Genomic DNA, 987,894 nt, shown 5'->3' on the forward strand with positions numbered 1-987,894 from the left:
AGGAGATAACATGAATAAAGCAGTCCAGTCTCATCCCTTTGAGCTCTGTGGGCCCCATTGCACCACACAATTGCTCCAATATTCTCAACTCTCATTTCCTATTTTCCCTCCTCCAGTGGCATAATTGAGGAGGCAACCAGGGCAGCAGCCCTGGGCACCACCTTTTGCCACACTGGCAGCTGACCACCCTGCCACAATCAGCATACTAGCAGCTGGCACAGTCCCTGCATGGCAGAGGTTTTCTGGGTGTGGGGCTGCACTGCTGTGCCTTTGCCCTCCTCCCTTGAGATCCTCCTGCATAATTCCCTTCTATGTCCCATCTCCCTGGGGTTCCCCAGGTTCTACCCTCCTTGGCCTTCACCAGCCCAATCTTTCTTCTTGGGCTAACAAGAAACATCTTCCATTTCATTGCCTAGGTTTCATCCCCATCACACCCACTAAGTAGTGTTCTCCTGGACCTCTCCAAGCTCAACCATCCCTATCTTCCTAGAGCTTCCTCAGAGCATGTTCGAGATCCTTGGACCAGAACATGCACAAAAGTCCCATCCTCCCTGTGCAGAGCCAGTAAATAAATGCTGATTGGTCAGGCAGCGGATGGAGTTTTACTCTGTGTCTGGGAGGGAATGCAGCTTGAACTGGAGCCAAGCTGTGCCTAACAGTAAGGGGGGAAAAGGGAGTGGGGGCAGGCAGAAGCTGCAGAGGACAAGCAGGAGACATGAGGCTTCTGGGGGTCTGACTCTGGCCCTGACCCAGGGTAAGGGTCAGAGTCAGAGTCATAGCAGCCACCTGACACTTGCCTTTGTATCTAAATCTAAGATGAGGGGCTTCCCCACTGTGCCGATTGGGTGGGGAAACCTCATTTCTTATTTGAATAAATATGGTACTATGGCATATACTAATCCTCTGCAGCCTGATAGTCTCCAGGTCTTCCTGGCAGTCTCACACCATATTGCTTTCCTCAGATTTGTCCCATGCTGATGCCAAGGTGGCACTTTTCATATTATTTCATATTCAGAGAGGAGGCGAAGTAAATCCTTACCCCCTTGAGTGTGGTATAGACTGGCACCGTGACATTTCTATAAATGAGGCAGATGAATGGCCCAGAAGCTGAATGCGATGTAAAACTTGAATCTGTGAAATTCAAAAGGAGAGAAAGAGCATGAATAATAGACACTTGTAAGAAGCAGCAGGTTCTAATGGGGTATATATCTAAGAAAGTATGCATTTGGCAATGGGGAAATCTTAATGAGAATGAACGAATGAGAAGGGGAGTCCTCTGGGATTTGCAAAGATTGTAGGGTGGGTCACTGATGTAGTAGTAGAATTCTATTAACTGCAGAATACAGTTGTACGAGGCAGCTGCAGGGCTTCCCCTGGTCAGACAGTGGAACATGTCATCAGCTCCTCCTACTTGTCTCCCATTGTGATGGCAGCAAGGCAGTGGGAACCACTCAAAGGCAATATCTTTAGCCTTCTGGTGGGAAAGTGCATAATGAACCACAACTTAACTAGGCTAGGGTGTGAATATTTGGCCATCTTATGCATTAACTAACCAAGAAGAACTGGACAAAGAGCTTGCCTTTGATCTCTTCAATTGCTGTGGCAACATAGGTTCCGTTCACCTAGGTTCAGGTATACCTCAAGTGGCTAGCCAATGCAGCATGCTCAAGGATATCAGTGTCAGAGGACCTTGATGGATTTGGACCTTGATAACTCATTTCTTTAACAGGCCTTCCCTACCTTCATTTCAGAGGGGTTCATGCCTGTGCCACCAGAGCAGGTCACAGGCATGCAGATGGCAGGATGGGTATGCAAAAGTAGTGTCCTTTCACAGATGTGGAAGGAGAAAAGGGAGTGAATTCTCTACAGATGTAGGGGCCAAAAGAAAAGGCCATACATGGGCCCTAGTATCTTCCTCTGTATCCTGTCTGATGGGCAAGTAAAGCAAAGAACCTGAACAACCAGAGGTTAAGGTCTTGAAGCTTCTACCTAAGCCCCCTCTCAGGATGGATTTAGTCATGAACTTACTGCAGCTGGAAGAGTCACACCCAAAAGCCACTTCAGACAGCCTCATGCCAGACTTGGCCACTGCATAGATCCGGCTCTCCTGGAATAACACCAACACACAGGGCATAAAATGCCAGGAAATAAACATTACACTGTAAATCAATTGGACTGCTTTCACTTGCTTATATCTAATGATTTTCCAGGTCGTTCTGTCCCAAATGGAAGTACTTTTCATGCAGGGAGAAATACTGGGTAAGAAGGAAAGGATCTTTAAGGAAAAATGGTGCATCCCATTGCATGGTGGTTTCTAATGGCAGGTTAGCCAGTTCATCTTCCTTATCACTGCTTCAGTGTACAGAGATCACATTTACAAACTGAGACACTGGCAGTCAATCATCCATTTACTTTTAAAATAATTTTGAACTACTGGTTTTGTTGCTATGAGCAATCCATTAAAAAGTATCAAGAAAGGTCTGTAATAATAACTATATAGAATTGGCATGTGTGAAGAATTCCCATTTTCCGATAAGGGAATGGAAGCAATGGCTGGAATTGTCTGAATAAGCTTCAGCCTGACTTACAATAACATATGGCCTTTTATCTTCAAGGATCTCTTGAGTGTTTCAAAAATGTCATACAAATTCCATGGAAAAAATGTGGCACTAATGCAACAGAACATTGACAAATCAACCAGTTAGTGTGCAAATCCAAAGTTAAGGTTGGTGGATAATCATCATTCTTATCATGCTTATTCTTTAAAATATGCCATCTCAACATAATTACATTAACATTGTGAGTGTGAAAAGAAGCACTCAACGTTAAATGCCATAATTAGCATGGTCTTTAACTAAGTTCTTATACCTTATTTTTCTGTAGAACACCAGCCTCATTTGGTGCCCAGAATAGAGAGTACTCAGTTAATAGGCATCTAATCAAAATTGTGTTTTCATTTCATTGCTTATTGTGACCCCAGGCCTTATTTAAATGCATGCAATTTAAACCCAGCTCAGAAAACTGAATAATTAACCCCCTCGGGGCTCTTATATGTTGCTCATCATTAAGGTATCTGAGTGCTTCACAAGTATTAATTCATAATCACAACATTAATTCATAGTCACAAAACCGTATGGATGAATAAATGGATAAAATTATGCCTGTTTTACAATTGAGGCACTGAGGAGTTATGCTCAAAAATGTTCACCGATATTGGGTTTGTGATCCAAGTTGCATAGGGCCTGCTTTTTTTTTTCAAATCATTTAATATTATATGACACCAGTAGTAAGGCAGGGTGACCAGGACAGCAGCCCCAGGTGATGACTTAGTGGAGAGAGCCACAGAAATATAACAGTCACTACTCACTTGGGAGCTGGTGCCCCAGTTGCTGAGCTCTCCTGTTATCCCTCTGTGGACATGTCTACACATGCAATTAATGTGAATGAATAAACTCCGGAGCTTATTGTTCTGGAGTTTATTGCTCTTAGGCATCCCATTTGAATGTGCGTTCGGGAGCAATAAGCCCCAAAGTTTATTAATGTGTGGCCCATCTAGCTGGGGCTGCTCCCCCCAGCTCAACGTGCTGCAGAGGGGCTGGCTGGGGCACAAGGGTGCTTTAGCATGGGGCTAGCTGGCAGGCAGCCCCCATGCTGAAGCAACCTCATGCTCCAGGCATCTGGGGCAACATCTACATGTGCACTGCTGCAGAGTTAGTTTACTGTGGCCTAATAGGGCTAATTAGTTAGCTGAACAGTAAATGTCTTGTATAGACATGCTCTGTGTAACACTATTTGTTTAAAACATAGATCCCACTGACTTCAGCTGTGAGGGTTCAGCACTCCTTTAAATCAGACCCAAGTATCTCAGGCAAGGGATGCAGAATACAAAGAAAATGGAATGAATGCCTACCTGTGAAATGCTTGGTTTATGTGGTTTTACTAGCATCAAACAGAATGCTAGGACAGAGGTATAAAATGCCATTCCCCAATTGTTTGAATCAAAAGTTTGTTTTCTCTCTGCAAACTTTAAAGTTCTTACCTTTGCAGCTTTAATATGGCTATTCCAATAGTTTCTGCATGTTATTTTCTAGATTTTTGTAAAGCAAACCAACCCCCTCCCTGAAATTCCTTTATGTGACTTCATTTTGACACCCATTTGGTTTGCTGACAGAGTTGGAACCTTAAGTCTACCGCATGTATCTCAGCCATTTGAAATAATGAACAGCTGGCAGTAATGGTAGTAGGCTATTATCCTCCATGGAAGATAAGCAATAGAAAGAAATGAAACACATGGTATGTCTACACTACAACATGTAGGTCTGATTGTAGCATATGCTAGAATGCCTGTGCTAGTTTAATTTAGTTAATTCTAATATAATAAAAACCTTAATCTGTCTGTCTGTAACGCTTCACGCCAACTGCACATGTGCTGCTGAGAGGGCGTGTGCTGATTGGCTGTGAGGGCCTGGAACATTACAGACAGAGGGAGTGAGGGAGAAATGGCCCACCCTGCCCCGCCCCACCCAAAAGCCAGCAGGGAGGGGGGTGTGGCAAGGAACGGGAATGGGGGGGCGCTCACTCCCCCCTGCTGCTGCTGCCGCCGCCGCCACCCAGCCCTGACAACAGCTGGCAGAGAGGGGGAGGCAGGATGAAGTGCGGGGGGCATGTTGCATGCTGTTGAGTGTCATCGGCTGCCACCGCATGCAAACTCCCCTGCCCCACGCATTCCTGGGAGCTGGCAGTGGCATGGGGTGGAGCAGCCGGAGGGGGGCGGGGGGCACACAGGGTGCAGGGGACACATGGGGCCGGGGGCAGAGAAGCAGCACAACAGGGCATTGGGTCCTCCCCCCAACCCCCATCTTTCATGATGGGCAATTTGCTAGTAAGTGTAATAATAGCATTGAGGATGCAGCTGTAAGAACTTTAGTACATACTAACAACAAAAGTACAAACCCTTCAGAGACTTCTAGTTATGTACTCTGGTTACTAGCACATGCTGTGTCTTCACTGCTATGCTAACTAGGCTAACCTAATGCAGATATGCTAGCACATGCTGTTTTCATTTGTCTGTGTATACATGCCCCTAAGCTTTGGTGGCTTTCACAGGTTCTGACTGATGGCAAGTGAATACTGGGCTCCAATCCAGGTTCTAAAAGGGACTATACCTAAGGAGTAGGGACCCTTCTGGCTTGTTTTATCCCTGTCCCAAGTCCTTAATGGCAGTGTCCCCTTCATGTCTTACCCATGATGGGAATCTGTGCAGTGGTGGAGTGGGAGGTTTGCATCCTGGATCTAGTACTAGACTTCCAGAACTTTCAGCTTTTTTTTGGCCTGAAGCAGGAAGCTGCTTGCTCCCATCACTCTTTCCAATCTTTTCGCCCACTGGACACCCTTCTGTCTCCATCTTCTCTGGCAGCTCAGCATCAATGTCTGTCTCTTGCACTTCTACACGGCAACGTGATGAGCCTGTTACGGGCTGGAAGGCGCTGATCTCTATGCTCATCGTACGATGAAAGTGATTAGTCCCTGGTTGGGGCTGGCTGTAATGTCTCTTGGCCAGTTGGATACTGTCTCTTGGATTGCTGGGAGTCCGTATTTTTGGGAGAGTCATACTACTAACTAGGCAACCATCCCTCCCCAGAAGACTTGGCTGTGTAGGATTGATGGATGATGGCAAATCCAGTGTTGGTTCTGCAGCCAAGAGACAGCCATCAGGGGCACCCAGTATCTCTCCTGAAGATGAGGAGTCCAGCCTGTGGGAGCGAAATTTGTCACTTAGCTCATCTGAGGGGTTGTCCAGCTGTGCTCCCATCTGATTTAATATGTTAACAGGGCCCTCCAGGGATGACTGCAAAGTCAGGGCTTCATGGACCCCTGTGGTCTCATCGGGTGGGTCCAGGAGTGTGGCACCAGGGCACTCTGAACTGGTGTCAGAATTTACAGCAGGGAATCTGTCCTGGTCTACAGAGGGCTTCCAGTTTGGGTCCGGGATGAGCCTCAGCACATTCTGGGAAAGCACCAACTTATCAGCTTCATCTTCAATGTCAGCTTCATCCACAAAGACTATATTTGCCGTAGAAGGAATACTGGCAGGTGCACCCTGACACAGCTGCTTGATACCCTGCCCCAGCAGCATGGAATTCTGGCCTGGCTTTTCCAGCAAAGGTGACAGTGATGCTCTGGTCACCAAAGGGTTGCAGCTCCAAAGAGATTCAATGGGAGGGATGGTTGTCAGATCTGCAAGAGGAAGAGGGAAAAAATGGTTAAAACATTTTAATATTTCAACCCACACCCTCTTTAATCCAAATCATCCCTCATATCAGTTGTTAGGGCAGTGTTCATGTCACTTGTATTTCAGTAGGAGCCATACTGCAGGAGACCTATGGCTCATCTGTAACAGTGTGCCTTCTCTTAAAGTGGCCAGCATTCAACAGATTGGAGGCAAAGGGAAAGCACTGATAGGTGCATGACTGGGAAGTAACACTATATTAGAGAAGAGATAATGAGCCAGAGCTTCAGGTGATGTGTATCATCATAACCCCATTTATTTCATTCAGCTATAGTGAATTGAAACAGCAGAAAATCCGTCTTAGTTTTCTCCTGTCCTCAGCTCAGTGATGGGTGGATGCCATGCAGAATGAAAACGGAGAGCTTTTATGACTACTGAACCAGGTCTTTCACATACAATGTCTAATGCCACTTAAAAAGTTTCCAAGCCATTTTCCCCATGTCACAGCTTGTGGCAATAGGTTTCACAAGCTAATTGTATATTTTGTTCCTAAAAATCTCCTTCTTTGTCTTGATAGTGATGTTGTAGCTGTGATCGTCCAAAAATTATATGGGAGTCAAGGATTTCTAACTCTATTAACTAAATTTCTTACTTCTAACTCAAATACACAATTGGTCCAATAAAAGAGATCACCCTAAGAAATCCTTCCCTCTCACACTTCTTTGTCTTTTCTTTTTCATTTTTCCATTTCATCTGTTGTATTAGAAAATTGAATAAACAGGAGTGCCTGACTGGCCCTCCCTATACTTATGCTCTGTTAACTCTTACTTTTTTTTTGGTTTCCACACTGACTATAGACAACCTGAGTCCTACAGATTCCTTTCAGTGGGGGTCCTGAGATCTGGAGAAGTAAGGCTAAACCCTGATGAATTGGCAGGAGAGCTATTCCCAGACCTCCTCCTTCTTCCACTACCTCAGGAGAACCCTGGGAGAGGCACTGAGGAGGCCTCCACCCGCTGTGGGCACATCTAGGTTGTGTTCCCCAGGGCTCTCTAGCAGTCACCAACCCTACCTCTTCCCTCAGGGAGATGGGGGATGCATTTTGGACTCTGAAGGGGAGTAGGTGAGTAGGCTGAACAATAATACTTTGTGTTTATAGGGTGTTTGGCCAAATGAATAATCCAAAAAATGCTTTTCGAAGGTGAGGAAATGGAAACGGAAACAACGTGTCCCAAGGTAACATAACGAGTCACTGCTGGAAATGGGACTTTCTGCTTCTGTTTTTCAATTCTAATCTAAGGCCGTTAGACCACAGCAAATATTAATGGCAGTACCAGCATTAACTCCTTATGAGGTGCATCTACATGTGCAATAAATTTGAAGTAGGCTTACTGTGTAGTAAGTCTATGGGGGAGTACATCTACATGGTGGCAGATTGCTCCCTGACCCCAGGAGCTGCCTGCAAACAACTCCCCAGGAAAGGGAGCAATCTCCCAGCCTTGGCTGTGATCATGGAGTCAGGGCTGAGAGCTCTCTGCTGCCAGGGTAGGGGGACATTGTCCCAGCCTGGGGTTAGCCATTATATCCTGCCCCAGCAGCAGGCAGCTCCCAGGGGCAGGGAGCAATCCCCCACCACCAGTTCTGATCGTGGAGTGAGGAGCTCCCCGCTGCCGGGGCAAGGGGATATTGTCGCAGCCTAGGCTTTGCCATCAGATCCTGCCCTGGCAGCAGACAGCTCTCAGGGGTAGGGAGCAATCTCCTACCCCCTGTTGTGATCACAGAGCCAGCAGCTCCCTGCTGCCAGGGTAGGGGGACATTGTCCCAGCTTGGGCTCTGCCATTGGAGCCCACCCTGGCAGCAGGCAGCTCCCGGAGGCAGGGAGCAATTGCAGGTAGCACATTCACCTCAGACCAGACCAATTTACTGCACAGTAAGCATCTGCACATGTAGACAGTGATGCTTACTGCACAGTAAATTGGTCTGCTGCACAGTAAGCATCTGCACATGTAGACGGTGATGCTTACTGCACAGTAAATTGGTCTGCTGCACAATAAAGTGTCTTGTGTAAACGTGTCTGTGGTCTACCTGTGGAGTGGCCTCAAAGAACCACTAGGTCTCCACAGTGCATCCAGGCCAGAGTCTCTGCAAGGCTTGAAAGGAGGTGGGGACACAGTGCTCCAGGAGCCTTGCAGACCAGGTCTACTAGGGTTGTATCTTTTCAATCAATGATGACCAAAGAAATTATCTACACCCTTTTCATGTTAGCCTTGTCTTGCACAGATACCCCGTCCTACCTTGACAAGCTTCATATTGTGTGTAAAATCTGCAACAGGATGGGAAATTATATGGATCAGTTCAGGATTTCTAGTCATTTTTAAACAGTGTCTTCTACTTAAAAGAACCAGACTCCAAGATGCCACAGAAACTCTTTGGGAATATGAATAATCAGGCATCATAACGCATCACTGATAATGCTCATTCTGTTGCCAGTAGGGCTGACAAAGAGGTCAATACAAATTGAAGAAGCATAATGATGGAAGGAAGGAGAAGCAGCAGCTGTATTGTGAAGAGAATAAAACCTACTTTTCTGTGATATTAGAAAGGCAGCTGAAGAAAACAGGAAGGAACAAAGACTATCCAGGTTTGACCCTCTTCTCACAAGGATTTGATTGTGAGACCAACATAGTCTATCCAATAATCTCTGCATAACAAATTCCACTGTCTCCAAAATGGAGAATCAGTGTAACTATGTAATAAGGTTACTTATTTTAAATATTACTGGCATGTTGGCAGCTCCCTAGGCAGGATGGGTGATGGCAGCAGAGGAAGCTGTTAATACCAGCTCTGAATTTAGCCTGAATTTAGTGAGACTCTGTAGTTCACTGGGGGGTGGGTGGGCAGTGCTAAGCTGTTTACTATTCAGTGGGTTGGGATCCAGAGAACACTTAATACCAGATTATTAACGCAGCTTACCAGCCATTCTCTATCTGTAAACCGTCAGAGCCAGAAAGGATGAGAAAAAAGCTTGCTCGCAAAGCATTTGATTGGAAATATACTGGGATTTGGAGGGAACTTTGCACTCTTCCATTGTGGTAGAGAGGTGGGAGCAGAGGCATGAAAGATGCCAAAATGAGAGCTTAGTAGGAGAGAAATGGCCCCTGCCTGCTCAGATCAAGTTCCAGTCATTGCTTGGGTTCAACCGAGCTCATTAAAAACATTTTGGACACGAGAGGATTTCTTCCTTTTAAAAAAAGAGTAAATCATGTTCTGAAAATAAAAAGATGTTAGACTCTCAACACTGGGGAACAAAGTCCTGCATTTAACTACAGAAAAACTACAACAAAGGCACAGGCAGCACAATCTTCTTCTATCCTAATCTGCTAATATGCTTCAGTCCTGTGCCAGAGGGATCTAATTCTATAAAAGCAAGAAAAAGAGTTCAGTCTCCCTTGGCTCATCCTGATCTTGACTTCTTTCTTGCGATGACTGCCAACAGCAAGTCAAAATAGTTCCATTTTTGTGAGTGGCTTTTAAAGGATGGGGCTACCTTCTTCCTGAAAAGGAAGTGAAATGACATCCATCAAGCAATTGATCTAGTAGCCCTGAAGTGACTGGAGGTTTTGCCATTGACTGCAGTTAAGACTCTTAACATCTTGAGTCCACTGGCTGCGTAAGTTTGGAGGCAGTAACAAATTTCTAACTCAGAGGCTTGGAGCTAAGTCTCTACTGCCCAATCAAGAGCATCTTTACAACACCATTTGGTCTTTCTCTAGAGTGTTCTCTCCAGCTGATTTTGCAAACATCAATTTAATAAAGCCTATTAGCAGCCCTTTCAGGGCTTTGTTATTCCCATGTTAAAATGGACAAACTGAGGAACAGGGCTATTATTCTAGTTGCCTAACACCACACAATCTGTGGCAGCCAAAAACTGAACCCAAGATTCTTGATTTCCACTCCTCTGCTGGTTACTAGGCTACGGTCCCAGGTGAACACATTTACCTTGCAATGTGTCCTGAAGGGCTTCAATTTGCTCCGACAGCTGCTGATTACAGTCTCTCAGGTGGTAATTTTCTAGCTCAAGCTATGAAACAACGGCGATAATAAAAACAGAAAAATAATTTTAAACTTTTTTTCCCTTCACTCAGGCTGCATTAAGAGCTCTGCCTTCAATAATGTCTAAAGACCAGAATAAGAAAAAGCACAGACTGATTTAAGTTTAAGTCCAGAAGCCACTCCCCACTGAAGCTACTACTGTCTGGAAAAGCCCTCCTGCACTTTACCACCTATTCTCAAATATCCTGCTAAAGCATCTCTCTTACCCTCCATAACAGCCTCTTAATTTCTCTTTTCTCTTATTTTTTTTTTTTTATAATTTATCACTGACATTTTAGGAAAAGAATCTGAAAGAGACAGCTTGGGAGTGGCTGCTTTCCTTTACCCTTTGTGCCTTGTAACACATCCCCTTTTAGCATGATAGGCTAAGGAGAAAGACAAAAATTGCTTCACTCAAATCTATTCCTGAGAGAGGAAAATAGAATAACATAGTCAATTATTGAAGCAGTCCTAAAGAGTCTCACTCAAATGCATGGGAGGAACAAAGAGACCCTTTTCTTTATCTTTAGGTGCAATGACTCCCTTCCTGGAATAAATACGCTCAAGGCATGGACAGAGATAACAGTTATATTAGAATTAAATTAGAAAGTTATAAGCAGTTTTTTATGTAACTGTTATATCTTCTCTTGTAAGTGGAGTGAAACTATTGCAGCTTTAACACTATTTCTTTCAAGGTTGAGGTTACAGCAATTTACTCACTCATATCACTGTAGAAGTTGGACAATGTTAGATTGTAACAGCTGATGAACACTGCTGAGCAGCAAGTTCCCTTCCCCTTTAAAAATGGTTCAAAATTATTCTGAGATAAGGGTGAAGGACAGATATGAGAGAATGCCATGGTGGAGGAAAACAATAATGGTCAGAGTTGGAGCAATAGGTGAAGAAGCTGGGCCCTTTTGGAAAGCTGCCCCATTGGAAAAAAATGCTAGGAACAGCATTTGGAGAGCTGAAGGAAAAGGAGTGAAACATTTTGTGCCTTCTAGTGGGAGAACGGTTTTTGTCAGAGACTGGATCTTGGAGCCCATGATCCTGTCATGACAACTTAGCATTAATTTACTGAGGTAGACGGCGTCACTAATAGTATAAACAGAACTGTTACAGCTGCATGTTCCTGTAGTGATGGAAGTGTAGCTCCACTGCAACCTTAATGTTATACCATAACAGCTGATTTGTGCTCATAGAATAACAGAGAAGAAGGGTGGAAGGGACCTTGAGAAGTCAGCTAGTCCAACCCCCTGCCTGAGGATCATCCCTGTGCAAACCATCCTATTCAAATACATTGTCTAACTGCTTAGCAAGACTACACCATCAACTTTTGACACAAAACCCAGGATGTAACACCATAACCTGCCTTAGGTAAAGCAAGGGGACGACAGTGGCCAATGTTGCTGCAAAAGTTTTTTATATATGCTCAAGAGACCCCAGGGAAGAGGACCACATTCCCCACTAGAGGAAAGCAAAACTCCCCACTGTCCATACCAATCTGAGCATGGGGTAAAATTTCTTCCTGATGCCAAATATGGCAATTGGTCTGACTCTGCGTGGAGGGACATGACCCTTTAGCCAGGAACTTCTGGGTTTACGCTCCCCCTGTGGCAGCTTCTCTTCCCATTTTAAAACAGGTAAAAGTTATGTTTGTTCATAGCCCGAGACAGTGCATCAGCCCCTGCACCATGAGTTGCGTGCAGTGTCAAAAATGAAGGACCATTTTGTGCAAGAGTGAATACCATTCCCCCAGAGAGTGCTCCATCTACAACTCTTGCAACCAACAGCACCACCTGCCCCAATTACATCGCAGACACTGACAGCAGGCTGGGGACTCACCTCTCTTAGCTTAAAAGTTACCCACTCCTTGATCTTGGCAGCTTTTTCTTGGACAATTGTAGCTTCCTGAGCTCTCAACTGCTTCTGTGGCAAAAGAGAGGGTTAGTTTCATTAGGACAGCAGAATCACATTCACAATCAGTTATTGTATCAGGAGTGACTTATCCAATGGATCTTCAGTTCAGAGGAAAGGTCTCAGGGCTGAAGAGTATTAAGATATTACTATTCACCTGACCTCTATAAGCCTAGCCCCTTCAAAATGCCTCAACTAGGTACTTAAGTTACTGGTCATGTTTAACAATTTCAGTTAATGATCTCCTAGCACATATTTCAGAAGCATGTTGTACCCTGATATAATTCTAGTCTAGGCAGTTATATCTTGTCTTCCACAGTTCATTTGTCCATAGTCTTCCTATCCTAAACTGTTGTGTAATGTTGCCATGAGTTATTATCGTGCTGTAGTCGTCAACCCCATTGTTGGCAGTACTTCACTGAAGAATGAAGCAATTCCTCCGTGTAATATATAATACACTTTGCAATCCTTCAGAATGAAAAGGGCTCTCTAAAAGTCCCTTTGTTGCAACTAGAGTTTAAAGGGCAGGAATTGGAGACCGAAGGTTTAGGCAGGGTGATTGTTTCAAAAGCCTGATATTTCTGCCATAAATCCCTGCAATAAATAGTTCATGCTCTCATTGAGAAATGACATGTAAACTAGTCAAGGTTAATAGAACTGGGGGCTTCCTGGCCAGAATGCAGGCACCTGGGTTCAGGAGCAAAGACACCTCCCCTTGTGGGGTGTGCTCCACATTGGAGAGTCTCTAGGGTGCCAGATAGGGAGCTCCAGGCTGCGGTGCAGAGGCTGCATGCCATCAGGGATGGCAAAGAGGAGATTGATGCCTACTGCCAGGCTTTTCTCCTGAGGAATGAGGATGGAAAAACAAGGAAGGCTAGCAAGATGAGGGCGGACAAGAGGAGCCCCCATGAAGTCCAGTTAGGGGGTCGCTTGGACAAAGATCTTCTCTGGTCCCAAGGCACCTTGCACCAGGGTCACCACCCTCCTGGAACTCCACAACAGATATGAACCCCTCGCAGCAGCAGAGCCAGCAAAGTCACCAACTCCAGCACTGGAGGAAGGAAGGCAACCAGCATCCACACCAAAGAAGAAACACAGGGTGGTTGTTGCAAGAGATTCCCTCTTGATGGGGACAGAGGGTGCGATTTGCCACCCCATCGTCTTAAGCTATGAGGTCTGCTGCCTCCCAGGATGCAGCCGAGAGGATCCTGAAATGTATCCGGCCTTCTGACCACTACCCCATGGTCCTCATCCATGTGGGCACAAATGACATGACTTGGAGCAATCCTGGCTGGATCACGAGTGACTACAAGGCTCTGGGAGCTGGGCTCAGAGGTTTGGAGGCACAGGTGATTTTCTCCTCCATCCTCCAGGTTACGGGTCACAGGCACCAGAGGAAGAGATGTATTGAAGAGGTTAACAGAAGATTGAGGGATTGGTGCCACCGTGAAGGCAATCACTGTGCTTCTTCAATCACAGTCCGCACCTCAGGGAGAGAGGCAGCAGTCTGCTGGGAAGAGATGGCCTCCACCTCACCCCAATGAGAAAGAAGCTTTTTTCAACCAGTTTGGCTGACCTGCTTGACAGAGTTTTAAACTAAGCTCACTGGGGGTTGGGCAGACAGCCATCAGAACAAGCCCAGGAAGAGATAAGCACATAATCAACAGGTCAGGAAATACAACCAAACTTACTTCTACCCCTGCCCATGGATGGGACTCTCCTAAGTGTACAAAGAAGCCTAGAGCTTCCAATGGCGGGCTTAGCTGCCTGTACACTAATGCCAGGAGCATGGGGAACAAATAGGAGGAACTGGCCCTCCTGCTAAGCAACAACAAATATGACCTCACAGGGATAACAGAGACCTGGTGGGACTCTACCTATGGCTGGACTACAGGTATACATGGCTATACCTTGTATAGGAGGGATTGTGCTGGGAGGAAGGGCGGGGGTGTAGCTTTCTATGTCAAGGAACAGCACACTTCGCTACTAGCTGACATTGGCACCCAAGGAGGGCAACGTGAAACCCTCTGGGTTAGAATACAGGGAGAACGTGGTGTAGGGGATATAACTGTAGGAATCTATTACAGACCTTCTAACCAGGGGGCAGAGCTAGACCACCAGTTCTCTAGGGAACTAACCGAGGCTGCACACTCTCAGTGCATGGTTGTCACGGGTGATTTCAACCACCCTGACATCTCATGGAAGGAGCACTCAGCCAAATCTGATCAGTTGTGTAGCTTCCTCACCTGCACTGACAAGCTCAATCTGGCTGAAGAAGTACACAGGCTGACAAGAGGTGAGGCGCCAAAGGGGATGATCTAGTGAGCAACCTCAGGATTGAAATGAAGCTCGGTAACAGTGATCATGAATTGATCACCTTCCTTATCTATTGCAAAGCTGGCAAATATGTCAGCAATGCAGAAATTCTTGAATTCAGAAGGCTGACTTTCATGAGCTCAGAAGGTTGGTTGTCAAGGCCCTGAAAGATCACGATCTGACAGGGAAGGGAGTGCAAAATGAGTGGTCAATCCTTAAAGACACGATCCTAAAAGTTTAAGAGAAATCTGTTCCGGCCTTCAGGAAAGGTAATAAAAGGGCTGGGAACCTCCCTTGGCTAAAAAGGGAACTCATGGACCTCTTTAAGCTTAAAAGAGAAGCCTATAAGGGTTGGAAGACGGGAAATACCTCTAAGGAGGATTATGCATCACTGGCTCACACCTGTAGGGAGTGGACCAGAAAAAACAAGGCTGAAACCGAGCTTTAGCCGGCTAAAGGAATCAAGGACAATAAAAAGTCCTTCTTCAGATATTTTTCTTAGAAAAATAAGGGCAACGTTGGACCCCTGCTGAATTGTATGGGGCAGCTGACAACCAACACCCAGGAAAAAGCTAATCTTTTCTATAATTACTTTGTGTCGCGTTTTCACCAGTCCAAGGGGATCACCCTGCCTGACAGGACACAGAATTACGAGGGTATGGGTGATTATATGCCTACATTTGGAGAAGATCTTGTGAGGGAACACCTTGAGAAGCTGGACACCCATTAGTCAGCGGTCCCTGATGAAATTCACCCAAGAGTGCTAAAAGAGTTGGTTGACATCTTAACTTGGCCATTGGTGCAGATATTTGAGAACTCATGGTGCTTGGGAGAAGCTCCCACAGACTGGAAGAGAGCCAATGTGGTGCCTATCTTCAAGAAAGGAAGGAAGGAAGATCGAGGGAACTACAGGCCAGTAAGTTTGACCTCAATCCCTGGAAAGATATTGGAGAAAATTATCAAGAATCCATCAATCACAAGCTGACAGAAGACACCATTCTGAGAGACAGCCAGCACTGCTTCGTTATGGGTAGGTCATGCCTGATCAACCTCATTTCCTTCTATGACCAGGTATTGTGTCACCTGGACAGGGCAGGGAGAGGTTAATGTCATTTACTTGGATTTCAGAAAAGCCTTTGACTTGGTCTCCCGTGATGTCCTCATGGCAAAATTGGGGAACTGCAGATTTGACAACCACATGGTCCAGTGACTGGGGAACTGGCTTCGTGGTCACACTCAGAGAGTGATAGGTGATGGAACCAAGTCAAGATGGCACGTGGTGACCAGTGGCATCCCCCAGCGTTCTGTACTTGGCTCAGTACTCTTTTATATATTCATTAACAATCTGGATTCAGGTGTCAGAAGCAGACTGGCTAAATCTGCTTCCCCACCAAACTGACACCAAACTGTGGGGAAGCGGGGTTACACTGGAGGATAGGCTGAGAATTCAGGCCAACTTGGACAGGCTCGTAAGGTGGGCGAATATAAACCTGATGACCTTCAATATAGAGAAATGCAAGGTGTTCCACCTCAGGACCCACACCATACCTCTAGGCTTGGCAGTGCTTCATTCATTCACTAACACTATGTCCGAAAGAGATTTGGAGGTCATGATTGGGGTACATCAGGATCTGGGAGAATGTCTGTTCAGCCAGGCTCCCCTAGGGAAGACAAGGCCTAACGGCCACAAACTGCTGGAACGCCATTTTAGACTGAACATAAGGAAAAACTTCTTTATTGTCCTAGTCTCCAGAGTCTGGAATAGACTCCCCCCAGAAGTGATGCAAGCACCTACTTTGGACACATTTAAGTTGCATTTGGATGCTTATCTTGCTGGGGTCATCTGACCCCAGGTCACTTCCTGCCCTTTGGGCAGAGGGCTGGACCCAATGATCTTGCAAGGTCCCTTCTAGCCCTGTTGTCTATGAAATCTATGAAGCCAGGGACTAAAGGACAAAATTCTGAGCTGGGAACACCACAGGAATTGACAGTAGGCCAGCAGATGAGGTATGTTGTTCTGTGTTTGTCTGGGGTCTATCACAATGAAGTCATACTCCACCACCAGGACTCATGGAGGCTCTGGTAATTCAAATAAAAAATAATAGTTGTGAAATCAAATATTCTTCCCTGGTAATTTTACCAAAACATCAATTTTGTACATCAAAACATCAAAGTGGTATGTACAGCGTTGGAGAAGCAGATGGGGCTGTTTCTCAGGTGTGCTCTTGGGATTGCCACACAAGCTACACAGACATGTTATCAGACATGTTAAATAGAGAAACCACCTCTAAGAGCAAAAGGGGGAAGTTTAGCTTAGTTTATTGTCTCCTGAGGCAGACAATAGTGATAGCGGATTTTTTGTGCCAAATCTGGTAGTGGATTTTGTAATGTAGCATCTGTTTTACTGAGATCTGGGAATACTGAAAAATTATCCATGCCCTCCTTTTTAGAAGAGGTTCATTCAGTTAACAGCACATAAGAGGAAATCCTACACTTCTTCACATCAATCTTCACTCATCTGTGCAGTTCACTATCTCAGCAGCACAGTTTATTCAAATACCGTGATGATTTTAAAATAGACCTAAGTAATTTTATAACCAATAATAACATTTGGAATTAAACATGTTAAGATAAAAGTAATCAAATCTCATGCCTTCTGTGGGGGGAATCAGGATTTTCTCTCACATACAGCATTATAACATTTGTTATGTGCATTACTTTAGCTTTCCTCTGAGTCATCGTGTACCAGCCTCTGCTCGAGTCAGGATTTCAGACTTGACAGACTCCTGCTCCGATATGATCTGGCAAATCCTATGCAGTGTATTTAACAGGCCTCTGAACAGCCATGAAATGGAAATGTCCTTGAATCCTTAATGACCCGGGCCTGATTCAGATCACAGACCAAGTGATAAATTGCTAAGCATTCTTTTACCAATGCCCAGAACTACCCAGATTCCACGCTTGATTATTAAATCAAATAAATGACCTGGGTGATAGATGGCAGTCTTTCCATTTCACTAAGACTCCAACTCTCCCAGTCTACTCTGAATTTGAACCATGGATCCCCAAAATAAAAGGCTTCATATCTCATGATGAATCCAAATCAGCCCAGCTTCAGTCTGGGGCAGATTGGACCTTGGTAATCTAGCTGTTTTAATGGGCCTTGGTAAACTTTCCCAACAGATTACAGAATTAGCTGCCAATGAAAAATGAGAGACTCTTCTTAAAACAGAGGAGCCCAGCAGCACAAACAGCAATTAAAGAAGGAAGCCCTGTACATACTACAAAGGGGTAGTTATAGGGGAGGCGGGGGAGGGGCAGTTACCTTGGCTTGCCTTTTGTTTGGGAGGACCAAAGATCCCATGAGGCACACCCACTGTAAGGAAGGCATCTCAAGATTTTGCCTGACATCTATAAAATCTTATCTACACTGCTGGGAGAAGGCTTGTTTGAAGAATATCTGGGGAACTTCAAACCTTCATTTCAGACAGTCAGAATTTATGATATTATGTCTACTCAGATTCAAATGGCACCCATCCTGGGCAGCTGCAATCCTAAAGTTGTATTTCTGGTTCCATTCTCTGCAGGAGTAGCTACTTTTATTATTAACATCTTTGTGTGAGATGCCGTACAAACACAGAACAAAAGATGGCCCTTGCCCCAAAGAACATTCTAACTAAGTATTAGACCAGAGAGAAAAGATGGATACAAAGAGATGGGTAGCTAAGTAAAAAAGAATGAGACATATTGGCCAGCTTGATATTCAGTGCTGTTTTTGCTCCAGCAGCCCAACCATTGTCAAGCTTTTTGTGAGTATCAAAGCAAACCAATTTAAAGGAGGTATCTGAAGGATACAGAGGTAGGTTTTTGGAAGTTCAAGTGTGAGGGACAATGTGAACAAGCACATAAAAGTGCTTATTTGAAAATTTACCAGTGGGCAATGCAAGCTGGTATTGTGGGACAATTCAATGCAGGAGCTAAGCTTGAATGTTATTTAACTTAATTCCATTGGTTCTTAGTTTGCCAGCTCAAAAAGGACTCCCTAGAGGCCAGAACTGGGTCCACTTTAGTCATTTGGTGTCTCCTAAGAGCAGAGTTGGTGGTGTGTGTGAATAGTTGGGGTAGAGAGAAGACTGCAGTCATGAGCAGTGTCCTGGTTCCACAGCTGGTAGGATGCCAGGCCCAGGAGTAGTGAGGGCTATGAATGTGGTTAGGGGAGAGGAAAAGGAAAGACATGTTCCCTTATCGGGGGAACACAGTAAAACTACAGAGCAAAAGGATGATTTTTAAGGGAGGAAGAGGCCATTTATTTGTAAGTTTGTAAAATGAGATGTAAAAAGACATCTTGTCCTCTCTGCCATTAACTACGTTACAAGGTGAAAAGGGTTTAAGGAGTTCAGATTTTAACTCTGGCCTGTGCCTTGTCCCCAGTTCTCATCACAAGACAGTGCAGGTGACTGAGAACCAGACTTACTAGGAAATATAAGAAGCAGCCTGCCCTCAGCAGGGGAGGAGGCTGGCAAGAGCACTGTGCTGGGAGGCTTGCCAAAGACTGGGGAAAGTGCTCCCTGCTGAGAGCAGCTTGGCAGAGCTAGAGATGAACCACAGAATGACCTTGTACAGGGGAGCCAAAGAGGTTCTGTCCAGGAGTGGCAGGGCTGTTTTGGGTTTACCTAAGACCCTTCTCACAATTTAGGTTTCCAGGGTTGACTCCTGTAATAGGAGGACAGCATCTGGTGCTCCATAGAGTGCAGGTATGGACACCTCTCACTGAAGGGAAAGGACTACTGAGTTTGGTAAGGGCTGCAGAGAGACTGTTTGGTCTTTGGTTGAACTCTTATGTTTCTTTTTGGAAGGAGAGGAATCTAGCCTTGGTCAGAAAGCTATCCTACCAAGCTAATACAGACAGACAGGTGACTTGTGAGGAGAAAAGTGAGGCATGAATACGTATGAATGATGTAGACATAAACCACACCTGACATTACTGGTGGAACAGTAACATGGATGGGTCACAGAGACTGAAGGAAATATATGGTAGAGAGTGGCTTTACCTGTTTCTCCAGCTGTGTCTCCAGTCTGTTGATCAGATCATCCTTTCCTTGCACTGTGCCTACCAGCTCCTGGTATTTCCTGTACAGAGTGCTCTCAGATTCACTTGTCTTCATATTAGCCAGTTTTGCCTCCTCTTCCATAACTCTGACCTGAAAGATCACACTTTGATTGTAATGACAATGGGAAGGGAGGAGGGGTAAGGAAAGTGGAATGTGATGGTATGAGCTAATTATGCAGTGGTAAGGGCCTCACTGGGAACTTTTCTGTGTTTAATATTTGCGACAGAAGGAACAAAACAGAAAAAAGAAAAAAAATTAAAAAGTAGCTTTGAAATTAGTTTATTTTCAAGTGTTGTCTGGGTCTAGTGCCAACATTGTCTGTGGCATCACTGGTGTAATAAGGGGAGTAGGATGATTTGTGATCAGAAGCAAGAGTTGATAAATACATATGACTGTGAGGAACCCAGATACTATGAGTATGGGAGCCATAAAAGTATCATACAGACAGTGCACCCTAGATTGGCTTCCCATCCAGAGCACATTCAGTTGTTTACCCTTGCTCAATATCATGGTCAGTACTTCAAGATCCTGGTCATCTTCTTTAAAGCTTTCTGGTCATAAGTATCCTATAAAAACTTCCCACTGGTAGGATACCTAGTTTAGGCCATTGTCAGCTTCTGGTGTTCCTACACACATTTGGCTTAGACCTACTAATTAATAAACAAAATTGAAAATGCTGGAAACCACTGAAGCTGTATCTCTTTTTGAACTCTCAACAGTTCTCAAAAAGAGGGCACCTTAGCAGGAATTCGTTGGTATTGTGAAAAAGGTTTCAGTACCCTAAGATCCAGCTACCACTAAAGCTTCTCTGAGAAATTTACTCATCTGAAAACTTCTTCTCTTTGTCCAGAGCTTATGCCTCTTATGCTCTCCCTCCATTTGCTAACTGCAAAGTATCAGGGTCCAGTCTATATGGAAGATTCAACAAAGTCCTCAGCTGTGGGAGAAAGCAAAAGTTCCCTTTTAATGGCAAAGTGACTTTGTCCAGCTGAACCCTCCTAGCTAATTACAATACTATAAGAGACAAATACCAGGTCCTGGTGAGACACAAATTCAAATAATTTCAGAACCAGGCCCCCAAATGTCATATTGATTTGGCATAAGCTGGAGGCCAGCAAGGCAAAGCAGTGGTAATGACCAGGTCAACCCAGAGAATCTAAGAGAGAGAGCAGCTTACACTCCATTAAGCAGCCCTTCTCTCATGCTCATAGAAGCTGTGTTTTGTCCTCCTGTCTGTCCGAATTAGACAAAAAGAGGCAAATTGTCTCTTCCTGATCCTGGATCAGAAAAGCAGGCGCCCAGCATCCCAGCCAGAAAGCTAAGCCTGCTGAGTCGGATGTGTTTTCATTAGCAGTCAGGGTGATTACAGCAAAACTAAATGGCCCCTCCTGTCTGTCTGATGCCTGAGCTCTGACTCTGTGCTGGAGGCTCAGAGTGGGGACTGCAAACACGTGGTTTCGTTAATTAAGGTTGGCAGCTGTGGGGAGTCCATTGGCTTGGCAGTGCCAACTGTCAGATACATGGGGCAAAAGAAAACAAGGGTTTTTTAATTCTGTGGAGGCCTTTCATATACCAAACACTTATCATTCATGCCAAACCTGCCTGCCTGTGAGAGGGCAGCCCCACTCTTTACACTGCTGCTTCCTTAGGCTCTGGGACATAACTAAAGTATTTCCAATGAAATGCTGTTTCTTTCTCCATATTACAGGAGATGAAGCAGCAGCCCTTTAAGCCCAGGGGCTTGAATCATTTCCCCAGGTTCTGTTAGCATCTGGAAGTCAAACCTGAGCTAGAGGCTGCCCACTGGCTCAAAATGCTGCAAGGGCAAGGTAGGTCAGAGAGCCACAAGTTACTACCAACTTCCATTCTGCCCTGGTATCCAGAACTTACTGGTTTGGTCCAAAAAAAAGGAAAGGGCAGCTGGGAAGGAGAGCCTGCCTCCATTTTGGGGTTTTCTGCTGAACTTTGGCTGTAACTCAAAATGGCACTGCCCTGGCAGAAACCCTGGTGTAGTGATGCTCAGAGTACAGTAGAAATCCCTGCATCTCTGAGGCAGACTTTTCATAAAGTCAGCAGGTGTCCTAATGGCCTCAAAAATAGCCACAGAGACAGTCTGGGAGCCTTCTGCACCCAGTGACCTTTGTTACACTCTCGCTACTGTTCCCAAGGCAGCAAACAGCATAAAAGAGAAGAAGAGGTTGAAGGAGGAACCTCTGATATCATTATGCCTCCAAACTCTAGAAACCAGCTACTGATACAGCAGATAATTCTATAGTTAAGCAGGGGGTTACAGTATTCCTAGCTGTGAGGGTGGTTATTCATATTTCATGATGCATTTTCTGCCATGTCAGAACAGCTGCAATATGGCCAGAGATTTCTTCATCAGGGCCAGGGCCAGATTAACTCTTTAGTGGGCCCTAGGCAAACAAAATTGTGGACCCTGGACTGGTCGAGACCTCCTCCCCACCCCGGCGCTGCTGCCCATACAAGAGGGGCTCAGAGCTGCCACTAGGAAGCAGCCACCACGGCAGGAAGGCTGGCAGGAAGGATAGGGAGGTAAACAGGGCCATTTGTACTGCTGCCGCAGAGGGAAGGACCAGGGGCCATCCACAGCTCAGGGTCCTAGGCATGTGCCTAGTTTGCCTATGCATTAATTTGGCCCTGATCAGGGCTCATAAACCTGGACAGTATGCTAATTTGCTACACCTTGAGAGTAAATATAAGGGCCCTGGAAGTAAGAGGATGACACTCCTGGAGCCCTGTTGACTTTCTTCTTACACTTAACATCAGGACACTATCATCGTCACCTTCTAGCATCACCTGTTATTTCACATCTAGACCTCTAGAATGGGAACAGACCTCTAGACTAGGAACAGTATGTGTCAGAGGTATAATCTTCTGCATTCCTGACTAACGATGTGGGCCAGAGAGCAGGTTAGAGATCTTCTTCTTACTACTTGTCTACAATGGGGCATATCCCAAAAAGCAATTGCTAAATAGTTATTCCATATTCACTCCCCATGTGGAGACTCTTCGATGCTAAGAGTGCCTTTGGCAGTTTAGAACACATACTGCTGTGCTGGCTCAGACCAGGGGTCCATCCAGCCCAGGAGCCCATCTCCAACAATGGCAAACAGTAGATGCTGTAGAGAGGAAAAGTATAAGAAACAGGGCTTGTGTAGATTGTTCCGTCTCTTATTGTACCCTCCCAGTCACCTACAGTCATACATTTAGGGACATCCTGAGATTATGTGCTGTATTTCAATTAGATTAAGTTTAGATTAATCCCTTTCTGAAATTAACTGGGTTAAACCACAAAAAAGCAATCTTGATGTAGAATAAGAGAATCCATGCAGGACAATTTGGTTCTTGTGCTTTACTTTCACATTTTTCTTGCTGTGTGGTCACTTGGCTATACAGACAAGCCCTTACTAGCAATCCTATGTATCTTGCTGTTTTTTACAGTCTCCAAGATCTCCAGGAGAAGAATCTATGAATCATTGCACTTCAGTCTCATCTGCAACCTCCCCCTGCTATTCCATAGTCATTCCATGGGCCATATTGGGCCATATTGTGAGACAGCTTATCCCTCCATTGGCTTATCAATCTGCATGTCACAGATGATTAGGTAAAGGCAGAGCTTTCCCTCAGGGTTCTCCCAGGGGGAGCCAGACCTTTGTTTGTAAAACTCTTCCAGCTTTCACCTATGGTTTAACTCCATTAGGGCCATCTCAAAATTTGTGAGGTCAAACCAGAAAATTAGTCCACTGGTCTATAATGAATATCACACTAGGAAAGTTTCATGGTGCACATTGCCGTCTGAATAGGGGGCTGGAGAGCAAGGAGGAATACTTGCTGGGCTTTTAACAGAGCAAGTGTCAGAGAGCATCCTACCTGTTTCTCTGCATTCTCAGCCCGCTGTTCTGCTTCAATCACTCTTTGCTCCAGCTCCTGCATCTTCAGAACCAAGGAAAAGAAAGAAATTAAGGCAAATGAAATCATAACTGTTTAGGCTACAAGTGCATCTGGGTTCTTCAACAGGAACTTGGATCTTTGGCATTCTTAGGGTTAACTTGACAGCTCTGACCATGAAACAAAAGCCTTTGACCTCCTCCAGTCTATCCCTCTGTCCCACTCTGGATTTTCCGGAAATGTTTTCTCATTAGTGAGCTTTATCATTCATTCATTACACGGGTCAGAGGAACATCCCCAGTGCCCTGACCTTTCTCTGAGATTTACACTTAGTGGGTTGTCACAGTGAATAGCCAGTCTGCAACCCACCCTTTTTTACTGTGGTTACTCCAACTAGGGACTCATTACTGTGGGCACATAAAACTTAATACATCTCTGAATGGCTCCCAGTAAGTTCCACATTAGACCAGACTAGCTGCTATTCCATAGTATACTAGATCATATAGCTACTGCAGCCTAGCAAAAAACAAACAAAATAAACTAGTTCCTAATTTCACCTAACCTACAAAAAAATAATGCTTTTAGTGTTCCAGCGGTAATTTTCATTCCAAGAGTTTTGCAAACATCGTGCCAAATGCTATAGCCCTTAATTGGAGAAAGGCTCCTATCAAAGACAATGGGCATTTTGGTTACATTTAGAGCGTGGAATTTCATCCTAATCATAAAGAGATCATACTGGGTGAAATGCAGCCCTATCTGGGGTGGAACCAAGAAATGTAACCTGTTTATGCACAACATTACACAATAGCATAAGATAGCATGAAATCATCTGTATCCATTTTAAACTGGAGGGGGCACTTAGGGAAGCAGAATGCAATTACCCAAACTGGAGTTTGGCATAGGGCCTGTTCTTGCCAAAAATGGTATAGGCTCTTCAATAATTGCAAGTGATGAGAGTTTAATAACTCAGCCGAATTGTGACATTCTGCAGCAAATTCATCTACCATCTGTCACTATAGGCACTATTTATAGCACAAAAGGTATGTTTCTCATTCTGTTCTTTCAAACTATCATAGAAACAAGTGCCTGTCCCAGGGGATACCCCCCAGATAGATTAGACACAAGATGCATCTCTCACTTTTGGTCCTGTGGCAGTACAGGGACGAATCTACCTCATAATCTCTTACTCAGTCTTTCTTCCTGGCTCCAATACTGTAGAGAACAGGGGTGACCAAGATACTGCCCATCCATGGGGCTCTCCATGGGACTAGACATTTAGCAGTGTGGGCAGCACTGGCAGTATTGATTGCTGCAGGGAGCTGCCCTTGGGGCTGAAAATTTGGCAGCAGGAGGAGTGGTGGCTTGCACAGCTCTGGGAGCCACAGCAATGAATACTACCATTGCCAAATTCTAGCTCTGCAGGCCGGTTCACATGGCTCTCTGCTCTGGATCCAACCTGTGGACCACCCCTGTGCTTTCAATCCAACTCATGGACCAGCCCCGTGTCACTCATCCAGTCCTCTGGGCCAACTTGTTGCTCTAGAACAAAGCCGTAGCATCCATGGTTTCAGGTATGCAAAAAAGGGGATGTTTACATCTCTCTCTGCCCGAAGTTGTGGGTTTTGGAATATCAGGAATATCTTTATTTAGATTTGGTTCTGTAATTCCTCATGTCTTTCAGTAAAACCCAAGCTTTGCACTTAAATTGTTTTAACATTGTCCAGAAAGATCAGCAGTCGTGTTTCTTCCTAAAATCTCTCATCTTCAGGTCCCTGCTCCTTTTTCTATGGCAACTCAAAGCCTCTTTCAACACCATCAAGGACTCTTTCCTCAAGCACCTACCCTGCTTTGGCTAGTTCTTCACAACTTTTCTCCCCACTACACTCTCCTGACACAGTAATACTTATATACCTGGTCCTCCCAGTACTCCTGGAAAAGGGCTCAGAGCTGTAGGCTTGTATCCCAAAGAGTCTCTGTGGTTGTGTTTGAGATCCCCTCTTCTTTCACTGCCCATTCTCAGACTTTCTGAGAGAGTTGACACCATTCCAGAGAAACAAACCTGACCTAGGTGCCAGGGAAAGCACCCAGGATACACATAGACCTTCCCTTTCCTCTTATTTCCCTACAGTAATGGCATTGGGAGATGCTGTTGCAGGACTGCCTACAATTTGAATTGCATGTTCCACATCCCCCTTCAAAGTGTATTATACATCAAGGTAGGTGAATTATGAATTTAGGGCAGCTAGGATCTGGAACCAACTTCCAAGAGAAGAGGTGCTGGCTCCTACCCTGGGGGTCTTTAAGAGGAGGCTGGATGAACACCTTGCCGGGGTCATTTGACCCCAGTACTCTTTCCTGCCATGGCAGGGGGTCAGACTTGATGATCTGCTCAGGTCCCTTCTGACCTTACCAACTATAAAACTATGAAACCTCTACGAAGTGCGATTGCATTCCCCAAACCCTTAGGTTTCTACAGAGTTAAATATAGCCCTAATCACTGGAATATAGTCAAATACCAGAGGGAGCTTAGACACAACAATTAGCAGGAGAAAGTAGGTGGTGTTGCATAGGTTTACTATTGGTTAGGTGCCTCAGTGAGAGGAAAACCAAGAATTCAGCAGCAGAAGACAAACAAAAAAAATCTACCAGAAGTAGCAGATGAGTGATAGGAGCTCTCTGCTCTCAGATTTGTCTTGGTTTCAGGGTGGTGATAAAGGTGGCTTTTTAGTGGTCATGAGTCTTACTGTTAACCCCTGCTTCTGCAAACACATGGGAAAAACCTCAAAAGAACAGATTATTTTGCAAAGTTTGCAGTATTTCATGGTGTCTTATTGGATAAAGAATAAGGCAGAAGCAGGTTGCAGGAGACTACTAATGAAGTTATGGTTTAGAAAAAGAAGCAAGGGTGATGAGACCTAGGCTCTGTTTTTTCTCTGATGTATTGTGTGACTATGGACAAATCCCTGAAGCCAAAGTGTTAAAGTCAATGGAAGGTGCAGGACAGTTCCTCTGAAAATTGAGGCTGCAGGTAAGCTGATAAGTAGTTCCCACTTTTTAAGAAAATATGGGCCTTTAACATATCTGTGCCTCAGTATCCCAAGCTGAAAGCTGGCAACTATGGTGCTCCTTGTCTGCAAGGTAATTGTGTGCCTTGGTTCTGTTATTATAGAGCATGCTGAGATCTGTGGATGGAAGGTATCAGGAGGATGGATGTGAGGCTCAATGATCAAACAACAAATGTATAAAATAGTGTGTGCTATAATTTAGAAATATTTGCCAGGGATAGCAAAACATACCCCTCTACAAAATTCCCCTCACTGTCAGTCTTCTCTGCAAAGAGGACAAAGAGTTAGTAGTCCATAGAGATCAACTCTCCTCCAACTTGTAGGGAAAATTTCTCCAGATGTTGCGAACATTTTAGTAGGGAAGTATTGTGGAAGTTTGCATAACCACTGCCAATGCTATACCTGTTCTTGCTCCATGGCCTAATCAGGTCTTGGTAATCTGGGCAAAGCGGCCAAAACAGAGGTCAGTTAAAGTCAGCTGTAGTGCTCTGTACTGCGGATATGAACACATATCCACTAGGAAAGAAGATTTACCCATGCGTTTCTCATACAATACCCTGTAATCAGTGGGCATCCCAGGGCCAGTCAAATCATTGGCTTGCCCACCTGTCTTAGGGCTAACCGACCACCTATTTCACCCACTACACCTTTGATGATACAATTGCATGATGACAACAAGGCAGGAGGCTGCCCATTTACTTGCCCTGACGCCAAGAGATTATATACATGGCTCCAACTTTCCCTATACTGCTTCCCATGCCTTGCAGATGGCATCCATGGCCTAACACCCATCCTATAATTTGTCTGGCCTAACACCTGGCCACTCAATCAATCTGGGCTCCCAGACCTTCCCTGTTCCTTGGGCTCCCAGCCTGGCTTCACTCAGGGCTTCCAGCCCAGCTCAGGATTCTCATGATCCCCTTACACCCCACACTGGACCTCAATCCCCATATGCCCTGCACTGGGCTTCAACAATTCCTTTATCCCCTTGCCTGAGGAGCCTCACATCTAGCTCCCTTTGTTTAGGGCCCCACCTCACTGAAGTCTTACATCCGACTCCTTAATGAGACTCAGTACTCACAGTGAGCCTGGACGCTGCCTCAGGTCCCTTCCTGACCTGGGCCCTGCCTCAGCACTCACTGTGAGCCTGGGTTCCTGCTTTGTTCTTCAGGGTGTGCTCCCCTAGTCTTTCCCTTCCATGGGGTCTCCCGCAAGGCAGCAGAGGCTGAGGCTTTCTGGCACTCCATACCCTTCACTGGAGAGGTACAGAAGTGGCACTTCCTGGATACTGCCCTGCCACATGCAGTCCCATCACACCATCCAACCCCAGCAGGATGCAGATTTAGGTCATGCCCCAGGACCAGGAGCCTCCAGCCATCCCCATAGCTCCTTCCTTGTACCGCCAAGATGGTATAAGCAGTAGTTCCAGCCAGGTGGTGTTCTTCTCCTGGTTCCTAGCAGCAAACTGCTGACTATACTGCTCATGGCCCTGCTTTTGTAATGAACAGTTGGGCTCTCTTTCCAATCAGGTAATTGGGCCTGATTAGAAGAGCTTCCACCTGCAGGCTGCTTGCTCATGCCTCTTTCAGCACACCCATAGCCATCATCACATGGTAATAGCTTCTCATTGGGTGCATCTACACATGTATTAAGGCACTTTTTCTTAGTACCTCCAGTGTGAGGTACTAAAGAAATGCACCTTAGGCTGCCTAACAGTAACAAATGTGCATGCTTTTTAAGTGATGCTTAATATGCAGTAGCCTATTTTATGGCACATTAGCATAATCACATTTTTTTTACATGATGCTTTAATGTGCAGTAGAACTAACTACTGCACATTAAAGTGCAGATGTAGATCCACCCACTACTAACAACATAGGCTAGTTGCACTGCTTTGGATCAAATGGAAGAGAAATTGCTATTTGGAGCTTTTATGATTTTTTTTTTCTTTTTCTAAAATTAAGAAGCTCAGCAAACACCCCATTTTACTGTTCAACTGCTTAAGGGGTTTAGGACTCAAAATATACACCTGCATTTGCATGGGTAAACATGGAATTGATACTAGAATCTTTCTCATCCTGGGCTCAGGCCTCTCAGTGCTTTTAAATGTCTTAGGTCTGGAGTTGTGTCAATACCTACAGCCCTGCTAGGATTTTATCATCTCAGATCAAGTTTGGCTCACAGCAGGGCTTGAATGAGAGGTCCCCAAGGAACATCTATGATCTTTCAAGAAGCAGCAATTGCTTTTTTCTCTGAGGCTGCATTGAGCCAATAGGCCTTCATTATAACCATTTGCTTTCTACTACTCTAAATGCTGACTTTTGAATGAGATAGGAAATTTAGGTCATGACCATTTGCAGTTGTTAAAGATTCTAGAAAGAACAGGGTGAGCTGGCTACATTTTAGGCAAGTTAATTAAATTCTACTAACCTCCTTTCTCCTGCAGCTTAAAGTGCATTGCATTCTTCTTCTTCACTGCTTGTGCTGAAGTGCTGTGTAGCCCTGCTATGCAGGCTGAAACACTATGTTTCACATGCAAGGATTACATCATCCATCTCTGGGATCAGCTGTCCTTCTCAGGACGTGTTGAGATTTAATACACTGGTGTGTATACGGATGTCTGGATTCCTTGATGAATTAACAGTGATATTTTTGCAGGGTTTCTTACAAAGCATTTCAAAATGCTTCATAATTCAATGAACAGTGGGTGCGTTTACATGAGATTGTGCAGTAGCTGAATAATTCTGTGCAGTAGTGTGTCACAGGACTGACGGTGCTAATATGCTACTGCACAGTATTATTAGGCTACTGTGCAATAGTGTCATTTAAAAGACGTTCGCTGATGTCGCTGTGCAGTAACTCTGGTTACTGCGTATTTATTTAGTACTTGTATAAGCAAGTATACAAGTGCTTATACAAGTACTAAATAAATCCACAGTAACCACTACACAAAAGCACCTTGTGTAGATGTGCCCTGTGATGCTGAGTCAGTGATTGAATGACTTGTTCCAGGTCAAATAAATCAATGGGAGAGCTCGAACTAGCAGACATCTCTCCCTCCTTCATTCCTGTGCTCTGACCATCAGCCTATGCTGCTTCTTGGACATCCAAGAGAAGGGAAAATTCCCAGCAGTCAGGGTGCATCCAACCATGGCAGCAGAGAGGCCCAGGCACAGCACAGGGGAAATATACCCTGCCCACCTACTCCCGCTAGAGGGTGGTGAGGATGCCCCGAGGAGGCTCCTGCAGCACCACACACAAGACCTGGATTTCAGGCACGGGGCATCTCTGGGGCATCCTGACCACTTCGTTTCCACGGTTGTCGCACATGGAGCGGGAGTGGTAGCAGGGCTTTTCTCAGCCGTGCAAGGTGGCACTAAGCGCCACAGCAGCGTGACTGAACGCACTGGCCCTGTGGTGCAGACAGACTCTCAGTAATGAGGATGCAAGCAAGGCAGCATGGCCACCCTTAATATAAGACTATACATGGCATTTCCAAAGATTAAAGTGGCGCATATATATATATATATATATATATATATATATATATATATATATATATAAAAAAAGTAGAAAAACATTCGCTGGCTTCTCCTAGGGCTGTAGAGGAACCTGTTGCCAGACCTCCATACAGACCTCCACTCCTCCATTCAGCTAGGCATTCAAAATAAAAATCAACGTTGGGGGAAAAAAAAAGAATTTGTTGCTCAGCTTCATTTTCTTTCTTTCCTTTTTCTGAGGGGCCCACAGCTCACTTCTAACCAGGTCATCATGCTGCCACGGCAACGGTCTGCCATGTCACTCACCAACAGATTATTATCCCCCTTTCTTTCTCTCTGTGTGTGAGAAAGGCAGGGACTGGAAATAAAATGCCTGTTACCAAAGAGACACAATCCCTGCTGATGCTCACACACTCCTAGGGCCCGGCGGCCTCATACATCCATGGTGGTCTGAAGAGAATGCAGAGCTTTGTCATACAGATGTGGTATTTGATATCTTGGACATGCCTATCAAGAGCCCAATTCTGCAAACACCTACACATTAGTAACTATTCATGTGCTTTAGTGCTTCTGGGGTCAGGCTGTCAATATGTAACCCCACCAGCACCTCTCCACTTCCCCGCCCCGAAACCATGAGAAAGAGCTCGGGGTTAAATCACTCTGTTGTGCAAATTCCTTTGTTGTAAACAGCCCTGTAGATTATTTCATCTAAGAGGTTTTTAGAAATCTAGAGTATTTAAAATTTGACCACGTGCAGAATTGCCAACTTAGGCATTCAAAAATCATTAGCCATGCCCCCAACATTTATGAGCTTATCTTACAAATCATGAGATTAATAAAAAACAACAACCCCAAAACAAAAACAGATCCTTTTTGTTTTCTGGTTTCTAAGCCTCAAGGTTATGTTTCATTCATGTTTGCAAGCTTTTCTTCTGAAATATGAAAAGTAGAACACTTTTTTTTAAGGTGAGGATTTCTTTATTTCAGTAGCTGGACTTCAAAAATATATATATATCAAGCATTATAAAATTTGTTATAAAATTCACTAAAATTGGCAACGTGACGTATAATTTGATCATTTTCCCACCTAATTTAGGTTAAGCAATTCAATTAGACTAGGTGCCTTAATTTTTGGTTTCCAGGTAATTCCAGTTAATGGTGCTACGCTATTTGGGTTGAAAGTGCTGTCAGTGAATGTTTAAAAAGCTGTTTCTCTTGAAATAAAAATAGGGTAATAACTTATGCAATAGCTTTTTTTAATACAAAAAAGCAGTGTTTTGTTTAAATTTAACTTAAAAATTTTAAAGAAAACCTGCTCTTGGGACCAGGTCCTCCTGGGTTGAGACAGGACTCTACTTGCCTCAGCATCCTTCCCCTCCTGACTGGGAGTATATTCAGGGTCTGTAACTTGCTAGCTCTTTGACCTTCCAGCAAACCATATCACAGAGCTCTACAGCTGGTTACAGAGTAACCTGATCATTCAACCAAACTGTGCCCTTATCTCAACAAGGGCTTATGGTGGGTCCATGCTGTGGAGGGAAATTTAACAGAGCTTCATTTATTTGGGAAAGACTTAAACTAAGAATTTCCAAAGAAGAGAATAACGCTGGCATATGGTCAGACATGGCATAAGAAAGAGGCTTACATTTCCCAGGTATCAGTAAAGCAGGTCTGGTTGTCTTGAGCCAGGCCTACACTTGCGGCTCTAAATAATTTTTAGTCACCGTTAGTTGACTGAGCTTCTGAAAATTTTCATGAGGCAGGCAAGCCCTAGAAGAACCTGCCTCAAAAAGATGCATGCTGAAAATTGCACCGTTTTTCAGGACTGTATAAAGACTGATCAGGATTTGCATGTGTTGTAGTAAGAGAACATAAGTGCAGTTAGAGGGAAAATGTGGATGACAATCATTGCAGAGGGTTCAAATTGCTGTGATTTCCTAAGAAACATACAAAGAGAGGTTTCCTAATGTACAGTGGAGCCAAAGCAGGTATACATCACAGTTATCATCAGGTATGCATTAAAAGTGTTAGGATGCCAGTAGTAAATAACAAAATTACCTACCTGCCATTAGTTAACTGGCCAAAGGAAACCAATTCTACTTTACAAAGAATTATAATTGATTGGTGGAACAATCTTAAATTAGATTGGATTATTGTGAACCACATGTTGTAACCAGTGAGGTACTCACAAGGAAAGCATTCAATACAAGCAAGGGTTTAGTGAAAGGGGACCCAGCAAAGCTGAAAGGATGGCTCCTAAATTCTGAAGGTTTGCCCTGTCTATTGTGCTTTGTGGAAACCTGTCGAAAGACAGTTAATAGAGTTACAATAGCAGGAAATAATTTCACCTGAAGACCTCAGTGAGTGAGCTTTGATTTGCAGCTTCATGGAGAACATAAATAGAGCTGACACAGGCAGAAGATTTCAGTCTCATTCTCCTTACAGAGGACATTTTCCTCTTCAAAACATCAGTGTATTAATTCAAATGGAACGTAATCCCATTTGCAAGATACAATAATGGGGAGACAGAATAAACAGGAAAAAAAGAAAAAGAGCAAAACCAGCCCCACCCCTCCCCAAACCTACCTCTTCCTTCCTCCCAAACCTTGTTTTTCATTTTTGCAAATGAATTCAGTGTGCAGAAAAGGGAGAGACAGATACAAGTTGCTTTTGAAGCCATCACTTTAAGTTCACCGTAGTCCACCTAAATAGATTGTTTCTTGCTCATTGATTTCACCCCAGAGACAAATCAGAGGGGGCATGTAGCACTGGCCTCACCTTGTCAGCTAGCAGCTCTCGGATCTTACTAGCTTGCAGGCGGAATTTGAAGAGCTGGGTCTCCAACGCAAGGCACCGTTTCTGCCAGTCCATGCAACTGCCATTCATCTCTGTAAGCTCTGCCATGGTGAAACCCTTTGTCCCCTTGAGCAGGTTTTCCAAGATGCTGTAGAGGACACTGAGAAGAAAATAAAGACCCAAATGTTAGATTTGGTCCAGGGCAGAATTCTTTAACCTGGTATCCACTCAAAAAAGTCTGAGCAAGATGCCTCCTCTCAGAGTTCCTAAATCCAGCCTGCTGTACAGGTAACAGAACGGTACCCATTTCTTCCATGTTGTTATGGTGTCTCCCATTCAAGCCACCCTACCTGTAATCCAGGAAGTACAGCACAATTGTTAGGACTGGTTGCCAACAAGGGGCTCTATTATTGTCAGACACAACTTAATGTCAAGTTTGTTAATATGTTAGCAAGAAACACCGGAATCGAACATACCACAACATTTAAACATATGGAAGTGAGGAGTTTATGGATGATAGATAAATATTCAAATGAACTTTGAGCTCTACATTCTCTGTGTAAATAATTTGCTAGTAAATCACATTGTACGTTCGTTGGACAACCGTAACTCCATCCCCACATCCCTTTTAGCTTTAGACTCCCGACTACAGTAGAAACATTCTTCTGCCCAGCCATTCTGTATCCTGTACAGCCAATATGGCTAATCTCAACTACTTGCTATAGTTAGTAGACAACAACGTATTATATTTTATTTTTACCTACAGTCCAGAAAGTTTTCACCCACCCTTTATTCCACCATGAGTCAGAATTCCCAATCTACTCATCTTTTATTGACTGGAAATTTTACTACGTCATGCCTATCCCCCATCTTATCATGAATCAGAAATTCCACTCTTCAGCTGCAACTCATATACACCCTTCATCCAAACCACTCTACACATCCAGAAGCAGACCTCTAGAGCATATATGCTGGCTGGAACTGGTGCCGGAGGACAGCCACACTCTTCCAGTAGGACTTCTGGGAGGACTTGTTCTTCTGGAGATAGCTTTAGTTCAGGCCCATATCTAAGAACCTACTGCTACTGGGCAAAGTTCTTTCAACACATTTGAATAAATACATTAAATCCAAAGAAATAAAAAAAGTTAAACAAGCAAGCTGTCTGATTTCTATCACGTTAGGAGCTTCCAAGTCCTAGCAATAGACAGGCCCAGCATTTCTAGGCATCACTTTAAACCCTTAGAACAACACTCTCAAAGCTCTGTGGAGTCTACACGGTAGAGGAAATCTCTTCCAGCGCAGCAGCACAGACCACCAGGCCGTATTTAAACCCTAACCCTGTGCAGCAGGGCTGTCCAGGAAGCCTGCTGGTGTGTACCTGGCATGAAAACCTGCTGCTATGTGAGGGAAGCAGAGACAGGGGTGAAATAGATTTGTCCCTTGGCTAATATTTAAAATTCACATAGTCAGAAAGTTCCTTTCATCAAGAGTACATAAGCTAATTGAAATGGGCAGCACACAGTGGGTAAGTGTCCTCCTACATGGTCCATCAGCTTTTGTAAGGAGGTATTCACATGTTGCAGAGAATAGGGGAGAGAATGTCTCATTCATTTGGCTTCTAGAGGAACTGGCACAATTAACTGGACTGGAGCATGTTTTCATACTATCATGTCCCCATTTTCTCAGGATCATATGCTTAATGCAGAGTCTGATAAATTAGGGATGAGTAAGATCTGTTGGAAGACCTGGGCAAAAAACACTCTACAAAAGTAGTGCTCAACATTATGGCCCTGCAGGCTGGATGAATGGGGTGGGGCCAGTCGTGGGCCAGATCCCCTGTGTGGGGTCAGTCTGCAGGCTTGATCAGGGTTGGCATGTCAGTCGATTCATGAGTGGGACCAGGCATGCTGGTTTGTCTTTTACATTGAAGCCAGTTGGATGTGCCAGCCTGACATCACATGCAGCCCAACCACGTGTTGGATCCAGCCACATGCTGACTTCACACTACAATCTCCCTATGCTGGCGTGATCTAGAGTGCAGGGCCACATCATCCAGCTCTCTGGGGTCCCCACAAGTCTGGAAATTTGCCAGCAGGGGAGCTGCAGTTGATGCTGCCATCACTCCCTTGCAGCCAGATCTGGTAGGATACAAAGAGCCTAGACACACAACACGTTAGCAAAAAAGAAGCAGATGTACAACGTATTACTTACCTACTAGAATCTAGTATAACTTTACTTGGAGAAAAATCAGGAGTAAAACTCCATTAGTGTAAGTTATGTTAATATAGGTATTGTGTGTCTGCTTAAGTAGCCATTTGCTCAGTGAAAATAAGCTATTAGTGGTCCCCTGTCACCAAATACCATATTTACTCTATTCTAAAATTAGGTCCCTCCCTATGTAACATGGAGAAAAAAGCTTCTCATCTTAGAATTGAGTACAAGGGTGTTGGGGAGGGGAGAGGAGGAAGAGGTGGCTGCTGTGGCCCAGACGCTAGCCCCTACCTGGTGTTGGGGCCATAGCTGCAGCAGCTGACTGCTCCCTGCTCCATCTCCCTCCACCACGGTAACACAACCTCTGCTCCCCCTGCCTGCCCCTCTCCCTCCCCTTCCCCAGCCCTCGTTCCATCCTGGCAGGCTCCATCCATGCTGTCTGGGCCCAGCCTGGCCCTGCAGCTAGCACAGCTGCTATGGGGCCCAGCTGGGGGCTGTGTTCAGTGCCCCGGGCTAGGACAAGGACAGAGCCTGCCAGCACAGAGCAAAGATAAGATGGAGGAGCAGAGGCTGGGGAGAAGTGGGAGGCCAGGGGGAGGTGGGAAGCAGAGGCTGAAGGAAGAGGGGGCAAGTGGGGAAGCAGAGGCAGAGGGAAAAAGGGAGCCCAAGGCTGCAGGGGAGGGCAGGCACGGGGCAAGCTGCTTGACTCCTCACACCTCCTACAGCCCACTGCCTGCCCTGCTGCAGCAGTGGAGGGAATGAACTAAAGATACCCTGCAATAATTAGATTCTATACATAAAAATTGTAATATTTATAATTTTTCCATGTATAGAATCTAATTATTAGGGGGTTGTCTTAGATTCAGAGTTATCTTAGATTTGAGTAAATATGGCAGTGAAGTATTATAATAGTACTGAGTACAGCAACTACACTAGGGGAGGGCTAGTTGCCTGTCTACTCCGGACTCTGTTAGAAATTACATCAGTGCACAAACCTGATGTAAACTACACTGGCATAAACATGTCACACTTGCAGTGTGTGCCGAATTGGCACTGCTGCCACCCATGTAGAACCTGCCCCATACATTCTGTAGCCCGATGCTGTTCATAACACACAAAGGTGTGAATGTGGCACCTTTCAATCAGAATGAAGTGTTTCCCTGTATATGTGTATGGGAGCACATGTGGACACACACAAAGCTGTGGCGGTTTGGGTGATTACTATGGAATAGTCTAGGGCAGTGGTCTCCAAAGTGGGGTGCGCGCACCCCAGGGGGTGCGCAAGATGATCCATTGGGGTGCGGGAAGAAAATATTAGAACTTTTATTTCTATTTATATAAATATATGTATATTGGGGGTGCGTGCTCAAAATTTTTTTACTGATAGTGGGTGCGTGATCAAAAAAGTTTGGAGACCACTGGTCTAGGGTGATGCCGGCAGGGGTGAGTGATACAACAATCCTGCTACAATCCCCACCAAGCTTTCACTTTAATTTTCATTGGAGTTTAAACGTTTGAAAGTTTGGCCCCCAGTTTCCCCAGGTAGCAGATTTCAGGAGCACATTTCAGGGAGTACCTGGTGCTTTATTTTAGTACTGCAACTATGAAGCAATTACACAGACAATCCTGCTATTGTAATTACACAGAGATTCGTCTGTCTAGTTTGGGAACGAAGTAGAACTGAAAGACAAAACACACCATCCTATCTGAGGACTTGTTCACATCTTGAAAGATAATAGACTTGTATAAAGGTCATAACTGTTGTTCCCAAGCCCACATTTGACCTGTTTCTCCCCACCCCCCAATTTATAACAGTTTGCAAAGTTCAGATAATTATTTACATTCATTTTCAGATTAGAGATATAAGGGGACTTCCATATCAAGTACATTGTAATCTGGTACCCACAGGCAACTTTACAATAGCCAACCAGAGCGGGCAGTCTGGGATCCAGCAGTAACCCTAGAATAGCAGACTTATGGATGGCAAAACCGTTCCATCCCTTCCCATCCTCCGTTGCTGAAATCAGCAGTGAGGGGAATGGAGGGGAAGGGTAAACAGCAGCACTGTCCACTTCCTGGGCTCCTGAGCCAACAAAAGTAAGAGCTCTAGCCAGACCTCATCCTGGCCAGCTGGTGAGCTCAGTGCTCATAAGGAGCTCTGGCAGGAGCCTGCACTGACCAGGCAGTGAGCTCAGAGCTCACTGCACACGTAGCAAACAGCCATGGGGGGGGAGGAAGCTTCCTTGCCCCATTCCTGATCCACTGCTGCTTGCCCATGTTTTCAGTGATCTATGAATTACAGTTGCATTTCAGACTACACATTCAGGTATTATAAGGGAATAGCAGGACTCAGGCCCTGTATGGAAAATCCCCTGTGACAGACTCATACCTGTTCACAGAACAACAGTCTATAGGCCCCACGTCTAAAATTGCACAGAAATACAGAACCTGACCTTGACATCTATTCTACACACAAGATACATAGGTCTAATCTTTGTCCCACAACATACAGTTACAAAACGTTTGACGTAGGTCCCACACTACTGCAGTGTATTCAGCAGGTACTAGAGACATAGATAGCATTTACGCTTAAGCCAGTGAAAATGCAAAAGTCACAAACTGTCCCACAACACTGTTTAACCTAGATGCCTCATCAATAAAATTATGGCTAACTGTTTGGATGCTGTTGTTTGGGCAGAGAGCACAAGTGAAATTATTCTCTCACCATATATGGTGCTAAACAGATTCTAGTCTCAAATCATTATTCATACATTCAGGCCAAAAGGACTGTGATTATCTAATCTTCTGCACATCTTGAGCTACAGAATTTCACTTACTACTTTTTGTCTGTAGCTCACGGCCTCTACTGATAATGTTCTTTAGAAATACACCAGTTTTGATTTAAGAGTAGCAGACTGGAAGGACCCTCTAAGGTCAACAAATCCAATACCCTGTCACATGCAACTGTGTTGTTTAACTCCTTTCATAAGCTGATCAAGCTCCATTTCAAAACTAGTCAGGTTTTTGGCTTCCATTTCTTTCTGACTTGGAGGCTGCTGTAGAAACTCACTGCTTGAATTGAGAAACCACCTTCTAATTTCTAGCCTGCTCATGGCCAGTTTATACTCGTTCTTGTGCCACTATTGTCCTTTTGCCTAAATAGCTCTTCTTCTCCCTGTTGTTTTATTTTCAGTTATATTTATAGACAGCAATCACTACCCCGGTAGCCTTCATTTTGCAAAGTTAAATAAACTAAGTTGTTTTAGTCTACTCTTATAAAACAGACTCTTCATTCTCCTTGTTGTTCTTCACTGTACTTGTTTCATTTTGAATTCATCTTTACTGGATATGCATGATGATAAATGTACACAGTGTTTCAGATAAAGTGTGAATAAAACCTTGTAAAATGACATGAATACTTCCCTATCTGTACTAGAAATACCTCACTTGATACATTTAAGGCTCTCATTTGCCTTCCTCACAGCCACCTCATATTGCTAGCTCATAGTCAGTCCGTGATCGACAAATACACCCAGCTCTTCCTCTTCAGTTATTTGCAACTGATTCTCCTAGATTGTAGCACAAGTTATTGTAATTAATCCCTTAGTATATGACTGCACACTGTACAATTACAGGCAGAAGGTGGAGCAGGGTAGCACCTCAGAGACTACCTGGTTCAGAGAAGCATGAGCTTTTAAAAGCAGCAACCTACTTTGTCATCTGAAATCGTCTGAGAAAGTAGGTTGTTGCTTACAAAAGCTCATTCCTCTCTACAGTGCCACTTTACCCTACCTTCTGCCTGACTTCATACTAACACAGTTAGCTACTTTTCTATACAGTTAGATTTCATCCCACTGAATAACCATTTAAAGTTATCCAGCTCTTCCTGCAAAATCTCCCAGTCTTCCTCTCTATTGATAATGCCTCCATACTTTGTATCACCAGCAAGTTTCAGTAGCACACTCAGGGGTTTTGTGCCAAGGTCACTAATTAAAACATTAAATAAGATTGGTCCCAAGACTGATCTTTGAGGAGGTCAACTTGTAACCTCCCTCCCACCCAGCAGTTCCCTTCATCATCTCTCCTTCAGCCAGTTTCTTAACCACCTTACAATTTTACTCCTTATCTCCATCTTTCCAAATTGAACCCCGTGTCACCATGTCAGATACTTTACTAAGTCTATATAGATTAGATCAACTGCATTTCCTTTGTCTAGAAAACCAGTTATCTTATCAAAGAAAGATATAAGGTTAGTCTGTCATGCTCTTCTTTAGCAGGCCTATATTGCATTTTTCTGTTTTTCCAGTCCATTCACAGTTTTAACTATTCTTTCCTTCAAAATTTGTTCTGAAGCCTTGTCTACTCTTGAGGTCAGACTAATGGATCTGTAATTGCTCGGATAACCTTTTTCCCCTTCTTAAATATTGGTACCACATTTACTATGCTCTGGTCACATGGTACCACTTCTAACTTGACAAACGTATAAAAATTCCTTGCAGCTAGACTTGTAGACTTGCAATTTCATGAACCAGTTTTTTGAGAATTCTGGGACTGACATGATCTACTTCTGTCGTCCTCCCCCCCATACTTCTTACCCCAACTTGAGCACATTTTGCGTTTTGCTTTTGCCTTGGATTGAGTCATTCCCACCTAAAATGAGAAAGAATCCCTACAAGACAATTCTTTGGAGGAACTATTCATTTTTCTAACTTGATTTTTTTTCTACCAACCATGAAGTATTTGGAAGCAGGTATCTTCCTGTGGCTCATTTTGGGTTTAGAAATTTGGAAAGAATAATTAACCCTGGTCCTTGTATGAGGGAAAAGAAATAATAGAGAAATTAATTAAAAGTACAACTTTAACAGTAGTCTCAATACAACTTAAATAGGAAGCAACTTCTTTATCCAGCAGAACTAAGAAGTTCCATTTGAAGTCCATGGGAGCTGCTAGATGCTCAGCACCTTCTTCAGGTGTTGAACAGGCATTTAGGAAGTCAGATTTAGACATCTAAGTTTGAAAATCTTAGTGGCATCTATAAAGTTTGATTAACAGCAAACATATGCCTGACCCCAAACCTCAGGGTCAAAATATAGGCAATTCAGGTCCAGTTCCAACTTAGAGAAAACTAAGATCTAGATGAGAACTTTGTGGCTAATTCCTGTCTTTACAGTGAAACTAGCCAATGTTCCATATCCAGCCATCCCCAGGCTGTTTGAAAATTTAACTGGGATCCAAAGAGCTTGCATATGTCTCCATTAAAGCCTTCTGATAATGCTAAAACGAATGATTGAACAAGATGATCGTAAGTGCTGTAAGGTACAGATACTCATACATGCAAAGGATTAAGAGAAACTGATCTAATTTACTGTGACTTTTGATTATTAAAAGCAAAAAATAAGAAAAGTGAGACAATATTTACACATCACTGCTACAGTATCTGATTAAACTGTCAAGTGTTGCTGATGTTAGAATGAGCCAAAAGCACATAGGTACAGTTCCGGGAACTATCAGAACAGCGCCCCAGACTCCCCTCTATACAAGTCCTGTGCAATTCAACTGTTTCTAACTCACGGTCACAGAATTAATGGCTGAGAGGAGGGAAGTTTCTTTCTTGTTCACCTGTTGCTTCTTCAGTCTCTCATTCTCTACCAGAGGAAATAAGAATTGAGCACTAGAAGTCCGTACTCACTACACTCTTGTTCCCAATCACCCTGTTTTCCTCTTCACAAAATAATTCTGTCCCTCAGTTTTTATTTTGTTGGATGTGCTAGAATCATCCAGCCACACACAGATTTATTAGGCTTTTGCCCATATGATTTCCATCTTGAACTCAAGGTGGAGATACCCTGGGCAGAGAAAAAAGCTATAGGAAAGGTGCTGGTCCATGATCCAAAGGACAGGTTGGGCATTAATTGGGAAAAGGCCAAGGGAAAACTATTGCCCTCTTTCCTGGCATGCCTTCTGGATTAACAAGAAAGATGCTGAAAAGGGAAGAAGAGCAATCACAAGTTGGTTGCTTAACTTCTAAGGACTTTCCCCACTCTTGCACACTTAACAGGGAGACAGGAGTCCTCACCACATCTCTTGAACTGTATACTTCTCCCTGCTCTCCAGATATCTGAATAGACCAAATCCTCAGCTATGAAGGTGACCCTTATTACCTTACCTAGCAAACTCCTCTTAACAAAGATCACACAGTCCTCACCTGCACAGCTCTGGCTTTTCCCATTATTGCTTTAAAAAAAGGTGAGAACAATAACTAAACCAACTAAGTCTGGGAAACCACCACCCCATTTGATGTAGTAAATGAGCTCTGCCCGATGGCTTGCTTTGCAAGCTGGTATCTGGGCTGCAAGTGAAAGCACCCTCCAATCCCTTCTCTCCCTTCCCCACTGTCTTCACCAGACTGTCCCTGAGCCAGAGCCGAGGAGCTCTGAGTCCAAGAAATGACTGAAGGACTGTTAAAAGGTTTCTGCAGCTGACCTTGTATTGTTCTTGGGGGACCGTGCTCATGAGCAGAGTGGTGCCATTCTCCTGGTGCTCTTCTCCAGCAGGCGATTCAGGGGAGTTACCCTGGGAAAGCTCACAAAGACACGCACAGCTTGTTTCTGTCCCATTCAGCACTTTCCCATTCTCTCTCTCTCTCTCTCTCTGTGTTTTCCTTAAAGCGGGAGAGCTTGGCTCAAATATCAGAGCCAGCCTTCCAAAGAAGCACAGGAACTGACATCATCAGCTCCATGCTTTTAACCCTTTATCTGTCACTGCAGTGAGGCAGATGTGGTAGAAAGATGGTCGGATTGAATGGCAGAGATGGCAGCGGTTACACCTGCATCTGGATTGCATCCAACTCCTCTTCCTCCTGGCTTCCATGAACGGTTGGCTGCTGTATAGGAAATGATATTGAATATATAGAATATATATAAGGGAAACAGACTAAGTGCTTGAAGTGTATCCCACTAATTAGGATTTATTTAATCAAGTTCTAGATATTTTGTCCACTGATTGCTTGGACAAGGTCTCTTCATTCATCTCCAATTCCATGCAGTTTCATCTGTGTCAAATGCCCTGATTTTAGGTACATCTGTTACAGCCTCGGAAATCACCCAGAGGTCTCAGCTTCATAGCAAGTGCTGGAGGAAGACAGATTCTCACTCCCTGCATCTGTGTAATGGAGATGTCAATGCCATGTTGATGACAACCTCATAAAGTTCCTGACTGCACAGAGAATCTCCTCTGAATTCATCAGCACAAAGTGGCTTACCCCAAAAAGCATCAGTTCCCAAACTAGCCCCAGAATTGGGAGTACATTATAGCACCCACCTATCCAATCCCTCTGACTTCATGATGAGCTCTGCACTGGACCCCAGACTATTGCTACTGCACTGGGCTCCTCCAAACCTCCATGCAGCACTGCAGGTTGCTGCACCCACAGGTGCCAGTGTGGTGGGTAGGTGCACCACACTGGGGTTCATCAGCAGAATTGTAGCAAGATTTTAGGCAGTATTTGGATAGAGGTGGCTAGATTCAGGGAAAAAGAACAAGAACCAGAAGGTGGTTTCTGGCTCATAGTTTCATATCTGGTTAACAAGACAGTAGAGGAAACTACTCTTGCCCATGTAGTCAGGCGATCAATAAAGCCCAATGGCACAAACAGACATAAAGTTGGGAGCTCATGACTTCCAGATTTTTAGGGGTGTCTGTGTTAGCACGGTAGATGTTTTACTTGGGGAGATGGATTTTAGCTGCCACTCCTACATGCGTGCTGCATATAATTAAACACATACTTGTTAAATACTAAGGGAAACTGCAGTATTTAAGCAAAACTAGAAGTCTAACTGTCAAGGGAAGGAAGAGCCAGTGGCTTATTCTGTGTGTGCATGCATGTGTATTAACAACTCACTTGCCCCCTCTACATGTCCAGGCAAAGGTACAATTGGATCTAATTCATGATCCTCACTATTGTGCCTCCTGCCATACCACATGTGCATGGCAAGAGGCGCGATTGTGGGATCGTGCATTAGATCCGATCACACCTTACTGTTGGTGTAAGGGGAGTCCCTGCATCAGCAAGAGGCAGGCTTCCATGGCTGGGAGCCCCCTTTACTGAGGGAGCTCCCAGCCACAGGGGCCACATGCAGCTGTATCTAGAGTCTTGCCCCTAACGGGACTCTCAGTCTCAGCTGTGCCACAGGCAGCCAGGGCCAAGAATCTTGCACCTGATGGGGCTCTCAGTCCCAACTGTGCATGTGGACCCTGGGGGTTTTACACCACGGGGATCCCCCAGGGCCTGGCAGTTTCATGCTGCGCACAGTGCACCTGTGCAGCTGGGAGCCCTGTCAATTAATGGGGATCCCAGCTGCAGGGAAACCCTGTTACACCTGCAAATTAATAGCAGGTTCAATTAATTTTCAAATTAATTGCTCAGTAGCAACCAGCTATACAGTTAAAACATGTTTTTTAGGTCTAATTTTATAAGCTGGTTGGATCCTTTTATAGTGTGATAGCTACTTTGCACAGGTAGAGGGTCTTAAGGTAATTGGGCAATTAACCAGTTAACTGTGCAATATCTGCAACATGTAGAGGGAGCTTCCGTGTTGTATGCTGTTGCCCTATGCTGCAGGGTCCTGCTTCCTTAGGTGCTTATAGTGGCTGAGTTTGCAGAGCGCTTCCTTTAGCTCTTAGGATGATCTGATGTTTATTGGAGAGAGATGGGCCTAAACCAAACCAAAACTAAACAGCTTCTGGCTTTGTGGTTAAGGCCCGTCTCTGCTAGTGACAAAAGGCTGTGAATGCAACACTCTTGCAGCTGCCCATTCCATCAGTAAGTAATTATACCTGCGCAACAATTTTCCCACATCTCTCTCTTCAGTAGACATGCCCAGGCGTCAGCCAACCATGGTTTTCACATCAGGGAGTACACTATTTTGGGGGTCTCCAAGCAGGTGTGGTTTGGTACAAAGCAGGTGTGGTTTGCTGAGTGGGCTACAAAGAGTTAATAGTTACGTGGGATTGTAATGACAGTTCCTGAAGAGCTCTGAAACCTGTGCTTACATTGTTGGTGAGATCATTCGCCCACAACAAGAGGCAAAATACTAGGATGGCATGAAATGAAAAGGGGTTAGACAATGGAAACTGATCTGGGGAAGAACGGAGATGAAGAAAGGAGTCAAATTAAATCTGATTACTCTAAACAACATCAGACATTAAAAATACTTCAGCAGCACCCAGTTGGCTCAATGGTTGCAGAGCCCTACTAAAAGGCTGAGCCTGCAAGGAAGCTGGTATTAAAATGCAACTGAAAATATTAGGGCAAGATCTTAAAATTTAAGTGACTGAACTTGGACTCCTAAATCTATAGTTCGGGATTTTAAGAGATGCCGAGCACCCTTTTGCTCCCATGTGGCTGCTTTAGCATTAGCTTTCCCACCTGTCCTGGATATCGTGGGACACTTTTTGTGGCACCTAGAGCACGACAAGGGGAATGACATTTATATGCTCGGGTTTTGTGCTGCCTTAAAAAATGTTAAGGCAGCACAAGGGTGACGTCTGCAGCCTGAGTGTTTTGGCTGGCTGAATCAGGTTCCTCTATACCTGAAAGGCAGACAGTGCACTAGACAAGAAAGGGGATGGGGAAGGGGAGGGAGCAGGAGCTGAGCTGAGCTGAGGGCAGGGCAGGACTGGGTTCGAAACCAGGCAGAGATAGGTAGAATACTGGAACGCTTCTGTCAGATGGTAATGGTAGAGGTGGGCAAGAAGCTGCTTCCAAATAGCCAGAAATCTGAGCAGTGGAAATCAAGAGAATGGGCCAAGATAGATCTGGTAATAGAGACATTATGATTTTCCACCCAAAAAGATTTCCACAGTGATTTCCAGATCTGCTGTCAGCAGAACCCGGAAGAAGGGGACCCCAGTTGCTTGCCAGTTGTTTTCATGTTAATCATTATTCCTGGTAGTTAAGAAATTATAGTAAATAAGCAGTGCCTTTGTGCCTTTAGGCAACCTCAAGGGCCTTCTGCAAGGAAGAATGGAGTGTCTGTTTTGCTGCAGAGCATTTTTGAGGTGACCCTAAACCAGACTCACAAATCAAGGATTATCTAGGAGGATAGAAAGGATCTATTTCCTGAGGGTTCCCCCATCCTCTTTCTCACTTTTAGTCAGAGCATGCAGCAACCTGTGTAGTTTAATCCAAATGTTCATATACATAGGCTTCAGAGAATCAAGAGCCTACTGTAATTTTACTCTCTCTTTAAAGTTCCAAATTCTTCCTTATTTGCACCAGTGAAGCCAATAGGATTATGCCAGTGCAAATGAAATAAGAAATTGACCCATTTTTTTCCCAGGCAATGAAGCTTGACAGCTAGGACATTCCTCAGGCACTGAACTTTATACGAAGCAACTCCCCTATGCACTGCCTGCACACACCTAGCCTTGGTACCTTTAACCCCCTGGGTGCCTGAACCTCCAGAACTCATCCCACGGATTCCAGGTGAGGTAGGAAATAATAATGAAAAGGAAGAAGAAGAATGACAATGACTTTTTTCAGAACAGAGAAGAGTTCAAAATGCACAATGGTTTACAATTCACAAGTGGCTTGCTTTAGCAGTTCTTTTTGAGACATCATTTTGAGCACACAGTGTCAAGCCTTTAAATTTGTGAACAAGTATTATAGCAGAAAATAAAATTCATCATAAACAGCAAACAGCTTAATGAAAAAAATAAAAGCCCTGGCAGATACAGTGAATCCATACTAAGCCCTATTAGGATATCACAATGCAACTCGTAGGGTTTTGCTCCACTTCAAAGGGACACGAACCAAAGGACCAAACATTTTGAGCCATTATCTCTCTAACAAGGTTCTTGAGCCAAAGGGTATTGACCGTACTATAGTTACAGAACAGCTGTTAGCCAGGAAACTAGAGCAGGAGTAATACTATGACTAATATATCGAGCTGTGCCACCCTTAACTGCAAATTGGAGAGAATGCTGAATTTCTGTCACTGGCAACCTGTGCCAAAGTCAGATGTCAGGCCCATAACAGAAATAATAGAGCTATTGTTCCACCTCTTCCCACTTACTGACACTGAGGAACACAAGGACCCGGTACAGATATTACACTTTTGTGGTATAAATGATCGGAAACGAGTCTATATCTGTAACAGAACAGAAGTCCGTCACACAAAACTGGTCTATACCTATAACAGGACAGAAGTCCGGCACACATACACTGGTTTAAAAATGTCAGAACCCAGTCTAAGATTTGCCTCCACCACCAAAGGGTGAATGTGTGTTCTGTTCGATACCGATGCAAACTATGCTGTTTACAGAAAACCACTTAACTTAGATCGATTCTGCCTCAGGTTCTTTGAATGTCTATACCTATCCCAGAAGTAGCAAACAGACTCCCAATGGTAGATCCACCTCACCAGGAGGAAATGATGTGAGGACAAGAAGTAGCCACATAAGCAAAAGGCAGAGGAGTCTTGCACATACTATAGTAGTCCATTTGTGGTTACTCCTTTTGGTTGGTATTTTGCTTTATTTTCATTTGATTTTTTTTTAAAGAGTAGTCCCTTGGAGTTACCATCCCAGAGGAGCATACCTTTGTCACCCTGACCCAGACTCAAGGGTTTTAAGGCCAGGAGAAACCATTATGACTATCTTGTCTGACCTGCCTCACACAAGCCATACAACCTCATTCAGTAATTTGTCTCAGGGTGTTATTTTATGTATGAGCTACAGCAGCCCTTTCAGTAAACCATCCAGTCTTGACTTAAAAGACATTAAGGATGGAGACTTCACTATGGTCCTACAGAAATTGTTCCAGTGGTTTATGAGGCTTGATGAAATAACCAAATTGAACCTTATTGCTAATCTGAATTTGTCTAGTTTCAGTTTCCAACCATTAGCTTTGTTATGCTTTTTTTTAGTTATATTAAAAAGTAATAAATGCCCTATACTTCTAGACTGTGATCAATTCTTATCTTTCTTTATATAAATAAATAGATCCTTAAGCCACTCGCTATCAGGCATATATTCCAGATCTCATATAATTCTTGTTAATTATACAGATCATTGATCATGAGAGTGAGAGAGGAATAAAAATGGGAAAGGTCAGTTTCTTATCAGTAGTCCTGGGTGTGCCTGACCCATCCTGTAAATGGGTAATGCTGTGGGGGATGTGGGAATAGAAGGGCAGTAGAGGAGGAGAATGGTGCTTAGTAGCACATGCGGTTTGAACAATCAGCGTGTGGCTGGTATTGACTGGTATGCAGCACGTTATGTTCTTACATACCACAGTACCACAGTGTTCCTTGCACCTTTCCCTGAGTTCACAGACTACAGAGGTAAATGCTGTGAGAGTGATGTCACGCACTGTATATCACATGGGAAAACTCTAATCAAACCCAGCTGCTGTGGGCATGGAAGGTGTGTGCAGCCAACCAGGGAACAAAACCACTCAACTAGGGGATAAGGCTAAACTCAATTGAAGAGGGGGAAGCAAAAAAGGGCTCTGACTTTGTCTAGGGGACTAAGAATATCATATTAAAATTTTCTTTTTTAGAGCATCAGTTCATATTCAGTCCAGTCAAAAGAAAATAAAAATGTATGACCACCTGATGGTAGCAGGCTGATGTGGAAAAGGTGGGTTGTCACAACCTATTCCTACTCACCAGAGGTCCATGCCACAGGACCCATAAATGTAGTTTATACTGTTGGCAGTTTCAGCAGAAAGACGGCCTGAATAGGGGCTGAATTCTCCACTGGATGGAGGAACGTGTGTAATTCTTCCATGCAGGGGGGCTGAGCTGTAGGACTTCATTTCCAGGGATGTTCAGCCAACACTTAAAAAAATGTAAAAAAGAAAGATGGTCTTGTGCTCCCTGTCTCATCTGTCATGACCTGTTTTTTCAGACAGCCTGCAGCAGCTGAGTGCTCAAAGCAGAATGAGAGCTGAAGTGGAATACTCTTCTCTGATTTTTTATCCTTATTTACAAAATGCTTTCACCAGAACCAGGAGGTGGGGAGTTGTGGTGGGAGAAGGGGAGAGAAGAGAAGGACAGGAGAGGAGGCTAAGTTCATTGGAAGGGTTTTTGGCAGCCTTCCTGATCTCCCATTGGAGTCAGGCACATGCAGCCAGATGTTTGGATTCCCTGTTCTGGTATCTTTCAGACCTGTCAAAGAAATGTGTGATGGGAAAGAATTATCTCATTCCTAGCAGGGGGGCAGTGAGCAGAGAGCCCCTGCTGAGCTCTTCTCTGCCTGAAACACCCAAGAGAGGTCACCCACTGCTTTGTGTAAACAAAGCAGGAGACTGCACCAGCCAGAACATTGCCCCAGACAACATCCCAAAGTAAAATGCTGATAAAGCGGCAATTCTTTGGACTCCCCTGGCATGAGATACTCCTTTCTCATTAGTTTCCACAGTAACTTACAAAGCAAGGAGAAAACACAATCAATGAGCTTCCTGGAAAGAAAATTAACAAATGAGGTTGTCATGTCTGGCAGTTTCTCTGTCAGGCCTGTAAGGTCTGCGCTTCTTATTCTGGCCAGGAGAGCTCTAAGCCCTATGCCATGGCAGGGATATTGGCAGGTAAAGGCAACAAGTTAGTGTTGGCAGGTGGCCTTACATGGCAGTGCTAGGTTCACACAAAACTGCCAGGTGGCTGTAATAGGTGACACTTGCAAAAATGATGTCAGAATGTTAGCAGGTAGTGCCAATATAGGTGATTACATGATTGCACCCCTTGAGTGTGGCATTAGTTAGTAGGGTTGTGCAAAAGCTTCGGTAGTCAATTCAATTCAGAGGAGATTCAGCAGCCTAATCTCCGAATCTGAATTGAATTAGAGGAACAATTAAAAGTTCCAAATTGAATTGGAAGCCTCCAAATTGATTCAGAAAAGATTTGGCTGACTCAGAGATTCGGCCAGCGACTAAACAGGCAGTAGTCCTCACCACGCTGGACACAGCTGTCTCCAGCTGGCAAGTCTGTTGTGGTGGACAGAGGGAGGAGGGAAGGGGCATGGGAGGGATTGGGACTGGGACAAGCGGCCCAGCCGGGGTGGGGGGTGTGGGACACAGGGAGGGGGCGGGACAGTGTGGGGTGTGCGTGCAGCAGTGCTTGGAGTGGGGGCTATGCCCTGCTGCCACTTGCCCAGCTGGGGTGTGGGAGGGGTGTGGGATGCATACGCGGGAGCGCTCAGAGTGGGAGCTATGGCCTGCTTCTGCTTGCCCAGCCAGGGCAGGGTGGGGGCAGGATGCAGGCATGGCTTGCTCTGGGTAGAAGGGGACAAGCGGCAGTAGGGCATAACCTTATCTCTCAGTGGTGCCATGCCTGCATCCCATGGGCAAGCGGTGGCAGAATCCGTCCCCCCCACTCCCTTGTGCTGGCTGGACAAGCGGCAGCAAGACAGAGCCCCCACACCCAGTGCTGATGCGGGTATGGCAGCACTAGGAGCAGGGGCTATGCCCTGCTGCCGCTTGCCCAGCCAAGATGGGGCGCAATGCAGGCACAGCTCGCTTGGGTGAAAGGGGGCAAGCGGCAGCAGGGCATAGCCCCTGCTCACAGCACTGCTGCAACTGCCTCACTGCTGGGAACGGGGGCTCTGCCCTGCCATCGCTTGCCCAGCCAGCGCAGGTGGCAGCGGGGGGTGGGTGGGTGCTGCTGCCGCTTGCCCAGCTGGCACAGGGGGGACACAGGGGGGCACAGGGGTGCGCAGGGGTGCTGCCTCTTGCCCAGCCGGGGCAGGGGGCATGGGATGCAGGTGCAGCACTGCTGGGAGCGGGGGCTATGCCCTGCTGCCGCTTGTCCCCTTCCGCCCAGAGTGAGCTGCGCCTGCATCCTGCCTCCCCTCCCCCTCCCCCTGCCCCGGCTGGGCAAGTGGCAGCAGGGCATAACCTCTGCTCCAAGTGCTGCTGCTCCCTCTTCCTGCACCCCCCACCTCCATCCCCAAGTCCTGCTGCCCCTGCCCTGGTTGGGCAGGTTGTCCCAGCCCCAATCCCTCCCTCCCCTAAGCCCCTTCCCTTACCCCTCCACTCACTACAACAAACTTACCAGCTGGAAGCAGCTGCGTCCAGCATGGTGAGGACTGATGCCTGTTTAGTCTCTGGCCGAATCTCTGAACTGGTGCCGAATCTTCAGATCTGATTTGGCCGAATTGAATCGGGACAGTGATTCAAATCTCCAAATCGAATCACTGTCCCTCTGAATCAACTGAATCCAAAGCAAATACTTGCTGCTTTGCACAGGCCTATTAGCTAGCACTGTCAGGGGCAGAGAAGGTGGCATTACCATGTAGCTTTGATAGATGACATTATGATGTGTGTACACACATATCCTGTATAAACAGAATATGCACTCTGCTAGGCTTTCTGATTTATCTGTGAGGCTTATGATGTGAGCAAAATCTCTGAAGTTTCATCTTGAGGGTGGATAAAAATACGGCTTTGTATATTGTACCAATCAGCACAACATCCACTTCATTGGGTCCCAGTATCCTTCACTCACAGACATGTAAGATCCTTTTGACCTCCTCTTTGACTGCAAAAGCAGCAGGTATGGTTCATGGTCCAGTCAGGTAGTTGCTGCCTTTAACTCATTGGTCTCTAGAGTGCAGCAATTTGAAATTACAGATGCTGATCAGGCCTCCACATGAAAGGGCATGGAGATGGTGGGTGTATGGTAACTTCTGATCTGCATCAGTTTTGTTTGCAATTTATGATTTCCAAGAGAATTCCAGGCAAAGAAGAGGAACAGAAGCTGTTAAAAGGCACCTCTGAAAATTGGATCCACATCAGATCCAGGGGACAGTCTATTATGACAGCATCCAGTCAGGGGTGACTTAAAAAATTTGGCCAAATATTTAACCATGTAATTTCATATTGGTGAGTACCCTATGGTATTCAGGACTTGCTTTGATATGAATTCAGGACTTGCTCTCTCACTCTATGGAGTAACAGGTTAGGAATCTCTACCTCAGTGCAGCTTTGCCATCGTCTTTAGAAGACTAAGATTCAGTCTTGTTGCCTGGCACCCTACAGGAGACTCAGTCCTCTCAGATCTCAGTCCTCTCTTCTCATTTCTCTGGTCAGGGCTGATTTGAGAATATCTGGCGAAAGCCAACTTACTTGATGCTCTCTTTCTGTGCCAGTAGTTGCCTCCTCTGTCCTATCCTACATAGTATTAAAATGCTTTATGCTTGATGCATCTACATGAGACGCTGACTGTGCAGTAGCTGAAAAAATAGTGCACAGTAGTGCATCATAGCATGAGCAATGCTAATATGCCACTGCGCAGTATTATTAGGCTATTGCACAGTAGCATCATCTAAAAGTCATTCTCCAATGCTAATGAGCAATAACTCCTGTTACTACTGTACATTTATTTAGTACTTGCTCATACAAGTACTAAATAAATACATAGCAACGACTGCACAGTAGTGTCTCATGTAGACGCACTCTGTATGTGCAAAATACAACAGCTGTTTGCAATGTAATCACCCACATAGTCCATCACACATTGGCCATGGGATATTATTCCAGCACTGGGTGTGCAAAGGCCTTGGGGTGTGGACAGGATGACCTTTGAGGTCCCTTCCAACCTTATAATTTATTTCTGGAGAGAATAATTTTGTCAAGAAAAAGAGGCAGGCAGTTCTAAATGTGAGAATAAACTGGGATCTTTTTATGAATGGTGTCATAGATTTATACTATGTGGTAAGAGGTCAGTATATTAGAGTCCAAAAAGGAAATGCACAGAATGCTAGAAGATATGGGTGGGACCCCAGTGCCCATGCCATATAAAGGACAAGGGTGAAAATAATTAATTTCCTTTGAATTCTCCAGATTAAAGAAAGTCTGGTCTAAAAACAAAATGGTGACTCAAGGCAAGAAGAACCGCTAAAGGGTGCCATCTTGAACTGTCCTTCAAAGCATGGTGGTTTACACTAAAGTGTTTTTGAATGGCTCTTTTTATGCCCTAACTATAATATCACCTCATTTCTATAAACTGTTTTCCATATTATTTTCTATTTTTTGTGATTCTCTGGTGCTTTTTTTTTTTGGCTGAACAACTGAAAAGCTAGCGTTTTAAAAAATAATTTCATTGTCAAAACGGTCACGATCTTGTGTGGGGGAAAAATCTAGTTCCTATCCAACTCTAATGATAAACACATTGCTTTTTCATTCTGAGTAAATTCCTATCTTCCTCTGACTAATTAAATGTAGGCTTAAAAAAAAATTAATAAGTTTGGGGGTACTTGGAGCTCTGTGGATTCTTCCGCTGTCTTAGCTGAGGATTCAGAAGCAAGACCTTCCCCAAGCAGTTCATTCAGCACTAACCTCATTCACCATCCCATATTGGACAGAAAGGATATTCCATTACTATGAAATTGTCTCTTGGTGCCATCTAGTGTCTGAAAATATTTATGATTTCTCCAGAGCGAATCTGTTTTCCTCAACACGTAGAATGGAGTATTAGGGAATAGCACATAGACGACTGAGAAATTTTCTATTTTATAATAATGAATTTAATAAAAGCTCTGTACTTTACTGCTCTAAAGACAGAGTTCCTCTCCAGAAGCAATATACGTAGGGATTAAATTAGAGAGCTAAGGAATCAGGAAGCCTGGATGCCTGGTAAGTACATCATGGCCAACTTTGTGTAAGTGTCCTCTACTTCTGGTGCTTCAGTGAGCAGATATATAACAGAGAGCCTGGGACACTTGTTTCTTAAGAGGGGAAGGCAGCATTAGAGGGCTGCAATCAGGTAGGCAGCTAACGTACAAATAGCTGAAGACAAGTAAGCAGCCAGAGGAAGCTAAAGATAGGAGCCGTGGGAGATGCTTCAGAACTAATTGTATGGCCACAGGAAGAAGGGCCTCCCAGCAGGAGAGTCTCCCAATGCCTGAAGAAGGGTGTTTGTGCCTGAAATCTTGCAAAGAACAGACACATGAACCTTGAGGAGACAGACCGTGTTCAAATGTTTCTGAGTGAACTCCAGTCCTACTACAAGAAATTGGTGGAAGAGGATGGAGAAAATGCAGGCAATTCCACCTGGCAAAGAGGCACTTGGCACACGCTCTTCAAAGACCCCCCTAAGAGGGAGGCTGGACGGATATAATAAAGAGGACAACGAGACACCCAAACCTGGAGACAGCGAAGGTGACAGGAGTAGTAATAGCAGTAATGGAAGCAACAGTAACAGTGACAGTGACAATGACAGTGAATGAATTGAGAGAATAAACCCTAAAATCAGGGCTAGGAATAAGGGAGAGTGTGATTGGGCTAGGGAAAGGACTGCAGATAGGTGCGCAGGAGCACTGGGCTGCAGGTGCATTTTTTTGTAATGGGTGCAGGGGTTGTGAATGTGGGTTAAGGTGTGTGAAGAAAAGTTTTTGCTAAATGGTGTGTGTGTTTGTGTGTGTGTGTGTGTGTGTTTATATTTATTTATTTTAAAAAAATTCAGTTGGTCTAATAAAAGATATCACATCTACCCAAAGAAGCTTGCCTGTCCAGGCAGGAAAGGGTGATGATTGCAGCTCAGTTGCTTAAACTGCAGCACCTGGGAACAAGTTGCAGTAGATCAGAGAAAGCTGAGTACTGGGCTAAGCAGAAAACCCTGGCTGAGGTGGAAGCCATGTGATCCGAAGGGCTGGAGTCCTTGCCTGTTAGAAGCCTGGCCCTCAGTCTGACCCTGATTTCTGTTGAGGGCAGAACTCCTTCCAGCTTGGACTGCTTGATAGGGGAACCTAGGCCACACAGATACCCACAGACGTTGCAGAGAGACAGCAGATAGAAGATAGGAGTTTTCTGGGACATGGAGAGACCCAGGAGGGATTTGTGGTGGATTATTAGCTGGTACGGTACCAAAGGTTTGGGCTGTGGCTACAGGGGCTGTGGAGAGAATGGGTAAAGTGCCTGGGAGACACTCCATGCTATAGGAGGTCTAAAGCCAGTACAGAGCATGAAAGGTTAAGGACAGACATTACACATAAACTGGTTTACGTGATCAGAAACTGGTTTAAACCTGTAACAGAACAGATGTTCAGTGCACATAAACCAGTTTGAAAATGACTAAAACCAGTTTGAGATAAACTTGACTGAATGTAGTATCAGACTTAACTGATTTGGGTCAAACCGATTTATGCAACGTCAGTCCCAGACCCCTTGTTGGTTTAAGTTAAACCAGACACCGCTAACATCCTGGCATGCTCTCTGGGCTGGGTGGAGCTTTCTGCTCCACAGCAAAGCTGGCCCCTCTCCTCTGCTCCCTGGCTGGAGCTCTGGCAGAGATTGCAGACTGCTTTCCCCACCGCCATCCCCCTCACCATTCCCTGCTAAGCAGGAGTTCCCCCTTCCCTCTGCCTTGCTGAGAGGTGACTGTGTATTAGCTAGCAGACCACATTCTGGCTACCATCCATGACAAAGGCAAAATCAACAGGTAACTGGTAATGTGCCTCTATTGTTTTCTTAATGAGGTGATAAACACTGAGTTAGGGGTGATAAACACTGTTATTAGTTCCTGACTGGGCTAATCAGAGCCTGGCCACTCCCCTATCCCAGTTCAGTTCTGGAGAAGGGAAGGGAAGGCTGCTCTAGCGCCCCCCCCCCAGCCTCTGGCCTGACCAACTGCAGGCATGTGCCTACATGTCTGGGATGTCTGTTCAGTTACAAACTGATTTATCCTACCCAGGTTAGACTAACTTGTAAGGATTGAATCAATTCAGACTCAGGCTTTTTGAATGTCTGTCCCTAGCCCAAGAGTCTAGCACCTGGTGGGTCATAGAGGCTGAAAGTGAGACAAGGCCAGGGGCCTAGTGTGAGAGAAGAGTGGTTCAGCCAGGGTCAGGAAACAAGTGGGCTGGCGCATTAGACCAGAGGGCCAGGTGCATAAGAGGACAGAATAATACCTGCGAGGCATAGGCATGCCTATGAGGGCAACTGGAGGCCATGGTTATTGCCTTAAAGGGGATTAGGGCCTGTAGAACCATGATTACAGCCAGTGGGGCCCTGCGCAAGAGACTGTGTTTGAAAGGGGCTGAGCCCTGGTGAGAGATGGTATTTGGAGGCGATAGATCCCTGGAGGCAAATGCATTACATTTTGCCAGAACTAAGGGAAAGAGGAGGAGTGCTGCTCAGGGCAGAGAGTTGAGCCCAGTGAAGAGCAGACCAGGACCAAGACTGTCACAGGGTCACACAGGTCCCCTGTTCCTAGGAAGGAATAAGGGCAGCTGCCCATCACAAGCGCAGCTCAGGTGATGATTGCTGGGGCAACCGTGCTGGTCAGGTGATGAGAAGGGGGCAGGGCCAGGCCTTTATAAACAGCCCAGGCCGGAGCCTAGTGAGCAGTTCTCGTCTGGCAGCCTGAGGTGCAGGAGCTCTGCAGGAGATCTGAGCAGAGCGGAGACGAGTGGTGCGGCCTGAGCACACAAGGGGCTGCACCATGGTAAGGGTGGAGAGAACCCTGACTGGGAGGCCATTGCTAGACAGCCAAGTGAGCTTAGATCCCATGTTATAGCCAGAAGGCTTGTTGTTGTGTTACAGCCGTTTGGCTTATGGTTCTGTTTCGTTACTGTTACACCGGAGGACCAGGTGAGGCTATAAGGGGACGGAGGAGGCCTCATTTAGGAGTGCCCCAGTAGAGTGGGGGTGCTCCCAGCACTGGAGTGTGGTGCTACATTGCGGGGTGTACTACCCCAGCCCTGGGGAGGGGCACAGTGCCGGTGAGGGCACTGTGGTTGGGGGTACAAGACCCCAGCCCTGAGAAGGGCAAAGAGGATTTTGGGGCCAGGCACGGCTAAAGCCACCTGAGCCCCACTTGCAAGGAGCACCAGTGAGAAGCCCGAGGGGCTCGTGTTAGGCCCAAGGGGGGCACACACGAAGAGAAGCCCAGGGTGGGTGCTACTAGAGAGACGAGCCCGGAGAGGGCGAGTCCGTGATTACAGAGAGCCCAGAGAGGGCAGAGAGAAGCCCCAGGAGCGGGTGCGTACTTGAGGGAAGCTCCATGAGAGGGCGGGTACAGAGAGAAGCCCCGGTGAGGGCAAGTATTGAGCGAAGCCCCAGGAGGGGGCATATACTATTGATAGAAACCCCAGGAGGGGTGCGGACTGAGAAGGATCCCAGAGGGGCTCCACAGTGGTGGGGACTCCGAAAGGTCAAAGGGGCCAGGTAAGGCTTAGGCTGCCTGAACCCAGCTGGGAAGAGTACTGTCAGTAAGCCCGAGAGGGCTAACGGATAGAGGGGCGGCGGTTGCATGACAAGCCCAGGGGCGCCAGAGAAGGGGTGCCGGTTGCGTGACAAGCCCAGGGGTGCCAGGCAGGGCGCAGAAAAAAGGACCTGATAACGTCCGGAAGAGCTGCGAGGCTTGGGATGTGCTAAAGGGGAGGTAGGAGGCACACATCGCCCATAAGGCTGGGGTGCACCGAGTCGCCCGCCCCATACGGAACGGGGGTTAGTTTCAGCATAACACTGTGTACAAGGGGATCAAAGGCAGCCTCCCATAGAAACTTATATATACCAACAAGACGTGGCGGGCGAGAAAAGAGGGTGCTGGATCATCTACTTGACGTGGTAGGGGGCGCTAGAGGGATCACGGCTGCTCCTAGGCCCCACTCGTGACAAAGACCAGGACCAGGAGAAGCACTCAAAGCTCAGTGGCTTCTGATGGCAGTCTCCCCAGTTGTACCATTTCACCATCAGGGTGTGGCTGGTGAGACAGCAGGGTGATACTCTGAGAGGTCAGAGGGTGCAAGCAGGATGAGTGGGTCAGCTAGGGGGTGCTACAAATGGCCTCAAAGGCTGGCTCCTGTCACTTTGAAACATCTTGTATGTCTGAATCTAAATACCTAAAATGAAGGTTCCCAAGGTCAATGGCACACTCCCCTTGTGTATAAAAGGGTATAATGACTACAGTTAGCAGTATGTATTCTGGAGCATCTTCACTGAAGTGACATTCCCAAAGTCACAGGCTGGTTGTTGCTCACTAACTCTTATCTACCTTTGTAAAAGCCTAAAACTTTTGAATGAAATGCACAAAGGCAGCACTAAAGAAGAACAAAGTATGCTATATTTTGCTAATTTGTGCTCTACTAAACTGTACATCAAATACTCTGTAAACATAAGACTTGTTCTCCTTACATCTCAGAAAAGACTTTACAGCACAGAGCTGCAAGGCGGGCTCACATTAAAAAGGCAGTTTTCCACAAATCATTTAATAGAATATTATGAAATATCATAACAAATTAAAACTAAATGCCTCTTGTCAATCCAATGAACAAAATGTTTTGTGCTACACTGTTCTTCTTTTTCACTGTGTTCATTTACTAACCTACAGCATTCAGTCACTCTTAGTCTTGTAATGAACTTGCTAATGCGAATGTCTTCCAGTGCCTCCTAGTGGTTGGAATCAGAACTGCAAACAAGTCTCCTACCCAGCTACATCCCCAAAAGCTCCTTGGTGTGCAGCACAAGATAGTAACAGTTGTGAATGGCTATGAATGACCATCAGTTGATTACATAGTGGCTATTATTACTATAGAGATTTTAGGACTGTTGCCCAATGTGTCTTGGAATCCTGATGATATCCTGTAATCCCTGAATGCACAACCTAAGTCTTAGGCAGAAAAGGTACTTTGGGTAAATCTGATATCTTTTATTAGACCACCTCAAGTAGTTGGAAAAATTCTTCTTTGCAAGCTTTTGGGTATGAATACTCTTTGTCGGGCTGAGGAAGCATCTACAGTTGGGGTGTCTGTGCTCTTCCTGATTTCTTTGCAATTCATCCCATCCAGAAAGAGCACAGCCGCCCCAACTGTAGATGCTTCCTCAGCCCGACAAAGAGTATTTATACCCAAAAGCTTGCAACGAAGAATTTTTCCAACTATTTGAGGTGGTCTTATGAAAGATACCAGATTTACCCAAAGAACCTTGTCTGCCTGTGTCCTTAGACCAACACAGCTACAACCTACACCCCTGTAACCTAAGTCTTTACATTCTCAAGTTATGTGTTATAACTTCAGTTATACTTTAACACCTTAAAGCAAGGTGCATATTGTATTTCTCTACAATATATATATTATAGGTTGTGAACAAACCTAGAAAGTAGAGCTCCTGGAACCAAACAGAGCTTTGGTATAAGTGAGTATAGTTCCACTGATTTGAAAGCTGCTACACCTGCTTATTTTGCAATTGAATTTGATCTCTGCTTTATACATTCAGCTAAGCTATTATTTTAAGGGACCAGTTTCATCCCTGATATAACTTCACTGAAGTCCTTAAGCATCGTTCCTAATTATGCTAAGACTGCATTTGACCCAAAAGAGTTTAAGCAGGCCAAATTTAATTCCGGTGTAAGACCCTGGGCAAGATACTTACCTCCTTACTCTGCTTCACTGTTAAAATAAATATAATAATGGTCACCTGTCTCCCAGGAGGGCTGGACCCTTCATTATAGTATTATTAAGTGTCCTTGAACTCCTCAGCTGAAAGACATTATACAAGTAAAAACCGTTAAGAACTGTGGAGTGGCACAGGACCTCAAGAGCCATCTAGTCCAACCGCCTTGTGCAAATACAGTCTGCACTATTCTTATTCAATCCCAGACAGGTGGCTCCAGTGAAAGGGTTTCCATGACTTCCTTGAGCAACTTTTTCCACTCTCCTGCTGTTCTGACAGTAGCTGAGCTTTTTCTGCTATTTAATCTAACTTTGCTTTGCTGCAGTTTAAATGCTTTGCTTCATAGCCTGACCTCCATGGCAAAGGAAAACAGTTTTCCCTCATCTTTATGGCAGCCTTTCAAATATTTGGAAACTAGTGTCATGTCCTACCTTAAAGTCCTTTCTGCCAAACTAAACATCCTAATTCTCTCAAGCTTTTCTCATACAGCTTGTGTTTCAACCCTTTAGCTTGCTTCTAGATCATTTCCAGTTTCTCCACATACTTCTTAAATTGTGGAGTCCAGCACTGGACACAGTACTAGAGGCCTAACCAGCATACAGTAAAGTCATTCTATTACCTGCTGGGTCTTACCTCCTATACTTCTGCTATTGCAGCCACAATTTGTTCTGCTTTTTTGCAACTGAAGATCACTGTTGGACCATGTTGAGTCTGTGATACACCAGAAAGCCTGAATCCTTCTTAGGACATTACTGTCTGGTTCATCATTTCCCAGTCTGTGTTTGTGCATTTGTTTTTTCTTCCCTAGGTGTAGCATCTGGCATTTGTCCTTGCTGAATTTAATTCTTTTGTTTAGTACTTAGTTCTCCAATTCGCTAAGATCCTTTCGAAGACTAATTTTACTCTTCTAAGTATTTGCAAGTACTTCTTGTTTTCTGCAAACTTGATCAGGAAGCTTGTCATCCTTTCTTCAATATAATTAATAAAAACATTAAACAACATCAGGCCCAACATAGACCCCTGTAGAACCCCATTTGAAATCTCCTGTCATTTCAACATTAATCCATATATAATTATTCTCTGCTTGCAGTTATTCAGCCAGTTATACATCCACCTAACAGTAATCCAGGACTTCAGTAAGACTTCTGATGCAGTCCCACATTTCTCTAATTTACTTACAAGACTGTGTATCAAATGCCTTACTAACAAACAAGTGTATGATGTCCACTGCATTTCCTTTCTCCAACAAACTAGTTGCTGTCAAAGTGGTAACTTCCCAGGTACTGAAGTCAGGCTGACAGGTCTAAAATTCCCTAGGTCCTCCTATTCTCCCTTTCTGAAAATGGGCACTGTGTTAGCCCCTCTCCAGTCCTCTGGGACCTCACTTATATTTGTGACTTTGCAAATATTGTTGTCAGTGGGTCTGAGCTTTCTTCAGTCACATCCTTCAGCTCCCTGAAATGAATGTCCTCAGGGTCTGTTGACAGTAATTCATTCCAGTTTGTCAAGAGCTCTTATGTGCTGTTAACTTTATCCTGATCTGTAGACCTTCTCCTTCTTTGCTTGTATTAATTTTGTTGGTTTTTTGGTCTCAGTTTGTCTTTGCTGTGAAGGCTGAGGCAAAGTAGTCATTGAATAGCTCTACCTTCATGTCTTCCCATCAATAGAGAGCCTTAACTGTTCAGGAGTGAACCCACAATTTCCTTGGTCTTTCTTTTCTTATGCATTTATGGAACCTCTTATTGTCTTTAACATTGCTTGCTAATTATAGCTCGTTTTCCCCCCCTCTGCTTCCCTGATTTTGTCCCTAGGAGTTCTTGCTGTTCATTGGAATAGTTCCTTAGTGACTCACCCTTCTTCCCATTGCCTGTGTGTTTCTGTCTTGATATTGAGCACCTCCTTCCTATTACCAGCTTTGAACAGGTAAGAACATATACAAAAATAACCCTCTGCCAGAGTTAGTATGACCCCAACAAGTAATAATAATATATCCATTTAATTTCCAGTAAAAAGGTTTGTATTTTCTTTTAAGACTGGGAAATTTAGACCCCAGAGTGCAAACACGTCCTAGTACAAATTATTTCCTTGTTCTCTGTTCAAAGCCTTCTGCCAGCATACTGGCTGTGACTGCACAAACAGGAACTTGCATTCCCCTGGGACAATTAGCAGCAGGTATATTTTTGCCACTACTAGCTGCCCCTGCATGTGTGCTCTGCTGCGTGGCAAGTTGCCCTGAGTGGGGTAGGGGATGTTGGGGCCAGCACTGTGCTGGCCCCAGCAGCCTCACCTAGGGTTCTGGGGGCCTCCCAGGGCTCCAGCGGTGGTGATCTGGGTGCCCAGAGCCCAGTGAACAGCCAGAGCATGGCTCTGACCAGCTAGGCTTTAGTTTTGCGTAGCACAGGGGTTTTTTGACACCAGGATCTCTCAGTGTCAAAAAACCGACAGTGCTGTAAATTAGCCATGTGGTGAATGCCTGCATGTGTGGCACATGCATTTTGGGGTGCTGCACATGCATGTTCATCTGGATGTGCTCACAGTGCCCTACAGCATCCTAAATCCAGATTCATAGATTCATAGATTCATAGATACTAGGGTCGGAAGGGACCTCAATAGATCATCGAGTCCGACCCCCTGCATAAGCAGGGAAGAGTGCTGGGCCTACATTACCCCAGCTAGATACACATCCAACCTTCGCTTGAAGACCCCCAGGGTAGGGGAGAGCACCACCTCCCTTGGGGGATGTTTGTGACTTGCTGATAACTATTCACAGTTGGGCCCATCTCTACTAGATTTATTATATCTAGGGTGTCTCTATTGTCATAAAAGTGACTTCACAAACAGCATGTTTAGCTCTCACTATGATATATAGGTTCCCTTTTTGGCAGATTTTGTTCCTTGCACTGTGTAGGTGCCTGAGAAGGAGAAAGGCAGACAAGGTTCTTTGGGTGAATCTGATCTCTTTTATTAGACCAACTTAAATAGTTGGAAAAAAAATTTTAGCAAGCTTTCGGGTTTAAAAACCCTTTGTCAGGCTGAGGAAGCATCTGCAGTTAGTGTGTGCTCTTCATGGATAGAATGAATAGAAAAGAAGCCAGAGGCTGGTGTGCATGCAAGACAGGCAGTCAGTGAAGATGTAAATTGAGGAGTCGGTGGGTGAGAGAGAGTCTGGGGGAGTGAGGGGAAGAATGGGGATGAATTAGCAGTTAAATAGCAGAGAGGTACCTGGGGAGTCAGATGTCAGGCAAGTTTTAATGTAAGGGGAAGGGGAAAGGCTTTCTCCCCATCTGTCTGCACCAGTCAGGCATGATGCCAGGCCTTGTGCTCAAGAAGTGTTCTCACTGTGCCAGGCTCAAGTCAGTTGTGGCGTCAAAGTGGTGCTCAGGGGTGGGATGAGGGTTGGGTCATGGCCTTCTCTCTCTGTGGCGTACAGCGCAGGCCTCATGCAGAAAAAAAACATTTCAAAGGGTCTGTGCTCCCTTCCCAGAGCAGAATGGATTGATTTAAATCACAATGCTTTAAATTGGTAACTTGAATCAGCTTCTCTGTTTGTACTTCAGTTAGTTTGTAAAGAAAGGTGCACTCTCAGTGCCTGATAAAACTATTAAAGCATGTAGATTACAGCTACATAGAGTCTTCACACTCCATTTGGTGCATCTTTTTGCTACTTAGAAGGGTACAGTGTAACTATGTATATTTATTCAGCAATCATGTAGCTTAGTATTTTCAGATTTATATTAATTTTATATTGTTAGTACAAAATGGTGAATGACACACTGCTTATTTACTAAATCATTAACTTTGTGTTTATGAAGGGTGTCAAGTAGCTGAATTAGGATGATAATCGGAATTTAATTGAACATGAAACAGCACCTAACATCGAACATATAAAATCACAGCACAGGGAGAGCCTATAAAATAGGGACATGAAACCACCCATGTTGGCTCACGGTTGATCCTAACAAGATATATGAGAGTGTCTCCTGGTGTCAGAGTCCAGGTCTCAATCCTTGTGGTGATTTTTGCCAGTCACTTGCAGTTAGTAGCACAGTCCCTGGGCCTCAAGCTCTTAATACACTGCATGGCCTGTTGCATCATGTTTATACAGCTTGATCTCAGAAATTAGATGGGTTTCCCCCTGATTTTTTCACTATATAGAAGAGCATATAACCTCTCAGTCAGTGGTTCTCAACTTTTTTTGACTCCAGACACCCCTCATCGGCCTCGAGGCACTCCTCCATAACTTCTGTGAATTGAGTGGCATCCAATTTCAAAAACTAATTTATGTATTACAGTGTTTACTTTCTTACAGAAGGGCCAGGCAGTGGGGGTAGGGGATTGGTCAGGCAGGGACAAGTCTGCTTATCTACTTAGGCTATCTGCTCATCTCCTCATAACTTGGGGCACCCTTCAAAGGATCTGGCAACATCCCAGAGTGCTACAGTACCCATCAGCACTCTAAATCAAAGGTTTTGATAGAGGCTCATGGATTCAGAATACGTGCTTGTTAATGACTTAAATTTTGAGAGATTAAGTTTAATTTAGACCTAAACATATTTTCCATTAGAATGGAAATATCATTTTAAACAGGTTTATTTTTAAACTGTAAAACTTACTGTATTTTAAAAAACAAAATAAATCCTGATTTTAAATTTTAACAACCATTTTTAAATCTATGTTCATCCACCCTGTTCATGAGTCGTCCCTTGCTGAGGCATGAAGTCCAGGAGCTACTAAGACAACACTGTTCTGCATCACCACTACAGACAGCTCTTCTTTACAAAAGTAACTTAGCCCTTAGAGCGTTCCAGCAACATCTGATGATTTCTTAGTCACAAAAGGACCTGCTCTTCCTTCTATTAGCCCTGAAGGAGCCACTGCAGCTATAAGAGGATGGGCTGGATTCTGTTCTGCCCTATAAATACACAGTTCAGTGATTCTGCCCAGGCCCTTTTTGTTTCCTCCGTTATCACAAGACTGATCACAGATGAAGCCTCTGACCATGGCAGGAAACATAATCTATTTACTCATAAATTGAGTATATTTGACCTGGAATCATTGGGGAAAAAACTCGAGGCGCCCATCATGTCAAGGACACAAAGACTTTGTTTCTGACTAAAACTGAAAGTTTGAGACAGTTTGAACATTCTTCTTTATATAGAAAACGTCAGTCTTAAATAGTTTCACTTTGCCCTTGCTGTTTGGCTCTCTTGCATACCAAAGTCTTAGCTCTTAGCAACATGAAATCCCATCCTAATTAGCCTTCATTTAACAATACCACTTTGTGCCATTCCCAGAATGGTGAGATCTTTTTATTCTGGGGGTACAAGAAGGGGAGCTTTTTATCTAGAGCTCTTGTGCAATGTTTCAAGGCTCTTTATGTGAAGTGAATTACATTGCTGCTGTACTTTGTATCTAGCAAGCAGTCTGAAAACTAAGAGCAGTACTTCAGATAAAAGGCTATGAGCCCAGCACAGCCACATGTAACCAGGCAAAATTGTCATAAACATACTCAGACTATATTCAGTTGTGTTGCAAAAGCTGGTATAATTGACACAGAAAGTGTGTCTCTGTCATGAAACCGTAGTGAAATGAAGGCAGTGCAACTTGCTCCCACTTGTCATTCAGGTGGATGGCAAAATGAGTAATTTTACGCACTAATTTTACACCAGGCATGGGCAAAATGCATCCCACAGGCCAGGTGTGGCCTACCAGGCCACTCTATCTGGCCCACAGGGCCTCTAAAAATTTAGCAAATTAATATTTATCTGCCCCTTGCTGCCTGTCATACAGCCCTCGATGGCTTGCTAAAACTCAGTAAGCATCCCTCTGCCCGAAATAATTGCCCACCCCTGTTTTACACACTCTTCCTGTCCTCTTTATCTGCCTTTTCACACATGTGCACAACCACTGTCTCTTCTTGCACTTATATTTGCACAATTTTCAATCTTTCAGACCCAGAATGAATCCTCGTTTTAAGATGGTACAAAGCTTGTAAGCCTCGGCACTGGTTGAGCCTACTGCTGTTTGAGGCCTCCTAAGGAATATTGAATCAGTAATTACATTACATCAGACATGATATATCTGATTTGTATCTTCCACTATCACTTATATGACTGCTAAATTTTGCCCAGTGCTGAGAAACAAATGTGTGCGCATGTCCATCTGTACATGTACACACAAGTGTGGAAAAGAACTAAGAAACCTTTTCTACTGAGTTGAATATCCTGGTATAACAGCAGAAACACCTGCATGTGTAGGGTGTTTTTTAAACAGTACATGCAAGATTCATGCACAATATATGCCTATCGGGATGGAAAATTACATGTGTAAATTTAGCCACTGTAGGTGCCAATGGCTAATAATGATTTTTTGCATATGCAGTTGGTCAGGTGGTTTGTCTTTTCATTACGTGTGAAGTATTCCCTTCACCATCAAGAAAGTTCTGCATTCTGCATTCTTTTGGACTTGTGCAGAATTTTTTGGTTAGAAGGAATTTCCTGTTCTTTTTTCTAACCACAGTGTGTCTGATGTGTAATTTCCACCATCATTTATGTGACTATTACACTTGACTCAATGCTGAGAAACATACACATGAGTAAGAAAACTAAGAAATTTCTTTTTACTGGCTACCATATCTTGCTGCATTGAAAACCCTGGCATAACAGCAGAAACATTTGCATGTGTAGGCCATCATTTTTCAAAACTTTTGCATGTAACAGCACATGCAAAATTTGTGCACAGTATGTGCCTGGCAGGATGGAAAATTTCCGTGATTACACTTGTAAATCTAGCCATTGTAGACGCCAGTGGCTAATTATGATCATTTCCATGTGCAGCTCCCAGCTGGTTTGTCTTTATGTTACTGTAAATTATTCCCTTCACTTTCCAGGAAGGTCTCTGTTCTACAGTCATCTGAACTCATGCAGAATTTCATAGTTAGAGAAATTTCTCTTTTTTTTTTTAGCCATAATGTGTCTGATGGGTAACTTCCACCATCACTTTTGTGACTACTAAATTTAACCCAGTGGTAGGAAACATACTTGTGTGCATGTGCACACTTGTGGAAAATAACTAAGAAACTTTATCTGCTGAATGTCTGAAAACCCTGGTAAAACAGCAGGAACATCTGCATGTGTAAGTTCTGTTTTTTCACAACTCATGCATGTAATAGCACATGCAAAATGAATGCACAGTATGTGCCTAATAGGATGGAAAATTTCCATGATTACGTATGTAAATCTAGCTGTTGTAGATGCCAACAGCTAATTGTGATAATTTGCATTTGCAGTTGCCCAACTGGCTAGTCTTCACATTACTCGCTTCATTTTCCAGGAAGGTCTCCAATCTGCATTCATCTGAACTCATGCAGAATTTCATGGTTAGAGGCATTTCCCATTTTTGTCCCTTTGGGAATCTTTTACAACCTATTTTATTCACCTGTCTCTGCACCTTTGATTTAGCTTCTTTTGCCCAGACTTCCTTCCCCAGTTTACTCGGTCCATGATAGTGAATAAAGCATGCTCTTCTCCAGAGCAAATGCATCAGCATTTTCATCAAGTGTTTTAGTGGTTCCTCTTCACACATGCTCACCCATCTTCCTTTAACATCTCACTTTCCTCATGATGTTATGCAAACAGCATACTTACAGATACTAAAGGAGGGCTTAATGTCTCTCATATTTAACTAGGAGAGACCTGTCTTGGCATGGGTATGTCTGCTTTTAAAGGGAAGCTCTAGTGGTCTATAACAGTATGGCAGGGCACTGTTGGTGCCTGGCAATTTAAGGGCTGGGTCAGGCATCCAGCAGATGCCTGATGGTGGCAGCCATTTTGAGAACCTAGTACATAAATATATATGTACATAGATACATATGTATATAAAGGTTGCAGTCTGCTGCTGCCAGCCCAGACAGAAACATCGCCTAGCTGAGCTGCAGCAGGAACAACCCAGGAGGTAAGGCAAGAGCTGATGGGGATGGCTAGGAGGCTCTTGGTCCTGGGCACAACCTAAAACTGCACCCTACTGGGGATGGGTGGCCTGGTGAGGCTGCTAGTGGCATGGGAGCCCCCAGAAAATGCCAGACAAGTTACCACTCTGGTGAAAGGTGGGTCGGGGTGCATTAATAACCCCAGGTCCCACAACTGGGTGGGTAACACCATAGTAGGGCCGAGAAGGTGGATCCTTGTGAGAGAGTGGGGTAGATGCTCAAGAAGCCTGACTTGAGGCACCCTCAACTGGTCAATCCTGGGGCCAGGACCAGAAGGGTCAAAAGGTCCAAAGGCCCACTGCAAGGGATGCCCAGAGCCAAGGGCCTGGGGTTCAGATTGGCCTTGGAGGTGAGGCCAGGGCTTGTGTGGCCAAAGGTCCCTGCAGGTGGGGCACACCTAAGAGGGGGAAGAGTACAGGAAGCTAGGTAGCCAAGAATGAGGACAGACTAGGCAACCTGATGGGAGGGATCCATTTGGGGTCGAGACTGGAGAATTATGGGGCCCAGTGTGAGGCTGGGGATGCTAAGAAATGTGATGCCATCTGCAAGGCGTGGGCTGACGTGTAGGGCAGGTCAGAGCTGCAGATAGCAGCCCCTGGCATCAGGGCAGTAATGGGCAGTCTCCTGCACTATACCAACAGTTTATGGAACAGCAAAGTTGTGGCAGGGACTGGGGAGATTGCCTCATAGAGACAGGTGGGCAGGCCGGCAAGAGATCCAGCCCTAAGAGCTGCCCCCATCACAAAAAGGACTTCTTGTTATTGCAATGAATCATGTGTATGTAAAAGGAGTAGCCATAAGTTACTTCATACTTGGGGTCTCAGCCCAGTTCCTATTTTAACCTCTGTTTTGTAACTTTTGCTGAAACAAATACAGGTCTTGGGGACAACAAACCGATAAAGTACCTCCTGTGAGGAGAGAATTTTATCACGACGTTTCACATGAGTCAAACAGAGGGTTCTGGAAAGTCAGATTCCCCCAATTCTGTTTAACCTTTGCATTTGAGAGATTCTTAAAAAGCTCTGTCAGTAATTCATAGTTCGCAAGGTGTATAAAATGCAGCTATGAAGCATACCCTCCTGGAATCCTTCACATGCCTTCTGTACGTGGGTGACACCCACCTCTCTCCATCTGATAAACTGGGTTCAGATGGTACAATATAAAGATCATGTGCCTAGCTAAGAGGTTTTTTCAAGATAAGACTGAAATCTTGAGTGCTGGGAGAGGCAAATCAAAGACATGGTAGAAATTATATTAGCTTCTTTGAGTGAGGGTAACAAATACATAGGTAACAAATACATAGGTTTGTAAACTATTGGTCTTGTCAGATCTTGTATTGCTTCCCAGATGACAGCAGTGGCCAAGGACTTCAAAAGGTGGCTGGTAAAAGCTCCTCATGCAGATTATTTTCTCTCCATCTGTCCTGCTGCAGGAAGGGGAAGATCAGTATAGGCCATGGGGTACAGAGCCACCAAAACACGCTGTCTCAAAGAGGTCACCTAATGGGCTTGTGCAACAAGCTAACTCTTGAGGAACTTGGCTTTACCCCAGTTTTCTCGGACAATCCTGATTTTAGTGGTCTCCCTCCTTCACCCTGAGGGTTGAGTTCACAGGACAGTCTCTGGACAGCACTATTTGTACTTTTTCACTGGATGGATGTGGCGGCATTGCATGGATTAAGGCTAAAAGCTCTCACTCTGCACAGGATGCGAAAGTGGTGTGATCTAATCCATACTAGAAAAACTTCTTAGTTTGGGCATTTAACTACATCACAGCTGGCCCTATCATGGGTCTGAGCTAATTCTAGCACATAGTTAAAGCCAAGTGTCAAATTCATCCTGCTTCCCCCAGGCTGGATTTGGCCCATGAGCAGGGTGGGTAGTGGGATGAGTAGTGACAGTATCCATAAAGGGTAATGCAGCTCCCCTGCTTCTGATACATGTCACCAACAGGGCTCTGTGCATGGGTGACTGGTGCTTCCCGAGTCTGGGGGTGCACCTGCAAGCACTGGCATCAGCGGTGGGGCCAGAGCTGGTCAGCTCCTGCAGGACCTGATTTGGCTTGTAGTCCCTAAGTTTGACAACTCTGATCAAGGCCATGTTGACAAGTAAAACTATGTTGTAGAGAAGACAAGTGTGGGGTAATGGGAAGCCCTGACTAAGCTGAATTTGTGGTGTCATATGGCATTATGGGGGTATAGTTCTTAAAGGAGACCAAAAGGCACTGGAGATGTAGCTGACTCCAACAGTGTTTCAGCTGCTGAGATCATTTTTGCAACGTTAAGCTTTGACAGAATATTTCTTCCAACTTTTTTGCAATAACAAGCGCAGTATTACATGAAATATGTAAAAAGGCTTTCAATTAAACAACAAAGTATTTTTCTGAAGAAGCATGAGGAAAACTCAGTATTTATCTCGCATTTGTACAATTTACTCCTCCATTCCCGATAGCATTAGCATGCAACATTTACCTAGGAAAGATAAAAGAGGTCATTTAATGCATATGCAATGATAGGGAAAAGATATCCATGTACTCAGATGCCCCAGTGGAAAAATCATTTAAGGCAATTGGGTCACATAGGTCTCACTAAAGCCACAATTTGAAATTAGGAAGGTAATAAAGCCCAATTTGGAGGTCATTCAGACACTCCCATAAGTAATTTCCAGTCTCTCTTATCCCCCTGGTTAAGATGGCTATGGTAAAAAGAAACCACTGAACTCTGAGGGTGCAGGCTCAGTTTCATGGGTTGGCAGTTCCAACAAGCCCATGTTTCTTGTAAGCAGAGCACACTTAAAACAGAATTGATTACAAAATAAATGTATGAGCAGCTGTAAGAAATGGTGGTGAATGTATTTGGTTATTTGTACCTTTGGGAGCTGGAGTGTTTTGTAACGCACCTTTCAAAAGTTTTCAGCTAGATCACACATGCAGCTGAGGTGGGCTGCATGGTGAGTTGGTCACATTGGGCTCATTAGATCATGTTACTTTTGTACTTTTTGGTGTTTATTTCTTGTTACCCACTTAGAGCCATTTTAGTTGTTGCTGATGTTTCAGCTGAGTTATCAGGTGTCAGGAGGACATGGGACCTCACAATGCCACAGTTAGTTACTTTTCAGAGTAGAAATGCCTTTTAAAGAAATTGTCCTTTACCTGGCTGGGCAGACATTTATATTCAGTATGAAAAAATCTGATGATTTTGTCATTTAAAACATGACAGAAATGACATTTTAATATTCTTAGATAAAATGTGATGAATTATTCATTCCCTAATGCTGTACATTAAAGTAATCTGTTTTTCACAAGTAGAAGAGATGGGGACTGTTTCGTAACAAAAGAACTTTGATTCTATGGAAAACTTCATGGCCCACAAAAAAAAAAATGTTGCTACTCACCATAGGGTTATGCCCAGTGATATAGGTCTTTTATATAGGAGGGAATACAAAATTTGGTGAAGCCATTATTTCTTTATTATATCCACAGGAGATAGCTCTCTTTCTGGACTCACCAATCCTTAGAGATTGGGGTTCCTACATCTCTCAACCAAAAGATTCTGAGAACAGTCTGAAATTGAAACCCAGAAGAAGAATATAATTGGGTCTGCATTATACAGCTGAAAAATATCACTTTGATATGGATTTGATTCTTGTTTGTTTACTTAAGAGACAAATGATTAGGATAGATGACTGGGAGTCAGGACTCCTAAGTTTTATTCTCAGCTCTTGACAGTGTGATTATAGCTTTCTCTTTGCTTCACTTTACCTCTCTAATAAGTATATTAATATGTTCTTGCCTTGTAAGGGCATGGCGAGAATTAACTAGTGTTTGTAAAATGTTCTGAAACAATGGACAATTCAGCAAAGAAAACAAGGACAATAGGACAGTTTGCTGCCTCCCTGGAGTAAAAAAAAAGATGCAACTGCAAAATTGGATGGGATTAGAAAATCATCTGACAAATCTCCATTGGAGTTATACACACTGGAACCAAAGTCATAGCACCAGATTGCAGAAGACTTCAAGGATCTTAAAAGGGACCTGAAGATGGGGAGAGCCTAATCTCCTCCGACATCCTTCCAGTTTCCTGAATGAGAGAAAATATTGTAGTAGGTGAACCACTGGCTGCATATCTTGCAGGCAGGAGTGTAGTCTGAACTGGCAATTAGCTGGAATAGCAAGGAGGGCATTAAACTAACAGTGCAAGAGGAAGTTGCTATGGAGGCATATGTAGTACAAACTCAGGCTATCATAAACAAATTGAAGCAATATGATAAAGAATGTGAAGAGAAGGAATTTTTCAGTTGTTCATATATCAATGCCTGGAGTCTGCTTAACAAGTGAAAGGAAATAGACATTCTTATTGATGAGAAGAAAATTGATGCAACTAGCAGTATCAAAACCTAACAGGATGATTCACATGATTAGAATGATAAAATCTTTGGTTATAATTTGTTCAGAAAGGATAAAGTGAAGTATGTGGGGGGTGAGGCATTGTCCACATGGAAGACACTGGGTGCATCTACACATGCATGAATGCACTTTTTCTAATGTGCATTAAATTTAGTATCTCCATTGTGAGGTACTAAATAAATGTGCATCAGGCTGCCCTAATGCGTAGTACTGAATGCACGTTTTAAAAGTGATCCTTAATGTGCAGTAGACTATTTTATTGTGCATTAGCATAATTGCATGGCTTTTTGTGATGCTTTAATGTGCAGTAAAATAGGCTACTGCACATTAAAGTGTATGTGTAGATGCACCCACTGTTACCTCTTTTAGAGCCATTAGTAACTCATAACCACAGGCTCTAAAGCGTTGGCTGAGGCGATGTCTATTCTACTGATATCAATCTTTGATAAATTGTGGAATACTGGGAAATTCCAGAGGAATAGAAGTGTGCATATATTGAAAAGATTAAGAATTGACTGACTGACTCTCATTGTCACTAGGGAATCCCTTGTCACTAGGGAATGCTCATTGAATGGGAGTTTCTCTGTGTACAATGTATGGATTCTGATTAAGGGTTTAAATTTCTGTATCACTGCAGATTCAGCCTTATGCTCTCAGGACTGTGTCATATATCTCTCAAACCAGGGGAGATAGAGAGTTTAAACTGTGATAGCTTCCATTCAGCTAGAACACCTTAGGACACTGAGATGGCTGAAGCCTTAGGAAACAAGTCCAGCCAGGTTTATGTGCAGGAAGGGGTTCTGAAGCTGTGAAATTTCCCAAGAAGCAAAACAAAAAGATCATGTAACATTAAGGTGTCAAAACTGCAGATCCAGAGGTGGGGGAGAGATGGATGGGGGAAAGGGAGAGTTAGAGGAATTCACAGCTACCAGAAACTTGGGTAAGCAAAAAGAAGAAAAGAACATGGTTTCAAAGCAGAAAGGCCAGTTTAACTGCAGGTCTTGTTGAGAGAGAGGGAAACTGGTTGCACAGGCAAAAGGGAGTATGTGTATGTGAGAGATCTCTGTAGGCACGCTTTATTTTGTCTAGATCTGTATACTTCCAGTGTTAGCTGAAGTAAATAGTGATTGGTTTTTGGAACCCTTACAATACTGCATGTCCAATGGCTTTAATTATCATAAGTCCCTGAAAAGACCATCTGTAAACTCAGCATGCCGTCAAAGCTAAAGCTCTGGGAAATTATGAGCTTACTTGAAGAGTTAGGGGTGGGAGGCGCTGGTACATGGAGCTAAGGCAGACTCAGCTGAGGCTACATTTCTGCAGAGGGGAAACAAATAGTCTATGCTTGGAAGGAGAGACTAGAAAGAGAGACAGGGATGCAGTCTAGTCAGACAAATATCAGCTTAAGAACATGAAGGGTCCAGTGTGCAATATGTGAGGCCCAACCATGGCAACCACACAAGCTCATCTGGATGAACCCTACCAGGGCTGTCGGCCAGGGTGTTTCTGCAGGGAACAGTACCAGGCCTGATCATATTCAGCATTTTCACTAGTGAGCTGGAAGTACATCATGGCTAAGAAAGTTTGCAGAGGACCTAAAAATTGGTTAGGTGATAAATAATGAGGACATAGTAATTGTATAAAACAATCTGGACTGTTTGGCAGGTTGGGTCTACCCAAACAAAATGTGCTTCAATACAGCCAAACATAAAGTTATGCTCTTGGAGAAGGAATGCAGGTCAGACCTACAGAAAGGGAGACTATTTTGGAAAGCAGTATATCCGAAAATGATATAGGTAGATGTATTCTTCTTAACAGTAGAAAAGCAACTTAATTTAACCATATGTTGAAGCAAAAAGGGCTAATTGGATTCTCAGTGTATAAACAAAGGAGCAATGAGTAGGAGTCGGACTGATATTGGATACTGCATATGGTTCTGATGTCTACACATTTTTAAAGGGTATTGAAAAGAGTCACAAAAATAATTCAGAAGTAGTGGAAGATGCCTTACAGTGAGTGTCTAAGACAGTTCAATCTATTTAGTCTATTAAAATGAAGACTGAGAGAAAAGGGAAAAATTCCAAGTACTAAATGGCTCTTGGTAGAAAAAGATGTAACAAGAATCAAAAGCTGGAAGTTGAAGTCACAAATTCAAACTAGAAATAAGACACACAGTTTTAACAGTGAAGATGCCTAATTACTGGAACAAATTACCAATAGAAGTGGTGGATTGTCCTTTTGCTGGTGGTTTCAAATAGGGTTAAGTACAGACATTCTAAAAATCTGAGCCTGAATTGATTCAATCTTTGCAGGTTAGTTTAACCTGTGTAGATTGAATTGGCAAGCAAGAAAGAGACATTCACTTTTGATTCTGGAAATGCAGGCACATGCCTACAGGAGCTCAAGCCAGCTGGGGGACGCTACAGCAAGCCCTCCCTTTCCTTCTGCACTGGCTGGGAAGCTGAGCTGATGGGAACATGGCCAGGCCCTGGCAGGCCTGAGTATGATTGGGGAGGGATTTAAATCTTCACTCCGGCCTGCAGGGACACCAGCCAGGGTGTGCCTGGAGGGGTAGGGGGAAACAGCCCTTGCCAGGATTTGGGTGGCTAGGGGAGAGAGTGTGGCCAGATGGTGGCCTGGCATGGCCCTCTTTGAAGGGGGCAGGGAGGGGTTTATTCCCCCATCCCTCCGCTCTCCCACCAGAGGACTGCAGCTGAGGTCTGCCAACCCTGGCCACCACCTTTACCGCTGGCCCAAGGCCAGGCAGATTCTGGCTGGGATTCCCCAGGGGGAGAGGGGAGGTTGGGAGAAATAAACCCCCTCCCTGTCCTCCTTTGCCTCAGGCCATGCCAGCCAGCATCTGGCCATGCCCTTGCCCCTGCTGCTGGAGCAGGGTGGAGGGGACCCTGTCATGGTGTCCCAGCGAGTGCAGCCTTTAGATATATAGGGAACAGGAGGAAAACAAATGGAAGCATGGGGCCATTGTTTAATAACACAGGACAGCTGGTTACCAACACTCAGGAGAAAACTAAACTCCTGAATGAGTACTTTGCTTCAGTATTTCACCAGACTAAGGGGAAAAATCATACTAGATAAGGTTCACAATGAGCATAGTGGGAATCACCACCTTCCTCCTGTTGATGTTGAGCTGGTACACAATCAGTTAGAAAAGTTAGACGTTTATAAGTCAACAAGACTAGATGAACTTCATCTGAAAGTGCTGAAGGAGCTGGTTGAAGTTGTTGTGGGACCTCTGGCGAAACTCTTCCAAAACTCATGGCGCTTGGGGGAGGTCTCTGAAGACTGGAAGAGGGCCAATGTTGTGCCCATCTTCAAGAAGGGGAGGAGTGTGGACCCAGGCAACTATAGGGCAATTGGCCTAACTTCTATCCCAGGGAAAATCCTGGAAAAATTCATCAAGGAGTCAATGTGCAATATGCTTGCAGAAGGTAGGATTTTGAACAACAGCCAGCATGGCTTCATTGCAGGCAGGTCTTATCTTACCAATCTCATCTCCTTCTATGACCAGGTAACTCATCACCCCGATAAGAGAGAGGAGGTTGACTTTGTATACCTAGATTTCTAAAAGGCCTTTGATCTGGTATCCCATGATGTTCTCACAGGAAAATGGGAGGATTGTGGACTAAACTGCTCAACAGTTAGGTGAGAGGAAGCTGGCTGCGGGGTAGGACCCAGACAGTCCTAATGAATGGATCGGTGTCGTCCTGGTGAGAAGTGGCCAGTGAGGTCCCTCAGGGGGTCTGTGCTTGGGCCAGTGCTTTTCAACATCTTTATCAATTATTTGGATGTAGGGGTGAAGGGCTCACTGGCCAAGTTTGTGGACGACACCAAAGTATGGGGGAGCATGGTCACGTTTGAAAATATGCTGCATATACAGGCAGACCTAGACAGGCTAGCAAGTTGGGTGGATCAGAACCAAATGAAGTTCAACATTGAGAAGTATAAAATGCTCCTTCTGGGGACAAACAATCCCCAACATACTTACAGGCTCAGTGGTACCATACCATACCAACTAGCACCACGACTGAAAGGGACCTAGGGGTAATAATAGAGCATAGTATGAACATGAGCCATCCATGCGATGCCGTAGCCAGCAGGGCAAACAATACTCTGGTGTGCATCAACTGATACATCTCAAGCAAAACCAAGGACGTGATTCTTACACTTTACTCAGCATTGGTGAGACCACAGCTGCAGTACTGCATCCAGTTCTGGGTGCTGCACTTCAACAAGGACATGGGAAAGCTTGAGAGAGTCCAGAGAACCTGTATGATCAGACTTGCAAGACAAGCCATACAAGGAGAGGCTGAGGGACTTGGGCCTTGTCAGCCTAACAAAGAGAAGGCTGAGCAGGGACTTGGTAGCAGTTTACCAGTATGTCAGGGGAATACATCAAGGGCTCAGCGAACAACTATTCACCAGGTCACCCTTGGGGAAAACCAGGAGCAATGGCCACAAACTCCTGGAAAACCATTTCAGGCTTAACACTAGGAAAAACTTCTTCACATTTACGGTGTCCAGACTGTGAAATAAGCTTCCTCCAGAGATGGTACAATCACCTATCCTGGAAATCGTCGAGGAGACTGGGGAGTTGCCTTGCCAGAGTCACCTGACCCCAGTTGTCTTTTCTGCCTAGTGCAGGGGGTCTGGACCCAATAATCTTGTGAGGTCCCTTCCAGCCCCTTACAGTCTATGAAGTGGGCAGGCTGGGGGCAACCGGCAGAGGTGGTAGCTGCGGCTGGCAGAGGGGAGGGGGTAGAGGGAAGGGAGGGGGGAAATAAACCCCATCCCTGCCCCCTCCCCTTAGGGGGCCATCCCAGGTTGGGGGAGGGTGTGGGGCTAATTTGTGGCACATCTGCCAAAAAAGTTGGCCCCCACCATTATATAAGAACAAAGTACTATTTATTATTAGTCAATGAGTTGTAGCTAAATATGAAACTTTCCTTGCATTCCCTCTAAGAGACATTTACTGATCATTAAATGAATTAAACCTGCCAAGATTGAGAGACTAAAGTCAGGAAGAGTGAAAAAGTCCCCGGAGTCATATTCTGTCTTTATTTAGACACCTCAGCAGATGGTCACCTCACTGGATCATTACAGGAGACTTTGAAATATCAGGGACATCATCACACTTTCTCAGAACTGTTCTTCATTTAACTGCTCCTCTTCTCTTCTTCTCTCCCTTATTCCTCCTCTTTGGCCATAGTATATGCATGGAGTAATCTGATGTTATCTTCATATGGAGAAAACATGATATACACATTAGACCAAGAGACAACTTGCAAAGTTATTGTTAGAAACGTGAATAGAAGAGGAGAGTCTGGCTAGGAATAGAAAATATGTCAGAAAGACAGAGATTTTTAAAGATATTCAGCTGCCTAGATGCAAATAGAAAGCAGTGGGACTTTAAAAGTGCCACAGTATCCTCCTGCCATTAATAGCCAGGCACTGAGGTATTTTCCTCAGTGGAAAATGGGTAGAATAGAGAGAGCAGAATAGATGATGTATTGCAAAATCCATTCAAAAGAATAACTTCTTGGGCTGCTTTAGAATTGCTTGGCCTGCTTCTATTTGTCTCAAGTTCATTCTTCAAATGTTTCTTAGTCTGTGGTTTACTTTTGACCAGTTCATTCTGAGTATTCAGCACATTAAATTCAAACGTTGAGCTGGGATTCTTAGCTTTGAGCCGTTTTCATGTGCATTACATTACCCCTTACATTTCTACCTCATTTTAAATCTCATCTGAAAAGATATTCTGCCTTTTAGTTATTTACTTACTTATTTTCTACTTAATTTCTCATAGCCTCTTCTCATTTATCTTGTTTTTGCTGTAACCCTTGTTCTCATTCTTCCTTCTTTCATCACCAAACTCACTCATACCTATGGCTTATTCCAGTGATTCTTAATCAGGGTCCCTCCACACTCTGGGGTGTCCTGAGATCGTTTCAGATGTGCCTCAGGATGTCACACATTGTTAGGTGCACAAACATGATTCAGAAAAAAACCAGAGATTTCCAGTAGGAGTCCAGAGTGTCAAAACCATTCTAACCTAATGTAGTCCTTCTGAGTTCTTTGCAACAGAAGAATTGCTGTATTATTTGTCTGTAGAAAGAAAAAAACAAGTGAAAAGAAAAAGCTAGCATTTTCTGAGGGCTGCCTCAGAACACTGTAACAGATAGTGCTATTTAAATAAATATATCTATGGAAATATTCACTCCCCCTCCTCCTCGTTCGTGCTCCTCCTTTCTAGTCAACTATGAGTTGATGGGCTTTATAGAAAATCCTCAAAAAATACCTAATTCTTATATAGTGTTTCTATCCATAAATCTCAATCACTTTACAAAACAGGAAAGTATCATTAACCCCACTTTACAGATGGGGGAGGATTCACAGAAAGGTATAATTTAAGTCACATAGAAAGCCAAAACATATCTCTGAATACAACTGAAGTCTTCTTAGTTCCAATTGGGTACCAATTTTACTGGTACATACTGCCATTCAAAATAGAAAAATGTATTGGATTGGACTGTGCATTTCCAATGTTGTAGAGTGATTGTTTCAGTAACTGTAGCTCTCACTTCCAAAGCAGCATTTGGATTTTGTTGAATCTGGCAAAAACAGCAGAAAAAAGAGCTGTGTTCAATACCTGCAGCACCTGTGGTTTCCACATATGGCATTTGCTTTTTTTCCCCTCAGCAGTGAATCCTGAAGAGAGACTACAAGGGATTCTTTTATTTTCTTTAAAAGTTAAAACAAATGCAGAGACTTATTTCACCAGCCCAGAGAGAGAGGAAAATGCAATATTCTACTTTAGACAGATGCAGCAATAAAGTATCCAATTTCATTGCTGAACTGCTCCTAGTCTTGGTCTTGTCTTTAACACATCTTTGCCCAAGTGTTTCTGAAGATGTCCTGTCCTGTCCTGAATGTCCCAGTGCTCAACCCAGGTGAAGAAAAAGATGGTGTAGGTGACTGAGGTATATCAGCATGATGGGAGGGAACTGTGCAATATGGTCTTGGTCTAAAGAGATGATCCTTAAACAGTGTCCTAGAGGAAAGTAAGAAGTCCTTCTGGTCTTTGTTGGTGTAACAGTGAAAATTTCCTTTCTGTCCCTGTCTTGATTGAATTGTTACTTTTGTGTAAATGAGAAAATCAATGTAGCTGAAAGTCTGGAACTATTTGATGTGAGGACATTTTTGGAGCAGACTATCACAGCAGTGAGGAATTCTTTGCTGCAGTGAAGGCACTTTAAGGGTTTCTTCTAGCAGAAGCTTCTTTTGCATTCTTCTAAGATTAAAAACCTCAGGTTACTTAGACTGTAAGATATATCACTTGTCTATAATGGAATACATGTCTCAAGGGAGACTTGGGCACATGACCGGAGGTTACAGCTAATGAGAATTATTATTAAATCATCAACTATATCTTGAGTATAAGTCTTTATAATGAAAGAAAATAACACATTTTGTGTGGAAAATTCTTTTTTCTACATTCCTGAAGGCTGGGGCCAGAATTTCAGTGATCCCTGATTTGGTGGGGGGGTCTAAAGTTTCAGGTGCCCAGCTTTAAGCACAACAGGTATGGACAGACATGTATTTGAAGTGCCCCAAATTCCAGAATGCTCCAGATTTGTCTACTTCCCCCAGAACTTCAGAATGGCTAGGGAGCTAGAAAGCGGGTATCCCTGCACGCCTCTTGTTCTTTGATGTCTGGAAGTTCCAGAGAGGTTGGCTGAGTGCATGCAAGAGCAGCTGCTGGCTGTCCACCCAACTTACCTCCCCATGGTGGAGAGGTAGAGAGCAGAGCACTGTGGGATGCTGAAGGACTACTGGAGGGTACAGACATTTGAGGTAGTGGTTCTAAATGAACCACTTCAAAGATGTTTATCTTTCTCTGGGGGGTCACTCTGGATTACTTTTGGCCATTTTTAAGTGCTTCTTTGGCCATGAAAGCATTCACTGTTTGGAGTGCTTAAAAGCACTTGAATTGCTTCAAACAGGATGTCTGTCCATGGCAAGTGAGGCTGATTCACAGACACAGCAATTTAGAGGTACAAAGCACTTGTGGACTTTAGGGACCTGCTGAGTTAAGCAGTAGCTGAGTGGGAGATTTGAGGATCTAGATTTTGGACTCAGGTTCCTAAAGTGGCAGTCCTTGCTAAGTCTCTTTGTGAATCTAGCCCTTACCTTAGAAGAGGTGGTGGATTGTGCAGTAGTGTCTAAGAAGAAAGACAAGCAAGCTGTGTTTTCAGAAGGAAGGAAGGTCCATATCACATGAAAGGAAAATAGCAGAACTCATCATACAATCAGGAAAACTTCGTTCTTCCTTCATGGACCTGCATTTCTTGGCTGAGCACAACACTTGATGGTTCTTCAATACACAGACAGGAAAGAACAGTAATAACTGAGGACATGTGGCATGTGCTTGTCCTGTACACAGTGCAGAAAAAAAGACTGGAGAAACAAAGCTGTTATTTTCACCCACAAGCATGAAGCACTGCCCCAAGGATGGGAATACAGAAACCAGCATGAGATGCCTAGTAAAGTCGTCATTTAATTTCCTAGTAGCCTTCTGGATTCTTTTTCTCTCTTGCCTTTTCTGGTAGACAAGTCTCTCTGGGATATACATGGATATATGTGTGTGCACACATGCGTGTGTGTGTCTGTGCATCTGTGTAGGAGGCAGAAGGGTGGTATTTTAAGCTCTTATTCTCTCCCTGAGCCTCAATTCCCAGTCTATAAAATGGGGATAATACTACCCATTATTTCATAGGGCTTTTTTAAATAGAAATTACTTAAGACTTGTGAAACATTCAAATAATACAGTGTTAGTGACAAGTTCTATGGAAAAGACCCTGAAGAAATAAACAGTTATATCTTCAGAGTAGGAATTCTTACAGTAAATCAGGTATTGAAAAGTGAAAAAATAAGAATAGCTGCTCATTTAATGAGCACCGTATGTCCTATGCACAAAAAAGGAAGGTGTCATATGGAAAATAATACGGAGCCATGTAACTAAGGACTTTGTCCTTAATGCAAACATACAAGGAGGCTGAAGGTTGTCCAGACAACATTAACTCTAGCTTTCTTAACTTTTTAGCTCTCCTAACTTTTGAGTGTTTGACTTTGCAATCGTTATAATATTTTTCTTAAATATTGGGCTCCTTTTCGATTGTTTTTGTCTATAAATTTCTGAATGTAAATAGAGGCTTAGATTTTCTGAAATCTACATGTTTACAGTTCTGAGTACTTTATTAGCATAAAATTATCAGCTAGACACACATCTATTTGTATACGCAAAACACACGTGTACTTTTGGTGAATTTTTTCCTAACAATTTGCCTCACAAAATGGCATGGACAACGGAAATAGTTATGAAGGGGCAGTATAACAAGGGCAGGTACGGGAGACATCTACCAACATGCTGCACTCTGGGTGATTGTTCTTTTGAGACTGAGAGTGTGTCCACAGGGGCAAAAATGAGTTTCATTTTTTTTTTCTTGGAGTTTTCTCTTAAGTATTCATGAGCATGAGGAAGGCTAAAAGGTATTATAAGACATTGTTTTCTACTTATTCTTTTTGAAATGTATGTCTTCCTCTCTTAAAAGATTTGTAAGCAATTTGAGAGAACTAGGATAATTAAGATATGGGTAACAATGGTGTGAACCTCTTGTAGCTGCATTAGTTCAACTGCAGATTCTTAACTCTTAACCACACTTTTCCACGCAGCTCTGCTGGGAACAGTACTACAGTAAGAACAACCAGACCCCTGGCTGTTACCCTTTCCCTTCCTACAAACTTGCAGACCACTTAGAGCTCTGACCCCATAACTGCTCAGAGTGGGACTGAAACAGGATGGGGGCAGTAGTATCCCTTCCTCTTCGTAGTCTATCTTTCTGCCATTCTCCCCTCCTCATGGCCCTCACCATGCATCCCACTTCCCTGTCTCCCTCTACCAACTCCTTCCATTCTCTCAGTCTGATAGTGCCCTCTCTTACCTGGTTCCCCTCACTTATCCATGTTCACCCTCTTTTCCCTCATTTGTGCCCCCTCCCTATATTTTCTTCTCACTTTAAAAGCCACCCATTCTTTTCCCTTTACTTACTTCCTCTGTCTGCTTGCTGTGACCAGATGGAATCACATCAATTTGCAAGTTTGTCTCTCTCTTTCATTCCATCTCTGTGTGTTGATTTCCCCTTCCTGCTTGTAGGTAAAAGTCTCTTCTTAACTCAGGTTAAGAAGAGTACTCTGCTCTTCCTTTCTCTGATCTTTCCCTTGATCCTTTTAAGGCATTCTTTCCTACATTATTGAAATATCCTTGCTTTCTCACACTGTGAAATGTCCCCCCTCTCCACCTGTCTCTCTCGTGTGTTTCTAATATGCTCTTTGATATGCTCTGAGATGCTACTTCACAACAAATTGTATTGTACAGTATCTTTTATCCTCCGGATGCCCTTTATCAGTCTGATCTATCGTGTATTGTATTGTTAAGCTGCTTCTTACTGTGATACATAAGCATTCTCCTTTGCAGCCCAGTTGAAATATATACACAATGATTGCTTCTTATCAACCACCATAACCCAAATGTAACAGCTGGTAAAGCTAGACCTCTGAGTTGGAATTACCCCTGTGTTACATTCTGTTTCCCCTGTAAAATACTCCATCTTTCTGATTCTCCAGTTCTTACAGAGAGCTTGGTGTGGTCAGGTGACTCTGTGACAGGCTGGTTTGCTGCATTGTGGCATATTCAGAGGAGTCACGCTGATGTGTATATAAACCTACCTGAGTGAACAGTACCCAGGAATGAGGACCTAGAAAACCAAGCATGCTTCTGCAATGCAAATGTGGGATCATTAGCCCTGCCACCTGCCTGGTGCTGAACAGTTGCTGGCTCTGCTGTTTCTATTTGATTCCTGGCACTTCCGTGCAGAGGGACCTGACTCTGAAAGAGGCCATTGTGGTGAGGCCTCTCAATGGATCCTCAGTGTACAGGGCATCCCTTAATTGCCTGTGTCTTGCACAAACCTGTCTTGTGTCATTACTGTGGCTACTTATTATTGATACTGGAATTGCTGAGTCATAACATCAAAGTTATGAAAATGTTCTTGGTCTGACAGACAATTTAGTTCGGTGCTTCCAGTATTATTAGTCATAGTAGCCAGGAGAGAGATCTGAGGACTGGGAAAAAGCAAATATGGAATCTGTTATTTAGGCAGTTAGAAAGAATAAGGAAGGGCCACAAAGGAAGTGGCTGATTAGAAAAGGAAGATAGTAGTGGGAATGTGGGTTTCAGGACATAAGTGTCTTACATTCTGTTCCCTGTTCTTACTTTCTTATCACCTAAGTTTTGTCATTTTACCTGGCTGCACCTTAGTTTCCTTCTCAGTCAGATAATAATTGATCTTTTATCTGGGGCACCTCAACGCACTTTAGAGATATTTAATAGTGAATCCTTATATCAAAGCCCTTGTCTGAGGCAGACAGGTATTGTTCTTCCATTTTACCGGTGGCAAAACTGAGGTACAGGAAAGGTTAAGTGTTTCACTTGAGATCGCTCAGGAATTCTACAGCAAGATATAAATCTCTTAGTTTTTTTTAATCAGTGGTTTAGAGATTCCTCTGCCCTGCAAACAACATGCAGTGTTGCAAAACAGTTAAACGCAATGAAAAAGGGATTTTCTTTCTCCTTTTGTTTGGACAATTTAGTCAGGGAATAACCTGAGGAGACCTTCCTGGGTAGAAAAACTATTTCTGTCAAAAGATTTAAGTGTCAGGGTGTGGCAGTGAAGCTTTCAAAAACACTTCCATTGCTAGCTGTGTTTGATTTCACACTCTGCAGGGGTGTCCTGTTAGTCTCAAGGTTAATAAAAATGACAAATGACACTTAGATTTATGTGAGGGTTGGAGTGCTGTAGCTGTGATGGTCCAAGAAATGTATGAGAGGTTAGTCTGGGGAACTGACCTGCCGAAGGGCATTTGATGCCCAAAACTTGTCCAGCAGCTCTCCCAACTATACAGTTGGTCCAGTAAAATAGATCACTAAAAGTGCCTTGCCATACAGATTATGTTTATCTTTTTCTCTTATGGCTTTCTTAATAAAAATCATCTGAAGAACCTGTATGGCATTTATGCCAACCACAAACTTGTGCAATAATTTACAGCATCTTGCACCCACTCTCAGCAAACATCTCAGGCATTTTATAAGCACTGATTGTAATAACAGTGAACAGTAATTTCCTCAGAAAAACTGTACTGAGAGTAATTACGAGCTGTCCAGAGATGTGCAAATGAAAGTTTGCTAAGCCTTTAGAGCAAGGGGTTCTCAATCTTTTTAGACAAAGGCACCCCTGAATAAACTTGAGGCACCCCCAGGAAAATGCCAACTCTTACTTTCCTGTAGTCAAAAAAACAAGTGAAAACTAAAAGAGCCATTCTTCTGTTGTAAAGACCCCCAACAGGAAGAATGTTTTATAATGCTACAGATTCCTAACTGAAATGACTGGGTTTATCATGTGAATGTTGGCACACCTAATAGTGCGAAAATTGGCGTCATGGGCAACTTGTGCCTCCCAAGTCTGGGGGGACACCAGCAGCCGATCCCTGAGCCAGCAACGTACACTTCCGGTTTTGCGGCTTGCACTTCCAGGGGTGCATGGCCAATCTCAGGGGGTGCATGTATACCTGCCAATGACTGGCATGGCACCCTGTAGTGCCCTCAGCCTTGAGAGGATCTCAACGCACCCCAGGGTGCCATGGCTCCCTAGTAGAGAATCACTGATTTAGAGATTATCCAATGGACATACAACAGAAGGCCAATGTACACTTATACAACCTGAGATCCACACTAGGCAAAATACCTCAGCATCAGTAAATCATATTGAGAAGAGAGTGACATTGTATGGAGTCCTGCAATGACTGGACAACCATGAGGACCTCTTGCTTAGCTTCTGTTTTCATGTCTTTTGGAGCTATGGGCTCCTTACTTTTGGCCTTTCCAAGCAATGAGGTTTACCATGACTAGAATACAGATTATCCCCTGCTCAGGGTCAGACTGACTGTGGAAGCTTGGCTGGACCTCCACATAAAATCTAAATGACCAAATTAAAATAACAGTGCATCTTGCACAAGAATGCAAGATTGTGGCTGGGACCATGCAAAATAAATTGATTTCAATTGATTTCATCTACTGTGCTAGTTGTAAATGTACCCATGTTTTATTGTGCCAAAGCATCATAGTCTTTGTAATCTTCTGAAAGCTTTAATAGCTAGGAAAGGAGCCCTTCTGGCAAAAGACAGTGGCTGGGGAAAAACTGGGTTGTGGTGACAAGATTGCCACAGAGAAGATCAGTCTCCACGAATGGTTGCAACCCATTAGGCATAGAGAAAGCGGAGCTTGTAGCACCCAATACCAGACCTATGCCATAAAATGATAACAGTCCATATTGAATACTGGGGCAAGAGTAGATGAAGATGGTGAGAGCACTTTCAAGAAGAACAAACAGTTGCTCCGCTAGTGGTTGCCATCCAGTAGGTGCTGTGTTAGCTAGGCCTCAACCTTTTACCACAACCGAGCCTAAAAATAAAAGCAATGGTTCCTCTAAAAAGAAAACTGTTGGCAGAAACCTGGCACGCTCATCACATATATATATAGCAAAGCTAAGAGAGCAAGAGAGAAGCCAGACAGCCTGAGCTGGTATAACTAGAGAAAGTAGGAAACCACATATATGTTTCAATTGAACTAGTATAACTAAAGAAAACAAAGGATTAAATATATATTTCAAAGCAGAACCTGTAAGAAGTGAAAGACTGAAATGCACTGAATACAAGGCCTGAGGAATATAAGCATGCTATGTGTGACTGTAAATATATCCTGGTTAACACATTTCCCCTGGATTAAGGCATATTTATCAAAGCAGGCATTCAAATGTCTGTCTGGGGTTTTGTAAATGTTGCCATATATCATCACTGGTGCAGACTATTGCAGATTCTGCTCCGCTGTTGAACAAATACCCAAAGACAGTATCCCTATGACCAATGCCCCAAGATATCTCATTCACTCAATCCCGACCCATCATGTTTGATTGACTTGTAACTCCAGACCGATCAGAAACTTGCAAAAGCAAGTTTCACACTTGGACATCCAAAACAGGATCCGAGCAGTTGGCAACTGTAATGTGATGGTCCCTTCCTCCCTGCTTTGTTGGGAGTTTAATTGACTATCAAGGAGAAATGCTTTGAAGCTATACAATTGAATGCTATAAGTGCAAAACAGACTTGTCAGCAAGGTGTGTGCTCCAGGCAAAAGAGAGAAATTACTACAACATTGCACCTGGCTCCTCATGGCAAAGGATCCTGCTCTGTGAAAGCTGTAAGGAAACTGCTTCCTGGCCTGTCCTGGTGAGAAAACACTCTTGCAGCTAAAAATACACTCGGACTTTGGTGATAGCTCATTTATTGCATGTTGAAAAGGAGTCTTTTTCTGTCATTTAGTTTTATAGCTTGCTTGTGGTATTGTTTTTAAAGCCTTTCTGATATTAATTGACTGAGGTGTCATGTCAGTCCTTAACTACACTAGGTTTAAATCCTGCTTTAACTGCAACTCAGACCAGTTGCCATAGTTGGGGTCATAGTTTTACCCCATGGTCAGATTGATATGGACCCTGGGGGTTTTCACTTCCATCTGTAGTGGGGGGCATGGCCTTCTACCCTAGATCTCTTGAGCATATATTGACAACATTTCAATGTTGTATTTACCTACGGCAGGTGAGCGTGTTAGGTCTGTGTTGTGTCAGGGTTGAGGGTAGTCATAGGTAGGGTTAGGATTACAGTTGGGTGGGATGGTTTGGACAGGGAAGATCCTGCCTCAGGGCAGGAGACTGGACTTGGTGACCTCAAAAAATTGGGTCAAAACTTGTAAGTGTTCCTTTCCATGGAAATCTTTAGTAAAAGGCGAAAGATTTGTACACTTTGAATTGACCAGTGCTCCCTTCCAGCCCGACTTGTCTCTGATTCTATGGAAGCAATGGAACAGCCTGTGCTGTCAGCGCCAGGAACCTTGTGCTGTATGCCTCTGAGAAGCAGGTGGCCTGAAGTCAGTCAGGAGGCTGGGTGGAGGTGCACCTTTATAGCAGAAGCAAGTTTTACCTATAAGGAAGGGGAAATCAACACAGAGGAGGAATAGAGAGATGAACATGCAAATTGATGTGCTTCCATCTGGTCACAGCAAGCAGGGAGAGGAAGGAAGGAAGTAAAGGGAAAGGTAGTGAGGGGGCAGAAATGAGGGAGGAGCGGCTGAGGGGAACCAGGTAAGAGAGGGCAGGATCAGACTGAGAGAGTGGGAGGAGGAGTTGGTAGGGGGAGGCAGGGAGGTGGGATACATGGAGAGCACCATAAGGAGGGAGAAATGGCAGACTATGAAGAGGAAGGGAACCACTTATCTGTGGTTCAGTGATTCTTCCTGCCTAACCCCTTGTGGCCTCCCTGGGGACCTGAAACACTATGTATCTGGGTCCAAGAAGGCAGTTTTCCTTAAGCATTCCCAGGGATAACTGCTCTCCTGGCGTGGTTGAGTACCTGCTGAGGTGTTGGGCCTTAAAGCCCACTTCATGGAAGTGGGAGGCTCCTCCCTAGCTTCTTTCTGCGGCCATATGGCTGAGGGCAGGTGAAACTTGGGGGCATCCGAACCCCAAGCCTCCAGGCTTGGGCCTGCACGTGGGATGCCCGCCAAAAGATGTTGGAAATATGTGCAGCCCCTGGCAGGGGTGGAGGATGTTTGCTGGCTGTAGGGCCACTTCTGGTTCTAGACTTGCTCACGGATTTGGACTTGATTCCGCTTGGAACACAAAAAAATCCTTTAAAAAAGGCAGATTCAAGGGGACGGAGGATGGTACACGTCGCCGCCTCGCCTGGACCCATAGCATAAGAGGTGGAGGTTAAAAAAAGCCCAGGGTCTCACCCTCCTCTCGGAATGAAGCAACCCCCTCCTACGCCTATGTGCCAGGTAACTGCTGGACAGCTGCAGCACGGAGCTCGGGCCTGGGCCAGCCCTGGGCAAGCCGGGCTGGCGGGGGCCCGGGGGGAGGCTGCCTGCTGCCCCGCCTGCGCGCCCGCTCGTCCGCCTGCGCGCGGGCGGGGCAGCAGCGAAGGAGTTAAGGGGTGGCGATGGGGAAGGCCGGCTGTCAGGAGCGAGCATGTGCAGACTGCAACCGCATCTATGCTACGGGCGAGCGGCACTGGCACATTGCATCTCCAGCCGCCGCCAGCCATCACGGCATTCATGGAGGCAGAGCCCGCCGGGCGCTGCTGAGAGCAGGAGGAAGCCGGAGGTGGGAGGGGAGGAGCCGGCAGCACCTGGCCCGGTCCGGCCGGCCCGGCCCGCCGCCCCGCCGGGGTAGGTGCCCGGGGTGCGGGGCGGGGTTGCGGCCCCGGCGCCTCCACTTCCTGCAACAAAGGGGCCTCCGGGATGCTGGAGCCGGGCCCGGGCCGCGACCCGGCGGGAGGCGGGCGGGCGGGCGGGCGGCGCGCCAGGCCGGGGGTGCGGGGTCGCGGGCCCCGGGGTGCAGGGAACGATGCTGTCCGGGTCCGCATCGCAGCACGTTTCGTTTGGGGGCAGAGGGGCCCACAAAGAAGGGCTGGAGACCCCTAGAGCAGAGGGCAAAGGGCGCCTGGGGCTTGAGGCTCTTCCAGAGCAACAGGAATCCACCAGGGGAAACTCGGGGAGGTCAGACCAGGAACTCACTTGGTAATACCTCCGGATGGCTTTTAATGGATGGTTCAGAAGGGTTGTTTGGGTTTCGTTTTTTTTCCCTACTTCTGCCCCTGTTTGGAAGGGGAGTGCAGCCAGTGGCGCTGCCTGTCCCGCAGACGGGTTCCCTTCGACTGGGTCCCTGGCGCCCGGATTTCACAAGCTGCCCACGGACGTTTGGAAGAGTTGGATCCGGGGAAGGTTGTATCCCACGGCCTGGTCTGACCTGGCATGTCAGAGCAAGGGAGTCCTTGGCAGGGGTTGACATTTTTCCTTCCTTGGCTGGGTTTGGCCCATCAGACCTGGTTTATGTGGGAGGTAAGGGATGGTGATTGTTTTCCTAGGTGCATCTGTGGCGCATAGATTGAATCTAGATGGTGAAATCACCTAAACTAATCCAGGTCAACCCTGGTCAAGCACCGACAAAACCATACGGGTGCCCAGATGCATTTTTTATCAAACTAGACTTCATAGGTCTCATGGACGTTCGGGGCTGGAAGGGGCCTTGTGCAATCATCTAGTCCAGGGCCCCTGCACGAGGCAGGAAGTCAGCTGTGGTCAAATGATCCCAGCAAGATAAACATCCAGATGCTGTTTGAATGAGTCCGGAGCAGGTGCTTGCACCACCTCTGGGGGGAGTCTGTTCCAGACCTTGGACACGCAGACTGTAAAGAAGTTTTTTCTTGCGTCCAGTCTAAATCGCCCTTCCAGGAATTTGTGGCCATTAGACCTTGTTATCCCTTGGGGAGCTCTGGTGAGCAACTGTTCTCCTAGGTCCTGATGCATCCCCTTTATATACTTGTAGGTGGGTGCAAACTGAGTGCTGTTGACAGTGGTGTTAGATCTCAGCTTGCAAAGACTGCTGAGGATTCTGAGATCAACCATGTAAGGTCCTTGACCCTGGTCAGAGCTTGGATGAACAGTAACTCTGCCTAAATCCTCATTCTACTAGGCATCCACAGACTGCATCTAATGTCACATGCAGACAGCTGCATTCAGTTTAGTGCAGAGCATAGTACCCACAGTGATACGGCTCCCAAAAAGAGGGTGGTTGCAGTGATGGTCCCAGCCACCTTTTGCAGAATAGCCCTTGGAGCCATTGGATCCAGCCTGTGGAGTTGGGGTCCTTTGGTGACAAAGGACTTTGCCTGTGCAGCAGTTGGGCACCAGGGGAATTTGACTGTGCCCTGCTAGGGAGAAGCAGCAGTGGTGACAGCAGCAACAGCAGCAGGTCTTAAGTGCCAGCCTGCCTTCAATCTGGGCTGGGTTGTTTCAGCCCAACCATTTGAAAAAGTTGCAGACCTCTGGATTAGATTGTTCTCCCTGGTAAACTAATGAGGAACACCTTCTGCCCTTCCTTTTGAAATGGGCCAAGAATGCCATTTTCAAGACATCAGAAGGAGAACAAGTGAAGAGAGCATGACTCTGTAGCTTAGCAATGAGGACACTCCCCTGGGGTGGGGAGAGTCTGGACTTCACCCCGTTCCCAATACTGTTAGTGTTTTACCTTAGAGAGGCTTTGGTTAAAAAACAGCAATTACCCTGGCAGCAGGATTCTCAGGTTCATTTGGATTGTATTAGGTGTGACCTGTGTAGCAATAACTGGTTGGGGCACCGTGCCCAAATTTTAGATATGACAGTGCCTATGAGAACAAGCTGGGTCTGGGCCTGTGACTCAGAATTGGGACCTGCTTTTCTTCCGAGCAGAGGCAGTGAAGCTTTGTCAAATTAAGTATTGCATTTCATTCTCTAGTGTTGTTTAATGACAGGATCGTCCTATTTCCCTCTTAACTCCTAGAAAAGATAGTCCCTCCAGGAGCTGAAATTATTCATGGCCAGGATGGTAAAACTGTTCTGTGACTACCTGAGCCAATGGCATAACTAGGGCGGAGTGATAGGGACAAACCACCCTGGGCTCCAATTTGAGGGGTGGCAGCTAAAAAAAAAAACCCAATTGTCACTGGCAGCTTCACAATTGTGGCAACAGCAGCCAGAAGTCACCACTACCCCTGTGCCCTGGGCACCTGGCCTCATAGCTCGGCTGCTGATCTGAACTGCATTTGTCAAGAATCCATGCAGAAAAATAAAGCCCTCAGAAGGCATTGTCCTTTCATGTCCAGGCATGCAAGCACATTAATACCCCTGCTATTCTTTGCTAAATAGTAGATCTTATAGGAGAATATTTCACAAAATCATGAGCGAACAGAAAATCAGAAGTTAAAATGATACAGTTGACAGCAGCCGCCCCTCTAAGCCCACTGGGCCCCTGCTGAGGAAAGCCCTTTAGCATGTACTTAACATTAAGCTTGTGCTTAAGTCCCTTTGATGTAAATGGCACATAAGCAGTATGTGTGTAAGTGCTCCCTTGACTCGGGGTCATAGTCAGCAGTCCAACATAGTCTACTCCGAGATGGCAGTAGCTTGCATTTCCTTGCTTGCAATAATGTTCTTCGTTATAGCTGTAAAATATATCAATGTACACTTTAAATTAGGAGCAGAAACCTTCTTGCACAAAGTATGTCCTGCGCTGTAGAGGTTACTCCCATTTGGAGTTATTTTTCATATTTTGTAGAAGGGCCAACTGAGACCCAGATAGATGATGCTTCAGTAATGTACCTAGGAATATAGCATAGGCATTGACTCCTACACTCTTGGTTTAATAGTTATGCTACCTCTCTTAAGAAAGGATATGAGGGTCCACTTAATGCATAAGAAATACTTTGAGGTCTCCTGATTACAGGCACGTAGAAGAATGATCATCTTGTGTAAGGAAAGATAGTGTGTAAAATAAGGTTCTGAACATCATGCTTTGGCAACTACAGAAGATCTTTTTGCTGATGATGGTACAATGCATCTGCAAGGTTGGTCAATGATATTGTGCCAATTCTAAACCAAGGCAAGCAGAAAGCAAGGGTGCAGACAGACGTGACAACTGAAATGTATCCAAAGCAAAAATGCTTCAAAAAAGAAACATTTCACCCAGGGGCTGCATGCATGCCCTTGTGCCATTCTTGGCTGAAATGTTTCAGAATGCTGCAGCTTTCTTCACTGCCTGCCGGGGGATGCTAAAGCAGGCTGCAGTAACCTGCCTCTTCACTCTCAGCTTCCCCCTCCTCACAGGGACAGAAGGCAGAGGGGAGAGCTGGCAAGAGCTGGAAGGCAGAGGGGAAACCAGGGAGGGGGCAGGGGTTGATGATGTGGCTTATTTGTGTGTTCAGGTGGGCCTTTTATGTTTTAATTTTTATATTTGTCTCCACTACAAGTGGTCCCAAGGTCACATGATAGGCTAGTGAAAGAGCTAGAAAGAAAATCTAGGAATCCTGACTTTTAGGTGCCAGGTCCTGTCTCGCCTTTTCAATTCCCTGTCATTTCAGGTATTGGTGGCATCTATGTTTTTTCTGCTTCTGGCATGCAACTGTTTATTCCCAGGGGACTGAAATGCTTTAGTTTAATCCAGGTTAGGGGACACGGAGTGCATCTACACAAGATGCTAAATGCGCAGTAGCCTAATAATACTGCACAGTAGCGTGTCATAGGAGAAACAATGCTAATGTGCTACTGTGCAATATTATTAGGCTACTGCACAGTAGCATCACTAAAAAGGTGTCCCAGTGCTGTTATGCAGTGATGCTGGTTGCTGCGCGTTGATTTAGTACTTGATTATACAAGTACTAAACTTAATACACAGTAACTATAGCGCATTAATGAATGTGTAAACATGGTCACAGTGTAGGAATAACTGGGTGAAATTTAATCATAAGATGTTCAGGAGGTCAGACTAGGTGTAACCTTCTCTTTTTGATCTGCAAGCTATATGTATCTTAGTTGTCCTCCCCCGACCATATAGTATTATGCTTATGCATACATATAATGTGTACATAAAAACATATGGACCTTATGGTGTATATAGCATACACTGCCATTGTAGAGCTGGCAAGAATGAGGCCTAGTCATGACCAAAAGTGTAGGTTAAATCGGAGAATAGATGAATAATAATAATTTTATATAATAAAAATTATTTGCTGCGCCAACAGTTCTGCCAGTGGGGTTCATATCTTGGCACTGGCAGGGACCTGCAGGGTACTGTTGTAAAATAGTTGTGGAAGGTTACAAAAATAACCCAGGGCCTGGAAATTAAGATTTGTGGTATGTGGTTTAAGGACCTTTTACTCTCTTAATGACAAGAGGGTGAGAGACACCTTGATCACTGTTGTACAGGTACTTAAACATGGCACTGATATTTGATAGTGAAGGCTTGTCAGTCTAGCTGACAAAAGCATAACAAGATCTAATGTCTGGAATTGGAAGTTAGATAAATTCAGCCTTGAAGTAAGAGGCAGGTTCCTAGCTGTGAGGTTAATTTATGTATTAGAGCAGCTCATGGGGTGAGATGGTAGACATAGCCTTGTTCAGAGTCTGTTAAATGGGATTAGTTATCTTTCTAAAAGATATGCTTTAGTCCAACATGTAAGAGATTCTGTGACTTGTCTGTGTGCAGAGGGTCAGGCTGGGTAGTTGCAGTGGTCCCTTCTGTTTTGGGTGCCTTGGAGCTAATGAATCCCCTTTTTCATTCTCTAACTTCATGGCCATGTGGAAGGAACTGGCAGCTAAACTGATTTCTTTGTGCTTTCCAGTCTGTATTAGGACCATGGCAATTATCATATCTCCTGCTTCAAGGTTTCAGCTGGTCTTCTGCAGAGTTTGGATTGAGTATTTCATTTATTGCATAACTGGCCAAAACTAGAGACAGGACACCAGGCAGGTTGGGACATGGCTCTGAAGTGGTACAGACAATCATCTTTCTTAAATGCCTGCCTGGTGTGCCTGCATGCTCGCAAACTATTTGTCAGATATGAGGTCAGGCAGGAATTTTACTCCAGGTCAGATAGTCAGAAACCTTGTAGCTTTTTCTTTACCTTCCTCTGTAGCATGGATCTGGAGCTTCTGCTATATCTGGGATTCTTTCCCTTCATCAGTTCCCTACTGGAGCAGGGGCCATAAGTGTTGGAGGCACATTGGTCTCTCCTGTTTTTTGCCTATGTTCAGTCTCCTGAGGACTGAAACACTTTAGCCTGTCTCAAGTTATGGGGCTCAGTACAGGGCAAAACCGGCTGAGCCCCATAATTTTAGACTGTCTCAAGTTATGGGGCTTTGCCAGGGTACAGGCTCTCTCAGCACTATGTGCTGTGCTGTCCTGCAGCAGAGAAAGGAGGGGGTGCCAGAGCTACAGCAGATGGAGCGATGGGGTGAGTGGTAGTTGGGTGGGAGCTTAGCTGAGCTGTATGTTAACCCCTCAGTGGCTGCATGCAGTCCACAGCCTGTTAGATGGGCAGCCCCAGTCTAAAGATCTCTTTTGGCCTTACACAGTCTGAAAATGGGAAACGAAAACATTTTCCCATGGAAAGTGAAAAGGAAGGGTCCTGAAAGCCTGGTTACAAAACAGTGAAGAGTGGGTAAAGCTGAATATCTTTGAGGAGGTTAGAGTCACAGTGGCATGTGAAGAGGATGTTTGTTCTGGCACTGGAGCCATGCAAGGAGTAGATTAATGAGATTTCTGCTGATGCTTTGTCACCTCTGGGTTTTGTTTGTTTCTGAATTTCTTTTAATAAATGTCATGTGTAAATAAAGTGAAAGGGCTGCCACATACGGCTTTTAAGTGCCAGGCTATCTGTCAGCAACTGGCAAGGTACACTAGAAAGGGGTACTGTCATGGCTAAAAAGTACTAATATTCCTTCACCCTTGTGTTAATCAGACTGGGAAAATTAAGTGCAACGCACAAAGAAAGCCTGTTGTTTACTAGCAGGAGTCAGGACAATTTTCTCTGCCATTTCCCATGTTCCTGTTGTAGGAAGTATTGCACATTTACATACATTATGGGGCATTGCATCTTTCTCGGATGCATGAGATATTGGCCAAAGGTGGACACAGTGAATCTGACTAAAAAGGATACCAGATTGTTTTGTCAGTTTCTACATGGGCTGAGAGTGAAGGAAAAGCCTGCCACAGTAGTTGACTTGGATCTAAACTGAAGTAAATGGAGCTGCACCAAGAACAAATTTGAAGCATCTAGCACCTGGACTTCTGTCTTTTAAAGAAAAACCTCCTTGTTGCAAATTGTCAAACATGGCTATTTTTTGTTTATTTTTCAGAGGAGGTTCACCACAAATTGAGATAAGTATTTTTTTAAGCAAAGGCAGTACCTGTATTAGTCTTAACAAAGAAGGAATTATAGATGAGCAGTTAGCCCACAGCAGTTAGCCCACCTTTTCTCAGATCTTTCCATTACACATTTCACTGAGGTCCTCAGATTGTATTGCCACAGAAATGTTACCTCCTGTTAGTGCTGTAGACCCAATACAGATGTTGGGAAGGCAGTAGGAGTTTGATTTGCCTTGTACATCATCGGAAGTACTGTCTGTTGGAGTTTCTGCTCTATCCCGTATCAGTGGCAAGACAGGAGGTAGAAATACCTAGGTGGTTTGTCAGCTTCTACATGAAGGTGGCTGTATGGGGAGCCCAAAAAGTTTGTTCTTTTGAAAATGGAGCCAACTGGATTTGGAAGTCGTGGAGAGGGGAAAATGCAGGAATCCACTTGATTGTCTTGCAGCGGGACTCTTCTGCCCATCTCTGCACTTTAAGGTATAAATGCCATCTGTGCTGGCTGCCTGTGAAATAAAGCAGTTGAGGAGGCCTGGAGGATAATTCTGTCTGGTAGTACAGAGGAACAAAATCCAAACTGGGCTGGTACTCTGGCTCTGTTGCAACAGATACGGTCTCTGCCAGTTTAGAAAAACGTGCCCCTTCCTGGTTGGTCAGATCCCTGCATTCCTGCCTTGCTTCTTTGTAAGATGTGCCCATTGAAGCCTGTTAAAAGATGGGTTTTCTTGACAACTCCATGGCACCTAACAATTATGCCAAAACAAATGCAGAAAATTGTGTTCATTTCCATATTTGCATGTGTGCAGCTCCATAGCTGGGTTTTGATGCATTAGTATGCTACAAGGAGGCTTCAGAAATTTCTGCTAGGGACTGTAGCTGCACAACTGGGGATATGTATATCAGTTGTCAGGAAACCAATATATCGTTATCAGTCAGCAAGGGAGAACGTAAGGATTTACATTGTCTTCTGCTTTGTGGGTTACCATTGACCTCAGCTAATCAAATCTAACACAGTAAATTGAAGCAACCCTTTTTCAAAACCTCCTCCATACTCTTCTTTTCAAGCTCTTTTAGAAGATGGATTAGAATATAAAGAGGATCTTGTTCAAAAAGCCTTTGCTGTCCTGTGTCAGCCCTTTCTTCATTGCGTAGGGCCAGAGAATTAGTGCTCATTAAATTAGCATTGCTAGTATAAAGAGTTAGTTAGCCGTGTTAGTCTGAAGTCAGGCAGAAGGCGGAGTACAGTTGCACCTTACAGGGTGCATGTACACCTGTGTTTTACTGCGGAGTTGACTTAACTAGCTATGGTCTGCATGTATGTTGATTAGAGTGCAGTAAATTAATTAACTCTGCTATAGGATAGTATTGTCCCTGCCAGTACTATCCTACTTTGGAGTAATTTACTCTGCCAAAACTCAGTGTAGATGGTGACCAGGGCTGGCTGGGGCATGAAGGTGGTAAAGTGTTGGGGGCCTGCCTGCTGCCTAGCCTTGCACTGTAGTACCCTGGTGCCCCTCTGCCACCTGCTGCTGCCACCCAGAGCCTGGGGCTGACCCCCCAGGTCCCATGCCAGCCCGGGGCTGCTTCACCATGACTCAGAATGCTATGGTCCTGGGTACACGTGCCAACGCTGTGCCCGGAAGCCATTTTCTCTGGTGCTCTTGGCTCTATTTGCACGTGTAGATGTACCCACAGAGTAACGAAATCAGAGCTGTGTAAGCTTCTGAAAGCAGCAGCTTACTTCATGAGATATGATGAAGGGACTCCTGATGAAGTTGTAGCTTATGAAAGCTTATGCAGCTCAGATTTAGTTAACCTGTCACGATAAACAGACATCTCATTTTACCTGTGATTGATCTTCCTGGGAGGTGACATGAATCAAAACAGGTGCAGCACATTCCTGTGCATGCATTGCTTTTCCAAGCTACATCGCTGTTCCTCCACCAGCAGACAGCCAGTGAGAGTACCTAGCCTGACAGGCTTGTCCCTAGAATGAACTGCAGTAACCATACAGGTGTACAACAGAATATCCCAGGAAAATGCATTAGTGCATTTAATCCAGCATGTTTCAGAGGTACTTGAAGTGGGACAATGAACACCTACATCTGTAATCCCAGAAGAAAAGGTTTTCTCCCAGGGTAACCGCAATGTCTGTTTTTACCCTATAAAGAGCATATCTACCCTGTTTTAGTATGACCTAGCAAGATTTAAATTATCAGGACCAATTAATGCATAGGCAAACCAGGCACATGCCTAAGGCCCTGAGCTGCGGGGGGCCCTGGTCCTTCCCTCTGTGGCACCAATGGCCCCATCTGCCTCCCTTCCCTTTCCTTTCCCTCCCCTCTGCTGGTCTCACCACTGCCATGGCTGCTTCCTAGCGGCAGCTCTGAGCCCCACTCTCCATGGGTGGCAACACTGGGGTGGAGAGGGGGATCTTGACTGGCTCATTGTTGGCCAAAGAGTTTGTTTGTCTAGGGCCCACCTACCAGAGGGTTAATCCAGCCCCATGAGCTATCATTTTATTTATTGCTGGATCTTCCCTTTCAGGCCAGCATGTTCGCTGAATCAGTGCAGCATTTAACACTACCGCCTCTTGTGAAGGAGCTCTCAAAAAATCCTTCTTTCCTGTGCTTCTGTTTCAGCACTGCTGGTGGAGAAAGGGACTCTAAAATAGTCCAGGTGTGTCCAGTACTCCCTTCTGGCCTAGTGTTGTGATGCATGGCTAATTGTTGTTCCACCTCAGTGATGGCTGCGCTTCTGTGGTGGTTGTAATTTCTGTGTCCTGGATGTAAAATTAAAAAAGGCAAACTGTCTCAGGGTCGTGGTCCTCCACACTCACTCAAGAGAACTAGAGGGCACAGGGAGGACAACAGTAAAGGTTGGACAGCTGCTGCAGGAGGAGCTAGATTATGCCTGCATTTTTTCTCGCTCTCTTTCCTCCCTCACACTACACTCAGCCCGTGTAAACTGCCACAGTTTTATAGTATTGCACAGGGTATTGATTTTAATCAGTCAAGTCCTGCAGGGTGTGAATTCCTGGCTACTTCCTAGATTGTTCATTTCCTAACAACTGCATCTTTTGTTTGTGGGCCCTAGGTGTGCCTTTCTCGTGGAAAGAGGATTTTGGTGGAGGATGCTCAATTCTGGAATTCACTGCCCTCACTAATACATGAGGCCAGCGGACTTTCAGGGTCCTCATCTAGAACCAGGTCTCTTCTCAGGCTTCTGCATCAGTAGTTGGTTGCAGGGGGATTTGGGGAGGGACATCCCAGGTAAATTCTTAGATAGGGAGAAGTTTCTATCTTTGCTTTGGGTTTCTTTTTCAATGTTCTGAAACTGTGCGTGTTGGTTTATAGTAGTCTGATGGATTCAATGTAATCGGGTCAAAATGAAAATAGAGTCTACGGTCCTTTCAAAAGCAAATCCCCGGATGAAGCCTTTAACTGGAGATTTGCTTGCACAACAACTTCAGGATCTGCTGTATAGTTTGTAAAATGCTTTGAAATCCACCCAGAGGAGAGGAGCTCTTTATAAATGTAAGGTCCAGTAACAGTTGCATAGCAATGTGGGACTTTGAAGCCACCGTTCTGAGTTCTCCATGGCTGCTCAAAACTTCCTTATGACAATAGGGCTGGAACGTGGATTCTCACAATCCAAATACACAACCATCTGTCATTTAAGCTAACAGTGAATAACATGGGGAGTATGACACATAGTGGAACAAAGTCTGGTTCCATCTGATAGACACAGATAAAATAGGCAATTCATTACATTATGACAGGGCTGTCCAACGGGTGGCCCACAGGCCTGATTCAGCTGTGAGGGGCTAATGTGCAGCCTACAAGCTGCTGTCTGGTCATCGTACCCCTTGCTGCTTTTAGTGCAGCGGTGGCTAGGGCCTCCGAGCTCCCTTGCACCATGGCTTCCACTTTCTGCCCCTGCCCTTAGGGGAGGAGGCTGGGGAACCCGTATTGCGCATGCAGTGGGGGAAGGGGCTAGGCTACTTGCACTGTACATATGGCGGGGGTGGAGGGGAACTGGGATGCACGAGCTGTGTGCAGCAGCAGAGGAGGGAGCTGCCTGCATGCCTGGTTGGGAGTGAGGTGCCAGGAGTAGGGTGAGGCTGCACATGCACCAGAGGAGAGTTGGGCTGTCCATGGAGAAGCAGGAGCTGGTCACCTACACAGCAAGTGGCCAGTGTGTCCCTCAGTCTGTGGCCCATGCAGTGTGCAGGCCCTGGCCACCAGTAAATTGGACAGCTCTGTGTTATGATCACATAGAGTTTGGAGACTGACCTTTTGTACATTACAGGTTCAAAGTCCTCCTGAGAGCTAATTTTATGCTTCTGGAAGTACAGTCTCAGATTCGATGTTGGTGCTGCGAGGTCTGAGTCATCCCCACCAATGTAATAAAAGACCTAATTAATTAGAATTTGATCATTTTTCAAAGACAAATTCAATAACTAGAAGACATTCCTTTCTAAGAATAACCATGTACATGCTGAATTACACATGCTTTTAAGGTCGTGGAGGCTCCAGGGGTTGTTAAGATTCTTATTGCACCAAGGTTCAAATATGTGTATGTTAGTCCCATTTTCTGGCTATGGTCCCGGGGTGAGGATGGGAGATGATCTCACATTTTGACAAGAGTACTCTTTGTAATTTGAGATACCAGTGGGGGAAATGGTGTGAAAAAGGTGGTTCACACAGTGGAATGACAATAGGCAGCATTTGCTGCTGACTGGACAAGGGGTGAAAAATACTGAGAGTACAACAAGGTAGTAAGTGAAAATTCCAGGGAGTTTTGTGGGGGGTTTTCTGCTTCATGAAATTTCACTGTATTTCTAAGGCAGGAATTATTTGATCTTTTTTGCTGATAGATATATTGAAAAAAGATAAACAGGTTTTGCCAAGACTAGAGGTACACCAATACATTGGTCCCGTATCAGACTGACACCGATATAAGGAAAATTGACGGTATCAGAAATCAGCTTTTTTTTGCCTGATGTGGCCAATACTGTGGCCAATAAATGTTCCATGCATGTGGTCAGCTGCAGCATGCACACGGCTAGGAGCGCAGCCCAGTGGCTTGGAGAGTGACATTAGCTGGTAAGTCTGTTGTCGGGGGAGGGAAGGGGCATGCGGGGTGGCAGATAGAGGCCCCCATGGTGAGGGAGGGAGTGGGGCAGGGGCAGGTGCTGATCAGCCAGGGTGGGGCAGGCACAGAATGGAGCCTCAACCAGCTCATCTGTGGGAGCACAAGGGGGGTTTTGTCTCCAGATCTGCACGTGGGGCGGAGCGGGACAGGGCAGGGTGGGCTGGGCTGTCAGTGCAGGCTGGGGCTGAGGGCTGTGCCAGGCTCTTCTTGGCAGGGGTGTTGGGCCAGGGTGGCACTGGACTTTTCCTGGTAGAGGGGGGCTAGGCTGAGCTGTGCTTGGGATGGGCAGCAGTGGCACTGGGAGGGGGGGCTATGGTGAATTTTGGGGTAGCTTTAGCCCTCCCAACCCCCGCCCCCAGCACCATCACCACCCACCCTGAGTGCAGCCCAGCCAAGCCTCCATCGGGAAGAGCTCGGCGTTGCCCTGGCCCCAGCCTGCAGCAGCAGCCCATCCCACCCCGCGCGCAGATGTGGGGGCACACCACCCCATGCCCTCCCGGGTTGTGTGCAGTGGTGGAAACTGCCCATCCTCCCTGGATGAGCCACTTACGGTTGCATCCTGTGCCTGCCCTGCCCCAGCTGAACAGCGCCTGCCCCAACCCCGCTCCCTCCCTCACTGTGGGGGCCTCAATCTTTTTCCCCTCATGCTCCTTCCCTTCCCCCACACCAGACTTACCAATGCTGGTCTCCGAGCTGCCTGGCTGCATATCAGAATCGGATCAGTATTGGCCGATATCGTTCCTTAAAAATTAGACATTAGTATCAGCCCAAAAATTCCCTGTTGGTGCACCCCAATCAAGACACACACAAGCCAATGGAAAATCCAAGGATCCTTATGCTCAGACCTGTGCTCTAACCAGCGCATGTACTTTATAATAAGTAAAAAGACTATTGTGGTAGTAATGTTTTCTGATTGGTGGAAGGGGCATAAAAGGAGAAAAGATTGGGATATTGATATCTTAAAGTGTGTGTGGCCCTGTACCAGTCTGCCAGATCAAGGAGCCTAGGGGTAGTCAGCAGGCATGCAAGGGTACAGCCCAGCCAGAGACAGTAAAGGGTGATTGCAGGCTGCCTAGGCAATGGGGCCAGCTGAGAGAGATAATTAGCTGGCAGGAAGCTAAAAGGAAGGGGAGTCAGACTTCCTAGGAGGGGAAGGTATTAGAGGGGTGTGAGAGTTAGGCTTCTAGGGAGAGGAGCCTAAGACAGGCTGATAGATGAAGTAGGCAGGCGGGTAGCCAGCCAGCCAGCAAGCCAGCAAGCAAGCAAAGGGCTGAGAGATTGAGAGCCTGAGAACTAGAAGCCAAGAGCCAGAGGCTGAGAGACTGGGTCCCTGAAAAGCTGACAGCTGAGAGGGAGAGAGCCAGCAGGTTAGCACAGTGGAGCCCAAGGATCCTGGCCGAGTACCTTCTTCTGGGAGTTGGCCAGAGACTGTGTGTGTATCAGCAACTGTGTATATAGCTAGAGCGAACTGAGAGAAGAAGAGAGTGCAGGCTGCCAGTGGCGGACCCAAATCGAGGCATTCTCCGTGGTCCCGGGAGAGACCTGGTGTTGTGTTTGCACAGTGATAAGTGCTTATGCTGATTGACTCCTGCAGGGAGGGCGCTTGTCCTGGGAGAGTACAGAAGATAAATAGAGACTGAGTCTGTAAAGGGACAGTGAGGAACTGTGTGGTAAGCAAATTGACCCTCAACCCGCTACGGGCTCTTTGAAAAACGTTAATCAGATAAATTGTTAGGCAACAGTGCCCTGCCCTCTGTTACCAACCAGCCAGTGAGAGTGTTTTTTGATGATATAACCTTTGTTGCTTAGTCCTTGATAAAGCGCATGTATTTCATGCAGGTGGGTGGGGTTCTGTGAGAATTGATCTTTTTTTGCATAGAGAACTCCCCAGCTCTTCTGGTGCTAAATTGGAAGTGTCAAGTTGAAACTGATCTCTGCTTCAGATCTGGTAAATATAAGCTTTTACAAAACCTGCAGCTAACCAAAATGTTTCTTGCAGCTAATCAAAATGTTTCTTTAAAAAAAAATAATCAAATGGAACCTTTTTGCAAAGAGGAAACCATTCTTTCCTGTAGTGTTTGCAATCCAAACATTGCAACATTAGGCTCATGAATGAGAGTCTGAGTGTAAGACTAACTGGTGCATTTTCATCGTTTAAACAAAAAACAACCAAAAAAAGTGAAAAGTATAAATATCAACAAGCGAATAAGAGTTCTAGTAACACAGGTCTATACTTTCATTTTAAATATTGTTTTAACTTGATTGTCCCATTTATGGAAGCAGTTATACTCTTTATACTTCTTTTAGACTTTAAACTGTAACCCCACACAGAGGAGAAACCTACTTCTGCTACTGGCAGCAGGCTAAGGAAAATTTTTTAAACTACTCAAGCTCTAGGGTGGTACAAGCATCTGCCCAAAGTTTGTGAGATGCTGGGTGGCTAAGACGCTGTTAAGGAGAGATTGTATCTTAAAAGACTATGCCTGCAATTCCTAAGGCTTTGCTAGATTTTTTTGCTAATACTATAGGACCTAGTAAGATCTAGGAGAAAAAGTGTCTCATCTAGGCTAAGTAAAGACGTTCAAAAAGCCTGAGCTGGAATCAATTCAATATTTGCAGTTAGTCTAACCTGCGTAGATTGAACTAACAAGCAAGCGAATAGACATTCACTTTTGATTTGGGAAATGTAGCCACATACCTACAGTGGCACAGGCCAGAAGCTGGGGGGCTGGGGGTGCTAGAGCAGCCCTCCATGGCTTCCCACAGTGACCAGAAGGCTGGAGGGAACCTGAGCTGGAGGGGTGTAGCCAGGCCCTGGCAGGCTGAGTATGATTGGGGAGGGCTTTAAAACCTCACCCTGGCCTCCAAGGACCCCAGCTGGGATGTGTATGGAGGGGGAGGAGGAAGCACCTCTTCCCAGGCATTTTTTTTATGTTTATTTTTTTGGGAGGGGGAAAGTATGGCCAGGCCCCAGCCCCTAGCTGGCACTGAAGGCTGGCCAGGGCTTGGGCAGGGGCTGGGCTAGACAGTAGAGGACACGTGGAGGTCCCTGCCAGCCCCACTTACCTGTGATTCTCCTTTTCCTCCCTACCTTCACCTCAGGCCTGGGGTCAGGGGTCTGGCCATGCCCCTGCTCATGCAGCTTTAGTGGTGGGGGCATGGAGAAGCCAGGCAGACCCTGTCTGGGGTCCCCTGCAGGAGGGAGGGGAGATTAAACCCCACTTCCCTTCAAGCTACCTGCTTCTGGCCATGTCCCCCACTTCTGCTGCTGGAGCAGCAGGGCGAGGGGGGTGCAGCAGGACTCTAGAGCAGGGTTTCCTGGCCCCAACCCTTGTCAGCCAGTTGGAGCAGTGCTAGTGCTCTGTGCACTGGCTAGGCAGGAGAGGAATGGGGCCAATCCTGCTCTGCTGGAGCAGACAGCCCAGCCAAGTCCAGTCAAGGGCTACAAAGCATCCTGGGGGCTGAGTTAACTTAAAACATAAAGGGGTCTGGGACAGAAGATCCATCAACTGGTTTGACATAAATCAGTTAAATCTAATACTACATTCAAACAGGTTTATCGTAAACCAGTTTTGGCCATTTTGAAAGTGGTTTATATGCACTGAATTTCTGTTCTGTTACAGGTTTAAACCAGTTTCTGATCACTTAAGCCAGTTCATATGTAATGTCTGTCCCTAGCCATAGAGTTTTGGAGATTGTTGTTGTCCTCTGGCAGCTGGAAGTTGTTGTCACTGTACAGACTTGATATTTTTTCAGTGGAGCAGTTGTACAACCTACCTGTTAATGAACATACGGTAGCAGCATGCTGGAGGTAACTTCTGTTCTAATTCACTGCTTTCATAAGGAAACTGAGCTGTGAACATGCGCTTCTGGTTTGCTTACCAGTCCAGCAATTGGTTTAGACCAGTCAGTGTGAAGTTTAGAACACCTTTTTCAGAAGGCAGCAGGGGTGGGCATGAGAGGAACAGTTTAATAAATTGTGGCACAGCAGTCTCAGCTTTAGTCTCATGCGGGTGGGATGACTTTCTGAATACGAGACTGGCATCCAGGAATTTCTGGGTTATGTTTCCAGCCTTGCCACTGTCTCACTGAGAAATCTCAAGCAAGTCAGCTAACAGCTCTGCCTCAGGCTTCCTATCTGTAAAGTGGAGTTAAGATTTATATCTGGGTTGACGTAGAACTCTAATTTTTTAGACTATTTTGAAGATAAGTGCAAATTGTTGTTATACGAACTATAGTTTGAAAAGTGAAAACATGCTTTCCACTTGAGCATTTCCTCTTCCTTCTTCTCATTTCCTGAAGGCATTCTTATTTGGTAAACATTTCAAGCAGTTCTTCCTACTAATGAACAACTTAAGTCTTGTTAAGGTTGGGAAAGATAATACCCACACTTAGGCTTGGCAGGATTTGATTTTTATCAGTAAATGGTGATAAATGTTGATTTCACCTCTCACTCGCAGACCAATGAAAACGTATTTTCTTCAATAATAGTTGAAATTTAGAAAGGGGACATAAGAAAAATGATGACTGATGGAGTGTATGACAACAAGGGGAGTAGGCTGATAGAACTGTCCTGATTGTGGTTTGGACTGCAACTCCCAGAAATCCTAGGGGACTGGGAACAAAGGAAGAGGAAGTGACAGAGTGGACAAGAATGCTATGGGTGAGTGGAGCTGGGACTGGCAGCTCTGCTGCTCAGCTGGCAGCAGTCTTACAGTAGTTACATTTGTCATGAATAAACTGTCTGTCCCCCAAGCCCCTAATTTTGCACAATCCTGAAAAGTGAAATGGATAAAGATTGAAATAAATGCTTAAAAATAAACATTAATATTGTCCATTGAAATTATTTAAAAAAAAAAGTTGAATTCTGGATCTGTGCCAGTGGTGGCAACAGTGAAAGCTCTCAGATAAACTGAATTCTGGATAGGCTTTGATGACACTGGGGGGGGAGGGAAATGCCTGAGAACGAATCTGCATGACAGAGTCTTGCTTGCAGAACTGGAATGTTTCCAGAACAGCGGTGAGTGGGTTCCCGTCCAGCCCTTCTCTTCTGGGAGAGTTACTCCTCTGCCAAGTGGAGCTAGGGATCTCTTCTGGTGTGGCAGAAGGTGTGCGTAGGCTGCCATGGGCCATTCAGCTGCTGGTGCTTTCCCAGTATGCCTTCCCTTCACGCTCTGGCAGTGCATGGCTGAGTGGAGTTGTGTGGAGCTCCCAGCAGCATGCAAGTGAACATGCTGCACTCTGGGCAGCCACCACACTGGGTAACTGCTGACATAGACCAGTGGCAGGCAATTATTTTGGGTGAAGGGCCACTTAACAAGGTTTGGTGAGCTGTTGAGGGCCTCATGGGTAGTCCCACCCCTTGACAGTTGCCCTGCCCCCTTGTCACCATCTTGGACCAGAAGTCCCACCTCTAACTCATGAACTTTGCCACTGGAAGCCCCTCTCCTTGCCCTCCCCCACCGCCCAGACATACTCCTTTCGGGAGGAGGGGTTGCCATCCTAGAACCAGAAAAAAGACAAATCATATACTAACAGTCATAATAACTCAAAAATAAATTCTTAGTCTTGTGTGGGTGTGGGGGTGCATATGTGGTAGGATGAGGGGGCTTGTGAGGGGGTATGGCTGTGTGGGGGGGCAGCATAGGGTATGCTGGGGGGTTGTGGGGTCAGGGTGTGGGTTTGTGGGGTGTGAGGGTGTGTGGGGAGACCATCCTGCACTTCCCCCAAGGCATAACAGCAGCAGGCAGGATGCTCAGGGAGCAGGGGCCTGGTGGGGCACAGCTCCGGCCAGTGCTGCACATCACAGCAAGGAGCGCAGCCTGAGCCATCCCTATCGTCAGTGCTCCCTGCCACTCATGTGCAGGCCCTGCACTTGCCAGGCATGGGAGGGAAGTCGCACATGCTGGAGCCAGCTGCCTTCCCCGCCGGGACTGTGCAGCGAGGGGATGGGGGGAGGCAGCCATCTTCAGTGCACAGGGCTATTCTCTGGTACTGCGCAGCCCTGGCAGGGAAGGCAGCCAGCTCCAGCATGTGGGGCTTCCCTTCGGTGCTGTGCAAGTGGGGACTGTGCGTGAGTGGCGGGGAGAGCTGGTGATGCAGACTGCCCAGGGTAGGCTGTGCCCCTCATTGCTATGTGCAGCGCTGGCCAGAGCCGTGCCCTGCCAGGCACCTGCACCTTTAGCACCCTGCCTGCTGCTGCTACTGCTGCTATTACCACTGTCTGCCAGGGCTGCAGACCATGGTGGGAGTGTGGGGGCAGTCCACAGCCTCCCCACCCTCTGCCACATCCATACCCTGCCCTCCCAAGCTCCATGCTGCCGCTGTCTCCCCAGACATGGTCTCTGCGCTGCCACCAGCCCCAGCCCCACACCCCTGCCCAGGCTGCAGCCCTGCTCCCACTACTTCCCTACCTGCTGCCTGGAGCCACCAGAGGACCGGGGAGGTGGAGCAGGTCCCTGGGGGCTGCAGTAGCAGCCCAGTGCAGAAGCTGTCTCCAGGCCAGGCTGGGTCCTTCCGCCCGTGAGGGTGGGAGCAAGGCAACAGGGTATGTTTGGGGTTGTCTCTACACATGGTTGCCTTGCTTCCACCCTTGTGGGCAGAAAGACTGAGCGTGGCACAATTTGTTGGTGGGCTTCATGGGCTGGATGAAAGTTCCTGGTGGGCCATATCTAGCCTGTGGGCTGTATTTTGCCTGCTCCAACATAGACTGGATCTCGCCTACACTTACAGTTTTTAGCTCTTTCTAGGTACACACTTAAATGGACTCATCCTTCTTATTCAGAAGGTCCAAATACAAGTATTTGATCTTTTAAAACATCTGTATTTCAAAGCTGTGTACCTTGCCCCTGCCAAAACAACACCAAAATTAGAGTTTGTTATTTTAATGTAGCTTTAAAAACTCAAAGCTTAAGGTTGAACGTACATCCTTCCTTTTTCCTTTTTGGTAGTATGTATTGCAATATAGCTTTTCCTAATGTAAAAATGTAGTGTTTCACCAAATAATATATTTTAATTAAAATGCAGATGCATATGTCTCTAAACACACATAGCCTGGGAATTACAGTAATACATCTACATTTCTTACTAAGAAAAATCTTTAACACCACTGTATGTCCATCATTTTATTGGGGCCATATTTTTTATTGGACCAACTATGTAGCTGGGATAGAGTTAGACAAGCTTTCAAATGCAAAACATTTTTTACCATGTCTGCATCACAGCTACAACATCTCTCTTACATTACCATCATTTTATTTATTCAGTTATATTTGAGGTACTGGATATTGTCAAAAATCAGTCATCTCACAATGGATTTATATCTTCTGGTCAATAAAATGAGGTTAGCAGATAATGGGAGAGGGGCATGACTTATTAGGAGAGAGTTTCCTGCTTACTGCCTGATGGTCTTTTTTTAAACTAATTTCTAAAATCAAGGGTATATTATTGTTTGAATTATAAGAGTGTAATCAGTATTGGGACCTCTTTGTGCTAGGTGCTATAAAAACCGTTAGTAAAAGTCCCTATTCCAGAGAATTTACTGTGAAGGAGAGTCAGCTGACCTGTTATAAATGGTGGACATTGTATGTGACCTGATTAGTGGGATAATTGCTGTTTGTATGCAGTGCATTATTGGATTATTTACCGTATATTAGTTTAGCTTCACAGAAAGTGATCAGGAAAAAGGCAGGAAGGCTGGACAATAGCTATAGATAAAAAGCCTCCTGATTAAACTCTTAAAGGGCTTAAAAGACTGGCTGAGCTTTTAACTTTGAAAAACTGTTGGTTTCTGCTTTTCTTGTTCTTTTTGGTTCCTGCTGAGTTGCATAGGTCATTTGCCAGAAGACCAAAAGGGCAATAAAGATGGTCTCTGATCAAGGATGAAACAGTTTTCAGGAAACTATGAATGGGAAACAAGTGGGCCCAAACACCCGCTTGTGGTTCTGAAGGAATTAGGTCTTCCAAAGTTTCCAGAGAGGTGGTCACTGTTTGATACGGTAGGGAGCAATATAGCCTTTCTATGGATTTAAAACCTTTTCCTCCAATGGTATGTTTGGTTCCTGTTGTTAAGATTAAACAGTATTTTGGCTTTGGAAAGGTTTGGTCACTGTGTTAGCCTCTGATCACATCTCTTTAACCCAGCTCAAGTAAGAGCAGTTGATTGATGGGGGCTGTAGCGCAGCATACAGTTCAAGGTTGGGAGAATCACAGGGTTCCACCCCAGAAAGGAAAAGGCATGAAAGCTGTCATTAGGAGGACCAAAGACCAGTTAGTACTGAAGATCTAAATAGGGGAGATGGACAAAGGGCAGGAAGAAAAAGAGGCAGAGAGGTGATGTGCTTAGCATTAGGTCATGTTACAGCTTGATGCTGGCATCTGTAGTGGGCACTGAAGGGTAAATGCAATAATCCAAAGATCCTGCAGTTCTTGCAGAGTGTTTTGTGTAGATGCAGCATGCTGTGCAGATGCTCCGAGTTGCAGCTTGCAGCAGCTGAAGCACATCGCTGGTTCAAGCTGCAATAGGGCAGTTCTGTATTCTCAACAAGGACTGGTAGGTGGCTTGGAGAACTGTTGCTTTGTCTTTAATCTAAACTCTGTCTCTACAACTAAGCAACTACCCTAGTATTTAGGTGCTGTGTATGTATATTTCCATTGACTTAACTCTCCAGCCCTCCCTTGATTTCTTCTCTGTCGCAGGTGGGTTCATTCTTCTCAGTTGGCTCCAAGGAGAGCTTTAGCTATGACACCTTTCAGGACCTCTGTGCGGGGAAGTTTTGCTGAAAAACAGATTGTGCCATGCCTCTATCTCCTGAACAACCTTTTTCCAACCCCATGGTTGTTTGTCCTGCAGTTAACAATTCCCACTTTATATTGTATATTTGGACTCTGTCGCCTAGCTGAATTTGTAGTTTCAAAAGGCAGAGCCGAGTGTCTAGATTCCCACCAGATTGGGGCACCAAATGATTAACCTGGATCCTATTCAGCAGGTTTGGGGAGAGCTAGTGTTGGTTAGATGTTCTGGCATCATGGATAAGCAAGGTGGGCTGCTGCCTAGGGCTTCAAATGAAATTTCGCTGCCACTTGTATAGTTGAAAGTGGAGTCTTGGTAGAAAACTTATTTGCCGCCCTGTAAAGTTCAGGCCAGCATTGCTGCAAGGTAATGATAAACTCAGGGTCAGCGGGGTGCCTAGGAAATCTGCTGCTGGCCTGAGATCTTGGAATGAATCCAGCTGTCGTGTCAGTGCTGCAGCTACTAGCAGCTATTAAGAAAGCTATGTTTGGCTAGCTCTCTGGTGTATGGTACTATCACTATGAGCAGAGCAAATGCTATTTATCGCTTGCCCTCAAGAACCATCAAAGGAAGCGCAGACGTCTCCCGTTACTGTTAAAACAAAAACTGAGCACCGTATGGGCACAAGAAAACATAGATATATTGGCAGCTAAACAAGGCTATGAATAATTCATCCATCAAATGCCTCCTGCGAGTTCCATCCATTTAGGCTGCTCAGAGCTGTAGCTGCTGCAGATGCAGACAGATCTACTTCCAAAGCCACGGGGATGAAACCTTCCAGCCTGTGATTGCGCTTCTGTCAGCTTGTCTTCCAGGAAACTGCATCTGTTGCAGTGTCATCGTGACATTTTCCAGGCCTTTGATCATCCTGCAAGTAGGGCTGGCAGGGAAGCATTGTCCCTCTGAAAAAATCAGAGTGATTTCCCAAAAACCCAGCCAGGCTGGTAACTGGGACTGGCTGCTGGTGAGTAAATGAATTAGGAGTAAGATGGGAAGTGCTGGTCTGACCTGTTCTGCCGGGAAGTGGGTGGTGTGCTAGTTCAGTGGTAGCTGTTTGCTGTGGGATTTTTTACTGTGGAGTGTTACCTTACGTGCCACGTAGCCTTTCTTGAGACCACGCTGGAAAGCAGCTCAGGGGTCCTCTGCCAAACATTCTTTGGGGACAAGCCTGTTGTTTGTGTTTTGTATCCCCCTCAACCCAAAGAGGCTCAGTGGAAAAGAGGATATTAAATGACTGTTCAGCAGCCGCTGTGAAACAAATTGTTTTTTCTTTGCTCATTTCCTAATGGGCAACTGTCCACAGTTGGTGACCTGGTTGGAAGCCCATGCAGGGAAGCTAAGGACTTGCTGGGTTACAGGGGCTATAATTTATTTCACTTCCTCACAAAAGGTCCCTTCAGGTCAGGAGTGCAGTGCATTGAAAGGTCAGTGGGGGGAGAAGGCTGCATTGAGAGCAAAAGGTGTCGTTCTCCAGAGCAGTCAGTCAGACACCTGTTCCTCGGTACATACTACCTACATTTGGCTGCAGAGCCCATTTCCTTCCTTTTAGCCTTCCCTGCTGCTGAGCCCTTCCGGTGGCCCTAGTCACAGTGCACTGCCAATTAGATTCCTCAACATTTCTCATTTCCCTTCCCCATCTCCCAGAACTCCTGTTTACCCATCAGGCTCTTCCCTGGCTTGCAGCAGGGTAGGCTCTCAGTTGCTTTTCCCTTACTATTATTAGAGCAGCACCTGCAAAAGTGACTGGCAAATTCATGCAAGGAGTGAAATTCTTGCTTTTTGGAGTAAGTGGTATCTCCATAAACCCATCTCTAGGTTTTTTCAACTCACTTTGCCTTATGGAGTTCCCTTGAAAAGGTTAGGGGAAAGAGGTAGGATGGTAAAGAGAAGACAGAATACTTTAGACTTTTTTGAGCCTAGGGCATTTATACTCATACTTTTTTGTCCTGCAATGCGCTGGACAGTGGCTGCTTCGGAGCAGACTCGATTTAATCAAGTCTGCTTCACACGTGAGCTGAGGTGAATTGTGCTGCACCACGTGCAGTTGTATAAACGGCAAGATGCACATCAGTGCACAGAAAATAGTGGAGGTGCACTTTTGAACTAAAGCACCTCCAATGAGTTTTAGTTCAAAAGCACGCTGATACCATTTTCTCCATGCTGACGTGCATTTCACCACTTATACAACTGCATGTATCGCAGCACCAGGTACTTTTCAAAGTGCCCGGCACTGCGGTGCTTATGTATGTAAAAATGCCTGCGTATTCTGGAGTGAACTACACATTGGAGGCATCCTGCTCCACAGGCTGATGGAGGTGACACATTACTTGTCTGGACATTGCAAGCCCCTTGGCTTGTCTGAATGAATACAGATAGGACTCCTGGGGATGGACATCTGGAGGGCGCTGGGACAGAGTTGATTGCTGCACAATGGGACACAGCTGGGTAGATTAATGATGAAGGCTATGGAGCATGGGCCAGGCTCTAGACTGAAGGGTCATGTGTTTGTGGGTGCTCAAATGGTTTGGAAAAGAGGTAGGGATAGCATGGAAGAATATATCACTTATTAGGAAAAGAAATAGACAGGTCAGACTGGATTTTTAGTTTCCATAGTGATGTAACTGTAGCCCTTTGGTGGGTCTTTAGCCTCACTGCAGTGCACTTCATGGATTATAAGCACCCACTTTTCAAACCAAGTGAAATATGCGGATACATCAGGCTCGGAAACAGGATGAAAATCCTGAGAGGCCACTGTGTACTCATACTTATTATATTTGCCATGTTACCTTAGCAAATTGTGCAAACACAAGGGTGGGGGAAGCTTGGCTCTCACAGCTCATCTCTTCCTACTCCGTGATCCTTCACTAAATCAACACATGGATTTTTGCTGCAGCAAATACGTGCAAGGTTATAATGACTTATATCCCTTGCTGTGCTTCACCCTGATCCATTCACACTAACGCATATCACGTTCAGTATACACCCACACCCACACACACACGAGTGCCAACCTCAAGCTACTTAAAGTACACCCTTTCAGTGGGTGCATCTACATGAGATGCTTACTGCATGGTAGCCTAATAACACTGCAAACTAGTGTGCTGGTCAAAAACCATGCTAATAAGCTACTGCGCAGTGAAAAAACTGTGCTGGCCTACGGCACAGAAACTGTAGCTACTGCAGATTTAGTTAGTAGTTCATTAAGCAAGTACTAAACAAAATGCACAGTAATTACCACACATTATTGAACATGTAGACATGCCCAGTATGTACTAATTGATCACAAAGAGAATCGTAGAATACGTGGATTTACGTGCTTCTGTCAGCGATACAGTTATCGCTCCACTTGTCCATGTGAGCCATAATGGCAGGAATAAGACTAAGGCTACATTTGCAACATGAAATTATGGATTCTGTTTAGTTCATGAGGAAGGACATATTTTTCATGACCATAATTTCTTACATTAGGGGATTTCTGCGCAGGGCAAAGTAGATGTGACAGTAAGCAACTGAATTGGATAATATTTAACCTGGGCTTTCACAATAGTCCAAGAGGGTAGGATTTCTCATAATTACAGCAAGTTGTTTGTTGCTAAGTCATGAAAGTGCCAGGGAGGGCATACCTGCGCATAGGAGACTAGGTGCCCACATTGCCCAGTCACTCATACCAGTTTTATCTCCCTATTTGCACAGATTGATATTTGTGACTCAGAGGGATCAATGCCTGTGTTGAATTCAAGTTGGATGAAAGCCTCCTCTCCAAATAGCTCTTTTTTTCCCTCTCTCTTCTGGGTTTGGACCACTAGCATTCCTACTGGACATTTCTCTTTCCATCTGCCTGAACAGAAGTCACTCATCTTGGGCATTTATTTGCTGCAGTGATGGGTGTAAGGGGTCCGCTGTTCTCTTTATGGAAAGGAATGTTAATTATTTTCAGCAGACTAATTACATTGCTAATGAGAGGGTGTACTCCAGTAATATTTCCTTTAATTACTTGTTCTTAAGTGCTGCACAGAGCAGTTGTTGAGCATGCTATTAAATACAAACGGTGGCATCTAGCTCAGTGATGCACCTTTGGGCTTCCCAGAAGCAATGCTTTGCTAAGTTTAGTAGTCCATGCGACACAGGCCATTAAGCAAATGAAGTTAGTGCCAAGAGCCACCTAGTCAAAGGGCCCTGTGGTTCTATGAATTCAGTGCTCAGGGCTGTTTTTTGTATTTCTGCGGTGCCTAGAGGAATCTGCTAAGATCAGGGCCCTGGTATAGTTGGTTCTATAGGAATACCTTGTTAGAAACGGTCCCTGTTCCACAATTTCACTAAGCAAGCCTGACAAAGGGTAGGATGGAAAACAAAAGCACAGACAGATTAAATGACTTGCTCAAGATGATACAGCAAATCAGTGGCAGAGCTGGGAATAAAATCTAGGTTTCCTGAGTGTTAGGCCAGAGCTGTGTCCACCGAAACACACAGCCTCTAAATTCATATCTAGAGGCAGCAGACAAAACTGAATGCTGACAGAAAATATAAGCTCCTTGCAGTGAGTTCCTGACTTAAGCTTGTCCCTGTGCGTCTCTTCCTGAATCTTGTCTACCCCTTATGCTTACCAAAGATTTATTTGCATGTTTAATCTGTTCTGTGTGAGTTGCCATACCTTAGTTGGTATTCAAGTCCTGGTATTTCCATTCCAGTGTTCTCCATTCCAGAAAAGGGACTGTCTAGTTCATCTCATGGCTACAATATAAAACTTCATATGTAGTTACAGGAACTCAAGTCAGGGTCCACTTGCCTCCTTCCAAAAGGAGGCAAGTGAACCCTGAGAAAAAGAAAGCTCTACCCAGAAGTATGTTGTGTGCCAAGACTCAGCTCTACAGTTTTGAGCAGCCCAGAGTGTCTTCAGGAATAGATGCTGAAGTCTGGTACAAAGAGAGCCCACACCTTTTAATTCTGTACTATGTTCTTCATCACAATGGTGGCTCTCCTGAGCTGGATATCTAGCAGTGACCAGAGGCAAACTGGGCTGATCTCCTGCCTAGACAGCTCTCACATGCATCTGACTTTTCAGAGATGTGTTTTCAGAAGTCCTGTTCTCATTTCTCAGTCTGACAGGAGAACCCTTCCCTTCTCCTAGCAGGCACTGCTCCTGTCACTGTTATTCTCTTTGGAGAGAAGAGGTCACAGTGCCTAAGGGAGTTGAATGGCCAGGTGATGAGTTTGAGCCAGTCTCAGAGGGGTTAACAGTCCTCTTTCTTTGGAGGGAGCTCTTGAGAACAAAACCAGGATTGTTTTGTTTTTGTAGCTCTCACTTTCTTTACTGTGTCCTATCCCCTGACCAGTAGCTGTTGCTCAGCTGCTTTAAGTGCTTTGCAGCAATTTCACAAGTTCCCAAACTTGGCTTTCGAGATACAAATTGCCTGCAGTGCAGTATGCCTGTGTAACTAGTGGTATGTATGCACTGTCTGTAAAGGTGCCCCGGTGCAGGAGTGAGCTTCTCTGATGGTGCAGAGGTCTAGCCATTACTGCTACTGCTGCTGGCATAAAAGGGAAAAGAGGATTCTTGCCTGCCATCCTAATAATTTATCTTTTATGCTTTGTCTACACTACAGTGTTTTGCCAGCATACCTAGAGATCACCACCCCATTGCCAACGTGACTGTCAGCAAACCTCAGCTGGACATATCTGTGCTGACAGAAGAGGGTTTCTGCCATCTTAGCTTCTATCATCTGGGGAGGTGGAAGAACTCGAGACCCTTCTGCTATAATGTGCCACATTTCCACTAAGGGGTTCTGCTACCACAGCTATGCTTGTAGACATGCCCTTAGAATTGGCAGCATAACACAATATCTAATGTACAATACCTGTTAACTTTTCATGTAATTCCCATATAAAGTACATGTGTTTACCATTTAGAGAAGAACGGGCAAATTTCCCAGTGCCTTTTATTCCAGGGCTCTCAGCATGCTGTTTGAGATGCTTGGCCCTGAGGACTCAAGGATTCATGTAGATCTTGTGCATGTTGCAGAAACTGGGGCAACATATGCTGAATCTCTTGTTCCATTTGCTCTGGGTCAGCAGATCTCATCGGCAGTTAAACCAATTTAGTTTAAATAGTTTGGCTGACTAGTGTGAATAGGATCAACCAGTTTTTAACTGAAGTACAGCTGTAGCATTCTAGTCGAGAGATCTCTCTAGGGTTTTCTCAGCAATCACTCTTCAGCTCTGCAACTCCCTTGACTCTTGAGGCCTGCCAGACCCCAAGCCTGAATGTTTTTTCAGAAGTGCTGTAAGACCTTCCTATTCGGGCCAGTCCTTATCAGACAGAGCTTGGCTGGGATATTGTTTGTAGCCGGGGTGGGGGAGGTTGTTTCTGTTGATATTCTGGTTGTCTTTTGAGTTGTTTAGTTATCTTGTTCATTCTGTTGTATTATAAGTTTTCTGTTCTCTTATTGTAAGCTACCCCGAGCCTTTGTTGGGAAGGGCAGCATATAAATTAAATGAACAAATAAATATCAGTCTCATGTGGCCATTACTATAACAGATCTGGATTCAAGCATCTCCATGGTTGAAGTCTCCTGCCCAAAAGATATTTGGTGGTATCCAGCAGAAAAAAAAGGTCAAGGAACAGTCTGAATGGACCGTAGCTATTTTGGGGGGAAGTGGAGGTTCATATAGACTTCATATATCAGTTAAAATATAGAAAATTAAAACTGGATTAATTTGGATCGTGCCAAGGTTTAATGCAGGTGCAGTGTCAGAAGGACTGAGCGATTAGAGAGACGAGACTTGAGAACAAAGTAATTATGTTGCATGCTAAATAAAGCCCAGGAAAAGCTCCCAGAAATTAAGGATGCCATAACTAATCAGAATATAGATGGCAAATTCCAGAGCAGAAAGCAAAGAGATCTTTTCTTACTACACAGTTAAAACATGTAGCATTGTCGGTAGTACCGGACACATGGCTAATGCCATTTTGCTGCTGTAGAATACCTGTTAATGACATGGCAACTGGGAAAGTTTTCATGGACTCTTTGAACAGAAGAGGTACCTTAAGGATCATCTAGTCCTACATCCTCCACTGACGCAGGCTGCAATATTCCTATTCCAATTAGATGCCTTTCTAGCCAATTCCTTCACATCTCTCATGAAGGCGATTCCAAACTTCCCTAGGCAGCTTGTTCCAATGTTTTACTGTTCCAACAGTTAGGACTTTTCCTGAGATTTGATTTAAATGTGTTTTACAGTTTAAACCCGTTGCCATGTGTCCTGTCCTCTGTGGTAAAGGAGAACAATAATTTTCTGTCTTCTTTATGGCAGCCTTACAAATACGTGAAAACTGCTGTCATGTTCCCCCTTAGTTTTCATTCTCCAAACTAAACATCCCTAGTTTCTTTAGCTTTTCCTCATGCAACTTGTATCCCAATCCTTTTAGCATTTTGTTACTAACCTCTGGATCTTTTCCTGTTTCTCTACATCCTTTTTAAAATGCAATACTTCAAGCACACGCAATATTCCATCTGAGGTCTCCAGGGGGCCAAATAGTGATATTATCACTTCTTATATTTTGCATACAATACTTAACATAACCCAAAAGTGCATTTGCTGTTTTTGAGGCAGCATCACTGACTCCTGACTCGTATCAAGTTTCTGATCTAGCATTACCATAGCTCCTTCTCAGCGCTACTACTGCGAAGCCAGTTATCTCCTATTCTGTATTTATGCAGTTAAATCTTCTTCTGTGTGACATCTTATATTTGTCCATGTTTAATTTCATTTTGTTGTCTATAGCCCAATTTATGGAGATTCCTGGGAGATTTACTCTTAACTTCCAAAGTATAAGCCCCCCTCACCCCCCAGCTCTGTTGTTAGCAAATTTGATTAGTATATCCTCTCAGTGGTTCTCAAGCTTTTTAGGCTCAAGGTACCCCAGACAGACTTGAGGCACCCCTCAGAAAATGTCTTAGCTCTTAGTTTTCATTCTTTTTTTGACTACAGAAAAATAATAGAGCAGTTTCTTTGTTGCAAAGACCTCAGAAAGACCACAACTTTGCACTTCTATTTAAAATCTCTGGGATTATCTTTTAAATCATGTTTTCAAATGTAACAGCGCTAATGTTGTGTGGTACCCATTGGCACTGTTAAAAGAATCTGAAGGCACTGCTCTATCCCTTGTATTCAGATCATTGATAAAAATGTTAAACAACACTAGACATAAAATAGACCCTGTGGAGCCCTGTTTGAAACCTCTTGCCAGTCTCGCATCAATCTATTAATACCTACATTTTGTTTATGAAATTATTCAACCAATATGTATTCGATTAATGAGAATTTTTTAAGCCCATTTTTCTCCAAATTAGTATGAGAATTGCAAGAACGTCATGTTGGATTGTATAAAGCCTTACTAAAATTCATGTTGCTGGGTTTTTGGTTGTAGTCGTGTTGGTCTAAGGACATAGTCAGGCAAGATTTTTTGGGTAGATGTGATGTCTTTTGTCTAATGACAGTATGCCCGAATTTTTGTAAGGCAGGGTTCTTTGGTTAGATGTGCTATCTTTTCATAGTTTCATCATAGCTAGGGTCAGGAGGGACCTGATCAGATCATGTAGCATGACCCCCTGCCACAGGCAGGAATGAATGCTGGGTTCACAAGACCCCAGTCAAGTGATCATCCAAACTCCTCTTGAATTTGCCCAAGGTAGGGGCAAGGACCACTTCCCTGGGAAGTTGGTTCCAGATTCTGGAGGCCCTGACTGTAAAATATTGCCTCCTGATCTCTTACCTAAACCTATTCTCCATCAGCTTATTACCATTGTTTCTTGTCACCCCAAGTGGTGCTGGGAAGAAGAGGGCTCTTCCTATTTGCTGATGATCTCCCTGATGAGTCTGTAGGCAGCCACCAGGTCCCACCTCAGCCTCCTCTTGCCAAGGCTGAATAGGTTCAAGGCCCTCAGTCTCTCCTCATAGGGCCTATCCTGCTGCCCACTCACCAAATGGGTGGCCCGCCTCTAAACCCTCTAGTCTGGCCACATCCTTTTTAAAGTGCAGTGCCCAGTACTGGATGCAGTACTTCAGTTGCGGCCTGACCAGTGTTGCATAGAGGGGGAGTATCACCTCTCTGGACCGGCTTGAGATGCACCTTTGGATGCATGACAAGGCATGGCTGGCCTTGCTGGCTATGGTCTGGCATTGGCGGCTCATGTTCATCTTGGAGTCAATAATGACTTCAAGATCCCTCTCCGTTTCTGTGCTTTCAAGAGGGGAACTCCCCAGCCTGTATGTATGCTGTGGATTCCTTCTCCCAAGGTGCAGCACCCTGCATTTATCACACTGAACCCCATCCTATTCTCATCTGCCCACTTTTGTAGTCTGTCTAAATCTAGTTGCCGCCTCTCTCTCCCTTCAAGTGTGTCCACCTCGCCTTACATCTTAGTGTCATCAGCAGACTTGGACAACTTGCTTTCAACCTCCTTGTCCAAGTCACTGATGAAGATGTTAAACAGTGTGGGCCTTGTCTAATAAAAGATATCACATCTACCCGGAGAACCTTGCCTTACAATATTCAGGCATATTGTCTTCACCATGTTCATTTAATTTCATTAGTACCTTTGAGCAAATCCTTTCAGGCGCTGCTCAAATTCATTCAGATTTGTCCGAAGCTCAGTGATGCACTTACAAAATATGCACACGCTGTTTAATGTTACAGTTCAATAGAGGTCAGCTGATAGGGCTGCTCTGTTAACTCCCTGCTGAACTCTAGAGCTGCTGTGCTAGAGGCCCCCCGCTGTGTCCCTTACACTGCAAGGTGTGGTATAAACCACAGATGTTCCCGTTGCAGGCTGTAATGGCCTGACCCTGCACGGGGCTGGATACTGCCTGCAAGATAATCAGTACCCTCTTCGGTAACCAAAATCAATAGATGTTAGGGGTGCTCGGCACCTGACACTAATCTAGACACTTAAGTTGCTTGTGTGGTCTTAAGTAAGAAAACTGCCGCTGCCCCAGGACCTTGCAGGCAGGAAGTGGCCTTCACACCACTTCCTCACGGAAATGTCTGTCTAGTGCAAGCTATTATTATGTAGCAGAAATGCAGGCAAAACAAGGCTCTGTAATTCACGACCAGTTGGGAGCTGGTTTGGTTTGGGACTTAGCCTCCAATGTGCGAGGAGATGTTCAGAGAATTGAGTCCATTCAAGGAAACAAGTAAGGTATCTTGTGTCTCCCTATTCCCTGGGACATGATTGCTGCCTGGTAGCAATGTGTCAGGATTAAATAAGCAGAGTATCATCAGCTACTTCTCCTTCTCCTTTCATCAACATCTAATGAAGTAAGCTTGGGCTCATGAAAGCTTGTTACACACCTCTGATTTAGTTAGTCTATAAGATGCAAATCTACCCCACCTTCTGCCTGACTTCTGACTAACATGACTTAACTACCTGTCTCTGCTTCCCCTTGTGTACATATTGTGAGGGTCCCTGAGTGGCCATCATTAACAGTTTTGTAAAGTGAATTAAATGCTGGCTTTACAGCCCTGGAGGTTGATGTTCTCTGTTTGTACAAAAGAAGGCAAAGTGAAAGTGAATGCACTACAGGTTTTTCTTATAGTGTAGTCTGCCAGTGTGTCTTGACATCCTGCCCTGGAGAGCTCTACCTCTAGGGGCAAGGAGAAGAATTAAATTTCTGTAATCAATTGGAGTTTTGGCCTCTGCTGAGAGGGTGAGCAGCGAGAGCCAAATTTTGTCAACCTTGGCAGTAGTTAAATATAGGAATATGGTGGTGTATATCCTAACATTCAGACACATAAAAGATGCGTTTTGTGGTGGAGAAAGAGTCTTACAGGACACAAACCACTTTGTTCAGCCTAAGTAAAGAAGCAAATATGTTCCTAGTTTCCAAAATGCCTTTTCTAAAAGGAATCTAGGACCAGGGATTAAGAAACTTGAATTGGTATAGCAGGCTTGTTAAGGCAGGGACTGCTACTCCATGTTTGCTTGTACAGTGCTTAGTACAGTCGGGCTCCCGAACTGGCTTGAATGTCTATGATACAAGGAGGCTCCTGCCTTGCTCTGAAATGTCTGGCTCTAGACGCAGCTGATCAGACAACATTATAGACTATTGTTTGTTTTGCTGTACTTAAGTTTTGCAAACCCCTATTTTGGCAAGGTCTTTATTTTAAGTTCATCTATAATGTTTGCATTCAGTCAAGCCAGAGAAACACAATGGCAACAGCTGTGTTTGTGTGAGCAAATCTGGTCTCTGCTGACTGATAGGGCTTAGACCAAGATTCAAGAGAATCATTTTTTTAAAAACTGTCTAGCCTTAGGAACCCTTGCCAGAAGTTATTTTAATCAAGCAATGCCCCATCCACACAGAGGGGATTGGTAACGTTGGAATTTAAAAAGCCATATCCCAGTATAGTCAATTTTGTAGGGTAGGAGAGATGGTATGGGTGATGCAATCCTACAGCCACTTTCACACCCAGCACTCCTCCCCATTAGAAAGAAGGGATAGGAATAGTTCAGTCAAGAAACACTTGCCTGAGAAGCTGTACAGAACTTAATTTCAGTCAAACTGAAGCAGTGCCTTGTGCCAGAAGGAGGTACTGGCTCCTTAACATCCAGGTTGAGGCTGTCTGTTCTGTACAGTCCTCGTCTCAATTTTGATTTGTCCCAAGTCCTCTTTCAGATTGGGTTTCTTTGCTGCCCAAGAGTTTACATGATCCAGAGAAGAATCCTCCAGCCCTCTCCTTGTACCACACAAGCCCTTGTTCCTCACTACTGCTTTCTTGCTCCCATCCACTTTTTTTCCACCCTGAGTGGTGCTGCTCTTGTGCCAAGCAGAAGGCACAATGGGCTGCCCTGCCAAGGGTCCGGTTTGGAACCACATCTCCCGGGTTTCCCAGGGAACAGAGCATTGAGATTTGCAGATTCTAAACATTCTTCTGGGTGCCAGGAAGTTCGATTCTTTAGAGAACTAGTCCTGGTGCAGGGTTCTAGGCCTTGGGCAGAACAGTTTTACCACCATCAAAGAGTCCTGAGAAATCACCAACCAGCAGGAGGTCTCCAACAGAAGCTGAAGGAAGCACTGGTTGTATTTGTGGCAGGTACTCTAGATGTCAATAGGCTGCCTCCTGTATCAAGCTTTCAAGTGAAAACCACCTGGTGTGAACAAAGGAGCATGCCCAAGAGAAACTTTAGAAAGCACTCTTAGCAGGGAATGTAAAGTAATTGATGTCAGCACCGTAAGACAAAAGCATGGCGAATTACAGGGAGGAGTGGAAATGGCTAGTATCTGTCCTGCAGCCCAGTGCTGGTGTGGGAGGGGATCAAGGCAAATGTTTCCAGGATATAACCATGTTCTAATCCGAGGGAGACTAAACTGCTTAAGCACATCTCCCAAATGTTCTTTGGTCACATAGTGACTTTCAATTTCTCCTACCCTTCTCCTTTAAACAGATGCCTTGTTGATACCTGAGTTCTGCTTGTTCTTGGTGATCCATTAGTAGCTCAACAATAACAGGAAAATTACCTTTCCTTTGCAGGCCAGCAAGGGTTCTCAGGGAGGTAAGTCTGAAGGGGCTCACTAAAATGGAAATGGTGTACCATTCTGTCCTGGCCCCTGTAATAGCCACAGCGAAGCATGCACCTTCATTACCACCTACTCAGAAGGGATGGCCAGAGATTACTATCAAGGCTAATGGTCAAGAAGCAATGAGCTTGCCTCCCAGATACCCCACTCCAGCAAGGCCTCTGCTGCCTCATTTCATCCTGTGCTTTCCTTCTTGCTCCCCCACTGCAAATGTCTGTCCCACCTCCATTTAATCTCCTTGCTATAGGTCTGTCACCTGCTGTTATCCTGCAGTCTTTCCCAAACTGAGGTCTTAGCAGCTTCACACTCCCAATTTCACACTTTCTCCTATATCTTCATCCTTTTGAGTCCTTGAGAAACCAACATACGTAAAGCTCATAGGTAGTCATTTGGAGGCAGTCAAGCCATTCCTTCGTTCAAGTGTGGGGATTCAGGCAACAATCTCCCTTTCCTACTTCCTCTTTTCCTTTATCTCTACAGCATCAGCTTCTTTCAGCTGAGGGCAGGAATTGGCTCCAGTTTGGAGCTCTGTTGTGTAGGACGGGAGATGAGAGTTCAGCATGAGAAAGTGTTTCCTCCCTGCTGTGCATGGGTTTTGAATTAATAGGCTGTAAGAATTTGCCTTCTAACATGAATTTATTGGGTGCGGACAGAAGTAACATTTGCCACGTTTCAAATGCCTTTGAAACACTTGGAAGGGTCACCTGTACCAACACACCTGGCCTTTAAAATGCATTAAAGTGGCAGCAGCACTTAAAAATATTCCCTCATTTCAAGAGGGACTACTTAGAAGTGCTTTATTTTTTACTATGCATGAAGAGAGGGAACACATATGTCCTCCAGAATCCCATAGTACTCCACTCTCTCAGGACCCTGTTAGGACAGTGCACCACCACTGCAGATCCTTGTGCCCCCTGCCATCCCTGAGTCACTGCCAGTGCTGGGCTCTTCAGCCCCTCAGTCCCCTCTACCTCTTCACTTTGGAGATTCTGAATTCCAGCGGTGGAGGGCCAGTGAGCCCTTGCCTCTGCCACAGACCCCCACAGCCTCCTGCTGCCACTGTTTCTGCTGGTGCTGGGTCTCCAGCCCCCAAATTCCCTCTACCACTCCACTGTAGTGAGAGAAATCCTCTACTCTACTTTGTCTTTGGGGTTTGGTGGATCAGTAGCACTGACAGTCCAGTCTGCTTCCCTGCCCTGGGGGCAAAAAGTGGGGGGCAAGCAGAGCTGCAGATCCCTACAGCTTGCTGTTGTGTCTCCAAGCTGGAGAGCCACCGCAGTTTTCAAGCCATCCAAGTGAGGGGCACCACAAAGGCTGTGCCTAAGGCTGAAACACTGCCTGGCTGAAATATTTCTGAACCCATTATGCTTGCAAATATTTCAAATGTTACTTTGGTCCACACCCATTGTCAGCATTTCGGAGAGGATGTGTTGCAACTTTTCTGATATTGTCATGATGCCATTAAATTGCACCACAGCTGAAGATATTTCAGGGCTATTTCCATTCTCCAGGCTGGATGCTCCCTTATACACTGGGTTAGGTAGCAAATGTAAGTAGGAACTCCACAAATGACACTGCTGTTATGCCACAAAGCTGGCTGAAATTGCTGTTTTTTCATTTCAACCATGTGATATCATAGCAGGAGTGGGAAATTAAAATCCCTTATCTTCCTAGACACCTTTCGTACATCTTACTAAAAACTTCCAGTTGGATTTAATACTAGTTTTAGAGTGCTGTTCTGTTTGGAAAGTGTTTACGTAGTCACTTCTGCTGATTTTACTGGCGCAAGCAAAGGATTCCCTTGACTAACCTGTTAGCCAGTAGAGTTCCAGAAGACAAGCGACTCAGAGTCTACCTTGTCTCCCAACATCAGCCACAGAGTTGCCAGTTAGGTTTCAGTTTCAGAATTCGTATTTCTGGAAAGAATGCAAAGGGGCGGGGAGGGAGACACGGCTGGGGTCTTCAAAGCAGGGGGAGTCTTGTGGCATCAGGAGCTAGAAAAATGATCCTTAGATTCACAGCCAGAACATGCTGAATTTAGAAACCACTGAGAGAAAATCATTGCTGGATCTAGACTCTGGAACCAAACCCTTGACCAAAGACCAAGAGCATGATTGGGGGCAGCAGGGCAGGCCCTACAAGGAGAGGCTACGGGACCTGAACCTGTTCAGCCTCCACAAGAGAAGGCTGAGGGGGTGGGGATCTAGGGGCCTGTTACAAACTAGTCGGGGGGGACCAGCAGGCATTGGGGGAGTCCCTGTTTCCCCGAGCACTACGAGGAGTGACTAGAAATAACGCTGGCAGAGGGTAGATTCAGGCTAGATATCAGGAGGCGCTACTTCACTGTCGGGGCGGCTAGGATCTGGAACCAGCTTCCAAGAGAAGTGGTGCAGGCTCCTACCCTGGGGGTCTTTAAAAGGAGGCTGGATGAACCCCAGTAGTCTTTCCTGCCATGGCAGGGGGTTGGACTTGATCTGCTCAGGTCCCTTCTGACCCTACCTACTATGAAACACGGTACAGGCAGAAGTGCTGCTCCTCCTGCAAAGCATTCTCATTACAGGAAGTGATCGGAGTTGCATGGATCTCCTGGAACCAACAGAAGTTCACTGTTTTGTGGGGAGGGGACTCTAGCTGCTGGCTGGGAGCCTACAGGTTGTTTCTCCTAGAGACAGCCCCACCTCCCTGTGAGGCTGCAAAGTTTGCAGAAGGTGGGGAGGGAAGGGAGCAAAGGGAGCTCATTTTGGGGATTCCCTAGCCTGTGCCAGAGGGTGAGATAGGTGAACTGGAGACCTCCTACATCCAGGGGACTCCAGTTCACCTGCCACATCCTCTAGTGGACGCTGAAACCCCCCCCCATAACGAACTCCCTCCAATCCCTTTCCCCCCACATCCAATTCTGAAAACAGCAACAGGTTGGCAGGCAGTGCAGACAGAAGTTACAGAAGAAGCTGTGTTCTGAAACATCTTCATCTAATTCCTCATGCAATAAGCATTCAGATTTTCACCTAAGCAGCCATTTTTAAGCTGGCTGCAGCCATTCACTTGTGTTTGGTATCAACTATAAACTTTTTGTGGCCAGATCAGGCAAATATTGTTGCTTCTGGCTGCATTTAAAGAGTTCATGCAGGGAGATGGCAGCACATATTCATGCATGTTGTCTTAAACCTCAGTACTGTGGTACAGCTCTGTTTGGCAGCCCATCCATGCACACTTACAGGAGCATGAGAGGTCCACTGAGTTACACAAAGCTGCTGTGGTCCAGGTAAACAAAAATATATAGGAAGGTCAATCTGGAACAGATGCAGGGGTATTGGCCATGTCTTCTTTCCCCTGTGGCAGTAGCAGCAGGAAGGAAGAGGGGTGGCCGAACTCTTGCAGAGACTCTTTGCCACCAAATTATTTCCTGTGCATTAGGGCAGTTCTACTGGGCTAGTTAAGTCAGCTTAGACAGCTACCTTCATAGATTTCATAGACATTAGGGCTGGAAGGGACCTCGGGAGATCATCGAGTCCAGCCCCCTGCCCAAAGGGCAGGGAGTCAGCTGGGGTCATAGGATCCCAGCAAGATAAGCATCCAATTTACTCTTGAAGGTGTTCAATGTAGGTGCTTGAACCACCTCCGCTGGCAGGCTGTTCCAGACCTTGGGGGCTCGGACAGTAAAGAAATTCTTCCTTACTAGCATTACTGTGCAATTCTCCCTTTACTGGAGAATCTGTCCTCTGTCTATAAATTTCTGACTGTCTGGTCCTTTATGGCCAGGTTTCCTACTCCCCTGCTCCTTGTTGGCATTTCCTTCTGTGCAAACTTAAGACATTGCTGGGGCATCTATTCTGTGGAGAATTTCTATAATGTTTTTATGAAAAATGTGTGCAACTCTGTTTACTCACTCACCTTGTATTGTGGGCTCTGAGGAGTTGATGTCTCCTCTGGCACAGGGCAATAAGGATTGGGTAATGATCAGGGTGGCAAGTCTAGCTTGGTACAAATGAATCAGTCAGAATAGTCAACATCTGAATCATACTTCATTGAAGAGATTATGGCAGACCAATGATTCAACATTATGTTGTAATGACTGCCCTCCAGGGAAGCAGATCATGTGAAATCAGTGCAAGTGGACCTTGGAAACCAAGAACTCGTGCATGAGCAACTTGTTTTAGGAATCAGGCTTCCCAGTGTGGTGTGAAAGACAAAATTCTGGACTGTTTTAGCAGAGAGGCCAGCAGTGCTGCCAGTGTGGACACATGCATAAGCTTTGATTTCACATTCTGTCCTATCCTAGAGATCCTAAACTACTTTATTCTGATTTGACTAATAAATGCTGATTTGTTTTGAAAAGACTGTCTGGTGTCACTGCCAAACATCTGCTGGTCATATGCTTCCCAAGATAAGACTCCAACAGCAGTTTTAACCTCTTTTGGAGATGTTGGGATAGTCGCAGCAAGGAACTGGAGGTGATTACATCAGACACAAAATCTCATAGTGGTGGAATGGCCTAGGGACAAACACTGAAGAGTCCATATCCAGAGGGGCTGAATGAAGGTTGGGGGCATAGAGTGCCCTGGGGAACTGTGACAGCAGTTCAGAGGGATGAGGGATGAGATGCAGAATGGAAACCCAGTGTTGTGCAAGAAGTGACCATGGCAGTAAAAATAAGTTTCTCAAAGGAAACTATTGTTTATGTTGTTCTGAATGTTAAAACAGCAAGGATAAGGAATAAGTTGTGTAATCAGCCTGTTAGTAAGAGACATTATATAGTGTTATAGAGAGGGAAGGAGGGAAGGTTAAATGCTCAAGGCTTACCCCAGGAACAACTACTTGACCTGGTCAGTAAAGATGGTTGAGCAAAGACTTATGGTTCAGAACCAGTTGAGGTTTTGGGAATGTGACCCAAGTTGCCAGCACCTAATAGGAAAAATGTAGATGCAGTTGCATGGGAGTCACAGGAGGATGTCTGCAGTAACTAGAGCAGTAGCAGATCCACTTCCACAACTTGAGCTCAAGTGGCAGAAACTTGCTGGGAGCAAAGCTTCAGGTGGAGGAACAAAGCTAGAACTGGGGCTTCGCAAGCTGGCTGATATCTCATTATCCCTTCAGTTTAAGGAAGGGGCAAGTATTGTTGCCTACCTTGTCAGCTTTGAGAAGGTTGATGATTTAAATCATGTTTCTTCCATGGATAAGCTCTGTTGGGGCCCAAAGCTATACACACCTGTAATTAAATAGGTTGAACAGATTCAGAGAACTAGGAATAAAAAAACCCAAACCCAACCATTTGGCTAAAGTTTGAGTGGATACCTGAGGATATTAGAAAATATTTCACAGGTTTGCAAAGGAAAAAAGTTGTGACATTTTGGTGCATCTTTTGGTGAAGGGTGATGTCTAAAGTTTGGAGGCATTATGTCCCTAGTATAACCGTAACAGTTGCATTCTTTTAGCACTTTTTGGAAAGGTATAAATGACAACCCAGTGCTCAGAAGAGTGTTTAGGAGCTAGTTGGATGGGTTTCCAACAAGATGAGTCTAAATCCCCTTGTCTTCCTTATCCTTTAGATCAGGGGTAAGTAACCCCTGGCACGGGTGCCAGAGTGTAGCATATGAAGGCATTTTGCGTGGCACACACACCTCAGAGTGCATGGCAAGGAAGAGGCCAGGGCTGCACTGCCACAACAAGAATAGGGCCCCTTGCAGCTCTCCTACCATCTGCTCCTGGCAGCCAATGTCTTACAAGCTGAGTTTGTGAGTGTTTTTGGCACTCTGTCCAAAAACGTTGCTGACCCCAGTGTTAGATAGAGGAGCATGGACTGTTCTGGGGGGCCAGACATGTCTGGGCAATAGTAGCTGTAAGTTACTTACTGTTCTCTCTTTTCAACTGTCTGCTGAGATGGTGAGTAATAGAGAACAAAACTTGCCACTGGTTCCTCTGACTGTACAATATGTTTCCATTGCTAATTGCGTATTTTGTGAGCTATTGGATATAGTGAATTAATCCCTGGGGTAAGCTAATTGCTGGAAGTCAGCAGGAGAGTGGCTTACTCTCAGGGATACTGCTTAAGGGACCTACCTTTCCCAGCTGTAAACACAGTAGCTCGCTTTGGAAACCCATCTGAATAGTCGCATTCACCAATGGAAAAGCACCAGAGAACCAATGTTTATGGTCCATATTTGTTTATTTTATTGTACAGATCATGACCATGTTTCTTTCATTAGGGAGAAGGGACCTGTATGATGTAGCCAAAGCATAAAAGGAAGAAGGATAGACTTCTTCCAGTATAAAAGGAAGAAGAACATTTTAGGTGTTGGGGGGGCTGGGCGTTGGAGTGGGGAAGGCAGGAATTACAGTAATGTGAAAGGACTCGTTCCATTGAAAGCTCCATAAATGTCTGTGATGTATCATTTCCTATATTCCCTTCACTACCTCAGAAGCTATAGGCTATTTGTATCATTTAAGACCCATGGGAGGTAGGACCTAAGAGAATAGCATAATCTACTGTCTTTGAGACTCCTAAGAGACACACATAAGAAAGGGACACTTAAGGTCAAATCCCTTTTCTATTTATTAGACACCTTGATTGAATTAGGCTTATAAGTGTGATTGTACTCTACCCTGCTCAAGTCCTTGAAAAATCATTACTGACTATGTGTTTGTAACAGACTGGCATCTTACCCTTAAGACCAAGTAAAGAGGTACTGAAGAGAAGAAAGAGGTTCCACATGCTTCTTACCTTTATGGTTTTCCAAGGACCTGAGCAGGATGGAATAGGAATGCACTTAAGCACTTATGTCAAGTTCGGTACTTAAGTGGAATAAAAGCTGTCCTGTAATGCTTTTTGAGGGATGTGAGGTGGAACCTTAGGGGTTTTACACTAAGAAAGGGCGGTTGTTATTAGCCAGGTTTCTGAAAGAATCTGATTCTATCACATCTCAATGGTGATCTGACACACACATTATATATTATTAGAGGACAAAAAGCCACAGAATTGCTATCAAGGGACCTGCAAAAGGGAGCAGAGACATTGTGTCTCGAGAGCTTTAGTTTTCCTCTGTTCAGCATTTCTACATGTCCTATGCCCTAATCTAGAAAGGCCCTTCAAAGATAATTACGCTGGAAAAAAAGCTGCAGGATAAGAAAAATTCATTTCATATCAGGAAGGATTTTTTTTTAAATGTTTATATTTTGCATTTGGTATTCATAAAGCTTCATGCCCTAAAGAGCATCAGTACAGGATAGGTAGGAGATATATTATCCTCACAATTGGAACTTTACTGTGCAAGGGTTTCTAAGCTGTCATTTTGTTCTCCACTAAGCGATAGATAGACCCTGAGGCAGGCTAACAGGGATTGTCACGGATGTATCTTGCAGCATCTCAGAAAGTAATCTTGTACTCTCTGCACTAGCAGAAAACAATAAAACAATAATTAGTATTTGATTTTCCCTTAACAGTATTTATTATTTCAAAATTCTGTACAGATGTTAATGAAGTAAGTCTTGCAGTACTCTTGTTAGAAAGGGAAGTCTTTTTACCCTGTTAGTGTGAAGATGGTCATAGAGAATTTAAAGATGTAGATGATGATTTCATTGCACAGTAGAAGTGGAGTGGGCATGCACTAAACAGCCCTAATACATAGCAAATCGCTCAAATCCAGGGAAAGTTGCTCCTTGAAAATGGTATAATAACTATCCTATATGAGAGTTATTGTTTGGGATGCGCCATATGTCTGTTCCCATATTAAGTTCATCCCAGGATGGCCATTTGCTCAGTTCAAACTGGTTCCTCCACCGTCTAGTGATCAGACTAGAAGCAACAATGCCTGTGTAGCAGGAGGCTTGGTGCTCCTGCTACTTGAAAAGCAGGCAGGCGGCAGAAGGAGTAGGCAGCAGTTGTGGCTGGAAATAATCAGGAGCCACGTGACTCAGAAAGTGGCTGGCCTTAGAAAGGATGTAAGCCTAGGTCCTGAGCTGAGCAGGCAAGATGGTCCAGAGGCTGCTAAGGGAACATCACCTAAGCAATATGGTTGCAGATCCTGAATGCTAGCATGAAGACCATAACCTGCAGTAGTCTGGAGGTCTTGGGAAAGGGACTAAAGCACGGGTAGGCAGTTATTTCGGATGGAGGGCCACTTACTGAGTTTTGGCGAGCTGTAGCCTTGCCCCTTGACAGGTGCCCCGCCCCCTGGTTACCATCTTGTTTCCAAAAATCCTGTCCCTTAACCCCTGACATCTGCTACCAGAAGTCCTTCTCCTTCCCCCAGAAGTACTCCTTTCAGCAAGGGGTTTTGCCATCTTGGAACCAGAAAAACACCAAATTATATTCTAAAAATTGAACATCTACAACATTCATTAATTTGATTTTTAAAAATATTTTTGTCCTGATTGACGTGCGTTTGTGTAGTGTACTTAGAGGTGATTGCACAATAGCTTAAAATGAAGTCTTATTCTTGTATATTGTGTGGGGGGGTGGATATAGGTTTGTGGGAGGCTGTGGGTATGTGGGGTGTGGGGGAGGGTGTGGGTGTGTGGGAGGGTTTGTATGGGGGATAGATGTGGGTGTGGGGTGAGGGAGCATATGGGTATATGTGTGGATACATGGGGTGTGGGTGGGTATGGGGCTTGTGGGGCCTGTGTGGGGGGGAGGGTGGCTAGGGTGTGGGTGTGGGGGTTTGCATGTATGGCAGTGCGAGGGGGTGTGGGGGTCTGCATGTGTATAGTGGGGGAGGGGGGGACTCACCCTCCATCCCTGGACATACACACGCAGGATCTCCTGTGGTTCTTCCCTGCCTGCCCCACACCTCTGTTCTTATCTGAGTTTCTTTCTCTGGCAGAGGGAGACAGAAACAGTCCCATGGTCCCAGGCCAGAAGCCTGCTAGACAGGAGTTTCTCATTGGGTGGGGGGTGGCAGGGCTGGGTTGGCTTTGCTGCAGCTGCTGGATCCTGCCACTGGCTTCCCTACTGCCCCTGGATTCTGACATCTTTGACAGGCAGCCAGGAGCAGATAAATATTTATTTTCTAAATTTTTTAGGAGCTCTGCAGGCCAGATAGAATGGCCTGGCAAGCTGAGTCCAGCCCATGGGCTGTATTTTGCCCACTCCTGGACTAAAGGGTAGAGAAGGTCTCTAGAGGCCCAGAGATGAGCTGAGAGTGGGACCAGAGGGTTCAGGAGCCCAGAGAGGGGCTAAATGGAATTGGAGGGTCTGAGAGGCTGCAAGATGCAGAAGTAGGGACCGGGGCCAGAAGACCAAGAGGGGTACAGTGTTTGACTCCAGGTAGGAAGACTGTGTTTGGGAATAGCTGAAAGAAGCAAAGTGCCTGTGAGGAACAGACTACCCTGAAAGTTTAGTCAACATCAGTGAGTAATGCTACGTGTGAGTCATGGGGCATGGTGTAGGGATGGATGGAGCCACGCAATTAGCCCTTAAGACGATGACCATGGATACCTGGTTGTGAGAAGGAGGTTAGATTTGTGAACCTCTGGTTTGGGAGGTCAGGTTTGCAAAGCTCCCTTATGTAAAAGCTAGATACATCAAGGCTTGTCAGGAAAATTAAGGGGTAACTTCCCAAAGAGAGCAGAGTGGTTAAGGGCTGAGGGGGGTCCAGGGGCATTACAGCCACCCCTGGAGTTGAATTCTGCTGTAGCCTGCTATGGGCACCTAGCTTGAAAGGCCCAGGTGTATGTCTCTTTTTAACTACAAAATGAATTCTAGGGTAAATTATTCCTTAGTAATCATGTTGTGTTTCTGCATCTGAATTAACAATAGGGTACATGCCTGTGAGTATATGCATGCACATGGGTACCTGCAGATGCATGTGAGTTTTTGCATGGAGGTACATAATGCCTGTGTGCATATAATAGCCACAGCAAGCATGCCTCATCATAACATAAACACGGAGTCTCATTTTTCCCTCCGTATTACCGTTCCTGCCTACCGTGTCTAGATACATTTTACATTCTTTGCCTGACTTCCTGCAGCATGTAGATCAGGGAAATAGGGGGAGGGGGAAAATCCCCAGTTTTATTTCCACTTACTACCAGTAGGATGACTCCATATTACTTATCTATTCATATTTTCCTTTATTCTCTGGGTAACCCTCCAGTGAAATGCTTTGCTGCTTTCTTTTCCATGAAGGTTGCCTTGTGGAGGGTTTGAACAGAGGAGTATTACCACTGAGGGCATGTCCAGATGGGCACGGGCATTTGTTTTCCTGTGGACAGGTTGTCCCTGGAGGATGCCTGTGCCACACACACTTTGGAGTGTGGCATGTTATCCCAGATGGCGGGTTATCTCCAGCCAGTAAGGCTCTGGTTTTGGGCAGTGTGTGCAGCCGCCATGTGCACCATCCCCATCTTTTTTCAGAATGGGTTTTTTTGATCCTAGGAGATCCCAGCATCAACATCGCCCCGCCTCCCCGCCATTCCCTGGCAGGGCTGGACACAGGCATGGGTGAACCAGGCCGCCACCCAGGGCCTGGACAGAAAGGGGGCCCAAAAATGGTAATCTTTATAATTATTATTTTCACTATCTCTGGCGAAGAGGCTAAATACTAAAAGTTCTCCCAGGACCACAAGGAGTCTAGGTACGGTACTGCCCCCTGCACTGCAAAGTAGCAGTGCGGGGAATGCCTGCATGTACTGTGTGTGACACCATAGGCAGGTCTGCGGGTCATTACTGCCTGTGTCTTTGATTTAATTTAGCAATTGGTTATTGTATCCAAAATCTCTCCAGAGCAGGTTTGAGAGTCAAGCAGGAATCAACTGCTTCTAGGAGGTACAGCTCATACGGACCAAGAGACCAGAAGTTGTTAGGAAGATCTGAGCCCTGGAAGGGGAAATATATGGACATAGATGAAAATGGTGGGAACAACACAAGCTAAAAATGGATGAGTACTCTTTTGCATTGTTCTACTCCCAGTATATAACCTGGAGGGAGGGACAGCCTGACTGACCCAGAATCCAGAGTGAGAGTCCATAATAAAACTAGAACTGACCAAAACCCAGAGCTGGAAGCCTACTTTGGTATTACCAAGAATAGGGATGGATGTTGCGTCTGTATTCAGCAACATGCATCTTTAGCACTTTTTTAGCAAGTCTGCAAGAAGGGTTGATTAATCTATTTGCTGGAACTGTTCCAGGTATCAGTACAGTCAAACCTCCATTATCTGAGCCATTATTAAGTAAAGCTCAGTTACCTGAGGTTGGCTATTTTCTCAGAGGTATGATTCATGTAAGTATTTATGTGCTGATAGGACTTTAGTAAGTAAATCTTTAAATACTAATGATCTAATATCTTGAAGCCCAATTCAGCCCCTGTGTTTTCTAAATATTTCATATTTATACTTGTTCATGGTTTTCTCTTAACATTTTACAGCCAGACTTGCAAAAGATTAACTATTGCATTTGATTGTTTTGACATGTTATTTTGTGTTGACTCTCAAAGGAATTGAAAAATGGAAGCAGGAGTGGTACATTTGGCAAGTTTTTGCCCAGAAGTGAAGCTTAGATTCGGAAAATGGTATATACCTGAATCATCTCTGGCATATGAGTGCAGGGATATATCCCTGGCAATGACCCCAAAAGTATTGTATCATCTCTTTTTGTAAACTTTCGTAGCCTATAAATGCTGTTTTGCATTTGGACAAGGTATAGGGAAAGTGCTTTGTACAGGAACAAGTGTTAAGATGAGAGTGGAGTGTACCACCTGTGTAATACAAACTATGTTGTCCTAAACTTATGGTCTTGTAACATTTAAATAAAGCATAAATATGCTGAATTCATAAGTCTCTATCGAGAACTTTCATCAAAGGGATTTGTCACTTGGGATGACCTGAGAAGTATCACAGCATTTTTGCTTTTGCAAATCTCAGTTATTTTTTTCAAAGCAAGCAATAATAACGTCATTAGGGATCTGGGTCTTGTGTGTACCATGGAGAACTGTATTCTTACAATCATGAATATATGCCATCCTATTATATAATCTCATTTATTTTGGTAGGAATTCCTTGAAGTGTAAACTCCATGTTAATGCTATTTTTTAATGGCCTTTCAGCGTGTCAAATAGGAATATGGAACCAATTTTAAGCCTTGTTAATATTCACCTGAGTGTAAAAAGTACACAGTCAGAAAGCTGTGGGAACTTACAGCCTCCAGATCTCAGTTAGTCTGAAAAAATGTTCCATGAATATTACTATTTTTAAAATACTTGGAGCTCTTTGAGTTTAAGGTATATTGTCAGGGGTTCATCACAAGCATTTAAAATTTATGAGGACATGGACAGACCAAACGGATATACCAAGTTAAAGTGGGATTGCTTACTGCACATCAGATTGATCTGTCATAACTGTTTGCTCTATCCCACAGTAAATGGAAGGTAAACTATGGTAATTTAGCAGCTACTTCATTAAAGATCAAACTGCTCTGGTTTAGCTTATTGTGGGATAGAGCAAACACATGAAACACTTACAGCTGGTCAGCTGACTCTCAGTAAGTTTCTTTTATTGAGAGTTAATGGAAATGAAACATTTAAAAAAAACGTAAATCAGCTTTTTATTTTATTTTGCTATTTCAATTGTATATGTTTTCTTGTAACAAATAAACCAATTTAACATTTAATCTGGATTTAATAAAAAACGCCATGATCTAAACTTTTATCTTTAAAAACATTTCAATTCAGTGTAAGTATACAGAATTCGCAAGCCTGTACCCAAACATTTGTGGTGCAGCTTGCTTGCTTTTCCATACAAAGAAATAAATAGGGAAAAACATCTAACTTGGGAGACTAAGTTGTATACATATGAAACAACAGGTCATATAGTGTGTTAAGACCTTGATCCTGGGAAGGGGCGGCTGGACTGCTAGGTGCAAGGGATTTGCCAGTCATCACAGGCTCTTGGACCCAGCCTCTGAATCCGAAAGAAACCATCATGCACCTCACTGGGATCCCCTATGAGCTAACAGGGGTGGTCTCCCATTGGTGTTTTACAGCTTCTTGTCTAGCCTGTGATTTTATGTGATAAGAGCCGAGGCTGCTCTGGGCATGCAGCAGTGGTGCTGGGGGGGAGCTGCAGTGAAATTTAGGGTGGCTGTATCCCCCTCCATAGCTGCTGCTCCAAGCCCAGCCCCCAGCAAGAAGAGCCTGGCTCCAGCCTGCAGCTGCAGCCCACCTGCTTGCCCTGGGCAGATTTGAGGGGCACATGCCCCCCACTACCCCCCACCCTCCCAGGGTACAAGCAGCAGTGGGAACCCCCCCCCATGAGCCCCACCCCAGCTGGACAGTGCTTGCCCCTGCCCCCTCCCTCATTGCGGGGGGTGTTGATCTGCCCCCCTCCCCTTCTACCACAACAGACTTACCAGCTGGAGGTAGCTCTGTATCCTGTATTGGAAAATGGATTGGTATCAGCTGATATGCCTCCTTAAAAATCAGATATTGGTATTGGCCCCATAAATCTCCATTGTTTCATAGTGTCATCATAACTAGGGTCAGGAGGGACCTGATCAGATCATCTAGCCTGACCCCCTGCCACGGGCAAGAATGAATGCTGGGTTCACAGGACTCAGACAGGTGATCATCTAACCTCTTTTTAAATTTGCCCAAGGTAGAGGTAAGGACCGCTTCCGTGGAAAGTTGGTTGCAGATTCTGGACACCCTGACTAAAATACTGCCTTCTGATCTCTAACCTAAACCTATTCTCCATCAGCTTATTACCATTGTTCCTTGTCACCCCAGGTGGTGCTGGGAAGAAGAGGGCTTTTCCTATTTGCTGGTGATCTCCCCTGATGAGTTTGTAGGCAGCCACCAGGTCTCACCTCAGCCTCCTCTTGCTGAGGCTGAATAGGCTCAGGTCCCTCAGTCTCTCCTCATAGGGCCTGTCCTGCTGCCCTCTCACCAAGCAAGTTTGCCCTCCTCTGAACCCTCTCCAAGCTGGCCACATCCTTTTTAAAGTGTGGTGCCCAGTACTGGATGCAGTACTTCAGTTGCAGCCTGACCAATGTTGCATAGAGGGGGAGTATAACCTCTCTGGACCGGCTCGAGATGCATCTTTGGATGCATGACAAGGTATGGCTGGCCTTGCTGGCTGCAGTCTGGTGTTGGCAGCTCATGTTCATCTTGGAGTCAATAATGACTCCAAGATCCCTTTCTGCCTCTGTGCTTTCAAGAGGGGAACTCCCCAGCCTGTATGTATGCTGTGGATTCCTTCTCCCAAGGTGCAGCACCCTGCATTTATCACACTGAACCCCATCCTATTCTCATCTGCCCACTTTTGTAGTCTGTCTAAATCTAGTTGCTGCCTCTGTCTCCCTTCAAGTGTGTCCACCTCGCCCCACATCTTAGTGTCATCAGCACATTTGGACAATGTGCTTTCTACTCCTCACCCAAATCTCTGATGAAGATGTTAAACAGTCTGGGCCCAAGGACTGATCCCTGGGGGACCCCACTGCTCATATCTCACCAGGTTGAGTACAACCCGTCCACCACTACTCTCTGGGTGCACCCCATCAGCCAATTTTTTACCCAACCAACTGTGTAGGCATCAGTGCCACAGTCACCTAATTTATTGATGAGAATGGGGTGAGAGACAGTGTCAAAGGCCTTCTTAAAGTCTAGAAAGACTAGGTCCATGGCGACACCATCATCCAAGGATTTAGATAGTTGGTCATAAAAGGCAATCAGGTTGGTCAGGCAGGACCACCCTTTGATGAACCCATGCTGGTTGCCCCTGAGCATGATCTCCCCTGCTGGCCCACCACAGATGTGAGTGCACCCCTAGTAATTTTCAAGAAAAGTAAAGCAAGTTTAAGTAAAAATTTGGACTTTGGGAGGGAGCTTTAGGGTGAGAGGCCTGATGATTCAGTCTATTTGAATTTTTTTTCTCCACTTCATCTGATCTGCTTGACCCAGAGCATCAGTCTCTCCACCCCAGCCCAGTAGTGATAGGTGGTATCCAAATCTCAGTTGGAATTCTGGAGTTTGAAGTCATAATCTTAATGCCATAACAGCATCCCTCTTGTGGCCTGGGCCAGAGAATCTGTCTCTGACTCCTAAAACCAGGTTTCTCTGCAGTTACACAGCCCTTTGCACTGCCAGTCTGTCAGAAATCTGCTTTGAAAGTGCCTTTGTCAACTGTGCCTGTGTCTAAAGGTTCTTACCTTCCATCTTGTCAGCATCATTAACTTCATAGGTGGTGCCAGAAAAGAAGGGGAGTTCCAGTACTGTATGTTCCTAGGTAGTCAGCAGGAGAGGACAAAATTTCAAAACTTTTTCTCCATCTTTTTTTTTTCTTTTCTCCTCTTATTCTGTCAGCAGGTTGAAAAGGCAACTTCCGAAAGGGGGAAAAGGGAGCACTTCTGCCATAGTATAGCTCCATTCTTGCAGAATTTGCAATGTTTTGAGGGATCTTAAACTTTAAATATTTGAAATGTAAAGTGCATGGTGCCAGTTTCACTATTGTGTGTGACTGAGGTCTTTGTTTTCCACAGGACAGTACAGCATGAGCAGGAGCAGTTCAAGCATTGCCTATGCTGCCTTCTGCCAGTGTGACTTAAGGGACCACCACCACTAGGTGCTGGAGGGGAGCTCATTCTCTGTGACCCATTCGCTCTCTGCTGAGGCAGTCCAAGTCACTGGTGCTGGCTTTGGTAAGGAAATATCTGTCTCACTAGGAATCAAATTGATATACCTCAGTTATTTCCCACAGGTGATGGAATAACTACCAAATGGAAGAGCTTTTAGATCACCATTGCTGCTGTTCCATTAGAAATCCTGAATCTTGTGACACATGCTTCTCCTTGTAATATGTAATGCAAGCACCTGATAAACAACTGGACAATTATTACTGGCTTTTTCACATTAAACATGCCCCACCTTGTTTTTGAAAGGTAGAATGAAGAAAAAGATATTTTTCCTTGTAAGTAACTAAGTAGCCACAGCAAAGGAGATGAGCCTAATCATTGTTCTGCTCCCTCTAGATCATGTGCAGAGTTACTTTTGCTTTTGCCTAGAAGAAGCTTAAGCAGCAAAAACTACTCTTACCATGTGTCCTCACTTACAGTGCATACTTCCATTTCAAGCAGCTGGTTTCTGGGGGGAAAAGGTATGCATTTGTGTGTGAGAAAATATGGTAACTTGAATATCTCTAATTAACCCTCAGCAGCTACATACCTACATAGTGACTGGCTACTCCAACTCCCTCCAGTTCCCCATTTCCATTATGGTGTTTTTTAATCTATTTAGCTTAGCTCCTATCACTTCTTCATACTCTGATATTTTTTTAGCACTTCAAAGGTATAATCATGATCCACTCTGTCTTATGCTTTTTCTCTGTCTAAAGCGTGCTATAACTATGGATTCCTTTTTTGGATGCAAGTATCTCTGATCACTCTGATTGCTTCAGAGATCTTTCTACCTGGTATTGCACATACTTGGTCTTCATGTACTATCTTTAGGAAGTTTTTCCTCATCCTCAAAGCCAGCATCTTGGCCATTAATTTATAGTCCATATTAATGAATGTAATTGGTCTCCAGTTTTTCAAGAGTTCTTTCTCCCCTTTCTTGAGGAGTAAGTTATCAACACCTCCTCTAAAATCTTTTCTTGCCTCTCTTGTTTCTGCTATTTCCTTGAACACTTCCACTATATCCTTCCCTACTCATGCCCCAAACTTCCCATATAATTTCATAGGCAGTCCATTTGCTCCTGATGACTTCACTCTTTTAAAGGTTTTTTAAACACTCCTCTACTTTCTTGAAGCTTATCTGTTCTTCTGTCTTGTTTGCTTCCTCCTCTACTTTCTCTTCAGTCTCTTCCAAGAAATCCTTCATCTTCTTCCTGTCTGTTTTCTTCTGGTACAGCTCTTCATAAAATCTTTGTGTCACCTCCAACACTTTCTCCTGTTTTTCCACTTGGTGACCACCTTCTTCCTGTACTCCTTTTGCCACCTTCACTCTGGCTGAAATGTATTGAGACCACTCTTTGTTTTTTTCCACCCAGGAAGCTTGTACTAAGAACATGTTCTATCTCATCTTTCTTTTACACTAGTTTTCTAACTCTTGGCTTGTTTTTTCTAGCTCTTTTCATATCTGTCTTCTTTCTGTGGCTTCCTTTAGCAGCTCCTGCATCTTTCTTTGCAGCTCTCTTAACTCTTTCATTCTTTTCACAGAGCAACTTTGGCCTTCCTTCTTGAAAAATTCTCTTGTCCTCCTCTTCACCATCATCCACCGTTCTTTGGTACTCCCAAAATATTTTTTCAGCCCTCATACTATCTTGTCTATCTCTTCATCTTGTAACAGCCACACATTTAACTTCTACAGTCCCTTCTCTCGTGGAGCTCTTACCAAGACTTTTTTCTACCTTCAGCATCTGATGATTACCAAAAGCCACATGTATGGCTTCTTTCTTCCTTATCCCTTCCTTTTGATGCAAACACAAAGTTGATTCTTGATTGGTTCTTTCCACTGGGGTCTGTTCTAGTGAAAACTTTCTCCCCTGCCCAAACATCTCTTAGCAACTCTTCTTTTATTATATATATTAACAGTCTGGATGAGCTGTCTAAAGCTCCATTTTCTCCTTCCCCATTTTTGTCACCCACTTTGATTATACAGTTGAAATTTCCCGCTATTATGTGCAGTCTCCCTCCAACCACACAAACCAATAGCTTCCTGAGCAGTGCATTCCTTCCCTCCCTCTCTGGTGGTGCATATACTTCGAAAATTTCTAATTCTGTTCCCCTGACGGGTAGTATCTTCCCTTGCAACTTGCTGCTGGTGACTTCTTCTACCTGTTTTGCTCTCAGCTCTGGGTTCTTGAATAATATTGCTACCCCTGCCACTTTGTTCTCATTTGTTCCTGACCACCAGGATAGTTCCCATCTCCACCTTTTCTCAAAGTGTTTATAATCCCTCTCCCCTGGTATACCACATTTGTGTAGGCAGATTGTCTGCCTTTCCTTGGTTCAACACTTGTTCTCATCCTTTCTTCCTTAAGATACTCCAGACATTAAGTGAAACTGTTGTCAATGCCATTTCTGCTTGTTTTAAAACAGGTGCACCTGTCCCTTTAAGATTTGTCTGTGCTTGCTTTGGGCTGAGTGTGCATGTACTTTTAAGGCTTACCTGTGCTACTGCTTGGGTCAGTAGACTCCTCCCCTTCCTCACTTGCATTCCTGTAGCATTTGCAAGCTGCTGGATTGTTTTCACATTTAAGAACATGAATGACATGTGCCCCCAGAGGCTGGGGGGGAACAGTGACCGCCTGCAGGCAGCGGTGGCAGTGTTGGCAGCAGGGGCATGGTGGCAGCGAGTGGGGAGCTCCCGCAGGCAGCTGCAGAGGTGTTGATGGCGGGGGGAGGGGGCAGGTGGCAAGTAGCAACTGCCTGCAGGTGCTGCCAGCAGTGTTGGCAGTGGCTAATTGCAAGGGGTGCACCACCAGTCTCAGGGGCTACACATGCACCCATGTGGACCCCTATGAATCGCCAGTGTTTAGGAAGGCTTGCATATTCTTGCATCCCCACCGCTGCCCGCCTTCTGGTCACCACTCCAGGCTGGAAACCAGAAGTATTAGCAGCAGGAAACTGCTCTCTGGCTCTTCCTCTGACTCACCTCTCTTGTTATCAGGCTTCTTCTTCCTGGTCTTAAGCTCCTTTGTTTTCTTTTTATCCCTGTTAGTGTGAAGATGGTCATAGATAATTTAAAGATGTAGACACATTGATTTCATCGCATAGTAGAAGTGGAGTGGGCATGCACTAAACAGCCTTAATACATAGCAAATCACTCAAATCCAGGGAACATTGCTCCTTGAAAAAGCTATAATAACTATCCTATATGAGAGTTATTATTTGGGATGCGCCATATGTCTGCTCCCATATTAAGCTCATCCTAGGGTGGCCATTTTCTCACACAGGCCCCCATACCCACCCACACCCCACATATCCACACATACACTTACATCCTCCCTCACCCCACACACACCCACACCCTGCCCCATACCCACACACCCACATCCCCCCACAAATCTATATCCACACCCCCATAACTCCCACCCCCCACAATATACAAGAGTAAGACTTCATTTTAAGCTATTGTGCAATCGCCTATGTGTACCGTACACAAATACATGTAAACCAGGACGAAAATATTTTTTAAATAAAAGAAATTGTTATCCTTTGCTATCAGGCTTTTTCTTCCTGGTCTTCAGCTCCTTTGTCTTTCTTTTTCTGGCCTGTCTCTGGTTCTTTCTCTCCCTCCATCTCCATTTCTGTTATCTGAAAGGTGTCTTCTTTCTTCCCCACCCCTACCTCCTTGTCTGAGCTGTTTGCTGTTCCTGCTTTTTCTTTCCATTCTGTGTGCTGTCTCCTCCTGCACTGCCTGCAGGGTTTCTTAGAATCACAGAATCATAGAAAATTAGGGTTGGAAAGGACCTCAGGAGGTCACCTAGTCCAGTGGTTCTCAACCTTTTTTGTACCAGGACCCATTTGTAAACATCAAAGGCCAGTGCCCCTCACTCCTGACCTGCTGCCCCCCACCCCCAAGCCCCAGCCCCCTAGTATGTGGGCCAGGGGGTGGGTGTGTGGGGCAGGGGGGCCCCAAGCAGCCCCTTGCAGGCTGCAACTGTGCCAGCCTGCAAGGGAAAAGCCACAGTTTCCCACTTTTTTTTTTTAAAGGAGAATCCATTTTTAAAGTTTGTTCGCAACCCTTTTATATATTCTTGCAACTCACTTTTGGGTTGCAACCCATGGGTTGAGAAACACTGATCTAGTCTAATTCCCTCCTCAAAACAGGACCAGCCCCAACTAGATTATTCTTCCATCATTTCTATCTTGTTGTCCAACCCCTCCTCTACTCCGCTTTCCTCCTGTGGGTTTTGCTGTTCCTCAGGTGGTCTAATTATAGTTGCAAAGGCTTTGGGAAGCCTACAATACAAGTGTACAAATAGTGCATTTTAGGGACTCCTGGCACTCCACTGCTCAGTGCCCCATCCCTTCACATCTGTAGCATTTTGTGAGAGGGGGGCAGTGTGCAGGCAGGTGCCCCACCTTTCTGCATTTGTTGCACTGCTTTGGTTGCCCATGGTACATTATAAAACCCCGGTGTGCCCCTAGCCTGGATCACTGATAGGAAGTGCAGCACCCCACCTAAGCTCCACTCATCTGCTTGTAACATTACTTCTGCCCTCCAAGACCCTGTCCAGATACCATATTTATCCCTTACTTTCTCTACCAACATGACCCTTTGGACGTACTCTTCCATCCATCTTTCTGTCTCTAGTAAATCTATGTACATTCAAACTCTAATTGGTCTTTCTCTTGAATTTTCCACTGGTATGAATGTTATCCCTCTTAATTCCTCCCTCCCACATTGCTCTGCATATTTTTTCCAAAAGTTCTCATACCCTTCTCCATCCCAGTAAGTCGATTTCCAAGTCTTTTGGCTTAATAAAGCAATCAAGCTGGTGAGATGGTCCATCTGCACTTCCGAAATCTCAAACAATTCCTTTTCCAGGAAATTATATCTGTCCATCGTCAATCCCATCTGCCTCCCATCACCGGTTAATGTTGCTTTTATCCATAGCCTCCGCTTCTTTCTAGCTTTTCTTGATGCCTTTTCCATGTTTTCCCACTGTGCTAAGCCTGGTGAGCCAGCCTGCTGTTGTGCTCCTGACATCCTCTGCTTCTCTTCCAACATATCTTCGCCTGCTACTTTCCTGCTGTTCCCACTGTCTCCCGCTCTCCTCTGCTCCTGTCTTCCTTTTGGTGTCATCACTCTCATCATTGCTGCCTCAGCCATTGCTCCTGCTGTCACCTTCTTTATTCCTTTCTTTTCCACCTTCACGCACTCTCCATCTGTTTCCAGATCTTCATTTTGGCTCTTCAACTCTTTTTCCACCTCATGCTTACTTGCCACCACTGCCATTGCCTTGAGCTTCAGGTCCTTGTCCTCCACCCCTTACACCCCATTGCTCTGTTGATCCCTCTCTCTGCCTTTTAAGACATAGATCAGGCTTTCAATCAGTGCAGCCCATCTAAATAGGACATATGATAGTTTCCATTAGGACTGTGTGAAACGGCTGTGTTTCCATTCGGTTTTGGATTCGGCCATTTTGGAGGACAGTGATTTGTTTTGGTGTTTCAGATCACTGTCCTGTTTCATTTTAGCTAAAACTGTTTCAAACAGGCTGCAAGTTTCGCACAGCCCTACTGTCCAGCCGGGTGGGGTTTGTGGTCAGGAGTTGTAGGGTGCCAATAGGGAGCAGGATGGGGCCATGGGTGGCTCATGCAGGGGAGGGGGAGGGCCGCTGCCCTCCATGCAGGCAAGGAGAACCCTGCACAGATCTTTGAACCCTGTCACGCTGGGTCATGGGTCAGGGAAGTAGCGCAGAGTGGCGAGCAAACCTGCTGGTCCCTGCTGTGTGACTCAGCTCCACAGGGAGCAGAATCCGTGCTGGGGGTCCCCTCGCTGCTGTTGTCTGCCCCATGCTGCCCTGGTGATGTGAGGCTGCACGGGGTGGGCAGCAGTGGTAAGGAGACCTTTGTGCAAATCTCTGTTCCCTACAGAGCCAGGTCATGCAGCAGGGACCAGCACTGCCCTGCTGTGCGACCTGGCTTTGCAGGGAGCAGAGATCCATGCCAGGGGTCTCCTCACCACCCCCAGCAACATGGGGCTGTAGAGGGCAGGCAGCAGCGGTGAGGAGACCCTGAAACATTTCCAAAACATTTTGGATGTCTTGTTTCATTTGTGTTCCAGAGCCTTCTGTTTCAATTTGAATTCACTGTTTCAGGTGCTGAAACAACTTGAAACACCTCCAAAACAAAATGGCTGCTGAAATTTTGCGTGGCCCTAGTGTCCATTGCTTGCAGCCCCTCTCAGCAGTAACTCTTTCTCAAATCATAGTGAGCCACTATATTGCACACATTTTACTTCCTCTTCATTCCTGCAGCTGAGCTGTGCCTGCTTTTCCCATTTCCAATGGTTCCTATTTCTTCACCAGCCTTAAATATCTGGCAAATATCACCAAATTGGGCCCCAAACAGTTCATCCAGAATCTCTGTTGGCCCCTCTCTCAGTCTGTTGCATATGATTAGTATGACCCTGCCCTCCATGGGCACATCCAGATGAGTGCGCATGTGCCTTTTGCAGTGTCTCAAACCCCTTTGAGACACTGCAAGCTGCATGTGAAGGAACAAAAAAACATTCCCCGCACTGCAAATTTGCAGTGCAGGAGCAAAATTAGACCCCTGCGAAACTGTGGGGCAAGGAATGGTCCCAGACCATGCCTTGAGGCCACCGGATGCTCAGTTCTCCACAGAGACGCTCTCATAGGCTCTGCCCAGCCCCCACTTCCTGATTTTGTTCCCCTGCACAGCCCCCGCTTCTTGATTGCTCCTCTGCTTCCTGCTTGCTCCCCTGCCCGCCCCGCCCTCCACACAGCCCATACTCCCCAGCAGTAGCAGCAGCGGTTGGGGCCACTTGGGGCCTCATGGCAGAATCCCACCTCGCATGGTGCGTGACAGTGGGGAGTGGCCCCAGCTGCCTGGAACTTGTGCTGCCGCTGCCGCATGACTTGGGTGCAGCCTGGCTCAGCAGGGCACTGCACCGGGTGCTGTCTGGCAGCTCCAGCCGTACCCTGGAGCCCAGCACTGCTCAGCCCAAGTGGCCACAAGCTGCCAGACAACCTGAGGCACCTTGTGGCACCCTGCCAGCCAGACTGCACCCTGGTGATGCAGCAGTGGCAGCGCGGGTTCCAGGCAGCCAGGGCTGATCCCCTCTGCCCCCCACTGTGCCAATGGCCGTGGCTACAGCCAGAGAGTGTGGGGATGCTGTTGCTGGGCAGGGCAACTGGGGGTGCACCTGTGTGGGGGTGCAGCCTATGAGCACCTGTTAGGGGTGCAGCCTGTGAGCTGTGGGGGGGGGAGGGCTATGCCCAGCAGGGGCAGGGGACCATCCTGAGCAGCCCCCCCACACCCACAGTCCCCCCACCATCCACCCACAAGCCCCCCAACAGACCTCTCACCCATATATCTGGCCCTGTGGGTCAGGAGTGAGGGGACTGGGGTCAGGGGCAGGCTGATCGGATTGTGAGTGTGGGGCAAGGGCAGGGACATGGCACTGGCATATCAGTGCTACTCAGTGCTGTCCATCCTGGTGAGTGAAGGGGGTAGGGGCAGCTCTGATTTTTCTGTGACAAAGAAGCCAATAGTAAATGCCAAACTGTGTAGATATTTATAATTTACTTTATTATGATGATAGAGGCACTGGTAGGCTACAAATTGCTTTAAAATGGTAAATATATCAATAAAACTTTGCCCAACTGATTTGATCTGTGTCGTGTGTGTGTGTGTGTGTACACATATAACACGCACACATGTGTGTGTCTAGTGGTCTTTTGTTTTACTCATGAAAGAACATGGATTTTGGGATATTTTAAAGAGTGACTTTGGTATTTTTTTATCAGGGATTTTGCAGTTTTTTTTAAACAGGTAACATCAGAATTCCTGCTAGTAGGCAAATGGCAGGACCGAGGCAGAGGAGCCTGCTCAGACCTGGCACCTAGGACCCAGCTGAAGGTGGCTGACCTCATGACCACATGCGGCCAGGAGGACACGCTTTGACAGTTCAAAGCAGGCCACCACACTGAGAAAATCTTCTGAGCCATAGGTGCCCAGATATCCAGGTGGGGGCACACATGGCAGTAGTGCTGCACAAAGGCCAACTGTGCAGCCATAGCCTACTGGCAGCTGGCCCAGAGGTGCAGATGCCTCTGCTGTGGCCATGCAGTCCCCATCCGTGTCTAGCAGGTGCGCAGCCTTAGGGCCACATGCTGTTGCAGGTGGCAACAGGTCACAGCCAAGCAGCAGCCCCCACTGCCAGACTGCTGCAGTGTGTAGAAGGTGCAGGGAACTCTCAGGGGTGGTTCAGCAGTCCAGCTGGCACGTGGGGTAGTGTCCCCAGGTACCAATTGGCTGGGCCCCAGAAACTCCTAAGAGTGAGTAGCCCTGACCTACTTGACAGAGTAGCTTTTTGTACTGCTATTTTGGCTGCAGATCCCAGGGGAGCCAGGTAGGGTTACTTTGCCCCAAGGGGGACAATTTACTCCATACCAAAGTGCATGTCCAGGCATGTGTGCTGAGGCAAAAAGCCCTGGCTCAAATTTTTGCCACTTCTATTTGAGCTGCTTCAAGCACAGGTGCCTCCATGTGTGGGCATTCCCCATGAGGTGAAGCCAAACCAGGTTCCTCATCTGCATATAAATATTTGGAGGATCCCAGGACTCATGACAAAAACACTGGGTTCCAGTCATGAGGACATGCTAATTAGCACATGGATCCTTTGTTGTGGGGTAGCTGGCATACACACCCAGACTGAGCTGTGCAGTCACCGTGGCTTGAAAAGCTGTTGAATTTGCTGAGGTATTTACTGTACCGTAAATTATGAGCCTTTTGACTTTACACTAATATCATGCATAGTTTACATTATATAAAAGTAGGTGCTAAAGTGCTATTTAAAAGTGTCCTTATGGACCCCCTTTTGGTGTTAAAATTTGCAGCAGTTTCAAAAAAGATAAAATGCATCAATTCTGGATTAACAAAATCTATAAATATTATATGGAAATTACTACAGCTATGTTTATTTTCAGGTCATTTTTTCAACTTTTCTCATCACTTCCATGTGCTTAGAACAGGACCTGTCAGTAAGGAGAGAGGGAAGAAGCTGCAGATGGACAAAGTCGGGGTACAGAGGGCAAAGGGGTTACCTGACCCCTAGATTTATTTTCCCTGCTGTAGCTGTGAGAATGGGAAAAATTCAAGGTGAACCTCCAATAATTAGATTCTGTGCCTGGAAAAGTATAATAAATTTATCATTTTTCCATATATAGGATCTAATTATTGGCAGGGGTTGTCATATAATTAGGGTTGTTTATATTTGAGTCAATATGGTTATTTATGCAACATGGACAAAACTTGCTTGGGCATTACCACCACCCAGCTAATTGAAACTTCAAGCCCTAGTTAGAGACACTTACCATAACACAGCTAATTGATACTTCAGGCCCTAATTGTGCATGGTTTAACCCATAAGGAACTTCAGTAATCATTAATGTATCTACTTTTATGACATACTACCATTTTTGCTTGAAGTTTAAAGCACAAAAAGCAGTGAAGAGGAAAAGGACCCATCTTCTTCTGTAGTAATATTTTATTTAGGGAGTTGGTCATGGCAGATAAGGATCACATTTAGGCAAGTTGCATCATTAAGGTGCCCATTAGGTGAAATAGTATCAGGTGCAGAGTCTCTCCATACAGTCTTCTGAGAGTACTAGGGTGCTTGGCTGTGCCTGGGAAACCACTGGCAATGTATCGGCACTATTACCCAGGGACTTGCACTCCCAGGGAACAGCAAGAGTAAGAAAACAGGAGAGAGCAAACAAAGCAAGAGAAAAAAAGAACAGGTTTTCCTTTCTGGGAGGTGTGTGAATTTGGTCTGCTTTTTGGTGGTGGTGATCTTGTGCTCTGAGTGAGGAATTGTCTTAAGCTAGTAGTTTTCAACCTGTGGTCCTTGGATCCATGGGTTGTCCATAGACTATGTCAGTTCAAAGGGGTTTGCACCTCCATGTAAGATTTTTTTAAGGGGTCCACAAATGAAAGATGTTGAAAACCAGTGTCTTGAGCCAGGTGGTCAAACCATGTGCTCAGAGGACAAAGGCAGGCATAACATTTGAAATGTTTCATGTGGCTAGCATGCAGATCTATAGGTGTGATAAAACACTTGGAAGCCTGACACTGTAGTACCTGGCGTTAGCAAGTGTATCTCTGCCTCACGTTTTACGGTTCTGATTATGGGGGCAGGTATGCAAGGTCTCCAGTGTGGATCACTGGAGTCTTCTGGTTCCAGTGTGGATCACTCTGAGTGACAGGAAGAGCACTCACTAACATTGGCTCTGCTGTCCCCCTGCCCCTGCACCGCTGCATGCTGCCACTGTAGTTTTGAGCTGTTTCAGGCAGGGGGCACAATGGGGGCTGTATGCTGTCCAGTGGCTGAAATGCTGCATTTTTAAAAAACATTTTCATGCCCATTCCTAGCATCATAACTAGAGCGGGGTAATTGGGATACCTGTCCCAGGTGCTGATTTGGGACAGGGGGTTGAAACATAATAGCAGCTGTCAGAACCACACAGTTGCACAAAAGGCACATTGGCACCCAGAAGTTGTGGCTACTCCCATTCATGTGGGCCCCTGGCACTGTGCTGCCTTGTTATGCCTCTGCCCATTGCTCAAGGAGACATTTTGAATATTATGTTTGTCTTTACCCTTGGTGTTAGCTGAGTGTCTTCTGGATGTTTACTGAGTGTCTTTTAGGTATTTACTGAGTGGCTTCTGGACGAGGAGTTGCTGCCTGGGCCTAAAACATTGGCAGAGCTAACTGAGACCAGAAGACCATAAAAGGCAGCTCCTTTGGGGAGTGTGGGCAAGTGAATGGGAGAGACCAAAAGGACAGTTTGTAAGGAAGCTTGTTTCATAATAAGTGTCTCCCTAGAACAGACCAAATTAAGCAGGTGAGGTGAGTTTGTGGTTGGAAATGCTAGCATTTGGAACCAGGTGAGGGCTGTATTTCATAACATGACTGTAATTTTAACTAATATATTGCCCGCATGTGTTGTAGTTAAAACTTAGCTTTTGCTTTGAATTCAGCCTTGTCTAGTAGAACTCAGGCCGTAGTGATAAATATTTTTAAATAAAAATTGAGTTCTTGGGATTTAACATCTTTAAGCCCCACCTAAGTAGTCTTGTTAAGTCTATATTTAGATTCCCAAGCTCTTGCTCTGTTACTTCTATTTAGTTCAGCCTTGCTCTAAAGAAATCATTTGGTAGTGTTGGAGTGACTTTGTAGCCACAATGGTCCAGGAAATATATGAGAAGAAAGGTTTTTTGTGGGGGGAGATATTTTACCAGGCTAGCTGCTTGGTCAGGATAGATTTAGGCAAGCTTTTGAATGCAGTGCATTTGAAGAAGAATGTGCCACATTTGAAAGCTTGTCCAAGTCTCTGCCAACTGTACAGTTAATCCAATAAAAGATCCCACCCATACAGGTCCTTGCCTCTCTAAAAAGATGAATAAGATATAGCTAAATAGGACATAACATTAAGAAACAACCAACCACACTCCCCTTCCCAAAACCAAAAAACCCAAACCTGGAAAGCAACTTGTTCAAGTGTAGATCCTGCGGACTAGAATAGCTGAACTGGCGCAGCTGAAAGAGCTAGAGAAATATTTAGATGAGACCTAGAAGTCCATAATAGAGCAGCCCCATCTCCATTCTGGCAACCCCAGTATTTCTGAGGAAAATGAAGATCTTGGGATAAGAGCACAGCATACTGGAGAGGAGGAAAAGCACCCTGTGGCTTGCATCTGCTGTCCAGCTGAAGTCCTTCAGAGGAGTCCAGTTGACAGGTTTTATTAAGGGACTCCATTATCAGGAGTACAGAAAGTTTGGTGTGTGATACATAAAAGGACTGTATGGTGACCTCCTTGCCTAGTTAAATCTGCCTGGCAGACCCCACCAGAGACACACTGGCTAGCTTGTTGGGAGTGCTGGAGAGGAACTGGTGGTCATGGTCCATGTTGGCACCAGTGACATAGGAAGGTGCAGAAGAGAGGTCCTGGAAGCTAAATTAAGGCTGTTAGGGAGAACATTAAAGTTCAGCACCTTCATGGTAGCATTTTCTGAAATGCCTGTTTCCAGTGTTTGGTACCTGAAACAAACTGCAGAATTTCAATGCATGGGTGAGGAGATGGTGTGGAGAGGAGGGTTTTTGGTTTATTAGGAACCAGGAAATCTATCAGGAGGAACCTGTGCGGGAGGGATGGCCTCCACTTGAACCAGAGTGGTAGCAGACTGCTGTTACATAATATTAAAAAGGTGTTAGAGCAGCCTTTAAACTGAAAACTGGGGAAAGCTGACAAGTGCGGAAATGCTCACTATTCAGACCGACACATCCTTTAGGGGTGAATTCCTAACAATTTAGGTCTTTCCAAAGAAGATAAGAAATAGGTTGAGAAGTCTCAAGTAAAATATAGGGAAGAGCAGCAAAAACAGACAGTTCCGAATTAAACAGGACACTAGTAGGCAACTAGGCAATAACAAAAAGTAGAAGGGCTTTTATACTAATGCCAGAAGTGTAGTATCCAAGGTGGGTGAACTAGAATGCTTGGCATTCATTGACTATAATGACATAGATCTTTCAGAAATGTGGTGGACTGAGAAAAAACAGTAAGATACTGTAAAACCAGAGTACAATTTTATAGGAATGATAGAGTAGGTTGTACTAATGGGGAAGTGGCATTCTATGTGCATCAAGTCAAATAGGGAAGATCTTTTAACCATTAAAAAAGAAGAAAAAAGTACCATAAAATCTGTGGGGGTAAAAATTCAGTCTCTAAGGAAGAGTATATTCCTAGGGATATACTATTGACCACTGGTCCAGGATGGCTTCAGTGAGCTAAAATTGCTAAGGGAGTTGACAGAGGCTGCAAAAACAATAATAATGGGTAACTTCAGTTGTCCTCAGGTAGACTTGATATATCTCACCCCAGAGGGATGCAGAGTCTAAATTTCTAGACACCATAAATAAATTATTTCAGAAGGCAGTTGCCCTGGAATCAACAAGAGGAACAGCTATTTTTAATTTAATCCTAAATCATATACACAGAATTTGATACAAGAGGTAATTATTGAGACCCCCTATAATGATGATCACAATATATGGGATTTGACATCCTTGTAGGAGGAGACAAAAAACAAAACAATTCACCATGGTAGCTTTTAACTTTAAAAAAGGGAACCTATGCAAACATGCAGATGCTAGTTAGAAGGAAATTATAAAGGTTACCAAAGAAGGTTTAAAACTTGCAAGCAGCTTGAGAACTGCTTAAGAACACCATATGGGAGATGCAGAGTAAAAGCATGCTTAAAATCAAAGGGAAAAAAAAGAAGAACTAGAAAGCAGACTAAAAAGGAGCTAGCATAGTTAAATGGCAGAGCAAAAGAAACTTTGTAAGGAAGAAAAGACTGTATTTAAAAAGTGGAAGTTAAGTACCAATGAGGAAGATAAAAAACAGTATAAACTCTGGCATGTCGAATGTGAAACTGTAAATAAGGCAAGCTAAAAGAGAATCTGAGAAGAAACTTGCTAGAGACCTAAAACTTAATAATAGACATTTCTTTAAGTATACCAGAAGCAGGAAGCCTGCCAGGGAGTTGGCTAGACTGTTTGATCATTGGGGGCACATCTACACATGCATATTAATACACATGAATAAATTCCAGTGCTTCTTGCGCTGGAGATTATTGCTCCTAGGCGTACATTTACACATGTGCCTGGGACCTCAGCATGTCAAGCCAGATCAGAGCAGCCCTGGCTGGCAGTGGGCCCTTGGTGGTCAGCCTGGCAGCCCAGGGCTGCTCCCCGCCAGCTTGGCATGCTGCAGAGGGGCTGGCTGGGGCAAGCGAGTGCTTCAGTGCAGGGCTAGTTGGCAGGCAGCCCCCACACTGAAGCACCTTTGTGCCCCAGCCAGCTGGGTCAGTGTCTACACATGTGTTGCTGCACACAAAAAAGCTCCCACAGCAGGATAGTCGCTTGTATTTACATGTACTAACCTGTTGTGCAGTTTATTAGTTGCCTGTGGCCTAATAGCGCCACACATGTAGACACCAAGATGTTTACTGCAGAGCTAACTGGGTACCTCCACAACTAACATCTTGTGAAGATGCACTCAGGGTGTAAAAAGAGTCCTAGAGGAGCATAAGGTCATTAGCGGGGTCAGTGTCTTGTGGAAGAGAGCCAGGATGTGAAATAGCTAGAAGCAGGGGTGTGATAGTAGCCTCCTGTCTGGGTTTCTCTCATGGACAAAGAACATGGGGAGCAGCATGTGATACACCTAGGAAAGGGTTGCAGAGTATGTTGTAGAGCAGTGGTCTCCAACCTTTTTAAGTTGGAGATCACCTTGGCATTTAAAAGCAACCCAAGATCTACCATGCGCCATTGCCACCCCCCGCCACTGCCACCCCCCACCCCTGCCACCCAGCAGGTAAGTCTATAGGAAAGGAAAGGGGGCAGGGGGTGGAGTGCAGATTGAGGCAGAGGGAGAAAAAAATATTTGGGGGTGCACCTCCTAAGCAGGTAAGTCCCACCCAGCCAGGGCCCCATTCAACTTACCCCATTCCTGCCTCTGCGGCACTGTCCCTCACCACAGGGGACTCGATCTAGCTCCCACCCCTTCCCTCCCCCACAGACTGACCTGCTGAGCTGGGGCACACACGTACATGCACACAGGCACTCAGCCCCCCACCCCAGCCTTGGATCAACTCCAAGAGACTCCAAGATCTACTGGTGTATCGAGAGCCACTGGTTGTACTGGTGGATCGAGATCCACTGGTTGGTGACCACTGGTATAGAGAAACAAGGCCTTGGGGATGCAAGGCCTCCTGCCCCAGAGTCCTGCTTCTTCCCCCTCCCATTCCTCCCTCAAGACTCCTACCGCACTCCCTGGCCCACTGTCCTACTCGCAGTCACTCTCAGGCTTCCCTCTCAGCTTTCCCCCCGTGTGTGGCTAGGTTCATCCTCTTCTCACTCCCTGCCTGCCTCCCCAGTTTGTCCCTAGTTTTTCCCCCTAAGTGTGTCTTTAGTCCTAAATCTAGCTGCTGATCTCCTGCCCCAGCCCCTAAGTTAGCCTGAGTACCCTAAACCTAACTAGCTAATCTCCCTGGGGTTCCTTCAGTCACCTCTTTGGTGTCTGGCTCAGCTATACCTACCTGACCTGGCCATGGCCCTACCTTTCTTTTTATTAGCCCCAGGTGCAGGGAGGCTACTGAGGCCAAATTCCTCCTGTGTGCAACTCTGTTGACTTCAGTAGAGTTGTGCCTGCAATGAACTTGGGCCTGTGTGTAGACTTGGTAAACAACAATTAAGACAAGTGAAATGCCAACAAATATTTGTTGGGTGTCAGCGGTAATTGTTTAGAATGACCCCAGATTAAGTTGTTACCCCAAAGTTTTTTTCTGTACCTTTGAAGTTAGGGCACAGAAAAACAGTTCTTGTTCTGACCTCCTGTGATCCACTCCCCCTCTCTCTTCTCAGCTGTTTCCTTTTATTCTCACCCTTTGTGCTTCCCTGTTCTGAAGCCAAATTTGAATGCATTACAGTAGTTCTCTTGTGCCTTTTTTGATAGTAAATCTGGCAGCTTCAAATGTTTCCCCAAAACTCAGCTATACTATGTCTGCCAATTTCTTAATAGACAATAACAGTTCTGTTGAATTGGGGAAGGTACAGTATCTGAGACTATTCCTCTGGTGTTTCCTTTCAAAGCCATTAAAAAGCACACCCTCAAATCCCCATTTTGCTCAATTGAGCTTCCTGGGGACAGGGACTATGGGGAACCCATTAGGCATCTAAGACAATTCGAGTGCTCTGCTTACCTCATCTACCCCATAATGGGCCTGGCTATTTCCAGAAAAGACTAAAGGATATCTCTTACTCCTTGGTGATTCCTCTGTTTGTTTCATAATACTTAGTTCCCTGCCTCCAATAAGCTGATTTACAGTTGCAGAACTTGAAAGTCTTTGTAGCTTTTATCTTCCTCATTACCACTAAGTACCCTCTTGATCCAAGTTTGTTGGCAGAGCAGCATGCACTGCCATTGCCTGATCTGTGATTAAGAGGCTAGCACTCTGTCACCTTCCCGCAACACTAAAATTCACTCTAGGAAAATTTAAACAACCTAAAGTGTTTTGTATCTTCACTTTATCTGCTCATCAAAAAGGAAATGTCACGTTTCAGAACATCCACAAAACACAGAGTTGACAATTTATGCATGTTGCTCCCAATGAGATGCGATATCATCATTTACTATCTCCCTGTCTTTGTTAATTTCAGAGTTCCTGCTGAGATTGTGTGGAAGGATGGCTGCTGCAGAGCCCCTTACTGCTTTCTCTCGATGGTACCTTTATGCCATTCATGGTTATTTCTGTGAGGTGATGTTCACAGCTGCCTGGGAGTTTGTGGTCAATTTTAACTGGAAGTTCCCAGGCGTTACCAGTGTATGGGCACTCTTCATCTATGGCACCTCCATCCTCATTGTTGAGAAGATGTACCTGTATCTGAAGGACAAATGTAACATTATAGTGCGCTGCCTCATTTATACCCTTTGGACTTATTTCTGGGAATTCACCACTGGCTTCATCCTGCGCCAGTTCAATGCCTGCCCATGGGACTACTCACAGTTTGATTTTGACTTCATGGGCCTCATCACTCTTGAGTACGCCATCCCATGGTTCTGTGCTGCTTTCATCATGGAGCAGCTGGTTATCAGGAACACACTGCGCTTGCGGTTTGATGAGAATGCTGAGCCAGGGGCTCCCACTGCCACTGTCACCTTGGCTAATGGCCATGTCAAAACTGATTGAATGATGACTGAGAACCACACTTACAAACTAGGAGAACCCACCCCTATGCCAGAAACTGTCATCTCTGGCTTCAGAGACTACTATTTCCTGTATGATAGCTACATAAACTCCTTTATAATGCGGTGTGCATGGGAATATACCAGAATAAAAGCGGAACCAATAGATTTTCTATGGATTTTACTCTTTTGGCCACAAGGACCAGTGTCAGCTACTTATTAGGTAGTTTCTGATTTTAACTTATTATGGACAAAACAGTCTTATTACTTACATTTTACATTATGTGGAGAAATAAGAAAAATGCTACAGTTGTAAGTGTATACAAAAAAACCCACTAGTGGATGGGCATGGATGCGCCAGCTAAATTAGTGATTGGCTTATTCCATTAGGCAATATTCAGGTGCTTGCTTGCAACCAATACCTCCCATGGGACCTGAGATGCTGCAGGGCCAAGGAAAATTCATCTGCTGTTGAGGACAACTTAGCAGTGGCACTCTACTGGGGAGGTTGACTGTTTCCTTTCTTGTGGTCCCCCTGGCCTTCCCCGGGGGCTCTTTATTGCACCACAATACATTATGGTGCTGGACATCGTATGGAATTTATATAAAATTTACACTTTTTGAATTCTCAATCCTGATGCTCAGTAAAGAGCTCTTTCTTTTTCTTTCTTTTTTTCCCTTAATATAAGGCCCTTTTTGCTAAGTGAATTCTACCATAATCTGTGCAATCTAAATCTTGGCAAAGGGGCCAAAAAGAGAGAGAAAAATAGCTGAAGTCTTCCCATCTCTTCTTTCCTGTCCCAGAAGAACTCTCAGAAGGGCTGATCTGGGTTCCAGCTTCCATTCCAACCATGCAAACCCAATGGAGACTGTAGACATCACCACAGTTTTCTGCCTTCCTTCCCAGGAATGTCTCTCTTACCAACAACACTGATGGCTTAATGTTGACTGCAGCCCTTTGCACTGACTGAAGTCAAGGCCCTCATGTGACTATGACATCAACCAGGAGTCATATAGAGTCCTCTGGGATTGACTACATTACCTTCCATTTTCAATGTTTCAATTTTGTCCAGTGTTCTCCAACTGCTGAAAGCAGTATTTTTTTTTTCCTGTCCCACACACTATTTTAACTTAGTAAAGCAAACCCTCTCCATAAAGCTTATCTTGGGCAGGGGGGGCAGGGAGAGGGGGGATATACTGTATGACCTGATTTTGAGGGATATGTAGAAAAATAATTGTTATTTTTCACCTGTTTTTCACCTTCCTTCGGATGTGGGTGCAGTGGCGGGGGGGGCAGCAGAGAATTAAAGTCTGCAAGTGCTGTACGTTCATTAAAGAGCTAGCTGTGCTATGGATAGTTTGAAATTCAGCCAATGAGGAATGACCTCTTAGGCTTTGAGAGATGGGCAGCATGAAATATATATAGCTCTAGCAGCCAGGGATTAATTTTTTGCTTTGAGGATTCTTCTTGCCTGTTGTAATTAGCAAGAAGGACGGAGTTTCCAAAACAGCAGATGTTTCTTGCTTAAGAGCTTTATGGGGAGAGTGTGCTGGAATTAGACATGTGGGGTCAGTTTAACTTCGGGTGTTATTCCACTAAAGTCTAAGGAGTGGCACCAGTGATGAACTTGGCTCATGCTATGAAGCTGTTCGGGCAGTTGTACAGTCTGTCTCGTCTCTTGTGTTGGGAACACTTGGATTATCTTGGACTGTTCTGTCCTGCTTGTGCTCAGCCCATAAACTTACTCATTGCCATGTGGTATCCCGTTCCAGAGGGAGAAGAAACTCTGTTGCTGGGAGTGGAATGGTTTGTTGGTTGTGCTCTTTTTTATGACCGAGAATCAATTCATGCAATGTTAATCTTTTCTGTATCACAGAGAGTATGATTATTTTTTTCCTGTCTAGGCCCCTCCTCACATGACATCCATTGCCGGCAATGGACATGTGAAAGCTCTGGAGTCCAGGTGTCAATCAGATTGGCTCTGTGGTATGCAATGCTACCCGACTTACCCAGATAGGTATCAGTGTTCACATTTTACAGTTCATTAAACTACAAGGCGAAAAAAGAAAAACTGAACAGAAACATGTTTTTCATGCTCTGATGATGATACTGTGAAATCAGAGAAATAATAGAATTGGTTTATCCACCATGTAAATGATGGTTTCAAGGATTTAGAACCACGCAAAAATAGTCATCGGGAGTGAATGAGAGGGATGTGTAATTTGTACACGGGGTAATTCACTGGGAGCAGAACTGTGGTTCTTCGAGTCAAATTTGTGGGGGCATGGTAGATGAAGTACAGAGGGAGGTGGGACATGTCCATCCACTTTGGCAGTTGCATTCATGAAACAATGGTGTCAGGGGAACTAGAAGCAGCGTCTAAATTCAGATAGCCCTCTTACTGCTCTGTTTGATTCTGGTGTAGCACTGCCTTCCACACACTGTCTGCATTAGCTCAGACCATTAGCCTTATAGCAGATTGCACTGAAATACTGTGTCTCCAGAGCTGGCAACAAATATTTAAAGAATGTCAGTATGAGTTGGCAGTAGACATGGTTAAGACTTTATAGTGGAGGCAGCTATCCATAGCAGCACCAATGTGTCCTTTGGTTTTAGAAATCCCCACAAAGTGACATCATTTTTGCATACCTGCATAACAATCTGCTGTTCACACTAAGGAAAGTCCAAGAAGCCTTTGATGTGTGTATATATTATGCCACTTGGGTCCTGTTGCCCCAGGTGCACCACTGTGGCATCTGTGGAAGCTTATTTTACACCAGTGATGCTGACAAATACCTTTCAGATACTGTACTCTCATGGGAGTCTGATTTATACACAGAAGCACACCTTACCTGCAGGTTGTACACCAGGAACTGGCCCACCAGGCCCAATACATTCTTTAATCGCCTTAAAATGTCCACTACATGACTCATGCTATCACTAGGACTTCTTTAATGCCATTACACCCCTGGCAACTTTAATAGGCCAGAATATCAAAAGTGCTCAGCTCCTTGCACCTCCTGTTGCTATTAATGGCACCTGTTGGATACTAAACATTTTTGAAAATCTGGTTATGTATTCACCGTGCTATGCAGGTCTGACTCATGTTTACAAAGAACACTTTCTTGTCGTCAGAGGCTTACCCATTCTACTTCATCTCCCTTTTACTACACATAAGTAGTCCTGATAACATCTCACAACAATGGCATCCAAAATGCATTATACCAAGGGCCATGGTGGCAACCGAGTAGGAGCCTGGGAGTGGGGCCTAATTTGCAGAGACATTTACATACAACAATGATCAAAAAACGCACAAAAACCTAATATTTGCTTGTACGTGTATCTTCCTCGATAGATTAAAATTGCCTGTTTGAGTTCACCAGCAATAAAAATTTGTGACTTATCAATTTTGTCCTCACTCCTCGGCTACTGGGAGTGGGTGGCCCAAGGCTGTGTTTTTGGATTGAAGGGCAAGTCTTCAGACGCCCCTGTTACGTATTTCTATAACACCTGTCATCCTAAGGGAGCATAAAGCATTTCATAATTTATGCTGGTGCCCATGCATAAGCAGATCAGATGCCATAGATTGTTCATGTTCCAGTGATCTTGCCAGATGAGAATGGTTGCTATTAAAGCAGTTAGCTACACTTTTTTAAAATTCCTTTTAGCATCATGATCCGGATACATGTGTTTGTATGTACCAGGATCTGGTAAGCCTTCACATTGCCTTTGGTCTTAGTCCACCCTGTAATCAAAATCCCCTTGGGCAGAGATAATTCGGTCAAGGCTTTGCTTCAGTAGTCATGTGAAAATAAAAGTAGGTGAAGAAAGCCTGAAAAGTTTAACAGACTTGGAATTATAAGTGGGTAACATGAGCCTTCCCAGGTCAGCAGTATTGTTCCTCCGTGATGCTTCTGCCAAAACCTATGCTGAGGGAGAAGGGACTCTTATTCAATTTGAACTTTTGCCCTTTCTGTATTATGAATGCAGCTCACAGGTTTCTAGTACACTGTGCATTTAAAAAGTGCTCTGTTTTTAGCTTATTCTGGCCTCTGAAGGGATGCAACATAGAGTGCGTTCAAGAGGAGATTTTGGAAACTGTTGCTCTCTCTGCTTTCAATTCCTCCAGGTTTCTATCCATGTTCCTCAGCTCACAAATAAAATATTCCCTCCTGCCCTGACCCTTAACAGAAGGATCTCATTGTGATCTCTGCTTTTTGACTCACATCTCTTATATTAAATGAAAGTGTCTCTTCTGCCATACAATCCCCTCCAAAGCCAACAGTTTCTCCCACTATGCAACAGCTTTGACCCAGTTCCAGTATGTAGCCTAGAAGAGAAAATTATGGAGCCAATAGGAACAAGAGCTTTTGTTCAACTTCGTGGCAAATAGCGCTCGACACGTCTATGTTTTACAGGCCCCAAATAAGCTTTTTATAATCTGACGTTATTGGAAGTTTTTTCCCATTCTCCTTGGGAAATCCATATACCGGCAACCCCTACTTAATGTTCTTAATTGGTTCCCCCAAAAAACGAGTGTTAAGTGGAACAGTGTTAAGCAAAATGCATTTTCCCATAGCAATTGATGTAGATAAATATAATTCGTTACCAGGGTGCCCAGCAGCAGCGATGGGAGCACCTGGTAGTTCAGGGCCAGCTTGGCCAGCGCCGTACCGTTGCTGCCCACCTGGGCCCGGGCCAAGGAGGTGGTGCTGTTGGTCCCTTCCATGCGGGGTGGGGGCGGTCACAGTTACTCCGGGTGGCAGGAGCAGGGTTTGGCATCCAGGGCTCCCCCAGCATGAGTCATAGCATTAGTCATAGCCCTGCTGCGCCTGGCCTGGGTGTGGGTGGGCCAAATTGTACAACGAGGCTGCGCACCACCAATGCACTGTGGTACTAAGGTACACTACCTGCTTGATCCCCAGGAGAGTTCATAGATTCATAGATGTTAGGGTCGGAAGGGACCTCAACAGATTGTCGAGTCCAACCCCCTTCCTAGGCAGAAAGAGGGCTGGGGTCAGATGACCCCAGCCAGACGCCTATCCAGCCTTCTCTTAAAGACCCCCAGTGTTATAACAAAACTTGCTGAATGCTAAGTGGAATCAGTTATGAAAGCAAAATGAGCGTTATAGCAAAATAGAGCTAAGTGAAAGAGTGTAAACAGGGGTTGCCCGTATTACCTTCTAGGGGCTAAAGGCCTTTAAGCAAACAGAACTGGGTCTTTTAGCTCAGGCAACAGTTGATGCTTTTAGATCCAGGATTCTGAGACTCCAAGCAGTTCACCCTGACGTAACGTGTTACATTCACATCAGCTGGGGGTTATTTCACCTAGGGTCTGCCCACTTGTCACAGTCCCCTATGACCTTCCAAGTGGAAAGAGGCTACACTGGCACAAGACGCATGCAGTCCCTGCTCTTCTGGCAGCATCCACTTGGCTGGTGGCTCTCAAAGTAGCCAGGGCTTACTTTGGAAGGGCTATGGCAATGGATAGGGTAAAGTGGCCCTATCCTGCCTATGTTGTGAATGTAACACTGCCTACTGTTTTCCAGGAGAGAGGCCCTCCTGGAGTGCAGCTGCCTGCCCTCGCTCATGGGAAGAGATATGTTAAATGTCTTGCCTGCAAAACGCTGTGTTCTTTGGGGTCCTAATAAGAGTCTAAATCTTCTAGAGACCAAACGTTAAAAGAGGGAAGGCAAGTGAGATGCTCCAGCTACAACCTTTCTTAGTCATTATGGTCTCATGTAGGTTGCTCTGATTCGTGGCTGAAACGGCCTTGCTAAGATTACAGAGACCAGCTGTGGATGAGGTTAACGCAACTCATCCTAACTTCCTGTCAGGCCTCTGAGTGCTGAGGCTGCAAGTTACACTGGCTAGAGTGCTGTGCTGGTGTGTGGTCAAGCTGGTATGTGGCCAAATTGCACCTGTGGACCACCCCCACACTGGACCTGGCTTGCAGACTTACCCCATGCCACTCATCTGGCTCACGGGTCTGGAGGGTTGGGCACCACTGCATAACACTAACAGGAAATGCAGTTTTTAAACAAGAGCTTCCAGTGTCTTGTTTTGATCTGTATTTATGCTTTAATTCAGGTGTTTTAGGTATTCACTATCTAGTAAAGTTTTTTACTGTGTGCTTGTCACTGTAGCTGAGCAACTGATACTGTAGCAAGGGAGCAGAAGCAGAACATAAAAATAACCTACTTATCAAAAAAGCTGTGCCATGCAAATGAGCTGTTGAATATTCATCAACACTGCAAGTTGAGGTGTTGCATCATTTGCATATCTCTGCAGCTTTCTGGGCCTTTAGCCATAACAGGCTAATGTTACTACTTGGGATGGATTTTTCTTTCTGTAATGGCTGCCTGGCTCCCAATTCATTCCGTGCCACCAGTCTGAAATGGTGGGGTTTTTCTGGATGTTTTGTTTAACAACAGGCCTTGTCCTTCAGTAGTATCTTCCACGCAAGGATCTCAGTGCTTCATGCAAATTGATAAAACAAGCCTCATGTCAGCCTTGTGAAGATTGGTTGGGAGTCTCTCTGGTTGACTGGTGGTGGGCTTAAGGTACAGAGAGGTTGAGATAACAACTACGGCTTTGGAGCTGGTATTCTTCAGAACGATAGAAAATCTTCCGAGTACTTGAAAAATGGGCTTAGCAGTCTACTCTTGCTAGAAAATGTCCAGATTTGCAAATGATCCCTCGTGAGGTTTCCTGGCTTTAAACAAATAGAGCTGAGGTAGGAACAATATGCAGGCCACTCAGTTTTTCTCCCAGCTGGTCCTGGCTGCCTGGGTTGGGACTCTCTGTTGCTCCCTGAGTGCCCTCAGCTGCCCCTGTTAATGTGGTATAACTAACAGCCCTGGCTTCTGTGTATAACTAACAGCCCTCACAATGCTTTGTGGGTTCTTAACCAGGAAGTGTTTCTTTTCCCTCTGTTTGGTCCTAGTGCTCTTGCTTCCTGACACTGGACATGTCTACATGAGATGCTATGTAGCCATAGCAATGACTGTGTAGCAGCTTGGTCCTACAATAGCAAGGTTATGCTATTGTACTTTCAGGGAAAGGGACCCTAATGACAAAGGACATGGCAGGGATATAGAGCAGATGCTTGTTTGTTTTTACTGCACAGTAGCTTGGGAAAAAACCTTTGCAGTGTCAGGACTGCACAGTAATGTCAGTTACTGCGCAGTCATTTAGTACTTGCTAAGCAACTGAACAGTCCAGCGTACATGTAGACACCTCCTCTGAGCGTCCTAGGTTTGTTCCTGATCCTTGGCTCCCGTTGACCCTCTTCCTAGCCTGAACCTGTGCCCTGTTCCAACCTGAATTCGTACCTAGCTCTTGCATACACCTCTCCCTGCTCTCATCCTTGCACCTGCCTGCTTCTGTCCTGGATTTCTCTGTTCCTGCCTTGCTGGTTTCTGGTTGTTCCTGTTCCTATTCCTGGCTTGGACCTCCCAGATTGACTAATGGCTTGCCTCAGCCATGAGCCTATCTTGATCCCTGGCTTGGTTCCTTGGACTCTGACTGATACTTGGTTTGTGACCTTCAGCTTTGGCTCTTGGACTGCTGGTATTGCGGCCTCTTTGTCTTGTGACCTTCCTTGGATCTTGGACTCCTGGTTTGTCGACCTGTGGCTTCAGATCTCAGATTCCTGGTATGGTGACCCTCAGCTCTGGTCTCCTAAGCCTGTGCTCTTAACAGAACCCCAACCTCTACAAGGCCAAATCAGCCCATGACTGTGATATTGACCTTATGGTTGCAGGTCATTTCTGATGTGCCCCCAAGCGTCCTCAACACTGTTCCAGATCAGAAGAATCTAATTCTTCAGGGCAGGGGTCCAGCAAGATGAAGGTTCAGCATGCCTTTGTATCTGTCTCCTGTGACCCTGGAGCAGTGCAGTTTGAGAGTTGCAGAATTCCTTTCCTTGAAGCAGTGTGGGTTGGAAAGCAAAGACCTGAGGGATGTCAGAGGATTGGCCAACTCCCTAACTTCCTGTCTGAGCCAAAATGCTGTATTCTGCTCACATGTTCTAAATTGTCCTTTTTATATTTTCCAATTATGTCCGATTGTTGTCCCATTAACTATTTCCACTTGTTGTCATTTAATCTTCATCTTGTGGTAGCATGCAGATCCAGTCAGGGTCAAGGACCCATTCTATTGGGCATTTTGTAGGTATATTTGGAGGCACACATATCTATTTTGGGGTAGTATTACCAGTATTATCACCAGAGTGAGGTTTACATGCCCGAGGTGCTAGATTCAGGCCAAGGTTATGCTATTGTACTTTCAGGGAAAGGGACCCTAATGACAGAAAGGACACAGCAGGGGTATAGAGCAGGTGGCTATTTTAAACCCAACTCAAGACTTTTGATAAGTTCCTGGAAGGACACCTGGTAACCTGGAATGAAGAGTTTTGTCTTCTATAAAACACACTTCTATGAGAGTTTTTGCAAGTTCTTTGCAGCAGTGGGAGACTGAATGGCAGACTGGCTATAATGGCCCACAGGCTGCCCGGTGGACCGTTTTGGTCTACACTGTGCATATTTAGATGTCTAGAACAGCATCAGATAGGTAGGTGGTTACTCCAAGGCCCTACAGCAGTGGTTCTCAACCTTTTTTGTACCGAGACCCATTTGTAAATATCGATGGTCAGTACCGGGCCAGTGCCCCTCATTCCCGACCCGCTGCCCATCCCACACACCAGCCTCCTGCTGTGTGGGACGGGTAGGGGTGTGGGCATGGGGGCCCCAAGCAGCCCCTTGCAGGCTGGAACTCTGCCAGCCAGCAAGGGAAAAGCTGCAGTTTCCCACATTCTTCTCCTTTAAAGAAGAATCCATTTTTTAAAGTTGTTTGATCCATTTTTAAAGTTTGTTTGCAACCCTTTCATATATTCTTATGGCGTACTTTTGGGTCACAACCCACGAGTTGAGAACTACAACTTTACAGTGATCAAAGCTTATAGATTAGAACACAGGCACCCAAAATCTGCATGAGGGAGGCCTGTGTAGACAGCAAACTGCACATTATTTGTAGGTAAGCACAACTGAGAGCCAATTTGCACCTATATCCGATTAAAAACTTGATAGGTAGTGCTCACAAGATCTGTTCATGCTGCCCCAGCTTTACCAGTGGAACAGTTCCAAGTGAAAATTTTGGCCTATGGGCAGCCAGATACATTAGAAGCTATATCATGGAGCCCATCTCTTGCATCAATTCATACTGAACTTCTGTATGTTGGGGTTTCTGTTGCTGGATTGCTGATCTGCTGTAGTTGTTGCTATTTTTTGTGTTTCCCCAACGGTCACTTTCGCAGTCTGTGTCCATACCTTGCATCTACTAAGAGCCTGTTTTTCAGCCATGGGAATGTAAATTTGTCTGGCAAATCCTGCTTTATGCAGCTTAATAAAAATGGGGCAGTTTTCTGATTAGCTGTAGCTCCCATCAACTGCAGGTGCCCATGATTTCTGAAGATTAGATCATAAGACATGGCTATTTAAGTGCCTCACGCTAGGTAACTAATTTTGCCTAATGCCTTTCATATAGTAGCAAGGTTGCAATTGTCATCCAGAACTACTGTTACATAGGACTTGGAAAAGCTCTCTGGGACCATTAAATCCAGTCACCTGTGTTGCAGTTGCCTATTTGCCCCAAAAGTCTACAAGAGTGTCCACTCTGACCTTTCTCACACATCACAGCCACCTGTAAAAATATCTTACAATATGACACAGGAAAGAAAAGAGCACTAAACAGGGAATTTGTTAGGTTATTTTCTAATCAGATGTTTCTAGGAAGTGGACAATACCCTGCACTACAGAGGAAGGCCAAAAGACCAAACCTTTGGCCTTTCTCCACTGTGCCCATTCCAACTGGGGTGCACTCATAGGAAAGGCTGCAGGTACCACTGGCATGGTGTACTCCTAGGAGCTGCAGCAGTTACTGCTAGTGTCAAAGCAGCATGACTCTTAGTGCTGCCCTTTGGGCAGGCCTCTGCCGTGTCCCTCATAAAGGTGAGCCAGTGGCTTCCCACCCTTAGCAGATGCTGCTTTTAAGCCACCCAGGCAACAGTAGTCCTGCCAGAAGTCCTGCCCCCCAAACCAACCTATACCACCAGCAGTCTGTCCTTTTGCACTCACAGAAGTACTCCTTTTGGGAGGCAGGGGGTTGCTATCTTAGAGCCAGAAAAAAATCAAATCATATACTAAAAGTCAAACAACTACTATATTTTAATTTTATTTTTAAAGTTTTTTTTCCCTGATTTGTGTGTGGTGTGTGATTGCATAATGTATAGAAAGGTGATTGCATAATAGCTCAAAAATAAAATCTTACTCTTGTATATTATATGTGGGGGGGAGTGTGTGGGGTGTGGTTGGGGGGGTGAGTATGTGTGTATGGCGGGGTGTGGATGCATGTGGGGTTTGTGAGGGGGTGTGGCTGTGTGGAGGGGTTGTAGGGTATGGGGGGTGGGTGTGTGTATATGTGGGAAGGTTATGGGAGGGTGTGGATGTGTGTAGGGTGTGGGATGTGAAGGAGGGTGGGGGTATGGGGACCTCCCCACACACACATTTCCTCATGATGCATACCCCCTGCCACTAGTGGTGGCGGCAGCAGCACGTGATGGGCCCCTAGGGTGCTGATGGCTTGTGCAGGTACGGTCACCAGGCAGCATGCAGGTCCAGCCACTTCTAGGAGCTCCATGTGGCAGCAAGGAGCGGAGCCAGGCTGGCCTGCCTCTGTCATGCAGGCTCACATGCAGCTCCCAGGACTTGAGCACCACCGGGGGAAGCCCTGTACAATGAAGCCAGCCGCCTTCCCCATTCCCTGCTGCCACATACAGCTCGTGGGACTCCAGTGGAAGTGGCAGAGAGCCCTACTCCCCAGCAGAGTCCTGTGAGCAGCATGTGGTGCAGGGAAAGGGACCAGGCTGCCAGCTCCATCACACAGGGCTTGCCCCTGTGGCATGCAAGTCCTTGGAACTACATGTGAGCTGTGGGGAGCCCTGCACAATATAGGTGGGCAAACCTGGATCTACCCCTTCCTGCCACATGCAGATCCCAGAACTGGCTGTCCAGTGGCTACACCTGCCCAGGTCACAAGCACCCCAAGGGCCCACCACTTGCTGCTGTTGCCGCTGGTGGTGGCTGGGGCTGTGCACCATGGGGAGGCTGTGGTGGGGGTCCCACACACCCCACCTTCCCATCCAAACTCTGTGCTCCCACTGTCCCACTGGGGGCAGGTCCTGGGCTCCACACTCCCACCAGCCCCAGCCCCAGCCCCATGCTCTGTGCTCCCACCTACCTGCGGCTTCCCTACCTGCTGATCAGTGTGAGCGCTGCAGCAGGGATGTGAAGAGGAGCCATTGGAGGCTGGGGAAGCCAAGCAGGTGCCCTGGCAGTTGTGTGTGCTAGCTGGGCCAGGACCCTCCCAAGTAGGAGGGTGGGAGCGAAGCATGTGGGCTGGTAGGGTACAGTTAACTGGTGGGTGCCTGCGGGCTGGATGAAATTGCCTGGTGGGCTGGATTTGTTCCGTGGGCCGTATTTTGCTGGCCCCTGTTCTAGATGAATGTTAGCACCTCTGCTACATCCTCATCTTCCTTGACTTCTCTACTGCTTTTGAGATGGTTGATCCTCCTAACTGCCTGAGAGTTTGCCCTGCCATGGTTCTTGCCATCCTTGGGGACCACCTGACAGTCTCTTTTCCTGCCTCTCTGGCTGTTCCTTTAGTAGGGAGATGTAGTTAGCCATGTTAGTCTGAAATCAAGTAGAAGGCAGGGTAGATTTGTCCCTTAAAGACTAACCAAAGTAGATGGGTATATATACCACAAGCTACAGTATATATTGCCTTTTGTATTCTAATTTCGCTCTCCTTCTTTTACTCTGCTTTCTGCATGTCCTTTCACAGCATCTGATGAAAGGAGCTTGTGTTTAGAGATTATATATATAAAGAGGGAAAGAGGAAACCAAACAAAAATGGCAGTAAGGCAACAGTAGAAAGCAGGGTAAGTTCAGTTTTACCCATCTTATTTATAAATGAAAGGTAAAACAGCTGGGAGCAGATTCTGGAGGAACAGGTCATGGTGGTAGGATGCAGCAGATGAAAGCAGGTTAGGAATAGAGAGGTAGATTTATGAACCAGCAAAAGAGACAATATTTGAAACCACAAGCAAATAAGCTCACATAGAGAAGAACCTAGAACAGCCCCCCAGGGACTCGCACCAAGAGGGAAAGAGGAAACCAAACAAAAATGGCAGTAAGGCAACAGTAGAAGCAGGGTAGATTTGCCCCTTATAGACTAATCAAAATAGAGATCTATGTCTATACTTTGGTTAGTCTATAAGGGGCAAATCTACCCTGCTTTCTACTATTCCCTTACTGCCATTTTTTGTTTGGTTTCCTCTTTCCCTCTTGGTGCGAGTCCCTGGGGGTCTGTTCTAGGTTCTTCTCTATGTGAGCTTATTTGCTTGTGGTTTCAAATATTGTCTCTTTTGCTGGTTCATAAATCTACCTCTCTATTCCTAACCTGCTTTCATCTGCTGCATCCTACCACCATGACCTGTTCCTCCAGAATCTGCTCCCAGCTGTTTTACCTTTCATTTATAATTAAGATGGGTAAAACTGAACCCCTTATCTTCATCTGCTCTCTCCCTTCTCGTTCATCATCCGCATTCTTTCTGGCACTGGTATTTTCCACAATGGGGGTCATCATCCTTTCTATCTCCTTTGTTACACATACCTAGGGTGTTGTCTTGGAGAAAAGGTGTGGTTTCAAATTAGCCACTTTAGATACCTACAAACAAGCGCACATGTGTGTTTCCCCAAGGACAAATAGTAGCAGCACAAGTTGTATTGCTGCTACTTGTCTCTGAGAAATGTCCGTGCACATGTGCAATTGTGCACAGCAAGTTGCTCCAGGTGAGGAGCACCTGGACTGGCCCAAGCAGCCTTATTTGGGGTCCTGGGGACTCTAGAGGCTGAGCTGACATGGTGAGCTGGCAGCTGGAGTGTGGCTGCCCCACTTTTTTTAAGGTGCAGGTTTTTTGACACCAAGATCTCCTGGTGTTATAAACCCTCTGTGCACTGCAAATCAGCAGCATGGGGAATGAGCTGTACATGAGCGCTCATCTGGAGGTGCCCCTTGAGGTAACTGACTTGAATCCTAATGAAGACCAAGGAGTTGATGACTTTCACATAAGCCACTGTATCAGTGGGGGAGGCTAGGCTTTAACATGAACTGGCAACTTATGTAAATATTACAAATTGCCTGTTTTCACTAGGATTTATCTCTAGTTAACTTGAGTTAGCCAGCTCAAGTTAAGAATGCACTTTTTTTTCTCAACAGTGAAGACAAAATCTAAGCTGTTTTTAATTATTGCTCCTTCTTCCTTCACAGCATTTCATCAGTTATGTTTTTGTTGGTGAGTTAACACAAGTCGTTTATAGTGAAGTTATTCCCCTTACAGGATAACTCAAGTTAGAAATAACCATCAGCTTGCTGTGTCTGCACTGGTACTATCCTTCTCCGTGTGTGACTAGATTTCTGGAAACACCTTCCACAGTTCTTAGTGCTTCATTAACTCTATTTGTTCTAATTATTTCAAAGTTTCACTTCTTTATCTTTTCTGGACACATGTTGGGGCAGGGCGTGGAAATGTAGGAAGGCACTGGAGGACTTGAACTACAGTAGCCTGTGTCCACATTAGAAAGTGGCAGTGTGAGCAATTGGTAAGCTTTGCTTACTTGATGTTAGCCTGTACCTCCTGAAGATCCAGGCAACTTGAGTCAAAAAGCACCATCACACCAGAATGAAGCACTTGTACATGGACAGGTCTCAAGCTAGGGACTGCACTTGAGTTATAACTTGACTTCACAGTGCAGCCAGATTTGCTCTTTTTGCTGCAGCCTCCACAAGCACCAAGTCAGAATTTCCTTTCTCAGTCATTACAGGATCCTCCTCTTTCCCCTAAGAACCACATTGCTCCATTCCAGTCCATACAAGACATAGTGAGGGCAGATCTAGTGAGTGTGCAGTTTAATGCCCCTTTGATTCCCGGTCCACTCAAAGGTTAAAATCTCCTGCCTGTCAGACAGCAGCATTTCTATTCAGGCAGTGGTGAGTGATTCACTTGACTTCATGGCTTATTATCATCTACCTGATTCATTTTAAACCCCTAATTCCACAGGTCTTAATGGCCCTCTCTCCTTTTTTTTAATGGTCTTGAAATTCCATTAATCTTCTGTAATTCTGCTGTCTATTAAACTGCTCTTGGTAATGTAGCACCTATTCCACTGCCCCAATGACTAGTTTTAACCCTAGCTCAAAGCATTAACTCAGGTGTCAAAATTTTAACTCAAGTTGAACATTAACTCAGATGTGGAAAAACTTTCAGTGAAGCATTGACTACGCTGTCAAGATGCTCACAAAGGCTGGATTTTGTTTTTATGAATTTGAAAGAGATGACCATTTAATTCTAATGACTACAGGACTGAAGGAAAAGCATCTTTTGATTATTTTTGCCGAGTTTGTTATGGGATTTTTTTTATACATATGATCCAACAAATTAATGCATGTTCTAATAAAGTAATATTTGTCTTTGCTTCAATTTAAAACAATAATATAGCCCTTGGCCCTTAGCAGATTAGTAAATCTTCTAGTTTCTCTTTAACTGGAGAAAAATGTGTTTTGTGTTACATGTGACAAGGCACTGCACCATCTGCAGCCCTATTTAAAATTGTAGATCTGCACGCGGACAGAGCTACTCAGTACAATCTCCTCAATGACTGTGCATACTAGGTCTCTCATTACCCGTTTAAAGAGTTAAATTGTGGTTCCCTCTCCCCCATGGCAAGTTCCAGCTTCCTTTGATAACCTTCAAGACCACATAGAATGCCCCTATTTTTCGACTTTTGCATTATAGTGCCTTGCCCTCATCCCCTCTGATCTCTCAATAAAGCCAAAACTCTGCCTGCCTGCTTTCCCTTTAACTGACCTTTACACGTAGAATGCTGTCCTGAGTTGGCCCACAAAGATCTTTCCTTATTCAGATCCCCCCTGAAGATACCACAACAAACTGGCTAATTGAATCATCTACTTCTCTGTTACACTTGTTTATCCTATGAGTGATCTGTGCATTTCTGCATGGTGAAGAGGTTACATGTTGCATGGGAGTGAAATGAGGACAGTAGCATTAAAACTAGGAATGGGTGTAGTAGGGCCAGAGGAGGTTCTGGATGGTGAACGTGGTATAGGAAGGGGAGTTTACTGTGCATAAAAGAAATGCAGACAACTGAAACAACTGTTAATGTATAATTGACAATCCGAATTCATCTTCTCACCCTGCTCACTGTATTCACAAGCTGTAGCTCTTTCCTCCCCTTGCATCTGTTTTCCTGTGGTTAGGGTGGGCTCTGGGCCTCCTCTGTGTTGGAAGGTGTATAGTATATTTTGAGCACTGCTGCAACAGAAGTAAGTACTGCACCCTTCCTATGTCCTCAGACTTCCCCTTCCCCCTGTGCTGTGAAAGCTGAGCTCCTCAGACTGATAACGTTGCAAAGACAGATCCTATATGCCTCTTCTATGAATGTCCCAGCTGCCCCTTTGCAGCAATATGACTCCATAAACGCAACCCTCGGTCTCATCTGTTGTATGCTACTACTTTCACAAATGAGTAAGATCTCTGCCAGGTGCCATTGAAACTTCTCAGGTCACCACACACCATAGATAGAAGAACTTTACTTGAGGCAACAGTAGGAGTTTGTTTTTTTGTGAGACAGCTCCTTTCAGACCAGGTTATTTTTTTGCCTGACATCCCTAGCAATCCAGTATAGAAATTTGCAGCAAGTAACATTGGGAATGGATGGCTGAGGTCCAGTTATATATTAACAGAACACATGCAGCAGATTCTGCAAAAAGATTGCATTTCTTTATGTACACTGGGCATCTAGGGAGACTACAGAGACACAGTCAGCATGGCAGAGGACATAGGTGGAAGTCTCTGGGGCCCAAGAGAAATGAGTGTTTTGTTACAGTGAAAAAAAATCCATAAAGGTGTTCCTGGCAGCATTTGGCAAACCTGCTCTAGTGATTTGTCAGGACACTCTGATCTTGAGAGGGAGTTCATCATAGAGTACCACCTCAGTTGAACAGGTCTTCACATACCTATGAAGAGGTCTTGTTACTCAAACATCCCAAGTTTGGGGCCCGATCCTGGCTATCCTTTCTCTAGGGACCTACCAAATTCACGAAGTAGGGTGCACAGCAGCTCCTTTAATCTTTCATGTTCCCCTGTGTGCCTCTCCCCCCACTGCCACTGACTGGCAGAGGGGCCCCACCCAACACGGAAGCAAAAACCACAGTTATAAACGTGGCATGGTTTTTGCCTTCCTGCCGATTAGCAACAAGCATCTGGGCTGCTGGAGGCCTTCAGCCAAATCAGCAGCAGGAGGCAAAGACGGTGGCGTATTTAAAACTGCAGTTTTTGCCTCCCTACTGCTCAGGAGTGAGCTACAAGCACAGCCCCTCCACCAGTCAGTGGTGGAGGGGCATGCAGGGGAACCTGCAAGATTAAAGGAGATGCCACGCACCCCATTTCCGCTGGGAATTTGGTAGGTCTCTACCTTTCTCAGATGAGCAACTCCTCACTGTATTTCAGTGGGATTATCTGTGTTGACTAAGGAGTTCTTGGCTTTGTAAAATTTGTACGGGCAAATTCTTTCTGGTTACAATACTACCAGAGATGGTTGGGGTGGGGGGGGAATAGCACCCCTACTTTGATTCCTGTTCTACCCAAACTTTAAAAGCAATTGCTGGGAGGGGCAGCTGCATATCTGTTCAAGCAGGGCTGAGAGAGTTAATTGACTTTATGGCTCATTATCATTTCCTTCTTCATCTTAATCGCTAAAGTCTCCACAAGTGTTCATCATTGGCAGTTCCTCACAGCTGGGGATGATTGTCTTCCATGGTTGCCTTATCTGTGTGTCTGAAGATGTTTGATGAGGTCACAAGCATCAACAGCCCTCTGTCCTTTTGAATGGTTTTGATGTTGTACTAGTCAAATTATCCTTTCTTCTACAATTATGCTGCCTGTGAGCTATTCCTGGTAATGTCTGTCTTCAAAGCTGTGAAATAGAAGGCTGTTTTTAGCTCTAGCTAAAAAACTTAACTCAGGTATGGTAATATTAACTAAGGTGTAGAAATGACTGATAGTGAAGTATTGGAGGCACTGTCAAGATGCTCAAGAAGGCTAGCTTTTGTTTTATGAATTTGAATAAGAAATGTACATATATGTATAATGATTACAGGATTAGTAATGTAAACTATTTTGACTTTTTTTTTTGCCTAGTTGGTTGTGGGGTTTTTTTTTTAAGCTTTATATATAATCTAGAAAATTAGTGCACATTCCAATAGCTATATATGTTTTTGCTTTGATCTTAAACTGAATAAAATAGTGCTGGTCCCTTACCATATTAGTAAAGCATCCCATTTCTCTTTAACTGGAGAAAATGTGTTGTGTTATAGGTGATGTACCCCACTTTTCAGAATCCTAGAGCCTCTCATACTCTTCCAATACTACCATGATATTGGAGTGCAGCTACCCGATGCAGAAGTCATCACCTGGCCAGCATGCAACAGCCTGCACCAGTACAAGGAAGGGAAGAAATTCTGTTTAAGGATAGTGTAGCAAATGCCTGTTATCACAAGATGTGCCATAGGATCTTGACTGAACACACACACAGGCCAGAAAGAATCTCAGGGTGCCTGTACACATGCAGGACACCTGCTCCGATACCTTCTACTTGGAATGTGTCAGAACAGACTCCATTAATTTGCTAATTAGAATGTTCCAGCAGCCACACTGTAATGTGTGTCCTGGGGACAGCAAGAGAAGGGAGCTGGAAGCCACGCCTGTGGGACATGGCAGGAAGGGGAACACAAAAAGAAATAAAAAATGAAACAATCACTTACCTGCAGGAGAGGCAATACCGGAGGAGCAAAGGGTAGACCCTGCGCGGTTTACAAGCCATGCCTTTATAAGATTAAAGCCGGTGGGTGATGTCACAGGGAATCACCAGCTGGCAGGAATAAAGGTGGGCACCAGCAAAGAGGCGGGGAGAGCGAGAGAGGTGGCGGAGGTTCTCCATGCCAGTAGCAGGCTGCGCCGGTGTGAGCAAGGACAACCCGGACAGGGAGTGGCAGCAGAGGATGCTGGGGCTCCCTTCACCAGTGGTACCAAATCCAAACCCTGGAGAGGGAGGAGCGCTTGGGGTGACACACCCTGAACATCGCCGGGGGAGTGTGGCGTTGGAGGCGATAATTGGCAGTGTGAAGAAGATGACGACCACCCGGTGAAGGAGGCCACAACCGACCCCCAGGAAACAGAGGTCCACCTGCCCGGTCGCTTCCAGGTATTGGGCTGTGGAGACAGGCTGGGGACGGAGAGGCAAGGGAGACTCCGAGGGAATGGCGTCGGGGGGAACGTTGCCAAGTACAGGCAGGAGACCTGAGAGGATCGGCCAATAGGACCCTGTTTCCTTTTTCTTCTTTTTTTCTCTTCCCTTTGTTGGTGCGAGGGAGCCCGTGCAGGCCTCAGGTGTGGAGCCTATCAGTCTCAGGGGACTCCAGACACAGTGGCTGAGCTAACCTGCCATCCCTCACTCTGAAAGTGAGGGGATAGAGTACAGTGCCTCGAAGAGGAAGCAAAATCAAGAAACAACAAACCTTGAGGATTGGCCATTTCAAGACCTGGTGTCCCGCCGGAGGTTGGTGTAAGGTTGGGGCGTAGGGGGGGTGGAGCCCCACAAACATCCGGCCAGCAGAGTGGCCACTCCTGAGGGATCTTCAGAGGATACCCCCTCCACTGGTGTTACATTCAAAGTTGTGGCAGGCGAGTTTGGAGGTGGTCTCCAAGGCAAATGATGCCCACCTCAGGGGTTACACAAAGCTATCGAACACATGCCCTTTACAGCTCGGGCCAAGGCAGCATGTGAGTGGGCGTTCAAAGCCAGGTGGGTGCAATGTGTATTCAATGTTCCCACATTTCAAAATGGCAGCAGAGGTGCCTTAACTAAAACTCCCCCACCACCATTTTGAAGTGTAGGACACTGAATACACAAGATCCTGCAGGCATTTTAATTAGAGCAGCTCCCAAGAGCCACTCTAATTAAAAAGCTTCCCCCACCCTGTAGCATGTATACAGACACCCCCCATTTTTAAGATGTTTTCCAAAAGATCCCTTCTCAGTGTTGTATTCTGTGGCAGGGCACTGTTGGTGCCTGCAACTTTAAGGGCTAAGCCAGGGAGAGGACAGGTGCCTGATGAGGGTGTCCATTTATTGCCCAGCTCTCTGTGCTGAAGGAGAGCAGTTTGTGACCTAGGAGGTAAGGACAAGAGCTTATGGGGATGGCTAGGAGGCTTTTGGTCCTGACCCTGACTTGAGGCACCCACAACTGGTCAACGCTGGGGCCAGGACCAGAAGGGTCAAAAGGGCCAGGGGCCCATTGCAAGGAATGCCCAAAGCCGAGGGCCTGGGGTTCCAATTGGCTTTGGAGGTGAGGCCAGGGCCTGTCTGGCCAAAGGTCCGGGGGGCAGGGGGGCACAGCCGAGAGTGGGAAGAGTGCAGGGAGCTAAGCAACCCATAATGAGGGCGGAGTAGGCTGCCTGATAGGAGGGATCCAGTTAGGGCCCAGACTGGAGAGTTATGTGACCCAGTGTGGGGTTGGAGATGTCAAGAACTTAGATGCCATCTGAGAGGCATGGGCTGCAGTGTAGGGGAGGTTCAGAGCCACAGATAATGCCCCCTGGCATCAGGGCAGGAAATGGACAGCCTCCCACCTGGGTAATATCTTAATCATTTTCCATCAAGGCATGGCAGAGGAGAGAGGCAGGCGATTAGCCCAGAAACAGGCAGGCAGGCCAACTTCTGACCAGCCCCGGGAAGACCCCCTGTTACACATTCATTTTATCTGCTTCAGTTACTAAAGGATTAAGACTATGTAAATCCAGTTAGGATATAAATGTCTGGTTCCACAAACCGTCCATGGTCCAAGCCTGAGTATATTCTAGAAAACTACCCACAGACTATTATGCCTGATAACAAGGGACACCAAGCCTAAATGTCAGAGAAAATTATGTATATAAAAGGGACCCCCGCCTAATACCTTGGCAATAAAGGAACTGAAGAAAAAATGTTGAAATACAAAGGACTGAATTTTCCACTGTCCCATACTTTGTGGTCATTTATGCTGGTGAAGATTAGGTGTGAAATACCACTGTGACAAAGGGGCCTACTTGTGGCCAGTCACCATACTGCCTGCCCCTCTATCTATGGCAGTCTGTTCTGTCTCACCTGCCACAACTTACTGTTGTATACCTGATGAACAATATGGGAGGCTGCTTATTTAATGCCCCAATGCCTAGGGCTCCAACCTTCCTATACTATACCCCATTCTTTGCAGATGGCATCAGAAGTGCTTAATGGCTCCAGCCCCACCCTGGGCTCCATAACATTCCAGTCTGGCCCCCAACTAGATCCCTCCTAATCAGGCAGTCTACTCCCTGAACCCTTCTCCCTCTCAGAAGTGGCCCCCTCTCTGGGACTTCTGGCCACACAGGCCCTGGTCCCACCTCTAGGCCACTCAGAACCCCATGCCCCCTGGCTCTAGGCATCCCTCGTGGTGGGAACTCTGGCCCTTTTGACCCTTCTGATCTTGGCCCCAGCATTGACCAGTTGAGGGTCCCTCTGGTCAGGTCTCTGAGCAGCTAGCCCACTCCCTCTGAAACAGGTCCATCTTCTTGGGCCCCTTCCAAACACAGATCTTATGCCCCCTCGCTGGACCAACACTCTGCCCCATGCTGGGGCCTTGGGGTCTTATACCCCACAGGCTCAGGTGTCCAGAAACATGCCTAACACCACTGCCTGTCTTACTAACCACTAAGTTGTGGGGCCTGGGGTTATAAAGTTCCCCTACCTGCCTTTCACTGGCAAGACAACTGGCTGGCTTGGCATTTCTGGGGAACTACCCCACCATGGGCAGTCCCACCAAGCTATCTTTCCCCAGCAGGGTACAGTTTCAAATCATACTCAGGACCGGGAGCCTCCTGCCATCCCCATAGCTCCTGCCCTTACCTCCAAGATGTTGTGGGCAGTAGCTCTAGCCAGGTGGTGTTCCTCTGGCTGTCACCAGCAGACTGCTGCCTCAGTCCTGAGGGCCTGAATCTAAAATGGAGGCTGATCAGCCCTCTCTTCCAATCACATGGCCCTCCTGTGTTCACACGACTGCCTCACCAGGGCTGGCCTGCACCTGCTGGCTGCCCTGCTGCTACTCTAGGCCCTTAAAGTGGCAGGCACCAAAGGTGCTGTGCCATGACCACAAAAGCAAAAAGGTGCTTTTGATGACCTACATTTGGACAGCATTGATGTAACTTAGTGGAGAACTGTATCCTGAAGAAGCACTTTAAGATTTCTTCTGCAGTGACAAGTCATTTCAGTTGTCACCTAGTCCCAATTCAGGCAAAGCTGCTTCTGACATCAGAGAATTTTACCTGAGTAAGGGTGGAGCAAAAGTTAAGTAAGGACTTCAGGATTTCACTCAAAGTACAGAAAATGGAGCCACAGAAAGGAGCTGGTTTCTGCAGATGCATCTCAAAGCTTGCAAAATTCTTTCCAGGAATCAGTTTTCAAGTGCTAAACCATTTTGTGATGTAGCTGACTCGCACATAAAATGCCCCATCATCTTTTTGCCATTTGCAGAGTTTACTAGCTTACCATTCAAGGGTAAATGTCAGAGAGGATTACTGTTTGGGAATGTAATATCTGTGGTTAGAGTCTTATGGTGACTGTAAGGGTTCCTTCCTCTCTCACTCTCTCTCTGTCTCTCTCTCTGACACACACACACACACGTCCAAAGAACACACACACACACACACACACGTCCAAAGAGCACCAAAACATTATACCCCAAAAGTAATCCCTTTATTCTTCATCCTTCAGTAGCAGCCAAGTCTAACAGTCCCTATACACTGCAGGAGGGTAAAGTTAATTAGCAGAGGATTGCATGTCTGTCAGTGAAAATGTGCTTTCTTGGCATCAGCCCCCTTGTTTGCTCTTAGTAGCACTGCAGTATTCCACAGAGCTGTATCAGGAGTCATGGCTGGGTAGCCAGGAGGACACTGCAATGCATCTTCTATAGGAAGGATGGGTCTGCAGTAATTCACAGAGACCTCCCAGTCAGCCGCTTTAACAGGAAAACAACATATGACCCAATGTTTACGGTTAAACTATCTCTGGGCAAGACAGCAAAGGATGCAGAAGATGAGAGGGACCTACACTGCAATTTGGTTCTGGATCTCAACTTACTCAAACTTCTGAAGTGTGTGAGTCTAGGGCTTTCATGTGGAAGAAATGTTACTCAAAATCAGTCTACTAATAGTCTGTCTGTCTTTAGGCACAGTTCTAAAAGGCTATGAACAGTGTTGTCCTTCAATGGTAAAAGTGTTAGGGCAGTAACAACATTATTTTTTTCCTTTGTTTTAAATGTGAAGAAGGAAAGGGTAAGCGTGGCTGGATTCTTTGGAAGATGCAGGAGGGGATGAAGAAATTTGCTGTCACCCCAAGTGTTTCTCCTGTTTCTTCTAAGAGCATGTTGCATTTAAGTTTGTAATGAGTTAGATTTTTGCTCAAATATATTTAAGGGGGGGGCATTTCTTTCTCTAGGTACTTTTGGCAGATACTGAGGAAAATAATCCAGTGGAGATCAGCAACTAATCCACTACAAATCTCAACCCCCACCAAAAGCTCATTCCCTGCATTGTCCTGCAAAAACTCCTGCTGCTGTTTCAGTGCTTCATATCTCAGCTGATAGCCATCAATCTGAAACTGCAAAGCATTCATCAGCAGCAGTCCCTCACAGGCGAGGATGATTGTCTTCCATGATTGCCTTATCTGTGGGTCTGAAGATTGCTGACGAGGCTGATCCAGCATCAACAGGTTTTATTGTGACTTGGGCACATGTTTCCACGCAGGGTGGGTGGCTCTGGATTCTTGGTTTGATTTGTGATGTGCTATTTCTGCCGCTCCACCTTTTCCATCTTCTTTCGTCATCATGAGGTTTCAAAGTACTGAGATCCTTGCAGTAGACTCTTCCTCCATTTGGGGCGATCTTGGGTGACAGTCTCCCACAAGTTGACGTTAATGCTGCATTTTTTCAAGCTGAGCTTGAGGACATGCTTGAAACTCTTTCTCTTCCCTCCTCTTGAGCATATACCTTGACTGAGCTGGGAAAATAAAACTTGCTTTGGGAATCAGGAGTTAGACATCCAGATAATATGACCAGCCCAGTGAGGTTGATGCCGGATGATCGTCACCTCAATGCTCATAGTGTTTGCTTGTGAGAGGACACTAATGTTGGTGAGTCTGTCTTCCCACTGGATTTGAAAGATCTTCTTCCATCAGTGTTGATAGTACTTCTCTAGCAGCTTAAGGTGTCTCCTGTATGTTGTCCACATCTCAGCTCCATACAGCAAGGTTGGGGTCATGACTGCTTGATAAACCATGAACTCGGTTTTGGATCTGATGTTGTGATCTTTGAACACTTGTTTCTTCAGGTGTCTGAAGACTACACTTACACATTTGAGGTGACGTTGGATTTTTTCATTGATGTCAGCCTTTGGCAAAGCCTTACCCATTATTGAAGGAACAGGATAACAGCTTTTTCAAAGCATCTTCATTCTGACTCGTAGCACCTTCTATTATTTCAGTCCTTTTTTTATAAAGAAGAAGCTTCAGATATATTTCTTATCTGATATTCACTCATCCTTCCAGTCTCCCTTTTCCTATCAATTCATAAAATTAAAAAAGAAGCAGCATCAGCAAAACACAGAGCTACTAATTCAAAGGAGGTGGGCGTAATCCCTGTGAGTCCTTAGATAGTCTGACTAGGGCAAGAGTGAATCATTTAAACTGGTAGAGTGGTCATTTTGTAAGTTCCAGACCCATTTTCTACAGTTCATTTTCAATTTTACAAGAGAAGACTGAATAGGGATGTGGTAACTAGTTTCTGATACAAAGAGGGTTGTATAGTATAAAAAAGACAGCAATTGATTGTGCTTTGGGTCCACATGGAAAAGGGCAAAACGTAATGGGTTTAGATTACAACAAGGGAAACATAGGTTAGACATCAGAAAAAAACTTTCTAGCTATGAGTGTGGTATACTGGGACTGTCTAGAGAAACTTGTGGAGTATCAATTGTTGGAAGACGTTAAATGCAGGTTAGACAAACCTTTGTCTGGGATGTTTAGACAGACAATCCTGCTCTAAGCTGAGGGTTGTATGAAGTGGCCTCCTGAGGTCCATTCCAGCCCTATTTCTGTGTGGTGCTATAATACTAAAACCTCAGAGGCATAGTTCTGTTTTCACTTACACTAGCTTTACTTCTGTATAACTTGATTCTCCATTCTGGACCTACTCACCTACAATAATGGAAGAAAAAAATCAGGCTGCATTCTTTGATGTTTATTCTTTTTTAAAGTTGAGTTGCAAGAGTCTCACTTTTACCTTTTCATCTCTTAACCTCAGTGATTTATACAGTAGCATAATTAAGATGGGGTAGGAGGGTAGGGGGACAATTATGGCTATAGCCCCAGTGTTGAAATGTTGCAGGGATGGGGGGAAGGGAGATCTTAAGCTTCTCTGTTTATGAAACTTTAGACTTGCAAAAGTGGCCCTGATTGTGAGTGCCTCTGTTTTAGACACTCCCCCACCCCAGTTTGGGAAACCTTAATCCTGATTTTAGAAGTGCTGAGCAGCAGCCACTAAAAGCAAAGGCCATAGCAGCTGGACTCAATGATTCTCAACTTAGGAACACAAACAACTGGGGTATCACAAAATTAGTGTCCCCTTTGGGCCCTCCTCTGATGCTGAGTTCCTTCCCAATTAAAACAACATTAAATACAGCTGAGGCCTTCTATAGCTGCTACTTCATCATTGCTGAGTCACATAGCCAGGGCAGACCTGTCACTACAAAGAGCCATGGGAGGAGGAGGAAGAACTACCACAGAGAGCCATCATTAAGTCAGGGTGTCTACTTCCTTTCTTGGCCTACAGATGCTTTTTCTGTGGAGTGGAGTGATTGTAGGGTCCTGGCCCTCAACACCTACTAAAGAGGCCTAGAAGGATGTAGTAGAGAAGGGGCCAACAACCTTTTTCAAGCTATGGGCTGGAACAACTTGGTTCTGATACAGGCTGATTAGCTTTGACAGGGCATCACTGGTGGTGGGGGTGAGGGGGCTTTTCCTATGGCCCTGCCAGAGCCACACAACTGGGAACTGGCCTGTGTGTCACTGTTTCTTCCAGGTTTCCACTCTCCAGGTACAGTGTGAGCACATTCTCCAGCTGGAGTGGTGCTGCACCAGGTCCAAGCTGGGTAGAGAAGGGAGCCCGGGCAGGGATCAACAGAAATCAGCATGGAAGAAGTTTCCAGCTCCTCAGTCTGGCTCAGCTCCATTCCAGGTGAAAGCTGCATTCACACTGCAGCTGGGGCATGGGGCCTGGGAAAAAACATCAGCAGCACAGAGCTGTGCTGGGCCTGGAGATCTGGAAGCTGCTTCCACACTGCTCCTGCTTCTCCCCACCTCCACCCACTTTCTCTACCCAGCTCCAGCACAGCTTCATTCCAGCTGGAAAGTACATTCTTGCCAAAGCTGGGGAAGAGAGGGAAGGAGAAGGAAGGGAAGGGTGGGAAGAAGAAGCAGTCGTGTTGGGCACAGCTTCCAGCTCCCAACCCCGGAGCAGCTCCTTCCTGCTCAACTCCAGTGCAGGCATGGGTACAAGCAAAGCTCTGTGGACTGGATCTAGTGGCTCTGTGGGCTGAATCTGGCTCATGGGCTGTATGGGTGCAGACAGAAGTGCAGCTCCCCATTGTAACTGAGAACGCTTTGCAGGAAATGATCTGAGTTACAATGATTGCCTGGACCAAACAGAAGTTCACTGTTGGTTCCAAGAGGGAGGGGAATCTAGCTGCTGACTGCAGCCTGCAACCAGTTGCCCCTGTGAAGCTGCGAAGTTTTCGGAATGAGAGAGGGAAAAGGGAGCAGAGAGAAATTGTTTTAGGTGTTCCCCAGCCAGTGCTGGTGGGTGAACCTGGGAGGTGGGAGGCTTGAATACACTTGCCCACCATCCAGTGAAGGCTGAAAACCCCCCAGACTGAACCCCCTCTGCTCCATTTCCCCACTCTCATTCTGGGGTTGACAATGGGAGATCCCTGTGTCAAAAAAACCGATGCCTTAAAAGAAGTGGGGCAGCACACATGGCAGCAGCATACACCGCTAGAAACTGGAGCCTAGCTGTCTGGAGCCAGACTCCAGCTGCTGCCCAGGGTCCGTGCTGCTGGATTGCTACAGCTGCAGCCCCCAGAGGCCCTCAGAACCCCAGATAAGGCTGCTTAGGTCAGCCTGGGTGCTGGCCCCAGCCTCCCCTACCCCACCCAGGGTAACGTGCTGTGCAGGCATGCATGAGCGTTTCCCAGGGACAAGCACCAGCGGCACATATTGTAGCGCTGCCCTTTGTGCCCAGGGAAGTGCATGTTCCTGCTCGTGGGGACGTGCCCCAGGAAGGCACAATTGTAAGAAAGTCCCACTTGGCCTCTTCAGCCCTTAGGTGAGGCATGCTCAATGCAGATGGGATCCTAGGCAAATTTGGCTTTTAAACAATATAACTCTGTAAACAGACCCTTGTACTGGAAAGTTCTGGGACCCATAACTCTATCTATCTTCCCTTATAACAATATATTACAGATAATTGTTTGGGAAAGAAAGTAGTGCAGATAGAATTTCAGACATATGTGGTGTTTGAATTCTAAGATCAAAGCCCCTTGGAAACAAACACAGAAACAAATTACACTATTAAATGTAATTTACTAATGGCTCCGACAATGCTGGTGTTGAGACTACTAGTGAAAAAATCGGCATTGTATAAAATGTAATGAATGAATATTCCTGTGGCTTTGATGTTCTCTTGCAAGTCAACAGGAGAAAAATGATCCTTCCACAATAGCATCTTGTTTCAAAGAAACCTAATGAATATTTGTAATGGAAAATTCTCATCTATCCAAAAATAACTGATTAAAATTAAAATGTATTTTGTAACGTGTTTGCCTTTTACTGAATACATGGAAAATAAAAACTCCCCAGTGACCAGGCCCACACATTTACTGTGGGTTTTTTTGTGAAAAAAATTGCAATTATTATGTCTTGTTTAGCCATAATTTTCCTCTTTTGCTGCTTTCCTTTTCTGTAGTTTTCCTTTATGCCTTTGTTATTTCCTTTTGAGTTTCTGCAGTTTTACAGATTATTATTTATGAGACTCAGTACAATAATACTCTGAAGTAATACAATCACGTTGTGACCCCGATTTCTTGCTGAGTGCTACCAAAAATTCATGCAATTGTCAGCACTGAGTCAGAAACATACTCTGGAAGCAGTCCTGTTAAACGCTTATTTGTGAAGTAAGGTATCACGCACAGAGAATAATCTTTTTATATGTTTAACCCACCCTACCCCGTTCCAACGTGCTTGAGGCATTACAGAAACACTTCAAAAGCAGTTAGAAATGACGTACATTAGTTAACCTGAAACAAAACCACATATTCTGATGTCAAAATGGAGAGAGCCTTGCACAGAGGTGAACTGGGCTTCAAAATGAAAGTCTTAGGGGAAAAACAATATTTTCGGGGGGGGGTTTATAAATTGAAAGGACTAGGCCAAAGTGCACACTGTAGTTGGATGAACTTCTATATTTTAGGGACAGCTGCAGGAAAAGCTTAATCACCCAAACTCAGTAAAGCACCTAAGTGTATGCACTTAATTTTACATACACACACAGCTGTCCCATTTAAGTGTATGCTTAAGTCATTTGCTGCATTGTTGCCTTGGGGCTTAAAAAAGTCTATCTTAAAATCCATCTGCCATCCCATGGGCAAAGTGGGAGCAATATGGTTGTTGGTACTGCCTTCTGCACAAGCGGTTTGTGGCAGAGACATCCACTTGGAAGTTCAAGGCCTTCCTAGTCAAAAGGCATTTACTGTCTTTGTAAAGTCATCCTAGTACAATGGATAAAAACTCTCATACATCAGGGTAAATGCTAACCATCAACTGTCTGCAGTTAGGGAGCTATTTCCTCCATTGTTATTGTGTTTCTTGTTATTACTAAGAATCATATCCCATCCAATCTACAATGACTCAGAGCAGCTTATAATAAATAATAAACAATGCACGGATACAAAACAACAGTAGACTATACAGACAACACCCTAAGACAGCAGGCGGCTAACCTGTAGCAGGAGTGCCAACAGTGGCAAGGGCAGCCTTGTGTGTGACATGTGGGAGGTCAGGGAGGAGACAGGCAGCAGTGGCAGATAGGGCAGCAAGTAAAAGAAAGCAGCACAACAGGGCAGGGAGCACAACGGGTGGGGCTGGGGGAGGCTTGGGGGCTATAGCCACCCCAAAATTCACCTTAGCACCACCCCTGCCAGCCCCTATCCAAGCCCCCCACCTCTCCCCTGAGCTGCTGCTGCCACCCACCCTGCACTGGCACCCACTCAGCTCCTGTCCACAGCCCGTAGATTCACGGCACCTAAAGTGGGTATTGTTAAAAAATGAATAGGTATGTTTGGCCAGAAGATGTATAGCACAGCCCTGCAATTTTCTGTCTAGCCCAGCTCAGCCCCCACAAGGGGAAGAGGCTGGTGCCATCTCTGGAGCACAGGAAAAGAAACAGAGCAGCGGAGCAGGCAGGGATCAGAAAGCAGAGCAGCAGATGGAGCAGAGAAGGGGATCAAAATGGCACTTGGGGCAGGTATGGGGCTAATTTGTGGCATGCCTGGCAAAAAAGTTAGCCCCCCTACTGCCCTAAAACTTGAAAACTCAGTCCCTGGCTCCCAGTTTTGCTTCCCTGTCACCCATAAAAGGAAACCCTCCAGCTAATTCCAACAGTGCATGTCTGGGCAGATTATATTTTAATTGTCCATTATACGGCTGTCTTGAACCTTCCTCTGCAGCATCTGTTTCTCAGCACTGTTAGAAAGAGGATACTGGACCCCTGTTTTGATCTTGTTTGGTTCCTCCTGGTTCCTATGTGGCTATAACACAGAATGCCTTCCCCCTGTACTTGGATGAAGTAAGAACAGGGTGGCAGAAAATAGGCTACCAGAAAAGAGCTGAAGAACCCCAGTTATGATGGCAGAGCAAAGGCAGCCTGCAAGGATACCAACTGCAAAGGGGCAGCAGGTGCAGGTACCATAGGTAAGTGGGCTCCAGGACTCAGCCTGCAGATCACAGGCAATACAACACTGGGTTGCTGAATAGGGGAATTAGAGGCACCTAGGTCTTACTAACAGCAAGCCAGGTAAAGTGACCAGAAGAGGGAGGAGAAGGGCCATAAAAGCTGGTGGCCAGGGCCCAACACTTGGATTCTCATGACCGAAGGAGCTCTGTGGGGTTGTATAAAGGAAAAACAGTCATGTGTTTGGTTTTGGTTGCTGTATAGAGTTTGTATTGCACTATATGACTCAGGGTTGCTTAAAGTGGGGGAAGGGGAGGCCATGAAGGGGTTCCTGAGAGAAGGGGCTATTACAGAGGATGCCAGAGAAGTACCCCACAGCTTGGGGGCTATATTCCAAAGATCTAGCACAGGGTTGGGGAGCCACCATAGAAAGAGAAGGTGGTGGAAGCATGCTGGTGTCTTCATCTGTTGGCTTAAAGCTTAACATATGCAGCCTGGACTGTGGTGTGGGGCATTGAGAAAGAGACTAGAACACAGAAGAGGGCCTGGAGGGATAATTTCCCCATGAGGTGGTCCAACCAGGACCTGGAGGGGTAGGTGCTGAGAGAGACAGTGAATGCCCTGCTCTAAGTAGGAGGTGGGATGGACTTACTGGCAGGCTAGTGATTAATTGGATGGGGTAAGACACCCAAAGCTAAATTCTGGTTCTCTGAAGGTAGCCTCCCAAAAAGATTAAGTTCAACATAAAGGCAAGGCAGGAAAGGGAGTGAGGTTGGATTTGGGAAACTATAGAAAGAGAATAGGCATAGGGTGGCCTGTAGGGGGTGCTGCAACTTGCCCTTGGAGGCAGAGCCTGTTACAGTAGGTAAGTAGCAGAATATGTAATTATTAGGGGCCTAACTAAATTGTGGCAGAAGTGCATTGCATGGAGGCTCCTCTAATCTTGCTTTCTTTGCTACTTCCCCCAGCCCCATTCCCCCCTGCCGGCCATGTCACTGATTGGCTGAGGGCCCCGGTGGCCCTGCTGCCTGTTGCTGATTGGCCAGGAGGCAAAAACCAGAGTTTAAAATATGCTGCAGTTTTTGTCTCCTGTCTGATCAGCAGCAGCCAAGTGGTTGGGCTGCTGGGGCTTCTTGGCCAATCAGTGGCATGAGGCAAAAACTGCAGCATATTTAAAAGTGCAGTTTTTACCTCCCAGGCTAGGGACAGACATTCAGAAAGCCTGAGCCTGAATTGATTCAATCTGTGCAGGTTAGTCTAACCTGGCTAGACTAAACAGGTTTGAAACCACACAGACATCCCCTCTGTACTAAAGAAATGCAGGCACATGCCTGCAGTGGCTGAGGCTAGAAGCTGGCAGGTGCTAGAGCAGCCCTCCCTTCTTTTTCACAGTGCTGAGCTGAGAGGGTGGTCAGGCCCCCGCAAGATGCTCTGATTAGGTAGGAGATCTCTCCCCTTCCCTGCTCCTGACAACCCCAGCAGGGAGTTTATAATACAGTGTTTATCACCCCTAACTCAGTGTTTATCAGCCCATCAAGAAAACAAAAGCCTTTCTCCATTAGTTCAAGCTCTTAAACAACTTTTTCCAAGGAAGGGATGGAGGAACACTACAAGCTACCTGTTGATTAGCTCCAAAAAGCCCTAAGCCAACACTGTCCTGTCCGCCTTTGTCCTGTCTCTTATAGCATAGACTGTAGCCAGCATGTGGTCTGCTAGCTAATGCTGAGAGGTGGCTATATAAGGCAGAGGGGAGGGGGAGATCCCTTCTTGAGCAGGGAGGGGAGTGGGGAGAAGCAGGAGGAAGCCAGGCAGACCCTGCTGTACATGCAGTCTCTGCCAGAGCTGCAGCCAGGGAGCCGAGGCGGGGGGGGCCCAGGCCTGCTGGGCTGTACCAGAGAGCAGAGTCCTGCCCAGAGTTGCAAAGCAGCTGGGATGCTGGAGGACTTTGATTTAACTTAAACCAGGAAGGGGTCTGGGACAGACATTGCATAAACTGGTTTGGCCAAAATCACTTAAGACTGTTACTATGTTTAACCAGGTTTACCTCAAACCAGTTTCAGCCATTTTCAAACTGGTTTATGTGCACTGAACATCTGTTCTGTTACAGGTGTAAACCAGTTTCTGATCACTTAACCCAGTTTATGTGTAACTTTTGTCCCTAGCCTAATACATTAAAACATGCAGAATGCAAAGTATGTGGAGCCAAAGGCCATCACATTGAAAAAGTATCTGGAATAAAATGTTCTTCTACCTGATTTTTTGTGTGTTTGTTTGTTTTGTTTTCAAATGAGAACCACAGGACTTGGTTCAGCCTCTGTGTTCCCAGAATTGATTACTGTGGCCTTCACAGCATAATGAAGTGGGTCTTTCTTTACCAGTAGCAAGGCAATTCATCACTCTTGCTGGTTTTGAATGTTCTTGTCAAGGCATGGGTTGAAAACAAGCACCCATGTGTAGACTTTTTTTTTATGTGCTGCGTCAATGATGCAGTTTCCTTTTTCAAGGACACTTCCAGCATTCTGCTCCCCTGGGGAGATAAGAGCATGGAGTTTACGCTGTTTTGCTCTTGCTGTCCAGGCAGAAATCACTACTTGTTGCCTCTGCCCCATTTCTTCTCTATAGAAGCTTGTGTAGCTGTTGTCTGACACCCTGAGGGCTGTGGTTGGAAGGGGGGAAAAAATTGTGGCCTCTGAAAAGAGGCATCCAGGATTGGCTCCTTGGGCCATTATTGGATATTCTACAAGAAGAACAAACAGTGGGTATCTTTTGCCAGTTCAATTTAGAAAAGCTTGGCTCATTTTAGCCTAATTACTACCTCTGGACTGGGGAGGCCCTACTCTCCCTCAGACATAATGAATTGTAGAATATACTTGTAACCATGGAATATGACCAAAAGGGTGGGAAATCATTGGCTCCAATGACTGGCCACTGTAAAACAAGCCTGCTTCATGTTGCAATGGTTTAAATCTAGCTCATGATCTTTGCTAATGAGACACTGTGGGTTTTAATGTGTTAGCATGTAAAAATAGAATAATAGGGGAAGAACAGGGTTCACCTCAGTCAGCTACAAACTACCTTATCCTGTGTTGGAAGAGGCCTATCAGCTGTGTTGCTACAATCAATTTGCCAACAGTGCTCCATTGCAACATCCCAGGAGAGACTGTATGAGAGCTTGGGGTGAAGGTGGCAAGCAGTGACAAATCCATCATCTCTTCACAGTATCAGCCTATAACTTGATACAGGACAGACATGGCCTCCCAAAGTTAATCACTGTCTTTCCCTCTCCTGGTGTCCTAGTAGATTAGTGATTTGAATCTCCAGCAGAAGACTCAAATGGAGTTTTAGGCCTGGTGTCTCCTTTGCTACTGACTTCAGGTTTTTCATAGTATCCATTAGTTAGTTAAAACTTTCTCTGGTTAATCAGACCTATACAGTGAAGTTGTTATCAACTGTATGGACTCCTCTACTCTACTCCATTTCCTGGTTATGGTTACAGTCCTAGTCGTGATTCAGCAAAGTATTCAACCATGCGCTCTGAAGGGAGTCCATAATAGACAGGGGAACTTAACAGCATTCTGTTCATCTTGATGCTACAGCTTAAAGTCAACGGAGCATCTCTTTCCTCACTAGGACATCAGATAAAAGGTTCATCACTACTACAGTCTAGGGATACAAAATCAAAACTTTGCATTGAATACATGTGATTAAATTTAGGGCTGTAAGAACATGGCTGAAGTTCCCACACAGAACTAACTGGAATTGTTTTCAATTGTACGTTTTCATCTGCAGCTGCTGGATATGTTGCAATCCTTTCCCAGAGTGGAGTATATTGGTCACTATTAGTGGCTTTCCTTCCAAGTTTTGTCTGAGATTCCTTATGAATCAGCTAGAATAAGGTGAGAGAGTGTGTGGAGATGGGTTGCATTTTAAATATGTATTCTAGTCACAATTTAAGGGATGGTCAAGTGACTCCTCAAGAGTCAGGACCACTGGATTCTATGTCCAGTTCTGCTATGTCTGGACCCCCGGACTGCCAAGATTCTTCCCACTGTGTTGCCCTCCCAGCAAGCCTCAGTTTCAATACTTTACACCGGGCCCTGCAGCTGCAGTAAGGTATCTAATCTCTGCTGGCTCTAGGTTGTTACAGATTTGAACCTGTTTTCAATCAGGTATACTGGTTTATATGTGATTTCTGTCCCCAGCGTAGGTGGTCCCCACTTCGGGTTATAGAAGAATTTAAAGGTCCTGCTCTCCATAGAGAGAGTCAGCCTGGAATGCCCAGAGGTCACCTCTTCCACAGGCAACCAGTAAGGAGAGAAACAACAGAAGGATTTGTTAGAAAAACAGAACAATAAGCGAATGAGAGCAGAACAAGAAATCAGTAACCATGTGTTCAGACAGAGAGAGATAAGAGTGAACAATCAGAAGAAAATATCAGAACATTGATCGCTTCTTATCCTGTATCTTAACTCCAGAGTTGTAGTCCTTAGTCAGCTTCCCAAGACCGAGAGCAATCTCTGCTTCTGGCCTCATGCCAGAGCCTTTTAAATCTGTCAACTTGATTTTCCTAGCCTCCTCAGTTGGGGACCTCACCCCTTCCCCCTTTTACCCAGGAAGACTGATGGCAAAACCATCCTTTCAAGACAGGCTTTAAGTACCTTTTAAGTCTGGCTATTTACATTTGTCAGCCCTTCATTTTTAGGGGTGCTTATGCTATGCATAACTTCCTGGCCCCCAAAGGTGGCTGTTTACAGGACCACAAACTTGCATCCCTTTTAGACCTGTAGGCTTCTTTATCCCATATACTTTCTCTCCTCTATGATCCTTTGACTAGCTAGGTGTCAAGCTGCTTACTCTTTTTAAAAAATGTAAATTTATCATTATCACGCCAGATCCATGCTTCCTATGCCTCATAGCAGTCAGAATGGAGGCACATGGTCAAACCCTTGCCAAATGCTAATTCTCAGCCATTCTCTCTTCTAAGTGTAAATAAGTGATGGCCTTTTAAGTTAATCACTGCCTTACTGACCCAACCTTGGATGATATATAATGATGCATCAAATTTTCATTTATATCAAATACTATAAAAGAACAATAAAACTGAATGCAGCTTTACATTAGCTACAGTTGGCTAAAATAAGCACCACGGGAGTAAATCTAATCTGGTAAAATATCCATGAATGCTACATGAACTCCCAAAAGTAACTTTATCTTGGGGTGATTCTGTGCTACTACTGACTCACTCACCATGTCGGAGAGCAGATGGGTCACTTCTCTGTGTACCATGCTCCCTTTACTGAAATGAAGACAATGCACAGGGCAATCAAAACATTTTGAGATCCTTGGTTAGAAGGCGATATAGAAGGACCAAACATTATTTAAAGTCCAGGTTCTTATTTCCTCATTGCTTTTCATCTTCAAACCTAAAGCTCTGTGATGTGGTACAGAGACATTAACTAATCCCCAGTAGAGGAGAGGTTAATTCCATCTTTCCCTGCCTCTTTCTTTGCACAGGTGCTCAAGAAGAAAGGCTATTACAAGGGCTGCTGGGGAGGAAGGCTGTGAGGGAGCAAGCGTTTTGTGGTACAAGGAAGGGCTGCTTGCTTTATATAAGGTAATTCAGTCTTAATGCATACTGGTAAAGATTTGCTTCTTCTTATAAGCAATCCTTGTTGATTACTGTGCTGTCATCCTGCCAGTTTACAGCCTTTTAATCTAACAATAATTTAATGCAAAGTCCCCAGACATAAATAAAGACTGCTGTTATCTCTTTAACCAGAAAAAAACCCTAAATGAGAAGGAAGATGATCTGGTGGGCAGTCTGGTTAGAGGAGAAAGGAATAATCCCAGAGGCTTCTTATTCAGCATATTGGGCTGTGGACAAAAAGCAAACACAGCTCGCCCTCTGACAGCAGCTTGCTGCGCAAAGCTGTTACATGCAGGTTGGGTGGTCATCACATGTCTGACGGGCACCTGGTTCTCCTTTTTCAATAACAGATGTTCTGGTTTGCTTTGGCAAAGAAGCTGGAAATACACAAGTTCTTTTAAAAATTAAATGACTTATTTTGGGGGTTACAATATAATAGCAAAACATGAAACAGCAGAGCCCACACTTCCAAGCATCTGTAAACAGAGGTGGATGGTGCCTTTGTACTGTCCTGTCAGCTAGAATGTGTTTCCTGGCTGGATGTAAGGACATGGGGCTAGAACATGTCTCCATTAGCTGTATGCGCTGGGGATTCTTGGCATCAAAGGGAAGTCATCTCTTCTTTGGTCAGACCAAATGGAGAGTTCTCCTTTCTCCAGAGGCCATAAACAGGGAGAATATGAGAGAGAGGCAAGAGCAGGGGGAGAGCTGGACGGAGATGCATCATTTACCCTCCACACACTGTTCCTGAGACCAGGAAGAGCCTGGGTTTGCATTTTATTCTTTGCAGGTCCATGTGGAGAGACTGTCTTTTGTTTTGAGAAGAAATGGGATCCCACTTTGGTAGGTACTATGCAGAGACAGAACAAAAGATGATTCTTATAGGAGTGGTTGCAGCCAGGACAGACACTGTGGGAGAAGTGCTTCCTTAAAATGGTACCGATAGGGAGTGGAGGTTAGGACCCTGGGCTTTGTAGCTGGTGTGCAGGTATACCTCCCTACCCTTTACTTTGGTTTCTTGTAGATCCTCTGAAATCGATGCAGGTCCAGGGAATTCTTTGGGGATTAAACCTGCATCTTATTTTGGAGCTGGTAGTGACAGCGAATACGGCCCTTCCACGGAACAACGGGGATTCCTATGTGGAGTCCTACTCTCACTTAGGCAACCTATTGTGAGTTTAATCCTGGGAAAGTATGATTCAGGCCCTAATCATTTCCCAGCCCCAGAAGAATGTATTTTATCCTTGATAGGAATGTACTAGACATCAGTCAAACAGACATATCCAAAGAGGTAGAGTATTTCTAAACAGCAGGAATGAGCTGGGGTCACTCTGTGCATTTTGTGATTGAACTGATTTTGGACTGCCCACACAGGGCCTGCTCCTGCATTGATATGAGAGCACTGGCTCCTGCCAATGGGACCACTCCCACAAGTCAGCGTGATTCAGAGACAATACACAAAAGCTTGAAGATGTTGTTGCACAAAAGCAGTTCGTTTCTCTGGAGGCCCGCAAAGATCACAGACACACAAACATCAGCCGGCACAAAAGGATGTATTTGTTTGCAAACAAGGTCAGAGTGGGGCATTGATGCCCAAATCAGCTTCTGACAAACTAACTGTGTTTGCAAGCAGAATTTATCTTCTCTCTCCTGAGCACGTGTGCAGACACCGGAACTCTTACAGCTACTTCCGTTTCATACATGTAGTTACATCATTACATACATCGCATGTATAGTATAATTAGCTACTTAAGTATGCGGGGCGGAGAGATGAATATGCAACAGTTCATTAAGCATGCCCAGAAACTACAACAGTTCGCCAAAAGTTCATACCCCAAGGCCACAGTCAATTGAATTCCAGCTTCTGTAATCAGCATGAGAAAGGCTAAGGTGGGACCGGGGGAGAAAGGAGCCTTGGGCAGTATTTCTTTCTTATCAGGTGCAAGATGCAAGCTGTGCATTTCTAACAATATTCCCCCCTCAAGATGCTTTCTGCTCCCCATTCTTAACTAGTACTCTTAACATCTGCCTTACTACTCACTAGCCACTTTGGGGCCAAAGGAAAAGCTCTCCAAAGCCACCGGCCTCCAGCCTCTTGGAGTCCCCCACAGGCCCAGCAGTTGGTGAGATTGAAGGTACCTGCAATTCTTTCCATCATGTCAACATACAAATTTGCTTCTGGGGGAGCAATTGGGGGAAACGGGGATATAGGGTGGCGGCTAGGGCTGCTCAATCCTGCTTCTCTTACTACATAGATAACAACAAGGCATATTAAGACTCCCACCATATCCTCCCTCTCTTGAGATCAAATACAGCCTAAACTTTTTCTTTGTTACTTCCTTATCTAATTTTCTGAACTTTGATTAAGCCGTCTCAGGCGCACTTGGAGATCACCAGTAGGTTCACAGCTCTACCTGCTGGCTTCTTGTTCTGAGGATGGCTCAGCTTCTGGAGTGAGCTCGTCCTGGGAGCTGATGTCCTCTGACGCTCGTGGATGTCGTTTCACATGGGTATGGTGTATCCAACGGTCATGGCCAGCAATCTTTACAGCGGTGTGGGTTGTTAGAAGCACCTGGAAAGGGCCACTCCACCTCTCAGTCAAAGGTTCCTTTTTCCACCGCTGCACCAAGACCCAGTCTCCCGGGCAGAAGTCATGTACTGGGATGTCTAAAGGCAGACGTTGAAAGGAGGCTGCATATCTGTGAAGAGAAGACAAGACAGACTGCAAAGCAATAATGTACATATGAAGCTCACTATTACCTAATTCAAAAGTTACATTTTCTCGCATCCCGGGGGTAAGACTCGAGGAGGCTTGCCAAACATAATTTCATATGGGGCTAATTTAATGCCCCGTCGGGGAGTGTTTCGAATGCAAGTAAGAGCTAGCGGCAATGCTTGAGGCCACTTAAGGTGTGTTTGAATACAGATCTTGGTGAGTAGAGTCTTTAAGGTCCTATTCATGCGTTCCACTTGTCCTGAACTCTGTGGTCTCCATCGTGTGTGTAGTTTCCAAGTGATCTTGAGGGCTTGTGCGACCTCTTGAACTACTTTTCCCACAAAGTGTTGTCTTTGATCTGACTCGATGGATTCGGGCAGAGAATACCGGGGAATGATTTCCCGCAACAGATACTTCACTACTGTAACTGCAGTGGCAGTCCTGGTGGGCCATGCCTCCACCCAACTGGAGAGCTGGTCTACCATGACAAGTAAAAACTTATGATGTCCGGACCATGGGAGCTCGGCAAAATCAATCTGCCATGCTTGTCCAGGGTACGCTGCCCAGGGTCTACCTCCCATTGGCATAGGGGGTTTCGTTCGAGGGTTTACTTTCTGACATGTGATGCACCTGGTAGCAATGCGCTGAGCTTCTACATATAGCCCTGGGGCTACTGCTTGGTGGATCATTAGATCACCCATAGCCAAGCCTCCCATATAGGTACTTGCATGGAGCTGATGCTGCACCTCCCGAAGCAATGGCCTAGGTATCATGACTTTCCCTCCTGGTACTATCCACCACCCATGGGAGTTCTTTTCTGCGCAAGCCTCCTGTGCAAATTTATCTTCTTCAGGGGAATACTGCGGGACTAGATCCCCGACGTGTGGCCATAAGGCATGGGACAAGGCCTGCCTGGATACTTCCTCCACCTCTCCACCAATAAATGCGGCTTCTTTTGCTGCCGCACCAGCCCTTGCGTTTCCAAGCTTATACTTTTCCTCAGCAGCCTTCCCATGAGCTCACACATGAATGACTGCTACCTCTTTAGGCTGGTGGAGTGCATCTAGCAGCTTGATAATCTGAGGATCGTTAGCAATTCTATTCCCAGAAGCCGTAATGAAACCCCTTTCTTTCCACAATAGTCCATGCGCATGAACCATAGAAAAAGCATAGCGAGAATCAGTATATACGTTAACCTGCCGGCCTGTCCCCAGCTGTAATGCTCGGGTGAGCGCAGTGAGTTCCGCAGCCTGTGCTGACCATGAGCTCGGCAATGATTCCCTCCATACTACCTTATCCAAGGTTACCACTGCACATCCTGTTCGTCTTTTTCCATCGATGACAGAGCTGGAACCGTCTATGAAATATTCAGCATCTGGGTTTTCAGTTGGGTCCTCAGCAAGATCAGGTTGCACCTGTGTGGTTTGATTCAGGACCTCAAGGCAGTCATGCGTTGGTCTCCCTGGTTCCGGCAGCAAGGTTGCAGGGTTCAAGGCTGTAGTATGTTTGAAAGTAAGTCCTGGATTAGAGAGCAAAAATATCTCATACCGTGATTGTCTGGAAGGGTTGAGAAACTTTCCTCCCTCAGTCCCTAGAATCTGGGGAACTCCATGTGGGGTGTGTACTTCCTTGTCCGCACCCATGACTATCTTCTGGGCTTCTTTGACAACCACTGCTGTGGCCGCCACAGCCCGAAGACAGGCTGGCCACCCGAGCGCAACCGGATCTAGAACCTTTGAGTAATATCCCACGGGTCTCCAAGTTGGGCCTGATGGCTGCATCAGCACCCCTGATGCAACCCCTCGATTCTCATGAACATACAGTCGATATGGCTTTTTATTATTTGGAATGGCCAGGGCAGGGGGCTGGGTTAATGCTGCCTTAAGCAAATCAAAGGCGTGCTGCATTTCTTTAGTCCATTTCCATTCAGTGAGACTCTCCTTAGTCAGGGAGTCATACAGTGGTCTAGCCTTTCCACCATAATCTGGTATCCATAGTTGACAGAACCCAGTTAGCCCTAGGAATGCCCGCAGCTCCTTGGGTGACTTAGGTGAGGCTAGACCTTGGATTGCCTGTATGCGATCCGCACTCAGGGCTCTGACTCCTTTTGAGAGCTTATATCCCAAAAATGTAACTTGAGGCTGACATATTTGGGCTTTCTCTCTAGAGACCTTATATCCTTTTTCCCCTAGGGTATTTAGCAGTGATCTGGTGGCTTCCTCACAGAGTTGCAAATTTGGACTTGCAACTAGCAGGTCATCCACATACTGGAGGAGAGTCATTGCGGGGTGTGATCCCTTCCACTCCTCCAACTCCTTCTGAAGGGCAAGTCCAAAAATATGGGGGGCTGCTATGAATCCTTGTGGGAGAACTGTCCACATGAGCTGGGTTTTATGGAAAGTATCTGGGTCCTCCCATTCAAAAGCAAACAATTTTTGACTCTCTCGGTGAAGGGGAATGGAGAAGAAAGCATCTTTCAAATCTAGCACTGAAAATATTCCAGTTTCCCCTGGTACTTGTGTCAAAATCATGTGTGGGTTCGGGGCTACAGGGTGGTCTGAAAGGACCTTCTTATTTACTGCTCGCAGGTTTGGACCAGTCTGTATGAGACCCCATCTGCCTTCGGCACTCCAAGAATCGGGGTATTATATGGTGAGGACCCTTCCACTAGCCATCTGTACTTCTTGTATTTCTCTATTAACGGCTTGACTCCAACTCTGGCCGCTCAGCTGAGTGGATACTTCTTTACCCGAACGGGCCCCTCCCCATCCTTGAGTATGATCCTTACCGGGGAGACCGACTTAGCTCGCGCAGGGGTTCCATCAGCCCATACCGAAGGGTCTACTCCAGTCATGTGATCTTCAGAACTTACTACAGGGCGTCAGTCCTCCAGGAGAGCCATCTGATAGTTCGAGCTCTGCTTGACAGGTAACTGGACTACCATCTGATCGTCTCTGAAAAATATCTCAGCTTGCAGTTTTGTGAGTAGGTCTCGCCCAAGTAGTGCAACCGGGCAACTTGGAGAATATACAAAGGAGTGCTCAAGCAAATGGTCCCCCACTTTGGTGAGGAGCAGCTTACAAACGGGGAGTTGGGATTGCGTTCCCTCAATCCCTTCCACAAGAACATGCTGCTCACTAGCTCTTGCACAGGGGGGGTTTTCTGGAATCATTGAAAATGTAGCCCCAGTATCCACCAAGGCTTCAAAGTTTTTGCCACCAACCCTAATGGTTACCATGGGATCTTCTCGGGCTCCAACCCGAAGGGTAGTGGTCTTAGATCCCTGTCCCCTTCATTCTGTGTCCTCACCCTTTTCCTATGCCCGTATGAGGTGACCTCTTGGTTCACCCTCTCTCTTCTCCTTCAACTTTGGGCATTCCCTCTTCCAGTGTCCTTTCTCCCTGCAGTAAGCACAAACGTCTGCTCCCACTCTTTCTCCTTTCCCTTTCTGTATCCCAGCCTTTCCAGGGTTACCTCCAGTTATAGCAGCTGCCAGTGCTGCCATCTGTCGCTGAGCCTTTTTATCTTCCTTGCGCTCCTGTGCCTGCTCACGATTCCCATATACCTTATATGCAATTTCCACCAGCTCTGAAATCGGTTTCCCAGCACCTCCCTCAGTTTTCTGTAGCTTCTTACGAATATCAGCAGTGGATTGACCAATAAACATAAGATTTACCATGCGTTGATTATCTGGGGCTTCTGGATCTAGGTCTGAAAACCTGCGGAATGCCTCGTACAGCTTCCCGAGGAAAGCTGAGGGATCCTCTTCTTTTCCCTGTCTCACTGCATACAATTTAGACAGATTAGTAACCTGAGGCACTGCCTTCCCCATTGCTTCCACTATAATCCCCAGATACCGTGCACTCAGCTCTCTTCCTTCTGCGGTATGATTATCCCATCTCGGTTCCTCAGCAGGGCAGGTATCACGCAAGGTATGACCAGCAGCTCCCTCAGCTTCTACCCTGGCTGCTGCAATGCGCTCTGCCGTCCCCAATACTAATCTCCTCTCCTCCGGGGTCAGGAGGGTTTGGAGCATCATCTGGACATCAGCCCAAGTGGGTCGATGGGTTTGCCCAATGGATCGAAACAAGTCCCTCATCTTTTCAGGGTCTTCACGAAAAGAGGGGCTCTGATTCTTCCAGTTAAATAAATCTGAAGTACTAAATGGGATATAGACAAAAGTTGCATTGCCCCCCTCTCCAATAACCTCTCGCATCGGGCAGTTCAGCACCGGCCGTGATTCTACAGTCTTGCGCAAATAATAGCCCTTATTCCCTGATTCAGATGGGGCACTTGGCTGAGGCACACACTCTGAATCATTAGGTATGCTTTGGTACGCCGGTGGTGGTTTCCCTGAGGGAGAGAGCGGTGGTGCAGAGGGACTGGATCCTGAGGAGGTGTCTGATTCATCCTCGCTACTCGTTAGGGTGACAGGAGAATGAGCCTGGTACTCGGCTAATTCAGGATCCCCCCCGCCATCAGACTCAGGGAGTACAGGCGGTCCTCCTCGAGTCTTTCCTTTAACAACCATCACATGAGACTTTACTAAGCATTTCTTAATCCAAGGTGGCTGATTTTGAACCACTCCCAACCAACAATCTATATAAGGAAATTGATCCCAATGTCCATCCTGCATAACTATTTCATGGATAGCTATCACTTCTTTTACTACAAAGGATCCTTTCGGGGTCCAGTGGACCCCGAATGTTGGCCACTCGAGTTGACAAAACTTAATTAAATCATCTTTTTCATCTTCACCCCATAATCTGCCTGCTTTGCAAATTTGCTAAAGTTCCGTAAAACACAACCCAAAGGAGTACCTGAGTTTTCTACACGGGAGCTACCCGCACCCATATTAATGCCCACAAAAGTGCGCCCAACGCACACCAAATACCAAAAGATCCTAGTCACAGACCGTTCGCAAAAGTACGTCTTACGCACACCGAATTCCGGGCCAAAAATCCCCCGGTACAAAACCAAATCGAACAAATCTTTGCCCCCGGATCCAGAAACCAAATTGGGCAAGGGAATTCGTACACTCACTCAGGTATCCTAGAGATCTCGATCAGAATGCCGGAATGTGTGTCTGGCGTCCTCAGAAACCAAAAATTTTGCACAGGTAGCCTTTAATCTCCCAGATACTCCGACTCACGTCTCAAGCCCCCTGGGCGAGCCCAAAAAGGCGGCTCGGTGCGCACTCCCCGTGGCAGCAGGGACGATCTTGTCACTGGGTTCCGGAGTGATCCAAAGAACTCCTGGCTGGCTCGCCAGATTGTTGCACAAAAGCGGTTCGTTTCTCCGGAGGCCCGCAAAGATCACAGACACACAAACATCAGCCGGCTCTAAAGGATGTATTTGTTTGCAAACAAGGTCAGAGTGGGGCATTGATGCCCAAATCAGCTTCTGACAAACTAATTGTGTTTGCAAGCGGAATTTATCTTCTCTCTCCTGAGCACGTGTGCAGACACCGGAACTCTTACAGCTACTTCCATTTCATACAAGCATACAGGTAGTTACATCATTACATACATCGCATGTACAGTATAATTAGCTACTTAAGTATGCGGGGCGGAGAGATGAATATGTAACAGTTCATTAAGCATGCCCAGAAACTACAACAGTTCGTCAAAAGTTCATACCCCAAGGCCACAGTCAATTGAATTCCAGCTTCTGTAATCAGCATGAGAAAGGCTAAGGCGGGACCGGGGGAGAAAGGAGCCTTGGGCAGTATTTCTTTCTTATCAGGTGCAAGATGCAAGCTGCGCATTTCTAACAATGTTATACTCCTTCTTGGGTATGGATCGTGGCTTTCACTGTATAGAACTAGACACACTATTAGCGCTAAAGAACTAATGAATAATGAGAAGATAAAACTCAGCCTGGGAAAGCTAGTGAATAGGGAGCCTGAGATTATTTACCTTTGTTTAGTAATTAGGTGAGTAATGTGAAGAGTTGTTCTATTGTGTGAAATTATTTATTAAAGATATATGTAGGAGACTGTCTTGGGTTACAGGGAGAAACTGAAACTGTATTGGTATTGTCCTTTAAACTGCAGAAGCCCAGCAAAGTCAACCAAATGATGTGGGCTTTATGCTGACAAGACATGATAAGCATTTTATCTTTCACCATTCAAATCAGTCTCTGTCCCCATTGGTGTGCCCTTTTGTAAGCTAATTGCCATCAAATTCTTAATCATAATTGGTATGTTTGATGTTAGAGCACTTTGCCCCCACAAAATCCGTGTGTTGTTGCTGTTAGGCTTTTGTCTGCCAGCGTCCCAGTTTAGTGCAGCTTCTTGAATTAATGTGATGCAATTCAGTGGTAAAGTTTCAGCTTTATTACTTATCACCCTTTATGATTGGTGATAAGTGGCTCATAGAGGCAGAGTCTATTGTGACAGGCACAGTACATGCACGTATTAGGAGACAGTCCCTGCCAGACGAAGTTATAGTTTAAATGGTAGGACAGACTAAAGGAAGGAAGAAAAACAGACCTGAGGTAGGTTAAGCAACTTGCCCAAGGTTATACTGAAGTAGAGCTGGTGGAATGTAGGCATTCTTTCTCCTAGTCTACTACTGTATTTCAGCCTGTAGAACCCATGAAAAGGGCCAGTAAGTCATTCCTAGACCTTGTTGAAAGAGCATTCAGAAACCATGCTGATCATTGTAACTAAACACATGGGTTCTAACACTGCTGACTCCAATTCTCAGTTAAGAAATAGTCTCTGGGAGTATAACATCAGCTGTGTGGTGTTGTGTATGGAAGAGGGAGCATACCCAGTTATATACTGGTTTTTGAAAGCCACATCTGGATATCTGGGAAGCAAACAGGGGCACACCTCTTAACTTGGCTACAATAAAGTGGACATCATGAGCTTGGTGGAGACACAGAATAGGAAAGAAAATACTACCTATTTTGTTTAAAAATCTATCTATCTCTCCACACACACATGCACGCACGCATGTGTGTATAAGCTGTTCCTTCTTGATAGGGCAATACAGACACCTGATATACTTGCCTGGCTCTCCTCAACAAAATGGTTCTCTTTTTTCCTGAGTACTTAGGAAGAAAAGTGCAAAGCCATTTGACAGTCAGCAAAACAGCTACCCAAGCGCACTCTAGGAGCACTGCTTCAGTCTTGCTTCCTTATGTTCTTCCAACATGATCCACACAGACAACTAGATGCCCACAAACAGAAGGAGATACCCCCAGCCAAAGCTAGGCTAGATTTGGCAAGCATAGAGTGAATATGAGATAGAAACAACAGTTTTCACATGTTGCTATCCAAGCATCTCTAGCTAATAAGAAAGAACAGCTCTCACTGACTTCTAATTTGTCCACAGGCATATGTGGGAATTCATTATTTTTTGGTTACTGAATTAAATTGTGCATGCCATATTAGAGATGAAGCTGGTATTTCTATCTGTCACGAAGTGGCTTGGTACTTCTCTTTAGAAGATCCTATTTGCTTATAACTTTTTTGAATGGTTCATGTCTGGGAACTCCTTGTCCACTCCCAGCACCAGCCTTTTCCCAAACTTTTTTGGAACATTTAATCCAAATAGCCAAGCCGTTTCCAAGAACAAGATCCAAGAGACGCATGTTTTGCTTTGTAAAAAAATAAAAAAAAAATCTTGCAACCATTTTAACAACTGTGTCTTAAAGGAAGGACTTGAAATTTGCTGGGCAAGAGTTGTCTTTATTCATGTTACTGTTTTCTAGAAAATATGTACAATTTTGGCAAAGTTATGGGCCTTTGGAACATCTTTTTGTTCCTGCTCAGTACTAATATGTAGCTCTTCCATAGTGTTTTTCATCAACAGATCTCAAAATGGTTTGCAATGAAGGCAAACATTATTATCCCAATTTTACAAATGGAGAAACTGACAGAAAAGTGAAATAACTTTCCTGCTGTGATTCTGCAGACCAATGGCAGAGCCTGGAATAAAACCCAGGGGGCCTGAATTCTAGTATTATGTACCCTTATTTGGGCTACACTGACCACAGTAAAATTTAATAGAGCTTTACTGCTAATTTGGAGATCTGTGTTTTGGGGACCCACATCTGAGGGCCCAAATTGCTGAAGGACATGATTAGAAGCTTAGCTTCCTTTTAAAAAAAGTTTTGAGTGCTCATGGCTGTGAAGAAAATGTTGAAATCATGACCCAGGTTACTGATGTGCTGATCCTTAGCACTTGCTTTGACAGCATACATGCAAGAAGAAATCCATAAGGAGCCTGGAACAACGTGTCTGAGAGAGGTGAACTGCCCCATATATTTGTAATGGAGTGTTAACTGCAGGAATCACTGCTGTGGGAAAGTCCTCTCAACACTGTCCTGAGTTGGTACATGTGCCACACTAGGCACTCATGTTGTGAAGCGTCTGTTTCTTAATTGTTTTGGTGTGGCCCTGCATAGCTCTGTACCTTCTTTCTCCTCCTCCTCTCTTGGAATATGATCTCAGCTTTCCCTGCTTTAGCAAGCCCTTCTAAACCAATTCTGTTTATAGTCTACTGTGGATTGTTTCACTACACTAGGAGGAGCTCTTTCTCCATTTCATCTCCTGTCTCCCTGTTCAGCTAACTGCTACTTATGGCCAAATCTTTTGTACTTGTTCTACTGTTTTTTGATGAGGCCTGGCTACTCTGGTACCAGCTCCTTAAATCTCTTTTGAGCTTCTTCTCACTTAAGGCAATTAATTTTAGTGTGAGCTTCAGTTATAATAACTCTTGTTTTTAATATATACATTGCATGCATTATCCCATTTAGACTCCTGCTGTGTTGTATCTTCCCCCAACATCTTGTAACCTGTGTATTTTAAAAGTTTGGACTTTTTATTTGCTGTTGTCTTTATCTCACAATGAAGTTTCCTGTATGCATACCTCTATAAGTATTCATATGCAGTTTTGGTTTCCTCTATGTGTACCTACACCTGCGGCTCGTGGCATGTGTTTTTCTTAATAGGTAGTCCACACAATGTGAATATAATTATTTCCAAACAGCCAGGTTAATTTCTGAGATTGTTGATATTAAGTCAAGGAGTCACTGATTAAAAAATTGCATATAATAAACATAGTATTTTTAATTTCTTCAGTGTCTTTTATTGGAGGAATCAGATACTAATAATGAAGCTTCAGAAGTCCTGAGCACAAGCCCTGAGTTTGAATTGCAAGTTTATCTTTCTCCTGGTCATTACTGAAATCTTGTATTTTATAGTTTTTCCATCCTGAAGGATGCTGAGTGCTTTTGCGCATGCGCACGCGGAGATTGTATGTGATCACATATTACTTGACTGCAGGAATCTCTGAGGAAAAGCACAGAAGTTATTCTGCTCCAATAACAATATATATGTTTTTAAAGGGGGTGAAGGAGAAGCACAGAGTAATGTTGGGACCTGAGTTTTGGGGAGAATTCAAGTAAATTGAATATGATGACCTAAATGATGATATATTCTGGCACCTCCATGTTGCTTTTTTTTAATAGATGAAGCCAGACACAACAAGTTCTTCCATGGCCCTGTGAACTGGACAAATGGAGATGAATTATGGATTGAATAAACCATTTGCATTTGTGACCCATATCTGGAATCTGAAGTTTTTTCAAAAATACTGTACTGGGGACTTTTATCAAATGACATGGAACTAGCTGGAGATTTTAGTTAAATTTAACATATTTGTTGAGAGACTGAAATGATAAAAGATCAGTTACTTGGTCAACACATGATTTTACTTTTTATCCCTAGAGAGTTGGAACATTAGACTACTTCGTACTCAGTGTGTAATCTGAAGCACAATTCTTCCTTCCATTCATAGCACCACTTTAATATTTTGTAATCATTTAGCTAAATACTACTTTGGTTTGGCTTTGCCCCCATTACTTGAATAATTTCTTTTAATTTGGGTATTTCAAATTCCCTTCTGGTTTGTATCTGATAAGATAGTTTTGTGGTAAGTGGATTTGGCTAAAACTGTATTCCTCATATTCTTGCGGTGAAGTTGAATTATAAAATCATAAAAGATTAGGGTTAGAAGGGACTTCAGGAGGCCATCTAGTCCAACCCCCCTGCTCAAAGCCAGACTAGCCCCAACTAGATCATCCCAGCTGAGGCTTTGTCTAGCCAGGTCTTAAAAACCTCCAAGGATGGAGAGTCTGCAACCTCTCTGGATAACCTGTTCCAGTGTTTTACTACCCTCCGAGTGAGAGACGTTTTCCTAACTTAAACTTCCCTCACTGCAACTTGAGACTGTTGCTCCTTGTCCTGTCACCACTGAGAACAGTTTAGCTCCATCCTCTTTCAAACACCCCCTTCAGGTAGTTGAAGGCTGCTATTAAATCCCTCCTCAGTCTTCTCTTCTCTCGCCTAAATAAGCCCATTTCCCTCAGCCTCTGCTCATCAGTCATGTGCCCCAGCCCTTGAATGTATTTACTGCCCTCTGCTAGACTATCTCAAACAGAACGATGCAGCCCTGGGTCCTGCTCCGGAGACAAAAGCTTCTAGTTTCTTTTTACCTGGAGACAAGTGTGTTGTGTCTTGGGGGACCCTCCCCAACTGCACCCCCCCCTGCAAAGTCCTGGCTCCGCCCAGGGGCATAGACTGACACCCACCACCTTTGTCGTGCCCACAAATTCGGGGCGCCGACGTCTGCACGCCCGGCCTTTGCGTGGCCAGAAATCAATTAATGGCCACGTCTCAAAGGAAAGGACCAGCAACGTGCTCGACTGAGTTGCCCTTTGCCCCACGCAGCTCCCGGGGACTGGTAGCTCACCTCTACCCCCGCTACAGCCTCACACACAGCACCTTCCACCGAGCACTATAAGTCCCAGCAAGCCCCGCGCAGGGCTACGCCTAGCCTCTGCCGCTGATTGGTGAGGGAGAAGGGCCAATCGCGGCTCGGGATGTTGCGCGGAGGCTCCTCCCCCTGCTCCAGGGAAGTGGGAGACTTCGGGGAAAAAAAAATTCCGAGGTCAGCGGCGCTGCGTGCGCTGCGGCGTGGGGGGAGGGGCGGGCGAGCGAGCGGGCGGGCGGCGGCGCTGTTGCCCCGGGCGCTGCACCTGCAAGGCGGGGGTGGGCTCTGGGCTTTCGCTTGGCACCTCGAGAAAGACCAGACCCAGGGCCGTGGTGCCGGGGCTACCCGGCCAGAGCGGGGAGGAGGTGGGTTTCCATGTAGCGTCCCTGGGGCCGCCCTCAGGCTTGTGGTTGCCCGCAAAGATCTCACCCCACCCCAGGGGGCAGCTGGCTGAGAGTCACGGCGCCTCGGTGAAGTGCCCGCGCGGCTGCCTGGCCTCCGCTCTCATGTGGGTGTGTGCCTGTGCCCTGCCCGAGTGGGGGACCAGAGGGGAGCCCTCTGTTTCAGGGAGGCCTAAAGCAGGTGGCAATGCAAAGTGCGGCCTCTTGTGTGCTGGGATGAAGAGTAGGGAGTACAGGTACTCCTTGCTCGCTTAACGTCGTTGTTATTACGTTGCTGAGCTATTGGAGAACGTACCCATTTAAAGTTGCGCAGTGTTTGGTTATAGGGTTGTTTGGCCACCGCCTGCTAATGGGTAATGACTGTGATCTAATTGGATTCACGTAACATCATTTTGCCTTTTTCAAGAACATCACTACCACGTTAAGCAAGGAGTCACTGCATCTGAAGTCCCAGACTACAGAGTCCGGGATGGAGGATGCATGCCTGTAGTATCTGGGGGCGTCCCAACACCAAGACCTTGGGCTTGGGCCTGCTGCAGGATGCCTGCCAATGGGTTTGGGATATCTGAAGTCCCAGGGTGACGGAGGATGCTCGCCGGTTGTAGCACTATACGTGGCAATTGAGTTCTGCCTGCTTAGTCAATACAGTTTTTGGAGCAACTGAGTTCTGCTCAGTTGATGTGATCTGAAACTGATTTGGCCAATTTGACCTGCAACACAAAATATATATATATAAAAAAAAAAAAAAGTGGAGTGTAGACAGGTCAAATTGTTCAAGGCCAAGCATGTGATGAAGCATGCTTGGGATGAAACTCACACACTGCCCCTCTCTCTCTCTCTCTCTCCCTCTCTCTCTCTCTCTCAGGCTATAAAGGTGAATCTCCACTCGGCCATCTACTGACTTTATGCTAGCAACATCTCAGAGGCATAAAGCGCAGGGTACGTGGCCCTGATGCTTAACATAGGTTGTTCCACTGCTTACATAGAATCACAGCAAAGTCGGGCTGAAAGGCAGCTCCAGAGGTCGAGTCCAACCCCCTGCCTGAGGCAGGGTCATCTCTATCCAAGCCGTTCCATCCAACCATAATCTAAACTTGACATAACTCTACATGGAGGTGGGCATGTGCGTGTCCTATTTTTAGTTTGTTATTGGTGGTGTTTGTAAAGAGCCATTTTTTGGATTGTTCTGAAGTTCTGGCTAGGAAGCTGTAGGAGGTGTTGTCACGAGTCTGTGTCTGAAAGAACAAACTCAACATACAGCCAGGAAAATAAACGCCTACTGAGAGGTTGTGCATAATTAATTTTGTCGCATTGGCTTTGCAAATACCAGCCATTATGCTGGTATTGTTATTGCCTTGGTTGGACCCTTTTTCTTGCCATTCTAATCTTCTTTGTAAATAGCTGGAATAGTTAGAGATTTTTAAAGCCAGAAGGGAACCATTGTGATTATCCACTTTGACCCGTCTGCCTTTAATGTAAGCCACAGGGCTTTTCTGACTTAATTCCTGCTTTAAGACAAAGAGCTGTGGTGGAACCGGAGCATATCTTTTAGAAAACATCCAGTCCTAATTTTAAAATTTCCAGTGCTTCAGAATCTACCACAGGAGTTGTTAATCTATCCCAATGATTGATTACCCTCACTTAAAAATGTTCATTTGTTTGTAGTCTGAATTTGCCTCCCTTCATTTTCCAGCCATTGAATCTTGTTACAGCTTTGTCTGCAAGACTGAAGCAGACAAGCATATTTCATTTCTACATGTAGGCCCTTTATAGACTGTTCACAAATCATCCCATAACTTTATGCTGGCTAAGATAACTAGATTAAGCTAACACCTCTGGGGCTCCCTTCCAGCCCGACTTCTCTGTGGTTGAGTTTCTTCAAGGCATATATTTATTTTCTTTTTCTTTTTTTACTTACTCTTTGGCTCTTCTCCGAACTCTCCAGTTTTTCAATGCATATCCTAAACTGTGGGGACCACAGCTTGAGCATATTCCAGTAATGGTTGTACCAGTACTCAAACTCTACATGCCTACTTAATACTCATTTGTTTATCCATCCAAGGTTTTAAGTGGCTGTTTTAGACACGCTGCCATTCTTGGAGCTGGTGTTCGAGAGCCTTAAGTCCTTTTTGGTGTCACTTCTTCCCAGGATAGCATCTCCATGCTGTAGGTATGGTCTGCGTTTTGTGTTCCTAACTGTATGACTTGACATCTGACTGTATTAGCATAGTCTGTATTTAACAGCAGCTGCTCTCTGATCATTTACACTGCCTAGTGTTCCAAAGATTTGTGATATGTCATGTTTGTTTCCATTCTTTAGAAAAAAAGAGTGTGCTTATTTGCATGTTGACATTTTCGAAAACTTTTTCTAGGTTCCTTCAGCTCTACCATAATAGATTTCCTATCTACCAGGTTTGGGAACATGGCCAGTAAGAAACTGAGAAGAGCAGGATTGGCACAGGAGCTTTGTGAAAGGCTGAGTCGGCATCAGATTAATACGTGTCATGTAAGATTTTTCACTTAATGGGTGTTTAGGTTAATTCTGTATCAAGTTTAGGACACTTTATGGACTGTTGCTTTGTAAAAATTTAGTTGTGAATCTGTACAGAAGCATACTTGCTCAAAACCAACATATCTTACATTTATTTATTAGATTTATATCCTGCCCGTCTAAAAAGGCTCAGGGTAGCTTGCAATAAAAGAGAAAAATTAAAGAAACAGAATAAAATACTAAAAGAAAAAGGTATAACAGAACAAACTCCCTCCCAAGCCCCCCACAAAAAAAAAAAAATCCACTCATACCTTATACCCTTCTGCTCCCGTTCCTCTTAACCAAGGAGAGTGTTTCCCATCTCCCCAGTCCAACTCAACCTTGCTTCCCAATCCACATTCAATACCTCTGTAAAAAGAAAACAACCATTCTGTGCCCACCTTCTGACCCCTCTTTGCATATTCCCTTCCATCCCTACCCATTCCCACTCCTCTGTTGCACGTGAAGGGAAGTCATTCCTCCTCTCCCCCTCCGCCGCTGTACTGTCCCCCAGGCCAAACCTCCCTCTTTCTAAGGGTTGTGTAGTTATCCCTAAATTCACTCATTCTCCCCCTTGCCCCCTCCCCCTGCAAGGAAAAAAATGCCTCTTTTTTCTTGTCTCTGTCCTCACCAAAGGGCATTGCCAAGTGCTTGTATTCCAAAAAATCTTAATGTAGAGAATGCCATGCCTACCTGTGAAACGCAACTCCTCTTGCATAGAGTATTTACCAGCATGTAGCAGGGCTATGTAAGGCTACATCCCAGCAAGCAAAGAATATATTCAATTGAAACAAATAGTGGTTCTTTCTTATTCTCTTTTTAACTTAGCTTTGTTAACTTGGTGTTCTGTGATTTTGATACACACTGTTTCAGGGCCAGATCCTATAATATCCGTATGAGTAGGTAACTAACAGACCCAAGCTCTCCGTGCACAGAATGAAATTCATTAGTATGGATCCGGTTGTAGGATTTGGCCCAAAGCATGAAAACTACAAGATTAGACTTCATTTGAGGCAATCTGATAGCTTTCTGGAAAGTTGGAAGAGGGCAAAACTGTTACTTTGTGCCATCTCCAGCAAGCTGGTTCTTTAATTTTTGATTTTTGCAACTTGGGTTCTTTAAAATGTAAAATAAAATTAATCCCTGATATAACTCCCTTGATTTCAATGGAGGAACATTGTACTGAATTTGTTCTGTGGAATGTGAACAAGTTGTCTATATGGAAACAAAATCAATGTAATTCCCACCTTTAAAACTTAGATTGAATTCTTTGATTTCTTTTTGGTCATCTTTCAGGACTTTCTGTGTGTCTCATTCTTGGAGCTAATGAAAGTAACTGGACAGAGCTATCAAAATGTGCAGAAGCTTCTTTGCAAAGTCAGTCGAGCCTGTGCCCCCAAAATGCAGACTGTAAGTATATTTGTGCTGATCTCATTTTGAAAACAATTGTCTGGGAAGAAACCTGTCACTTCCCTGGACTACCATATATACGTTTGTTGCATGGGAGGACATTTCTTTTTTTTCTCAATTTTTTTCTCAATTTTTATTTATTTTTTCCATGTGCAGACCCACAAGACACCTGAAATTATCAGTTTAGCTGTATATATTGTCAGAGTATAGTAACTTCAGTTAATCATGTTAATAGCCAAGCAGGGTATTGAAGTGATTACAATGGGATGTAAATAGCACTCCTGCAAATTTAGACGTGCTCCAGCTGAGAGCTGCTCAAGAAGGTATAGAATTTCCTCTTTTGAGAATATCAGTGGAAGTGTTTCTAATTGGAGGTTTGCAACTCAAAGTGCCATTGATTAGTATAAAAGAAGAACAAGAGTGTGCCAGTAGAAAGAATTTTTTTAAAAGTAATATTGAAAGCAAAGACTAGAATGATCATTAAAACTGTATCAGCATACAGTTTTGAGGAATCCTCTCGTCTCAACTCTTAGGTAAATGGGAATTTAGGGTGTATGTGATGCATATGGTCTTTACGTTTATTGGCACAGAGGAAAGAGGTTTGAGCTGCACTGCTGTTGGCAGTATGCTATATTCTGTTCTCCCAAACAGAGAAAAGATGTCATTGATGGTATCTTGCAGGAATGGAGATGGGGTAGAGAACTGTGGGAAACAAGATTATTTGTATGGACTGTTTTTAAATTGACAAGTTGTAATAACTTGTGAAGTCATATGAATTGACTGAAGAGCTCTCTAAAGTGGATTGTTAATACTGTATTTACTCAAATTTAAGATGACCCCCCCCAGTAATTAGATTCTATATATGGAAAGTTTAGAAATTTGTTATAATTTTCCAGATATAGAATCTGGAAGTTTAGAAGTTTAGGCCTGGGAAGGACCTCATGAGATCATCGGCTCCAGCCCCCTGCTCTTGGTAGGAAAGACTGCTGAAGTCAAATAAACCCAGCAATGTGTGCGGCCAGTCTCCTTTTGAAGATCTCCAGGGTAGATGCCTGCACCACCCCCGCAGGGAATATATTCCAGTGTCTGGTCACATGAACCAGGAAGAAGTTTTTCTTTATATTCTTTAAGTATTATAGCTTTTACTTAAGTTTTTTTTCCTTAATTATTGGAGGTTTGCCTTGAATTTGTCAACCTCCCACTGCTAAAGCAGAGAAAATAATTATGGGGGGTCAGTTAGTCCCTTTGTCCTCTCCCCAGCTAACTTTATCCCTCTGCAACCCCTTCCCCACCCTCCTTACCATCAGATCCTGAACACAGAAATGAAGGGCACTGCCAGATCCTTATTGTCACTGAGCACGTGGAAGTGAGGGGCAAATTTTGAAAGTACTGACTCTGAAATAAACAGATAAATAAACCCATAGACTTAGTTCACCCAGAATTGATGCATTTTATCTTCTTTGAAACAGCTGCAAGTTTTAGCACAGATGCTCTGTAAACACACTGTTAAGCACTTTTGCACCTACTTATAAATAGTACAGACTATGCATATTAGTCCAAAGGCTAATCACATTTGACAGGCTGAGAGAGGGGGCAACAGAGGGATTTCTGGGTGACCTGTTTGGGGACCCATTTGATGATGTTTGCCAGACATTTAAGGCTAGTGAAGAAACAGGAATCATTGGAAAAGGGAAAGGCAAGCACAGCTCGGCTGTGGGAGTGAAGAGGAATTCAAAATATATTGGATGTAGTGGCTCACTGTGACTTGAAAAAGAGTCAGTGCTGAGTGGGACTAAGTGCCATTGGTGTTGTCATGTATCTTATTCAAATGAGCTACAGTAACATATCCTTGTTGGCTTAGGGAAATGCGATGTATCTGGGTCCATGAAGGCAGTTTTCCTTAAGCATTTCCTGGGATAACTGTTCTTCTGGCATGGTTTAGTACCTGCTGAAGTACTGGGGCTTAAAGCCCACTTTATGGAAATGGAAGGCTCCTCCCTAGCTTGCTTCTATGGCCATGTGGCTGAGGGCAGGTGAAACTTGGAGGCATCCAAACCCAAGCATCTGGGCTTGGGTCTGCATGTAGGATGCCTGCCAAAATATCTGAAGCCCCTGGTGGGGATGAAGGATGTTTGTCGGTTATAGGGCCTCTTATGGTTCTGGACTGACTCACAGATTTGGACTTGATTTGGCTTGGAATATGAAAAATTTCTTTAAAAAACCCCAAAACTACATTTAATCAACTTCATAGTTGGTTTCCATTATTGAGCATATGCTGCTTTTGATACCAGTTTAATAATGGGCAATGTGTTTAGTGAGGTTTCCTTGTATGTGAATGTAAGATGATGAGCTTTTTTTCCCCAAGCTGTTTCAGAGGGGAAACCTTGTCTTGTATTTGAAAGATAAAGTGTTTCACAAAGGTAACCTTGATGTAATAAACTTTTGGCCAGCATTTAATGTCGCACATAATTTTGATTAAAAACACGGACGACTGGTGCCTCCTGATCCTGCAGCTGATTGCCAACCCAGCGGGGACGTGTCTCCCAGCAGTCAATCACCACCACCAGCGGCAAACCCAGAAGTGCTACTGGTGCTTCTCTCGGCACCCCCACATTCTTAGGGGGGCACTGTCTGTTGCCCTCAACTCCCTGGCTGGTGAGGGCTAGTCTCAGGGGGGCATGTGCCTCCCCTGCACGTCAACAGTGATTAAAAATTACACTATGCAAAATTAACATGGCATATGGAACTGAGTAGATATCAATAATCAATAACTGGAGGTGTCTTGAGCGGAGTTCCTGAAGGTTTGATTCTCAATCATTGTTCAGACTACCATTATTTATATCAAAAGTCTGAAATAATATAAATCTAGTTACTCTTTGATAAAGCTTGTAGATGGCATACATTTGTCATGCTAAATGAGAAGGCCTAGTTATTGATTCAGAGCAATCTGCCTCATTTGACAAATAATCAGTCACTTGGACCTAGTCAGAAGTATTTAAATATATCCAAATACAAAATCACGCATCTAGAACAGAGACTGTTGGCCTGTTTACAAGATGGGGTCCTGTATCCTGGCACGTAGTGGTTTGGAAAAAGGAATTGGGGTCATAGGAAATCAAATTACTACATTGTGGTATAACATCCTTACATAATCTTTGAAATTAAAAATAAGGAAATATTGATCATGAATAAAGACATGATATTATGTCTGTATGAGACACTGTAGAGATCGCTACTAGGACGGTAGAGGATTCAGAGAAGAGCAACAGAATAACGACCTGCGGTCTGGAAAGTGCAACTTTATCATGAAAGGCTTAAGGAGCAAAATATATTGCCTTTATCAGAAAGAAAGTTAAGAGGTGATTTAATTGTGGCTTATACAGATACGAAGATCACTGATACTAGGGGGTTTTTAAATCCAGCAGACAAAAGCATAGCGAGATCCAAAGGCTGGAAATTGAAGTTGTAAAAATCCAAATGGGAAATTAGATGATTTTTTTTTTTTTTTAAACAATGAAGATAATTAAACATTGGAAAAACTACCAAGGGACGTGGTAAATTCTCATTCACTTGTAGTCTTTAAATAAAGACTACATGTCTTTCTACAAAGAATACTATTTCAACCACAGTTTTGGGTTAAACACTAGAATTACTGGGTGACTTCCTAGAATCTGTTATACAGCAGGTCAGATTAGATGATCTGTGTAATCAGATTAAGTGATACCTGCCTTTCAGCCTTAAAGTATTCATGGAGCACATTTTAGCTGGTATATATTAGCATAGTTTAAAAAGAGAGGCTACTTTTATACTAAAGAAAAATGTGCACGCAAATCTTCGTTTCAGTTTTCAAGCAACTCTGAGAGGTAGGTAACCATGTTTGAAGTCAAGCAGAAGGGAAGGTAGAGATGCACCTTATTGAATAACAAGATCTCTACCCTGCCTTCTGAGTCTAAATTCATCAGGACGTTACTGGAGCTCTGAAATATTATAGGCTAAAATCTGAGTTCCATGGACTTTATACACTTTCCTTCTATAGCACCTTTTATCTGAGAACCCCTGAATTATTTTCAAATATTAATTAAGTCTCCTGTCCAGTACATGGGGAGTGTGCAGCATAAAAGAGGATAGGTGACAGGATGGGACTGTGCCTGGGCTTCTAGCATACTGGCTCAGGTGTGGGGATTTTTCACTTCCAAGATCCCCAGTTCTGGGGCAGCCATGTGAGATTAGCTGGTAATCCCACACTTCTGTCCTGTTCTGTAATAGCTAGTGATGCCAGGGCTTCCAGGATCTCTTCTGTTGAGCTGGCAACATGCAAGCCTTGGCTATAAGTAGAGCCACAGACTCTTGGATTCTTGGTGGCTGCTCTGAACTCCTCATTCTTGATATTCAGCAGCAAACCTGCCAAGCATGCCAATATGAGTTCCTTCATGTTCCAAGAAACACATTTTGTTTGGGGAACACCTGTGTCAATAGCTCCAAGACAGAATTTCTGTAAAATTTGGGCTTGCAGGAAAACTTTAAAATGTTTGTGTTGGTTAAACTTTGACTGAAATCAAATAAAGTTCCTGTGTGCCAAGGATCCTTTATTATTTTGGCCTTCAACCCTTCAACCGTGGTCAACAGTGAAGCTGGCACAAGAACTCGGATCTTCTGACTACCTGTTCTGTGTCATTCCTACTTGTGCGGAAGACCGATCAAAACCTGAAAGCTGAGCATGGCTTTGGTATCAGCCCAGGCTTGTCTAAACAGTTTATGAACTTTAATGAAACTTTCAGTGAACCCAGATGGTTTTGAGTTGCCAGCATAACCAACTACATTCTTCTTGATTTTGGGGTTTTACTGTGAACATTTTGCACAGCCCAGCTAACCACAGGTATAGCGTTTCCTTACTCAAAAGTAGTGCTTCTGCAGATCAAAAGCAGCATGTGTTGGATTTGGAGTGGGGAGGGGGTAAAAATCTTTGGAAAGTTATTGTAAAATGTTTTTTATGATTTGACATTGTGTTGTGGGAGAAAGGTTCAAAGCTGGAGAGTAAAAACCACAGTTTATACACCAGCCTTCTTTAAATCTACTTTGTGGTATTTGGATGCAAGCGTGATGAAGGGTGAGTGGGAAGGAAGCAGGGAAGGATGAAATGCGGTATAGGACTTGAACAGTGTCCTTATGGGCAAATATTAAATTATTCAAGGTTGCTGGAGAGAAAATGCCAGACGTTCCCCTTGCCAGCTGAAAAAAGCAACAACATTTTTTTCTGGTTGATTTTTTTGCTATTGTAGGCTTATGATCTGAAAATGAAAAGGGCTGTTAATCCCTTCTCAGCCTTCTTGTCCACCACCCTGGATAGTTTGGATAAAGCCTTGCATGGTGGAGTGGCCTGCGGATCTCTCACTGAGGTAAAATTATTTAGTACTTTTCACTATGTTAGCACTGCAGAGTCCCAACTAGGTGGGGCTCCATTTTATCAGGCACTGTACACATATAAGACTGTAGGCAGTCTTTGACCGTAAGAGTTTAAAATCTACACACACACACAAAAAATCTGGGATGACTTGTTCACTTCTGTAGCATGTTTGCTATATTTTACTTCTACTTTGAAAGATCTAGAGGACAGAAAGATTTAAGAGATTACTTAATTTTTTAAATTTATTTTTTAAAATTTAATTTAATTTAATTTTTTTGCTTTAAAATTTACTGTTGACTTAATTGTTCATCCTTTGCGTGAAGCCGATCACATCCAGTGGGGTGGGGAGAAGAGAAATGGGAAAGAAACAGGGAGGGGGGAAAAAAGAAAAAGAGGAAAAAAGGAAAAAGAAGAAGAGAGAGAGGACGGGTGGAGGCTAGGTCACATGGGTACGTAAGTGACTTATAAGCCCAATCTTTGCCTTGAACAATCTGCTGCAGTAGGGGCAGTAAAGCGATGAGGACTGGGTACCAGAGGTTTTTGATTTCCTGGCCACGTGTTTCTTCATTGCTTTTGCCGTGTGTTGTTGTTTGAAGGCCAGTGCTTCTGGGTTGATGACCTCCAGGATGGATGGTTGCAAGCAATTTGCTCCCATGACTCCGGGTCATGCCAGAACTCTTTAGGGACACCTTTAGGGTGTCCTTGTATTGCTTTCATGTGCCGTGAGAGCATACTCTATTTGACAGTTTGCTGTAGAAGATTTTCTTCAGCAGGCGAGTATCAGGCATTCTGGAAAGGTGGCCGGCCCATCTTGGCTGTACCAGTTTCAGTAGAGTGTGAATACTGGGGAAAGTTGATCTTCCGAGAACCTTGGTGTCCAGAATCTTGTCCTGCCACTTGATCTTTAGTATGTTTTGTAGGCAGTACAGGTGGAAGTGGTTTAGTTTCTTGACATGATGCTGGTAGGTGGTCCAGATTTTGCAGGTGTAAAGGAGGGCTGGGAGAATGATGGCTTTGTATACCTTCATCCTTGTTGACATTCCAATACCTCTGAGGTTCCAGACCAACTTATGGAGTCTGCTGAAGGCCATGCTGGCTTTCACTAGTCTTGCGTTTACTTCATCGTCCATGTGGACAGCACGAAAGAGTGTGCTGCCTAGATAGACAAAGTTGTCAACCATTGACAGTTGTTGACCTTTAACTGAGATTTGTGGTTCCTGGGTGTTGTGCCAGACACAGGTTGAAATATCATTTCGGTCTTCTTCATGTTAATAGTGAGTCCAAAGTTGTTGCAGGCTGATGAGAATAGGTCCATGGACTATTGCATGTCAGCCCGCGAGCCTGTGCATAACACAGTTGTCTGCAAAGAGGAAGTCATGAAGCGTGGCTGTCTGGACTTTGGAGCTTGCTTGAAGCCTGCCAAGGTTGAAGATGTCTCCATCAAAACCGTACCAGATCCCCATACCAAGGTCATTCTCTTGAAAGGCATCCAACAGCATGGCAGAAAATATTGTGCTTAAAAGGGTAGGTGTGAGCATACAGCCCTGCTTGATGTCATTTGTGACTGGAAAGGGATCAGAGCATTCACAAAGACATGTGCCATCATGCTGTTGTGGAACAGTCAAATCATATTGATGAATTTTTCAGGCATCTGTACTTCATCTGTACTTTGCGGTTCATCATGTTGAAGGCTTTGGTTAAGTAAGTGAATGTGAGGAGATGGTCGATGTTCTGTTCCTGGCAGCTGGGCTGCAAACACCATGTTCATGGTTCCATGTCCTTTTTTGAAGCTGCATTGGTTCTCGGGCAGTAGGTGGTTTAGATGGTCGGTCAGCTGGTTGAGGAGGACTCTTGCAAGTATCTTGCCAGAGGGAGATGCCCCTGTGGTTGTCACACAGTTGGTGATTTCCTTTCCTCTTTTACAGGTGGATGATGGAGGTATCCTTGAATTCTTGAGGGACTACCTCCTGCACCCACATAGTGCAGAAGATCTTGCTTAGCTTCTCAGTGAGGTCGTGACTACCTGATTTGTAGATCTCCATTGGAATTACATCAGCTCCAGGAGCTTTACCACTAGACATTTGTTGTATGGCCTTTTTTGGACTCCTTGGTTGTAGGCAGAGCTTCAAGCAAGGTGTTGACAGCGATTTGAGGCAGCTTGTTTATGGCATCCATGTTGATGAAAAAGGTCTGATTTAGGACGGCACTCAAGTGTTCAGCCCATCTCTGGAGGGTCTGAGCCTTATCAGTTAGCAGTGTGGTCCTGTTGGCAGGCAGCGGAGGTGGGGATCCGAGGACCTGTGGACCACAGGCAGCCTTTAGGGCATCAAAGAACTTCTTTGCGTTGTTTTGGTCAGTGTAATGCTGGACCTCTTCTGCTTTGTTCTTCAGCCATGTGTCCTGCATTCCTCATGGTTTGCGTTGAATGGTCTTCTGTATCAAGCTATAGGCGTGTTGTGCTGATGCAGACATCACAGAGGTAGACTCTGTGAAGGCCTTGTTTCTCTTCCAGCAGTTGTTTTATCTCATCATCATTTTCATCAAACCAGTTTTGGTGTCTGCAGACACTTGGTCCCAGCATCTTAAGCTGAAGAGTGTATAGTGTCACAAAGTTGCTTCCAGTTGGCTTTGATGGAGCTGGAATAAAGCGGTATAGCATGAAGCTGATCTTTCAGATGGTTTACAAAACGCATCCTGGTGCTGTCATTATAATCCCAGCAGTATTGAGGTGCTTTGGTCCACATACCTCATCCTTGCCAGGCGCCATTTACATTGAATTGTGATATTTAGTGAGGAGATGATGAGTTGATGATCAGTCCAGCATTCAGTGCCACACATTGGACACATTGGATATCGTGTCTGTTTCTCCTTTGGACGATGACATAGTTGATAAGATGAGTAGGGGTGTATCCATGTTTGTCTTTTTTTGGTTGGGAGATGGGACACAATGTTAGTAACCAGGAGCTCATGGTTAGCACATAGTCTGAGCAGGACAAGACCATTGCTATTGCAGCTTCCAATCCTATACTTCCTGATGACTCCATCACATGCTGGGCAGCCAGAGCCAGTCCTGGCTTTGAAGTTGCCAAGGAGGATGAGGCAGTCAGACTTAAGTACAACAGCAATCACAGAGTGAAGGTCATCATATAACTGGTTCTTGACTTTGTCATAGTTGGTCATGGTAGGGGTGTACACACTGATGATAGCAACACAATTTTTGCTAAGCGGGGGGAGCCTGAGCATCATCAGTGGGTCATTCACTCCCTTGGGCAGGTAGGTCAGCTTCTTGATGAGGCTGTTTTGTATAGTAAAGCTGACACCTGCTTCCCATTTGGCTTCACTGCTACAACCACTCCAGAAGAATGTGTAACCAGCTTTTCCTTCTGTGAGCTGCCCTTTGTTGGGTAGATAAGTCTCACTGTGGGCAGCAATCTGGACATTGTATCTCCCCAGTTCTCTCCCAGTGAGGGCAGTTCTCCTTTCAGGTCTGTTGGTGTTTCCATTGGTCAACATACACATGTTCCGTGTGCCCAGCTTGAGAGGGATTGATTTCTTTCCCTTTTGACTGCTGTAGTGGGACCCCTGCCAGCCGCAGTATGCTGGCCAGGGTGAGGTAAAGCAGACAATGTTTGGGGCATCTTTTCTAGCCCCTTCCTCATTCTAGGAGGTGAGCGGTGCGGTCCCGAGTAGGGCTGCTCAGTCACTCAGGGGCTGCCAAGTTCTACTGCTGCTTCTGTCCAGTAGAACGTGACCCAAAGCCCTGAATCATCTGTGTGTAGGTTTGCAGCTACAGCTCTCAGTGTGTCCACAGCTGCTGCTTGGTCTCTGGCCTGTCACCACAGGGCTTATGTGAGTTGCACAGGATTTAGATTTAAGTGAGGAAGAGTGGTGCAGCGTCAGCCTCACTGTCTTGTCTGAGCCAGCTAGTAACCAGCAGCAAGATGGCAGGATATTGGTCCAGATTGTCAAGATGACTGGAGATAGGCTCAGATACAGTGGATGATCAGGACGCCTTTTGTACCTTGTCCTGCTCTGTGCAATCCATGGCATGGTGCTGTACTGCCATCATGGCCATTGGACCATACAAGGGTCTCATTTGCCCAGTCAGCTGGAATTAGACTTTGTGTGCAGGGATAGGCATGTCCTTATCTCCCCAGATGTCTAAGACTGACTGGGTACCTTAACCTGATTTGGCCTGCCCTTCGAGGCATTTTACCAGGGTGTGGCTGCTGTCACATGCAGACAGCTACTTGGAGCCACAGGTGAGAATTGAGTGCTAGTGAGGACCAACAGAGAAAGAGTCACTCAGGTGAGCATGGCATACTCTTTCCCTGAGGTTCTGCCTCTCCCAGACACCCCACTGTTGACTTGCAGTTCTTCTAATGATCAAAATCATAAAAGCTTTGTAGTTTATGGAGCACAAATATACTGCTGTCACTTTAGAAATGACAAATCTAATTTTTGTAAACTGTTAGAAGGTATCTTTGTAACATAATAGAACAGGGCCATCTTCTTGTTTAGTGGTTGGAGCACAAAACTCTTGAATCATGATTCTATTCCTGATCTGACTCACTTTGTGACTTTGGCAAGTCATTTGTTGTCTTAAAGCTACAACGGATGATTTTGCTAAAGAGTGTAAGCCTACAAGGGTAAAAAATATTTTTTGCAAGACTGGCCACATGTAGCTAAGGCTATTGGAAAATTATTTAATGTACATGATCATTTAAAAAGTGTGAAACCATAGTTAAAGGTGGTACTGTAATTTGTACAAAGATGAAGTTGAAATTGATATATAAAACTTAAACTTTTTCACTTCTTGGTTATTGAGTATAATCATGAAGTTTTTAACATGGAATTTCCTAGAGCGAGCTTCATCTCTGTTACTTAGAAACTTCAGAAATTGAGTTATTCATACATATCCTGTAACCTGGAAGGGCAGTAGTAGGCTAGACATTCCTGTGAAGCCCATTTTAGGATGTCTTAGTTGCCTCATTTGCAACTCAGAGAATGTAACTTTCCCATATTGTGGTTCTCTAAAGCTGTGTCTGAGTGGTCCTGTGCATGACTTATAATATATGAGTTGCAGGGCGATGAGAGCGAAGGGGTGGAGACCCCTTTCCCAGGGACACAGTGGCAGCGCGAAAACCATGTGGTACCAGGGAAACAGCCCCAAAAGCCCCATGACCCAAGACAGCTTACCTGGCATAGGCACAGTGGCAAGAAGCAGGGAACTACATGGTTCATTAGTTGCTTATCAGTATGGCTGGGGGTGGTGCAGGAGGATGACATCATCAAGCAGCACCGGCAGTTAGCTTCAAAAGCTGGCTGCCAGGAAGAAGCCGGAGAAGAACAGCCTGGAGGCAGCTATATGCTCCCAGCTGGCACTCCTGGCTATACCGCAAGCCAGGAACACCCGGGTAGAGTCCCAAAGAGGAGTCCGCCTCTCTGAGGAGCAGCGTCCAGCACTGGAGAAGGGAAGGATGCTGAGGGACTAATGCCAGACCAACATGGAGGGATGCGTGAGTAGGGAGGAGAGATCTCTACCTCCCTTATTTTTCTTCTTCTTTTATTTTTTTTGGGATTTTTTTTATTTTTTTTTTTTGTATTACTCATGGGGCCAGACTGAGGCCATGTTTAGTGATACTACTTCTGGGGCTGGGGAACCAGGAGCCCTCAGTGACTCTGGGGCAGAAGACTGGGTCAGCTGGACCAGCTTGCCCATCTGACCCAAGAAATACAGCTGTAAGGGAGAAGATTGTTTTTCCATGTCTGAGCATTTTATAGGTGGAGCACGGCAGGAAGATTGGCTGACCTGTGACCAGCATGCACCCAGATGCTGTATTTACTAAAATCCATTAGAGGATCAGTTGGGGTGATGACACTCACTTGTGTCCAAGAGAGCTCAAGTTATCAACTGTGTGACCCAGACCATCAGGTTGGTGTATGGAAGGGGTATAGGGAGGTGGAGCCCCAAGCATGTCTGCATGCAGCACCTCCAAGCAAGTCTGAGACAGATGGGAACCTCTTGCACCTGAACTTAATAGCAAGATATGGCAGGCGAGTATTGGGGGTTTCCCTTAGGAGGTAGTGCATAACAAGCACAAGTGCTGGAAAAAGACCAAGCCCGAATCAGCCTTGAGCCGCTCCGGAGTAGTTGCTCGAGCTTAGGTAGGCATAATATGTAGGATATCTTTTTAGACCTTTTGCTTAATAGTGGAGGTGTAAATAGCAGGGTATGTACCCTGGGCAAACTCTGCTGGAGAATGGGCAAAGGGGGTGAGGGGTGCTGCTGAATGGGGGGTGGTGGGTTGTGGGAGGGCAGGGTGTTATAGTGCTGAAGCCTTACCGGCTCCGGGAACTTGAAAAATTCCTTGGTTAATGATGCTGCAGCATAGTTTGCCCACCCCAGTTGTTGCTATTACAGCAGTAGCACGCTGCCTGTAAACCTCACTGCTGCTGAGGTGTGGGTTCTGTGTGGGGTTTGCCATTCTGGCACCTCCACTAAGTTGTCACCAGGAGCTGGTGCCCCTGCTTACCCTCCTCAAATTACACTACTGCTTATAGATGGGCACATTGCCCTCCCTTAAACTTTGAACACTTCAGGTTGTTCAGGGGTTCAGGTAAGAGATTCTACAGAGGGCCTTGTCTTAGCTGATGCTTACTTTAAATAGATAGATTTTAAACAAATTGTAGTCTGTGTTCTTATGCTGAGCCCATCGCTGTGATATCCAAGTGGCTACTCCCTTCAACTCCTGCACACCTTTCAAAGTGTGTAAGAGCCCTCTTCTTTAATAAGTCTTTCTAAGCTCCAGAAATGTTGAGGGGAAGCCTTTTAGGTATTTTCAGGAACTTGCATAGGAATTTTCAACACCTTTGATTTTCATGGTGCAGCTAAGTGTATTGACACTTGACAATCTTAGTTATAACAAAGAATGTTGATACAAGCTGTTACAATGCAACTCTTACGTCCTCAGATTCCTTAGCAATACAGGTGTAGCAAGCTGTTCCATCCATAACCTTGCTTCACTCATGGGGATTTAGTCAACTTGTTTCAGTACATTTAGATCATAACCACTGATACGCCGTCCTGAGCAGTAGCTTGGCATTCCGTTTTGAAGTGGTTAAAACACAGGTATGCCCATATCCTATCCAGAGTTATATACTTAAAACAAATGGAAAAATCTACTTGTATTCAGTATGTGACTTTCAGTTGCTCAGAATTCAGTAGAATTCAGTGAAACCAATTTTCTCTGGAATACTCAAATGCATTTCTACTCAGTAGAGGCTATTATGCCAAATTTCAACTTTCATCTTGGCCATTGTTGCTGTAGAGAAATACAAGCAAGAAGACTGCAGAAATGTATAATGAGAAAAATACATACTTTTCCCACTCCTGAGAAATAAACAGGGATGACCTGCTTATTCTCAACAAGAAATAATCTTTGAAAGAGGAGTGATTTAAAATGGGTTAGATTGAAAACAGTATTGTGGTTTAAATTGTTCTGGTTTCTGCTTTAGTAACCTCTTGTATAACATAAGGGTATGGCCTTAAAAAAGATAAAAGTTTTTATACACTTGGTTTACAGGGATGCACATCCACCCTCCACAGAGTTAGAAAGCAAGTTAAGTTGTGAATTTACTTTAGTCCTTCCTCAGTGATGGGTTTTTCTGACATGGATTTCAATGCCCACTTTAATAATTGGTCATGGAGAGGTCTGTTGGCTATGAGGTCAAGTTGCACTGTTTCAAGCTCAAGGGGATTTGCACTGTAGCTTATTTTGAATTTTTGGAGAAAGGACATGAAGGCAGGGTAGATATATATGTACCTTTGGGGGAAAGGATTGGAATCAGAGTCAAAGGTAGGGTTTGAAGGGACCTCTGGAGGTCATTTAATTTAACACCTACCTCGGGGATCTTCCCTTTCCAGCGATCCCAAATAAATCCTTGTTTAACCTGTTACTAAAACTACACAGTCACATGACTACAAGCTGTGGCACCTCTACTTGCCATAGGTAAAGAAGGGGGGCAGTAGTGGTCTAGCTAATCTCTGGCTTGTTGAGATGAAAGAGCTGCTCTTTAGGCAGCCAGGACCAGCAGTAGGTCAAACGGGATCTTAACATTGTGGGATACCTATCCTTTCAGAGAGTGGTTATCCTTAGTGGAAGGTGAGGACATAATTCCTGGACATGCTTCTTGCTGCCTAATGATTACTTTAGTAGCTGACCTGGATGGACCTTAAACTACTTTTCCTCCGGGTTCCAGTTTCTTTTAGACATTGGGACAGTTGGTGGAAACAAAGCACTGTGTGTGTCTGAGGAAGATACTGCAGAGTTGAGTTTTCTCTCTTAATTGAAGGAACAATGGATTGACATAATTCACATGAGAGATGGCAGGAGTGAGTTGGGGCATTTGTGTAAGTGTGTTCTGCAGAGGGGAAAATACTCATTTGGACTCTATATAAATGAAATAAGATAAAACTGCTAATTATGACTATACAGGTTTTCCTTGATTTTATGCAGTACATGCGTTCCCACAGAATGGTACATAAATCAAATTTGCACAAAGTGAACCCACTTTATAATGTAACAAGTAAGGATACGTTTCCATGGTGATGAGGGAAGGAGGGAATGAAGCTGGGACTAGGGAATAGGTTGGGGGAGTGGTGCGATGCAGTCCTTCGGCATCTCCCGGGGCTGCAGCAGGCAGCAAACTGGTGGGAATTGTGAGTGGGTTTGGAGCAGGAGTACGCAACTCTTGCTGCTACACACACACCCTGGGAGGGCTGTGGGTTGGGGGGCTGTGCCGGGCTCCTTCTGAGGGGGCGCAGGTCCCTGGATTTGCGTGCAGGACTACAGCAGGCTACTGCTGCAGGCTGGGGCCAGCAGTGGCACCAGGCTCTACCCAGTGCTTGATGAGCAGGTTGGGAGGGCGAATTTTGGGGTGGCAACAGACCCCCTCCCAGTGCCACCGCCTGCCTCAAGTGCTGGGAAGAGCCCAGTGCTGCTGGTGGCCCCAGCCTGCAGTGGCAGCCTGTGGTAATCCCGTGTGCAGATCCAGGGCCGCATGCCCCCCTGGGAAGAGCTGGGTGCAGCCCTGAAGCCTGCAGCCCTCACGGAGGGTTGTGTAGCAGCAAGAGTCATGCCTCCTGCACCCATTCACAGTTCCCACCACCTTGCTGCCTGCTGCAGCTTCTCCCTGGTCACCCCAGTCCTTGCTGGAGTGGCCACAGGAGCAGCCAACACCAGGTGCCTGTAGCTGTTGGGCTGCACCGTGACCTGAACCTCCTGGGGCTCCACTTCTCCCCACTCACCCCAGCTGCTGCAGCAGACCCAGGAGCAGCTGATACCACCTGTCTGCACCACAGCACAGCGCAGCCCAGGGCCTGGGATGAGTGGGGACAAATGGAGCCCCGATCGCGTAAGAGTGAATTTACCTCATATATAAGGGAGTTTGGGTAGAAAAAGGGTGATCACATAAGAGCAAATTTGCATATATGGAACCCACATAAATCGAGGGAAATGTGTATACCCTGTGGAGATCCTGTAGATGGTTCTGAAGATCCATGGGATCAGCACAAAAAACATTGGTAGATTTAATAACATTATGGTGCATATTTTGTGTTTTCGTCATGATCACAAAGTGACTTTCATTCAGCTTGGGCAGTACATTATGCATGTCATGTCCCTCTGCGGAGCTGGATAGGAGGTGTTGGTAGAGATTGTTTCATTGGGATTGGCTGGCCACTGTCTTCATGAGTTAAACCTCCAAATGCGCAAGATGAAAAAAATACCCCAATTCCAAAAGTCACAAGCTTTGCAGTGGAATTGCAAAACAATGCAACTCTACTTCATTTACTATTAATAGAACTAGGGTAAAAGCCCGTCAAAAGTGATGGGCAAAAATAGGCTACTTGTTATAGGGTACCATTTTTTTGTTATCCACTGAATCATTACCAACTTGAGCTGTTCTGCCTAGTCTTCTATACAGTGGGTATCCATCAACATTTCCAAGTGTCTCTTCTCTAGACTCCTTCAGATATTTCTTCAGACATTGATGATTTTTCGTGCATGGTACATTGGAGTCTATCCTCCACATGGTCCGTGAATCATTGTCACGATGATCCTTGCTCAACAGGCAATGTACTATTGTACAACTGAATGTTTGTTTTAAAGTTGAGGTAATTCTCGTTGTTATCAAATCATGCAAATACTCTGGAAATGGTCTTCTTGGAGGCAGAATCATTTTACCCTAATGACAACAACTCTGGATGGGTCATCTAACAGTCTTTCAGCTTGGAAGTTTAAAGAGTTACAAAATTGGCACACCATGTTCATCAATCCACAGCTTCAATCTCATCTTCAGTGAATCTTTTGTTGTCTATTCTTTTAGTCTGTCTTCTGTTGCCTCTGCAAACCCTTTGCCTTTCAGTTGCATCACTTATACAATGTCCTCTTTGCTCATCTGTTACATTTTGTCTTACTCTTCCCATTCTTTCTGCATTCAATTGCCATCTGTTCTCTGCTTCACCTTGGTAAGGGTGTTATGGGTTAAAGTTAAAGTAAGGGTGTTAAGGGACAATTTTTGCTTAGACACTGAGAGTACACCATAACTGATTGAAATCAGTCACTAAAAGTCCAGAAAAGTGAGAGCAAATATGTTTTTTTTTGAGTATGACAAAATGATAAAGACACAAATGTAGCAAATTATTATAGAGGATTTTTGGTATGAGGCAGAGGTGTAAAAAATATGGCCTATGGGTCAGTCCTAGCCTGCAGGGCTGCATCATTGAGATTGAAAGCCACTGGGTAAAGATCAGATGGGAGTGCAGCACAAGGGATATCATGGGCATCTGTTACAAACTTCCAAACTAAGAGGAGAAGGTGGATGAGACCTTCTTTTAACAAGTGATGGAAGCTTCCAAATCATAGGACTTGTTTTTTGTGGGGGACTTCAATTACTGGGGCCTCTGCTGAGAGGGAGAGACAGCAGTGCAACAGCAGTCCAGCATGTTCCTGGAATGTGTTGGGAATAACTGATTCAGATGGTAGAGGCCAGTGAGTGGAGTAGTTCTTCTCAACTTACTGCTCATAAACAAGGAGGAATTGGTTGAGAATGTGAAGTTGGAAGGTAAGTTGGATGACAGTGATAGAGTTCAGGATCCTAAGGGAGGAAGAAAGAGTACCAGAATGACGCTGGACTTCAGAAAAGCCAACTTTAACGAACTCAAGGACCTCTTGGGTAGGATCCCTTTGGAGTCACCTCTGAGGGGAAAAGACATCATGGAGAGCTAGATGCACTTAAAGGAGACTCTCTTAAGGGCACAGGAGTAAACTGTCCTGATGTGTTGGAAGAATGGGAAGTGCAACAGGAGACCAGTCTGGCTAGATTCAAGGAGTTGAAACTCAAAAAGGAATCCTATAAAAAGTGGAAACTTGGTCATAGTACTAGGAAGAATACAAGAGTATCACACAGGCATGCAAGGAAACCAAGGTACAATTTGAGATATAGTTGGCAAGGGATATAAAAGGCAATAAAAAAGGGATTTTATAGATATATCAAAATAAGAGGAAGACCAGAGATTCCATAGGTCCCGTACAGAAGGTGGAAGACAATCTGGTCATAGATGATGGAGAGAAGGCTGAAATATTAAATGCTCTTTTTACTTCAGTTTTCACAAATAGGGGCAGGTACCAGATGATGAGTGCAATTGGCAGCCAAGGTAGGGAGGGAGACAATCAGTCTAGAGCAGATGTTCCCAGCCTTTTTAGATCAAGGACTGGCAAACCACGGACCGGAAGTGACTGCAGACCGGCAGACTGAGGACTGGCAAACTGCAGTCTGGAAGCGACCGGCATACTGTGGAGTGGCAGTCAGCCTTTTTTAATACTGTTTGCCGGTCTGTGGTCACAGTGGGTTGACCGCCAGTCTGTAGTGTGCTCGTCACTTTCAGACTTCCAGTCTGGCAGCCAGCCTTCCTGTGGACCATCAGCTAACCCAGCACTGGGCTGTGGCCTGGGGGTTGGGAATCTCTGGTCTAGAGTAATGGAAGACTAGGTTAGGGATTACTAAAAGAAGCTAAATGCTTTCAAGTTGGCAGGGCCAGATGGGATGTACCCAAGGCTACCAAAGGAATTGGCTGAGGTGATTTCAGTCATTGGCCACTTTTTTTTTTTTCATAATTCATGGAGGTTGGGTGAGGTCGCTTGGAAAAAGGCCAGTATAGGGCAACAAAAATGATCAGAGGCCTGGGTTATGAGACTTTTAAGGAAAGGCTGAAAGAACTAGGGATATTTAGCCTGAAAAAGAGAAGGCTGATAGCAGTCTTCAAATACCTGAAGGGTGACTACAGAGATTATGAAGGTGAGCTTTTTTCTGTGGTTGTAGGAGACAGGCATAGGAGCAACGACCTTGAGCTGCAGCAGGGAAAATTTCTGTTGAAGATTAGGAGGAAAATTAGGTTACCTAGAGAAGGTGAGGAATCTCCATCCGTGGAAACTTTCAAAAGCAGGTTAGCCAGACACTTGGCCTGGAAGGTTTAGTTGGGGATGGTCCTGCTTTGGACAGGGGATGGAACTAGATGCTCAGGTCCACTTTAGCCCTACTTTCCTATAGTCCTGCGAACTGCAGTACTGCCTTTGAGTCTCAGATGAGCCTGAGTGCTGCGTGCAGCACACATCAGCCCCGATCTTGCTCACTTCATATGGCGTGTGGAACTAATTTGTTGTGTGCTGTATGTAGTGCATGGGGCTAGACATTGCATGTGCACTGCATGTAGAGCACAGGTCTGGTGTGGGATGTGCGCTGGCTGTCGCATGCAGGGTTGGTTCATGGGTCTGATTTGACTTGCAGCCTAACCCTGCAGTCCTCATCTGGTCTGCAGGGCCAGGTGAGTTTGATACCCCTGCTGTAAGGCAATCAAGTGTCTTGTGCATCTTCAAAATGGCTGTATAGCGTGCAGATCTTAGATGCCTTACCTCCTCTTGGTCAAAAGTAGTCCTGGTGTCTGTGGTCTGTGATCTGTATTGCTGTCTTAATAGCCAACATTACTGTGGGCCACATAATAGAACTAACAGGGCCATTATTGATCTGCTGACCACACTTTGGGTATTTTGTTATTAGATGGTTGTTTCAACTTGGGAGAAGCCTTCAGAAACCATGTATCTGGGAGCATTCACTTCTCAGTTGATGTGGCTTATCCTTTTGCTGTTTCTTTCTCCTTCCTCCTATTTTATCTAACAGAAAGGGTAGTTGGAAACTTGGATTTTGAATACATGAGCCGTGAGGGTGAGGGTTTTAGTGGTATCTTTTAAAGCTAAATCTTGTGCTTGTTTTTTGAGAGCTAGAGGCAAATGAGTTGCACTATACTGGTTCCAGCCATTTTCCCCCAAACCACTATTGGAGTTTAAATTGGAAATTGAATCATAGCTTAAATGTTGTGGTCAAAAGTCAGGACTCTTGGCCAAATCATCTGAACAAAACTGAAGTAATGAGTTCCCAGATATTTAGGAGTTTTTAATCTCCTGGGTAACTCTGAAGAATTAACTCTTCAAGATTTAATTCAACAAATAAGCTATTCAGATGTGCCAGAGAAAATAGCGTACAACTGACTGAAAAAGAAAAAAATGCATTTTAATAGGCAAAAATAAATTAAATGTTCTTTTAGTTTTGAAGGATGGACTCTTGATTTCAAAACCAAACTTGAACTAAGACAGATGTAACCAACTGTCTGCAGAGTTTGGATTTGAATTGTATTAGGAGAATTTTAGCTCTTTTTTTCTTTAAAAAATCCAGACAAACCCTACAGTATTTTTTCTTTCTCAGAGTTGATTGGGCTGAAACGTTTTAAAAGAGTACTGGGTTGAATAAAAATATTATATCAGTTTTAAATTCTCCAGTGTGCATACTTTTAAATCACGATTGCGTATCTATTAAGTGGATTAGGCTCTGCTGAAATGTGAAGAATTTTTTTATTGATCCATAGGACAGATACAGTATAAAAGGATTAGCTTCCCTACACTTCTATAAATTGCTTTGGCAGTGTTGCCAGATGGACCAGATTTAAGGGTGAGAAAATTCTGTCTCCACAATCTAATCGGTCATTAGCAGCTCTGTTTTAGTTGCTGTTGTAGTGATGCTGACTGTGAGGTACAAAACTGCTTACTTAGGAACTAGATTGAAACCAGCAAGTTTATAACGCGTGCCTTCAAATGTCAATTAGATAGCAGTCCCTTTTTTTTTTCTTACTACTTATCTGTTCTAGACTAAAAGCATGCAAGATGCTGTCTGAATACAAAACTAAGTTACTTGGTCCTCAGTTTTAAATCACAGGCTATATAATAATCATCATCACTATCATCATCAGACCTTTGCTCCAGAGGTTTTTTGTGTTTGTTTTGCTTTTAAATGCTTTAAATATTACAGGCATGTCTGCAGGTATGTACCTCCTTTCTGCTTGATCAACTTACAGCACCTGAAGAAATAAATGATGTCCATTCCTGTGCACCTCCCAGGCAGCACTTAAACTATAGATGCTTTCGTGAGGGTCCTTTCTGTCTTGCCAGGATTGACCAAACACTGTAATTTAACAAGAGGATTGATGTCTTCCTCCTTCATTCATTTCCAGCCTTGTTCCTAGCCAGAAACTGCTGGCGTGGTTATTTGGCTGTCTTGGTCTGGAGGATGTGCAGTAGTTTTAAACAATGTTTTTTTCACTTAAAAATATGACAACTCTGGCCAATGTGATCAATAAGAATTTAGATGCAGTAGGGACTGCTACTTGCATTGATATACGTCTAGCTTTCTCATCCCTAATTCAATTAATACAGAGCATATGCTACAGAGCATATGCCTGAACAAGAGATGGTCAAAATGTCTTCAAGTCGAGACTTAAAGGGGTAATTTTGCTTGGCTTGCAGACCCAGTAAAAAGAAAAAAAAGCATACTGTGTTGGTTAGTATTTTCCTCAGTAAACAGACAGGGAACTTAGCATTAGCTAGCTCTTTCGCTGGGTGTTTTCTAACCCTTGTCCAGTTCTGTTCAAGTCATCATGCTCCTTAGAATGATGCTGTAGGGTATGTAAGTGCCAAGTGTACGTTTCTAGACAATAATTTAAATATAATCTTGTTTATGTGTTTATTTTATGAATTTGTCTTGGTTTTAATAGTCTTGGCATTTGTCAGTGGTGGGGGAGTCATGTTGTGCCATGTCTTTGGACCTACCTCCAGCTGTGCTCTTAATAGGGTTAATGCAGACCCATAGCTCTCTATTGTAGCAAACCTGGATCATTTCACATGAGCATTTATTCTACTTTAGAGCTCTGGTATTAAAACTACTTTTCTGTCATCTTCCAAGAAAACTATGACAGTGAAACTTGCTTTTAAACAACATTGTATTACAAAACTGACTACAATTTCATATCCAACCATAAGACACAAAACTACTTTGTGATCTCTGAGGTCTGCTGCAGGCAAAGTGCAACCTATTGCCAAACTATATTCAGTTTGAAGATTCATAATCCCAAGGCGCTTGCACATGTGATGAAAAATTCCCTTTGTGTGGCTTAATGGTGTCATACATTATACATATGAGAGTTTTGGGGTTTTAAATGAGTTTGCATCATTGCAAACTTAACTATGTCTTGATATAGTTTAGTTTGCAATGTTGCAACTTGAAACATTGCAGCCATTAGTCAGCTTGGCCCCCCGCTGCAGGAGAGGCGGACAGCTCCTCAGAAAAAAAAGATTGGGCCCCTCGCTGCTTGTGCTTTCAGCAGGTTTCTGAGGCTAGTAGGGCACCCAAGGCCACCCACAAACTGGCTGGCTTACCCCTGGTGCATTGTGGGAAGGTGGTAGGAGGGTGGCTGGGTGTGCTGGCAGCCAGAGAAGGTGGCAAGGATGGTGCACAAGGTACAGGGCCGCCCAGGCAGGGTGCTAGCTCCTCCGAGCCCTCCCAGGCTTCCAGTGTCCTGTGCGCTGTCCCTGCTGCCTTATCCAGCTGCCAGCACAAGCAGTCACCCTCCTGCCACCTACCCTCACTGCCCCAGGGGCAAGCCAGCCCCTTCCCAGGTGGCCCATGTGTCCTGCCAGCCTCAGGAGCCTGACAAAGGCAGAAGCTGCAAGAGGCCCAATCCTTTTTTTTTTTCTGCAGAGCCTGCCCATCTCTCCCATGGCCAAGGGGCGAGCTGACAGATTAATGGCCTCCTGGCTGCGGGAGAGGTGGGGAGGCTCCACTGGAGGGGGAAAAAAAAGGATCGGGCCTCTTGCCACTTCTGCCTTTAGCAGGTGTCTGTGGCCTCCAGGACACTAATATATATGCAGGAGTGACGGAAAAATAAAACCCGCTATTTCAATTAAAATCACCGTTTCAATTTAGGGGGCATAGAATGCAACCCTAAGGATTAAAACCCCATCACATGTACAAGTGCTCCCAGAGACTCACATCTGTTTAATCTGTGTGGCTTTTCTTCCAGATCAAATTGTAGTTCAATATGCTAGAGCCATTTCATGCAATTTAGGTGTATTCTTTAGGATCCTGGCTAATTAACAGTCACCTTGATTGAATATAGTTTATAACTTAAAGCTGTCAAACTGCTCTGGCTTTTTGAAATGCTGCTGATATAGGGTCTTGGCTATAATGAGATAAGAAATAAAGTGCAAACTGAACAAGTTCAGGGTACAATTCAGGCTATAATTCTTTGTGAGTGTAACTGCATCAGTGCTTCTCTAGGCCTTCCTACATATTCAAATTAAAGCTGGATAGAAACCAGCTATGGAGTTGTTACACATTTTCAAGCACTAACTTTTTAGCTGGTTTATTTTCTTTATAGCTGGATCATCATTTTATGGCATGATAATTACTTTGCATGTGTGGCTGGTCTAAATTTATTGTGTGATTAACCAGTTAATTGTATAATATATGTAACTTATAGCAGGGGCCTCTGAAACATGCATGTACTTCTTGGCTCCCTAGATAATTTCACTGGAATGGGAGTTCTGCAGCCCAATTATGACTCTTCAGTATCAAAAGGAATTATTTTAACATTGATCCATTTTAGCAGATGGAGTTGGGAAAGGGAGGGAAGAGAAATAGGAGTTGTAGGGAAGGCAGCGTGGAGGGGAGAAGATTTTTCAAAGGTAGGGAAGAATGAGATGGACAGAGAAAGGAGGGTGAGGAAGGAAGATGACTAAAGGGTTGGGCCATAGGTAATGTGTAGGCAGTGCACCCCCCCCCCCCCCCCAAGAGAAGCACCACCGACGCTGCCAGTGGTGCCTGCAGGTGGTTGCCGCTTGTCACCCCCTTTCGCTCCTCCCACTGTTGACACTGTCAGTGGCATCTGCGGCCAGTCCCCAGTTGCCACTGTCGGCGTCTGTGGGTGGTCATTGACTGCTGGTCAGTGTTCACCCCCCCCACCGCCCGACACTGCTGTGACCACCTATGGGAGCTCCCCTGTTTGGCCTGCCCCCGCAGGTTGGGCTATGGCTAGTTCTAAAGGGAAGTAGATTTTTTTTCACCAAGTGATACTGAAGATAAGGTGTCAAACAAATAAGAAGTAATGAAAAGTATAGTTGCCACCAAAAAGCCTCATTTTACCCTAACTTTTGGGTTGACCTCTGACTGATACCAGTAGGATCTGGGTGGTGGGTCAAAGGATAGAGGGCATGAAGTCCTCACTGCACATTTTGGGTGATGAACATTTATTAAATATTGAATTATAACTTTTCCATGAAGCGGGTGTGACACCACTGGTTCATAATGATACTTACCTTTCTTTTTTTAGGTAACTGGCCCACCAGGTTGTGGCAAAACTCAGTTCTGTATTATGATGAGTGTGCTGGCTACTTTGCCTACCAGCCTGGGAGGACTAGATGGGGCTGTCATATACATTGACACAGAGTCTGCATTCAGTGCTGAAAGGTAAGGAGTATATATTTTAAAATGCTGATGTATATATTTACAAAGCTTTCCAAGTGGTAATTAACCACCACAACATATCTGTTAGGGAAGACAGCCATTTTACAGATGGGGAAGCTAAGGTGCAATGTCTGTGTTCATAAAGTCTTTGGCATCCCAATTTCTAGTCCTGATGTAATCACTAGAAACTGTGTTCCTGTATAGATAATTAAATTTGCAACTGAAAAATAGCACGTCCAATATATCTTTCTTTTGCATCTTAGTTTCTGGAGTTAGCAGGGAAATTTTGGGGGAAGCAGAAGTTCAGTAAGTCAACATACTGAATACAGGCAAAATAAAAATGATTGCTTATCATCCATATAAGAGACGTTTGGCCTGTTGACTGGATGTGGCCCAGCTGATGGATTTATGTGGCTGGAATCTGCATTGTCTGTATGTATGTATTTATGTGGCGTTAGCATCTGAAGTAATCATTTAAGAAAAAAGTAAATTTCTAGCCTTTGTGGTTGTGAAATTAATCTTGCAAATGTTTGAAGTTAGTTTAAACATAGAAATCATTGTAGGTTTAGGAGGGAAGAAAGCCTGAAATGCTAACTCTGAGAAGGGTATATTTCTTTGCCTGTATTAATGTTATTGAAGTCAATACTTTGTGATTTTGATTCTTTGAAATATCAGCTTTGTGGGAAGCCCAGTGGGAGAATTAGAAATTGATACAAGGGTGCAAATGCAGAAGTAAGAGATACAACCATGGAAGTGGGAAGTAAATAGGAGGATAGTGAAGGGACAGAAAAAAATGTCGCTGTTCCTAAAGATGAGAGCTTTTTTCCCACTGAATAATGCTAAATGTGACTTAACAGATGCTAGTGATAGTTGAAAGTGTTGTTACTACAACCAGACCATACCCTACCTTTCATTTTTGTTCAAACTTCCCGTTGCTGTGCGGGAATCTTGCAGTGGACTGAGGTGTATATATAGTTCAAAATTTATGATACACTAAGATTAAAAGTGGAATTCAGCCCTGTCCAAAATCTTAATATTTTTGTTCTAAATACTAACAAATGGAATAAAGCAAATATTGAGAGTATTTATCTATTAGTAATTTATTTAAAATAGAAGAGCATTGAAAGCCTTACTTGGGGATGTCTTTACTGAGAGAGAAAATCACTGAATCGGAGAAGCCCAATAGTAGGCAGTTCATGGACCCACTGTATTTCCAGATCCCTGCAGCAGGGATCTCAGTATTTTGAAACCACCTAACAACAACAGGAGATAGAAAAGCAGAGCAGCAGAAACAGCATGTCATGGACCGAATCAAGAATCCAGCACCACCAGCCCCATACAGAAACACATGCCTGAGCTACAGTAGAGTCTGTTGATCCTGGGTAGGCATCATCAGCCATCTTTGGATGCACAGATAAGATGATCAGCCTAGACTGCAAGGGATTGCTGAAGAAGATAAGTATTTCCAGAATTAGAAAAATGGAAGTTGTTGCCATAGCACTGGCTTTTCTCTATACTTTCAGTAGAAGGATGCATCCATTTGAATCTATATTTTAGCCTTTCATTAGGTCTATGACTGGGTAAGAATCACTGGAAATTAAAGCCCAGAGATCTACCACATTGTTTTGGTCTTGACCTCTTAGGAAAGTTGTTATACTCCATTTGGTCTTTGGCCTCTGCTAATAGTAACAAGTAACATTTAGCATTTGCTGAACTGTGCACTTATATGGAATTCCCCTCCTGGAAGTGTGTGCAGCAGCAGGGATCTGCCCCCCTGTGCCCGCAGCAGGCAGCCTGCATCTCCCCCTCCACATGGGCTCTGTTCTGGCCATGCTGTCTGTCGGGGAGGGGGAGCTGGGCTCCATGCTCCTCTCCATCACAGCAGCCACTACCTCCCGTGGGCGCCAGCTGGGGCTTGGATGCTGCTGTGGGGAGCAGGGGGCTGCAGATCCAGGTCCCTGGCCCTGTAGCCCTAGCAGTTAGGGGCTTCCTCTGGCAGGGCTGGAGGGGCTTGGGGGCTTTGGCTGGGGAGTGAGGAGCACCAGCAGGACCCAGTGGCTTTGGCTGGGGAGTGAGCGACACCAGCAGGGTTGGGGGGCTCTGGTTGGTGAATGAGGGGCATTGACCAGGGGGCTGTGGGTGTGGAGTGAGGAGCAATGTCATGGGCAAGGCACCAACATATTAGGCCTGCTCAGCACCACAAGGCAGGGGAGTTGTGGGAGAGCTGCAGCTGGACCTGCATCCTGGTAAGTTAAGGGGGCAGGGGGATCTTTGATTTTCCATGATAAAAAAACCAAAATAATCAAATGCCAAAATTTATAGGTATAGAATTTATTTTATTATAGTGACTTGAGGTACAGGTAAGCTTCCAAGTTGCTTTAAAATTGTTAATATATCAATAAAACATTGTGTTCAACTGATACCTCCCCCTCCCCTGTGTGTGTGTGTGTATGTATATATATATGTGTGTGTGTGTGTATGTATATATAATGGTGTTTCATTTTAATCATAGAAAAAACATAGATTTGGGGGTTTTAAATCAGATAATTTGCATTCTTCTCCCCCTCCCCCCCCCACCTGTCCCCTGATTATCAGAGAATTTTTTATTTTTAAATGAAGAACAGCAGGATTCCTGGTGATGAGGCCAGGGTCCCAGCTAGTTGCATGAAGCTGTCTCCTTTTAACCAGCTTCTGTTTGGTTTTCTCTGAGCTGCAGTTGAGCCAGATGTTGATCTCCCGTTGTCACTGTGACATCCTTGCAATAATTGTATTTATTAACACAAGTACCTTCTATGCTGTATCTTACAACTTCCCGTTGTATTTTCATGCTAGTTGCCCCATGACACTCAACATACATCAGTTTGAAGGTTAGTTGCCATGCAAAATAAGTTGGTTATTTAGACAGCCCCTGGAATATGCCTGTTATGTAATTTACTATGCCATGAGCAATTTGCACTGAAATTTTAGCTGCAATAGAAAGAATACTAAGGTTTTATGGCTTTGAGATAGGCATGTTAATGTCTCAGTCTAGTCTTTCATGTTTTGTTTTTTGAACTAAGCCATAGTGCTGAAAAGTAACTCACTTAAGATGTTTATAGTTGTAATGATGTTATGAGGTTTTTGTAAAACAGATGAGGAATCTTTTTACGTACACCATTAGTTTTATCTCAAAAGTGCAGTGTTTTGGGAAAAAATCTTACCCACCAGATGTCACTGTCTTCACACATATAGTGAGTAGAGTGAGCACATATTGCACTCAGGAACTTAAGCATTTTCTTACCCTTGTTCTAAAAAGAAACAATTTAGAACATTACAATGGCCCCAAGAGCTAACATTTTTTAAATGTAAAGGCCTAAAGTTAGGCTTCTGAATTGATAAAAATGGTTTCTTTTCAAAGGTGTTGAGTCCCTGCACCTAAGTGGAATCTATGGGGTCTAACACCATGCCGGATTATTACTTACAGATTGAGTACTTTTAGGGACCAGAATTGAAAAACATTGGTCTGCTGTTACAAGTTTTTATATCTGTAGTGGGTTTTCTCCCTTGCATCTTCCTTGTCCAGTGGATCTTGCAATAAGGTCATGATACTGTTTTTATGATGGAGTTTATTGTTAAAACACTCTTTTTTCATAAGTTCTACTTTATGATCTCACTATAGGATTAAAATGGAAGACGAGATGGTGTGGCATGAACAATACTCTTGTTTAAATACGTTTATTTCTGATAAAGTTCCCTTGCTGCAACTTGATAAAGTTAGTTATTAGGAAAAACTTTTCACTTGGAGGGTAGTATAGCACTGAAACAGGTTACCCAGAGAGGTTGTGGACTCTCCAACCTTGGAGGTTTTTAAATCCCAGCTTGACAAAGCCTTAGCTGGGATGTTTTGGTTAAGGATGATCCTGTTTTGAGGAGGAAGTTAGACTAGATGACCTCCTGAGGTCCCTCTCAACCCTCATTTTCTATGATCCTATGATTTTCTATGAATCAGAAATATAATACCATTTGGTGCTCTAATAGGGCCTTTTGTATCAAAATCTTGAAAACTTTACTTTTTATACCATTTCACAAGTTCTTGGTGATACAGAGGTTTTGTTACTTCTAACAAAAGAAGTAGGCTTGTTCCACTTCACTAGTTACTCAGTGGCATGATTCGGAGTAGAATCTTAATTTTCTGTCTTCTAGTGTTGCCACTGGAATGTGCTTCCTTGTTAGAAAAGGAAGTTGGATATTGCTAACTTCCTATCTGCATCTCCTTACCCTTCTCAGATTTATTTCATCTTGTATCTCTTTGTCGCCTCTGATATTGTGGGCAGTTTGGGGGAAATAACAATGGAAGACTGTCTTGTTATACCAGATTTCTGTTGCCTTTTCAGTGACATATCTCTTGGTTTTTGACAGGTTGGTTCAGATAGCAGAACATCGGCTCCCTAATTATTTTGTCACAGAAGAAAAATTGGTTTCTATGACCTGCAGCATCCATCTATATCGGGAGCTCACCTGTGAGAGTGTACTGAAAAGGTATTGTTGCTTGTGAAAACAAACAAGAAGCCCATCTTTGCTGGACTGACTCTTTTACAAATCTTGTTACTTTCCAAGGCTTATGTGTAGAAGTTCATTTCTTTGGGTGTTTACATTACTGCATCTAACAAGTTTGAATAAGTTTTTACTGCAAAAAGTATTTGTGCCATAATGCATATATTTAATCTTACATTATCTTCATACTGAAGCTTTCTGAAATGTTTTGGGGCATCTCATTTAGTGGATCGTCAGTGAATATTAAAGTTCTGAATTTTGTAATACAGTATGCCTTTATACACAGCCAACAGTGCAGAAGCTACACAAAATCTGTTCATAATTTTTATTAAGGGTCTTTTGAATTTACTATTGTGTTTGTTGGGAAAAGGGGAGGAGTTAGATGTACTTTTCTGGGAGGGAAGGGGTGTGAAAGTAGAAATCAGGGGGTTTCCTTGTATCTGGATGTGAATGGTGGTTGGGAGGCATGGTTTGGATTGGTTTGCTTGTGTGGGGGGTTGGGTAGAGGCATTGGGGGAAGGGGGAATTAAAGTATTTAGATTTTGGGGTGTTGTCTGGGTTGCCTGTAGGTTGCTTATTTATTGTAAGGTAGTCTGAGCCTTTTGGATATGGTAGGATATAAATCTAAATAAATAATTAAATCCTACCCCTGGTTCTTATGGGATCTGTGCATCTAATGGGGACTTGGTTTGCTCTGGATCAGTCTTTGGTAGAGTGAGTAAAAGTGGCTCCCTGTTCTTCTATGAGTGTCTTCTTACAACATTTTCCCCCCACCCCATCAGCAATGAAGAAAAGGAGATCTTTGGATCTTGTTGCAGCAGTACTAGGGGTTGGATTAGATGACCTCTGGAGGTCCCTTACAGCCCTACATTTTATGATTCTAGGAGAGGAGGAGTCCTTTCTCAACTGTCAGCCAGAAAAGCCATTATGTGATTTTGTGCTTTCATGTTGTTATTTTGGGTCAACATGTGAAGATACGTTATCATGAAAACAGGTTATGCCATGCTGCTTGTTTTAATGGCAGAGTACCCAACCTGTGTAATAGCTGCAGCCCTGTGAGAGTGTATGCATATATGAAAGCTATTTGGCCATTTTTGTTACCTTCATAAGTATATAGAACAGAACCATGTCCTGGGTTTGTACAGGGCTCCCTGCTAGAAATGGGATGCTTCTATTGTGAGTGAGCTAGAATTGCACAGCATTGCACATACAGCGCTTCTTTGTACAGGGGTTACACAGGATAGACTTGGGACTTGAAAATACACATTTTGTGGATCCTCCAGACCCCACTCTGGGAGAGGCACTTTGTATTACAGGGCTGACTGCAGTATCCTTGTTACTTCTACATCATCCTATCCATCCAGTGATAACAGCTTGCAGTTAGAAGCTTGGCCCTAATAAATATATGATCAGCTTCAGGCCTGTAAAATATTCCTCTTAGGGGTTTTTAAGTGTTAACTAACATTATTCTGTTTAATGGTATTGTTTCAGTTAAGTTTTGTTTTGTTTTCTTTTTTTTGAAGGATTGAGTCTTTGGAAGAAGAAATTATTTCAAAGAAAGTTAAACTTGTAATAATTGATTCTGTTGCTTCAGTAGTCAGAAAAGAGTTTGATACCAAACTTCAAGGCAACCTGACAGAGAGAAGCAACTTTTTAGCTCGAGAAGCATCATTGTTAAAGTATTTGGCTGAGGAATTTTCAATACCAGTAAGTGTTTTGTTTGTTTGTTCGTTTGTTTTTCCTCCTCCCATTTTTGAAAGTCTGACCTAGTGTACTAAGTCATAAAATCAGAAAAGCATTAAAAAACATGTTTTAATGGGCCTGTGCCAGCCAGTTAAGATTAGTAAATTCATGTAAAAAATGAGTACTAGCTTATTTGGTTAGTATAGTACAGGGGTGGACAAAATACGGCCCACGGGCCTGATCTGGCCCGCAAGGCCATTCATTCTGGCCCACGGGGCCCCTAAAAAATGTAGAAAATCAATATTTCTCTGCCTTTGGTTCCTGGGGCTTCTGGCCTGTGAGCATGTGGCTGCCCTGTGCTGGGGGAGAAGGGCGGGGGGGAGGGAAACCCCAGGCAGGGAAGGAGCGTGGGGGAAAGCAGCCCTTTCCCCACCCCATAGCCAGTGCCCTGTGCTGCAGCTGCTTATAGTCCACATGGGCTGCCTGTGCCCACTCTGGACAGCCCTGTGTGGGCTGCAAGCAGCTGCAGCAGGGAGTGCCGACCATGGGGCAGTGGAGGGGCTGCTTTTCCCCCTGCGCTCAGCTTTTCCTTGTGTTCCTTCCCTGCATGGAGAAAAGTGGCCCCTCGCCTGCCTCATGGCTGGCACTCTCTGCTGCAGGCGCTCACAGCCCACGCGGGGCTGTCTGGAGCAGGTACAGGCAGCCCCAGATGGACTGCAGGCGGCTGCAGCATGGGGCACCGGGCATGAAGCGGGGAGGGGCTGCCTTCCCCGCACTCAGCACCAGCTTGTAACCCAGCCCCACTGCCAGGCTGGCAGCAGGGCGGGTTACAAGCTGGTGCTGAGCGTGGGGAAGAGTGGCCCCTCATTCGCCATGTGGCCAGTGCCCTGCGCTGCAGCCACTCAGCCCACCTGGGACTGCCTGTGCCTGCTCCAGACAGTTCCGCATGGGCTGGGAGCACCTGCAGCAGGGAACGCCAGCCATGGGGTGGGTGAGGGGCCGCTTTTCCCCATGCTCAGCACCAGCTTCTTCCCTGCCGGCAGGAGGGGGGTCAGGGCTGTGCACTGCTCCTCACCTGTACCACGGGACTGTGGGGCACTGGGTGTAAGTGGGCGCGGAGCCAGTGGGAGCACGGGGCCTTCACCGTTGTCCTGGGGCCAGTGCCGGTGGGGCCCAGAGCAGGATGACAGGAGTGTGGGGTCCAGCTGGCAGGGGCTGTTTGGACCCAGGCCAGCTCCCCCTGTCTCCCTGCTGGTGCAGCCCAGTCCAGCTCCATGGACCCCTGCCAGCCTGCGCCCTGCTTTGGGCCCCCCAGTGCTAGCCCTGGGACATTGGTCCCAAGACATTGGAACATTGGTCCCAAGATGGTGACCAGGGGGCAGGGCACCTGTCAAGGGGTGGAGCACCTGTCAAGGGGCAGGGCTACCCATGCGGCCCTCGACAGCCTGCCAAATTGGGTAAGCGGCCCTCCGCCCGAAATAATTGCCTGCCCCTGGTATAGTAGGTGACTTTTTACTGTTTTTTCTTTAATATGTATTTTCAGCTTTACAACATTTTCTGCTATTTTCTTTTCAGCAATTCATTTACTGTAGTTTGTTTTGTAAGGCTGATATCAATGTTTCATTTGAATGAACGTGGTTCACTTTGCTTTATAGCTTCTTTCTGACATGGTTATTTAAAATGATGCTTTTTTGTTAGCCTAACCAGATGATGATCTGGGCTTTTTCAGCCATTGTTTTACCATCCTTTTTAAGTTTGTAGAGTTTAGAATGGAGCTTGAGCTCTTCCAGATCATAGTGCTATGATTGTGAGGTTAAGGTCCAGAGGTCCATTTCTTTTTTTTGTGACTTAAAGGACTTGCTGATTAATTGGAGACAGGCAGCGAGTGACACTGCACCAGGCCCCAACATAGAATCATCAATAGGAGAGGGAGGAAAGGGCTTAATATACCACTCATAAAAACCTTCAGTACCAGGACTATGTGAAGTTGACCAAAGTGGCATGACAAGATGTAATCTTTTTAAGTAAAAGGAGGGAAAGTTTTTAGATGCGAGTAAAAACTTCCTAATAGTGAGATCAACTTGAGAACAGAAACAGCAGCAGAGGTGTCAGCAAGGTTCTGCCAGTAGAAATATACAAAACAGAGATAACAGGCTCTACAATGAACTGTAAAGAAACAAACCACAGTAGGGATTGGAGTTAGGTCTCCTCCTTCTGTAACTTCAATGATTTGTGGAACTGTCATTTCAGAGTTACACATGTGCTGGGGAGAACTGATCCTTTTAGCTTCTGAGGAATTGGAACCCTTTTGCTATGTAAAACAGAAAGACCTTTGATAGATGATTTGTGAACATTTTAAAAAATCCTACATCTGTGCCTTTAAAACTGTAAGCAAATGTAGTATCCTAAATTACCGCACCCAGTTATATTTATAGAGCTAAAAAGGAGCCAGGAAAAAATTGAAGTTTTCAAGGAAGTGTGTATTTAATAACACTTTTTATTCATATTTAGGGAAAATATGATGCAGTTCCTTGGCAAAGTAAAAGATTGTAAAATTTATGCTGGAAAATGTTCATTTTTAAAAAATTGATTGTAGTTGATTAAAATTGTAAATTTGAGCAGGCTGAGAGCCATTGAGACCATGCCCATGGCCTTGTTTATGATGAGCATGTCGACAGAATATTAATATTCATCAAATTGAGAAAATGAAAAAAGTTAAAGGTTGTATGCTTGTGCTGTTAATCTAGAAATCCATAGATTTCTTTAATTCCAGGTAAATTGTCTTCAGTTGTTTAAAAGTAAGCAATGACATGGTATTTAAGTTTGCTGGAGCTACTGCATAGCATTTTGAAGTATGTATGTATTTTATCTGGTATCTTCTGGCCACTTATAATGGAAAGAATTAGAGTACAAATCCTTTGGTACAGAGGGTTGGAATGCTGACCAATTTATTTCTGTTTCTGATTGAAACTTGGCATTTTTAATTTGGTTCACAAGGTAATTTTTTTGTTTGAAATTGTAATATTCAACTGTACACAGTAATTATTTTTAAATCTTAGAACTAATAAAAAAGTATTGGAAGTTTACTAAGCTTTTTTTAACCAACAGTATAATTCAAAACTAGTGTTGCTGACTCAGTAGCTAGTTTGCAATGATGTCTACTTGTATTAGATTGTAAAGTTATTAATTATGTGGCAGCTTGTAAAGTTATGGTTTACAATGACTGATGCATTTAATTTTACAAAGGAGTTAAACTTTCCAGGCAGAAAATTATATTGTAATTGTTTTTATTCCTGTTACTATAAGAACGTAAGAAATGGCATGCTGGGTCAGATCAATAGACTGTCGAGCTCAGTAGTCTGTCCTCAACACTGGCAGGAGTGGATGCTTTGGAAGGAGAGCATTCAAGCAGGTAATATCTAAGATGGTTTATCTCCCGTCATACCCTTCCTGGAACCCATCATCATTGGTTGAGATATATCTGAAACTCTTAATGGATTGGTCATCCATGAATTTGATTAGGCCCTTTCCTGAACCTGGTTATACTATCTGCTTCTACAACCTCCTGTGTAATTAGTTATACAACTGTGTGCTGCATAAAAATGTACTTTGTCTTGTTAGTTTTAAACCTACCTTCTGCTAATTTTAGTGGGTGCCCCCTAGTTTCAGTATTCTGAGATCTGGTGAAGAACTTTGTCTACACGCATCATGAATTTATATATCTTGATCATATACCTCTTCAGCCCTCTCTTTTCCAAACTGAAGAATCCTAGTCTTTAGTCTGTCCTGGTATGACCTTGGCTCGTTGCCCTTCTCCATACCTTTTCTAATTCTGCTACAGCCTTTTTGAGATGTGGAGACCAAAACTGTACAGAGTATTCAAGATGTGGCTACACCATGGATTTGTGTAGTGGCATGATGGTATTTGTTTGTTCTGTTTTCATTTCCTTTCTTAATGATGCCGAAAAATGTATTGGCTTTTTTGGTTGCTGCTGGACATTGAGTTGATGTTTTTAGAGAACTATTTCCAATGACACCAAGTCATAACAGCTAGTTCATAACCCAGCATTGTGTACATATAATTGAGGTTATTTTTCCTTATACGCGTTACCTTGAATTTGTCAATGTTTGACGTTCATCTGCCACTATTTTGCCCCCCAAGTTTGCTGAGATCTTTCTGCAGCTCCTCTCTGTCAGCTTCAGATTTGATTATCTGGATCAATTTAGTATCATCTGCAAATTTTGAGATTTTACTATGCTTCCCTATTTCTAGATTATTGATAAAAACCTTGAACAAATCTGGACCTATGTTAATCTACCATGTTATTGGTTAGTTTCCATATATTTATATAGAGGAGTGCAACTGTCATTTTATTTTCCGTATGTGTGTGGTATGTGCAAGGACTTGCATGGATATTTTAAAATTTGTTTAAATTTAATTTTGCACAACAGAATGTAGTGAATCCTGTAAAATAATGTTTTGGAAAGACCTTGTTTTTAAGACCTTCCTGAAAAGGATACATACTTAACAGGCCTGTGCAAAGCGACTAGTATTTGCTTTGGATTCGGTTTCGGCTGATTTGGGGGACAGTGTTTTGATTCGGGACAATGATTCGAATTGCCAAATTGATTTGGCCAAATCTCTAAATCAAACAGGCCTCATCCCCCAAACACTCTCCCCACCTGGCCCCAGCACCCCGGCTCTTTAAAAAAAAAAAAAAGAAAAAAAAGCCCCACACCCACTGGTTGCTGCCAGGTGTGTGTGGGGGGGGCAACCCCCACTGCCCCACACTGCGTGGGGTGCTCTGCTGCAAGCCCCTAGAAGCCCCAGTGGCCGCTACAGCAGCCGATGAGTGCAGAGCTTTTCTTTTCTTTTTTAAGAGCTGGAGCGCTGGGGCCAGGTGGGGCAGCCGTAGATGGGGCTGGAAGAGTGGGTGGGGAGTGCTCAGGGAGGGCTGGAGGGGCAGGAGATGGGGCCTGGTGGGGATCCCTCCATGGTCCCTGCCCCCCTCCGCCTCCTACTTACTAGCATAGAACCTGAGTCCATCTCCCTGCAGCAGCGAGTGGGGACTGCCCGAATCGCCGAATCTCCAAATCTTTCTCCAAATCTTTTCTGAATTGATTCGGACCTTTTTATTGGTCTCCCAGTTGAATTTTGATTCAGAAATTTGGCCGCTGAATCAGGGCTGAATGTCGTCCAAATTCAATCAGCACCCAAAGCTTTGCACAGCCCTAATACTTAAGAACACAAGGGCAGGCACTCTAGATGTCGAGGAACAAAGCATAGGAGATTCAGCAACAGACTGGTCTAGCTAAACAGTGAGCTCTTCAATGAATAGAAACTTAGAAAGGAACCTTACAAAAATTGTAAACTGGGCCATATTACTAGGATTGAGCATAAGAGGTATAGCAAGGGCATGCAGGGAGAAAATAAGGAAGGCCAAACATAAATGAAGATACAGATAGCAAGGGACATAAGGCAATAAGAAAGGAACTTGCAAAATGCTTGCTGAATTGGGACGGCAGTTTAGGAAAGAATGATGGAAGGAAGGCTGAAGTATTTAATGCCATTTTAATTTCAGTCTTCATGAATAAGGGCAGCAATCAGATCATGAGCACAGTTCGTAGCAAGAGAAGGGGAGGAGGTAATCGGCCTAGAACAGGGAAAGAACAGATTAGAGATTACTTAGGGAAACTTTTTTTTCAAGTTAGGAGGCCAGAGGAGATTTATACTGGAGTCCTCAAGGATTTTTCTGAGATAATTGCATAGCCATTGGCTTTTACCTTGGAGAACTCATGGAGGTCAAGTGAGGCCCCATAAAACTGGAAAAAAGCAGAGTTAGTGGTTTTGTTTTTGTTTGTTTGTTTTTAAAGGAAAATCTGGGGAATTATATACCAGTCAGTCCTCAAGATGCAGAAAGATTTATGGATCATGTATCAAGAAATGTATTTCTGAGCATCTAGAGCAGTGATTCTCAATCAGGGGGCCACAGTGGATCTACAGTTTCCTACCTCTTAATGGTCTACATTAGGACTTTGTGACTGATGGCCCATGTGTAGCATGTGGCTTGTGAGGGGTTAAGTTGTGCCCCCTTCTCCCCCACCTACCCAGCCTGTTGCCTGACTGCCACTCCCCCTAATGCTTCCACTGCTTCTGAAGCTGGAGTCTCCAGCTCCCGGTCCCTCCTCCAGCTTCCATATTCCATGCCCGCCCCAGGGGCAGTGCAGCACAGCATAGCACAGGGAGCTCAGTGAGTCTGCCCTCATTGCCCCTCTTCAGTTACATCACTTCAGAGCAGGAGTTCAAGAGCATACAGTGAATAAATCCATGGTTAACATACTGAACAATGAGGGCAAAACAAAATACTAACAATTGCTCATTAAGTGAGCATTCTCCATCCTGTGCATTGAATGAGTCATTAAAAAGAAGAAGAGTTATTTCTTTTACATTTTTTTGTGTAAAATATTAAAAAGATTTTTGTCCTGATATATGTGTGGCATACACTGAAGAAGTAAGGTGATATTACATCATAAATAAGAAAAAGTTTAATTAACAGCACACTGCATTTGTGGACATTTGGATCCAAATGAATACACCAGTAATAAACTCTTCAATAAATTAGTATATTGGTTTATTGTTCACTGGCTTAGAAGTGTTTTTTATCTTTTGCATACCAAAGTGTTTAAACAACAAAGACCACAGTGCTTCAATTTCTTTGCCAGTAAGCCACAACTTTTTTTCAACTTGCTTGAGAGAAGTAGAAGCTAAAACACACTCTGGATTTATACTTTGGTGAACTCTGTATGTGTACATCTCTTACATGCCATGCCAATATGTTGTGCCAGGGTTTTGAGAGGTTACTGAATCACAAGAGGAAATGTTCATCTTTGAATTACATGCTTTCTGAGTAGTTTCCCCAGGAAGAGGGTGGAGTAATACAGTTTGGAGAAATTTTATTTGTAACAATCTTATAATAGTTCATAAGAAAGTGCATCTGTTAAATGATGTATTAATCAATTGGTAGTGTCAAGTAAAAGGGAGCAAAATAATGTGGGGTTTTTTTCTCTCACTTTTAGAGAGAACTGATGCCTCTTTTCCAGTTGATAGATCTAAACCAGGGATGTCAGATGTATGACCCATGGGCCAGATTCAGCCCCTGGGGATCCAAAAGGGGCCAGGAATTTAGGATCACCTTACCAAAATCACATGTGTTAGCAGTGGAACAAGCAGCATCTGTGTTAACCTGTGCCCTGCACAAGCTTTCGTGGGCTGAACCTCCCTTCATCAGATGGTATTGGCCATCCATGTGTTTGTAATTTTATTTAGTCACTCTATATAGGTGCATATCTATTCTGCCTTCTAACCATCCTCTGTACCATTTTTTAAATGGTGATACTAAATCAAACTGCAGAAATCATTCATAAAAATGACTGAGTGAGGTTAAGGTGAAATTCACCCTGGTGCATTTCCACTGATTTCAGTGAATTTACAGCACACTTTATCCCAGGCTGTCCCAAAGGTTCATGTGCATTTGTGAAGAAAACCCATTGTGCTTATTAAGGACAACAATCAACATTGCTAGAAGAAACTAGCTTTTTGTGATTTCTAATTGTTCCCTCTTGTCCTACCGCCACAAAGTTACACACTTGTGATTTTCTTGTATCAGCCATGCTTCCATGGGAAATGGAAGTGAGGTATGTTGAGATTGTGTTCTAACACTTTTATCTACTATTTGATTTTGAGAGTTAAAGAAACATTGGTTTATAAACTCATTTTTTCGCAAATAAATTTCATTTCTTTTGATGTTGACACCTTGGCTTGCTCAATTGTAAGTGTTAAAATGCAGTTTGTGCTAGTATTGACATTGCTGGTTTTACATTTTCATTTTGCTTACATCATGAGAGTAATCTCATCAGCTTCAATTTCGGTTGTTATGTTAGTGCAAAGTTTTGTGCTTGGTTTATGAAGCCTGGAAGGTTTAAATGCAGTATGCTGTTGTTATAATTTTAGAAAAGAAACATCAGTGGGAAATTTTCTATTGACTTTCCAGTTTTGTAAACACTTAGTGTTGATAACTAACTAAGCTGTATACATTATGTGATGTCTGCAGTGACTCTCCTTGTGCAACCAAAAAATTCTTACTGATGACTGTCTTCAAGACGCAAGCATTTCTGTTGGGCAAGAGAATCATCTTCAAACTGAACTCTGTCTTCTCTTTCCTTCTACTTCAGCCTTTCTGCTTGTCAGTAACGTTGGTACTCTGTGTGATCCTGTGCTTTCATTTTTCTGTGTCTGCAGTTTTGTCCTGAACTCTCCAGCCTCACTCTTCTAGCTCTACCTCTGAACAAATCATAGCAGTGTGAGGAAGGCCTAAATAAAACCTGAAATGGAAAGAATTAGAGAAGAAGCCAGAGGAAAAATATATTACACTGATTTTTGCATATGAATATGCATAAAGCTCCTAATTTTTCTATTGCCCATCCATCTGGTTGCTGTAAGATGGTGTTCCCTCACTGTATCCCTAGTCCAACCTCTGTTGTTTTTAGTCCTTTCTGATAAACAGCTCTTTCATTGCTGCTGCCTGTAGCTTCTTAAGGAGCGGCAATATGAAATCTGCATGATTTGTGATCCTTTCATTAGAAGTTTCTGAATATCATCTGTGGATGTGATTTTTCTTAACTTTACTCTTTTGCTTCATGAAAAAGCTGAGACACAGTAATAGAAGAAATGGAGTTGTTTTTTGTATGCACACAAGAAAATGCGCAGATGCTGTTAATTTACAATAATCACATTTGGAAGTTTATCTTTGGAATCACAAGGGGCTGAAATTTTATGTTTATAAATGAAAGTCTAGATTCTGAAGAATGTGCTTACTGTTTTGTTTTATGTGAACTAAAAGTATTTTTTTTCAGTTACTCATGTTCTGTATGTACATTTTTATTTCTACTTTTATATATGTTGTATGGAAGAGAAGGATGCGATTAAGGTAGAAGAGTTAGAACATTACCTTTTATTTCCATCTCTCCTGATTGCTTTCATTGAAGCCGTGGAAAAGTCAATTAAGTTTTACCCCTTTTTTCCTACTGTCAAATAGGATGCTTTGCTGTCTTGTTGTTTGTATCCTAAGGCTAAATCAGTTTCAAAGGCCCAAAGATTCTCCAGTAGATGGATGAAATTCAAAATAAATAGACATTTATGAAAACACTGTTTTCATTCTGTGTGTAAAGGCTGGTACTGTACAAAATTAAACAATTAAGAAACATCACACCCAAATGTGACTAATGCAAAAGTAACACCAACCGTACATGGATCAGTGGAAAAATAATATAAATTTGTTTTCTAAATTTGTTGAGCGGTTTTAAAATAACCTTCAATCTGATTTAAAAAAAAAAAATCCTACCATTTTTCTGATAAAGCCCCTTCACTCGCTTTACCAAAGCTTGGAACACGATTTGGCCATGTCCTCACTTAACCAGTGAACCAAACTGTTGGAAAACAGTTCAACAGGAGCTGGATTAGAACTTTTTCTAAATGTGTTCTTTTAAACACATTTTCCTTTTGATGTAGACCAGCCTTTTATCTAAGCCCCTTCAGTAAACTTCATCAGTTAGAGTAACAATTATTTGCTGAAAGTATGTAAACCATTTTATGCTCAGCTTCATGAACTTTTTGTCTGTCTTACATGCTTTCTAGAAGTGGCTTCATTCATGTACCTGAGCCTGTACATTTGTTTCTGATTAAATATTGTTCATGTATACAGGTAGCCAGTGTTCAACTTTTTTTAGCGTTTATTGCAGCAACTTGTAAAAATATAATTGAAATGAAAACATCTTACTTCTATACAGGTTTCCCTCCTTGAAAAAAAATTCTATTCTTGGCAACAGCTTTGAATTGCTCTATGGTGGCACACCCCCTGATTGCCATCTTGTGACTGGAAGTCATGCCTCCCAAACCCTTACCTTTGCCACCAGAAGTCCCTCCCTTTGCCCCCAAAAGTACTCCTTTTGGCAAGGGGTTTCGCCATCTCAGAACCAGAAGAATACCAAAAGTGTATTCTAAAAAGCAAACATCTGCAGCATTCATTAATTTGATTTCAAAGAATATTTTTGTCCTGATTTACATGCGTTTGCATAGTGTACGTAGAGGTGATTACACAATAGCTTAAAATGAGGTCTTACTCTTGTATATTGTGCAGGGGTGGGGGTATAGGAGATGGGTATTGGTTTGTGGGGGGCTATGGGGGTGTGGTTATGTCTGTGGGGGTGGATAGAAAGGGTGTGCAAAATGGCCTGTATTGGGTTCGGATTCAGATTTGGACCAAATCGGTCACAGTGATTCAGTTCGTTGATTCAGATCACTGTCCCCAATTTGGATTTGGCTGAATCCAAATCTGCAGATTTGATGCTGATTTGGAGAATCAGCAATTGGTCATAGACACAGCTTTTAATGTTTTTTCTACATACCTTGAGGTACCAGGTGCAGCTCGTGAATCCTGCAATGCTGGGGTGGATGGAGCATCCCACAGGAGCGTGGTGGGGCCCCAGTGCTCAGCAGCGAACCTGGAAGTGGACTGGAAGTGCTTCTGGTCCACTTCTGGGTCTGCTGCCAAGTGAGCTGGGGAGCTCCCCCCCCAGCTCCTGAGAGACACGCTATCCACCCCAGCATCTCAGCATTCATGAGCTGCCTGGTACCTTGAGGTATAAATAAAAAAACTTTAAAAGCTGTGTCTATGTCTGAATTTTTCCTAATCGATTCAGAGAGATTAAAAGGTCACCTGATTTGATTTGGATTTGGAGAGTCGGCCACCGAATCGGGCCAGATCTCCACTGAATCAAATTGGGGACCAAAGCTTCACATAGCCCTAGTGGGTAGGCACGGGGTGAGGAAGCATATTTGTTTTCTATGTGGATATGTGGGGTGTGGGTGGGTATGAGGTTTGTGGCAGGTTGTGTGGGGGGGCAGAGGGTGATTGGGGTGTGTGAGGGGGTGTGGGGGTCTGGCAGTGTAAGGGGGGTGTAGGTGCATGTGTATGGTGGGATGTGCATGTGGGATTCACCACAGAGACACAGACATTCCTCCTGTTCCTGGCCCTGGGGTGCTGGTGTAGGCCCTGTGCTCCTGCGGTCCAGGGACATAACTGGGAACCATGTGGTGCTGGAGCAGTAAGCATACAGGAAAGCAGGTAGATGGCTGGGGGTGGGGTGGAGCTGGCCTGCTCGGTCCTGCTGCCCCTGGCTCCTGTCATCTCTGACAGACAGCCAGGAGCAGATAAATATTAATTTTCTAAATATTTTAGGTGCCCTGTGGGCCAAATAGAATGATTCGTGGGCCAGATGTGGCCTGAGGGCCATATTTTGCCCACCCCTGCTATACAGTAATAAAAGCTAAGAGCTTGAGGGGAAACTATAGGGTAGTGTTCTTGTTTTTTTCCTAGATTAGGTTTTTGTTGTTGTTAGCAGCTTGTAGTTTGAACTGTGTCCTTGTACTCCATCAATGTGCAAAACATTTTTAATAAAGGGAAGGTAGCCTGGTTAACTGCTAGATGTGTTATAACAGTGGGAAAATGAGATGCTTTTGGTCTCTGACATTGTTGTTAACTGTTATTCTCAGAAGGAACAACTTCTGGTAGAAAAATGACTGTTTAAAACGTAATGGTAATTAGTTTCAGTACTGCTGTCATCTGCATGCTTTATAATAAGACCCTGAGGAATGTATGTTTATGCAGTTTATGGATTGACACTGTGTTCTTTTTGGAATATCTGTGCCCATAAAATGTAATACTGTTACTAAAAAGAAATTAAAAATGCTAGAATAGTCCTTCCTGTTATCACGTGTGATGAAGTATAGAAAAGATAGTGGTTTAAAGCTGAAGTTATTATCTCTTTGCTTTTAAAATCCACAACCCCCATTGTTTTTTTCCATTTTACAGTGCAAATGACCTTGTTGAAAAAGAACATTCTGCACAGATACAGGCCCAGAAATCATAGAGAGGAGGGAGTAGTTGGCCCTATGGCTAAGGTACAGGATTGGAATGTAGGAAAACCAGGATTCTGTTTCCAGTTCTGCCAGTGTCTCTCTGAAATCTTGGACAATTATTCCATGAGTGTCTTAGCTTAGATGTCTAATTACTTCACAGGGGGCCTTGGAAACCTCCTTCATTAGAATAGCTAATAGCACTGCTTATAACTAAGAGGACCTGAGAGTTCCTATGGTCAAACCCTGTTTCTTGTAAGTTTGCCAGACTCTACCTGTTCACACTGAAATTTTCCATGCTGGATGGCTGCCTCAGGCTGAGTGCTTGGAAAATTTCTGTAAAAATAATTTGGCAATTTCTGAGGACAAGATTTGAAGAAAACATGTTGTTCTGTCAAAGTGGTTAAAAAAAAAAAAAGTTCTTGCAGCAATTCTGCTGAGAGGTTCAGTTGCCTTGATGCTTTGGAGCAGGAGCTTGGAATGTATCGGGTGTGCTTTATGTATGAAGAATGAGCCTTTTCCTGTTCCTATGGTAAACTGTCCAAATTAGGATTAGAAATCCACTGATGTGTCTGCAAGTTTTGTTTCTGCTGGCTAGCTTTTGCAGGCAAACAAATGTTTATTATCTGATTTGTTTCTTGTTCTCTTTTGTATGCCTGTATCCATCCACTGTCTTTTGCTTTATGCTTTAATCAGAACAGTCTATCATCTAAGGACTGGGGGCTGCAGGCCCCGCAGCCACATATGACATGGGGTGCACGCTACACCATGCAAGCCCTCCTCACTGCATGGCATGGCCCCAATGTGCCACACAAACCCCCTTTCCCCATGCACTGTGCATGCTCTAGATGTGCCATGTGAGATCTTCCCTCTCCCATTACACCATGTGAGCCCTGAGAACACCCCATACTCCTGTGTGGATGTCCTGCACCATGCAGGGCCCTTGCATGTGTAGATGCAACATGTAATGCTATCCCACACATGTGACCCCTCTTTGCCATGTGGCTAGCAACTACACTGCACCGCAGTGTGCATATGCTGCACAGGGTCCTCCTGAGCCCTTTGGTCAAGGGCTCTCTGAGTCCCACAAGTTGGACTGTTCTGCATCATACCCATGGGTGGGAGCAGGGAGTGGAAGCTGGAGGAGGGATGGGAAGTCTGTGGACCCTGGCTCCAGCAAGAGAGCAAAGGAGGGAACAGTGCCTAGACCAGGAGCCCAAGGAACACATTTCAACCCCTTGTTGGCCACATATGACCCATGGGCTGCCGGTGATAGGTAAAGTCTGTTTGTTCTGTGTGTATGATCCCTAGTATCTAGTATATGATTAGTGCTTCTTGATGGTAGGGTAGTAAAAATATTAAATAATAACAAATGTTATGTTCAGTAGTGTTTGTTAGCCACCGGTGTTTAGTAGCATTTACCTGCTTGCAGCATCCCGCTTTTCCACCCTGCCATGGTCTGAGGGGTTGAGCAGGATTTTCCTTTCAACAGCTGTGAGGCCAAGGTATCAGAACTTATACATCATGGTGTAAGGTATGAGGATTTTAGTAGAAACGTAACTGAGGCAGAATATGTCACTGCTGTGGATGTAGGGATAAGCAGATTTGCAGATAGGACTCTGTCTTCCCAGTGATGGATGCTCACTTGGAAATTAGTTCCTATTTTCTTTTACCAGTGTTTAATTTTTCCTCTTTTGTGAGAACTCAGATCTTGTAGGGATTTGGAGTCACTAGGAGACAGTTGTTCAGTACAATCTTGTGGCAGCCCCATAGGGAAGCCTTATCCAGAAGGCAGTGCTAACCTGACAACATTTTCTTCCTCAGAGATTGTGTCCTCTTTCATACGCCCACATCAGAGGTGTTGGGTGGAACTGATAGACTGTTGAGGCAAAAATAGAGTGCTTGAGGGAGCCATACTGACACTAGGATGGGTAGACCTGATAGCAGCACAAATGTCCTCATGGTCTGAGTTTCTTGTGTGCTCTTGAACATCATCTACATTTGAAAAGCTGTTAGTTCCGCTCTATCTATGGCCTTCCAGACTCAGACTTGTGATGGGGTGATGAGTTGGGAGCTCAGAATTGAAACTGATGGAGTTTCCTGAGTAATTGCATCAACTTTTTCTCTACTGGAATGTTTGATTTGGCTCACTGGCATTATCTGTGTCACTGTTTGCTTTAATGCAGGGATGTCAAATATACAGCCTGTGGGTTGAATACAGCTTGTGGAGCTGCTCCATCTGGCCTGCAGGGCTATCAGTGGGCCATGGAATTTGGGGGGGTGGCTAGCAGTGGGCATGGCCTGCCACAGAATCTAGGACCACGTGACCCATGTGACAGGGGGCGAGCAAGGGCTGTGTAATGCAGCCTCGCTCGGCCTGCCACCACTTGCCCCATTCTTTGCTGCTGCTACCCTATGCCCTGGGCTGGATCCGGCTTGCAAGAAGCTCTGCCATTTGGATCCAGCCCTGGGCACAAGGTGAGTTTGACATGCCTGCTTTAATATGATAGTTTCCCTCTTTCAGTCAAAAATCGCAGTAAAAATCTTGCTTGCTTAGGCAGCCATAACATTAAATATTTTAATACATCTAGCAAAATAATGTATAATAAACGCTAGTCACATTATACATGTGCACTCCTCCTCATGCAGCCATTTGATTTTAATTCTCTTCTAAAATATTGGTTGTATTGCCTCTAGGTTATATGTATACCATTTTCCTATGTGAGAATCTAGCATACTGTGGTAATACTTGGGGGAGAGAAAACTTGGACAGATTTGGAGCTTTCATTGAAGGGAGCCTAGCAAGAGTTTGCCATGTGTCTTAATTAGAATGTAAAGAATGCCCAAACTGTCTTTGAAATGTTGGTAGCAGGAAAGAATCTAAGTTTTCACTTTAGACAAAATTCTTCTGACATTTTGCCGAATGGTCTTCTGATATCTTTGAATATATCCATTCAAATGCTCTACATTGCCCATCAGACACATTAATTACTTGTTCATTTCATTTAATTTATGTGCTATTATTTTAACTGTTTCATTTTATTCATATCACATTTTAATCTTTTGCCTGAGGGTATGTAGGCAAAGCTTCCATGTTTCATGCTTTATTGGTATCTGAGGTCTCAACTAGCTTCTTGGCAGACTGCAGCATTTTTGTTTCCATTCTGTATTGGTTAGTTAAATTGCACTTAATATGTGAACCAAGCCTTATTTTTTTCATTAAAATAAGACTCTTAATATGCAAAGAAAATCCAAAAAGGACTCAACAAAATGTAAGTGCCTACTGCTCAGACTCTGCCTGCTGTGCTGTACATAAATTTGGTTAAGGCTGCAGTTATGCATCACTGAGTTGAATGCATGTTATTTCTGAAGAACATTTAGCTCTAAAACAAATACATTTACAAATGTTGGAGACCTAAGAAATGTTGAGCTGAAGTTATATTTCTCAGACGGGGCACATGATCCTTCACTTAATATGCCACCTTTAGATTGTAAACTCTTTGGTACAGAGGCCATGGTTGGCTCAGGGCTTTCTAGCTTGCAAGGAAAACATGTTTCATTTAAGTTAGGAGTGACCAACCTGCAGCACAAGAGCACAGGCAGCCTGTGTGTGTGGCACTCAGCAGATCAGGGACAGGGCATGCAGCACAGCAGAGCAAGTGATCAGGCAGGGAGCACAAGGCAGGAAACAGAAAGCACAGCTGGAGTTTGGGAGTGTCTACAGAGTAGGGGGTAGAAAGCATAGCGGCAGATTGGGCAGAGGAAGGGGACCAGAATGGCACTCAGGGAGGTTGCAGTAGGCATAACTTGTATTATGCCTGCCAGAAAGGTTGGTCCCTACTGGTCTAAGATCTCCTGGGTATTCCCATTCCAATAGACCTCAGAATCTCCAAAGAAAGGCGGACAATCAGCTTCTTTTCCTTCCTAAATACCTCAGCTTCACAGACCTCCTAAGGCAGTGGTCACCAACTAGTGGATCTTGATCCACTGGTAGATCTTGGAGCCTCTTGTGGTATATCTTGGAACCTCTTGGAGTCAATCCAAGGCTGGGTTGGGGGACTGAGTGCCCGCATGCATGCAAATGTGCCCCAGCCCAGCAGGTCCGTCCGTGGGGGAGGGAAGAAGTGGGGCCTAGATTGAGGGACAATGCTGTAGAGGCAGGAGCAGGGGTAAGTTGAGCGGTGCCCCAGCTAGGTGGGATTTACCTGCTGCAGAGGTGCGCCCCCAAATAATTTTTTGCTTCCTCTACCTTGATCTACCCCCCACCTCTCCTCCCCACAGACTTACCTGCTGGGTGGAAGGTGGGGGGGTAGCAGTGCACAGTAGATTTTGGGTTGCTTTTAAATGCCAGTGGTGATCTCCTACTTAAAAAGGTTGCAGAACACTGTCCTAAGGTCTGCTGTAATGTGCTCAGTTTTGGGAAACATCTCCTAAGGTCTGCAACAAGCAAACCTGGCAGGACATCAGAGATGCATACCTTCCTCACCCACACTGATGGATTGTCTGAAGTTGCTCACAGAGATAACACCTGGGGAGGCTCATGTACTCACTTCATTCACCTATTGGTAGGAAAGCTGCAACAAGGGAAATTTAGGTTGGAAATTAGGAGGACATTTCTGACTCTGAGGGTGGTCAAGCATTGGAACAGGTGGCCCAGAGAATTTCTGGAATCTCCATCCTTGAAATATTTTAAGAGCAGGCTGGACAGACCTTTGGCTGGCTTGGTTTAAGGAGGGATGATCCTGCCTTGAGCAGGAGGCTGGGTTAGATGAACCTGTGAGGTTCCTTCCACCCCTACTTGCCTGTGATCTTATGCATGTGGATTAAATTAAATTCTCTCTCTGCTAAAGTCTCTCTCTGGTCTCCCAAGCCTTGAGAGCCTATAACCATTTTAACTGAAGCCTTCCATCTCTTTCTATCTTGTGCAAACTTTGCCTATCCCTTCCAGATCAAATTTTGTATTACCATATTTACTCAAATACAATATACGATGACATTCCCGTAATTAGATTCTGTATATGGAAAATTTATATATTTGTGTACTTGTTACAATTTACCAGGTATAGAATCTAATTATTGGAGGTTTGCCTTGAATTGGTCAACCTCCCACTGCTACAGCAGGGAAAATAAATCTGAGGGGTTAGGTAGATCCCTTGCCCTCTGCCCCTACAACTTCTTCCTCCTGTAGTCCCTTCCTCCAGGCTCAACAGGCATTATTAGTACTGTAAATACTTGTCTTGATTTATCCAGTTATTTGATTGTTTTCAGTAATTATTCTTTCTAGATATTTAAATTTCTCTACTTTTTCCACATTGTCATTCCCTGTCCTTCTCTTCCTATGATCTTGCAAACTTAAAAAGGCTGACCTTAAAGTAAACATATAAATAAACGCATAGACTTATTTCACCCAGAACTGACACATTTTACCTTTTATGAAACTGCTGAATGTTTTAGCATGGATACTCCATAAACCCACTTTTAAGCAGCAGTCTTATGTAGTACAAAAAAAGTTGTTGCTATAGTGCCATGCTTAATATTTTAAAAAAGTACTAAAAGCATGGTGCAGTAACCACCCATACTTCACCGGGTACTTGGTGCACAGTTAGACTTTGCTGCTATGTCACTGTAGTGGCCCACTAAAAGTGGGGAGTGTGCCACTACAGTGATGTAGCTGCCGATCATGTATAGACCCACATGACTGCTGTGTTGCCATAGTGTGCTGTATGGTGATGTAGCGCATCGCCATAGGGTGACATGTAGATGCACCCCCTGCATATTAGTCCAAAGCCAAAAGGCTCATGATTTACTATATAGTTCACTGGGCTGGACTCCATCAGTCAATGATGTTTCAAGCCATGGTGATCCCACAGCTCAGCACATGGTATGCATATGTGTATCAGATACCACCACCACCACCGCCACCACCCCCAAGACGCAAAGAATCCATGTGCTAATTAGCCTCCCACTCATGACTGGAACTGGGTGTTGTAAAAAATCTTGTGATCCTCCAAAAATGTATATGCAGATGAGGTGGAAGGCAACCTGATCTGGTTCCACCTTATGGAGGATGGGGCCACACTAATCATATGCAACAGGCTGAGAGATGGGGCAACAGAGAGATTCTGGGTGACCTGTTTGGGGCCTTATTAGCTCTTGAGAGCCACTCTAATTAAAGTGCCCGGAGCGTCTCATGAATCAGCGTCCCTGCGCTTAGAAAGGTGGCAGGGGTACTTTAACTAAAGCTCGTCAAATGAGCTTTGACAAGCTTAGTTAAAGTACCCTGTCACCTTTTTAAAGTACTGGAATGCTGATAGGTGAGATGCTAGAGGCTGCTGGAGCATGGTAACTACCATGCTCCAGCAGACTTGATTAACTGAGTTTGCTCCATTGTGCTGTAATTACAGTGTGTCAGAGTAACTTCGCTGCTCGTGTATAGGTGCCCTTTGTTTTCAAACACTTCAGCCTTTTTCCATCTGCCTATGTCAGGGTCCAGGATTCATATCTCTATAAAAGGACAGATTGACCAATTTTGTTCTGTAAAGCATGATTTTTAGGTTTCTTGAGATTTTCCTTGACATTATTTTATCCAGGCTCAACAGGCATTATTAGTACTGTAAATACTTGTCTTGATTTATCCAGTTATTTGATTGTTTTCAGTAATTATTCTTTCTAGATATTCAAATTTCTCTACTTTTTCCACATTGTCATTCCCTGTCCTTCTCTTCCTATTATCTTGCAGTTTATTTCTGGATATGATCGTGTATTTAATCCTGCTGACATTAATAGCAAAATTCTTTAGCGTTTGACTGTATGATCTTTCTCTTTTGTACCATTTCATCTCTTCCTATTCATATATCATAGGCATACTCAGTATATACACTAAAGTTATTGAACAAAATATTAATGGTTTTTGTAACGTGTGTTTAACTACTGTATTTCATGATGTATAAGTTGAGGTTTGAAGCCCAATTTTTAACTCTTAAAATTCAACCTTGACTTATACACTGTATACTTATCACTGTCCCCTGCAAGTGGTGCTGGGCTCTTGTGCTTACGTGGCACAGCCCAGGCAGTGCCACTCGCAGGGGATGGGGCTGCACCAGCCCAGCACCAAGCCCAGGGCTGCTCACAGGGGGCAGGGATGGGGACAGGGCTGAGCTCAGTGCTTGGCTGGCATGGTCCCATCCCCTGTGAGCACCAATGCCTGGGCCACACCAGCTGAGTGCCAAGCCCAGCACTGTTATCAGGGGATGGGGGTGTACCAGCGAATGCTGAGCCCAGCCCCATCCCCTGCGAATGGTGGTGAGGTTAGTGCTCAGCTGGCGGGGCTGGACTCAGCTCTTGGCAGCGCCACTCACAGGAGACAGGGCCAGGCTCAGTGCTTGACTGGGACAGGGACAGGGATGGGGATGAGCACAGGCCCAGTGCTTGGCTGGCATGGCCCCATCCCCTGCAATGGCACTGCTTGGGCCGCAGCAGCCAACCGCTGAGCCCAGCCCTGTTTACTGTGAGTGGCGCTGACGAGCGCTGAGCCATATCCCTGCAAGTGGCACCAGGCTCACAGAAGATGGAGCTGCACCAGCCAAGCATGAAGCCTGGCCTTGTCTGCTGTGAGTGGCACTGCTAAGTGCTGAGGCTGGCACTACTCACAGGGGACGAGGCTGAGCTTGGCGCTTGGCAGCGCCACTCACAGCAGATGAGGCTGAGCTTGGTACTTGGCTGGTGCAGCCCAGGCGGTGCTGCTCACAGGGGATCTGGCCATGCCAGCTGAGCACTGAGTCCAGCTCTGCCTCCGTCCCTGTTCTCTGCGAGCGGCACTGGGCTTGGTGCTCGGCTGGCGCAGCCCCATCCTCTGCAAGTGGCACTGCCTGGCCCTGAATAAAATGTGGGTTGATTTTATACATCATACCTAAAAAAAAAAAAAAAAATAAATCCTAACTTTTTGCATCAGAAAACTGGGGTTACTATATTCACTGTGTTGACCAGTACACCATGATATACGGTACATTTTGGTCCTGGACATTTAGATCTGTGCCAGAAGAACCTGCCTTAGCCTTGCGGACCAGCCTGCCTCTGGTTTGTTTTTAAATAATAAATAAATAAGGATAGGGCCCAGTTTGTTTTGACTAATGGAGAGCTCAGTCTCTGGAAAATAAGCATCGAGTAGCAAACGTTATCATTCTGGTTGATTGTACATAAGCAAGATACAGTTTTAATGTTGAATCAGCAGTGCCTTTTTCGGGGGGGGAGGGATAACAAAGCATTGTCTTTCTGACATTGAAATCCAGTGAACTCTTTTGATTTACACCTGCAACATTCACAAATTTAATCCCTATCCTTTTAAGCATCAAAATGTTTGGTAGGTATTTATTTTTAGGATGTTTAACCAGGAACTCTGATGGAACAAGAATTGAGAATGGTGCAGCCCTCAAGGCTTGGTTTTGTCAACAGCTGTGTTCCAAGAGGAAATTTTTAATGCAGAAGACCTTTGGACATGTATCACAGGATTTCTTTTGGTATAATACAAATGCTTCAGGTTGACAACTGGTTATTCTCGTATGGGTGGTTAGAAGATCCCTAAGTGTTTTGCATAAGTTAAGCCTCACAACCCCGATGGTGAGAGAGAAATAAATGAGTATTTCTTTTTACAGTTTCAGCAATGCACACAGAAGGATTAGTGACGTTCCCAATGTTTAAGAATGGGCCAGGATCAGAATTTGGACGAGAACATCAAATTTTTTTTCTCTGTTTGATTACTTTTACTTTTCAGCTGAGTAAAGCCCTTGGTATAACTGAGAATATATCCAAGGTATTATTCAGTTCAAAAGGGCAAAAGAATCCAACTAAGCAACACAAAGTCTTGTGGGAATTTTACAAAAAATTCAATTACATGCATTTATTATGCTGCTTTCTGCTTTGACAAGAGGCAATAACCTCCTTAGCTGGTGCGTCTTTCCCTGCATTTCAAAGGGTTTTCTTGTACCACAAGTATAGTGAGTCTAATAGCTGTAATTCACATTTGATATGCATACCCTGATTTAAAAATATGCCATAACATGCTGCATTTGGAGATATAACATATACACGCATAATGTATTAGAACTGAGGTAAGGTATTTATGTGCTGAGTAGCAGGTTTTCAAGCCACACTATTTTCCTTATGCTAAAATTCAGAATAAAATGTATAACTACCCATAAAATAGTACAGTTTGTAACATGCTTGCATTCCATTATTATTAATGGCTTAATATCCATCTGTCAGCATGCTGTGGGGAAACCATTAGCCAAGTTTTTGCAGCTGCTCTTGTACAAGTTTGCAGTATGTGGTTGTCTACAGCTCCTGTTTTCTGTCTGTTGGTAAGAAGATATTTTCCAGGAAACTGTGAGTTCAGTTGTAGGTGAATTTTCTGTAATCTTGAGAAATACCACAAAGCATCTTGGGCTGCATTATTACCTGCCTTTAGTACAGAAGTGCATGGATTTTTCCCCCTTTGAGTTCTTTTGTTAGAAGTAGGCTTCTTGCAGATGTTAACACAAAAAAACAAAGCATGCTTTACTGAAGAAGCAGTGCATTACTTTGATGTGGCTCTGCAACATCTGTATAGATTGGGCAGTTCAGCTGTTGGGGGTTTTTCTTTCTTTTTTTTTAATGTTTGCAGGCAACCATAGTGATTGCAACAGTTGTTCAAGCTCAGTGGCTTGCTTTATGTCTCTAGAAATTATGCTCATAATTGCTGTAGTTCTGCAAATATGTTTTTAGTTCTAGTCATGCCGGTGAAAGTTGCCAGTTTGATTGCACCAGGGACTCTGCCTTCTGACCCCAGATCCTTCATGTCTAGGAGACTAACAGGCATTCATTCTTTGAGAGACATTCAAATTTCCTTCTCAATTTAGGGTGTGAAGCAGTGATTCTCAGCCAGGGTGCTGAGAAACTCTGGTGCCTTGAGATCGTTTCAAGGGTTCTGTGAGGTGCCACACTGTTCAGTTTGCAAACATGATTCACAGGATAGACCTGGATACTTCAAATAGGAATCCAGAGTGTTAAAGACATTCTGACATTTTGTCTCTTTGAGTTCTTTGCAATAGAAGAATCGCTCTTTTTTTTTTTTGTAGTAAAACATGAATGACAACTAAGAGCTGGCATTCTCCTAGGCGTGTCTTGAGCCAAATGAGGAGTGCCTCAAGTTAAACAAAGGGTATCTCACTCGAGTCTAAAAAGGCTGTAAACCACTGGTCTAGATTCACCAATATCCCAACATTCATGTGATACATTCTTTACCATATAATAAATTACATTTATCCAACATATTAGATTGTCCTCTGTCCCGTCTTTCTGCTTTAGCTGGACTACTCGTAACAGAAGCTATTTAAAATAAATAGCAAGAAGCTTCATCTCCAGTATGTTTCTGTTTTTAAAGTGTCCAAAGACCGTGATTTGCTACATTTACTTCTACTGTTAGATATTTCCAGTTTTTCTGGTGGTCGGGTATTTTTTAACTTTTATTTTTGTGGAGCGTTCTGAGTATAAATTTAGTGTTAGCATGAAAGGTAATGTCTCCTTTGTTTCCTTTCAGGTACCTTAATATTCACCATCCCTTCATTTAAGTTTCCTCTCTTTTAATTGTCCTTTAATACTTTTTTTATTTAAATAGGAAGTGAAGCTGATCTCATGCCAATTTATGAGAGAATTGCTGGCTAGCATTAATAAAGAACTGATATTTCTGCCTCTTTTCTCAGAGACAGTAAAAAGAGAGCTGGTGCAAGAACCCAGAAAATTGTAAAATATTGTGGTGTTCCACATGAAGCAGTGCCCCAGAAGAGGGGTATAGATTCTATTTTGGACACAATGGCCAACTGGCCTGTAGATATGGGAGACTGTCACATGGGGAAGGAAAAGCACCAACTACATTGTCAGTCTTCTGTGTGTTTACTGCTGATCCCTACTGCATGGGAAGTCAGACCTGCTCAAGTATGAGAGATTACGTTGCTCCCTATTTGCTGGAGCCCATAGAAGCTATGAGCCCTACTAGTACAGTGTGCATATCTGCATCATGGATTATCATTAGCCATTAGAATTGGTTATCTAGAGAGAGAAATACTAAAAGCATTTGTAATACTAGTTTACTTGAGTTGCATGATATTGGGCCTCATGAGGTAAATCAGCTCTTCTTTCCGTTTGCAAGCAAGCACAATAACAATACAATAGTGGTGCTTCCCTTGGAGGAAGAGGCCTGCATTTATATCCTTCTTTCAGACGTCTCAGTAGCTAGCTGTATCCAACATCTTTTTAATGGTCCAGTTACACTAAGTAAATTAGGCAGAAGACAGTGTAGGGTGGCACTTTATAGGCCAACCATTCAGAAAGGCATGAGCTTTCATAGGCTACAGCCTACTTGGTCAGATGCTGTGAATGGACTTGCAGGGAGCAGGGTGATAAATACAAAAGAACAATGTGCTTTATTTCTTTTGATTTTTTCAACCCACCTTCATCCCTATCGGTAGTACCGTCTTCTTTCCTCCCCCTTTCCCTATCCTTTGTATTTAAATTACCTTATCCCTTTCTGTTTAGTACCTCTGTTCTCTGTCAGATACTATGAATGAACTTGTAAAGTAGGTTTCTACTGGGAGAGCTGCGATTTTCCTTATAAAAACGTAATGCCTGTATGTGGACTGAGTCCCACTATATGCCCACAAAAGTGTATTATTGCAGTTGGGATGAGATGCACTGAGTATAATTTCTCAGCCAATGGGATACAAACAAAATACTTACAAATGACTAGATGTGAAATTTTGTTTTCTTGCTAGATTTTAATTTAGCAGAATCAGTTTGTTTAATTGAATGTATTTACACACATTCTAGTACTTACTGTATGTCCTCCTACTCCCCTTCTTTACTATGTGGGTGCTTGGAGGAAAATTGATTTTCCTTCATTTCCTGTACAAGGATTGTGGTGCTATTAGCATTTGAATAAGAGTTAAATAGTGGCTTTTGCCATGCCGGTGAAACGCAGAGTGGAAGCAAGGCAATAGAGAAGCTAATAGCAGCAGTGGAGTGCTGCTTCCTTCTTCTCCACACCATAGCACCTATGGAGGATGCAGGTAGAATGTGAGCATTCGTGATCTTTGAGTACTGTGGAGGTGAGCTGGCTATTATTCCTGGCAAAAGGATATTTCTAGTTGGTCAGGGACATGGGCATGATGTCTGATAGAAGCTCATGGTGGCTCTTTAACTGTGTATGGAAAAGCAAGGGGTCTCAGCTGTTTTCTGCTTGACCATTTTATCTATACGCAGTTGGGGTTTCTTAAAGAAGGCCATAATTAGACCTGCTCTATGTATTTTGTACGAGATTTGCTGGCCAAATGTGAAGATTCTGTATGAATAGCCTTCTGAAGATGACAGTTAATAGTCCTTGTAGGCAGTCATTTTTCTGACCCAACAGTTTTTACAGTTCAGTTACCTGTTAGTGAAGTGTGTTGGTAGTTGATATGAGTGATTCAATTTGAGTTAAATAACATTGCCTGGGCATTAAGAGCTACTTCACTGTTGGAAAGCAGGCCCCTTTGGTGATTCTGGCTCTATAAAATTTATAGAGCATTTGATATGGTTGAACATAAAGTATAAAATCTTGTTTACAACCTGAATTTGAAGTGAATGGTATTTGTACAAGTAGTTCTGTGATCTCTGCTGAATTATTTTTTCTCTTATGTTTGTGCAAGAAGAATGTAATAGCCAAACTGATTTTTTTTGCCATAAATGTTATGTATAAAAAAAGGCCAAAAACCAACCCCCCCAAAAGTAAATGGAAGTCATAACATGCCTAAAATCATCAGTGAGTTTCAAGAAACATTAGATAATATATAGCTATCAGTTGATATCCTGTTACTGTCAAGGATTGGCAGCTGTTAACAAATTTTTACATCTAGTCCTCGCTTAATGTTGTAGTTACATTCTTGAAAAATGCAACTTTAAGCAAAACGCTGTTAAGTTAATCCAATTACGTCACAGTAGTTACCTACTAGCAGGCAGCGGCCAAGTAACATTATAACTGAACATTGCGCAACTTTAAACGAGTATGTTCTCTAATAGATCAGCAACATAATAATGAAACAATGTTAACTGGGACGATGTTAAGTGAGGAGTACCTGTACTCCAAGGGGCTCATTTTAGGAATTTTGTATCTAACTTGTAGTTAGGGTGTTGTTTCATAAGGTCTTGTGTAGCATTTTAGATGGAATAGAATTCAAATATAGTTTCAGCTTCCATATGTCACCTTTTGCCAGTTTTTCTGGCAGGTTAACTTTCACTGCAGATGGAGAAAGCATAAAGCAAACTTTAAAAAAGATATAATTTACTAGATTTCCACCTTGAACCCAAAAGTCAATTTGCCTGTTCCTAATATTGTACTATGAATTGTAAATGGCTTTGTGTAAATGTTGTTACTATGGTACAATCCCATTTTGTTTTGTATGTACTTATTAGCTCAGTTTGTCATAGCCTGAAGCTCAATAATAGTTCATAGCTTTATAATTTATTACATGTCCATGAATTTTTCTGTTGCACCAAAATGTGTATACTGAAGTGTGTCTGTGACAAAATAAATGCTAAACCTTATGAATAAAGTATGAAGAGTACGTTAATGTGATATACTGAAGTCTGAAATTGTAGTTGCCAGATTTTTCTTGCAGAGCCTTGATAAAACCTGGTACCTGTTTTAAATCAGAATATTCATTTGAAGGCTTAGGAATGTGTTTTTTGGTGGTCAAGATACTGAGTGTAGTCATTACAGCTTCCTGATTTTCCTAATGATTGAAATTTCTGTTTGTATCACACATGAATTTTTTTTCTTTTGCCTCAGATATGTGGCTTGTTACAAAATTTTGAATGCCCGTTGCCATTTATATGCATTTTACAAACTGTTTGTACAAATGTAAACAACTTGCAAATTATATGGTTGTACAAGAAAAGAGCAACTTATACAGGCTTAGTTTTATGTGGGAGCCAGATTCCATCCTGAAGTAATCGGGTGCAAGTCTTAATAGATGTAGACGTGAGACAACAATGAATTATTTACCATTTATTTTAAAATAACTCTTTTTGAGAGGCATTCTACAGGATAGAGAGAGATCAATTAATAGTTGTGTGAAATTTGAAGTGGGGAAAAAGCCATTAGATTTTAAAAGCACTTGGAATGAAATAGTAGCTCTTCTGAAACCAGTCACAGTTGAGGATATCTTTACTGGTAGTTCTCAAAGAATAGGTTTTTTTCCCTTTAAAAGACACCAGTGAGTCAGCCCTTTTGTGGGATAAACTGCCTGTGTTTCAGTACTTTGCTCTAGAACACTTTCAAATTCATCTCATAATAATGCTTCCAAACTCTCTCTCCATTCACTGATTTTTTTCTTTTTATGCCTGAGGGGAAGTGAGAAACCCAGTGAAATGGTATCTTGAGAAGCACAATAAATTCAGTGGAAATTACATACCCTCTTATTCCATGGCTGAATTGGTCCTGTGGGTGTTGTAGAGGGCATTGGTGAGAGTTAAAGCTATGAATCTGCCTGTTAATTACTTCTCCTGCTACGCTCTTCCCTTTCACTCTACCTTTGCATGTTACACTCACTTTGTCCACTTCCTCAATGCTAAATGGATGCAAGTTGCATCCTTTTTTTTTTTTTTTTTTTTTTTTTTTTTTTTTTTTTGCAACGTACATCCAAACCCTAAAGTGCTTTATACCACCTTTTAAGTTATTGCTGAATTTGTCCTGGAGGTTTCCCAGGGAGTTTCACATGATTATTCCAGGTTGCATTTCTTTGAGTTTGTCCAGGAGAATATTTTGATTTGTTTCCTCTTGAGTTGGGGTGAAAATGGTGGTGGTGTGGGGGCGGGGGAGTTCAAGTTGTCCATATTGGAATTAATCACAAACCTGAAATATCATTGAGTCTTAAGGCTCCTATACCTTTGACTGTAAGTTTGAAATCACATGATCTGTATATTTTAGATTGCCTATATGACAGCTGAGTTGAAGTGCATTGAATTTCACTTCTTTTTCATGTATATAGGAATATAGCGATGGATGGAATGACAGTGGTTTACAATCAGATCATTTCATCCAGGGTTTTTGCTTACATCTTAAACTGGATTTTGAGTTACCAGCAGTAAGATGGAATTAATTCCAGGTATTGTAACTCATCATAGTCCACATGTTCTTTCTTTATAGTGTATTGAATTTCAAAATATTATACTTTTTTAAATTCAGTAACAATTTATTGGTGTAATTGCACTAGAAATGATTGTAGCTATGGAAACATTTTAAAGAGCAGGGAATAGGATACTTTTTTTTTCTTGTACATTCTTAACTGACATGATTTGAACTAGAGTTGGAGTGTTTCTCTGTGCTTTGATTTATGCGTCTGTCATATACAGCTGTTTATTAACTCTCACTAATTCACAAGGAACTTAAGGTGTAATAAATATTAGAAAAGCCCTTGGAGTTCTGTTGGTAAAGGAAATTGCTGTAGTGTGAGTATTGTGGTTTTCGTAGTGACTTTTAATGTGTACAGAGTAATAGACACACAACGTAACCATGTAACAGAATCATAGTACTGTCAATCCTATCCTTCCTATTCACGTTGCATTATTTTATGACCACTTGATGCATCTTATTTTAGATCAGTGGTGCTCATGGTTTTGGCCCTGTGGACCAGATGAATGGCGCAAGTTTGGCGCATGGGCTAGATAAAGCACCACATGCTGGGATTAGCTCCAGGGGCTCCATACCACCCCTACTCAACTGGGATCAGGCTCTGAGTGCCCTGAGCAGTCCTTACCTGTCCCTCGTGTGCTAGGATCAGGGCCCACACTGCTCTGCATGCCCAATCTAGTGAACAGGACCATGGTCTATGGGGTTCCCCACAATCTAGTGTGCTGGGCCATGGCACTAAGGGCCAGACCTGGCCCACAGCATGGTGGTTGAGCACCCCTGTTTTAGATGGCAAATTTTAGGATAGTGTCTGTCTGTTGTTTTGTGTTTGCACAGTACTTAGTATAAGGAGTCTCTGACTTTGGTTGTGGCTATACCAGTTTAGCTAATTAATCCTTTAATGCTGATTGAGTGCTTATGAAATACCTTGGTCAAATAGCAACATTTATTGATGTCTAATTAGCTGTTTGCTAGAGATGTGATAAACATATAGAAGGGATACTAGCAAAGCCTATTGTTACATTTTGCAGATTAAATTGATACACGTTTTTCAACTACACTTAATATTCAAAACTCATTATTATAAATGTGCTCTGCCCCAATATTTGTTAATTACAGATGATTTTCTCATTATTAAGTATTCAGTATACCCAGTGACATTTGTAAAATTGGAGTTGTGCTGTACTAGAACTGTTTTTGGGAATTGCTTATACCTTTCTCAGGAGTGGGGGTAAGAGGAAGAAGCAGCCTCTAGGTGGTGCTTTTACACCATAAAACTCACTGCATTCACTAGCAAGAGCTAAAGAGTCTATGAAGTGATGCTGGCTCTTTGCCTGTTGTCTGGCAGAAAGGAAAAATTTAGATGCTGAAGTAATAGTTTTGATCCTCTTCTCCCTAAGCAGAAGTTAACGCCATTCTTCTCTGCCCTTTGAAATGTTGCTCAATTGGGGAAGTGTCAAAGTGACTACACATGTGAATGATTTGAATTGTAGTCCTTGGAGGCCCAAAACTGTAGGAACTGGTGTAAACCAGGACTAAGCTATATTGGCAAAGCAATGAAAAGACTGGTCTTGCCATAACAGGCATTCTGCAAGCCAGAGCTAAAGTCTGCTGCCAGACTTTTTTTGTAAAATGAGTAGAAAAGCAAAAGTACTGAATGCAGGTGCATTAATAAAGCTGTGTGAGCACCCAAAAGATTGGTGAGAAAGGGGTGCTATAGACCACTGCTTTGGCAAAGCATTGAAAAGGAAATTGGGATGATGTCTGTGGCCAGGATGTCTGATTTAGCCACCCTAGATCAGTATTGCATTCTCATATATAGAAAAATTAATCAAATTCACTCAAGAACTTACCATTTAAGTTGTAATTTATTTTCAAGTTTAGTTTAGTTGAAAATGATACAGGTACTGTATTTGAAATTGTTCTCATCTGTTGTTGAGTAAGAGCCCAGAGCAGCTGTCTAATGGGGGAGTGTTTTTCACATGACCTCTATGTACTTCCCAGCCAGGAGCCCTCTGGCAACATGCATGAAATCCAGAGCACAAACGATAGGTGAAAGGGGGAAACTGCCTGAGCCAACAGACCAAACACTTGAATATTCATCAGCTCAGTGCTTTAAAAATGTAGTATTTATGCTCAGCCAAACAATTAAATTTTGAAATCTGTGCAGAATCCTCCTATTTTTGCAGGATTGCAGAAATTGTGACTACTGACAGTGAGGGAGAACTTGCTTCACATGTGCACCTCCACTGCACCATCTTTCACCAAAAACAGCAAACCTCAGAGTCCTTCCCCACCTCCTTGCCAAGTGCAATGTTGTAAACTGGCCTGGGGTTTGCTGGTGTATACTTCATGACCCTTGCAGAATATTTGAGGTATTTTAAACCCTGTCTTGTGCGCATGACACAGTGTTTAGCTTGGAAGTGAAGTTTAGTTTAATCGCACATGCTGCTTGTGGTGTTTATTTTGGAACCCACAAGTGGGAGGGCAGTGTTTTGTATTTTATAAGCCTGGGTGAAGTCTCTCTGTTACTCGATAACCATGTATAAAGTTGAATTAAAAAAATCAATATTCAGAAGAATGTTGAAAAACTGATGATGCTTGGTTTCAGCTTCTCATCCACAGCAAGGTTTTGGTGCTTCTAGATTAAAAAACTTCTGGGGTTTTGTGGGTCATTGAGGCGATGGTGACAAAATGACTATTTTGTTCTCAGGAGGATTGGGTAGTGTTCTTTGTTGCATTCCAGTGGAGTTGGAGAGAGGGATATTGTAGAAAGAGCAGCGTTCATCTTCGAGGAGTAGCCTTTTCTTTTGCCCAAGTTGTAGAGGGGGGTTAGAGAACTCTGGCCCTGGCTTTGGTTTTTTGCTTCCCACAAGTTTGCATCTCTTGTTCTGCCTCTTATTCTACTATCTGTGGCTGTGCATGTGAATAGCAAGAGCACACATACAAAAGATCTATGTCTTTCTTTAAAGTTAACGTGCGTAGAGTAAGCATGTTGTTGGACTCTTCAGTACTGCGCAGAGGGCTGTCCTCTGCTTTAATATTGCCTAGGGGTGAGATTCCCTCATCAGTGCATATTCTCTAATGAAATTAAAGCTAGAGAAAATATGACTTCTGGTGATGAGATGAAGAATATTCAGTAGCACATTTATACACAGAATTGTATTGGAAGGCACCTGTCTCCTGTACTTTTAAGGCTGCCCAAGAAAGCTTAAATACATAATGCTCAACCCATCGTGACATAGCAGGTTTATCAGTAACCCTGAGGTATTGTACAGAGAACAACAAAAACATTGCATTGTTCCTGCAGTACTGTGTTGCAGTTCCTGTCCTATGGGAAACTTCCTTTCAGGTGACATGTTGGGACTTGCCCCTAGCAAAAATGCAATTAAAAGTCAAGAATTGCTGACACATAGCTAACATGCTCCCCTTTGCAAAGTAATGCTCAGTGATATACAGTTGTCTCTCACACTTCTATCTGGTGACTGTTGACATGCTGTTTCTAATGGGTATTGCTGTAGGTCTTTGTATCTAATTTCCCTGAACAGGCTAGAAGATGCAGAAATACCATGAAAAGAATATCCCCAGAAAGGGGGGGAAATGGATCAGTGTTGGTTTTGGTGACTCTGGCACTATGCTTATACAAGAGGTTAGAGCATAGGGAAGGAGCGAAGTAGTTGAAAACAATTGCTCAGAAGCCAACTATGTGTGAGAGAATCTGAAGATCTGGCTTTCAGTAACATGCTAACCTGAATTCCCTGTCTCAGTAGGGTGGCAGCCTGAACCTTCTTGGCAAATATGCTGTTTAATTGGGATGAGACTAGGCCTGCCATGCACAATTTCTTAGACACAAAGAGGCCAGTTACTTCTGTACACACTGTTCCTGATCCTGATTGTAGCTTCCATTTATTGCTAAAGGAAATGCTGGATTCCTACATAGACACAGTAGATGGCGCTTTAGTTGTGGATCTGAAGAGCTAAAGAAAAATAAGTTGAACTCAGCTCTGAAGTAGATTTTTTTTAAACAGGCAATATTTCATCAGAAGAGCCATTTCAAAGCTTTTTTCCTTTGAAAAGATAGGCACTCCCTAGAAGATAGCAAAAACCTTTTTTTCAGGACAAACAGATCTTCTCTGAGTCCTTTTCTGTCCACTTGTCTTTTGAAAATATAAGACACAGTGAGTTTGAACCATAAATTGCAGCAAGTTATCCACTCATTTCCCTTTTAAATGTTGCCAGCTTTTCTTTTTGTTTTGTTTTTGCACTGTTTCTTCCATCATTCCCTTTATACTCATTTCTCTTTTATTTCTTGAGCTTTCTGCTTTGCCCACTCCACTTCCCCATTTATAGTAATCAGTTTCTGATATTTGCTACAACATAGGTTTTTAGAATAACACTTATTCATAGAACAGTGAGAATGTTGTATGCCAAATTCCCTTGTTTTAGCAGTGCCTGAATGCCAGTGCTGTAGTTTAAGCGTCTGTTGGTGCTCCTGTTAATCAGAATGTAAACACAGGGATGATGGTACTCTGAAGGGGTTTCCTGGCACCATCATCAACATTGCCCTCTTGGTCAATACTGTATATTCATTCGTTTCTTCTCAAAGGATCTGGTTTTCAGTACTGGTGGAAGGAACTGGATTGATAGCTCTGAAAGTTAAAGTGGCAGGAACAACGATCTCTCATAATGGTCTACCACCATGGCCTAGCTTCGATCTGTAGGAGTCCCTCTAGTGGTAAGAGGGCATCATGGTTTAACTCTTTGCCGACCATTCAGTCCCTAGCCTTTCTTCTGAGGCTGAGATGAATGCCCACCAAGTGCATTGAAACCACCAAATGCTTTTTTCTATTTCACTGTCTGTATTAACAGTGGTGTTTCATGATTCAGCCAGTTGTTTTTTGAGGGGTAAATATCACCTTTCCAAAGCCATAAAAATAGCTGTACAGTATTCTGTCCAGTAGAGGGCCATGAGTTTCGCTTGTTTTTCATCTCATTGAGTTGATCCTGGATAAAATACTGGTTAGGTGGAGATACTTGTGTTTGATTAACTCACATTTATAAGACAGTTTAAGTGCTTAAATCCTTCATATTATAAAAATCACGTAGGCCTGATATTTTTGGATGTGACTATTCCCTGTGTTGTCAGGGGCAGCTTCCTCTTACAATACTGCCCCCTCCAGCAGATTGTGATGTACTGATGTGTTCTGGAAGGGAAGGTACACAGAAGGATGAAGCAGTGGGAACTTGAGGATTCTCTCAGTGGTGCAAAGGACTTGTTAAATCTCTAGCAGCTAGTCAGTTGCATATGTTATGGCCGCTGCCCCCCGCCTCCCCCCTGTCCTATGTTTTCCTTTTTGAGCAAGACTTCCAGAAGCACCACCAGGAGGTACTTCTTTACCCTGCCAGTTGGAGAAAGTTTCTTTTTATGGATGCACACTTTCTTGGAACACACAGGCATTTCACTTTAATTCCAGGCAACCTTCCCTCCACTGCTGCCTGTGGAATGGCTTAGCTGTGGAAGAAGTGAGCTAATCTGGAATTTTGAAAGTAAAGTACTCAGTGAAGCCCTGGGGTTTACTGTAATTCCAGTTGCAGTAATTAAGGAGAGGAACTGCACACCCTGTACTTGATTTTTTTTTTAATTAGTCTTCCTTTGATCTAGTCTCTCAGTTAAAATCTGAGATCTGAATCAACAATGGGTTGCTTAACTTCACTTCTTTCTCAGGCCTCATGGGGAGGGGGAAGGGGGGTTCTTACCCCATCTTTTCTTTTTTTCTAAGATACTAGCTTTCCCTACCATATTACGATTTTATTCTGGGACTAACCCTGCATAGCTGCCTTCTCCCTTTCTTCAGATATCTTTATTATCTTTCCATTCACTTCAGTTAACAGTTCCCATAATGTTAGGGACCCTTCCTGGGCCAAGCCTCCCCGTTGTGAGTCTTCTACTCCTGATCCAGCCCATGTGCTTATTACTGACCTTCTTTAATCCTTCCATGTGCTCCCATCATTGTGATTGCACGAACCATTTCCTTCACAGCTTTTACTATCTCAAACAGGCATCCCGTACTTCTCTACCTTACAGTGATTTATTATTTTCATACAGTAAAGTAGTTTTGTGACACCAATACACTGGTATTGTTTTTATATTGCTTATCAAAACTCGTACATCTGTGGAAATTATATTTTGCCAGTATTGCTTAAAATGTTATCACTCTACATTTCTTGGGCAGAATCCATTACATTTTGAAATGTAGCTCTTCCTGTGGTGGAAAACAGTTATTTGTGTTCTTCATATTAGCTGGTGCAAGATGGGGAATGGGGTTTGGAGCTAAGGCAGATAGCAAATTGAAACATTTTAAAGAAAAGTTGTGAAACCAATAATGTATGTATAGAATATAAAGGGCCTTAATTTTTAAGATCTTATCCAAAAGCTTCTTCCACCCTCCCTCCTTTTACAACTTGCTTCTCTCTGCTTTCCCCATCACTACCCCAGAAAAAAAAAGAAAAGGCAGGCAGGCAGATACAGCAAATGGTATGAAAGTTATTTACTTAGAAAGGATGAAAGGTTTTGTCAACAGTACTGGGATATGAACCTTTTGTTTCTGGGAGTCAAGTGCTGCATTGTCTTTGAGCACAGTTGATCTTTTATAAACCAGGAGAATAATGCTTGGAGATTCTGATACAGTTTATTGCACAAAAATCCCCGCAGAACTTATGCAATAGTAAATTTTTTGGGGGGGGGGGTTTGGGGGGGGGAGGAGGGGAGGTTGGGTTAGCAGTCAAACTCTTGTTGAAGGGCATGGGGCAAATCATGCCATTGACTTTGGCAAGAAACACATTGGTCTGTTGTTTGTTTTTTTTTTCCTCCAGTGGTGTTTGTATATTCCTATAATATTCCTTTTATATATCTTCTCTTCCATGCTTCCTTTGTCATCCCTTTGTTTTCCCCAGTCCTTGAGATTAAATAATGCAGCCTCCATAGGTACCACCATGTGGTCAGGACTGCTTCATTAGCTAGTGGAGTTGCTAGTAGGTGATTATACAACAAATAGATCATAAACTCTCAGCTATGCCTACTGGGTTCCTAGTATATATTTTAGAGTGACGTGGTCAGGTTAAAATAGAATAGATTCCTTTTGTAGTGGTACAGATATCACCTACATGATTAAAATAGAAGGTCTGAATTAGAAACCTAATTTTCTCTATTGATGCTGGTTTTTTACTTTGCAGTTCTCTATGCTTGAATAATGAAACTAAGAGAGTCAGTTTTACTATTGGAATTTCATGTAATGTAAACCCATTGCAATATTTAGACTGCAAATACAGAAGGGGAAGGGTTTGGCTCTTTTAAAAAGAAATGGTGGAAATGTTTATATCTTTTGGCAGGTTGAGTCATATGGGGAGAACTGACTCTATATACAATCATATTTTTAAATATTTAAATGTATGTATTAAAATTATATAGTTGTATCACTCTTCTAACCCTCTTTGAATGTTGTTTATTGTCCTGGATGTAAATTCTACAGAAACTGTTTTTGTATGTGTTTGGACACTGTCTGTATCCATGGGGTCTTGATTCATCATGGCTTTGGAAAGCTGCTCTATTTCTAAATAACAATATCGTGAACTTGTATGTATAAAGAAAGCTTTCACAAAAATCTAAATTTTAGGTCACATGAGAATTTTTCCATTTAATGAAAAAGATGGAATGGTATAGGAAGTATTACATGGCTTTTCATACAGATTTAATTAGAAAGTAGAACAAATCTTTGGTTCTGTAACTTTCATTTTTTTCAATTTTTTTTGTTATACAGAACTAGTGCAGAATGTATAATGTTCTAGGTATGTATTAAACAGTTACCTTGCTATCCCACTGGAGGCTACATTTAACTTCTGCAGGACTGATCTCTACATGTCTGTATGGAAAGTGCTTTAGGTTCATTAAAGCATGGGATGGGGAGGGGGCATTTATTATATATATGCTCTTTAAGTTGTCAGCTATTCTAGGTATCCTACATCTGTTTACAGTGATTACATCTAAATGAAAATAATTTACATGAAGCCCTACAAACTGGTTAAACTGGTGTTTAGTTCCTTGCACTGATGCTGTTTACATGAGTGTAGTTATCAAATGTTTCCTCCTGAGTACGGTAAAAGCGCTGTTATCTGGCATGTGTGGGGGATGAGAGGTGCTGGTAATCTAAAAATGCCAGTTACCCGAGGCAGAGATTTTTGGCTAGACGTAGAGTGGGGGGGAAGGGGTGGTGGCGGCCACACGGCGGGTGGGGGCGGTAGCAGTAGCTGCGTGTGGTGCAGCACACACTGTGGTGCAGGGTTGGTGGGTTAGGGTTAGTGTGCAAACTCTCCCTCCCACGTCCAGCCAGCTGACTGGAAATTCTGGTTAGTAGAGTGTGTTGGTTGCTAAAATGCCAGTTAAGGCAGCTTTTACTCTATATTCTCCTAAATATGCCTAGAGATGAAACAAAGCTGTATCTGAAGAACAGTAAGAAGAACATACAAAGTGCATTCATGCTTTGCAGTATCTGGAGTTGAATTCCAAATCCATTTCCCTTTGTTGCTTCCTTAAATTGAACCTGAGGTATTTCATCATGCCGATTTAGCAAATGCACTTACTTTTTCACCACTTGAAGGGCATGTTTTGCCCAAAAGTTTGTGAAATACCTCTTGTAACTGGTCAGGTAAAACAGATCACTAAACAAACCTTGCATATTTGTGGACCATCATAGCTACAACACTCCAGCCTGACTACAAGAAATGCAAGTCAAGCCTTGCTTCTCCTTTCTTCATGTTGAAAACATTGACTTTTTCCCCCAAATCTTTCAGCTTTAAGACATCTTATGGGGAAATGATTAGATCCTGTAGTGCTGAGGTCACTCAAGTACCTAGAATTTTTTAACCAAAAGTATAGCTCCAGAGATTTGGCTATGTGCTGAGGATCTCTTCAGAGGAACTGAGTGGAAGGAAGAGGGAGTCTTGACCCCTTGAAGCTGAGATACACCTGTTGTGTGCAAATGCTTTTTAGTGGTCAGGAGAAGAGAGATTTGGGGGCAAAGAAGTATAATGTACTCGGCTTTAGGTTAGATACATAAAATGTACGGCACTAATGCCTTGTGAAAATCAGCATATGGATAAAGAATATTTAATTAAAACTGAACCCAGAGGGAAAAAAGGTTATGCTGCTTGGATGAGATACGCACTGAAAAGAACTTGCCGCTTTTTAAATACCTCCTTCTCCTCCTTCCATATAGGTTATCTCTTTTCCGTTCTCCGGTCAGTCAGTTCCCTCTGTTCCTCTTGGGCTTCTCAGCACTGTTGGTTATCCAACATATTGTAGTGGCTGGAAGAACACATCCTGTCCTATAGGACACGGGTCTGGCTGCAGTGATCTAAACGCTTGATTGTTGCACCTATTACACAAAGAGTGAAGCTGATTGCCCTGAAAAGGCCCAACTGGTCTTAAATGGAGTCGTTGGCACAGATTACCATAGTACTCTTCTCTCATCAATGTTTTTTAATAGATCAGAGTTCAATTAAAGGTCTGCATTTTGGTACTAGCATCTAACATAGGTCTCACCTTAATTACCTGAGATAGTGTCTCTTCTGGTATCAGCATCATCTCCCACAGCTACTGCTTTTTACTAGGACAACAAAACTATTGACTTTATAATGGTGGACTTATTGGTAGAAGAGTGAGATTTTTTTTGTAGAAGCCTGGACCTGGACATTGGGATTCAGCTCCATAAGAACTAAGAATTGCTAATAGGGTAACTGCTCTCAGAGCTAAATGCAGAGCTCATTTCTACTATTGGGCTTTCTTTGCCTAAGTTTTTCTGTCATGCACGTACCCACCCACAAATAAATACAAATAAAAACCAAACAAGGTAGAGATCCTATGAACAAATCAAACTAATCTTACAAAGCAAGAATTAAGAAAGCAAGAGAGATTATTGTGACTCTTTAAAAATATTTGGAGATGCTCAAGTACTCCAGTGTTAGGGAATCACATTCATATTTTGATGCAGGAGATTTTCAAAATATATATTTTGATGCAGGAGATTTTGCTAATATATATTTTTAGAGTGACGTGGTCAGGTTAAAATCGAATCTGTGCTTTATAAATAGGCATATTGGGCAGCTAGGTGACCAGCTTCCATTACAGGTTAGTAACAGCTTTCTAATTGTTTTTTTTTGCCTTTGAAACTAATCTTTAAATTAGAGTTGCTGAAGTAACCTTGATAATGAGAGAGTCCATTCTGGGCTACAAAATCTCTGTGACTGAGAGTGGTTACATTGCTACTTTATATAACCTCGCAGAGAATGCTCCTGGAATACCATCAAGAAGTATAATGTCCTCATTTACGGATCAAAATGATTCTAAGATTGTCATTCAAAATATACAGACAGTTTAGATTAAGTGAGGCAAAGGGCTGGATAAAGTAACCAAACAGATCCTTTTAAGTCTTCCATTATAATCTGTAGCCTAATTGACTTGCAAGTAGTTATTAAGTAGTTGCATTGTTCATTGGACCATCTATGGGGTGATGCATGGTACAGCAGAGGCAAAGAAGATAATGTTAGTATATCCTATTTTGTTTTAAGAGATGAACCACTTCCCAAGTGCTGTGCTGCCTATCTCTTTTCCATTTTCAGTCTACTTATGGCTCGTTTCATGAATAAGCTCCAGTGTGAGATTCAGTTGAAAGAAGCTACTTGAAACAAAGAATCATTTTTCACTTCTGCATATGTGCAGAATATTCATAAATTATGAACTAGCTGATTGCAGTGGAAGAGCATATTGTCGTCTTCATTCCCCATAGTTACGGTTATTTACATCTTTGCTCCCCAAATTTATTGTTGGTTTGTACATGACAGTGGTATATCCCACAGACAGGAAATCTTTAAGTTCATGGCAGAATTTTGATTACTATATCACCAAAGCTAACACATTTTTTATTAATAAAATTTTAACACTTCAGGATTTTCTCTTCTTTGCTTAGTTGGGAATCGCCCAGATGTGCAACTTTTCATTTCCAGGTTAATAGCTTTCAGGCTGTATCTCACTCTTGAGCCAGTTTGCTTTATTAGGTCTAGGAAGGTTAAGTGCAGTGTTTATTATCATTCCATTAGCAACACAGCAGAGGATGTAGTAATAAATTAGAGGGGGAAGTGATCTCTTACAAAGAAGTTGCAGATGAAAGCTTTACAGCACCCACTCAAAATGAGTAACTCAAAGATTGAGGAAGTGGAGATCAGGGTGAGGGTTGCCAATCCAAGATTTTTTTTGTTTTACCAACAATCTACAAACTTTTTACTGACAGTGAAACTTTTTTACTGACGTACGTTTTACATAATAAAAATGTAACCTTTCTGCAAGGCCCTGGATGGCAGTAACAAGGACCTGGTTTACATTTAGGGATTTAACACCATCTTTCTAAATCTGGGTGTTTTCCAGCCTTCCCACTTACCAGCTATGTTGAACTAAAGCAGGGCTTGTTACACAGGGGAAAGAGGGATCAACATCCAACCTTACATGTACCTATACACGTGCAGAGAGGCTGCTCCAATGTGCTGTAATTACAGCATGTCAGAGCAGACTCAATTAATAGAGTCTGCTGGAGCATGATAATTACCACTCTCCAGTAGACTCCAGTGTCATGTGTATTGGCGTCCTTGTGCTGAAAAATGGTGGCGGGGGCACTTTGACTAAAGCTCATTCAACAAGCTTTAGTTAAAGCGCCCCTGCTGCCATTTTTCAGTGGGGGAACGCTGATGCATATGATGCTCTGGGTGCTTTTAATTAGAGCGGCTCTTGGAGCTGCTCTAATTAAAGCGACCCTCCCCATACTCCTGGAGCATGTCTATAAATGCCCCTAGAGAAAACCTTAACCACTAAACCTTAAGTGAAACCCAAACCACTAATACTTTGACTTGCTTGACTGTAGCAGTGGCTTTAAACATGCTGCCCCCCACCATGCACCCTGCACCATGCTGTCCCCATCCAAGCCTAGCCCCTGTTCCGGTATGGTCCCTCACCCATTGCTTCTCCCTCCTTGACCCTCCAGCTCTCTCCTGGCTTCATTAACCCCCTCCCTGTTCCACCTGGTGCCTCAGATAGCCAAGTCCAACATGGCCCTGCCTATCTTTGAAGTAAACAGCTGTTACAAGTAGACAATGAGATGTAGCAGCAGCATGCGTCTGGGGAGGGGGGAAGTATATAGAGTCACATGGGCCACAAAGTCCTGGCAGAGCTCTGTGCAGGGTGTCAAGATCATTATAATGCTCAGACACAAGATGGGGCTCCTCTGCTCTGCTCTGTCCTGCTGTGTCTGTCCATCAACACTTGCATCCAGCCTTGTTTGGAAAACAGATCTTCAAACAAACGTATTTGTTTAGGGTTATTTTTTGGGGGTGGGGGGTTGGGTGGGTTTGTTTGTTTGTTTGTTAGTTTTTTACAAATAGCTCATTTTTGATGGACTCTATTTTTTAGCGTTTTTTCTATGGACTCTCCATGAATTTATGGACAGTTGGCAAGCCTGATCAGGACTTTTGGCAGATGCTTTTTGGAATAGTTGTGAGATCAAAAGAATTTCCTTGCTTATACACCTGCAAATCTTTCAAAAAATACTGTAGAGTTTCCACCATAAACTGTTTGGGACAGGAGAGTACACCCCGAACACAATGGGACTCTGATCTCTGATTAGACTCACGTCATGTCACTACAGTGCTTACAGCTCATTATAATAATTAGATTATTCTCTTCACTTCTTCTGCATCCAGCTTTTCAAGCCTACAATGGTAGCATCAATTATAAGGCAAGCATTATTAAAGAAGCATTTTAATTGTTTAGCGAAAGTTGTTACTGGCTAGGGCCCTCATATTCAGTAGATTTCAATTTTACAAAAGTGTTATATACCTTTTAAGTTAAGATTCCTATTTCAGCTTAACTAAAAAAAAGTTTAATTTTTATCTCCAGGGTTGTCATGTTAGACCAGTGTTCTCCAACTTTCACTGTCCATTATTCATCAATACCAAGTAAGTAATATGTTGGAGGCAACTTCGTATTTCTTTCTCTCCATTAGCCTCACTTTTAACTTTTTAATTTCCTGTAGCTATGGGTAGCTTCAGAGGGGACCATATGTTGCCTGTGAGGCATAGACTGGAGACCACTGTTAAATACCTACTGGACTATATCACTGAAATCCAACAATATGTGTAAAAGAGGGCTGTAGCCAAATCATCTAACACAGCAGCATAAAGACAGGAGATTTTGTTTAGTAATCTGACTTAAACCTCTACTATTATTAACAGTTCCATGAGATCTTTATCTTTGCAGGGTGGACAAGACCTGTGTTTTTTAACATCTCGTGTAAAATACTTTCAAACAGTAAATTGAATAAATTGCAATTTATTTACCTCAGCACCCTGCTGGGATTTGAAATTGTGGTTCCATGGAGTCTAGGTATTTGAAACCTGAGGCGTAGACACACAAGTTGTCCCCTTTAGCATTTCATGGAGTGACAACATTTTTGCTTGTAAATCTAATTAAATATCTGCTTTCAAATGGAAAAGGAATGAAAGGGAAGGGAAACAACAATTACATTTTGAAGTATACACTTATTCTTTCTTGTTTTGAAATGCAAATGGTAGAGAAGTAAAAAACTCATTTATGTCATGTTTGTTTTTCTTAATTGAAAAGAAAATTCCCAGTACTATAAAATATTAAGCTCTGAAGATTCTGAACCTATAGAAAGAGGCTGACTTTTATGGAGGAACAGTAGTAGATAAAAGGGGAAGGGGAACAGAGGGTGTGTGTATTTACTTGTCAAAGCACTGGAATTCATAGTGATTACAGAGATTAAAACAGTATTGGCTGAGGATTAAAAATGAAAGCAGCACACAACTTTGTGTGGGTTTTTTTTAGGAAGACACTGTTTTAACACCGTTTTACCTGTAGGCACCTGGGTGTGTGCATTGTTCCTTTGTTTTGCCTGAGCTGATTTATTTAGCTATGATTTCAACATGCCCAGTGGGCTAAACCCAGAAATTGTTTTGTAACGAAGTTAACCAGAACAAATGGTGTCTGGGTTCTTTATTCATCTTAACATTGTGAACTTGAAGGAAACTGTACTATATTTCCCATATGTTTAAGGGGTACTTTTGAGGTTTGACTTGCAGGGGTTATAAGATTTTGAATTTTAAGCAGCAGAACAGACTTCAGCAAAAACACTAGTTTCTAGTGAAATGTTAAATTAGCCAGCCGGATATTTGGAAAGACTTATCAGGCCTGATTGAGTGTGTGAAAAGCTGATGAGGACTGTTGAATATTCATCGTATGTGTAAACTAATCAAGTTAATTAGGTGCCAAACTATGATTTTTGGATCCTAATTTAAGGCACCCATAAAAAAGGGTTAAAAGTTTAAAACTAGTCCAAAATGAAGAAATGTCTGTAGAATTCCCTTTTTAATACCTCATGGGAGTTGAAGATGAGGGGAAACAAATTTATATAAGTAATACAGGGTTTCTAAACCACAGGCTAATTGGATGACATAGAAATTCAAAATGAAAGCTGAAATACTGCATGGGCAAACTGTGGGTAATCTCAGTAACATGATGCATTTTGCAATCCTTAAGAAGAACATGGTGAAAGGCGGGATGTAACTTCTCAGTATCTGGTGTAATCCAGAATATTCATTTCCTTGTTTTTCTGCTTTATTTGAAGACATTTTTTATATTTCAGTACTTTATATTTCACTTGTAAATGTACTAGCCCTTTTAATTTATTTGCAGTTTGATCATTGAAAAGAAGACCTCTTGTTGGTTAAAATATCTTCACCTGGTTATACAACACTGAATCCAAGGCTGTAACAATTGCATTTTACATTAAAATGTTTGCTTGATCTTTTAGAATTTTTATTTACTGTAGCCAACATATTTTTCAAGTGACATTGATATTTTTTACAAAGGCTTTAGTAAAAGGAGACTATTTTTTAACCTCATAAATCTAACATGGGTCATCTGGTTACAAAGCTACACATTGGTTTTGAGATTACAAAGATAACAAATGTCTTGTTGACCTTTTCAGCACCTTGGATGCTTAAGGCACACCATCAAGACTTGAAAGGCCCTAAATTTTACTTTTTTTCCCTAGCCAATAAATAAAATACTAGCAATCTGTCAACTGGTACAACAGTATCACACAGCATAAGTTATAAAAGAGCTTTAGATTCTGGTTGTCCCAGTCTGTACTAAGTTTGTCTGGCTTGACTAGTATACTCATGTTTTAATCTCCAGGTAAGCATGGCTTTCTGTCTCCTTCCATCTAGAAGTAACCATTTAGTGGTGCTGTGTGTAAATTTTAAAAGGCATTTTGGGGCATCATTTCAACTTACTGACTTAGAGGCTTTAAACCTTGAATCTAGGGGGAGGGAATAGGGGTATTTTGGGCTTAATGTGAAACTCCAGAACAGCCTAGGCACCTGCCAATCATGATGACCAAACAATGAGGAAGATGCAAATACTTTTCTTAAGTTAGCTTGTTGGAGCTTATCAGATGGTTGGACCTCTAAGGGAAACCATACTTTTCCACTATTTCCTGCTGGTAGATCTTTGCATATTTGTTTAAACAATTCCTTACATATTTCTCATTGTATACAGTCCTTATCCTCTGTTCATTTTTGTTTCATGGAAGCATTATGCTGTGCACAGTGTGATAAGTTATGACTGTATTTTTTCAAATGTAGCGTGCCCTGGTATATAATACACAACTTGTTTTTGGAAGGCAGATGTTAAAAAAAAAAAAGAAAAAAAGAAAAGATCTTTCCTTGTAGTATATACCTGAGTAGCAGCAGCTAGGGAGCAGAGGCTGCTCATAGAGGCTGCATGCTTAGGGGCAACCAACATGAGTTCATCAGTGGCAGGTCCTGTCAGACCAACCTGGTGGCCTTTTACGATCAGATCACCAGATCATTAGATGCAGGGGTAGCAGTGGATATAGTCTTCCTGGACTTCCGGAAGGCTTTTGACACTGTCTCTCACCCCGTTCTCATTAAGAAACTGGGGGGCTGTGGTGTAGACACCCACACAGTCAAATGGATCTCCAACTGGCTGGAGGGCTGCACCCAGAGGGTGGTAGTGGATGGGTCCTTCTCAACCTGGAAGGACGTGGGCAGTGGGGTTCTGCAGGGCTCAGTCCTCAGGCCCGCACTGTTCAACATCTTCATCAGTGATTTGGATGAGGGAGTAAAAAGCACCCTGTTCAAATTTGCTGATGACACTAAGATGTGGGGGGACGTGGGCACACTGGAAGGATGCAACAGGCTGCAATCGGACCTAGACAGGTTACAAGGGTGGGCGGATGAGAATAGGATGGGTTTCAACCCAGACAAGTGCAAGGTGATGCACCTTGGGAGGAACAACCGGCACCATACCTACAGGTTAGGGAACTCCCCTCTTGTCAGCACGGAGGCGGAAAGGGATCTGGGGGTCATCATTGACTCCAAGATGAACATGGGCCGGCAGTGTGGAGAGGCAGTTAGGAAGGCCAACTGTACCTTGTCATGCATCCACAGATGCATCTCGAGCAGGTCCAAAGAGGTGATCCTCCCCCTCTGTGTGGCACTGGTGAGGCCACAGCTGGAGTATTGCGTCCAGTTCTGGGCGCCACACTTCAAGAGTGATGTCGACAGCATGGAGAGGGTCCAGAGGAGGGCCACTTGTGTGATCAGGGGACAACAGGGCAGGCCCTATGAGGAGAGGCTACGGGACCTGAACCTGTTCAGCTTTCAAAAGAGAAGGCTGAGGGGGGATCTTGTGGCCTGTTATAAACTAGTCAGGGGGGATCAGCAGGCATTGGGGGGGTCACTGTTCCCCCGAGCACCGCCAGGAGTGACCAGGAATAACAGTCACAAGCTGGCAGAGGGTAGGTTTAGGTTAGATATCAGGAGGCGCTACTTTACGGTCAGGGCGGCTAGGGTCTGCACCAGCTTCCAAGAGAAGTGGTGCAGGCTCCTACCCTGGGGGTGTTTAAGAGGAGGTTAGATGATCATCTTGCTGGGGTCGTTTGACCCCAGTATTCTTTCCTGCCGTGGCAGGGGGTCGGACTAGATGATCTGCTCAGGTCCCTTTCGACCCTAGAAACTATTAAACTATAGTTGTGCTCCATGCTAGTCCCCTGCAAATTTTACTTCCACTTTTGTCTGTAACCAGCAGAAACTGTTCTTACCGTATCTCTCACATATATTGTACACAACAATTTTCAGCAGTTGGTTTTTGGGAACAAGTGTGCGATATGTATGAGAAAATATGGTAGTCTGTGTCTATATATAATTTGTTGTTGTCTGAGCTTTTATGGGATTTTCTAACTTCTAAACTGTCTTTCTGGCTTTTTTCAACAGCATTAATAAAACATGGTTCATGCTAGTGGATTAAATTCATACCTAGGAAGTAGGCAGAAAAGGTTCTTTGGGTAGATGTGAAGATTATCTTTTATTAGACTAACTAAATCGTTGGAAAAATTGTTCAACTATTTTTCCAACTATTTAGTTGGTCTAATAAAGATATCACATCTACCCAAAGAACCCTGTCTACCTATGTCCTTAGACCAACATGGCTACAGCCAACAACCCTAATACCTAGGAAGTAGCTTGTTGAAATAGGAAAATCACCTAGTATTAAAGAAGTAAAAATGGAGTTGCAGTGTTTTAAGTACTTTAAAAGAGTTTCAGGGATGCTGTACCACACACAACTCCTGTTGACATCATTTGGGAATTTGAGCACTCGGTGCCTATAAAATCAGGACCAGAGTGAGTTGGTGAAGGTAAAATAATCAATTAAGTTGCAGAGAAGTTAATGAAATATAGTAACCATGCCCAAAAGCGCATTTACTTAAATATTTACATCTACTGTAGTCTGCAGAAGCTCCAGTCAATACAGACTCTCATGCAAGTTGTTCCGCAAACAAAAATTAACCCAGAGAGTTTGCAAGACAAGGAAAAGAGAAAAGAGTGAAATTAGAAAGTAAAAGTTTTGTACCTTCTCCTGTTCATCATAGACCACTTGAGTGGTAGGAGCTAATGCTACACCCAATTAATAAATTGCAGGAACAATTAATGAAATTAATAAATTGCAGCAGCAGCTACCTGATAATGGTGCCTCACATTGAGAAAAGAGGTTTGGCTGACTACTTACCTTTCACCAGTGTGGCTAACATTACTTTTCCCTATGATCTGATCTTTTCACCATTACTGTCACGATACTGTGATTTATTTCTGAATTATTTTTGTTGCATTTTAAAATGTATATTCACTTCTTTTAGAAAATTGGAAGAACAACTTTCCTAGATTGTAGCAAGTTTATTCCTTTAAGAAAATTAATGTCAGATACAAGTTAGTCTAATCCACAGCTGTTGTTCTGCAGAAGAGAAGGGTTGCGTTGAAAATAGCTTAAAATGGAAACCTCTGTGGGAAGTCATCATCTTGACCACCATTTCATACAGAGATATTTCTGTACAAGGAGCTGCAACACATTTAATAAAAAGGACTGGAGCCCGGTAAATACATGCATCTTAGACAGTGGGGGTCTGGGCAGAACCTGGTTAACTGAACTTAGGAATTGAGTATGTATCTTCCAAAACACTTGGTCAGTCTCTCCTTATTTTTATCATTTGGAGGCCATGCCTGGGGAGTCTCAAAGACTACTTATCCCTTTAGTAGGGCTTTTATTCCAGTTTGCACCAAAAGGTTTACCTGCTTGCTGTGTTTTCCTTCTGTTCAACAATATGAAGAAAAGATTTATAGTCCTCATCTGTTGCAGGAACCAAGCACGAGGTCACCCTGACTGGGTTAATTTTCTCAATTGCTATTGTTAAATTTTGTTTTTCAGAGGCTTATTTTTGTTCAAAAGCTTTTCTTGTGTCACAAGGTTTCAGTGTCAGCTGATTATGTCTTCTTTGTTTTTGTTTTCACATGAAGAAAAATAAGGTTGAAAACTGCCACTGGTGTTTTGTTGGCACTAGGAGGGCATGAAAGGTCAGTGTTCTTTCACTCTCCACTGACCTGAAGTCTTCCTCTTCAGAATCTTTTTACATAATACTAGAGCTGTAACCCTTCCTGTGATTTGCTGTTTTTGGCATAAAGAAATTAGTCTTTCATCAACTTTCAGCAACTTTTTACGTAGAAATAGATTCAAACTAACATCCCAGCTATGACTATTTAGGTCTGAATTTTGCACATCTGTAACTGCATTCAGTTTGTATGGAGAAATGGGCATTTCTAATCTAATTTTGATTTTGATCAATCACATTCTTTGCATGTGGTACTCTGCCTGTTCCAATCTACTATTCACCCCTAACTAGTTTGTAGGAAGGAACATAAGAGAAGGAGCCACATGGGTCATTGAGTCCCTCTCTACAACCATATTATAATCAACTCTTGAAACAGCATTTACTAATTTCAGTGTACTAAGTGGTGCAGCAGGACTTCTAGTCTGATGAAAGTGTTGCATATTTCCCTTGCTTTGTCTAAAATCCCCACTGATATAAGTAGTGGCTTTCTGCCTATCAAGGTTTGTATGCTGCCTGAAAGTTGTAATAATGAATTATTTGGCCAACCTGCAGTTAGCTAAACATTCTGCAGTTCATTAAACCGTAGATTGAGTGGATGCTGCTGGAGTCACATTTTTATAACAAATTCTCTCACGTTGTTTGTAATGTCTTTGTCATTTCCAAACCCTACATGGGTTCAAGGCAGAAAAGGATTCATGATTTGCTAACGGAGGAGGGAGCTTAAATTTGGTGATAAAAAACGTAGTGGAAATGTCAAGCCTGAAGGTTGGGTGCATCTCTGTTTGTTAATGAGGAGGTGAAGATGCATCTAATTCAAGATTGTGTACTAAAGCTTAAAGGCAGATTACAAAGGTGAACAAATGGAGATACAACATTCAGCTGCAATAACTACAGTAAGAAACACACTTTGACACAAAAGCGTCCATCAAGTTACGTTGTCTCCTGCTTTCATTTTTAAAAAAGTATTTTACAAACCTCACAAATTAGGGCAAAAATAATGTATGCTCATATGCACACAACTGAAGGAAAGCTCTGATGATAGATACAAAGTTCTTTGTGGCTAAAGAGCCTGATTCTGCAAGTTTCTGCTTGACACTGGATATAAAGGAAGTACAAGTCAATTTCAAATGGTATCCTGAGATGGATGGAATATCATCACAGTTAAGAGGAGGCCCAGTGCTCTGTGACAGCGGGTATATTGAAAGCTTATTAGGCAAATGAGTGCTTGCTCCGAAGGTGTTTGGAATTTGAGAAAGTTGTTAATCTACAATGTGTGAAAATTAACAAGCTAAGTATTTTGCATTTCAGAATGTTTTGAATCCAGGCACAGGTGAGGTTCCCTCTGGCAGTTATAATGAAAGAAGAGCGTGTAACGTTGTGCACGTTTTGGCATGCAGGGTTGCTGCTTAGCTACATTATCCTCTAACTAGTAGCCAGAATATTTTGAGAGGGTACTTTGTAATTAAGCAGTTAGGCACAATGGTTGGTATCTTCCTGGACAATTTATATTATGTATGCCTCTGGTGCTTCCATAAGCATCATGCCAAAAACTGGATGTCTATAATACTTGTGCATAAAGAAGTGCTGAAAAATGCAGTATGTTTTGTATTTTATTGCTGATGATATATGTACAACAAAAAAGAAGTCAGGCTTATTATGTTCAGTATGATGCCATTTATAAACATTCAGAATAATCAGAATGCTTATTAAAGTTTTGAAGCACAGTTCCTATTAGATTGCAAGTCTCTTCAAGAACCCAGTGATAATGTATAAGATATGCTGTAAATGGGAGAAGAGTATATTTCCTTTCCAAATGAAGGACTGGATCTTGAGGTGTTCTTTCCCAATGATTCCCACTCAAGTCGGAAGTACTTGAACAGTCAAGTACATTTCAGAATTGGGCCCAAGAATGTGACCCATACAATAGTTAATCATTTTGTTGCTACATTTGCCCTGATGGATAAAGGGGTGTTCACTAAATTTTGAATGATGAAACTGCAGGTGTTCAAGTTCTCTTTTATTGTCAGCCTCAATTATGACATAAATACATCTATGGAGAATTTTTCCTTCTCAATGAGCATAAATATTTGTTGAAATCTCCACTCTCTGGCATGTCACAGAGGTAAAATTGTAACTTTAATCTCCGCGTCCCTTTTCTTTGGCCAGAAATCCTGTTCAGTTTTAGTGTCATGGTAAATTATGAATTTTCTTTTCTTAAGGAAATATTCTGAAATATTTGTTTAGTAATACAGACTCCTGGGAGTCCTGGGTTGAGCAGACTCAGTCAGCTCTTCACGGGGAAAAATAATAGCAATAGATTTTTGTTTTGTTGTCTCAGTTTGCTGGTAGTAGAACTTAAATCTACTTTCTTTAGCTAGGAAAATTAAATTCACAGGTAAGACATTATCTATATCCTTCCCATTGCCATAAAACTTTATCTAGTTTAGATATGCATCTTTCTGACATTACTGAAACAGAAATATGAGCAATTGGACTTGAGTGATTTGGTAAAAGAAGGGGAGATGTCATAAAACAATAGAGAATGCATTTAAACTCGCGTGTGTTGAAAGTCCACTGGTAAAAGCAATGTAAGTAATATTAAACTCTTACAGATGTGTACTTTCTCCACAGTTACAAATAAGGATGAACTTGGTCCTTAGGGAAAGTATGGGAGCTATGTTTTATTGTTCTGATGAAATGATTTATTCCAGAAATGTTTCCCCTGGCAAGCTTAGAGCATTGGCTTTAAACTTTAAACTATCAAAGCAGAAAGTGTCAGAGAATCCCAGAGCAGTATAGGTATTAAATAATGAACAATTCATGTGGTGTGATCCTTACCATGCTGCAGAGTTATGCTTGTGACCAAACACTTTGGCAGAGGCACATGATGAGGAATATATGCCTATACCTTTTTGTGGATGCAGAGTTTTGCAGAATCAAGACATTAACTGTGTGATTTTGCATTAGCGCCTTACCATTTCTAAGTGGAAAATACTTTGTTAATGATGTTAGAGTTGCATTAAGTACTGAATTGCATGCACAGCAAAAAATTTAAAGTTAAAGTTTGTATACCAACCTGAAGTTGTCCCAACTCTATGCAACTACACTGGTATATTATTTTATATTACATTATATGAACTGAGAGAGGTAGTTAGCCATGTTAATCTAAAGTCAGACAGAAGGCAAGGTAACTGATGAATCTTTTAGCATCTGATGAAGTGAGCTGTGGCTCATGAAAGTGTATGCATCTCTGATTGAGTTAGTCTATAAAGTGCATCACTACATTATACATTATAAGTACTTGTATGCCTTACTCCATGACAATACTGTAGTCAGGTTATAGTTTCTGTTTTATTCATAGTTTTAAATTAGTTGGCTTCAATGTGCTTTTCAGTCACTTTCTATAAATTGTTGTCAAATGGTGTTATTTTCTGCCCCAAAGATTAATAGATTGTAGGGCTGGAAGGTCTCCTCTTGAAGATTTCCAGGGTAGGTGATTGCACCACCTCTGGAGGGAGCTTATTCCACAGTCTGGACACCCTAGCTGTGAAGAAGCTTTCCTAATGTTGAGCCTGAAACAGTCTTCAAGGAGTTTGTAACCATTACTCCTAGTTTTCCCTAAGGGTGCCATGGTAAATAGTTGCTCACTGAGCCCTTGATATATGCCCCTGATGTAGCGGTAAACTGCAACCAAGTCCCCTCTCAGCCTTCTCTTTTTCAGGTTGAAGAGTCCCAGGTCCGTAAGCCTTTCCTTGTATGGCTTGTCATGCAAGTCTCTGATCATACGGGTGGCCCTTTTCTGGACTCTCTCAAGCTTTACCACATCCTTGTTAAAGTGCAGCATCCAAAATTGGATGCAGTACTCCAGCTGTGGTCTCACCAGTGCAGAGTAGAGTGGAAGAATCACATCCTTGGTTTTGCTGGAGATGCATCAATTGATGCATGCCAGGCTATTATTAGCCCTTCTGGCTATGGCGTTGCATTGCCGGCTTATGTTCATACCATCGTCTGTTATTACCCCCAGGCCCTTTCATGTGTACTGTTGGTCAGATTGGCGTTGCCAGGCCTGTAGGTGTGCGGGGGATTGTTCATCCCCAGGGTGGAGCACTTTACATTTCTCAATGTTGAACTTCATCTGACTCTGATCCACTCAACTTGCCAGCCTCTCTAGGTCCACCTGTAGCTGCATCCTATCTTTAAGCATGACCATGCTTCCCTGTAACTTGGTGTCGTCTGCGAACTTGGCCAGTGAGCTCTTCACCCTCGCATCCAAATCATTGATGAAGATGTTGAATAGTACTAGACCAAGCACCGACCCCTGTGGGACACCACTGCTCACTTCTTGCCAGGATGACACAGTTCATTAGGACTCCCTGGGTCCTACCCCACAGCCAGCTTCCTACCCACCTAACTGTTGAGCAGTTAAGCTCACAATCCTCCAATTTTCTTGTGAAAACATCATGGGATACCAGATCAAAAGCTTTTTTGGAACTCAAAGTATACGATGTCGACCCTCCTCTCTCTTATCCAGGAGTGAGTTACCTGATCATAAAAGGAGATGAAGTTGAAACAACAGTATTTCATTTGTGGGTAAATGGCTCCCTCTGATACGTGTGTAGTTAGTATAGTTTGTGAAATGTTTAGAGATCCATTTAGAAGAAAGATGATATGTAAATACAAAACCATTATTTTATCTGGCCAAACTCAGAAGAATTTATGATGTGTAAACCTACATTTTTTGGATAAGTCTCTACCCACAAGCTTCTAAGAAAAATAAGAGGATTAAGCATTTGTGCTGCAGAACAAAGTTTGAGAGAATGGAAAATTAGAAGGTGTCAACTACTATTACTTGGATTATTTGAAAGATTGAACTGTTGAAATGATACTTGTCTCGCTTTGTGGCCCATACTTAACTTACCTTAGGTATTTCTTGCAAATAACTAATGTTTTTATCTTATCCAGAAATCTGACTTTGAACTATATTTTATTTGTCTTCCTGTAAGAATCTAATTTCTTGAGCATGATGCACTTGTTCACTTTGAGTTGTTAAAGGAACACTGTCAAGAAAAAATTATGACTTCCATTCCTTGGGCTAGTTGAGCTGTTGGGCCAACTGAACTTTCAGTTGAGCTCTGCCTGGTGTAGTAAGCCATACAACATAGGGAAGTGAATGTGGCAGTTTGACATTTGCACACTTTCTAATTCCCAGGTTTACAAAGGCTTGATTTAGTCCCCTTCTATGTTAGAATAGCCTCAGAGCTTCTCTAATATGACCATTAGCACTTTGTTCATGCAAAAGGGGCATTGGATAGTTTACTCTCTTCAGTTTTGAATTAGTCCATATATTCTAGGTCATGGGAATCGACTAAGCCCAAATTTGGAAGAATGTTAAAGTACAAATTATTTTTCATCATACCTTTCACTATAACACCAATATCTTCATGAATGCACAGAGAAAGGAACAGGGTCCAGTATAAATTGAAGAATCAAAAATTCATCAATTCATGAACTTTGACAGAGTCTGCTCTTCTGTTTTGGGTTTAGAAATAGCCAATCCTGGCCACTCTTTAGTTAAGATATGTATTAAGAAACAAAGCAAGAAGAAAATGCTGTGGATCTTGGCTTACCAGGCATACTGACACACTGCTCTGCATGGCTTCTCTGGCTCTAGTCCTCTCAGTACTGCCCAACTACTTTGGGTCTGTCTCAGTCTGTGCCTTTTGCAATGCGCCTGGGCTCCATGCTTCCCTGAGGTTTTTCTCTTTATCTTCATGTGGATCTTTTCAGCCCTCTCCTTGGAGCTCTGGGTTCCCCTCTCTTGGGGAACTGAGAGCCAGGCCCCACTGTTTCTTTTTTCCAGAAGTTCTCTGGATCAGTAGAGTCCCATCATGAGAGCATATGGCTCTGGGGACTCAGTGTCACTGTTCTCCCTGGATTTATCCTCCATGATCCTGGCGTAATTTCCTTGCCCACCCCTACCTGCTGGGACCCAGGGGTCTCGCCCAAGAATTAATCTGCATAGTGAACTCTCTGCAGGTGTAACAGGTAAGTGTTGGAGGATCCTATTACAGTCACCCTGTATATAAAAAGGGGAGTCATCTACTGTTTTCCATGTCCAGTGGGATCAGACAGACAACTTATACCTAATTTGTATCAAAGACAATTTAGGTCTGATAGTAGAAAAAGCTCTTAATCTGGTTAGTGAATTTCACCATTTATCCAGTTTCACATTTGAACAGTTTGGTTATTCTGGAGAGTGATACTAGATGAATCTGAGTAGCTTTATATTGATAAATAGTCAACTTCCTTATTGCCAGGCTTTAATATAATGATTCTACATTCTGGGCTTCCAGGCTTTAAAAACTAAACAAAAGCAGTTTTATATAAGAAAATCACAAACAATGTTTGTACTTCTGCTATGGGCTTTTTTTAAACAAATCCTTGATTTTTGGTGTGGATTTCTGTTGAATGTTTCTTCCCCTAAACTGCTTTCGTGAAGCATGCTATTTGTGAACCTAACCTCTCTTCTTTGATTTAATTTTGTTTCCATTAGAAATAAAAAATAGAGTATGTAAAATACAGTTGGAGATACAAGATGAAATGCTTTATAAATAAGATTTCTCCCCATATAATTTCCAGTATGTTCCCATAAGAAAAGAGTAAATAAATGAATCAGTAAAAATAGTTCATGCTCTGCAAATCCAAATGGACATTTCAGTCAAAGATTTTACAGCTGTACGTACTACATAAATTAATCATTCTTCTACCACAGGCAGAAAATTGGAATCTGTTTCAAAGAAAAAGGCAAAAAATGAAGGTAAATCTGAAATACGCACACAAAGCAACAGACGTAGTTTGGAATAATGGCATTTCTGGTTAGGTCACTATCCCAATCTAATGAGACTTATAGTTGATATTCTTATTTCATTGACTTCAGTAGGAATTTTGCCTGAATGAATCATACAGTCTTCTTATATCTAGAACAGGTAGTCTTAAGGTGCCACCTGCCTTATCTGCTACATTATGGCTAGCTGAATTGATGAGGAATTGTAAAATAATCGTGAATGTTCAAAACCTAGATTATCTTAATCTTGCCTCCTGAAGCTGAATTTTTTTTTGTTTAATATTAATTACTTAAAGGGTCAGATGTTTTCTGAAGCGTTCAGATAATTAGGATTTATTTGTCTTCCAGACTTTCATTACTGACTTACAGGAAATAATGGGATTGTAAATTGTTTTCCCATGCCTTCTGTTCTGTGCTTTCATAGGTTGTAAGGCCAGAATAGATCATGGTGATCATTTAATGTAGCCACTTACCAAATACAGACCAAATGACTTATCTCTGAATTAATTTCTGTTTCAAGTACAGTAACTAAGTTGATTAGACTGGAGTATCTTTTAGAAAAATATGTACCATCAAAAAATTTCTGCTGATGGATATTCTGCCCTTGAGAATTATTCAGTGGTTAATTACTGGAATTGTTCAAGCTCTGAACTTTATTTCTTGGCTGAATTTGTTTGCCTTCAGCCTCTACCCACTGGATCTTCTTATACTTTTTTTTTGTTAAATTTGAAAAGCCATCTATTGTCTAACTTCCCCTTATGGGTCATTTTGACCTTCTTATTGGTAAACTAAAGAACTAGATCATGCCCCCTATCAATATTAGGTCATTTGTCATGCCTAATGTGCGGGAGCAGGTAATCCAGCGGGCTGCGAAGCTCTCTGGGCTGCTCCCTCCGTGGGAACGCCCCTGCCGCAGAGCCAGAAGGCGGAGCAAGCACTTACTCCTATAGGTGTGCGGCAGGAGCACCCGGCTCAAAAGCTGCGCCGGAGCAGAGAGTGGAAGTGGAAGTGCCGCGCCGGAGACTGGTGAGGAAGTGGAGGGGCGGATGCGCACCGCCTGAGGCTGGGTCCACACGTTCTGGAGCAGCGGTAAGGCGCCACTGAAGGGCACGAGCCAGAGGCAGTGACCCAGAGCGGCGATGGGTCGACCGCAGCACGCCGGAGCATCTAGCTTTGGCGCAAGCAGGATAAAGGCAAGCCCAGAAGGGTTAAAGGGGCGGACGGGCTGCCGGTGGGGTTCTCTGCGACGAGCCTCTGGGGCGAGCTCAGAGGGGCAAGCTGAGGACGCCCATAGAAGAAGCCCCCCTGAGGACGAAGCAGGATCCTGCTCAAGAAGAGAGCAGGGCCTCAAGTATTGCTGCTTAGACGGCAGCACTATTCATGGTACTCCCTCCATCACTTCTTGTGAGGTCTGGACTCACCTGAGAGGAGAGAGGCTTCGGAGAGATCCCTACTGCGGAGGCACGGGCGAGGGTGTAGGGGTGGAGGAGCCCTCACTAGCTCACCGATGGACGCAAGGTCTCATTTCTGGACGTGCACGCTCCAGACAGTCCATCTGAACCAGGAATCATCAAAGTCGTGGCAGGCGAGTTCAGGGTGTGTGGCCCGGCGGGTGAGAGTCTTGTATCCTGAGGGAGACCTTTCGAGCAAGCAGGACACGTTCAGCAAATACACCTTTGTTACACCTAAACAAACATCTTTCATTAATGTCAGTATTGATTTTTCTTTTTTTTTCAATTGTTCCCTTAGTTTTGTGATGTTCAACATACAGTAGTGTACCATTGGAATGACCGGGGGGTGGGGGTAGGGGTGGGAAATGTTTTTATTTGTTTATTTTCCTGGATAGTGCTAGTCCTTTGGACTTCAGAATCGCTCTGAAGTATTTATCAAAAAATACCATGAGGTCACAAGTGACATTAGAACAATTACACTCAATTTCAGACTTTGCATGAATGTTTTATTCTGAATATGATAAGTAACAAGAACAGCAAGTTTCTATTTATGCCTGTCACGCCCCGAGTAGGCGTGGTGAGTATAGTTCCACCCCACTGTCAGGGTCCCTCCCCCCAACTTGTCTGCCACGACTTGATGGTAATCTTAGAGGGAGGGGGTTCAGTGGTGTTTTCTTCCCCTCGCATCCCGAAGACAGAGGTACTCACGGATATGCTGTGGTGTTCCTCAGGGCTTTGCCTCCCCTACACCTCATCCACTCACCAACTCCTCGGGTATTCTGGTTGTCATCCCAACAATATGTCAAACCCCTTGACAATGGGATGTAGTGTTGTCTACAATAATCTGGTCTGACGTCCGGATGGAGATTACACCAGGAGCTTCAGCTCCTAGCCTTGGGGCCCTTGCTACCAGTGCCAGGTGTCCCCCCCAAGAGGAGCGCCTTCTTGGATTTTCTTATTGCTGAGGGACTGGGAACTGCCAGTCCCTAGCCTGGTGCCAGCCACTGCTCCCACTCCTCTGCCATGAGGCAAAGCCACTGTTGCTGGCACCCGGAGCCTCCCTGTGTCTGCCAGCTTCCAGCAGGGTTTTTAAATTCCCTGCGGTGGCAGCTCCAGCTGCTGTATCAGCTGACTGCCACCCCGCCCCAGAAGCAGCTGCTTGAATAGCCAGCAAAATGCCAGCTTGTGTGGCTCATGCTCTGCCCTCACCCACTCGGGAGGCAAGGTCTCTGGGACGTGGGTGGCTTTACTTTCCCTTTTGGGAATGCCAGGGTTTGCCCCCAGCATTTCTGAGGCCAGTGGGGGTTTCTCGCTGCCACAATGACTTTTAGATGAATTAAATTGTTAGGAACAGACCTTTCCCTTAAAGGGGAAAGAAAATATGATGGTGCAAAAAAGGCAAATCTCATTCTGGAATTTTTTAAGGAAAGAGTAGCACTAGAGAGGAAGCTATTTCACTGTTCTTGATGGTGGTGAGGTCTGACCAGGAGTACTATATCCATTATTGAGCATTACTTTTTAAAAGAAGCTATAGACAAATTGGAGACAATCAAGAGGGGGAAGGTGTAAGGAAATAAGTTTATTTAACCTACAAAAGAGACTAAGGTGCAAAGAGATAACATATCTTTCAATATGTAATATAATGGTATTATCCACCAGTGTCTAAGTCTACTGCAGGGATAGGACAAAAAATCATTTATCTGATTTATACCTAAGAAGGTTGAGGTCTGATGATAAAAAGAATAAAATAAAAATCTAACTATAAGAGTAGTGAAGCTCTGCAACAGGCTGCCTAGGGATGTTTTGGAACCTCCTCAGTTGGAAATTTTATAGAACAGGTTAGAGCAGGGGCTTATAGAATCAATGAGTCAGAAGGGACCTAGACAGATCATTTAGTCTGACCCCCTGCCATGGGCAGGAAGGAGCACTGGGGGTGGCAGGGGTCATAAGACCCCAGCCAGGTGCCTATCCAGTCTCCTCTTGAAGATTTCCAGAGAAGGTGAGAGCACAGGTCAGCAGTGAACTCCATTTCTCAGCAGCCCCTGCCCCTGTGGCTGGAGCTGGTTTCCATGGAGACCCTAGCAGCAGCCGCACTGTGATAGAATGGGGCCAGGGCTTCCGTGGAGACCAGCCCCACCTCTACATTGGCAGGGCGTGGAGCTGATCTAGAGCCCAGCTGGGATCTTGTGGGGGTGACAGCATGGTCCAGAACCAGGGCAGATCTGTGATAGGGATGTGCAGAGCCACGATTAGTTGTCTGCACATTCCTGATGGGAACATGCAGGCTGCAGATTATGGATCTGTCCTGGTTCTGGACCATGCTGTCACCTCCACAAGATCCCAGTCGAGCACTGGATCAGCTCTACACCCTGCTAGCACTGCTGGGGCTGGTCTCCATAGAAACCCTGGCCTTGTGCTGTCACAGTGCGGCTGCTGCTGGGGTCTCCAGGGAAACTGGCCCCAGCTGCCTTGTCAGGGGCTTCTGGGATGAGAACTTCGGTCACCGGACGGATCCACTATTTTCCCCACCCCTGGTCTTATTCAACTTGACCCTGCATCATTGAAAAGTTGAATTGCCTCTTGAATATAGCTCTGCTTTTCTGTGATTCTATTAAGTCAGTGGTTCTCAACTTTATTAGACCCAAGGCACTTCTCAAAAAATCCCAGTTCTTGGCTTCTACTCATTTCTTGACTACAGAAAAATAATAAAGCAATTCTTCCCTAGCAAAAAACTCAGAAAGACCACAACAGTTCGGAATGGTTTTGGCCCTCTGGATTCCTATTGGGAAATCTCTGGGTTTATTTTTTGAGTGGTGTGTAGGTGTTTGCACACCTCACTGTGCTAATGTTGAGCCCCTGCACAACCAACCTTTAAAAGGATCTTGCAGCCCCCACAGTTGAGAATCCATTTTCTAAGTGTTGTTACTTAGAAAGAGAGATTTAGTTAATGGGTTAGCCCACTGTTTTAGGAGGCTAAAGAAAGTTGAGAGCTGGATTTTTGAAACTTCTGGAGAGAAGCAGGGCATTGGATTTCATCTGTTTCTATAAAGCTGATGATTAATTTTTCTGCTATAGTATTAGATTGACTATATGTTTGTCATCATTCTGATTGTTGATCACCACTACTTCATGTAGCCAATTATTTTAGTGATTACTGATGATCAGTATATGATTCTGTCTGCCTAAAGCTGAAGGGAGAATTGGGAAACGAGTACTTAAATAGAGCTAAGTAATGAAAATTTAATTCTTGCAAAGTTAAACTTAAACATTATCAAGGTTTAAGTATGAAGGCAGAAAACATTCTTCTCAAATTGTATAACATTTGTTTCTTTGGATTCTTCAACTTGAATATTGAGTCCATTGAGTGAGGCTTTATATATGTATATAGGAGTTGATAGAGTTTGGTCTTGGAAGTGAGGCACTAACAAATGCCTTATTCATTGTTGCATAACAAGAATGAAAATTCTAGCCTGTGGTTCAGGTCTTGTAGCAGCTGAACATTGGCATCAGCAGTCAAAAGTGGCAGAGTTCAAGCACTGGTTATTCCACAAAAAAATTAAAAAAAAAAAGAATGATGAAAACAAAATAAAAGCCTGTGAGGCAGAAGTCTGCATGCAGCCCATGGTGGGGAGGGAAAGGTAACTGCTGTATGCCACTGTTGTAGCCCATGTGGTGGGGGAAATCCTGCATAGGCTGCTTCTTCAGGATATTCACGTGTCTGCCCCTGGCCACATCAAAGTTGAACTGGCCTGCTGTTGAAGATGCTATGCAGCAAATGCGGAGATAAACATTGCGTGCTTCTAGTCATTTGATCAAGTAATTTAAATAATAAATAAATAGGGTACTTCTTAGGCAGTTAATCATCCCAAGCTACAGATATGTGAATGTTTGTCATTTTTTTAAGCTTTCTGTGCGGGAGAACACTGTCTACTGAAGTCTGGAAGCTCACTGAGGAAATTTAATATTTTTATCTTTAACCTCTATTAGCTTCATGCTTGTAAAAAAGAAGTCTGACTGTCAAAGATTCTAAGTATGTTGATATTCCAAGTGTGTTGCATTGAAAGTGAGGAGAAATTTACAACATTTTCCATGACGTAACTCATGCAGCAATTGAAGGAGGTTTTGGAGAAACTTTGTTAGTTTGATCATGATACGAAAGTAGACCTGCCTTCTGTTCAGTCAGCCAACCTGTAAGGTTGGTTTGGTTGAAACCTGAAATAGACCAGGTGTTTGTTTCACTTTTTACCAATTGGCTTTTTCAAAGACCAGGTAAAAATGTGGTGGGCTGGGAGTTTGATTATGATATTCTTAGGTCTTCTGGGACCTTCTTTGAAGAGGTCTTGCTTCTGCATTTACAAATCTAGGTAAAATACAGGATTAAGAAAAGCAAGTATAACTCTTTTACTAAATAATAAAACCTTAAATTCTTCAAGCCACTTGCTGGGAAAAGCATCTGGCTAAATAGCTTGAGGGGAGCTCTGGCTTGTCAGCCTGAGGTGTAGGGATGTAAAGCTCAGAACTGAAAGCCTCCTCAAAGAACATCTGGTTTCCTGATGTACACATCTAGATATTTGCATTACAAGATCAGAGCAAAGATAGATTGTCACCCCAATAGTTCTTCTGATCTCAAGTGCTAAGAAATGAAAAATCTGGACAGTAATTAAAATGCCCAGCTATAAGATAAGAAACTTCTGTTGCAGATCAGTAGGGATGGGGAGGCTTTGAAAAAGTCCTTCTAGAAGTATTACTAAAAAATGACTTGGGTAATGAACTTAATTTAGAAATTATTGGTGCTAAAAATTGGAGAAATATTTAATTATCTAATGAACAGAAGTCTGTGAAATATATTCTTATGCACAATCAGTTCTATGATAGGAAGCCAGTATATGTGTTTTACAGAAGGCTCCTTAACAAGCTACTGTCTGAAACGATTTATCTTGTATGACTGTTTATCTGTGAGCACAAAATTACCCTCCACATGAAGTTCCCTTTAATCCTAAACCAGAGCTATTGCTTACTCAGCACATATTTTAGTCAAGGCATTCTTGGGAGTAATGGCTGACATTCTCTGTGTTGTGGTTTCAAGTGTGTGCATGTGTGTTTTAATAACTTGGCAATTGCATACTGTGTGAAATAATGTTTAGGGATAGTTCAGCCAAAGTTTATATAAATGGAATGACTAAAGTTATAGTATTTTTATACCTTTGTGTAGATAACTTCCTTGGTACCTTCATATGATATGTAATAGCCAAATTAAATTTACTGCTATGACAGTTTGCATACAATCCAATAACAGACAGAAAATGCAAAACTAAGTCTAGTAAGAGCACCTGTTTACATATGGTATTATGCATTATTGCATATTGGGCCAAAAGGAATCTCATGAGGTTCAACAAGGACAAGTGCAAAGTCCTGCACTTAGGACAGAACAATCCCATGCATAGTCTGGGGGCTGACTGGCTGGGCAGCAGCTCTGCAGAAGAGGACCTGGGGATTACAGTGGACAATAAGATGAATGAGTCAGCAGCATGCCCTTATTGCCAAGAAGGCTAATGGCATACTGGGCCGCATTGGTAGGTGTGTTGCCAGTAGGTCAAGGGAAGTAATTATTCCCCTCTGTTCAGCACTGGTGAGGTAACATCTGGAGTACTGTGTTCAGTTTTGGGCCCCAACTACAAAAAGGATGTGGACAAAATGGAGAGTCCAGCGGAGGGTGACAAAAATGGTCAGGGGGTGGGGAACATGATTTATGAGGAAAGACTGGGGAACTGGGCTTATTTAGTCTAGAAGAGAGGAGACTTAATATCAGTCTTCAATTACCTGAAGTGGGGTTTGAAAGAGGATGATGTTAAGCTATTCTCCATGGTGGCAGATGGCAGAACAAGGAGCGATGGTCTCAAGTTGCAGTTAAGAGAAGTTTAGGTTAGATATTAGGAAGAGTTTTCGCACTAGGAGGGTAGTAAAACACTGGAACAGGTTACCCACAGAGGGATGGAAGCTTCTTCCTTGGGGGTTTTCAAAACCCAGCTAGACAAACTTTGGCTGGGATGATCTAGTTGGTGCTGGTCCTGCTTTGAGCAGGAGGTTGGATTAGTTGACCTCTTGAGGTCCCTTCCAACCCTAACTTTCTATGATTCTATGAATCCTAAAATTCTTCCCTAAATGCTTTTATGTACTTGTTCAAACAATTTAAGGCAGGGGTCTGCAGCATTTTTTGATAGTGGGCCAGAAAGACTCTACTCAGCTGCCTCTGCTTCTTCTCCTAGTCTCAGAAAGACTCAGCTGCCTCTGCTTCTTCTCCTAGTCCTCTGGGTGCAACATGGAGTGGACAAAGCCCCACCCCCTTCACTGAAGCCCCTGCCACCTGGCTGCAGTCTGGTATGGGCAGAGACCTCTTCCACAGAAGCTCTGGGTGGCTGACTGCAGCGCAATGTAGGCAAAGCCCCCAATGCCAGATGCTACTGAAGCCACAGTTTTGCAGGCCAGATCCAGCCCACAGGCTGTAGATTTTCAGCCCCTGGATTAAGGTTTTGCTTGCATCTTTTCGATGAATCCTTCGTGTAGATGTATTATTTTTTAGGGAGTCTTGTAAATTACAATATAAACTGTATGGTACTGGGCGATAGTAATGCATCATTCAAAATTTGGTCTTTGATTTGTAACTAAAATCACATACTGTTGTTTCATCTTCATGACTGGAAGATTAAACTGTAATAAAGAGGAGAAGGCTTGTATAAATTACTTGGACGTTATTTTAACTTTTGTTTTTCATTTGTGTTACTTGGCAGAAATACAGCCAAGGCTCCCAACCTGAGCCATAATGGAGTAGCCTACTGTATTGTATTGGATTTAGCATTTTTTGCTTCTTCACCCAAACTATTGCCTAACGCAGTAGCAAGGAGCTATTTTGCTCCTGTGTTCCCCTCACATTATCTTCATTTTAATAGGGAATAAAATAATTCCTTTTTGTTTAGTCTGTAAAACTTTGTGAAGATGTATCAGTGTATAAGTAACTTAATCTGCTTTGAGACTACAGAAAAAACTAATTAGGTCAGTGTGGTTAGTTTACTCTGTTGTTCTTTGACAGTCTGTTGGTTTCTTTAATTAAAGAAAAATATTCCTTGGACCCTCTTTGAGGTTGCCTGTATTCAAGTATTGCCTATTGTTCAGCAGAGTTGTTTTACCTTATGGTCGGCACCTGAAGGCTCTACTAATGTGTAGCATGTCACACACTGGGAAAAGTAGTTTATATGCAAGTCATTTACCTGCCGAAGTTGAAAAGTAAAGTCTGGATGTGCCTTTAGGGAGCCCAAGAACACAAATGTAGGCTTTCTACCTCACAGATCTTCAGAACAGTCAAAACTGAAGGAAAACGCAACCCTGAGGTCAAGGGTAATGGGAGTTCTAGGGATTCTTTTGTCTGAAATAGGTTGTCAAGGAGGATGTGTCCACCCTATGCTGGCCCCTACCAAGGGATTCTGCTCTTACGGGTTTCTGACAGTTCTCATGTATAGTGTGTTGCCACTGAGGTCTTTGGCCAGATTCTTTTCCCTCATATCTCTCTCTCCTTCATTATCATAGGACAGCCAGGCCTCAGACAACTTGCACAGTTTTGTAGAGCATTGGTGCTTAATTTAGTTGTGCAAAGCCACTTTGCAGGCCATATCATGCTTGCAGGGTTTGTGTGTGTGCCTGATCCACTGCAGGGTCAGTGCACTGGCCTGGCCCCCTGCTGGATATGACCCTGCATGCTGCACCATCTGTAGCACAGTGTGATTCCAGTGCATAGGGATATGATAGTGATATCCTGTAGGCTGGATATATTGAGCATGACTGATTTAGGAGACTGGGTATTTTCTCTGAGGCCTGGCTGTCCTGTGACACTAAGGGGAAGAGAGGGAAATGAGAGAAAACAGTCTGGCAGTGCCAGTGGCCTTGATGTTGAGTAACACTGCCACTATTCCACTGCTGCCCAATTTCTAGACCTGTGGGGAGACTCATGGGCTGGATGACACAGCTCCTGTGGGCTGGAGGTTGAGCATCTCTGTCTTAGAGCATTCTCTCCAGTCTTCTGCTTTTCTCATAGGTAGCCTAAAAGATTGTCCCAGAACAGGTACTAGAATATCAGACACATAGGGTTGCTTATAATTAGGCCCTATTGTAAAGATAAATTTCCCAGGCCTGCAAGAGGTTAACATCCTTTGTGCACATGTTGTGACTTCAGAGGAGTTTGCCTCACTAGTATCAGAAGAGCACACAAGCTCACAGGTGACCCTGGACATGGACAACTGGTGCCTCCTGAGTCAGGGGCAGCACTTGCCCCCCCCCCCAGCAGCCAGTCAACGACTGGTGCGATCAGCTGCGGGAGAAGCCCCCACCCCTGTTGGCAAGATCAGCCACGGGGATCACTTCTCCTGGTGCCCCCACTCCCCGGACGGTGCTCTCACCTGCCCCCCCTGCCCATCACTTCAGCGGGGAATGCTGCTCTCAGGGGGTGCAGTTACACCCCCGTGCACTGTCTGCGTGTTGCCACTGACCCTAGATGTGGCCATTACAGCTTCATACTTGATGGTGACACAGGTGGTAAAGTGTCAGTCACCTAAGTTGCAAAGGCCAGGATGTATCTATGAAGTGGACCTTGCATTGGTGATGGTGGACTTTTTCAGTACAAAGACAGATGATGGTCTTCGTTATGTCAAGGAATCTATTCCTTAGGTGTTTCCACCCTACCTAAAACAAAAATGCCTCAGATGACGGTTGTGCATCTCTGAAAGACCAGCCTGCAGACTTCTTTCTTCAACCATGTACATTGGTGTCCTTATGTGAAGATGATAAAATTCTCTTCTAGGTGCGTTACAAAGTATCTAGTATTCTGAGATTAAAAAGTCCACTGTTAACTATCTTCTGTAGCTGAAACAGAGCAATCTATCCTAGGCTTGGCCAAGATGTGGTGGTGTTGGTTTATGATCTGCTAGTAGATAATCAGATATTTTTTCCTCTGTCCCACTGTAACAAAATCCTTGAAAGGTCTGCCAGTGACATTTTAATGAATATTGGATCCACTACCACTGTGAAATCTCAGGTATAGTCCTTGCAACTCTTAGGAGCCCAGAATTGAACCCAGTGGTATGGTGGTTATTGATGTATTGGTCAGTGAAGATGGATGCCTTGATGATTATCACCTCAGGGCATAAACTGCAGTAGGCTGGGCCTAAGGGGGATTAGCCCTCACAAATGCAGGCAGCCCAGGTGCAGGCTCTGGGCAGCTCCAGTGAGGGGAGGAGCATACTCAGACAGAGACAAGCAGTGTGTGGAACAGTGCCCAGCTGAGCAGGTAAGTATGTGGATGGGAAGGGGTGTGGGGGGACAGATTGAGGTCTCTGCGGGTGGAGGGGGGTGAATGGGGCCCTGGGGTGGGTCATGGGACACTTGCTGTCTGGTTGGCTCATCCAGAGGTGTGGGGGGGGATCCTGCTGCTGCCTGCACCCCTGGTGAAGGCACAGGGGATACTTGTCACCCCCCCAGTCTGTACTGTGTGGGGCAGAGGGGGCTGCCACTGCAGGCTGTGCCCTGGCAGCCGTGTGACACCATGTGCTTCCCACTGCCAAACAGGCGGTGCAGCCAGCGTGCAGGAGGTATGTGGCATTGTAGCAGGGTGTGGAGTGCAGCCCGCAGTGGCAGCCACCTCCGCCCTGCACACAGATGGGGAGGGGTGCATGCAGCAGCAGGAGCCCCCCCCCCCCCCCCAACACTCCCTCCTGAACGAGCCACCCAGGTTCCAAGCCTTCCATAACCTGCCCCAGCCCTGGGACCCCGTTCACCCCAGCCCCTGCCCCTGTTTCTGCCCCACTTCCTCCCTCACCACGGAGGCCTTGATCTGCCCTCCCACGCCTCTTCCCCATGAAAAACTTACTTGGGGGGGGGGGCAGGGGTGTGTTTGCGGGTGCACTCAGTCCCCCAAAATCACATTTTATTCCTCTGCCTATGCTTCAGGAGGAAGGGTGAGGATGATCCAAATGCTTAAAGTGGATATTCCCTACGTGCTTTCCGTCTTATCAGGTTTTTCTTATGAATACAGCCCAAGTTCCTATCAAAAGGGGTCATGGAGTTTTTGTCTAATTAGTAACTCCACCTTTCCCCCTGCCCTTTTTTTTTTAACCTCATGTATCCAGGACTGAAGACATTGCTTCCTACACTGGATGCGAGACGTGTCTTAACCTTTTACTTACAAAAGATTAAACCATTCACATAATCTCCCTAGCTCTTCATCAAGAAAGGCATGGTGATCTTCACCCAAAGAATCGCTAAATGCATCTCTGACTGTGTGAAAATGAGCTACAGAATAGCGAGGAGAGAGGCATTTATGTCTATTGGTGTGCAGTAAGCCAGAGTTCAAGCTGGCATTGACAGCATTGTTGAAAGCCCTACTTGTTCTAGATAGCTGTAAATGTAGTATTTTAGAACTCCTTTTTTACTTTTCTGAGACAAAGCAATTTCTGAGGCCTCCAGATTGCTATATTTATGTCCCTGGACAACAGAACTGCCCTGTTATGCCTCTGATTTACAGAAGAAAGAGAAGTGACATACCTTACAATATCTGGAGTTCTTTGAGATGTGTCTGCCCTCCATCCCATCTCCCTAGAGCTCTGCGGTAGAGAAGAAAGTGAAATGCAGTGGTTGTGTTTTACTTCCTTATGCCCTTGATATGAAGGCAGGCATGCCAAATGTGTATTGCCAGAAAAATATCTCTTGAGCTTGAAAGCAGGAGGTGCATGTTCAGCCACAATCAAATGTGTGTGGTGATCAACACCACACATTTTGAACTCCCATTGCTGTAAGGTACACAACTTCTCCTTAGTTTAATGAGTTTTTGTTGGTTGGGTGATTTCATGGTGAGTTCAATGCTGATGTAAGTAGCTTCATGAAAAAAATTACTCTTTTTATCAACTATAATTTTTATCAAAAAATTACAGGAGCATTACAGTTGGTTTAAAATCTGTTAAAATTTTTGTCACCTGCTTGACCAGAAACATCTGGAGGGTAAGCTTTGTTTCATACACTAGTAGAAGATTCAGTATAATTCATCTTTTGATTGAATCTGATCCTCGCAATCACGTTTCATTGTTTTTAAGCATAAAAGGTCATATTGTTGTGTGCGAATTGATACAAGCCATGGAAGGTCAAGAAAGTTACAGGTGACACTCCTCAACGTGTGCTGTTATTGGAAAAAGAAATTGATAATACTCTCAAACTGTTAGTTTTAGGATGAAGCCTCTTAACATATGAATTTGCTGGATTTCTGTCTGTCTGTTAAACAGCTTGAACATCACTTAAATGTAGTTTGTTTGAAGTTTTAACCTGTCTTTTGAAAAAGAGGAAGAATTTTGGAATTTTTTAAAGAATATACATTACTGGTTTATAACTAAGGAAAGGAATCATTTAGTCTCTTGGATAAATATGATGTTTGGACAGTTATTAAAAAGAAGTCATTATTTGCCCAGTAGACCAGAGTGACCCAGAATGAGTATGTTCAACCCTTAGGAAACTGTTTTGTCTACAAGTATTTAACATTTTCAGTATTGTTCAGTTCTTATAGGTAGTTGGAAGCTGGCAGGAGGCACTGCACTGGGATGAAGTGTTGGCTTTGTAGAGTGTATTGGGACTATAAGCCATCAATTTCAAGATTTTTAAAGCAGACTTGAACTGACTAGGACCTCCATATGAATGAATAGCCTTTTTTGGTCCTGAGGTTATTTGCCTAAATGGAGTACATTGTACATCACATTGCACAACTGATCTGTTACAAAACCATGTAAGTTACAAATAATATCCAGAGACAATAAGCACTTAGTGCCGTAAGTAGTAAAGTTGTAGTGTTTAGTCCTTTGGATTAGGTATATCACAAAAATCTTTACCATTGGTAGCTATTAAAAATCCTTTGGCAGTTTCTGCAGGAGTATAGATTTCAGACATTGTAACTCCATTAACTAAAACCCATCACAGCAGTTTTAGTTGTTTAAAGTTTTTCCTGTCCTCATCTGTTAAGCGTTGTTTCTGTGAGTCCTTAAACATCTGTCAAAGCTCATCCCAGATGCAACTATTTCAGTAGTGTTATTCTCCCAATTTCCACTCTTTTAAAACAAAATATTTAAAAGTTTAGCTTTGTATTTCCATTAGAAAAAAGAAATCAGGCTGCAGATGTGTCATTGTCTGGTCTTAGCTTGGAGTGAATTAAACAATTCTAAAATTGAGTATATAGCTTTGTTTTCAAAATGCAATGTATAGACCAAAGAATAAATGTAATATTAGCCACTTTGTGTTAAACAGCTAGCAAAAAAATTGTGATCCTGAAGGTTACTTTTGTTAATAGTATTTGGCTCATATGGTGCAGACAAAGGAAGATGCCATTTTGTATAGCTGATTGATTAAAACTGTAGTTTAATATAAGAGCAAACAGTGCCATGTTAACATTCGTATTATTAAGGAACCAAAGTCTGTTGTTCTTCCAAGCTGACTTCACTGAACTTTGGATCAGACCTAGAGGGAATACAATGAAAATAATAATTTATTTTATATGTTAACATCTAGCCAACAATTTCCAATTAAAAATGTATTTCTCGGTGTGTAAACCAGTTCTTATCGGTAGCAAACCATTTCTGGAACAGATTTATTTACCAGTGAAAACCTTTTCTGATTTCCATTGCCTTTTTACATTAACTTGAAGGATAAAACAGGTGTCACTGGAATTTCTGTATTTGAGAAAACTGCTGGAATCAACCTTGGTGGGCAGGATAACTGTGTTTCCTGGTATCTGAATGGACAAATGTTGGAGAGAGACTAAGAAAAGCAGAGCCAATGTGTCGTGTCCAGGGCAATTTGAGAATTCATTAATAGTACTATAAGGTTCTGTCTGATCTTTTGCTTTTGGATTTGTACTCTAATGAAATGTTGAATGAAAGGGTTAGTGAGGATTGGATTGATGGCATAAATAGAGTTTGACCTCTAAGCCATTAGCTTCTGTAGAGCTCATATACCAGCAGAATGACTAACAGTTATTGTTGTTTGTTTGGCGTTTGGCATTTTAGAAATTGTTTTAGGTAAATTTTGGTCCACTTACTTGTTAGCTGGGCATGTATCTTCAGGGTGGCTTTCACAGTAAAGCTAATATTTTCAAAACAGGATTTTGCTTCAGAGTGTAATGGGACTTGTAGCACAACGAATGTAACCTCCGTTGGTGGCCTAGATTGCTAAATGCATCCTTACGCACCTAAATAAAATTCTGTGATTATGTAAAAATGGTTAGTATCTGCACCTCCTATATGCTTCAGTAGGTCTGCAGGTGCTCTGTATTCTGAAAATCAGGCTGTTTTACTAGGTACCTTGTTCTGAATTTAGGAGCTTAACTTCAGGCTCTAGAACTTTGATTTGAATTCGCACACACAATGTTGAGTCTCTGAGTTGTTACCATATAGATGTTTTGGTCCCTGAAACATTCTACATGGAAAATGTGTTTTCCTAAAAAATCATGGTTCTGTAAAACCCTCTCCTTTAGGAACTCAAAATGCTTTACAAACATTAATGAATCAAACCTCAAATGCTTCTGTGAAGCAGATGGTGCCTTTCCCATTTTACACAAGGAATAGAAACCAGATGCCTTGACTTCAAATCCATTGCTTTAAATTCTAGACTGTCTTTTCACCCAAACTGTCTTTGCTTTCTAACTTGTCATTTTATGGGAACTTTAAGCACACAGTAATTTACTGTTGATCACTTTTCTAACATATTTTATTCCAAATGAAACTGTTACAGGTTACAAGTTGCCAAGTGACAAGAAATAGGAGCTCCCCAGCTTTAAGCTGTTTTAAAGCCCAAAGACTCTTACAATAAAGAAAACAGTTAAGTGAATAGTGTCAGAGATTCCCGGGATTTAGAGTTAAACTGTTACCAGCTAAGTTATTAACTTCTTTAGATCGACAAGTTTGTAATTGCTCACCCCTTTTAAATAATGAATACAAACAATGCACAGCATGAAATAAGCTTTCTACTTTTGTCTTTGTGTTTAAATGTCACTTTTCTAGTTGGTGCAGTCTTTTCACCACATGACTGCTGTGATATCTTCAGGATTGCTAACTTCACAGGTTTGAATAAGATGTGCACATCTGTGGTGTCTTTTAAATTTATAAGTAGGAGGCAAACATCTGTAGTTGCGATTGTTGTTTCCTATTGAGTGCTAGAGACATAACATCAGAAGTTGAGGTTAACTGCTTTATTCCATGAAAAGGGTCTTGTGGAAAGAGTTTTTGACAGTCATGTTGTTGAGTGTCTGCCAGGCTGAAGTTCAGAGAAGTAACTGGAGATAGAGGTTTTATTACTATAACTGTCTTTGCCCTAGACACCTGCAAAATGTTTATCGTTATAAATGAGATCAGTTTTAGCTGATCCCCCTGTAACACCTAAGCCTTGTCATGGGAGTCGTATAATGTGGCATATCTTTGCAGTTGTCAGTTATTATTTAAGCAAGGCTCAGCACTGGAACCGCAAGAAGGTTTGATTTGTGGTTATGTCTATGTTGCAGGCTGCAGAGTAGCGTGGAGATGATAAAGTTAGCTTTGGTACCAGAAACAGGCAGAACTCTGTTTGGACTAATTGGTTTTGCTTCTCAGGTACATGCAAACTTGCATTGGCTTAACCAAATGGATTAAAAATACACCTGTAGATAAACCAATATACTTTTAAGTGTCGACATCATCTGTTTGGAGCATGGAATAAGCAAAACCTGTTTAATAAGGAGTATTATGCTACACCAAGGCATAATGTAGTGTAATGCAGCAAATATAGAGCAAATGGTAAGGTCATTTTCCAAAATGAATCAACAGAAAGAATGAAGAAAATTCCTTCCTTCCTTCCTTGCAATTGAATAATTGTAAATGCTGGAGTAAGGACTAGGCTTTTAGAAACTGCATAGAGAAGGGAAAGAAAAGTCCCTAAATGTAAAAGGAGTAGATGGAAATTAAAACTTCTTCATGGAAGGGGAGAGGATTCAGATAAAATGCACAGAGAGAAGATGACTTTGAGGAATTTAGAGTGAAAATCAGTCTGATAATCAGAATTGTGTTTTAAGTGGCCTTAACTATAAAGAAACTGTTGTCTTGCAAATTTTTTACAACTTGCATGACATTTAAATCAGTACATGATTTTCAGATAAATGTCCTGAACTTTAGATGTTCTGCCTACTGGAAGTTTTTGGTAACTTCAGTAGAAACTCAGTATTTCTGACAATCAGACCACTTACTAAGATGTCTGTCTAAGAATTTAGGTATTTTCCCACTTCAGGTACCCCAGGGATAGCCATGGCTTTTGCATTTTACGGTAACATTGGGGCAATTCCTGTTGAATGTTGGTGTATGTATGTTGTAAAATGGCAAAGAGGATAAGCAGTTCTGGAATTAGGTGAAAATGTAAATTGGTTACTGTAATTCAGCTTTTGGGAAGAGAAACCCAGGTCAAGTTTTATTGCCTGAGAAAAGACTGAGCAATGATAAGCAATATAACAGGGAAAAGTATTTGTTCAATGGAAATTACTTTAACTTATTTTCTCTACACAACTAATTGACAAAGCATCCTGTCTGCTGTTCCTTAATTGCTCTCCGGGAAATGACTAAACATAAATAAAGGAAGGCATTGTTGCCATGTTAGCAGCTTTTATCATCTGTTTTAAATGACTGCAGATGAGAGAGATTTTATTGTATAACCATCTCTTTGACAATTGTGTGAAAATCTCACCTAGTGATGAAAATAACCTACATAGACTCAATTTATTTAAAGGCAGATGCCTGTGCATTTTGTTGCATTGCAATCACTATTTCCTCTGTTGATGTAGCAAAAAAGCATGGCACTCAAATGCTCTTATATAAACTATAGATTTCTTTTAGAGCTTTTCCACATATACGTTCCATTGCAAGAGCACATGTTCCTCAAACACTGGGGTTCAGAGACTCTTTTATACTAACAGTTTCTGTACTGTGCACATGCATCCTACCTCTTCCTGGACTTTGTACCAAGGGGATAAAGGGTGGTATAAGCTTGCTGCTATTCAGTTCCCCTCAACTGTCTTGGCATCAGCCAGAGCTTTTGTAGTCTGTTCTGGATTGCATGTTTGTCTTATGAACATTTTCAGAACATGTGTTCTTTCCTTCATCTTTTTTTCTTCTTAGTTTGTTTCTTATTCCGGCTCCTGTGTTTTCTTCTGGGCTTTTGCCATCTTTCAGCAAGACCTGAGGTTCCCTGGCCTGTGCCGTGTGACTTCACTAGCCAAATAAAGGTCCATTTTTTTCTTTATCTCTGATTAGGCCTCTGTGCCAACTGTAGGCATGTTTTCCACAAATTGCCTGGATCCAAGACACGACCTTCTTAAAATGCCTGTCATAGGTAGGTGTGTTAAATGCTTCTGCTGCTTAGAGAAATGTCATAATCCCAGAAAGTGTTATTTATAAATAGCACATTTCTTGGGACTTGAAAGACCATGTGGCAAGATTCCAGGTTTATCTCCTGGAATGTGCCATGGCATTGTAGCTGGGGATCACTGGTCTGCTGCTGTCTGTCTGCTCAGATCTCTAGATTTGAATGTGGTACTTTGGAACACTGTTTGACCATGGTTTCAGATGCAAAATAGAATTCATTTCTTAAAGCAAGCTGGCAAACTGCACAGTTGACCCTACAATATATTACAGTTTAATCTATACTTAAAAAGTTTTGCCTGTGTAACTTTCAGCTGGGCTGTGATTTTATTTATTTAGCGACATAATGTACTGGGAAAAACCTCAGTAGAGCTCTAGCTTATTGTGGTAAAGATAGTCTTTTGTTGCGGCAAGTTTTACTTGGGAACTAATATACACTATAGTGACAGAAAGGTTGTCTTTTACCAGCACAAGCTGGATTCCCACTAAGAGAATTTATTATTACAGCTATACTGACCAACCCTGTTAGTATAGACGGGACCTCAGTGCTTCTAGGGGTGCCAGTTGCCCTGTGACAACCAGCAGCACAAAGCTGTCTTTTGACTTGAAGATTCCTTACTACCCCTTTATTGACTCGCTAATAGTATTATATTTGTACAAGTATGTGATACACTAGTTCATAATAAGTACTTGTCTTTTGATGGACTTTGCTCGTTGCCATGTTTGGAAATCATGCTGCATTCTTCCAAGAATTTACAGTGCTGCACCTAATGCAGCTTATTTTACATTAGTGCTACTAAATATCCTATATGCTTTGCAAACCCTTGAATGTTGGCTAGAAATGGGGGGCTGGAGGTAGGTAATGTTTGGACAGAATTTGTGCTCCAGAAAAAAGTCAGACCCATTATCTCTAGTGTCCTCTATTTTCTGTTTCGAGGCAGGCTGGTGATGTTTCCATCTGGAACGGCACAGATCAATTCTTTGCCCTTTTGTAAAATAGACTTAAGAACAGAGTGGAAATAGAATGCAAAGGATGAGGAAATGGAGTTGTCTAGTTTTGATCTGCATGGTCACATTCTGGCTTTGTCAGAAAAATTACATCTTAATTGATTGGCTCGCTGAAAGTTCAAAAGTCTTTTCTGCTGATGTGACAAAACAAGTTTTTACTGCCTTTTATGTCTCTTTGCCCAACCTGGATAAGCCCTGCCCTTTATCTAGCAAAATATGAGTTGGAGGGTCTTCTGGCTTGCTTGGAGAATTGTAACCAAGTCTCAACTGCAGGACCAGTTCTTACTCTGTCTTATATATCTTCCTTGATGAGGCATGGTTATACAGGTGCTTCTAAGAAAATTATCTAAAACCTTGGTTGTTTTCTTTTCCCACATGCAAAATGTAAGTAGTTCTCAGTTTTCCCCAGATTTTTTCAGTTTTGAACTTTTTATCATTCTGAAATATTTATAGGAATATAGCATATTTGAAAGTTTTGTTTTTTTAACAGTAAACAGTATGTATAAGTTTAGTCTGTGAACAAAAACATTACTTTCAAAAGTTGGAAGGAAAGCAGAGAGACCAGCCAGGTTCCGGTAGGCCTGCTAGAAGGTAATAAAGAAGTTGTAGAGTAAGTCCAAAGGGGACAGGGAATAGATGAGAAAGTGGTGTGACTAGTAGGTAGAATAAAAAGATAGGACAGTTATATCTAGCATATTATCAATTGTTTAGCAGTCTAGATTGACAGGAAGGATTTTTTTTTAGCTACTGACCAGAAAAAAAATTGAATTGATGTGCTCTGTAGCAGCTGTTCAAAATTGTCATAGGCTGTCAAAAATAAAATACCATATTTTAATAATATCCTAATTATGCAGGTGAAAAATGCTACTGCAGCTTTGCTTAAAAGTGGAGGAGGAGGACATTAGTGTGTAGGGAGAGACATTAAATTAAGCCACAAGCATCTCTGAAAGAAGGATTTTGCATAACATTTTTGGACAGATGGCCAACGGGATCAAGCTCCATGCTATGGAGGTGCATCAGTGGAACCCAAGATGATGTTTCAGGTGCATGACACCAGGGTGAAGATCCCTGACTTGACTCATGCCCAGGGTTTGCTGGCTCATCTTGACTTTTTCATGGTGAGCCAGCTCCAAAGCTTGGTGAAAGACAGCTAGGTTCAGTTCACATAAAGTCATCCATCAGCCAAGATGAACCTGAGGCAGGTATACTCTTTCAGCCTGTAGACTGCCCTTGCTTTCTATGGTGTTGGTTACTCAAAGGCACTAATTTTTGAGCTAAAGGAGTGTAGAAAAGCTGTTGCAGGCATTACAGGAGCTGACCTCACAAATAGTGTCAACATTATAGTCCTTTTGTAGCTAACAGGCTTCTCAACTTCCAAGCATGTTGGAAGTGTAGAACACACACAGTCTGCAATGTACAGAGGATGTACAGAAATCCCAGCGTTACTCATTGATATGTTTGAGGGGTTTGGAACAGATCTGTTGCACTGGGATCTCTGAGGCCATGTGAGCTCTTTTAAGGTTTTTATGATTAACTGACAGTTAACTAGGGAGGAACTTAACCCCCTGCAAGGATGTTCTTTCACACAACTGTAATTTCTTTGACCCCAGGCTTTCACATACAGCCATTCAGTGGGACAGAGAAATATTTTTTTCTTCAGAAGTCAGGGTTCAGAGAAGTAAGGGTAGGCTACAGTTTCAAGGAGGGTGATCAGTGTTTAGCAGCTTTGGGAAAGCAGAGTGGGCAGAGGGTGGAGAAAATAGGTAGCTGCTGAGCCCCATACTTTTGGACAGGGTTCTCCAAGATGGAGTAGAGGGAAATGTACTAGGGACAGAGGAAGAAAGAGTGAACTGGAGCAGAGTGAAGGTGGTATGGGCCCGTATGACTTGGCAACAGAGGGAGGTTGCAGGCTGATGGCTGTGTGGAGGTATATGTGGAAGAGTGTGCTCCACAGCAAAGCCAAGCAGTGGCAGTCTCCAGAAAGCAGCATACTGCCAGGCTACCAGCACTACCATCTAGCCCTTGCAAACTTGTGCAGTGCTTCTGTAAATAAGTTATCTAAGCCTAAAGCAGAAGTTCTTCTGATTGTTTAACTAAATTTATTTAAGCGCTAATAATGGAGAGGTAGGGTGTTGTGGATCAAGCACCGCACTGAAACTCAACCCTCGATTGCATTTCCAGGACTGCCACTCCGTTTCTCTGTTCCAAGCATGTCTCTTCCCACTCCTCGTTTCTCTTGTCTGTCTGGACTGTAAACAGTTTGAGGTATGACATGTCTCTTACTCTGTGCATCAGTGGTCACCAACCTGGGGATCCCAACCTACAGATAGATCCCGGAGCCTCTTTTGGTAGATCCTGGACTGGGGGGACAGCTGGGCTTGTGTGCATGTGAACACCTACTACCCCCAGCCCCAGCAGGTCAATCTGTGGGGAAGGGAAGGGGCGGGGGCCAGATCGAGGCCCCTGCGGTGAACAGCTGTGAAGCCCATCCAGAAGCAGGGAAGGTAAGTGGGGTCCCAGCCTGGCTGGGTGATGGGAGGATTGGAGCCTGGGGGAACTCCTTCAGGGGTGCAGGCTCCCTCCCCATCTCTGTGGCGGTGGAGGCAGCAGAGCATGCTGCTGCTATGTCTTGAGTCCTGCTGCAGCTGGTCACACGTGGGCACGGCTCAGCTCAGCAGCGGGGACTCGTGGGGGTGGCCCCCACCCTGGCTCAGCTGGGTCTGAGAAGATCTGGTTGTCCAGGGGCACGTTGGGGGGGGAGGCTCCCATCACCAGGCACAGCCCAGCAGAGGCCCTGGGGCCCTGTTCCACCCCCACCACCTGTGCTCAGGGTGCAGTGGGCAGTCCAGAACAGCAGCCACATCATCCCAGGCATAGGTGGGGGGGCACTGGCCCACAGGGCCTTCACCGGGCTGCGCCCAGTGGCGAGAGTCCCACAGCGCACCTTGGACTGCGGCCCAATGCCACAGTCTTCTGACTGCCAGGTGGATGCAGCTCAGTGCAGCCCTAGTACAGAAGTGGGATCAGGTCCCAGCCTGGCCGGATCTGGGACACTTCGTGGTCCTGGGGCAGGGGGGAGGGCAGGTGGCAGGGGGGCACAGTAGATCCTGGGGTGACCTTTAGTTCCAAAAAGTGATCTTCACCATAAAATGGTTGGAGACCGCTTATGTACATGAACAGTTCCTGGCACACTGTGGCACAGACTTTTGTTGGGACCTATAGGTGCTACTTGACTTCAAAGAACATTAGCAAATAAAGTATTTAATCCAGAAATTCCCATTGAACTGGAACATCTTATTTCCAAGGATGTAATTGGATTAAAACCAGATGGAAACTCATTTACACTCTGTGGGCACCTACACACGTACCTGACACCTGTGATGCATGCTAATTGGCATGATAATTAGCATGCTCTAGGTGTCTCATGTATTCAGCATCCCTGCGCTTCAGTATGGTGGTGGGGATGCTTTAACTGAAACTCATCGAACAACTTTAGGTAACGTGCCCCCACCACCATTTTGAAGTGCAGGATGCTGAATACACAAGACACTATGGGAGTTTTAATTAGAGCAGTTCTTGAGAGCTGCTCTAATTAAAGCACCCTCCCATCCCATACCGCATGTAAAGATGCCCTTTTTGTATTTACGAGAGACTGATGGTGTCACAGATGAGGCCAGTGTTTCAGCAAGATATACTGTGCCACAGACAGCTTGACAGTGACCGTACACTATTTAACGGAAACTTTAAATTCAGATATATTTCAAAGTTTATCACAATCGGGTGGTGCTTCTTCATTATGAACTTAATGAACTCTGAAAGGAGCAAATGTAGCTATATATAGTGCTACAGACCCTGCAAGCATCTATTTTCCTTTCTACTTTCTGCTAATTTTTTAAAATGTTGTTTAACATTTGAAAGTTTCCTGTTGTTCAGCATGTATCACAGAATAAAGAAGTACAACACACTATAAAGTAAAATAATTACTTCCAAGGGAGGTGGTGCTATCCCCTTCCTTGGAGGTATTTAAGAGGAGATTGGACAAACACCTGGCTGGGGTCATCAGACCCCAGCACTCTCTTCTGCCCAGGGCAGGAGGTCGGACTCAATGATCTAATATGTCCCTTCCGACCCTAAAATCAATTAAATCTATTAAATTAAGATCTAACTAGGCTGAATAGACTACTAACCACAGTTGTGAATGGGTTGATACTAGACAGAGGAGGAAACCTCAGATGAAAACAGCATGCCAGAAAAGAAGAATAAGTCCTATGAAGATTTTAAAAAATCAAAACAAGGAAATGGGAATAGCATTTATAAAAACCAAAAATGTAAATAAGGTTGAAGGGGCCAAAAAGCAGTCCAAAACAAGTCATCTTTATAAGGACATACTGTACTGTTCATTTTTTCCAGTATAGTAATTTTTCATGTGTTTTGCTGTAAAGTCTCTTAAATGTGTATTTGTTTTTTTCAAAGTAGTTAGCTCTATAATGGGTGGGTATCCATTTCTGTGTGACCAAGCCTATTCTGCAGCTGTTGTCCATGCTGCAATTTGTGTAGACTAAAGGAAAAACAGCTTGTGGCACAGTTGTGAACAGCAGTTTCTCAGCTTGAGGAAGGCAGATTTCCTGTAACCAGCACAAATTTTAATTTTATTTTCTTTTGATGGTTAATTTCATGACAGTTATGCACTTCTGTACCAAGTCCAGTTAAAACGGTTAGTTCTGAACCTACTTCTGTACAGATTAAGAATTGTATTTATATGGCATGGCATATGGAAGCACAACCTGTTACCAACTGCAAACTTTGTTGATTAAAACTAGGTGCAGACAAATTTACAAGGGAAACTGTTCTCTGAAAAATTCCAGTTCACTGACATATGAAGGTACTCTGGCTGTCTCTTAGCAGTTTCCACAATTTGTAGCCAAAAATAATAAAGGGTTTCTTGCAAAGCGTTGACACCAGAGGTTCTAAATGCTAAATGTTTTATCGATCATTGTGGGTTGTCTTGCATCCCGGTAAACAAACAGAGTATCTATGCAGACACCTGGAGATGCTCTTAGCCCTTGAAGATCATATTCTTTTCAGGCAGACATTTAGATCCCCATGGGGCCATAATAAAGTATGTTTGTGTCAATTGCTGAGAGGCAATTCGAGGTAATGGAAATTACAGGACACTGTGGCCTAATTTTTGTTTGTTACCATGTTCAGTGAAATTTTTGCATAGCAGTAGTCACACTTAGTTTGGATTGGAAGATGGTAATCAAGCAGTGTTTTATATCCTGAAATCTTGACGTATCATTCTTATAATTTCTTTTGTTGAAAAGCCTTAAAGGACATTGCAAACAATTGTCTCAACAACTTTGTGAAATAAGCATTGTTATCACCATTAAATGGATAAACTGCCAAAGCACAGAGGTTAGATGACTACCCTGAGAACATAAAGTGAACCAATAGTTAGAAAAAAATGAGAGTTAATTAGAAGATTTAATTATAACACTAAGCTGCATTTTTTCTTTTTAAATCTAAAGTTAAAAGGACAGTGGCAGGTTTGCAATGTCCAAAATGTGATCTGTCTTGTTTTCCTCATTATATATACTTTATTTATATATAATTTAAATGACTTAACTTTTTACTTGTGTGTTCATAGATTCAGAACAACTATTTAGAAATCAGTGCTCACAATCCCTTTAGTGGTCTTTTAGGTGCAGTTTAGGGCTCACAAGTCAATGAGGAGTCTTCATAAACAAGCCTGCAATTAGTGTGGAAGTAGAGAGGAAAAATGGGGAAAAATATATATTTTAAGAAAAGACTACAGTTTCTAGTTCTTATGGTCATAGCAGGGAAGTAAAATCAAAATTACTCTCCAAAATCTAACAAAGTCCTTTTTAATCTGTTAAAATTAAAGTAATTGTATCTGGACAGGAGAATAGATTGTCACAGAGACAAGAGGATGAAGAGTTCTGAGTGGGATGTTAAAACAGAGGTGCAGTTCTTTAATAAAGATTCTTTGTTCTGAATTATAGATAGGACTTCTATTATTCAGGCATTTTGAATAGAAATATGTTCTGGTATTGCATATGAAACATATCTGTTCGATCAGGAACACATTATTTCCTTGTTCACTTGTATTTTTAGCTAAAATATTGCCACACAGTAACTTTAGACATCTCAAGATTAAGGAGAATGAGGTTACATAATAGAATAATCTAACAGATGCCAAGCATATTTGCTGATTGCCAGATTGTAATGTCTCCAAAATGACAGAGAAAGCTGTAGACAATTTTATGAAAAGAGACAAAACTGAGGATTTCACTCAGTACTGCTGAAAACAAAGAAACATAGCAGAGTATAAACATAGTACTCATTTAACATTTTTCCTGTTATTGTTGGGACTGCCAAGCTCTGCCTATTGGGATATTGAGCTTTTCACTTGTGAATCAGCAGTTGGTATTCAGGATACATGCTTAGCTAAGAACCCAAGCAGAATTTGTCACACAGAAATTACAGTTAAAAAAATACTAAATCAAATAAGCAGAAGTTAGAAAATGCTAGAATTATGGTTCCACATGCAGCCTGAATTCCTCCCATTTCAGTGTATCCATTATGATAGTCTTTAATTATGGGATCATGTAATTATTGTTTTCACTGTACCTCTATCTCATTCATTGTACGGGAAAGATCTGTTCCAGGGAAAAATCGGGTTGTAGTGAAAGGTTGCCCATAGAACGTCTTCATTTGTTACAGTAGCTGATGATGATTGAGACGGGGTGCAGGATTAGAAAGTTGGTCTTATAGTTAAGGCAACTGAATGCTATCCTGGAGATTTGGATTCTGTGCATATCTGGAATAGAATCCGTTGGTGATACTAGTCAAATAACTTAAGCCAGATTGCAGAGGTGGTCATTAATCCTTATTTTTTGAGTCCCTGACTTGAGACCCTGGAGTCTGAAGTGCTGAGCTCTTACAATTTCACCTAAGTCAATGGCTAATAAAATGTAATTTTCTATAACCAAGTTCTCAGGGATGGTTAAATGCTCTTAACTGAAATTCTCCAAAAAGATTCGGCCTGAGCATGGAAAATTTCAGCCCATTTTGTTCAAAGTCTGGTAAAATTGTTAAACAACTGAAAATGGAGTCCTATCATAGGAAGTGTCAGGCAACCTTACTAGGTCTTACTGCTGATCCCAACAATAGATGAATATAGGGGTGGATAAAGGGGGCAAGGTGGGGAGGTAGGTTTAGATTGGTGCAGTTGTACCTTTTTTGATTTTTGGTCCCACCAAAGTTTAAATCCTACTGCCTGGCAGTGGCAGCAGCATTTCTGTTTAGGCAGCAATGAGGAAGTCAGTTAACTTCATGGCTCAGTATCATCTACCTGAATCCTTTTAAATCCTCATTCCATGGATGTTAACAAACCCTTTCTCCTTTTTAAGTCTTGATGTTCCACTAACTAAGCTATTTTTTCTTTTGTAATTCTGCTGTCTATTAAAAGGCTCCCAGTAATGTAGCACCTATTCCACAGCCCTGAAGACTGTTTTTAACTCTAGCTAGAAGCATTAACTCAGGTATGGAAATTTAAACTTGGGTGAATATTAACTTGCATGCTGAAATAACTTTCAGTGAAGCATTAGATATACTGTCAAGATGCTCAAGAAAGCTAGATTTTGTTTTTATGAATCTGAATTGCATTTAATTCTAATGACTATAAGCCTGAAGAAACAATATTGTCTGATTATTTTGCTTAATTTGTTGTGGGATTTTTATATGTATGACACGGTAAATTTAACGCACATTCTAATAAAGTTAGATTTGTTTTTGCTTCGATTTTAAGTAAATAATGTATCCCGAGGCCCCTAGCACGCAAGTAAACATTACATTTTGTTTTTACCTGGAGAAAAATAGGTTGTGTTGCGTGTGATGATACACCACATCATCTGCTTCCCTCTTTTCAAAATCCTAGATTCACCCATGTTTGAATAGTGCCTAACAATTTTGGAATGTGACTGTTCATTGATTTCAGTAAAACTTATGATCCCAGTTCAGCTTTTAATAAATAAGTGTCCATGTCACTGTCATATTTAGGACACTTCTTAGTCACTGGTTCAAAGGTAGGTCTGACTTGGTCACAGAGACAGTACTTGCCTCCAAAAAGTATATGGCTTGTACAGGCTGCATTCATGTCAGTATGGTATGATACAAAGTTCTTATTGGTATTTGTTTGGGATGACCTGTAGTCTCTCAAACTGTGTGCCTGATGTTAGTGCCCTTTTTATGTACCTAAATGAGTGACTTCCATTTATTTCAGTTGAAGCTGTGTGATTTTAAGTACTTTTAGCATCTGATTATCCTTTTTAAGGATTTAGGAGTGTAACTTTAGGTGCTCAGTTTTGAAAAATTGCAGATTGGGAATCAACTTTGATATAGATGTGTGGTACCTTTTCTTTCTTAAATAGGAGCTAAAAATGCATGAATACAAAATACAAAGCGCCGGGCCAGGTTCAGTGTTTCAGAAAAGATGTGGGAGCTATAGTGGATCATAAGCTGAATATAAAGCATGAATGTAATATTGTTGTAAATAAAACTGATATATTTTGATTTATTTGCCTTCCTGTGTAAATTGCAGGAAGTGATTATTTTGCTCTATTCAGCACTGGTGTAACTGCACGTGGAATACTGAATTTCTTTTTGAGCAAAGAAAGTTGTGGACAAATTTAAGAGAGTCCAGAGGAGAAAGAACAACAAAAGTGCTTAGAAATTTAGAAAACAGGACATATAAAGAAAAGTTAGACAAATTAGGATTATTTCACTTGAATGATGAGCACAGTTGGCAGCGAAGCTGGGAAAGGAATCAAAGAACCTAGATTAATGGCAGAACAGGTTAGGGGATTACTTAGGGTGTGTACAAGCATTACATTTAGATGGCCCTAATCAGGGGTAGGGCAGTCTAATTGTTAAGGTGTGCAAGTGTTTGCAGGGTTTAGAACACCCTAAAAATGGTGCACCTGATGTAAAGTTTGTTCTTGTCAGACATGGGGCATGGGGTTTAACCTGGCCTAATAAATGCTTTTATATGTTCACAGCACAGACCTGGGGCTGGGAAAGTCCAGCCACAATCCACAGCCCTGGAGCCACTCAGTTTTTATTCCCCTGACCATGATTGGGTTGTGGTCCACGCCTCGCCCCACAACTAGCCCTCCCCATGTACCTGCCAATCCTCTTCCTCCCCCCACCACCCGACCACCTAAACTAAGCTGCCTAAACCTGAAGTGGGTCCTGTGAATGCTTTTTGACACCCTTGGAAAAACTAGATACTTTCAGGTCAGCAGGACCAGATGAGATGCATCCTAGGGTACTAAGGGAATTGGTTGAGGTAATTTCAGAGCCCTTGGCTATCTTCTTTAGAGATTCAAATAGAGATTGAGTAAGGTCCTGGATAATTGAAGAAGGGCAAATATAGTGTACATCTTTAAGAAAGGGAAGAAAGAGCATCTGGGGAATTACAGACCTGCCAATCTGACATTGATACCTGATGTCTGATCTCGATATCCAGAAAGATCATGGAGTGTACTGGGAAGCACTTAAGAGGAAAACAGTGTAATCAGGAAGAGACCACATGGATGCACCAAGAGCAAGTCATGCCTGACCAACCTGATTTTCTTCTATGATAAGGTGGCAGGCTCTGTGGATGGGGAAGAGCAGTGAATGTGATATACCTTGACTTTAGCAAGGCTTTTGACACCGTCTCCCATGACATTCTCATTACAAATTAAGGAAATCCAGACTAGATTAAAGTCTTGTATGGTCAATACAGAATTGGTTAGATCATCGTACTCTGGGAGTAGTCCTCAGTGGCTCAGTATCTAGATGGGAGGAGGTATTAAGTGGAGTTCCCCAGTGGTCATAGGTTGGTATTTTTCAACATCTTTATTAATGATTTGGATGATGGGATTGAGAACATGTGTATCAGATTTGAGGGTGATACCAAGCTGGGTGGAGTTGCAACCAACTAACTCCCTTTCAGCCCTACTTCCCTCTGATCCAGAGTGACTTGAAAAAAGGGTCTGCAATCAATCAGATGAGATTCAGCAAGGACAAGTAAAAAGTTTTACACTTGGAATGGAATAACTGTATGCACAAATAAAGACTGAGAAATGATTAGCTAGGTGGTAGTACTGCAGGGAAGGACCTGGCAATTACAGTAGGCCATAAACTGAATATGAGCCAACAGTGTGCTCTTGTTGCCAAAAAAATCAGCCGAAAGACAACAGCATACTGGATGATAATAATTGGAGTGTCACTTTCAGATTAAGGGAAGCAGTTCTTCCATACTGTTCGGCAATGGTGAGGCCTCACATGGAGTATTGGGTCCAGTTTTGGGCACCATACTTTAAGAAACATTTGAATATATTTGAAAGAGTTCAGAGGAAAGCACCAAAAATGATTAGGGGTCTGGAAAGTATGACCTATGCAGATGAAAGAGCTAGGGTTAATTAGTCTGGAGAAGAGAACACTGAGGGGGGTGGGATTTGGTGACGATCTTTAAATACCCAAAGGATGATTATAGAAAGGATAGAGATAGGACCTGTGCAGCAGGAAGTGGTGAAGACAGCCAGTTCCAGTCTGTGGGGCTTCCCTCCAGTGGCATGTGAGTGCGGAAGTTGCATGTGCACAGTGGGATTCCTGGGCACAAGCATCCTGAGTGCCCCCACCTGCTGCTGCCTGCAGGGGCTGTGCATCATGAGGGGAGTGTGTGGGGTAGTTCCCCCCACACCTCCCCCACCTTTCCTCATACCCCACAAACTCAAAACACCACACACTGCCCCCCAGAACCTCCCTACATAAAGACACCCCCGACATACCCTATTGCCCCCACACACAGAGTCACAACACCCACACCCCACCCTAAACATGCATGCACTTACCCTCAACCTCCCACACAATATGTAAGACTAAGTCTTTATTTTTGAGTTGTTATACAATCATCTCTTACACAAACACAAATCATGACAAAAATATTTTTTGTAATAAATTTAAAATATGTTATAGTATGTGTTTGACCTAGTGTATGATTTTTTTCCCTGGTTCTAAGATGGTAGCCGCCACTCCCAAAAGGAGTATTTTTAGGGGGCAAGGGGAGGGACTTCTAGTGGCACAGGTCAGGGCTTAGGGGGCTTGCCCTTCCAATCCCAAGAGGGTGAACAGGAGGGCAGGGCAGCTGTCAAGGGGCAGGGCTACACATGCAGCCCTCAAAAGCTCACCAGACCTTGTTAAGTGGCCCTCCAGCCAAAATAATTACTCACCCCTGCTGTAGGGGATTGGACTAGGAGCTGAAATAGGGGACATGAGGCTAGAGATTAGGAGGAACTTTCTGTCTATGGGGATGGTGAAGCATTGGACTAAGCTACCCAGAGAAACCCTACCTGGTAATTTTCAAAAGCATGTTGGGCAGCTGTTTGGCTGGGATGGTTACTCAGGGGTGATTCTGCCTTGAGCAGGGTCCGGATTAGATGACCTTGTGAGTCCCTTCCAGGCCTGCTCTCATGTGGTTCTATGATTAGGGACCAGTGGAATTCATGCCAGAAGTACACTGCACAGCAGCTCCTTTAATCTTGCAGTTTCCCCTGCATGCCCCACCCCCCTGCTGCTGATTGGCAAAGGGATCTTGTTGGCCGCACCATTTACCCTGATCAGCAGGGAGGTGAAAAACATGTTTTTAAATATGTTGTGGTTTTCGCTTCCTGCTGCTGATTGGCGGAGGGGACCTCTCAGCCCTGCTGCTTGCTGCTGACTGGACAGGAGGCAAAAACTGCAGTATATTTAAAACTGCAGTTTTTCACCTCCCAGTCTTAAGGAGCAAGCAGTGGGGCCAACAGGGCCCTTTGCCAATCAGTGGTGGGAGGGCACATGTGGGGAATGCCAAGATTAAAGGAGCTGCCACACAGTGCACTTCCAGTGTGAATTCCACTAGTTTCTACTACAGGTGTACTGATACATGGGTCCATATCACACTGGCACTGATAAAAGAAAAATTGACATTATTGGCAATTGGCTTTTTTTGGGTGATGTCATCAATAAGTGCTATGTGCATGTGCACAGCTGCAGCATGCATGCGGCCAGCTGGGCAGCTTGGAGAACAGTGTCCAGCTTTTAAGTCTGTTGGGTGGAAGGGGCAGCAGGAGGGGATAAGGCGTTTAAATAGTGGGGGAGGTACTGGGGCAGGCGTTGTCGGGCTGGGGTGGGGCAGGCCTCCAGATAGAGCCACGACAGGCTCATCTGGGGTGGGGGGTTCCTGCTGCTGTGCATACCCCCAGGGGAAGCATGGGGGGCACATAGCCCCCAGATCTGTGCGCAGGGCAGGTTTGGGCTGGGGCCGGGGGCAATGCTGGGCTATTTCCAGTGGGGGGCTTGGGCTGGGGCTGCACTTTGGGTGGGCAGCGGTGGGATGGGGGATTCAGGGGGCTCTGCCCCATGCACAGCCCCAGCCCAACCCCACTGCTGGGAAGAGCCTGGCATCGCCCTCAACCTGGAGCAGCAACCTGCCCTTGCCTCATGCACAGATCTGGGGGGGCACGTGCCTCCCCAGGGGTGTGCACAGCAGCGGGAGCCACTGCCCCACCACACCACCCAGACAAGCCACTCGTGGCTTGGTCCTGTGCCCCACCCTTCCCTGCCCCGCCCCACCCTGGCTGGGCAGCACCTTCCCCAGCCCCAGTTCCTCTATCACTGCAGGGACCTTGATTTGCCTCCCCCCATACCCCTTCCCTCCCTCCTGCTTCTTACCCCCAACAGACTCAAAAGCCTGACACTGCTCTCTAAGCTGCAGGCCTGTATATTAGCTATTGGTTATTGGTATTGGCCCAAAAAATATTTATCGGTGCACCCCTACTCCCTACCTATTCTCCTGTGATCCTAGAGAAGAAATGACTGAGAGAGAATGTCATTAAGGGTCTTGAAATACAAAAAGAACAGTTAAAAATTATATTCAGTGGGGACAAGACAAGAATAATGAGCTTAAACTGCAACAAGGGTGAGTTAAATTTGGTATTAGGAAGAACTTTCTAACTTTGAGAGTGGTTGGGCATTGGAACAATTTAGGACAGTTGTGGAATCTCTGTTGTTGGACATGAAATGGCTTGGCTTAGATGGAGATGATCCTGCTGTAAGTAGGGGTTTGGACTTGACGGTCTCTTAAAGTCCCTTCCAGGTCTATTTTCCTATTATTCATATGATAGCTTTCCAGTTCTGCTAAATCTTCATTGGGTGGAATAATTCTAATGTGGTGGGAACTTGACTTTAGGGTGATGCCTGCAGTGGAAATGCTAGTGAAATGCTGGACAAGTGACTTTGGCTTCTGCAGCATTCACAGTTGTTCTGTGTTTAATGATTAAAACTATCTATATACTGAAGGACAGTGGTGTGAAAACAGCACAAATTCATCTCTCCAAGGGGTCTTAGTTTCCAGATTTTTTTCATCCCTCTGCTGAAAATGGTAAAAAAGAAAATGAAACTTTGTGTTAAGATTACTTTGTTTTTTCTGAATTTTTATCTAAATATTTGACTAAAACTAAAATAGTAGAAAAGGAAAAAAAATCTCTCAGAGAATTCTGATCTTTGGCGGGTAGTGGAAAGGTTGAATAGACTGGATAGTATCCAACTTGCAGCTCTGCCTTGAGAATACAGGGGAAAAAGAATGAGTGGTGTTTGCTTCTAGAAACACTTAACATTGGCCACTTAGCAAGAGTCACTTTGCAGTTTTTCTTCTGTAGGTTATATCACAAGTAGTTCATTACATGACAGACAAGTTTCATCAGAAGAAAATTTTAAAGCAACTTACTTACCTAGTGTCTACGCTAGATAGTGGAGATGTTAGAGCCTGAATTAAGATGAACTCCGAGCTTTAACATGTATCTCATGACAGAGAAACAAACTCGGGTTTAAGCTTTTTTGAATGTTATTATATTCTGTTGTTATATTTTTGTATCACTATCATCACTTGTATCTGTGTACCTTTCAGTAGTACATTAAGCAGCCTGATCTATTTTTTGGTGTTTGTTCTTCCATCCCCTTCTCAGGAGAACTGTTTAGTAAAGTAGAGAGACTTCCAGTTGAAGTTCTTGTGATCATTCTTTTTTTCTGGGAGTTCTTTTAAATGTTTTTGCACCAGACCCTGGGAGGGAGATTTGTCCCATACAAACTAGCTTTACACTTGCAAAGAGTTCCTTTGTACAAGAGGAATGACATGTCAGTCTGTCCTCATGCTTGAGATTAAGGCAGTCTTCCAGGGTATGTCTACACTATAGTCACAGCAGCATAATACAGAGATATACCTTCGCTAGTTTTAAACTAGCTTATCGCTTGTTCCTGTGCAAGTATTATGCAAGCAGTTTTGCTGTGGCACCACGTAAACTGGTGTAGGCCAGCACCGTACCTAGACTCCTGGTGGCGCCGGGCAAAGTTTTGGTATTGGGCCCCACTTCGACAGAGATAATGATGATGATAATTAAAAATTTACCGTTTTCAGGCCCCCTTTCTGTCTGGGTCCTGGGCAGCTGCCTGGTTCACCCATGCATATGGCTGGCTCTGGTGTAGGCTAATTTATTCCACTTTACTTTTGTGACTGCTATGCAGAAAAAAGTATCTTCGGTTCAAGCCTTGGAACACAGAAGGAAAGAAACAAGACCTTGAACTTATTTCAGAATTCAGTGGGAAGCGTGACTCAGTATACAGAGCAAAGGACAGGTTTAATGTGCCTCTTCTTTGCTGAGGAGGCATGTTGTCATGTTTTATGCTAGCTAAAGTTTCCTAAATTCTTTTAAGTGTTATGCCTGGCTGTATTACATCATTTTAGGCTGGCTGAAGATAACTGAAAGCATGAATAACTCAGGCTGCTTCTGCTAGGATGGAGCAGAGTCTACTAGTACGGGGGTTTTCAACGTTTTTTAATAAGTGTACCCCCGGCGGCTCCCTTTTTAATAAATGTACCCCTTATTAAAGTGGGGGGGTGGCAAGCAGCTGGACGCAGAGCACGGGGGTGGGGGGCATTGGTGAGTGGGTGGATGTGGAGCATGGTGGGGATCCAAGCGCCCAGACACAGAGCCCAGGGGCAAGGCGGGGAGGAGGGTTAGTGAGTGGCCGGATGCAGAGCATGGCTGTGGCGAGCAGAGGAAGTGCTGTGTCTGTACGACCCTTCTTTTGCCCCTCCACGGCCCTACTCCTGTGAGGCAGTGGTGCTGGGTGGCGGCACTCCATCCCTGCCTGCCTCCACATACCTCTTGGGACCTTTGAAAGTACCCCCAAGGGTATGCATACCCCTGGTTGACAACCCTTGTACTAGTAAACCAGTAATGACTGCAAGTATTTATTCACAAGTTAGGTTTAGAGCAGATTGTCACTGAGGAATCAAAGAGCATTACTGAATGACTGGCTGAAATTACAGGCACAAACACAGGTTACAGCAAGGGGAAGGAGAACAGTGCTTTACAGCGAGTCACTTCTTCAGTGCTAACTGCCTAGGTATTCTCTAATTCCATAGTAGGTGAAAGCTAACCCAGGATAACTTGGCTCTAAATGCATTGTGGGATAGCTTTCTTTTCCATTGGGTAAGAGCATGTACATGCGCAGTTATCTTGAAGCAACTGATATGATATACAGCCCTGCTGTCCCTTTACCTCATGGAAACTTGTTTGTGTGCCTGTGTCCAGGACTGACCAATTGTGGATGTTATCCCTTCAAAAATGTTTTCCTGATCCCATCAACATCACAACTGTCTTATTCAGGTTCAACTTCAGCCAGCTGTTCTTCATCCAAGAGCTGATCTTATTTAAGCACTGAGTCAATTTGATTAATACCAGTGACATTGTACATGGTGGAGAGTAGGTAGAGCTGTGCATCATTGCCTTGTACTGATGCTTGGGAACCATGACCTAAGAGATAAGATCATTGCCTTGTACTGATGCTTGAGTCCCTTATATCTTACAAAGTCCCCAGTTGCTTTATGTATGTATTGAAAATGAGAAAACTGATCCTTGTTGGACTCAAGTAATCAGTGCTGGAGGCATGTTTGAGCTAAAACATTGGTAATAGATCGGATTAACTTTGCAGTGAAGATATACCCTAAGTTGCTGATATTACTTTTAACCTTACCTCCATTTTATCAAGTGACTTATCAGCTCTTATGTTACTATAGTATCAGTAAGTCTCAAGCAGTCTTTTGGTTGTTTCATCAGTTTCCTGGTTGCAAAGCAAACTATCTTTAGACAAGTCAGTTAGCCTTATCCTCAGGGAGGGTTTTCATAGTTCTGTTGACTTTAATGGAGCTGTGATTATTTATACTGTCTGGGTCTATTATCTAGGGGGGCACTGATACAGATTTTGGTGCTGATACCATTAGCCGACTTTTAAGGAGGCATACCGGCCATACCAATCCAATTTCAGTTCCACTCCCTCTCTCACTGTGGGGGCCTTGATCTGCCCCTCCCACACCCCTTTTCTCCCCCTCCCCCTTCACAACAGACCTACCAGCTGAATGCAGTTCTTGGTTCTGCTAGTCTGTGCTTCTTGCCAGCTATGTACTACCCTGTGACTGCACATATGCACAGGGCATTTATTGGCGAAATTATCAGCCACATCAGGCAAAAAAACCTGATTTCCGGTACAGTCAATTTGCTTTATATCAGTTCTGATCCAATATCAGAACAACATGGGCAACTGGTGCCTCCCGAATGGGGGGGGAGGGGAGACACGATGGGGGAGGGTGTCCCCCAGCGGCCAGTTGCCGAGCACACGAGTGGCATGGCATCGGCAGAAGTGCCAGCACTCCTGCATGAGCACTTTCCATGCCCCCTACCAGCTGGAGCACTTGCTCTCAGGGCAGGTATGTGCCCCGCCTCCCCCATGTCCTCCCACGCATTGCCTATGTGAACTGATGATGCATGGGTGCACCTCTACTGTTATCCAGTGTCTTTAATAGTTTGTTCAGTCACTCTGGATCAGTCATTGCCTCTTATTTCCCCAAATTATTTGTTCTTGCTTTGCTCTTTTCTGTTAGATGCTCCTTTGTCCTTTCAGTCATGTTCTCAGGTGAATTTAAGCAAATACTTAAAGTTCTTTCCTAAAATGTTTCCACTTTCTGCAGACACTGAGTATACATGAGATGTCATTTCTTTACTTAGAGGAAATGCAGCTTGTTTTGATTAGTATGTCTTACCATGCTAATAATTTGTGTTTTTGAACTATGCTCTTAATGCCTGTTGTATTTTTGCACTTGTTTTCCACACTGTGCTGCTGTGACTATAGTGTAGACATACGCTAGAAGACTGCCTTAATCTCAAGCATGAGGACAGACTGACATGTCATTCCTCTTGCACAAAGGAATTCTTTACAAGTGTGAAGCTAGTTTGTCTAATTTCTTTACCAGCTTGCAGATTGTCATCCTTGGATTATGTTTTATATGATAGTATATTTGTATATAAGTGTACATACTTCTGCTATACAGAAGTTCTGTCAGTAATTTTCCACGTTGCTGGGTTTTTACACCGTAGAGCAATAGTTCTAAAAGCAAATCGTGTTTTACATCAATTGTCTGTCAGCTCTGCTTATGCTGATATGTTTGCTTGTGAGTAAGAAGGTGTCTCCTACAGAAATAGAGGAATTTTAACCTAGTCTTAAGAGTCTGTCTTCTTTAGTGGTGGTCCGTTTTCCTTTATTGAAATTCCAAGGGCTGTGATTTACATAACACGGATCAAACAAGTATGGTTATAACTGAAGTTGTAGGGTTTTTTTGAGTGTCAGACATTCTTCAAGTTTGATAAATTCATCCTCTGTGATCAGGCAGTTCTCTTATACTTTGGCAAGCCACTTAGTTGTATCTTTACCCCACTGGTTTTCTGATTTCTCACAAGTTTATTTGGGGCTCTTTTCACTTTGGATAACTATGATTTCTGGACTCTAAATCAATATATCTGTTCATCTGTGGAGAGGATATAATTTCTTTGGCTTTTACTAAATACCTGAAGGGTACCTTTAAATTGGTGTTGTCCATATTTTCTTACTTATTATTGTGGGACCTGTTTGTTTGGGTACCTTTCATTAACGCTCCTGAAACCACTCAAAACTCATTTTAGATTTGGGATTACAGAGGCCAAAAATGTTTGGTGCTCCTTTCAGTACTTATTATAGACTACATTATTTCCCTAAGTATTACTCTTTCCAGCCCAACCCATATCCTTGGTGATACGTGATATTTTTTATCATATTTGCATGTACTGTTACTGTTCATGTCTTCCACCAGAATGTGTTCTTGAGATCATGTCTACAGTTTCCAGGTGATAATCTGGCTGGAAATCTGGAGTAATTTGCCTTTGTACTTCCAAAAGTAATTCTTATATCCTTAGTGGTGTTGCTGTGCATCCTAGGTGGTGGTTTGGGTTCTGTTTCAGCTTTGAAATTAGTATAAATTTCCTACAGGCATATGCAAAGCTTAGCATACATTTTTCAATTTGTACCGTGTCTTTCTCACTTTTACAGTTCTTTCAGTGAATGCTACAGGAGCTATTAAGTCTCAGAACTTAGCAGCAATACGCCTTTCATTCCCTGCTGTTGAAGTATGTATTGAAAACTTTGTCTCTCTTGATAGGTAAAGAATTGCAATGCTGTTGTTGATGTCCATATCTCATTTAAATTATTGAACCTTTTTGTGCTGCTTTTCTGCTCTCCATCATTATGAAGAAGTTTTCTTAGGGAAGTTGTAGGGCTGTGCAATGGTTTTGTCCCTGATTTGATTCGGCAGAGATTTGGCTTGATTCGGTGGCCAAATCTCCAAATCCAAATGGAATCAGAAGACCCTTTAATCTCTCCAAATTGAATTGGAACCCTCTGAATTGATTTGGAAAGATTTGGTGATTCAGACATAGACACAGATTTGAATGTTTTTTCTAGATACCTCAAGGTAACAGGCAGTTCGTGAATGCTGTGATGGTGAGGTGGATGGAGCATCCCACAGGAGCGTGGGGGGGTTCTCGGCACACTCAGAAGCAGACCCAGAAGTGGACCAGAAGCAGTTCTGGGTCAGTTGAGGAGTGCACCGGGGGGTGGGGGGCATCCCCTGCACCTGGTCACTTGGTGACTGGTGCCTCCTGGGTCTGGGGGCACCTGGAGTCCCCCTGTGGCTGATTGCCAAGCTGGGGAGAGGTGGGGGGGGCCCTGGCATGCTTGTTGATGGACCCAGAAGTAGACCAGAAGTAATTCCGGTCCACTTCCAGGTTCACCGTTGAGCATGTTTCATCTGCCCCACCATCACAACATTCACGAGCCACCTGCTACCTTGAGGTATGTAGAAAAAACATTTAAAGCTGTGTCTGTGTCCAAATTGCCAAGTCTCTCCAAACTGATTTGGAGGATTCCGATTTGATTTGGAGAGATTAAAGGGTCTCCTGATTCGATTTGGATTCAGGGATTCAGCCACCAAATTGGGCCAAATCTCTGCCGAATTTAATCATTGGGTACCAAAGCTTTGCACAGTTCTGTTGATTACTAGTCTCTGAGCCTGATGCTCCAGGTAGTTTTCGATCCACCTTACAGTCCATTCACCCAGCCCATATTGCCTGTGAGAATATTGTGGGATACCATATCAAAAACCTTGCTAAAATAAAGGTATACCACATCCACTGGTCTCCCTACATCTACAGTGCCAGTCATCTCATCACAGGTCAGCAATCAGGTTGGTCAGGCATGACTTACCCTTGGTGAATCCATGCTGACTGTTCCTAATTACTTTCTTCTCCAAGGGCTTAGAAAATGATTCCTTGAGGATCTGCTGCATAATTTTTCCAGGGACTGAGTTGAGGCTGATGGGTCTGTAGTTCCCTGGATCCTCCTTTTTTCCCTTTGTTAAATATGAGCACTGTGTTTGCCCTTTTCCAATCATTCAGGACCTCTCCTGATCACTGTAAGTTTTTGGAGATGGTGGCCAGTGGCTCTGCAATCCCATCAACCAACTCTCTTAGCACCCTCAGGTATATCCCGTCTGGCCCCAGAGACTTGTACATGTCCAGCTTTCCTGTATAGTCCCTAACTTGTTCTTTTACAACTGTTGGCTGTTCACCTCTCCTCCAAAGGTGCAGTAGTCTGAGAGCTGACCTTGTCTCTAAAGACTGAGGTGAAAAAGGCATTGAGCACTTGAGCCTTTTCTGCATCCTCTGTCACTAGATTGCCTCCCCCATTCAATAAGGGACTCATACTTTTCCTGATCTTCTTCCTGATACTGCTATACCTGTAGAAACCCTTCTTGTTGCTCTTTACATCCCTTGCTAGCTGCATTTCCAGTTGCACTTTGATCATCTTGACTTCATGGCTGCAGACAACAAAGCTAACCTATTTAATGACTTCTTTGCCTCCATTTTCCTGAGCAAGGACCAGATCAGCCCCCACACTGGGCCCCCCTCAGGCCCCAGGGGAGGCGCACCTAGGCCAAGGGTCAGGGAGGATCTAGTCAGGGAATTTCTGGAGGGACTGGATGTATTTAAATCAGCTGGTCCGGACCATCTGCACCCCAGAGTGCTGAGGGAATTAGCTGAGGTCATTGCGGGACCCCTGGCACTCATGCTGCTCTATGAGCACTCGTGGTGCTCTGGTGTGGTGCCAGAGGACTGGAAGAGGGCCAATGTGGTTCCCATCTTCAAAAGGAGGAAGGAGGAGCCAAGTAACTATAGGACAGTTAGTCTTACCTCGATCCTGGGTAAGCTTTTTGAGAGAATTATTCTGGCACATGTCCACAAGGGGCCAGAAGGGGAGATTATGCCCAAGGACCAAGCCCTGCGGAACCCCACTGCCCACATCCCTCCAGGTTGAAAAATGACCCATCCACCACCACTCTCTGGGTGCGGCCCTCCAGCCAGTTGGCGACCCATTTGACTGTGTAGGTGTCAACACCACAGTCCTCCACTTTCTTAATGAGAACGGGGTAAGAGGCAGTGTTGAAGGCCTTCCGAAAGTCCAGAAAGACTATGTCCACAGCTACCCCTGCATCTAAGGATTTGGTGACCTGGTCATAGAAGGCCACCAGGTTGGTCTGACAGGACCTGCCTCTAATGATTTACAAGAAACAAATGAAGTGGTGCTGGCTCCTACCCTGGGGGTCTTTAAGACAAGGCTTGACAATCACCTTGCTGGGGTCGTTTGACCCCAGTACTCTTTCCTGCCAAGGCAGGGGGTCAGATTTGATGATCTGCTCAGGTCCCTTTTGACCCTACTAACTATGAAACTATGCCCAACCAATACTCTTATACTCCTTCCTAGTTGTTTGTCCAAGTTTCCACTTCTTAATAAGGTTCCTTTTTGTGATTTGGTTTACTGAAGTGTTCCCTGCTAAGCCAAGCTGGTCTTCTGCCATACTTGCTAGCCTTCCTGCATATCAGGATGGTTTGTTCCTGCACTGTATTTACAGCTACTTTAAAGTACAACCAGCTCTCCTGGACTCATCTCCCCCTCAGTCTGGCTTCCCAGGGATCCTGCCCATGAGTTCCCTGAGCGAATCGAAGTCTGCTTTTCTGAAGTCCAGGGTCCTTACTCTGCTGCTCTATGTCTTCCGTTTCCTCAGGAGCCTGAACTCCACCCCACCATCACAGCATTCATGAGCCGCGCCTGGTACCTCAAGGTATGTAGAAAAAACATTTAAAGGTGTGTCTATGGCTGAATTGCTGATTCTCTGAATTGGCATCAAATCTTCGGATTTGGCTGAATCAAATCGGGGACAGTGATCCGAATCAGCAAATTGAATCACTATCCCTGATTTGGGCTGGATCTGAATCGAATGTGGCCTGTTTCTCACACCCCTAGCAATCAACAGTTCCATGTCTAGTTGGCAGCTGGTATCAAGTGGAGTGGCCCGGGGGTTGGTCCTGGAGCTGGTTTTGTTCAATATCTTCACTGCGACCTGGAAGATGGCATAGAGTGCACCCTCAGCAAGCTTGCAGATAACATCAAGCTGGTGGGGTAGTATATATACTGGAGTGTAGGGCTAGGATTCAGACAAATTGGAGGATTGGGCCAAAAAGAATCTTAACAAGGACAAGTGCAAAGTCCTGCACTTAGGATGGAACAATCCCATGCACCACTACTTGCTGGGGGCTGCAGCTCTGTAGAAAAGGACCTGGGGGTTACAATGGATAATAAGCTGAATATGAACCAACATTGTGCCCTTTTGCCAAGAAGGTTAATGGCATACTGGGCTGTATTGGTAGGTACGTTGCCAGTAGGTCAAGGACAGTGGTTATTCTCCTCTGTTCAACAGTAGTGAAGCCACATCTGGAGTACCGTGTTCAGTTTTGGGGCCCCCACTTCAGAAACGGTGTGCATAAATTGGAGAGAATTTAGCAGAGGGCGACAAAAATGGTTCAGGGCTGGGGCACATGACTTCTGAGGAGAGGCTGAGGGAACCGGGCTTACTTAGTCTAGAGAAGAGAAGACAGAAAGAAGATTTAATAGCTGCCTTCAACTACCTGAAGGGGGGTTTGAAAGAGGATGGAGCTAAAATGTTCTCAGTGGTGGCAGGTGACAGAACAAGGAGCAATGGTCTCAAGTTGCAGCACAGGAAGTTTAGGTTAGATATTGGGAAGTATTTCCTCATTAGGAGGGTAGTAAAACACTATAACAGGTTACCTAGAGGGGTGGTGGAATCTCCATCCTTGGAGATGTTTAAGACCTAGATAGACAGGGCTTTGGCTGGGATAATCTAGTTGAGGATGTTCCTGCTTTGAGCAGGGGGTTGGACTAGATGACATCCTGTGGTCCTTTCCAACCCTCATTTTCTATAATTCTGTACCTTCCTGTTGAGATGGTCTGTTCTCACCAGGTTATGCACTCTTTTCTAGGACAAATACTTCAGCGGATGTGAAGCCAATATTAACTGCGTATCTTGATTGTACTACCAGAGCCCTTGTTTTTGTTGTTCTGTCTTTTGTCCATAGTGAGACTTTACATAGGCCACAAACTGGAATTTGTAGTGTTCATTTTTATCCTTGATTTTTTTCATGCTTTATACCTTTCTTTCTTCTTTTTTTTAAATAAGAGTAGGCTATTTAAGGTTCTATTCACTTATGATTTTGTTTGTTTTATTTTCTACAGGTATGTTGTTGTTAAATTTTCCGTAGCAGGGACCGGAACAGTCACCTTCCCTCTGGGCCCCCCCTTAGACCTCAGGGGAGGTGCACCTAGGCCAAGGGTTAGTGAGGAACTAGTTAGGGAACTTCTGGAGGGACTGGATGTATTCAAATCAGCTGGTCTGGATGATCTCCACCGCAGAAACTATGGAACTATAAATAGTTTCAGTAACCATTAATTTGTGCTTGCTGCTTTTTGTGCTTAGGAAAAGCACTTTCCCTTTTGCTTTTTGGAATCTGGATCCATGTGTTTTCTTGCTCTTCCTGCACATTCATGAAGTAACTGGACTTACTATATTTTCTGTATGCTTGCCTGAATTCTAGAGGTTGTCCATAGTTATGCAGTTGCTACATCCCTGACATTGCTCCTTTTTTTGATGGGGTGTTTTTTGAACTTTGTCTTTGTTTCCTGTAAATCTTTTCCTTGCCTGACTATGTTGTTTTCAATTGTGAAGCTTTGTGAACCTCCTTTTACATGCCTTTTTTACTAGGCTGTAATGATGAATTTCTGTAGTATTCCAGATGCACAAGCTTCTGCCTCCTTAGTTGGAAAATGTATTGTTCATGGATACTGTTTTTCTAGGGATACAGTAATAGCCCAGCTCATTCATTGCTACTTCACAACTCTCCCCTCATCACTACCAACCTCAACATGGAATGCATCATACCTAATCACTATCAACAGCAGTATATATTTGGAGGTGGGTGGGTAGAGAGATACTTTCATTTTATTTTCATATTCATATATGAATCTATATTAATATATGTTTACTTTCATTTTACTGGCCTCTCTGACTTCCAAGTACATTTTAACAAATAGCTGTGTAAACCTTTTCTAGATTTCATTGGTGGATTAACATATCACAATTGTAGTGGCCTCACATAAGCTATATCTTTTACTTTTCATTTTGTTGGTATCAGCTGTACTTTCCTTAAATATTTGTAATGTGATGGTGGTTCTTCAGGATTCATTAGCATTTCCTGATGTGCCTTTGGGTACTGCGTATATTTCAGTGATGACTGAGGCAGATTTTAGAGTAACTTCTTAAATAACAAAAAGAAATAAAATAAATGTAGTATTGATAGAACGGTAATCTGTCCCGACTGTCTTTCTCAGACTCTGCAGCTGATTCTTGTTTCCTGTGTGAGAGTCAGTAAGACAACTCCAAACTCTTTTTGGAAGTCATTTGTACCATAGCCAACTTTACATTATATGGTCTCTGTCAGTTACGTACTGGGCAAGTGTCTACATCAAAAAAAGCCTGATGAAATAGGCAATAGCTGGTAACCTCCCTTGCAGAGCTAAAGGATGATTTGGTCATTAAATCTGAACTTTCTTCTGGCTTCTGGAGCCACTCCCTTTAGGAAAGGGTTAGGAAAGTCAGGGAGATGCCAGGTAGTTTTAATTTAAAACTGCCTGTGCTGTACCAGATATGTTAAACATAGAACTTTAGTCTTAGTCTCCAGGGATGTAACTCTGGCAATTAAATTATCTTTTATTAAAAACAAAAAGTCCAGCTAATTTTTTTCCTTGATTATATTTATATAATCCTAACACTAGATCTGGCAAGTCCTAAGGGTAGCTATTTTAGTGTAAACAATCAACAAAATCTTTGAAAAAAGCATGATGTGTATATGGTTGTGGTGTAAGCAAATCCTTTTGGCTCCAGAAATTCAACCTCGTTTTCTTGTTAATTGGATTCATTACATTTTCCATAAATGATGATGCATCTAGCAACAGTAAAACTAAAGAATTTGAGAGCAGAAATATACAGGAGCAATTATTGAAATGGACAGTCCTTCCCTACAGCGTGTGAAAACAGTTTTGACTGAACCCATGAAAGATTGAGAGAGAATTTTCTGAAAGAATTGGAGACCTTGCCCAAGAAAAGGATTTTAGTGTAAAATGAGGAGTACAAATGCATTCTAACAGTAAAGCAATGTCCATATCCCCAGGTCATGGTAAGAAATAGAAAAGGTGCTTCCAGCTTTCTTTCCAAAGATCAAAAAGCTGATGGTGTGAGCATTTAGAATGAAATAAGAAAATGAGTCGTTTAGTTCCTTTTTGCTTTTGCTTAACACTGGGAAGTAGTAGTACTGGATTTTACTCTTAACTGGAACTTTTCAGTCTTACTCAAACTCTTCCTTGTTTATACTTCCTTTACTCTGGATGGAGAAAAACGTAAGGTCATTTTACTTAGACATTGTGACATATATTTGTTGTTGCCTCTTGTTACTTTCCCTTATCTGTTCCTTGTTGCAAATTTTTCTGTAAAACAAGATATTTATTTCTTTAAAATTCAGAAGCACTCATAATATATTTCTCATCCAAAAGTGCTAATCCACTGATAGTATTTGAATTTAATCAGTTATCATGAAAAGTATTGTAGTTTGAGTTTTTTATGTTGGTATTTATATTGAACCTGATTCATGGAACATTCTACTTTGTTTTTTAAAAGCACCACGTTTGATACTTCATAGGAAAGACTATAACACCTAGAATGCATGTAATGAAGCAATTCTAGGGTATGCCATACCTTTTAGAAAGCTATCATCCTGGTTTCAACCAGCAATGAGCTTCTGCCCTGAAGCAAGAGGATTTTAGAGTCCTTGTAAATTCCATCTCTTTTAACAGCTCTTCTGGATTCAATTATTACTCCTCATTTGCAGGATACTTCTGGGATCTGGGATGACTCATATAATTTCCAAATCCATTTTTGCTGTTACTTGGGTGTGTCTATACCCTGGGACTCTTTCAGAAGAGGCAATGTGGATAAAATTCATGGAAGGGAAATAAGACAGTGGTTCGAATTTTAATCCAATTGCTATCCTGCAGAATAAATTGCAAGCTATTGAATACCTCAAATAATAAGGCTGGAGTTCAGGGCACTATAGATATTAGAGGAACAATATATTTGGAGATTCCCCAACTACAGATAGTGGTTGTTGCAGCTTTAGATCTACATAAGGTCTCACAACTGAAACAAACTCACATATATACAGTGTATAAATGTGTGTAATCCAGAGAGGATTGGTGGGGGGGGGTGCACTGGTGGACTTGCACCACCTTTTGATTCCTGCTTCACACAAAATTTAAAAACAACTGCCTGGTAGTGACAGCAGCATTTCTGTTCAGGCAGTAGTGAGAGTATCAATTGAATTCATGCCTCATTAAAATTTACTTTATTCCTTCTAAACACTAATTCCACAGGTATTAATGACCCACTCTCCTTTTTAATGATCTTGATCTTCCACTAATCAAACTAGCTTTTCTTCTGTAATTCTGTTGTCTATTGACTTCTGGTAATGTAGCTCTTATTTCATAGCCCCAAATACTATTTTTAATTGATTCCAATTAAGTTATATTTGGTTTTGTTTCAATGTTAAACTGAGTAATATAGTCCTAGGCCCCCCACATATTAATAAAGCTTGTAGTTTATTTTTACCTAGAGAAAAGTATGTACAGTCTTATATGGGATGATGCACCACACCATTTGTACCTCTTTCTCTGCCCTTTTCAAAATCTTACATCTGCCCATGTGTGTAACAATGCATATGTGTATGTGTGTGCATGCATGCTCGTACGTTCACACGCACACACACACACACACACACAGAGTCTGGAAGGCATAGCTGGCATCTGTCTCATTCGTGACTCATTCTCCCTTCCTAAATGTTTGGGAAGATAAATCACAGTAGCAACCAACAGATTGAACACATAGTGCCTTGACTTACCCAAAAATTAGAGGATTCGGGGGCTGAGAAACATAACTTTCTTGCCATATTGTAATAATGATGATGATACCCTACATGTATAGAGTGCCTTTCATCCAAGGAATTTCAGTAGGCTTGGGTAAGTAGTGTTATCTTCATTTTACAGACAAGAGTTCTGAGGCACTGAGTTGACAGTGGTTTTATGATGCATTTGAGAACAGATCTGGGTCTTCTGTTGCAGTTGTTCATCATTGTGCTTTCCCTTACTGTTTAGAGACATTTGCAATTATGCAGAGTTCAATTTATCCATAGGAACATGTGACATAGAACTGGAAGGGACCTCCTGGTTTCTCTAGCACCCTGGTATCACAGGCAACTGCACTGTACAGTCTCATACAGGCTTGGAAGGCTTTTAACAGAACAGAACCACTGTGGGATAGGAGGGAGGAATTGCTACTGTAGTTCATGTTTCCAAGCATTCAAGAAAAGGGAATGAGTAAGAAATGAGATAAATGGGCCTGCTGTGCATCTTAGACTCTTGTGTATGTGTGTCCTCGTGCATGCACATATGCATAGTTACATACCTATAATAATAATTGGCTTACTTTATCTGTGCAGAGCACTCTGATTGATTGTCTCGGCAGTTGATCACAATGCTTACTGAAACAAACAACCAGAGTGCTCCAGACAGACAGAATAAGCGTGTACAAGGGCCCTTTTATTCTATGACTATAAATGAGTCAGAAAGTCATACTTTTGACAGAACATGTATTTCCATTTCTAAACCTGTGTTTAGACATGGACAGCTTTATGTAGCTTTTTCGAGGGTGAGAAGTTTTGGTTCCATTAAAGTATTCAGTCAAAGGATAACTCAAAATCATCTATTTAAAGAAATACCTTTGCCATAAAAATCTAATCACAAATGTTTTGCGGGTTTCAGCTATTGCATTTATATTGTGTGTATATGTTTGTTTCAGTCGTGAGATCTTTTATAGACCTAAAGCTGTGACAACCACCTTCTGTGGCTGGGGACTGAAGGTTCCTTCACTACTTATTCCACTCTGGGGCCTGCATATTTAACCTGTGTATCAGGAAGCCACCCTGCTGTGCTCCAGCTGAAAGATCTCTGGAGATTATCAAGTGACCAACAGAGCATCTTGCCTGTCCTTGTATTCTACATCTGGGTCATATGAAGTAGAAACATAGCTTTAAAATCTTTTTTTTTTTTTTTTTTTTTTTAAGTGTTCTAATTTTAGCAATCTTTGCTAGATGGTGTTCAGGAATTGTAGATGGCAAGCCCTGTGAATCCTTACTTGCCCTCTGAAATAGCATGTCTTTGATCTCTGTTCCTTTTCTCTGCCTTTTATCCTAAACCAAATCCTGTTCTCAGCACTACGTCTTTTTTGCACTCCTGCAGAGCAAAGTTCATAAGTTTAACTTTTTATATTTTTATTTCTGTTTTTAGTTTTATTTTTAACTCTGCAATGGTAGCTCTGTATGTTCTGCAGTATTGGTAGACCTGTTGATATTAATGATATGGTATTTATAGACACTCTGTAGGAATATATGCATTTAATACATTTAAAATCACTACAGTATTTTGATGTTTTCAAGAAATCAGCCAACTAATTTGGAAAAGGCTGTAGGTTATAGCAGGCACTTAGGAATTAAAAGAACAAACAAAAATTCCCCATGTAAGAAATGTTCAAATTGTCTGGCACATTAACTTGTGTACATAGCTAGTATATATAATCACATCATCATATTGCCTTCACAGTTCTGTCTTCTTCCCCTCCTCTTCACTTGTTGTACATTGTTTTAAATAGGATAATAAATAGAGCCCATGTCTTCCCAGGTCTGTGTATGGCGTCAACTAAATTAATAGATTCATAGATTATGAGGCTGGAAGGGACCTCAGAAGATCATTGGGTCCAGCCCCCCTGCACCAAGCAGGAAAGACAGCTGGGGTGAGGTGACCCCAGCAAGGTGACCGTCCAGTCTCCTCTTGAAGATTTCCAGGTTAGGTGATTGCACCACCTCTGGAGGGAGCTTATTCCACAGTCTGGCCACCCAGCTGTGAAGAAGCTTTTCCTAATGTGGAGCCTGAAGTGGTCTTGTGACCATTATTCCTGGTTTTCCCCAAGAGTGCCCTGGTGAACAGTTGATCTCCTCCAAGCCCTAGATGTATGCTCCTGATGTAGTGGTAAGCTGCTACCAAGTCCCCTCTCAGCCTTCTTTTTTTCAGGCTAAAGAGTCCCAGGTCCCTCATTCTTTCCTCATATGGCTTGTCATGCAAATCTCTGATCATATGGGTGGCCCTTCTCTGGACCCTCCCAAGCTTTTCCATGTCCTTGTTGAAGTGCAGTGCCCAGAATTGGATGCAGTACTACAGCTGCGGGCTCACCAATGCTGCAGCTGGAGTACAATGCAGTGGGGTTTATGTGTTGTTAATTAAATGAAATAAGTAAAAGAACTATCTCCTTTTACACCATGTATGTGTTCCATTAATCTTTTGCATTGCAAGCTTTTATGATGAAAATGGACTGGTCACTTCATTTTTCTTTCTGACTGCCTGGCCACTTAGGTGATGGGCAGGGAGGGCAGGCAGGAGTTCTGGTACCCACCTTGCAAGTGCTGGCCAGTTGGGGTTTGTCTGTGGGGGTACCCCCCACCCTGGCTGGTGGTATTGACCGTGGGGGACCCCCTCCCTCAGGGGGTTGGTGGGACTGGTCACCCATGTTGGGGTTGTTACATATTCTAATATAGTGCTGTTGTGTTTAGGTTTCCAGTATTGCAATGGGAAGTTTAAATAAAAGAATTCTCTGATCTCCATATTGTATAACCAGAGTAGGAACAGCTGAATGTATTATATATTACCCAAGTGAAATAAACCACTAACTCTCAAAGCCTTCCACCTTGGGCATTATTGTACGTTCATCTGGTAATTTCTTTAAATGTGCTTGTGTGACCACAGCTTTACCAAATTTGAAACATCCACATATTGTTGAGCCTTAGTGTGTTTAGAGACTATTTTATGTATTAGAATAAAACCTGACAGTCTAAATTTTTCCAGATGGCACATCTTGCATTAATAATATCTGGTTTTGTACATTTTCCCTATCGCTGAAAATTAAATTTATATTTAGAAACAAACATTTCCATGAGATAATGCAGAAGACTTTGGAAAGGTAATCACTCAGCTTTGTTCTCCATGCTGAGAACATACAATTGAATACATTTTATACATCAGCTATAAATCTGTATGATTCTCCCTAATATGTATGGGTATGGCAGAATATCTTTTTTCTTTAAACTAGTGCATTCCAAAGTTGGTAACAGAGTCATGTTTGCAAGTGATCGGGTTTGAGCACATGGGGGAGAAAGAGAAGTGCTGAAGATTGGAATATATCAAGTTTTGTAGTTCTTAGAGGTAAATGTTCTGCTTTTGTTTTCAGTTTATTTTTTTAATGGACAGCTTTGATGCTTGCATCTCAAGACTCAAATGGTAAAACCTATATCTAAGTTTAACTGAGAAAAACTTAAACCATGAGAGGCTAAAAAGTGGATCATGTTACTTTTCTAACAAATAAATCAGAAAAGAAACAGAATCTTAGCAATTTTTACCTTTCCCCCATTCTGTAAACTGGACCTACTTCGTAGGTTTTGTGGGCTAGTGAAAGTAATTACATGTCTATAATCCTTGCAAAAACACCATGTTTCTGGTTGTCCCTAGAAAATATTCTTCCATATTGAAGCAACCTGGATGTGCCAAATACCAGTCAAAAACACATTTTTTGTGCATTTTGAGGCTTATGTTTTTCAGGAAATTCAGCTGAAAGCCAGCTGGCACAGCCAGCCGTTAATGCACACAATCTACAAGGAGGGTAGTTTACTTTGTAAAACTGGTATAAGCATAGGTTCCTTCAGCAAAGTTATAGCTGGTAGCAGGCAGTGGTTCTCAACCGTTTTAGACTTAAGGCACCCCTCAGAAAATGCTAGCTTTTACTTGTTTTTTGACTACAAAAGAATTATCTATTGTTTTTCAGTTGCAAAGAACTCAGAAAGACCACAACAGGTTAGAATGTTTTTGGCACTGTTCATGTAGGAACAGAAAGTCGTATTTGAAATCTCTGAGTTTATCTTGAGAATCATGTATAGGTGTTTGTACACCTAAGGGAAATAATATTGCATTGAAGGATGTTGCATTGTGAATCGTGTAGGTGTTTGCACCATTGAAAGGATCTCACAGCAATGGTTTAAGCAGTAGAATTTTCATTGGTTCTCCTATGTCACATCTTTCCTTTACTGAAACAGTCTGATTTCTCTGCAGTTTTACTATGGGCTAAGAATAACAATAAATGCCAGTCTGGGGAGGTGAAAAGGTCCTGCAAAACATACAAATGCTGTAATATTCTGAAAGCTGAAATACATGGGTGAAAGAAGACTTGATGTGCAGGCTCTCCATGGATACCAGATGATTTGTTGATTGCAGGATGGGCTCATGGCCTATCATGAGCAATTTATATAATGGAGTATAATTGGTAATATTTAATGATTAGGTTTTATGAACAAAAGTATTTGCCTCTTACTGTGGTGGTGTCATTATGACATTTTACCATTATTTAGGGTAAATACCCCTATTTAGAGGTCAGTGTTCTATATGACCCAAAACATTTTAATCTCAGCTGTTTTTAAAGACCTCTTGTCATTCAGATTATCATTTAGTTTTTTCATCTGCTACAATTCTACACACATGTGCACATAGTCCCCCTTGTATGTTGATACATCCTGTTTCACAAGAAAGAAAATCCCATTTTGTGTATTGTCGTAAACATTTCTTTAGGAACAGCTGCATGGCTTTTTCCTGTTCTTAGGGGAAGCTCACACTTATCAACGTATGTCTAATGAGTAAGATGAGTAAAGGTTCCCGTGGCATGCCAAGTCAGCAGTCTGTGCATGTTGAGACCAAGGAGTGTATTAAATAGACATCAAGAGTTTAACAAGTTAGAACATTTTCTCTATTTCCATATTTATCAAACATGTCAAGGAATGTGGTCACAAGGCCTTCCAGGGATTAACTGCTCTAGTACTTTGATTGTTTTTGTTACTATGAAGGGAGCCAAGTTCTCAGTGTGCAACAGTACTTTTATATCCTCAAGTGTGAGAATAGAGATGATTGGCTGGTATTGGTGATCCTCCCTGAATGGCAGACAGACTTCACTAAATGCTAAATTATTTATGCCCAGGATCTATGCTGTGGGAGGTGACTAGCATTTTGACACACATCCTATGACCAAAAGCCTGGAACAAGTTTTCTGAAACGTTTGATTGTGTACTTCCATGGATCAACTAGTGCAGGATGCTGAGCAAATGATGATTCATAGTCTTATCTATCAGTGAATTTAAGTTCTACAAGCATACAGGAGTTCTAAAATCATTCTGAATATATGGGACAACATTTTGAACAAGGTTTTGAAAACAGGAAGGTCACATTTACTTGCTACAGATAGACTAAACAAATGTTATCACCAAGTAGATTGTTTTTATTTTTTTGGATTGGTCTGTGTTTTTAAAGTATTAAAAAACTAAAGCTCAGGTGACTTGACATGGCACATATGGGATTTCATATTTATGCAGATGGCTCATATCTGGCCCATGTTAGTGATGTCTGAGACTCCATTATCATTTGATTTCTTTATAAAGATACCTGCATGTAATGAGGCACCTCACAAAACCACACAAGACCTGGCCTGACTGGTAAAGGGGTCACCTTACATGCTGTGAAGGATATTCATTCTTTTTGCACTTTCAGCCCTCTGTCACTTTCAGGCAAGGATGTTAGGGGTGGTGAAGCCCTATTCATCTGGCTCTGGATATTAACCAAGTTTAATTGGATGCAAATAATTAACAAATAACTGTATTTACAACTTTCCGCTTGTATAAAATGGAAAACACTAGACAGGGACTATTTTTGTAAGCTGTCCCATCCTGCCTTGCAAAACCCTTTATGCTCTGGACTGCTTGAACATTTTTTTCCTTGCATTTTGTCCTACTGCTGTCCTCAGCAGCTTAATTCCTATTTAATTCCATACTGGGAACAGCTTTTTGCCTAATCGGTATAAATAAATAAATGAAGTCTATTCCCACACATTCCTGCAAGCTGAAATTTTTGTTGTTGAATCATACCTGTAATCAGATTTTTCAGCCTGTCTTCCCCTGCCTTACTGGTGGTCCCGGTTTCATCCTGCTCCCATCCTCTACTGTGTACTTTTAAACAAGTGTTTAAAGTTAAGGATCTACCCACTTTCTAAAGTTTCAAACTGTAACAGGCCCAGACTCAATGTGATTAAAGTTGGAACTTTCCGCTCCCCAGTTTAGGGAGCTGCCGCTCTGCCTAACCCAAACTGAAAGGATTAGTAGTAGGCCAGTGCAAAGCAGCCATTACTCGCTTCGAATTCGGCCGATTTGGGAGACAGCGATTCGATTCGGCTGTAATTACAGAGCATCGGAGTGAAACTATTAATAGATTATGATGGAGTGTGGCAATTACCACACTCCAGCAGCCTCCCACATCTTGTGTATTGGCAACCACAAGCTTCAAAATGGCAGCAGGGGTGCTTGAACTAAAGCTCATTGAATGAGCTTTAATTCCAGTGTCCCCACTGCCACTTGAAAGCATGGGGACGCTGATACATGAGACTTTGCAGCATTTTCATTAGAGTGGTTCTCAGACCCGCTCTTATTAAAGTGCTGCTCCTCCCACTTCTCCCTCCCCCCGCCACACACACACTCCCAGAGCATGTGTAAAAGTGCCCTTAAGTATCAGATCATTTGCCAAGTTGGACTGGGAAAAGATGTGGTTGCTGCAATTGATTGCCATACTTTTAAACCCAGGCCTTAAAAACTTCCCAGAGACTCCACTACTATTGCAATAATTTACAATGTACATGGAGTACAGCTGGATGGATTTTCTGAAAACACACTTTCCACTAAAGAGAAAATGGTTTATTCAAAGTCAAATTCTATGGAAACGTTAATTTAGAAGAAATTTAATTTCAGAAGTATTTCTAATAATGTGTTCATCCATTTCTACTCTTTAGGAACATAATGCTTAATTTTCCATTTCCAAGTAACTTCTTGTTTCCATTTTTGTAAAACTTTATATTGTTTATGTAAAACTTTATAATATGTATATTCCATATACAGTATATATGGAATAATACATTTGCATTTTTCCCAAAATTTATTTTATTTTTTCTCATTAGTCTGAAATTACGTTTTGGGGGCCATTGCTTTATGGGAAATTTAGATAAATTCTGGTTTGACTCCATTTTAGAAAGGAGGAACTTTTTGCATAATAGATTTTCCTGCAAAACAAAATGTCCAAGAGTTGTGCTTCATATAGTTATGTGCTCAGCGCAGGAATTAATTAGTGACATCCTATGTTATGGGACACAGTCAATTATTATAATTATTAGAGTATAATAATTCGGTTTCCTTAGGTTTTAAAATGTGTGAATGGTCAAGGATGAATCGTTAGTTGGAGAGAGGTGCGTCATACCCCAGAACAGGGATGCTCAACCTCCAGCCCGTAAAGTCTTGGAATCTGGTCTGCAGGGCTCCCCCATGGGTCGGGAATTTTGGCGGTGGGAGAGCAGTCACAATACTGCCACGCTTCCCCATTGCCAAAATCCTAAAGCCCGTGGGACCAGGCCATGACCCTTTCCTCTGTGTGGCCAGGTTGGAGCTGAGCTATGCCACCTCCTCCCCCTAGGACTGTCCCTTGTGCAGTTAATTCGGGGCCAACCCATACTCCCTCCCCTGACCCTCCCCTGGCTAGGTTGGGGATGGGGCATGCCCCCTTCCCCCTCTGGGGTGGGGCCATGGCCCTCCCTCTGCAGGTCTGGATTGGGGCTGAGCTAACCCCCTTCCCGCATGCAGCTGGATCAGGTCTGGGCTGTCCCCTCCACCCTCACTCTGTGCAACTGGATGGGGGCCCACTGCGCCTGCCCTGGGTGGTGGACTGGGTTCTTCATCAGCCAGATCTGGCCTGTGGAGGGATTGGGCACCACTCATCCAGCCCACTGGCCAAAAAAGATTGAGCACCACTGCCCCAGAACAACACCATAGAATATTTTGTGCTTTTCCATGTAGAAACACCTCTGTCAACAATCTGCAAATTTTGCTAAATACCTTGGCACATGAAGGGAAGGGAAGGAAAGAAGCCTTGTGTATTTCTTAAATTAAGGATTGTAGCACACATCTAGAATTTGCTTTTAGTCACATAAGTGTGAATTTAGAAACACTAGAATTACCTTAAGTTTACATTGGTATAACTGAGCAGAATTTCTTCCTAGGGTTTGTTAGGTACAGTATCTTCCTTTTTAAGCTTTTTTGTGTTCAGATGACAGCACTTAATGCACTAGACATTGTTTTTGGCTTTTGAGTAATACTGCCTAGAAAACTGTAAACATTGTGTTTGATAGTTTTAAAATATCATTTGTATGCTTTCTTCGTAAAAACTTGAATTTGTCCCTCTTCCACTTTGGTTTGGTAGTATGAAAATGGAAATACATGTTGGCTGTTCTGGATGGGATACAGTAGATCTTGTTTAGTGGCAGTTTCAGGGGAGATGAGGGTTTTAATGAAATCTCCTTGGGTTTTCCTGTTTTAGGTCCCGTCTCCATTATAGTTCTAACAGTGTTAAGCAGTTCCATACTTACTGCTAGGAAGGTGCTAATGTGGTTTTCCTGACCAGTGAAGAGACGACTTAAACATGCAGTGGATTTCTGGGGTTGGGTAAATCTGTCAATAGCACTGCTTTTATAAAACTATTTATAACACAGTTAGGCCCTGTCTACACTGGCTAGGAGCAGCCTTTTAACACCTTATAAGCAAGAACTGTATTTAAACACAGCCCTGACTGACACCAAACTGTAGAGTACATAAGGCATGAAGGTTAAAGAAATATTTACTGGTAAAAATCTGGTAGAGGATGTAAGTAGTAATAATAACAATAATACTCCTTTTTATAGCAACTTTCATGTGAAGATTTCAAATCACTTTACAAACATTTAATTAAGCCTCACAACACCTCATTGTGATGAGTTAATGTTATTCCTCATTTACTGATGGGGAAAATAACCTCAAGTGAAATACAAAAAGTCACACAGTGAGTTGAGTTCAGCGCCAGGAATAAAACCCCAGGAATCTTAAATCTCAGTTCTCTGCTCCAGGCTTAGATCCTGCAAACACTGATGCAGCTGTTCAACTTTCTGACTATTCACATGCTTAAAGTTAGACACTTCCATAAGAGCTAGCAGTAATGGAGCCCTAAATATTAGTTTATGTCTCATTTATGTTGTCAAGGTGAAAATTTCAACTGTTAAGAATTCCTCATTCTAAAAGAATATTTTAATTGTGCGGAATAATTCCTGGACATTTGTACTGTGCAATGATGCATTTGTTTCCTTGAAAAAGTCTTACTTTAAATGCATATGAAACATAGAAACTCTAAATTTGATTATGCTTGAGTTTTGTCATTTGATTTAGTTAGGATTACTAGTGGATATAGTGAGAAAATGAATCTCCATCTTGAATTGGGAGACAACATCAATACAGAAGAGGTTAGGAATATTCTACAAGAAGAATTGGATGACCTCGAAGACCAGGTCAATAGAACTGGAAAGAAATATAAGTGCAAGGCCATGCCTAAGGGCTGATAAGAATCTTTGCTGCGAGTTGGAAGCTCATCAGTTGAGAGTGACAGTGGAGGAGAGACCTGGCTGCATTTGTGTATTACAGCACCATGACTGTGAACTACAAGTGTGATGTGAATTTAAAAAAGGCAAATGAAATTCTAGCATCTAACAGGTGAATTGTGTTCATGTCACTGAAGCACTGGTAAGTCCTTATGTATACATTTCTGGTCACCCATGTTCACAGAGAATGAATTCAAACTGCAGTAAAGGGCTGCTAAGATGATCAGAGGAACGGTGAGTCTGTCTGACAAGAAAAGAGCAAGAAAACATATTTTGGAAGGAAGGCAAAGGAAGGCTTAGAGTAGATATGATTGCTCTCTATAAATACATTCAGAAAGTAAACACTGAGGAGACAGAAGGACTATTAAAGGACAATGTTGGCTCACAAACAAATGGGTATAATCTGGCTATGAATAATGTAGATTGGAAATAAGAGGAATGTTTCAACCCATCAGAGCAGTGAAGCTCTGGAACAGCCTTCCAGTAAGGAAAGAGGGAGGCAAGAAACCGAACTCGTTTTAAAATGGAGCTTGATTAGGGATTATTTCACCTGGTTGACTGCAATAGCACAGGACTAGGTGATCCTTTTCAGTACTTTATTCCTATTAATTTTTCTTTCTTTTTTTGTTTATTAAAAGTATTCCAGGTAAACTTCTAACTCATGGGTTAGAAATTTGCCTGACCAAACTTCTAACTCATGGTGGACATTTATTTGGCCTGGAGGGCAGCTTAGGGAGTTCTGGTGGGCTGTTGTGGACCAGGTCAGCACCTCTTCCTTCCCTGCCCCCGGGTCCACTCTGGCCTGCAAGAGCTCACCAAAACTCCCTGAGTGGCTCTACCTGGGGCCTAGCTTTGTGTTGTCACTGCCCAGTGATCTCAGCCCCAGCTCCATGGAGACTGTCCTGGGATCACCACAGGCAGGATGTGCTCGGCTAGGCAGATGGGATGGGTCTGCAAGCAGGGGGGAGCAGTGCCTGGGAGCAAGATGGGCGGGTGGCGCTGGAGCCAGGGCTGGGATTGTGGGGCAGTGACAGGGCAGAGGCGGGAAAGCCACAATCTGCTCTCATCATGTCTCTGCCCTTGGAACTGCAGCCCATTGCAGGGACCTGCAGTCACAGGATTGTGGCTCTGCCCAGGGCTTCAGCCATATATTTTCATTGCCCTGTGATCCCAGCCCTGCCTGCTTGTCCCACTCCCAGATGCTGCTGCCTACTGCCCTATCTCATCTGCCTGACCAAGCGCACCCTGCCCTCAATGAAGACTCTGCTCCACCTGGGGCCCCCAGCAGTGAGCGCAGGGAGGATGGGCCAGGGTGCCCAGGCAGTGGGGCCATGTCTGACAGCAGTGGTGACACTGGCAATGACAGCCAGAAGAAGCCGGGGCTGCCAAGAAATGGCGTCTGGCTGCCATGCCACACTAGCCCTGTTGCATGACTGGGAATTGTGGGACCAGCTGCATGGCTTAGGCTGCCCCCTGTGCCTGGGCCAGGTGGGGCCGAGGGACACACTGGGCTAGATAAAATCTCTTGGTGGGTCATATTTTGCCCACCCCTGTTATAAGTAAAGAAATATGGATAAGGCTCAAACCTTTTTATAGTATAATGCTGTTCTAGATACTGCATTAGGCTTGTATACTTTCCAAATATGACAAGTTTGTAATCTATTTAAGTTGTACTGTATGTTCATTTAACTTAACATAAAGTTAGTAGGGCAGATCCTCAGCTGGTGTAGCTCTGGAAGTTGACAGTTTATATCAGATCTGCCTCACTAGCTTCCTTAGGTCCACACCTGCGGAGTTTTCAGTGCAGTTCATGGGGTCCATGCAGAGCTCTTTGTCAGCTATATTTGTGTTTCCCTGATTCTGGGGTTGTTCTGCAGTAGGCTGCTTTCTGACATAAATTAAAGGTTATTCTAATAGATATCAGCTGCCAGCACTTCTATAGCACAAGTTTGGCACCCAGAGAATCAGCCACGTGAAAAGGAGTTTTCACTCCACATTGCAGTGAAGAGAAGATGGTGGTGAAGTAGCATCTGGGAAGGCTGTAGGCCACCTGAGAATCTCCCGAAGGTGAGGAAATCCTCCAATGCTTCTATTAATCAGCTTCAGAGCAACTTGGTTTGTGTGCAGAGTTACTAAGCTAAAGTAGTGTTTTTTGGTGGGTTTTTTTTTTTTAAAAGACAAGTATTGTTTCAACAAGTTGGCCAACTGATTTGAATACATCAAAATATTTATATTGTAACTGCACTTAATGCTGGATTATTGGTAATTATAGCTAATTGTAGCCTAGTTGTTAGCAGAGTGCTTTACATATGGCAAGTGCTATGATTTTATTACTGTTGATTGAGTCTAGGGATTGAAAGATCATTTTCAACACATGCCGTAGTACATAGGAAAGCTAGGGTTTTTTCCCCCTTTAAAAACGGATTTAATAAGTTTTTAAATATGAGAAGGAGAAGAAACTAGTTGAAAACGAATCGTGTTGTTAAATTCATAAAAAGTGAATAATTACTATTTATAAACTTAAACCAACCACAAGACCAGAGATTTGTAAGTATCATGCAGAGTGTTTATTTTAGTTCAAAAGTCAATAATTAAAGATGCAGTGATGTCATTTACTGTTATAAAAGTATGAAAGAGATCTTTGTTTACACTACTGAGGTAATAAGCAAAATGAGAGAAGAAGCCCTTTTCCTTGTTCTGCCACTTTGAAGAACGATAGTAAAACAAGTTATTTTATGCAATACCTAGAGGCAAAAAGGGTGTTGCCCACAGGCAGAAAGAATGCAATGGCATTGTAAGTCTTCTGTATTCTTAAATATGTCATTGTTCTGTTTTTGTCACAAGATTCAGACACTGCCACCTGTGTATGAGTCAAGTGCCTGAATAGCTTGTATTTGTTTTATGACACAATTGTAAGCTGAAGGAAAAGAACCTTTTCCTTATGTTAACTTGTGAAATATGAGAGTTGATGGAAGCAGTTTTTATGAGAAACTGGTCTGTCTTAGACTTACAGAGTTAGAGATGCTGTCAGGCTAAAAATATATTTTTTTATAAAATCAATTCTCCTACCTGTGCTGCAGACGATGTTTTTGGGCTTTAAATTTTAAAGAAAGCATTACACTCTGATTTAGTTCACTGTTGTATCTTCTTGTTAACTTTTGTGCATTTTTCTTAGCTTTACTAATAGAAACAGATTGGTCAGTTTTCAGATGGTGCTATGCTGAAAAGCTTGGGTTGCAAGTATAAGTAGGCACAGACTTGTTAAATGGCATGACAACCACACTTCCAAAAATCATTCCTTTGTATTCCTTCTGCTCTGGTAGATTCTGAAGCATCCAGAAAGCTGCAGGAACTAAAGTTTTCCTGGAAAAAAATACGTCCTGGCTGCTAGAGGTTGCTGTGCCACCAGATAAAAAAGCAGGCAGGTTCTTTGATACTGCAGTAAAGTTTCAGCTTTCGCGGAACTCACAACACCAAGTGAGTGAAGAAGAGAGTAGCAATAGCCTACTGCCATAAGAAGAGTTAAAAGGGGTAAACTGGAAACTAAAGGCATCTCTACATCTCCATTAAAAAATGGACTGCAAATCATGCTATCTACATCTGTTAGTGCTGGCAGCCATGGTAGCATGGAGCACAGCAAAAGCTAACCCTCCTGAGTATTTAAACTACCTTTTCATGTGGGCTTTGTAGCCAACAAACAGTTCCATGCTGTGGCAGCAGCTGGCTTGTCTGGCTCAGATATGTCTACACAAGGTACAGTCACAGCAGGCTAGATATACCCAGAAGCTAAGGAGACCACAGGAGTGTTGGGAGACAATGGAGAAAAGGGTAATGGAATGGTAAGGACCATACCTTCCAACCTTCTGAGAGAGGAGGATAAGGACCATACCTTCCTTAGGATAAAGACCGTATGGCTAAGGGATCATACCTTAGTAACTTAGTATGTAAAGTAACTCTTTACATAACCTCAAATGTATGATCCCTTATTTCTGAGTTAAATAATTTTTAAGACAAAAGTGCAGGAACACCAAATTCTTTTTGCAATGTAGGTGTAATTTTGAGATAAAATGAGTGGTGTCCTTCAAAATTAGTGATGGAAGCTGTTGAGATGGGTTAAAGTTTTAAACAGACAAGAACAGAATATATCTGACTGAAGAGATGCAGGATTGCAATGGGGAAAGTCTCCTACTTGCTCTTAATATCCCAGGCTCCTTCACTTACTGTTCTTTGCTGTTTACTGTAACTTAGTCCATAAGGTGCAAATCTACACTACTTTCTACTGTAACTCCCCCTAGGCACCCTCCTGTCCAGAAGATTCCTGTGCAGATTCCCATGGTTACCTATAGTTTCTTCTAAATTGCTTCTTGTTCCCTGCAAGCCTCCTGCTGTCACTTCTAAGGGATTCAGAGAATAAGCTGCTATCTCCCCAGCATCTGTCTGTGATGGAAAAAATAACTTGTCATCCATGATGAGAAGTGTCACATACAGTTGCTCAAACCTTGGCAGCTCTGCATGGAATGATTTTGTTTCAAAAACTTTCCACTTGATTAAAAATTTAAAAAAATAAATAAATGGAGACATTTATGTGGATCTTGCCAAACCCAGATTTTGAGCCAGAATTGACCTGATTCTCTCTAAGCTCTTAACGAGACCAACATTTTGGAACACACCAGTGGAAGGTGTATATTGTCTCAGCCAGTGACTAAGTGTGAGAAATTACTGATTCAGTAGAAATAAGGGAATGAGAGTCCTCGGGCACTGTAGGGGGTGATGTAGATTTTCCACTTGGGGTGGGTCCAGGAAGACTCAGCTTGGTTTCCTTTCTCATCCCAGGAGGAGCAAGCATTGGAAGGCAAGCAAATCTACAGGCAGGAAGCTGCTGAAGTGGCAAGCTGGTTGCATTATATGTAATAGGATTTGCAGTTAAATCAGTCACAGCCTCACCCTTATCCCTATCTTCTCATGCTGATTGAACCAGGGTTCTAGGGCACTCTAAGCCTTCTACTGGCAACAGTAACAACCTCACTTAGAAGAAATTCCTTCTTGAGGTGTGAAATCTGCTCTGAGCTACCACGCTAGATCATCTTCTAATCTAGGGAAATGCAAGAATGTCTGCCTGTGGTGCCAGAAGTGACTGAGGGAAGGAGAGGTTTATCTGGCTGAATAAGGAAAAAAAATCAAGTGGGAATGTAATACAGAGGAAGTTCCAAACCTCTGCTTAGTTAGAGTTGATGGCACTATGTCTAACATTGGGTTTTGTTATTTAAAGTGATGTATGCCATGCTTTGCTGAAAATTAAAATAAACTGGTCTCATAAAAATTGTCTGTCATGCTGACAGGGTGGTATTGCTGTTTGTGGGAAGAGGAGGTCACTATGTTAGAGTTTAGAGAAGCCAGTGAGAGTTGGGTGCCTAACTACTTTGGGCTCTTTTGAAATCTCAGCCTATATGAATAGTGAGAACACCTACAGTTTCCATGGTGAATATTAACAAGAGAATCCTTAAACGGTTATGCTTCAGGACATCAGCCATTCCCCTGATTGACAAGGATTAGGCAGAAACATTTTCTGTGGACTGTTCTTTTCCATAAGTACCTAATGCCGTTCTTTCTTACCTTTTCCCTTGGTTATCTGGTACCAGCCACTGCTAAGGATAGAATTACAAAATGGCCTGAACCCTGGTCTGACCTGGTATAAGACTTCCTCTGCTCCCATGATTGTGTTACGTTAAAGCCAATCATAACAGCAACTCATTTATTATGATAGATACATATTAATTGACCCTATGTTTCAAATATTGTATTTGCCCAGGTTGATGTCATCTTGTTTCAGTCTATCCCTCTGACGGACTCTGAGCTCATTCCCTTCCCAAAGATTAATCTTTCTTTCCAGTCCAGAAGTTTTAATAAATGTGCTGTTGCATAAGAGGTAAATGCATGCCTTGACATGACACCTAGATCTAGGAAGACTTATTAGGCCATCTGATTCCCATAGTGCTTGGTTTTTGTTTTATTGAACTAGTTTATAAAGCACTGTACTTCAATTAGCCATGTAGTCTGTTTGTGGTTCCAAAGTTGCTTTTTGGTACCTCTGTTGTTTATGAAATTGTCGTTTTCTTTTAATAATAGTATAGATTATGACTGATTTTATATATAATATTTTATAAATATAATATCTAGTTACACATATATATTATACACACACACACACACACACACAAAGATATACAAAATACATTATGTGGTCACCTCTGTTACTGGCCATCACTTGTTTTCCAATTCCTGTTTTCAGTGCCTTACTGTGTACCCTGCTGCTTACTCTGTTCCAGTACCATAGCGGGAAGGGTGATTGCAACAATTTCTGGGATGCCCCTTAGTAGCAGTGTTGCCATTTTCCCCAGGTATCCCAAAGTTTTCCTGCCCATTGCTTGCAGCAATCCTTGACCACAGATCATTTTATTAGGGAAGCCACCTGAATGCTTAGCTCCTGCTTGCTGTTCTCTAATTTTGGAAAGTTTGCTGTCTTGTTGACTGTGGGATCCTCCAAATATGAATTTAGAATATGACCATGTCATATCCTTACCATTGTTGCCTACAAGCCTTGGCTGTGGACCATCTCTTGAAGTTAGTTCAGACTTGCTTGGCTTGGCCAGATGTAGAGATAATTCCTTGCAGCAGATTCTTCAATTGTTGTATTTTTTTAATTCAGCGTCTGATTCCTAAGTACCTTCTACTTTGTTTTCACTTGCATTTACCCAAGGTCTAGTGAGGAAAACCAATTATTATTAGAAATAACATTTAATTTTAAAGATGAATATGTTATTTGAATATAATTATCATAGATTGTGATATATTACTCCCCTAGAATGTCCACAAAGTGAAGATTTATCACAGCTATTTCCACAGAATAGCTTATTTTTGTTAATGTTCCAGTGGGCTCAAAATAAAGCTTTGAATAGACCTGCTGTTTTCATACTTAGATATGGAGTTGTTACTAAAAGGTCTGTGATAATTTGTGTGCTGTATTTACTTGAATCCAAGACAAGATTTTTCTACCCATACAACATAGGGAGCAGGGGAAGCCCCACATCTTGAGTTCAAGTACAAGGCAGTAGTCTTGTATATGTTTATGGTAATCTGTTATAAAATTCCTTGATCCATTATATTTTTAATAGGTATACGTGACTTGAATAATACATATACTAAATGGGATAAATACTAGCAATGTAACAATGTTATTCTTTGAGGCAAATATTTTAAAACATGTAAAAGAAAGAAAACTATTTTCCTAAATGCTGTTTGAGAGAGATCATGCATCAGCAATGGTTAGAGAGAAATTCCCAAGTCTGAGTAGAACATTCCAATCAATCTGAAATTAGAGTTAAATTTTTAAGGTCCATTTTTTCAAACCTAAAGCTGTTTAGCAGTTCCTTATGTTTTGAATAAAGGAGTTTTTTAGTCACCTCTATCCTCCTTTAAAACAAGATACCCTTTAAGCAGAGATTCAACCTGGGGAAAAAATGACAAAATTATACATGATTGGAAAAAGGCTGTGGGTAACTTTATCTATAGATGTTACTACTTGCCGCAGCTGTGTTATTTCATCAGTGTTGTATTCTGTTGATCTTAGTTTTCTGTTCATGGTTTCTTGCTTCTCAGAAATGATGTTGGAAAGGTGGCAGTCCTCATAAAGATAATGCAGTCAGACAGTTGTGAAATATGTATTTTATTGGCACAAAGAGCAACAGCTGGGAAATACGCAGCACCTTTCATTTGTGTATTTCAGATCACTTTCCAAACACATTATTTAGGCCTTGTAAGTAATTATGATGCCTAATTTAAAAATAAATAATGGAAGCACAGAGATTGACTTGCCCAGTATAATACAGTAAATCAGAAACAGCCTGAAATGAGATGTGGGAGTCTTGGTTTCTATCCCCTGTTGTAACTACACAGTCACTCTACAGCTCCCAAAACTGTGACTGTATAGGATGACTTTGCACAAAGCCATGAATAATTGCAGTGTTTGAATTTGCAGAGCCCTACTGCAGCTTGTATTTCTTTACATTGATACCACATGGTTCCTTCAAAGCTCAGAAAGAAAAGCAGGGCTGCTTCTGAACCTTTCACAGAATGAAGTAAGGTTTAATAATGCAGCCGCTGACAAAAACTGGAAGAGTGCCAGCGCATTACTGTAACAAGGTGGAAGCTGCAAATCTATTAAATTGAGTCCTGCCTTGGGTACAGTCTCTGTTTTCAAATGTTCACTCTCATGAGTTCTCATAAGTCAGTGGATTGCTTCATTATTTGGGGTAATGCCCAATTTTGTCTGGCAGTATTTTTTTAAAGGTCTTTGGATATTACATTGGACCTGAAATGTCGAGCCTTTATCCGTCCTTCCAATTTTTGTAGCATAATCTCTAACCTTTTCTTGCAGTGGAGAGTTGGAGTAGAGGGGTAGTTGGGTATTAAGCCAGATGGACATCATGGAGGAATATTTGTGCGACAAGACCTGGGGAGACGCCTGTCCTGTTACAGTCACTGCTGCCTGCTCAGAGGCCCCCCAGTCCTCACCTGCTATGATTTGTTAGAAAAACTGTTAATCTGGGAAGGTGTTTTACCCCTGCTTGAAGCAGAAGAGGGGAGGAACCCTGAGGCAGGGCTCTCAATATCAGATGGCTCCCCAGGGTATCCTGGTTGAGCCACTGCTTTGCTGGCTTCCTTTTTCTCTGTCTCTCAGTTCTGATTTTCAGTGTCTGTCTCCCAGTTTGTTTGCCTTGGCCTCTGGGTTCCTCCCAGGTTTCTACCCAAGATTTTAGGCTTTGTAGCCACTCTACTCGATGCCTTATGCCACCACAACAGGCCTGTGGGCTGTTGTACCCGTGGAGCTAATTTTCCTCATGGGGAAATAGGTTAGGCAGGGTGCTGGGGCACCCTGTCCTGTGGCCTCCACATCTCCTCTTCCAGCCACTTCAAGTCTACTGGGTGTCCACCAAACAAAAAAGGAAAAAAAAAATCCTCAACTTAAACTTCTTCCCTGCCTCAAGTTTCCCACAGTTCTATCTGTAGGGTCTGCCCCTCTGGACCTCCTGTTTAACAAACCAATAACAAAAGGAAAATTTCAAGAAAACTTTTCCTCCTACAGGTAGGGTGGCCACTGATGGATCCCCAGAATACAGGACATCCCCTTGGTGAGGGGTGGGACCACTGCCCCCTTCGGCCAATCATTGGCAAGGGGCAGGGACACCTTCTCCTCAGCTATTCAGTGACAAGCGTTGGCCGCTGACTCCCCTTGGCCAATCAGCAGCAAGGGGCGGGGCCACCACACAAAGGTTACCTCCCTTCCTTCCTCCACCTCTGGCTGGCTCAGAACCCTGTTCCTCCTGGCTGTGCGCCACCCTACCTGTAGGCACAGCCAATAGAATCATGAGGACAATTGCTTGACATGTATTTCCATCAGTGAACTGTAAAACAGGACTTTTTACAGTGTGTTCCTCATTCAGAAATGGACTGGGGACAAAGGAGTTAAAAACAGGACAGTCTGGTATAAAACAAGACCAATGGCCACCCTGCCTACAGGGCTACTCGCAGGACCTAGTAAGGCCATGTCACCTCTAAGTGGGTGATTGAGCTGTCTCCGCAGTCAGAGCCCTACTGACCTCTCCTTGTCTGCTGGGTGAGCTTTTATCTGTCTGGGCCATTCCCCCACTTTTGGGTCCTGTGGCCTACTCAGCTGCACCAGGTCCTTGCTAGCACAAAAGGTCTTGGTCTTAAAAGGCCAGGCCCTGTTTCCAGTCTTTTCTCTTCCCTCTTGACCCCCTGTTACAATTTTTCTTTTTTTTTTCTTTTTTTAGCATTCCCTGTTTCTAGAATATTTGCATTTTTCCTTTCTGCCATCTATAGTAAGAAAACCATCAAATATAAAATCTTATTTACTAGTGCCTGCATATATAGCAGGAACAAAAATCTGTAGAATCTAATGTAGTGATTCTCACCCAGGCACCCATAGCACCCTGGGGTCCCTTGAGATCCTTTCAAGGATACTGTGCTGCACAGTGTTAACACTGTTAGGTTTATCAACACAGTTCAGAAGGTTAACCCAGAAGAGATTTCAAATAGAAATCCATAATTGTGGTCTTTCTGAGTTCTTTGCAACAGAAAAACTGCTCTATTGTTTTTCTACAGTCAAAAAAAGAGTGAAAACTAAGAGCTGGCTTTTTCCAAGGGGTGCCTTGAATCTAAAAAGTTTGAGAACCACTGATCTAGTAGTGCCTAGAGCACTTGCAGCACTTGATTCTGAGCTTGTGTTAAAAAAGCATGCTGCCAAATATATAAAATTAATTGATGAACCACAGTAACCATAAACATGGAGAGGGACAGACTATTATAAAAAAAAAATACCCCCATTTTTAAAATCTGCCATTGAGATTAGTCTTTTTGATGGTTCAGAAATATTTTACTCTCCCATAATGCTGCTGCTAGTTTTTCCTGTTAGCTACACCACTTTTGGGTTCCATGTAGAAGCATCAGATTGATGTTATTCCCAGCTTTGCTGGAAACATTGTGAAAGCTGCTTTGTGTGGAATTTGTATACAATTGTGAATATTCAGGGGTTTGGAGAGTTCAAATAAAATTTGCATTTAAAAATTCTGAACTCCTGTCTAAGCAGAAAGATTTTGGTAGCTGCATGTCATGTGATACATGTATTTTAAAGCTTATATTATGTGCATAATAAAACTGGGAACGCTGTAATTTTAGTATTGCATGAGAATATGTGCAGGCATGTTCTCATCTTGCTGTGCAGGGACTGATGCATTCAAATTCCATATCAGAATAACAATATAATTCTTTCATATTCTTTTTCCCTTCCCTGAAGGTTAACAACATGAGAAAAGCTTTCCTGCAAATTGCACTACAGCATTTTTAATTGTTTTTTAAATTAATGGGAGTTATGTACTTTGCATATGGAAGGATAAGTGTCACTTGGCAAGATTTACTCCATCTCTTACTGCATTGTTTTCTGTGTACTAATAGAAAGCCACCTGAATTTCTCATGGGAAAAGTCATGTTGATGAAAGTATATAATAAACCAGAGCATTAACTTGAGCTATACTGATATTAACTGAAGGACAGGGGAACACAAATCATGATAAACTGTGATTAATTGGTTTCACTTCAAGGAAATTAATGAAGATTAAGTAGGGGCATGGTCAAACAAATGACAATGCGTATAATGCAGACAGGATTTTTTTTTAACAGCAAAATGAGCAAATTTGCTCAGAAGCAAGAGAAGAGAATAAATTTTGAACTGGAAGATTCTTTTTATAAAGGAACTTTTAGAGTCTACATTGATATTAACACACTTTCTTAAATTCCCATTTGACTGTGGTAAAATTGTTCTTGGTTCTGCTATTGAAAACTTGGCTTGACCTGCAAACATCTGTTCCCTAGTCTGTTGTAAGATGGCAACATAATTCATGAAGTCCCAGGACCGGTATTTGAGTATGGTTGAATGGGAGTAAGGAAGAAGGTGATCTGTTTAGTTTAGTAAAGGTAGAGGTCTGCAGGCTTTTATTTTAATAGTTCTTGAGTTTAGTTCTAGAAGCATGTACTTTAATAATACTCCCCCACCAATAGTAATCAGAATCCCTCAGATGACAGTATAAAATTGAGCGGTAGTAAGTAATGTTAGTCCGATGTCAGGCAGAAGGCAGGATAGATTTGCCCTTTACAGACCAGCTAAATCAGACATGGTCTGTAAAGTATAAGCTTTTGTAAGGAGAGAGGACTTACTTCATCATTGTGGTTTATTCATTCATCCTAGTGGGAGATGTTGGTATAAGAGGTCTGGCCAGTCTGTTTTCTGAACATGAGCTGATAGGGGTATGCTGGGTACCTTTGCCCATTTCTGGGACCTTTCCCTACTCTAATCAATCAAAGAACATGGGTAGAAATGGTACAGAGAGAGTCTTACATCTAAGCAAGGAGGCATTTCACTTCCATTTGTAAGGTAAGAGGAGGCTACCTTGCTTATGGATGCAGACCAGAACCAGGGCACAATCTGATTGGAAAAAGTGGGTTATTTTCAGGACTGTTGGTTTTCCATATATTTGTAACTCCTAAGTCAAGTATTTGCAGTTAAGAAATTCCTTTTGCTAAGCCTGGGCATGTCTACACGTGCATTAATGCACCTTATGGCATATTAAGGTTAGTACCTGTAATAACAATAATAGTAATATTACTATCAGTAATAGCAGTAGTAGTACTAACTTAAGGCTTCATAATCAGCGTTACTGTGCAGTAGCGCTAGTGCACGTCTTTTAGGTGACACTAATGCTTAGTAGACTCATTCTACTGCGTATTAGCATAGCTTTCGCCACGATGCACTTATGCACAGTAGAATTAGTCTACTGCACTTTTAGCGTCTTATTTAGACACACCTCCTGTGTCCCTTGTTTTTGGGCTTGCTGTTCCTTAAGACAGGAGTGTCAAACTTAGGGCCCACAGGTTAGATCCAGCTTGGATCTGTGGGATTTGGAGAGAGACTGGGAATTCAGGAGTAAGACCTGCCACTGACACCCAATGCACAGAGCCCTGTTGGTGACTTATCATTGGCGGGGGATGAGCAATGATTATGCTAACCCCTGTGACCACCATTGCTGCTTGCCCTGTTGCCTTGTATGGATCTGGCCAACATGGAGCCTTGTAGTCAAGATCCAGCCTTGGGATGGAGAAACCCCAGACTTGTTTGGGTTTGAAACCCCTGCTTTAATGGGTCACTTGGAAAACCAGAACTCCTGTAGCCAGGTAGATCCAGGAGAGATGTCTAAACACTGATGACTTAAGAAAACTACAGACACTGATTCCAGGATCCAGGTTGGGAAGTTGTAGGGTCCCACTGGCCAAGAAAGGGGTCAAAAACAAGGAGTACCCTAAGAGTGTGTTTTAGAGAGATGTATAAACTTGGTGATAATCAATAGCCAGATCCATAGGACTTAGACTCACATAACTTTCATTAGTTGGGCCACTTAGAACAGTAGTGCAAAAACTTTCATATTGACTGGAAAGAGGTGAAAGAAAGGCATTTTGCTATATGTCTTGCTACGTTATAAAAATAAAAACCTATCTTGTCCTGGTGTTTCAGTAAGTGAACTGCATGCTGCTAATTGTGGTTGCTTCCAGCCAAGTGTAGGTCAGTGGTTCTCAACCTTTTTAGGCTCAAGGCACTCCTGGGTAGACTTATGGCACTCCTTGGAAAACGCCAGCTCTTAGTTTTCACTTCTTATTATTTTTCTGCAGTCATAAAAGCAGTTTTGCTGTTGCGAATAGCTCAGAAAGACCACAACTGTGAATTTCTATTTGAAATCTTTTGGTTAATCTTCTGAATCATTTATAAACCTACCAGTGCTAACATTGTGTGGCACCCTAGATCATCCTTGGAAGGATCTCAAGAAAATCACTGATGTAGATATTCTGCAGAGTTTGTTTACCATCTGGCAAACTGTAAAATCATCTTAGTAGTTGCAGTGAAATGCCCACTGGACAAGTTTCTAAACCCTAAAAAACCACTACTGTGGTCATGGTTAATTGATCCCAGGCTTGTCAGGCTTAGCATTTTAAGGAGTCAGGGAAACAGTCCCTCCAGGACTGGGATGGAGCAGGTTGCTGACAGAAGCCTGTATTCCCACTGACTATGGAGCCCCTGTTCTGAAGATAAACCAGGGAGCAGACTCTTCGTAGGTACCATTTCAGCATGTTTTATAATTCACAAATGTAGAGTTTTTTCAGCATTTCTAGAAGTTATGAATTTCTGATTTAAAATAATAAATTCACCATGTGCCTGACTGTTGCCACACCAAACCTGTTGTGCTGGGGCTAAAAAATGCAAGGAGCCTCATATTCCTATTTCCTTTCAGTGCATCTGAACAAGAGGGAACCACCATAGTACTTATAGCCCTCCCTGGATGCAAGTGCATGCCCCACCTGGTATTGCAAGTGCCTGTTTTGCACTAAGGAGAAAATGACCTCAGTGGGAGAGAGAGGTTTGCCTTTTATGTGCTAGTTTGTAGGGCTGTGCAAAACGGGCCCTATTCAATTCAGATTTGGCCCATATCGGGGACAGTGATTCGATCTGTTGATTCAGATCACTGTCCCTGATTAGATTTGGCCAAATCCGAACCTGAAGATTCAATGCTGATTTGGCGAATCAGTGATTCGGACACAGGCACAGCTTTAAAAGTTTCTTTTCTACATACCTTGAGGTAGCAGGTGCAGCTTGTGATTGCTGCAGTGCTGGGGTACATGAAGTGTCCCACAGGAGCACAGGGGCTCCCCAGCATGCTCAGCAGTGAACCCAGAAGTGGACCGGAAGTACTTCCGGGTCTGCCAGGGAGTGCGTTGGGGGATGCCCACCCTCCCCTGTGCACCCCAGCTCAGCGATCAGCTGCAGGGAGACCCCCATTGCCCCCCCAGACCCAGGAGGCACCAGTTGCTGAGCCAGGGGGGCACGCTCCCTGGTGCACCAGGCAGTGGACTGGAACTACTTCTGGTCTACTTCCGGATCTGCTGCCGAGAACACTGGGGAGCCCCCCGTGCTTCTGTGGGATGCTGCATCTGCCCCAGTACTGCAGGATTCAGAGCCCCTGCTACCTAGCGGTATGTAGAAAAAACATTTAAAGCTGTATCTATGTCCAAATCGCCGAATTTGCCCGAAATGATTCGGAGAGATTAAAGGGTCCTCTGATTCAATTCAGATCTGGAGTTTCAGCCACTGAATCAGGCCAACCCCCACCGGATTGAATCAGGGACTGAAGGTTCGCACAGCCCTACTAACTTGTACTTAGTGGTCTGAGCTCAGACAGCTGTAAAAAATGCTGCTGCATTGCAGGTTTTGACCAGTTCCATTGTAAATACTACACCTCTCTCTCACTGATCTGTAGCTTTGCTTCTGTAATGTGCCTGGCTCTCTCAGATCCATATTACAGTCTTTTTTTAACATAATAGTTTGAGAGAGTTTCCCATTCTGTTGTGCATTTCATTCATAAATATATTTACACTAATAAATAAGGGTGTTTGTTTATTATCTGATCTGGTGAGTAGACTGAATTAATTGCTCAAGTTTAATACCCAGCAAATGTGAGTGTAAATGCAATAAAGCAAATTCATACCAGTGTATGATATCTATTGGAAGGGTCCATTTTGTGCAAAGTTAGAGCTTCAAGTCTCATCACCCAGAGTCAAAACTCAGAGAATTATGTTGTTAATAAGACTTGTCTTCAGTAGAACAGACTACCTGCCCTGGGCAGCTGTAGTATTTCCTTATTACTGAGGAAAATTGCCAACTGGTTTCTTGCCATTTGTTCAGCTTATATATGAGCTTCTCAGTAACACCATGGTGGTCTTCCTCTTTCCAGATCCTTTTTAGAGGACTCAGACAAAATGGCTGCCTTGTGCAAAGGTTTGTTTTTCATTTCCCAGGAATCTTAGCCTGTAGACCATCTAAAAAAGTTCAGTCTATTGATTTATCAAGTTAAAAACTTAGCCTTTTCAGCACTTTCATATGTAGTAACTGTAATTAAAGTAAGGTAGGGTTGTCTCGTGGTTAAGCTTATGACCAGAAATTGTAAGACTTCGGTTTTCTATTTCTGTATGTCATGAACTTACTGTATAACCTTAGGCAAATCACAACTTCTCTGTGCTGTAAAATGGGGATAATACCTAATTCATTAATACCTAGGTTACTAATACATAAGTTATAATCTTGGTAAAGAAGGAAGGTGCTATAGAAATGCAGTGGCTTGGGGCCATTTTATCTCTAACTGCATTTCATGTGAACTCCAGCTCTCCAGTGTAAATGAAAATGAATATCTCTTCCTTTATCGTTTTAAATCCTTTTGGGTCTCAAGTGCCACAGCTGGAAACAAGTTTTCTTTCTCACCCAAAGCTCTTTCTTCCCCCTTCCTCTTCACATGTTTTGGAAACATTCTCATGTTGCTGCATCTGCCTCTGTCAGTTATGCCAGGTCAACCATTTACGTGCCAGCACTTCTTTTGTTTATATCTAACGTAACAGGTTTTTCTGTGCAAGACGGGCGTTAAATGTCTTCAGGGCTCAGCCTTGGCTGCCCTGCATACGTAACAGTAGAAGCTGAAGGGGGCCAATTAAAACCCTGAACAAATTGACTAACAGCAACTGGCTCTTTGCTGTTCCTAATTATATTGTGAAGATGGGAAAAATATTGGAGTTAGTGTCATTTTCCTTCTTGTGTTTGTGCTCTGCAGGAGGGCTGGGGGGCGCTTGGCTCAACAGATCCTCTTTCAGTAAATCTAAACAAAGCTAGGAATGTGTTTTTTCTATTCTGCAACATTTTTGTTATTGCATGTGAAAGGTCTCCTAAAAAAAAACCCTAGCCCTCGTTATTTTTCTCCATTGAAATGTTTGCTGGTTTGCCTCTTTCTCTTCCCCACCCAGTGCCTTGCTTTATTCAGTACCTCAGTTTTGTCTTCTGTTTACATTCTCTGTTTTTTGTATTTCCTGCAAAGTGAGGTTACATGTACACTGGTCCCCAAAAACTCAGACATGCCAGCTTGTTGTTTATTCCTTCTGAAATATTTAACATACTGTGGTGTTTGTTCCTGTACCATCTTTTACACCTCATTAGTCCTTATTTGTGGAAAAGGTTGCTCTTGTTAGGTGAAGGGAAGGAGGGGGGAGTGGATCCCCTTTAGCCTTTTCATGTATTTTATTTTAGCACTCTGTCTTTGTTAATGAGTTACTTTGAGGATTGGCACCTTGCTGGGGGTGACTTTCCTCTCTTGCCAGCCTCCTTTGTTGAACTGAAAACTTAAAACACTTGATACTTGGCTATAAAAATAAAACAATTACGGACTTCAGACAACCTTTTGATGTAACAAATCCATTCAGTCCCCTCTATGTGGTCCTATTAAATTACTGGCCATACTAATGGTTTGTTTTGTGCTTGTCTGTGGATTCCTGTTCTGATCATGAGTCTTTTTTGATAGCTTCATTTGGTTCGGGAATAGCAAGCAATAACCAATTAACATGCTATGTGGATGTGAAAATACCATACTACCAATTCGTGTTTTGGTATTCACATTACAACTCAGGGTACTTGGTGAGGATTTCAAACAGCAAGCTCCGTTAACAATGCTATGTTGCTTGATTCCAGTGACAGCTTTTCAGAACATCTGCTACCTGTGGAAATATTGTCAACACACTTTCTTAAAATATACCTAGCTGACGAGTTAAAACTGAGACAGTCGATTGAGATTACCCTATTTCCAATAAACTACCGTATTTCCAATTCCTTTTTTTAAAATTTTGGCCAATGTTCTCCTGATTTTTGGAAGTTTTTAGTTTGGTCAGAAAGGAGGTGCTCTGTCCTTTGAGCAGTTTTTTTTCCTGTTGATTCAAGAAATCAGCAGGTTTTCGGGGGGTTGATTTTGTTTTTTGTTTTTCTGCTGTTGATTCTCAGATTTTGGTCATAGTGCCTTAGAAATGTGTGTCATAACAATAGATTTGGTATGCTGAGTTAAAAGTAAATTTGCAGCTACCTTTTTCTAACCTGTTTTCATTTTTTCCCATTGGTTCATGTTGAAAAACTGGCCACAGTTGGTATAAATCAGTACTGCTTCCTTGAAGCTGGTGAAGCAACACTGATGTACAACCTTTAGGGATGTGGCCCTGTGTTTTTAGTAGCATTTTTATTGTACACAACAAGGGATCTCATTGTGAAATCCAACATTCAGTTTAATGGCAGGCTGCTTTTACAAGAGAAGAATTGGAGATGACACCCTGCATGAGCTTAGTGTTTGAATAAATTAGTATGGCGATAACCTTTCTATTGAGAGTGGCTGATGCACAGTGTTTAAAAGCTTGGCATAACAAGTGTGGTACTGTGTGCAGAGGGGTGCTACAATTAGGAAATGCCATTTTATGTAATAGCACTGGTTGAACTCAGGTGGTGATGATAACATAATAAATTATCATATTCTCTTTAGGCATACAAAAATAAAATGTAAATATTTGAAATTCTGGGGGTTTTGCTTTTCACAGGAACAGAACTGAAAGGAGTAATATAATCTTTCAGATATCTTTATCAAATGTGTTAGGGATACATGCAGGATCCTTAATATTCGATTCAAGGAATAGCCTTGTTGCGTGAGGGTTCAGATGAAGGTGCTCCAAAGTGGAGCACCTTCAGTAAGTTGTATCAGTGCATGCTGGGAGCAGAGCGGGGCTGATGCAGCTGAGCCCTGCTTCTGGTTCTGTCTTCAGAATGGAAGCGGGGAAGGGAATGGAGGAAGTTTGGTTGGGGGTTGTCTTCAGCCGGCGCTGGAGGATCGGGCGGGTGGATTGGAGCCCCCTTGAGGTGGGAGATGGCTTCAATTCACCCACCCCATGCTGCAGCACCAGTTGGACAACCCCCAGAACAAGCTCCCTTTCCCCTCTCCCATTCTGAAAACAGTGCCAGGGCTGTGAGGGGAAAGGAGCATTGCTAGGAGAGAGCGGCTGCAGGCTCAAACCGCTCTGAACAGCACCTTGATTCTCCAACCCTTGGGCCCAACAGATTTCATAGATTTCATAGACATTAGGGCTGGAAGGGACCTCGGGAGATCATCGAGTCCAGCCCCCTGCCCAAAGGGCAGGAAGTCAGCTGGGGTCATAGGATCCCAGCAAGATAAGCATCCAATTTACTCTTGAAGGTGTTCAATGTGGGTGCTTGAACCACCTCCAATGGCAGGCTGTTCCAGACCTTGGGGGCTCGGACAGTAAAGAAATTCTTCCTTATGTCCAGCCTGAAACGGTCTTGCAGGTGAATGTCTTTTGCGTCTGGGGGATCATTATAACTCATGGTGCTTCCTGTGAAGTACCATAAGTTGAAATGGGGAGCTGCTGTTCTGTCTGTGCCTATTCCAGCAGCCTTAGGGCAACTCCACCTGATGCTTCCTGGGTGCTTGGACATGTGACACCCAGACAATATACATGTAATGAAAATTTCCCTTTATGTGGCTTAATGGTGTTACACTTTACACATATGCAAGTTTTGGGGGTTTAAAATGAGTTTGCATCATCATAAACTAAACCACATCCCAATGTGGTTTACAACGTTGCAACTCGGAACACTGCAGCCATTAATCTGTTACGTGTACATGGTAATTCACTCGATGTATAGTGAGCCCCCTTGTCCACCACATGTTGCTACAATTTGCAGGTATTTGTGTTTGTAATTAAGGTTTTAGGATACCAGGGGGTGTCCTGGTGAATACCAATGACTGGATCAGGACCCCAGGCAGGGATGCCACAGGCAGGTGCTGCAGGTAGATGGATCCCCACAGCACAGGAGGACACTGATACCTTTTGCTGGGGGTGGACTCCAGCCTCCTCTGCACCCTTGAACCCACACCTCCCCCTCGGCCGAGTTGGGTTAGGGGGTGCATGCTGGAGGGATGGGCTGATGTCCTTGTGCTCTTGTTTTTCTCATGCCTTGGAAAAAAGCAGTTTTGTTCCCTCTCCCGCCAACCATGGTCCAGTGCAGACACCCACAAGGGTCTCTAGAGGGTGAGACAAGCACTGCGTGTAACCCACGCCCCCTCCCCTTCCACCAACTGCCCCCCCCCCGGTTCATTTCCCTATTTGCACCTGCAGTTAGCTGAAGATCATTTTAATAAATAAGAAGGATAGGGAAGCACATCTAGAGGGCTTGTCAGCAACATTTAAAAGTTAATAGAGTTTATAATTCTACTCTATCACTTCTTATTGATTAAAGTAATCAAGCTAAAAAGCTAGCCAGGCTCTGAGAAATTCAGTGGCATAACAAAGATAAAAGTCAGTTAATTTTGGGGCAAGGGTATTGGGGCCTGTGCTGAAGAGTTCATTTGCATGAGATGCTGAGCCCGGTAACAAGACAGAAATCACTGATTAGGCTGGTAACATGTCTCTAGTTCTTCAAGCACCCTTTGGATATGATGGATGATGCAAAAATTGCACTTTTATGTAAATCCGGGGCAGGACACTACTCTGGAAAGGGTTGCTTCTGAGCAGCGATGATTTGAAGAAGACTGACAGCTGCTGAGCAGTGGCAGTGGCAGAATCCTGGGCAGGGCTGTCTTGCCCAAAAGGCTCGAGACAGCTTTTCTCGGTGCTGCAAATGACCAGGGATTGAGCTCCTTTGTTGCCTCATTGGGAATCTGCCCCCCCAGGTTTATAGGTCAATTATCAAGCAAGCAACAAAGCTGCAATCCTCTCTAAGGAGAGTGCCTGCAACCCCCGGAGGCACAGGGTGAGCAGGCTGTGCTGGGCTGGAGACACTGAGAGAGCAACTGGAGCTAAACTATGGTGCTTTCCTTCCCTGCCCTGAGCCCAAGTACTCTTCTGGCTGGCCTGAGCCCAGGGCACCGAAGAATTTCACTTGGATCAGAGTTTCAAGGGTGGGGGGCAGAAATAAATTAATGAAAGCAGGTCAGCAGCAGCAATAAAACAAGGGCAAAAACAAAACACCTCAAAGAAAAATAAAAAGAGAACTCAATTAAGCCAGTTCCCCCTAGTCTGCAGCTAGCAGCCAGCTTCTGAAAATAAGACCCCAGGGATTCTAGCCAGAATAGTTTGACTAGATCGTGAACAGATTCGCTCCAACTAGCTGCTGGTAGGATGATTTAGAAGACTTTGCTACTAGAAACTCCCATGAAGTCAGTAGGGAGCAGGTCCAGCAGACCTGGAAGGAGAAGTCCAGGGCCAACAAGTTGCTACATTTCCCTTCTCTTGTTTTGCAGAGAGAAGCTTGCCCTCTGTGTGCCCTACAAGACCATTCAGCACGCACAAATATTGACTATCAGTATCAGGAAACTGACAAAAAAAAATTGGTAGTGAAGGAGTGAAGGGTGCTTCACTTGGGGATCTGAAGTGTGTTTTGTTCTGGAACGGGGAAGTGTGTTATGTTTGCTTGAAATGTTCTGGTTAAATGAGGGAAAGCAGGCAAGCAGGTTTTGCCTGAGGGTATTGGTAACATGTAGGGGGTGCACGGGAGTGCACATGCACCCTGTGAGATCAGCCGTGCACCCCCTGGAAGCGCCAGCCGTAAAACCGTGAATGCCAGTGGAAGTGTACTTCCGGTTTCACTGCTGGCTCGGCGATCAGCCACTGAGGGACCCCCCTGTCGGTGATCTGGTGTCCCTCCCCAGACTTGGGAAGCACCAGTCACCCATGCCTGAGGGACAGTTTGGGGCAGGTAAAATATTGTCCCTGAGATCACCCATTGTCCAGCAGGATAGTTGTTAATGGCTCACTGCTGCACACACCCAAAGTTCGTTGCCTGGCAGCTTATGATGTGGCTTGACGGGACCATGAGGGGATGCACCCCTTCCTTCCCCCCAGCAACCTATCAATTGCACAACTGTGCTCCTGGGGGTCTATTTGGTCAGGGGAGAGGGGTGGAAGTCAGGATTTGTCCATTCAGTCTTCTGCTCAGCACCTGCCTTTTTTGCCCTGAGTGCATGACAGATTTCATGGGTAATCCCCCCAAAAACTGAAACCCCAAGACCTTACACGAAGGCTGGTTACAGGAACCTGGGGTGTGTAGGATTTGAAACAGGAAGAACTGGGCTGTTATAATGCTAATGAACCTTGTTCAACAGCCCTACCTAATCAACCCCCTTAACCCAAGCGATTGCTGCTATGAGCGAAACAGTAATTGTTGCAACCTGTATAACATTTGTGCATATATTGTAAGTGATTGGAGAGTTTCAATGCCCTGTTCGTAAGCGTGGTTGAGTGAAATTTAAAAAAAAACAAGCATGTTTACACACAAAATAAATGTAATTGATGACAGAAATAGGAAAAAAAAGATGAGGTAAGAATAAAAATGAAAAGAAGAAAGATAGGAATGAAAAGAATTTATATATTTTAATATTGATAAAAAAATTAGAATTAAAATTAAATGTGTATAAAATATGCAAACAAATTAATGAAAGTAATGAAATTAATGAAATGACAAGTAAATTATTTAAGTTAATGAAATTGCACCACTTTCAGTCATCTGTACCTTTCAGCAAGCTGTGAGCTATAGGCAGGCATCCCCTGCTATAATTTAGTACAAGGAGATCAGCACAGTGGATGCACCCCCCTGCAGTAATTTACTGTGAATAGGGCACTGGGCATTTCATGAGATTTAAGCCCACTGATGTGAACACTGGCGGAAAAAACCCACCATTTCAATTTAGGGGGCATAGGATTCAACCCTGCATCACATGTACCCCCTGTGCCAAAGGATCTCATCTGGCAGCTGGGGAAATCTTTTTTCCTTGCTAATCACTGTCCTGTTGCTCTTTAGAGCACCACTGTGCAGCAGAAGCACTCTCTCAATGTGGGTGGGTAGCTTAGCTGCCAGCCTACCACCCCATGGCCATACACCAGACTCTCTAGATGTAGCTACTTTAAAAGTATTAGTTCCTTTCTACCCCAGCTTCATGGTCCTTTGCCTTTTTGCTTCCCAGCTTCTTTCTTTCTGGCTTAAGGTGAAAGGTCTGGAGCTTGACAGTAGGGGAAACCGGGGTCAGCTGGGACTTCAACACAGAAAATTATCCTGACCCTGTTCTGCCTCCTAGCAGCCACAATCCCTTAGAGCCTTACTAAGCGGCTTGTTCTCAAAATGTTAAATGTTTGATGACTAGACAGTGCCCTATGGGACTGTTACTCAGAACATGTTTGAATGTTCATACTTTTTTCCATAATGTGCAGCTTGTGGCACATTATTACCCTGACTTTTGGATAATTCTCCTCAAGCTTTATGATCAGACCACTCTATTCAAAGGATGAATGGTTTAGGTAGATTGACGTGTGGATATGTGTGAAGTTAGCCAGCTTGCTCTGCAGACATGTTTGTTTACATTAAGACTAAATCATCAAATGTGATAGATGCAATAGGTTTCCACAAAATGTTGCTTGGAGAGCTCTGAGAATTGTTCCCCTTTTCCATTAAGAGGATCCCTCCATTTTGTAGCTACTGTTCCTGTAGCAGAGGTCATCTACACACTTTAGCTGATCAGAGTTGCTAGAAGAAAAGAGGTCCTCTGTCTGTTCCAGAGGCTCGTTCTACTGCCTCTGATTGTATCGGATTCTGCTTTCAGATATTCTGACCTCAGCACATAATTCAGTTAGGCTTAAGACAGTATCATCTTGAGACTACAGTGCTTTAGAGTTATGATTACATAACCTTGATACCATGTACCAGAGGCTGCCTTACCAAAATATTTGTTTCTTCAGAGAGTCCCATTCATTGTGAATTAGAACCTGTTCATTATGGGAGAGAGAAGATAGTATTTTAGTCCATCTAAGAAAAGGGAAGATTAATTTAGATAAATCTGTTTGTTATGTTATGTCAGCGCCTCTTGCCTCCAGTCTTTATCTAGAATGAAGAGCTGATGCAGTAGATTTCTATCTGCTCCCTTTTTAGGGTAGATTTTGCTGGAGTTCATATGATTTACTGAAAATTTATTCAAGATAGCATCCTTGCCCTCTGCTGCTCCTTTTCAGTGTACTTCATTCTACAGAAATGTTATAAACTTCTGTGCCCAGGCTGAAAGATAGTGTAGAATTAATTTTATAGCACAATCATGCCACTCTGGCTAATCTGTGTGGATAGGACTCATGCTTGTTTATAGTGACCATATAACAGAATTATGGTTTAAAGCCCTGAGAAGACTAAGACTATCATATAATTTGGAAATCTTATACTGCTGCTTGTATGAGGAGGTTATTCCTTGCCTACTTGTTAACTTTTTGCATAAAAGTTTCTTTGCCTTTTTCAGTGCTGCTGCTTACATATTAACAACTTCCCTTGGCAGGTGTATAAAGCCAATAACTTCTCCTCCATCAAAATGTTTCTCAAATTATTTACCGTCATAGCATCAAGGAATACTAGTCATGGAACAGGACTTCTTTATGCTAGGCACAGTAGTAACACATATAAAAAAGATGACCCATTCCCCAAAAACTCAAGACCATTGTACTATGAAGATCAGCCTACAAAGGGCAGATGGGCATTGGGCCACAATTTATTAATAAATTGTTGTGGAATAGCGTGTTGGTGGAGAAGCACTCCTAAAACTGTGTTTGAAGGATAAGTGAAAAGAATGCCAAGTAGTTTTAATCATGAAGGCATCTTCCTGTTTCTTTTTCCTTTATTGAAATTATGACCTTTTTCCTTTTGATCACCTTTGCTGGAAAAATAAAAGTTGTTTTCTTTATAGCTAGAAGTGTACGATAAACTTAAAAATGACCCATATATGGCATCCATTCATCAGCAAGTGATGGTGGATATTGCAGCTGTTCTACTGACTGGTGGTGCATTTTCTCTTGTGGCTATAAAGACTGATGTTAGACTTGCAGGTCCTGTCACAGTGGTCACAAGTATACAGGGGCTGCTGTATTGACAGACCGTTTCCTTGAGTTACATTTCTGTTCTAATTCGAGTGACCATTTTTTCCATTTTTGACCATAATGTGATACTCCCTTCTCTGTCATGGAGTCCAAATTTGTCCTGTCTCTTGCTAAGGTCTCCCAAAAGTTTGGGTAGATTTGAAAAAGCCTTCATATCCTGCTTGCAGATGTCTTTGAAGTGCAATTTTACTCTTCTCTCCCCATCTGTAATTTGCCCATACAGGATGTCCTTTGGGATGTGTCCATCCTCCATCCTGTGAAGATGGACAAGCTAGTGTAGGCACCGCTGTTTGAGTACAGTGATGGTTGGCAGGTTGGCTTTCTGAGTGACCTTTGTGTTGGTGATTCTGTCTTGCCACTCAGTATCAAGGATGTGCCATAGACAGTATGTGGAGGCTCTTCAACTTCTTTTCTTGATATACATATGCTGACTGTGTCTAACTGCTACACATAAGGATGCTGAGGATGCAGGCTTTGCATAGAAGCAGGTTAGTTTTGGCTGCAAGTTTTGTATTGTTTCAGACTCATTTGGAGAACTTACAGAAAGTGGTAGCTGCCTTTCCAATGCACACATTTAGCTCTTCGTCCAGTGACAGGTTGTCACTAACTGTGGATCCAAGGTAGCAGAACTTGTTCGCTGCCTCGAGGTGTGTTGTCAACACTGATAGATGGTGACCGGTGAATGCCCTGTCCTGAGAAACAATCCTATAAGGCACTGTTTAGTCTTCAGGCATTTGACATTTTGATGCTGATGGTGAGGGCAAATGTCCTCCAAGAATGGGAGAGGCGATTCATGAGTATTTGGAGTTGGCCACCTTTGTGGGCTGTTAGTGTAGCATTGTCAGCAAAGAAGAATGACCTACAAAGCAGTATTACCAATACCTATCAACAAGGAGGCTGAACAGGACAATTTTTTACATTTTAAAATTAAATTAAACCCTTTGTGTAATGAATCCTGGTTCAGGTGTCTCATCTAGATAGCTAGGTGTCTCATTACATCTAGATGTGCTAGATGTGAGCCTCCAACTGACTCTCAGCTCATGAATACAAAGGAGTCTGAAGTTGGATGTTATTTCAAGCACTGTTTCTCAGTAGTATCAAGAAAGGAAGAGCTCTGACTTTTCAAAATGCCTGCTAAGTATGATTTCAAGACAAGTTTATGAGCTCTGAAGAAATCTAGATTGAGGAATGTCGTTTGGATATCCTATTTCAGATACTGGAAGAAGGAAGATCCAGTCTACCTGCTCGTCCTTTACTAGTAGAGACTCGGGAAATGGTTGTTGTTTTTTTAAATCCTTCTGTGTACTTCTTTTGGGGATTGTGTGCAGCAAGCTAGGAAGAACTTTACAGGAGTACTGTGAAGAGACGAATTAATAATCTAATTCAACAGAGATAGGTCAGGGCTTTACTTTATGAAGTTGTCCTTCATAAAGGTTTTATTCTTAAGGGGAGAAAGTGTGGCGATTAACGTGAGATAACAGGAGTTTTATGTCACTGGAAAACAAAAATAGAAATCCATCCTGGATTACAACATAAATCTGATGCAAATGTGTGTTCAAGCTCCACTTTTCAAAAGTCCTCCCTCTTTTAGTATTCAAATAACTGTTACAGCGTCTCTTCTACAGAGATCTTGATTAGGCATGTAATCTGTTTCATTACCTGCCTGTTTGTCCATGTGAAGTTATAAAGTAGGGAAATAAATGCCTTTTGGCTTGCTGAAAAATAACCAGGGCATTTGGGCCATGACAGAAGTGTTCAGATTTATGAAGGTGGTGAGGCGCTGTCTTGACATGTATTTGTTATAATAATAACTATTATTATTTGCATTTCAACCAGTGCTTTTATTCAGGATCAGATTTCTTACAGGTTTTATTACCACTTGCTTTATACTCACCCAAGAACTCTTTGATAATTTGACACTTAAAATACTAACCTGGTTGCTACTTAATCAAGCACAAGAAGGAATTTTTCTTAATAGAGACAGTTTTTGTACTCATGTTACTTCAAACTGGTTCAAATGATTTGGCTGAAGTTTTCTAAAAAAAATAGTTGTGCTATAACTAAGCGTCAAACATTTCATTATGCAGACAAAGTCTTAGAAAATGTTACAATGGAACAAAAATTGTGATTAGAAAGGAGAAATTTTCTCTTCTTGGGCCAGGTACAGTCTTTACGCATAATGCTGTCTAAGAGATCAGAAATTGACCTAAACCTGTAACTATACTGACATTTGGCATATGTAGATCAGTCTAAAAATGGTGGAACCTGTTCTAAGAGAGACCTGCTTTGATGTGCACTCGAATCTAATTGATTTAGGTTAGACCAGTGAATAGAACTTCTGTACTAGATCCCCTATTGATTCAGTTTATATTGCTGTCCTCTGGCATCCCTGTCTCCTTTGCAGCCCCCTGCACCCTTCCCTCACAGGGAAGTGTACTAACACTTGACCAGTGCTCACCTGCTCCAGCCAAGTGCCCAGCAGGCCCTGCCTCCGAGTTCGCCCAGAGCAGAGCCAGCACAGACCCTATCCCCAGCCCCACCTCCACCCATCTGTCAGCTGCGGGCAGGCACCAGGGCAAGAGGGGGGGCAGAGAGGTGTCTGCGTCCCCTGCGTGAGCCCCAGGACTTGTGTATCAATGTCTCCAGGCCGTGCCCCTGTACTGTATCATGGAGCACCCCATAATGTACCCCCATGCTTGGGCACAGCCCCATGGACCTTAGCTAGCTGCACAGCCAGCCAGGGGCCACCGTGCTAGGGATGTGAAAGGTTAAATGATCAAATGGTTAATTTAATTAATTAATCACCTAACTGATAAGACCAGTGATAACAGGTTATCTTACTTGTTATCATTTAGCTCAAGGTGGGTGCAGTCTGGCAGGGAAAGTGAGGAAGGGAAGCTGTGGGATGCCTCAGCAGGAACCAAAAAGTGGCAGGGCAGGCAGGAGGGAGGTGAGGGGGACTAGTAACCATAGCCTAAGAGGAAAGCATAACTCATCAATTAAGCAATTACTTGCCCGTTCACAGGTGCTCCCTTCCAGGGTGGGGCCTCAGGTGGGCTGTGTAGTCTGGCTGGGCTTGCCACCGCCAACTGCCCTCCTCCCCTCCACAGAGGGCTCCAGGAGCAGCTTCTGGCAGCAGCTATGTCCAAACTGCTGTATTATCAATTAACTGTTTAACTGATATAATTAGAGGAGGTTAAACAAATAATTTTTAAACAATGTTTACATCTCTACCCCATCCCAGTGGGAGGCTGGGGAAGGTTTGTACATGGATTTGTGTGCAGAGAGGATGCACACACTTTGTCGTCTTTTAGGATGGCAGAACATGCCACCGAGTGGTGTGGGAGAAAGTATGTTAACATGGCAAAATGTACTCATATGTAGAAATTTCCAAGCTAGATCTAAATGAACAGCTCTGGTATTAAGCAGTCTAGTCAGGTTAGCACAGTACTCCACCTGGACTAATATACTCTATTTATCAACAGAATTAGCTTGGCCAGAATGCTGCGCTAATACACAGGGCCACTGGTTCAATGGGGTGTAATTCCTACCTGCAAGAAGGCTGTCCCATATAGAGCAAGGGTTGGACAGTCAGAATTCTTGTTCTTAGTTTTGTTGCTTATTCACTGTGTCACCTAAACAAAATTGTTTAACCTCTCATTGCTTCAGCAGTCTCATCTGTAAAATGGTGGTAGTAAGACTGGCTGACCTCACCAGGTGTAGGTAGAAAAGTTATCATGTTAAACATAGTCAAGTTCATCAAGTGTCCTGATAGCCTTGAGTGTTGCTTGCTTCAAAAATGTATTATTATTTCTTTTGGATTTTTTGTTGAAGGAGAAAACATTCCTAGGAAGTCTGTACATTCTTCCTCTTGAGGCATTTGACAAGTGGACTGACAGCAGCACCAAATAACACTGGAGTTATTGTCAGAAGGCAACCTGATACTGTTATTGTTCCACTTAGATGAAGTTGTGTGAGGAAATGCCAGCTCTTCTATTGAGAGAACTCAGTCAAGTGGAAGAGTTCTCAGTTTCTTGCATTAGGAGCTGCCAAATGAATGGAGAGGACTGATTAAATCTGAATATGGCAGCGCACTTGACAAGCCTTTCAACAAGCAGAATGTAAATAAATTCTGTACTTTACAGGGGAGGTTCCTGGCATGTAAACCACAGGTGGGAAACATTCCTATTCAGCTGGTTGATTTTCTTTTTGTACACACACAAAACCACCTTATCTTTCAAAATGTAGTGAAATTAATACAGAGTGAGAGTGAAACAACGCAAAGTTTCACTTTAGCTGTCAAGGGACAAGGAAGAGGAGGCTGTTCAGACCAATTAAAGGTCACAAAACTCAAATTAAAGTAAGGTACTTCATTCTATAGTTTTATTTCTTCCTGTTTCTGCTGTCAGCCATGCAGCTTGCACAGTATCCTTGAAAAATTGCAGGGTTCAGACTTGCCATTTCCTTGTGTGCCATGAGGGCCCTCCCTAGATTCCAGTTATGGAAATCAAAAAGAAACATCTATGACTAAATTAATCCATGTTTAGACATCTTAATAACTAGAAATGCAACTTCAGTGCTTGCCACTTCTAGAAATGAGGCCACTTATTTAACTTTGGATTTAGGAGCTTAGCTTGAGGCAGCAAGTTTTAGAAATTTTAGAGGAAATTTCTAGGCGGAGAGAAGACCTTGAAGTTGCAGATAAAGTTAAATAGTATACTTTAAACATAGAAGAAAATAATGCAAACCACGGGACAAGAAAGATGAGGATGGGGTACACAAATACATTTCCCATGGCTGAAAGCAGTTGTTTGTAGCCCCGAAGAAAGAGACTGTGCGCTGTGAGGTTGAGGATGCTCTAGTTCAGTGATTTCCAAATTCTGACCAATTGTGCACCATCAATTTAAAATGTTACAACCTTTAAGTATCACCAGCACATTTTTCAGTTCAACCTTAGTACCATCAGCAAATTTTTGTCAGACAAAGTATTATAATAAATCTGTTAATGTGTACCACTGACTGGTGGTATGCATACTACAGATTAGGAACCACTGCTCTAGTTTTTTTAGCTTCTGTTCCATTTAAAAAAAATTGCAGTTGATAGCACTTACCATCCAAGATTTTGAACTTGCTTTACACATACAGTAGATTTTTTTTATAGGGATGATTAGCAACCTGTTTAATTTCCATCCCACTGCAAAGTAAGAATGAGTTCAGCTCATTGCTAGGCTTGCTTTGGCATTTAGTTCAAAGGGTGCTATTTCTTCATTCAGCTGGAGCACAGTGGAGATCCTGTACAGCTGACTGGGTGAGTGGCGATCTTTGAAATAACAGCCACAGCAAACAGCTAGCGTCCCTGTGTGGTCCTGTGTACCTGTTTGCTGTGGCTGCATATACCCTGGTCTGGTCCAAACCCTCATCTTTGCAAGGGGGGTTAGGAACCAAAACCTGGGAACAATCCAGGTTCTACCATATTAATATATTAAGCCTTGCTGTTACTTCTGTGAACAGTGTAACAAAACTAGTACCATTTTACAGCTAGTTAAACTGATGTACAAAGAAATGTCTTTAATAAAGTCGCACAGGAAGGCTGTAGCAGTTATGAGCATAGTACTCAACTTTCAAGTCTGGTGAATTTACCACCATAAAGAATATCCATCCTTGTTTTTGTAGAAATGTTTACAATAGAACTCAGTCTTGTCCATCTCATTGTTTTGAAATTTGTTATACAAATTTTGGGGAAAAAAATAGATTAGTCCAAATGACCACTATTCTTTCCAAATCTTTTTATAGAACCTGATGCTCTTTTGAAACAACCAGGGGCAATATGATTGCAGTGATTTTAAATTAATATTGCTTTGAATGTTCAGGCAATCCTCCTTGTGTAGCAGATTTCTTATAGGTTAAGGACCAGCTGGGATTAATTGGCTCCTCCTAGTTGGTCATTAATCTCCAGGAAGTATTGTGCATCCTTAATTGGAGTGCTTTACTATAACAACAAGGATTAGTTTACAATCTCAGTCTATTTTCTATAATGTGGAATTGATTTAGTTTGATTTCAGTCTCATGGGATGACATGGGTTTGTATTGCATGAAAGGTCAATAAAAATTAATTCCCACTCAGTTAGGAAGTTTCCTAATACCATATTTTCTTGCAAGTAAACTATACCTTTTCCCCCAGTCCAGCTAGAGAAAATTGTGGTGTGCATTATATGGAAGGTAAAGGGCTCCACATGGGTCTGGGAATTTGGTGGTGGTGGAGCAGTGGCAGTGTTAGTTGCAGAGGCTATGGGAGTCATGGCAATTAATGCTGGCACTGCTCCACTCTCACCCTGTACCTCCCCCTCTGCCCTGGCATCAAATTTCTGGGTCCATGGGGAGCCATCCTCCCCAACCATTCACTGGATTGGGCTGGCATGCAGGGCTGACCTGAGGCTTTATCTTGTGTGCTGGTTCAGGAGCTCATGCCAGGCTGGACCCAATATGCAAAGGATTCCATGCTGGCTCTTGAGCCATGGGCTGGGCTGGATCTGTTGTGGAGCCCTAGTGCCAGCACACCTGGATTAGGCCCTGCCTTTTGTTCCCAGTGCACAGCCCCCAAACCCCAGGCCCCAGTTTGTGGCTCCCAGCTCTAACATATGGCCTGCAGCTCCAGAGACCTCAGAACTCAGGTACTACCTTTACTGCAAATCAGATCTTTGTTTCTTCTTGGGGCCTTCCAAAGACTGTGTGCATACTATATTTAGGGCTGTGTTACAGTCAAGAAAATATGGTAGTTGGTGAGAGTAATAATGTTGAGTATCCTGTGATATTCTCTCATCTACTACCACTTCTCAACAACTGATTAAGCAACCTCAGTGGGTCTAGAGCTGCTGCCCGTGGGCATGGGGCTGTCGGCTCTGACCCCAGGTGGGGTAGGAGGTGCTGGTGCTGGTGCCAGGGTTGGGATCGGGGTCAGGTCCCCCCCTCTGTGTCTGGCCACACGCCACTCCTGCCAGCCTCTGGGCTTCACTGTGCCGTGGTGCAGGCAGGTAGTGTTGGCTGCTCCTGGGGCTGCTGCAGCAGAGGCTGTGGTTAGTGGGGGACAAGCAGAGCCCTGGGGGGTTCGGGGCACGGCACTGCCCAGAAGCTGAAGGCAGCTGGCTTTGGCTGTTCCCAGGGCCTCTGCAGCAGCAAGGACTGTGGTGAGCAGAGACAAGCTGCACCATGCCCTGTGTCCCCTGGGGCTCTGCTCGTTTCTACTCACCCCAGCCCCTGCTGCAGTGGTCCTGGGAGCAATCAACACCAGCTGCCTGCACCATGGCATGGTGCAGCCGTGGGGCTGGGGTGAGTAGGGACAAGCAGAGCCTCGGGGGGGTTTGGGGCATGGCACACCCAATGCCAGCATTGGAGGGAACTGTAAGTGGGACGGGGCAATGGGGCATGACTCTTGCTGCTATGTGCACCCTGGGAGGGCTGTGGGGGCTGTGCTGGACGATCATCCTGAATGCAAATTTGGTGGCGTGTGCCCCCTGGGAAGAGCCCAGCTCAGCCCCCAAGCCTGCAGTCCTCCCAGGGTGCACGTAGCAGCAAGAGCCATGCCCCCCCCCTCAACAGTTTCCTCTGCTTTGTTCCCTGCTGCAGCTCCAGGAGTCCCCAACAGGCTGTGCCTACCCCTTCCCTAGTCCCAGCCTTACTCCCTCGATTCCTTCCCTCCCTCACTGCCGCAGGAATGTATTATTATTTTCCCCAATTTAAACCATTTTTTTTCTTTTCTTCCTTTTATCCCAATTTCAATCAGGGGCTGGGTGTATTAGGGGCTGTCCAAGGTCTCTGCATCAGGCTGCAGCTTTAAAAAGACTTTCTCTAGGGGCTTGTCTTATTTGGGGGCATTTTGCATGTCAAAAAATATTGCAATACCCAAACCACCGCCATCCAGCAGTAAACAATAGATGCTTCAGAAAAAGGTGTAAAACTGCAGTAGTACAGCTATTGAATTAAAACATGGATTGAGCATACTTTCTTTCTGACCTCATTTGGTATTTGTTTAGACTCTTCAGTCTGTCTGAAAGATTAAAAACATTTGCAATATTTGTCTCTCTGTTATCCTGCTGTAGTTGTTCTTGTTTATATCAGTGCTGAATTGATTTTTAAACAGGCAGTAATAGCTTGAGGAAGTAGGTTCCCCAGGTTATTAGTTAGCTCCTTCATTTGTATGCAATAACTAATTACTTCAAAATTGAAATATAAAGACTCAAAACAATTTAGTTGTACTACATAATGGACTGTGATAATGACATGTTTTTATTGTTGTTTCTTTCAATCCCCCTTTCCCATTCCTAAAGTTTGCTGTCTCTTGCCTTGAATCAGATTGCAAGCTCTCAGGGTAAAGGGTGGCCATCTTTCTACATTTATATGGTCCTTGGCACATGAGGTTGGGACTTCTTCCCACCCCCTTCTAAAATTGAATGAGTGAGCCAAAACTTTAAGAACAAGTGACCTACCATGGATCAAATGAACAAGCATGCCATTGAATGAGGAAACAAATCCCATGAGCACAAGCTAACATCTGCTGTATGAATCCATGAGATTTTTTTTTGGTGTTTTTAAAGCCAGAAAGTACAGAAGTTGCAGTATAATTTGCTAGATCAAATCGAAATGGCAGCTTCTATTTCTGTATGAATTGAAGTTCTACTAGAACATCAGTGTTATATAATGGACAATGGAGGCATTGGGCCAAAATCATTCCTGTTATGACTGAGTTGGAAAGATAGAATTACACTGGGGTAAATTTTGGTCCTTTTGTTTCTTTATGACCCTAAGTATAGGTAGGCTTATTCTTAAGGTGATTATTTAAACTGTGGTAGCACCCAAAATTTATCACCTGCCTTGAAAAAACATACAGTTGAAAAGACCAAGGAGAGGTAAAGGACTGGGGAGATCCACAAGTACATGATCAATGTAATGACAGTTACATGGCTTATTAGTAACATGTACATCTCCTATATATGTTTTATCACTGCATCATGTGAGCTCCTTGCCTTCTCCACAGTCATAGCCCCAGCTTTAAGTCTAAGGTCTGTTCTCCCTTTTGACATTCAGTCTTTTTTTCCATGTAGGTTTAAACAGATCGGTTATACAAATTAAACAAATAAGTAGATAGCTGAGTAGGTAGGCTTTTTGTGTGTCATGAAAGTTGTGGGTCTTCCAGAAAGTTTTAAATGGGTGGGGGAGGGGCGCAGGGGCTGTGTAGATGGCTCTGTGGACTAACTCAAGAATGGAAGATCCTACAATGAGGGCTTGTAATGAAACTATACTTGGTTTCTGTCTGCTTCCTTGTCTTTCTTTTCTCAGCTCTACTCAGTGGTACCTGTCATACCTCCTTAGCCAATCAGTTCATTTACAAAGGTGCCACTGAATAAGGAGGAGAGCTTCTTTACCCATCTTAACATTTTCTTCTATAACACAGCACCACTCTAGGCTCCAAATAATGATTTCTTTGCTTCTAGCTGCTGCTGCCTAGGGAAGAAGCCCAGAGTCTGTCAACAGAGGGAGATGAGACAGTGGGAAAGCAGGCCAGGAAGTGGCATCATAGATTCCCAGCAGTAGAGGAAGAGCAGGGTGGATCCTGCTTTACCCAGAAATCCCAGCACCCAGAATTCCTTGTTTTGGGCTTTTTGAGCTTATTGTTTTTTGTTTGTTTTCTGGTTTTGTTTTTTGTTGTTTATTTTTTTGGGGAGGAGGGCAGGAAGTGTCCCCTACACACTCCAATCTTCATTTTGTGGGGAAGGATTTGCAAGTAACCTTGCTTTATTTTTCAGAACTGCCTAGACTGTTACCATTCTGAACAGAAACAGTGTTATCTCCAGGTAATATCAATGCTGACAGCATGAATTAACTTCATTTCTGGTGTGAGGGGTGCAGCTACATTGACTGTAGAGAAGTTGCATGCATTTTTGCCAAACATGAATCTGTCTCCCAAGATTCCACCCGCATGCCAGTTGGGTAAATAATGATACACATAGTTCTTATAATTGGATTATATCAAAGCCACAATAGTTTTTATTTAGTTTTGACAGAACTACATGACTTCATTTTGGAAGCTGTTAGAGATTTGTAGCCATACTGAGAACTCAGGTCTGAACCAGATACCACTTGCTTCACTTGTGCACACACATGCCTTTGGCTGAATTTACTCCCTATATGTTTGCCGTCAGCTCATTTATTTGAGAGCTCATTAACCAGTGTAGCTTTAGGGCCGAACAACTGGGGTCAGTATTAGAGCTTCTTGTGTGCTAAATGAAACTAAAGGATCCAACACTAAATTTATGTAGGGGGAAAATAAAATAATCTTATGTCTGCCTCCTCTGACATGAGGCTGCCTAGTTTGAGGGTTCATAAGGCCAGCTCTGCATGCTGTTCTTAAATGCCAAATATGTGTTTATATGGGGCTGAGACTGCCCACAGCCTATCTTTCCCAGGCTCTGTGCACACTTCATTAGGGTTACTTTCTTTATTTGTATTACAAGGTCAAATGTGTTTCCAGTACTCTGGGGTCCGACTTCAGCAAAAATTCTCTTGATTGTTAGTGAGACTTTTTTTCACTTTTTGACGTTTAGTCTGAGTGGAAACAGGCAGAAACTGGCATGAAACAATATTGTGTCATTTTTGTTTATATTTCCTACCCACTCGTTCCTTATTTTAATGCTGTATTAATTCTTCAACAGAGAATGACATATTGTTATAATTACATCATTTGGAAATGTGTTCATCCCCAAGAGCCCACACTTGATTTAGGAACTGTTTCTCCTGCTTTTGGTCTGTTATTCCTAGTGTGACCAGCAGGCTTCTGCAGCAGGACTTGACACTTACACCACTTTAAGTGGTTGCAGGCAAAAAACACAGGAGTCTATTGATCCATGTTGGAGGTGGGGGGCAGGGAGAATAATTTAAGGTTTGATTAAAAACTCTTGCAGGTTGAATATATTTTATTAACATCACACTGGTTCTGTGCAGAGTATTAATTCATTCGCATCTCTGCTTTGTAAACAGAAATGCATTTTATGAGTGTTTTTATGTGTTTATGTAGAGTGCTTGTGATGGGGTTGAATGTCTGGCCCTCAGTCTTTTGCAGCAGGAAGCAACAGCTCACAAGAATGTTTGTTAAAGGAAAACTGCAGTGATTTTTAGTACTGCTTTAGATGGCTGCAGAAAAATATATTTAATTAGAATATACAGTTAAGGGAATTTCAAAGCAGTATTTAAATGTACCAGAAAATGTTTCAAAGTCTGCATTATGAATCGAGCAGCTGTATAAACCCTGGGAGGTGCCATTTTAGATTTTACAACAGGAAGCAGGAAGATAAGAGCTGCAGCAGAAATTTTCAGAGGTGTGAAGTTCAGAGGCAGTCTACATATTCTGGTACTTCTGGACCCCTCGCTGTGACACAGAATATAAGTACCAGAAGATTATGGTGTAGATGTGAAACAAAGACCCAAGAAAAATATAGGCCTGGTCCCCAGAGATCTGTAAGTCCTGCTGCTCTTATTGAGCCTGCTTGCAGCACTTGTCACGCTGTCCTGATAGAGAGTCATGCTGCCAATATAACTGCTTTTTACTTAATATTTTCACTTCATAGGGAGATCATTTGAAACAAATTAAGTTTGATGTTCCATTCTGCAATATCAATTTGAAGGGAGTTCTGGGTATTACTCCTAGGATAGAAAGTTTTCAGGGTAAATAAACCCTTTTCCATATTTTACAGTGGAGCAAATTATTAAAACTGAACTTTGATTCCAGTAGAGTTTTCGTAGGAAACACTTACACCTACATGTACGTCTGAAGAGAGAGCTTTGAGTTCATACAATGGGGACTGAAAACTTTGCTCCATTTTGGCTGTATGTGATGTATCTTAAGAATGGATCTCTTAAATCAGTTCTCTGTGTGTTAGACGAAGGGGTTGTTGCCCTTCTGCGAGGTGCACTTGCTTTTCACTTTCCTGTATGTTTTACTCTCCTGCTTCACAGCTTAATTTGCATGCTTTCGCAAGATGGGATGCTAAAGATCTCTTCTAATTGGTGGTTCGTTGAAAGAATTTTGAATCACAAGTTCAGCTTCAAGTAGAAATTGTAAGATGATTATTTGGTTCAGCCTGTTAACATTGCCAGCCACCAGCAGTCTCTGGGACATAGTAGTCATTTTCTGATCTACAGACTCAGTGTAATACCAAGCAGTGCTGATTAGAGGAGGATCTTTATTTCCCAGCTTCAGTCACACAGTATGGGTTCTAGCTACAAAATAACACGCTGTTCTTATGTTCAGAAACAATTTTCACTGGCTATTGTAATATTGAATGCAAATAAAACATAATGGATATGGAAACTGTCACCCATAAAACAGAGTAGATTAGTAATAACGCCTGAATCTAATAACAAAGGAGATGACCTGCATATGCATGAAAAGATGAGAAGACTACACTTCAACTAACTGAGCATGTTTTAATAGCTTCCTGTGAATTTCAGTGGCTTTCTAGTTACAAATCCAATACTTTTTGTTTTCCACATGTGTTCCTTCTGTAGTGACCTACTATAGCATGCTAGGTGTCTGTGTATTTTGAGCCCTCAGTGAATAAGCGGGCATGTTTTAAGTCTGGTGGTGTACTACTAATGATTAATTTCTCTACCTCAGTCATTTAATATTACTCCAGATGAAAGTAGTATTGCAATTATTTCTGCCCCACTTTGACACTTCTTACACTTTGATACATCTCAGGTGCTGAGGAGATTTCTCCGGGAAGTTTAAACACAGAAGTTTCAGTCTCTTGCATTTTCTGTGCCTGATTCCTTCCTGCTCCAAGATATATTTAGGGATACACAGGACTGAGGAAAGGGGCAGGGGATATCAGATTGCCATTTAAGACTGATTCTGAAGGGACCCTAGCCCTGATATAAGTTAGTGCAGCCCATAGGTTCTGAAGAATATTAGAAACACACCTATGGTCCTCTTGCACAAGACCTTGCCCTCAGGTCATGCTGTCAGCCTGAACTCCAGGTGCTTTAGATGGTAACAATCTGTAGAAGTGAGGCCAGCATCTAGATCACACACATAATTTAGTAAGCCGCATTGTAGATCTTAGGCCAGGCTGATTCGTACCACTATCTTAAAGGAAGGGGTACTGCTTCGCAGAGTCCCAAGAGGAGGAATGTGGAGAGGCTGCCTAAAGAGGAAATGAAAGTTACTCAGCTGTCACTGGAATGCATCAAGATGACCTCTGCACATTCAGGCTTCTCAATCCTTGTTCCCTCTTCCACAAAGTCCTGCTTTCAGGACTTGAGGAGGCTTTGGAAAAAAACAAGGAGTTTGAAATGCTATACTCCCTTTACTAGCCCTGTTCTGAAAAGGGCTAAGGGCACCGGGGCATTTCAGCAGACACTGCTATTTGTAAGTTCTACTAGTGCAATGGTGCTCAATTGTCTGGCCCATAGGATAGGCGAAGGACACAGAGCCAGTCCATGGCCTGGCCAGATCCTGCAGCCAGGGTCAGTCTGTAGGCCTGATCCCGAATAGGGCTGATGTACAGGGTTGATCCATGAGTGTGACCCTGCGTGCCAGCAAGGCCCCACACTCAGCCTTGTCATTTAGCCTGGATGGTGCTGCATGGCTCTGCAAGGTACAGCAATTAATGCTGCCACTGCTCCCCCACAGCCAAATTAGCAAATCTGTGAGGCTAGATGACACACCCACGAGCACTATTACTCTAGATTAAGCTGCTGCATTCAAAGAATTTGAATGTACAGAGATCGTTTGGAGGAACTCCAGTTACAGGAATATAATTTTCATTCCTGGTACATCCCAGTCTGTTAAACTCTCCAGCAAATTATTTAAGAATATTTTTGCACCCTGTTTGTCCCAATTTGCTGGGGCTCCTCATCAGCTTTGGCATACGTTGGATTTCCTGTTCCACTATATCAAACTCCACTTTGTAGCAGTCATGGTAGGCAAGGCAACGTTGACTGATTTTTGTATCTAGTTTTGTATTTTCCCAGTAATCTTCTTGTACTGATTTACTCAGACTGCAGTGCACTCAGCTGCAGTGTTAGTCTTGAAATGCTTTTGTGTTTGCATTTTCCATGTCAAAAAGCAATCAGCTGGAGAACTTTGCTTTTTAAATCCATTAAGAAGCCTCAAAATAACTTTATTTCTCTGTCATCCTGAGAACCTTTCCCCAAGGCATATTTCTGAATATTTCCAATATTTCTTGGAATATATGCAACAGGCCATAGCAAAATTTATTGTTTTACTGGATCTGATGTATTGAGCACTTTTGGCATGGGTTGTGATTACCTCTACCTCAGTTGTGAAAAAAAATCTGGTGTTTGACCTTTGCCCTTTCATTTTCTCTTTAAGTTTGATATGTTAAGTTTTTATTTGTTTGGCCCAGTTGTACTAGACACTTCAAAGAACTAGATATTTGTGGAGGAGGGTAATTACTTACAATAATCTTTCTTTTGCCAGGTTATTGGTTATACCACAAATCATTTGGTCTCTAATTTGTCCATCTGTGAACTGTTTAAAATCACATGCCTTATTTTATTATTAGGTCTGTGAAACAGTGATCAGTGGTTATACTTGGTAGCAGCTCTTTAGTAAAGAAAATGCGTTTTCCAAGTAAAGAGTCTGCCATGGATCAAGGTACTCTTGCAAGTTTCTAATGAATTCATTTAGCAATCTTCAGGTCACTTCATACTCCCACAGGAATTAATAATAGCTGCAAAATGCCTTCGGCATGACACATGTCACTGTATGAGTTTCTTCTCTTCAGATTTCTCATCAGTTCTACTTCAATGCTGCCGCTACCCCTTGGGCTCCCATCCAAGATAAAGAATTGAAGTGGCTTCCTTAGTGACATTTTTGTCAGTTTTCTTATGACTATTTGATAGCAGTATGATCTTTAATTCTTGACCCCAGACACCTGACATGGGAAAGGGGAGACTCTCAAGTGGTTGAACTGCTGTTGTCAAATGTCAGGAGTCAAAGACAACTGTTAAGTGGCTACCACTACTGCAGTATTTGCATAGTTAACTCATACTGGGAATATCCGGGCAACCTCAACTATTATTGACTTAAATGGAAGGTAAGGGCACTTCAACTCTTTCCAGGATCACATTTAAAATATTACCTATCAGTTTTGCCACCGCAAAAATGTATCCACCTCAGGACCTTGCTGGTCTTTCTTCCTCTGCTAGAATTTCAAACTGGTGCCGTGAATTTTCTCCATTTTTGAGGCTCATGGTGATTCTCCCTTTTAGGAACTTTCTGTGGGAGGGGAGGCGTATTTCAAACTGAAGCTCGACATGTTTGTATTCAACTCTTGTACTGTGAGACAAGAGGTAATCAATTATTCACAGTTGCTTACATGAGGAACTTGAAATGATTTTGCAAATTATGTAACAATAAAAGCAGCACAGCTGTTTGGGAAAAAGTAGGTTGTAATCTGATTTCACTAACTCGGATGTTGTGCTTGATGAAAAGAAATGTGACAATTCTCTGTAATTAGAGGGGACAGGACTAGAGGCAATGGCCTCAAATTGCATCAGAGGAAATTTAGGTTGGAGATTAAGAGGAATTTTCTTATCATGTGGATGGTTAAGCAGTGGAAGAGGCTACCTAGACAGGTTATGGAATTCCCCCCTGTAAGAGTAAGTTAGACATTTCATAGATTTCATAGACATTAGGGCTGGAAGGGACCTCAGGAGATCATCTAGTCCAACCCCCACCCAAAGGGCAGGAAGTCAGCTGGGGTCATAGGATCCCAGCAAGATAAGCATCCAATTTACCCTTGAAGGTGTTCAAAGTAGGTGCTTGAACCACCTCTGATGGCAGGCTATTCCAGACCTTGGTGGCTTGGACAGTAAAGAAATCCTTCCTTGTGTCCAGCCTGAAATAGTCTTGCAGTAGTTTATGACCGTTCGACCTCATCATCCCTTGCGGCACTCTGGTGAACAAACGTTCCCCCAGATACTGGTGGTCACCCCTGAGCATTCAAAGTAGGTGCTTGAACCACCTCTGGCAGCAGTCTATTCCAGACCTTGGGGGCTCAGACTGTAAAGAAGTTCTTCCTTATGTCCAGCCTAAATGGTCCTGAAGGAGTTTGTGACTGTGTGGTCTTGTCATCCCTTGGGGCGCTCTGGTGAACAGACATTCCCCCAGATCCTGGTGAGCACCCCGATAAACTTATAGGCGGCCACCAGATCACCCCTGAGCCTGTGCTTTTCCAGGCTGAAGAGTCCCATGGCTCTCAGCCTCTTATCTTAAGGCCTGTTTTCCTGATCATGCGCGTGGCTCTCCTCTGGACTCTTTCAAGCTTCTCATCATCCTTTTTGAATTGTGGGGCCCAAAACTGGGTGCAGTACTCTAGCTGCGGCCTCACGAAGGCTGAGTACAAGGAGAGAATGATCCTGCCTTCCAGCCCTACTTTCCTATGATTCCTATGTTTAATCAAGAAATCTCTACTAAGACTGTCAGATAATATCAGAAAAAAAGAATTGTACAAGGACAGTGTCAAAAATAAAGGTATTTGTCTTGAGACAAAACCTAATAATAATAACAACAATAATAATTGTATGTTGTCAGTCACACTATCAAGTGATACATTGCAAATATGTAAAATAACCCATTTATGTTTCACCATAGTGTCGCACTGTCAAACAATAAATAGTAAGTATTTAAAAGAACCCATTTAGTTTTCACCATAGAAGCAGTTTGTTTCCCTTTTGTAGCTCAGGCAGCCCAGACATGGAATCTATAGAGGGGATTTTATTTCTATAAAGAAAACTCCATTTTTGGTCTCCCTTCAAACATCATGCCTTTCAGTGCTACTGCATTACTCTCATAAATAACAAAATCCAGTTTTTAAGTGGGAAAAAATATGACAGCATGGTTTCTGTTCCTCTTGTTTTGTAACCCTGCCCTGTTTTAAGGAACATAGAAAGAGATAGTTAGCTGTGTTAGTCTGCCTTAAGGAACATAAATTTTGATCATTAACCTAGGCTGAATCTTCCTTTAAGAATGTTATTTAGTTATCATGTGGTTAGTACAGAATGGCTCAGTGTTTCTATCATTTAATCACTGGCTTTTAAATCAATTCCATACTTAACCGTTTGAGGCCTAGGTTTGGCTTGAAGTTTGGGAAGACTCTATCTTTTTACGTTTCTAACAGAGACTTTGAGCAAATCACAGTTGCTCTGTGCCTCGATTTCCCCTTCCTCCTCAAAATGGGGGCATGGCAAAGGCTAATAAATAGTTATGAGTTAAATGCACTCTGGAGGTTGAAAGCACTATCATTATGATCATCAGTATGTCTGCTTACAGAATATGAAGTTCATTCTTCTCATATCTTCTCATATCATCCTTCCTGCCAAGGATGTATTATGTTTTGAAGTGTCACCTTTTCAAAAGCTATTTCAGTCTGTAGTACGATACTTTATATTCATGTATGTACTGTTTGTCATTATCACCCCAATTCTGCTGTTTGTCCAAGAGAGACTAGTTTAAAAAGTGACTTGCTGGGTACAGTTTAAATAAGAGGCTTGATCAGAATAGGTCAGGGAGGTCTTAGATCTTTAGGTTGAAGGTAGGTTATGGTACAGAAAGAAATAGTGAAGAATAGCTCTATATGAGGTGTGACTAAGCAAAGGAAATTTATACATAGAATTCCTATTTGATTTTGAAGAAATGTTCAAATCACATAGCTTAGTGAATCAATTTCTTGATTCTGATTTGGAATGGGAGCATTTTTTTATTCTTATTTTTTGCTGTAGTCTGACTAGAAGGCTAACAAGTTATTCATTGCTCCTGGTAAAATTCAGTGGTATTATTTACTCTCAGAATTTATTCTGGAATGGCACAAAATTATGCAGCTTGAGTGTCTCTTAACATATTTCATACATCTATGTTGACCAAATTCATCCTTTATGTAATTTCAGTGACATGAATATTGTTGCTCTAAAGCCAAATCAGCCTGCTGTACTTAGCTGCCCACCTCCTCAAAAAGAAAGTTGTGAAAAATCTCCAAACTCTGTTTTTCAGAATGATCTTTCAAATCATTGTGGCTACCCATAGTAATAAACTGTTCTCTCAGTGTTGTTGTCTTAATGCAGAACACAAGATATCTTTACTGGATGGCAGAATTGAACATGCAATCTGTTTTCTGTTTACTTGTTACATCAGAAACCTGCAGTTTCTAATTTAAGAATAAAACCTCCAGCTGTTTTATACTAGAAATTGAATCTCGGCACCTTTCAGAATCAATCTGCTAACCATCCTATGCCTCATTTTTCATTTCTGTAGAATAGATATAATCATACCAACCTCATGGGAGTGTATCAGGTTATACTTATTGTTTATAAAATGCCTTGAGTACGTTGTATAATAGGCCTAAAGATGTGTGAAGTATTATTATTTTAACTGAAATCTGGTATAGGAGTGTATTGTATTAGTAGATGTTTAAGAGGAATATGGCTCAAACCCCAAGCTTTTCAGCTTTGTGTTTATTGTCATCCTCAAGCCCTTGGCTAATTTTTAATTGTGTGTAACGTCTCAAACCTAGTACTCTGTAATTCAGGGGTAATTATCATGTGATCAAGCTGTAGTTGTTGTTTTAGTGCAGATTTGGGAAATAAAAGTTGACAGCTGTGTTACAGCTGCATTCCAGCTGCACTCCATTAACAATTCGCCTAGAAAAGCAGCTGTGAAGCTTTGGAGTTATTTTTCCATTACTTCTCAACTCAGTGAAGTTGCTTTATCTGGTTGTCCTCTGAAATATTTGCTAGGTGACTTTGAAGCCAAAATAAATAAGAAACTAGGAAGGATGGTAGTAACACATTGAACATACAAACAAATGTAGATTCATGTGATTTTATATTTCTTCTAGACTTTAGGGAAGGTTTTATCAAAGAAGGTAGGGAAGATTACTTCCCCTGTATTTACAGTAAAGGCTCAGATTTCGCTAGTGAACGCCATGTCACATCTTACTGATGATTGCCATATATCTGAACTGCTGAATTAACTTACTGTGTTTTGAGTAGGGTATGATTATATTGCAGAGATAATGTTGACTGGTCAGTCTCCTTCATTTTTGATCCTTCAGCAGATCAGAGCTAAGATGCATTGCTACTTTAAACTACTCATTTAAAGATTTTCATTTGTCCTTCCATTTTTGGAAGTATTCAGACACACTGGTAAAATTTTCTAGAACATCAAAGCTACTGAAGAGTCTGACATACTAAATTAACACCTGTGAGACTGAGCTGAAATCAGGCTGATTTTGAATATTGTATTTGTTGTCTATTTTGGGGGCATCTGACCCCCTAGCCTCCGGGCTTCAGGAGTATCTGAAACTCCAGGCTGACAAGTCTGAGGTGGAAGATATTTGCAGGTTGTAGCACCACATATGGTGTTTGTATGACTGAGTTTTGCTCAGTCAAAAGGATTCGGAACTGATTTGGCTAATTTGGCAAATTTCCAACCCCTTTCCCTGCCCCCAAAGAAAAAAACACCTCTTGTAGGGGGATCCCCTCTCCCCGGCAGCCCTTGCCTAAGGCCAGCTAAATGGTTAATCCACCCTGACTGGCAGTGCCCTTGCTACCATACCGGGTGAATCAAAAATAGAGAAGGGTGAAATGGAAAAAGATTCCTTTGCATGTCCTTGAAACCTTTAATGGGGAGGACTTCAACACTTGCAGCCTTACAACAGCATAGGCGATAAGTAAATATTAACATTTTAGAGATGTAGAAAATGAGGCAGAAAGGTTAAACAACTTGTCTGTGCTTACATAGTGATTCTGAGGCACATTAAATTCCTATGACAATAAGCCAAGTACACATTACAAACTTCTGCTGGTACAGATGTGTTGATGAGAGACATTAAATCATTCAATACTTGGTGAATATAGGCTTTACTGGCAGAAGTCTGTTATATAGGCAAAGTTATACTGGTAAAACAGCTGTTACATAGGATGGTTTATTATACTGGTACAAAGCACAACTTGCCAGTACAGTAAGTACTCATCACTATACCAGCAAAGTTCTTCTACTGTGGACTAGGACTCCAAAGACTGCTTAGCCCCAAAATGAATAGAAACACTTTATAGGGGAAGGACCCCTGTGATGTGAGAGCAGTGACAAAGGGAAGATGTTCAGAAATGAAGTTAGTAAGAAGAGTTGTAAAATATGAAAAGTAGAGCAAGGGAACTAAAACATGACCCATATAAGTTAGCCTAAATTGCAGGCTGTCTTTTTCTCTTCCACTTTTCAGCAGTGGTATTATTAGGATGTTTACCAGCCCAGTATGAACCCTTTGCAAGATGGGATGCGGGAGGAGGGAAAGGTATGTACCCAGGCTACTGTTCAGAGTCTGGTTGTCAGTCATCAGCAAACTTCACTCAGGTTTTAGTAGCTGCACATTGGAGTCTAGTTTGTAGTTCCTCCACCATGTTCTCAGGACCAAATGTACTCTGAGATGTCGCACACAGACAATTTGCCACCGACTCTATCCCTGCTACAGGTTTGTGCTGGTAGAAACTGTTTCCACTGGCAAATAAAATGGTAGTTTGTTGCAAAGAAAACTTTCAGGTGTAAACAGGTACAGTGCTATATTTCTGTGTAGACAGTCTAAAGCAATAGCTGTGATTGTTAAGCTGATCTTGTTTGCCTTTGTGAGGCGTTCATACTGAAATGACATTATGACAATTTGAATGTAACGTTACTCATTCTTACATCATTTTACCAAACAATCTTATTACTGTGTGTTATCCCACACTTGAAGGCTCCCAAGCATGTATTCCAGCTTATACCTATTCAAGACAATAATTATGTAATTCAGTCTCATTTGTTTCAGTTAGACTTAAATGTATTCCACATATAATCATGTTATAGTGCTGTCCTTGGGAACATCAACAATTTAATATATTTTTCTAATGCAAAAAGTCTCAACTGTACCATATCCAGCTACTAAGGCTTTAGTTTTCTCCCTCACAGCTCTCCAGTGCCAGAGATTCTGCTCTCCATTAAAAAGAAGCAAATAAATCCTCTGGGTTTCGTTCATGTTGGTAGGGAGCAGCTCAGAAATAGCCTGAGCAGGGGTATTCTGGAGGTCTGGAATACAGCTGGAAAGTGGATAGGTGGTTGGTTCCAGCTTTTATGTCTGCCCTAAGGCCCATAAGGTATTCCATGATCTATTGGAGAAAATGCCTAGAATATTGTGAGGTAAAATAAGTACAAGGGACCATTTAGCATTATGCTTGGATTAATGCAGTGTATTGCTTTTGAGGCACAGGGTGTGAGATGAAAGATCTCATGTACAAATCCAGGCAGGAATTGTGTGAATACACTTTTTCAGTTCAGTTAAATCAGTTTAGCTACATTGATATAACTTGTACTGGTACAACTTTTTTGCAGATAAGGTCTTTGAACAAGGGAAGTATGTATTGTCAACACAAAATGCTGTTACACTTTGAAAACAGATGCACAGTAAAATACAGTGGATTTAATAACAAAATAAGTAATCTAATAAACCAGAGAACCTTGCACTCTGTACACTGGGTGTATTACAGAATATGTAGCACATGTTGGCTTGATTATTTTCCCTTGTCCTTTGTTTTTTTGTTTTTAATTTCTTCCATCTCTTTTAAATCATGATCTGGATGTCCTTTGATATTCTGATAATTCAAATTCTCTTCATTTACAGATCCCAGAGTCTTGAAAGCTCCTTGAACATTGATTTTTTTCCTATAATGCCTGAGTTGTTAATGGATTTAAGCCATTACTTAGTTGTTGTGAGCAAGCTCTGATCTGAAATGAGAAAACTACTGGCATTTGTAACATCTGAGCTTTTAAGCTGGCTTTACGAGTGGCCTACTTTTATATCTCCTGCTGATTACAGTAGAAAAGAGTAATTAACCTCTTTCAGGCAACACTGCCAAATCCTGGTTACTTATTACAATGATAAATATGATTTGGTGTACGTGAGCAAATATTTTACCAGTTTGCATATATGTTACATAGCCAAATGTTCTGTTACTGCAAGAGAATACCATCAGTTTGTGTCTAGGATCAGTGCTATGTCCAGCATCATCTGCAGATTATCTTTTGTATGCCAACCAAAGGTAATGGTAATGATAGGGTAATGATTCAAATTTCCATGGAGCAGATTGTGCTTTTTGGGATGAAGGATTAAAGAGCAGCAATGTATTGGCTTTCTGTACAGAGTATATCAGCACCACAAACTCTGTGATTCTATGAAAACAGATTACAAAAGCATAGAAACTAGAGATGGAAAGCCGTATGAGGTCATTTAGTCCATCCCATTCCCCACCATCCCCCAAACTGGGACAGAATTATTCCCAATAGTCTTCTGCAAACCAGAGCAGTGGTCAGACATTCATTTGGCTTGTAATGGAATTTCATCTCATTTCTTAACAGTTATGGAAATCTTTCTAACTCAGAAAGATTATGAAAGAGAGCCAAGAAAATGGTTATAGTTGAAAGGTTAGAGATGGCCAGAAGGGAAAGTTAGCCCAGATGGGTGGAAACAGCAACATGTATGTGTGTTCTTTTGAGTTTGAGACTTCGGAGAATTCCCTGCATAAAGTGAACCCAGATTGTTAAAGATACTTTGGTGTTGCTCTGCTCAGTGTTGTAAGATACAATTCTGATCTTCAAAAACAGTTTAGGTAATTAAGAGCCTATGTGTCACTGAAAGCCAGAGGGAGGTTGGATCACAAGGACTTCAGTCACATTTGCAAATATAAGGTAGACTCTGAACCCACTAAGGCCTTACAGGCAATACCTAATACCTTTACAAATCAAAACATAAAAAATTGCTTCTGGGTCTAAGTGCTCTGTGAGCCAATTCTAAGCACTTTTAATTACAGGCTACTAACAACGGTTGTGATGCAGTACAACACTGAAACTTCAGTTCAAGACTCAAGGATTTATTGGATATGGTACTGTGCATTCAGAACTTATCTAAGCTTTTTTGTTACTTTATGAGAGCTTATCTGAATAGAGGAAGTACCTGATATCACTGCTAAAGCACTCCTCGTTAGAGAAGTTTAAGTTCTAAAGCAATTGCACATAGTTGTCTTGGGTCAGAAATAGTCAGGACCTTCAGGGTTGCAAGGCAGATGTGGAAGGCATGTCTTACACCCTCCAAAAGCTGTTGATGTATCAAACAAATAAGCAAACAGACTAAGGTAACTGTATGAAAGCACTTACAGTTTGATATTTCAGTGATCCAGGGATGCAGAGGTCCTCAGGCATATATATAGAGGTCCCCAAATATATACATGTGGTTCCATGTGTAATGAGCAAGTTATCCAACGTTGGTGATGTCACTTTTGTCCGTTCACCAAACAGAGATGAAAATCTATAGATAAAGAGCTAGTAAATTCTTCCTATCACAAGTTTATGTGCACATAATCTTGTCAGTAAATCTACGTTCCCCTTTCCTCCACTTCCTTTTTGTTGTTTGTTATACTTACTTGTTGAAACTTGTTGCCACAGAGACTATTACTACTTATGGCACAGGTGGGCATATATAGCCTGCGGGCTGGATCCAGACCACCAAAACATTTTATATGGCCCATGGCAGGTCACAGATTCACAGAGGTTCAGGGCTGGAAGGGACCTTGCAAGATCATTGGGTTTAGCCCCCGTGCTCTAGGTAGGAAAGAATGCTGGGGTCAAATAACCTGGTGGGTCCCTTGGCCCCACCCGGCCCAGGTGCGGGGGGAAGCCCAAGGAGTGACACGTGCCTCCAGTCCCACCACCCCCAGGTACACTGTGAGGTTGGGGTGGTGCAGCAGCCAGACTTTGCTTCCCTGCAGCCCCAGCAGCTCCTTCTGCCTGCCACTGCCAGTGATGCTGCTGCCTCCATACCCAAGTCCACTTCCCAGGCACCCTGGCTCATCTGCCCTGCACCTGCTGCTGGAAGCGCCAAATGGAACAGGCAGGAGACTGGCCTGGGACCTGTGCTCAGCCAGGCAGTTGGGATGGAGCCATGGGCGGGTGGGGATCAGCATCTGGGAGTGGGATGGATGGGAGGGGCCATGATCATGGGGCGGTGATGGCACAGGGCCAGGGCCTGGACCAGAGCCATGATTTGCTGCCTGCCTGTCCCTGTGATGATGGGCACTGGTTCCATGGGTAGCGCCATGGTGGGAGCAGATCACAGCTCTGCCCTGGGTCCTAGCCCCACACTGTCACTACCCTGTGATTCCAGTCCCAGCCCTGGTCCTGCCTACCCATCCTGCACCCAGATACCACTCCCCAGCCACCCCTCGCTCCCTGTCCACCCGTGGCCCCATCCCATCCGCCTGGCTGAGCGTGCCCTGCTCATGCAGGTTCAGGGTCAGTCTCCATGGAGATCCTAGAGCTGGGATCACTGGGTGGTGACAGTGCTGGGCCAGGTCCCAGGGCAGAGTCCCTTAGGGAGTTTTGCTGAGCTGTTGGGGGGGCGGTATTGCTGACCCAGCACTGTCACCACCTACTGATCCCGGCTCCAGGTCTCCATGACCCCACCACTCACCAAAACTCCCAGAGTGGCTCTCTAGACCAAACAATTGTCCACTCCTGATTTATGGGTTTGAACAGCACTCAGCATAATGAGGCCCTGCTCCTGACTTAGACTTTTTGTTACTTGTAAGAATTTAAATAATAAAATCCCTTTCCTATTCCAGATCACTTTCTATTTTTATTTAAACACTGTACCAGTCCCAAAAATACAAAGGGCAGTCAGACATTCATTGCCCACATGTGTCTTGGAAAATCTCTCTCTGTGTTATCACACAATGAAATTCAGTACTTTTGGTTTCATTGTTGAGACCTCAAGATTGAGACCTTATTGTGGTTAGTGCTGTATAGACATGGACTAAAAGACAGCCGAGCCACAAATGAGTTTACAGTTTCAATAGGCACGATATGTGAGGCAGTTTTTCCCAGGTAGCAACCTAACACTATTGGATCAGACATTTGTTCAAGAAGGCCTTGTCACACTAGGATTTTCTGAGAGAAATTCCCCATCAAACACTGTGTGTCGGTGGTTTTACTGCCATGTTAGATTAATTTCTGAGGAGGTTTAAAAGATACTAAGGTAAAAAACTGGTGGATGTCTGAGACCTTGTCTACTCTAATTTTACTGTTGATAGAGCTGCTGTGATGTTAGCTGTCATGTGAAACATTTCTCATAGATACAGGCATAAGGACCAAAATAGCAGAGAGGCTGCTGATTAAGATGGAACAGTTTTGGCATAGCTGTGTTAAGGCAGGGGTTACAATAGCAGTAGATTATATAAATCAGGATTCAGGGGCAGCACTGGTGTAGCAGAAGAGCCTGAAAGTTATTTAACACTGTTTTTTACAAAATAGCATATGAACACTAGATTTGAATAGCAGTGGATTATGCAGGACTTGGATTGAGACATGTTAACAGAGCAGGAGTTGGGAGACATCCAGAAGCAGAATGGCAGGGAGCAAGAGAAGATGCAGCTCAGGGCTGAGCTATTTTTGCAGAGCTGTGTAACTGCAAAATTAAGATGGATTCTTCAGGCCAAGATTAGGCAGAGGTAGGAAGGAGAAGGGGATGAGGGAAGGATTTGTCAGGCTTCTCTAAATCTCCTTTGCCCCTCACTCAACCCCATTCTCAATACTCATGCTCATCCCAGTTTCTCAGTATCATTAAAAACAGTACCTAGATGGCTTTCCCCCTCTAATTTTAGCACATTCAATATAGATTAAATTGGGGTCCCAGAAACTTTGATAATTGTGCTGCAAGCAAAAAATGAGCTGAGTTTAAAAAAAATAATAACTGATTAAAAAAAAAAAACTGTAGAGAGCTGCAATGCGTTGAGTGCCTAATGGAGAATGAGGAGGGTTATTAGGCAGGGTAACATTTTCCATCTCTCTGGCTTTCTTAACATCTTTTTAAGAAAGGAGAGTCTCCATTTTTACAGGAATTGAAGTTGGAGTGGGAATGCATTGGGTAGCAGACGAGATACAATGAGTTGCCTTGTAAAGTTGCCATACTGCTTTATTAAATCTTGAGAATTTATGAGAGCAGCAAATATATAACTACAGAAGAGCAGCCAAGCTTTCAAGTGCTCCTCTGCTAAATCTGCTATAACACTGTTCTGTACATGGAATCTGACCCCTAAAAAGGTGGGGAAAGAGGTGGTTTTATCACGTAACAGTTACGTTTGCTCACATTGCACATTCTTGTGTAATGTCAACCTTCTAAGAAGGATTTGGGTGGGGAAAAGCAGCTCTATGTTACAACTAAGAGATCCTAGAAATAATAATAATCATTTTATTTTAAAGCGTTTTGGGCACTCTATAATAATGTATAGTAAAATAAACAAACTATAAAAATATAGTATAAAAACATGCCTATAAAACTAATAAGGGTTATATTAGTAGGAAGAGCCCTCCAACTTGCCCTCCTGGGGGAGGTCAGAGCACCACAATAGCCATCCTGCTATTGTTATTCTGGACAGACCAAAAATTTCTGTCCAGGACCCTTTTCCTTTCTGAAGAGGCTATTATCGCAGGTATAGTCTTCCAGTTACTTTTCTCTTTCAGCTGAGGCCATTATATATTCAGCATCTACTTGTTAAAAGATAAGATTATGACTTTTAGCATAGCACAAAGTAGAGGGTGGTTGTATGAGATGTACTCATTCAAAGGAATCATAATTCATCCCTCGCTTTGTACTGGCTTCTGTGACAGTAATTTAGTGCTCCCTGACTTGGCCTTAAACTTTGGCAGCTGGGGGGGAGTGTACATTCTATGGGACAGATACTGTGGAGTTGGTCTCCCTGGCATCTCTCTCTTCTGTGTGAGTTGTGCTGGTGGTACATAGCACCCCACACCTGGCTTTCCATACTATATGGTAGTAAGAGAGGTAGCCTCAGGGGGCCACAGGCCTAAAGTTAACTGCTTGTGAGGTGTATGTAGCCACATTTTGGCTTCTTGCAGGCAGCCAGTTGCACACCCCGGGCCGAAATATTTTGGCCAACCAGGGAAAGGTACTGTAATTCTGGGTTGTGGGTGGCCGGGGGGGGGTCACCCAGGGTCAGGGCAAGCTGCCAAGATCCAAGGGGAGTGTGCAGAGTCTGTGAGTAGGGAAGCCAGGAAATTGGGAGCCAGGAGATGAGTCAGAGATCTGGAGGGTTGGATTGAGCATGGGGTCAGGAGGCTAGCCATGTCAGGTATTCAGGAGATCCAACCAGAGTCAGGTCAGGGAGCCAAAGGGTCTGACAAAACTTGGGGTCCATGGGCAAGCTGGGTTGGGTATCCAGAGAATCTGTCAGTCAGAAGAGGCACGAGCCATATGGTTTGTCTGCTGAGTCAGGTGTTTATATTGGAAGGGGTGAAGGGTCAGCCAACCCTGGCTGGCCACTCTGGTGACTTGGAATGCATGTGTGGCTGGGCCCAGCTGATGGGTTCTGGCCACATGTCTGCCCCACTGCTCTGCCTAGGATGTGGCAGACTGGGATAGCAGCTCTGCCAGGCAAGCCAACGCTTCAGGTTCAAGGCCGTGGCCTGACTGACTTATCCTGTTCACTGCCTTTCTAGAGCCACCTGCTCCAAGTCTGGGTAGCTTGTGTAGGGGATATAGTGTTCCAATTTTTGGACACCTCTTGTCTAATGAAATAGCTTGCAATAGTCTTACTACCAACAGATGAGTGCATTTCCACATGACAATTTATTTAATTTTAATAATGGTATTAATAACATATTGCAAGTTTAAAACTATGGGGGGTTATTGCTATATTAAAAAGCATATTTTTTGGTTCATATACAGCCTAACACATTTCAGAGCTGAAGTTAAACTGAAAATTATCTTGCCATATTTGAGAACTGTTCTGCATGAAAAAAGCGGTAGTCAGGGGTATCCTTAACATCCAGGCCGCCATGGAGCCTACTGCTCCAGGAAGCATGTCAGTGATGCTGAGCACAGAAATGCTGCTGGACTTGCCTTGGCCCACCCACTGTCCTTTAGCTCATTGATTTAGAAAGAGCTCTAGGATAGTGGAAGGATGAAAGCATTATTCTGACATAGTCATTTGTCATGCTGTTTATGATGTGGTCTGTCTTATCTGATCAGAAAGGAGGCTACAGGTTATGGTTTGTATCTAGCTGCAGGTTTTGTTTGCTTGTTTTTGCTTCTGACTACTTGTCTTAAATTCTGCATGGAAATAAAACTGTATTTGGAGAAACCACCTTCAGTGCTGCACTTATGTGCATAGCAATTATTCTGTAAAATTCACAAAATGAGTCTTTTTTTTATTATTTTTGTTCCTTTTTCTTGACAGCTGTCCCCTTTGATGCCAGAGGTCCAGTTTTAGAAGCCAGCTGGCTGTGGTTGGATTTTAGTATTTTCATTTCACTTGGAAGGAAAGATGTAATGGAAAGCGTAGTGGTTTACATCTTAACTGGTAGAATAAGACTCTGTCAGTGCCTGCAATATGAGGAAGCTACAATTTGAATGTTTTGAAGCACTGGCTCTTAGGATTAACTCTTTATACCTTTAGGACACAAACGCTTTTCTTCAATGAACTGAAGAGACACTGCAGTTGTACATGATGGGGCTGTGCGAAATGGCACTGTTCCATTCCGACTTCAGTTTCGAGGTCTGGATGGTTTTGTATTGAATATAATTTTGAGTCAAAACAGCCTCACTATTTTGTTTCGTCAAAACAGTGAGGCTGTTCTGATCCTGTTTCAGCAGTTTTGCCGGACCATGGGGCTGGGGAAAGGAACTTTGCGCTGGTCTGAGTTTTCAATGTCAGTTGGGGCTAGGGTGGCAGCTCAGCTGGGCTGACTTCCCAGATTGTGCCTGGGTTGGGGAGGCAGCCAGCTGGGCTGACTCACTATCCCCTGCACTAGATCTAGCGTGGGGAATGGTGAGGCAGTCCAGCTGGGCTGCTTCCCTCCGCAGTGTAGCATAGGGGATGGCAAGGCAGCCCAGCTGGACTCCCTCCCCACCCCCTGCCAGATCTTGTGCCGGGGATGGGAAGTCAGCCCAACTGGACTGACTTCCCATCCCCAGCGCTATGGTCGAAACATTTCGACTAGCCTCGTTTTGTTTTGAGGCTATTTCGACAGCCTGTTTCATTTCGATTTTGCTGTTTTGACCTTGAAATGAGTCAAAACAGTGTCGAACCGAAACGGCTTTCAAAATTTCATACAGTCCTGGTATGTATCTGTTGGGGTCAGCATGGGGCATCTCCTTAACCCGTACCACAGGCCTTATTCCAGGAGATTTACTCCATCTTCCTCCGCATTCTGTCTTCTACAGTGGTGCCTGATATTTTCAGCCCAGAGGCCAAATGAATGATACCAAATGTCTGTGGGCCAGATCTGGTCTGTGGGCCTGATCTTGCATGCCATGTTGGTTCGGTCAAACTCGGTGTGGCTGCATTGGGCCTCAGCTTGATCCAGCTGTGTAGAAGATGAGCCCAATACTTTCATGCGGGGCAGGTCTGGCTGAGGTCATTCCAGCCATACAGCTTTGGTGGTGAGGGAAGGTAGTGATGTTAATTGCCACTACTCCACACGGCCATTATATGACCCATGGGCTGGATTATATGCCTCTGTGGGCTGGGGGTTGAGCATCCCTGGTCTACTACACCAAACAGTAGCACTATTAAGATGGTTTTCCTCTTGCATTTTCAACTGTTTCCTCAGTGTCACCCTTATTGGTTCCATCCTCTGTCTTGTATTAGTGACCCTCATTACTCTATGCCCTCCAGCTTCTCAGCTCCATTCCTGGATGACCTTGCTCCCTCTTATGGATTTAACTACTATCTCCGAGCTGAAAACTTCTAGATTTGCCTCCTTGAACTTACATGGGTAAAATCAGTGCTTGCTCAGTCTTTGAGGCATTGAGACAGAAACAAAAAGCCTCTGTATTGCTACTGATCTCTTCCTTTTCCTCATTCCTAAACAGAGGAAAATGAGAACGTGACAGCATGAAGGATTAGCTCTCACTGAGAAGATCTATGAGTAGTTTCCATTTACATCCCATGAATCTCCTCAGACAGGAATCCCATCCTAGCCTTTTTGTATCATTAAAATCTTCTGGGTACAGCAACTCTTCTCCATTTCCTCACTGAATTCATCTGGGCACTGGGCAGTTAATGAAGGGTTAACATTGACAGCTGGACCTGGAAGTGAGGATTTCAAATGTACAGCAACAAATGTATGTCTGGAAAAGGGGCTACTCTTGGAAGTGCCATAGCTCTCTAACATCTTTAGTCCCTCCCTCCCACATGAAATTCAACACGTTCCAAGCCTGAAGGGAATGTTTTCTTCTCAAGTATAAGATGATAATTCTGAAACATTCCGAAAGGATATAATGTCATTCAGAACTGCACTTACATTTCATGTGTTGCTTCCAAAAGAGCCCAGGCTGTTGCACTGATGCATGGTTTGGTGCTTTATTAAAGGAAAACAATCTGTATGTAATCAGTCCTACAGAGGAATCATTTGAAAGGGCTGTTTCTCTGTAAATTCTGTGGGCAATCAAGGAAAACTGGCATGACGAGATGTTACCTGCAGGCCCTGTATAAGTTTCCTGTGCTGTTTTTCCCAGTAATCTTAATTTGGCTATGTGATCATTAAAAAGCCAAGGCCATGGAACAACATAATAGACCTTCTATACCAAGTTAGTTGTTGTTTGTAAAACACAATGCATGGACACAGTGCTTTTTGATCAAATATGACAGAAGTCTGTATTTTACATTTTCAGTAACCTGCACAGTATTACAAGGGGTGTTTTTAGCATTTAGGATCTCAGGTGGCATAAACTTTGCATAGGGTTTTTGCAACCCCACACATGACTCTCCCACTCTGTCGTTTAATTTAAATCTGTATTTCCCTGCTGTTAGTTTACATACCTGTATTGGTAATTTCTGCTTTTGTTAGTGAGACGTTGCAACACGCTTTATTATCTTAATAACATTTTTATTTTTACTTAATACTACCACCCATTGCCATCTCATTTTGGCATTAGTCTGCCTTAGGACAAAGGTTTGGATTGGTTCAATCCCAATCCCAATCCCAATGACTTCTGTCATATATGATCAAAAAGCACTGTGTTCATGTATTGTGTTTTACAAACAACAACTAACCTGGTATAGAAGGTCTATTATGTTGTTCCATGGCCTTGGCTTTTTAATGATCACATAGCCAAATTAAGATTACTGGGAAAAACAGCACAGGAAACTTATACAGGGCCTGCAGGTAACATCTCGTCATGCCAGTCTTCCTTGATTGCCCACAGAATTTACAGAGAAACAGCCATTTCAAATGATTTCATCAGTCCCATGGGATGCCCATGCCTGCTATGGGATGGGAGATCCGGGTGATGGGGATCCCCTACCCTCCATAAATGCTGACCTCGTGGAGGAACACCTTGAGAAGCTGGATACCTTCAAGTCAGCCGGCCCTGACAGTCTGCACCCCAGGATACTCAAGGAGCTGGCGAGCGTCATAGCCCAGCCCCTGGCACGGATCTTTGAAAACTCCTGGCGCTCTAGTGTAGTGCCCAAAGACTGGAAGAAGGCCAATGTGGTGCCGATCTTCAAGAAAGGGAGGAGAGTGGATCCGGCTAACTACAGGCCCATTAACCTGACTTCTATCCTGGGGAAAATCTTAGAACAGTTTATTAAGGAGGCCATCCTTGATGGACTGGCCCAGCCTAACATTCTAAGGGATATAGCCAGCATGGGTTTGTTGCGGGTAGGTCTTGTTTGACCAATCTCATTTCCTTCTACGACCAGGTGACCTATCACCTGGACAAGGGAGAAGAGATTGATGTCATATATCTTGACTTCAAAAAAGCTTTTGATCTGGTATCCCATGATCACCTCTTGGCTAAACTGGCCAGTTGTGGCCTTGGCTCCACCACGATCCGCTGGCTGGGAAATTGGCTCCGTGGTCGGACCCAGAGGGTTGTAATTGATGGCAGTCACTCATCGTGGTGCCCTGTGACCAGTGGGGTCCCTCAAGGCTCTGTCCTTGGATCCATACTGTTCAACATCTTCATTAATTATGTGGACATTGGAGTCAGGAGTGGACTGGCCAACTTTGCCGATGACACCAAACTTTGGGGCAAAGCATCCACGCCAGAAGATAGGCGGGTGATCCAGGCTGACCTGGACAAGCTCAGCAAATGGGCAGATGAGAACCTGATGGTGTTTAACACCAAAAAATGCAAGGTTCTCCACCTTGGGAGGAAAAACCTGCAACATCCTTATAGGCTCGGCAGTGCTATGTTGGATAGCACTACAGAAGAAAGAGACTTGGGGGTCATCATAGACCACAAGATGAACATGAGCCTGCAATGCGATGCTGTGGCTAGTAAAGCGACCAAAACGCTGGCTTGCATCCATAGATGCTTCTCGAGCAAATCCTGGAACGTCATTCTCCCCTTGTACTCGGCCTTGGTGAGGCTGCAGCTGGAGTACTGCGTCCAGTTTTGGGCTCCACAATTCAAAAAGGATGTGGAGAAGCTTGAGAGAGTGCAGAGGAGAGCCACGTGCATGATCAGAGGTCAGGAAAACAGACCTTATGATGACAGGCTGAGAGCCATGGGACTCTTTAGCCTGGAAAAGCGTAGGCCCAGGGGTGATCTGATGGCCACCTATAAGTTTATCAGGGGTGACCACCAGGATCTGGGGGAACATTTGTTCACCAGAGTGCCCCAAGGGATGACTAGGTCGAATGGTCATAAACTCCTGCAAGACCGTTTCAGGCTGGACATAAGGAAGAATTTCTTTAGTGTCTGAGCCCCCAAGGTCTGGAACAGTCTGCCAGCGGAGGTGGTTCAAGCACCTACATTGAGCACCTTCAAGAGTAAATTGGATACTTATCTTGCTGGGATCCTATGACCCCAGCTGACTTCCTGCCCTTTGGGCAGGGGGCTGGACTCGATGATCTCCCGAGGTCCCTTCTAGCCCTGATGTCTATGAAATCTATGAAATATTTATGGAATTTAGGAGGCTCTAGGATTTGGATCTTCCCATGATCCTTGATCAGTTATGGACTATAGAAATGAACAGACAGAAGTAGTCCAGAAGCTGAACCTTGAATTCATCATTAATGTAAGACAGAGGAGGAAGAGGTTGCTGACAGAAGTATTCTTTCTCACTTTCCATCTAAACTGTATGAGTGTTGTTACAGTGAACTGCTAAATAGCTTCCACTTTCCACCTCAAAGGTGGTTGTATTTCAGTGCATGTAGTGTTTTAGGATCCTTTGAGATGAAAGACACTGTAGAAATGAAAGTTGCTATTGTTGCTTTCACCTCCTATATAATTCATTTCTCTTTAGGTAAGTAGTACAAGTTAAGAAAATACTTTGACCTCATCAGAACTGAGGAGGCACAGGAACATATGCCCCAGTGGTTATCTTAAACACAAATATTCCAGTAGAGAGGAGAAAAGGAGACTGTGTGCCATTCTATCCTCCTCTGCCTGAGGGGAGGCAGTGTATTTATTTAAGGAAATGGTCCTGCTGAACTAGTCCTGGTACTGATCCAAGCCAATTGTTGATTACCATTTCCATAGGGAGGTGAAATGAATGTGTTGTATTTTAAAGCAAGTTCTCTAGCTGCTGCTAGTCAGAAGTTCAGTCTATTAGTTGTTTATTCAGCTGGACATGACAACTTCTGTCCTAACTACACAGAGAATGCTTAGCTCAGCTTCTCTCTTTTTCCCCCTTTGTCCTCAAGCTAGTTTGTTTAGTCTTTAGTATTTCTCCATAATTTCCATATGTGATAACTGAGATCTATTCTTCAATACCATACCATGTGCACCAACAACTTCACTTCCCAACTTGAATAAAAATGTGTTCAGGTATCATTTATTCTTTATATTTATGAACAGAATAGTCCACTGATTGGTTATGATTAAGGAATTTGGTAAATATTTAATTTATTATTTAGCCTAATACCTTGAGTGCCATTGAGTGAAAGGCAGAGTGGGATTTTGGAATGTGAAAGGGAAGGATGACGGTCATATCTGTTGAATGGTAATTAATATACAATGGATCAGGAATCTAACCTAAATCTGAATTTCCCCAAAGAGAAAGGATCTTTAGAGCTGCAGTGTGATGGATTCTGGAAGTAGCAACAGGGCAACATTGCAAGGTTTGGATCTGAAATCAGAAGCAGATGTAAAAGTCTGAGGGGAAGCATTAGGGAATTTGTACTTGTGTTCTGGTGCATAACTATCTCTTAGCTCAGGAGTGGCAGGCCAACCAGTGGCAAGGGCAGCAGACTGGGGAAGAAACGAGCAGCACAGGGACAGATGGGGTAGGGGGGAGAAAGGAGAGCATTAGATCAGACAGGAAGTACAGGGCAGGAAGCAGAAAGTGGAGCAAGAGACTGGGCAGGGGAAAAGGATTGGAGTGGCACTAGGGGAAGGTACAGGGCTATTTGTGGCAGACCTGCCAAAAAGGTCAGCACCTGCTGTGTTAGCTGTTCTGTTAATACAGCAGGATATTGGTATTAAAAACTAACAGTAATTCTTTAAACCTCACAAAACAGAACCATATGAGTTAGATATTGGCTTTTCCTATCAAAATGTGAAAAAAATCCACTGCATATGCTATATTTACTTTTGATTATATGGTCATTCAGTACTAAATCCCTGATGGTCAGAATTAAATGTTCTTATTCCAATTTTCTACTAAGACATTACCAGTTAAGTTGATATAGAAAAAAACCCCTTATTTTGTCTTTTAATAAAGTTTTTAAAGTATTTCAAATTGGATTAATATATTCTGACAAGCCTTAAATGTTTTGCTTCGATTTGGGCCTAGAGTTTTGAGATGAATCTCCATGATAAGACAGGTATCTATTGAAGTATAGCTTGTTAGTAATGGGGAAAAGATAGTTTTAAATGCAAGTTCCAAAAGTGAGGGAAATTGCCCTCCTTAGAAGTTAAGAGAATACATCATACCTTCAGTCTCTCAGGGTGCTGCAGTTTTGGTGGGATAAGAGATGGTAGCATATATATAGGCAAGAGAACCGGTACAGTATGGCTTTTCAGCTTGGAGAATGGTTTGATGTGAACTTAGGGGGAAGAAAAGGGGATAAGAAGCTACAATTTGCAGAAGGAGATCAGAAGTCAGCAGAGCCTCTACGTAATCTCCCTCAGTTTACAAAGGACCATTATTAAAGCTGCCTGAATGAAGAGGGAAAAAGAAACATTTTTACAAATGACATGAGGGAATGTGTCACCGTCTCCTGTTTGGCTTAAAATGTTTGTGAATGTCGTATAGGGACTTGGCCCTTCGGGGGGAATCTGATTACTACCCTGGCTAAGGGCAGAAGTGTTACTCTTAGTAAAGGAGTTGATGAACACATCTGGGAAGGTAATCAGCTTCGTTTGGTGTGCTGGGGGAGGGTGTGGTTGGCTGAGGGAAAACTTAAGGAGTTCAGGCCAGTCAGCAGTTCTGGGGAGAGGAAGGGTCTTCTTCTGAGAGATGTGGACTGACATGAGTTGGGAATAAGGTGATTAGGAAGCATTGTAGTGAAGGTTTAGCTATCCTTGATTTAGCTGGTGGATTTTAAATGTAGCTATTTAGCTGGTGGATCCTGAGCAAGGGCAAGATTTTAGTGCCAGCATCCTGAATATAGGTTGAAGAGAATTGGAGGAGAGACTGAAACTCCAGATGCTGAAAAGGGTGGGGCTGCTCCAAGGGTATTTTTTATGTACGTGTCTGTTCAGCTTGGAGCCTGGGGTGGAGCAGAAGGGGGCAGAAAGTATATGAATGGAATATATCCTATTTGCCAGCGGTGATGGATATTCTTTGGGTTTTTAAGGACAGTAGCAATTCCATAAGAGACGCAGCTCAAGCAGTCTTTGACAAAGCGGGGGGCTTCTAACTTTGAAGGCAGCCTGAAAGAATGCAAGAGGGCACTCAAGGACCTGAGGGTCTGTGGCAGTGCTGGACAGGCCAGGTATTTCAGGACAGTAAAATGCAGCATCTCCCCATGAGGGGGAGCCCAAGGACACTGAAATGGTAAGCCTAGCCAAGAGACCATGCCTGGAATAGTGAGCGATTATTCTACCATTACTAAGTATTAGAGTTTTGGTGGAAAGACACTAAAATCCAAAAGTTGGTTAAAAAAAAAGATAAAAGCATTACATTTTAAAGTAAATGTGTGTTTAAAATACACATGAAAATAACCAATTTTGAAAAATGTATGTGATGTTACCCATAGTGAAAATAATTTGCTGAAATGTCCACATTGCACAGGGCAGTTCAGTGTGTGTGGAAATAACTGAGCTACTCTGGTACCAGAAACAGTATCACTTCATTATAACTCAGGGTATATTAGAGGGGTCAGCAGCATACTAGTGCTGCTGTACTGCTTCTGGTACCTGGGTAGCTGTAAATAAACCAGCTGGGGCTTCCCTACATCAAATCACAGTGCAGTTTTGCTAAACCCTTCAGTGGGGGTTGCCCCTTTAGACCTCATCTGTACTAGAGATATGCTTCTGCCTCAAACTGTTTTCTAGCTTGCTTACATTGTGCTGAGCTGGCCTGTGGAAATGGCACAAGCCATTTTTAATTTGTAATTGCAGATTTGTTTGGTGTCAATTGGTTCAGGATAGGTGGTGTATTTTTTGGGGGGTTTTTTTTTCAAGTGGTTTATGAAATCTTGCCCAGGATTTTTTTGGTTAGAGAAACCTCCTGAAGAAAACTTTCTACCCATAATGACCAAGGAAATCTATTGTCCACAGTTGTTTAAACAAAGCAGTTACTGACATGGTTTCAGCTGTGATAGTCTGCAGTTAGTCTTTTATGACTGGTTTTGGGTAAAGAAACATTTGCAGATTACATGTAAGGGAATAAAAGTTACTGAAAATTTTGGTCAGATGATAGCTAAGGAAACACCCTCGTTGCTTTGAACCCAGGTTATTTTTCCAAGGTAAGTGGTCCATGCTTCTCTCCCTTCAGTAAGTGGATGAATACTTCCCACAATGGAAGAGCTGAGACAGTATCTTAGAACTTCAGTTTTCTATTCCTTTACAGGGTATAATGTGCATAGGGAAGTGTAGGACCTCAATGTGGTCACTTGTTTTTAAGATAAACAGCATCTTTTGCTATAGTGGCTATCTTGGTCACTGAACCACCGGAAAAGATTATGAAACAATAGTGCAGGGAGGAGCTCAGCTCTTCGGTAGCTATCAATCTTTCCCTTGAGTTGCTGATGAATCAGTTCCCTGCCTATCCCAGTACTGTCTGACTTCAGGCAGAGCAATGGGATTTCTAATCAGTGAAACGCTGGAGAGAGAACTGAAGCATCATAGGATCATAAGTCAGGCTGGAAGGGACCTCTAGCAGTCATCTAGTCCAGCCCCCTGCTCAAGGCAGGATCAACCCTGATTAAATCATCCCAGCCAAGTATCTCTCCAACCTGCTCTTAAAAATGTCCAGGGATGGAGTTTCCAGTTTCTCCAGGTAGCCCGTTCCAATGCTTGACCACCTTCATAGTCAGAAAATTCCTTCTCATCTCCAACCTACATTTCTTCTTCTGCTTTGAGTCCACTGCTCCTAAAACTGTTCCCTGTGGCCACAGAGAAAAGCCCATCTCCAACTTTTTCATAGTCACGCTTCAGGTATGTGAAGACTATTATCAAACCCTGCCCCCACCCTCAGTCTTCTCTTTTCAAGTTTAATGACCCTCATTCTTTCAGTCTTTCCTCATAAGTCATGCTTCCCAAGACCCTAATCATTTTTCTCACTCTGCACTGGACTCTTCCCTGGCTATCCACATCCTTCTTAAAGTGTGGGGCCCAGAACTGGATGCAGTACTCCAGGTGAGGCCTCACTGGTGCTGAGTAGAGCAGAAGAGTTGCTTTCATTGATGTGCAAGTGTGCTGCAGTTGATACAACCCTGGAGCAGGTCTCAAGTGTACTCAAGGCCAATAACTTAAAAATCATCCTCCTGGCTGCTTTTTTCAAATAAACTTCCTACTTTCTGAGCAGCCAATGTAAATAAAGCACGGTGGGCAAATACAGTCTTCACAGTTTTTATTGGTAAAGAATTGTTTCATGCATTCTGAAACAATAGGGCAAGCATACACTGTAGTAGCACTGTATGAAAGGATTTTTACTGTATAAGCTGCCTGGTCACATGGAGATGTGTACTCAGTTCTAGAAGATCAGTTCCAGAGATCAATACTCAGTGTCACTATTTTCTCAGTAGAAAGTCACAAGCATGCTTTATTCTTTGAGTGATAAAACTGTACTAGAATTTAATTCTCCTTTACAAAAGCAAAACAAAAAAAAATAGCAGAGAAATGCTAGGAAAATATATACAAAAGCATTAAGGTAGCATTACAAAATTGTGTGTTGATAATGGTAATATTAAGATTGTCTGTACAAACATGCATTCACTTGAGCATTATAGCATAATATGTCATCATACAGGCTATCAGATTATATAACTGCAACTCATTTAATTTCTCCTGCACAATTGAAAGAGATCCTTGAATTAAGGCTTCTGTTTAGTTTGATTTGATTCTCATCCAGTGTGTGGCCTCAGGACTTACCATTGCACATGGTTCAAACTCTGCACTGACCCTAGCCTCACTATTCACTGGCTGTCCAAATTGCTAAAGCAGGGTTCCCAAATTGTGGTCCATGATTCATTGGTGCTCTGCAAGGGTATTGGAAATGGTCTCTGGATTGCACTGAATCCTACCCCTGCTTTTTGGTTTAAAATATGATAATGATTATGATGATGCACCAGTGCATGGTGAAAAGTAATTTGAAGATTGATAGCTGTCTGCTGGTCCAAGAAACCCTGGGTGTCACTATTCCAAAAATAAACATGAATCAGAGTTGCAGATCTCTGTCTCATTTCCTTTGTACAATTCACCTTGCTAATTGATTCAGATTGAGGAATTCTGGGCCTTCACTTAACTTACCTATGTTAACTAGGTCTGCAATTCTGCTCCCTCCCACCCCCATACAGCCAGTTCACTGAATTAATATAAAAGAGCTGGAACACACTCCGAGGATGTGACAGAGTCTATTGGCCTGGCAAAGCTCCTATTTCTCACATGCTTTCTCAGAGGGTACAAGGTTGGTTAGAGAGGGGAGTTTAAGTTTTTCTGATGGAGTCAAAGCTTTTATTGATACTTAACCTAAACCATTTCCATATATTTCTGTTTTTAAAACAATTACATTGAGCCTTGGAAAGCCATATTTTATCAACTTAAAATAAAAAGTTAAATACAATTTACAGGAAAGGAAAACTGCCTACTCCTTCACTTAGTTCTGTGCAGGGCATTCAAATTCTAATCTGAAGAGGTGAGGATGGTATAAGTATAAAAGCATATGGGCACGGGATAGGTTTCCAGTTTCCCGTTGTATTTGAGCATTAGGCATAATGTTTTCCTAATTGGGAGGTGAATGGTTAATTTGGAATATAGAAGACTGTGGAAATTGAATTGTATATCCCAGGGGTGGCCAGCCTGTGGCATGGGTGCCACAAGTGGCATAGCCAGCCTCTCAGCATGTGATGGATTGGGGTGGGGGGCAGTCAACATAGTGACAGATAAGACAGGGAGCAGAAAGAATAGTGTAAGATCAGGCAGGGAGCAGAGAGCAGAGGAAGGGATTCAGAGTGGCTCTCAGGGGGAGAGTGTGATGCTTAGTTTGTGGTACCCCTGCCAGAAAAGCTGGATCCTACTTTTATCCAATTCAATTTAATTAATCTATGAAATAAAACAACAGGATTATGAACTGTTTTTTTTTCATGTTTGTTTCTTTTATATGTAAAGTGTACCAAAATGGTATAAAAGGCATTAAAGGTGCCAGACTAAATACTGAGGTTGTATACAGCATCCAACATTTTTCTAATGTAATGTAAAAGTACAGTTGTATGCCATCTTTCATCTTAAGATCTCTAATCACTTTCCAGGTTCTAATTAAGGTTGATATTCTGTAAGTGCTCATTCATACTTAACTAGTGATTCTTGTGCTTATTGATCAAAATATACACAAGTATTTATAGGACTGAGGCCTTCATCAAACAATCTTATAATATAAGTAAGGACATCTTCACCTACGACTGCATTTCCAGGATGCAGCGCAGGTGCATATTGGGGGGCGAGAGCAAAACTACCTAATCATTTCTGAACTATCCCACATAGGCTTCACTGCAGTTGCAAAGGGCATAGGTTAACACTGCTATTCTTGCAAAAAGTTCATTAATAATCTTATGACTACAGGTCAGTGACTATCAGAGCATTGTTATTATCATCTTGGAAAGACTTAACAGCCATAGAAATCTTGATGCTTTGGGACACAGAAGAATGCCATGTGCAATCACAAATATTGCTTCCTACAGCATTTTACATTTCCCTTGGAAGGGCTTCTGTCAAAGTACTGGCCCAGCCCTACTGAGTGTAGCTTGTAGAAGCTGACAGTATTGTGGTACAAGGTGATGCAGCTGCAGGTCCTCTAAGGAATAATGGGTTCTTAACTGAATTCCTTAAACCCTTTGTTTTCAGCAAGGAAAGTAACTCCCATCCTTTTGAGGTTAAAGTACTTACAGTGAAAAATTATCCTGACACCCAAATGTTTTACGGCAGTGTGTTTTTTCTAAACCACTTGAATACAGCTTGCCTCCTATTAACACACAGGCTTTGTGGACTTGAAGTGCTTAATACAAAATGACAGTCATTAACAGTAATTGTTCCTCTGTTTGATGTGTGTTAGGATGTAAAATAAAAACCATTTGCACTTTCCACTTTCATATTGTTTTGGTTGGAATGACCAGGTTTCCTATAGGAAATAAGTGCTGTTTTGATTGAGGTGCTGGAAATACCATTTTCTGGTATATGTTGCACAAAATGATTTCCTCTCCCTTTCCCACCCCCCTTTGCATTATTCTTACAAAATGAAGGTGGTAATTTTTTAGGTTGAAAAGGTTGAACTTTTCTAAAATCAATGATAAAAATAGCATACCTGTTGCCACAGAATAAACTTGTTTAGGCCCCCATTGCAAACAATTAAAGGGATTTCTTCCTGTTCATTTTCTTCTGAGTGAGCTTTTCTAGGTTATTTAGAAACATAGATAGGATACTAGATTATTTAAATCTAAACTGCTTAACTTGCATGCATATCCCAGAAGGGTGGTGGTCACGATGCTAATACTTTGGATTTATTTATTGCAACACTTTCCATATGAGGATTTCTGAGTAATTTGTGTCAGAAGCCTCAAGAAACCAAATACACTCCAAGCATGAAGCCCACATAGTGGGGATTGAATGGGTCAAGTCTTTACCTCCCAAATCCTCCTCCATGATATGCTGCAGTGGGGGTCCTATGGAGTGCAACTTTTCACTAGAAAGAGGAGATTAGGTCCTTTTCTTGGTATCCTGTTCCTGTTCATTTGCATGGTTGAACTACATTTCATTCCTGTTGGTAATCTCTGAAGCTCCAGCTTTGAATTTTATGGGTTGCTCTAAACTAATTAAACTCTTCAGGTCTCTGTGAGATGATGCTGTAACCCTAGCAGAGTTGTCTTTGACATATAGTCATCAGACTGCTGAATTGGATCCAAACCTTGGATCCTGTGTTTTTTTCAGGTCAACTGCTGGTAATCCTTAGAATGTGAGGCCTTAGTGGTCCAGCAGTTTTAGGTCACTTTAGACCAGTACCAGACCTGGCAAGACTTTTCAGTAGCTTACATGTGCCCTTGGGATAGCTCTGCCCTCTGGATTACTGTATCATAATTTCATATGACAGTAAAAGCAAGTCAGTAAAAGCTTATAGACAGTACAAGAAATAAAGGGTGCGGAAACAGCAATTAAAATGTTTCAGAGGGCCAGCTGGGCACATGGACAAGCCCTTTGAAATACTCTGAGGGATATGCATATAGCAAGATAAGGTTAGACAGACATTGCAACTGGCCAGTCTGGCGTACAGCCAGAACTCTACTGTCCTTTTTTTGTCCTTTTGCTAACACTTTATCAATGAGCTCCCTTGCAGTGCTTGGTTAATAAAATCAATCTTTCTAACAGCCAGCTGTGCCTTGCTTGCAGGACTTGCTGCTCAACTGCAACCCAACATCCCAAACACAGGTCATCTACCTCCAGGGCTCCCAAAGTATGGGTGCAAACGTGCCCTCCTCCTCCCGCTCTCACCTCACCCCCTAACTCACCCACTACAAGGCACGCTGTGCTGGAGCCTCATTCCCACCCCATGTGGTTGTAGTTACAGCCAGGCCCTCTCAGAGGTTGAGAGAGGCCCAGGCTACTTCCATTTTTTGAGGCTCCCAGTATATTAAAAAAATGTTAATTCATAGTGCACTGCAGGCGGTGTGGCCCAGGAATGGGACACAAGTTTAAAGTTGTATGATGAATGTTGTCTTCTTTCAATCCTGTCAGTGTACCTCTGTATCTGTATGCATAACCTCATTTGGAGATAAGGTCAAAAGTCTAAATTTGAGGCCCTCCATGAATGAGAGGCCCGGGCCAGTGGTCCTCCTGGCCCCCCCCGTGATAGGCCCTGGTTACAGCACTTAACACACATGTGAACCGGTTCTCAATCAACAGCATTTGGGAACAGTTCAATAGTTACAAGTATCCCTGCACCCCAAAATAACACTTCTTTACATGAAGTACTGTTTTGGAGCGTTTCACTTCCAGTTACATCTGCACAGGGGAGGATGTCCATGTTCCCCACCAGGACCCCTACCAGGATCCCTACCTTTCTCCTCCCCACCTTCCCCCCAGCCTGGAGTTGGGCTTACCCCCACCCCTTGGCTTCTGATGACTCCTGGGACCCCACTACTGCCCTCTTCACTGGCCTGAGTGGGGGAGAGGAGAGGTACAATTATGGAGAAGGGCTGGAAGGGACCTCCTTAGGTCATCTAGTCCAACCCCTGCCTGAGCCAGGATCATTTCAAGATGGGTTTGGTTTGGGGACTGTCAGACTCCCAGTGGCAGGGCCAGGGAGCACCCCCCCCCACATACACCCTCCAATTTGCTTCTCTGCTCAGCTTTCTGTTCTAGCACCTGTCTCAGCTAAGGGAGGGACGGAGGAGTGAAGAATGGGGCCATTGGTCATTGCAACTTTCTCCAGCACCCCTTGGCTGACACTAGAGGAGGCTGCAGCATTCTGAAAAGTTCCAGTTGGGAATGGCACAAAAGCATAGGTGTGTCTCCCAGCTGAAATATTTCCTTTACGAAATGTTTCCAAGTGTGTTTTAATTGGAAACATTTTAGTTGTTATGTCTGTCTGCACTCATGCAGACCTATAGAGAGAAAGCTAACACCTGAACATACATCTTTTCCTCTAACTTCCCTAGTTTCCTTGCCTCTCTTGAGAGCCCTTTGCGGTTTTATGTCTTTCTAGGAATCTAGGATTTTTTTTTTGTCTGTGTATTCTTCTTTCTCCTATCCATCTATCTTTTCTGATTGTGGTCTGTTCTCCATTTCTGGAGAGTCTTGTTTTTAACAGCAGATGGTGGCATCTTTGTCTTTTCTTGTCCTTCCTCGTGGACTGTTTCTGTTGTCTGGCTCTTGAAACTGTTGTTTGGTTAAGTATCAGTTATTGGACTACCTATAACTATTGGACTTGCCTGCATTCTGGGATTATGGAGAAGTAATCCTTCCAAACTAAGTTTTAAGGCTTTTTGCATTATGTAGCAGATTACTTGATAGTAATTGAGCAAAGAGGCACCCCTACTAATCATTATAGGTATTCCACATTATTTTCAGATGGGCAATAATTACTTCACCCATTCTATGGCTAGATAAACAAGATGGGGGAGGTTAAAGTATTTGCCAGAAGCAGGATATTGATTGAGAAAGTCCAGGTACAGACTTCACTGCCTCAGTAAAATATGCTGCCAAAGTGTTTAGTTTTAGTAGAAAGACTACTTTAGTGAATGTAATTCATAGTTCTTGCTGGCTTAGATTTCTGACTCTAAATGTGTGTGGTGTAGATCAATTTCACAACAGTTTTAAATTAATACTTCCTCTTTGGAGAGTATAATTCTGATCTTGGTGCAGGGTTGTAAACAAGTCTTTAGAAAATATTTTATTTATTTTTCCTTTGTGCAAACATAGCACGCTAAAGAACATTTGTTCTTTACACTATTCATATCTTTTACATGTTCCTGGCTATATTAAGCTTGTCTAAGCAAAGCAAATAACTTAATGAAACAAGTCCATTTCAGATTTACTTGGATTGAAGTTATCTGTGCATATCAATCAGTTTGTGGTATTGTGCATGCCCCTACATGCATTGAGCTAACTTGTCTGTTTTTAGATTCTTTGCATGTTGATTACATATTGCTAAGCATTTGCCAGTATTGATTCTTTTTGTGCAAAAGCTTCCTCTTCTTTGGCACTTTTTATGTGAGGCCTTGAAGCAACTTTGGGGCTTAACAAGTTAACTATTTCACATTGAGAACTTGAGGTTCCATACTGTAGTGCAGTTGTTCCCCCACTTACCCTAAGATTGAGACCTCTTTGACTACAACTGAGAACTGCAACTCTGAGGTTTTTGGATAGGGTAGGATATAAATATGGGCTACTGGTGCCTCCTAATACTGGGGTGGGGGGATCACCAACTGGGGTGGGGGTTCTAGACGTGCTGGCAGCAAACCCAGAAGTGCCGCCGGTGCTTCTGTCAGGGAGTGCATGTGCACCCACGTGCACTCCCTACACAATGCCAATGGATATAAATTTAGGGCATACATAAATAAATGTTTCATAAACTAGCTCCCCATCTAATAATCATCCCAGTCCTTCCCTTTCCTACAGTAGCTGGAGTGTGGTATGCCTGAAAATGTGGTGTTAAGATGTTATCAAAGAAAGAAGGAGAAAACATTAAAATAAATCAATTTCAGTATGATTGGTAGGGCCCACCTCCTTTTGAATAATTGCTGTTTATTACCTGTTGCTTTCTGTATGCAGGACTGGATATCCCCTCACTGTTTTCATTCCCTACCACATGTCACTGTGACCTTCTCCATTTCTGGCCCTAATCCTTGTCTGTGGCTGAGAATTTACTCAGTCCAGCTCATAAGGTGATGTGCATGAAAACAGCATTCAGCAACTGCCGTTGTATTCCTTTGATCTGGGACCGATTGTTGGGTCAGTCTCCCAGCATAAAGATTAGAGCAGATTGAAGGTTTTTCTGAATTATAGTTGCTTTTCAAAGAATTAATATAAAAAAGGAATCATTAGTATCCTAAACCTCCTTTCTTCACACCACCTGATGGCTTGGAGGGAGAAGGTTAGGATATAAACTGTTGTCTTTGTTTTGCTCTGTTGTCAGATTCTCTCCCTGGGACCCAGATTTCAGTCAATGACTACAGGCATATTGAAGCAACTTTAGTAGGAGAGAGTTGAGAGAATTCCACCCACAAATGTTTTGTAGTCTTGTTGGGTTGCAAAGGAACCTAAGGCACCCACATCCAAGTTAAAGCACTCTAACCACTCCGGTATTGTGTAAGGTGGGGTGGCAACACCTCCATCTCCTCCAGGCTATAGTTTGTGAGGAAGTGTTGGCTAATTGCCTAACTCCAGGAGAGGTTTCACAGCTTAAGAAACCTAAAGGCATGGACAAAGACAAAACAATTATACCTATTTGAAAGGTAGGAGAGACTTAACATGTGGAAGGCTGATCCATTGAAAGAGTCCCATCCATCTGCTCCATTCTGCAGCTGGTGGTAGATAAATGACAGTGATTTAGCAGCAGTAGCATTCAGGAGTAAGTGACTGTGGTTTAGGTTCTGGGTATTGCAGGAGAGAGCAGATGGACAAGACAGTTCCAGTACCTCATATTGATACATGCATATGAGTGACACGTTCCTTCTGTTTTAATTAAGCAGTATTTTTTGTCTGTCCATACCCTGAGGTGCTTCTCTGCAGCCTGGATTTGGGCTTCTTGGCACATCTATTTGGCTAGCTTAGATGGCTCCCCACTTCTCCCACTTCTGCTTGCTTTGGCAGATCACATTTGTAGGCACTAGGCTCTTTCTGTGCATTGTACAAGCAGCCTTAGGGTCTAGATCCCCAAAAAGTAATGTCAGTATGAGTTACATATCTATATACCTGTGGGATCTGACTTGTGGTTGTTCGTTTGGCTTCTAGTAGGCAGCAGAACATCTGAAAATTAAGTGGTCTCACTGCTGAGCACTAAAATGCCCAGGTCAGTAAGCCTAGGCTACCGCTGCGTCCTTTGAAGGACGCCTCAAGGTGTGAGGAGATAAGCAAATAGGTGCAGGCTCAGGCTTGTCCCTACCTCCACTGCCCAGCCTTTCTGCATGGAGGTAAGCTGTGTAATATGTACGTTAGTTTTGAAATTGGGTACCCATCAATTCACAAAAGTTGTGGAGGGGTGCCTCAAGTCCAGAAAGGTTGAGGACTAGTGGCCTAAGTCCTGTTTTAAAATTACTCCTTTTTATTGTTGAAAGAGTTCACATCTCTTAACATTTATTACAGGCAGTGCCAATCATCGTGCCCATGATATGGAGAACAGTTCACTCATTGTTTAATAAGTGTTGGTTGATGATGGATTAAAAGCCTTTTCCCCTACTTTTTTGGAGAAGTGCGAATAATTCCAGCAGGGATCCACCTCCTTATAACCATGTCGTAGACAACACCATACCCATGCAATAAACAAAGTAGACATGATGTTTATAAAAATAATGCAAATATTGTTGATATTCTTTAGGCTGGGATAAAGATATGGACTGGGAGTGTGGAGGGGACCTGTAGGACTGCCTGGGCAAATACATGGAGAAGAGAAGCTTATGGAGCAGAGTGCATGACTGACCAAGTACGGGCAATGAAAAAGAAACAAACCAGGTACAGGACAAGTTAGAGGGGAAAGAATAAAAGCCTGTGCCCACTTCTTTCAGGGTAGGGACTGTTTCCTATTTTGTTTCTGAAAGCAGCCTAGCACAATAAACCTCTATCCCTAGTTTGTTCCTTAGGCACTGCCATAATAAACTGTGTGGCACTCTGTGTGTACTCCATCTTTGGCATCGGTCCACAAAAAGGACAGTAACTTATTTGAGCTGTTATTTTGTTTCCCCCTCATTGTTCAGTGTGTAACATCTTGTGTTATTTTGCTGCATACTGTTTGAATGCTATTCTGAAAACAATTAATTTAAATCTTTACTGTGGCGTTACTGTGGTGTTCATCACTACTCACGGTAGTATCTAAGTACTTCACAGCCTTAATTTTCATAAAACGGAATAAGATGTGAAATTGGGTGGTATTTTTCTCATTTTACAGGAAGGGAACTAATGCACAGAAGGCTTAAAGTGAAATAATATCCAATTATTCTGGGGGGCCATTTTGAGAAGCCTTGGAATGCCTCATTTTTCAGAGAACTTAGTATTATATATTTTGCAAATCTGACAGCCAGGTCCCAAGTCACATACCCGGAGAATGAGGAACGTGCAATTATTATGTCCCCTGTATTATTCAGTATACCATTTCCAGCTTCTCCAACAAGTGATGCAAAATCTGACAAACAGATGCATCTCTTCATTACACAATGGTAGTCCATCCCAGATTTAGTCCATCTTGTACACTGAATAAACCAGGAATCTGCAGGGAAAGCAGTGAGTGATTATGTAATTAAAGTTTGTCTTGTAATGTTAACTCAAAAAGGGATTGAATTAAGGTTACTCAGAACTGTAATTCAGGCATTTCCAAACTTTTCAGTGCTTGGTTTTTAACCTTTACAGCATTCTCTTAATACTGTTTTTATATTTAATATTTCCATATACAAAATCACATGAGATCAGGAGGATATTTATTTAAGAAGCAAGAAGCATAGGATAATAGTACTAATTGGTGGAGACATAACTGCAGTTACCCAGGATATCAGAAGCAAATTCATCCTCAGTTGAATTCCCTTGAAACTGAGCCAAATTTATCTAGTGACTGGAATATCAATTATGGGAGCTTCCCACAAGATAAAATAGCATTTATACACATCTGTATCACTTAGAAGCCTTCAAAAATTATGTTTTGACAATTGCAAATTATAGCAGAAGAGCTAAGGAGCAAAAAGTATTTTTTTAATTAATTAAAAAGCAAGTAATAAATCCCACTTAATCCATCTTTCTGTTTGGTTTTTCCTCTGCTCAGCTGGCCTGCAGGTGTAGAGAATTTTGGCTGAGGTTCCAGTGCACGGAGGCTGTAGCTATTACTAAAATTCACTGGCATACATTCCTCTTGGAATGCTGCTGATGTCATGGAAAAACAGGACCTTAGTGGTAACCCATAACGACCAGAGCTACAGTCAACAGTAAATGTTACCTCCACCAAGATACTTGATTTTAAAGAGACTTAACTGGATGGTACCTGTCTGCCAAAAATCGTAAAATTGTACTTATAGTTTTACCATAGTTTTCCTAAAAACACCAGCACATTGATGGGGCCTAGCTATGATTTTCATATGTTTAGTAAATGGAGAAATAATTCTATTTAAATCTTTAATAGACAGAAGTTATGGCTCTTTCCACCATCTAAAACCTTCTGGCTTTTCAAATTACAGAACCACATTAAAATGTTAGTTACAAGGGCAATGGTAATGTAATTTTCATATTTTAAAAAAATAATTTCTTGCCAAAGTGTATGTTTATTCAATTCAGAATAGTGCATTGGTTTCTCAGTGTAGGGTTGATCCAGATGCCTTCGGTTGTGCATGCTTTTTTGTGGGGTCTGTTCACAGCCTGGAGTTGTACACACAGTTGTGTTTACAGGGTCGCTTTTGAATACTGAACTGCACCTAATAGTTTGTTATTGAAGAGGCATTAATTTGTTTGATCTGCATGCCTTGACTTGGTTTTCTTGTCTTGGTGCAAGTATGGCAGTACTGCATTTCTGAACATCATACCACTCTGATGCCGTAGCATAAAGCTGTGATCGGATTTGGATATTGGGGAATAGAGAGCAGAAAAAATGTTGATTAGTTGAAAAGGCACTTAGGGCATGTACTTTTAACAAACCCATTGCATTTCCTGAGGTGCTTTCTTATGAGAGCTTACAGGACCATAGTCAGTGAAATCGTGTGTTCACATTTTATGTTCTTTAGCCTGGTTCTGTGCTGTGTTCCAGTTGATTTTTGCAGCCATATCAGGCACGTCCATTGTAGGATAATTGCAGTCCAGGGAGTTCCTTCAGTTGGGCAAGAGCTGGTGTAGAAGTTTCTCTTCTCTCTGCCAGCACAAATCTCCTCTTCTCCCACTACACATGTACACATTCTGAGTACAGGAGACAATTTGATACTTAGTCCAAAATTAATTCAACACAAATCTAATGTCCCCTCCCCCAAAAGGAAACAGAGGGATGCAAAACAGAGTCTGAACATGGCGAACGGCAATGGCAACTGAAAAGTCGCAGTGGAGATACCAGACAGTTCAACCTCCATGGAGACAGGGTTTTTTGATGTCTCAGTAAGAAAACTATGGAAGAAATGGTAGTGACAAGGGTTGGCTCCTTGGATGCATTCAGATTTTTACATTTCCTTTGACCCCTCCAGCTCCTATTTGTATTTCATCCAATTTTGGGAAAGCTCTGAGGAAAAGGGGCAAGCGGTATTGTGTTAGGGTGTCATCGTGCTTGTATAGTTGTGTAAAACTGGATACTCTGCTTAGAATCATTGAGCTAACAGGATCAGATCCCAGGAAGATGAAACCTTCCTGTGACTGGCATATACCATAATACCCCAGTGTTACTGGGGGCATAAGAAAGGGCCACAAAAGTCTGTTGTTTTACTCCAGGCCTAAGTACAGACAGTTAAAAAGCCTGAGGCTGAATTGATTCAATCTTTGTAGTCTAACCTGCATAGACTGAAGCGAGAAGCAATTCAGTAAACTGAAATTGGCAGATAGAAATTCAGGAAACCGATGTAACCTAAATCAGTTAAGTCTGATACTGCATCCATCCAAGTTTATCTTAAACCAGTTTTGGCTATTTTAAAAGTGGTTTAAATGTGTTGAATTTTTGTTGTTACAGATTTGAACTGGTTTGCAATCACATTGGTTTATGTGTAATTTCTGCCCCTTTCTGCCCCTAGCCTGAGGGCTAGCTGATATGACAGCTAGCATGGTATGTTTTCCCTTCCCTTAAAATCCAACAAATAGAGCCTGCAGCTTTGGTTATTCTCTTTACAAGTTTGTATCTACATTCTTTTCCTTTTTTGTTTATGGGCATCCTGAAGGAGATTTGGTTTCTTTCAGATCATTTTCCAGGCAGCTTTTTCCACATAAACCTTTTTATGTGTTTTAATACAACAATATGGATGACCTTGGTCAGTTTAAAAGCACAGAATTCTTTCCCAGCTTCTTCTGGGTCTGCTGTATTTTTTGTATTCTCACCAATTTTTTGCTGCGTCAGTACCAGTGAGGGTCACTGGTTATGTTCATTACCAGTGAGTGTATCTAACCCCTGAGTGGGATCCAGTCCCTCTTGCTTTAGCAAGTAAGGTTTGTATACAGAAAACAAGAACAGTCCTCTTGTTATGGAACCTAGAAAAGTACTGTTAGGTCACCAGTGCCGTGTTTCCACTTTTAATGGTATTACTAGATATGCCAGCATCACATTTTCTGATTATGCTTGTGGAAGTTAGTATGATTGGCTGTTCCATACAGTATTGCCCAGCTGTACTGTTCCTTCTATTACAGAATTTCTCAGCCTTTATGTTAAAGATACATTATTGTCAATAGGCTTTCAAATTGCAAGTCCAAGCTGCTTAACAGAATCAATAAAGATTAATATTAGAAGCCTAAATTATGCATATTGCATTTTATTTAACTGTGGTGTTGGTACAAGGAAGCAAATGAGTATAAAAATATTGTTTTCCCTTTTCTTACCATTTTCATCTGAGCCTGGATACATTTTTTGCTTGTCTTCCTTTGTGTATTAGCCAGGAGCTTTTCAAAGCTTGAGCAGAGCATATAAAACTATCAAAAGTGCCTCTTTGATTTAAGTTCTAGTTTTTAACAATAGTATGTAACTTGTTTAACAATAGTATGTAAATATAAAGCTGTGTTTATAAAGTCAACACTTCACTCCAGGGAACTTTAAACATGCTGCTGATGATTTAAAAAAAAACTTATTGTCATGTTCTCTTTTTAAATTGTATTCCCTGTCTCATTTGTTTTGATTACCAGAGAATTTTTATGTAAATAATATCTCTGTTACAAGCCTAGAAGTAATTGTATAGTTGCACAGATTGAATTGCATGTCGTCAATACTATTTCAATTTACATTTGAGCTTTTAACAAACATTAGTGAATTGGACCTTGACTTCCACCTTCCCCTGCAAGATAGACAACTTCTATTTGCACCTTCTACATGGATTGAGTAGTGTAAGCAGAGGTTAAATGAAATTATCCGCCATGCACCAAGTCAGTACCAGAGGCAGGAATGGAGACCCCAAGTAATTTGAATCCAAGCACTCGTTCTAACTATGAAACATGCTTGCCTGACTTCAGTGCTACTGAGCACTAAGGCTAGGGACAGACATTACACATAAACTGGTTTAAGTGATCAAAGAAACTCCTGTTTTAAACCTGAAACAAAACAGATGTTCAGTGTACATAAACCAGTTTGAAAATGGCTGAAACTGGTCTGAGACAAATCTGTTTAAATGTAGTATCAGACTTAACTGATTTGGCTCAAACTGGTTTATACAATGTCGGTCCCAGACCACTTGCTGATTTAAGATCAGCCAGACTCCCCCAGCATCCTGGCATGCTCTCTGACCTGGGCAGAGCTCTCTGCTTCACAGCAGGACTGGTCTCTCCTCTCTGCTCCCTGACTGCAACTCCTGCATTCTCTGCAAGCATCTGCCTGGCTTCTGCTCCCCGTTTCCCTCCCCAATCTCTGCTAAGCAGGCATTCCCCTGTCCCTCAGACACCTCTGAGCATTAGGTAGCAGACTACATACTGGCTACCTCCAAGCTTTGGGACACAGGACAAAGGCAGAATCAACAGGTAGCTGGTAATGTCCCCCGGTTTTCTTAATGGGATGATAAACACTGAGTTAGGGGTGATAAACATTCCCTGCTGGGCTGGTCAGGAGGGGGAGGAACCCCTCCCTAATCAGAGTGTCCTGGGGGGTTCTAGCCATGCCCCACCTCAGGTCAGCTTTGTGCAAGGGGAGGGAGGGGTGCTCTAGTGCCCCCTGGCTTGTAGCCTGACCACTGCAGGCCTGTGCCTGCATTTCTGGAATGAAAAGGGAATACCTCCAAACCAGCTCAAGCTTTGTGGGTTAAACTAACCTGCAAAGATTGAATCAGTTCAGGCTCAGGCTTTTTGAATGTCTGTCCCTAGCCCAATAGTAAACAGTAGCACTTAATTACCAAGGTAATTCAACAAATAGTGTTCCTGGTTACAAATAAAAATTAATGCTCGATCAATGATCTTATACCTACATGGTATAATATGCAAACAGATTTGACAATTGAATGGGAATTTGATTGATTAAATATTAAATGAAATGCAGCTGACCAAAGTGACAAAATGTGGTTAGGACCTGATCTCAGAACAAACTAGTAAATAAAATTCTGCAAGTGAGGAGTCTCTTTGAACTTAATAAGACTGCTCACCCAAGTACATTTTTCACTTGTAGTGGTGCTGGTAGGATTGAGCCCAGAAGCAGAAAATAGCACACACTTGTGGCATAGAAAATTGTGAGACAGTGAGAGCATTGAAATACCTGCCGAACCTAAACATATGGTAGTTCTGCTTCTCCTGTAGATGCTGAGAACCAGAAAATAACTTTGGGGGGGGAGGCAGTAGAGGGGTTGGGTTTTTTTTTAAGAACTGGGTTTTTTAAGTGCATATCAGAGGAAATAAATATTTGGTCTGAAATGACTGTTTTGCAATCTGCTTCTTTAATCCACCAGTTTGACCTATGTATGGCCTCCTATTCACTGAGATTTTAATGTAGCTCGGCCCTGTCTCTGAGGGTCCCAAAATAGGGAGAGGCTATTTTTTCTTTTTTCCCCAGACAGTTTTCTGCATCATCAGATTTTTCTGAGCCAAATGTCTGAGGTTTTATGATGTCTACAGGACCTTTGGAGGAGTTGAGGGATGGTAATAAATACATTTCTTCTGAGATTTTTTAGGTTTTTTTGTTTGCTTTATAATGGGGTAATTTTTTGGTAATTTGGCTAAGGGCATAATAGGTACTGCTGCCTTGCAGTAGGGGCAGTTATTTATTAATCCTACTTATTAATCTTATCTGAACTAACTGGAGAATTATCACCTTCCAGTGTCAAGACAGCACTTCAAGAACAGTATTTTGAGATTGCACAACCCTCCCTGCCTAAATTGCTTTACTGAAGTCTAATGCCGGCTCAGCTGTTTTTAAAAGGCATAGCCAAGCTGTTTTTTTCATTTTATTTCAGTTGCATTTTAGCAATACACATTATAAGTGAAATATCAATTGGCAGCATATTGTGTATCTGAACAATACACTATTAAAGACAAGTGCAACTCCAACCTCAGAAATACTAGAAGGCAGCAAAAGGAAAATACAATGTAGAAAGGTATTTGTAAAGGTTTTAGTCACAGCAACTTATCTATCAATATCTAGATTAACCTCTCCTGCAATAAAGACCCAAGAAATGAATCGAATGTGTGTGGGGAGAAAACCTCTACTGGGTCCTCTTGGGGAGGTTCCATCTGTCACAGAAGTAGTGGGATATTACCTCCCATTGTTGTCCAAGCATGGGACCTGCTCTCAAAACTGATTAGTTTAAAGGGATCACTAGAAAGCCACTGCCCTGTGTTGAGATTGTCAAAGCTAGAGAAACCTCTATGGCAGTTTCAGTGGTTAAATTACTTGGACAACTAGGAAAGAATAATTGCTACCCTAAGTATCCAGATTTGGTCATCCAAGTGCCAAAAATGCAACTTATGCACAGTCTCCTGGAGTTATAGTCATACTTTGTTGTTTGTGTGCAGGGCTGTGCACCGAGGAATAGAAAGCTAACCTGTGTGGAAGTGACATTTTTGGCACGTGGATGTCCAGAAATGCTGTGTAGACAACCAGATCTGGACATGTATGTAACTGGAAAGGGAAAAGAACATCACCCTCAGTCCTTTGAAAATCTCAGCTCCAGTCTCCATCAGTCCCTATAGCATCTTAAGATTATGTTTCCATTGGAGATGTGCTACTAAGAACTCTGCTTGGGCATGGGTGTCTTTTGGAAGCTCCACTAAAAAGGTAAGGACATCTTCAGCTTTTATGGGTTTTCCCAGTTTGCCCACCTCTGCACCCAGCCAGTAACTACTTCTCTGAAACTTTCCCCACTGCAGGCCCTTGACCATTTCAGTGCCTTATACCAGTGGTCTCCAAAGTGGGGTGTGCAAGACGATCCATTGGGGTACGGGAAGAAAATATTAGAACTTCTGTTTATATTTATATAAATATCCATATATTGGGGGTGCGTGCTCAAAATTTTTTTACTAATAGGGTTGTGTGAATTTAAATATACATATATTGGGGGTGCGTGCTCAAACATTTTTTACTGATAGGGATGCATGATCTAAAACGTTTGGAGACACTGCCTTATACAGTCTAGAGGGAGCTGGGGGTGGGTGGTACGAGGGAGGAGTCTGAGCTACTTCTCTGTGGAGGAAGGAAAAGGTGTCGATCAAGGGGAGATCCACAGCCTCCCTTTATGGGTTAGACAGTGAAGGATCTAGTTAATAAGAATCAACTGGGGTCAGTACATCATACCCTTAATCTTCCCTCAGAAGTCGGTTCCAGAGGATTGGGAGGAGGTTCTTTGTTGCTTTGGTTTCCTGTTTGACTGAGGGGATTTTTTACCATTTGATTGCTCAGAGCTGCTTCTGGCTTTGCTGAGTTTGTGTTGCTTATATGTTTTTTCACTGTTGCTGGGTGGTCATCATTATACTTAAGAATTCATTATTGGGACACCAAGTACTCTTTGCATACATTGTTTTTTTTAAACTGTTTTTTAAATCTTAGTTAATAAAGAAACCAAAATGTAATTAAAAAATCTATGGTCTAGGAATTTAAAATACGTTAACTATTCAGACCTAAAAATAACATTTTAAAAATGTGGTCCCTTTTATTTGGCTGTTTGTTTTTCTACCTAAAGAAATTGGTCATAGACCAAACAATTAATTTATTTTAAAATTCCCTGGAGAAAATAGTGAAAAATAAAAAATAGGTGTTGCGATGCTGAGACAGTAAAAGGTTATCTAGCTGGTGGCTGAAGGGGAAGGGAAAGGATGAAGAGTCACATGATGTTGGTGTAGGTTACACACACATATTATATGACTTATTCCTAATGAAAGACAGTTGGCAAAGTAAGTGAGGCTTGTGTCTGTCACATTAGAAACTGGAGCTTTTTTATCAACTCTGCCTGCAGTGACCTTGTGTAACCTCTCAGTTATCTATCTGTAAAATGAGTCAAGGATAGTTGCCTCTGCTAAAGTAGATTAGGCCTTGATTTACCTGGGTTATAAAGTGCACAGGAATATTAAGACAGACAGAGAAAGGGCTGGGGCTAGAACACATGGCTTGCTGGTTTACAGGGCATTGTATGAAGAAGTGTCTGTCCATCTTTAAAAATGTGAGCTGTGTGATACAGGGCAGGTCTGTATTAGCATTTGGAAAGTAAACTGTTCCTTACCTGAGTTTCTAATAACTGCTGAGTAATTTTAAATAGAAAGACCTAAAGATTGTAATGGACTTTTCACTACCAAAAAAGCTGTTTTGTGTTTCTCCAATTGGACAGATTATCTCTTGTTCTGTGGATGCTTTCTGTTTCTCTGTAGAGCAAAACTTGCAGGCTGCTATCTTTCCTGGTCACTTTCAATTCCAGTCCTGCGGGGCAACATCGAGGGGGTGCCAGAATTGCCCGTCACCGCTGTGGAGTCTGTGTCAGCAGCAAAAGCAGCCAGATGCACAGATACTGCAGAGGTGCTGTAAGAGCAACAGCTTGGAGGGAAAGACTACCCTTTCACCCCACACAGGGTTTTCCCAGGGCTCATTATGCCTCTGGCTCTCCTGCTTTGTGAAGAGTATCCAACAAACGTTCAGACTGTTATTAGAAAATGTTATTTTTTAAAGTTTTAGATTCCATTGTGTGTTCTGCAGAGCCAAGGTACAGCTGAGGCCTTGGGAGAGTATCTTACTTACAGGCCTCTCAATTTTCTCTTCATTACTATGAGTTTGGTTTTGTCCTTATTAAGAAGCTAAGAAAGCTGTAGAACACAGCAGATGAAAAATGTGAGTTGTCAGACATACGCTATCAAGTGACAATAAACTGGAAGGAGTCAGAAGTTTGAGCCATTTATCATCTCTTCTACTTCAGTCTCACCCAATAAAATGTACTACTTAAGGATATTAAATACTTGTGGGTTAGTCATAATCCGCTTTTTACTTTGCCTCGCAGTATTCAAAATAATGGTCAATAACATTAAAATTGGTCAGTTGCTTCCTGTAAGTCTAGTGGTCTCTCTCAGAATGATCTGTGTGCTTTTAAGGGTAGCTTACATCCATTTTTTGCACATTTTATAAGAAATACAACTTTTGTAATATCTCTGGCATAGTACAATAGGTAAAATAACTTTTAAGAAGATCCTTTCCTCGGTGCTTTGTTTGCGAGATTCATAGAAGCCATGGGAGTGGAATCAGAAATCAGTGACTGGAAAGGTCTTGGTCTCTTAGATTAACTGGTTTGCTCTGGAGGACAATGCAGGACTGGTCCCTAATGTACAGTTTCCCAGGCTTTTTCCAGTCCAGTATTTAATAACACAAGCAATGGGGCTTGCAGAACTTTTCCTGGTAATGTATTCTATAATTTAATGTCTCACTGCTGTGATTTTTTCCCCCTGATATTACATATCCTTTTTTCTTTGTTCTTAAACCCTCCGTTTACTCCTCCTCATAACTCTTGGTACCATGGTATTGTCAACCCAAAACATTCAAAAGTCATGATTCAGCTGCTACAGAACATGAGGTTGACTTAAACAGCATGCAGTTTTTAAAAATAATATATTTGGGGTTTTTTATTGACCAGCTGTCATCATTAGGAGTTCACATTTTCCATCTTCTTTGTAGCTACCAGGGTTAGGAACTTTCTTTTTAAGAAAGTGGATGTTCTCCTATTCATGCGTAACTTGAGGAACAGGGACTTGAAGAAGAATGTCAAATAATGGAGACTTGTAATAAAACCATGAGTGTTGGCAGATTAAACTTCCTTTTCCATATTGATGCTTATGCCCTCCAAATGCCTTTAAACTGTTGTTACGTCCCTCCAAGTCATTGTTTAACTGAGGTATGCATATTTTGGTTTTTACAGTTTCCTTTCACTCCAACTTCTTGGTTTTTGAAGTATCCTGAGTTAAATGAAAAACTTGCAGATTCAGAAGCTCACTGGTACCATGCAGACAATTATTGCTTCCTGGTCTCTCTCTCTCCATTGCATATGGAACCCCGCATTGTGTTAGGCTTTTGCAATGGCATTTTCTGAGAAATCATGTTCATTGTATTGTATTATGCAGAAAATCACAGAAAAACTTAGTGAAGAAAACACTGTCATGTTTGTAAGTCATTGAATACCAGAAGCCAAAGAAAAGTTTATTTTGGATTGAAGGAGTAGGGCTGAAATTATCCTCTTCTTACTCCTCCCTGCAAAAATAAATGTTTGTTCCCTAAGCATTTTAAGGTGAGAGTTAAAATTCCAAGTGTCTCATTCACAAATTAGGGCTCTACTCCTGAAAATTCTTTACATGGACAGGGTTCTTCAAGTGTAAAGAGTCCCATTGTACCCAATGATGTTATACAAAAGGAACTCTTGTATGCCTGGCATGTTTGCACCTGAGTTTTTTTTAACAGTTATAGAGTATCTACTCTATCTAGGGTGATGACTTCCTGCCCCATGGTTCATCCTAACCAGCAGTTCTCTCCTGATTGTTTGCTCTTCTCTCTGAGCATCTGAAAAGGGAACATTTTGATTCTTTTGTGTTATGGGCTACAACAGAAAGACAGGTATTATATTGGACTACTTCTGCTACTCGCATTTTAACATTCATAGAATCATAGAAAATTAGGGTTAGAAGGGACCTCGGGGCTAAGTACAGACAGTCAAAAAACCCGAGGCTGAATTGATTTAGCCTTCCCAGGTTAGTCTAAACTGCATAGTTTGAATCAATAAGTAAGTGAACAGATATTCACTTTTGATTTCAGAAATGCAGCCACATGTCTACAGTGGCCCAGACTAGAAGCTGGGAGGCAATACACCATGGCTCCCTGCTCAGCTGGAGCAGACAGGTTGGGCCAAGAATAGCCCTCCTACCCTGTGAGAGAGGGTTTGTGGGGGAGGTGCAAAGCATCCAGAGATGCTAGGGGACTGTGAGTTAACTTGGATCTGGAGGGGACAGAAGTTCAATGAACCAATTTAGCCTAAATCAGTTAAGTCTGATAATACATCCATCCAGGTTTTATCTTAAATTGGTTTCATCCATTTTGAAAGTAGGTTGTGCACTGAGCTTGTGTTGTGTTACAGACTTGAACCAGTTTCTGATCATTTATACCAGTTGATCTTGAACTTCTGTCCCTAGCCCTCATCTACCCCAGGTCCCTGCTCAAAGCAGGACCACCCTTAACTAGATCATCCTAGCCAAAGCTTTGTCTACCTGGGTTTTAAAAACCTCCAAGGATGGAGATTTCACAATCTCTTGGGTAGCCTGTTTCACTGCTTTACTATTCTCCTTGTGAGAAAGTTCTACCTAATATCTAACCTAAACTCCCCTTGTTGCAACTTGAGACCATTGCTCCTTGTTCCATCATCTGCCACCGCTGAGAACAACTTAGGTCCAAGGTTCCTTTCAAGGTGCGCATGTGCGCAGGCACACATAACTAACACTGTGGCTGCGCACAGCCTTTTCAAGGCTGCGCAGGCTCCGCCAGCTCCAGGGAAGTGCTCCGCTCCCCTGCATCAGGGTTGGGGAGTGGAGCGCTTCCCTGCAGCTGGCAGAGGCTGCGTCAGCCCCCTGCCTCAGCCTCCATCCCTGCCTTGCCTCACCTTGGGGAGGAGCCAGTGTGTACCCTGAGTGAGGCTCCATCGGCTCTGTGACACTGCAGGACATGCCCCCGGGGGCCATGCCGGGGAGCGGAGCAGTGTCCCAGATTATTTCATCAAATCTAAAAATATGTTGACTATACAGAATGTGTCTGGTATAGTAATTATACTATTTAACATGCAGGTGTGCATGAAAACTATTGAATGTAACAAAATTAAAAGAGAACTGCTCCAAGGAGATTAAAGATCAGATTTGGTTTTCTGCTTTACATTATTCTGCAACATCAGAAGATCATATTGTTGCCTCCTCGTGGCCCAGGTGATTAGCCAGTGTTCAGGGCTTTGTAGAATTTTTGTTGTATTAGGATGAGAAATTGGTTAAGCAAAATTACCAAGTATATACTTATTTACCAAATCATTCACAAAGGCTTGTTTCTCTGAATTGTGGAAAAAAATAACAATAGCAGGTCATTTGCTTGTTCAAAAATCCCCAGGTCTGCCACTCCAACAAATCTGTATCCAAGAAGGCTTGTCTCCCTGCTTTCACTAAATAATGTTCACAACCTCTTGTTTTTGGCTTTCTGCCTGCAACACACTCAGCAGGGATAAGCTCTGACTTTTGTCATACAACTGTTGCACTGAGTCATTGCCACCATGGTCTCTTCACTACCTAAGAAAACTGATTGATCCTTTTGTTTAACCTGAAAAAAGAGTACTTCACTGAAAGGCTCTAAATGACGTCTGTGATTGGTTATTAGCTTGAAGACAGTACAGTCCTTGTTGGTTTAGCTGTGTGAATAGCGACAGCATTCTGCTGGCAAATAACCATACCATCTCCCAAAATGTCATTAGCTTAGAGTCTGGACTGCAAACCAAATTACCATGAGGTAAACTAAAAAGTGTTCTTACAGGCATCAGTTACAATAACTTTGCTAGGTGTATGCACTTGCCTTGTGGTAAATATGAGGTTGCTTAGTCCACGTTCATTGAGGGGCATGCCACTCTACATTTACTGTGGGGTAAGATCATACACATCTGCAGTTACTGTGGAGGAGACTATGCACCCTTAAAAATTTGTGCCTTTACTTGTCTCACCATGATTTGTTCATGTGCCCATGCCCTTATTTGGGCTTGGACAACGTTGGTTTGGAACAGTTTGAAAAGGAGGAGGGGAGCTGCTACTCTCATGGCTAAGTATAGATGTTCAAAAAGCCCAAGGCTGAATTGATTCAGTCTTTGCAGGTTAGTCTAAGCTGCAGAGGTTAAACTGAGAAGCATCTGTACAGATTCCTTTTGATTCAGGAAGTGCAGTCACATACCTGCAGTGTCTCAGGCCAAAAACCAGGGGGTGCTAGAGCATGGCCCTCTGGCATGTAGCCAGCATGGGCTGTGTATTCGTTTCCTCTTCCTGCTGCCCTCAAGGTCTCTGGGAGTTGCAGTCCAGATTCATAGCAGCAGGACTCTGCAGGGTTGCTCATCACTTCCTCTTCCTGTTTCCAGGTGCGTCTGGGATTGTTCACAGTTGCAGCCAGCAATAAGTTTTTTTAGTGGGGTGGAGCAGCTCTATTCTTGGGGGAAGGGAAGTTTGACCCCCCCAGACCCCAGCTGGGGTTTGCCCCGGGGCAGAGTCCCTGCCTTCTCCCTCCCCCCACCAAACCTTCTCTGCTGGAGAAGACAACACAGCCCAGCCCAGTGCAGCCCAGGGCTGAAAAGTATACTGGGATGCTGTGGGACTGTGATTTAACTTGAACCAGAAAGGGGTCTGGGACAGACGTTTCATAAACTTTGTAGTTTGTCTGGATCTGATTCTGAGTGACGTTGCTAGCATAGCAGCACAGGCAAAAATTTGTAGTATGGATCTGATCCTGAGTAACATAGGTATGTAAGCAAAACTTTGTAGTCTACAAAGGCCAGGTCTATAATAAAAACTCTTGTTGGTACAGCAAGGGATGCAAATCTTTTACACCGTTTATGTGTTATCAAAAGGCCCAGTGTACATGCAGCTTATTTTGTTCCAGAAACAGCTGTAAACTGTAGCAGCAAAAGACAATCTCTTTCTGCTCTGAGCTTTCCCTAAGGCACGGATGTCAAACGTACAGCCTGTGGAGATCTATGATCTGGCCTAGATCATGCATCCAGCCTGATGTGTGAGCTGGACCCAGTGCTGCTGACAATGCGTATGGCACAGGGTGTCAGTCTGGGCTGTTCAGGAGCCAGTGCCTTGGGCCGGGCCAGGCCAGTGCAGTAGAGCGCCATGAGTAGCATATGCCCCTTGCTGGCTCCTTGTGCAGAGGATATGGCTGGTCCAGCCCTGTGTGCCACATTCGGTATGCACTGGGTGCTCCAGGGCTTGCTCTGCACATGATTCGTGGGGCCAGCACAGGGCATGCCTTACATTGGGTACCCTGCTAGGCTGACCGTGATTCTGGCTCTGGTGTGCACAGATGGCCTGGAACCTGACCTGGGCCAGCCTGGGAGCCTGTGCACAGGGCTAGTCTGGTAGGGTGCTCCATGCACCACGTACCCTGTGCTGACTCTGTGCAACACATGCAGAGTGAGTCCCAAAGCAGGGGTGATGCATGCTGTACACAGCATGGGGCCCGCACAGGGCACACACCCAAGCCAGCCTGCAGTCCAGCCCAGCTACCCTCATCCGGCCCACAGAGCTGGATGAGTTTGATACCCTTGCCCTATGCTGAAAAGGTTTGCTGACATGGCTTTATCAGTAAATCTTTTCAGTCGTAAACTAAGCCTGATTGTCGCGTCCTGGCAACCATTTGTTTCTTTCAGCATAGCAGTAATACTGTGGGCTAATGTGCACATCTCTAGCTCTCCTACTGGAAACTACTCCAGCTTTAACCCTATTTCAGTTAAAGTTAGAGAATTTCACTCACCTGGTCAATAGACTTCCCCCCCCCCCGCCCCATTTTCTACCACACATTTGCATTTTCACAGACCTGCATTTCTGTGTATTGGCTTCAAATCTACCCAGCAGAGAACCTACACCAACAGCAGAGTCTCTCCAGTGCCTGAAGAAGGGCGTTTATGCCCAAAAGCTTGCAAAGAACATCTTTTCCAACTATCTAGTTGGTCTAATAAAAGATACCACATTTACCCAAAGAACCTTGTTTTTATATTGTAACTTCTCAGGCCATAGGCATCTCTAACAGTATAAGAGAAAACTCTGTGGAATATTTACTTGTTAAACATAGTGAAATATAGAAAAAGTATTTAAGTAAAACATTTCTCTTTATCTCGTTAAAATAATGTCCTTTTTCTGGACTCAGCTTTCACACACGGGAGAGTTGGCAGTAATTATTAAACTAGGGAAGTCGTTCTTCATGGTTGCCCCAGTAGGAATGGATTTGGTCTAATCCTATTCCTGGTGGTTCATTTTACAAAACTACTAAATAATATAGGGCACTTTGTAGCCTGTGCTTAGGAAGCATGTGGTTTTTGATCCTGTTAGGTTAACTGAGTTAATTTAACACTACTGAAAAATTCCATTATGCCTTCATAGTCTAGTTTATGGAAGATCTAAGGCCTTATTTACTGTATGAAAAATGGAAAACATTTTAAAAGCATATTTTCTAACCAACTAATGTTAAAATCCTAGCATAGAGCAAGTTCCATTTTAAAGCACTAGGTTGAAATAAGCCTTAGGCTCCATGTTAGATTTGACCCCTGTATTCCAGTTAGGATTCAAATACAAATTGCTGCATGCGTTAAGTTACAGTGTTAGCTTACACACATTAGCAAACCACCTTTTTTCCTTAATGTAGGCAGGGCGAAGATCAAGGTGATTCAACCTGTGTAAAGGATGGGAGGCAGATGTTTGCACAGCTGGGAATAGCAGTCTTTTGCTTTCATGAATGTTTGAATTTTCCCAGAGATTAAAAAAAAAAAAAAGGAATCCTAAAAGTACATTTCATTTGGTGTGTGTCTGAACTAACTTAATGGGAAATGGTAGTTCTTGGTATTTTGGCTTTTTTGGAATGCCAGGACAAAGGTGATTAACATTTAGAGAGTACATTACTGTCTATGTGTGACACAGGAGAAATTCAGCAGTCTATGAAGTTGGTGGTATAAGAAAAGTGAATGCTTCTCTCTGTATGGAATGCATTTCATATCCTACAGCTGCTGATCATCTGGTTTGACACCTCAGCAACATCAAATTTTAAGGCATGATTGATATGGCAGTGTGTGTTCTCATTGGTTATTCCAAGTACATGTGGTTTCTAAATGCATGGCAGCTGTTCTTCATTCAAAAAGCTGCTGTGCTACTGTGTTCAGTCCAAAAAAAAAAAAAAAAGTGGATGAAAATATTACTGTGAAGTTGCAGAATGACAGCAGTTTTTTTCTATGCATGTTATAAAATTTCTCACACAAATCTTCCCAGTATTTTTGTTTTGGTTTTTATCCACAAAGCTGAGTATTGTTAACTGATAACTATAGTTATAGAGCTTTTTTTGGTTGCAAGTGTCTGAAAGTCAAAGATACAGTTGATAACAATCATTAATACCTTTCAGTATAGCAACATCTCAGCTCCACCCAACATTCCAGTGGAATTTAAATTGCAGACACTTACATGATATATCTTCCAGAGAGAAATAAAAGAAATAGTTGTACGAGGAATAGGAGAATGAGAAGGGAATGGCACACAGTCCTTGGTGTGTGGCAGAAGAGAGACAGCACAGAGATCCTGCTACGAGGCAAGGGTGGGAGCCTGGTGGCATGAGAGTAGATTCATAGAGTTCCTAACATGAGGTGGGAATCCTTGAAATAGATTGGGATGATGGGAGTGTTGAGCTTTCCCTCTTCTATTCCTGCCACTTCCAACTCAATGGCTCAGTGTTTAGTTGGCAGCCAGTATCATGTGGAGTGCCCCAGGGGTCTGTCTTGGAGCAGTTTTGTTCAGTATCTTCATCAGCAACCTGGAAGATGGGATGGAGTGCGCTCTCAGCAAGTTTTCAGATGACACCAAGCTGGCGGGAGTAGTAGATACCTGCCTGGAGGGTAGAGCTAGGGTTCAGAGACATCTAGGCAAATTGGAGTATTGGACCAAAAGAAATCTAAAGAGGTTCAGTAAGCACAACTGGAAAATCGTGCAGTTAGGACATAACTGTACCATGTATTGGTTCAGGCTGGGGATTGACTGGCTAAGCAGCAGCTCTGCAGGACCTGGGGATTACAGTGGACAATTAGCTGGATATGAGCCAACAGGGTGCCTTTGTTGCCAAGATGGCTGACAGCATACTAGGCTGCATTAATAGAAACATTGCCATCGGATCAGGAGGAGTGACTCTTTCCCTCTGTTTGGCACAGGTGAGGCCACAGCTGGAGTGCTGTGTCCAGTTTTGGACCCCCTCTACAGACAGGATGTGGACAAATGGGAGAGTTCAGCAGAGTGCAACAAAAATGTTTAGGGGGTTGGGGCACATGAGTAATGGGGAGAGGCTGAGGAAAGTAGGCTTATTTAGTCTGGAGAAGAGAAGTCTGGGGGGGGGGGGGCGTTAATTGTAGTGTTCGACTACCTGAAGAGTGGTTCCAAAAGGGAAGGAACCTAGACTGTTCTTGGTGGTGGCAGATGACAGAACAAGGAGCAATGGTCTCAAATTGCAGCCAAGGAAGTTTAAGCTAGATACTAGGAAGAACTTTCTCGCAAGTAAAATAGTAAAGCAGTGGAACAGGTTACCTAAAGAGGCTGTGGAATCTCCATCCTTGGAGGTGTTTAAGACCTGGCTAGACAGAGCCTTAACCTAGGATGATATAGTTTGGGGCGGTCCTGCTTTGAGCAAGGAGTTGGACTAGATGAACTCCAGAGGTCCCTTCCAAACCTAATTTTCCATGGTTCTTTGATTCTAACCTGCACTTACCTCCTCACCTGAGCCTTCACCTGCTTTATCTCCTTTCTCCCAGCAGCACCTGTCAAAGGCTGTTATGGCACCTGGCTTGAGAATCACTGGGTTAGCTTTAGTCTTTCCCATTTTAAAACCAACATATAATATACCAAAATCTACCTTTGTTCCTGCTTCCCTCTGATTCAGGGTTTGAAATACCGGGGTGAGGGGACTGAGCATAACAGATGAAAGCGCCCCTATAAGAGACAAGAGCCCCCAGCCTGCCTCACACCTTTCTAAGTACCTCAGCGGCAGTGGCTCCTTCTGGGTTGTGGCTGCCACTGCTGCGGACCCTCTGCTAGAGTCGGAGCCTAATTCAAACCCTGCTCTGGCTACTACCTCCTTTCTTTCCTCTTTCATTTTGAAATTCTTCAAACATGGTATTTACAACCACTGACAATCACTTCAATTTCTCCCTTAAATCCTCTCCAGTTAAATTTCCACTCCTTATATTCTACTGAAGTCACTCAGGTCAAATTCTTCAGTAACTTTTTAGCTAGACATTAAAATAAGCATTTAGCCCTTGTCCTCTTTGATATATCAAATACCTTCACATAGTTGACTGCATGTTGGAAATCCTTTCTTCTTCTGGTTTCTGTGGATTCTCCCAGTTCTTCTGAGTGCTCTAATTTAGGGGTTGGTAAGGTACTGCCTATGGGGTCAAATCTGGCCCACCAAACAATTTGGTCTTAATCATAGAAGTAGGGTTGGGAGGGACCTTGTAGATCTTCAAGTCTGACCACCCGCCTGGGCGGGAGAAAAACTGGGCTCAAATGGCTCCAGCCAGGTAGGCATCCAGCCTCTTCTTAAAGACCACCAGGGTAGGAGCCAGCACCACTTCCCTTGGAAGTTGGTTCCAGCTCCTAGCTGCCCTGACTGTGAAGTAGTTCTTATGGATGTCTAATCTAAACCTACTCTCCAACAACTTATGGCTGTTATGTCAGGGGGCAGTAGAGGAAACAAGGTCTCTCTCAAACCCTTCTGGTCCCCCCTAGTGATTTTATAGGTGGTCACCAGCTCTCCCCTCAGCTTTCTCTTGTGAAGGCTGAACAGGTTCAGGTCCCGCAGACTCTCATTGTAGGGTCTGCCCTGTTGTCGCTGGATCGTGCGGGTGGCCCTCCTCTGGACCCTCTCAATGTTGTCCACTTCCCTTCTGAAATGGGGCGCACAGAACTGGACACAATACTCCAGCTGTTGCCTGACCAGTGTCGCTTCTGGTTTGCAAGGCCTTGGTGTTGGTGTCATTTTGGCATGAGGGTGCTTTTGTAGTAGGTTGCATGTGCAAAGATAGCAAGAAACAGCAGTGAAGAGAAGTGGCAGTGGCTAGGTTGGAAGTGCCAACTTCCCTTGGACTGAACTGCATTATTTTGGCCTACTGTTCCAAAAAAGGTTGATGACTCCTCCTCCAATCTATACTTTGCCATGCCATTTGCACGATCCTTTTCCTCTTGTCTGGCTTTTTGTGGAGGTCTTGTAGGACTCTGTTCCCTTTTCCTTTCCCGCTATGTCTTATCCTGAGTAATCTCCTCCACGTTCAATTTCCATCTCTTTGTTGACAACTCATAGATACAACTCTTCTATCCAGATCTGTGTTCTTCAGTTCAAACAAAAAGTTTGGTTTGCTCCTCTGACATTTTATGGATGAATAGAAGACACCTCAAGCTCAACACTGCTAAAATAAAGCTTTTTCATCTTCCCCAAACTTCATTTCATTCTGATGACTGCAACGTCTTTGCTTTGGCTTGGACAGGTGAAATCTTGTCCTGCTGATATCCATGTAGAGTGCTGTTGCAAAGATAGTTTCTTACCTGTTGCTTGAACCGTGTCACCTGTCTATATGCATTCCTCTGCTGGCCCCCTTTTCTATTAGCATCAAGCATGGCCTTCTTATCTCCCCTTTCATAGCCTATCCCCACCCTACCTGTTATTTGTCAGTCAATATCAAAAGGCTTCTTCCATCTTTAGTCAGATCATGATGCCAGCCTTCATAACCTTGTTCAGTTTTCAAACAAGCAGCTTTTTGCCTTCACCAACACCTCCACTCACTTGGGAAGAGTTCTGGGTAAACATCTACGTAGTAGTTCTTGCTCCTTTAATTTTTTCTTTTGCCATGATGTTTATAAACAACACAGCCTAGCTGAACTTAAGTTACCTACTGATCTATGATGGGTGTATGTCATGCCGACCAATATTGTGTCTCTGTCTATATCTATGTGACATCTCTTGTCTTATACTTAGGTTTTGAACTCTATGGGGAATGGGCCATGTCTTTTGGTCCATACTTGTACAATGTACAGTACAGTGTGATCCTGGTCCATGATTAGAATTCCTTGGTGGATGCATGATGATACACATAGTCATCAAAAGCAACAATAATAAAGGGTAGTATCCAGGGAGCTCACTGGAGGAATGGGGGATGGAGGGATTCCTGGTGAGTGAATGTTGACTTCTACAAGCAATAAAGTGAATGTATTACCCTTTAGCATCCCCATAATTGGTACCAGGGGGCATCTTTACATGTGCTCTAGGGTAGGAGACACTTTAAGCAGAGAAGCTCTCCGGAACCATTCTAATTAAAGTGCCTGCAGTGTCTCATGCATTCAGCATCCTGCGCTTCAAAATGTCAGTGGCGATGCTTTAACTAAAGCTTATTCAATGAGTTTTAGTTAAAGTGCCCTGCCACCTTTTGAAGTGTGGAGATGCTGAATACACACGACGCCGAGACTGCTGGAACATGCTAATTAATATGCTCTAGCAGACTCAGTTAATTGAGTCTTCTCTGATGCTTGCTAATTAGCATGTGTCAGAGCAGGCATCGGGCACATGTATAGGCATAGGTGGAAAGAGAATAAATTATTGGGGGGTAGGGGGCCCAGAGCATATGCACGTGTGCTTCCCCCACCCAGCAGCTAAGTCTGTGGGGGAAGTGGCATGGTGGGGCAGATCGAGGCCCCTGCAGGGCCTTGGGTGAATGGGGCCCTGGCCGGGCCGGGTGGTGGGACAGTCAGAGTCCAGGCAGCTCATATGTGGGCGTGGAGGGGCTGCACCCTCCCCACCCCCCATCCTTTCCACTTCACAGAGTAGACTGGTATTTGCCTGCCGTGCTGGGCAGCCAGTCATCCACACACCAGGCTGTGGTCCTGTTTGCATGCATGCTCCTCTCCATCTCTGCTGCAGCCTCCTGGAGCCCACGGCTGGGCTGCCTTGCGGCCCCTATCTGTTGCCCTGCCTTTGTGGGGCCTGAGTCTTGTTAGCCCCTGACTTGTGCCACTTATGTGTATAGATGCTCTGGGTTACTGCGTTGGATGTTATTAATGGGTAAAAGAGAGAGGTTTTTTAATGACACGCATTCCTACACATACATTTTTGTAGATGATACTCATTTTCTAAAAATGTTCTTGGAAGTTAATGAGTCACACAATCACATTCATCACATATACAAATTATACAAAATATATGTTGTCACAAAAGGCCATATTTTCATCTCTTGAACAACTTACATAAAATCTGAACTGGAAAGGGAATCAAGCCATGATGTTCCGAATAGGACTTAGATTATAAACATACCCAAAATTCAGCAAGAATTGTGTCTTTTATTTTGACCTCCTCTCTGATTCAAATATTAATGAAGAGTGCAACAGGAAGAAAAAAATACATTGAGTGACTTTGTATACTGACTGTCCATGAGTAAGTTTAAGAATTTAGATTGCATTCTGATGGCAGTCTGAAGGTGATACTAGCAGGCTACGAAACAGCCTTTTCTCAGGCTTCCAATAGTATTCTTACTAATATGTACCTGATTTGAATAGTTAGTTGTTCTCAGATCTGATATATACTTGCCCACCGGAGTTAATTTTGTTTTTGGTAAACACTGTGGCCAAAGGTCCTTGCTTTTCATTTGACAGGATTGTGGCTGTTTGCACATTATCTATTAATAAAACTGCAACACTCCTTTAGTTTTCCTTTCCCAGGGCCAGATAAAACATTTTAGACACTCAACCTATTTGTCTTGAGTAAATCAGACAGAGTAAACAATCTGGCAGATTAACTTTGTAAACAGGGTGTTTGTTACCTTTGGAGTTTAGATCAGTGCTATAAAAACTGCATTCATTACTGGTCTTTTAAATAATTTTTATAGAGCAAACTTTTCCTTATTTTGTGGGTTTAGCAAGTTTCACAAAAAACTTTCAACTTTTGGGCAGTAGTAGGACCTTTCAGTGCATTTCCTGTGAGAGAAGGCTTAATGCTTCAGAAGGACTTTCAGGTTTGTGTATACTGAGAGTGTTTTTAAGTGCTGATGGAAAAATCCCTCATTGCTGCTGTCGTTTTTGCCCCAGCCAGATCCTGGAAAGGCCAGTTCTGTGCATGAGAGTGAAGTTGTCCCTGTAGCATTCATTCATTCTTTGGCTTTTGTTGAGATTGTTCATACGAGTCTTCTCTCTTTAGGAAAGAAACTATGACACACACACTGTACATAAAGGCACTATTGTGTGGTAGAAAACATCAGGATTCCTTGGGTTAGTTTCTGATCCCACAGAGCCTGTAGGATTTGGGGAATAAATTCCAAATCTCTTAACAGTAGGATGACTTTCCATAGCGGTATGATCGTTTAACAAAGAATTGGGGATGATTTGGTTGGCTTATTACAGAGCCACATTTCATAGGCCCGATCCAGAATGTAATGCACAGGATGGCACATCCTTATAATTAAACACTGCCAGGATAATTATCCTCTAAATACAGGTCAGCCACCGTGGTAAAACAGGGGAAAGGTCAGTCTCCTTTGTGCTGCGGAATACAATACCTGTATGTGCCAAGCAGGCTGATATTGTGATGGGAAAAAGACAACAGTGGCAGGTGAGCAGTTGCTCAGGGCTTGTCAGAAAAGAGGAAGGACAAAGCCCAACCATTGTTGTATAAAATTCAAATAAAGATAGCACATTGCCCCAGTCTCCATCAGCTCAGCGTTTTACTGTCTTTCAGGTGCTTTCTACTTGTTCTTAGAAGGTTTTTGACATTTAGCATTTGGATGTTTCCTTTAGTTTTATGCTAGGTCACACAGAGGTCAACTTGCCCTACCTAAAATCATGATTTTCATAACTCTGGCAGCTTAATCTGTAAAGGATTTCCATTGTCACTTGACAGCTTTGCACTTGTAATGTTTAATACCACAGGTCTGGTGCAATTAATACCCATAGTTATCAGATAACTTAAAATAATAAACATGCACAAAGGTTTTAAGTAAATACGTTGTTCTGTCCACTGAGTCCTGGGGCTGTTTATCAGTATATGTCTCGTTTACTGTCAGTAGTATGATTAACTGTCCTTGAAAGCATTACTAGAGAGAGAATCACAGCATCAGTGCCTTTCTTGAAGCTGCATAGCCACTGACTTCAAATCTGAAATCTATTCTTCAACACCAGAAATTCTCCCAAAGGTGCACCTTTGAGTTTAGAATGGATCAAGACTGTTTTCCTGCAATCTAAATTAAGATTTCATGTGTTCATGATGCAATTTTTTTTTACTATTACACTGCTGCATCTTATTATGTGTTTCTATGACAATGTAAAAGTAGCATGGTATTCATGGGAATTCATATTCCAATTATCTATTAATGAAAGAGGAGAGGAGAGAAATTTAAGGTCAGTTTTTACCTTTCTGCTTCTAAGATTTCCAGTATGACAGATGTACCAGTGTTGCCTTTGAAACATGCACTGCAAAAGATTGCAATAGATTTTTACAGTGAAGGAATGAAATAGATGTAGCTTGCATTGAACGCAGGAGAACTATGCTAACTATGAGAAATGTAGTTGCCACGTGCACGATGGCAAAAGCAGGTCCTTAATGCTCCACCTATTCCTTTTTTGGGGGGACAGAGGGAGGAGAAGCAAGGGAGGGTCCTAACTTGCCTTCTCTAGGTTCTAAAAATGGAAGTAGTTTAATCCCGATATATTTTTGATACTTGTCATCACCTAGCAAGGTAATCGGTACTGAACATAGGACCAGAAAGAAATGTTTCTGATATGTAAACTACTGCACAACAAGCTCTTCTTTTTTTCTTTTTTTATCCTTCCTCTGGAGATTCAGGTATTGGTCACTGCTAGAGGCAATGTTTTAATTAGATAAGGTGAATGGTCTGGCTCATCCAGTTTCTATGATAAGGAGAGGAACGAAGGACTGTGGGAGGGAGCCAAGGGGGTTGAATGGCAATTCTGCTTACAAATTGACATTTCACTATACCTTCTCTCTGTCCTGCATTTTGGTTCTATGTATTGTCTACTGTGGGCCAGTAAATAAGTCAGTAGATACTGCTGTATGACAGCACCTTCTATTTTTAAATGTTTTGGTTTGATTTAAAAACCAGCAACAAACAGTTCGTAGGTACCATATACAGATTCCCTTTTCTAGACTCTTTGCTGGGACTAAATGGAATGTTCTTACATACCAGCTGTGGAATTCACATTAAACAACATTCATTTCAAAATCTTATCACATCATCCAAATATTAAGTTATAAATAGGCTGGTTGATGGGGGTTGAATCTATTATTGCTAAGTACTGAATGCCTTTCATTTACACAGTCTTTCAATTAGATCTTTTAACAGGCGCACACTAAAAGGGACCATGAATCTTAATAATCTCAGACAGCTTTTGAAACGTTACATTGAGATGAATCCACTTAAGTAATGTATTATTTCATATACTGTTCCAGAATAGGCCAATTACTTTAATAGACATAATGGGAAGTCTGCCAGATTAACATGCAGTTACCACAGAAGCAACTTTTTTGCTGAATGAATTTAATGCTATGAAACAAGTTTATTCCACTCGGCTCTAGCAACAGTTTTGATCTGTTGAATCCTTCTCCTATTTTAGCTTTTCCACAGATCTGCCAGTGTGCCTCAAATTTTTACTTGCTTTGCAGAACTCCTTACTGCTGGAGCACAGTTTGGTTCTGCCAATACCTCTTTCTCCTGACCTTCAGCACCACTGACTGGATTAGTATTAGGCCATTCTTGACTTTGCCAAATCACAACCGCCATTACAAACTATTGTGCTAGTCCAGAGCTCTTGACTTACACCATACAGTCAGCACACCAAAGCTTACCTCTGTAGCACTCTTTTAATTCCCATTCTAAGCCTTTTGCAAGCAGACATTATCAGTTATGCTAAATGGTACAGTTTGTTTGGGATTAATAATTTAATCTAAATTTAATTTAATCATTTAATTTAATAATTGAAATGAGCTTTTCAGACATGAAGAGTTCATGAACCTCCTGCCCCCTTTTACATATAAATTATTCAGATCCTTCCCTGATTGCAACTGTTTATGGCCTTGTTATCTGTACTGAATAATACATAGAGAGCAGCTAGGTGAAAGAGGATGGAGGAACCTTAGGATCCTGTCATATAGGACACTTAGTACATGTTTAATCTGTGTGGTATTGAAGTTTGAATGTGTTCGCAGCAGTTGCACATTAATGTTTACTGTGGTTTTTAACATGTCCAGCCCTGGCATTGCCCTGGAGTGTTGAACTGGCTCTGGTATGCTCCCAGAGCTGGGACTGACAAACAGCTGATTGTCAGTCCCAGCCTGGGGACCCTCTGGGGTTGTAGGCTTTGAGCTTGATCCTGGGGAAATCTGACAAATGAAAGATCTAGGATCCTTCCTCTTGATATGTGTGGCTTTTCTTATCTCACCTAGAAACTTGGTACCACAGAGGGGTCTTCAAGTGAGGACCACAGATTTCCTTGGAGCAACACAGTGAGAGCTGAATACGTTACCTAATAAAATCTGAAGTTGCTCCTTGTGCAAAAAATCATAACTTGGCTACAATATAAGTGTATTTAGCATGTGCTTTACTGCTTGAACATTCTGTCCCTTGTGTTTTAAGTGGATTTAACACGTGCTAAATGTAACATGTGACATGGCCCTTAGAGAATGGAGACTCCCCATGTGAGGCATGAAGCTTTAACATGGGGATTGAAAATACAAATACAATATTCATGGTATTTAATCCAAAGAAGAGAAAGGCTATATAGAGTTTAGGATTATAGATGCGGGAGATAGGACCTACTGCATCTTTCTAACAAGTGCATTACTATGGATTCTGCCCTAGGTTTGCACTATTTCAACTTGGCAGCTCTCAAGTTTACTATACTGTGTAATGAACTGTTTGTCTGCATGTAAGGCAGCTGACTTCTTTCTGTAAGCCAAGGACTCGCTGCCACACCCAACCCCCTTTTGAGGCGGAGTTTTACTCTTCAACACAAGACTTAGTCAAAATATGTAACAAAATGGTGTTTTCCTACCAGGTTTCAAAGTCTGAACTCCAGTAGCTTTCTCCTACTGCTGCCTCAGCCTTTTTGCAACGAAACACTGGGCAGTTCCCATTGTGATTGCTAACTGAACAAGGTCACTGATTCCTGGCCCTGAGGCCTTTAAAGGGCAGGTCATCCTTTTGCATATACATACTTAGTTCTACCATCTTCCAAAAGACAGAAGAGAAAAGGCAGAATTATACACATTCCTGTCTACTCTGCCTTCAGGGAAGACCTCTAAATAACTGAGAGACTGGAAATCTTGTGAATGCCTCTCTAACTCTTCTCTCATATGTCATTTCCTTTTTTGCAGTGGCTTTTTTTGTTTGACTGGGTGTGCTCATAGGTAGCCAGACCTGTATTGTGAAAGAGAAGTTAGACACTTTATCCTGTTACTTATTAACCTTGGTGGCCTCTCTCCCTCTTTCTCATGCCTTTATCGTAGCTTGTTTGCTCACTTCTGAGGAAAATCTCTGTGGCATCTTATCAGTTTTTAAGACATTTGAGTAGGTTTCAGAATGAAACTTCTGGGTTAATATGCAGGTACTGTGTTCCTTTTTCTGGCAAATCCACCTATATAAACAGCTATCAAGGGCAGATGGAAGCCATTAGTGATGATGGTGGATTGGAAAGCTGATAAGTATGTTTCCTACGTGTGGCTTACTAAAAAAGTCTACTTGACAAACCTTTACTTATATTTCTCTGATTGGAATCCTTTTTTATTCCAGCTGCAGGGGGGAGGCTTGGACGTAATGCCCATCTGTACTAGTTTAATTAGTAATGGGCCAGGGAGCAAGAGAAATCTGTTCTCTGATCACCGTTATGAACAATGAAAGAAAATAACTTCCCAGGCCAAGTTGCATTTGGGCAGAAATCCAGATTTTGAATGGATGAGAAATAGCAATTGCCTGAATCTTGTTGACTTTACAAAGGAAACTTTTGATAGCTTTCAGACATCTTATCTTTCAGACCCTTGTTAAATACGGGAGAAAAACCCAGAAAATACGGGAGAAAATTTTTGCAGTTATTTGAGAATTCCTGCTTAATGTTTGTTTTAAAGTAAAATGCACTATAATTTGTTGTCATCTTTATGCAGAAAAACTCTAGTATCTACTATGCCTTGGGATACCAATGGACATATCTGGTTCTCTTTTAGCTGAAACATGGCAAGTTAACAGTCCCAGATGATTATGTCTTTTTTATCAAGAGAATGCTTCTATTATCTGCAGCAGTAATATGCTTCCCCAGGCTGCCCTGTTCATAGATTGATAGAGTCGGAAGGGACCTCAGTGGGCCATCTAGTCCAACCACCTGCCCCTGTCAGGCAAGAAAAGAGTCACCAACCTGGGGTCATGTGTTCCCAGCCAGGGGCCTGTCCAGTCTCCTCCTGAAGACCCCCAAGGGTGGGGCAAGCACTACCTCCCTTGGGAGCCCATTCCAGATTCTGGCAACCCTGACCATGAAGAACTTTCTCCTAATGTCCAGCCTAAACCTTCTCTCTAGTAGTTTATTACCATTGTTCCTTGTCATTCCAGGGGGTGCTCTGATGAACAGATTGTTGCCTACTTCATGTTGCTCTCCCCTTATGAATTTGTATGTCGCCACAAGGTCTCCTCTCAGCCTTCTCTTGGAGAGGCTGAAGAGCTTAAGTTCCCTTAGCCTTTCCTCGTAGGGCCTTCCCTGCAGGCCTCTAATCAGGTGGGTGGCTCTTCTTTCGACCGTCTCCAGGTTGTCCGCATCCTGCTTGAATTGTGGTGTTCAGAACTAGACACTACTCCAGCTGCAGTCTGACTAGTGCTGCATAGAGGGGGAGAATCACTTCCCTGAACCTGTTTGTGAAGCACCTGCAGATACACAACAAGATGCGATTTGGCTCTGTCAACTGCTTCATCACATTGGCGACTCATGTTCATCCTGGAGTCAACAGTGACTCCAAGATCTTTTTCTGCCTCAGTGGAGCTGAGAAGGTTGCCCTGTAGCCTGTAGGTATGATAGCAATTCTTCCTCCCTAAATGCAGCACCTTGCACATGTCCTTATTGAATTGCATCCTGTTGCTCTCTGTCCACTTCCTCAGCCTGTCTAGGTTGGCCTGGATATGGTTTCTCCTTTCCAGGGTGTTAGCTGCACCCTATAATTTTGTGTTGTCTGCAGATTTGGACAGGGTGCTTCCCACCCCCTCATCCAGATCACTGATGAAGATGTTGAACAGCACCGGCCCCAGAACTGAGCCCTGAGGGACTCCACTGCTCACATCTTTCCGGGATTATACTGACCTATCCGCTACCACCCTCTGAGTGTGACCCTTGAGCCAATTTACTACCCAGTCTACCATGTAATCATCCAACGCAAATCTCCTCAGTTTATTTATAAGTATGGTATAGGATACCTTGTCAAAGGCCTTCTTGAAGTCCAGATAGATAACATCCACCTTGACTCCTGCATCTAAACAATTGGTGGCCTTGTCGTAAAAGAAAACTAGGTTAGTCAGGCAGGACCTGCCTGCTAAAAACCCATGTTGGTTACCCCTCCGCATCACATTAGCCAGTGGGATCCCACATGTGCTCGTTGATAATATTGCTAGGATTTTCCCAGGGATAGAGGTAAGGCTGACTGGTCTATAGTTCCCTGGGTCCTCCTTCCTCCCCTTCTTCAAGATTGGGATGAAGTTAGCCCTCTTCCAATCCTCCGGAACCTGACCTAAGCACCATGAGCACTCATATATCGTTACCAGTGGATCAGCTTTGACCCCCGCAAATTCCTTCATTATCCATGGATGGAGTCCATCTGGTCCTGCTGATCTGAATACGTCCAGTCCCTCCAACTACTTTTTTACTGTGTTGGCACTGACCATTGGTTGGCTGATTTCTCTTTGTTGGTGTCCGTGATGTATGTTGAGGGTTCATCTAGATTCCCATTTAAGAAGACAGAGGCAAAAAACTCATTGAAGAGCTCTGCCTTGTCCCTGCTATCTGTCACTAAGCCCCCCTGCCCATCCTGTATGGGTCCTATGCTACCCCACACCCTCTTTTTGCTCCCAGCGTACCTAAAAAAGGACTTTTTATTGTCCTTAATCCCTGACTTTAGCCTGAGTTCTACAGTTGCCTTGGCCTTCCTGACTGGCTCCCTGCAGGTGCAGGCCAAAGAAGTATACTCCTCTTTGCTAGCTACCCCCTGCTTCCATTTCCTGTATGCCTCTTTTTTAGTCCTTAAGGTATCTTGGATGGCCCTGGTTAGCCAAAGGGACTTCCTGGCCCCCTTGCCCCATTTCCTCTGCCATGGGATTGACTCACTCTGAGCCAAAGAATGGTTTCCTTGAGGAATGTCCACCCATCCTGGACCATCAATGCATCCAAGTTCTTAGCTCCTAGCACCCTGCTAACCAATCCCTTGAGTCTATTCAAGTCAGCTTTTTTAAAGTTCAGCACCCATGCCCTGCTGGGGATAATGCCTGCCCTTCATTTGGTGATTGCTGTTCCCTAAGTTGCCTTGAATCTGCAGGTCCCCCATCAGGTCATCCCCTGTGGCCAATACCAAGTCGAGCAAGGTGTTGCCCCTGGTGGGGCACCTTACCTCCTGTTAGGTGGAGGTCCTGAATACAGGTTAAGAACCTGTGAGAGCAGTTAGATCTAGCTGACTGCTCCTCCTAGCATATGTCTGGGTAGTTAAGGTTCCCCATGACTACCATATCTCTAGACCTCACAGCCTCTTCGAGCTGCTTGGAAAATTCCTGGTCTAGCTTGTCATCTTGGTGAGGTGGCCTGTAGTAAACCCACCCCCCCACCAGATCCCTTTCACCCTGAGCCCCTTGGATCCTAACCCACAAAGTCTCTGCTTGACCACCCTCTGACCCTAATTGGATTAGGGAAGATGTGTACTGTTCTTTGACATAGAGAACAACTCCCTCACCCTTTTTTCCCTGCTCTATCTCTCCTATATAACCTATAGCCCTCTATTCCCACCACCCAGTCATGAGAAGAGTCCCACCAGGTTTCAGTTAGTCCCACTAGGTCAAAGTTGTTGCTTGCTAGCAAGAGCTCTAGGTCCTCCTGCTTGTTTCTGCTTCTGGCATTTATGTATATACACCTAATTCCCCTGGTGGCTGTCCCTGGTACCCCCTTAAACTGCTGTCTAATAGGATTTTTACTACATACCTGGGCTGATCTTGTGGGTGTCTCTTGGTTCAGTGTCCTGTGGCTCCCTTTGTACTGGTCCTCCCCTTCCTCCATACTAGTCCTCCTCATCCTCCCCTGTTGTTGTGTGTCAGGGCAGTTCAGATGAATTTATTCTCCATAGCCAAGTAAATTCTTGGCTTCTCTGCTGAAGATTCTAATAGGAGTTGCTATTTTTTGTGATCACAACATCTGTCCACTAGGAATTGGACAGCAACCCTCAACTAAGTTTATGTAAGCCACTGAAGCTGCCAGTGAAGCAGAAGGATTAGGAGGAACTCCCTGGGTTGAGTATATTTCCTAGCTTTTGCTAGTTCCTAGATTTTTCAGGCAACTGCATTGTATAATCCTTTTCAGAAATGTATTAAACTCCATCTTAAAAACAGTTAGGTTTATTATTCTCACTACTTCCATTTGAGGGCTATTCCACAACCTGATTTCTCTGATAGTTATAAATCTTCTGCTTTCTAGTTTAATTTAAGTCATGGCAAGCTTATACCCTTTTGTTGTGCCAGTATTGTCCTTTAGATTTAATAACTCCTCTCCCTCTCTAGTGTTTACTTTCTGATGGTTTTATAGGCAGCAATCTTACCATGTTCCAGCCTTCCTTTTCTTGGCTAAATAAGCCAAGTTGCTTATGAGATAGTACTCCTTTTCTATATTTGTTTGCCATTTCAGTTAATCTGTAAGCATTTGAATAGACCATTTGACTGCGGGGTATACTTTCCTGAATTGGAGCTACAGTACTGTGAAGATTCAGATAGAACAATTAAGAATTAGGGGGTTGGGGGTGCAGGTGGTCTTTTCCTCGCTCCTCCCAGTTGTGGGTCATGGGCTGAGGAGGGAGAGATGGGTTGAGGTAGTCAACCAGGGACTGTGGCGCTGGTGTCATCATGAAGCCTTTGGCTTCCACAATCACAGCCTGCTCTTTGGTGAGGGAGGCACTGGGCTTCTGGGAAGAGACAGCCTCCACCTCACTCTGCTGGGGAGGAGGCTTTTCTCAGGAAGATTTGGTGACCTGCTCCACGGGGCCTTAAACTGAGCCCACCAGGGGATGCGGGGAGTACTGTCACTGCAAGCCCACTGGGCAGTTTTTGTAAACCCAGCAGGGTAAGGCACTCAAGGGAACCCATGCCTATGCCAGCCACAGAGCCATCTGTAGGAAAGGCAAGGGCCCCCAAGGGGACACTTACGTGCCTGTACACCAATGCCAGGAGCCTGGGGAACAAACAGGAGGAACTGGTCCTCCTGCCAGACCAAAAGGATTACGATCTCATAGGGGTAACAGAGACCTGGTGGGACTCCACCTATGACTGGCCACAGGTATAGATGGCTATAACTTGTACAGAAGAGATAGCGTGGACAAAAGGGGTAGGAGGCCGGGGTAGCTCTGTCAAGGAAAGCTACACGTCCCTGCAAGCTGACATTGGCACCCAGGGGCGATAATTGGAGACTCTCTGGATTAAAATCCATGATGAACATGGCACAGGGGACACAATGGTGCTACAGACCTCCTAGTCAGGATCAAGAATTTGACCAGGAATTCACAAGGGAACTAGCTGAGGCTGCACACTCCCAGTGTATGGTCATCATGGGAGATTTCAACTACCCTGATATCTCGTGGGAAGAGCACTTGGCCACATCCGAATGGTTGCAAAACTTCCTCGTATGTGGATGAGCTGTATCTAACTCAAGAAGTCTATGGATCAACGAGAGGGAAAGCACTGCTTGACCTGGTACTGGCAATGCGGTACTTAATCAGTGACCTAATGATCGAAGGGAAGCTGGGAGACAGTGACCATGAGCTGATCACCTTCACCATCTGCCATAAAGCTGCCAAGTCAGCAAAGCAGCTTTCCTCAACTTCAGGAAAGCTGCCTTTGACAAGCTCGGGAGGCTTGTTGGCGAGGCCCTAAGGGACCATGACCCAAAGGGAAGGGGAGTTCAGGAAGAGTGGTTGCTCCTCAGGGGAGCAATCCTGAAAGTACAAGCAATGTTTATCCCATCTCAGAGGAAAGGCAGCAAAAGGGCACAGCAACCCCCTTGGCTCTACAGGGAACGAGTGGACCTCCTGTGACTAAAAAGGAAGACCTATAAAGGATGGAAGGCTGGATCCACCCCTAAGGAGGAGTATTCTGCACTGGTCTGGACCTGTAGGGAGTGAACCAGGAAAGCCAAGGCTGGCTACACATATCAAGGACAATAAAAAGTCCTTTTTTAGATATGTGGGGAGCTGGAGGAAAACCAATGGTAATGTTGGACCCCTGCTAAACCATATGGGTCAGCTGACAACTGACACCAAGGAAAAAGCCAACCTGCTCAATGGGTATTTTGCATCGGTTTTTCACCAGCCCCAAGGGATGGCCCTGCACAATACAGTCTGGGATGGCCAGGGTGAGGGAGCACTGTTACCCTTCATCAATGAACCCAGTATGCTGTTGACTTTTTTGCATATATTCAGTTTATGCTCTGCTGTAAATCCTGGGTCCTTCTCTGCAGTATTGCAGTCTATCCATTCATTCCATAGTCTGTATTTATGCACTTATTCCATGTCAAGTGCAAGACTTTGCACTTGTCCTTGTTGAATCTTATCTGATTGATTATGGACCATTTCAATAGACTCTGCAGGTAATTATAGACTCCTGGCCCATCCTCCAGAGTATCCACAATTTCACCCAATTTGGTGTCATCTGCAGATTTGCTGTGTGTGCATTTAGTCCCATTGTCCAAATCATTAACAAGGATATTAAATAGTACTGGACCAAGGATAGATCTGGGGAACCCCACTTGATACCTCCTCCCAAATAGACATTAAGCCATTGATGACTACTCATTGGGTGCATCTACATGTGCTGTAAATTCAAAGTAGGCTTACTGCCCAGTAAAAATACTGCACAGTAAGCCTACCAGGGAGTGGATTTTCTCCCAGTGGGAGCAGGCAGGTACAGGGCTGCTCCCATGCTGCTCTGCCCCCCCTGCAGCAGTCAGAGGGAAATTCAGGCTCCCTTTGGGTGCTAGCCCAGGGGTGGCAACTAGCACAAGCTCAGGAGAGCTCTGCTGGCTACAGCAGCAGCTGTCTCCTGGCCCTGTACTTACCGGGAGAGGTTCTGGTGTACACAGACTGGGAGACTCCTGTTGCTGCAGAGCTCTCCCACCCTGTGCACATGAGGACAAGCCCTGTGACTAGTAGGGATTCTCCATGCAGCCCAAGGCTGGCCAGGACCTGCCCCAAAACAGGACAGTTCCCAGCCATCTCTGGGCTATATGTGCAGACTTCCTTACATAGTCCAGGGCTGGCTGGGAACTGTCCTGTTTTGGGACAGGTTCCAGGCAGCTCTGGGCTGTGCGGGGAACTCTCCTCATGCAGGGAAGTCCTGGCTCCAGCTCTGAGAGTAGAGCTGGGACATTGCTCCCTGGCCCCCAGTAGCTGCCTGCTTCTAGGGTGGGCTCTGGGCAGGGATAATGTCCCCTTGCCCCAGCAGCAGACAGCTCCTGGCCTGGCCCTGCAATTGCAGTGGGGTCTGGTAGGTTGCTTCCTGCCCCTGGGAGCTGCCTACTGCCAGGGTGGGCTCTGATTGTGAGTCCGGCTGGGACAATGTCCCCTCGCCCAGCAGCAGCCAGCTCCCAGTCCTGGCTCCACAATTGCAGTTGACTAATTGCCTGCACAGTAAGCATCTGCATGTGTAGACAGTGAGGCTTTACCGCACAGTCAATTAGTCAACTGTGTAGTAAAGCATCTCATGTAGATGTACCCAGTGAGTATGATAATCTGAGCAATTATGTATCCCCCTTGCACTACTTTAATTTAGGCTGTATTTCCTTAGCTTGTTAATGAGAGTACCATGGGAGATGGTGTCATAAACCTTTTTAAAGTTGAGGTATATTACATTCACTGTTCTCCCCCTACATCCACAGAGTCTGTCCCCTTATCATAGAAAAAAGTCAAATTGGTCAGGCATGACTTGGTCTTGGTGAATCCATGCTTGCTGTTCCTGATCTTGTTCTTCTCTAGGTACTTCATAATAGATTTCTTGACCTGCTCCAGTGTCTTTCTAGGTATCTAAGTCAGGGTGACTGTTCTGTAGTTCCCTGGCTCTTCCTACTTCTGTTTCTTGAAGATGAGCACTATATTTGTCCTTTTCCTGTCATCTGGGACCTCACCTTGACCTTGTAGAAGATAGCCAATGGCTCCTTACCTCAGCAGATTCCTTCACACCCTAGGGTTCATTGCATCCAGCCCTGATGACTTGAAAGTATCTAGCTTCTCTAAATAATCCCAAACTTGTTCTTTCATTGCTCTAGGTTGTTTGTCTCCTGTATCTTTGCTGCCAACTGTGCTCATCATCTGGTAGCTTCCCTTACTTATGAAGACTGAATTAAAAAGGGTATTAAATACCTCAGCCCTCTCTACATCATCTGTAACTATGTTACCATCCACATTCTGTGATGGACATATGGTTTCTCTGGTCTTGCTTTTACTCTTGACATACTTGTACAATCTCTTTCTGTTGCCTTTTATACTTCTTGCAAGCTGCATCTTAAATCATACCTTGGCCTTCCTAATTTTCTGTCTGCATGTCCATGTGATTCTCTTACACTCTTCCTCATTACTGTGATCAAGTTTATTCTATATGCATGCTTTTTGAGTTTCAGTTCATTTAAGACATTGCTGTCTAGCCAGGCTGGTCTTTTGTTGCACTTCCCATTCTTCCATCCCATCAGTATAGGTTGCCCCTGTACCCTTGTGAGTGCTAATAGATGTCCTTTAAAAAGAACCCTTCTAGTGATTAATTCAAAGACATTAACTAGCTAGAAGTGAATAAGAACATATGTTTTCGAAACAGAAATCTTACTGTAAGAATTCGTATTCATAAAAAATTTGTGCCATTTTATGAAATGACTGTCATTTACTATGTTCAGTTAAAAAAAAGAAAGAAGAAGAGTTTCTGGAAATTAAAATCTCATGCCTACAGCTTTACTTCAAACAGCCAGGATATGCTTTGTATATGTACTGACTGACTAGTATATGCTATTCACCTCACCATGTGTAATCATCCTGGTGTAGATACAGGGTATTTATAAAGTACCTAATAAACTGCCTGTTAATTTGTAACATACACCTCAGCCTGCAATAGTTTGCATCCACTTTTAATATGGAGAACATTTTATTTTCCAGATCGCTTTGAATTTCTCTTGTGTTGGGCGAGAAAAAATTAAATGGCATGCATGCAAATGTTGCTATGCTCTCTTATGCCTAATAGGCAATGAGACATTTAGTTTTCTTAAGATTACACAAACAAACATGCAAAAATAACCCAATCAGATGTCTTTTATTAAATGGGAGATAGGAAATGGTTTTTTTATATGCAAGTATGGTGTTACAAATAACATGCCAACTGGCCACATGTTTAAATTATCATGGGATTCTTGTGTGCCCTGAAGTTGCTGTTCAATAAGCAGCTTCTTTGTGGCTCTTGTGCCATTTTAATTTAAAGATAAACTGATTTAATATCTGGCATCTTACAATTTGTTGCAGGATGCTCACATATAACACACAACAAATGTAACATCTGCCAGGTGCCAAGTAGGCCAGTATCATTTGGACAAATTCTATTCTTGGTGAAGATCCCGAAGACACTTTCTATAAGAATAAAGGCATTAGCTTTGATGTTTAGCTTAATTTTGATGATAATGCCTCCTTAAATTCTCTCTTAGTCTCCCATGGCAATGGTATTTTTGATTTTCTACTCTAAATTGTTATGTGGTATCTTGTTGCAATAAATAACGAAACCAGTTCAGCTTTGATAATTCTGCAATTTACTTTACTGCAGTTACTTTGGATTTATGATGGTTGAAATGAATTCAAAATCTCACCAAGTATATTAATCTGAAAATTAATAATAATATACATTTATACAGGTTTCAGTATCCTGAAGGATCCAGATATGTTTTACAAACACTCTAAATATTATTTCCCTTGTATGTGTGTACAGGAGCTGCTCATCTTCAAAATACAGCTATTTATCCATTATATCTTTACCAGAGTCAGATAAGAACAAAACAAAAATTCTTGTATGTGCTGTAAAAATTGGAAGTACTTAATTTTCCACCTTAAAATTCAAAAAGAGGTAGAGCAGCTCTGTTTCTAAGGTTTATTAAAGATGTAGCAGTAAGAATATCAGAAGAAAATATTGGCTTGCCTAACTGTATAAACTGAAAAAAGTCTTGTTGCTTTTTAGTTTACTTTCAGAGTAATTATTTAATGTGCTTTTTGTCCCCTTTCCCAGAAATCACTGTGTGAATCATCTGTCGCATCAAAATTTCTAAGCCTCAGCTGAAACCTGTTCTTATCACTCTCCTAACAACATCTCTCTGTTTGTAATGGCCAGCTTATCCATGCAAACATGATGGCTTTATGAGGAAATGAGTCTTTGATGTAGATAAAGCTTGTAAGGAAACTAATAGGTTGTGCAAACTGAACTGCCTTCTTTTCCTCCCCTCTACCCTTTCCCAAGGTTCCCTCTGAAATTAGAGGTAGAGCACATGGGTGGGTTGATGGGTGGGGGAGGTTTTCACAGTAGTTGCCTCTTCATTGGATAATAGAGTTAATCTAGGATCATGTTTACACAAAGGAATTTGAGGAGCCCTAATGTAGGTAAGGCACTGCTACAACCTAGGAGATTTAGTTGAGAGGGTGGCAAAAAGCCAAAAGCCGCCAGAACTTTGTTCTTTACTAGCCGTTGGCGCTAGACTTGATTCTGCTGAATCAGTGTAAATCAGGTACGGTGAAAATTTGTTCTGAAAAATTCTGTAGTCTAGCTGAAGATTTACTAGAGCGGAAAATCCAGCATGTTTCACTTGCACTAATTGAGCTGTGATGTTTTGTTCCTGCCAGGAACACGACTTCAAAAGATACAAGGAGTTAAAATATTTTTTTCCCCCCCCAAGTCGTCATGTCTGGCCGTGGAGTGACCTCAACCTTCTTCTACTCCCTTTGAGTCATTGTGGATACCCACGTGCTCTAAACAGACTCTGAGATAATTTGAAGTGCCAGAAATTGTTTGCCTTTTTCAGGTGTCTTGGATGGCTAAATGCATACAACCTTGACATTGTTGTTAAGGGCACAGTTACACCCAGGTACTGTAGGTGTAGTAGCAGATTAACCACTGCAACTACTGTAGTGTGTGTAATCTTTCTAATCTTGAGCTAGTGGCCATGGTGCTTTTCTCTTTCTGCACGTAGGCAGAGTCTGACCATAGGATTGCTCCTAATGCTGTTTTGACAGTGACAGGATCAGACTACAACACATTTATTGTACAGGATGCAGGCATCACATAAAATGTTATGTTGACACTGTTACAAATGAGCTGAACTAGTATGAAAACAGTATATTCAAACAGCAGTGTATTTCCCAATAGTATATTCAAATAACAAAATACATGATTACAATGATCGTTTAGGAAATGTAGGGGTAAGGGCTTTTATGCAATTAAAGTCAGACTTTAAGTTCTAATTTTCCGCTTTCTGACTTAAAATAGCATAGGAACAAGGAATGATTAGTTGTTGGTCTGTCAAATCTGGCAGACTGCTTCTACAAGTGGTCAAATTGAATTTTCAGAGAAAGGAGAGAGAGAGAGAGAGAAAGTGCAGTGTTGGTTGGATATTGAGGCCAAGGGGGGTTCTTTCTTGATCACTGTAGCATGGAGTTTATGCCTGAAGCATAATATTTTATTATTACCACTGTATCATGCTATCAGCAAATGTTACTAGTCAGAAAGCTGTCCAGGTCTTTTTCAAAATCTAGCCTCAGTACTGCACTCTGAAGGGTGAACTGGAAGTTTTCTTTTCTTTGGGTGCTGAAAAGCATTGCTTAAAGATCTGATACTGCTGTGAAGGATGGTGTTGCCAGCTAGGTGGATGTTTCTACAGCAGTGTCTGAGAACTTCTTAAGTAGTGTCTGATGTTTTTGAATGACAAAAGCAAAATTCATTAAACTGTCCTGTCTGCCCTACGTAACTGCTCCTGGGCTTTCCGCTTTTTTGTTCATGATGGGACTTTGCTTATTGTCTCTCTGTTGGCATTTCCCGTTTCCTTCCTTGGAAGGAATTGATCTGATGAAAGAATTGGCCTGATAAATGGGGGCACATACCATGGGCAAAATGCCGTATCAAACCAATATACAGCCTGCCCTCTGACTCACAGGCTGTTTACCGGAGGCAGGATTTGCTCTGAGAATTGTCTACAACCTGCTTATGCAAATACATACCTTTGTAGTGTGTTAAGTCTTGGCAGTACAAAATATTGTGGTGGCTTATTTGTATTCCTATGCACAAAATACAAAAAGCCCTTCAAGTGGAAACATATAAAGTGTATTCATCACCAGAGGTGCCCGTGAGCCTTTTCTGTTCTCTTCGTCTGTCCTGATAGGCATTGTCCTGGTCCCCTGTTCCATCTCTTCCCCCTGCACCTCCAACAGCTTTATCTTTAACCTAAAGCAAGGATACTTCACTCGTAATATTGTATACTTTGCATTCCCATCTAAGAAATACAGCATAAAAATGTGTCCCAAGCTTTAGCTAGGTATAATGTGCAGATTACTGGATTTTGAGCACTTACAGCATTTTTATCACCTGCAACCCAATGACACCAGTTAGTCAGAATTCACAACAAAGACTGGATGTTGTTTTGAGAATGTTAATATTAAAGTGCAGGAATGTGGATTCTCTGAGTATTTTGTGACTTCTTCCAAAACCAAATCAAATGCAGCATTTCATCCCAGAGTTAGGAAAGATGAAAGCGCTCTGCATGTGTGCATAGATCATCTGGGTTTATCCTGGGAATCTTGAAGAGAATAAATGTAATCAGCATTTGGGGAATTCTCTGCCATCTACTTAACTTGTTAAATAGCTGGAAGCATTTGGGAGAAGAGAGCTTGGGAGAGACTTTTAGATTAAATTTTGCCTGGCTTTGCTCTGCAAATAGTAAATCTTTTTAATGCCGTGCATGTGTTTAGTGCGGTTGGCTTAAGGTAGAATTTTTATGTTGGGGAGGTGATCATTTCCAAATAACAACAGTATTGTGCAATTGCAAGGGGTGTGTATATAGAGTGAGCTGGAAAGCACTTTGCCTTAAATAGGGAATACAATATTTTGCATACTTTTTTGGTTACATTTTGGTTTGATTTCAGTATTCTTATTCACTCAGTGGCATAAACACCTTTTTTGTACATACAGTACATGAATGGAAACCTGAATGGGACTAAAAGCAGGTGTTCATGTCATACAAAAGGGAGCTTTGGAACATTATGGGTTATTCAGTTTATGTTTTTATTTAATTTATATGAAGTGCTTGTAAAGGGTTGAAATGGAAACAGAAAACAGAACAAATTTAGCTATACCCTCAGTGCCAGACACAATCTTCTTTTAACTCTGTTGAAGCCAGAGAGCTTTTTCCAGGAATAATTTTATTCTTTCCACTGGTTGGTTGATGGCTTGCTTAAAGCCTGATTATGCTTAGTGATTATGCTTCAGGATTTGAACTCATTGTAACTACTCTTTCTGAGCCATCCCATTGAAGAATATTGTTAGCAATCTTACTTTGTGAAATAAACTATTGCTCAATGTGGCTAAGTACAGACCATCAAAAAGCCTGCAGCTCAGTTGGTTCAGTCTTTGCAGGTTAGTCTAAGCTGCAAAGATTGAGCCAATAAGCCAATGAACAGACATTCACTTCTGATTCAGGAAATGCAGCCACATGCCTGCAGTGGCTCATGCCAGAAGCCAGGACATGTAGTCTGCATGGTCTGTGTGTTCACTTCCTCCTCTTCTTCCTCTTCCTCTTCCTCTGGGATTTGCAGTCCAGAACTACAGAAACAGGACTCTGCAGGGTTGCTCATCATTTCTTCTTCCTGTTTCCAGGTGCCTCTTGGATTTTTTTAGTCCACAGTCACAGACAACGCTAAGTAAGTAGGGCAACACTGTACTCAGAGGAAGGGAAGTTTAACCCTCCTCCTTGGCCCCAGACTCCAGCAGGGTTTTGCCTTGGGGGTGGGGGCAGGCAGCGAACCAGTCAGTGGGTCCAGTGAGCCACTCATAACTTCCAGATAGAGAGCAGAGGGGCAGAGCTAGCTCTGCTCTCTGGAGCACACAGCACAGCACAGCGCTGGGATGCTGTGGGACTCTGATTTAACTTGAACTAGGAAGGGGTCTGGGACAGAAGTTTCATAAACTAGTTTGACCTAAATCAGTTAAGTCTGATACTACATTCACCCAGGTTTATCTTAAACCAGTTTCAGCCATTCTGAAACTGATTCATATCCACTGACCTTGTATTCTGTTACAGGTTTAAACCAGTTTCTGATAACTTAAACCTGTTTATGTGTAACTTCTGTCCCTAACCTGTGTGTGGAAGGATGGCAGAATTGGGCCTTTTGCTAACAGGGTAGGAAGCGCACATATGTCCAAAGCTTCTGTCTTTAAAGAATCATTTTTTAGCCATTCCTTATCTCATTTCACTTATTTGTGAGTCTTCCAAGGGCTGTGGTATGTTTAAAACTCAGGTCCATGGGAGAATGGGAAAGTTTGGTTGAACATCCTGAAAGTAAAGGGACTTGAGAAAAGCTTTGCACCTGCATCAGGTCTGTGCTTACACTAGTCTCTTAGCTGGCTGGAACAAGTTGTTTTTTTTAAAGTTTCTCAAGAGTGCTCCTTTGAGCTACTTTTGGAGTAGTGCTGGTATGTGCCAACAGGAACCCAAGTTAGCTAGAAAGATGGTGGCTGTGTTGTGAGACATAGGTGATAGTGAACTTAATTAGTATATTCCTGTTAGGTTTACTTAATTCTCTTCTGTGTTGAGCAACAATGTAAGATCTTTTCTTTTTTGTGGTGGGTTTAAAGTAACTGGCCCAACTAAGAATCTCAATAATTTTTGATGATGTCAGAGAGGTGGAGCCCAGGTGGAGTTTGCAGTAATGTCAGTATTTAAAAAGCATCTGTTGATCTGTAAACTGAAAATGTTAGAGAGAGATAAAAAGAGAATATGGAACTTTTCCATATCAAGACTTCTTTATTTTGTATGGAAATAGCCATTTTAAGATGCAGTCAGGTTCATGAAGTGAAATATCAGGAAGCCTCTCTGAAAGGTATTATTGAAACTCTGAAAAATGCACCAGTTTAATTGAAATGAAAGGTGCACTGAAGGGATATAATCCCATTTCATCTATTTAACATCTGATCAGCCCAAGTTTCCTTTTAAAGAATAGCTCTGGACAATATTTGCACCATATAATTTCTTGAAATCTATTCTTAAATGTTCTGGTGTCCATGCCACTGCCCTTTAAGGGCAGCATATCTCTTATGGGAGACTGAATTTCTTCCTGTTTCCAAAGCTTTTATTCTCTGAAACTCCCACTGGCGAGTATCCAGAAAGAAAGATTTGTTGGTGCAGCCCAGTGTCTGCAAATGTGTAGTGATATAAATAGCTATTAAACTGTTTCATGGTGGCCAAATCTGGTAAACTCACAAGGCCAGAAATAAGCACTTGGACTTGTCAAAATCTGCCCTTGGAAACAAGTGTTCCACAGTGTTAATTAAATTTTAATGGTTAGGATCTTTTATGGTAGAGTATCTCACTATATACTAGCCCCCTATGCTAAAGGGGTGAAAGATGGCTGTTTTTTAAGGGAGGAAGAAAACTAATCTTTAAAAAACAAAAAAACAACCTTAATGGTATTCACTATGGTGAAGGTTCAGCACTGGTAAAATGGGTATTTGATGGTGTCATGAAAGGTGTTTTCTTGGAGCTATTTAACAGTGGAAATGGAATCCTAGAAGATGCAGTTCATTCTACATACTTCTTACAGCCCTTCATATTGGAAAAAAAATGAAGACAATTTAAGCCCTCTATAGTGTTTGTGGAATCAAGAGAGGCAAACGTGTCTTTTCCATGCAAAGAAAACAACAAAACAAAACAACCCTCCTTCCCCCCCCCCCCCAAGCCAGCACCCTTCCCCTCAGAACACAGTAAATACAGGAGAAAAATGCCCTTATTATTCTTGTAAGCATTCCCAAGCACAAAATCGATGCCTGCTTAATGTGTTTATAGTTCAGAATTTATTTAAATATATATTGCTTTATTCTGTTACATCATCTGAAAGTGCGTTTCACCTGCTTACTGCGCTCTCCAGATTATAATCTAATTTGATAGTTCTCAGTCTTTCCCATATTATGACCTTGTGTTAACAACAGGAAAAAGGTTGGTCCTGGTTCCTTGAATGTGTTTGCTAACCCTAGGTTGGTGGAGTCACAATCTGTGTTGAAAGTCTGTGCTCTATTTGGTAGAATACAGAACTGTGAAAGTTTGGAGATGTGGGTTCTGCTGTTGGTTTTGCCATACACTTCCTTCATAGCCTTGGCTAATAAACTCACTCCCTGCTCTCAAATGTCTTAATCTATAAAATGGGTCTAAGGCCACTTTACAGTAGATGTTAAGAAAATGGATTTTTTAAATTAGTAAAGTGCTTGGAGATTCTTGGATGGAGGACCCTAGAGAGTTACAAAATACTATTAATACATATACTCCCTTTTAACTTAAGGTCTGAAAAAATGTTGAATGATTTTAGATATATAAAGCAGTTCTATTGAGTAAAAATACTTAACATGAATCTTTTAGGCCTAGGTTTAATACATTTGCCTCTAACTGAAAGTCCCAGGTTCAGTAAAATGAGTTGGTGGTAAAAGCCACATTTTCTGGAGCTTCTGAAACTAGCAGAGACAAAATACCGGAAAATATATGACGAACAGTCCTGCATTAGTAGGAAGATGGCCTGGAAGATTGTATAGGTCTCTTGCATCAGTAACTAAACTCATTGTGACTACTCAGTATTTTAGTTCAGTATTTTTTTCCAGGTTGTACTGGACTGAGTCCACAAAGCATCTGAAAGGTAACTTTCATGCCAGTGAAACAGCAAGCAGTATTTCCTTGTTTGGTTTCCTTTGCTAAATGGAGACTGAAACTTCAAGGGTGTAGTTAAGAAAATATTGGTTAATTTTTTATTCCAGATGAAAACTTGCAGACATTTGCCCAGAGGGGCAGGGTGGTAAAGTTATCTTGATTGTGTAATAATAACTTTAATCTTTGGCTTTGAAACTTTGAGAACACTTGAGCAATCCACAACTGCTGTTTGCTGTTGGCCAGATAATGTTTTTTTTTTTCAACTTGTGTACTGCAGACTGACTTTTGAACAAGCCAATAGTATGGGGATTTCCTAGACTTACAACATCTCTAGTTTTCCAGCGTTATGACCTGGCTTGTGTATAGAAGAGTTAAATTTCAACCCAGACACCTTTTACTGACTCTGGTCACTCCTGAGGTAGACAAAGCCATGTTCATTACCAAAGCCAGCAGAATAACTGTGCAAGGACACACTATACAGCTGCACCATTTTAAAACATTACACCCCAATAAACAACGTTAATTACAGATTTTATGTTCTTTTGGTTATGAGTTCTTCACCAGCCTGACTCTGCTGCAGGTTTCTAAAACATTTTCCTAATGTAAGTTTGCCAGAATAGCCTCTTTGGAGTTAGGGGCTATTGGCCTGATATAAAGTCCAGTGAAGTAAATGGAAAGCTACCCAGAGACTTCAGTGGCCTTTAGATCAGACACTTAGGAAACAGCTGTAAGGGACCTGATTGGGTCTGACTGGAGTGGGACAGCCGGAGAAATAGTTCACCACTGAGTTAGTGTTCCACTTAGATTTCCATCATCCTCAGTTTGGGAATTTACTGGGAAAGAAGAGGGGAGTCATATTCCAGAGGCTTTTACTTTCTAGAGCAGTGGTCATCAATCTGGGGATCCCAACCTACAGGTAGATCCCAGAGCCTCTTTGATCCTGGGCCGGGGGGACAGCTGGGCACATGCACATGAGCACACCTGCCTTCCCCAGGCACAGGAGGTCAGTCTGTGGGGGAGGGAAGGGGCAGGAGCCAGATTGAGGCCCAGCTAGGAGCAGGGGAAGGTAAGTAGGACCCCAGCCCAGCCAGGTAGTGGAAGGATTGGAGCCCAGGTAGCTCCTTCAGAGGTGTGGGGGGGGGAACTCCCGCCCCATCTCCGGGGAGGTGGAGGTAGCAGAGGCGGCTGCTGCTGCGCCTCAAGTCCTGCTGCAGCTGGCCACATGCAGACATGGCTTGGCTCAGCTCAGCAGCGGGGACTCAAGTGGGGGCAGCCCCAGCCCAGCCAGGTCTGGGAAGATCTGGTCATCCAGGGGTGCATGGGTGGCAGGCTCCCACTGCTGGCTGCAGCCTAGTGGTGGGGCCAGAGGCCCATGCTCCCCCACCTGTGCTCTGGGCACAGTGGGCAGCCCACAGCAGCAGCTGTCTCATCCCGAGCACAGGTGCGGGGGGGCATGGGTCCCCAGGGTGTCCACCGAGCTGCACCCAGTGGCAGGAGTTCCCCCCCCTGCCCCATTTCCCCTGGATAACCAGATCTTCCCAGACCCGCCTGGGCCGGGGCCTGACCCCACTTTTGTGCCACTACTGCACTGAGCCGTGCCCGCCTCCAGCCAGATGAATGTGGCATCAGGCCATGGCCCAGCCAGGTCTGGGACTCTCCGCAGCCCAAGGGTGCATTGGGGTGGGGGGCTCCCGCTGCTGAGTACAGCCTGGCAGAGGCCCCAGGGGCCCATGTCCCCCCCACTGAGTTGGGGTTTTTAATTTGAAATAACATAAGCTTATTTGATTCACCAGCCTTTGAGTGTTAATATGCACTTTATGAATGGTATTGGTTACAGAGAGTTAAGAAATTAGTGTATCCTATGGTTGTTTTGAGGGATATGGGTGAAAGAACTGTGGCCCTAAGCAGAATGGTTGGTCTCTGTACTATCAGGAGGTAGGGATCTTCTCTTGTTTTCTCTGTTGCAATTCCTTTTTAGCTGACCTCAAGTTCTTGTGCCGTAGACTCCATTGGGTGCAGAATGGGACTATTTGGATAGCAGTTATATATGTCAAGTTTTCCATGACCTTTCCATCAAGGGATCAGAAATTTCCCTAGTAATTCTGTACCTGTAGGACAGTTTTGGAAAGTATCCTGGTGCCACAGAAGGGAGTAATTTCAGCTCTTTCATGTTTATACTGGCTGTTTTTCCTTTTTAATAATCAGAGTAGGAAGAAATGTGGTGAATTAGCTGCATGACAGAAGCAGAGGAATTCATTAAAGAAACAAAAATGAATTCTGCTCAAGTTTCAGGCTTTATGGTTGAAGGCACAAAGCAGTAATCGTATTTTAGTTGTTTTTAATGATTTTCTTTTGTGGCACCTTCCTTGCCCGTGAAACTGATATTTACCTCTGGTCTGGGCGAGTCTGAGAAAATAAGCAATATAGTAGAGGCTTGGAACAAGGATTTTTCACAGCATAAATATTAACCAGTTCCTTTCAACTGTTCTCTCTGATGTGGGTCAAAACTACTGACAGTGTGAAGGAAAAGAGACTAGATGATTGAAGCAATTATATAGGATTTTATAGCCCTTTGCTTGTAAGTCAATAAGTTAAATGCAACCCAAGTTGATAGTGACTGAAACTCTACTGGTGGGGTTTCTTACTGTGGCCTTTATGGAATGATTTTGTTATTTTGCTCCATTTTATAATTAATGTGGGGTGCAGCTACACATGGAATTAATGCAGAGCAATAAACTTCTGAGCAGTTTGAGCTGGAGTGAACTACTCCCAAGCACAGTGTCTACATGTGTGCCTGGGACAGCAGCGATTTGAACCAGGGTGGAGCAGTTTAAGTCAGGGCCATTCCTGCCTTACTCTGCCCCGCTACTGCATCCAGGAGGAGCTCCAGCCACAGCTGCCCATAGCTGGCAACAACTGGCCACAACCACCTGGGCATCAGTCCCATTCTTTAAAGGGTTACCCCTCACTGTGTTCCCCAGTCACCTGCTTCTCTGGCTTCACACAGTCTGCAGCCTGCTGTCACATCCCTCCAGGACACTGTCCTGAAAGCCTGTGCCCAGCGCACTGTGGACACTCCTTGCCCTCCACCTGGCAATGGTGGCTAGGGCACCATAGCGGCGAGGTGCTTGCAGACCACCTCCTCTACCACCCTGTGTCCCACAGTAGGGCACCTAGGCAGTTGTCCACAAACCCTGGGCTCACAGTGCAACACCAAGAACATGTACACTTCAGAGAATTTTCAAGAAACCCCAAAATTTATTTCCATCAGCAACAGTCACCCCCACAGTCCCAGTGCACACCACCAATAAAGCACCCTCATCTCCATGAAATGATTTATAGGTGTCTATTTACAACTGTCGGGGGGAGGTGGGGAACAGACAGCCTTGGGGCCCCATCTCCCATACCACCGGCAGGTGTTTTTCTCCCATGTCCAGCAGCTAGTTCTGCAGAGGAAGGAGAGAGAGGCTAATTGTGAGAGTTTGCAAAATTTAAGAGATAACAAGCACTGTACAGAGGCTGTGCACTGGTCTCCCTCATTTTGGGGGTCATGCATGGACAGGCACACAGGGACCATGGTGACTTGTCCAGGTGGCTCTTTCCACAGGTGGCTGTCTGGCAAGCCTTCTCTTTCTGCTTCCACAGTGAGGGCAGGTGGGTTGCTTGCTGCATGCATCCTGCTTTCCCATACCCTACCCAGGCCTAGCCATGCCTGGCCCCTCCCAGCAGCTATTGGTGTGGAGCTACCACTTGTCAGAATCGCACGGGTATTCTGCGACAAGCTGTTGGAGCACTCCAAGGGCTGCCCGACCCACTATGCCCTCCTGCTGCTGATCAAGATGGTTCTCTGGGATGGATGAGAACCTGGCACAGGGCCCTGAACTTTGAGGCTTTCTCAGGCAAGCCCATGTTTTCCCCACAATGTGCGCTGCCGCCTGGAGGGATATCTCTGCCTGTGCTTAATCCCTGCGGCTGAGGAGGAGATCACTGCTGCCATCAGTGAGTTTCTTCTCTGCATCTGACTGGCCCCTGGCTTCCTAGCTGGGAGTCTGCAGAGTGATCAAAGCCTTGGACTGTCTCCTGCCTCCGTGCATGTTGCGAAAGTAACTCAGCCACGTGGCGAGGAAAAGAGGGGAGCAGAGGGTTCCTCCCCCCCGATGCAGGGCCCCTGGCTCCAGGCATACAGCTTGGGGGCCAGCTGGTGAGCTGGTGCTGATATGGATGGCTGTATAGCCCCATCCCTGACCCCTGGCCCTTCTCCCTGTGCAGGGCTTACCAGGCAGGTGTGGCAGCCCCTCCCAGCAGTCAGGTGATATCCCTAGCCATGGAGATGAGGCCTCACTGGCTGACACATCCCGGGGCAGTGAGGTGTGGTGAGTGGCTGGCCAGTGGCCCCCTCCCATGCTGAGTTGGAGCTGGTGGCTGCAGGGGACATCCCCACTCTGCTCTTCTGGCTGGTGGGACACCTCTGGAATAGCAAAGGAAGGTGGTGGCCTGGGCTGGCCGAGCTGCCAGTTAAGGCTCAGGTGAGAGAGTATGCCAGGAGCTGGTGTGGGAGCCACAAGTTGCCTTTCCCTGCAGAGCCCTCCTGGCCCACGGACCCTGGCTTGGGCTTCTCCAGGCCCCCCATGCTGCAGAACATGTAAGCAGCCTTGCCAGAGTCCATGGGGGCCAGGATCCTCTCAGGTTCACGGAGGAAAGGCATGGTTCTGGGGGCAGCCCCAGACTGCCTATTTTGGTCCTGGACAGATATATTGCACCCTCAGGGTGACTTTGGCCTTTACCTGGTACTGCTGTCTGGACTGCCAGTGACTGCACTTCTGTCTCTGCCTGCCAGTCTCCTTGAATATACGGGCATTGGCCCTGGTAGCACAGGCAAACTGCCACTGGACCTCGACATCCCCCTCAGATGGCAATGAGGTCAGAGGTCTCTTTGCGCATCCAGTTGGGCCTCCATCCCTGGGTGTCAGCACCTACAGGGGCTGACGTGGCAGTGGCTGAGAGCAGGTTTGGTGGGTGGCAGAGGGTTCAAGGATGCTCTGGTGGGTAGTGGCAGTTGGCATCAGGCTTGGGTTGGCAGCCTGGGACAGTGGGTAGTGGTGTGAGGCTGTGGCTGGTGCTGGCAGTGTGGCTTGGTGTCCAGGGGGCAGGCCCAGGCTGGCAGGGGGCACAGGGGGGTCAGCCCCAGGCTCCAGCTGGTGGCGGCAGGCAGTGGAGGGGTTGGCTGGGGCATAAGAGTGCTGAAGCGTGGCACCGTGTGGCTAGGCGGCAGGCAGGAGTCTGGCCCTCTGCTGGGTGGGCTGACCAGGTGCAGTTTATACCCTCTGTAAGCATCTACACGTACGTTTAATCACAGTAAATTACTCCACTGTAAAATAGTACTTGTTCCTGACAATATTATCTTATGGCAGAGTTAATTACGTTACTGTGGCCTACTACCACTGCATGCATAGATGGTGATGCTTTACTGTGCAGCAAATTAGTTTGCAGTAAAGCGGACATACAGACATGGCCAGGTTTCCCTACCAGTGCAGGTGCTAAATTGCTTCCTTGTTTGGCTGCTTCAGGAAAATTTTATAGCTGAAGATTGAACTGGCTCTAGGAATTAAACTACTTCCTCATCTCTAGAGGTTGACTCTTTGGATCAGGGTTGAGTCACACTGACAAGGGCATGTGGGGAAGCTTGAAGTGCTGCTGCTTGGGCATTTCTTTTCTGTTGATAAATAAAGGACTTTGCTCTTCAAGATTGTTACTCAGACATATTTCAACATCACCAAACCTTTTATTTGGGCCAGATCAGGTAAACATCTAAACTTCTAACTACTCTTTGAACCAAACTTGGATACCAGACTTTGAGGTTTCCCTCCCACTTTTTATCAAGGGGAGAGGTGACTTTTTTGATTGCACGTTGGTTAATTATGAAGCTGGGGTTTTTTCACAGTTCACCTGCTTATCCTAGACCTGGTTTGAATCACAAGTGGGTCACCCATTTTTACAAAATGTGATAAGAATAGGAAAAAAGCAGAATAAAAAGATAAGACTAGGTTTGTACATGTGTTTGCACGTTTAATGTGTGCATGCAAATACCTGATGTGTGGACAGATCAGATCATATGAATGGACACAGACAGTAGGCATGTAACTGGTCAGTTACCTCCACAGATAACTAATTTATGTGCTTCACTATCAACTAATTTATCTGCTTAAGCAGTCAGTTCTCAGAAATAAATTATGATGGGAATATAGTCCCTTGATTAGGATGCTGATCTAGCATTTAGGAGACATATCTTCAAGACCCTGCCCTGCCAAAGATTTTCTTTGTCACCACATGCAAGTCCTTTAACTTTTCCATATCTCAGTTCACCAGCTGTGAAATGGGGACAGTAGCATTTTCTTATCCACTCTAGGAGTGCTGTGAATATTAATAGATTAAAGATTGAAGGGCAATCAGAGGCTACAATAACAAGACAGTGTAAATATCTAAGACAGATGAGTTATAGGCCTGAAGTTTACAAGGCAGATACATACTTATGTGTAACTAACTGGTATTTGCACAATAAGCCTATGAACATGTACAATATATTACTTGCCCTGGAAATGGTGACGCGTTGTATTTGTACCAACTCCTAGTTTTATTGAATTAAGAAGCACACTACAATGCAATGCGGTGAATCACCTGAGCCGCAGGGCTGGCTTGTTCTGTACCAGCTTTCTTGGCCTGCAGTCTTCACTCTGGCATTCATCACTATATCTGGTTCAGCTATTCGGAGAAACCTCTTAAAAGCCTATTTTATTCTCAAGGTTCTCAAGAGCTTTTATTATGTGTTAAAAAATCTTCACGTTTCTCTGTAGAGCTTCAAATTTAGACAGATATAGTTTCCCTTAGTTTAGGAGAATAAGGGGAGGGGAAGACTTTTGTCACTGATGACTGGCTGAAAAGCTGCACTTCTGTTAATGACAGGACTCTTACCAGGAAAGATTTTAAATTGGATTTTTTTTCTCACTCTCTCCTCTTTTATTTCTTTCTTTCTTTCTTTCTTTCTTTCTTTCTTTTTTTTTGGGGGGGGGTGTGTGTTCATTGTTGAGACAGATTAATCCTGGGGACTTTTCAGTCTTGGACCAGTAGTGCTATTGCTGCAGTCTTCTGAATACCCATCTGGTGGTATATAGAACTGCAGTTGAATTATACAACACTGCTGCATGGGCAGAAGTGTCTGGGGAGCTTGTGCAGAGCTACTATGCCTGTTTAATGCCTTGGATTATAGCTCTACAGGGTGGTACTGTACTAGGTTTGTAGGAAACTCTTGGATCAGGCTTTTGGGGACATTGGAAGCTGTAAGCCTAAGGGTCGGTGGATCTGTCTGTGTCTTATGCAGTATCTGTCCTATTTGGTACCTGGTCCACAATTAGGGCTCCTAGGTACTCTGAGGTTAGGAAAGTGCTTAATCCCATCTGATATTACAGTGAGGAACCAAGACATTAATGACCTATTTGTGGCCTGTGGTGGAGCAGAGAGTTGAACTTGGATATTAATCCCTGCACCATAGCACATACTATCAAACCAGTGTAAAATCTGATTAAAATATTGTTGCCACATTTGTGAATCTTATGCATCCGGTTGAAAAAGGTCTTGAACCAAATAAATGCATTGTGTTTTACAGGAACACTGTAAATACGTTTTCAGTTTTCCTTGAGGCATCAGCAGCTCCTTAATTGTGGGTTTGGAAGTTTAATAGCCTGCCAGAGTTGTTTGAGGAAAACATTAGCTACTTGATACTAATCACTCCTCAGGAGTGAAATGGGCCTTCTTTATGGCTGGTGCTGAACTCCTACGGGATCTTGACTATAAAAGACATTAAAGGTTCAAATAAACTGCAAAAAACAGTTTGTAAAATTACAAAGAAAAAGCCTGTTTAAAGGCTTTGTTTAAAATGGTAAGATACATGAACTGTTATCAGTATTTTTCCATCAGTGCCCTTGTAGAATTTCTGGGACTAGAAGCAACAAGAAAAACATCCTAACTGCTAGTAAATATTTCTTTTCCCCCTTTGCCTCCAAAATTCCAATAACTTTTTTTAACCTGATATAATTTACTGTTAATAAGTGTTATAGAACATCAACATGCCCAGTATAAAATGGTAGTGGTAAGGTTGCTTTATGGTTAATGCATCAAGTTTGAAAAATTCTGACTTCCTGAAACCATGGGCTCAGATCCTGGCAGGGACCATTTCACTCTCTGTTCTGTCATGGTAGAATGAGTACTGTACAGTCTCTGTCTGTCAATCATTTTGATGAGACCTTAAAACTGGGTCATATCTGCATTAACTGGATAGTAATGATCCCATAGCCCTTTTTATAAATGTGTATGTTGAGTCAGGTTTTCCTATGCAGAGCCAACCGCACCCTGTCATGCATCAACGGGGTCATCACTAGCAGGTCCAGAGAGGTCTTGCTCCCCCTCTATGCGGTGCTGGTCAGGCCACAGCTGGAGTACTGTGTCCAGTTCTGGGTGCTGGACTTCAAGAGGGATGTGGAGAACCTGGAGAGAGTCCAGAGGAGGGCCACTCGTATGGTTGGGGGCCTCCGTGGCCAGCCCTATGAGAAGAGGCTGAGGGACCTGAATCTCTTCAGTCTCCGTAAGAGGAGACTGAAAGGGGATCTTGTGGCTGCCTACAACTTTATCAGGGGCCACCAGCAGGGACTCAGGGAAAGTCTGTTCACCAGGGCCCCCCTTGGGGTCACTAGGAACAATGGCCACAAGCTGAGGGAGGATAGGTTTAGGTTAGATATTAGGAAGAACTACTTCACTGTAAGGGTGGCCAGAGCCTGGAATAGGCTTCCCAGAGAGGTGGTGCTCTCACCTTCCCTGGAGATCTTCAAGAGGAGACTGGATAGGCACCTGGCTGGGGTCTTATGACCCCACCCACCCCCAGTGCTCGTCCCTGCCCCTGGACTCGATGATCTGTCTAGGTCCCTTCCGACTCACTGATTCTATGATTTTGTACTTTTCAGTTGCTTTCCACCACATTTCAGTGATCCTTTATGTAAACCATTCGGGCAATCTTGGGGATGAAAAGCACCTGGTCTGCAGTTACAGCAGTGCATTGCTTTTAATTTTACTTATATTTAAAATGTTTCCTTTCTTTCTTACAATTGCATAAATATCAAGTTTATAGCAAGCACAATATTCAAATTTATTTGTGGCATTTTCATGTTTTGTACTTAAAGTAATCTGTGCATACTAATATAGGTCATACATTCCCCATGGAATGAGTTTTTCAGATACCAGTGTTTTGAAATACTGGTCCTAGAATTTGTTGATTGGGAAGATGGGCTAACTGGAGCAGTTCCCATCGCAGCCCTCTCCCTGCCTCCAGCTTGCTGCTCAGGAGGAGCCGGGCTGGACACGTGCGGGCAGGGTGGTGCCTGCTTCAGCAGTGTGTGCTTGCCCACCTGCCTGGTGCACCATGCTGCTCTGCCTCCACACCAGAGTGTGCCCCAAACCCCTGCCTGCCTCTGCCTCAAGCAGCAATGCTGACTTGGGGGGAGGAGAGGAGGGGCAGTTCTGGATTTCCTTAAACATAATATGGTCACCCTATATACAGTAGAACTCCAGTCATTCATATCTTCATGGCTCACAACCTGGTGAATACATATCAGGTCACCAAATTAAGAATGAGCAGCTCAGCTGTTTGCTGTGTCTTTTACTTCACAGGATACTACTCCTCTGATCAGCTGAAGCTCATCAGTAGTGTGGCATAGCTGTTTGCTGCAGCTCTGTGCACCCCAGCTATTTTGTAAACTCTCATCTTGTGGGGGTGGGAAATTGGATTTAGGGAGGAATTTAAAAACCTAAGCCTACAAGTATCCAGGTTCTACTTAGTACATTTTCTATGCATTTATTGATATAATTTTAAAATGTGTGTTATAGAGTTTTTATAGGCTATTGTATTTCCTTTCTACTGTTCTAGTTACGAGTCTCTGTATGGCCTTAAATCTTCTGCCTCCTAGCAGTGTCCAGACTTCAAACACCAAGTCTCTTATCATGTCCCTTCCCCTCTGTTCCCAGTTGTCACTTAGACAAACTATGCATAAGTAGGTCTTTACATTTTCCCTCATTAATCAACCCTTTTTCCCATTTGATTGTTTTCCTCCTTGCTTTGAATTCCCTCCAGTCACTGTTTTTCATATTTCATGTATGGTCTCTCTTTTTCAAAAAGGTGTACTTTTTCGGGGGGGAGAGGGGGGGTTTGCTACAAGCAGTCTAAACTGTCAGTGGACACCTAGCCTCAGGCTATGATTCTGGCAAATCTCAAAAGTAGATAGAATAGGGCTAGGTTAGCACTTGAAAGGGCAGGTGCCATGGAAATGCATGGTACTATCGGAAATTGTATTAGTGAATTGTTAGATTTGGAATGTACAACCTAGTGTAGTACTAGAGAATCCTATAGGTTTTCCATACTCTGTTATGAGATACAAGACGAGGACCAGGCTAACCAATATAATGAAAGTACTTTCTCATATTACTTGAGATGTTTGCTAGACTGATTTCTTGGCTGAATTCCAATTGGAAAATTTTGCTGCATTTTGCTTCCTTTTATTCCCTTAAGAATCTGTGGGTTTTAGCATGTTTCCTCAAACTGTTGAAGAGTTTATTTCTTCTAACCGAAAGGTGTCTGCATTTCAGTGAGGACTGAAAACTTTTATAAACAGTAGGATTCTTGTAGATACTCATATGTTACAAACAACTGTTGTTTTCTCATATGCTACTCTCCTATTCTTAGTCAGACTCGGTTCTTCATTCCTAGCTGGCCAAATGTCCCATGATTCTGTTGGGTAGTATCTTGGAGTGGGGGTTACAGGTTTGGCGTCCACATGTACTAGATCACTTTGTGGCTTTTCCAAACAAAAGGCCCAGTGAAGATGTAAGTACCATATTTGCTTGAATCTAAGATGACCCTGAATTTAAGATGACCCCCCCCTTAATTAGGTTTTATACATGGAAAATGTATAAATTCATTACAATTCTCCAGGTATAGAGTCAGTGTATTGGAGGGTTGTCTTGAATTTGTCCCCCTGCCACTGTTGTATCAGGGAAAGCAATGAATGGGGAGTCAGATGGCCCTCTTAGCTTACCTCTCCCCTCCCTAACACCCTCCCCCCTACTATGTCTCTGTCTCTACTTCCCTCCATCCTGAACTGTCAGATGCTGCTTGGGCTGTTCCCTCCTAGAGCTCAGCCCTTGCGCAGGCATGCAGCAGTGTCTGTGCTGCTGATTGCCTGGGCAGGGGAAGGAGTTTCCATGTTCTCTATGCCTGGGGTGGAACCCAGCCTGAGCCCAAGCCACGTTGCACCTGACAGTAAGCGTGGTGGAGGGGAGAAGCTGTGGAGGGGAAGTAGAGGGGGGCAGGAGGCTACTTTGGGCCTGATTCTGGACCCTACTTGGGGTCAGGGTCAGAGTCAGAACTGCAGCAGACAGTTGCCCTGCCCTCTACTTTGTATGTGAATCTAAGATGAGGGTTTGCGCCCCCACCCCCTCCATGCTGATTTGGGGGAGAAAACGTGTCTTATGTTTTAGTATTTGCTTTTCATATTAAATCATAAATGTTTCCCTTATTAGTAGGGATCTCCATAAATTGCACCAGAATTGCCCCCCCACAGTGACTCTTTGAATGCTTTAATTAGGTTCCTTAATCTTTTCCATCTGACAAGTCACCTGTGGTGTATGTAAAATGAGTGAGTGATCACGGTCCAATTTCTAATGGATATGTTTGTGTATCACAAAAACATTGTAACTGACAATAAATTCTCCCTGGCTAGTAGTTTCCAAAGACTGAGTAAAAACTGAACTCCCCATCACCCTTTTAGCACAGGCACTATAATTTAGGGTGAGGTATATTGGCAAGATGATACACAAGAAGAAGGTTGCAATGGTTCATGACAGCATTTTGGATAGTAGGACAGGACTTCAGTCTCCAGGGCTACCAATCCAATATTCTTCCACTCCATTATTTCATAGATTCACATGAAGCTTCTCCACATCCTTTTTGAATTGTGGAGCCCAAAACTGGACGCAGTACTCCAGCTGCGGCCTCACCAAGGCCGAGTACAAGGGGAGAATGACGTCCCGGGATTTGCTCGAGAAGCATCTATGGATGCAAGCCAGCGTTTTGGTCACTTTATTAGCCACAGCATCGCATTGCAGGCTCATGTTCATCTTGTGGTCAATGATGACCCCCAAGTCTCTTTCTTCTGTAGTGCTATCCAACATAGAACTGCCGAGCCTATAAGGATGCTGCAGGTTTTTCCTCCCAAGGTGGAGAACCTTGCATTTTTCGGTGTTAAACACCATCAGGTTCTCATCTGCCCATTTGCTGAGCTTGTCCAGGTCAGCCTGGATCACCCGCCTATCTTCTGGATGCTTTGCCCCAAAGTTTGGTGACATCGGCAAACTTGGCCAGTCCACTCCTGACTCCAATGTCCACATCATTAATGAAGATGTTGAACAGTATGGGTCCCAGGAAAGAGCCTTGAGGGATCCCACTGGTCACAGGGCACCACGATGAGTGACTGCCATCAATTACAACCCTCTGGGTCCGACCACGGAGCCAATTTCCCAGCCAGCGGATCGTGGCGGAGCCAAGGCCACAACTGGGCAGTTTGGCCAAGAGGTGATCATGGGATACCAGATCAAAAGCTTTTTTGAAGTCAAGATATACGACGTCAATCTCTACTCCCTCATCCAGGTGATAGGTCACCTGGTCATAGAAGGAAATGAGATTGGTCAAACAAGACCTACCTGCAACAAACCCGTGCTGGCTATCCCTTAGGATGTTAGCCTGGGCCAGTCCATCAAGGATGGCCTCCTTAATAAACTTTTCTAAGATCTTCCCCAGGATAGAAGTCAGGTTAATGGGCCTGTAGTTAGCCGGATCCACTCTCCTCCCTTTCTTGAAGATCGGCACCACATTGGCCTTCTTCCAGTCTTCGGGCACTACACCAGAGCGCCAGGAGTTTTCAAAGATCTGTGCCAGGGGCTGGGCTATGACGCTTGCCAGCTCCTTGAGTACCCTGATCAGGGGTCAGCAGGGCAGGCCCTATGAGGAGGGGCTAAGGGACCTGAACCTGTTCAGCCTCCAAAAGAGAAGGCTGAGGGGGGATCTAGTGGCCGTTTACAAACTAGTCAGAGGGGACCAGCAGGCACTGGGGGAGTCCCTGTTCCCCTGAGCACCACCAGGAGTGACAAGAAATAACGATCACAAGCTGGAAGAGGGTAAATTCAGGCTAGATATCAGGAGGTGCTACTTCACGGTCAGGGCGGCTAGGATCTGGAACCAACTTCAAAGCAAGTGGTGTTGGCTCCTACCCAGGGGGTCTTTAAGAGGAGGCTGGATGAACACCTAGCTGGGGTCATTTGACCCCAGTACTCTTTCCTGCCATGGCAGGGAGTCGGACTTGATGATCTGCTCAGGTCCCTTCCAACCCTACCAGCTATGAAATTATGAAAAGGTCTAAGATGCATAGTCATTTTTCTCTTTCTTCAAGTCTAGAAGGAAGATGGTTCCTGAACCCATATTTTGCTGTTCTAGAGGATCACTGTTTGGAAAAAGAAAAGTATAAAATCACTGCACTAGACAATGGGTACAACGTGCTCACTAGAGTGGATGAGCAGCTGAATGTATGATGGAGGCTGTAGCACAGTTGCTGGGATACAATATGTTAATAAAAGCTTTGGAGAGTGAAATAATTTTTTATAAAAAACTTTTTAATAGATGAGCAACAGTTCTTAACAGCAGGTTTTCTGCATTACAGAACTGTGATTCAAAGGTTCTTCTTTTGAAAGAGTGCCAAATACTACAGCACTTAAGTTCAATTTCAAATTTAATACAATGCAGACATTTAAAACACAAATACCTTTAAAGGAAACCACATGGTGAAGGCACAGTTTTACGCTTTCCTTAATGACCTGGAATGCTTTCATTCTGAAGCTAAATTTAAAGAGGGTTTAGACTGGATTTGTAGATCATGCAAGCGTCTTCCTTTTATGTTAAAGAAGCATACCCATTTAAAGCACGTCCATGGTAAAATGTCACCAATCAGACCAAGGAAAAAGATGCCATATTTATCTGTTCAGTGTCTGTCCTCAAATCATAGCTAAACCAGCAGTATAGCAGTCCAAAAAAACAACAAAAAACAAAACAACCTCCACCCCCAAAACATATCCTCCTCTCAGCTGGGCATTGTTAAAAAAAAGCTATAGAATGGCAAGGTGGATTTTTTTCTGCTTCTAGCAGTGGAGGAGAATTCTTAGCTAAGTATCAATTACTGGTTTATAAAGGAATTGACTTGAACACGCTTCAATTTCAAACAACAGTATAAAAAGTGGCAATATTTGTTTTAAAATTGGATTTTTCTATTCTATTTCCCTTGTTTCTGTGAATAAGACCCACACAATTATGCAGGGAGAGTGACTATAAAGCTGAATCACCAAAACTGATTATACATAGAGTGCTATCAAATGCACAAAGTAAATGATCTGGAAAATATATGGGGTTTTTTTTCCTCCAGCTTCTCTTTGGTATGTTACTCAGGTATTATTTGTAACAATATGGCAAGAAAACAGTTTAGAACAAAAGGTTGTTTTACTACGTTTATGGCCATCTCTTTAAGAGGCAGAAGGATGCACCTGGATTCTGAGACTCCCAGGGTAATTTGTGGTGCTGGCAGAAAGAAAAATAATTTTCTGGCTTGCTGACTGAGCACTTTAAAATGTGGAAGGTCACAGAGTAGATGCATATGGAGCCCAAGACATCGTTTTTGCAGGGAAAGTATATAATGTCTTCACTTCAGAATCAACAGTGGAAGCGTACTAAAGAACTGCAGCAGCATCAGAAAGATGAGTAATGAATCAGAAAAGTTTAATCTTGACAGAACTGTAAAGCAGAAGTCTGCACTTAATTTTACTTCAAAAGAATGCTGTCAAGTAATGAAGACAAGGACGCATCAAGACTGTTATCGTATGTGTAAATATGCCTTGGTTTGCTTAGGTGTTGCAGTACACGCTGCCCTATATAAAAAAAGAGTCTTACACCATTGACTTATGTACCAATAATGAAGTTTTTCAGAAGACTTGTGATATTTCTGGATCCATAAAACATATAGCCTCTACATTGTAACTATTGATATGCTTCACCGATTTTAGACCTGTGTTTAGGGAACCAATGAAAAGGCACATTTTGGGTTAGATTCTTGGCTCTGCCAGAGTTTCAGTGCAAGTCACTTAGCTGGCTGGTGCTTTACTATCTTGTATAAATATACAATAAAATACATATCTTAAAAAAGGACAAACAAATGAAACAGACTATCTCTAGAGATAGTGAGCAAGAACAGGAAAAGTTAGGGTAGGGTGGCACCTTAGAAACGAACCACACCAAAAAAGCATGAGTTTTTGTAAGCAACTACAGATGTTAGCATCTAAAAAAGTAAGTTGTTGCCTACAAAAGCTCATGCCTCACTCAACCAGATAATCTCAAGGTCCCACTTTGCCCTACCTTCTGTCTGACTTCAGACTAACACAGATAACTACCGCCAAGAAAAAAAGAAAATGCTGGCTGAGGTAACAGGAAGGAGAATGTTTTTCTTGACAGACAATAAAACATGATGTTCACCAAAGCAAGACATCTATATTAACTTGTGTGTAGCATCAGACATTCAAAGCCTGAGTTGGAACTGCTCTTGGGAGTTGCCGTATGGGTAGACACATGCATGTTAGCTTTAATATAATAACATGTATGTGTTGCAATCACACTTTCAGCTGCAAGGTAAACGTACCATGGAAGATCTCCACCAGAAATACATGGCAATCCCCCTGTCACAGCCATGTATTTCAAAATTAGCAGTTTTCCCTTTGAAGCTAACCTTATAAAGGAGAAGTGAAATTAGATGGCTAAGGCAACACACATTGCTTGCCTCCTGGGGGACACCAGATGTATCTGATTTCAGTACAGTGGGTCAGCATTCATTTATTTGCGTATTTTTTCCTAATTACCCATTTTCCAGACCTCTTAGGTAAATATTATTAACTGGCCATATGACTGTTTGGTCAATCACGAGCCAGTTCCCCGCCCCCCCCCAAGTAAACAACGAAATACTTTCAAGGGTGCTGTGAGGCTTAGCTTGTTATGGCTCATAAAGCATGTCAGAAATCCTTGGATGAAAGAAGCTACAGATCTTTCAAAACAAGTAGGCACAGCAGGTATAGGCAATCACAGTAGCACAGACCTGACAAAATGTTGGTAATTAATGAAGAAAATAATTAAGAAATCCACCATACTGACCATCTCACTGGCTAATCCATTCAGTGCAGCTCAGTGGAAAGCGGGAAAAAGGAGGTCAATGGAGCTGTTCTTCATCATCTAACAACCCACTATAGGGATAGATCTCCCCCTAAGGCAGGGGTTGTCAACCAGGGGTACGCATACCCCCAGGGGTACTTGAGAAGGCCCTAGGGGGTACACACAGGCAGGCGGGGACAGAGCACTGCCACGTGGGCACCACCCACCCAGCCAGACGTGGGGGGCAGCGGAAGTTTGCATGCGGCAGCTGCTGCTGCTCCACCCCCTGCTCCACACCCAAGGGTACACTGCTCTGCATCCAGCTGCCAGGGGTACACTGATGCAAAAAAGGTTGAAAGCACCTGCCCTAAAGGACTTGCATGTCTTAAAACATGACTTTGGGAAGGCCCTTAGAGGCCGTATGATTTGTAAGCTAGTGAAAATTTGATTAGGTTTTAAAAATCCTGTCAATCAATCATTTCAGATGTTATTTGTACTGCTAATAAGTAGAGAGCTCCATAAATCACACCAGAAGTGACCCCTGCAGTGGCTCTTTTAATCTTTTCATTTTGCTGCTTGCTCCCCCTTCACCCCCACAATTGGTGGAGGGACCAGGCTATTTTTGTATCCTGCTGGTTTCAGAATAAGGTTTTCACTCCTCTCCTGTCTTCCTTGCTCTGTCTGTATGCCAGAAAAATAGGACATAAGCTGGTGGAGAAATATGCACCTCCCCATGGCTGTGGCAATTACTCACTCTGAGGTATGAGATTTGATTGCCTTTATCTCAGTTTGCATAGCAACAGTATTGGTTTTGGTCGTAAAGTTATGCACCTTTTTCTAAAGGGATGTTGACAGTTGTAATTTGATCCTAAACTAAGTTCTGCAAAAATAATCTTTTGCTAAACCAATAGAAATATTTTAATTGGTTTTTAAGAATTCCATTGGAAATAGTTTTCTCTAAACAAATAAGCCCTCTCTTAAAATATTTGCTACCCAAGTGTTGCTGCATCATGATAGGATAAGAAACTTAACTGGCTGGAAGCTGCTAGAAATTAACCAACATGGAACTGAGCAGTCTGCCAGTATTCAAACAGATGAAATCCACAAGGTAAACAGGCGCAGTAATTGATCATTTTAAATCTTCCACTTGTAACAATCTAAATACTTAGCTAAGAAGATCTGCTTTTTTTTTTTAATTAACACTGTAGTGCTGGCTCAAGAAGGTGCTTAAGTGTGCACTTAACCTTAAACATGCGTGTAGTACCCCTTTAAAATTCAGGAACTTAAATGTTTGATTCTACCATTTGTTATGCCACTTCAAAATCAGCTCTCTTCATTGTTTTTGCTTCTGGTCTGCAAAACATGGAGAGGCTGAGGCAACACAAAAATGTACCATTAAGAGGAAAACAGAATACTGGGCATATTTGAGATCCCAAATGCTTTTTCAGTTCACATTTGTGGCAAAAGTTCAAGGTGGGTCCCTAATCTCTCTCTGATGTATCCACCGAGTGTGATCTCTGTGCTGAATACAAGCAGTCAGGGAAGCATTACATTTATTCAAAAAGGGCCTTATTCTCTGTGTTTCAGACTATGTTGCTTCTTTGTTTGAAAGGAGATGCAGGGCAATCCTTGGTCTCTATCTGTTAAAGGCAGTTGTGAGAAGGTGGTTTTTGGATTGTGTTATGCAAACAGGCAGGCTTAGGTTTGGTGTCACATGATTCAGTCAGAGTTCTTTGTCCAGGAGCCTGTGGCAACGAATACTCTGTCCTCACCTCCTGATCTGGGACAGTTATCCCTGCCAGGTTCAATTATGCTAGTTTGGTAGATTAAACTTTGTTGCAGTAGTGCTGTTTTGTTTATCCAGAACTTTGCATTAGACAAGTGGGTTAAAGTTGTGGCCCAGAGGCCTCTACATTTCACTGGGGCAGGGAATGATTACTGTGGTTGATGGAGATCAGTATGCAAGTGGCCTTTGGCCTGCAATATGCAGGAAGTATCTGACCATGCCAAATAAAGCATGAGTGTGCAAGTACAATGGAAACTAGAAGTAGCGTAAGGAAGGAGTTGGCAGTATAGAAGGGGGAAACAAGACACCGAGATAGCTATTTAATTTATGTAAGTTAGTTCAAAGAAAAAATTCTGGTTTAAATAGCGAATGCATATCAGATTGGTCCTGGGATAGTGAATCTTACCATTCTAAGTCATTGCCACCTGGTGGCTGTCTTATAACTGTATGAAATGTGTTGGCAATCTCAGGCCAGTGTCAGCAAGAACTACCATTGCAATGATTAGTTTATCTCTGCAGCAGAACATGGAATTTTTATGGAAAATGCAATCCCTCCATCCTAGAAGGTGTATGGTTTTTTTTCATGATAGGGTTTGGCAGCAATATGATAACATAACCTATGGAAAGTTTGCACCCTCGTTCTCATGATATAATTATTTTCTATAGTCTATAGCAGTGGTGCTCAATGTTTTGGCCCTGTGGGCTGAATGAGTGGTGCAGGAGCAATCTATGGGCTGGATTAGACCCCACGCTCCATGATCAGGCCCACACCCCTGGATCCAAACTATGCTGCCCCTGCCCAACTGTGTGTGGTGGGATTCGGGCCTTGGGAAACTGTACCGCCTCCACCCAGCACTGCTTGCTAGGATTGGGGTCCCAGGATGCCATGCTGCCCTTGCCTAGCCCGTGTGCCAGGATTGGGCCTTGCAGCACCCTGTGTGCTGGATCTAGCATGCAGGGCCATAGCCCTTGGGGCTCCCTGCAGACCGGATGACAAGGTGCCAGGGCTGGATCTGGTCCAGGGGCTGGGGGTTGAGCACCTCTGGGTAAAGGGAGGGCTTTATTCTCTAAGGTTAAAAAGGATTTGAAATAATGCAATCATGCATATGTAAGAAATTTGTGATACAGTATACCCACCCACATGGAGGATTGACAGTAAATAGTCACAGGATGTATTATCATAACAAAGGAAAGAGCCTTTTTAGTGAAGATAGCACACAGTTCTCCAGCTGTATTTACACATCCTAAAAAAAATGCTTTTTGTTTCATCAATGTTTCCTGTTCAAGGTAGGCAGCTAGATGTCTGCTAGTGAGATTTCCCTGACTTTCAGAGTTTGTGTCTATGTGGCAAGTCTGTAAATAAGGTAATATTTCCATCCTACCCTACAGGCCAAGGCTCCTTACAGAATTCTCTCAAGCATAACATGCCACAGTTGTGTCTGAGAACATGGCAACATAGTATAAAGACACTGAAACTGGGATTTTTGGTGTAGTAAAGCTCAGTTAAATGAAACCATATTAAAGAAATATATCTCCTGAAACAGAGTATATTTTCAGTTTCCTCAATTAGTGCATATAATATCACATAGATAATCCTTAAGAAGTTGATACCCCTAAAAAAAAGAATAGTGCAAGAATTGTGCAGTTATCAGGAGAAAACCCCAGGGATACTGAAAGATAAAATTTAGAAGGACAGAATAATAATCCATGCAGTTTTAGCCTTGAACCTTTCCTGCAGTGACACTGCTAGGAAAACTAATGGTTTGGTGGTGTGTACAAATGAGCAGTAGAATGAGAACCCTGTCTTTGTTTTCACTTGCCACTTTTGTCTGAGTTTGAAACCCCCCCCCCCCCGAGAATTAATGAGAGAAAAGTGGCTGTACCCCCCACCTCCCCTTCTTCATGGTGAATGTCCCCAGAGCTCAGTGAGACTATTGCAGGAAGGTAGAATTTTACACCTTCCTGCAGTGGCAAGAGTAAATCTGTTCCTTAACTTTACTTAAGCTCTCTTTGGTAGCTCTGTGTGTGTGCCTCAAAGGAAGCATGGTGTCAAAGGTAAATACTCGCTGTTGATTTGTTCTACTTTTATTACAGTGTCAAGGGGTAAATATCCAAGTGCAGTCAGCATGTGGAAAACCCCTGACTTTCCAAATGCTGCAGTTTCACAGAGGTTTTGCTCAGAGTGCAGCCTTCTTGTAACTCTTAAACCTCTCTGTGTCAATTAATCATTTTCATGCCCTGACTCATTCAAGTCTTGAGGAAATAGCTTCAGGTTCTGGCTGCATCACACTATAGATCAAGCAGGTTGGATAATAAATAGGCTTGTTGCTGGCATATAGAGAAACGGGAAGTATTGCCAAAAGTGTCTAAGCATGCTGTGCTGAGATGCTGGTAGGCTGTTGCCAGAGGCTGCTGCGGATCAGTCATGTATTCAAAACAGGATGTTAATTGAAAAGCCTTTTCATATGTATTATGAAATGTTTGTTTTGAAATTACTCAGGTCCTATAAGACGTATTCATTAAGGGGTTACTCCATTTTCTGTCCTCTTTATGACTGCACTACAAAGAAAACGTATAATGTAATAAATATATGGCTGTGTTTTGTTAGATTTTTGTGCTTACAATTCACAAGTTAAATAAGGTTCAATCTGGTCAGTAAATGGAAGGGAAACCTCCAAGGGAAAGACATGCCAAGTTCTGTAGAAACTTTTGCTGGCAGTTTGGTAGGTGGCACTCCTTTCCCCAAGTCAGTCCTGAGCCAATGTTACTGCATAAAGGAGCACTGTAGTTCTGGAAGTAGCGTGTGTCTGATGAGATGCATAACCATGGTCTTAACCTCTTGTGCCCTTTAAAATGCCCCTTAAACTTTGCACATGAGACTTAAGTGTCCTAGACATGTTCCAATGGAGTATCTGCATTGTCTTCATAAAATGCCCCCTGCAGTTTAAATTGGTTTAAATATTCCTACTTACCTCTTAAAACTCTTAACATAGTTTTGCTCTTTCCTGTTAAAGAGCTGATGTTCTCAACTACAGAGATGGCTGCAATTTTGTGACAGGTAAAGTAATGCTCGCACCACACAGTTTGTAAAATGCAGTGAATGTTGTATAAAAGAAGCTGTACAAGTAAATGTAAGATATTGCTGTCATTGTATCATTTTAAAGGGCTAGGGACAGATGTTCAAAAAGCTTGAGCCTGAATTGATTCAGTCTTTGCAGGTTAGTCTAACCTGCCTAGGTTGAACTGCTTTGGAACTGCACAGACATTCCCTTTGGACTTGCGGAAATGCAGGCACATGCCTGCAGTGGCTCAGGCTAGAAGCCGGCCTTCCCTTCCTTTGTACAGTGCTGAGCTGAGGTGGGGTATGGTCAGGTCCTAGCAGGATGCTTTGATTAGGGAGGAGGGTAAGCCCCCACCCTGTCTGCACTATCCCAAACTTTTTTCCTCTTGCCGCTCAAGGGGTGGGAGTGTTGCCAGCCCCCAGCTATGAGGCAAAGGGGATGTGAGCAGTACGTGTATCTGTTGCTGATACTGAGCTTTTCAATTTCCCTCTCTTATTAGTTCAAGTTCTTCATAAACAGTTTTTTCCAGGGAAGGAACAAGGGATATTACCAGCTACCTGTTGACTAGCTCTAAAAAGCCCTAAGTGCGGACACTGTTCTGTCTGCCTGTCCTAGTGAAATTGGACACACACACACAGACACACTCAGCATTAGCCAGCATACCACATGCCTAGGGTCCGTGGGGCTGGGGTCTGCTGTGGGAGATAGGAGTGGGACATCCCTGCTTGACCAGTGAACAGTGAAGCGGGGTGAGGCAGGGGGAAGCCAGGCAGACCCTGCTGTGCCTGCAGTCCCCCCTGGAGCTCTGGCTCAAGAGCAGAGGGGCGGGGCCAGCCCTGTTCTTTGGAGCAGAGAGTACAGCCCAGCCCAGCCCAGGACTGCAAAGCATGTGGGATGCTGGGGGACCCTGGTTTAACTTAAACCAGGAAGGTTTCTGGGACAGACATTGCATAAACTTGTTTGACCTAAATTAGCTAAGTCTGATACTACATTCAATGAGGTTAATCTTAAACCAGTTTTGGCCATTTTGAGCGTGGCTTATGTGCACTGAATTTATGTCCTGTTACAGGTTTAAACCAGTTTCTGATTACTTAAACCAGTTTGTGTGTAATGTCTGTTACATTAGTTTTCTTTATGTGCTATTAAGCTCTTTTGCTTTATATGCCAGTGTTGTCGTACTGTAAAGATGAATAAGCCACTGGAACATAGTGTTAAAAACATGCAGATCTGTAGTGGTCTTTCTGAGGTTTTTGCAATGGAAGAATTGTTCTTTTATTTTTCTCTAGTCAAAGAACAAGTGTAAAAAAACTAAGTGATGGTGTTGTCCGTGGGGTGCCTTGAGCCTAAAAATGTTGAGAACCACTATCATATAGAGACTTTGCAAAACTAGTGCATATCATTAGTGCATTCAAGATTATGAATATTTTAGAACACTGGAAGCAATTCAACCATGGTGTAGCTATGCTTACTGCAACAGAAGGATCCAAATTTGGTCCATCTTTGTTTCAAAAGTGAAATGATCTTTAAGCTGTGCTAAAAATAGGTCAGAGAACAAATTAATGTAGTCACATGGTGTGACATTTGTAAAGATTTATTGCTAATTCTGTTAGCTCTACCAACAAATGATCCAGCATTTGAGAAATGTCATCCAATTCTCTCTCCTGTTGACTGCAACAAGGATTAGATAAGACAGTACTGGAAGAGCACCCCTTAATATTGCCAAATGGTATAACAATATAGGCAACAGCTGTGATGAAATAGCAAAATAATCAAATTAGCGTTCCAGTGGATAGTCACAAATAAATCATATTGGACTTTGATACATTGAATATTTGGGCAACAAATATTCATGTATATGAACATCTATGTAGCGTCATTGAGTACCAGCTACATGGACATATGCAGCACAGGATAACAGTGCACGGCATAACAAAATTTGGAGTGGAAAATGATGGTGGATTTGAACCAGAGGGTATAACATTAAAATTCCTAAATAAAAGACTGGATTACAAATTTAGGAGTATTAAAAACTACTGTTATCTATTAAAGTAATCTTTTTATGCAAGCCTGAATATAATGTTTTGAAGTTTGTTAATAGTAAAACCAAACAAAGACTAGTCTTGTGGACCACACACTGAACTGGGAATGAGGCAATCTCAGTTAGAATCCAACTGTGTCATACAGTTCCTTTATCCTTCCTTTAGTCTCTCTCTGCCTTAATTCCTTACCTGTAAAAGTGGGGACAGTAATGTTTTCTTAACTCTTAAGAAGTGGGGAAGATAAACTAGAAACCTTGTGATAATTAACAATAGTTATTGTGCTCATACAAGTTTCTAGCTAGAATATGATTTGTCCTTAATATGCAAACTGGTTGTGTCTCAAAATCTAAAATAAAAACCTGTAGTTAAAGATCGCCAACTTATGCATCAGGCTCAGTAATGAAACAAATTTGTTGAAAGGAAAAGGAAACAAAAGACACAAATTGTGGTGAGCATCTCTAAATCCGGCCCTGAATTCCTGGTGTACCAGGAAGGCTGCTGGAAACAATGCCAGTCACATTGCATTCTGAACAGCTAACCAGGTTCTCCTCCAGCACTCCATGGATTTCCTAGACCACCTTCTGGAGAAATGCTGGAGATGGGGGACGGAAGGTGTTGTCTTGACAGTAAATCTGTATACTTGACCAAAAAAAAAAAGCCTCCAAGGCCTTAGCTGTTGGAGTGTGAAGCTGTAATAAATGTGTCACATGGAGAGAAAGGAATGCTAGCTTGTCTAATGTTGGAAATCAAAGACCTAAAGGGCCTGAAGGAGTGAGTGTATGTTTATTATAGATGGCAGTGGATTGCTGCCAAAACTAACAAGGTATAGCAAGCCTTTAGTGAAGCTCTAAATGAAGAATAGACAAACTAAGTCTGCTTAATATAAAGCATGGTTAACCATGCTGTCTTGTCCCGTGATTCCCTCAGGTCACAAAAGCTAAGCAACGTTAGTCCAAAAGTACATTTGGATGAGAGGTCACCCATAACTGTAGTGGCCCACTAATGCAGGGAAACCTTTGCAGGATGTTACAGGAAAAGGAGCTAATAGTTCAGTAAAGGCATTCAGTAATAGTTCACAAAGGCCTGTTAAGCCGATGTATTCTTTTTATCCAGACATGGAGATAGGACCTTTTTGCTAATGAAGGTGCTCTGTTCTCAAGCTTTTACTGCTGCTACTGATAATTAAGAGGACTTTTTGCCTCATTGGTGGATCTCTTATTTAGGGAATTACATCCTGTCTCCCTGATTTCCCTCTGCAGTTTCAGTTGGATGTTGTTTTTTTTTTACTGCTTTCCCTTCCAGATGCTGCTCTTAGCTGCCTCCTTCCATTCCAGTATGAGCATTCACCAATGTGATACTTTTGTGTAGGAAAGTAGAGATATCTGCCATTAGCCTCCAGAGCAGAAATCCTACTGCTAGGGCAGGATTATGCTGTCCAGGCCAGGGATTACGTGCTAGAGGCACCTTTCTGTTGTTGTGCTGAAAATGAGCAGTAATGTCCTTTGTTTATGTGGACTGCTGGTGGCAGCTCACACTAAATTGCTTAGTATAAAATACCCTCTTGTTATTTGCTAGTTATAAAGAGACTTAGTCAAACAAGAAATCCTGGAGACTAACAAGTGAAAGGATTTAAAAAATGTATTTTCTCTCCCTTTTGATACTGTCTTTTTCAAAATACTCTTCAGTTGGGGTAGTGACATTAGACTGACCAGATTCACATTTTAATGCAGGTTGTCTTTCACAACCCTATCTAGTAGTACTTGAATTCACAATATTACAGTGGAAACATTTCCCCTAAAAACTGTTTTTAGTGCAAAAGTTATATAGAGATCATGAAAATATATTTTTGTTGCTTCTTTTCTTTAAAGTCAAACCAAACCAAACCTTTGTCAGGCTCTCCGACTGCTCACTTTGGGAGTAGGCCTCTTTTTAAAATGGACATACAGTATAAGCAGTAGGAAGAGAAAAAGCGTGTATGGCTTACCATGATGACTGTAACTTTGCCAGGGGTGAAACAGAGTGGTTGATATTTTCTACGTACAGCATGAAATAGCTGTATTTTAAGTTGGCATCTTCCAATAAAAGTTGATTTTACTAGGCCTTTCTTCAAGATGAAATTATTTACTTTAACATATGTAATGTATCTACAAAAACAACAGTAGGTGGCAGAATAGCTACATCAAAGGTCAGTATAACTCAAACTTTTCAGTGAACTTCGAATCTGAGACAAACAGATGTATCTATGTGAAAATTCATCAGTTGCTATCCTTGACTGTTCCCTTAATAGTGAATGCACAAAGCAGTTTCAAAACAGACAGTGCAAGAAGATTTGCTTTAGTTTTTTAAAGATTCTTTGCTCTCTTCTATAAAACAATTAAATACTTTATTTAGTAGAATGTTTTCAAATTGTTCAGACTTGCTGGAACGTGTATTTTTAACCACAGCCTATAGTAAATGCTGTTTTTAGAGGTTTGTGTTTCTATATAACTACATACATATAATTGTTTTTTTTAAAGAAATCTGTATTTGAGCATGTTACCAACCAATACATGTGGTCTGCAGACTCATCTTGCTGTTGGTTTTGTGAAGATATAAAACTCTCCATGAAAATAGGCTTGTTAATAATGACCACAATTCTTTGACAATCAACGCGCAAAGAATCTAAATAAGATGAACCACATATGTGGGGGGTGAAGCCGTGTGTTAAATTAGATGTTTCTTGCACTTTACACCGAGTCTCTTGTAAATATCCCACTCTCCCCACAAACATTTCTCTCCTGGGATTGCTTTTAACAAAATTTCCAAAATTCTGAGAAGTGTCAAACAATACCGTATAAAATAAATAAAGCAGCAGCCTGCTAGGTAGTTATTTCCTTCACCTTTTCCTCCAAAAATTACACTGAATTAAGGCATAAATTATCTGTCTATCCCACAGATGGGTTAAGAGTCTAGAATAATTTTTAGACTACTGTAATCAGTTAGACAGAGGGCCCAATTAATGTTTCTTTAAATCACTCTAGTAATGGAAGAGAACCTTGAAGAGAATGTACCTGTCTTTTGCACACGCTCTAAGGCCTACACATTGTCAGAGTGGTGAAACTTAGGCCTAGGTTTACTGTACCATTGAAAACAGAAGATTTTCAGCCCCTACTTATGGCACTGATTAATCCCTTCATATCAGACCTTAAACTTGTGGATGCTGTTCTGTGTAGAAAAGCTGTTTTTATGCTTCTTTACATAGCTGTAAAACTTACCGAGGTATATTTTTCTTCTTTGGACACCTCTGTAGGTAGCCTTATAGGAGGGTATGAAATGTAGTATCAGTTATTTCTTCAGATTCTCTAAAACATTTATAATCATAGCCAAAGTATGCTGATGTAAGATAATGAAACCTTTTTATCAGCACTAGTTTGGAATGAACTATGTAATTTTGACTTACTTTGTCATTTATGTGTAATAAAGCAACTCCAAGCTCATAAAGATAATCTTTATACTGTAAATACCACATATTCATATATTTACATGCACACAGAGTAAAATATAATGTCAAGTTGCATGGAAAGCATTTTTTCCAGTATTCATGACAGTTTATCTGCAGCGGTAGATCTGCTTTCATTGCTGCTCAGTGTTTTGATGCAATGATTACTTTAAGGCCCTCCTCCTGGCTCCCTTCTGTTGAATGCTCAGCTCTAAACAAAGCATGTGGGTGTGGACTGTTGAAGTATGTGCTAATATGAGAAACCAATATTCTGTACTATGAAATTAAGTTACAGAGCTGTCATGGCTGGGACAGGAATAGCCCTAAAAGACAGAAAAGGCTACACTAATTGACCAGAACAATGGTGAGAGCTTGGGTGTCATAAATGACCATGCTGTTGGCCAGACATTTTGTAATGGGATTTTCCTGAGCATTTTAATGTTCCTCACAATTAAGTGTACTACAGATCTACATCAGAGATGAAATGTTGTTTAGGAATTGCTGTACAAAATCAGAGGGTTATGTGGTCCAGTTTGCTTTTCCAACTGCTGCTTCATTTCTGATAGAGTCTTCACTCAACAATGAGGACCTGGTTTCTTTTCTTGAGATTTTAATAGCTAAGTTATAACTTACCATTACATAGGAGTAGTTCAAAATACTCCTTCCAATTTACATTACACTGAATCTAGCTACATTGCATTTCATCTCCTATTTTGTTGCCTGTTAATTTAGGTTTAGTAGGTCCCATTGATGTTCATCACAGTTTACTCGCAGTGAATATGCTAAATTTTTTTTTTGTCATTTATAATTTTTACTGCTTCATTTCTCAGCTCCATTGTCCAGTTTATTAATAAATACGATAAACACTATTCTAGTATGGAATCTTGTGGCATTTCACAATTAAACTTTTGCCATCATAACAATTATCAGTTTATTCCTTAATTTTGCTTTTCTGTCTCACAATGCATTTCTGATCCAGGACAAAACTTGAACTGTCATTTTCTTGTTTCTTGGCTTCCTGTCAGGCCAGGCCTCTCTTGGTCTGCTCTCTGGTACCATGTAAACCAGTACAGCCTGTTCCATGGTTGGGTTGTCAGCAACTAAGCTGGTGCTCCCCGCCCCCCCAGGCAAGCCTGGGTGAGGAGGATGTGTAGACATGCAGCAGGACTAAAAACAAGACCTGTCAAAGGATGGATGAGCTACCTGCAAGCCAGTGACCATCCATACCTGGAGAGGAGATGGGTGCCACCAGTTCAGTTTGCCAGAAGAATCACCAATGATGCAACAGCATCTAAGGTACCCCAAAGGTCACAGTAGCCTCAGGATAAACTTGGCTGATTGGTCAAAGTTTTTTTCAAAGTTCAGATGTCAACTGGTTTGCCTTTATTCATTATTTTATTGAGCCATTCAAAACATTCTATTAGATTATTGAGGCAAGCTTTTCCTGTGCATAACAGGCATGTTCAGTGGGTAGTGTGTCAACTAAATGAGTTGGTACTAAATAAAACTTACCATAGCTATTGTCTAATCCTCTGGTACAGTAACAGTTTTATTATGAGAGATTGCTTAGATTTTTAGGAACTGTGCATAAGTTTCATCAGAGCTTTTGGGTGTGTATCATGCAGGTCTGGTGGCTTGCTGCTCCTAAATTTATCCTTGCATCTTTCTTTTCAATGCATCAATTCCTGGCACAAAAAAAATAAATAGATATTTTCCCAGTATCATCAGTAGTGAAGACCAAGGCAAAAAAACTCTCGGTTTCTCTCCGTGGTACTTCTTACCCTTAATTGCTCTTTTTATTCTCGAGGGAACCAACAGATTCATTGATTTTCTGCCTTTCTTCAGACATATGTAAAGCACTACTTACTTTTCTATGCCTTGGTTTGCTTTTCAAATTCCATCATAACCTTCCATATTTCCTTTTTACGTATCGACTGCTTAAATTGATGCTTCACTGAATTTCCATTTGATTTCGTTTTTCTCAGAATAATTTGTCTGGCTCAAATAACCTTTTAAACCTTGGCATTTAGCAGTACGGGATTACCTTTTGCCTTCCTGCTTTCTTTCTTTGTTTAGAGGTACCTGTGGCATCTGAAACGGTTACAGTGCAATTTAAGGATTTCTGTCAAAACCACATATTTTCATTTCTTGTACATAATTTTTGTATAGCTTCCTCATTCTTTGAAATTCCCCTTTCCAAAGTGTGATGTTATGAGGCTAATTTCTGATGCATTCTTTTTCCCCTTTTGAAGACTTAGAATTTTGGTCACTGTTACCTGGTAGCACAACTATACGGTAACTACTTCTTGAATTCAGTTTAATATTGGGATCAATCAGGGACAGGCTTCTCACATGCTCTAGCCATTTCAAGAGGTAGACATTAAGGATGCTAAGAAATACTTCTCTTTGTCTTGCTCTGTTGAGACATTAGATTCATTTTTAATTGTCGGTAAAGTTGCTCGTAATTAAAGTTTACTTAGTCTTAGTTGCCACTTTGAACTTCCTCACTAGTGTGCCCTTAATATCCTTTTCTTTGAGCTGCAAACCATTATTGCATATATTTTTGTAGTATACTTGTATTCTGATGAGTTTGATATATATTCACACAAATCCCTTCCCCTCAGATACTTTATTTCGCTATATTCTATAGAATCTATTAGGTATAAGTGTTACTTTTCTACCTCTGAGATCTGCCCTTTTCTTCTTGCATTATTTATAGCCAATTACTATATCACTCTATTGACTGTTGTCATTCCATTGTTCTTCAGTAATGCCAAAGACCCTTTCCTTTACCAGGTATCCAGGTTGTGGCCGTATTGGTCTAGAGGCAAAAGAATCAAAACTCGTGGGAGAGTTAATATCTTTTATTAGACCAACTAGATATTTGCAAACAAATTATTGTATTTATTTGCAGGCTTTTTGGGTGCACACACCCTACATCAGGCATAGGAGAGAGAAGAGATTGTAAAAGTTCTCCTAGGTAGAAATGAAAATTCTTATTTCACAGGAGAGCCGAAGGTATGGTAAAGTCTCCTGCTTGCAAGCATTTAGTTGGTCTAATAAAAGATATCACCTCTTCTATGAGTTTTGATTCCTTTTTCCTTTACCTTGTACTCTTGTTTGACAGTTATTTGTTTTTGAGCTTTTGACACTGATGTGTAGATGTGTATAGGATTTATTTTTTAAAGTGCCTATTTTAATTTAACAACTTATTTGTTACTTCTGTGTTTTCAGCCTGGCCCTATCTGATTCAGTTGTATGTTTTTATTCTAAGTTCAGTGTTTCATTGTGTACACTTTTTCCAATTCAGTCTTGTCCTTGACCTGCTAGTTGCAGTTTTACCAAAAAAACCCCCCGGCAGTGTCTGCACAGAGAGGATTCTGTCTTTCAGTGGTCTCTTCCCTGTCACAGGTATTAAAAAGAGTTGAATGCCACCTTTTTCCACAAATATCTATTCTAATTTCTTAGAAAATGTACTCTGGCCTAGATTCAGGGAAGTACTTAAGACCATTGAAGTCAATGGGGTTTAAGTACATGTTTAGGATTAAGCATGCGCTTAAGTGCTTTTGTGAATAATAACACTTTCATGAACCAGGGCCCTTGGCTATGTTTGTGCCTCTTTTGATGTTTGCTTTCTGCAAATATTTGTAAACTTTGCTGTGTATGTGATTTATTCACTGTCTTTAGGCCTAACATGCTTGACAATGTCCAGTGAACCAAGACAGAGTTCATTGTTAGATGCTATCTTTACTGTCTCCTGCTGCTTGTGACTTCCTTTTTGAAGGAGGAGGTAAAAGATTCTATATGATGTGGTGTTTCCTAAGGAGAGTGGCCCCGACTTGGTCTTTGTTTTGAATGTCATGAAAATAATTTAATAACCTGTCAGTCTAAGAGTACGTTTTGAAAGAAATGCTTTCTAGTCATGAGTGCATACCCCCCTCCCCAGTACTTGTATTAGTTTCAAGGTTGTTCAAAAAGTAGATGCAGTCAGAAGAATGATTTAAAAACAAGAAAATGTACACATCTGTAGGGCAAAACAGGATACCAGGAGCAAAAAATGTGTTGTTCCATTATTCTATGTATTACGTTACTATTGAGGTTTGCACCAAACTCTTGGTAAGTTAAGAGAAGTTCATTTCTTATTTCACAAAGCTTTTGCAATGGGGTGTTCTTTGGAAGAAGACCAGTAGTCCTCCTAGTCATATTTTTCTAAAAAATATCTGTTCTGTTGACTGAGCAATGTTTGTTTGAAGTTAAACTGTGTTGTACCAGAAACATATGCGGGCATTTTGTAAAACAGTACTGAAACTAGAGAAATATTTTATCGGCACACTGTAGTACACTTTCCAGTCGGAGGCAGCTGAAACAATTTAGTGACACCTGAGGTGTACAGAATTTCTGGATAATTGATGACTGTCTGTGGGTCCATTGGACCCCTCAGGACATTGGCTCCCCCACCCCAGGAAATATCCTGCACTTCATTTAAAGTCCCTTAATAGTTTCTGTTGTCTGGAACTGGGAACTGAAGGCACTTTGAGTACCCAAATGAAGTTGTTTAGATTCAGTGTACGTTCTGTAAGTGCCTTTGCTAAAACACTAAATTACACTGTGGTGTAATTTATCACACACTCTTCTCCGTTAATCAGGCCATTACAATGCCGGGAGCTCTAAAGTGTGAGCACAGAGAGGAAAATCAAAACCCAGAGTTCTAGTTCGGCTCCTGGCTCTCTGAGATCTTGGGCAAATCACTTGGACAAACTGGTGTTTTGAGAACTTCTCTGTAAGTAATAAATAATATCATTGTAATAGTACATGAGGGAGGACTCTCCTGCCATTTCTGACTGCAAACACATCTACCAATTAGTCAAGCCATTGCATTCCATATATTGTCACAGACAGGTAGTCTTTTTTTTTTTAAGTTACCCACTGAAAATTACAAAATAGGCTTATACAACTGGGTGTTTTCTTCCAGTCAGCATCTACAATGTATTTGTAGAACATTAACGCTCTGTTATATTGGGTAGTCAGATTATGTGAACTGTCTTTCAGTATTGCACAGGCTACTTGAGGAAAGATATAGGTTGGACATTAGGAAAAACTTATTTTCTGTAAAGGTATCTAGAACACATTCCCAGCAGGGGTGCTGCAGTCACCATCCCTGGAGGTGTTCAAGAGGAGGCTGGGCAAGCACCTCGTTGAGCTCATTTGAGCCTAATAACCTCCTTCCTGCCCATGGCAGGGGACTGAACTTGATGATCTTACAGGTCTCTTCTGGTCCTTTGATCCTATGATTCTATGATTCCTGTTAGCTTATAATAATAAACAATGGGCAAAGAAAGTTAAGCCATCACCAGAGAATTTTCAAGAGAAATGCCAAAGAAATCTATACAGCTCAAAGGTTTTGCCAGTTTGACTGCTGACAAGAGATGATGAGTTTGAAACTGAGCAGTGTCAAATGGTGTGTGACAGAGGATTTTTTTCAGCAAATTTACTGGACTGAAAAATCCTCTGTACGATACCATCTGAGTGATGTGCAAGTTGAAGAAGAAAAGAGCACAAACTAATTTTCTCTCTAAGGCAGCTTTAATTTGTATTTCTTTGTGTAAAAACACTGTTTGACAGGTTGGTTTTTGAAAAGTTTCAATAAAAAGATACTGTGTTAGCTCTGTTTCCTATTCCTCTGGTCATTTTGAGAAAGGAATGCATTTCAACAGCCCTTCTCTTCCAGCACAACCACACAAAGTCACTTTGTTAGTCTGACTGGATAATTTCCTCTAGAAAGTCTGTCCATTTTTATCCAAAGCTGTCAACTAAGAGGCCTTCATTCAGCTTCTTCACATCGGGAAGGAGCGTGCTGTCTAACTGTCTATTTTCTATGTAAGGAGAGGGTGAGCGTTGATTCTGGGCTAGTATGCGAGACCCTTCAGTTATGTTTCACAAGATACCTGTAAACTTTTTCTGTGGCTTTTGATCTGTAAAGCTTTATACCCTCTTGATTTTTCAGTCTTCTCTTCAAATTAATTTGGAAACCTTAGCCCAAGAGCCACGATCTTTCTTCCTTTAAACCATCTTTTAGTATACTATGCCTTACCCTTTATGGGTAGCCCCTACTCTTCCTATACCTTTGGTATAGTTGGGAAACAGTGCAAAAGCCCTTGCACTGCCAGGCATTTTGGGGGTCTGCTTATAGCTCCCTCAGTGCACCACAGATTTCCCAGCAGCAGCTTCTGTGGATCAGACAGTGGCCATGTACAGGCATTAAGAGTAAAAAGAAGGCACTGAGTAATGTGGGGCTGCTGCAGGACACGCTTGGAAATCTGGTGGTCGCACCAGAGGATAAAGCTGACCTCTTTAACAAATTCTTTGCCTCCATTTTTCTGAACAGGGACCGAGACATCCCCCCCCACCGGGATTCCGGACGGCCCCAGGAGAGGCACCACCAGGCCTAGGGTCAGTGAGGATCTAGTCAGGGAACTTCTGGTGGGACTGGACATGTTCAAATGAGCAGGCCCAGATGATCTCCACCCCAGGGTGCTGAGGGAATGGGCAGAGGCCATTGTGGGACCCCTAGCTTTATGAGCACTCGTGGTGATCTGGTGAGGTGCCAGAGGACTGGAAAAGGGCCAATGTGGTCCCCATTTTCAAAAAAGCGAGGAAGGAGGACTCAGGAAACTATAGTCCCATTAGTCTTACCTCAATCCTGGGGAAGCTCTTTGAGAAAATTATCCAGGAGCACATCTGTGAGGGACCAGCAGGGGAGATTATGCTTAGGGGCAACCAATATGGGTTCATTAGAGGCAGGTCCTGCCAGACCAACCTGGTGGCCTTCTATGACCAGGTCACAAAATCCTTGGATGCACGTGTTGCGGTGGACGTAGTCTTTCTAGACTTTTCGAAGGCCTTTGACACTGTCTCTCACATTATTTTTTCTCATAAAAAATTAGAAGACTGTGGCGTCGATGCCTGCACAGTCAGATGGGTCACAAATTGGCTGGAGGGCTGCACCCAGAGAGTGGTGGTGGATGGGTCATTTGCGACCTGGAGGGATGTGGGCAGTGGGGTTCCCCAGGGCTCAGTCCTTGGGCCCGCACTGTTCAACATCTTCATCAGCGACTTGGACGAGGGGGTGAAAAGCACCTTGTTCAAATCCACAGATAACGCTAAGAAGTGGGGAGAAATGAGCACGCTAGAAGGGAGGGACAGGCTACAACTAGACGTGGACAGGTTACAGGGGTGGGCAGATGAGAATAGGATGGGATTCAACACTGACAAGTGCAAGGTGATGCACCTGGGGAGAAAGAACCAGCACCATACCTACAGGCTGGGGAACTCCCTTCTCGTCAGTACAGAGGCAGAAAAGGATCTTGGAGTCATTATTGATGCCAAAATGAACATGGGCCGGCAGTGTGGGGATGCAGTCAGAAAGGCCGACCACACCTTGTCATGCATCCACAGATGCATCATGAGCAGGTCGAAGGAAGTGATACTCCCCCTCTATGTGGCACTGGTCAGGCCGCAGCTGGAGTACTGTGTCCAGTTCTGGGCACCCCACTTCAGGAGGGATGTGGACAGTATCGAGGGGGTCCAAAGGAGGGCCACTCGCATGATATGGGGGCAGCAGGGCAGGCCTGATGAGGAGAGGCTATGGGACCTGAAACTGTTCAGCCTCCACAGGAGAAGGCTGAGAGGGGATCTGGTGGCCGTCTGTAAACTTACCAAGGGGAACCAGCAGGCAATGGGAGAGACTCTATTCCCCCAAGGACTATGAGTAGTAACAAGGAATAACAGCCATAAGTTGCCTGAGAGTAGGTTCAGACTAGACATCAGGAAGCACTACTTTACTGTCAGAACGGCTAGGATCTGGAACCAACTTCCAAGGGAAGTGGTGCTCACTCCTACGCTGGGGGTCTTCAGAAGGAGGCTGGATAATCACCTTTCCAGGGTCATTTGACCCCAGCATTCTTTCCTGCCCGTGGCAGGGGTTCGGACTTGATGATTTGGTCAGGTCCCTTCCGACCCTACAAACTATGAAACTATTACATTTCTCCAGGGAAAATCGCCCTCTCCCTGTAGAAAGCATACAAGCATTCATACAGTTTTTCCTGGGGGAAACATTCCTGGGCTTTGCCCTGTTGCTCCTCTCCCTTTCTGAGCTGGTCCCCTCCCTTCTGCTTGGTCTCAAGGGCTGCAGGTGCCAGCACAGCAGGTTCGTAGCTGGTGCCTGCTGGCTTTCTTTTACTATCCATGTTGCCTAGCTGGCTGGAAAGAGCAAGGGCTTGAAAGCCTTGGAGACTCTAAGAGGCTGTCCTTGAGCCCAGTTCCGAACCTCAGCCAGTTTTTTTTCTGCTACCCCCACCTCTCAGGTGGATGGTAGTGCAGTCATTTAAAAGCCAATGGGGGTAGGAAGTGGGCTGGGGCCTGGTTCCTGGCTCCATAAGCTTTAAATGCTGGTAAGCTCAGCTGAGTGACCAATATAAAAGTCCACAGGGCAAGAAAGCTCTCCTTAGGGCAGTAGGGAAATGCTCTTTGTGTTTCCCTAGACTAAGGACTGCTTAATCTGGGGAATGGGATGGGGCCTTTGTTCAGCTGTTCTTCTACCCTTCCAGAGTGGCCTGTGGGGTAGGAAAGGAGTAGAAAGGATCTCTGTCCATTTTCCACACCTGAGTGTCCCTGGTCTGGGGAAGCACAAGCACCCTTCCCCCCCCCCGCACCCCATGTCCCCCAGAACAAAAGTGGTCCAGCCACTGCTCCCTATGTCTTCCTCAGACCAAGATCCTCTCTCTTCCCCCCCATCCCAGTCTCAGGAAGGTGTGAGGAGCTGGGGAAATGGGGTGACTGCAGGCTGAATGCCTATACTGCTCCCTCTCCCAGAACCATTTCTGGTGGAAATTTATCAGAAAGTTCTACCTCTGGAAATGAATATCTGTTCCTGGCAATTGTAACCTAATCCTTGTTTGACAGTATATTTGGGATGCAGTTGATATCGTCTACTCCCAAGGTTTGCTTGTCTTTTCTTTGTTACTTCTAGCAGTACCCTTGTAAGTTGTGTCTTATTACACTGGAGAGGTCCCTTTTTGTCTTTCTCTGCCTCAGTTTTCTGGTCTGTAAAGTGGATATAATCATTCTTACCCACCATGCAAGGAAGTTCAGGATCTTAATGTTTACAAAATCTTATGAGAACCCCTGATGGAAGATGGTTTACAACATGTTAATTACTTTTTCATCAGGATCATCATGTTCATTTTGTTTATTTTGAAAAAACATATATATATGATAAGATCTTGTTTGCAATGAGTCTCTCAGATACAGTATATTTAATTGTAACTATCCTTCCTGTCTTACCCAAGGTCATAAACCATTTAAACATTTTTAAAATGTTACCATGTTATGAATTCTGGAGCCTTGGGGAGAGGGTTGTGTGCATCTATAGAAGAAAGTAAATAAGTTGAGACACAAAGTTGTTTACCTACCAGTTGCTATGGTAGGCTGAAGGGTTAATGCTCTATGCTGGAAGGCCCATATTCAGTTGTAAAGTCATCATTCCTTTGAATTAATGGGTAGTATAAATGCTAGGGAGGCCTTTTATATAACCTCTGAAAGCAGTTAAAGTATTTTGCCTTAGTCAACCACAACCCCTTTAGATAATTAAAGCAGTATTTGTGAATTTGGACAGCGAAACCAATTAAATCTTTCATTTGTAATCACAGGACTTGAAGACTACTCTTAATTGAGAAATAATATATCTATGGAAATGGGTTGTATGAGCTGAGCTACTGATATAACTGAATTTGTAGTACAAACAGACCCAAAGAAGGAGGCTAACTTTACCTACCTTAAGTGATACCCTGCAGTCCTGTTAGCTTATCCTGACTGACTTCACTGTGGGTCTTCTGAGAGATGACATTTTTGTTAAAAGCACTAACTCCTAGAATTATTTGATCATGCAAGAACCTCAGTTTTCATTTAAAAACAAAAAAGGAAATTAGTTCCTGTGGTTGCAGAGAATGTGACCTCTAATGACATGAAATAGAAGGCACATAAAAATATCCTCAAATGTATTATTATTAAAAAATAAATAATTTCATGATCCTAAGCAAATCTTATGATTTTTTTTAAGGCCTGAATCATGATTTTTAAGCACTTGTTGGGAATAGGTCTTGAATTGAAAAGATAAAAGTAGTGTTAGGTAATGTGTTTCCAGGCTTTCTTTATGCTCTTAGAGAATTGTGAGGTTAAAGCAGACTGAATATATGATTGGAAAATATTTAGGTTTACTCACATGCAAAAACTCTTTTGTACCTTTCGTACCCAGAAATAAGGGTTTGCAGATTAAGAGTCGAACTAGTAACTAACGTGATTCAAGTTATCTTTTTTTACCTGTTTTTTTTTTTCTGAATCCTGAACCAGGTGAATAATGTGCCATAGGAAATCCATTGCCCAAAACAGTTGTCTAAGCTAGCAGTTCTTACTGAATTTGGGCCACTGTGATAATGCTGGCTATTTTTGGGTAGAGACATGCTGAAACCATTAAGTTCAGATTTAGACTTTCCTCAAGTTCAGACATGTAGTTCAGGATAAAGGCAGAGGGGGATAAATAATGGATCAAACATTTCTTTGGTGTGTAACTCCCTTTAGGTCAACACAATAAACTAAAACAAATCTGGCAGATTTGCAAAATGTTTCCTGTAAAACATCAGTTCTTCAGCTTATCCTGTTAGCCTAAGTTTTGCAATGAGATGCATATCAAATGTTCTTCTACATAGATTACATGAAATGAAATGGCAAACTCCCCTTTTCAGTTTCCACACGCTTATAGATTTACATCTCTCTCCAATCTCTATATGTCCAGCTATTTTGTGCTGTGTTGTAGATAGCAGATACTGCTGCATTATATACACATTGTGTCATTGTGTTTACCACAGTGTGTCAGGTTTGTTCAAAATGTAACAATATGTGGCAATGTTTGCAGACAAAACTTGAAACAAACTATGTTCAGGCCTCCTTAATGATCTCTGGGACTAACCAATAGCTAAGGGGAATTTTCTTTCTTAATGCAGCTAATTTCAGCAAACAGTTTTCTAGTTGCGACATGTTTTGATGATTTCAGGAAAACAGCATAGCTTAAAGGATGTATTCTAATTGCGCTTGCGCCTGCAGGAATTGCAGAGCTTATTTCACACAAGACACTCTATAAGATTAGCATATAGCTAAACATTTGATGTAAATTTAGGTTTTGTGAGAGTTTTATGTGGATTCAGAAGTAGTTGGGCAACTGCTGTTCAAGCTAGCCCACACTTTGCCCTCTCTGTTTTTTTCTGCTAAAGTTCTGTGCTCTGAATTCCCAAGATCCCTTTTATTTCACTCCTAATGGCCTACACAGGTCTACTAATGTCTCTCAATCCTGATCTGCAACACCCACTGCCATTCTAGTCCAACCACCCACTTTCTAGCTCTGATAAGGCATCTTAATCCTAACCTGCAGCATCCCTCTTCTGTTTCAGTTATGAGTTCCCACATTCCTCTCCCAATATCCCTCAATCCTGACCAATGTCTTTTATCTCAGCCCTGATTTCCCACACACTTTTACCAGCATACCTCACTCCAGACATGTAGCACAACTTGCTGGTCCAGTCATTGGCCACAACTCTACCTGTGCAACTCAGCTCTCCTGACTTTCAGCATAACTTGTTCTTTTTCTGCCCCCTGCACATCTGAAATGATTCCCATTTCCAGAGCAAGAGCCAGCCAGTCTGAGCAATTTAAATAAGTAAGTAAATAAATAAATAAATAGGAGGTTGTCCTTCTAAAACTTGACATAAATTCCAGTTTTCTTGGAAAAAACTAACTAAATGCAAGTATTAATAACGGAGCTATAAATGGGCTGCAGAGGCCAGGAACATTCTTCTGTGGAACCCATAGATAACCTGAGCAGTAAGATAATTTAACCTATTCCTATAAGAAAAGCAAACTTGGCCATTTTTTTTGTGGGTGATCTCTGATCAGACACATTTGTCAGACTTTTGTACTGATATGTTTCATTTGCTTTGCATGGTGTGTGCTATTTAGAAGAGTTATGCTGTTTCTGACATTTGTATGCTTACAGAATGCAACAGGCGACCCCCGCGGCATTCAGCTCTTCCTCCCCCTCCTGCCTATATAGATATGAGAAGGGAGAATGGGATAGACTGTCAGCAGGTGCTGTCCCGTTGATCCACCTCCACTCTCTGGGAGCATTCCACCGCTGGAGCTGAGATATGTGAGACCCCCATGATCTACCTGCTGGAAGCAGAGAGATACATGGTGACTGGGGGCTACAGAGGCAGTATCCTGGTTCCAGTAGGGGCACTGGAGTCTCAGGACCACAACTGTGAGATCCCCCATACCCTTGCCATCTAAGCCTTCCAGTCCCTGCATACCTTTCCAGTTCTGGTAGAGGGTGATACAAGGTCTCTAGTCTCCTGGTTCTCATGGAAGGGGGGAGACATAGGGTGGGGCTCTCTGGAGAACAGAGATGGAGTGGCAGGAGAATATCCACTGACATTGGCTCTGTTCTCCCCCTTCCTGCCCGCATTGGGGTGGCAGGAGAGCACAGCTGCAGTCCTGGGAGACACGGGATGCAAAGCAACACTAACAACCCTTGCCACTATGTTGGGAGAGGAAAGGATTAAAGTCACAGGTCACTGTAACCCCCTGTTGTGTCCCCAGTTGAAGAGTGTGTGGCTGCATGCAGCCACAGTGATTTTGAAGCACTCCAGACAGCAGGAAATGGGGGCTGTATATTTATGTCCCTCAGCTGAAAACACTACCTTGTTGAAATATTTCCAAGCCTGCTACACTTGGAAATGTTTCAAATGTTACTTCTGCTTCAGCCCATAAATACACTGTACATGATGGGATGTTTACATTGTTTTTTGGGAGAAGGAGTTTGGGATGGGCACGCAACTGATGGAGTAAGCCATATCACACTTGTTTCAAGAAAGCCTCCATACTGTGCTGTACTATAATGCATGCTGCATGTGGCACACATTTTGCCAGAAAACAGCTTTAGGAATACCTTAAAGGGCTTTAAAAATTTTGTGTTGGGACTTTCGGTGTTAGTAGACTTTCATTTACAAAGCCAGCTGGTTAGCCATAACTATCCAACTGTACAGACTTCGGAGGGACAAAAATGAGCCAAAAAAGGTCTCCTTTACAGTGCATAATAACATCACAACTTTATTATAAGAACTTTGGCATTTTAGTCTGTCCAGTGCTAGAAGCTCTGGATGGATGATCCAAATAGATCACAAGGTGTTGGCTCTTAAAGTAGGCAATGGTGTAGGACTGAATGTCACTTAGTCTTTGAGAAATTATAATTTAGTTGGGAGAGGAGGAGAGGATCATTCATATTCTGAAGAAGAGAAGGAAATGTTTGTTTAGTAAACTGTGATTTCATGTTATTGGTGACCGAAGCACTAGGGCAGAGATTGATTGATGTCAAGGTACAGGGTAGTTTGACAGTGGGGCATGCTCAGTACAATGGAATGCATGGAAAGCCCCACATCATATATTTATACACATATATACAGCATATACATATGGCATATGATTGGTAGCTGTTCATTCTCATTTCCTCTTGTGTACATTTCTGAGCATGAGGTCAGGAGAAGCGAAACTTGATGTGGCTTTAGAGAGTATATGTTTGTCTCTGGCATATTCAGCAGTTGGTTATTTGTGGATTGTTTATACCCTCTTCTTTCCAACTGCTGCTGCTGCAAACAATAATGGCTGACATTTTTTAAATGCTGAGTTTACCAAAGAGATGGCACTCTATATAAAGGAGAAATACACATCCTCATCAATTAGCAAGGAGTCAGGGGAGGGGCACTCTGAAGTGCTTTGGGTTAGAGTACAAAGCAGTCGAGGGGAAAGAGACTTAACGGTGGGAGTCTACTACAGACCTCCCAACCAGGGAGAAGAGCTTGACCGGGAATTCTTGGGTCAGCTCACAGACGTAGTGAAGGCTAAGGATGTGGTAGTCATGGGGGACCTGAACTTCCCGGACATCTGCTGGGAAGAACAGTCAGCCAGGTCTGAACACTCACGCAGGTTATTTGCCAGAGTGCAGGACCTCCATGTAACCCAGGAGGTGCACAGCCCCACCAGGGGAGACGCCTTGTTGGACCTAGTGATGGTCACAGGTGATGACCTGGTGAGGGGGCTGCGGGTGCTCGACCACCTGGGCGACAGCGATCATCGCCTGCTGGAATTCACCATCCAGCGCAAGGTGGCAAAGGCATGCATTAAGGCAGTGGCCCTAGATTTTAGGAGGGCAAACTTCAACGAGCTAAGGAGGATAGTTGGTGAAGCACTGAGGTCCCGGAGGGGAGGGGAGCCAGGTGTCCAAGGAGAGTGGTTGCTCCTTAAGGAGACAATCCTCCAAGCCCAAAGGAAGGTAATCCCAACGAGGATCAAAGGGAGCAGGAGAGCACACAAGCCTCCATGGCTCACCAAAAGCATCCGGGAATGTCTCCTTGCTAAAAAGGAGGCTTACACCCAATGGAAAGAAGGGGTCATCACCAGGGAGGACTATTCTGTAGTTGTCCGGGGATGTAGGGGGGCAGTTAGGAAGGCAAAGGCAGAGATGGAACTTGGGCTAGCTTCCCAGATTAAGAACAATAAGAAGTCCTTTTTTAAATGCATAGGGGGTAAAAAGAAGGTCCTGGGTAATGTGGGGCCCTTGCAGGACGTGTTGGGAAACTTGGTCTTCACACCAGACGGCAAAGCTAACATGTTTAATGATTTCTTTGCCTCTGTCTTCCTAAGTAGGGACCAGAACAGCCACCTCCCTGCTGGGCCCCCCTCGGGCCCCGGGGGAGGCACACCTGGGCCATGGGTTAGCGAGGATTTAGTTAGGGAGCTTCTGGAGGGGTTGGACGTATTCATGTCAGCTGGCCCGGATGATGTCCACCCTAGAGTTCTAAAGGAACTGGCCGAGGTAATTGCAAGTCCCCTGGCACAGCTTTACGAGCACTCATGGTGCTCTGGAGAGGTACCGGAGGACTGGAAGAGGGCCAACGTGGTCCCCATCTTCAAAAAAGGCAGGAAGGAGGACCTGGGAAACTATAGGCCGGTTAGTCTTACCTCAATCCTAGGCAAGCTGTTTGAGAAAATTATGCTGGCACACATCTAGGAGGGGCCAGCAGGGGATGCATGCTTAGGGACAACCAACACGGGTTCATCAGTGGCAGGTCCTGTCAGACCAACCTGGTGGCCTTTTACGATCAGATCACCAGATCATTAGATGCAGGGGTAGCAGTGGATATAGTCTTCCTGGACTTCTGGAAGGCTTTAGACACTGTCTCTCACCCCGTTCTCATTAAGAAACTGGGGGACTGTGGTGTAAACACCCACACAGTCAAATGGGTCACCGACTGGCTGGCGGGCCGCACCCAGAGGGTGGTAGTGGATGGGTCCTTCTCAACCTGGAAGGACGCGGGCAGTGGGGTTCCACAGGGCTCGGTCCTCGGGCCCGCACTGTTCAACATCTTCATCAGCGATTTGGACGAGGGGGTAAAAAGCACCCTGCTCAAATTTGCTGATGACACTAAGATGTGGGGGGACGTAGGCACACTGGAAGGATGCAACAGGCTTCATTCAGACCTAGACAGGTTACAAGGGTGGGTGGACGAGAATAGGATGAGTTTCAACACGGACAAGTGCAAGGTGATACACCTCAGGAGGAACAACCGGCACCATACCTACAGGTTAAGGAACTCCCCTCTTCTCAGCACGGAGGCGGAAAAGGATCTTGGGGTCATCATTGACTCCAAGATGAACATGGGTCGGCAGTGTGGGGATGCAGTCAGGAAGGCCATCTGCACCTTGTCATGCATCCACAGATGCATCTCGAGCAGGTCCAAAGAGGTGATCCTCCCCTCTATGCAGCACTGGTCAGGCCGCAGTTGGAGTACTGTGTCCAGTTCTGGGCGCCACAGTTCAAGAGGGATGTCAACAGCATGGAGAGAGTCCAGAGGAGGGCCACTCATATGATCAGGGGACAACAGGGCAGGCCCGATGAGGAGAGGCTACGGGACCTGAACCTGTTCAGCCTCCAAAAGAGAAGGCTGAGGGGGGATCTTGTGGCCTGTTATAAGCTAGTCAGGAGGGATCAGCAGGCTTTGGGGGAGTCACTGTTCCCCCGAGCACCGCCAGGAGTGACCAGGAATAATGGTCACAAGCTGGCAGAGGGTAGGTTTAGGTTAGATATCAGGAGGCGCTACTTCATGGTTAGGGCGGCTAGGGTCTGGAACCAACTTCCAAGAGAAGTGGTGCAGGCTCCTACCCTGGGGGTGTTTAAAAGGAGGTTAGATGAACATCTTGCTGGGGTCGTTTGACCCCAGTACTCTTTCCTGCCATGGCAGGGGGTCGGACTAGATGATCTGCTCAGGTCCCTTCCGCCCCTAGAAACTATGAAACTATGAGATGCTGCTTTTTCTGGGTGGGCCTTGATTGCACTGCGTGATGCTGTGTTCATTTCAGTGTTTCTTGCTTTAATGGACTTCTCATTCAGTTAGAATCAGCGGTGGCTTGATTGGAGGCTACAAGCAGTTGCCACCAGGAGAAACCATTTTCTCCCAGGACAAATTGCATTTGTTTAGATATCCATGTCCATTGTCCCAGGGTAAACCCTGAAAAGGTTCATGGGGTAAGAAATGCTAACAGTTTGCCCTAGGACATCATGAAGTGCATCTCTGACTGGTTGTCCCAGGATTGCATCACTGAATCAGTGGCAGAAAAGCAGCAATGTATTCAGCCTGATTGCAAGTGCCATGGAATGCCATTTCCAGGATATTTTTGTACTGGGACAAATGGACACAACTTGTCTGAGACAAATGCAGTATCTATTCCTAACCTGATAGTCACACATTTATGCAATTCCTTTCATCCCAATAGATCTGAAAATCAACAGATTTGTTAATTTTCCTTTAGGTAAATAGAGAAGGTTAGCAGAATTCTCTGTTACAGAATTCCCTGTACCTAGTATAGAGGATATTTGGCATCAAATGAACTAAGTAAAACTTAACTACTGTACCTCATAGAGGTTTCATATTTTCATAGTTAGTAGGGTCGGAAGGGACCTGAGCAGATCATCAAGTCCAACCCCCTGCCATGGCAGAAAAGAGTACTGGGGTCAAACGACCCTAGCAAGGTATTCGTCTAGCCTCTCCTCGTAGGGCCTGCCCTGCTGCCCCCGTTCATGCAAGTGGTCCTTCTCCGGACCCTCTCCATGTTGTCCACATCCCTACTGAAGTGCGACGCCCAAAACTGGACGCAGTACTCCAGCTGCAGCCTGACCAGTGTCGCATGGAGGGGAAGGATCACCTCCTTAGACCTGCTTGAGATGCATCTGTGGATGTATGACAAGGTGTGGTTGGCCTTCCTGACTGCATCCCCACACTGCCGGCCCATGTTCATCTTGGCATCAATGATGACTCCAAGATCCTTTTCTGCCTCTGCACTGACGAGAAGGGAGTTCCCCAGCCTGTAGGTATGGTGCTGGTTCTTCCTCCCCAGGTGCATCACCTTGCACTTGTCAGTGTTGAAACTCATCCTGTTCTCGTCCGCCCACCCTTGTAACCTGTCCAGGTCTGATTGAAGCCTATTCCTGCCTTCTAGCGTGCCCACATTCCCCCACACCTTATTGTCGTCAGCAAATTTGAGCAGGGTGCTTTTTACCCCCTCGTCCAAGTGGCTGATGAAGATGTTGAACAGTGCGGGCCCGAGCACTGAGCCCTGGGGGACCCCACTGCCCACATCCCTCCAAGTCGAAAATGACCCATCCACCACCACTCTGTGGGTGCGACCCTCCAGCCAGTTAGTGACCCATTTGACTGTGTAGGTGTCAACATCACAGTCCCCTAGTTTTTTAATGAGAATGGGGTGAGAGACCATGTCGAAAGCCTTCCGAAAGTCCAGAAAGACTACGTCCACTGCTACCCCTACGTCTAAGGATTTTGTGACCTGGTCATAGAAGGCCACCAAGGTTGGTCTGACAGGACCTGCCTCGAATGAACCCGTGTTGGTTGCCCCTAAACATAATCTCCCCCGCTGGCCCGTTGTGGACATGTGCCAGGATAGTTCTTGCAAAAAGCTTACCCAGGATCAAGGTAAGACTAACTGGCCCACAGTTAGTCAAGAAGGCATTAATTGTAATTAAAAATAAAATAGGCATCTTTACACATGCTCCAGGGTGGATTGGGGGGTACTTTAATTAGAGTGGCCCTTGGGCACTACTTTAATTAAAGCACCTGCAGTGTCTCATGTATTCCGCATCCTGTGCTTCAAAATGATGGTGGAGCGGTGTTCCCCCTCCATCATTTTGGAGTATGGGTATGCTGAATACACATGACACTGAGGTTGCAGGCATCTGGTATGTGTATAGGTCCCCAACATGATCATGTGAAATGCAATCCAGTATTATCAGTATTATGGTAGATACCTCCCTGCAGGTTTTAAAAGCAGAGTAACAGGTGAGGGAGAAGAAACATCCTACAGTCCTTTAAGCTCTACTTCTTGCCATAGAACCCAGAAGGGTTGAATGGTACTTGGGGTATTATCAAAAAGAAACAAGAAGGAGCATATACTGGAGTTTGATTGATTTCATTCTTTGTGAACCCTGGGAAGAAGAGATGCTAATCAGCTTTGCATACTTACTTCTCTCATATCATGCATCAAATTGTATATATTATGCAAATTTTTGAAACCCCACGTGTGATGTGATATCCTGCCAAACGGTGTGGCCAGGTTGGCCCTGCCAGCTTTCTTTTCAAGTTTCCTACCCCACAAGTGAATTGATGGGTGTGTTCACATGTAAGGTCACTCATTTCAAAACTGGTCCACGAGCCAGATTTTGGCACCATCTGCAGCCACTTTATATTGTTTCCATAGTACACAATGACTGAAAAGGGGTAGAGATGATTCTTACTACCCAGGGGTCCTCACAGCAGGGAGACTGCTGCTGACCCAGTGTTCCAGCCACGAGGGTGCTCCATGCACTCCCACAGCTGGAACAGGGGTATCTGTCACGGCAGGGGGCTACTAACATGGTCTTGTAGCTGTGGACATGCATGAAGCACCCCCTACAGTTGGGGATGGATGAGTATCCTCATGGCTGGGGACACTACAGCAGCAGCAGGCTCCCAGCTGTGAGAGTTCATGGGGCATCTCCACAGTTGGGAGCCTTGTCAGCTGATGAGGCTCTTAGCCACAGGGGTATGTGCTCCCACAGCTGGGAGCCAGTTGGGAGCTCCCATGCCACCCTCTTCCCCCCAGCTGGGAGTGCCAGTCAGCTGATGGTGCTCCCAGCCACAGGGGCTCCTGGGTACATGTTCAATTAATGGCATGATAGGAAATAGCTGTGAAGTTATTATACATATTCTGTTGAATAACCTTGTACCTTATTCCTCTTTTCATCACAACATTAATTGAATGAACGTGTAGCTGGGTGACCATTTCAGACGTGAGTAACTAGAAACCATGTCTTAAGTGTAATGTGTACATGGGACCTCTGAGGTCATTCAGTAAGTATTCATGTCCCTATTTATAGCGGATTGGAAAGTAAGAGACAGTGTCTATGACTTGCCTAAGAGAGATCACATGACACTCTGGTATTTTACAGGATTAGATTTGAGACAGACAAAATATTTGTAAGAAAGTAGATAAAGAGGAAAGTGGTAGTCAGGGTACCTGAGTTTTAATCCTAGTTTTACTATTGATTTACGGTGACCTTGAGCAAGTAATTTAACTTTTGAGTCTGTATTGACATCTGTAAAATAGGGATAATGAATGATACATTAGTTATTTCATAGAAGTATAGTAAGGTCTAAACAATGTTTATTTATGCTGTGTACATACAAACCATTGGATTACTTGTATAAGTCTGTTAAAGAGCTACAAAATCTGGGGAACCTTCAATTTAGGGCTGTGTTGCACATTAATTTTAGGTGGCTCCTGGAATTCTTAACTCTTGGATTGTCCACACATTGTCACCTGAAACTAGTTTTAGGCACACTTTAGGTGTCTTAAAGTAACATCACTCCATGGCAGGTTTATCTTTGATCTGTAGTACCCTGCTCATGTTCCATTAATATGTGGCTACCCCCACAAATGAGGCTGCCCAAGTTGCAGCCCTCTAGCATCCTTGGATGCAGTGTCCCCTCCCCTATTTTCCTGTTTCGTGAGGGTAAACTTTCTACCCCCTGAACAAACCTGGATTCAGTCAGCTTCATCAGGGAGCCCCATTTGTACACTGATGCACTGGTGAAAATTAAAGTGGATATTTAACCCAAAATGGCTTTCCCATTTCTCTCTTAATACTTCAGTTTTACTTTTAGTCTCCTGGAAGTTCAAAAAAGTGAAATTTTGGAGGTCCAGAATTACATTAGATAAATGGGGAGGGGGGACAACATCATCATATCTTTTATTTTTTTAACCCAAAATGTAGCTGTTGAAGGAGCCATGCTAGATTTCTCATTCTCATCAGATTGGCCCCCTTTACACATTCATGTAAAAGAGTGATGGGATCTAATGTGCAATCCACACAGTAGTGCCTTCTACCATGCCACACATGGATGGAAGGAGGCATAATTGTGGGATCACACATTAGATTCATCATACCTTATTGCTGGTGCAAAGGGAGCCCAATCCTGGACTCTCCCTGCACCAGCAAGAAAGAAACTCCTGCATCTGGGAGCCCCTTCAGTTAAGGGCTCCCAGCTGTGGGGGCACCTCATGGACTACTGAGGCTGAGGGATCATGGCTGCTGTGATTCCTCAGCTTCAGGCAGTGTGTGAAACCCGCAGGGCTGAGGGATTGTGGCAGCTGTGATCCCCTAGCCCTGGGGTTTCATGCACCCCTGGGGCAGCCACGCCCCAAGACTGACAGAACCCAGCTGGGTCCTGTCACCCAGCGTTCACAGCTACAGGACTCTGGGTCCACTTGCTGCTAGGACCCAGCATTAGTAGGGCTAGAGACAGACGTTCAAAAAGCCTGAGCCTGAATTGATTAAATCTTTGCAGGTTAGTCTAACCTGGCTAGGCTGAACCAGTTAGTAACCAGACAGACATTCTCTCTGGACTGAGGAAATGCAGGCACATGCCTGCAGTGGCTCAGGCTAGAAGCCAGGGGGTACTAGAGTAGCCCTCCCTTCCCTTCCAGAGGGCTGAGCTGAGGGGGCATCCTGACAGGATGCTTTTATTATTTCCCCTCTCCTGAGCATCCCAGCAGGGGATGTTTATCACCTTTAACTCAGTGTTTATCAACCCACTAAGAAAACAAAGCCTCTCTCTATTAATCAATGTGGTCAGCATGTGGTCTGCTAACTAATGCTGAGGTGTTGGCATAAGGCAGAGAGGAGTGGGGAATAATCCCTTCTTAGCAGGGAGAAGCCAGGCAAACACTGCTTTGCCTGCAAGTCTCTGCTGGAGCTGCAGCCAGGAAGCAGAGGGGAAGGGCCAGCTCTGCTGTGGAGCAAAGAGCCCCATCCAGCCCAGACAGCATGCTGGGATGCTGGGGGAGTCTGGTTTATCTTAAATCAACAAAGGATCTGGGACAGACATTGCATAAACCGGTTTGACCCAAATCAGTTAAGTCTGATACTACATCAGCCAGGTTTATCTCAAACCGGTTTCAGCCATTATGTGCACTGAACATCTATTCTGTTACAGGTTTAAACCAGTTTCTGATCACTTACACCAGTGTATATGTAATGTCTGTCCCTAGCTTAGAGGCTAGGGCTGAGAGTCTCCTCAGTTGCAGGACTCCCAGCCCTGGCTGGGCATGATGCATCACTGGGCTGGAAGCCCTGTTAGCTAATGCAGTTCCCAGCCAGAGTGGAGACCCTGCTACAACTTAAAGCTTGATAGCAATTGGCTATAAAGTTAGCATGCATTTTTGAGGTCTAACTTTATAGCTGGTTAGAGGTTTGTATGGCATGATAGCTACTTTTCATGTGTAGCTGGTCTCAAGGTAATTGCAAAGCTAACCAGTTAATTGCATGATACCTGTAATGTGTAAATGGGACCATAGAGGTAACTTCCAGCCTCTACTAACTGGAGCTGTACTGGAACTGATGGCCTCAAACCTATCAATCTTCTGAACAATCCCATCACTTGAAACAAAGCTACTTGTTCGGACCACAGGATGGTTTAAGAACATGGTTTCTTGCTAAGGAAATTTTACATTCACCACAAACTCCCCCATCAGCCATGTGATTTTGGGTTCTTGGAAAATAAAGCAGATCTTGACTAAACAGTGACCTTTAGATTAGGACTTCTCATTGCATGCTTCTCCAATCCAGTCTGGACCACCATCAGTCACCTTATTGTGCTTCTAAAATGCAAGGGATAGAGACCTGTAGTCAGAAACTGTATCTTTATGCAAAGATTTCTGGAGAGCAAGGAAAACCTGTTCAAATTAACCCAGAGTTCTGGGGAGCTGGCAGCATGTAATGAAGGGCATTCTGAACCACCCTGGCCCACCAGGGATGTCTTGTGCCTGTCTCTACAAACAGGTCTTTACAGGCTGCAGAAGCAGAGAGCTGGATGCAAAACGCCTCTGGCCTGTAGACCATTTTCATTGAGAAGCATAATATAAGGGTGCTGCAGTCTAGATTTTGAAGGTTACATTTGTGTTGGCTGCTTTCCTTGTTCATAGAAGAGGAAAAGCAAAAGTCCTCAGGCTGTCTCTGGGTGGCAGTTGTTTCAACTTGAAGACATGTAGCTGCCTGAGAACAGCACATTTTTGTGTGTTGTTTTGGTTTTCATTTTTTCCCCCTTCTTGTTTTCCTCGTTAATTTTTTTGTACTTATTTTTAAGCGCTTGGCACAGCTGTGCATGCAAGCTGTTTCTCCAGAACGCTCATGAAGTGGAATTGCATAATGCTGTACTTTTCTTGTATAAGGCAGAAGAAATTGGAAGTAGATACAGTGACCATTTTCTGAAAGGTTCCTTGGCTTCCTCCCAAAAGGCCAATGGCTCTAAGTATCCTGTGTTGTTTTGTATTGCCCTGCTGTGGGAGGCAGGAGGAAGAACTTGGGTAGAACACCGGTGGTAGCAAAGCAGGGATTGTGGCTCCCATCTTAGAAGTATAATATGATCAGCCCCTTCTTGCAGCAGTAGGCAAAGTGCCCTGAACACTAGGTCTACAGTGTGTCAATACAATTTATACTCTCCTTTAAAAGCAACCCATTAATCACTGTTTCTTAACTATTAGACTGTCTAATCATTTTTATCTGGATGAGACAGCTGAAAACAGACACAGATAGAACTCAGTTGAAACAAGACAGAGGGGGTGCGTGTGGGCCGAGTGAGAATTTTGAATAGGTTTTTTGGTGGTTTGTGTTCACCTATTCAGGGAAATACAGCCACTTCTGTTAAGAGTTGAGAATTTGAGCTTGAGAATTTGAGGATAACTTTTGACAGCTCTGTAAGCACAGGGGCCCCTGCTTTGTGAGTGGTCAGGAGTAGCTAGTATTGTCTCTGTCATATCCAAAAACATCCACCTACTTCTTTCAAATATGGACATCACCATGGTTACCCATGCCTTTGTCACATTTAGGAAAGACTGCTGTGCTGCATTCCTAATCAGGCTCTCCTTTAAACTGACCTGGAGTCTGCAACAGTTATTGAATGTGGCTCCTTGTCTGCTATTTAGGACTGGAGGAAAGGAGCCTAGTGCTTTCCTTTTGTGTCAGTACAGCTCATGAGAGCATTATACTGTAAGATGGTGTATAAAGTCCTGTCAAACCTAGGTCCTTATTAAGTGTAGCACTTAAACCCATGCTTAAATTTGAGCGTGGGAGTTGTTCCATTGACTTCAAGGATTTACTCTTGTATCTGATTCTCACTGGTTGGCTCTCCAGTGGAGTTGGTTACGTTATTTCTTTTCATTTGCATTTTTGTATGTAACGTTTAGATGCCTTCTAATACAATTGTATCGGGGCAGTATGGCATCATAGAGTAATACAACTTCAGGACATGGTGATAAACTCATTACAAGAAAGTGCAGTGTCATTATGTCATACAGCATAGCATTATCCTGTAGGGTTGGGAAGCTGATCAATTGACCAGTCAGATATTGTCAACTGACTGCATATTTTTTTGACTAGTCAAAGATTATGGCAATTTTACAAAAAAACCAACACTTTTTTGTAGTTTTTTTTAGACAAATATGATTTTTTTAAAATTGTTTTTGGCCTGTTTCTTAATAGAAGATTTGTGCTTTTTCTGTGTATTATTTGGATCTATTGGCAAGTTTTTATAATGTTTGACCAATATTTGACTGGTGGATTGACCAAACTTTATTTGATTGGTCAAATACCCAATCTTATTATCCTGTGGCTTGCAAGACTGGTAGAAACTCTGCATGGGTATGGCAGTCAGCCTCATCCCACAGACTTCTGTGTTGCCAGTGAGTACTCCCTTTCTCCCGCAGCTTGTACTAGCCTGGTTACAACTTCTCCCTTAGTGCAAGGCAGGGTTTAAATTAGGGAGGAGTTTGGGTGGGGGGAGCTGCCCCCCCATAAGAGATGAAAGCCCCCCTGTAAGATTTGAAAATCATATCCGGGGGTTGGGGGAATCCACCAGTTTTATTAGGGCATTATGATGGGCAACTCCATTTTTTCTGAAGACCCCCCCTAAGAGTCAATTCGAACCTGGTGCAAGGGCTCACAGTTATGGGGCTCAGCTGTAAGACTTGATGGCATACTGATAGGAAGGAATTTGGCTGAGGGATTTTTATTTTTGAGCTTGAGGAAGATGAACAGGTGAAAAAATTGTTTTGGTGCCTAATATTTTATTCATACAGATAAAAGCAGGGATGCCAACTTTTATTTTTGTTGAGGCGGGGGGCTAAGTTCATAGACATGTGGAAAATTTTCCAAATTTCAGGTGACAGCCCTTTTCCTGAGGGGGGCAAGGCCTTCGGGCCCCCATGTTCTCGGCACCTATGGATAAAAGAGATTTTATAATATCTTGTGAATATGAGGGGTAGGGAGCAGGGATTTTGATGAATAAGTAAGAATTCAAACCTTCTACAATTGTGCCACGGACATGCTTTTTCTGAAGGGTGTCTGACCTCCGGGATCATTAAGTTAGATGCTCTTCATCAAGTAAGCCTGGCCTCCCATGTGACAGCAAGACTTGACATCACTACAACAGCCCTGGGTATTTGTTTCTTTCTATAAAATTTTGCTGTTGTGGCTGTTGTTATAACAGTGCAACCCCAACTTCCCTTTTCCTGTGGCCCTTCCTTCTTGGTTTCACAGAAAGTGCTGAGTGTTTTGGGAAGGTTGCTACTGTCATGGATCTTTCCTGTAAATCTCAGAGGCCTGGGTAACTTTTCAGAAATCTCTGCAGCAAGCAGCTCCTAATTCTGAGGGTAAATTCTGTTTAAAAAAAAATACAGAGCTGAAGAGACTGTTAACTCAGTTTCTAGTCTGTGTTATATATTGTCAGTAAGAAGTCCCATATTCCCACAGCTGGTGCTAGTCTGGGTAAATGTTTCCCTTATGTGAAGGCTGATGCTAGTCATTTCCAGAGTCAAAAGCACTGTAACAGGTTCACACGAAAAAACTCAAGTTCTCAGCACTCTTTGAGCAGTGCCCTCCCCCACTTTTGTCACTACTCCCTCTTTCCATTTCTAGCCTAATGCCTGTCCCATCTGGCGCTATGGTGTTTCCATTCCTGCTGAGCACATATTCCTTCCAGCAGAGCTTAGACAGTGGTCACCATTGTTTCAGCCCATTGTCAGCTGTATTGACTACACTTGAATGCTGCTCATTAAAAGCACTCTGCTTTAGGGGAAGAGAGAGGTGCCCTTTTAGGTGACTGGGATGGAGAATGTTAGAATTTGATCTGCCAGAGAGGAACAAAATTACAGTTGTGGAGATTGCTAAAGCCTGTGTCCTCTTTCCTCAGTGTGCTGAGTCAGCATCTCAGCCCTGTGGACTGCCACTCTTATTTCATGATCCCTGATTGCATTACTGGACTGCAGTAAAAACCACACACAGACATACACAGACACACACCCCCCCCACACCCCCTTAAGAAAGGGCTTTGTCTGGATTGTTGTTTAGTGTTTTTGTGCTTGCCCTCCCGCCTGGATAGGAAATCTTTAATAAGAGTTTTCTTATACGAGGCTGCATGCAAAAAAGGGAATTATACTCTGTTCTCTTAACAAACAGTCGTTTCAGGAGGTCTCCCCCCCCCATCCTCTCTGTACATTCCTAAAGGCTTTATACCTCTGCTGGTTACTGATTGATGGTTCTGTGCTGAGCTCCCTTTAATTTTGCAATAAACCAACAAGGAGGCTAAGACCACAAGTTTACAAAGAGTGACTTATTTACTCAACTGGATTTACAAGGATGACAAAGCCAGATTTAGTCCTTTCAGTGTGGTCCTGGGGAAAGCAGAAGTACTTGAGAAATTATACTGTATAAATAACCAAACAGAAAATAGCTTGCTTATTCTTTCATGTAAAGAAATCATATTTCATTGCTTAGGCCAACTCTCTCCCAGGACCTGCTGGGGTTTTCACCTTACAAAGACACTGCATTACACCCAACACTTTCAAATCTAGTTGCTGGGAAGTAGGTACCTGGTAGGATTTGTATTTTCTGAGGTGATCTCCACTATAGTCACTTCAGATTGGTGGAATTATGTTGCCAAGCTGCACAAACATTGCTGGCGTGCATGTGAAAAGAGAGAGACTTTCAGGGGCATTCAGTTATGTTAGAGCAGTGGTTCTCAACCTTGTTAGATGCCAAGCACCCCTCTTTAAAAACTAGCTCTTAGCTTTCACTCATTTTTGACTGTGTAAATATAATAGAGCACTTCTTCTGTTGCAAAGAACTCAGAAAGATCACAACAGGTCAGAATGTTTTTGACGCTATGAATTTCTATTTAAAATCTCTGAGTTTTATTTAGTGAATCATGTGTATGTGTTTGCATGCCTAATATTGACAGGCATCCTGGTTGAGAATCACTGTATTAGAGATGGGTAAGATTGGTTTGTGATAAGGCCATACTATTTTGGGGACTGGATCCCTTGTGTCAGAGACAGCAAGTGAGGCAAATAGTTAGAAGCCTAAATATTTCTTTACAGGTGCTTTACTTTTGGCACCCATGTTTAACAAAAAATTGCCCTTGCTGTTTCTCAGTTTCTCTAGCTGTAATAAACGGGAGTTTTACTACTACTTTAACATTGGTGGTTGGGGTGCACTGATAGAGGTTTTCTTGGCCAATACCGATAGCTGATTATTTAGCAGGCATATTGGCCAATACTGATCTGATAACTGATTTACAGGCAGAGTGGAGAGCAGTGCCGTGCAGGTAAGTCTGTGGAGGGGAAGGGGTAAGGAGTAAGGGGGAGGGAAGGGACATGGGGATGCAGACTGAGGCCCCCACGGTGAGGGAGGGAGTAGGACAGGGGCTGGGGCTGCCCAGCCAGAGTGGTGAATGAGACCCCAGGGCCATGTCAGGGAGTGGGATGGAGCTCTGGGTAGCTAGTCAAGGGGATCAGTGTCCCAGTGCTTAAAAATGGTGGTGGAGGTGCTTAAACTAAAGCTTATCAAATGAGCTTTAGTTCAAGTACCACCGCCACCATTTTTAAGCTTAGGGACTTTTAGGAGTGGAGCCGAGTGGGGTGAGGGTAGAGATGGGCACCCACTGTGGGCTTGGGGCTCTCCGCCCTGCAGCACAGCTTGCTGCCTTCACCACTTCTGGGTTGTCAGGGGGGCCGTGGCTGTTGCAGGGCTACTGGAGCAAAAGGCATCACAGCAGTGAGCCCCAGGCCCACAGTGGACAGCTAGCCTCCACCCTGTGCACAAATCCAGGGGGCACATGCCCCCCATGCCTCCCTCAGGCATGTGCGGAGCAGCAAAGTGCCACTCCTCCTGCACCTCCAGATGGACTGCCTGCAGCTCCGTCCCACTCCCTGCCCCAGCACCGGAGTCCTATTCATCCCTCTGGCTGGGCAGTGCCCCCACCCATCTCCAGCCCCTGCCCCTGCCCCATCCTGCTCCTTTCTTCACCATGGGGGCCTTGATCTACCCCCCACACCACTTCCCTCCCCCATGCCTCTTCCCCTTCACAGACTTACCTGCAGGGTGCTGTTCCCACACTGCCTGGCTATGCTTCTAGCCACATATGTGCTGTGGCTGCATGCAGCATCTGGGAGCCCCAGCCAGAAGGCATATTTATTGATACATTGTTGGCTACATGAGCCAAAAACAAGACAGTAGCCGATAATGTTAATTTTCCTGTGTCGATCCAATATGGCATCCATATATTGGTGCATCTCTAACTGGTAGTCATAGTGTTGTACACTTACCTAGAAATGAAGATGTAGATTCTGTCTTAGGGAGTTTACGGTCTATAAATTAATAGATGGTGTCTAATATTTATCTTCCTAATAAGATCAGGGGGTGTAGAATTAAATAATTATAAGCATTGCAAGAAGTTCAATTTTTTTCCAAGAAATGGCTCTAAAAACTGAATCTACCTATGGTGTTTACAATTCTGTTGCATTTTGTCACAGATGTGTAGTACAGTTCCTCATTAAACAATTTGCACATTGTGGTTGGCTACACTGAAAGGTTAAGGCATAGTGATTTACTGAACTCCATTGGAAAGTGAGTGACTAATTCAGGTTTGTAGCAGGACTGAGCTATCTAACTAACCTTTTCACCCTTCATTTTAGGTAGAGGGTGTTGTCTGTTTATGCACAATCATTGGTTGGGGAAGACTCATGCTTTTGATTTACCATGAACAGGGAACAGAAAACAATAGCACAAATCTACCACTTGTCACACATGTTTGGGCTCAGCTGGAGATGGAGAAGAAAGGTGTTTGTTTCCTGTTTCCTTGAACTCTGGTGATTTTTCTAATCAGAATGAGAGGGAGTTTTGTTGGGTTAATTGATACCGGACAATGGGAGTTCTTACACATTAAGATATTACACAACAAAATCCTTGGTATATAGAGCTCTGTGGGAGAATAACAGACTTATGATTCAAGTTGTACCTTTAAGATGAAGCCAGGACTGCTGGTACTGAAGCTCGTTATTTGTTAGGAGCCCACTACAAAAGGGACTTTTCTTTTATTTACCTGGGCTTGCAATCTTTTCTCAGGAACTAAATAGGTCCAGCCTGATCAACCCTGGAATGGGAGATCTCCTTTGTGAACTGGTACCAGTGATTCATACAGGGCACTCTCCCCTAAAGCAGCACTGAATTGATGTACCAACCTGTTAGGAAACACTGCATAGCAGCTGGAGGTGCCCTTTTCCAGGAGAGACATGTAAGATGGATATCCTGACCTTTCCAGCTTTTTATTCTACAGCCCTTGTTTATAGCCCTGGAGAAGTGAGAGAGATTGGATCTTAAAATGAGGGCCAGCATGCAACTTTTGCAGAGCACTCTATAAAGTGACCCAGTTAGGTTCTCCTTGCCATATAAGTGTGACACCCACCAGAAAACTACCAAGACATGCTTGGCCAGTCTGCCTGAATCTCCCCTTCCTTCAGATTGTAATAAGCCCCCTCACATAACTTATGAGTCTTTGCAGATGCTTGTGAGCCACAGATCTGGATCAGGAGGTGGGTGGGAAGTATCTTTTTATAGTTTGGTGAAGAAGATACTTAAGAAATGTTAATACTCACTGTGGTTGCTGGTATCACAGTCAAGTGGGGATGGTATTTGGGCTGTCAACTTGGATGTATCTATGTGATGAGTAATACTGGAGATGTGAATCTTTTTGTGGGTGCTGCTCTTACAAATGGGACTTTCGACTTTTAGAAAATATGGGTTTAGAAATGTAAAATAACCTTAAATATTTTGGGTAGGTAGCTTGTATACAAGTATGTTGTTTGGAAATTTATATTAAACTTATGAACCTATATTTGAAGAGCTGTATTTTCAAATGTATCACTTAATTCTGGGTGCTTCAGTTTGTTCCTGCCCAGTTTGAGATGCTTAAGGCCTACTTTCCATCTTTTGCTAATTACTCACAATTCTAGTTTAAGCCATTGAAAGCTGAGGTTACTCAACAGCCTTGAAAATCAGGTGCAAAATGTCTGAAGCTGGGGACCCAAAATTGTGCTATCAGTTGATAACTGGGGGAGTACAGCTATAATGAGGGCAGAATCTGCTGAAAGTGTGCTTGGAAAAATATAACTGAGACAGATTTTGGCACTGTATTTTGTATTTATCTATTTTGTACTTATTTAACAATCTGTGGATTCCTGCTTAAACTAAAATTGAATCTCACTTTCAGCTCTATAGTATTAACAGGAATAAAGAATAGTGTCATTTTACTTTTTCTCAGAAAGAAACATTCAGAACTATTCAGAACAGTACTTAAGTGTGGGTTTAACTGCCCCTATGAAGTCATGGAACTTAAACGCAATTAGATGTTGTCCTGAATAAGAACCACAGCAGATTTGCTGTGTAAGAATGTGCCTTTTTGCAGGCACTGTACAGAGTAGAACAAGATGTCTGGGATACTATTAATGGAGTATGATCCCTGGTGGGGTTTGTAGAAACTGAGCTCTATTGTGGCAGGCAACTAAGTGAGAGAGAGGCATTCCTGGAGTCAAGATAATGATTATAATGATATAATATAATATGTAATAATCAAATAATCATTAATATAAATTATTATAATCCACTATCCAACACAATGCCGCAAAATTCTTTGTTTAAGGGAAAAACTAAATAATCTGGCAGGTCTAGGTACAGTTACACTGTTGTAATTTCTCTGTTTTCTCTCCATTTTGAGCTTGGAGGGTCTGTTTTCTTTGAAGGAGAGGGTTATGAAAAATAGTTCTTTTAGTTTAGTTTTAAATAACCCTTATATACAGTAGCTTTTCTCTGAAATACGTTACATAAACAAAATACATGATGGCACAGTATAAAGTTTATCTTGGCACAAATTTGAGATGACTGCATTGCTCACGGGTACTTTTGACACTTGTGAGTAATGTGGTCATTGCAAACTTGTGCCAATAAAAACTTCATACTGCACCAGCTTGCATATATACTGTATGTATAGTAAATATTTATTTAATCTAAGGTATTACAAATAATCGTGGCAGTTTCCCTTTCAAACTGTGTAATGTTAATCTGAAGCCCATTCTTTCCCTCTGTTGATATCAGCCTCTCTTTACTTTTGAATGCTCTTCTATCAGGCATGTATGCCTTGGGTAGCTATCTTTTATAGTTTGAATACAGGTTTGCCCTGTTGGAGTCACAGAACTCCAGTTCACAGGTCTGTAACTCTTATCCAGTAAAAAAAATAAAGGTATTAAAGAAGTAGGTCTTTGAGCAAGGTCTATACCTAGGTCTTTATGGTGGCAGTGACAGCGGTCTATCGTACTGTAACCTGATAATCTGCAAACTGAGCTTTCCCTTTTATAATAAACTTTTATTGGTAGCTCTAGGGACCAGTCCTGCATGTGCATGCGTACATGTGTGCGTGCACACATACACACCTCCCTCCCCCGCGACTTGGATGAATCAGACACATGCAGACCCCTAGATGAATACCCCCATTGAAGAAGATCCTTAGCCTCCTCTTCACCATTCTGCTTTATGCCTTTCTGGTGGTACAAAGCAGCCATCTGGGATTTCTCTCACTGTAAGGAGCCAGCTCTATGTTAGCCTACCACTCAGCACTTGGCAAGGTGAGCATGTCAGTGTTGGGACCTCGGTGCTATTGCACTCTCATGCTCAGCTGCCAGAATAGTGACATTGGAGCTATGATTGCAGGATACAACTTAGAAGATCCGTTAAGCTGTCTTTGTGCCTTTCTCCAGGTGCAGCTGAAATGTGGTAACTTCAGTGGTAATGTCTACTGAATAGACTTATTTTCATGTGCGTGCATTAGAAGTTTTGGACCTTCAGTGATTGTTGATGATGCTCAATTATGGTGCCAGGCAGTACGTTACTGAGATGCATTCTACTCAATCCATATGTGGTACCTCTTGAAGTGAAAGTTGTGTAGCTGCCTCATTGCAGTGCTGCTTACATGCCAATAAGTTCTACCTCTCAGCACTAAGGTGGTTGTTACATTGCCTCTGATGTGAAAGGCAGCATGTGCAAGCCTAGCAAAATATGTCTTAGTACAGTGCTGCCTGGCATCATAAGTGAGCAGTATAAATATACTCTAAGACATATGACTATAGCTTTATTTTTAATGTCCAAGGGTGGAAGCCAATACTTGGCATTTTGGAGACTTATACTTTCATACAACATGTGATTAAGCTATAATTGAGCCACACTTGCCTACTTACTCTGGTGAGTTGGTGGCATTTGTACTAGTTGATGCTTTCTATCTCTGAATAGGAAAAAAAAACCCCTTTGATGTTTGGAGGTATAAGGAGTGGCTAATGGTTCATCCCCTTAATGGAAGAAATAAATATTTGTATAGCATTAGATATATCCTAAGTTTTTGTTGTTATCAGAGCCTCTTGAATCTGCAGAATATGACCACAAAAAGCTCATGAGATCTGGCCATCTTATGAGATTTGCAGTGCTGCTTGCTTTGGTCACTGGAAAAGTCCTGTCATAACTAGGGCCTGGTTTAAATTGTGGACCCAGCTTGCTGATGTGATGACCCAACCATGGTGGGGGCTACCGTTTTTGGATCCAGATCATGACACTCCCTCCTCTCCCCCACCCCCCCCTTGGCTGAGGGGGCAGGTTTAGGCCCAGGTTTAATTGTAGCAGTAGAGGCCTTGCTCCCAAGGCCTCTGATTGCTGCTGAAAGGCCCATGCCCCCTTGCCATGCTGGAAGAAGCAGTAACAGCAGTAGCTAGCTGGGGAAAGCATTTGCCAGCCAGCAGCAAAAGCCTAGCTGCCCAGGAGAGAGGGAAGGGGTCACAAAAGGGACAGGGGAAGGAGAGAGCTTGGGGATAGGTAGGGCAGTGGTCTCCAAAAATTTTTGATCACGCACCCCTATCAATAAAAAATTTTTGAGTACGCACCCGCAATATATGTATATTTATATAAATATAAATAGAAGTTCTAATATTTTCTTCCTGCACCCCAATGGATTGTCTTGTGCACCCCACTTTGACGTAGGGGAAGGGTTGTTTGCTCCTCTGGGTGGGAAAACAGGGGCATGGGGGCTTGGGGCTGCATAGAGTTTGCCTTGGCAGACAGCCCTGACACTGGATAGGGAAGGGGCTCTTTGCTTCTCCAGGCAGGAAAACTGAGGCACCAGGGGTTGGGGGCAGGGAGAGAGAACACATGTGAGGGAACAAATAGTCCCTCCCTTACCTGGTGCCAGGGCTATCTGTCAAGGCAACCCCCAAGTGCCCCCCAATCTTCCTCACCCCAGTTTTCCTGCCCAGAAGAGCCAACAGTACCTCCTCTACCCATCTCCAAGCTCTCTCCTCCCCCTGTTCCTTTTGCAACCTCTTCCCCCTCCCCTAGGCTGCTAGGCTCTTGCAGCTGGCTGGGAAATACCTTCCCAGCCTGCAAGAGCCATCTTTTTGAACCAAAATGCCATGACATAGCTGCTTGCTGGGGAACTCCCCAGCCAGTTACTATATCATGGCATTTTGTTGCAAATGGCATTTTTCGTAAAAGTCACTTAATTTCATGTTTTTCATGAAAAATGCGAAGTCGTGATGTAAACCAGGCCCTAACCATAACAGTAAATCTTGTGATTCTCAATTTTAGCACTTCTGCTACTTGTTTCAGTCAGAACAAGAGAGTGCAGAACCCACAGCTAAATACTTTAGGTGAATGAATTATCCATGTGTCTTTACAATTCTAAAATAATACGTTTGTTTCAAGACTTTTAAATTTTGATTGAAATGGATCTCATAGTCCTCTGCAAATAGATGTATAAGGATAGTTCATATAATATCACTTGCCTAGTTAGTTCCTGTCTTTTCTAAAATGTGTGTGGAAAGATTCTCCTAAAAAACTACAATTCTTTACAGCCCTATCTACTCTCTCTCATATCTTCACAGCAGGATGCCTCATCTGTATAGGGCTAATAATGTATTGTTTCATGAAGAATCAGGAGCTGATGTGAGGATGAGAAACTTTTAAAACATACGTTGGGGACAGAGAATATGGATGATTTATTTCTGTCCACAAATAATGCTTAGGAGACAAACTGACCTGTGTACCTGTCCTTTCATAAGTAAGGCAACTTCTGTTGCATGGGTGCTTCGCACACTGGCTTATCTACCAGATTCTCTCCCTTGCTTTAAATGAACTTTTTAAGTGAAGCCATAACTATATAGACAAGTGTGGTTTCCTTCAGTTTGGGAAGACTGCTGCATGCTATACTGAAGTGCCATATGAAAACCAGACCTCTCTTTAAAGCATGTTCAATTGAGTACCCAAAAAAGAGGTTCCCCACAGTTCCTTACAGATATGTATGTTGTGTAGTATTTAGCTGCAACTATCTCTGAAAGGCAGTACTCCATTTGTTCTGTTTTTTATAATATGCCTTTGACAAGTTATTGCAGGTTGTGCCAAATTTTCCAGGAGAGGTGAACTTGCTGAAGGTTGTGGGGGGTTGGAGGGGAGGCTGTGATCTGTCTGCATACGTCCCAGTCCTCGTGTAAGCTGCTATCTGCCTTCCTGTAGCTATAATAATTCATTTTTCTCCCTTCTCCCTATCTATTTACAGGTTATCTTGACTAATCAGATTACCACACGGTTGAGCAATGGCCTTGCTATCCAGGCAGACCTGGTGTCTCCAGCTGATGACTTGTCCCTGTCTGAAGGTAAGAGATCCCTTCTATCACAGCTGAAACTTGATACTGACACATATGCCCACAATCACTGTAGTCTTCTGGTAATATTCAGGCGCACATGGAAATGAGGCTAACAGAGAGTGCAGCCAGGCTTGAAACATTTTAATATTTCTTTGTAACTTTAAGGGATAAAATATTAACTAAAAGATGGTGTTTACTAGGGGTTAGGAAGGAGTTTTCAACCCATGTTCAGTGTTTTCCTTAGCATTGGATAGGTATCCCACATGCATTAGAGGAGCTGTTTTTCCCTTTTCTTCTGAAACCAATGCTAGATGAAAGATACAGAGACTATGAGTTTGATCAGATAGGATAAATCCTATGTTCCTGTTCATTTACTCTCATTATTGTCAGTTCCAAAGAGAAACAGTTTGCCTCAAATGAAAAAGAACAAACATTCATTTGTCCTGCATTTATGCTATTGATATTTCAGGTACAATAACTTTCAACTGAACCCTAAGACGTACAAATCGTATTGTATAATAATTTCCTCCTTTATATTTATTCATTCCTTTCTGTTTTAGTCTCAGATAATGTATTTTGCATAGAAATGATAAGCAAAAATTGTCCCTTTTATTGCAGTAATGAAATATTTAACTTTTAACTTCCTTCCATGAGAGGAAAGAGTACCTTTGAATAAAAATTCATACTATCACTAGCTCATACACTAACCAAAGAATTGCAAAGAATCACTGGACACAGTACTCTTAGCTGCAGGTAACTATGGAGAAATTCCCTATTTCGAGTTGACACTCATGCCTGAGCCTCGTTGTGCTTTGGCAAGTAATGTTTTCCCATACTTGTGTCCCCAGAATTGTATGGATGTCCTCTAGTCAAATGTCATGATTGTTTTCTGCCTTTTTTCCCCCTGAGTTCTTGCGTATTTCTGCTGGGTCTGATAGGTCTCTTGCTGGGCCTGTTTCCACTGATGCTTGGGAGCCACGGCCAGGCTGTTTGACCTGTGCAAAAGGCAACATGGAATGTTAAAGCAGTACTATACCCCATCCCATCAGACATGGGATTCAAGATACTCTACCAAATGGCATTACAGAGTACAATAAATCATCCCAGTGTGATGTGACCTAACATTGCTTTGCCATTTTTACATCATGGTGTTTAATGGAAGCTTGGTAAAATGAGATTGATTTGTGGCTCATGTTGGCTTAATTCACTGATGAAGTAGCTCTAAAGCTTTATTTGTTCAAGTGTCATGATCTGCTTCCGTCAGGAAGTGTCTAGTGTAGTTTGTAAACTAGTACAGTAAGAGTCACCACCATCTCCTGTCCTTCTGTCTTCTGACTGCTGTATCATGGGATCATACAAACTGTATCATTAAATGCCAAAGATGCTTGTAACTGCATTTCTTTGTCGATTTTAACACTCTTCTGTAACAGCTCCCTGCTGGCCAGGGTTTAGAGTGGGGTGGAGAGGAGCAAAACTAGCCCATATAGAGAGAGTACTGGGAGTACACACTGAAAAATACAACCCTCGGTAAAACGAGATTATGGTTTAGGTTAACAATGTAGGGAAAACAAATCCAAAAAAATTTGCTGAAATATGTCTCTTTACTTAGATAATGTATTGAAATTGGCCAAAACCTCATTAAGGATTCAGGCAAACATCGTCATCAGCTACGGAATCACTTCAACACTACCATTAATGATCCAGGCAGGCCAGAATGATGGAATTCTAAAACCAGGCACTGCAAGATAGCATGAGATTAAATTTTTGTAGTGATTATGTAGTCCATTTATGCCTACAACTGTTGTGGATGTTAATTCAGGAGTGTCTACTCTGCAGTGCTGTTGTTTTAAACCTTTACTCTTGAGTGCCCTGAATAAGGTGGGATTATTTGCCTGTGTGTATGTGACTGTTTTTTTTAATTAAGTGAATTCATGATGGTGAAATGTGCCAAGGTGACAGCTATGGAAAATAAAAGCCTCTATTTAGGCTGAGAACTAGAACAAAACAGGCAATATCTGTGTGAACTTCTCTTACAGATTCCCTCACTAATATCCCTCAGTTCTCGTCTGTAGGTGAGAGAGGGAGTTTAGTAGGGCTGTGCGTAATACCATTGTTTTGTTTTGACATCCATTTCGCCATCTCAAAGGGATAGTGTTCCATTTCGTTTCGAAACACTGTCCCATTTCATTTAATTGAAACTGTTTGGCTGTTTCAATGCGTTTCGATGTTTCACCCATAGGCTATAATGGGGAATCATGAAAATGCCTAAAACCATAGTTTCTTGCCCAATTCAGATGAAAAGTGCAGGGATGGTAGCCCCTTCTGAGGGCATGAAGCCTACCAAGTTTCAAGGAGATAGGTGCAGAGGTTTCTCAGAAACTCACCTCATACTGCAAAAAAGCAAAATGGGTGACACTTGCTGGCAGTGGCGGCCTCCTGTTATCCATCCGGCCTGGTGACAGGAGGCAGGGGAGAGCCAGAGCTGTGCTCAGTGGGGCTGCAGAGCCCCACAGAGCTCAGCCCAGCGGTGGGAGGCAGAATGCAGCCCTGGTTCTGCCTGCCTCATGCCACTGGGCTGCACTTCATGGGGCTCCGCAGCCCCATGGAGCTCAGCCTGGCAGCATGAGGCAGAGTGCAGCCCTGACTACCTGCCTTCAGGGCCTTCACTTCACCTCCAGCCTTCAGGCTGAGCTCTGTGGGGCTTGTATCCCCATGGAACACAGCCTGGTGGCAGGAGGTGGGAAGAGCCAGGGCTGTGCTCCACCTCCCATCGCTGGGCTGAGCTCCATGGGGCTTCAGAGCCACACAGAGTGGAGCCCTGGCTCTCCCCTGCCTCCAGCCACGGGGCTGCTTCAAAACTCAAAATGTTTTGAAACTTTTGAAAAGTTTTGAGTGCCCTCATTTCATTTTGAAGCTTTTTGTTTCATTTTAATTTTGCTGTTTTGAGCTCGAAACGCATCAAAACAGCTTTGAAACGAAACACTTGGTGAAATTTCACACGGCCATAGAGTTTAGGCTGATTCAGCGCGGTGCCTCTGCTGCTGTTAACATTGAGAGGTCCAACTATGATGACAAATTTTGGATATTGATTAATCAAGAATTGGACTGAGAGCCACCTTCCTTCCCACCCTTCTTCTCCCAACCACCACTTATATCAACTTGGCAACTAGAAATAGCAGTAATGTGGAATCTGGTGACTAGCCCAAGATCACCCACTTCCCATGGCAGAGCCAGGAGTGGGGCCCAGATCTCATGACTATCTGGCAGCCAGAGTTCTTAACACAAAATCACTCTTCCTTTTCACTCATCACCATCTTAAGCTGAATTTGAACCAGTGACCTACATGTGAAAAGATCCATAATGGAGGTATTTATTCTGCAAGCAATCCACACTTGCTGGTTTGTATATTTCTAATATATTATTTTACCCATGCCTTCAATCAGTCCTGTCACTATAAGCTGTTTTCTGTGAGGATAATCTTTTAGACAAAAAACTAAATATGAACCTGCTGTTAGAAAGAAACAAAATGTTACAGTGGCTTATTCTTTGATTCTGGCTGTGCACTAGAGGAGAATGTGTTGGGTCATATGTTGGAACAGGCAAGAGACCAAGGAAGCTGTTCATTTGATGTGTGACAATGGCTAATTTTATGAACAAGCTGAAATGACATTATCAAGCTGTTTTAGGCTCAAATTTTGTCCTCCTGTGAAATAATAAGCTCATGTAGGATGACTTCCTGATTAGAAATATATTGTATTTTTTGTGAGGACACAAAAGGCTTTCTAAAAACAGAACTGACACAATAAAATCCAGCTGCCTCTGTGGCAGTTTTATAACTGTTGACCCTTATACGCTGTTTGTGAATAGTGCTCATAGCAATTTGTTACAATTCACATGTTCCTATGGCAGCACAGATAAAGGAGGAAACAAAAAGTGAACACTTTGGGCAGAATCCTGTTTTACTTTACATTCCCAAATGTCAGTTTTCCAGCAGCTTCACTGCCATTTTTGGCATTTACATGCAATTTGTCATCTTATTCCATGTGCAGTATAGCCACATAAGTGTTCTAAGTCATGAAATTGTACCTGCCAAAAAACTCCGTAACAGGGATGGAGAGGAAGAAGAAGAGGAGGGGGTCCCATGCATGTGTTCGTCCAATAGTCTAGCAGTTAGGGCATTTATTCAGGAATTTCTAGTGCTCCTTCCCCAGAGTAGGTTTGAATTTGCATCTCTCTGTCTTCCTGGTGATCTAATTGCCACACCATGGGTTAGACATTATCCAGTCTCTTTTCTAAGGCTTGGGCAGCCAAGAGCTGGATGTACATGGGGTCCAGGAGAAAAGAATAAGCTTGTAGGTGTGAGGCTCAGTGAGAGAGCTGGTGCTCTGGAAGGCAAGGGGGTCCTGGGATCTAGATTGGATTCTTTTTCCCAGTAGGACAAAAAATTCATCATTGTTCTCCTGCCCTCCAAACTGTTGGAGCACTAGGCTGGGAAGTCAGAGAGATAGAGCAGTTATGCAATTGTAAACTACAATTTGGATGCATAAAGTGAAATAGGATTCTTCCCTTTGCTTGCTATGAAACAATTTGAAGCAGGAAATAGGACATTGAAGTCAATGGCTGTAATTAAAGGCCCTGTCCTTGTACAGTTGCTACCCTAAGCAGTTGTCAGTTTGGATCTTTAAAAGTTGAATAACACTGAATGATATTTTAATGTAACCGTAGAGAGCTTTGGGGCTGAATTCTTGTTAGTGTAAGTGCCGTGAGGCAGTGAAACTACAGGAGGGCTGAATTTGGTTCTTAGGAAGAAGCTGAAATGGGTAAAAGGAATGTGACCCAGATCCTGAGCTCTTTTAAGTCTGCTTTACACTACAGTAGAGACTCAAAGAAAACATAGTTGGCTTCACTGGCCAGGAAGATATTCCTTTGCATAGCGGAAACCTCAAGGCTAGGGACAGACATTACACATAAACTGGTTTAAGTGATCAGAAACTTGTTTAAACCTGTAACAGAACATAAGTTCTGAGCCGGGGTCCGCCTGGTGCTCCCCCTCTCACTGCTGCAGAGGCGGTCCAGGGGTGCAGCGAAACACCAGCTGGCATGGCCCCCGAGGCAGAGAGGGCAAGGAGGCGGTTATTCCCCTCCCTACCCCACTGCCTCTGGGAGACCACAGCAGGTTCTGCCCGCCCCAGTCATCATTGTCTCCATTTGCTCCATGCCTAGTGCAAGCAAGTGGGATAAACTTTGTCCTGCCCCTTCGGCCAGACACCAGAGAGAGGGGCCAATAACCCCTCTCCCTGCCCCCTCACCCAAGTGGCCCTGTTGGCTGGCCTCTGGCCAGGCCCCTGACCCTGCCGCTGGCATGGTGAGGGGGCAGGGCCCTGACAGGAGCTGCAGCCTCTGTCCTGGTGTCCAGGGAGCACAAGCCTCTTTCTGGTGGGGGGGGGTGTGCATGAATGGGGGTCAGCGTTGCCGCAGACTCCATGGGGCAGTGGCACTGAGGCTCAGAGGGGGCCATCTGCCGCACTGGGAAGAGGCTTACGCTCCCTGGACTCCAGGACAGAGGCTGCAGTCTCCGTTAGGGCCCTGTCCCCTCGCTGCTCCAGCAGCAGGGTCAGGGGCCCAGCCAGAGGCTGGGTGGCAGGGCCACTTGGGTGAGGGGGCAGGGAGGAGGGTTATTCTCCTTTCCCTCCAGCATCTAGCAGAGGGGACATGAGGGTGTTTATCCCACTGCTTGCCCCATGCACAGAGCGAGCAGGGGCAGCCACAGTCGAGGCAGGCAGTCTCCACTGTGGTCCCCTGGAAGCAGTGGGGTACAGAGGGAAATAACCCCCCTTCCTGTGTCTCCCCCTCAGGGGCCTTGCCAGCCAGCAGCGAGGGAGCAGTACCAGGCAGACCCTGGCTTGGGTTTGAGCAGGTGGAACAAGGAGGGGGGAATTAAACTCCCTCCCCGGCCGGTTCACTTTTAGCTACTGCCGGGGCTCCATGCCCCCCCAGCACAGTTTCCCTGCAGCCGAGGACTGTGCTCTAGTGCCCCCCAGTTCCTGGCCTGAGTGCATGTGCCTGCATTTCCTCAGTCCAAAGGGAATGTCTGTACAGTTGCAAACTGATTCAGTCTAGGCATGGTAGACTAACCTCCAAAGATTGAATCAATTCAGCCTCTGGCATTTTGAATGTCTGTCCCTAGCCCAGGTGATATATAGACAGCATAGTAGGCCTTACCTTCCCGAAACTTGATTTTGAGGAAAATATGTATTCATACTTATAAACTATTTATTTTTAACATTACCTTTGTGGAGTTTGGTTAGTATTAGCCCTGCACTGGGGAGATGAGTACTTTGATCAAGTAGTTTGGTCAAAGTCACACTTGAAGTCTATGGCAGAAACAGGCATTGAACTCAGTCACTAGAATTTCAGTTCAGTGCCTTCATCACAAGGCCTTGCTTACAAGTCATGTAGAGCTGCTATAGCAGTCCAGGAAATACACAAGAAGGAGAGTTGGTTAGGTAATATCTTCTTTTTTAACACCAACTATACAATTGGGAAAGATTGGACATTTGAGGCACAAAGTGCTGTTCCTTAGGTTTGGGGGAAAAGAAGATAGAACCTAAGCTAAATACCAGGCAGAACTATTACTTTGGTTTAACCTCTGTTATGTAAATGAAAATAATCACCTATGGCAATTTTTTTTTCTAATTTTGACTGCAAGTCTAACCTAAACTATTTTAAACATATGACAGGTTTTTTTTCTATCTTACCACTCAGCCTTAGTGGAAGACATGTTTAGCCGAATAGTCAAGACATGGAGCTAGATGCAGTGGAAGGCTATGCAAGTAGCCACTTATGAGGGTAGTTACAATTAAAAATAGGCCTATCATCTATAAGAGTGAAGCCACATGGGAAAAATCAAACCAGTCCTGCTGAAGTTCAGGGAGATGCGTTTGTGCGAGCAAGAAGCACTCCCCTACCCATCCAAAGGTTCTATGATATTAATATATCTGCCAGCTACAGGTCCAGATCCTGCCCTTGCTGAGATCAAAGACCATCTCGTTCTTGGAAAAAGGTCATGAGCTCATTTCTGCATAAAAGGACAGAGCCTTGCCCTCTCTGGCATGTGTCAAGGCACAAGGCAACAGAAAGAACTGTCTCAGTCTTTAATCTCAGTGGACCAACTATTGCTTTTTGTGCTTGTTTGAGAAACTTTGAGGTATTTTTTATTTGACTAGGTTTGTAAGTTTGTGCTAACTGTGGAGATGCTGTTAACTTTTCTGCCACTTCAGTTCTCTTTAATGTCAGCTCAGATTGCTTGAACAATGCATCTTAATGCATAAGTATAACACTGGGCTCAACCTGACCTTTTAATCTTGCTTGTCATTGGTATCTTGAGTTTCTTCAGAGCATGAAGCAAAAGGGTTCTTCCAATATGTGGGGATCAAAGGAAGGAACGTACCACATAGCCCTTCGTCCATCAACCCGCTTTTGCCTTTGGTCTAGAACACTAATGTTCAATGCTGGTGGGGGCTGGATGAACGTCTTGGGGCCAGTCCACAGGCCTGATTGCGCCCCAGGAGCCAGGATCAGCCCCATGCTGCCTGTTGGAGTGCCATTCACCTTGCTTAGCCCTGCGCTGCCTCCTATAACCCCATGCCACTTTGCAGGATTCTCTGTGCCTCCCGCAGCCCTGTGCCACCTCCTGGGGCTCAGTACCACCTCCCACAGCCCTCTGCTGTCTCCTGGGGCTCTGTGCCACCTCCTGCAGCCCTGCACCAGCTCCCGGGACTCCACATGCCTCCCTGAGCTCCATGCTGTCTTCCTCAGCTCTGCACCACCTCCTGGGGCCCCAAGTGGCAGGATCAGGGCCCACATCAACTCCATCTGGACTCTGTGCACCCAGGTTGGGCCCTTGGCATGCCTGACTATCAGGGCTCCCCACAGGTCTGGAAATTTGGTAGAGGGGAGAAGCAATTACTCAGTCAGGAGAGGTGATCTGGATGCTTTTCTATTGATTCATTCAGATTAGATGAGACACTTGGCTTCTCTGTGCCCCAGTTTCCCTATTTTTAAAATGGGGATAATGCTTCTACTTCAGGATTAATTTATTTTCCTCTGGCACTTTAATAGACTCCTTAAAAAAAGAAATAGAGACTGAGTTGCCTGTTGGAAAGAGGACAGTAGAGCAGATGCTGTAATGAACCACACCCCAGTTCTGCTACTGAGTAGAGAAAGGAAATCAAGTAGGGGAAAAAAAAATCATGAAAAGTGCCCAAATTTCAGAACTATAATCAGACATTTACTTTAAATGTCTTAAAGCTAGGTACTCTTTTATTAGAAACAGACTATGTATTAATCTCTTTGAGAGCACATACACATCCATCTTGTAAGGATTGTGAGCTGATGAAGAGAGTCAATTAAGCAAGCTTCTAAAACTGTTACAATCCTTCTTGCAGTTTTACAAGCGGTGCAGAACCATGCCTGTCCCAGTGAAATGCTTCAGCATGTTATAAATTGAAAAACATTACAAAGGAATCATAACATTTTGACATACACTAGGTCATTCCTTTTAGTGTTACAGCTGCAAGCTCCTTAAAGCCTTTTACAGCCTGGTTTGCGCAAGTTGTATTTGACAGCAGAGATGTTTTGTCTCAGCCTCTTGTGAAACCCTGAGGATAAGTCAGATTATTATCCAGTTTTACTGTGATCCTTTTTTTAAACAGGGCAGTTCATAAGTGAATAATCTACCTTTTGAATCCACTAGAATTGGCTTTCTGAGATCTAAATGTTTGGGGATAAAATCCAACCTGTGTGTGGTTATCATTACTAATTATTCTATATTAACACCATTCTGTTTCATTTAATGACTGGATATTTCATTTCTGTTCTGTAAAGTTAAAGATACTTTGGCTATATTCCCCCTTAAATAGATCTCTCGTGTAATGTTGGTGAGACTTGCACATGCAGATTTTTTAGAAGAAAACAGAAGTCTAATAGTAGGAAGCTTCTGCAGTCACAGGACATCTTTACACGTTTGACAAGTAATTACAGCATGTCAGAGCAGACTCAATTAATCAAGTCTGCTGGAGAGAGGTAATTACTGCACTCTAGCAGACTCCAGCACCATATGCATCAGGATCCCCACTGAAAAATGGCAGCAGGGGCACTTTAACGAAAGCTTGTTAAATGAGCTTTAGTTAAGGTATCCCTGCCCCCATTTTTCAGCATGGGGACGCTGATACACATGACACTCCGGAGCCACTCTAATTAAAGGGCCCCCCACCCCTTCCAGAGCACCTGTATAAACACCCACAGTGTTGGGGAGGTGAACTTGGAATGGTTCTTTAATAACTGTCTGATGTGTCTACAGAGGAGGAAAGATTCCCTCCACCTAAAATTATGTTTTATTTGTGTAAGCATATTCCTCCTTGATTTCAGCAAGAGTGTCTGAATCTGGCTGCATCCGCTGGCAATGTCTTGCTGGTATGAGGGGACTTATGATAAGGCAGCACTGATTTCTCTCTTACACTACTGTCAGGTGGTTTGGTTATGATTCTGGCTCAGTCCCCAATAGCCTCTCCCCTGTCAGTGTAACAAAGAGTCTAGTAAGTCAGGAGTCCTGTACCCCCTCCAAGGCTCAGCAGTTTTCAGGCCCTTGGGATTTGAATTTCTGGACTCCGCAGTTTTAGTAATCCCTCCTTTGGGACTGGTAGGGGGACCTAGGCAAACCCACTCCTCTGGGTTCCAGCTCAGGAATCCAGTGTGAAACACTTGAAGTCGATTTTTTCCAATACTCTTCTACCTCACTTTTCTGGTAGGTGATTTCTCTTCTTTATGTCCTGTGGTCCTCTTTGGTCCTCTACCAGCACAGTTCTTGGAAACCTGTTGCTGAAGGAGCCCTTTCCAGTCTCTTGTCCGCTTCTTCTCTGAGGGCCTCGTTACATGGTAATTTTAGGTTGCTTCTGGAGCTATTAACCCATGAATTGACTCATGTTAATACCTTCTAAGTGACTTAAACACTTGTTTTTCAGTTTAAAGTTATGCCACGCCAGGGCAAGATTAGCTCTAGTCCACTTAATTTTGCTCCTGTTCCATTCATGTTGTGGCGACTTCCCACAGCTATTTTGTCTAAGTTAAAGTCCTCCAGTATCCCAGGATGCAGTGGCTCCTTCTGAGTCAGAGTGAGTGGGGACACTGGGGCATAGTGGGGTTGGGCACATCAGGCTGAGTGAGTGCTGCAGTTCCAGAGTGCCCAGCTGCCATGATGCCTTCCACTGCCACTCAGACTGGCTCTGCTTCTGCCTGGCAGAGCAAACTGGTCCAAGCAGCAGTGGGAGGCCTGCTCCCCTACCACACTTGGACCAGCTCACTCTGCCCTGTGAGAGTAGAGCTGGTCTGAGCGGTGGCAGGAGACACTGCGGCCACTGGGTGCTCCAGGGCGGTGGCGCTTGCTCTGCCCAGCAGGAGCAGTGACTTGCTGGTTCTGCCCCTGTTCACCAAGCCTCTAGTGGCAAGTCACAGCTGTGCAGGTGAAGGATAGAAGTGGTTTTTACCTTAAGATGCGACTGCTCCACTAAGCTGATCAACATTTGAGCAGTTTTCAGCATAAGGTGTAGTAAGGCCCAGAGTTGCCTTCTCTGACCAGCAGCCTTCTCTTTTCAGCTATCGGGGGTCTGCAAGTTAGTTCCAAGATGAGGAGGCAATTCATATTCCTATTACCCCTTTAGCAGTTGGGATATTATAGGGTGTAACATCCCAGGACAGGCAGGTAGCAGTGGGGAGAGACATTATTGATTTCATAAATTGAAGGGATGAATGGGCTAAATAAAAATAATAGTGTTCCATGTGTGCACTGAAAGGAAAAGAGACAGCATTAATCTTTAGTGGGTACTCCATACTTGCTGTAAGGGGTTGAGTCCCCTTAGAGTAGGTAAGTGGACTACTCTGAGGAAAAAATGGAGGAAAAGAATTATTAAATGTTCAGAGTGAATTAGAAATATGCGCTTATCCTTGCAGGGATCCTGGACCAAAGTGAATTAATCAAAATGATAAGATGATCTTGCCTGCATAATGTGGGGAGTGAGATCCTATTTTGGTTCTGGTTTTACAGACTTTGGTCCTTTTCAGCCAATGGGAAAAGGTGGCATCTGGCACATATGCAAAATGTAATGGCTTTTAAATAGATGGATGAATCTCTTAGTGAAATAGTTTTAAAAGTTTATATGAGTATAGTGCAGCTTCAGTTTGAACGATATGTTCTAAGTTATGAAAGCATTATACTTTATGGAAGGATAGAAAAATAACAGGAGAAGTCAAAGGCCTGTGTATATTAGGTTTAAAAGAATCCCCAGGAACCAGCATGCTAAAATACTTTTCCTGCCCAATTCTGCTGTTTTTTGTGATTTCACTCTGAAGACTTAACATATCTTTTTATCATGAGTAAACAGTTTATAATCCAAAGAAAAAATTAAGTGTTTTGGAAAACACTCATCTACATAACTAAAAAAATTTAAACTAACTCAGTTTATTCATAGCCAAACCATGTTTAAATTGAATTTAGAAGCTGTGTTTAGTATAGATTGGAATTTAGACCTTCATCTCCACCATAAAAAGAACTCTTAAGAAACCAGGTCACTTAATGATAGTTTGTCTCCTACTTCTCTGTTAGCATATTTCAGTTTTGCTTAGATGGAAAAGACTGGTCCTGATCATACTAAAGCCTTGGAGTTTGCAAGACTGTGGCAGAGACCAGAATGCAATTCAAACATTGTTTAGGTCTATTGATGCTGCAGGCCTCTACTGTGCTTTAAATATGTCAGGGCATTGTGATGTGGCATCCTGACCTTCAACATGATACTTCCTGTGGGAAGATGGAACCTGAGGCCAAGATACATTTACTAAACTCTACTTGCCCCCTTCCACACAGATCACCTAAATTATGTTTAAGACTGGTTCAGGTAACATTGTTCCCAAATCTGTATAAACAAAGGCTAAGGAAAATAAAAGTAAAATTGAGGAGTCATGTTTCTCTAGTATCCAGTCCTGTGTTTAGTGGAGTTTTAGAGTACCCACAACTGAACTCTCTTCATGTGGAGAGTAGAGATGTTTGGAATATATGTGGATGGGAAAAGCATTCCTGTAAAGGGATGGCAGTTGGCCTGCAATATTACACAGAGCATATGGCTAGCTATCAAAAATCAGACCATGCAAGATTGTCTCTGGATGGCTGCATGTGTGCATCTCTTAGGGAAAAGGCAACAGACTTCAGTCTTGTGCTTATATTGTAATTTCACTTCCATGGTTACTTTCCAGCTGGATTTGCTCTGGATTTACTGCAGGATGTTTGAAAAAGTGACTCCTTGTTAATCTTACATGCAGACTATATGATTAATGGCTCTCCTTAATCATGATAAAAATGAGAATATTTGTTGTTTCTGCTTAAATTGTGTGCATTTCCTGCTTTATTATTGTGATAGTGATTTAGTGCCCTAAATGATGCAAGTTTATAATCCATTAACTTTATTTGTAAGTTGATGCTGGAGATGCTCTGGCATGTAAATGAATTTCTTTCCAGAGATGGGCTGCTCTTCAAAGGATATAGGTTCAAGCCAAAACATAAACCAATGATGTAAATAAGCAAAAATGGCTGATCTCTTAATTCAGTGAAAGCATACAGATTTCCCAAGCTTTCCTCTTCATGTGAGCAAATGTTACACGCTCTCAATGAGGAGTGCATTGCTATGTAGTAGAAGGATGCGGAATAAATGAATAGCATTCAAAGGAGAGCAACCAAAGGGATCATAAGGTTCAACAGACTGATTTTATGAAGAAATATTGAAAGAACTATACGTGTTTAAATTGACCAACTTAAGGCCTGGTCTACATTTTATTTCTTCAGCCTTTTATTGCTCTTATTTTATTCCTTTTTTATTTCTTTAAAAATTCTCACTGTTGCATTGTTCCCATGTTAGCAGAGTTGGTTCTTTAATTACAGCCAGCATTTGTTGGGTCTTTAATTGCAGAGCTGCCTATACTTGTTTTAAGCAATATTAAATGAGGCAGTGGCTTCAATGCAGGTAGCTGCACTCCCACCATTAACTATGGACAAAATGAAAGAAAAAGATCAGCATAGGCACTGTCACTGAATAAGCAGAGACATGACTCTTTGGAGTTATCTGAATTCTATGAATGTCAAGAACGGCAAGGATTTATTTCAGGGCGGTGCATGGAGATACTTGAGAATACTTGAGCTGAATATCAAGGCAGAGTTCCTGAGTATGGAATCTCTTAATGTCACTAGAGAAATTGTGGTATCCTTCATACAGAGCAAGTTGCAAGAATAGACAACCTTTTAGGTCCCTTTCAACCCTGTGATTCTAACAAAATGAGTATCTTTACATTGTAGTGTACATCACTGATCATACATCACTGATAACACTAAGATAATTTAACCCAGGGGTCAGTAACTTATGGTCTGCAGGCCTCATCCAGACCCTGGGGCCTTTGGATCTAGACTGCAGAGCTGTGAATTTAGTGGCATTTGGAGGCAGGGGACTCAGCCTGCACTATATTGCAGCTGGCTGCTAGGGGATCTGCTGTTCCCTTCACCTTGCTGTAGTCAGGAATCCGGGACTTCAGCATAGAGGGGCTCTCCCTGTGCTGCACCACAGCCAGGTGGCAGGGAGAAGTGGTAACAGTGGCTGGATCCAAGTGCCCATCAGTTTCAGACCTGAGCTGGATTTCTGGCTCCCTGCCAGAAAAAGTAACCAACCCCTAGTGTAACTCATTGGTTGGTTGGTGTATCACGAATAGTTCCAAGTTTGTAGTCCACCCAAACTGATGGAATTGCCTGTTTATGCCTCTTGTGTCCAAATTGGCTGGCACTCAGACCCAGCTCTTTATGTAGCAAGACTGGCCCAGCCACAATTGCTGAGTTTGTACCAGCTGGTCATTAGTAGCTTATGATGCTACTACTTGTAATGTACCTGGCTTTTCCAAACAGCTCTCTCTCAGTGCTTGTGCCACAAAATCATGATCTGATGGCCCTGGCACCATTGCTTACGCCACTTAATACTAGACTGGGCAATATACAGCACTGCAGAGTAGCATTCTGCATTAGCAGAGGAATGAGCTAAATTCTTTACAATTCTGTGTTTGCATTAATAGAACTGAGCATTCTCCTGTTGATGTTAGCGGAGATCTTACAATTCTGGGCTATAGATGGAGAAGTAAACAAAAGGCAGTGTCTTGTAATTCCATGTAAGTCTGCAAAATTGAGATTCCTGAGGCTCCTTTCTGTGATTAGGACCAGATAAAAACCATGAGAACAGTCTTCACCATATGAAGTGCCCAGTTTGGAGCAACCCCAGATTATAGCTCTCCTTGGGTTTTGATTCTCGTGCTGTGCTGTTGCTTGATCCTAAATAAGGCATGTTAAAAATACAAGGTCTGAAAACTTTTTTTTCAAGTAATTTTTATAACCAGTAAGTCACATGGATCTCAAGAGATACTTTCCTATTTAATAAACATCTTCCTCTGGACTGCCCACATCATTCATGATCTTATAATCTGGGACCTGTGATGACATACTTCACAGGTATTGAAATGAACACATGTAACTGTGACATTACTGTGCTGGGCAGAGGGAAGAGCCTGGCTGGCTGGGAGAATTTGTTTGTTTGTATAAACATATCTTGGAAATTGGTAACAATATTGGGAGGAATGCAGAAAAATTTGACAATTGCTCATAGTTTGGATAAAATAGTGTTTTTCACAAAATTAGCCTGTGTGTGGCAGTCTGTGCAAGTCTGGGTGTTCAGAGCTCTGTACAGTGTCCTTTGTTTAAGGATGTTGCTGGACTGGTTTTCTTTCATGCAGGTGTGTAGAGAGCATTCAGAGTGAAACACAAACAGTGGAGTCAGCTAGCGGCTGTAATCTCCAGAGTTGTTCAAGAAAATAAGTCAACAATGACTCTTGCTACAGGATGGTCACAGTATATGCTGTATCTGAGTGAAATTATTCTTTTGATACTTTGCATCTGTAACCTGATAGTCCCTTAAAAACTACTTATATATCAGAAAATGGAGCAGAAGATCTGCTCCCTCTTTCCACATTGGACATGTGGTTACAATGGACCGTATTTGCTTCACAGTACTTTTTAGGTAAACACATTAGTATCTCCTGAACTTAATTTACTCTTTTGATACAGAGTCCTTCAAATGGCCCCATTTACATCTCACATTTTAGTGAAGCTCTGTGGCCTTTCAGTCATTTCCCTGAAATGTGTACCAGGGGTGTCTGTGCTTTTTTGGGCTGTTCTGGGGTCTTGCATCAATTAACTGTGTTTCTGGCACACTGTTAATGGCATAGTTTCCCCTGAGTCAAAAACTGCTCCAAAATCTGAGATCATTTGTTTAACTTAAAAGTAGAGGTTATGGAACAACAATTTCAGGCTTTACCAGCCAAGCCCCTGTGGCTTTGAAGGAAAAAAAATCTAATAAATTTGATGTCTTATGCACAAGATAGATTAATTATTGTGTTCCTCTTAAACTAATATCAGATTTTAGCCAGGTTCCCCCCCCCCTTCCCTTCTCTTGTCATTTTAATTCCTATTCTACTTATTAAGTTTTCAAGTTCTTGCCTAACTTTGTTGCTTGTTGTTGTTCTTGCAAAGCAAACATCTGGACTGGATTTTGTCAGCTGAATTTGAGGAAGAACTGTAAGTGATGCAACATGCTTTTTAATTAAATTTATTGATAGCAAGTCTGAAGCCAGAATTATCTTTAAAATGGTTGGAACTGCTTGCTGTTAGGTCTCTAGAAAAGTCCATTGCCTGGTAGGTGCTGCTGTTTTCTCAAGAATAATCAGAGTGGGGTTAAGTAATTCCATATTTTCCATAGGACCTGCTTAATTATACACCCTTCATGCCTCAAACATCTCTTATTATACCAGTGTATGAATTGTTTTCCATACAAGCACACAGAGAACAAGTCAGCCAGTCCATTTCCAGGTGATTAGCAGTATGACTGCATGCGTAGTGACTAGCAGAAAGGACTAGGGTAGCCCACACTGCGGTCAGGAAATGTGATTTCACACCCATTCTGCCTGGGGCAACAAACACAATGAAGAAGACATGGTGGCATGGGCTTGAGTGCAGTCACTGCAAGTCCCCCAGGGACCTGGAAACATACTCAAGTTGCTAGGCTACACCAAAGTATGTGCTGCCATGTCTTTGCTGCTATTGTCACTTGTGCCGGCTAGATCAAAGCTGGCGATTGTATTTATCTATGCTTAAACACATCTCCCACTTGTAGTACAGACATCCCCTGAGTGCCAGAATCCCTTCTTAATGGCTTCCACGATATTACTTTGTGACATTTGTCAGGTCTCCCTCATCCTTCCGCTCCCTCCCCCCATTCAGTTTTTATAGCTCTAAATTGGCTATGTTAGTGTGTTCTTACTCGTGGAAGATGAAGTAGTGATTGTTGTGTTTTGAGGCATAATTAACATTTGTAAAACTCTTTAAAGCAGCAGAAACATGCTGTAGGAACCTAGTCTGGTGGTGGCAGGCACCAGGTGAAAGGTGAGTGACTCTCTTCAGAAGATGAACAACTGCAGTGTTTTTCAGTGTCCAAAACTAAATAAGCATATGCCTGGATGAGCTCTGTGAATGGAGGCTGTAAGTGAAACTGGAAGTTAAGATAAGCTTCAGTGCATTCAAGATATGTAGTATCAGCCAATAACAGCCTGTGACAAAGGTCATGATCTGAGTTGCTGGAGATAAAATTCAGAGTAGGTCCAGGTTCTGTGCAGTAAAACCCCCCAATTGTTCTTGGAATTTTTAGCTTATTTTCCAAGGCTGTTGTTCAACTGGAATAACACCAACCCACAAAGTTTCTGGCCACGTTCTGTTCATACAATTTAATGTGTAATAAACACCAAAGAAAACAATATTAATGGGGTGGAGTGATTTTGTTTCTAGACTCACCTGCCTTGGCTTATGATCAACAACTACCTAACTCTCCGTTTCCTGAAGGCATGTCTACACTGTGATGGCAATGTAGAGCCGACATAGTTCAACTACCTTTCAACTAGATGATTTGGGTAACAGTAGTAGTCAAGCCATTACAGTGCCAAGCTCAGAGTGAGCTTAAATGCCTGAGTGTTTATCCTGTTTACCCTCAGCCAGGCTTTGCAGATCATGAGAGTAGGTTAGCACTCTTGGGCTCAAAATAAAAGATTTGATAAGCTAGCAGTCTAAACTGAACTTGTGAAACCTATAGGTCGTATTCTGGCTCTGTCCTTTTTTGTACCTCTCTGACAGTACAAAGGAAATGGAAAACAAGTTTAAAGAGCCAGCTAGGGATCTACCTTCTGTAAAGGAATCACTGGGTGGCAGGAAACCAGCAAAAGTGGCTTTATATCACCTACTGTTTCCTCCTTCACTCAGAATGACAGGCCATTCTGAAGGCAGAAGAGGGGATATTGGAACTAATATCATAGAATCATAGAAAGTTAGAGTTGGAGGGAACCTCAGGAGGTCATCTAGTCTACCCCCCCTGCTCAAAACAGGACCTTCTCCAACTATATAATCCCAAGCCAAAGCTTTGTCTAGCTGGGTCTTAAAAAATTCCTAGGATGGAGATTCTACCACCTCTCTGGGTAACCTGTTCTACTGCTTTACTATTCTCCTTGTGAAAAAGTTCTTCCTAATAGTTAACCTAAACTTCCTTTACTGCAATTTGAAACTATTGCTCCTTCTTCTGTTATCTGCCACCATCCTTTTGTGAACCACCCTTCAGGTACGTGAAGAATACTATTAAATCCTTCCTCCGTCTTCTCTTCTCCAGACTAAATGAGCCTAGTTCTCTTAGCCTCTCCTCATAATTCATGTGCGCCAACCCTCTAACCATATTTGCTGCCTTCCTCTGGACTCTCTTTAATTTGTCCACATCCTTTTTGTAGTCGGTAGCCCAGAACTGAACACAGTACTCCAGATGTGGGCTCTCCAGTACTGAATAGATGGGAATAATCACTTATCTTGATCTGTTGGCAGTGCTCTTACTAATGAAGCCCAGTATGCTGTTAGCCTTCTTGATTAGGGCTAATGGTTAGCTCATATTCTGTGAGAATGCTGTGGGAAACCATATAAAAAAGCTTTGCTAAAGTCATGGTATATCAGGTCCATCTCTTCTTGTATCTACGGAGCCAGTCATCTCAGAAAGCAATCAGGTTGGTCAGGCATGACTTGGTCTTGGTGAATCCATGTTGACTGTTCCTAATCACCTTCTTTTCCTCCAAGTGCTCAGAAATGGATTCCTTGAGGACCTGCTCTGGGATTTTTCCCAGGGACCGAGGTGATCCTGACCAGCCTGCAGTTCCCTGGATCCTCCTTCTTCCCTTTCTTAAAGATGGATACTCTATATTTGCCTTTTTCCAGTCCTCCCAGTCGCCATGAGTTTTCAAAGATAATGGCCAGGGGCTCTGAATTCACATTGGCCGGCTCCGTCAGCACCCTTAGGTGCATCATGTCCAACCCCATGGATTTGTACACATCCAGCTTTTCTAAACAATCCCTAAAGAGTCCCTGATCTTTCCCCACTGTTGGCTGCTCACCTCTTCCCCAGACTCTGCAATCACATGCAGTAGTCTGGGAGCTGATCTTGCCTGTGAAGAGTGAGGTAAAAAACCTTTAGTTCGTCAGTCTTTTCTGCATCATCCGTCACTGGCTTGTTTCCCCCATTCGGTAAGGGACCCATACTTTCCTTGATCTTCCTTTTGTTGCTGACATACTTGTAAAAACCCTTCTTGTTACCCTCCATATCACTTGCTAGCTGCAACTCCAGTTCCACTTTGGCCTTCCTGACTTAATCCCTGCATGCATGAGCAATATTCTTACACTCCTCCCAAGTTGTTTGTCCAAGCTTCCACTTCTTGTAAGATAGCTTTTTGTCTTTTAGCTCACCAAAGAGTTCTCTGCTAACCCAAGCTGGTATTTTGCCATATTTACTAGTCTTCCTGTGCAATGGTTCATACCTGTGCCCTCGATAAGGTTTCTTTAAAATACAACCAGCTCTCCTGGACTTCTCTCCCCCTCAGACTGGCCTCCCAAGGGATATCTATCAGTTCCCTGAGTCAGTCAAAGACTGCTTTTCTAAAATCCAGGGTACTAGCTCTTCTTCCTTCCTTTCCTCAGGAATCTGAACTCAGTCACCTCATGATCGCTGCTGCCCAAGTTGACATCCACTTCTACATTTCCCACCAGTTGTTCCCTGTTTGTGAGCAGCAGGTCAAGAAGAGCATGGCCCCCAGTTGGTCTCTCCAGCACTTGTACTGGGAAGTTGTCCCCAGTAGGGTTGCGAGAAGCTTCAGTTGCTGATATGATTCAAAGGAGATTCGGCCTGATTTGGTGGCCGAATCTCCAAATTTTGAATTAAATTGGGAGACCAATAAAAAGGTCCAAATCGATTCAGAAAGATTCAGAGTAGATTTAGAGATTTGGGTAGTTCCCGTTCACCGCTCCACTCTCTGACCCTAACCCACAGACTTTCAAGAGGCCTATCTACAGTTTCATACTGGAGCTGTGAACAGTCATACAGTACTTCTGCATAAAGCACAACTCCTTCTCCTCCTCTTCTCCCCTGCCCATCCTTCCTGAACAGTTTATACCCATCCATGGCAGTACTTCAGTCAAGCAAGCTCCCACCAAGTCTCTCTTATTCCAGTCACATCATAGTTCCTTGACTGTGTGAGGGCTCCCAGTGCTTCCTGCCTGTTTCCCAGGCTCCATGCATTCATGCACAGACACCTGAGGCAACTAGCCAATTGCCCTGCCTTCTCAGAAAAAATGAGGAGGCCTCCCCTGTTGTCCCCTCTTGCTTGTGCTTCCTCCAGGTCACCCACTTATCCACTTAGCTCAGGGCTTTGGTCTCCATCCCCCAGCAAACCTAGTTTAAAGCAAAATGACACTTAACAGGCCAGTCCAACCTGTGCAAGATAGTGCAGTATTGTTGTTTAATTGTTTCACCCAGCAACCTTTACATTTAGGATATGAAAGCAGGACAGGTGGAAGGAGCTGTCTTAAAATTTGCATCTGAGTATCTAGCCCAGTATACCTCATCCTAGAGACAGAAAAAATAAATAGTAAACATTGTTTGCTTCCTTGCTTATAAAGCAATGGAGTTCCAGCTGAATGGAACTGTATTAAGTATTTCTTAATAGAACTGATTGAAAAAACATTGCCAATATTTTGCCATTGAAAAATGCACCTTCACCAAAACCTCAATGTTGTGTGGAAATACTGGTTGCAGTGAAAATTTCTGCAGGAAAGCTTTGCTTGGTCCCAGATGGCAGGTAGAACACTGAACTAGTTATTAGAATATGGGAGACCCAAATTAACTCTCTTCTGTGCCTGATTTGGAGTAGGGACATTTCCTATACTCCAAGTAAGTACCCAGACCACCAGGGCATTGGGTATTGACTATCTGTCTTAGGGTTACCATATTTCCAGTTTCAAAAAAGAAGACACCTGTTGTGGGGGCTGGTGGTATGTGTGATTGTGGGGCAGTGATATGCCCATGCCCTGCCCCTCACTCCCCAGCCAGAGCCCACCACCTCCCAGTCATGGTGCTACTCCTCACCTCTGACCCACAGTACCCACCTTGCAGACCATGGTGGTACAACTCACTCCTGACCCGTAGCCCCTACCTACCCCCCTGCCCTGCCAGTGCACCTCACTTCTGACCTGCAGCCCCCCAGCCCATGCTGGAGCCCAGTCCTGCTGCCCATGCAGCTACCTGCTTCGCCTGAAAAATCCCCACCCCCTTCACCTGCTAGAGGGGCAGGCATGTCTCCTACCTCCCTGCCCTGCTGCAGCCCCATTCAGTGTTGGCAGGCATGCACACATGCATCCATACAGCCCCCCCCCCCGACAGTCTCCAACCCTGGCCTTCCAACCCCCGCTCCCCATATGCTTACCTACCTGTTGGGGCCACACACAGAGCATGTGATGCCCCTGCATCCAGTTGTTCTGCCCCTGCTTCCCCCAGCACCAAGCAGCTCCTTGCTGGGGCAAGCCGGGAGGTGCTGGGAAAGCAGAGGCAGAACAAAATCCTTGACATTTCTTGATATTTTAGAAAACCTTCTGGATGGAGATGGGAGGACCCAAAAAGAGAACATGTCTGGGAAAACCTGGACATACGGTAATCCAGCCTACTCTGTTGCTCATGGGATTTTTTTTTGCTTGTTTTCTTTAAGTTATCATTATTGTTTCCATCAGAAGAAGAAAAAAATTCAAACCTATTTTTTTCTTTTATGAAGTGGAACTGTTATGTTCCATATTTCTTAAATGATCAACTCCCAATTTGCATTTTATGAGGGTATATTTGGTAATGGCGAACTACAGATTAATAACTTGTTTCTCTAATTAAAGCCTGCTGTTGGCCTCATACGTATTGGTGAGTGCTTATCCATATGAATGTTTCCACTGAAATTGTTTGGTAACTTGTTACCACTTTCAGCTGTTATAATCCCTTGAGCACTATTGCTACTTTAAGGCTTAATAGCTAGTGCAAGTTAAGATAAAGTGTGTTAAAACCTGTAACCCGTTTAAACTAAGTTCACTGCTTCCTCTCTGCAGTGTGGTTTCCTCCTTTGGCACCTCAGAGTGGTATGGTAGAGAGTGCGAGTGAGATCACATGCCCTATTTACACTTAAATGGAAAAGAATGCGTCACAAGCGCTTGAAGCTGCATAAGGTTTTCTTACCTCAGGCACCCAAACCTGACTTCCTGTGATCACCTGACTGCCTATTTTGAACACTGAAATGATCTTGCTATCTTTGACACTGTTCTTTGTTTTAGATTCCATATCCTGTATTTGAAACTTTTTAGTACAGCCCACATGCACAGTCTGCTTAGAGAATTTCTGATCATACTGATACACAAAAGATGATTTCAGCGGTGTGATAACAGTCTACTCATTGCTCCTAACCATAGTTGACTTCTGCAGAAAGCATTTCACCTGTCTGTTTGTCCCTCAATCTTCTGTCCCTCTCCAAGGCTGTGATGTTCCTGTATCTGGACATATTCATCCTGTCTAGGGTTACCATATATCTGAGTTTGCCTGGACATGCCCTCTTTTTTGGCCCCCTGTCCTTGTGTCTAGGCAGGTTTTTAAAATGCAAGCAGATGTCTGGGTTTTTGGTCCGCCTCTGGCTTTTTCCAGGCATGACCAGCTTGGAGGCTTGGGGCTGGGAGCAGCAGGCAAGGTGATTGATCGGCTGTCGGGGGTCACATGCTCTGTACACGGGCCCCAGCGTGTGTGTGTGTGTGGGTGTGGGCAGCAGGGCTGGAGGGAGCAGGGGATTCTGGGTTGGGAGTGAGGACCACCAGTAGGGCTGGGTGGGCAGGAGGCTCTGGGCTGGAGCACTGCCAGGGCTTGTGGGGAGCAGGGGCTGCTGGGTTGGAAGTGAGGGGCACTGGCAGGGCTGGGGGGGAAGGGGCTTAGGCATGGGTGACTGGTGCCTCTTGAGTCAGGGGGAGCATGTGCCCCCCCTGACACCAGTCAGTGATGTGGGAGTCCCCAGCAGCCAATTGCACTGATGGGGGATGGGAATCCCCCATGGCTGATCTCACTGACCGGGGGCATGCCCCTGCAGTTGATCTCACTGACCGGGTGGGGGGTCCCCAGCAGCCCATCGCACTGACCAGGAGGTCCCCATGCGGCTGATCTCACTCACCAAAAAGTGGCTGCGCTGCTTCCAGAAGTCCCGTGGCCACTTCCAGAAGTGGCACAGCTGCTTTTGCTGGAGGCCCCACTCCGCAGCCGGAGCTTGCAGAGGGGACACCGGTGCTCCTGCCTGCCTTGCCCATCGCCTAAACAGGGAGCGTGACCTGACAGGGGGTGCATGTGTTACCACTGGGGAGTGAGGGACAGGGGCAGGGCACAGGCCTATCACTGCCCCTTCCCCTCCCACAGGTATCTTCTTTTTTGATTCTGGAGATGTGGTAACCCTAATCCTGTCAGCCTTCAGATCTCCTGAAAGACTCATGCGAGGTTCGCAGATCCTAATCTCTGACAGTAAAACAGTTCCATGAAAGAAAAAGCTTTTAATTTTTCACCTTTTTGGGTTTTTCATTGCGTTCCAGTGTTGCTTGCTAATGTAGATTATAAGATCTGCAGGGTTGGGATGGTGTTTTCTTTATGGCTTTCACAGCACAGAGACCTTTGATAGCTCTTAACTAGTGAGCAGAATGACGATGCCGTTCATCCCATTTTGTTCATCAGCATGGTGCTGATGATCAGTGTGATCAAGAGATCAGTATGATCAGTATCAGTATGATCTCTTGATGTACCTTTCTGTACGTGGAATGGAAGCAGGGCTGATGCTTTGTGGTTGTCAATAGCTACTTCCTTCTTTCCCTCTCACTTGGTTATAATTGTCTTCGGTGTCAGGCAGGTTCTGAAATCTGAATGTAGAGCAGAATTAGGTGGGGCCTTGGCCCCTCACACCACATTTTAGTTGTAATGGAATAACTGGTCCAGCAAACAAAGCTAGAACATTTTACCCTAAACCTGCTAGCCCAAGAATTGACCCTATTAGCAACTAAAAATATCAGTATTCCTACTGTTCCCCAAATCCTGGCCACCAGCCCTCCAGCATGGGCATTAGGCTCCCTGGGGACTGCTACTGTGGTGCCATCCTGGTGCCCTCTATAAACTGGTGCCTGGGGCTGGTGTCCTGGTTACTATCTCTACATATACTACTGCCCCACTGACATGCAGCTGTGCTTCACCTTTGAGTTGAGACTCCACTTTCAAAGTTAGAAAAGAGTCTTCTATAGCCCATTCAGTCCTTTGCCTTTCTTTCCAAGACTGTCATCAAGCCGGCCAGTTGTAATATAGGCACTTGACCATTAGGAACTGCACTGAAGCCACAAATGTATTTTGTTTAGAGTACTATACAGCTGTCAGATGGTAACAACATTCGGTAACTACTGATCTGTGCTGGATCCAAACCAGTGACCTAAAAGAGAAACAATAATCTCTCCCAGAGCCAATTGGTCTCTTGACTTGAGCCAGATTTGAACTAGTGACCTGTAGGTGAAAGGCTCTGTATCCCATTACCAATCCCTTGAGCCAAAAGACTATGTTGCATCAAAGATTCTGAGTATCTTAAGGGAAAGACAAATCTAACATTAGACTTCATTGCATTTATACAGCAGATGTTTAAAAAAACACAGCCAAAAAATCTGGCAGTGTTATAAAATCCAGGGGTCTTAATTTCAGAAGTGCTAATCACACATAGTTCTCACTGACTTTATAAGGAATTGTGGGTGCTCTGTAATTCTGCAAACAAGACCCCTGATATTTTCTCCATAAAACTGCTCTATGTTTTTAATGTTCCTTTTCTCATCATTGCAGGCTAACAAAGCATATATGTGTAAACCAGTGTTTCTCTCCAGCCAGCCTACCATCCTGCCTTCTCATTCAATGATACAACAGTCTAGTGTCTGAAATTAGTCATTTCTGATGATGTCACAAATACCAAAATGTGGCATTTCTAGATGAATTAAATAGCAGACAGGAAATTAATGATAAAGGAGAGTCATGACATTAAATTTATGCACGCACCCTTTAATTAGATGTTCACAAGGTTCTTTCTGGCCTTAGCATCTATAAAATCATCCCTATTTTACACATGAGAAAACAGAGACAAAAAGTTGAAGTGACTTGTCCATGGAATACAATCAGTTTGATATCTTATAGTTTATTTTCATTATTACTGTTTATAGTTTAAATAAAAATATGTTTTTTTAATTTTAAAATCCTCTTGAAATTCACTCACAGTGATTATGAGCATGTAGTAATAGCACAAAGGGTATGTCAGACTAGAATCTCCCTTGCTTAACTGCCTCTTTACCAAGATGAGAATTTTTTGCATGGAATAGCCTTTGTGAACTGACAGACTACTTAGCTGTCTCAGATGACTGGAAAATATCCCATAAACAATAATGAGCCCAGGATTCAGGAAGGCTAGGGAAATTATGGCTGACATGTACACTCACATCCATGCTAAATGTGGCATTTTAATGAGTAATTGATTGTTATACATATGCTGTTTTGTGGATGGCAAAATACAGTGGAACCTGTACCGATACAAGGCTTTAAAATCCCCATTCTGTTTAATTTCTTTAATATGTAGGGTAAGTGGACTGCTAATTTGCATGGCTCATTTTGCATCGGATAATTTTAATGGATTGCTTTGGGTAAGCGTTGATTTGTTTGAATTCAAATTTCAATTTAAACATAACTGACTGTGCTATTGATCAGGGGACCTGGGGTGCCACTTTATTGGCTATTATAGAGTGCTTGCTTTTTTTCTTTATATACTTCAATAAAACCGCTTGATATAACTGCAGCTTCCTGTTTCCTTGCAATTTGGTGGATAAAGCAAGTGCTTAAACAAACACAGAACTTTATTAAACTCACATACACAAGGAAAAGCTGAAGAACAATATAGTTAGACCTATTGACTGCTAACAAGAAATAAATGTGCTTTATAAGCGTCAGTGGAGGTGCAGCCAGGTTAGTGTAAACTAAAACTGAAGTGCAACCTGTTAAACTGGTATGCAAAAAAAAGAGAAGTTTGCACTGATTTTTGGTTGTGCTAAGATTCTCTTCCTTTCCCGTCCTGTCTCATATTATTGACCATGCACTCTACCACTGTACGGGTGTTGAGTGAGAAGAAGAAGGCCTCAACAGTTGCTAGAGCCATCAGAGCCCGGGGATGATCCTGGCTTGAGCAAGGGTTGGACTGTGTGACCTTAGATAGAGCAGTAAACAGAAAGCAGTGGCTCTGGGATAAGCAGCTCAAGTGTGGGACTGCCTTGAAGAGGCTTTTCTTTGTGCTAGTGACTTGGCGTGGCTCATGGCTGCCAGTGTTTGCCTGTTGTGTGTTTTGGAGTTTTTCCCCACTCTTGTGGTGTGTGGTTGCTTTTCTCTCCCTCTTTTTCTCCTCTCTCTCTCTCTCTCCCTTTCTTTTCTTCCCCCTTCTGGAGTGACTAGATGACAGGGCTTGCTCTGGGTAGGTCTGCTTTAGGTAACTGAGGGGTAGAGCTACAATAGGCAGCCTTATAAAAAGGTAGCTCCTAGTGAACCATGAGAAAACAGAAAAGGAGCTTGCCTAGAGAGTTAGCCCCAAGAGATAGTCAGGGAGCAGGAGACTCTGTGCACATGCTTGTATGTGCAATTGGGTGGGAACATGGGCAAGGACCCTGGTGTGGATGCTTGATGTGCAGGTTCTTGTGGCAAGTCTTTTTTTTTTTTTCTCCCCTCCTTCTGCTTCCCCCATCTCTTTTTTTATCCTTACAGAATAGGAGTGCTCCAAGTAGCTAAGGAGATACAAATGGAGTCTGGGTCAATAGTTATGACCTGGGTGGGATGCACCGTGTTCCTATTCCTGCTAGAGGGTCAGGAACATTTCATCCTCACCAAGTGTAAGCTAGTGTCTGCCCTCAAGGAAAACATTCACAAATTGGAAGCCTGGGTATCCATGCTGCTTTACATCCAGAACCAGAAAGATTACTTGCATGACAGTTATGAGAGGCTGGTATTGAAGAGGCCAAAGGGCAATGAGGAGAAGTGGCAGCATGTAACTACTTGAAGAAGGAGGTCCCCCAGAATTGAAGGAGTGGATTGAGTAAGGAACTGCTTTCAAACACTCTGCAATGGAACTGATGAGGGAGAGACAGAGGGGAGGACATTAGGGGTGTGCAAAACAGACCATATTTGATTCAGATTCAGATTTAGCCCAAATTGGGGGTGGTGATTCAATTTTTTTTATTCAGATCACTGTCCCGATTAGATTTGGCCGAATCCAAATCTGAAAATGTCATGCTGCTCCAGAGAATCAGCGATTCAGCCATAGACATGGTTTTAAATGTTTTTTTTATATACCTCAAGGTGCATCTTATGAACGCTGCAATGCTGGGGCAGATGGAGCATCCCACAGGAGCACGGGAAGGCCCCACACGTGCTCAGTGGCAGACCCGGAAGTACTTCCAGTCCGCTGCCAAGCCCACTGAGGGACCCCCCACCCCGTTTTCCCCTGGCTCGGCGATTGGCTGCGGGGGGACCCTGGGTGCCCCCACCCCAGACCCAGGAGGCACCAGTTGCTGAGCCAGGGAGGTGGGGGGGCCCCCCCCGGCAAGCTCTCCAACAGACCTGGAAGTGGACCAGAAGTGCTTCTAACCCACTTCCAGGTCTGCTGCCAAGCATGCTGGGGACCCCCCCCCCGGGGGGGGGCTGGGGACCCTCCCATGGGGTGCTCCATCTGCCCCAGCATCACAACATTCATGAGCAACCTGGTACCTTGAGGTATGTAAAAAAAAACATTTAAAGCTGTGTCTATGTGCAAATCATCGAATCTCTGTGAATCGATTCAGAGGGTTCTGATTCAAGAGATTAAAGGGTCTCTTGATTCAATTTGGATTCAGAGATTCAGCCACCAAATTGGACTGAATCTCTGCACAGCCCTAGAGGACATGTGCAGCCTTGAGACAGAGGAGGCAGCATCCTAGAGAACAAGAAGTGCAAAAGCCTCAAGGACAGGGGATCCAGGACCAGAGCACCAAGAAGGAAGAGAAGAGGGGTGGTGGTTGATGACTTCCTTCTTATGGGGGACACAGACACCAATTTATGTCCAGATTTGGGGCCTGGAGAGTCTGCCAAATCTTATCCATGCTTCGGACCACTACCTCTTCCTGCTTGTCCATGTAAGCATCAATGATGCTATCAGGAATGACACTGACCATATCAGAGGTGACTATGAGGCTCCTGGCAGGAGGATTAAGGAACTTGGGGCATAAATGGTGTTCTCATTGATCCTTCCTGTAGAAGGCAGGGACTGTCATAGTCTGGAAGTGAAAGTGTGGCTGAGATGGTGGTGTCTTTGTGGAAGTTTGGGCTTCTTTGACAACAGGTGGATGTTTCTGGGAGGTGAGCTTCTATCAAGAGATGTGATCCATCTGATGAGAAGGAGAAAGAGCATTTTTGGGCATTGTCTAGCCAACCTAGTAAGGAGGGAGTTAAACTAGGTTTCATGGGGAATGGTGATGATCAAAACCCTCCAGCAACAAAGTGCACAGTCCAGAGGGGACAGAACTCAAAGAAACAACTCAGTTCTGGGAAAGGGCCAGAAAGCTATATGACTACAAGTGGCACCTCTCCACTTTTACCTGCTACATCCCCCTTCCCCATACCCCAGCCTGTCTCTCGCCCCTTGACATCTCCATTTCCATTTTCACTGACTGGCTTTCTTGCCTGCACTGCATGCCAGCCTCTGGCTTATTTACTAGTCCTTCCATCCAGGAAGAGCACACACACACCAACTAGATGCTTCCTCAGCCTGACAAAGGGTTTTAAACCCAAAAGCCCATGCCTTGCAGATGGCATCCCAGGCAGCTAAGTTCACCCGAAGCCTCACAATTCTGCTGCAACCAGCAGGCCTCTGGCTTCTCAAAGAACTTACAGGTCTGGGCTTTCCCCAGCCAGGACTGTATGTGTGTGTGGTGGCTAGAGGTTATAAGGCACCTCCTACCCACCTTTCACCTGGGAGATCCTCGGTCCTGGCATTTCCTGGGGCTGCTACAGTGCTGGCAGTCCCACCAGGCCTGCTGACCCTGGCAGGGTGCAGTTTCAGGTTATGCCCAGGACCTGGGGCCTCCTCCTTCCCATTAGCCCCAGTTCATACCTCCAAGTTCATCCTGGCACAGGAACTCAGCAGGGATATATTCTTCCCCTGTTGGCTGATGATGCAGTGAGTGCTTTCTCCAATTGAGAGCGGGGCATTAAATGGTTAAAAAGAAAAGAAAAGAAAATAGGTGTAGATGGAGTGAGGAGCATGGCATTCACTCTGTTTGCAGGTTTAGCTTGGGTAACCCCAGCAATGGGAAGTTCATCTTCAGGAGCACTAGCTGCTCCACCCAACCAAGATCCAAGCAGCTGCCCTGGGGTGTCACAGCATCCCCAGCAAAGCTGAACGCCGTCTCGCTTGGAACACTGGCCGGTGAACAGGACAGGTGTTCCCAGGCACCTGTGGCCAGATCCTGCCACATCTGGCTGCAGGTTGCCTAATGGGCCAAGGGGTCTCAGTCCAGTGGCTCCACGTCCTTGCCAAGATAGGTAGTCATTGAGGCCTCGGTGCTGCCTGCCTGATGCTGGGGTCTGGTGCGTCTAGACCCCATTGTGGAAGCCATGCCCTTGGCCCACATTGGCAGCACCTGTCATGGAGGAGATTGGCTGCTGTTGGGAGTGATGGCATGGCAAAGTGGATTCCCCTCTTTCACATCCCCCTGACTTTACCCTTCTGCCTCCCAGACTCTGTCCAGTGACTCAGGGTTTTGCTGGCGCATACACTTCCCTTCACCCTCGGGTCACACATGGCCACCAGCACGTGCACTATACTGGACCACAACAGAAGCCTACAAAGGATGGAGGACGGGATTCACCTCCAAAGAGGATTACTCCGCGCTTGTCCGGTCCTGCAGGGACCAAACCAGGAAAGCCAAGGCTGCAACTGAACTCCAACTAGCTTCAGGCATCAAGGACAACAAAAAGTCCTTTTTCAGATATGTGGGGAGCCGGAGGAAAAGCAAGGGCAATGTTGGACCCCTGCTAAACCAGATGGGGCAACTGACAACTGACGCCCAGGAAAAAGCCAACCTATTAAATAGGTACTTTGCGTCAGTCTTTCATCAGTCACACAGGATGCCCATGCCTGCTATGGGACGGGGAAATCTGGGTGATGGGGATCCCCTACCCTCCATAAATGCTGACCTTGTGAAGGAACACCTTGAGAAGCTGGATACCTTCAAGTCAGCTGGCCCTGACAATCTGCACCCCAGGGTACTCAAGGAGCTGGTGAGCGTCATAGCCCAGCCCCTGGCACAGATCTTTGAAAACTCCTGGCGCTCTGGTGTAGTGCCTGAAGACTGGAAGAAGGCCAATGTGGTGCCGATCTTCAAGAAAGGGAGGAGAGTGGATCCAGCTAACTACAGGCCCATTAGCCTGACTTCTATCCTGGGGAATATCCTAGAAAAGTTTATGAAGGAGGCCATCCTTGAGGGACTGGCCCAGGCTAACATTCTAAGGGACAGCCAGCACGGGTTTGTTGCGGGTAGGTCTTGTTTGACCAATCTCATTTCCTTCTATGACCAGGTGACCTATCACCTGGACAAGGGAGAAGAAGTTGATGTCATATATCTTGACTTCAGAAAAGCTTTTGGTCTGGTATCCCATGGATTCATAGACTATAAGGGGCTGGAAGGAACCTTGTAGATCATTGGGTTCAGCCCCCCTGCACTAAGCAGAAAAAGACAACTGGGGTCAAGTGACCCCAGAGGGGTGACTGTTCAGTTTCCTTTTGAAGATTTCCAGGGTAGATGACTGCACCACCACTGGAGGGAATTTATTCCGCTGTCTGGACACCCTGACTATGAAGAAGTTTTTCCTGGTATTAAGCCTGAAGTGACCTTCCAGGAGTTTGTATCCATGACTCCTGGTCTTCCCCAGGGGTACCCTGGTGAACAGCTGATCACTGAGTTCTTGATGTACTCCCCTGATATAGCGGTAAGCTGCTACCAAGTCCCTTCTCAGCGTTCTTTTCTGTAGGCTGAAGATGCCCAAGTCTCTCAGCCTTTCCTTGTCTGGCAACTCCCTGAACATACAGGTAGCTCTTTGTTGGACCCTCTCAAGCTTTTCCATATCCTTGTTGAAGTGCAGTGCCCAGAACTGGACACAGTACTCTGGCTGCAGTTTCACCAGTGCAGAGTGCAGTGGGAGTATCACTTCCTTAGTTTTGCATGAGATGCAATGGTTAATGCATGCCAGCGTGGTGTTTGCTCTGCTGGCCACAGCATTGCACTGCCGGCTGATGTTCATGTGATGGTCGATCACTACCCCAGGTCCCTTTTGGCTGTGGTGCAAGTCAGATCATCACCCCAGAGCCTGTAGGTATGTTGAGGATTGTTTTCCCCCCACTGGAGCACCTTACACTTCTGACTTCATCTAGTTCTGGTCTGCCTGTATCTGCAACCTATCTTCTGGCATGGCCACATTTCCCCATAACTTTGTGTCATCCACAAACCTGGCCAGAGAGCTTTTCACCCCCACATCCAAATCACTGATAAAGAAGTTGAAAAGCACGGACCCCTGAGGGACATCACTGGCCACTTCTCGCCAGGACAACACAGATCCGTTCATGAGAACTCTCTGGGTCTTACCATGTAGTCAGTTTTCCACCCACTGAACTGTTGAGCTCAATCTTCCAATTTTTCCACAAGGATATTGTGGGATACTAGATCAAAAGCCTTTTGTAAGTCGAGGCATATAATGTCAACTTTCTCGCCCATGTCCAGGTAGCAAGAGATGTGTTCGCAGAAGGAGATGAAATTAGTAAGACACTACCTACCCACAACAAAGCCATGCTGTCATTTAAATCTTACACTCATTGAGGGTATCACACAGATTCTTTAATGAGTTTTTTCTGGGATTTTCCCTGGGATGGAAATTAGGCTGATTAGTTTACAATTGGCTGGGTCCTCCTTAAAGATGGGCAAAACGTTGGCCTCTTTGTCTTTCCATTCACCTTCCATCCCTGGTCCCTCATTGCCTCCCTTACTGTGCCCTGAGCCCGTTGACGTCAGCATTTTTGAAGTCTGGGACTTCAGTCGTGCTAGTTGATTTGTCAACCTTGCAGCGGACAGTGAGCCTGATGAGCTCATGGTCTCTATCACCCAGGCTACCCTCAATGTTCAAGCCACACACCAGATCATCTCCTTTGACCAAGACCAAGTCTAGGAGAGTGGTACCTCTGGTTGGCCCTTGCACTTCCTAAGTCAGAAAGAGCTCCTTGATTACAGTTAAGAAGCTACATGACTGATCCTACCTAGCCGAGTGTTCCTCCCAATCTTTGTTCAGGTAATTGAAGTCACCCATGACAGCCAAGTCCCTTGCATGCATGGCCTCTGTCAGTTCTCAGGAAAACTCCAGATCAAGCTCCTCTCCTTAGTTTGGTGGCCTGTAGTAACCGGCCACAGTTAGGTCTCTCTCACCTCGTCCCCTTCCTGCTAGTGCTAGGACTGTGTCTAAGTTGCCAGGGGGGATCTTACAGCTCTTCCTCTGCCCTCTCTCCCTCCCTGGCCAGAAGACCTGGCACCTGCCTTTCCAGCACACTTCATATTTCATGTGCTGCAAAAATTGTGTGTCTGTGTGAATGTGTGTAATAAATGTATGTGTATGGGGTGCTTTCCAGGCAAGCACTGCTTGCTTTTTGTTGTGGGGGGGTAGGAATAAGATGAACAAATAACAGGATTTTGGGGGAAGGGTAGGCAAGGGTAAATAGGAAAGAATTAATGGCAATGGCTACAACTTGGTAGCAAGGCACTACCAAGCTGCAAGCCAAGCTTACAGATGCCGCTCTCTGCTGCTCCAGACACTCACCGATGCAGCTGCAGAATGGCATACAGCAGTTCACAGCCTTTTTATGGTGCCTCTCTGTCCCTCCCCCAGAGGACTGGGACTGAAAGGGACCTCAGGGATAGATCATTGTCACTGGCCAGCTACAGATGTCCATATCAAAACAGTCCTTCCCCTCCATTTCCCTGCGAGCCTGCTTCCGAAACAGCTCTGAAACAGCTCAAAACACCTCTGAAACATCCAAAATGTTTCAGATGGCCCATTCTATTGTGGAGTTGTTTTGGATGTAAACATCCAAATCTGAAACGAAACGAAATGGCCACTGACATTTCACACAGCCCTATCTGGAGGTCTCTTCCAGCCCTACTTCTCTATGACTCTATGGACCCTTCCAGCTCTATTATCCTATGATCCTATGAGTCACCAACCATTCTACCTGATAGACAGTCTTCAGATTATAGGAAAGCACTGGAGAAAGTGGAAGAGCAGGGACTTCTGCCTAATTGAACCACTTGGAGGAGAACTTGTCTTGAAAAATAAATGTGCACTTAGGTCTGCATTGGAATTGCCCTGGTATCATCATCAGGTTTCTGCATGGGGACTTTGATTTGGCTCAGACCTGTTCAGTACCATTCTGAAGAAGTACTCCATGAGTGTTTGGTCCTGTTCTTTGTCCACATATTCCTGTTTTAAGAACCTCTCCAAGTTTCTTCTTCCTTTCTCTGCAGTAACTCCATGAATCCCACACTGCTTTTTTGCTTCTCTATAATAACTTTGTCCATGGTGTTTCATCTTCTTGTCCTCTGTAGCAGTGTTGGTGTGCTAGGAGTCATAGGCAGGACAACTGGCATTTCCTATCTCAAAGTGTATGCAAAGAAAGAAAAAAAAAATGGTCAAGTTATTATTTTATTTTTTTTTATAAATGTAAGAAATGAATCCCCACCATATTTCTTGACCTTTTTCATTTTTGGTATGCCATCTTTTCTCAGTTGTTAACTTAGTTGTTTGGAAATGGCAGAAAATACTTCTAAGCAAGACGACAACTGAGCATATCATAGTAAAAAAGTGTCACAGATGTTAAATCAACATCCCATTATCTGACTGTAGTGTGATGTTGAGGGCAGGGATGATTTAGAGCAGGGGTAGGCAACCCTGGCCTGGGTGCCAGAGCATGGCAAACAAAGGCATTTTGCTTTGCACTCACTCCTTGGGGCAGACAGCAGGGAAGGGACTGGGGCAGCACTGCCACAGCAAAGATCGGGCACCTTGCCGTCCCCTGCTGTCCACCTCTGGCACACCAACATCTTATAAATCAAAGTTGCAGGTCTTTTTGGCACTCTGCCCAAAAATGTTGCCACCCTCTGATTTAGAGCCTCTTTTACCATCCTGGCTTGTCTGATACATGGGGTGTGTTTTTTTTCCCAACCTAACCAACTCATTGAGGATATAAATATTTTAGAGACCCCTGAACGAAAAAGTGGTCAACACAAGGAATTTAAGAGCCTGGAGACAGATTGTGCTGCCAGTGAATGGAGGGTTTCAGTGTGTTACACAGGTGGATCAGCAAGGTTTGCCCTATCAGCAAAACTAATTAGAGTAGGGCTGAGTTCAAAAGAACCTCACTAAACTACTTATGTGAGCTCTGTTTGACTTATGGCCATGGTGCAGCCCCACCCTGCTGCACACACACACACACATACCCCAAAGAAATGCAGTATGTGGTGGGGGGATGGACTTGTTCAGAAACGTATTAATTGATTTATCCCCATAGAAACTGTGAATGCGTTGTAGGCCCTTTGCTGAAAACAGCAGCAATGTTAAATATAAAGAGTGAATGTTCCTGTTATTGCAGCTGAAATTGTGGAGCTTTCTGCATTCCTTCTATATGTTTACCAAGGTGCTCCTCTGGCCAGCTGGCTTCACATCAAGGGGAAAGCATCCTTGGTGTGGCAGAACAGGGGTTAGTTGGGAGCCTGGAGCCGGTAGGGGCTGAGATGGTTGTCAGGAGAGGTCCAAGAAGAAAATTGAGGGGTTAAATACCAAACTGTGAGAGATAAAGGGCTATCTAGCTTCCAGAGTGTTAAGGATGGAGGGGGGAGGTGTGTGAAAGGGCTGGAAGACACTACAGGTTGGGATTGCCAGTGAATAGCTGCCTATATTTATGTCCTATAATTTATGAACATACTGTAACCACACTGCCAATCAGTCATGTATAGAAACAAGTAATAGGTGAAGTAGATGCATACCCAGAACCTGAGCAAAACCTGCAGACTCAGGTTGAAATGAGAGGAAAGATTTTCAGTGTCACTGAGAGGTGATATAAACAAAACACAAGCCTAGATGTGTAGATACTTTGCAGTTTAGAATTTTAAACTCTAACGTGCACATACATTAGCATGCACATACAGTCTTACATTAAAATATTTATGTTTTGAGCATTGCTATATTACCACAGGAGGTTGTAGGGGAAGACAGTATAGTTAGATTAAAAAAAGGAACTAAGCAAATACGTGGATGATAGATGTGTTAATAGCTGTTAAACAGCATAATAAGAGGTATATCTAATGGCATCTCTAAACCAATGATGCTGGATGCCAGGGAGGGTAATGAACATGGGAGAGATAACTCTAGCTATATCCTGTTCAGTGTTCTCCCTCTAAATCATCCACTGTTGTCCACTGTGGGTACTGGACTAGAGGGACCATTGGTCTGAACCAGCATGATACTTCTTATGCTATGCAAAGAAATCCCTTACATCTCCCTTGAAATCCCAATTTACGAGGTGGTTCCAGGAGTTCAGAAATACAACAGTAGATGAGCCAGAGGAATTTCTCTTCTTTTGAGGTACCTATCCTGCTTTTATCATTCTAGTGTAAGCATCTGATGGCAATCTACTGTACAATACCTAATTCTAGAATACTAAAGGTCCAGGGTCATTCAGTCATTTTAGCTATGCATCTGCCACTGAAATCAAGTACCTCAGTTCTCCTTTGCCCCTCAAGGGTACCCCAGATCTTCTGTGGAGTTTTGTTGCTCTTATATAGACTTTTGGGAACAATGCTCTTAGGCGGTAGAGCCTTTAAAATGAAATGTTGAAACATTTCAGTTGAAACACAGCAATCATACCTTAAAAGGACAGAAAACAGGAGTCCCTCCAGATTAATTTTATCTTTGGATGACTGAACATAAGAACATAAGTAGTGCTGTACTGGGTCAAACCAATGGCCCAATGGCAGTGGTCCACTGGCAGTCAGATATCATGCAGACAGTGGCAGGGGTGGATGCTTATAGAAGGATTGAACTGGATATCTCTAGAGGGATCTATCCCCTATTCAGTACCGTCCCTGGCATCCATCATTATTGGTTTAAAGATGTCAGAGAAAACACCTTTAATCATTCTATTCAGCAGCCATCAATAAATCTTTTTGAACCTAGCCTATGCTCTACTACTTCCTGTGGCAATGAATTCCACAACTTAACTATGAGTTGCATAAAAAGTACTTTCTCTTGTAACTTTTAAACCTGTCACCTACTAATTTCAGTGGGTGTCCCCTAGTTCTAGTATTCTGCAATGTGAAATTTCCTGTTCAGCTGATCCACAACCTTCATGATTTTATAGACTTCTATCATATTCCCCCTCAGCCTTCTTCTTTCCCAACTAAAGAGTCTTAGCCTTATGGCAACTGTTCCATGCCCCTAATCATTTTGGTTGCCCTTCTCTGTACCTTTTCTAATTCTACTATATCCTTTTTGAGATCTGGGGACCAGAACAGCATACAGTATTCAAGATGTAGGCACACCATGGGTTTGTATAATGGCTTGATGATGTTCTCTGTTTTGTTTTCAGTTCTCTTCTTAATGATGCCCAACATGTTATTTGTGTGTTTGGTCATCGCTGTACATTGAGCTGACTTTTTAAGAAAACTATCTACAGTGAAGGCCTCTTTCCAGAGTTGTAACAGCTAGTTCAAAACCCAGCATTGTGTATGTGTTGCTCACTCAGTTTGGTGGGATCCTTCTGCAGCTCCTCTCCATCAACTTGAGAACTGACTACCCAGAATAGTTTGGTATCATCTGCAAACTTGGAGATTTCCATGTGCACTCCCGTTTCCAGGTCATTGATAAAAATATTGAACAAAATAAAGTCCAGCATAGATTCTGGTGAGACCTCACCTTTGACCACTCTCCATCTTTAAAGGTGACCATTTGTCCCTACCTTTTGCTTCCTATCTTTTAACAAGTTTTCAGTCCACAAAAGAATCTTGCCTCTAATCCTCTGGGAACATAGTTTTTTAAAGGCCTTTGGTGAGGGACTTTGATGAATGCTTTTTGAAAGTTGAAATATATTATGTCAACTGGATCCCCCTTTTCCACGTTCTTATTAACACCCTTGGAGAACTGAGGGTATTTTGGTTTATGGAGATGAGACTCCAGTGAAGGCACTGGGAGACAAGAATGCTGAGGCTTCTTCCCTTACTGTGCTCTGTTATGTGATAGCACAACATAATCTATGCGAGTCCTACAACAGAATTATATATACATTAAAGCTTGTTCATGGACAATTTCCTGTAGTAGTGCTAGTAATCAAGCAGTTTTGCCCCCTTTCAAACAGTTCTTCAATCTGGGAATGGTGTTGCAGAAAATAGAGCAATTAATTATTTCTCATTCATCAGTAATCACGTGAAGTGCTGTTGTTCTGAGTTTTCTTCTATTCAGTATGTGGCTCACAGGGAAATGGAGGGATAATTTTGTCCACAGCATGTGGGAAGTGCATATAGCTCTCTCTTTCCCGAGATGTCCAAACCTACTGCCTTTTAACTTATATTCAGATTAGCAATGACCTTCCCCTCTGCTGCCTTCAGGAGGAAAAGATTTGTCCCACAAACAGCTTGATCTTGCTGCATCTGAAGGGAGGCTTGGAGAATCAGCTGACAGTGGTTCTCATTTGTACCTCATGGTAAATGGCATCTCATTTTTGGATTTGGTTTCCTATCATTTGTCAGAAAATTCTTGTGCAACTTCAGTTCCTTTAGAAATAACTGCCTCTCTAAAGCACGGCTCTCAGCGAAGTGATGATTTCAACTTCCTTTTTGAATGAGTTCCAACTTATGGGATAATGGATCTTTATTTTCTCTTGGGCTGCTTTTCCTGCTCATCTCTGTAATAATTTCTTACTGATATTGGAGGAAGTGGATTTATTTTCCATTGCCAAGAGTGGGCTTCAGTCATTTGTTCTTGTCAGGGACAAGGGTTTCACATATTTCCACTGCCAGCACAACAATGATGTAAGCTGCATTCAGGGCACATAGGAAAATCAGTCGTCATTTCTTTTTCATAGGGTGCAAGATATGCGAGGCACTTTCAAACAGAAAGATATACCGCTCCCTGCCCCCAAGGATATTGTCATCTAAAGTCAGAGACACACAGATTAATGGTAGAAGACAAAGTATATATATAGTGGCCAACATGGTGGTGAGCTGTGTCATGGGTTAGACCAGAGATGGCCAACGTTCAGCACAGATGCCACATGTGGCATGGGCAGCCTTTGTCTGGCACATCACAGATTGGAAAGGGGACAGGCAGTGCAGTGTCACTTACGGCAGGAAGAAGAACGAGCACCAGACTAGGCAGGAAACACAAAGTAGGAACCAAAAAGCAGATCAGCAGTTTGAGGGAGCACAAGGTAGGGGGCAGAAAGCAGAGCAGTAGATTAGGTAGGGGACAGGGATCTGAGTGGCATTTGGGGATGGTATGGGGCTAATTTCATAGTTTCATAGTTTCTAGGGTCGGAAGGGACCTGAGCAGATCATCTAGTCCGACCCCCTGCCATGGCAGGAAAGAATACTGGGGTCAAATGACCCCAGCAAGATGTTCATCTAACCTCCTCTTAAACACCCCCAGGGTAGGAGCCTGCACCACTTCTCTTGGAAGTTGGTTCCAGACCCTAGCCGCCCTGAATGTGAAGTAGCGCCTCCTGATACCTAACCTAAACCTCCCCTCTGCCAGCTTGTGACCATTATTCCTGGTCACTCCTGGCGGTGCTTGGGGGAACAGTGACTTCCCCAATGCCTGCTGGTCCCATCTGACTAGTTTATAACAGGCCACTAGATCCCCCCTCAGCCTTCTCTTTTGGAGGCTGAACAGGTCCAGTCCCGCAGCCTGTCCTCATAGGGCCTGCCCTGCTGCCCCCTGATCATACGAGTGGCCCTCCTCTGGACCCTCTCCATGCTGTCGACATCCCTCTTGAAGTGTGGCGCCCAGAACTGGATGAAATACTCCAGCTGTGGCCTGACCAGTGCCGCATAGAGGGGGAGGATCACCTCCTTGGACCTGCTCGAGATGCATCTGTGGATGCATGCCAAGGTGCGGTTGGCCTTCCTAACTGCCTCCCCACACTGCTGGCCCATGTTCATCTTGGAGTCAGTGATGACCCCCAGACCCTTTTCCCTCTCCGTGCTGACAAGAGGGGAGTTCCCCAACCTGTAGGTATGGTGCCGGTTGTTCCTCCTGAGATGCCTCACCTTGCACTTGTCTGTGTTGAAGCCCATCCTATTCTCATCTGCCCACACTTGTGACCTGTCTAGGTCTGATTGTAGCCTGTTGCATCCTTCCAATGTGCCCACGTCCCCCCACATCTTAGTGTCATCAGCAGATTTGAACAGGGTGCTTTTTACCCCCTCATCCAAATCGCTGATGAAGATGTTGAACAGTGCGGGCCCGAGGACCGAGCCCTGCGGAACCCCACTGTCCACGTCCTTCCAGGTTGAGAAGGACCCATCCACTACCACCCTCTGGGTGCGGCCCTCCAGCCAGTTGGCGACCCATTTGACTGTGTGGGTGTCTACACCACAGTCCCCCAGTTTCTTAATGAGAACGGGGTGAGAGACAGTGTCAAAAGCCTTCCGGAAGTCCAGGAAGATTATATCCACTGCTACCCCTGCGTCTAACGATCTGGTGATCTGATCATAAAAGGCCACCAGGTTGGTCTGACAGGACCTGCCACTGATGAACCCGTGTTGGTTGCCCCTAAGCATGGAGTCCTCTGCTGGCCCCTCCTGGATGTGTGCCAGCATAATTTTCTTGAACAGCTTGCCTAGGATCAAGGTGAGACTAACCGGCCTATAGTTTCCTGGGTCTTCCTTCCTGCCTTTTTTGAAGATGGGAACCACGTTGACCCTCTTCCAGTCCTCCGGTACCTCACCAGAGCACCACGAGTGTTCATAAAGTTGTGCTAGGGGACTTGCAATGACCTCGGCCAGTTCCTTTAGAGCTCTAGGGTGGAGATCATCCGGGCCGGCTGACTTGAATACGTCCTACCCCTCCAGAAGCTCCCTAACTAAATCCTCGCTAACCCGTGGCCCAGGTGTGCCTCCCCCGGGGCCCGAGAGGGGCCCAGCAGGGAGGTGGCTGTTCTGGTCCCTACTTAGGAAGACGGAGGCAAAGAAATCGTTAAACATGTTAGCTTTGCTGTCTGGTGTGATGACCAAGTTTCCCATGGTGTCCTGCAAGGGCCCCACATTACCCAGGACCTTCTTTTTACCCGCTATTTAAAAGAAGGATTTTAAAAAATCCTTTAAAAAAAGGATTTCTTATTGTCCTTAATCTGGAAAGCTAGCCCCAGTTCCATCTCTGCCTTGGCCTTCCTAACTACTCCCCTACATCCCCGAGCAACTACAGAATAACCCTCCCTGGTGATGTCCCCTTCCTTCCATTGGGTGTAAGCCTCCTTTTTAGCAAGGAGACATTCCTGGATGCTTTTGGTGAGTCACGGAGGCTTGTGTGCTCTCCTGCTCCCTTTGATCCTCGTTGGGATTACTTGTGGCACATCTTCCAAAATGTTTGGCTCCTACTGGGTTAGGCCATTACCAGACTTCTGAAAAGTGAATCCCTGCTCAGTAAAATAAAACTAATTTTACCCCTCCTTTCTTGGCTAGCTCAGTAAGGCACACTGCACACTTCATAGATTTCATAGACATTAGGGCTGGAAGGGACTTCGTAAGATCATTTGGGTCCAGCCCCCTGCCCAAGGGGCAGGAAGTCAGCTAGGGTCAAAAGATCCCAGCAAGGTAAGCGTCCAAATGTCTCTTAAAAGTGTCCAGAGTAGGTGCTTGCACCACCTCTGGGGGGAGCCTGTTCCAGGCCTTGGGGGCTTGGACAGTAAAGAAGATTTTCTTATGTTCAACCTAAAATGGTCTTACAAGAGTTTGTGACTGTTGGAAAAAAAAACAACAAAACACTCAGGTAGGCTCCGGAGCGGTGAGAGACGCGCGGGTGAAGCCCGCTGCGCCCCCGCTCCCCGAAGCCCCCCAGACACCCCCTCAGCAGCCGCCGAGCCCCCTGCCGACCCCCAGCACAGCCGGAGGTAAGCGGGCTCATGGTGGGAAGGGGTTAACTCCTCGCGTGCTGGGAGGAGGCCGCTGCCTGGTGCCGGGCTGGGTCAAGCCCCCCCCCAGGCCCCTACTTGGCCCAGCCCCCCAGGGAGCCCCCCAGGGAGCCGCGCAAACAGGCTGCGCAAACAGGCGCCCGAGTTAGTGTGGAGTTCGTGCAGGAGAGGGCGCGGGAGGGCACAAGACCCTGCCTGCGACCCCCCCCCAGCCATAGCCAGCCCCAGCCGTAGCCAGCCTACCAGAGGCATGACACGGATGGGCACGCGCCGCACCCCAAGGGTCCCCTCGGGCTCTGCGGCCCCCCCATCGGGCACCTCAGAGACGGCCACCCAGACGGAGCCCATGGTTCCAGGCTCCACGCAGACGGAGCCCCTGGCTCTTGGCTGCAGGGGCTGCCTGTCCCTTTTTCAGGCTCTGGGGCCCGGGAGCATGGCCACCTCCCCTTGTGGGGTCTACTCCCTACTGGGGTCTCTGGCGTGCCAGCTGGAGGAGCTCCAGGCCACAGTCCAGAGACTGAGTGCCATCAGGGACTGCGAGCAGGAGATAGACTCCTACTGCCAGGCCCTTCTCCCCCGGGAGCCGCAGGGGAGAGCTCCGTCTCTCTCCACGACTAAGGAGGACTCTGGGACCTCCCACTCTGCCCAGTCAGGGGCATGGACCAAGGTGGTCAAGGGCCCGAAGGCCCGCCGCACCAAGGCCCCTCCCTCGCCGGAGCTTAGCAACAGGTTCGCACCTCTTGCAGCCCCAGCAGAGCCTGCTCAGTTGCCGGCTCCCGCAGGCAACCCAGGCTCGACCGCAGCTACTGCCCCCGCTCTCCCCAAGACAAAGCGAAAGGTGTTTGTTGTGGGAGACTCCATCCTGCGGGGCACTGAGGGAGCAATCTGCTGCCCCGACCCCTTAGCCCGGGAAGTCTGCTGCTTCCCAGGGGCCCGCATCCAAGACATTGCGGAGAGGATCCCGCAGCTCCTCCGGCCCACAGACCACTACCCCATGCTCCTTATTCATGTGGGCACCAATGACACGGCTCGGAGCACCCCCAGCCAAGTCATGAGGTGCTACAGGAAGTTGGGAGCGGGGCTTAGGGGTCTGGGAGCTCAGGTGGTGTTTTCGTCGATCCTCCCAGTCTCGGGCTATGGGCTGAGGAGGGAGAGGAGGATCCACGCAGTCAACCAAAGACTGCGGAGCTGGTGTCATCGGGAAGGCTTTGGCTTCCATGACCACAGCCCGCTCTTTGGCGAGAGAGGCAGCGAGCTGCTGGGAAGAGATGGCCTCCACCTCTCTCCCCTGGGGAGGAGGCTCTTCTCAGCCAGGCTGGGTGACCTGCTCCACCAGGCTTTAAACTAAGCCCGCTGGGGGATGGGGGGGACTACTGCCACTGCTGGCCCGCTGAGCGACCCTTGCAAAGCCAGCGGACCAAGGCACTTAAGGGAGCCCACCCCTGCCCCAGCCCTGGCACAATCTGTGGGCAAGGCAAGAGCCGCCAAGGGCACACTTGCCTGCCTGTACACTAATTGCCAGGAGCTCGTCCTCCTGCTCAGTGCAAAGAAATATGATGGCATTGGGATAACGGAGACCTGGTGGGACTCCACCCATGACTGGACCACGGGTATAGAGGGCTTTACCCTGTACAGGAGGGATCGTGTTAACAAAAGGGGCGGGGGTGTAGCTCTCTATGTGAAGGAAAGCTACATGTCCCTGCAAGCTGATGTTGGCGACCGGCATGGACAGCTAGAGACCCTCTGGGTAAAAATTCGTAGGGAATACGGCACAGGGGACACAACGGTGGGAGTCTACTACAGACCTCCCACTCAAAGTCCTGAACTTGACCAGGAGTTCGCCCAGGAACTGACTGAGGCCGCTTGCTCCAGGACCTTGGTTGTCATGGGTGACTTCAATTACCCAGACATCTTGTGGGAAGATCACTCAGCAAAATCCGAGCGGTCGCAAAGCTTTCTCTCGTGCGTGGATGACCTCTACCTGACTCAAGAAGTCTATGGGCCAACGAGAGGCAAAGCGCTGCTCGACCTGGTACTGGCTACGGGGGACGACCTAATCGGCGACCTAGTGATCGATGGGAAGCTGGGTGACAGTGACCACGAGTCACCTTCACCATCCGCCGTAAAGCTGGCAAGTCAGTCAGCAACACAGAAGTCCTTGACTTCAGAAAAGCCGACTTTGACAAGCTCAAGAGGCTAGTCAGTCAGGTCCTCAGGGACCATGACCCCAGGGAGATGGGAGTTCAAGAAGAGTGGTTGCTTCTCAAGGAAGCGATCCTCAATGGACAAGCTAAATCTATCCCAACACGGAGGAAAGGCAGCAAGAAGGCACAGCAGCCCCCCTGGCTCTCCAGGGACCTAGCGGACCTCCTGTGGCTAAAAAGGAAAGCCTACAAAGGATGGAGGACGGGATTCACCTCCAAGGAGGATTACTCCGCTCTGGTCCGGTCCTGCAGGGACCAAACCAGGAAAGCCAAGGCTGCAACTGAACTCCAACTAGCTTCAGGCATCAAGGACAACAAAAAGTCCTTTTTCAGATATGTGGGGAGCCGGAGGAAAAGCAAGGGCAATGTTGGACCCCTGCTAAACCAGATGGGGCAACTGACAACTGACGCCCAGGAAAAAGCCAACCTATTAAATAGGTACTTTGCGTCAGTCTTTCATCAGTCACACAGGATGCCCATGCCTGCTATGGGACGGGGAAATCTGGGTGATGGGGATCCCCTACCCTCCATAAATGCTGACCTTGTGAAGGAACACCTTGAGAAGCTGGATACCTTCAAGTCAGCTGGCCCTGACAATCTGCACCCCAGGGTACTCAAGGAGCTGGTGAGCGTCATAGCCCAGCCCCTGGCACAGATCTTTGAAAACTCCTGGCGCTCTGGTGTAGTGCCTGAAGACTGGAAGAAGGCCAATGTGGTGCCGATCTTCAAGAAAGGGAGGAGAGTGGATCCAGCTAACTACAGGCCCATTAGCCTGACTTCTATCCTGGGGAATATCCTAGAAAAGTTTATGAAGGAGGCCATCCTTGAGGGACTGGCCCAGGCTAACATTCTAAGGGATAGCCCGCATGGGTTTGTTGCGGGTAGGTCTTGTTTGACCAATCTCATTTCCTTCTGTGACCAGGTGACCTATCACCTGGACAAGGGAGAAGAAGTTGATGTCATATATCTTGACTTCAGAAAAGCTTTTGGTCTGGTATCCCATGATCACCTCTTGACCAAACTGGCCAGCTGTGGCCTTGGCTCCACCACGATCCGCTGGCTGGGAAATTGGCTCCGTGGTCGGACCCAGAGGGTTGTAATTGATGGCAGTCACTCATTGTGGTGCCCTGTGACCAGTGGAGTCCCTCAAGGCTCTGTCCTTGGACCCATACTGTTCAACATCTTCATTAACGATGTGGACATTGGAGTCAGGAGTGGACTGGCCAAGTTCGCCGATGACACCAAACTTTGGGGCAAAGCATCCACGCCAGAGGACAGGCGGGTGATCCAGGCTGACCTGGACAAGCTCAGCAAATGGGCAGACGAGAACCTCATGGTGTTTGAGACCGAAAAATGCAAGGTTCTCCACCTTGGGAGGAAAAACCTGCAGCACCCTTATAGGCTCGGCAGTGCTACATTGGTTAGCACTACAGAAGAAAGAGACTTGGGGGTCATCATTGACCACAAGATGAACATGAGCCTGCAATGCGATGCTGCGGCTAGTAAAGCGACCAAAATGCTGGCTTGCATCCATAGATGCTTCTCGAGCAAATCCTGGGACGTCATTCTCCCCTTGTACTCTGCCTTGGTGAGGCCGCAGCTGGAGTACTGCATCCAGTTTTGGGCTCCACAATTCAAAAAGGATGTGGAGAAGCTTGAGAGAGTGCAGAGGAGAGCCACGCGCATGATCAGAGGTCAGGAAAACAGATCTTACGATGACAGGCTGAGAGCCATGGGACTCTTTAGCCTGGAAAAGCGTAGGCTCAGGGGTGATCTGATGGCCACCTATAAATTTATCAAGGGTGACCACCAGGATCTGGGGGAACGTTTGTTCACCAGAGTGCCCCAAGGGATGACGAGGTCAAACGGTCACAAACTCCTGCAAGACCGTTTCAGGCTGGACATAAGGAAGAATTTCTTTACTGTCCGAGCCCCCAAGGTCTGGAACGGTCTGCCAGCGGAGGTGGTTCAAGCACCTACACTGAACACCTTCAAGAGTAAATTGGATGCTTATCTTGCTGGGATCCTATGACCCCAGCTGACTTCCTGCCCTTTGGGCAGGGGGCTGGACTCGATGGTCTCCCGAGGTCCCTTCCAGCCCTAATGTCTATGAAATCTATGAAATCCTGTCATCCCTTGGGGTGCTCTGGTGAACAGGTGTTCCCCCAGATCCTGATGCACACCCCTTTTATACTAATAAGCTGCCACCACGTCACCCCTGAGCCTGTGCTTCTCCAGGCTGAAGAGTCCCATAGCTCACAGTCTTTTTTCATAAGGTCTGTTCTCCTGCCCTCTGATCATGGTAGCAGATGGGTCATTTCTGGTAGTGGATGGGTCATTTTCGACCTGGAGGGATATGGGGAGTGGGGTTCCTCAGGGCTTGGTCCTTGGGCCTGCACTGTTCAACATCTTCATCAGTGACTTGGATGAGGGGGTAAAAAGCACCCTGTTCAAATTTGCTGATGACACTAAGATGTGGAGGGATGTAGGCATGCTAGAAGGGAGGAATAGGCTGCTATCAGACATAGACACGTTACACGGGTGGGTGGATGAGAATAGGATGCGATTCAACACCGACAAGTACAAAGTGATGCACCTGGGGAAGAACAACCGGCACCATACCTACAGGCTGGGGAACTCCCTTCTTGTCAGTACAGAGGTGGAAAAGGATCTTGGAGTCGTCACTGACTCCAAGATGACCATGGGCCGGCAGTGTGGGGATGCAGTCAGGAAGGCCAACCACACCTTGTCATGCATCCACAGATGAATCTCAAGCAGGTCCAAGGAGGTGATACTCCCCCTCTATGCGACACTGGTCAGGCCACAGCTGGAGTACTGTGTCCAGTTCTGGGCGCCACACTTCAGGAGGGATGTGGACAACATGGAGAGGGTCCAGAGGAGGGCCACTCACATGATCTGGGGCAGCAGGGCAGGCCTTATGAGGAGAGGCTACGGGACCTGAACCTGTTCAGCCTCCAAAAGAGAAGGCTGAGGGGGGATCTAGTGGCCTGTTACAGACTAGTCAGAGGGGACCAGCAGGCACTGGGGAAGTCCCTGTTCCCCTGAGCACCACCAGGAGTGACTAGAAATAATGGTCACAAGCTGGCAGAGGTTAGATTTAGGCTAGATATCAGGAGGCGCTACTTCATGGTCAGGGCAGCTAGGATCTGGAACCAACTTCCAAGAGAAGTGGTGCTGGCTCCTACTCTGGGGGTCTTTATGAAGAAGCTAGATGTACACCGTGCTGAGGTCGTTTGACCCCAGTACTCTTTCCTGCCGTGACAGGGGTTGGACTAGATGATCTACTCAGGTCCCTTCTGATCCTAGAAACTATGAAATTATGCATGTGGCTCTCCTCTGTACTCTTTCCACCTTCTCCACTTCCTTCCTGAATTGTGGAGCCCAGAATGGGATGCAGTACTCTAGCTGTGGCCTCACCAAGGCTGAGTACAGCTGGAGGATGACATCCTGGATCTTGCTTGAGATGCATTGGTAGATGCAAGCCAGAGTTTTGCTAGCTGCAGTATCACATTGGTGGCTCACATTCATCTTATGGTCAATTATGACCCCAAAGTCTCTTTCAGCTGTGGTGCTAGTGAGTATAGCGTTGCCAAACCTGTAAGTGTGATGCGGATTTTTTTCCCCAAGGTGGAGCACCTTGCATTTCTCTATATTGAATGCCATCAGGTTTTCATCCTCCCAGCTTGCAAGCCTATCAAGGTTGGCCTGGATCACCAGCCTGTGCTTAAGTGTGGATACTCTTCCCCAAAGTTCGGTGTTGTCAGCAAACTTAGCCAGTCCACTTTTGACACCAGTGTCCAGATCATTTATAAAGGCATTAAAGAGTACAGGTCCAAGAACACAGCCTTGGGGGTCACCACTAGTCACTGAGTGCCATGTTGATTCAGTTCCATCAACTACTCTCTCTGGGTCTGCCCTTGGAGCCAGTTCCCCAGCCATCAGACTGTGGTATAGTCAAGGCTGTAGTTGCCCAATTTTTCCATGAGAACATCATGGGACACCAGATCAAAGGCTTTTTTTAAAGTCCAAATATATGATATCAACTTCTTCCCTTCTGTCCAGGTGATATATCACATGATCATAGAAAGAAATGAGATTGGTCAGGCAAGACCTACCCGCAACAAACCCACGTTTGGGGAAGGGTAGGCTATACAGTACAAGTAAACAAAGAGAAAAGCAAAAATAGGTTTTCCAAAGGGAGTTGAATGCAGAGATGAACTCAGAAAGAGGTCTTTTTATGCCTAGGAGGTGACATGGAAGAAGGCACAAGAGAAGTTTTTTATGAAAAGCTACCAAGCTGGTGTTCATGAAGCAGAGGTGGGTAGATAGCTATGCAAAATGAGAAAAGGATAGATAGTAAGGAAGGCAAAGTTATGCAGCTTGAACTTGTTTCAGCAGTGGAGGGGCTCAAAGGGGGATGAGGTGACATGGTTAAAATGATGAGAGAGAACAATGACTAAGGAATGACATTTTATAGCATAGAAGAGGACAGTTTGGATGTTTCTGAGGGTAGGGAGGAAGTTGTATAATTCTCAAGGCAATAAGGAATATAGTGTTTTTAAAACACTACATTTGCACCCTATTCTCAAAGATACAGGCAGTCTTCAACCAAAATCCTGGATCTGAACACCGGTGGTGGTATAGAAATAATGGTAATAATAATGCTCAACTGTTTTAGTGTTTCTTGTGTCATTTCCTCCTACCTCACACACTTCGGTCAGCTCTCCTCAAGATACTCTTCTGTTTGCTGATAACTCTTGTTATAGATGCAGGCAAGCTTATGATAGATCTAAAATGTGCAGTAATCAGTGAACATACCAAGGCAAAGTCAAATCTCTATCCAGCTTATCTCACAGTTTGAGGGTGTTCAGATCTAAAGTTTAGGCTTGACTTATTTAAATAGTTATGGACTAGTTCTGAAGTTCTTGTTTTCATTCATTGATAAGACTTCTGTGGTCAGAAGGAACTGATGTAATCATCTAGCCTCACCTGTTTCTGACTATCCATACAATTCCACACAGTGTTTCCTGCATCAAGCTAGTAACTTGAGATTAAATTGGAATAGCTAAGTGCCTCCTGACAGAAGACCTTTCATTGACTCCCTGAACCCTTAGAAAATTAGCCAGACTTTCTTGTCCTTTGAACTGTGCATTCCATTTTAAGTTAAAGCAAAAAGCTTGTATAGAGAAACACTGTGTTCTGGGCAATCATCAGACAGCTGTCAGGGGATCCAGCCATTGAATCCTTGGGTGGGTTCAGCCTCTGGAGCTCTGTATTTAGTTGGATTCTTTGAAACTGTAGTTGGTCTTCCTCTGTCTTGCAGTCTTTCCCATTCTGCCCTCTGTAGCACAAGTTGTTTTGCTCTTGCTCCTGTGTCTGCATAATCATCCCTGGCCCCATCTCCTTCATCACATACATGCTCTCTAGGAGGAAAAGGGGCATCTCCTGATCCGGTGCTTGGAGTGGAGGTGGGTATTCCATCCTAAATGGGGCATATAATCAGAGCATGGTTGTGAACTTTGGTTTTGTCTGATTACCAGTAGACAAACCTCACTGTGTACCCAGCCGCAAAAGTTTTCCATCATTTATGCTGGCTAACTAACTTTGTCTGGAGCAGAGCAAAAGATCTGCTGGCTTTCAGTTAAAAAGCAGAATTGTAGGTCCTTGCAAATCCTCCTTTGAAATGATTCACACGCTATCATGCTGATCCTGTTTGCTGTCACCATCTGTGATGGCATCTGGCTTAGTACTCCCTGTTGGTCACTTACCAGATTTCTGTCAGGGGACCCAGCCACTGAATCCCTGGGTTGAAGTTTGTGGAATCTGAATACAGCCTAGGCACTGCTACCTGTGTTGTGGTCTCTAGCATGCTCTTGAGGTACAAGACCCTCTGTATTGTATCCATAATCCAACAAGCCAGCTGCCTGTCCCCAAGGTCTGGTCCTCACTCTGTAGACCCCACTTGGGTTTTAACATATCCTTTTTCAGCATCTCAGTGGAAGGTGTGATCCTTTTCATTTGTGGTTTTACCTCTTTCATTGGTATATGATAGATATGACGATATAGGTTTTGCACAGAGTTTCAGAACATACCGTTCCTTTACTCAGCAGACAAAACACAAAGGAAAAAACAACATTAGAAAAGAACAAGCAACTGTCCCCTCTCTTCTGCCAGATTTCCTAGAGGCAGTGTGCCTCTCTCTAGCTCACCATTCCTTTAAGAAACTTTAGAGCGTCTGGCCGTGCTCAGGAAGATAGCGTTTCCTTCTGCCTCAACAGGCTCCTAGTGCAGGTGGCTCCCCATCAGCTTGAGCTTCAGAAAATTGTGTAAGCAAAGTCCTCAACTCCTGCCTTTTTATAATCTTCCAGTCTCTCTGTCAGGTGACTTCCTGATCAGCCTTGATAAGGTTATCACAGTCCCCTGCCAGGGATCTTAATTGCCAAGGGACCCTCCCCACTGATAGCTCAATTTTTGGTGGGGGACATAGCTCATTGCCTTGGATATTTATATGTTAAGAGAAGACGAACTCTATTTGATGATGCTCTTTTTAAGTCTGTGCTGCCATCTTTTGGAGTTTCAGGCCAACAAGGAGTTAGAAAGAGCAAAAGTTAAAAAGGTTGTATGTTCAAAAGGCAGTTGACAGCTTGGTAAAGATATGAACAGGGAGCTTTTAATGGCACACAGATTGATATTTTGTACAGACAGGTACAGACAGGCAGTCAAATTTTACTGAATTAAAAGGTGTGACACCTGCTTTGTAGTTTTATTTGTCCACTGTTTTACCCACAGTAAGTAAAAGCTAAACTGTGCTAACTTAACCTGGCTTCTTTCAGGGGTGAGATGCTCAAGTTTAGCATTCACTCACTATAGAAGAGGAGTGGGCACACAAATCAGTTGCAGAAAAACTGACTGCTAAGTCCTGCTCCCAACTCCTGTCCTCTTTAACTTAATATAACTCAGTCCATACCTGCAGGCTTCCCTAATTGTCATGTCATTGTACCTGCTCCATGGATAGAGGACTTTTGTTTTTAAGATTAATGTGGTACCTTTTCCTCTAGGCTGAATTTTGAAAGGAAATCATTTTGCTAAGGTCTCTTGCCTAGTAGCTTTGGCTCATGTAGAAACATGGTGCTCATTTCTGATTTTGTTTCCATACTTGTCTTACCAAGTTTGTTTCTTCAGAAGACAAGAGTATCAAATTCTAGCCCACAGCTTCCTTTCTAAAGAATTTTTTCTCCCAGAAATGAATGTTTAAAACAGCTGTAACTTTCATGCTACATAGACTTATACAGGACCATGTATACAATAGAATAGATGTGTGCACAGTTTTTTTTCTTTATAACAGCACACACTTAAAGGTTTTTATTTTTAATGATTGTTAATAAATGCTAACAATGTTATGGATTCAGCAGAAGTGTCATTTTACAGCAACTCAGGGAAGTGAGTGATCAACCTTTTTTTCTAGTGTGTGTATGTGTGTGCTTGTGTATTTTAATTTCCTTTTTATCTACTTTGAGAATGTTTACTTCTTTGAGGCCTGGAGACTAGGCCCTGGCCATTTTTAACTAAAAAATGCTAGTTTTTACAATCACAAAATTAATAAAACAACCCTGAAGATGATAAAATCATAATTCTAGATATATGCAGAACTAGTTTTATGGAAAAACCTGAGCATTAAGGTGTTTTAGCTGTGGTCATTGGGGAATGTATAGGTAAAGTATTTTGGATGCATAGAAATTAGTAGCAAGAAACTTGGCTATTAGCTAACTTCTGGTATAACTGACTCTAACTAGACACAAGCCACCTTGCTGAATCACATTTGCAATGTATGGATCCTTAGCATCAAAAAAGCAAGTTGTCTAGCAGAACACTGATGTTAGCCCTTCAGGAACCTATTTAATTTCATGACCCCCCTTCACTTATTTCTGACAATATCTTGATCAGACAGGTATAGGCCAAAAGCCAGATCCTTATGGAAATATCACTAATTGTACCTGCCATGTGATTGGCCTATTTTCCCAACAGAGCAATGTGAGCAAGTATAGTTGTCCCTTTACAGGAATAAACATTGATACAGTTAATGCAAAAATGGTTCCCTGGGTTTGTTCTGTTAAAGTGGCTACTCTAATAATCTGCATGCCATTTTTGTTAGGATATGACTACTAAATTATAATTTTTGAAAATAAAGTATTTCCTTAAAAACTAATTCTTCCAAGCTTCAATACCCTTTCCCTTATATGCACGAGGAAAAAGACTTTCACTCAAACTTTTGTTTCAATTCTTATAGCCTTTGTTCATTCATTAACTTTTCTTCTGTTCAGTCTCTGGTGAGGCTCAAAATCTTTATAAATCAAGTTGTTTCCTAACTAGGCACCCAGGTATAGTCAGAGGAAGGCTGGGGCTAGGGGGGCTCAGCCCTCTCAAACACAGGGCAGCGGGGAGGGCTGCAAGGAAGCCCAGCTACAAGCTCCAGGCTGCTGCAGCAAGGGTGGGGAGGGGCATACATGCAGCCAGGATCATAGCCCAGCATGTGGATCACTGGCTGCTCAGTGTGGCAGGTAAGTATCTATCTATTCTGTGAAGGGGAAAGGGCTGGGAGAGGCAGATCAAGGCCCCTGTGGTGAGGGAGGTAGTGGGGCACAGCCAGGGGCAGGTTCTGGGGTGAATGGGGCCCCAGCTGGGCCAGGTGGCGGGACAGTTAGAGCCCGAACAGCTCATCCAGAGGCACACGGTGGACTCCCGCTGCTGTGCATGCCCCAAGGGATGCTCAGAGGGCACTTCCCTCCCACACCCTCCCTGATCTCTGCATAGAGCGGAGGTGGCTCCACTGTGCTTTGTGCCCAGCTGCAGCTGCCCTGGGGGCGGTGTGATGCCATGTGCCTGCCCCCGCTGGGCTGCACCGCAGTCTCTGCCCACCCGCCTGCCTGCCTAGAAGTGGGACGCACATGGCCTTGTGCGGCTCTGGAAAGCAGTGGCAGCTGCAGGGGGGCGCGGAGCGCAGCCTGCAGTTGCAGCCACCTCCACCCCACACACAGATCATAGAGGGGCACATGCCCCCCAGGCTTCCATTGGTGTGTGTGTAGTAGTGAAAGCACCCCCACAGCCCTAGAATAGCCACATAGGCTCCGATCATCCCACCACCTGGCCTGGCTGGGGTCCTGTTCACCCCAGACGCTGCCCCTGCCTGTGTCCTGCTCTCTCTCTCACCACAAGGGCCTTGATCTGCCCATCCACACACCCCTTCCTCCTCCCTCACCCCTTCCCCCACAGACTTATCTGCTGGGCGGTGGAGGGAGGGAGGCAGAGCGCCATATTGCTCCCCCAAATAATTTTTTTTCCTTCTGCCTATGCACCCAGGTTTGAAAATGTCCTGAAATAATGCAAAATATTTCAATTTAGTAGCAGTTTGTTTCATAGATTCAACACTTATAGTCAAAGTAGGCACCATATCACTTTTAATGGCCGACTTTAAATCTTCTCTTCCTAGGCCCTGATTCAGCAAAACATAGAAACATATCCTTAAAGGCAAATGGTTTGGGGATGAAAGGACAAACCAAAAAAAAATGACACTGGATCTAAATATTAGGGTTGGAATCCGTCAGTATCATGTCTGGCAGCATTCTAGTATCTCCGCGGAGGTCTCCTATATTAACCTAGGTCTGGTATTGTGTAATTTATGAGAGATGATGACATTATACCCTGAAACAGTAAAGGTTGCAAGATAACTTCTTTATGGATGTGTAAGACAATGCAGCACTCTGGGATAATAATGTGTTTATGAAGTATGAAGTAACTGTAAAGGTTAGTGTGTGCTGGCAATGGCTTACCTTCTTCCCAAATCTGTTTGTTTTTGAACATGTGTGATATAACACCTTGTATAAAACTAGGCTTATGTTACTTCTGAGAAATGAAATATTAAGTCTCCTTTCAGTGCTCCATACTCAGGCATGTAGCTATCTCCAGCATAATTTTCCTTTTGTCACATTCAGAAATTGTCAAATTTAATATCTAACTCTAAAAATAATGAAGTAAAATATACCCTCTTCCCTGAAAACTTGGAGATGGAATTCTGATGTTGACAGTCGGATATTGCAAATGAGTCTGATACTGCCTGTGATTAACCATAGTCACTATAGGTCCTGTATCCCAGTTAGGCTTGTATTTAGGGAAATGAGAGAGAGCCCATTCATGCCCTTGTTATAAAAGTAGTTATAAAAATATGTATATATTCTTCAGAGCTCAAAGTGTAGTCAGCAAAAAAGAATATATGCTGTGAATCGGAAAGAAATCAGTGACTTTGAAATTTTATCCTCCACTCTGCTATTGGTGAATCCATGCCCTAAACCTGACTACAGCTTTTAGCTTCCACCACATGTTTACATTGGAAATCTCTCCTTGCACATATAGAGTTTGTTCTCTTATGAAATCATGTCTCAAGGGAAGGATAATTTAAAGCCATTTCCGTTTGTTATGTCTGTGCTGAACTAGACTATTAGGGCTTGTTAACGCTGGATAAACTCAAGCCCTACAACTGCCTTCATCTATGGATTATAGAATCTGTCCAACAAATTATATTCTGATGTTACCAGAATGAGGAACATTGTGTCCAACACCAGGGTGATCTGGTAATCACAGATACCTATCCTTCCTCATTTTGGGATAATGGACACTGAGCTCTTAAAGGTTGTCTTAGCATAGCTAATGCATAGCCTATAAGTTTATAGCCTGCATAATGCTATGGGCAGAGCACGCATTCGTTTAGTGGTAGCACTAGGCCTGGTTTAAGAGTCTGTATCAAAGAATGGAAGGGCTAGATTCTGATATTAGGCCCAGCCCTAAGCAAGGAATAAGTCTCATCTGCCTGGGAGCAGCCCTAGAAGTCATTATAAATTGGAGGCACATCTCTGAGGTGAAATACTTTCTCTGCTTCATCCATACTTTGAAAGAAGGAGAAGATGATGGCACATCACAAAGTAATTTGCTTCTGAGATGGGACAACTCTACAACTTTTCACATTGGCTCAGATACTGGCTTGATGAGCAGAGTAAGTAGAGCCAGAAATCTACACGTTCTCTACCTCTCCTTATTCACCACCATCTGTCCACTGGCTTCTGGGTAGAAATAAACTGTTGATTGTCCACATTTACACCCGTGTGCCTACTTTTAGGCTCCAGACAGCCCAGGTAGAGGTTCAAGGGGAATTGTTACCCCCCTCCATGAGTGCATAACCTGAATCTGAATGTAGTGAAATTGTAGCATTATTCCCAAGAATCCCAAAGTCAGATATTGGTTATTGGTCATTTTTAGTGACAGGTTACATTCCATCACTTTTGAAGGCTTTGAGTCAAGTAAAGATTTGTATGGGGGAAATGCATATCTGTGCCTTTTCCTGCAAGATTTGCCTGTGGATATCATAGAAATGTATTTTCTGGTGAGATTTTTTTTTCTATTACTTTCATCTGAGCCAGAAAAACAAAGTACTCTCTCTGTGTTAGCACTCAGATCCCAGATGGAACTAGGGAATGTGCAGGTATGTGAAAATGCAAAACAATAACACAAAAATATTAAAGCAAAACCTCAGCACAATATAAAATATATTCTAATCATAGAACCCGAACAATTCCGGTATTATAACACCATTGTCTGAAGTTCTGTCATCTACCCCACATTCTGGCCCTAATTTCCAGAGATGACTAGTGATTTTGGAGTGACTCTGTTTTTGGGTAAGCAATTGGAAGAGAAGTCAACTGAAAGAAATCCCAGTCCCAGCTTGGGTGATTGGCATTTTTTTCTGAAAATCTGTCCGTTTTGAAACTGTCTCAGGTTAAGTACACAAAATCATTAGTAACTATTAAATATCCTGGCCTTTATTTTATCATTAGTAATCCAGAAGCAGGCAGATTGAAAATATTCCTTCCAGGTATTAAAGAGAAAACACTTGAATGAGACATCTTCAGATTAGTAAGGATGTGGTAGGCTCTACTGGTAAAATCCTTTAAATCAGGGGTGCTCAACCTCTGGGCCATGGGCCAAATGCAGCCCACAGAGCTATTGTATCTGGCCTGCAGGGCTCCCCATAGGGCGGGAAATTTGTCAGTGGGGGATGGCCATTAACATGGCCAAGCCATGTCCCATTCTTCCCCCCACCCCCCAGGGCCAAGCCATGCCCCCTTTTTCACCTGTGGAGCCAAACCAAACCGCTTTCCCCCCACAGGGTCAGGTTGCCTCCCTCTGTATGGCCGGATGGTGCCCACTGGAAGGATCTGGCTTGTGAATGAATGGGGGACAGCCGGATAGGGAAAAAAGGTCAAGCACCACTGCTTTAAGTGATTAACTAACCCATAATCACTGGTAAAAAGTAGGAACATTAAATATTCTTAGCAGTTAATAATAATACTAAATACTGTCCACGCAGAAGCACTAGTCCTGTATCAGAACAGATTTTTGAAATGTTTTACTTCACTATGGGATCCATCTATCTAATTCTCATAAAGAGAACAATAATGAATTGAATCAGGGATACACATTAATTGGTTATATATTTCTGTTGACACCAAATGCTCTTACATCAGGGATGAATTTGGTGCAGGATTTCCTGACTAGTAAATTGCCTTTTCTGATCTCCATTTTGTTTTTTTCTTCTTTCCAAAGTTCCTTATAATTTGTCTGTGGTATGTCACCTATAATTAATGTTATGACTGTAAATGTAGACTACTTATGGGGTTTTTTTTAATATAGAAGCAGAAACCAGTATAATATAAACATTTAGATCACAGTGCAGTCAACTGGGTAATCAATACAATAAGTTTAACTCAATAAAAAAAAGTAGTGAAATAATATATTAGGTTCTCCTCATGTGCCTGGTAAAGGGGCTAAATTTAAAATCTGTATGTTACAGAATTCTTCAGTGTGTAGACTGGTTGCCAGTGATACTAAAACCCTATGGCTGAAGAGGTGATGAGAGCTGTTAGGGGAGTAAAAATGAAATGTGATGTAAGGCGTAGACTTTGGCCATGTCCATACATGCATGTATTGAACCAGATAGTGTAGAGATCTGAACATTTCATGTAAAGTGCTGAGTGTGTGCATCTCTTATTGATATCATAGTAAGTGCAAATGCTCAGTATTTCACAATGTGAATTACTAGCATTAGAATAAATGAAATAATATTTCTGACTTGCTATTTGGTAAGCACTGGCAGTGTGCCCTACTTGAAGATGTAGTGCCAAGCTCAGGAAATTCATGAACTAAATCTTGCTTGCCTCATGTGCACAAGTAGTTTGGCTGGCATCAGTTTGGTTTTGTGTGTAAACCAGGAAGAACTGAGCTCTTTTTTTTTGTGTGATTTGAGAAATATGCCACTGAATATATGCAAAACACCAGGAAAAATCCGTTGCCACTAACCTTGAGTATTGGGCACAGATTTTATTCATTATTAAATACTGCTTGTGGCTTAGTTTGGTGTGTGAGCTGTGTTTGTTGGCTTGCTATTTTTTCTTTCACTTAGCACTCAGTCCTTAATTTAACTGCACACAATGAGAAGAGGGTGTATGGCCCTAGTTACTACGAGGTGCAGATTGTGACTGCCTGCAGTACAGCAGAGGAGCATCTGCTTGGCTTGCAGTTTCCACTGTGCGCAAGTGGGTGGAGTGGGCCCAGCAGTAGGAGGAGGAGCTGTATTTTTCCCTCATGAATCGCAAGTGCATGGGGGGAATGAGCTGCTTCATGAAAAGGACCAGTGAAGTAACTTGCTCCTTGCCCCGAGCAATAGAGCAGCAGATGAAGAACTGTTATTTTCCGTCCTGATTCATTCTCTGTTTTGTCCCAGGGGTGGTACAGCTATGAGCTTTAAAGTTACAGTGACATGTCATGATAGCTTTTAAAGACAGGACAACTAATTCAAAGTTAACAATATGTTTAAATTTGCTCGGCATGTTAACTGTCTTTAAAGATCTGTATTTCATATCTATTGTTAGCTTTTAATCTTGGAGGGTCTTTTGAATATATGGTAAGAATGACTGAAATTGTCAGTTGATCTCAGTTATTCTCTGTTTGTGGTTTCTTTTGATGTATGCTTATATACATTAGTTTTGTACTAATATTTTGAAAAAAATTGTCTGGAAGGTTTTGTTTTTTTTTTTTTTTTTAAGTGTCTTAATTATAATTGTGAGAGAATAACTAACAATCAAATAAGAAACCACATACCACTTGGAAAAAATGAAGGAATGGAAGACTGTAGCATGTTCATAGCACATTATTGAATTGGAAGAATCAGGATCAACAATAAAAATCAGTGAAAATCAGAATATTTAAAAGTTCTTACAATATATATTTTCTATTTTTTTTGTTGCTCAACTTACTTGACTGTTGTAACCAAACCAGGATCAAATTTAAATTTAGAAGCATTCTAAATTTCTGTGTTTCTCTGTAGCAAAGCCAGTCACTGCAGCCCAGTTCTGCATCAAGCCAGAACCCAATCAGGAGGAAGAATTATTAAAAAGCATTCTCTAGTAGGACATGCATCAGCACCATTCACTTAAACACAGACTGATTTTAAATGTTTTTTTTTCATCCAGTCATTTCAATGGGGTAGCATGAAATACATAAATCAGCATAGGATTTGGCCTATTTTCCTTTAAAAAGAATTCGTAAAACTCTAGAAAGTTTGGGTTTCAAGTTTTACATACGGTTCAGATGAAGATTGTTAGTTTGACCTGGTGGTTGTGCCTCTCCATGCTCATTTATGGTTTTGAAAAAAAAGAAAAATGAATGTTTATTGCCCTGCCTCTTAGAAATGCATTTTTCCAGGAATCAAAACACATCAGGCATGTAGAGAATACCTAATTCTGAGGTCTGGTTCTGTCCAGAAACCTGTTTTGGATTTGCGTTTTTCATTCATCAAGCTCCCGAAATGCTGTAATCTCTGAAAACCCACCCAGGTCAACAACTTCCAGTCTCCCAGTATTAAGCCCCGTGCACACACTTATAAAATCTGAGGACTGTTTTTTCCTAAAAGATTTAGACTGAAGTCTTCAACTTGTTTACAAAGTGAGAAATCAAGGAAGCAGTGTATTGATGATAGACATGTTTTGTCATGGATTGGAGCTTCTGACTTCAAGACTTGAGAAGACTGAAAAAAAAATCACAAGTCATACATTCAAAAGCTTGTCTAACTTTCTCCCAAATCCTTGCCTGTCAAAAAAAGTCTTCACTGGCAAGAGCAGTGAACCTGACATGCTGTCATCCTGCAGTGGAGCAGACGGTCATCCTTCTGATTTAAGCTCAAGACATTTTAGTTTCCTGTTTAGTTTTCAGTTGAAGAGATTCTTTTTTAGCTTGTGGGGTGCTGTTTATTTATTCTGTGGTATAGGTAATTATTTTTCCCGTCACTTGCTGGCTTGGGAATTGCCTGAACAATGTTGCTTTATTGAAATTTATTGTGTTTTACTTCTGATAGAGACCTAAAAATCAAGTGGGAGCCATATAAAATCACAACCTATTATTATTCCTAATTTTTGGTACTGGCTGAGTGACTATTTGAATAATGATGTGTCTGAACTAGGACCAGCTTTTGGAAAACAAATCTTTGAAAGCCTTTACTACGTAGAGGACCACCTTCACCTCCATAACATTTAAGACACTGGGTTCCCTCCTGCAAGAACAAGTTGGGACTCTCAAAGTTTATCAGAAACCTTAGTGATTCTAGTGCCCTGATAGTGACATTGATTTATCCCAGTGGTTCTCAACTTTTTTAGACTCAAGATATCTCTTGTTAGGCTCAAGGCACCCGTCAGAAAATGCCAGCTCTTAGTTTTCACTCATTTTTTGACTACAGAAAAATAATAGAGCAATTCCTCTGCTGTAAAGAACTCAGAAAGACCACAACAGGTCAGAATGTTTTAGCACAATGGAGTCCTATTTGAAATCTTTGAAGTTATCTTGTGAGTCCCATTTAGGTGCTGGCACAATAGTACTAATATTGAGTGGACCTTAAAATGGTTTTATGGCACCCTGGCTGGGAACCACTGATTTATTCTTTAATAGCCTCAGCATGATGTCCTGGATGAGGCAGTCCTCCAAGTATGGGAGTCCATAGACTCCCACCCTGCCCTTTGTCTGCTTTCATTTTCTGTTAGCAAGGCTTCCACCAACTTTCTTAAGACAGTCTCTGTGGTGTAGGTCCTTGAGCTTGCTCCACACTTCTTGGAACCCACTGCAATACTTGCAGCAAAACTGACCCTCATCTTTGAGTCAGGGGCCTTGTCATTGCATATTAAAGGTCTCCCATACCCAGTGTTGTGCCTCCTCTAGCCCTGCTGTGAACTAACTTCTCTCATGTAGAAGAGAATAGTTCCTGGTGTAGGCTTTCCCACTGAATTTACTTGGCTGTGGGCCATGAATATCTTATGATGCGAGATATTGCAATGCAGACCCGTGTGCCCTTTTTGTGAAAGAGTCCTGAAGGAACAGCTCACAGTTCTGGGGCACAGCATTCTCTAGCTATGAGCAAACTCTTATCAGGAGGGTGAGAAACAAAGCCAGTGGCATTTTCAGTGTAGATATAATTTTTCTAGACTGCCTTTAAGACAGGGCACTTGTGTGAAGGTTTTGCTTCACTTTCCTTACCAGCTGATCTAAAATAGGGTGCAGGAACCTGGCAACCTTTTTGAATGTTGGGGAAGGAGTTGTTGGTCAAGGCTTCTTTCATCTGTTGGCACTCAATCTCAAAATCAGCTGTCTTGTACTCTTCATGTGAGAACTAGTTAAAAGTAGGATCTTCCTGTGGAACCACAGTTGTGGTGATCCTTGCAGGTGGGGAGTTAGCTACCAGGTTGATTGATCATGAGTGACAGATAATAGATGACCTCATTTTAACTACTGATGGACATTTGCCTTTATCATAAAAGCTGTTTGCACCATTGTCAACTTGGAGTTATTCAGGAGAGGGATGCTACTATAGTCCATGCAAAGTTGAAGCATAATAACAGCATTTCACTGGACTTGCACAGCCAATTTGGCTTCTATGCAGCATTGCCACGTTCACATTCACACTGGAAAATGTCCCTCGATTCATAGATGAGGCATTCTGTAGCAGCAAGAAAAACATCATCCTCTCCCAAATTGCCTGTCTTAAAATTTTATAGAGGGCCTGAACTGATGTTTTACTGTGTTCCTACTTATGCGTTGCCAACAAAAAGGTGGGGGAAAATAAAACAGAACCCAGGCAAAGGAAAGGAAACTGACCCAGAGCTTTTTGATGGTTGTGAGCTTGCTACTTAGTGCAACATATTGGCCTGGGACAGGGGAAAGTACAAAGACTGTAAACCTGGCTTTTCAAAAAACACACCTCTCTCTAATCCCTTCCATCCGCCAAGAGCCTCCTCAGGCTGCTGTAAAATGTCTGTTTTTCAAAGTGATTTGATTCCCATAGCCACAGGCAAAGGCACCCAGGCAGCTCTTGTTTGATTAAAAACTCGAAACTCTTGTTAGCAGCTGTAAACACAAACAGCTGCTCACTGAAACCACACAAAGATGGAAACCAGATATGGAACTTGAAGTTTTCGACAGCTCGTCAACTTGCAGAGAAGAATTTTCCTTTGGAACAGCATTGTCCTAATTTTTTAAGGTGCAGTTAAAGGGACCTTACAGGTGAGGAGGGAGAATGTGAAAGCTCATCTTCACACTGCTCTGCGTAGGGTGGACTCCCACACTGTTAGAGCAGTCCTTTGGCTGCTATACCTTATTTGAGACAACAAGAGCTACAGAGATCTGAAAATGTGACCAGGGATAAGCATATAATAGAGGCAGTCAGCCATGCCCACTTTCTATTAGCAACATTGTCTCTCCATGCTTGGCCAGGGAGGGAGGGCAAGACAGACAGACAGACAAATGGGGAAGTGGTAATGGAGCCTCTTTGGCTCTGTGCCACTAAAGTATCACCCTTGTACCCGAATAATCCTTCATATGCCAGTTGTACTAGTTATAGGGTCAGTTTATTCTAGCTGTAGGACTAGATAACACCAGCATTATTCAAAGTGGCCAGCAGATCTGGTCTGTTGTCCTTTGAAAATTGTGTTTAGTCTATCTGATTATTTAATATGAAACACTGTTTGCAGCTCTCGAAAGTTATGGATATCCTCCCCCGCACCAGGTGCTGCTATTTTCCATCAACAAACATTGTTCTGAAAGCTGCGCAACCATGTCTCAGTTGTGGTTACTGATTTAAAGGACCACTGGCAAGATAAACATGAAACACTAGAGCAGTTTACTTGTGTGTTAGTCATGATACCTGAGATGATTAATACTGACAGATTTTGGAAAATCTTGTTTGTTTCTGCTTGTTTGTGGTGGTTATTTTTTTTTCATTTCACTCTGGACAGTGACATTTGATTGTGTAATTACTGTTTGCAAAGAACAGGGAAGATGAAAAGCACTGTCTAAATGCCAGGTATCACAATCAGTTTTACTTTCTAGGTCTCAGAAACTAGCTCAGTACTGTTTCCAACACTGCAAGTAAACTTTATACATAAACACATGCATGCATACATATGTGTGATTTTATATATATGAAATCACACACATGCACACAGTTTCAGAAGCATTCTGAAATTACAGCACTAGGCATCTGGAGATGTTTTCCATATATTGTTTTGCCAGAAACTTCCTGGGGGAACTTGTGGAAGTTTGGTCATGTTTGGAGAACTGTTTGACACAACCCTTCACTGGGGGCAGTGTTGAGCTGTATTGTTCCAGGTACACAAGGTTCTTTGGATAATCTGATATCTTTTACTAGACCAACTAATACGAGTCGGTTTAATAAAAGATATCTGATTTACCCAAAGAAACTGGTCTGCCTATGTCCTGAGACCAACACAGCTACAGCCTACACCCCTGAAGCTTGGAAGGTATTGTCCCAAGGGAATTTCAGCGCTTTCCTAAAGCTCTGTGCAGGAATGTGAGGACTGCAGACTGTAATAGCCTTCCACAGGATTCTTTGCCTTTTCTCCTGCTGCATTGTGCTGAATATATGGCAAGCCAAAGCTCTGCCTGTTTCCCCTTTTATCTGTTCCTTTTGAGGGTCGCTGCAACCTTTTTCTCTCTCCCCACCTCTCCCACCGCCAGTCCCTATGGATTTGAAATCTGTCCACCTGTCACATCTTACACAGTGGGAAAAGTATCTTATTCCTCTCTCACACTTTGTGGAGTTATGTAAGTGTTGGGCAGAATCTAACTCAAATTTCTCTGCCCCTTTTTCCTCAAGCCTTGATTCTTTAATATTTTTAAGAGCCATTGAAATCCTCTGACAACAGCCCCTACAGAAGTAGAAAATCATTTTTATTTCAATTATGTTGGAAAGAGGAGGTGCCTGGTGCTGTAGCTTAAGTTTCCACATGTGGGTTTTTTGTGTATTAAACAATGGAGGGTTCAAAACCTGATGTTAACATTAAACTTTTCACGAAGGTGAAATAATTGAAGACAATTTCTGTTTAGATTTAAGTGTTTTTGGAAAGTGCATGTAACCTGGATTCAATGGTACTGTGCCTTAAAGTGAAGCTAGCTTCAACTTGACTGAAAAAACTGGTCAAAGAATATTTGTTAAAACTATTAGATATTTTTATGTAGTTTTTATGTGGTATTATTAACACAACTAAGTATTTTTAAACATAAGGTTTGTAACTTCCTAGTTGTCTTAAAAAAATTGTCATTTCTTCCATATACCTACCTCCACTACCAGACTGAACATCCCCAAAGTATTTCTTAATAGAAACAACCATAGTGATGTCTGTGTCTCTCTGTTTCTAGCCTATAAGAGAAATTGCTTGATTCTTTTGAAAACTGTCTGCTAATTGAGGTTGGTGGGTAGGTATTATTACAGTTTTGGAGAAAGAAGGACAAGCTAAGTTGAAGAAATCAGTGTTTCCTTTAGCTGTGAAAGTGATTAGTCTCATGTCCTGCCCTATCTGTTTCACAAGTAAATTCCATCGTCTAGCTCCAGGTTCTGTGACTTATCTGCCACCTGCTGCACTCAGGAGTCTCTATGTTTGTGGACAGTTTAATTGTTTTGGTAGAATATAGCTCAGGGAGAGGGAGTTGTGGTCACAGAGAGGTTGGGTAGTCTATGCAGGGCTTGTATATCAAGGCAGAGACCTTGCATGACATGTCAAGACAGGTAGTGGGGAGTGGAAAGCATCTGGGGGACACAGTCACGGAATCTCGTGTTGAGAACAGATGGACTCTTATCAGTATGTGTGGCTTCACTACTAGGTCTAATGAGTTGTCGTAATCAAGTCTAGAGGTTGCAAATACTTATACTCTCCAAGGCTACACCTGACAGTCTAGGGTACAGTGTTTTTCATCAGAAGGAAATGGGTACATGAAGAGTAAGCAAATCAGGGAGTGAAGGGTCCGCAAACAAACAGTGAAGCGAGGAATGAGAGACTCGGGAAGAATGTACAAGGAGCGTCCATGTGTAAAGTAATCCAGCAAGCACTGGGGAGCAAATTCACTCCGGGCTGTGTGTGTTCCCTCTGCAGGCTCCTTGCTGGTGAAAAGGGATTTTTTAAAAATGATTATAACCTTTACAATAAAAACGAAAAAATAGTAGTGACCATCATGCATCTTCCCTCAGCAGTTAAGTTTGAGTAGCTAGCAAGACAGACCAGGCAGGAAAGCTATCAGTTAGTACAAGAGAGGCTCAGTGACACTAAAGAAGAATGCCTTGCTTTCTCAAGAGCCAAGAGACTAATCCTATTGCTGACTAGGCTGCAATGCAAGATTCAGAGGCATGTGAGACGTATCCCTGCTGTGCATGGGGATGGCACAGTAGGGATATTATTGGAAGACAGGACAACAACGGTTCTGGCCCTCCCGCAAAACTTCCTCCCCTCCCATCCCCCTCTCTCTTTTCTTTTGCAGTTGCATACAGTGCTGTGGCTTGGAGGTCATTTGTTTCCCACAACTTCACAGAACAGTGTAGCAGAAAGGGGGGCCATGATCTCTCACAAGGGGCAATGTGAGGCCTTCTTTCATCTAAAATAAGCTAGTACTCTGGGCCCTGGTATATGTGTGTGTTTGTGGGTTTAAAATCCTTTTGCACACAGTTCCAATGTGAAACAATCTGTGGCTTCAATTGCTATAAAACATCCAGATTTTTTTTTAATGGCCAACTTTCAGCATTTTCCAGCCAGAGTTGGGTTTTCTATTCAGCATGAGCACATCAGGACACATCCCTTCACCCTTTCACACAGCTATTAGGATCCAGGGCCCATCTGGTCAACATCCACAGAAAGGCTGAATTGAGAAAGCAAGGAGGGGAGGGGCAACTTCTTTTAGCTCCCCTCTGCCAAGCACAGACTTCTCCTTGTACGCTGCTTAGGAGTGTTTGCTAACTGAGCATGTCAGGGGGACACTGATTTGGTGGAGCCAGCACCCCAGCAGTTATCTGAAACCCAGTGGGGGATGGCAGTGTTTTGTGGAAGCAGTAGTAAAAGAAAGAGTTAAAAAGGTAACGCCTGGCTCTTGTGAGAATGGAACAGAATTAAAATTCTGTAGCTGCTCTCATGAGCCTGAGAGCCAAATCACTGGAGCCTTTGACTGTGATGGAAAAGCTCTAAAAAAAAATAAAGAAAGAAAGAAGAAGAAAGAATTCCCTACTCTGTACATCTATCATGCTGTGTGATCGCTGACTTGGGCGCTAGAGGGACACTTAATTCCTCTTTATATCACTTTGGCATTAGCTTCACTCTTACATCTCTTCCTTCCCTCTTTGTTTATTATCTCCATTTGCTTACATTCTCACACACATCTCAATGGTCAGTCTCTGTATCATCATCCATCCCATTGCTCTACTACCCAGCAACATTCTGTCCAGCTATCCCTGCCATCCTCCATTTACTTTCTCCATAGTCTCCCAGATGACTGGGGAGATGCAGTGTTTCAAAACCCTGACGAACAGAGGCAGGCAAAATATGGCCTGCAGCCTGGATCCAGCCCATCAGACACTTTCATTCGGCCCACAAATACTAACGAATTGTACCCTGCCCAGCCCTTCTACCCATGAGGCTGGGAGCGAGGTGCCCACATACACCCCCTCATCCACAACATACCCTATTATGCCTCGCTCCCACCCTTCTGGGTGGAAGGACCCGGCTTGACCAACATGCAGCTTCTTGGTGGGGTTGCTGCTGCCACTGCTACAGCTGTCGGGGGACCTGCTTGGCTTCCCAGCATCCCGCTTACACTGGGCAGCAGGTAGGGAAGTGGCGGGTGCAGGGAACATGGGGCTGTGCTGGTGGCAGCACAGAGCCCACGCCCAGTGGGGCGGCAGGAGCATAGAGCTTGGGTGGGCAGGGCGTGGGTGTGAGGGAGGGTGAAGGGGGGTGGAGACCCCCTCACTGCCAGCAGCAGCAACAGGCAGGGATACCTGGGGTGTTTGTGCCCAGTGCTGGCACCTGGCTCCATGTGGCTCCAGCCAGCACTGTGCGTGGGGCCGAGGAGTGCAGTCCCGCACTCATGCATCACTGAGGGAAGCTCCCCGTGGGAGCTGGCTGCCTTCCCTGCCCCTGCCACTTGGGTCCCAGGACTCTACCAGAAGTGGAGGGAAGCCCCCATCCCCTGCTTTCCCATGGAGGCCCAGGACCTGCACAGCAGGGAGCTGCATGTGCACATGAGGAACCCCCATGATAGAGGCAGTCCTCTGGGTTGTGCTCCTCGCCCCCATGCACAGCAGTGGCTGGAACCACGTGCTACCAGGTGCCAGCATCTGCGCTGGACATGAGCACCCCGCCTGCTGCTGCTGCTGGCATTGGGGCTTTGTACCATAGGGGGGAGTGTGTGGGGTCCCCACACCCCCCACCCTCCCTCACACCCCATAAACCACCCATCCACACCCTGCCCCCACAACCCTCCCACATATATACCCCACACCATTCACACACCCCCACCGCCAACCACTCCCTTACACAATATACAAGAGTAAGATTTTATTGTTGAGTTATTATGCAGCCACCTCTATATACACTGCACAGCCACAAATCATGACAAATACTTTTTGTAATAAAGTTAAAATATGCTACAGTAGGTGTTTGACTTTTAGTGTATGGTTGTTTTTTTTTCTGATTCCAAGATGGCAACCCTTCCTCCCCCCACCCCAAAAGGAGTGTTTCCAGGGGGCAAGGAGAGGGACTTGCTTTGGCAAAGGTCAGGGGTTTCAGTCCCAAGATGGTGACCAGGGGACATGGTACCTTTCAAGAGGTTGGGCTACCCATGTGGCCCTCAACAGCTCACCAAAACTCCTTAAGCAGCCCTCCAGCTAAAAATTGCCCGCCCCTGCTGTAGAAACATCTTTCTGAAGATAAGAGAGCCGTAAACTAATTGAAAGGGCAAAAAGTATGTCCTGAGAACACCAGATGTGACATTAAGTTTACCAGCCAGACCCACATACTTGTTGGTCACTGACCTGGCAGGGCAGTTGACTTCCAAGTAACATCATTTGCCAGCAGAGTCATTTGATGTCACTCTTTTCTAGTTCCTTGCCTTAGATTAATGGATGTGTGTAAGCATAAATTTATTCCCTGAGCCCTGTCTTATGATGAAGAAATGTTGACTAATGATCTTCTAGAAAGGTTTGCTTGTTACATACAAAGGAAGATTGCAAGATAAGAAAGAAATAAACAAGATGATGAAGTATGAAGCTACGCTGTCACACAAGTTCGGATTGGCATAGTCCTGCTGGTCAGACATTTATAGATTCATAGCTGTCAGGGGCTGGAAGGGATCTTATAAGATCATGAGGTCCAGCCCCCCTGCACTTGGGCAGGGAAAACTGCTGGGGTCAGGTGACCCCAGCAGGATGAGAGTCAAGACTTTTTTGAAGACCACCAGGGTAGGTGACTATACCACCTCTGTGGGGAGTCTGTTCCAGACACTCGACACTCACATTGTAAAGAAGTTTTTCCTGAAGCCACCTTCAATCAGTTTGTGTCCATTGTTTCTTGTCTTCCCCTGGGGTGCCTTGGTGAACAGATGCTCCAGGCCCTGATATACTTATAGGCTGCCACCAAGTTCCCTCTAAGTCTTTACAAGCATCTGAACAAACTTTCTGTTTTTTCGGCACTCCTAGCTTGGTATTGCCCCTTCGCTCCCTTCTCAGACTTCAGTAACCCCACAGAAGCTACAGCCCACCTCAGTTTTTTGCCTTGGCAGCATATGCAGCTACATGGCCCTGCTGGGTCATCACCATTTCACATGAGGGAGAACAAACAGGACAGTCATGAGTGATGCAACTACCTTCTCCCAAAGAGGAGCTGAACATGCTCCTAGCAAGGAAGCAAGATCACAGAATCTGGAATCAAATCCTCCTTTTCCACACAGAGGCCATAGTGTAAAGAATTCAGTGACAGGCCACATAAATAAGCTGGTATTTAGTTATATAACAAACTACTAAGAGCCATTCCAAAATAAAAGAGAAATACAGCCAAATCTCAATGTTAAGGCCTCAGTTATCTTGCCTTTAACAGCTGCCTACACCTCTTACTTCAGGGGAGCCAAAGTCCTCTCCACTTCCAAAATTTCTCTCCAATGTGCCTTTCCACTGCGTGGTGAGAAATTCTTATCTGGCCTATGCACAATGAGTTTATGTTCTGAAGTATGGAACTACTAGCTTAGCATGGAGTGTTACAACACATGTTGCTTTTAATTGTGAAATCTGTCCCATTGTTAAATGTAGTATTCACCATGATAACCTCCCGCTTCAGTTGAATCTAATGGCTGACTGGATACGTTCCCTTTTCTTTGTTTTAAATTTAATTTCCTAATTGTTTAATAAATTGATGTGATATGTTATAGAGCCACCTCATGTAAATTATCTGTAACTCTTTCCTTTTGAAGCTGGGCAGTCCTAAAGTTTACAGTCTTCCCTCATACGTAACTCCGACAGGAACCCCAAATGTCTGCATTTACTATACATAGATATCTGAAGCCTTGACAAGTAGGTTTGGTCATTTGAATGTAGGGAAGAGACCTTGTTTATTACTATCATGGTACTAAACCAGTGCTTTTCAAATACAGCGAATGTTCCAGTTTCCTGTTTTTCTCTATCAACACCAACAAAGGCGAGAAAACCACCCTTCCATGATCATCATCTGGGTGCCTCTTGCTCTTCTCTCATAGTCAAGATCACTCAGTCGCATGCTGCAGTCCAGCATGCAGTGCCTAGCCTGTTCTGCCTTTAGGTCCGATCCCACAATTTCTAAATCACCCAAATTGCTTAATGGATTACAGCCTGATAAGGACATTAGAGAACACAATGCAATGATTATGCAGTGTTGCTACATTGAGACACACACCCCATTGCATACTTATGCATGTAAAATCCACATTCTCTCAGGGAAATATGCATTGTTACTATGTAGTGCGCTTTTTGCTGGCCCTGGCTCTGTCTAACAACATACCATGTTGGTAATTAAAGCCAAGTTAAAAAAATATCGAGTAACATTATTTCCTGTACAGGACCATAGCTTGTGAGGAATCTGACTGGTTATTCTGGCAATACTAAGCATAGCAGTTGTACAGTTTGGACTCATGATGGCATTTATATGCTGGTTGGTATAAGGGCCAGTGCAAAGGCCCACTTTCTTTCCATAGCAAGTCATTCAGGGGGTCTAATATCTCCTTCTTGGAGTTGCCAAGTGTACAAAACAGGGCAAAAGGATATTAAATTATTCTCTGGGAAATGCTTAGTTCAGTTATACCGCCTATGCACTGGACTAGTCCTGGTTTTTGCAGCGTTCTAGTCGTGGAGGACAGGAAATACTGAAAAAAAGATGGTAGCAGAAGGGAAAGAAATGAAGGTGGGGCATTGTGGAGGAACTAGTCAACAGCAGTTAATGTAGTTGCTCTTACTTCTGATAATACTTTTTTAAATGAAAATGTTGTGATTCAACTTTATCTGTTCCATTTATCATTTCGGGGGTAGCCAGGAGTGCTTTCATTATTGGATTAATAGTGTTGTCCAGTTGCATTATAATGTCTGAAAATTCCTGTCTCATTTCCTCAATTCCTATCTCATTGTTGTTGTGTAACTTTGCAGCAAATCTTCACCATACCAGCTATTTCTTGGCTTCCTAGAGCAACAGAACACCAACGTTAATTTTATTCCCTCTTTGCAGTGCTACAGAAGGTCTCTAATATTTTCTAAGATAGAACTTCTTGTGCACTTCAAATACAGACCTATGAAGAAAGGGAAGGGCAATAAAAAACAAATCTCTGAAGTCTGCTGATAGCCTGACTTGTAAATCTCAGTTAAAGGGCATATAAAATTGTTATTTCAACACTGTTGTCCTCTTTCTAATGTAAGGACCCAACAAAGCTTCCTTTAGCTAAAACTCAAGCATCTTCCCTCCCCCGCCTGGCTCTCCCCTGCTAAGCTCATTGGTATATCTGTAATTCCCATCCATGTACTTGAGACACACAGTGGAACATTTGACTAGATTCAATACAGCAACCAAAAATATGGGGGTAGCAAAAAAGTTTGGGAATGAAAATGATGGGTTTTGGAGCTCGTAAATAAATAACGAGTTTGTTGTCTCACACCCCAGTTAAAGCTCTCAAGAGGTTCTTATGTTGCTTGCATTTAGTGACAGCGTAAATGAAACCCCTGTTGGCCTTGGCAGATATTGGCCTCTTCCATGACCTTGTTTGAATGGAACAAAAAGTCATTGGTGGAACAAAATTTCATAGCAATGAACTTGTTTGAAAGAAAAGGGCAATTTTCTGAATTGGGTAATTGAATCACCATCCCAAGTGCCCTAGGGCTTATATCAAATATATAAGAAGGGGATTAATAAAGTCAGTGTGTAAATGAACTTCAGGCAGCTTCCAACTGTAACATTTCATTTACAGGAGCTTTGGGACAAAAAAAACAGGTTTCTTCTGAGTGCTTGAAGTACTTTTTATGAAATGCAGGAAAGACTGTAAACTAGAATCCTTGCCATTGTATACAGTCTAATTTGAATTCTGTAGTTAAAACAGTATGTGAACCTCTCAATAGAGAAGGGAGGGCTTTTATGAGATTTGCATTAGCAAGGCAACATAGCAAAGATGATTCAAAATATTGGGATAGTTTCTGTGTTACCCTCATTCTCCTTACTGCTTCATCGTGTAGTAGCTGAAAAAGATTTGTTGAAGGGTTTTCTCAGTGAAAAACTATTTGGGTAAAATATTATACCATATATCTGTCGCATGAAATCAGGAGAAGACTCTCGGAGTCAAGAACACTCCACGAAAACCACCTGCCCCTACACAAAGACCAGGTGATTTCAGGTGCCAGGTGAAAACACAAGGGAAGCAACTATCTGTTTGATCCCAAACTCAGGCCATAAATGTCTTTACCAATGAAATATAATCCTGAAATGTACCCTGAAATGATTTGGAAAATAATGCAGTTTGTATAAATTAGAAATGTGTCCCATCTATGAAACATAGCTATAATATATAAATAGTAGGCAGCTGCATTCTGCACTACAGACATAGGTTTCTGTAGCAATTATGAATAGATCTGCCTGTAACTCAAAGGCTTTTATTCTCAATAGTAAATGCAAATTCTTTTTCTGGTTTGGATGTCAGGGGATTCAGAACTTGAACCTCCACTTTTAGTTTCATATTCAAAGGACTCCTAAAACTCTAAGTGAGCCTCAGTTTAAAAATTCACCAGCCAGATTTGTGGTTTGTGCAGTTCCATGTTGCATGATTTTTTCAAGATTTGTTTGAAACTTGGCCCAAACACTAGGCATGACACACTGATTTAAATGTTTTCCTGGTTTCTGCCATTGTAAACAAGCTCATAACATTTGCAGCTCTGCATACAACTGCGATTAAAATCAAATTGTATGCTACAGAGCTTCAGCTTGTCACCTGCAAAGGTCTGGAACAAATTTGTCCTTAGCGCAAAGTTGAACAGAGGTTTCAGGGATACAGGTTTTAGATGTATTTTGAAGTATCACAATGTACTGGAGATGGTCCACTGCTGAAATAGTCAAGAGAATCTTTCTTCGTAGGTGCCCTACTGGTGTGTCTTTTCCACATGCTCACATTCAAGCTGGTTGTCAGATTTAGTGTAGAAGGAAATGTTCCCTTAGCTCAGATCAGTAGGTTTTACCTTCTTCTGCAGTGCAGGCATAGAGCATCTGATGGGATCCCCTGGGCATCATTTACTTTGGGCACTGATGACTTCTTGGCATCTCTTGCTTTTGGCATGTTGTGTATGAACAATTTAGTCCTTTGAACCCTGGAATTGATTTTGTCTAATTCAAGTTATTCTCAATATAAAAGCAACTGGGTGAAATGTAATAGCTTGTGATAAATAAGATCTGTTCTAGCTCACTTTTAGCTCAGTGCAGAGAAAGTGAAATGACTTGCCATCTCTTTCCATGAAGCTGAACTGTGATTTGCTAATGTTTTATAAACACTTTCTTGCAGCAAAATATACATATTTGCCTTGTAGCATGAGAGTTTATAAAAGTAATACTTTGTCCTTTTAAAGAATATTCTGTTTGGGAATCTTGTAGGAGAATCTACTTATTTTGTGGATCTTTTCAAATAATTTTCACTTATTCCTTGTAAAAAAAAGATACTGGCATAGGAGTTATGGAAGAGGAATGAAGACCCAGAACCTCTGGGTTCTATTCTGATCTTGACTTATGTGTGAAGGTGTGTGACTATGATATGCTGCCGGTTGCCCATCTGTGTGTATCCCCTCTGACTTCAGATGTGTTTGAGCAAATATACAGACTTTCGTGTGATTGGATTTTAATTGAAACACAAAGGAGTCAGGTGTTTTAAGATGCAAAGGGGTTGGAGGGGACTGAAGTTATTGGTAAGCCAGGCTGGGGCATACTTAGGACAGCAACTTAATTTCATATAATTATAATTTAAGTGCTTATAAATCTCAGTGCAGCCACTTAAATCCTGTGGCAACTACAGAGAAAAACGTCCACCTCTAGTTGGGGTCTTTTCCACAGAACCCAGCCAACCCACTACCCTCCTTTTACTCAGGACATATTTGTTCTGAACAGGTTGCATGATTCACCACTCCTGGGAGATGAAGCATGGTTGGTGCTGATCTCATGTAATTAGTTGCTGTTCTCCTCCCTCTGCCCCCCCCCCCACACACACACAATTGTTTGAAACAGTTTTGTATTTGGAAATTACATCACTGACTGACAAAAACCATTTAGGGAGACAGTCCGTGTGTACTGCAAGACACAAAGTTAGTACAGACTTTTTGCAGTCTGCTGAATACCAAGGCAGAGCAAAGGCAGACAAGGTTCTTTGGGTAAATCTGGTATCTTTTTTTAGACAATTTAATCAAAAGCTGTTCAACATAGGGGTAATCAGGCAGGTTGCACATCATGACAGTATCCCCTTAGCTTGTGATCTCATTAGATCTACCAAAAGGAACAGGTTAGATTGAATGGGAGACTCCCAAGGAAAAAGTCAGCAGACTGCAGAAAATGTTTGAGAGTTCAGCACCATCCTTCGGGCCCTCTGAAGCCCACAGTTGCAGCCAGTTCCCATTTAGTTTTTGGAAACTAGATACGCAGTGGAGAATCTCAGCTTTCACAGTTTGAAAAATTGCAGAGCTTTTTGACGTATGCAGGGAACTTTGAAGAGGAAGCTAATAAAAACTGATGATTGTAGTAGAAAAACTCAAGCAAATGCTCTCCACTGCAACAGCAGGAGTCTCAGGGGACTTGAAAACTCCATACCTGGTTCTTTTATGTGAAGTAAAGCTATTACATTGTTGTTGTAGCCTAAAAAAGTCATTCTGCTAACATCCACCAGAATTGGTACACTGGCTCTGTTCACCACCATGTGACAACAGTGGTCACACATTGTTATGTTTGACTTGAGGGAATGGGAAAAATGGCATCATAGGTCTGCCTAAATGTGTTGACACTGTCTTTGTATGTATTCATGGGTAGTAATCTTCATTCTGAGTTGATATTGAGCTAATGCCATCACCCAGTGTGAAGTTTGCAGCTACACTGCTACTAAAGATTCCAGCTTTGGGATAAGCAGCAAATCAGAAATTCTTAAACCTCCTTGAACATTTGAGAATGTTTGGCACTTATTACAAGGATGGAGAAGTGCTAGAGCCAACATTATGGCCGAAGTCCAATATGGGCAATTAACAGATCTGTGTGAAACTTGCCAAAAAACTGAAATGTTGACAAAATTTGTCTGAATTTGGAATTCACTAAAAATATAGACTGGGTTTTTTAAAAGTCTTACTACAAGTCATAAACATTTTGAGCATACTTGCACCAGTTTCTGATTTCTTAATTTTGTTTGATCTTGATTCAATCTAGGTGAAACTCATCTTGTTAACTGAGCTTTTATTGAGTTGTCCATAGCTTTCAAATTTAAATCCAAGAGGGTAAAAACCCAAGAGAATTATGAAAAGTCAAAACCAAAATTTGCATAAGCTCCTACAAAATGGAACTACTGATTTTATTTATTTTTTTTGCAATGACCCAACAAAAAGGGGCTGTTACTTGACTGTCAGCTGTAACAGGTGGCTAATAACCCCATTGAGTTGTTATGGTGTAAGTTTTACTGTAACCAAAATTTTACTTACTAGGGCAGGTGCTCACAGTCAGAGGGTGACCATTAGTGCAGACTTCACTGTCCACTTTGCATGTAGAAATTCCCCTTGTCATCTCAACTGACATATCACTTCCCACTCCAAACTGCCAATTAGTATTACTCCAGATTTTTAAGCAACTGCTACATTCTAGCATAGAGGTACAGTATATACATTTCAGTAGCTAGTGAATGGCTGTGTACAATTCATTAAATATTTAAAGATGTTTAAGAATGAAAGATGTTACAGTATAGAAACATTTGGTTTTGCATGATATTACTTATTCTCACCACTCTCGTTTTATAAGGAACCTCTAAGTGAGCAAACTTTATGCAACATCAGATATATTCTTCTCCTTGGGCCAGAAGTTAAGCTGGTGTTGGGCAGGCAGTTGATTTAAGGAAAAGAATTGCACTTCTTCCAGAAAATTAGTGATTCTAATAAAAGCATTTTCTCGGTTTGAACACGCATATAAACAACTTAATAGATATTAAATTCTAATGACTAGGATTCAAGAATAATTACTTGAATGCCAATGGTAGCTTGGGGACTATGAGACTGAATATTAAACAGTGATGATCCCTACTTATATGTAGAGATTGAGTCAGACACCGAAATTTAAGATGGGTAGGAAATTTGCTCCCCAGTATACCCAGTGAAGTCTATGTTATTTCCACAGTCTTTTAGGGTGTATCTCTGAGTTGTTTCCTCTTAAATACCAATGTTCAGCATTTGCCATGACCATGTTGGTCTCTTTTGATTGTACATGATGTGCTGCATGGTTTGGTTGGCCTGCACAGGGCATATTTGATGACAGTATGAAAGTCTGTTAAGTTGCTATTTATGTCTGACAGCATAGTTCCATGGTGTAAATTAGCTGCTGTTTTTCTTTGGTAGGGCTCATCACATTAAGGAACAAAGTGACCTGAGGTGGAGGCAGTTTACAATCATGCTTCTTAGCTCACTTAGTTCCTATTAAAATTCTATGGCTTTCCAGGATGTCTTCTCTCTGGAAAAATTGACAGAAAGTCAAACTTAGAATCTAGCATCTGGACCAGTGAAGATGAAGCTCTTTAGCAGTCAATGTAGAGTCTAATCTCAAACAGGAGACCAAGGAAACCACTCAACTGTGAAGTCTGCTGTGTAAGTGTTAGTTGATCCCTGGTCCATCAAAGTCTATCATAGTGCATTGCGAAGTGGGAGACAGGGGTTTATGATGGAAATCATTGTGTGAATTATCCTACCAGGTATCTGCATCAGCCACATGACCTTTCACCAGAATGTGCACATTTTAGAAGGTCTGCTTAGGGAATTGTTACTGATCTCCATGTTAGAGTCACCAGTGTGGTGGTGGCGGCAAACTGAGTTAATTATAAGCTCCTACTGAAATATCACATATTGCAGGGTAACCATGTGATAACTTCTTTGGAATGTAAATGAATCATACAGTAAAACACATGTCCCTTCTACCTCTGGATAACTGTTGAATCACTGTTGTAATTTGTTGACCCTCATAAGTATCAGGGAACCTGCATATCAAATTAAATTCTCAAATGTTCATTCATAACATTATTTTTTATATTTAAAATTAACAGACATTAAATTTACTAAGTTCTAAAGACTTAAAAGCTTCTAACAGCTGGCTACCCTGTAAGAGCAAAGGACTTCTTATCTAGGTTTTAAAACTACAAATAAGCACTTGTCTTGGTTCATCTGCAGGTAAGTGAGGTTATGCCAGGGAGGCTGAGGTTATGTCAACCTGGTGGTGGAGGGTGGGGTGAAGCCTGGTTAAGGGGAAGGGAAGTCTCACCTTCCCAGGCTACTGCTTAGCAGCAGTTCTAGTGGCAGCCCTTTGACCAAACTTCTTGGGGGCAGATCCTGATGCCCTTCCCCCGCCCCAAATACACAGGTTGGTGTGGTGTTCCCATAGCCAGGCTGAGCACAGGACTTTCCCTGCCATGGCAAGGACTCACGGGGGGTAGAAGGGGTGAGATTCTGAAACCCCTAGCAAAGTTTTTGAGTAAAACTGGATTTTTATACTCAGTTACCTGGTCCAACTTTAAAATCTTGCTAAATAGAACAGAAGATATAGAAATGTTCCTTACAGGTTATTTCATCATTAATATTAATATGAACTCTATCTCATGTTGTTATCAAACAAATCTTGCATGTTGTCAAGCAGAAATGTCAATTTGTAATCACCTGTGTAAGTTGCATCTGCCCTAAACCAGGTCTAGCTGGTATAAAACCATTAAGTAACTTTAAATGACCCTGAGCCGACTTCTCTTAACCTCTTTCTTTCGCTTTCTTCTAATGTATGACATTTTCTGATCTGTTCACTTCTGTTGACTTTTCTCTTACCTAAACTCTGGTCAAGCAAATGTTATAATATATCACCATTAAGCATCTTAGGGCCTATTATAGACCCCTGATAGGCATCATCTTAAAGGTGTAATGGGATCTGATGCCACACGTGCATGGCAGGAGGTGCACCTGTGGGGGTCAAGCATCAGATCCCATCATAGCATGTTGCTGGTGCAGGGGGAGCCTGGGATTATGATTCCCATCATGCCTTTAATTGAACAAGTGACCAGTGCTCAGCCTCTGGAGCACACTGAGACCTCCAAGGCTCCTGTGTGCACCACAAGCTGGGAGCAGCAAACAGCTGATGCTGCTTCCAGCCAGAACACACCATGGGAGCCCCAATATATTACAGCACTTGCTTGCATCTGCTTAACCACAGTTTAGGTAAGAGAAGAACCAAAGAAAATCATGATCCAAGGCTCCCCTTGCACCAGGAAGTAGCAAGTTTGGCCCCCTATGCTCTTGTGGCTGGGAGCCCTGATCAGCTCAGAGTGAAAGGGAGCCTTTGGCTCCAGTGCATTCTCCTGGCTGGGAGTACCCATCAGTTGATCAGGGCTCCAGCGTGTGGCCTTGACAGCTCACCAAAACTCATCAACTGGCCAGCCCTCCAGCCAAAATATTTGTCTGCCCCTGTGTTAAGGAGCATCTTGAGTTAAAAACAGAATAGATTATCTAGGATGAAGAAGTGATAGTAGTTTTATATTAATTTGATCTTGCAATAAATAAAAATAAATATGGATGTTAACAGACCCTTACCCATACTGCCTTTGGATGTCCTTTGTCATGTCTTGTAAGCAAGGTAGGGCTGGACTGAAAGTGTGAAAATAAACATGGCTTTTGCATTTGGTACAGTTTATGAATTGGACAGTCGGGTGTCTCTCTTCCTCTCGGGTTAGCATTGTAACGATGCTCATGGATGATGATAAGGGGCACTGTGTGTTCTCAGAGCTACTGCTTTTAGATGAGACATGCATTTGTTGTCTTGACCACTTGAGATTATGATAGATCAAACTGCAGTTTTCACAAGTGTCCTAGCTAAATTCCAATCTGGATAATTCCTTAAATTCCTCCTGAAATTTCAATTGGTATTTTTCACGCCAACTTCTGAACTGTTTACAGTATAGCTGTGTGCTATTTGACATAATCTGTGCTGTAGAGCTTGTTTTCTGTCGTGGGGTCAGTGATTCATGTTGAAATATGGGGTATTACAGTACAGCTTTACGCTAAAGAATTTGGAATCCTTATTGAAAAATGTTCTCCTGCAGTGTTAATTTTCACAGAAATTTGTCTGGACTCTGAGGTTTACTAATGGCACAAATAGAGTGTTGTGATGCTCTCAGTCTCTTATGTAAGTGGTTGGCAAAACTGCTGATCGTTCTGTTTTTTTCTCTTATGATTCACTTGGATGAATTTGTTGCTCTGGGACACTTACAAAGAGATCACCTACTGCCATATATTTGTCCAGAGAAGTAAACTGAGGATTTTTAGCAAACTGAGCTTGGTCAATGATGATTATCCAAGCTGAGAATCAAAAGTGAGTAAATTAGGAAGAATTAAAATGTTCTTGCAAATTTAAATTAAATGGAAAAATATAGTCTTCCCAGCTGGAGAGACCATACCCTACAAAGATAAGAAGTTCCGGGTTGGCTAATTAGCACAACACATGGATCCACTGTCTATTAGAGAACAGGCTCCATTCTGCCTATGTGAGCATAGAGAAAATGGAGAGGGCACATAAGGGCCAGCCAGCAGAAAGTTGCACACAATTAGTCCCAGTTTTCAGAGAAGTCTCCGGTGTCCCTAATCTTACAGGGTTCCTTGGTCTCCTGAAAGGATGGGGAAGAATGGAATCACAGCCCCTATACCCACCCAGCCAAATTTACGCTCCACAAAGGAGCATAATAGCAGGTGTGATCCTGTTGCACACCACAAAGGACATGAGCAGCATTTTTCCTTCCAGTTCTCTCTGAAAACATTGGAGCCCCAAACTGCTTCTTATTTTTAGCTGTACCTAATGGACAAAGTACTTGCCATATGTTACAACATTCATGTTACCCTTAGAAACAGTCACAATTCAAATAAATTCCAAGTACAATCAGCAGATCACTTTAACATGATTCTAGCAAGGCTAATGTTAAACTGATTTACAGCTTACATTTCTGAAAGATTCTTGCCTGATGGTCAATGCAGCTTCACACAAGAAGAGGGATGACAGATATAATCTGTGTGGTACATCGGGGCAACAGAAATGGAAGGAGAAATAAAAGGATCTGTATTGTGTTTTTATTTACCTCCATATGTGTTTCATTTTCTAAGTAGGAATCCACCTAAGTTGTGGCGATCAAAGGGATTTTTTGCAGGCTGATTGCAGCATGCAGAACCAAGTTTGCAGCCTTTGTGCAGCAAGCCTACCCCTTGCTCCTGATTGGCTGAGGGGCCCAGTGGCCCGCCCCTTGCCTCTGGTTGAGAGGACTGTCCATCAGTGGTGAGGGCAAGGCTGCATGACAGACAGCCCTCCTGGCCAATCAGCTGTGGGGGGGAGGAGAGAGCAGCCACCATCTTGGCTTCTCCCCTTCATGCCAGCAGTTCTCACCTCTCCCCACTCTCCCACCCTAGGAGGCTGTGAGGCTGGGCCACACCAGCCATGAAGATCACTGGCTCTGACTGGGGAGCCAGCATTTTATTTTTAGTAAGGTTCTTTTTTTATTTTATTTTGCGGATAATTCCCGGAATCACAGATAAAGTAGGTCCCTATTTATAAGGCCTTCAGAAACTTTTCTTTGAACTTCTGACAAATTTATTACTGGACTGAAGAACTTTTCATGATGATAGGATGGCAATAGTGCTGGATGGTGGGGATATCTCCAGGGCTTTTTCTACACCAAATGGCACTAAGCAAGGATATGTTCTTGCATCTATCCTAGCTAGTGTTTTGCTTTCTGAGGTTCTGGGGGGTTGTGTTTTGTAATCTTGAAATGAGAATCAAGATAAAATTCTGGATAAAAAGTTATCTTTCATTTGAAGTATGTTAAAATCTAAATTATTTGAACCTATTTGGTGAAATTTTGTTCACTAAAGATCGTGCTTTCATGGTAGGACATAAAAGTCATTGTGGATGGTTTTGTAAATGCAGACTCATTTGTTTAGACTGGTCATCAATCTTAAAAAAGACCAAATGTCAGGAGTCAGGGCTATAGGCAGGCTTTAGTTCCCATTACTTACGTGAGTATGACTGCCTGGTTGTAAGCAGCTGATCTCTATTTCTGAGGTTACTCAATAGGACAGATGCTTTTCTGTCTGGCTTCTGGCTCCTGCATCTTGTCTGAATCCTTGTTTGTAGTTTCTGGTTCTCGCCTTATTCCTGACTCCAGCCTGGGTCCCTGATTGCTGACTCTCCACCTGCTAACATGTCAGCTCCTGACCACCTAACTACTGGTTTCATTATGGACCTGTGTTTATGGCTCCTGATTTTGTGTTCTTCAGATCCAAGGCTTGTGATCTTTTTGGGATGTTGCTTCCTGACTCGTTGGCTCATGAATCTATCGTTTTAAGCCCCATGGTGACTGTCTACATTCTGGTTGTTACCTGAGATCAAGATCCTCTATCAACCTGTTCCTGAAAAAGTGTATATGAATTGCCAGAAATATAAAATGCTGCACGAGATCTTCAAACACTTCCTAAATTTAATGATCTTGGAAATGTTGTGGCACATGATGCTATTACAAACCATAATGATGAATCAAACCATTTGGAAAGCCATGACTTGGGCTTTGGTACCAGAGAGACATCATGCTCTGGACCAAATTGCAAGTGTATAAAGAAGTGGTCCTGATCTCTCTAGTTTATGCTAATGTAGCTACCATATCCAAAAGGTGGACCTTTACATAATTTTTGGAGGCAGTCCAGATGGAAAGTGAGATGGCAAGAGTATATTCTGAACACAGAAATTTTCCAACAGGCTCAGATGTATGGTATTTTTGCTATGATTATCAAAGCTCAATTGCAGTGGTCTGGCAAAGGGTTGAGGTTGTCAGATGGCTGCTTACCAGAGAAGCTTACTGAAGAGGCCACAGCAAATTGGCCTCTGGCAACATTGATTCTATAATTGGGAGCAACTTGCACAGGACAGGGCATCATGGCACATTCTTATTCAACATATTCAAGAGGCTGAGCTGAAGTGCCAAAGGGAAAACATTTATTTGATGTATTCTACTTGATGGCATGAAGGATTGTCATTTTGATAATGAAGACTGAACAAAAAGAATAGAGATATTATGGGTGGGCTTGATGTTTTGTGCATGTCTGGTCCTATGGCTTGTGCCAACAATATAATCATAGGTCCTTGCTGTCTTTCAAATGTGACTTGACCCAAGGCATAACAACAAATGGTCATTAAAGATTCCATGGTTATTAATCCTTGTACGTTAGCCAGATTCCACCTCTGGACTGGCTGCCTGCCTGCATTTCCTAGCACTTTCACTTTGATAGTGTGTCCTTCATTCTCTACTTCTTTCTAATAGTTGTGTGTTTTAAGATGGTGCCTAGACATGCCAGTCAGGGTGGAGGCCTCAGGGTGCTGGCTCAATACAAACACAGAGGAGAGACTGGGACATTGTCGTGCCCTGCTAAGCAGCTGCCGAGTCCCACGCAGTGCTCAAGGTCACAGTTTGTGATCAGTTGCTACAATAATACAAACAGTAATACTATTGCTTGTTAAGGGACGCCATTGCAATATGAATGAACTTATTTTAATAAGGCCTAAACCCGTACTCTGTCACTTCAGGTGTTAGGCAGAGAGGTGATAGGTGCCTTGTGATATTTCTATCCTTCACTTCCCTTCTCTGACCTACAGAGACCAGGGAAAGGGAACATAAGAGTGTGGGGTGAAAAAAAACCTTGCTCAGACTTTCTTTGATCTCTTCCTCTGTTGCAAATGGAACTTTTCTGACCTTGGTAGAGTAACACAGCCAGTGTGCAGAGCATGGGAGAGTTCTAGTAACACACAGACTTTAATCTTTGGTGGGAATATTATGTGACCATACGTGATTTTACAGCAGAAGTGTGCTAGGTTTTTTTTTTTTATTCTGGAATTATGCTCACCCTTGGCCTCAGAGTCCATGAAAACAATGGTCACATGTTCTGCAATGTTTAAGAGGATCTCCAATCGTTTCACAGCTGTGGGGGAACAGTATCACTACGCTGCTTCTGGTAGCACTGAGCAGTCATAAGCTTCCTTCCAGCTGTCTGCCTGCAGCTGACATGGCTTCTCTGCTGAGAAACGAGTGTGACCCCTGAGAAGCAGGGGCAGCTCGATATCATGGAAAACAACACTGTCTAATAGTCTAGGCATGGTTGGGAGGCCAGGATCTCCACAACATTAATCCTATGTACAGCATGGCTGTCTTTAGATCTTTGGTTGAATAATATAAGTTTTCTTTATTTTGCTTCCCTTGACTGTAAAATGAGAATAATGTCAACTGCCCTTACTCAGGTGTTGAAAATTGGCTCCCTTACATGAAAAAAATTCATCAGAAGTCACCTTCTTCAGCAGCCACTCCTTCTGAATAGCATTGCTATGTTAGAGCATAATTTAAAACCACACACAGTTCTTACCACCATGAATGGCCCCATTCAAGTTAATGGGAGGTACTCACAGAAATAGGTACTATGTCAGGTAGTAACTTTCACAATCCACTCCTAACACTTTCAAGATGGTAGCTTCCAATTTACTGCCTAATTTTTTTAGAATTACATATAAGACGCCTCAAAAATGAAATAATATAGTAGTGTAATTTAGAATGACAGAAGCTGTAGTGTCTTGAGTATGATTTATAGGATTGTAGTTTCCCTTTAATACTTTATAAGTAACAATTCCTGTCTGTGTCCACGGGTGATGTAGTAATGACTGTGTCCTGTGGGGGAATAATTCCTTTGGGAGGTACAGTCGGAGGGAATGTCTGCAATGACTGCTTTGCAACAATCTGCGAAGGTACTGCATTGCCCTCTGTCTTCCTTTTGCTAACCTGCCTGATTGGGCACCGCATGTTGATAATTCCCAGTAGTGAATCTGAGGCAAACCTAGAGAGAACCATGTCAGTATTTCTAGAGCAGAAGCTGCTGGTTTTGCCACACCAGGCTGCTTGTTTTGCTTGTGGAACCTGTCCCTGTGAGGGCAGAGGTGGCTCTTCTGAAATGGTCCTTGTACATTAGACAATGCTACAGAGGGAAAACAGTTTGGGTATTTTGAACTCTCCTCTTCAAAATTCTCCTCAACACTGTTATGCAGTCACTATGGCTTTGTCACCGTGCCAGTGATGGTGGTAATTCTTCCTCTGACTTATGAAGTATCATTTTATAGCTGCCAATTGTTTCTTCAGTCCTTTGGATGGGACAGATTCACTTGTACATAGGCTCCCCAGACACTCCAAAGATGACATATCTCTGCTTTCAAGAGAGCTGCTGGAGAGAGAACTACACTTACAGAGGGCATTGCATGCAAAGTGGGCTGCACCATACTATCAAGATCAAACATGCACAACATTTGTACAAATATAACTTTTAGGAGAATGCATATTTTCTTCCATGGACGATACAGAGCTGGCTGTGCTGTTATCACTCACTAAATCCAGATTACTTAATAATTCCAGGTCATCTCCAGCCAGTTTTCCTCTCTCCTTCACCCAGTATCTTCAGCTGTTTTGTGCACTTCTTCATATGTTTCTCAGAAGGAGGAACAACAGGCACCTCTTCTTTTCCCTGCCTCAGCACCAAGCTTCTGAAAGTTCACCGTCAACCTCAGGAGTGTCCTAATGCTACTGCTTGGTGCTGCAGGCTCACTGAACCCTCTCTCCTTCCTTGTTGGATTGGCCTATACTGTCGTCAGCTAGGGAGAAGGTTGGGCAGGGTGGCACCTTAGAGTAGTGATTCTTAACCTTTTTAGACCGCAGGCACCCCTCTATAAATTAGGTGAATTGAGTGGCAACCCATGTAAATCATTAATATATTTTTTACAGTGCTCACTTCCATGTACAGCAGCTGGGAAGAAGTGAGAAGAAAAGTCAGGCAGGGACAAACTCATTTCCTTGCACCATGCAGCAGTCCTCAAAGGATCTTGTGGCACCCTGGCTGAAAATCATCACCTTGGAGACTAACTGGTTTAGAGAGGCATGACCTTTTGAAGGCAGCAATCTACTTCATCAAGATGCTATGCTGAAGTAGGTTGAAGCTTACATAAGATCAATGAACCAGTTAGCCTCTAAGATGTCACTCTGCTCTATCTTTTTGCCTGATTTATCTGATGTTGCACAGAGCTGAAGGTAGCAGGAAAAGGAGTCCAAAGGATGGAATAGGCCTGTTGGAAGGAAGATAAGTTGTTTGCTTCCTTCTCAATACTTTGTGATTATATTGGTAAGAAACCCAAGGGAACTTCTAGTACACTAGGGAGCCAAAGTGCAGGGCTGAAATAGGTAGGCAGGGCAAACGAAAAGGTGCCTCAGGAGCACTGAAGAAACAAGTTGCCTTGTCACCATCTGAAGTATAGATTGCAGTGGGCAGCAAATAACTAGTAAGTTGGGGTTGAGGAGCATAAGAAAGCAGGGAACTAATTGAGAAGGCAGTGAGAAACAATGTGGGATGTGTTTTGAGGCCAAAATGTGTCCCCTAATTGTAGTGATGGAAAACTGAAATGAAGGGTTTAATACCAAGTTCTGATATCCTGAAGGAGAAACATTTCAGTCAAGATAGATCAAGGGACTTTTTAAATCACTGTTTAGCTGATGTGACTAAGCTACGAAACCACAGAGAATGCAAAATAATTTATAGCTGAATGATTCAAGTAAATGTAGACTATAAATGCCCCTGGGAATGAATGAATGAAGAACACCTCACCAGTGGCTGTGTTATGATCATTGTCTCTGGATTCAGTCCCAGCAAGTGTAATCACATGCTACCAGCACTCCTTTATTCAAAAAGCAAATGAAAGATGTAAAATAATTCATTCCAGATTCTGTTCCATCTATTAGGAGTAGAAATGGGTTTAGGACTAACTGTGATGCTAGTCCACCTTCAAGGCCTGAAAATCCATGAATGCATTTACTTTTATAACACACTGTCATCTCCCCTTAAGACTGAGTCACAAAAAAGCAGTGAGGAGGAGGAAGACCCATTCACCTTTTATATTACAGTTTTTCAAGGTTTCTAGCTGGGTGGAACAGAATGAATCATCAACACTTAGGTGTCAAAGTCTACTAACCTTCCTAATTAGGTGGAATATTATCTGGCTCTTAGACCAAAAATAAATCCTTCCCAGTGGGGTATCTTTCTTCCCTTCGTGGCACATAGCTGCTGTCACTGTACTACTGTTACTAGCATTCCCACTTATCATCATCATTGTTTTATCATTTATATTACAGTAATGTTTCATCATCTCAACTGAGATCAGAGCCTCACTGTGCCAGGCTTTGTACAAACACATCTAAGAAATAATCCCTGCCCTAAATACTTTATAATCTAACTCAGTGCTATCCAACTGGTGGCCCAGGGCCTCGTGTGTCCTACAAGAGGTTAAATTGAGGCCCTAGGCTCCTGCCCAACTGCTGCTCCCTCCATCTCTCTGGCTGCAACAGCAGCTGGAGTATCTGGATCCCTCTTCCTTCTCCATTTGCCACTTCCTGCCTTCACTCCAGGGGCAGGGCAGTGTGGCAGTGCAGGAAGTTGAGCAGGAACAGGCAATTATTTTGGGCAGAGGGCTGCTTACTGGGTTTTTGCAAGCCATTGAGGGCTGCATGACAGGCAGCCCAGGGCAGATTAATATTAATTTTCTAATTTTTTTTAGGGGCTGTGTGGGCCGGATAGAATGGCCTGGCGGGCTGCATTTTGTCCACCCCTGAAGTTGTGGGTGATCCTGGTACACGTTGTCTGGTAGGAAATGGGAAGGGACAGGGCCAGCGGTAGGCATGTGGTACAGCAATGGGGCACCTGTGCAGGTGTTTGGTGTAGCAAAGAGAAGTCATGGGTATGTGGTGCAGTGGTGGGGGATCATAGGCACACAGTGCACGGGGGGTTGTTGCAGTGGTGATGGGGGCATTCACCGGGAGCTGTGGCTCACCCTGGTGCAGCCCTTGGGGCATGTGGCTGTGGGTATATGGTACTTAAAAGTTGGATGGCCCTGATCTACATAGACAAGATAGAAAAGAACAAGTGGTGAAAAAGAATCAGAGAGGTGAAAAAAGGGGGAATTTATCATTTACAGCTCATTCAGTTTTTGACCTTTCTGCTGATACTGCTGACTGCTAAGAGCAGTGGGGTTTTTTGTGCTATAGACGCATGTATTAGGAACCAACTTGAAACTGCACGCTCATTTTACTTAGGCCACCAGACAACCTTCACATTTTAACAACTTTCTATCAACGTTAATAGCTATTTTTGGAGAGCTCTGATCAGGGCAATATTTGTTGCAGGACTCCTGAAGGGGGGGAAATGAGGTTCTGTCTCATTCACAGCAATTTGTCACTTATACCTCTCAAGTTTGTACTGTATTACCTTTATCTCTGTATTGGCATTGGGCCAATGATGTAAATATCACAATTGTTCTACATTTTATCTGTGGTTTTGCTCAAGTACTTTCCCATGTCATGGGTGCAGTACCATGCCATGAGTTCTATTTGAAACACATGCTTGGAATTCCCCAGGGACTGTGCACTCTGCCTTTTTGCTCAAGTTATTTGCATTACACAGTTCTTAGCAGAGCTTGAATAACTTTGGGTTGTTTCAGCGTGAGTGCAGTCAAATCTAAGAGGACTGCATGATGCAGGCCAAAGAGCACTGGAGCTTTTGCATTAATAGCACTGTGTGTAGTTACCCATTCTTACTGTGTCTGATATGCATGTTTCTCATTGTGTTACTTTTTGGTCACAGTGCACAGAATGAACTTGTGCAGAGGTTTCATTTGCAGAAGGAAAAGTAAGATAGTTTCATTTGTGCCAAGAAAAAGTGGTGAGGTCACACCACTGCTGTTTGGCATTTGGGGAAACTGCTTCCTCAAATGTGTATGTTAAGTAGGATGCTGCAGTTACAGCTGTAATCAGTGAATTAACTTACTCTGCTCCTGGCCATCATCTTAGCCTGAAGATCTTCGGCTGCTTCAGATCTTCATATAAACAGGTCAACTTTGTCTTCTGCTTTTGAACCTTAGCAGGGGTATAAAGTCACTGGCATGTCATCCAGTAGGCAAGGGTCCAGGAAAAGAACATTTTTAGTAAGAGCCTTTGAAGGGTGCTGCTGACATCAGGGCTGCTGACTCTTCTATTGTAGGAATAATACTATGAAATAGTGTATTATGTCAAGTGTCTTGCTCTGCGTCAGGGTTGTTCAGCGGGCAGCCAGTGGGCTGCATGTGGGAAACACAGAAGAAAAGGCTGGACTTGGGCACAGGCATTATGGACCTAAGTTTCTCTCTGAACCCTGCGATTATGTCACACACAGCTTTCATAGGGATGTCTGCTTGACAGCCTGACAGTAATGCTGAGAGAAGTGAACTGCCTTATTCTTTCTAATGGAGTTTTAACTCCAAGACCCATTGTCCTGGGCACTTTGCCAATACCATTCCTGTGGCAGACTCTGTGTTTAGCAGAAGAAAAGTACAGCCTGCCTAGCCCACCCAGACCCACTTTCGTAGCTAGGGGAAAGTGCTGGGAGACTGCTTTTAGAAGCCAAGAGGGGGCTTCTTATCTATCTTATCTCCCCCAATGTTCCAGAAGTAAAGGAGAGGCCCTTGCTACTGTTCCTAAAGAGGCATAATTCTGAGCAAGCTATCTGACTTGCATCAGATTTTTAGAGAAATTTAGTTTAAGCTTGTAAAGCACAGTTCAGACCATGGAATGATCTGGTAGTGTGAAGACTATTCACTTTCTTACATACTGTCTTCAGAGTGTTTTTTTTAAATACTTAAATGGTTGCCCCAAAATAATAGCACTAGCTCAGATGTCTGGAACCAACCCCCTGTGAAAATGCCCTCTCTAGTAAAATGAAAAAGGATTTCAGTGTTTCAGACAATCTCAGTATTTATGAGCTTAAAGTCTGAATCTTCACAGAAGTATCATGTACAGTTTGTCTCATTCATCCACGCCAGGAACTGAGCTAAGTCTGGAAGCTGGATCACATTGTGCCTCCTGGAGAGAATGTCCCTCAGGTCAGGGGAGAAAGCCTTGGCAGGGCAAGCAGAAGAAAACTTGTATCAGAGCTGCCTGTCCCCCATCTGGCCGTATGGATAAATAGGAAGCTGTTTCTCAATAGGGCCAATCGTCTGACATACAGGAGTGTGAATATTCACACCCCTGGCCCTCACCCTCCATCATGCCATCTCTTGCATGTTTTTAAAATGTGTACTAATGACTAGGAGAGGGGTAAGTGAGCATATGCACTTGGTTCCCAAAGGACACCAAAAGAGAATTAGACCAAAGGGGTTATAAAAATATTACAAACGTGTTCTTCTCTTATGATTATACAGACAGTTATTTATATCCACTAACTATCATCTCCCGAATCATCTGAAACAACCCAAGACCATAATATTCTCAGTTCAAAACAGATTCATTCTGTAAACAAATGCTGATTTTTTTCCTTTAAAAAAGGCAGGTTACAGCATGATTTTGCTTTAAACTCACTATTTAGGGGGGGATGATACTAACAAAAACTTCATTATTTTAAGTGTTGATTAAGTCAGGACCTCCAAAACAACATTTAAGTTCAGCAGGAAATACACACATTCTTTCCTCCATATTGTGACAAACCCCATTGTACCAACAGGTACTTACTTCTTTAACAAAAGCCCAGCATCACCCTGCACTTCAATACATGGATGCAACGAGGTCTTACTGAGTCGGTGACTTGCCCTTCTCTTCTGCTTGAATTCCCAGAAGTCCCTTTGGGGCATCTTCTGCATTGCTGTTCCCACATTGAATCCAAAGGTCAACCCAAGGGAAGTTACTGCAAGCTGAGAGGTTGAATCTGCCCCTGTAAACAGTTATTACTCATCTGATGAAAAGGTTGGAGAAATGGACCTTTGCCCAGGTCCAGTTTTGGGATGTGGAAGCCACTAGCCTTGTAGAAGTAACAAGTGGCAAGAAAGATTTTGGTAATGTGTTTTATTGGACCTGTACTTCATTAGGTTCTTAAACAGCATTGAGCCAGCATGGCAAGCAGGCTGTACAATAACTCCTCTAAGAACCACAGGATTCTGAGGATTGACCACTTTGCTGTTCTTGCAAGCGAGGGAAAGCCCATTCCTCCAAGAGAAGAGTCAGAAATTCTGTAGGTTCATAGCCCTTCTAAGTGGAGTAAGTCGTGTTGATGTGCCAGGCTTAGGGTTACCTTTTTGTTGCATGCAACTTACCTGACCTTTACAGAAAAAATCAACAGACATTCATGATTGACGTCTCGTCTGCATGGCATTGTACAATGTAGAGATACCCAAGATAGCTCATTTAAAGCTAACTTAGTACTGGAAGCAATCTAACCATGGTAGGATGGGAGCTCTGCACAAGCTAACTTAACTTCAGATCATTGTGATACCACAGCTAAACTACTGTTGGTATCTGAGCTAGCTCAGGTATCTTTGCACTGTACTGCGCAGTGTAGACATATGTACAGAAAATGGAAAAGATTTGTACAGGTTTCCCTCGCTTTATGCTGGTTCTGTATGTACAAATTCACTCTTATGCGATGACCTTTTTATACCAAAAATGTGTTATATGCGAGGTAAATTCTCTCTTATGCAATTGGCGTGGTGGAGGTACATTGTAGGAGTAACGCACACCAACATATAGTCTCTTGTGTAGATCTGTGCTCCTCACTTGTTGTCTGTGACGTGTTTCTGTAGTTGCCATCCCCATTATGGCTTCTAAGCATCCTGCTAGTATATCTCCTACCCCTCTCTGCTGTTGGTGAGTACCAAAATTGACTTGTAAAAGTGGTAGAAATGGGTCTGGGGGTCAGTACAGTCAAGGTCTTGGAACATATCCCTATTTGTTACATTGTAAAGTGGGTTTCTTTTATGCGAATTTTAGTTATGCACCATTTTCCAGGAACGCATGTACAGCATAAAGCGAGAGAAACCTGTATTTGCCTAGCACTTTTCAGCATATTAAGAAACAACAAGTTAAATGCAATGTTCAGATTGTGTGAATTAAACCAACAAAGATTCAGCAAGTCCAGAACCTAAATGACTTAAAAAAGTATTAGTCTTTTCAAATATAAGTGTTAAAAAATGTGTCATGCCCCAGAAAATGATGAGATTAGCTTTACAATCATGAGATTTTTACCAAAGGATTTACTTGTTCTTGTTGTTTGCCTTTTAAGCCTTGGAATGCACTTAGTCAAGTTTTCAAGCTATTCTAGCCCTCATCTTTGCAGGGATACTCTTTTTTTTAAATGAAAGATGATTTTTTTTTCCGTATAGTCATTTGACTCCAGAAGTTGAAATTAAAAAAAAGGTAAGATTTGCAATAAAATGAGAGTTGCCAACACTGCCTTTTATTTTATCCACATTGCACATCCCATTTATTTTACTGTATATTATAAATTAAGAACTTTAGAGCTTAGTCCAAGACTGCATAACAATTTAGAGTTGCAGAGTAAAATGACTCACACTGGGTTTTAAACAGAGCAGAGGGGCTAAACTCTGCTGCTGTTATGGGCAGTGACTACAAATTACTTCTCATTTGAAAGAGCATTCCAGCAGAATCATGCTCAGCAGGTTGGTCAGCACTGGTTCTCTGAAGGAAGAATGATCATTATACAATCACCATTGCTTCGCTCTGCAACATGTGGGTTTTCATGAGGGCCTCGTGTTAAAATAATAACCAAATCCAGTCTACTTAAGTATATGAGATCTGATGAAATCTTAGTCTAAGGAAGTACAATGAAATGTATATCTTTAGAATATAATGAAATGTCGTGTTGAGATACACAAGTTAGCTCTAAAGAAATTAGCTTGGGCACTGGAAGCAGCTTGAGCTAGGAGTCTCCCAAGGCTAACTTAACTAAGGTTGCTCAAAATTCTAAAGTTGATTCTTCCCGTTCCCCACTCCAATACTAGTAAGGTCCAGTAATAATATTTCTGCATGGTATGAGGTTATATCATTTGAAAACAGGCTGCTGATAGGATCATAAACCCTGAGAGCCAAGCTTGGGTGATTTACGCAGGGACCAAAGATGACATTTTCTTATAGTGTTTGACTATTTCCACATATTTGCACACGTATTTATTAGAAAAATAGCTGGAATGGTTCTTTGGAACATCTATGTGTATTGCACAGCCACAAAAATCATCTTTAGGCGTGTTTCCACTGATAGTTAGGGTCAACCTTGAGGTTGCCCTTGACCAACCTCTACTGTGTGTCACTTTTCCCCATCTGTCACATCTTGTGCACCATACCAAAGCTGCCCACGGTGTACTGTGCATTTCATGAGCACAATGCTAGGTGTCTTTTTAGAAATCAGTCTTTGCCTACTTGTTTCCCCTTTTGGGCTTGTCTCTATTTGTAGTCAGGGGTGACTGGTGCCTCCTGTGTCTGGGGGGGTCCAATTTGTGGACGGGGGCAGGCCAAAAGCCCCATATCCACTCCTATACTTCTGTGCCGCATTTTAGTACCTCCCCCTCCCCCCAACACATTGTCGCCCCACACAGCAAACAAACTGTGACAAAAAAACTGCCCCACTTTCAATGGCCAGTATCGGGGGGGCATGTGCCCCTTCTCCCCCCACCCTTACCAGTCACCTGTGCAGTCAATAGAAAAAGGAAACAGAGCATAGGAAGACAGGAATAGGGGGTTGTGAGGTCACTGCTGGCAAACTTCCTGAGCTCCGTGCCTGCCTATTGCCTAACCAGGTAAGCAGCAAACCTACTGCAGAAAGGGAATCAAAGGGTTTACCTCATTCCTCAGAGTTTTGAAGAACTTTCAGGTTCTGTTTGGATGATTATCAGGGACTGACCTTTGGATTTTACAACATAGATGACTGACAGGTACAGGCTTAATGATGACCTTAAAACCCTACCCATCAGTGCAAACACAGTGTTCTCCATTGACTTTAATGGGAACAGAGTTCAACTAATAACAATACCTTCAAAAATGCTACCTAGACTGTGTGCTAATACTTACACACACAATAGTTTTTTCAGTAATAACATTTGTAAAGCACTTTTATAAATTTCTAACATTTCCCATACAGCATCAGACAATATATATTTGCCTTATATCAGCCATTAAGGATATAGTCTTTGTTATAAGGTTGGCTCTTTATGCTGTCTTTATGTTGTTTAAGTTCTTTGTGAGACCTTTCAGCACCTATACAATATAACAAATGATGGCTGAGCACGTTTATGACATTTATCTTCTTGTGGAAATGACAGAGAACTCACGTGTGGCATTTGAGATCAGTTAACATGTTAGATATAACTTATATTTTTATCTCCCACTGTTCTTGCAGACAACTAAAATTGTTTTAGACAACAGATGTGGAACATTTAAAAAATATTTGGAATGCATGGGAATAAGCTGGGGGGAGACCACCTGTCCTGAAATTTGAAAGATAGAATCAATTTGCCACTATGTCAGCATTAGTAAGGAAATAAGACGCACACAGCACCAAAATACAACAGAATACTGACTGTTTAGTTTACTGATATTACCATTACCAAAGAAGCAGAGGAAATGATGCCAAACTGCTGGGCTAATTCATACTTAACTAATATTCTTTATGCTATGGCCAAAAAGCTTATGATTAGGAGAAATAAGTGCATCATATCTCATTGAATCTGAAATACATTATTTACTTTTCTTGCTTGATTATTTTAATCAAATAATCAGTCAAATAATACGTATCTTTTGAGAATAACAAATTAATAACTAATCTAATTTACCATCCCTTGCAAAACAAAGCTAGCAGTATGCAAATTATCTCTAGACAGTAGGATTTTACAAGTCCCATTGCACAGATTGAAGAACAGAGGCACAACAGAACTATGCATGTAACATTTGCAGTCCTTTGCTGTGAGATACGGTGTATGATCACCCAGAACTATTTATGAGCCATTTCCCTTATTTAAAAGGAAGATAAACTGGGATAATACTAATTTTATTGTTAACCACTGCCCCCGGAGTGATTAATCAGGATTTGTTAGTTAATGTTTGTAAAATATTCTGAAAATATAATGGTTGTATAAAATAGGGAAGATCATTCTAGAAATCCAGATCCATCCCACACATGCCTAAAACTTTTTGGGAAAGTTTAAGTAGTTTTTCATGTAAGCTTTCCTCCTTGGGCCTGTCTCTGAACTTTGGATGTGGAAGTAGAGATGAATATTACAGGTTGCATAACCTCTAATATAAAGTTATTAAAGAGAAGCAAATTTTAATGCAAGGTTGTAATAAAGGATTGAAATATACAAAAGTCAAGACATGAACTCAGGTACTTTCTCCCAAGTAAGTGTAACTGTCCCTTCCCTTATATACCAGTTGCTGCACAGTGAAAGGAAACTGTACATAGTCTGGGAGCCACAGCTGTGAAACTCCCAACCTTTTTGCATGCAAAACTCAAGAATGAATACTGTTATTTTTGTGTTTAAATATTTACAAAGTTTCTCTGTGTTAGCTGGAGGGAGGTCCTTGTGATTAAAGAAAGCAGGTTTCATTGAGCAAGACAAGTTTGGATCTGTCCTTTTTTTCACCTCAGCTCAGGGCAAAGACCAGCAGCTTGAAGCTGACCCCTCCAAGAAACTTGCGCTGAAAAGGAAGATGAGAAAAGCTGGAAAAACTCTTTCTAAGGCTCTACACTGGAGCCAGGAAAAGGCAGCTGTTTCTAGCCTTTCTATTTTTTTTTCTGGTGTCTGAGACCTGGGCTTGTTGCCATATCTGTTTGTCTGTCTGTCTCTCTCTCATGTTGTTTTTCTCAGAGAGCTTCAGAGGCCAGTTGCTCATAGCGAGCCGCTGGGAACAGAGGTGGTTCCTTGTATCGTCTTAACTCTCCGTGCCAGAGTGTTCATGCTTGAATAGGAAACAGCAAGATCTGTCAAAATAGCCCTTTTCTTCAGAGCTTTGAGTCTGCATTCTCCACGGCCATCTGTTCCCTTTCACCCTTTTGGACAATGTTGCTATTTGAAACCAGCAACTCTTCACTCTCTCTCCCACCCCCTTGTACTTCCCACTCCAAAATGGTTTTCTGGCTCAGGCTGGCCTCTCGGGGCTTCAACCATCTTACAGTTCAAGGCTTAAAAGTGACATTTTGCAACTTTTTAAAACATTTCATTGACTTTACAAAAAAATATAATACATCCCAGAAGAGAAGAGTTCAGTACAGTCAAGCAAATAGTATGGATTCATGCTGCAGTGCATTACTCTCCTCTGAGCAGCCATGGGTCCCCCATTTGTGCCTACTGCTAGCTGCAGTTAAAACTTGATGTACTGTGGGAGATTTTGATTGATAGCACACATGAAAGCAACTTCTATGGCTAAGGCTGTATAACTGTTTCCATTCTAACCCCCTGCATTATCAGTGAAACCAATCAAACTGAAATTTCCTCAGTTTGGCCTTTGCCCAAAGAGGAATGTGTTTGGTTAATCTGAGTTAGAATGGTGCATGCTTTTTTGTGAATGGTTACTACTGTACTATCTCCTGACCCCAGTCAAGAGTTACACCCCTTTGTGCAAGGCACTGCACAGACTCATAATAGGAAACCATCTCTTCCCTGAAGAGCTCACTGCCTAGATGAGACAGATTGGAGAAAATGAAGTATTGCCTTCCTCTTTTTATAGAAGGGGAACAGAGGCAAGGTGAGAGTGCATGGTATGTTCTTGACATCAGGTCACATCATGCAGACATGGGCTAAGCTAGCACAGCCACCTTCTTCTCAGTTGAGCTAATTTGCCCTGGGCACAGCACTTCATTAACCCCTGTATACCGCTTCTGATTCCAGAGCTACCATGTACAGACCTCCTTCAGGGTATCTGTGCACAGCCTGCTTTTTTCCATATAGACTTGTCCAGTTTCTTATGGAAAGTCTGTGGCAGCATCAGTAATTTAATTCAGAACTCTTAAATCCCATCCATCTTAATAGAAGGACAGTTCTTCTTCATCTTCCATATGAAAAATATATAATCTGCTTTGTGAGCAAGTGATTTATGACCCATGAACCATTGGCTTCTGTACATGCACTCCCATCCACCTTTTAAAATGTGAAGTTGAGAAGGGCCATGCAAATCTAGATGCCTGAAAGCTGCCGCCTTGGCTGCTGCCACAGAGGGCTCCATCTGCATAGTCACTACCATCGCCAGGTGGTCCTTTGACATTGAGAAGTTCACTGGGGGGACTGCAGCTACCTCTTGCCTCACAAACTGTGTTTCTTGTAAGGCAAAAACTGCACAGCTGCTAGGGTTTGCAAAACATGGACTGTTTTTTGAAGACGTCACAAAATATCAGAGATAGGATGTTAATGTAATGCCTAGTTAAATATGTTCTATATTATGGAGTATTCCTACCACCCCGTCTATTAAAACCAAATAAACCAGGAAACTATCAAAATCTGTATTGGTAACATTTAGGTTCATAATTAAGCACTCAAAGGGTTTGTATAGACAAAACAGGTCCCCTAAATTGAAGCAGTGGGTTTTTAAAAACACCATTTCAGTTTAGGGTGAAGTAAACTCCTGTGTCATGTACACCCGTGTCCTACCTGCTTCTCTGGTGGTGGGGAGGGGAGGGAGAGCTGCCAGTGGATGGAGCAGTCCCTGGGCTGTTGGGGGGGACTGGTGCTTCCCCCTGTGGCAGCTCCCCTCCCCCCACATGGCACCTGCCTGCAGGCATCTAGCTTGGGCAGTCCTGGGAGACACCACAGCCATGGAGGGAACAACTGGGTCCCTGCACAGCTCTTGCAGGCAGGCAGGCTCTGGAGGTGGGGAGGATCAGGCTTGCCGCTTTTTTTTTTTTTTTTTTTTTTTTTTTTTTCTGTGGAGACTGCCTGGGCTGCCTGCATAGCCCCTGAGCTGCATGGAGCCTAGTGCTTCACTCCATGGCTGTAGGGCAGCAAACAAAAACTCCTTGGAAGTATTTTAGTTTGCTGCGCCCCAAAGTAATTTAAGGTGCATTACGCTGCCAAATGTGCTGCAGTAGCTGGAATTAACGCGCAAAACACCTCTGACATTTGCAAACACCAACACGTTAAAGCGGTGCAAAAGCATTTAACTTCCTTTAAAGGGTGCACACATGCCCCTTGTTTCATCTACACACACCCAAAAGTTATGGAATGCCACAGATGAGATTAATGTTTTTCAGAAATAAGTAAAGGTTGTATTATTCTGCAGGTACACAAGGGGCAGAGTTAAGGTTACATGTGGAATGATACCTTTAATGTTTTCTGTTATAAGATTGGCCAAATCTGAACTTTAGATGCAAACACCCCTAACCTGCAAATATTCATCTCTGTACTCAAAATGCCTGGCTAATCTCTGTCTCCATATGGAGTTCTGAAATGAAAATCAGGTCTAGACAATTCTGATTTTTCAAAAAGCTTGGCTGTTGATCTAAACTTTATAGCTCAAACCCATCTCTGATTATTGTTGTTATCTAAGCCTAGGCAGAATAATTTTAATTCTGAACCATATGACTAGTGTTAAGAGCAAGGAGAGTAAACTTTCAGTAGACAATGAAGTCATACAGCAAAAAAAGACAGTTTTTCTGTTTTGCTTATAAGTCTGCACATCTACTAAATCCTGCATTTAACAACATTATCTGTTAAAAAGGGGCCATTTGTCAAGGTTTGTTCTGATTTTATTAATTACAGAATTTTTCAATTCTGCTCTCAAGAAATAATCATTCATTGAGATTTGAAAGTACTTTAAAAAGAGGAAAAATGCAGAAATCATCCTAAATTTTGTGGAGGAGGGACTCTGGTGGGGAGAGGTAGGTTAGCAAAACTAGCAGCTGCTGCATCATACAACCAATTGTCAACATGCTTTTTGCAGTGCAGCCAATGACACTGCCCCCTGGCCACTGTCAAGCAGGATGGTTAGACATCCTGTTAAATCTCTGCTGGAGATCCTACCAGCTAGAGGCATAAGGAGTGGTTCCTGGATTGGGAGACTGGAGACTGCAAACCAACCTTTTAGGGCCTACATGCGGCTCAGGGTCTGCCAGTTGGACAGCTGTAATGTCAGTCACTGGTGAAATACAGCATAGTAAGCCATGATCAGAAATTGGTGTGAAGTGGTGATTTTTTGTTAGCCTGTATTAAATGAAATTGTCCCAGCAGATCACAGTGTCATGTAGAGATACCGAATTTGGCTTTAAAATAGTGAGCTTGGGCCCTGGAAATGACTGTCTAGTTACAATAGCATGGATTTGCACATAGGCTCGCTTATCCTACTTCTTAAAATACACAAACTCCATGTTACTGTACTTAGACTGTTTAAAATAAGCTAAGATGTTGCTACAGTATACTGCACTGCTCCCCAGGATACGAAAAGTTTAATGCACATAAACTGTTTCCAAAATGGTCAAAACCACTTTATTTTAAACCTGGATAGATGTAGTATCAAACTTAGCTGATTTAGGTTAAATAAGTTTATTGAACTTCTGTCCCAGATCCTTTCCAGATTCAACTTAACTCAGAGTCCCCCAGCATCCCAGGCTACTTTGCACCTCCCCCGCAGATCCCACCCCCTCATAGGGTGGGTAGGCTAGCTTTTGGCTCAAGCTGTCTGCTCCAGCCAAGCAGAGAGGTGTGCTCTAGCACCCCCTAGCGTCTGGCATGGGCCATTGCAGGCATGTGGCTGCATTTTGGAATCAAAAGTGAATGTTTGTTCATTTGCTTATCAGTTTAGTCTACATAGCTTAAACTAATCTGTGGAGATTGAATTGATTCAGCCTCAAGTTTTTTGACTGTCTACACTTAGCTATAAGATTCCAAACTTCAGACTGTTTTATTTTTTTTTCTCCTTGTCAGAAAGGAACAGTTGACTCATGTCGTTCTAGTTTGGAAAGTTCTGAAGTGGCAAATCCAAATGATGGTTAAACACTAGAAGAGGCTGACAGTTTAGCTTGTGAGATTAACTAGCATGGGAAAAGCAAATGCTGTACTCTATGGCTGTCCTGACTGGAGAACTAAGGAACTTGTATTTGCCTTGACAGAGCGGTTCTAAATCTCACTTTTTTATTCAGCCCTTAAGGGACACAAATGCATGTAATTCTAGCAGTCTACCTCCTTCCTCCTACACACATTCTGATTAATATCATGATCTGCCCAGTTCCCTAAGGGAAAAAATCCAGCAATAACTCATTGTTGATTGGTTAGGTGATAATTAAAAGCATTCTCCAGTTCCTTGGTCTCTAATGTTGCCAAATGCCATGGTCGGGCAAAGATTCCTATGGCCCTGTGTATCCTGTATTTGTACAGGCGAGACAAAATTCACTTTTTTCCCCTAAGTGAGAAGTCTTGGGATATATTTTTGCTGAGAGAGAAAGTTGAATGATAGAAGGATAAAGGGGAGGTGGTTTGGTGGGAGAGGGAGATGGGGGAGAGAGGGTAGAATGGTTTCAAGAAGATCTGAGAATAGGCAAAGGAGAGGAAGAAAGTGTACAGTGATGATGACTGGGGGAAGCATCAGGCTTTGAAGAGACAAGTGGTACAAATCAGGGAAATGTTAGACAGGAAAAAAGAAGATCATTTCTTATACCTGTTAATAGAAAGAGCATGGGAAGGAGGGTTAGTTGGGTGGATAGAGAGTTTGGTTATAGGGAATAATCCATCTGTGACAACCCTCTTGTGCTTGCTCTTTACCACTGCTGCCACCCAGATGCTCCCCATTACAAGCATTTGCATTAGGAATACAGGAAAAATGGTGTTCTGGGAACTGGTGGGTTTGTGATTTATTGCCAAACTACAGAAGCAATAGGTCTGAATGGGTGAAAAGAAAGCATCAGTTCCTTAGGATCTTAGGATCTGTACTCCCTAGATCTGGGCCTTGTTTCAGGTTGTGTAAACCACCAGCTGCCTTCCCATCTCCACAGAACTCCTGAGACCCGACTATTTTGTTCAGGGCTGGTGAATTGCCTGGCGAGAAATCAGACCAGCTGGATTCTCTCATTTCTTAATATCAATTCAATTTTCAAGTCAGCAGACAAGAGTCTCAGTTCTGGCTCTCTCCCTTCCTTTCTCTCTCACTAATGATTTTCAAAACAAAATGGAATCAGCATGAATCCACTGACACCAGGGATTGAGATTCCCCAGTGCAAAACATAGTGATGACAATGGAGTTGTTGGCCAGCATCAAGGAGTATGAAGTTAAAAACAAAACAGCATCTGTCTGATTCTCTGGAGAATCTATCCTCTGTCCTGAACTGGACAGAGATCCCACATTATTTCTCAGGGTGGAGCAATAGTAATTACTATTTATTTTTAAGAGCCTGTGATGTTTCATGGAAAATATTGAAAGCTATTCTATTTATAAACAGTTCTGATGGCCAATCTCATCTGTTTCTGTTCCCTTGTCCCTCACAGAATATTATGACAGGATATGGGGAGCAATCAGCAAGAGCTGACAGATTCTTTAAACAAAAGTTAGGTTCAATAAAGCTCTTCAGATTGAGGACTGTCCTTCTGTTCTAAGTTTGTAGAGTGCCTCATACAATGCATCTGTACATGTTATCACAATGAAAATAATAAAATGACATCATATTATAAATAAAAATAACATAAAAATGACTATAAAATGACATTAGACCCTTTCATTCTCAGACTGTGATGCCAAATGAATTACATTGCTATTTCAGATGCCAACTGGGCAGCTGTGCAATCCAGCTGTGTCTTGTTGCCTCTTTCCTGTTCAGAAATAAGGGTTCTGCAACTGGAGCTTAGCTGACACTTCTCTTTCTCTTAAGTGGAATAGAAGTGAAATAGATTTTCATGAGCTCTTCAGTTATTGTATAACATGTGCGAGAATTTTCTTTTTCTATTGTTCATTCTGTAGTTTCAATTGAAGCCATTTTTGACTGAAAATTAGAATTTTGAATACATGAAATGTTTGTAAAGTATCTCATGTCTATGGAAATGCCTGATCTTTCACTAAAAGACATGAAAACTAGGGCTGTGCAAAGCTTCAGTACGTGATTTGATTCAGTGGTGATTCAGCCCAATTTGGTGGCCAAATCTCCGAATCTGAATCGAACCAGAGGACCCTTTAATCTCTCCAAATCAAATCGGAACCTACCGAATCAATTTGGAAAGATTCAGTGATTCGGACACAGACGTAGCGTTAAATGTTTTTTCTACATACCTCTAGGTAGCAGGGGCTCATGAGTGCTGCAATGCTGAGGCATATGAAATGTCCCACAGAAGCACAGGGGGCTTCCCAGTGCGCTTGCCAGCAGACCCAGAAGTGGACCAGAAGCACTTCCTGGTCCAATGGGGAGCATGCCAGGGCCCCCCCCCCACCACACACCTTCCCCAACTTGGTGACTAGTACCTCCTAGGTCGCGGGGGGCACCTGGGGTCCCTCTGTAGCTGATCACAGAGTCGGGGAGGTGTGGGGACTCCGTGATCAGCTACAGGGGGACCCCGGGTGCCCCCCGACCCAGGAGGCACTAATCTTCAGTGTGCTCCCTGGCAGACCCGGATGTGGACTGGAAGTACTCTGCTGTCAATGTTTTATATATAAGCCATTGACTTAAGTAGGGCTATGTGGGTGTGACAGAAGACAATTTTTTTACATATCTGTTTGTAAGACATTGGCATTTTGTATTTGGTGATTGCCTAGATCTCTTCAGGTGTCCTTCAGTGTCTCACAGCATGTTTGTTTGGCCCTGTGGAGGTGATACAAAATGGGCAGTTTTTTTAAGTGTCTGTGCTTTATACATAAAGGACCCATGTGTGTTAGTCACTCTTTGACCTACCCACTGCCTATTAATGACCTGGGTACTGGCAGAAGAGACTATATCATATAACAGACATAGTCCCACCAAAGGACCAAAGAACAAACTGAGAAGAGTTGAAAGTGGCAGAAGACAGTGAGTGGGAGTCTGAAGGGCACTATGGTTAGTTAATGTATACAAAAGCTGGTCCTGTGGGGATTTTTTTTTCTTTTAACTGTCTGATGGGTTTTTCCACCATTAGATATTTTTATATCCGTACTTTTTTAAATAGAGGGGAGAGGGGGGAACTTCTTGTGTCAGTCTTTAGAGATATGTACAAAAAAGCTAGGCTAAGTATATTACTTGTGAAAAGCAACAGCTTTTGCATGCTGTATCAGTGAACCACAACTGCCTATGCAAGGGGGAAAAGTACTTTCATTCTTAATGAAGAGCGTGTTCGTTCTGTTGAGCAGAGTGGTGATTCTTTGTAACATATTTTCTGTACTTTAAAAAGATCTCATTTTTAGCAATGTGTTGCTGCCATGTTGTGCAGATTTGATATTCTGGGAGATCATTTTCCTCTGCGTATCTCAGCCTAAACTTGTTAATAGATGCCTTCCCATGTCTTATGGGAAAAGATTTTTAAACATCAGCAGAGACCACAGAGGGACCTAAGACCAAGACTAAACATAGTGTACAAAGAAGGAGGAAGGGGCCTGTTGAGACTGTGAGTCCAGTCCTCTATATTCAAATAATCATTTAAGGAATCCCCAAAATTATACTTCCAACCCTCATAACAAGAAGGAATAATGCCCTGAGCCCCCAAAACACCCTCTAATATGCCTCAGGTAAGAAATACTTCTAGTGTTCTACCATTGCAATGGTAGGGAAGCAGATTGTCAATCTATACTGAGAAGATTCTTGAACTAACAGAGGCTGTGCATGCAAGTGACTTGGTTGTCATGAGCGACTTCAGTTACCCAGACATAGATTGGGAGGAACACTCGGCTAGGTCGGATCAGTCATGTTTAGTTTCTTAACTGTAATCGAGAAGCTGTATCTGACCCAGGAAGTACAAGAGCCCATCAGAGGTACCGCTCTCCTAGACTTGGTCCTGGCCAAAGCAGATGATCTGGTGTGTGGCTTGAACTTTGAAGGTAGCTTGGGCAACAGCAACCGTGAGCTCATCAGATTCACTGTTTGCCACAAGGTTGACAATCAACTAGCAGGATTGAAGTCCTGGACTTCAAAAATGCTGATGTCAGTGGGCTCAGGGCACAATAGGGGAGGCAATGAGGGACCAGGGAGATAAGGCGAATGGGGTGCATGAAGAGTGGTCGTTCCTCAAGGACACAATCCTCTAAAGAAAACTGTTCCCATGAAGAGGAAAGGTAGCAGAAGTGCTGGCAAGCCCTCCTGGATCAATAGGGACATCACGATTCTCTTGAAAATGATAAAAGAGGCATACACACAGTGGAAGCTAGGAACAGTCCTCAAGGAGGACTGTACAACAGTGGTCTGCACTTGTAGGGAAATGATTAGGAAAGCTAAGGTGACGACTGAGTTTAGGTTAGCTAAGGCTGATCTCATTTGGCGGGCTTTAAACTAGCTTCATTGGGGGAAGGGGCCGCCCAAAGAGGAAGGAATGTTTTGCCAAGTAGCAAGGTGACAAGAGAAACAGAAACCCAGGTAAGCAACAATGGGCACAGCAGTCCTGGGAGCAGGGGGGAAGGTACGTGCACTCTCAGGAGGCCTCACATGTCTGTACACTAATGCATCTAGTATGGGGAGCAAGCAGGTGGAACTTTGCCTTTTGATAGCAGGGAAGAATCCAGACATAGTGGGGCTCACAGAAACCTACCCACGACTGGGCTGTAGGCATTCAGGGATACACACTATATAGAAGGGACAGGACTGGGAGGAAAGGCGGGGGGTCGCCCGCTATGTCAAAGAGCAACTCACATAATCAAGAATTAGCTTGGGGCAGAGGAAGGTCAGGCAGAGGCACTACAGGTCAAACTTCAAGGGGGGCAAGGGGAAAGGGATCTTACCCCTGATTGTAGGCTGCCACCAAGTCCCCCCTCAGCCTTCTCTTTTCCAGACTAAAGAGTTCCAAGTCCCTCAGCCTCTCCTCGTATGGCCTGCCCTCCAGGCCTTGGATCATACAAGTGGCTCTCCTCTGGACTCTCTCAAGCTCTTCCACATCCCTCCTGAAGTGGGGTGCCCAATACTGGATGCAGTACTCCAGCTGTGGTCTCACCAGGGCTGAGTAAAGTGGGAGGATGACTTCCCTGGTTTTGCTTGAGATGCATCGGTGGATGCACACCATAGTTCTTTTGCCAGCCACAGCTTTGCATTGGTGGCTCATATTCATCTTGTGGTCAGTGAAGATGCCCATGTCCCTTTTGGTCGTCGTGCTAGCAAGCATAGCACTGCCAAGCCTGTAAGTATGTTGAAGGTTCTTTCTACTGAGGTGCAGCACCTTACACTTCTCTACATTGAAGGCCATCAGGTTTTGGTCAGCCCATCTTGAGAGCATGTCCAAGCTGGCCTGTATTCCCAGCCTGTCCTGCGTTGTGACAGCCCTCCCCCATAATTTGGTATTATCCGCAAACTTCGCCAGTTCACATCATTTGCCAAATCCAAATCATTAATGAAGATGTTAAAGAGTACTGGCCCAAGAACCAAGCCCTGAGGGACTCCACTGGTCATCCTGCGCCATGTTGATTTGCTCCCATCAACTAGTACTCTTTGGGTCCAACCCTGTAGCCAGTTACCTAGCCATCAGACCATAAGATAATCAAGGCCACAGTTCCCCAGCTTAACCATAAGGACATCATGGGGAACTAGGTCAAAGGCTTTCTTGAAATTCAGATGTATGACATGCACGTCATTCCCTTGTCCAGGGCACATATTACTTAGTCATAGAAGGAGATTAGGTTGGTCAGGCAAGACCTGCCAGTCACAAAGCCATGTTGGCTGGCATTCAGATGCATTCTGTTAGACTGGTGTTGTTAGATTTCTTGACAATTTTTTCCAGGATTTTTCCAGGGATGGACATCAGACCGATTGTCTATAATTTCCCAGGTCATCCTTCCTCTGTTTCTTAAAGATAAGGGACCACACTGGCTCTTTTTCAGTCTTCTGGGACCTTGCCTGAGCACCATGAATTTTCAGATATCTCTGCCAAGGGGGATGTAATGATGTCTGTCAGCTCCTTCAAGACTCTCGGGTGCATTCCATCTGGCCCCATGGACTTGTGAATATCCAGTTTCTCAAGGTGTTCCCTCACCTGATCCACATCAATTTTGGGCCTGTCACCTGCTCCCAGAATGGTTTGTGTCATTTCTGACAGTGTGATCCCCTTGAGAGGGTGAAAAACTGATGCAAAAAAGTCACTTAGAAGATTGGCCCTTTCTTGGGCGTTGGATGTCAGTTGCCCCGTTAGGTCTCTCAGGGGCCCAATGCTATCTTTGTTCTTTTTTTGACTTCCCACATATCAGAAGGAGGACTTTTTGTTGTCCTTGATTCTGGTAGCTAGTCTGAGTTCAGTTGTGCCTTGGCTTTTCTGGACTGCTCTCTACAGGTGTGGGAGAGTGCTGAGTAGTCCTCTTTGGTGATGCTTCCTGTTTTCCAACTGGTGTAGGGTTCTCTTTTCAGTTTAATGAGGTCCAACAGTTATTTGTTCAGCTAAGGGGGCTTTCTTGCCTGTTGACTGCATTTCTTGTGAGATGGAATGGCTTTCCCTTTTTATGGAGGGAAAGGCAGTACATTTTTCATCCTCATCCATTCTTTGGCCTCCATGCAGCTATTGCCAACAAAAAGGCCATTTAATACAAGTTCTTAGGTTTTTGTGATGTGGACTGGAGCCAGCCACTTATTTAAACATGTTATTGAACTTGAGCTGGATTAGAATGAATAACCTTCAGCCAAAGGAACACCAGATAATCCATTACCAATCTCCCTTTTGTTCTTGATGAGGGTCCCTTTGGGCACAGTGCCAAGTGGATCTGATGGAGAAGCCTCTAGATATAAAAATACTGGAGATGGAGGTGTAAGGGAGAGACAGAATATGTGGGTAAGGTGTGAATGCAGTATCCTTTGTTTACTTCCGTTTAAACACTCACTCAAGATTTAAATGATATTTGAAATAAAAACTAAGAGGACATTTTAACAGCATATCTGAACTGCAGTCTGTTTTCCTGTATTTCTTCTCCCCTGCTGTCTCTTAGTGTTTGTTGTAAGGAGAAGGGACAGAATATCTGCTGCCGCTGTTCTTGAACCTCTTTTCAAAGCTGACTATTCCCCCCTCAACTCAGCTCACCACTTGCAAGTTTCCTTTCTGTTTCTTACCTAATGCCTAAAATTACAGCAAGACCCAGAGTATCTCATTAAAATGGAAACCTTTTCTGCAAGGCATTCTTTTGCACCCTGTAAAAGTTTTGTGCCATAAATTTGCTCTGGCTTTAATAACCACTTTGCACCAAAGTCATAAATTTAACTAGCTTCATAGAAGAGAGTTTGCCTGGAAGTGGGACACACAAACAGTCCTCTTTCAGACAGGTGCTGACACAGCCTGATACAATTGAGGCTGCAGCAGTTAGCTTGCCTGCTTCCTTTTAAATTGCCACGAACCTTATCCTGCATTCTTTGTGCCTTCAGAGCTCCTGTTGACATCCAAAGGAGTTTTAGGTCTGGAATGAATGCAGGTTTAGGAAGAGTAATAGTGTGATGTCTCCTCCACTTGGGCCCTAAATGGTTAACCATTTCACTGCCCAGCCCAGCTGCCATCTCTACTTTGTAAAGTCCAGACTTTATTTCATATATTATCTAGTAACAGAGGCACAGAACTTTAGGAAGGTTTTGCTCTGAACTTCACAGCTAGCTGCTACCTCTATGACAGGCCAAATAAAAGCTCACATCTGACTGCCTTTCAGCTTTGGGCTTCTTCTCCATTTCTAGCTGTGAAAAAAAGAAAGGAATAATAGCTTGGATGAGGGCCTCAACCTTATTCTACATGACTAAAAGAGAGCTGTAAAGTCTTTAGGCTGCCTTTTGCTCCTGTCATTCACATTAAATCTTCTAGAATAATCATCTCAGAGTATTTCTGTGCTTTATAAAATAATCTCTAAACACTTTGCAAATCTTAATGAATTATAGCAAATAACTTGCTCCAAGTTACTAAAAGGGTCACTGGCAAAGCTGGAGATGGAACTTAGATCACCTAGTCCTCTGTTGTTAACACTTAACTACTCCTTTATCCAGCTGGCAAACTGCATTGGAGGAAGAGATGAAGAGAAGCTGTTATTTGTCAGCCCGTATACCTTTTCAATTCATGTTGGTTAAACAAACATAATTACAGATTTGATGCTGCAACTTCCTTTTTGATGCTACCAGACTCACTTATCCAAGTGGAAGCTTGATGTGTATAAGCACATTCATTCCTTCATTTTAATTAAGGAAAAGCAATCCTCGTCACAATATTAGTGCTCTTATAAACTGTCTTCAAACCAGAAAAGATATTCTTCTGGACAAGAGTAGGTGCTTGGTTACAATGAGGGAAGGAAAGTAAACTAGGGAAGAGTTGACATCCACTTGCCTTGGATCAGATTCCTCATTCATTTTTTGTGGACCCCAGAAATTTCAGGGCCTCATCCAAAGCCCAATAATTGATCATTGAGTTATCCAAGTGATTTATGTGGGTTTTAGATCAGCCTTTTAGGGTAGTAAGATGGTCTCCATGCCTGTGCGTTATTTCGATCTGGCTTTCCAACGTCTGTATAGATTGGGCACTTCAGCAGGGCTCTTTGGCATTTCTGTCTAATCGCTGATTTAGTCAGCTATTAGATAAAAGTGCAAGAAAAGCCCCACTATAGTGCCCAGTCTGTTGAGTGAACCATGTCCAACTAACATGATGCCTCTTCTGGGCATATGCTGGGTGTGTGGAGTTTAAAGTAAAGTGCCATTTTTTAGGGGATTTTTTAAGTCTGTAAGCAACCCATGTTCCTCTATTGAAAGCCCATTTGGCTTGTGTAGGATACTCTATTGCTGCTTTGTTGCAAGGCATTACAAGTTCCCCTTGCTTTATGCCAGTTCTGTATGTGCGAATTCACTCTTATGCAATGACCCTTTTTATTCCCAAAAATTCGTTATATGTGCGGTAAATTCACTCTTATGCGATCACTGTAGTGCAAGCCTGCAGTCAGCTGCTTTGTGCAGTCCATTGTGGGAGTGAAGGGCACCAAAGTATAGTCTCCTGTGTGGACCTGTGCTCCTTGCTCGTTATCTGTGACATGTTTCTGTAGTTGCCATCCCCATTATGATTTCACAGATTTCATAGACATCAGGGCTGGAAGGGACCTCGGGAGATCATCGAGTCCAGCCCCCTGCCCAAAGGGCAGGAAGTCACCTGGGTCATAGGATCCCAGCAAGATAAGCATCCAATTTACTCTTGAAGGTGTTCAATGTAGGTGCTTGAACCACCTCCGCTGGCAGACTGTTCCAGACCTTGGGGGCTCAGACAGTAAAGAAATTCTTCCTTATGTCCAGCCTGAAACGGTCTTGCAGGAGTTTATGACTGTTTGACCTAATCATCCCTTGGGGCACATCCCAGGATTTGCTCGAGAAGCATCTATGGATGCAAGCCAGCATTTTGGTCGCTTTACTAGCCGCAGCATCGCATTGGAGGCTCATGTTCATCTTGTGGTCAATGATGACCCCCAAGTCTCTTTCTTCTGTAGTGCTATCCAACGTAGCACTGCCGAGCCTATAAGGATGCTGCAGGTTTTTCCTCCCAAGGTGGAGAACCTTGCATTTTTCGGTGTTAAACACCATGAGGTTCTCGTCTGCCCATTTGCTGAGCTTGTCCAGGTCAGCCTGGATCACCCGCCTGTCTTCTGGCGTGGATGCTTTGCCCCAAAGTTTGGTGTCATCGGCGAACTTGGCCAGTCCACTCCTGACTCCAATGCCCACATCATTAATGAAGATGTTGAACAGTATGGGTCCAAGGACAGAGCCTTGAGGGACCCCACTGGTCACAGGGCACCACGATGAGTGACTGCCATCAATTACAACCCTCTGGGTCCGACCACGGAGCCAATTTCCCAGCCAGCGGATCGTGGTGGAGCCAAGGCCACAACTGGCCAGTTTGGCCAAGAGGTGATCATGGGATACCAGATCAAAAGCTTTTTTGAAGTCAAGATATATGACATCAATCTCTTCTCCCTCGTCCAGGTGATAGGTCACCTGGTCGTAGAAGGAAATGAGATTGGTCAAACAAGACCTACCCGCAAGAAACCCGTGCTGGCTATCCCTCAGGATGTTAGCCTGGGCCAGTCCATCAAGGATGGCCTCCTTAATAAACTTTTCTAAGATCTTCCCCAGGATAGAAGTCAGGCTAATGGACCTGTAGTTAGCCGGATTCACTCTCCTCCCTTTCTTGAAGATCGGCACCACATTGGCCTTCTTCCAGTCTTCGGGCACTACACCAGAGCGCCAGGAGTTTTCAAAGATCTGTGCCAGGGCTGGGCTATGACGCTCACCAGCTCCTTGAGTATGATAGTGCCCTGTGCTTGTGTGTACTGTCTGTGGTTGGTGAGTACCAAAACTGTTTTGTAAAAGTGGTAGAAATGGGTCTGAAGGTCAGTACAGTCGAGGTCTTGGAATTTATTTGTTACATTGTAAAGTGGGTTCCCTTTATGCAAACTTGAGTTATGTGGCATTTTCCAGGAATGCATGTACATCATAAAATGAGGGAAACCTGTACTATATTTCTGCTGTTTATATTTGTTTGCCTCCTTTTAAGAGCACATTAATGGATAAATAGTGTTTGGAGTGACAGTAAATAGAAGAATTGTTAATAGAATATTTGAATTTTAACATATTTTTCTGATGTTTTCTTTTTCCTGACTATGGTACATCTCTTATTATCTGGTATTGTTTGAGGAGGAGGTACATACTAATAGCTCTCATCATCCTTAAATTTTTGCAAAGCCAGGTTAGCTCAGCTCACCACTTGCTAGTTTGGTTTCTTGTTTTTTGCTTTACAAGTGGAAAAGTGATGAAGGGGGCTGCTTCTGAGTTTGCAGACAGCCTGAACCAGTGGCTCCAGCTGAGATGTCAACATCCCTTTTCATCTTAGCAAATAAATAAACCAGAATAAATTATCAAAGTGTAAGTGAGAACATTAACTATTTTTACTATGGATTGTTTTAACAGAAATATTTGACTATTCTGGAATTTTATTTGGAGAATAATATCTACTCATTTGTTTTTTCACTGCACCTTCTATTTCCCAGTTTGACTGGGTCTCTATGCTATATCTGTGTGCATACTTGCGAAGGTCATTTTAGGGATTTTTTGTGCATATCACCACAAAAGTTGAAGGAAGAAAATCTGTTAAGGTACGTACCCTGGTGGGCAGTGTAGGATTCTTCCACAGTTTATTTTCCAAACCTTTGTCCAAATTTAGATTTGTCTCAAGTGGTGGGTATTTCACTACTGTCCTTGGGAAGCAATCATGCCGCCCAATGTGTCAAGAAGTTTCCTGACATCCAGTCTAATTTTCTCTTGTTTGGATTCTTTCTGATATTCTTAGTTTCTCCCTTTCGGATGACCTCCAACAGCTCCTCTCTTTACTCATACATCAGTTCCATCTACTTCCTTAATCACTTTTGATGTTCTTCTCTGAATTTCCTCCAAATCATCCACATTTTTCTGTTGTTGAAGTACCAGCTGGAATAAAAACAAATCAGCCTTCTATGTCTACATCTTATATGGAACATGGTATTCAAGAGAGAAAAGCCTGAGGCTTTTGCCAGCATTTATAGGTAGGTCTCCAATTTTAGTGTTAGAAAAATAAGGTGGAATGGTAGTTTAGCAAGCCAGGTCATGCTGCATTATTGGAAATGCCTTTGCCTATGTTATCATTACTGATCAGAGCAGAGTATGCAAAAAGTATTTTCCTCAAAGGTTATAGAAAGTTCACGTGATTGAGAAGATACTAAAACTGTACTTCCAGTTAGAGGCCCAGTTTCATCCCTGCTCTACAAGTTTTACAGAATCTGTCAAATGTCTAGTAGTATGGAGTGTTGTTTAATTTTTAGATCAGAGGCATGATTACCATCTTTGCTGGCTCCACAGTTATGCCCCATAAACCTCATTCTTTATTGTTCCTTTTAAGAACTTCTTTTTGCTAATCTGCTTCCTTGTTTTCCTAGGCCTTGGAAACTGGGACCTAGAAGGCAGGAAAGCAGAATTCAGGCAATTGAAAATCTGAGCTAAATTTACATGTGAGAGATGATTGCTTAGCTCATGGAATTAACTGGGAAACTTGATAATGGTTGCTCAGCAAACATGTATCTCAGGTGCAGTCATAGCAGATTGGACTGAATATTTCTATTTGTTTTTAGTTTCAGGAGCATCTGGGAGCAGGAAGATGGAACCTGGGTGTATGATGGCAGCACTGGGGAACACATGGAGTCACAGTGTCAACACTAGGCTCATACTGCAGTATCATGACTTGCAGACAAGAAAGGTGAGAAATTAATGGGGGAGAGGAGAGAGAAACACAAGGGTGATGCTCAAATGCATATAATTTTCAATTTAGAGCCTGGTCTCACTACCACTGGGTGCCTCACATTCTTGAAAGCAAAATCTAGAACTCTTGGTTCCAAAATACCTTTTATTAGACCAAGTGAGACCAACTGAGAAACTGCAATTTTTTTCTTTCTTTTTCTGCAAGCGTTCAGGCTCATGTGCTTGTCATCAGGCTCAGGGAAAGTTCAAGATGGTAAAAAGTCCCCACAGGCAGGAAATAAACTTCATTTTTGCACAGAGGAAGCAGAAGCTGGAAAACTAACCTTCTGGGCCCACGAGAGTCTCTTTGTAAGTTTGCTCTTTGTTGTGTAGATCAAGCAGGATTTCTTCCCTGGTGGTGTCAGATGGCAGGCAGGGAGATATAGAAGTTAAGTTTGTAATCCAAAATGGGCTAAAATTTGGCATCTTCCATGTTTCAGGTATGTATGTGGTAGCTGTGTTGGTCTAAGCCAAAAAGAAATGCAAAAATCTAGAACTCCTTGTTCCAAAATGATACTTTTTATTAGACCAACTGAGAAATTGCAAAAAAAAATATCTTTTTCTGCAAGCTTTTGGGGTCTTGAGATACAGATGCTAATAATTAGAATGCCATGACCCTCGGTAGGAGAAGTGGTCCTTTCTCTGCCTGTCTGCAGCCCCTGTCCTAACTTCTTTTTTTCAAATTTCTGCTGTATTAGGATAGAAATCATTTTATACCGTGCAACTGTTTCCAAGTGAAATTTCACTGTATGCACGTACAAGCATAAAAGCAAACATAGAAGCAGTTTTCCAGAAGCGTATTATTGTTAGGGAGAGAGTTCCCCATTTTCACTGAGAAATGTCATTTCAGTGAAATACAGTGACTTTTTTTTACTTGCAAAAATGATTGTTTCATTTTTGAGGATCCCAACGAAAAACTTTGGGTGCCAAGATGTAAAGGAGCTTGCTTTTTTAAGAATCTAGCAAAATTCATGATGTAATGTCCTCCCTTGGGCTATCTGTGGTTGGAATCTCTCTGAGCTTCACATACTTCACTATTATGATGAGGTAACGCTCTCCAAAGATCCTGTCCTTCCCTCTAATGTTACTGATTTCCTGTTCCTTAAAGTAGTAATATTGTCAGAAAAGTGATTGTTTAAAACTTGCATCTTCTTAGTCTTCATATTTGCTCCCCATGTGTCTTCAAATCAGAGCTGCTGGTTTTCCTGATACAAACCAAGGTTTCTCACTGTTAACACTTGCACAGCCACAGGAAGAGCAAGCAAGTCTATTCTGCCATGCATGTCATCATAAAGTTCCAGCTTAAGTATTTTTATTACTGGAGCTGATATGCGATGGGAAATAGTATCTAGCTAGAGCCTCAGATTCCAGGCTGTTTTTTAAAAATGAATCTTTTGACTCCCGTTCAGTGAGTGGGACATTTAGTCTTGAGTCACTGAAAAATCGGTACTCGTTTGTACAGAAATATACTACTGACATTGGCTGCTCTTTAAAAAGCTCACCCTAATTCTGATTTACATTCTCTGCCCCAGGGAGTGCTTGCTTCTTTAGATACGTTGGGCTTGATAAAAAGAAGTCAGTTGAATCTTGGGTTGTTCTAAAGGTGGTTTGTAAAGGGAGTGGTATTGTTTTTTGTGCTGCGCCATGAAGTACAAGGCTAGCTAAACAAGCTTAGAAACATTTTTCCAGTTTTTGACCTGAGTAGTATATAAATATGAAGCCTGATCTTTCTTGATTTTATTATGGGACTATTGGGTTCCAAATGTGTTGATTTTTTTTCCTTCCGAATGCTTTCATTAAATACATCTTCTAAAAATATCAGCGTGCTGTAACTGATTTGCCTATTCCAAACAATCTGGTGTCAGTTCCTTGATACTTGTGATAATATGTTCTAGGACAGTGATCCTCAGTCAGAGTGCTGAGAGATCCTTTAAAGGATGCTGTACAATATTAGTACTGTTAGGTGTGAAAACAGCTATAATTAACAAGATAAACCCAGAAATTTCAAATACGAATCTGCAGTGTCAAAAATACTCAGACTTGTTGTGGCCTTTCTGAAACAGAATTATGAATTAGATATGTGTTTGAATATATCTAATTCATTCACCCAGTTATGAATTGGATGTGCCATACAGGGGTGTATTGTGAGGGTGTTAAACATATAGCCAGTCTCCAGTGCTACCCCTGTGTCTGAACTGACCCAGACCAGTCCAGCAGGCAGGGGCCAGGATATATGTCACCTGCTCCGCCCATTCTGGCCACTCCAGGATCTGTGCTATATGTGGCACTCACCCCGGATGATCTTGGACTTGTATTGCACACGGTACCTGCTCTACCCAGTGTGAGACCATTGCCTCAATCTGACGTGTGGATGAGCCTCATGTCACTCATCTGGCTTGTGGGGCCACATGAGTTTGACACTCATGCTGTTTTGGATAGACCATATATCTATAAAATATATTATTCAAATAAAGCACATTGATGATGTCATCAGTATAGTCCTGCTGCTCAGTAAATTTAGCAGGTCTGTCTGTTTTCCTTTTTATAAATATTTCATTTCATAAAAGCAATTAATATTTTATAATTGTCCTATCATTTACTGCTAAAGCAAGGCACACTAGAATTATCCCAAACGATTCTGCCATCTTGAGCAGTACCTTATTCATTCAATTCTTACAATTATAAAAATGTACTTTCTTTTCTAAATTGTTGCCTTCAGACGAGATCATATATCTTGACTTCAAAAAAGCCTTCGATCTGGTATCCCATGATCACCTCTTGGCAGAACTGGCTAATTGTGGCCTTGGGTCTACCATGGTCCGCTGGCTGGGAAATTGGCTCCATGGTCAGACCCAGAGGGTTGTAATTGATGAAAGTCAATCATCAGGGTGCCCTGTAACCAGTGGGGTCCCCCAAGGCTCTGTTCTTGGACCCATATTGTTCAACAGCTTCATTAATGATGTGGACATTGGAGTCAGAAGCGGACTGACAAGTTCGCTGATAACACCAAACTTTGGGGCAAAGCATCCATGCCAGAAGACAGGCGGGTGATCCAGGCAGACCTAGACAGGCTCAGCAAATAGGCAAATGAGAACCTGATTGTGTTTAATGCTGAAAAATGCAAGGTTCTCCACCTTGGGAGGAAAAACCTGCAGCATCCTTATAGGCTCGGCAGTGCTACACTGGCTAGCACTACAGAAGAAAGAGTCTTGGGGGTCATCATTGACCACAAGATGAACATGAGCCTTCAATGTGATGCTGCAGATAGTAAAGTGACCAAAATGCTGGCTTGCATCCATAGATGCTTCTCAAGCAAATCCCGAGATGTCATTCTCCCCTTGTACTCGGCCTTGGTGAAGCTGCAGCTGGAGTACTGCATTCAGTTTTGGGCTCCGCAATTCAAAAAGGATTTGGAGAAGCTTGAGAGAGTCCAGAGAAGAGCCATGCTCATGATCAGAGGTCAGGAAAACAGACCTTACCACAACGGGCTGAGAACCATGGGGCTCTTTAGCTTGGAAAAGCGCAGGCTCAGGGCTGATCTGATGGCCTGATAAGTTTATCAGGGGTGACCACCAGGATCTGGGGGAACGTTTGTTCACCAGAGCGCCCCAAGGGATGACAAGGTCAAACGGTCATAAACTCCTCCGTGACCATTTCAGGCTGGACATAAGGAAGAATTTCTTTACTATCTGAGCCCCCCAAGGTCTGGAACCTTGTAAATTGGATGCTTATCTTGCTGGGATCCTATGACCCCAGCTGACTTCCTGCCCTTCGGGCGGGGGGCTGGACTCGATGATCTTCTGAGGTCCCTTCCAGCCCTAATGTCAATGAAATCTATGAATTTTCAGAAGTGACTAATGCTTATGGATTCTTCAATTTCTGAGTGCCAAACTGAATTGATTTTAAAGTGGTGTGATTATCAGGAGGTGCTGAGAGGCAGTTCTTTTGAGTATCAGAACCTTTTAAAATCACTGAATAAGGGCATCCAGAAGTTGAGGCATGCAAAATCACAAATCACTAGAAAAGTTTGGTCTCAGTTAATACAAAGTATTCATCAAAGATCTGGCCAATTGAAATGATCTTGTCAAAGTTTGGAAGTGTGGTTACTAAAAGAACCTAGTTGCTCTAGAGATCTAGTGTCTAGTCCCTGGGTTTATTCACAATGTTGTCTGCTTGTTTAGAAACAAAAGCAAGTTTTTACTACTTTTCGTCTCCTTAGTCTTGGAGAATCAACACCACTATGGAAATGAACTGGGATCTGTTCTGATTCACATGTAATTAGAGGAATTTTAGAACTTAATGTTAAAAAGAACTGCAGAAACACATTTTTCCCTCCTTGTTTACACCTGTGCCTTCATGTTGTGGTCAATAAGGTCAATGATATAATTGAGTTTTAAATTTTACCTTTTTACATGTGAACTGGGTGAACTTGCTATCAGTGACAGTGAGGCAGAAATGCAACTTTAAAGGCATGTGTCGGGTTACAACCTTACTTAGAAGCTATTGCTGTTTTTGGAGCAGGTCATCGATTAGTATTGTCGAAAAGTCGTGCTGTTCAGTGAAATCAGTGTACTGTAGCTTATGCTGTGAAAAAAGCTGCTTTTTTCCTCAATTCTGAGAGAGTTGAAAGTAGGAGAAGTGGTAGATGTAGTTGGATGAAACAGTTCTTAACCCTCCTTGTGAAGTGGATCAGACTTGATTCCCCTTTGTAAAGCGAGATAAGTCTGTTATTGTATTTGGTATTGAAACATCCTTAGTGTATGCTGCTCTAATCCAGTGTACAGCAACAATGTGTGCCTGGGCAGGCCTCCAGCTGGGTCACTCTGGCATACCACATCACCGGCATGAAGAAATGGTGGGGGAATGGGGTTTGCAAACCCCCAAGGTCGCATTCAGAATTGGGTGGTGGGATTGTGACATGATTACGTGTGGCTGAGCTTCATTCCAAAATCTGTCCCATATAACTACAAGGAGACCCTTTCTGGCACAGAAGAGAAAAACACTTTGGAGGAAAGAGGCCTGCTTATTTATTTTAGAAAGCCAATCTAGAGTACAAGTCTCTCTATTAAAACCCCCAGCTCCTCAGGTTGCTTATTCAAAACAAGGTTTACAATACAAAATAAACACAGTAAAGTGCATGCAGTTGTAGCAGTCCCTCAGAAACTGAAGAATAATTTTCTTTTAGCAGCAGACCTTATAGGAGACTGTGTATGTTCTCTTTGAAAATTAGATGCAACTGTGTTGCCTCCATCCCTTTTGCTCCTGGGTCCTATCTTCCCTTCTCTTCTCTTCCCTATCTTCTCTTCTCCTAGCTTTAGGCTGTTCCCAGCGGCAGATCTGGGGTGGAGGACAGTGGGGGGTTGTGGTTTCACCCTCTCCCCTTTTGGCTGTCATGCATGAGCACTTGCATAGGGTCTGGCAAGAGTCCCTCCTTTAGTGTGGCTCAAACCCGGGGAGTGAGCACTGGTACCATTGTGTGTCCCCTTCTTTCCCCTCTGCTGAACTCAGAGAGGAGGGGGAGGGAGGAGAAGGATGAACAGCAGCAGCATTCATCCCCCACCCCTCCAGGTTCTGGAGCTGTGCACAGCTGGGGACTCCAGCCAGATCCTGCCCCAATAACTATTGAGCTCAGAGCTCACTGCACATGGGTGGCACTGCCAAAATTGAGGGGATGGTATCCCCGTGGCCCTTTTATAGATCTGCTACCGGCTACCCTTTCATTAAAGTAGCAGTGATGTGGTAGTAGCCTATTCCAGAGTAATCTTCCATCACAAGAAATCTCCAGCCTGTACACATATTAATCATGTCATTCAAGTACCGAACCATGAACTACACTGATGAGTTGTTCCATTAACTACTAAAAAAGGTCTTTTAAGTTCTGTGGAACCCCAAGTGTATTGGTGATATGAAAGGCTTCCCAGAGAGTTTGCAAAAAAAATCTCTTTGGACTTATTTATGAAGGGAGTATTCCAGTATACTTTTACTCTATGTAAAGTAGCACTGTATGTGGTTTTCCCTACACAGTTAAGTAGGTCACTGTCCTAGGCATTTATTCTCCTGAAATGTATGCAGATACATTTGGGCCTGTTGGTTTTGGGCCAAAAACTGTGAGCTTAACCAAGGACTGTAAGACCCCCATAGTAACCCCAAGCTTTATCTTTGCCTTTATCTCCTGAATTTCAGCCAATACACTCAGAGACTTTTGATCCTAAGTTGACTGGGTTCTCTTCAGGAGCTGGCATGCCAGGATTTTTAAAGCCTGCCATGCTGTCTTTACCATTTTCTTCTTGAAAATACAGAGCACTGAACTAGAAAAATCACTAGTTGGATTGGTATAGCAGTTTGTATAGTCAGTCCTGTTTGACCTTATACCTCTCAAGGGAGTTTTAAGGCTCATAGTATTGTATTAACGTTTGCCTAAAATTCTTTGAGACCCTCAGGTGGACAAAGTTAGAGAAGCACATAGCTTTGTTTTTTAATTGCATTATTTTTTCTTAATCATTTCTTTTAAACAGAGTATGTTTGGGATTAGATTAGGGGTTAAAATGGTTACAGTCAGGCAAGGTGACCTATTAGATGACAGTTTTCCTGCTTCAGGTAGTGTTGCAAATCCACACGTCCACAGTGACTCATAAAAACAAGAGCAAGATTTCTCCAAGTCAAAGTAATGCCACACATAATTTTCAGGTTTTCTTTGGTTACAGACCAGCTGTTTTTATCCTGGTCTGTTCAGTATTGTATGACTAAGCTTTCAACAAGCATTCCAACATTGTGACTGTTATACACCCATGACACTTGCTTGTTGTGGGTAGAGATAAGTAGATATTTTATATATCCAAGAAAGCTATGGGGATGAAGACTTGCAAAAAAAAAATTAGTTGAAAATCTTTCCAATATTTTAAAGTTGTTATAAGTTTTGTGGGGTGAATCTTTTAAATAGTATATGTGATTGTGTTTCCATCACTAATTGAGGAATGATCATTAAAAATAGTCATTTTATATACAGAACCTATAGTATTTTTATTCTATAGCCACTGGAGAACAGGTTACCTAACCCCCTTGTAAGTCTGCTGACATCACTGGTAATGTTGTAGCATGTAATGGTTTAAAAATTAGATAGTGTCAGGTGGGTTTTTTCTCCATCGGAAAGAGAGGAAGCAAATAAACCACAAAAAAAAAAACAACCACTCAGAAACAAAGCAGTGACACAAAGGGGAAAAAACAATTGCTAACCACAAGGAACAATGTAGGGTTGATACTTTAAAAAATCTGTTTTAGTAATTTGTATGATAAATAAAGTGATAACTTTAAATTATATCAAAATCAGACTGACATGCAAGCATAATGGAGGATTATAGCTCCAAATTACAGAAGATTCTAGATATTTTAGAGAGGTGGGAATATTTAGAAGAACTAAAGCAATGAAATTTAATCTAAAGAACTATACATTTTGGATTCACTCTGGGTGGAGATAAGTTTCAGCCCAATTACATTATAAGCAATGCAGTTGTGTTTTCTGTAGCATCTCTTCCATGACCTGGGTACCTACGAGCTTTACAGAGTTACTATAACTCCTAGTTACAAAGTTAAATAATACAAGCAAAGGAGATAAGTGAAAATATTTTCAGTTGAAATTAGGTTTGAAATAAAGCAAAGCTTTTCTAATGGCAGGATCTGCAGAAGAGAATGTTCTTCCACCAAATGGGGTAAGACAGAGGGGAAGCCTCTTCTGTCTGAATGAGAGGAGCAAAAAGAGAATGCCAAAATCTTTGAAGAGAGAAGGAGGAAGCCCACAGAGAATTTTAAACACAACAGTTTTGAGCTGGATTCTGAAATGGATCTTGAGCCAGTGAAGGTGTTGGAGTTTGTGGAAGATGTGGTTGTACCTCCTTGCATGCATGAGGCAGGAAGTGTCATTATGCACATTCTGTATTCTGGTCTGCTGGGAATTAGGGAAGCCACAAGGAAGGATATTTCAGTAGTCAAGGCAAAAGGAAAGGAGGCCGTGGCTGAGGGTTTCAGCTGAAGTGCAATCAAAGTGTTGACAGGCCCAAGCATACAGATAAAAATGATGTGCCATGCATTGGTCTGGTTCTTTGTGGGAAACATCCGCTAACGCCCACTTGTGTATCAAGGGCAGTAAAATGGTCCTAATACTGCACTACTTTTAGGAAAGTAATGCCAGAAAAGGCTTAGAGTGTATGATGTGTTGGCCATCAGCTCAATGCAAAGCAGTGACAAAAAAAGAGTATCAGTATTCCAGGTGATTGAATATGGAAGCTAAATAACACTGAGGACTGAGTGTCAGTGTAGAAGTGGAACAGATTTAGAAGCTTGGCTGTTACAGCTATACAACCAACCATACCACACTTTTTTTTGTATAAACCATACCTACCAAACAGAAAATAAGCTGTCTAATGATAAGATGTTTCCTGCCAATGCAAAGAGAAATAACTGCACTGAGTCATTTAAAGGGATGAACATATTGCCAGAGACTACATTTTCCAGGTGGAGATGAAACTTTAGTGGTTCTATAATACAGGGAATATAACTTCAAAGTATACCAGTGTGCTTTAATATAAGCTTATTCCCAGGCCACAGAGCAGGCTAAAGTAACCAGATTTGCGATCTGATTAACTCAGACTGTCACACCATTTATGGGAGGTCCTCTGAGAAGATTATTTTACCCAATCTCATAGACTTTGCAGAATTACATAAGTGGAAAAAGCTCCAGCACAGCAAGATAATTTTCTTGTTTACAAAACTCTTAAAGAAGCTAGTCTTTTATTTAGTTTTGAATTGTGCCATTTTCCTTGCTGTGTTCTCAGTGGAAGTAAATGTGTAACATGGCTGATTCTTTTTATCCTTAACTCTCTGTTAGCTCTAAAGGACAGTTTCCTTTTGTGACGATTCTGCATAAGCATCGTCAACTGGGTCTTCCTAGGAAATGCATCTGTAGGGCAAACAGGCAGGGGGAAGGGCCACAAATTATGCCTTACTGTGACTCTCACCAGTCTAACTGTTCTCATTGACTTGTTTTCATCTTTTTTTCTGGTATTCCAGTCACAGCTGCAGTGGGGAAAAGCTGAATTAGATGATTTCACTTTTTTATGACATGATCATTTCATTAGTCTTGGAATTTCAGAATAGCACTCACAGAGCATTGATTGGAAATCTACAAACCCTTTCAGTTGAGAAAGGAGGGAAGTCTACAATCTCTTTAGTCTTTTGTAGATACTTCCTCTAGGATAGGTAAGCTAGTTTGATGTCTTCCTTCCCTTTAAATTCCTTTATTTGGACTCAAGGCATAACAAGAAAGATTTCATAATAATGGTTTGGTGTATGTGAGAAACTCCAATTTTAGTGCATTTTAAACAATAGCATCTCCTTGTAAGAGATGGTCAATTGCTTGTGGGTGAAAGATTCTTGACCAACAGCTTTCAAAATTGAAATCTTTAACCATAGAGAAGGACAAGCACATGCAACAGCATTGCAAGCTTAATAGATTGTGAGCAGGATGAAACTAGATATATTGACATCCTGTGTGATGATTGCATGAAAAATGGTTGCTATAACAATACAAGCCAAAGTGCTAAATGATGCGGTAAGAAGAAAGTAGTAGGCTTGCTTACCAATTTCTACAAGTGAGACATCATTGGGCCACTTGGCTGACTTAAGTGTTTGTTCATGTTTATGCTGTCTGCCATGAACTTCCCTCCTAATGGTTTTGTGTGAGATGTCTGTACAACGTAAACATTGCCTTAGTGCTGTCTGTGCTAAATGGGACTGGATTTATGACACTCTCTTGTTAACTCTCTTTTAAACAAGGAAAACATTTCTATTTTAGCAGTCTTAAAGAGTAACCCATGCATTTAGGTGCTCATATACTAACCACATTGATGAGTTCTGGATGAAAGCCTAATAGAAAAACCCTCAGCAAGGTGGAATCCCCAAGCGTTTCACTCATTCATTATTTTTAATGAGCTTTGTAAGTGGTTTAGTAAATATTGCACTGGTGCAAATTGCCAGATTGACAACCTGCAGCATAGGTAACAGCACAGTTTTACTAATGTTGAGACACTTTAAACCAGGAGCACAATCATCTCTATGAAAGTAAGAAGCAAGTTCAGTCATTCAGTCCTTGGCCTTCCTACTGAGACTGCCAACAGAGGAGCCAACTGTGTTGTAGACAACTGTCCACTAGGAATTGGATAGCAACACCCAAGCTATCTTTTGGGGACCAATCAAACAGCTTTCAGCTGGTAATTACCTGTGGTTGCTGCCAGCCCAGGCTGGTTGTTAGCCAGTAGTTGTACAGGTCATTACGCGTTTAAAGTACTATACAGACACAAATTAATTAGTCTTTGTTATCCTCCTGCAGTGTTATTCCCATTGTATACCTGAGAAAATGAATCACCCGAGAAAATGAGAGAAGACAAGTGACTTGCCAAAGAGTAAATCAGTTGCATCTGGGAACAGAACTATGATCTTTTGAGTCATGGTTCTTTGCAAGAACCCACGTGCTTGCTTACATCAGTAACATGTTGACATTCTGTTTCTAGTGAACATTGAGACATACTAGCTCAGCTGGTCTGCGTTTGAAGGGAATATCAATTCACATGCACGTTCAGCCAGACCTGTGATATAGAAGGCAACCTAATTCTGGCTGGGAGCCATGGCTTGAGATTTGTAAGACATTCTTGTTTTTCCTGATCATCTCGTACCAAAATATTAGAATAAGAAAATCTTAACAATGTCAATTTGATCATAGTACAAGGGGGATGCCCGCTCCACTGAAACCACTGTTAACCAGGGTTTTTAACAGTCTCTTCCTATCTTCCTAAATTCCAAAAGTGTTACTTCATTGCCTACTTCCTTGACTTCTCTGCTACTTTTAAAACAGTTGATCATATAGCATAGCACAGCACAGAATAATCTTTTATTTGTTTGCATAGCTTGTTTTCCTGTGCTTTCTATGGCAGTGTCTGCTCCAAGAAGAAAGGATGCTCTTATGTTTATGGCACTGGACTTGGCCTTAGAACTGGGTTCTACTTCTGGCTCTGCAACAAACTTCTTGTTTCATCATTAGGAATGACTCAGTTTCCCCATGTGTTAAATGGGTGTAAGAAAGTGTCCTTATTTCACTGGTGTGTTATAAGAATAAATTAATTAATGTATAAGGTGGTTTCAGATTTGTTTGTGATGAGCTTATTAATTAACAAATTTTCCTCCAATCTAGCTGGCTCAACTTTTGGTGTCTCTTCAGAGAAATATTCCTTTTTTCTCCTCCAGTTTCTAGTCCCCCTTTTCTACCTTTACCTGCTCTCTGTAGATGAAGTATCCACTGATATGGTTTTAACTATCATATTTATGCTAATGAGTTACAAACCTCCGGCTTCCCTCCTGACTTGTTTCCTTTCAGCCTGACCCTGAGATGCCACCTCCTGTATTGCCATTCATCTTAACTCAACAGGATTAAAACTCAGTCCTGAACTCTCCTTTAAACGTTTTTCCACTTCTCATTCTCTGTCACTGTTGATGCCACAAACATTTTTCTTGTTTCTAAGGCACAGAGCCAGGTACTCATCTTTGACTCTTCTCTCTCCTTGGGAAGTGGGCAGCCAATTCCCACTGGTTAGGCACCAACTTGACCTGGGCTGGGTAAGTGGAATCCTAGACTGAAACAGGCCAGGAAGACAGGAGGTCAATCCAAGAACAAAATCTAGGGATGGACTGAGTCAGGAAGCTGAGGGATCAAACAGAATGAAATCCAGGAAGTGAGTCAAGTTAGGAAACCAGGAAGTCCAACAGAGGGCAAAGTCAAGGAGCAACCCAGAGGGAGCAGCAAGGCAGTCTTGAATCAGGTTGCCTTGTTTCCCAGACATTTTGTATTTCATGTCAGGAATTTATATGGTCAAGAGTGTATATGGTAACTCCAGTGGTAAGGAGCAGGTGGAAGGGCTAGGCCCTGTGGGAGGCTTCAGACCAGCTTTGGCTTGCTTGGGTAATTGGTTGGAGGGTGGCAGGCTGAGATGAGTGGTCATAACTGGCCAGGCCAAGACCCCAGGTTTGAGTCTGCAGCCTGACAGTCACGGGCATCTAAGCCAGTGGTTCTCAACTTTTTGTACCCGGACCCATTTGTAAACATTGATGGCCAGTCCCAACCCAGTGCCCCTCATTCCCCAGTGACCCACTGCCCCCGTCCCCTAACTCCCCCAGTGTGTGTGGGGAGGAGGGGGGACAGGACATGGGGCCCCAAGCAGACCCTTACAGGCTGGGACTCTTACAGCCAGCAATGGAAAAGCTACAATTTTCCCACATTTTTCTCCTTTAAAGGAGAATCCATGTTTAAAGTTTGTTGATCCATTTTTAAAGTTGGTTTGTGACCCTTTCATATATTATTGCAATCCACTTTTGGGTCACGACCCATAGGTTCTGAAATGCTGATCTAAGCTACATGCAAATTCTGCCACTATTTACTCAAAACCAAGCTAAGACCTGCCTGTTTCCTTGTTTATTTAGCTGCTAAAATTTTTGTCCAGTCCCTTATCCCCCACATTGATTGGTGTAATATCTTTTTATGTGGTTTACTTGATACCTATGCTATTCCACCTTTTTATATCATCTTCCCAGCCTGTTTTCCTGTCCATATCACCCTTCTTTTTGAACTTCTGGGCTCATATCCTCTGCTTCGTTGCTTGAAATTTTAGTCTTTTGCTTTGGTCTTCAAGGACCAGTATAGCTTTGTACCTCTATGGTTATTCAATCTTATCTTTGTTATCACATTGCCCTTTATTCTACCATTCTGGTAGTTATATCCTTTTCAGTTCTCCATTTGTCCATCTCAGCACTTTTCCCCATGATCTACCCTTACACAATGGAAACTTCTTTTTGTACTGGTCTGCAAATCTTTGCCTTCTCAGACTTCTGCAGTCTCTGCCGTTTGTATATTTTATTTCTATTTTATGCAAACAAATAAAAGATTATTCTGTGCTATGCATTAAGCGTTGACCATAATCTCCTTGCTCTTACCTCTATGTTCCCTCTCACAAATCTTTTCTTACGTTTTTTTTATTCCTTCCTTTCATGGCATGATATGTAAAATCATCCTGAATGCTCATAAACAGGGGCTGTGTCTTTGGTTCTGTATTCTGAGGCATCTCACATGCTTTTGGTCCCAGCAGGTTAGGTTGGGAACACAATGTCTGGGTGGAGTGTGGAAGCTTACTCATAATACAGCTGTTCTAAAGATAAACAGAGGAGTGCAGTCGCCATGGCTGTCAGTCCAGCATGTTTTACAAACTCTAAATTCACAGTTCACTAAATCAACATTTAAAAAAAAACAGCTGCAGCAGAATGGCAAGGGGGAAGGAGAGAACTGATAAGTGCAAGGTGTTGCACATGGGGAGGAAGAACCGGCACCACACTTACAGGTTGGGGAACTCCCCTCTTGCCAGCACGGAGACGGAAAAGGATCTTGGAGTCGTCATTGACTCCACGATGAACATGGGCCGGCAGTGTGGGGAGGCAGTCAAGAAGGCCAACCGTACCCTGTCGTGCATCCACAGATGCATCTCGAGCAGGTCCAGGGAGGTGATCCTCCCCCTCTATGCGGCACTGGTCAGGCCGCAGCTGGAGTACTGCGTCCAGTTCTGGGCGCCACACTTCAAGAGGGACGTGGACAATATGGAAAGAGTTCAGAGGAGGGCCACTCGTATGATCAGGGGTCAGCAGGGCAGGCCTTATGAGGAGAGGCTACGGGACCTGAACCTGTTTAGCCTCCACAAGAGAAGGTTAAGGGGGGACCTTGTGGCCTGCTACAAACTGGTCAGGGGGGATCAGCAGGTATTGGGGGAGTCCCTGTTCCCCCGTGCGCTGCCAGGAGTGACCAGGAATAACGATCACAAACTGGCGGAGGGTAAGTTTAGATTAGATATTAGGAGGCGCTACTTCACAGTCAGGGCGGCTAGGGCCTGGAACCAGCTTCCAGGGGAAGTGGTGCAGGCTCCTAGCCTGGGGATTTTTAAAAGGAAGTTAGATGAGCACCTTGCCGGGGTCATCTGACCCCGGTGCTCTTTCCTGCTAAGGCAGGGGGTCGGACTAGATGATCTACCTAGGTCCCTTCCGACTCTAGCTACTATGAAACTATGAAACTAGATTTAATTTTTTGGGCACAGCCTTGAGATTTCAGTTAGAAAAATAATTTATTTTTTACTGTAAGCTGAGCCTGTTTGCACAGAGAGAATAAATACAGATCTCCATCAGGTTTATACAGAATCATTTGTCTGATCTGAATTTTACTTTTCCTGAAAACAGACTGGAATTAGCCTAGGGAAAATTCTCCTTTCAGTATCTGAAATGCTATTGCTTCTGTCACTAGAAATATAATGAATGGAATTGTTTACTCTGGGGATACCTTGACAAATCTCACTGACTCATGTGCCTTACCAGAATCTCTTGTCCAATTAATAAGTGAACTAAGCAGAGTAACCGTGAACTGTTTGGAAAAGTTCTGCTAAATCAATCTGTTCTCTGGAATGCTATGGTAGTAAAGTGTAATTAAACTTGTGAGGCACCCTCAGTACAAAAGAATGTCATAGAGAAAGACTTGCATAACCTTCAGTAATGGAAATAAGATGAAATGTAATAGTTTGAAGTGCAAGGTCATGCACTTAGGGACTAATAAAATAATTTTATGCTATATGCTGGGAGCTTATCAGTTAGAAGTGACAGGCAAGAATTAAAAAATAGGTGCATTGGTCAATCACAGGGTGACTCTAAGCCACCAATATGATCCTAAAGATCTATCAGGCAAGATATTTCCAGTAGTGGTAGGGGGACATTAATGACATTGTACAAGATGCTTCTGAGACTTCCTGTGGAATGCTGTGTATAACTCTTGATAACCCATATTTAAGAAAGATGAAGTCATGTTGAAGAATGTACAGAGAAAGGCTGCTGGGATGATCAGGGGAACAGAGGGCCTAACTTATAAAAGGAGACTAAAAGGGCTTGACTTGTTTAAACACAGGGAAAAAGAAGAACTCTTAAAGTTGAAGGACAATGTTGGCACAGAAACAAATGGATATAAACTGGCCATGAATAAATTTAGGTTGGATATTGAAAGGTTTGTAACCATCCAACAAATGAGGCTTTGTAAGAGCTTGTTAGTAGGAGTTAATCAGCTTAATCGGTTTGTGAAAGGAATTTAGAGTTGCCTGTGACTACAGATAACTGGACTCTGACCTAAAAGTCCCTTCCAGTTCTTTGGTCCTAAATCAGAAAATGATTCTGTATGAAAAAGACTGGTGAAACTCTACATCTATCCTTTCACTGTACACATGTGTTTGGTTTACAATCCAGAAGACAGTTTTTCAAACTGCAACATCCATCCAGATCTAAAAATTAGGCTGTGAGGATTTCTTCTTAAGTCAGGTTTGCCGTTAGGTCAAATCTACCCTAGAATATATTTGTGGTTATAGCCATAAGTTAGACTCAGCTAACATCAACTAAAGGGTGCTGGAATGAGCCTAGGGCCAGCTGGAGAACATTGAGCCCCAGGCTCCAGCTGGAACTAATCAGGAAGTAGACTCAGTCATCTGTCATGGCTACAGAAAGAGGACCTCACCCACACAGTTCCTTATAAGCCCGGAGCAGACTGCAGCGAGCTGTCTGGGCAGCTAACCACATTGCTATGACCTTGATCTTCTTGGAATTCCTCTCCTAATCCTGACTTTGGTGTCTGACCTTGACTTCTGATTTTGGCATGGCAAGCCTGGTTTATGACTTGGTTCCTGGCCTGGATCACCCCTGGAGTCGTCTTGCCCTCTGACACTAGCCTCTGGGCCCTTTCCTCACTACTAAGGTGATCTACCCTGACCCTCCACATCCTGGTCCCTTACAATAGCAAAATAAGCTGTGCCAACAAAAACATTTTTATGCCAATAAAACTGTCTCTACTTTAGGGCTTTGACAGATATTTGAATGTGTTAAAAATTAAAAAAAACCCTTATAATCAATATTATTAGACCAGTTTCTACTGTAGGCATGGCAACAGGTAAGGATATGAGCTGTGAAACAGTTCATAGTCTATACGGGAATTGAAAGCAGCTGATCTAGCAAGGAATGCAGAAGTAATACCCTGCAGACTTTCTGTGTATGTGCGTGAGTATACATACAAGCACAGACATGTCATCATTGTGACATCAATTGGTTGAGAAATAGGTAGAAGAATTGAGGCAATATTGTGCAGCCTAATGCATTTTGTCTCTTGAGAAGTTACCATTAGTGGATGTTTCTGGCTGACAAGTTTTTTCTTTATGGAGCCCAGTGACATTTGGGTGCAAGAAGGGACCTGCGTTTAAGGTTCTTGGTTGCTCTGTTTCATTTCTGTTTCAATTAGTGGTTTGATCTGTCATGTCACCAGACTTTACTTGAGTCCTCTTGGAGCATGATTTGTTAACTGTAGCAGTACCTGGAATCTTATTCATGTTGTCAGAGATTCAATCCAGCTACTCCTACCACATTCCATGCACCTTTTTCCATGGTGGCTTGAAAGAAGGTGCTCACTTGGCCTTGTCTCCTTCTTACAGGTCAAATGTATGATGTTTCCAGATGTATCCAAACTAAGATGCATCTCAATACCAAACAAGTAGAGCTGTGCAAAGCTTCAGTTGCTGATTTGATGCAGCATGGATTTGGCCCTATTTGGTGGCTGGATCTTGGAATCCAAATCAAATCAGGAGACCTTTTAATCTCTCTGAATTGATTTGGAGAGATTTGATGATTCGGCCACAGACACAGTTTTAAATGTTTTTTCTACATACCCCGAGGTACCAGGTGGCTCATAAACACTGAGATGGTGGGGTGGATGGAGCGTCCCATGGGAGTGCAGGGGGGAGGTCCCCAGTGCGCTCGGTGGTAGACCCGGAAGTGGACCAGAAGTACTTTATGTATTTGAGTATGCAGGCCCTCCCCCCCTGCCCGGCGCTCCTGTGGGATGGATGTTCCATCCACCCCACCATCCCAGCGTTCACAAGCTGCACCTGGTACTTCAAGGTATGTAGAAAAAACATTTAAACCAGTGTCTGTGGCCGAATCACTGATTCTCTGAATCAGCGTCAAATCTTTAGATTCAGATTCAGCTGAATTGAATCGGAACAGTGATCCAAATCAGTGAATTGAATCACTGTTCCCCAATTGCGATTGAATTCAAATCTGAATCAAATATGGCCCATTCCACACATTCTTACAAACAAGTTCTAAAATGCTCTCTTCAATGGGCAGAATATACTGAGCCTTTTAGAGTCAGACATCCCAAGACTCATAGATGTCAAGCAAAGTAAACTTCTACTGTGCTCTGATCTTATTAGGAGCACTTCATCTAATGGGATCAGTCATCTAGAAAATTGTCTACTTGCTTTTCATTAATTTTTTTTAACCTAATGCATTGAAAAATGAAAGTGTGGCAGCTCTGTAGACTGAAGGCTATAGACTGTGTCCTTAGAATGGGTACAGCAAAGGCAATGACATGTTTTCTTCATGCCAACCCTACCAATGCACTTGTGGGCTCATCTTGAGGACTAAAAGAGTTCATCCTCTCTAACATATTCTATACGTGACCTGCGTGTAGGATTCCCAGCAGTCGATGCCATTAGTAATGATTTTTTTTCAAACATATTCCTGAGAAACTGGATAAAGATTTCTATCTCATTTCGCATAAGCCACTAAATAACTTTGAGCCAATAATAACTTTTGAACACTGTACACTTGAGTTGGACTTAGCAATGTTCTGGCACAATGGTTTAACAATGGTGGTCTACAAGTCTATTGCTGCTTTACTGTGGAGAGCTGACTGATCGTATGCCATTGTCTTTTCCTCCTTATTTCCATCTACCGCAATGATTTAAGAGAAGCTAAAAATACTTTTTTTTCACAATATTTCATTTCAATGTATTAATTGCTCTAGTTGCCAGAGGGATTTAATGTGACTGCAAATGAGAATGTGATGATCTGCACAATTATGAATGGGAGGGAAGTGTCCATGAAGTGGTTTGCAATTAAAATGTGGTTCACATTTGTAAAAATATTTGAAAAAATCTGACCTAAGGGTAAAGGATTCTGTCATATAATCAGTTGCTTTGCATCATCCAGTCCTCCTGTGGTGTTTCTACTTGTACTTTTGGCTCCAGTAGGTTTGGCTCCTGTATGCATATTAAAAATAACACATGCTTCAGTCAATGCTGGACTTAAGTGTTTCCAGCCAGATTGGCTGTTGATGTCGCATTCTAGATAACTGCAGACTTTTTGCTTCTCTTTGTTTGGGTTTAGGAATAATAGAGAGTGGCAAGTGCAGCCATTTTCTTTAACTGCTTTACCTGTGAATATTCATTTTACGGGAAAGCTAAATTGAAGATAGATAGACAACTCATCAACAAGTGCTCCTGCTCTACAAAGTAAAATAACTATCAGTTTGCCTTTGGTTTTACTGTTGCATATTAAGATGCTGTCCACAATTCAGATTCTTCTATATATAAACAATAAATCTCTTACCTGGTAATTCCTAGGGTTGCATTTGCCTTTTTTATGGGTGTGTCATGCTGGGTACATCTACGTGTACAATTCATGTGAAGCAGTAAACTCCAGATAAATTTGAGCTGGAGTTAACTGGTACAGCATCTACACTTGCTCCCAGGACAGCAGCAATTTGAGCCAGTGCAGAGCAGACCCTGGGCTGGGTGAAATTTATGACCATGGTCAGTGCTTACATGTGTGATCAGGATTAATTACTCTGCCGTAAGATAGTACTGTCCCCAACAGTACTATCTTATAGCAGAATTAATTAGTTTACTGTGTCCTAATACCAGCTTAGGTGTAGACAGTGATGCTTTACTGCAGAGATAATTAGTCTACTCTGCAGCTAAGCACACATGTAAATGCACCCACTAATGGCAGATAATCACCTATGTCGTTGTCTTGGGTATGTAATAAATTCTCAGGGTGTAGCAGAAATTCTTGTTCTCAGTCCCCAAGCGCAAACCACTACACTTCTTTTCTCTTACTTCAGCCTTCATGCCCACCCAGGAGTGACTGGTGCCTCCTGAGTCTGGGGTGGCACAATTTGTGGTTGGGCCTAGGGGTGGGCCTGGGGGCAGGTCAAAAGCCCAATATCCACTTCTTTACTTTTGTGCCATGTCTTAGTTACCCCCCACCAACATGCCACCGGCCTGTGTGGCAAAAAACTGCCCTGTCCTGAGTGGTCAGGGGCCAATCTCATGTGGGTCATGTGCCCCCCCACCCATGCCTCCCTACCAGTCGCTTGTGCGTCCACCCAGTTCTTCCTTTGTAACATTCTTATCCTCCTCTGTTTTTCCAGTGCTTCCCAATTTCATGTCAGCAGCAAATTTTATTAGCATAATCATAGTTCTTGTACCAACTTCATTAATGAAAATAAAATAATATTGCTTCCAAAACCTTGCTCAAGAAAATTCTCTTATAACCCTTCTCCAGCTTCATGGATTCTCCTGTTGTCTCCTAATTTAGCTAGCTCCTTATGTGCTGTACATTTCTTCTAATGATCCCCATGTTCTCCATCATAAGTAATAATTTCCCATCTGCTATAGTGTCAAATGTTTTAGTGAAGAAAAGATTTATTGCATTTCCTCTGTATATGAAATTAAAGAAAGGTGTCAGGTTAGTTGTGTATAATTGACCTCAGTTAAACTAAACTTCTGTTTCACTTTTTCCCGTTTTCCATTTACATTCCAATGTCTTTAAATATTCTTTCATTTATAATTTGTTATAATGATTTGCATACAATTGGGATTAGACAAATGGTTGCATAGTTACCTTGATTATTTTTTCCTTCTTTCTTTAAATATAGAATTAAATGTTTTCTTTATCTTTAAATATTTTTAAATATTCCTTTAAATATGCTTGCTCTACTTCAGTTATACGGTTCCACCCCAAATTAATACATTTATTACAATGCTTACAGCCACACCTGCAATTTCATATGCCCTTTCTTTCAGTGCTCTTGGGTCCAGGGTGCTCCCCCTGAGTTTGGAGGCTTGCAACTCAGGTGCTGTAGCATGCATTTTTATATACCCATTTATTTTAGCCATCTTGACTTTGCTCCCATGTTCTGATTCACATTTTACTTTGTTTAGATTTTTTGCCATAACTGGATTATCCTTATTTTCTACTCATCCTCACTGCATAATGGTCCACATTTTGTTATCTTTTTTTATATATTTTGAAGAATTTTTGCTGTTTGTTTTAATTTTCTTTGAAAGGTCCAACTCAGCTTATGTTTTGTTAATTCTTTATTCATACTCTTTGCTATTCAAAATACAGTTTTCCTTGCCATTCACTGCGTACTTCCATTCCTTTTAGTCTCTTTGCTTACCCTCGAGATCTGTTTTGAGGTGGTTAACTGGTTTGGGATGGAAATTACAGATAGCTTATGTATCTTTACTTAAAGAAATTCCAAACCGTCCCCACATTTAAATCCTTGAGTTTCTCAGACTAGTAGAAACCCCTAGTTCCTTTATTCTTTTTAAATGTTTATTTTCCCATTTAATTTAAAGTGAATCCACTCATGATCTTCATCCAAGGTTGTTTTTTTATAGCAACCGCTGTAATAATGTCTTTGGTACATACCATATCAAGTTCAAGACAGCATCACCTATTGATTCAGTGAAGAAATCTGCCAGCTACTGAGGTCAGAAGTAATCATTCCACACCATTAGTAGTATTATTTGTTCTCCTGTCTGTATCTGTGAAATTAAAGTCTCTTACAATGAGATTATCCCAAGTGTTATTTATCTAATGATACCCATCCATATTCATCTCAAATTATAGATGAGTTTGGAAAAACAGCTGAAATTCCTCTCTACTTCCGTTTGTCTCTTTTATCTGGTTTGATCATACTCTTACGAAACTAAGTGGGAACTGGATTGCACACATTTTCCGTTTTTTCCCCCTCTGCTTTGTGCTGATCTAAACCTGGTGATTTCAATTCATTTGGCTCTATTTGAAGTCAATGGTGAGTCCTAAACAAGAGGGCAGACATATATGTCAACAGAGAAGAATTTAAGGAACCTGCAATTTGGCAAGTGGAGTTAATATTAATATAATAAGAAATTATTATATGTTAATAGGGAATTTAATCAATAGAAGTTTTGTGCTGGGTAGGAACCAGGTATCTTTTGGGTTTGAGTTCAATAGAGCCAGAGAAGCAATTAAAAGAGAATGTTTCACCGATTATTTTTCATCCAAATACATTTTCTTGTGCATAGCAATATTTTTGTCCTCTAAGCATAGCAAGTTAAATGTTTGAAAATTAAAAAAATACTTAGTATATGAAATTTCTAAAACATCAATTAGCTCCATAAAGTATCCAGGTATCAGAAATACGAATACAACCCCTAATAATTGTAGAACAAGAAAGACCCACATGCTCCACTTCTGCCTTAATTTATCCACTGATATAAGAGGGCTTATTTTTGATAGCTATTCTCTAGAGTATATTGTCATCAAAACATTCCAGATCTGATGACTCCCTGGTGATGCTTCAGGTCTAATATGACCATGTAACTAATGTCAATTTTGTGTATAAAGAACTGCTCTGAAATGAAACATGTTTTTCTTTACCTCAAATAACAAAATTACTAAGTCACACAGAAAAAATGTATTAATCAGAAACCTCCACAAATTTAAACCAAGTCTCCCTAAATGTTTCTCATTTGTAAGAGAAATGTTTTGCCAGGACTGTTCAGCCAATATGCAACATTCAACAATACAGATGTTTTCCATTTTTGTAAGGTCACTAAGCTTGCCTTTAACACAATATTTTCCTTTATTTTGGTAAAATCCCAGCTAGTATTGTCTTATGAAAATCTGGATTGCATAGAAAGATTCAAATTCAGTATAAAATTATATATAACGGGCTATCACCTTTCCCAATACGTATAAACATTAGGGTGCTCTGAAAGCAGGCACGTATGTGACATTTGCATTTGTCGGCTGACAAACAAAATCATTATAGTCTTTTTTTATTCTTGTTCTTATTATACGCTATCTAGTGGGACCTAAAGTATATTCTCCTGAAGTCTAAAATATGGCAAAATTACAGTCACATTCCTAATGTGAGTTCATGAGTTTTATTGTTAGAATTTTATTGTTAGTTCTTCTCCAATGATTTTACTTTTAGGGAAAGATGGAGTAAACACGCAGGGGAAAAAAGGAAAACGTATTTATTTAATTCTTAAAAGCTTTTCGCAGCCAGTAGTGTGGGTGAAAATATTTATTCTGTGGTCTAGGACTTGGTCGAATCCCATTTCTTCTTGGCCAAAATCTGGGAACTTGTGGCTTTATGTCAAGAAACCATGAGGGACATTGTTATATTTAGTAATGTCTAGAGATCGTGACTATATGAGAAACAGAGAGAGAGGGAAATGCATGCATGATGCCCTTTACACTGGAGAAAGAACACTGAAGTTGTATCCTTGGATTTATCAACATAGCTCTTAACTTTTCATTGCTTACATGAGAAAAGAAAGCAGAATGCTGTCAGTATGCAAGAAAGGGTAGTAATCCGTTAGCTGCATGAAGGTTTTGAGAGAGAAAAAACAAGGGATGGGAAAGGGGATTTGCAGTCTCTATTTGTCTCCTAGTAAAAAGAAAATGAAAAATGTTACCAAAGTACTCATTCATGACTTTCCTAAAAACAGGTGGAAAGAGAGAAACTCAGAGGAGTGGTACGTGTTAATTACATAGACCTGAACTGCATAATACTGTCACTTTTGTCACTAATTAGACTATTATGCTCTTAATTCTCTGGATCTCCTGCCTCATTCAGTGCACTATTTCAACATGGTGGTGTTTGTGAAATCACAGTTTAGATTGGATTTATGAATTTAGTAAATGAGAATTTTACTGTTCAACCCTTTCATTATTTCTAGGATCTAACTCAAATCAAACATTGTTGAAGGCTCTGAAAAGCTATGTCAACTTTTTCATTTACCTTTTTCCTTTGTGCCAGTAATAATCCTAAGTTTTTGTCAGCTTCAGCAGGAAGCCATGAAAGAACATGCGCCCGCAGGAGATACACCCCACAAACACACCTCTACACTGCCAGCCAGACCAACATTTCTTGATTCTTTTTCATACCCCTATTTCATTCTGGTAGCTGGGACAGGCTGAGTAACTGTCCTCTCTGGTGGCTCTATTTCTTGAATTCCCACTCCCTGTTGGAAGATCACCAGACATTATGGAGCTTCAAAAGAGTCTTTCTGAGGGGGGCTGCAGTCTCTAGAAACCTCTGTAGAGCCTGGGAAGAAGCCAAAATACTGTTTTTCAAGTTGGGCAAAAAAAGCGGAGAGGAGAGCCCTGGGAAGATGAATTTTGTGGAGGGCTGGGTTTGTATGTCCAGCCATAGTTGGGGAATAATGTGTATGGCTCCCCACACCTGTTGTTTCATAAGAGACATGACAAACCCAGATCTGTGTCTACTCTGTGATTCTGGATGCGTTCAGAATAGGAAGTGTAAAAATAGGATGAGACTTTTCTTAGTCCTACTGGCCTGAACTGAGGGAAGTACCTTCCAGACAGCCTGCTTTGGGGACATTTCCAGCCCAAGTTCACAGGGCAAGATATTTCAGACATGATTTGAATAAACCTCTAGAAGGTTGTATTCTTATCCAGGCACAACCCCAGGACATGTGATGTTTGCCCATCACTGAGTACGGTTCTGTACTGCCAAAGTGCTGCGAATCTTTGACACTCTGAGGCAGGAAATATGCTGACTGGCTGAGAAGGTTAAAGTGTCTGCTTGTAGTCTGGGCTAGAAAATAATGAAAACAGGACAGCTGAGCAAAATGGCACTTTGTGTGGATTTAGGCCACTGTACAGAGGGGACCTATTACTTGGGTGTATCAGGACTGAAGAAGGTGAAAAGTTTTGTTTTTCCAGGATTGTTTCATAGTTTCATAGTTTCTAGGGTTGGAAGGGACCTGAGCAGATCATCTAGTCCGACCCCCTGCCGTGGCAGGAAAGAGTACTGGGGTCAAACGACCCCAGCAAGATGTTCATCTAACCTCCTCTTAAACACCCCCAGAGTAGGAACCTGCACTACTTCTCTTGGAAGTTGGTTCCAGACCCTAGCCGCCCTGACCGTGAAGTAGCGCCTCCTGATATCTAACCTAAACCTACCCTCTGCCAGCTTGTGACCGTTATTCCTGGTCACTCCTGGCGGTGCTTGGGGGAACAGTGACTCCTCCAGTGCCTGCTGATCCCCCCTGACTAGTTTATAACAGGCCACAAGATCCCCCCTCAGCCTTCTCTTTTGGAGGCTGAACAGGTACAGGTCCCGTAGCCTCTCCTCATAGGTCCTGCCCTGTTGTCCCCTGATCATACGAGTGGCCCTCCTCTGGACCCTCTCCATGCTGTCAACATCACTCTTGAAGTGTGGCGCCCAGAACTGGACGCAATACTCCAGCTGCGGCCTGACCAGTGCCGCATAGAGGGGGAGGATCACCTCTTTGGACCTGCTCGAGATGCATCTGTGGATGCCTGACAAGGTGCAATTGGCCTTCCTAACTGCCTCCCCACACTGCCGGCCCATGTTCGTCTTGGAGTCAATGATGACCCCAAGATCCTTTTCTGCGTCCGTGCTGACAAGAGGGGAGTTCCCTAACCTGTAGATATGGTGCCAGTTGTTCCTCCCAAGGTGTATCACCGTGCATTTGTCTGTGTTGAAACCCATCCTATTCTCATCTGCCCACCCTTGTAACCTGTCTAGGTCTGATTGTAGCCTGTTGCATCCTTCCAGTGTGCCCACGTCCCCCCACATCTTAGTGTCATCAGCAAATTTGAACAGGGTGCTTTTTACCCCCTCGTCCAAATCACTGATGAAGATGTTGAACAGTGCGGGCCCGAGGACCGAGCCCTGTGGAACCCCACTGTCCACGTCCTTCCAGGTTGAGAAGGACCCATCCACTACCACCCTCTGGGTGCGGCCCTCCAGCCAGTTGGCGACCCATTTGACTGTGTGGGTGTCTACACCACAGCCCCCCAGTTTCTTAATGAGAACGGGGTGAGAGACAGTGTCAAAAGCCTTCTGGAAGTCCAGGAAGACTATATCCACTGCTAATGATCTGGTGATCTGATCGTAAAAGGCCACCAGGTTGGTCTGACAGGATCTGCCACTGATGAACCCGTGTTGGTTGCCCCTAAGCATGCAGTCCCCTGCTGGCCCCTCCTGGATGTGTGCCAGCATAATTTTCTCGAACAGCTTGCCTAGGATCGAGGTAAGACTAACCGGCCTATAGTTTCCCGGGTCCTCCTTCCTGCCTTTTTTGAAGATGGGAACCACGTTGGCCCTCTTCCAGTCCTCCGGTACCTCACCAGAGCACCACGAGTGCTCGTAAAGCCGTGCCAGGGGACTTGCAATGACCTCGGCCAGTTCCTTTAGAACTCTAGGGTGGAGATCATCCGGACTGGCTGACTTGAATACGTCCAACCCCTCCAGAAGCTCCCTAACTAAATCCTCACTAACCCATGGCCCAGGTGTGCCTCCCCCGGGGCCCGAGGGGGGCCCAGCAGGGAGGTGGCTGTTCTGGTCCCTACTTAGGAAGACGGAGGCAAAGAAATCGTTAAACATGTTAGCTTAGCTGTCTGGTGTGACGACCAAATTTCCCAAGGGCCCCACATTACCCGGGACCTTCTTTTTACCCCTTATGTATTTAAAAAAGGACTTTTTATTGTCCTTAATCTGGGAAGCTAGTCCCAGTTCCATCTCTGCCTTGGCCTTCCTAACTCCCCCCCTGCATCTCCAAGCAACTACAGAATAGTCCTCCCTGGTGATGACCCCTTCTTTCCATTGGGTGTAAGCCTCCTTTTTAGCAAGGAGACATTCCCGGATGCTTTTGGTGAGCCATGGAGGCTTGTGTGCTCTCCTGCTCCCTTTGATCCTCATTGGGATTACCTTCCTTTGGGCTTGGAGGATCGTCTCCTTAAGGAGCAACCACTCTCCTTGGACACCTGGCTCCCCTCCCCTCCGGAACCTCAGTGCTTCACCAACTATCCTCCTTAGCTCGTTGAAGTTTGCCCTCCCAAAATCTAGGGCTGCTGCCTTACTGCATGCCTTTGCCACCTTGCGCTGGATGGTGAATTCCAGCAGGCGATGATCGCTGTCACCCAGGTGGTCGAGCACCCGCAGCCCCCTCACCAGGTCATCACCCGTGGCCAGCACTAGGTCCAACAAGGCGTCTCCCCTGGTGGGGCTGTGCACCTCCTGGGTTAGATGGAGGTCCTGCACTCTGGCCAAGAACCTACGTCAGCGTTGAGACCTGGCTGACTGTTCTTCCCAGCAGATGTCGAGGAAGTTCAGGTCCCCCATGACTACTACATCCTTAGCCTTCACTACGTCTGTGAGCTGACCCAAGAATTCCTGGTCAAGCTCTTCTCCCTGGTTGGGAGGTCTGTAGTAGACTCCCACCGTTAAGTCTCTTTCCCCTCTACTGCCTTGTACTCTAACCCAAAGCACTTCAGAGTGCCCCTCCCCTGACTCCTTGCTAATTGACGAGGATGTGTATTCCTCCTTAATATAGAGTGCCACGCCCCCACCTCTCTTTCCTATCCTGTCCCTCCTGTACAGCCTATAGCCCTTGACATTCACCGCCCAATCATGCGCTGAGTCCCACCATGTTTCCGTAATCCCCACTATGTCCGGGCTGGTGTCAGCCAGCAGGAGGGTGAGTTCCTCCTGCTTGTTACCCATACTACGAGCGTTTGTGTAGAGGCATTTGAGGCCTCCTGTGGATGTGTGTACTGACCCCCTAGTCCCAGCGTTACCCTGGCCCCTATCTCTTACCTGTTTATTCACTTCACTCGTTGGGCTGGGCTGGGCTGTAGTTGTGGGCGCTGTTTGGTCTGGCAGTCTGATTTTTCCTCCGCTCTCATCTTCCTCTTCCCCCGACAGTTGTCTTTTATGTTCATTTGCGGCTTTGCTAGTTTCTTTACAATGAAGTTATATTTACTGAATATAGTCTTATCCAGATATCATTCTTTTAATGACTGAAGCAGAAACCATATCAGACTAACAGGATGTTTTCGCACCTTAAGGCTCCTTTGCTTGACAAACCAAGGTCAAACTACTATATACACTGCACAAAAACTGAAGCAGTTTTCAAACTTGCTCATCCAGTACAATCAGTTACATGAAATTCAAAGAAATTTCAAGACCTGAAAGATTTGGAGACTTAGGTTCCTTGACATCAGTGTCTGATATTCTGGTTGTGGGCAGTAACTTCATTGACCCATTTGGAGCGGGTGGCGAATGCCAACCTTGCTCCCTTGTACTACTGCAGAGGAAAATGGGAATTGAATCAATTTGATTTTTAGAAACATGGATGGCAGTACTGCTGTAATTTCATTGTACCTTCTGTATGGGGAGGAATTTGGGTACCCTAATGTAGAGGTTAGCTAGCAGGGGATTAACCCTCTTTAAGCAATAATATTGCTGTGGGTCTCTGTTTCCATTCCAGAGTTTGAAGTGGAACCTCAACAGTAGTGTGGGGGTTTTAAGTGATTTACCCAGTTGTGCAAAGAATCAGCATCAGAGCCAGAAAGAGAAATCAAGAATCCTGACACCCAGTTCCCTGAACAAAACACCGGTCAAAAATCTTTTATTTATGTTCCCTTCTAGGAGCAGGACCCTAGGCAGGCAGGTACGGGCAGACTTGGGATTTACAGGTTCCATGTTCTTGGCCTCATCTATGCAGAACTTGGCCCTCTTTCTAAAAAAGATTTTGTTTTTTGTTTCTATCTCCTTCTTCTGTTTGGTTTTCTTTTCCATCTCTTTCCTTTAAATATTGCTTTCCTGTGAGTATTGAATAGCTCCTCTGGGAATAAGCCTAACCATGTGTGTATGCAGAGATCATTTATTTTATTAGCATCATTGCCTAAGACTCTGTTATTCATTACAGTAGAGAGAACTACTCAAACACTGCTTTCAATAATTTTTTTTCTGGCTTTGGCCTTTGTGTTAAAAGGTTTTGTTTCATAGATGGCCATTTAGAAGACTTTCTGCTGCTGTTATCTTGTGGTTTGGGGAACAAGGAGATAGACTGACCCCTTTCCCTGAATATCCTGCCACATGCAAATATGCATATCTCCAAATCCCTATTTAACTCAGTGAGATAAGGGCAATGCTGTCATTTGCCTCTTATCATCCTGAATAATAACATAGAGGACAGGCCAGTTCACAATGTGTTTTCTGTGCCTCATGGTGAGAGACAGTCTATTACAGTGGTCCATCCATAGGTCTTTCTCCAAGGGACTGACAAGGCCAGGGGGCGTGACCTGGAGGCATTTCTTCCTGGGATGTTCCTTGAATACAGTTTCTGCCCCAGGCCATCCATCTGAGAAACTTCTTGGTTATGTGTACTTTGCTTGGGGATAACATCCTGATTCATTGGGATGCTAATTTGAACTTCCACATTGCTTCTTGCAAGCCTTCTACTTGCTGCAGAGGTAATCAACTTAGAGCATGTAAAGAGCACTGCTCCAAAGACCAGACCTGGTGCTCCAAGAAATGGAGTTGGAAAGTCTTCCTTTAATACCCAAACACCAAACATCTTAAGGCTGAGTCCTGCAGTGAACACTTGGCATCAAAGCTGAAGGCAGTACTGCTGGTGACTTTTAAACACAAAGACCATATTAACAGTGGAATCCATCAAAGTCATGGTCCTTCAACACTGAGCACCTTGTAACTGAGCACGGTGGCCCCACAGAAGTTGGTGCCAAGCACCGATACCAAACTGAGTTTTTCAGCATTGCTCTCCTGGGATAATTGGAGCCTCAGATGGAGATCTGTAAATCTCTTACAAGCCCTGATACAGTACATAGCACTAAAAGAACTCAAAGCTGGACCCATTACCAGGCGAACCTGTCTTTGAAATGCTCTTAGGAGTTGCTGCATAGATCCCCTTGGTACTGACAGTAAGACGGAACACACCAGAAAGCAGGGCTCCCCTGCTGGAAGAAGGCTAATATTTTCCTGTCCTTCTGAGAGTTTGAGTGGGACAGCTTTCTTGTTCGCTGTTTTGGAACAAGCAGGAGTCCATCTAAAGTTTGGAAGATGACTGGGATCCCACAGGCAAGTAATGTGCCCACCACACCACTCATGTCAACTGTGGATGTATTAGTCTTTGTGAAAGATAAGACCCTATTCCAGATAATCATCCCCTTTACTGTCTAGTCCTAGATCCTGTCTCCCTCTCTCTCTCACTGCCCAGCCCCCCAAAAAGAAAGAGCTCCTGTCAGCTACACAACCTCATATGGTTGAGAAAGAGGTAGAGATGAGCACTTAACTGGAAAACTTCATCCTCAGCCATCTGAACCTTTTCCCCAGAGAAAGTATTCAACCCTCTGTCGCCTTGCCTGGAAGATCAGCTGAAAGTTTTCCATGACATGCTTGATATCACCCTGTCTGGAAGATCAGCTGGAAGTCTGTGTGCTTGGGTATATCAGAGCTTCTGGACATCCCGTTAGAAGTCATTGAGGAGAAACAGTATACGCTGTGGATGTTTTACACCTTGCTTTTTGGATTATCTGGCAATGCCAGTTAATGACAAACTCCTACAACCAGCAAAAATTATACAGTCCAGACCAACTTCCATTATGACCCAAAACTGAAAGAGCAGGCAAGATATACCAGGTCCCTGCTATGGGGAGCAACTACTTCCAGCAGTCTCCTCCCAATTACTTCCAGACTGCCGAAGAGAAGTCCAGGCAGCAGGCCCAAGCAAGTCCACTTACAGCAGAAATAACTCAAAAGACTAGGCCTCAAGCAAAAAGTTGACCCCTTAGCAAGCTTCCAGATAAAAGTGGCAGGTTGCCAGATATGCTACACACTAAATATGACTTCTGACTCTAAGATAGGCTTTCCAACTTTGTGGGCAGGCTTCCTAGAGATCAGCTAGACTAGAGGAACTGAAAAAGCCTCATGGCAGACAGCCAGCTGACAACCTGAACAGCACTTCGTCTGGCACTTGATGCATCCAAAATCACAGCCAGAATGACAGCTACCATTGTAGCTATGAGGAGACCTTTTTTCCTGGCTACAGGTATCTGAAATGTTACTAGTGAGAACCTGAACACAATGAACTTTTCCATAGTGGGATACGTGATATCCCTTATACACAAAGGTTTTAAGGTCCTGTGCTGATATCACTGAGCTCATATTTTCCAACCCCCTAGAAGAAACTCTTGAGGTGACAGATTTAGCAATATAAGCAGAGGCAGCAGTTTCATTGCAACTGTCCTCCTCAAAACCCACAAGGAAAAGACAGCACTTCCACCATAGGCAATTGATTATCCATTCATTAATCTGCCATCTCCAAGAAGTAGAGGCTTTTACAAGCAAGTCAAGAATCTAACTGAACTGTGTCCACTCCCCACACCTTTTGTCAATTGTCTTCCTCAATTCTGGGAATCCTAGCTGAGCACAATACAGTGATATCCTCAAAATGGGTTACATTATCCACTTCCAGGCTATCCTGTCCTATCATCACACTTCCTATCCTTCTCCAAGGACCCTCTGACCAGAATCTTCTGAAGTAAGAAAGCCCTTCAGGGCCATCTGACTGCATCTGGCAACAACATCCACTAATCACCCCCTGTTCACACATATGCTGTCTTCTCATATCCCGTGGTTCCAAGGTTTTCCAGAGGATTCAGGCTGCTTTTCCTCCTGTTTAGAAGGCCCCATTACTGGTTCTCACCTTTGTGCTGGTGGTGCTAATGGTTCTAATGGAGACTGCTTCCCTTGTGGTTACCATGTCAGCTAGAAAAATAAGGGAGACTCTTACTCTCATGCAGGGCCCAGACTGCACAACCTCACTGTCAGGCCTTACCTGAAGTTTTTGCCTACAATGGTCTCTGACTTCCATGTGAACCCAATCTATTCACCTCCTGATTTTCTTTCCCAAGTGGGCCAACATGATTCCACATGTTGGATGAGCATGCTATCTTTTTATTTTGGATGGAGCCAAGTCATTCAGTTGTACACTGAGATTCATTGTGGAATCTGTTGAAGGCACTGGAGGAAAACTGGTGCCAGTACAGACACTATTTAAGGCAGGGGTGACCAACCTGTGGTATGTCTTCCACAAGTAGCATAGGCAGTGTCTGTTTGTGGTAGGTGGTGGATTGGGGAGGAGATAGCACAGCAGCAGGAAGCAGAGCAACAGATCAGGTAAGGGAAGGAGCTTGGAATGGGAATTGGAGGTTGTAGGGCTAATTTGTAGTATTCCTGCTAGAAAGGTTGGCCCCCACTGACCTAAAGGATCCTGACTGTGTTAAAGCTTCCTTTATCAAGGAAAGACCCTTCTAGGTAAATAACATCTCACTCCGCCCCTTCAAAGCCTGTCAAGTGGAAAGCCCAAGAAATGTGTAGGGCTGTGGCATAGACTGATTCCCACATTCAATACGTTATTCACTAATGGGGGCTTCCAGGCCAGATGCATACTTTGGTAGATGGGTTCTGCAATTACTCTTTCAACAGAACTCTACTCACCCATGCCCTGGTGCTGGGATAATTGCTTGCTGATTGGGATCTGTTTGTCACTCAAAGAAAAAAGAATAATTAACAAGTATGGTTATTTGAGAACCATTCTTCAAAACATTTCATGATCCATCCTCTATCCTTGTTGATAGAAATGCTGATTCCTTACTAGCAATGGAACAGACAGTGAATTGTGAATGCCTCATCCTTTATATGCCCTGCTATAGGAAGCTAAGGCATACAGGGTCAGACATAGCTTTAATGGATTCTGCTATTCAAAACAATTAAATTTTCCATTATGGGGCACATATGGATCAAAAGGGAAATCTTTGGGAGCAAATTTTAAAGAAACACAGTTACTCCAAGCTAAGTAGCTGTTCTTTCTCACCATGCTGCTGCACCACGGGGATGTCAATGGGATGCCAGGTAATGGAATTCCTGAGTTTCTTTTGCAGTTTGTCTTTTAAAAAACAGGAAGTTACACACATAAAAAGAGCTATTAGGATTGCAAAATCAAGTTAGCAAAAGTCAGGAAGTTCTAGAATAAAGGTTACCTCAATTTAACTGCCGTGTAATGTATGCATTACGATACATTTTGTAAGTACATAATCACACACTATTTTTTCCAAAGTATCTCTGCCTCATTCGATGAACAGGACGGACTTGGTCTGGGTGTGAGTCAGGATTATGGAGTGAGGGAAGCTGTTGTCCGCAAAACCACTGCTTCCCTTGTTACAGAAATTTAAGGAATGAGAGAGGCTTGTAGAAAGAGAAAGGATGGTTTCCTGTTTAAAATAGTTGAACGATGCCCTGAAGAAATAGATTATATCCCTTCTCTCCAAAGAGTGCATGTAATATTAGCCAAGTCACTTAAATCACATTTTTTCTAGGTAGTTGCTAATTATTTGTTCCCTGTTTTCTGGATGTTTGAACTGAAATGCTGAGATCTGATTTACAGAAGTATTGAGCCCCCAGAGATCCAAAATAAATTAGTGGGAGCTGTGGTGTAGTCTCTGAAAAATTACATCCTAGGTATCTCTCATTGGACATCCAAAATTATTGCTTATGTTTGATTTACTATTTCCCTGCTTGTAAAAATATTGATAATACCAGTCATCATCTCAAAGTGGTGTTGTGAAGATAACTAATCTTTGTAAAGCATTCAGATGCCATGGTAGTGAGCACCATGAAAAAAGCTCATGATAAAATTAAAATTCTGTTGCCAGAGCAGGATTTGAATAGTATATTGTAAATAAGACTGGGAACAACATTTGGCCAAGGAGAAAAAAAATATTGAATGGTTGCATGTTAAATGAGCACCATCCACTGGAATGAGCCAGGATTCTTGTAGACAAAATAATATTGCAGTATGTATTCATGTATTATGCAAGAGGAACAAATTAAGGTTGCATAGTTAATCTTAATTCTGGCCTTCCCACCATCTGAGGGCTTGATTTTTGCAATTTTAATGTTATTTTAACATAGTGTGTACTGTGTATGTAATGCATTATATGCTTTATGTGTACTAAGATGAAGGGAAATAAACAAAGAGGCTTGATAGTGGATTTCTGAAGGTGAGACAGCAGCAGGGTATTTCACTGACTTAGAGTTTCTTCAGGTTGCTGTTGTTTGCTAAGAGTCATGCCTCCTGACATGCACTAATGGATTTGTGAGGGATATATACACAAACAAACTCCGCCTGTGTACTGTCAATACTAATTGGCCTGGATTTATGGGCCACTTCTCATAAAGTGCCCTAAGCAGCCATTGTTGCTATTCTATAAAATAGTAAAAAGGAAACTCGTTTCTAAACAGTTTCCGCTGGACAGGATTTTCTTTTAAGGGAAGGGGAGATATGATGCATTTAAACCGCTCCATAAACAATTTTATAGAGTTGTGACCCATTAACCTGGTCTTAATGAAACCCTTTTCAAACCACTGGTCTTCAGAGGCTCACTTTCTCTATTGTTGTGCATGGTATAAATGAGGCATGAAATTTTTCTCATGGAATCACTTTAATGCAAACTGTGCACTGATGTACAAAGCAAGGGGGGAGAGCACCCCTTCACAGTGTCAAGACACAGTTGTAGTGCCAATTCCCTCCCTGTGCTCAAGACCTCCTGGGGAAGTGGGGTTGTATCCTACCACTTCCTCATTCTTTTCCCTTTTCCCACACAGGATAACAGAATTGTCTAAGAAAATTGGCAGGTGTATCTGTATAGACAGAGATGCTGGCATAGAAAATCTCCCATTTGCATCCCCCTTATAGTCACACCACAGTATCCCCTCAGGGGAATGGTGTTTTCTCCCTGAATAAAAGACTGCAAGACCTACTTACAAAACTTACCTGTGTACGGTTTCTGTACTTCTTCTGGTCCCCAGCAACCTGACAGAATGGCTTGGTTACAGTCATTCTGCTAGGGATTACCCTTCCATGTGGAAATTTCTAGGACGTGCAAGGAAGTGGCATGGAAAAGTTCACTCTGCAGGAGCTGTATAACCTTTTTCATCTATAGCCTGAGGAAGGGGAACAGCATGTATCCCCTGCACCTCTTCCTCAATCTATCCAATCCTCCTTCCTCCCCAACTTCCAACAACCTGCCCTGTGTACAAGCTGTTTCCACACATAAAACCCACAAAGGAGTTCCCCTTGATGCAAAAGGTATGGATGGGGATGGAATTAAGTTGTGGAACTCATTGCCACAAGATGTTGTATAGAAGTTGACAGCATAACCAGATTCAAAGAAGATAAATACATTCATGTAGAAATCCATTAGTGGGTATTAAAAATGATAGTCAGGCTGCAACCTTCAAATTAGGACTAGATGGACCTGTGGTCTGATTCAGCATCACATCTATATTCTTATATTCATGGGATTGACCGGTTCCCCTTCCCTTTGGACAAAAAGATATCTATCCTCCCTTTGCATGGATCTGTGGGAAATGATCTGAGCCATGGGGTGATCTTTGCACTGTTTTACATAAGACATTGGAGAATCAGATTCACAAAGTTAAATCACTTACTTGAGAGACCGTAGAACTTGAATTCTAATCCAGAATGTGGCACTGATTAACTGCACAACCTTTGGCAAGCCTCACTTCCCCACTCTTTCATGTTTAGTTGCCCAGTTAGGACAATTTTCTGAGTGCTTTGAGGCAGCATCATGTATAGCTCAGGGCTGTCAAACTTCTAAGCCCCTGGGGGCCATGCACTGCATGGGCTGCACCATGTGAGGCTTGGGCCACCAAACTGTATACTATGTGGATGCTTCTGCCTCCCCACCCATGCAGATACCCCCAACTGTTGCATCATGTGCTCAGCCCACTACACCAGATGCGCCCCCTCCCTCCACTGCACCGTGTGGTCTTGTTTCTTCTCTTGCATATGTGGCTCTGGCCTTACCCCCCAGCTCCCCACCCATGGTCCCACGCTGCTCTGTCCTCTAGGCTGGAGGCAGCAGCTGGAGAAAGGAGGGGGAACCCAGAGGCTCCAGCTGCTGTTGCAGCTAGAACAATGTGGGAGCAACAGCCCAACAGGAGCCTGATGGGGTTGGGGGTTGCAATTTAACTCCTTGTGGGCCACATGCGGCCTGCAGGCTGCCAGTTGGACAGCCCTGTGCTAACTGAACGGGTTGCAAAATGACTAAGCAGATCTGTCTCACTTGAAGAACAGAGACAATAAATTAGGGCTTGAACTTCAGCTGTGCTAAAGTCACCCCCTGTTGGGGTGTGAGTTAAGGAGGGAGGGAATCTAAGCCATTTTTCTGCTCCTGAACTGGCTAAGTGCTGAAATAGCCCGTGTCATTTAGAATAGCTGAAAAGATGTTGTTAGTCCCATTGAGAAGTAATGGTGGGTGAGGATCTGTCAGAATAGAGGTATGCTTTGTCTTGTCTTGCCTTCAAAACAGTACCCCTTTGTTCCCTCCCTAAACACTCTGGGTGCAGATAAAGTGACAATTTTTCCCGGTCTGGCCACAAAAAGCAGTTTATAGCTGTGACCAAACACAAGTGCACAGCTGAAAACAGCTTTAAAAATGGCTGATTGGGTGAAAATCTGACCCTGCATTGCATGAGGTATCAAATAAAGATGTTACTAAATGTAGCCTATTTTGTAACTTGTGGCTGCAGTTTTCAGAATGGGAGAGCGGGGAAAGGGAGCAGCGAGAGTTCAGTCTGGGGTTTTTTCAGCCCCCTGCAGAGGGTAGGGTGGATGTATTGCAGCCCCCTGAGGTGGGGGGTGGGGAGCTCCCAATTCACCCACCTCACCCTTCAGCACCAGCTGGGGAGCCCCAAGAATGAGCTCCCTCCGCTGCTTTTCCCCCCACCACTCTGCACTGGCAGAGAGCCTGGCCTTTGCTGTGGGAACCTAGCTGCAGGCTCTGGCCCAGCCTCCATTCCTCTCTTCCCTGGAACTAACAGTGAACTTCTGTTTGGTCTGGGGTAATGTTGTAATTGGGGGGACATTGCAAAAATTGTTCTGAGTTACAGCTGGGAGCTGCACTTCTGTCTGTACCCTCTATGTCTCTGGAGTGGAGGAAGGGGTGGGGAGTGCTAGAGAGTGGTGTGCATAGAGCTTTGCTGTACTACTTCAGGGCCATCTGAGGATGTCCCATCTCTTGGGAACAATCCTTAGTTGCCCGGTTAAGAAGTCTTTCCGGTTGCTGTGGGGCAACATTAAGTGTAGAAGCGGGCTTTAAGCATCTGGCCCTTGAAGCTGGGTCTTGATCACTGAGCAAAATGTAAATACCTCACCCCATCCAAAATGTGAGAACTGCTACATTAAAGATTTCATTCCCAGCCCAAGATTTTTACTGCTAGAATATTTCAAGCCCCTGTGCACTGGTATTAACATGACAGGTGAAACCCAAAAAGGGACAGAAAATGCATGAGGCAAAACAGAAAAAGAATTAAGTCTGTTAAGTTATGTGATGCAAAACCAACTTGGTTGTTTTCCTTACTGGCTCTTTTCCTGGGCTCTGAAGCAGCTGAAAAAACAACCCTTCTAAGTCTACAATAGGAAGGGAAATTCTGACTTGGGGATTGTCCATCGAAGACATTTGGCACAATCAGAGGAAAGATTTGTTTAGCTTAACGCTGGTTTTATTAGAACATGAATCTAATTGAACCTTCAGAGATAATCACTTTCCTGTTGAATGACATCTCTGTTTCAATGGATTTCCTTCTCAGTTCGCAGCTATGCTCTTCCATGCAAATGCAGCCATCAGTAATTGAGTTCTGTTGAGAACTCAGGACTAGCAAAACAGACTGATTTTTTTTTCAAGGATTGTTTCAGCAGAGGTGGCTGTGGCACTAGTAAATAGACTTATTTCAGGAGTCAACTAGAGTTTAGACACAGGGCCGCAAAAATACACATATATACAAAAGACTTTTTAATGAACAATACAACTGTGGTTGGGTGTGTGTCTTCCTCTTGGATACTCACTATTCCTTACCCTGGCACCCCTCATTCCCCGAGGAGTACAAAAGATGAGGTGGAATAAATCCACGGGGGGAAAAAAAAGGAAAAGAGGATCTGTTCACTGATCAAAAGGACAAAGTCTTTCTTTTCAAGGAGACAAAAACAACCAAGAAATCTTAGCATCAAGGCCTACAGTAGAAAGATTAAAGCAACTCAAGAGCAGCCTAACATGAAGCCTGTTGCTGGAATGTGTTGCAATAATATTTACCTCAACTCTTCAGGAAGAAAAAAAAATGCTGTCAAAACCCTGCTGTTCTGAGGCATCTGCTGGGCTAAGGCACTGATGATGATGATATGTTATTCAAGAAGATGTGGAAAGGAATGAGGTGTTGTTTGTGAAGTCAGTTTTTGGTTTCAAAGCTGTAATACTGTACAGGAAGTACTGAGGCTTTTACTTGTCTAGAGGTTAAAGGGATATGGAGAACAGAGAATCTATTTTATGAGGCAACAACCATCAGTTTAAGTGATTTGTCTGACGGAATTAATACAAAGCAGGACCCATCATTAATAGTTCCTTTCATATCTGTTTGAAGGCATCTCTCTTTCTGTAGTTTATGAGTCTTTTTGGAGTACCTTTCCAAATAGTAAGTTTCTGAGCTGAGTTGTAGCAAGGATATGGAAAAGCACTTCCTGTGGTTCTTGAATATTTTCACGATTGTTTCTATTTTAGTGTTTTAGTGATGTTTCATTAACGTGGTATTCAAATATAAGGTATCTCAAAAATGGATACATATTCAACATCAAGAATACAGAATTATGTTGATGAACAGTGCTGATTTTTGTTTTGCTAGAAATGAAGAGGCATGATTTACCATGTTTGCTACCGCTGGTATTCAAAACGGCCACCATTGACGTTGTAGCAGTGTATGCAGTGGTGAACAATAACAAACAACACCTGTGTATACATTTATTGAGGCACCCTATATTCTAAACTTAGAGTCATAATATAGCATTTTAATTAAATTTTAAGCCTTTTTTTGCCACAGTCTGACCTTTCCTTGGACAACTTTCACCTTCCTCCCCGGTTTGGCACCAGGTGAGAATATTGGTATTTGTTGCGACTCCACCCATTTCTTGCCCGTGCTCTTTGCTGCCGCCTTGTGGAATACTTTTAGAACACAGAGAAATGCCAAAACATGAAAATAGGAACTGTCAGGTGGTTTGAATATAATTGTTATTATCCTCATCCAATCGTATTTTCCCAAATCCACTTGATACGTTCAAACACTGAAGTATTGAGTTCCACTTGGTCTGCTACTTATTTGTTCAAAATTAGGGAACTACAACTACTCACTCTTTATAGCCATGTTTAGTTCCTTTGAATCTCGGAATAGTCTTGGGGCCTATTTAGTTTTTTCCAGTACTCCCATAGTATTTATTGACTCAGTCACCTCACCAAGTCTCTGTTGTTGTAAGATGCCTGAAAGAGAGCTTGGCCAGCCACTACAGAATTCTCCCAGTCTAGGGCTCAGGTTGGCACCTTTTACTGCTGCAGGTTCAGGCTTGTGACCAGGCTCATGGCTGCGGGCCAGGAATCTCTGCCTGCCCGCCTTCCCCACAACAGCAGCCAGCTCAGCTACCTGCACTCACTGGACTGGGCCTGTCTGCGCTTCCCCTACTGCAAATTCCTGACCCCTCTGCAGCAAAAGAAGCACAAATGTTGCAGAGTAGCAGTCTCCACAGCAGAGGGGAAGCTCTATGAAGGGAATGGGCAGTGCCCCTCTCCCTGCAGGCAGCACAGCCTGAGTGGAGCTTGTGGGGTGGAAGAATGTGGGCTGCCTACTGGAGGCTTAGGGCTCCCTGCCCTGCTGCCCTCCCGCAATGACCTCCTCGACCCAGTGAAGGAGGGAGGGGAGGCATGGTGCAACTGCCAGAGCCCCACGCTGCCACAGCGAGGCACCCCCTGCCCACGAAACAGCAGCAGCAGTGGCTGTGCAGCATTGTTTCACCCACTGCTGCTGGGCAGGCAGGGAGCATCTCACCATGGCTGTGGCTGACCTGTGGCTCCTAGCAGTGGTACTTGGACCAAGCTGCATCCACCCATGCCCCAAGCAATGACAGGGAGCCAGCTCCCCAGATGAGTCTCACCATGGGGACCTCAATCTGCTCTTCTCCCCCACAAAGACTTACCTAGAGGGAGTTGCAGGAGCTGGTTTCCAGGCTGCCTGACTGCCATGTGCATGTGCACACACATGTACGTGGGGCCCTGTCTCGTTGCCCTGCATCCCACTACCCCCAGCCCCTGGCAGCACTAGCACCTGCACCTCAACACTAGCCCACAGCTGTTGGGAGGAAACTAGGAAAGCCAAGGCTGAAACTGATCTCAAACTGGCCACTCAAATCAAGGACAATAAAAAGTCCTTCTTCAGGTATGTGGGAAGTCAGAGAAAGAACAAGGGTAACATTGGTCCCTTACTAAACCAAGTGGCAGCTGATAACTGACACCCAGAAGAAAGCCAATCTCCTTAATGGCTACTGCGTGTCGGTCTTTCATCAGCCCAGTGGGATCACCCTGCCTGACAAGAGGCAGGATCACCAGGGGAAGGGCAAACCTGTGACCATCATAACCATTGATCTTGTGAGGGAATACCTTGAGAGGATGGACATCTGCAAATCAGCCGGCCCGATTGGAGTGCACCCAAGAGTGCTAAAGGAACTAGCTGACATTATAGCATGGCCTCTGGCGAGGATATTCGAGAACTCGTGGCACTTGGGCAAGGTGCCTGACGATTGGAAGAAAGCCAATGTGGTGCCTATCTGCAGGAAAGGAAGAAAGGAAGATCCAGGCAACTACAGAACAATTAGCTTGACCTCAGTCCCTGGAAAGATCTTGGAAAAAATCATAAAGGAAACCATTACCAACATCCTAACAGAAGGTAATATTCTGAGAGATAGTCAACATGGCTTTTGGCAGGTAGCTCTTCTCTGACCAACCTGACTTCCTTCTGTGGCTAGGTGACACATTACCTGAACAAAGGAGAAGAGGTGGATATCATATTTTTGGACTTCGAGAAAGCCTTTGACCTGCTGTCCCATGATGACCTCATGGAAAAATTGGGGAGTTGCAGCCTAGACAATTTCAGCATGCAATGGCTGTGGAACTGGCTCCATGGACGGACCCAGAGAGTGATAATTGATGGAAATGAATCAACTTGGCACACAGCGACATCCCCCAGGGCTCCATTCTCGGACCTGTACTCTTCAATGTGTTTATAAATTATGTGGACTCGGGTGTTATAAGCGGACTGGCTAAGTTTGCTGATGGCACTAAAGCATGGGGAAGTGCAGTCACCCCAGAGGATAGGCTGACAATCCAGGCTGACCTCAACAGGCTTACAAGGTGGGCAGATCAAAACCTGATGGCATTCAATGCCGAGAAGGAACCCACACCACACTTATAGGCTTGGCAGGGCCATGCTAGTTAGCACTACGTCTGAAAGAGACTTTGGCCTGCATCTTCCGATGCATCTCAAACAAGACCCGGGAAGTCATCCTCCCACTTTACTTGGCCTTGGTGAGACCACAGCTGGAATACTGTGTCTAGTTCTGGGCTCTGCAATTCAGAAAGGATGTGGAGAAGCTTGAGAGAGTCCAGAGGAGAGCCACACAAATGATTAGAGGACAAGAAAGTAAGCCTTATGAGGAAAGGCTGAGAGGCATGGGGCTCCTTAGCCTGGAAAAAGCGTAGGCTTAGGGGTGACTTGGTGACAGCCTATAAGTATATAAGGGGTGTGCACTGGGACCTGGGAGAATATCTATTAACCAGGGCACCTTGTAGGAAGACTAGGTCTAATGGTCACAAACTCTTGGAACACCATTTTAGGCTGGACATAAGGAAAAACTTCTTTACTGTCTGAGTCCCCAGGTCCTGCAATAGACTCCCACCAGAAGTGGTGCAGGCACCTACTCTGGATTCCTTTAAAAAACATTTGGATGCTTATCTTGCTGGGATCATTTGACCCCTGCTGACTGCCTTTCCTTTGGACAGGCGGCTGGACCCGATGATCTTGCGAAGTCCCTTCCAGCCCTAACGTCTATGAAATTTATGGTTGGATCTTCATATTCAACAAGTAGTCATCAATGGATCAATGTCTAGCTGGGGAAAGGTGTTCTGTGGGGAGTCCCCATGGGTCTGTCCTGGATCCATTATTGTTCAGCACCTTCATTAATGATTTGAACAATAGGGCTGAATGTGCACTTAATGAAGTTGGGGATGACACCAAGTTGGGTGGAGTTGCAAACACTGGAGGACAGGGCTAGGATCCAGAATGACCTGAATGGATTGGAGAAATGGCCTGCAATCAACAAGGACAATTGCAATGTCCTGCACTTGGGATGGAATAAGTACATGCGTAAATATAGACTGAGGAATGATTGACCAGACTGCAGTACTGTAGAGAGACCATAAGCTGAATATGAGCCAACAGTGTGCTCTTGTTGTAAAAAGGACCAGCAGTATACTGGGTTGTATTAACAGGGCTGTCACTTGCAAATCAAGGGAAGTGATTCTTCCACTCTACTCAGGATTGCTAAAGCCTCAGCTGGAATAGTTGTTCCAGTTTTGGGCACCACACTTCAAGAAGCATGTGGACAAACTGGAAAAAGTCTAGCACAGAGCAGCAAAAATTATTAGGCACCTGGGAGTCACAGCTTATGAGGAAAGGTTGAAAGAACTAGGGCAATTTAGTCTGGAGAAGAGAAGACTAAAGGGACATTTGATAACAGTCTTCAAATACCTGAAGGACAATTACAGAGAGGATGGGGATGGATTTTTCTCTGTGCCCCTAGGGGAAAGTACTAAGAGCAATGGCCTCAAGCTGCAGCAGAGGAAATTTAGGTTGGAGATTAGGAGGAATTTTCTGACTCTGCGAGTGGTCAAGCATTGGAAAAAGCTACGTAGAGAATTTGGGAAATCTCCATCCCTGGAAATGGTCAAGAGCTGGTTAGAGAGGCACTTGGCTGGGATGACTTAGTCAGGAATGTTCCTGCCTTGAGCAGAAGGCTGGACTAGATGATCTTGTGAGGCCCTTCCTGCCATACTTTCCTATGATTCTAAATACTGATGGGAAAAGGCAACAGAGTTAAGATTAGCTGCTGTAACAGATGCTTGGAGCAGCCTTCAGTCTGCTCTAATTTATCACATAGAGTGGCTTTAAGCCTGGATAACTCTAGGGCAACAGCCACTGTTAAGGATCTGCATCTCCATGTGGTTTAGTTCTTTTGGCATTCAGTCTCTCAGAGCAAGTGTGGAGGAGTAATAACTTCCTTTATGATTTAACCATAAAGGGAATGTTATCCTTAAGGCAGTTAATGTCATCAAATACTTAATTATTAAAATTGTTAAATCAAATACTTCATGAAATTCTCCTACTATATTATTTTTATTAAAAGTATTATTGAAAATATTGGGCTTCCATTATGGAATCTTAATTCTTCCCAGGTTTTAGTCCCTTTTTCAGGCAGAATTTTCATAGCTCCGTTCAGAATCACTACACAGTGTCTAGGGTTGTTCTCCCAACTACATGTAATTTATCACTATTATATTTGCATAATGATACTTTCCCTGTAGTATAAGCTTTATTCTTGCTTTTCTTTGGATTTTCTGGCAACACACTGACTTCTGTTCTGATCCTGTGTTTGATTGTATTGTTGTGTTCATTCAGTTCACTCACCCTGCAATCATTTTCCTTGCTGTTGCCAAGGGATATTGTTCCAATAAACATTTTATATATACTGCTGCACTGTGTCATCAGTTTCTAAGATTCATTTCTTCCACAAAGGCTATGAACAATAAACGGTCAATACAAATGCTATCAAATTAAAAATATACAAACAAAAAACTCTCCAAAACCTCTTAAGACTTTTTCTTTTCTTGTCATCTTTAGGCTTTCTGAGCATTTTGTGTCTGAATTATGCTGCCCATTTTCAGTTTCTATCTTCTTTTTTGTATCTAATATAACTGTGTCTGTCTAGTCTCTCTACCCTTCCCAGTAGTGTGATATCTTTACTCCTCTCTGTACCTTTATAAGCTCTTTGTAGCAGAGCCATGTTTTAACCTGCATATATGCTTAGGATGGAGGAATAGAGAGCTTCCTGATTAAGTTTATAGTTAACACAAAGTGGGGGGACCTTGCAGACATTTTAGGGTATAGAATCAGCATTCAAAAGGATTTGGCAAATTGGAAATCTATTGCAATAGAAAGCAGAATGATACTCAACATGAACAAAAATTCAGTGCTTAACCTATGTGGGGAAAGAAATAAATGCACAAATACAGAATGGAACGCAATGGCACACATACTGAATAAGCCAAAGAATATCAAAGCTAAGAAGAATCGGGGGGGTTTGGTGGATCACAGATTCAATATGAGTTAACAGTGTGAATCAGCTGCCAAAAACAGCAAATGCAGTTTGGAGCTGCATTAACAAGAGTATAGTATGTGACCGTAGCACTTTAATCAGTGTTGATTAGGCCTCAGCTAGTATATTGTGTTCAGTTCTGGTTTCCACAATTAAAGAACTGTTGAGAAATTGGAAAGGGTCCAGAAGCAAAAGACAAAAATGATAAAAAGATTGGAATTAAAGTCCTATGAGGAAAGAGACAGCTGGGTATACTTAGTTTGGAGAAAAGAAGATAAGTTGGAGAAGGGAGGCAGAGGCATAACTACTAGGGGTATGTGAAATGGGCCGTATTTGGTTTAGATTCGGCCCGAATCAGGGACAGTGATTCGATTAATTGAATCAGATCGCTGTTGCTGATTCGATCAGGCTGAATCCAAATCTGAAGATTGGATGCTGATTCAGAGAATCAGCGATTCAGGCATAGACACAGCTTTAAAAGTTTTTTCTACATACCTCAAGGTACCAGGCGTGGCTCATGAACGCTGCAATACTGGGGCAGATTGAGCATCCCACAAGAGCGCTGGGATGCTCCCCACATGCTTGGTGGCAAACCTGGAAGTGGACTGGAAGTACTTCTAGTCCACTTCCAGGTCTACTGGGGAGTGGGCCACCTGTGCCAGCGTCTCAGCATTCACAAGCCACCTGGTACCTTAAGTTATGTAGAAAAAAACATGCAAAGCTGTGTCTATATCTGAATCTCTGAATCTTTCTGAATCTCCAAATTGATTTGGAGGGTTCCGCTTCAATTCAGAGAGATTAAAGGGTCTCCTGATTCGATTCAGATTTAGAGATTTGGCCACTGAATCGGGCCGACTCTCTGCCGAATCGAATCAAGGATCAAAGCTTTGCACAGCCCTAATAACTACTAGGTTTTGTACCTGAGGCAAAACTATGCTGTGGGTGGTGGTGGGGAAGATCAGCTTTACCTACCCTGGGGGCTCAATGGGCATTTATACACGTTTGTCTGTTCCAACGTACCAGAGATCTGCATGCAACTTCCACCATTTTCTCAGCTCTGACATGTATTTTGCCATTTATGGAAATGTATGCAGCGCAAGCATGTGTACAAATGCCCAAAGTCCCTGGCTGCTGCTGCCATGATGCAGTCTGCCTATCTCCTGGCCCTGCTGCTATGGCACAGACTCCCTGGAGGAGCTGTTATTCTTGCACCACATCTTAGTTGTGCCTGGGGTTGGTGCTCCAGTTGCCCACTGCTAGTTACATTATGGTAGGGCAGGGCAGGGTAATGGTTTTATCAGTGGGTTTTAAACTGCAGCAAACTTCCTTACTGTCAGAACAGTAGGACAGTGGAATAAGCTGCCTGGAGGAGTTGTAGAATTTCCTTCATTTAAGGTTTTCAAGAAAAGGACAGATAAGCATTCATCTGAGATAGTAAAGGAAGAGTGTATCCTGCTTTCGTGCAGGGAGTTGGACTGGATGATTCTTGAGGTCCCTTCCAACACTATGATTCTATCTATCACATGATGTTGGCAAATAAAGGATTATTACAAGCCTGTCTTCTTGATATCTGTGACACTGGGATGAAAAGAAATGGAAAAAAGATCTGACAGTTCTTGCCACGTCAGAGGTTTGGCATGGCTTTGGTTCTAGCTTCTTCTACCATTTCCTTTTAAGGTTGTAATGAATAACCACTCATGTAGTTATGGTTCATTCCAGAAGCTTTTGAATAACCAGAATTGGAAAAAAATCAATGCAGCTTCACTACTTTTATTTTTCAAATGTTCAAAATAGTCTAATTGATAGTTGGTAATAGTCTAGTTACCAACTGACTTTTTAAAATCTCAATATAACATTATTTTATCCATTGTTAAATGCATACTCTCCTTGATTAGACTGAAATTAATGCCTCCAGAAAATGTATTGAGAGGTATGTAGCTTACCTCATTCCTTTGTATCCTTTCCAGAAATACTATCATATAACTTACTTAGCCAGATGCTCTTTATTGAACCATCTCATCCCACCTCACCAAACAACAGACCACTAGAGGAAACATTTTTTGGCATTTCCAGCAGGATACAAATGGCTAAACTGTGCTATAAGATGCTAGGACTGTAGAGAAATTTATCTATGAAAGATTAAAAAGCTTAATTAGTTGTGTTTTTCATGAGAAATCAAACAAAGGACTGGGGAATGCCCTCTGCATTAAGCATGCAAATTTCAGATCTGAATTTTGAGCCTTCAGATTTGGGGTTGTTGGGCCAGGATTTTATCTCATCCTGTTAAAATATTGCCTCCTCCCCATACACAACTTGGATTAAAATCCAGGTTCCAATTACAAACCCCATCAAGATTAGCTTAAAGCTGGTGCAACAGCTATAATTAAAGAAGCTACCTGAGCATTTGAATGCTCATTTTCTCCATTAAACCTATCTGCTTCAATGCCCCTGCACTTTTGTTGTACTGGAAACCCTAACTTGCCACACCTGACCTGTCAACTAAAGTCTATTCTTCCTGGTGAGAGGGGTACTACCACCTGTAAGGTAGACATGAGATGCCTTTTAGCCTAGCAAGCAACAAGCTTCCCTCTTTCTCCTTTATATCTTTGATCCTACAGATCCTTAAGGAATAACATAAAGGATATCAAGGAGGTTGCTGGCATATGCCTTAGTCCTGTTGGCCTCTGTGCATCAGAGATTAGTTAGCTGGTAGATTTAGGCTACCAATCTCACTTCAAGGACATGGAATGAGGCATGTTGCTTCCAACTCAGGGGTGAAAGTGGGGGTTACTCTGTATTCCTATCCTGTGGTTGTTCTCTCAATGGAGTGTTTTCAGTTGGTCTACATGTAAATCAGGTACACGTGCAAAAATTATGTTCATATGTAATTTTAATTCTAACTTTATTTCTCATTCAAATTCTATGTCTCATTTTTCTGGTTGTAATGTCTTGTTTTAAAAGCTGTCTGTCTTAGACTGCAGAGAAATTGAGTGAAAAATAGTTCTGCCTTATTTTAAACCTCAGCTATAGCACCATATGAGGCAGTTTTTTAAAGGGAAATCTGTGGTATGCACATACATATATATACCTATACCTATTTAGGCATGTACTTAGAAAGCATAAAAATGCAACGACTGTGAATACGCACTTTTTTGGATGTTTACCAATTTACACATGAAGTTGTGGTTAATGCCTATGTAAATAGTTTAGCAAATGTACCCACAGAGAGAGGTTGAAATTTGACCCAGCAAATTAGTAACCTGTCTCATGTGAGATTCATTGATTTATAGAATGTGAGGCTGGAAGGGACCTTGGAAGATCATTGAGTCCAGCCCCTGCATCTAGCAGGAAAGACAACTGGGGGAAAGACCAGAGATCTGTTTAATGGAGTCATCCAGCTGCTCCGACTGAGGCTGTAATGAAGTATTACTGTGGTTTTTGTACCTGTTGTGACCTCAAATGAAAAAGAACGTGCACTATTTTCATGTTAGCACTTTGCAGACAAAACAAGCATGATCGGGACAAACAGTGACACTTCTTTTCCTATAGCTTTTCTTTTCTGCCTTTTGCCTTTTCTCTGTTCCTACATTAAAATGAGAAGTACTAAGACATCCAAGTAAAGCAAAGATTGTCTGAGGATAAGTACAGGAAGGGGAATTCTGATACTGTCAGGATGCATCGCGGTCATGGACTGCAACACACTTCTCCAGCCGCTTGTTACAGTAAGAACAGTAATTAATGTGCAGGAGGGGAAAGTGCTTGCGTTGCACTTTTTTCCACACAGAGCAGGTCACAAGGGTTACATCTCATCCTGAGATGGCTTTGCTGGATACACGTGACTCAAAGGAAAACACTGACGTTGGTGACTGACCCTGTGTTCTTTGGCTGTACTTGCTGTGTTTGTGTGTCTGCCTTTATTTCTTACTTTATTAGTGAAGGTAACATGCAGAGTAAACCAACAGTTAATGGTAAATTCTGAAAAGTGCAAGGCTTGCATCAAGTTGTGGGGGTAAAGCAAATATGGGAGTAGGTTTTCAGACCAGATGTCAGGATGACTTTTTATTTTCCTACTGGCTTTATCAGAATCAGTTGAGACCAGGTCACATGAAATCTGAATATGATCTGTGAGATGACTAAGAATGCAAACAGAACATACGTAACTGTAGAGATTTTCCCCGTGTTTACTGTGCCATTCAACACTTCCTGGAAGCTTATTTGTTGCATGATTTAGTGGCTGCAGAATTTCTTGCAGAATCTACCTCTTGCTGCAGAACTGTGCTCCACAATGTACGCTTTTTCAGTGTGGATATTGTTAATCTTCTAGCCTTTGTGTTTGTGAGCAAACCATTGCAGAAATGTGGGAGTGTAAAATAATTCAGTGTTGTCTGCCTGAGTTTTCAGGCAAATCTTAAATAATAGTTCTGTGGGGTGTGAACTTCCCTCTTTTATCTGTGGAGGATGTTGACTTGGAAACTTGGTGCTCTAAAGGTTAACTATTTTATCGCTGATCATTTTAGCAGAAACAGCCAACATCCTTATCAAATGATCCCCAGTTTAGCTGCTTCTAAATATGTGCTGGAGAGTTTTGCTGAATTAGATCCCGAGTTTCAAAAACAATGAGTACCCCTAATTCTACTTGAAGGGGACATGTTGGTACTACACATCTCTAAAAATTAAGTCATTACTGTAAATAATACTACAAAGCGTGCAGTTTTTAAGGGATAACTCTGCTGCTGGCTCTTAACAGGCACGGAAAAATGGATGAGTCTACTGCACACAAAGTTGGCCTGTTTATAAGTCTTTAGGATGTTAATCCCTGAGAAAGAGATGTGTGTTGGTATGTGCTGACAAGAGAGCTTTGTAGTTACTGTGTAAATGGAATTTATATGTAAAAACAGTAGTCAGGCCTGGTATATTTTCTGGGCAGTGGTACGACATGACTACATTTAAAGCAAATTTCTGAAAAACACCAGAATGTGTATTAGGCCAGCAACCTTGCTTATATGGTGCCTCTAGGGCTGTGAAATTGGGAATGCTGTTCTAAAACCTCAAACCTCGGAAAGTGATTTCTAGTTTCTTTCTTTTTCTTATTTTGTTGTGGAAGACATGAAGAGGGAGAGCTGCTTCCAGTTTGCTCAGCAGACCTGTTTTGGAGGAAGAGCAGAAGTGCACACTTGGCTCTACTCACTGCTATCAGTCTCAATTTCTTTGCTGGATCATGGTTTGGGCTGATTATTCTGAAGGCAAAATTGGTTGCATTCGTTATTGGAATGGCACTTTCCAGATAGGCGATAACAATTTTCTTTGTTAAGTATATGCTGTAAGTCAGTATTCCTCAACCATCAGTAATAACCCAGCACAGGTATGTCAGGCTTTGATATCTGGCACTTGAGTATCATTCTCCCACGCCTGAATAATAAAATAAGCCCGTCTCATGGGTGTCAGAATTCCACCAGAGCCAATCTCCTTTTCAGTAACGTGTGATCAAAACTGAGGTTCGAAACATTCTAGATCCAGTTGGACATTAGAGCGTGCACAGCTCAAATGCTCTGAACTTGAGGAAATTTGCATCCACGTTTTGAAATTCAGGGGCCTATGCATCTAAACCACAACTTTGTTTAGTGTCATTGGCACAGACTATGTTCCAAAGTTTCTGTTAAAGGAACATCTTCTAGGCTGGATTCTTGCAGGGGCACTAAGCACTTGCAACCTCCTGGCAGGTAGCTAGCACAACCTTCAGGTGAATGGCATTGTCTCTCTCTGGGTACAAAAGTAGTTGTGAAGTTTGACCTGGTTTAACACACATTTTGAGAAGAGCACAGCAGTGGCAGTAGAGTGTGCTGTTTCCATGGAAGCAAGATTTTATAGGACCTTTGAATCCTTTTAATACAATGGCACAGTCTTCACTTGTTTTACATGTGACTCTAGTATCTAGAACTAGAAGGAGACATCAGTAGCCATTTTATAATCCCTCTGCAATTTGTTTTGTTTTAATTCATGATAGTATCTTCAGAAAACTGAATTGCAGACATTAGTCCACTTGACTTGTAATCAATACATTTTAGGGACTTTTAATCATTTGTATTTATTTGTTCTGCAGATCCTGGTTGCTAAGTCCCCTGTTGCTCCATTCTCAGCTTTCCTCTACACCATTGAGAAATCTGGTTTGGTTCTTCAAGGTAAGACCTAAAAAGGAAAATATTTTGCTTTACCAAGATATGATTTAATTAAGCATAGAGGTGCTGTAGGCTAAATATGGTGCTGTTGATCAGTAATGAAAAGGATGTATTTGAACAGCGTATCTAGCAAATGAGATTCTGTTGCTACTTTCCTTTTACTATTTAAATTTTTACTGAGTTATATTATTGCATGACCCCACATATGTGAGATTTGAGTTAAAGTAATTAATCAAATCTCCCAGCTTTCTCTCAAAGAGAAATGTACCTGTCTCAATATAACATAAATTATTATATGGTCCCATCTTAGTAAGAAGGCTAAAGTCGATTAAAAACAAAGCAAGACTATGTCCTGTTCACTCTAATATGGAGGTCACATGGCCACAAATACAGTTATGGTTTTCTGTAACATAGGCAATGCATTTATTTGTTGACAGATTAGACCACCAGAATTGTACTGAATCCAGAATTGTTAAACTAATTTTGGTTGATTAGTGGGTTGATTTTCAGCTATTTTCAGAACTGTACCAGTGTACCATGCTGGACATATCAGCACCCACCATTCAGAAAAGCACTTTCTTGCCTGTTATGAAGCTAATGTTACAAACCTCAGGCCCCCGTGGTTGGGGTGTATGAAACACTGTCATTGTGGTATGTATGAAAAATACAAAAAAAATCCCACAATGCCAGGCTCATGATGTATTTGTGACTGGATGGGCTCAGACCTGTGGAAATGTACAGATGTCAAAAAGGGATTCAGTATATCCACTTTTGGTCCAGCTTAACTTATACAGGCAATTTGCTGTGGGGTACATTGGATGCTCTCTACTGGACAGTGTACTCAATGGAGGTTAAGCCTCCCTCATTTGGTATTAGCAACTTTAAATCAGTTACAGAAATCAGGGAAAACTCTCATTACTTAAAAATGAAAAAGGAGCAATGGTCTCAAGTTGCAGCAAGGGAAGTTTAGGCTAGATATTAGGAAGAATTTTCTCACTAGGAGGGTAGTAAAACACTGGAACAGGTTACCCAGAGAGATGGTAGAGTCTCCGTCCTTGGAGGTTTTCAAGACCTGGCTAGAGAAAGCTTTGGCTGGGATGATCTAGTTGGGGATGGTCCTGCTTTGAGCAGGAGGTTGAATTAGATGACCTCCTGAGGTCCCTTCCAACCCTAATTTTCTATGATTTCTGTGATACTGGCAAGGGGGATGGTATAGACATTTTAAGGTCCATTCCAATGCAAAAAAAGGGGCTACTTTATGCCCGTCACAAACATCTCCAGAATTATTAAAATAATCCCTAGTTAGTGAACCCATTTTCTAATATCTGAACAAAAACAGAAGAAAGCTTTAGGAAGGAAGGATTCTCTGGGTCAGAGACTAGATGGGTCTGTCTTGTATTTTTATTTACTTGAATCCACTTTCCTTAATTGGGAATACAGGTTGTCAGTGATTGGATCCTACCCCTTAAGACAAACAAATTGGCCCAATCTCATTTGCTGTAGTGGTAGAGTAGGACCCTCTCAAGGTGGCTTTTGGGCAGCACTCTTTTAGGGATATGACAGTTGCTTTTTGCCTTTTATCCTTTAAATCCTGGGGAGGAAGGCTAAATCACTATTCACTGTTTTCTTAAAGGATGATAAGAGAGAAACCCAGATTAACCTAAACAAGCTGTATTCTCCTTTGTCTTGCATTCTTTGTACTTCTAGGAAGCAGTTGGAACCTTTTATTTGCTCTCGCAACACATTAATCTTTGATCAGGCGGTTATGCTTTTAAATTCCTTCATGTTTGTTTATTAGGTATTTTTCCTTCCTTATTGTAGTGGAAGATGGATTTTAATAAAGGATGGGCAGAAAAAGAGGATCATTTTCCTTGCTAATTTGCTGCAGGCTATTCTGTGGAGCTGTTTAACATCCTGGGCAAAGATCAGATTGCTGTGTGACCCTTATATGTCACAGAACTAAATCTAACTCTGTGATTGGCACTTCTTGGCTTTTATACTCCCTGTGTATTTGGGTTCTATTTAATAAATTCACCTTTTTGTGATGCGGGTCTAAGTTTTAAGCCCTTGGTTGTGCAATCCTCACATACATCTGTGTGCACATACTTGTGCAGCTAGGTTTATTTACTTGAATGTGCCAGCTCTTGTGGGTAAGGTTCCCATATTCAGGACTCACATTACTATTATTGTGGTTTATTTATACTGGTCTGAGCAAAAAAGAGTGATGCAAAACATTTGGAAATGGCTTAGTGTCAAAAAAAATCTAGCTAGATAACAGTTAGGCATCTGGTACAAGGTAGCACAGGCTGCTGCTTAGAGGGTGGCTGCAAACTGCATGAAATGCGAAATCAATGCTTCTTTTTGAAAGGTAACTGAATGCTGAGCAACAGGTGACTAAGGTGAGTCTAATAAAAGATGGGACCTCTATCAATGGCTGAAGGATATCTTAGGGCTACCAAATGGAATCTGTTTCTTAAGCTAATAGCAGAAGCAGCTTACACATTCAGTCTTTGTGCAATTCAGTCGGTGTCAGGAGGTGAGCACATTCAGGGCATCTGACAAGAGAACAAGTGGATGAGTGTGGGAACTGGTGAGAAACAGCAGCTGGCTAAGATGCACGGAATTCTTTCTTCTTACTCTGGGGGTCCCATCTTGCATCTATTAACCAAGGGGCCATAAACAGATTCATATTGGAAAACTTGCATGAAGATTCCTTGATTAGAGAGAATGAGAAGGGAATAAAAGATTTAACAGTTCTACAAGCAATTCCCATTGCCACCTCTGAAGGATTAGGATGCATGGAAAGGGCTAAAACAAGGAGAAGCTTTCCCCCTGCCCCTTCTTTTGTTCCATGGGCCAGAGGATAATAAAACGGCAGGAGAGGCGGTGTGGCTAGTTAGGGATTTCACAGGCTGCTATTTGATGCAGTTTAAGGAGCCCTTCTGCTATTGTTGCAGTTAAAATGGGAAGCGGAACTGTTCTCCATTCGCAAAAATCGCCAGCGTCCTCAGGAAAAGAGGGCTGAGAGCAAAAGGCTATTAACATGGTAATGCTGCCCCATTCGGAGGAGTGCATCAAAATCCTCTTTGTCAATGTAAATTGCTGCTCTGTTTGCCTGGTCTCTTTGGATCTCCTGGTCTCAGTACAAGCACAGAAAATTTTTCAGAAGAGAGCCTAGTGAAGGAAGAACCACACCTCTTATATCATTTGAGAAGAGCTCCGGGCTGCTCAAGGGCACCACAGGGAGAAACTTCTTTGCCTTTGTACACTTGAAGTGTTCAGGGATGAAAAGGATCCAGTTATTCACTCATTCTTTTATCCCAGCTTTCAGTCTAGAGAAATGCAACTCGACAATTGGAAAATAAGGATGGCTAGTCGGAAGGTTTAGCCAAGAAAGACAGCCTTCTGCTCTCCTCATTTCCTAACTTGAATATGGTATGTGTTGGGAGGAGGGAGTAAACCCCAATTATTTTTACAATGTTATATTCTTTAGCTCCCTAGTGGGCCTGATCCAAGATTCCAAAATCAAAGCCAACTGTGGATCTCAGCATTTGTTATAAACGGTCTCTAGTTAAATCATGGGACAGATCAAAAGTCTGGATACAAGTATCCCAAAATGTTGAGGTTTGTTTTCTTTTCTGTTCTTTTTTTTTAAAGCCGAAACCAAATTTTGTTGCAGTCCTCTCTGTCTCCCCCAAATGTAACATAAAATTGTGGTTGAAGTCAGGAAAGTGACTCTTTAAAAAATGGCAATAATGATAATAATACGAGGTTCATTATTTATATTTACGTTTTTCCAATAAATCCAGATCTAGTTGATTAAGTGTGTAAAGCAATTTTTCTTGTTGTCAGGGGTATAAACTGTATTCTGTTGGAAAACCCAGTTGGGTACTTTCTTGTTTATACACCAATTCTGGTAATAATGAGGCCACTGACAGTTAGCCAACGGTTCTGTTGCCAATGTGTCATTCAGAATAGACTCCAGCCTGCTCTCCCCTAGTTGCGAGGTTTGGGCAGAGCTAAATGGAAGAAACATTTTTAGGTCAGTAAGAGCTGGCAGATGTGATTTAGCTGTGTGCACATAAGCAGGGACAAGACGGGTTGCAAAAGATGTCAGTTTTATACTGTATTCTGCAGACATTTTTGTGACTATAGCAGAAGCCACATTCTGAGGCATAAACATAAGCAAGTGATAGAATTAAGCATTTATACAAACTCAATTGCCTGTGAAATTAAGTTTCTTTCTTCCTGCTCCTGCCAAACATCCTCTCAGTTCGAAAGAACACCATACTTAAAAGGAAAACTGGGGAGTTTGGTGGCCATTTGCACCTAGGTGTCCCTGCCACATCCTCAAAATGTAAAATTACTGTGTCTTTTACTCTACTAGGGAACTCACCTTGTTGCTTGCTGTAAGAAACTACTCTTTATAGGAGATTCAGAAACCACAAACCAGTAATATTTGAGAGTGAGGTAGGATCTGAAAAGAGAAGTTACTTATTTGAGTTTATAGGTTCCTAGAGTTTAAGCTCAGAAGGGACCAGCAAATCATCTAGTCTGACTTCCCACGTATCACTGGTAGATTCACCCAGTGCTTTGGCGGTGTGTAGGGGGTGCACCCGGGTACACGTGCACCCCCTGAGTGTGGCGGTGCACCCCCTGCAACACTCCTGGTGGCATCTGTGGGCAGTGCACAATCGTCGCTGGCCACTGCCGATGCTACTGGCAGTGTCTGCAGGTGGTCGCCAGCTACTAGTTGGTGTTTAGCACCCCCCACCGCCAACAGCGCTGCAGCTGTCTGCATCAGCTCCCCACTTGTCTCTGCCACACTTCTACCACCAACAGTGCTGCCGCAGCCTGCAGGAGCTCGCTGTGCCTCCCCAGCCTCTAGAGGCATGCAGCATTCAGTCACCTCTACATCAATCCCGATAATGTGTATCATACTAAGGCCCCTGGTGTACATGCAAGTGAAAGTGCAGTGGTATCTGATGCATGATGCCCACAATCACACTTCCTGCCATGCTGCAGAGGCACACCATATGCTTCTGGGGCTGAGAGCCCTGTGGGCAGATCTCAGCTGCAGGGACACACCATGCCTCTGTGGCTGGGAGCCATCAGCCAATCCAGGCTGCTGGCCACAGGAGTGTACCATGCACCCCTGTAGCTGGGAGCTGTCAGCTGATGGGGCTCCCAACTGCAGGTGTGCACCATCCACCCCTGTGGCTGGGATCTGTCAGCTGGGAGCTCTAGCTTGGCCACACATTCAATTAATGGCATGATAGGAACCAACCATGAAGTTATTACACATTTTTCTGTAATAACTTTGTGGCTTATTCCTCATTTATCATGCTATTAATTGCACTAATGTGTGGTCTGGTAACAACCTGGGACATGATTAACTGGGTTAATTGCATCTAAACTGTAATGTGTGCTGGGGACCTAAAGTATATCTTTCAGAAAGGCACTCAGTCAAGAGGTGGTGAATCCACCACTTCCCTTGATAGCTTTTTTTTTTTTGTAGTACTGGGGTACAGGTGATCTGCCAAATAGCCATGGTGGAGAGCACAGGTGTCTGAACCAGGTTTCTAGAATGGACTGGAACAGGTATTTACAACACATCCGGATCATCCACAATAAAGACAGTTATTTTACCCAGTGCCCGTTTTTTTTTTTCTTACTCTGTGAAGACATGAGTGGAAGTCCTTGTTAGGTGACCCATGAAAGATGCAGCTGGAGATATTCTCAGAATGTTTGACTTTTTTCTGGGGTTCCATTCCATTTCCTTATTCACCCCTCAATGAAATTGATGTCATTGAGGGGTTTCACTCTACTCGGTGTCCATGACAAGATGTCAAAATTCTGTGGGTTAGCTAGGAACTGAGTTACATTCCTGACAGTCTGTAATGCATCTTCCACTCCTTGTGAATGATGTGGTCATAAAAGATTATGGATGTCTTTGAATGAAGTCTTTCAGACAGTTCAAGATTGGGCTTGACTTTTCCAGAAGGTTCAAGGCACAATCTAAAGTTTTCTGGTTTGAGAACCATAAGTCGCACCTTGATGTGTTCAGTAGAGAATCATAGAACCATTTGTGATCAGATCAGGAATATCAGTCATCACTGATGAAGAAACCAACAGAAATTGAAAGGGTCTCCACTGAATTGACTCATTAGGTGAATCTTTAGTTCTGGAAGGCCTGGGGCTACTGGGTCAGAAATTGCATGTGCAAGGCAGAAACTGGTACCAGTAAGGTCTCCACTTAATCTTGTAGATTCTCCAGGAGGGACCCATCAGGCCTATTGTTAGGATTGCTTCCTCAAGACTGAGAAAAGAATTAATGAAACAGCTAAGACTGGGGAAAAGCTGAGCTTTGTCATATTTTGATTGTAATTCAGAGATGCTGTTACTCTTTCAGCAGTGCCCTTTATCTTTACAGCTGAATAGTCAAAGATGAGCACTAGAAACAGTGCATCTCTTCTTCCTATAATTCAGTTGAAGGACTACAGCTGTATAGTGACTTTTGTCCAGATTAGAGTAGATATGATCTATAAAATAAAGAAAGGTTGTTCTGGATGGTTAAAGAGAATGGAAGACAGATTAATGGAAATTAACTTGTTTATTGCTAGTGAGATAGTAACAAATTTGTATAGCATTCCCTTGGTGATTTTGAGATTCAGTGGGAAGATAAAGATAGATTAATCATTGTTTGGGGGTTTGTCTAATGGAATGATTTTTGCCATCTTCCCCACAGAACACTGAGAGACATTTTTGAAAAATATGCAAAGACAGAAGCAGAAACATTAACAGCTGTTAGTCAGGCCAACACTATAAAATGTTGCTGTCATACCTATGTTGGTTAGGCGTGTAGAAAAAAAAAATCCTTATGTGGCATGGCCATGTCAGCAAAATTCTCCAGGTAGATGAATCTGCACCAGCAAAAGAGACCTCTTGTTGCCATAGTTTGTCATTTGGGGACCTGATTTAAATGTAAGTGGCAAAAGAACTTATTTTGGTGGGATACAGGCTTTGTTAGTGTGGCGTTATGGGTAAGTGATACTGGCAAAACCTTTGAGGTAGACACTTTCCTTTAGTCTTGGAAATCAAAGCATCCTTAGGAGTTTACTCTTTTCAGTAAATAACTGATTAAAAATGGTGTTGAGAAGATAAGGAAGGGAAAACTTTCTAATTTTGAAGAGAGAACTGGGTTTCTTGTGGTTTTCTGGGTTTTAAACCACTAGAAGCCAACAAAAAAACCCTTTTACTTAACCTTAATTTAATACTTCTTTTGCACACATAAAAGCTTACCAGTCATGCCCCCTGTTAGGTGATAGATAGACATAAGTAACAGGGCTTTTGGCTACCAGTATAACTTTTGTCTGCTTGAGGGAAGACATGAAGTAATTTTAGTCCCAAATTAGCAAAGCACTTAAGCACGTGTATTTAACACATAGCATGTATTTGGCATGTATTTAACCCCTTTGAAGCCCCATGCTGATTATATCCATATGTGTTTTGCTGGATTTCAGTCAAAGTCCCAACGTTTAGATTTTGTTTAGAGTTTTTACTAAATCTGAAACAAACGAATCTAGTATGTTTTCATGATTCTTCCTAAGAAAAGGTACAAGTACTGTCCCCCAGGATCCTTCTTTAAGAAGGTTTCCAGGCTCTGCAGAGTGGATGGTGACCACTGAAATGTTACTGTAATGTCAGGCTGTGGGATGAGAAGGAACGAGTGCATTGTCCTCCACTTCCACTGTCCTCAGGATACTTAGCATTTAGATGCATGACTAAGTATTTTTGCTCCTGGGTGCAGGGGTGGTGAGGAAGGGGTTGTGCTTGAGTACTGGAGAACAGGGGTTGGAGCAGGCAAGCAGAGTTTCACCTGCTATGGCATGGGCTCACCCAGAGCAGAGCCCAGGTGTCTGCCACCATTCTGGTGCACTCCCCTCTCCCACCCATAGTTATGCTACTGAGAGCCCTAATAATGTTGAGTTACTGCTCCAAGATCCAACCAAGGAGGGCAGAAAACCTGGCTATAACTAACTGTGCCTTAGGTATGGCAAGGGCAGATCTGTGCAGAGGAAGCATGATCTGGCCCTCAGTTTCAGTTTGACTGGGAGACTGTCATCTGTGTTTGTCCTTCTGTGTTCTACAGGCTCTTGAGTTTTGTGACATCTGGGAGTACTATAGCCATTTAATTTATACCTGTATAAATCAGAACTGATTTCCTTGGACATCTGGCTACTCCAGGTTTATAGTTGTGAAGCTAAGGGCAGAATTTGTCCATAACTTTCCGAAGTCCTCTTTCTTCAGTTCGTCTGAAACGGTTCACATGCCCCTGCAAGCTTTCCAAAACAAAACTAACCCCACAAACCTCATTTCAGAGAGAAACTCTTGTTGATTAGGAATTCTTGATTTTAGTGGGCTGCTCCCATGTGTTTTCAGTAAAGTGGTAAAGCAAATGCTGCCAAGGGGTATTTCCAAAAGGCTTTGGCTGTAGTCAGTGAAGTTTTGTATCGATGAGAGCAAGTATCTGTGATATGTGTAAGTACAAACTCCTGGGAACAGGATATTGAGGTGGAGCAAGAAAACTACACCAGCAGTTCTCTGGTTTTAGCATAGGGATTGTAACATTATTATAGCTTTCATGTTGCAGATTTGTAAAATGAGGTCAAATGAGTTTACAATGGACATAATGTTCTCAAGCTAGCCAGTCCCAAATATAAAGCCAGGAAACTGCAGGTCTGAAAACATCTTTTTCAGCCAGGATGTAGTCATGTATTTTTGTCTCATAAAATCATGGAAGTAAAAGACAGAACAACTTTGTCATCAAGCTCTTTCTCTGGTGGCTATGGTAGGGTTTCTCTCTGTGTTCTCACGTTGTGTTTAGTCTAACACTCTGTGTAGCGGCTAAAACACTAGGTTAGTCTGTTTTCTCATTTCATTGCAACTTGGACTGCTAATGGAAATCTGTTTTGCCCCCAAACTGTTTTATACTGTAGTCCTATGTACAACATCTCTTCAGCCTTAGGAACTTTAGCTTGAAGGCTGACACCCCATAAAATTTAGCTGTCTCACAATGCAGAATAGTCTCCAAAAGGAAATGGAGAAAGCTCGTTTGCTTTCTTATATTTAAAACTGGATTAAAACTTGATTAAATAAAGATTTGGAAATATGTTCACACAAATTTAACTGTCTCTTGCTCATTTGCAACAGAATATATAGCAATTTATTACTGAGATACAGATGTCATGCAACCACTTTGGTTTAGATCATAACTCAAAATTTCCTTGCCTTTACAATGTGATTCTGCAACTCCTTTTCATGGTTGTGTCTGAGCTGCCCACAAGTGTTAAGGAATACATACTTGTGCCTTACCTATGATGTACAAAAATGTTCTTTTCACTTTACAGGTTAGGGAACTGAGGTCCACAGACAAACAAATGAATCATGCTCATCAAAACAGTGCTATATAATGGAATTGCCAGGGTCCCTATTTCTCTTATAGGCATTGGATCAAATATAGTTGTTTTGTAGAACCAAAAGGGAATTGTAATTCTGCCTGGGTTTACAGTTTTCAGTGAAGCTTTTTTCTTTTTGATAGCATTGGTAACAAGGATTCTGCAATTAGACTGTATCTAAGAATTTAGTTAATAGTACATAATGCTGAACAGAATTTCATCTCACATTCTGAGAGCATTGTTGGCTAATCAGAGTAAATAGGAACAAATAGGTGTTTTCTGATTACGTATTTCTATTATTAGTATCTTTAATTAAGCGTGATTACCATATTTACTATTGTCTGTGAAATCAGCAGTTCCGATTCTGAGATGCATATGGAGTGAATGCATCAAGCAAGAAGGTCCCATTTGACATAAACGTATTTCTGACCATAACCATCCTTTAAGACAGTGATTCTCAACTAGGTTGTCATGGCATCTGGGGTGCCTTGAGTCCCTTTCAGGGGTACTGCATAATGTTAGCACTGTTAGGTTTCCATACATGATAAACCAGAAACTTCATATAGAAGTCCATAGTTATGGTCTTTCTGAGTTCTTTGCAACAGAAAAATGGCTCTATTGTTTTTTCTGTAGTCAAAAAAGAGTCAAAACTAAGAGGCTGCCATTTTCCAAAGGGTGCTGGGACTCTGTCCAGGGGTGTTGCAAATCTATCCAGGTGTGCCTCAAGTCTAAAAAGGTTGAGAACCATTGCTTTAAGAGTTACAGTGATTACCACTTAAAAGTGGATTCAGATTCTATAAGAAAACCAAACTAAGTCTCCAGTAAGCCACCACTTGTGATTATGCAGAAACTTATTTTTGTGGTGTTTTCTAGCTGTCGTCTAGCTACGTTTAGTCCTGCCATCTGATTATCCATCAATATGGCACATTGTCTTCCTCCCTAATTTAAATCCAGTTTCTCTTCTCATTTAAAGCCCGACACAAGTACACAGAAATCAATGGGTGCTGGATCTGGTCCTGCAATGCAAAATTCTCTCCAACCCAACTGTGCGTTCAGTCTACTACTGGTAAAACTACACTTACCTATTTTCTTTCTTTTTAATGTCCACAGAATGCTGCAGAACACTTAGAATGGCAATTCTAAGACAGACTATATGTAATACAGGCTATAATTTTAAGCCATCTTAAGAAATAGATTTTCACTTTCTCCTTGTTACCCTCTCCTTCCTACTTAATGAAATCAGGCTGTTATTGTAAACTCTTCTTGTGAATATTGATTTCAGAGTTTCAGAGTTTAATTTGAACTGTGTTCGGGCCGTTTTATATTGACCACCTTTGAAAATTCAAGAAAATTATACATGGTCAGTCCCCCTAGGCAGGCCTGCAATCGCTTCTGCCTGCCCATGGCTGGACCACAGCTCCTGAGGCTGGCAGCCCCTTCCAGGCAGACTTGCAATCTCTTTTGCCTGCCTGCCACTGGGCTGCAGCTCCCAAAAATAATCAAATAACTACACTGCTACTGCTACACTGATCACTAAAATACATGCCCTGAAAATCTGATGCTAAGAGCTACCTTTGTCCAATCAAAACTAGAAGCATACTCTGAGATCCTTTTTAAATAGTTTGAAATTTGAATAACAAGTAGTGGCAATAACCTGAATGCCAACAAGCTACAAGCCAGTAATTATGCACAAAAATTATTCAGCCATTAATTCAGCTCATTGGGCGTGTGAATCTTCAGTTGAGTTCCAGTGATTTCTGTGGTATTATTTCAACTTTCACTAGGGTAGCTCATCAGAATCAGGTCCCCTTTGTTACATCCCTATAAGGCCCTTTAAAATGTCTTGAGCTGATTGCAGGTCTAGATCAAGGTAGCCAATAGGGGTGTGCGAAACAGGCCATATTCGATTCGGATTTGGATTCAGCTTGAATCAGGGACAGTGATTCGATTAGTTGATTTGGATCACTGTCCCTGATTGGATTCGACTGACTCCGAACCTAAAGATTCCATGATGATTCAGAGAATCAGCTATTCAGCCACAGACAGAGCCTTAAACGTTTTTTCTACACCTCGAGGTATCAGGCACGGCTCATTAATGTTGCAATGCTGGGGTGGATGGAGCGTCCCATAGGAGCAGGGGGTGCTCCCTGCATGCTTGGCGGTGAACCCAGAAGTGGGTCCGCTGAAGAGCATGCGGGGGCTCCCCCATGTTCCCCTGGCTTGGCAGTCAGCAGCAGGGGGACCCTGGCTGTTCCCCCAGACCCAGGAGGCACGAGCCGCTGAGCCAGGGTGCACGGGGGGCCCCCCATGCACTCTCTGGCAGACCCGGAAGTGGACTGGAAGTGCTTCTGGTCCACTTCCAAGTTTGCTGTTGAGTGCCCTGTGGACCCCCAGCATCTCAACATTCACGAGCCGCCTGGTGCCTAGAGGTATATAGAAAAAACATTTACAGCTATGTCTATGTCTGAATCTCTGAATCTATCCAAATTGATTCAAAGGGTTCTGATTCAATTCAGAGAGATTAAAGAGTCTCCTGATTCAATTCAGATTCAAGTCAGGCCAAATCTCTGCCAAATCAAATCGGGGACCGAAGCTTCACACAGCCCTACTAGCCAAGGGTTGTGTGAATGACTGAGGTCATCCAATCCTGATGCCTTCACTGAACTACACTGAAGTAGCTAAATATTAGGAATTACCTCTAGACGGTTCTGCTCCTGTCCAGTGGCCAGGAGGGACATGTAATGCCCATGTTGCAGAAGCAAAAATGAATACAAGGGCAACTTGCTCAATAAGATCAAAGGAGTAAAGGCTCTGCCAATATAATTTATCATTGAAGAGATAGTGTTCTTTTCTCTAGTACATCTAAGTTTTCATTAAAAAAACCAAGAGGTAAGTTTCTAGTTTTACCCTGAAACAGCCTTTCCACTTACTCCAGTGTTCTGTGTATATGCTGTCTCAACAGGCAGCAGCAAAGGTGTAAAGAAGTAGACTTCAAAACCTGAGGGGACTATCCAAAACAGAACATTATAAAGCTGTTTTCAATAAAAGAACAAGATTTTCACAACTGGATGTCTAAAATCAGAGTAAGTAGACTGATTTTTCAGTGGCTAAGTGTCAACTGTCTCATTCCTCAAGGTATCCACTGCTTTTGTAAGGGTTGAGGGCATGGAAATATGAACAAGTTACTGCAAGGAAATGAAAGCAGAGGCATGCCACATGTAAGCTGGAGTAACTGCTGTTCTGACCCCACAGTAAATCCTCAATACCTTTCACCCATCAGTAAAAGAGGGATAAGCTACTGAAGGATAGTTTTTATTTTCCACAGAGCTGAGTGTGAACCTACACAGTTATCCTAAACCAGCTGGTGCCAGGTAAATCCCTGCTCCCTTGTAGCTCAGAGTACTTGTTTGAGTCTTTATACTTTCATTGGCTAGGCAACGTGGAGGACACTCTTATTTCTTGTGTTCAAACTGTGTTTGTTTTGTGGATAAATAAAAGACTTCAGTCTCCAGGGAGACTGAACCTTTCAAACTGGTACCTTTCACTATCACTAACTTAATTTTAAAGGGAAATTATCTACAATGGCAAATTGCCTTTCCTTTTACTTTCTTCTCTTAGTGCTTATGCTGTGAATAGAACAGTAAAAGCAAGCTAGCAGTGAGACATGCACACATATTGCAGCCTATATCCTGTCTACCTTGGTGAAGTTCACAGAGGAATAGCACATCCTGTTTGCTTAGTTTCCTTTTGTCTCCCTGTACCAGTGCAGAGTGAATATTCCTACATATATATCTTTTCTTTTCTTTTCTGCTCTGAAATTGGATCACGGTGCATATGGCTGTGCTCAATAGCTGGAAATGCTGAGGATGTCCGATTGCTGAGGTCTCTTGTTTTAAACTCCGCATGTCAGGAAGGGTGAATTGGATCCCACCAGCTTAGCCCTGGAGGGTGCAGGATGCATCAACAGGAAAACCAAACAAAACATCAAGTGAAATTCATTTGAAAAGGGAAGGGATTGGTGTACCACCCATCAACAGTGTTTAAACTTTTCATACTTACACAATGGGCCTTTTATTTTCCTTCAGCTCTTCTCCATATGCAAAGCTCTCTTAACTTGATTTTTTGACATGAAACTCGTACTGAAGTTATTAGGAACTGTAGGAGGTCAGTACCTTTAAATTCAAATCAGTATATTCCTATGTGATAACAAAATCCAGAGTTAATAGATTAATATGGTCACAGTGTGACTGGTCTGTTTCTAAAATATTGCCCTTCATTATCAGCGTAGAGGTGTGGTCTGTGGGTATCATGCCATCCTAATTTTAGCTCAAAGTTGCATTGCATTTCCTCAGTCTTTGAGCCTGTCTTCCCCACCTTTTTGTGGCCTTAATTCATAGCCACAGTTGAGGGTGACCAAATAGGACTCCTTTTGGAATCTATTGAATCATAAATTTCAATCACCACCCTAAAGATTGTATCTTGAGAAATGGGTTGCATCCTCTCCCCTTCCCTTGTGAAGTGATCACAGACCCTGCTGACTTGATCAGTGAGGGATCAGTGATTGAAACTGTGTCTCCTGCATGCTGTAGCAGTATACAGGACTAACTAGACAGCCACCAGACAGGCTGTTTCATTTTTAATGTAAAAAGATGTGTTTATACAGATGTGTTTATATGCTTGAGGGAAAGATTCACAGGCAATGGCCAGAAGTTAGAGCAACTCCAGGCATCTCGCCCTATTTAAATGAATTAAATTCCACCATCAAGTCTGAACATGAGGGAGAGAGGCAGTCCTCCAGCTGGTTGCAGCTGCCTGCATACAACAGAGGCTGCAGCCATTGGTGAATTCCTCAGATGCACAGGAATCTGCACTAATTAAATTCATTCATGATAGAAAGGTTAAATGGACTTACCTCAACTTGGGGTGGCAACTAATGGTATTGCAGTAGCTGACTTCAGCTTCCTTTACATTTGTTTCACAGGAAGAAACACCACACAAAGGTGACTTAGGAAGAAGCTCTTTGCCTCATATCAAAATCCTGTCCCACCTCAATCACCTTTGGTATAACTGTACTAGCCCTAGGGCTTTTGCCAGCGTATCTGTGTTAACTGGGATGTGTTTTTGTCATGCTCCAAATTGACATAGCTGAACTGGTAAACCTTTTAAATGTAGGCTGGATTGGGATGTTAACAGAAAATGTCAGGGTAAAAGTTAACTTTCACTCCGCTCAGAACATGTGTGGATCAGTTCATCTGTCTGCTACACGGGAATGTTTTTGTTCATCCACATTTGTAAAGCGCTTTGGAATGAAATGTCTCTCATGGTAAATACCATACTTGCTCAAATATAAAATGAAGTTTTCCTCCCCCACAATCAGTATGTGTGTGGGGGGGAAGCCCCTCATCTTATATTTCCATAAGGAGAGGAAGGGGGAGCAAATGACCCCTGAGTCTGGGCCAGGGCCAGAGTCAGACTCACAGCAGCCTCCTGTCCTCTTTATATTACCTGCCCACTTCCCTCCCCTTTGCTGACAGATGCTGCTTGGCTCCACTTTAGGCTGGGGTCTCTCCCAGGCACGGAGCACATAGAAACTGCTTCCTCCGCCTCACCAATCAACAGCATTGACACTGCTGCATGGCTTGGCAAGGTCTGAGCTTCCATGTGCTGAGCTCTGGGACTGAGCAGCATCTGACAGTAAGGAGGGGGTGGAGTAGAAGGGTCTGGAGAGAGCAGGAGGAGAAGCAGAGACTGGAGGGAGTAGGGGAGGTGCAGAAGCTGTGGGGAGCTGGGGGTGGGAGGTGCAGGGGGCAGGGGAGCAGGAAGGCTGCAGGAGGAAGTAGTGGGTGGGGCAGAGGGCAAGGGGGGCCCCTTTGTCCCCCCCCCGCCTCCCACTGCTTTGTCTGCTGTAGCAGTGAGGGGTGGAGAATTCAAGGCAACCGTCCAATACTTAGATTCTCTACCTGGAAAATTATAACAAATTTGTAATTTTTTGAAATATAGAATCTAATTATTGGGTTGGGGGGTCGTCTTACATCCGAGTACATATGGTATAGCTAATATTTACCTTGTAGGGCTGGGCGAAGCTTCAGTCCCTGATTCGATTTGGCAGAGATTCAGCCTGATTCATCAGCCAAATCTCGAAATCCAAATTGAATCAGGAGACCCTTTTATCTCTCTGAATTGAATCAGAACCCTCTGAATTGATTCAGAAAGATTCGGAGATTCGGACATAGACACAGCTTTAAATGTTTTTCCTACATACCTCATGGTACCAGGCAGCTTGTGAATGCTGTGCTTCTGGGGCAGATGGAGCATCCCACAGGAGTGTGGGGGGCTCCCCAGTGCACTCAGCAACAGATCCAGAAGTGGACCAGAAGCACTTCCAGGTCCACTGGGGAGCATGTTGAGGGCCCCCCTACCCCCCCATCTTGGCGACTGGTGCTTCCTGGGTCTGGAGGGGCACCCAGGGTCCCCCTGTGGCCAATCGCCAAGCTGGAGAGAGGGAGGGAGGCCACAGGGCCCCCCCCCCCACACACACTCACACTCACACACACACACACACACGCACACGCACTCCCCGACAGACCCGGAAGTACTTCACAAGCCATGCCTGATACCTCAAAATATGTAAAAACATGTAAAACTGTGTCTATGGCTGAATCATTGATTCTCTGAATCAGCATCGAATCTTCAGATTCGGCCGAATGGAATTGGGGACAGTGATCTAAATCAATGAATTGAATCGCTGTTCCCAATTCAGGCCGAATCCGAATCGAATACGGCCCGTTTCACACACCCCTATTATTTTGATCCAAAAACTCTAATGAAACATTTTCACCATGGTAAATATTTAAAGTTACACCTGCATAGACTTCTGAAATAAGTAAACGTGTGTATTAATCCAGATACAGCTTAGTAGATATTTAGTTGGCAGAATAGGATGTTTGCTATAAAATCCTGTTTCTAAATACATAGAATATGACAGATATTCAGCCAGATGTGTAGTTGAGACGTGACTGTGTTTAGAGGAGCACTGTTTAGAGTAAGCAGTGACAAATACTGAAGCAGATGGGAGGGTGGAAAATTGGGAATCAACTGATGCACAACTGATTGGGGACCCTGCTACCTCTACCTGGGTAATCCTGGGATTTGGAAGCCACTTCCTGAATGTTGGCGAAACAGGAGGGAGAATTTACCAGATTAGTCTTGGAAAATTACTGTGAAAATTTACCAACCCAGGCACAGGACACACTCACCTGTCTTTGCCATGGTCACCAACGATAATGTAAAAACACTGAAATAGTATCTTACTTTCTTGCCAAAAGTAATAAATGTAATTGCTTGTCCAAGGCCAGCATAACTTTTCCAGAATGCAAAATAGTAGGATCATGTGATGAAGGCTCTTCCCCAGCTCCACACAAACCAGAGGACAAGGATTTTGTTCCCATACCTCAGGGGTGTAAAGCTTACCTTGTGCCCTGGGCTGGATCTACCTGGTTCCTTTCAGGCTAGAGCCATCCCAGGCCACAGTGTTCCCAGCCAAGGGCATGTTGCAGCAGCAGCCTCTAACTCTCACATGGGGCAACAAGCAGCAGCAGCTCCAGCAAGGAGTAGGGCTGGTGGCCAAAGCGGCCATGGTGGTATCAATGGACAAAACGGCTGGATGACAACTGGGGCTATATTGACCCTTACTCACCGCTCTGCTGCCCATTCCCATGCCCATCAACAATCAATATGCTCAAGGGTCCCAGATTCTGTAGTAGAGCACTCATCCCTTGGCAAGCCCCCCCCACTCCCTCCCGACTTCTAATTGCCCACCTGTTGCCCAGGGATCCAGATAGAACAGCTTCGTAGGTTGGGTTCAGCCCAAGGGCCGAATGCCTGACATCCCTGCCATACCTTATACAAGGAAAAGAGAATGACTGTAATGTCCTTTCATCCATCAGTAAGGCAGTATGATGGGAAAGGGACTGCTGCTAACACAGATTAAGGCAATGTGTCTAAATTGCTGAACATTTTGTTGTGAGATAGGTCCCAAATCTAAACTGTCGGCCCCATGTGCTTCTTTGGTAGGGAAGAAGATCTCTAAGTGCCTGATGTTATGAAGCAGTGGTTAAGCCAGTTCAGAGAGAGCTTGCTTAAGCTGTCTTCTATTGTCGTTTGCACCATAACCTGGTGGTTTACCTTGCCTCTGCTTTTAGGGTCCAGGACCTCAATTGATTGGTCCCATGTCAGCCAGCCTTTACATAGTAATGTGTATTGCTGGTAATTTAAAATAAAGTAGAGGTAATGACCCTGAAACACCAACTGCAAGAACCATTTGTTGTTTCCTTCAAAACAAATCCAAGTGCAAAATTATGCTGACCAGGGCTGTGTACCCAAAGAGCCTCATAATAATGCACCCACTATTATTGTTCTGCTCTGTGTTTGTTCTTAATCTGAACAAAAGGAAGGAAGAACTCTGCTATCAGGCTGGAGAGGAAGGAGTCTTTATTGCCCTTGGCTACCCTGACTTTAAATGCCAGGAAATACAGGGCACTTCAGCATAATCTTCCAGCAGTATTAGATGGGAAAAAATGGATAGTTTAGAGGTTAAAGTGCATGAACACTATTTATCTGGAGAGTAAGCCAGGTCACATCAAAGCTCTGATTCAGGTACCTCAATGCCAATGGCTTATCGAGAGCCATATTAAGGTAATGTGGAATTTTACGCTCCCACGTTTTTCTGCCATGTTGTCCTTCCACACTCGGCTTCCATAGGCCTGCCCACTATTTACAATGTCAGGGAACTTCATTCCTTACTCAGAATGACAGGGACTGTAGAATAGGCATGTCCCAGTACTTACCCCCAAATCAGGAGTGAATGAGGCAGCCCACAATGCTCTTTTTCTCCTGCCACACTTACAGAGTCCTTTGGTGAGTTGGTGGCAGGAGACTTTACCTCCCTGCAGAGTCTTGGAGCTAATATACAACCAAGAGGCATGAGGTAGTTCACCAGTCTCAGAGGTGTTGTTTCAGGCTCCTGGCAGACTCAGGCAATCACTTCATCATCAGTTACACTCAAGTTATGTTTTCTTTGCAACCATAAAGGATAAAAGCGTACTTTATATTATTAAATGAAAATCAAGGGTCAAATGTCATCACATGACTAGATAAGCCAGGGCACCTTTTGTGCCTATGCCTTAGTCTTGCCTTGGGTTTATCTAGTCCAGTTACCTTATCTCGTAAGGTGGGTAAGGGCAGTAGAGAAAGGTTTAAATCCCTTCTATTGTCTCTGAGTATCCAGTACTCCCAAAGAGGAGTTTGGGTCAGGATCCAGCCTATTTATAGAGCAGGTTAATTCATAAGTAAGATCTACTCTGATGCCTTGGTATGCAAAATACTAGACACACACAAAGTATTGCAATCTTATTTATGTACATTGTGTGTCATAATAACTAGGTGTGAAGGCCTACTGATTAACTGCCTTGTATCTTTCATAGGCTACCCAATGCATAGGCTGCAAAATTCCACTTTGTTATTCACATGACACACCTGTGTATAGGCTCAAAATTTCACTGTTGTCTTATATCCATCCTGCAGGTCCAGGAATGCATTTGCTCCAACCTCTGAGTCATGTATATGCATCTGGGGAGACTGCTTGCTAAAGTTTATAATGATTTAGCAGGTTAGTTGGTAGTCAAGAATGTTAATGAGAAAAGCATATTAGTATTCTGTACCTTTCTTTCGTATGACAAAAATGGTGTCCATATCTTTATCTTTGTGTGCTTTGGTGTTTGTGTCTATTCAGGAACTCCTGGCTGTCAGAGATGTTACCAGAGATGACTACGTGGAAGTGGCTCTTGTTGATCTCTATTCCTTACCTAATGCAGGCATTTAACCTGAACAAATGTATTGAGTTCATTAGACAATCATCTAACAAAAGAAAAAGGCATTATTAGGAGTGGATTGAATAGGTATTGGAATGGTACATAGTTGAGAGGATCCAGTGTAAAGAATACTTTATAAAGGATCAGGATATGTTTATAGTATACAACACTAATGAAAGCATGAGAATTACAACCAAGCACAAATTATAAAGCTCTCTTATGCTGCTAATGTGTTTACAGAGGTGATCTGTGTACATGTAGAACCTGGTTAAGAGCTGGCAAAATGAAATAAATGCACCATCTTGTATTCTCGGCATTGTGGTTCAAAAGTAAAACCACAGTGTTCAACACAGAACATGGAAAAAAATGCTTAATGTCCTGGAAAATAAAATCAAAGAATAAAATGAACAGAGACCACCCACCGAAGGAGTTAGCCTTCTGGAAAGAAATGATTCTTTGCTTCATATGTTAAATCTAAAAGTGCAAGTAGAACATTGGAAACCCAGATGGAGAGCAGGGAGGAAGGGTCTGTCTTGACTCAGGTTTTTTACATTACTAGAAGCTTAGTGTGTGGTTCTTCTCTTAAAAGTAGTTCTGAAATAGCATGATGGAGTTCCACATTTATTGTCTCAGCCAATTAACTACAAGGCACTCCCTTTAAAGTTTGTGGGGGTTTGGAGAAGGAAGGTTTTGGAGGGGATTGTAATTAGAGCCCTGCAAAATTGTTCTTCATTTCTGAAAGGCGAGCTGGCTACTTTCCTCCTCAGATATCACCACCAATAATAATTTGTTTGGGCTAAATTATGCCCTCTTTTGTCAATAGTGCAGTCTTTAATGCATGCCTTCACTCATGCCTTTACTTGAAATTTTACACTTGTTCTTTGGTTGTTCTGTAATGGGGACTTAATAAACAATTATACTGGAAGTGCTCAATTGAAATAGATGTGTTAGCTCAGCACAGGGAATGAAAGTAGGAATTAGTATATATTCATTGTCAACACTCAGTAGATAAAGTTCTGAATACATTCATGGAGTAGTTGTGGTATATAACGAAGTGTCATTTTAGCACTGCAGAACTGAAGAACAGGAGACCTGCTTTTCATTTTTATAAGCCTGTTGGTATTTTTGGTGAATATTGAAGTACATTCTTCATGCAAACTGCTTCTATTATGTTGAAGAGCAAGAGAAACTTCTTTAAGCCTCAATTTATTTACCTGGAAGAGATTCAGAAAAAAGTGGCAAAACTGTACCTTACCTTCTAGAGAAAAGTATCTCTTTATATTAAATGAGACTTATAACAATCTCATATATCAGGTGATCAGATATTGGAAAGTCCAGTTTTAAAGGTGCTTCTAGTGGGAGATTTTTTTTCCCCACCTCATAGGTATAAATACTAGGGGTGTACAAAACGGCTGTATTCAATTTGGATTCAGCTTGAATCAGGGACAACGATTTGATTCATTGATTCAGATCATGGTCCCCAGTTCAATTTGGCCAAACCCAAATCTGAAGATTCAGTGCTGATTCGGAGAATCAGCGATTCAGCTATAAACACAGCTCGGTGATTAGCCACAGGGGGACCCTGGGTGCCCCCCCCCCCCAGACCCAGGAGGCACCAGTTGGTCCACTTTTGGATCTGCTGCTTAGTATGCTGGGGAGTCCCCCCACACTTTGATGAACACCTTGCTGGGGTCGTTTGACCCCAGTATTCTTTCCTGCCATGGCAGGGGGTCGGACTCAATGATCTGCTCAAGTCCCTTCTGACCCTACAAACTATGAAACTCTTGTGGGACACTCCATCCACCCCAGCGGTGCCACATTCATGAGCTGCCTGGTACCTTGAGGTATGTAGAAAAAACATTTAAAGCTGTGTCTATGTCCGGATCGTCAAAACTCTCCAAGTCAATTTGGAGGGTTCTGATTTGATTCTCAGAGATTAAAGGGTCTCCTGATTCAATTCAGATTTGGAGATTCAGCCACCGAATTGTGCCAAATCTCCACCAAATCAAATCAGGGACTGAAGCTTTGCACAGCCCTAGTTAATACCACTGGAGGGAGAACAGTCTTGAAAAGACTTATTTATGTTGTGTGTACATAAGAAGAGGATTGATATTTCATTGCCATTTTTATACAAATTATTAGGTATTTTTCCCTAGATGTACACACAGTATTCTGAGAAGACAGGTTTTGTTTAGTAACTAAGCTACTCTGTGATGTTTTGACAAACTCATTCTCTCTAAATACAGGCACAATGGAGAACCTTGCAGTGCCCTTTCCTGTGCATGGAGAATTCAGCACAAAATTGGGCTTCATCCTTAAGTAAAATCCTGGCACAGCCTTTTAAAACTGGGATTCTAGAAAAGGAAATAGATCAGTTCATAAAATAACATGCTCTGAAGTTTCCGTCTATAATCTGCCTGTAGAGGTGGAGAAGTATTTTAGAAATGAATCTCAGAAGAAAAAAGGGTAAATCTGTTAACATTTTAGTTGCACTATTTAGTGAAGATGAACTGATCTGATTAAAGAATCAGTCTAATGAATAAAAGCATTCTGCTGTAAATCAAATGGCCTTTCCTAAAGGACCAGTGGCTTCATATCCACAAACAAATTACAGGAATGTATTGTCTGCAGGTATAATACAGTTACATCAGAATCTGTGTATATTGGTAGGGATCTGTGGTTGGAATCTGTAGTGTTCCAGAAGAAAAGGAAGAAGTGAATATTGCACATTATTAACATTATCCTAGCCAACAAAATTACATTTAGGATGACCAGAGATAAATCCTTATCTTACTTATTATATGTTGAGATATGCACTTTTTACAAGAAACTAAAAACAGATAGCATCTGACCTTAGACTAGATTTAATTTTCATCCAAAAATACACATGAGATATGGCATTGCTTACAGCCAGACACTAGGAATCCCACACAGCTGCAGTGATGAGATACAGCGGAATAAACTCTCAAGACAAACTGACAGCAGTTCAACTGCCACGGTGCCCCTTGTTACAGACAAGACAACAACAGATGAAGAAATCTTGAGAATGACCCAGAGCAATACTCATTAGTGAATGAAACCCAGGCAGGAAATGGGACAAGATTCCTTTTGTGGTAGACTTTCAGCCAGCTGTCCACCTTTCCCACAGCCACCCACACACAGTTAAAGATACTCTTTAACAGTCAAATTGAGAAAAAGTTTTTTACACACACACAAGCACGCACTTGTGCACTTGCATTTTTGGAGTACTTGCATTTCCTCAGAACAGAGTGAAAATTACTGTTGTACATCCATGTGCATTACCATTGTGATAGAGATGCATTAAAAGTATTTGTATGCAACAGTTATGGATATAATTCTTGCATGTGTATATATCTCCTAATGTGTTCATTGTTTTTACCAGCACCTCTAATACATTATAAAGGTGTCTGTTGCAGAAACATTGTTAAGGTAGTACTGATATTTATAATTATGTATGTAACTTTTTCATGTATGAAAAGTATGACACATTCTTCACAAAATGTGTATAACTTCAAAATGAATTTTCAGAGAATTACTAACCAACTCCACTAATTTGTTTTTTGAGTTGAAAATAATTTTTAAAAGACTCCTTTAAGTTTGCCACCCACTGACAATTTTTTAAAAGTCATCTGGAGGATTTAAAGCAGATTCTTGAGATTTACTGGATACAATTAAAATTCACTGCAGTTTTGTGTATGGGCTATATTTGAAGAACTATTTTTATCGATAAGATAATTGTTCCCAATAAGTTTCAAAACTAATCTTCTCTTTCATCTGGGCTTGAATAGTAATAATCTATTATGGAGAATTCAGTACAGAGCTGACTTCTTTCACAATGGTTGCTGGTCTTTTATCCAGAGAGATTCCCTATACAGTTGCAGGATTATAACTGTCAGTTGTCCTTAGCAAGCAAGCATCCATTTATTTCTTCTGACAAATTGGCTCCACTCCCATAGGAACAGTGTGGAGACAGTGGCTGTTTGGAAAAAGGGCAATTCTGCATGAATTTCTCTAAGGGAGAACCCTTTATGTATCAGACTGTGCTAACTGGTAAACTTTACCATATGAAAAATATTGGTAGAAGTTGCCATTAACCTTAAATACTCCTTTTTAAAAACAGACATCGACTAGTTCTATTTAGCAGAAAAGACAGGAACAAGAGGTAAACTGGGGCATATGTGAGCACAGAGAACTGTGGAGGATGTGAAGGGAGAAATGGGTGCGGTGCGTCTCTGTTTTGGAGGATACAGGCTTAGGAAAATAAATGGAGAGTTTGTGTGTGTGCAGGAAGCTGTAGTGATGCGGGAGGAATAGGGAATTTGCGGGATGGGTTTGCCCAATGGTATGTGGAGGACGGGAGGGGGGGGAAGCAGGGGTTAACAATGGCTGCTTTACACAGCTCTAGTGATACAAAGCAGCTGTAAATCTCATTTAACTGCCCAGTATCCTATGTCTGCTTTGTGCTGCTCCCAAGTGACATAAAACAGCCAGAGCATTCTGTTGAAGCTGGTCTTAAAAGTAATTTTTTTTCAAAGATAATTAAATGTTGATACGATCAAACTCAGATGATTCAAAATATCCCCATCATAGCCTCTTATAGTGTTTATGTACCATGTTTTTTAATTACAATCATACTAGGCAACTCCCACATGAAACTATGTTGAGAGAATTAAGGTGTATATTAAAGAGTCCATATCAGTCAATCAGTCAAATACCTTACCGAGATTTTCTAGTTCTAATGGATACAAAGAAGCATTAAGTTCAGGAAATGCAGAATTACAGTTATAATGAAAAAGACATCCAAACCTGATACAAACATTCACTGTTAGGGCATCCATATATATGTCTTTAAATATCATTTTAATTTAAGGCAGGACTACAAACACTGAAATGCCATAGTACTTACCGTATAGTAAGTATGTGGTGTATGTATATACTTTTATCTACATGTATGTTAACATTAGTATATTCATGAAAAACAATGTTAAAAGTGAGCGACTTTCTAGCATTCTTTATCATGTCTTCAAGCCTCTATGCATCTGATACCTACTATTACATTAAACCAGAAGGAATTTCTTTTCTATACCTCTTAAAGTGTCTGGTTTACTTTTTTTAATCAACACACAGAGCTGCTACAGACTAGCTTTCTTGGAAATATCATAGTCCATAGCATTGCATTATAGTCAGTCCTCCTTTGTTTTTGTTCATCTACTCTGAACTGTCTGGTATAGGACATTCTCCTCACACACCAATGTGACTCAAAACTGTCCTGAATGATTATGAGAGAGTCTCCTACCCTTTCTGCTGCCTATAAGAAAGTCATTCAGCCTCAACAAAGCTAGCCTTTTTATATTATCACCTCTCTGATAGGAGTTAGTCTAACACCACAGATTCATTTCATGTTGACCACTACACAGACATGAGAAGTCACTACCAACCTGTTTTGAATGTCAACTCTCAAACCAATTTTGAGTCACCCAGTTCTCTACCTTTAAATCTTTAAAAAATCTTGGTGAGGTATCTCATCCTAATTGACTGATATGGACTCTTTAATGTAGACCTTAATTCTCTCAGCATAGTTTCATGCAGGAGTTGCCTAGTGTGTTTTTAATTAAAAAACATGGTACATAAACATTATGAGAAGCTACAATGGGGATATGTGAGGATAACTGCAAAAATGCCTTTTTTGTGTTCTTAACATCATGTTGGTGGTTATAGACATAGTTGCAGCTTCTATCACCAGAGTGCCTGAGCACCAGGGTATTGGGCTGTATGTATATTCATTTTGCCCCTCCTCCCCCCCAGCACATACCACTTGAAGTTCTTATCTTTATTTGGCTCATGGGCTTGTTCAGCAGGTTGGCTAATGGACAGCAGATTCTTTACTCATTCTGGTACCTTTTTTTCTTTTCCCTCTATTTATATAACACACAATTTGTAATCTTTTTAAAACCAAAGAAGAGAAAAGTCTTGAGTTCATCTAGATTAAAATCAGCTGCATCTTATTAATGGACTCAGCCCAAGATTGAGACTTTAGGAAACAAAAACACTGGACTAAATTAGACTGAACTGGCCTCTGTCTCCTGGTGGGGGATAAAGGGAGGGGGAGAGGATCTCCATGTGGTTTTAATTAATTTTGATTCTCTTCCTGAAGCTAATTTAACCAACACAAAGCATGTGTAGTGGGGAGCCAGATTTTTAGAGGCTTGGCTTTCACTGATAAACAACTGGATTCCTATTCTGGAGGTCTCAGTCTGCTTGGTGTGTATAATTAACAGGTTTAAAGTGGTTATTTTGGAATAGAGAATTTCAGTTGCATATTAAAGTTCTTTCATCATCTATCGAACTGTATCCTGAGGACTTTGCTCCCCTGCTTACTCACTTGCTAGAAACAGAGAGTCAATAGCCTCACTGAAGAGGCAAATTATCTGAGCTAGTGGGTATTTTTAGCTAGGGGTACATCTACTGGGGTGTCAGGGATAGTGGGGCGGGGGGTGTCAGAGCACATTTCCACTTTCAGCGAAAGAAACTTTGCCACCCTAACTGAAATGTAGCATGTTCTGCTAAAGGATAATGCTCAAATGCTGTACTCACTTTTGCTATTATATATTTTATATTACATACATAACCCCACTTGTGTGCATGGTTCATTATAGACATGCATAAAACATTACCCTTGCCCCAAGGACCTAGACAGATGGAATACAGACAAGGAGTGAGGGAAATGAAATGTAAAACATTAACTGAAAATCATGTGAGTGATTACGTTTGGTGTACGTTGTCTTGGTTCCAAGAATTCCCCCTTACTAGTTTCCATTTGTATTTTGATGATAACCTGTGATATGGTTATAGGTAAAAGGGCATGAGGCTAGATGGGGAAGATTAATGGGAGAAGGCTAGCTGAAGGAAGGGACCTAAAGGAGTATGAAGTTGAATGATGCAGAAAAGATTTTTCCATGCATAAACTCAACATTGAAAAAGTGTGGCTTTATGGAGTTGGCAGCATGCAGTATTATGACATGAGGGGATTTACGTACTTTTGGCTCTGATAAGGGATGATGTATGGGTAGGTACTTCATGATGTAAAGCTTTGAAGTTGAAGACAAGGAGCTTGATTGCAGTACGGCAGAGGATGCTCACCTGATGGTTGCAATAGCTTGTGTTAGTGTGTGTAACAAGTTTCAGGCAAACAGGATGGCTTTAGCTGTACTGTATAGAACGGAACAGAAAGGGAAAAGGCAGCCAGAAAGGCAAGGTTACAAGTTCAGGTAAGAGAAAAGGATGGAGTGCCTGTGGTTTGCAATGTCCTCAGTTGACTACCAGTATTCATGTATGTGGGCAGTTAAGTGTACCACAGCAGATGGCTGTCTCTAATAGTTATTTTTTAAAAACCTTGCCATGTGTAGGAGAATGATGGGAGCTGTGTTCAGGTCAAAGTATTTAGGAAGAGGATTCTGGCAAGCATGGCAGGGAAAGGAGCAATGACCAAGTCCTGAAGGGGAGAATACCATCTGGGGAGGGAGGGTCATGACATGACATCAGAGGAAAGGACATTACGGTCCCAGGGCTGCACATATCTAATAGGAGCTGGTTTCTAGTGTTCCACAGATCATTAGCTTGTTACTGTAAATGCAAATTCCATATTTATTTGCATGTCACATTGCCCTGCATAAGACATGCCCTGTGTTTTGGGACGGTGGAATGAATAGAAAAGATGTCCCCAAAGTCTTACCTGCAGTGGCAGTGGTTCAGCCAGAGACCAAACCCTCCAGCTGCATGGAGCAGAGGCAGAGTTCTGTCTTCACTGGTACTCCTCCTCCCCCTATTGCTCAGCCAACCATTACTGCCAATTTGGCAGCGGTTGTGAGAGGGTTAAACTTGGGCCCTGCAGCAGGGGTGGGGAGTGACAGACGAAGGACTCTGCTCCTGCTCCATGCAGCTGAACCCTTCAGTCCTGGATGAGTCTGTGCTGAGCACAGCCCTCTGCCACCATTCCAGTGTCCCATTGCTTTCATTCTAGAGCAGGGATCAGGTTCCTTGCTTAAGAGACGACCCCAATATGGGATGGCTAATTTTCAGCGAAAGGATGCATGTGGTATACAACTTAATACAATATATCTGCCACTAACTCTGCCTTATTCTTTTTAATAAGCCTCAGAATTGATCATTAACCATGAAACTTCTTTCTGAAAGTGTCCCAACCATGACTAATTGTAGCAAGCTGGTTTTGTCATTGGCCAGTTACAGACATTCAGTTTCTACTGGGAGAACTGCTGTTGTGAGGGGTATTCAGGAGTGTATGTGAGACTGTCTGGTTCTACAGAGATAAGAGCCCGGTCCATATATACTAGTGACCAGTTATTGCAGAGTTACCACATGAATTCACAGTGGCTGATCTGGCCATACCATGTGGGACTGGATTTGGAACTGCCATGGCACTTCTTGCATAGGCCCTGGTGCAGGAAAATATTTAAATGTGTACTGAAGTCCTGTTTACTTCTGGGAATTGAAATAACTGCACACACAGCAAAGCGACAGGGGAAGTTACGAGCTCAGTGGGAGGCTGGATGGAGCATGTCTGACTCCCTCAGGGAATCTCAAACTAGTTTCTCCTTCCTCTAGCCATGGAACAGACTTCCTCCAAGCACACTGCCACCACCTGCCCCTACAGCTCCCAGCCAGACTTGATGCTGAAGAGCTTTTGAGGATTAGGCTGTTTCCTAAGGGAAAAGTTCCTTGTGCCTGTACATGTTAAAAAGAGGTGTGTTGGCAATGGGGATGAGGGACCTGAAATGTTTTCAGCAATTTCTGTCTTTCTCAGTTTGCTGTTGCCAAAGCTTCAGGCAGTAATGTTGTAGGTATGAATTACATGAATTTTGCTCAGGACTAGATGTGAGTAAATGTTCTGCATTTTCTTCTGGGGTGGTTTCCCCATGTAACAATATAAACAAAATCCTTCCTGATCTCCTGTCCTTTTTATTTTTCTACTAATACTCAATAAATCTGTTACTCAACCAAAACTCAGACAGGTCCTATTTTTTCCTTTTAAGGCATATTAAATGCAGGGGGCTCCAAGGGAGGAAGTTAGGGCTTTCTTGAGGACTAGGAGGAAGTCATTAGCCATAATCAGGATAAGGTGTGGTTAAAAGATGAAGGTGGAATCCTATTCACCTGCTTAATGTGCTTTAGAGATTTATTTTGAGCTTTAAAATTACCTATCAGGATTTTGAGATACTAAATCCATTTTGAATAGCTTTGTTTGATGAATAACTAAGAAACAAAGAATATCTGTTAACTCTGTTCTTAGGATTCTTAAAAAAAAAGTAATTAAAAAAAAGGATCAGTGATTTTCTGCCATATCTTTTTTTGCTTCCAGTGTCCCATAATCGTTACAGGGAGATATGCTAAATATCAAGGGAGCAATGAGTTCAATGTGGCAGTTGCTGACTTTAGCACTTGCTAACAGAAAGCCTTGCATGTCAGTCTGGATGGGAATGACTGTAGAGTAGCCCAAAATACCCATGCTAGTGTTAACCTAGCCAGGTTGGGGACCAGCAGCAGTCTAGTTGTGACAGTTTGTTCTTTTAAAAAATTGCCCTGGGTTCTTTACATTCTATCAAGAAAACCCATCTGAAAAAGCAGAAGAGATCTTTATTTAGCATCAGATGTGAAGGATAGTACTCCTAGCAGTGTTGCAGCTCACAGCACAATACTTGATTGTGTTGTGAGTGCTCAAGATCTACTGCTTATAATAAAAAATGTCAGCTCCTTACAGAAAAATGCTCCCAGATTTGCAGCAACCTTGATGCTTTCTATAGTGATGTTCTGCAGCATCAGCAATAGGAGTCCAGGTCCTACTCTGCATGAGAGCCTACAGGTTTCTGGTCCAGAAACTAGGGATTTGCCAACACAGTTTTACACTGAGTTAGCACAAAAATAACTCAGTGTAAAACTATGCTACGTATCACAAGTGAGAACTGGAAGGGTGATTTACACAGGAATATCATGAAAGCAGTTTAAGAGATTATGTTCCTCATCATCTCCACTGGTGCTAGTTAGCAGACTGTTGGAAAGAATCATAAATGACTTGAGAGCTCTGGATGAGGAAATAGATAATGATGCTGGTGTGGCTGTCTTAGAACAATTGCTAGATCCGAAAGCAAATGAAGCAAGAAGAGGCTGGATCATGGAGGAAAACATTTGACAGAAGAAAAAGGGTCTTATATTTTCAGAGCAATTGTAATCAGAAAGAGTAGTTGCAGAGATTGGATTGCCTGCTTTTGAACAGCAAGAGAACTAATTTCATGAGTACTGAGGGCTTGATCCAAAGCTCTGTGAAATAGTTACTCCTTTTGATCCAGGTGTTTAGGCATAAATTCACAGTCCCACAGATTTATTCCAACTGGAAGGTGAAATGAGGCATTCACGTGTTTCTGTGGTGCAGTCCTGTTGAGTTGCAGTGTAGAGTTCTGCTTGTCTAAACACAACAGGAATCAAACAAAGGACTATGTCTTTCCTTGTATTTTCAGGCCCTTTCTAGTCAGCACTTAGCTCAAAAGTATACTGTCTCAGCTGTTTTCAGGACTACGTTCCCAGTGTTTGTTCCATGCTCTTTGCTTTTCTACCTTGTTCTCTTACATTTTCTTGTGTTTCTTTCAAAAATGCAGACACACAGCACTCCACAAATCTGTGTGCTAGCCCCTGCTTTTGTCTATGTCATTCCCAAAGAAAACCCATATACTTCATGGTGTAGCAGATGCTCAGTCTTTCTGTGAAAGTGTTAAACCTACAAGTTTCAATGGGGTTTAATTCAACCCATAACAAAGTCATTATAAAGGCTCTTTTGGATTCAAACTGTAGAAGGTCAGGGCAAGATAAAACTTTAAACCGGGAAAAAAGTGAAAGAGGTATGGAAAGTTATCTCCGGGGATCAAATTAGGAGGTAGAAGGGAAAGCGGTTTTTTGCTGTCTGAAAAGCTGGGCAAATGTCACTGTACTGCTTGTACTCTGTTCGCATTGCAAAGCTACCTGTGAAGTTCTAGGTCTAGAAATACAACTTTTTACATGAAAAATGAAATGTTGGTGATCAAAATGCAGCTACCATGAAATAAAGCCATCTTGCCATGCTACCAATATGCTAGCTCAATGTGACCCATTCGTAACGGAGGAGGGAATCCACTGCATCTTGGTGCAGGACGTTTCCAAAGCTATAATGTAGCAGATGGGATGTGGTTATCTGTGAAAGCCAATTACTCCTGTGGGTGAAAGCCAGTTACTCCTGTGGGCTGGAGTAACAACTCATGTTATTCCAGGGGCCAGTGCTGATGTTCAGCTACCAGAGCTGATGTGACAGAAGCCTGTACTGCCATTGCCCATAGCAGTGTGTCCAAAGTTCAAAATCAGCCAGTTTTCATGAACCCAAAATTCATTTTAAAAAAGAAGAGATTTGGGAGGGGGGCGGGAAGAGAAGCTGCTTTTATGGACTTCCCACAATCTCTTTGACAGCCAGGTGCAAACATGTTCATGTATGCATGCATGCATGCACACTCACCCACAGATGCTTGCAGTCAAATGCTCTCGTGCACATACGCACGTATGTGACCGAGAATAGGTCTCACTCTTCTGGTTTAGAGACTATGAGCAGAACAGGAAGTGAGGCCTTTGGGGAGGATTTATTCTAAGACTCTGAAGCATGGGGGTGGGGGGTTCTTTCAGAAAAAATGTTCATTGTCAGCATAAGTCCATCCTCCTGGGGTCACTCTGAATGAGTTGCACACCAGGCCAGTGTTGTTTCTTGTTTTCCTTACTGCACTCTACAGTTAAATGTAATTTAGCATGGACGGGTGAGCTGTTAGCCTGAGCTCCCTCCGTAGGACTTCACAGGCTGTAACAGACAGTGGTTCAGGCTGGCCCACTTCCAAATATTTAAATCTGTATTTAAAGCAAACCCTACTGGTTTCAATAGCATGTTAATGTTTTAGCCTCAGCTATACACCCCTTTGTGGTTTTCTGCCATGTACAGTGTTTGTGTGTATTGGCATATATTTAAGCCAGTGATCCTTATCCAGGTGCCGTGACACCTTGGGGTGCCATGAGATCCTTTTAAGGGTGACATGAGGTGCTGTGCAATAGTAACACTCTTAGGTATCCAAACCCAGAGATTTCAAATATAAATTCATAGTGTCAAAAACATTCTGACCTGTTGTGGTCTTTGTGAGTTTGTTGCAACAGAAGAATTGTTCTATTAATTATCTGTAGTCAAAAATGAGTGAAAGCTAAAGAGCTCACATTTTCTGAGGTGTACTTTGAGTGTAATGAGGGGTGCCTTGAATATAAAAAGGCTGAGAACCACTGCTTTAGGCTGTGATGGAAAAAACTGTTGTGTGACATGTAGGTAGGTTTCATGGCCTGAAATTAATTTTATTAGCAGCATACAGAGGAAAAAAGATGCATGAGCATCATGTTATTTGCTGTAGCTACAGACATACCTCAGGGGGAGCTCTCTTATTCATTGCAGTACTTCACATGTTACATTTTTGTGAATATTTCTTTGCATAAACCTGTTCAGATGGCTTTAAATGCAGCTACCGTGAAATAAAGCCATCTTGCCATGCTGCCATATGCTAGCTCAATTTGACCCATTTGTAATGGAGGAGGGAATCCACTGCATCTTGGTTTATGGTTTACAGGGCTCCAAGCAGTTAAGCTGTTGCAAGTCTTCCCTTCTGTGGCACTGGAGAATAGGTCAGTTGTTCCCATCCACTTGTAGCACTGCTTGATGGGGACAGAGAAATGCACTATGATATTTTTACCCCTCTGAGCCTGGTGTTGGAAAGGGGTTCAGAGCTCAACAAAGGAAAGAGCAAAATTATGGGTTGAGTGAATTAATAATCCATTACCACTGGTGCAGTTGGCAAGGGGAGTTGAATTGGCATATCAGGCTGCCTTTCTGACTGGTCTCTTCCAAGATTTGTGTATAGGACACTACTTATCTTTTTGGTCTTTTTCTTCTTCTAGGTTCCTAGCCAGTAAAAAAGTTTCTTAGCCTGACCTGAAGGCAGTTATGCCTTCTGTCTTTTAGGTCACTTGCATGAGGGAACTAATAAGCACCCAGCTTTTTTTTCTTACCTGGTTGATGCAGAGCACACTGCAATCCCATAATGTGTTGTACAGACACATATGGGGAAGTAAGTAAAGCAGAAATTCCTGAACCCCTCTGCCCTTTTCATACCACTCTGATAATTCAGCCTCACCAGTTTTCAGAACACTTTGTTAATACTTCAGTCTGATTCTGTTGGCCCTAGAAAGTGGGGAGGGAATGTGGGACATTTGAAGTTTCCATTTTAGGTAATCATCCTGGAGTTCGGATGCTTAGCATATATTTTCTGAACCTCTTGAATCTACAAAATTGAGCTTGGAATCATACTAGCAAATCTTCTTAGAAGATTTGTGGTTACATTTGGTCTGGAACTACCACGACAGCAACTAGTGTAAAATTATTTGGCATTTCCCAGTCTACTCCACCTCTTTATCTCCAGCAGGAAACAGAATACCTGAAGTTCAGAGACAGGAACATATGTGTAATAGTACAACAAATAATAATCTGAACACTTTCACATATGCACAGGGGTTCGGTGTTCAGATTTTTAGACAAGTTGTTAACAAAAATTTGAGGGGCTTAGTGATATTATCCAGACTGACCCATCCATTCCTAGGTGTCTGAATGGTTAGCTATATACATGGCCATATCCCTAACATACATAGAACCAACCATAGATGGAGAAATACCAGAAAATGTTCTGTATACTGGATTCACCCACATGGAGACAACTTTGTGCATGTGCCAACCATTGACCACATAGAAATACTCAGACAGTCACTTTCCAGGTACTTTCAACTCTAATCCCTGATATGCAGAGAAAATGCTAGACAAGAGGTGGGCTAATCTGAGGCAGAAGAATAACCTTCTTGAGACAAAGTAGGGTAGCCAAAAAATGCTATACCCTCTTCCTGAGTCTCCTCACTCCTGTGTCCTCTCCCAATATTGTTTGGCAGTTAAGCATTATGCACATGGTAGGGTATCCTCCACAAGTATTTGAACTATTGTCCTTTACAGTTGGAAAAGAGGTTTCTGCTTGTGTGTGAGAGTTATCTCATTTCCTCTTTCTTTAAGGTACAAGAAAATGATCCCCTTTGAGGAATAAGAATCAAATGTGGCAGTCCCACCCCCCGCTCCCCTCAATCTTTTATCTTTTGCTCTTAGGGATTCCCAGGCTTTGCTTCCCTTCCCCTCCCCTCCCCCCCACTTGCTGGTAACTAATGGACTTTGTTATTAAGCCAGTCTTTCAATGCTTGCCACCATGCCAACAAGCGTGTGTGTAGCCATTCTGTCTGATTTGGAAGGCCACATATGCAGCCAGAGCTAGAACAATTCCTGTATTGATCCTTTGCTTGTCAGTTAATCCGTCATAAGGCATGGGAATCTTAGCTTCTTCCACATCTGCTTGCATAACTGCAGGGGGAAAACCAACTCTCTGAAGCTCTCACCAGGAAACAAGAAAGAGGCGAAATGGGAGCTTTCAGGGAAAGAGGGCCTTAAGCCGCTGGGGCGGGGGGAGTCATGTGACTATCCAGCTGCTCCAATCCTCACCCCCCTCCCCAGCTCCTTTTCATCCTCCTTCAGGTCAGCAGGATCAGGTTTATGCTAGCAAACTATGAAGCTTATCAAATGCTGCAGCAGCAGGTGTTTGAATCTGGCTGTCTCCACAGGCCGAGTCTAACAAGGTTAACATTGTGGCTGAGGCCAAGGTAATGCAGTAATTACTTCTTTCTGGGTTTGGAGCCCCCAAGAGGTTTCTGGGAACCAGTTAGAAAAACAAATGTTGCTAAGAGCAGGGGATTTAAAAAAAAAAAGAACAGTAGTTCCCTCTGTGCCAGACTGAGGACAAGCTTTTTCAAGTACAGCCTCCAACACAGGGCCCAGGTTCCCTTTAACATGTCTCATGTTACTGGGGATAGAGAAAGAAGCAGCATGTTTGTGTCTGGGTGTTCACATCTGGAGGGGCAGCTTATTTTGGCCTTAGTCAGCGTGTGGAATGGCAGCTGTTTTCTTTAAAGACATGAGTGTGGTACCAGGAAAAGAAAGCAAGTAGGGTTAGGGGGACCCTCAACTATTTGCAATTCCATCTACATAATTCAATTTGGCTTACAAGGCAGGAGTTATATTGCACAGCATTCCTTGCCAGTGGCTGTTTGCTTGTGTTGAACTGCTCTAATGTAAAGTACCAGTGAAGAAGCTTACTTTTTCACAGTGATAAAAACTAAAGGGCCAAACTTAAGCAAAAGAGAATGTGACTACAGAAGTGGGCTCATACTCCTGTATCCCATCAGCATCGGATAAGACCAGAAAGAATGCTACAATAGGAGATGTGTAAAAGGAGCTCATCAGCATTGTTGTAATGAGGCATAAATGTTAGCCCCTCTTTTTGAAACAGCCATGATTAAGTTCTTTGGCCCAATGTGTTGTTTTCTCTTAAACTTGATTTTTAATATAAGCATTTGTAAGGATTTTCTTTTTAAAAAATCAGTTAAATCGGGTCTTAAGGATTTGAACTTTTCCTGAGACAGTGGAAATTCAATAGCCTCATGGGGGCTTTGTACACTACACAAAATTGGTCTTTAAAGTGACTTAAATGCCCTTTTGCACCATTTTAATGACATTGCTGTTTGCACATTTGACAGCGTATTCCGCTTTAATGCCATTGCTGTTTGCACAGTCAGTGGTGTATTCTGCTTTAAACGACTTTGGTATGTAGGAAGATAAAACACTTCCAAGGTGTTTCAGTGTGCTACCTAACAAAGTACAACAGTGCATGGGGTGCTGGAAGCTAACATGCTCAGGGCTTGGCAAGCCCCGCGCGGCTCAGGGGCTGTGGGACCCGGTGGCAAGCCTGTGCAGGCAGGCTTCACTGAAGGAAAAAAAACCAAAACAGCGAGCCTGATCTTTTTTTTTCTTCCCCTCCTCTCCAGAGCCTGCCTGCCTGCATGAGCTGTGCAGGAGCCCAGTGCTTTCCTCCACGGTTGTAGGGGGAGGGAGGTGGGGGATTCAGGGCTTCCCTCCACAACTGCGGCTCCCCCCAGGACTGCCTGGACCGGGTGCAAGTGGGTGGGTATCACTTGGGGGGGGGGCATGCAGATGCCACTTGGCCCACTGGCAGCTCGGCCCCCCCTTCCCACTGCCTAAGAGGCAGGTAAGGATTGGGCCCTGACCCTTGTGTACATGCCACAGGGGGTTTAGTTCAGTTTAATTCTCCCTAATGAAGCGGTGTTTTTAAAAATCCATCATTTCAATTTAGGGAGAACTAAACTGAATTAAACCCCTGTGGTGTGTACAAGCAGCCATGGTTGTTCATGAGACAAGAATGTCAAGCTGACAGAAATCAAAGGAAAAGTGCCTAAACCACCATAGGGTCATACATTAGATTTGAACTTGGACTGCCCAAATGACTTTGTTAAAATGGCATTTTTCAACAAATATGTGTTTGGGTGTACCTGTTCCTTTAAGGGAGCAAAGAGCCAGAGAGGCAGCTTGCAGGTGTTGAAAAGGTTATTTAGGGACTCACCTGATCGGTAGCAGGCTGGGCAGAGATATATGAGCCCTGGGTCTGAGCTGGTTAGGCAGTCCAGCCCTGAGATCTGTGAACTGGGAGCCCCTGGCAGTAGAGCAGCTGGGTTCCTGAATTGACTGTGGAACTGAGCAAATAGCTCTGCAGGCCGTGGAACAAGGGAAGATACCTGGGGCAGAGTGGAGATTGTTATATAGGCAGGTGGCCTTGGTTTTATGTTTTAACCCAGAGAAGGTTTGAGTGCCTGCCAGGGGGCGCAGGTGCTTGTTACTTGTTACTAAATTGCACTGGTTGTTTAGCTTTGAGCCCTGCAAGAGCAGGCTTAAGGCCTACTTAAAGTGCTGGTAACCCTAGAGTGGCTGAGTAGGGCCCAGTAGGAAGTGCAGGAGCTCAGAGGGTGGGGATCAGAAGATCCACAAGCCCAAGATCCAGAGAGGGGCTGAGAGTAGGATCAGGAGATCCATGAGCCCAAGGCCCAAGGAGGGACTGGGAGCACAAAACAGGGCTAAGAGAGAATAAGACCAAAGAAGTTCTAAAGATAGGGAGAGTGTCTGAGTATGGGAACAGGCAGTTCGGGAACCTGGGATTGGCTGAAAGTTGGACTAGAGGGGCTCAGAGAATGGGTGAGAGTTGGACTAGAGGGTCCATGAGTCCAAGACGGGCTTTGAGACAAACCAGAGGGTCCACGAGCCCAGAGGAGGGGTGGGAGTCAGACTAAATGGTCCACAAGCTCAGAGAGAGAGGGCTGAGCATGGGACCAGAGTCCAGGAACCCAGAGAGGGGTTGTGTGGGGCCAGAGAGTCCAAGGCCCCAGAGACTTAGTGTGAAACTGGAGGGTCCAAGAGCCCAGGAAGTGGCTCTGTGTGGGACCTGAGGGTCCTGGAGCCCAGAGATGGGCTGGGCAGGCAACCAGAGGATCCAAGAGCCCTGAGAAAGGGGCTGGGAGTATTGAGGAGCCCAGGGAGGGGCTGAGTAATGAATATAATGAACACCAGGTGTCATCATTGAATGATAACGCCTGTGAGGCATGGGGCATGGTGTAGGGCAGGACAGAGCCACGCAATGAGCCCTTTAGGCTACCGGTGCCCTTCAGAGGCAATTACAGGCCGAGAATTCCTTTTCAGCTTGAGGAAGGACCTGATGATTAAGAGGGTCCAGGAGGGGCCCAGTGATGGATTGTATGGACTCGGGCTCACTGTAAAGTCCATGGGAAGTCTCACTTACATTATCTCTTTAATAAGAACAAAGCATGGTAGGTGAGTGATCAAGGGAGGGGCTACATTAGAGCCTGAGCCAAGCAGGGACTGCACAGTCACTAGAGGGTGTCACGGCTGTCTCTGTGGCCCTGGACCTGTCACAGTGTTATTAACAAATCCTACAGAATCCTTATCAGCAGTGAGAGGATATTTAAAATCTCACTCTTGTCTTTAGAATAAAATGCACATCAGTGGTTGACCTGTACCCATCCCTTCATCATTTAGGAGTTTCCTATATTGCTTTAATTACTTTAACATAGTCTAGTGATGTTTGGAATGCCTACTGTGTATTAGCCAGCCCGTGGGAATTGAAACTTTTTGCTTTTGTGTGTTACATTATAGAGACCAGGTACTGGAATGAGTCTGGTGATACCATCCCATCCTTCAGCTGCTGCCCTGAGATATTTAGAGGAGCCATGCATTTTACAACCTATGCATGTAGAAAATCCAGTAGTGTCCTTTGCACTGTGTGATATCCTACTAGCCTGTTGTTTAAGTTCCTCAGTACGGCATGTATAATAACTGACCTCACTGCAGAGGGCTGCTATGGCATACCAAGCCTCTTAATGTTTAATTTCATGTACAGAGTAAATGCACATAGAGGCCAGTGCTTTAGGTGCTCGAGCATTACATTAGGATTACAAGGCAGAAAGGGACATCATGGTAGTCCATCTCTCTTCTCAGATGTAGGATTCACTGATCCTAAATTTTCCAAGAAAGATGCCTGTCTAGCCTCTTCTTGAAAACTTCCTTTGAAGGCAGTTCTACAACTTCCCAAGGCAGACTGTTCCATTATAGTCAGAAAGTTTTGTCCTGAGATTTGATCTAAATCTGCTTTGCTGTAGGCTGAACCCATTGCTAAGTGTTCCAACTTCAGTGGAATGAGAGAATAATGGCTTTCCATCTTTTTATGGCAGAAATATGAAAAGTACTGTCATGTCTCCTTGTGACCTCTGTTTCTCCAAATTTAAACATACCTAGTTTCTTCAATCTTTCCTCCTATGGTTTGCTTTCCAGCTTCTTTATCATCTTCTTTGTTAATATCAGGCCTCTCTCCAGTTTTTCTACATCCTTATGAAAATGCAAGTTTGATCACAATATTCCAGCTGAGCCCTATACAGATGGCCAACTATCTGAAAATGTATAGACAGTCAGTAAAAATTCAGGCTAAAATGCCTGTCTGTAAAATCCTTTTAAAAATTAAGCTGTCTGTAAAAACATAAAGCAACTGGAACTTGATTGAAGTCCCATGGTCAGAAAGAAGCTAGAGGCAAGCTGATGGACAGACAGAGCATAGCAGCACTACCTGGAGTCTGAATGGAAGGGCTGCGCCCTTTAGGGAACCTTCTCTCACGGCTTTGTAGACCCCTCCCCCTAGCCATATACTGCTGCTGCTACTGCTGCTGAGTCCTGTTGGCTACCCATGCTACTGTTGGGTCACAAGTAGACTTTTTGGGGTGTCTGTGCTGGAATGGGGAGAGGAAGCATGCAGGGGTGAAGCATGGTTGCTAATCCAAGAAAGTTTGTTGTTTTTTTTACTTACAACAAAATGTTTTAGTTATTTTTTTTACTATGGTTGGTGTTAAACCCCTACATTTGAAACCAGCCCTTCTATAACTGGGGCAAAAGAGTTATATTTGCATTATTGAAACTATATATCAGTAAAGCATGTGGTAAAAAATTTAGTTGTCAGTAAAAAGCTTGCAAAGTATCAGTAAAAATATATTTTCTTGGGTTGGCAACCCTGGGCCTATAACTATTGTCAGCTGGAGTGGTCCTATTGCTTCCATGTCTGGCCTACAGTGCTTCAGTTAAAGCAGCACAAATTTCATTTGGGTCATTTTTCTGTTTGTTTTGTTTCTTGCAATAGCATCATATTGCTGACTCATGTTGTTTTGTTTTCGATCCACCATAACTCCCAGATCCTTTTCAGCAGCAGTGCTGTCACTCTATCCCGTGCTCTATAGTTCTACATTTTGATATAATTTCCACCAAAATGTGACTTTGCAGGATTTCATGCTGTTATCTATGGTCCAGTTCCTCAGTTTGTCAAGAACTCTTTGAATTTTAAATTTTATCCTTCAGAATGTTTTCACAACTCCCCAATTTTGTGTTGTCTGCATCCATATTTTAATAGGTTTGAAACCACATCAGATCCAGATCAGACCTCCATGAATCCCATTTAAGACATCCTGTCAGCCTAATATCCATCCTTACTACTCTTTGCCTGCATTTATTCAACCAATTATGTATCTACATAACAGTAATTTTATTTTGCTGACATTTTGTCTACCTTATTTAATGAGAATGGTATGTAGGACTGTGTCCAAAAGCTTTACTATAGTCCAGGTATATAATGTCCATTATATTCCCCTTATTCACCAAACCAGTTATCATACCAAAAAATTGAAATTGAGTTGGTTAGACATGATTTATTCTTAATCAAACTCAGCCTCACGAGATTAGCAGATTGACCATTTTATAATCTGCTCTAGTAATTTGCCAGGTGTTGAAGTCAAGCCGACCAATCTATAAAGATTCCTCCTTTTTCCCTTTTTGAAGATATGCACTCTGTTAACACTTCTTCAGTGTTCTTGGGCCTCTTCTTTCATCCGTGAATTTGCAAATATTATTGCCCATGCCTTTGAGATTACTTCATCTAGTTCATTCAGCACCCTGGGATGAATGCCATCCAGCCCTGCTGGCTGAAATTCACTTACATTTGTCAAAAGTTCCTTGACTTGTTCTTTCCTTATCATGATCTGCATCCTTTTCCCTTGTATGTTTATATTAGTTTTGCAAGTTGCCTGGTCCTGAGGTATTCTGGGTGGCGGATTTTTTGTTCCTTGTGTGTATGTATGTGTAAACTGGAGCAAAGCAAATACTGAGTATCTTTTTTCCTCATATTTGTCCTTAATACATTATATCCCTCTATGTTGATATTCAAATCATGCAGTTTATCCAGGTTTCTTTAATGCTAGTTAAGCCATAAGTAACATTACAGATTATGACTGGTTCATCCTGCTTATTTCCCATATTCTTTGCTTTCATAGATAGGCATTAAATATACTATGCAGACTTTCCTGATTTTTTTTCTCTTGATTTTTTTTTAACCCTGTGGTTTCCTATCATTTTATAGAGTTAAGCCCTTTTTCCTTGTCCTCATCTCTTGATCTAATTGTGCAGTTGGCAGTGTACTTTTGTCACCATCTCTCATAGTACTAGTGTAAAGTCCTCTTCTCCAGGTAAGCCTGTGAAGATGTCCACAGATACTTTTCCCAGTCTTTGACCAGTGAATCCTATCCCTGCATAGAAGTCTGCTTCCACAGAACTGTTTTCAAAGAAGTTGAAGCCAGTTAGCTGACACCATCTTTGTTGCCACATATTACTTTCATAATGTAATGGCTTTGCCTTTCCGTACAACAGGGACGATTGATGGGAATATCACGTGTCTCAAGCCCCCTTATTTTCCTGTGCAGAGCTGCATAGTCTCACTTGATCTGATCAGGGCCATTCCTGTCAGTAGTGTTGGTACTTACATGCACAGATAAATAAGAGGTAGTGATCTAAAGACCCATGAATGTCAGAAATCTCCTGTCACCCCCTTCTCAAGGCATGCAGCATGTGTCACAGAATTCCAAGGCAAGCTGACAAATGGATGCTTCTCTTCTTTCACAGGATGGGAATCTCCTAACTACCACTGCTGTTCTCCCTGTCTTGGCTGCAGAGACCCTATTTCTGTCGCTATGTGACACCTATCTTCTGGTCAATAAAGTCTGCTTCTGATCCCTTGCATTGAATCATTTGAGGCATTCTCAGCAGTAATACCTGTGCTGAGAAACTGTAAGTGATTTCCTATCTGTGTCTGATGAACTCTGGTTCTCTTCCTCCTGGAGGTCACATGCTACCAAATAGCTTCACTGTTCTTTCATCTCTCCTGTATTGTTCTTTCTGATTCTGTGACATGTTTTGTCTCCAGGAACACTTTGTGACTCCTATCCAAGAAATATTCCTTCTATCTGATGCTGCTCAAGGTTGATAGTTTTGTCTCTAGTCCATGAGTCTTCCCTCAGCCCCCAGTAGAGCTACTAAGGGCGCTGGCAGAAGTGACAGTTTGTCACATGATTTGGCCCCTGAAGCACTCTACAACCATGCATTTCTGTCAGTGCACAACTACAGAGCACTTTAAAAATGCCTGATCATGAGATCATGCTCCACTCTGAAGCGGAGCACCTTCATTAATGTCTGTCAGTGTGCGCCGACAGCAGGGCTGGGCTGAGCTGAAACCACCCAGCTCTTCCCCCAGTGCTATCTTAAGAATGGGAAGGAAAGAAAGGAAGGGAGGGAGTTCCATCTGAGGTTTGCCCAGCCTGCACTGGAGGGTGGGGTGGGTGCATTGGAGCCCCCCAAAGATGTAGGGGGCTCTAATCCACCCACCCCACCCTCCAGCACAGTTTGGGCAAACCCTAAGCCAGACTTCTTCCAGCCCCTTTCCCTCCTCCCATTCTAAAATGTCGTGGGAGCTGGGAAGGAGGAAGGGCAGGGCTAGGGGAGAGTGGCTGCAGACACACAGCCACTCCAAACTGCAGCTTGATCCCACAACCCCTTGAACCCAACAGCCAATGTCTGTTGGGTTGGTGTGGGATGCTGTAACTCATGGTGCTTCCTACAAAGTGCCATTAATTGCAGCAGGGAGCTACATGTCAGTGCCCTAAGTCACCCCTAAAGCCCAACCCTGCTTCATCTTTACATGCCAAAACAGAAGCACTTTTGCCAAACCAGCGAAACTGAATTTTTGGCACTTAGACACAGATTAGGTTTTCCTATTCTGCCATAGGTGAAAATATTGCCCCAGGTACCAATGAACTGAAAAGGAGAGGACAGCTTTCCCACTTAGCCCAGTAATCTAATGGCTAAAGTACTTGCTAAGTGAGCAGAAGACCCAGGTTCTAGGCTTTCCTCACTCAGTTGGGAGGTATAATTAGTAGGGCTGTGCGAGGCTTTGGACCCTGCTTTGGATCTGGAGAAGCTTTGGACGCTTTGGCATCCAAAGCAGCATGGCTGGATCAAAGCGCTGGATTCGTTAGGCTTTCCGAAGTGGTTTGGAAAAACTTTGGAGCTGCTTCGGAGATCTGGCCATAGGGTATAATGAGGAATCAATGAAATAGCTATAACTTTGCTGCTTTTTGTCTGATTTGGATTAAACTTGCAGGAATTGTAGCCTCTTCTGAGAGCCTGAAGCCTGCCAAGTGTCAAGAAGATCAGTGCAGGGGTTTGGAGGGAATTCCACCCCAAATTCCTGAAAGCAAAACTCATGTCATGTCTATGTGTTACAACACAGGGGGGTGAAAACTGCAGGGATGGTGGCCCTGCTGAGGCCACGAAGCCTGCCAAGTTTCAAGGAGATAAGTGCAGGATTTGGGGGAAACTGCACCTCAAGCTGCGAACAAGCAAAACTCATGACATGGGTGACACTGTGTGTGTTAAGGTGCAGCAGAATGAAAGCTACAGGGATGGTAGCCCCTGCTGTGGCCACAAAACCTGCCAGCTGTCGAGAAGATTGGTGCAGGGGGGTTTTGGGGCTTGTGCAACTGTGTCTGTCTTGGGGCATGGGAGACACTACTGCAGGCCTGGCTGCTAAGCTACTGTGTTACCAGTTACCAATTAATCATGATTCACTCAGGGACCAGCTCAATACACAGTTGCTAGCTAATGTAACTAGTTAATTAGCAGTAATTAACACCTACAAAACCACAGACAGACTAAGGAGAGGAAATAATCAATACAGACCATCAACTGCCCCAAGACAGACACAGTCAGTTGCACTAGCACCCATGTCACAAGTTTTGCCTGTCAGCAGCTACAGGTGCAGGGCCCCAGAACCCCTGCACCTATCTCCTTGACAGCTGGCAGGCTTCATGGCCGCAGCAGGGGATACCGTCCCTGCAGCTTTGACCGTGCTGCGCCTTAACACACACAGTGTCACCCATGTCATGAACTTTGCTTGTCTGCAGCTTGAGGTGCAGTTCCCCCCAAGCCCCTGCACCAATGTTCTTGAAACTTGGCAGGCTTTGTGGCCTCACCAGGGGCCACCACCCCTGCAAGTTTAAGACAAAAAACTACAAAGTTATAGATATTTCATTGATTTCCCATTATACCCTATGGCCAAGGTGGCTCCGAAGCTTCGGAGCCGCTTTGGCCAGATCAAAGCAGAAACCCAGTCCAGAGCTCCAGATCGGTTACCTGGCATCCAAAGCAGCCAGATCCAAAGCTGGATTGAATAGCTGCCTACTTGCACAGGCCTAGTAATCAGGTCACCAGCTAACCTGCTGGGTCCTGCAGACAGATTTGCTACCTAACAGATACAGTCAGAAAACATGCAGTTAGCCCATCACTGCAGACAGGCACTAGTCCAACAAGCAAACACTGCAGGCAGGCATCCAGGTATTCAGCCATTCACCTTACCAAACCCCACTAATGCAGCACTTATATCAAAACACCTGCCATCACCTTTTAGAAGTGTCCAGGCAAACTTGGGGGCTGGACTCGATGATCTCCCGAGGTCCCTTCCAGCCCTAATGTCTAATGTCTGTGACACTCATCCTACAGGATCTCAGCAGGTTTCCATCAAACTCTCTGAGTATGATAAATAACAAAGGGTTGCTCTACTATGACTACTAGGGAAAGAAAACATGCAATTACCCTGCATTCATCTGCCTTGAAGTAGAGGCCTAATCACCAATGAAAGGTTTTGCTAGATAGAGCTGTACACTGTAGTTTAGGAGCAACTTCTACCAGTAGAAAAGTGCTTTTCTCAATGTAATTCTTCAAATGCAAGTGAAACAACTTTGCATTTCCTACTATTACGCAGGGTTGTGCTTCATGAATTAGTTAGCTGCAAATTAATGAATTCCCACAGGCCTGCTTAGCCACAGCAAAGTTTCTAGGTGCTATGTTTAAGGAGGGAGGGCAAGAAATATATACTGAACTGGTGTCAGGTGTTGAATAGGTCAAGAAGAATGCACATGTTGATTTGATCAAAGTGGCCATCCTTTGTTGTACAGTTTGCAGACTTTTGGAAACTATAGGTGATTTTATCGTTTGGAGGAAGAATGGAGGGTTCAGATGATTTAGCTTCACAATCCTGATTACAAATGAAAATAAGTTTGGGCAACTTCTTGTTTCAATTTGTGTATATCACAAAGTTACTGCAAAATTTGGTGTAATTGGTGTCTGTAGTCAGGAAAAATCTTAACCTCTGGAGACCACAAACTAAGGTATGTAATTTAGATTGCAAGATCTTTGGAGCAGGGGCCCATTTTTTATTTATCTGTAAAATATCAACCTTATATATGACTGATTACAATAATAATAAGTTCATTAGTTGTATTGCAAGGCTAGGTTTGAAGTGGCAGGAATACTGCAGATCTGGACCAAGTCACAAAGGACAGCAAATGGAAATATAGGACCAAAATATCCAAAAGAGGCCAGTGCATGTTAGGATTAGTGTTCATTGGCAGAGCCATGCGTGAGAACCTTACATCGTGGTTACCAACATTATCTATATCTGATTGCAACCATGCATGAGCCAGGGCTTATTTGCTATTAATAATGTTGTTGTCATTAAAAAAAACCCCAACTATGGGACTAGGAGTAAAGTGCCAGTTTTTCAGGATGTGGGAGGCAGTAATTGCTTGCAGTTTCCATATGAAAGCAGGAACATGCCTTTTCTAGGACTAAAACTACTATTGAAGCACCTCGTAAAGCTTAAGAAATAGTGATGGAGGGGTAAAATGAATGGCAGCAGACCAGATCAAAATATTTTATACACCGTGACATTTTGTGTAGTGGTCTGGAAAGAAACAGAAGGGAACTTTTGGAGATCATTGATTGAAAACAATTTTCTGCTGCTGATCAAGTTCATTATGGTCAAAAGGATCATAATTTAACATTTAAAATTGTCTTCTGTTCCAAAGGCACAGAACTGGTTCAAAGACCTGGCCTGATGTATCAGCTGTTAGAAAGCTTGTTTGATTAGATAAGAAAGCTGGAATGTATTTGATGTTGGCATAGGTTCTATGACATCCTTTCCTACATACCATATAAAATCTGTCTTCATTTGTAGCCTAGCCAAATATACTCTTGCAATGCAGAATTTTTTTGTCATCTGTGCATTCTGTGTTAGTTTCTTGACTGTTTTTTTCCCCAAAAGAGGATCAGTACTGGCTAGAATTAAAATATTTGATGCTTTTAGACACTGGTAGTAAGTTACCATAACTTGCCCTATTACTCAGCTAAAATCTGAATGGGTGCATCTATACATGCCTTTTACTGTGGAGTAGACTAATTAGCTGTGGAGAAAAGCATCACTGTCTACCTAGCAAATGTTATTAGGCCTTAGTAAACTAATTAACTCTGCTGTAAAATAGTACTGTCGGGCATGGTACTACTCATGGCAGGGTAATTTACTCCAATTAAATGTATATATAGATGCTGACTGGAGGCGTAAATTGCCCCCAGTTAGACCAGCCAGCCAGGGCCAGACACCTGCTTACCGCCTAAACACATGATTTCACACTTCAGCACCCTCTGCCACCCACTGCCATTACCCGGAGCCTGGCCTGATCTTCAGTGTCCCCTGCAAGCCTAGCTGTTTTGCCCCAGCTCAGATTGCTGTTGTCTTGGGTTCATATATAGGTGCTGCACCCGGGAGTAGTTTCTTCCAGCTCAAACTGCTCTGGACTTAATTGCTTTGCATTAATTGCACATGTAGATGGACCTAATGTGGGCCATATCTGTAGGAACTAAAAGTCAGCGCTATGAAATTACTTGGTTTCATCCCAGTCTCTCATGGAAGAAGCTTTCCTAGTCGTGTAACACACACAAAAAAATGCTATTACAAATGGCATTAGTTGAATTCCAAAAAGACAAGGCATGAATCAACCAAAAAATTGATTTCCCTTCTCACCTCAAAAAATTAACCCTTGTTTGAACAGGTTTGAAGAATACAGGTGACGAAATATGGCAAATGTAATCCATCCTGATAGTTCCAGAGCCGGTTCAGTGGTGCCATCTGCTTGGCAGTCCATTTAAAACTGTGAACTTCTCTATGGGCATGTGAAATTAATGTGACGCAATAAAATCTGATATATATTGCGCCAAAGTTTATTGTTCCTGGCTGCTGTGTTTATACATGCATCTGGGACCACTGAACATTGAGCCAGGTCAGAGCAGCCCTAGCTAGCCAGAGGTCCAGGGAGGTCAGTCTGCCAGTCCAGGGCTGCTCTGACTTGGCTCAGCAAGCTGTGGAGGGCCTGACTGAAGAATGAGGGTGTTCCAGTGTGGGGCTAGCTGGCAGGCAGCTCCCACACTGAAGCACCCTCACATCCCACACAGCCCCATCAATGTCTACATGTGCCTTGCTGTGCACTAAAGAATGCCACCGTAGGATAGTACTTGTGTTTACAACTACTAACCTTTTGTGGAATTAATTAGTTTCCTGTGGCTTAATAGGGTCACATGTATACATACTAAGGCTGGGGACAGAAGTTACACAGACTCGGAGACGGAGTCAGAGCTGCAGCTGACGTTCGAGCGGACCCCAGGTGGGAGTATTGGGATGACTAAGGCGAGAACGGGGGAGGCGACTCGAGGAGGCACTTGCTTGGTCGATGACACAAGCCCATAGGACGCCCTACGTTTACCACCAGGGTGAAGGTCACACAAGAACGGATATTCGAAGCCCAGCAGCCACAACCTGTAACAGAACAGATGTTAAGTGCATATAAACCAGTTTGAAAATAGCTGAAACTGGTTTGAGATAAACCTGGTTAAATATAGCATCAGAGTTAACTGATTTGGGTTAAACTGGTTTATGCAACGTCTGTCCAGACCCTGTGCTGGTTTAAGAGAAATCAGACTCCCCCAGCAGCCCAGCATGTTCTCTGGGCTGGGCGGGGCTTTTTGCTCTACAGGAGAGCTATCACTTCCTCTCTGCTCCCTGGCTGCTGCTCTGGCACAGACTGTGGACTTCTTCCCCCTCCTCTTCCCCCTGACTACTCCTTGATAAACAGGAAGTCCCCCTTCCCCTCTGCCTTGCAGAGAGGTGTCTGTGTATTAGCTAGCAGACCACATACTGGCTATGGTCCCTGCTAAATAAACAAGTAGAATCAGCAGGTAGAATCAACAGGTAGCTGGTAATGTCTCTCTTTTGTTTTCTTAATGGGGTGATAAACACTGAGTTAAGGGTAACAGTCACTGTTATCAGTTCCCTGCTGGGCTAATGGCCTTGCCTCCCCCACCTTCATCTCAGTGCTGGATAAGGGAAGGGAGGTCTGCTTTAGCACCCCCCAGCTTCAAGCCTGATACACTGCAGGTATGTGCTGGCATTTCTGAGATGTTTGTCCAGTTACAAAGTGATTCAGCCTAGCCAGGTTTAGACTAACCTGCAAAGATTGAATCAATTCAGGCTCAGGCTTTTAGAATGTCTGTCCCTAGCCAAGATCTGCCATTTTAAAAGTCATCTAATTCGGTATTCTTAGACAAATTATTGTCTTAGTCCATAGTTAAGGCTGCAAATAGATTATTCTTATTCAGATGTTATATACATACCCTCCTAAGCAATTATTTGGCTGGAAGTCTACACAAGTTGTAAGAGCCAACCCATATCAAAACCTAAAGTATGAATAGAGGTTGGCTTGTTCAATAAGACTTATTCTTCTTTGGGGGCCATTATGTACACAAGCTCTTAGGCTTCATCTGTTTACTCAGTTTCGCCTAACCAGTTTGTCACATCCATCCAAAATGTTTTTGAATAATGGGTCTGAAGCTGTTCTTGGAAATGGTTGTAGCAGAACTCCCTTAGTATAATAATAAAAGTAACTCTCCTACAATCTTCCATTGGGGAGTATCTCTTTATTATACAGTCACTACTGCAGCTTGTCTTTCCTGAGACCCCCCCTTCCTGGTTCTGAAGCACAGGACATTGATAAGGTTCTTTTCTTCCTAAAAGATCTGGATTTGTTAGGGAATACAGCTCTACAGAAAATGATCATAATATCCATAGCTTAATTAACCCGAGCATATTCTACACAAAACAATACAATCCCTTTACTTTTTTATGCTGTTCAGCACCTCAGCAGACCTTGACTTCAGTGTCCTTCTACTTTTACATTCAAATTGAATTCCTGAAAGTTCTTCCTGGAATGGCAGAAGGCTTTTCCACATGTAGACTTTTGGATCATCAGCCATCTTACAAAAGATAGACTGATGCCAGCAACCTTGCTGTGAATGTTAGGCAGATGAAAGCTCACTCTTCTGATCCAATATGCAGAGCTGAAAACATAAGAAATGTTTAAAATGGGGAAAAAACCCAATGTGTCAGCCTGGTTTAAGTTGTGGCTTTTCCCCATTCTCTTCTTTGCTGAACTACTCCATTTGTTTATTTTTTCTCTCTCTCTTTCTTTGCAAAGTAGTGCTGCTTCAATTCTCTCTTTCAGTCTTTGTTCCCTTTTCCTGGACTTTCTTCTTTAGAAAACATTGCCAGTAAACAAAAAAGCATTATCAGATTTTATCACAAGAATTATTTTGAAGGATTCCATTAGGTCCCTTGGGTGCCTATTTTCTAATAATCATAGCAATTGCATTTATATGGGACCAGATCTTCCGCTGGTATAAACTGACTTGTTTTCATTTAAGCTAATGGAACCGTGTCAGTTTACACTAGCTGAAGATCTGGCCTTTAGTAGTGTTCAACAGGGGGCTCTCAAAACAATTTACTATCTACATAGATATGGTGATATGCTTGCCATTGAAAAGCAGTAGCCATTCTACACTGGCAACAACAAGAGACAGTAATTGTTTTAGGGTAGTGGTGGCAGAAGAATAATATCTTGAGCTCAAAGTGCAGGGGAATTTTAGGCATACTGAATATGAATATAAGTGTTCAAGTAGGTGCATCAGAGAAGGGACAGGAAGGGAGCAGAAAAGGAGAGAAGGAGTTAAATCTGGGATGTGGCAAAGAAGAAAGGTAGGTCAACCTGGGTATTGGTGGGTGGTAAAGGAAAAAGGAATAGAAAGATAAGAATGACAGATTAATATATGTTTCTATGAGATGAGATAGAAGGAAAGCAAGTGTAAGGAAAGGCCAGCATAAATGAGAGAGATCTACAGAAAAACTCTCAAAGCGAAAGAAAGCAAGGAAGAAAGAAAATAATTAAGAAACTCAAGAGGGGGGAAAAACAGAGTCCTAAAGATAGTAGAGGAATTTGGAAAGTGAAGGCTGCCTATGGCTTTGTCCACACTGCCAAAGGACCCAAGTCAGACTTTGTTTTTGCCAAATTGGTTATAACATATTTTTCTGGCCTATATCGACTATGGCCAGATACATGTATTATAGCGGGTTTCAAAACAAATGAGTGAACAGAAACCTTCAAAACATGTTTTAGCCTGCTCTTATTAAATGATATTAAAACAGATTTTTCCTTCAATTTGGCCCTATCTGCCCAGGCCAGACCAAACTGCCTTGTAGCCAGGTCAGCCACAATCAGATTTAACAACCTTTGTTAAATGCTGTGGTTTTGGCTAGAGGGTATGAGACTTAGCAGTGCCAGGAATGTTCCATGCAGCAGGGCAGGGATTGCTGCAGCTTGAGTTTCTGCCTCCAGTGATAACATTCTCCAGCACGTGCAGAAACTGGTGTAGGCCTCCAGCAGAAAGACGGATTTCAGGACTGACAATCTTGATATTTCTGTTGTAAAATCAAGGAGACCCAAATGCCAGCAGTAGTCTGTGCATCACAAAGGAGCAAGAAGAGGAGCACACTTTAGGCATGAGTTTGCTTTACGTCTGTGTGATGATCCGTTTTTACAAAAAGTGGGACAGAAACTTCAGTGGACTGACTTCTCTGCTGCATTAGAGAAATACTTAGCACAGTTGAGGGTAAGAGCAAAAATGGCAGCACACCACCTTTATCTTTATCTTATCTATAGAGGCTAAGCCTTTAACTTCACCTGGCCCCAAGGAACAATTATGTTAAATTTAGATGACCTGTATGCAGCAAGTTCTGTCCATGCCCCAGGGAGACATTTGACATCACGGTAGGATGACAGAAGTACCAGGGAATTTATTATGCCAGACAAATCCCCTGTTTAGGCTAGCTTTATAGTCCCTTTCCACTGCCCCAGAAGTACAAATAAGCACTACCCCGGCCCAGAAAATGGCTTAACATTTACCCCCTTTTAGTGAGGAGACAGTGTAACTTGAATCCTTTTGAAAAGCTTTTACCATGAGGAGACAACCCCCCCCAATATTAAAAGAAAGATGACACGACAATATTGTTTGCATTCTAGTTCTTTCAAACATGCTTTTAACATTACTTCCCCTAAGTGATGTCCAAACTTCCCACTGCTTTCACTTGACAGACTGTTGCAGCTTGAACCTGTTTGTTTTAGTTGAGCTGACAAAGTACCAGACTCATAAATGCTGATCTAATTCCTTTGATGTCAGTTCCAGTGTATGCAAAGGAGCTAATAATAAGAGACCTGTTCTAGGAACCTTAGACATTAGAAATGTGGCTTATTTCTTTTTTCCCAAGACTTCTTTTGAGGCCTGCAGTGCCACATAGAGTGGAGGACAGGAAAAATTAAGACTAAAATTTTCCAATGTAGACACATTTTGCCTTAATTTTTGAGTATCTAATTTTAAATGTATTGGGCCTTGCTCACCACAGTTTTACCCTGGTCTGGCTCAATTGATTTCAGTGGAGTTCCCATTGGCATAAACCTGGAGTTACTCTGCAGAGTCCAGACACTTGAGCTGGATTTTTTGACATGCCGAGTACCTGGAAATCCTACTATTATTATTTTTTTACTTTATTTGTACTGTGGCAACACCTAAGCCCCCTCTTCATGGTACAAAGACCCAAAGTGCCAGGCAAATATAGAACAAGGTAGTCGGTCTTCAACTTCAGCTATAGCTTTTTGTTGTTCAGCCACTTAAAACAGGGTGCAGCAGTCTGTGGCCTACCTGCTGCATCCAGCCTGTGGAGCTGAGGCCTTGGCAGCTTTCAGTGGCAGGGGCTTAGCTTGTGGTGCACTGTGACTGGGAGGCTGGGCAGCAGGGAGCTTTTCTCCTGCTAAGCTAAGCCCCTGCTACTGAAAGCTGCCAAGGCCTCAGCTCCACAGGCTGGATGCAGCAGGTAGGCCAGTTATTGAACAACTGACCCTAAAACCACAACTGGGCAATGTGGAGAAACAGTGGTGGCAGCAGCCGTCAATTCGTGGCAGCAGGCTGCCCTTCACCCAAGCTTAGCCATTAGGCCTGGTGCCAAAAAAGGTTGCTGACCTCTGGCTTCAAGGCTTGGGACAGAAATTACACATAAACTGGTTTAAGTGATCAGAAACTGGTTTAAACCTGTAACAGAACAGATGTTCAGTGCACATAAACCAGTTTGAAATGGCTGAAACTGGTTTGAGAGAAACCTGGTTGAATGTAGTATCAGACTTAACTGATTTGGCTCAAACTGGTTTATGCAATGTCTGTCACAGACGTCTTGCTGATTTAAATTAAATCAGACTCTTTCAGCATGCTCTTTGGACTGGGTGGGGCTCTCTACTCCACAGCAGGGCTGGCCTCATCCCTCTGCTCCCTAGCTGGAGCTTGGCAGGGACTGCAGGTACAGCAGGGTCTGCCTTGGTTCCCACTACCCTACCTCCCTGCCTCACTGCTTGCTGCTTAAGCAGGAATCTTCCCCTCCCTCCCTCCCATCTCCCACAGCATGGACTCCAGTCCCACAGATCCTAGGCATATGGTATGCTAGCTAATGCTGAGAGGTATCTGTGTCTCTCTCTCCAGTTTCACTGGCACAGACAGACAGAACAGGGACTGCTTAAGGCTGTTTGGACCTAATCAACAGGTCCTCTAGTAAGCTGTTTAAGAAGAGTTTGAACTAATGGAGAGGGCCTATTGTTTTGCTGATGAGGTGATAATCACTGTTATCATCCCCCTGCTGGCTTGCTTGCCTGTCAGTTTGCTGCAGACAGTATAAAGAAGCAGGGAGAGGTAGATTGAAAAGCTCCGTATCATCAACTGATGCATGCACTGCATACCCTCCCCCACTTGAGTGCTAACAGGGGCCTGGGGTCTGGCAACACTCCTGCCCCTTGAGCAGCCAGTGGAGAAAAGCCTGGCATGGTGCAGGCAGACCACCCTAATCAGAGTGTCCTGTCCCCCTCAGCTCATCACTTTGCAAGGGAACGGAGGGCTGCTTTAGCACCCCCTGGCTTCTAGCCTGAGCCACTGCAGGCATGTGCCTGAATTTCCTCAGTCCAGAGAGAATGTCTGTCCAGATACAAATTAGTTCAGCCTAGCCAAGTTAGACTAACCTGCGAAGATTGAATCAATTCAGGCTCAAGCTTTTTGAATGTCTGTTTCTAGCCCGAAAGTTGGGCCCAAGTTACCTTAAATTGGGCACCCAGAAATTGTCTGTTAAATGCCGGCAAAGTTATCAGTTACTTTTAAAAACATTAGCCTGCAAAGCCAGCAGTAGTCATATCTACACGTGCTCTCATACCTGGCATCAAACTTCTACCTTGTGAATGGCATGTGAGTAATTCTCCTCAGTGATGTTATGTGGTGAAGGGCTACATCCACAGTGTCTCCGCTGTGTGGACATGAGTAGGACCATGCTTTTCTAAGGGACCTCAGAAAGTGAAAGCTTATTTTTAAATTGCTATGTTGGCAAATGGCAAAGGTAGATGGGGAAACAGAAAAACAATGTGTCCATATTCTGCAAGTGCCCAAAATCCTGGGCCAAATAGCAAGGCCTTAAAGAGTTCTGTGACCAGTTTGACTAATCTGGTTTTTCTTCCAGATTTTCTAGACAGAAAATATTCTCAGTACAGCAGTAGAGACCAACAGGCTCTGCTAGGCCAAAAAGCAAAGGAAAGCCTAGTAGGCCTACACTGTCTGCTCTCTGGTTGCAGTAGTTTTGCAGAGTGCTTTCAGTTATTCATTCCATTTTCAGTGGTGTCCCTGGCGATAATGCCTGACGGCAATAGAACCTTAAAACCCAAGAGGGAAGAGAGAAACCTGCTTGTTCTGTTGGAAAGAGTAAGCAAAGGACATGCTGGGCCAAAACAGAAATAGCAGCCAGGGAAGGGCAAGGCTGCTATGTTTCATTAGCCAGGTTTGATTAAGGATAATTAAATATGTACAAGAAATTTTAAATAGGGCCAGGGAAGGAAAATTACATTGTCAAATACAGAAAAATCATGTTTTGCCACTGTCAACTGGCTAAAAAAGTGCTAAAGAACAAAATGATACCAGATAGCCTTGAGGTATAAGTTGACCTAGCCTGCAATTTATATGAGAGTCATCTGATCAAGATCTAATAAAAAGAACAAAATTCTTGAAGATGAGGCCAGAGCCCTAGTAAATTTTTTAAGTTTTGATTTGAAATTGACAACTTTCTGAGTGTATTGCAAAACCTGTTTAATTAGTTACTTGGGCTAGGGGCAGACATTCAAAAAACCTGAGCCTGAATTGATTCAATCTTTGCAGGTTAGTCTAACCTGGCTAGGCTAAATCAGTTTTGTAACCAGACAGACATCCTAGAAATGCAGGCAAATGCCTGCAGTCAGTCAGGCTAGAAACTGGGGGATATTAGAACAGCCCTCCCTTCCCTTCCTGAGAGCTGAGCAGCAGGACATGCTGATTAGGGAGGGGTTCCCCCCTAGCAGCCCAGCAAGGAGTGTTTCTCACCCTTAACTCAGTGTTTATCACCCCATTAAGAAAACAACAGAGGAGCATTACCATCTATCTGTTGATTCTGCCTTTGTCCCTGTGTGCCACAGCTCTAGAAGAGAAAAATAGAGGACATAAAGGCATTGGGTTTCGTATCAATAGAGGACAGAGTAACAGAAACACGGAATGGCCTCTGTGATGGCCACCCTAGTTCTGTTACAGGTTTAAACCAGTTTCTGATCTCTTAAACTGGGTTATGTGTAATGTCTGTCCTTAGCTTTGGGAGCCGGGGGATGGGGGGTAGGTGTGGATGTGGTGAGAAAGGAGCTTTGAGGAAGAATAGGGTGTTGTGTATTTTGATGCTTTGACTGAGTAGTTTGGCTTTGCTGTGTGGCTTAGCTCAATGAATTGGCCTTTATGTTACTGTATTATAGATTTTATATGATATTGGCGTTGTTATATAAGCACTTAAGTGCTGAGTGGGTACTCTTTTTCCTGTCCTTGCCTGTAGTATTCCTGCTCAGCCTGGTAGAAGCTGAAATCAAGTTTAAATTCAGCCTTGAATACCCGGATTCATACCTTTGCAAGCATGCCACTGGTCCCAAGTACTCGGGTCTCAATTTTATGTCTCTTTCAAAAAAATGGCACCTCTGACAATACAGCGTTTCCCAGAGCCAGGCTGGGGTAAAAGATACAGAACTGCCTTCAGACTGACCTATGCACTTTTTAGAAACAAAATTGGTAGAAGGAAATTAATATAGATGAATTGGTGGAGTCCCCTTGTGGATGCCATTATGAAGGTGTTTCTGTCAGTATAACGTGTTTTGGTTACCTAAGTATCACATAAGTCCTTCTTTTCTCAGCACATCTTGAACACATAAAAATGTTCCATTGTGAAAAGTACCATTTCACACGTTTTCTCTGTTACAGCAAATACAGACTGCTCACACAGAAATCTTCTGCTCTTCTAAAACTCATTTAGCAGTGGAGATAACATTAAAATGCAGTTCCCTGGGTGAAGAGTGTGATTTGATTTGTATGTTTTCCTGTTGATGAAAGGTGGGGATTGAAAGCCCTGGGAACGGAAATCCTCCTTTTATTGCCAGGGCAGGCAGCAAACTGCAGGCTTCTTCCATGTTTCTCTCTGCCTCTCCCTTCATCTCTCTGGATTAGAGCATTTTTAAAGCCATTGTACAGCAACTCAGTGCAGAGCCCCACAGGTGTTAATTTGGATGGATAGTGAGTACCTTCTTTCCCATAAACTGCTGAAGAGCCAATCAGGTGACAATAGCTTTAGGCAGTACCAGTCTAGGCTACATTTGAACTTGTGCTGGTGCCCAAAGGCTTCATATCCCATGTATAGTATCCTTGAACCTTCAGTCAGTTCAAATGCTTGCCCACCAATCTGTCTATCCAGCTCTCATGTCCCCATTAACCCATCATCAGAATCAACTAATCATGAGCTGGGAAGTCCAGCTTGTGCTTGCTTGGGGACCTGGTAAAGAAGTGATATTAAGGTATTAATCTAATAATGGCTTCATGGGGACATGAGGCTCCTGAGGTCTGATTGATTCCAGTGTTGCACATTGCTGCAGAATCAGTGCTGCTGTTTTCAGGTTCACGGTAACTGCAGGTTCTAACTGTGAACTGATTGAGGGTTTCCTAATTCTTCCATCCACCATTTTGTCTCTGGATCCATCTCCCCCTATGCTTCCTTTTGTCCTTTAACAGCCAGTTTCTCTCCCTCCCCACCCTGCTCACCTAGTCACCTCCCCAGGTCCCTTTTGCCTTCATTTTATTGCTTCCCTTTCCTCATAGACTTTCACTGTACTTTTCTTCTGTTTCTGTCAATCCCTCTTCTCTGTCACTTTCTCTTTCTTCTCCAAATAAGCCCTCTCTCCTTTCACATTTTCACCTTCCTCTTCCCACCCCAACCTCTCACCTCTGCCCGATTATCACATGGGTCAGAGAGTGGGGCAGGATTGCAAAAACAGTATTAGTAACATCATATAAACATAGCCCAAAGAATCCCTCTCTGCCTTCCAGTTTCTTCAGTAAATAAGCGCTAGTAACCTGATTGTGACATGATTAATATCACAGATGCTATTCCTTTGCTTCCTTTCTATTGTGAAAACTTTTCATTAGAAATCCAGGATTGAACCCAAGATAGACACTCATGTCCTTTTCTCCCACCGTAGATCCAAGAGGATTTCAGCGTGGCCTTTTCCTTTATATGTGGAATCGTAAGGGGAAAAGGCGGGGGGGGGGGAGGGGGAGCCGCTTTGGCAAGCTCTCCTTTCTCTTCCCCTGAGGTTCTCTTATAAACCTTTTCTTAGGCGAATGGAGAGGAGCGAGTTTCTTATATTGCCAGCATTCTTTTCTTTCCCTCCTCCCTTCAGTGCAGTCACGTCCCTAATTAATTGAATTCCCTCCTAGTTCTTTTGTGAGTCATTTCAATTGCCTATTAGCAGAGCAGCCTGGGACTTGTGCTATGTTTTCACTCATCTTACTGGAATTTCTCCCCTCCTCCCTCCCCCCTCTCCTTTTTTTTGTTGCTCTGGTCTGTGAAAAGCATTAGATGAGCTTTAGCACCAAGTGCCTATATTGTTCGCAGACCCAGCTGCATACTTTTACACATTGCCTTGTGCGTCACAGCTATTCATCTTGTTTTGTACTTGGCTCAGCTGCAGATGCTGTAAATATGGTAATTTTAGATTCCCTGATTGGGAAGAGTTGCAGGGTAGATCTGATGGTAAGAACACTGTTTGATTTAGCATAGCTTGTACTGGTTTTACAGAGTTTGGGAGTTTTAAGGATACAGCTGAAATTAGACATGATTTAAAAGCAAACCTTTTTCTTAAGGGTGGGAGATGGTGTGACGTCAGTTCTCTGAACTTGTATGCTAAGTCCTGTGCTAGAAACTCCTGATATGATTCTGAAGAAATTACATACGAACAGGGGATACTTACTGCCTCAGTTCCACATGCTGGAAGGATGAAAAGACAATAATGTAAAGTGTCCATGCGCTTACATAGGATGCTTTTAGAAATGCACACACATGCAAAACACACAAAGGGTTTTGGGGTATGGGATGGGGTAATCTTAGATGTCTTCAAAATTCTTCACATCCAGACACAGAGCAGTCTCAGGAAGAGCCTTAAATAAAGTGTGATGAGCAACACATGTTCCTAAGAGATTTTTGGATATGTTGGGTAGGATTGTAAAGGCCAATAGGTAGTATGTTTCAGAGGGTGGCTGCATATCTTGAACAGGGGTAAGACATGCTTGTAAGAAGTGGTGGTGGAGGCATTGGTGGCTTTGAAATGTGCTGGATGGAGAGAGTCTTTTCTATTCTGAAATTAAATTTGTATAGGATATAAAAGTCTCAGATCCAGCCATTTCCCTGACAATGGAGAGGAAGTGGGTATGGCATCACTGACAACCAATTACAAATGTTCCCCTTGTGTCGTGAGTTCTAAAACTAATTCACAGCACTCAAGTTACTCCACCACTTTCAGTGCTTTTTGGTCCAGAGAGGCTAGAGCAAAGCATAGTTTATTTCATAAGTAATTGGCATTTGGCTGTGGGTCCCAAGGAGAAGCTTCTTTCTCATAGTTTTCCCAGGTGGTCTTGTCTTTCACTGATTTGACAAGAGAGAAATTTGTTAAAGGTCTCTTGATGTCTGTACTTGAATATGCATTGGGTTTTTTTTCTTTTTCTTTTTACTCTGTTAAGGGAAGGAGGAAAGAAACGGTGAGAAAATAGTGCTGGAAAAAAATTAAGGCTTATGTGGATTGTAGACACAGGCATGTCAAGAGCACTTTAAGAGACCTACTTGGGAATTATTTCCTTTGATATGCCTTGAAATTTTGGATCCCTTCCAGTATCTTATTCAGAGGTAAATTTCAGGGGGCTCATTAGGCTACTCTAGAGCTTTGTGTCTCACCAGGCTGCGTTGCTCAAGTCTAAATAAATTTAGAACAGAAAAACCATTCTGATTAGCAGTGTCCCATATGAGCCTGGAAAGTAGGCACCTTCTGTTCACAGGACATGCTAAAACATGGCAAGTAGGCCCTGTATATATCATGTACTCTTAGACATCAGTTCATAGCAACACATTATCTAGTTAGCTCTTGCTGTTTTCTTGCAAGCATAACTCCCTCTAGTATCACCTGTTACAAGATTATTAACACTGCCAGGTCTTGTACCTCTTTGGCTGATGCATACAATCATAAAATATGTTTTCACTTCAGAGTTAACTTGAGCAGTGCACCAACTCCTTTCCTTCTAGGCTCCATGGCATAGTTGGAGGTTTGGATTGGAGTTTGGGGGTTCTGCTTTTACTTGGGCTAGCAAAATGTCCACTTTGCATGGTACCAGCCCAGTAAAATCACTGTATTGGTGATAGGCCTCCAGTGGCTTCTACATCTGGCTTGGAGGACAGGCAAGTTTTCCCACAGTTCATTGTAGAAAGAATCACAGAGGTTGGCTAATCACAGAGGTCACACATGGGACGGAGGAGTATAGCACCAGAGTGGAGACAAACTAAGGTATGAGTTGGGGGGCCCAATCTATATACAAATTTTGATTTTTTAACTTCAGTAGAATTCTAGTTCTTTTGATATCAAAAGCCTCTGTTTCTTTGCAAGCCCTAAATACTCCCTGTAATTTTGATTGGATACTATACTGATTTTCTGCCATGTCCCTTACTTGTCTCTTTTTGTTGATCTTGTTCTGTTCTGTATGAAGAGGTATCAGCTGCCTCTAACTGCCTCCAACCTCGCTATTCTGTGTTGGCCAATTACTTGTAGGCATTGAGTTAAAATGAGTCTTGAGAACAGATTTGAAAGAAGAAGGGATAAGGAGATAGGGACCATGCAGCTCAGAAGAGTGTCTCAACCTCAAGTTTCTCAACCTTTCTGCACCTAAGGAGGGCACAGCAGGGAAGTAGGTAAAGTTTTAAGAAACAGGAGTAAATGAGTAAGGAGAAGCAGAGCTGTGTAGTGGCCTAAATGCTAGGGTGAGAAATATGAACCAGTGGAGGAATTCAGAAATGGAGGGTATGTAACTGGAATGGAGGGGAAGGCAAATTATGTGAGCGGCTGCATTATGTTTGGTTTGCAGAAGGCTGGTGTGGGTGTCAACAGGGAACCTGTGTTTTGTGGAGACAGATCTGAGTGAATGGTTCTTTGAGTAAACTAGTGAGCTGATACAGCATTTGCAATCAAATGAGGAGGGGCACTCCCAGCAGTTGGATGGGATATCAACATGGAAGTTGAAACCATTCAGTATATCAGAACATGATTAGATGGAGTACGTATATAACATTTTTTTTGTGATCAAGTCTTTTGCAAGTACTCAGTCCAATCCTATGTAGTGCTAAATGCTAAATCTGAGGTAGAGTATTGTTATCCCTCTTTTACAGATGCGGAATGAAGTTGAGACATGCAGTGTCTTGCGTGCTGTCATAAAGGGGATCAGTAGCAGAGCCAGAATTAGATCTCGTACTTCCTGATTCTTAGTTCTGCGTTTCATCCTCCTATGAAATGCATGTCTAATCTAATCCAATCCATCTGTCTGTCTGTGGAAGGATCTCGCTGCAGATAGATGGATTGAACTGGTCAGCTACAGGGCCATCCCCATAGTGTTGTAGGACAGTTGTGTTGCATGGGGAGTAAATGGAGAAAGATTCCATTTGTATTGACTGTCCTCTGAGAAGAACTAGTAAATAAGGACTTTAATAAACTTCCTCTGACCCTCTCAAAGGGAAGTGTGTGTTCTTGGGGCTGAGCATAATCAGTTCATGTCTCTGCCTGTCTGTGTGTGTCCCACCAGCTAGTTTGGTGGCAAAACCACAGCTCATACCCATCCATTTTCTCTCTGATCAGAGGGTTTGCATTTGATTTTGCAAGGTTAGGGGTGCTTTCATAGTCCAGTACTTGTGCTGGCTTAGGGTGCTTTTTTCCAACCATGATTTCCTGTATTCAAAAAGATCTGGGGGCTCCAGATTCTCGGAGTCGATGAACATGCTTGTCTCTCCATGAGCCCCTTACATCTGGCAAAGTTTAGGGCACATAACCCCACCCACAAGCCCCTCAGCATCTGGGGAGGTTAAACTAAAAGCAACATCCATAATGGCTATGCTCCAAATTTGAAATGTGTCCATTTTATATGCTCAGTTCAAAAACAACATATCAGGGCGAGTACAGTCCTTACAAGTAGCACCCCAGGGCCTTTTTTATTCCAAAGCAGAGATATTTACCCAAGGAAAACAGGGAAGTGACGGGGTAACAGAGTACACATGTTGTGAAAATATGCAGGCAGGGACTGAAGAAAAAATAACATTCTGCCATAAGTAGCTGCCTTGTTCCTTCACTCTTTTTTTTTCAAACTAGAGATTAGAACCAGCCATTTCTCGTGCTCTTTCAAGCACCTTCTGTGGTTTCCTGACAGCTGGCTGGAAGGGATTGAGATTTGGCTTGGAATGTGGGCCATGGGTCATGTTATTTTCAATGCAGGACAAACTGAAATGCTCCGATTGGTCAAAATTTACAGTTTCTCTTTCTTTTTTCTTTTTTCTCCCCTCATTTCTTCCTCCCTCCCCCAAATGGGATGCTAGTGCATACCCCTGTTTTCGGTTTCTGTTGATTAAGGATAGGTACAAAACGTCCCTCTTCCTCCATTCCCTCCAACCAGAAATCAGTGTATGACGGTAGACAAAAATCAATTTATGATGGCAGACAAAATGTCTGCTGCTTAGCATTGAGTAGCACCCCATTCTTTTACTCTCAGGAGTGAGACTGTGAGCAGAAAAATGTTCAGGCTAATATAAGCATATGTTGTTTTTTAAAACAATGTGCCAACACTTAGGTACTTTCTCAAACCTGTTTTATTAGCAAATGGCTGATTCGGCGTATCCATCTCCAGATCTATGCACTGCCTACTTGTTGTACAGTACCAGAAGTAGAAACACCAATATGCCCAGGTTTATAATTCCAGCAAGTGTCTTCGGTCGGGGGCTTTAAATTTTCCTTCAAATCTTTACATGCTTTTACATTATTGAGAATAGACTTGTTTTTCATGAGAGTATGCTGCTCATAGAAACGTTGTTCTGTTTGAGCTCCGTTTTGAAGAGGCTCTTTCCTTCTTCCCAAATGTGTCCTCCCTCAGGAGCGATCTGAGCCACCTTCTCAGATGTACTGAGTTTGAGAAAAGAGAGCAAAAGGAAACAAGTTCAAGGACAGAGATGCAAGAGGACAATGCCTGTAGGAGTTTCCAAACAGAGACCTCCGCAGAGCAGCCACTGCTTTATGAAGTGATTTAGAGAATTGGTGTCATGGAATTCCTGCTGTGTGTAGGAATGGCCAGGGCATGGAAAAATAAAAATTCTGAGTTAACAACACAAGAAATTATAGGCCTTTTTTTAACCAAAGACCAACTGAAATAGGGGTGGGCAAAATGGCAGACCTGGGTGGTGGCCGGACTCCATTTCCCAGCAGCCCGTGCCCGTATCACTGTGGCCAGTTTCCATGGAGACTGGGCAGGGAGCTGCTCCATGGCCAGGGCTGGGATGTTGCAGTGGTGACAGTGTGGTCCGGAGCTGGGGCAGTGCTGTGATCTGCTGTCTGCCCATCCCTGCCTGGGGCACACAAGCAGTGGATCACCACTCTCACCACCGCAAAATCCCAACCCCCAGCGCTGCTGGGGCCGGTCTCCATGAAAACCCTAGCTCCATGCTGTCACGGTGCCACCACTGCTGGGGGCTCCATGGAAGCTGGCCACAATGACACAGGCAGGGGCTGCTGGGAAATGGAATCTGCCGCGGCCCAATATGGCCCGTGGGCCAGCCTTTGGCTGCCTCTGTATTAAAGTGTAGGCAATGGTAGGGTGAAACATCTTTGCTGTGCCTCAGTTGTGTTCTTTAACTCTGGTCATAGAAGGACCTGTGACAAGAGTGCTACATGCGGTCCATTTCTGCAGTGCAACCAGTCCTTTGCATCTCTGCTCAAGAGTACCAAGAAGGGATCAATTTTATGCCAAACGTGGTGGTTTTTGCAATGTGAACACCTGTTTGTTAGGAGCTAGACTGAGCACCTCCCAACCATTTCACACAGATTACTGAATAATGAGTTATTCATGAATAAACCTGTTAAAAAGGTGAATGTATCCTGCATCCCAGCACTCTTTAAATGAGTGCAGTGTGAGCTACGGGCTAGAAGACATGCATGGAAATCCTGAATTCTAATCTTTTTAATCTTTCAAAACCCTCTGGCTTATGGGCTAAATCTGGCCTGTAGAGCTATAGCATCTGGCCCCAGGGGCTCCCCAGGTCATGAAATTTGGTAGTGGGGGAGCAATGGCAATTAATACTGCTACCCCTCTCCTGCTGCCAAATTCTCAAGCCCTGCACAGCCAGGTTGAGTCTGGACCATCCCCTCTCTTCCCACAAACTGGGGTTGGGGCCAAGCCACTCTCTTTCCACCCACATGGCTGGGTTGGAGCAGGGCTGCCCCCTGCCCCTCTTTACATAACTGGATCAGGCCCTGCTTGCAGAGAGACCAGGCATCATCCATCTTCCCTGCAGGGCACAGGAGTTGTTCACCACTGTTCTAAAATACTTTGGAGCTCTATTATTATAATAAAACTGCTAGTTATTATTATTACAAACAAAAGAAAACCTAGTAAAAGGAAAATGCAATGTACAAAATGTTGAAAAGAATCATGCTAAATAAGTCAATCCAACAAATAAGTCTGTTTGGCACCTAGCTATGTCCCTTCTGCAAATGGTAAAATCTCACTTGGTAAAAGAATAAATTAATTGCAGACCAGACTTATCGTTTGCCTAAGTGAGTTACACAGATTTTTGTGGAGCAGTGCCTTCCCGTACCAATTATAAATTTGGCCTGATGTGTCTACAATTCTATAAAAGCAGGAGTCTTAAATTAATTCTGAGGTGACAGCTGGATTATATTTTCAGTTGGGGGTTGTGGAAAAAATAGCGCACTTACTTGATAATGGGCATATCTTACAGTGTTCTTCCTTCGTATCCTAACCAGTGTATCGGGGGGAGGGAGCGGGGGGCTGGGTTGGATAGTGGAAGCAGCAGTGGCAGCCAAAATAGGCCATTTTTGCAAGCCCTGTGTTACCTGCCTCCATGGGCTTTGGGGATATATAGACTGTATTCAAGCATTCAAGTGTAATAAAAGGATACTTCATAATGGGGTCTAGTGGTTAGCTTAAAGCACTGAGGAGTCTAGACTATATGGTTGTAGCCTCAGACGTGCCATAGAGAAGTTGAATAAACCTTGGACAGCTTACCTCAGCCCTCTGTGATTCACTCTCCTCATCTGTAAAGTGGTTATAATAGGAAGAAACTTCAGGGACTTAATTGATGAATTCTTGTAAAACATTTAGAGAGTTTCTGACCCTATGTGCTTTCTGAATTGCGTAGTGTTCTTATTGTATTTTAACTTGCATGAAAACCTGTGTCTCTCTTTCTTTCATAGTGTTTATATGTACTGATCATAGTAAGAGTGGTAGTTCTTTCCCCGAGCCCCTTTTTTCTGTGTAATATATTGTACTCTCTATTGTTTGAAATTGTAATTAGAATATTTGACGATAAGGGTTTCTTTCCTAACTGGTTTGGTGTTTTTGCCTTTGGCAAACACTGATTTTTTTTCTCCTTTCCTGTTTATCTAAAGTAGCTGAAGGAAAGGGACACATTGCGTCAAGGCTGATAGGACAAGAATTAGACCTACTGTATGCACTGGTTGCATTCTGGATCGCAGGCACTTCCTTTCTCCTCCCCTACACCCACAGCCAGCTCTGCTCCATTCTTTTGAGCAGGCAGGATATTGAAATTTACAAGAGTCCTGCTCTTTGAAGTGCTCACCAGAGTTCTTGTAAATTTCCTGACACTGCCTGCTCAGGAACATGAAGAAAACAGGTACAAAGAGGAAATGCTTGATATATATATATATACAGTTACATCCAATAGATACACTTGTGAAATGAAGTGACTGCCTAGGACTACTGGGATTTGTGTTATTGTTGGTACTTTAAAAAGACTGTTACAGCAAATTAGAATTAGTGCAGGTTGCCAAAGAACCAAATTCTTATGCCTAATCAGGAGTGCATATTATGTGCATAAGTGCAGGTTTGCCACACCGCCACCTCCCCCGACCTATGTCGGCCTTGTCAACACAAAGGGGTCACACCATTTTCATTTATGTTAGATTTTAAACTGATTTCCTACAACTGGTGCAAATACCTGTAGGGATACTGTGTTTCATTTGAAAGGGGTGTATTTAAGTTTAAAAGTATCCCCAGTCATTGTTTTCTGTGTTTCAATTGGTTGCTCTTAAATGAAAATTAAAATTTTTACACAGAATTTTTGCACCAGTTTAACTATTAGGAATTAAAACCACGCATTCCTTTAAACTAGAGCAACATTCACATCCAAACAAGCCCTTAGACTCTTTAGACCTGCTTCTCCCCGCTGTATTGATCCCTAAAGGTATCTAGATTGATTTACTGGTAATTCACATGTAAAGGGAAAATTATGCTACATCTTCACTTTGTCAGTTACCCTTTCTCTACCATATATCACCTGCATCTGTGGGCACTGCACAGCCAATTCCATTTTCCAGTGAGTGATGAGTACCGTATAGAGCAAGTTTCAAGACTAGGCGCAGCAGGATCCCACTTAACACTCCAGAGTAGTTTATTCCCAATAAGTGTGATTCTTTGGACAGTTTCTAAAAACTAGCTCTTGTCCATTCCACTGTGGTTTTGCCTTGTTCAGCAAGAGTCAGATCATTTGCCAACTTAATACCATTGAATTCAGTAGGCATTTGATCAGTGTCCAGTTGTTTTGCTATGATCTAGGAAAGGAAAAGGGGAAAGGCTGATATAAAAAAATTCAGGAAATGAGTGTTAGGAGTAAATAACAAATATGTAGAAGCCTCTGAGTCGAAGTCAGAAGTGGTATGGAAAGTGATGTAATTAGACCCCCTTATACTTTCTTAGATTAGTGCAGACAGTCAAAAAGCCTCAGGCTGAATTGGTTCAAGCTTTGCAAGTTAGTCTAAACTGCTTAGGTTGAAATGATAAGCAAGTAAACAGACATTCACTTCTGATTCTGGAAATACAGCTACATGCCTGCAGTGGCCCAGGCCAGAAATGGTGGGGTGCTAGAGTACGCCCCTGTGCTTGGCAAGAGCAGACAGCTTGGGCCAAGGCTAGCCTACCCACCCTGTGAGATGGGGTTTGTAGGGGAGGTGCAGAGCATCCTGGGATGCTTGGGGGCTGTGAGTTAACTTGAATCTGGAGGGAATCTAGGACAGAAGTTCAGTACACCAATTTAACATAGTTGGTTCTGGAACCAGCTTCCAAGTGAAGTGGTGCTGGCTTCTACCTTGGGGGTCTTTAAGACAAGGCTTGACAATCACCAGGAAAGTACTCTTTCCTGCCATGGCAGGGGGTTGGACTTGATGATCTGCTCAGGTCCCTTCTGACCCTACTAACTGTGAAACTATAAATCAGTTAAGTCTGATACTATATCCATCCAGGTTTATCTTAAACTGGTTTGGGATATTTTGAAAACAGTTGATGTGCACTGAACTTCTGGGCTAGGGACAGACATTAAAAAAGCCAGAGCCTGGATTGATTCAATCTTTACAGGCTAGTCTAACTTGGCTAGGCTAAATCACTTTGTAACTGTACAGACATCCCAGATATGCAGGCACATGCCTACAGTGGCTCAGGCTAGAAGCTGGGGGGCACTAGAGCAGCCCTCCTGTCCCTTCAACACTGCTGAGCTGAGGGGTGGGGGGCATGGCTAGGCCCAGGCAGGATGCTCTGATCAGCCCAGCAGGGAATTGATAACAGTATTTATCACCCTGTGTCTGTGCAGCAGAAGGGAGGAACCAGCTGCGCTGTGGAGAAGACAGCCCTACCCAGTCCAGCGAGCATGCCATGATGCTGGGGGAGTCTGGTTTATCATAAATCAGCAGGGGGTCTGGGACAGACATTGCATAAACCAATTTGACCCTAATCAGTTAAGTCTGTTACTACATTCAACCAGGTTTATCCCAAACCAGTCTCAGCCATTTTCAAACTGGTTTATGTTCACTGAACATCTGTTCTGTTACAGGTGTAAACCAGTTTCTGATCACGTAAACTGGTTTATATGTGATATCTGGCCCTAGCCCTGTTATGTTATACATTTGAACCAATTTCCAATCACTTATAATGGCTTATGTGTAATTTCTGTCCCTAGCCTTAAAGCTTCCTTAGATCAACTTCTATCTGATTTACCTGTCTTAGGGAATGTAAGTTAGTGTTATGTTCTAATTTATACCATCTTACATATTTCTGAATTTTGTATTACCGATTTTCCAATTGATGTAAAGATGTAACTCCCCACTAGAAGTTACATTCACATTGGGATCATTGTATATACCCAAAGCCCTTTTAAAGAGTGCCTTACATTTATTGCTCTACAATCTATTTTAATGTAAATAAGGAAGAGATTTTGGTGGGATCACAAGGAAGACATTAGGGATTGCTCTGGGAGATTAGGCCTATTTTCTCTCTGGAATATAGTTCAGATTCTTTCTTTTCCAGCCCTGCTCTGAAATGTGGAGATATTTCCAAGTTTTAGCATGGTATAAAACTGAAGGTGCTAAAATATTAGGACTGATCCTTTAAAAGAACGAGGTTCTGCATCCATTTTGGAAGGTGGAGTCTCCTTCTGAATCTCCTTCTTCCTAAATCAGGTAACCTCACTGTATAGGAACTAAGCCAGCATTGCTACAGTATATGTAAATGGAGAGCTGTGATATGAGTAATAGACCATCCAGGACAGAACCTAGAACTCTGCTTATGCAGCTTATTGAGAAAAATGTAAGAACGGTAGGTCAAGCCCTAACTAATGTCCCTAAACCCATATGAGGAATAAAGCCATCAAACTGCAGATCTGTGCAAGACTCTGTGTCATCTGGTGGCTCTGCACTAATCTGTATGAAATGAGTGAATGGATCTAACTGCAGTTCCCAGTGACGTAGAGGCCACAATACCATTTTGTCACAATTAGTACTAACACCATTGTTACCAGTGCCAGGATAGAGGTGAGGAATGAGACTTATCTCCCCTCATACACATAGGCATGGTCCTTCTAAGGTGGGACACACTGGCATAGCAGTGGAGGGGCAGGAAGTTTATTGCTTGTCAGCTGTACCTCCTCCCAGAATAAGGAGAGCTCTGCCTCCAGGTCTGTCAAGAGTTGCACTCTTCAAAAAGCAGTAAACTAACTCAGAGTATAGTGAAATCAGAAAGATTTGCCCAAGTAACCCGGGGCTGCCTTACTTTGTTTTTCGTTTGCTAACTGAAAAGAAGCGGGGGGGGGGGTTGGGCTCAGGAATTCTTATCTTTACACCTGCAAAGACAAAAACAGCACTTGTGACAAGGGCATTGTTTGTCTGTAAAAACCCAGGCAATGACCTGCAAAGGAAGCCCGAAAGTTGAGCCAAGTACAGAAATATGCCTGGAACTGCCCCCACTATCCAGCCTGCTGGGGACATTTCACACACAAATGTCTCAAGCAGTGACTGAAGAATTTCTTTAAAGCTCCCATAGACTCTTCTGGCCAGTTCTGCATTTGTTGCTTATGTCACTGATACCATAGACAGAACTGCTCTCCTTTCAGGCAGAGCTGGTAGCACCGCCTATTGTTAATATTGCCTCACACTTTCCATTGTAAGAACTTGTTTTCAGCTGCTTATAATTTGCTAAACTTTAATCCTTTAAGCTGATTCTTTCTATGCCGGGGTTGGCTTTTTTGGAAGACCCAGGCTGGGTTTTAGAAAGTGTCTTCAAGATGTTCTGCAAGTTTCTCAAAATGGGGTAAGGGAAAAGGATTTTCTTTGGAAGCTTTGGTGCCTCCAGGCTTTGGGTGTGGATTTATAATTTAACTTGGGGACCAGAAAGGAGTTTTCTATTCCCCCCCGAAATAAGATTTAGAGATTCTGTCATGGCAGAGCATGCTCTAGCTCCATGGGGACCAACCTTTGTGGCATCACATCACAGATTAGCCCCACACCTTCCCCAAATGTCACTCCAGTCCCCTAGCTCTGCCCTGTCTGCTGTTCTGCTTCCTGCTATCTGCCACTGTTCTGCCTATTTCCTCCCTGATCTACCACGTGCCACACACAGTGGCCGCCCATGCCACTTGTGGCGCCCATGCCACATGTTGGGCACCCCGGCTCTAGTTCAAGGCTACAAAGTGCTTCCCTTGCAGTTGCTCCTTCTACCTTCTTGGGACTGTTGTGGCACCAAGCACTGGAACTGAGAAGAAGAAAATTATTTCTTCTGACTGTCAATATTTCCTTTTCCTTGACAGCCTGGAAGAGAAGGAGGGAACAGCCAAATCAAACACAGCAGAGGAGACAGAGGTGGGGTAGGAGCAGAGTGTGACATGAAAGTAGCAGAGAGGGTATCAGCATAAAGAAGAACCTGATGGGGACTAAACAGAAAGGCTGATAGGAGCTCATGTACCTCCTGAACTTTAGGTCTCAGAATTTCTCAGCTTCTGATCAGTTAGTTGGTCCAGTGATTGGTCCATATAAAGAGTGACTGCTTTCTTCTGTCTTCATTTGACTTTACTAACGCAAGCAATAGAGGTTTGTGCTGTAGACCCAAAGGTCTCCTCCATGCTGATGATCATGTGAGTGTCAACATTGTTCCTTGTGATGGCATTTCTCTTTTTTTTCCATTTGCATTGTTTGCAGACTTGGAAAACTTCAGACAAAAATCAGGGTTTTGTGTGTTGGTTTTTATACATTATAAAACACCAATGTAATATAGTTAATTTTGGAAAATACACAATAAAAACGTTTAAAAAAAACAGTCCAAACCTCTGTGACTTATCTGATTGCCTGTGGGCCTGTTCTGTGGAATCACCATTTTCTGGTATTTGTGACCTCCCAGAACAATGGGTTTAGGGAGATCAAACCAGAATGAGTAGGAGGGCTTTGTGGGAGCTATAAATAATTTTAAAGGTTTGTGAAGACTCATTTCTGTGCCAAATCAACTTTCAGTTTTTGAGTTTCCGCTGTGAGGTTGTCTCTAACTCTGGAAAGGTTTTAATGTAATGTAAGAAAGCTCATAGCTGAAGTGCATGTGAAGCTTAAGGCTGAGGGCATCAGTTTCCTTGATGATAACTAGATTTGTGCCCCAGCTCCACACTTCTCTAGAGTCTGGGAATGCACAGATCTGGGGGTTGGTCTGGCCCCATTTCTAGGCTAATAGTAATCAAACTTGTGAGGTTTTGTGTTATGATAATAGTAGTTTTTAAATTCTTCTCAGCCTCCCACTTTTCCATTGGAAACTAAGAGTCTCCCTTAATTTGGGGGAATAGGAGGGAATGTGTTTTAAATAACAAAACCGTGAAACATTAGTAGACTATAAAACCTATCTTGAAGTCCAGACGTATTAGCATGTGAGATTTACCTTGGCACAGCTACATCTAAAAGTTTACCAGAACGTACACAAATAGTTACTGGTTCTAAGAACTGCACAGACCTCAGTTTTGCATATGGCAGTGTCTCTAAACCACAAGTCACTAAAGAATGTCAGTTCAATGTTTGGCTCATTAAAAGAGAGCAGCACTGCTGAAGCAAGCTTGTGGTTGACATCCCCGCAGCAAGAAGTTCCAGACATGAGTTAGGTTATTTTTTTCAAATGCATCATCATTTTTTTCTCCACAATGCAAAGCAGTGGCACCTGTGTAACCTTGCTTACCCGGCTTCAAGAGCCTTCCTGCACTCGACTAATGTTCTGCCAACTTGACAAACATTTTATTCCTTTAACTGCAAAATGCCCTGAGAGCTGCATTTTCACTGCCTGAATTAAAGGAAAACTGCAGCAGTTGGTGCGTACAAGCGTGCTTGAGATTGGGAGAGACTTTTCTAAACAATTGTTATCCCATGGCTATTAGGTCTTTTATGTTGCTTTCAATGGATCTGCCATTTACCAAGGTAGTTGGAGGTACTTTTAAAAAACTTGTTTTGATGGGTTCTATCAGTCTGGGAGAAAATCTGGGGTACTAGTTAAACAAATTGTATCTTTCAGATACTTTTTAAGCACAATCACCATACTTTGATCTAAAAAAAGGGTGGGGGGAACAGTTGGCATGTACAGGTTGCTTGCTGATGGTCTGTTATTAATTCGTCTCTGAGCCCTTCCCAAGCAAAGGATCATTATAGAGCTGAATGATTTGCCGTTGCTTTTGTGGTAAAGTATTTTCCTTTCCCTCTCTCCCTCCCTTTCCCCCTTCCCTGAATAGAGGCTAGGATGAAGCCATCCACATACTTGCATTCAGTAGAACAGAATGAGTTTGCAGTAGGGTCCCTTTGTTTTCTTTTTCTTTTTTGTAAGTGCTTTCATTTAAATCCTTTCCCATCAGTCTCTCTCTTTGCATCCCCCCTCACATGTCCTGAATCAACCCCGTTCTTCCCCTGTCATTGGGAGTGCACAGAGAGGAGGGGCAAACGGCAACGGCTCCAAGACTGGGTTTTAGGCTGCCGGGGCCTGGCGTCTTTTCTTAGGTCTCTTGGCAAGTCATTGGCACCTTGCTCTACAGCCTCTTCATCTACCCTCTGATGTAAAACATCTCTCACAGTGGTATCAAGTCTGTAGGGACATCCCATCTACAGCTTCGATAAGCAGCTCTCCCTGTTAGAAGTTGTTCCTTCAGTTGTCTGAATCCTGAGAGAGGCCCATTTGTACTCCCCTGTGGATCTCAGTCACATACCATGCAGTGCTCCCTGGGATAAGGTCTTGTGAAAATGTTCTGTATACTTCATGGCTAGGTATAAACAGCAGTCATTTCTTTAGGTATTATGTGCTGTTCATTGCTTCTTCTCAGAGAATAGAGAGAGGTAGTTGTTAGTCTGCAGTCAGGCAGAAGCCTGGATAAATTTGCACCTTATAAACTGAATCAGAAATGCATAAGCTTTCATGAGCAACAGTTCACACTGGTCACAAAGCTTATGCATCTCTGGTTCAGTTAGTCTATATGATGCAAATTTACCCTGTCTTCTGAGAGAATATTATTTACAGTCTGGCCACAGTCTCAGCTATGGCAATTCTTCTGAAACCAATGGGTGTATGCACCGGTGAGGAATTTAGCCCTAAATATCTGGATCTCTGTTGAGCTTTTGGAATTTCCTTGTATTTTTTCCCCTTCAATCTTGTATTGAATTTTAATAACTGTGAAAGATGCCAGCTTGCCAGCCATGGAGACCAATTTCCTCTTTTTATCCCCAGATCAGATGGAAAGAAGGGTGGCAAGAGGGCTGCCTTCTCCCCACACATACTGCCCTTGCCTTGAAGGCACTACCTTTAAGGGCACATTGGTAGTCCATTCAGTTGTTCATTTCCCCCCTGAAACTCCTCAAAGGATGGGGGCTTTTGTGATTTGCAAACAAGTTTCCAAGGAACCAAACCGAGAATTTTGTGTATTTGAACCTTTAATGCCCTTAGGATTAAAGAAAAATGGCATTAATCTTAAATTTCACTCTCCTCCCCACAACCAGGGTGCAGTCTTGTTCCTAGGTTCCCCTTCACATACAAGAATGATATCCTCTGCCACCTCCCTAGGCATTTTCACTTCCAGATAGTGATGAAAGACCAGCAATTTGGATGAATAACTTTGTAGTCTCTATTTGCTGCCTCTTGGTCTTGAGCCCAGCTCCCCCAGCCCTGAGATGCTTTTGCTACTAACTACTTCATTCCCACCCCAGGTAGAACTGGCTCCAGACAAGCTGGTTCAGGTCCTGGTGTGATGGTGGGGGCAAAGTTCTTGCAAAAGGAAGCAAGACAGCTGCAGTCACACCTCCAGTGAGTCTGAAATATCCTGCATCCAATAAAAAGGTCATTTAGCTAGAGGTTGCTGGTAACATGGGTGAGGGGATGTGTTAAGATATTATTTTTATCTCAACACTGTCCCTTTAAATGTGAGTCACAGAAGTACCACATACAATCCCATGTCCGCATGTGAACCAATAAGGATTGAGGAATACTTCAAAAAAATTTTTTAAAACAACCAAGGCAAAGTTTGTATTTCCTTTCCTGTAGCACAGATTTGGAGCGTCCCTGTCTCTAGCTGGCTGTGGGAACAGCGCCAGCCCATAATGGTTTCGGAGCCCAGTATTTGCATAGGGAAAAAGGCTTTCACCTGATTGATGACTCTGAAAATGTTTGCAGCATGAAGAGTACTGAAGCTGGTAGCGCCAAAGTTGTAAGGAGCAGGGGGGAAGTGGACGTGCTTTTGCAAACCTGGTAATTATTCCCTGTCAAGCACAGTAAATGGTGCGTGAAAGGTCTCATTTCATCTTCTTGGGAGCACTCTGCTCCATGAAGCCTTTTGAAGTGGTTGCCAGAGGATGTAGCTGAGGTGGGTTGAGGTTCTCTCCCCTGGTCCTGCAGTTGTCCTTCTGGGCAGATGTGCTGCTAACACAGGGTGGGCAGTTAGTCGGGCTGGAGGGCCACTTAGGGAGTTTCGGTGAGTTGTTATGGGCTGGGTCAGCCCCCACTTCCCTCCCCTTGCAACAGCTCACCAAAACTTCCTAAGTGACTGCTGTGTGCTTGACTGGCCGGCTGGGATGGGGCTGTGGGCAGGCGTGGGGTAGCATCAGGGAGTGGGATGGGCAGGTGGGGCCAGGGCTGAGATCACATGGCTATGACAACATGAAGGCACGATCTCAGGGTCTCCATGAAGACCAGTCGGGAGCCATGCAGGCAGGAAGCTGCCTCTGGGAGCAGGACAGGCAAGCAGAGCTGGGTCCCGGATTGTGGGGTGGTGATAGCGTAGGGCTAGGGCTGGGGCCTGGGACCAGGACAGCTGCGATCTGCTGCACGTATGCCCCAGTTCACAGAACCAGTGCCCGTTGCAGGGATGTGCAGGCAGCAGATCATGGCTCTGCCCTGGGCCCTTGTCCTGCGCTGACACCGCCCCATGATTGTGCCCATCCTTTCTGCTCCCAGACCCTTCTCCCCACCCACCTGCGGCCCCACTCCATCCACCTGGCGTCATGCCTTGCCTGTGCAGGTCCCACCTCTGGCAGTGGGTATAGGGCAGACAGGCTGGCATGCCTGGGCAGCGGGGCTGAGTCAAATGGTGGCAGCAGGTGAAAGGAGCTGCTGCAGCCAGGAAGCAAGTGGCCACCATGCTGCTCCAAGCCTGCTGTGCACCTGAAGTGATGGGACTGGCTGCATGTGCTGTGGCCTGGGCTGCCCCCCATGCCTGGGCTGGGTGCAGCCAAGGAACCTGTTGCAGGCCAAACAAAATCACATGGTGAGCCCAATCCAGCCCTTGGACCGTATTTTGCCCAAACCTGTAGCAGCAGGTATGTCTGGCAGGACTTAGCTCTCACATAGTATTTGCAATAGGGGGTGAAAATAGGCCCCTTTCCGTGATAGGCCTAGGTATCTGAAGGATCTCAGAACATCCCAAAGCATGAGATTCACAGTCTCAATGGAAATCCTTGAAGTGTTTTCCCAGTTTCAGAATCCTTCCTGGCAGCATCCTGCTTTTATCTTTCTCCGGCACTATGGTGCCTCAGTTTTAGCCTGCATTCTTCAGTGACCTGTGTCTCAGCCTGATCTGATATAAATTGATCCAGACTTCACTCCCATCTGCTAACATCACTGTTTCATTGTTTCAAGTGGTGCAAGCCCTGCTGTAAGGTTTTGAATTCCTGCAGCTAACTTTACTGTGCCTTCCATGTAAAATATTTCTAGTACTAAGCTAGATGGGAATTTCAAATGGGTCCAAGGGGAAAAGGAGACATCTGCAACTGCTGAATCCATCTGAACTTGAGGATTATTGTTCAGGGGGATGCTGCAGTGTGGCTGATGTTGGAGGTAAAGGAGATTAGATTGGGGTGGGCAAAATGGTGGATCTGACCTCTGGCCGGACTCCATTTCCCAGCAGCCCCTGCCCACTTGGCTCCTTGCTGGTCTCCATGGAGACCCCAGGTTGGGACAGCACGGGGCCACAAAACTGGGCCTCTGCCCTGGGCCCACGTTTTCATGGCCCCAAAATCCCAGGGTCTCCATAGATGCTGGCTGGGAACCATACGGGAAGCTGCTCTGGGGCTGGGACAGACGCTAGGACCATGCAGGTAGCTGCTCCGGGACTGGGATTGTGCGGGGAGCTGCTCCAGGACCAGGGCCAGGATCTTGGGGCGATGACAGCATGGGGCTGGTGTTGGGACTGGGGCAGAGCCATGATCCGCTCCCTGCACACCCCTGCCTGTAGAACCTGCACTTGTCTTAGGGGCATGTGTGCAGCAAATCACAGCTCTGCCCGATCTCGTCCCATCATCTCCCAAAGTTCCCAAGGCCTCCTCACCCCTGCCCACTTGTCACACTTCCGGCCGTAGCCCCTGCCCGGCTGTGCACCTTGCCTGCATGGGTCCCATCCCCAGAGGTGGATGTGGGGTGGACAGGCCAGGTGTCCAGGCAGCAGGGCTGGATCCGGCAACATCAGCCACAAGGAGCCAGCGCTGCATGGGGCTCCTGGGAAGTCTGCTGCGGGCCAGATATGGCTTGTGGGCTGGATTTCGCCCACCCCTGGGTTAAATCAAGGTTCATAGGGAAGAGGAACAGAAAGTAGGACAGCACCTTGGGCAAGTTATTATGGAATTTACAGGGAACCCCATAACAGTACTGTGAAGATTTGAGGGGGGGTAGGCATTTAAAATCATGCAAAAAGTGGAAGGCGAGGAGATACAAGGTGTGAAAGTAAATGATAAAAGAAAGGACAGGTGGTACAGAGCTTGTTTTTCTGAGCCTCTGAGCTGCAAAAGTGGATCTGGAAAGTTCATGAGAACAAAATTTTTCTGCAAGATTTCAGGGCTTTCATTCTTTTGACCAGCTCAAATGCTGCGTGCATGGCCTGCCTCAAGATAGATTAGTGTTTCTGTCTGGAACCTGAAAGTGCAAATATGCTTGAAAATGAGTGGGCAGGGGAGGGAGTGGAAATTATCTGAACTTTATCAAACGTCAGAAAAATTATTGGGAGAAACATGGGGTTGGATTTAAATTCTGGGCAGATGTTCCGGTCATTTCTTCTTTTGTCCAAACCACTTCCCTCATACTTAAAGGGGATATTTTCAACAGGCAAAAACCCAGGGAAATTCCACAGTGTTGCTTGTTTTGCAGCTGGCCGTGCATGGAACGTGTCAAGCCACAGAACAAGACTCACTCCTGTTCAAAAGGGGGTCTGGTGATGGTTTGTGTATGTGTGCACACACATGTGTGCAGCACACATTTATGCACCAGATAAAACCAGTTATCTCCTGTCTGCTGGTAAGTCTCAGTTACACTGTCTGAAGCCAGAGGTTTCATTTAAACCATCCTGACTCCTGATTGCTGCTTCTCTCCCTCCCTCTCTCCTCTCAGCACCCAGCCAGCAAAATCCTCCCCTTCTTCCAACTGCACAGCACAAAAAACCAAAAAAAAGGGGGGGGCTTGAGCTTCCTTTTGCAGCTGGTACTTATCAGCCAGAACACACACGCATAGGTCATCCATGGGAACTCGGCAAAACACTGGGTCAATGAAAGTCTTGGTGGGGGGAGAGCAGCAAAAGAAACAGGCTTGGATTCTTTTTTTATCATTATTATTATTATTGTCTGCTCTTTTAGAAGGGAAAAGGAAGACAGATTACAGCAGCTTTGCTATTAAATGAAAAGATTAGCGTGCCGTGGATGCTTTGCTGGGGCGTGATGAGATTTGCAGCAGATGAGTTGGTTGCTAGGCGATGCTAACGAAAAGCAGGCCTTGAAAACTACTCTGCAGTGTGGCCCCCAAAAGTTATCTCGCCTTCCTCCCCCACCTCCCACACAACCTCCCAAATATTTATAAAATCCTCACTAGAAACAAGAAAGCCAGACGTCAGCCTGGGCTTTGGACAACTCTTTCTTCCTTAGCTGCTTGTGACATAGACACACACAGACTTTGTCAGCTTTTTTTTTTTTTCTCTCCTTACAAAGGAGGAGGCAATTAAAAAAAAAAAATTCAATGGCTCCTCAGCTCAGCCTGGTCTCATATTTCGGAGTTCACTTGGAGTTTAAGGGCGTGTGTGTGTGTGTGTGTGTGTGTGTGTGTGTGTTGTGGGGGGTGATACGTGTTTGTTTTCTGTTCACTTCCATCCGTCTTCAGGCTGGGCTCTAACTCATCCTCCCTCCTCCCTTCCTCCCCACAAACCTCCTTTCCCTTTCAAGGCCCATGGACACAATGGGCTTATTTTCCCATGCTCCCTAGGAAAGCTGGGGTATGTGAATGAAAGCGGCCGCCTCTGAGGACCCTTTTAAATACAGAAATTTAGCATTGCTGAAGTTACAGACAGGATTCCGGCTATTTTTATGACTGACCCATGTCTCACTCCCCTTCTCGGCATTCTTAGATTTGTTACCATCTGTCCCTTTTAATATTTTTAACTGAATTTACTGCTGGTCTGACAGCCTCGGAGGCTAATGGGTTCTGTTTATTAGCAGAATGGCAAAGCAAGCATCTCCTTGCCCTGCTAGTGTGTATCAACTCTGAAGAAAAGGGACTGCATTCAGTGACCAGAGGAGTTGTTTCCATATGGTCTGTTCAGTCCTCTTGAAATTGCCAGTGAGGACAGACTGTGGTGGTGAGTGTGGTATACTACTGTGGTGCTGTAGATGTCTGCTGAACAGCCACTAAACCAAAACCACCAGATTACTTCAGATAGGCCAGGAGTAGGGTGGCCACCCTTTCAAAATGTAAAGGTGGGACACATGGCCATTCCTCTCCCCCCTTTCCCCTCAGCCCCCCAGCTGGCAGCACCAGTGGAACAGAGTCAAGAGGGGCAGGAGCAGATGCCGGCTGCCTGCTCAGGGCTCCCTGTCCTGCTGCTCTTCCCCCAGCAGCCCTGCGCTGGCTGTACACCCCCTGCCTGCCTGGCAGCAGCAGGGGCCACAACTCCGTGCTGCTGCCCCCACTGCTGCTGGGTGGGCAGGGGGTGCCTCACCATGGTGGTGTGGCACACCTGAGAGTGGAGGGGCAGCAGGGCAGGGAGCCCTGAGCCCACAGCCAGCAGCCCACCCCCACCCTGCGCACAAATCTAGGGGGAGCATGTACCCCCTCCCCCGGGAGTGTGCATATCAGCAGGGAGCCACGCACCTCCTGAGATGAGCCTCACATGGCTTCCTCCTGTTCCCTGCCCTGGCCCTATACCCTATGCGCCTCCCTGGCTGGGCAACACTCCCAGCCCCTGCCCCACTTCCTCCCTCACCATGGGCGCCTTGATCTGCTCCCCACCTCCATCCCCACATAGACTTACCTGCAGGGAGCTGCTCTCCATGCTTGTCTGGCTGTATTCGCAGTCACATACATGTGTGCAGGTATGAACATACACTGGTGCCCCCAACGTCCTACTCCCAGCAGCCGCTTGCAGGCTAGAATGCTGCCAGCCCACAAGGGGAAACCTACCATTTCCCACAGATTTTGTCACGATGCCCTGAATCCAGGACAAATGCTCTCCCGGATCAGCTGGGACCAGGACTAGTTGATCCCGTTCCAGGACTGCCCTGCCCAATTAGGAACAGGTGGTCAGAGGTGGAATACTAGTTTGGACCACAGGGCTTCTCAGGGGCTCAATCTAGACCCACTTCTAGCAGCCATTTGAGTTCCTGGAGATGAGTGACATGGGCCAGATCTGGACTGTGGGGCACATGTTTGACACCCCTGAAATAAGCCATTGACCAGACTTAAGGCAGTAACTCCTGCTTACCATCCCAGACTAGATTTAAATCAGTGACCGACTACTAATGACAGACTCTCCACATCCCAGCACCAGTATCTATCCCCTATTTTATGATGTTTGACTCTTAAAAGGTCCATTCTGTACTTAGTGCATATGTGCAGTTCCCTTCAATTATGCTGGGAGTTTTGTGTTGGACCCTCAGAAGATCTCAAAATTCTTATGAAAACTGGCTGGCAGAGACTTCTATGGTGGTCCTAATCAACGTAACCTAGGTCAGAACATAATAACATTGCCCATCATGAGGTTTGGAGAAGCCACTGGTGCTTTGGCTGATGGAATCAACAGTCTGTGGAATTGATTTGGTTTGATTGGTTTTAAACTACACTGTATCTGCACTGTTTTTCTCTTAGTCCATCTTCAGTGACTCCAGTAAAAAGTGTTAATGTAGTTTGCTCAAGTGGACAGAACTTGTGGATCCATGACAACCACAGCTCTACGCGGATGGCATCTGTCCTCCTGTACTGATTTTCCTTCTCCAGGTGCCTCAGTGTTGTGATAGGGGCAGTGCTTGGTTGGAGTTGTCACCTTTCAGATAAGTTGTTAAACCAAGGTCAAAAACATGTGCTCACTAGAGATCCCATGGCACTTTTTCCCAAGAGCTAACTCTTCAGATAGTAGTCTGGGGAGTCATATTGCACCTCCATATACTCTCCCTCCTATTTCAGTTGGATTCACTAATCTTCTTTACTTCTTGTCCTAAACTGTCATGTAGAGTTGCTCTGAACTATTGAACAGCTGCTGTGTCCAAAACTCAAGCTAGTCAGTGTGGTAGAGATGCACTGTCTTGTTCATTCTGTTCCCTAAATAGCAGCTCAAAGTGCAAAGATTGAAAGATATTTTCCATTAATATTTTATTTGCTTTTTAAAACTAATTTGCTTAATAATGCTTGAACCATTTGTGTGTTCACTTTCCAAAAACATTTGAGCAATCAAGTTTTACTGGTATGACTGTTTATAGAAAAGAAATTTCACAATCGCTTGCATGAGCCTTTGTGGCAATCTGTATTCTATGTTCATATGTGCAAGAATTCATGTTGGAAGTTTTCATCTGATCATACAGTCAGGAAAAAGAAGCAATGTTGTGTATTTATCTGACCAGTTGCAACAAACAGAGCTCAGACAGTGATTATTACTGAATAATCATGTTTGTAATCAGATTCTGTATATTAAATCACATAAAACTGAAAGCACTTGAGTAATTAATGCATTTAAGTGCATTTAGTTTCAATTTTGGTTCACTTTTGGTTAATACCTTCTTTGGAAAATCAAAATAATGTTGTGCCCCGTACCTTCAAGAGGAGTCTGTATTCTTGGACTGGTCTAGGTGAACAGTTGCAACTGTTCGACCTTCAACATAAACCCACCATGTGCCACCAGAGTAAAATAGTCATTATGCTGCCAAGCAATGGCTCAGTAACATGATATCATGTGATGCCATGTGATCACATCAAGACATAATGTTATTGTCACTGATACAGTGTCATGATGCAGCCTTATTACATTAGTATGAAGTAAGAATAATTCAACAATTGGCATTTGCAAAATATGAAGTTAGAATCTGTTGAAACTGGGATTAAGCTGTAAAATTAAGGATGATTGGCCTCTTTAAGTAGTTATGTCAGATCTGACCAAATCAGACACCCGCTCCGTTGGCCAGTCTTTGGCTCCAGAGTTTTTAAGTGAAAAGCTCAAGATGGCAGTTTCCCCCCGTCCAACATCCTTTGCTCACTGAAGAGAAGGTGACATTTCCATTGACTATAGCAGGGAGGGATATGTAGGGACTTTTGGGGAGAATGTTCACGGAGTTGTACAAGCAAAGCAGTGTTTGGTATACATAAAAGTATCAGGGTATTTTATTTACCCCTCAAAGGAAACCTGGGCAGCTGAACTTTTGCTTTGCTGGATTTTCCATTCCACAACCGCCATTGGCATCACCACAGTTTGTTTAGAGAATGTCCTCCCCAGATTCACACACACTCAATTGATCATGAATGAACTTCAGAGCAGTTATTAATCTTACTGCCCTGCTGCACTCTAAACCCCCTTCTAATCCGGCCTCTGTTCTCTTGGACAATGCATGCAGTGAGATGAAGGCAGGATCAATGCCAGTGTAGAGCTGCCCTTTTTGCTATTTGTTATGACAGGAGTTTATACATCAACAGCAGTGAGTGCTTCTCCCTTTAGGGTACCAGGGGAGAGGAGAGTGAAGGGGAATTAAAAAGGGTCAGAAGTCATGCTCTCAGAGGGATGGCAGAGTCTCACCCTGGCTTTTGGTCTCCATCGAATATCTGGGCTCTCTGTATTTAATGACTGACCTAACAAGACATTGCAACCCTCCTGCCCTTTGGAGACCCACGAAGAGCCCAGGAAGAATTAAGAAAGAGTGCATTGTGCCTTTGATCCAGTGGACAGTATTAAATCTGCCAGGCAGTGAAATAAAATCTCAGAGGAACCTCAGCTCATTTTCTAAGAGGCTTAACACTGAGTTAAAAGTTCCCTTTACTCACCCATTGTTGACGACCCCTTCTTGTGTACTGCCAAAGGAGTAGCCAGGGAAGAGGGCCTTCACAAACCCAAATGGGTTATAAACAGCTGGTTGAGATAAGTCTGAAGCAAGTGTAGCAGGAAGAAAGATGCTGTTAAGTCTTGTTGTTCTTTCTGGTGCTTGGAAGCTGCACTGTCTCACACGCAGTGCTAAAACCATGTTACATTCCCACAGAGGAAAGCCAACATTGGCTGTTAGTCAATGTTTTGAGCAGTACTGCATGAGTGGTGTAAATTTACTGCTATTCTCTTCTATAATTTTATCCAAATCTCAGGCCTAAGTATGAATAGTGGACTCCAGAGCTGGTAGAGCAAAGTAGCCCACTGCCAAAAAAGCAGACATTTTACTTCCGTCAGGAGATATGCTTGTCCTTTATAAAAACATTTGAGGTGGGGGGGAGTACATATCAGGGAAGAAGAGCTGTTTAAGTTAAAGGACAGTCTTAGTACAACATCAAATGAGTAAACCATGGATACAAATAAAATTTAGGCTGGAAATAGGAAGTTGTGCAATGGTCTTCTGAATAACACAGAGGAGATGGTGCATAAGTTTAAGAAAAGGGTAATCTGATGGGACAGGGGTGCTCTTGGGAGTAGTAATCAGAGCTGGTGATCTAAGTTTTTAAATATTTGGTTTCCACGATGGGGTTAAAATGAAACTTGATCATTGTATATATATGGGGGAAGGGTGAAAATCCCAGCTTTTGAGGCTTTTGCTGAATGCCTGCGGGGGCCAGGAGGAAGCATATACCTCGTTGAATGTATTATTTGACTTCCGAGGAGTATTTTCACCTTCCACTGAAGCCCTGTATGTTGGCCACAGTGAAAGTGGGGAGATTGCCTCAGTTTACTGACACCACTAATAAATAGTACTGTGTAACCTCTTGGGTAGCTGGCTGGTGAGTCTTGCTTGTGTGCTCAGAATTAAAATAATCATAAGATTTGGGGTCAGAAAGGAAGGCCTGATTGACTAAGGCTGTTGAAGTGTTTTGCTTTTCTTCTCAAACATGGGATTCAGTCCACTTCCTGAGATCATTGGTGTATATTTTACCTAATGCTTTTCCTGCCAGTGCAGTCTCTGGGCTATTGGTGGAGGCTTCATCTCTCCTGCTCTTTTCCTAGGACATCAGAGATTTTCAGAGCAGTAGCTGGAAAATTAATTGGATGCTTTATGGTTGCACTGTACAAGAGGGGCCAAAATGAATTTCTTGTGGACCTTTTTATACAAATGTTTATCACATGGTGGTCCTATATCCTGGGACTGCAGATAAAATGGCCTGGAGGTCTCTTCAGGGGACAGTGATTAATCAAGGGAGTCTCTTAGTTTCAAAACTGCCACAACTTTGTGTTCAAACCAGCCAGTATAACAAAAAAAAGCAAGGGGTTGGGAGGGAGTGTAGTGCTGAGCAAGTTGGCATACAGTCATCCAAGGAGCAAGCTTTCTTTACCGGCTCTGCAGTGAAGCTGCTGGAGACAGGCTGGAGAAGGAAGCACTGAGTTCCAAGGGGCAGTTTGAGATGCTGGCTTTGAATAGGTCAAAATCTGAAAGTCCATGGATGTGTGGCTCCAGGGTTTGTTTTTGAACATCTGATCCCTTTAGTTGCTCTCCTCCAGCTCCCTCTGCTCTCTCCTAGTCCGCTCCTTCCTGCAGCTGTTATGGAGGTGCTGGTTGTGGCGCCATGGTTAATGTTGCAGTAAGAGTTCCGATCTAAGCCATATGTTTGACCCTTCACTCTAATTTTCCATAGAAAGGCTATTGCTGTGAAAATGGTTGTGATTAGCTTAAGGGAGACGAAAGATTTTGCTGAGATTTTCAAAAGTGCAGGCTAAATGCTTCTGAAATCCCAAGGTCCCAAATCTGAACCCTTTTTGAGATGTAAAATATAGTTCTCATGATATTTCCTTTACCACTAACTTTAAAATAGAATGCTCTAGATGCTCAATAATTCACTCCTGGATTGCTGCTCGCTCCCAGGCATTGTATGGGCTGCTGCTGGGATTTTTGCTTTGGGAAAAAAAAAAAAAGAAAGAAATGTTCTGGACTGGATCTCCACCTGCTGCTTCATGATTAAAATTTTAATTACCTTTGATAAAATAGTTGCTTTGGTGAATAACATTTTCTTCACCAAGCAAGTAAGAATGGAAGATTGAACATGACACAGTAAGAAACTAGCTGCCAGAAGCTGGAGAGCAGGGAGAGCTGTGTGGGTTAGGATGGAGCAGATATTAAGAAAGTCTACAAATGCTGATGTGTGGGGCTGTTCAGGATGTTTCAGTTTTGGTAAGGTCCAGTTCTTCAGACCCTCATTGCAGTGAACCTTATATAACTCAGCTAGGCTGAGCTTAGTTCCTGCACAGGGAGGAGAGCATACACATACACAGTGCTTCCAAGACATCTCCTTTCTCAAGAGTAAAGGAGGAGGCAGGGGAAGAAATGCATAAAGGGAAAGGATATGGTTGTTTTGGCACTGGGACTGAGATAGTGGTTAGTGTTGAAGGTCAAGGGAAAATTAAGTGAAATATCACAAGAGGAGCAGCCATCATGTAGAAAGCAAAAGATGTCTGAGATTTCACAGTGGTTTCCCAAGAGCACCAAGCCCTGTTACTTGAAATATTTGAAACTAGACTGGACAAAGCAATGGCAAATCCACTGTACCAGTTGTAACTAGATAACCGAGCAGGTCTTTGCCTCTTTCATGTCCATGGACTCTTCTGCAGATACCCCTCTGTGCCTCCACTCCAAATTATCATTTACCTTCCCTGGATAAGAAAATACTTTCCTTCCCCATTTTTCCCTCTTAAGAAAGGAGCTGTATTTGAGTCATTGTATAAGTTCTCTCTGAAGCTCTGTGTTGATCCCAGGGGTACAAGCTCACAGTACTGATGAGGGTAGGAGTGATCAACTACAGGCTTTCCTGTTGCTGGGTTTGCTGAAGGCCTGACCAATTTCAGCAGCTGTTTCTGCTTAGAAACTATTGGCATCTTTATGAACTGTTTTTTTCCATTCTTCCTTCTCTCCCTGTGTCCCAGCAGCAATGAATTATGTAAGACTACCTTCTAGCCTTTTCCTTATTCATATTTCGGTAGACATCCTTGAGAAGTGGATCCACAGCTTTCTCTCATATTTCTGAGGACATGAGCGTTTTCTCTGTCTCTCACGCACTCACACACACTCACAGTTACTCACTCACTTGCAAACACATATGTGCTCTCTCACATCCTCACAGACATTAATTCTGAAAAACAGACGCTAAAAGCCTGGCTCCAGGAAAGCTTTAAATGTTTCCCTTGGTGTTCATATTGTAGTCTTAATTGCTGTCTTCTGTGCAAAGAGGTTAGCTCCTTGGCACAGGGACTCTCATTTGTGTCTTATGTAGTGCTGCTTACACTGTTGGTGTTTAACAAATAGTAATAAATAATAACAATAAGTAATGGAAAGAGATTTAGAAATTGCTGTTTCTATTTGCAGCCAGGGGTTACAACAGCTCTAACAAACATCATCCCCAGCTGGCTGAGTGATTTAGCTGACAATTATTAGAAATGAATCAGTTTCAGAGAATTGTGAGCAGGCTGCATGCATTAAACCACTTTATTTATGCCCTTGATAAGCTTTTGTGACCACATAAAGTACACAGTGTAATGTGTGCAGGCCAAAATGTGTGCAGTCTGGATGTACTTAACCCATTTACGTTTTGCTGAAAAACTTAAAAGCTATCATCTGGTGGATTAAATTTAGAAAAGGGTAACATAAGTAGTATGTGCAGGGTCATATACAGATCTCTTTTACCCACTAACATAAGAGCTGGAAAAAATTTCCACACCTGGAAACTTGGTGCAGCTCAGCCATTTTTCATGCCATTTCTTGGTGTACCATCTCTGCCCACTGCTTGTTTCCTGTTTATAACATTTTGAGGTAAAACGTATAGAAGGTAATAAATTAAGATTGCTGGTGATGTGCTTACCTGGCTACATTTGACTTGCTTTCTGGATTGGCATGCCAGAGGATGTTTAGGTCTGGGATTCTGGATTGGCCCATGACAGGGCTGTCATGACTGCGGGCCACATACTATGCTGGTCATAAGCCCCAAGCTGCACACAGCGTGGGCTCCCAGGACACCTGTCAAGCAAAGCCTCCACTGCTGCACAAGCCCCCTGCTTCCTTCCCACATGCCAGCAGAAAGTTTACTAGACCCCCACGTGCCTTGCCTCAAAGACCCTGGTTGCTGCAACAACAGCAGGAGAAATGGGGAGGGTGGTGTCCAAGGGAGAGCTTGCAGACCACATGTTAATCCTTTGCAGGCCAGACATGGCCCATGGACTACCAGTTGGATAGCTTTGGCCAATGATAAAGACATGTTCCAGCTGGAAAGAGCAAATGCAGATCCAGGTGCTATGATGGTCTCAGGATACTTTTGTATTGGGGCCTGGCATGATAATGAATCAGTAGACTTTGGTACTAACAATTGGCCTGCATTATTTAGATTCAAAGTACAGAGTAAAAGTAAGCTCTTTTTTTTTCTGTGAAATAGCTACTAGATGGGACATGCAGCAATTTGCCAGTGTGCTGCAGTCAGGTATAAAGGTTTGGTTCCAAGCCATCTCTAAGGATGCAAGAAAAGTGCACTGTAAATCTTTCTGATCTACTTTTGTTACTGAATTGCACTCTGAGAAATATACTTTCTTCTTTGCCGACGTTCTGTAATTTTCTCCTTGCTCATCACTCTGAATTTGATTATTTTGTACTAATCTGATGCTTTGTTATCGCTAGCTATGTCTGAAATGTTCATTTTGGCTTTTTAATTTTTGTGTCCATTTAGTGCAAATGAAAGGTGCTTGGATGGATGATACGGGAGGCCAACATCTTCCTTTTTGTCCATAGTGAAGGTACAGCTCTGGCAGTCACTGAGTAAGCTTCCCTGGCTTTACCTCTCCAGTTCGTCTCTGCTACAGCTGAAGATAGTGTTTAGTCCCTGTGATCCATTTCCTCCTTTACATCTGATTTTCGTGTACTGTTCTAACAAGATATTTTATCTCTAGCTGTGTCTAAAATGTTCATTTTAGCTTTTTAATTTTTGTGTCAATTTAGTGCAAAGGTGTCCTTAGTGAAAGGTGTTGGATGCACAGTACTGCCTGATACTCCCCAACAAGGGGGTCAGTAGCAACGGTGGTTTCAGGGTGTGGCCACATAGAGTTGATGGGAGGACTGGGGCAGTTGGAGTCTGTTACCCACAAACAAGCGGAACATGATTTTGGCATTGACAACTTTCCCTGTTCTATCTCTGCTGTTAGGGCTTTTAAAGTAAGTCTGGACTTAAAAGGAAGATAGTTGATAATGTAATCTACTTTCAAGAGTTACAGAATATACCAAATCCATATGCTGGCATAAGCGAGTACTACTCCAGTTGAAGTCATCATTCTTACTCTGAGAAGTGGCTCTCTTTTGGACAGAGAGGAGATATATCAGCAGCAGAAGAGCATGAATGAAACTTTCACTGCCACTGCTTGTGTTTTACTGTCTGAGAGCAGAGGCCTCAACTTGCCAGGCCATCAGTCTAGCAACTTTTTGCCAGTCATTATGTTCTTGTATGAACTAGATGCAAATAAACAGTATGTTAAGGACTTTGTTAGGCCTGCATACCAGGAGGTAAGGTATTACTGGTTTGGTAGGTATTCCCTCTAATTTCAATTCTTCTATCTTCAATACAGGAATTTGTAATATCTTGCCTATTGGTCCAAAGGAAAACAAAAACTTTGTGCCCCTGCCTCTACATGGAACTTAACAGTTTGAAAGCACTGTACAAATATTAGTGGAAATATTTCTCAACATGTCCCTGTTTTGTTGCTATCAGTATTTTTAGGAAACAATCATTTACTCATAGCAAGGTAGGGGAGAGCCCAAAGTGGAACTCGGGCATTCTTTGTTCCCAGTCCTCTATTTTGTCCACTAGACCATAGCTTTCCCTGAAATTTCATTCGGTTCAGGATCCAAGGGAAGGTGCCATGTTATGAGCTTTTATCCACTGACAAAACTCTGCAGTAACAGTAAGTGGAGTGCTTTGCCAAGAAACTTGATGCTTGCTTTTCACAAAGGTCTTAGTCTCCCCAAACCTCTCTATTAAATATAAAGTCTCACAGCACCCAAGAGCCTGTGGCTAAAGGTTTGTGGCCAGCCCTGTACAATATAGTTCCCTCTTTGGGCGACACTGCATTTTTACAAGTTTTAATTCCCCATACTCTGAGAAGTGACCATCCTGCTGTCAACAAACAAATCTCTTTGCCTAGTGAACAATCTTCTCCCAGCAGCTTGGTGCTTATAGACTATAGAGAGCTGTAAACAACACTGTTTATACTTTCTGCTGCTGCAAGACCATTAACATATAAATAGCAAGGAGATTTAAACAGGCTAAAACAACCCCAGCCTGGCCTATTGGGAAAGGACCATGAGCTGCTTTTCATTCTGCTTGCCAAGGATGTCAACTTCTCTGTGGGGTTATTGCAAGAATGAAGGGCTTAAGGGGATGGGAAGCTTTTGTTTTATAAAGAAAGGTCAGTGTGGTTTAGAAATGTAGAAATGGACTGAATGATGTCCTCCCATTGGGATTTCCCTCTTGAGCACTCTTGGTGTTTGTGTGCATGTGTGGGTGGGGGATTATTCTATTAGAAATCACTACTGAGCCTTTGGACTGAATCCTCATTCTTAGGTATGCTCCACAATCCCAGATCTGCTGAAGTGTTAAGAATGTGATTATTGCACTTGCAATAAGCATATTTTTAGGAGAAGTAGTAAGAGAACTACAACATGCAAAATAACCATGGCTTTCTGTAGTGTGTCATACACGCTTCTTCCCAAAAATGGTTTTCAGCAAAATAATAAAAGTAATTATATCCACTTGCTTAGTGCTCTCTCAAGCCATCCATGGTATTTCCAAAGTACTTATCACCATGCTATTGTGCCAGCAAGCAGAAAATATCAATACTGCTCTTATTACCAAATACGCCTGTCATTTTTTTCTGTATTATTTTCCTTTATAATAAATAAAATATTTAAATAGAATCAATGGTGAGGTCGTGGAGAGAAATGGAGACACCCAGAGAAAGTAGAGGTTCTCAGCTGATATTGATGGAAAACTGATAAGGAGGAAAAATATGAGAAGCCTGTTCTCAAAGGGCGGGAGCTGCAGGTGCAGTGCTGGGGAGGAAGGCTCTTGTCTTGTACCCACCTCAGTGTGAATACTTGGAACTTATTATAGGCTTTTGATATTAGTGCCAAGTGACCTGCAAACAAACAAGGCGCAAGCAGCGCATGCACACTCCATTGTAACCTACTTGCTATGAGGTGCAATGACCTTGGATCCTTGCAACCACATTGTGTTGTGATGTTTCAGAATAAGTGCTCGTCATTCTAATTACAGTTTGTAGTACCTTGCTCTTCTCTCTGCGCTGGTGCATTCTTGCATTTTTTTGCACTATGCTTTACGGGATTCCTGCCACAAAGTCAGGAATATAAGGTCATTATGGGACCTGAGGCCAAATTGAATAATCCCCATGAGTCCTCTTGCTTTATTACACCATCACTTTGGTTTGTGTGAGCCAGCATCATTTTCAAAGCAGTCAGGTAAGGATGGAGGAAACACTGCGCTGCACTATTCACAGTGATGAATTCAGGTAGGCTGCTGTAAGCATCTCTGGAGTCTTACAGTGGCATCCAAACCATGGAGATTAGGCATTTGAAGATGAAGAGGAAGCTGAACTTGAGCAGTCTTTTCTCCTAGACCTTTTCCTGATGTTTCCTGGCTTGGCCAGCCAGCTAGGGCAGGGAAACTTAAGAATATCAAAAGCTGCTTCTCTAGAGATCTGTGAAGAGCTTGGCCCAGACCTGCAACAGCAGAGCACATACGTGTCTGAGTTTTTGGCCATTACTTGCCACCCCTGGTTGCTACTGCTTACTAGCTAACACATGTGTTGTTAGTAGATCAGCCATCAGAACTGTTGTAATGGCAGTGTGCATTGCTTTCAAGGAGGTGGTGTCTCTTTTGTTTGATGGCATCTGTGAACATTGATGGTTTTGTTCTTTCTCTAGTTATTCTAGAAGACCTATCTTATCTTTGCTTCCCTGGCTTCAGAAGCCCTTTACTGGGCAGTTGGATAGGAAATGTGAGCGGTTTAACTATACCACAAACGGTTGCAGGATGACAGTGGAATGTGCATTGGGAAGGCTGAAGTATAGATGGAGGAGAGTGATGTTAAGATTGGAAGCTCACAAGAAGTAGTTGCTACTTTGGTGAGAGCAAGGCATTGTGGATGGATGGGATGAGGAAGTTAGCAAACTATTCAAGTGCTTTTGAACGGCAGAGAAAAGGACTCTAGGAAATGCTGTAATTACTCAAAGGCACCCATTTTTTAGGCTAATGACTGTTTGTATATACTTTTAAGTAAGGTGAATGTAGATGTTTTAGTGAATTGTGCAAAGTATTGTTGCAATGAAGACCGTATCCCAGAATGTGGAGGTATCAGACCGAGAGCTGCAGAGCATTCTGACAAAGTCCCTGATCTCAGAACCAGCAGGTTCTTCCTGCAGGTAGTTTGGCTCTCAGTGATCACCAGTAGCTGTGCTGCCATTCACTAATCCTCTTTATCACGATTCGTCAACCTTTCTCTTTACCCTCTTGTCTTTGTATCTCATCATTTTATTTATTTATTTTTTGGGGGGGGAGCGGGGCTTGTGAACAAGAGTTCTTCAAACATGTCATCTCTCGAACTCCTTTTCTTCTGATTTATACCGGTCAGTCAACTGGTAGTAAAAAGCATCTTCAGAAATTCTTGGGGGGGGGGGGGGGGGGAGGGGGCAAGGGTAAGACCAAGACCACCTATATCCTGTCTAAATAGTCCAAATCATTATATATGTACATGTTTTTTCTCTATTTTGGAATTCCGTTCCCATAGCCTCTTTGCAGCCTTGCGTGAATTTGGAGATGGTAGGATGTTTTTAGTTTTCCCCAGAGCAATCCTGGCTCTGTAGTGGGAAGGGTGTAGTTAGAGGGGGTTGTTATGACAAGTTGGGAAATGGAGGGAGGGTTGCCACCTAAAGAGTGAGCAGAAGAGTCAGGCTAGTAACGGCATGTGCACTGCTGCAGGCCAGACTTCCTTTGGAGGCTGAGGAATGTGCCCAAAGCAGTGAAAGGATTGGTTCAAAACAGTAGGCAAACTAAGATGTGGCACACTGGTGCTTGCCCCAGGGCTGGTGCAGCAGTGTTAAGGAATCCCAAATTCTCTGTGCCAAGAGAGTTGTATTGCCATATAATCTCTATGACAAATGAGAGCATTATTTTGGCTTATGTTCTCTTTATTTAACACCTGCAAATCAGGAAGTGGAGACAGGCTAGATTAATATAGCAGAGTTAACAGCCAAGGAGGCAGGGAGAGGGCAGATCTGACAGTATCCAGAAACCAGGGCCCAGATTTTGTTCCACCTATTGAGTGTCTAAGAACTTCCATGCCTAAGTGTGATTCTATTCCACTCTGTTCAAATCCTGAAAATCCATTAGTGCATCTATATTTGTAGCACATCATCATCTTATCCTTAAGAGAGTCAGAAAAGGGCAGTGAAGAGGAGAACTCCCTACTTTTTGTAATAACGTTTTTTTAGGGACTTGAAGAGAATGAAAGAGATTATAGATGCCTAAATCTCCTTGCACACCTAATAAACGACATGGAATCTGGCCCCAGGTGTTTAAATCGATCTCATCCCTACCACTCATACAGTTGTTTTACACTGCATCCTGTAAAGTTAATTGGAAGTTTTCCTGTCTCTGGTTTGGGTCTTGGCTGATTATTAATATTCCAGCTATGTTTTGGGGGTCTTCTGGATCCCCAGGATTCTGGGATCTCCACAGTTCAGTTGGCTGTGGAGGATCCTGGATTTCAGGACTAAAATCCTTCTGGTCAAATAAGCTTTACAGTGCCTCTGCCACCATTTTTCAGCATGGGGATGCTGATACACATGCTGCTGGAGTCTGCTGGAGCACAGTAATTACCACGCTCTGGCAGACTTGATTAATCACGTCTGCATTCTGCACATCTGTAGGCACCCCTTATTTCCAAAGTGGGTTTTACAACACCCCTGACACACCAGACAATTAAATTAAAAAAAAATGCATTGGCAGACAGAAGTCATTTTAATGTAAAAGAACTTAAGTTAACCAGAAATAAATTTTTATGTAGACCCAACTGATGGGTCAATGCCTGTAAAAAAAAAAAAAAAAGGGGGCGGGGAGAAGAAATGAGAGGAGAGTAAGCTGCTGAAAACTTTTGTCAAAGGCAGGAGTGGATTAAACTGAGGTAAAAAGAAAGCCCAAGAGGCATAAACTACTGCACATTGTAAACACCTTTTTTCAGTTGCCTTCCCTTAATTTTCCTGAAGGGCAAAAGCAGTGCAATGTTGTCATATCATATAGTCATAAACAGCCTAGCCAGAACATCCCACTTGGTATTCCAGACAGGTCCTGTTATTTCACAGGATTCCTCCCAGTTTTAACCTGTTGTTAAATATGTGCAGTGCAGATGCCTAGCACCCCTCATTTAAGAAGTAGGGTAAAACAGCTTTTTACCCACTTGGCAAATGTCCTTACAAATGGGATAGAGCTGGAGGAAATTAGGCCTCTTCTCAAACATCAAGTCTTCATTTAAATATTTGACTGTTGCAATGAACTGGACGGCTCAGTAACTGGCAATGGGATATGGAGACTTTCACTTCTAGTTATCAGCCACTGTTATCATTTGGAATCCATCCCAGGAGGTGTGTAAAAAGAGGCATTTTTTGAAAGATAGGGAGGTTGGGAGGCAAGAGCAGGGGTCCATATGAATTCTCAAAAGGCAAGTTTCAGTATTACCAAAAATACTGCTGCATTTTTTCAAGATAACTGCCTTTGCTAGCAGCCTGATTATAGAGAGACTCAAGGATCAAATAAGCCACTGGGATGTGACCTCCCCCTATTCACTTCTGGAAGCATAAGGCACAGTGACAGGCCCAAATGAGACGAAATATGCCTACTGGTGCCTTCAGCATACGTGCTGTGTAGTAAAGAACTTCAGGCTTCAGGGCTACTGAGCCATCATTTGGCATAAGTATAAGTCACACATTCAGTTCAAATACGTTGGCGAATGATGTTTGAAAGTCAGAACAGGACCATGGTGGCAGCAAGCTGAAGTGCTGAACTGGTTTGGGTGTACCCACTGTGCCTTGCCTCCATTGGGGCTTGATAAATATCCTCCTCCTCCTTCCCCATCCCCATTTTCCAGAGCAAAGAGCAGACACAAGGGGACCCTTTCATCTTGGCACATCCCCTTGCTGATTAATGTGATGCAATGTTCCCACGTAGGCAGAGGCAGCAGTACGTTGGCTGTGTAATTAGGAGGGAGATAATGAATGCTTTAGAGGCTATTCAGGCAGCGCTGCCTGCCTCCCTGCCGAATGAGGCTCTTTCTCAGCAGTGAAGCCAAGTGGAAGGAGGGGCAGCAGAAATCCTATTGGCCCCCTGCTTAATTGTGCTGGAAACTGGGGCCTCACAGTGCAGAAAAGAGAGTAAGGGTTGGTGGGGGAGAGAGAGGCAAGTATGTCTCCTCTAATATTACAGGGCCAAACTTTTTGTTGTTATTAATGTGTTTGACCTTGTGGCAATCAAAGCTTTAAACATGCACATCTCTGGTTTTGTATGTGGGTGCTTTTTTGTTTCAAATCATTAGGGAGAGCCATCATTTAATAAGCATGAGTCTGTCTTCTCAGTAACCCAGGGCCAAGATGCTGGTGCTGCTTAGTGGCCTTTGAAATGTGGGAAACACACCAGAGATACAATAGGTTTATTCTTTTTGATGGGGCTTTACAGTTACACCACTATTGTCTGCTTAATAGTAGCAAAAAGGGCACTCCCCTTCTCCAGACCCCTGTATGCACAGTGGGAAAATAACTCACTTGTTCAAAATGCTTCTATCCCAACGTCTCTAGATTCACAGGAGGATAAAATAGGGACAAAGCTGAAAGTTTGCCGGATCAGCTGGAAACCAGTGTTTCCACTGTCAGACTTTTTACTAGAAATTCATCCCACTAGGCACAGGGTTTCCTAGATTTTTTTTTCTGAAGTGTTTGGTAATGAAAAGCCATTAAAAATTTCATACCTAAGCACACAATATACTAAAGCATCCCTTTGTAAGCAAGAGGAAGTCCCAAGGGAGACAAATTCCACAATGATATAAATCGTGGTTTAAATTGCACATGGGATATAAATAGTCAGAAAACAGCTGCTACTGGAGGATAGTGATAAAACAGGGAAATCTGCAATGATTTGATGTTCGGGGGGGTGCAAACTAAGTATAGTTTCCACAGCAAGTGGCCCAGGGTGGATGGGGTATATATATAGCAAGAAGGTGTGAAATAAAGCAGTTCCCACAGTGCACTTTCATCCTCGCAGTCTTCAGACCCAATTGAGAAAGCATTAGTATAAGTAGATGTATTCCCTTGACCCTCACTGATAGATTTGATTGCCACAGAACATCAAAATGTGGTAAGTCAGATTGTTTTGCCTGGTCAGGTCAATGCAATGTACATTACTGCATAATTTACCCCCGTTTTGTAGTCAAGAAAGAGATTAGATTTAGTGCTTTCTAACATGATGGCACACTTGTGACAAGACCAGATGTTTTCCCCCTATCAGAAAGTCTGTTCGTAGTAACAAATCATCTGCAACTGGAATTCATGACGAGGAGGCAACCTCTCTACAAAGCAATTGAACATGCATTTCTGTTCTGTCTCCAGAAATTCCCACAAAACTACTGAATCATACACATGCATTCATTTCTCAGATGCTTGCACTGTCTCATACAGTGTGCACAGACATTACACCTCATTTGATTCCCTTAAGCTGCAGCAATATGCACAACACCACACTCACAATCCCACTATGGTGCTTGCATGTTGTGTTCCTCTCACATGTTCTTCCTCTGCCTCCCTCTCTCTCACACATCCATACAGACTCCCAGGCATGCACATGCAGCACCCCTGACAGTGATGATCAGCTTTATGTTAGAGCTCGAGGCACAAACAGTAACAGTGAGGGTGGTGGAACTTAATAGTCTACTTATCACTATCCAAGCTGAGAGAAGTGCAGAAAATGAACTCCGTCCCAAAAGGAGATTAAAATGTTTTCCACAATATCCTTACTGTCTATGGAGCTGGCAGGCAAGACGTGCTGTAACATGAACCGATGTTAGCATTTCTCCCACAGAAATACAGAACATCCTCAAGAGAGATGCAAAGTCAGCAGTGGTACTGACCACAGATCTATAAACCATAGGATCTCTCCATTCATTATTAACATGCTAAAGGCAAACCTGCCATAAAAATTGAGGAACACCGCTGTGTAATAATTGCAGACTATGTGTGACCTGGTCAGTGAGGTATGCTTTTCTGTCAAAACTCATTGGTTCAGGAGGAGGAGGGCTGTGAGAAAAACGAACAGGAAAACAGCACAATGGTTCAAGGTAAGTAACAACTGCTGGAGGGGGTGAGGTGGCAATTGCAAAACAGTGACCAACTTCCAGGTTCTAAGTTGAGATTACACAGCTGTTCTTTCTAAGGCTGGGAGCCCAAGCATCAACATGACATTAAATGGTTAAAGAAAATTTCTGGGCAGGATGGGAAAGTGTCTCCTGTTCCTGAGAAAACGGCATGGAACACAGAGTTTGGTAATATCTTTTACAGAACTTGGTTCTTGTATGGTTCCTGGCCAGTCATGGCTACAAGGACACTACATGCAATATTCACCTAGACCAGGGGTGGGCAAAATGTGGCCTGGGGGCCAGATGCAACCTGCCAGGCCATTCTATCTGGCCCGCAGGGCCCCTAAAAAATTTAGAAAATTAATATTTCTCTGCCCCTGGCTGCCTATCATGCAACCCTCAATGGCTTGCCAAAACTCAGTAAGTGGACCTCCGACCAAAATAATTGCCCAACCCTGACCTAGACCTTTCAGGGAAAAGTAAGCCTTAGCAAAAGAGGAACATATGTATCAACTTATTCCCTCCCCTCTCTCAACCCCAAATTTCATCTCATTTTTGCTGAAGTAATTGAGGTTAGCACCTGGGGATGCAGCCAAAAGTCCAGTCTAAGAACAGGAGAACTTCTTGCTTCCACCCAGAGAGAAGTAATGGCTCAAGGCCTGAGACCTGGAGGGTTGGGGGGAACAGGGGACTTATAGGTGCAGCTAGCCCAGGAGCTGTGTCACAGATCTCATTGTATCTTGATAGTGCACATTTGTTTTGCTTAAATTCACCCCAGGACCTCATTATTTTGTTAATGAAATGTTGGCTTTGTTGGCATATCAACTTGTTGGAATTACCAGTGCATATTAAAAAAGAACAACCATAAACTGTGTTCCTTATTATTACAATGTAATGCCAGGCCCATTACTGCTTCCAGAAGGAAAGAGAGTAAGAGCAGAGCCTAACATGTCCCTGACCTGTCCAGAGGGACAAAACAGAAGAGCTTTTATTTTATTTGTTTATACAGTGACTCAGTCTGTAGTAACTGGGTTAAAGTCCACTTAGAAATAAAGAGAACAAAAGGCCTCCTGTTAGTACTGGACATTTGCCTCTTCAGATATCACCAGAAGGATTAAAAAAAAAAAACCTCTAGTAGGGCTCAGGAAGCCACAAGCTTATGGGAATGTAGCAGCACTTTGGAAAGGAAAACACAGCCTGAGACTTTCATCTGCAGATTTTTTTCTCCTTCATTTTTCTTAGTTTCTTTACAGGGCAGCGCAACTGAAAGCATTAGCAAGGCCAGCAATCCCAAGTCCACAGAGCTCCCACACAGAGGACAAATATGTTGGTGGGAGCTGATCCCCACCACACAGTTAACATACTCTTGATGACTAGATCCTTGGATCTCGTCACCCTATGCTATACAGGACATTTAATATGAATTATTATTTTATTTTGTCTGTTAACTTTTTCTAGGCCATTTAAAGCACTATCTAAGCATTGATTAAGCCACACAGTCCCCTTGGGAAATATAAGAAGTGCTTGAAATGTTTGGAGTAAAAATTCTTGAAAAAGGAGAGAGCATTTCATTACAAATATAAAAACTGTCTTACACTCTGGAACCATTTTGCTTCCAAATGTTGTTGAATGGAAACTGACCTGTTCTTGAATGGAGGTGGCTTTGCAGGAAAAAAGTGTAAAATGGGAAAAAGAAAAGAAAGACTAGTTACAGTTGCTTGAAATGAAACTGGAAAAGGAATTTCATGAGAAAATGTTCAGCTGTTTTGTACAACTCTAGTTATTGTCATTCCTATTTTAGATATGACAGAACTGAGGTGATGAGCTGCTAAGTGAATTGTTGAGGGCCTTGCAGAAGATCAGGGGCTGCATTGTTCAGCCAGACGGTTGTTAAAACAGCCCCTGCTCATTTATAGAAGCATGAGACTTGCTTTATATTCAAAATAGGTTACTTGGAAATTACTTGCTTCAAATGGGACTTTGTCATGTCACATGCACGTAGAATCTATTGCCGTGTTCAGTCTTTTACACTAACCCAAACAGCCTCTCTTAATAAAGAATGGGGGACCGAGATGGCTTAAGGGGCCATTAATGAATTATAAAACTTCAGGTTCTCTCCAGGTTGCTGGTTCAATTCTAACTCAAGTCAGCATGACCAAAAGTCTATAGACATCTGAAGGCTGGTTTATGCTTCATGGGGAATTAGTTTGTCCAGCAGACAAAACAATCGTATCAGTGAAATCGTTGCATTTATTACTAATTCTCTTTATTGGTATTTCCAGGGAAAACTTCATAGGATTGATCTCCCTACTTACTGTGTTACCTTACCTGAGGTTTTGAGCATGCTGAGAGAAAGCATGGTATTAGAAAATACTCTTAATTGCAGTAATGGCCTAGATTCAGCTGCAAAGGTAACTCCAGCTATAGCTCATATATTTTTGTTAACTCAAATAGCAGTCATACACAAAAACTCTTAACCCACTGTGGTGGTCAGTTTAACTCAAGTAATTGTAGGGTGTAGTCTGAATTGGTACAGTTTGTCAGCTGCTAACACAGCCACTCTTTAGTGTGGATGCAGGCAGACACCACTTGAGTGGCGCTGCTTCTCTTTTGCCTTCTTTTAATTCCCTGTGTGCCCAGAAAGGAAAACAGTTCTCCTACAGTTCCTGGGTGGGGGGGAAATATTTATAGAGGAGCTCAACTTACTGCAGTCCAAAGGACCGTAGGATATGCACCCGTCCCCCCAGCAGTCTTAATGTTACCAATTAAATTTGTGTGGTGCCACTTTTGACACATCACACTGTTATTTCACATTGTTATCACTCTCAGTTAAGAGAGGTAGTTGAGTTAGGCTAACTCAAAAGTAATTCAGGTATAGACTGCTCAAGTTAACTATGTATTGAAGACATATATAACATTTTAACTAATACAACAGTAAACAGTTTTGGCCTTCTTGTGGCATGGATAGTCGTGTTTAAAAATAGGTCAGATGATTATAGTTAACTTGAGAATAGACTGTAGGGCTAACCAACACCAATCAGCTATTTTAAACACAGCTGGGGTTGCCTATACTGGAAGATTGCATCATATAGGAATTTATTTAATTTATTTATTAGATGTATATGCCTCCTCCAAAAAGGCCTAGTGCCGCTTACAAGGAAAGACAAAATAACTTCTAAAAACAGAACGTGTTAACCAATACAATGATGACCAGTGTAGACGAGTGGTTCTCAAACTTCTTTTTTCGTGGACCACTTGAAAATTGCTGAGGGTCTTGGTGGGCCACTTAATAAACTTTTTTTGTTCTACAAATCAAAGCACACAACTCATATTTTGATATCAGTAGCCTTACCTTACAAGCATAGATATTCTCAGGTGGTCTGCAACCTTTCTGCGGACCACCTGAATGGAGCTTGCGGACCAGTGGTGGTCTGCGGACCACAGCTTGAGAACCTCTGGTGTAGACAAAATAAACTTATTTAAATCATGTCAGCCACTCACAATTGAGATTAGGATTAACCAGGAGCACATGGCATGATTTGAAATACAATAATCTTTATAATAAAATGATACCATATCCTTATGGTTGAAGTAGTAGTCACTGAGTTTACACGTCCTGATGCAGTATTAAGTATCAGTTAACATAGTTTCTAATATGATACTCTTTAGTTCAGGCTTTAGATGTCATCTGTCAGAAAGAGGATTGAAGCTGGCTGCTAGCTTAGAAAGGAAAGCTTACATTCCTGTTTGCCACTTTGCCACCTTGTGGATATTTGGAGCACTTGAGTCTCCATGGTGTCACTCGAACACCTTACAAAAGCATTAAATTCTTTTAAATATAAAAGTACATTTATCAGTATCATAATAAGGAAGGAAGAATTTCTTTGCTGTCCGAGTCCCCAAGGTCTGGAACAGCCTGCCATGGAGGTGGTTCAAGCACCTACATTGAACACCTTCAAGAGTAAACTGGATGCTTATCTTGCTGGGATCCTATGACCCCAGCTGACTTCCTGCCCTTTGGGCAGGGGGCTGGACTCGATGATCTCCCGAGGTCCCTTCCAGCCCTAATGTCTATGAAATCTATGAAATAATCTCCAGATCATCTGCTGTAGCCATGTTCACCAAACAACGCTTACAGGAGATGTGGGATGGAGGAGGTTTGCTGAATTTTGTTAAAGACTCAGAGCTTCAGCCACCACCTTTCTAAGCTTCAAGAAAGAAGCATTTTTCCTGTAACCCATCTGGTAATACGCTCTGGAAAACCTCAGCTTGGCCCACACCCACCTCAGCCCCTGAACTTTTTAGTTCTTTAGCTGCCAGAAACACTAACTGCCCAGTTTCATGTAACTCCAAACGACTACAGTGGAACTAGAGAGTACATACATGGAGGAAGTTTTGTGGCTTTTAAATTATGCCCAGAAGTTTGCCTTTCACTTTCTTAGGCGGGGAGGAGGGAGTCAAAGGGGAGGAGGAGGAGGAGTGGAATTAGGGGGTGCATAAGACTTTTCAAAATAGGCCGGAAATTCTGTCTGCTCTGAGGCTAGGTTTAGGCTTGCTTTTGAAATCCCCCTCTTTTTGGAAAGGACCCTACATAAATTTCTGGTTTTCAGATGTGATATTTGATAAGTGCAAATGCACCAAAAATATTTTAAGATTTTTCAGTTCTGCACGTCTGTTGCCTGTTGTAGGGGGCCAAGTCTGACTTGTAACAGCAGTTGCCAATGTCTGTACAGCCAAACGGGGCCAGTGGTTTTCCCTGACCCCAGTTAACAGCTTCCCAGATGAACATGCTGCGCCTGGGCTTCTCTTGCCAAAGAAAGCAAATGGACAAGCAGCTTCTGCAGCAGTTTGTAAGTTCTATTCTCCATTACTTTGGAGCAAATGGTGAACACAGAGACAAGTAAAGGACAGGAAGGCTGGCCTTTCCAAACTCCACCCCTCCCCCCACCTCCCTGCTTCCTCCCCTCTCCCAGGCAAGCTCTCTTTTAGATCTGTTTGCAAAGTCCAAGTGATTCTTGGTGCTCACCATTTCAAAATAAATGCATTATGACCTTTTCTTTTTGTGTATGGAGGGCAGGAGGGGGGGATTAGCATAGTGATAACAAACCAGCGTTCCACCCGGCTAGTCAGGGACACCTTTCCAGTAAACTGGTGCACACAGATTTGCAATCCTGAGCAAATTAATGCACACCTATTCAGTGAGTGTGTGTGAGGTGCAGGTCAGAGTGATGGGAGAGATGGAAGTTCACACAACATGAGAAAAGACGGGGGAGAACAGAAAACAGGAGTAGAGCACCTTTTGTATTTTTTTTTTTGTTCATCCCAGTCAAGCCAACATAACACTTTCCTTGCATTTCTTAAGACTCTGAATGAGGTGGACAAGAAATTAATGTTGAAACCTGGTTCCTGTCCTTGCTTCTGCCAGCTGCCAAGGCAGAGGCAGAAGCCAGCATTTATTTATCTTGAAGCAAGACTTAACCTGAAAGGACTCAAAGGGAACATTTCACACAGCACTCAGGCTGTGGATGCACTAGGCTTTTTCTCTGGGGAAGGACTTCTCTTGATTGGTAATACGGTGCATAGGTGACTCATAGGTCGGGCACAGGGGGAGCATGAGCCCCCCCCCGAGACTGACCACCGCCGATGGTGGCTTCTGTGGGCAGTCACCGCGTACCACCCTGTTGCCAATGCTGCTGCCCACAAATTGTGCCCTCCAGTCTCGGGAGGCACCAGTCGTTCATGATACAGTGGCAAAGTCACAACAACTGAAGTGGTAACAGCTCTAGCTCAGGCAAGACATAAGACATCTGCCACCCAGTCAGCAAGACCATAATTCAGACCATGATCTGAATTATGTAATGGCTGCCAGCATTGTGTCTATTTCCTCTTGGTCCCAAGGGCAGAGCTTCTCCAGTTTTAGCAGCAGTGAGAGAGACTTAAGAAAGAAAGGGTAACAGAGACCATGTTATGTAGAACAACCTACCTTCCCAAAGCAATGCCTGTGGTAAAAGCCTGCTTGTCGTAGTGGATGTGAGTTCCCCTCTGCATATTGTTAGTGCAAAAGGCCATCAGCTAATGGAGTCAGCTTAGATGTTGAAAGCCACCCATGGTCACCAAATACATATAGCTCAGGGTTTATTCCAAAATTGCCTTATCAAGTTATCAGTACACTTGTTTTAAAGGGACAGAAACAGATAAATATCAGGTGGTGTGTTGCAAAGCAACCTGAAGGCATACCAATCTCTCTATCAGGCCTTCAGCAAAGAAGTAGGGAGGGAGAGGGTAGTGTGGGGAGGGAGTTGTAGTCTTTCGCTCAGGCCAGATTGCAGAGGTGAGGGCATTGTGTGCTCTCTATAGGGTTAAAAGGTGCCATTCACTCCCACATCTTGCAAGACTGGCTTGCTGGATGTGAACAACATGCAATCTTTGGCTAGCACAGCTGTGTCTGACAGAGGAAGGGATTAAGGGGAGGGTATCTAAGGGAAAGGCAAGAGGAGGAAAGACAGCTTCAAAACCATGTGGATGCCCCAGTTATTCCCTCCATCAAGGATGGAAATGAGTGTGTCATTGAGAATAGTGCTGCTGCTTCACAGGCCTTGGCAGGATTATTTTCACAGCCCCTGTGGGATTCCACAGAGCACAGCCTGTCCACTGGGGGCTGAGTGCACTTAGTAGTAAAATACATGAATAATTTAGAACTATCTGCAGCAACCTCAGTCAGCAAAGCTGCAGCTTCTGGCCCTCCTATCACATAATGCCATGGGGGAGCTGTACACAGAGCACCTGTGATGGTAGTTAGTATATGCTATATTTCCATATACACCAATATTCAGTGACCTCTTTCCAGGCATGACTCCATTATCTCAGTTATGGCAGATGGAGAAGCTTGATGGGGAGTTGCTTTGATTGAGCCTCCCAAGATTTTGTTTTGTTTTGGGGCCACATCACCATCCTGACATTTTTGGAGTCCAGGTGCATTTAGTTCTGAACAAAATTAATTCAGTGCCATTGCAGTGGTCCTCCAATAGTTGGTCTCCATTTCTTTTCCTGGACTATGAAGAGTTTTGATCAGCTGTTGAGTCTCTAGCATGTAACTTGAGCCGTCGCTCAATGCTGTTAGAAGCATATGTAACCAGTCCAAGGCTAAAAGGGCAGAAGCCCAGGCACAGAATTCTCTAATGGAGGTGACAGGAGGCTGGAGTTTATAGCCAAGGTCAGGAACAAGATAGCAGCCCATCTTCAGCTTGGGCCATAAATGGCCAGTGAGTTCAAACTCAGTGGGGAAGGGGCAACCTTGTGGAAATGGGTGTTTCTTTTTTTTTATTTCTTGCTTTCAGCATTGGTTTACAATACTCAGTAATTTCAATCTTAGTGCCCACAGGACCATGCTTATGAAGAACAATTTTCAGAACTATTTAGTTGGTCTAATAAAAGATTTCACATTTACCCAAAGCCTGCCACAGAACCATGCAGTGTTCCAGCAGGGCAATAATAAGGCTGACTAGAGATAAGGCTTACGTGGAAATAAGGGGCAGGGCCTTGCATTGACATGCTAAAGGACTTCTCTAAAGTCAGATTCAGGCTGTGCATTGGTATAGGATCTCCGCTCAGAAATCCCAGGTGGCTGAGGGCTCTAGAGCCCAGCAAATACTTTATACACTTCCTGTGTGTCAGTATGTCTCTCTGTCTCTTAATTGTTCCTTTTATTTCAAATCTAACACAAGGGTGATGGTAAGTAATGGTATGAGAGAGCTGGTAAGGAGAACAAAAGGAGAAGGGAAGCCCATTGTTGAGTACAGACTCAGATTCAGTCCAAAGGCAGAGGACTGCAGGAATTGTAAGGATTTTGTGCTTGCTTCTGGGCATCCCCCATGGTGGCAACAGACAGTTCAGTTTTATGTCCCCATGGCTGCTCAGGGTAGGACAGTCCAGTGGCCCTCCTGTGCCCCAGAATGGGGCAACTTCATATCTCTGTGTGTGAGGAAGCAGATATGTATGGTAGGGAGGAATGAGGGAGCTCATCCTCCACAGTGTTGAGGTATGGGGCAGACATGCGCACACGTGCATGCGCACGCACACACACACACGCTCCTCAGCTGAAAGGAAAAGGGAAAATACTGTGACCCAGTTTCAACAAACAGGTCATCCACAGTGTAAAGAAGTAATTACAAAACAGCATTTGAAAACACCCTGGTAAATATCTTCAAATGCAAGCTGTTCATGAACAAGGATGAGGCTGTACCCCTGCACATTTGAATGTGGTGCCAGGTGTTGTCTTTTTCTAACCTGGGCAACCTTCTGGTCCAGAGACAGCAGCCAGCTTTTTTTTGGATGCTGCCTCTTCCTTCTCTAAAGGTTTAATTTCAGGTCTGATGATTTATAGGGAGAAAGAGAAGGAAATTCTGTTTGTTCAGAAGCCAGATATGATATGGCAAGGCTCAGAACACAGGCTGTGTCAGGAATCAAGTCTCTCTATCCCACCCTGTCATGTTTGGGGTTTGCACATTCATAAGCAGAAACTGTATAACTAGGTAGAAGGAAGGTATTTTGAAGCTGCAGGCAGCACATTGTCATTAGAGCAGGATCTTTTTTTTTTCTTTCAAGCATTTTTTTTGCTTTCACTCTATTGCTGCTTTTTTATTTTCTTTCTCTCCTTATGGTTGATATGAACTTGAACCAGAATTGCAGATCCAAACCTCTTCACATGGAGACGGTGCAGATCTAGATTCAGACTCTGCATCTGCCTCATTATCACAGTGATGGATTGAACCACAGCCCTGTGGCCAAACCATCTCAACCTTTGAGAATGCTTGGTTCCAGATTCAGTCATCATAACTAAATTCACCTCTGTTTCCCAGACATTGTGGTGAGATAAGTGAGACCAGAGGGAGAAGAGAAGGGTAAGAGAAACTTTGTGAGAAAGTTTCTTAATGTAATAGAGAATCCTTGGCTGTATTGGTAAGGGAGGAAGGAAGGAATCTTTTCTTTTATCCCCATTTTACAGCATGGGCCAGGTGCATTGCTTTTTTTTCACTTTCTTCTGAATTGAACAGACATCAGCCACTGCCAGAAACAGGATATTGGGTTGGAGAGGCTGTTGGCCTTATCTGGTATAGCAAATGCTGTATTCTATCTGTTCTCCTCTTTGGAAGGCCATAGAGTGTTTTTTAGATAAAACTCCAGGTGTTTTTCCCATCTTTTGTACACCCCTTAACAATTACTTTGTTCTATAGGAACATAGCTATGTAAGATAGGAAGGACTGAGGCTTGAACAATGCCCAAATCCCCTCAATTCAGGAAATAGACCGTGTGTTCCCATGACTGTGGTAGTATGGTAAGGGCAGACAGCTGTGGATTGAGACAGAAAGGGGAAAACAGGGAGGTGATTCACTTCGCCTTAACGGTGGGCAAACTCAAATACTATGGCTTTGAAACTTCAATGGGGTTCAGCTGAAAAGAGGGGGAAACAAAAATGAATGAAAGATGACAAAATGTAGTGTCCCTTACCAGTAGTGTAACTAAGGTTGGGCAGCTGGGGAAGCAGCTCCAGGTGTCAACTTGGAGAGGGTAGAAAAATAGCAGCTGCTGTCACAGCTGCACAATTGAACTGGCTGCACCAGTAACCAAAAGTTACCGCAGTCCCCTGCATTATTGCTGCCCTGGGTGCCCAGCTGCCCTGCTATGCCTCTGTCCTTCACAGTGTAGAAGAAACAGGACTCTGGAAACAAACATAAAGGGCATTCTTGGTCTTCAGATGCAGGGTGAACTCTGCCATTCTCTTTGGCTCTCTAGCTCCCACAACTCCTGCTCACTAGGGGTGCACCAATAGAGGTTTTTGGGGCTGATACCAATAGCCAATTTTTAAGGAGGCATTTCAGCTAATACCAATCTGATTTCTGATACTAGCCCAGGAGCTTGGAGAGCTGCATGCAGCTAGTAAATCTGGTGTGGAAGGGGAGGGGGGAGGGCAGATCAAGGCCCCCACAGTGAGGGAGGACTGGGGCTGGGGCAAGCACTGCTCAGCCGGGGTAGGGTGGGCATGGGACAGAGCCACAGGTTGTCTGGGGGGCATGGGGAAGTGAGGGGCCGCTGCTTCCACTGCTTATCAGAGGCAGTGTGCCCCCCTGGATCTGTATGGGGTGGGGTGGGGTGGGGCAGGCCAGGAAGAGCCCTGTGCAACCCCAGCTCCAGCCCCAGCCCACCCCACCCTGGACAGATCCAGGGTCACATGCCCCCCCCTTCCCAATGCCCTCCCAGATGAGTGGCAGGAGCTGCCGGATGAGCAGGCGAGTGCTGGACCAGTGGCTCCCGGATGAGCAGTGCATAGCAGCAGGAGCTGCCCTCCCTCCCCCTCCTCCCACACCCTCCGGACAAGCCACGGCTCTGTCCTGTGCCCACCCTGCCCCAGCCCCACTCCTCCCTCACCACAGGGGCCTTGATCTGTCCCCCCTCCCCCATGCCTCTTCCCTCCCCACTCCCCTTCCAGCACACCAGACTTACCAGCTTCAGGCAGCTCTCCAAGCTGCTCGGCTGTGGTCCTCACCGCCTACATGCTGTGGCTGCATGCATGCACAGCCATTTACTGACCAAATTATTGGCCACGTCAGGTCGATTTCTGATACTATTGATTTTCTTTATATCGGTGCGGATCCAATGTCGGGCTGGTGTGTCGGAGCACCCCTACTCCTCACACAAGTTCAGTAAAAGTTCTGCCGCACAGGAGGGATTGGCGCTTTTATGGGAAGTATCTTCAGCTAGACAAGGGCACTGAAGCACATAGGCTCCCAAGGAGCCTGCTTTTCTTTTCATGCCAGTGGGGCAACTCCATTAACTTCAGAAGATCTACTCCAGATTTACACTTGTGTTCAAGAAGACTTGGACCCAGTGAGTGCATGGCAAAGCTGGGAAGAAAACTAACTGAGCAGTTGGTACTGACTGACAGTCCCTTTCTTTAATTGCTTTGCATCATTCTTTCTCCTGTATTAGAAAAAAATAAGTCTGTGAGCACAATTCTTGAAATGGGAAAAGGTTAAGGGGATTTTAATATGTCCTGCACCCCAACTGGGGTCTCTCCTCTCTCTGAACACAGCTCTTTTGTACCTTCTGCTTATGCAGAAAAAAAGAGTTTCCCTTTTGTTTCAACTCTTTTAGGCTCTGCTTTCGCACACACAAAACACATCCAGACGGGTCAGCATAACACTTGATGCTTTCCCCTCCCCCACACTCAGAAATCCTGGGACAGACGTTGCCTCCTGCCTGTAATTCCAGGTTATCAAGAACCAAGTCACTGAGTATCCCAAAGTGCATCTTAAGTTTCTAACAGGAGGGCGTGCGTGAAACAGAAACAGACCTTTCACCCGCTGTACTGGCTCTGAGTCCTGGGTGCCTAGAGTTGACCTGTCCTGCCCTCTGGCCCCTGACCTTTCTTTCTGACCTCACTGGATTATTCCTGCTGTGCCTCTCCAAGAGAAGGCCCCTTCACTGGGGCGTTAGCATCAGGCAATTGCAAAGCAAAAGAAGAAAATCCCCCTATAATGACTTGCTATTGTTGAACAGAGTAATCAATACTCCGGGCGCCAAGCTGAAGTGGCAGAAGGAAATTATTTAACCCTCTGTGTGCTAAAGTCTCCCTGGGCTTTTGCTCCTTGCAACAGCAAAGTCAGCTGGCTTCCTCTGATTGGCAGCACAAGGTTGATAGAGAAAGCTCTTAACTGGTCTATGTGGAGAGAGAGACTGGACTGAGGTAAGGAACCTAATTTTGTGCACTGTTTTCATTTTGCTCCTCTGTGTCCCTCATCTCCACTGCAATATTTAACACTCTTTCTCCTGTCCCATTTATCTTGTCCTTCCTAAAAAGGCTCCCATCACAGTGTGTCACTGTCTCACCCTCCTCTGCCAGGAGAGTTTGCTGTGATTGATGCTAACTGATTCTCCCCCAGTTACAGCCTAACAGGCTGGGAGTATTATGCTTGGGGGTCAGCTTGCTATTTTTGTTTGTTTTTCTCTGACCCCTGAAGCAGGCCTGATGAGCCTGATCTGGGTTTGCAACCGCTACCTGCCCTCTCCTTGTGTTTGTGACCTTTCCAGCCCCTTCAGACCCTGCCAGCAGGGGGAGCAATAACCTAGGCCCAGGAGCTGGCAGTGTAGAGACTTCCCCAGGAAGTCACATTTAAGAAACACTCTGAAACTCCAGTTAAAAACCCTTTTTTTTTTTCGTTATGTCTGAGTCAGACCAGATAATTCAGCAGGTAGGTGACAAATAACATTCATCTAGTGGTTGGAGCTAGGGCACTACCACAAGGACTTGTGGGCCCTAGCCTTACTGTTGCCATTGATGTTTTGCATGACCTTGGCCAAGTTACTTCATTTACTGTGACTCAGTGTCATCACATATAAAATGGGGACTGAAATACAATTTGGGCTTGTACTGTGGTACATGAGCAAAGTGATCCTTGGAGGAGAGACACTAGCCCGTTGTGCAGTTGCAGGATTCTCTCTCCAGGGTTATTGGGCAGAGCTGTTCTCAGCTGGGACGGATATACCAAACAATGGCTCCCTCTGTTGAATTCCTCATCTCCAACCTTTGCCATGAGAGCAGGGTTTAGCACATATTCTGTAAAGGAGGCTAGATTCCAAACCGACTAGGACTTCAGATCTGAGGTGCCTTGCTTCAGCACAGGGATTAACAGCAAGGTGTGACTGGAAGTAGCAGCCAGCAATGCAGGTCTCACCCCTTATCATTGCACTTTGGAGTGAGGAGAAAGGACTCTGAGATCACTTGTTCACAGCCCTGGACTTTCTTAACTATCTGCAAAGCAGTATCAAGTTCTACTTCACCTGAGGGCAGAAAGACTCTTTGGGGAAGAGACTGGCATTGTTTGGCACCTTTAGCACTAGGGAAAATAAAGAGGCCCAAATGGAAGATTGCAGCTGGTGTTGAGATTGCTGTACTCCACTTTCTGGACTTTTTGCAGCCAGCTCTGTGGCAGTCACTGGGCAAAGATCCTGTGTCAGGCAGAGGAAGCAGAGTACCTATTGCAGGCATGCTTTATGCTTTGTGTGGTTGATCTTGGGAAAGTAAGCCCTAAACAAGGAGACAAATTTTCTTTCCTCTCTTGCAGAAAAAGAGTGGTGTGTCTCCCTAATCCAAGCCTTCCGCTGCAGAAGGAGAGATTTACCTTGTGGAACCAGCCTATATTCCAGAAGCCAGAAACAAATATAGCACCCCTAACCCCCCCATACATACATTTTGGTAAAAACCATATTAGTATCTTAGGGATGGAGAGAAGTATTTTTGTCTGCTTGAAGCACAAGGCAAGAGTCAGGGCCCCTGGGTTCTGTTCTGTTGATGCCACTGACTCACTAAGTGTCTTCCAGCACTTTGTTAATTAATGTCTATAAAAGCACTTTAAAATGCCTGGATGGAAGGCAATAGAGAAAAGCAAAATGTCATCATAACTGTACTGCTTGGTCATAAGTAATCATTATAGTAGGCATCTAATGTGAAAAGCACCTCAAATGTTGTTTACTTTGCCCACTGATTATCTTAGTCCTGTGGTATGTGTCAGAGTAAGTCATCTCTACTCTCCTCCCGCATGATCATGCATTCTGTGTTTGACATGCAATATGTTGCCATGGAAATCACTATGTGGTTCACTGATGCAGCATTAAAAAACCACTGCAAGATCAAAGGAGGATAGGAAGCCCTTGTTTTAAAACAAACAAGCAATAAAGGACAGAAAACAACAGCAAATGCCTAAGCGGTGAATGGATCTTGATTTTTTTTTAAAGTTGCTCTTTAGCCCAGAGCCTTGGATCCCTTACTGCACATAAAAGAAGGTGCATGGTTTTGCGGTTAGAGCAGGGGCCCTGGCTTCTCTTTCTAACTCCGCCTCTGATCTGATTTGTAGCCTTGGGCAAATCAATTAACCTCCCTGGGCCTTTATTTCCCATTGTAAAATGGGAAGGATATACCACATGCTGTCTTACAGGTGGTTTGTGAAGTGTTGTTACTTAAAGTTTGTAAAGCATTTTAAGATCTCCAGTGGTCACATTGAATATACATTCTGCAGTGAACAAAATGGGAGTTGTGGCTACATCAGATACCAGCATCCTCAGGAGACCCCAGTCTTTGAACTTGAAAGGTTTATTTTGGCTTGAGTCTGGCTTGACTCTTCATGTTGCTTTACTCTGGGGGCTTTTTTCCCCTGCCTTGCTGTGCCTTGGATCCTGGTTTTAACTCTCATTGGACCTCTGAGGAGAATGTTTGCTTTTTTTTACTTGGGAAATTTGTATCAAGTCTCTTCCAGGGCTGGAGTTTGCCAACATGAAACTGACAGGAAAAGTCAGGACTCATCCTTACAAGCAAAATTGCTTTATTTTCTGTTCACCTTAGCAGAAGAATGAGAGAGAAATCAAGAAACCCATAGCATCCATGTAGCACCAGTACCCCGTGCCATGCAGCTAATCTTAGTATATTCCCTTTTAATTTTCATTCAGGTTTTGTAATAACAGCACATTTCCTCCTAAAATGACTTTCATTTAGGTGCTCACAGTACTTTATAAGCCTTGTTTAAATCTCATAGTAGCCACATAAGGTAAGTAAGTATCATAAAACCCATTTCACAGAAGTCACCCAAGGTGATAGAGTAAAATGTTGCAGAACTGGATTCAGCACCAGTCAGTGAATTCATGGGAAGCTCAGAATCTTGAAACGATTTTTTACCTTCTCTTGTCAGTGTTTATTTGATAGTTGAGATCCCCCCCCCCAAAGTAATTTAAAATCAGAGGCTGAATGCATGTGATAAGAAGGCAGCCAAACTCTGCATATAACGTCAGGGATCGTTGCTCAGTGCCTTTCTAGAAAAAGCCCTGAACCTCATACAAACCAAACATAGCCTGGAAGTCTTGCTTTCCATTTCAGTAGTCCTCTTGGGTTTTTTAAAAAGCTGAAGTCAATGCTACCTGGGTGAAAATTATCATAAGCCTGTGGAAAAATGCTTGCACCTCATTCTGTCTGCATACCTATACAGCCTCTATCACCATAGTATCCGAGCATCTCCAGAGCATTTAAAAATAGAAATAACAATAACAATCTATTTTTTTCCTTCCCACCATATAGAAGAAATAGTTTAATTAGTTCAAAGGTATTTAGAGCCCTCTATGGGTTCTAAATATTTAGCTGTGCTCATTCAGGGCTTATCTCCTGTTCCATGACTCTACCGAAAGGGAAAGGGGGGAAAACAAAACCATTAGCCATAATTTAAACAGAATCCTCAAAGTTCCAATGTTTTGTGCTCCCTCTACTGACTCTATAGCACTTAAGTATCTAGCCCTGTTCCCAGAGCCACACACTCAGGACTTCATTGATGAACAAACCATAGACGTTTTGGCAGGATCAGGTGTTACATAAGCTGTTGATGATATTAAAGGAAAATTGCTCTGTAGGTTAATTTCAGCTTCATTTGAAACATGGGGGCGGAGGAGCCAGTGTCTGCCAGACAAAGTGATTGAGAAAACATTATATTCCCATCCTAAGGCAGTTGTAAATTTAAAAGTAAAAATACAGTGGGCGAGCATAATTTTCCTCAGTTTTTCTCTGTGGCTCTCATCCTGTTTGAATAGAGTACATTGCACATTTTTGTATTCGGTGGTTAGATTTTTCTCTCCTTTTTCATAGAGCAATAGAGTATTCATGGTTTCTTAAAACGTGTTTCCCATGTGAATTATTACAGAAGAGCTATTGCAAAAGTTGAAAAGGTGTCTTCTGAAGATACTCAGATTTGTAATCATTCTTAGGTCTCTTCAGAGAGAATTGTAAAGATCTTACCTTATCCATCGGATACCTCAGATCTGTCCAAATGATAGCTTGACTGTCAAACCTTGAACTGAGTCTGGAATTTGAGGAGGTAATCTATGAGCAATCAGCAGTGCTGGGATGAAGTATTCAATTCACAATGACTCATTTAACAGATGGGTAGCTATGGAGAGGTCCACCTAAAACTTTACATCTTCCCAAGTACTGTATAGCGTATTGCAGTAATCAAACTTAAAAGTCATTAAAACAGGTGACTCTGGCTGTGTCCAAACGTGCAGGGGCATGTGATTTGTGGCACCACAAACTGTACATGGCAAACGTTAAAACGTGCCCTGTGCTGCAGATTTGTAGCACAGGGCCAAAATTTGCTACCAGGATTTCCCAATAGAAAAAAAAAAAGAAATGGAACAAGTGGTATGCCACATGCACAACAAGTATGCACCAGCACACATGAAGGCTGGGCGGTCCAAAGCAACACTCTGGCAGCTGTCCAGGCCTCTGTGCTTCTGCTGATTCTGCTGCTTTTGCTCCAGGCCACCAGGTAAGATTGCTGGGGCCAGCACTGTTGGGTTTTTTGGGGAGAGGGGTTCCTGGCAGGGGGAGGGGGGTGTATGTGGGACAGGAGTGGGCAAAATACAGCCTATGGGCCAAATCAGCCTGCCAAGTGATTTCATCGGGCCTGTGGGCAGGTGGCCACCAATTAATCAAACCCAGCCCAGCCCATGGCTGTACTTGTGCTCTGCACGAGGTCAAGCCCGCATACTCCCACCAGGACAATGCACTGCACTCCTACCCTTGTGTATAGGAGTGCACCGGCCCTGGCCAGCACACAGCTTCTGGCTGGGGTGGCTGCTTCTGCTGCCGCCTGCAGAACTGCTCACCTCCCCTGGTCTCCAGCGGCTCTTCCTTCTGTTTCTGCCCAGCACTGGGCAGCAAGTAGGGAAGCAGCAACGGGAAGGGGGAAGTAGTAGCTGGATGGTAGTATGGAGCCTGGATTGTGGGCCCCATGGCCAGCAGTACAGCAGGAGTGTGGAGCCCAGGTTGGCCCAGTTTCATTGTGGGGGACTCCCCTCAGCTCATGTACAGCTTCTAGGACTCGCATACGACTGGGGGGAAAATCCCACATGATGGAGCTGGTGGCCTTTTCTACTCCCTGCCGCCACATGAAACTCCTGAGACTTTGCCGGAAGTGCTGGGGAGCCCCGCACAAGGAAGCCAGGCTGCCTCCACTTCCTGCTTCCCAGTGGAGTTAGGGGAACTGCACATGGCGGCAGGAAGCACAGCCAGGCTGCCGGCTCCATCACGCTGAGCTCCCTCCTGCACCATGCAGCAGGCAGTTCTGGCTGGGTCCTGTAAGCTGCATGTGAGACATGGTGAGCCCCATGTGATGAAGCCAGGTCAGCCTGGCCCCACTCCCTGATACTACGTACAGATCCCCGAACTGGCTGGAGCTGTGCACTGCCAGGCAGCTCTGCCTACACAGCCCACCAGCACTCTGAGGGCCGGCTGTCTGCTGCTGCTGCCACTGCTGCCAGCGTGGGCTGTGCATCGTGGGGGGAGGGGGGCATGTGTGTATGGGGGGCTCCCACATGCACTCCCCACCATACCCCCACCCACTCCCCTACACCCCCACATAAAACCCACAACCACACCCTCCGCCACACGCAATCACAAACACCACACCCACTGACACACACACCTAGCTCAAACACACCCACGCCTTCCCCCACACCCTGCCCACAACCACACTCCCCACACATACACCCACCCCACACTGTGACACCCACCCAGGTGCACTCACACTGCACACACACACACACACACACATCCACAACCACACCCCACATACACCCCCACACGCAATATACAAGAGGAAAACTTTATTTTGAGTTATTATGCAATCTCCTCTATATACACTACACAGATTCACATAAATAAGGACAAAATATATTTTTAAACACAATTAAAATATGTTGTAACTGATGTTTGGTTTTTAGCATATGATATGCGGGGGAGGGGAGGCGGGTTACTGGTTCCAAGATGGAAACCTCCCCTCCCAAAAGGAGTGCTTCTGGGGAAAATGGGAGGGACTTCTGGTGGCAAAAGTCAGGGGTTAGGGGTGGGACTTCTGGTCTCAAGATGGTGACCAGGGGGTGGGGCATCTGTCAAGGCATGGGGCTACCCTTGCATCCCTAGACAGCTCACTAAAACTCACTAAGTGGCCCTCCAGGTGAAATAATTGTCCACCCCTGGTGTGGGATTTGTGGGTGGGTGTGGGGTGAATATGGGTGTAGGGGGTAGGTTTGTGTGCGAGTGGGCATGGGGTGTGTGGGGGCATGGGTGGGGGTGTATGGGTGGTGTGTGTGTGGGCCACCCGCCACATGCCCCCTTCCCCCCATGACACATAACCAATGCCGCCGGCAGCAACAGCAGGTGGTGAGCCCTTGGGATGCTCATGGGCCCATGCCAGGCAGAGCCCCCTGGCAGCAGCTCCAACCAAGTCCTGGGAGCTGCACATGGCAGCACAGAACTGAGTGGCCCAGCCCAGTGGTGTGCAGCTCCTCGCTGGGGTGCCAGGAGCCACAGGAAGTTATGTGATATTGGGTTGGCCTGGCCCCATGCCTCCACATGGGACTCCCAGCACTCCAATGGGGAGCTGCATGTGGAGGTGCAGAGCCAGGCCAGCCCAGCCCAGCCTGGTGAGCTACGGCTTTCACCTGTAGTGCTGGGAGCCCCACGTGCTGACATGGAGCCTGCCTGTCCCAATCGTGTGTGGCTGCCCACAGCTTCCAGCTGGAGTGTGGGGGGCCCACAGAGGTGAAGGCATGGAGGAACCCAGGCCTGACCCAGTGTCACACGATCTCTGAAAACCTGCACCTCCTGCTGGTTTTCAGAGGGGCAGCTGTGGGCTGGTAATCATTTTCTTTTGAAAGGGCTCCATGGCTGGATAGAGTGGCCTGTTGGGTTGAATCTGGCCCGAGGGCCAAATTTTGCCCACCCCATGTTTGTGCGATTATATGTGGAGGTTGAGGGGTATTTACCAGTTCTGACATCTGGGCTCCATACAAGGCAGAAAGTTAACATTTATCTTGTAGCTTTACTCATGACTGGATGAAGAGCACCTGATTTCACATTTCCTGCCATAGGTTTTGCAGTATGAGTCACACTTCTGCAGGGTAGGTAGAAAGTTGTATTGGCTGATTTGGTAGCTATCCATTTTTCATTGGTTTAAATGATAGCACAAAGCAGAAGGCACTGATGAAATGGGTCCTTATGCCTGCTCAAAAGGACACGGTCATATACATATGGTCATGAACGGTGGCTGGTGGGGCACAGCGGTGCTGGTGGCAGCGGGGGGAGGAGGGTGGCGACCACCTACAGATGCCACCAGCAGTGTTGGCAGTGGCCAGCAGCGATCGCTGGCTGCCTGCAGATGCTGCCGGTGGTGTTGGCGGGGGTGAGTGTTGGCGGGGGGGTGAGTGGCGACCTTTTCATCTGGGGTGTTGGGGGGGTGAGTGGCGACCTTTTCATATGGGGTGCGTATGCACCCCCTGTGCATTGCCAGTGCATTTGGTACTGCTAGAGAGAAAAGGCTAAACTGTGTAGTAATGTTAATGTGTAATATTCTGTCCACTGATATTCTTGTATCAGTGGTCCCTTGATACGAGGATAACAGTCTTCCAGTAAGTATAGAAGTCATCAGAGAATCTGTAAATGTTTGAGGAGGCTGATCCAAGATTTGTATATCCGATTGCAGATATGACCAGTAGTTCCAGGAAGAAGGTGCATATCCTGGTGATGTTGGGTGATAGCTCTTTGTCTGTCTTGTCTATTCACCTTCACAGTGAGGTGAGCGTGCTCAAAATGATCTATGCCTTGTGGTACATCACAGTGCCACTGAGAACAATTTTGTGCTTGAGTCTCTCAGGTATTGATGTTAATATTGCATTTCTTCAGACTGGTCCTCAAGGTGTCCTTGAATCTCTTCTTTAGCCCATCTCTAGAGCAGTGACTATTGGTGAGTGGGGAGTATAGGACTTATTCTGGAAGCTGGTTGTCAGACATCCTTATGATATGTCCTGTCCAATAGAGCTGATGGTGTATAAACATGTCTTCAATGCTGGTAGCATTATCCATAAGGGGACAAATCCTTACCCTGCTGAATCCAAAGCCAGAAACCTATAGTCACACAGTGCAGCAGTTGTCGATGTTTCAGAACCATGGGCCAGAACAACCCAGCTCAGGTCCAAGGTAGGCCAGTGTTCCAACCTGGCTGTCACTGCCACTGCTTTTCCCTGCTGCTGCTTCTCTCTACCCCTTGACTGCAGCCCGAGCACAGCTCCATGCCACCTCACCTCAGTGTGGGCAAAGTTCTGGAACCCTACTAAAGCCACCAGCTCCATGGAGGGAACTGGCACTGATGTACTACTGAAGCCTCCCCAGGTCCTATGTTTCTGAAAACTACATTTGTCCTGCCAGGTCTTATGTTGCCAACCCCGACATAGTTTTTTTTGTCATAAATTCAACTCCACTTTCTCTGAAATGTTCATCTACACATCTGTCTCTTTATGCTCTCCTCTCCATATTCTCCATCATGTGCAGAATATTCCAACTTGTGTCTTCCCAACTTCTTCTACATCCCTTATCCAGTACCTTTACGTGCTCCACATCCACTGCAAGATCCAGTTCAAAATTACCCTCCTTATTACAGAATCTGTTCAGGGACTGACAAAAGCCTAACTCCTTGGCAGTCACACTTCACATGAAGTAGCGAGAGCCCCTTTACAAACACTCACCACTACTGTTGCCAGTAGCTTTTCTGTCTGTCCCTCCATCAAATTTCACATATTCCCCCAAGATGTTTCTTTTCTATCTAAGAACCAGCCTTGTTTGGTTAAGTGGCTTGAGCATGGAAATAAGAGTCAATAACTCCTGAATAGTAATTCTGGCCCTGACACAGAGGTCTTGAGCAAGGTACTTCACCTTTTTGCCTACAGTCTGCTTCTCCATGTCTTAAATACAAAAATAATTCTTACCTTGCTGCCCCACAAGGCACTTATGCATTTTTGATGGGATATCATTCCATAAGATAGGCACATTGGATATGAAAACACAATATAGGCGAAAGCTTTATCCCTTACCCATCTGTCTGAGTTCTTTTATTATTTATTTTATGTTTTCCAGTGTAGTGAAAAAAGCAAATCTGTTTTAAATAAACTTGCATACTATTGTTATCGCTATTGTTGTTAATTAAAGCAATTCGTATTAATAACAATGGTAATGATGATAATAGAGCTCAGAAATTTACCTTTGTTTGTGAGTTAATTGAACAGGAATATAGTACTTTGATTTCCTTGAATAACTGCTGTGCAGGAATCCAAAGTACTTTATAACTTATGGATCTCACTTCTACAAAGTAAGTATGCATATGCTTAAACTTGCACACCTGAAAGTCTCCTCGACTTAATGATTCATAATACTACCTAGCTCTAATTTAGTACTTTTATCCATGATCTCAAATCACTTTACAAGCAGGGCTTGTGTCACTTTACAGTTGAGGAACATGAGGCACAAATGAATGAAGAGACTTCCTGAAGTCTATATAATGAGTCATTTGCAGAGGTAGGCAGGGAACCTTGGATCATGGATCCTACTTGTATGATTTAGCAACAGGGGATGTACTGGTGGATATACTGCATTCCTAAGTTCTATATTTTATGTTGTGCCTGGGGAATTACGATCCCCTTAAAAAAAATCTAGTGTTGCTGTCAAGTGAAATTCAGAAAATAAAGAGCAGCACCAGTGCAAGTAAATGTATTTAAAAAAATGATTTAATGTTTAATTGTATTGGTTGTTATTGGCAACCTAGATGAGAATGTTTTAACATCTGTGTGGTCAGAACTTGCTGCCTGGTATATATGTGTAAACCCCTTGTTTGCAGTGGAGTTGTATGTGACAGGGCAGTAAGGAGACCACATTTTTTATCCTGGTTGTGTCCTTTTAAGCTATTTATAAATACTGCAGCAGTGAAAGGGTTAAGAAAAGCTCCCCATGTACCTGGTATATAAAACTGTCATGTAATCAAATGAGAGGAATGTACTCTACTGTGTATATTAGCAAACACTCCGTGCAAGCTGGCTGGCTGGGGCTCAGGGTTTTCAGTCCTTCCTTGCACTACAAAGGCCTTCTTTGTTCTCTCAGCTCTGTTTTAAATATCTGATGACTATTCCACACCATGTCAGTGCCAAATCCCCCGGCTTCACTGCAGGCTCAGTACAACAGCACATTGTGGGCAGATTGGATGGGGATGGACTGATGGTGTGTGGGTATCTCCCATTTCTTTGCTTCTCATGCAGGTCCTCTTCCTGGCTCTGCCATCTCCCTGTCCCTTCTATAACTCCTTGTGTAGCCACCTGGATACTTTTCAAAGCCAAGGAAAAGAAGTTTGGAGTGAGGAGTAGAACTTGGCTCCTGACAGGGCAGCTGTACTCCTTGAGTATGCACCAAAATGGGTGTAGTCATCTTTAAACCTAGGAAGAGCAAATGAATTAAAGTGCATTCTTCTTGCAACAAATACTTTTGTTGAAACTTGTTGCAACCATACCATCTGGGACAGAGGTCTTGTCTGATCTTGCTAGCTAAGTGGGATTGGGCTTTGAAAATAGTTAGATCAAGATTTCCTAAGAACACATATGTGCAGCAGGAAGTGATGCTGATGATTCAGTAGGTGATGATCTTCCTTTTTCATCTGATAGTGAGCTAATACCTAGGAGGGTGTTAGCACCTCCAGCAGCAGAGCCTTCCTTGTCTTTCAGATGAAATACTAAGCAAAGGTCTTGCTTATGTGCACTCAGTGATCCCATTACACAGTTGCCTTTTCAAGTGCAGTTGTTGTGTTTAGCCACCTAGCTACCGGGTCTGTGTGCTGGGCAGCAGCAGTGCCAGGGACTAAATTAGTTGCAGCAGAGGTATTCACTGCCATTCCTGCACCCCCTCTAAGTGGGTACCTGTAGATAGTGCCCTAATCAGCTAGCCCTCTTTACACTACTGTTGTGTGGCTGATTATGTTCAGACTGTCCAGAAGACTTGTAATATGCAACAAATATAGTATTTCTCACTTTTTGTCCTTTATTCTTACGTAGTATTGCTGTAATTGTTAAATTGCTGTTCCAGGCCATCCAAACCAATTTTCAGTATTAGTAAATGATCTGATATTGGTTTGGAAGCCTTCAGAATAAAAATTGCTAATGCACACTTTTGTTATTACAAATATGATATATACTTCTTTCTAATGCCAGATCTGAGAATCAGGTGAAGATGTATACTTTTAATTACAATAGCAGAAACTTTCTGTGTAAGCATGAAGTTAATGGTGTTTCCTGCAATATTCCAGAAAGTCTGTGAAAAGACATTCTACATGCTTAGGGATATGAAATAAACAAGCTTTCTGAGCCAAGAGAAAAAAAAGATTATAGACATGCTTAGTCAAATATTGATGCCCACTTTTTGTAATGAGTTCAAAAGGAAACTGGACTGCTCATTTTCCATTTCTGTTCCTAGTCAGCCTCATTCCTGGTTCTTTCCAACATTTACCTATTGCTGGAAAAACTCAGCATTACAGCATTGCAAACATGTTTTTATTAATTTATTTTCCCATTTCACATGCAAACATTTTCTACTCGTGTTAGCCTTTGTAAAACCCCTTTTAAAAGAAGAGACAACTTAACAGGAGGTACTTTAAGTTGAACTATAATTTTTTATTAATTATTCAATTACAATCTGTGAGATCCCAAATCATATAGTATGAAGTTCATGTCCGTGGAGAGAGCCTGCAGAAGGCCTTTTGAACCATGAAAGCTCTTTGGCTCAAATAACCCTATCCAACACACACCTTAAATAACTTGGCAGTGTATTAGGAGCCTGAGAGGAAGGCATCTAGACACACCTGCGCATAAATGGCTGTGGTGACACTGTTATTGCAGCCACCTCCTCTCACCTTCTTGTGTAACGCCCATCTGCAGAATATTGAGCACCTTCTAAACATTAATAAATATATCTTCTGAATACCCAAATACCCCTGATAGCGCTACTGACTTCATTTTACAGATGGGGAATAGATAGAGATTAATTGACTTCACAGATTTCACAGACATTAGGGCTGGAAGGGACCTCAGAAGATCATCAAGTCCAGCCCCCTGCCCCAGGGGCAGGAAGTCAGCTGGGGTTACAGGATCCCAGCAAGATAAACATCCAATTTTTTCTTGAAGGCGTTCAGAGTAGGTGCTTGAACCACTTCCAATGGCAGGCTGGAAATTCTTCCTTATGTCCAGCCTAAAACGGTCTTGCAGGAGTTTATGACCTTTCGACCTTGTCATCCCTTGGGGCGCTCTGGAGAACAATTGTTCCTCCAGATCCTGGTGAACACCCCTGATAAACTTATAGGTGGCCATAAGATCGCCCCTGAGCCTCCGCTTTTCCAGGCTAAAGAGCCCCATGGCTCTCAGCCTGTCATCGTAATGTTTGTTTTCCTGACCTCTGATCATGCGCGTGGCTCTTCTCTGCACTCTCTCAAGCTTCTCTATATCTTTTTTGAATTGTGGAGCCCAAAACTGGATGCAGTACTCCAGCTGCAGCCTCACCAAGGCTGAGTACAAGGGGAGAATGACATCCCAGGATTTGCTTGAGAAGCATCTATGGATGCAAGCCAGTGTTTTGCTTTCCTGATGTCATAAGAGATTTGTGTAGCATAATAAGATGAACCCACATGACTTGAGTCTTGGTTCAGTGCCTTAATCCAGGGGTTCTCAAACTGTGGGTTGCGACCCCTCGCCAATTTAAAAGGGGTGTTGCAAATTCTCTTTCCTCCCTAGAAGTGGTGGCACGGGGGGCAGGGCCACTGCTGCCATTGAGCACTCTGTGTCACCGCTGCGTGCTGTGCACCGCTTCCCCACACTGAATCTGGCTGGCCTCCAGGGACCCTCCTGTCCCCCACTCGTTGACTGGCCAGACCTGGGTGCAGGGAAATGGTGCGCAGTGCATGACGGCGGCATAGAGTGCTCAGTGGAGGCGGCCCTGCCCCCCGTGCCACTGCTTCTAGGGAGGGAAGAGAAGTTTGCAACCCCTTGTTGCAGTATCAGAAAGTTTGAGAACCCCTGCCTTAATCATAAAAAACACTGTTTCTGCCTGCCCTGTGGTATTTCTAAAGCGCCTTCATCCTAAGGGATCCCAGAATACTTCATAGATGAGATACAGTGCCACTGGCTGGAGAGCAGCAACCAACAAATTAACACCTTACTGAATAATATGGTGGCTAAGAAAAACAGTATAGACCCTGCCCCACACACACTAGAAAAAATGAAATAAAAAATTCCAGGGGATCTTTACTGTGCAAACAGAATCGTGGGCTGTAAGGTCTCTGTAGAATTGTGCTGCTTGTTTTGGGGAATCTGCTTAGTTGACCTCTCTGGGATTTGCATTTGTGATTCTAGGGAGTCGCACAAAGTTTAGACCACTAAACCTGTGATGGACTACACGTACTCTCTCATGCAGTCTGGCAGGAAACCGGGTTAGCTAAGACTGGAAGGACTCAGGAAATGCTCCAATGGGCCCTAGTTACAGCTGCAAGTGTAAAAAAAGATTTGGCTCTCAGGAGAGAGGAGCTTTTCTCAGAGACAGGATTCAGGTAGGCACTAACCAAAGGAGTCTACAAAGTCTTGAACCAAGAGATGCTGTTACCAAGTAGAAAAGACAGTTGCATGTTAAAAAGTATACTATGTATTGCTGGAGTGGTTCAAGTAAGCCATTTTCCTGACATTCGTTGTTTGGCAAAGCTGATGGAAAGAGTTAGATATTTACTTTTATTTTCAGATGGGACTCTAAGGAGACATTAAACACACTGGTTCTTTCCCAGAAATGTAGGTGATGCAGGGAATTCACAGGAGACTAGAGAGCCAGAGTAGCTGGGAAAGTACAGTTTGGATTCTTAATTGGAGTGACTTCAGCCAAGTCAGGGGTAGTCACTATGGCTAGGGACAGAAGTTACGCATAAACCAGTTTAAGTGACCACAAACTGGTTTAAACCTATAACAGAACAGAAGTTTGGTGCACATAAACCAGTTTAAAAATGGACAAAACTGGTTTAAGATAAACATGGTTAATATAGTATCAGAGTTACTGATAAAGGTCAAACTGATTTATGGAACTTCCATCCCAGACCCCTTCCTGGTTCATGTTAAATGAAAGTCCCCCAGAATCCCAGCATGCTCTGCAGCCCTGCGCTGGGCTGTGCTGTCTACTCCAGAGAGCAGGGTTGGCCTTGCCCCTCTGCTCTAGCTGGAGCGGGGATAAAGGCATGGCCAGATGCCAGCCCAGCATGGCCCCTTAAGGCAAAAGGGGCAGGGAGGGGGCTTATTTCCCCCTCCCTCCCCTCTCTCCCACCGGGGGTCCAGCCCCAGCCACCACCTCTGCTGCTCGCCCCCACACAGGCTGAAAGCCCCCTGACAGGGGCTGCTGTGGCCCGGCCAGGCAGACCCTAGCTGGGGTCCCCCAGAAGGAGAGAGGGGAGAAAGGGAGGAATAAACACCCTCCCTTTCCCCTTTGCCTCAGGGGACCATGCCAGGCCGGCATCTGGCCATGTCTGACAGGGATTCCAACAGGGGCAGCAGCCCCATGGTGTCCTGGGGACTGCAAGCTTCTTCCCAGTGGAGGGGAAGGGGAGGCTGTGCAGTGGGCAGGAGGAGAGCAGGCAGAGCTGCTACAGCCTGCGTAGGGCTGGGAGAGGTGGCTACAGAGGCTAAGACAAATTTTGGGGTGGCCATAGCTCCCCCCAGCGCTGCCACTGCTGCTTAACCCCCCTGTAGCCACCCCTGCTGCTGCCACTTGTCCTTGCTCAGCTCCCCAGCCCCAGGCAGATGGCAGGGCTGGGCTGGACCACCAGGACAGGGCCCTTCCCAGACAGCTGAGGCTCAGGCTGGGGCCACTGGGGCTGTGCGCCCAATTTGCTTCTGGCTCTCCATGCCTAGGCTGGGCCAGACTGTCAGGGAGCCACTGCAGCAGGCAGGGCTCTCCCCATCCTCCTCCCTCCTACTGTGGGGTGGAGAGGTTTTGTGCAGCACTGCCTCAGCAGCTCTGTGACAGCCCAGCCCGGCCCAGCCTGGGCATATGGAGCCAGGAGCAATACAGGTGCATAGTTCCTGGAGTCTCGGCCAGTTGGGAAGCGTCCCTGCCCCTGCAGCCTAGCCTGGCCCAGCCCTGCCATCTGTGGCTGGGGCTGAGCTGGGCTGGCCCGTGGGCACTGCTGAGGGCGGGTGCAGAAGAGCCAGGCCCTTCCCAGCTGGCTGCAGCTCGGTTTGGGACTGCGGGAGCTGTGCGCCCAAATGACTCCTGTCTCTCCACACCCAGGCCAGGCCAGGCCAGGCCAGGCTGTCAGGGAGCCACTGAAGCAGCGCCACACAGAGCCCCCTCTCCCCCATGCCCTGTGAGGGGGGAGGAAGAGGAGAGGAAGAGCTCTGCCCACCTCAGCAGCTCCCTGACAGCCTGGTCTGGCCTGGGCACGGAGATCCAGGAGCAAACCGGGCCAGAGTGTGGGGGCAGGGCCCTTCCCAGATGGAGGTGGGACTCAGGCTGCACTCTCAGATTGCTCCCGGCTCCCCATGATTTAGGCTGGGCCCACTTTGTTCCCAGCTCCCCGCACCTAGGCCAGGCCAGGCTGTAAGGGAGCTGCTGTGGGGGGCAGAGCTCTCTCCCTCCTCCTTCCCTGCCATGGGGCAGGGAGGTGGGTCTGGCCATGGCCCCACTCTGGCTGCTCATTACCAGCCAGGGGCCAGGGTCTGGCCATGCTGTCACTCCCCTGCTCTGGAAAGCCTGGCAAGGGCTGCTTCCCCCCTCCCCCTCCAAGCACACCCAGGCTAGGGACCGTGCAGGCCAGGGTGGGGGTTTAAGCTCCTCCCCAATCATACTCAGGCCTGCCAGGGCCTGGCCACAGCCCCGCCTCAGCTCAGCTTCCCTTGGCCACTTTGGAAGGGAATGGAGGGCTCGCTCTAGTTCCCCCTGGCTTCTGGCCTGAGCCACTGCAGGCATGTGCCTGCATGTCCTGAATCAGAAGTGAATGTTTATTTACTTGCAAATCAGTTCAATCTGTGCAGGGTAGACAAACCTGCAAAGACTGAATCAATTCAGGCTCGGGCTTTTGGAATGTCTGTAGGAGTTGTTGTAGATATGCCTTCTAGCAGGGTGGCATCCATCTCCTTAATTGGTCACTTCTGTTCTTAATGCTAGACTCAGATCTGTCATGTCCTACACAATTTGTGTGAGTCCCATATTCTCTCTGACAGGGATGAACCTTGTAAAGCATCAGTCTCCCTCTCTGACACTGCTCTGCCTGCAAAAATCTTCTTCCTCTCATTTCCTGTTGTAATGCAACTACTGCCAGCTCTTTATGATTATATACCCACCTTCATGCATTTCATTTTGTCCTTAACCTCCTTGACATCTGGCATTCTCTGCAGAACCCCCCTCTGCAATCACAAAACACCTTTCTCCTATTTCAGTCCAGCTTTCAAACCCCCTTGTACCAATACCCCCGGCCTTCTTCCTAGCTGCCAGATCTTTTGATGCAATTCTCTTCTTTTCAAGCACTGACAAATGCCATCCCTTTGCACAGTGTGTGCCCAGTAAAGCTCTCTCTTCATTATACATGCTGCCTTTTTTCCACACGCCATGTGAAAGTCTGTCTCTTATAAACTGGTGAAAATGAACTGTGGATTATGAAAAAAGCAAGTAAAAAGGGGTAAAGGACAAATATTCCCCACTTATACAGTCAGCAGAAGGGAGCCTCTCTGTGATCCCAACACTCCACTCAGATAAATCATTCGTGAATACTGTGATGGAGAGACCATCCTCTCACCTCCGTCCTAGAACTGCTATGGTTTGTGAAGACAGTGTTTTGGTTTTGCTACCGTATGTTTTATGTGGGGTGGACTTAAAGGAGGTGCTTTGTGCTCAGATGTGGGCTAAGTAAGAACAACACCCTTGTGTCTTAAGAAAGAAAAAAACCTTAAGAATCTTTTCTCCACTAGGTTGGCAAGTCAGCCACTTTATCTCCATTGATAACAGCCGTGCCTGATACACTGAACAGATCAGCCTGGAAGGATGTGAGGAGAGTTATTATTCTGGGTTCGATCTGGCTCCTTTTCTGTCTCTGACATGAAGGCTTAATATGATGTTTTATTCTTTGTTAGGCACTGTAAACTTTTGGCTATAATAAATATTACAACTTCTTCGTCTCCCCCTTGCTTTCCAGTCTGCATATCTGAATGTAAAAAATAAATATCTTCTTAGCTACACATTACATAAGGGGAGGGAGGCAGGTTTTCTTTTTTTTTTCTGTATGGAACAGACTTAGCTGTCATGTGCCCTGTTCAAAGTCTCTGAACCCCAGAAAGTCAAGAGTAACTAGTTTTTCACGTTGTCCAGCTGGTGACAAACTGGCATAATTCAATTCTCTCATCGAGAATGGGTACTTCCTTACTTCCGACTTCCTTACTTCCAACTGTTCACCTCAGCTTACGAGTGCTTGGGAAACCAGGGATGGTGGCAAGTGGCTGTCTTCTGCTGACTCCATGTAATTCTTTTAACTAAAATATGTGGCATGTGGTTATCTACAGTTCCTAGAAATATGACTCAATGTGTAGAACAATTGGGGCGTGATTTCTGTGTTCTTTTGCTGGGCCCTCAGTTAATAAAATACCATTCCATATGTGCTGCCAATATCTGTACTAGAGGCTTCCTTAAAAAAGCTGCTTCTCCTATTTTCCCAGGGTAAATCCCAGTGTTTTAGGGATGCATAGGCTTTCTCAGAGAAAGGAGGATCCAGGGATGGGAGACTCTAGTTTAGTGGTTCTCAATCTTTTTGGATTCAAGGCACCCCTTACTGGACTTGAGGCACCCCTCCATAACTTCTGTTGAGTGGCACCCAATTTCAAAAACTAATTTATATATTATGGTGCTTACTTCCTTGCAGAGCGGTTGGGCAGTGGGGCTGTGGGATCATTCAGGTAGGGACAAGCCTCAGCCTGCATTTATCTACTTAGCTTATCCGCTTATCTCATCATGCCTCATGGCACCTTTCAAAGGATCAAGCATCACTCCAGGGTATCTCATCACCCTAACTGAGAATCACCACTCTAGTCCATTGTTTCTTTATTTAAACAAAAATGCTTTTCATTTAAACAGAAGGAGGAGGCTGCATCACTTGGCAAACAGACCTAACTAAGATTGTCCTTTTCTAGAAAGCCTTACATTTTGGACCCTATAGTTTGCTAGTACTGCGCAGTGTTTGTAAGAGGAGTAAGGTTGAAGGTCCGGGGAGGGAACATGCAGGTGGCTTCCCTCAGGAAACCTTTAATACCTGGTACCATCTGACTCGCACCAAAGGCAGAAAACATGTTCTCCTGAAGAATTCTTACGAGCCTTGAGGATAAGCAAGCTCTGGCAGCAATGATTTAGCAGTATATAAGAAAGATAGAGAATCCCACCAGACATAAGGAAATTATTCTCCACCTTTTTTCTTTCAGGCACTGCAGTTTAACTATGGATCTCAGGATGTCATTGCCTCACAGCAGTGACAGAACTGCTCTACAATGTCAGTAGTCAGGACAAGAACAAAGATAGATTTTTCAGTTCTTTGGGACTAGTGAAAGGTGCTGGATGAATAGTCCCAGAGACCTGAATCCTCTAACCACAGTCCCGGTTGTGAGAGCAGAGTCTTCTGGCTGCCGCAGCGGAGAGACTTACTGCATCTTTTTCCTGCCCCTTTTGAGATGTCCAATACCCACCGAGGCACAGCCAGGTGGCAGACTGCATGTGCAGTTATGACTTTTCCGTAGCTGGGAGTAACAGGAAGCAGAGAAAGACCGTTACATACCCACACAAGGGACAGTCCCAATCTGCCCTTTCTTGTTCCCTTAAATAATGTATTTCACATACAAGAATAACTGCAGAAGATGTCCTGGTAATCAGTCTCTAGGAAAACCCTTGTTTATCTTCTCACAATAATGTTTAAGAGGCAAAACAGTTATGGACTTTTTCAGGCCTGGAAGGCCCTGATAAGGACAAGGGGATACACTTTGAAATCATATGGCCAATTTCACCTTGGTGTAACTTTACTTAAGTTGATGGAGTTGCTCTAGGGATGAATTTAGCCCATTTCCTATAGAGTTGGTTCCTTATAGTTACATACACATTCTGTCACATTAATGAAAAATATTCAGTCTGTCGTTGATCCATGCAATTCTGGACATGCCTGTACATATTCTTGGAATAAGTGGGACACTTCAGTCTGTGAGATGGGTGAGCCTGCATCTCCCTCTGACACAACCTTCATTTTAACATTCTTTTTTAAATCAGTGAGAAAATGCCAGTATAGATGCTGGTTTTGCAGAAGGGAGGAGAACCATGTCTTTACTGTACACTAACCCATGAGGCATTTATAATACAGTATATAAAAAGATACGGTAGATGGCCCCAGAGTGAAAACAAGGCAGTAATTCACTGGAGGAGCTCTGCTGACGTCCCAAACCGTGAGAGCGCAGCTGGAGCAGTTTACGAACAGCAGTCAAGTTCCAAGAGGGAAGTCGGGCCTTTATTATTCACCCTACAGGCACCTATTGTTTTGCTGCTTGTTTTTTCTCAGAATGCTTAGATGTGTCTGGGGCACAGGAAAGTGAAAGATTGAGTGTTGCCTGTAGCAAGCCGCAGCCTTCTCAGGTACTGTTCACATTTCCTCCTCACAGCTCCACCACGGCTATTGAATACCAAGCGGCAGCTCCTTCCTGCTCTGTCAATACTTGGACCCTGCACTACTTCTGCAGTGCACCTCCACCCTGGCCTGCATTCCCCTCTGACATTTCAGGCTGGAATCCCACGTGGGGCTGCCAGCTCACCTGAAGCTTCAGCAGCAGCAACAACCCCCTGCTCCTTCCATCCCAGGTCTCTCTTGAGATAAAACTACAAAAGGCACAAAACCATGCCACCTTCTCCAGAGGTTTGGTGATTAATCTGGGGATCCCAGTGAGTCCCTTTAACCTCATTTCAGCGGTGGTGTCAGACAGACATGACCCCAGTGATCCAGAGGTGAAAGGCCTTCATTAGTTGTGTAAAGGTTCAGAGGGAGACTAGTAAAGAAAATCTTTTTTTATTGTAAACATGTAATATTTTTTCAGGTGCATAAAAGTACTGAGGCATCTGAGCCACTGAGACAGGGATGCTCAAACCCCAGCCTGCAAGCTAGATCCAGCCTGTAGAGCTGGTCCATCCAGCCTGCCAGGCTCCCCACAGGTCCAAAAATTTGGCAGTGTGAGAGAGTGGCGGCATCAATTGCTGCTCCCTTGCTGCCAAATTTCTGGACCAGTGAGAAGTCCAGCAAGCTGTATAGTGTGACCCTCCATGTTAGATTGGGGGTGCAGGGCTGGGCCAAAGTGAGGGGGGATCCAATTCAGGCGTACAGGGCTGGGCTGAGGGAGCATAAGGACCCATTTGGGTGCATAGAGCCTAACCTTGCATGCTGAATGCATGAGGGATGCATCCCATAGGGCCAAAAGATTGAGCACCACTGCTCTAAGATCATGTAAAAGCATGAAATGGGCCTTAAAGCAGCTGGAGGTAGCGGATGGAGAATTCTTCCCAGTGAAGGTAGATTTTAGGGATGGATTTAGGCCATATTTTGTTCCCTTCTTTCTGCTTTAGAGAATTTGGTTACAGTACAGAACCATGCAACAGTGCTGGGGGGCGGGGGGGGGGGTTTCCCTGTCAGAGACACGGAGGGGCATCCCAGTAACAGTCACTCGCGCTAGGTTATTTACAGACATTCACACATGTGCCTTCAGAGTTTTGCAAACTAAATAAAGCTAACCTAGCTGGAAAAAAAAAGAAACCAGCTTGAGGTAAAGGCGGGGGATGTGTGGTGTTTCAGGAGACAGATAAAGGAAGAAAGTTTTGTATTTTTTAAGTGCTATATTAATCTCTCCGATGTTCTAAATATGACTCAACAGCAGTAGGTTGTTTTGTAGCTTCATATAATCCACTTCCTCCCACCTACAGCTCATTTGTGCCCCCCAAAAAGTCACTGGTAAGATTATAATTTGAGTCCATCAGAGAAGCATAGGTCATTTATACAAACTGCCCAATGTTACGTGTGTGTGTGTACATGAGTGCACAGGCATGTGTGCATGCATGTGCTTTTCTGCACTTCTTTCATCCACCAGAGGCTCTACTATCCCTACCAGAATAGAAATCCCTTGGGCTGAGAGTAAGGACAGCTGAACTGTGTTAGGCCAAGAAATTGTCCTGTATCTGTTGAGAAGGGAGTGGTAAGGTCTTTCTTTATATGTCCACCTGTTGCCATGCTAGGAAAACTGCCCGCTGTTGATGATGGGTGTTAGCAATGGATGCAGATGAGACAGGGCTGAAGGAGGTTTCAGTTCAAGTACACATTTGAGCAAATGGTGTCAGCATCATTTTAGAAACCATAGTTCATCCTGCGCAGTGGTAGTTAAGAGCATGTGCAGTGCCAACATGTTTTGCTGGTACCATTTTCCAGCAACAGGTGAGCTTCCAGAAGGCTTCAGCTGTGCCAAAGCAGTTCTCCTGCCCTGCCTTTCTGCCAGGTACTTTCAGCCCTATAAATAGTAGCTTTCTGGGTTTAATTTCTTCAGGGAATATGTTGCAGTTCAGAATTATAAACCCCAGGGATTTAATGTCCTCTCACCACAAAAGAAGGAGAGACACACTTCCCCATATGGGCACAAGCACTGTCTTCCATTTTGTAGTGAGTGAAAACAGAAGCATAACCAGACAGGTGGGAGTTTTATGCCTACTTTGTGCAGGTAAAAAATGAGGACATAGGTGCCAGACCGTGCTTCCTTTCTGACCCAAAGAAAATACATAGGCAGAATCAAAACTCAGTCTCCTTGAGCTTCTCTGATCTTGCCCTCTCAGCAGTATTAGTGTCAGTTGCTCATTTTCTTATTTGTAGGGGTGGCAGCATGCCAGCAATAGTGCGACTGTTGCTGCTGGTTCATTGACCGCATGGGGAGTTCGTGGGGCTGTGGTCACTGAACGTCAGTGATAACAGATGCAGTTTTACTATGATTTATTTATTGCAGTTAGGTCATTTTATTTGCTGTTCCCTTTCTGAGCAGTCTGTGCAAGGAATTTATAACTTCTGTACCTAGAAAAGGTGTTTTAAAACTAATAAAACCGTTTGCTTTATAACGGAGGTTTATGCTTCTCTTCCTTTCTGTCCCCTTGGCATCTTCTGTAGTGATTAGCTAGTTGAAAACACCTCTAAACCTCCAGATCTAGCAAGGTACAATACCTCCCATTCTTGCATTTGATTGACTTAGTACCTGAGCACTTGAATCTAAATCCCCCGAAAAATCATTTGGGGCAGAGAAACAATGCTCTTATCTGTTTCTCTCAGACCACACTAGTAAAGAGGCAGCCTTAAGTCAGAAGAGTGAGAGGTGTGAAAGCCTTAGTGAGGCCTCTGCCCACTGCAGGCTTGTTCCCTATGGTGCACTCTGCTGTGTCTTAGCCAACATTGTCCTAAATCCCCCAAACACACGGAGCTTTTCACTTTTCCTCTGGGAAGAATTTTTGTCCTTGTGCCCAGGCTCTGCTCTGCATGCTGTCTGCGGGCTCCGGCACACCTGTGTGAGATACACAAAGCAAAACGCCTTTAATTGCTTCTGGAACCGTACAGAGAATTGTTTAGACTAAATTTGCTTCCCTGATTTGTGGCTCTCAGCTAAGCATGCAAAGAGACAGCTTAGCTGACCTCTGCCAGAACTACAAAGAGCACCCAGCTGAGGCTGTACACATCTCTTAGGAAACGGTTTGGGAACGAGCCTGACTCACCACCGTGTGCTGCAGCAACGATTACAGTAAATCCTCGTCTTCTGCTGACTTCAGCAGAGTGTTTTCAGACATATTTCCTGATTCTAACAGCACCTAGGAGCCCAGGGAAGCCAAAACAAGAGCACTGCAATACCCAAAATCTACTCGAGTCATAAATTGGCTCTCTCTCCAGCTGCTGTGGTTTATAGTACTTAAAGTTTGAGTCTGATTTACTTTGAAGGCTGGGCCAGAGTTCAAAGGTTTCTCCCCAGTCTATCACCGTAGAACACTTTAATACTTTGTTGGCGGGGTGGGGTGGGGGTGGGGAATAAGATATCTCAACCCTTTAAGGGCATTTATACAAACACATTTTGGTTCTGTGATGCGCTGGAGATCTGCCGCTTTGGAGCAGACTCGATTAATAAAGTCTGCTCCACAGGTGAGCTGATGTGCACTGTGCTGCATTGCATGCAGTTGTGTTAGTGGTAAAATGCACATCAGCGCACAGAAAATGGCGGTGGTGTGCTTTTGAACTAAAGCACCTTTTATGTGTTTTAGTTCAAAAGTGCGCCGCTGCCATTTTCTCAGCGCTGACACACATTTTGCCACTTACACAGCTGCAAGCGTTGCAGCACCAGGCGCTTTTCAAAGCACCCAGTGCTGTGGCGCTTGCACACATAAAAATGCCCAAAGAGCCTCAGTTAAGGCAGACACACTTACTATGGACTAGTAACAAAAGTTTCTAGGGCTTGAGTCTTTGGACTGGAAAACAGTTTGCCAAAATAGGCAGCCCTACATCTTTCTGACTAGGGTCCAGATTTATACTGCTGTAGTGCCTGCAACTTCCTGGTGGGGCTTCATCATTGTCCTCATCCTTAAGTCAACTCTCTGTGTTTTGGTGACTGCTTCTGACACCTCTCTTGACCAATTCAGAGCAGGTATTGACCTTTGCTCTGCTTGCTAAGGCTTGGCAGCTGCCCCAAATTCTCCCTTTTCTCACTGGGCATGTTTTTTCCTGTGCTCTAGTACGGTAAGGGCAGGCAATGCTCTAATTCCTCTTCCCATTCCTTCTCCTTCAGAAAATGTACAGCTCCAAAGAAGAATGTCTTAGAACTTTTTAAAAGTTTTTCTCCACTTGTTCACAACCTATTTGTGTGTTCTTTTGGGTTAAGGTAGGGGTCAGATCATTGGCGGAGGACATGAAAATGTAATTAAGAGAAGTACCTTGGTTACTGTTTTGTGGCTTCTGAATCATGTACACGCCCATCACTAATTCAGGTCTCTTTGCACACAGACTCAGCAGAGAAGCAATGGATTAAATAGAGCATGAAGGGAGAACTCCCCTTTCACTCCTAGAGGCAGCCCTCCAGCTCAGGGCTGAGGTGCTTTGGCAGAGCAGTGAAGTTTTGCCTTTGCTTGAGCTGTACCTGCCCTGTGCATAAGCAGAGCCTTTGGAGCTGTCAGCCTGGCACTTTCCCCTGCTTGATATATGCACGTGGAAACATTAAAACAAAAGGGAAAAACCCAGAAGCTGATGTTTGCTGTTAGGTAAAAATACTCAGGTTCCTCCAAACTCTTAGCTGATAAGCTGATACTTAAAAGGCTGATAAGGGAGCCAGATGGAAAGAGGCTGTCATTCCCTCCCACCTCTTTTGTGCACTGTCCATTTTAGGAGAATGTCAGGTTTTTCTGCTGCACTCCCTGGGTCTTTGAAGGCAGCAGGCAGTGGAGTTGTTTTCTACTTTATTGACACTAAAGAAGATACCACTCTTCTCTGGGATTTGCCAGGCTTGATTCTTTGCTGTCTTGTACCTTGCTTTACATCTTCAGGGCCATTGTGCCAAGAGGAATGTCTTATACTCACCACTTAAAGGTGTCATTGGCATATAGTAATCTTCATGATAACATGGACATTTGGACTAACCCAAATCCCCATCTAAGGATGGTGCCTTAGATATTGTAGGCCTGACTCTCATTCACCCTACAGTGGCAGTTCACCTTTGCCTTAGTGGTGACAAGAATCAGGTTCTGAGCTTGAATTGCTTGCAAAGAGTGGGTTTCACAAAGCCCCAAAGGAGTAAGAATGATCTTAATGTGAGTGCTTTAGTGCAAAGCGTTTTTGTTTTTTATTTAAACTTTCCCCCATAAGTGTTGGCGACATAGGGTGCCTACACACGAGTGCCAAGGCTGCTCCAACACACTGGAATTCCTCCTGCAGCAGCCTCCTGCATCTCGTGTATCAGTGTCCTCATGCTTAAAAATGGCAGTGGGGGCACTTGAGCTAAAGCTCACCCAATAAGCTTTAGTTTAAGTCCCCCTCACCACCATTTTTAAGTGCATGGATGCTGATACAGGAGACGTGGCAGCGCTTTAATTAAAGTGGCTCTCAGAGCTGCTTTAATTAAAGCAACCCTCCCACCCCCACCCCGACGCACATGTAAAAGAGCTCGTACATCCTAAGAACCTGGAAGTGACACTACCTAGGAATGAAGGATAGAAGTAACCAATTGAGTAGCTGGGCCCAAGTCAGGTGAAGCACAGAAAGAAAACAAACTGTATAAATGGCAAAAAGAGAACTTCGGGGTGTACTTGGTAGCCATGCTGATCTGAGACAAGAAGATGTACAAAAAAACTTGAACTCTTAGTTCCAAAATTATACCTTTTATTAGACCAACTGGGAAATAGCCAGAAAATTGTCTTAGATTTTTACATTGTCAGTTTTAAGCCATATGGCAAGGAATTTGGAAAATATTTATACAATTTCCATCTTGAGTGTGTCTCTATAAAAAGCAGCCTGTCGTTGCATTAGTTATCTATTTATAAATATGCTCAGGGGATTGCATAGTAACATATACATACTTTACAAAGAATTTACTAAGCATTCTCTGCTGAGTACAATATTACCAGGCAGAACCCCTGCAGATGAGGTTACTCCATGGAAAACGTTTCCCATGTCTGGCTGAAGAAACAAGTTTAGACCATAACTACCACATAAAGGAAATGCATGTACAGCAGAGATCAGTGCTGTAGCTGTTCTGTGCTAGAAATGCTTTGTGCATTCTTCTGAGGGTGGTATTTATACTGAAGTATGCATTATCTGTAGCATGTTTATAAATATGTCTGCTAACTCTGCACGGTAACTCTCTCTTTAGCAGCCCTTACAATAACATGTAACCCCTGGTTTTATTTATTCCCTTCCCAGTCTTTTTATTCTCTATATAGCAGGTGACATTTATTATTTACGAGGCGAACTTCATATTTGCTTTTTCTTTTTGCTTATCTTTCCCTTTTTTCTTCTCTTTTTAAATTAAAAAAATATATATTGCGAGTCATTGTGCACTAAATATAGTCTTCAGGTCTTTTTTTCCAGATGCTAAGACCTTGGCATACATCCTTACAGCATTCCAACCTAATACTCTCACTCTCTCCTCCCCCCCACCTCCCCAATTCAAAGGAAAATCATTGAATTCAGTACAACCAGAAACAAAAATAGTTATTCCCTTTGCAGAAAAGGGGGCATTTGAGTATCAGGTGGTCTTATGTTATGTTTTGCAGACTTTTTTTATCTCTAATTGGTTAGGTTATTTTCATTGTTGCAATAGTGCACAATAGCTTTATTTCACGGGTGGGCAAAATATGGCCCATGGGCCAGATGTGGCCCACCAACTGACTGGATCTGGTCCATGGCCAGGTGCCTCCCAATTGATTGGATCCGCCCTGTGGCTACCCTGCCTGCTTCAATCTGAGGCAGCCCATGCCACACTCCTGCCTGTACCTGGTCCCAGCCAGCTTCCATAGATTCCTGGCAGGGCTGCTTCCAGTGCACCTGCAGCTACCCGGGTACTGCTTGGCTCCCTCTGCCTCCAGCAGCTTCTCTTCCTGCCCCTGCTGCATCTCTCCAGGTGGAGGGAAGCTGCAACTTGGTGGATCTTGCCTCAACATGTGTTAGCTTCAGGCTGCCTTCCACCCACTCCTCCAGCTGGGAGCTGGAACACCCCCGCCCTGGGGCAGGAGCTGTCCAGCTGCAGCTTACCTCCTTACCTGGAGAGATGCAGCAGGGGCAGGAGGAGGAGCTGCTGGAGGCAAAGGGAGCTGAGCAGTACCCAAGCAGCTGCAGCCACACTGGGAGAAGCCTCTTTGGGAAGCTGTGCACTCTGGCCAGAGCTGGGTGCAGGTGGGAGCATGGCACAGGGGGATTGGGTGGGGCTTGGCCCCATGTGGAGGGCCATGGGAACAACCGTGGGCCAGACAGAACACACTTGCACCCCACTGCCCGAGTGAGCTCTGCTGCATATGCCCCCTGCTCCTTCCTCCCCGCCCAGGACCTAGCTCACAGGCAGCTCCTCACACATACATGCACACAGCCTCCCCGTACATACCCTCCCTACACAATATACAAGAGTAAGACTTTGTTTTGAGCTGTTATGCAGTAGTCTGTATATACACTACTCCAAAACACATAAATCAGGCCAAGAATTATTTTTTAGATACTTTTTAAATGTTAATAGTAGGTGTTTGGTTTTTAGTACGTGATTTGTTTTTTATCTATCATTTGTTAAAATGAAATTTTCTAAGAGTTTTTTGTGTGCAGCCCTCGACAGCTTGCCAAAACTCATTAAGTGGCTCCCCAGCTGAAATAATTGCCTACCTCTGCTTTATTGCCTTAGGTGTTTTTCCATAAGCTCATGTCATCTTGCAGCATGCACTTCTAAAAATTTAGGACCCAATCTTGCAATTTGATCCATCCACTCCTAGTCCTGGTCAGCCGACTGGAGGATCTGGGCCTAAGTGTGGAGCATTGCAGCCCAATGTAAACATAGGATCATAGAGGAAGCACATATGTAGATGCCATCTATGACAGTCAATTCATTCTGAATGAGTGTCCCACGGTGGGAAGGCTTCTTTGAAGCTTATCGTAATTATGCAAACCACCTGGTTTGCAACACTGAGGTGGAGCTCTTCTTAGGAAAAGTCTTTCTTCATGTCCTACTCATTACCTTTTGCCACTATCAGAATGACTTCCACCAGGCAAAAGATTATTTTTGTAGCAAAGAAATGAACCATATATAAAATATGTAGTATACTTGCAACCTCTAAAGTAGCCTGAGTTAGCCAAAGGCACAGAATAACCCTCTTATTTCCATGATTTTGTTTATTAATAAATGTCTTGTTTTCATGTAATGTTTCATCAAAGGATCCCAAAGTGATTTACAAATTTATAGGGGAATTTGGTACAAACAATATGTTGGGCTCGCATTATCCACTACTGAAATACAGCTGCAGTGCAACACAGCAGCTGTTCACGGCAGGCAGTGAAGAAGAATTTTGCATCTAATCAAAACAGCAGGGTGGAATTTAGTTTGGCAGACAGTACTCACGCTGGGGACTGGCTTATCATTCTGCATGTATGCAGAGCAGTGAGGCTGTAGTCCCTGGCTGCATGCTACTGCAGTGCAAGTATTAACCAGCAGTGATAGTGAGACTTGGCCACGGATTAAATCCCCTCCTAATCTTTTTAAAACTTTTTAGGAATCTCTCATGATGGGGGCCTCAGTTTGACTCAAGCACAGTACCTCTTGGGCCCTAACATTGCTAATTCACTGTTGTCTTGGGCATGGCTGACTCCTATTGCGCTTCCCATCCTGCAATACCTCTTTCCAAGAACTGGGAAGCTCAGCCCTACTGGTCTTGTAAAACTTGATGAAATAACAGAGGGGTGTGGCTAAATGCCCTTAATTAATTTCAGTAATGATCACTTAGTGTCACAAGGTGTAACAGCTAAAAACCTCAGCAGAATGCTGAGGCAGATTAAATCTGTCTGCCAGGATAGATTTGTTCAGCTCCTCAGTGTGCTGAGCACTGCTAGCCTGATGAAAACCAGCTCCTCGGGGACTGAAGGCAGTTTCCAGGCTTTTGGACTGCAGAAGTAACGCTGGTTCCAGACACTGCTGCCCTGTCTGTTCCACAGCAGCTTGTAAATAATCAGTATCAGTGACTGATTTGTTGCTCACCTACTTCTGGAGAGGTTACAGCAGTCCCCACAGCACAAGGAGACTGTCATTCAAAGCACAAAATAGCTGCAGATCAGAGCCGGGTTGGCGGGAAAGGATCATCCAGGGCACATTACTTAAGCCCTCCCTGGCATCCTGCTTCATACAAGCTGGTTTGAAGGGGGAGCAGGGGAGGGGGTTGAGGATGATGATCACTCCTAGGCTGTAACAAGGGGCTGTATTGTTTGCCCACCTCTCAGTTGGTTTCTGATTCACCCACAGCCCATGCTCCATGATCAGATCACAGCTGGCCCAAGGATACACTTTCCAGTGCATTCAGTGTTTGGAATAGTCACAGATTTCAGGAACACATGGTGGGGAGGTGGGGACAGCTGCGGGCTTGGGAAGAGAACTGATTTTTGTTTTCCTTCAAGGCGAGATCTCCTTTCATAATTTGATAGTGTTAACAGCATTGGAGGATGAGGAATGAATTCAAAACCTGCATGGGTGGGTCAGGGCGGAGGGAAGGAGGGTCAGATGGGCAGCTGGGTATGTGTATTGCCACATGTCTGTTGCCTGCCTGGTGCTGCCCCACAGTGATCTGTTATGCTAGTTCTGATAACAGCTCTCAGATAAATCCCAGGTGTTTGGCCAATTTCTCTATTCAGCTAGGTTTTGAAGCAGCTTAATTTGGCTGCATTGTGGGGGTGGATATGCCTCTGATTGATCCAGCTAAACATTGCCTCTGATAACAACTGAGCTTTGTTAAAGATGATCACTGACCATTCTGTGGGCCATCACACTCTGGGGAAGAATGTAATGGGTGTGGATGAGGAGATGAGTGAAAAGCTATATTCAGATCTGAGTTTTGCTTTTGCCTTCTAATCTTTCCGTGTGGTACATCATGATTGCTGACCTTGCTTGCTGGCGTTTTCTGTAAAGTGTTACTACCCAGGTGGGCAATTATTTGGGCCCAAGGGCCACTTAAGAAGTTTTAGTGAGCTGATGCAGGCCAAGTCAGCACTTCACCCCCACCCTGCTCCACCCCACAACAGCTCACCAAAACTCTCTAAGTGGCTCTGCCCTGGGGCCTGGCCCCTACACTGTCCTCATCACCCAGCAATCCCAAGATCTGCATGGAGCCTGGCCCAGGACCTGTGTGGGCAGGGCATGCTTGGATGGGCTGATAGGATGGGGCCACAGGTGGGCACAGAGCAGTGTCCAGAAGTGGGACAGATGGGCAGGGCTGGGATCGTAGGGCAGTGACAGCATGGGGCCAGGGCCTGGGGCAGATACTTGATCCACCCCCTGCATGGCCCTGCCTGCAGAATTGGCACCCATTGCAGGAATGTGTGGGCAGTGAATTGTGGCTCTGCCCCAGGCCCTGGCCCTGCTCTGTCACCACCAGACAAGTAACTGTCTAAATCAGTGATCACCAATCAATGGATCTCGATCCACCGGTAGATCCTCCAAGCTTCTTGGGGTTGATTCGAGGCTGGGGTGGGGGGCTAAGTGCCTGCATGCATGCATGTGCCCCAGCCCAGCAGGTCAGTCCGTGGGAGAGGGAAGGGGCAGGGGCTAGATCGTGGCCCCCGCAGTGAGGGACAGTGGCGCAGAGGCAGGAGCAGGGGTAAGTTGAGTGGGCCCCTGTCTGGGTGGGACTTACCTGCTGGGGAGGTGCACCCCCAAATAATTTTTTCTCCGTCTGCCTCGATCTGCCCCCACCTCTTCCCTCCCCGCAGACTTATCTGCTGGGCAGTGGTGGGGAGAGAGGGTGGTGGCAGTGCACAGTAGATCTTGGGTTGCTTTTAAATGCCAAAGGTGATCTCCTACTTAAAAAGGTTGGAGACCACTGATCTAAATGGTTCCATCTCCTCCTCCTGCAGCTGATCTCAGAAGCAGTTGTTATGATGGTGTCACTCTTCATTGTCATTTAGTGCTGCAAATTCCACTGAAACCTAGCACAGAAAAGAGAAAGAAGGAAAACTACAGGTTCCACCTATGTACTGTTTTTTTAAAGCAGTTCAGTGTTCTGGAAAAGGAATATATAAAGCAAGATTAATAATAAGCCATCTTCCTCCAAAAGGACTCTGTGCTATGCAGTATCATACAAATTCATCACAGAAAAGACCTATTGTAGAATTGGGTCCACCAGTCTATTAGCACAGTGTTTTTCTCTCTCATATATTTTTTTATTATTGCATCCAGTTTGTTTTTAAATTTCCCAAGCAGTGGGGTTTATATGACTTCCACTGGGAAATTATGCCGAAACCTAATACATCTCACTATCTGGAAGCTTTTCCTGACATTCTTCTAAACTGTCTTTAAAAAAAATTATTTCAGTGCTCCTTGCTGTCCCTCCAAACTAGTTCATTCTGCTGAAATAACAATCCCATTTTTCCCTTAAAGGAGTTGGTGGGCAGAGGCAGTCTGCTGTTTGGCCTGTGTGCTTTCAGCTCTAATTTCTCTCCCCCATCAGTGGAAGGGGAGGAAGGGCATATTTTTCCTTTCAGCTGAGCAATGAATAAATAACTGTTTGCCAGAATCTTTAACCTTGGCCGTATACACTCACAGATGTTTTCTACAATATAAACAAAGACTCTAAGAATGTAGGGGTGTGTATGGAGGGGAAAGGTAGTCAGGATGGAGGGAAGAGATCAAGCGGGAGAAATACAGCTTGAAGCACTCCACTGTAGTTTGATCCCTTTCTGAAATTTAGAAGAGCAGCTTGCAGTGCTGTAAGGAGCAGTGCCAGCTGCAAAATCGTTAAGTCTAATATGATCATGCATGTTAACTCTGCCTGTTAGTCTAGGAAATTTTAATGTGACAAATCACTGCAGTCTCTAGATCCCATACATGCAAATGAAGCAACAAATACAGCAGATAAGGCTAAATCCCTAGTCCTCCATCGCTTACACATTTTCCTAAGTAGAACTGCTCTGGTTTATCTCCAAGAGAAATGCACCCTAAAGGCAGCAAAACTAGGGCTCACCCATAATTCAAATGATAGCAATTCCCACAGTAAAGTGTCTGCCATTGATAATGTCCAACATCTGAGAGTTTCACTCTGAGCTCTGCCAGCCACAGAGTCTCTGTTGATTGTGGTTGTCTCAGTGATCAGAGAGGTCATCTTAGAAATAGCCTGGTTTAGCTGATTAAGACCTTTAAAGATTAACGCCAGAACCTGGAGGAACATATGGAATGGCGGGGTTGTGAGAGTTGGGAAAGGTGTGATATTGCTTGGTGTAGGCTGTTGTATCTCAGACTAACTGAAGCTTCCAGATGATTTTCCAAGTCATCCTAGTTATAGTGTATTGCAGTAGCATGACATGGAGGAATCACTGTGCCTAGGTCACTATCTGAATGGAAAGAAGATGGGTTCCCACCAGCTAATAGAAACATTTCAGGCCACTGCTGCTGATGGAGTATCAAGGGGTAGCCAAGAGCCTGGTAAGACGGTCATGAGACTGGCAGCTGGAGGGAGTGATGATATCCAGGGTGTTCACACAAGCCCTTGTCTAAGCAGAATGTGCTTTGGTCAAATGAATGAGAATATTGATTTGCATATAAAACAAGCGCAAGTCTCTAGCTCATTTCCTTGTGAAAGGAGTCTTGAGAGCAAATTAATAAAAGTCCAGTGTAACTTTCTGTGTCTGAAATGACCACTTGCTGTGTCTGAAAAGATCAAGTATGCAGACTCTGCTTCAGCAACAGCAGCCTTAGATGAGAACCTGAAGATCTCTTGTATGGTCACACATGCACAAATTACAAAGAATGAACAGTTAGGTTTGGGGTGTGTGCTGAAGGAACCTCCCCCCAAATCCAGTGGGTCAGCAGGTAGCCACTGAGATGGGGAAAGGAGTAGTAGTGGAAGGCTCAGTGGTTTGGGGGAGAGAATATGGAATCAATGTGTTCTAGTTTAGAAAACTACTGAAACTGCGGGTGCATGACAAGGATAAGAATATGGAAGAGTTGGGGTAATTTTGACTAGAAAGCATTAGTATATATCTGATGGTTTTTGAAGGTACAGGGAAGAAGGAGGGTGGGGGGCTACAGCTGCAGGTAGGCACTTGCATATGGTTTGCAGAGGGAAAAGGTTTTTTGCATAATACATGCCCACAGTTTTGACCTCATACCCTTACTAGGAAGTAGAGAAGGAATATTTCTAATATTTCTATTTGTGTGCTGAGTAGCCAGAGTTTACTCTACATGCAGTGTATAAAGTCATGAAGAAATATACTTTGAACCCTGCTGTTTTGTGAGGTTGTATTTCAAGGACAGTTAAAGTGTTGGGGTTTCTTTTCATCTCTGAACAACATGTCCCATTAAGTATATCTGGGTTTCCCTACTATGCAGCAATTTCATTTCCCCTTTAAAAGGGGAAATGAACTACAAAAATATAACACAATGGGAACAAATAAATATGCAGTTTGAATATAGCAAAGTGTCAGCTCTATTCTAGTTAGGGTTGGACCTTGATTTTAGTTTAAAGGTTGACTCCCTAAGTGCCCAAAAATATTTATGTTCCCTCAGATGACTTTAGAAATACCGTCAAGGAAATCAGCATTGATTGCAAAGATGAAATATTGTTAAAAAGGTAGGATACTATGATCATGATTCCTGAACAAGGAAATGAAGTGTGATCAGAGCTTAACAGAGGCATGGAGGGTCAAGGCCAAGGATGGAAGAAGCATGTGGGGGCAATTATAGAAATGACAGTGACTAAGAGAACATTGGTGTTTCTGGAGCAGTGTCTGAGCAATTGAAGGGAAGATGGGGTTTGGAGCCGTGAGGGGGACATACTCATGGGGAAGTGATGGAGCAGATCAAGGCACAGATGGATGGAAAGAAGAAGTCAGAACTGTGCAGCAGGGAATGGCATCCCTATCTCCTATCCCTGTCATCCATGGATTCCCTACATCTTTGTTCCCATTCAAAACAAGAGCCCAGTGACTTGCTATTAGTCCCTGCCCTGTCCTGTTTCTTTCCCCCAGCTCTTCAACGTGTGCACTGAGGAGCAGGAGCCAGGCTGGACAGGACAGGAAAAGAGACAGGACACAATGCAGGGGCACTGAATGGGCAAACATACTTTCTGAGGCTGGGGTAATCATCGTCAAGAAGGCCAAGGCACTGAAGAGGGAGATCTTGCCTGTAATACTTGGGGTGCTGAAAAATTAGTATTAAAAAACCCCTAAGGAAATCAAATGCTCTAGAACTTTTGCACAAAGCCGGTGTGGTTCCATGTTGCCTCGTGCCTCCACCAAACTTAAAAAGGTTGAGAGCTTTTAATATATAAGCAGCCTTTTAGCTTCTCTGATTTCATTGGCAGAAGTCTGATTAAAGTCGCAGCAGTTCGGTACCCCATACATTTCAGCATAGGTCGAGGGTTATAAATGCCCTATCCTCTCCCCGCCACAGCTTGTTTCTCTGGAAGACATGCGAGAGAAACATTTCCAAGATGGTCTCCAGCTGAGTCACATTACTTACTGCTACCACCTTCCTTTTCTTTGGAGTCGTCCTAGCCAAGTACATGGCTTGACCTGAATTAAATTGCAAGAACTTGGAAAGTTTGCTGCCCGTGGTGGTGTGGCCGGAGGCCAAAGTGGTGGGCCAGGTAGGCAGAGTTCTCCCTGCCTGGTACTGCGACTCTTGTGCAATCTCGTTTGATGCTCAGGAGGAATTTTTTTAATGGATCTCTTGGAGAATAGTGTTCAGAGACCTGACCCTCTCTGTGATAGATTTATGGGTTTGTGTCATTCCATAAGGATGTTAACAATTCCAGCCTTTTGAAGTTGCTGAGTCAGAGAGGGTCAGAAGAATCATCTGTTTCCAGGAACATTTTTAAAATTACCTTTTGCTCTGCTTTTCCAAGAGTTCTCCTTATGTTCTGAATTTGGTTTATGGCGGCTTTCTATGTAACACAACAGAGCCTTTGTCAGGGCTTCTACAGAACCATTTACAAACTGTTAAAATCCTGACTGCTTCCTGTGCTGGGCGTTATTCCACCAAAATGAGCGGCAGGCCAGCCCCATGAATAGTCTTTCATTGAATAGACCCATTGACTTCTTGATTGCTCATGTCAGCAAGGATCCCAGGATTGAGCCTTAAGGAAGAGAGCCTGGTATGGAGGAATCCTGCTATCTTCATGGGCAGAATGGAGTGGATTCACAGACCCTCCCTCACCCTACCCCCATTGTACTATAATCCTACTCGCTGCAGAGTATAGCCTGGTGGTATAAACCACTAATTATCCTGTAAATTTCCCAAGGAATGTATTATTCAACAGTAAATGTGTCTGTCTGTTTGCAGGGATATCACATGCACTGTAATCTTCTCTCCCCTGCATCATCAGTTTGCATATTTTTTTTAATTTGTGTGGGGGAATTTAGTGAGTGACTTATACACCAGCAAGAGCCAGGCAACGGGTGGCCAGGCTCTGTGGAGCTTCCCCCACATCGCTTCAGAAGTTCATCTCACTCCCAGCCTGCAGTGGTCTCTTTGCCCTGGCCTCCCACACATATAACATGGCTAATATATCTTAGTGCTGACCTGCTGCATCTCTGCTATTCCAACCTCAGTGCCCTATCACACAAGTGCTGAATCCACCCACACATCCGCATCCCCTAGTACCTGGGCCTCCCTCCCACCTGCACAGTTTGACAGAATCATATTTAGTGCCCTGATATGTCTGACCTCCCTTCTTCTACTGTCTTCCATCAACACTTTCCCCAGGAAACTGGAAATATCTAATGAACTTTGGCCTGTTCTGAGTGTTGATCCAGAAACTGTGCTCTGAAAAACACACTGATCCTAAATCAGCGCTCAGACAGAAATGCTCAGATATAGGTAATCGGTTTGCATCTGGGCGTTGCCCTCTGATGGCAGTAGAGGTACAATTGTAAAATGAGTTATTAAGTCTGCTCCAAGGGGAGAGGTCATCATAACTCACCTTCTATTTGACATTAAGTGGTACCCACGTTGGCCATCACAACAGAAAGACCAAGGAGCCTCATCTCCAGGCAATGTCTGAACTGATAGTTTGGGTCTAATGCCCAAAGTTACCCTTAGGGTAACCCACAAGCTCACCAGACTTGGGCACTGTAAACCCCTGATGGACATCCAGCTCAATCTTAGAAGCTCTTGAGATATTGGAGTATGAGGTTGACATCTCTCCCACTCATCTCTCAGACCACCCCTGCATGCAGCATGTCCAGAATTTACACAGGTGTGCAGATCCGTTCCAGTCACAAGCTTGCAATTCCAGGCCTTCTGCCCCTCACCTTCCTCTCTTTGCTGCCTTTAAGCAGAACTAACTGTGGAAAGAGAGACGAGACTAATTTTCAGAAGGGCTCTGCTTCACAAGTAAGGAGCATAAATACGAGTGGCTTTGGTGTGGCCTACCAGGTGTAGGATGCAGCTAGGGAGCGGTGGCTTTTAGGACTTGGGCTGCGTTAGGGCTATCCCAGAGTCAGCCCTAAATATGAATGTGGACATAGCCTTAGAACTGATTCATGGTTGGTGTGGTTTGAGGGAGAGGTTTGCCCTGCAGTTGCCCTGGCCCATACCTGTTTTCCATATAAAGAGAGGATTGCAGTCTTCAGGACAATAATGTGGCAATTTCTGTCAAAACTGGCTTAATTTAAAAGTGAAACTAAGAGACAGGTTCCTTGCAATTTCTGCCGTTCCTAAAAGGGAGCCCCAGCTGCTTGTTATCTGTTTATATCTTAACTTAGTTCAGCACAAAAAGTTCACAAAGAAAATTCAGCCTTCCAAGATCCATAAACTTGATCAGTATTTTTATATCCCTGGAAGTGGTGGCTTTGTTTATCTCATGAAGTCCAAGAGTAAGTTGAATTTGCTATTTTTGATCTATCCGGAAATAAGCAAAGGAGAGAGGTTTAATTGCAAACAGACTGAACTTTATATAGGAAATATGTATGTCCCTTGGGGGTGCCTAGAAAGTGAAGGTCTGAAATTAAATCTGTTATCCCTGTCTCCCTTGCTCCCTGAAGCACGTAGGCCTGGAACAGGAGGGGCTGCTGCATGCTAGCATCACAATACAGGTTTCCCTCACTTTATGCGGGTTCTGTATGTGTGGATTCACTCTTATGCAGTGACCATTTTTATACCAAAAATTTGTTATATGTGAGGTAAATTCACTCTTACGCATTTGATGTGGCGGAAGCCCGCAGTCAGCTGCTTTGTGCGGTGCATTGTGGGAGTGACACGCACCAAAAGGTAGTCTCTCGTGTGGATTTGTGCTCCTCGCTCTTTGTCTGTGACGTGTTTCTGTAGTTGCCATCCACATTATGATAGTGCCGTATGCTTGTGTGTACTGTCTGCTGTTGGTGAGTACCAAAATAGTCTTGTAAAAGTGGTAGAAATGGGTCTGGGGGTCAGTACAGTCAAGGTCTTGGAACATGTCCCTATTTGTTACATTGTAAAGTGGGTTTCTTTTATGAAGATTCGAGTTATACGCTGTTTTCCAGGAATGCATGTGCAGCATCAAGCGAGGGAAACCTGTAGTTTGTATCTAGTGTTAAAACATCAGCCATCTCAGTACCAGATTAGCAAATGTTTCTCAGCACATATGAACTTCAGGTAACTAGCAGTGTGCGTGTTTGTAGCGAAAGCATTTAAAGAGCACAGATATATGTTAGGAAAATAACAGCTGCTATAATAGGATCCTCATTCACTACAGGCACTACATGAGGCAGGAATGCTGTGATTCTAACATTTCACCCACATGTTTTTCAGGAGACTGCCAGCGCACCCAACCAGTGAAACCAGTGATAAGTGTTACATATCAGTATAGCTCCCATTGGCCTGCCTAGCAATTTCTGTTTGCCCTCCCCTTGAGTGGTTAGACGGGTGGACAAAATATGGCCTGCAGGCCAGACCCGGCCATGGCCACATCGGCCAGACACCATTTCCCAGCAGCTGTGGCAGCAGCTTCTTCTGGCTGCCGCTGCCGGACCCAGCCCTATTGCCCGGGCACCCCGGGCCATCTGCCCCACACCCACTGCCGGGGTGGAACCCATGCAGGCAGGGTGCATGGCCAGGTGGCTGGGATCAGCTCTGGTTTGCAAAAAGTGGATTTACTGTTAGGTCAAGTGAGTAGCTGCCTGTGGATACCAGGGGTACAGAGAGAAGTGACAATTTTTGCCCGATCTGGCCACAGAAAACAGTTTATAGCTGTAACCAAACACAAATACATGGTTATGGACAGCTTAAAAATGGCAGATTGAGTTAAAATCTGACCCCTTGTTGCATGAGTTATAGATAAAGACATTTTAAAATGTAGCATCTTTTGTAACTTGTGTCTGGGCAGCTCCCAGCCTGTCACTGTTTTCAGAATGGGAGGGGGGAAAGGAGTAAAGGGAGTTTGTGGGTTTTTCATTGCCCCCTGGAGGGTGGGTCGGGGGGCTCCAATACACCCACTCGACCCTTCAGCACCAGCTGGGGAGCCCCCAGACTTAGCTCCCTCCACTGCCTTTCCCCCCACTATTCTGAAAACAGCCAGCACTGGCAGAGGGCCTGGCCATTGCTGTGGGAACTTGGCTGCAGGCTTCAGCTAGATTCCCCTCTCCCCAGGTACCAAAAATGAACTTCTGTTTGGTCTGGGGTAATGTTGTAACTCAGAACGCTTTGCAAAAATCGTTTTGAGTTATAGTTTGGAGCTGCACTTCTGTCTGTACCCCTTGATTCAGCCTGGTCCTAGGAACACCAAAAAGCTTCAAGAACAGTCATCCTTACCAGATGACCAGTCCCCAGATCCGTGGGCACAAGAAGCATACATGACTTTCAGCCACCAGCCAGGGTTATCTGAACAAACCTCTCAGCCTTTTGATGCCTTTTTTCAGTTTGTCTTTATTGACATACATATGAGCTGGAAAACTTCCTTGCCATTTACCCTGCAAGTTTCTGTTTTTATCTTAAAGTTCCTATAAGTCAAATGTTGTTTGGGGGTTGCAGGAGAACGGGCTCCTCCTACTCTCCTTTATCCATTCCACAAACTAAATGATTATTTTGAAGTGGATAAAATTCTATGTCGGTGTCTTGCTCAGGAAGAGCTTAGTGCACCAACCATCTTTTATTTGTTTGGTCTTCTCCCCTGTGTGCACCTTTTGAGAAAGCTGAAGTGGAACTGGGCTGAATCAAACCAGTCTCCATTCACAAGCTGATAGGAGATTGACTAGGGAGCTACTTACAGAGCACATCTACACATGCGCTTTAATGCACAGTAGCCTATTCTACTGTGCATTAAAAAGCCATGGCAAAAGCAGTGCTAATATGCTAAGGTGCAGTAGAATTAGTTTACTGTGCATTGTGTCACAAAAAAGGTATTTGCTTCTGCAACTACACATTAGGGCAGCCTAATGTGCCTTTATGTAGTACCCCATATTACAGGTACTAAACTTAATGTGCAGTAGTAAAAATGCATTCATGAACATGACACACCCACAAACACAAAAAAAATACCAGTGGATGCCTGGCTACTCTGACCCGTGTCATACAGTAAATGTTTATATCCAGCTCCTTTCTGGAAACTCTACTAGTGCTTTGCTTGTCACTTCTGAGCCAAAATGCTCACAAGGCTGGACTCGTAAAAAATGAAGAGCTATTGCCCCTTTCCAGTGCCCCCAGACAAATCCTCAAGGGAAAGGTAGATACAGGTCTCTGAAGGTAGCAGCCATTGCTGTGCTTCCGAAAGCAAATGCCCTAATGGGGCAGATGGAATCCGTACATTGAGCAATAATAGCAGACCATGGCTCATAGATTTTGAAGCTGGTATCTGACACTATGAAAAAGAGAGAATGCTATAGTCCAGAAGAGCTGCAGCATGCTCCAGCAGTATCCCAAGTTCGTGGACGCAGCTGTCCTTGCTGTGCTCTGGGAGGTAGTGTGCCACACTTCTATGCTAGTGGCATGTTCGTGCCAGTTGTGCCAAGCAGCCAGAGGGTGCAGTCAGTGCTGTACCACTGCCCTGAAGGCTGCCATTACTGCCCTGCTTCTTGGAGTTTGCATTCATTGCCACACTCCTGAGTACTACCGTGTTCACTTGATCTGAATCCCAAGCTCCATAGTCCACATACTAATAGCTGTGTGGTAAGGTACTGAATTCTGAATGGCCTTCTGGCATCAGCGCACACAGGGGACCGCAGATCCTTAGATTGATTGCTTGTAAAACAAAAAGCATATTAAAAAAAAAGAGAGAGAGATAAAAATAGATGGGGGAGCCTGGGGACCGGAAAGGCAGCCAGCAGAGATTAGACACACTGCTGGTTGACTCATCCAACTCATTTTATTGCGGCGCAGTTCTAATAACGGCTGTATTATTTCAGCTTACGTGCAGTGAGCCGACATTTGTTTTGCATTGAAGCGTTTGCCCATAAATGCTCTACATCTTTCAGTTCTCCCCTAGTTTCTCAAAATTTCAGATTTTACAGAGGAGAGGAGATGGCTCCAAAAGGGAATTGGCCAAATCCTCAGCTGGTATAAATCAGCAAAGCTCGATTAGCTTTAACAAGCTATGTTGATTTATGCCAGCTGAATCTGTCCTGAGACTGCCCGACTTCCCCTCCCTGTGCAAATGTTTAAGAAGAGAAGCTTCCATTTCATTAATGGATGTAGAGCTGGGTAAAGAGTATTGGAGAGGTGTGGTGGCAAAGCAGATGAGGTGTCTTCCTCTCCAAAGGTGTAAGTTCAATCTGTGCTCCAGAATCATGCCAAAGGTCAGCTCTAGTTAACCCGGCTGGAAAGGGATAGTTGGTCATTCAGGTTGGAGATTCAGTGACAACCAGGTATATTAGTTGCCTCTCTCCATTATGTACTATGATCTATAGAAACTGGGAATTGAAGTCTTCTGCTTAGTTCCAGGCTGGGTACAACACAGCGAACTGGGATGCAAATATGTCAACACTTGTGGCTCAGCTTGTTCCATCTGTGTCCTCTTTTCCAAGACTGCCAAGGAGAACCATTTGTGCCACTTGTAACATGGGTATCTGATCATTGTGAACTGGACTAAGACCACCCAATCATTTAAAGAGGCCACCAGCTATGCACTAGATAATTTTTAGCCGCTAGCAATTTGGGCTTCTTAGCTGAGAAAAGAAGTGTTTGTCTTTTATTACTAACCTTGAGCCATCCAGTCTCTCTCTTGTTAATAAGTTGCTGCTGTGTTGCTGTTTGCTTTCCTTTGGATTTTGCTGTGATTTTAAATGAGAAGTTTATTTACATGTTGGCCTCTTCGGTTTCTCTTCTACAATTCACAGCATTTGAGCTGCTGTAATACTGAAAAGTGCCATCATTTTTCCTTCTTCGGTTTGGATTAAAAAACCCCCCAGCAAACTAACTCCTTCCATGCCCCTTTCCCCACCAAAAAACCCCCTATGACTTTATTTAATTTGTGTCTTGTCTTTTTATTGTGGAAGTTGTGTAATAATTGGCTTTAACACAGGGCCAGCCTGTGTAATTCTTGATGCATCCCACCACAAGTGTGGTACAGTGACTCTATCTAAAATAGGACAAAAGCACCCACCCTGGGCTATAGCCTCACAGCCAAAGAGGGGTCAAGCTGGCGTATATTCATTTCTATAAATGTATAAAGATAAATTCATTCCAGAGCTATTCTGTTAATGTCAGTCATTTTCCACCAAAGATAAATTGGCCCATTTTTTTTCCTTCATAAGCTTATTGTCAAGGTTTTTGCATTTCTGGTGTCAGTAATTTACAGGAATAAATGGTGAGGGAACAGCAGGTATGTGTGGGCTAGACAGAAGTGTACGTCTGAAGTGAGTGAGAACTCCTTAAGAAGTGAAGTTGAGAAGGAAGCATGTGGGAAAATGGGACTGAGTAGGAATGCAGTAGGGGAAAAGGAAGCCACAGTACAAATTAAAGATTGCGAACAACAGGGCCAGATGCCAAGAGCCTCAATAAAAAAACATTGAGCCCGACTGTTTGCTTTACTATATAAAAACTGACCTCCTTGAGGAACTCTTGGCTTTGGCCTCTTGGGCATTTGAGTACGTGCAAGGGAACCATTGCCATCCTGATGGTAATAGAAATATACAAAAAAGGCTCTTCTGCCCAGTGGATTTCCAGTCAAACCAGGTGCAAATGTCTTTCCTGGCAAGAGCTCTGGCCACATCAAGATGACAGCATCTTGCTCTTTATCCAACCTGGCAACTTCTTCAGATTTTTTTCTCCAAATTACCGTAATAATCCTAGTCCCACTAGCCGTGTGTGTGTGTTTGGCTCTTATTTTTTTCAGAGTCCTATTGTCAAGGTTTGGGTGATTTGACCGATTTACAGGAATAAATGAAAAAGTAATAGCATGCTCATATGCATCCATAATGAGCAGTACAACTGTGACTCGTGAGCAGTCATACCTGGATTGATGGAACCCAGAGTCTGTGTGCCAGATCCATCTCTGCACCCAAAAGCCGTGGTGAAACAAAGGTGGCATTACACCGCTGCTGGGGGCTCTGGGTTATAGTCTACCTTGTAACCAAGCTGCCAGGAGCCCTTATGGTCCACATGGCCCCATAGGTAATTGGGATTAAATCAAACATAGGAATAGTCCAGTCATTCCTCCTTCCCTCCAGGGACCAGTGTCAGCTTCCTGGGCAAGGGGCCCCAAGATCCCCCATCAGATATAGCTATAAGAGACTTTCCTCTTCACTACGGAAATTCCGCTGCACAAAAGTGCCATAGAACAAGTGTTAATCAGGTCCAGTATGCTTTGTAGTAGGTAAAATCATCCTTAATTGAATATGCTGTACCATCTGCTACTCTTCACAGTCTTTTTTCCTCAACTGCTCATTTCATGGAGACCTTTACTGGGTGGTATTTTTCTAACTCCTGTGCTTCACTGAAAGGGAGAGGGAAATACTAGCGTTAGTGGGTATCTATGGACACCTAAAACTTGTCTGGCATGTGCTTGATGGCCTTTCCCTAATTTTTGAAGCTGAACAATTGTATCCTGGATGCATTGTGAATGCGCCTTGTCGCAGAGCTGGTCTGAGGAGGCAGACAAAGAGTTTGCATAGAATTAACTTTTTTATTTCAAAGCTTCCAGCAGCAGTTCTCCCCCTTTTATTTGCCCGGCTGTTACCTGCTTTTTAAACCCTGCCATCCTCCATTCTCGAACTGCAAAGCAGCTGTAGGGGTGGTCTTGCTTGTGAATTCTGCTTGCACAATTTAATGAACTAATATAAACTTTAGCATAAAGGAGCACTAGGTGTTGCAAATAGCACATAATAGTAACCTAGCAAGAACTGAATGCACCCTCTCTCTCTCTTCTCTTTTAAAATGAAATGGCACAGAGCTCTTTGCTGTTGCATATTTGTAACATTTGCAAAACCTTTTAGAAATGTTGGTTTACTGAATTTCACAAAACCCCTGTGACACAGGGGATCACTGTCCCCATTTTGCAGATGACAAAATAGAGAGCCTCCTTGCACAAGGCCTCAGAAAGGGTGTAGGTTTAGAATTTGGGTGTGCTATTGCCTACAGCTCGAAGCTCAAACCCTGAGGCTAGGCCAATGTATAACACACGCAGGAATCATCTCACACACACGCCTTACTGGAAACCTGCAGTAAAACAACCCAAGTATAGTTATCTCGGCAGCCCAAAGCTTCTAATCTATGTAGAATTATTTTACACGTTGAAGTATATTCAGAGAGCAGCCTGGCTGACATTTTCCAAAAGGATTTCATATACTGTGTATAATACCAAAACAAACAGTGCTGGGATAGGCACAAAATGTACACGTAGAAAGCTTTTCTACCCTCTCTCTCTGCACGTACTTGGGAGGCTGAGGTGGAGGGTCAGATGAAGATAACCTGCAGCTGCCTGGGGTCCAAACTATCTGAACAGTTGAGATTCTCTGTGTTAAAAGAAGCATTCCAGTGTCTTCATGTAGGAAGCAAACAGTGATTTTAAGCTAAAATGGAATAAAATCCCTGAAGCAAGCTTAACTTAGGAATGTGAGGGCACAGTACCAGAACAGAGGAACATCACTAAAAAAGGAAGGAAGGATACAGAATACTTTGCACTAAAATGACACCTTTCATCCAAAGTTTTCAGAGGTGTTCAAAACTATTAATAAAACTGAGCAGTACCTCCTGTAGGAGGATGAACTCTCTCTGTATTACAGGCTAGGAATCCAAGGCACTGCACGTCATTCAATTCCTGCTTAAAACGGTGGATTTATACCTTGGATGGAGTTGGCTCAGAGAATATAACTTATGCAGGGTCACACAACAAGTCAGTGTCATGGCAGGGAATAGATACAGGCAGTCCTTGGACTTAAGACACAACTGGTTCCTGAAAAACACATCTTAAGTCGAAACGTCATAGCTTAGAACCGATTTTCCCATAGGAACAATGTTATAAGTGGGGGATTGGTTCCTGAACCAAGGCCCGATACCCTATTTTCACTAAAAATAACCCAGAATTTTGTACTCAATCAATTGTAGATGAGAAATATAGCTACATGAATGTATTTATATTGTAAATAGCAATCATATTGATTTGGAAGGACTTCTTGGAGGTGACTTTGCTGGACTTTTTGCAGGGCTCTTGGTTGGACTTTTTGAAGGGCTCTTGTCTGGAGTCTTCTCAGGAGTCTCGGCTGTAGGTTTTTCTGGAGCCTTGTCTGCTTTCTTAAAGAAAGTGTCCAAGGAAGTTTAACCAGATGTTCTCCAGAGAGATGGGCGATGCAGCGAACTTGTTTGCTTGCATGGCATCACATTTAAAAATGGAAACTGATGTCAGAAAGTTGAAACAGGGTGTCAATTTATAAACGTTGTAAGTGCTGTTCGTTGCAACTCGAAACGTCTTAAGTCAAGGACTGCCTGTACTGAGATTCAGCCCTGGTGTGGCTGTTGATTTCAGTAGAATTATAAGAGGGGTAATATTGGCCTCAACCAATCTGATTCCCCTCTTTAACTGCTGAACAACACAGCAAGTCTTTTTACTCCTGTTGAATAGACTAATCGGGGTTTTAGTGAAGGGTGGGAACAAATCAATCAAAATGCTTCTCAAATATGAGAAAAATTTGGAAGTGTTTGTGTATAGGTTAAGTCGCTTCTGCTTGAATTTCTTTAGCTGAAGAGAAAGATGAGGAGAGACGTTTTAGGGAAGGAATGTGTGGGAGTAAAAAATGAAAGCAGAGTGGGGCTGAAACCCTAGAAACACACCACTGCATGATGGAGTGCAACACATGGAACCTGCTACTTAACTAGTGATGTTCATGCAGCCAGAGTTGAAACCATATTAATGTAGCCAAAATGCTGGCAGCCACATGTTAACCAATCATTGAAAAACTAAATATTAAGTCTTTGTGAGCATAGGAGTACTGTATGCAGGGTAACTATTTCCTTCAAAGGCATTTTTTCTGCTGGCATTTCTGAAATCAACACCCTGTCGTGTTCCAACGCAGCCTGAAAGGAGATGTATAGAATTACACATAGCAAGAAAAGAAAGAATGAAAAGGAGATAAGAGTTTCTGTACAGCTCATATAGCACCTGTTTCTGTATGATACCTTTCAGCTTGAAGGATCCCAAAGCCCTGTGCGGGTACATAGACATGAATCACCGTGGCTGAAGTACAGCCTCCAGACAGGAACGCAGTTGTGTTCAGTCACCCCTAAGTACTTAAGGTGCTTACTAGAAATCTGTTCTACTGGAGCCAGATTAGGGTCTGCTTTGCCACCGCACACACAGAATCAAGCTCACTGGATGTATCCAGCTCATGGATGGACTTGGCACCATTCATCTGACCTGAGAGGGAAAAGAGTTGGGTGCCACTCACTTGGTGGGCAAAACACTAGACTTAGAGATGAATTTGTCCCTCTCTCCTGGGATCTAGAGATGTTGCCTTGTTCTCTTTATTGTGGAACAATCTGGAATAACCACCTCTAATCCCAGTGTAAACTCTCCTGTAATAATATCACTCCAGCTTGTTACCATTGCTTATCAGGACAGAAACACATAGTGTCATTTTTATGAAGTTGTAGCAGCTCCTGGAATACTTAATCTGTCCCTTTATGTTTCCACAAGTCCCAGCGGGTGACATTGGTTTCTAATAATGTGCACATTGTTGTTTTCAGTTGAACAACACATCAGTAGGTGCTACCCTCTAATTCAGCAGAGCTAGATATGGATCAGAGTCTGACTCTGCACCATTTTTCAGTAGGTGTGTTAATATTTTGGCATCATTTTCCACAAACCCATTTGAACCCATGGCCATTGGGCATCTTTTTGCAAAAGTGTTCTCAGGTTCATATATCAAGCATGTAGATTAGGTACAGATTTCCTTACATACTTCACCATTCCAAGGAACCATTGTGCCTCCTTTCCTTGTTTATTGAGGCATGTTAGTGATGGGATTGTTATAATCAATGTTACTATACTATACCCATCCACCTTGCTGTGTTAACCCCTCACAGACTTATGTTATTTCCACTGTGAGGAATTATCATTTTTTGTGTTGTGTGTTTAGAAGCTCTGTTTTTTTCTCAACCTGTTTAGAGTTGAGGGACCCTTTGATAGATCTGAAGCACCCCTTAATAGACTTTAGGCACCCATAGGAGAATGCCAGCTCTTAGTTTTCACTTGTTTTGTTGACTAGATAAAATAATAGAGCAATTCATCTGTTGCAAAGACCAGAACAGTTCAAAAAGTGTTTAATGCTATGGATTCCTATTTGAAAACTCTGGCTTTACCTTGTAAATTATGTTTGCATATCTAATAGTGCTAACATTGCAAGGCACCCCATGGCACCTTTGAAAGAATCTCAAGGCACCCCAAGGTGCTCTGACACCCTGGCTGAGAATCATGGGCTTAGACTTTCTGGCCATGCCCTTTTGCTGGTTTTTCCCAGATCAAAACATCATTTCTGTAAACATTAGTATTCCCTGTGGCATCAACGTTTTATTATCATTTTAATTAAATGCCTTGAGTGTCAATTGCAATCCAAAGCAGTTTGCAGAAGTACTTTCTCCCAAAGGTGCTGTTGAATATGCAGAAATGTATATTCTGTATTTTGAGAGCACCTGCCAGAACCCTCCTGATGCATGAAGCATACAGAAATATTTGGCATAGGCCATTGTTTCCAAAGATTTTTCTCCTTGTGGGTAGTGGAGAATGTTTCCCTTTTACATTTTTAGATAATTCCTTTTAGGCTGATGCATATGCTAAGGGTATCTTTTATTTTATAGTGACCCATACACATCCCCACTCTGGCTTCTGAACTCACTTGATGATTCCCAGAGATATAAGCCTATTCAGATTCTCCTTTAGCTTCTGCCTCAGGGAAGGGAAACTTGGATGAGGTGCAAATTGTGGGACACCTTCAAACTCTTCAACTCTTTGATCCTTTCCCCCTCCAACAAGCATGCTCTTTTAATGAGACCAAATCTTAACAAATTCTTAATCCAATAGCTGGCATTCTTTTTTCTCTTGCTATTACAAGTTATGCTTTTTCCCATCTGTTATTTACCTGTACCTTTAAAACTCACTACTTTAAACCCTTCACCTCCAATCATTATGCTTTTTTAATTGGAGTTAATAACACTGTGTGGCAACACGTTATCTTGTGCACCGGTGTCCTACTTAATATTAGCAAATATTGCATTTGCTTTCAGGATGGCAATCTAACAACCTTCTATTGCCACACTGTCCAATACTCCTGTGAAGAATTCATCTGAACGAGTGGTGCTGTCATCATCTTCCCCATTTTTTAGGCAGTACACACTTTTTCTTGGGCTTGCAAGTTCTTGCAAAGGGCTGTACTCCATTACATTTCTACCATCTTTCCTTGCCTGACCATTATTGTGTTGTTTGTCAGAGTGCATACAGATCAACCTGTTGTTTTTGCTGGATGTCAAATTTGAGAACCACATATCTTTCTGCCATCATGTCTTTTGTAACATTTTGGATTCTCTATTGCATGTTCACTGTCATTCCTCATAAGCTTGCTTCCAGGCAGGGTGACTTCTTCAGCTTGGGTTAAACTCTTTGTTCAGAATGAATCTATTGGGAGGTGGCCCAGAATTCCCCTTGCCGTTTTATTCCAAATCAAAAGCACGATCTGATTTCCTGTGAAGAACTCTCATATCTCAAAACGACCTCTCTCCTGTGGCTTCACCTTTATTTTGCACTCCCATTTGAACTTGTATCACTCATATATTTCATTCTTAGAATGAGTACAACACTCTTCAAATTTCTTTGGTGTAATTTAGTCTCCTGATTGTTAGTACATAGGACTACTTGCTGCCTGCCTACCAATACCTGTTGCCTGCATATATGGAGTTGAAACTATCTCCAGTTTGCCACATTTTCAAAGAGTTTCTGTTCTAGTAGGACTTCTAACTCGTCCTTCTCCCTCACAGAGGATTTCTTAGTGCTTCAGCTATGTTATGTGTGGTACCACAGTTATGTGGTGGTACCAGGAATAAAAAAGAACTATCTGCTTTCTTCTGTTGCTGTTAGTAGTATTCAGCCCTCTGTGAATACTACCAACATGTGGCGTCCCACCCAGGCTCTGTTTGACAATTGTATAGGGTTACCAAGTATCAAAAAAGAGGACACCTGTGGGAGGGGGAGGAAAGAGAGCAGGGGCATATGATTGGGGGGGAGGGGAACAGCAATATGCCTGTGCCCTGCTTCTGCCCCTCACTCCTAAGCCCCAGCCCCCCCTCACGCCCAACCTACAGCTGGTACCCCTCACTCCTGACTCATAGGCCCTGTCCCCCAGCCCTGCCAGTGCCCCTCACTCCTGACCCAATGCCCCCTGCCCCCCAGCCCTGCCAGTGTCCTGCACTCTGGACCACAGCCCCTTGCTCCTCCAGCCCTGCTGCCCAAGCAGCTCCCACGTTGCGCACAGCAAGAGCCATCTCTGGGCGGGGGTGTAAATCCGGGCAACTGTCCCAGGCCCTGCGTTTTGGGGGGACCCCCATAAACAATGCCGTACAGGCCCTGCCACAGCTGCTGTGCACCGACAACTCTGCCGTGGCTGCCATCCACCACCCCCTGGCCTCACACAGGCTGATATGCCCTGGGCCCCGCACACCCCTAGGGACAGCTCAGCACACACCCACACCCAGACCCACACAATGTCTCTGCCTGGCTGGGGCCCCTGTGGGGAGCATGTGACCCTTGACCTTGCCTGCTGGCATTTGCTCTGATTTTAAAAACCTGTCCAGACACGAGGATGGGGGTCCAAAAAAGAGGACATGTTTGGGAAAACCCAGATGTATGGTAACCCTAGAATTTTAGGCCTTAAAGGCATACCACAGGGGTGACAATTCTGTACCAGGTACAATAGTGTGGTACCTTTTTTGACGGTAAAGAAAAAAAAATGTCACCACTTGAAACTATGGGAAGGAATTTGATCTTAGTGTCTGCAGTAATCACTGATATTGGGATTAAGTTTCCCAAAATTACCCAGGCCATCCCCATGAGGGCCAGCAATTAACCATTATATTTGAATAATATTCTGTATTTCTCTATAATATTATGCAGCTCTCCATCCCAGGAGCTCCAGGTGCTCTCCACACATTCATGAACTTAGTCTCACAACAGACCACTCTTTTCAAGCATTAAGTGAAAGAACGTGTAATATCCCTGCATCAAGGGATAACTTAAGGTTAAGGTAAAAACAGTGGATCCTGCCTCATTAAGGAAACAAGGGCAGGAAAAAATATCCAAACTGGTAACTATAGAAAGTAACTATAGAAATACTCTGGATTCTTTGGAAATAGTGTTCTCATGAGCAATTCCCTTTGTTTACTTTGCTCTTCTCTTCTCCAAAATTCAGTACCACTTGAAGAACTCTCTTTTATAGTCATCAAACCTGGGGCCGCGTTCTGCATACTTTAGCCGTGCAGGCAAGACTCTGTGAAGTTACTGGGGCACCAGTGGTGTGGAAAGCACCCAGGACAAGACTTTAGCAATACACCCTTTGACTTCACTGGTATCAGGACTATATCCTTTATCTTTTTGCCTGCATGGAAAGCAGCAAGCACAGCACTGTCTGTTTTAAAAGCATTACTCAAGACAAGCAAGTAGATTATCTAGGGTTGGTTTGTTTTTTATTTGAAGAGAACTCGGTTTAAAAGGAGCACATAAAGTTAACAGACCAAGTTCCCCCTCACACCTTCTGGTCCCACTGCTGCTGGGCCAAATGCTGCAGTCCCTCCTATTTGCAAATCCCACTGGTGTTTTGCAAGAAGATCCTACTTGTGCATCCTATGGTATCATAATTTACTGTCAGAGGGGATGAACTCTGCATCTGTGCACAGGGGTTGCACTAGATGACCCTTAAGGCTCCTTCTAGCCCATGTTTCTATAATCTGGGGATCAGCATATTATAGAGACAAGATCCTATCATTAGGATTCCTATCCAATTGTCCCCTAAATCAGTGGAGCTGATTTGTAGTTCAGTTGCTGGCCCCTCTCTACTGACCTAGGAAGCTCACCAGTGCAGACTCCCACAGCAAGTAACATTTAAAGCCACACATTCCCTTTTTGTTGGGAGTACCATATGTCAGGTCTCATAGTAACTTACACTTACAGCAAAGTCATTATGGATTATGAGCACACAACAGCCATATAAAAATGCAAGAACCCAAGGAGGCCCCTGGTTTCCTTAATGGAATTAGTTTTTCCTTTATGAATTCCAGAGTCAAATGTTGTAAATGTTATTCACATACTCCCTCCTCTCAGCAAAAAAGAAATATCTGCTAGACACATGTTCTGAGCTAGAGAAGATATGACGCGAGTCAAGAGCCTGGAAGGCTGAAAGGAATAGATGGGGGAGAGCTATGCAGCCCTTGATCTTTGTAAGATTTACTGCCTTTGCCTCTTGCAAAGATCTTTTTTTTTCCTGGAAAATTGCTAGCTTCTAGCAATTTAATTTTTTTTTTTTTTTGGCCAGGGCAGTAAACAAGAACTTTGAAGCGGGAAGGAAGCCAAGAGAAAGTCAGGCCTGTTAGTCACGCAGCTGTATTTCCTGTCACAAAGGACCCCAGTTGAGTAATCACTCAAAATATGCTTGTTATTTTTTTCCTACTTTATTTAATTCAAGCCTGCCAATATCTACAGTAAAGAAACCAGAAAAAGTCTCTGCATCTCAGAGGGGGAAAATGACAGAGAAACAGACACAACTTTTCACATTATTTCCTTTCTTTGCTTTTAATGAGCTGAATACTTTTCAGTCACTTAAGAAGAATGCAGGCAGTGCAGAGCAGATCTGGGCCTCAGTATATTTCATGTGAGACAACTGGCAATTTCAGGCAGTATGGTTAGAGAAGGGGACTTCTGGGTTCTGTTTCCAGGTGCTCCCACCAGCTAACTCCATTGCCTGGATCAAGCCACCTATCAATGTCTCCACAATTCTCCTTAGCCATAACTAAAATTCAGATAATAATACCTATTTTATAAAGCTGTTGTGAAGCGTAATTAATTGGGGTAAGTACAGACAGCCAAAAAGCCTGAGGCTGACTCAGTTTAATCTTTGCAGGTTAGTCTAAACTGCATAGATTGAACTGATAAGCAAGTGAAAAGACATTCACTTTTGATTCCAGAAATGCAGCCACATGCCTGCAGTGGCCCAGATGAGAAGCCGGGGGGGAGGGAAGGGTGCTAGAGCACACTTCCCTGCTCTGCTGGAAGAGATAGTTTGGGCCAAGGATAGCCAACCCACCCTGCAAGGGGGTTGCTGGGGAAGTGCAAAGTCTCTTGGGATGCCGATGGTGAGTTACCTTGAATTTGGAGGGGATCTGGGACAGAAGTTCAATAAACTGATTTAACCTAAATCAGTTAAGTCTGATACTACAGCCATCCAGGTTTGTCTTAAATTGGTTTCAGCCATTTTGAAAGTGGTTTATGTGCACTGAACTTCTGTTGTGTTTCAGATTTAGACTGGTTTCTGATCACTTATACTAACTCATGTGTAATTTCTGTCCTTAGCTTTAATGCTTGTAATGAGCTTTGGGATCTTCTAGTGAAAGCTGCTGTAGAAATATTTTCCTAGAGGGAAACTGGAAATTGAAGTCCAGTCAATGTCTAACAGGAGACTGGAAAAAGCTTTTTATTTAATCAGTAAAACATTACTATGAACAGCTTATGAGAGAACCTGTGTGGAAGAGATAAAATCAGGGATAATGGCATGAAATTAAGAAAGGAAAGACGTTCTGACCATTAGTGTTGCTGCACTGTGGAATAACGTCCCAAAGGAAGTGGAGGAAGCATCATTTCTGGAGGCATTCTAAAGCAGACAAAACACTAACAGACTTCCAATAGGGAACAAACACCTGTGGCAGGGCACTGTGGGTGCCTGCCACTTTAAGGGCCTGGAGCTGGCAGCTGCCAGGTGCCTGATCAGGGCAGCCATTTTGAACCTGGGGCTGCCCATATAAACAGGGCAGTTTTGCTGCTGGAGGTTAGGCAACAACATTGCCTGGCTGAAGGGCTGCTGGTATCATCTGGAGATAAGGGAGGAGCTGTAGGGCATGGTCAGGAGGCTCTTGGTCCTGGGCATGACCTAAAACTGCACCTTTCCAGGAGTGAGTGGCCTGGTGGGGCTCCCAGTTGTGTGGAAGCCCCCAGGAAATACTAGGCCAGTTACCACCCTGGTGAAAGTGGGTCAGGGTGCATTAACCCCTAGCCCCCACAACTGGGTGGGTTACCCCTTTGTAGGGTCTGGAGGGTGGACCCCTAGAGAAAGGGAGTGAAGTTATAGACTCACGCCTGTCTGGACTTCCCTCAACTGGTTCATGCTGGGGCCAGGACTGGAAGGGTCAAAGGGCCCACTGCAAGGAACGCCCAAGAGCTGCGGGCCTGGGGTTCAGACTGACCTGGAGGTGGGCCAGGGCTAGTGAGCCAAAGGTCTTGGAGGGACCACACCTGGAAGAGGAAGCAGTTCAGGGAGCTATGCTGCCCAGGATGAAGGCGGATTAGGCCGTCGGATTGGAGGGATCATAGAGGGGTTCAACACTAGGATTGTGGGGCCAGTGATTGTGAGAACATCTGGATGACATCTGTGAGGCTTGCCCTGTGGCATAGGGGAGGAATGGAGTCACAGATAGGGCCCCCTGGCATCGAGGCAAGAAGTGGGCAGCCTCCCACTTGATTAACATCTATTAAATAATTAACAACAAAGCGTGGTGGGCAAGAAGGCCAGCGGTTAGCCCAGAAACAGGTGGGCGGGCCACAGTGAGATTGGTCTGGAGCCATGTTGCATTTTTCCATGCATTTGAAGAGAGAATACCTCACTTCTCAATGACTGCGACATCAGAATGCCAACCCCCCATTATAATCCCACCCCCGGGCCAAATCAGTTGCAAATTCTATTAGGCAAAGCCCAATAGTCAAGTTCCAAGTTTCAACTGAGGAGAACACAATCATTTAAGTCCATGTGGCTCCACCACTGGGCAAGTATCCTCCTTCCCAGACTCATCGGTCTGAGGCTTCAAATACTCCTTAAGTCTGTGGCAGACATCCTACATGCAAATCCAGGGCCCAGGGACCCTGGGGTTTGGATTGGGGTTACCATATTTCCAGGATCAAAAAAGAGGACATTTAGGGGGTGGGAAGGGCAGATCCTGGGAGGAGAGGGAAAAGAGGTATATGATTGTGGAAGGGGCAGTAATACGCCTTTGCCCTGCCTCTGCCCCAGCCCTTCCAGTGTCCCTCACTCCCAACCCACAGCCCCTGCCCCCCCAGCCCTGCTGATGCCCCTCACTCCCAACCCAGAGGCACCTGCCCCCCCCTCCCCCAGCTCTGGTGCCCACACAGCTTGCACACGCATATTCTCTGTGTCTCTTACCTAGGAGCAGCTTGCTGGGGGGGGAGGGAGGAGTTGTGTGCATGTCACATGACCCCTGGCAGACAGTCACCTTTCCTGATGCTCCCAGCCCCAAGCAGTCAAGCTGCTAGTGCCCAGGAAAGCAGAGGCAAAGTCAAAACCTAGACATTTGCAAGCATTTTAAAAACTGCCCAGACACAAGGATGGGGGCCAAAAAAGAGGACATGTCCAGGAAAACCCAGATGCATGGTAACCCTGGTTTGGATGCCCCGTAGTCTCACTTGCTCTTGGCCAAAAGGCTAGGGAGCAAGCCAGGGGGAAAGCAAAAAAGCAGTCCCCCACTACCACAAAATTGTGCAGTCAAGCTTCCTGCCTTTGGGGAAATTTGCAGGGGTCGGCGTGCCTGGTATGCAAGGGACAGACCTCACTCTGGGAGACCGACCGTGGTGATCATGGTATCTCCCCTACCAGGTATCCTTCTCCACAAGAATAGGTTACCGCAGCCCATCTGAATAACCCCCCATTATAATCTACTCTGAAGTACTGCCTAGTGTGGCTAGGCCACCTATGAAGGGTGACCATGAGCCTATTTAAGGACATAGGCCAGCCAGTGGCTTTTGTCCCTCCCTATGGTGCCTGACTAGATGACCGTGTGAAAATGACTGCAAAGGGAAAAAATTCTGTTTGGGTGGCTATGTAAATATAGAGTTGATGATTATAATTTACACTACATAATAATACAGCTTCTTATACTGCACAAGAAATGGCATTTACATTTGTGTGTAAATTACTGGTAATGTCCTATAATTCTCTAATTTGCACACATTCGGTATCTCCGACATGTAATGGTTCCAAACCACAGCTTGTGAGCAAATGTGATTTATACAGCAATGTTAATCACAGTTTTCCAAAGCAGCAAAGTAGTGTAAACTCAAGCAGACGTGAGATTTACACAGATTTCTGTGAAGACATACAGTGAAAGGTAGTTTATGTCTGTTTTGTAAAGCATGTTAAAATTTTAATTCCTATGTATTTCTGTTGCACTGAAAATGAGATCTTTGTTCCTTTTTGCCCAAAGGTTGAAAATTACCTGCTTCCCTGCTGTGCAAAATCTGCACATTCAGCTCCCCCTGAGCATATTGTAGGAGAGGCAATTTGTTCTATTTACATATGCAGTGATTTGTTTTGTGAGAGCAAATGGTCTTTTTATACCTCTCAATGACTGTGGATATGAATTTGGTAGGCACAGTTTAGGTAGCTATTAGGTATTTGAGTTCTTTGCTCCAGGCATGAATTTATGTAAATAGTTAATTTACAAGTATAAAGCAGACTTTGAATATTCCTTATGGTATTGTCATATGCAGTTATGAGAGACAAATACATATTAACACCTAGTTTTATTAATTTTACCCCATCACTATAAATAATGATAATACTCAACCCTTTGCATTTTTAAACCAGTGCCTAAACAATAACTAATATCTATTTACCTCCTTATTTTAGGTACTTAAGATAGGCCCCATTATCATATAGTATCTGTGACTTCCTGCTCTTTACCCTCAGAGGTATTTTAGTACTATTACCCCCATCATGTTGTAGATGGGTTACTGACCCAGAGAACTTGATGACTTGGCCACTGTCACAGGGGAAATGGGTAGCTTCCCAACAGTCCCATGAGGTTGATAAGAGTTAGTCTATTTTACTGTTGGGGGACCTAAAATTAAGAAGTTATGTGGTGTGCCCAAAGATAACATGTTTAGCATCAGAGAGGAATTGACAGGTTACCAGCTCCTGGGTAACTCTCTTGCTCCTAGGTTACTCTCTTGCTCTCTTCAATGAAACAATAATATTTGGTGTAACAAGCAGCTGAACCTTGCTGTGTTCAGTGCAATAGTAGTGAAAGGTGTGTGAAGGAAAATAGCTGCTTTATTAAGAACCACTCAACTAGGAAAGGAGCATAATTCAGTGCACAAGACAGTGGATTGCAACTCAGAGAACTTGAGTCCTTTTCCCACCCCTGCTATAGATCTTGTGAGACTTAAAGCAGGCTAATTCATTTCTACCCATCTCAGTTTTCCCATTCCATAACAGGACTTTGGCATCTATGGACATAAATTGCTATAGTTCTTCAACTCTTGCTTAAGAAACTGGGATGATTTTCATTTACTTTAACAGGAACTAGAACTAGTGACCTTATGCATTGTCATTATTATTAATTCAGTGAGAGTTTGATTGTTATAGTTCAGATGGTTCCATAAATTCTAGGCATTCAACTCCCTGGCACACATATCAAGTGAATATGCATAACCAATGAAAATACAGTCAGAAATAGCACTCAGAACAATCTGTGAATGGCTAAGCAGTTACCCTTACAGAGAGGAAACTATTGCCCAGAAATTTTTTGAGGGAAGGACATTATTTTCATTAGTGTCTGTCACACAGTACTATTGGCTCCTGCTGACCTTTGACAACCATTCTGTTGTTTCAGCAGTATGAACACACATTTCTGTACAGGGCAGAGAAAAGAAGCATTTACCAAATTGCCTAAAGACACTAAAATCCTGTAGTTCCAACTCAGGGGAGAAAAAACTAAACACTCCAAGAGGGTTTTGCAGTCTCCTAAGTGTTTGAACATGAAAGGCATAGAGAGAAGTGACAATTTTCTTTCAATCTGGTTGCAGAAAGAGGTCTGTAGTTGTGACCAAACAAGTGCATGGCTGCATACAGCTTCAAAAATGGCTCATTGGGTTAAAATCTGAACCCTCATTGCATGAGGGGTCAGATGAAGACATTTCAAAACAGACTATCTTTTGTAACTTCTGTCTGCACTGCCTGCCAGACTATTGCTGTTTCCAGAATGGCAGGGGGAAATGGAGTAGAAGGAGTTTGGTTGAGGGGGGGAAGGTTAGCCCCTACTGGAAGGGTGGGTGGGTGTATAGGAGCACCCTCAAGCAGCTAGATTCCCCCCCCCACCGGAACCAACAGTAAATTTCTGTTTGGTCTGGGGGATGGTTGTAACTCAGAACCAGAGCTGACCCGGGGGGGGGGGAGGGGGCAAATCAGGGAGAGCACCCCAGGCCTTGTGCTTTGGGGGGGCCCGCGGAGCTGGGCGGAGCAGCGGTGGCACAGACCTGGGTGGAGTGGTGGCTCTGCATCCAGCTGCCCCACCCGTACCCCCCTTCCGCTGATGCTGCCACCATGACGGCAATTTCTTTGGGTCTGGGACCCAGATTGGAGCAGGGGCAGGGCCCCGCATGGGCTGATTTGCCCCAGGCCCCACACTCTGCTCGGGTAAGCTCTGCTCAGAACACTTCCTGAAAAGTGTTCTCAGTTACAGCAGGGAGTTGCACTTCTGCCCTCACCCCTAATCCTATAAGCAGTTGGAGAAGAAAGAGTGGAGAACAATACATTTTTTCCTGTTTAGCTTGTACTTTCTGTGATGAAGTTGCAAAATCTTCCTCTCCACAAAGAAATGGCTGGTAAGAAAACTCCACTCTGGCAAAAGTTAGATGTCAGGCCTGCTGTGTAAGATTAGGCAATAATGGTGCAAGGTGAGGGTCTGAGTGGGGGGGGGGGACACAATTTGTTTTCTTTACTGTGATGGCATGAAGCATCAGATAGTACTGGTATGAAGCCTATATACCCCAAAGAAAGAAAAGGTTAAGGGGCTGGATACAACAGGAAGTTGTAAGATCTGAAGCTGTGCAGCTCTTGGCTAGGTACAGACAGTCAAAAAGCCTAAACCTGAATCGATTCTTTGTGAGTCTTTGCATGTTAGTCTAAGCTGCACAGATTAAATTGAAGCAGAAGTGAACAGACATTTACCTTTGATTCAGGAAATGCAGCCACATGTCTGCAGTGGCTCAGGTCAGAAGCGAGGGGATGCTAGAGCACAGCTGTCTGGCTGTGGGTTCACTTCCTCTTCTTGCTGCCCCTAAGTCCTCTGGGATTTGCAGTCCAGAATTATAGCAGCAGGACTCTGCAGGTTTGCTCATCCCTTCTTCCTGCTTCCAGGTGCCTCTGGGATTTGTAGTCTACAGTTGTAGCCAGTAGTAAATTTGAGCTGGGAAAGAGGTGTTTAGCCCCCCTTCCTGGCCCCAGACCTCAGCCAGGGTTTGCCTGGGGGAGCAGTTCCCCCCCTCCCAGTAAACTGGACTGCATCCCCAGCCAGGCTTGTCTGCCTGCCCCCCACCCCATTGTAGCCAGCCCTCAAAGCTCCAACTAGGAAGCACAGGGGTGGGGCCAGCCCTGGTTCCTGGAGCAGACAGCTCAGCCCAGCCAAGGGCTGCAAAGCATGCTAGGAGAATCTCATTTAAATTGAACCAGGAAGGGGCCTGGGCATTGGTGACGCATAGGGGGTGCATGTGGGCGCACAGGCACCCTCTGACATTGGCCATACTCCCCCTGAGAGTGGAGCATGCTGACAGCACCTGCAGGCAGTAATTGCTCACCATCCCCCACCACCTCCTCCTTCCCACCACCGACACTGCTGCTCAGCACTTGCCACCCCCTCGGTGTCCTCGGTCAGCCTGCCCTTGCCGCTGGCATCACCATGGCCACCTACAGGCAGTTCCCGCTCACTGCCACCACACCCCTATCACCACCACCTGCAGGTGGGCCATGCCTCGGGAGGCACAAGGCATTCATGGGTCTGGGGTAGAAGTTTCATAAACCAGTTTGACCCAAATCAGTTAAGTCTGATACTACATTCTACCAGGTTTATCTTAAACCAGTTTCAGCCATTTTGAAACTGGTTTATGTGTACTGAACTTCTGTTCTGTTACTGGTTTAAACCAGTTTGTGTGTAACTACTGTCCCTAGCCCTTATGGCTGTGAACTGCTCACAGTGAGGGGCATAGTCAGGGGCGAGGGGGACAAAACTGGGAACTACTTTGAATAGTTGAGCAGCTCATACAGGTGAAATGCAGCCCTGTGGCCTGCCTCAGAATTGCATTTTCTTCCTAGTGCTGAATTGCCACCTAAAGTCAGACGCTGCAGGTTTCAAAAATTTCACTTCCCAAGCAAAACCAGTTGGCAAAGGGTTAACTTGACTCATGGCAACTGTTCAGTAAAAATGGGGAGGTGGAACAGTGCTCCTGTGTCTTAATAAAATGCAGGTGTTTCTACTGCTAAGTTAAAAAAAACCTCTAGTCTCAGACTCTAACAAGCATGTAAAAACAAGAGCTGAACGTTGTGGAAAGAATGTGCTATTGAATAATGAGAAAGCAGTTTGGAAAGGCAACAATGGACTGTGTTAGGGGGTTGTGAGGAATGCTTCAGTCACTGGCTGAGGTCTACCTTAAAGTTCACAGGGGGAAAAAAACCACATAAATCTTATATGACCAGCTCATCTCACATGTGCTTGGCCCCCAGTATCTTATACCTGGGATTAACTTTTGACATTCTTCTCACAGTCACTTTGGCTGGGCTCTCTCAATCTCTCTCTCCAAAGGATTTAAAACAGCATTTTAATTTTTTTTTCTTCCTGTTTTCTTGTCTCTGTTTATGGAACCCATAAGGTACACACATAGCATGTGCGCACGCACACACACAGGGGTAAGCCTGTATTGGGGAAAGGAAAGTTGTTGATATCATGGGACAGACTGGTTTAGAAAACAGCTTTTAATTCACAAATATTATCTTTTCTCCTTTTCAGCCCACACCCAACAAAATAAGTTCTGCAGAAAATGGTTCTGAAAGCAGTTGGATGGGATTTGTACCTACAGTTTTCTTACTTCAGCAAGGGGTCAGTTTGAAGAGCAGGCAGAATTGTAGGTTTTGGCCTTGTTATCAGTCAAATCAAGAAGAGAAGTAGTAGAGAGATGGGTAGGGAAGCGGCATCTGAAGACCTTAAAGGCATGGACATGATCCTGGTGCCTACCCCAGGACATTTGTGATAGGCAAGAACAGGGCTTTTACAGTGCTGCATTCCTTGGGACTTTAGCTACCCCTGTAGAGAAGGCCTTTACATACCAGTACATAGATACCACCCTGAAAGCTCAGTCTCTAAAAGAAGCAGAAGAACAGAGATCTTACTGAGTGCACAGCTTGCATGTCACTGATGCCTTTCACCATTGCAGCAGAAAGAAATATATATTCCACCAAGAGTTCCATCACCCCAGGAGGCAGCTGAATAAGTGTGGGGATATGCCGTAAGAAGTTTCACAACAGGATTTTAGTGGAAGATACAGAGGCAACCAGTCAAACTGCCAATCCTTTCATCAGGGGGCCTGCAGCTACCATTTCAAGACAGGTGAAGCAGTAATAAGTACCAAACAAAGCAAGTTAATCTCTGCCCAGAGAAGTTTTAATAAGGAAAGTAAAATTGAAATCAGGGCAGCTGCATGAGCGCTTACCAGCTTTTGTTTAAGTGGGAGCAGAAATTTCACTTATGACAGGATGAGCAAAAAAACAACCTCCCAACAATCACAGCAGGAAACCCAAACTAGCACATTTCCTGACATGTTATCATATACTGTGCATCATTGCACCATGACCTCATTGCAATAGGTCTCTTGGTATTTGGGGTGTCTGCAGTGTGGGAGTAGTATAGAGACACTGTGCTGATGATGTGACGGAGGTAGACAAGAAGGGGGGCATATTCACTTTGACCTAACCTCCTCTTCCCCACAAATATCTGAATGTCCCCCTTCCTGACTTTGCATTGTCATCAAAAAAATGCAAAGCTACAAAGCTTTTCCTCCAGATGCTGGTTTAAAAATATAGGGTGTGTGTAGACAAAATGGGGGCACTAAATCGAAGCGGCAGATTTTAAAAAACACCACTTCAGTTTAGGGTTGATTAAACCCCCGCATCACGCACACACCCCACTGACTTACCTGCCTCTCTGGTGGGGAGGGGAGGGTGAGCTGGTAGTGGGCGGAGCAGTCCCTGGGCTGCGGGGGGGCTGATGCTTTCCTCCGTGGCAGTGGCGGCCAGCCCCAGGCAGCAGCTGCCTGCAGGCACCTGGCTTGGGTGGTCCCAAGGGGCACCGCAATTGCGGAGGGAAGCACTGGGCCCCTGCGCAGCTCGGGCAGGCAGGCTCGGGGGGGTGGGGGAAGGAGATCAGGCTTTTCACTTTTCTTGGGCGGAGCCTGCTTTCCCAGGCTGCTGCCAGGCTGCCTGCAGGCTCTCCTGCAGCGCCACAGAGCTGCACAGAGCCCAGTGCTTCCCTCCGCAGCTATAGGGGCATTTAAGACTCATTACACCTCCAAATTTCCTACAGCGGCTGGAATTCATGCACATTATGCTGCTGAGGCGTGCAAACACCAACACCATTAAAGCAGTGCAAAAGCATTTAGCCTGCTTTAAGGTGTCATGCACACACCCCTCTCATTTTGTCTACACACGGCCACTGACCCAGAGTGCAAATGTTCAGGGACCTCTGTATGGAGACTGATCCAAAGTCATTGTTAGTCTTTCAAGTGGATTTAGCGTGCTTTGGCTGGGGCACCAGTTTCAGAACCCAACACAGAGAATGCTCAGTGAGCATTTGCCAACCTTGCCCAATTTCCAGGTTTCCCTCTGGCTTTCTCCTCTCTCCCCTCACTCTTGGCATCCTGTTTTCCCTTTGGGTTCTGGATAGCTAATTCCTGTCAGTGAAGTTTCATCCAAGTAATGACTTCGGTATTCAGCTCATGGTCATCAAAAAGACTGATTCTGAAAGACTGCAAGTAGGGAAAAAATGCTTGACTGCACCACACAGTCCCACAACAGGGGCAATGCAATATGGATTTGGAATGGCTGTCACAGTCCTGAATCCTATTGCACTCACCTGGTCAGGGAAGAAGACGGAAGGCAAGGCAGGGTGGCACCTTAAAGACTTAGAGGTTGAGAGAGACAGGGTGACAGATTACTTTGTCAGATGCTAAGAAAAATAAAGAAGACTGATCCTTCCGGGTTGTACTCGGTATCTTGGGCTACAGCAGTGGAAAATGTTGAAGATCAAAGCTTGCTCCTTTATTGCACTGGTTTTGTTTTAGTTTCTCTCTCTACCTAAACATCATTGTTAGCCTCTTCCTGACAAGTGGCAGCTATCATTGAAGAATAGCAAGTGTATTTGCAATAACATATGTGCCAGGGACATCCCCTGATGTCTTCAGGTCATAGACATTAGGGCTGGAAGGGACCTCAGAAGATCATCGAGTCCAGCCCCCCGCCCAAAGGGCAGGAAGTCAGCTGGGGTCATGGGATCCCAGCAAGATAAGCATCCCATTTACTCCTGAAGGTGTTCAATGTAGGTGCTTGAGCCACCTCCGATGGCAGGCTGTTCCAGACCTTGGGGGCTCGGACAGTAAAGAAATTCTTCCTTATGTCCAGCCTGAAACGGTCTTATGACCATTCGACCTCGTCATCCCTTAGGGCGCTCTGGTGAACAAACACTCCCCTAGGTACTGGTGGTCACCCCGATAAACTTACAGGTGGCCATCAGATCACGCCTGAGCCTGTGCTTTTCCAGGCTAGAGAGTCCCATGGCTCTCAGCCTGTCGTCGTAAGGTCTGCTTTCCTGACCTCTGATCATACGCGTGGCTCTTCTCTGCACTCCCTCAAGCTTCTCCACATCCTTTTTGAATTGTGGAGCCCAAAACTGGACGCAGTACTACAGTCAAAACACTTCAAATTGGTTTGGGTCTTCTTGGAAGTATTAAGTGTTAATAAGCATAAATTTGTTGAAGAATTTGAAATTCCCCTTTAATTTGTTCATTGCATCCATTTCATTTAAATGCCTTAATCCAAAAGTCTTTTCAGGCTTATTTTTGGGCTACATAATAAATTCTTGTAAAAGAAGCAAATGAAGATACAAATCTGAGAGAGTAACAAGCAAATTATAGATTGCAGGGGGGAAAGCAGATACTATGTTTTGTCCTCTTCCTGTCATTGTCTTGAAAGCAATTTTGAAAGAGATGGTCTTAAAGAGGAGATCTGAAGAAGTCGGTGTTTTAGCAGAACAAATTAAGACCCCAGATCAGCAAGATACTAAAGCACAAGTTGTCCCTTTGACTTCCTTAAGACTACTTCCTTGCTTACAAAGTTAAGTGTCTTTCTGAAGAACCTAAAAAAGCAGAAGGGATGAGGACTGTATATAGTTCTACTGACTGAGGTAGGTTACATCAGTTGCATGGAAAACAGAAGAAGTTAGATTCTGAGACTGAAACTTGATTTTGGAGTGAAGCTTATGAAAGTGTGGAGGGATAAGGAGAAATGGGAAAAGACAGGAGTTTGATTGGCACTAGAATTCTGAAGCACCATTGATTAGGTAATCGAAGCGGACTGTATCTCCCTGGAGCAAGGTTCAGGAAAATAAGTCTGGCAATGAGAGGAAGGAAAAGGAGATATAAGGAAATGAGAACAAAAATGTTCAAGTGTGTATGAAGAGAACAGGAGGCGGCGGCAACATATTTTAGAAATGCTAAAAAATATGGAACTGAAAAGTTTTTGTCAAACAACGATATGAGAATTTGGATGGATGGAGGGTTATCAAAATAACTCCAACAACGTGGGTAGGAGTAATAGAAGTTGTAATAGAAGACTAGAACAGGAATGAGATGTTCTGTTTCAGGCTGTTTTTCTTTTGGACACAGAAGTTTTGCTCAGGCAGCTCTCAAGAAGTGGCCCAGGAAATTTTTATTCTCATATCCTTTTACTCTCTTATCCTTGGTCCTGTGAGTCTGTTAACCAAGATTCTCCTTTGGTTTTCTTTTGTTTTAACCTAACCTAAATTACTTAGCATCACACTACCTGGGGTGAACTGTAGCTCTCTACATTGAAATAAAACCAATATCTGTATTTAGCCTTATCTGGGGACTGATTGTCCTGGGCTGTGACTCCCATCAAAACAGGCACTGGACAGTCATTTACACATGTAGCTAGAATGGCAATTAACTCCCACTATTGTCCCAGGGTAAAGTGTGAATTCAGATTATTCATAGGTATTTAGGTGAGACAATGGCCTTGTCCTCTGCAGGCTTCCAGGATAAAAGGCCTCGTCTCAGGAGAAATCCAATTTCTGTAGTTACTTTGAGTCATGAGAATGGCTGAAGTGGATACACAGAGAATAGCTGCTCTAAAGAAACCTTTACTTTGTTATTACTAGGTTGGAAATGGCTGAAATGGGTGAGCAGAAGCAGTATTGCTGAGGCCCTCAACCTACAGCAAGGCTAAGAAGGGATGATAGAAATGAATACAGGACTGTTTGCTTTCCCGTCCTCTTGCATTACTGTGGGATTCTTCCAGACATTTAATTAAAGCTATTGTCTGAACGCTCGACCTACAGATAGCTGCGTTTCCTTGAAACCACAACACAGGATCACCGAAGAAAATACAAGGGTGTCACAGAAGGAGCCAGGAAAATACCAATGAATAAAAACAGCATAGCAATTGAAGAATACATTTCCCAGAATACAGCACTCAAAGGTCATGAGGTCACAGATGCTCAGCTGCTCATGCATATCCCCTATTCTCCCTATTTGCATGCTTGCGGTGGAGAGGACAAAGATTTAATGAGGATAGGACAAGCTCTTGCAGTTCTCACCGTTCCTCAACCCCTACATCCAAAGCACTGCTGAAAACCTCTTTGAAGCTAGAATAGACACCCATTGAATTGACCCACTGCACAAGCACAATCCTGGGTCTTCTGACCAGGTACAAAAACACAAGGTGGTCCTTGTCTTCAAACTGCCCTTGATATGAACAAAACCAAAGACTTGTCATATCCAGAGATTGGGAAGGACTTTACCACTTTAGGGCATCTTGTTTGCCACCTCCCCCCATCCACTTGCTAGCAAACTTTAGTGCTCAGACTTTAAGCAGTCAGTGTACTTTCATGCTAGAATCTGAGAGGATCCATATGCCCTGAGTGGAAGAGCAGGCATTTGGCATTAAGCAGTATCACTCAAGTCGAGTGGAGCTGTCTGTGCATAGAAGGTGTTTCAGTTTGGTTTGGACCTGTGTGACCAACTTCTGTTCCCAAATTAGGACCTGAAAAATAACAGCTACTTGCAAAGCCAAAAAAGTCCATGAGTTGGAAAGTGGCTTCATGCAGCACTGGACTTCTCAGTCCTCCTTGATGTCCAAAAGCTCTCTAAATACATAGTTCCCTAGTCACTGAAGTCAATCATAAACTACTGATACAAGTGTGATAATCTCTATAGTGTTAAACATCCCATCCATACGAGCTATTCCTGCATAGGGTTGTACCTAAACGTACAGTGTTCAGTTGCTACCTGCACAGGAATTTACCACAATTTCTGTTGGCTAGTGCTTTTTTCCTAAGACCTCACAAAGAAGTCTCATCCAGTCACAGTCCCAGCAACACAGTAGTTAGAGGGAGCTTTTCCCTTGCTAGAACACGTAACAACAGTATCTAGTCTCTGTGCCAAGTGACTGAGGGCTCAACTTCCGATTTGCTCCCTGTTGGTAGAAAGTGATTTCAGGACCAGATTTGTTCAGTTTAGTAACCATTTGTTACCATTTGTTGGCAGCTGGTTTGACTCACCCTGCACATGTGCAATACCCGCCCCCGGCTTCTGAGTGATGCAGTTGCTTCCTGTCTTCACATTTCACCTGAAAGCCTCCTTTCCATGTCACCCTCTGATTGAAATTTAGCCTGAGTCAATCTTTCCTTCCCCATTCTGCCATTATTGCCATCTCCCACTCACCTTGACCTTTCCTTGTGGATATAGCCTATCTCCATTCTTGTAATGTAATGTGACCCCATACCTTGCTTTCCCTTTTCTGCCTTTGTGACTCACTCTCCCCCACTCAGGCTGCACCTCAGTCTCCGCTCACCTTCTTACTGTAAGAAATATTGTGTGTTCCAGTGACACAAAAGTTGTCACATACCAACTGATTACAGGGATGTGAGGAGTTTCAGCTTTGAATTTAGGCTGCGCACAAGTTCCACGTCTGAAGCCGAAAAAGAGAACTGATATATGTAAGTGCGTGACCTGGGTACTACCACATCATCATGCTATTTTAAATCTGCCATCTCCTGGCACCAGATCAGATAACATAAATTCTCTCCTTTTTTCCTTCCTACTACCTGGCCCAGCACAACACTAGTCAGTCTTCCCTGCTGCAACCCTGGCCTGTCATTTTGTATAAAAAGGCTACAAAGGTACTAAAGTGTGGGGCATCAATATAATAACCTAGATATTCCACCCCACCAACAGTTACATGACTTGGAAACACACACATACCTGCATGCTCCCTTCTTTCTGCCTGTTCCCACTTATGACACATGTGGGAGTCTGATTAAAAATCCTTGAGCCTACACCAAATTGTCATCTTGCTAACTTCTGCCCAGATCTTCTAGCCTTAAAGTCCTCTTGTAGCACCAGAACTCTGGAGTCAAACCCTGCCTTCTTTCAACACCACATGAGGGGTATTTGCTAGTCAGCAGATATGAAAAGTTTGTGTCCCACCCCTGACAGCATTCTCAGCCCGGTCCTTCTCTTCTGCCTGGTTTCCCATCCTTCCTGCCATGGTGCGTGCTTATCTCCATTCAGTCATCGGGATTCCTGCATTCTCTTGAGTTTTCACTTGTGAAAAAAATAAATAAATAAAAATCAGTCATGCTACATACAGAGCACAAAGTCTTGTCTGCCTGTCAGGTAGGAAGTAATGTATATTTTAGAAACAGGAGAAAGAAGTGGTAGTCTTATTAGGACTCTGCTTTAACTTATCTCTGTCTAAATTATATTTTTGAACTGCAATCATTAGCACTCCATACCAGTCCTGCATCTGTGTATAAGATGAAAACAGCCACTTGAGCCTCTTCCCACAAGGCTTTGAGTGGCCTGATACTAGGCACAGAGAAGAGATAAGGCATGCATTGAAGTTATAGTATTGCTGTGGCTGAGGGTAAGGAATGAATGGAAACATACCATCCCTCTGGCGCTGCCTTTTTCTGAAAAGAGGGGAGGGATGGGCTGAGAAGCTCACATTCAAGTGTGTGGCTGGAGTCAGTGGCCTCTCAGCTGATGACAGATTAGACTCAGGGCCTAGTGAAAACACAGTGATTAGGCCTCGGCAGTATCCTGTGTTTGTCTCCAGCACTACAGGAATTACTGCTGCAGGCAGAGATTTTCCCAGCAAACTGTAATTATGTCAGGGACCCTCATGCCTGTAATTTTTCTTAACAACCCAAGTGTAAAAAATAAGAGGCAGGAGAGGTGGGTGAGGCTAAAGGGAGGCAAGAAATGGGAAGGAAGCAGAACAGAGACATTTGTTTTATTTCAGTTCATCTGGCAAGAGTTAATTCATTTAGTTTGCTTGTGTTCCCTAGATCCAACCAGTTCACAGATTAATGTTTCCCAAGACTCACTGCCATGGTGTAAGACCCAGGAAGTGCCATACCATTTGGCCAAATCTGATGGGACAAGTTCTCTGGGTCTCCTCATGTTCAAGGGTTTGTTAAATTAACTTAATACTTTTCTGCTGTAGTAAAAGGTGCTGGTCTGACCTCCATGAAGGAAATGGGATCCAGAAAGGGCAAAGGGATCCAGAAAGGGGCAGAGCAGGTATAAATACAGTATAGGTACATGTGCTGAATGGTGCTTTTCAGGTGTGGGCTTCAGCTCGCTGGAGACTGAGCAAGGCAAACTAGATTTGAATCCTGATCTCAGAGCCTTGTTATGTATTAATTTAAGTTGTTTCTGGGGCTCTTAACCCCTGGATTGTCTACATATTAACACCTGAAACTAGTTTTAAGCAAACTTTAGGCTGCTTAAAGCTACACCACTGAAGGCAGGTTTCTCTCTGTTCTGTGTTCTATTAATGTGTGGCCATTCCCCATGGATAAGCTACCCAAGTTGCAGTCCTTAAGCATCCCATGATGCAGTGTCCTCTCTTACCCTCCTGTTTTATGTGGACAAACTTTCTACCCCCTGAACTCTACTGCCCAGGGGGCAGTTCTGGTACGAAGCCAAATCCCCCTCTTGCCCCTGGGGACTCCATACAAACAACCTTCATGTTAGCTAACTAGGTTGCAGGGCACAGATGAGTCCGGGAGTAGGGCTGGGGGAGAAGAACACGGTAGGGGGCTGAAACTGGTCCCCATGAGCTGGAACGTCCTTCCCAGGGCAGGGTCAGTGGCTCTCCCAAAAACACCTTCCTTCATCACTTCCACTTCCCACCCATACCAGGAAACATGACCATCAACCCCAATATCCCGATTCTAAATCCCGATACATTAAAACATGAGACCTTCTTTAATTTACTTGTTTATAAATTCTTTTTTTTCTTCTTTTTCTTTTTTACTACTTTTTATTTTATCCTTCAATGGCTGACTGACTTCATTTCACCACCTTTCCTCCACTCCCATTTCCTTTTCACCTCCCATTTTATTACCTTGCCCATTCCATTAACTCTCTGCTTCCCAGCCTGCCCCAACCCATCTCTCTTACCTGCCTCCCCCTCCCACCCCCCAGCAGGGATAGAAGCCTGTCCTCCTGGCTCACCAGTGGCAACTCACAAGTATAGCTCCTAGTCAGGTCTCTGCTCATCAACACTCTGGGCTAGGTATAGGCAGTCAAAAAGCCTGAGGATGAATGGTTAGTCTAACGTCTTTGTGGGTTAGTCTAAGATTTACAGATTAAATTGAAACAGAAGTGAACAGACATTTACCTTTGATTCAGGAATTTGCAGCCACAGACCTCCAGTGGCTCAAGCCAGACACCAGAGAGCACTAGAGCACAGCTCCCTGGCTGTGTTCCTTTCCTCTTTCTACTGCCCCCAAGGTCTCTGGGATTTGTAGTTCAGAATTACAGCAGCAGGACTCTGCAGGGTTGCTCATCATTTTCTCTTCCTTCTTCCAGGTGCCTCTGGGATTTGTAGTCCACAGTTGCAGCTAGCAGTAAGTTTGGGTGGGCAAAGTGGTATTTAACACCCCCACCCCCACCCCGGCCTCAGACCCCAGCCAGGGTTTGCCAGGGGTGGCAGCCCCCCCCGCAGACCAGGCTGCATCCCCAGCTAGGCTTGCCCACCCCTCATCCCCTTGTCAGCCAGCCCCCACTACTCTAGCTAGGGAGAAGAGGGGCAGGGCCAGCCCTGCTCTCTGGAGCAAACAGCACAGCCCAGCCCAGGGCTGCAAAGCATGCCCAGATGCTGGAGGACTCGGATTTAACTTGAACCAGGAAGGGGTCTGGGACAGAAGTTTCATAAACTGGTTTGACCCAGGTTAAGTCTGATATTACATTCAACCAGGTTTATCGTCAACCAGTTTCAGCCATTTTGAAACTGGTTTATGTGCACTGAGCTTCTGTTCTGTTACAGGTTTAAACCAGCTTCTAATCACTTAAACTGGTTTATGTATAATGTCTGTCCCTAGCCTAGTGGCAAGTCACAGCTGTGCAGGTAGGAGACAGGAAGTCTTTAATTTTAAGGTGTGACTGCTCTAAACTCAAGCTAGATCTAGCACCACTCAACCTTTAAGCAGCTTAGAGTGCAAAGTAACAAGGCACTCACAGGCCTTGTATAAGCTAGGATCTCAGAGGAAGGGGAGAAGTCAGAAGGTGTTAGGTTGCACACGTTAACTTCCATCAGGACAGTAGAGTAAACAAGGCAGTATGGATTTTAACACACTGTGACCTGAGCTATACTTCAAAGTTTAGCCATAAACTAATGTCAGTGTGAGCCCTCTTGCTACGTCTCTATAGCAGCAACAGGCACTGTATTAACACAGTTACAGTGACATCAAAGTCCATTTCCCAGTAGAGCTTATTATGCTTGGAGAACAAGTTAAAACTGTACCAGCAGAAGGACTTTTTTTACCAGGAAAAGCTGCTACTACTAGGAGGATTTGCAGACAAAGCTATACCAGAAAATGCTGTAAGCATACACAAGACCTTACCTGGTTAAGGTCAGAGGCTCCATTGCTAGACTCCCTTCTATGATGCAGTTTGGCCATGTGGTATATGTTGAAGGCAGTATAGGGTACCCTGCTTTAATCAGATGTTTAGAATGTATTCATCATCACTTTCTAATATTGAACCTTTAATCAAGACCAATATTGCTCCACTCAAGAGATACATCAGCCCTCGGAAATGTATGCAACCTTCCTTACAGACACAGCAGCAAGCACCTTTCCCCTTGCCCCTGAGAGCTCTGGCAGTCATTGTGTGGGCTGCTGGACCCTCCTCAAACTCCAGGAAGAGCACAAACCAACTGCAGATGCTTTCTCAGCCTGACAAAGAGTTCTTGTACCCGAAAGCTTGTGAAGAATTTTTCCAACTTTTTGAGTTGGTCTAATAAAAGATAACAGATTTACCCAGAGAACTTTGTCTGCCTATGAGCCAAGTCTATGAGTTCAACAGATCCTGGTGGGAAAGAGACACATCTGGAATTAACTGAATTTGCACAGAAAGCCCTGCAGACAAGAGAAGGGACTGGAAGAGTGTGAAAGAAAGTGGAAAGCTCTCTTCTTGTAGGCTTCACTTTCTTCCTCAACTGGCTTGTGGTACTGCTGTCAACCATTACACAGCTGCTGTGCTCTACCCTAGAGAGGACTGCATTTCAGTAGTGAGTGAACAGGATTCCTCAAGTTAAAGAGCTTTGGGAACCCCTGGAATGAAAGGGGCTATAGATCTGCTCGTCTCTCATTCATTATGTTAAATACACCTGGGACCACAACACCTGGAGCAGTATCCAGAGGCACGGCTCTAGCTCCTCACACCTGCAGCCTCTGGCACTCACTGGGTGTTTCTGACTCATCCCTTGTGCAGTAGGTGGGTCTCTCTGAATTTGCCTTCTAGGCAGTTCCTTTTAAGGCTCCCAGCACCTGGTTCTGGGATTGGAGGAGGACAGATTACCTGGGGCAAAAGGTGTTTGTAGCCTTCAAGACTTAATGACTTCAGGGCTTGTGGAGATAAGGGCAGTGGAGGAGGAGTGGGCGTACTGCAACGGCTCAAGGGCTGAGCCAGAGAGCATTCCTTTGCATCCATTCAGACGCTCAGCTATTTCCTGCTTTGCTCTCCCCACTCAGCATGCTCCACCTGCTCTTACTTAACCATTTCCTGTTTACTACTTCCAAAAACTTTCTGATGCCATGGCCAACCTGTGGGTGAATCTGGCTGTATCATCCCTTTCAAGTAGGGCTTCATATAATTCTCCAGTCTTATTTCAGGAGTTTAGAGGCAGCAAGCCTGTGTGTGTGGTGGTGGTTGTGGTGCGTGACTACAGCTGCTGCTCAGGGCCAAATTCATCTCTAACCAAACTGCACTGAAGTCAGTAGAGTTATGTCAGGGAAGAATTTGCCCTTGGTCACTGTCTCTCTCACTATCTCTCTTTTTTATTTTCCCCTCTGGGTGCTTGCTTGGTTTATATGGATTTGATGAGCAGCTAACATTGAAGAAAAGCTTCCCCCATTTTTTTTTCCTTTTGTAGAAAAGAACTCTCCTGGTATTTGAAGTAAAGAGTCACCTTGTTCCTTTCCAAATAGCTTTAAAACTGTCTCATCCCAAACTGGAGGGATTCTCCAGGGGTAATTCCCCCTGTGCTTTGAAAGCCACAAGGGTAATTTCAAGCTAGGTTCCCCTCCTGCTGCTTCTATATATAAAGTAGATGGAAGGAGTAGAAAGGGAACAAACAGCCCAGTAAGTTTTCAGATCCTTTCACCATCCCACAGCAATGTTTTTTTATGAAAAGTCCCTGTTGGTAAAATTCCTATTGAGGAAACTCACGCTCTAAATCGCTTTTCCTTATCCATGGTACAGAGAACACCTTTGTTGCAACATAACAAGCTTTCAGCAATCTGATTTACTTATCACCCTTTGTGCTGTCTGTTTGCTTTTTTGCATTTCTTATTGCTTGGACAATGAAAATAGATGTTATGGTTTCCTTTTCTGGTTCTCATTCTCTCATACAGAGCTGCAGTGTTTGGACTGGGGGGAATGTTTAAACTTCACCCTCAGCATTATTTTCCATACCAACAGTGGCCCACAAGTTGTAAACTCTCTCTCAGAGTGACAGCCTAGCTCCCCTTTCTGGTTTGTTTGGGTTTTTTTATAGGGTAGGTGGGTATCCTTGCAATCAACCTGCTCTCACTTTATCTGGCCTTGAGACCAGCAGCTACATCAAAATGCAGCAGATGCAGTTGAGAACACTGCAGGGGAAATGCTTGTTAATGGGAGAGGACCCCCAAACCTATTTCCGTTGTTTCTTTAAAATATGGAAAATTTGGAATCAGAGCTTATAGTAGTTTATTTAAAAAAAGAAAAAAGATCGTTGAAGCCAATTTGACCTGGAAGTTTTCCTTTGCAGGCTTCACGATGCCAATCAATGTTGTACTGGTTGTAGATGAGAATTTCAGGTCCCTTCTAGTAATGCTGCGGATTTAGAGACCATCTTTGCAAGAGAAATTGGTAAACCCTCAACATGTACGCAGTGTACTGGTGTAAACCACAGCTTTTACCAGCAGGGTTTACTCTGCTGACTTAATAGGCTAGGTCACATGTGTAAGTTTGGTTTTGTATCAGTGCAATTCATCTACAATATAGATTTGCATTCTTGTAACTGTGTTAATATAATCAGATTGTTGCAAGATTTTGAACATTTTCCTAGTACAGATAGAGCCTTGTTGTGATGGTAATATAGATCTTTATTATTAGGTGTTATATATTTAAACAGACATTACTGATGGCCACTCAACTGTCTGCTGCAGGATGTAGTTAAACCATACAAAAAGTTATGTATAAACTGTACATGGGAAAGTTGTATGTAAATTACAGTTATGTCACCAGTTTCTGAAGTGCCTGTCAACCTATCTGTAAACAGCTTCTGATGTTTCTCTTTTTATCGGGATGACAATTAGTTTTTTTCTGCACATCAGTAGCCTTCCAGTTCTCCTATGTAAAATGCATTGCTTTGGTTACCATCAAGATCAGTTAATTCATTACTATTTTTCAGGGTTCCTATCATTAATGGAATTTGTCCAGAACGAGTCACAACCATTCATGTCATGATGTATTAAAGCCATGATCTCTGCTTCTCCTAACCCTTACAGGGCACAATTCTGTTAAATCCATCCTTGTACTGTACCATACAGTCTTCCTTGTAGCAGAGGCTTCTCTTGTAATCAGTGAGGCCAGGAGTTCAACTGATTCCAGAACAACACTTTGGTTTGTCATCTGACTATTTGTCAGCTGTGTTCCTTTATCACTTCCGCTTTCTGTTGCATTTTGAATCTGGGAAATGTTTTCTTCCCTGAAGTAACAGGGCAACATTTAAAAGAGGAACATTTAAAAAGAATCAGATTATTGGGGACAATACAATGACAGGGAAACTTGTTGGACTGTAGATTGTCTTCCCAGAAAGTGAAGACAAGGTTCAGGCTTTTAAATATAAGAGAAACAAAGCACTAGAGAATATACTATAAGGAAGGGACCAGTTAGTCACTTATAGGTGTTTTCCATTTTAAATTATTCTTAGTACTATGTTAATTAATTGACCATTTATTCCTATGGATGTTTCTGCATTTTTGAGTTGAGGAAACATTAGTAACCAGGAAAATGTTATTCTTCATCCTAGCCTGCACTGGGTGAAGCATGTTCCATTGTGTACTACTGCAGCTAACGTCTTGCCAAGCCCTCACATTCTTGCCTGAATGTGTAGAAGAAACCTGAGCACTAAGAGCTCATCTTGCCCCAAGGGCATCTCTCTATCTCTCTTCCCCTTATCCTCCCCACTCCACAACTTGGAACAGATAAAGCAGATCTAGTACTTGGCATGGTTTGGCCTCTCCTTTCTGATTGCTGGCCACCATGCAAGTAAAAGTAATGGAGGCTGGGAGGCTTTAAAAGGTGCTCTGAAGTCCTGGACTGATCCTGCAAGGGAGGAAAATAAGATCCATTAATTCATGTGCACCAGCTGAATCGGCTAACAATCAGTTTTATACACCAAGAAGCACTATGTATTATTCAAAAAGCAGATGGAGGAAAAAAGTTCTCATTGTAGGCTGCTTTCTTCTATTTTCTACTTGCCCCCACATAGTGATGCAAACTATACTGACAATACATGACTGTTAGGATTGGCTCAAGGTACCGAGTTGGGTTTTTAGAGGAGGTCCAAACGATAGGGTGTTCAGTGCCAAGAGCCTTGTTTATACTACTGCTTCCTCCACTGCTGTGGCCCAAAGAGATGAACCAATGTTGGCAACAGTGACAAATGTCTGCAGAATCACTCTACTGTGGAGAAGTCCTAAGATTCTACCAAGCACCTCCTCAGTCCCACCTTGGCAAATACAGCCTGTGTCATTGTAAAGTTTCATCACCAGTTCTCTGTCTTACGATGCCGTTTACATAATGATGTTTCATTTGGTTCCCATCAAAATCACTGTGCAAGCGATTTGTAAAAAAATCAAACCACCTGCTTGCCACTAATACAAGGAGCAAGTAGTTTGTGGGACTCCCACAGTAACAATGAGATGAAGAATAGAAGTTTTATTGTTCCCTCTGGGCATGTAAACTGAGGGACTCAGAAATAATAGATGGAAAAGACCCACTAGAGATTATTGATTCCATCCCCTTTCAAGGCTACCACAGCGATCCCTTGCAGAGGTTTTTCAGAGTTAAAATTGATGAAGAATAAAAGTTGAAGCTAGACCAGGCCAAACAACCACCGTCTGTCTTCAGACTAAGAATTAGAAGATGCAGATCTAGTTTGTCATGTGCCTCCCCTCTTTCCAGGGCCAGCATGGGATTGATCTTCACAATAACTTTACTAATACTTTGAGCAGCTTAGTTCCAAACAAAAAGGATTTCACAATTTCCTGGGGTGGGGCTTTTTCTGCAGTCTAACTTATTTCCTCATTGGAAGGTTTGTGTGAGAGCCAGCCTGCATTCACTGCCCCTTGTTAAGTTGAGGTGTAGTGGCAGAGCATGGAAAGCATCTTGTTCAGAGGCAGGAATTCAAGCTTTGCTCTGGATTCATGCTAAAGGTTGACCTACGGGCAAATAAGCACTCTGGCTGGGAATCAAAGAAAGCCAGGTGTAATGCTGCCATATCACTCTCCTGCCCTACAGAAACTGGCATGTCTTAACCAAACTAGCTGAACAAGCTGTTTGGCTTGGGCAGACCTTTTACTTGACCTTTTTCACTCTTAAAGGTGAGTGGCTAAGGATTTTTGTTCAGTTTGATTCTTTTTAATGACTGAAGAAGGCTTGGGAGATTTGTTTTTTCTTTTTGCTCGTTATGTACTATGGAAATAACTCTGTCACTGCCTAGCACTGCCAGAGCACCTATCGCCAGTAGATCTTGAGCTCTGGTTCAAGTAGGGCAGCTGCATTATTCTCATATTACTGATGGCAAAACTGAAGCATGAGGACATAAGTCACTTGCCCAAGATCACTGCAAACAAGAGGAGGGGCCAGGAATTTCACCCAGGTTTTCTGAGTCCTAGGTCAGTATCCTGCCAACCAGAAACTCCTGTTTCCCTTCTCAAATCAAATTTCCTTTGACCTTGTTGGAGAACCTCAGGGGGGCCTTCAGGGAAGTTAACTCTGAACTGTCAAACTGTCACTTAGTTGAAGGGCAGCGTGTCAAATAATGAATAAAGATAACATTTCCCCAAATGTTTGTTAGGGATTGGAATTAAATAGCTGGTAAAAAAAAGCAAACAGAGGTTTCAAAAGTTCATAGAGCCTCTAGATCGTTCTCTGAATTCCCTTTGGTTTATCAGTACCTTCCTGGTAGTGCATTGTCCAGGCCTGAATACAAGACAGCAAGTGCAATCTTGTCAGTGCAGCAGAGACTTACATCCTAATCAGTGCCAAGATGCTTGTCTCACCTGCTTCGTTTTTCCTAGCTACAATTTTCGGTAAGGCTGTCTTACTTCTCAGAATCCCTGTGGCATTATTGACGTTCCGTTTGGGACCTTAGTCCTAAAAGTATGGCTGTGTTGCACACTGCAGCATGGTGTGTAGGTATTGCAGGTAGTAGGAGTGTGCAAAGTGGGCCCTATTCGATTCAGATTCAGCCCGAATCGGGGACAGTGATTCAGTCTATTGATTCGGATCACTGTCCCCAATTCGATTCAGCCAAATCAGAATCTGAAGATTCGATGCTGATTTGGAGAATCAGCAATTCGGCCATAGACACAGCTTTAAATATTTTTTTCTACATAACTTGAGGTACCAGCGCGGCTCGTGGATGCTAGGATGGATGGAGTGTCCCACAGGAGCACAGGGGGGGGCTCCCTGCATGCTCAGCAGTGGATCAGAAGAGCTTCTGAGTCTGCTAGGGAATGCACAGGGGGCCCCCCCACACCCTCCCGGCTCAGTGATCGGCTGTGGGGGACCCCTGATTGCCACCCCAGACCCAGGAGGCACCAGTCGCCAAGCCGGGGGTGTGGGGGGGGGGATCCCCTGGTCGACCTGGAAGTGGACCAGAAGTGCTTCTGGTCTACTTCTGGGTCTGCTGTGGAGCACACTGGGGAGCCCCTCGGTCTCCTGTGGGACTCTCCATGCACCCCAGCATCACAGCACTCACAAGCCGCCTGCTATCTAGAGGTATATAGAAAAAACTTTTAAAGCTGTGTCTATATCTGAATCGCTGATTCTTTCCAAATCTCTCCAAATCTATTTGAAGGGTTCTGATTCAATTCGGAGAGATTAAAGAGTCCTCTGATTCGATTTGGATTTGGTCACCGAATCAGGACAAATCTCCACCGCATCAAATCAGCGACTCATGCTTTGCACAGCCCTAGCTGGTAACTGTCAGTAGACTAGCTTGTGTACCAGGCACAGTTCAACCGCTGAAGCCCACAGCTGGGGAGATCTTGCTGCAGAGCAGGACAAATGAACCTACACAGAGCTTTGTGCTTCTGCAGCGAGACCAGATCTCATTCCAAAACTAGCTTGTTTACCACCTAGCTGTGATATCTCCATGCCACACTGCCGCCCCAGAAGGGCATAACCTGAAGCTTGACGACTGTTCATTCAGTTACTTCAGTCATTATCCATTACAGGACTAGATCTAGTGTATATAATGAGGAAGGTGTATTTGTTATCATCCTAGCTTCCATTGTCAATGTCCTGGGACCATTGACATTTCAGCATGACTGGCCATCTTTGTTCAGAAGAGATCCTAGGACTGAAATAGTAGGAACACTGCAAGTCTCATCTGAGCTACACTGGCAGAGCTATGTGGGGATTAGGGCTGTTAAAGCAGGAAGTATGGCAAGTGAGCCTCGAGATGCTTTGCAGAGCTATGTTTGGATGCTAGCTCATACAGATCTTCCTGGATACCAACTCTTCTGTAGTGCCACAACACGTGCCCCTGGCCAGCTATGTTATTCTACTGCCCCTTTCTGCTAAACCCTCCTCATTTCCAGGTGTTAGCCATCTGGAATCAGATGATGTTCTGAAGCTGTGAGGCTATTATAGGTCACTGAGCACATCGCCACCACAGCTTTCTGACTGAGTTTGAGAAACACCAACGGTCTTTAGACTTGCTTTTTTGCCTCTTGGCCACAAGAGAAGAGGAAGTGGAGAAGCAGGAGTAGATTACATAAGGCAGGGAAATCCCCCAAGACCTCACTCAGAGAACCTTAAATTGACATTGCTTTGCATATGCAGCAGATTACCCTGCAGTTGTCTGGAACTCCTTGAAGGAGTTACGTGGTCCTATCCTTGACCTGTAGTCATTTAGACCAGTTCTACCAGCTGAACCACCTAAACCAAAGTAAAGATTGCTGAAGTAGGGGCCCACCCTATCCAGGTTGCAGCTATATGGAGTGCTGAACAATTTCACATATTAGCCTCTCCCATACTGGGATTATGCACTGAGGCAATTACATGTCACATAAAAATAACCATGACAGCTCCATACCTTCACCACTGATTAATATGGAAAGGGTCTCAAAACTGTATGAATTTGTGATTATGCCCCGATGGTACCCAGTCAGCAGTTAAACTTGCAGCCATATTTCTATTAGAAACATTGTGTGGGGTGGAGAAGAGTCCTGTAAAATCCCAAAACAGCCTCAAGATGGGACCAAGGTTGAATTTTCTACAAAATATGAGATGAAGCAGACCCAGGATTCCTGAAGTGCGTCATTCGAAAAGCAGGGTTATTATATGTGGTTGCAAAATTTCTCTAGTATTCTTAGCCACTTTGTAGGAGAGGGAAAATAAAACAGATGGAAAAAGAAAATTCCAACTTTACCAAACCATCTTAGTTGAGAACTGATGCCCAGGAACAAAATGTAGTTGATTAGCCTGAAACTACTTATTAACATTGTTTTTAATGGCATTTTTAAGGGATGCAATCACTTACGACCTTAAGATAGCATATCAAGTAACTAGGAGAGAACTAAACATTCATTAAGAATGTTAGTAATTTTGTAGTCCCTTCCCTTGCAGAGACATATGTCACTGTTTATTCAATTACCAGTGAGGTTTCAAAATAAAAAAGTGCATTTTTTTTCCATCAACAGGCTCTTCAGTCCACAGGGATTAGAACTTTACCTTGTAAATGGGACTGAAACACAAAGTAGAATGGCAGTTGACAGGGGGTTTTGCCAGCAGCTGTTTTGGTGAAGAGGGGGAGAGAAGAGAAGGCCACAGGCTTGTAGGACTGTAATTCCTTTTGTAAGCCTTTACTGGAGTAAATTTGTCCAGTCATTTGCACCAGACTTCTTCCAAAGCCAGGAATAATCCCTAGCCATTGTGTCCATTTCTCAGATTCTTCTCATGACTTTATGCAAGGATTCTCTGGGCATTTGCAGAGACCCATTACCAGGGTCTTATACCAGGTCTCTGTGATGGTCAGTATGTTACTGTTGCTTATAAGTGCAATTTGGATACGGCACTGCTGTACCAGCAGCAGAAGCCCAAGCATAGACATGGTTATGCTGCCATAAAAGTGCTTGTGCTGTGATGTCTTATTTCCCTCCTGGAACCTGTATGATTTACTCTGGCAAGAGCCCTTTTCTGCAGGTACAGACTATGTATTTGCCATTATAGTTACACCAGCTGAGCTATACCAGTAAACTTTTCCTAGTGAGGACTGGGCCTTAATATGGATATAGCACAACATTAGAGAGCTTGAGTCCCCCTTCACTTCAAATACATGCACAAGTAGGGGGATTTCTTTCTTATCTGACAGTTGTCCCCTCTGACCTTTGTGCAGCATCACCTCTGTTAGTACTAGCATTGTTCTGGTCCTTTTTAATCCACTACGTTGCTTTTTTACCCTCCTGCATTTACCAAGCTTTATTGACTTTCTTCAAAGCCTTGATAGGAACAATAACAATTGACTGGCATTAGTGTTGGTTGCTCTGCAGGGCCCTTGAGAAAAACTTTGCCTTGTTACACCACGATAGAGCTTGTCTGAATGAAGTACATATTTGCCTAGGACTGTAGCACCTTGCAGTGCAATTATTGGCAGCAAACAGGTTTTTTTAGTCTAATTCCTCTGTTAACAGGTAGACGTGATCTGGGGGATGGTTCATTATCACCCGGGATATTTTGGTTCCAATAATTGCTGGGTCCGCTTTCTGTTTGTTATCACTTCTTTCTATCTGCCTGAAATGATCCTAAACAGCAACTTCAGTTTGTCTTTGTATTAACTTCTCCCAGCAAACAACAGTATGTCTCAGTAACCATAATCATATAATACCCCTGCAGCTACATCACCTGTTTTATCTCAAAGCCCTTAATATCCTACATTATAAAACTACTGAAATGGGACTGTGTTGGGGAACATAAAATATGTGTGGGTTGGGGAAAGGTGGAAATGGACATGCAGAAGCTATGAGCTAAGCTTGTAGGGACCAAGAGGCCAGAAGCCCCACAGAGAATCAGCCCTGAGGAGGGACAGAGTGCTCTCTGCCTAAGGACAAAGTGGGAAGTGTCCCACAGCTGTTTCACCAAGACCCTTTGACTGTGGAGGAGCACTGACTGATAGGAAAGTCAGCTAGTTGTCAACCCTGAAAGTAACAAATGGTATTTAATAGAAGGTGGGTAGCTTTCATTGCCTAAATGTATAACTTTGCTCTTACTCTTTAACACATCATATTTGGTCTTCTGAATCTGATATGAAGCTCAGGAAGCCAGGGCAGGGGACTGTAAATCACAGAATGGGGGAGGAGAGAGGAACATTTTAAGATGCCGAAGAACACAGTTTGTCCTCAGCCTGAAGAAGGGGGTGTGTGCCCAAAAGCTTGTAAAGAAAGGGTTTTTTTTTGCAATTTCTTAGCTGGTCTAATAAAAGGTATCTTCTCTGAACCAAGAGTTCTAGAGTTTTGCATTCCTCGATACTGTACCGACTTGTAAACACTGTGGATAGACCTGATAGACAAGCCACAAGGTGGTCAGGCTGTTGGCTTGAGTAAGGGATTCTGCAACACTGATGTATTTTTCCACTGGAGGCAGAAAGTGGAAGTGACAGAAAACGTCCGAATTGTTTATTCCTGCTAGGAGAGAAGGCATTGGAAGTAGCGATACCTAGGGAAATGTGCTTTAAGAAACAAGATAGTCAGAATTTCTGTAGATGATCCAGTAGCACTTATGAAAACTACAGTCAGCTCAAATTAGACAAGTTTGCAAATCTTTTTACTATCATGCTCTGTATTCCTAATCCTAGGGGGATAAAATGCTGAATGTGTTAATGAACAGCAATGCTACAATGCTTGATCTATATCCAAAGTAGTTCTATCAAAGATTGAAAAATAAATTGATGTGATCTCCACTGCTCTCATCTAACTCTTGTTCAAGTGGTTTTATGAACAATGGTCACAAACTGACAGAGAGCAGACTTGGTAGATATCAGGGAAAACTTCTTCATGGTAAGGGTGGCCAAAATTTGGAATGGGCTTCCAGGGGAGGTGGTGCTCTCCCCTACCTTGGGGGTCTTTAAGAGAAGGCTGGACAGGCATCTGGCTGAGGTCATCTGACCCCAGCACTCTTTCCTGCCTAGGCAGGGGGTCGGACTTGATCTGTTCAGGTCCCTTCTGACCCTAACTATCTATGAATCTATGAACTCTTAATGGAGGGGGAAGTATGGAGAAAACTGTGTAGCAGGAAATGAGTTGCATCCCATTAGCAGGTGTTCTTTGACAAAAACAGCCTAATCTGGGACTTTGACATACAGGACCTCAGCAAACATATACTGCCCTTGCCCAAATGACTTCTGTGGAGATTTCAGGTTACACCAGGTGAGAATCTGAGCTTTAGAGTGATCTAACAAAAAAAGGATGGTTGAAAGGTGTAGATCTGTCTGAGACAGTGGTTCCCAACCTAGGGAACACTTCTGGGTTTGCTGTCGACACTTCTGTGCACGGTGCTTCTTTGCCACCAAGCATGGTGCAGACACATGGGAGACCCCTTCTCCAAAATGGTTGGGAACCACTGGTCTAAGGATTGATTTACAGACAAACTGATTGATTAAGGTGATCTAAGATGGACTCAGTTACGTTAATGCTTGGTGTGGGATCAGCAACGCACAGGGAGTTTGTTGCCATAAACTCTGCAGATGCCAGCCAGGCAAGCTAGAAGAAGGACCTGGACCACACAGAACTTTTGTATAGACTGTTCCAAGCTAAACAGTCTGGAGAGAGGGCCCTGGCACACCCAGGCAGGGCACAAGAGAGATAGATGATCCTTATTCACTGAGTAAAGGGTAAGAACAAGTAAATTAACTGCATATTCAGCCAGTCAGAGACTAATCTACCCTGAAAAATGTTCCAACCTTTGCTTTTGCAGATTGCCTGAAGCTGCAGTCTGCCTTGCCTCTGAACTAGTGGAAATGATACCATTCAGTCATTTTCTGACCCAGACTCATGTGGTGGCATATCATCATATTGTCACTGAGCTGTCTTTCTTCCTTCTGTGTTTCAGATGGAAAAAAACCAACAAGATCCCACCTGGGAAGGAACCAGTCCTGCACTGCAGGCCAGAAGAGTGAAGAACAATGCCTTGAAAGAAGATTTACTTGCTAATGCTTTACCCAGTTCCACTGGCAAGGACCCCATCTAGCACAGGCTTCAGGAGGAGAATGCAGGAGGGCTCATTTACCTCAACTGACATTTGATCAAACTTGATTTTTAAAAATTTTCCAGTTCATGGACTTGTTTCTTCTTTCACCGTGGAAGAGGTGACTTTGAAAGCAATCCTTGTTCACTGTACATGAGTAGCCATATTAAACTCAGGACCATGGACATTTGGAACTGTATTAATTTCTGGTTAATGGATGTGACATGTTGATGAAAGGGGTCAGATTGGCAGATACAGAGCCATGTTCTAGAATAGTCAAAGCACAGGGGGTGATAGCACCCACCCCCTAGACTTAGTCTCTTACTGCTAATTTGCAGGAACTGGCTCCACATGTAGGAAGAGTTCTGCTCCTAGAGCCTGCTCCATCCAGACACATACATTTGAACTCTTCAGGAACATCCTGAAGCCATTGTGGTTTGACCAAAGAGCAGCAGCAAGTGGCTTTATTCCTTTGATTCACTTTAGGATCATCATATCCCAGTATGTATCAGTAAAATATAACAGCAGGACTGTGGGAATTCAGGACTGAGGGAGAAAGTATAGCAGTCTGAATGGTGGGACAGTTTGGGCAGAATCCTGTTTCACTGTATGTGCTCAGATGGCAGTATCCCAGCCATGTAACTGCTGTTTGGGGTATTTATGCATCACTTCTGATCCTGTTCCACACATAATGTAGACATACAGACATTACTTCTGGCTACTGAGCACGTACAGTAGGCTGTGCACTGGCTGGGCAGGTATATGGCTCCATACATATATACCTGGGTGAGCATAAGTCCTGAAATTGTAGCCATGCAAAAACCCATGACTCATGGAGGGAGGTCTAATATCCTAATGGGTAGGGCACTTGCCTGTGATGCTAGTCTAGGCCACCCTTACTCAGAGAGAGTTCCAACTTCGCAGCAAAGTGCTCTAACCGTAGTCTAAGTCAGGGTTGGCCAACCTGTGGCATACATGTCACAAGTGGCATGGGTAGCCTTTCTGTGTGCTACAGAACAAATCAGGGAAGGGGCAGGTAGAATAGCAGCAGATAGGGGAGGGAGCAGAAAACACAGCAAATGATAGGGTGGGGAGCAAAAGGCAGAGTAGCAGATCAGGCAAGGGAAGGGGATTGGAGTGCCATTTGGGGAGGGCATAGGGCTGAAAAAGTTGGCCCTCACTGGCTGATTCCCCTTTTGACTTTTTGACTTACAAGAAGACAAGAGATGGAGATGGGTGGGACTAGGAGGAAGATAGCAAGCTGGAGTGTGTATAGTTCAGTGAAATGGCTGCTGCTGTGGAAGGCTAGGGGTCCTGGATTTTAGGCTAGTTCCTTGTTTCTACTGAGGCAGACACTTTACCACTGCTTTCCATTTTGTCCAAAGCACATTAAATGAAAGCTGCAAAGGCTGTACTTCAAGACCCCTGTGCTGGGGAGTCAGAGAGCTATATATTCACTCATTTTTGGGGGAGGGTACTTGGAACCTGGGTCCCACGTTTCCTGGATGAGCGACCTAACCACTAGGCAATCTCCCCCTTTTTTCCTGGCTGTGATGTTACAATTTATGCTCAGGAAGCTACAGTACAGCCTCCTGAGCATGCTCAGTAGCCATTATGCACACTTGCACATCCACACTGCATATGAAGGAGGATTGCAAACTATGCATATGTGCCAGAAATGGCAGTTAGACAGTTTTGTGAGCACCATATGGTCTCATAAAGTGAAACAGGGTCTGTCCTTAGGGATATTACTGTTGTCCAGTTTTTTGCCTCTTCAAAACACTTGACAAATATTCACACCATAGCAAGGGAAAAAAACATGTTTTACCCATTTTACAGGTGGGAAAGCAGTCAGATATCATATGACTCTGTCTCAAGACTAAAGAAGGGGTATGTGACTGAGCTGGGATTGGAATTCCTTGTTCGCAGCTCTCAGTCTTTTGCAAACTGAAACCATACCTCTGTTTCCACAGCTCCCTCATCTCAAGAGGCTGGCCTTGCGGGCTGTGATCAGGTGTCAGTGTGAAATCCTCCTTAAAAGGAGGGAACTAAGTGGTGGGATATGAAATGAGGAACACAGGAGGCTGGGTACACAGAAGCTTCCCCTCTAGGTTGCCAGGTCTCATCCAGCTGAGGCTGACAGTGAGTGAAAGTCATTGCCACCTGCTTCTTACAGTGTGGTCTTTGTGAAATAAGCCAAGAATAGCTCCAATCCAGTGTTTAGTAAGCAAATACCACACCATCAAAGCACCCCAGTTATCAGTTACTGATCCTTGTGGTACCAGTCTGAGACTTCAGGATTCAGTGGGACATGGGAAATAAATTCACTTCTAATTGATCCAGTGGCTAGAGGAACATGGAGAAGATTTCTCTGCAGCTTTGTGTGCTTTCTCTCCCACACTGCATGAGGAAGTAGCTGTTGCTGCAGCAACCAAGGATGTTATTCCATTTCAACACGCCACTTTTTAAAGCTAGCAAATTGCATCATGAAGCAGAGCATCTTCCTGACTGTTATGTTACCCATTGGATGCTTTGAGGAGGCGTTCTTTTAACCCAAAGGAAAGATTTTTATCTTGACAGTGTTGTCCTCTACTGTTGCTTTTAAGCAGGCTCTGCAGAACTTACATGGATTCATTTTATCTGGGTAGCTTATGAATATTTGATAGAGAATTCAGACACAGAAGCATTTTTTTTGCTCTTACAGTCACATGCTTCATTCCAAGACCTTTCCGAAGTACAAATGGCTGAACAGCAGGGAAAATTCCACTGCAAAGCGCCCAAGTTTCCAGGGAGCAGAGAGTCTGTTAGGCCTAAAACTTCACATCAAACTTTTTTGGGGGGGAGGGGGAAGGAAGAGGAGGTGTTCTTTAAACTTGTTTTAAACTTTGAAAGGCAAGGGTTGTTTAGCTGGTTTCTCCTGTATTACAGGAACATTTTACCTGGAAGGAAGGGGGCTAAGTTGTAAAAAACTTTTATGAATATTCTGCTTCCTTTGGGAGCTTCCATTCCAAGATCTAAAATGTTCTACAAACAAAAATTAATTAAGGCTCCTTCCCCTCCCTCCTAGCCTTGTGAGGTAAGTAGAATCATAGAAGTAGGGTCAGGAGGGACCTTGTAGATCTTCAAGTCCGACCACCTGCCTGGGCAGGAGAGAAACTGGGCTCAGATGACTCCAGCCAGGTAGGTATCTAGCCTCTTCTTAAAGACCCCCAGGGTAGGAGCCAGCACTACTTCCCTTGGAAGTTGGTTCCAGATCCTAGCCGCCCTGACTGTGAAGTAGTTCTTACGAATGTCTAATCTAAACCTACTCTCCAACAACTTGTGGCCGTTATTCCTTGTTATGCCGGGGGTGCTAGGGGAAACAAGGTCTCTCCCAAACCCTGCTGGTCCCCCCTAGTGAGTTTATAGACGGTCACCAGGTCCCCCCTCAGCCTTCTCTTGTGAAGGCTGAACAGGTTCAGGTCCCGCAGTCTCTCATTGTAGGGTCTGCCCTGTTGTCCCCGGATCATGCGAGTGGCCCTCCTCTGGACCCTCTCCATGTTCCTGAAGTGGGGTGCACAAAACTGGACACAGTACTCCAGCTGTGGCCTGACCAGTGTCACGTAGTGGAGAAGGATCACCTCCTTGGCCCTGCTAGAGATGCACCTGTGTATGCATGACGAGGTCCAGTTAGCCCTGCCAACCGTGACCTCACATTGTTGGCCCATGTTCATCTTGGAGTCAATAATGGCTCCAAGATCCCTTTCTGCCTCCATGCTCTCAAGAAGGGAGTTTTCCATCTTATAAGTGTGCTGCTGGTTACTACTGCCCAAGTGCAGCACCCTGCACTTGTCAATATTGAAACGCATCCTGTTTTTGTTAGCCCACCCCTATGACCTATCCGGGTTTTGCTGCAGTCTTTCCCTCCCTACTAGCATGCTCACCTCACCCCAAATTTTGGTATCATCAGCAAATTTAAACATGTTGCTTTTCACCCCGTCGTCCAAATCGCTGATAAAGAAATTGAACAGCGCAGGCCCAAGGACCAACCCCTGGGGGACTCCGCTGCCCGCTTCCCCCCAGGTCGAATATGACCCATCCACCACCACCCTCTGAGTATGACCCTTCAGCCAATCTGCAATCCATCTGACTGTGTAGGGATCAATGCCCCAGTTGCCTAGTTTTTTAACGAGGATGAGGTGGGAGAAGGTGTTAAAGGCCTTGCTGAAGTCCAGAAAGACTACATCCACAGTAACACCTGCATCCAGTGCTTTTGTGATATGATCATAAAAGGCAATCAGGTTGGTCTGACATGACCTGCCCCTAATGAAACCCTGCTGGTTGCCCCTGAGCATCATCTCTGAGGCCGGCCCATCGCAGATGTGCTCCTTGATGATCTTCTCAAAGAGTTTCCTTAGGATTGAGGTAAGACTGATGGGCCTATAGTTGCCCAGGTCCTCCCTCCTCCCTTTTTGAAAGATGGGAACCACATTGGCTATCTTCCAATCATCTGGTACCTAGCCCGAGCACCATGAGCGCTTGTAAAGCCATGCCAAGGGTCATATAGTACCTGTGTTTGATGGGACTATCCAACAGCACTATAAATTAATCTACTGCACCCTAATTGCAGCACATGTGTAGACAGTAATGCTTTACTGCATGGTAAATTAGTCTACTGCTCAGTAAAGTGCATGTGTAGATATGCCCACTGTGTGTTGGATGGCTCAGCCCTTAATACCTCATTAGTCAGCTTCTAGGGTCCCAAGTCTTAACCAGATCTAAAGAAAGCTAAAGAAAAATAAAGCAATGTACTATTACTACATTAGTGTGGGACCAGAACCAAGAGACCCACCACAGGCCTCATTCTCCACTACCTTGCAGCAGTAGACAATTCTACCAAATCAGAATGGCAGCATTTTACCATTTACACTGACATAAAGAACTATCCAAGGTGCAAGGCAAGGCAGAAGCACTGTCCCTCATCTTTCCCGTAGGCACCTACAAAAGGAGTTCTCAGACTGTGAGGCGCATAGTGGCAATGCATAGAGATCAGGCAAGTCAAGTGCAGCTGGCTGCTCCTTCATGTTTCTGGCTACAAAAACACACAAATATTTTCCTAATATCACATTCCATATCAGCAGTAGCCATATTTGCCCCCCAAAATGTTATATGACCATCAATGGACAAAAGGAAGTGCAATCACAAATGGGAGGAGAGACATTTACAAAACGCTCTTTCTATTACGCTTTAAAAATATAACCCCAGATGTTCAGGATAGCTTTGTCCCTCAAACCCTGGTTAATGGTGGTCTGCAGAAAGAAACTGTGCGGTGCACGGGGATGATTTCTTCCTGGTAGTGAACTATGTGCAATTGAAAGAAGAGGCATTCCTGCCATCCAAGAAAGTGTCACTTGTGGATCTGCTCTTAAGCAGAGCTTCTCTTTGCAACTGCACAGGTTTCCTGTATGCCTTTGCCCGTCTGGGCTGCTGTGCAAGTCAGCTAATGAGTCTTTTTCTTTGTCAGATGTTGCTTGCGTATAACTTTTCCAGTGATCAAATTGCTGACAGAAACCAAGTCAGAGAGGGTAACAAATGTGCAGAACAGAATCCAACTGCAAAGCAATTTGGACAGCAGTGGCAACTGCAGGCAACAGGAAATCCAGTACTAATAAATAAAATGTCTTATAGCCAGGGAAAGGAAATAAACAGCACCAATATGAAATGAGTGCTCAGGAGAGAGACGCGCAGCATAACTCCACAGCTGGAAACACTGAGTTCCTCTGGGCTTATTTTCATTTAACATTGTCCTAACTTTTTCTGTGTCCAAGCACTTTTATGCTGCAAAGGAAGTTTGAGAGAGGGAGGAGGGCAGGTCAAAGAGAGGGGTCTCTATCAGAAGAAGTTGTCAACAACCACTGCAATTAAGGAAGCAGCCTGAACGGACACAACTGAACAGTCGCCAGAGGGAAATGAAAGCATTTTTTGTTTCTAGGCTAGCCTGGAAGGTTAATAAAGATGGTTCCACAGTGCAGTGTGAAGAACTGTAGAGAAACAGTTCTCAATGGAAAATGCCCAGCTCCTGTCCTCCCAAGATTACATGCTTGGGATGGTCAGCCTCTCCTTTTATGTCCTTCGAAACATGCACATGCAAATCGCAGCAGCCATTTTGGAACAAAAGACACCAGGCGGTCCCTCCAATAGATTGTTCCTATGTTATTTCACTATGGGAGCTTGGCCACTTAGCCCCAGCTAATTGATCCTAGATTCCTTAATCAGCAACGCTTAGTTTCCCTCACATGTTAATGGTAATTAGCTGGCCAAATGAAGCTGGAAAAGCCTCATTTAAAATTACACATATCCCCCACCAGCATTCAGTAACCTAATACGTTGGATCCTTTTATTATGCAAGGGAAGTACAGCTACAGTGTCATGGTCAGAGGGAGCTGTTGTATCCAGATAGCAGAAGGCTGCCTTAAGCCTCTGTTTCTGACAACTAATATGGTGTTCTAGGTTGTTGTTTTTATGAGACTGAAGGATGCACTATCAAGGCCCTGGAACTCCGCTTCCTTTTCTATACTAGCCAGCAGTCAGCACCTGCCACCCTATCCTTTTTCCCATGTTGCAGAATACTCTTCAGAAATCAAGCAAAGCTCAAGGAGTGACTTCAGGATAGCAAATGGTTCCACAGACAACTGGCAAACAGCACTGACAAATGGCACCTGGGTTCCAAATCTTAGGGTACTATTGTAGGACTTTCTCTGATTGCTGTGCTAAATTAATTGCAGGTTAAGCAAAGGGAAAGCCATTCATAAACTGCATGCGTATTTCTTACTTCATTCATTGAATCATGTTTCCCTTTTATCCCCACCTCTGAGCCCCACACACATTGCTGGCATTCTCTCTCAATCCCATATAATTCCAAGGTCTCCACAAGCCACTGCATGCCAAAGGAGTCCACAATCATTGAACTGCCAGCTCAGTCACATGAAATGTTATATGCAAGGGTTTAACTTTTTCTACTGACCTTTTTTTGCCCCCTCTCTTGAATCTGCTGCAGTGTTTTCCTAATCAGGTCCCAGGGAAACTTTGGACGCAGCTGTTAAGAAAGTAATCGCATGAGCTCAACAATGCCAGCCTGCTTTAGGTGGCTTTCAAGGTCTAAATACCAGGCATCGAGCAGGGACTAAGTGACAACAATTCTATGTGGGCCCTTAGAAAAGAAATTGGTGCTCCAAAATGGTGTGTTTTGCTTTTCATCTTCTGTCCAGTACAATAGCCATGACACTAGTTTATAGCTTTGGAGGGGCACAGAAACCACTTCTTAGAGCCTTTATGGAAGGCAAAACTGCCTCTGCCCATTACAGTTCATCTTTGCTGAGCATTATCAATGTGCTTGGAGCTATGTAACCAAAGACAACATAGTGCATGGCACAAAGGGCTCCCCCACCACCTTCTATATTATACTTCAAGCACCTCATGCCAAGGTGTTATGCTGAAACACACTGCCACAGTAAGTTGGCTGCACTACGTTGAGTCAGGAAGGTACTACAAGCCTAGTAATCATAGCATGTCTCGATATGGCCCTGCCTGGCGTCATCACTGAATGGTATAAATGGCCCTTTTAGCTTTTGGGGGAAGTAGTAAGAGACCTCTCTTTACAAGTGTGGGTTCTAGTGAAGCTCACGTAGAGAAGAAGTGCTCACCAGAGTCCTAACTATTCCATATGAAAACAGTTCCCAAAAGTTTTCCACTATAGACTCACTGTCTTTGTGACTAATCAGTGCCAGCATCTCTTTCAGAAGGACCCTGTGTTGGACCGATGCTGGCCAGCAGTGACACAACTCAGATCAGACCTCATGCCCCTGGAAGTGCTATTCTATCTTAGGATCCCTGGGCATGGTAAGTAACCCCCAGGGCAAGTGTTCAGCTGGCTTCAACATGGACCCAGTGCCAGGTGTGAATCCCATGGTTTGCACCTGCCAGTTGATCGGTTGGATGTTCAAATTGTGGGTGCAATGTTATGAGCAAGCCAGTAGACAACCACTTTGGCAGATACAAGTGTAAACGTCACGGTGGACAGCTGACCCTCTGAATTGTAAGAAGAAGTTGGATTTCTTGTTTAATATTGTTGTTGGCTCCCCACCATCAACAAGATGAAACAGAAAAAATACAGAACCAAACTTGCTTTGATCTTGGAAGTCTCTGCTTTCTCTCATATATTTGAAAGCATTTCTTCTATCTCAAACGACATCTCCAGGCTGTCAAGATGGCAGCTTCCTGTTTGACTGCGAATTCTTTTCTTATTTTTAAGACTATTAAAAAAAAATCTTACAAGGTCAAACCCTTGAAGCTCCTTAAAGCTTTAAGACCCAGCCTGAAAGAACCTGTAAACCCAAATAAACCAAGTTAAAACCAACATGTCTTGCTTTAGTTTTGCTACCTGTATTTATTTATTTTTATTTAACATCTGAAGTGTTACCTTGTCTTGCTTTAAATTGGAAACATTCAAACTTAAACTAAGAGCTTTCTGGAAAATCCCACCCCTCACTGAAAAGATCACATTTAAATAACCTGGGAATGAATTCTCCCAGCGGGGAAAAGGGAAGCATTAACAAAATACAGATTTAAGCGTGGAATTTTAATCACCCAACACTGCTGGTTCCTCTGAGGGGAAAGGGACCTTTCACTAGTCGGAACAGATTCTAATGGCTGATCAACAGGAGTGCTCAGTGACAGCTTTGCAGGCCCTTCTGTGATAGCTGCATGTACACAAATAGAAGTATAGCCATTCAAAGGGGGGATAAGTCCTTCCCAACTGCCTTGTGCAGTGTGTACATAATCCATCAGCATCAGTGAAAGTTACAGGAGCAGCGTGCCACACACCAAAGAAGAGGATTTTCCTCTTACTAAGGCAGGGGCGGGCAAAATGTGGCCCGCGGGCCAGATGTGGCCCGCCAGGCCACTCTCTCTGGCCCATGGGCCCCCTAAAAAATTTGGAAAAGTAATATTTATCTGCCCTTGGCTGCCTGTCATGCAGCCCTTGATGGCTTGCCAAAACTCATTAAGCGGCCCTCCTCCCAAAATAATTGCCTGCCCCTCTATTAAGGGATGCAGTTAAAATTCATGGATCCCATCATCCTGACCAGAAAACTTAGAAATTGCTAAAAAAAAACAACAAAAAAACAACTATTGGCTCAAGGCAATTTCAAGACATTTATTCAGTCATTCACTTTAACAATTGAAATTAACAAGCAGAAAGAAATTCCCTGATGTTTGCCAAGAAAAATAAGTAGAGCTGCCTGTGCTGTGTCTCTTTAAATATCCTTCTTTACTGGGAACACGTGCAGCCTGCAGTATCTCAGTCAGGTCAAGGGGTTGTCATTTCCGGTATGGTCCTCACAATCTCAGCCATGGTTTGGAGTAAAAGCAAATGTCCTTGTGTAGGCTACAGTACTGCTATCTGTTTGCAGTGAAGCTTAGTGTTCAGTTTTGTTACAATCTACATTGAAAGTGGGGTTGAACTGGGGCAATATGTGGCTTGGTGGAGACATCAAATCATCTTTTTCCATGTGTATGCTCTATAGAGTTAACTCAGGTATGCAGCACTTGATTCTGAGCACCTGGGTTGGCCTAGCTTGGGGTATGTGCAAAGCCATACTTGAGTACATGGGCAGATCTAGGATTTTGAGAAGTGGGAGTGTAGAAGATGTGGTGCATCATTACATATAATACAGATCATGTCTTTCTCCAGGTAAAAAGAAACCAGAAGCTGGGAACCTAGGACCATATTAGTCAGTTTGAGACTGAAGCAAATACAAATATAACTTTGTTGGAATTTGCTCTAATTTGATATATCACACTTTTATATTAAACAATACAAGAAACTGGGCAAAAAATACTCAAAAGATGTTGTTTCTTTAGTCCTGTAGCCATTAGATTGAAATGTACATATCTTTCAGATTCATAAAACAAAACCAAGCCTTCTTCAGCATCTTGACAGTGCATCCAGTGCTTCACTGAAGGTTATTTGCATACCTGAGTTAATGTTCACCTGTTGAATGAAGAGTTTGAAAGAATCAGGTAGATGATAGTGAGCAATGGGATCAAGTGACTCCCTCACTGCTGCCTGAAAAAAGACTGCTGCCACTGCCACAGGCAGCTGGCTTTAAACTTTGAGTGAACCAGGAATCAAAGGGAGGTTGCAACTGCACTGCTACAGCCTCCCTGGATCTTCCCCTGCTTTCGTGCATCCACTTGACTCTATCTCTGCTGTTTGTGTGAGGTGCTATGGGGTACATCCCATGACTCTTAACATTGCAATAACCTGTTGCTTTGCCAAAGGGTTGTGGGAGGATGTAGGTATTGTTCTGGTGACACAAGGGGACTTACAGGAAGGTCCTGGAGGATCAGTGCAAGTAGACTGTCACAGCTACAGCAGCACTTAAGCTCTACCAAAACTGGAGGATCAAGTAGTTACCATTTCAGAACAGTAGTTGTTTTATGGGTTTATCTTCTAAAGTGCTTTGGGACCCTACATGCTAAAGCAGGGGCAGGCAATTATTTCAGACAGAGGGCGGCTTACTGAGTTTTGGCAAGCCATTGAAGGCTGCATGACAGGCAGCCAGGGGCAGATAAATATTAATTTTCTAAATTTTTAAGTGGCCCCATGGCCCAGATAGAATGGCCTGGCAGGCTGCATCTGGCCCATGGGCTGCATTTTGCCCACCCCTGTGCTAAAGGATGCTGTAGAACTGATCTGTGCTTGGCTCAAATGCATATCATTACCTACATAATCTGCATAGACTCAGAGCATACCTGATTACACTTCCTTTCTCCTGTCCTTATGACAAGGTGTTTAGCAGAATTCACAGATTTGTTGGACTCTGACAGGGCCACACCACAAGCACTTTTGCTACTGCCTCCAACTTACAACTTCTGGGCTGTCAACCATGTGCCTTAACACCTGCACCACGCCAGCCCCCTACCTGATTAGACAAAAGACGATCAACTGTGGTTAAATGTTTGATATCAGATTCACAGCTGTCAGTCTGCTCATAGTGTTATAATTACCCCACATGAATCCAGGGCTTTTGCATCTTTGAATGCAAGCCCAGGGCAAGAATCAATTCCCTGTGATTAGAGAAGGTTTCATACTCCCGCGATTACAAAGGGCTCAGCCACATCATAATCCAGAAATGCAAAATAGGAATCTGTATGTACTGATGTTGCCAGAAGTGAGGGGCACTTCAGACTTTGAGACTGACTGGAATCGGTCCCCTTTTAGAACTGATCCAGACAGCTTTCTGAAATTAAGTCCTTCAGTTGCTGTGGTTCAGTGTGATGGAAGTAGATTAGGTTTCAGTCCTGAATAGTTCGATGACCTCATACAATCACTGGAGACAGAGCTTGAACTCTCCACTTCTTGTTGACAGTATAGTCTCTCTCTCCTGTGCTGTACATGCCTATGTTCATTTAAAAATGGATCTAAAAATTACAAGATAGTGAATTCCAGTTTTCCAAGCCAAAGAGCTTAACAGTTACTGAGCTATGATACACACAAGGCTGGCAATGGCATCCTCATCTACAGCTAAGTTTCAGACAACTAAAACAAAATACTCTAGCTTTGCTTTGTTCTTGTGAAACTTGCCTGGTGCTGTAAGCAAGAACCAGTGAGGCAATTCTGCAGTAGGTCCTGTCATATCAGCACACTGACTCATTGCATGCCTATTAAAATTATGCCATTGAAAATATTCTGGGCAGGGAAGGAATGAAGTCTTCCATCATATAGCTGCCGACTAATGTACCTGGTACATCTCCAGTTTAGACAAGCTCCACGTTTCCAAATGAAACTGCTGCATTGTTTCCCCAATATATACTTAGCGTTTATGGACACAGCAAAAGGCACTGCCACATAGTAACACCCCAAAGCACCAGAAGTGGTATTGCCTTATTAGGATGGGGCTCCACCTGAGCTAATTAACCTTGCTACTCAGAAGGTAGCATACAAACACAGTTATGCTTCTTGTACCCCAACTAACTCATTTGGAGCAAGTCCAAGCGTCTCTGTACGGCATTGTATTGTAGAGTGGGATATACCCCTACTTTCCATGCTATCAAAGAAAGGGACCTGACAGAACTTTTTATATGCCCCATATCATACTCTAGTAAGTACATAGTGCACATACGCTGCTGTCTGACTTGTGTCAACATATGGACACGTCTTCATTTCTGAGCAAGCCTAGCATCACCTAATATTCCAGTAATTTCACTGCACTTCAATTATAAGCTCCTTAAGACATGACAGTTTTCCTAGTTGTTCATCAGGCACTTAGCACCAGGGACCTTTGATCACAGATTAATCCTTTGGGCACTGCCATACTATATAAAAACATGAGGAGTAACTAATTGTCAGCATTAGAGAGGTGAGCAAATGCCCAGCAGCAAAGGCATCATGCTTTTATGGTGTGCTGATTTTTGAAGGTGTGGTTCAGTTCTAACAAGTGCTTCTCAACACACGCATTCTGCCTTCCATGCTTCTACATGTGACTCTGTCACTGCCCAGTGGTAGACCCATACTGTTGGTGAGATTTATCCCCTGTTTTTTTGGCCCTGCAATGATCTCTCTCTTACCATTTCTTTATTCTCAGTTGCTATGAATGCTGAAATACATTTTTCAATTACTTCTGTTTGTTTATTGGGGACACAGGTACTAGATTGTACTAGTCATAAAAAGACTCTATTTGAGGGAATGTTAAAGAAAATCCCTACTGGAAAGACAGGCTGTATTAAAGACAGAAAAAGTGGATTGGGTATAAGGAAGGGAATTGAAACAAAAGGATAGTGAAGAAGTTATAAATGAATTTGAAAAACAACAGATGGAAACAGGCAATAAAGAGATATCTAAATCTCTTCTTAATATAGAGATTGTTATCCCGTATAACAGAGACTGGTTGTCCACCACACTAAACAATAAAACATACTAAATTGAGGTGTTCTGAACATATTAAAGCCAACAGAGCCTACCAATTACAGAACCCATTCAGTTCTTATTGAGGTCAACAGGAAACGTTTGACTAAAGCCAACAGGAGTGGATTGGGCTGGGGGAGTTACAGAGTAGTAACAAAAATAAGACCTTTCAATATTCCAAAATGAAATAGGGCTGAAGCCTTGGCAAGAGGTAAATACAGGAGAGTGAGGAAGTCTGAAAAAGCGTCTACCACACACAGTCATTTTGAAAACTGTTTTTAAATTCCTTAGTGAAATATAGGTTGGAGGTGGGGGGGCAGCCAACTTTTTAAAGGGGAATATAATGGTAATCACTTATCTGTAGATGTTCAAAGAGCTTCTCCCATCCGCTATTTGAGAATCAGTTCCTGTCCACAACCATGGAGCCCTGTCCTAAGTTTAGAAAACACCTGTAGGGAAAACAGGTTATTTTTAAAATGTCTTCCTTATTTGTAACCAAAGTCTTTCCATTCATCTCAGCAGCTCCTGTTATGCATATCTTATAGGGACTGGTGTCTATCAATCACAAACCCTCTTGGTGTTCCCTAGGCCAGCTCTTTTCACCACCTATAAATCACTTCAGATTTTAGAATAGGATACACACTGAAGTGTGAAATGATCTCCAGTGCCAAGAGAGCTACTCTTCCTGCTCTAGCCTCCCTCAGAGATGGCTCATGCCTAGATGGTGAACTGCACACAACCTTAGTTCACCCCAGCTTTCAGTAAGCTTGTAGTGCTCCCTACTTGGCAAGTTCAAGCAGAAACCATTGGATCAGCACAGCTGCAGTGGCCTGCACATTTCAGGAATTGGCAGCTTCCAGAGATACATTTTGGTATGGTGCAGCAACTGTGTTTACATTTGTATGTGCATGAACATGTATATGTAGGGTGTGTGGAAACAGACATTGGTGTATACAGATGCCAGTATGTATACATGTAAGCATATACAGTATGTGTGCGTATAGTAGTTATATATGCACAAAGGTATAGGTCTGTGCAATATGTTAGGTAAATGTACATATAAGAGTACATATGCTATGGGTGTTTAAGCAAGGAAGTAGGCATGTCTGCAGCTGTGTGCTGTATTAGGTATATATATATATTTTTTTAAAAAAGGCCTGTAGCCACTACAAAGGCATGTATAGGAGCTTATGTGCCTGAGTGTACATATGTGTACAAATCATATGTATAGATAAATGTATAGATGAGGTTATATATGAACAGTGCATGCCCCCAGCAGCTGGGTGGGCACGGCTGTGCGGGCAGTGGCAGGAGCACAGCAGAGGGAGCCTGGTGACAGGAAGCGGGGAGCTCCTGCAGATGCTGCCAGCACAGTCGGCGGTGGGGGGGGTTGGGGAATGGTAAGCGATGACCATGGGTTGGCGACCACCCACAGGCACTGCTGGCAGCATAGGCGATGGCCAGGGGTGATTATGGACCACCTGCAGACCACCCTAGCAAGCGGCAAGCGCCTGCAGGCACCATCCAAAGTGTCAGCAGCACCTTTTTGCAGGGAGTGCACCACCACATGCAGGGAGTGCACCCCTGGGGTCACATACACAGGATGGATTATCATCATCACATTCCTGCATGCAATGACCTCTGCAGATCCTTGCTTGGGAGTTTGCACTGGCTGGGAATTGTAGTCACTTCTAAGTAACTTCCTGTCTTTAGGTTGAAGCAAAGGAAAGAGTCACTTTAGGTAAACCACCCTCTTTTCCCTGTTCAACACTAAGGGTCAGTCTATTGTAGGAGCACTGGACTGGTTTAGGAATAGTTATTTGTGGTACTGGTAAATGGTCTGGTGCATAGCACGTGGTCTGACCCAGTAAATGACAATTCTTATGTTCTTAAAGTAGTTCTTAAGTGCACGCAGCAATACCAGCAAAGCTGCATTTTATACTTATATAGTAAAAACTAGGACTGTGCAAAACTGAACCGTTCCATTTTGACTTGCATTTTGACAGAACAGCATTTCGTTTCAAATTTTGTTTCAGTTCGAAACTCCTGTTCCGTTTCATTTCATTGAAACAGTTTTACTGTTTTGAAGTTTTGCCCATAGGCTATAATAGGGAAGCTCGAAACAGCCTATTACTTTGTCATTTCTGGCCTGATTATGATGAAACTTACAGTAATAGTAGCCCCTTCTGAGAGCATGAAAACTGCCAAGTTTCAAGAATATAGGTGCAGGGCTTTTGGGGAAACTGCACCTCAAAGTCTTGAAAGCAAAAAACTCATGTCACGTATATGTGTTAAGCCACAGCAGGGTCAAAACTGCAGGCGTCCTAGCCGAGGCTGAGGCAACGAAGCCTGCCAGGATTCAAGGAGACAGGTGCAGGGGTTTGGGGGAAACTGCACCTCAAGCTGCGGACAAGCAAAACTCGTGACATGGGTGACGCTTTGTGTGTTAAGGTGCAGCAGGCTGAAACCTGCAGGGATGGTAGCCCCTGCTGAGGTCACGAAGCCTGCCAGCTGTCAAGGAGAGAGGTGCAGGGGAAGTCTGGGTTCTGGGACCCTGCATCTCTAGCTGGTGACAGGCAAAACTTGTGACATGGGTGGGTGACACTTTGTGTGTGGTTAAGGTGCGCTCTCACTCAACTGACATCAGGTCAGTTCTCAACAGAAAGCAGACCAGTTCAAACAATGCTGCCTTTTATGCAGCTTTTCCATCCCTCCTCCAGAGCACTGGGTTTGGAAGGGGCCTCAGGGAAGGGTGATGGTCACTGGCCAGCTACACAGTCAATAGTGAGAGCAGTCCTCCCCTCTTTCCCCACTTTTCCCCTCCCTCTCCTTACTTCAGTTTCTGTTTCCCTGCAGGCAGGCCCAGCTTGAGCTTCGAAACTCAAAGTGTTTAGAAAATTTCAAAACATTTTGACTTGTCTCATTTCGTTTCAAGTCTGTTTTGAAGCTCTGTTTCATTTTGATTATGCTGCTTTGAGCTCAAAATGAGTCAAAACAGCATAGAAACAAAACTGCTGGCAAAATTTCACACAGCCCTAGTAAAAACATTCGAACACCCATCATGAGTGAAACAATATACTACCAACAGTACAGTTTTGCTGTTATAGTTGTATCTTCACTACAGGCTGCTTCTATAAGCATAGTTGTATTGATCAGGGATCACACCTCTTCATACCTCCCTGACCAACACAGCTGTACCCAGGGCCGGATTAATGCATAGATAAACTAGGAACATGCCTAGGGCCCTGAGCTGCGTGTGTGAGTGAGGGAGGCTGATCCGCCCCTCTGCCGCAGTGGTGCCCCCGGGCGGGCAGGTAGTGGGTCAAGGGCTGCCTCAGTTTGGAGGCAGCACTTGATTTAATCCAACTCTTCCCCAAACCTGCCTGCATGTGTGTGTGGATTTAAATATATATATATATCTTAAGTAGTGGCCCATGAGTTTGTTTGCCTAGGGCCCACTAAAAGTTAATTTGGCCTTGGCTGTACCTCTGCTCAGTACCTCAAGCCCATAATGTTATCTGAGTAGAGGGGAGAGGTACCCTTCAGAGATGTTCATCTCTCACTTGGCCAGCATGCACACTACGTGTATGTAAGGGCACCAAAGTTTTGGTGCTTCTAGGCCAGTAATTCTCAACCATGACGCTACCCTAGGGTGCCTTGAGATCCCTTCAAGGGTTGTGCAATGTTAGCTCTAAATATGATTCACAAGGTAAACCCAGATATTTCAAATAGGGATTCATAGAATTAAAAACGTTCTGATTTGTGGTCTTTCTGAGTTCTTTGCACTAGAAGAATTGCTCTCGTATTTTTCTATAGTCCAAAACAAAGTGAAAGCTAAGGGTTGAGCGCCTTGAGTCTAAAAAGGTTGAGAACCACTCTTCTAGGCCAATTATAGTCCAACATTTATGTGTGTATGTATCTCAGTGCCTGTCCCCTGCCCTCTGTCAATTGGAGAGGATGTGAAAGGAGCCCCACTGTGGTTGCACCTTCACCTCTAGCACATGGAAAAACAAACACAGCAATTCTTCTGTTTGTTGTCTTAGTGCAGGGTGCTCCTTCCATTACAAAACCATTTCCCTGCAGGCAGCAGGCAAAGACCTGTTTGCTTATTATTTTGCAAAGGAAAATGAGGGTTGTAGGAGGGGCACGATCTTCAAGGATCTATTTCCTGTTGATAAACAGAAAGAAAGAGGGAGCCCTTCCAGCTGCCCTCCTGCAACAGTCTTTCTGGAGTCTGTGTTATGTTTTCTTGTCAATCTTACTTTCTCTTGGCATGGCCTATTAGGTATGTAAATGTGTCCCCTTGAACTCTGCATCAAATGCAAATCTGAGACAAGCCATGATGAAGCGAATGTGAATTCTGTGCATTGTCATAGGCATTTATAACCAAACTGGATCTGAAACTTGAATGTTGGAGCCAGATCCACCCTCTGGAGTTGATCTCTACCACAATATTGTTTGGAACCAAAATTCCCAGATCTGAATATCCCTGAACTTTGATAGTGTAAGAGTGATATCCCAAGTGTAAGAGTCCAGAAATTATGCAAGAGGCAAGGATTTCTTAGGATGATATCTTTTATTGGACCAACTGTGTAGTTGGGATAGATTTAGACAAGCTTTCAAATGCAAGACACTCTTCCTCATGTTTCATGGGTCTTGAGTTTATTTTCATGTACAAGATTTTCATGTACACCCTGCCATCAGTCTGAACCAGAATGCATAAAAGCAGCAACAGCAGTAATGAAGTTTACCCAGATTTAGCACCACTTTTGTTACTACAGTGATAACCTCTGTCCTTAAGTCTTCAGAGTGCATTTTCTCTTCCTGAGGTGTACAAACCTCACAAGAACACAGATATGGGAATATCTGTCCCCTAATTTAGGACCCCCTCCTGGTTTCTAGTAGTGTAGATCACTATAAAGCTTGAAGCATGAGCTTACAAGCATGAATTTCCAAAATGTTATAATTACTTATAATAAGTCTGGATGTTCTTCATGTCCATGCATCTTGCGAGTCCTTTTATGAAACTTGCCAGCTTTTTGGCTTCAACAGGGATTAGTTCTTCAGGCTGAAGCAGTATTTCCAGTTATCCATGCTGCATGTGATTTTTCATTTTAATGCTCCACCTCAGTGCTATGCAACAGGTTAGAAATAGCACTGAGATGCCACAACCGCTAGCACTTCAGAAGCAACAAAAACTTCTGAAGTAAAAAATCCAAGGGAAGGAGAACATTGTATTCAACTGAAAATGCAAGGGAAGTTTAAGCTGACAAAATACAATTACACAGTCTGAATTAAGCCAAGACCATGGCAACAGTGTGTACCTATTCTGTCAGAAATCTTTAAAGGGTAAAAGTGGTCAGGATGTCAGAAGCACATAATAGTACACCTTCAGCACCACAGCACCCCCTAGAACCATGCTGGACTCTTGGGTCAGTACTCACTCAGAGGGAAGAAGAGTGGCTGCTGGATCATTTAAGGCTGTCACATCAAGCTGAGTTTTATTTTTGCAGCACTTTCCTGAGTACTGCCAAGGCCTATCCTCTCCAAGGTAGAGCTCTGACAGCTGACAAGACCATAGTCTAAATGAATATGAGCACAAATTTTTGTTTGTCTGATAGGTGTGCTTTGATCAGACCCGCTTACAATTTCTTACCTTAGCACCGGGGTGTCAAACTCGCTTGGCCCTCTGTGCCAGATCCAGACTGCAGGGCTCCTTGTGGGCTGGATCTGGACCATGAGGAGCCTTGTGGGCCAGATCCAAACCCACCCCTGGCAGCAGTGTGAGCAGCACTGTCAGCTCTGGGAGTTGTAGGAAGTAATGCATCCATAAGTTGCTTCACCACTGCTGAAATGCAGGGCTCCATACCCGGGGATTCAGTGGTGAGCCCTGCCCTCACACACTCTACCTCCACATTTTCAGGCCCTCCAGGAGCCCCACAAGCCAGAAGACATGGCTCCCTGGGCTGAATCCAGCCTGCAGGTGATAGATTTAACACCCGTGCTAGCAGTTAGAGGGTTGTTTTTTTCTAAGAGGTCTTCACTGATGCAAATTTCCAGTTCTCAGAACTGTGATTTTACTTCCTGGCTTGCCAGTTGCATTTCACCTTTCATTGTTCTGGAGGCCTATTCTTGTTAATAGGTTAATTCCTTTCTCAGGGATATGTTGCTAAGGGCTACCTTGAAGGATTCAGGAAGGTCCTGTCAATGGACACCTACAAGACTGTTTAAAATGCCACATGTAACAGAGAATGAAGAATGGATTCTGGGCAGTGACACCAGGAACTTCAGGGAAAAGTTGAACAGCCATTGGGTATATCACTAAGAGGTCAGTGGGTGTCTCCACAGTTTCACAGCACATCCAGGCATTACTGGAAAAAAATTACTTATTTTAATTTATGAAGAATGCTGTCCTGTGAACAGCTCTGTTGAGTCTGATACAAAGTATAGGTAGGTGAATCTAGCATGTGCATGTGTGCCCACACACACACCATGCACACACACATCTCCTCCTCTATACACACAAACTTTCTTCATAAACAGGCTGACCATCTGGGAAAACAGCAGTGGAGAATTAAGCTAGCACAGTCTGATCAAGGTGGACCTAATCCCTGTTTACAGACTCATAGATCTTAGCTCAAATGCCCAATTTCTGTATACTTATTACAGACAAATCATGGAAACTGTCTGCTTCTTGCTTGTTTGTAGACACAATAATATTTGTTATAATCTAGTGCCCTGGGGCCTAGAACAGACTTTGGGTTTTACTAGGAGACATCAGCACCCTGTTATGTCACTAAGGGCCCCTCTGCATGTGACATGTATGCCATGATTAACAGATTAATCACAATATTCATGGCAAGAGGACTATACATGCACCCAATTTAAGGCATTAAAAAGTGGCAAACGAGCCAGAAAAATGTTCCATATATAATGTAGAATATTTTTATGACTGGGTTGCATGGTATCTTAAGTTGAATGTATGACATGCCTTTAAATGAGCATATGCCAGGGGCCTGCGAAAGGTTCCATAGGCAGACAGTTCTCTGGTAATCAGACACTATACACCAGAGCCAAAAGTCAGTAGGATTACAGGCAGATGGGGAGAGATCTACAACTGTAACAACTGAAGAAAATTTCAATATCCTTTGCACTTTGAAATTGCTGTAATTAACACCTACCATCTTAGCAGTGATCTGCAGCCACTAGCTTTCTACTAGATGCAGCAACCTATACACAATCTATTACACAATCAATAGATGGGGAAACTGAGCAAGAGACCAGCAGACAGAGCTGACCCTAGCGGGGTGCAGGGCCGCAGGGCAAATCAGCCTGTGTGGGGTCCCTTTAACAGTGTGGGGCTGTGGGACCCCTGCACAGGCAGGGCATGGCAGTGCCATAGCAATGAAATTTGGCACCTGGGGCCAAGCAGATCCTGTACACTGCGGATGAGCTGCTCTTCAGTGGATATGATGCCAGCAGCACACGGTGGGAGGGTGGCAGTGAGCGGCCAGACACTTTTTCCATGGCACGGGGCTGAGCCGCCAGCTCCAGGCGGGCCCTGCAGGAGGGGCTGCAGTCTTTCTGCTCCGCTCCGCAGGGCCCCCTGAAGTGCAGGGCCCAGGGTGGTTGCCCCAATTTGCCCTACCCAAGGGACGGTTCTACCTGCAGACATTGTCTGTGCCAAACTATCCCTGAGTCTCTCATTCTTGTTAGAATACATGTCCCCTGATCATGTTCAAAGCTGTTATATAAGTAGGATCCTAGTGGTGTCCCTGTAACCATGTGGGAGTGCATCAACCACAAGCACAAAGATCACAAGGACCTGCTAATAATAGCCCACCGAGCCCTGCAAGTGAGGCATAGAGAGGGTCAGCTGGGGAGACCCAGCTGCCCGTGGCTCAACTGCCACAGAGCCACCGAGATGATCAACCACCTCCTCTGGCTCTGCACCTGCACCAAGGAGGTGTGGAAAAGCGGGGAGCAGCTCTGCAAAGTGGTGACCGGCGTCAACCGGCTAACCAGAGAAGTGGCTCTGTACAGGCACCTTGCCAAACACCGGGGTACCCATCAGCCCATTTTGACCAGTTTGCATCCTGCATTAAGAAGAACGTGCTGTGGAAGGCCAGGAACCTCCTGTTGTACAGGCACATGGATGCAGAGGTAGTAGGCCATGTGAAAATGGCTCTCAGTGAACTCCAGACCTACTACCAGAAATCAGTAGTGGAGGATGGAGAGGGCGCGGGCAAAGTCATCTGGCACAGAGACACATGGCACAAGATCTTCCAACTTCCCCGTAGCGGGGACAGGGGCGGTGATAGCGAGGAACAGACAAATGGAACTGAGGACAGCGACAACAGCAGCAGGTCCTCCACTGGGAGCTGGAGCAACAGCAACGTGCATGAGGGGTGAACTGAGGGTGTGACCCCGGTGGGGATGGAAGAAAGGAGTGCCTGCTCTGAGAGACCAGAGTTGGTTTCCGTGTGTGTAGCGTGCAGTGCAGATATTGTAATGGGTCCAGGTGGCCAGCAGGTCTCTGTACGAGTGCATGGGCTGCGCGGGTGTGGTTTTTGTAATGGGTTATGGTTTTATGTGTGGGGTGATACTCAGAGTGTAGGTATATATCACCTTATATATATATATATATATATATATATATATATATATATACACACACACACACACACACACATATTTTTACAAAGCCCCCCCAAAACTGTCCAAGGTGTTGAATGGATTAGGTCCCACCCACACTACAATTTTATTTCTAGTCGTATTGGGTCAGGGGGCAGCTCTTTCATAAATGGGTCGTCTTACACAGTTATAGCTGTAGGCTGGGATTTTTAAAAGCATTTAACTGGCTTTCAGTGGGATTTGTGCTCATAAATCACATAGGTATTTTGGAAAATCCCCCATGCTCACTGCCCTCACCCTGCTTTCTAGTGCTGATTCTTCCTTCTCATTGGTAGGGCAGGTGTTATCTTTCAAGGCACCAGTTTCCTCTAAGGAAAACAGACTGACGGATACACAAAAGCCGACTCCCCTCTGGTCTTCTGTGACAGGTATAGAGTGCAGGGTGCCCTTGCGCTGACCTTGAACTGCAACTGCCCCATCTCTGAAAGGCAAATCCTTCTTTAGCCTAACAACAGTCCTTGCATAGGGTGAAGGGGGATGAGAATGCATAAGCATTTGACACAAAGTACCTCGAGACCACCGCTGTGAGTGCTTCCCAGAGGCTTGGCTCCCAGGTCTGTAGTCTCTGGATAACTTCCATCCCAAATGTATGTCACATTTCCTTCCAATGAAAGCAAAATATTTACACTAATCCAGGGTCATGCAGAGGCCATTCTGCTATCACAAGTTGGAAGCTGCTGTGATATTGTAAACCAAGAGGAGAGAGGGCAGATAGGATTAACAGCGGCCTCCAAAATAAATGATGGGATTGGCTCTCCGCTTCTGCAGGGAGGTGTCAGAACCTGAGCAAGGCAGTGCTTGGAGGGTAATTTGGGGCTGGAGTGTGTAGGTGCTGGCAGCAGAATCGGGCTTGTTCCTTGTTTGTGAGCAAGGCACAAGGAGCTCAAGGTAAATGAAGTGGGAGGATTGTATGACAGCCAGACAGGGCAGAATGTGTGGACAAGAAAGTTTCCCAGCTCCCAGAGGACGGGGAAATATAAACCTGTGTCCCTGGTGGTCAGGGTACAATGCCATTCACAGGCAAGTAGGGAGGCGTGGAGGCTGTAAGGAAAATTAAGAGCTACAAAGTGATAGGGTTAAGGAGGTGGCACCCATAAGCAAGCAACTAGATACTCTGTCTGGTTTTAATGTGTCAACCTCCTCCTTGCCAAAAAGCAAATGATAACTCAGATGAGCCGAAGCAAGGCTGTCCAGCTGGCCCCTGCAGCCACCTCTCAGCTGCGTGGCAGGGGAGGGCCCCGTTCAGGGAGGAGGAGAGGGCACTGCCTATGTAACAAGGGGGGGAGACCCCAAAGATGCTGCCTGTGTGATGGGGGAGAGGGGAATCCTGCGGGGTCCAACAGCTGGCACTGTGTATGGGCCCCACAGCCACAGGGAAGTTTCATAGTTTCATAGTTTCATAGTAGCTAGAGTCGGAAGGGACCTAGGTAGATCATCTAGTCCGACCCCCTGCCTTAGCAGGAAAGAGCACCGGGGTCAGATGACCCCAGCAAGGTGCTCATCTAACTTCCTTTTAAAAATCCCCAGGCTAGGAGCCTGCACCACTTCCCCTGGAAGCTGGTTCCAGACCCTAGCCGCCCTGACTGTGAAGTAGCGCCTCCTAATATCTAATCTAAACTTACCCTCCGCCAGTTTGTGACCGTTATTCCTGGTCTCTCCTGGCAGCGCACGGGGGAACAGGGACTCCCCCAATACCTGCTGATCCCCCCTGACCAGTTTGTAGCAGGCCACAAGGTCCCCCCTTAACCTTCTCTTGTGGAGGCTAAACAGGTTCAGGTCCCGTAGCCTCTCCTCATAAGGCCTGCCCTGCTGACCCCTGATCATACGAGTGGCCCTCCTCTGAACTCTTTCCATATTGTCCACGTCCCTCTTGAAGTGTGGCGCCCAGAACTGGACGCAGTACTCCAGCTGCGGCCTGACCAGTGCCGCATAGAGGGGGAGGATCACCTCCCTGGACCTGCTCGAGATGCATCTGTGGATGCATGACAGGGTACGGTTGGCCTTCTTGACTGCCTCCCCACACTGCCGGCCCATGTTCATCATGGAGTCAATGACGACTCCAAGATCCTTTTCCGTCTCCGTGCTGGCAAGAGGGGAGTTCCCCAACCTGTAAGTGTGGTGCCGGTTCTTCCTCCCCATGTGCAACACCTTGCACTTATCAGTGTTAAACCCCATCCTATTCTCATCCGCCCACCGTTGCAACCTGTCAAGGTCAGCTTGTAGCCTAAAGTTGGACGGCCTTGATCTGCATGATCCCAACCCAGACATTAACATATTTTTTGAGACCATGGGAGAGGTTTGAAAGATCCAGATAGACCTTCCTGCTAGCCCCGCTGACCAGTCTTTCAGTCAAAACCCTGTAACGATGCTCACCCCACAGGCTGATAGAAAAACAGCAGTTCAGTCCTGCCACACTGCTAATTAAGGCAGTGCTTTTGGCTGGCAGCATGTGTGGCTATGGCCATGACGTATAACAGGCTTGGAAAGATGCTTTTGGCTCTACAGGGATAGCATTAGGGCCAGAATGCCCAGTAGGAGCTTGCTTAGCAAATTCATCCCTATGCAGAGATACTAACTTCAATTAACTTGACCCATAGCTCTTATACGTATGAGTATAAAGTTGACCCATAGCCCTGAAAACTGAGTTTGACCTTCACATTCTTAAACACCTGAGAATAAAAGGGTTACAAATTTTGACTGTTGAGCCTTTCCTCTTTTGTCAGAGGGTTGCAGTTCCTCTCACAGCCTGATTCTTCTCCTGTTCAACCCTATGAAACCTAGTTTTTCAAGCTTTATTCCATGTACTGGTTGCTGTATGCGATCAATGTACTCATGTAGCTCATCGTCAGGTCTGACTTGCAGAGTTTTTCAACAGCTGCTGGCCAACAAGCCACTTAACAGATTCCCCTGTCCATCTGCCTTCTCTTCTGTTGCTACTAACCTATTCCTGCCTGCCTGCTTTTCCAAAATGGAAACCCTCCAATATATCTACATTTTCAAGATGGCCCTCACTAGCTGATTGGTGAAGTGATCCTGTGTCTGGCCAGGACAATAGACCATTGATGTTAGAAAATGCCCAGTCATAGTAGGTAGAATTTTTCCCATTTTTCTATATGTTGAATGGACTGTTGCAGTCATTGGCCATGCATAGGGGGTGCACACAGATACATGTGCATCCCCTGAGATTGGCTGCGCACCCCCTGGAAGCACCAGCCATGAAACTAGAAGTGCCACGAGAAGTGCATGTCCAGTTTCATTGGTTTCACTGCTGGCTTGACAATTGGTCACTGAGTGACTGGTGCCTCCCAAATCTAGGGGGGCACCAGATCGCCTCCCCCAGTCGGCGATCTGGTGCCCCCCTAGACTTGGGAGGCACCAGTCGCCCATGGTTGAAGTGGAAACCTTTGTGTCTAGCTGAATTTGGGCAAGCCTCAAAAAGCTTTCACAGAATGGAACAGGAGCAGACCTTTAGTACCATTCATAATGTGGCTATCACCTACCATGCAGCATCTCAAGTGATCAAATAGAGCCAGTAGGTGAAGCTGCTGAGTCAGATAAGTCCACTGTCCCTCGGTGCTTTTGTTCTGTTGTGAAATTCTTTGAAGTAATTCTAGTATTACTGGGACATTCAGGTTACTCTTGTCATCTCTGGGAGAAGTAACCATAAGCCTTGCATTAAGCCATTTTCTATACTGCCAATGGCACTTTTGCTTCATAGTGATGGTGATGTAACCGCTGGTCAATTCAATAGCAGCTACAAGGTCAATTCAAGGCCCAAAAGCTACAAGGTCAATCCAAGGTCCAAAAGCTAAGCCTGTGTGCTGTCAGAAGGCACTCATTTGAGTTCATGTCCAAAAGCTGGGGATACAACACATGGCCTCAGGTTCTCTGAAAGTTTGTCTTAGCTTGATTACTAAATGACAAGGAATATGAAGAACATCCATCATGGAGGGGAATTTTCTGTTTGGGAGGGAACAGCATGACTCAGATTTCATCAGCCTTTGGAGACAAATATTCTCTACCGCAGAATATGTTCTTGGTATGTAGCCAATCATTTCTGCTACTTTCCTGTGTATAGAGTATATGAGCCAAATTCTACATATAATCATTGCAAATGCATTGAAATCAGTAAAGCAGACTTTTCTCTGCAGTTTAACTTTTTGTGCCATACAGTGTGCAATGTGCTGCTAAAATGATCGTAGACCGCCACAATAGGATTACTGCATCATAGGAGATCTTCTGATAATATCAAACTAGCATAGTGACTCCAATATCACTTTCTTCTGTGTGAGTGGTGTCAGAAATGTGGCAAGGGCTAATTGGTATCCCTGTGGTTCCTGGCTGCTGTAATAGCTCCTTGCAGACACTGGCAGTGAGATAATTACATCATGAATGCTGCTGTGACTTGCACTTATAACCCCGCCCATGTCATAGCTGGCACAGAGTAAGGACAGTCCAAAAATGACTGGGAGTTATTTACACACTCCTCTTCTGAGCTGCACAGGGAATTCTTCACCTATGGCCAAGGCTCCAGCCAAAAGTTTTACATGAGTGTAACTGAGGTCAGAGTTTGGCCCTGTTGTTGAATAATTCTTGGCACAATTTAAATCTTGTAGAAAGTTTTGTGTGAATTGAACTGTATTGTCTTCATTCTCAGGGGAGCTGTGCTTCGGAAGCAGGCCTGGTTATTGGGACAGGAGTAGCAGTGTTGACACTGGGCATGTCTACATGTTCATTAATGTACAATGGTTACTGCGCATTTAAGTTAGTATTTGTATAATCAAGTACTAAATAAATGCATGGTAACCTCAGTCACTGTGCAGTAGTGTGTGTAAATGTCTTTTTCATTATGCTACCGCTCAGTTGCCTAATAATACTGTGTAGTAGCATATTAGCACTGTTTGTTCTGTGGCACACTACTGTGCAGTATTATTAGACTACTGAGCAGCTGGCATCTCATGCTGATGCGTCCACTGTTGACATAGAGGTAGATTTCAAGACTAAGCAATCTTTAAGTTGAAATGCAGGTTGAAAATAGAATGTGTATCTGATATAGTTGGGGCTGGTCCTGCTTTGAGCAGGGGGTTGGACTAGATGACCTCCTGAGGTCTCTTCCAGTCCTAATTTTCTATGATTCTGTGGGCACCTATACACATGCTCCAATGTAGGTAAGCTATATCAGGGTCAGGGCTGACGTATCTCACCTACACCCATGTTCCAAGCAATTCTGCATGGAAACTTTCAGTAAATGCAAAAGTTGAATACACCAGTATAAAGGAAACATCATCCTTAAAACCCAGATCAGCATTTTCCAAAATTGCAGCGCTTCTTTTAGTTAAAGAGCTCCACCGCCATTTTGAAATGCGAGGATGATGAATACATGAGATGCTGCAGCACACTGGAGCATTCTGATTAGAGCACTCCAGCAGACTTTTTTAAACATAGGGCACTTTTACCCATGTAAAGGTGCCATATTTTTCTAATATATGGGTAAAATACTTCCAGAAATGTTGTAGTTAGGGGAAAAAACAACCAAACACGAACCCAAAATTTCAGAGTTAAGTTAAATTTAAAAGACTCCCAAAGCTTTACAGTTATAAAAAAATCATGATTTGAAACCCTGCTGCACCCTAACTATGCCATGCTCCTGAGAACAATCAGAATTTCATACTTCTTCATCTCTCCATAACAAATAGTTCTGTTTTACCAGTGACCAGAAAAACAAGAATACCTTAACGTTACTGAGACAGTGATTGTGCTAGCTCGAGTCTTCACTAAGGTTATACAAAGTCCATTGAAAAAATGCTTGTAACAAATCCCTGACAAGATAAATGGCAGCCATTCCCAGTCTATATTCTTAAAGATCTGCATGGCAGCTTGATGGATCAGACACCGACTGTATGTATCAGCCAGCTATTCATCAGAACTAGTAGGAAGCCATCTACAACTTCCAAGTCCCATACTCTGAAACTATCATTTATGTGAAAAGAGCAGTGGTCCAGTAATGCGATCTGCAGGCCACAGGATAACAGCAAATAATAGGGGAAATGTTAAAGGAGATTTTCACATCACATGCTGTTCTGGAGACACCTCCTGCTGACCATTGGTCTGTGCCATAGAATCGGGATCCTGCTTGAGCATGTTCTTCTAAGTATGTTTGTCCTCTTGCGCTTGCTGGCTCTATTGAACATGCTCACCCTAGCATGAGCTGTTCAGATACCTGTCAGATCACTTTTTATGCAGTTCAGGGAAAGGAGGTGCTACAAGTACAATATAAAATGATCTAGTGGTGTGTTAAAACAAGGCAACACGCCTGCCAAGCACCATAAAGAATACAACTGCTGAGGAAACTTAAAAATGTACATAACAATGTGTCCTATGTATGTGAGCTCAAAATTGCTTCCATTGAAGGCAACGGGCGATTTTTGTCCATGAGCTTGAAATACGAGCAGGGTCAGACCTGATTTATCTTACCTACACCCATGTTCCAAGCAGTTCTTCATGGAAACTTCCAGTAAATGCAAAAGTCAAATACGCCAGTATAAAGGAAACATCTTCTTTAAAACCCAGATCAGCAGTTTCTTTCCAAAATTGCAGCACTTCCTCTTTCCAAAGCTGTTGGCAGCATAATGGTGCATATCCTTCCTTTAACAAAGGCTTATCCTCTCTAGCCTTCCTCTTTTAGTGGAAATTCATATGATGAGCAACAGTTAAATGTGTGTGTTTAGAGTGTGTGCTTAAATATGAGACCATGTACAGCATGTATGAATAGGGGCTGGCGGCCTCTGGTATATATGTATATCATACATAGCTGCAAGTGTAGGAATGGAAGAATAAGCATGTGTAAGATTACAGCTAAATTCTGCATAGTTTTTTCCAGTGGTTCAATATCTGGTCACAGTAAGAACATGTAGGTAAAGCCCTTTTGTTAGAGCGTCTATGGACTTGGAAGATGCCAGAGAAGAGACAGGTTGCAGAGTGGAAAGTAAAGAAAAGGCATCAGAGCACTATCCCCCATGTTAATTAAGAAATTATTTTTAAACTGTGGATTTGAAAATGTCTTCTACAAACATGCTTGTGCTTCCTGGTGTCAACAAAGCCAGAGCATCCAGCCATTTTTATTTAATTTTCCTAATCAGGTAGTGCCTATTTTGAAAGAGTGGTAGAGGTGTTATCTGTTTGCAAGAGTCAGATTTTAGCCCATGTCCTGGCTAAGAATCTACTTTGCCCAAGGGAAAAAAGTCCCCATTGCAGGTTGTGAGAGGAAACAGATTTAACCCTGATGTAAAGAAGGGTTGTAAGCTTTCTGTTCCAGAGCTAATACTGGCAATGGGCTTGAAAACAGTTTTAAAAACAACTTGAGGAAAGTTTGGCTCTGTCCATGCAGGCCAGTATAACCATGTTTCCAAAACGACATGGAAGGGCCATGTTGTCTAAAAATCTTTTTTCCTGTCAGAGGGGAAAGTCTAAGGCTAAGCTCCACGAGCTGCAAAGGAAAAGGAAATGAGCAGCAAAAAGGAAATGTGATTATTAAAGTCAGTTCAGCTTTCTGCACTCTGAGATGGTGTCAATTACAGAGGTAAGGAGACAAGTTACATTGTACGGGTGTGACTCAGTGAAGTGAGTGGGAGTCTTGCCGTGCATCTCAGTACAGCCAACATTTCACCCAGGTGTCCTTTGAAGGCATAAAATCAATTCATTTTTAACTCAATCAAATTGTGTAATATTTTATTTTGTGTCTGCTCAATTCATTTTTAACTCAATCAAATTGTGTAATATTTTATTTTGTGTCTGCTTGTGACTGTGCCATCCTCACACACATACATAAGTTCATGACAGATATGGCAACAATTTCTTTTTTTTTCTCTTTCCTTCCCTAAGGACCCTTGATCAATACCTGACTAGATATTCCTGAAGGTCAAAAATGACTAACAGATGATAAAGTTCCTCCCTTTTGTCTCCCTTCTCACTTACTCTTTTTCATGTAACTCAGGAGTCCTGAGGCCCAGACCTCTGCCAGGCAACAGCACTACCCCCCAAAAGAAGTCTTTATTTGTTTTTCCTATTCATGCTGTACAAAGCCCTCTCTTTTTTTTAAATCACTTCAGAATAGGTTTGGGTTCTTCCTGCTTACTTCATTCCCCTTTGCTCCTGTGGGTTATTGGAGTTTGAATGGTTGTCTTGAGAAGTAGGAAAACCAGTTCAGGTAGAGTAAGACCTGTCCTGAGCTTTCTCTCAGCATGTGAAATGACCCTGCCTTGAGGGTCTGAAAGTATTCCTTTCACTTTTTTCATTAGTTGTCCGGCTGCCTGCGCCCTCTGGGTTGTGGCTGGGAGTGGAAGGTCTGAATGCTGTGAAAGGCTTTCCTACAGCATGGGAATCAGGAAGTACAGCAAATCCACCGAGAGCTTCTCCTCGCAAGACCGTCAGGTCATTTCTCCCAACCCAGGTGGTACATATGCACATCCATATGTATCATATTTGGCTGCACATGCATACTCCCTTCTTTCCAGGGCTCACTCATCACTAGCTATAGCTGACTTACGTTTTACCTCCCTTCGTAGGTTCTGGAGTGAAGGAAAATAAACCTGAGCCCAAGTTTTGGCATCTCTGCCCTTATGATTGACACCTTCCCTCTGCTGCTGGGTTAAGACCTCTGCAAGTGGGAATTCCTTCTCCTGAATTAATTAACTCTTGTATTGTTATTACCCTTGATCAACTGCCATAGGAACAGGAGTGAGCACTGTAAAAACTCCACTTGTGTGCATTTGTTACGCAAGGACTTCTGAGCAGGGTACTGAATGGATCGTTTAGAAGACAGCAGGACAGAAGCGTTTTTACCCCCCCTCCCCTCAGCTGCTCTTGGAGCTCAGGCCTTGGTGCAGACACCGTAGAATTGATTGCAGACCTCTAGTGGTCCTGTTTATCTGACTTGTTTGGCCTCCTAATTGCTCACCAGTACAGTATTTTGGAAAGCCGCATGGAGATTTCCCATAGGAATTACAGCATGGTGTCTTTCATCTCCTCTGCATTTCCCATCCTGTTGGCTATTTGTTTTATTTCCTTCACCATAGCATCTGTCCCACATTGCTAAGAGATTTCACAATTTGGAACCTGCAATAAATTATGACGCAGGGTGAACAGACTTCAGGATTTTACTGTTTGCTTTCAGCTTCTTTTTCAAAAAAGGACTCTGGGTCAACTCCCTCTTTTAAATGGACTCCAGAGTTTTTCTATTTATAATCTGTTGTTTGTAAAAACTGTCTTTCAAAGCTGACTAATAGCATTTCAGTCCCTCCCGCTGATGCCCTTTTCCATAAGGAGCACTTATTTTTTCCCCTCAAATGTCTAATGGGACTTAAATTAAACTCCTCTAAGTGTTTGCAAAAGGAGCATTAACAAGCTCTGTGCCAAACAGCTTCTGGAGAATCCAGATATGGAGCATTTGTAACCACTTAATTTTCTATTTCTCAGTGGCTTGAAAAATGCCTGTGGCAGCCATATCACTGTTAGTGACACCCTAGGTCACCCTCATATCCATGAAGTAGTCTGGGGTCTCTACCAAAATGGAAGTGAGCAAAAGCTTGGATTATACAGAGCACAAAAGCCAGCTCTGGACAGCAACAGAGGAGCATGTGAGGAACATCTGAATAACCACAGTGAAAAACTCTGGCTTTATTTATATGGATTTGGTTTTCAAGGCTCCTGTTCCATATTCCACAGTGAAAGGGGAAACATTTAAATCTCAGATTAAATTTATTTCTCATTGGAGTCAGCTTCAAGGATGGACTCCATCAAACCGTACCTCGCAAAGTGAGGCCTTGCCCATGATTGAGTTCCTGTGGGCTTCTCAGTCAAACTCATTTTCCTCCAGACAGAAAGCAGCTGGCATTTCCTATAAGACTAGCTCTACCAGCTTTCATTCATAAACAGAAACATTGTAAATGTTTCACACTTTGAATCCTTCAGTTGTCATTCTTAGCCAAAAATTATGCTGGGTTCATCAAGAACTTTGTTATGTTGGAAGGCTGGAATATTCTTATAGTCTCAGGTTTTCTGCTCTCCCCTGGGAGAAAGGAGCATAGCTCCTGAGTTCACGCTGATTTTACACCAGTATAATACCTTTAAGTTCGGTGGTCACCTTTGGTTTTCACTTGCATACAGGAAATCAGAATCAGCTCCTTTGCTCCTACCCTCTCTCTTACATTTTGGCTACCTCTGCGATCTGGAGTCCAGACAGCAGAAAGTTTAAAGGAATGATCACATACAGCACTTTTATTCAGCATCATCTTAGCCACGAGTGAGATGAAATTCCCTTTTTGTTGGGCCTGCCTCTGTTCCTCAGTCGCCTCTCAGCTGGCTTTCTGAGTCGAATCCATGTTGGTGGAGTTAGGAGACTTCTTTGGTTTTATGCATTTGGTGATAATTTAAATAAATTTAAATAATTTATGCTTAAATAACTTATAGTTCCATAATCCGTGAGAAGTAAGGTCATCCTAAACTCATGACAGTAGGAATTCTAGCACGCTCTATTTTATTACATCTTCTCTGAGGTACCAAAAGTTTACTGCTTATGTGTTTGAAGGTGTCACATATCTCACAGCTAACTCAGCAAAGCTGCATTTCATCATTCTGTTATTGCAGTGATGATCTTTTGAAAGAATATCGTAAGTATATGAGATGTGAAGGAGTTCAGCCCAAGAGGAAGTACTTGGTGCTGTTGCCCAAGAGGAAGTGGATTTCAGATGGTGCTGCAGTTCCTTACGGTTAGCCATGATTTACTCCCAATTAACTGCTAGAACATCAAGTGATACTGGGTTTCCAAGAGTGTTTTCCAAGTAAGCAGAGTTTCCAGGACTGGACTCTCAAAGGAAAAGCAAAGAAAGCTGCTTTTGTCCAGCTCTGAGTCTTCTTCCTTCCCTTTAGGTTCTTTTGTCCTAAGGTTTCCTTGTGGTGCCAGCCACTTCAATTATGGATGACATGATGACAGAACTTCAGGAAGTTTTCTAAATTTTCACCTATCTCAGTCATAGGCCAACCAAGCCCAGTGATGCCCCACATTAGAATTTGTGCTCACAATTGCTGACAGCTCTTTAAATCAAGGCAGTGAGCTAGATAATAAGGCATGTTGCTGTAAGTCTTACTAGTGATAACCTCTACACTGCATGAAAACTCACATAATATTAGTGGATTTATAGATCTTAGAGTTAGAAAGAATCATTTTGATGTCCATTCCTGATTTCAAGCATTCAAATGGTGGAGACTCTGCCACACCATTAGGTAAATTATGTTGTGAAAAATGTGCTGTACTTCTGGTCTGATTGTGGTAGCTTCTAGTTTTTTGTTAAAGACCTATCTGTTACCAGAAGGTTCTTTCTTATAAACCTCAAGCAAATCACCTCCTTAGCTTCTTTTGGAAAAACTAGATAGTCTTTCTTTACTGGCTCACTGAAAGTTATTTCCAGACTTTTCCAGTTATTTCCAGACTTTAAATCATTCTTGCAACTCTTTTCTGAGTCCTTTCCAACTTGCTGATGTTCTTTCGAAGCGTGGACGCTGGAAATGGACACAGTGTTACAGTAACTGTCTCATTAATGCTATATGGGTGTGTCTACATGTGCTTTATGCCAGCTTAAACTTACTGCGCAGTAAGCAGGAATAAGCCAATGTTTACATGTGCAGGCATTAAAGTGCATTGTGTGGACTGACTTGGGACTAACTTTAGGGTGTGTCTGCTAAAGTTAGTCCCAAGTCAATCCACACACACAATGTTACTGTGCAGGAAGGTGTCTACATGTGCATCACTGCGCAGTAACTAATTGGGTGTAAATTTGATACAGAGATCAAATTTGATGCAGGTATCAAATTTATGCTCAAGTCGTAAGTTGCCATATTTACTACACAGTACAAGTGTGCATGTGTAGACGTGCACCCATCCTATGCAGTAATTTTGGTTACTGAGCAATAAATGCACACATGTAGCCACACCCTATAAAGAGGTAATTGTGCATCTCAACTACTACTTGAGATTCCCCTCCATATAAAATTAGGGATTCATAATGGGTCTGGTTCTGCACCAGTGAAGTTGATTTCCATGACAGCAAGACTGTATTTCATAAATTCACAAAATTATATCCAGTACATACTGGTTTCAGAGTAAAGCCAGGCCAGACTCCCCAGTTCAGCCTCTTCTTTCGGTGTTGGAAAGTACTGAGCATGCTGGAATTGCAATGAGTGAGCTAGGGATAAAAAGCTGGAGTGGGATGAAAGAAAAAGAAGGGTGATGAGAACATTCACCCCATCCTGATCCTTCAGGAGAGCTTCTTTCCTGGTATTGGTACTGCCTACTACAGTACTTTTGGAGACCTGCTGACTCCCCAGAGTTCTAAATGGAAATGCAAGCAGAAGTGAACAATGCTTGAAGTGGTAGGTAGCCCTGACCTGCATGCTGGACATTGGCTACCAACTGAAGACAAGAATCTGATACTTTGTCTTGTTCTACAATGAAACCATCCTTTCAGTACCAAGTTCTCCCCTCCTTTATCCTACCATTAAGTATTGGTGTGCCTGAACCTGCAGGCCTAAGATACGATGCCCTCAATAAAAACTATTTGACACTATAGTCCAAACCTCCTGCAAAAACTATTTGATATTATAGTCCAAACCTATTTACCACAGTAATATGAAGCTGATCGTTCTCATTGGGATAAAACCTTAACAGAAACCTTTGGGCCTTCTCTAAAATGTTTTGCTGTCAAAGTTATGTCAGTTAGGACTGTGAAACACACCCCTCCCAGCTACACACAGCCTTCGTTTAGAAAGAGTAATACCAGCAAAATTATTCTTGCTGGTATAACTCATTTCATTTGGGAAACTAGTATGGAACTGCAGCTCCACTGGGAGGGTTCACTAGTATAAAGGACTACAGGCAAACCTGGTCTAGTGTTGATAGGACTTTTCTGCCCAGGAATTCTGCCATCGGTTGCAGAGCAAGTTCTCTTTGCTTAACAAGATACAGAAAAGGATTTTCAATGTCTGGTGCCAAGGCAACCAAAAGGGAACTGTTCCCTCTACCACTAAGCACTAACAGTTCAAAAACAAAAACCAAGTGAAAGCACAATCTGCTTCGATGTATTGTTATTGCTCCTCCTCAGGCCCAACACATATGTGCTCCCAATCAGTGAAGTGAGCAACTCTAACCATAGCTGAAAAATGCTTGAGATACTAACCCAGCTCCCAGAACACCAACATATGACTCACTAAGACTAAAAATCAAGAACAAACTTGACTGATACAAATCTCTGCTCAAAATTATCTCAGGCTACTTCACCACAGTGAAATGTGTCAAACTAAAGCAGACTTCTCACCAAATGCAAAGCCAGTGATTACAAGCTAGATGTGGAACTTGGGAGGCATAAATAAACGAAAACTAGAAAGGAATGAATGAGTGTGCAGCCAACATAACAAAACAGAGACTAAGGCACAAAGGGACACTGAGAAGTGAGGGAGTGAGATTTCCTGTGGTTATTCAGAATCATAAAAAAGTGATGAAGAAAGATCATGCCTCAACCTGGCAGAAAGGAAAGAGATGCCTTTGCCCTGGGTTAGCAACCTGACACTGAGGCAGGAATGGCTGCATCTGACAAATGGACGTAAGGGATCACATCCCAAATACAAGAGTTAGAGTCTCTGCTGTTTTGAACTTTGTGTCATCATTTATACCAATGCAGTGTGAGTACAACATAGCTGCAAAACCAAACCAGATAAGATAGTTAGTGTGTCCTGCCCTCTACACAGTGGTGTGGGACAAAGGCATGTCAGGTCTTTTGTGTAGCCCTGCCTTCAGTAAATTAGACCTATCTTTGAACGACATCTACATGACCTCTTTCTTTCATCCTCTTACATGAACAAAGTTTCACTGGATTTAAATTTGCCATGTCTATATGTTATTAAGTGTATGCACAGTTAATGTTATTAAGTGTATGTGTATAGGTGTCTGAGGAGCACTACCAATTAAAGGGACCCTAGAGAACTGAATCTTTCCATCCTGTTCTCTGAAGCCAGGGCTATACTAAGTGTGCTTTGCTGCTCTAGTTGTCCTGATCTAGTTGTGCATCTACATGTGCAATTAGGTTAACAGAATAAACTCTGGTGCAGTTTGCACCAGATCCAGCTGCTCCTGAGCACAGCATCTTCCAATGCACCTTGGACCTCAGCTGTTTGAGCCAAGGCAGAGCAACGCCAGGCTGGCAGAAGGCTCAGGCGTCAGCCCTGGCCTCCAGGGGGAAGTGGAGGGGCTGGCTGGAGCACAAGAGTGCCCAAAGAGTGGAGCTGTGTGGCTAGGTGGCAGGCAAGGGCCTGATCCCTTGCTGTCTGGGCTGACCGGGTTCATTGTACGCCTGGGTCAGCATTTACACATGTGTTTAGGCACAATTATTTTCAATGCTGTAAGAAAGTACTATCCCCAACAGTACCATTTTATGGTGGTGAAAATTAGTTTGCTGCAGTCTAATAGCATCACACTTGTAGAGTGTGATGCTTTACATTGCAGCAAATTAGTCCATAGCGGCGTTAAGCGTATGTGTAGGGGCACCCTTAGTATACACAGCAATAGAGCACTTCCAGCCTGGATGTAGGTTTTACTCACAAAACTGCACTTTTGCTATTATAGCTTCTTTCCAGTTTGAAGTGAAATAAGTTGCACTGGCAAAAACACAGCTATATCCGTCACAACTCACATCTCACCACAACCCTGATTGATACAGTTATGCCAGCAAAAGCTTGGAGTTGTAGGCCTGGTGTAAAACAGAAAGAGTTAAGAGGGGCATGCTTGTTGCTTAAACACCTGATCCCTTTTCAGAGGAAAGCCCTCAGCTGGAAAGGATTGTCTTACAACAGCCTGCAGAAGGATGCCTGATACCTGAAAGAGATCAAACAGTCAGGCTCTGTTCTCAGGCTGGGCTGCCATGTGGAAAATCCTGTCTTCTTCATGCAATAAGGGACCCTGTTTGTTCCTAGGGCTGGGGGATTTGGAGGGGGAGCTACTAGAAGTGGGAGGAGAGAGGGATTAACAAAAAAGGATTTGCACATTTAAAGACTCAAGTAAAATCATCTGTTGGAAATAAATAACTTTACCCATTCTAGGAAAAGCCACAAGTCCATGAGCATCACCTGCACAATTGCTTGGTTGTTTGAATTGAGAATGAAATTCCTGTTGAGGGTGGAGGTATCGAGTGCAGGAGCCTCAGTGCATACAGGGTGTTAGTGTAACTGCTTACAGCAATGGATTGCTGTTTAATGGTGGCTCTTAGGCCTCAGCCTCCACTCTAAGGTACACTTTCCCCACACAGTGATCTGATCTCTGCTGATCGGTGGAGGGGCTTGGATCTGCACTCACTTCTCTATTGCCTTTGGGGTGGGGAGTCTGACACCCAAGTCAGTGCTTGATGCCTGAAGTTCTGAAGAGGAGATAATACAAGGAACCAGACCATGGTCAGATTCTGCATAGCACGTTCTCCCACACCTTGGCAAAGCCTCTTTGGCCTTATAAAATGCAATACAAATGAATCTGCTTTTGAAGTAGACAACTAGATGTGGATTTCTTTATGTTATTTTGCTTAGCGACTGTTATGGAATTTTTCTGCACCAGAACTGACCTACGTTTCCCTCTTGTTCCTTCTGTTAAGCTGCACCCTCACAGCAAAGCTCTCACTGCTCAGAGTAACCAGTTTTCTTATCTAGGTTTCTTGCACAGTACAGCATGATGAGATACAGAACTCTGGGTTTCCCCTTCTTCTGAGGCATCAAGTATTGGCTGCTGCCAGGGGACACATGCCAAATTAAGCAGACCGTTGAGCTCATGTAGCCAAGCAAACACTATTTACTTCTCTTTGCTTTAATGCACGCATCTTTTTATCCCTATTCATCTGAGCTGAAATTATAAGTGACTGAACTAGTTCAAGCAGAAGGCAAGGCAGCGTGGTATCTTGTAGGCTAACTTAGAGAGGCATAAGCTTTTGTAGGCTACAGCCTACTTTGTAAGATGCTATGACTGCACTTGCAGCAAGCTTGAGTACTAATAAGAAAGTAATAAGAAGATAATAGACACTCCCTGAACCCTGAGCATTTTGCCTGTAAATCTGATTTGACCCCAGGCTTCATGAAGGCTCTAATGACCTGGTTATGTGGGGGTTTTTTATATATATTGTGCTTATTTTCCTTTGGATGTTGTCTGGGTCAGGGGCAGAACTGGTCATGAGTTATGGTCCCACTGACTGCCAGGTTCCTTTTATCGGGTTAAACAAAGGCCTTCAGTCTCCCATACTGTCAATCTGGCACTTTTCATTGGGACTTCAAGTTACTTTTAAAAATGTTTAAAGGGCTGATTTACAAAAGCTGCCCTCAGAAATACAATTACATTTTTTTTTAACTGAGCATTTCATCAGGGAATGATGCCTCTCCCCCACTTTGATAAAAGAGTCCTCCATGCTGGGGGGAGGATAAGATAACTCAGCTCAGCTTGCCTCAATTTAATGAGCTTCTTCAGGCCTTATCATTCACCCAGGGCTTTCCCCCATTGTGAACTTTTCAGCCTTACCAAAAAGGACTTCTTTTTTATCGGACTCTGTTTGATCAGCCCTTTCTCTCCACAGTCCCCCACATCACACTGGAACTAGTACCACTGGTGCATGTCGGCGTGCCCTAGCAACAGAGAGATTAAGGGAGCTACTAACTCTGGAGGACGTGCTGGCTGAGACTTACTAATTAGCAGCAGAGAAAGAAACGGGTGAGAACAATACTTGTGTTGGGGTGCAGAAAGCACCAGGGAAGGGTGAAGTAGTTCAGCTGAAAGAAGATTCCACCCTCCCCCCAAGCCTTTGCTCAATACTCAAGCCAAACCATTTTTTAAAAAAAAAGCTGTTGTGTTCAAGTGAAGTTAGGGTCGGTGAGAAAGGCTGCCAGCCCTGGAGACGAATACCCTCTGTCCTGCAAACAGGAAGAGCATGGGCAGCATCAGTGCCCCAGACTTTCTACTCTATGCCTCCGCTCTGCCACGGAGAGAGGGATTCACATATGGAGATAGGACTTCACTTCCAAAACCAGTTCAAGCCTAGGCCTCTCTACTGAGAGATACATTCTTCAAATCATGGCATCTGTCTGGGGCCAACTACTGCCAACTTTAGTGAACCGTGGAAGACTGAGCTCTGCACGTTCCCTTCAGAACAAACGGCCATCAGATCTGCTGCACTCTTAGTCACCCTTGCTCTGAGTTGCTAGATTTTTAATGAACTTTTAAATAGTTCTAACCCCTTAATTATTTCATTTGTTTTTCATCCTCTGCTTCTGCATGTCTTGGTTGAGGCTGAAACTGGAAGTGAAAGTGCTGAGATCCCACAAGAGAAGCTCTTGTTATGATATTTCTGAGTCAACTAGGAAGAACCAGAAATGTTGGCAGGCAGCAAACTTCTTGACATTCTTGACCTCAGGTTTGAAAAATCCAAGAATTGTACATAGACTGTAAATTTTAGAAGCATCCAGCCTTTTTGAATTGCTACAGTGCAGATGAGTCCAGCTAAAATTCCTGTCTAAGCTTCCCTTGAGGCTAGATCATGGTGTTACCACAAGCACTGAGTACAGGACAGCACTTGGTTGTGCTGCCCAGGCAACAAACATGAGACCATGAGACTCAAATCTGGTCCGTGATTCCCACTTACTCCTGTAGAAGAAATGTCCTGTGTAGGCTGCTCACCTGGGAATGTCTCCCATTCACAATTTGCCCAAGTCACAATTTGCCTTCATGTTGCCAGTGTCCAGACCTTTTATGGAGGACCTTTTGCTCAGGACCTGTTATGGAGCAAAAATTATAGACAGACTGGCTTGAGGTATTCAGATCAGAAATTTGATTGGGGTCAAGATCTGCTCCGATCTTTCTGAGCTTTGCTAAGTCCTAGGCTCAGAACAAAACTAGAAACAGTGAGCTGAAGGGGTATAACATAGTAGTGAGAAATCAAGTTTCTACACATGTAACTGGATATAGTGAGGGAAGGGGAGAGTCTGATGAAAAAGAAATATAGAAGGAAAAGGTTTTGGGGATCCATGAGCAGGAAGGTCAGGGACTCTACAGAGGACTGAGAAGAAAAGTTTCTGTTTGTTACGGGTGGTAATAATTTGAGGATGCTGCTTATTTATGCACCCAGAAAGCCAATGATTTTCAAGTGAATGATTGGACCTTAAAGTTTCACCTGTAGGTTTCCAGGTGGGGAAAGAGTGAGCAGATGATGCAGCTATGATAACAATAGCTACTTGGCCCACCTGGGTTCCTCACGCACCTGGACACCTATTGTAACTACATGTCTGCGACCACAGCATGTGGGACCATAGGCCTCCCTTTTTCTTGTTGGAGGCCTCCTGGCTCAGCAGCCCTGTTGAAAGGTCTGGAACCCACTGTCTCAGACCTTGCATAATCATTTAAACCTGTCCAAAGAGAAAGCAAGATGCTATCCAGCTAGAATAGCAGTATTTTACATGAATTTCCAGGGGTATCTGGAGACAAGGGTGTCTGGCCCATATCCGCTTGGGGAGTCACATCTTTGAAAGGCATAAACAAAGCAGCAATTTGAGAGCATCTAGGGCAGTGTTTCTTAGCCTGTAGGCTGTGACCTAAAAGTGGGTCGCAAGAATATTTCAAAGGGTCACAAGTTGCAGCAGGGCAGAGGGGCAGTGGGAAGATGCCTGCCCCTTTCAGCAGGGGGAAGGGGTAGGGGAAAGCTATGTGGCCCGGCTGGCGGCACTGGGGTTGGTGCCCATGCTCACAGGGACAGGGACGCTGGGAGATGCTGCTTGGGGGTAGGAGGGGCCACGACCAGGATGCCTGGCATGGCATGGCAGCCCCAGCCCAGGGCAGGGGGGTGTCACAGGCCTCTCTTCCTCCTCCCTCCAGCCTGTGCTGGGGCTGGACTCGCTCTACTGCCACCTGCATGAGCTGGAGCCACCACGTCCACTGTGCTCAGGTCCGAGCAGGATAGGGGCAGTTGGGGACCCCTCCGGCAGGGCTGTGGGGGGCAGGAGGCTGTGGGTTGGGAGTAAGGGACATCAGCATAGTTGGGGGGGAGGGGGGCAGGGAACTGGAGGTCAGGCACCAGCAGGGCCAGGGGGCTGTGGGTTGGGACAAGCCTGGGTAGGTCCTGGTAGGAAAAGGGTTGAGAACCATGGATCTAGGGTATCTCATTGAGCTAAATTACTTCTGAATTAGCAGGAGGTCTTTGTATGTCCCTGTGACCACAATCTACTACTGGCACAGGAACAGAAACAGTACTAGACATTTAATAGTCAACTAGATTAAAGATAATGCTGTGCACTTCAATGGGCTTTTCAAATATTACCTGTTTATCCTCTCAACAAGCCTGGATGTGTAGGTAGGTAAGTGCTGTTATCCCATTTTAGCTCTGAAAACTGGGCTAAAGAAATCAAGTCTTGCTAAAGCCACAGGCGCCTATGGCAGCCCAGTGTCTATTTCAGGCTTGCCTTTCTTCCTACGTGACAATATACTGTAGGAAACAGTATCTTGCTATCCTGGGGAGAGGGTGAGATGACTAATTAGGTCTTTCCCATGTCTAATGCCTATGATATTATAACCTATTGTGATCCTCCTCCAAATATGCTACAGTCAACAACACTTAAAACATGATTGAAAATGAAACAAGAATTCTTCAGTCCTAAAAGTGCAGTGAAAGGTGAACCACCCCCCCTGGAAAAATAGCCTGGGAATCATGAAAGACTGTCTCTGTGCATATTTAGCATCAGATCTGCTGACAGTAGGGACGAAAGTCAGGTTTTTATAGCTCTTCACTCCTGCAGTGAGACGGAGAGCTGAAGAGCCTCTCCTTTCTTGAGTACCGCAGGGAAACTGTTTACTAAATGAAAATCTCTCACACCTGTGCTAGCTCTCTGTAGATGGTATATGGAATTTTGTGGGGAGTTTCATACAGCCAACAGAATTTCTTGTCTCTACTGTTGCTTTCTAGAGTAATTTGTACAGACCCCCAGTTAAATCTTGGCCTCTTGAGGGCTTGGATCAAGCATAATTTATGCTTACCTTGGCAAGGGAAGCACCGTGACCATGGAGGCGGTCGTCCTAGCTGCACCAGGGAAGACCGCTCTCCTGGTGCAGAGATAGTACCTGCCAAGGTAATGTATAGTAAACCTCCCACTTAGCTGCGGGAGTGTGAAAGTCATAGCTTTAAGCCCACTTTATGGAAATGGGAGACTCCTCTCTGGCTTGCCCCTGCGTCCTTACAGCTGAGGGCAGGCAAAACTCAGGGGTCCGGACCCCAAACATCCAGGCTTGAGCCTGCAAGTAGAATGCCTGCCAAAGGTTTTGGAAACATCTGAAGCCCCAGATGGGGTGGAGGATGTTTGCCAGTAGTACGGCCACTTATGGTTCTGGACTGTTTCTTGGATTTGGATTTTTTTGGCTAATTTGGCGCAGAATACGGAAAATTAAAAAACAAACAAAAAAACCCAACAGTTAAATCTCTGCAGCATGACATTGGCTTCAACCCCTCTTTCATGTTATAGGATGTTGGCATCTTGATTTTTACAAAATCACTTTCAAAGTAGAACTGCATTTGAAGGACATTTCTGGTGTCTGGTAGGTGAAAGCAGCCTCCCAACAGAAAACTTTTTTTCGTCTGTTCTCTGGAGATTACGTCAGTGCCTCTCCAAGATTTCTTATCTCAAATTCTGAGAAGGGTCATGAAGCAATAGGCCCTTAGAGAATGGTACTAAATAATTCAAAGCTAGTATGAAAACAACTTTACAATATTATGTTGTAACAGTTTGGCCTTTCTTAATATAGCTTGGAGGAGTAGGATTTTTGGCTGCATTCCTTCAGTCTCTGTTATGGTATTTAATGGGATCAGGGGATCATTACATTCTAAATATGCCAGCATGTGTGTATGAAGATGCATTGGGCAACCCATAACAATACCAAGCATTAAGGCCCAGATCCAGCCTCAAAGGGTGTATGCACACCATGGCAGTGGCCAGTCCCAAAACTGAGGATCTTGAACACACCTTGCCCATTGTGCCCACTGACACACTCTAAACCTGGAAGTTTGCTGGTGAAGCAACTTGAGGTTCACCCCTGGGAACCACTCTTAGACATGCTAGAAACCAAGGGCTTGAGAAGAATCACAGCATCCTCACTGGTGATCTTTCGGGTATGGAACATGCCTGTGGGTGCCTAAGGCCCCTATACAATGACAGTGCATAGGGAGACCTAAGCAAGTAGGCATGTCCCATGGGTAATCCAGAGCATCCAGGCACTGAACAGGGGAGGTGCGTTGCTCTAACCCATAGGGAATGCTCAGCAAAAGGGTGTTTCTGCACACTGGGTACCTCCATTAACTCACAGAACTTCCTCTGAGGCAAGTGCCTAAGTAGCAATTGTGTTGTGCCTGCTTTTTTTTGGTAACAGTCTAGCATTAGAGCACTCCCCCAGGGCATGGGAGACCCAGGTCTTGGACCCTTCTAGCCCTTCCGGGATTCAAGCCCACATTGCCCATCTCCCAGGAGAGTGCAATACTTTGGGGAGAGGCACCCTCCTGTTGAATCTGCCTCATTGTGCAATCAGCAATGCACGCTTCATGAGTCTAGTAGGACTGCAAGTGAAAGGGGGCCTAACCCACATATCAAGGCATTCAAGTAAGACTGGAGAGTCCTGGGTTTTAGTCCCTGATGCCACACTGTGTTTTGCACCAGGCCAGGGCTGTCCAACTGGCAGTCTGCAAGCCACATGTGGCCCCCCCCAAGGGGTTAAACTGCAGCAACGCAAGGCTCTCAATCTGCTCCAACTGCTGCCAGGCTCTGGGCTCCCCCTCCCCTTGTGCAGCTTCCACTTTTGCCCCTACCCCTGCTTAAGCCTCTGCCCCTGGGGGTGGGGCAGGGTAGCCAAGGGAGCCTGAAGCTGACAGACTCTGGTGCAGCAGGTGGTAGCTTCTGACTGGGTGGGGGGCAAGGTGGCACAGTGTTTAGGGGGTGGGGGCCTGGCACAGTATAGTGGGGTGGTGCGGTGGCGAGCTCCTGTACGATGCAGTGCAGCATGTGGCCTGGGTGTGAAGGAGGGTGACCAAGCAGCAGTTAGCTGGGGCAGCCTGTAGGCTCCCCTCCGCCCCAACCATGCAGAAATTGGACAGCCGTCCACTAGGCTCTCATTGGATTAAAAAAACAGAAGTAATTTTGGCAGAAGAGACCAGAACCCAACACTCATCCCATGTAGGGGAGTGTCCTCAGTCAGCTAGAGTCATACTTCCTCTTGCTTACGCTCTTTCAGGCCCTGTGACACTGGCGTTTCTGGCTACAGAGTTGCCCAACTTCTGCAAAAGGCGGATTGAAACCTGCACTCGCTCACCCAGCCTGCTCTGTCACCTGGTGGGTAGGGCACTGTCCTTAGGTGGGGGGAGCGGGTCATGTAGGAGAGAGGTATTTCAATCTCCTCAGGCTGAGGAGGGCCTGGGACCCATGTCTAGGTTATTATGTAAAACTAGCCAATTGCCCGTCAAGAGTGATGGGAGGGGGGGCAGGGACAGAGCCCTGTGCCCCTCCCATCTGGGCCTGCTCCCCACCTCCCACCTGCTGCTTGGGGTCCAGGCCTGTCTCCTCCCCGCCCCACTGCTCCCCACCCCCGTCCCAGCCCACTGCTCCCTCTCCCGCATCAGGCCTGGGCCCACTCCTCCCCTTCTTCCACCGCTGCCATCGTAGTGCACCCACTCCTCCCCCCCACCCCGTGTTGGGCCCGCTCCTCTCCTCACCACCGCTGGGTTGGCCCTGCAGGTGGCGACGGTGGAAGTGGGGAGGGGTGGGCTGAGGCCAGCGCCAGTGACGCTGCCCCCCCACAGCATCCTGAACCTGCTCCCCCCCCTGCGCTGCCGCTGCCGTCACCCCCAAGGAGTGGGGGCGCGGGCAAGGCTAGCTCCGGTGGCCTCACCGCCCCCCCCCCATCGTCACCACCTGCAGGGAGCAGGGCAGGGGGAGTGAGGCCACTGGTGCTGGCCTTGCCCTGTCCCCCCGCTCCGTCTGCTCCATTGCCATCGCCTCCAGGGAGCAGGGTGGGGGGATGAAGCCAGCTGCGCTGTCCTCGCCCCCCTGCATCCCCACCATCCTGGCCGTGCATTGCCACCTGTCTGAATGCCTCTTTGCACTCTGACTGGCTGTTTGTTAGTCAATCAGAGTGCAAGTAAAGCATTATGGACAGACAGATTAAGGCTTTTATAATATTAGAATGGGGTGATGGCATTACCACCAGCTGTTTCCAAGTGACAGTGGCTGTGAGTGCTGCACTCTGGGAGCATCTACATAAGAGGTTTACTGCAGAGTTGACTAAAATGTCACTGTCTACATGTGTGGTGCTATTAGGACGGAGTAAACTAATTAACTCCACTATAGCATAGCACTGCCAGGCACAAGTACTATCCTATGGTGTAGTTATTTATTCTGCTGCAGTGCACATGTATACGCTGACAGGACTGGCTGGGGCATGAGGGTGCTTCAGTGCAATGCCAACATCCCCGTGTCCCTGCCAACCCCTCCACAGCATGTTGAGCCAGTTCAGAGCAGCCCCTGGACTGGCAGGCTGACCCCCAAGGTCCTCTGCCGGTCAGGGTTGCTCCACCCCACCTCAACACCCTGCAGTCCCAGATACATATGCAAATGCAGCTCCTGGGAGCAATAAACTTTCCCCTGAGTTTATTCAGCTGCATTAATTGAATATGTAGACACACCCACTGAGTGTGTGGCTGTTCCCAAATGGGAACTGATTTACAATTGCATGTGAAATGCTGTGGCTCCAACACCAGGGGGTGGGAATGAGCAGCCAGGCCAGGATGCCTTGCAATGGGCTAGTAGAGGCAGAGTGCTTGCACTGGTGCTTTGATCTGAGATCCCACAGGGAAGACAACCTGTGCCTGGAGGAATTTTTGTTGTCATGCTTTCCCTTCTCGCTTAAACATGAGTTCAGTAAATGTCTTCCAACTGACGGAAGTCTGCAGTGTGTTTGCCTGACTTGGAAGGGTCGAGAGCAAGGGGAAGATTTCTTGGACCCATTTTTTTTTTTTTGCTCCCAGGGGCTGGGGAGGGTGTAATAAGGAGGGTGTGGTGGAGTCAGGAGTGAGGACACAGCTGGTTGTTAGTCAAGGAGAGAAGTGAACACAACAGCTGCAACATTGCAAAAAGCAGCACTACACTGTAAAGCAGTTTGGGACAGGAAGTGGATAATAATATATTGAAGTGAAACTAGGCAGAGTTTAGAGAAGCAGAATCTAATTGTGTAAATTGTCTATGTTGGTATTTGCCCATGACTCCAGGGCTAACACCCTCCACTTAAGAAAAATGAAGGGGGGGGGAAAGAAGCTGGCTCTCACAAGGGCTCAGGGCAGCTTATGCTTCCCCTTCAAAAGATGTAATATGCAATACAACTTTTCCAAAACTTCATCTGCTTCCTCCTTGAAGCACAAGCTGATTCCTGTTCCAGTCTCTTCCTTGAAGTTCACAGGCAAAATCAAATTCTTTTATTTAAAAACGCAGAATGTTCCTTTGCAGTGTCAGACGGGAATTTTTTATGATGACTGCTTTCTAAATACATTGCAGTGCATTTCTAGCTAGCAGCTGCCTCAGTGTCTACTTGCCCCTGCCTGCTCTGCTCATTAACCCACAGAGGCAGAGGTGTGTACTGTCTTTAAACTAATATTACATCACCTGAAGTGCTGGAAGGCTTCTCCTTGGTTCCTCATAATGAGGGATGTGAGTCCTCAGCCAAGCTCCTTGGGCGTTTCTCTTTTCTTTTCCTCAGTTTATGATATTCTTCTGTCTTAATATTCATTTCCAAGATGGGATTAGGTGTGATCACTGAGGAATGGCTCATGCTGGAACTGAAACACAGGAACATAGGACTGGAAGGGACCTCTGGGGCCACTGAGCGCAACCAACTGAGTTTGCAGGCAGCCATGGATCCATAAAGTCCTAAAAAAACCCCCACGACTCCACCCCTCACATGTATACTACAGCCATAAAACATCTTAAAAAAACAAAGCCATAAACACTCTATAAAGTACCACAAGTAAAAAACAATAACTCCCATGCCTTGCCCATGTCCCTAAGTTAAATGCGGGTTGGTTACAAACTGCTTTCATGACTCCCAGGCTCCCGAAGCAATAAATTAAACATCAGAAGTGCAGGGGATTATGCAACACTACCCTGCGCCCAACAACAGCACACACCCAATTTTAGATGGTAAAATGTCTACTAGCATAGCCATCAGTTTGACATCTGTTCTTCTAACAGTACCAGGTGCAGAAACAATGTTACACAGAACCATTAAAACTGGGGAGGATATACAAGTCTTACATCAAACCCAAACCCGTGAAACTCGAGCCCAGCACCCGGCTGACTTGTGTCTGGTTCAATTCTGGTAGTACATCCTGAGAGTGCTGCAACTGTGGTGCACTGTGGGAAATGGAGTCCAGGCCTTGAGGCCGACCATAAAGTAAAATTGGGACAGTGAGGCACCCAAACTGCAACTCCCTGGAGGCAGCAGCACAGATTAATTTGGAATGAGTAGAAAGTAATGGTTTTTTTCCAACAAACAGAAATCCTTTGATTTGGGTCTATGAAACCAGAAACAAACTACTTTATATTTATTTTTCCAACAGAAGGAGGCTGGCCTTAGGGGTTCTACTATCCTAGGAAAACCTAAAAAGAAGCTAAGTGATATGACTGCATCTTATCTTCATGTGTTTGAGAGTCTTTTCCTGTCTCCCCCACCCAACTATATCCAGTTCTTTTTTCTTTGTTTTCTCTTCTAGCTCCAAATTTAATTAATTTTCTTTCCTCTCTCTCTTTTTTGCCATCCTTCCTTTTTTTCTCTCCTCCCTTTTATTCTGTCTTTTTCTTATGCTATTCTCTTCCAACTAATACCGTCTTTTTTGTTCCCCATACCCTCCAATCTCTTTATATATTTCATTCCATTGTCTAGCCTGCATACTCTGTTTCCTTTTCTTTTCATCTCTTTCTCTTTCTGCTTCCCCTTTTCCAGTTATTCTACTTTCCTTTATTTCTTTAGCTTCCAGCCATCTCTCCCACTTACCACTGGGTGCAGGGAATCCCTGGGCTGTAGATGCATTGTTTTGGAAATGAGATGTTGGTTGGCACTGCTATCAGAAACTTAGATGATCTTCAGTCCTTGCCTCTGCTCTTGGATTTTTTGCATGAGCTGGTGTAAAAAGGAGTCTGGGCTACATTGAACCCAGAGGACCTGGTTGCAAGTGTGCAGGAGAGATGGTCAGAAGCAGTGGAAGTGGGATCCTGTATATGCTTTAAGATCAGAGGATTGGAACTTTTTGTTCTAACTGACATTGCTGCTGACAGCAGTCTGATCTATTGCTACCAGCTCGTATGAAACAAAAGCACTGGCAGCTATACATCAGGCTGAAAGATTTTCACACTTTCTGCATTTTGGAATCCTAGGAGGCTGTTTTCATTAGTCCATGTTTAAAACTAATACTGTTACACATAAAGTGTACATTGAAAGGTTATTAAGGTTGCAAAGTGAAGATCACATATTTAGGAAGTGCCAGTATGTGCTATCGGTGAAACCTTAATTCAGTTCCCTTATATTATGATACAGTTGTCCAATGTCCCACAAGATGTCTGTTGCAGAGCCAAAAATAGAACAGGGCTCTCTTGGGTTCTAGTTCAATGCCATAAACACTACAGAATGTCCTTCCTTTTGCAAATCAGCCTCTTTCATGGTCCATTTTGTGCACCAAATGAGGCAGATGAGGAGTATGTGATCATGTACAGATAGTCCTCAACTTAGAACGTTTCAAGTTACAATGAACAGCACTTACAATGTTTATAAATTGACACCCTGTTTTGACTTCCTGACATCAGTTTCAACTTTAAGACTCTTGATCCAACACAACGCCACGCCACGCCATGCCAGCAAACAAATTCACTTTTTTGCCCATCTCCCTGGAGAACATCTGTCCAAACTACCTTGGACACTTTCTTTAAGAAAGCAGACAAGACTCGAGAAAAACTTGCAGCCAAGCCTCCTGAGAAGATTCCAGCCAAGAACTAGGGCTGTGCAAAGCTTTGGTCCCTGATTTGATTTGGCGGAGATTTGGCGGATATTGGCCGTGGGGGGACCAAAGGTGCCCCCACAGACCCAGGAGGCTCCAGTCACAGAGCTGGGAGAGAGCAGGGAACCCCCCGCCATGCTCCCTGGCAGACCCAGAAGTGCACCAGAAATACTTACAGTCCACTTCCAGGTTTGCAGATGAGCATGCGGTGTGCCCCCCTGCACTCCTGTGGGGCACTCCATCCACCGCACCATTGCAGCATTCACAAGCCATGCCTGGCACCTCAACGTATGTAGAAAAAACATTTAAAGCTGTGTCTATGGCCGAATCAGCATCGAATCTTCAGATTCGGTGGAATCAAATGGGGGACAGCGATTTGAATCAATTAATTGAATCACTGTCCCCGATTTGGGCTGAATCCAAATCAAATAAGGCCCGTTTTGCACACCCCTACCAAGAACGCTTCAAAAAGTCCAACCAAGAGCCCTTCAAAAAGTCCAGCAGTCACCTCAAAGTAGTCCTTCCAAATCCATATGATCATTATTTACAATATAAATAAATTATGTAGCTATATTACTCACCTATAATTGATTGAGTACAAAAAAGTTTTGGGTTATTTTTGGTAAAAATAGGGTATCAGGCCTTGGTTCAGGAACCAATCCCCCATTTATAACATAGTTTCCTATGGGAAAATTGGTTTCAAGTTACATTTCAACTTAAAACGTGGTTTTCAGAAACCAATTGTGTCATAAGTCTGAGGCCTGCCTGTAATTACAGATGATGTCATAATGCATATTCACAAGGGGACTGGATGAGAGCTACTCAGGACATAGCAAGCATTATCACATCATTAGACAAAACTCTCTTTTGCTAATCATAGTGGTCCCAATCCTATGGCCACTGAAGTCAAAGACCATAATTCAGCCTCAGTGGGTGCATCTATGTGTGCATTTTACTGCAGAGTTGACTAATTAGCTCCACAGTAAAGCGCCATCATCCACACATGCACCAGTATTAAAGCTAATTAATTCCATTATAAGGGTAGCACCACTGGGGACAGTATTGTCTTACAATGGAGTAATTAACTGTGGTCAAATGCTAAGGTAGATGTTGAACACTGGCTGCATATTGCACCCAGTCAGTCCAGCCAGCCGGGGGGCCAGACTTCTGGCTTTTGCCAGCCCTTTCACAACCTGACACCACTACCTGGAGCCTAGGTTGTGACCCCCATGCCAACTGCCAGCCCAGGGCTGCTCCTGTCTGGCTTTAATCGCTGCAGTCTTGGGTGCGAGTGTAGACACTGTGCCTGATGGCAGGTAACTCCAGCATGAACTGCTCCGGAGTTTACTGTGTTGTCTTAATAGCACGTGTAGATGCACTCAGTGGAAACTAAAGTAGACCTTCCCCTCTCTCCCTCCCTCCCCCTTTGTCAGCAGTCCATTGTTGTTAGCTACCAAGTGAGGTTGTCCCCTTGAGCACACCAAACTTTTCATGCATAACACACACACCACACCTAACACTTCTGTTCAAGTGATCTTTTAACTCTTGAGAGAGGGAAACTTGCTTTGCCACTGCTCTTGCTGTACCTGTTCTTCTTGTTGTTAATTGTTAATCACTGTCAGCATAGTCATTGCTGAACAAAGCATCTGTTCCTTCCCCACAGATCCTGCAAGTCAAACAGCATAGCTATGCAGACAAGAGCCCTAGAGGACCAAAGAGAGTTTAACCCAGTAATGGCACTTCTGAAATGGTATCTGTGGATAAGGCAACCAGGTCTGAAATAGTCATACTAATGAACAAAACTATCCTAGAGATACGTTATAGGAACCCTACCACTGCCTGAGGAAAGTTTAGGTGACACAGCTTCTCCCTGTCATCCACATTTCTTGATCTCTCACATTCTTTTACTATTGCTAAGTGAAACAGACTGAACTACTGGCAAGCAGCAGCTTCCTTCCATTTTATGGTTGGCATTACTGAGCCTTTCTTTCTGAGAAGGCCTTATAGTATTGTTGTTGTCTTTGTTGTTGTTACTTTTTACTACTGGTATGATGGGAGGACACAGAAACCAAGACCAGACAGTCATTTAGTGATATACACACATACAGAAGAACAGAATGCAGGCCTCTCAAAATTCACAATTGCAGGAGGTAGGAGAAGTTGGGACAGTGGATGTATCCTCATGTTACCACTTTAAGCAAGATTTATGCTGTTGCTGGGAGACCTTGTAGAGGCCTTGGATGTAATTTAGATAGCCCTCATTCTTATAACTATCTACCACAGTGCCTGCGTCAAGGGAATCCTCCCTCAGTCAGATATGGAAACTTGATCCAGTTCTTTCAGGCAGTTTAAAAGGCCAGAAGGTGAGGTTGTCCATGGTACAACCAGGGATTCCATCCAACCCTCTTGAAGCCCTGGTACTGCCCTAACCATGATTCATTCTTTCTTCAGGATAAAGTTCTAAGTCTGTGGTTTAGCTTCCATAGGATAGACCCTTCTCTCCCAAGCCTGTTCAGCCTTTCCCAACAAAACACTTGACCAAATTTATGTTCATTTTTGCCATGATTGTGTTTTTTGTATTAAATGTAAACTATAAGTGTAAATAATGTCCACAGACACACACACACACACACGTAAATATGGAGGGAGGGAAACTACTGTGTGACAACCTTAAAGTAGGTGACATTTTAAACTTAACCTCCACTTGAACTTCATCTGTTTCTGTTTGAAAATACATCCATTTCTTGGAATTTTCCTTCATACCAACATCCATTTTATCACCCCAGGAAGCCTCTTGCCCATCTTTGAGATCTTCTCTGCCTTTGTGGTTTGTTTCCTATTGCTGATATAATCATGCAAGTTAGAATGCAAAGTCTTGCTTCACTCGCTCATTCTCTCCTTCTGTCTCCTGGGGGACAGTGCAGGATTGGCACTATAATACATGTATTAATGAATAAAATGCTTTAAAATGTTGTGTGACAGGATGTTATCCACTTCCTTGGCGAAACTAATTATTCCTCGGTCTAACAAGTGAGGATGTTTTTCTTGTTATTCAGTTTAACATTTTTCCTTTAATTCAGTCTCATCTGAATTAATTCTATTTTCATATACCACACAACACAGTTTCATTACCTCCTCTGTTTACACATAAAACTTTGGTGAGGTCATTTTGTCTATTTTGAAGTAATTCTAATATAGGGGACATGGACAACTGGTGCCACCTTAGTTGAGGGGCACATGCCCCCCCAGCAAGCAGTCAGCAACTGGTGGGGCCAATCTCACTGACCGGGGGAGTTCCCCTATGGCCAATCTCACCAATTGCGCCATGGGGGTGGGAGGGAGAGGTTTCCCCTATGGCCAATTGCGCCAAGTGGGAAGTGGTCACGGCACTCCTGAAAGTGGCCGCAGCACTCCCAAAAGTAGCTGTGGTGCTCCCACACCTGGTCGGTGCTTGCGGGGGGGGCAGCAGCATGGCTTGTCAAGGGGTGCACCAGTACTCTCAGGGGGGGCCCTTGCATGCCTGTGTACCCCCTATGCGTTGCCACTGATTGTGGATTTGAATGTTGGGCTTGAATGCAATCTTACTTAGTTTGTATACACAATAAAGAAACTATGATGAAATGGGGAAATGGGGCAGACAGCTCTAATCCACTGAGCGGGTAAAAATAGGGAATATTGAGTGTGCTGAAGAAAAAACAAATAAAAAGGACTGGTCAAAAGGGAGATGGAGAGAGAGAGAAGCTCACCTGAAAAATATCAAAAGTGTGCACAGCACACACAGCTAAAAGAATTAAAGAAATTATTTTGCAAAATCTAGTTGGTCTAATAAAAGATATCACCTCTGCCATGAGTTCTGATTTCTCTTTCCTCCATACACACAGATGCACGCATGCACATACCAGCCTGGTTTTGAGGAGGTTGTTCTACTATATCTATCATGTAACACAGACTTCTCGTTAGTTAGAAAAACATTTTAACAGTGAGTCAGCCTTGAGAAAAACATGGGTTTAGTTTGCCGGGGGAGGGGATGTTTATGAACTCTAATTTTGCAGACCCAAAATAGTTAGAAAGGTACATGAGGTCTCACACTCCACAGAATATGTCCATACCAAACATGGTAGCTGAAATCTTATTTAGGGCATATTGAGCTCAGGCGTCTGTTGAATGTAAGCAGACTGAGACCAGACTTGTGGAAGGCATGTCTAGTTGCTTTATAGTGTATAAGTAAATATACCCACTGCAGTACCTTTAGCAACTCCCTTCAGTCCCTTTGGAGACCCCAAGAAGTGTCAACAAAAATCAGTGTCTATGGCTGGCCCCTAAAACAAAGGGAAGGATTCTTCTGGTGCTCTTGTCTTTTACAACCATGTAGGGCTGACTCATAATCTTGATGCTGTATCTCCTCTTGCGTGCACTAGTTTTACATTGTTCCAGTTTCATGAACTTCTCTGAATATAAACCACTCCTATTTTACACAAATATAACTGAGAGAAGAAATAGACTCTTTGGGCCAAATCCTGCTGTTAGTTATACCAATTTAAATTTAAAGTAATTCAGATGAACAGGTATATAAATGGAGACAGAATGTGACCTTTAGTTTTCAGTCTTTTTTCCAGCTCTTTAATCAGTTCAAATACCCCAAACACTCCTTGGACATAAGCTGTTGTTCTACAAGGGTGGAAGCATCACTGAAGGCATGAGCTTAGGCCTGACAGTCAGAAGATGAAGATCCCTTTTTGGCTCTGCGGTACTCTTTCTGCATGAACTTAACCCCTCTGCTCTGTTTTCCCACATGGAAAACAAGGAACAATAATACAGAACAATATTGACCTACCCATAAGAAAGTTGTTAGGTTTAGAGTCATTAGTGTTTGTAAAGCCATCAGAGTTCCACAGACGTATCATCATCAAATACTGCTTTCAGTGATCTCAGAGCTCACAGCTAGCAATAGCAAGACAAAGCTGAACAATGGAATTGTTAGGCTGAATATTGGGAAAGAAAAACCTAATGGTGAACTCTATTAGACTCGAGACTAAATTTTTTGGGGGAAAATTACAACTCCATCACTTAAGACATTTAAACAATAAATGGTGCAAAGCCCCAAACACTATTCTGTAAGCAATAAACATGACCTATTCCTTTATGATGTACTAGAGGATCTCATGCTTTATAGTCCCTATTCTATGTTTTATGCAGCTTATATCTGGACCATTTTCATTGACTTCAATGGCATTTTACCAGTATAAGTGAAAAAGCATTTGTCCCTAGGTCTTTTCCGTCTGTTAAGTTCCATGGGTTATGATTCACATAAAAAAAACAGGGGTGGTTGAAAAAAAAAGGTTGTTTTCATCCGTGTGGTGATGAAATACAGTAACTGAAAATGCTGTGGTTTTTGAGGTTGGATTTTGTGATTAAAATATTGTTGGGTTAGGGACAGGATTGGTTGGCAGCATGAGTTACAGTAAGGCATTATGCTTTTACCTCTAGATAGTTGAGTTCAAAACTGGTTTAAGATCACCAAAGCAGTAAATAATGCAGAATGATTAACAGTTTCTGAATGGGAGTCAGCCAGGAATGGAAGAACAGGGTGAGGAGTGTCAAAACTGATGCCCATTCTCTCACAGTGCTGTTTGTGGCCCCAGACTCAATAAAAGAGGGCATGCAGGTGAAGAGTTATTGGCGTACAGGGCCAAAGATTAGATTAACCAGAGCTCATGGGATCATAGGAAAGTCGGGCTAGAAAATGGACCTCACAAAGTCATCTAGTCCCGTCCCCTGTTCAAGGCAGGACTGTCCCATACTAAACCATCCCTACCAAGTGTCTGTCCAACCTGCTCCTGAAAATTTCCAGGGATGGAAATTCTGCAGCTTCTCTAGATAGCCTGTTCCAATGCTTGACCACCCTTATAGTCAGAAAATTCTTCCTAATTGCCAACCTAAATTTCCTTTGCTGCAGCTTGAGGGCATTGCTCCTAGTCCCATCCCTTACAGCCACAGAGAAAAGCCCATCATCATCCTCTCTGTAACCACCCTTCTTGCTGCAGGTCAGGATTAAGGTGTAATGGTGAGTGGTAAAGGATTAGGATAGGAATAGCAGGTTGAGCTACAAGTGGATGCTGAGGTGTACTTGTGCAAAGGTGTGGGATCAGGTCAACGTTACAGGGCCTCAGATTTTGAAAAGAAGATTTATGGCAAGTTGGTTGCCAAAGGGTTCTTGGTATTTGAAGTGCTCAGCGAGCACATTTCCCTAAAATGTGCTGCTGGTGCATTTCAGTTCCGGTTCACAAGTTACTGTGACAGACAACAGCGGAGCTGGAGGAGAAGGTCTGGCAGCCATTTTGGACTAGTATACTGGAGAGATCCTCCCCATGCCTCCTCCCCTCCAGCTTTCATTTTTAAGTGCAGCTTTTCTTAAAAGAAGATGCTCTCATCTGCCAACTTGTACAAAGCTAGGCAAGACAGTTTTAATCTGCTTCACTGCCCTCTTAACTACAAACCAAGGCACTCAACAGGAGAGTTACACCTGCACTGGGAGCCAGCCCAAGGCCTATCCCTGAACTAGTTAAGTCCTACAGAAACACTCAAATAAGCTGCAAGTAGGACATAACTGGTGTGTAGCTGTTTGGCTAGTATTTTGCTTTAGGGGGACTTTAATCCCAGATGTAGTTAATGTGGTTACTGTTAACAAAGAGCTGTAGATATATTCCTAAATTATTGGCTATTTTAGTATCTCCTAGTTATTCAAAAACAAATTTTAGCTCTTCCGTAGCATATTCTTGGATACATTCTAGTACCTCCGGGAGTTTTCAAAAGTATTTTTATATACTTATTTGTTCTACAATTTTCCATAATTTAATTGATGCCTAAAATGTCACAGAAGAGTAACCTAACTTTATCTCTGTATCGGAATAAGGTTTTTCTCCCCCCCACCCAAATATATCTCCTCCTGGGCCTTCTGAAGTTTAGCTCATACAGCAAGTTAAATAACAGTAAGTAAAGAAAAACATGCTTTGAGATTCTTTTAAGTAAAGATGTCAATGTGCCATTTAACAGGGTGGGATCAATGCCACAGTGTGGGACAGAGCACCGTTTTCTCATAAACCCTCAGTCTAATGGTACTCAACCTTTCAGAGCACTGGGCTAGATGCTTGCAACCTGGCTGCAATACAAGACATTTCTGATCTTTTGCCTCTGGTAGGGGATGCAGGGAGGGAAGAAAGAGGGGGAGGAAAGTGGCAGTCAAGATCAGAGGGAGGGGAGGAAGAGAGGAAAGGAGCTTACTTTCAGCTGCAGAAGTGACCAGTGGCATGGCACAGGGTAGCAAAGGGGATGTGCCAAGACAAGCTACTTGTCATTGATCCTCCATGCCATGGTCCCAGTTACTTCAAGGACCAGATCTGGCCCGGGGGCCTCTAGGTTGAGCACCACTGTTTTACTCAAATCACTACCCATGCTGCTATTCATATGATCTTGTCCTAGTGATAGTTACTCAGTCAGCAGTTATTAAAGAACTGCATGTATTTCTTTTTATTTAAGTCTCTAAAAGAAAAGCCTCTGCAAAGCCCAGGGCCAGCCCGTTCTGTCCTCAGGAACCTGTGGCCACAGGGAGCCCCGCAGCCAAGGGGCTGTGCTCCATTCGCGCCCCCCCCCCACCTTCTCCATGTTTAAAGGGCTAGATGCAGGCAGGGAACCCCTTCCTGGCCAAGCTTGGGAGGAGTTCCCGGCTCTGCTCCCACCCCGGCCCTGGCCCCGGTCCTGGTCCACTTCTGGGGAGGGAACCCAAGCGTTCCTAGCACATGCTGCTCCTACCTTGCACCACCCACAGCCCAGCTCAGCCCAGCCTAGCCCACGTGGGTGCAGCCTAGTCCCAACTATTTTATTTCAGTGAGTGTATATCACAATTAACCACAATTTTGATTTTTCGATGGAACAGGGGAACCCAAAAGTATATCTTGCAGGGCGGCCCAAAAAATTGTAGACCGGCCCTGCCAAAGCCCTAGAACAGTGGTCTCCAAAGTGGGGTGCGCAAGATGATCCATTGGGGTGCGGGAAGAAAATATTAGAACTTCTATTTATATTAATTTTTTTATCTCATCCTTTTTTAATTTCTATTTTTGTGTATGTTTTATAATGTACATAATATATTAGTACATGTATATACTGTATAAATAAATAAATAAATATACATATATTCAGCATGCGTGCTCAAAAATTTTTTACTGATGGGGTGCACGATCAAAAAAGTTTGGAGACCACTGCCTTAGACAATCTAGCACACCATTAATAGTATAATTATATTTCAGCAACACCAATATGATCTCTTCAGGAAGCACCCAGCCAGAGTCCCTGGTCTGGGAAGCACCCCTTCATCACTCTCTAAAACTATCTCAGATATTAATCTTTTGCAGCATGCCCAGAAGGTCACCAAATTCAGATTAGTTTTGATGAGGTGGAGCACGTTCCAGAGTCCTGGAGCTCTCGCAGAAACCACCTGGCCAACGCTCCCTTCTTTCTAACCAGAGGAATCCAGCTCAAGCATTCCTGAAGACAGCTGTGGCAGCCCGGGCCAATGAAGGACAGTCCCTGAGGAAAGCTAATCACAGCTCATTTGTAACAACCCCTTAAGCTCTATCCAGAGAGCAGTGGGCCACAACTGCAGAATGTGACACAGAAGTGCCACATGCTGCCAGCAAGATGTCCTTCTAAATAAGACTCCACACTGTGCACCAGTACTGGGCTCCAAATGGTGTAGTAGTGTAATCTGGAGATTACATCAGAGTGGATGATGCCCTATTGGAGGACAGTATTGCAAAACATGTCACATGACCAGCTCAGTGTATTAGGCTGCCAGGGTATGATTTACTAGATAAGCAAACTATTTTTTTTTTTCCACAGACCAAATCATAATTTTCCCAACTCTTTTCACGTGACAGCATTGCACAATGAGAGACACTCCATGGAAGTTTACAACCTTCTTGGGAAGCACTCAGAATTGGCCAATCTTGGATTCGGGATCCTGGACTAGAAGAACTATTGGTCTTTTCTGCTATGTCAGTTCTTACAATGGTACAGAAGCTTTGATTTCCTCTTGAGCAGCAACAGCCTTGGAATGGAAAACAAAGAAAGAGCCTGTATGAATGCTGAGCCAGCAATGTATCCCCACCCTGTCAGAAGACATGGTGTGTTAGTCAATGCCACAACCTCCACCTCCTGCTCTACCAGCCAAGCCTCAGCTCTGGTGCAGAAACAAAATAAACCAACAGAGGAAGTGTGGTTAAAAACACCCAGGACATAGAGTTCTTAACAGCCTCACTGGCTTTATGAAGTAGTGCTGTAAGGGAAGGAGGGTGAGATTAACCTGTGGGAACAGGGCGTGCTGCAGCAGGCAAGCGTTTGTACATTGCTGCTGGGCCCCACCTGGCATTGACGCACGGCATATCATCTCTGGAACAAGCTTATTCAGATGATCTTCCTGCCCACCAATTGGCTGAAGGGCACCAGGAGTCAATCCTGGCAATACATACACCCATTTTCCTTCCTGCCTCCTCTCTTCTTATCCCCAGGCCCTTCTGATCCTGATGTTTGGCATGGCATGCCTGTTACTTGCAAAGCAGCGTAGAGAAGTTTGGGTTGAAGGCTTTCTATGGCAAAATGGAGCTGGCAGTTTCTAGGTATCTGCAACATCTGTGCCAGCTGGGGTGGGAGAGAGCTCACGTTTATCATGTTTTGCTAACTAGTGTGACACTGAACTGGAAAAATTAAGATTCTGTGGAAAGTGGGCAATCACTCTGTGACAACTGTCTTATATTACAAATGGGTATAGTCACATAACCACTGGGATTTTTTCTCGTGTTTAGGGCAAACTGATCACCAAGTTTGGAAACAAAAACACATTTGTCATTAGAGGAAAATGACATGGGCTTTGTGTTTTGTTTTCTTTGTCTTAAGAGCCTGAGCAGGGAGTAGGATCAGGTGGGAATATCCTTGCAGTCTACTTCCTGTAATTTCTGGCCACACCCTCTGTTTATTCCTCGATTTTCGTGGAGACTTTAGGCATGAGAGAGAACTCAGGCCTTCTAACCATATCTTCAGTTTCTAGTCTCCTGTGCTTAACTGCGTCCATTCAGCTCAATATACCAGGGGAAGTAAGCAAAACCTTGCTTCTAGTGCTGCGTCACAACAGCATTTTCAGTGACAAACTGGCACTTGAAAGTACACTGTTGTACTCTGCCATATCACAAAGGCAGAGTCACTAGGTGCAGAGTCTAGCAATAGTTTGAGTCAAACTGGTTTGAGTCATATCATCTAAGTCACTGCAGCTTAAGTTTCATCGGACTTCTTAATGGCAAATGTCCTGCCAGGAATCTAAAAGGAAAGCAGCACACACGGGCATAATTTCTGGTGGGATATAAACATTGCTATGCATACCAGTAGGACAAGGAATGACAAGGGTGATGAAAGAGGCTCTATGGATACAAATAATTTGCTTAGGTGGAGGCCCACCAACATATAAAGCTGACCGCGCCTAAATGAAGGCAGGGTAGATTTGCACCTTATAGACCAGCTAGATCAGAGAGGTACAGCATAAGTTTTTGTGAGCCTAGCCTCACTTTATCAGCTATTGTGAAAGAACATGCACAGAGCAGTGTGTCAAATATGGACAGCCAGGAGCACAGAACTCCAGTGTGCCATAATTTGCACTGGCTCCCAGTAGCTTTCTGGGCACAACTCAAGAGGCTAGTTTTGACCTAAGCAGCCTGGCCCTTACATATCTAAGGGACAGTCTTTCCCCTTATGCCCCATCAATATCTTTAAAGTCAGCTGAGAGCAACCTCCTGCAAGCACCACCTGGCAAAACCACATCAGGTTGTTCTCAGGAATTGTCCCTCAACTCTGGAAGTCCCTCTCTCTTGAGACTCACCAGAGCCTAAGCCTGGACATCTTTTGGAAGCCTTTTCTACTTGGCAGGTGTTTAGCAAACAAAGCTAGGCTGGGATATTATTTAGTGGGGGTTTAGTGGGGGTTCTATAAACATTTTTCCTTTTTTATAAGTTATACTGTTCTCCTACTGTGAACTGCCCTGAGGCTCTGTTGGGAAGGGTGGCACATAAATCAAATAAACGAATGAATAAGCATGACTTGCTGTTCATTACCGTGGTATATGTTCACTCCAATGGGAAGTGGATGCTGTGAGTAGGAATTAGTAGATTTCCCATCGACCTTTCAGATAACAACCTAAAGACAAAGGTGAAGCACTTCACTTAAAATCCAGTGCTGAATGTCCCAATGAAATCTGCATAGGCTGGGGAAATGAGTGGGGGCATGCAGCAGAAAGACTAGTTTTAATTGACCTTAGGTTATTATTCTATCTCTGGAATCTTCTTTGTCCCTGCTGGTCCACTGAAATGATCCCAGAAAGCAGTGGCATGACAGCCAGAAGTCTCATTGATATCTGTGGCCTCCCACAGAAGGCTGCACTCTGGGTCTCTTTGGTGAACCAGGAATACCCAAGAAGATTTCAAAGAGGAAATGACTTGTGAAATGACATGTTATTTGACGTGATGACTTGTTCTGTCCCCTCGTACATGTAAGTGAATATATACAGCACACTGACTTCATATCAATTTAAATGTTAGCCTTATGATTTCAAAATCCTACTTATGGCATTCCTTACTTTTCTCTACTGTAGATATTATGCTTGGCTTTGTACTAGAGTTTAGAGGCTCTAAGCAGGATCAGAGCCCCCTCTGCGCTAAGTGCTGTACAAACACACAGGTAGACCACAAGCAAAAATGATTGGTCTAATGTGGTCTCCTTCTTTCTCAGCCACAAAACTGCAACACAGTATAGCATAATTTAACCAGAGGGGTGTCCAGGGCTGGCATAAATAGGGAATAGCAAGTCTAGATTGAAGTGCATTAGTGGAGTTGTTCTGAGGACCCCAGCCTAGAAGGGTAGGGCATAGATAGGAGTTGTCTGGAAAACTTTACCTAGCAAAGGCCTGGACATTTTATTACTGTATCCTGTCATACCTGTTTCTCATTTCTATGAGTGCTAGAATTTGCCACACATTATATTAGATAAAGCCAGCTAGCCACCATCAGCAGTTATGTCCACGTCAGGCACCAATGCTGTAGACAAATTGCTCTTCACAAGGATTTTGAACTATTGCTGTTAAGACTGACACTGACTAAATCCATGCATGCACTTAGAAAGCTGGGATCTGGATCCAGGTCTGAACTTCGTAATGAGCCTCTCTCATTGCTGTAGGATGAACCCAAGTCCCAGACCCAAACACCCCTGGACCTTGGGGAATTTTGGTGCTGAACTTTGTATCAAAGCATAAGCTGTACTTTTTTGCCTCTCCTCCAGACAAGCCCACCAAGAGTGTTTCCTCTTGAAGTTGTAAAGGGCTCTTTTCTATTTTGCTCTGTGTTCATTTGCCGAACGGCAAAAAAGGCATACTAAACAAAAAAAGCCACTCAAGCTGATTCTTGTTATTTGTGCTCCTCCAGCAAAGTGCTTGCAAGTTCAGTACAGACAGTTCAACTCAGACATGGCCTGTATCTTAGGAAGATACTTCAGAGTCTGCCTTAAGCTAGTGAGGTTTTAGATGATGTCAGTTTGGTCTCTTGAGGGTGCTGTTCTCATCAGATAGTAAGGCTGATAAGCCGTCTGTTATGCTAGGTTTAAACCTTTTATCATGTATGAGGTGGCCAAGAAAACGTTGTATTTCCTGGCACAATACTTTGACAAGGCTGTCTCTGTTTTACAGGTACTGCAGCTCCATTTCTTTACTTACTTGTCACGTGAAAGATTGCTGACTAGCTGAAAAGCCAGACATAACAAGGGTTTCAAGAACCAGCCCCTCTACAAAGTCATATTTGGTTTATTTTTCTATTCTTTTCCTGCTCCTGGTTTCTCTCTTTCCTTTTTCTTCTTGTTTTTGTTTTAAACTTTTTTACCAAGCAAATGAAACCAGGGACTGAAATACCATCTAAAACTAAGGATAGTGGAAGCATGCTTGGTGCAAACTGCCCCCCTTTCAGCCATGCCAGTCTAACAAAATGGAGACCGGCAGCACCTGCCATTAGTTAAATTTTGAAACACCTGTTGCTCTACCTGCGTGAAATTCTGTACAGCTAAGTAAAAAAGTCAAGCTGTGCCCAAGACACTTCCAACTGAATTCAGCCACAATGCATGCACATTCATCTTAGAAAGTTTGATTGACCTATAGATCTCTGGTTGGGAAAAGCTTGGGTGAAAGGTGTGTGTGTTGAGTGCTAGAAGGTTGCTAGGTGTCAATGTGAGTTAATTGTAATATTAATCTTTATTGTTGGAGCCCACAAGAGAATGAAGAAGCTGATATAATCTCCACTGCCATTTCTACAGCTGAGCAAAGTGGTCAGCAGGCATGTAAGGTTGATAAAATACCTCAGTAGGCTTCCTATGCAACCCAAAGATGTGCCTGTCAAAATGATCCACTCATGCACTGAATCCTAGATGAAGTGAGGACCTGAACACTCACTAGGTGTGTGTCTTGACCTTAATTGCTAGGAAGGGTTCAATTTCCACAAGTTTAAATCCATTTGAATTATACAGATGTTAAAAAAACAAACAAAATCAGAAGCGGCAGTGTGCATTAGTTTGACCTGGCTCCACAGTGTCTGTATAGACTGGGGACTTCAGTGGGACTTTTTGGCGCTTTTATCTAACAGCTGATTCAATCAGCTGTTAGATAAAAGTGTCAAAAAAGCCCCACTAAGGTACATGATGTATACAGATGCTGGGTGAGCTGGGTCCAGCTAGCGTGATTTCTTTTCTGGGCAGGCACTGGGCTCGGTGTGGGACCACCCCGCGTTTAAAGTGCCATTTTTGGTTTGTTTGTTTTTTTAAACGTCTGAGTGTGCTACAAGGCAGATGTAAGATTAAGAAGAAATCGTGTTATTGTACACAATTGTAGCCCACTGCTTAGTCTCTTTCCTCAGAAAACTGGGATTAAAAAGGCTGAGGACAGCAAAGAGAGGCCAGCTAGAAGTGAAACACCATTTTGCTGTCATCCTGTAACAGTTCTGACAATGGTCCCCTGAGAGATGCCATTAGGAATATCAGTCCCTGACAGCTATAACTACGGAACGGGTGAGCAGAAAAGGATCTAGCCAGCTGTGCAGCTCCTGAGGCTGGCTAGCACTGGTCAAACTGGTGAAGCTGCAGAAAAACCCTTTTGTAAGGAGTGATGCCAAAGTGGGGCAATGAAGGATGGAGAAGGGTGATTCTGGAAGCAATGGCAGAGAGAAGCAGAGCTATGTATGGCTGATACATTAGCCTGCACTGGAGAGCAGTCTTGAGGAGGCTTATGCTTCCACGGTACTGAGACTGGCCAATTAGGTGGATGGACAAGGATGTCCCTTGCCTTGTAATCAGAATGGGAACAGTTACTGGAGACTGAGTGACAGGATCAGTGGTGACACTAGCTTTTGCCCTTTTTGAGAACAGATCCTAGGCACAGCGGAGGACAGGAGAGAACCAGGGGAAATAAAGACATTGTTAGCGACGAGCAAGTGTCTGATAATTGTTTGCTAGCAGTTTGTTTCGGCCATACACAGTAGAAGTTTTGACAGAGTTGGCCAGGAAAATGTTTCATAGTATCTAGGGTCAGAAGGGACCTGAACAGATCTTCAAGTCCGACCCCCTGCCCTGGGCAGGAACGAGTGCTGGTATCGTAATACCTAGCCAGATATCTACCCAACCTCCTCTTGAAGACCCCCAAAGTAGGGAAGAGCACCACCTCCCTTGGGAGCCCATTCCAGAGCCTGGCAGCCCTAACCGTAAAAGAGCCTGGCAGCCCTAACCTTTCTTCTCCCAGCTTTAGTGCAGTGTCTGCTGTTTGTGAAACCTAAGCAGACGTGGCTACACTCTGGTGCACACTGAAAAAGATCCATGGGTCTGTTCTGCGGTTGACAACAGCAACTTAAATTAGCTTCAGAAAATGGACACTGTTTATTCTTCCTCCGTCACCAACCCCCTTCTCATAAGCAGTCACTGTAGTAAGATGACTAAGCTGGACTGGCTCCATTTAGCCTCCTGCACAAGTTTGTGATGAGGAGGAAGGGGGAGGGGGAGGCTTTTTCTCTTCAGCAGAAAGTCTTCAGCTTCCTGTCAAGTAAACTACTATACAGCAAGCCCTAAATGCACCTTAAACTTGAACTGAATTCACAGAGTACTCGTCCAAGATCCCCTGAGTGCACTTCCCTCTGTCCTTTACTGTGTGCATGCCTCCATTCACTTTCCAGTAGTGCTCAGAGTTTAACCACTTGTGGGATGCAAGGTTAAAGTTTTATCAGACTATGTGGTTTAAATGGCTAATCGTGCTGCATGTGACAATGGAGTCATGTGCTGCATGAGAAAAGCTAAGGAAAAAGCAGATAAAGGTGACCCACTAAATACACCACAGCTCACCTGAATTTTCAATCAGATTTCAATAGGGTTTTGTAAAGACTGTCAAAGACAATAAACAGCCATAGGGTAGTGGACAAAGTTTTTCATGTATTAAAAAGCAATTAAGTCCTAGGGAACAGTCATAGCTAACTACTACTCCTTGGAGCAATGAGCAGATGGGCTGTCTCAAGGATGACTAACAGAGATCAATACTATTTCATACATGGCAACTAAAGATGGCACTAGGTGAAACTTGCTGACCTCATTCAAGCATGTTTCAGCTCTGAAAACTGTCTAATGATGGGTTTTTTTTATAAAAATATGTCTCTCTGTATATATAAAGTTATATATATATCTACGATCTATCTAATGATGTTACTCTTTATTCAATACATTTGCTTCTTATATGTATTCAGAGTAATACCCACTGTTTTCAGTGACTCAAAATTCTGTCGCTTTTATTCTGGCCTAGCTCAGGCAGAGGTGGGTTCAGAGGGGGTACAGTAGTGCTGTCACATCCCCTTTTGGACTGTGCTGTGGGAATAGTATCTGGAGACCTTTTTAAGTCCACCAAGCAGGTGAGATTCCACCCAAATCCCAGTGCCCCCTCCCCTCCTCTCTCCCCCACCCACTGCTGCCTCCATTATCCCCTGCAGGCCCAGGGGAAGGGGTAGCTCCCAAGCACCCTGTCCCACTCTAGCCAGGCTGCACAGGGAGCTGTGGTAGCCGTGGGCAGGTTCCACCTTCCTGCCTGACCCCCAAGTGTTCCCCTGGGAGCAAGCTCACAGAGAAGGAACCCACCTGCAACTGCTGCCATGACTGCTGCTGTCCCTTGCTGAGCCTGGACCCTGCACAGCCCAGCTGGAAAAGCAGAGCAGCTCTTGAGCTCCTTCCACCCGCTGATCAACTAGAGATGGCAGCTGTAGCTGGAAGAAGAGGGGGAAATGGGAGAGAAGGGTATGTGCTGCTGAGCATGGAGGGAAAGGGGAGAAGTGCTAAGGTCAGGGGGTGGAGGAAGATTCTGATTTAGGGACTTCAAGAAAGATGCTGATCCTGCAGCATGGTTTGCCAGGTGGATGGGTGTGGAGGAAAGCTGATAATGAGGAAGTGCAGCCTGGGTCACTACTGTCATCCTCCCCTTTGCAAAATCCTGGATCTACCCATGAGCTTTAGCATCTCCTTTGGCCTCTTTTTCATTAAGAGCATTGCTGACTAAGGTGTGACTTCTGACTTCCAGACTGTAGGCTGAATTTGCAGGGTGGACCATTAGAAGAGCCATTTTACTTTTAAACTATGCAGGTAAAATCTGTAGTCACTGAGAGGCAATTGCCATAGTCTCTCAAGGTGCTCTCTTTAGAGGCACTTTGCAGAGCTGAAAAACTCTAAGTTATTTAGGATGGTAAAATGACAGTGCCTATTTCCAACCTGGCAATTATTCTGTTCTTTCCAGCATGGGCTAGGTCACAAGGCCACTCCTGCTTGAAGTCAACAGGAAGAGAATCAGGCCCTGAGTGGAGATTCAGAATGGTAACTGTGAAGAATTTCAGGTGGTGGAAATGGGCTCTAGGATAGCAAAATTCATGCATCTTGAATCAATGCAAAAGAATTAACACTGGCTAAAAGATAAAAATGTTCACCCAAATGAAACACCTTGATATACTAACTATGGTGAAAAATGTTGCACTACAGTTATGTTGACCATGTTTGGGACTGTATATATCTAATGTTGGCTGCCTCACATGCAGGAAGGTGTAGAAGAAGCTAAAGTGTCCACAGAAGATCAATAAAGATTATTAGGAAACTAGGTGAGATTAACTCAGATGAGAGACTACAAAGAACTAGAACTGCAATAGTCACAATTCTAAAGGAGACAGTGAAAAATGACCCTCTCCTTCTCAGATCAATTCTAAGAGACCACGTAGATGACTTGTTGAAACTAAAGGGTAATACACATAGAACAAATAAATAAAAGATTACCTCTTCACACAGTGCGTGGTCACTCTTTGGAATTGATCTGATAGGAGAGGTCACAAGGTCAAATTCTATGCCTGTTTTGGGGTGTTTTTTTTAAAAGGCTGAATAATTTTACGACCATTTTTAACAGCTATAATTTATGCAAGCTGGAATAATGATAAGGGGAGCCAAACCAACTCCCAGCTTTCAGTGTGTATATTCTTTGGAGATAAGAATAATTTTTTTTAGCCTCCAAGTACAACTGACCAGTGGTATTATGGCATTTAAGCCTGCAACCTCCATTTGGAGCTCCAGGTCTTGGTAACCTTCTGTGACGCGCCAAAAGATGCAGCTTGTGAACTATTCCAGGAAGCAGGATCTTGATAGACTGAAAAGAAAAATGAAATTCAGTAATAACAAATCTTAAGCAACATAGTATGGGGGAGAGCTGGCTAAGCAGTCACACTACAGAAAAGGGTCAGCGCTCCAGGGAATAACAAACCGAAGATAAGGCAGCAATGAGAGGCTCTGACGAAAGGTCGATGCTGTATCCAGGATAGTGCCTCTACTGGTTTTTACAGCAGAGCACAAAGCAACCTGCCAGCCTCCCCTGTAGTCAAAGGGAGGAGAATCAGGCACTAAATGAAGAAATGAGGTTAGTTTAGGGGCACTGTATTTTAAAATGTAAGCAAACTGGGAAAAAAACTGAAGGAATAGAAAATAAGAGGGCAAAGGATGTTAAAGAAGCCTGCAAAAGCAAATGCCTTTCCTGAATAAGTAAGTTAGTTTTTAAGGCTTTATTATACAAATGCTCCAAATACTAGCTTGGAGTTTGGGGCAGTCACACCCTTAGTCTAGAAACTTCTCTGACAGTCCCTGACTTGCAGGGCTGTGATTTGCCACTAGAGGCCTGGGGAGCAGGGATAGGACTGGGATCTGTAGCTGTGTTTCCCACTAGAGGGCTGGTGAGCCAGGACAGGCTTCTATCCCTGCTCTACAGGCAGGGGTGTGAGAGATACAGGAGGACTTCAACTTGTGTGGCACATCTGTGGGGAGTGCCCATACCTTAATGGAACAGGAGCTGGGTAGTGGGGATCAGAGATAATCCTGCCCTGGAGAGGCATAACAAGTGCTTATCTCCACTTTAAAGTGTTAATGTGTGGACAATCCAAGCCTTAAGAGCTCCAGGAGCTGCCTAAAAGCACCATGTAACAAGGCCAAGAGGTGCCACCAGGCCCTACCTTCAGCTCTGAGAATATTTGGGCTGGAGAAAAGATGAGAGAGAGAGTGCAAGAGAGAGAGGATACAGGTCCCTCATTGTTACGAAGGGACTTTACCAGGAGGGCAGGGTTCCATCCTTGTAAGCCAAAAAACGACAGGGCAAGAAGTTAATAGGTTTAAGCTGCAGCAAGGCAATTCAGGTTAAATATTAGGATAAATATATAAACATTAGAAGAGCTTGGGCAATGCAATGCACTGCCAAGGGAATGCTATGGCATTGTCAGCAGTGCAGACATTCAAGGTTAACACTCGCCAGCTATCTGTATTTGAGGTGATTTAGGGATAGCCAAATCAATCCTGTCATAGTTCAGAGGGATGTTTCTAGGTGACTCACTGGAAGTCCCTGCCAATCCAAATGATACGATGATAACCCTACAGACCTCCTGCCTCCCTTTCCTATCACAAGGCTCACTCCTACAACTGCCTGCTTTCAACTTATTACAAATTGCTTGGGTTCTTTCCTGTTCTGTTTCCACCCACTTTAAAGGGTTGTTATGGTAGGACTAGCAACTAAAAATGGCAAATACCTTGTTCAGCAGATCTGTTCTCCGTGCATAGCTGAATTTAAAGACAAGGAAGATTTTACTGTTAGCTCAGTCGTGCCAGTAGAGGTGGGGAAGGGAGAGCTAACATCACTAAATACAGGCTGAATTTGAGAGCTAGCTGGAAAAAAAATGGCTTAATTTGTAAAGTGATCCTATTAGATTTGTACTGTAGTCAAGAGAAAATGATCATGAAACCTGCTGGTTTTTTACAGTCCCTTTTCAGAGAGATGACATCATTAAACCATTATTATATAATTACTTGCCATCATTACTTTACCTGCAAACACGGTCTTTCACAAATATACTTGACTGAATAAATATATTGTGGTTGCAGTATATTCTCTCTGTTCAACCATTAACAGGGAAAATGTTGATGTCTGCCAAACAGGCTAACTAAAGAAATCTCTTAAAACATAACAAGAAAATGTTAACAAATGATTTTATGTGCTTTTGTTTTGCACACTCTAGCCTCTCCCCTAGGGTCTGCTGTTATTACCCTAAGTGAGGGGGTCAGCAGCCTATTAGGAGTGGTGGGCCAAATTTGCATAGTTCATTCTGAAGGTGGGGTACTGTTTCCAACCTGGCCATTACTCCCCAGACCACCAGTCCCCCTGCCACCAAATTGCTACTGCCATCCCAGCCTTGGAGGCTGGATGAAATCACTTTACAAGCCAGATCTGGCCTGCAGGCTATAGGTTGCAGCCCTAAGCCATAAGTAATGCCTAGCATTTCTCTGGCTTGAGTGCTACATCTTTGTCCTGTGAATCAACATTGGCATCTGTTCATTCATAGCATTCATAGGAAATATTTGCTGTGGTCTCATTTGGGACAGGAGAGAAACAGCCTAAATTCTATTTCAAGGCCTTCCTCTGACTCACTGTGCCATTTAGAATAAGTCACTTCATTTATCTGCTCTCAGTTTCCTCATCCGTGAAATAGATCCATTTCTATTTGCCTACCTCTTGGCTAGGGACCAAAATTACACATAAATCAGTATTAGTGAGCAGAATCTGTAACATAACAAACATTCAGTGCACATAGACTGCTTTCAAAATGGCTGAAACCAGCTTAAGATAAACCTGGATGGATGTAGTATCAGACTTAACTGATTTAAGTTAAAGCGGTTGAACTTCTCTCCCAGACCCCCTCCAGATTCAGGTTAACTCACAGTCCCCCAGCAGGTTGTGCACCTTCCCCACAAACACCCCCACACAGGGTGGGTTGGGTAGCCTTGGCCCAAGTTGTCTATTCCAGCTGAGCAGGGAGGTGTGCTCTAGCACCCCCTGGTTTCTGGCCTGGGCCATTTTAGGCATGTGGCTGCATTTCCAGAATCAAAAGTGAATGCCTGTTCATTTGTTTATCAGTTCAATCTCTGCAGTTTAGATCAACCTGCAAAGATTAAATTGATTCAGCCTCAGGCTTTTTGACTGCCTGTACTTGGCCCTTAAGATCTACTCAAACCTTTGTAAAGTATTTCCAGACCCATATATGAAACAATTATGTAAGAAGTACCAAGTATGCTTACTACCCAATCAGAACATAATGTGCCTACCTATTTCAGGGTCATCTGTTTTCAAATTGTTGTCCACTTGAGTTCCCTCTTTTTCCCCCTATGCCAGAGATACAACTTCAGCATGAGAAAAGTTTACAGCTCCATACCAATGGGCATTCCAGCCTCAGAGTATTTATGCCTCTGTTTTCTGCAGGAATGTCTAGAATATAGAAATAATCTGTTTCCACTAGTTTCAGTTGTTCTTTTCATAGCAGATCTATATCAGGTTTAAAACTGGGGAGGGAATACCTCCACCTATACAATGCCCTGAGTTTTGTGATAGTGTCTAGCTGGCAGTTACAACTGCCACAGACAATTGTAAAGCTTGGAGAATACTAAATAGTCAATGCATGGAAGTGAAATTGTTCTAAGTGGTAGTGGTGGCTGGGTGGAGTGGGAGGCATAAAATGAACCCATAAAAAGAGATTAATCTGAGACTGGAGCATAGACAATAAGAGCTCCAGGCTCATCTTTTGCATCTCAATAAAGCAGCACAGTTTTGCCTGAAACCAAGTCAGAGTGGCTATGGGACTAGTAGTAAAACCATCAAAATGAAAAAAAAGCCCACCTTGTGAAAATTAAAATGTGGAATTCAAAACATTTGCAGTATAATAAGCACAACCCAGCCCTGAGAGCTGCCCCAGCCAAATAGAAGTTCTGTTCTGCCCACGAGGAAACACAAGAAACCACATCATGCCTGGCAGCAACCGACCCATAGTCCCATTTCCTCCTTGGTTTATTGCAGAACTGTGTTCCTCGATGCCCTCGGCTATGTTTAACGTTGTGTCTGTTTCCACTATAACCCCTCAGTTCAGAGGGGGAGGTTATAAATCAAGTTGTAGTGCTGCCTGAAGGGATAAGTCACAGCACAGCAGGTATTGATTAAGGGTGTTTTCTCTCATTGGAAGTTTTCTAAGGAATAGGTATGGGCTTTGTGAAGCATAGGCCAGCTTACTGGGCCAGAGGGTCTGAGAACAAAGGATACCTTACCAGGCAGTACCATCTTCTGATGTTCTGGATGAAAGTGGCCAAAAAGTTCCAAGGCTAGTGCTATGGTTTCAGGGGCTGCCGTGTAGCCTTGGCTCTTGTCAACCCATGGCTTCTGCCTGTGCTCCTTTAGCTCCCAAAGACAAACACAGTTCTCTGAGGCATGGGAAATGTCTATTTCTAATCTCAAGATCAAACTTTGCTCTCAATTATATCTCTGTTCATCTACCTCTCCCACCTCTGCAGCAATATCCCTTTACATCTACCGGAAGCCTCACCTTTTTCCCAGACTATAATAGCTTCTTTCTAGATCTTCCCTAAAGTCCTACTGTCCAGACTCAAACGTGTGCCAAATGCTCCAGGCATTTTTCCCACTCCAAACCTTCCTCACAGCGATGCTCTGAGTCCTGAGTCACTTTTGGAGATCCGGTTTAGTATTGCTTGTAGGCCCCACCATTAGTTCAGCATTTTGTGAACACAAGGAGGTATTAGCTTGCTCCTGCCCTTTTTTAAAAAGCTTTGCATGGACCTACTCTACCGTTATTCTCCCTCTTTATCTACAGTGACCTCCTATGAGTTCTTTTACATATGCTTGCTCAGCTTTCAAGACAGCCCCCTCTGTTTACTTACCCCCAGGTAGCTCCTGGCACTGTCTATACTATGGTAGCAAGCTCAATGCCACTTTCGTAGACCAGGGATCCATTATGGTAGGAATTCGACTCGCATCGATCCTGCCCAGAAGAACTTCTAACAGGCTTCCTGATTCTGTGCCACGGTTTTCAAGTCTCATCTGGAAACATTTTTGCTGCTTCCAACAATCCTTTAACTACACTGAAAAGGGAAATAATAGCTGAAAGCAAAAAAACTCAAATATTTGTTGGATACTACTTTTAATGTTGCTTTGCTGCCTCATTGCCTATCTCCCACCCTTATAAACATTCCTACCTCGCTCTGCTCTTACTCCACCCACCACCTTCAGAAAGGTTTGGGAAGCAGGTGAGTCATGCATCACTTCCCAGCAGACACCAACTGTAATCTGTCAAGCCCCTGTGGGTGGGATAAGAGGAAGGAAAGCACTCTGAGCCAGTAACTCCTCAGTGCAAATGCCTTGCCAACAGCCCCCCATCTTGTTTGCATCAAGGAACTATGAGCTGGAGCTCTTCAGAGAGCTGCAACGGCTGCAGTTTCAGAGGAAGGCAAATCATCAAATTAAAAACCAGCACCTATTCTTTAGCAAGCCCTCTTGAGGCAATCAGACAGGGGTAAGATGTGCTTCATGTGGGAAATGCAATCAGTAAAGAGGCTGCTTCATTTTGCACTAGCTACAAGTTCTGGATGGCTTTAAAGTGGCTGGAAGTTTTTGAAGATGAAAACCATTGTAAGTCATGTCACCTTAATGTGAAAAGAATAGGAAACAAGTGAGGCTGAAAGATGGTTAATAGCCATCTTTGTAACTGCAGGCACCTGAACATTCAGTAGCAATTGCAGAATCAAGATAAGCCCCTTTGTTGTAACCCTTACAAATGAACTGCTAATCTCCTCCTCAACCATATATTTTGTTCATCTCCCTTGGACATGGAGGCATTATCTCCAGCTTGTCTGGCATGAGGTAGCAAGCCTTCATACCTGCTTCAGTCTGTTAGGACAAGACAAAATCAGAAGCAACTGAATTATTGACCAGTTCTCAACATACTGAAGACACCATGGCTCATACATCCTCGCTAACTACCTTAGCCTCGCATTCTTGCTGAAGGGGAGGAGAAATAGAACCGAATATTGCACAAGAACCATTAGGTCAGAAAAGTTGCACCGATCTTGCCTCAAGCTCTTCTGCAGAAGAGGAGTGAAGAAACTCAGAAGTGACTGTGTATTGTTTCTAAAAACAGAGTACACTACCACCTCATGGTCAAGGTGAAGGCAGCTGATAACCCTAGAATTAGAGACAGCTGCTCTTCACCATTGGCAAGGGGACCCATTCAGCACCTTCAAAACATCTTCTATGCCACAGCCAAGCTTTGTATCTAGCTATATTTATCTAATCAGAGAGGCCAAGAGATTCCCAGGTTGCTGAAGTCTCCCCATCATTTAAAAAGGTATACAAAATAGATGGCCTGTTCAGAGGTTATTAGCGTCCCCTGACTCATGAGAGCCTTAAAGTTGTTTTTAACCATTGAAAAACACCCACTACCAAGGGCATATTCATGAGGAAAGAACAAACCATCTCCAAGAGCTGGCACTAAATTAGAGCACTGCACAGCAGAGGGAACCATGTAATATGCTTGCAAAGGTGTGCTATCACCATAGCTTTTTAGAGGCTTCTCACAGAGCAACACATAAGTAGCACAGCTGTATCCATCAATCATTAACAAGGCAAAGCATATTTGTAAGGCAGCAGTTTCAGTCTCCACGTTCACATGCTGGAATATGGCAGAAGAGCCTTTGCATCTCCAAGTGGATCTGTACAAGTTTCTCTCTCACCCCCTTCCCCCCAAAAAAAAGAAAAGAAAAGAAAAGAACTGCCATTAAACATTTGGGAACAAGAGTTAAGCAGTACAACTGCCAAGGACCTCCTAGTAGGATACAATTCTTTTAGACTTGAGCAGCCTTTTCCAAGTAAGGGATGATGCCAATGTCCAAGTGCAAGCAGAAGATTGCTGCAGTCTGCAGAAAATATTTGAAGGACATTTGTCAAGCATTAACAAAATAAGGTCTGCACCCCTGGTGTTCTTCCCTCAGGAGAATGTGGTGCTTTTGTTATATAAACTCCTGGATAAATCTCATATGGCTTTTGGGTGACCTAAATAACGACTCATCTTTAGCAACTCCACTCCAATTCTACCTTCCAGACTATACTAATTGTCATCCTAGGGGCAAAAGACCACTAATACCAAAGCAGCTTAGCAAAGATCCTGGGGTATCCCAGTTTTGTTCTATAAAGATGCTTTTCTTAAAAAAAAAAAAAAAAAGGAATCTGGGAGTTTATGGCCAAATCTAGAGGCCGGGCAAGAAGAAGAATGAAAGGCTGATTCCGTAAGCATTCTACCTACAGGTTGGAAAGATGCTCATTTTGCAGACAGAAAAAAAAAAAAAGAGCTAGTCTTCCCCTAAGGGCAGTCTCAAGGAAGTTAACACCATGGAGAAAGTGTCCAAGAACTGAAAGATGCTTTCAGTAAATCACCAAGAACACCAATTAAATTTTGCATTGAAGGAGTTGCTAAACATTTGGCTCTGCTATATGATGGCTTTTATACTTAAATGATCTGCTGTGGGGGCTGGCTGCTCTTTTCCTTTGTAAAAATAGAGAACATTCCCTCTAGGAGCCAAGCTGTAACAGTATTAGCAAGAAGTAAGCCCTGAAATGAATTACAATAGATTTTGGTTTGCCAGAGTCTCAAAGCACAGTTCTACTGTCTTAGAGCAAGATTTACCTCTTACAGTAAAAGCTAAAGAGATCCAACAGCTCAAGCTACACATAAAGAGAGGAAGAAGGTCTGTGGGAACTGACAACCTTCCACTCAAGAGGGGAGAAAATCTCCCATGAAAGATGAAGAGGATGAAAGCTTGAAGAAAAAAGCCACCTTGTGCTTTTTCTTAACCTGCATGCTTGGCTAAGCCAGTGTCTCACCTCAAAAAAAGAAAAGGAAGAAAAAGGAAGTGGCATACCTGAAGGGCTCTCTGCAGATTGTGGAGACTGGGGGAGGAAAGTACTCTGCATTTTAAATGAGCAGTTAAGAAACAGCACTTTGTGTTTGCAAGTAAAACCAGCTTCATTGTCAGTTTCTTGAAAAAGACTTGGGGTTTATTGATTTAAACTGCAAACAGTCGTTACAAAAGAGATTCTTTTAAATAAACTCACACAAAGGGAAAAAAAAAAGGCAATGTAGTGAACAGTAACAGGGGGAAAAAATTACATTCATTATTTTCTTTGTGCCAGTCCCGTTCACCTCAACAAGGAAAACTCCGAACTTGGAATACAGAAACTCAGAGACAAACTGTATTTGGAATGTCTTCAGATAGGCACTTCAAGCCAAAGGCTTTTTTTTTTCCTTTAAAGAAGCTATACAAAAAAAAAAAAAAGGAAGTAAAATGTCTTTCTTCCATACTGTCTCACAGCAGAGCTTATGCATGTACATTCTAGAGCCCAAGTGTGTACAACACCCAGGGGAAGAGGAGAAAGAGGAAAGGCAAAGAAACACATTAACTCAATTTGCAGTCCAACACAAAAAGGGGAATTTCTAAAATAAATAATCCAAACACAGTTTTCGCATTTTTTTAAATTAATTTTTCATTTTTTAAAATAAAATAACCAAAAAAGTGTAAAGTTACAAAAAATGTCATTGTAGTATAATATATTAAACTGTGGGGGGGGGGAAAAAAGGAAAAAAGACACTTCACAATCTTAAGATTAATATGGAAGATCATAATTTAAACATAAAAGAATATATTCTATGGATTCATCATCCCGATAAATATGAACAAAATTAACAAAAAAGCATAGGTTTCGGCAATAAATACGTTTTGATAAGTTAAATAAGCTTTTTATATTGTTGTGCAGTGACAAGCAAAATTTGCTCTCCAATTTCTGAAAAGTTATACAAAATTAAAACCCAGAAAAAAAAATAATAAAAAGCTTGGCGTGAGTGCTCTAAGATAGGTCTAAAGTACTCTAGAGCAAAACCATTAAAGCTATGCCTACTGGAACTTGGTTTACACAGAACTTGTGTGTGGAATGAATTCCATTAGCCCCCCTCCCCTCTGGTTTTATTTCTTTTTTTAAAGATGTCACATGAATACATGGGGAACTTTTAGCACCAAAATCAAGTCTTTCATAGTCCATCTGTTTGTTTTCTTCCCCCCAGTCAAAGTCCCACTCATGTTACAATCTTTGTCCATTCTCAGCTTTTCTTCCTGCAGACCTGAGCAGATCCAGGCAAGATTAGTCTTTATAGGGCACAAGGGCTGGATGTTAACAGCTGTCCACATGCCTTAAGTCTAGCAACAACTGGCCAATAGAAAAGGGAGGGGCAAAGGGACTGAAAGGGGAAGATGCAGTATTGTGGCCAGTGGAGGGAGCTGCTGGTTCCGGATTTTCCCTGCACATCTGGAAGTGCACAGAGCTTTAGAGGAGGCTGCGGGTGCCCTCTGCAGCTGGAGAGGTAATAGTCACAGTGAAAATGTTAAAGGCACTAATTTTGTAAACGGTTATTGCTTTTTAATGTAATTTGGCACTTAAGGCTTAAGCCAGTGAGTCAGCTAGCGGCAAGTGGACTGCCTTGATGTTAACGTCTAACCCTGCAACCAGGGGAGCTCGGGGTAGGGGGAGGGGGTTCAGCTTAACATTGTAATAGACAGGTGAGAGGGAGACAAGAGGCAACCCCAAATTAGTCATCAGAGATGGAGAGTCTGCTGAAGATGGGAAGACGTCTTGAGGTGTCCAGGATGGGCGAATCTGAGCCGCTGTGGCTGCTGCTAGAGCTGCTCAGATAGCCTTCCTGGTCAGAGAGAGAGTCCTGAGGACTGGGTGGCGAGTCAAACATGTTGGGGGACTCAGACATGGGCCTGAAGAGGAAAGCAGTGGGTGACCCCCCGCTGGGCACCTGCACCCCCATGCTGGGGGCAAAGAGACTGGCCAGCTCTTGGCTGGAGAAGGTGAAAGGGTTGCTGGCGCAGTCAGGCAAGGTGGGCGAGCCCAGAAGGTCATCAGCACTCAGGATAGGTGGCGGGGTGATTGAGGTGGGGCTGTCCAGCAGCCCATTGGCAGCGGAGCTGGGGAAGCCGGCAAAACTGAAGCTGTGCTGGAGGCGAGGTCTGTCGGCGACAGCGGGGTCCCTGGCCCCAGCCACGGCACGGCGCTCCTCGGCATTGTGGATGAAGTGACAGCGAGGCCCGTAAGGGCAGAAGCCGATGGTGTGGAAAGTGCGGCACAGCTCCGTCTTGTACTTGGGGTGGCGAGTGAGGCTTCGCAGCTCGTGGATGCCATGGGCGAACTGGCACTTGTCACCGTATTTGCAAGCACCGTTCTCCTCAAAGGGGCGGCACAGCTCAGTCTTGTAGCGGCTTGAATTGACTTGTCCCCCAGGCTGCTTCTGCGGCAGTAGACGTTCCCCACCTTCAGAGAAGGAGCGGTCCCGAAAGCGGCTCTCCCTGGGACCCAGCACAGGGGCTGGCTCCCCCTTGAGGCTGCTTAGGAGCTGGTTTTGATGAAACTTGGAGTTGGGCAAGGTGACAGAGTGCCTCCTGGAGAAACCCCCGCCAGCTGGGGTGCCCACCGCTTTCCTGTCCAGCAGACAGCCTCCAACACTGGAGGGACTGTAATTCAACATCTTGTTGCCCTATGGAAAGAGAGCAAGAAGTGGTCAATTGACTAGTTTCTTCCAGCACCCTCCTCACAATGCAACTAATTTCTCCCTTGAGTCCCCACAGACTCAGATTCCACCTTCATTAGCTCATGCAACTTTAAAACAACCTGGCCTCCAATGGCCCTACCTCCCAAGATTAAGCCATCCTGTTAGATATGACCCTGTGCCCCAGGCAACAACCAAGCTGTCCCACCTAGCCACAGGGTGACCCTGACCCTGATGTACATAAAACCTCCCATGCCCTAGGCAATGGATTGGTCACCTCACCTACCACATGCAAGAGCTAAACCCCTGCCACTCTCTTCTCTCCCCTGTCCCAGACAACCACCCACCTTTAGACCCACTGTAGGGGAGCCACTACTTCAGGTCCTCTAACTCATCCAAGAACCAGATCTTCCAATGGCTCCTCCACTTCAGTTATCCCACTCCCTCCACAGACCCTCCCTCCAATTCCAAAGATTGCAGAAGAGACTTCTGAGAACCTAAGGCTTTATAGGAAAAAAGAAAGATTTGTTTCGGGACAGTCCAACCTTGGGAAAAGTGTATGAGTGTGCAGAGGGGCAATAAGACTTTGAGAGAGAGAAATGCCAATTACCACTCTAAATTAATTCCATTTCTCTTGTCCTCCCTCCAGTGTAGCAATTGCATTTCATGTGATCCAGGCCAGCCTTCGCCCCTAACCACAAGAGGATTCCTTTGCAATTAGCCTTTTGGCTGCAAAGAAAGTCTGGAAGGGATTATCAGGAAGCAGTTACTTCCATCTGTGGGGGCGGGTTATTTATGTATTTTTTAACATTAAAAATCTGTTGGAGGGAAGAACCATAAGCAAGTTTGCAACAGTCCCAGCTCTTTTGAAAAGAGAACAGAGAGAAATAGAAGCCAGGTTCAACAGGTTTTTAAAGCAAAAGGCAGAGCCTTGCTAAGAACTCCCTGAAGGGTGAAAGTGTTTCTGTTGCTGGCTCTGGTTTTAAGAGAAGCACCCTGCTGGAGACAAAGCCAGCTCCACTGGAAACTTTACCCTGGCAGTGACACTGCAAACCTAATGCACAGTTCAGAGTTTCAAAGCAACAAGGTTGGGAAAGGGCTTGTCCTCCTGTTGGCACTTGGGCAGCCCAGTTTGCTCTCAAATCAACTCAGTTTTGAGATTGGAGGGGGGGGGGAAGGGGAGTATCTTTGCAAAACGAAAAACCACCAATAAGCAACTAAACAAGGGAAGGGCAGGGAGAAGCCAAGCAGACTTGAGCTGGGTGAGATTGATCAGGAAAGTAAAATGCCCTGAAAGCACTGAAGCAGCTAAAAGTGCAGGAGGAGGGAGGCAGATACTGGTCTGCAGGCAGTACCAAAAGCAAGCCCTGGCTACAAACCCTCCCTTAACCACTGTATGGGGCTGCAAGAAGTACAGTGGGGCAAGATCAGGCGTGCTGCAGCAGACAGGAGCAGCTCAGACAATGCAAGGGGCTGAGCAGGACCTGGGGGGGGGGGGGGAAGAAACTTTCCAACTTTTAAGAACTCTTTGTAGCGACTCCCCTCCAGCTCAGATTCCCCAGCTGAACACACCAGCAGCTTCCATGGGAAGAGAGGGGGATCTCAGCACTCAGAGTCACCATTTCAGTTCTTTTACAGCTACCCCTACTCCACTGCATGGGATCAGTGGCGAAGAGAAACTTCTCAAACCAAGTTTGGCTACTTGGTTCCTCCATTTATTCCACCCTCTTCCTTCTCCCACTCCCCTGGTTGCAGAAATTAGTAACTCTTCTCTGCAAAATGTAGAGGCTGTTAACACAGCAGGGAAATTGACTCTGGGAAGCCTGGCAGAGGGGAAAGAAAAAAGAAAGAGCTCAAACAGTGCAAGAAGAAACAACCAGAAGTCTGAACGGTTAAGGAAGTTCTCCCTGCAACTGACTGACTTGCAGGAAAAACTGCAAGATGAGGGCGAAGTGCAGCAAAGGCAGCAGAAAACCACCTGGAGTTTGGATCTAGCCTGGCCAAGAACTTTGGAAAAGTTTCCCTGGAGAGACCAGGTCTGAATTAAGAGCAAGGAGAGGATTTAAGAAAAAAACCCCAAACAGCTCAATGGCGAGGAGGGAGATAAAAGCGGCCCAAAGTTAGGTAGGGACAAGGAAAGGCGGGGGAAGAAAGACAGCAAGTCAGATTACCGTGCAGGGCAGTCTCCAGGACTTACAACACAACACGAGCACTCCAAGGGAGTCCAAGTGCTCACCCACACTTGGGCCACACCAATACACAGCTCTACTTGGCTTGAAAAGCACCTAAGACTCCAGTGGAAGAGACGTGGGGGGCTGGAGAGGGGGAACCACCAGGCTTTGCCCCCTTTTCTCTCTCGCACACACCCCAGAGTCCTGGACACAAAGTTGATCCCCAAGAGAACAACTCCGCTTACCTTGCATAAAACTTCACTCAGCTCGAAGATGGTTGGAGACACCAGAGCTGTGGACATCTTCGGGTATGGAAGGGGGGAAAGCGGGTGGAAGGATAATATAAAAAGAAGTGGAATCACAGTGTTGTAAGTAAGGCACAGCCTCCAGTTTCCCTGGGTTGGATGCCTTCCCCCCCTTTGCTCCAACGACCCTCCTTTTCTTTCTCTCTGTCTCTCTCCCTCGCCCTCTTTCCAGGGGTTGCTTTGGCTTAAGCTGAATTTATAAAGTTTCAGCTTGCACTGGGTGGATGGAGGTGGAGCTCCAAATTCACTTAGAGGAGGAGGAAGCGGGGGGGGGGAAGGGAAGAAAAGGGCGGTGATTGACACCAGGGCTGAATCACCCATGTGGTTGCAGCCAGAAAAAACTTTTAGAAGGAAGGAGGGGAGGGAAAGAAAGCAAAGAAAAGCAGAAAAAAAAAATTAAAATAAAGCATCTTGCAAGAAAAAACAAAACCCACCCTCAGATCCCCGTCTGCGGGCTTTTAATGCAGGAAAGTTTGTTAAGGAGTTCACCCGCGGCGCACGGGGTGGGAGGGAGGGAGGGGGGGTCTGCACACTCCATTTACCCCGCATTGGGCAGAGGGGGGCAGGACTTTTCTCCCTTTTGTCAGTCTTTGAATGCAGCTCGTGACATCATGGGCTGAGCTGGCTTGCTTGGCTGCAACTTTTTCGCACAAGTCCTCTGATGTCCGTGCAGCAGGCGCCCGGATCCCTGCCCTCCCTCCCCCACGCCCCTTGCTGCGTCCCAGGGAAGCCGGGCAGGGAGGTCACCTCCGCAGGGGGAGGCGCGCACGGCGCGGCAGAGGCGTAGCTCCGGCCCTCCGCACAGCCAGCGAGGCCAGAGCGAGCCTGACCCGGGCTCTTGCAGTGACGCTCCTTTCTTCCCAGCCGGGTGCAAGTACATTGCAAGGCCTGTGGGTTTTTTTGTTGTTGTTCTGAATTATGATTCTTTTGCTTTGTGTGAGATTGAGTTTACAGGATCGGTAGTAACGTTGGTTTTTTAGGTCTTTTTTTTTTTTTTTGAATGAGTCTCCCCGCTGGACACTAGCTGTATGTTTGTTTTGGTTGGGTCCCACCCCTCAAGCAGCTCTGCTCCTCCAGCAAGGCAGAGAGCTGCTCAGCTTTGCAAGCGACTGAACACCACTCTAGCCTTTTTTTTTATTTCCTTTTTGTTGTTGTTGTTAAGGCGATCAGGTGACAAGCGAGGGAGCAGAAAGCAAGGCCCTCTGCTCTCGCTCCGACTTCGCGAGCCGGGCTGTGTCCTGCGGGTGCCGGCTGCCTGCGCCCTCCCCTCTGTCCGCGCGGGGAGGAGGCAACAGATGGTTTTGCAATCCCGTCAGCTTTGATTTCCCAGTTGCTGCGGGTCGTGGGGAGGGGGGTTTTGGCGGGACGAGGGAGGGGCACGTGGATGCCCGAGTGAAACAAAGATCAACACGTATTTATCGGGTGCTGGCATCAGGAAAGTAACACGTTTGCAAAAAAACGACAAAAAGAAAAGGTGCCCTGTGCAGGTCCCGGGTGGCAGCCCAGACTGAGGTGGCAATGCGAGCCTCTTGGTTTCTGTCCTGCCTGTTTCCACTCGTCCTCCGTCACCTCCTCCTCCTCCTCACAGCGAGAGTTGCCCACTCCAGCCTCTCAGATGTTTATTCCACAACACTCTCGGCGACTCCATCTGTTATGAAACAGCCAAGTGCATTTTTCCATCGCAGGATAATTAGGTCACCTAATTATGGCCACGTTTCTTCGGAAAGGCAAAACCATCACGAAACCATCTGACTTCCCGGCCCCGACGCGTTTGCGAAGCCATGTTATGTTGTCTTGCAGTTCAGACCCCCGCATCCCCCCGCAAGCCGGTGGCGGGCGGGAGGTTTCAGTGCCCCGCGGCGTTTCACAACCCCCGGGCTGCCCGCTCCCCGGCCCGGCTCCCCCGCCCCGCCTTGGATGTGTCTCCTTTGATTTCAACTGATTGAGCCCATTTTTTCACAGTGCTGCTGCCTTTGCATTTTTGCAACCTGACTGTCTTCGTGCTGATTCACATTTCCACCCCCCCCTTTCACTTAGTTACTACTTCTTTCCAATTTTTATTGAAACCTGGCAGGCTGGGCTAAAGGAAATAACTCACATCCACATTAACTTAAATCACTAAAATATGTTTTTTAGGCCTTTAAAGCGGCAGTTGATAGTGGCTGTCTCTACTTTCCCCCCCCTCCAGTTCCCCACAGGGACCATTGGAGGCTATTGAAATCAGAACTAAAAAGAAAGAAAGTAAAGTTTCTTAGCAAATAATCCGTTCCAGATTTTAGCACACAAAACCTGATGCATGCTGATACGTAAAGGCCGAGGAGACCGTTTCTTTTTAACAACGGTCAACGTTTCAAGGCTTTTGGTATGAGACCGCTTCAGTGTGAAATTTGCTGGGCCAAAACCAGCAGCCCTTACTCGGGCTAAGGTCTCACTAAAGTCAGTGGGAGTTTCAGCGAAGGAAGGTCACTGGAATTTGGTCCCTTGTCATTAACTCATCCAGGCTGAGCCAATAGGCCCCTCCTTGAAATGACTCTCGCTATAGCATTGAAAATCCTTCTCCCTTCCCCCTTAGTCCAGACTCCTGAAGAGAACTGAAACCCGGAGTCCAGAACGGAAAGCCAGCTAGGAGAGATCACATTTAACGCTTCAAACAAATGATCCCTGTTCCCACTTCCTCTTCTGTTTGCTTCAGCCTCATGAACTGGGCTTTCAGCTCGTCTCCCTGGCTGCTGATCTCTTTCCCCCTCCTTCCATCTTCAAGAACAGCCAAAATAACCAAACGAGCGCAACGCCTACAGACTCTGTCCATTCCAGGTTTCTTTCTTTTTTTTTTTAATTATTATTATTTACTTAAGGATAGAAAACCGGTTCCTCGAATTTCCGTCTCTCTAGATTCAGTTTTTTCCCTGCTCGTTGGCAGAAGGAAGAAGCAACCAGGAGAGAGCGAGCAGCTTGAGCGTGTTATTTTCTGCAGTTGTTTACTGATTCCGAGGATGGTGCATGTTCCCAGGGCTCCTCGCCTCTCTCTATAATTAAACCCTTTTTAATTGTTAGGTTCAGAACGTCATTTCAGGGACTTTCCAAAGGTTACCGAGTCCAAAGCAGGAAGCCAGCACATAACTGTTTCACTACTGACTTGCTGCGAGCCTGGCTTTCTGCTCTGCCGCTGAAGCAGTCAAGTCCCAGGGGGCTGGGGAGCGCAGGCCTCGTTCTGCATTCCACAACACTGCAGGCACTCAAGTGCGAGCTTTGGGTGTGGAGAGCTTGCAGGACTGGGCTCTCAACGGCATTCCCCAAAGCAAGCAACTAACCCCTTGTGCACATGCTGCACTTATCACTTCTCGGCCTCTTGTGGGCTGAGATCAAGCGTATCAGGATTTACATAGAATAGACACAATAGGCCATGCACACATTTGTTTTGGGAATCACAGCTATGTTTCCTAGCTTCTGTGCATCCTGAGCAGAGTGCTGTTCCTACAGAAGTCCGGTTAGTATTTTGCTATTGTTGAGGTCTGATTTTGGCTGGTCAGAACCTGACTGTAGGGTAGTATTTAACTGTTTGCACACTCAAACCACACATTCATGGCTGAAAGTCAGGCTTCTCTGGGCCTAATTGGGAGTTTGTATGTGCACCTACACACACCTGCTGGGAAGAGGAGGAATCCAGCCCTTCTGTTCTCAAAAGCAGAGTTGCAAGAACATTTTTTGCACTGATTTTCCTTGTGGTTTTGACAATAAAACAGTTTCTAGCCACGGAACACTTGAGTAAACGTGTGGGGTTTGTTTATTTGAATAGAAAGTCATGCTCCCTGAGGTATGTACAGTAGATCTGTGGAGCAGTTCACCCTTAATATTATTTTGCAGTTTGGAAGGCACAAATGAAGTTATGGGCTAGTAATAAGGCTCCCAGATTGCTTGAGACTCTTGCAAGGTCACCTGTCGATTTTTACTGTAGGTTCAGCTGGACTACCTTGGTCACCTGATTCAAGTAGAGGCCAGTGACCCACCTTAGCTCCTTACAGGCCAAGTTCCCACCGACTGCATTGCCATTTAAAAATGGAAAGGAATAAGTGCTTTTAGTCAATCTGCAGGCACATTTAACATTGGAACATAGGAATTACCATACTGCATCAGACCCCCCAATTCATCTAGTCTAATATTTTGTTTCTGAGAGTGGCTTATACAAGAAGGTCCAGAGGAAAGTACAAAAATACATGAGGCAGTCTGGTTCTCTCCTCCTTTGCTGCCTCTCCTAATCTCTCAGTTTACAGTGGAATCAGAAGGGATCAGCCAGGTTTGATGGCCTTTCTGTTACCTTCTCCTGAAGCCTCAGGACATCAATGGGATTTTTATTGTTTTCTTTGAGAGCAGGATAATGCTCATAACTGTTCCTTTCAAATTGTGTGTGCTTCCTTTAGATTGCCATGTGTAGCCTGCAGCTTGCAAAATTGGAATTGGTTGTACCTGAAATTCTCTTTGGGCCAAACTGGGACACTGAAGCTGAATATATTATTTCTTAACCAACAATCACCATATATCCATGTTTGCCTCAGATAGGCCCACATGAGTTTCACATGCCTGTGCTTTGCAGAAAAATACAAAACAATGACACAAGGATATATATGGAGAATGCTTCAGCCAGTTTTAGTCCCGATGACTGTAATGAGAGTTTAGTGTAAATTCCAAGTTTGAACCAAATAAAGACTCCACATTTTGGCACTTACCTCGTCCCTGATCTTCTCATTCCTATAACTGGGAAGAGACTTGGTTCTCTAAAAGAACCTGGTCAGTGGCAACCTTGAAGGTTTGAGTTATAGGAAAACAGGAGGCCCCCCAAAATATCTGAACAGGTAAAAAAAAAAAATCAGTTTCTTTCATGGGTCAACCACTAAATGGAAACATTATTAAACTGTGAAAAACATCTTTCCTCTTTGGTTTGAGAACGAGCTAGATCTTTCAGCCCCAAAGGTCACTTTTTCCAGGAAGATATAACCCCTTGGGTGCTTCTTGGATAATGAATGTGCCTTTTCTGTCCTCATGCTTTAATATAAACAGAGTTCAGTCAGGAGGATAACCTTTCTATATTTATTTCAGCTAGTAAGAAAAGCAGGTCAGGGCTCTTTGAATCCAGTTCCCTGGAGTATTAACATCTGCTGGATTTCGGGGCTATTTTTGCACTGGGGTTTTTGTGGGTAGGTAAAGGTGCATTTCTTTTCATCCCTCATGCCCAAAGCATCTTAGCTGTCTCATTCCCCTCCCCCCTTTGCTTCCACAAATCCTTTAGCAACCTTTATAGGTACTCTTGGGTTCTTGTGTTGGGGTGGAGGCAGGCATGCAATGTGTCCCTTTACAATGTGCCCTTAAGGAGTTTTTGTTACTCCTGCCTTTTATTTTGGTCCTGTGTTCCTTCTATGTAACAACTCAATGTATCTGCTGGGAGATGGAGTGGCCCAAGTTGTAAATTACAGCTTTTAGATACATCCTCTGCCAGGCACTGTTGGCACCTTGGGAAAGTGCTTGCCCTTCTGGTTAAAAGCAAAAAAGGTGTATTGGCAACTGCTTGGTAAGAAAACAAACTCCCAAAGATACAGGAAAGTGTGTCAAGGTGGTGGGAAGGAAAGGGAGTGAGATTCCTGGCAGCTTGGGTGTGTAAACATCTGTAAAATGGAGAGTGTGTGTGTGTGTGTACTTTGTGGTGACAGGAAACCCAAGTAGCCAACACCATTATTTTTGCAGGAGTTGGTAGATACAGTACCAGACAAATATCATGAGCCCTTAATCCTCCTGAATTTACACCTGTGTATATGAAAAATCATCCAGAAGGCAATATATTGCACAACCCCTTTACTAAATAATTCCTGATTTTGGGACCTGTTTGTTGTCTATAGGGTGGTATCACTGTTTCTGGGTAACTCAGACACTTGACCCCAGTTGATGGGGAAGAAGCCACAAGCTGCAGAAAGAATTTGGTCCCTTGGGAGAGGATATAAAATATTTGCATCATCTGTGACAAATTTAGCACTGGTGGCATTGACAAGATATTGCAGTGGAAAATGTAGAGGTGTAATTTTGGCAGACTATAGGGTAAGAAAATTGGCTGCACTTAATGGACCTGACATAATTTCCAGTGGAAATAGTAATGCAGTTAATGCATTTCCACATGGACACTGAGACCATACTTACACTCTTTCTGTTTTTAATCCTTTGGTAGCTGAGATGTTGCTACTGAATGCCCCTGAATGTAGCCCTGCAGTGGGATCTAACCACAAAAAAAGCATTGAGCATGTGTGGGGGAGGAGGTTTGCAGGTATGAACCATGCAATAGCAGGACAGTAGTGGGTGACACAAGAAAAGTATTTAAATCTGTGTCTGGAACCACTGCTGCCCATCTGTGCAAAATAAGTTGGCTCCAGATGTAAACTTACCCCCACCTACATCTTAGTTCTTATGCATCTCCTTGCAACAGGCTGTTGGCTCCTTTAACCTTTTGCAAGTTTTGTGCCTTTTATTATACTGCCCCCTCTAGGCCAGATCCCTCACTGTCAGGCACTCTTGCGTAGTTGTTTACTTCAGTTCAATATCCATGTAAATACGTGCGTCTTGACTGGACACTGTTTTACACATACTCTGCATGGGTTTCAGTTCATTATCGAGCAGTGGTTCTCAACCTTTTTAGACTCCAGGCACCCCCTTCATTAGACTCCGAAAATGCTAACTTTGTTTACACTCTTTTTGGGACTACAGAAAAGTAATCACGCACATTTTTCTGTTGCAGAGAACTCAGACTACAACAGGTCTGGATGTTTCTAGGGAATTCCTATTTGAAATCTCTGGGTTTATCTTGTGAATCATGCTGGCACAGCCATCAGTGCTAACATTGTGTGGCCCCCCATGTCATCACTGAAAGGCTCTCAATGCGCCCCAGGGTGCCGTGGCATCCTGGTTAAGAATCATGGTAAGAAAAATGACAGGACTGGCACCCCTGTGTGCTTGTAAAAGAACCAGTATCCTCATCTTGTAGCTACTCTTCAAAACTCAGGTTTCCAGACAATCTCTTATCCTCTCTCCTCCTTATTAACAGCACCCACACCCACACCCTTACCCACACCCACTCTTGCTTGGACTGTTGTCCTGCTTCTTATCTGGTGTTTGTCATGTCTTGTTTAGATTAGACACGCTCCCTGCCCTGCAGAGTTTACAATCTCAAGTTTGTCAATTGCTGTGCAAGTTAACAAGCCGACATGTGTGTTTTTAATTATTATAATTCCATGTAAAACAGAAGGAAAAAAAAAGCAGGACCATAAAAAAAGAGTATGGGAGCACCTTCTCTGTGGCACCCCGGAATGTGCTCCATTCTTAAAAGCAGTAGTCAGCCACAGTCAGCATGCCCCTATATAGTGGGGACCTGATGGCATGGTGACTGCTACACAGACACTGGCTATTGCTGGCTTGGCTTTCTTGAGCCCCACTGATCTGTGCCTGCTCCATTACCCCTTCTGGGCTTTAGACATCCAGCAGCAGCTCTCAGGTTATGTCTGGGCTTGGGCCTTGGTACAGGGCTGAGGTATGCAAGAAAATGTTACCTATCTCCCCTCCATCTCTGCTGTGCCAAACCCAAGAGCTGTAGCCATATCACAAGGGGGGAGGCCTCTTAAGCAGCCAGCTCCAACTCAGCAATGACTAGTCCAGGCTTTATTCAGCCCACTACACCACGAACAGACACGTGCTCTCACTCTAAATGACTTGTGTTTCAGATCAAAAGAAGCAACAGCAGCTCAAGAAAGAACCACAGTAAAACCTCTAGGAGCAAGGAAGTGGTACCAGCTGCAAATTAAAACAGAAATTGCATACCAAGATGGAGGGCAGGCCAGAAAGCAGGCAGGTAGGTGGGTGCCTTGGAAGTTTAAAGTTGCAGTACACAGCAGACAGCACAAATTCAAGACCCACCTCCAAAACTTGCACCCAGTCACAAACCCATATGTGCTATATTGTTTAGACTTGTACCGAAGCTCCTGTGCACAAGAAATACAAAAAGGCAAGGATTTATTTGGGTGATACCTTTTGTTGGACCAAGTGCATAGTTGTGATGGGGCTTTCAAATGCAAGACATTCTTCATTGGGTCTTGCATTCAGAAGCTTATCTAACTCTATGCCAACTATGCAGATCATCCAATCAAAGATATCACTTAAAGAAATCCTTGCCTCTTGCATAATTCTTGGACCATCACAGCAACAACATCAGTCTAACATTACCACAAAGAAATATAAAGCACTTCTATGTGCCGATTTCTGATCAGCTATATTACTTGGTAGTATGACTGACACAGTTTAACTCATACAGTTTTCCACCCTTGGTCTTTTCTCTCAGGTAGGAGGTGCTAGCGAAGAATAAAAACGTTCACCACTGTTAAAAAAACCCACCCAAGACGCATGGTAGAACCTGTCCTGTACTTGTTCCCTCAAGTCTCAGCATTCTGACTACACTGCACATGCTCCAAAACAGCATTGACTTGGCTTGCTTTCCAAGCCACTGCATCAATATGCACTTTTGCCTGCGGGAAGGTGCATTGGGCTGAGAGTCAAGTTCAAGTCTTGTCTTTTCTTGAACACCCATACCTGCATTTTGATAGAGTCTTTAACTATAATGATCTCATATGTCTTTCACAAGACAGTGGTTCTCATTTAGTGCACAGCTTGGTAGGTAGCATGATCTATGCCAGATGTGTACTGCTGGAGGGCACCTCTGCTTTCCCTCCTATACTAGGAGTTCTAGAGGGCTGGTATAGGATGTGGCTTTCATAGCTTCTGTGACTACTGTGGAGATACTAAACCTTTCAATGTCCTTTGTATCACAGAAGTGGTTCCAAGATAGTGGAATAATTTAGATAATCTGGCCCAGCATTCCAGGTGAGGCTTTAGCATAGATTCTTTTGTTGAGGTGGCAACAATGGATATCAATTCTTGTCAGCTGTGGTGGTGGTTTTGTGATGTGGACCCTAGCCACTGCTTGAGGACCCCTCCCCTTCCCTCACCAGCCTAATTAATTTCAGCCAATACACAGTCATCATATGATAAACTTCAGTCACTACCAATTGGGGCTGGATTTGAACTGCTGCCCTGGAAAAGCTCCATATCACATTATCAGTCTTAAGTTAAATATTTATAAAGTGCCTGGGGGTAGGGTCCACATCTTCCTATGTGTTTGCATATTACTTTTCCCAAAGAATCCCAATCCTGATTGCAGCCTTTGTGTACAGCTGCAATAGAAATCATAAACACTCTTTGCCGTAATCTGCAGGTCTTGATGAAATGCAGCTGGGAGTTTAAAGACAATTCATGGGAGTTGAGTAACAAGCACTGATGAATCATAAGTCAGGAGAAGCTGCTAATGTGTGGGAAAAAGGCAAATGTGCTTACCTGTGCTCAAGCATATAATAAGGAAGTATGTAATAATAATTATTGTTATTGTAAGAAGGGCTGTGTATTGGGAAAAAGATATCTAATAACTGACAAACAACATGGCTCGGTTTGTTTTGATCTGTGAGTCAAACAATGGTTATGTTTGTAAGGTAGTAATACACAGAGCACAGAACACTGGCATGGCACCAACTATTCAGATTTATATAGGTCATGCTAAACAAATAATAGTTTTCTTCAATATAATTACTGATTCATTAAGTAGAGGTAAAATAATAGAGTCTATTTGGGTTTGAGTGAGGTGCTAGATAAAGGAAATACATACATTTAGATTGGGAGTTTTGAAAGCAGCTGGCATTAACCTAAGGCCATGTCTACACAGTAAACTTACCATGCTCCAGAGCAGTGTCCTCAAACACACAGAGCAGCTCCCAGCAAGCTGCCTCCTCAACTGGAAGCAGCATAGTCATAGGCAAGCAGTGCTATAGGTAGGCAGGGTCACTGGCATAGGGTATAGTCTGCCAGCATGCTGGCACTGTTGGCCAGAATGGCTAATTAGCCCACCAAAAGTGCCACACAGCAGTGCAGCCTACTTGAGGAGCCTGCAGCAGAGTATGGTCTGGTTACACGGTTTAATTGCTCCCTCTTGAAGCCAATGGGAAAATCTCCACCAACTCCAAAGGGAGGGGCACAAGGCTGACAATAAACACTGTGGAAAAAGCTACTATTAAACTTTAACATTCACTTGTACTTACATAGGGCTTTTAATAAGAATCTCTCAGAGCCCTTTAGAAGATTGAATGGGTAGACTGGGAAACCAGGCCACAAAGAGATTAAAGGTCACATTTAGAAAAAGATGTAGGTGCTTAGAGTAGGATTCAGGCAAAAGTCAATATTGTATTCCTGAAACCCCCATTCAGCTGCCACCTACTTCAGGAGGTGCTTAAACTCAGTAAGTGCCTCAGTCTTTGCTCACAGAGTCCCCTAGGCATCTGCAGGTTCTGCTTTGGGGCAGGTACCCAGTGACTGCTTCATGTGAAATACAGAAGCAGGTTTTCCTGAGGGACAGGAAGCAGAACTCTCTCTCCCTTCCCAGCCAAGCATCTCCTCGCTCAGCTGCAGAGTCCTCCTCCTCCTTGTGCTCTAATGAATTTTTAATTTTTTTTCTGTGCAGTATCTCAGGAGGGGACCCACCCCTGTCAGAATAGGATGAGGCAAGTATGAACTTCCCTAGGCTGAGGTAGTATTTAAATGTGGGTCTTCTTTGTCCTGAGTAAGTGGTTTAACCACTGAGCTCCTGCATTAGAGGGTGTGACACCACCAGCATATGCTCTTTAAAAGAAAATGAGTGAGCCCTGGGCAGTTCTTTGAAATACAGGGCATAGGTAGTAGGTATCCATCTTCAGGGAGGGGTTTTGGGCTGGGGTTCGAACTGGATGGAGCCATCTCCTGCAGCCCTCAGGTGCCTGAGCCCCAGGGAGGTATAGGATTCCAGATGCGTTACTGTGCTCATCATGCCTGTTTCCTGGCTTTCGGTGCTTAAGTGCTAAGCATGTGGCTTCAAGCAGCTCCCTGTTCAACATGCTGGCTGGTTTGGTTCCCTATGTGCTGCCTAACTAACATAAGGTTTGGGATTCTATACTGGGAGACCTAAAATGTAGATATTTCAGTACCAAAGGTGCCTGAGGCCTGTTGGATCTGGCCTTAAGTGACTGGCCCAAGATAACACAGCAGGTCAGTAACAGAGCCAAGAAGAAAATCTCCATTTCTGCTTCTGAGTCCCCTGCTGTGAGTAACATACCACTTGTCTCAACAAGGAAAAAGAAATGGGCTTTCTGAAGGTTATTCCTCTCTAAATATCAGAAACACTATCTTTATTATAGAGAAGTTAGTAAATAACTATTTATAAAGCACAGGATATGGATTAAAATGAGGTTTTTCCAATAGGAAGGAGCAACCGGCCACTAGACTAAACTACCAAAGGAAAATGGTCATGGTGCTGTTGCTGCATAGCCATTCGTGAAGGTATGAGATAAGGAAATGGATCCTGTTTCCATTGAAATCAATGATTTCACTGACCTCAGTGGTGCAGGATGAAACCCTCGGCAGAGAGCCTTGCAAAAGGTCTAGCTCTGATCCTACGTGTGATAGGAAGACTGGAAGGTTCCAGTCTGTAAAAGGAGCTATTGCAGATTCCAGGAATCATCCAGCCCTATGCCTGACCTCTGTACTGGGAAAAATAATTGAGCAGGGTCAAAAAGCATCCAAAGTAAATGTCTGACACGGTAGGGATGAATGAATGCCGCTTTTTGTGAGGCTGAATCATGCCCCTCTAATCAGTTGACTTTTCTGAACCAGTAAAACAGCTGATCAAGAAAAAAAAGAGGGAAATACAATCAATTTACACTTTCAAAAGGCTTTTTGATAAACAGTTTAAAAGAAAAACATGGTGACCAACGGATGATATGAGGGCTAGATATGGACATTCAAGAAGTCTGAGGTGGAATCACTCTTAATTTATGTGGTTTTCTGCAAGCACCATAGTTTAGATTGGTAGCAAATGGAACACACATTTGCCCTTTGGTGGAGCTGCAAATCTTAGACTGGGTTCCACCATTTTTAAACCAGTCTGTGTACACCAGACTTCTGTTCTGTTATGGGTATAGACTGGTTTCCAGTCCTTTATACCAGTAAAGATGTAATGTCTGTACCTGGCTAAGAAGTTCCATCATCGATCAAAAACTTGATCAGAGAGGATAGGAAAAAATAGAGTAGGAGTCTAGTGTAAAAAACGTAATTCAACTATGGGACGCTTCGCCACTCCAGTAATTCAGTGTTTTAAGGTACTCTCTTTGCCACGGAGAGGAGTTATAAGAAAGAGAAATGCTGAATTTGTATAGACCAGAGGGAAATGGCCAATGCACTTTAAAACAACAGCAAGCTGAGTGTAAAGAACAAGTACGGCATCTTGGATAAAGGATTATACTGCTGCACCCATCAGCTCTTGTGGCTAGTGTAGCTCCTGTCACTGCTCTGTGACAGATGGAGCAAATGTAGCCAGCTGAGTACTTCATTAAAAGTCAGTGGTTGGGAAATGGAGTTGTTTCCATGTTTTCCTGGAAGAAAGTGGCATGGCAGAAGAATGAAATCCTCCACACTGCTGTATATAACTCTTGCAAAGACTGTAGCTATCATACATTCCAGCTGGTGCATGAAGAGGCCTGAAGACTGCTAGCTAATGTCATTCAGAGGTTTCAAGCATACTTTGATCCACCCAAAAATGTCACTTGGGACAGGCTCTTTTTTTCTTTTTTTTTTACTACAAGTTGGCTTCCAGGTGAAGTTATTGTATGGTATAGCCCAGTGTAATAAAGGATAAGTCATGTGAATTTGAGGAATGCATAAAAGGATTAATGAGAAACTGGATTATTTGTGAAACAACTCATCCGTAGGCCAAATAAAAGGCATAATAAATGGGAGAAGGGAAATGAAATAGTGCCAGGTTGTATTTTGGCAATGCTGGAGAAGCGCATTGCCTCTTTCCCCATCGCAAAAAAAATTCAGGGCATCACAGCCAAGCTGCTGGGGATTCAGTATATGGAATTCTTCCCTCTTACTTGGTAATGAAACAGTGTCATGGAAAGATGTGAGACGTGCTAGGTTGCTGGAGTAGCAGACTTTTGGATGAGAAATAAGCCTGATGTTCTGACTACCTGTCAGCAAAAGCCCTGGAGCCTTGGCTGAATTTCTACTTAGCTAATTATCTGGTACCTAAATTGCTTCAGATGGACACAGGGTTCTTTACTGCCTTAATCTGTTGTATAGTTATACTGGATGCTCCAGCTCCAGCTCACAGACAGCTCTGTTTCAATGGTAAATCTGTTTTCCCAAGCAGATGAGGAAAGACGCTGCATAAATGTAAATTACAAGCTACCTGGCGAATGCAGCTAGTGTTATGCTGCTATAAGGAAAGGAAGGGCAACTTTCAACATTTTATTGAGAGACTCCAAATATGTACTAGTTCTATTAAAGATTAAGGTCCAGGAGTCAGGTGATTATGTGAGACTCACATATCTTTAAAAAAGCAAGTTTCTAGCTTTCAAAGTGGCAGAAAACTTCTTGACATTGTGATCCTTCTAGGAGACTCAGAAACCAAAAGGCAAATACAAAAAGGAATGAGGTGTCTTAGTTTTCCAATTCTAATGCTTGTTAGGCTATTTCTGATGTTTTGGGACCTGGCTCATGTTTTTTTGAATGTTTGGGCTTTAGCCATGCTAAAAAGCATGGAGTGGTAGCTTTCAAACCCTAGTTTGGAAAAGTTAAAATCCCAACTTGCTGCCTTGTAGAGAGCAAAGAATCTCCTGGCAGGTGACTTACATGGGGTCAGAACTTCGTGTTCACAGCTGGACTCTATGGAGGCTGTCTGTGAGATAGGGAAAACCTTCCCTTTTAGCTCTCACCCTCAAGCCTAGGCCAGGCTGACAGCAAGAGGAAACTGTTATCTTCTAGTGGCATACATGACATTAAATTTTGGCCAGAGGGCAAATTCATTTCATGATGAACCTGCTTGCACGTAACCACTTCCTCAGTTGACATCCTTCTTTCTCTGACTGCTGTCCTCACGGCCAGCCTCAGCCCTGAAGACTGAAATGACATTGATGCTTGAACTCCTGGGTGTCACTCAGGAGAAGTCTGCACAGCCATAGACCTTGCTATACATAGTCTATGAATGTACAGCCTCTTTTTCCAGGCCTGTTGATCCAGCAGCCTTCTTTATAGCTAAACTAATTTAAAAAATAAGAACATCTGAGTCCAGAAGCCCGGTGCCCTTCACTTCCTTCCAATCTGCTACTTTCACTAAGGCAGTGTGCCTGCTGCTTGTTACTGATGCATGCAGTCTGTGGGTATCAGCTGCCTTTAAATGGTCACATAGCCTGATGGATGTGTGCTGCTCTTCACAAGTTCAGACATGCCAGGAGCTGTGGATCAAGAGAGACTTCTTGGTCACTTTTAATGTCCTTGATGGGTGAAATAGATACGAGCTTCAGGCATAGTGGTGATAAATGTGTCTGTTACAAAAGCCACTGGTTCCAAAAGAACTCAGCACAGTGGCGATCGCCACTCCAGTGGCTGAGGGACCATTGCATGGATGAACGGATGGTCTCTCATGTGAAGCTGGTCAAACAAATAGAGCTGTTACCAAAAGGAAGACTGCCGTGCTCATCTATAGTGATAAGAAGCAGCAACCAGCAGAAATGGGAAGCAAAAAAGAAACTGAGGCTAAAAACAGATCTTGTATTTCCCCAAGACAAAACCTTGTATCCTGGGATCCACGAACAAGCCCATTGTGCCACGTTAAGTACCTGAGAAATATTGGAATTAACACTTGCCCCCCCGTGATGGCTAATATGAGTGAATTACCTTCCAGTCTGCACGTTCTGTTTTTGGCCTGAAATAATAGAAAGAACTGTTCTGGACAACTGAGACACTTTGCATATGCCAGACCAAACTGCTTTTCCTGAGTGAGCGGAAGCCCCAGACCCCACACCTAAATCTGTTGTAGTAACAACACTATAGAGCAGCAATGAAGATATATCTGGTTCATATGGTTTTGCTGAATAAGATTACAGTTACAGTTGCTTTACAGCTGTGGAACACTTACTTTTCTCCCTGTGTTTTTATAGCAAAGTGTTTGTGCAATGTGGACGGGTGCTAGTGGCGACGGTGGGGGGTGCCAGTGTGTGTGTATGCATGTGGTTGCGTACTAAATTACATTAGAACTGGTGCATTTGTAAGAATGAGAGGTTATGTAAGGAGTGACTGTTCGTGTTTGTGTGTGACGGAGAAAGAGGTTATGCAAAGAGGAGGAGTAGAAGGATGTGTGTGGGGCAGGGGAGGGGGTGAATGTCAGCTCGAGAGCGATCGGAACTTCATAACCCCTTTGTTCTAGAAAGGAGAGCTAGTGGGGAAATATATGTGGGTGTTCACATAGCACACTTGGTGGCATTTAGCTCAGTGAAGAGTTAAGTTTGTGAAGAAGATTCTAGAGGGACTCCTGCCAGCTATAAACAGAAGATCAGCATACACAGGATGTGGCAAGCAGCTAAAGTCGTCCCGTTATTAACTTCACTTTTATTTCAAGGGGATTCACTTCTCTGTTCTATTTCCCATTTAGGAAGTGAAACTTGAGCTCTCAGTACCATGTTTAAATGATTTGATCATGGTTCATTTATTCTATTCTTTTTGTGGGGGAAAAAAGTCATTTTATTTTCCTTTTAATGAGGGCTCTAAAATTATCTGACAATAGATCAAGCATTCTTTCTCTGTTTCTCTACTGAGGAATTTTCTCAGTTACCTTCATTTCAACTGATTGAAATTAGTATTTTCCTGAACATACCACTCTGATGGATTTAGTAGAAGTTATGCAGTGAAATAGCATTGAAAGCTGGCCCCAAGGAACTGAAACCAAATTCCTTTTCACTATAGTAGTACTTACTAGTGTGTTCTGCACAGGCCCATCTCCAATTCAGTGCGCTTAAAATACTTCGTAAACATGTATTAATCCTCCTATAAAGTAGGGTAATATTACCGTCCCTTTTTTACAAATGGAAGAAAGATAAGGTTACAGAACAGCAGAGGCAGGACTAGAACCCGCTTCTCATCCTGCAGCTCTAGTCACTTGTCCACACTCCAGCCCATCATTTTTACCTAATGGAGATTCCAACCTCATAGAGTTGCCATCCACTCATTCAGTGGGGCAACAGTTATTATTTCAACAGTTACAGCTTAACATCATAATGTTGTCCTAGTGCTGCATGATGGTATCATCATTTTTGTGATGTCATTGTGCCTAAAATAAACTCGGGACACTCTGTGACTCCTGCAGAATGAAGGAGAGAATCCTGAAAATCAGTCACTCTGCTTGCACAGTGCATGGCACAAGCTGCTTCAGTTTAGCTGCAAGTATTCTCCCTACAAGTTCTGTTCTCTCTCCCTGTGTGCCCCTCTTCTAGACCCAAATTCATTTCCATTCTACTCAGTTCTGGTGCAAGTGATTGAGGTCAGAAATGCAGCTTCATGAAACTCTGGCAGTTGATTCTATGTGATGAAAGTAACTCCCTCAGAACAGTATCAAGCAAAAAAAAAAATCTTGGCCTGAGTATTCAAAAAAGGCCTAGTGAATTGGGGGGTTCTGAAAATTAGACCCTAATTTAATGTGGCTGAAGTTGGATGCCAAATTACTAGTCATTGCTAAATATTTGACTCATATGCTGTTTCTTTTTTAAGTCCTTGCCAGCATTATTTTCATCCCCCATCCCCATAGAGTAAAAAGCATATATACACCTAATTTGTTTTTCATGCTGTTTACATTGTGCATGATTTCACTCATCTTGATCTCATCGGACTGGCCCGATTAGTCAGTTTCACATAGTGAAACTGGCCAGTCTGACTGTCTGGTTCTCAGGCACCAACAGGATGCTGTTGTAATCAGGTTCATAACACTGCAGAGGAGGCCACAATTCCCAGAAAAAAAAAATCCATATAACTTTTTTCTTTTTAAATGAATAATTAAGGCCAGTGCTGCTCTCCAGTTTTAACCTTTGTGCAACTCTTTCCCCTGGCTGGGCTGATTTGCAGGGTGGCTTCGGTCTCTCTCCATATTTAAGGCCTAAACCAAAGCCCACATGGAAGTCTGCAGAAAGAATCCCTGTGATTTTTGTGGGCTTTGAACCTGGCCTCTAGAGCTAGATTTTGCACCTGCTGCTGATGATGGCAAAACTCCCACTGATTCAGGGAGCCCACAATCAGGCCCTCAGGTAGAATTCGGAGGCATGAGGAGGGCACGACAGTGGCAGCATGTGTTCCTCGGTGTCCAGCCACCAGGTCTAGACAGTTCAAAAAGCTGTCCTGGCTGTTCCACCCACCTTGAGACTCCTCCTCAGCCACGTGGTGTTTCACAGTTTCATAGCGCTTAGGGACAGAAGGGACCTAAACAGGTCATCAGGTCCGACTCCCAGCCCCAGGCAGGAACAAGCGTGGGGTCATAACACCCCAGCCAATATCTGTCCAGCCTCTTCTTAAGAAGTTGCTTTGGGAGTGGTGGAAATAAACAATTGGCTAATATTCCCACAATTGTAGAGACAACACCCTTCCCCCCACCCAAGGAATAGGCATGATCTAAATTAGCTTCTTCCCCAACAGCCTTAGGTCTGGCTCCACTACAGCTTGAGACCTTGAGAGTGTCATGATGACGCAGCGGCAGGTTGCTGGGGTGTCTCCTCTGCATTCAGTCAGTGTTGCTGATCCTTACAGTGGAAGCATTAAATGGGGAGGCTGGGAGGCACTGTAGTTGGGGGGCGGGGGTGGAGAGGAAAGTGGGCTAGTATGTGGCAGATACTTCAGTCAGCACCTTTCAGCCAAAGAAACAGTAGAGACTCTGTTGTTGAACTGGCAGAGAGTTAATCTCATTATAGTTAAAATGTTACTGGATGTTACTTGCTCTTATCCTTCCACAGTGCAAGGGGCATAATAGGACATTTGGCTAGTATCAGACAACAATTAAAGGGACCTGGCCAAGGCACAGAATTTGACCTACACCTTTTCTCTCAGATCCCTTTCCAAAGTTCATGCTATCCTTGTAGACTGGTTTTCATGCTTTGCTGCTTTTTTCACTAAAAGCTCAATCCAAAAAACCCTCACAACCAACCAAGCTCAAACCAAAGCTAGTGCGGGACAATAGTGGTAAACAGTAACACAGTAAATGCTAACAGCTGCACAATTTGACATGTTGAATTCAGTAATCATCTTTCTTTTTAATGCATCAGAAGCTGGTATTGAGTTTCCAGCCTGCAGATTCCATGAAGTCTGAGTACAGACAGTAGGCCCAGTTTGTTGCAATAGTAGAGGGCCCTCAATGCACTCTAAAAGATTTAGAGCTGATCCTTTGAAGTACGTTGGCTTGGCATCATCCTATATACAGGCAGCAAAAATGAGGCACAAAGAGATGAAATGACTTGCCCGTGGAAACAGTTTCTCTGAGGGCAGAGGAACAACCAAAGTGATGAGAGGACGTACTGCAATGGTTAATAAACATCAGCAAAGACAATGAGCTTGATTTCCACCCTCTTCTACCCACCACTGGAAATTCTCTAATGGACACTGAATCTGATTCAGATTTTTGCCAAGGTAAAACAATACCTAGCTATCTTATGTGCTCATATATAGTCACAATTACAGCTGCATCTCTTTAATTCATCCTCCCAGTGAGGCAGGGTATTGGCTATTATCCCCCTTTTACAATGGGAGAACTGGGACCTGGACACCGTAAGTGACTTGCCTAAGGACATGCATGAAGTCTGGCATACAGCAGGGAAATTAGCCCCTGGTCTCCTAGGTTCCATGGTAGCACTGACCATCTGTCCACTCCATGATGTTAATGGAATTTCTCTGGTGTAAATGGGTGTGAGACCAAAATAAGATCCATAAATTGCAGTGAGTTCACATAGTTTCCACTTGGAGACTATAATGTTTTGCACATTTAAGTCAAATGAAGCAGATTAAGTCTCTGCCATCAAGCACTTCCTTTTCCTTTTGTCTTTGGAATAACTCTCTACCTCCCAAAATACCTCCTGCATTCCAGGAGAAACTTCTAGTCAGTGAGGTGTATCAGGTCAGGTGGGTGGAATTCTCACAAAGGCAGTGGTGGAAATCCTATTGCTCGAGTCATTTAAAACTGCTCTACAATACCCTAGAGAATGTATAACAGGGAACAGTTGCATTGACTTGGAGATGGACAGGATGAGCTCATGACTTTTTTTCCATCTCTTACCATCTCTGCTTCCAAAGACTTCCATGAATTGTGGCTAGCACATGGGAAGCTAGCTAATTGCAGCTTCATGATCTGCTGTTTCAACTCTACTGACACGTCATTCCCTCGGGACACCCCATGACCTGGTTAATCTAGTTCTTTGCTTCTGACTTCTCTCTGTAAATGATTTATCAACTGGCGTGGATCCCTGTTTGCTTAAGGAGGCATGCACTGACCTCTGGCAGGCTTGCTGTACAAAGATACAAAGCCACGTTTGGCACCTGTCTGTTGGTCTCAGCTCGTGACCCTCAGCGTCGGGAGCAGGACAGAGCTGGCGGGGTCTTGTAATGAGAGTCAATAGAGGGAATTATGGGTAATGTTTACACTACACTGTGGAGTGGAGCTAGTAACTCTCTGTTAGTGCTCCAGCAAGAGTGCTTGATTCAGGCCTGTTTTGATCCTAATCACAAGTGCTAACCTGTGAGCGAATGCAGCGTTGACTGGTTTGTCAGCTTGCTTATGTATGGAATGTACAAAGCAATGGATGCAGAGCAAGGGTATTACCCAGTGTGAAAAGATTTAGAGCCAGCCTTAGCTGTTGTGGTACCCTAGCTAAATGTAATCCTGGAATCTGACACTTCATTCCTCTCCAGCAAAAGGTAAAAATAGCACCTATATCTGGATTATAGAGGTGCTGACTGTGGTTCCATAGTCACAATAGAGTTGAGTTTTGAATTGAAAGCAGGAATCCACCTCTTTGTTATATACATACATCAATCTAAATATAGTGTCTGTGCTTTTATATACAAAGTGTTACATGATAAGGTTGTAAGGGTGGCATAGTTGAATACTCCTGAAGTTTGGAAATGCCAGTATTGTTTTTGCAACCTTAATATCGCCTCCTCGGCTGCTCATTGGCGTTCTAATTAGAATACATCGGAGGAAACTTGATTAACTGAGTTTGTTCTGTGTTCTAATTAGAGCGCTGCAGCATTGCTGCAGCAGCATATGTATTAAGCACCTGCGTGTTTAAAAATGGCCATGGGGTGCTTTAACTAAACCTTGTCAAATGAGGTTTAGGTAAAGTGTCCCATGGCCATTTCTAAACATGGAAGGACTTAATACATGTGATGCTATGGTGTTTTAATTAGAGCAGCTGCCTGGGACCCTAATTAAAATGCCTCCCCTCCCACCGCCACGCATGTGTATAGGCAGCCCTTGTGCCTATGTGCTATGATACAGCCCTAGTAACAAGATTGTGTTCCACACCTGCTTCATTTAGTGCCCAAGACAGACAAAGCTAATTTGATGAACAACTAAGCACTGGTTTGTTTTTTTTCAGTTTAGCCTCCTCATTCATTGTGTGACCCCACTATTATGGAAGGCAACACTATTACAGTAACGTCCTCACAAGCTTTTCTGTGGTGCTCCTCACCACAGGGTCTGAGCGCTTCACAAGCATTAGTGAATCTGCACAACACCCCCATGAGATGATTATCCCAATTTATCAAATGAGAAACTATGACACAGAGCTACAAGTGTCACAGATGTACATTAATTTTTGGGTGCCCAATTTGAGATGTCTGGGGCCTGATTTTTCAGGGGATTTAGCAGAGGATTTTTCAGAGATACTGTAGATTTACACTCAATTTTTGAAAATGTATCTGCAACCCTCTTACTACAGTATCTCTCTTACTACAGTTCCAGGCTAGTTATTGCTTTACCTGCTGTATTCTGAGAGCTGGAGCTCTTGGACAATGCCTGTTCCCATTACTATGGCACACATTAGAATCATGCCAGACAAATGCCACTTTATAGCACCTTATTTGTCAAAGCACAGCTGAACTGCCACCAACTGCCATTGCAACTGTAAGTACTCAGCACTGCTGCAGAGCAGACCCTTGGTATTTCAGTGAGGATCAGACAGAGTCTCGTTTAAGTCATGTGCCCAGCTTCAGATAGGCAGTCTGTGATAGAGACTGACATAAAACAGCATCCTTTAGAGCAGCATCTTTCTGGTCCTACAGTCCCTTAGCTTCCTTCAATACACACTTTCCAACTTCTACAACAAATGAAGTAGGGAGCCTAGACAAAAGCTTATTCTGTACTCAACCCAGATTTATTTTCCAAATGCCATCCTTTCTGTGCACCGAATGACAGGGTTCTCACAAAAGACAGGAACATACAGGTTGCACAGGTAACCTTCATTCTGGTATTTCTTAATTTCCAAGTGATTAACTTTGCAACTTAAATAATGTCCTTTAACATAATTTATTTAATGTGTAACTCCTGTTGCGAGCCGTAAGAGCAATGTGAAAAGAAAACCACCAGAAATTCCATAACATGGAATCAAACTGACACCTACACATTTCATCAGCAGGGTTGCAACCTTTAAATCCACTGCACAGATCTTGAGCCTGACTGCACTAGTAGGTTGTTATCCATAATATAGGCCAGCTCCAGGAGGGAGATGAGGCAGACATTTTGCTAAAGGATTTCACACTTGTTGCCAGCAGAGGAACGGTGAGACTCAGAAACCCTGGGTTTTGTCCCACGTTCTAGGGCAGGGCAGTCAAACTTCTGAGTGGCCAAGGGCTGCTCCAGGGTGAGGCATGGCTTCCCCTGAACCCAAGCTGCACGCTGCACAGATGTACTTCCCCCCACCACTGCTGCACCATGTTCCCCCTCCATTGCAGAGCACACTCCTCCCACCAACCCTCACTGCTGCCCTGTGCTGTGTAGGCTGTCCTGCCCCACCCTTGCACCCACCCCCACCGCACCGCACCAGACTCACCCTCAGCTCCCCCAGCCAATGCCTCACTGCACTGCCCTGCTCCCTGGGGCTAGGGCAAGCATGAAAGCCAGGAGGGAGGGGAAGCCTGGAGACTTTGGCTGCTGTTGCAGCTGGATCAGTGGGGTGAGCCAGCAGGAGCCTGGCTGGGGTCTGCAACTTAATCCCTCATGGAGTTGGACAGCCTTGCTTAAGGAAGAATATTTTTGTGGGTACGCTGACCATGTTTGTGTTTCGGTCTCCCCTCTCAGCTTCCCATCCCCATCCTCATCAACCCATGCTTTATCCATGCCCCTCGTCATCTCCCCGGCACAGTTCCTTGCCCCTCTGTATTTCACACAGGCCTCTTTCTCTTTCTCCTTCTCATTGCCTGGGCCCAAGGGTGGAGAAGGACCTAGGTATCTTTAATCTGACATCAACAGAGTAGTACCCAAGGTTTGGAAATGTATCTGCAAGCAACTCTTTTTGGCTGCAGTTCCAAGCTAGTTATTATGGGGACCTGCTGTGATCTGAAAGTTGGAGCTCTAGGATAATGCCCATCCTCACAAAGGTGACACATCAGAAGCAACATACTCTAGCAACTGATGCCACATGGATGCCACAGATAAATGAGATGAGAGAGGGAGGACCGACTCATTTGAGAGGTTAGCTAAGGATAATGAAGAGCTTAGAACAGAACTACATATCAGTCAGACTTATCTTCCACATCAAAATAGCAACACTGTAATTTTAGAGATACAGGCACCTTGTCAATATTCAGACCACCACCGGTCATGCAAGGACTGGAATACATGGCAGTAAATGCAGAAGGAAAATGTAGCCATATGTATTTGCATGGGCAGCCTGTGGAGGCAGGCTACAATTCTCCCCATCACCAACTGGTGGTTGTGGTTGTAGATGAAAACTCACTGTGCCCACAAGGCCTCGACTTTTATGGAGCACTGCTGTGCTAATCAGTTGTGCCTGTGCTCCTGCATCTAGCCTGACATCCCCTCATAGACATGGGCATTGGAGCACCTGTCCCACACAAGCTGGTGCTGCACCACTGCCTCGCCCCACAGCACCATGAGGTTGCCAGTCTTTTCCATGGATCAGTTGGGGCCCCAAGTGGTAGGCACTGGTGTCACCAATGACAAGGCCATCGTAGCTCCTGTGCCAGGTCTCTGGGCCTCTGCTTAGCTGTCCCTGTGCTGCTGGCCTGGGCAGCTGCTTTCAGCACCCAATGCAGGGGCATGGCATGGGACTGGGAGCTGCGCGGTGAGGCAATGCCTACCTACAGGCTCCAAGCAGGCTGCTGGGATTGGGAGGTGGGCAGCTGGAGTTAGCTCTGGCAGCCAGGAGCTGGCTGCAGCTGGACCTAGATGCTGGTAGGCCTGGCAGGAGCCTGGAACAGCCTGCAGGCCTAAACAGCATGGGCCTGGCAGCTTCATGGCACTGCAGTATCAGGCAGCAGTGCCAGGGTGCAGGCAGGCTGGTGCAGTGAGCCTGCGCAGGGGGACACAGGGACCTGCATGTGCCCCAAGGCTCAAACTTCCTGCAGGCTTTTAAGGGCGTGAGGCTGGAGCAGGCATAGAGCCAGCCCAGCCCTGGGGCAGGAAAGGCTCCCAGCCCAGAGCCCTGAGGCCGAGCTCAGACTACCCGCCTAATGGCATGGCTGACCAGCAGAAAATCTGCTTCTGGCTGGTGTTACTGCATTACTGCACAGTATGTATTTGTGGATAAATCTGCTACTCATATTTGCAGGTAGCAAATATATTCAAGTAGTGTCATTTACTGTGCAGTAAGTGTGCACATGTGTACACGCATGTGCTTACTGTGCAGAAAACTATGCTACTGCACAGTTAATAGGCCTGTGCGAGTCAGCAGTGATCCCATCCGGCTTCAGACCCGGCCACTTCAGATGGCCACAATCTGATCCGTAGCTTCAGACTGGGCACAGTGAGTTTTCATCTACAACCACAACTATCAGTTGGGAAGTGCCTGCAAGTCCATGCCCTTTATGCAGCGACTGACAGAGATCTTCGCGCCCAGGGACCCAGGCTGCAGCCATGCTGTGCACAGCAGCACGGGTGGTCTGCCTGAGTCCCACCCTTGCCTGGCATCCGTTGTGACATGTCACCAGGGGAGGGCACCTCAGGGCACCAGTAGCATATCCTGCAGAGCTCCCCACCCACAACCTAGACATAGACTAGACATCAGGAGGCGCTACTTCACTGTCGGGGCGGCTAGGATCTGGAACCAACTTCCAAGAGAAGTGGTCCTGGCTCCTACCCTGGGGGTCTTTAAGACAAGGCTAGACAATCACTTTCCTGGGGTCGTTTGACCCCAGTACTCTTTCCTGCCATGGCAGGGGGTCGGACTTGATGATCTGCTCAAGTCCCTTCTGACCCTGCTAACTATGAAACTATATGGTCAGAACAGAATGGCCAGAACTCCTGTTCTTACCAGTAACCATGTGTAACTGGTGCCTCCTGAGTCTGGGGGGGTACCAGGTGGCTGACAGGAGGGGGAGGGGGCCACCAATCACCAGTAATACTCTATAATCTCAAAGGTCTACAGGAGGGGTGGTTCAGACGATGCCGAGAATCCTGCCACCACAGGGAGACCACATACCAATGGAGAGTTGTTTACCTCTCATCTCAGTACCCTTCGGGTGGATTATTTATAAGAATCATTTAAGATAATCTCTAAAAGAAGTCTCAATCCATTATTTTCTTATCTTCTTCTACAAACTAGCATGGAGCTTCAGAGCATATTGGGTCCAAATCTCTTTGATTATCTGCCCCTTATGTACCGTTCCAGCTTTGTACAGGAGGCAGATGCCTGGTAGAGATATGTTGGAGCATTTCCCAAGACTGAAGGGCCCCTAAGATCATCAAGGAACTGCCACAATCAAACTTAGAATATGGTTTTAAAAAAAGACGAAAAATATGCCCTTAAAAATGCCTCATATGCCCTTATTTTAATTTGGGACTACAAACATTAATTCAGTAATCGTAGGGCTGTAGTACAGCATCATCACAGGGCAAGGGTAAATTAGTTTGGGTGTCCTAACTGGATTTTTAATCCTTACTATCTTTTGATTGATTTAAAATGTAATTCAAACTCATCTTTGAAGTAAGTTTTACCCTAAGCTACTAACAGATCCAGTGTGTCTTAGGTGCTTATCTGGCCCCTATTACTATAGTATCTGATCATCTCATTATCTCTAATTTATACTATTATCCCTTTTTGATAGATGGGAAATGGAAGTACAGAGAGACTAGGGGCCAGATCTCTGAGAGTTTCCTTCCTATTAAAGCACTTAGTTAAGGGCCAGGTTTTTTTTACCGTACACCCACCTTCTGGTGAGTGTACAGTTTTTCTGAAAATACAGCCATAAGTGACTTGTGCAAGGTCAGGCAGGGAGTCCGTAACATAGCAAGGAACATGATGTCTCAGATGCTAAGTTAGCCCTCTAAGCCCTGAACCTACTTCCCAACTCTCAGCCTTCACTCTACCCTCATTCAGTTTTCATTATGGCATGCTATTTTCTTTCTCATCCTTCATGCATTCTATGGGGTTTGACCACCACTCTACAGTAACACATGCACAGAATTAGCCATTCTGAAACCATCTTACTGCCCTTCTCTGCATGCCTGAGACTGAGATCCCCGTCACACTAACCTGGTGGATCATTCAAACACTGCCTACTTGGTCTTCCATTGAGAGGTTCCCATTTGGCTGGCTTTGCAAGGCCTCCCAGGTTTACTGAACCAGTCACGTAGTCAAGACTGCAGTTCTAAGACTCATTTGAAATGTAACAACGCCCTCAAGTAGCATCTTGCTCCCAGAGCCATTCTTTGGGTGCTGGCTTTGAGGAAAGAGTAACCAGCACCAGTTCTTGCAGCAATCTGGTTTTAATCTTGTTCTCTCAGTCAACCCCAATGGAGGTTCAAATGTAGCTGGCTAGTGAGATACAATAAGGTCATGTATATGGGGAGGATGGCTGAAGATAATAAGAAGTTTAGGAAACAGTAACTTATTTTTGTTCCTGACCCTGAACCTGCTGAAGTAAATGGAAAACGCTTATTAACTTTAGTAGAATTTGAATCAGGCCCTACATTTCTCATGCTTTTTCCAGTGTTTAATTAAAATGAAAAAAATCCCTGACATTTTATGTGTTGTTACCCTCTTTCTTTCTATATCCATCTCCTTCCCTTCCTACTTAGGAGAAACAGAGCAGCCCGTTTAGCTACGTATTTCTATTGCATTTCTCCCCACAGTATTAGAGAACCACACAACATGAAATCCACAGCCTTGCTGACTACAGAAATCAAAATGATTTAAAAATTCTAGATGCTGGTTTTGCCAAAGCATATAGACTTTCGGTGAAGTGTTCCAGTTAGGTACTTGTGGTCTTAAATGGACACAGTCAGGATAAAATGCTATATTTTAAAAAATCCTTATATCTGTTATCAGCTTCCAAGATAATCAATTTAAAAATTGTATGTACTTTCCCCTTGATGCTGTTTGCTTCTGCCTTGCACTTTGCTCACTCTGGACTGTGACATGGACTGCAAAAGTTATATTAGGGCAAATTTTAAAAGATATTTAGGCACCTAAAGGTGTGGTTGGATGCTTAGTAAGATTTTAACAACTCCTGCAGCAGCAGGACAGCTGTCCCTTGCTTTACCTGTGGCAGGTTAGGAGGCTATACCTTGTAGTTGTGCAACAGAGTTAATTTGTGTAGTTTTAGCAACAGGTTAGACAAGCATTTATACAGGATGGTTTGGGAAGGGATTATCCTGCCTCAGGCAAGCGGTTGGACTAGATGACCTCCCTTCCACCCCTACTTTTCTATGGTTCTGTGATTTTCAAATGGGCCAAGTCCCAGACTCCCTTTGGTTTCAATGAGAATTGGGCCCCTATCTCCATGTTTAGGTGCAAGTGCCTCCATTCCCTGTCTGTAAAATGGGGATAATGGAACTTCCCTACCACACTAGGCAAATGTGAGAATGAAGGCTTTAAAGACTGTAAGGAACCCAGATACTCCAGTGCTTGGAGTTAGGGATTTAGAGGCAGGGACTGGGGAGCCCAGGTGGTTCACATGCGCCTCCTGCTGTAATACAGTGGGAAAGACATGCTATGGGGTAAACTGGTATTTGACTCCCTCTGTGGATATCTGCGGGAAATGACACACAGGGGCTTAACTCGCTCAAAAGTGCCATGTTGTGCAAACACAAATGCCGTGTCGTGCAAACAAAAATGCACTGCACCAAAAAAGCCGCATTAAAATTTTCGGGTAGTCTACATTAACTCCCATGTCATCTACACACACCCAGAAGTACTCTCTGTCCATGGCCAGCTTCCTCAAATCTTCCCCATGCCTGCACACAGGTCAAGTTAAAAACCTGCCCAAAACTGGGCAGTACTGAGGGCCTACATGAACTATTTTTCTGATGATAGTAAAACCTGAATCTGTTTTTGTCTAATTTTGATCACTCTAGTGTCACATAAACAATCATTCATACTCATTTAGAGACATACAGTAAGGAAATCCTGGTTCCTTGGTTTTTTTTTAAACCAAAGAAGGAAAAAAAAGCCACTTGGTTTGTCCTTCCTGAAACGATGACAGCCTGTAGATCTTGGTATCAACAAGCAAACTCTAGATCTTGCATTCAGCTCTATTTTTAACAATCAGGTTTTTTTCACTTCTTATTCATTTTATTGGATTCATGGAATAATATGGGTGCCATCTAGAGGCCAAAATAACCTACCTGCAAATTCCCTTGGACACAGATTACATTCCTCTGTTAGTCTGTTTTTCAATCTACATTCATAAGAACATAAGATTTGCTACTTACTGGGCATGTCTACATGTGCGCTGGATTGTGCAGTTGGTTCTGCGCAGTCATTCAGCACTTGTTTAAGCAAGTACTAAAAGCAAGTGCTAAAGGACCTGACACTGCACTGGCTCTTTCCCATGCTATCATGCAGTAGCATCGGCGTCACATTTCTTGCCCACCAACATTATGCCGCTGTAGCAATGAACTACAGCGATGTAGCTTGTCAACACCATGACATAGCGTCTCGTGTAGGTGCACCCACTGTGTCAGACTTGTCTGATCTGTCACACAGTGACACAGAGTAGGTGCTGAAAGGGAGAGTGAACAGGTATGACCAGGGCTTTTTCCTCTGTTCCTCTCTCACTTGCAACCTCCAGCATTTAAGGTCTAGGAAATTCTGATTCAGAGGCTGCACTCTTAACTCCCATACTCAACAGCTACTGGGGCACCTTTCTTCCAAGAATGTGTTCAAACTGTTTTTGGGAACACAACATAATTCCCACTGTTGGGGTACCTGGATGCCTTACAAATATATTTAAGTGCCCATAAAATGTTCTCTACATCTCTCATTCCAGCTATGGTATAGGATTTTTAAAAATATCTGATCTTGGTGGAGTTATGGCAGGGAAACTAAATACAGGACAGCAGCCTTGAGCATGTCTGTACCACCTCCATGCCAAGCCTGGGACCACTGCTGTGAAAGGGGCCTCGCCCATTTGCTCCCACTCCTAGAGCTCTAAATCCTGGAAATGAAGTAGCACAGCTGCTTTTGAGTGGCTCTGAGCATGTACCAATCAGCGCACCCAAGACTGACAGTCTGGGAACAGCACAGGAGCTCATGCTGCTCTACGGTGTCTCATTTATGAGCTTTGGCACGTGGTGAGTGGAAGCAAATAGGTGAGGTGTTTCTCAGCAGCATAGAAGAAGTGTGGACACCCTCTTTGTGTTGTACTACCTGGTAAATCTGGCCCTCAAGCCAGCTGAATCAGTCAGTGGAGGACCACACGAGTGCCAAGGGACTATCCGTGGGAGCAGAGAGTTTTGCATCACTCCCTGCCTGTCAGTGGATAGAGGCTGTGCATGAATTGCCGAAGTGCCACATCAAGCCTTGGCTATGGTTTTCTGTCCCCATGCCTATTTATAATAGCATAACTGAGAGCAGCCTCAGCCTGCTCTAACACAGCACAGGGAGGCATAAGCCTCTTTAGAGCAGGAAAGCCATATAGAGGGCCAAATCGAGGGTTTGCTTGTGCCTTTCTGGCTCTGTACTATGACATCACTTTTAGTCTGTCATCCACTTCTCACCTGAAGTTGTCTGAACATTGTGTTCCCTAACCTGATTGTTGTGTAGCTTTGTTCTTCCCTAAGGATGTTTCTACATCTGGTATAGGAACTGCATTGTACTGCCACAACTGCTGTACTGACAGCCTGATGTATTGACTCATTACTGCCTGTCCTCCTCTGCAATCTTACATACTAGTTCAAAGGCCAGTGTTCTCTCCTTCCCATACCACACAGGCCTGGTCCCCAATATCCACTCCTGCTAGATGGCAGAGCAGTTTGGAGTGGAGCCAGGAAGAGAGGCTTGCCCACAGCTTCTTGGAGATGACTCCCGAGGACCAAGCAACTGATTATGAAGGGGTTTCTGACTTGCTTGTACGCACCCTGTCCTCTGCCCTGCCCCAGCTATATTGAAAAGTTCCCAGTTTATATCAATGAGCGTCATGGTGCGTGTTCTGTCTCCATTTGCAGCACCCACTGCCATTTTCCACTCTCTTAGTGGAGAATGAGAAGGGGATTCCTAGCCATTATCTATTTATCCTCCCTCTTGTTATTAGTGCTTTCTGCTTTAAGGGGCTTATGGGAACCCTTTCCCTTTCATTTAAGACAAAAGAAGTTAAATAAAAACAGACCTGGACTAACCAGACATACTCCTCTTAGGGAAAGGGGAAACTGCTATTTCATTACAACACACACCAGAGTTTTACCAGGGTGACTAAAAATAGGGCTGCCCCCCACAAGACTTCCGTCCTGCCTTGGACACACTCACAGCTTTCATGCTCTGCAGGCCTTGCCGTTTCCTCGTTACCCACTCAGTTCACGCCCCATCCTCCCTGTGCAGTTTCCTTTCTGCAAAGCACATCAGGAGGTTTGAACTGCAGTCAGATCCACTGCACTGCACTGCATGCTGCCATTTCCCCCCCTCACCCTCCTTGTCTGTTTTTCATTGTGCTCGAAACCAGGCTGAGAAGTGGGGTAGGCTCAAAATAAATGTTTTGTTCACACAAAACTAAAAATACTAGATGCCCCGGAGGTTAACAACAACAAAAGCCTCTCCACAATCTTAACCACTAAAAATGTTTTCACGGATGTTTCTGTACATGAGTGAATTTGGGGGTTTTTTAGAAAATAATTTAGAGCTAGAGTTTTCAAAAGAATATGAATGACTCAGGAGCCTCTGTCCCACTTTCAAGAGACTTAAGAGTCTCATATGTTTCTATGATTGTAAGTCAACTGGTGCTTTTCAAAACTGAACTGGAGTGTGTCCTAACAGCAAAGGTAACAGCAAGGCACTTTAGTGCCTGAAACTGAGAAATTGAAAATGACTTGACTTCACTGTTGACACTGAGTGAAAAGAGAAAAGGAAACAAATAGCACCAATGATATAAAGTGCGAGCTATTCTGTGAGTGGTTTGGGTTTTAATAGAGAGGAATCTCTGGGAGGGAATCTCGGGGGTGGGCCTGAGTTACACAGACACATGCACTTGGGGAAAAGATCAGAAGCAGATTGCCATGGATCTCACACAGCCAAGCATGGAGGCACACTCACAGACATACATGCAGGGTAGGACTGGAATAAGCAGAGGAAAAAAAAGCCCATACTGTAGTGCAATGGGAGCTGTGTGATAGAACAGGACTGAAATACTAGGGGTCTGCAGCTCAGGACTGATGAGCATCTGCTGTTTAGTGTGGGGCCCACTCCTGAGGACAGAGTGTTGTTTAGGAATGAGATGGATTCACTCAGGGGAACTCAGAGGACTTTGGAAACATGCTGTGGGTTTCTCCTTGCCCACACACCAAGCTTCCTGAGCCAACCCCTCTGGAAAGTGATGTTTATGGAAATTTGGTTTAATTGGTAGTTCAACAAGATTTCTGGCCCCTAAACACCAGGATTTTTGTAGGTTATGCTGCAAGGAAGTGCCACCATCGGAGTGGAGAAGGGCACTTCTAAGAGGTATGCATTTTCTGTATGCCAGACAAAGGCCCAGGAATATAAGAAGAGTGCATCTTCCCTGGTGCCAGTCTGGTCTAGGCTGCTTATCAAAGCAGCATGCCCTGAGCAACTATTCTCCCGAGGTCCAAACAGGAGGCAAAAAGACCAAATAAGAAAAGCATGTGACACTCCGACCCTCTGTATCACAAGCAGGCAATGCCTTTTGGAATATCTTTCTTAGAGACTAGAAGAGGAGGGAGCAGCTAGCCACCTCACTGTCAGGAGCAGAGTGTGAGTCAGCTCTTGGGCTGATTTCTCCTCTAGCAGCCTGGGCTCCAACTGCTTGTACCTAAAACTCTAGAAATACAGAATCTGGAGAAGGCACATCTCCCCTTATACTTTCAGCAATCAGGACACTTAATCCCTCATTTACACCAATGAGAATCTGGTATAAATCTGTTCAATTCAATGGACTTATGGTACTGTAACAGAGAGGATCGGGTCTGCTGATTGGAGATGGACATGGTGTGTTGAGATACCTCATGAGCCATCCCGACACCCTCAAAGGGAGTTGCTGAGCAGAGAAACTCTCCTGGGCTTCTGTTTAGAACAAGGGTGGGCAAATATTTTGGGCACAGGGCCGCTTACTGAGTTTTGGCAAGCCACCGAGGGCCACATCACAGGCAGCCCAGGGCAGATTAATCTTAATTTTCCAAGTTGTTTAGGGTCCCCGTGAGCCAGATAGAATGGCCTGGCGGGCCACACCTGGCCCATGGGCCGCATTTTCCCCACCCCGGCTTAGAAAGTACTGCAGAAGTTATGATACAGGGTAGTGGGTGGAGCAAGGAAGGGTTGGAGAACCTGGAAATTTTTAGGCACTGTTAAGGACAGAGAGGTCTCCCCAGGTGAAACCAGCATTCAGAGGGCCTCAAACAAACAAGTTGTCATAAAAAAATAATACTCCTGTTATAAAGAGACTTCTCCAAAGCAAAATACAGCAGAAAACTGAACTGCTTAGAGATCACACCTAAGCACCAAAATGCTTCCCCCAAAACAAACCACAAGCTGTCTTCTGAAGTGCTTTTAATCATCAGGCTCATGGGCCAGTTTGAGAGAGGCCTGCTCCAGGAACAGCACTAGAAAGCAGCAGCGCCTTGCAGCTTTCTGACGCACCTTAGCAGTCCCTCAAAGGACTTAGAATCACTGTAACCCACCTCCCCGCCCTACGCACAGAGCGTCTGGCAGGAGAGGAGAACATGCTGGGCATTGCGTGCAATGATCCTCTCCATCCTTCTCTCAAGGTGAGAGTCCTGTCTTCTTGTCTGGGTTGAAGCAGAACACCCTGGAAAGCTTGCCAAACTGGGATTTCCCCTGCAGATCCCAGAACCGGCATAGGAGAGAGCTGGTTTATCTACATTGTGTCCTGGCTTCATTCACTCTCTTCTGAGAGAATCTTAGAGCAAGGGTTCTCAATCTTTTTTGTACCAGGACCCATTTGTACAGATGGATGGCCAGTCGTGACCTAGTGCCCCTCACTCCTGACCCACTGCTCCCTGTCCGCAGCCCCCGGCCCCCAGTGTGGGGGGCATGGAGTTGGTGTGTGGGACGGGGGGAGCCAAGCAGCCCCTTGCAGGCTGGAGCTCTGCTAGCTTGCAAGGGAAAAGCCACGGTTTCACATGTTTTTCTCCTTTAAAGGAGAATCCGTTTTTAAAGTTTGTTCACAGCCCTTTCATATATTCTTGAGACCCACTTCTGGGTCGTGACCCCCGAGTTGAGAAACGCTGTCTTAGAGAATCACGCAGCCCCTCTGCCTGTACCCTTCCATGCACTGGGGATGGGAAAGAGGGAATAATTGCCTATCAAAGAAGCACTGAACTAGAATCCAGTGTTAGGAGACCCTAATACATATTTATCCCTTGGCTACTCTCTCAGGGAAATTCCTCACCCATTTTTTCTCAGCTGTTGCTGCTGCACTGTTATCAGGGAAACCTGCTCTGAGTAGAATCAAATGATGTGGTACTGAAAATGCTGGCACCCAGTTTACACTAGCTTCACTACTGCTGAAATACAGCCAAGAAATGTCTTAGTATAGACGAGGCTCCTGGCATTCTTACATCCCACGTGGGCACCGTCTTTTACAGGAAATCCAGTGACCCCACACTTCATTTGTCTTCACGTTAGCAGTTTCCACCGCTTTCCCTCACCTGGTATGGCCGTTTTACTACCTTGACACACTGCTTTGGGAGAGTAGCACCAATAAAAGGACAATTGTATTGCTGGGGCAGGCCTGCCCAACGATAGTCACAACAGGACAGGGATGCTCTGTGACTTTTCTTGGTGGGCATCTGGGGCAGGAGTGAGGAGGGGGGAGGGGGAGTTTTTGGAGGCTGGTCTTCTGCAGCCATTTTGATTTCTGAACCAAATTCAGTGTAGAAGGCCCTGCAGCTTGTTCTGCATCTGAGTCCTGAGGACTGCTGCAGTATCTTCAGTAGAAATAAGGGAAACAAAGGAGAGAAAAAGAAAAGAAAAAAAGAGAGACACTTCCTGGGTGGTTGCTTTGTGGTTTTGTGATTGTAGTTTAGTTTTTAGGTCCTAAGTCACCCCCTCAGTCTACTTGTGGGGCTGAAATCAGCACAGATCCCCTGCCACGGCCACAGAGGAGGGGAATGTAGGTCTTAATCAAATTGTTTTCCTTACCCATGGAAACTCCTACACGAATGTAAGGGCCTGCTCAGGGGTAAAAGCTAAGCTGGGGCAAAGAGCAACCAGTAACCTCCACCAATGCCTGAGCTTGCCCACAGAAGATAATGCCATAGGGGGATTTCAGGGGTGAAGCCAGTGCTGGGGAGCTGAAGTGAGGGCAAAGGGCCCCAGAAACTGTGTGGGGTGTGAAGGGGCCTTGGCAGAGCCTTCGAGAGCTGCCACAGATTCTTGATGACTTGCTGATCTGGGGAAGAGGGAAGCAAACCTTTGCCTCTCTGTCCCCTTAATAGGCATGCGTGCAGGAAACCCCACAAAGGGAACAACAATAAGGCTCCGGTTCTGTGTTCAGCTTTTTCTGGAGAGGGAACCATTTGTGGCACTATTTTAAGATCAGTTTGCAAGTTTTTTTTCCTAACAAGCATATTTCAGTGGTGCAGTATTACAGCACCACCTGGTGGCTATGAGAAGTAGCTGTGCTGTCTGGGCTCACCACACCCCTTTAGCTCACTCATTTTTCAACTACAGGAAACTACTAGAGCAGCTCTGCTGCTCCAAAGAACCCAGAACGATAAAAGAGCAGAATGTTTTTGACACGCTGGATTCCCATGTGAAATCCCTGCGTTTATTTTGTGAATCATGTTTGGAACCAGAACAGTGCTAACATTGCATGGCTCTCTGGAGCATCTTTAACAGGCTCTTGCAGCACCCCAGGGCGTCATGGCACCCTGGTTGAGAATCGCTGCTATAGGGGTTCCCCTTGTTTTTCTCACTGCCCTCATTGACTCCAGGTGAGTGAATGGGGTGAAGATCCAGTGGACTTCAAAGAGTCTACTGGGCCCCTTAATTGAAAGGAGGTTTAATTCTGCTGGATGTCCTAGTTATCACACACTTGCCAGAGTCTGCAAGCAAAGCAGACTGCAGTGCCAGATAGAAAGGGGACAGCTTGATCCCCTTCCATGTACGCAGAGAAAACTCCAGAATAGTAGAGCTGTTGAACTAGTAATAATAAGACAGGCTCTTACGGGTTTTCCATGATAGACTCTCATGGCACTGAGCAGGTATTAACTGCCGAACCCCACACCACTCCTGCCATTTTCCAGAAGGGGCTCACTGAGGTGTGGAAGTTATGGGAGAACTGTGAATGCCTCACAGGAGTCCTGCCTTACAGCCCTCAGGTGACTGCTTTCAGGGTGATCACCTGGAGACCTCTCCACCCACAATCACCTTTTCTTAGGCTTATGGACTGGACGTTCTTCATTGTATAGGGAATAACAGGAGATGCGGTGGCAGGGAAAAGCTGGATTCCTGACTGCCAGGTGACTGCATCATGACATGTGGCCACACTTGGCCCACATACATCCAGACAAGGTCCATCTCTTACCTGCCAGGTACCCCATTACCCATATTTGTGATTGCTTTCTATGATATATCCTGTAGTCAAAGCAGCCCAGAGACAGAAATCTGATTTGTACCTGCTTCTGCAGGAAGTCATCTAATATAATCGCAAGAACAACTGACAACAACGGTCTAATTGTCTAATTCTCTACGGTCTAATTGTCTGTACAGCAGAGCTCCCACCATTGCTGTCATCAACAGTGTTTCCAAGCCTCTCCAATGTAAACAAAGGTAGTGCTAGCATTACACAGTCCCACCTTTAGAGTGAGTTTTAATGGGCTTGCTCATTTGAGCTAGATGATCTTGCCCCAAAGAGTTTTGGGGTCTCTGTGAAAATTATATTGCAAATAGCAGCTACTGTTATTGGAGACTATGATGCATGGTTTAAGTTTCCTTGCCTTAAAGGCAAAGAGGTAGGAGTTACTGGAATAAAGGAGGCATGTTTTTTGTACCGTGACCATATGTGGATTTTAGAATGTCCCCGTGCAGGAGTCACCAGAGGAGTAAATTAAAGCAGGGTGAACTAGGAGGTGAACTGAAAGTCTGCAGAAAGAACTGCAAAAAGCATTTTGGCAAACCCAGAAGACCAATAAATGAGGTCAGAGGCAATGCCTGGATATTGCTAGAGATGGGCCATGAGAGTTAGAAGAAAGGAAATCAGGAAACATTTTTGCAGATAAGAGATGCTGGCTCTTTGATCACGCAGCTTTTTTAATTACACATGCATTGGGAATACCAGTTATATGAAAAACAAAGAGAGGGGACATGTCTTTGAGATATGGCAGCGCTGCTAGCTTATGCTTTTTGTTAAACAGATAGCAATGATTTGAAGGTTTTCTGGACAAAACTTTAGGAAGAAAGAATTCAAACACGATAAAAAGAAAAGCTTTGAACTGCAGAGTAGCACAGTGTAGGGTGAGGTAGTTAGCCACATTAATCTGAATTCAGGCAGAAGACAGGGTAGATGTATGCACCTTGTAGGCTAACTAAATGAGCTATATATACATAGAACAGACTTTCATGAACTCAAGTTAAAAGACAGCATAGAGCAGTGTATTAAATGGAGTGAGTGTTTTGAATATAAACGGTGGGAAAAGAGGAGGAAGAAGAAGTGGGGAAGGAGACAGTGCTGGGAGAAGCATGTAAGCAAAGAAAGTCAGAAAAGCTAATCCAGGTAATGAGATAAGAAAACACTGGGCACATCTACATGTTGCCCTACGGTGACATAGCAATGCATTATGTTGCCGTATGGTGTGCTACAGTGATGTAGTGATTATGTGGGTCTACACGTGATCAGCAGCTATGTTGCTGTACCAGTGTGCTCCCCCGGTATAGTGTGTTACTATGGCAACACAGTGGTGAAATGTAACTGTGCACCGTGTACGTGGTGCAGTATCCATCCATACTGTGCCAAAAGGAAGTACTAAACCATGGCACCATAGCACCATCACCATACAGCAACATGTAGATGCACCCATAGTGCCTGATTAAACCAAACTTAGCACAGTCCAGTCTATTGATGATTTGCTTTGGTCCCAATTTCTCCAGGGTGTAGGGGTTCATCCTCGTTCTTATTTAGCACTATTTGCACATAAGTGGCCACAAACATAAAGGGCGAGGCTGTTCAAATGCTTAGCAACTGCCATAAAGTAGATTTTCAAATGGGCTCAGTTCCCTAAGACCCAGATTGCTTTTGTTATGATACCGGTGACTGTATTTTCCAAAGAGTTCAGCTCCCAAGTTGCACCCAGCATGCCGAGGCCTTAGGAAAACTCTGGATTCGGAGGCTGGAATGTTTACTTGCTACTAGATTTAAATGGGAGTTGGGCATCTGAATCTAACATCCTGAGACTCCTTTGAAAATCCTGGCCAGAAATCAGGCTTGTCAGTGTGGACTAGGCCCAATGCCTTTGGCACCAAAGAACATTCTTGCCCCCTCCTGTTCAAGAAGTAGATCCATCATCTGCAGATTTTAAATGAAAAGGCTTGAGTAACTTCAGCTCCTTTCCTTTGATCTCTCTTGGTTCTTCTACATTCCTTCTCCTATTTCATTTTCTATTATCCAGATGCCAGTGCCTGCTTCAGAGCCCATGTAGCCACCTTAAAATCACTTCCTTGAGTGGCAGTCTTCCTGAATTGCCCCCCAACTGATATCAGGAGATGGAAGCATGGACATTCAAGAGCCAAATTTACCTGTAGAGCACAGCTTCCTTCTTCCATCCCTCTTGCCTCTCACACAATCAGCCTAGAACTAAGAGCCTAGCTAAAATTTCCCAAACCAATTTGGAGTGCTTCCAGTTTTAGGTGCCCTCCATTTCCTTTCAAATTTGCTGAGCACTGGCAGAACTTCAGCAGGACCACCTGGCTCTCAGCACCTTTAAAAATACCTAATTTTGGTCACTTGGAAAGTGAAGTACCCAAAATCCAGCTGGCCCTAACTCTGTGAAGAGAAAATTGCTGCCCTCCCACCATATATTGGCTGCATAGTGAAGGGAAAGCACAAGTGCGACTGCGAAGCTCAAACTGAATTTAGTTTCAGCATTTATCAGGCACTTCTTCCACCTTTGCAAATGTTCACAGACACCCAGAGGAGGGTTGCATCAGGTAGTTCTGGCCCTGAACTAAACATATTTCTACTTCCAAACACTTGGGTCTGCATCTAGATGTTAGTGTTGCAGCTCAGCCCTGTTCCTACTAAAATCTAATAGGGAATAAGTGTGTTCTCAGTAACAAAGGCAAGTACAGGGAGGACCGAGATTTGATACCGTTTACGGGAAGCAGCCATTACACAGTACAAAAGCATTATTCAGTTGCAGCAAAACTCTCTTCTCCTTTTATTTCAAGCCCTTCATTAATTCTGAAGAGTGGGTTTCACCTTTCTCTCTCTCCTCTCCCTTCCCTTATCGCTACCTCCTCCTCTTAACCCTGCAAATCAATAGCAGCGATTGTCCTGTAGACATCTTGAGAATGCCCAGACAGAGGAAGCTGCCATTACCCAGCATTTCACTACAGCATATAATTTGGCCTGGTTTATATTCCAGGCCACCAGCTTGTTAACCCTTGCACTCAGCTCTCAATGCTGCCTCTCTGTGGTGACTAAATGGCTTTCTTGTCTGGAGTCAGTGTATTTGCTTTGTCCTGCCTTCTCCGTTGATGTGTGTTACGGTACTCTGATTGTGCCGCCACCTTTAACTGCAGCCTTCCTCTGGGCATAACTGTGGCTAATCAGTGTTATGCTCCTGGTAAATCACCCCCTGGGTGAAAGGCTAATAACTCTCCTCTAGGTTGGTAATGACAGGGGGGCGGAGGGGAGACTGATTGCAGGGTTGGTAAGGAATTGTGCCCTCAGGTACTGTACTCAGAGTATTCAGTCTCAAAACAAACAATGACAAAAAAGGGGTGGGGAGAGGAAACGGGCTCAAAATTACACAGTGTTTAAGTCTTTGTAACAAACCCAAAGCCACCTAGGAACTTTGCAGTGCTCCACAGCTGCTCAGGAGTACTGACATACAACTCAGATCTTCCTATTCCAGCAGGCACAGATTCTCAAGCTAGCTGAGAATCTCTCAGCTTTATGAGGCCCATGACACACAAGAGAGAGTACAAGCTTATGTTGCATGCAGGCAGCACACTGCAGTGAAAGTGAACAGAAAGGTTGTCAAACAAAATACAGTAGGTGCCTTACCTGCTTGTCAGCATCTGATTGGAGCTTAATGTCAGTGCAGATCAAAATGAGTTTGCAGATGATGAATGATAAAGTCCCTTTTTTGCTGCAGAAGCCACTCAGAGCATTGGCCTCTCAACCCTCCACTCAAAGCAGAGGCCTCCAAGTGGGGTTAAGAGCATTTTCAGGAGACACTTAAGGGGAATGGCTTTCCTAAATGGAGTGAGAGGGCTGAATTCTTGCTAGCTTTTAATTGAGCAGGTAAAAATGATAATCCTTGAAATTAACGGTAAAGATTTAAGTGCATGTAAAAGATACCTGGGTTATAAAATAATCTCTGGTTGGGCAAAAGCAGAGCCAGAACTCCTGTTCATTCTTTCTCTTTGGTTTTCCACTCCTCCCCCACCCCTGCTCTCCTGCATCGGCCCCGAGCCCACTTCTCCTGTCCCCCTGCTGCTGCCTGGTCAGCCTGGTCCTGCTGCTCCCCCTTTGCCCCCCTGCCGTGGCAGCCTGGCTTCTCCCCACCCTTCCCCGCATTGAAAAAACTTCCTCTTGAAAAAAGCCCTAAAGGAAGAATAAGATAATCTGTCCTTCTTGCATCATTGCTTAAGAGAGATATGGGTTGGCCACACCCAGGGATAAAAATGTCTCCAGACCTTATCCAACTCCCAAATGTTCCAAACACCAGCCAGATTCTCTCCCGTGCTATGGCAGATTATGGCTGTGCCATGTATCAATAACCCACAAGTGCAGAGAGACTGGTTGGGTCAGTTATTGGTGGAGTCTCAAGGGCTAGGTACAAACAGTCATAAAGTCCAGAGCTGAATCAATTCAGTCTTTGCAGGTTAGTCTAAACTGTACATATTAAATTGAAACACAGATGAACAGATATTTATCTTTGAATCAGAAAATGCAGCCACATGCCTGCAGTGACTCAGGCCAGAAACTGGGCGGCACTAGGGCATGGCTCTTTGGCTGTATATTCACTTCCTCTTCCTGCTGCCCCTAAGGGATTTGCAGTCCAGAGTTACAGCAGTAGGACTCTGAAGGGTTGCTCACTGCTTCCAGGTGCCACTGGGATTTGTAGTCCACAGTTGCAGCCAGCAATAAATTTAAGCAGGTGTGTTTAACTCCCCTCCCTGGGCCCAGCCCCCAGCCAAGGTTTGCCCGGGCAGGGGCAGTAGTGCCCCTGTACACTGGGCTGCATTCCCAGCTGGGCTTCCTGCAACCTCCACTCCCTTGTCAGCCAGGCCTCACTGCTCCAGCTAGGGAGCAGATGGTCAGGGACAGCTCTGCTCTCTGGAGCAGACAGCCCAGCCCAGGGCTGCAAAGCATGCTGGGGGATTGTGATCTAACTTGAGCCAGGAAGGAGTCCGGGACAGAAGTTTCATAAATCAGTTTGACCCAGATCAGGTTTATCTTCAACCAGTTTCAGCCATTTTGAAACTGGTTTATGTGCACTCAGCTTCTGTTCTGTTACTGGTTTAAACCAGTTTCTGATCACTTAAACTGGTTTATGTGTAACTTCTGTCCCTAGCTAAGATAGCTGTGTGCCAGTAGGTTCAGACTATTGTGATCTAGGTAGCGTTTGCAAAAATCCTCAGGGTGGATTGTTAGAGGCTTACATTATTTACAGGCTCAGGTTATTATTACTGAACATGCTCCCAGTTCCCATGCCTTTACAAATATAACAAAGGCAATAGCAATGTTCTATGTGCTGGGGCTTTTAAATGTGACCAAAACAAATACAATGGTCAAAATCTCTGCAGCAAGAGGACTATTATCAAATCAACCAAAAGTAAAGAGAAGTTTGGAGTTTCCATTTCACAGAAATAAATAAAAAATTGATATACCACATTGCCCACAAACTGAAATTTCAGAAAATAAAGTGTTTGGGATCATTTAATGTTGATGTTGACTCCTGTATATTTTAATTTTATATTCTAATATTATAAAAGCCTAAGTCTGTCTGTCCATAATCCTTTATTCGTGCTAAGATTGGCTAACAAACAGCCAATCAGAGTGCGAAGAAGCATTCTGACAGAAGGCAGCCGGCTGCCACAGTGGTGGGGACGCGGGATGGAGCAGGAGGCTGAAGTCAGCACCCCCCACCCTACCCTGCTTCTGCAGGGAAAGCTCCCTGCAGGAGGAGGAGTGGGCCCAGGCCCAGGCCCAACACAGTGTTAGAAATATTATTGAAAATGCATTATGAATAGTGTTGTTAGAACAGCACAGCTGCCAGCTCTCCCTGGTGGGAGGAGGAGGTTGGAGGAGAAGCTACTAAGGGCTCTTTGTATTAAGGTATCACTCTCTCTTCGTTTTGCAAATTTACTATCTCTTTGTTACAGTAAAACATATACTCCTTAGCGTTCTCATGCAGATAAGAGTAAATTGCAATTTTTAATGGTCCTGTCCTTGGGGCAGAGAAGGTTTGAACTTTTGGTAACCTAAAGTACTTTCTGAGCAGGCGTAATTAGCTAATGCATATAAGCCTATACGCCCCGCATACTTAAGTAGTTAATTATAATGCACATGCGACGGATGACGTGACGTCATTTCATATATGTTTGTATGAACCGGAAATGAGATGTAAGAGTTCCTGCTTCTGCACACGTGCTCAGGAGAGAGAGGATAAAAGCCAGCTGAGAGTTGTCCTCAGCGGTTGGAGTGATCCTTTGTTTCCGCTCCAACCCTATTTGCAAATATACCTTTTGTGTTGCTAATAGAGTGTGTCTGAGACTGAGAGTTCTTCGCCTCCCGAGAAACGAACCGCAGCCATTTCTGCAACAACAGGGTGGGGGGAGCAGGCCCAAGCCGGGGAAAAGCTGGCCTGCTGCAGTGGTGGGGGGAAGGGAACAGCGGACTTGTCCTGACGTGGCCGTGGCAGCGGCTGGGGGAAGGAAGGAGCAGGTCTCCCCCCCTAGCCCCCTCTCCTGCATTGGCCCGGAGCCCGCTCCTCCTGTCCCTGAGTGGGCCCGAGGTAGGGGGGAGAAGTGGGTGTGCTGTGGCATCAGTGGTGATGGTG

The 987,894-nt window shown here is 43.8% G+C and overlaps 4 protein-coding genes, 1 long non-coding RNA gene, 1 other non-coding gene and 2 pseudogenes across 13 annotated transcripts in view; 2 read left to right on the forward strand and 6 right to left on the reverse strand.

Moving 5' to 3' along the window:
- PLEKHH1 (pleckstrin homology, MyTH4 and FERM domain containing H1) overlaps window positions 1-41,801 on the reverse strand; it is a 72,696-nt gene extending 30,895 nt beyond the window's left edge. For 2 of the 3 annotated variants that reach the window (XM_090033197.1, XM_090033198.1), the window contains exons 1-9: window positions 41,633-41,801; window positions 32,921-33,098; window positions 23,560-23,622; window positions 19,606-19,755; window positions 12,167-12,250; window positions 10,229-10,310; window positions 5,243-6,237; window positions 2,029-2,107; window positions 1,040-1,131 (exon numbers count right to left, since the gene is read on the reverse strand). In XM_090033197.1, the coding sequence (XP_089889323.1) occupies window positions 1,040-1,131; window positions 2,029-2,107; window positions 5,243-6,237; window positions 10,229-10,310; window positions 12,167-12,250; window positions 19,606-19,755; window positions 23,560-23,622; window positions 32,921-33,046 (1,671 nt within the window). In that variant the 5' untranslated portion in view covers window positions 33,047-33,098; window positions 41,633-41,801. Of the gene's footprint in view, window positions 1-1,039; window positions 1,132-2,028; window positions 2,108-5,242; window positions 6,238-10,228; window positions 10,311-12,166; window positions 12,251-19,605; window positions 19,756-23,559; window positions 23,623-32,920; window positions 33,099-41,632 lie in introns of those variants that run through there. The other variant, XM_090033200.1, reaches the window with a different exon arrangement.
- The window catches only part of TMEM229B (transmembrane protein 229B), a 230,393-nt gene extending 42,577 nt beyond the window's left edge, over window positions 1-187,816 (forward strand). Inside the window, exons 1-3 of one of the 5 annotated variants that reach the window (XR_016440296.1) lie at window positions 87,205-87,343; window positions 135,850-136,008; window positions 187,600-187,816. Coding sequence is in view for 4 of the 5 variants with exons in the window: in XM_090033203.1 (XP_089889329.1) it covers window positions 87,115-87,343; window positions 152,289-152,818 (759 nt within the window). In the remaining variant the exon portion in view is untranslated. Of the gene's footprint in view, window positions 1-87,080; window positions 87,344-135,849; window positions 136,009-152,288; window positions 156,219-187,599 lie in introns of those variants that run through there. The other 4 variants (XM_090033206.1, XM_090033207.1, XM_090033203.1 and 1 more) reach the window with 4 other exon arrangements.
- Window positions 85,827-85,936, reverse strand: LOC149871770 (U5 spliceosomal RNA; annotated as a pseudogene).
- Window positions 187,817-201,340: 13,524 nt separating the features above from the next.
- On the forward strand, window positions 201,341-866,879 carry RAD51B (RAD51 paralog B). Of its 2 annotated transcripts, XM_090033201.1 has the most exons (16): window positions 201,341-201,412; window positions 202,502-202,575; window positions 203,699-203,802; window positions 204,049-204,142; window positions 205,463-205,576; window positions 210,856-210,972; window positions 228,757-228,893; window positions 233,289-233,408; window positions 234,947-235,130; window positions 378,006-378,053; window positions 520,056-520,152; window positions 629,535-629,659; window positions 679,210-679,288; window positions 689,717-689,789; window positions 691,706-691,826; window positions 698,534-702,012. In XM_090033201.1, the coding sequence occupies exons 3-15, from the start codon at window positions 203,798-203,800 to the stop codon at window positions 691,743-691,745; spliced, it is 1,233 nt and encodes a 410-aa protein (XP_089889327.1). In that variant the 5' UTR covers window positions 201,341-201,412; window positions 202,502-202,575; window positions 203,699-203,797; the 3' UTR covers window positions 691,746-691,826; window positions 698,534-702,012. The 2 variants fall into 2 exon arrangements, with proteins under 2 accessions (XP_089889327.1, XP_089889328.1); XM_090033202.1 differs by lacking the exons at window positions 689,717-689,789; window positions 691,706-691,826; window positions 698,534-702,012 and adding an exon at window positions 866,562-866,879 and having other exon boundaries at window positions 201,349-201,412.
- Window positions 462,985-463,607, reverse strand: LOC149871772 (uncharacterized; annotated as a pseudogene).
- LOC149871773 (U1 spliceosomal RNA) lies at window positions 839,042-839,207 on the reverse strand. Its single transcript, XR_016440882.1, has one exon. It is a non-coding gene; the product is annotated as a U1 spliceosomal RNA (small nuclear RNA).
- A 56,710-nt stretch (window positions 866,880-923,589) lies between the features above and the next one.
- LOC149871774 (uncharacterized) lies at window positions 923,590-938,060 on the reverse strand. Its single transcript, XR_016440557.1, has 5 exons — window positions 937,860-938,060; window positions 933,132-933,252; window positions 931,713-931,837; window positions 926,627-926,708; window positions 923,590-924,576 (listed from the first exon to the last, which is right to left on the reverse strand). It is a non-coding gene; the product is annotated as an uncharacterized LOC149871774 (long non-coding RNA).
- Window positions 938,061-941,006: 2,946 nt separating this feature from the next.
- Window positions 941,007-946,232, reverse strand: ZFP36L1 (ZFP36 like 1 zinc finger CCCH-type). Its single transcript, XM_090033212.1, has 2 exons — window positions 945,990-946,232; window positions 941,007-943,561 (listed from the first exon to the last, which is right to left on the reverse strand). Exons 1-2 carry the CDS (start codon window positions 946,044-946,046, stop codon window positions 942,611-942,613), a joined length of 1,008 nt encoding a protein of 335 aa, XP_089889338.1. The 5' UTR covers window positions 946,047-946,232; the 3' UTR covers window positions 941,007-942,610.
- Window positions 946,233-987,894: the final 41,662 nt, after the last annotated feature.

This window comes from Crocodylus siamensis, chromosome 2, assembly GCF_052110815.1.
Source record: "Crocodylus siamensis isolate JL-2025a chromosome 2, ASM5211081v1, whole genome shotgun sequence".
Classification (NCBI taxonomy): domain Eukaryota; kingdom Metazoa; phylum Chordata; order Crocodylia; family Crocodylidae; genus Crocodylus; species Crocodylus siamensis.

Coding starts and splice junctions, on each gene's coding strand:
- RAD51B (XM_090033201.1), top strand. Junction 233,409..234,946: donor TGTGAGAGTGTACTGAAAAG/GTATTGTTGCTT, acceptor TTTTTTTTGAAG/GATTGAGTCTTTGGAAGAAG. Junction 629,660..679,209: donor ATGACTTGCAGACAAGAAAG/GTGAGAAATTAA, acceptor TTTGTTCTGCAG/ATCCTGGTTGCTAAGTCCCC.
- ZFP36L1 (XM_090033212.1), bottom strand. CDS start 946,046: ATGTCCACAGCTCTGGTGTCTCCAACCATCTTCGAGCTGAGTGAAGTT. Junction 943,562..945,989: donor TGAGTGAAGTTTTATGCAAG/GTAAGCGGAGTT, acceptor CTCTTTCCATAG/GGCAACAAGATGTTGAATTA.